The sequence below is a fragment of the Stenella coeruleoalba genome (genome assembly GCF_951394435.1).
Source record: "Stenella coeruleoalba genome assembly, chromosome: 15".
Classification (NCBI taxonomy): domain Eukaryota; kingdom Metazoa; phylum Chordata; class Mammalia; order Artiodactyla; family Delphinidae; genus Stenella; species Stenella coeruleoalba.
The window spans coordinates 70,465,653-71,611,822 of NC_137161.1; the positions used below are offsets into that span (position 1 = coordinate 70,465,653).

Consider the following 1,146,170-nt stretch of genomic DNA (forward strand, 5'->3'; position numbering starts at 1 on the left):
ACCTGGGAGATAAGTCAGAGGAAGACAAATACCATATGATCTCATTTATATATGGAATCTTAAAAAAAAAAAATCAAGCTTATAGATAGAGAACAGATTGGTCATTGCCAGAGGCAGAGGGGATGGGGGTGGGCAAAATGGGTGAAGGGACTCAAAAGGTACAAACAAGTCCTGGGGATGTAATGTACAGAATCATGATAACAGTTAATAAGACTGCATTGTATATTTGAAAATAACTAAGAGAACAGATCTTGAAAGTTCTCATCGCAAGAAAAAAAATTGTATAACTTTGTATGGTGACAAGTGTTAACCAGACTCACTATGGTGATCTTTTCACAATATATACAAATACCGAATCAGTCTGTGGTACACCTGAACGTAATATAATGTTATACGTCAATTATACCTCAATAAAAGAAAGAGAGGGACTTCCCTGGTGGCACAGTGGTTAAGAATCTCCCTGCCAATGCAGGGGACATGGTTTCAATCCCTGGTCCGGGAAGATCCCACATGCCGCGGAGCAACTAAGCCCGTGCGCCACAACTACTGAGCCTGCACTCTAGAGCGTGTGAGCCACAACTACTGAGCCCATGTGCCACAACTACTGAAGCCCATGCGCCTAGAGCCCGTGCTCCACAACAAGAGAAGCCACCGCAGTAAGCCCACGCACCACAAAGAAGAGTAGCCCCCGCTTGCCGCAACTAGAGCAAGCCTGTGCACCGCAACTAGAGAAAGCCCGCGCACAGCAACGAAGACCCAACGCAGCCAAAAATAATAATAATAAATAAATAATAAATTTATTTTAAAAAAAGAAGAAAGAGAAAAAGTTGGGAGAGGCTTTGGAATGAAGCAAAAGACAGAGGTGGGATGGATGCCAAGCCACGTGCTAGAGAAAGACTAAACTTTGGACAGACTGTTACTGAAGCCTGAACTGTGAGGACACCAAAGGGTGGGGATCAAAGGGAAACGGGAGCATGTATTGGGAAGGGGATCTTGTTTTACAGTGACAGGAAGCTCGGCAACATTCTTGGCTTCGGTGACATGGAAAGTAGGAAGTGTGCCCATGAGCCTGGTGGTGGGTGGTGTTGGAAGCTGTCTCCTGGCTTCCTCTTGCTGCTTCTAGAAGAATGCCAGCAGGCCCTTGAGTGCCCTTTTTCTGTGTTGCCTGCCATAATGAACCAACCACGTGTTACTGTCCTGCTGCTGCTGTGACAATTTATCACGAACTGAGTGGCTGAAAATAATGCAAATGACCTCAGTTCTGGAGGTCAGACATCTGACATGGGTCTCAGTGGACTGATATCAAGGGACCAGCAGGCCTGCATTCTTCTAGAGACTCTAAGGGGAGAATCTGTTTCCTCCAGCGACTTCCCTTTTTCAGCTTCTAGAAGGCACCTGCATTCGTTGGCTCGTGGCCTGTTCCTCCATCTTCAAAGACAGCTGTGTAGCATCCTCCAGTATGCCTCTGACCCCTACTTCCGTTGTCACATCTCCTTCCCGAACTCTGACTCAGACCCTCCAGCCTCCCTCTAATAAGGACCCCTGTGATGACACCGGGCCCACGCAAAGAATCCAGGATCATCTCCCAGCTCAAGATCCTTAGTTTAACCACATCTGCCATCTTGCCATGTAAGGTAACACATTTGCAGCTTCCAGGACTAAAATGTGGACTTGGGGGGCCATTATTCTGGCCACCATGCCACTGTGCCAGCACTGATCCTCCTGTACTTTATGTATTGAATTATCTCTGTTCCTGACCAGGCTGTGAGCCCTATGGGAGGACATCTAACGTAGTGATTTAGGTCTTGCCCAAAGTCTAGTTTTAGAGAGATCTGCACGCAAGGCGTGACGCAGCCCCTTACCAGTGACACATCACTCAACTTCCCTAAACCTCAGTTTCCTCATCCAGAGGCTGGAAGACCAGCTCCTGCAGAGTTTGTGTGATAGGCTCACCCCTTGAACACCAGCCCTTACAAGAGTCTGGAATCATACCAGGTGCCTAATAAAGATTTATTGAATGAATAAAAAACAGTACCTACCTCATAAAGCTGTTATGAGGATTTAACGAATAAATGATACAGAGCACATAGCACAGGGCCCGACATGGGGTGGGCCCTCCACCTGTCAGCTATGATGATTATTAGATGGAGACGGAGTCAGCGAGAACGTGGCTGAGACCAGAGGCAGCAGCAGAGACCACGGGCAGATAGGCAGCGGCAGGAAGGGAAAACAGGGAGAGAAGCACGAGGGACAGAGGCAGGGGACCAGCTCACGTTGTCTCCCGGATCCACTTAACTCCTGCATCTATGGGAGCAGCAGGGGTGCCTGCCTGGAGGCAGAGTCAGGAAGGGGAATCGTTCCTGTAAGACTCCAGCCTAGAACCAGGAAGAGACAAAGAGAGACAAACAGATCCCCAGCAAGGCTTGAGACAGGAAGAGAGAAGTTGAAAGGGTCCTAGAAAACAAGAAGAGAGAAGCTTCCTGGGTCCTAGGTGGTTACATCTGAAAGATCATGTGACTTGTGAGCACTTACTATGTACTAAGCATTGTGCTGTGTGCCATGTACACACAAGTCGCCTACATTCCTCTCAGCAACCTACGGATTGGGTGGTATTCTCATCACTGCCCTCTCACAGATGAGGAAATGGAGGCACAGAGATGTTAAGTAACTTGGCCAAGGTCACACAGCTAGCAAGTGGTCGGGAGAAACTGAATATCATGCAGATTGGCTCCAAATACTTTGTTCAGTTAGAGTCACAGTGCTGTTCTTCATGTAGGCCAGAACTTCTGAACCCACAGTCCATTAAAAGCTTCCAAGAGGCCCACAACCTCCTAAAATTATATATAAATTTTCAGTGACCCACAGAGGCACACATGCACATATACCCATGCCTGGGGCAATAGCTTATACCTTGAATCAGATTCTCTTAGGGGTTTATTGCTCACTGATCGGGAATAGCTCACTCCACCTTGTACCCATTTTACAGAAGAAGAAACTGATCCCCACAGAGATAATAGCTAGCCCAAGATCATTCAGCAAATGAGTCTTGAACTCCTGGGCCCCATCCAGGACTCTGCCTCCTGGGTAAGACAATGCCCCCCACCGCCTGCACCAGAGACCCCCAGGTGAATGGGAAGGGGCCTCTCTCTGCTTTCTGGGCCCGGCTCATTTTGGTGTACCAGTGGGTGTAGAGGAACACCATTATTCAACCCTGAATCCCTATATACAGCCCATCGCTGCCAGGGCAGTGGATCCACTGCGCTCCCCCTCCTGGAGAATACCCAGGCCAAGGGAGTAAGGGGCAGGACTTAGAGATGCCAGAGTACTGAAATAAAGGGGGTTGAGGGTTCTGAGTATATCTCTCCCACAGCAAGATGTGAAGAAACTAGTTCAGGGATGGAAGACGGATTGATCATCAACTGACAGCCTTAACCTCACTAAGTGACCAGTTTCTCTTCCTCAGAAAAACCCCACGATGACCTTCACCTTCCTGGGGCCACCTCTTTCTCAGGTCAGCCACTATTTTTAAGCAAGAGTATTGGGGAACAATAGAAGAACATGAGGTCTTGGAGGTAGCCAAGGGCCAGATCACATAGGGTCCTGGAGACCAAGGGGAGGAGTTTGGATTTTATTCTAAGCACCACGAGAAGCCATGGGAGAGAGATGAGCAAGGAGTATCCTGATGTGGCTTATGTTTTAAAAGACTCACTCTTTCTGTTGGATGGTAAATAGACTGTAAGGGGCAAAGGTGGGGTCAGTTAGAGGCTATTGCTGTGGTCCACATGAGCCAAGAATGGGAGAGGGGCAGTCCAGCCAAAAGATGCTGAACAGACAAGATCATATATCCACTAATCTTGTCTTCTCTGTACGTATCAGTTAGCTACTGCCATAAAATACTGTGTAACAAGCATCACCTGCATCAGTGGCTTAAAATAGCAATTACTCTGTCTCTCTCACAGGACTGCAAGTTGGCCAGAGCAGCTCCGCTCCATGAGTCTCATATTGAGGCCAAACTTGGGAGGCAGTGACTGTCTGGGGAAAGCTTTGTTCCATGGCATAGAAGCCCACAGAGTGGTAAGAAATGCATGCTGCCTCTTAAGTCTTGGGCTCAGAACTCTCATGCTGTTCCTTCAGCCTACATTCCATTGGCCAAAACAAGTTCATGACCAAGCCTGACATCAAGGGATGGAGTGTGAATATTTTCTGAACGGCAGTCTAATCCGCCACAGTCCTCTGGGTGCTCCTCACTCTTCTCCTGCCCCAGGCAGTCCCTTCCTGAACCAACCAGTCCCTCCCGCTCAGGGTAATGAAAGTTAACACTTGCTACAGGGTTGCCATGTGAGTGCTTTACATACATCATCTCCTTTATCTTCGCAATAATCCTGGGAGGAAAGTCCATTTGTTCTTTTCCCATTTTACACATGAGAAAACTTAGGTTCAGAGAAGCAACACAGCTCATTCAGCACAATCCAGGTAGTATCAGAGGCAGGATTTGAACCCTGAGAACCCAACTCCAGGGTCTGGAATCTTAACTGGTTGCACTCTTTTGCCTCCCCAGACCTAATGGACAATTTGGGGACATAGGATTCACCTCTAAGGACTGAGAGTATCCATACTCCAGAGTGGGGAGCTAGGAAAAAGCATAGGTTTCAGCTAAGTCCCATCTCTGCACCTCAGTTTCCCCATCTGTGAAACGGAGACGCTAACACCTTCCTTACACAAACGTTGTGAAGATTAAAAATGATGCCTTGTGCATACCAGGCACATGGGAAGCTCTCAACAGCGAGTAGCTAGTCTTACTAAAGATAGAACTAGGAGACAGCAACCCACACGGAGCATGTGCCGAGGAGGCAAAGGTCTCTCTCCACTCCCTGCTCTCCACCCCCTACCTCTCCAAAAAAATCACAGTTGATCCACAGCCAGAGACAACTGTGTCAACAGTCAACAGTGTTCATTTTCTGAGTACTGTCATCTGTTATGCTGACCGAGAAACAGCCTGTTTCAAGCCCATTTGGCAAATGCAATTAATTTCTTCAGTATTAAATTGTCTTTTCCTAATTGTCCATATGGACACCCAGGCAGAGGGAGGAAGGGATAGAACGAAAAGGCTATTAATGGGACTTCCCTGGTGGCACAGTGGTTAAGAATCCACCTGCTGATGCAGGGGACATGGGTTTGAGCCCTGGTCCGGGAAGATCCCACATGCTGCCGGAGCAACTAAGCCCGTGCGCCACAACTACTGAGTCCGGGCGCCTAGAGCCCGTGCTCCGCAGCAAGACAAGCCACTGCAATGAGAAGCCCACGCACCACAACGAAGAGTAGGTCCCCCTCACCGCAACGAGAGAAAGCCCGCGCCCAGCAACGAAGACACAAACGCAGCCAAAAATAAATACATAAAATAAATAATTTAAAAAAAAAAGAAAAGGCTATGAGTAGCACTTCTTTGCCAGTGATGGGGTGCTCTGAGGGTGGACCCGAAGCTGTCCAGTCACAGCACTGGCAGCCAGACCAGGGAGCACCCACATGCCACTCAGGCTGAAGAAATTCCCCAGGGCCCCTCCCATGCACGGGTGTGTCCACGGCGGTGCGTGGGTGTGCAGCTCACCCGCCAAGTGTTGTCCGGGCCTCTCACTGCATCCCTAGGAGGTGTCGGATTCTAGGGCTGCGGCATGGGCATGCCTTTCCAATCCTTGGGTCTTCAAGCTGCGGGCACATTTCTAGTCGAGGCCCTGAGCCAGGTCTGACCACATTGGCAGTGTCATCTCACCAGCGGACGGAGCTAGAATAAGTCTAGCTGCCCTGGGCTGAGTGTCACATGTGCCTGGAGGATGCTTGACAGTGTATAACCACAGGGATCCCGCCTCTCCAAAGCCCGGCCTGGTCCACCCAGCTGTGCTTCTCTCTGCGTAGCTGCCGACGTCCCCCAAACCAGCAAGCCTGACCCAGGTGACAAACCTCCACCCTGAAAACTGCCCCTCCCCCCATAGCCATGTTGTACCACATGGTTGTACCTGACGTGCACACCCACGAGCCAACTGGAGGGGCACCATCAGACCCTCTCTGTGCATTCATACGGACTCTTGATGGCAAAAGGTAGACCTCCAGCTCAGACTGGCCTGGGCAAAATGGTAGTGCATCAGCTCACGTCAACAAAAGCCCGAGGAGGGAAAAGCCCCAGGCTTCGCTGGATCCGGAAGCTCAAAAAAAATATTACTGAGACTCGGTCTTGACTCTGCTTCCATCTACAATGGCTTTATCCTTCAGTGCCACGAGTGACCTCTAGCAGGTCTAGGCTAATATCTGACCACCCTTGCAACTCAGCACAAAGAGAATGTGTCTCTCCCAAAAGTCCCAGCGAGAGCCCAAGGTGAGGACCTTACCTAGCTCATGTGACCATCCCTGAAAAAGTGTGCAGTGGCCACAGGACTTAGAATATCTGGTTGACCCTGCCGGGATCACAGGCTCATTCCTGGAGCTGAGGTGTAGGGGGAAGGGAAGATTCCTGCCTCCACTGCATGGACTCGGTGGCGGGGCAAGGATGAGGCCGTCCCCAGAGGAAAATCAGGGCGCTGGCACTAGAAGAGGACACTCTGCAAACCTCTTGGGAATCGGGACTCAACACTCGTCGATGTGAGCTCATCCCGTGCATGGACATTTGGGATAGGAACCTGTATGACAGCGATGTGTGCAGAGAGGCAGAGAAAGCCTGTCTGCAGAGAGCATGACAAATAAAATAGACTGTACAGAGCAAAGGGGCAAGCAACAAAGGCCCTGGATCACAGAACATTTTCAACTCCCAGTCCCTTATAAGCCAGACCTTGATAACATTCCCATTAACTCCAAGAGGGAGGAGATTGTGTCCAGCATGTATTTTCCCCAGGGAGCAACATCCCCAGCTCCCTTTGCGGAACCACGTCCTCCTCTCCCAGTGCATGTGGTTCAACTGAGGCTGACCCCACTCCTCCCCACTAAATCCAGTGGGGGGCATGTGAGCCAGGCCCAGCCAGTCAGCTCATTCCATACCTGTCCTTGTCAGTGACTGGTTCAGAGGGCAGGCATATGAACAAAGCCAGGCCAGCAAGGCCTGATTTCTTAGACCTTTGTTGGAACCTCAGGGACGAAGGCCATCTCTTTCCACAGGACCACTGACATTAAAACTGATGTGACTCCAGAGGTGCTGGAAGCCATGACAGGCTGAGGAAGAAGCCAGTGCAGAGGGAAGCAGAGATGACAGATGGAGACATATTCTGAAGCCACTGTTCGGGCTTCTAGATCCAGCTCTGCCTGAAGGCAGCCTCTATTCCCTGGCACTTCTGGCCCTTTTTCTTGCTTAAGTAAGTTAAAGTCAGAGTTTCTGAGACTTGTAGTCCAAAGAGCCCTGACTAAGAGACTCCTTCCCAAGCCATTTTCCTCCCTTCCGTTCCCACTGTTTGCTTAGTCACCCATGGGGAAGCATTTTGAAATCAGAACAGGAGTAGGATCCTGAGGAGGGTCCTGAGCGCCACCAGCTCCCCCCAAGATCCAGTATTGCCTGTTTCAGGCAGGTCTGACTAAGGCGCAGTGTAACCCAGCAGCTCTTCCCAGACCATCCAGTGGGTCTTGGAGTTAAATGTCTCATCCGGGATCAGGGACAAAGCCGCTCTGAGCCCCGTACCCAGGCTTCCTTCGTTGTCTACTAATCACACCATGAATGAGAATAAATACTGTTTAAATGCTAGGGCACTGCTTGATCTTCTTGTCTCTTTGTAGGTGAGCTATAGAGGGCTGTTGGTCCCAGGTCATCCTCCCAGGGCTACTGCTCCCAATGGTTGATGCCTCATGCCATTGTACAGACAACTCAGGTCATAATCTGCCTGACTCATGGATTCAGCAGTCACTGGGATTCTGCTCCTGCTGCATTCCTCCCACCCCATTGGAGCTCTTGGAACCAAAGATTGTCAGAATACACCAGAGGTATGTGTTGTACCTGTGGGGTGATATCAGGATGCATATGGTACAAAGAGCATATGGCCTTTGAAGTCAGATCTGGGGTCAAAGGCAAGTTACTTAACCTCCCTGAATCTTAGTTCCCTCATTTGTGAAGTGGAGGGAACGATGCCTGTCTTACAGGACTGTGTAGGAATAAGCGAAAGGTGAGCACCTAGGACAGTGCCTGGCACAGAGTGGACCCTGAATATGTTGCATGGAAGGAAGGGAGGGAGGGAGGAACAGAGGGAGGGAGGGAGGAACGAAGGCAGGGGAGGGGAGGGGAGAGAAGCACCCAGCACATGTGGCACATGACAGATGCTACTTACTTACTCACTCCCCGCTACCACTTCTCCCATTTTACACCCAGACAACTCAGACACTTTCTGTAGTTTTCCCAGGTTTTGACCTTTCCAGTCCTGACTCCACCCTCACGACGTCATCAGCCCGGTTACTCCACAGCCACACATCCCGGGGTCTCCTCCCGGGGCTGAAGTGCCCAGCCCAATGGTTCCAAGCCACGGGAATCCCAGAGACAACCTTTCCAATGCAGTTTAACCTTCGTCGTCAGAGGCCTTCTCGCGCACCCTGGAAACCTGAGGCAAGTCAACAGCATGTGCTTCCCAACACATCCCTGGAACCTGCCCACTTGAGACATCAGGCAGCAGGAACAGATGCTTCTGTTTAAGGAATGCCTATTATGCCAGCTTGCAAACCGGTGCAACTTCAGTCCATCCCACAGGTATGTTTTGTTTGACCTGAAAAGGGTCTAAATATTTGAATAACTTACCAACATTTAAATATCAAAAAACGTCACGTCAAAATTCGTTAACAGTCTGAAGATGTGGACTCACAGAGCCCCCTTTGACTGGGGCATGGGCTCCCATTTGCCACAGTCTTCGCCAGGCTAGCCCCTTTAGGCATTTGGGTGCAGGACTTCTGATATAATAACAATAAATTCAGATTAGAAAGGGAAAATTAAAACTGCCCCTGTTTGTAGATGGCATGATTATCTATGTAGAAAATTCCAAAGAATCCACCCACACAGAAACTTCTGGAAGTAAGAAGCGAGTTCGGCAAGGTCACAGGATGCAGGACCAACATACAAGACTCAATTTCTATATACTAGCAATGAACAAGTAGAAACTGGAATTACTTATCAGTTACAATTGCTCAGAAAAATTAAATGCTTAGGAATAAATCCAGCAAAATATTACAGGGATTGTATGCTGAATACTACAAGATGTTGATGAAAGAGATCAAAGATCTAAATAAATGGAGAAATGTACCATGTTCATGGATTAGAAGACTCAACATAGTAAAGATGTCAATTCTTCCCAGATTGATATACAGGTTTACTGCAATTCCCATCAGAATCCCAGTAAGATTTTTTTTTGAAAGATATAGGTAAGTCTATTTTAAAATGTATATGGAAAGGCAAAGAACTAGGATTTGAAAAGGTTGGAAAAGAAGAATAAAGTGGAAGGAATCATACTACCCACTTTTAAGTCTTACTATAGAGGTACAGTAATCAAGACAATGTGTTACTAGCAGAGGGACAGATGCATAGATCAAGGAAACAGACCAGAGAACCCAGGAATAGCTGCACCCAAGTACAGACAACGATTTTTGACAAAGGTGAAAAAGCGACTCGGTGGAGGAACGGTACTCTTTCAACAAATCGTGCTGGAACGTTTGGACATCCGTAGGGAAAATAATAATAAATTCTATGAGCAAAGGGATGTTACTCTGTTTTGTTCACAGTTCTACCCTAAGCACCTAAGGTAGTAATTGGCACAAAATAAGTGCTTAATCAAGGTTTGTGGAATGTAGAGTAGCTATAAAAGCTTCCATTTTTTAGCCCTGTGTCCCAGGAATAGGTGTTACTATCTCCGTGTGATAGGAGGGAAATCTGAAGTGCAGAGAGGTCAGAAAACGCGCCCAATATCGGCATAGGAGGGAGAGCCAGTATCAGACGCACACGATCTAATTGAGTCCGCCCGTAGATCCCTTTCTGCCCACTTTCTGCCGACGGAGAAGCTCAAGTTCAGAGACACTGCATGAATTTTTCGGGCCCCACAGCTAGCAGGAGGCAGAGCCAAAAGTTGATCAAGAATCTGCCTGATTTCAGGACACTTGCCACTGCTTCCCACAGTTTTCCCGGGCGGGATCCTCAGACCGGCAGGCTGAGTGACACTGCCCCTCTCGGTAAGCCCTCGCCTCTCCCTGTATTTGCTCAGAGCCTGTTGGCATATGTGGCTTAAACACCAGGGCTCCCAGGGGAGCGCAGTTCACCGAGCCGGCTCATTTATTCATTAATTTGCTTTCCGTATTTTCAAACAGAAAGCAGCCGTTCCAGGCAAGGCAAATCAATATTGTGCTCCACGATTCGTCTTCATTCCCACCACATCCCTGCTCCGTCCCCGGTGCTTCTCATCCAGCCTCCTCCTAATGGCTTCCTGGAGGCTGACGAATGGGATGTTCAGAGGCAGCCGCGCCACGTCAGAAGATTAAATCATTAATATCCACATCGGTCATTTTCACGAGCCTCCCTCACCCCCAAGCTCGTCACCACCCTTGTGTTGAGCTCACTGTTAGTGATTCGGGCAGACACAGTCAAGATGAAATTGCCACTTCGGAGATTTTATTGGCTGCAAGCTTGGAGATATTGATTCTCTCTTCTTCTGCTTTTCTGAAATCAGGTATCCTGCCCAGATATGCAGAAGTTATTGAGAGGGGGACTGAATATGGACTGGCTGATTTCCCCAGCTCTGTTTGCCAAAGGGTTTTCTTGTTTTCCTAGAAAGGAGAGAAAGGTAGTTTCCTCACGTTCCTTTTGTAGTCACAGTTTAAAACAGGGTACTTACTATTTGCCAACCACTGCTAAGCACTGCACAGGTGATGCCCACGATGTCCTCCCAGCAACGTGAAGAGGTGGGAAGTATTATTAGCTCTTTTTGCTGAGAAAACTGAGGTTCTGAGAGTCCCCCCAAGATTACAGGGAACTTGAACTCAGGTATGCCTAACTCCAGAGACTGGGTTCTTGCCCATCACCGACATGGCCCTGCTCCCCCCTCATTAGCTTCAAGAGGGGCACAGGTAGAAAGATAAGAGATGTTAAGTGTTATAGACTGAATATATTATTCCCCCAAAGTTCATAAGTTGAAGCCTCCCCTAATGTGATGGTATTGGGAAGCGGGGCCTTTGGGAGGTGATTAGGTTTAGATGATGTCATGAAGGTAGGGCCTCCATGATGAGATTACTGTCCCTAAAAGAAGAGGAAGAGACCAGAGTGTGCTCGCGCGCTCTCTCTCTCTCTCTTTTTCTTTCTCTCTCTTTCTCTCTCTCTCTCTCTCTCTCTCTCTCTGAGAGAGAAGGTGAGAAGGTGGCCATCTGCAAGGCAGGAAAAGAGCCCTCACCAAGATCCTGACCATGCTGGCACCTTGATCTTGGACTTCCCAGCTTCCAAAACTGTTGTTTAAGCCACCCAGTCTGTGGTATTTAGTTATAGCAGCCCAAGAGGACTAAGACATCAGAAGTATCACTATATCCTGGAGCAGGGTTGCAGGTCAGCCCAGGGTGGGCAGCGATGAAGGGGGCAAGATGCTGGAAATCAGAGCACAGTGTGGATCGGATGCTTTTACACCTCCTCTGCCCACAGGCAAATCCACAGACCTGAACTTCCCCACCCTTCAAAGCAGGAGGGAATTGAAAGTATTTCCTCTTAAGTTCCAGAAGGTTTAACTTTATCTCTCAAGGATCAGATAATAAATATCTAAGGCTTTGTGGGCCATACAGTTTCTGTCACAACTACTCAACTCTGCCGTTGTAGCATAAAAGTGGCCACAGACAGGTAGGTAGATGAATGGGCATCGCGGCATTCCAATAAAACTTGATTTACCAAAACAGGCAGTGGACCAGATTTGGCCTGTGGGCTATAACTTCCCGTCCTGGAGGATGGGGCTTTAGGAGCAAGTGTTTGTGATTTCTGGACCAGTGACGCTGACCTGCCTTGCACCACTCAGTGGGACCAGGATGCAGGAAATGTCAGCACAGGGAGGGGAGAAGCAAAGTCCGCATCAACGTGGCCAGTTAAAATGCAAAACCACTGCCACAGAGTAGAATCCAAACTGGAGTCAGTCAGGGTAACACAGCAGAAGGTAAGTCTAATAATAATAAAAGTATAAGCAAAAATCCTTACCATGATCTACAAGATGCTCATGGTACTCTCCCCCACCTCCCACCCACTCTACCTCTCTGTTCTCATCTTCCACTGCTCCTCCCCTGGCATGCTCTCTCAGCCACGCTGGCCTCCTTACTCTTCCTCAAACGTCCAAGCTTGCTCTCACCTCAGCGCCTTTGCACCTGCTATTTCCTCTGCCTGGACCTTACCACTGGGCTAGCCTGCTGGGGGATGAGACCACGTGGAACACAGATAAACTGTCCCAGCTGAGGCCCTTCTAGACCAGCTACCAGCTGACCATGAACAGGTCCAGTCAAGATCAGCCAAGCTTTGTCCAGGTCAGCAGAACACAACCAAACTCTAGACTCATAAGAAATAATAAGTCTTTGTGGTTTTGAGTCACTTCCTTTTTGGAGCTCGTTCTTACACAGCATGAGCTAACTGACACAGAAGGCTGGGCCACCAACTCACTGTATGAATAATAAAAGTATTCACTATGTCTGGTCTCCGAATTCCTCATCAGGAAAATAAGAGAATCATAAAAATTTTACTCCTTCCTTTGTCTCACGTTGCAGCAACATTCAGCACTATAGCACACTCCCTTTTTCTTTTTTTTTTTAATTGAAGTATAGTTGATTTACAATATTGTGTTAGTTTCAGGGGTAGAGCAAAGTGATTCCGATATATATTCGGATATATACATTCCTGTTTTTCAATTCTTTTCCATTATAGTTTATTACAAGATATTGAATATAGTTGCCTGTGCTATACAGTAAACGCTTGTTGTTTATCTATTTTATATATGGTAGTGTGCATCTGTTAATCCCCTACTCCCAATTTATCCCTCCACTCTCCTCCCCTTGGGTAACCATCAGTTCGTTATCTAAGTCTGTGAGTCTGTTTCTGTTTTGTAAATAAGTTCCTTTGTACTGTCTTTTACATTTCACGTATAAGTGACAGCATATGATATTTGCCTCTGTCTGACTTACTTCACTTAGCATGACAGCCTCTAGGTCCATCCATGTTGCCGCAAATGGCATTATTTCATTCTTTTTATGGCTGAGTAATACTCCACTGCGTATATGTACGCCACCTTCTTTACCCTTTCCTCTGTCGATGGACGCTTAGGCTGCTTCCGTGTCTTGGCTCTTGCAAACAGGCTCACTCACTCTTTCTGAGGCTCTTCCTCCCCTTGGCTTTCATGGCACCACAGTCACATGGTTCTCCAGTCTCTTCCCCCTGTTCCTTCTGCAGAGTCCTTCCCCAGTGCCTGGCCGTGAAATACTGAAGTTACTCAAGACTTGGAAGTAGGCCCTCATCTCCTCTCATTATAAATCTCCCAAAGTCATCACATCCACACCCATGGCTTCACTTGCCATCTCTGTGCTCCACTGGGCACACGCTTTCCTCTCCGTCAGTAACTACGGCAGAATGGGATGGTCAGGGGCCATGTGTGGCCTAAGCTAATCACGGTCTGTGACCTGGGCCTGGGCAAGAAACCCAGCCTGAGCACATGGATCCTCCAAACATGGGGTCGTGACATTTAAAACAAGGGAGGCATGACTCTTAGGTTGGCAACTAACTGGACAACCAGAAATGCGGATACCATCCTTAACCTCTCTCCCTATAAACAATCCCTTCCCCTACCTAATCCATTAGAGTCTGGTGTATTTCCTCCTGAGCATCCCTCAAATCCACTCCCTTGTCTCTTGCTCCATCTTTAGCACCTATTCCAGGCCAATTGTGCCCCTTTCCTGGATGAAGGCGGCAACCTCACAACTGCCCCGCCACCCCCGCCTTGATCTATGCTACTTCCTCCCGCAGGGCCCCCTTTATTCAGCAACCACAAACTGACCCAGGTGTCTTCCTGCTGAAACTCTGAGTGCTGGCTGCTCTCATGAGGAAGCGGGCCCTGCCCGGACTGCCTCCTGCTGGCAGCTCCTCTGTGCTCCCCCTCACTCTCTCCACGGCAACCAGTTACTAACATGGGCCACACTGCCTCCCGCCGCAGGTCTTTGCACATGCTGTCTCCTCCTCCTAGACTGATCCCATTTCTCCTTTTATCTACCTAACTCCTTTTCATTCCGCAGATCTTAGCTCAAACATTACCTCCTCAGGGAAGCCTTCCTTGATCTCCTGACTAGGTCAGGCGCCCATATAACACATTTGTAGCCCTGTGTAACTTTCCTTCATGAGCACTTACTTTTAGTGTCATCTCAATGTTCCGAGTATGATTCTTCGAGCAACAAGAACAGAGATATGCCACTCGATCACACTTACTTCTTCCTTGAAACAATCCCAGGATGTAGGTTCGACTACCCTCAGAGGCGAAAACTTGTTCAAGACTCACAGCTAGAAAAGACTGAGCAGAGATTTGAACCCGGGTTGATCTGACCCTAGAGTTGAACTCACTTCCTTTCATCAGTGGTTGTCTAACTGGACTCCATGAGGCCCTGGGATTCAGCAGGTGTAAAGCCTCAGGGAATAAGGGAAAGCTAAGCAGAGTCAGTACCCTGTACTTTTTGTCCAATCTTTGCCGACCCGTGTCCCTCCAAGAAGCATGAGCCTTTCTTTCCTCTCCTTATCCAGAGCCTTCATCCTGCACCATGTACCCTGGTTAATCTTGAACTTGGCTTCCCAACTTGTTCTTGGCTTCCCCAGGTCCTATCCCCATCTCTGGTCCAAGGCCTCCTGCCTACCCCTTGGATTGGAGATTCTTGGTACCAGCTTCTCAGCTCTTCTCAGAAGCTCTTCTCAGCTTCTCCTTCCTGGCCCAGCACCCAGTGGTCAACACACCCCCTTGGTTCACCTTACCCTGTGAGTGGGACTGGGGTACATGGTGGCTTTTAATAGTCAGTAATAACTTTGGCAGCTGAATTAGTCTTTCTCTCCACTCCCAAGTCCTTGGGGACTTTGATGTCCATTGTGAATGAGCCAGTCAACATCTTCAACCTCTCCAACTCCAATGGACCTCACTTTCCTTCCACTTCGACCACCCACACCCGTGATTATGAAGTGCCAACTTTTGCTTGAACTTGAATCCCAGTCTCCTACTTATCAACCACAACCTCCTATCATGGCAACCAAGCCCTCCCCTTACGTTACTCTCTATAGCTTCCATCTCTTCTTGACCACTCTCCATCAGTTATCCCCTCTTACTTGTTTTTCAGCCCCTCCTTCTTATTCATCCTCACCATTCAATCATGACGGATTCTTTTCAGTCTGGAAAAATCTAAATCCCTCCTGGAGCAGATGCTCTTGGTGTCTGATCCTGTCCCCTCAGTTTTTTACTATTGGCATCACTCCAATCCAACTTCCCACTGCCACCACCTTTGTCTCTTTGCCTGAGGGCTTCATCTGGCTGCCAGAGCCCACTCTCCCCATGCACACGGCAGGCCAAGTGTCTGGAAATTAATGCTTCCTCAACCAATGAGGAAGAGTCCTCAACCGATGACCGTGGGAATTGGTGGATAAAGACCCCAGCTCCCTCGCCTCTTGCGGACAGTAACTCAGGTGCACGTTCTGAATTGCCTTCTCTAGTTACCCAATGGGATTAAGTTCCATTTTCCCTCAGTGGTTACTTGCTTGCTGGCACACCCCTGACTGATTTCCTTACCTTTACGTCTCACTTCTTCACTCCCCTACTCGTGTTTCCTGGGATCACCTCCAAAATAAACTACTTGCACTTAATCCTGTCTCGTGTCCGCCCAATCCAACATCTCCTCTGGATACTGCTCCTCTATTGCTTCCCTTTCTTGGACCAGCACCTACACCTATACTCTTCTCTCTTCCATTCACTCTGCAACCCACTGCAGTCTGGCTACCACCCCCAATGTCCCGTCAAAACTGTTTTTTCCTAAATATATAAGAGGCCTTCCATTTTATTTGCCCTCCGCACAGCTTTCAACATGTTGCCACTCTCTTCTCAGAACTCTTTCCTTCCTCGGCTTCGTGACATCACTCTCTCTCTGCTTTTCCTTCTACCTCTCTGCCATTCCTCATCAAGTTCTTTCTCAGCTCCTCAGAACTACAACTGCCCTTTAAATGCTGAGATTCCTAAAGGCCCCACCACCCTTGGCCTTCTCCTCTTCCTCTGAGGTTACACACTCTCCCTGGATGATACCTTCCAACTGCGTCCCAGTTGACTTTCCAGTTGCTCCGCCCACACAGAGCACAATTCCAAGGGTCAGATCTCAACTCCAGCTGCCAATCAAATCTCTCCAACATGTCCTAAACCCAAATCATTCTTTCCCCGCCCCTCTCTGGTTAATGTCATAACCATCCAACCAGTCACCCAGCCCACTTGGAGTCCTCTTAAACTGCTTCCCCTAATTCGGTCGGGATACATGATTCACCACCCAGTCGTGTCGATCTGGCCTCCTGAATCTCTGTCCTCTCCATCTCCATGATCATGACCGTGGGCCCAGGTTTCTGCAATAGCCTCCTTGCCAGTTTCTCTGACTCCGGTGATCCCAATCCAACCCATCCTCTACACCGCTGGCAGAGTAATTCCTTCTGAAGCACAAATAGGAGGCCCTCCTTCTCCTGCTTGAAACCCTCACTGCCCTCAGATAAGGTTCTGATCCCTTAACAGGATTCCAGGACCCTGCATGACCTCGCTCCTGGCCACCTCTCCAGCCACACCTCTCACCACTTTGCACGTTAGTGACTCCAACCTGGCTGAATATTAGCATTATCCGGAGAGCTTCAAAACAAGATACCAAAGCCTCGACCCCACCTCCAGAAATTATGACGTATGTGGTCAGGGATGAGTTGCGGGCACTGGTATTCACCACGCTGATTATTAACTGTCTCACCACCTCAAATAGGTGGTGACTTTCATAGGGGGTCTTTCATCACTCCAACAGCAGGCTCGATACAGGTTCACTGAATGGATGAATTAATGAATGATCCCCAGTCCCCTGTGGCCATGGGAATAGGAACTTGTCTTTTCACTGCTTCCTCCTCCTCCCATAGTTTGATGCCAAAGCACGTAGTAAGTGCTCAATAAATATTTGTTGAGTGGATTAATAAATATCAGACGTGGAGAGACGAGCGTCCACGCTGCCCTCATTTTTACAGGAGAGCTCTGGGGAGCAGAGACAAATCAAATTAAACTTCCTTCAGTTTTGCTAAAATGGAATTTGCCAAAGACGTCCTGAGAAATGGATTTAATTAGGTCTGTTAATAGGGGAGTCATTGGTGGCTAAGATTTAAAGCTGAGGCTGAAAAAGGTATCAATAATTTTACCGTTTTAAATTATACAGGAGGTTATTTCTCACTCCTGCCTTAATTATGACAATGCAACTTGATGAAACCTCAGCTTTGGTTTCAGAGGCAAGACCTGGTATTTCATTGAAATGGAGCATCAGAGGTATGGCAGCTGTACTCGACTGGCTCAGCCCAGGTGTGCTGGCCGTGGAAGAAGTGGACAAGGGGCGCTGCACAGCCAGATCTCATTACACTAACGACTGTCAGTACAACCCCGTGTGGCTTTTAATTGCAAGAAACAACCAGGAGAGGGAAAGGTGCAGCCGGTCTCTAATGATGGCGTGAAATTCTGCATAGGTTTTCAGAGCCCAGTAGATTTCTTGCATTTCATCCCCTCATTAGGCAGTTTTAGAGACCTGAGTTCTAATTAGTTCCACCGTCAGATCCTGAAAGGGGCACACCCTTCTTCTTTAGCTCACCACTATCAGAAATACTCAGCTGTCGCCAAAGGATGGAGCCAAGTAACAGCAGCTGTTTAGGGTTCTAGCTTCCTTCAGATACAAAGACCCTTGAATACTCACTGGAAGACAATATGTTCTCTGGGGACTCAGAAAATGAGCCTGGATACATGGTAGGGCATCATTCATTCTACAAATCTTTCTTGAATGTAACTATGTGTCAGGCACCCTTCTGGGCAGAGCTGGGACTAGGGTGAGGCAAGCGAGGCTCTCAGGGGCACAATTTGAGAGAGGGACCAAAAAACGCAGGCATCAAGATAATCAATATTTTAATACAATATTATTAAAAATAAGAATTAATGCAGGGGCTTCCCTGGTGGTGCAGTGGTTAAGAATCCGCCTGCCAATGCAGGGGACACAGGTTCGAGCCCTGGTCCAGGAAGATCCCACATGCCGCGGAGCAACTAAGCCCGTGCGCCACAACTACTGAGCCTGCGCTCTAGAGCCCGTGAGCCACAACTACTGAGCCCACGTGCCTAGAGCCCGTGCTCCGCAACAAGAGAAGCCACCGCAGTGAGAAGCCCACACACCGCAACAAAGACCCAATGCAGCCCAAAATAAATAAATAAAATAAATAAATTTCTTTTTAAAAATTAATTCAAATATATATATATATAATGAACAAAATATCAAATGTTTAACTAAAGACAGGATCTAAGGACCTACGCCTAAGGTGGTCCTTGCAGGACCTGCCTCTACTGCCTCACCCCAGCCCCAGCCCTGGTGCTAGGCACTGGGGATACAGAGAGGAATTGGTCAAAACCCCTCCTCACGTAAATGTTCAAGTGGCTAGGAGACAATGAACACAATAACCAAGTCAAATATATAAGGCTGGTGGAGGGTGTTATGGAGAGATATAAAGCAGAGAAGGGGAAAAGTCCATAGCAAACATCTCAAAACCCCCTCCCCAGTCCGGACTTTCTACTTCCTGGTATAGTAGGAAGAACAGGGACTCCCAGCCCAGTCCGAGGGGCAGAACCCAGACCCACCAGCCACCTGAACTAGGTCTTAGGGCACTTAAGTCACTTGCTTTCCAGGCTTCACTCACGCTCTACCATCTGAGGAATGGAAAGGTGGGAGTTCATAACCAGGGTCACAATTGTGAGCAATCGCTCTGCATGGAGCCCTGTGCTGAGCTCATGAAGTTCATTCCCTCATTCACCCCTCACCACGATCCAGCGGCAGTGGGTATTTCTACGGTGTGGAAAGCTGACACTTCACGTTGAACCCAGGGGAGGGTGAGGCTTTGAGGTTCTTCAGGCCAAATTCCCAGCCGTAATGCTGCCCACCTCAAACTGCAGCAGGGATCTGCGCCTGAGTAACCGGGAGCAAGCCCCTGGATCCTTCCGAGCCTTACTGTCCTCATCTGAAAAATGGGGATAATGATGCTCTCCCCCCCGACCCAGGACCGATGAAGCCATGCGTCTGGCATCCAGTGGGTGCCCCGTAAATGTGGGTGCCCCTCCTCCCCCTGGCCCCTGCCCTGGGCAGTGATACCAGTCTCCAAGGCAATGGGGCAGAATCAACCAGTGAAGTTCAAACGCAGCCCATTTCCTATTTTCCTGACAGCCTATTTCATGGATCACAGAGACCCAAGCACAGCTGCTCATTCAACGGAGGAAAGAATGAATTCATTTTCATTTTCATTCCTTAATAACTGATGTGGCCTATTCTCTGCTGATCTCTCCTTTCCGAGGCTGCAGCCTTTCCCTTTAAATTTGGCCAGAGAGAGGGAATGTGCATCAATGACAGAACGTGCTGCCCGGAGGATGCTGGGAGCCACCTCAGCGCCGTGCAGTTTTAAGTCCAAATGAAAGATATTACGTCACGTTGTTTCAATTAAACAGAATTAAACTATAGTCCTAGATCATTAAAAATGAACCAATCTGCGGGACAGCTTCCGAGTGCTTGGCACTCAGTGCCCCAAAAGGTGCCCAGCTCCCACAGGGTTGTTTTTTTTTTAACACCTTTATTGGAGTATAATTGCTTTACAATGGTGTGTTAGTTTCTGCTGTATAACAAAGTAAATCAGCTATACGTATACATATATCCCCATATCCCCTCCCTCTTGTGTCTCCCTCCCTCCCACCCTCCCTATCCCACCCCTCTAGGTGGCCACAAAGCACCGAGCTGATCTCCCTGTCCCACAGGGTTTTATGTCCTCATTTTCTGCCAATAATTCCTCCTCTCTGTGAACGTGAGGGAATAATTTGCTCAAAAGGCCATCACCCATCAGCGGTGGCCACATTCCGCAGGCGGCCCTGCTGTGCTAACTCAGGGCCAGCCCTGCCCTCACTGGCGCTCTCCCCCCCCCCCGGGCTCAGGCAGGCAGAGCAGCCTGGCAGCGGGGATGCACTGGTCGGCCCCAGCATAGGGACCAAGAGAGACTTTCAGAAGGAGGATGCTGAGCCAAGCCCCGGCTATTCACGTGGTCCTGCTGCATCCGCAGGTACCAATCCTGAAGTTACCTGTGCTAGAAAGGAAGAGCGCTCTGCTCACTGGCGTGCTCTCTGCCCTTTACCCTGGACACATCCCCAGGTGTTCCCTACAGTCCTCAGGCCCAGAGTGCAGAGTACCTGAGGCAGGTGGGGCGGGAAGCGGAGGGAATGTGAGTCCCAACAGGCTCACCATTAATTCCCAGCATCGGTGCACCTGCCCTGTTTTGCATTCGTGAAGGGACAGAGACAGTCTCGAGCCCCAGACTACCTGCTCGGTGTCCGCCCCTGCCTCCCTCCTGCCCGCCCCCTAAAGCTAGACCTTGTCCCTGGTTCCTACAAGAGCTGGCTCCCACCACGCCCCTTCCTCTGGATCACCACCAAGCCCCTGCTCTGTCCCTTCCCTGCCAGTCCCTGGTGGGGAATGCAGGATTGTGGGAACAAGAAGTCAGACAGCCGTGAGATGCCCTCATATCCCGGAAGGATCAGAATTTCCGAAGCAAAAGAGATGCCTCTGTGTACAGCAGAGGGACGCTGAATGGCCCCGGGCAATGGGAAAGGAATTCATAATAAACACGACAGTGGTGATTGGCCCTGCTGACTGCCAAGGGGCGGGGCCGCTCACTCTCCAAGGAGCACCTCCCTTCTCCCCTCACCCTGCATCCCAAACAGAGCCAGCCAGCCCTCTCAGACCCATCACAGTCAGGCTAAGCACCAGGGCCATCCCTCTCCCAAGTGTAAGGCAAGAGTTGCATTGAATCTTTGTGCTTCTTGATCTTTTGAGGATCACGGACACCCTGGAGAATTTGATGAAAGCTGTGACTCCTCCCTTAGGGGAGAAAAAAGCATACTTGTAGCTCAGTGCAAATTCTGTACACAATTTCAACGAATTCCCCGAGTCCTTAAAACCCACCTATGAACGCTTTGGGGGGGGGGGGTCAATGAATTTCTCAATTCAGTCATTCAGTGAACATCTGCTAATAAGTGTCACGCTTGGCGTTCTCACAGTACTACTTAATCAGATTTGCACACAGAATCACCTACAAAAAAGCACAGGTAGCCAAGCCTCTCTCCCAGCACAGCAGTTCTCAATGCTGACTGCACGTTGGAATCACGTTGGAGAGCTTTTCAAAATTCTGATGCCAAAGTCTCACCCCAGACCAATTCATCAGAACCGCTGCGAGTGGGACCCAGGTGATCTCAGGTGATCCTGAGGAGCAGCCAAGGGAGAGCCACTGTCCTCAACAATCCAAACACTTATGAAAAGCTCCCTGCGTGGTTATAATGTACATCTGAAGGTTGTCGATTCACTCACTCAGTAAATGCTTAATGAGCACCTATTACGTTATGTGCCAGGCACTAGGCTGGGTATCAGGGGCAGAGCAGAAAATAAGAAATCAAAATCTCTGCCCTCATGAGGTTGACATTGCAGCAGAGGGAACCAACAGCAATAAATAACCAGTACGTAAAAATCATCGCAAATCATAATTAAAGCCACAAGGCCCATAAATTAGGATGTGGCCTGAAGAATAACAGAGGGATCTTCTTAGGGAGGCCAGGGAAAGCTTAATGAGTGACACTGGAGCTGAAGCCTGAAGGGACCAAGGAAAGAGCATTCCAGGCGGTGGGAACTGCCAGTGCAAAGGCCCTGTGGCAGGTAAGAGCTCGGAATAAGAAAGCGGCTAGTGTGGCTGGGTATCCGAGGTAAGGACGGGGTAGGGTGTGACGTGGGATGAGGCTAAGAGCAGGAGCTCCACCAGGCAGGGCCATGGAAAAATTGAGGTTAGACTCCCGACTGTGAAATTCTCTGCAGTCCTCACAAGTGGCTCAGCGAGGAGTAAGCGGTTCAGAAGATGAAGTGACGTGAGGAAACACAGCACATAAGGGCCTCAGCTGGGATGCATGGCCAGGTCTCCTGACCTGGCAAAGCAGAGGCCACAGGCCTCTTTGAAAGTGGTTCTCACCTCTTCTGGCCGTGATCCCTTTATGAGAAGATTTGCCACTAGGACCTCGAAAAATGCAGACATGAGGACCCAGAAAACCCAGACTTCACCCAGAGTGGTTACTGCCAACAGAAGTAAGAAAGACCTTTAAAAAGTACACACTTTGTCAAAATCATCGATGGATAACCCTATCTGCAGCAACAACCATCAGCAGAAGAGTCACACGTAGCCAACTGCACCAAGAATCAGCAACGGATGATGAGACCATCTACACTGAAAACCATTCTTGGGAAGAATACGATCAAGAGCCGTCAGTGCTGGGTCCACCTGTGTTAAGACCACCAGTGGCAATAACATCAGTCCTGTGAACCCCCGTGACGAGCCATCCCTAACAGCATCCCTCAACGGCAAAACCATCTCTGTTGAGAACCATCGTTGGTGGGCTCACCTGTGCACAAACTCATCAGGGGGGACAACTGTTCCACAATGAAACCATCCTAAGTGGGGAACACCATCTACAACCAACACCAACCATGATAAGCTCAGAAGACACAACCACCAACCACAGATGGGAATGTCCACGTCGAGAGCCAGCTGAAGCGGGCGCTATCCAGGGAGCTCTGTCCCAAGCACGCTCTGTGGCACGCGCTGCCCACAGGAGCCAGGAGCATCTAGAGAGGACAACTGTGATGACTGCATCAATGGGGCCCCATCCCTGAGGAGCGTCACCCAAGGAAGCGTCACACTTTCACTTTGAACACTGTTTCCAGACAGCTTCAGGCCAGGATCTTCCCAGGAGCAAATGCTCCCTGACGTCCATCCATGTCTCTGTTGCGGGGGCGGAGAGGGAATGAGTGTGTCCTCGGAGGGACAGAAGCCAGAACAGTCATGAAGACATCCACTGGGTACCAGAAGGAAAGCTGAGGGGGCACCAAAGACAACAAAAGGTGTCTGGAGAGGCTGTGTGTGTGTGTGTGTGTGTGTGTGTGTGTGTGTGAGTCTGTGTGCGTTCCAGGCACGGCTACCATGACAGTGGGCCACGATCGTACTGAAGAACCGTGGAAGGAGTAGGGCTTAGCTACCAACTCTGCTACTTCTAAGCAAAATCCTCACCCTTTCTGAGCCTCAGCTTGCTCATATGGAAAATGAGACCAGTCACCCCTATTTCACACATGCATAGGATGGTTACGTGGATTACACGAAAATGTATTTTAAGTACCTGGCTAGTAATAGACATTGTTTGTTCCCTTCCCTTTTTTGCCCATCTGTAAAATGGGCACAGTGGTTTCTGCCTTGTTTCACTCACAGGCCCAAATGAGACTGCTTAATAGAGCATCTGCTTAGGAGTCAAGACGGTTCAGCAGCTGGGTTTGAGGAGGGGTGAGTTTTTCTGGGTTTGAGGGTGCCACGTGTCTGGACGGGTGGGTTCCTTCCCCTCAAGCATGAGCACCCCTTTGGAGGACAGTCTCCCTGACCTTCCTGGCTCTTCACAAACTGACCTAAATATGTTTTCCCTACCTCAGCTCCGGCTACTTCCTCCTAACCCTCTAGGTGCTGTCACAAACCTGAGTTCAAGCCTCTGGGCCTTTGCACACACTCTTCCCTCTGCCTGCCATGATTTGCATGCAGTGTAATTTCCATACAATATAATTCACCCTTTTTTACTGTACAGTTCTATGCTTTTTGACAAACACACACATGCAGTCATGGTGATCCACCATCACCCCCAGAATACCAACTAGTTCCATCATCCCCCGCAAAGTCCCCTCATGCCCCTTTGTATCCGTCCCTCCTCCCACCTCCACAATCGCTGACCAGTTTTCTGTCCCTACAGTTTTCCAGAATGTCACGTACATGGAATCGCACGGTTGGAGCCTGGCTGCTTTCACTTAGCTGATGCCATTTGTGACCCACCAGCATCGTTTGTGTTCGTCCTGAGTAGCGTCCATGGTTTACCAGTCCTCTGGCCGAGACGCATTCTGCTTGTTTCCGTTTGGGGAGGTGATGAATCGGCTAATAAACGTTTATGTACCGGGTTTTGCGCGAATGAACGTAAGTTTATCATTTCACTTGGGTGAATGCCTAGGAGAAGACGGCTGGGAGGCATGTGAGCGTGCTTCGCTTTGCAGGAAAGTGCCAACTCGTTCTCCAAAGGAAGCTCTGCTTTACCGGAGCTTCGTATTTGCTAGCGCTTCGGTTTTTCATTTTAATGATCTAGCTCCCTGTTCATTATCGTAACAGTACGAGGAAGTTTGTTTCAGCCTCCTATTATTAACTCCACTTTACATATGGGGAAACTGAGGCCCAGAAAGACTAACACTGTGTGGGTTAGTTGGCAGGGTTGGGATTTGAACACAGGCAGTGTGGCTCCGGAGTCCATGATTCTAACCATTGGCCTCTCTACCCTCCCCTCTGTGCCTTGGACTCAGCGGGCCCCCAGCAAACCCAGCCACAGGCCACACCAAACACAGGGCCCCCAGCCAGCTGTTTCTTGTCTCAGGCCCCTAAATATGATGCCTCCCACTGGATGTGTCTGTCTCCCTGAGGGGAGGCGCCACTCCCACCCCATCTGATTTTTTTTTTTTTTGGCCGTGCCATGGCTTGTGGGATCTTAGTTCCCTGACCAGGGATTGAACCCGGGCCCACGGCAGTGAAAGCATCGAGTCTTAACCACTGGACTGCCAGGGAATTCCCGGCCCCACCCCATCTACATCCTTGAGGCCCCATCCCTGTCAGCGGCACCAGTGATCGCCGAATGAATGAATGAATGAATGAGTGAGCAGGCAAGTGAGTGAAGGATGCATGGCTGAATCAGAGGAAGAGAGCTGGGTCCTCCAAGGCCCGTTCTCCAGCGACTACAGCCCACTGTCCAAAAACAATTGTAGCTCAGGATCCAAAAGTTAACTACCGCTTACTGTGCGCGCCCCAGCCCCCAGGACAGCTCCCTCCTCCTCTCACTGTCTGCCCGGCAGATGTGTGTTGGCCCAGCTCCCTCCCACCCCAGCACTGGGCACACAGCAAGCACTTGAAGTGAGGATCATTTTTCATGTGGGCCCAGTGATTTTTTTCTTTCCTGTCCACTAGCTCGGCGTTCAGGGTGCAACAGAGTTGGAATGATGGGTCGGCTGCAGGCGCTGGCTCCTGAATTATTAACTGGGCTGGGGAGAGAGCTGCTTACAAATGCTGTCTGTCCAGCAGACCGCGGCAGCCCTCAGACTTCAAACAGGCCTGGAGTGGGCAGGCAGGACAGGTTGGTGGGCCTCACATGCTGACCAAATCCAGGACCTCTGTTCCCCTGTGCTCCCTTGGCCTCCGTCCCCCAGCCTTGCCCGGAAGGAGGTCATCTTTCACGCTATGATGTGCCTGTTCTGTTGGATTCAAGCTCCTGACCTCTCCTCCTCTGCCCACTCCAAAACCAGTGGGTAAAATGGATGGAGTCTGGCGAGTATGGTTCTCTCTGAGCCAGGAGCTTGCTGGGTAAGCCGGATTCTCAGTCCACGGCTCATGATGGGCAGGGAAGGGGAGTAGGGCATCCAAGGTCAGGTCCCCTAGAAGCAGAGCCTGAGCTGGGGGTTCTTGTTCCAGGGAGAAGGGAGGAGGAAAGCAGGTTGGGGAAGGGAAGGGCCTGGAGACCGGCCTCAGGCTGATCTCATGGTGAGGGGGAGGGAGTGGGAGGGGGGCAAGGGGCGGTGTTCTACAGTGTCAACTGCAACTCAGAGCTGGTCCCACCTTCAATCAAAGGGGGAGGGCCCTTCATGCCTCCATGCCTGGGTGAAGGGAACATAACCTCCCTGGTGGAATAGCTCCCATCCAACTAAGAGCAATTCTCCAGAGAAGGGACAGCTGTGAGTCACTAGTGGCAATGCCAGGCAGGCAGTCAGGTTGGCATGGTGGCCCCACACAGTGATCAGGAGCTCAGCTCCTTCCAGATCTCCATCCGCCATCCTTAGGATGGGACGCTCGTGCTCATGGTCCAAGATGGCTGTCCAAGCTCCAACCAACACATCTCCGTCCAACACATCGAGGAGAGCAGGGGAGGAAGGAGGGAAGAAAAGCTTGGCCCTTCTTTTTTAAAAAAGGCTTCCTAAAAGTCCCATACAACAGGGCTATGCCTAGCAATAAGAGAGTGAGGAAATTTGGTCTTTATTCTACGAAGCAATGTGTAGAAATGAAATTGGCATTCTGTTACTGGTAGGGGAGGAAGGAATGGATATTGAGGTACAAACTGCCCCCGATCAATTCTCCGCTTTTTACCTTCTAATAACATCACCCTTCACTTAACACCTTTGGGGTATCTGGCGAAAATGGCCCCAATACCTAGCAACCCCTCCCACTAAGAGGAGGAGTCCATTTCTCCATCACCTGAATCTGGGTTGATCTTGTGATCTGCTCTGACCGACAGAAAGTGATGCTCTGCAGTTCCAAGTCTAGGTCGTCAGGGCCCTTGCAGTTTCCGCTCACACACTCTTCACTCTCCACAGCTATCACGGGATCAAGCTGGGCCAGGCTGGTACATGATGAAAGAATCCCCAGGCCCCCCAGCCGTCCCTGTCAAGGCCATCATAAACCAACCAGCCCCACGTGACCCACCAGGGACCACAGACACATGGACAAGCTCAGCCCAGATCAGCTGAGCCTGACCCAGACCAGAACCACCACCCACTGAGCCAAGCCAAACTGCTGACCGACAGGCTCCTGAGCTAAAGTGGGTTTTTGAAGCTGTTATCTTTGGGGCTAGTTTGTTACACAGATAAAGCCAGCTGCTACTGCTCTGCTATTGGCCCCTTGCTCTCAGGATAAAGAACAGAATTCTCCCCGTGACCTCCACGGGGCTGGCCTCTGCTGACCATTCTGGCCTCATCCGTTCCTCCCTGTGGTGCCTTCACTTCCTCAGACTCCCTCGCCCTGAGCCTCGGCACCAGCAAGTCTGGGACCCAGAATGTTCTCTGCGCCCCTCACTTGGTTACTGCCCACTCTTCCTGCAGAGTCAGCTCACGCGTCCCTCCCCTGGCAGAGGCTTCCCTGGCCCCTGGTGCAGCTCTCAGGCCACCGTGCCCCTCCCGGTCACAGCACTTCATTCAAGTTGTAACTTGACCCTTCCCTGTGACTCTTTGATCAAAATCTGCCTTTAGCTCCACAAGGACAGGGACTGGCTCTAATTTGCTCTTCGTTGGGTCTCCAGAGCCCAGAACAGCCTTTGCACAGTCGGGGCATCTTTGTGTCCCCAGCACCTAGAGCCAAGCCTTGCACACAGTGGGTGCTCAATGCATACTTTTGAATGAATCAGTTGAATCTGAGCATTGCAAGGCCAGCCAGTGGAAACTTGTCAAACCTCGACTGTAATGTTAGTTCTTAAAACACGAAAGGTCAAAAGTGAGAGCCATGGAGGTTGAAAGTCTCTCTCTCTCTCTCTCTCTCTCTCTCTCTCTCCCCCCCCCCCCCCCACACACACACACACACGTACGCACGCACACACCAAGTCCGGCAAGGTCAAAAAAGTGACTGTTGACAGACTTACCTCTCGGGCTCTTATGAGTCCCTAGGACCACCTGCTCTCCTCAATGGACTGTCAGTTGTGGTTTACGAAAACTTGTCTGGAATCCCTTTCTTTCTAAAGAAAATCCTTCACTTTCCTATCACATCAGCTGTATGAGCACAAGGTGGCCTCATTCTAATCCTAGAATTCACAGCAACTTAGAGGCCAGATGGGGTTCAGCATCCCTGGGCACAAGTCTCGGCTCTGCCACACACCAGCTCTGTGCCTCGGAACACGCAATTTAACCTCTCTAATCCTCAGTGTTCTCACCTGTATAATGGGATGGAAATAGCACCTCCAGGGTAATCTGTGTCAAGCACATCTGTCTCAATGCACGGTCGGCCATCAATAAATGGTGACTATTTCTGCAGCAGACCCTGGGGCTGGCCTGACTCTCCTCCCAGGCAGCTCCCAGCCCAGGGTGTGTCCCGCTAGTTGCTGGTTTACATGTCTTTCTGCCCACCTCCCACCCTCCACCCCACCTCCAACCCCAGCCCTTAGCTCAGGGCCTGGCACAGAGCAGATGGTGATAAATGTCTGTTGAATGATGAAATAAGAACTTGAAGAGGAAAGACGGAATTCAACTCATTCACACATTCAGTATTCACTAGGCGCTGAGCCCTGGGCTAGATGTCAGAGAACCAAACCAGAATGAGACCATTTCTGCCTTCCGGTTGCTCCTGGGCCGGAAGTCAGAAAGCACCAGCATGCAGATTTCACTTAAAGATCCAAGTGGCCGTCGGCCTGAGATCTGGCCACGTTCCCACCTGGCCGCAAGCTGCTGGCGCAGAGGTCCCTCTACTCCAAACTTATTTTTTGCATGGCCTGTAAGCCATTGAGTTTGCAGCCCTGGGCTGGAGGGAGAGGCAGATGGGTAGACAGTGCAGCAGAGGAGATGACGGAGCCAGAGGCGGCGTGAGGCCCTCACTCAGTCTGGGAAGACAGGGAGGCAGGCGAGGGAGGGACGGGCCATTTCTACTCAGACCACGCAGTGACAACGGGTAGGTCAGTCGCCTTCTCTGGCCTGAGTTTACTCCAGAGTTACATGACGGGGCTCTGCTAGATCAATGGCTTTTATATATATCTGTAAAAGTACTTGAATCCGTTCTCCCAACCCCACCCCAAAAGAAAGGAGACACGTGCGCAGATAGAGGCCGAGCTTGCACAGCCGGGGGGCAGTGGGCAAGACCCTAGCCATTTGTCCCCCACCTGGAGCCCCAGGCCACAGGGATCTGGGAAGAACAGTGGAAAAGATGGTTCTGGCACTTGGGATTCTGAAACCACGTCTCATCAGTCCTCTGAGGCTCAAACCAGGGGTCAAAAACCCACGAGTGCCAGGCCCAGGCCCAAGCCAAGCGCGAGGGACCACAGGAGTCCCCGTTACTTGTCACAGCATCTCAGGCTGGACTCTTCCAACCCAGATAGAGAAATCTGGCTTATGTATCAAGTACTTATTTTTTATTTCCATCAAGAAATATGTGCTCTTCCATTTGTCTGGAAATACATGGCCCTCTAGGTCTATCTTTGACTTTTTTTTCTGTTTTTGATTAAGATGTAATATCAAAAAAAGGCTCACTTTCTTCCTTGGTTGGTAGAAGAAAAATGTGGTGCAGGGATCATGACAGACAGAAGCTGCCATCAGCCTCAGGACAGGAAGGTGACAGGGAACAGTCGGGACTGGGGTGAACTGGGACCCGCCGAGCCCTGTCTCAGGAGAAGTTACCACTTAGCACCAGCCAATGGCCGCTTCGCAGGAAGGTGGCGCCAGTATTGCCGAGTCTGCTATTTCCAGAAAATTGGAAACTGGACTTTTTGTGAGAAATCTCCTGATTTTTAATGATTATTTCCTTTTTTTTTTTCAAACAACACACTGTTCTGGCAAAACATGTCCATAGATCCAGATTTATCCTAGGAGTCACCAGTTTCTGACCTCCACTCTAATAAGTCTGGTTTATGAAGCTGGTTCTCCTTGGAGATTGGCTGGCTTCCCACACTGAACTTGGCAGTGTCCCGTCTGAGCTGACAAGTTGGCAAAAGAAGTGAGTGGAGGTCCTTCTTGGGAACCCCACACAAACTCCCTCCCGTCCACACCCCACCCCCTCCCCCGAGAACAGATGTAATGGATGAACAGAAACAAAAAGGCAGCTTGAGATTGGACAGACTTTAGAGACATAAAGAATGATTTTTTTCCTGCAAAGGATGACAGGCAATCAGTTTGACCAGGGTGAGAAGTGTTTAAACCAATGCCCTGAGGGTTAACTACAGAAAACAAGAACGACCAAGTGCTCCAGCCAGCAGTCCCAGTATCTTTTTAAAACAAATCCAATCGCGTTTCCAGCACCTTGCTTAAACCTTCAATGGCTTCCCCCTTGCCCTCAGGGTAAAGACCAAATGCAAATGCCTTAACTTGACCTTGATGCCTTCCAGGATCCAGCCTTTTCTCCAACCCCTCCCGCACAAGCCCATGACCCCATGTAGTCCCCACAAAAGTACCTTTCCTTCTCTTCTGGGGATTTTTACAAATTTTCTCTCAATCTGGAACACCCTCCTTCCCTTCTTTTCCTCCCCAACTCTCTCCAGAGGACTCAATTCAGGTGTCCCCTGCACCTTCCCTGATCTCACCCCAGGCTGAATTTAGGTGTCCATTCCCTGTACTCTCACGACCTTCTGCTTTGCTCCATCTTTGTCCAAGTCTCCTGGGTTGTAATTGTCCACTTCCTTGGCAGTTTTCTCCTCTGTGGGGGCAATATCCCCAGCACTTAGCGCAGAGCAGCCACTCAAATGTGTGCTAAAGGAAGAAAGGAGGGAGGTCTGTAAATGGAATAAACCCCTTCCTACAAAGGCTTTGGGGTACAGATCTCCCTGGAAACAGAGGCCTCAGTGGGTGCTCAAAGTCCCTTCCATCACGTGGATTTCAAAGCATCAGAGTCAGTTCAAAGATGGCAGGACTTCTACTCAGAGAGGGACAGAATTTATCAATGATCACACAGCAACATGCAGGCAAAACTCCAATGAAAACTCAAATCAGGACTCTGCTGTGTTCTTGGCTCTTATTTACTTTCTCAAATGTCCCTTCCCCCACCGAGGGGTCAGGAAAAAGTCAAGGTGACGGCGTGGCTGGTGGCAGTGGTGGGGAGGACAGAAAATACAGAAGGTATTTTCTCTTCTAGGTCTTCGTAGGCACTGGCTTCATGAATTATTCATCAGGAAATCTGCTTGAGGTAGTATCTTAGCCTTAATTTTCAATTCCCCTAAAGCTGGCCAATTCTCTGCTGAAAAACCTCTCAATTATTAATGTTTCTAAAGCAATATTTGTTGTCTCTGCATCTAGCAACAAGCCAAGGCCTCATAGCTAGTGATCCTAACCCGAAAATCCCAGAGAGAGGCTGGACTTGCTGATGAGGCATTTCAAGGGGGTCAGGGGGGTGTTCGGCTGCAGCAACAGCCGGACGGAGAACATTAAGCCCACGTAGAGAACAGGTACTTGACAGTTTCCTGTTATCAGGAATTCCCAGGACAAAAGAAACTACAATGAAAGCAAAAACAATTACTATGTATTGGTCGCTTATGTGCCAAGAGGGAGGCTAAACACTTTACTTTCACTTATCTAAGTCTTACAAAAACTCCACGGGGTAATATTTCTCATCCCCATCTTACAGATGAAGAAACTGAGGCTCAGAGAGGCCCGTGGTTCCACAGTGCACAGCTCAGGAGAACGCGATTAGGACTCAAGTCTATATGACTCCATGGCCAGTACATTCTCTATCTTGACACAATGGTGTCAACTGGGATTTTAGTTGCATACAAGGAAGAAGTTTCTGGAAGCAAATTATGTTACTTTCAAAGAGCGTTTGCAACAAGGCACTGATGGAAGGGCGATATGGATGAGATGAAATTCGGTTGGTGTGACAGTGGAAGTGGGGAGATCTCTGGAGCCCCCGTAGGGACTGCTCTCCTTTACTGTAATACAGCCTAGACCGCCCAGGTCTCGTTGGTGGCAGGTGGGAGGAGGGGCAGGAGACAAACTCTAAAAGCAGTGACAAAAGGCGTGTGTGCGCCACCTTTAACACTCAGACTCAATCATGGACAAAGGGCATGGTGGTGCTGCTGGAGCCTGGCTGAACAGAGGACCCAGGCTGCAGAGCCAGGCCAGCCTGGGATGGCGTCCCCAGCTGAACTACCCCTATCCTCTCTGCCTCTCATTTGCCACATTTGTGAAATAGGGTAATGCCAGTCCCTCCCCCATGGGGTTGTGTGCCCATGACGAGACTGACACACAGTGAGAGACCAGCAAATGCCAGCCCCCCTGTCCTTTTCCCTCTGCTGAGCAAGAGGCTAACATTTTCAAAAAGACTTGCTAAGGAAAAGGGGAAGGACAGAAAGGAAACAGAGAAAACACGTCTTTTTCAAGCCTCTTTAGTTGCAAGGGGAAAAAATCCACTCAAAAGGGATTGAGGCAAAAGGAGGAAGTGAGGGAGAAAAGGAACAGCTTACTGAGCACAAGGCGGGCTCTCACAGGATGCAGGACCCCGGGCCGGGTCTAGCAGAGCCTCACGGGCCAGAAGCACCGCTTCTCTCAATGTCTGCTTCTTCTCCAGAACTCCGATATCTCCTCTTCCTGTCCTTTCCTGCATTTCTTTCCCTCTCCTCTCTCTGCAAACCTGCTTTCTTGGTTTTTCTGCGGATAGAGTTGGACACTGCATGGCTCCCTGGTTTTCGAGCTCTTTTTCAAGGTCTCAGCAGCCTGATTGGCAACGCTTACGTCTCAATTCCAAATTCTGATTGGCCCTGCATACTGTCAGGTATACAATCTGATTGGCTGGGCCAATCAGATGTGGCCAGCAGGGAGGGTGTGGCTTAGTAGAAACATTGCGTCTGGGGCCTCTGTCCTTAGGGAACTTAAAACCGAACTAAGAATCCACTACACCCCCACCAGAATGTCTGAAATTAATGCCTTACAATACCAAATGGTGACAAGACTCTGCAGCAACGGGAGCTCACATACACTGCTAGTGGAGTGTAAAACGGCACATCCATTTGGGGAGATTTTTTGATAGTATCTGCCAAAGCTGAATATATCCCTACCCTTCGACCTGGCAATTCCACTCCTAGGTATGTATCCAAGAGAAATGATTGCTACCTCCGGCAAAAGGAATGTACAAAATGACCACAGCTCCAACTGGAAAATGTTCATAACTCCAAACTGGAAAAAAAAAAATCTCCACCAACAGTAAAATGGACAAATTGTGGCACATTCATATGATGGAATATTGTACAGCAGTGAAAAAAGAATGAATATTGCCACACATAACAACATCGATGAATCTCATAGGAATAACGTTTAGCAAAAGAAGCCATACACAAGAGAGTATATACTATAGGATTCTGTTTACAAAAAAGTTTATCCATGGTGATAGAGACCATAGTATGAGTTATTTTTGGGGAGTATCAACTGCAAGAGGGCACAAGGGAACCTCCGAGGGTGTTATAAATATTCTATATCTTTTTCTTGGTGGTGGTTATATTAAAAAAATATCACCAGGCTAAACATTTAAGATTTGTGCCCTTTACTACACATAATTCCTCAATTAAAAAAACAAACTTGTGGGACTTCCCTGGTGGCACAGTGGTTAAGAATCTACCTGCCAATGCAGGGGACACGGGTTCGAGCCCTGGTCTGGGAAGATCCCACATGCCGTGGAGCAACTAAGCCTGTGTGCCACAACTACTGAGCCTGAGCTCTAGAACCCATGAGCCACAACTACTGAAGCCTGTGCACCTAGAGCCCTTGCTCCGCAACAAGAGAAGCCACTGCAATGAGAAGCCCACGCACTGCAACGAAGGGTAGCTCCCGCTCACCACAACTAGAGAAAGCCTGTGCGCAGCAACAAAGACCCAACACAGCCAAAAATTAATTAATTAATTAATTAAAAAACTTCTATAACACATAAATATAGAATCAACTACATAACCACCCCATCAGCAATACAGTCACCTTTGTCTGAAATAGAGATAAACACAGGATATATAAACACACGTATACATATGTTACATACATATATGTTTTCTATATTTCACTTGATAAAATATTGACACCAGTAGACTGTAAAATAAATGACATATATAGATAATGTATACCCAGAGAAACCACTAAAAAAAAGATACATCCTCAAAAACACTATAGATAGAATTCTAAAAACTGTTCAAGTAACCTACAGGAAGGCAGGAAAAAGAAAAGAGAGAAATGAAAAAAGAGAACAAACATAAAACAAAAGATGAAAAGACAAACTTAAGCCCTAACACAGCAGTAATTACATTAAATATAAGTAGCCTAAATATATCAATTAAAAGACAGAGTTTGTCAGAGTGACCTAACTACATGCTCTCTACAAGAAACTCCCTTCAAATATAACAATATAGGTAAGTTAAAAATAAAAGAATGGAAATATATGCATCCTGAAAATTTTAACTAAAAAATCAAGATAAAGTATAATTCAGAGCAAAAATAATTAACAGAGACAGAAGGGAACACCACACAAAGATAAAAGAATCTACCACGAAGACATAACAATCCTAAATATGTATGCACCAAACAGAACTACAAAATATATACAGCAAAACCTGATAGAATTGAAAGGAGAAATAGATACACGAGCACAATTGGAGACATCGACACCCCCTCTCAACAACTGATAAAACAACTATTCAGAAAATCAACAAAATCTTCTTCTAGTCAGAAGAACTCAACAATATCATCAACCAGCAGAATTTAGTTGACATTTATAGAACACTCCACCCAACATCAACATAATACACATTCAAGTGCTCGCAAAACATATACCCAAATAGATCATATTCCAGGCGTCAAAACAAACCTCAATAAATTTAAAAGCATTAAATCATACAGAGTGTGTTCTCTGGGTGTAGTAGAATCAAACTAGAAATCAATAACAGAAGTAGAACAGCAAAATTCCTAAGCTTTTGAAAACTAAACAACGCACTTTTAAATAATCCATGAGTCAAAGTGGAAGTCTCAAGGGAAATTTAAAAATATATTGAACTGAATGAAAATAAAAACACAGTATGACAAAATTTGTGGACACAGATAAAGAAATGTTGAGAGAGAATGCATAGCACTAAATACTTACACGAAAAAAGAGTAAAACTCTCAGATCTAGGAACTAGAAAAAAGAGCAAAATAAACCCAAAGAAAGCAGAAGAAATATAAAAACAAATCAAAACTGAAAACAAAAACAATAGGGAACATCAATAAAACAAAATTTGGTTCTTTAAAAAAATCAATAAAATTGATAAACTTCTAGGAAGACTGACAAAACAAAAAGAGAGAAGATACAAATTGCCAAATTTAGGAATGAAACAGCAATATCACTACAGACCCTGCAAACATCAAAAGGATAATAAAAAAGGAATAGTACAAACAACACATACAATCTACACCCAGAAAGCTGGTAACAAATAAAATGAACCAATTTCTTGAAAAACACAAACTACCTAAACTCACTCAAAATGAAATAGGTAGGAGGCTTCCGGGAAGATGGAGGAAGAGTAAGACGCGGAGATCACCTTCCTCCCCACAGATACACCAGAAATACATCTACACGTGGAACAACTCCTACAGAACACCTACTGAATGCTGGCAGAAGACCTCAGACCTCCCAAAAGGCAAGAAACCGCCCACGTGCCTGGGTAGGGCAAAAGAAAAAAGAATAAACAGAGACAAAAGAATAGGGACGGGACCTGCACCAGTGGGAGGGAGCTGTGAAGGAGGAAATGTTTCCACACACTAGGAAGCCCCTTTGCGGGCGGAGACTGCGGGTGGAAGAGGGGGAAAGCTTCGGCGCCGCGGAGGAGAGCGCAGCCACAGGGGTGCGGAGGGCAAAGCGGTGAGATTCCCGCGCAGAGGATCGTGGCCGACCGGCACTCACCAGCCCGAGAGGCTTGTCTGCTCACCCGCCGGGGCGGGCGGGGCTGGGAGTTAAGGCTTGGGCTTCGGTCGGAGCGCCGGGAGAGGACTGGCGGCGTGAACACAGCCTGCAGGGCGTTAGTGCGCCACGGCTAGCCGGGAGGGAGTCCGGGGAAAGGTCTGGACCTCCGAAGAGGCAAGAGACTTGTTCTTACCTCTTTGTTTCCTGGTGCGCAAGGAGAGGGGATTAAGAGCGCTGCTTGAAGGAGCTCCAGAGACGGCCGCGAGCCGCGGCTAAAAGCGCGGACCCCAGAGACGGGCATGAGACGCTAAGGCCGCTGCTGCCGCCACCAAGAAGCCTGTGTGCGAGCATAGGTCACTCTCCACACCCCCTTCCGGGGAGCCTGTGCAGCCCGCCACTGCCAGGGTCCTGGTATCCAGGGTCAATTCCTCCAGAAGAACGCACGGCGCGCCTCAGGCTGGCAACGTCACGCCGGCCTCTGCCGCCACAGGCCCGCCCCGCCCTCGGCGCCCCTCCCTTCCCCCGGCCTGAGTGAGCCAGAGCCCCCGAATCAGCAGCTCCTTTAACCCCGTCCTGTCTGAGCGAAGAACAGACGCCCTCCAGCGACCTACACGCAGAGGCGGGGCCAAACCCAAAGCTGAGCCCCTGGGAGCTCTGAGAACAAAGAAGAGAAAGGGAAATCTCTCCCAGCAGCCTCAGAAGCAGCGGATTAAAGCTCCACAATCAACTTGATGTACCTGCATCTGTGGAATACATGAATAGATAACGATTCATCCCAAATTGGGGAGGTGGACTTGAGAGCAAGATTTATGATTTTTTCCCCTTTTCCTCTTTTTGTGAGTGTGTATGTGTATGCTTCTCTGTGAGATTTTGTCTGTATAGCTTTGCTTTCACCATTTGTCCTAGGGTTCTATCCATCCGTTTTTTTTGTTTAATTTTTTTTCTTTTTTTCTCTTAATTATTTTTTTATTTTAATAACTTTATTATATTTTATTTTATTTTACTTTATCTCCTTTCTTTTTTTCCTTCCTTCCCTCCTTCCTTCCTCCCTCCCTCCCTCCTTTCTTCTTTCTTTCTTTCTTTCTTTCTCTCTTTCTACTCTACTAATTCTTTCTTTCTACTTTTTCTCCCTTTTATTCTGAGCCATGTGGATGAAAGGCTCTTGGTGCTGCAGCCAGGAGTCAGTGCTGTGCCTCTGAGGTGGGAGAGCCAACTTCAAGACACTGGTCCACAAGAGACCTCCCAGCTCCACATAATATCAAATGGCAAAAATCTCCCAGAGATCTCCATCTGAACAGCAGCACCCAGCTTCACTCAATGACCAGCAAGCTACAGTGCTGGACATCCTATGCCAAACAACTAGCAAGACAGGAACACAACCCCACCCATTACCAGAGAGGCTGCCTAAAATCATAATAAGTCCACAGACACCCCAAAACACACCACCAGACGTGGACCTTCCCACCAGAAGGACAAGATCCAGCCTCATCCACCAGAACACAGGCACTAGTCCCCTCCACCAGGAAGCCTACAACACACTGAACCAACTTTAGCCACTGGGGACATACACCAAAAACAACGGGAACTGTGAACCCGCAGCCTGCAAAAAGGAGACCCCAAACACAGTAAGATAAGCAAAATGAGAAGACAGAAAAACACACAGCAGATGAAGAAGCAAGGTAAAAACCCACCAGACCTAACAAATGAAGAGGAAATAGGCAGTCTACCTGAAAAAGAATTCAGAATAATGATAGTAAAGATGATCCAAAATCTTGGAAATAGAATAGACAAAATGCAAGAAACATTTAACAAGGACCTAGAAGAACTAAAGATGAAACAAACAACGATGAACAATACAATAAATGAAATTAAAAATACTCTAGATGGGATCAATAGCAGAATAACTGAGGCAGAAGAACGGATAAGTGACCTGGAAGATAAAATAGTGGAAATAACTACTGCAGAGCAGAGTAAAGAAAAAAGAATGAAAAGAACTGAGCACAGTCTCAGAGACCTCTGGGACAACATCAAACGCACCAACATTCGAATTATAGGGGTTCCAGAAGAAGAAGAGAAAAAGAAAGGGACTGAGAAAATATTTGAAGAGATTATAGTTGAAAACTTCCCTAATATGGGAAAGGAAATAGTTAATCAAGTCCAGGAAGCACAGAGAGTCCCATACAGGATAAATCCAAGGAGAAATACACCAAGACACATATTAATCAAACTGTCAAAAATTAAATACAAAGAAAACATATTAAGAGCAGCAAGGGAAAAACAACAAATAACACACAAGGGAATCCCCATAAGGTTAACAGCTGATCTTTCAGCAGAAACTCTGCAAGCCAGAAGGGACTGGCAGGACATATTTAAAGTGATGAAGGAGAAAAACCTGCAACCAAGATTACCCTACCAAGCAAGGATCTCATTCAGATTTGATGGAGAAATTAAAACCTTTACAGACAAGCAAAAGCTGAGAGAGTTCAGCACCACCAAACCAGCCCTACAACAACTGTTAAAGGAACTTCTCTAGGCAAGAAACACAAGAGAAGGAAAAGACCTACAATAACGAACCCAAAACAATTAAGAAAATGGGAATAGGTACATACATATCGATAATTACCTTAAATGTAAATGGACTAAATGCTCCCACCAAAAGACACAGATGGGCTGAATGGATACAAAAACAAGACCCATATATTTGCTGTCTACAAGAGGCCCACTTCAGACCTAGAGGCACATACAGACTGAAAGTAAGGGGATGGAAAAAGATATTTCATGCAAATGGAAACCAAAAGAGAGCTGGAGTAGCAATTCTCATATCAGACAAAATAGACTTTAAAATAAAGACTATTAGAAGAGACAAAGAAGGACACTACATAATGATCAAAGGATCGATCCAAGAAGAAGATATAACAATTGTAAATATTTATGCACCCAACATAGGAGCACCTCAATACATAAGGCAAATACTAACAGTCATAAAAGGGGAAATCGACAGTAACACATTCATAGTAGGGGACTTTAACACCCCACTTTCACCAATGGACAGATCATCCAAAATGAAAATAAATAAGGAAACACAAGCTTTAACTGATACATTAAACAAGATGGACTTAATTGATATTTATAGGACATTCCATCCAAAAACAACAGAATACACATTTTTCTCAAGTGCTCATGGAACATTCTCCAGGATAGATTATATCTTGGGTCACAAATCAAGCCTTGGTAAATTTAAGAAAATTGAAATTGTATCAAGTATTTTTTCCAACCACAATGCTATGAAACTAGATATCAATTACAGGAAAAGATCTGTAAAAAATACAAACACATGGAGGCTAAACAATACACTAGTTAATAACGAAGTGATCACTGAAGAAATCAAAGAGGAAATTAAAAAATACCTAGAAACAAATGACAATGGAGACACGACGACCCAAAATCTATGGGATGCAGCAATAGCAGTTCTAAGAGGGAAGTTTATAGCAGTACAATCCTACCTCAAGAAACAGGAAACATCTTGAATAAACAACCTAACCTTGCACCTAAAGCAACTAGGGAAAGAAGAACAAAAAAACCCCAAAGTTAGCAGAAGGAAAGAAATCATAAAAATCAGATCAGAAATAAATGAGAAAGAAATGAAGGAAATGATAGCAAAGATCAATAAAACTAAAAGCTGGTTCTTTGAGAAGATAAAATTGATAAACCATTAGCCAGACTCATCAAGAAAAAAAGGGAGAAGACTCAAATCAATAGAATTAGAAATGAAAAAGGAGAAGTAACAACTGACACTGCAGAAATACAAAGGATCATGAGCGATTACTACAAGCAACTCTATGCCAATAAAATGGGCAACCTGGAAGAAATGGACAAATTCTTAGAAAAGCACAACCTTCTGAGACTGAACCAGGAAGAAATAGAAGATATAAATAGACCAATCACAAGCACTGAAATTGAAACTGTGATTAAAAATCTTCCAACAAACAAAAGCCCAGGACCAGATGGCTTCACAGGCGAATTCTATCAAACATTTAGAGAAGAGTTAACACCTATCCTTCTCAAACTGTTCCAAAATATAGCAGAGGGAGGAACACTCCCAAACTCATTCTACAAGGCCACCATCACCCTGATACCAAAACCAGACAAGGAGGTCACAAAGAAAGAAAACTACAGGTCAATATCACTGATGAACATAGATGCAAAAATCCTCGACAAAATACTAGCAAACAGAATCCAACAGCACATTAAAAGGATCATACACCATGATCAAGTGGGTTTATTCCAGGAATGCAAGGATTCTTCAATATACGCAAATCAATCAACGTGATACACCATATTAACAAATTGAAGGAGAAAAACCATATGATCATCTCAATAGATGCAGAGAAAGCTTTCGACAAAATTCAACACCCATTTATGATAAAAACCCTGCAGAAAGTAGGCATAGAGGGAACCTTCCTCAACATAATAAAGGCCATATATGACAAACCCACAGCCAACATCGTCCTCAATGGTGAAAAACTGAAAGCATTTCCACTCAGATCAGGAACAAGACAAGGTTGCCCACTCTCACCACTCTTATTCAACATAGTTTTGGAAGTTTTAGCCACTGCAATCAGAGAAGAAAAGGTATCCAAATCGGAGGAGAAGAAGTAAAGCTGTCACTGTTTGCAGATGACATGATACTATACATAGAGAATCCTAAAGATGCTACCAGAAAACTACTAGAGCTAATCAATGAATTTGGTAAAGTAGCAGCATACAAAATTAATGCACAGAAATCTCTGGCATTCCTGTACACTAATGATGAAAAATCTGAAAGTGAAATCAAGAAAACACTCCCATTTACCATTGCAACAAAAAGAATAAAATATCTAGGAATAAACCTACCTAAGGAGATAAAAGACCTGTATGCAGAAAATTATAAGACACTGATGAAAGAAATTAAAGATGATACAAATAGATGGAGAGATATACCATGTTCTTGGATTGGAAGAATCAACATTGTGAAAATGACTCTACTACCCAAAGCAATCTACAGATTCAATGCAATCCCTATCAAACTACCACTGGCATTTTTCACAGAACTAGAACAAAAACTTTCACAATTTGTATGGAAACACAAAAGACCCCGAATAGCCAAAGCAATCTTGAGAACGAAAAACAGATCTGGAGGAATCAGGATCCCTGACTTCAGACTATACTACAAAGCTACAGTAATCAAGACAGTATGGTACTGGCACAAAAACAGAAAGATCAATGGAACAGGATAGAAAGCCCAGAGATAAACCCACGCACATATGGTCACCTTACCTTTGATAAAGGAGGCAGGAATGTACAGTGGAGAAAGGACAGCCTCTTCAATAAGTGGTGCTGGGAAAACTGGACAGGTACATGTAAAAGTATGAGATTAGATCACTCCCTAACACCATACACAAAAATAAGCTCAAAATGGATTAAAGACCTAAATGTAAGGCCTGAAACTATCAAACTCTTAGAGGAAAACATAGGCAGAACACTCTATGACATAAATCACAGCAAGATCGTTTTTGACCCACCTCCTAGAGAAATGGAAATAAAAATAAACAAATGGGACCTAATGAAACTTCAAAGCTTTTGCACAGCAAAGGAAACCATAAACAAGACCAAAAGACAACCCTCAGAATGGGAGAAAATATTTGCAAATGAAGCAACTGACAAAGGATTAATCTCCAAAATTTATAAGCAGCTCATGCAGCTCAATAACAAAAAACCAAACAACCCAATCCAAAAATGGGCAGAAGACCTAAATAGACATTTCTCCAAAGAAGATATACAGACTGCCAACAAACACATGAAAGAATGCTCAACATCATTAATCATTAGAGAAATGCAAATCAAAACTACAATGAGATATCATCTCACACCAGTCAGAATGGCCATCATCAAAAAATCTAGAAACAATAAATGCTGGAGAGGGTGTGGAGAAAAGGGAACCGTCTTGCACTGCTGGTGGGAATGTAAATTGATACAGCCACTGTGAACAGTATGGAGGTTCCTTAAAAACCTACAAATCGAACTACCATATGACCCAGCAATCCCACTACTGGGCATATACCCTGAGAAAACCAGAATTCAAAAAGAGTCATGTACCAAAATGTTCATTGCAGCTCTATTTACAATAGCCTGGAGATGGAAACAACCTAAGTGTCCATCATCGGATGAATGGATAAAGAAGATGTGGCACATATATACAATGGAATATTACTCATCCATAAAAAGAAACAAAATTGAGCTATTTCTAATGAGGTGGATAGACCTAGAGTCTGTCATACAGAGTGAAGTAAGTCAGAAAGAGAAAGACAGACACCGTATGCTAACACATATATATGGAATTTAAGGAAAAAAATGTCATGAAGACCCTAGGGGTAAGACAGGAATAAAGACACAGACCTACTAGAGAATGGACTTGAGGATATGGGGAGGGGGAAGGGTAAGCTATGACAAAGCGAGAGAGAGGCATGGACATATATACACTACCAAACGTAAGGTAGATAGCTAGTGGGAAGCAGCCACATAGCACAGGGAGATCAGCTCGGTGCTTTGTGACCGCCTGAAGGGGTGGGATAGGGAGGGTGGGAGGGAGGGAGATGCAAGAGGGAAGAGATATGGGAACATATGTATATGTATAACTGATTCACTTTGTTATAAAGCAGAAACTAACACAACACTGTAAAGCAATTGTACTCCAATAAAGATGTAAAAAAAAATAAAATAATTTTTTTTAAAAAAAGGAATTGGTAATTTGAATAGACCTGGAACTGCTAAGAAAAGTGAATTTATAATTTTAAAATTCCCCAAAAGAAGTCTCCAAGCTTAGATGGTTTCACTGGAGAATTTTATCAAGTATTTAAAGAAAAAGTAATAATAATTCTACACAATCTCTTCTAGAAAATAGAAGAGAGGGCACTTCCAATTCATTTTATGAAGCTAGTATTTCATTGGCACCAATGTCAGACAAAAACAGTACAACAGAAAGAAAACTACAGATCATTATTACTCATGAATAGAGATGCAAATACCCTTAATAAAGTATCAGCAGATAGAATTCAGCAATATATAAGAAAAAAGGACACACCTTGACCAAGTGTGGTTTATTCAAGTGACGCAAGGCTGATTCAATATTTGAAAATCAATCAACATAATCTGTGTTAACAAGCTAACAAATAGAAATCACATGGCCATATCAGTTGATAAAGAAAAGCATTTGACAAAATCCAACACTCATTCATGATTTGAAAAAAAACCCTCTGAGAATACTATAAATAAATGGGAATTTCCTCAACTTCATAAAGAGCATCTACAAAAAAACTATAACTAATACTATACCTAATGATTCAAGACCTAATACTTTCTCCCTAAGTTCTGGAAAAAATCAAGGATGTCCACTCTCACCACTCTTATTCAACATAGTGCTAAAATTTCTAACAAGTGCTATTAAGCAAGAAAAGGAAATAAAATGCATATAGATCAAAAAGAAGAAATAAAACAGTCCCTATTTGCAGATGACATGATTATCTACACAGAAAATGCCAAGGAGTCTTTAAAAAAAGAAGAAGAAAGAAAAAGAAAAAACTCCTAAGCCAATAAGGAAGTTTAGCTAAGTTTGCAGGACACACGGTAAACATACAAAAATGTTTAGCATTTCTGTATACTAGTAATGAACACATAGACACTGAAATTTAAGATACTATACCATTTTCAATTGCCCTCTCCCCCTCAAAATGAAATACTTAAGTGTAAATATAATAACATACATACAGTATGGACTCTTATCCTGAAAACTACAAAATACTGATGAAAGAAATCAAAGAGGATGTAAATAAAAGGAGAGAAATACCATTTTCACAGATTGGAAGAACTCAACAAAGAAATGATATCAGTTCATCCCAATTTGATATTCAGTTTTAACACAATTCTTATCAAAATCACAGAAAGAGTTTTTGTAGATGTAGACAAGATTATGCTAAAATTTAAATGGCAAGACAAAGAACCAGAATAATTAAAACAATTTTGAAAAGGAAGAATGAAGTGGGAGGAATAAGTCTACCTAATTTCAAGCCTTATTATATAACTACAGAAATCAAGATCATTGACAATAATAGAGGAAAGACAGCACAATGCATAAAATGGAAAAAGTGATACATTGAACATCATAAAAATTAAAAACCCTTTTCTCTGTGAAAGACTCTGTAAACAATGAAAAGACAAGCTACAGATTGGGAGAAAACATTTGCAAACCACATATGCAACAAAGGACTAGTATCTAAAATATGTAGGGTTTCCCTGGTGGCGCAGTGGTTGAGAGTCTGCCTGCCGATGCAGGGGACACGGGTTCGTGCCCCGGTCTGGGAAGATCCCACGTGCCGCAGAGTGTCTGGGCCCGTGAGCCATGGCCACCGAGCCTGCGCGTCCGGAGCCTGTGCTCTGCAACGGGAGAGGCCACAACAGTGAGAGGCCCGTGTACCGAAGAAAAAAAAAACAAAAACCTAAAATATGTAAAGGATTATCAAATCCAATAATAAGAAAACAAACAATCTAATTAGAAAAAGGGCAAAAGAGATAAACAAAAATTCCACCGAAGAGGATATACAGATGGCAAATAAGCACATGAAAAGATGTTCCAACATCATTAGCCATTAGGGAAATGCAAATTAAAATTACAAGACTACATACCTGTCTGAATGGCTAAAATAGAAATTAGTGACAAAACTAAATACTGGTGAGGATGTGGAGAATTTGGATCACTCATACCTGTGGGTGAAAATGTAAAATGGTACAGCCACTCTGGGAAACAGTCTGACAATTACTTATAAAAATACACATGTGACTACCAGATGACCCAGCAGTTATACTCCTGGGCATTTATTCTAGAGAAATGAAAATGTGTGTTCCCACAAAACCCTGTATACAAATGTTCATAGCAGCTTTATTCATAATAGTGATACATTCCAGATGTCTTTCAATTGGTGAATGGATAAACAAACTGTGGTACATCCATACAGTGGAATACTGCTCAGCAGCAAAAAGGAATAAACTATTGATACATGTAACAACTTGGATGAATCTCCAAAGTGTTACGTTAAGTGGAAAAAAAAAAAATCTCAAAAGTTACATACTGTGTGATTCCATTTACATAACATTCTTGAAATGATAAAATTATAGAACTAAAGAACAGATTAGTGGTAGCCAGAGAAAGGGCAATACAAGAGATCCTTGTGGTGATGGAAATGTTCTGTATCTGGACCATAGCAATGTCAGTGTTCTGGTTGTGATTTGTACTGTGGTTAAGGAAGTCATTGCCATTGGGGGAACATGGGAAAGGGGTATACATGGGCCCTCTTTGTACTATTTCTTACACCTGCATGTGAATCTACAATTATCTCAAAATATAAAGTTAATTTATGGTTCTTAACCACAAGAAAAAAAAACCCTCTAAACTCCCCTACCTCACCCTAGTGCTGGCCCTAGTCTTAAACCTAGACTCAGTTTAAGGCTTTTCCTCACAATTTTGGCAAATTGACCATTAGAAGGATGACTAATTTGGGGCAAATTGTCTTTGATGACTTGGCTTTGAATGAACTAACCTACACTCCAGTTACTCAGGGTTAGGAAGAAAGAGGCTGAGGGCGTATATTAGGACTGGATAATACCAGTCTTCAGAGCCGCTTTAAGGAATCTGGACACTGTCCTTGGGACAATGAAGGGTGTATTAGTCAGCTCATAATACAAAGTGCCACGGACTGAGTGGCTTAAACAACAGAAATTTATGTTCTCACCGTTCTTGAGGCTTAGAAGTGTGATATCAAGGTGTCAGCAGAGTTGGTTGCTTCTGAGGCCTCTCCCTTTGGTTTGTAGATGGCCCTCTTGTGTCCTCACATGGTCCTTCCTCTGTGTATCTGTGTCCTAATCTCTTCTGATTGAAGACAGCAGTCATGTTGGATTAGGGCCCACTCCCAATGACCTCATGTTAACTTTACCTCTTTAAAGATGGTATCCCCAAGTACAGTCACATTCTGAGCTACTGGGGATTAGGATTTCAACACATGCATTTGGGGGGAGGGGATGTAATTCAGCGCATAACAAGGAGTTATTAAATGGTTGAAACACGGGGTTAGTGAGGTGATTCATATTTGTGTTATTTGTCTTGTCCTCTGGCTTCAGTGTGGAAAACTGATAGAAGGTAAGAAGGGAGGTGAGAAGACTGATAAGAAGGCTGTCACCATCGTCCAGATAAAAGAAGATGGGGGTCTGCACTGAGGCAGATGCACTGAAGTGGAGAGAAATTTACAAATCCAAGGTGTCATAGTCAGGGCTGCCCTAAAAGCAGACTACAGACATGGACTTGGATACAGGTAGTTTATTTGGGAGATGATCTCAGGAAGCACCATGAGGAAGGTGGGAAAGGGAGGCAAGAAAAGGAGACGAACCTATAAAGGGTATGCCAAGGAGCAAATTCCCCCTGTGGGCACCTGGAGCTCAGTCTCACTGGGAACCATCTGAAGAACCAAGTAAACTGCCCACCGGAGACAGAACTGGCCCACTGGAGGACAGGGAGCCTGAGTAATTTATCCACCAACTCTCATCCCCCATTGGTTGGAGACGGCCCCCAGGGGTCCGCACACATCTGAGTAGTATATACACACAGCCGAGCGACCTTTGGAGGCTGTGAAGCACTGTCGTCTAATAGAACTTTCTGCAATAAGGGAAATGTTCTACATTGATGCTGTCCAATATGGTAGCCACTAGCCAGCCACACGTGGCCACTCAGCACGTGAAGTGCAGCTGGTGTGACTGAGAAACTGAATTTTTCATTTTACTTAATTTTAATGAACGTAAATTTATATAGTCATATGTGGGAGTGGCCATCCTATTGCCCAGCACAGCTTTGGAGAACGCAGAGACCTCACAGAACACAGGACCTGGGGCAGGAGCAGGGAACTGTCCACCACAGCAGTTCTGAATCAGGCTGGCTGAGTGGGTCCGACAAAGAGAGGGAGAATCAACAGGACTTGGTATTTAGTTGGATATGGAGTTGGGGGCTGTGCTGGTGGCTCCAAGTAGGGTGTGCTACAATTGGCCAAAGGCTGTGCAGGTGGTGTTTCCAGGGGCTGAGCTAACCAGTGCCATGGGGCACACTTTGGACCCTTATGTCTGCTGCTAGAAGGAGTCCAGAGGATCAAAAAATGGTTCCCTCACTGCTCTTCCGAACAGGACTAAGCCTCCCTTACAAAGGACAGGGCAGTCAGTCCTGAAGGAGGCAGTTTAAGGGGAGAAATATTAGTGTATTTGGGGTCTCTTGTGAATATTTTGTGGTGTTCTAAAAATGAACATAATTAAAAGCAGCATTTCTTTCAGAAAAGCAAAACAAGGTCCCCACCTAAAGAAAGTGATGTGGGTAGATGCGCGTTGGTAACAGACTTGGCAGTGCTCTTGCAGTGCCTACGTGCTGACACGCTATAATTTTTTCTTGATGGTTAGACATACTCTGTTGTTATTCAATCTGACTCCTCTGAGACTGTTGCCAGTAGTCCAATTAAATAGTTAGCTGAATATATTAGTGCACATTGCTGTGTATTTGGCCCTAACGAGGTTTACAGGAAATGCATTTCCCAGGCCGCAAGGGCTCCAGAGGTGGGAATTGATGATGGCTCTGCTCTCCTTGGCCATCGTCGCTGGCCCCAGGCCAGCTATCCCTGAGAAAGAGCCTCTGATAAACCAAGATGACAGAGCTAGAGCAAGGAGTTGGGGAGCGGCCCTTGGTTTCCTGAAGAGAAATAATCAGTCTTGGGCCTGCTCCAGCTGCCATAACAAAATACCACGGACTGGGTAGCTTAAACACAAAAATGCATTTTCTCACAGTTCTAGAGGGTAGAAGTCCAAGATCAAGGTATCAGAAATTTTGGTTTCTGTCTTCCTGGCTTGTAGATGGCCACCTTCTTCCTTGGCACGCACAGAAAGGGAGATAGAACTCTAATGTCCCTTCCTCTTCTTATAAGGACGTCAGCCCCATGGGATTAGGGCCTCACCCTTATGAACTCATTTAATTTAGTTATCTCCTTCAAGGCCCTATCTCCAAATACAGTCACATTGGGTGTTAGGGTTTCAACATATGAATTGGGTATGGGGCACAATTCAGTCCATAAAAGGGTGGTTGAAGACACCAGTTAGAACAAGCAGAAAGCAAACTGGATCTTGGTCACCTCTGCTTAGAAGGATGCATCCTGACAGAAACATCCCATGCTCACACAACCAATGTTTATTGAGCACCTACTATACACCAGACGTCGAGTTGGTGCTGCAGCTACTGTGGTGAGCAAGAGGGGTTTACTTCTCTTGGAATCTAGTAGGTCCAAGAGAAAGTGCAGGACACCATGAGAACACACACATCAGAGCATCCCTAGTCCTGACCTGGACAGCCCTAGCAGGCTTCTCCAAGGAAGCAACATTTAAGCTGAGACCCAGTAAATGATTATGGATCATTTTTCCAGGGGAAGGAAGTGGGAATGGCAGTGGAGTGCTGTTCCTGACAGTGGGGACAAAACCTATGCAATGACCTTGAGGTAAGAGAGCACGGCTCATTAGAAGAACAGAGAAGTCAGGGTGTCTAGAGCAAAACCCTTCCTTCCCAGCCCACGGCAGCACCAGGGCATCATGGGCACCCACCCTCATGGGTCGGATGCTGGATGTTGCTAAGATGTTCACTGGCCAAGACTCAGGCTTTACTTTCTAAAGTTCTCTCTGGCCCTGAGAGGCTAAGACAGTTAGGGTGAGTGGTGTCCTCGCATATCAGCAAAGTTGGTGGAATCATCCCAAACAGACCCTTGCTAGCCTGAACCTGGGGAAGTGGCCTCTTGAAGCCCATAGTGACTCCCAAAACACCATCTGTGAGAGGCCAGATGTGGCCAGGTAGATGGCTTTTATAAAGCCAGGTAAGAGGCAGCACTTTGACCTGACCACATCTTCGGTGGCATCCCAGAAAGCCAGGACACAGCCCCCAAGTCAGGGAGTTCCTATATAGTACAGTGAATGGGAACTGGGGCCCTAGAGTCAGAAGGACCAGGATTTGAGTCCTACTTCTGCCTCTTCTGGCAAGGTGACCTTGGGAAAGTTGCTCACCTCTCTGAGTCTCAGTTTCCCCATCTGAAAAATGGGAATTTATTCCACAAATATTGACTGGCTGCCTACTGTGTGGCAGATGCTGTGCTGGGTGTCTGTGATACAATGGTAAACCCAATAGACACAGGTCGCTTTTGGTCTAGCAGGGGAGCAGACAATCAACCCACAGATGAGGATAACATGTGACCGGAACAATAATGGAAACCCACAGAGTGAGAGGATGAAGACAACAGGAATGAGGAGGAGGGGCATCCATTCATACAAGGGGTCAGAGAAGGCTTCTCGGAGGAGGTGACATGTGAGCCAAGACCAGAAGATGAGCAACAGTCCCTAACTCCCAGGGCGGGTGTAAGAACTAAATGAAACACTGTCCACAAAGTGCCAAGCATGGTGCCTGCACATAGGCAGAGCTCAAAAAACTACTGACTTTATCATCAGCCACTAAACCATGAGCTCCTTTGTTTGCCAGAATACAACACATACAGAGCTGACTGAGTTAACAAGCTTCTTTTTTTCTTATGCTATCGTGTTGCTGGCAAAGTCTTTATCTGGCCTTCATTTTTGAAGGACAGTTCGCCAAGGGTTAAACTTATAGCCAACAATAATGTCTTGTACACTTAAAATTTGTTAAGAGGATAGATCTCACTTTAAGTGTTCTTATCACAATAAAATAAAATTTAAAAGAGTTTACCAAATTAATACATTTATAATAGTAATGGTACTAGTAGTAGGAAGAAGAAGAAGAATTGCTAGTAGTTCTAAGAGTAGTAGTATTAACAGTGGTAGTAATAACAGTAGGAATATCAGCAACTCCTGCTACCGCCGACCCTTTCAACAGGGGCGCCATGTTGCAAGGGTAGGAATGTGAGATTTCAAGTCAGTCAAAGCCACACTTGAATAATCCTGGCCCCACTACGTGGTTACTGTGAAGCACTGAAACTCACTTCCCTAAGCCTCAGTTTCCTCATCTATATATGGTAGGGATGACAGAGTGCATCTCTCAGGGCAGCTGTAGGGATTGGGGAGGTATATGTATGGTGACTCAGACAGAGTAGGCCCACAATACGTGGTGATTCTCCACATGCCAAGACGTCCTGCCCCGTAACTGAACTCCAGGCATCTGACACTCAACCACCATCCTTAGGGAGAGATGGGGAAGCCAGCTGGGCATGTGTGGGTCAGGCCTTGCAGCTGCCAGCAACTTATGCTCACCAGGCAGCCACTGCTAATCTGGGTTGGGGTAGCTCACTTCGCTAAACGCTCTCAGACTTATCTGGTCCGGGAACTAGACCCCTTGGAAAATTGCTAGATTGAACTAAACTAAGTAAAAGTTTTCCACAGGACTGAAATTCCAGTGGGCAGAGAAATGTTTTCTGACACATTTAACTGTCAAAATAATGCATATCTATCAATCAACAAGAAAAAGCAAAACTATAAAATAGAAAACTGACAGGGACCTACTACATAGCCCAGGAACTATACTCAATATTATATAATAACCTATAAGGGAAAAGAATCTGAAAAAGAATATATATATATAAATAATATACGTATGTATGTATAACTGAATCACTGTGCTGTACACCTGAAACTTACACGATATTGTAAATCAACTATACTTCAATTAAAAATGTTTTTAAAAATCCATTGACAAGTAAAAAAAAAAAGAGAGAGAGAAAAGAAAAACAACCCAAAATGGACAAAGTATATAAATAGGCAACTCACACATAGCAGAGACTTTGGACCAACTAACACACAAAAAGATCCTCGGCCCAGCAAGGATCTATGGAAATTAAAGAGAAGCCCTTTCAGACCTATCAAAGGGACAAAAAAATTAGATCAAAAGTGGCCAGGGTTGGTGACAGTGTAGGGAAATGGGTACTTTCATGTACTGTTGCTAGAAATGAAACATGGTAGCTTTGGGGAGGGCAATCTGACAGTGCCTGTTAAAATCTGAAATTCGGATATTATTTTAGCCACTGCTAAGTGAGTATCCTAGAGAAATACTCATATCCGGGCCCAAGGAGGCATAAAATAGGGATGGTCACCACAAGCATCATTTGTAAGAGCAAACAGTTGAAAACAGTGCAATGTCTATAGATATAGGAATGACTAAATTAAAATAATACAATCATATTATGGAATATAATGAAGCAGATAAAAAGAGATAGATCCAGACGAATGACCACAGACAGAAGATGTCCAAGACATAGTAAGTGAAATCAGAGTGTTATAGAATTAATGCATATAGTATAATCTCATTTGTATGGGAACAAACAGAAGAAAATAATGTATTCCTATAGGAATGTATGTGCATGTGTGTGTGCACAGATACATAGAAGAAGGTTGAAAGAAAACACAGTTAAATGATAACAGTTGTTACTTCTGGGGAGAAAGGGGGATGGATTGAGGGGGACTTCAAGTGGAAGTTTAGTATTAGCCATATTTGAATTTTTTTCAAGAATGCATGCATGTAAGGGAAGACAGTTACAGCATACAAAACAAATCAACAAAGGATTGTTATTCAAACTGTATTAAGAATTCTTATGAATTGGTAAGAAGACAAAGCCCACTAAAAAAGTGGGGGAAAAAAGACATGAACAGGAATTTCCCAGAAGAGGAAACTCAAACAACTAATAATATAAAAATAAGTAAACTAAACCCAACCAAACAAAAACAAACACACAAACACGTAGATACATAGAACAGAGTAGTGGCTACCAGAGGCGAAGGGTCAGCAGGGCGGGGGAGGGGGGAGTGTGAAATGGGTAAAGGGGTTAGCTGTATGGTGACGGACGGAAACGAAATTTTCGACGGTGAGCACACTGTACTGTACAGGGAAGTAGAAATACAATGTTGTACACGTGAAACATATAATCTTATAAACTAATGTTACCTCAATAACTAATAATTTAAAAGATGCAAATCTGACACACAGAAAACTCTTGGTACAACCTAGTATCATTTCAACATTCAACAGATGTGTGTTGAGTGCTTACCATGTGCCGGTATGGAACAAGGTCATGGCGGGTGGGGGAGGGGACTGATAATGGGGGAAGAAAGACACATTTAAGAAATACGGGAAAAAAAAAGAAAAAACAGACAAGAAATAGGAAATTTACAGATTAGGCTCAGCTCTGAAAATTTTTTAAAAGAAGAACTAGAACAGGAATGGGGAGTTGGCTGCCTTTAGATAGCCTTGATCAGAAGAATGTCTGTGAGGACACGACATTCGAACCGAAGGATCCAGTCGTGTGCAGAGCTCAGGAGAGAGTGTTCTAGCCCAGGAAGTATCAGAAACAGAAAGGACAAGGCCCAGTGCAGTGAGAAGCCTGTGGAAGTTTCTCAGCAAAGTGAGACAGGATCTGAGCTGTGTTTTAAAAAAATCCCCCGGTCCAAACCCATGGGATGTACAACACAAAGAGTGAACCAAGAAATGTAAACTGTGGACTCTGGGTGGTAATGATGTGTCCATGTAGGTTCATCAGTTGTAACAAATGTACCATGCGGTGGGCAATGTTGATAACAGGGCAGGCTGTTCATGGTGCGGGGTGGTCTTTGGGAAATCGCTGGACCTTCCACTCAATTTTGCTGTGAACCTAAAACTGCTCTAAAAACATAAAATCTTCATTAAAAAACTAAACTACTGGGGCTTCCCTGGTGGCACAGTGGTTAAGAATCCGCCTGCCATTGCAGGGGACACGGGTTCGAGCCCTGGTCTGGGAAGATCCCACATGCCGCAGAGCAACTAAGCCCACACGCCACAACTACTGAGCCTGCATGCCTGGAGCCCGCGCTGTGCAACAAGAGAAGCCACCGCAAGGAGAAGCCCGTGCACCGCAACAAAGAGTAGCCCTGCTTGCCGCAACTAGAGAAAGCCCACGCGCAGCAACGAAGACCCAACAAAAGCCAAATAAATTAATTAATTAAAAAAAAAACTAAACTACTGAATTGAAAACAAAATAATAAAAGTTGCAAATCATAAAAGCGCAAATTAAAACCACAACGAGATTTCAATTCCCACCAAACAGATGCACAAAATTGTTAAAGTAAAACATTCGCGGACTTCCCTGGTGGCGCAGTGGTTGAGAGTCCGCCTGCCGATGCAGGGGACACGGGTTCGTGCCCCGGTCCGGGAAGATCCCACATGCCGCGGAGCGGCTGGGCCCGTGAGCCATGGCCGCTGAGCCTGCGCGTCCGGAGCCTGTGCTCCGCAACGGGAGAGGCCACAGCAGTGAGAGGCCCGCGTACCGCAAAAAAACAAACAAACAAAAAATAACGTTCGCAAATGCTAGCAGGGATGTGGAATCACAGGAATCCTCAGACACTCTTGGTGGGGTGTTTGGTATAACCACTTTTGAAAACAGGTTGGATTTACCTCCCAAGTTTTACATAAGAAAATCCCATGATCCAGCAGTCATACTCCCGGGCACATACCTAGATAAACCCTTCAACAAGTGTGCCAGGAGACATAAATAGGAATGTCCCGCCAAACTAGTCCCCCCAAACGAAACAATTCATGTGTCCATCACCAACAGAACGGATACATGGTCTGCAGTCATTCACGCAACAGTATACCAGACAGCAGTAAAAACGAATTCAACCTTAGCACAAAATTCAAGATGGCGCTAATTTTTGGAAAGGGAGGGAAATTGTCACTGGGGAAAAGCACCTAGGAGGTTCTGAGGTACTGAGAAATGTTCTACTTCTCAACCTGGGTCTTTATTTTACAGTTACTTTTTAAACTCTGTGTGTGCTTTATATACTATTTTTTTATTCTTTTTTAAATTTTTATTGTATATTGGAGTATAGTTGATTTACAATGTTGTGTTAGTTTCAGGTGTACAGCAAAGTGATCCAGTTATATACATATCCATTTATCTATTCTTTTTCAGATTCTTTTCCCTTATAGGTTATTACAGAGTGTTGAGTAGAGTTCCTTGTGCTATACAGTAGGTCCTTGTTGATTATCTATTTTATATTTTATATAGTAGAATTATACACTATTTTAATGTGTGTAATTGAAAATAAGAAAAAGTCATGAAGGAAAGAAGAAGAGAGACGACTCAGCCCAGTGGCACATCTGTTTCCCTCCACCCAGGAGAGACCACGAACTTACCTCTGGATCCACAGAGAAAAGTGCTCACGTTGGCTGAACACCCCAAGAGCCCGCATGGTGATGACAGCGGCACAAGCATAGGACAGGCCCATGAGGACCCTAAGGCCAGTCTGCACCTTCCTGTCTCTTTCTCTGCTAAAGCCGTGGCCATTGTGGGTTTAGAGTAAAAAAGGAAGCCCACTTTCTTCCCCAAGTCATTGCTCTAGAAAGGCCTTCAGACATATCTGATCCAACCTCTTTGCCTCACAAAGACCCGAGAGAGGGGGTCACCAAATCAACATAGCCATTCAGTCTAGATCAGTGGTTCTCAACCTCCCTGCCCTCACCATGACCCCCAGGGCAAATGACGTCCACAGGAGTATCCTGTCAGGGATATATCCAGCCTGTGATCAGAGCATAGACAAGACAGACTCTGGGTTAGGTGCAACGCCCCCAGGGAAACTTAAAGTCAGGAATGGGTCCATGTCCCCTGACAGACCCCATCTCATTCACAGAACTGGCACAGCTCCTGACACAGAGCTGAAGCTCAATAACTATTTGCTGACTTAATTTTTACTCCATCTAATTTATGTCAACTAAACTCCCTGTGCCTTTAAACTGAAGAAGAGAAAAGGAAATGCTTAAATCCACAGGGAGGTGTGGAAAGCATACCAGGGTTCTGGAAAGTGCAGGTACCATGTTTGAAATCAGAAAGCAGAGCCGAGAGGCAGCCACAGGCCACCTGGAAGCTACTCACCTTTGGGAAGTCACTTCTCTGTGGAACCTCTACTCTTCCTTACACGGCTGCCGTGACCTCCTCTCTCCACTACCTGGCTTCCTCTCTGACTCAGGGGTCCAAAATGGCTGCTCCAACCCGGAATCCACTTTGCATTCAAGTTCAACTGCCACTACCAACTGGGAATTCCCCTCTGAGTCTTGTTCAAATTCCAGGAGAGAATCCGATTGGCCAAGCCCATCCAGGCCACACAAGTGATAGGTGGTGAGCCAACCTATAGTCTGGCTGTCCTCAGGTCACATGGCCACTGCCGGTCCGATCAGCCATGACTGGGAAGAGAAAGGGTAGAGTCACTTATTATAGATGACGGCAGTTTAAGGTGACCCAGGGCTGTGAGGAGGGAAGTTTCTTGCAGAAGGCGGATGGATGCAGGAGAAAATTAGCATCTCTAGTCCTTTTAACCTGTGGTTCCTGAGGTCTGAAACGTTATCCTTCAGGGAACCTGCCTCCTGGGATCTGAGCGAGAGGGTCAGGGATATAGTGGTTGGCATGAGTGTCTTTTAGATTATTTGTCTCAAGCTGGAAAAACGAATATGACAAGGATTAAGAGTATAGGGTGGAGCTTCCCTGATGGCACAGTGGTTGAGAGTCCGCCTGCCGATGCAGGGGACACGGGTTCGTGCCCCGGTCTGGGAGGATCCCACATGCCGCGGAGCGGCTGGGCCCGTGAGCCATGGCCGCTGAGCCTGCGCTTCCGGAGCCTGTGCTCCGCAACGGGAGAGGCCACAACAGTGAGAGGCCCGCGCACCAAAAAAAAAAGTATAGGCTGTAGAGTCAGACAGATAGTGATCTAATCCTGGATCTGCCACTTACTCTCTGTGTGTACTTCGGCAAGTTACTAAATGTCTCTGAGCTTTTGTTTTCTCAGCTGTAAAGTAATACTAGAACCTACTTCACAGGGTTGTGAGGATTAAAGGTGACAGAACATGATGCAAAGTGTTAGCACAGTTCCTAGAGCAAAGTAGATGCTCAATAAATGTCAGCTTGTTCTTCTGAATGGAAAGCCCTCATCCAGACACGTGGACAGACACCTGGCCACGTCACTTGAGCACCTGGATGCAGGTGTGCTTCAAGTCATTACCCTGGACTTTTTGGATAAATAAGCAAATAAACTCCCTTTTGTTTGCACAGTCCTGTTTTAACTGGTTCTGTATCACTTGCAGCCAAAAAAATGTCCTGACAAAAACACTGTAAAAAATTACTCTCACTCACTTGCTTTCTGACCAGCTTTCTTTCACAGAGAAAGAAAGCAGTGGATTCACAGCCAGTCACTGAGGACTGCATATAGCCCAGAGGCTGTCTTACCTGTGCTTCAGATCATAGGCTAGGTGTGCCTATAACAAGATACTCCTGTGGATGTCATTTGCCCTGTGGGTCATGGCAGGGGGGCAGGGAGGTTGACAACCATTGGTCTAGACTGAACAGCTGTGTTGATGACACATGAAGGTCCAGCAACCCCAACCCACCTCCTGCCAGCCCAGCCACAGCACAGCCTCTGAGGGTGTGTCTGAAGTACGGGGGTCTCCACACACCCTCTACCTCCACACACACACACACATGCACACTCGCCTTTCCCGGGCATTTCTGACAATGCCAGTCAATGGGCAGAGACTAGGGTCCTGGCTCAAGTGGTCTGGACTCCCTGGGGTAAGAAGCGCTTCATTCTTCCAAAGACTCATTCTATCATTCACTTAAATACCCATTCTTCTCATGCACACTTCCTCTGTGCCAGGCTCTGTGCTGGGCGTGGGGGTGGAGGAAGTGCACAGAATGAATGACCACCATCCCGTGGAAAGAGCTCCCAGACCAGCAGGACTCTCAGCCATGGATGTAAGTGGTACTGCGGATGGGATAGGTACCAGAGGAGAAGAACAGACATGGTTCTGCGTTTCCAGAAGCAAATGCCAGGACACACAGTCTCACAAATACAGTCTCACCCACGGGGACATGATCAGGGATGTGGAGACTTTGAGGGATGGAGTACAGCCGGTGATGAGAGTGGTTACAGACAAGGGCATGGCTAGAAAGGGGGACAAGGTCAGGCATGGGAATGTGGTCAATGGGAAGGTTCCCATGATTGTTCAGAGATGTTCAGTTTCTCTGCTTTATGTTATGTGGTAGGATTGCACTTCCTTTGACATTGGCTGTGGCTGTGTGACTTGCTTTGGCCATGATATGTCAGTGGGAGGGATATATGTCACTTGCGAATGGGCAACTTGGGACACCCCAGATGGTGGAGGCGCTGTCCACCAGGGTCCCGAGTGAGGAGAAACCCATGAGGGACACGAAGCATGAGGGAGGACGAAACCTCTGTGACTCGGAGCCACTGAGATGGAGATGGGCGACGTTTGTTACTGTGGCAGTACACAGTCTGCCCTGACTGATGTGGTCAGGGTAGGGCGATGAGGGAGCAGGGATGGGGGAGGGGAGGGACTGGGACCAGTAGATCCTGCCCCTCTTCTTTTCACCCTCCAGAGGAGTCTGGCCCCGCAGACAGGGTTGCTCTCTGAGCACAGCCAGCTGTCTTTGTCTTCCTTCCAGAAATTTCACTTGATTTCCCTGGAAGGGACCTGGAGAGCTCTCTCTCTTTCTCTTTATTTCATTCCGAGGATTCCTCATCCCCTCTGTGGAGCCTGCGTTTATCCTGAACTCTGTCAGCTCCGCTGAGCAGCCATAAATCAGGAGCTGTTGCAAAGAGAATCTGCAGAGAAGAAAGTCAAAGCCAGGTTCCTCGGGCAGAGAAGGGGCGTTGAGAACAGAGCCCCCAGGATGATGCCAGCTCCTCCAACCCTAGCCGGCTCTGCAGGGGGTCCAGACACTCTCCCCACCGCACACACACCCAGGCAGCTAATGGTGGTAGCAAATTCTGCCTCCTGTAACCAACGGGGACCATATTTCAACAAATCTAAGATGCCATTGACTGTACGGTGCACCTTTATGTACCACTAAGAAAGAAAGAACACGGCCAATTAAACCAAGACATACTGCTTTATTAGCACTTAGAATTTTTATTTTATATGTATCGAAAGGGCTCTCTTAGACGTATTTAAATGTAGATTTTTATCATATATCACTATGGTGCCTATAAAAAATGGAAAACGTGAGCCAAATAAATTGGTCAAGTTATCCTACAACATCTTTGCCTTCAGAATTTGACTTTTGTGAGTCTCTTTTCAACTCAGAGTCATTGATGTTTGTGTTTTTCACACAATATCATCTTCTGGGACATCAAGAGCTTAGGTGATGCACCATCTCTTAAAAGAGTGTTCCACCTTTGTCCCTGAGATTTGATCTCAAGCAGACATTCATTCTTCAAGTTTTGATGTTGCCACTTTTTAAAAAATCTTGCCACAAGTTTCCAGGCAATGAAACTTGCCTGGAAAGTGCATCACACTGCCATCAGGCTAACAATTGTGAAATGCCATTTCATAAGATGAAACATGTTTTCATGGAGAGGAGAAAACACGTGTCTTTGAATCAGTGGAATCTGCACCCACCTTCCCTGATTCTGCTTCCAATGTAATAGACAAGAGTTTGGGGTCATAAAGGCATGGCTTCAACTCCCAGCCACTCTACGTCTTAGCTGTGTGATGTATACCTCATTTTACTGTGCTTCCCAGATATTGTGTTTTTTAACAAACTGAAGTTTTATGACAATCCTGAGTTGAGCAAGTCTATCAGCACCATTTTTCTAACAGCGGTTGCTCCCTTCATGTCTCTGTGTCACATTCTGGTAATTCTCACACTATTTCTAACTTTTTCATTAGTATTATATTTGTATAGTGATCTGTGATCAGTGATCTTTGATGTTACTACTATGACTCACTGAAGGCTCAGATGATTGGTTACCTTTTTTTAGCAAAAAAGTATTTTTAATTAAGGTATGTACATTTTTTAGACATAATGCTATTGCACACTTAGACTGCAGTATAGTGGAAACATCACTTGTATATGTACTGGGAAACAAAAAAATTTTGTGTGACTTTCTTTATTGCATATTCACTTTATTGCAGTGGTCTGGAATCAAACCTGCAATATCTTTGAGGTCTGCCTGTGTTAATCAGGGTAGGCTATGATCTGCTGCAGTAAAAAACAATCCCCAAATCTCAGTGGCTTAACACAATAAAGGGTTGTGTTCACACAAATCTACTCAAGGTCAGGACCACGTGTCAGGGCAACTGTCCTCCACATGCTAACTGCCTAGAACACATGGTTCCATCACCTGGAGTGATGGGGGGGGTGGGACTCCATAATTATCGAAGGACATTTCCCTGCTTCAGCCAGGAAGTGACACCCATCACTTCCACCCACATTTCAATGGCCAGAACTAGTCCCATGACCCTGCCTAATGTAGGGGACTGGAAAATGTTCTTGTCTGTGTAGGCAGGAAGGAGAAAAGACCAAAATATTTGTGCCTGCAGTAAAGTCGAGCACAGTGATACTAGGCAATTTGCTAAATCTCTCTGAGCCTTTGTTTCATGTCAAAAGGAGGGTTATGAATGTGTCTATTCCTGTGGCATGGGTGACGGACGGATGATGCATGAGACACACACACTGCGTCCTGCCTGATGCAGGGTAAGCACTCAGTGAATACCAGCTGCGATGTATCGAGACCTCCTGAAGTCACACAGAACACCCTTCCCACCTGGAAACGACTATGCTTGCCCCACATCAACCCCTGAGGCATCTCTTCTCTCAGGTGAAACAGTCCCAGCCCCACCCCATCCCACCCCCAAGTCCTTCTCATGATTTTCTCCCCAGAAGAGACCCTCAGAATCACTCATCACCCCTTCTTTACGTCTCTGCTATCTGACAGCCCTGGTGCCTCCAAACACTTGCTTTGTGACCCTTGCCAAGTGCACAGGCCTCTCTGGACCTCTGCTTCCTCGTCCATAAAATGAAGAACGGCAGCAGAGCTCCCCGCCTCGAATGAGGGGAGGTAATGTCAGCAGGAACCTGGACCTGGAGTCTTGAGAACTCAGGGGCTCCCCCGCCCTTGTCTGGAGTCTTGAGAACTGCAGGAGCTCCCCCTAGTCTGATGGAAGGTCAGTCCTGCTCTAGCCCACGGGGAAGGAGGGGAGGATGTTAGCAGAGCTCTCCGTTTTTCCCAAGAAGGTGTGAAATCTGCCAGTTTTTAAATGTCAGCAACTACTTCTTAGGAAAACAATTAACCCTATGTATGCCAAACAACACATGTCAGTGGGGAGGGTTTGGCAAGCTTACAAGCTCTGGCTACACCTTAAGTCTTTACGAAGCTAGAGGTGGGACGTTTTCCCTTTTAATAAATATTCCTGGACCCAAAGATCTTATTATTCCCCCTCTCAGGAGAAGAACCACAGGGGGTACAGGGAGAGAGGTCAGATTTGCTGGTGACGGTGATGTGTCTGCTTATAGGACTTGATCAAAACCAAATTCAATCAGCAGAAACATCCATGAATAAACTTATACCAGTGCCCACTCCACGCCAGGCCTGGGACACTCAGAGAAGAATCAGATCCAGACCTCACCCGTGAGAAGCTCCCACACACAGGAGAAGACAGATAGAAACACAGGCCACTGAAACGGCAGATGTGGGGATGTGTGAGCCTGGGGTGTGTGGCTGGGAAGGGGGCATCAGCCCAGGTGCTAAGCTGTTTTCCAGGTGCGGGGTGGCGGCTGTGTATGCAAAGGCCTGGAGATGTGAATGTGCCTGTTCCTTGAAGAAAGAAGGAGCATTGCAGGGAGGCTGGAGCCTGGGGCTACGAGGGGAGTGGGAGGAAGGGAGACAGGTGACTGGGGGAGGGCAAGATAAGTCCCCGCCCCACCCAGCTCCCCGGGGGTTCACCTGGCACAGAGCCTGGCACTAGCAGGCATCAATCAAAAAGTCTTCCCAGTTGGTTTCCACCCTAGCAGCCCATTAGAATCGCCCACAGAGCTGTCAAAAATTACCAGGGTAGGGGCCCCACCAGAATTTCTGGAGAAGACCAGGTAATCGATTCAAAAGGTTCCCCAGGTGATTGTAATGAGCAGCCTAAGTGGAGAACGAGGGAACGGGAGGCGACGCTCCGAGAATCCAGCGCTCACCAGGTGCCAAACCTTGGGCAAGGCTCCTCTGTGGACCGTCACCCCATCCTCACAGCAGGCCCGTGAAGCTGGTGCTGGTGTCCTCGCTGCCCAGATACGGAAGGGACGATGCAGAAACGTTGACAACTTGCCCAGACACGTTTGGCCAGAGGTGGAATTTGTAGTCCAACTGCAGAATCCAGAAGGAAGGAAGGAAGTGAGAAAGGAGAGAGGGAAGGAGGAAGTTGAAAAGATGGATGGATGGAGGTATGGATGGAGAGAACGAATGGACGGTGGGCGGGCGGTGAAAGAATGAGAGGGAAGAAGGAAGGGAGGAATGAACGGAAAAGGGAAGAAGAAAGGCCGGGAAGGGAGAGAGTGAAGAAAAGTAGTATGCAGGGGTTGAAGCAATGAAGGAAGAAAGAATGCGTCAATTAAGGAAGTACAGTCAGGCCCTCCGTATCCGCAGGTTCCGCATGCGCGGATTCAACCAACCACGGGTCAAATTTTGGTTGAACCAGGGGATACTGAGGGCCAGCTGTATTACCTCACTGCATACAAGGGACTCGAGTGAGCATCCGCAGATTTTGGTATCCGCGGAGGTCCTGGAAGCAATCCCCCGCGGAAACCCGCTAGGGTAACAGAAGCAGCCCGAGGTCTCAGGCCGGCGCCTTCCGCGGCCCCCGCAGCCCTGAGCCAACTCGGGTCACCGCCCCGCCGCCGCCTTTTGCATCCCTTCGCCCCTTCCGGGACGTGGTCTGCGTACGCGACGCCGATCGGGCGGCCGCGCATCCGCAGGGCCCTGCTGCACCCTAGCGGCGGCGCGGGGCGCTGCAGCGCGGGGCGGCGACGGAACGCCGCGAGGACCACCCTCCCCAGGGACCCTCCGAGCCGCCCGCGTTCCCTAGCAACTGGCCCTAAATGCTAAGTCCCTCGCTCCGGCAAGCCGGGCGCCGGCTGCAAACTTTAGCATCTCTAGGCCTGGCATCCGCTGGAGGGAAGAGAGAGAGAAGCGTCTCCCGTAGCTTTTTCCCGAAAAGGTTTTCTCTTCTCTCCTCCTGAAAAAGGATAATGAGGTGGGGGTGGGAGAAGGAAATGGTTTAAGTTTTAAACTGTGTCTGCCGCAGGCAACAATCCAGGAAAGGTTTTTCCCTGTTTTTAAAGAGTCACGTTTGAAGCATTGAGGGAAGCTCTTTGCTGCAGCCCAGCGGCCACTGCTAGACCTTGGAAAGTCTCTGCAGAGAACCTGCTGAGTTAAGAGAGGGTCCCACGGAGGAACAGCACCGAGGCTTGGCGGTGGCCGAGGTCAGTGGAATCGCCAAGACTAGCCCAGAACCCTTGAAAGGCCGTGGCTAACGTTGACTGAGGGCTTCCTCTTTGCCAGGCATTTTTTATATGTGGGCTCATTTTAAACGCAGGGAGCCATGAGGTTGGTTTTATCCCCACTTCGCCGAGAGGAAACTGAGGCCCAGAGGAGTTAAGGGCCCAGAGCCAGTTAGTGGCAACACCCGGGTTTTAAGCCATGAAGTTCCACCCAGGGCTCACAGGCTTAAGGGCTCTACGGTAACTGCTAAAAATGGATGCTATCACCCCTCTCACCCAACAAATACACTGAGACCTCCAGAGGCTTATTCAAGGCCACTTGTGTACAGTCTGTGGCCCAGACCCTCCCTCCCACCCTCACACCCGAAATGTCCCCCTTGAACACCAGGAGCTAATCTCAGACAGCCCCCCGGGCTGGTGGAAGAGTGTTGGCAGCCGGCCTCCAAGGTGGCCCGAGGCTGTAGTCCCCGACAGTATCCCTGATGACACAAGCTGTGTGCAGGGGGCAAGGGAGCTCAGGGGCTGAGCCACAAACTCTTCCCCACCTGTCTCTTGCCTCCTCCACCGTGTCCAGAGGCAGAGAACTGACACATGAGGCTTCATTTCACCTAACGACTCGTTCATACAATCAGCTGATATTCATTGAGCATCTGCAGATGCCAGGCCCAGTGCTGGACAGTGCGGGGGCGGGGGGGCAGCGGGGGGCGGGGTACTTTGTGATAAAGACAGGAAACAAACTAATCAACCAAGGAATGCACGAGATGATTTTGGATGCTAAGTGCTGAGAAATGAATGAAACAAGTGATGCACTAGGAAGAGGCTGGGGGAGAGGGAAGCGGAACACTGCTATCAGTACCCTTGTTTGAATCCAGCTTTGCAGTTGCACCTCTTGGATTCTGAGGTGCATGCCTCTGTCTGCACCTGTCCCCCTCACCACGTGATGGCTTGAAGGCAGAGCCTGTCCTCCCATCCCTGTGCCCCTACCCCAGGGCTGGGTGCCGGGCAGCACTTCAGGGAAGGGAGCAGAGCTGATCTGGTACTTGCTGAGTGAGGGAGCCCAGAGATGGCTGAAGAGTTTACCTCATGGCATTGAACTTGACACTAGTTTGGGGAAGAGAGATCCCAGTGACAGTCAGTGTTCTGAGCCCTTGCTCTGCTCAGTCATTTGCATGCCTCATCCCCATCAATCCTTGCAATAGCCTTTCAGATAGATACCATTACTAATCCCATTTTACAGATGTGGAAACTGAGGTCACATCTCTAAAGAAGGAGAGCCAAGATTTGAATGAAGACAGCCTGGGTTCAATACCATGATTCTAACCACTGCACTCTACATTCTGCCACCCAGCAGGCCTTACACTCAGTGGGAAATGTCTTGGAGGTGGAGGTGTTACCTTGAGCGAGTCACTTCCCCTCTCTGAGCCTCCGTTTCCTCAGGTCTGTGAAACAGGGGTGAAGCAGGGGGCCTACCCTGGCTGGGTTCATTTTGGGGATTCAATAAATAATGCAAGAAACCTGCCCAGCAAGAAGCCTGGAATTCAGGAATAGGTTTTTTTAATTAAAGGATGAAGAAATAAATGAATGAGCATGTAAATGTTAGTTCCCTTCCTTGTTCTTCAATTCTGTAATAATGGAAAAAAAAAAAAAAACTAAAAAGCTTCTGCTGGGTCTGCTGCTCTGCCCAAATTCCTGAACACAGCAGACAGTCACATATCCCCTCAGGCGTCCCTAACAACGTGCACACGTTGCTGACGGGCTTGCAGCCTCTCTCTGGTTTGTGGCTAAAGTGTAAGGCAAGAGACCCCATCCAATTCCTTCTGCACAGCGTGTTCTTGAATCAGACAGACCCGGGTCTCCAAATCCCCATCTATCACCTACTTGCTGTGTGATCTTGGGCCGATGTCTTAACCTCTCTGATGTCTGAATTCTTCACTTGTTAAGAAGATACTGCCACATTGGGCTGTCCTAAGGAGGTCCTCTAAATCCCCTTTCCCTGTGAAGCGGTGAGGGTAGGCAAAGGGAACAAATCCAGAAGGTGATGTTTCCACACACACATAGCTGTGAGCTTCCTGAGCTTGAAGTGAGGTTGAAATTGAGTCGTCCATTATTCTCTTCTTCACGCTCCTTTCTCATGTGGCCTTACCCCTCCCCCACACCCAATCCACCCCATGGGTTTCACCTCAAAATATAACCCTGAGCCCATGCTCTTCTCTGCATCCTCACCACTCCATCCCTGGTCCAATCTACTGTCATCAGCCACCTGGACAACTAGAGGAGCCTCCCAAACTGTGCTCCCCACCCTGGCCCTCCCCACCCAATCCACTCCCCAGAACTTGAGCCAGAGAGGTCAAGTTCATCCCAAATCAGATCACTCCTCATCTTAGACCCCGCAGTGGCCCCTCATTGAACTCAGAATAAAATGGACACTGGACCACCCCTTCCACGACTGGACTAGATCTTCTCTGTTTGTCCCCAGGTCACTCTCCATCCTTCCCCACACTGTTTAGTGACCCAGAGGCTGACCTGAAGGGTCAACATCAACCTTTACCCTCTGGCTTCTGGAGGTGCCAGCAGGAGATGGGGGTGGGAAGGAGGGAGGCGGTATCATTCCCACTTCCTCTCTGCTTGGCCGTGGGCTGGCATGGCTGGGTCCGTCTGATGAGAGCCACTGGTGGTCTCCTACAGCCATGACTATTTCTGGGTTCCCCTCACTGCTCCTCCCTGGCCCCGTCAGGGCTAGGGTGGCAACAAGGGCCCCACTGCTACTGGTGCCCAGGTGCCTCATGCCTCCTAATCAGTCTCCCTCAACCCCACCCAACCTCCATAAATAGTCCCCTCATTAAACTTTCATCGCTTACCTCCCTGAGTGTGCCGTCTGTTTCCTGTCTGGACAGCAACGGATGCTAAGACCCTCAAGATCTACCCCCTACCTGGCTCTCCATCCTCTTCTCACTCTTCACTGCACTCTGGCCACACCTGGCTTCTTCCTGTCCCTCCACCACAGCAAGCTGGGAACCTCCTTGGTGCCGCTGCATTTGCCATTCCGTCCAGCCTGGGACACTGTTCCAGGTCTTCACACAGCTGGTCTCCGCCCAAATGGCACTCTTCAGGGAGACTTTTCTTAACCACCTATCACACACGCCCTAAAGTGTTTTTTTCTCCAAACACCTCAGACACCAAGATGTGTTGGGTGTTTTCACACCAACAATCAACTCTGCAACTCTCCACTCACCAGCTGGGAGTCCTACAATTCAACACCATCTGACACTAAGCGCCCGAGGTTAGCACAGACCCCACAGGTTAAGGGTCCTGTCCCACAAGACAGCCCCCACTTCAGACCCCAACTGCAAGCCACGGGCCTCCTGTACTCCTGACAGACTGACTATGAGTCAGGGGCTCCCACAACTCCCTCACTGGGTTTGGCTAATTGTCAAATTACTCACAGAACTCAGGAAAACTGTTTACTTATGATTACTGGTTTATTATAAAGGATACAACTCAGGAACAGCCCGTGGAAGAGATGCACAGGGCAAGGCGTGGTGGAGGGGTGGTCCATGGACTTCCATGCCCTCTTCAGGCACATCGCCACCCCTGCACCTTGATGTGTGACCAACCTGGAAGCTCTCCAAACCCCATCATTAGGATTTTTATGAAGGTTCCGTTACACAGGCACGAGGGATTAAATCACTGGCGCTGGGTGACTGCACTCAAACTCCAGCCCCATCCCCTTCCTAGAGGTCAAGGGGTGGGGCTCAAAGTTCCAACCCTCTAATCATGCCTTGGTCTTTCTGGCAACCAGCCCCAATTCTGAAGGTATCTAGGCCACCACCCCCAGTCATTCTTAGCATATAAAACAACACTCTTATCATAAGTCCCAAGGGTCTTAGAAGCTCTTGAATCAGGAACCAGGGACTAAGACCAAATATTACGACAAAAGATGCACCTATCACCCCCCATCACTCAGAAAATTATAAGGATTTTAAGAGCTCTGTGCTAGGAAGTGAAGACAAAGACCAAATATATATATATTTCTCATTATCGCACAATATCACACATCCTAATCCATTTCCTTCACTGGATTTATACCAGTCCAAAATTAGCCCCCTCATTTATTTGTTGGCTTAGGTTTTTGACTATTTCCACCTATAAAAGTGTTAGTTCCACAAGGCAGTCTTTTTGTTTACTGCTGGAGCCCCAGCGCCTAGTGCCACACCTAGAACATTGGAGGGACTCAGTAAATATTTATGGAATTAATACAAGAGGTATATGTTCACTTAGAAGAAGAGATGGAGGACACCCACTTGGGACCCTGGAAGGCAGTGGGAGCACTTGGGTATCTTTTCCAAGCCTCAAACCTTTTAGTGAATCCTCTGAGGGCCCCGGATCCCTTGTAGTTCAGTTACAATCCCAGGTGTGTTTTCTGAGAAACAGGTGGATGTTGATAAAAGAGCCTAACTCAGGAGTCAGACATATCTGAGCCTCAAGCCTGGCTCTGCTATACCCTGCACTTCCCTGAACCTCAGTCTGGAATAAAAGCACTGAAGGAATGTGAGCTACTGAAATCATTATGCAAGTTTGACTGCACACTGGGATCACCAAAGGAGCTTTAAAAAGCACTGATGTAACGAAAGAGTAAAACCTATACTCTGAAAATTACAAAACATTGTTGAATGAAATTCAGGAAGACCTAAATAAATGAAAAGACATCCCATGTTCATAGGTCAGAAGATTAAGTGTTGCCATTTTGGCCAGACTTCCCAAACTGATCTATAGCCTCAGTGCGATCCCCATCAATATCCCAGCTGGCTGCTTCCTTAGAAATCGATAAGCTTATACTAAAATTCATATGGAAAGTCAAAAAATCAGCAATACAATCTTACAGTCTTGGAAGAAAAAGAGAAAGTTGGAGGATTAACAGTTCCCAATTTCAAAACTTACAACAATACTACAGTAGTTGAGACAGTGTGGCATTGGCATAAATATCAATGGAATAAAATTGGGAGTTCAGAAATACACCCATATATCCATGGGCAGTTGATTTTTGGCAAGGGAGAAAGAATAGTCTTTCCAACAAACAGTGCTGGGACAACTAGATATCCACACGTAAAAGAGTAAATGAAGTTGAACCCCTACCTCACACCACATAAAAAATTACTCAAACTGGATCAAAGACCTAAAGGTAAGACTATCAAATGTAAGACTATATAGTTGTTGTAAAACTATCACATTCTTTGAAGAAAACATAAGATGAAATCTTTGTGACCTTGAGTTGGGATCTTAGATATGACACCCAAATCACAGCAACAAAAGAAAAACTAAATGAATTGGACTTAATCAAAATTAAAAACTTTGTACTTCAAATGACATCATCAAAAGAGTGAAAAGACAACCCATAGAATGAGAAAAAGGGTTTTCAAATTATATGTCTGACTTGTATGTAAACTAAATAAAGAATTATTACAACTCAACAATAAAAACATAACTCAATTTTTAAATGAGTAAAGAATCTGAGTAGATATTTGTCCAAAGGAGATATACAAAAGGCCAATAAGCACAGGAAAAGTTGCTTAACATCATTATCCATCAGAGAAATTCATACTGAAACCACAGTAAGATACCACTTTACACCTCATAGGAAGGCTATAAGCAAAAAGACAGATACCAATGAGTTCTGGTGGTTGTGTGAAACAAAGTGTAAGAAACCCTCTTGCCCTTCTGGTATGAATGGTGCAGCTGCTTTGGAAAACAGTCTGGCAGTTCCTCAAAAGGTTAAACATAAAGACATCATGTGACCCAGCAATTCCATTCCTAGTATATACCTAGGAGAAATGAAAACATAGATCCACACAAAATCTTGGACAGGAATATTTATAGTGGCATTATTCATAATAGCCAAAAAGTGGAAACAATCCCAATTTGCATCAGCTGATGAATGGACAAATAAAATGTGGTATATCTATATAATGGAATATTACTCGGCAATGAAAAGAAACGAAGTACTGATACATGCATGAGCCTTGAAAACATTATGCTAAGTGAAAGAAGCCAGCCTCAAAGGACCACATATTATATGATTCTATTTATAAGAAATGTCCAGAATAGACAAATCTATAGAGACAGAAAGTAGATTACTGGTTGCCTACAGCTAGGGTGGAGGGTGGAGGCAGGTGGGGGGATTTGGGAGTGACAGTGAAGGGGTGCATTGATATCTTCTTGGGGTAATGGAAGTGCTTTTCAGTTGGTGGTGGGGATGGATGCACAAGTCTGTAAATACAGTAAAAGGCATTAAATTGTAAGAGAGAAAGAGAGGAAGGAAGGAAGGAAAGGAGGAGGAGGCGAAGGTGGGAAAGGGGGAAGCGGGGAAGCGGGGAAGGGGGGAAGGGGGGAAGGAGGGAGGGAGGGGGAAAGGAAAGGAGAGGAAAGGAAAGGAAAGATGCTGACATTTAGACAATCTGCTTTAACTGGTCTGGAGGGCAAGTGTCTGCATCCATGCAGGCTCTGCTTACCAAGCCCTGAGCTCACAGGGCTGATCCTGCCCACAGGCATCTCCTTCTCCTAACTCACACTAAGGTCCTGTGGTGATGCTCCGGTAGCTGACTCAGTCCTGCCCTGAGGAAGGGACGGGATACTAACCTCCCCGTCTTGCTCCATGAGACTCTGGCAAGCCTGACCCTCCCTGGTCCAGGGATAAGCACATGACCCAAGCCTGGCCAGTCAGGGTGCTCCATGCACCTGGATACAGTGATTGGCTCAAGGATAAGCATGTGACCTAAAATGATCCAATAAGATTCTCTCTCCCAAGAATTTGAATCTTGAATGAAGTGACACCGGATGGAAAGTGGGTACAGCTAATTCATCCTGATGGTGAAGCTGCCCAGGCTCTGCCTCCCAGACCCCCAAGCAGCTATGACGGTTCAGCAGTTCCACACCCTTCTGACGAAGCATGTGTTTTCTGCATATATCGTTCTCTTTTGCTTGCAACCGCAGACTGGACCCTGATGCTCTGATCTGGTACAGGATCTCCCCAGCCAGACACCCCTAGGCTCAGCCTACTGAAGCTTCCTCTCCACATTCTAGGAGGTATTTGTCTCTATGTGCTTCTTGGTACAAGGTCAATTACAACTTTTCAGCAGTAACGCCGTCAACTGACCAAGAAGCACTTTCTGGTCTTCCTCCCCAGAATCCTAAAGTTGACCTGATCCACAGTGGGTACAGGGAAGGGACCCCAATGGATGTCAGGACACTAGCAGACTGTGGGACTTTGGGCAGGTTGTCACCCCTCTTAGGTCCTTCCATTTCCAATTCAGAAAAATGAGAGGATTGGACTGGACCCGACAGCTCCTGTTACAGAGGCAGAGGGGTGGGATGGCAGAGTGGCTAGGAGGCTGGAGACTGCCTGCTTAGAATCCTAGCTCTGCCCCCTCCCTCACCATGCAGCCCTAGCCGGTAACTTCCCCTCTCTGTGCTTCAGCTTCTTCTGTAAATCAGTTTAGAAATAGGACTTGCCTCATTGGGTTGTTCTGAGGGTCAAATGATTTAATATTTGTGCTTAGAACAGTGACAGGCACATAAGTAAGGAGAGTAAAAAGCAGCCGTCCTGCACCTCTCATGACCCCTGCCAGCTATGGGCTCCTCTGGTCCAGAATGGGGCGAGGGAACAGGACCTCACAGGACATGTCACCCAGATGGCTATCTGTGTTCCATTGACTCACATGGTCCTCTGTCCTCAGGTCGTAGGTGTTTATGATGGGGGTGGGGAAAAGGAAGCTCTGGGTCTCTAAGCTTCCAAGGAAAGAGCAGTCTTTGACCTTTGCCTCTTCCTCTGCACCCATCTTCAAGGGCTGTAGGATGGCAGGGTGGGACGAGCTTTTATAGCATGGTGAGTGAGACTCCTGGAAAAAGGAAGAAGGCTTCAGGAGGTAGTTAGGTTATACCATGGAAAGAGGAGGCGTTTCGGAGTCAGAGAGGCCCGAGTTGGACGTTCTGCTTCTGCCACTTTCTAGCTGTGTGACCTCGGGCGATTTCGGTTCTCTCATCTATAAACCTGGGAGACTAATGCCCTCCTGACAAGTGCAATGGCTGTCTTCATGGCTTTAAACTTCATGCAGTAGGAGGTATCTTCCCCTGCCCTGTTTGAAAACTACCCCAGGTCCCGTGGCTCTTCTGACCATGACTGTCCTTCTCCAAGGAAGCAACACTAGAATTGCAGTCTAACAAGACCAGTCGTTGGTGCTCTGTTCATGGATGTAACCCAGCACCTAGAACAGAGGGCTCCCCCGCTTGGCTAGTCCATTGGAAACAGCCACACATCCATTGCCCTGAAACACTCTGGGAGTGCAGGCTAAACCCCTTCAAGCTCTCCTAGAGGAAGAGCTCCTAGGAAATGGTAGTACTCACCAAACATCCAGGTGCTCCTATGTTTCCCAGACTTCCTTGCAGTTGGATTAAAGCCATGTGACAAGTTCTGGCCAATGAAGTGAACAGGATTGCCATGTGTCCCTTCTGGACTGAGATGGTTAAGAACCTCAGAGGCTTCCACCCTCTAGCTCTCCTCCCTTGAGGGCCAAGTATTCTAGACAGCACTGCTATAAGATGGAAGAGAACAGCATCAGACTTCAACCTGAGCAGGAAATAAATCTTAGTTTGATTAAGCCACTGAGACTTCTGGGTTTATTTGTTACTGCATCAAAGACTGTCCTATCCTGACTAATACTCTCCACATACCAGTCTTACTGTTGTACTCCATACACCTATCTCTAGCTTTACAATGAAGAGAATAGCGCCTTTAACTCCTTAAGACAGGGAAAGAATAAGGCTCTCAGGATAGCTTTTTGTAAAGATATCTTCCTCACAAATTGTTTGCCTTCCTCTTCATTTTCAGTTCTTTTCTATTTCTGAAGTAGGTAAAAGGGGATTGAGAGTTGAGGTACATGTTTCCAACTATTTTATTTGTAAGTCTGCATACAGAGAATTGGCACCTCACTTTGAAATTGCTAATCTGTCTTATCCTGGTGCCTAATTGAAACCTCAGTTTTAACATCTAATTACACAAGGCTGTTGTAAGATAACAAGATTGAATAATATTACCATTCTATGAGTGAAGTTATGCTGAACAAGTAATATTTATTATCACATTTAATCCTTCCAGCAACTCTGAGAGACAAGTTACTACTGTTATGAACTCCATTTTGCAGATGAAGAAGCAGGTTTGGCGAGGTAAGTGACTTGCCCAAAGACACTAGGAAGTGTCACTAGGAAGTGTCAGAACAGGGATTGAACCCAAGTCAGATTGATGCCAAAGCCCCTGCTGTTAAGACATATAACCCTCCCTGCCCCCAATTCCTCAGCAACAAGCCAGGGGACTGAAGTCTCCTGGTGACAAGGGTCTATCTGCTGGTCAACAGTGGTGGTGACAAAACCAGCATCTGTACCCAGGTTCCTGTCCCCAAAGCTGGTGACTACACTGCCTCCATGTTTGTGAGGTACCCAGTAGATAGTAGGGACATAGTGATGTCAGCATCCCCTTCCATCCACAAGGAAATTAACCCAGTTAACTAACCTGGCAACTTTCCTTTGGAGGAGCCCCGCCTCTCTGGAAGATGCAGCAGGCATACCCAAGGTCTCCTAGGATGTATACGCACACAAACCCATTGCCATGACCATCCCTTAAGAAGCCCCATCTCTTTTAAGCCTCACTATCCTCAGAGAGATCTAATCCTATTCTCCCTCCTCCCATTGCCCCACACTGCTATCCTCCATTGGCACTCACTCCAGACATATTATTCATGGTGAATTCATTTGTCCTAAATGCAGATGTAAGATGTAATTCCTCAAGAATTCAAATGTAATTTAAAGTTATTTTCCAATATCTAATCTGCCTTTTATTTATTTAGGGCAATATTTCAGCAGGCGCCTCCCAGCCAAAGTACCAGGGTTTATTTACAGTGCCAGGCCCAGCAACAGAGGGAAGCCATGCACCCGAGACACAGACGTGACCAATTTAAAAAGTAATTACAACATTGAACACAGCCTTAAATAAAAGCAAAAAGGCAGGAGACAGGAGGGGAAGCAAAAACATAAATTGGGAACAATACCGTTTTCCCCAGATGTTCTGTAATATTTGCAGCTTGCCTGGTACTGGCACCCTGCCCTGGCTGCCTCAGACACAAGCAAAGCAACCAGCAAGGAGGGATGGTGCAGCTCTGCCCTGTAAAGAGGTGAAAAGAAGTCTCTAATTATGATAGATTATCTATCTGCCTGTTTGCCTGTCTGTCTTAGTATCTTTCACTAGTGAGACCCCTCTTAAACTGGTTCTCAGGAGACGAATTAGTAAGCTATATTATGACAAGTAACCAAAACTCAGCCCAACTCAGACAGACCTAACTAGAAAATGAGTATCTTCTGGCTCATGAAAAAACCATCAGTCATGTTAGCTTCAGGTACAGTTAGATCTAGGTACTCAAAATCTTCAAGAATCTCTCCATCTCTATCTCTTGGCTCTGCTCCCTGCAGAGTTGACTTCATTCTCCGTCAGGCTTTCTCCACCTGGTGGCTACGATAGAATCCCAACAGCTTCAAGCCTACATCCTACCAGCTTAGCATTCTCAACAGAAAGGCAGTGCTTCTCTTCCCATCGTTCTAGCAAAAAATCTCAGGTCAGGCTTTCATTGGCCCTACCTGAGTCACGGCTGATCCCTGAACCAATCACTGTAGCTGGCGAGTTTCAGTCCTGTGATTGGCCAGGCCTCGGTCAGATTCTCACCCCTTGAGAACAGAGGTAAGACCAGTCTTGCCCAAGCCACAGGGACTGACAGTGGGGGGAAGGGTGATTCCTGAAAAGAAAATTGAGGTTCTGTGAGAGTTGAAGAAGCAATAGGATGCTGGGCAGGCAAATGCAGCTGATTTCCACCACAGATACAAATGATTTCTGTCTGTTTCCAATCCTGTACTCTTCCTACATCATCTCCAGACCATGTTTAAAGATGTGTGAGCAGGACTTCCCTGGTGGCGCAGTGGGTAAGAATCCGCCTACCAATGCAGGGGACATGGGTTTGATCCCTGGTCCGGGAAGATCCCACATGCCGCGGAGCAACTAAGCCCATGTGCCACAGCTACTGAAGTCCATGCACCTAGAGCCCGTGAGCCACAACTACTGAGCTCACATGGCACAACTACTGAAGCCCACATGCCCCAGGGCCCGTGCTCCGCAACAACAGAAGCCACCACAATGAGAAGCCCACACACATCAACAAAGACCCAATGCAGCCAAAAATAAATTTTCAAAAAAAGAAAGAAAAGATGTGTGAGCAGAGTGTACTCTATGTTCCACTGTCAGGAGTACAATAGGACCGTCCTGAAGAACATCAAACCTTTGGGTTCCTCCCTCAACTTTACTTAAAGAGGCTGTCAATTACAGATAGCATGACTAGGAATAGAAGGCATTTTTCATCACTGAGCGTAGCCTGCAGCATAAGGATAGGTACAAAGCAAGTTGCCCTTCAAGTGGACTTCTTTCAAGATGTAACAAGAGCTTTGAATGAGTCAAATAATAGCTAATTGTCTAATAATTAGGTCAGAGGGGAAGCATGAGGTAATACTTATGAACTGACTCCAAACCAGTGCCCCTGGGTCCACCTCTTACCCAAAGAGTGACTGTGTATGTGAAGTGACAACATTGACCATAGAGATGTAACCCTGGGGCCTTGGCCAAGCATAGCACTGAAGGAGTCAGAACACCTTCTCTTGACAGATACCCAGAAACTAAACCCAGTGTAACCACAGAACAAATCATCCACAAGACTGTGCAGAATTTATCTTCAGCGGTGACCCCTGCGGTAAGAAGAAGCAGCTGCAGCAGTGGACCTACCAGGCTCCTGCTCTTGCTTCGTCTGGGTTGGAGGAAGACATATCTCCTTGTGAACTAAAAAAATTTTTGAGGTTCAGAGAGCATTCCAGGGAGTGGGGGGGCAAGGAAGGAAACTTAAGAGGACAGTGATAAGTGCCCTACTAATAAGGCAAGTGAGTGCTGCTGAAGCAATTGGTCAGAAAGGTACAAGTACTCTCTCTTATTTATGCCGCACTTTGGTGTGGGGTCCATAGAATGTTTTCCATTAAAACAGTTTATATAGTAGAGTTGAAGTATCGCTGATAACAATGAAGTAATGAGAAAAAGTTTTAATCACAGAAGTCAGATTTCCATATTAGAAAGATACTCTGGCACTACGTTGGATAGAAATAGGGAGACCATTTTTGCAGGAGATTAGCTGAGAAATTATGAGGACCTAGACTGAAGAAATATAAGGAAAGATGAGGACACAACTTGAAGAGGTATGCAGGAGGGAGAATCAATCGGATTTAGTGATTGATTAGATGTGGAAGGGTGAGGATGTGTGGAGAGGGAAAGAGGAGAACCAGGATCCAAGGAAGGGAGGGAATAGCATCCCCAGGGTACAGAAAGGTAATGAATGTTGAGCTGGTGTGCTTACGGTAGTAATGATGCTGATACTGACGGTGGTGTTGAAGGCTCTGGTCATGATGTGGTGGTGACTGTGATGATGATAGTGATGATGGAGATGATAGAAGTGGTGATGCGGCAGCGGTGACGGTGTGGTATTGATAAAACGGGTTTAAGGAGTGATGATGGTGATGATGGAGGTGATGGTGGTGCTGATGTTAATGGTGATGATGGAGGTGATGGTGGTGGTGATGGTGATAAAACTGGTTAGAGAGGAGATCATGGTCATAGTGGTAGTGGTAGTGGCAGCTGTGATTATGATGATGATGACTATAATAGAATTATAATCAAGATGTTATAACCAGAAAACCTAGACGTGAAAGTGGCCACATTCAGCATTGGCCACTCCGGCTGCCCCATCTTGACACCAAGCACCTACTAGGGAAGATCCTACCTTCTCCCGGCCTCATCCATGAAACAAAAATCACACCTCTCTTCTCCCATCACGATGGTAGGTATCACTCTCACGCTGTAATCACTCAATGGGAAATAAACTATAAGTGAGCACTGGAACCAGCAATTCCCCCCACAGCAGGGAATATCCATTATTTACCCATAAAAATATTTCAAGGGTTATTAGCATGTAAACTGTGATTAATTAAATTCACAAAAATTGCTTCCGATGCATGCAAATGCGGCGGCTCCTGCTGGGTGAGGCTGAGGTTTTACTCTCTCTGTGGCTGCTTGGGGGAAGTTGCTCAGCTTGTCCCTGACTCCAAAACTTCAGAAAAAGGAAAACTATAGGGTCCATATTAAATGAGGTTCTGCCCTGAGCTCTTCCAGACTCATCTCTCTTCCAGACTCATCTCTCTAGATCAGGTCTACACAATTAAGGGGATACGTTGGGTTGCTGGTTTCCCTATTTAGGAATTTATTCACACCCATGAGTTTTGATGGGGCCTGAAGGTCATGGAGCTTGAAGGAACCAGAAGGGAGAAAATCAGTTATCAGTGGTCCACTCTGACCACTGAGTCCAGGAAAGGGCCAAGACTAGCTCCCAGTTCTTCTTTTCTAGGGCTTTCTGTATGCCTCCTTAAATTCTTACAGGGTTTTCGTGAGGTCAGCAAGACCCTAGATTGCATACCCAAAGGAAGATGGCCCAGAATTTGTGGCCAGAAGAAAAGGGCAAAGGAAGACGGAGGGATCAGACTGAGTGGTGTTGCAGTGACCTTCAGCATCGAAAAGGTTTGTCCATTGTCTCTGTCTTTTAAGCCTCCGAAGATCCACCTGGCTGACTCTCTAGGCATTTGGTGCTACAAAGGGTCCACAGGAATTTCAGTTATCCGAGAACCCATACAGGTCCCCAGCACCCACCCTGGTACAGCCAGTCCCCAACAAGGGTTGTTCTCCCTGCAGCCTCCACGAGTTCAGTCATTGTTTCTCCAATCCCGGCAGGGCCCACCTCAGCCCAGATGTCTGCCCAGGTCAGGATGTTTGGAGAAGAAACAGACTGTGTGTGCCTGGGTGGAGTCCCTGCGAGGTCTGCAGCTCAGGGACACGCCCTCTCCTGCTAGGACCCGCCCACATCCAGAGGCAACGAACACTTGCCCGCACCATCTATGGGCGGCCAGATGCTCTGTTGTGCGTTTTCACTCACAGCTGTGTAAGTGGTGGCGTTACTCAGGTTTTCCTGATGAGGAAATGGGGTCAGCCATGCCTTGAGGACACCACCCATACCAGGTGCCTTTGACAAGACAGGCAAACTCCCCAACACAGACCCCGATGCCCCACCCTGCGGCCAGCTATGTACACAGCAAGACAAGGTCAGATAGTTTCACTGTCCCCCAGAACACTTCCCTGATTCTTTTCTTTTAATTGAAGTATAGTTGATTTACAATGTTGTATTAATTAGTGCTGTACAGCAAAGTGACTCAGTTATACATATATATATATATATATACATTCTTTTTCATTATGGTTTATCACAGGATATTGAATATAGTTCCCTGTGCTATACAGTAGGACCTTGTTGTTTATATAAATGTCTTTTTTTTTCTTTTGGCCGTGCCACATGGCTTGTGAGATCTCAGTTCCCCCGACCAGGGATTGAACCCAGGACACGGCACTGAAAGCCCAGAATCCTAACCACTAGGCCACCAGGGAACTAACTACCTTAATTCTTGAGGGCAGGTTTTGGCCCAATGTCCTGGGGCCTGATTGCCAATCCTGAATCTTCTGCACCATTTCTCCCAGAGGCTCAGGAGGCTGCTTTGAGTGAGGCAACGTGGAAGTTCTCACATGCAACTCCCTTGGAGAATGGGGAAAGGGCTTTCTGAAGGAATGGAGTCTCAGGAAAGGTCAGGACAGGAAGATGAAAAGACTGACCCCCAAAGTCAGGACGAAGGAGTCAAGGGGAGCACAGCCTGGCACATAAAAGGGGTCATGAAGACATAACTGTCCCCGAGCCCCTGGCCTCAAGCAATCCCAACTCCACTGCCACCGCAGCCGGCCTAAGATCTGGGCGCCCAAATACCAGGGGCCTCTGGGCACCAAGGGACCCACCTGGATCCACATCCGCACAGCTGCAGGGTCTGTGAAGGGGAGTTCTGACACGTTAGGGTCTCGGGGGCCCAATGATAACACTGGGGCGACCTAATAGTTGACAGAATTGGAAAAAAACAAGGCAGAACTCAGTAGGGAAACTCTCAAGTCTCCTGTGTCTTAACAACCCACTGCAGTCCTTGCCACGCAGAATGAGCCCGAAAAATTCTACACTTGCACTGTCAGGTTCCTTTTGTCCTTCTGGTGTGCAACCAATCTCTTTGAAAGCCTTGACCTCTGCCGTTTATCCAGGTCATTCCTATCCATAGTGTTTTGGAGTCCTCTTACGGGGACCCAGCCCCCACTACCTCATAAATAACTTCTAGGTCACCTGGGATCTTCACAGACTCAATACTGACATTGCACTTGACTGGGCTGGTGTCTTGGACGATGGTGGTGGTTCCAAAACCTGGTCGGGTATCCAAATCTCCCAGGGATTTTTTTTTCTCTGCTATTAACAAATAAAGGGAGAAGTACGAGATATAAATGGTAATCAAGTGAAACAGTATCAGAGGGCACAGAGTCAAAGGGTAACTTTCCCACCTAATTCAGTCAACCAGTCCCCATTTTCAATCCCCACAGGTGATCACTGGACCAGTTTCAGGGGTATCCCTTCTAGAGAGTCACGAATATACAAGCATCCAGCTCCCCCAGCTTCTCCTCCCACCTCCAGAGGGAGACACACCATCAAGACTCTCACCATCTGGCTTTTTCCTCTTAATATTTATTGGAGAATATGCCATAACAACATGTGTACATCTGTCTCATAATTATAAATAGCTATGGATACCGTAATTTATTTAATGAGTCCCCGTCTGACGGACCTTTAGTAAGTTATTAAATGCATCACATTTAATCCGCACAATCTCCTCTGAGACATGTTATTCCTGTTGAACAATCCAGTGCAGTTCAAAGGTGATCCGTGTACCAACTAAAATGATTAGGAATCCTGTGATATTGTGATTTATAATAAGATATATATTTATATTTGACTTTTGTCCCTATTTCTGGCACAGAGCTCCTAAAATCCTCGGAATTTCCTAGGTGATAAGAGCAATAAAAGTATCTTGATATTTATAACAAACCCCTTTTGACCACACCTGAGTTTATGTTAATGAGATAATGGAGAGCACCCAAGAATGGGGGCTGGTTGTCAGGGGAACCAACCTCGCGATTGGAGGGTTGGACTGTTCAGTCCCACCTCCTGACCTTCGGGGGAAGGGAGAGGGGCTGGAAGTTGGATCAATCCCCAGTGGCCAATGATTTAATCAATCATGCTTACGTAGGGAAGCCTCCATAAAAACCCAAAAAGACTGGATTCGGAGAGCTTCCGGGTTGGGGAACACACGGAGGTTTGGAGAGAGTGGTGCGTTCAGAAAGCACGGAAATTCTGCAGCCCCTTCCCCATGATTTGCCCTGAGCATCTCTTCCATCTGGCTGTTGTTGCGTTACATCCTTTTACAATAAACCAGCAATCTAATAAGTAAAATGTTTCTCTGAGTTCTGTAAGAGGTCCAGCAAATTAATGGAACCTAAGGAGGGGGTCTTGGGAACCTCTGGCTTATGGCCAGTCTGGTGACAACCTGGACTGTGATTGGTGTCTGTGGTGGGGCAGTCTTGTAGGACTGAACCCTTCACCTGTGGGATCTGATGCTATCTCCAGGTAGATAGTGTCAGAATTGAGTTGAATTGTAGGACACCCGGCTGGTGTTCAATAATTGCTTGGTGTGAAGTTGGCCTCCGAATCAGAAGTCTTCAATCCTGGCCGCACAGTAGAATTACCCAGGGAGCCAGGCTGTCCCTCACAGCTTCTGGGCTGAGGTCTGCACTCCACCCCCTCCTCTGCTTAGCTGCTGGAGGCTATGTGAGGTCCAGCCAGGCTTTGTAGTGATCAATCCATCCGTTTTTATTTTATGTTAAAGTTGTTCTTCCTGCCGACCACCACTGCCTCCAAGCTATTTCAGGACATTAACCTTTATGGCTGGCCCTCCTCTGCCACTGTTTCTTGGGGTGGCATTTTACTCCACTCAGAAGACCCGGGGACAAAGTAGCGACAGTAACTGTGCAGTTAACACTCCAGGACCCCTGAAGTGCCGCCTTCCCAGCTGGGACTGGTGGCCTTCGGTTCTGTCCCCTAGATGGTGATGGAGCCAGACACAACTGCAGAGAAAGACACCAAGAGGGGTCGAGAGGACGGAGACAGATACCGAGAGAAGCAGAGAGACAGAAAGCTGTACCCTCGTCCCACTTATCCAAAGATGACTTGTATGAATTGGCTCAAGCACATCTTAAATCAGATAAATAATCATTTATTAAGACACTACTATCAATAAAAAGCACTACCCAGAGTGCCTACTGGATGCCAAAGGTAATACAGACCTCGCCTCTGGTTCTCTCTGAAATCCTACAAGGAGGTATTATTGTGAAGAAACTAAACTGCAGCCCAGAGAATTAAGCGCCTTACCCAAGTATATCAGTCAGCGTAGGCTAGGTCATGCTGTGTAAAAAACAGTCCCCCAAATCCCAGTCATAAAGCATCAGAGAGCAGTAAACTATCTCCTTCTCAAGCTGCGCGTCCAACAAGGCACGGCAGCGACTCTGCTCCATGTCACCTTCTTTCATGGACACTGTGCTTCATCCCCAAGATAGCCCCTTAGAGGATGAAGGACCTAGTCCCCAGTGATGTGTCGGTAAATGTTTAATAATAATTCTCTGGGAGAAAAAAATATAAATACACACATTTATTACAAATTTTGCTGATATGAAGAATGTATAGTGTACTGTTTATATATGATAATAAAATAGGTAATACTTTTTATTGTCAATTCCATATAGCCCAATAATTCTCACAGAATGCTTTTATTGATCTTTATTGAACTCATACATCCACAGCCACCTATAGTTGCAATTCAACTGTTATTTGACTTTTTTTTTTTTTTTACTATTCACAATGTAACAGCTACCAGTGACATTTAGTTTAGTCTGCCTTTTCTCCATCACTTTCTCCAGTCTAGACAATCAACCAAACAAAGGGAAAAGCCGTGATTTGTAGCATTTGCCAGTTTCTGTGGTATAAATACTCCCACTAGGGTGGATCTCAAGCTGCCGAGGTCACTGAATGCAGTTGCGTGATAGCACACGCTGTGCAGTATTTCCACCATACAATGATGGAAATCAGCTCAAGAGCTCAGGTAAAATAAAATAAAACAATTAGGAAGTGATGAGTCTTGAGTATTTATTACCTTTGTTTTTAATAAAATGTGTTTATACATTTATGTAATTTAATTTTTAATGATGACTATGGTTGGCAACTGACTCGCCAAATTCCTGAACATTTAATAACTGGTTCTCACAGGCTGTAGAAGCTGGCTCCTTGGGGATTCCCCGGTGGTCCAGTGGTTAGAACTCCACGCTTCCATTGCAGGGGGCACGGGGTCAATCCCTGGTGGGGGAACTAAGATTCCACATGCCATGTGGCGCTCCCCCCAGAAAAGAAGCGGGCACCACTGCTATTCTCCAGCTGCTGGAAGCGCTGCCCTCAGCCCGCAGCTGTGCTCCCTCTGCGGGAATTGCTCTCAGCTGAAGAGCTCCACCGCCTCCAAGGTTGCATTCCCTTCCTAGTGTGTGTTTTACAAGGACAGGTTCATATTTTAGCCCATTTTGTGAGCCCCACTGTGCTTTATTCTGCTGTTCTATGCAATTTGACTACTAATGAAAACAATACGGATGCATTGTTGCTGCATTGGTGTAATGGGTGGTTTTGCACTTAGAAGAGGCATTCGGATGATCTAGTTATAAATGTGCATAAAAGCCCCCTCTACTAGTCTAACTGCTTTCAGCGAGTCTCACCAGTGGCCTTACATCTGCAGAGCATTGTGGACTAGGCCGACTTTTTTTTTTTTATTATATGTGTTTATTTATTTATACTGTGTTGGGTCTTCGTTTCTGCGCGAGGGCTTTCTCTAGTTGTGGCAAGCGGGGGCCACTCTTCATCGCGGTGCGCAGGCCTCTCACTATCGCGGCCTCTGTTGTTGCGGAGCGCAGGCTCCAGACGCGCAGGCTCAGTAGTTGTGGCTCACGGGCCCAGTTGCTCCGCGGCATGTGGGATCCTCCCAGACCAGGTCTCGAACCCGTGTCCCCTGCATTGGCAGGCAGATTCTGAACCACTGTGCCACCAGGGAAGCCCTAGGCTGACTTTTTGAGAGGATTGAAATTGCTTCATATTGTGATCCTAAATTTTATATTCACTATATTCCCTAAAGTATGCCTTTATAAATATTTTATGACCAGGAAAGACAGAAGTTCCTGGGGGTAACTTACATTCAGTGAGTGATTGATATGAAGGTATAAAAGCTCAGACCATTGCCCCAACTTGGGACATCTCTGAAGGACCACCCCAGCTTCAGAGCTCTTGCTTTCCTCCCTTCATCCATGAGTGTGGATCCCAAGAGCATTACCTGGTAAACTTCATGTGTGCTAATCTCCATCTCAGACTCAGCTTCCCAGGGAGACCAGCCTTCACTCTGGGGTCCAGGTGATGGCTAAGCACATCTGGAACATTTTTGTTGGTCATCATGGAAAAAGGAAAGAAACGTTTCTGAGGGATCTCACTTCTGCTCACAGCCCATTGGTCAGAGCTAATCACATGATCCTACAACAATACTATCTAGTTCCCCCCAAATGGGAGCTCCAGAATACTTGGCAAACAGCACTGGTGATTACCACTGCACAGACACACGGCTGGGAAATAGCAGCTCTGGGATAGAACTCCAGGTTTCTCTGACCACAGAGTCTATGGTCTTTCCTCCAGGCCATTTGAGGAGTGAACCTCCTCGCTAGGTCCTAAGAATATGAAGATGAGTAGTATTCATTCCCCACCCCGAGCTCCACACTGAAGCACCCACAACATGAAAGCTGATATATAGACTTGTCAGGTCAGAAATCCACACAGTGACTGAATCTTAGTACTCTCAAGAGACGCCTAAGAGACTACTAGTCTAGGTCGGCAGATACACTCCATCCTCCCACGTCACATACATTGCAGACATCACTAATCCATCATGACACTTCTTCCTGATAGGCCACGATGTGGTGAGATCTCCATTCATGGTTCCAGACAGACATTACCAATCGGTTATAGAAAGCACAAAGTTTAAAACCATTTGCCTCTCTGAAATCCTCCGATTTAAATATAAGGAAACTGAGGCCAGAGAAGAAAAGATCATAACCCACATACATGGTAAGTCAGTTTGGCCACATTGTCGCTCCAGCAAAGACATATGTCCTGGGAGGACAGCTACCTGAAGCACCCTGAGTGCTCATTGCTAGGAGGTAGAAAGCCAGCCTCAGCCCAGAGCTTTCCCCCTTGCTTGGCTGATAATAACTAAGAGCAAAAAACAATGATATTTGCCATCTATAGGGCACATTCCATGTGTGACCCCCAGTGGTAAATCCTTGAAATGCATTCATCATTTCTCATCCTTACACCATCCTCAGGTGGTTGTTAGGAATAGGTAGCATGATGTCTGCCCATTTCAAGATGGAGAACCGGAGACTCAGAGAGTGATGGTAGGAAGTCTCTCCTGCAGTGAGTGTTTATTACGTGGCAGGTTCTATCTCTTTTGATCCTCACAACAGTCCTATGAATGGGGTAGTATCATCTCTCATTTTGCAGATAGAGAACCTAGAGCCCAGTGAGGTTGTGTCTGTGACCTAATGTCACAGAGGTGGGATTGGAATCCAGACAGTCTGACTCTACCATCCAGCTCATGACAGTAGATGGTGGTTAGTAGAGAAGTTAGGACTTGAACCTCCTGTTAGTCTGATGCTCTCAACCACTAAGCTTTACTGGCAGTGCCCACTGCCCATCTGAGGGTGGCGCTAAGGAGAGACTTGGAGCTGCGTCTGGAATGCAGAGACCTTGCAGTCTGCAGAGCAGGGCAGAGCAAGAGAGTCGCATGGTTCACCCCAGGCAAGAGGTAACCGGCCAAAAGGAAGCTGTGATCAGAGGAATGGCGTGTTCTGATTGGCCAAATCTCAAGCCCACCCCCGGGCTATACATCCCCACAGCTGAGTGCAACGCCTGGCAAAGATTAGGCGCCAGAGAAATGATTGCTGAGTGATTGTTTCAGTTTACGTTTACTGCATAGAGAACCACCCCTAAATGTAGTGGCTCGAAACAACAGTCACTGTATTTAGCTCATGGATTCAGTAGATTTACTGGGCTGGCTCATTGGAGCTGCGTGGTCGAAGGGGGTTCACCCACGTGTTAGCAAGCTGGTTACCATCAGCTGGGCGGCTCAACCGTGTTCCACGTCGTCTCTGCTCATCCAGCAGGCTAGCCCGGGCTTTTCCACGTGGAGTCTCAGGGCAGCACGAGGGGACTAACCTCAGCTGGCACCGCATTTGCTAACATCCCATTGGCCAAAGGCCATCCCATAACTGAGCTCGAATCCGCAATTTGGAGTAGACTTCACTTCTTAGTGGAAGAAGTGCATCACAGAGGGACTGGATACAGGGATAGGAAGAATTTGTGCCCGTTTTTGTTGCAACCTCCCACAGTGATTGAATAAACAAGTAGATGAATAAATAGAAAGGCAGAAAGGAACTAATGAAAAGGTTATGTCCAGGTTGAGCCCCTGAACTCCGTCTGAACTCGGAACCTCTTATATTCCTCTGTCCTTGGCAAGGAGCAGGGGACGGAGCACAGACGTGCGTCGGATGGGATGAAGTGGCTGGGGAGAGGCCAGCAGGAGCGAGGGGCTGAGCAGATCCACGTGCCCAGGCCCCAGCTAGCCCAGGGAGGAGAAGCAGGCTTGTGTGGTCTGCAGGTTCCTGCGTACCACCCTCCCCCCTCCCCCTCCCCCAAAGCTGCATCCCTGCCTCTTGACCCAGCCATCCCTCTGCCCACCTGAGCATTCTTCCAAACCCCCTGTGTCCCTTATGACGCACAGTGCTGGGGTTTGTAATTGCTGTAGTGATTACTTACAGCCATTACATTAAGTTTTAAAATGCTCCCTTCAAATGGAACAATGTTTTTTCAAAGTCAACAGCTGGTTCACAGCTTGAATGCAGCCATTAGGATAAATTAAATAAAAAGGGTAATAAAATCATGGTCTAAATTTAATTTCTGAAGAGTGCATAGGCTCAAAAAAAAAAGAGCATTTAAATAATGCCTTTAAAATGCAGCCAGAAAAGCTGATGTTAATTCACTCCCTGATTATGTCAGCTAATGGGCACACTGGCACAATTACCCACATAATTGCCCTGGTGTGGACAAAGCCCGGAGCTCACTCCCAGGGTTCCTTTGTACAGCCCACAGGGTCCACAATGGGAAGGGGTTCTCAGACAGGTGGCTGTATATGCAGACATCCCCACAAACTGGCTAACACGCACACGCACACACACACACACGTGCACATCTGCTATAAGGGACCAATTGTCCCTTGAAGCAAAATAACAGCAAAGATAATGTACAGGGCAGGCCCCCATCCCAAAGCATCTTCTCATTACCTGCAGCCACCTGAGGCTACCTGCTGTTACCTGGCAGGCTGGCTGGAGCGTCTTTGAACTTGCTTGTATGCAAGTTGCAACATTCAGCCACTAAAACCCTTTGCCTCTGAAGGGTGGCAGAATATGCCACCCCAAAATATGCCATTTTGGCATAAGGATTCTTTTGAGCTGAAGGCAACTGAAAAAAAAAAGATACAAGAAAATCTCTCCATCCTTCTCCTATTTGCCTAAAAGCAGAACATAAATTTGTAAAGGTGTCCCTACTCTCTACCGGGAAGGACAGAAGTTAATCACTGGAGACAACTCTAGAATCTTATGAGCATGGAGATGACACTAGAGGAATCTACACAACAAACCTTACTAACTAGCTCTCATCTTCCATTAGTTTCCCCATAGTTACCTCCCCACAGTTTGCTGCCCTAGAAACTCAAAGTCCTTTTCCTTCTCATGTCACTCTAGCACTATATTGTGCCTGTGTTAAGATGCTATGTAAGCCCAAGTCCTGACCACTCCTTTGAGTTACTCAGCACTGGACACTCCCATGAGTATGCTAGACGTACATGTTAATAAACTTCTGTTTATCTCTTGTGGGTCTAATTCACAGGGCCCCAGACAATGAATCTAAGATGGGTAGAGGAAGAAAGCATTTTCTTCCTCCCCTACACCTCAAGGGCAACTTGCCTCATAACCCACCTAAAAAGACCTGTCCAGCACTTCCTCCGGGATCAAGCCCTACATTCCAATTTGGAGCCAGCCTGGACTTGAATCCCACTTCTGCCACCTACTTGCCATGTGGACTTGAACAGTGATCAGCTCATTCTCCAAAGCCTCTGTAAAAAGGAAACTCATCCATTCTTTCATACAGTCAGTAAATATGTACTGAGCACCTAGTCTGAGCTGGTACCTGGGACACAGCAATGAATCAGTCGGACAGAAATCTCTGCCTGAAGGAATGTAGATCCTAGTGGACCAGACAAACAATGAACACAATCAGGAAGAATATGTATAGACTGGGAGAAAGTAATTCATGTTTGGGGGAAAATAAGGTAGGGGAAGGAGGGAGGGGGTGTTGTAATTTTAAATAAGGTGTTTGGGGGAAGGCCCTGCTGAGAGGGAGCAATTGGGGTAAAGCCTGAAGGAGGACAGGGAGCCAGACACATGGATATTGAGTGAAGAGCATCTGGGTAGAGGAACAAAAATGCAAAGGCCCTGAGGCAGGAAGGAGGCCAGTGTGTCTGGAACAGAGTGAGCAGGAGAGTGGTAGGAAACAAGGTGAGAGAGCCACCAGGGGAATAATAAGATCCAATTCAAAGGGCTAATCCCTTCATTCAACCAGTATTTACTGAGTATTCAGAACACACATTAGACAGGTTTGTTGTGAGAGTTAAATCAGATCAAGTGAGGGCAGTTCCTGGCACCTACTAAGCTCTCAATACACGGGAACCACTATTACTGCAGAGGGGTGGACCCCCCTGCATCCTGGGCAGGTGGAGGTGGACACACTGTTCAGGAGAGCCTGAGTCCTGGCTCTGCTTTCTGCCCCTGGCTGAGGATACCAGTGAGCCTGGCTCCAAAGCCAGAGCCTGAAGGTGTAAACAGCCCTTTAACAGGGTGCCCGGGTTGTTGGGGGATTTCTCCCCAGCTGTCGGTCCAGGTATGGAAGGTCCGCATCACAGCAGAACTCTGCTGTCTCCTCATCCCTTAAAAGAACCATCCTGTGTGGAGAGGGACACAGGAACTGGTCCCATGGAGGGAACCAGGGGAGGGCATGAGAAATCAAGAGAAGATGCTCCCACTCTGGGGACTGCCTTGTGCAGCCTTGGTTAAAGAAATCGGTCCCTTGTAGCAGGTGTGCACACACGTGTGTGTGTGCAGGCAGTGGTCTCTTTCCCCAAATCTGTAGTCTACCTACTACCCGGCAACTCTTCCTTTCCTTGTTAGCACCCAGCCTGGGCCCCGGGGTTCATTCACCACTTGAGTCGGCCACAAGCGGGCTCTCAAGGCCCCCCTTTCCTCTCCCTCCTCCCATTAATGTATCAGGCCAAGGCCCCACATCACACACACAGGCGCGTGCGCGCACACACCTCCTTCTCCATCTTCTCTCAATTCTTACTCTTGAAAGTACTGCTCCCAGGGCTGGCGTGGTAAGAGGTAACCTGGGGTCTCCTCTGGCTTTTTAAGGATGGCCACCCTGGGCTGGTCTGGTGGGTCATACAGACCACTTCTACAGAAGCACTCAGGTAGATGCTTCCTTTTTCCACTACTATGCCTTAAGGTAGTCTCTCCTCACCTGAGTGATATAAGACCTTAAAGAAAGAATAGCTGGGCTTCCCTGGTGGCGCAGTGGTTGAGAGTCCGCCTGCCGATGTAGGGGACGCGGGTTCGTGCCCCGGTCCGGGAAGATCCCACATGCCCCGGAGCGGCTGGGCCCGTGAGCCATAGCCGCTGAGCCTGCGCGTCCAGAGCCTGTGCTCCGCAACAGGAGAAGCCACAGCAGTGAGAGGCCCGCGTACCGCAAAAAAAAAAAAAAAAAAAAAGGCAAGCATATGATTGTGACATTCTTATTGGGGCCATAGGTATGAATTGTTCTATAACTCCTGAAATAGAAGATATGCCCCATTTCTTTAGATGTCTAAATCAAGTCATACCCCCATTAGTTAGATAATAAATTCAATAGTAGTCAATTTCTGGAGTCTTCTCCTTTCTGTGGATCATACAAGGATTCCAGGGTTTGGTCCAAAATAATTAGAAAGGATTCAGTTTTCAGGTCTTGTGATCATCATCCCCTCAGTTACTGCTTGTGGCTGTAGAGCACAGGGACTAAGAATAGACTCTATGGCTTATGGCCTCTATTTAAATCCCAGTTCTCCCTTTCACTGGCAGTGTGACCTTGGGCAAGTTGTGCCTCAGTGTCCTCATCTGTAAAATGGGAGTAATACTGAGACCTATAACTTAGCGTATTTAATACAATGAGACCTGGCACTAGTGAACGATTGATAAATGTTTGCTACTGACGTTGTCACCATCATGCACTATGCCCCCACCAACAACTGCTCTTTGGGATGGGTGACAGATGCCCATCAAGGGTTCTCTTCAGTGATGCAGGCCTGTTTCGGGCCCCAGGTACCCCATTCCCAAGATTGCAGGACTGAGAGTCCAGCTTCCACAGCCCTCATGGAGCCACCCCACTGACGACCTACCACCTGGAGGGCCCTTTGCAAGGGCCACCACCTTCAGAACCTCAGCATCTCCTCACCCAGTCCCAGAGGCCAAAATATCTCTTTCCCCTGCGAGCACCAGCCCCTTGCACCTCTGCATCCCAGATGCAGCTAAATTCCACTCCAGGGAGCCTCAGACACCCAGGGTTCCTATCACCCACATCAGAGTCTCCTGAAGTGTCTGTTTAAAATGCAGAGTCCTGGGCCCACCCCAGAACTGGGGCCCAGGAATCTGTGTTTTCAGCCAGCCCTCTGCCTTCTGCCCTTCTGCTCTCAGGGGGTGTGGAACCTCTGATTTTGCAGCAGGTCCTGGGGAAATGGGAAGAAACATTCCTCTCATTCCTTTCTGACGAGCCTAAAGCAGTTGAGGAAAAAGAGGAAAAAAGACACCAATTAATTTTTCAGTAATTCACACTGCTCCCTAGGAATAACTTTGAATCAGCTCTAATTCTGTTGAACTTAATCATTCTTTGACCTCGGTACTTTAATGGCTTTTAATATCAAAGGGTTGTGATCAGCCTCCCCTCTAGTTACAGCCCCCGCCCACACATTTGGGAGGCCAGGAATAGAGTATCACTGTTTAACCCTCAGAAAACTTCCTGCCCACCGAATCTTGTCCAGAACCCTGAAACAGCGCGTCCCATTTTATGAAAATTTGCATTACGTGACTTGGAAAACGGCGATTTAAAAATATTAATAAAGACTTGCCGTATGTTCAGATTTTGAAATAATGCAGATCTTGCTTTGCATTTATCCCTCTGGGAAATTTAGTCTTGAATAATGCATGGCTTCAGGAATGAATCCCTTGCATAAATCTGATCAGAGCCGATCTGCTCTAATGTTGGGGGAGGGACCCCAACACTTAACCCTTTCTTCCCCTCCCCTGCCCTCCCCGTGTCCCCCACAGGAACCTGTAGCCCAGAGGTGGCCTGGGTGTCCATTCAGTTTTTTTGATAAGATTTCCTGACCAATCATTCTGCTGAGGCCTGCCCTCTCATCCACTCAATCCCAATATGTTAAGCACCTACTGTGTGCCCGTCCTGTCATGTGGGCGTATCATCTTTGTGGAGTTTATACCCTGGACCAGCCCTCCCAACAGCCTGAGATGCCAGCGTTGTTCCCAGTGCAAAGGAGGAAACTGAGGCTCAGTCAGAGGTCACCCAATGATTATGTTATGCAGAAGCCACATTTGAAAGCAGTTTGTCTGATTCCAAAATCATCATTCCATCTGCTGGTTGAGAGGCAGGGTGTTGAAGTATCCCAGATCCTGGCCAAACACCACCACATCTCAACTACGGATCTGCAGGGGACGTCACTGAGACTGTGATCATGCTTCTGTGGACAACACTGGAGAGGGGAGCAATGCCTACGTCACAGGACTGGCCTCCTGCAAGGGAGGTCGGGAAGGCGTTTCGGCCGGGAGCATCCTGTTGATATATATATATGGGTTCTGTTATCAGAAGGGGGAATGGATATTGGGAAGGCAACCCAGAGTGTCTCGTGCAGAGAGGAAGCTTGAGGAGAGGTCTGGAAGAATGATAGGAATGTTCCAGTTGAACAAAGGCAGGGAAAAGGCTCAGCAAAGTTCAACATTCAGAGGCAGGAGAAGGCAACTGTTGACTTGGAGACCCAGAGACAGAAGAGGGGGCCTGGTGGGCAAAGAACAGGACGGAAGACAAGGCTGGGGCAGCTGCTGTGAGGAGACATCTCCACACTCTCCCATTCCAGCAGGTAGGACCCCAGGTGGGAAGGGAAAGGGGTGGGTGCTTCTCGTCACACCTGTATGGCCCATACGGACGGGCCGTCTCCATATGGGCGTGTTATGAGCTCCCACAAGTTAAGCCTCTTCTTCATAACAGTGTTGTATTTTCTCCCTCAGAAAGTCTAGATTCTGTGAAACACTACATCTCACTTTGTTTCTGTAAAACCAACCCAAGGTCCTCCGTTCCTCTCACTTTGAATTCTGCATATATTTCTGCATATAAAGAGAAATGGCTGCATGGGGTGGGAAGGGGTGCTGGTGCCTGGGAGGGTGCTGAGCTAATGACCATCTAACCTGGGGGTCCCCAGGCCCACCTGCCTGATTAATGGCAGTGACGGGGATTTACCTGCTTTGACAAGAATTTTGGCCTCCAGAGCCCTGTTTCTCCATCAGCAGTATTTATGGGATTACCCAAGGTACTCACATATACTCACAAATAGATCTGAGCCCAGCCTAGCTGCTGCCTTGCCAGGCACCAATGTCCCCACCATCCCCAGCCCTCCAGATGTCACCGCTCTGTGCCCTGTGTCGGGGAGGGGGAAGCAGGGGAGGCAAATGGATTTTTTTGTTAATTCACTGTTACAGCAGCCTCCTGTCTGAGCCCCTTGGGCCCCAGTGTATTCCAGAATGAAAGAGCTTTCTGTTTTGAGTTAGAGCCATCTCCAACCCCACAGGGCGGAGCCCCCCAAAAGTCTCAGTGGCCTCTTTCGCTCCAGCCATAGAAACTTCTTGACTACAGTTAGATTCTTGGGGATACGTGCACAGCTCCCCCCAAAGTCTCCTTCCCGAGGAGACTTCCCGCTAAAGGGAGCGGATCCAGCAAGAGCGTTTGTTTCATGTAACCCCACTCCCTGGACACAGCAACGGGACAAGGCAGCTGACCCAAGCTGGGCCGTTCAGATGAATTTCTCCCAAAAAATTCAATGCTGAGGCCAAGAGACATTGGGTCTATTTTCTGTGAGGTCTGGAACTTGCAAAAATGAACCAAAAATCTGAGAAACCTCATCTGTGCTCGGGGCCAGAGAGAAACAGAGATGAGAGGCACGAGAAAAAAGCACGTGGGTGTCTGTCCTCTTCCCAGCTCCAGGCCTTTCCAGCCCATCACTTCCTTGAAGACTCCATATGTCAACGCTGGTCAGGGCTTTGGGGTGCCTGCAACAGGCTCCACTCTAGTTGGTTGAGGAAATAAAGGCATTTATCAGCAACATTCACTGAGTCTCCAGAGAAGCTAGAGAATTAAGCCTACCAAGCCAGGGAGGGTCCTCAGATGACACTGCAAAGGTATTTTAGCAAAGACCCTACAGTGGCCCCTCATGCTGCTGGAGCTGGACCCATGGCGCCCCTGCCAGGACCTTCCTCCTGCTATCCTGAGACCATCCCTGGTCCACACCCAGGTTGCAAGGGGGGCTGCCAGATGGCATCCCTTGACTTCTATCTTGAGGAGGCAGGGCTACGAAGAAAGACAATTTCCCAAAGATGTTCAAAAGAAATCACAGAGCAAGACAAATATTCACTGCCTCACTGTAGCAATGTCTGTCTCTCTCTCTCTGTTTTTTTTTTTTTTTTTTTTGCTCTTGCTAGTGGCTGTTATAAGATCTTATGATGAAAGTCTGGGCTCAGCATCCTGGCCTTGCTCTGACCACTGCAGCAGCTGAACCAGTCTAGCTTCTTACCAGGATCAGGAGGGGTGAGACAAGTATAGGGCTCAGGATGCAAAATTTAAGGAGGCGCTTACTCTCAGGCTCGTGGAAGTGTGGGACCAGCGCCTGGGAGTGAGGGTCTCCTTAAATTGGATGCCGTGGGTGCAGGCCCCGCTTCTTGCTGCTTCTGAGGGTTTGCTCTCCAGATGTCTCAGCCCTCATGTAAACACAGATGGGGGATCCACCCCCATCAGCATTCCTGACACATTTCAACATGCCTGAATCCACTTAGAAACCACTGGAAACAGGGACACATTTGTTTGGTTGACTGATTCACAATGATAACAACAAAAAACACTAATCACACACTGACCTCGTGCCAAGCACCTGGGTATTTCATCAACACCACAGCTCTATGAGGCTGTCATTTGATCATCCCCATTTTACAACTTCTGAGGCACAGAGAGGTTAAGGGACTTGCCCAAGGTCACACAGCTAGTAAGTAGCAGAACCAGGAATCAAACCCAAATCTCTGCACTGCCTCTTCCAAGCCCCCTTCAAGAAAATCAGCTGCCTGCCTGTGAGAACCACAGACACAGTGGAAATGACCATTTTTAACTCACTCAAGCTGTTTAGAATGGCCACAGGGCTATTGAGTCATCAGCCCCTAAACCCACTAGTTATTGTTATAATTAGTAGCATGAGTGTCGGTGCCAGTACAATTACTATTACCATGACCGTGACTGTGGATCAATTCTTTGTGTTGGATTTAGGCGGGTGATCTCATAAAACCTTCACTACAAGTAGGTGTATTATTATCCCAATTTTACAGTTGGGGAAACTGAAGCACAAAAAAAGTCAAGTTAGGGGGCTTCCCTGGTGGCACAGTGGTTGAGAGTCTGCCTGCCGATGCAGGGGACACGGGTTCGTGCCCCGGTCCGGGAAGATCCCACATGCCGCGGAGCGGCTGGGCCCGTGAGCCATGGCTGCTGAGCCTGCGCGTCCGGAGCCTGTGCTCCGCAACGGGAGAGGCCCACGTACCACTAAAAAAAAAAAAAAAAAAAAAAAAAAAGTCAAGTTAGTTGCCCACAATCACACAGCTGGGAAGTAGTATCAGAGTACAATGCAGGTGGAGTGATGGGGTGGGTGAGGGCGCAGAGGGTCAAGAAGAGTCCGTGAAGCATATCCAACCCATCAACCCCAGACTCTTGAAATGGATCGAAATCTACCTCCTTCTGACTGGTCATTTAGGGCCAAAATAAGGCCTGCAGGCGCCTCTTCCCTCTCCGTGGCCTGTTCAGAGGAAAGATCATTTTCCCCAGAATCCCCACACAGTCTCCAAAAGACAACAGCCTTCCAGCAGCCTCACACGAACTTGGTGATGGAAACAGATTTCTCCCATCTTCTGCTTTCAACCAAGTGACATTTAATTCAAGCTTATAAAACCCACATAACATGTGGTAACAATTATATCACCATATTGAGGCTGAGAAGTATTAAAGTCCAGTATTAAATTAGTCAGACAGGCACGAAGAGGCCTGGAAAAGGATGGCGGCAGGGGAAATGTCCTATCTGATGGGCCCCAGGCAAAGCCAACAAGAAATCCATGGGCTGGACTGGGCTGGGGGAGCGGGAGCTGGGTTCTGGGACATGTTCTTGTATCGGGTGAGCGCACAAATTTTACAAGATGCTGTTCTGTTCAAAGCAACTGTTTAGCCAGGGATAGAGGTTAATATGGCATTAATGAGGTTCCACTCAAAATTAATGATGATAACGATGGTGGACATGAGTCACACTCCCCTTCTTAGTCATGTTTACCCCTTGGCATTTAACACAAGCTTAAAATACAGGAGAGATTCATAAAGTATCTAACTTGTACTGCATTGTGTTGGTGGTGATGAAAATATGAGTGATGGTGACAATGAACGCGGTGGTGGCGGTGGCGGTGATTTGGTGACAAGTAGCGTCAAGTGGTGGTGACAGTGGTGGACTGTGGTGAATGATAATGGCAAATAGGCTCACAGTATAAGGATGGTGATGGGGGCAGTGTTGGTGGGATTAACAATGGTGATAGCAATGGTGATGAAGGTGTCATATTGATGGCAGACATGGTAGCACTGATAGTTTGGTGATAGTTGGAGCGGTTGATAGATGGTTGGAGATGGTGATGATGCCATGGGTGATGGTCACTGCTATGGTCATAATGTAACCAGGACAGTGGGCCGCCAGTGGTGAGAGCGGTGGAGCATCGTGAAGAGGGATGGTTATAACAGGATGGTGGTGGTGATGGAGGTTGTGACAACGATAAGCGAAGGAAGATAAAGGAGGATGGAGAAGGGAGAAAAGGGAAAAAGTATCCTGGGGCATTGATGTCATCAGCCTTGCTGACAGGAGCTTAGCTCCATTCCCTTTGGTCGCTGGAGGTCAAAAGGCTCATTGTCCCCCAGGCTAGGGATCCCTCCCACCACCACCACTTCAGCGGGAATGTACAATCTCAACACAGGCCCTGCGGAAATCCCTTCCTAGGGGGAAGATTGGCCCAGACCAGGTTTCATAAATGCATAGATGCCCTCCCTCCATTGTCTAAATCACAAAGTAGGTTTCCGGGAGAGTAAAGACAGCAAGATGATGTGGCAGGCAAGAATCTGGGCTCCGGAGTTCACTTGGATTTGAATTCTCCATTGTGCTGTGTGACCTTGGATCAGTTACTTAACCTCTCTGAGCCTCGGGGACTTCATATGTAAAATGAAGCTCATAACAGCACCTATCTCCCAGGATTGTTGTGAAGATGATGGGAGACAATGCTGTAAACACATGACTCATTGTTTGGTGTCCCGTGGGAATTCAATAATGTCAGTTGTCAGTATTATTATCCACCATTGTTGTTAGATAAATAGAAGGGGCTTCAATAAAGGGTCAGGTCCCCAGAATTCTTTGGGGCAGGGAGATTGGCATCAAGAAGCTCTCTCACAGGGGCTTCCCTGGTGGCGCAGTGGTTGAGAGTCCGCCTGCTGATGGAGGGGATATGGGTTCGTGCCCCGGTCCGGGAACATCCCACATGCCGCGGAGCGGCTGGGCCCGTCAGCCATGGCCGCTGGGCCTGCGTGTCCAGAGCCTGTGCTCCGCAATGGGAGAGGCCACAACAGCGAGAGGCCCGTACTGCAAAAAAAAAAAGAAGCTCTCTCACAGACTCTGTGCGCTCTCCAGTGCCATCTGTCCGTGGAAACACACAGGAGAGGCATCCTGCTTTCAGAGCAGCCATGCAGAAGTTAGAGTGGGACCCCTGTATGACCGGGTGGCTTCTGGCTGGGGATGGCAGGAAGAGGGTCCACATCAGAGCAGCCTGGTGGTGTAATTTAAGTGTTCCTCCTGTCTGCATAGCCTTCAAGTCTGGCGGTAGCCCTCTGGAAATTCTGTGCTCTATTAAATCATTTGTTATTCCTCTTCAACTTAAGATTGCTGCAGTGGCTTCTGTGGTCTTACAACAAAGAGCCTTAACAGCTGTGTTCCATGGCTTATAGCCCATCTCCTCTGACCACACACTGCCCTTGCTCAGGACACACGGCTTCACTTAGTCCCTCACCCTCTCCCAGGCACTGCCCAGGGCAGCTTTGCCTGAAAAACCTACACTCCAAGCCCCAGAGGATTGGGCACCAGCCACCATTTCCCTCATTCATCCAATCACAACGTTTTGAGAGCCTGCTAACCATCAAGTTATCTCAGAGTCCTGTGGAAAAGCGTCATCACAGGAGGAGTGTGGGATCCTTGCTCCGGTAGAGGCAGCAATAAGAATGGTGGTAATACCATCATCTAACACGCACTCTGCCCCGGCAAGGTGTCAAATGTTTTTCCAAGCACTTTACTTCATTTAATTCCCACAACAACACGATGAGATAGATCATATTATTTCCGTTTCACAGATAAGGAAATTGAGATACAGACAGGTTAAGCCACTTGCCCAGAGTCTTATGGCTTTAAGTGGCAGGCCAGGACCTGAAGCCCAGCGGCCGAACCTGATCTCAGCTCATAACCACTCTGCTATCCTGTTTCTCTAAGGTTTTTTAGGAGCATATAACAGAGGCACCCAACCGAGTCCTGGGGGGCACAGGAGGAAGGGATGGTGCCTGGAAGCAGTGGTGCTACCTCAGGGCCTGAAAGGTTCGTAGGAGACAGTGAGGTGAAGAAATGGGGAAAGAACGTTCTTGGCAGAAGGGTTAGGACCAGCTTGTGCAAAGGCTCAGAGGTGAAAGAAGGCCTAAAGGAAGCCCAACTCATTTTTCTGAGCTATTCCAAATACAATAGTATACGGAGAGTTGTAAAACGATGGAGAATGGGAGGAAGATATCTTTTGTTGTTTGCTTTCTGTGTACCAAGCATTGCACTAGTTAGGATAAGTAATTCCAGATGTTTTAACAAACAATCCACAAAATATTAGAGGTCTACACAATAAACAGTTGTTTCTTGCTCATTGAGAATCAGTCCAACATGGCAACTTCTGGCAGGCACGAGGCCTTCTATGTGGTTACTCAGGGATCCTAGCTTCTCCTACCTTATGGCTCTGCCATCTTCTAGGGCAAGGGTCAGCAAACTTTTCTATAAAGGGCTAGACAGTAAATACTTTTGGCTTTGTGAGTCATAGAGTCTCTATCACGATTACTTAACTCTGCCATTAGAGCACATATGCACGGCAATAGACGATACATAAATGAATGGACATGGCCGTGTTCCAATAAAATTTTATTTACAAAAACAGGCAGCACGTGAGATCTAACTCATGGGGCATCATTTGCCAACCCCTGTTCTAAGGTATCAGAGCCTTCCGCTGGAGCTTCACACCCAGCCAGCAGACAGGGGAAGAGTAAGAAGGATCTTGAGGGGGGAGGTTATAATAGTCCTGGCTTGGAAGTAGGACATCGCTTATGCCCACATTCCACTGGCCAGAACACAGTCACATGGCCACATTTAACAGCAAGTGGGACTAGGAAATACAGGCTACGTGCCCAGAGGAAAAAAGAAAGGGATTTTTGTGGATGTACAGCTGTCTCTGCCACACACACTTTACATGCATCCTCTCACTCACTAGGTGGCAGGTAGGTAGCAAGAAGGTATCAGTGGTCCCAATATACAGCTGAGTATACTGAGGCTCAAAGAGGGCTAGAAACTGGTTGAGATCACAGTCAGTAGAAAAGGCCTGTCTGCATGAAACTTCCAAAAGCAGTCTTGAAGGAGAAGAAAAAAAAGTAAGAAACTCAGCCTTGGGGGAGGGGAGTATAAGTAAAAATCCGCCACAACGGAGGATGAATTTGGAATAAAATTTGCTCAAGTCAAAACCCCAGGCATCATCCCTGATGTTTCCCTTTCTATAACCCAGCAAAAAAGGAGCCCACACCTTGGAGGTCACTGCCCCAGTCTCCCATGGCCACCACATTCTGGCACAGAACCCCAAGAAGTCGCAGAAGTCCTAATGTAAACTTGGCTTCCAGGTGCCTACAGAGAAGGTGTTTCCCAGGACTGGAGAGCAGGATATATTTCACTTAATAATGGTGTTAGCTTGACTTCTAAATATTAGACATGTATGGGGGTCCGCATTTGTGCTCTTGCCCCGGTCCTGCCAACAGTAGGGGTGGGGGCCTGTCTTTACCCTCCAACTCCGCTTCTTAACCATGGCAAATATCACCTCTCCATGTCTAACATAGTTCCCGAATCCACCCATTTCACTCCGACTCCGTTGCTTCCACCTTAGTCCACACCATCTTCACCTCTGCCTGGACTGGGAAGACAAATGTCCTCCTAATGCGCTTCCCTGCTTCCCCTTGAATCCCTCTCTGTCCTTTCTCCATACAGCAGCCAGAACCACTACTGCAAAACGCAACTCAAATCCAGCTCCTTCTCTGCTTAACATCCCCCAGTGGCTGCCTGTTGTTAATATATTATCCAGATTCCTCATCACCAACAGCCATGTCTCACGCTCATCTCTTGCCCACTGCCTGCTGTTCCCCAAGCTTTTGCCACTCCTTCAGCAAGCCAAGCCTGTTCCTACCTCAGGGCCTTTGCACTTGCTATCCCCTTTGCCAGGATCATTCTTCCCCTGGATAGCCACATCTTGTTACAGGATTCCCCTGCTATCTGAAAGCAGAGCATTCCTATGAAACCTTTTGTAAGCCGAAATGGCATAAAGCAAAGAAGCAATTACCTTAGGACACATCTTGCTCACGGATGCACACAATAAAACAAGGTAAAGCACAGATGCTCACAGGCCCAGTTCAGAGCTACGGTGGCTTGATGCCGAGATGCTGAGTGTGGTTCCCAGGAAGGAGCTTGACAGGGCTGCATGACTGTGTCATGAATGGCTCGCTGCAAAGCAAACACTGAACGCTAGTTTCACTTTTCACCTTTTTTTCATAAAAGAGAAAGCCCTCCTTGGATTTTTGTCAGTTAGCAAATAGAGGTCCTAATATAGGTGTTTCATAAGAGCAAAGTGGCATAAAGCAAACTTTCAAAAAATGGGGGATACCTGTACTTCCAAGGCCACCTGCTCAGGGATGCTCTCCCTGACTCTTCTCTCTAAAGATGTCTGTCTCTCACTCCATTCCCTTCAAAGCACCATTACAATCTGAAAGTAGCCAATATATTATTTGTCTCATTGTCACGATTCTCCCAGAGGAGAGTCAGCTCCAGGAATACAGGGCCATGTTTGCCCTTTCTACCCCCCAACACAGCGCCTGGCATAGTTTATTTACAAGACTGGGGAAAACCTATAAATAGAGGTTGGTGAGAAGGGGGCTTCCATCTTCACCATCAACCACCTTTCATCTTCGAGAAGCAGCCTAGCTAGGATGACCAACTGTCCCATTTTGCCCAGGACTGTCCTAAGTTTAGCACTCAAAGTCCCACATCCATCCTGGGACAGACCTCCTCGGTCCCAGGAAAACCAAGACAGCTGGTCACCCTAAGCACAGGACAGTGGTTAGAAGCACAGACGTTAAAGCCAGGCCACCGCATCCCAGCTCTGTCACTCACCAGCTGTGGGACCTTGAGCAATTTATTTAGAGGTTTGTGCCTCAGTTTCCCCACTGTGCAACGAGGATAACAATAGCTCCAACCTCATAGGGTTGTGGTGGGGATTTAATTGAGTTGACATTTGCAAAGCACTGTTGAAGCAGTAAGTAAAGGGTGCTGTGCCTAGCACTTAACAAGTGCCCTGTTAAATAAATAACCTACCTCTCCCTTCACCTCGAGGGAAATACCAGTTGAATAACGGAAGTCACAAGCTTGCAGCGATTCCTCTCTCTCTGAGAGTTGATAGCTCCGAGGTGGCGCTTACTCTCTCTTACTGGTCCTGAGAAGCAGCTTGTTCAAATGCCAACTGCCGCGTGTCACCTTAGCTGGCGGAAAAAGTTGTTCCCCTTGGTCATAACCCAGAAGTTATGATGCTTTGCTGTTCTACATGGAAGTGCAGGTTGGGACTCTTTGTAAGTTTTGGCACCTGCCAGTCTCAGCAGAGCAGATGAGGGAGAGAAAAGCCCAGGGCCAGGAGCAGCTGACGAAGAGCGGCTTTTGCACGTGGCTCAACCAAGAGGCATGAAATGAGTCAGGCCTTTCCTACTCTTCTAGACCTGCCTGCCCAGCGGGAGTGATAACTCCCTAAAAGGGTCGCAAGGTCAACTCCAGCCCAGCCCTAAAGGCTTTCTCCCAATAAGAGACCCTGGAGCCCTTCCCTCCTTAAGTAAAGAGGAGATAAGAATTGGTCCGTTCTGACTGAAAGTCAATGTCATAGAAGGGGGGGTAATCTGGAGCCTGAAGGAGGGTGGCAGCAGCCCCGCATCTCATCCACAAACACGGTTGCTCAAGAAATATATTCGTTTCTTAAATTCTTCTGCAACCCATTGAATCTCTGACGCTTGCCCTCGTTTTGCCGTGCAAGCATTAGAGTAAACTTCAGTCCGCTTGACTTTCCCGCCCCCTTCTGGGACTGGGCCTCGGCTCTGGGGTTCCGCGGTGCCAAGATGTTACAGCCAGTGTTGGTCAGTCACTGTCTGTGTGGGTTTCCATCCTTCCTGACCACACGACCCCTTCAGAAGCAGAAACTCTCTGTAGCTTCCAGAACATGCCCCAGAAACTTCGCTCAAGCTGTCTCTGGCACCATCCTCCGGAACCTGAGAACTCAGATGCCCCCAGGGACCAGACTAGTCATTGAAAGAAGAAGCCAGGTAGACTGGCTGTGACACAGCGGCAAGAGGTAGGGGCTTCGGGAAGTAGCAAGTTGGTGTCAGGCTCACCCGTGGGGAGGGGCAGCCTCACAGGAGCACAGGCCCAGGGCGACTGGATCTCTTTTTCACGAGAAACTGCAAATCTGAACCTGAATTTTCAAGAGAATTTTGAAATATCCAGTCTCTTATGGACAAATAACTAAAAAAAAAAAAAAATTAAGACAATTCATGGGCCAAACGAAGCATAGTTGTGGGTAGGATTCAACCCAAGGGGAGGCCTTAGAGGAAGCCTCCTCTCCGGGACCTGACCAGGGAGGTACTCAGGCCCCAGCCCTTCACCTCTCACCCCTCCCCTGCGTCAGCCAAGGGAAGTCTCTCTGCAGCCTGGGGAGGGGGTCCGTTCTCCCCACCGTTGTTCCAAGACGGTTCCGAGGTGCCTCAAATCCCCAGCAGCCTCTTGGTTCCTCCGAGAGCACTCTAAATTCTCCTGAAAGAGAAGAAAAGCCTAGAAAGGCTTATGGGCTATTTCTTCCTCCCCTTCTCCTGTATCCTCCCCTGAGATAACAGCTGCCTGATTTGATGAGAAGGGAAAGGGGAAACTGGAGGCAGGTGGAACAACAAAAAAGATAAAGTAATAGATCCAAATAAGATGCCGCTTCGTGTACAAAAGCAGATGGGAGGAGGTGGGGGGAGGGGACGGAGCAGAGAGGACCGAAGTCCCTGGAACCTCAAGGGATTCAGGCCATTCCTCCCCGTGAGGCAGGGGGAGGGGATGGGTGACTGGTTGAGATGGGGTAGTCCCGGAAGGCCTCTCCGAGGAGGTGACATCTGAGCTGAAACCTGAAGGATAAAGGAGCCGGCAGCATGGAACCAACCAGAGAGAAGGCATTCCAGGAAGAGGGAACAGCAAGTACAAAGGCTCTGAGGGATATTCAAAAGAAGCCAGGGGGCAAGTGTGGCCTCGCCGTGAGGGAGGGCAGAAGAACCGGACACGTGTGCAGGACCACGGTGGCCGCAGCTTGGATTTCGGTATTAGCCCCTTTGGGAGGGTGGCGAGCATGCGAAGGGTGAGATCTGATTGACAGTTTTATGAGCTCACTCTGGCTGCTGTTTGGAGAACAAACAGTAGGGGGCGCAAGAGTAGCAGCGGGGATGGGTCCCCTGGGTGGGAGGTGACGGTGGCCCAGGCCGCGGCACTCAGGGAGGATCAGGAGACTGGTGCTTGCAGGAAAGGTATATTTCAGAGGTGCTGCTGGTCAGACTCTCTGGTGTTGGGCAAAGGAATCAAATAATAATAATAAAAAATAACAACAGCAACAACAATAAAATAGAAGAAAGACTCTGGATGATGCCTTGGTTTTTGCCCGAGCATTGATGAGTGTCAACCTGGGCCATTCAGTCATCTCTCAATAACTATTTATAGAACAACAATTTATTAAACACCTACTGTGTGCCAAGCTCTGGGCTAGGCCCTGGGGAGCTACAGAGCTGGAGAATACAGGGTTGGTGTCCCCAGGGCGCCACCCTAGGTGACCTGGGCTTTCTGTGACACCTCCCCCTGAAATTGCAGAGGAGGAGAGTGAAAAGGGCAATGTGTCCCTCCAAAGTAAATCCTTTCATCGAGTCGAAAATATTTCCTGAGCACCTACTATGTGCCAAGCACAGTTCAGCAGGAAACAAGATAGGCAAGGTCCCTGCCACTGTGAAGCTTCTACAGAGCAGACAGAAAATAAACGTTTATTTAAAATGCATGTCACGTTAGAAAAGCTGTGAGTGCTGGGGAGAAAGTCAAACCAGCGGAGAGAGGAGAGGAAGGCTAGAGCTGCAGTGTTAACTAGTAGGTTCTGAGAAGGGACATTGGAGCACAGATGCGAAAGCAGAGAGCCCTGGAGACTGGAGATGGAGTTGGAGAGCTCCAGGCAGGGGAAGCTGGAGCCTCAGAGGCCCTGAGGACAGGGAGACCCTGGAATGTTCTAGAAGCAGCAAGGAGCCAGAGTGGCTGAACAGACCAAGTGAGGCAGGTAGGAGTGAGAGAGAGTAGGGCCACATCAGCAGGGCTATGTGGACCATGGTAAGGACTTTGGGTTTCCCCCTGAGTGAAATGGGAACTCAGCAGAGGGTCCAACTTGCCGAGGCCCACTCCCCTCAGCTACTCTGCTACCCTCCCCCATATACCCATCAACCCCCTTGAGTCCCAGGGAAGGCCAGACAGAGCCCCCTACTCTCATGGGCTTTTCCAGCTCAGCTGCCATCTCTGGGGCCAGCAGTGACGTGATTTACAAGTCCCTCCCCGGGGTGGTCTGTTTTGAGGCATCTGTTCGTTTTTATTGCTTCTGTCCAGGGCTTTGGTACTCCTTCACAGATCAAATCACTGCCTGCCTTCCCGCTAATTCAAACAGCTGGTTACCGCTCACCGGTTCCCCCGCTCTAATTGCCAAGGGAAGAATTATAAATAAATGTGTACAAGGAAACAGATGCTGTCATTTAAAAAATCAATCCATCTAGCAAAAACGCCCCACTTAGGACTGAAGTGGCAGACTGCAGAGCATGTGTCTTGGTGGCATTTTGAATGAAATCAGAAAAACAATGACGGAGCTTCCTAATGGATTCCCAAGGAGGAAATGACCAAGGACGGAAGGAGGGATGAGGGGGTATGGACACAGTTTACAGCTCCAACACGTGGGACTCAGAGCCATAGCAGAGACGCAGGGCTCCTTTGTTGTTCTGAATGTGATTCTCTCCTTTCCCCTCCTTCCAACCTTCCCCTGCCTGTTCAACTTGTTGTGACATCAAGTCAGATCATTTGTTATTACATTGTGAGTCTCAGACGCAGTTGGCGGTCCTCACTTTGTGGTTTCTAGGAACCTTAATCCGGGGTGAGGTGTCACCCTCTTTGCTGTCCTGGGCACATAGCTAGACCATCTCCCACCCTTCCTTGTGGCCAGCTTTGTACTGAGAGGCCACTGGAAGCAGAACAGAAGTGACCATTGTCAGGCCTGGCCCATAAAAATCTCCCACATGAGATCTGCCACCATCTTTCCCATCCATGGACGGAAGGAAGAGGACTTCGAGGCCCCTGCAGAGGGTAGGCCTCAGCTGGAGGGACTGTGGGTCCCCAGATGACTGTACGGCGCAGAGCCTCCTTGTGCCTCTACACTGGGATGCAGTGAGAGGGAGAAATAAACTTACTGTGTCTGGCCAAAATGTTGGGGTAGTTTGTTACTGTTGGGATCCTACTCTGACTAATACATGAGTCCCAAAATTCCTTCCTTCCTTCCTTCATTCACTGAGCACATAATAAAAATAATATCTAATTATCTCCTTCAGACATCACAGCAATCTGGAGTAATGAATGGAGAAACTGAGGTTCGGAAAGGTTAAGTAACCTGCTAAGAGACACACAGCTGATAATAACAATAATAATGGGGGCTTCCCTGGTGGCGCAGTGGTTAAGAATCCGCCTGCCAATGCAGGGGACACGGGTTTGAGCCCTGGTCCAGGAAGATCCCACATGTCACGGAGCAACTAAGCCCGTGCGCCACAACTACTGAGCCTGTGCTCTAGAACCCGTGAGCCACAACTACTGAGCCCACGTGCCACAACTACTGGAGCCCATGCGCCTAGAGGCCGTGCTCCGCAACAAGAGAAGCCACCGCAATGAGAAGCCTGCGCGCCGCAACGAAGAGTAGCCCCAGCTCACCGCAACTAGAGAAAGCCCACATGCAGCAATGAAGACCCAAAGCAGCCAAAAATAAATAAATAAATTTATTTAAAAAAATAAATAATGGCTATCATTTATTGAACACTTTGTATGTGCCAAACACTGTACTATATGCCTCATCTGCAAGAAAGATATTTTTTATTCCTCATAAAAATTCTCATAGGTATTGTTATTATCCCTATTTTACAGATGAGGAAACTGAGGCTTAGAGAGACTAATCAAAGGGAGGAAGGGAGAAAGGAAGGAAGGAAGGAAGGGAGGGACGGAGGGAATAAATAAAAGCAGAAGGATTCAAACTTTCTAGTTTGAACAGGCTAACACTACCTGTTCTTACAATCCCAAGGAGTCTCTAATAAGTGAATCACATTGCATCTTAAAATACCAGCTTATCTCAAATCAGGCAGCCCTAGAGAAACACACACACACACACACACACACACACACGCACGCACGCACGCACGCACGCACACACACTCCATAAAGGTTAAAATCATTACATCAAAATAAAACATATGGCCACCCAAATCTGCATTTATTACATCTAATTGGAAGAGACACAGTCAAGTACTTGAATATTTTAGCAGTTTCCAACATGCAAATCACTGTGCCAAGACCCAATTACTCTCTAATCAGCACATGGCTGGCTGCTGGTGGCACTGAGTTGGAAAGGGCTCCATCCTTCCCCTCTCCGCAGCAGTGTTTGGGTGGTCTCTCATTCTGAGTCAGTTTGCATTTGTTTCTGCCTTTAAAGAGCACCCCATGAACAGAAAGACTTGAAAAGCTCCCTCTCACCAGGTTTATACCCTTGATTAGTGTCTGGGGAACCCAACAGTCAAGGTATTTGGCTCTAAAACGAAATTGAAAATTCAGATCTTTTCATGTAATCTCTGACTAATCAGTTTTAATGAAGAGATTCTAGTCATTGTTGTTTAAGCCCTAGGACATACAGGGAACAAATGGGAATTAACAGAGATTTATTTTTTCTGGCCAATCCCAATAAAGGTCAGAGGTCCCTTGCAGAGAGCAAGCTGAGAAAACAATGGCAGTATTTCCCCAAATGCTACTCATTTGAGTCCTTGCCCTGAGGATTTTCACCATATCTGGGTATCATCTAGCAAATGATTCACTTATTTTTCTTCGAACAAATTCACTTTTTATTTTGGTGAATTTTGCATCATTATGTAAATGAAAATCCAGTATCACTCACTCTATTTAACGTTTATTAGTCTGGAAAGGTTAGGCGATGCAGCAATAACAGTTGATCCCAAGAGCAAAGTTTCACACGACACGTGTTGCATCTCCACAGTGGGTTGGCAGGAGGCCCGCTTTACTCACTCAATGAGTGTCAGGCAGAAGCAGCAATGCCATCTGAGAACAGGCGATGAGAGAACAGGAGGGTCGCTCACAGGCTTTTAAATCTTCCACACACAGCCCATTAGCCACAGAGAGTCACAAGGCCCTGCCAGAGTGCAGGGGACTGAGACATAGGGGGGCGGGGGAGGAGGGGGGCGCATGCAAACTGGTAAGCAGTGACTGTCTCTGCTGCAAAGAGTGACTGCCAGAGTAAAATAAATAAATACGCTTAAATTCTACCCAGAAGGCTGTGTTGTAAGAACGCTCTGAGCCAGGACATTAAAAAAGAGAAGAAATGAGCAAGTGTTACAAGTGCTCCATTTGTAGCACCAAACTGAGACTTTCTCCTTGACCCCAACGAAAGGACTAGGAGGGTAATGAGAAGGCAATGATTGTCTCACAGTGTGGCTCAATGTTATTGAATGTATGTCCCTCTATCAACTAAAACCATTGTCAAGAAAAACCACACCGTGGAAAGAGTTTCTTTGAAGCAAAATAGAAACCAAACAGGGGTGAAAGATGTTTTAAATCAAATAAGAATCCTTGGGCGGGTAGCAGAATCACTGTCGTGACAGATGGTGTTTTCCAAAAACGATGGCACCAGTATATCCCGTCTCATAAGCTCTTACGATGTGACGGTAACAGACCTTCAACCAACAAGCGGGAAATCTGTGTTCTCTCCCCTTGATTCTGAGCAAGGCTGTGATTATGACAGAAGAGAAATCCATGACTTCGGAGGCTATGTTTAAAAAGGCGATACACCCCAGTAGCAATGAGCCCACCTAACACCCAGATCTTGGTTTCTAGTACCATTCTCCAATAAAAGGAACCAGGGCTCCTTGGAGAAATGGCTGATTCTAGACAAAGGCAGGAAATAAACACGATAAGTCTGGAGCATCTTGTAGTGCCTAAAGGTAAGGAAGTGCGCGCGTGCACGCACGCTCACACACGCACGAGGAGGGGAATGAAAGGGACACAATAGTCAACCTGAAAGAGCTCCCAATGGCCAAAGCTAGAACAATTCAAGCAACGAAAAAGAACATACCCTAGCACAAAATAAATAAGTGAGTCAATACTGATCTAAATAAATGATTGCATACATAAACAAATACGGGAAACTAGACAAATCGCCCATGCAGAAGAATTTCAAATAATTTATGTTAGATACTCTGCCCTCAAGAAGGTGGAGCCCAACTCCCCACTCCTTAAGTGTGGGCTGTGCATATTTAGTGACTTCCTTCCCAAAAATACAGTATGAAAAAGGGGGGAAAGAGTAATTTTACAGTGGAGAAAACTAATAATCACCACCTCACCACATGATCAAAATTAACATCAACAGTGATCAGTCATGCTGACGGTATATACCCTTGGTATAATGTGATAAGAAGGGCATTTCACCAGTGTGGTTTTCTCCCCCCAAACCCATAACCCCAGCCTAATCATGACGAAAACATCAGACAGATCCCAGTTGAGGGACTCAAAATTGTCACCATCATCAAAAACAAGGAAAGTATGAGAAACTGTCACAGCCCCAGGGCACTAAGGACATTAAATGTAATGTCGTATCCTAGATGGAATCCTAGGACAGAAAAAGGATATTCGGTAAAAACTAAGGAAATCTGAATAAAGTATGAGCTTTAATTATATAAAGGTATCAATATCGGTTCATTAATTGTGATACACGTACAACACTAACCTAAGAGAATAGGAGAAACTGGGTGTTGGGTACATGGAAACTGTCTATATTATCTCGGCAGTTTTTCTGTAAATCTAGAGCTCTTCTAAAACTGTTTTGATTTTTTTTTTTAGGTGATACAGCTTCCTTCTGGTACTCTTTTTCTTGGGTCGTACAACTTAGATGTCCTGTACTGACATGGAGAAGTCCATCTCCCTGACACCATCCCGTTGCAGCGACTGTGTAGCGGCTGCCTGAATCCTCCCAGCCCAGGGACCAGATATGTCGGTGAGCAGCCTTTCAGATGTCTCCAGTCCTTGGCCTTCTAGCTGCCCCAGCTGCCACCAGGTGGAACACAGGCAAGCTGTCCCCACCATGCCCAGCGCAAGTTGTAGATCTGGGCACAAAATAAATGTTGTTCTAATCGATTGTGGTGGTTTGTTAGGCAGCGTTAGATAAATGGAACCACTGGTCTGCAAAATCAACTTTGGTGATTGGTTGGTTGGTTGATTGATTGATGGATTTTTTTACGCATATGTATTGACCTTTGCTAGGTGCTGGGCAGTGAACAGCGATTCACAAGACCTGGTCCCTGCTCCTGAAGAACTCACATTCCAGAGGAAGAAACTGAGCTCCATGAGAGTAAGAACAAGTGATGACAATACTGGATTTGAGCAAAGGGATGGATGCAGTATTTCAGAGACACAGAGAAGAGAGTGAAGGACTCTGGGGGAATCCTGGGGATGTGAGCAAAGATGAGCACCCAATGTTACGCTGTTCTAAATGTGTTACAACAGTCATATGAATTAATCCTTCCAATTAACCCCATATACATACATATACGTATATATACATACATATATATATATATAGGCAATGCCACGCAGCATGCGGGGTCTTAGTTCCCCAACCAGGGATCAAACCTGTGCCTGCAGTGGGAGCGCAGAGTCTTAACCACCGGACCGCCAGGGAAGTCCCTCCAATTAACCCTATGATGTCATTATTCTAGCCAGTTTAGAGATGAGGAAACTGAGGCACGGGGAAGTAAAGAGATTTCTCAGAGCCTGCCCAGTGGCAGAGATGGGATTTGAAGGGTCTCCCAGTTTTCCCATCTATAAAGTGAGGGTATTGGATAAGGCACACCAAGGCCATTTCTACCTCTGAGGTTGTGTTATGCATGGGTTTTGCCTGCCCAGCATCTGCTCTCCTTCTTCCAGTAACAGCACCCCAATTTTTGAGAGCAGAACTGCTCAACCTCCACTCTCAGTTAAGGGGGAACTCATACCTTTCCATGGCCAATCACAGTATCACAACGACTTTACACCGTGATTAGCTCAGGCATATATACAGGGATACAAGCCAGACCAATGGAAGTCTTCTCCAGGACTTTTGCTACAACTCTTAGGAAAAAGCACTCTATTTCCCCTGGAGTTGCTAATACTAGGATGTAAACTTGGAACTGCCAGGGGCCACTATAAGAAGAGAGTCTGCCTAGAAATAAAACCAACCAGTTCAGAGGAAAAAAGAGAGGCCAAAAGATGAGGCAACACCATCTGAGCACCTAGGTCCAGCCTTGCCTGAAGCCAAAACAATCCCTGGGATTATCTGTCATGTGATTCAGTAAATGTGACCATCTGAGTTGGATTTCTATAATTTATAACCAAAATATGTCTGATACAAATCAATGATGATGATATGTGCTAGGGTTTGTCCTTATTTTTATTCTCCCTGTTAATGTTTAAGTTCCCAAGAACATAAAATATGCCTTTTCATCTTTGCAGCTTCATCCCCACCACCCCTGCCAGAGCCTCACAGTGCCTGGTTCATCAGAGGACTCAGGAAAATATTCGTGGAATTGCCCTAATGGGCATCAATGATCACTTTCACCCCAAGCTTCTCCAGCTCCTTCACTAGATGTAAGCCTTCTGAAGGTCTGGGGTACCCAAGCTTTGGTCTGATTCTTTAAAGAACACGAGGCTCTGAGCAATTAAAGTGTCTTCCTGCAGTTTCTGTAACCAGCCAGGACTAGAGGATTGGGGCACAATTGCGCCCCAGCAACTGTGCGACCTTGGGAGGGTTACTGCCTCAAGCTTCCCTTTTCTTATTTTTAAAATGGAGTTTTAGGGAATTCCCTGGCAGTCCAGTGGTCAGGAGTCCGAGCTTCCCCTGCAGGGAGCACAAGTTTCATTCTTGGTCGGGGAACTAAGATCCCTGAAGCCACGTGGCATGGCCAGTAGCTAAATTAATTAATTAATTAAAAAATAAAATGGAGTTTTAGTATCAACGTCTCCAGAACCACCACTGTTGAAAACAATGGTAATCGCAATCCTGATGATGATGACGATGATGATGTTAAATGGCCCTTCGAGTCCCCCTGGGGAAAATCAACTAAGCTCTTTGTCTATATTTGCCCCCTCTCTGCTCGCGGATGATGGCCTCTCCCCATGGACACAGGGATGGACACAGGGCGAGGACAGGACATCCTGACTCTTCCTTCTGCTTCATCCTCAGAGGCATTATCTGCTGCTGGGCGCAGCTCCCAGAAACCCCCTGCAGCGGGGGCACAGCAGGGCAAAAAGGCAGCCAAGCTGAGACGTCTTGGTGGCAACTGCAACGTTCTGTGAGGAGCAGAGCCCAGGCTGCTCCCTCTCAAGACAGCCCAGAGACCTCCCTGGCGGTCCGGCAGTTAAGACTCCATGCTTCCAATGCAGGGGGCGCGGGTTCAACCCCTGGTCGGGGAACTAAGATCCCACATGCCCCGCGGTGCAGGGGCCCCCCCCCCAGAAAGAAGACAGCCCAGAATCTCAAGCTTCTTCCCCAACCCACCCCACCCCACCCCGTTTTCAGTCTGCACTGAAATTGCTAGAGGAAGACAGCGCAGGAAGACCCCAGGCCTCTTCAGGTTATCGGATGGGATACCTGGGCTACCGGAGATGTAAAAAGCCAGGGGCTGGGCCTGGAGGCAGCAAGACCTGATTCGGGCGGGTACTGACTACAGAGCCGAATGTAAAGATGGCCAGAAAGGGCCACCCCCCCGCCACGTCCCTGGCCCCCTGCCACACGCTCACCCAAGCCGCACATCGTGAGTTCTTCCCAAGAGGCTCCCACTCGCGAAAGGCCTTTGCCAGTTTTCCCATATTCTGCCAACCCCTAATGATCGTACTGTTTTCTTACCCCTCTTTATCTATTCTAAGATGCATATTCTTTTTCACATTTAACGTCTGAAGCCAGGATGCCTCTTGCAGACTATGTCATCATGTAATCGCCGTAGAGCCGGTGGTGGTTGTGACCAAGATGTCATTGCCTATACATGTGCAAACTGGGCAGACATTCCTGATGAAATGACTGCCACGATGACACTTCAACGTTCCCGGGCGTGGGAGAAAATGCCTCCCCAGGCAGCCCTTGTATCACCGGTAGGAGCGCCCATACTTTGGGGATCTTTGCTCTAAATCACCCCTATGGTCTCTCCTGCCCTGCCCCCTGCAGACAGGCTGTTTTCTCTTCCTGGAACACCCCCTCTGCGTGGAAGGTATCTGAGTTACCCCCCTTCCCTTTATTTAATCCTGAGCTACTCTAAAGCTCGTACACGTAATAACCATTATAACTGCTTGCAGATTCGATGGGGTGGGAGATGGCGCGGCAGCGGCAGCTTGTCTCTGCTCCGTCACATCCAGGATTCAGCTGGGAAGACTTGTATGGTTGGGGGTAGAACCTTCTGAAGGCTCATTCACTCAAGTACCTGGTACCTGGGCTTCAGGGGGGTCAGACGTCTTACATGGGTGCTCCAGGCTCCTGAGAGTTCCAGGGAACAAAGCAGAAGCTGCGTTATTTTCTAAAACCCAGCCCCAGAAGTCCCATAGCGTCACTCCTGCCATATTCCATCGGTCAAAGTAGTCACAAGCCTGACAGAAACAAGGAACAGGAACCGGGGCCTGGACCAGTAGGCAAATGGGAAGTTGGAACGTATGGATTCTGGGACAAACAAGAGAATAGGGGGTATAGTTTGAGATGTACAGCTGTCTTATGAATACTCACCACCACTTTGGGATGTAGGTTCTCTTACCCATTTCCTGGAGGAGAACGCTAGGGCTCAGAGAGGCAATACGTGGACCAGTCTGTCTGACTGGACGTCAGAGACTTTTTGCCTCCATCCCAGTGGAGTCCACTCAACAAAACACCATGTTTTTTCCTGCCCAGACTTTTAAGATCATCTTAGACTCACTAACTGAGGCAGTGAGGATAACATACCAAAGTGGAAGGAAGGCACAGAATAGGTAATTGACCAGCCCTAGGTCACTCAACCAATCAGTGGAAGAGCCAGTATGTGGGCGGTTTTCACATCATCTTTAAACAATTGGAGTAAATTAAACATCTCTTCTGTTGCCAAGCTAAATGTTGTTTTCCAGTTTGGAGTTTTGTTTGTGTGTATTTTAAATAAATGTGATAATTAAGCCGCAAACGTTCCCAGCACACTTGGATATATTAAAGTTACAGGCTGTTGATCAAATGGAGAAAAATCACGAACACGGACATAAATGACTCCTTTTGTTTGTTCAGTGCCTCTTGCAGCACTCAGATGGGTCTGTCAGCTTGATGGCGGGGGAGTGAGGGGAGGTGGTGGATTGGCAAGGAGACTACAGAAAGTGAAACCCCATGGTGAAAGATTGTCGTTCTTTTCTTTTCTAAAAACATTTCATCTGTGCCTGTATTTCATCTCAACCAGCCAGTTTTGAAAACACAAACAAGCTGGCAGAAGGGCTGTTTCTCTCTGCCTGGCTGGCAGCACTTCACACTCAATGTTAAAGGCCAGAACCCCTTTCCTGATTGTGGAAGAGAATCAGAGGGTCCTTCTAGAATCAGGGGGTCCTGGTTTCGAATCTCCTTTGGTCCTTGCAGTGGGGCCTGTCTGGGCTCTTAGAGGCCAAGTGCCCCCCCCCACACACACACACTGTAGTCTCTGTCCATTCACTGTCAAATAAAAAAACAAAATCAGACTTAGTAAGGGGAGACTTTGATTTGAAAGGATGATTGCAAAGGGGGAAAGGGGCTATTGTAACAGAGACAGTGCTGTGACCATAGTTCTGCAAGCATCTCAAGGATTAGGCAAAAGAATTTTCCTTTTATAAGAGGAGAAAAAGAGGCAAGAAGGAACCGGGAGGTTGGATGAAAGGGAGGCATGATGGGACAGGAGGTCAGGGAGTGTTTTATCCTGAGGCTGGTCTATTCTCAGGAGGGGCTGTCTGCAGGCTCAGGCTGAGAGTGGGCCAAAGTTCAGGGGCCTGGAGGAAGGAGAGAATTTAACCAAAGTTTAGTCAACAAGTGTCAACAGGGAATTCCCTGGCGGTCCAGTGGTTAGGACTCCATGCTGTTGCTGCTGACGTTGCGGGTTCAATCCCTGGTCGGGGCACTAAGATCCTGTAAGCCAAAAAAAAAAAGTGTCAACCGACAAAAAATGTACAACCTAAACACTGAGAGTTATGTTTTATTCGGGGACATTACTGAGGACTCCAGCCCAGCATATAGCCTCTCAGATAGGAACTGTTCCAAAGAAGTAAGGGAGTAGCCTAGACATATAGGAGTTTTTGTAAACAAACAAAACCTATGTAGTCAAACAGCAAAAGATTACTGCTAATCACAAATATCAGACATCTCACGTTAATGATTTCACTGCTTTTCCATGTTTGGGAAGATGCAAGAGTCTGGGCTCATTAAAACGATTCCTTTGCTATGCATCTTAACTATCAAGGGCCGGTATCCTGTTTTTCTCCATCCTGAACTCTCCTCAGGGTGCACCGGTAGGTGTGGCTACAGTAGCTGACGGCTTGATGGCAGGCAACACTTTTCTCATCCACACAGGAATTTTGCTCAGAATGATTGGTGGAGACAAGCAGTTCAGCTAGTTACTTATGAGGCAAAGAACAGGGATTTGGAGGCTCTGTGGCTGGCCCTGTCATAGGTAAACGAAGTGGGCATCCATGAGTTCCCCTAAGTCACAGGAGGAATGGTGGTTCATTGCAGCAAGTACCTTTCCAGAACAAAAAAGGGTAAGGGGTCTTCCTCTAACCTTCACTGTTGCCAGGAGCACAGGGCTCAGGTAAAATTCAACGCTGTCATCACCCAACTGGGGATGATAATTATGATAGTACTATCTACAATTTTCATATTTTAAAAGTACCTCGGAAGTGCTTGGTGCGTAGTAAATGCTCAATAAATATTTGTGAATCTCACCCGTGAGATCTGGGAGGGCTGGGTAAGTTGATTCAGTGTGTTTTCTTTGGTACCAGCACAGTACCCAAGATCCACTGATCAGCTGAATTGGCCTTGAGCAAGCCTCAGTCTCCCTGACAGTACAGTTACTTTTTTTTTTGGCTACACCACGCAGCTTGCAGGATCTTAGTTCCCCAACCAGGGACTGAACCTGGACCCTCAGCAGTAAAAGCACAGAGTCCTAACCCCTGGACCATCAGGGAATTCCCAGTTTCCTTGACTGTAAATAAGACATGATAATCTCCACCTCACAGGCTTGTGAAGAGAATTACATAATTTGGAGGAGTCTAGGGGGCCCAGACAATGCCTGACACATCTCTGGTAACCAGTGACAAAGACTCTCTCCTCAACTTAACTCTGGTCGGACTCTTCTGAGACCTCTTTGTAACTACACCTTGCCCTTGGGCTCCGTCTTTGATCTGCTTTGTCTAGTTTTAGCAAGAATTCTGCTGGGTCAGTTTAGCAAAAATCCCTTACCCTTCATATCTGATCAAAATCCTTATCCTTCACCCTTGATATCTTATCACCCTGGCCTGCCATCAGCAAAAAACCTGGGACCTTGGTTTAGCCAGAATTCCCCTTACCCATTATGTTTCCTCTTAATAAGTTTCCAACCACTGACCCAGATCCTGCTCCTTGGCTATCAATCTCCACTTGTCCTTGCTGTATTCAGAGCTGTGCTCCCTCGCTCTCCCCTATCACAACACTTCCGCCCCTCCCATCGCAGCAGTCCCAGTGAATAAAGTCTGACAAATACCACAAATAAATTTTTCTTTAACACCAGTAAATAAATTTCCCTCCTATTTCCACGTGGATTCCAAACGCAGTATGAGCAGAACTTTCTATCGCCTCTGTTCAATGCTTCAAAGGGCCTAGTCCTTGGAGACCATGGGGAGTGTGCTCAAAACCAAAACCCCCAGTGACGCCCACACCACTCAGCACCACGCTAGCAGGGGCAGAAGGACGGACTCTGGCTCCTAGCCCGCCACTCCGTACTGAAACCCTGAGTCCTCCTCACTCGCACAGGCCGTGGATGCAGCACTTGGGGGTGAACTTCGAAAAGTCAGGATCTGCGACTTTCCGAAAGTACGAGTATTTGACCACTTTATCTCACTGAGCCTCGATTTACCGCTCTCTAAAACAGAGAGAAAAATCCGAGTTGTACGATTAGATAAAATGGTAGATGTGATTGTACACGAAGTTATCGTTACAGAGGCAATCGCAGGTGTTACCCACTTGGAAACAGAAACCGAGGCGAAAGCCCAAGCCTAGGCCGTCGCTCCACCCTCCGGCTTTTAAACGGGGCGGGGCGGGGCCACGGCATCGATCACTCGGCGCTCCTCTAGGCACGCCTTGGTGATCGATACTCCTCGGGCAAGCCTCTGACTACTCGGAGACAGCCGGAGTATTCGGTCCAGAAGGAAAAGTCGTCGCCGGCCTCCGACGACTCGACACTGTCCGAACTCGAGACAGGTGAGTTTGAGCAACTCGAGAGGGCGGGCAGCTCTGGCTCCTTAGAAGCGGGGAGGCCGGGCTGAGAGGGGAGGACTGCGCAGGCGTAGCGTGAAGGGGTGAAGCAGGAAAGGACGGTCTCGCGCGTGCGCTTTGGGAAGCCCAGGGCGGCCCTTCAAAGCAGCGAAACTGAGCCGGGGGGTGGGGGTGGGGGTGGGGGGGTGGGGGGGTGGGGGTGGGGGGTGGGGCAAGAACCTGGGGTAGCGCATGCGCTCTGAGAACGCAGGTTAGCCGTTCAACTCCAGCGCCTCCAGGGGTAGGAGGAAGGCCCTGCGCGTGCGTGGTGCGCTTCTTACGCCAGTCGTTTCTTTTTGCGCGTGCGTGAGACTAGGCTGTCGTGTCCCTGCGCGGTTCTTGGTGTCGCGTTGATGCGACTCTAATGCACTTGCGAGGCTTCCGATTTCCGCCGTGTTTGTAGTGGCAGGTGGTTGCCGGCTGACCCTCCCGGGCCAGTCGTCTTTTGTCGGTCTGGAGCTAGGTCGACTGGGCACGCTTAAACCATTGGGCCCCAAATGTGGACCAAGGGAAATGAAGCCCCGGGGGAGGCGCCGGGGAGGGAAAAGGTGTGAGACCTCGGGGTGGAGGGTTGGTGGGTTACGTAGAGCCCGCCCAGCCCGCTCGTCGTGGGGGACCCAGTGGGCCCTGTGCATGTGGCCGCCTGGAGGACGGCGGTGTCTAACTCGATAGGGGTTAATTCTGAGCGGAGATGGGTCACCGTGCCCAACAAGTTTGGAGTAAATCCAGGGGCAGGAGGTGGGCAGGTGTTGGGGCCACACCGACGGCCCAAGCCCGATCCTGTCTGCTCGTTACAAGACTGGGCAGCCTGGTCCCAGAAAGCCAGATTGAGGCCGACGTATTCTGGGAGGCGCTTTAGAGTTTTAAAGATAACTTAAGAGAATTCTGGGATGACTGCGGTGGCTTCCTAGAAGGCTTTATTTTATAAACGTCAGGAACCTACTTAACTAACAGCCAACCAAAGGCCAGCTTACATAATGCCCTCTATCTGGATGGTGAATTCATGAAGTCAGGACCTGAGTCGGGCTGTTGTCTACAGCCTGTAGTTGGCTTCTTGGTGTTTAACGTAACCAGCAAGAAGCCGTTTATGAAGTTCAGATTAGGCTGGTTTATAAAGCCAAGACAAAAGCCACTCTGAGAGGTTAGCTCGTACAACCTTGGTCTGACCCCCTTTTCAAGATGATTTCCTATGCCAACAAACAGTCCACTGAGAAGAGCAATTCTATGCTGCCTGTACCTGAGCTTCCTGTGGAAGCTGTCTCATGTCATGAGACCGGTACAGACAAGTGGCACTCCAGAAGGTCAGTTTACAAAGCCAGGACACACGACCACTCAGGACACAAGACCTTCCTCTGGAAGATTTGTTCATTTAATACAACCTTTTATAAAAGGCAATTCACCTCTACCCTCACCCCCTTCAAAAAAGCCTTATGTAACCAAGAAGAAGTCTTTTAAGACCAATACCTGTCTAGCCCTAGGAGACTGACTTTAAAGTGAGGATACAAGGCCACTCAGGCTTTTTCACATGGCCTGTGATTATGGGGACCATGGGTCTCAATGTGCCTGGAATAATGCCAGTTTATGATTTGTCCCTGAAAACTACTATCAGTACTTCCAGTATTCAACTTGTGTAAGATGAAATTCCTACGTGCAGAAATGGCAGTTCCAAACAGTGAAAAAAAAACATTGGCAAAAATGATGAGAGTAAAAGATTTTGCAAAAGAAAAACGTATATTTTACCAAGCTAAATAAATAAAAGGCTTATATATAGCATCCTGGTTTGTATGATAAATTCCGTAGTTAATCCACCTATACCTACTAGAAGGCTGTTTATGCAAGTTGCTTATCCCTTTTACGTGGAGCTCTGGGAAGCCAGTGTAAAGGCCAGTTTGCAGTCCCACTCTGAAAGACTGTTCACACAGTTTACCCTTGATTCCCTCCTCTGGAAGCCTCGTTCGTTTAATACAACCTTTTATTAAAAAAAGGCAGTTCAGTGAGGAACTCTGGGAAGCAAATCAGTAAAGCCAGGCCATGAGGCTACTCAGGCTGATACCTTACTCCAGAAAATTGCTTGATACAATTGTCAAGAAACCTTTCTATCAGACTAATGTGTGGGGAATGCTGGAAGCCTGATTTGTAAAGCCTGGACGTGAAGCCATTGAGAAAGGCAGCGTTATGTAGCCTCTGCCTGACCTTCAGTGGAAGGCCGTACCAACTGGTTGGTTGTTTGAAGGCTGCTGGTTACAGCCCACATGAGGCCAGCTCCTCTGGAAGGTTGTTTCACACAGCTGACAAGAAGGTGTTTCACCCAGCCAGGGAAGGACCTTGCTCCTATAAGGCCGTTTCAGATGGCTAACAGGAATCATGGAACATAGGTTTGTACAACTAAGACAAAGTCCAGCCTTCACCTGGCCCTCAGACGAGGGCCCAATATGTAATGAAGCCAGTTTTTAAAACAGGTCATGAGGCCACTTTGGAAGACTTTTATGTAACACGCTGTGGCTCCTCCTCGGAAGGCTGTGTGATTCGGCAACTAAAAGGCCAAATCATGAAAGATTCTGGGAGGCCGATGGAACCAAGCCATACATAAGACTACTCAGGTGGGTGGTGGCCAGCATGGCAGCTCACCGGGTTGCTACAGGCTGCAATTGTAAGCCCCCCCGGGAGACTAGTGTTTAAGATCAATCGTGAGATGCACAGGGCCGTTTCAGGTGGCTAACACAGAGGCAACCTGTAAAACCATTTTGAAAATGAACTCACAGCCGTCCCGAAGCTCTCACCTCTGAAAGGCTGTGTCGTGCAGCATCAGCGTAAGTCTCTCTGAAGGCTTTGTTGTAAGACGTTCACTGAGGAACTCTGGATTCTATTTTATGTGGCCACGAAGAGGCTGTTCTGTACAGCCAGCTGGAGGCCCTCTCTCCCAGAGGGCTGGGCCACATGGCCATCAACCTGCGGCCCTCCCCTCAACCAGCTGGCGAAGCAGCACATCAGCCGCCTTACCAGGCCAGTTTATGAAAACCAGAGACCACCTTGGGAGGTCATTCTACAAAGCAGCACGTGGGGCCACCTTAGAAGCTGGCTTTGTGAGGCCTTTGCGAGGGACTATTTTGTAAGGTCACCCTGGGAGGCCAGTTTACAAAGGTTAAAATCTGTCCCAGGGAACTAGCTTATAGCCCATTTGAAACCCTCCAGGAGGCTATTTTCTAAGGCCACCAAGAGACCAATTTACAAAGTTGGTACATAGGCCCTAGCAGAAGCCATTTTTGTATTAAGGCAAACAGTCGTCTTCTGGGAGGCCTTTTTGTAGACCTTTGTGAGAAGCCAGGATATGAGGCCTCTGAGGCCTTTTGCACGCTCAAGGTGAGATTTTTCGAAATTGCTTTATGAGACTCATGTGAGACACTCAGGGGATGAGCATTGAGGCCACCCAGGAAGGCCAGTTGGTGGGTCCACGTGCTGCTTTGCGTGTGGCTAGTGGATAAGACCATGCTGGAAGTCTGCACTGTGAACCTTTTTTTTAAAAATATATTATTTATTGATATTAGTATAGTATTTTTTAATAAATTTTTTAATTTTTATTTATTATTTTTGGCTGTGTTGGGTCTTCATTGCTGCACACAGGCATTCTCTAGTTGTGGCGAGCAAGGGCTACTCTTCGTTACGGTGCGTGGGCTTCTCGTTGCAGAGCACAGGCTCTAGAGTGCGCGGGCTTCAGTAGATGCAATACCTGGGCTCAGTAGTTGTGGCTTGTGGGCTCTAGAGCACAGGCTCAGTAGTTGTGGTGCACGGGCTTAGCTGCTCTGCGGCATGTGGGATCTTCCCGGAGCAGGGCTCGAACCTGTGTCCCCTGCATTGGCAGGCAGATTCTTAACTGCTGCGCCACCAGGGAAGCCCCGCACTGTGAAGCTCTTAACGAGACCAACACAAGACATTTATGAATCTTCTAGGAGGCTGGAGATAGAAATCATCCTGTCGGGCTTGGGCCAGGCCACTCAGGCTCTCTGAGTCCTGTCATGCAGTAAGCCAGCTGGGAAGGATATCCATTGTGAACCCGGGACTGAGCTGGGATCTAAAGCTGCAAAAGCTGATGCAGTCCTCATGCCCGAACATGAAGAGTGTCTGAGTGGACACTGCCACTTACTGTGAAGTTTTGGACAAGTTGCTTAATCTCCCAACTCTCACTTCATTCATCTGTAAAACCTCACACTGTAGAATTGTGAGGGATATGTTAGATAATGTACATAAAACATGGAGCATTGGGATTTCCCTGGCTGTCCAGTGGTTAGAACTCCGTGCTTTCACTGCAAGGCCCCGGTTTTGATCCCTGTTCTGGGAACTAAGATCCCACAAACCGCGTGGCACAGAAAAAAAAAAAAAAAACCAAAAAACATGGAGCATTGACATGGCGCGTACGGAAGGGCACTGAGGTTGAGCTTAATCTCAGTTCTGTCTCTGCACAATCGATTGACTGTGGTCTGGACTTTTTTTTCTGGACTTTAGTTTTCTCATCAGCAAAATCGGAGGGTGGGGTTGCAGGGGAAATGATCACATACACCCCTGTCCACTTCACAGTATGTGAGGAACAAATAAAATTCGAAAGCGGTGCTGGGGATAGACTGCAGAACTGAGAAAAACTCTGAATTACTGCACTTACTTTAGGACAGGCCCAGGAAGAGGCACCTCAAAAATAACAAGCGAGAAGGGTACACCCTTCTCTTATGTGAAGTGATAGGGTTTTCTCATCTGTAGAATGGGGAGAAGAATAATTCCTTCCTCAGAGTTTTCTTGAGAGTTAACCCAGATGTGCAGCTTTATCATGTGCTGGCTTGTGATCTTGTGGCTCCGGTCCCTCGTTTATAAGATCATGGATTTGTGAGCTAGACTGCCTGAGTTTTAAATTCCTGCTCCACCTCTTATTAGCTGAATTGCTTTGGGACATCATTAACTTCTCTGCTTTAGCTTCCTTATCTGTAAGATGGAGATGATAATAGAGAGTTTCTGTAAGAATTAAGAGTATATATAAAGCGCTTGGAGCACTCCTGGCTTTACAGCAAACCTTTGTAAGTACTTTATCAGCTTCGTAGGGTCATTGTGGGGGTGAAATGAGGCAAGTATTCTGTCTGCTGAAATGAGCTGAAATGGAGCCCAGCAATAGGAATGGCTTGTCCGAAGCACCCTCAGGGACCATATCTCTAGCATCCCTCACACATCTTTGTTTCTCTGTCTACTGCTAACGTGTTCACACACATTAGAGCTAAAGGGAACCATGCTTTCTCCTCCTGTTCTTTGGTGTGAGTTATAGATGGAGTCCCAGCATGTCCAGGAAATCTGGTAGGAGTGTTTATTATCTATTGCTGCGTAACACATCACCATAAATTTAGTGACTGTAAAACAACACACGTGTATTATCTCTGTTTCTGTGGGTTGGGCGTCTGGACAGGGTTTAGCTGGGTCATCTACATCAGGGTCTCTCACAAGGCTCCAGTTACGGTGTCAGGGCTGAGCTCTCATCTGAAGGCTCAGCTGGACAAGGATCTAAGTGCCTGTGGTTGTTGGCAAAATTCAGTTCCTGGAGGGCTGCTGGACTGAGGCCCTCAGTTCCTAGCTTGCTGTTGGCTCTAAGCCACCCTCAGTTCTTTGCCACATGGGCCCCTCCAACAGGGCCACTTGCTTCATCGATGCGTGCAAACCAAGAAGGCAGTAGAGAAAGTCTGCCAGCAAGATGGAAGGTCCAGTCTTATATGACCTGATCCCAGAAGTGGCATCTCGTCACTTTTGCCATCTTAGACCAAAAAGTAAATAGCTACACATACCAAACCTACACACCTGTTGGTTAGAGGCAAGTAATAATCGTTTTCTATCGCTGATATAACAAATTATCACAAACGTGATGGCTTAAAACAAAAATTTGCTAGCTTACAGTTCTATAGGTTAGAATTTAAACATGGAACTAAAATCAAGGTCTCAGCAGGGCTGCATTCCCTTCTGGAAGCTCTAGAGACCACCCACATTCCTTGGTTTGGGACCCCCTTCCTCCATCTTCAGAGCTGGCAACATTGCATTGTCTAACTATTCTGTAATCACGTCTCCCTCTGACTCTGACTTTAGCCAGGAAGGATCCTTTCAAGGACTCCTGTGTTAGGTTGGGGCCAGCCAGGTAATCCAGTATAATCCTATCTCACAGCCCTTATTCTTCATCACATCTGCAAAGTCCCTTTTGCCATGTTAGGTAACAGACTCACAGGTTCTGGGGATTAGGATGTGGACGTCTTTGGGGGACGTTATTCTGCCGACCACTCAAATCACAGGTCCTGCCCGTACTTAAGGGGGTTAGATAAGCGTGTTCGTAACAGCAAGCAGGGATCATTGGGCTCTCTTGCGCCTTAGGGTGACTTTCTTCCCTCACGAGAAGCGGAGCATGTGATGGGGCTTTATCACAGCAAGTCTTCGTTCTTGCCTTCACCATCCACCAGTGGCTCTTGAGTGTCAGTTACTTTTAAGGGTCAAATAAGGTTCTTTTATTATTAACCACAGAAACCCTGGTTGACATAAGCAAGAAGAAATTTCTTGGGAGACTGTGGGGCCCACAGAATCGACGGAAAGCTGGAGACCTGGGCTTGGAAAGGACGAGAACTAAAGTGCATCCTAGGAATTGCGGACAATAATTGTGAGGCCCTAGCAAGAATAGTCTGGTCCAGAAACTGCCACTAGGACAAAATGAAATGCCAGCTATCTCTGGTCAAGCTGACCTACTTAAAGTTCACATGCAAAGGAGGCAACTCATTGTCTAGCTTGGGTCACATACCCACCCCTTGGCAACATCCCACCAGACTGATCTCAGTGGGTATGATGGAATTTCTCAGAAGGAGATGGAGGTATGTTGTCAAGAAAGAGAAGAGGATTCTGAGCCACCAGAACTCAACAAATACCCTCTACTATGTTCTCTGCCATCTGTTTCCTCAATAATAGAAGGAAGTTACTGCTTCATTCAGGGCAGGATAACTGCTGCAACAAGCATCAACACCGTAGTGGCTAAACACAACACAAGTTTAGCTTTTGCTCCGGAAGCATTCCAGTGTGGATATTCCTAGTTGGGGGGCTGTCTTATGGCTCTGCCATCCCCTAAGGCCTCAGAGTCTTTAGCTTCCAGCCAGTGGATAGGGAAGGTGTGGAGGATCATACAGTGTTTAAGTGTTTATGGACCAGGCCTGGAAGGGGCATGCGTCACTTCCATTCATTAACTGGAACAAGGTGCTGTGGTCACATCTAATTACAAGTGAGAAATGGAGTCTAACTGTGTGCCCAGGAAGAAGATGGAATGGGCTTTGGTGAGCTTAAAGCAAGAGTTTGTTTTTGTAGATAAAGTTTTATTGGGACACACCATGCCCATTTGTTTACATACTGTATAAAGCTGCTTTCACACTACAGTGACAGAGTAGTAGCAACAGTGACTGTATGGCCTGCAAAGCCTAAAATATTTGATATCTGGCCCTTTACAGATAAAGTTTGTTGACCCCCAGCGTAGAGCAGTCTCTGCAAGAAGCATGATGGTCCCTATTTCTTAGTATCAGATGAGACAGGGCATATGGCAGCTGTTAGTATAATGCCTACAACATTGTAGTGCAGATAAATCACCGTAAGTTGAGCAGTAGAACCTATTCACATGTTAGTACTTATTCCTAGAGACTGGCCTGCCATCTGTATATGATGTGCAGGCTAAAGTCACTAAAGGCACCAACTGTGATAAACCTTTTCGTATAGGATTTATGTATTTCCAGGTTTCCTCCAGAGACGTTAAGATCTCATTCTTTCAGTAGTCCTAATTGAGTGCCTACTATGAGCTTGACTCTGCAAGAAGCTCAAGGGCTATTCAAACCCAAAACACTCTCAGAGCATCTTGGCAGGCTTCACATAGGGGATCATTTAAGTTGGGCCTTAAAGGTTGGATAGGAGTTTGCCAGAGAAGAGGGGTGTTGGAGGCATTTCAGACAAGAATAATACATGTTACTCTCTGAACAAATATGGGTCCGGTACCCACTGTGTGCCTAGTGTTACGCCAGGCCCTGAAGATGCAGTGGTGACACCAGACAGATAGGGACCCTGCCCTCACAGGTGCCCTCACAGGGCGGAGAAGACCATTGTTGAAGACTCAGTGCAGATGAGATGTGTGTTACATGGGACAAGTCCGGAAGGCTTGGTAACCTATAGGGGTCCAGGTCTGTGCGTGGTCTCTCTCTCAGTCTCTCTCTTTTCTTAGGAAAATAGTTTATATATTTTTAAAATTTCAGTGGTTGACATTTTGGCCACTGGATGTCATCACAGATCTAGCTTGTTTTCCCCCAGTCTTATTTTATGAAAATGTAGAACTGTAAATATGTAGGCATACAACGTGGTGTTTTGCTGTAACTTATCTTTCCCCCCAGCACTCATCGGACTGAGCCGGCTGGGCTGATGGCGGGGCCGGGCACGCTCTGGGAGGCCCTCTGGGCACTCCTGCCCCGCACGAAGGAGGAGCTGAAGCTGGAGCTGGGAGAGAAGGTGGAGGGCAGCGTGGTGACACTGCTGCAGGAAGCCGCTGAGCTCTTCTACGGGGACAGGAGGCAAGAGTGTCTGCAGACCTGCGAGGCGCTGCTCGACTACTCCTGGGAGAAGCTCAACACAGGGCCCTGGCAGCACGTGGACAAGGGCTGGCGGCAGGTGTACTCCTTCAGCTGCCTCCTGAAAGCCGTGTGTCTGTGCGCGCCGCCGGGGGATGCTGCCTCCGTGGCCGCCGCCCTGAAAGCCTGCGACATGGGCCTGCTGATGGGGGCGGCCATCCTTGGGGACATCCTCCTTAAAGTCACTGCCGTCCTCCAGAAGCACCTGCTCTCTGGAAAAAGGCCCGCCCCCGGCCCGAGCCAGGAGCCGCTTGGCATAAAGGTATCCGGGGGCGGGGGGGTGGGCAACCACCACTGACCGCACCCAACAAAATCCATCAGCCCTGTTTTCCTAGAAGTCACAGGTCAGCTCTCCCCTGGGCTGAAGCCCCTGGCGTGCTGACCCCTCTGGTTGAAAAATGGCATCTCCATCGATTTGGAAATGGAAGAGCCTCTTGTCTCAATTTTTTTTTTTTCCCAGTTTGTGCAAAAGCCGTGCCCCTTGGGGAGAGCAGGAGGGTGAAAGCTTTGTGGTTCCTGAGAGGAATGGCTCAGAGGGATTGTGTGGCCGAGCCCTGCAGCCAGCGGGAGCCCTTCTCTTTCAGCTTCTTCCTGGCCCCTTGGCTGAGGTGTCACCCACTTTCCTGGCTGCCTCTGTCTTTGTGCTGCTGAGTTTGGATGAGACACTACAACTCACGTGACTAATCGGTCCTGCCCCTTAGATACTTGGCCGTGTCCTCACTGGTGTTTAAGTGCATGTGAGTCACTGAGGGTGGTTTCCTCAGGCTTCACATCCCAGCACTGACAGGCGGACCCACTCACAGCACCTCTGGGCAAGTCAGTCACCTCCTCTGAGCCTCAGTTTCCTTATCTGTGAAGTAGCAGAGTGCTGACCCCCGGAAAAAAAGGGCCGAGACTGTACTGGACACTGGGTGAGGGAGTTACGGGGTGTTTTCGACATTTTTCTAAATATTTTCTTGTTTTCAGAATTCCCTACAGTGAGCATTATTTTTCTATAAGAATAATGCAAATGGATGTCATAAATACACCATACATGTAACTGAAATAAAAAGTGAGCCTATAAACAGGGAAGAGAAATTTGCAGCAAAGCTGTCAGAGAGGAGATATCTTTATTGTATAAGAATTACACAAATCAACAGGGGAACAGAAAAATCTGGGCCCCAGGAGGTGGAGAGACCAGACACACGAACAGACTGTTCACAAGGAGGAAACAGATCTGTTAAACATGTGGGAAATGTCCAACCTCACCTCTGGTTTAAACAAACAAACAAACAAAGCAGCCGTTCTTGGCTCTGAAACTATCAGATGAGATTTTATACAACACCCAGTGTTGCCAAGGGTGCCACAGGGCCAAGGGCATGGGGTGTTGGTGGACCTTTCAGAGGGTCGGGCAGACGTGCGGATCAAGGGACAAATATCTGTCCCCTTGGACCCAGGGGTTGCACCCACCCTTGCCCCGGCCAGGGCTGTCCCAAGGGATATGGCGGTGGCTTCATGGCCAAGGTGGTGTTCGCGGTCTGGAGCAGTGTATACATTCAAGGGGGTGGGAGCTCAGGCTCTGAAGGCAGCTGCCTGGGTTCACATTCCTGTGCCACCCCCTGCTGCCTGTGCCACCTCCATTCCCCTGCCTGTAGGAGGGGCTTTGCTCGGCAGCCTTACTGAGCCCCAGCGGTGGCCCAGATGTGCCGGGAACCAAGGGCGTGGTCCAGACGCCCGTCCTGGAGCTGACATTCTAGTGAGGCTGTGAAAGAATGTCTTCTCCCAGGTGGTGAGAAAGGGGGGGAGGCTGCTTCAGACAGGGTGGTCGGGGAAGGCCTGTCTGACAAGGGAGTACAGGGAAGTCAAAGTCTACACTGGGGACAGTGAGAAAAGAAGAGGCAAATACAAGGCCTCGCACATCGCCTGCAGGGAAGAATGTTAGCTGTCGCTGCCGCCACTGCGTGAGTGTTGAGAACGGGCCTGGGGTCCAGCAGGGGGAGCAGAGGGAGGTGACAGGTGCCAGGCGGCAGTGCTGGGTGCTTTACGTGTGAGGTCTCGTCACCCAGTGGGGTTTAACGTGTGGGGAAATGGGCTCAGAGACAGTAACTTGTTCAGGTCCCTCAGCTGGGAGATGGTTAAGTAAATGATGAGGCAGCCACTCAAGACATTGCAAGGACTGAGTGGCAGCATGGAAACTACTTTAGAGAAATTATTGGACAGAAGAGGCAGAGTTGCTTATTCATCGTGAATCTTAGAGTGGATCAGAGATGCATATGTGTGGACAAAGTGGGAAAGGAACATACAGTAATGAGAAGAATCCTTGTATGTTAGATGGTGGAGTTTGGGATAGTAAGTTTTCCTCTATGAAAGCAATATATTAGTTTTATAATTAAACAAACATTTTAAATGAACCGGTAGAGAAGAAAACATCTTGGTATCGTGAAAGGTCAGTAGTCGCAGTAGCAGCAGTAAAACTGACAATAAACGTTAACTGTTATTATTGTTACTAATGACACCTCAGCTGTCTTACTACCATTGATGCAAATTCCTAGTGGAATGCCTCGAATTTTGGCCTTTCTGCAGTTGTTGCCATCTTGTTTTGTCTTTAATTTTGAACAGAAAGCAAGGAATGACCACGTTCCGATTCCAGATATGACGTCAGAAAGCACGGTGCCCCGGCTTCACTGTCCATCCCTCCAGTATTTCAGGAAGCATTTCTTGGATCCAGGGAGGCCTGTGGTCTTGGAAGGTGTGGCCAACCACTGGCCGTGCATGAAGAAGTGGAGGTGGGTGTCTGCTGAGGGCGGTGTGGTTCCTCTTCCCAATTTAGCATCCCCAGAGACCCCCAAATTCCTCCTCCCATCCCCAGGTGAATACAGCCCCACAGACACTTCACTGGCAGTGAAGTGAGATGGATGGCCGAGGGGCTAAACAGGCATTAAAGGCACAGTGCTCTGAAGCGATGCCAGAGGTTGTAAGATTCTTAGCTTCTACAGCTTGCCGGCCCTAAGCAGTTTTTAAGGAGTGCATCATGGAAGTCCAATGTTAAGTCCATTATGCAGTTTTGCAGGATCTCAGGAATTCTGTGGAGTTTCTTAGGGGTTCCTGAGCCTTGAGAGTAGAAATAAGAACCCAAGGGCTTCCCTGGTGGCGCAGTGGTTGAGAGTCTGCCTGCCAATGCAGGGGACACGGGTTCGATCCCTGGTCCGGGAGGATCCCACATGTCGCGGAGCAACTGGGCCCGTGAGCCACAACTACTAGAGCCCACTCAACTAGAGCCCGTGCTCCGCAGCAGGAGAGGCCACCGCAATGAGAAGCCTGCGTACCCCAACAAAGAGTAGCCCCCGCTCTCTGCAACTAGAGAAAGGCCGCAAGCAGCAACGAAGACCCAATGCGGCCAAAAATAAATAAATAATTAAAAAAAAAAAAAAGAACCCAAGACAGCCCCACCCCCTCTGCGTGGGCTCCAAGGGCTCCTGTGTTTATTCTCTCCTCATATCTGTTTCCAGTCCCTCCTCAGATTCATGGTGGCGAGGTCAGATCAGGCAGCTGGACAGTAGCCTAATTTTGAAATGAGGAGGCGTGTCTCAGGCAGGTGGATGGAGCCAGGCTGTCTCGTGGCAGTGGTTTTGCGGAGGGAGTGGTTCCCGCTGACACTTGTGTGCTTGACCACGCAAGGCGGGCACATGCCATGTCTTCCCTCATTGTCCCCTCCCTGGTTCCTGTGCGACGGGCACTGTCATTACCCACAGTTTGCAAACGGGGAACAAGGGCTCAGAGAGGTGAAGGAACTTGCCACAGGTCCCCTGGTGGGTGACAGGCAGGGCTGGACTCGGCACCAGGCCACCGGAGGTGAGGACCCAGGCCCCTCACCACCCCGCACTGTCCTCCACTGGCCCGAAGAAGATCTCTGCTTGTGACAGGGCGAGCAAAGAGCGAAGTTGAAAGGCGCTAGGCAAGCAGGGAAATAGAGCTGCCCAGCAAGAACCAGATTCATTGGTTGTATCTGCAAAGCTGCCCAGCGCCAGGTGGGCAGGTGACCTCGCCTCTCTTGCACCTGTGTCTCCTCAGCAGTGAATTGGGTCTTCCTCCACCTCGTTTGTGCCAATGAAAGGAGACCAGCGTAGCACATTTAGCAGGGCACCCAATGGGTGTTAGCATACGATGGCGATGCCAATCCCTGTTTTCCAAATAGTCTGGAGTACATCCAAGAAATCGCTGGCTGCCGCACCGTCCCAGTAGAGGTCGGGTCCAGGTACACGGACGAGGAGTGGACCCAGACGCTCATGACTGTCGATGAGTTCATCAGCAAGTACATCAGGAATGAGGTGTGTCGTTTGACTCCTGTCCCCTAATACTTAGGAGGGAGGGGACGCGTTACATTTGGACAAATAACTTCCATGTGTCGCCAGGGGAGGTTTTGGAGGAGTCAAGAAGCTATTCTTTAAGGGCCTGTGGTCAGTAGGCTGGCCAGCACGAGAAAGGCAGGCGGGACATAAGGTTCCCATTTCAGGCCCTTTGTTTTTTGGAGGTTTTTTTTCTTTGTTTGGGTTTTTTTGGTTACAATTTAGTGGGTTTTGGTATATTCACAAGATTGCGCAACCATCACCACTATCTAATTCTAGAACATTCTCATCACCCCGAGGAAACCCCGTACTCATTAGTAGTCACTTCCCATATCCCCTTCCCCACCATCCCCAGGCAACCACGAATCTGCTTTCTGTTTCTATGGATTTGCCAATTCTGGACATTTCACATCATTGGCATCATATAATATGTGACGACGTGTGTCTGGCTTCTTCTATTTAGCATAACGTTTTCAGGGTTCATCTCTGTCGTAGCACGTACCAGTGCTCCGTGCCTTTGTAGGGCCGAATACTGTCCCTTTGATGGATAGACCGCATCTTGTTTGTCCATTCCTCAGTGGATGGCCGTTTGGGTTGTGTCCACTTTTTGGCCAGTATGAAAAATGCTGCTGTGAACATTCACGTACACACTTTTGTGCGGACGTGTGATTCTGTTTCTCTTCGGTGTATACGAGGAGCAGAATTGCTGGGTCAGATGGTAACTCCGTGTGTAACCTTTTGAGGAACTGCCAGATTGTCTTCCAAAGCAGCTGCACCATTTTGTCATTTCTTACAGTGAGGGCCTTGGGTGTCTTCCTCTTCCTGATACCTGTTGGCCACTCTGGCCACAGTTTGGGTCAGTGGTGCCCAGCATCCCATCTGCCCCGCCCCCATCTGACCCTTGCAGAGGCCCTCGGGCATCTTCAAAGAACCCCTGAGCGTCGGGGAGCCCGGTTTGTAAAACACTGATCTTTGAACTCATCTGATTGGTAGAAATTTTCACAAAATGGTCATCTCCAGTGCAGGCAGTTGTAGGAAAGTGGACTCTCACATTAACTGCTGGTGAGATTGTAAATGATGTAACGCTTGGGAAAACAACGTGGCAGAAGCTATTGAGATTTAAAATCCACGTACTCCCTGACTGCATTGTTCTCCTCTTGGAAGCATGTAAACGTCAGGACCAGAGCATTCGGCTGTTTATTGAAGCACCGCGGCAGAACCACCTTAATGTCCACCAGCAGGGGGATGGTTGAATGAATAATGATGCATCCTGTCTATAAGCATGCATGCATCAAAGGAGTGAGTCACATATGCGTGTACTGACCTGAAGAGGTCGTCATGGTATATCACTAAATGAAGAAAGCAGACGTCACAGTAATATAGATTGTATGATTCCATTTTTATTTAAAAAAATCCTTATGTGTGTACAGCCCCTTCACGTTTCATGTGAGAAACCTGAGCCCCGGGGCTCAGGGTGACTTACTCAGGGCGGAGGCAGGGCCAGATCTGAGTCCCCCCATCAGCCCAGTCTTGCTGGCTGGCAAGGGATCACATTCGCCCCCGGGTCGGAGGAGGGGGTACCAAGCAGGCCGGAGACGAGGGCCCTCCAGGTGACGCCTAGGACAGGGTGCTGAGAGCCAGCCACACGGGCAGCTCTGAGGAGGTGTCCCACGACTAACGGGGCTTTTCTGTGTCGCCTCTGGTCTTTCTCCCGTGGAGTAGCCGAAGGACATCGGGTACCTTGCTCAGCACCAGCTCTTTGACCAGGTGAGTCCGAGCCCCTCTACCCTTCACCCTCTCCCCTCCTCCCACCTCCCTTCCTAGGCGCTGGCCCCGGAGGGTTGGAAAGGGGTCGCAGCCTCGTTTGCTCCCCAGTGGTACTGCCCCCTGCGGTGAGCAGGGAGGCCCCTGTGCCGCTACCCGTGCCCTACTCGCCAGCGGACAGCAGGGGAGCAGAGCAGGCCCTAGGATGGCCCCCAGGGGATGGAGTCTAAAGCCCAGGCAGGTGTGGTCAGAACCGAGGAACAGGTCCCCCAGGTGAGGGTGGCAGGCTGTGACCTGACCCAGAACGAGCGAGTGGCCGCTGACCTGGACTCACAGAGTTCCCTGGGCAGGGCCTGGAGCCGCCCTGACCACCTTTCGGTCGTCTGCTTACGAGGCAGGCTCCCGGCACCTGGGCCTGTGTGCTGTGGCAGGGCCCGGGTTCCACTCCTCTGGGTACCCTGACTGGCTGGATGGAGGACCCTCAGGACGAACTGGTGGAGACTGAAAGACGAGGGGGCCGTGGGCTGGAGCTGAGGGGAGGAGCAGGGCTCGAGGCTGAGGCCAGTCCCAGGGAGAGGCGCCTCATGAGCCAGGGTCGGAGGGCAGAACGAACCCCACGTGCTGGGCGCGTCCACCAGCGTGAGAGGGTTTGGTCAGAAAAGCAGAGCGGGAAGCCGAAGAGGGAGGCTGGGGCCAAGCTGGCAGGGCCTTGAAGGCCAGGCCAAGACGGCGAGGAGCCTGGGACGTTTGTGAGCTGGAGGGTTCCCACTCCGAGGTGGTATTCCCGGGAGAATCCAACAGGGGCGCCGGGGGATGCAAGGAGAGCGCCCAGGGGAAGAAGAGGGACGGTGGCAGGCTGCGCTAGCTCTGTCTCCGTCACACATCCTCCCCTGAGACCGTCCAGGTGTGGCCCAGACAGCGCCAGCGTCCTGGCTTTTAGAGGTGCAGGGTCCATCCTGGGCCGCACCCAGATCAATGGCACCAGCATCACCCGTCACCCAGACCTGCGTCAGGTGGGGCCCGTAGCCGCCAAATGCAGAGCTGGGGAAGTGCTGGCAGGAACCAGGACCGTCTGGCTCGTGGGGAGTGAGGAGATGGGGCTGTGCAGTGCTGTGCAGGATGGCCACAGCTGAGTTGGCAAAGGACAGGAAGAAAGGCCGCAGAAGGTGAACAGGGACTGTCTGCGGGGGGCGAGAGGGCGAGGGGGTCCCTCCCTCTCTTTTCTGCGGTTTCCAAATCATCTATAATGAGTATGTATAGTCCTCATAACGAGAAGAACGAGACTTTGTTTTCAAATGCAAACAAAACAGAACAAAGTGAAGTGTAGCGTGAATCAGATTCATCCTGTGCTTTCAAAGCCGTCCAGTTAGGATGCCGAAACGCTCAGAGGAGGGCTCACCCTGGGGAGCCCTCCGTCCACCCCTTGCCTCATCCCCCGCTCTCCTCTTCGCTCTGTACTTGGGGGGTGGCCCAGGCTGTGGCCCTGGTGGCGGGCGGCAGATGGCTGCTTTGTAGGCCCCTGTGCACGGGCGCTGAACCCTGCCCTGGGGACGCAGGGACAAAGGAGACAGTCGCTCTCCTGCCCCGTGGACCTGAAAAACACACGTATCTGATGGTAATGAGCGCCTTGAAGGAAAGGAGAAATGTACCCTACAAAGGAGGCTGGGCGGGGCAAGGGCTCTTTCCATCTGATGGTCAGGGAAGGGGTCTTGGGGAGGTAATGTCTGAGCAACAGCCCAAAAGATGAGCAGTAGGTACCCAGCCACATGGCAAATATTTTGCCCATTTCTTTTTTATTGGGTTGTTGGTCGTCTTATTTTGAATTTTAGGAATCCTTTATATATGTTCTGGATGCAAGCTAGTTGTCAACTGTAAGCATTGTGGGTATTTTATCCCTGTCATCAACTTGCATTTTATTTTCTTCTCGTGTCTAAAAGGACATGACAAGCGCCATGCCAGCTGGGAGAGCAGCAGGTGTGAACTTTCACCTTCAAGGGGCAGGAGAGTTCAGCGTGGCCAGAGCCGAGCGCATGAAGGGGAGGGAAGTGGCAGATGGGGCCTGAGAGGGAGATCAGGGCTGGAAGAAGGATGGTTTTCTTAATGTGAAGGGAAGTATTTCCAGGATGGCTGTGGCACTGTCTGGGGAGGAGTTGGGGTGACAGGTGTGGAAGCAGGGAGACCACTAGAAGGCTGCTGCAGCGGTCTAGGGAGAGCTGACGCCGTGCGTGGAGAGACGGGGTTAGGACGTGTGTGAGCTGCCAGCACCTGACGTGGTGGGCGTGCAGAGATCGAAAGAAAGGGAGCAGCCCAGGAAGACTCCTAGTTTGGGACCCGAACCACTCATTAGATGGAGCTGAGGCATCCTGGGGGACTCGGCAGATGTGGTCTTGGCCAGGCCTTACGCCACAGCTGCCCAGAACGGGCAGTGCTGGGCGGGAGGCGAGGTCAGGGGCTGGGTGTGTGCCCTGAACAGGGAAGACCTGGGTCATTCGGGGTCAGGACCACAGCCAGTGGGAAGCTGGGGTCCCTGTCCTGACCGGGGGGCCCCAGTTGGGGATGTGCCAGCCTTCAGGAGCTGCAGGTCCAAAGTTACAGGGGGGCAGGAGGTGATGGGGCCAGGTGGGCTGTGTCCTCTTGCCCAGGCGTCCCCATGTGAGGACTCGTGGGTCCTGAGTCCTGTCCTCTCTTGCTAAGTAAAGAAAAGGGGGATTCAAGTTGATCAGGCCCCTGCCACGTGATCTCAAGAGACCGGCCTGTCCTATCCCCTGGTCTCAGTCATAGTGGGGCTCGGCCTCCCAGGGCCCCTGGAAGCCACAGGTCAGCTTAGCTCCCTGTCCTGGAGCAGCTTCCTCGGGAGCCCTAACTTCACAGCCTCCCGGAGGCCCCTGATGCCGCCACGCAAAGGAGCAGCACAAGCTCACTTCCAACTGGGCCGAAGTCCATGAATGGTTTTAAGACTTCCACACTTGACCACGTCGCTTTTTTTTTTTAACCCAATTTTTATTATTTGTTTGTTTGTTTATTTTTGGCTGCATTGAGTCTTCGTTGCTGCCTGTGGGCTTTCTCTAGTTGCGGCAAGTGGGGGCTACTCTTTGCTGTGGTGCACGGGCTTCTCACTGCAGTGGCTTCTCTTGTGGCAGAGCACGGACTCCAGGCCCGTGGGCTTCAGTGGTTGTGGCTCGCAGGCTCTAGAGCGCAGGCTTAGTAGTTGTGGCGCACGGGCTTAGTTGCTCTGCGGCATGTGAGATCTTCCTGGACCAGGGCTCGAACCCATGTCCCCTGCATTGGCAGGCGGATTCTTAACCACTGTGCCACCAGGGAAGTCCTGACCACATTGCTTGATGCCACCAGCAGCCTGGCATGAGGGTGCCCCCTTTACCACATCCTCACCACCACTGTGTGTTACCACTTTTTCAACTTCTGCTAATTTGATCAGTGGGAAATGATGACAATGTTTATTGCTAATGAGACCGAAACCCTTCTTTATATCTAATTCATCTTTATGTGTGATCTGCTTTTTGTCCTTTTCTTATTTGTATACCTTATGTATTGGGATCCTTATTATTTTTCCTTATCAGTTTGTGTGCACTCTCTACATTAACCTTCCTTTACACAGTTCAGATGGTTCCCATTTCACTCCCCATCTTTGTATTAAGTAACTTCTCTTAAATGTACCAAGTGTGATTGCTTTACCATTAGGAAATTTTGGAAAATCTTCCCTTCCAGAGATTTCATTAACTGCTCAGTCCCATTTTCTTTTTGTTTTTCTTTAATTTGATGTTCTAAAATTAGAAAATTGCAAGCTGGTTTATTTTTAGGTACAAAGCAGTGGTATCAGGTTTTTAAGAAAAGGAAACAAAGTTAAAATGCATATGACGTGGAAAGAAATCTGAAAATAAAATTATAACCCTTCCCTAGCAATTATGTATTTACTTTTTAGAATTGATTTTTAAACTCCTATACAGTAAAATGTGGCTACAGTCATATTATTACACAAGAAGAGAGTGTGTATCGGCCTTCTGGGAGAGTCAGTGGACTTCTAGGCTGCTGTGTCCCACAGGCCTGGTCTTGAACCTCCACGTCTGCTCTGACCCTACAGATCCCGGAGCTGAAGCAGGACATCAGCATCCCCGATTACTGCTGCCTGGGCGCCGGGGAGGAAGAGGAGATCACCATCAACGCCTGGTTCGGTCCCCAAGGCACCATCTCCCCGCTTCACCAGGATCCCCAGCAGAACTTCCTAGCCCAGGTTGGAGCTGCTCAGAACATCGGCCTTCCCCCTCCTCCTGGCCCAGCCACACGCGGCCTGGCCACGTTGTCCACATTTAAACACTAAAGAGATGAACCACTGACAGGGACGTGGACAGAGTGAAAACAGAGAAAGAAAGGTACCAGGCCTCAGCGGGGGGCCCTCTGCCTGGTCGGGGCGGCTTCCAGACATGGCTCCTGCATCGTCTGGGTTCCCAGACGCCTCCTGAGGGCAGAGTGGGGCCGGGCGCCATCTCCGGATGGAGCAAGTGCCCCGACGGCTGCCTCTCCCCTGCCGTCCATCAGAACCAGGCCAGCTTCTCCTGCCAGAACCCTCCAAATACGGGGAACCTGCTCAGCCAGTGGGTGGTTTTATGGAGACCCAGATAGAGCAGCGCGCCACGTGCGTGCGTGTATGTTGTAAGGGGGGGGGGCACCTGTTATAAAACCACCTTCCGTCGCAGGAAGAGAGGTTTGACAAGTGAGAGTGTTCTTCCAGCCCGGGGACCGGTCCCCAGAGGCAGCAGAGGGGCCGGGAGCCAGACCGCCTCTCAGCCTTGCGAACGTGGCCATTCACTTAACCTCTCTGTGCCTCCATATCCTCACCTGTAAAATGCGGGGAAAGGATAAACCACCTGGGATGGGTGTGCTGAGGCTCAGAGTTAACACACATGCAGCACTGAGACCGCGGTGCCACCGTCGAGGGCCTGTTAGCAACAGTAGCGCAGGCAGTGACTCCTAACCTGACGCGTGTGCTGGGCGCGGGGCGGCCGGGGCGGCCGGGCACCTGCTGAGGAGGGCGGCTCTCTTCCCTGCAGGTGATGGGCAGGAAATACATCCGGCTATACTCCCCGCAGGAGTCAGAGGCCCTGTATCCTCATGACACGCACCTTCTTCACAACACGAGCCAGGTGGGCCTGGAGGACCCGGTGGGACCCACCGTTTCCCCTCCTCCACACCCCGTCTCTGAGAGCAGGCCAGTGACTTCCTTCGCTTTCCTCAGGTTGACGTGGAGAATCCCGACGTGGAGAAGTTCCCCAGGTTTGCCGAGGCCCCATTCCTGTCCTGCATCCTGTCTCCGGGAGAGATCCTCTTCATCCCGGTGAAGTACTGGCATTACGTGCGGGCTCTGGACTTGAGCTTCTCGGTCAGCTTCTGGTGGTCGTAGCCCGAGAGGAGGGTGCCCGGCAAGCAGACGCGCTCGTGGTCACACATCCTCCGCCCTGTGCCCGGCCCGGCCTGCGCCTAAGGACTCCCTCGCCTTGGCACACGCAGGGCGAGGGGTGCCCAGGCCAGTGTGGGCAGCAGAGGCAGGCGGGTGGGACCCCAAAGGGACATTCCCGGCCCACAACCTGCACAGAAGCTCCGGGGCTCTGAGGTTGGCTGCCTGGATTCAAGCCTGGCCCTGTCGCTTAACCGCTGCATGATGTGGGGCAAGGAACTCCACTGTGTCTCCATCTGGGGAACAGGGCGGCGCTAGTCCTCACCACAGAGGGCTCTGGGGACGTGGTGTGGGCAGAGCTGCGCTACAGACCTCAGGCGCTGTCACCAGCCTTCCTGATTATTACTGTTGTAAATACTGGCCTGTCGGGACAGCCATGGCCCGCAGGCTCTGGAGCGGGGTGGCCATGGCCTGGTCACGGGGGTGCTCAGCTCAGGCCTCTGATGGGCAGTGGGGAGCCTGGGGCAGTTTCTGGCTTGGTTACTGAAGTGTAACCTGCCTTCAGGGAAGCGCACAGCCCTGCCAGCTTGGTGAATTTCCCACTCCACACGCTCCCAGCAGCCAGGAACCACCTGGCGGCCCTCCTGCCCCTTGCTGCCGCCATCGCCCGGGACCACTCCTCTCTGAAAGAGGGTTTTAGGCCAGGAGAGAGGCCCAGGCTTCAGACTTTCCATAAACACGTTTGTTTGTATAAAACATGGGTGGTTCTGTTTGAATTTTGACCAGGTAAGGATGCTGGGGGCAGGGGTGTCACAGACCTGCAGGAACAGCTGCGGAGGCGGCCCAGGGCCATGCCTCTACCCACCAGGCCTCTCTCCCTCCGTGGCCACCTCATGTCTGCTGGTCTGACCTTGGCCTCGGTCTCTTCCCTCTTGTAGGTAGCCTTCTTCCCAGGGGGAGAAGATGGCCCCAGCAGGTCAACTCCAGATCCCAGCACCTCTACCCACAGCTCAGAAACCTCAGGGAAGGTTCTGACCATTGGGCCTGGGACCTTCGCCCATTCTGGGGCAATGCCGTGGGGCAGGGAGTGGCTGCTCTGATTGGCGGGGCCTGGCTCGCAGGCCCCCCCTGAGTTACTGTGAGAAGGGGGGTGGGAAGCATTGATGGGCAGCTAAAACTAGCTACTAATGTCCTCTGTAACCAGGCCAAGGAATTTGAACCTTATCATGTAGGTCTTGGGGCTTCAGCGTTTTGAGCAGAGAGATCATCAGAACATACGCTTGATTCTCAGCAGGGAAGAGGAGGGGCTGATGGGCAAAGCTGCAGGGTGGCCGTGGGTCTGACGCCGTGGGTGAGCCCGGGCAAATACGAGAGCTGTTTAGAAAGGAATTGTGGGCTCTGTGAGCAGTTGCTTGTGAGGTCGTTTATTCCCCTACCCAGCATTATTGATAGTTATTTACCTCATTTTTCATATGAAGAATTTATAGCAAATATCAACGCCGCTGAAGGCAGTCAGGCATAAAATAGGGATGCCACCATGCCCACAGGCTCGCCATCAGTGAGGAGACGGGCTGCAGACGAGCCATAACTCCAGGGCTGCCTGCATAACGCCCACTCCTTCCCCGGCTCCAGCTCCCACGGTGGCCCAGCCTTTAGGACCCCATCCATCCCAGCTGGCAGGTCCCACTCCTGACGAAAAGCGGTTCTCCTGTAATGTCATGGTTCTGAAGTTAGGGACTAGAGGAAGCGTTCATTAAAACATATTGAGGCCTGGCCGCCTCGAGCAAGTGTCCCTTGTCAGATGGGAAGATGAAATCTTCATCTGCTCTCCGGGCAAGGCTCCCATCTTGCTAGTATCCCCGCTGGAGGGCTGGCTTCAGCTCTGAGGGGTGTAGACTGAAGGCGGCTTAGAAGAAAGGTGCCAACCAGCTGCTCGCAGGGCCAAGGGGAGGTACGGGCACCCACCCACTGGAGCTGCAGAGGCCTGCTCAACACCGGAGTCCTGTGCCAGGCAGGGCGCGGCATCGAGCAGGATGGGGGCCCTGCCCTCCTTGTGTTTCATGCTCTTGGGGGGGTCCGGAGAGGAGACGGACAATAAAATAAGTAGTGCGGATAGTGGTAAGTGCCATGAAGGCAAGAGAAGAGGGTGACGGTGGAATGTGGCAACAGGGGAGGGATTGGGGACGTGACTTTCATAGCTGACGTCTGAGTAGAACCTTGAAGGACCTGGAGTCCAGAACTGACACTGAGATTTGAGGACGGTGCTCCCAGCAGCAGGTGCAGGAGCCCCGAGGCAGGAAAGCCTTGGCCTTGGGAGAGAGGAAGGGGCTGGTGCAGCACAAGCAGAGGGCGCTGAGGGAATGGGGAGGGCAGGGCCTGGACTGTGGCAGCGGGGGGAGGGATGAAGGTGCTAAGCAAGGAGAGACGAGGGCTGATCACATTGCCGTGTGAGAAGAGCCCAAAGGGGGAGACTGGAGGCCGGAAGAGCGGTCAGTGTCCCCGGTCCAGTAATCCCTGGAGTGACACGCTTGGGGCACCAGTGGGAGGGCAGAGTGGTGGGAGACAGGCTGTGCCCGGGGGTGGCAGGGCCGGATCACCAAGGCCTTGAGTGCCAGGCAAGTGCTCTGGAACTTGGGGTTAGGGCTTTGGTTGGGCCGTGCCAAGGGGTCCTCAGGAAGTTCGTGCTGGCGTCACCGCAGGGGAGACTGGCAGCAGGAGGGCAGTGTCCCAGCAGCAGGTGCTCAGAGCTTCCTTGACACCTGCGTGGTGTGACCCTGCCTGGCCTTGACCGCCCAGCCACCTGCCCGGACAGGCAGGAGGGCCACGGCGTGCTGCTCTGCTTTTGGGCCCTGGCCTCCATTCGCCCTTGTCTGGAACAGCATTGTGGAGGATGCCCTTCCTCCCGGGAATGCAGCCTTGGAGGGTGTGTCAACCCGGAGCCCTTCCTGCACCTGCATCTTGAGGGCGCACTGGGAGGACGAACAGAACAGCTGGAGCTGCTGTGCAGTGGCTGCAGTCCCCACCGTGACCGGGAGTGGGTCTTCCCCGCCGGAATCCCCGAGCCCAGGGTCCATGTTTTCTCAGACCCTCCCAAGAAACCCCTTTCTGGGTAAGCTGGCTGGGGCTGGTTTCGGTGGCACAGCTGCGCCCACCCGCCCGCCCGCCAGTCGGGGCTCCCGCAGGGCTTCACCCAGGCTTGTGTTTGCCTTCAGAAGGCTGGCCCAGGGGCCCGGCCGGCGCACAGCTGAGCGCCTCTCGCTGCCTGGGGGTGGGCCTCAGGGCCCAGGCCGGACCCGGGTCCCGCCCCACAGTGGGTTGATGCAAGTGAATCGGGCAGAGGGTCCTTGCCGCACGGGTGGAGGACACCCCACCCTTTGGGCGCCCACATTCATTCCCTCTCTCCCTGGTAACAGCGTCTTCAATTTGCTTAGAGAACCTCCTCCTCAGCCACGTGGCTCGGGAGGGGCTGCCCTACTCACGGCTCAGAGGTGGCCCAGGCCGAGAGTGCCCATTGGACTATCCCACCCTCCCCCACAGGTATCCAGATTGGATGTTTGCTGGGATGGGGGAGCCCCTAAATGAGGCCCGCCCTCTTCCTCCTGACGGCGGGGCCTGGGTGAGCGAGGCCTGCAAGTATGGAAGCCATTTTGCTACCCTGAAGAAAGAGGCTGGATTTGCTGGAAGACCGTGTTTTAGGCGCCAGCGTGAGGCCAACACTCATGATAACAGGGCAGAGAGAGAAATAGGATGCCTGGTGACATCACTGGAACCACTAAGTCAAGCCTCTCCTAAAGGACCCCCTCTGGCCAAGTCCTTCCTTGTTTAAGCCACTCTGAGTTGGGTTTGCTGTCATGACTGAAGGGGTCCTGATTGATTCTGGGGTGGAAGGGAGGCGAGACAGGGAGTCAAAATAGTGCGGCAAGTGTGATGGTCAGAGACACGCGGGGAGGTGGGGGACTGGAGTGGAGGTGGTGGCAGCCTAACTAAGATCTAAAGGGTGGACAGGTGTTGCCCGCAAGGGCGGGACCCACGAGGGGAGGGCAGGCAGGCGGGGGAGACGCGTGTGCAGAGGCCTGGCGGTGAGGAACACGATGGTTCGTTCAGGGACAGAAAGAAATGCCATGCCCTGGAAGGTAGGAGGCGAGAGGGGCTGCGGTACATGGGGCCCCATCGCGTGGCCCAGGCCCGCGGGCAAGGGCAGTCAGCAGGGTCGTGCCAGGCCGCCTGGCACGGTGGGAAGGTGACTCCGCGGGAGAAGCCTGGAGCCGGTGGGTGATGCCGTTCAGGCTGGTGCGTCTTGGGCCAAGGAGGGTGCAGCCCGGGGGGCGTCGGGGGGGCCAAGGCCCCCACAAGCCCAAGTCGGGCCGGCCAGTGTGGGTGGGATGGGTGACCACAGCTGGGGACCGAAGGCAAAGCCGCCCTGAGCAAGTGGCCTCGGACGGTGCTGGGCGGGAGGAGCTCTGCCAGCCTCACTCCGGAGCCCAAGCCGGGGGGCTCCCAACTCTCAGTGAGCTCCAGGAAAGGGGGGCACCCAACCACAGACGAGGCCGAGGTGGCTGCTTAGTAAGTTTATTCCAAACCTGTTAACAAGTGAATGTAAAAGATAAGGGAGGTGAATCACGTGAAACACGAAACTGATGCCTCTCTTCCAAACGGGGCGTGCCGGTCACTGCCCTGAAGGCGGTGGCCGGCTAGTGCTGCCTGGATCACAAGGACCTTTTGTTCGATTTGGAGATGCTGGCCTCCCTCTCCTTCTCGGGGTCAAAGACTTCTGTACGCAGAAAAGCCAGAAAATACTGTGAACAGTGCGGCCGGCTGCCATCCACAGCCACGGCTGTGTGCCAAGGACTCTGTCCTATGGAACATTCTACTCTCCAGGAAGGCAGAATTAGTCCCAGTTGACAGATAAACAGGGAGCTGGGGACACCGCTTATACCTCCCCTCCCGAGACAGCTGCCAGGGAGAGAGCCTCGTCTACACCAGACCCTCACATGCCTCAGGATGTCTACCAGGGTCTAGGGAGCCCTGTGGAACAGGGCAAGCAAAAGCTGGCCTCAGCTTACAGCAGAAGCTGCTTCAGCATGTGCAGCTCGGGTCCTGCGCACACGTGGCGGCTCTGTTGGCGCACCTTGCCTCCCTGCCCCCCGTGGCCCCTCAGGGCCATGCACCACAACTCGGGCACGCTCGCAGCCCAGCCGCCCAGAGGCCAGGAGGAGACAGCGGCTTAGGGACACGAACCTGGTATCTCGTGGGGCCAGTAGTCGTTACAATGGGGGCAGCGCGGCTCCGAATGGGACTGGAAGTACTTGGCCACACAAGGCAAGTGCATCCTGATTCCACAGGTCTCGCAGCTTTGACCCTGAAATGAGAAAGGTGATGGCTGTGGAGCCCGCCGTGTTCATAAACCTTCAGGAAACTGCAAGGAAAACGTCCCGCAGGCTCAGTATTTTTGTCTTCTAGGCCCCAGATTAATAATAAGAACAACCCGTAAGTCTAACTTAGTGCAGTGAGTTTTAGTAAAGAATCTGATGAATGAGCACACGGGGAGGAAGCTCAAGGCTCCAAAGGCCGGAGCGCGGCAGCGAGGGCGGCAGGCCAGGCCCTTGGAGCAGCAAGGCTAGTCCCAGGCTCCCAGCACGTGTGGGTCCTGCAGTGGGCGTGAGGACGGCCGCTTTGCAGAAGGCACTTTAGCAACGTGGAGCAAAGCTTTCAACAGTCGTGTGTGCACTCTGTTCCAGAAACTCCACTCCCAGGAATTCAACCCAAGAAAACCACCAGGTGCCCAAGGATGGACGTGCAAAGAGGCCTATCCCGGTGTAGGTGACGATCGCAAAAAGATAAAAAGGAAACACAAACATCCAGCACCGGTCCAGCTGCTCTGCTCTGCAGCCCTACAAAGTACACAGGGGAAAACAGATGACAGGGAAACCATGGTTGAGACAGAACGGTGTTCACCACACAGCTGCTGAGATAATATGGACCACACAGAAGACCTCTGAGAGCCTTATCTGGAAAAAAGTAGAAAGAGCCCTGGGACGAGAACAGAGGGACCAGGGAGGAGAGGCGGGCCTTCGTGTGCTCATCCTCAGACACTTCTGCGGAGACGCCCATCTTCTGCTCATGCTGGAGGAAGGCCTGGGGCCTTCTAGAAAGTGCCCGCCCCCGGCCCTGTGGTACCTGGATGAGGAGGCTGTGACAGATGGTGCAGACCTTCACGGCGTCGGGGTACGTCTCCCGGATGTACTGCTCCATCTCCAGGATGGCCCGGCCGTGCAGGGTGAACTCCCCTTCCTTCTGCAGGGACACAACAGGAAGAGGCATCTTTTACGAAACTGGCACACCTGGCCCTCTTCCCACCCTGTATCTCTGCTCCCATGGCCCGAGGCCCAGAAACGGGGAGAGGGCCACACGCCCCTCGCCGCACAGGCTTTCACCAACCCCAGTCAACAGGCATCCACGCCGGCCTCTTGCAGAGCCTCTAGTGGGGAAAACTTAGGTAAGACCTAAAAGGAAACCGAGGCAAGGACCCCCGCCCCCGCATCTTCTTGGCGCCTTCCTTGTGCCTTCACGGAATCATGGATCTTGCACGGCAGCCCCACGTGTGAGGCCTGCCCAGCCCCCCAGATGAGGACAGAGGCCGGGAAAGGGAGGCAGTGATCCCACAGCATGAACTCCACCCCCTACCCAAGCGCCCACTTCCTCCTCTCCTCCCCAGAGCCCCCCAGCCCCACCCCCAGGGAGCAGCACAGCAGGTGCCCCCAGCCCTGCTGCCTGGAGCCTCCGAGGGGACCATCCGTGATCACTTCCAGCCGCGCCACTTTACGGGCAACGCTGGAGACGGTCCAGGGAGGCCCCCGGCATGGCTGGGTGGCATGGCTGGTAGGGCCTCCCGGTTCCCCCAACCAGACACGGTGGAAAGCCAGGACGTACAGAAAACCTGGCTGCGGTAACTACCCTACGGCCAGCTCACAGGGCAGAGGCAGGGGTCACAGAGGCCCACGGACGTTTATTCATGAAAGCCGACTAGTGAAGCAGGAGATGAACCTCTTAACCGTGTTCGTTCCTCTCCGCTGCCCGCGCTGGGGGAGGAGGAGCTGCCGGTGGGGCTCCTGGGCAAAGGGCGCTGGAGGGCCGGTGGGGCCGGTGGGCAGGCCGACATTGCAGGCCTCAGGAGAAGCCACTACCGGAACCTGCGGCTGCTGGGTCAGCCCAGCACTCTTTCGTGTCTCCGCTCTTCTCCACCTGACGCCTGCAACGAGCGGGGCCCACTTCACACCCCCTCCCCACCGTAAGCCAGCCAGGAAGTGCATTCACTCTGGGCCTCCAGTGGTAGGCGGGCCACCACCCAGAGGGAGACACAGCAAATGGGCGCAGTCAGAGAGCAGGAGCGCTGACCGTGGAGAGCAGGGCGGGCAGGCAGGACACAGCCCAGGGACTCAAACAAGTGGACGGGGGCCCGGCACGAGGCACTGGTGTCCCGTGCCGCAGGCTGTCGGGCCAGCCAGGAAGCGGACAGGAGCTCTGTGCCCCTCAGGTGCTGGGCACGGGAGGGCGGGCCTCCCAGGCTGCCCTGGGTCCTGTGGCTGCTACCTTCTCAAAAGCTCCCCAGTCCGTAACAACGCTCCATCTCCACGGCCACCCTCACCCTCCTAACTGCCCTCTGGGCCCACCCTTGCCCCTCTGCAACCCTGTCCAGCGACCTGAGCTCTGCGAGGCCCAGCCCTGTGATGCTCCGCCGTTCTTAGGCTGAAGAACCAAACCCCTTACTGCCCACCTCCAGGCGCACCTTGTCCCCTCTTCCAGAGCGCCCAGCCGCAGCTCCTTGCGCCCACCATGCCCACTCGGGCACAGGCTGCTCCTTCTGCCCTGGACCATGGTCCCCACCCCCAGTCCAGGTGCCTTCTATCCAGCCTTCAGCTGAGTGTCACTTCCTCTGCAGAGGGAAGGTTCCTCTGTTAGCGCTGTCATAAAACCCTGTTTCCTCTCTATCTGTAACTCTACTTCAGTGAGATGCGGGGCTGACCTCTGGCTCCCTCCCCAGACCGTGGGCCGGCCCAGTTTTGCTCACTCTGTGTCCCCAGCACGTGATGCGAGGCCCAGCGCTCGGCAGTGCTGTGATAAACGTCTAAGGGAAGAGTTGCATCGACCCTTGCATCGATCCCAAGGAGGAACGCCCGAGGCTGGGGTGAGCAAGTTCAAGTTCAGAGTCAGGCTCGAGTTGCAGTTACTAAACATCTTCTAGCGGCCTGAGACTGCCCAGTGCTCACTGTTCATGACCCCACTCATCCTCGGGGCCGCGTCACTGGGACAGGCGGCCTGCCCTGGATTTCCAAGGAAGACCCAAACCCAGGTTATCTCCCAGGCCTCACAGCCATCCTTTGAGCTGGGATCCTGCGGTGGGGACTGGTCCCTAGGGTGTGTGCAGAGATGCAGCTGCCAGCAGACACCCAAGCTCCAAGGATCCGTGCTTTCTCTGAGGCCTCCTCCATATCTTGGGGCTCGCCTGCTGACCCTGACCACTCCCTACTCCGGGGCCCCCTGAGGGGCTGCACAGGTGCCTCAGCACCTCCGTACCCTGTGCAAGGCCAGGGCGGACGGAGCCTTGCGCAGGGTACCGGGCGCAGGGTACCGGGCAGGGCTCTCCAGGTACTTTCGTAAAAAAGTGCCGCCAGGTGACATTCCCCCGCAGCGTGGCTTCTGAGGAAAGTCCCGTTTCTGAGAGGCTAAGACTCAGACATGGTCCCTCCGGTCAAGGTGCTGCCCCAGGAAGACTGGTCGGGGAACTGGCCAGCACTCACCTCGCAGCCCCTCAGCTGTTCCTCGAAAAGTGCCACAGAACTCACCGCCACGCCCATGCCGACCACTTCAGAAAGCACTCCGCCCTCACTACACAAACACCTGCGTGCCACCACCGTGCTCATCCTTCAGACGGGAAACAGGCTCAGAGGCGAGAAGCCGCCGCCAGAGATACTGGCAAGGCCAGAGGAGGACCCTAGGGGTGTCTCACCACCATGCCCTCCCCCTCCTCCCGGGTCTGTTCCTTTGTCCACACGAGGCTGGAGGGGTCAGTCAGCACAGGGGGTCCCCGGAGGCCGTCGGGGCTGCGGAGGCCAGCGCTCAGGGAACCCCCAGCCCTGGAAGGACGCACCAGCACCTCCACTTCACTGAGGAAGAAGCAGAGAGCACAGGAGGCAGGGCCCAAGGCAAGTCCAGCGGACCCCAGAGGCGTCCTTTCCTTCTGTCGTCCCTGCTCTGGGCAGCAAAGCATCAGTGCCGGTAAAGTTGGGCGCACAGCCCTGCACCGTGGTGGGACAGCACCTGCATGTGCGAGACACACATGACCACCCTGGGGCCCAGAGCCGGGCACAGAGGCTGCGCCTAGGCAGCAGAGGGCGAGCTTCGGGGGATACGACGGGTGTTCGTACCCACACAGTCCCGTATGAATACTGCTATTTCCTAATCTACGAGGATTTCTTGTATTATTTTGGGGGTGAGTTTTAGATAAATGCTGTTCCCCTGGAACTTCATCTACCCACCCGGTTGCCATTCAGGAAGTAGTACCTCCAGGAGTGATGAAGTACAACGATGAGGTCACAGTCCCCAGCCTTAGAAAGCCTGGCCCGAGGACACAGCATGGTCAGTTATGACCCGAGCTGCCCGAGAACATTCCGTATCGCCAAATCCACCCCAGAGAGGAAGAAGAACTGTGACAAAGCAATTGATGGGGACCTGCAGTCACCCAAGCTGGGGCCTGAACGTGGCTCTGCCACTTGCCGGGTGTGGGACTTCACCCAGATCACAGAGCTGCAGTGGGTTCAGCTACAAAACAGAGCTAAGGGGCTCCCCGCCCTCACAGGGCGGCTGCGAGGACCCAAGCACGTGCTGCGCAGACACGCCCAGAGATGCTGGCAGCTCCCCCTCGCCCCGCCCTCGCGGCCGTGGCCTCTTCAGACATTTCCTCCCATCAGGCAAGTACCTCAGGCACTGAACGTTTCTGGTCAGGCTACCAGGGCCCGCCCACCCTCTGAGATCAGTAACTCAGAACACTGTCGCCAGGACTCCAGAGGTGAGCTCCACCCCAAAAGGAAGTGAAGCATCATGTCACCACAGCAGCGGCCTCCCACCAAATGAGGAAGTTAAGGGACTGTCTTGGCACGTCCTGCCCAAACACAGGCCCCCGAGGGGCAGGACTGTGGTGCACGAGGCAGCGCTGAGCCTGTCTGACTCGCATTTCTTGTAAACGGTGGTGCGTTTGTGGAAAAAGAACTGAAACATCTGACTGCTCCAGCCAACAGAATTAGACACGGGGCGTCGAGAAACTTGAACCTCTCAGATTCCTACAGCTCCTCTCCAAACGCTTATCTACACGTCCCCTTTGCTGTTTAAGGGCCACCATCTAAGTGAAAGAACCCCACAGCGCTGGCCCTGGGTAACATGACGCTGGCAACGATAACCAGGACGGGGATGGCGATTTCCGGGAGGGCCCAGCACTGGCACCAACACGGCGGCTCGCCCCGCTCGCCACGCCCCCAGGGGCGCACGCCACCCCCACAGGAACGCGGGGGCACCCGCGCCACCAGGGTTCAGGCCCAGGGCTGACGCCAGCGCCGTGCTCCTGCGCGCCACACTACGTGGCCTGTCTGGGAGCAGAGTCTGGGGCCCACGGCTCTGCCGCTTCCAGCTGGGGCTCCCCCGGGTCACGTGAGTGAACAGGAGGTTCCAGTCCTCCTCGCAGGGTCACTGTGGGCCTCAAAGCAGAGAAGGGACCCAAACGGGCCTGGCTCAACAGACGTCCGTTAGATACAATATGGTTTTGGAGGAAAAACTGTGATTCATTCTAAAAAGTGAGCCAAGCTGGAAAATCCACGGCACGAAGTACCTCAATCAGCCATTTGTTTTGTACGAACTTCTGCAGAACATGCTCGGCTTCCTTCTTCCTCATCTTCTTGCCCTTAAGCTGATCAACCAGGTTCAAAATATTTGTGGAAGATGCAAAGCCAGTTTCTGAGTCAATAATCAGTTCCAACTGGAAGAAACAGATACCACATTCATCTATTAAACTGGCACAAACAACTTTCAAGCAATAATACCAATTCTGGCAGGGGTGCAGTTATACTATTCCTATCACAGACAGAACTGCAGGACTCTTCAGGAAAATAACTTAATAATATGCATCCAAAGCCATAAACAGTTTTGACCCAAAAGTCCCTCCTGTAACACCATCCCAAATGAATGACCTTAATGCCCCCCCAAATCAAGAAGGGTCACTTCACCTCCCTGAAGATGGAGAAGCTGAGGAATGAATGAATAAGGAAACGGGGCAGCACCCCTCCTACTCAAAGGTGGGCAGGCCATCAGGGCTGGTCTGAGTGGCAGGCTGGAGTCGGGAAGGGCAGGAGAGCAGGGTGGGCCGCGAGAGCACGCTCGGGAGCTGCAGAAGCACTGTGGACCCAGGGCCGCGAGAGACCGGCCGGCCGGCCGCCAACTGCCCTAACACTTCTGCCCACAGCAGGGCACAGCCACTGGGAAGACAGCTTTCCTGCACACACAGGTGTGTCTGGCATCTTAGAGCCCAGTTCTCAACCCTGGCTGCTGATCGTCCCCAGGGGAGACTTAGGAAGGAATGATTCTAGGACTCGGTCAGTCCTCAGAGACTTGGACTCGACAGACCTGAGGCCAGAACGTCTGCGTTGTTTTTACCTCCCCAGTTATTACGTTGCATCCAGAGCTGAGAACCACTGTCTTGACCGGGTGCTCAGCCAGGTGCGTGACAAGGTGGCTGGGGGAACAACTCCAAAGCCAGGCAGGCAGAGCAGCGCTTCACAAATGTGCCTGTGCAAACGGGTCGGGGGCACCTTCTTACAATGCAGGGTCACATTCAGCAGCCTGGGTGGGGGCTGGGATTCAGCCTTTCTAGCAAAAGCTCCCAGGCGATGCTGCCACAGTACCAGGCAGTGACACCTGCTCACCTGCATCACACACCCAGGAGGCCCACTGCTGCTCAACCAGCTGGGGTCAAACCCCAGCTGGGGTCAAACCCGGACCAGCCTTTCTTTCCTAGGCAGCCGTGGCAACCAGCAATCGCCTGGCAGCTGTGAATTCTGGGCGAGGCGCTTGGTGACATCCCCCTGCAAAGGGCTTTCTCGGGCAGCAGTGGTGACCCTCTAAGATTGCAGTTTCCATTTCCAGTGAAAGACAGGTATTCCTATAAGAAGCCCAGCTGCTGGGCAATGGGAGTTACTGTACTTACAGCCTTTCTAAACAGATCCAGCTCATTCTCTGCAAAATCTGAGGCCATTTTAGAAATTGAAGTTGTTGCAAGATTCACCTAAAAAATAAGTCAGCGTGAGGGTCAGGCTGTGCCCTTCACTTGTCAGTTAATTCACTTGTTGGCGCTCTCTCCCTCCCTGCCTCCCTCCCTGCCTTGCCAGTCACGGAGCACCTGTGTCCCGGTACTGTGGGCCACAGGGATAAATTTGTAACCGGTCTTATGTTACAGGCTTAAACCTATAGCTCAGTCAGTATGTCTAATTTTCAGAGATTTTAGAATTCCCAAGATCGTGCGATATCTTCCAAACTCAGATAAATTCAGGAAACTTGTCTGCATGCTAATGGAGCTTCAAATGCAAAAGGCACTGGGAAGTCTGGCAGTAAATAAATCTGATTTACCGATTTGACCCAGCATTTCCATGTTATTTGATTCTATAACCCTTTCTTCCATGGACAACGTTTGGGAAACCCTGGGCTAGAGCCCCTTTCTGTGTGGGCCTGGTGGGTAGGAGCCTGATCTCCCTTGACAGCCTAAGGTGGTTCCCGAGCCAAGGATGGGGGTTTGTATTTCACCCCCTCCCCTAGCTGGGAGGGAAAACCTGAAAACAACAGGAGGCCCCAAATATGTCTCAGTCCTTAGCGGCCATGCACGTTGTTGCTTTTCCCAGCTTCTATGTCTTGTTCTAAATGAAAAGGCATCTTATCCCTTTCTCCCTCCAAGCCCTTGGTGAGGCGGGTGCACCTGCATTCGCCCCAGTAAGGAGGGCACGGGGCTGTCTCCACCGCGGTCCCTCACACATCCACCAGGGGGCTCTGTCTGCACTCACCAGCGCATAAATGGGTCTCCCGTCATCTTCCGTGACGCCTTTCTTTATCTCGATGTACAAAGACTCCAAGACACTGTTAATGTTGTTGATGAAGTCCTCCAACTTCTCTACGGTAGCAGTGCCTGGAAATAAACAGGCAAAAGCGAAAAAGGGGGAGGGTGCTCCATCAAAAAAAGTGCAGCTTGTTTCAACCCCGCCATCACCCTGAACACGGGACAGCAAAGCCAGAAATGGGTGGAGGCCCTGGTCCTGTTGGGTGAGCGCCAACGCCTGTGGCTTCTTTCTTCCTGGAGCAAAGAGACAGCGCTGTGAAGTACAAACGCCTGGGAAATGGCATCTGAGCCTGCTGAGGTCTTCCTGTCTTGGCTGGCAGCCCTCGGCCTCCTCCCCAGCCCCAGTTCCCTGCCGCCCTGTCACTGTCCCCACTCAGCACCTCAGTGCAGTGGGCATCACAGCCTGACTCCTCCGTAGAGCCTCTGCCCCTGCCTGTCCTCATGCACGCGTCAGGTCCACCTCTATCCTTCCTCCCTTTATTCGACATCCAAACACACATCGAACACAGGCACACCTGTGCTGGCCCGGGGCTGCGACAGTGAAGAATAACGATGACAGGGTAAGAACAGCAGCTCACACGGAGCACCCACCCCGGGGAAGGCCCTGATCTGAGCACTTTTCACGCAGTAATGAACCCACCCTGCCTGCAGAGGGGGGCTCACTCACCCAGCGTTACACTGCCAGGCACAGCGAGCAGTGGGGAGCCCTGACAGCACGGCCACAGCCCCTGACCTGTATGCCAGCCACCTCGTGCTGCCCCTGGTGACGCACAAGGCAGCAGCACCCTCTCCAGGGCCACCAGCCTGTCAGAGGAGGGGGTATGGACAGAGCCCGGGGAGCACCGCAGGGGGCTGGGGTAGATGGACAGCAGACTGGCAGGGGAAAGAAGGACGGCTGGCAGGGCTGCGGCGGCAGCAGCAGGAAGCAGATGGCCCAGGGCCCCACGGGCTAGGGGGCGTGTGCCCTTCCTCCTGTGGGACATGGGAGCCTCTCAGAGCTGGAAGCACAGGAGAGACATGGTCAGCCTTGGGTCCTGGAATCACCCTGTTGTACTGTGAGACTTTTTTAAACCAAACGTATGTATTACTGTTTTCACTTATTAAAATAATTAATTTCAAAAGATTTGTGCCTTAGAAAAATCACTGTAAGAAAAAAATAGCGGGAAAACAGACAATATATAACATTATGTTAAAAACAATAATAAAACCAACAAAACAATATGCAGGAAAAAGGCCAGGAAGGTTACCCACAAAACTGATGAACAAGGCCATTGCTAGGAAGGGAACTAAAATGAGGAGGTCATCCCAGGGCACTTGAACTTTATCTGTTTGGCTTCTTAGAAAGGTACTTGTAAGCTCCTTGTATAGCTAAATATTATGAAAGTTTAAAAAACTAAACGATCACACTGGTGGCAATGGCGGTTGCAGCCACGTAAAGTCGGCAGCTGTGACACAGGCACGGCGTCTGCTGAGGAGGCCCAGAAAAGCTAAAGACAAAGACCCGGACAGAAATACTAATACGTGAATCACAGGCAGGATCTAATCTTCCTTTACAACTAAAGTTGCTTAAGTTAAAGAAAAGAAAAAAAAGCAATTTAGGGAATTCCCTGGCACTCCAGTGGTCAGGACTCTGAGCTTTCACTGCCGTGGCCCGGGTTCAGTCCCTGGTCAGGGAATTAAGATCCCTCAAGCTACGTGGCGTGACCAAAAAAACAAAAAACGATGAGGAAGAAAGCAATTAAAGAAAAAATTCGTATTAATAAACAGGTGGTACTCGGACGTGGCAAAAATCCTAACGGTAGCGTGATGATGAAATCTGGCCACAGCTGCTGAAACACCATGATCAGAGGAGTGAAACACGGTCACATTTCCTGCCTCCGTGCCCTGCTCACGCGCCCTCCTCCTCACTCCCATCGACCAGTTACGAAAGCCAACTTGCAGGGCACTTTTTTCCACGAGCTGTTCTCTGCTGCCCCAGCACGAAGTGCTCCTGTGCTTTCCTCCGCTCCCACACCATGCAAAGCATCTCGCCCCGGTGTGTGGGGCCAGCTACCACGGACGAGCCACGCGCCCGGCTTGCTGGAGACCCTTCGGCCCCCGGCAAGCACCCGACTCAAGCCTGGGAAACTCAGGCGCGGGGCCCCCAGGCACAAGGAACCATCTCCTGCCCACCAACAGGGCCTCTGCTTCGGGAGCCAGCCCGTCCGTCCCACGTGACGCAGTGGCAAGTCTCACATCCCCCTGAAAGCAACAATTCACATTTTCCACTGAAAAGGCCTCTCCTGGGTGTCGTTCAGAAGAACGTACTCTGTGGGCAGATCAAAAGCATTCTGCTACCTCGGACTTTCCTTGTCAGCACGGAGATGAGCTAATAGCCGCCCTGAGCTTTCCCCTCTCCTACCACCTCCAGTTTGCTGTCCAGCCTCACTTTTCAGAAACATGAATGTTCTCAATTTAAGAAAAAAAAAAAGCCCTTCCTACCACTGACCTTGCAGCAGCCGGCCGCCTACTCAGGGGCTCCCGTGGGCTCCAGCGCACAGCGGCCCTCTCGGGGGCTCAGCCACAGCCCTCTGCTGGGCGGACCTGCCTGTGCTGCCCACAGATGCCCTGCGCTGCACCATTACCTGGGAATAAGCTGCTCTCCTGTTCAGCCACACCCCCACCCTAACTGGACTTCTTGGGGCCACAGAGGCAGCAGCACGGCCAGCCCAGTTCCGCCCCGCCCCTCTGTGGGCCCCCAGGCCAGCCTCTCCGTTTCTCTCATCCCTGAAGGCCACCCGCCACCTCACATCCAACCTCACACATCGAGAACACTTCCCCACAACCCTCTCTCCACCACGCCTGCTCCAACCAGCCAGGCTTCTGACCGTCTGGCGTCCCAGACACGTCCCTTCCTGTGCAGGCCTGCCCTGACCACAAAGGATCAGGGTTCCGCGCTCTGTCTCTGTCCTCCCACGGTCCTCAAGCACTTCCTTCCCCATCACACTTTGTTCCAGGTACCAATTCTGGCTGCCCCACTCCCTAAATAGACTCTACCAAAGAGTCTTCCTTTACCCCATCTGTGTGATTCTGGTGGGAAAACAAATCCCATAGGCAGAAAACCAGAGTGCAGGAACCTGCAGGGGCCAGGTCCCAGGTCAGCCAACAGTGGGCCAGAACCCGTGCTCAGCCTGTGAGACACCCTCTCAGTCTGAGCAAGGGACAAAGGGATGGCGGAAGGTGGTTCTAGCCCAGTCGCTGCAGGGGGAGGGTGACTTTGGCCGTGAGGTGCTGCTGTGCTTTCCTGTGCCTGGTGCCCTGGGGCTTTGGCCCATTCCCCAGTCTGGCCACCAGCCAACGGTCAGTCCCGTGTGTTCCTTTCCCAACAGCCTCCCAATACGTTCCTTTTCAGGTTGGCCAGAATTGGGAACTCTTGCTTGCTACCAAGATCCCTGATGTGCCCGTTAAGTGTCAAGGTAACACCAGATCAGTGCTTCCCAAAATCAAGTCTTCAAACCAGCTAATTTTCACTGCTCTGCCCCCTCTCCCTCCCCTCTTCCTGGAGCCCATGGTGGAAAAGCTACAGTTGGCAAATCTGTAGGAACAAAGTGGCCTAAAGCAGTGTCCGAGGATCCATTTGGCCCCAATATCCTATGAGTCCACGGCCATGATGCCGTGCGTGAGATAAAGACCACATCACATGATTCTGAGACAACTATTTCCAGTCTTGGTTCTACCACTTCAAGGGACTTCAGAGAACTAACGAGTAACCTACTCCTCCCTTCAGATCCCGAACCAATTGAGAAAAAAAGACAGGCTTCAGGTAAGTATCAAAATACCAAGTTTTTACAGGTAGAACTGGATCAGAGGCTGGGTCCCTCCACACCAATGACCAGCAGTCAGCAACATGGGATGACCAGCTATAAGAGGTAAAGAACAAGGCCCTGGACCTACCACAGCTGCCTCTTCTCAGAGAGCAAAGAGACACCCTAACCAGGACGATTAGCACCATGGCTGAAGCAAGCAAGGGTCTGTAGATCTTTGGTGCCACCTGTGTTCTCTCTCCATGTAAGCAGGGTGTACCTGTGCCTTTCTTACGGAGTGTGGTGAGGCTGCTACTGTTGGGCTGAGCACAACAGGCCTGTAAATGTGGGGCTGTCATCACCTTAGGATGTGCTGGGCACTGCTCATTAGCTTGGCTCATTGCATCACTGCAAGAACACTAACTCCATAAGGTGAGCTGTTATTATCACCTTTACATACCAGAGGTTAAACAACTCGCCCAGCGTTGGAAATGGAGCCCAGGCCAAGCTCCTGGGCAAGAAGCCACACAGCCTCTGTGGAGCAGAGCAAGTGTCCTCTGGGAACATTCCCTACCCCAGACCCCACCAAGGTCACACCTACATTCCTCCAGAACTTGGCACTGTGCCTTCAGGGTCACAAAGAGGGACTCAGCCAATACAGAAAGACAGGAAGCATCTGAGCAGTGCCTGGGAAAGACGCCAGAGGCGGTGCTGACGCCACAGGGCTGTGCCCCAAGGCCACGTACAGGGGCTGTGCCCGGCCAACATCCATCATTCCTCCAGCCCTGACTACTCAGCCAGGCCACGGGGGCCACATGAGCTGCTGCGGGAGGAGCTAAACTAAAGGCCAAGGACTCAGGAGAGGACAGAACAGCTCTTTCTTCAGCAGGAAATGCCCTTCTTCTGTTGGGGCAATTAAAAAATGGGACTCAGGGCAGTGGACTGGCTGGGGTAGCACTGAGCAAACGGGACACTTCTCTGAGGAGTGAGAGCTGGTTCAATTCATTTTGAGAGGTCGTTTTTTTCTGGCCACCACTGTTACCTCCTCTTCTTTTAAAATAAATTTTAATTTAACCAACAAACCTCTTCTTGTTAATCAGAGTCTCTGCTTCCCGGAAGCCTACTGGAACCCAGGGTTCACTGCATACTTGGGCAGCAGGAAGTCTGCCGCCCTAACTTCTGAGCAACAGATAGTTTTGTTCTAAACCAGGCACCACAGATAGAAAACTTTTAGGCAGAGGAAATACTATTTTAGGCAGAGGAAATAATAGCAAAAAATAAGACCCCAGGGGACCAAACCACTTATGGGCCAACGTGCCCCATGAGAGCTCTCTCATCTGCTGGGGCCAGCCGGGCTGTGCTCCTGAGCACTGAGGACGGGGCAGCCCAGGCCCTGGACCAGACGTGGGCACTAGGCCACATCAGGCCCGAGAGCAGACCCCTGGGCTGGGAGAGGCTGGCAGGCAGGCACACTGGGCCAGAGAGGTGTGTGGGGGGTTGCGTCCCAGCCTAGGGCTTTCACCTCAGTTGCCTGGGGAAGATGGTCCCCTCGACACTCAGGTATGTGAGCTGACAACGGCACTTCCACAGTGCGGCTAGTGAGCAGCGCTGGGAAGCGCAGGGACAGAAGGACAGCGGTCTCTCATGCGGCAGACAGATCAGACAAAGAGTTCTCTCCATCTGTATGTCACATCACTACGTGCTAAAGTTCTGCTCCCTCAGGATCTCATCAGACCCTCACGAACGACCGCCAAGGGGAGCCAGTATGTGGTACAGTCTGTTTTCCAAAAGAGGAAACCAAGGGTCAGAGAGCGTAAGGACTTATCCAAGACCACAGGGCCGGTAAGTGACAAAGTCCAGGTCAGAAAACAAACATCTGGCCTTCAGTCTGGCACAGTGACAAAAGGACCTGAGCATTCATTTAAAAAAAAAATTCTTACTCAGATATGCAATGAGGTCTGAGAATTGTGTCAAAATGATACGGGGGTAAGTAATCAGGAGCACAGATAAAACAAGATCAGTCATGAGTTATCATTTTAACTGGGTGACGATGTGTACATGAGGCTGCGTTGTATTATTCTCTCTACCTTTCTTTCTCCATAATAAACGGTTAAAAAAATATTTCGACACTCAACAACATAACTTGCTGCCTTAACCCCCAGGAGTCTGAATCAAAAAAGAGAAAAATGGTAGCGTCTTGTGACAACGGAGATTAGCTCAGGGCTCTGACTGTAAGCTAGATCCCAATGACACACCACCAGTTTTCAAATTCTGGTGTAGGCTGGAGCCCTGCCATAAAGAGACACGGTGACTGCAGAGGCCACTCCGTCCCCTGACCCACCGGATAAGCGGTTGTGGTTTCTCAGAAGCTGGACTGCAAACAACTCAAAGGAGCAGACTGTGTCACACACATTCTTCTGAGAGACTGAATGTACAAACGGACAATAAACATTATAGAAACAGGGCTCTGATCCACAATCTGCAGCACCCAGCCCAGGGAACCAACCCACCGCCTAGTGTAACCAGCCCAGGAAGCCAGCCTGCTACCTGTAAGTTAGACCTGTAGGAGGTCAGACCACTATCTCTAGCAACCAGCTCAGGAAGCCAGCCATAAGCTCTGTAATAATTGGCTCAAAATGACCAGGTCTTGGGCTTCCCTGGTGGTGCAGTGGTTAAGAATCCGCCTGCCAATGCAGGGGACACGGGTTCGAGCCCTGGTCCGGGAAGATCCCAGATGCTACGGAGCAACTAAGCCCGTGCACCACAACTACTGAGCCTGTGCTCTAGAGTCTGGGAGCCACAACTACTGAGCCCGAGTGCCCCAACTACTGAAGCCCACACGCCTAGAGCCTGTGCTCCACAACAAGAGAAGTCACTGCAATGAGAAGCCCACGCACCACAATGGAGAGCAGCCCCTGCTCGCCACAACTAGAGAAGGCCCGCGCACAGCAACGAAGACCCAAAGTGGCCAAAAATAAATAAAATAATCTATATTAAAAAAAAAAAATGAACAGGTCTTGATTAATAACTGACAGCTTCCCTAATTTCTGTCCCTGCTTCCAACTTAGGACCAACCTGAGAAAGCCAGGTGTGCTCCCGCAACCAATCACAGCCTGTCCTGCTTCTAGACTGTCCGCCTCCAGCTTCCTGAGCCCACGGCCTCCTATCAGGGCACAGCTGAAGCCTTCCCTTTGTTCCTCTATACAGCTTTCCCACTCCTCTGCCTGCCAGCAAGTCTCCAAAACACAAGTCCCCCTGTCAGAGCAAGCTCTGAATAAACAGCCATTGCCTGTTCTCATCTGAGTGGCCTTCACTGATGTCCACACTCTGTACACGTGGGACTTGGCTCAGCACCCCGTTCCCGGCAGGGGTGAGGAAGGTGGCTGAAAGGCACGGGCAGGCCTGTGGTGCCATCGGAAGGATGACTCCGGCCGCTTTCGTCCGGCTCACTGCAGCCCTCCTCTGAGTCCCCAGCGCCTCGCCCCTGGAGTGCGACACAGCCTCCTCCAGCCTCCCAGCGTCCACCCTAGCCCCCCACCCGTCCTCCACATGCAGCCAGGGTGAAGCCAGATACCCGCACCACCACTGCCAACCTGGAAGCCACCAGTGGCTCCCGTGTGCCCCCTCGCTCTACTCTCAGCCGCGCTGGCCTTCCTGTCACTCACACCCCCACTCAGCACCTGCACTCGTGATCTCCCTCCACGAGTATTTCTGAGAAAATCCCAGCGCGAGAAATGCAGCCTATGGTCTACATAACAATTCCTATCACCCTACTTACCAACATCCTGGATCTTCTGAGGTGAGTTCCCACCCCCACCCCCAGCCCCGGGACCTGAGAGTAGATGGTAGGGGGAGGGACATACAGGAAGGAAGGGGCAGCAAGGCGCATGCACTGGACGTGGAGCAGGAAGTACTCTGTGCCAGGCACTTCACCTAAGTTCCTGTTTAACACTCATGACTTTTCCATGAGGTAGGTAAGATCTCCTCTATAAAACAGAAAGCAGAGACTCAGAAAGTGAAGAAAAACACACTTTCCCAAGTCCCTGATTTGAACCTGTGTCTTCAAGAAATGGCTTCCCTATTCCTGCCAGTGGAGTGTGTGGTAATCCTGCTGAAGAATCCACTCCCAGCCCTCCCACACACCCACACACCCTCCCTTGTGGCTGGGAGCCAGTATGAAACACTTCCTGGAGCAAATGAAGGCCACGCTTTGGGAGAGCGTGGAGCACACAGAGGCCCCGGCTCAGCAGATCCGCACTGGCCTAGAAGGACTGCTGGGGACCATCTCCCCGCTGGGTTCCTGCGCCGCAGTCATCAAGGGCCGGCTGGAACTTGGACCCAGTGAGTCCTTCAAGAGCCAGAGATGTGAAAGCCACAAGAGTTTGTTTCCTCGTGGCTGCAGAGCTTCCAGAACCCAAAGACTCTGGTCTGAGCACATCACAACTGCCTGTTATGAAATTCTGTATGTTGAAAAATTCATCAAGTTGCGTTTGAGATGTTACTTTTCATGCTAATTTTATGCCACTTTTCAGTTATGGTCACAAGCCTAATCCCCCTTGATTAACTGAAAAGGCAAGCAGGCTGACAGCGGTATGCTTATTAACTGTTCATCACGGCCAAAGGGCAGAAATGGACAATGAAATCATTAAAAGCAGGAGGAAAACTTATTTGGAGCCAGCATCTAATCATCGCTGAGTCCTCCTTGGAAAGAGAAGGTGCGTATAAACGTGACTGCAGATACAGGATAGAATACTAAACTGAAAGGTGGACAGCATCACTGCCTCACCACTAACACGTGCCACCCAACGATGAGTCTGAGCCCTGAGGCCTGCAGAGACAACAGCGCAGATGCGGTCATGTAAATCCGCAGGAGGAAAACAAAGCTAGGATGAGGGCAGATGAGAGGTTTGACAAGAACGGAAAATATCTATCATCCATAATGTTCCTCTGACACTGTGTTCCCTAATCTATTTTTGGTACATGCACTTCAGTTCACTGGTGTTTTGCCTGAATGTCATATTACTTATTCTGCTCGCTGAAATAATGTTAAGTCTTAATTTTTTAATCTAAGATTTCAGATATTCTACCTAATTTGTCCTGAGGACAAATTGTATGTGACAACTAAATGTGACACATGACTCTGGGGTGGATCCTTTGCTAAAAAAGACAATATTGGGACAACTGGAGAAACACCAATGGGGTCTGTGGACTAGATGATAGTGATGGATCAATGTTAATGTCAGATTTAATGGTTATCCTGCGGTTATTCAGGAGAATGTCTTTGCTAGAAGGAAACACACCCTAAAGAATGTAGGGGTGATGGAATTTCAGATTGGTAACCTACTCTTAAATGATTCAGGGGGGAAAAAGTTCTTTGTACTATTCTTACAACTCTTCTGTGAGTTTGGAACTACTTCAAATTAAAAAAATTAATTTAGGGCTTCCCTGGTGGCGCAGTGGTTGAGAGTCCGCCTGCCGATGCAGGGGACACAGGTTCATGCCCCGGTCTGGGAAGATCCCACATGCCGCAGAGCCGCTGGGCCCATGAGCCATGGCCGCTGAGCCTGCGTGTCCGGAGCCTGTGCTCCGCAACGGGAGAGGCCACAACAGTGAGAGGCCCGCGTACCGCAATCAATCAATCAATCAATCAATCAATCAATCAATAAATTTAAAAACCCTAGGAGCTTCAGGCAAGGCAGGCCCTCAAAGAATCGCGCACTGACTCAGAAGGCAGCACTGGGCAGTGCTGGGGCCCAGAGTCATTGTGTGAGAAGGGGCTACACAGCACACCAGACTCCCAGGGGTTTCTGCTTCCTGCTTTGTAAGACGAGGAGGCTGGACCCAATGATCCCCTAAAACCCAACTTGTTCAACCAAACAGAACCAGAAAGACCAGCCCCAAAATAGTTTAACAAGGCGGGTAACTCTGAAAGACTCGTTGCTATGAAACTGTGGGCTGTGGCAACTTTCTGCTTCTGCCCAGTAAAACCACATGATCAATGACACACATTCCAACCCAGAGTCAGGTTCAGGTTCAGGGCCCCCTCAGACCCCGAGCTGGGCAACACCATTCCCCGACAACATCATCAGGAATACCTACTTTCCAAGGGGACGTGGGCCTCCTTCGAAGGCTTCAAAATTCAGGCTTCCATGTTTGTTTTGTTTTTAGGAAATTGAACTAATGAATCTTCCCATAACTACTTGCCAACTCTCTTGGGAGTCAGACTTCACGGTACACGAAGGTTCAGCAGCCGTTCAGAACGAAATCCAGTGCTACCATGTCATCTATGACAAGAAAAAAGGACCTACTACCCAGACATCACTGGATCGGTTTTTCAGGAGGGTAGATAGAATTGAACCCAGCAAGGAACCAGACCCTGTGCCATCAGCGTCAGGCATGAGTGACATTGCAGCCTGCCCTCCATCTCCTATTGCTGACGATCCTTCAGCTCTACCGTCTCCCACCTCCTCTCCCTCCTCCAGTCAGTAACTCTTCTTGCCTGTTCACTCAACGCCAGCGCCTGTGTGGCAGGTGTTGTACTGCACCGCTGTACTTTGCAAGGTACTGTACTGTAAGATTATAAATGTTTTCTTTATTTTTTGTTTGTTTTTTATGTATTATTTTTGTGAAAAGTATTACAAACCTATTACAGTACAGTACTATATAGCCGATTGTGTTAGTTGTGTACCTAGGCTAACTTTGCTGGACTTACGAACAAACTGGACTTAAGAACGCGCTCTTGGAATGGAACTCGTTTGTATGTAGGGGACTTACTATAATTAAACAGTTCATCCCGCTAGGGGATTGTAAGTAAAGAAAAAAGTATTGGCGACCTCTGGAAGTTAATGATGACTCAAGAAAGCAGACTTGCTTAGCAACAAAACCATGCAACAGAAGTATGAGACACACCCCAAAACAATAAAACAATGGTGGCATGAGACCCACATCCTACCCATATCCTGACTCAGTAAGTTAATGATTCCTCGGACACACTCCTCTGCATGTACTAAAAACAAAAATATAAGGAAAAGGTGACATTATACCAAAACCTGAGATGATTTAGCATTTTTAGCATATGTTACCGCCTTTTTGCTCATTTCCATAGTGCCACGACAGTCCTGGCTTGACCAAGTAGGGACAAGAAAACTCCCCCGGCCAACCTGTAGGAGGAGCTGATGATGGAAGCCTGACCTCTACTCTAGAATGAGGAAGAGGGTGGCCTTTACCCCCTCCCCACTTTTCCTTTGATTATAAAACTGTGGCCCACTAAGTTCTCGGCACACGGCACCCTCTTGCCCGTCGGCTGCTTGTAACCTCACAAGCGTCCTATTCTAATAAATCACTTCTTATCTATCACTTTGCCTCTCACTGAATTCTTTCTGCACTGAGACATAAAGCACCGGAGCTCCTCGGAGACCTCCCTGAAACGCCACCTAGTGGTTTCAATTTGACTGAAACTGAGTTGAATCTATATATCATTTGGGGAAAACTGATATCTTAGCGATACTGAATTTTCCAGCCCATGAACATGGCATGTCTCTCCATCTATTTAGATCTTCCTTAATTTCTCTCAGCAATATTTTGTGGTTTTCAGTTTACAGACCTTACAAATTTTTGTCAGATTTATTCCTAAGTACTTCATATTTTTGATGCTATTATAAATGGTGCTTTAAAAAATTTTTCAGTTTCTGATGATTCACTGCTAACATACAGAAATGCAACTGATTTTTGTATATCTTGTATCCTGCAACTTTACTAAACCCACTTATTAGTTCTAGTAGCTTTTTCAAAGATTCCATCACATTTTCTACGATGATCATGTCTGTGAATAGACACTTTTACGTCTTCCTTTCCAATGTGGGTTTTTTTTTTCCCTTGCCTGAGTGCACTGGCTAGAACCTCTAGTACAATGGTGAACAGAAATGATGAGAATGGACGTTCCTGTCTTGCTCCTGATATTAGGGGAAAAGTATTCAGTTTCTCACAATTAAATATGTTAGCAGTAGTTTTATATAGATCCCCTATATTGGGTTAAGGAAGTTCCCTTCTTTTCCTACTTGCTGAGGGGTTTTTTTTTTTTTGCGGTACGCAGGCCTCTCACTGTTGTGGCCTCTCCCGCTGCGGAGCACAGGCTCCGGACGCGCAGGCTCAGCGGCCATGGCTCATGGGCCTAGCCGCTCCGTGGCAAGTGGGATCTTCCTGGACCGGGGCACGAACCCGTGTCCCCTGCATCGGCAGGCGGACTCTCAACCACTGCGCCACCAGGGAAGCCCGTTTTTTTTTTTTTAAATCAGAAATAGATGTTGGATTTTTCAACTCTGTGCAGACAGTTGTTGATTCCTCTCTCCTGCTCTAACGCCTGAGGTCCTGTTTATCTTGCTTACACCCTGCTCCTGAGGATCGCTTTCATTTTCTGTAAGAAACTTCTGCTTCATCATGCCAGGGTAGGTGTTGGATTTTGTCAAATGCTTCTTCTGCACCTACTGAGATGATCATATGGTTTTGCTTTTTTAGTTTGTTAATGTGGTGAATTACATTGATTAATTTTCAAATGCTAAACCAACCCTGCATTCTTGGGGTAAACCCCACTTGGTCATATTACATCAGCCTTTTTATATATTGCTGAATGAGATTGACAAAAACTGTGTTTAGAATTTTAGCATCTACATTCATGAGGGATCTTGGTCTTTAGTCTTCTCTCCTTGCGATGTCTTTGGTTTTAGTATCAGGATAACACAAGCCTAACAGAATGAGTTGGGAAGCGTTCCCTTCTCTTCAATTTTCTGGAAGAGTGAGGGTGGAATTGGTATTACTTCTTCCTTGAATGTTTGGTAGAATTCACCAGGGAAGCCATTTTGGGCCTGCAATAGGCACTATTCCCAGCCCCGTGTGAACATGCCACATTGTTTCCCTAATTCTTTCTTTCAACTGGTTCTTTCCTCAGCCTCAGGTAGTTCCCGTGCTGATCTGTTCTCAGCTGGATCCTTGATGGGGGTGGAGGGGCACTCTACAGATCTCTACTTTTCTCTCTGTGCATCTCTCTTTTCCAGTACAGTTCTCTGTCCTACAAACCCTAGCTGCTTTCATCTCCTTGAACTCTCAGCTCCATCTCAACTCAGAGTGTCTGTCTAGCTCTGCCTGGTTTCCCCTGTGCCATGGTCTGAAAGTGCTCTCACAGCAGTGAGCGGAGGCAACTGTAGGGCGCAACCCAATTCTCCCTGTGGTATAAGAAAGATACTTGCAGGTGGGAGGGAGGGAGACGCAAGAGGGAGGAGATATGGGGACATATGTATAGCTGATTCACTTTGTTATAAAGCAGAAACTAACACACCATTGTAAAGCAATTATACCCCAATAAAGATGTTAAAAAAAAAAAAAAAGAAAGAAAGAAAGATACTTGCTCTTTGTCCCTGGTTCCTGGCACAGAGCTCCTAAAACACTTGAAATTTCCTAAGTGATAAGGTGATAGGCATGTCTTTTGTTCTAATGAGATGACTCTTGGCAGGTCCCTAAACAATTTCAGGATGGGGGCTGGCTGCCAGAAAGACCAAGCCTTGATTACATGCCTGGAACTTTCGGCCCCATCCCACAACTCTGGGCAGAGGAGACTGAGCTAATCACCAACGGCCAATGATTTAATCAATCATGACTACGTGATAAAACCCCCATTAAAAAAATCCCTAAATGTTGAGATCTGGAGAGCTTCCGGGATGGTGAACACATCCAGGTGCTAGGAGGGTAGAACACCCAGAGAGGGCACGGAGGCTCCAAACCACCCCTGCCCCATGCATCTTATCCATATGGCTGTTCTTGAGTTGTATCCTTTATAGTAAACCAGCAAATGCAAGTGAAGTGTCTTCCTGAGTTCCATGAGCCATTCTACCAATGTATTGAACCTGAGGAGGGCATCATGAGAACCCTGATTTATAGCCAGTCAGAAGTATGGGTGGCCCAGGACTTGAGACTGGCATCGTAAGTAGGGGCAGTCTTGTGGGACTAAGCCCCTCACTGGTGGGATCTGACTCTAACTCCAGGTAGGTAGTGTCAGAACTGAACTGAGTTCTTGGACACTCAAGTTGGTGTCCAGAGAACTGGGGAGGTAGTGCTGGGAAAAAAAAATGCATATTTGGTGTCAAGAGGGAAAAACCCTCATGCTTACCTCTCAAGAGATCACTGTCCTTCACTAACTAATGACCGGTGTTGCATGTTTTTGTCCATTTTTTTATTGTTTCAGACAGGAAGGTAAATTAGTCCCTGTTACCCTATCTTGGTCTAAAGTGGAAATCCTCAAATCCAAGTCTTCTTAACCACCACTCCCCAGGCCTCCTGTACTTACTCCCATCAAGGGGGCTTATACTGGAATCATCTGATTCCGTGTCTGATTCCAGGTCTGACTCACGAAACCCAAGGCGAAGCAAAAGTTTATCTCTGTGTCAAGTTTATCTCTTGCACAGAGGCCTGGCCCACTGGAGAGTCTCAGGAAATGGTGCTGGATGGCCACATGCTTGTACACAAGCCCTGGTTCAAAATCTAAGGTGCTCCAATGCCAGGAAGAAAGGCCAAGGCTTTATACCAGGACATCAGAAAAAAATTGGAATTCTTCACTAGCCAGAGATGTGGGAAATTGGTCTTCCCCTAATGACAGTAAAAGGAGAGCCCAAGCAAGAGCCCAGAAAAGGAAGTGCTTTGACAAAAGGGACAAATGCTCTGGGAAACTGAAACTTGCAGTTTCAAATACTCCTTTGTTTCATCATTCTCTGGGAACCTAAATATTTTTCTAGTTGGTAAAAGGGGAATTTCCTAGGAATCTCTTCAAAAGATAGGAGATTAATAATATTGGTCTTACAAGTTTTTACTTAATTTTAGATAATTTCATTCTATCATCCCTCAGTTTAAAAATCTCTCAAATAACATTAACACTTGGAAACAAGCTTTTCTCTCTCTCTTTTTTTTTTTTAATGAACGATGGGAGAAAACACCTATAGTTCTATCCTGACTACCCTAGCCATAACCATATCTTGATGCACAGAAATGGTACATAAAGTGTGAAGAATAAATCAATTCCTAGACACATTTTACAGGACTTTCCTAAATTAGGTCATGACAACTTTAAAGGTCAAATAAAGGCAAAACCACTTTCATTCTTAGTGCCCAGGCATCATACAGCTCCTTCCAGTGAGCTCTGAAACTTCCCCTCAACAATAAAGCTCACACTCAGGACTCAGATGAGAAACTAAAAGGGAAAAGGAACTGTCACGTAGGTAAAATTAAGAAAAGCATGATTCTGCCCATCACTAAAGGACATTGAGGGCCAGGTTTAAAGTCCTGCTGTGTTTTTTTAAAGAGCAAGAGAAGGTAGCTTGACAGATGTAATATTCCCTTTCCATAAAGGAGGCTCTCACCAAAGACCCCAATCCACCACAGTACAGGCAGTTAGAGCAAACATATTTTCAGCAGAAGGAGAGTCTCAAACACAGCAATAATTATGTCACTCTCCTGCTTCAAATCCTTCTAGAAGTCTGCAATATCCACAGAATTAAATTTAAAAAAAAAAACCCATTACTATGGTGTACAATTATGAGCTCTTCATAACCTGTAAACCTACGTACCACAAGAACCTGTTCTCTTCCCACACGGCATATGTTCTTGTCCAGAGTTTCCCAAGGTTTGTAGGTCAATTAAGTTTGGAGACAGAAGATTAAACAGAGTTTAAAAGGATTCCTTACTGTAGGGCCCCTCCAAGCTTTTAATTTGTTGATGCGCGCCATCCAGCTCCCAGAATTTCCCGTGAACACCTCACTGGAGCAGCCGCTTCAAACCCTGCCTCTTCTCTACATGCCACCCTCTTAAGTCTTCCTTCTTCTGCACATCAGGAAGATACTGCTTCTCTCCTCACTGTCTTCCCTCTTACTGCCCTCCCCCCCTCAGCTCCTAGGGATCTGGCTTCTGCCTCTGTCAGGCCACAGACTGCAGTTCTCGAAATGTGTCACCTCGTCTTGGGTCCCTTCACCGGTGCACCCAGGGCCCCTCCCACACCTTTCCCCACCCCTCTCGACTTAGCTGACTACTTCTTTTGAAAATTAAAAATACAGAAAGACAAAAACATAGAATAAAAAACAAATACTTAAATTCCTGTTAATCAGTCAGAAGGACAACCATTAGACTATGCTGACAATGCCATGTTTGTCTTTTTTTTAATAAAAGAACAAAACAGGGTAATGATGAAGTATCCTTTGATTTCTAGTGACAAAACGATCCCACGCCTCCTCTCCCCAAAGGCAAGCACACTTATGGTGTACTGCACATCCTTCTAGAATCCACTTTTATATTTTTACACACAGATGTATGTATTCATGAACAATAAAGATCGTGAAGTTTTACAAAAACACTTAGCACAATGACATCATACAATAGGTATAATTTATCAACTTTCTTTTTCACTCAACAAGATCTACCCATACTGACACTCAGTCAGTAAGATCTACCAACATTGATTTCACTGATCTATCAAAATGGATCCTCTTGCTTCTACTGCTACCTCCAGTTATTGAAACCAGGCCCTGTCTCTAAGTGCTCCGCATGTGTTATCTTACTTACCCCTCCCGACAACCCACTGAGAAGATGCTCCCAATGCCCACAGCTGGCACAGGGCAGGGATGGCACTTCACCGATCTGGCCAAGTCCAAGGCTGTGCCCTTCACCCCTGTGCTAAGGTGCCCTCTTCCTATCAATAGCCAATGCAGCGCCTTCTGTGCCAGGTGTTTTGTATGTATTATGTCTCTTAATCCTCTGAACCACCCCAGGTATGAAGTACAAATGATTATCCTCATTATAGAGATGAAGCAACTTGGACTGGAGAAGGTGCTAGAGCTTTGGTGTGAACCATGACTATCCAGCTTCAGAGTCCAAGTTCTTAGCCACTGGGCTAAATTTCAGATTTACTTTTAAAAAATAAAAAGTTGAAGATGAGATGAGAAAGGTGGGCTGGCATGAGATGGTGAGAGACTTGAACGCCCAGGTCGGCAGTATCGGTTGACTGGGTACATGGTGTTAGTCCAGTGTCACTAGTCCCTGATCACACGGTGGCAGAGCAGCCTGGGAACAGGGAAACGATACTCACCGCCATGGACCTTATAGCAGTGCTTCTGCAAGCGCTGGACGTCCCACTCCTCCAGCACGCCGTGAGTCATCAGCAGCTGCAGGAACCGCCGGTGGACATCAGTCATGACGTCCATTCTCCTCGTGCTGCCCTGCACGGATGGAGGAACTAAAAAAGAAGCAAAGGCAATCCAGTCATGTCTGAGCACCAAAAGCAACGTTCCACGGTCCGTTCCAATTTACATTAACAGATAAAAGTTTGTTATGGTTTTTAAAATCTAGTTCATCACGCTGAATAGTACAAAGATGAAAAGGACACGAGTCAGGGGTGAGGCAAATTAGTACTGGGCAGTGGTGAGAAGTATGGACTCTGGAAGCAGCCAGAAAGCCTGGATTCACAGGCCGCTCCACCACGGAGGTGTGTGAAACGGGGACACTTAACCTCCACGTGCTTCAGTTTCTGATTTGTTAAGTGAGAATAGTGATAGAAATGTCTTCACTAGAATTACTATGAGGATTAAATGAGTAAATACACATAAAAGCCTATAACACTATAAGTGGAGTATAACCTTTAAAAATTGTGAATCACTCTGTTGTACACCTGAAACTTACATAATATTGTGTATCAACTATACCTCAATAAAAAAATACATATAAGAGCCTGGTAACAGACTAGACACTAAAAAAAAAATTTGAGCTATTTTTACTAGTAGACTTCTGGGTCTGAAACTTGGCTCAGCCTCCTACCAGATCTATGGCCTGGGATAAATTTAGCTGAGGCCCCATTTCTCACTATAAAATCAGAATAACTTTCACTGCTTAGAGAACTACTAGTAAACACTTAATAAATGCTAGTTTCCTTCTCCTTTCCCAAACCACTAATAAAACAACTGTCATGCTAGGACTGCAAGGTGTTTTTCAACATCTCCTGCTCTCTACTAAAACGCTAACTTTCCACAAAGATCAGAGCTGATAAAAGGACTGCACAAGCCCTGATCAAAAAGCCTTCCCCGGGCTTCCCTGGTGGCACAGTGGTTGAGAGTCCGCCTGCTGATGCAGTGGACGCGGGTTCGTGCCCCGGTCCGGGAAGATCCCACATGCCGCGGAGCGGCTGGGCCCGTGAGCCATGGCCGCTGAGCCTGCGCATCCGGAGCCTGTGCTCCGCAACGGGAGAGGCCACAACAGTGAGAGGCCCGCGTACCGCAAAAAAAAAAAAAAAAAAAAAAAAAAAAAAAGCCTGCCCCTGCCACAGAGAGGTGGCGCAGTGCAGCAGCTAAGACCTGAGGGCGAGAACTAGACAGGTAGCTTTGAGACCTGTGCCTGCCAGACCCGCCTGATCTTAAGAATCACCTAACCTGCGTATTAAAAATGCAGACCCCCAGGTCTTTTCTGGAGGTTCTGACTGCAGAGGGGCTTGAAATTCTGAGGTTTTAACATCCACTTCAGGTGATGCCATGATCTTATACGAAAGTCGCTGTTACCTTAAGCAAATATAACACAGACACATTTTTAGCTAATATGCTTAATCTCAGTTTTTTCTTCTATAAAATGGGGATAATACGATCTTTAAAGAATAAAATGCAGTTTAAATGAGATATGACTACCAAGGATTTGCCAAGAACTAGCTCTAGGAGATACGCAAAAAGGCTAGTTACTGCTCTTTTTAAATGGCATCATCAGCTGGGCCTCAGAGCTGGGAAGATGCACCATCTCATGACCGGCTTCTCTGACTGCCTGCTAGCTCTCCTCAAGAATATCTCACCAGCATCTCAACCTCAACCAATCCTAAACCAGACTCATCTCCTCCTTCCTCAACCCCTTCCTCCCCCCGAGTCCTCTTCGAGAATCATCTGGTTTGGGTGTTACAGTCCACGCAGACATACAGACACCACAGACCTGAGCATCAAACCCTGATCATCCTCTCCTCTGAGGCTGACTAGATCCAGCCAGTCCCCAAGTCCTGCCAAGTCTATTTCCTATCACTAGGATCAGGTACCTTCATTCATCCATTCTATTTTTAGGTATTGAGTACCCCTTATTTGCCAGTGATTGTTCCAGACACAAGAACAGAATACGCTGGGCTGAGGAATTTGGACTTTTACCCTAGAAACTCTGGAGATTCAGGCTTTCCAAACTAAGGGTCTTTAAGTAGATGACAGAGCCAGGCTGTCAAACCAGATCAAAAACTTGTCAAATTGAATCATTAATAAAACCTAGCTATATGACATAGAAGTTACCTCTAAAACATAAGAATGCCAAAAAATTTACAGTAAAAGGATAGGAAAATATACACTCTGTGAACTAACCAAAAGACAGCTGATGTGGCTATATCAATATGACACAAAATAGACTTAAAGGCAGAAAGCATTACTAGAGATAAGGATGGTCCCCATAAAATGATAAGAAGGTTCAGTTCCAAAGAAGCCATAACAATTTTAAATATTTAAGCACATAATAACAGAACCTCAAAACAGTTAACAGACCTACAAAAATAAACATACAAATCCATAACCATAGTGGGAGATTCTAAGATATCCCTCTCCATCATTGATAAATGAACAAAAAAATGTTGTAGAGAGAAGATTTGTAAAACACAACAAAAAACTTAATCTGATGGACATGTATAAAACATTGTACTCAACAGCTACAGAATACACAATCTTCAAGCATACCTGGAACAATTTTGCAAATTGCCACATATGGGTCAGAAAGCAAGTCTTAGCGAACTGTAAAAGACTGGTCTCATACAGAACATGTTCTCTGACTGCAATGCAATAAAGGTGGGAACCAGAAAACAGAAAGAAAAGTAGAAAAACTGTTTAAAATTTAAGAAACACACTCTTAATCCTTTATCAAAAAGGAATTGTTAATGGAAATCAGAAAATATTTTGAACTGAAAATAAAATATTACACATAGAAATTGGTGGGAGGCAACTAAAACAGTAGAGAGAAATTAATAGCCTTAAATGTTTATATATAAATATATATTTTGGGGGGGGAGGGAGGCGTGAAAATTAGTGAGTTAGACAGCCATCTGAAGCTATAAAAAGAATAACAGCAAATTAAATCCAAAGAACGCTAAAGAAAGAAAATAATAAAGACCAGAAATTAATGAAATAGAAAATAAGTGCATATCTGAAAAGATCAATAAAACCAAAATTATTCTTTGAAGGCACTTAGTAAAAGTGACAAACCTCTGACAAGATTTTCCGACAGAAAACTTATAAATAAATAATATTTGGAATGAAAAAGGGTAACTAATTGCAGACACAAACATTTTAAAAAGATATTATAGACAACTTAAAATAAGCTGTATTTTAAATATGTACAAAGTCATAGGAAATTCATTCTAAACTGACTAAAGATAATTTAAAAACCTAAACAATTTCATAACCATTCAAGACATTTTATGGGAAATTTATCTTCCCACAAAGAACACTTCAGGTCCCAATGGATTTATCAAGAAATCCTACCAAACATTCAAGAAACAAATCATTTCAAATGTTACATAAACTATCCCAGAGCCAGAAAAAGAACAAACCATCCCCAAAGCATCTGATGAAGCTGATGTAAGTTGGGCACTGAAACCTAACAAAGACTGCAAAAGAAGGTAAAATGAAAATCCGTTATCTTTCATGAACAAAGCAAAAATGTTAACATACCGAACCTAGCAATGTAAAAAGGACAATATATTGTGATTTATCCCAGCAATGGTTAAACATCTGAAAGTCCATCAAATGTCATAAAAAGAAACAAAATTGAGTTCTTTACAGTGAGCAGGATGGACCTAGAGTCTGTCATACAGAGTGAAGTAAGTCAGAAAGAGAAAAACAAATACCGTATGCTAACACATATATATGGAATCTAAAAAACAAACAAAAAAATGGTTATGAAGAACCTAGGGGCAAGATGGGAATAAAGACGCAGACCTACTAGAGAATGGACTTGAGAACAAGGGGAGGGGGAAGGGTAAGCTGGGAAAAAGTGAGAGAATGGCATGTACATACATACACTACCAAATGTAAAATAGATAGCTAGTGGGAAGCAGCTGCATAGCACAGGGAGATCAGCTCGGTGCTTTGTGACCACCTAGAGGGGTGGGATAGAGAGGGTGGGAGGGAGACGCAAGAGGGAGGGGATATGGGGATATATGTATATGTATAACTGATTCACTCTGTTATAAGGCAGAAACTAACACACCATTGTAAAGCAATTACACGCCAATAAAGATGTTAAAAAGGGCTTCCCTGGTGGCGCAGTGGTTGGAAGTCCGCCTGCCTATGCAGAGGACGCGGGTTCGTGCCCCGGTCCGGGGGGATCCCACGTGCCGCGGAGCAGCTGGGCCCGTGGGCCGTGGCCGCTGGGCCGGCGCGTCCGGAGCCTGTGCTCCGCGGCGGGAGAGGCCACGGCAGTAAGAGGCCCGCGTACCGCAAAAAAAAAAAAAAAAAAAAAAAAAAAAAAAAAGATGTTAAAAAAAAAAGTCATATGTCAATAATATCTCAATAAAGCTGTGGCGGGAGAGAAAAACCAATCAGTGTGAGCCACCACATTAATAGAAAGGAGAAAAAGCATACAATCATCTTAATAGATGCAGAAAATATAGTTGATAAAATCCAACATTTGTTCATACTAAAAACTCTTTAACAAACTTGGAATAGAAGGAAACTTCTACAAAAACCCACAGCACACATAACACTTAAGGATGAAATGTTCAAAGCAATCACTTTAAAATCCAAACTGATCCAATGCAATTGAATCAATACAATTCCAATCAAAATCCTCACAGGCTTTGTGTACATGTCTGTGTGTGACTTGACAAGATGGTTCTAAAATTTACATAGAAAATGTAAAGGCAAAGCAGCAAAGACATTCTTAGAGAAGATAAAGGCAGGAGGACTTGTCCTACCCGGTACCACGACTTATTATACAGGTAGAGTAATGAATAATGGGTGATAATGGTACAGAAATGGACAAATAAGGCCAATGGAACAGAATAGACAACTAAGAAATAGAAATGGGGCCCCGCATACCGCAAAAAAAAAAAAAAGAAATAGAAATGTATACATATATGGATACTTGGTATGTTGAAGAAATGGAACTCCAGATCAAAGCAGACTTTTCAATGAAAGGTGCCAGAACAACCCATTATTCATATGTGAAAAAAAATAAAACTAGACCCTTCCTTCACATTATGCACAAAACTCAATTCTTGAGGATTAAGGTCATAAGAAAGGAAACACAATAAAACTTTTAGACAACAATATAGGAGTATATCTTTATGACCCAAAGGTAGGGAAAGCATAATTTCTTTAAAAGATATGAAAAGTACAAACCATAAAAGAATATACTGATAAATCCGATTTTGTTAAAATTAAGAACCTCTGTTCATCAAAAATACAGAAAGTGGGGGAGAGAGAGACAGAGACAGAGAGACAAAAGACAAGCTCAAACTGGAAGGTATCTGAAACACATTTAAGCCACACACAAAAGATTCAGAATATATAAAGAAATCTTACAAATCAGTAAGGGGAAGGCAATGTAAGAGAAAAATGAGCAAGAGAAAATTTATGAAAAGAATGCACAAATGACTAATAAATACATAAAGAAATGTTCAATGTCATCAGGCAAATGAGTATTAAAACCATAGTGATTAATATCTTACCCGTCACCAGAAAGGCATACATTCTTAAGAATGGCTGAGGCTGAAACTTTCATCCACTGCTGGTAGAGTATAAGCCCTTATAACCACTTCAGACATTGATTTGATACCACTAAAAATCTGATATCCCCAGAAATCTACTATTAGGTATATACCTTACAGAAACTTCCACGTTTACCCCAGGAAGTATGTTTATGAAGCATGATGTAATAGCAAAAATCTGGCAACAGTATAAGTGTCAGTCAACTGAAGAACACCTACATAAAGCCTTTCTAATCATACCATGGAATTCAAAACAGCAATGAAGTAGAGCTACTCATAGTAACATGGATGCATCTCATAAATGTAATGTTATGTGCAAAAATCAAGTCACACAAAATATATATTTGGATCCCATTTATATAAAATCTAAAAACTAGCAAAACCGTACACTGCATTCATGAGCGATACATAGATACTAAAAAGTACAAGGAAAAACAAGGGAATGATAACACAATATTCAGGGCAGTAGTTATCTGTAGGGAGGGAAGAAAATGATTCAGTGGCGGCTTTGAGGATATGACAATGTACTATTTCTTAACTTGGTGGTGTGTGGATGGTGTTCACTGTACTTTTGTTCTTCAAACTTATATCACACATTTTTATAGGTGGGTAACTTATCTTAATAAAAAAAAGAAAATTATATAAGTATGTTAAGGAACAGCCAAAATAAATGTTAATAAGGAGGTATAGAACAGTATACAATGCTATAATTTGGGAGAAAGGGGTGGGAAAATGAGGGTGAAAGATACTTATAGGCTTGTTTATGCAGAGAAGTCAGTAGTCTCTATGAAGGGGGGGGGTGTATCACCATTCAAATAATTTAAAAATAGAAATATTTGTGGAATAAGCAAATCTCAAACATAACTATCTGTGCCAAGTGCTAGACACAGTATTAATGTTCCACATTCACAGTCTCATTTCATCGTCCCCAGAACCTTATGAGGAAAGCATTACTGACCCCATTTTACAGATGAGGAAACTGAGGCTGAGAGGGCACAAGGCGACACAGCGTTAGTGATGGAGACAGGGAAGTGACCATACAAAAGCAGGGTGAGGAACTGTGGCAGCCTCAGTCCGAATTAGTGAGAAATATGAGTGAACGATAAAATTATGATCCAGATCCCTTATCTGCAATTTTCAAATCTCGAAAGATCTCAAAACTAATCTTTTAAGTTTCAAAACCTGACCTAAGGTGAGACTATTTATGGTTGTTGTTTACCCCTTTCGCGTAAATATGCACATATTTAGCTGTGAGAAAAGTAATGTATTTGATCACAAGACATTGCCCCAGACCCCGCTGAAGATATGACAGAACATATAATATATGCGCCATATTACCTTTCGAAAATCCGAGAAATTCGGGATTCTGAACACATCCAGCCTCAGGGCTTTAAAATAAGGGGCTGTGGACTTGTACAAAGTAAGAAGTTCTGTACCCAAAATAGAGGGGAAGCACAGAGGCCGGCGAGACTAAGAGGGTGGTCAGTGAAGGCCCTATTTTACGTATTCAGTTTAGACAGAATTTTGTATTTTGCTTTTTCAACTAATATTATGATTTAAAGTATTTTTTCACCTCATATTACGTTTTTAAAATGTCTGTCTGCGTGTGATGGACGAGCTTCCGGTCTACCTAGCTCTGCCGCCCCTCACGGGGCCACAGTTTCCCCATCAGGAATTGAGAAGCCCCAGTCCCCGGGCCTCGGAGCCACACTGTGGCACAGCACGCGGACCGACCCCCGGGGCCTGACCCCCCCACCGGCCGTCCGCCCCTCGCCTTCCTGAGCGACACTCTTCCTTCCCTGTCAGCCTCGCGCCCCCGCGCCCCGATTACCCACCACAGCGCTCAAGCACAGCCCACACTGCCGGCGGCGAAGGCGAAAAGGCGGGCTCGGCCCCTCCCTCGGGGCGGGGCTAACGCGGACGCGGCGCTCCCATTGGTGACTGTGGCAGATTTGTCCCTCCCACCGGGTGACTCACTTCCTGTTCTCCAGCCCGCGCCGTTGCCTTGGAATCGCGGGATCCGTCCGTGAGGGCGGGAGTTAGCGCATCTAAGCGGCTCTCGGTACCTTACAGGAAAGGGCTTCCGCTTCTCGTCCTCCGCCTCCCGCTCCGCAGTGGCACTACGCGGCCCAAAAGGGGGAAGAGCAAGAATGCAGTATGCCCTCTTCAATGGGCGCGATTCCGTGGGCACAAGTTAGTGCCCCGTCCCGGGCCTCAGTTTTCCCATCTGTAGAACTGACAGTGTGGCCTCATGGTCAAGAAAGAGGCCTGTGTTGTCTTATAGCGTGCGCTAGAATCCTGACTGTCACTTACTAGTTGCCAGATCTTGGGCAAGTCATGGAGCTGCACTGAGCCTCAGGTTCTTCTTCTGTCTAGTAGGGATAATAATAGTCCCTATGAAATAGTGTGTTTGTGAGGTTTTAAGAGATAATGGGACATGGAAGTGCTGATTAAATGTTAGCTACTGTCCTACCTGGGCATTGTTGTGAGAAGTAAATGAAGTTATTAACAGAGGTGAATGGACTGTTTTGCGTCTCCAGGGCACTCATTTTACAAACGTTTGTATTCCAGTCCCTGGTCTGAGAGCTGGTCGTGCAGTCTAGCAGGGGCAACAGGTAACAGGTAACTAATTATAGACCAGTAGAAAGTGCAAGTGTCAATCCCTGTGATGATATCTTCAAGTCCCTACTTGGCCGGTTACCACTCCTGTGGTCTTGGGCAACTTCTCAGTCTCTCTGGACCTCAGTTTTCTCATCTACTGCGGGAGGAAACCAGCAGAGTACTGTGGTTAAAAACTTGAGCTCTGGAGCTGGACTGTCTGGACTTCAAACCTGGTTCTTAAACTCAGAATCTCTGAGACCCAGGGCAAAGTACTGAAGCTCTCTGCCTCAGTTTGCTGCCTCTATAAAGCAGGATAATAATAGCACTTTGTTGATAGGATTGTTGTGAAGATTGAATGAGTTAATACATGCAAACCACTCAGAGGTGTGTCTGGCACATAGTAAATCCTCAATAAATGTGAACTTCCATTACTAATACAGTACCTTGTAAATTGTCCTAGGGGCAGTCGAATAAGAAAAGAACAGCCCTAATGAGACCATCCATGTTTTATTTACTCTGCACAGTTTTGGCAAACTTTCAATTCATAACCTATATTTAAAGTTGAGGCATTTCACGTAAAACCCTAGGGTATCTGACAGCTCTTGAAAAATGGGGCACTGTAGTGGCAATCAGCCAGCATTCTCCCATGGCAGTGCTTGTTCGGAGCTTGGTAGAGACTGCACCCCTTCGTAATGAATTGTGTGTTTTCCTGGTGTGTGGAGGGATAAAAACTGAGGACCACGAGTAGAAAACGCTGGGGACATTTCAGGATCAAAGGGACAAGAAAGAAGGTAGAAAGACCAGAAAGAGATTCAAAACAGAGTGGTATCAGGGGCAAAATAGGTAGGAGAGAGTTTTGAGAAGCAGGGAGTGGTCGGGATCTTCAGCGCTCTGGACAGGGCAAGAAAGATGTGACCCGAGTTTAGAATTTGATGGCCAGTTAGAGCCCATAGAGAGAGGAAGAAGCTAGCTTGGCCTCCAATAGGAGTGGATGCACGGAAGCTGAGGTCGGGGGTGCTGACTACTTTTCGGAAGGATGGTTTGGGAAGGGGAGACACAGGAGCAGAGGGGAAAAGTAGAATAAAAACAGGGGAGACAGGAGAGGATGGGGTCAAGGACATACGGAGACAGGATTACTTTTATCTTAAGGAGGAAGAGAGACGCTCTGAAACAGAAGGAAAGGAAGTGAAAATGTTTAAATAAAGGCTCACCCCTGATGTCTTCTCTTTTCTCCATAAATTAGCAAACTATCATTCTGCTGAATAAAGGGGCTGGGGAGATGCTAGGGGACTTGAGGGGGTCAAAAGGTTTGGAACAGAGGCCGAAGTGAGTGCAAAAGTGAGGTTCCAGCGAAGGTTGAAACCTTAAATGTGTAGACGGGACAGTCGCTTACCCGGTTCCCCTCCCCCCCATTCCCCCCCTCCCCCCCCCACACAATCTCCCATTCGCGTGTCAGGGGCCTCAGAGCAGAAGCTAAGTGTGGATTCATCCTGGGGTGGGTCTTGGTTGGGCATATGCCACTGATTCTAGAAGGCAAAGCAACTGGAGGCGTTGGTGGGAGGGCCTTTGAAGTGATCCACCATGGTGGGCAGGCAGAGGGAGGGAGGAGGGAAAGTGCTGAGAAATTGACGTGGAGGGTACTGCAACCAGAGGCCTCAGTGTGGCAGGCTGGGTTCAGGAGGAACAAGTAGTGAGTGAGGATTAGAGTTCATGATGAGGGAGTGAGTAACCCACCACTGGGTGACTGTCCTGTTCTCTGGTTGACTCCATCCTCAGAACACAGCCCATTCTCTGGTTGACTCAGTATCTATCTAATAGGACCTTTGCGTTGTCAGGCATTGGACTGTCTGCTACAGGACAACTCTGACAGCTCAAGCATTTCTTCTGAAAGTTGACCCTAAAAGATACAAGAGCTACATGTCTGTAAATGTGTTGTATCAAAGGAGGGTAACTGAGGGCTTGGCTAAAGAGGAAGCTTGGGACCACATCATAGGCTAAGGCAGTGGGTCTTTAACCCGAGGACCACAGAAGCTCTCAGAGAGGAAGTGATGAAATCAATTTTGTACTTTAGACAAAGAACATTAGCACATCTGTTCGTTTCAAACACAGTTGAAACATTTACAGAAATTGACTATGCACTGGCCCAGCAAAGGAAGCTTAAATTCCAAAGAATCTACAGACTGTATTCACAAACCGCAACAAAGTAAAATGAAAAATCAACAACAAAAAGAGAGCCAAAAAGAAACCTATTCAACTCACAAGAATACACCTTAAATTAGTAACTGCAGTTGCTTCTCAGGAGGGGGCCAGCAAGACAAAGTGATTTGTTTTTTTATCACCTGCATCTTTTACTTATGAAAAGTAAAATTGAAAATTATCAGCATACATTTGAGTTTTATTTCTTAAGCTGGGTATTCATTATATTATTTTTTTATATCTTTTTGTATTTGAAAGATTTTTATAATACATTTTTAAAACAAAAACAACAGGGACTTCCCTGGTGGCGCAGTGGTTAAGAATCCACCTGCCAATGCAGGGGACACGGGTTCGAGCCCTGGTCCAGAAGATCCCACATGCTGCAGAGCAACTAAGCCTATGTGCCACAACTACTGAGCCTGCACTCTAGAGCCCACGAGCCACAACTACTGAGCCTGCATGCCACAACTACTGAAGCCCACGCGCCTAGAGCCCGTGCTCCGCAACAAGAGAAACCACTGCAATGAGAAGCCTGCGCACCGCAGTGAAGAGTAGCCCCCTCTCTCTTCAACTAGAGAAAGCCCACGCACAGCAATGAAGACCAAATGCAGCCAAAATTTAAATAAATTAATTAATTTTTAAAAAAGAAAGAAAAAGAACATACATTTGGTAACTGAAGAATACACACGGCTTGAAAAGAAAACCAATTAAAAAATTATAAAATATTTAGAAATGAATGACAATAAAAGCCTGACATAAAACTTGTGAGACATAAAACTTGTGGGATCTAACTAAAACAACAATTAGAGGAGGGATTTATAGCCTTAAGGGTACTTATTACAAAGCAAGAAAACAAAATTTAAGTGTTGCATATAAGAGGTAGAAAAATAAAAACTGAAGAGACAACAAAAGGGAAAGCAACTTTTCAAAAGCAAAATGAGAAGAGTAAAATGAAAAACAAAAGAAAATGAAGTTGATTATGGAAATCAAAACCCGACGTTCTGTTAAAGACAAATAAAATAGACAAACTCCTAGTAAGACTGATCAAGAAAATGATACACATAGGCAATGTTATAAATGGCAGAGGAGACACCAGATAGAATAAAAATGTTAGAAAACATCGGAGTACATAATGAACAACTTTATGCCAATACATTTGAAAACCTAGATAAAAGGTAATTTTTGACAAAATTACAAAACTTGGTCCAAAAAGAAGAGAAGTAGATGAACAATCATCAATGAACTTGAAAAGGTAGTATAGAAGACTGGCTCCAACTGCCAAAATGCCTAGACCGAGATAATTTTACTGGAGTGATACACAAAAAATGCGAAAAACAAAAAACAGAACAAAACTGTATCACACAAACTGCCCTGGAATGTGAGCAAGATAGAGTAGTCGATCCAACACATTCTATGAGGCTAGTCTAAACTTGACACCAAAATGAGAACAGCAGAATTAAAGAAAATGTCAGCTCCATCTATAGTACAAACATGGTTGCAAAAACTGAGTCTCCCAGTGTATCTTCCAGAAGAGGAAATTCAAATGGCTGCAAAATGTGTAGAAAGATGTTCAACCTTATTATTACTTGGAAATAAAAACAAAGAGATACCGATTTTCCCCCATAAGAATGACAAAACGTTGCCAAGGGTGAGAGGAGACCAGTATTCTGGTACGTATATGGTGGAGTTGTAAATATTATAGCTGCTCTGGAGAGCAATTTGGTGTTACTGAAATAGAAAAAGCTCATCTGTCAGCTCCACTTCTAGGAAATTAACTGGAGAAAGCTTCCCTTGGGCTCTTCAGGAGGTTTGCTGTCACAGTGTTGGCAATAGAGGAAAAAAAAGAAAACATCTTTAACAGGGAAATGAAAAAGCAAAATATTCACGTGCAATAGATAATTGTGTAACAGTAAAAAGGATGAATTGACTCAAGTATTTCCGCGGATGAATCTTAAAAGCATAGAATGGCGTGGGAAAAAAGCAAGATACAAAAGGATGCAACAGGATTAGCATTTATGCAAAATTGATGAAATGCATAATGGGAATAGTTTATATTTCCAATAGATAAATATATGCATATAAAAGTATTTTCTTTTTAAGGATTGGAAATATTATCACAAAACTGTTACTAGAGGGGCTCTAGGAAGGGGGAAGGGGTGTGGGATGAGGTCGAAAATAAAGAAGTCTTGAGGTTTATCTGTAATATGATAATCTTAAAATAATAAAACCATATATTCATATATAGAGTTTGTATAATTTTGCAAACATCCCCTTTAACAAAGGGGATAGAGGTAAATGTGCCAAAATCTTAACAGTGGTTAATGTTGGATGGTGGGAAAATGGATGACTGTCATTTTTCTTCTCTTTCTCTTTTCTGTATTTTTTTAAAATTTCTAATAGGAAGAGTGAAAATAAGAAAAAGAATGAAAACCACATTTTAATTTTTTAAAGTACATGGCAATAAAGGGAGAAGAAAGTAGAAAGGTTAAACCCTTTTCGTTTTTTCATGACAGTCCTCGTTAGCATCTGTTACTCACATAATTTGGAGATTCATTACATTTGAAGTTTGATCTGGTGGAGGTAATGGGTATGAATTTGTGGAGCAGAAAGGGAAAGTGATTCCCCTCTACTCATCCCTTATCTTAGAAGGATGGAGACAGCCCCCAAAGGTCAGCTTTAAAAATGATCCCTATTTAGAGTCCAACAGTGGACTGGGAAATGTGCATGTTGCTGGACAGTGTAGACTGTTCAATCTTCATAAAGGGCAATTTGGCTGTGCCCATGACGAGCCTAGACATATCATGTTCTTTGACCTCATAAGTCCACTTCTAGGAATCTGAGGACATAATCAGAGACTCACACAAAGGTTAATGTACAAAGAAGTGCATCATAGCCTTAATTCCATCAGAGGAAAATAGCAACAATTTAAATGTCTCCATATAATTAAAAAGGAGAATGGTTGGCATAAGTTAAAATTCTGCAGAACATTATGCAGCCTGAAAATCATGTTTTCAAAGAATACTTGAGGTCAGAAAAAAAACACGATGCAGAATATTTTCAGAGAAAGAGAAAACTAGAGAACTAGAAGAATATATACTAAAATATTATCGGTGGATATCCCTCATTGGGGGGATTACGGGTAAATGTTTTTTCGTGTCACTTTCTTATATTTTCCAACTTTTCTCGAAAAGCATGTCTTATATTCATGAGAAATATTATTTTTCAAAATAGAGTCTGTGATCATGAAGATTTTAGATATAATGAAATTGACACTATAAAAATTGGGATCTAGTTACAGCCATATTTATCTAGCATCATCCAAGATTTGTTATACAGAAAGGAATTTTCCATATAACTAGATTATCCCTTCATACACTAACATTTTAAAAGTTTTCTCTTTTCTGTATTAATAATTCTAAAATACTTATCTGCGATTTTAAGCCAATAACGACTTTTCTTGATGAGTACAGGGAAGCTTTTGAGGACAATTACTACTTCTAGGGCTTTTTGCCTTTGCATGAAATACCCCAAGTTTGTAACTGTAGCATCAGCTGTTTACAATATTTCCATCTTCTTCCCTCTGTCAAGCTACCAGCAGTCCTAACCTCTTCTTGTAATTGCCTTCTTTTAACGTCCCCTGGCCTGAGCAAATAAATGTTGGAAAAGTGGCAAATAATAATAAGAAAGCTAAATATTAGTAAAGTGAACACATTTAGAATTTGATACACCTACTTTCTCAGGCCTCTCTTTTGCCTGTGTCTGAGTGATTTTCAGATAAGATTCAAGGTCATAGTGATTTCCTAACTGACTTAAAAAGAAAACTTATCAAAGGTTGAATTCAGGGCAAGCTGATCAAAACTCCAAATCCAGCGTGGTCTCCAGTAAGCCTTTTGAGAGCTCTTGAATTGCAGTGACTGTTCTGATCACATAAGGAACATTCTACATTTGCTCTTCCAAGGTGGTCCATGTACTAGCAGCATCAGCATCACCTGGGAGCTTGTGGGACATCTCACAGCATGAGTCTGAGGCCCCACCCTGACCTACTGGAGCAGAATCTGCATTTTAACAAGATCCCCAGCTGAATCACGAGCACATCAAAGTTTGAGCAGGACTGATTTAGAAAACATTTAAATTTATTCACACGTCCCATGGCACAGGCTCTTAAAGGTTATTCCAACAAAAGCATTTTCTCTCTCTTTTTCTCACTGGGAACAGGTTGTAAATCATTTTCACTTTACATGTGTTTCTTTTAAAAGGAAGAAAAGTGGAGAATTCCTTCTCCATGGTTCTTCCTCATGGGTTCAGCAACCTCTTGGGACACTTTTATTCTGATTTGAAAATTATTAATTCCTTTGGGAATGATAGACAAATATTTCCAAATTGCTGCTTCTCTCTTTGTCCACAATACAGTGTTAGACATCAGGATTGGGGGAGGGGTGGGATGGGGAGATGAAAAACAAAAAACCCTACATATAGTATCTGACATGAATTAAGAGCTTAGTGAATATTATTTTTGTTCTGATGTTTCAAAAGTATTTTATTCTTTAGCACTTAATAAATTTTTGAAGTTTGAATCAATTATAATATGATCGAAAACATATATATACATATATATTGCCACCATCATCATAAAAATAGAGGTAAAATCATATTTTTAATCTCTTAATTAAAACTCACTTGAAAATAGATTTGGAAGCCAAGATTGAAAAGAATGTATCTAGTTGACTCATCAAATTTTTCATTTTCATTCAACTTTTGCATTCATCCTAGCAAATAACAAACAAAAAGCTGAAGAATCAACTCTTGCACTGAACAGGGATGAGAGCAGCTTGGGGGACCCAGCTGGCAGAAGCTATGAGGATGCAGTCAGGCTGCCATCCCTTTGGGGTTTCATGTCACCCATCTCAGGATTTGTACTGGAGGGAGAGAGCAGCTGATTGGCCCCAGTCAGGTTTTATGTCCCACCCAAGGCAGAGGTGAGTGGACAACTTGATTGACAGTTTCACCAAAAAGGAAGGAGGGGTCATCCATCCAAACAAAATTGGTGCACTGTTACAATAGAAAGGGAGGGTGCATGCAGGTGGGCAAAAACACACACCTGCTCCAGAGCTGATCCAAATACCCAAGTATTCAGGGTGGACATAATCGAGAGGTTTTAAAGAGGTGACATTCAAGATGAGCCTTGAGGATGGGATAAACGTGATGAGGAGGAAACCGAATCTAGGCCAAGTGTGGATGCAGGGGTAGTATCATCTGCAAGAAAGAGGAGACTAGTTGAGTCTGACTAGAAGTGATTTTCACTTACTTTTTCACCCCATCTTGCCAGCTTGTCTTTGCTCCACTGGGTGTCAGTTCAGGAGACACAAGCGGGTGGAGGCTGGTGGGAATGGCTCACCCTCCAACACGAGTTGGGCACCTTGGTCTTCTGTGTTGACTGAGATTCTCAGTTCTCCTCCACATGGCCTCTCCTGGGGCTCACTTACACTGCCTCGGGCGCAGTGGTCTCAGCGCGGTTGGATTGCTTATCCCGTGGCTTAGGGCTACTGAGGATGTAACAGTGGAATCTGCTGGGCCGTCTTGACCCAGACTGACAGCATCAGGCCCTCTGCAATCGAAGAATTAAAGTATTTGACAGGACCCGTGCAGGTTCAGAGTGGGAGGGGGCTGCACAAGACTGTGGATCCTGGGAGATAGGCTCCATTGGGGGCCGTCTTTGGAGACCAGCTACCATGGAGGACATACCTACTCTTGGCCGTCTTACTCCCAGCCTCCAGCATAAGGTATGTGGTGAGAAGTGGGTAACATTGCAAGAAAGATGAGTGCAGTGAGGTCGTCTAGGCCTCAAATGTCAGCCTAAAGAGTTTAAACTTCTAAACCATAAACGAGGGAATTCCCTGGCGGTTCAGTGGTTAGGACTCTGTGCTTTCACTGCTGTGGGCCCGGGTTCAATCCCTGGTCGGGGAACTAAGATCCCAGAAGCCACATGGCATGGCCAAAAATGTTAAATTAAATAAAATAATAAAAAATAAAACATAAATGAAAATGATGGTGCTGGTTGGGGGGAGGGGGCAGGGCGAGCAGAGGTCTTTCTCTTCATGGGCCTCTTTCCAGGTTTCCTCTGTATGTCTTATTGGTCAAAACTGAATCACATCACCACCTCTTGGTGCAAAGGAGCCCAGGAAAGTGAGAATCTGTCAAAGAGGGTTAGGACTGCTGTTTCTGGCTTCAGTCAGTCATGATTCATTCTTTAGGCATGGGCCATGGCAGCTTGAATGAAGTGAGAGAGAAGAAGGGGTGCTGGGTAGGCTATAATACAGGGGCTACGACCAGCAACAAAAAGCAATTTGTTGCTTTAGTTCATATGAGAGGGAGTTAGGGCCTGGACAAGGGCAGAAGCAGCAGGGAGAGGGAAATAGGGCAGATGTGAAAATGAATCCAGGAGTGGAGTGGGCAGACCATGGTGGCTTACAGCTGTCTTTCATGAGAGAGAAGGGGAAAGAGAGAGACCGACAGACGGGGGGAGGTCAAAGATGGTGACATCATTTCCAGCTTGCTTAATTGGATGGTGACACCATTAACTGAGGCTGAGAACACAGAAGGAGAAGTAAAGTTGGAGAAAGATGATGAGTTGGTCTTAGGCATGGAGTTTGAGAGGTCTGAGAGATAGCAACAGGGGAAACGCACACAGATGGGGATCGTGAAACACTGGGACACGGAGGACTGGCAGGGCCGGATGTAGAGACAGAATTATCAACATAGAGTTGTGGTCAAAACCACACTATCAAATTATGTCTCTGTTTGTACAAGAATGCACATCTCAATACTCATAGAGCTTCCTTCTGGGAAGAGGGATTGGGCGGGTCGGGGGTGGGGGACTAGATCCAGGGGAAAACATTCACTGACTTTACATCCTTATGCATGGTTGAAGCTTTGATCACGGGCACGTATGTATCCGATAAGGGAAAAGTAAGTTTGTAAATGAGCTGAACAAGGAGAGTGCTAGAGGGAAAAGAAGAGGACGTGGTGAATGATCCAATTTAGAGGGAAGAAGAAAGGAAAGAGAAAAAGGTGATTAGAGAGTCTGGGTGGAATCTTATAAATCAACACAGGAGAACATTTGAGGAAGAGTCTGTGTGGAATCTTATAAATCAACACAGGAGAACATTTGAGGAAGAACATTTCAGGAATAACATTTGAGGAAGAAGAAAGGAAAGAGAAAAAGGTGATTAGAGAGTCTGTGTGGAATCTTATAAATCAACACAGGAGAACATTTGAGGAAGAACGGGCAGCTGCAGAGGTTGGGGAGACTGCGTGGGACCTGGAGAAAGAAGGCCTTTGTGTTGAAGCTGCCATTGTGACCCTACAAAGTTCTGTAAGTGTGGAGATGAAATATAGTCACACACACAGAACTGTGGTGACATAAAGAGAGAACACGGCAGCTCAAGAAAGCGCTGGAGACAAGTGCTGCCACAGAAATGATATTTCTTAACTATAGCAGACCTATCACATCCTTAAAATGTATGATCCCCCCCTCCTCAAAAATTTTAGCTAGTTTTTGACCTATGGGACTCCCACACCAAGTGTTAAATAAACCTGTACAAGGCACACACCAGTTATTGCTGTAACATCCTGCATCACCATGGGACCAGTAGTTGTGGTGTAGATAGGTTGTGCATCTGTCTTTCCCACGAAATTTTTTCTAGTCACAAAATTAACCAGAAACAAGAGAAACATAACCCCTGTCTCCCCACCGACCCCTTTTCTCAGCAAAAGAGAGACAAAGTTTCCAATACAATAAAATGAATAACGTACGGAAACTAAGTTAGAAATAGTCATAACAAGGTGATGATAGGTAATGGTTTCTTTGCCCATCCATGACAGGCTGACCCCCATGTTACAATTCTGATTATGGGATGCCCCCGGATAAAATGAACAAGGCTGTGTGATCAGATTGAGCACAAACCAAGCCCGAGGAATCTGGATTATTCACTTGTGAGTGGTTCCTCCCTTCCGTCTGTATTTTCTTTTGCTGTGCGTCCACCCACTCTCCTATGGACACACTGTAGAACTGCCCATGAGGCCAACACACGTACTAGTGGACCAAGAAGCATCACCCATCTATGACCTCGATTGGCAGTCAGCTCTTGTGCTAATGTGAATCTGGGTGGGGGAGTGGAGGCTGGAGTGTAGAGGGTGTTCATTGAAAGGGCCCCAGGAGTCGCACTGCCACTTCCTTTCAACAGTTACTGAGCATAAATTTCTGTAATAATGTATTCAATGGAATACTTTCAGCTGCTCATACCAGAATCCCCAACTCAAAGTAGCCCTCATAATAAGGACATTTCAGATCCAATTTAACAAAGTGTTCTAAGATAGGAAGTTCCAGAGTTGGGGCAGCAACTCAACAATGTCATGGGGCTTCCCTGGTGGCGCAGTGGTTAAGAATCCACCTGCCAATGCAGGGGAGACGGGTTCGATTCCTGGTCTGGGAAGATCCCACATGCCATGGAGCAACAAAGCCCGTGAGCCACAACTACGGAAGCCCGCACGCCTAGAGCTCATACCCCGCAACAAGAGAAGCCACTGCAATGAGAAGCCCATGCACTGCAACCAAGAGTAGCCCCAGCTCCCCACAAATAGAGAAAGCCCGTGCACAGCAACAAAGACCCAACTCAGCCAAAAATTAATTAATTAATTAATTACTTTTAAAAAAGATGTCATCAGGGCCCCTGACCCTTGCATCTTTCTGCTCTGACATTTTCAGCATGTTGACTTTTATCCTTGCCTCTGCCCCCGTGGTCACAAGATGGCTGCCACAGCTCCAAGCGTCACCTCTCTCTATGATACTGTCCAAGGTCTCTATCTCACTGTCTTTTTATCAGAGAGGAAAATCTTTCCCAGAAGCCTCTTGCACACTTTTGTTCAAGTCCTGTTGCCCAAGATTGGGGCACAGGCTCCTGTCCCAGCTGCAAGCAAGGCTGGGAAGATGAGTACTTTGCACTTTCAGTCTCTAAAGTGGAAAAAAAGGAGCTGGGAATGACTGTTGGGTAGGCAACCAAACACCCACAACAAGTAACAATAATAAGAATAACAAGTAAAAATAGCAGCTAATATTAATTGAGTTATTGGTACCCGACAGGCACTGTTCTAAGGAATTAATATGCATTACCTTTGTTCATCCCAACCAAACTACTATAAGATTGGGCCCATTTTACTGAGGCTCAGAGAAGTTTAAAAAACTTGCCTCAGTGACACAATGAGAAAGCCCACTCTTGAGCATTTGGAGACCAAGGTCAGTGAGACTGTTCTTGACCTCAGAAGACTCACAGTTCAGAGAAAGGTCCAGGCCAGGAAATAAATCACTGTAACGTGGTGAGTAAGCGCTGATACATGTGTAACAGGGTATGAGTTAGTAAGAAACTGTCTGGCCTCGGTATCCCTTGCCCGCCCCCCCCAGGCAAGCAAGACCATGCTGTGTTTCCAGTGAAAACTCCCAGGGAAGAAGGGAACAGAGGGAAGAGCTTGGGGGAGATGGGCAGAAGCAGCGAGTTCCTCAACTGGGAGGAGGGGGTGCGGGCCTTTGGGGATTGTGTGACGATGCCATGCTGCCTCATGGTGCACAGGGAGGTGACAGGATCCCCTCTGTGGTGCCTTTTGTAGATCAGAGCCCAGAGGGTTCTCCGTAAGTGTCTGCACTGCATACATGCCTCCACCCTCTGTCTCAACCTGGAGGCTGGGAGAGTCCAAGCAGCTACTTAGAGTAATTTGTTATACTCTGGGGCATGAGGTCTCGGCACCAGACAACTTTATTTGGAACAACAAATTCCTGTGGCGTTTCGTTCATCCAAAGAGAGAGCCAGCTTGACTTTACAGCTGCTTGCGCAGATAGATGGAAATGCCAAAAAAGGAATCACTGCCTCTGCTGTAGGAGAAGGAATCCAGAAAAATCGCCACAGAGGAGGTGCAGGTGAAGCAGAGTACTGAAGGACGAATAGGAGTTTCACCAGGGGAACAAGAGAGGGAAAAACATCTATGGAAAAGCAAAGAGGTATGAAAGGCATTGCTCCTCTCCGGGACTGTGAATATTCTGAGCGTTGGGCAAATGGTGCAGAGCTCAGGTGATGACTCTGGTAAAGAAGACACCAGGGTTTTGTCTTGAGCTCCAAGACCGTGGGTAGGTAAGCCCAGCTCTTAAAATTGCAGAAATGACTTTGAATGAGGGCTTCCAAACTTGCACTTTGAAGTAGAAGAACATTTTTTTTATGCATGAACACCTCTACAAATTGAAATTAACTGTAACTCCAATATAAAAATCACATATAATAGAGATACATTTTTCCTTGACCACAACTGTCTTGAAGTTAGGAAACATGATTTTAGTAATAAATTAAATTAAGCCTGAACCTGTATGCCCAGTGACAAGGCTGGTGAGAAAGCTAATCTCTGTCAGAATGGGAGAACTTTTTCCCATCCAGCATCGAGTGAAAATCCAGGGTCCAATCCAGTCCAGATGGTGGATGAGAGCCTTGTGGTTTTCACCCACCCAGATGACTTCGAGAACGCTGACTGCCTTCTGCTGTCACCTCAAGCGGGCTCTCTGATGCAGGAGACAGGATTCTGTCCGTGGTCCAGCTTCCCTGGGGACAGCAGACAGCTATTTCCCTCTGAGCTGGGCACAGGCTCCAGCTACTGCCCAGGACCTCCAACTGGCCCTGGTCCCAGAGTGGGGAACCCGCCTAGCTCTGCTCACTTCTGGAGGCCCCAGTCTCCCCAGGCTCTCTCAGATTAAACCCTAAGTGCCTTAACCTGGTCTAAAGCAGTGTTTTTCAAACTGCAGGTCACGACCCATCAGTAGCTTATAAAATCAATTTAGTGGGTCATGACCTCTAATGCTTTAATTATTAATTTATTATTTAAGATCTGAAGGGTGAAATGACTCACTATTTTTTTGTGTAATTAATTGTTTGTTTTGGTCATGCGTACATTTATTTATTTTTATCAATCGCTTAATATCTTTTTGATGTTTTTGCCAAACATCTGATACTGAACTTATTCAAACATACCAAGAAGATATGAATACACATATTCCCACCATCTAGATTCTACCATTAATACATATTTTAAAAAATTTTAGATTAAGGTATAATTTACTTACAGTAAGATTCACCTACTTTAGTGCACAGTTCTGTGAGTTTTGACCAATACAGTCAAGCAGCCACTACCACAATCACGATTCAGAGCAGTGCCTTCAATCCAAAAAATTCTCCCCTGCCCCTTTGCAGTGACCCAGCTTCCCACCCCGTCCCTGGCAATCACTGGTCTAGTTTCTCTCCCTAGAGTCTGTCATATAAACAGAGTCATACAGTAGGTAGCATTTTCAGTCTGGCTTCTTTCATAACACATAGTACTTTGGAGATTTTTCCACAGTGTTGTGTGTATCAGAAGATTCTTCCTTTTTATTGTGGAATAGCATTCCATCATATGGATGTACTGAGGTTCATTTATTCATTCACCAGCTGGGGGACGTCTAGTTTTTGGCAGTTACAAATAAAGTCACTGTAAACATTTGCAGACAGATTGCTGTGTGAACCTGAGTTTTCATTTCTCCAGGATAAATACCTCAGAGTGGAAAAGTGGGTCGTATAGTAGAACATGTTTTACTTTATAAGAAACTGTCCAATTATTTTCCAAATGACTATATCAATTTGCATTCCCACCAGAAGGTGTGAGAATTCCTGTTGTTTCAATCCTCACTATCACTTGGAATTGTGATATATTTAAAAAAAATTAATATAAAAATATGAGCCATTCTAATATGTGTGTTGAGGTATCTCGTTGTGATTTTCATTTCTAAACCCCTAATGACATGATGCTGAGCATCTTTTCACGTGTTTATTTGCTATATGTCTATATTTATTGGTAAAATGTCTGTTCAAGTCTTTTGCCCATTTTTAGGAATTGAGTTGTTTTTTATTGCATTTTAGAGTTCTTTATATTATAGATACAAGTCCTTTATTAGATACATAGTTTGCAAATATTTTCTTACCATCTGTGGCTTGCCTCTTTATTTCCTTAGTAGTATCTTTTGAAAAGCAGAAGTGTTTAATTTTGGTGAAGTGCAATTTATCAATTGTTTCATTTATGTCTACATTAACATTTTTAAACAGCTTTATTGAGATAAAATCCATAAACCATGCAATTCAGCCATTTAAAGTGTATAATTTAATTGCTTTACTATATTCACAGATCCGTGCAAACCATCACCACAATCAATTTTAGAACCTTTTCATTACCCCAAGAAGAAACCCTGTACTCCTTAACCATCAGTCTCCTGCTGTCTCATCCCCACCTCCAACCCTGGGCAACATAATCTACTTTCTGGCTCTTCAGATTTGTCTATTTTGGAACTTCCGTATATACTAAATAGAATCACACAACATGTGATCCTTCACAGATGGCTTCTTTCACTTGGCACAATGTCTTCAAGGTTTATCCATGTTGTAGCTTGTATCAGTGCTTCATTTCTTTTTATTCCCAAATAATATTCCCTCGTATGAATAGGGCACATTTTATTTATCCACTCTTAGTGGATGAACATTTGTGTTGTTTCCACCTTTTGGGGATTATGCATAATGCCGTTGTGTGCAAGTTTTTGTTGTTTACATATTCTAGATACAAGTCTCTTATCGGATATATGATTTTGAAAAATTTTCTTCAATTCTGGGGATTATCTTTTCACTTTCTTAATGGTGTCCTTTAAAGCCCCAAAGCTTTTAAATTTGATGATGTCAAACTTACTTATTCTTTTTTCTTTTGTTGATTGTGTTTTTTGTGTCATAGCTCAGAAATCATTGTCTAGTCCAAGGTCAGGAAAATTTATATCCATGTATTCTTCTAAGAGTTTTATAGTTTAACTCTTCCATTTAGGTCTTAGATCCATTTTGAGTTAATTTTTGTATATGATGTGAGGTAAGGATCCAACTTCATTCTTTTGTCTTTTTGGGTTCTTAAAAAAATATTTATTTATTTAGGCTGCACTGGGTCTCAGCTGCAGCACTCGGGATCCCCGTCACGGCATGCGGGATCCCTCAGTTGAGTCATGCAGACTTCTTAGTTGCGGCATGCAGAGTCTTTAGTTGCAGCATTCAGACTCTTTTAGTTGTGGCATTGCGAACTCCCAGTCACAGCATGCATGTGGGATCCAGCTCCCCGACCAGGGACCTAACCCAGGTCTCCCACGGTGGGAGCGTGGAACCTCACGTGCTGGACCATCAGGGAAGTCCCCAACTTTATTCTTTTGTATGTAAATATCCAGTTATTCCAGCACCATTTATTGAAAAGGCTGGCCTTTCCTCATTGAATTGTCTTGACATGTGTTAATAGTTTTTTATATTTGCTTTATCACGTATCTGTAAATATTTCCATTCCTCTATCCATCCACCAATCTATTTTATTTTTTGATGCATTTCAAAAAGTGAGTTGCCAACACCAGAATATTTTCTTCTAACACTTCAGCCTGCATATCATCAACTACAGTTCTCTAATTGCCCACAATTTTTTTCCTTTTGATATAAAATGTACATACAATGAAATACACAAATCTTAAGTGTACCACTTGATGAGTTTTGACAAATGCATTCACCTGTGCAATGCAAATTCCTTAGCAAGATATAGAACATCAACACCACCCCAGAAAGTTCCCTCCCATGCATTTATTTTTATGTATTTATTTTTGACAAATGCATGTGTCCATGTAAGCACCACCCTAATCAAGATGCAGAATATTTTCATCTCCTAAGAAAGCTCTCTTTCACTTCTTTGCTTTTAATCTTGCCTCACCCCATCTGCAGCCCAGACAGCCACTGACCTAATTTATACCACTGTAGATTAGATTAGTCTTGTCTGTTACAGAATTGCATATAAATGAAATCATACGATGTGTACTATTTTGTGATAAGCTTATTTCACCCCTGACCAACATTTGAAAAACAAAATAGAACAGAATACAACATTTCAGAATGAATGGCAAGTCGCAGTGCAAAATATTGCTTTGTTGATCTTTGTTTCACACATGCATGCACACACGTGTGCATGTGCATGTGTGTGTGTGATTGTACCGGGCCAGAATAGAAAATGCATTTCTTACTGTGGGTTGTAATCAAAAAGATTTAAAAGCTACTATTCTCCTGGACCAGAACCCTGTGTTTCTTTTCCAACTGTCTTGTCATTCTCCCTGTCCCCTCAGCTTTTTTTTATCTCATATCAATTACCCCAGTAGTTGGTCTCCTCTTAATAACCTTGCAAATTCTGTTTCTTCCCCTGGGTCACTCTCCCCACCTCGTCCCACTCACGTTTAAACTGGAGAACGCCTACTCACCCATCAGATGTTCCACATTTGGCCCTTCCTCCAGAAAACTTCTGTTTTCATGCTTCCCTCTCAGAACTGGTATAACATTGTACCCTAATTACTTGGTCATGCTTTCCTCCAGCTGACCATAAGCTCTTTGGGGACCGGGACCATGTCTTATTCGCCTTTGCAGTCCCTAGCTCCTAGGATGTGATGACATATAATAGGCATCAATAAATATACACTGAATGAATGAATAAACCCCAGGGTTCTGGGTGACAGGGTTTTAAATAAACCAGCCTGTTTTTTCCCAAGGCCCCATTCCTGCATATTTTATTGTCCTGTATATCTCTGATTTCTTAACCATCATTTTTTATAACCTCCTTCAATCACCCTGAGACTTTAGCCTTTCAACTTTCTTCTCTCCATGCCCCATACTAGTCCTTTCATCCTTGTAACTTCCTTCCAGACATGCTGAGGCAAACAACTGTCTTTATGAGGATGACATAATAGCCTTATCTTTTTTTATTTTTATTTTTGTAATAGCCGTATCTTTGTGACCTCTGTCCCAGAATGGCCCCGCATCTTCCAAAATAACGCTAATTCTGTGACTGTGGATATGGGAGTGGGTGTGTAGGGTGTGAATGCACATGTGCATGGAGAGATGGTCATAGGCAGGAGAGTCATTGGCTCATTTTGGTCTGGGTCTTGCCCTCAAGGCAAAGAAGCCCACTGATATACCTCCCAGATAGAATCCCAGAGAGGAAGTATAGCAGAGTGGTCAAGGGCACAGGCTGTGGAGTAGGAGGGATATTGGGTATTGTGCATTTTTACCACTTGCTAGCTGTGAGATCTTGGGCAAGTTACTTAATCTCTCTGAGCTTCAACATCTTCGTCTATAAAATGGGGATACACAGTGTTGTTTGAAGATTAAATGGGACAATTAATTATATGGCACTGGGCACATGGCAAGTTTCCAAGGAATGGAAATGAGTCCAGTCTGGAGGAATGACATTTCCCAAGAGGTATGTCTGAGTGTCCGAAGGAGAAGAGAAAAGACCCAGCCAGAGGTAAGCTGAGTTAAAGACCAAAGACACAGATGGCACTCAAGGACCAGCAAAAGGCCACTCAGGGAACACAGAGACATCACAGGAAAGCATTGGACGTGGAGCCCCAGTGTGCCGAGAGCTGGTTTCCACGTTCTTTAACTGTCTGGGCTTCAGCTTCTCCTTGGTCACTTCCTGCTGGGCAGTCGAGGGTGACTCACCGAAGCTCTGTAGGTCTCAGCCACGTCAACGATCCCACAGTCCACGCCTTCATTCACTCACTCACTCAGCAGGTGCTCTGTGGGTGCTGGAAATACAAGACTGTTGTTTGTAGCTGTATCCCAGTACATAGTACAGTGCCTGGCACATAGTAGGTGCTCAATAAATATTGGTTCACAGAGTAAATGAACAAGACAGACAGAGTCACAGCCCGCAAAGAACTCACATCTAATAGAGAAAACAAGCACAAAATCACAAGGTGCCCAAAACTCCTGAACAAGCACATTGGGTAAGTGGCCACAGGCATACAGAGGAGGTACCCTGTCTGGGAAGCTCAAGACCTCTCCACTGAGGACATGTCAGGCCTTCAAAAAAGATGGTGGTTTCTGCAGGCTGAGGAATGCAAGAAGAGCACAGCCAGCCCAGGGAACAGAGATGGAGAAGGGGAAGCTCATATTATTAATCACTTACTATGGGCCGGAAATTTTATATTTGCTTTTTCACTCTTGGAAAGGATTAGGATTTATCCACAATGAAACAGGAAGACACTGCCACTTGCCATGCCTAGAATCCTTCTGCCTCTTGCTCTCCCCTCTGCTGGGCCTCAGCTCTCATGTGCATTATTGCAACACCCTAGCTGGTCACCAGCCGTGTCTCCCTCAGATTCACCATCCATGCAGCTGCCAGAGGGATTGTTCTATAACCCATGGTTGAACCTCTCTTGCCTTGGTTTGGAATCCTTTGACGCTCCACATCACCTGGGGCTGGTGTTCAAGACCTTTTGTAATATGGCCCCAAGCTGCATTGCTGGCCCCAGCCCGGCACTCCCTGAGATATACTTGTACACCTCCACCCCTTGCTCGTGCTGCTTTTTCTGCCTGGGTGCCCACCTTCCCTCTTGTCTCCTTCAGAATGCTGCCCTACCTTCCACTGCAGCTCATTCCTCTTCAGAGATGCACTCAGGACCCATTTCGGATGCCTCCCTCCCTGGTAGTCCCCACGCTTCCTGCTTGTAGCCTTTTACCCCTGATCACAATCTGGTTGTACTCAATTTGACTACTATCTCTTGAGTCCTCATTGCTCTGAGCTACAGATCAACCTCAGGGGAAGAGAAATAAGCCAAGTAAGGCTGGGTCTTCACCCTTGGGAAGCCCGCTGTCTGATGGGAGGGTCCCCTGAGAGTCCTGTGGTCAAATTAGCTTTTAAAGGTTGGAAGCCTGTTTCCTTTAACCCAGTGGTTCCATGTCTGGGGCCACCACCACTTCCCACCCCACTTTGCATTTGGCAAAGTCTGGAGACATTTTGGTTGCTACAACAGGCAGGAGGCTTCTGGAATCTAGTGGGTAGGGGCCAAGAATGCTGCTAAACATCTTACAATGCATGGGACACCTCCCCACAACAAAGACTTATCCAGCTCAAAATGTCAATAGCGCCAAGGTTGAGAAACTCTGGTTTAACCATTAAGCAATGAGGAGTCACAGGGAGATTCTCAACCAAAAGAGAGAGAGATTTAACTTTGTGAATTCTGACAGCTGAGTCCGTGGTGGCCTGGAGGAAGGCAACCCTGGAGACAGTATAATTCAGGCCTTTTTTTCCTTTGTCCCGGGACATCAGTGAAGTAAGCAGGCAGGAGTGTACTGGTCTTCAGCCAGGAACACTAAGCTCTGTGTACATTCCTCCCAGATGGCAAATCAAGCATATTGCAACAAGCGCAGTGTTGCAACGTCAGTTAGGCTCCTGAGAGGAGCTTCTCTCTCCTGAGGAAGTGTGCTCACTCAGTACTCACCAGCTATGCAATCTCGAGCAAGTATCTTACCCTCTCTGTGTCTTTTCCCCAACTGTAAATGGACCTAATCATAGTACCTAATTCCAAGAGTTTTTGTAAGGATTAATTAATATATGACAAGAGCCTACAACAGAGTCTGGTACATAGGGCCACACTACTACGTAAATGTCAGCTCTCAACATCATCCTCTCATCACTACCACCATCACCACCACCATCCTTATCATTATCATCAACTTCAACACCCCCACCACTATCATCATCAACATCCCCTGCACCACCACCATGATTATCCCCACCAGCACCATCACCGTCATCATCATCACCATCATCATCATCACCACCGTCATCATCATTCCTTTCTTTTAGAAGAAAGCCTGTTTATCGAACCTGCGCTACCTGAGGTTTGATTGGATGTCATTCTGCCCCAAGGGTGGTAGCAAAAGGGATCAGCCCTCAGCCCCGTTGACACAGTCTGCTGGCTATGTCCACAGAGCTTGGTTCAGGGTTGTCATCAATCCCTTGGTCCTCACCCCCCAAAACCAGGTGAGCCAGGCCAGCTTGGAGGCCCCAGATGGCTCCAACTCTTGAAATAAACCCCCTGGATCTGCTCTGTTCAAAACTGCAAAATGACAAAAAGTCAAAATTTCTCCTGTGGAGAAATGGTGTCTGGAGGTAGACCACAGCTGCTGCGGTTCAGCTGTTCAAAGATGTCAGGGCTCCCATGTCTGGAAAATTCTTTTCACCTTACAAGAATTCCAGATATTGGCCCTTGCTGGAGTTGCTTCCGTAGCCCGCAGACATAAGGACTCCCGCACTGCGGTTGTCTCGGCCTTCCCTCCTGGCGGCAGGATGGTCTGTGTTCACAGCCGCGAGACCCCTTCTATCAGGAATACTAACATTGCCCCGGAAGCACTCCCCCACATACAGACTTCCATGTGTGTTTAGTTGGCAGAACTGGGTCACTCAGCCACCCATAGGACAAGGGAGGCTAGGAAAGCTGGAACGGGACTGTCATGATTGGCTGAAACAAATCATGATCCATTGCCTCAGGGAGGGTACATCGCTGCCCTGAAGAAGCCTGGGTTCCGTTGGCAAGCAAGAACGTGAGAGGTGAGTATTGTAGGTCTGCAGCAGTTCAAGGTACAATGGCTGCAAAACAAACTATCCCCAAACTTTGTGGCATCTATTTAGCTCATGAATCTGCAACCTGGCCGGGCTCAGTGGGGACAGTTTGTCTCTGTGCTACTTGGCATCAGATTGAAACAGTAGCAACATTCATTTTGCTGGTGACTTTGCAATTTGGTCAGGGTTCAGTGGGCTCGGCTCATGTCTGTTCCTCTTGGTGTCAGCTGGGATGGCTAAGGAATGGGAGCTGGAAACATGTGAGGGCTCGCTTGCTCACATCTGGGCCTGGGCTGGGAAGTCCCGTACAGCTGGGATTCCTCCGGCCTTTCTCTCTGTCTCTCTGTGTTCTCTCCATGTTCTCTCTCCAGGACTGTGGCTTCAGGGTAGCTGGACTTCTCACATGTCAGCTCAAGGATCCCAAGTGTGAGCTGAGAGAGAGAGAGAGAGAAAGAGACAGAGACAGACAGACAGGCAGACAACAGAAAGAAAGAAAGAAAAGAAAGAGAGAGGGAGGAGGGAGGGAGGGAGGAAGGAAGGAAGGAAGGGATTCTATACATAGACCTTCTACCTTTCACAAAAAATAATGCAAAATGGATCATAAACCTGAATGTACAGTGCAAAACTATAAAACTTCTAGAAGATGACATAGAAGAAAATCTAGGATGTGGGTTTGGCAATAAGTTTTTAGATAACAACACCAAGAGCGTGATCCACGAATGAAAAAACTTAATAAGTTGACTTTCATTTTTTAATAAGTTGACTTTCATTTAAAGTCAAAAATTCCACTTTACAAAAAACTCTGTTAAGAGAATGAAAAGATAAGCCAAAGCTTGGAGAAAATCTTTGCAAAACACATGTCCAATAAAGGACTTGTATCCAAAATATACAAAGAATTTTTAAAAACTCAACTCTAAGAAAACAAACAACCCTATTTAAAAATGGGCAAAAGATCTTGACAGATGAAAAAGAAGATACACAGATGGCAGATAAGCTTATGAAAATATGCTCAACATAATACATCTTTAAGGAACTTGTAGATGAAAACAACCATGAGCTACCATTACACGTCTACTACACTGGCTAAGATCCCCAAAACTGACAACACCGAATGCTGGCAGGAACGCAGAGCAACAGGAACTCTCATTCGCTGCTGGCGGAAATGCGAAATGGCACAGCCATTTTGGAAGAGTTGGGCAGCTCCTTACAAAACTAAATGTATTCTTACCATATGATCTTAGCAATCACACTCGGTATTTACCCAAAGGAGTTGAAAACGTGTCCACATAAAAACCTGCACACAAGTGTTTATAGCAGCTTTATTCATACTTGTCAAAAGCTGAAAGCAGTCAAGGAGTCCTTCTGTAGGTGAATGGCTAAATAAGGAGTGGTCCATCCAGACCATGGAATATTATTCAGTGCTAAAAAGAAATGAGGTAGCAAGCCATGAAAAGACATGGGGGGACCTTAAATGCATATTACTAAGTGAAAGAAGCCAGTCTTAAGAGGCTATATACGGTCAGATTCCAACTATATGGCATCCTGGAGAAAGCAAAACTATAGGGACAGTAAAAAGATCAGTGGCTTCCAAGGTTCATGGAGAGGAGGAGGTGAAGCCTAGGGGATTTTCAGGAAGGTGAAACTCTTCTTTATGTTGCTGTCCTGGTGGATAGATGTCATTATGCATTTGTCAAAACCCACAGAACAGCTCAGAAGAAAGCGAGCTTTAACCTTAATGTAAAGAGCAGACTTCAGTTAATAATAATGTATGAATACCGGTTCACTAACTGTTACAAATGTACTGCATGAATGCAAGACGTTACTAATAGGGGAAATTATGCACAGGGGAGGGGGTACTATAAGAGCTCTCTGTACTAACAATTTTTCTGTAAAATCTACAACTGTTCTACAATTAAAAAAAACAATTTAAACCTGAAAGACAGGATTAAAAACAAGTAATGTAATGTGAGCTAAGCTCGTATTGAGGCCGAACTTGGCAACCGCCTGTGTTGAGGGCCTGAGTTGTTACTGCTTTGGGGCCTCCAACTCCCCCTCCAAGGCCTGACACAGAGCAGCCACTGACAAAGTTTGGACAGCTCAGGCAGGCATCCAAATAGTGCAGCTATATGCGAGAGGGCAAACTTTACATGTATTATCCTTCTAAGGCTTCAGGACGATGCCTTATTTTCGTTAACTCTTTTTTTTTTTTTTTTTGGCTGCGTCGGGTCGTTAATGCTTTACATTGACATAATTTCAGACTTACAAAAAAGTGGCAAGTACAAAGAACTCCCATATTCCCTTTCTCCAGATTTCCCAAATGTCTTCACATCCAACCACATCTGCCCCATCCTTTCCTGTCTTTTCAGTGCTGTTTTTACCCCCCATTTCACAACCAAGCAAACAGGTGGAGGAAGCAGGCTCTGAATTGGCTTCTCATCTTCCTTCTGATCAGAACAACAGCGAACATCTATTGAGCGCCTACTATGTGCCAGGCGTTGCTCCAAGAACTTTTCATGCATCTCATCACATGTATTTCAGACCCTATGAGGTGGGGCCTGTGATCACCCCCACTTTGCAGATGTGGGGGCTGAGGCACAGTGCACGAGCCACTTCACCCAGAGTCCGACAGTAAGCAGTGGGGTTCGTACGCAGACGCAGACGCAGTCGGTCTGGTGGAAGCGAGGGAAGAGTGAAGAATGACTTAAAGATGCAGAAAACAGGGTGGGAGCCCAGTTCGGGAGGCCAGGAGGGCAGACAGCCCAGACCACACATTCCCAAAGTGAGACTTCCACTGTCTCCAGATAAAAGTTGGCACAAACTCAGAGACACAAAGACGGGGCAAAAGAAGATTTCATGTTTAGGAGGGGACCCCAGCACTATCCAGCCTGGGTCTGCACACCTCCTACCTGACCTTCTTCCCCTCTCCCCTCCTCAAGGCTCTCCAGCCAACCTGGCCTTCAGGCAATTCCTCCAACATGATAAATTGGTTCCCACCCCAGGGCCTTTGCACTTGCTGTTCTCACTTTCTAAACTAGTCTTGCCCCCATCCCCCTCAGGCTAGAAGCTCAAACGTCTCCTCCTCCAGGAGGAGATAAGTCTCTCTCTGTTTTACTCTCTTCTTGGTATCTCTTGTTACCTGAAATACTTTGTTCATTTACTGTTTTTCCCTACCTTCTGGGCTCCAATAGGGCTTTTACGGTGTGCAGTGATTAGTGGTCCATGGAGCGTGGGTTGGAATCCCACACCGGCTGCATGATTCTGAGCAAGTTTCCCCATCTGTAAACTGGGGGACAGTAGTATAGCTCCCTCACAGGGTAGCTGTCAGTTAATATATGCATGGCCTTAGAAAGGGGTCTGCCAGATGGTACTAACTGTTGATTGAAGAGTTGTTTCACAATCTACATTTTTTTTTTTTTTTTTTTTACAATCTACATTTTGATAGAGCCCGGCATATCGAAGGCGCTCAGAAAACGTTTGCTGAAGAGAAGAACACACGTCCGCATCCAGCAGAAGTTGGGCTGTCGGGGAAGAGTAGCAGGATTAAAGATGCCCAGCCCCCCAACCCTTAACGGACCTGCCCCCTGTGCCTAGAGAGGCAGAGAGGGGTCTCAGCAGGACAGGCAGGGGCAGGGGCGGTGGGACCGGCTGGTGCCAAATCCGGAGGCTCCACCCGGAGCTGGGATTTTATTCTGAGAGCTAGGGGAAGCCCTGCGGAGTTCTCCCCGCTGGGGTGTGACCTCCAGTGGCCTTGGGGCCCGGGCGCTGGGATCGCCTCCGGGAGAGATAGGCAGCTCCTTGGACTGCGGGGACGGAGGGGACCGGGACAGGGACTCAGCTGTGACCGTCGGCGCCCCTGCCGGGAGGGCGACCCGAGGAGCGCGGAGTGAGCGGGGCGGTGAGGGGCGGCGCAGGCCAATGGGCGGGGAGCGGGGCGGGGCGCAGGAAGCTGGGCGGGCTTGGCAGGCGGCCTAGGAAAGCCCCGCCCGACGCAGCCAAGGCTGGGACGGCCGCCCGGGGTGTCTCCCACTTCCCGCTCCGGCGCTGGAGCGGCGACTGGGCCAGGAGCACACAGGTAGGACCCGGGGCCCGCGCACGGGTGGGAGGCTGGGGGATCGGCCCGGGCACGCGGCGGCGGTCCACAGAGCGCTGGGCCGCCGGCGGGACGCCAGGCGGCGGGGACCCCGGGATTTCCCGATCCCCAGTGGGGATTGCTCACCTGCCGGCTCCTCTTCGCGCGAGGGGCAGCGGAGCCTCCGTGCGTTCCGCCCAGCGCACCTGAAGCGGGGCTGGGGAGGTTAGGGCTGATGCTCAGACACCCGCACGCCCCAAACTCGTCCCGTCCCCGACACGTCAGAGGGGCGGCCCCTTGAAGGGGCTTGGGAACGTCGTGAGCGTGGGGGGAGGCAGGTCTTGGGCCACCAACCTCCCCCGTCTTCTCTGGGCAGTCACTCCCAACCCCGCGCACGGGAGGTCGGTGAGGATTTGGATAGAGGAATCTGGTGAAACAAGGCCTTTTCGACCTCTGCTGTCCTTATTTGAGTATTGGATGGGCCCAATAATAGCGATCATTTGCTGGGATTTATGTTGTACGGGCCTGCCCTGAGCACTGAAAGTATTCTGAGTTAAAGTTCAAAATAACCTTTCTGGTCGCTGCTTTGTGTTTATTGTGGCCATTTTGCAGATGAGAACTGCCGAGGCACAGGCAGCTTACATGACTTGCCCAAGGTGATGCCCACAAAAAAAGTGCAGAGCAGGATTCCAACGCACTCATTCTGGCACCAGAGCCCACTGCCCTCCATATGTCAACATTTGTCAAACTACCCCGGAAACAAATTCTCCAGGGGATTCGCTTAAGGTGCAGTTTCTCAGGCTCTTTTTGGTGAGATTCAGATTCAGTAAACCCAGGAATCTAGATTCCTCTTCTCCTTCCTCTCCTTCTCCTTCTTCTTCTTCTCTTGAACAAAATCTATGTTTCTTGTAATCAGGACAGTCTGGGGACCAGCAAACGGTGCCTGCTGCTGGGATTCATACATCACCCCCAGGCCAGCACTTACCCTGCCTGAATCCCAGCCTTTGCCCTCTGCGGCGAGGTAGGACCCCCGCCCCCCTGCAACTCCTCCCCTATGGGCGGCCTTTTAGGATCACCAGGCATTTGCTGGGACAGCAGTGCCTTTATTAAAATCCTTAAGTCCAGTGGGAAAACTGAGGCTCAGGTTTACTTTTGTCCAGGTTTCCCCCACAGTCAGGGGTTTCCAGAGTCCTACAAAGGCCACTTGAACTCAGCTAGCCCCACCCTGAGTACAGATGAGGTTGCTGAGGTATACAAAGAGGGGTGACCTACCCCAGCCATTCATTCACTCATTAGCACTCACTAGGTACTGCTTGAGTGCTGTTCAGGGCACTGGTGTTTGCCCTCAAGGAGCTCCCTCTCGGGGGGGCGGTTGGGGAGAGCTATGAGGAAGGGAGGAAGCACAGGTAGGGGGTGATCAACCTTCATGGGTCAGTGGGACGGACTTCATGGAGCAGGGACCTCTGAGCCAGCCCTGGGAGAGGAGGAGAAGAGCTTGGTAGGTGTAGAATGAGAGGGAACAGCATGCTGAACAGTGGGAACAGCATGGATAAAGGCTAGGAGGTCGTTCAGGGAGCGGGGGGAAAAGCCAGTGCTGGATGGAAAGGTGGGGAGTGTTGTGAAAGGCCTTGAATGCCATGCCGAGGAGTGTAGGCCAGTGTATTTTACCTTTGCCTGAACCATAAGAATCACGATACAGATTCCTGGGCCCCACCGTGGACCTCTGGAGCTAAATCTAGAGGGAGGCTGGGGGAAGGCCGCAGGGAGGGAAAACCACTAACCAGTCACGCTGGTTACAATACACCCAGTTACCAGCAGGTCTGGGATGACCTGAGGTTTTCCAAATTCTGGACAGTGACTGAGTAACTGATGTGTTTTGTACAGCAAAGCCCAGGGTTGCAGAAAGCCGAGGGAGGGGCAGGAATGCTGTCCCCGAAGGCATTCACAATTTCCTGCTGTTCAGATTCAGAAGAGGAGCTGAAATGAAGTATCAAGGAAATGAGAAGAGAGACCCTTTCCCGGACCCCCTTCTCTCTACCCCCCTACCCCCCATCCCTACCCCCCGGATGGAGGAGAGAGTTTGGGATCAAATGTCCACTGCCCTTGATGGCAGCTGGGAGTGGGGCAGGGACAGAGGTCCCCTGGGTGCTTCGTTTCCTCACGTTTGTAAAATTGAGCTTCTGTGAGTGCTAATGACATCATGTTTTATAAGCTCCTTAGCACAGTTTCCAACACAACACATCCACAGTCAGTATCCATGTCTGTTGTTAGCTGTCGAGAAATATAGCTTGGAGGTTAAGAGCATGGACTCTGGGGCCAGATCGCACAGGTTCAATGCTGGCTTTGCCACTTCTCAAGACTTCAGTTTCCCCATCTGTGAAATTATAGTGTCTACTTTATACCATTTGTAGTGATGATGAACTGAATTCATAAGTGCCAAGCATACAGAACAGCGCCCAGTGTGAAGCAAGCACTATATATTTGTTAAGTAAATAAATGCACCCCATTGGATGGCATTTAATCTGCCCATTTTGCAGGTGAGGAAACCAAGACTCAGAGATGTGTGCGGCGGCCTTGCCTAAGGTCGTACATCTAAGAGCACATCTAAGAGTGACAGATGGAGGGATTCAAACCTGCTTTCCTTCCCAACCTCTGTCCTTTCCCACTGTGCCACTTTGCTGGGGTGGCCGAGAGGGACACCTTTTGGAGCAGTCCTCAGGACCGTGGAGACATACCAGTCTTGTTTGACCAGATTTCCCTTGGCTCGGCTAGAAGAGAGGCCGACGCTTGCCTAGATGTTGTACGAATTTGCCCTTGCAAGAATGTGGATGGGAGAACCCCAGTGGAGGATGAGAGACCTAGAGAGACCAGGGGACCCTGCATCTGATGGGCCGTAACCCCTGTTGCTTTGCTTCCAGCCAAGTCATTCTGCTTCTCTGACCCTGAGGCAGAGAAAAGGCTTGAAGACAGGGGCCCCAGGTTCAAATGTCAGCTTGCTGTTCTTCCTATCTGTGGGATCTGGAGGAAGTTGCTTAACCTCTCTGAGCCTCAGTTTGCTTGTCAGTAAAATGGGTGTTTGTAGGGGGAGGGGGCGGTATTCGTGAGATGATTTTTGGAGATACCTTGCCCACAGCCCCGTGATTGCTATTTCTCTCCCCAATCAGGACAGAGTCACTTCTTCACATCCAGCGCCTGGCTTCCTCATTCATTTCTTCTTCGGATATTTATTGGGTACTTGTGTGCCAGGCAAGGTGCCAGGTGCTACTGATAGAGCACTGGACAAAGTCCTTGCTCTCCTGGAGTTCGACTTCTAGTTCTGAAAACAGGCAGTACACAAACAAACATACACAGATCTATACTCCTTATCTAACATTGGAAATCCACAAGCTCTGGAAACCGGAAGCGTTCTCATCACTCGGGTGGAAGCAAGACCTGACATGAGCTAAATGCGAGGCTCTTTGGAGGCTTTACTTTCTCCCCTTGGTGTGAAGACTCGTGTGTCTCGCTGCAGAGATGTTCATGTGACTGGTCACAGTGTGCTCCTTGGGCCCCATGGCGGGCAGGGGTGGTTTTGATGGGTGGTATTTTATACAAGATGACCTTTCTCTAATCTGAGTAATTCTGAATTCGGAAACACACCTGGCCCCCAGGATCTCACCCAGGATGACAGGCACCTGCAGTATCGTGTCACATAGTGACAGTGCTTGGAAGCAGTGTGGGGGTGGAGTCGGGGGAGCCTCTCTGAGGAGGGACATTTAGAAGGACAAGGGGCAGAGACCCTGGAGGAGCGGGCCAGGTGGAGGGAACCAGAGAGGATGCTAGAAAAGGTCTCGTCCGCCCGACCGGCCCCATTTCCGGGCCTGCTGCTTGCCCCCGCTCTGCGTGCACAGTTCTGTCTAAATGCACACATCTTCGCCTTTCCAAGAAGTGGTGATGCCTCTGAGGTTTCGGGTTTGCCTCCGACTGACTCATTTTCATTCTTGGGGCCCCCTTGGGACTCCTCATCTTCTCGACGTCACTTAAGAAATCCAAGTCTTCACCAAAGCAGGCCTGGGAGCTGCGACTGTCTGGGGATGCTCACCGTCTGGGCTGGCATCTGAGTCCCCCCTCCCCCTCCCTCCAGAGAGAGAGGGAGGAGGGGGGTCCGGGTGAGGGGAAGAGAAGCTTGGCCCTCGAGGGTTTGGTGGGACGGCTTTCCTGAGAGGGAGGAGGTGTTCTAAGCAACAGGACTGTGAAGGGACTAACAGCCTCCGGCCTGCAGAGCCAGTTTGCGAAGCTGAAAGTGACAGGCGCGCACATGTCTTGAGTGCCAGCGTGGGGGTCGCTGCTTATACTCAACTCAGCAAGCTTGCTGGGGCTGGGGACACAGCAGTGACTGATGCAGCAACAAGGGCCCTCATGGAGCTGACCATCTAGTGGTGGAGGTGACTTTTTTGTGTTTTTTGTGTTTGTTTTTGTGGTACGCGGGCCTCTCACTGTTGTGGCCTCTCCCGTTGCGGAGCACAGGCTCCGGACGCGCAGGCTCAGTGGCCATGGCTCTGCGGCATGTGGGATCTTCCCGGACCTGGGCACGAACCCGTGTCCCCTGCATCGGCAGGCGGACTCTCAACCACTGCGCCACCAGGGAAGCCCTGGAGGTGACTTTTGAGCTAAGACCTGACATAGACACGTGGATATCTGGGGAAAGAGTGATCCCAGCAGAAGGAACAGCAAGTGCAAAGGCCCTGAGGAAGTTGATGTGGTTGGCTGGAGTTGAAGCAAGTTGAAGAGGCCTGGGGAGAGAGGTCAGGCAGGCCAATAGCAGCCAGAGGCCTGCATTGTCTCACTCAACTTGTACAGTAACTCTACGAGGTAGGAACTGCTCACCTCCCATCGATCTGCCCAGCAGCCCTGTGCACATGGTCAGGCCAGGACCGACGTCACAGGTGATCCAATCATTGCCCAGATCATTCTACAGATTATTTTACTGATGAGCATCTTCCCAGCATGGCAGACACCCTAAAGCAGAGGGGACGTGGTGGGGCTGAGGGTCGTGGAGGCAGGTAGATGCGTCGGTGCCTCCCCAGTTCCCTGGGGAGGAAACTGAGGCTCAGGGAAGAGACTTACTCGGTGATACAACTTGGAAGGGGCAGAATCTGGATTCAAATCCAGGGCTGGAAGCCTATGCATTTAACTACTATTCTGAGCCATCCAGCCCAAGGAGCAGAGTTTAAGAGAAGTAGGTTTCTAGGTTAGAAATAAGGGAGCACAGTCACCAAGAGCTGTTTTGGTGAACTGCGGAAGGCCTGAGGGTTTCCTGAAGCAGCCAAGAGAGTGTTTTGTCTTTTTAAGAGGAACTTCTCCAGAGAGGAGGGACGCCAGATCTCTGCGGGGGCAGCCCTCCAAGCCCGCAGACTCTCAGCTTCCCAACAGTCTTGCTTATGGGGAGTAGGCCTTCTAGAAACCAGATTCTACTGTTGGACAGCTCTAACTGGGAGAATATCTTTCCTGGGATTTAGCCAAATTAGCTTTCCAGGAACTTTTGCTTTCTGGCTTTGCTTCTACCCCTTGGAGGTAGTAAGCATCCTCTTCCATCCCAGCGCAGTGATTCTCTTATTCAGATGACACAGCCATAATTCATTCAGTCATTCTTCCTCTTCAGTCTGGCTTTGGGCATGATCTAATTGGTCAGAGTCCCACATAGAAACCATTGCCTCCCCCAAAGCCTGCCCAGTCAGAGAGGAGGGAGACTCTCACCTCCTTCGATCTGGAGCCCATACCTCTGTTGATACCACCTGCAATCATACTCTGTAGTGGCCACACCCCAGTTGGGGCTGCTATTGAACTTGTCAGCTAAACCCTCCAGTTCTCTCCTCTACACGAGCTGCTGTCAGTTAAGGTTTCTTCCATTCTGAGGTTCCTTGTTTGAGGCTAACAGTCGTTCTCAGTCTTTCTTGTTTTCTAATAAATCAACTGCAGGCTATAATTTTTTCTCTGAGTACTGCTATGGCTTCATTCCACAGGTCTCGTTACACAGTGTCATTCACTGCTAACTATTAGAGTTTATAATTTCCCTTTTGATTAAAAGTGTTATGTGTGTTATAATTTTTTTAAGGTAGATGGAATATTTTAAGTTATCTTTTGATTGTTGATTTCTGAATGTATTGCATAATGGTCAATATTTGTAGATCCTATGATATCAGTGATGGAGAATTTGTCGAGATCGTCTTTGTAGGATTTTCTGGTCCATTTTTTTTCTGTTTGTTCCTCTTGCATTTGAAAGGACGTGTGTTTTTGTTGGGTTAAAGTTCTAGAAATATATTTTGTTCACGCTTACTAATTATATCGTTTATATTTTCTCTGTTTTTATGTAGTTTTCTCTACCTGATATATCTCCCACTATGATAGAGGATCTGTTCATTTTTCTCTGGCCTCCTCTCAGTTTTTTGCTTCGTTTTTGTAGGTATGTTGTTAGGTGCTTATAAACAATATACGATACGAGTAGAAGAGGGCTCATGATTTTCATACCTTCTTGGTGAGCTGCTCCTTTTATCAGTATAAAACAGCTACCTTTCTTGTAATACTTTGATGCCTTAAAATCCATTTTATTCAGTATTAATATCGTATACCTGTTATCTTTATTTGCATTTTTCCTGACTAACTTTCCAATTCTTTATTTTCTTTTCTTCCCCTCTAACGTCCAAGGACTTTTCTTTGACCCCAGTCTGGTAGCTGCATGAGTTTAAAAAAAAAACAAAAAAGAAACTTGCATTTTAGTCTCAGCTCTGCAACCCACTTGCTCAGTGATCTTGGGCAAGTCATTTTCCCTCTTTGGGCCTCAATTTCCTAAACCGTGACATGGGGATATGACTCGCTTTGCCCCTCTTTAGGGTTTTTGTGAAAATAACAACACATAGTGAATATGAAAGGCATTGTAAACATCCCTGTACTCATACTAGTCGTTGGGTGTAAACACTGGCCGGCATTCTAGGCAGTGAGAATGGCATGTACAAAGGCCTGGAGGAGGGAACACATCCACAATGAGGCAGCCAACGACTTCAGTTTCGCCATCATTGGCTGGCTGCCTTTGCGTTCGCAAGGAGACGTGCATGAGACACAGTCCCTGGCCTGGAGGACTTTCAGTCTGGAAATGGAGCAATATGATGCGCACGGCTCACTCTTTATGAGAATGGAAATGATGTTTGGACAGAGGGACAGGCAGAGCTGGGAGGTGGGGGGAGGAAAGAGTAGCGTTTGATCAGACATCCTGAGAGGGTGGCGTAGGAGGAGGGCACTGAGAGGCAGAGGAAACAGCCCAAGGGAAGTGGGGAGTCTGTGGCTCATATGGGGAGGGTGGGGCAGGGCTGGGGGGGTGTAAGGACTGCTCTTTGATCCCCTCGTCCGCACCCCCTGAGGAGGAAAGCAATGGGGCTTTTGCAAAATTCTGGAACTCCTCACTGACAAATGATACTGCTCGGCCATAGGAGGGCAGGCGGTGATGGCGTGTCTCCAGCCTTGCTCCCTCTCATCACCATAACAACCGCATCCCACGGGGACAGAAGGAAGGAACGTTTGGGAGTGCCAGAGCTTAGGGAGCTTAGGGAAGGTGCGGGGGAGGGGTCTCACCTGTTGCTTCTTTCCTCTCATTGGGGGTCTTCTGGTGTCTCAGGACACCCACTCACCCAGGAGGACATCACCTGGTGGTTGTAAGCCACAGAGGGACCACAAATGTGGGGTGTGGTTTTTAAAAATTGAGCATTTAAAAACCAGGGTAATATACATACAAATCTGGGTTTCTAGCTTCTTGTGAAAAATCGAGCACCCTAGTGACCCCTAGGTCTTCATTTACATGGTGCAAAGCAGAGTGGCGGGTACCTGTTAGGACTGGACATGTGCTCGCCACCTGCCCCCTCTCTACTCACTGAGGTCATGCATCTGCATTCTCTTAGATATTTGGTTGACGTTGGGGGAGATGACCCTCCGTGGCCGTGAGAGGTGGCTGGGAGCTGGGAACTGCCCCCGGAGGGAGTGAGCGCCCCATTGCTGGAAGCAGGCAACTAGAGGGTTGATGGCCCCATGGCAAAGGCCTAGGGGAACTTGAAGTGTTAGCTGACTTGGACTCCGGGGTCTTTGGGGATCCACCAGCTCTGAGAACTGGCTGTTCTGAGACCTTCGATGACAAACTCCAGTAGCCTTGTGCACCCTCTGCTCTATTCCCTTCCCTCTCACCCATCGTATTTTTCTTTTTCTTTTTATTGCAATGTGCATGCAGACAAGTGCCCGGCTTCAAAAAGTAAACACAAGCGTGTATAACCTGATCAGGAAACAAAGCGTGACTCACCCCCCAGAAGATTCTCTCCCGCCCCACCCTCCCCAGGACACTTTCCTGACCACTAACCCCAAGATTGGTTTGTGTCCTTTTGGACTTCATATAAATGGAATGAGTATTGCCCTTTCAAGCCCAGCTTCCTATACTCAGCTTGTACTCTGAGACCCTTCTGTGCTGTCATGGCAGCTGTCATGTACTCAGGGTCTGTACTTGGCGTTTGGAGACGAGCTTTTGCTGCCTGCTCCATCAGCACTGCCCTAAGCCTCTTCTACCCAGCTATGCCAGCCATGGTCTCTTTGCCTCCCCTCAACCGCCCCAGGAGGCAAGTGGTTCAGCTCTCATTTCACAGATAAGGAGACTGAGGCTCTGAGAGGACCACAGTGTGTCAAGGTCTCCCAGCCAGTCAGTGCAGAGTCCTTGTGCTTAGGCTCAGAGTTACGCTTCCGCATCTTAGATGCTCTGGGGTCCCTGCCCATGTGGGTGTCCCCACACATCTGCGTGTCCCTGACCGTGCCAAGAATGATAAAGGATGAGACAACAGAAAGAACTCGAGGGACAGCCCCATCCCAACCCCCGCCTGTCTGCAGACAGACCATGAACAGGGAGCTCTTATCTGTGCTGACTGCTTTGTGTTTGCCCAGGGACCAAAGTCCTGGTCCCTGTTGAGACATGCTCCCTGTGAGGACTGGGCAAACAGTGGTCGTGGTGGAGGCCAAGTTCTAGTTCATCACTTCCTGCCTCGTTACCTTGAGACTATTTCTGAATTCCCCTGAGCATCAATTTCCTCCTCTGTGCAGGTAATGTTTAACCACATCTTCCACACGGGGCTTGCTGGGAGGAGCAAACAGAGAGGTGTATAAAAGGAGTGAATTTACGGCTGCTTCCTCCATGCCAGGTGCTGTACTGTGACTCCAGAACCAAAAGATCTGGGTTCAATTCCCAGGCCCACCTCTTACTAGCTGTGCATCCTTAGGCAGGTTCCTGGACCTCTCTGGGCCTCAGTTTCCCCATGTCTACAAAGGGAATGATAATAATTGCACCTTCCATGTTCCTCAGTTGGGGAAGGGTGGAACCTATGGGCAGAAGGGCCCAGGGCATGGTCTCTAAAGACTCAAGGAATTGGGGGCAATCATGGTGACTTCTGGTGACCTCAGTAAGAAGGCGAACTGGGAGCCGTGACTGTCACTAAGACAGCCAAACTCTAATCAGCATCTTGGGGCCGGGACATCTTGTATCTGTGTATCAGGGCAATGAGCAGTAATCAGGGTAACGCCCCAATTACCAGCTCTCTGGAGATCAGCTCCCCCCTCCCCTCTTGGGGTGGCCAAGATCGGTGTGGTGCCTGCCTTGGGCTCAGAGGAGACTGAGCCAGAATTGGTCAGTGTTTATCCAGCAGTAAGAGGCAGAAAATGCCAGCTCTGGGAGCTGTATCCCTGCCTCCATCAGGGATGGCTGGCCAGGCCGCACTGCACACAGCCAGGGGGAGTGCGTGCATTTATTCTTCCATTCAGCAAATATCTATGGACCCCCCCCCCCCGCTACTGTGTGCCAGGCGCTGTGCTAGGCTGTAGGGCTATAGCAGTGAACAGGGTGGGCACAGCCTGTAGGAGCTGGTGTTCTCTGGGGGATTTGGACTGTGCACAGGACACATGCGTGTGTGACAGGCAGTGAGGAGTAAGTGCCAGGAAGAGAAATAAAGCAGAAGAAGGGCTTGCAGAGTGAAGGAGGCTGGCCGCTGGTCCTGAGCAGGTGACGTCTGCACTCAGGTCCTCAGGCGCAGCCTCCTCCCTGGGGGCACTGGTACCTTCTGAGGATGGGCGTGGCTTCCAGAATCCTAGATGGAGTCACCCGGCTGCCCCTCCCGTGGACATTTGGACTTAATGTGTCCGCAGCCAACGTGAGCGTCCACATTGCCATAAGGTGGCTGTTAGCACAGGATGCCAGCATGTCCCGGAGATGGTGCACCCCCTTGGGGCTCTGGCCCAGCCGAATCCCACGAAGGAGGTTCACGGTCTCCAGCCCCCTCCCTCCCCTCTCAGACAAGGCTGTGTCTCTCACTCTGCAAGCTCCCGCGGGCTTCAGCCACAGCTGATGACCTGCAAACCGGTCTCTAGCGTGAGCCTTCCTTCTGAGCTCCAGGCCGCTAGGACATACTGCCTCCTGGTTGCCTCTTGGGGCCCGTCGCCTACTTGGACTCACCAGGTCCACAGTATGGTGAAGTGCATGGTCTTCCGCAGCAAGACCATGCCTTTCCCGGCACCCGCCACTGTCCATCCGCCCGTGCTCCAGCCCAAGGCCACCTCCCTGCTCCCAGCTCCCAGCCACCAGTCATCACCAAGTTCTGCCACGTCTACCTCCCAAACAGAGCTAGAGCCTGGCTTCTCTTCTGCAGGTCGAGCGGCACCGCCTCTTCTGTCAGCTACTCCTGCACTCGTTCTCCACACGCAGGTCAGAGTGGGCTTTCTGGAAAGCAGCTCCTCTCCTGCCCAATAGCCTTCAGTGGCTCCCTACTGCCCTGAGGAAGGAGTCTGAATCGCTTACCACCCCTGGTAGACAGTGTTGTCTTCCGGCCCTTCTGACTGCACTGCTCTCATCCCCTATGACCCCTGCCCCTCACTGCAGCCAAGGGCCTGTCTTGTAGGATGGGAAATGGGCCGCGTCCTCCCTATCTTAGGATCCTTCAGAATCTGTAAAATGGGTTTAATAATTGTACTCATCTCATACGGGGTCTTAAAGCATCCTAGAACAGTACCTGGCATGAAGGAAGCACTGTATAAGTGTAAAAGTCAGAATAAAGTAAAGTACATAAGCTCATTTATTGAGTACCTGCTCTGTGCGGGGCACCGGCTAGGCTTTCTGCTTCCAGAAGATGGAGCACGTCCCCTGCCCTCACGGAGCCCACCATGCCTTCTGGGGGACATTCTTCCTCCCTCTCCACATGCCGCCGTCCCTCCCCTGGAGGATTCTTGTTCATTTACCTGCCCCCTGGCCCCCCACCAACGCTGTAGGACCAGGTGGCCCTTCCTCGCCCCTCCTCATGTCCTCAACAGCCTCTTGCGTATCTGGTGATGCCTGACCTCACGCTGGTCCTTCCCACAGCCCACTCCATCTTGGTGGGTGGCACCTGCATCCTTTCAGTGGCTCCGGCCGAAAGCTTCAGAGTCATTCTTGACCCCTACTTGTCCCCTTTTCTCTGACCCAGCCCCCGAACTCCATTCTGTCAGCAAAGCCTGTTGACTCTACCTTCACAGCAGATCTAGAATTTAACCTCTTCTTACCTCTTCTTCCCTACAACCCTGGTGCACCTGGCACCTGGTGCCTGGGCTAGTCCAGTGGCCTCCTCATGGGTCCCTGCGTCTGCCCTTGACCCCAGAGGCCGGAGGGAGCCTTTGAAGTCTCACCTCTGTGCCCCAAATCCTCCAGTAGCTTCTCTCCTCACTCAAATATTTGTTAAGGGAAAGAAGGAAAAAAGGCACGACTGAATGAATGAATGGCCTTTTCCACATCTGTCCTAGCTGGCACGCAGTAGGTGCTGAGAAAACACCTGCAGCAAGAATACATGGGGCCCCAGCGAGGGGGTGAGGACGCGAAGCACACAGTAGGCGCGGGGGGAGCCTGGTGGGCTCTTTGGCCGAGGTGTCTGGTTCTTGCTGCTGCCGCCCCTCCCCTCCACTCTCTGGGCTGGGGGTGGGGCAGGCAGGCAGAGCCCAGGCCATTTTGGGGCCCTGGCCGGACTTCCTCACTATCCTGGGTGGGGCTGGTGATGTGGCTTTCGCTTCTGGGAACCCTAGCTGGACGGCAGTTCTGGGAAGGCTGCTGACCCGTGGAGAAGTGTATCCCTACCCCCCCTGCCAGACCAGCTCAGCAGACGCTTCAGGCCAGCGTAAGATTGTGGAGTTTCAGGGGTCAGCGGCTCCAGAGGGAGGTCACCCGCAGCGCCTGCTGTCCCGGGCTTCCTATCCACATGCCTCTTGTCAGAGGACCGGCTGCATCCTGTCTGCTGATCCAGCCTCCCACCCCCTCCACGTCGGTTTGCAGCCAAGAGAGGGGAGAGGACCCGGAGGCCTGCACACCCCACTGGCTTCAGGAGGAGCCCCGCTGGGTCACTTCTGTGCCGCTGCTGGCTTCTGACATTTCAAGACTCGCCACTCATCTCCCCGCAAATAAAAAGAGTGAGTTAAGTGTGTTTCCCGGTCAGCAGGAGTGTTTTCCCACTCTGTCTGCTTCTGCTCTTTTCTTGGTCAGGCTTTCACCCACTCTGCTCCTTCCTCACTCCATGAACTTGGCTTTGTCACTTGCCCTCTGTAGGCCTCAAGTTTCCTCTTTGGCCAATCGGACTAATAACACCACATGCCAGGGCTGCAGGGACGACATTCTGAGAGGCAGTGGTGCGTGGATTCTAGAGTGAGATTGCCTGGGTTCAAATCCTGGCTCTGTGACCACAAACGAGTGCTCTGGCCTCTCCATGCCTTCATCTCCTCATCATTAAAATGAGGATTTTTTTTTTTTTTTTTTTTTTGCGGTACGCAGGCCTCTCACTGTTGTGGCCTCTCCCGTTGCAGAGCACAGGCTCCGGACGCGCAGGCCCAGTGGCCATGGCTCACGGGCCCAGCCGCTCCGCGGCATGTGGGGTCTTCCCGGGCCGGGGCACAAACCCGTGTCCCCTGCATCGTCAGGCGGACTCTCAACCACTGCGCCACCAGGGGAGCCCGGATTTTTTTTTTTTTTAATTATTTTTTTATTTTTGGCTGCGTTGGGTCTTCGTTGCTGCGCGCAGGCTTTCTCTAGTTGCGGTGAGTGGGGGCTACTCTTCGTTGCGGTGCACGGCCTTACCGTTGCGGTGGCTTCTCTTGTTGTGGAGCACGGGCTCTAGAGCGCAGGCTCAGTAGTTGTGGCGCACGGGCCGAGTTGCTCCGCAGCATGTGTGATCTTCCCGGGCCAGGGGCTCGGAACCCGTGTCCCCTGCATTGGCAGGCGGATTCTTAACCACTGTGCCACCAGGCAAGCCCTAAAATGGGGACTTTAATGGCATCTACTTCATAAAGTTGTGAGAACTAAATTGCTTAATATATTATAAGCACTTAGAACCACGCCTGGCACGTAATAAGTACTGTACATGAATGACAGTTATTAGGGGCAAAGGCTTGGTACGTACTCCATGTTTAAAAACAGATTATTGTATTCATTGTTGTTGAATTTTAACCAATCATTGATTTAATAGATGTTTCATGAGCACATACTGTGTACATGTCAGGCACTGTTTAGGCACAGGGGACAAAGCAATGACCACGGCTATTTCACTTAAAGGAATGTTTGTCATGCTGATTTGTAAGACCACTTTATATGTTAAGGCCCTTCACTTTCTGTAACGTAGATTGCCACTTTCTGCTAATCTTTTGCTTGCTTGCTTTTTTTCTTTACGGTGTGTTTTGATCTGGGGAAGTTCAAAACATTTCTGCAGTCAAATCTTTCTATCTTTGCCATCTACCTACTGAAATAAAATAAACATTCACCTATATAACCTCAGACATATGATGAGAGATGGTGATAAGTGTATGACAGAAATAAACCGGGTGCCGTGATGAGAAGTAACAGAGGGTGCCCTCGCTGGATGGTGTTTCCGGGTGTAAAGGGTGCGAGGGAGGAAAGGGACAGGGGTGTGTCAGAAGGCCAGTGGGACAGAAGGCTCGTGGGGGAGGGAGCACGAGGGAGGGAATAGGAGGGGATGGTAGTGGGGTCTCCGGGGGCCAGATCATCAGAGGGGCTTGGGTGGTTTGGGTTGGTTTCTTTTTTTGCATTTTCTTAAACTTCTTATTTTATGGTAATTGTTGTAAGGATTAATCCACGCAGTTGTAAGAAATAATACAGAGAGATCCCCTCTACTCTGTTTCCCCCAAGGGTAACATCTTACAAAACTATAGTTCGGTATCACAGCCAAGGTATCGACATTGATAGAAACCACCGATCTTCCTCAGATTGCCTCCGTTTTACTGGTACTCGTTTGCGTGTGTGTTTGCGTGTTTGCACACGCACGCACATGTTATTTTTATTCGTTTTGTTAGCTTGCTTCTCATTAATTTAACTGTATCACGTGTACAGTTTTTGTCTCCACCACTGCAGTGAGATACAGAACAGTCCTATCATCGCAAGGATCCCTGTGTTGCCCTTTTATAGCCGTGCCTCCCTCCCTCCCTGCTGCCCCCCCCACCCGTGCGGGCAACCACGAATCTATTCACCACTTCCATAGTCTGATCATGTCAAGAATGTTACATAAAGGGTATCAAGCGGCATGTAGCCTTTTCGATTGGCTGCTTTCATTCCGGGGCTTGGATTTGATTCTGACTCAGAGATGCTGCTCTTGGATGGGCTGTGGACCCCTGGGGCTCTGTGCTCCCCCCCCAACCCGACCCCTGGGTGAAGACATCTTTCACCAGAGGCCAGAGGCCAGTGAAGTGAACAGACAGATCATGGCCTGGTTTCCAATTTGAAAATGACTCTGGTTTCATCATGGAGAAGAGACTCGCGTTTGTAGCAACTGCTAACTGCCCCCCACCCTGCCGGCTCCCCCTCGTTTCAGCGTTCTCCCCAGCCCCAGACTGGGTCTTGGAAAAACCTTGCCACGACCCTATTCAAAGACCCTCAAAAACCGCTCATTGCCTGGGGGGCGGGTGGGGCTTTGACCTGGAGTCCTTACTTGGGCTTCAGTAAGCTCAAGGAGCCGTTGTGTCTGAACCGCTAAGACGGAATGCAAAATTGAATGTGTGCACTTTTCTGGAAACAGAGCTTGGAGTTTGCATCAGAGGTTCAGATGGGTCAGGGACCTCCAAAACATAGAGAACTCTGGGATCTAAACACAGATAGTGGTTAAGAGCCAAGGCTCTGGAGCCCGACTGCCCCCCAGGACTATCACCTCTCTGTAACCTCAGACAAGTCACTTAACTTTCCTGAGCCTTGATTTCCTCCTCTAAAAATGGGAAAAAATACTAGTACTTACTGAAGAGGGCTGTTTTAAATATTGAATTATTGTATGTAAAATGTTTAGAAAGAAACTTGGCATGTTTAAATATTTTGGTAAATATTGTATGCTAGAAGAGCTGGCTGGGGTTTTTTTTGTTTTTGTTTTTGAGGTACGTGGGCCTCTCACTGTTGTGGCCTCTCCCGTTGCGGAGCACAGGCTCCGGACGCGCAGGCTCAGCGGCCATGGCTCACGGGCCCAGCCGCTCCGCGGCATGTGGGATCTTCCCGGACCGGGGCACGAACCCGTATCCCCTGCACTGGCAGGCGGACTCTCAACCACTGCGCCACCAGGGAAGCCCTAGAAGAGCTGTTTTGATTATTGAATTAATCGATGTAAAATGTTTAGAAGGAAGCAGGTTGACCAACTCTTCCTGGCCCATTTCATTCCATCTTGTTGGGTTCAGTCTGTGGTTCTAGGAGAAACTGGAGTTGGTATATTGAAAGGTACCTTGGTCTCAGAAGCCAGCAGACCTGGATTCTGACTCTGGCCCTGCCCTCTCGCCAGCTGTGGGACCCGATGGGCAAGTTATTTGATCTCTCTGGCCTCGGTTCCCTTAGGAAGAAAGTGGAAATAACAACCCATCTTGCAGGGTTCTTGGGCAGAGTCAATAAGGTAATAACTCTAGTGCACATGGCAAAAGGTCAAGCACATGTGAGTACTTAATAAGCAGGACTTTGTCTACACAAATGCTTGGTTCAGCATAAGGGAGCTGTTTCCAATAGTCAGGCTCTGCTCAAAAATGACCTAGGGGTGACCACCCCATCCATGGAAAGAGTACAAGCAGAAACTGGATGGCAACATGTCAGAGATGGGATCTCGGCAGGCACCCCTGTTCAGGTTGCCACTTGGGCTGGGCAGGTGACCCCAAGACCCCCCCCCAGCCCCTACATGTCAGGGTGTGGACTTGAAATTATTTCCTTTTGCCATGTGTCTTACACCCTGATCATTTGGTAATTATTCTTTTTAATTCCTTTGCTTCTCTGCACCTTCGTCCTTCGTTCCCTGTGATGTTCAGAGAGGCCTTGTCGCCACCACATCTGTGCCGCGGTTTCTCCTGAGATGCAGCACCTGCCATCCCTGTGAAACCAGTCAGTGTGCGTGTGTGGGTGTGTGTGTTCACATGCATACGTCTGGATGTGCCTTCCAAAACAGATCAAAGATAACACCCTGACCGCTGTAGATGTCATGATTTAATCTACCCTGGGGGGGTTGCTTCACTCCCCCACACCTTTTTAAAGCACTTTACCACGGTAGCCTTTCTGCTGTGTGACCTTGGACACGCGTCTTGACCTCTCTGTTTCTCTTTCTTCGAAATTGGGGCTAGAGTGACCCCTTTGACATCTCTGCCACAGGATGCTGTGGATGTCTGTGAACTCACAAGAAGGAAGGTTGCTGGGACTTGGCAGAGGAAACCAGCATCACTGTTTTCCAAACCCCACCCCCACCCCTCCTTCCTTGGTCTTCACTGTGGCTCTGCCAGGAAGGCCAGTTGAGACTTTGAGTGGATACCAAGTCTCCCCCTAGGGAGAGCTTTCCAGCCCCGTGCTGAGCCCATCAGCGGCCCCACATCATGTCCAAAGTGAATTTATTCGACAGACTTGCCTGAGCACGTGCTGCGCGCCAGGCATTGCCGTAGGTACTAGGAGATTGGCCGTGCACAAGACAAGCACAGGCTCTCGGGATGACAGACACACAGTTGAAAGGAGAACATCTCCCATTCTCCTTGCCTTTTGCCCCCAGGGCACTTTTGGAAGAGTCTAGGCCGCTTCCTGCATAGACTGCCCCTCAGTGTAGGCTTGTCTGATGTTTCCATGTGATTTGTACACTGGGGGCAGGGACCCCAGGGAAGTGATACTGTGTTCTTCCAAGGGCATTGTTTTCAGAAAGCTCATGACCTTGGTTTGTCCCATTCCTGGCCATGTCGACACTGACCATTTGGTTAAGGTGGTATCTGCCAGGTTTCTGTATATAAGGTTCTATACAATTACATATATCAAGTATTGTATGTGAATTATGTAAAGTTAATTCATGTGAGCTTGTGGGGAGATACTTGGAGCCTGCTGTGGTGAAATAGAGCTGTCCCTTCCCCCCACTTACTCATCTTTATCGCCGTAGACTCCTGCACCCCTATTTTAACTCTGAGGGTTGCGGCTGGTTACTATAATATTCATTGTGAGGTTCTAATTGTGCCCGTTTGGGCCAGTGGGCATCCATCCTAGCTGGCTCCTATGTCTTTTCAAGCGGTCCCCATCATTTGTGGAGTACTTCCTTACTTTCTGGCGCAAGAATTCCAGGCTTTTCTTGTACTTTCCCTGCTCCTGGAGTCAGCTGTTTCTCCGAGGAGCCCTGGTTCCTGTCAGTCGAGAATAGTATTTAGACGCCAAGACCTGGGCACTGGGATGGCATGATCATCAGATGCAATGCATGATTCTGGACCAGATCCTGGACTTACAAAGAGCATTGCTGTGGCAATTAGCAAAAGGGAAACAGGGTCTGTGCATCAGCTGGCGGTAATGCATCCGTGTTAATTTCCTGGTTTGGATGGTTGTGTTGTAGCTATGTCGGCGGCTGTCCTTGTTTTTCTTAATAAACACTGGAGTATTAAGGGGCCATTTATTCATTATGAATAGATGGATGAATAAGATGAACAAATGAGAGAGAAGACAGAGACAGAGACTGAGAGAGTATCAATGAGGACAGGGAGAGGAGAGGCATGGGGGTGAGAGTGAATCCGTGGTATGTTTGAAGAGCAGCAGGAAGTAAAGGTGTGCAGGGGGGCAGGTGCAGGCCTGGCGGAGAGGGAGGCGGGGCCGGGAGGAGGGGGCATGCGGCGTAGGGGGAGGGCTGTATCTGGAGGTGAGCTCTGAAAGCTGGGCTCGGCATGATGGGGGCCGGCTGGCATGATGGGGGCCGTGGGAATCATGAATCAGCGCTAACGGGCTCACTTGCTCCCAGCAGGCGCTGTAGGATCTCCCAATGGGGTGGCTTCACTCTGGGCTCACGTTTTCGGTGGGCTGTCTGATCCTGGTGTGGGCGGCAGGCTGTGGTAAGTCACCATCTCTCATTCATTCATTCCTTCCTTCATTCAGCAAACCTTTACAGTATTGATTGTTTATGCACCAGGCTCACGCCGTGGGATAGATGCCTGTGATGGTGGGATAGCTACCCTTAGACTGACATATTTTTCCTTTAATTCGGCCAAGGGCAGGTAGTTGCATTTGCATACTATAGAGGTGCATTTGGTCTGTCTCCGCTGATGGACCCTGTACCCAAGGGTATTTCTTCAGCTGCAGGCATCACCCCAGTGCCAGCTGGGAAGCTCACAGAGCCCCATTCCTGGCCCCTGCATTGTGAGGACCGTGCCTCGGACAGTGGTTTTGTTGTTTTGTGATGGGCCCCTTGGTCTCTTTGGGCTGGTTTCCAACCCATCCCTCTTGGTCGTCAGGCTCCAGCTGCTCAGAGGTCTCCTGTGTCTCCCCAGGGAGCATGAGGGTCGTGCAGGGGCCCACCTGCTTCTCCGACTACATCAACATCTCCACCTGTGAGTGGGAGATGGCCCGGCCCACCAACTGCAGAGCTGAGCTCCGCCTCTTCTACCAGCTGAAATTCTTCTACTTCGAGTAAGCCTGGGCTGAAACCGGGAGTTGGGGAGGGTTTGCCTCGGAATTCGCCTGGCCCACCTGGTACCCCGGAGTGCGTGTGCTCAATGCGGTTCACGGGGGCTTACTGGGCATGGTAGAGGGGAGGTGCCCTGGGGTGCAGCGTGTGTAAGACACAGCGAGTGCGTCACGGTGCTCCAAGCTCAGTGTCACCAAGGCACGTGGCATGTGGATGTGGTGGAATCCTGGACTAGACCAGCAGTTCTCAAGCTTTTTCATCTCAGGACTCTCTTGTGTGCTTAAGGATTAAGGGACTTTCTAGGTGGTCCAGTGGCTAAGAGTCCATACTCCCAGTGCAGGGGGCCCAGGTTCTATCCCTGGTCAGGGAACCAGATCCCACATGCTGCAACTAAGAGTTCGCATGGTGCAACTAAAGATCCTGCATGCTGCAACTAAGACCCGGTGCAACCAAAGAAAGAAAGAGAGAAAGAAAAGAATTAGTGAGGACCCCCAGAGCTTTAGTCTGGGTAGCTCACATCTACCAATATTTCCCCTATTGGAATTTAAAACAGAAATTTTAAATCACAACAGCCCACAAGTTCACATTCAACAGGCTGTTGGAGCAACGGCCCATCATCACACATCGTGTACCCTCTGGAAAAGTCCACTGTACACTTGTGAGAGAAGGAGAGTGGAAATGGCAACTAATGTCAGAGTATTACTATGAAACCAGTTTGACCCAGTGGAATCCCAGACCACACTTTGAGAACCTCTGGGCTAGGCCATTGTTTGGGGGTACAGTGTTAGCGGTGGAGTTCACAGCCATGGTTGGTGGACCATGGAACTTGGGATATGTTTTTCCAGGTGGTTCACTGGGATCATCCATGGTACACAGGGGTGACCAGTGGTATAGGTGGTGCTCCAGGACATGATCCAGTACACGAGGCACACAGTTGTGGAGCACGTTGGGATATGCAGCACACCTGATGTGGGCCACACTGACAGAGCTGTTATGCCACGATATACTAAGGTGGACCAGCTGTGCTTCTGTATGGGATACATTGGCCTAGACCAGGGACCTGCAAACTATGGCCCATGGGCCACATCTGGCCTACCACCTGTTTCTGTAAATAAAGTTTTATTGACACACAGCCATGCCCATTTGTTTACGTATTGTCTATGACTGGGGCTTTTTTGTGCTGTATCAGCAGAGTTGTGTAGTTGGAACAGCAAGAGTATGGCCCTCAAAGCCCCAAATATTTACCATCTGGCCCATTACAGAAGACGTTTGCTGACCCCTGGCCTAGTCCATGAGACACGGGGTTGGCTGTTTTGGGTGACACGTTAGGATTAGGCTGTGGGGCACAGGGTATGTGCCTGCCGAGCCACAGTCCGCTGTACTGGGCTAAACTGTGCTACCAGAGGGGTGCTGGAACAGACACGTATGTTGTTACAAATTCTTTCATGCTGTGGGTTCTTCCCTTTTGCTGGCTTTCAGGGTCCAAGGCTGGGGTCAGGGGCGGATAAGAGTCCATGGTGGGTGTGGTGAGGGGCTGTGGCCCGCAGGGAGGCGGTCCCAGGCCCCTGTCCCCATTGCATCCTGGCCACTCTGCTCCCAAGTTCCCAGATCTGGTCCTTGAGGCAGGGTGACCAGGAAGCTGGAAGGGCCTGTGGTTCCTTGAGGTGTATCCTGGGATGCCCGTGGGTCACATGACCAGCCTAATGCAACATCTGTGTCTGCAGAAACCACACGTGTGTCCCCGAGAACAGAGCTGGCGCGGTGTGCGTGTGCCACATGCATATGGATAACGTGGTCAGTGTGGACACCTACCAGCTGGACCTGTGGGCTGGGGAGCAGCTGCTGTGGAAGAGCGCCTTCAAGCCCAGCGAGCATGGTGAGCAGGGCGGGGCAGGGCGGGGCAGCATAGGGCGGGGCTGCAGTTGTTCCCACATCGCCAGGGCGGGGAAGGCAGGCTCCCCTTGGGGGAGGGGGCCATTCAAGCAGCCTCCAACCCCTGATGGGGTTGTGGCCCCTTTCTGGGCCTCAGTCCTCCCATCTTTGAAATGGGGCTGGGCTCAGCAGTACGTCAGGACCCCTTCGGTTCAGATATTTCAACGCCCTGTGTTTAAGTGCCCAGATCGGGGTGCTGAATGAGGCATATTTGGTGGAAGGCATGTTTGCTGCAGATCAGAAACTGAACCGGGAACCGTCCTTCTGCCCTCTGTCAACTGTTCAGCTGCTGCTTCTTCAGACAGCCTAGACCTCATCCTGGTACCCAGAGTTCCCGCAGGAATTCCCCAAGAGCTTGCCGGGGTGTAGTGACAGGAGTTTAAAACACTACTTATTGCTGTATGATCTTGGGCAAGTCATGTTACCTCTCTGAGCCTCAGTTTCCAAAAGACAGTTATTATCCCTATTTTGCAATTGAAAAACACCGTACATAGTTCAGAGAAGGCAAGTAACCTGCCCTCAGGTCACACAGCTCCTCAACAGCAGAGGCAGTATTCTCGCAGAGCTCACAGTAGTCACCACTCCATCAGCAATTCCGGAAGGGCTTACTCATACCCGGAGTTGGAGGGTGTGGGGGGGGGTGATTTAAATTGACCCAGGAACGAATCCATGAATTGAAAGAGTTTTCATGTGTGTGTTGATTTTAATGCTCATAATATACCTGTGATCTCATGGATGTGATTGCTTTAAAAGAGACTAAGTTTTAAAACACATGAATCAAAATAAAGAAAAATACTTGGTAGATAATAATACAGAGCACGGAGATGGCCAACAGAGTGAAGGCTAAAGGTAGAAAGGCCAAAGTTTGGGTTACTTCGCTTATGCATTTTGCAGTCACTGTGGAAATGTAGTTAACAACCACTAAAGTGGATTTTAGCGACGTGAGAATCGGTATCAGGGTTTTAATTCTCCACCACGACGAAATCTGTGTGGTATCCCATCAACGTATTGCGGAGGTGGCGTTGACTGAAAATCTAAATGGTCTGCAGGCCGGGCCGGGCCTCCTCCTGACGCCCAGCCCAGCCCCTCACCAGGCACCACTTCTCCGCAGTGAAACCCCTGGCGCCCAGAAACCTCACTGTTCATGCCAACATCTCCCGCACGTGGCTGCTGACGTGGAACAACCCGTACCCTCCTGAGAATCACCTATACTCCGAGCTCACCTACCTGATCAACATCTCAAATGAGAACGACCCCACGGATGTGAGTGGGCGCCCTGTGGGGTCTCTCTGTGACCTCTTGAGACTCAGACGGGTCGAGACTCAGGCTCTGGGGTGGGAGATGGGGAAAGTGACCCGCGATTGGACAGCAAACCCTGGGGATCTGGACCCCCAGCTTCTCCTCTGGCTCTATGCCAGGACCAGGCCCTCCGCCGCTCCAGGCCCCTGATTCCCAGCGTGCACATAGGGGAGTTTATTTCCGGGCACTGTTCCTCATCTATAAAGAAGGACTCTGGACCACATTTGTTCCCCAGGGGGCGGGACACTTGGGATTTTAGGTGATACCTCCAAACACACTTAAATGAGCGAATCCCAGGGTGAGACGGTCACTCCACGCCCGCGCTCCTGCCCGACCCTGACTGTCAGGGGAGGCATCTCAGCTGAGCTGATCGGTTTACTAATCCTTCTCTTTAACAAAGAGAAGAGGCTGCAGGCTCAGAGCCTTCCCCCAGAAAACAAGTTCAGCCGAAATTTCATGCCGTTACGTGGTTTTGATTGCGTTTCCTTTATGAGATGCTCATGGCATTTCGTACTTGCCTTCCAGTCATAGCAGTGGCAGTGAGGTTCCATTTTATTTTATCTTATTCTATTCTGTTATTTTATTTTATGATGTTCCTTTTTTAAAAAACGAATGTATTGACATTTTTAAAATAGGGAGAGCTGATTTGTAGGAAACGATGAAGTAAAGAATCACAGGGGCTACACAGTGGGTGGCTGGGCCTGACTATTTTAGGTGCAACTGGGGGTGGAGGCCATTTGCAACCACCCATGTTTTCCCCTCAAATATTCCCATTGCAGGGATGCCATGTGAATACCAGGGGCCTCAGAGTCCTACAGAGCTGGGTTCCAGTACCTGCCCTGCCACCTGCTGCATGATCTTGAGGTTTTTGCTGAACCTCCTTGTGCCTCAGTTTCCCCATCTGTAACGTGGCGATAACAAGAGTACCCATCCCATAGGGCTGTGGAGAGCAGGCAATATATGACACAGACAGGCTCCCCTGTCATCAACGTCATCCTCCTTTTCTCCTGAGTGCCACAGGCCTTGGAAATCCCATCTGACTCTCCCTCCCGCGCCCTGGCCTGTTACTGTTGAGGGTCTGCTGGGAGCCATGCCCTCGTGTCCCGGGACCCAGGCTGGCCTGGCTTCGGCTGCCGGGGAGCAGGCCCCTGACATCTTGAGCTGTCACATCAGCTTCCGTCCCTGCTTCTTCTCTTCCTGGCCAAGCCGGGGGCGTGGCAGGTGTTGATTTCTCTCTCTCAGGTGTGGTTTTCCTCCTTGGCACTGGGCCAGGATGTGGTGTAGAAGCAGGAGTGGGGCAGCCAGGCTCTCAGAGCAGTCGAGAAGAGGTGGTTGGCACAGACGCTGGGGAAAGACACAGGGTCAGTTTTGTCAGTAAATCCCCTTCCCGTTCCTGGGCCTGTGCAGGCTTCGTTCAGGGCATAGCCTGGAGGGGAGAGAAGGGTACAACCTATAGGGCCCAAAGGAATATCAGTTATTTGCTTATCATGGCTGGATCCAGGTTCCAGGAATCTCCATCCTTTGGTCCTGCTTTATTCTATGTTGGCTTCACTTTTAGGCAGGCTCTTCCCTCATGTAGCTGCCAATACGTCTACTAGCAGCTCCAGGCCTGCATCTTAAAACCGCAGTGGGAAAAGTTCTTCTCTCCAGATAGTCCCAGTAAAAGTCCTGGGGCCAATGATCAGTTATCTGCCTGGGATCACATGCCACTCTCTGAACCTGTCGCAGGCTGTGGGCAGGAGACGGGGTGCTGGTGCAGTGTTCTCACTGGCCAGGGCTGAGTCACATGCCCACCTCTGGAGCAGGTCAGGTCAGCCTCACCCAAACCAGATGGGCTGAAAATGAAGGAGGGGTGGCTCCCCAAAGGAGGTTCTGCGGAAGAGGAAACAGAGACTGGGCTGGCTGAAACACAGCTGGGTTCAGGCCCCAGCACCAGACTCCAGCCAGCGGACAGAATTGTGCCTGGGCTATGGCTTAATGGTCATGTAGGTGCTCGGGGCTGCCTCAGGCCTCAGAATTCCAGGTCCAGCTTCTCTTGCTGGTGGGGCAGAATCTCCTGAGACACCCTTCCCCCGTCTCTCCCTTTCCAGGGACAGAACCGGGCCTGAAGAATTCCCCTCATTAGTCATTGGCCAGAGATAGCCACGTGCTCCTCTCTAACCAGTCACAGGCTAGGGAATGAAATAGCCGTGATTGGTTTAGACCAATGAGAATTAACCCTGGAACTGGAGGCAGAGGCTTACCTGCCCTGAGCTTTCGGTACCTGACCCCAATTGTGTAGATGCTGGGTGTTTGCTCCAGTATTGCAGACACCACCTGTGGCTCAGACTGGTGGGATCAATTCTAAAAATATTAGAAACTCGCTGTGGAATTTGGGAGATGGAGATGCTCATTGTCCTGGATGATTTCTGGACGAGGTTCTATAATGGAGTTAGAGTTTTGGCTTGGGCAGTGAAGGATGTATAGGAGTTCTCTAGCTAGGGAATGGTAGGCCAGGCAGAGGGAACTACATGAGCCAAGGCTTGGAGGCATGAAAATTCATGGCATCTCTGAGGATTATGGGTCTGTGGGAGTGTGTACAGTGAAAAGGCAGAAAATGAGGCCACAAGCTTACTGAGGGCCATGAATGCCATGTTCATGATAATGTCGCGGGTGCTTACTCTGTGCCAGGCTCAATGTGTATTATCACTAATGACTGGGAAAGCCCTGCAGGTGGGAAGGTGTTTGTCTATCCATTTTAGTGACCAGGACACTGAGGTTTGGAGAGGTGGAATGACTCGCCCAGTGTCCCACAGCTGGAAATGGCCAAGCTGGGATTTGAAGCCAGGATTTGGACTGAGGGACCTGTGCTGTTCTCTTCTTCCGGATCTTTCTCTCAGAATGGTCTCCCGAACACCTGGCCTTTTTTGTTAAAAAACACACCAACCACAAGTAATTCCTCGGAAGCTCAATTTCTTTTTTGTTTCTTAGTAAACCATTTCCCAATTCCCTACACCTCTCTAAGGTGTGTGATTCCTTCAGTGAACGAGATCCAGCTGCTGCTTCCTGTTTACTGCGATTTAGAAAGAAAGGAACACCGGCAGTAAGAGTGTCCTCTGTCCCTGCCCTGGTCTCCTCCTGTCACTTCCACCCTGTCCCCAGCTTCCCTGGAAAGTTCCAGCTGCCCTCCAGTTTCTCCAGCAAGCTGTTAGGACTTTGCTTCCTTGCTGTGCACACCTCCCCTCGGCTCCCTTTACACCAGACCGTTGCCCCCAGGTGCTTCCAACCTGCCAGCAGGAGTAGTGTTGCCAGGAGCTGGGAAGGGGCTGTGGGGGATTGGAGGGGGGGGCTGCGAAGGGATGGACCCTCCACTGGGGGAGAAGCCCAGGCAGAGGATTCAGGCCACTGTCGTGCTGTCAGAATCCATCCTGAACCCAAACTTTACTTCATTTTTTATTTTTTTAAAGTCTTAAAAATAAAAGTAATATTCACATGAAGTAAAAAATTCAAAGGCTACCGAAGGACTTAGAAAGGAACTATGTTTCTCTCCTAACCCCGATCTCCAGTACCTCTCCCAGAGGTTGACCACTGCTCCCCGTCTCTTGCCAGGAGGGGAAGGCCAGGCTAGAGCAGGCAGAGGGTGTGGGGGCATGTGTGTCCTTCTAGAGAGAGTCTATGCCTGTACGAGCAAATGTGTGTGTGTTCCTTCATCACTGTGAAGTTTTTATTATTACATGATAATATTACTGCAAACAGAACTGCTTTCAACAGCACATATTTATTGCCCCAGAGTTTCTGGGGGTCTGGAGTCTGGGCACGGCTCAGCTGGGTCCTCTGCTTAGGGTCTCACAAGGCCGCACACGCAGGGGTTGGCCAGGGGCTTGCTTCCAAGCTCCTGTGATGTTGGCAGCATCCAGTTTCTTGTGGGCTTTGAACTGAGAGCGTCGGGTTCTTGCTGACCTTTGTTGGGAGGCCGCCCGCAGTTCCTTCCCTTGTGGCCTTTTCAAAGCCAGCAAGGGGGAGAGAGTCTCCTAGCAAGTTGGAGTTACAGCCTTGCATAATGGAATCACATCCACGTAGTCCCTATGTATCCATCACCTTCACCATATTCTGTTGGTTAGGAACAAGTCTTAGGTCCCCCTGCCCCTTTAGGCAAGGAGAGGGGATTACACAGGGGCGTGATACAAGGTGGGGTCACGGAGCCATATGAGGCTGTCTGCCACCATCACTATGCCTTCTCCCTCTATATTTTGAACATGAAAGGCAACAGACAACACATACTAATCTTCATGTTACCTTTTTCACTTAACAACAGATCTTGAACCTTCCTTCCCAGTTGGGGCTAGGTTGGGCGGGACTGAGATGATGGGCCATTGTGTTTGGGCTTGACTTTGGAGCCTCTAGAGAGACCTTGAAGGAGAGAGAGGGACACAGTGACCCTGTCTGTGCCTCAGAAAGATCACTCTCATGCTCTCCACATGCCTGGCCCTGTCCGAAGTGCTTACCTGTGTTAACCCACTTAATCCTCACAGAAACCCTGGGAGGTAGGCACTTTTATTATCGCCATGTTGCAGAAGAAGACATCAAGGTCCAGAGAAATTATGGTTACTTATCTAAGGTCACACAGCCAGAAAGTGGCAGTAGGAACTCTTACCTTCATTGTACAGATGAGGAAACTAAAACTCAGAAAGGTTCATCGACTTGCCCCAGTCACGTCAAAATGGCTGATCAGGGTGGGAGTGAGGGTCAGGATAAGGGCTGATTCCCTGACCCATCCTGCTCGATTCTGGTCACAGTTGTGGAAGTGACAAACAAGGGCCTGAAATTGGAGGAATAACCAAATACCTAGGCTGGTGGCTCTTACACATTGTGGGGTCAGCTAAGGACAGCAGCCCGGGTGGGAGCTGGTACTCCCCTCCCCCAGACTCGGTGCACTAATGGCTCCCTTTCCTCTACCAGTTCAGAATTTATAACGTGACCTACAAGGGGCCCACCCTCCGCTTTGCAGCCAGCACCCTGAAGTCTGGAGCTTCCTACAGCGCCCAGGTGAAGGCCTGGGCTCAGAGCTACAACAGCACCTGGAGTGAGTGGAGCCCCAGTGCCAAGTGGCTGAACTGTGAGTATCCTGCTGGGAGTCCTGAGCAGTCGGCCGCGCCACGTGGCTTGCAGGATCTCAGTTCCCTGAACACGGAACCAGGGATTGAACCTGGGCCACGGCAATGAAAGCCCGGAATCCTAACCACGAGGCCACCAGGGAATTCCCAGCAGTTAGCATCTCTGTTCCCCACTTTCATTCTGTGGCCAGAGACTTCCCCAAGCCAAACATCTGGTTTCCATATCACAGGATGCTCTAATTGCAGTGACGGAATTACCAACTGATGTGGTGTACTGGTCAGGGTAGGGTAGGTTACGGTAACAAACACACGAGTTCTGCGGCTTAACACTGTAGAAATATGTTTCTTGCTCACATAACAATTCAACACGAACTTTGCTGATTGGTAGGTGGTTTTCCTCCCTGTGGCTCCGTCATTCTCTAGGACAGAGATTCTCAGCCTTTCTGTATCATGGACCCCTTTGGCAGTCTGGTGAAGCCTGTGGACCTCATCTCAGAATAATATTTTTATTTTTTTAAATTTTATTTTAGAGTATAGTTGATTCACAACGTTGTGTTAGTTTCAGGTGTCCAGCAGAGTGATGTAGTCATACATATTCATATATCTATTCTTTTTCAGATTCTTTTCCCATGTAGGTTATTACAGAGTATTGAGTAGAGTTCCCTGTGCTGTACAGTAGGTCCTTGTTGATTATCTATTTTATATATAGTAGTGTGCATATGCCAGTCCCAACCTCCCAATTCATCCCTCCTCCCCACCTTCCCCCCTTGGCAACCACAAGCCAGTGTAATATTTTTCAACGTATCAAATAAAATACATAGACCTTCAAGGGAAACCTAATTTTATTGAAATGCGATTATAAAAAGATTTTAAAATATACTTGTTATCTAGGAATACATGCTTCTTTAATAACACATTAAAAACAGGATCTAGTGGTAGTTGTCATAAATACTGTAATTTCAAAGTAGATGAACATAAATGGTATTTCCTGCTACTGCAGCTGTCAGGTGATTTGAGAATAGCTGTGACTTCTGATGGGGGCTAAGTAACTAATGCTGCTATTACTGTGGTTTGCTCCCTCTATTCCTAATGGGAGGAAATGCCAGGTTTCAGAAGTTAGTGAAAACAAAGATATCATTTCTTTCCCCTCCAAGTTCCCAGACCCCTAAATCCTAACGGCAACCATGTTGGAGGTCTGTGGACCCCAAGTTAAGAATCCCTGCTCTGTGGACCTGCCATCATCTGCATCCAGCCAGCAGGAAGGGAATGAGAGCGGGGAGACCACACCTGCTTCTTAAAAGTCTTAGCCCAGAAGTGACACACATCCCTTCCTCTCAAGCTCTATTGGTGGAGCTGGTCACATGGCCACACATAGCTGTAAGGGATTCTGGGAAATGTAGTCCCTCACCTGGTAGCTGCATCCTCCAAACAGCTCTTTGCGACTTTATCACACTTTTGCAAAAGAGTATTGAATTATCTTACATAAAATGAAGTCTTTATTTTATTTTTTTTTGGCCGCGCAGCATGTGGGATCTTAATTCCCCCACCAGGGATCGAACCCATGCCCCCTGCAGTGGAAGTGCGGAGTCCTAATCATTGGACTGCTATCAGGGAATTCCCCTAAAATGAAGTCTTGCCAGTGGACCTTCCTGGTTCATACAGCCGCTCAGTTACATCACCCCAGAGTCTTTTCTTTCCCTCTGCCATCCCTAGCATGGTAGCATTTTATCCTTACCCTTGTCACCTCATGGCCCCAAGTTGTCTGCTGCACACACCCTCATGCCCAAGACCCAAAGGAAATGGAAGTCTGCCACAAGGAGTGTATCCCGTGCATCTTTTATCATGAAACAAAAACATTTCCAGTCCTGGTGGCCTTTCCCTTGCCTTTCATTGTTCAGGACTGTCACGTGGCCTCTCCCAACTGCAAGGGAGGCTGGGAACTGAAATGTCTGAAAAGGGGACTAGTTTTGGCCCATGATTGGCCCAAACCTCAGGGTAGGCACATTGCAGCCTAGCAAAGAAGAAGGGGAGATAGCTGTTGCGTGGTGGAGGCTGCCTCGGGCATCATCCGTACAATGGAGAGAAGGAAGGGCTGTTGTGAACATTCAATGAAGGAAGGATTCTTCAAAGTGCTGGGCACAGTGGTGATTGGCAGGTACCTCAACCCAACCCACCACACGCCCCTCTCAGCATCGCCTATCCTGTTCCATGGATACCTCTTGACCACCTGTCTCCCACTCCGGGCTGTGAGCTCTATGGGTAGTATCTGCTCTCTGTCTGTATCTCCATTGCCCAGCATGGTGCCAAGCACACAGTAAGTGCTTAGGAAAGTTTTGTCAAATTGATTTGATTCTTCCTTTAACCAGGAGAAGGGAAGGGAAATAACTTGTATGGGACAGATACCATGTGCTGGACACTCATTATTTCCACAGATATTTCTTGAGTTCCTACTACGTGCTGGCCTAGTGGTGAACAAAATAGGCAAAAATCCCTATTCGTGTGGAACTGACATTCTAGAGGGGGAGACAGAAAATAAACAAGTAAACAAAAATATAAATGAGATCTAGATCCCGAGGACAATAATTCTGGGAAGGAAATAAAGCAGGGGAAAGGGATGGGAGGAGGCAACAGTAGAGAGGGTGTGAGGGAGAACTTTTGGGACCTGACAGTCAGCAAGGAGAGGGGGCCAGCTGTGTGAATGGACGTGCGGGCACGGCGTCAAGTGTATATTAAATCGTACGATCCTCAGAACAACCCTATGAGTTAAGTAGTTATTAACCCCGTTGCACAGAGAGGAAACCAAGGTACAGAGTGAGTGAGGGGCTTGTCCTGGGTCGCCAGCTAGTATATGACAGAGTCAGGCTTCGAACTGGGGCCGTCCAGCTCCAGAGTCTCTGCCCTTGACCTCACTTATTTCAAAAAAGAGAAAGCAGCACGTTCAAGATCCTGAGGTGGCCCCGAGATTTGGAGGAACAGGGGACAGCAAGGAGGCCAATGTGGCGAGGGCTCCATGTGCAAGAGAGGGGAGTAGGAGGGGATGCAGCGGCCAGCTCACGCAGAGTCTTGGAGGATGCTTTCACGAGGCCTCAGTCTCCTGCTCTGGGAAATGGAGACCAGGCTGGACGCAGCGCGATGCAAGCTCATGGCTTCCCTCCACTTCCAGACTACGAGGCGACCTTGGAGCAGCGCCTCCCGCTGGGCGTCAGCATCTCCTGCGTCGTCATCCTGGCTGTCTGCCTGTCCTGCTATGTCAGCATCATCAAGTGAGTCCTGAGCTGTGCAGGAGGCTGCCAAGCCAGCCCCCTGTGGTGTGGAGTGGGTGGGAATTTCCCCTCTGATCTGTCAGCTTGCAGCCCTTTCATTCAACGATAGATATTTATTGAGCAGCTACTATGTGCGAGGCACTGGGACCGACAGGGACCCTGTGTCCTTGGGGAGGCACAAGATGCCAGGCCACCAAGTAACCATGGCTGTTTTCCATAGTGATCCTTGCGCTGAAGGAGATATGCCAGGGCGAGGGGGCCTGTTTTGGATGGGGAGGCCAGTGCAGGCCGCTCTGACGAGGTGTTTGAGCTGAGACCTGACTAGGGCAAAGGAGCTGGCCAGGGCAGGAGCTGGGGGCAGGGCCTTCCTTTGGCAGAAGTGAGATGGATCATGCCCAGGGTATGGCCCAGACACTTGAAGGAATGTGGCAATAGACAGAGGAATTCTAGATGATTGTCCTGCAGAGTCAGACCTGGGTTCAGATCCTAGCCTTGCTGCTTCGTAGCTGTGTGACCACGTTTCTGAACCTCTGTTCAGCCTTGGGTCCCTATTTCATCAGTCCCAAGAGTCCTAAGGGACTCCTCGATCACTCGGTGTAGGGGGACAGAAGGAGCCTTGTTTCCAGTGAGCTTGAGCCCTTGGAATCATGGAGTCTCAGAGCCTCAGTCCTCCCACCTCTGAAATGGGACGAGCGGGCCCCAGGTGACCACTTAAGGATGGCGATGGTTGAGGATTGATGTGAGCAAGTGTCTGTACTCTGCCGGGCACACAGTAGGTGTGCAGGGAGTGCAAGGTCCCCTCTCCACGTCTGTTGCTGATGCCTCTGAGCCCCCCTGGGCTGGTCTTTCTCCTTCTCTGAGCCTCAGTTTCCCCATCGTCTGTCTTCCCTACCCCTACTCACTGTGTTCCAGTGCTCCAACCTTGCTGTTCTTTGAACGCCCCAAGCAAGATCTTCCCTTGGAGCCTTTGCACTCGCTGTGCTCTCTGCCTGGAAAGCCCTTTTTCCAGGCATCACCGAGACCAACTCCTCCTCCACCTACAGTTGCCTCTCAGAAGTCACCTCCTCAGGGAGGCCTTCCTGGATCACACTATTCCTCTCTAGTCCCTATCTTCTTTATTTTTATTCCTGGCACTTATCGCCAGGAATGAATGATGTCACATAATCATTTCTGCAGGGGTTTTGCCTGTCTTGTTCACTGTGTGTCCCCGAGGCCTGGCACAGTGAGTGGTACATAGTAGGTACTCAATAAATGTGTGCTAACTGACTGAGTGGAGTGGGTGGAGGCTAATCCAGGGGGTGTCTGAGGACCTTCCCTCCCAGCACTGATGCTCCGTGGCTCCAGGCTGACCCAGGAAGGGAGAAGGAATACCTCAGCCTCTCAGGCCATCCCAGGCCTCTCCCCAGCACCTTATCCTCAGCTGCTCCAGAGTAAAGGTTGTTGAAGGGGAAACCCAGAATTCTCTCTCTGCAGCTTGAGTGTCTCCTGATTCCCTGGAACTTGTTCCCTCTGGAGCAGAGGCGGCCACATTAGGAACTCCACTCTGGGTAGCAGGATGCTGGAGCCCAAACCCGGCTCTTCTGCCCACCAGCTGTCACTTCACCTCCCTGGGCCTCAGTCTTCTCATCGGTAGAGTGGGGTTAGCAGTAGAACCTGTTTCACGGAGTGAGGGTGAGACAGCCAAAAAACCTATCGACATGATCTCTGACCCCTGATAAGTCTTGGTGACTATGATAATTTTTATGGGAGGAACGTCAACCTGTTAGTGATACAGGGACCAACATCTTGTCCTTTTCTTTTTCAGGATTAAGAAAGAATGGTGGGACCAAATTCCCAACCCAGCCCACAGCCCCCTCGTGGCTGTTGTCATCCAGGATTCTCAGGTAGGAGAGGGGGTTGGTAAGGATGCTGTGCACTACGTGTACAGGGAAATACGACTCAAGATGTCTGGGATGTTCAGGATATTTCTTGGCTTTGGGGGTTGCACATGGGAAGTCAGGAAGGTTTCAGGGTAGGTTGAGTCAGCAGCTAGAGGCTTTCACTCCCTTCCCTTTGGCTTCCATGACTGTTCTTTCAGCCTGGGTGGGAGACAGGGGTTCCTCTGGGGTTGGTTTTTTCCCTCCCTTGGGAGGAGATGATCCCTGAGGTCATCGGCATGTCATCTCTTGGCAAGGTACCTGTACCAGAGCAGGAGGCCAAAAGGAGAGGGAGAAGGGGACAGGCTTTCTGTATATTCCTCTTAGGAGCAGGAAACTGCCCCCCAAAACACTAGCAAATCTCTCCATTCTCATTGGCTTGAATTACATCACAGCCTCTTTCCTAAACCACTCAGTTGTAAGGAGTGGGAATACTTGAGACCAACCAGGTGACCACCCCTGAGCTACCGGTGGGGTCAGCTTCCCCAATGCGATGGCCAGGTGGGGTTTGCCTTAGTGCCATCAGGGTTCTCTAGGACAGGGGGAGGCGGGGATACAGGTCCCGTCTAGAACAGAAGGTCTGAGTGTCCTCAATTCTCCAGGGACCCTGTAGCAGGCTCTGGAGTCCAGTGGTACTGGCTTTGAACCCTGGCTCTGCCACTTACCTGCAGGTTAGACTTAACAAGTTGCTTAACTTCTCTGAGCCTCAGTTTTCTTGTGTGGGTTATAGCAGTGGTTATAACAGGGCTGGTGTTGGAATTCACCAAGACAATCCACATGAAGTGTATATTACAGCGTCCTGCACATAGTGTCGTTTATGTATCAGTTAGATTTTGCTGTGTAACAAATCATCCCAAAATTTAGAAAGTTAAAACAGTAGCCACTTATGTAGCTCTTGCTTCTGCAAGTCTGTAGTTGGGCTCTGCTCAGCAGTGGGGGTGGAAGGATCCTGGGTTTGGCTGGGCCTGTACCAGTGGTCTCACTCGCAGGTCTGGCAGGTGGCTGACACATCTGGGGCCATGGAGGTTACTAAGCCATGTATGTGTCTGTCATCCTTCAGCAGACTGACCCAGTTAGCACAGTATCACTTCCACCACATGCTATTGGTCAAAGCAAGTCACACAGCCATGCCAGGTTCAGGGATAGGAGGAGCTTCAGAGACTGTGGCCGTTTTTGCCATCAGCCACAGCAACTTAATAGTGCAGCCTCCTTAATTCTCAGAAAACTGAGGCTCAGAGAGGGGGAGTGACCTGATCAGACCTCAGACCTGTGTGATGTCAAGACTCAAAGTCTTCTCACGGCAAACATGTGCTGAGCATTGCTGGACGATAGGCTGGGCCGGCAGGCCTCTCGGCTCTGTGTCACTGGCTGTCTCTATGTTTTAGGTGTCACTGTGGGGGAAGCGGTCCCAAGGCCAGGAACCAGCCAAGTGCCCGTATGTATATGAACTTGGGTCATCGCCTATGTGGATTTGGAAGGGGATGGAATTGGGGTGGTGGGCCCCATCTTGAGAGTCTGCCTTATCTTCCTTGTTGTTCAGCACTTGTCCTGTGACACTAGACTTCAAGGGATAGCAGGGGGAGGGGTGGTCTGGGTAGGTCAGCTGCTGGCTGAGTCCCCTGAGCTTCACTGGGGGTCAGGTACATACTGAACCCCCTTGGGATGCCCAGTCTGTCCTGAGCAAGCCTGATGGGGGTAACAAGCAGGGCAGCTGTACCACTTGTTAAACTGTTGACATAGTGGCACACTGGTGGGCAGAGACCACTATCCTGGACCCTTGAATATGCCACCTGGCCTCCTTAACCCCTCTCTCAGGGCCCCTTGAACCTACCCACAATCCAATAACTGAAGGGTTTATACCTAGCACAGTAGGGGACTCCAGGATGCTGCCCCAGCCCTAGGACTCCCCAGCCATTCTAATTGGCCCTTACTTATGCTATGGTGTTGATAGGTATTTTATTTTTATTTATTTTTTAACGTCTTTATTGGAATATAATTGCTTTACAATGTTGTATCAGTTTCTGCTGTATAACAAAGTGAATCAGCTATATGTATACATATATCCCCATATCCGCTCCCTCTTGCGTCTCCCTCCCACCCTCCCTATCCTACCCCTGATAGGTATTTTAAATACCATCATCCCTGACAAAGACTTCTCCTTATTCAATAGATTGAGTTTGTATTATATGCCAGGCTCCAGAAATCCCAAAGTAAGACACAGGCCCTGCCTTCAAGGAGTTCCCAATCTAGTAGTGAGGGTGGACTGATAGATTATTGATTATAAAGTCTGGAAGTGTGTTTGCAACAGGCAGACATTGACACCCACCAGGGTTCTCGGCCTTCCCTAGTCAAGAGAAATTGACTAGATGCCAGACAAGAAATTCAGGCAAGGCTCTACTGGGGCCCCTGCTGCAATGGGGCGGGGTGGGGTAGGTGAGGGGCTGGGGGGTGTTGGAGAACAAGTAGCAGGTTCTCTTGCCCACTCCCCGAGGGGGGCAGGCGAGCTGGTTCCTGATGTGGGGTGAGGGTAGGGGTGTGTCCAGGGATTGGGCCGGAGGGGTGGCTTAGGTGTCCTGCCCACCCCTCTGGCGGTGTGAAGTGCAGGCGGCATGCGCAGTACCCTGGTTTTGCTCCTGGCTCTTCAGAAGTGGCAGTTGCGTTTTTTGGCCTTTCTGTATCTTTTGTACAAGCCCCAACTGCGCTTGCAGCCAGTATTTTTTAGTCCCATATAGTTTCTTTGTATTTTGTTGCTGGAGGTGAGGTTTGTCCACTTGCAAGCATCGTAGCACTACAGCAAAGGGTCCTGGGTCCCAGCCTGTCTCAACATCAGTCCAGGGTGATTTTGAGCTGGGCTTTGAAGGATGAATAGGAGATTTTTCAAGTGGAGAAACTGAACCCTGATCGAACTTTGCTCTTGTAGACACTGGAAGACTTGTCTTGCCAAGCTTCTGCCCTGTTTACTGGAGCATGGCATGGAAAGGGATGAAGATTCCTCCAAGGCTGCTAGAAATGAGCCTTTCCAGTGTCCTGGAAAAGTAGCATGGCACCCCATGGAGGTCAACAAGACAATCCTCTGGCCAGAGAGCATCAGCTTGGTTCGGTGCGTGGAGCTGTTTGAGGCCCAAGTGGAGAATGAAGAAGAGGAAGTGGAGGAAGATAAAGGGAGCTTCTGCCCATCACCTGACAGCAGCGGGGGCAGCTTCCAGGAGGGCAGGGAGGGCATCGCAGCCCGGCTGACAGAGAGCCTGTTCCTGGACCTTCTCGGGGGCGAGGTTGGGGGCTTTAGCCCACAGGGCTTGGAGGAGTCCTGCCTTCTTCCACCTTTAGAAAATCCAAGTGTTCAGAGGCCTTGGGCCACGTCCCCAAGTGTGGGGCCCCAGGAGGCATCGTCTGAGGACAAGGAGCCTTTGAACCCAGAGTCAAGTCCTCCAACCCAGAGCCCAGCCAGGCTGGCTTTCCCAGAGATGCCCGGCGTCATCGCAGACAACCCCACTTACCGCAACTTCAGCACCTTCCTGAGCCAGTCCTCAGGCCCTGGAGAGCTTGACTCAGACCCACAGCTGGCCGAACACCTGGGGGAAGTGGACCCCAGCATCCCCGCCGCCCCCCAGCCTGAGCCAGAAACGTGGGAGCAGATCCTGCGCCAGAGCGTCCTCCAGTGCAGGGCAGCCCCGGGCCCCGCCTCGGCCCCCAGCAGTGGCTACCGGGAGTTTGTGCAGGCGGTGAAGCAGGGCGGCGCCCGGGACAGCGGGCTGGAGGGCTTTGGCCCTTGCGGAGAGGCTGGCTACAAGGCCTTCTCCAGCGTGCTCACTGGCACCGCTAGCTGCCCGGGGACATCTGGGCTTGAGCCCAGCAGTGGGGAGGGGGGCTACAAGCCCTTCCAGAGCCTCACTGCTGGCTGCCCCAGAGCCCCTGCCCCAGTCCCCGTCCCCCTGTTCACCTTTGGACTGGACGTGGAACCCCCTCACAGCCCTCAGGACTCACTCCTCCCAGGCAGCACCCCAGAGTGCCCTGGTTTGGAGCCAGTGGTCAAGGAACAAGACAGCCAGAAGGCCCTGCTATCCCCGGAGCCAACCACAGACCCCCCCGGGGATGACCTGGGCAATGGCATTGTCTACTCAGCCCTCACCTGCCACCTGTGTGGCCACCTGAAGCAATGCCACGGCCAGGAGGAACGTGGCAAGGCCCACATCGAGGCCAGCCCCTGCTGTGGCTGCTGCCGTGGGGACGGGTCCTCACCCCCGGTGAGCCCCCTGAGGGCCCTGGACACCCAGCTCGGTGGGGCTCCATTGGAGGCCAGCCTCTCTCCGGCCTCCCTAGCACCCTTGGGTGTCTCAGAGGAGGGTAAGTCCCCCCTGTTCTTCCAAACTGCCCCCAACAATGCTCAGAGCTCAAGCCAGACCTCCACGGTGGTGGCCATGCTTTCCCCAGGGCCCACGTGCACGGACGCTTCCTAGGTGCGTGCCCACTTCTTGCTGGAGTCTACAAGCGAGGACTGGGCCTTACCCATGACTGCGAAATGCCTCCCTCCAGAAGGCAGCCCGGCTGGCAGGGTTCCAAAAGACTCAGGGAACCCTGCTATGAAGTGGTGAAGTTGTCCAACACTGGGGCTACGGAGACCGGCCGTCCCCGGCTCCCAACGTTGGCCCGGGCTCGCCACGTCCCATGGGAGTGGAGGCACCTGCAGAGACCAGGAGGTTCCCGGGCGCCTTGGCTTGTGAATGAGCTGTTGGTCATTTCACGGGTCCACAGCTGCCCCAGTGGACTATCGCTGTCACGCTCAAGGTGTGTTTTGTCCACCGAGTTGCTCTGTTACTCGTGTCTTGCCCAGGCCTGGGGTTAGCTGCCACCATCTCACTGGATCGGATGCTGAGCCTAGAAGCTAACCAAGCCAATGGGAGAATGACTTGGGAGGCCTTGGGAAACTGAGGTCCAGAAAGGGTGGTCATTTGCCCAGAGACGCCTGTTCATTTAACAGAGGTTGACACTGGCAGCAGAGCCTGAGCTGCGGAGGGGCGCTTAGTCAAGTGGAGTTAACGAGGACATGAAAAATTGTGATTACCGAGCAGTGACGGCGTGCTGCCAGTTTCCCACACAGCTGTAAGGTTGGGGGTTCCTGTTAATCACTGGATCCCCAGAACAAGCATGCCTGGTGACCTTGGGGCCGGCGTGTGCCCCCATGCGTGCCGTCGCTGGCATCGGTGGTTCAGAGGGAGTGGCTCAGGTCTCCTGATCCAGCGAGCTGGGCGTCCAAGATGCCGACACCAGGCACGTCACCTGCACCTCGGCCCCGACCTCAGGTTGAGTAATGTGCATTGTTTGTGTGCATCTCAAAAATTGTTTCATCACCTGGTGTTTGTGTTTGCTGAGGAGGGTAGAATGGGAGGGGATGGAGTTTTGTATAAATAAAGGTTCTTTACCTCCTTCCCCACCCTCCCCACCCCATTTATTAACCAAACATACTGCCAGGCACTGTTGCGAGTGCTTTATCTCTATTAACTCGTAGAATCCTCCCATCCAGAGGTACTGAGACCAACCCAAGAGGTTAAGTAACTTCCGGTCTTCTTGGGTTTCCCTGAGACCAGGATTCAACTGCAGTTTGTTGAAATAGGTGGCGATCCCAGGAAGCCCTGCTTGGAGAGCGGGGAAAGGAGGCAGGGAAGGGCAGGAGGCAATAAAAGGTGTTATCGCACAGAGTGCCAGCGCGGGCAACAGGTGCGTCACGCCGCGGGGGAGCTTGGGCAAGCCAGGCACAGTGCATGCCTAGAGGTGGGGAGCTAGCTGTCCACCAACTCCCATCTGTCATTGGTGGAGGGCTGCTGCCAGGGGCAACTCCCCAGCACTTCCAGCTGCTCCAGGAAAAATTCCTCCGATTGAGAGCTGGGGGGGTGGGGGAGGAGCGGTGTTGGAGCAGCTTTGGGCACGTGGAGATGTGGACAGGGCTGTGATTGGCAGCTGCCCCTTTGCCAAGGTCACACAGCTAGTGGCAGACCCATAGCTGAGCCGTTGCTCAGCCTCTTTGTAGGTGATCCCTGCTTAACATCTGGGCGGTCGGTGTATGGAGTGGGCCTCAGACAGGCAGGCAGGGGATCTTAAGCTCCTTTGTCTGCGATCACTCTGTGTCTGGGTAGCCGCCCTGACTGCCACGCTTGCAAAATGAAGGGCTCGGCTGTTTGAGGTTCCTTCCTGCTCTGGCATCTTACGTAATACATTACAGAGGTGACGGGGACCTCACTACCTCACATGCAGCCTAATGTTTGTGAGAACTGCCTCCTTTGTGCTGAGCCCAAATCTATCCCTTTAGCTGCCTGAGTCACCACCCCACACCCACGGTTTGCAGATGAGGGAAACTGCTCTAGAGAGGAAAAGGGACTTGCCAACGTCACACAGTGAGTGGCAGAACCTGAACTAGCCCTCTGGACCTTTTGTCTTCAAGAGTTCTTTGTAATAAAATATAATAATTTACAATAAAAATAACTAGTTAGGGCCAAGCAATTTGCTTGGTGTCGTACGCTGACTGTGTCACAGCTCTAGCGAGCAGGTTATTATCCCAACTTTACAGATAAGGGAGCAGGCCCAGAGAGGTTGAGGTTTAGCTTAGGGCCACAGAGCTGGGAAGTCCGGGAGCCAGGATTTGAATCCAGGTCTGATTGCAGAGCTCCCAGCCACCATGGTGTGCCATCTCATGTACAGCGTGGCACTGACTCGATTGTCAGCTCTGATTAGCCTGCGGGTCATCTCAGAAAATCAAATTTTAAAACTAAGCAGCCAGTGGATAGGACTCGGTGCTTTCACTGCTGTGGCCCAGGTTCGATACCTGGTCGGGGAACTAAGATCCCGCAAGCCTCGCGGGGTGGCCAAAAATAAAATAAAAACTAAAAAAACCAAGCAGCCAACAGAGAAAATATATTTGGGTGAGTGCTGGAGAGCTGGTTGGATTGCAAGTCCAACAGAATTGAGACTGACTTATTCTATCCCCAGGATCTTAGGAGGAAGACACCCAACTTGTCAGCTGAGGCTCATATTACAGAGTCCGCCGGGCTTTGGGAAACTAGAATGGAGAACTAGGCAGAGACATCTCCCATCTCTTATCCAGATTTCAACCCACCCTCCCAGGTTCAGGGAAGCTGGAGAGAGGTCACCGTTCTGGCTTCCCCAACCCCCTTCTCCATCTTAACACAGGGAAGGAGGAAGCGGAGAGAGCGGGAAACACATCCCACTGATGTTTACTGAGAACTTACTATGGGCCAGCCACTGTGCTGGATGTGAGGAAACTGAGTGACACAAAGTCCCTTCCCTCTTGGATCCTACAGTTCAGTGGGGTAGACAGAAATGTAAAAGACAAAAGGAAAAAATAGGAGTCTGAGATGGGGGGGTTAGTGGAGAGGTCTTTAAGGAGGTGACATGTGAGCTGAGCCTTCAGTGACTAGAAGAACCAGGATGGACTGGAGGAAGAGCATTCCAGGCAGAGGATAGAGCAAGTGCAAAGGCCCTGAGGCACAAGGAGTTTGGCGTGTTCCCAGTAAGAAAGATCAGCTACAGCGCAGTGAGCCAGGGACAGTGGTGAGAGATAAGGTCAGGCAGGATGGGGGACTGGAGTGAGGAATTTATATTTTGGCTTAAATGCACATTAGCCCCACCCACTGAGAAACATGGTCCAATAGACACCCATCTCTCTTCAATCTCTCCAGTCCCAAACGTAATCCATCTATAAGCAGGAGCCCAGGAGAGGAAGTGGAGGCACTGGAGATGTTCCTCCAATAGGACTCCCTCTCACCTCGCAGAAGTGGAGAACTAAGGTTCCTTCTGACAACAGTGATGGGGGTGGTTAAAATCCTCCTTGCTGCTCTTCTCACTCAGGGGTGAAGTGAATTCCACCAGAAATGTGTTGATTAGCACGGGGGAGTGGCTAGCTGCCAGGGTCTTCCTTGGGAATTTCTTTGATAAAAGACTTTTAAAAATCCCCTTGAAATCTGATCTTGACCTCCCAGGCATGTCTCCAAGTTAGGCAGGGAACCCAAGGGTCTTCGGGGTGTGAATTCCCAGCCCCCATCTCTGCTCTCTCTGTCTCCTTTGTCCTGCCTGTGTCTTCATTTTTTTCATTTGTAAAATAAGAAGGATAATAAAATCTGCATTGGAGCGTTGTCCTGAAGATAGTCTACATTATCATCATCTTCATCATCTCCTGGGTTTACTCCAACCTGGCGGGGGCACAGGTAACAAGAGTGAAAAGGTACAACCCGCTTAGAAATCTAGAATTCTCAGCCTCAGCGACTGCTCTGGGCTTCCTCCCGTGGACCAAAACCAACCAAACAAACAAAATGTTGCCTGCCGTTTCAGTCAACAAAGAATGGTGTCTGCGTTCTGGTAAACAAACATAGTGCCCGCCATCAAGCCTTCCGCCACTGCAGCTGCCCCAGGACAGTGAGCCCCGAAGGGAATTCGGGAGAAAAACAGGATACGCGCCCTAGACAGTTAAGATGCCCGGACTCTCGCATCTTCCCAAACAGAAAAGCACTAAGATCATTAACTTGAGATGTCTGCTTTTTCTTGTGATTAGCAACAATCTTTCGACGTTCTACTACATGTTTTGTTTTGTTTCAGCAAAAACTCCTATAGATCCAGGCTGCTCTCTTACCTCTTCGGAACAGTTCCTCAGAGCGCTGAGAGGCTGTATCCCAGGCTATATAGTTCTCAGTAACGTCCCTGAATAAAACATAATTCTCAGCTTTTACGGTGTGCTTTTTGTTTTGTTTTGTTTTTTTTCAGTAGACACTCCAAATCTCCCTGGTAAGCCCCTGATGACTCCCACTGCCATTAGTTGATCCTGACATGGGAGATCCCCAGCTCATGCCCGCCCGCCTCAGTCCCCCATGCTCTCTGGTTTCTGCCTACTCCTTCAAGGTCAGGGCTTCCCCAGACTAAGCCTGGCGAGTCACTCCTTCATTCAAATATAATTACTCCCTGACAGCAATTGTTAAAACAAAAATAAATTTCTCAAATTATGAAAGTGGATCAAAGTTTTATTTTAGATTTTTAGGGAGGGAATCAGAAAAAGAGAGAGAGAACATTGGTTCAAGGAACAATCTTAGTGTTACCAAATGCAAGTTCATGTGCCGGACACACAGTGAGACCAACAAACCAAAATGTCGGAGTTTGGAGCAGAGAAAGGTTTATTGCAGGGCCGTGCAAGGGGAGTGGATGGCTTGTACTCAACCCCGAACTCCCCAAAGGGCTTCAGCAAAGCATTTTTAAAGGCCAGGTGAGTCGGGGGCGGGGGGGGGGGGGGGGGGGGCGAGGCGGGGGCGTCACAGGGTGTGTGATCAGCTCGTGCACGGTTTTCTGATTGGTTGATGGTGAGGTATCAATTGTTAGGCGCCAGTAGGTCTGGGGTCATCAGTATCAAGCAGTTAACTTTCTTCCATTTAGTGGTGGTTTTAGCATCTGTAAAAACAACTGAGGAAATGTGCATCAGATGCTATTATCTAGATATCAATACCTCATAGAGGAGCTACAGCAGAGGATACAGGGGAGGGGTCTGTCCCCAGAAGGCCCCAGAAGGTCCCGCTCTGTTACCTTAGGAAGGGGTTTATAGCAAGACAAATGAGTGTCCGGAATAACGCTATCCAACAGGAATTTTTGCTGTGATGGAGAGCTTTCACGTTGTCCAATACCGTGGCACTAGCCATGTGTGGCTATTACACACTTGAAATATGGTTAGTGTGACGGAGGAACTGATTTTTTAATTTTATTGAATTAACATTTAAATTGAAACAGCCCCCCCCAAATTTTAAATAGCCCCAAGTGGCTAGTGATTACATTATTGGTATTGGACAGGAGGACAGGGCTAGATCATTACAGTCCAAGGTACAACTTTAGCAATTGCCTCAGCGTGGAGGAGAGAGGATAGGGTCCGAAGAGATGAAAGGAGAGAGGAGGGACAGGTTGCATCAAACGTTTGCCCCAGAGCTACTGAGGGGCGGGGTCTAATGGATCGGGTGGGACCAGCGGGGGACCGCCCCACCAAGTAGGAAGTAGGCGGCAGGTGTGGGCGGAGCGAGATGCTGGCCGCGTGAGTTTCCCAGCGCCCCTCGCCGGTCTGCACCAGAGGTGTGGAGAGCAGGAGGGGTTCCCCAGGGTAGCAGCACCAAAGGGGGCTGGGCGCGGCCGGAGACTGGAAGGTCTCAGAAGAACCCAGGAGACCTCCAGAGGCATTGAATTCGGAGTCCCCCCGCCCTAGCCCCGCACACCCCCCGCCTCAATTTTACAAAGATTTTTCCAGAAGGTGGGGGTGGCAGGATGGGGGGGTCGTTTCCGCTTTAGTTTTTTTTTTTTTTTTTAAAACAAAACCCCTACTTACCAATTTTTTCTGATTACTAAATCGGCACGTGCCAGCCTTCTCCGATTCAGGGAAAACCTAAACGTTTTAGGTTAATAAATAGGAAAGTGAAAAACACCGGAAATCCTGACCCCCTCCCCAGCACCTGGCATTTCGTGGGCGGTCCCAAAATGTGTATGTTTGTTTTTGAAGGTGTATCTCCGTTAACATCCTGTTGAATAACCTGACATTATTTTCCCACGAAAGTTATTGATTAAAAAAACAACAGCACAAACAGCAAGAAGTTTCTGAGCCCCCGCTGCAAGGGAGGCATGACCTCACCGGATCCTCACAGCAGCCAGAGACCTCTGTGCGAGACTTTTCCATGACGTACCCTGACTCCTTACCACTCTTGTCTGCCGTTTGCCTGGATTCTTATACCGCTTTTACAGGTGAGAACACTGAGACTCAGAGAAGCAAGGCTCTGCACTCATCCTGCCTCGGTTTGAACCTGCCTGTGCCAATTCGGAGCCGTGTGACTGTGGGCAAGGTGTTGACCACTCTGGGTCTCAGTTTCCTCCCCATCAAAGATGGATAAGAGAAGTACCCTGCAGCCCACAGTGGTGGAGTGAGGAGCAGATGTCTTGATGGGTGAAGGCCAGGCGATGCCCAGCTGCTCTTGTGACGAACTGGCCTGAGCTTCCTGACAGCAGCAGGACAGTGCCAGTTCTTCCTCAAAATCCCACCCTTTTCCAGCTTTATTAACGAGTTGAGGACGCCTGGCCAGTGGAGATCAGACTGGCTGGAGACCAGCTCACTGGTCCCTGCTGCCCCCTAGTGGCTCACTCTTGCCCAGCGCCTGCCTCTGTGCCTATGGAGGTACCATGCCCAGAAAGCCCAGAAAACTAGGCCTGGGCTACCTCCACCCTCCCGACCTCTCCTCTCTTTCATCCCTGTCTTTCTCCTCCATCCCCTCCAGCACCTGGCAAAGGGCTTGACATACATTCAGAACTCAGGGTGCTCCGAGGACCAGCTGTGTGGCTCAGGGCCAGTCATGGAACCCCTCGGTGCTTCCTTCCTCTTCTGTAAAATGGGAATAATAATAGTACTGACTTCATGGAGCTGTTGTTAGAATTAAATATGTTAATACGCATAAGGCTCAGAATGGTGCCTGCACATAGTCGTGCTGTCCGAGCGTTTCCTAGCATTATTGTTATTATACTGAATGGGTCTGTGGGTGTCATAAAACATAATTAAAGGAGATAATAATATTCTAAATTTAATGTCACTTTATTTTGAAAAGGACAGACTGGACCAATAGAAATCCGACACAGAAATGGTCCCGATGGCATCACCCCACCAACTGTGTATGTGTCCACATCCCTTCTAGACATGGTCCATGTGCAGAGTCAGTGTTTGTATCTTTGCAGAGGTTTCTGTCATGCATTTCTCATCATATATTCATATATATTATATAAGACAGGTCTTTCTAGAGAAGGAGAACAAAACAAGAGAGACCAAGATGCAGAGAGAGAGAAACACTAAACAAACTTCTGATCCCAGCTCCAGTTTGATACTTGACTCCAACTACAGAATGACCTCTGACCCAGCTGTAGACTGATTCCTGACCCATGCTGTGGACCTATTCATGATCTTAGCTGCACACGGACCCCAGCCACCTGCTGACCCCTAGCCCTGGCAACAGAATAATCTTTGACCCCAACCATAGACTGATCTCTGACTCTGGCCACTTGGACCCCTCACTCTTACACACTGACACACCACCCCATCTGGGAAATGGCATTTCCTGATTTCCAGCTGGTAAATTCAGCTTGAGTTGGTCAACATATCTGGTCTGTCTGTCCTTCCTCTCTGCCATGGAACCACAGAGAAAGCTCGCAGTTCTCCTTTCTAGTCAAAGAGAGCAGTGTTAAGGAAGTCCCCTTTGCCACCTTCTCTTCTGCTTTGGATGTGATGTCTGGTGGTTTGGCAGCCATCTTGTGATCATGAGGGGACAAGCTAGGAGAAGAAAGATAGTGCTCTGAGTGGGGCAGAGTGAGAGTAAAAATAGGGCCTGGGTCCTTGATTATATCATCAAGTGATCAAATCGACCTCTGGATTCTGAAATAAACCATAAACATGCTTTTGTTTAAACCACGTAGATTTTCTTGGTTTAAACAAGAAAAGCCACAAAGCAGCTTTAAAGTCATAAAGCAGCCTTAAAGACTGTAGTTGGTAGAATAATGGACCCCTAAAGACGTTCACGTCCTAATCTCTGGAAACTGTGGACATATTACACTGCAAGGGAGAATCAAGATTGCAGGTGGAATCTCAATTGCTAATTAACTGACCTTGAGATGGGAGATTATCCTGGATTACGTGGATGGACTGATATAATCACAAGAGTCTTTATAAGTGAAAGAAGGATGTAGGAGGGTTAGAGTCAGAGAGAATTGAAGATGCTCCGCTGCTGGCTTTGAAGATGGAAGAAGGAGCCAGGTGCCAAGGAATGCAGGCAACCACTAGAAGTTGGGAAAGTCTAGGAACAGACTCTCCTTTCGCGTCTCCAGAGGGAATGCAGCCCTGCTGACACCTTGATATTTAGCTCAGTGAGACCAGTTTCAGACCTCTGACCCTAGGACTATAAGGTAATAATACATTTTTGTATTTCAAGCCCTGGATTTGTAGCATTTATTACAGCAGCAATAGGAAACGAATCCACAGATACTCCTCATTCATCTGGACACATCCCAGCCTTCTTTTTCCTCAAGCCCTTCACCCATCACCATCCTCTCCCTCATTTTTGCCACTCAATCTCCACTTCCGGAGGGTTCTGTCAGATCTCTGCCTGCTCCGTACCTCCGTCACATCCACCGTTTCTTGTTAAAGTGAACGTGGGGCAGGGCTGAACTTCATGGACAGGCCACCAGGGCACTAGTGCTGCAGGGCCCTGTGCTTGGAATTTGATGCTGTGAGGTTCCTTTCCTGAAATTCTTAATAATTTTATTTCTGAATCTGTGCTTTGTAAGGGAAGCCCCATGGGACAGTAAGGCATGCGCCAAGGGCTTGGAGTCTCTGCTCGAAACTCCCACCTCCAACCATCTGCCCTCCCCCCTGGGAGAGGGTCATAGCCACCGGCTCCTGCACCCCCTGGCCCTCTAGATACTACTTGGCCTCCCGCTTCCCCGCTGCATCCAGTATCCACTGGAGGGGGCTGGACACAAGGAAGGCACAAGGGAGGGTGGAGGTCGGTTGCTCACTTCATGGGATCTTGGTGAAGAGTATGGCGGTGACCGTTCCCACCCCAGGTGTGTCTGCCGGGTGGCCAGAGGCTGCAACTCAGCCGAAGCGAGCCTCTTGCCTGCCCCCCATCCAGGTACCAAGAGTCACCATCTTGAATTCTTAGTACTTTTTGAAGAAGAAGCCCTGAGTTTTCATTTTGCCCTGAGCCCCTCAAATTCCGTAGCCATTCCTGACATGGAGTCATTCTTTCTCTTCAAGATTGAGCCCTCCACCTCCAAACACCATCACTCCCGTGTTTTCAGCTTTTTCCCTGTGCAGGCTTCTTCCCATCACCACGTATAGCTGTCCTGGTCCCTTCCATCTGCAGACAACCAAAGCTTCCTTCCACCAGCCTCCGACTTGCCCTCTCTCTGTCTCTCTGTCTCTGTCTCTATCTGTCTCTGCCTCTGTCTCTCTGTCTCTCTCTGTCTCTGTCTCTCTCTCTCTGTCTCTGTCTCTCTTTCCCTCCCCAGACACAGTTCTCGAAAGCAGTCTCCTCTCTCTGTCTCCGCTTCCTTAGAGCACACCCACTCCTCAGCCGTCTCTGCACAGAAGCACTTCTGCCTGGAGCCTGCTTCCACGGACAGCAGCTACCAGGTCCAGGCCTGTTTCACTCCCTAGCGTCCCCTGGCACCAGCCTCTCCCTTGTTCTTGAGGCTCTGCCCTTCTTGGTTTTCTTGCTGCAGGCTGTTTGCTCCTGGACAGGCTCCCTTCCCAGGCCTCCTCTGCCCTCCCTGAAATGTTGGGAATCCTCAAGGCCTGTCCTGGGCCACACACACACACACACACACACACACGCACACACCCCACGGGGAATCTTATCTGTGTCCATACAGATCGTAGCCAACCACAACCTTTACTAAATCTAGACCAGAGTTTCATGGGGTAGGGACTGTATTGTCCAGCACCCAGCATAGTGCCTGGCCCACAGAGTGTGCTCAAGAGACATTGGTTCAGTGCATGAATGAATGAATGAATGATGCCTTCTAAATATGTCTCCCCAGCCCAGATCTCTCCCCTGAACTCCAGACCCATATAGCCAAATGCTTTGGGTGTATCTCAATTTCCATATCTCCCACCCAGATATGTCCCCTGTAGTAAACATCGCTATCTAGTGTGACATCAGTTATGATATATTGTATGAAATATTGTCCTTGATTTCTCATCAGGTCTCCCATGCCTTTCCCACTAGAAGGTAGACTTCACGGAGACAGAGATTTGGGGTTGGTTGGTCTACTGCTGTACCCTGGGGCTTTAGAACAGAGTGTGGTACATAGTAGGTGCTCAAGAAATACTCTGAACAAATGAATGGATCTCCACGTGGATGTGCCCACATCTCAGACTCAGTGTATCCTCAGCTAAGTTCTTCATTATCCTCCGCACACTGTCTCCTTCCGGGTCCTGGTCTCAACTGCTAAACCGAAAGAGTGAGCGTTACTCCAGGCAGCGCCCTCCTCCCTCTCTACCGAGATTCGGGCGCTGGCACCCTGTTCCTAGCACCCCATCTCTCTTTCCTGCTCACGGTACCTCCTGGCTTGCATTAGCCAGAAGTGTGGCACACATACCCCTGGGGTAATCCAGGTGGGGGACACAAACCCCTGGGGTCCCTAAGATGATTTGAAGTGGAACATGGGTGTGGGGTAAAAGGACATCGAGAAAGTGATCCCTTTTTCAATTCTCTTTCTCTTCATCTGACTAGCCTTCCACAGGCTACAGTATCTAGCTAGAATTTCATAATTCGTTTTTGGTGTCATTGTTTTTGTTTTTATAGTTCATTTCTGTTTATGAAAAGGAAGGCTGGTTTTCCATTTGTGATGAAGACAATGTTTCTTCTAAAAATAAAATTCTTTAAATAAAACAAGTAAGTCAATATGAAGAAAAAGTTTTAAAGTGATGGAGGGCTTCCCTGGCAGTACAGTGGTTAAGAATCCTCCTGCCAATGCAGGGGACATGGGTTTGAGCCCTGGTCCAGGAGGATCCCACGTGCCGCGGAGCAAATAAGCCCGTGCGCCACGACTACTGAGCCTGCGCTCTAGAGCCTGCGAGCCACAACTACTGAGCCCACGTGCCACAAACTACTGAAGCCCATGCGCCTAGAGTCTGTGCTCCGCAACAAAGAGTAACCCCCACTCGCCGCAACTAGAGAAAGCCTGCACGCAGCAACCAAGACCCAACGCAGCCAAAAATAAATAAATTAATTAATTTTTGTAAAGTGATGGACAAACACGTACATCTGGAAGAAATAAACTGTGGCAGTGTGGATGAGGGACAAAAGTTTGGAAGATGTGGGTCTACAGACCAGAGCCCAAACCCTTTGCAGCCTGGCTCCTGGCTCCTCCCTTCTCATTCCTTCAGCCCATACTACTCCCCAGACACATGACCTTGTGTGATATAACGACTTATAATAAGAAATATATATTTGGTCTTCGTCCCTGTTCCTGGCACAGAGCTCCTAAAACCCTCAGAATTTCCTAAGCGACAAGAGCATTAAATGTCTTTTGTTATGTTAATGAGGTGAGCTTTGGGAAGCCCCTAGGTCCCCTAAGGATGGAGGCTGGTTGCCAGGGGAACCAACCTTGTGATTAGAGGGGAACTGACAGTCCCTCCCTTCAACCTCCTGGGAAGGGAGAGGGGCTGGAGATTGCGTTCAATCACCAATGGCCAATGATATGATCATTCGAGCCTATATGATGAGGCTGCCACAGAAACTCAAAGGGACAGGGTTTGGGGGCTTCTGGTTTGGTGAACATTTGGAGGTGCTGGGAGATTGGCTAGTTCTGGAGATGACCTGGAAGCTCTGTGCCCTTTCCCCATACCTTGCCCTAATGCATCTCTTCCATCTGGCTGTTCCTGAGTTAAATCCTTTCCTAATAAATGAGAAACTAGTAAATAAAATGTTTCTCTCAGCCATGTGAGCTGCACTAGCAAATTAATCAAACCTGACCAGGGGGTTGTCAGAACCAAAAAAAATCTTTTTATGAGCCAGTAAACCCATTTTAAAAAGCTAGTTCTGTCACTTGCAACCACAGGGCTCCTGCTTGAAACAGCGTTTTCTTGTTTTGTTTTGTTTTGTTTTGTTTAGATAGAATTCACATAGCATAAAATTCTCCATTTTAATTACTTAAAAATATACAATTTACTGGGTTTTAGTATATTCACAGTGTTGAATCCATCACTGCTATCTAATCCCATCATCACCCACCACACCCCTCCTCGCAAAAATACCCCAAGTCATTAGCAGTCACTCCCAATTTTCCCTCCGCACATCCCCTGATACCACTGATGAAACGTCATCTTTTAAGACCCAGTTACAGTGGGCATTTCCCCAGAATCTTTCACTAAAGACAAGGCAGAATTGTTCTCTCTTTTATATACATCCCTTTATTATCACTTATGATTGCCGGTTTTATTTTTTGTTTTTAACAATGGACTATTTTGAACATACAGAAAATTACTACTCCTGTTTCTCTGACTAGACTGCCTTGAGGGCGGAAACTATATTTCTTCTGTGTCTCCTAGCCCCCAGCCCAGGGCCGGGTTCAGACAAAGTGTTCAGTGAAAATAAATAAATAAATAAAATATTAAAACAAAAAGTGAACAAGGGCTCAGTCCAAACATCCCAGCCCTGGGCGGGGCCAAGACGTGAAGATGCCAGAAAAGGTTTGTTGACTGACTGCTGGACATCCTTGGTAAACAGTTCCACAATGGATAACACTCTTACCTTGTTTGTGTGTGAAGGGCAGGTGGGGGTGGTATGCTTTAGCTGAACTGATCATTTCCCACACTCTGACAATTAATTAAACCCCAAACTAAAGTTACAGTTGGTTGCCATGTCTGGGTACTCCCTAAAATTTCCCCAAGCCACACCCACTTCAGATGCTTAGAGGCAGTAGAGTGGGGAGGCAGAGCAAACCAGCCATCACGGGCATGTTGACTGAACTTCTCTCATCTCAGTTGTCCCATCTGTACAATGGGGCTAAAAATACTAAGTATGTCCTAGGGTCATCTGAGGATTAAATGAGTGAAGATTTGCATAGCATTTAGATGAGCACTGGCTCATTTAAGAAGTCTATTAAACAGGATACTTTTTCTGGGTTAACCAAGAAGTGTATGAGATCACTAAATCATTGCACATGCTGTTTCCTCTGCTTGGAAATACTCTTTTCTACCCCTTACTCACTGCCTTACTCTGTCACCTTTCCGCTTAGATGCCCCCACCTCCAGGAAGTCCTCTGGCTCCCTAGACTTTGGTTAGGTGCCTCTCCTCCAGGCTCCTTACACCTGTGCTTCCCCATCAGCACAGGTAGGGATGATCTGAGACATCTTGGGGTGCCCGTTGTCTTGCATGGGGCGGGTGCTGAGTTCATGAAAGGACATATCAGAATATACATCAAAGGATAAACAAGTGATTTTGTTCTCATCCCTGAGCGCTTCTAACTGAGACTCTTGCCCTGCCCTGGGCACCAAGGCCCTGGTTGCATCCTCCATGTGTCCCTGGGAAGAGAAGGCTGTGGACCAGTGGGCATCCTAAGGCTGGTTTGCACCAGCTCCAGAGAGCAGCTGTGTCATCTTTACTCAGCCCTGCATTCTGTGACATCATGTTGGTAGCTTGAAAGTGGCCAGGGTGGGAATATTTACAACCTGGAAAGCAGCAAACACCACACACCAGGTTTTTTTTTTTTTTTTTTTTTGCGGTATGTGGGCTTCTCACTGTTGTGGCCTCTCCCATTGCGGAGCACAGGCTCCAGACGCGCAGGCCCAGCGGCCATGGCTTGCAGGCCCAGCCGCTTCGCGGCATGTGGGATCCTCCCGGACCGGGGCACGAACCCGTGTCCCCTGCATTGGCAGGTGGACTCTCAACCACTGTGCCACCATGGAAGCCCCACACCAGGTTTTTGTTGTTTGCTTTTTGATGGCTGACCGGCACAGCCCCCGTTGTTATTTGGGGGGACCACAGAACGCTTGTTTCAGTCTCACCGGGACATGCTTTCCCACAACTAGATTTTGCGCGTGCAGCTCCCTCTGCCTGGACCCCTCCTCCCCTCCCCCCACGGCTAACCACGGCTCCCTCGTGGCCCCTGACCTTTGAAGGACAAGACCTGTGCTGCTTCCTCCTGCCCTTTCCCTGCTGCACCCAGCCTAGCCTGCAAACTGCTGCTGTCAGTAAATGCTTGTTGATTGTCTGACGGTTCTTGGTAAATACTTTTGTGAGTTTGACCTTTTCCCCATGTGAATGTGGGGAAACCACGGCAGCCTGAATTTTCAGTAAAGAGGAGCCTCTTTGAGGAAGGGAGTCTTTGCAGAAACTCACCACAGCTGCCTGGAAGCAGAGTCATTGCAGCCCTTCCTCCCTGTGTGCGCAGCCTCTTGGAAGACCCAGGTGACTCGGGGCCACGGCTCCCTCCGGTGCAAGATGGGGGAAGAGGAGGAGGTTGGGGACTTTGGGGCAGCGGCTCTTGGTGGGGTGGGAGGCCCTGGAGGCTGACACGCGTGTGCACACACACAGGTGGGGTTGGGCACGTCAGCAAATGCATGTGGATTTGTCACTTGGATCGTGGTCTGGTTTCAGGCGGGTTGACAGAGGCCTGGGGATCTTCCGACCGCAAAGGGTGCTGAAAATAATGCTGGTCTCTGTCGCCTGCACAACCCACCTCCTGCCAAGACCCAGGTTGTGCCCTGTGGCTCCAGCAGAGAGCGAGAGGGTCTACTCCTGTGTGCACATGTGGGGAACAGTACGCACAGTCCCTGATGCATGGGAAGGCTCAGCTCTGCAGAGTGAACACTCAATAACCAGGACCTGTCTGATTTGACCATGGTGCGTGCATGTCTACACAGGCGCGTGCCACCCCCCCCATCCATTACACATGTGGGGAAGGCGGGAACTCTGTTTTTGTCACTGCTATGTCCCCAGCACAGTGTCTGGCACATAGTAGATGCTCAATAAGTATTTGCTTTTATGCAAGTGTGCACGTGTACACACATATGTGCCTGTGTTCACGTGACCGTGTGTGTACCTGCACACGGGTGAACATGGGTGGATGGGGCTGTTGTGTGCTTTCCGTACAGCCACGTGAACAGGGCTGTGCACGCCTGTGTGTGAATGTGCCTGAAGAGGGAGCGTGAGAGAGGGGGCTGAGTCCTCACCGGCCCACGTGACCACGCGTGATGCATCTCCCAATAGCTGGGAATCTACTTCTGAGACCTCAGGTTGCACGTGCGCATGGGTGCGTGAGCAGGGGTGTGATTTCATGTGCACGTGTGTGTATGTGAGAGCTGTTCAGATGTACACATGGGGGTGTGCATGGACTTTTGTGAGAAAGGTGATGGGGCGGTGGTTAGCAAACTGTCCAGGCTCAAATTCCTTTCATTTCATAACTCGTCCATCTGAGCAACCATGGACGAGTTACTGAAACTCTTTGTGCCTCAGCTCTTTATCTGTGAGATGGGGTGAGAATAGCAGCTGTCTCCTGGAGCCATTTGGGGGACTAACTAAGACACTAGCCCTTGGCACTCATTCCATTAGGAGTGGCTCTGGGCGTGCCCATGAGAAGCCCATTGGGTGGGAATCTTCCACTAATGCCAGTAGTGAGTCCCAGTCATGCCGCCTGCTACTGTTTTAAGTGGTGTGTTGCACATGGCTCTATGAACACATCTGTGTCCCCAACCTGCCCCCACCTCAGCCATAGCGAGATAAGAACCCTCTCTGCTGGGCACCAAGATTTGCATGTGGGTTACAGGGAAATAATCAGGCTTCGGTCTAAGATGATTGGAGCAGGGTGGAGGTGGGGGGAAACTGGACTCTCATCATTGCAGCCCCTCTCCTCAGCCATCCTTCCTCCCCGCTCGGAGGAGCAGAACTTGGTCTTTCCTTGGTCACCTGACTCCATCCTCCCAGCCTGGAGAGATCAGTCTTTGCCCGGCCAGCTCACTGGGCTCTGGGGAGGAAGATATGAAACGATGGGCGAGGAGCTCACTCTGAGAAAAAGTGGTCCTAGGATGTGCTCACGGTGATTCCATTAGGAGTGGCTCTGGGCGTGCCCATGAGAGGTCCATTGGGCCGGAATCTTCCACTAATGCCATAAAATGGAAAGAACCAGGTGACTTTCGGGGGTCTAAAAAGAGCGATCATGCTCAGGAGGGGAACTTCGTACCTCAGAAGACATCAGAGGAGACTGTCAACCGATCAGTGTGATTAAGGAGGATGAGGACTTTCCTTCACTCCTGCCCAGGCCCTGGGAGGGGCTGGAGGACAGGAAGTGACCTCCGAGGCTAATCCAGAGTGTTCATTCATCCACTGATTCACTTGAATCACATTTCTTGAGTCCCAGAAGATTCTAGGCCCTGGGGGATCCAAGACCGGTTCCTGCCCACGTGGAACTTGCAGTCACATAGAAAAGCCCCAATAATGCAGTGAGGCTCACAGCACGATGAGGGAAGCATGGGCCCAGAGGAGGGGTGACTCACCCAGTCTTGGGGCATCAAGGAAAGCTTCCTGTAGGAGGTGACATCTCCAGTGAAATCTGAAGGACGAAAACCAGTTTACCAGGAGATGGCAGGGGCGAGAGGGCATCTGGTGGAGGATACAGCACAGGCAAAAACCTGGAGGAACAGCCTGACCTGGCTGGGGCACACAGTGTGAGGTGGGTGAGGTGGTAGGTGAAGCTGGAGGGGAAAGCAGAGGCCTGGGAGCCACACGTGGTGTTTGAGGCTGAAAGGACCTTGTCATCTGCAGGCCATCCTGACTCGGGGATGGCAGGGGTGCCTATTGCCTGGGATGAGTCGAAAGTGGGGGTGGAATGGGGCTGATGGTGGAAAGGAGGGCCTTGAAATACCCATGCAATCACTCGACAAATATTTCATGAGCACCTACTATGCGCCAGGCACTGCTCTGAGGGCGGGGGGCTGTGCAGTGAACAGAACAGACAAACCACGGCCCTAATGAAGTTGCGTGTCTACTGTGGGGACAGACAGCCAGGAGATGGGCATGAGCACACTGAGTGAGGCCGGGTGGCAGTGAACAGGCCAGGGAGGTGAGGGAAAGAAGGGCAGAGAGCTGCCATCGGGGGAGGCCAGGGAAAGCCTCGCTGAGGGGTGGGGGCGTCTGAACACTGGCTTGACGGGAGTAAAGGAATGGGCCACGCACGCATCTGGAGGTGGGAGAGGCAGAATGTTCCGGGTGGAGGGGCAGCCTGGGCAAAGGCCCCGAGAAGGGAATGCTGTGATCCACGAACAGCAGGGAGGCCAGAGTGTCCGGAGCAGAGAGCGAGGGGGCGAGGAGATGAATTCCCTGGTGGTGGGGACCAGCCACGGAGGGCCTTGCTGGTTCCCTAAGGACTTCGGGTTTTTATTTGTTTGTTTCTTTTGGCCGCCCCGTGCGGCATGAGGGACCCTAGTTCCCCCACCAGGGATTGAATCCGCACGCCCTGCATTGGAAGCACAGAGTCTTAACCACCTGACCGACAGGCTAGTCCCAGAACTTTGGGTTTATTCTACAAATGACAGGAAGGCTTTGGGGGGCCTTCCCCAAACACTTCCCCAACATGGAAGTGACGAGATCAGATTTTTGTTTTATTTATTTATTTTCATAAATTTATTTATATATTTATTTTTGGCTGCGTCGGGTCCTCGTTGCTGCGCGCGGGCTTTGTTTTTAGTTGCGGCGAGCGGGGGCTGCTCTTCGTTGCCGTGCACGGGCTTCTCATTGCAGTGGCTTCTCTTGTTGCGGAGCACGGGCTCTAGGCGCGCGGGCTTCAGTAGTTGTGGCATGTGGGCTCAGTAGTTGTGGCTCACGGGCTTAGTTGCTCTGTGGCATGTGGGATCTTCCCGGACCAGGGCTCGAACCCGTGTCCCCCTGCATTGGCAGGCGGATTCTTAACCACTGAGCCACCGGGGAAGCCCCCAGATTTTTGTCTTAAATGACTACTCTGCAGGGAGGAGAACAGGATGTGTTGGGTGGGGGAGGTCTGAAGGCACAAGTGGGAAGAGCGATGAGCAGCAGCTTGCTGTGATCATCCAGGTGAGGGATGCTGGCGGCTCAGGGCAGGTGCTGACCTTGGAGTCTGGGTGTGTTTTGAAGGTAGACCGGCAAGACTTCCTGACACATGGGTTCAGGGTGAGGAAAGAAAGCGAGAAGGCAAGGATGACCCTGGGCTGAGGCCGTGCTGGGAACCCAGGCGCACTTGCAGTCCACCCCCTTCAGCCTGGAGCAGGTGGAATAATTATCACTGAGAAGCATAATCATAACCCCTGCTGTCTGTTTAGCCCCTACTCGGCCAGCCGTGGTGACCTCATTGCATCCTCGTTATTTTCCCATCTGCAGGTGGGGGTGTAGAGGCTTAAAAGAAGGAGGCCCGCCCAGGCTCTCTCGGCCCTAAGGGTTGAGGTTCACCTGCGATGTCATCAGTAAGATTGTGGGTCCAACACCGCTCCCACTACAACACCAAATCAGGGGTCCTCTCCAGGGGCTACCTGGCCATGTCTAGTGACACTTCCGGTTGTTACTACTGGCATCTAGAAGCCCAGGATGCTGCTTAACATCCTACGAGGCAGAGGACAGCCTCACGGCAAAGAATCATCCAGCCCAGAAGTCTACAGCACCGAGGTGGAGAGACCCGGCTCCCCCATCCTTCCAGCGCCCCTAAGAGACCACCTGAGGGATTTGGGAGCCCTTCCCTGAATGAGAAGTGAGTCTGTGTTAGGGTGGCAGTTAGCAGCAGGCAGCTGTGGTGACAGAGGCTGGTTCCTCTGTGGAACTGAACTTGACATCCTTGTGGCTTTTCTTGTCCTTTTCAATTGGCCCAGGCATCTGGGCCTAGGCCTCTCATGTGTAGACAGTCTCCAAGGGCCTGATGTGTCCCCAGCCCACTACCCTGCTGAGGACCTTCTATGGCTCTGGGTACCATCTTCCCTCCAGTCAATGGCCTCACCACTTCCCTCTTGTCCACCCACACCAGGGCCCTCATTCCGCAAATACCCTGTGTCTCTGCTTGGGGCTTTGTTGCTCATCTCCAGGGCACACTTCCTTCCTCTTTCAGTCTGTTCTTGACTGTTTTCCTTCTCTTATTTTCTTCTGCATTTATCTTGCTGCTCTTTCTCCAATTCTTGAGAGGGATGTTTGAAACATTCCTTTTTAGCTTTTCTTCTTTTCTAATTTATGAATTTTTAAGGCTACAAATTTCCCTCTTGGTATTGTTTTAGCTGCAACCCACAAGTTTTGATATGTACTTTTTGTATCGTTCAGTTCAAAATGCTTTCTAATTTCCCACTGTGATTTTTCTCATTGTCCCTTAGGTAATTTAGAGGTGTATTTCTTTGTTTCCCCATCCACATTTTTGACAACCTTTGGAATGGCCTCTCCTATCTTTTCAACATAGTGAACTGCTCTTCTGAGTCCAGTTCAAGTGGCCCCTCCTCTGAGAAGCCTTCCCTGGACAGTCCCTCCACCCCAGTCCAGGCATGTAATTAGTAGTTGCCTCTTTTCTGTTCCCATGGCACTTTATACAGACGATCATTGTAACACTTTTAGGGCACACAGTAATGTATCTGTCAAGACTCTTTCAGTTTCAAGTGAAAGAATACTGATTCTTTTGGCTGAAACCAAAAGAGAACTTACTGTCTCATTTCACTAAGATGTCTGACTTTTAGGCATAGCTGGATCCAGGTGTTCTGATTCCTGACGACTCAGTTTATCTCTTGGTCATTTCCTGTATGTTGACTCCATTCTGTTGCAAGTTCTCTCATTGTGGCCATGAGCTATCTGCAGCTACTCCAGCTACTGCAGATATAGCTCATCCTCTCTGCTCCAAGTCTGGAGTCTTTGCCCTAATTGTCTCATCAAAAGTTTCATGGAGTCTCATTGGTTCTGACTGGGTCACACACTCTCACTGGATTAATTAATGTGGCCTGGAGAATAGAATACATTGGTTTAGGACAGGGTCATGTGCTCCCCTGGGGAGAGAGACAGAAAAAATCAGAACACAATTACCAGGAGAGGAGTAAGCTAGTACCAGAAAGCTAAAAAAGAAAAAGAAAAAGTAAAAAGGCACTACTCCTAAATACTGTTACTACTAACAACAACTATTTAAGTCAGTCTTATACTCATCGAATGCCACCATCCCAAGTGCTTTACTTTTAGTCTTGCGTGTCCCTTTCCCACTGGACTTGAGACCATCGACAGTGAGGGAAGTTCTATTCTATTAACTGAGAAAAATCAGAAGCTACAGGGAAGGAAGGAGATGGGTAACTCTTCCTCAACCCTGTTAGTGTAGCTGCTGCAGTAACTCTCTGTCTTAATCAGCTCTGGCTGCCACAACAAATACCACAGACGAAGGGGCTTAAACAACAAATTTATTTCTCACGGTTCCAGAGGCAGGAAAGTCCAAGATCAAGGTGCCGACTGATTCAGTTCCTGGTGAGAACCCGCTTCCTCGCTTCGACAGCTGCTCTCTCACGGCATCCTCACGTGGCCTTTCCTTAGGGCCCGTGGAGAGGGGGAGAGAGAATGAGCTCCCTGGTGCCTCTTCTTGTAAGGACACAAATCCAATCCTTAATGAATTCCTTAGCAGCCCCATCTCCATATACAGTCACATGGGGGGGTTAGGGCTACAACATGTGAATTTTGCGGGGACGCGAACATTCAGTCCAGAACACTCTCCATCCAGGATAAGCCCTCCCACATCTTTCCAAAAATGAGAGCCGCAGAGACACTGAGCATGAAAGGAGGCTTTATTGGCCCTGTGGTCCAACCACACATGCAATCAATCTGACCATACATACACCCACAACAACAGGTGGCCAAGCCTTGGTTTGCATACGACCGGGGACAGGAAGTTCACCTTCTACTGTAATTAGGCAGCTCTGACTGCGCTGGTCTGGACCTAAAGGTCAGCTCTCACATCCCGCACCCTGAATCTTCTCTTCTTCAAGCTAAATACCTCTGCTCCCTCGTGGTTTTCAGACCCTCTTCACACCCCTCCCACCTTTTTGGTTGCCTCTTCTGAATATACTCCAGTTCACCAATGTTCTTAAAACGAAGGGCCAGAACTAGACATAGGCTGCAGGTGTGGCCACTACAGTGAGGCTCACCTCCCTTGTTCTGGGCACCACACCTCTCTTAAGGCAGCCTCAGGGTGTCTCAAGTTTCTCTTGGCCATGACATACTCTTGATGTTGGGAAAACCCCCCAAGCGCATGTTGCTTCAGTGGTTCTAATACTCGCACGTGTGAAATCGACTAGTTGACTTGAAGTAAAGGATATAACACTCATCCTTGGTCAGTGTCTTTGGAAGGACCACTACTCACATCTCTATAAATTTTTAATGCCTTCCCTCTTGCCGTGCCCTCTCTCCAGCATGCAGGTGCTTTGTGACCTTCCATTTTTAATTTCAAAAATGGAAATAGCTTCATTATTTTCCTCAGATTCCAGAAGCAATGTATCACTTTAAAAATCAATACAGGGGGGCTTCCCTGGTGGCGCAGTGGTTGAGAGTCCGCCTGCCGATGCAGGGGACACGGATTCGTGCCCCGGTCCGGGAAGATCCCACATGCCGCAGAGCAGCTGGGCCCGTGAGCCATGGCCGATGAGTCAGTGCGTCCGGAACCTGTGCTCCACAACGGGAGAGACCGCAACAATGAGAGGCCCGCGTACCGCAAAAAAAAAAAAAAAAAAAAAAATCAATACAGGGAATTCTCTGGTGGTCCAGTGGTTAGGACTTCACGCTTCCACTGCAGGGAGCATGGGTTCAATCCCTGGTTGGGGAACTAAGGTTCCACATGCCTCATGGCACAGCCAAAAAAAAAAAATCAGTACAGAAAAATACAAAAAATTAAAAATAAAAATTCCCACCATCTAGATATAGCCCCATTAACACTTGGAGCTAGACTGCCCAGATTCAAATCCTGACTTGACCACTTTCTAGCCCTATGATCCTGGGCAAGTTGCTTAATCTCCTGCACCTTCATTTCCTTGAGTCTAAAATGCAGATATTAAAAGTGATAACTTAGGGACTTCCCTGGTGGTGCAGTGATTAAGAATCCACCTGCCAATGCAGGGGACATGGGTTCGAGCCCTGGTCCAGGAAGATCCCACATGCCGCGGAGCAGCTAAGCCCCTGAGCCACAACTACTGAAACCCGCTCTCCTAGAGCCCATGCTCTGCAACAAGAGAAGCCAGTGCAATGAGAAGCCCACGCACCGCAACAAAGAGTAGCCCCGCTCGCCACAACTTGAGAAAGCCTGCACACAGCAATGAAGACCCAACGCAGCCAAAAATGAATAAATAAAGTGATAACTTAGCACAGGGCCTATTAGATGGTAAGTTCCTTAAAACTGTAAACAATTTTGTTATTAATAATTGTATCAGTCAGGGTTCTGTTTCTCTGGAGAACCTTGACTAATACAGAGAAATATGTCTTAGTCGGTTCAGGCTGCCGTAACAAAATACCATAGACAGGGGCGGGGGTGGGGGCAGCGGGTGCTTAAACAACAGAAATTTATTTTCTCACTGTTCTGGAGGCTGGAAGTCTGAGGTCAAGTCTGAGCCAGGAAGTCAGCATGGTCAGGTTCTGGTGAGGGCTCTTTTCCTGGCTTGCAGACGGCCATCTTCTTGCTGAGTCTTCATGAAAGTTGGGGAGGCAGAGAAAGAGAGAGAGAGAGTGTGTGTGTGCTCTGGTGTCTCTTCCTCTTCTTATGAAGCTATAGTCTTATCAGATTCAGGCTTCACCCTTATGACTTCATTTAACTTTAATTACCTCCTAAAGGCTCTGTCTCCAGATAGTATAACATTGGGGATAAGGGTTTCAACATATGAACTGGTGGGGCGGAGGGGATGCAGGTCAGTCCTTAGCAATAATATCAGTATATGTGATGGCTATTGTCTTTGTGTAACATGACTCTGTACCCGCACCCCCTTCTTTTTGTGATAACCACAGCGATGGGTTGGCAGTGACCCAATCAGAGCCTCCCTCCTCTTGGTCACAGTGACTCGTGCAGGTATGGCCAGGTTACTCCAGCTGAGCCATCCTTGACCCCAGACTGGCACACAGATTGGCTTGTGATTCAGTCCAAGCCAATGCAAATAATTCCCTGGGGTTTTTCTGGCTGGAGTCCATGGAATCTACTCCTTTCCACTCTGACTGCAGAGCTGGTGAGTTGGGAGTTTGGGGTCTCCAGATGCTGCACAGAGAAAGCCCGACTGCAGTAGGAGAGAATCCCTTTCTGAGCTTTGCCCACCTGCTGCAATACATTCCCAGGTTTGCTAAGCTTGCTTGGTTTGGTTTTCTACTACTGCAACTGGAATAATGTTGTTAGTAACAGGCCCCGAGTAATAAAATTTGTTTAGTTTATTTTCTAGGATATGAGAGATTGTTCGTTGTCAGTGTCAGTTTTATCTTTTTTCCTCCATAACAAGCCCCTGATGGGCATCTATCCATCAGTCAGGATTCTATCTGCATCTATATCTACCGCTATGTCTACATCCACATCTGTATGCAAATCTGTATCTATATTAGTTCAAATACAGGTTCGGTTGCATGCAACAGGAACTCAAGATGATAGTGGCTTAAATGAGTGTTTTTTTTCTTACATGGACAGAGATGTCCAGGGCTGAGTGGTGCCCCACAAAGTCACCCGGGCACCAAGGCTTCTTCTATCTTACTGCTCTGCCATCCTTAGGATATTTTCCATGTCTGCATTCTCCGAGATGGCCACCACCATGCCCACATTCCAGGGATCAGGAGAAAGAAAGGGGGCAGAATGGCAGGTTACATTCCCTCCCTTTATTTATTTTATTATTTTCATTTTTTAGTGGCTTTAAACAACCATTCTGTCACGATCAAACGTTCTGTGGGTCAGGCATTTGGACAGGACCCAACAGATATGGTTTGTTTCTGCTCCATGGTATCTGAAATTTGAGCTGGGGAGATTTTTTTGTTTTGGTTTGCCCACGCCACGCGGCTTGCAGGATCTCAGTTCCCTGACCAGGGATTGAACCCAGGCCGCAGCAGTGAAAGTGTCAAATCCTAACCATTAGAGCACCAGGGAACTCCCAGAGCTGGGGAGATTTGAAGGCTGGGGGTAACTTACCAGCTGGGGGCTGGAATCATTTGATGGCTCGATCACCTGCAGGTCTGGCACTTGGGTCAGGGTGACTCAAAAACAGGACAGCTGACCAGCAAACCTATACGTGATTTCTCTGTGCAGCTGGATTTCCCCACGGCGTGGCCGCCTCAGGGTTCTTAGAGGTCTTGCCTGGCAGCTCAGCGCTCCCAGTAGAAGTGTTCCAGTCTTTTTTTATTTTTAAAAACTTAAAAGATTTTAAAAGTATAAGACACCTCCCTATAAAGGTATGACTCTGAAATTGCACGTGGTACTTATACTCACAAAACCTGATTTTCTCACTTGATCTATTACATCTTTTGATTTTAAATAATATAAGCTATCTATTTCTATATCATCTATTTTATATACAAATTAATTTTCCCATTTTAATATCTGCAGAGTATTCCATGATATCAATGTTTTATAAATTATTAATACAACCCTCTCTTCCTGGTTCATTCCAACTTTGTCAATATTTTTATATGTACCTGGCATAACTTGTTCCACCAGTCTGGGTATACAAATAAGCCCCTTTCTCTTTCTGATAGTCATTCAAACCCCCTGTGTGGTTACAGATTACATTCAAATGGTATGAGACCAACCACAGTGGCTCAATTACTTAAGGGTCTATTCTCTTGTGTAATGTGAAGCCTGGAGGCAAGTAACTACTGACATTGGTTCATGGCCTGTGATATCAGCACCAAGTTCTCTGTGAGTCTCTTAGTCTTTCCCTTTGGTTCCAAATGGCTGCTAGAGCTCCAGCCATCATATCTACACTTTAGGCAGGAGAAAGGAGGAACTGGAAGAATAGAAGGGCCAAAGGGTGCTCTCAGAAGCTCTGTTTGAACATTCTTATCATTAGCTTCAAGGAAGGCTGGGAAGTGATCTGTTAGCTGGGCTGCCCAGAATTACAGTAGTTCTTTTTTTTTTTTTTTTGAATTTTTGAATTTTCTTTTATTTATTTTTTATACAGTAGATTCTTATTAGTTATCTATTTTATACGTATTAGTGTATATATGTCAATCCCAATCACCTAATTGATACCACCACCACCACCACCTCCGTCACTTTCCCTGTTTTGTGTCCATACGTTTGTTCTCTACATCTGTGTCTCTATTTCTGCCCTGCAAACCAGTTCATCTGTACCATTTTTCTAGGTTCCACATATATGTGTTAATATATGATATTTGTTTTTCTCTTTCTGACTTACTTCACTGTGTATGACAGTCTCTAGATCCATCCACGAAGGACCTAATTTCGTTCCTTTTTATGGCTGAGTAATATTCCATTGTATATAGGTACCACATCTTCTTTATCCAGTCATCTGTCGATGGGCATTTAGGTTGCTTCCATGACCTGGCTATTGTAAATAGTGCTGCAATGAACACTGGGGTGCATGTGTCTTTTTGAATTATGGTTTTCTCTGGGTATATGCCCAGTAGTGGGATTGCTGGGTCATATGGTAATTCTATTTTTAGATTTTTAAGGAACCTCCATACTGTTCACCATAGTGGCTGTATCAATTTACATTCCCACCAACAGTGCAAGAGGGTTCCCTTTTCTCCTCACCCTCTCCAGCATTTGTTGTTTGTAGATTTTCTGATGATGCCTATTCTTACCGGTGTGAGGTGATACCTCACTGTAGTTTTGATTTGCATTTCTCTAGTAATTAGTGATGTTGAGCAGCTTTTCATGTGCTTCTTGGCCATCTGTATGTCTTCTTTGGAGAAATGTCTATTTAGGTCTTCTGCCCATTTTTGGATTGGGTTGTTTGTTTTTTTAATATTGAGCTGCATGAGCTGTTTATATATTTTGGAGATTAATTCTTTGTCCGTTGATTCGTTTGCAAATATTTTCTCCCATTCTGAAGGTTGTCTTTTCATCTTGTTTGTAGTTTACTTTCCTTTGCAAAAGCTTTTAAGTTTCATTAGGTCCCATTTGTTTATTTTTGTTTTTATTTCCATTATTCTAGGTGATGGATCAAAAAAGATCTTGCTGTGGTTTATGTCAGAGTGTTCTTCCTATGTTTTCCCCTAAGAGTTTATAGTGTCCAGTCTTACATTTAGGTCTCTAATCCATTTTGAGTTTATTTTTGTGTATGATGTTAGGGAGTGTTCTAATTTCATTCTTTTATATGTAGCTGTCAAGTTTTCCCAGCACCACTTATTGAAGAGACTGTCTTTTCTCCATTGTATATCCTTGCCTCCTTTGTCATAGATTAGTTGACCATAGGCGTGTGGGTTTATCTCTGGGTTTTCTATGCTGTTCCATTGATCTATATTTATGTTTTTGTGCCAGTACCATATTGTCTTGATTACTGTAGCTTTGTAGTATAATCTGAAGTCAGGGAGTCTGATTCCTCCAGCTCCGTTTTTTTCCCTCAAGACTGCTTTGGCTATTCAGGGTCTTTCGTGTCTGCATACAAATTTTAAGATTTCTTGTTCTAGTTCTGTAAAAAAATGCCACTGGTAATTTGATAGGGATTGCATTGAATCTGTAGATTGCTTTGGGTAGTATAGTCATTTTCACAATATTGATTCTTCCAATCCAAGAACATGGTATATCTTTCCATCTGTTTGTGTCATCTTTGATTTCTTTCATCAGTGTCTTATAGTTTTCTGAGTACAGGTCTTTTACCTCCTTAGGTAGGTTTATTCCTAGGTATTTTATTCTTTTTCTTGCAATGGTGAATGGAATTGTTTCCTTAATTTCTCTTTATGACCTTTAGTTGTTAGTGTATAGGAATACAAGAGATTTCTGTGCATTAATTTTGTATCCTGCCACTTTACTAAATTCATTGATTAGCTCTAGTAGTTTTCTGGTGGCATTTTAAGGATTCCCTATGTATAGTATCATATCATCTGCAAACAGTGACAATTTTACTTCTTCTTTTCCAATTTGTATTCCTTTTACTTCTTTTTCTTCTCTGATTGCTGTGGCTAGGACTTCCAAAACTATGTTGAATAACAGTGGCGAGAGTGGACATCCTTGTCTTTTTCCTGATCTTAGAGGAAATGCTTTCAGTTTTTCACCATTGAGAATGATGTTTGCTGTGGGTTTGTCGTATATGGCTTTTATTATGTTGAGGTAGATTCCCTCTGTGCCCACTTTCTGGAGAGTTTTTATCATAAGTGGGTGTTGAATTTTGTCAAAAGCTTTTTCTGCATCTATTGAGATGATCATATGGTTTTTATTCTTCAATTTTTTAATATGGTATATCACATTGATTGCTTTGCATATATTGAAGAATCCTTGCATCCCTGGGATAAATCCCACTTGATCATTGTTGTACGATCCTTTTAATGTGTTGTTGGATTTTGTTTTTGCTAGTGTTTTGTCGAGGATTTTTGCATCTATATTCATCAGTGATATTCGTCTGTGATTTCCTTTTTTTGTGGTATCTTTGTCTGGTTTTGGTATCAGGGTGATGGTGGCCTCATAGAATGAGTTTGGGAGTGTTCCTTCCTCTGCAATTTTTTGGAAGAGTTTGAGAAGGATGGGTATTAGCTCTTCTCTAAATGTTTGATAGAATTCACCTGTGAAGCCATCTGTTCGTGGACTTTTGTTTTTTGGAAGATTTTTAATCCCAGTTTCAACTTCATTATTTGTGATTGGTCTGTTCATATTTTTCTGTTTCTTCCTGGTTCAGTCATGGAAGATTATACCTTTCTAAGAATTTGTCCATTTCTTCCACGTTGTCCATTTTATTGGCATGTAGTTGCTTGTAGTAGTCTCTTAGGATGCTTTGTGTTTCTGCAGTGTCCACTGTAACTTCTCCTTTTTCAATTCTAATTTTATTGATTTGAGTCCTCTCCCTCTTTTTCTTTATGAGTCTGGCTAATGGTTTATCAATTTTGTTTATCTTCTCAAAGAACCAGCTTTTAGTTTTATTGATCTTTGCTATTGTTTTCTTTGTTTCTATTTCATTTATTTCTGCTCTGATCTTTATGGTTTCTTTCCTTCTACTAACTTTGGGTTTTGTTTGTTCTTCTTTCTCTAGTTCCTTTAGGTGTAAGGTTAGATTGTTTATTTGAGATTTTTCTTGTTTCTTGAGGTAGGCTTGTATTGCTATAAACTTCCCTCTTAGAACTGCTTTTGCTGCATCCCATAGGTTTTGGATAGTCGTGTTTTCATTGTAATGTGTCTCTAGGTATTTTTTAATTTCCTCTTTGATTTCTTCAGTGATCTCTTGGTTATTTAGTAGTGTATTGTTTAGCCTCCATGTTTTTGTGTTTTTTAAGTTTTTTTCCCTTTAATTGATTTCTAATCTCATAGTGTTGTGCTCAGAAAAGATGCTTGATATGATTTCGATTTTCTTAAATTTACTGAGGCTTGATTTGTGACCCAAGATGTGATCTATCCTGGAGAATGTTCCATGTGCACTTGAGAAGAAAGTGTAATCTGCTCTTTTTGGATGGAATGTCCTATAAATATCAATTAAATCTATCTGGTCTATTGTGTCATTTAAAGCTTGTGTTTCCTTATTAATTTTCTGTCTGGATGATCTGTCCATTGGTGTAAGTGAGGTGTTAAAGTCCCCCACTATTATTGTGTCACTGTTGATTTCCTCTTTTATAGCTGTTAGCAGTTGCCTTATGTATTGAGGTGCTCCTATGTTGGGTGCATATATATTTATAATTGTTATATCTTCTTCTTGGATTGATCCCTTGATCATTATGTAGTGTCCTTCCTTGTCTCTTGTAACATTCTTTATTTTAAAGTCTATTTTATCTGATATGAGTATTGCTACTCCAGCTTTCTTTTGATTTCCATTTGCATGGAATATCTTTTTCCATCCCCTCACTTTCAGTCTGTATGTGTCCCTAGGTCTGAGGTGGGTCTCTTGTAGACAGCATATATACGGGTCTTGTTTTTGTATCCATTCAGCAAGCCTGTGTCTTTTGGTTGGAGCATTTAATCCATTCACGTTTAAGGTAATTATCGATATGTGTGTTCCTATGACCATTTTCTTAATCGTTTTGTGTTTGTTTTTGTAGGTCCTTTTCTTCTCTTGTGTTTCCCACTTAGAGAAGTTCCTTTAGCATTTGTTGTAGAGCTGTTTTGGTGGTGCTGAATTCTCTTAGCTTTTGCTTGTCTGTAAAGCTTTTGATTTCTCCGTCGAAGCTGAATGAGATCCTTGCTGGGTAGAGTAATCTTGGTTGCAGGTTCTTCCCTTTCATCACTTTAAATATATCATGCCACTCTCTTCTGGCTTGTAGAGTTTCTGCTGAGAAATCAGCTCTTAACCTTATGGGAGTTCCCTTGTATGTTATTTGTCATTTTTCCCTTGTTGCTTTCAATAATTTTTCTTTGTCTTTCATTTTTTGTCAGTTTGATTACTTTGTGTCTTGGCGTGTTTCTCCTTGGGTTTATCCTGCCTGGGACTCTCTGCACTTCCTGGATTTGGATGGTTATTTCCTTTCCCATGTTAGGGAAGTTTTCGACTATAATCTCTTCAAATATTTTCTTGGGTCCTTTCTCTCTCTCTTCTCCTTCTGGGACCCCTATAATGTGAATGTTATTGCATTTAATGTAGTCCCAGACATCTCTTAGGCTGTCTTCATTTCTTTTCATTCTTTTTTCTTTATTCTGTTCTGTGGCAGTGAATTCCACCATCTGTCTTCCAGGTCACTTATCCATTCTTCTGCCTCAGTTATTCTGCTATTGATTCCTTCTAGTGTATTTTTCATTTCAGTTATTATATTGTTCATCTGTGTTTTTTTGTTCTTTAATTCTTCTAGGTGTTTGTTCTTTAACTCTTCTAGGTCTTTGTTAAACATTTCTTGCATCTTCTCGACCTTTGCCTCCATTCTTTTTCCGAGGTCCTGGATCATCTTCACTATCATTACTCTGAATTCTTTTTCTGGAAGGTTGCCTATCTCCACTTCATTTCATTGTTTTTCTGGGGTTTTATCTTGTTCCTTCATCTGGTGCAAAGTCCTCTGCCTTTTCATTTTGTCTGTCTTTCTGTGAATGTGGTTTTCCTTCCACGGGCTGCAGAATTGTAGTTCTTCTTGCTTCTGCTGTCTGCTCTCTGGTGGATGAGGCTATCTAAGAGGCTTGTGCAAGCTTCCTGATGGGAGGGACTGGTGGTGGGTAGAGCTGACTGTTGCTCTGGTGGGCAGAGCTCAGTAAAACTTTGATCTGCTTGACTGCTGATGGGTGGGGCTGGGTTCTCTCCCTGTTGGTTGTTTGACCTGAGGCAACCCAACACTGGAGCCTACCTGGGCTCTTTGATGGGGCTAATGGCAGACTCTGGGAGGGCTCACACCAAGGAGTACTTCTCAGAACTTCTGCTGCCAGTGTCCTTGTCCCCACGGTGAGCCACAGCCAACCCCCGCCTCTGCAGGAGACCCTCCAACACAAGCAGGTAGGTCTGGTTCAGTCTCCCCCGGGGTCACTGCTCCTTCCCCTGGGTCCCGATGCACACACTACTTTGTGTGTGCCCTCCAAGAGTGGAGTCTCTGTTTCCCCCAGTCTTGTCAAAGTCCTGCAATCAAATCCCGTTAGCCTTCGAAGTCTGATTCTCTAGGAATTCCTCCTCCATTGCCGGACCCCCAGGTTGGGAAGCCTGACGTAGGGCTCATAACCTTCACTCCAGTGGGTGGACTTCCGTGGTATAAGTGTTCTCCAGTTTGTGAGTAACCGACCCAGCAGTTATGGGATTTGATTTTATTGTGATTGTGCCCTTCCTACTGTCTCACTGCAGCTTCTCCTTTGTCTTTGGATGTGGGGTATCTTTTTTGGTGAGTTCCCGTGTCCTCCTGTCGATGATTGTTCAGCAATTAGTTGTGATTCCGGTGCTGTCGCAAGAGGGAGTGAGCACATGTCCTTCTACTCCCCAGTCTCTCTACACTGTGGTTCTAATATGAGGAAGAAGGGCAGGAAGGAAGCTGGGAGGCAATTAGCAGTGGCTGCCATTTGCCCTGCAGCCAATGTTGGAGCCTCACTCTCATCATCTCAGCTCTACACACTGAGGGGTTCTTATTGCAAATACTTGCAACTAGTAGCCCGAAGGCTTATTGTTGACTGCAGGTACACACAGGAGGGCAGCTGAACTGCCCCTGGAAGCAGCCCTCTACTAATGGCAGGTGGGGTCCTAGTGAAGAAATACCCCGGCTTCCCTGCTCCTCGTCTGGGACAAGTTGGAGAAGTTAACTGGATTAAGTTCCAGTTGCCACAGTACTAACCCGCTCTTAGAGCTCCCTGTTGGCTTCCTGCCCGGCCGTGCCTCACTTGCTGACTGGCCTGCAGATGTTTTCCGGGATCACCTCTCAAATCCATCACGTGCACTTGAATCCTTGTCTTATAAATTGCTTCTGGCTCTGCAACAAGAGAAGCCACCACAACGAGAAGCTTGCGCACCACAACGAAGAGTAGCCCCCGCTCGCCGTATCTAGAGAACGCCTGCGTGCAGCAACGAAGACCCAATGCAGCCAAAAATTAATTAATTAATTAATTAAAAAGAAATTGCTTCTGGGGGAACCCAACCAAGACATCCTTCCTGCCTCAAACAGCAATAATGTGATCCATGGCTGGGCAATCTGATCAGCCCACCAGGGAGACTAATTTGAGGAAGAGATTTAGAAAATTCTAAGACGTTATCATCATCTGCTTGAATGAGAGTCCTGTTTGGTCCACAGCCTCAAACACACCAAGGTGAGTCTTGAAAGCAGGATAATCATTTCCCTTCTGTGTTACTCGTAACTGGGGGCACCGTTTATTAGTTTTACCTTTATGTTCAGCCACTGCTCTTGAAATAAATCCACTGTAACAGCGTAACAGAATGAAAAGATGGTTCCAAGTCTCAGCCACATGTGTGTACAGCCCAGCCCTCCTGCCACCACCCTCTAGACGTTACCTTCTGCTATGGTGAGTTCTCAGTGTAACACCTCCTGCCCTTCCTTGGCTAGAGTCCTCAGCAGACCATTTGGTCCATCAAAGGAGACCTACAATGTTGGGCCTCAAAAGGAAATGGATGCGGAAGGAGGTGCCTGAGAGAGATTTTAAAAGATGTAAATAAATGGAGAGCTAGTTCATGGGCATGGATTGGAAGATACAATATTTTTAAGATGGCACATGTCCCCCAATTGATCTATAGATTCGACACAATCCTTGTCAAAATCCCAGCAGATATTTTTGCAGAAATTAACAAGCTAATCCTAAAATTTATACAGAAATCCAAAGGAACCAGAATAGGCAAAACAATTCTGAAAAAGCAAAGTAAAGTTGCATGACTTTCACTTCCCAATTTCAAAACTTGCTACAAAGCTACTGTAATCCAAGACCTACTAGAGAATGGACTTGAGGATATAGGGAGGGGGAAGGGTAAGCTGGGACAAAGTGAGAGAGTGGCGTGGACATATATACACTCCCAAACGTAAGGTAGATAGCTAGTGGGAAGCAGCCGCCTAGCACAGGGAGATCAGCTCGGTGCTTTGTGACCACCTAGAGGGGTGGGATAGAGAGGGTGGGAGGGAGGGAGATGCAAGAGGGAAGAGATATGGGAACATATGTGTATGTATAACTGATTCACTTTGTTATGAAGCAGAAACTAACACACCATTGTAAAGCAATTATACTCCAATAAAGATGTTTATAAAAAAAATTTTTTAAAAAGCTACTGTAATCCAGACAGTGTGGTACTGACACACAGATAGACTTAAAGCAATGGAACAGAATAGAGAGAACAGAATAAACCCATACATTTATAGTTAATAGGTGCCAAGGTAATTCCATGGGGAAAAGATAATCCTTGTAACGTATTATGCTGGGACAACTGGATATTCACACGCAAAAAGATAAGTTTAGATTATCTCACACTATACACAAACATTAACTCAAAATGAACAATGGTGCTAATCATAAGAACTAAAACAATGAAACCTTTAGAAGAAAACATAAGGAGAATTTTTGTTACCTTGGGCTAGGCACATTGCTCTTAGACATGCACCAAAAGTGCAGTCCACAGAAGGGACAAATAATTGGGAAATTGCACTTTAATAAACTTTAAAATGTAGAGAATTTCAAGGCTCAGTCTTTCCACTGACACAAGCATTAAGCTGGCAAAACCTGTCAGAATCAACTTTTTTTCTGGAATCTAATCAAAACTGTAAAGCAACCAGGGGGCCTCCTTGATGAAGAAAGAGACTCAGTATTTGCTAAGAATGTATTGTGGCATTTTTGCTTATCTGCTTACTATTTCCTATTCCCCAGCTCAGTGAGTGGGGGGGGTGGGGTGGGAACAGTGGTCTGCATTTTGGGTGTGATTTGCTAGAACAGGAAAGGGCAATACAGACTTTGTTCTCAAAGAATTGTGGTTGTACCTTTTGATCTGTCTGGTAGCTTCCTGAGGGACTGCCTTGGGCATTTGCCTTCGTCATGCCCCCCCTTTGAAACTCTTTCAAGACTGGAGCTGCTTCCTAGGTAGTGTCTGTTGAAATAATTTAAAGACATATACTGCCCAACTGGGGCAAGGGGTGATGGACAGAGCAAGCACAGACAGACCAAAAAGCCTGGGAAGGAGGAGGCTGGAGAGGAAAATACAAAGGCATTGAAAGGCTTCCACATATACCAGGGAATCTGGAATGCAATGCATGTGCCCAGGGCTGAATGCAGCACAGAAAAGATCTGAGAAGACCCTAGGTTTGCACCTCTGGCTAATCTTTGGATTCTTCACAAGCAGGTGAAACGCTAAAGTGAAAGCTAAAGTGCAGTTATGGTCAGCCTGGCTAAGCATTGAAGAAGTGTCCCAGCCAATCTCTAAAGATTGAGAAAGTAGTTTTTGTTCTGTGTGCCTTATTCATTTTGGCTCCAGGTGTTTAAGGAAATCTCTATCAGATCGCTGGCTGACTGCCAAGATAATGGAATGCAGTGGAGACTTCAGTGAATATACAACAACAAGGAATAATACAGTATTTGCAAAAATAGATTGGAAAAGTCACTCAACAAATGGATGGCTGCAGCCAAAGCAAACAACAAAAGCAAACCCTGTTGGGGCAGAAGGGCAGGGGAGAATCTAATTTCCAGAGTTATCACATTACAATGTTCAAGATGTCCAGTTTTCAACAATAACAATAACAATAGGGCATAAAAGACATAGGAAAGCATGGCCCATTCAGATAGGAAAACACAAACCAAAAAGGAAAACGACAGAAACTGTCCCCGAGGAAATCCAGACATTGGGCTTACTAGATAAAGATTTTAAATCTGGTGTCTTAAATATGCACAAAATGCTAAAGGAAACCATGGATGAAGAACTAAGGGAAACCAGAATGATGTATGAACAGATAGAAAATATTAATAAAAAGAAATTATACAAAGTCACCAAATAAAAATTCTGGAGCTGAAAAGTAAACACTGAAATGAGAAATTTACCAGAGGGGTTCAACATCAGATTTGCAGCAGGTAGAACAAAGAATCAGTGGCTTGAAGATAGGCAAATTGAAATTATCCAGTTTGAGGTGCATAAAGGAAAAAAAGAGTGAAGAAAAGTGAACAGAGCCTAACGGACTTGTAGGGCCCCATTAAGTATAACAACCTATGATTTATAAGAGTCCCAGAAGGAGAGGAGGGAAAGGGCCAGAGAGAATATCTGAATGGCCTCCACCATTTGTTACTACAAATCAGTAACCTAACTGTACACCTTAAGGAACTAGAAAAAGAAGAGCAAATTAAACCCAAAACTGGCAGAGGAGGGAAATAAAAACGATTAAAGTGGGGACAAATGAAACAAAGTATAGAAAAACAGTGAAGAGGATCAACAAAACCAAGAGTTGTTTCTTTGAAAAGATCAACAAAATTGACACACCTTTAGCTGAACTAAGCAAAAAAGAGAAGATGAAACAGACTAAAATTAGAAGTGGAAATGAGGCCATTATTACCAACCTTACAGAAAAAAGATTATAAGAGAATAAAAATTGTATGTCAAAAATTAGATAACCTAACTATCCATTTAGAAATGGAAAGACTCCTAAAAAGACATAAATTACCAAAACTGACTCAAAAAAAAGGAAAGAAAATCTAAACAGATACATAAGAAAAAAATAGTTGAATCAATAATCAAAAACCTGTTAACGAAGAAAAGTCCAGAGTCAGAAATGCTTCACTGATAACTTTTACCAAACATTTAAGGAAGAATTAACATCAATCCTTCTCAAACTCTTCGACAAAATAGAAGAGGAGGGAATACTTCCTAAGTCATTCTATAATACCAAAGCCAGATAAAAGCAGCAGAAGAAAAGAAAACTACATTATGTGCCAATATCCTTTATGAATACAGATGTAAAATCTTCAACAAAATACCAGCAAACTGAATCCTATCGCATGTTAAGAGGATTATACACCATGACCAAGTAGGGTTTTCCCAGGAATCCAAGGGTTGTTCAACAAAAAATTAATCAATGTAGTACACCACATTAATAAAATGAAGGAAAACCCACATGCTGATCTCAACTGATGCAAAAAAAGAGAAGCATTTGATTAAATTCAATACCCTTTCATGATAAAAAAAACACTTAGCAAACTAGGAATAGAATGGAAGTCCCTCAATGTCATAAAGGCCATATGTGAAAAACCCACAGTTAACATCACACATGATGAATGATACACCAAAAGCTTTTCCCCTAAGATCAGAAAGAAGGGTGCCTGCTGTCACCACTGCTATTCAACATCACACTGAAGGATTTTGCCAGAGCAATTCAGCAAGAAAAAGAAATAAAAGAAACTGGAAAGGAAGAGGTAAAATACCACTATTTGCAGATGACATAATACTATAGCTAGAAAATCCTTAAGGATTCACCAAAAAATTATTAGAGTGAATAAACAAATTAAGCAAAATGGCAGGGTACAAGATTAACACAAAAGTTAGCTGTGTTTATATACACTAACAATGAGCAATCCAAAAAGGAAATCAAGAAAACAATTCCATATATAATAGTATCAAAAATAATAATACACTTAGGAATAGATTTAACCAAGGAGGTGAAAGACTTATACACTGGAAACTACAGAACATTGCTGAAAGAAATTAAAGATCTAAGTAAATGAAAAAGCATCCCATGTTCATGTAATGGAAGAATTAGCATTGTTAAGATGGCACTTTTCCTCAAAACAACATCTAGATTCAGTGCAACCCCTGTCAAAATCCCAATAACCTTTTGTTCTTTCAGAAATGGAAAAGTTGATCCTAAAATTCATATGAAATTGCATAGGGCGCAGAATAGCCAAAACAATCTTTAAAAAGAACAACAAAGTTGGAGGGCTCAAGCTCCCAATTTCAGAACTTACTACAAATCTACAGTAATCAAAACAGTGTAATACTGGCATAAGGACAGAAATAGAGATCAATGGAATTTAATCAAGAGTCTAGAAATAAATCCATGCATGTATGGACAGTGACTTTTGACAAGGATGCCAAGACAATTCAATGGGGAAAGAATAGTCTCTTCAACAAGCAGGTGCTGGGACAACTGGTTATCTACATACATGGACCCTTACATCATATACAAAAATCAATATAAAGTGGATTAGAGACTTAAATATAAGAGCTAACAAAATAAAACTCTTAGAGGAAGGTATAAGGGTATATCTTCATGTCCTTAGATTTGGTGATAGACTCATAGACATGACACCAAGAGGATGGGCACCAAAAGAACAAAAGAGATAAATTGTACTTCATAAACATTAAAAACTATAAGAAAGTGAAAAGATGACCACAGAATGGGAGAAAGTATTTGCAAATCATATATCTGATAAGGGTCTAGTATCCAGAATATATAAAGAACTCTTACAACTCAACAACAAAATGACAAACAATCTGTCTTAGTCTGTTCGGGCTGCTATAACAAAATCCAGTAGACTAGGTGGCTTATTAACAACAGAATTTACTTCTCACAATTCTGGAGACTGGGAAGTCCAACATCAAGGTGCCAGCAGATTCGATAGAGCCCGCTTCCTTGTTTATAGACTGTTGTGTCCTCACACGGCAGAAGGAGTAACTTATCTTTCTAGTGTCTTGTTCATAAGGGCACTATTCTCATTCATGAAGGCTCTGCCCTCATGACCTAATCATCTCTCAGAGGCCCCACCTTCTAATACCATTACATTTGAGGGGTAGGATTTCCACATGTGATTATGGGGGAGAACAGACAGTCTATAGCACAGCCCAAGTTAAAAACAGGCAAAGGACTTGAATAGATATTTCTCCAAAGAAGGTGTATAAATGACTACCAAGCACACGAAAATATGTTCAACACCATTAACCATTAGGGAAATGCAAAGCAAAACCACAATGAGATACCACTTTATACACACCAAGATGGCTCTAGTAAAAAAAAAAAAGGAAAATAGTAAGTGTTGGCAATGACGTGGAGAAATTGGAGTTCTCATACATTGCTGGTGGCAATGTAAAATGGTGTGGCTGCTGTGGAAATCTGTTTGTCAGCTCTTCGGTAAGTTAAACATAGAATGACCCAGCAATCCACTCCTGGGTGTATATCCGCAAGATTTGAAATGCAGGTCTGCACATAGATTTGCACGGATATGTTCATAGCCGTATTATTCGTAATAAAGATAAAGTGAACACAATCCAACTTCCACCAGCTGATGAACGGAATAACCAAATGTAGCATATCTGTGCAATGGAGTATTACTCGGGCATAAAAATGAATGAAGTACATGCTACCACACAGAAGAAACTCACACACGTTACACAAAAGAAAAGAAAGCAGACACAATAGACCACATGCGTGATTCAATTTATACAGAATACCCAGAAAAGAAAAAGGAAAATCAGTAGAGACAGAAAGGAGATTACTGGGGCTGGGAGTGGGAACGGGATTGACTGCAAACAGGAACAAGGGACCTTTTTGGAAATGTTCAAAAAATTAGATAGCAGTGACGACGGTTGCAAAGCTCAGTAAACTTACTAAAAATCATTGAATTGTACACTTACAATGGGTGAATTTTATGCTGTGTAAATTATACCTCAATAAAACTGCTAAAATAAAAAAGAGGAAATGGGTTGAAGGAGGGGCTGTGTCAATTATTTTTTTCCCAGTAGTCCCCTTGGCTGAAATGCAAATTTAACCACTTCCTCCCCACTGACCAGCTTTAAATACTCAGGGGTGTTGAGAGGGTGTTGAGAGATCTTATTTCACCCTCTTCTGAGACCTCCTGGGCCACATTCGCGAGACAGGAACTGACCTAGAGGGGTCCCTTAAGGGACCCTTCCCTCAACACAGATCTATTTCTAAGGGGACTCAGGTTCACCCCAAAGGACATGGCAGCTGTCAACTTTCCATCTCCAAAAGCATCTACTTTTTAAACACAAAGGGTTAAGTTGCCACTGCTGCATCTTACCCACTCCCTAAATCATGGCCGGAGCACTCTTTTGAAAATGTAGATTGGATTAAGCCACTCCTCTGATGAAACCTCGGATGACATCCATTTTCCCTTGGAGCCAAATCTACCTCCTTCACCCCATCCTGCAAGGTCCTAGGTGGTGTGCAGGATGTGGGACTTCCACGACTCCGTCTCCTAGCATTCCTTTGCTTGTTCACTCTATTCCCCACACTGTTCCCAAGTTCCTGGAGCGAGCCACACTCCCTCCCACCTCAGTGCCTTTGCACTTGCAGGACCTTCTGCCTAAAATGCTTCCCCTGTGGCTGGGGTATTTCTTACCATCCAGGGTGCCCCCTCTGTGTCACTACCTAGACCTCTCATCTGTTTTCTATGACAGTATAATTTGCATTTAGTTTGTCCATTACTTCTTTTTGTCTGTCTCTCCCCACCAGAATACAGGCTCCATGAGGGCCACCACTCTTGTGTATTTCTGGAGAATGTCCCCAGTACCTAGCCAAGGGCATGTTCAATGTCGGCGGGTAGAAGGCCGGAAGGAGAGAATGGGTGGGTTGGGCTGCGTGGGTGCATGGGTAGAAGAATGCAAGAGGGGGTGGGTGGGTGAATGGGTGGGTGGAAGGCAGGCAGCTGGGAGGGAGGGTGGGAGGAGGGACTGAATATCCCTGGGTTAACATACATCCAGAAGCAGTGTAGTGCAGTGATCAAGAATGTAAACTCAGGAGCCCAAATGACTGAGTTCAAATCTCATCTCCACCAGCATCAGCTGTGTGACCTTGAACAAGTCACTTAACCTCTCTGAGCCTTGGTTTCCTTATCTGTAAAATAGGGATGATGTCGATGATGGTAATAATAACTACCTTCTCATGTTATTCTGAGGTTTAAGTGAGGTGATACACCTTTAAAGTCCTTAAAACCCTGGCACAGAATCAGCTTTCAGCAAATATTAGCTCTTTTTTTTTTTTTTTAACTACTCCTTCTCTTGATCTTTCATCCATGGTATCAGAAAACTCACCCTGAAGATCAAGAGACAAAGAAAAGCTGGTTTCCTCTCAAGAAACGTGCTCCAGAGAATACAAGTTATTTTGGTTGTGAGGAAGAGAATCTCTTTAGGGCAAACATCTTTTGAACCGGCCACAGGGGAATTTGTACCAAGTTCCTCAGAAACAACTAGAAAAAGAAAAAAAAAAAGAATAAATAACAAGATGCTTTCTCTTTTTCTCTGGAGCGGTCATGTGGCTTAGCTGCAAATTATTTCCCAAAAATGAGTCAGCTGGGGAGAGATGGCATGTGTGTTTGAGCCAACCTGTGTCATTAAAACAGCACAAAACAGCCCCCATCCACCCTGGTAACATTTCAAGGATGAAGTGTTTGGGCCCATTTCCACAGCCTTAGGAATCTGATCGACCCAGGTTCAAATCCCAGCTCTGACACTTCTTGGCTAGTGTGACATGTCACCCCTCTAAGCCTTGGTTTCTCCCACTGTAACATAAATAGTCATAATCTTATTTGCCTCACAGGGTTTGTAGAATAAATGAGATCACCTAGTGCCTAAAAAATGCAAGATACTAATAGTAGCAGTTGTGGTGGCACCAGCTCTTTGAGGCTGCTGGGTGTGAACTTGCTGAATTTTGTTCCCAGGTTTCATAAATGTTTGCAAGAGACATCTGACCTTCTCACGGGCCCTTGGCTTGTCAGCAAGACAAGAATTCTCTTGAGAATTTCTTTTCTCTATTTTCTTCCTGAGTTCCCATGTGTAAAACGGCTAGGTCTCCCCATTTGACAGACGGGCAAAGCGAGGCATTCAGAGGGGTGATGTGACATGCCCAAGGGATTGTCTTCTCAAAGGCACGGAGACAGCATCCTGCTCCCTGCAGCATTGCAGCAGGAAGCCGGATTCAAAGGAAAAAGGCTCAGGGAGTCTGGGAGGGGGTCCGGAACTCAGACCTCTGCTGGGCCAGGCAGGCAGCGAGAGGAGTGAAGCCGGCCAGCGTGCAAACTCCAGAAGAGGGGCCATTGCCTCTCCATGGGACCTTGGGCAGGTCTCTGGGTTCTCATGCTTCTCTCTGAGCTGAGACCCCTGGGGACCTCGCGGGTCTCGCTGTGCCACCTCCTCCCCCCTCGGAGCTTCAGTTTCCACAGCTGGGAGAAGCGGCGGCTCACCGCCCCCCTGCCCGCCTTAAAGGTCAAGACTGTGAGGCCTGTGGGGGTCTTGTCACCCGTCCGCAGGAGGCAAACGTCACGCCGGTGGCCCCAAATGTCTTCCTAGCGGGCGACCTTTGGTGAGCAGTGGGCCTTGCCCTGGGGCCGGGCCCCCTCCCACCTCTTTCTCGCTCCCTGGGGGAGGAGCCGGCTGCTCTGTGGGCGGGGCCTGGGGAGCGGCTCACCACATCCTCCCCTTCCTCCCCACCCTGAGCACGCGGTGGGGCTGGGTTGGCAGGCACCGCCTCTGGCGGACCCACTGGAGTCTCTCTGCTGAGCGACCGAAGGGCTCGGGGTCCAACTGTCTGCCTGCTTCTCCCTGCGCGTGACTGACAGCCACACGGCTGTCTGTCTGTCTGCCTGGGTGGCCAGCTACCTCTTTGCTTGGCTTCTCCTGTCTGACTGGCGGGCCAGCCCTTGGCTGCTGTCAGTCCATCCCCCATGCAGCTGACCGGTCCCTGCCCAGCAACCTCTGTCTTCTGTCCGTGTGTGACCTCCTTGGGACGTGACTGATGGTTGCCTTTGCTTCTGCGTGGCCCGCCTGCCCGGAGCCCAGCTGCCGTCCGTCTGGGTGACAGGTCTTGTGCTGTCTGGTCGGTGACTTGGGGCAGGTTTCAGCTTCCCACCCCAGTCCCCTGCCTGTTCTCCCAGACCCCCATCCCTCACGCCAAGCCCAGCTGCCGTCCCCTGGGAGCCCACCGGATTGCCCGAAGCACAGAGAGAATGGATTTCTGAGAAAGAAGTAGGACAGCAGGTAACTCACCTCTAGCTACCGCTCTGGAGGGGGCGTTGGGGGGGAGGTACCTTCTCTGCCCAGGAAGACGTGCAGGGGTCCTGTGGCCTCATCACACCTGGGGACAGTTCACCTGCCTGGCGTGCCTCTCTATGGGTCTTCAAGAGGCCCCAGGGACATAGAGGCAGAGGCATAGGCATGGCTGAGATGACCCCCTGAGGTTGTGGAAACCAGCCTCCAAAAGGCAGGGGCTGGGGAGGGAAAGCTGGTTCCAGACTGAACATGATGTGACAGTCACCATGGTTCTGGGCAGCTGAGCCGGGCAGGGGTGGGCATGAGTGTGACGGGGTCTGTTTGGGGAAGTGGGGAGGCATCGACTTTGTACCAGGTTCTGTGTTTTATCTCCTTTATTTTATCTAAATCCTTTAAGATGCGTTGGTGTGCCCATTTCACAGATAAATACAGGTTCTGAGAGGTAGAGTGATTTTCCCAAGGTGACTCAACCAGTACGTAGCAGGGTCGGCAGGTGACTTGGAGGCTGGTCCTGCCCTCCACATGCTATCTCCTCATCTTTCCCCTGAAAACACAGCGGATGTGCTGATTCTGAGAGGCAAATCCGTTCTGTGTGTGCGGAGGAGAGGGGAATGAGGAGACTCAGGGAGGCTGAGCCTTGAAGGATGGGTTGAATTTTGACTTGGGGAAAAAAGGGGGAAGGAAGAAACAGGCAGACACACTCCTGGCAGAGGAGCAGGTGAGTAAATGCTTGGAGGGGAACTTAGGATGCAGAGGACCCAGGGCAGGTGGGGCATTAAAAAGTCAGGGGCTGCTCCTGGGAGGACATCTGCTTTCCCCTGGGGGAAAGTGCGGGGGTTTTAGAAGCACATGGTAGAGTGGGGAAAACCTGGCGGGTTCAAAATCCAGCCATGCGGCTTCCTGGCTGGGTGAACTTGGGCAAGTTTCTCTGCTTCTTCTAGCCTCGTGGAGCCTCGGTTCTCTCATCTGTGAAATGGGGAGAATGGCAGCTCCGTCCTTGTAGGGCTGGTTGTGAGGATTCGAGGGAATGAAAATATCAAAGCTGCTGGCTGGGGTCCTGCCCAGGAAGGGAGTCTGCATCATGAGGAGGCTGGAGCCTGTGGAGGAGAAAGACCAGTTTCCAAGAGCCATGGAAGGTGCAGGGACACACTCGGGAACGTGCAGTCGGTCCCACCTCCCTGCGCCGCCTGGGTTCTGGTCCTCCCGGGGCCAGCGCTCAGCATGCAACAGGCGTGTGAAGCTCTCCCGTCATCTTCACAACACCAGGTGAGGCTGGTGGCCTCATTCAGCCCATTTCACAGATGAGGAGACTGCCCCTCAGTGAGGAGAAGCTTGCCTCAGGTCAGCTGTGACCATAAGATGCAGAGCTGGGTTTGGAACCCCAGGGTGGCAACCTGCTGGACAGGATAACAAAAAAGCAAGAGTCATAGTCCTGGGGCACCTTCTGAGAGGGGCATTGGATCAAGGGGGCTGGGCAGACCCCAGAGCGGGAGCCACGATGACCTGTTCCCCATGGTGGGTTCAGCAGAAGCCCTAGTCTTGTCTGCCCCACACCTGGCAGGGAGTCTGGATACTCACATCCCCGCGGTGGAGGAAACTAAGAGCCCTTATGTTAGGACGTGGCCAAGACCCCGGGCCAGGAGAGGCAGGTGAACAAGACAAAGGATGTGCCCCAGATGCTGCAGGCTCCCGCCTGCCCATCAAGGAAGGGAAAGGGGTTGGAGGTGGGGACTGGAGCCCAAAGGGGCTTATAGGCAGAGGAAGGGGGCTTGCTGGAGGAGGGGCCCAGTTTAAGAGAAGATAGAACAAGTAAAGCAGGCCACCAGAAACTTTGGGAGGGACCAGCTTCTCCACAGCATCAGGACCACCCTGGGGCCTGATAAATAAATGAATGAAAGGAAGGAAGGAAGAAAGGGCATCCTTCCTCCCAGCGAGGGGAGCCAGTGCCTTGAGAACCCTGGCAGGCCAGAATGATGGCTCAACTTCTCCACACAGCTGGGAGGTCTCCACAGTCAGCTGGGGAGCCCTGGATCTGGCTCATCACCACACTACCGATTGTGATTTGGGGCTTTGAAAACAGTCAGACCTAGGTTCGAGTACCATCTCCATCACGTAGTACCTGTGTGACCTGGAGTGAGTCACTTAACCTCTCTGAACCTTTGGTTTCCTTATCTGTTATATGGAAATAAGAATGCCTATCTCGGTTTGCTGTGAGGTTTTATTCAATGTGTATTTATTGAGCACTGTCCTAGGTCCTGGGGACTCGGTGGTAGACAGACAGAGCCAGTGCCATTTTGAGGGGAAAGAGCTTAGCAGCGGCTCACGAGAAACAGCAGCTACTGTGTTTTACTTTAAATGTCATTGGTGATAATCGTCTTGTTATTACCCAGGACACTTGGTGTAGCTTCTGGCATATCCTCAGCCCTCAATAAGCGATCATTCTGTGATGATTCTACTCCCCCCTTTCTCAGATGGGGAAGCTGAGGCTCTGAGAGGGCTGGGGATTCCTAGGGTCACCCAGGGAGTCATGTACAAGCAGAGGAAAGAAAGCTGTGAAGACAAGCGAACACTTTCTCGCGGGGGGGGTCTTCCCCCCATCACAGCCCCTTCCTCCCCCGCTTCTCCCCTTCCGTGCCTTCTGCGGCACCCTAGCCCCCAGGGGCAGGGGAAGGGGGGCTAAGAGGAGCCCCCGCTTCATGGCTCACAGGTGGCACCGCCCCCACTTCTCGCCCTGGCGCCCGGCCATAGGGACTTTTTACGACAGCTCAAATGAGAGCTCTGAGTAAACTTGGAACTTCTGAAACAACCTGACAATATTCCCCGGGGTGTGAGCAGAGGTCCCTCTGAGGGCCCCCGATGGCCAGGCCACCTGCAAAAGGGCCCTGGCCTGCGGGTCCTCACAGCCCCCAGGAAGGATCTGGCCACTCATATCGTCCTGAGTGAGGTGGGGCAAGTGCACCAGCCTGGCTCCCTGCTCGGGCCCTGGCCGCTCCTCGCTCTGTGACCCTGGGCAAGGCTCTGGGCCTCTCTGGGCCTCTATTTCCTCACGTGCCAAGAGGGCTTGATGATGTAGCCTGGGACGGGGGCCTGCAGGCTTTCTCCAGTCTGAACCAGTAACCCCCAGTCTACTTGGGCCAGGGCCAGGGCAGGCTGATGGGGGCATGCTGGGCCAGGATGGGATAAAGGGCAGGTCGCCAGCCCTGCCCCCCACCCCGCCCCAGCCCCCCAGCCCCCCCTCATGACCTCAAGCAGCCCTGGCTGAAGCCTCCTCTTTTCTCTGCCTTACAGCGAGCCCCTCCTGGTCAGGGGGTCGGGGAAGTGGGGCTGGGGTGAGGTGTGGCTGCCGGAGCCCAGGGAGGCTGCACAGTCTGGCTGGGGTTGCCCAGCACAGTGAAGGGCAAATAGAGATGGCACAGGAAGGAAGAGTTTGCTGGGAGTGGGGCATGCGCCTCAGCTGGGGGAGGTTGCACAGGCTGGAGAAGTTCCTGCAGGGAAAGGCCAGTCAGGCTTGGAGAGGCTGCGTGGACAGGGATTCACGGCCCGGCTGGGAGAGAGAGACGGACTAAAAGGTTCCACAGGCTCAGAGGTGGGACAGGCTGGGCAGGCCTTTCCCCTCACGTTCAGCTCCTACTGACTAAGCTGTCATCCCAGGGTCTTGGCACACCTGTCCTCAGACACCCCCAACCCACCCTTTGTCACCGCCCCCCGCCCCAAACTATGTAAAAGGCAACTTGCAATACTCGCACACCTACAGTGTGCCCTGCACCCGCCTTACGCTCCCTCAGCCAGACCAGGGCCACTGCCCCCATTCTACAAATGAGGAAACTGAGGCCCAGAGAAAAGAAGAGCCCAAGGTCCCATTATGAGTTAGAGGCAGAGCCTCCTTCTGGATCCAGGGCCACAAGGCTGGTTCTTCCCCAGCCTGAGAACTCCGCTTTAAGAACTCGCTGTGTGACCCTGGGCAACCCAACGTCCCTCTATGACAATTTCTTGCTGCTAATCTGATGACAACGGTCATGGTCACTCAGACCCTGGGAACTGAGGGTGTTGCCCCGGGTGGGGGGAAGTTCCTGAGGACAGTGACAAAGTGGATGGAGAAACCAAGACCTCTTGGGGGCTGCCTTGGGGCTTGCTCCTTGTAGGACTGGACACAGCAATTTGTAGCCTCTGTCACTCATTCACCATTCGTCAGCTCCTTGTTAAGTATCTGTTATGTTCCATGCCCTGTTCTCCGCGCTAGGGATGCCGCGTGAACAAAATAGGTAAATTTCCCAACCTCTGGGAGCCTGTGCTTCAGGATAGAGACAGGTCATGAACACAAAACCAGGAACATTTGCTAAACGAATCCTAATGTTACAGTTGCCAAGAAGGAGACAGACAAAGAGGGGTGTGTGGCACCCAGAACTGCAGGGGAGACGCATTTTAGACAGAGAGGGTTGCCTCTTTAAGGAGGCAACACTGTAGCTGAAACCTGAGGATAAGAAAGTAAAGAAGCAGAGGGGGAAAGTGTTCTAGGTAGAAGGAGTGGCGTGTGCACAGGCCCTGAGGTGGGGGGAGAATGTTGGAGCTCTGGAGCCTTTATGCTTATCAAGTGCATACAGATCTTCAGTGCGCTGAATTCAAGAAAGAAGAGTCAAAAAGAATAAGATTTATCTTTGGAGTGTACAGTCTACATGGGTTTCAACATTGAGGGTAAGCTTCAAAATCCATTATGATGGAAAGCATCTTCTTGTGTTTAGTCACTCACGTAACAAATGCTTTGAGCACCTACTGTCTTGTCAGGCACTGGTTAGCCACTGCCATTCAGCAGTAACCAAGCAACACGTGGTTCCCGCCTAGAAATTGCTCAGAATGTTGCCAAAAACACCATGAGCAGTGTGCTCTGGTGGAAGGACGGACCCCAGAGGAAGGAGTGACTCATGCCTTGGAGAGGCCAAAGAGTTACAAAGGAGATGACATTTGAACTGGCTTTTGAAGCCTGAGTAGGAAGCTGGTAGACAGCCAGGGGAAGCAGACAGTTCCGGTGGCTGAAAGAGCACGTGCGAAGGTGTGAGAACCAGATGAATGGGGATGTTGTGAAGATGTCCAGATGTCGGGGATCTGGAGAACCTGGAGTCCGGGATGAAGACTAGGGGCAAAGGGAATGTTGGGGGGCAGATCCTGACATGTTTTGAATGCTGGGCTGAGGAATTTGGGGCTTTCTCTGAAGGGCAGTGGGGAGCCGTGGAGAGACATAGCTGGAATGAGGACTGGGCTGGAGGGGCCACAGCTGGAGGCAGGGAGGTCAGGGAGGAGGGCAGGAGGAGGGCAGGTGAGCAGAAGTCCTTGGAGACCAGGGACAAACTAGGAGCCCTTTCTTCTGTGTTCCCTCTCGGGAAGTCCCTCAGTCTTGACACTTCCCCTTCTGGTGACCTGTTGGGTCTTGTTTCTGGCACCGCTGGGGAGTCCCTCTTCAACAACCTCATGTCGTCTTGGTCCCTATGGAAAACGGGCCATTTTAATTTTACCACACCCCTCACTGTTCACTCTCAAACCCCAGTCCCCACCTGGGTCACATTGGAAACGATGACCGGCTTAAGGATCTGAATGAGTCTCATTCCTGAATCATCGGTGAGCGAAAGAAGATACAGGGGAACCAAGAACTCGGGTTCTTTCCAGTTTGGGGAGGTAAATAATGCTGCTGTGAGCACTCCAGTACACGTCTGCTTATGTACATGTACATTTTGCTCTTTGGTGCATAATCTAGAAACGGAATTGTTGGGTCTCCTGTTCAGCAGAAGTTTTCCAAAGTGGTTGTACACTCCTCAGAGAAACTTGAGTAGAGATTGAGAGTTTTGATTAGTTCATATCCTTTTTAGCACTTGGAAATGTTTTTTTCATTTTAGTCATTCTGGGCTGATGTGTAGTGCTATCATATTGGGATATAAATTTGCATTTCTTTGATAAGTAATGATTTTAAGCCTTTTTAACATGCTTGTTGGCTGTTTGGATGTTCTCTTTTAGGAAGTGTCTGCTTAAGCTTTTTGTCCATTTAAAAACAAATTGAGTTCTGGGTTATTTATTTATAATTGTTTTGTAGGAGTTCTCTCTATATATGTTGTATATAATTGTATACATAGTTTAACATATTATATATTTATATACAATTATATAAAATATATAATTATATGAAGGAAACTATAACAGATATAGATATAATCTCCCATTTCAGTTTCTTTTCCATTCTTGTTTTTCAATTTGTCTTTTTGTTTGTGTCTTTTTTTTTTTTTTTTGCGGTTCGCGGGCCTCTCACTGTTGTGGCCTCTCCCGTTGTGGAGCACAGGCTCCGGACGCACAGGCTCAGCGGCCATGGCTCATGGGCCCAGCCGCTCTGCGGCATGTGGGATCTTCGCGGACCGGGGCACGAACCCGTGTCCCCTGCATCGGCAGGTGGACTCTCAACCACTGAGCCACCAGGGAAGCCCTGTTTGTGTCTTTTATAAGTGAAAAAATTTCTAAATTCAAAAGGTACTTCCACTGGAGAAAAAAATGGAATTACAGTGTGACCTATTATTGTCACCTTTTTTGAGAACAATAAAACATACCCCAATTTAATGAAGGTAGTTTACTCCATCAATCAAGCTATCTTCATCAACATTTGGCAATTTATCTGACACCTCAGTATATTAATCTATTATTGCCTGATGCATATTTTTGTAGATTTTAGACTTATGAACAAGGTAATTGTGCAAGTATTTATTTCCCTTTTGATAAGCTATCTGGGAAGATACCAGGACACAAGAGGTATGATTTGTTTCCCACATATTCTACTTCTCCATACTTAAAAAAATTTTTCTTAAATAAGGAAAATAGTACATAAACTTTGCAGTGTGGCTTATGACTTCTTAAAATGAAACAAAGTTGGTTCTTCTTAAAATAGAGGTCAAAATTAGTATTAGTATTCAGTATCAACATATGAATGTTGATACTGAATCACGTATCAGTTGATTTCTACAAAGTTACTTAATTTACATTCTACTTTGTAAAGGTAAATTTGTCAGAATCATACATTGCTATGTAAAATTAATATCCTCTCTATAATTGATAGTTTATTTTATGATTTAAAATTCTCCTTAGTTTCAGTGATGGTGATATAAAGTTCAAAGTGAATATTTTAATAAGCTGTGTCATTGCTTTTAGAGAAAATGCATTGTATTCAAGTTGCAATATATTTTAGTTTCTGCAGCATTACTCAGTCTTTATAAAATTGCTGAAAACATGTTTTTGTGTACTTTTGACATACTCTTTGAATGAAAAGACATAGGCAAAGCTAGAATAAATGCAATACTCAGTGTTGGTGTAACATTATGATTTATGGAGTAATAGTCTGTTCATGAAATTTAACTACACTGAACAAGACTCTCATTGCAAGTACATACATTAAAAAAATTTTTTTGCTGCTTTTTTGTTGTTGTTGTTTTTGCTCAGTAATGCACCACATTTTTTTTTCTTTTTACCTTTTGACCCCCTTCACCTGCTCCTCCCACCTCCCACTCCTTTCTTCTGGCAACCATCAACCTGTTCTCTGTATCTATGAACTTATTTATTATTATTATTTTTGGATTCTACATATAAGAGAGATCATACAGTGTTTATCTTTCTCTGTCTGGCTTATTTCCCTTAGCATAATACCCTCGAAGTTCATCCATGTTGTTGTAAATGGCAAGATTTCATTATTTTTCATGGCTGAATAATATTCCATTGTATGTCTATTCCACATCATCTTCATCCATTCATCTGTTGAAGGACACTTAGGTTGTTTCCATATCTTGATTATAGTAAATAATACTGTAATGAACATAGAGGTGCAGCTATATTTTTGAGATACTGATTTCATTTCCTTTGGGTATATACCCAGAAATGGAATTTCTGGATCATGTGGTAGTTCTATTTTTAATCTTTTGGGGGACTTCCATACTGTTTTCCATAGTGGCTGCACCAAATACATTTCCACCAACAGTGCACAAGTGGTCCCTTTTCTTCATATCCTTACCAATACTAGGTATTTCTTGTCTTTTTGATAATAGCCATTCTAACAAGTGTCAGGTGAAATCTCATTGTGATTTTGATTTGCATTTCCCTGATGATTAATGATGTTGAGCGTTTTTTTTATGTACCTATTGTCCATCTGTATGTTCTCCTTGGAAAAATGTCTATTCAGATCTTCTGCTCATTTTAAAATCAGATTGTATGAGCTCTTTATATATTTGGCATATTAGTCCCTTATCTGATATATAATTTTCAAATATTTTCTCCCACTCAGTAGGTTGCCTTTTCATGTTGTTGATGGTTTTCTTTGCAATGCAGAAGCTTTTTACTATGATGTAGTCCCACTTCCCTATCTTTGCTTTTGTTGCTTTTGCAGTCCACTTAGAGCCTACTTATTTCTTCATAATTCAGTCTTGGCAGGTTTTTAGGAATTTATCCATTTCTTCTACATTATCAAATTTGTTGCTGTATGATTATTCATAGTTGTATCTTATAATCAATTTTACTTCTGTGGCATCAGTTGTAATGTCTCATCTTTCTTTTCTGATTTTAGTTATTTGAATCTTCTCTTTCTTAGTCTAGCTAAAGGTTTGTCAACTTTGTTGATCTTTAGAAATATATTTTTTATATTAGTCTCAAATTCAGTGCCCTTGTTTAACAGTTATTATCTAACAGTTTATCTGTTAAGTATCTGGACTTTTAAAGATAATATCATTCCAATCCTTATAGTTTTCTAATATTTATAAATTTATTTATTTTTCTTGCCTTATTGCATTGACTAGGACCTCCAGTACAAGACATTCTTACATTTGTCCTGCCCTAGAGGATAAAGTGTTCAATATTTGACCATTAGGGATGTTAGTTGTATATAGTGTGTGTGTGCACGTGTGCGCATGCATGTGTGCTCCCTATCAGATTAAGAGCGCTCCTTCTATTCCTGGTTTCCTGAGAGTGTTTTAAAAATCATGAATGAGTGTTGCAAATTATTAAATGTCGTATTAAAAGTTATTAAATTATCGTATAAAATTTCTTCTTTATTCTGTTTATGTGGTGAAATAGATCACTGACTTTCAAATGTCAAACTACCCTTGTATTCTTGGAATAAACCTCATGTGATAAGGCTATATAATTTACTTCTGTATATATCATCAGATTTGATTTGTTAATATTTTGTTTACAATTTTTGTAAGTATATTTATGAGATTAAACTATAATTTCACTTTATTTTAATGCAAAGTGTTGGTTTCAAGGTTATGTCTTTAATTTCAGTGATTAGTTCATACATTTAATAAAAATACTGAGGTGTTTGGGATTAAGTGTAACTTCTTACTATTTGTTTTCCTTTTGTCCTATCTATTCTTTGTTCCTTTTCCTTCTTTGTTCCATTTCTTAGATGAATAAAGTTTTAAAAATTATTAATCTCTGTTTCCTGTCTATTAGTTTGTTATATTTTCTTTTGTAGCTCTTTTAGTGTTTTTCTTAGCGATTACAGCATGCGTAATTGATTTTTTCTTTTGGAGTCTACCTTTATATTAGTATTTTTATCACTTCCCAGACAATACAGTGACCTTTAACTTTATTCACCCCTTCTTATCTTTGGGGTATCATGGTAATGTAGTTTAATTCTGCATATTGTTTAAACTTCATAAGATATGATCATTATTATTTTCAGCAATCAGTATTATTTATATTTATAATATTCTATTGCTCTTCATTCTTTCCTACAGTAAATTGCTTCCCATCTGAGATTATTTTCCTTTTGCCCCCAAAATTCACTTTAATATGTCTTTTGATGCAGATCTACAGGTGACAAATCCTCTCAGCTTTTTTTTTTTTTTGGTATAAAAAATAAAGATTTATTTTGCCTTCATTTAAAAAAAATTGTAATTAAGATCCAATTCACATACCATAAAATTCACTCTTTTGAGGTATACAATTAAGTAGTTTTTAGTATACTTATAAATTTGTGCAATCATCACTACTATCTAACTGCAGAACACTTTTATTGCTCCAAAAATATCCTATACCCATTAGCAGTCACTCCCTATTCCCCCTCCCTCCAACGCTCTAGCCCTTGACAACCACTAATCTACTAACTGTCTATGGATTTGCCTGTTCTGGGCACTTCATATAAACAGAATCACACAATATGTGCCTTTCTGTGTCTGGCTTCTTTACTTTGGATAAATTTTCAAGGTTCATCCATGTTGCAGCATGTATCAGTAATTGATTCATTTTTATGGTGGAATAATATTCCATTGTATGCATAGTCTACCTTTTGTTTGTCTATTCATCAGCTAATGGACCTTTGAGTTGCTTCCAGTTTAGAGTTATTATAGGTAATGCTGCTATGAACATTTGTGTAGAAGGGTCTTTTTGTGAACATATGTTTTCAATTCTTTTCGCTATATACCTAGGAGTCAAATTGCTTGGTCATACTATATTAACTTTTTGAGAAACTGTAAAACTGTTTTGCATAGTGGCTGCACCATTTTACATTCCCGTCAGCAATGTATAAGGGTTCCACCCTTATACCCTCACCCACATTTTTTATTTTCCATTTTTAAAAATAGTGGGTGTGAGATGGTGTCACTCCATGGTCCTTATTTGCATTTCCCTAATGACTAATGATGATAAGCATCTTTTCATGTGTTTATTGGTCACTAGTATATCTCATTGGAAAAATGTCTATTCAGATCTTTTGCACAGTTTAAAATTGGGTTGTCTTTTAGATCTTGAGGGTTCTTTATGTATTCTGAACACTAACAAATATATGGTTTGCAAATATTTTTCCCATTCTTTATATTGTCTTTTCACTTTCTTGATAGTGTCTTTTGAAGCACAAAAGTTTTAAAATTTGAAATAGTTCAATATATCTGTTTTCCTTTGGTTGCTTGTGCTTTTGGTTTCATGTCTAAGAAACTACTGTCTAATACAAGGTTCTGAAGTTTTACACCTGTATTTTATTTTAAGAGTTTAATACTTCTTCCTCTTCGTACTGGGTCTTTGATCCGTTTTGAGTTGATTTTTGTATATGGTGTGAAATAGGAGTCCAGTTTCATTCTATTTCATGTGGATACCCAGTTGTATGAGCACCATTTATTTTATTTTATTTTATTTATTTATTTTAATTTTTTAATTATTTTATTTTATTTTTGGCTGCGTTGGGTCTTCGTTGCTGTGCGCAGACTATCTCTAGTTTCGGCGAGTGGGGGCTACTCTTCGTTGTGGTGTGCAGGCTTTTCATTGCGGTGGCTTCTCTTGAGCACAGACTCTAGGCGTGCGGGCTTCAGTAGTTGCAGCATGAGGGCTCAGTAGTTGCGGCGTATGGACTCAGTAGTTGTGGCGCACAGGCTTCAGCAGTTGTGGCGCGTGGGCTCTAGAGTGCAGGCTCAGTAATTGTGGCGCACAGTTGCTCCGTGGCATGTGAGATCGTCCCGGACCGGGGCACGAACCCGTGTCCCCTGCATCGGCAGGCGGACTCCCAACCACTGCACCACCAGGGAAGCCCCCCCACCATTTATTTTAAAGACTATTCTTTTCCCCCAGTGAATTGTCTTGGCACCCTTGTCAAACATCGATTGAATGTAAATGTATGACCTTTTTTCTGGACTCTCAGTTTTATTCCATTGATCTATATGTGTATAAATAAGCCAGTACCACCCTGTGTAGATTAATGTAGCTTTGTAGTAAGCTTTGAAATTGAGAAGTCTGAGTCCTCTAACTTTGTTCATCTTTGTCAAGATCATTTTGTTTATTCTGGCCACTTATATCTCCATATGAATTTTAGGATCAGCTTGTCAATTTCTGCAAAAGAGCCAGCTGGGATTTTGATAGGGATTACTTTGACTCTGTAGATCATTTGGGGGGAGTTATCTTAGCAATATTAAGTCTTCCAATCCATAAACATGGGATATCCTTCCATTTATTTAGATCTTCCATTATTCTTTCAACAATGTTCTGTACAATAGTTTTTAGTGTACCAGTCTAGCACTCCTTTAGTTAAATTTCTATTTTATTCTTTTTGATGTTATTGTAAATGAAATCACTTTTAAAATTTCATTTTCAGATTGTTCATTCCTAGTTTATTAAAATACAGTTGATTTTGTATATTGATCTTGTATCCTGTAATCCTGCTAAATTCACTAATTAGTCCTAATAGTTTTTGTTTGGTTGTTTGCTTTGTTTCATTTTATTTTCTTGGTGTGGATTCTTTAGGATGCTGTATATACAAGATCATATCATCTGCAAACAGAAATACTTCACTTCTTTCTTTCCATTCTGGATGCCTTTTATTTCTTTTTCTTGCCTAATTGCCTTGGCTAGAACCAAGGCATTCAGTACAATGAGAGTGGACATCCTTGTTTAATAAAAATCATGAGAGTGGACATCCTTGTCTTGTTTCTGATCTTAGAGGGAAAGCTTTCAATTTTTCATCATTAAGTATGATATCAACTGTGGGATTTTAGTAGATTCCTTTATCGTATTGAGCTACCCTACTTTTTCTGATGATATTTTTGCTGGATATAACATTCTAAGTTGGATTTTAAGTATATCTTTGTCTTTAATTTTTAAAACAGTTTTTCTATGATGTGCCTAGATGTGGTTTTCTTTGTATTTGTTTTGGGGTGGCGGGGGAGGGGTGGTTGTAGAACTAGAATCTGTAGCTTAAGGTTTCTTGTTAGTTTTGAAAAATTCTTAACCAGTATCTCTATTATTGCTTCTGAGTTATCCTCTCTCCTCTTTTTCTTGACTCCAAATACATTTATGTTAGACCTTTTCACAAGGTCTCATGTGTCTCTTTTGCTCTTTTCTGTATTTTTAAACATTTTTTCTCTGCGTGCTTCAATCTTCATTTTCTACCAGTCTTTCAGTTCACCAATCCTATCTTCTGATTTTCTAATCTGTTCCTTTATCCATCTATTAAGTTCTTATAAATTTCAATTCTTGCATTTTTCAGCTCTAGAGTTTCTACTTTTAAACAGATGCCATATTTCTGGTGGAATTCTTGAACATACTGATCATAGTTATTTTAAATCCTGTCTCATAAGGCCATTTTCTGAATCACTTATGGGTCTGTTTCTGGTTTTGCTTTGGTTTTATCTTCTTGGCTTTTGGTCATTTGGTACTGTTTTCTAGTTTGTCTTATCAATTTAATTCAATGCTGGACATTGTGTATGGGAAGTATGGAGGCTTTAGATTAAGCTAAGTTTTTCCAGATAGGTTTTAATTTTTTTTTCTAGCAGACATATGGCATATAGGCAGATCATCTTGATGCAGTGAAGACTGAACTATTTCTGATTTTTCTTATTCCCAAGACATAGCCTTTCCTGAATAACTGGGTATTTATCAGGGCCCATTTTTCTTAGACTCTGATTCTTTCCTTAGCATTGTGAAACTGACAAAATCTCTTCTTAGCGTTTTAGCCTGTTACCGGATGCTTTCTGCTAGCTTTCCTGGAATGTAACTCATCTGCAGTGACTTGGCAAATTATTTGAGGGGACATTGCATGCAGAATTTCAATACATTTTCCTTCTCTCTGGCACCCTGGCCTCTCAAGTACTATCTAACTTGGTTGCTTTCTCATGCTTTCTAGTGGGTTTTTTTTCTCCTCTTGTAGTTGTTCTTAGTAAGAGGGTTACTCAGATACCAGCTCTATCATGGCCAGAAGTGGCCACATTTTATTTTATAAATCCAAGATTCACTTACGTTTAAAATGTTATGAAATAGTTTGGACATACAAAAAGGTATAAAGAAAAACATAATCAACACCCATGGTAGCTTCACTCAGTTTTACCAAACTGTTGAGACCCCTGGAGACCCTCACTTCATCACATCCCCTCCTTATCTACGCTATTCAGGATTTGATGTTTTTCATTCCCTTGGATTTCTCTTTATATTCAGGACACATGTATATTCACCCAAACAATATATAGAGCTGCTTTACATGGTGTTAAGTGTGACACAGATGGTGTTATTATGCCTGTGTTCTTTTCTAATCTTTCTTTTGCTTCAGAAAGAGTCATTTGCTTCGTGGGTTTTTTGGTTGGTTTTTGGTTGTTGTTGTTGCTTTTCTGTAAGAGTCATTTGCTTTGTTGTGTGAAGCTATGATTCATTTTCACATGGAGTGATTACACCATAGTTTATCTTTCCATTCTCTTGCTTATGTATATTTAGGTTGTTTCCAGTTTTTCAATATTAAAATCAATGCCACTATAAACATTTCTGCCTATGCTTCTTGTACACACGTGCCAGTGTTTCCTTGGTAGTATACCTCACAGTGGAATTGCTGGGTCTTAGGGTAAACACTTGTTCAAGTTTATTAGACCATGCCAAACTATTTTCCAGACTAGTTGTATTAATTTACATCTCCACTAGCTGTAAATGAGAGTTCCCATTACGTTGTGTCCTCAGCAACACGTGATGTTGTCAGACCTTTAGTTTTTACTAATCTGATAAAATTTAAATGGCATGTTATTGTGGTTTTCATTTGCATTTCTCTGTTGACTGTGAAGTTAAGCACTTTGCGTTCTCCATAGTACCTGCTTCCATTTGACTTCCTCCCCCCAATCTTCTCCACATCCCCAGACTCTCCTGAAATTTGGCCAACTTTTAGTCTGAAGGACCACAACCTCAGAAATCATTTCTAGGCACTGGAGCCTGGTGGATAAGCACCAATTTAGGGCTCCATCCCATCCAGGACTGCGCTGGAATGCTTCACATGCAATAATGCATTTAGTGCCTACAACAAAGATAAGAAAACAGAGAATCAGAGAGGTCAGGAACTTGCCCAAGGTCACACAGCTGGCACCTGGCAGACTCCAAGCCAGGTGTTCTTCACTGCTCTGTAGGAGGCTGCAAGGCACCCTCTGTCCTTCACTCAGGAAGCACACCTGCTGGTCTGGGTGCATGTGGGGAGTAAGTTGCTGTTGCCCTCAGGAGTCAACTGAGTGGGAAGCCCCATAAGGGGTGGATTCAGGGCAGGGAGGGTAGTGGGACCGGGAGGTGTTCCTACTTGGTGCTGTGGAAACAGGAGAAGACGTCATCATTCAAGGCTGATGTTTCCCAGAATTGAGTGGCTTGTTTAAGATGGTGTTAAATATCCCTGGACCCCCTAGTGAGAGAGTGAGACCTTTTTCAAATTTCTTTCTATCCTCTGATGAGGGAGGGGGTGAGAATCTCAGCTTGATGCTAGTATGTCTTCAACACCTCTCTAATACTCTTTAATCTCCCTTTTTAAACAAAGGCAAACTAGATCTCCAACTCATCAGAGTCTTTTTTTAAAAAAATAAATTTATTTATTTATTTTTGGCTGCATTGGGTCTTCGTTGCTGTGTGCGGGCTTTCTCTAGTTGTGGCGAGGGGGGGCTACTCTTCGTTGCGGTGCGCGGGCTTCTCATTGCAGTGGCTTCTCTTGTTGCAGAGCACAGGCTCTAGGGGCACGGGCTTCAGTAGTTGTGGCATGCGGGCTCAGTAGTTGTGGCACATGGGCTTAGTTGCTCCGCAGCACGTTGGATCTTCCGGAACCAGGGCTCGAACCAGTGTCCCCTGCATTGGCAGGCGGATTCTTAACCACTGAGCCACCAGGGAAGCCCCATCAGAGTCTTAAGCAGGGAATAGTATCTCACTAAAATTCAATTACTGTCTTTTGTTATCCTTGTATTTAGTTTTTACATTTCACTGCATTTTGTTTTATGGTAAGTTGATTGCTTTGTTTAAGAAACACTTATATAACATCTGCTATATGCCAGGCACTGTTTCAAATGCTTTACAATCATTGACTGGGGAATGATACACAGCTATGGGGAAAAAATACACAACTATGTGCATTATTGCTTAGGTTGAAGTTGGAGTTAAATTTTTAATAGGGTCTGTTTATAGAAAATATATTAAATAAATAATAGTGCACATGATCTACAAATATGGCCAACTTTTGGAAAATGAGACATTTGGGGACCTCTTGGGTAGATCACTCAGGGAGTCCGTCCATTCTGATGCTTTAAAAGCCTGTATCCATCACTGTTTCTTGAGTGTTTGTGTGCCAGGGGCTATGCCAGGGGCCCAGTGATTCTATAAATGGAGGCTTTGAATCCTCACCAGAATCCTGGAAGCAGGCTTTACCGTCTTTCCTTCTAAGGCTCAGGGAGGGGATGTGACCAGCCGAGAGCCACGCAGCTGAACCTGTCCGTGCCCTGCACCACTGCCTGCCTGGTGACCTATTTGGGAGCTCAGAGGAAGCTCCCAGCGGGGCCAGAGTAGGCTCTGGGGGAAGCCGGGTTCAGGGATGGTGTCCGGAAGAAGCCATGTGTGTGACCTGGTCCCTGCACGGGTCAGCCCTCTGGGCTCCTGTTCCAGCTACACACCTGTCCATGGGATCTATCTAGGTAGGGTTCTTGGGACCCACTGGCTTCTGGCTGGTACCTCCCCAAGTAGACACAGAGCTGGGGGGGCAATGGACAAAGTACCAGCAAGAGCCTGGCATTGCCAGCCTGGTGGGTTGTTCTTCTGCCCAAGGTACCAAAGTCCGCTCTTCCTGGACAGGCTGGCTCTGGTCTCCAAAGAGGTCTCTTCTTCATCTCATGCAGATCAGGGTGTCCAGGGCACCTTCGTGTGGTCAAGCTGGGTTCCCCCATGCTTGCTGGTGGGCTAACCCGGGGGAGCTCTGTATTTGGGTAGGAACCCTCGCTATTGGGCTAAACTTATCTTAGGTATGCAGGAACTGTCTCCTTTGTGGGCTAATCTTGGATTTGCTACTCATTAAGAAGCCAATTAATTGGGCTAACATCAACATGGGGGTTTTGTAAGAAAGAGGACGCAAGATCTCTGCCCGCCAAGCCCCTTTCCCCTCCCTGCCTCCCTCTTTCTTATCTAGATGGATAAACGTGCACACGTCGTGCTACATCAACAGGCTTAGCAGGGGGGGACCAGCAGTGAGCTCTTCCCCCTTTTCATCCTCCTCATTTGTGATGGTGCTGGGGGCCCAGGCAGAAGCGGGGAGAAGCGGGTAGGGATCCAGGGGGCAAAGAAGCCACTTCTAAGGGACAGGAATCCTTGGGGGCAGCCTCAGGCTCCTCAAACTCTTGTTTCTCAGAAGCAAATCCAAGAAACTGAGGCAAGTCTTCCAAAGGAGGGATGGGGACCAGAGGATGTTCAGGGTCCCTTGGTCCCCAGGCCCCAGGCCCACCCTCTCCCTGTGTGTCTCTTCCAGGCTCCGGCGGGCAGCATGCTCTGCGGCTGGGCTGCCCCTCTGCTCCTGCTGATGCTCCAGGGGGGTAAGTAGTTGCCCCGTGGTATGTGGGTGGAGAGCGGCCGGGCTGGCCTTGTGGGCTCCAGGGCAGGGTAGAGGCCACAGGGTCAGAGTCTGTGGCATCTGTCCACTTGCGGCCGGCGCAAGTCCAGTAGCCATCTCTGCATTAGCTAGAGCCCATCCCACCAGAGAGCTCCACTGTCCAGAAGTGAGTCCCGGTCTCCACGTCTCGCTGGCCAGGGAAGCGGGGCGGGAGGATGAGGGACTTCATCCTTCTTCTCTCTGCCTTGGCTGGCTCCCAGTTCTCAGCGTGAGGAAGTCCTGCCTGTGATCTAACCACAGTTTCTCCTCATCTCCTAGCAGATGTTTCTCAACAATCACTGGATCCACTGCCAGCACACATATTCCCTGGGTGGGGAGAGTGGCTGTGGAGACAAAAGCAGCCAAAGCCTTAGAAGGAAGCCCCGGAGGAGCAGGAGATGTTGCAGTCAGAGGGAGAGATGTTCGAGACCCGAGCAGGGAAAGGCCAGGTGTTAGACTTGGGGGCGCAGTCAGGGCTGAGAGATCCAGGAAGCCTTCCCAGAGGAGGTGGGACACAGCACACAGGCTCGAATGGGAGCTGGCCCGGGGACAGGGGTGCCCTCAGCCGCCGCTGTGCTGACTCATAAGCATTTCACTCCGGTTTTTACCGAAAGACCCAAAGCCTCAAATAGCTCCATCAGGAAACAGATGTCAGTCTCCTTTATTTTCCCTTTCTGAGTGGTCAGAATCCTGTCTTAGCCTCTAAAGGGCCTTTGGGTCACCCGCTGCCTCTCCCCACCCCGTGAGCACAAATAACAAGCCCCTGCTGTGTCCCGGGGGCCGAGCATCCTCATTCCCTTCTGCCGACAGCCTGTGAGGCTCAGAGAGGGTGAGAGGCAGGTCCACGGCCACACAGCCGGGCAGTGGCAGAGCTGGGACGGGTTCCCAAATCTGCCTGATTCCCGTGGTCTTAACTGCTTTCATTGGGTGAGTGCCACACGCAGGCCGCCTGGGCTGCACTGGCGTGATACCATCTAAATACCTCCCCACCCCGTCCGAGGGGCCAGTGTCTCCAGCTTACAAATAGCGACTCAGAGCACGTGTAAGTCACGTGTGCACTTTTCACGGCTCCCACTGCCTCCCACACGCTGTGATAGCCCTGGGCGGGGTGGGGGTGGCCCGGGGGCTCTCTGCGCAGGGCTCAGGGTAGTGACCGGTGACAGGGTTTTTACTCCCTCTGGTCCCTGATGCCACCTCCACACTAGTTCAGGGACTACTGTCCCCTCTCCAATGTTTCATTACAAGTTCGGGACAAACCCTGTCCCTTGGTGGCCTTGAGTCTACCTAGGAAAGGCAGCTCCTCTCCAAGTTCTGGAGCCCTGAAAGAGAACGACTAGGATACGATGAACTCAGAGAGGACACAGCCACCTGGGTTTTGGTCCTACCAAAATCAGTCCTCTTTTCTCCGCAAAGTATCTGAACGGGCCGCTCTGTGTCCACCGACAGGCCCCGTGCTCCTCCCCGAGGGAAACTTCCTCCTCCAACAGGATTCCTTTCCACATCTCAGATCCCTTGGTAGTGGCTGTCTGGAGCCACTCAACTGTGTTGAGAAGGATTCTGAGGCCACACCCAAGGGAGTGAGGGCCATGATCGATTAGCGGTGTCCGCCATGTGTGTGGAGGTGAAGAACTAGCACAGATTAGATTTTGCCTTTCCTGGGTCTCCTGAGCCCAGACCAAGAGCGAGACAAAAGGTGTGGCCCAGTCTCAGAGCTTCAGTTTTCTCATTTGTTAAATGTGATGGGAGGAGACGTAAAGGATGTTTCCAGTGACAGTGTTCTTGACTACAAATCCAGCTTCTGACCTAGATGGAGACCCAGGAGGAATGTACTGCTAACCCCTGGGTCTTCATTAGTCAAGGAAAAATAGGAAAAAGCCACTAAGAATGAATCCATTTAAAAGAGGAACAAATTTCTGGTAAATAGTGGGGGGTGGAGGCAGGGGGAATAGCAGCGTTGGCACTTGATCTTACAAAACAAAACTAAACTAAAACTTATTAACTGGATTTTGTCAAACATTTTTAGAACAAAGTAAAGCAATTAACGATGGAGTTGGGAGAGTATTAAATCTTGCAATAAAATTGCCTGAGGGGGACCATACCTGTGTCACTTGGTTGGTGGTGGTGGTGATGGTTTGGGCAGTAGGATAATACAGACATCTTGGCAAAGGTATCCAAGGGCTTCTCAGTTTTCTGAAGGTTTCTTGCTCCCTCGAAGCACTGCCGGGTCACCGAGGTCCATGTCCTGTCTTGGACCAGCTGCGGGGAACAGAGGGAGCATGTGGTCTCTCACTGACCACACGAATCCCTCTCGCAGGATGTGCAGATTCCCCCAGCCACCGGGGAGTTCAGGACACACCACCTGGAGAGGGAGGCCGGCCAGGAGGGATGCTGACCTGGTGTCTGGACACAGGGCTTGTGGGGAGGGCGCTGGGTGGGGACCCGCTTAGTTTATGATGTTTCTCGTTAGGAGAGTCTTGTCTCCATAGCCAACCTCGCAACTTTGGGGGCTCAAAAATAGAATTCTTAGGTGGCAAGGACCCCCTTGCTCCAGGCCTTAATCTTAGTGGCCCTAGGGTCATCATATTCATCCTGGCTCTGGGACCCCTGCTTCCCGTCATCCTCCAGCCCTCAAGGGGGTGAGGGGGTGATCAGCTCTGCTGACCCCGACCAGCCCCCACCCCAACCAAGGTCTCTGTGTCCCTTGACCCTCCAGCCTGGGGCTGCTCAGACCTCGTCTGCTACACCGATTACATCCAGACGGTCACCTGCATCCTGAAGACAAGGGCCCCGCACCCTGGCACGCTCACCCTCACCTGGTAAGTGGCCAGACCTCGCCAGCCTCGGGGATGCGATTCAGGGTAGCCCTGGAGGGCTGGGGTGGGGCAGGACTGCCAGAGGCCACAGACGGAGTTGGACCTACTGTGTGCCTGGCAGGTAGTTTAGCAATAAAAATAATGGCTGCCACTTCCGGGGGCTCTCTCAGCCCTTCCACCGACAGCTTTTGGTTTCACCATGAGCTGAGAATCACTGACCGTGATCTGGGACTGGGAGCTGGGAATCACTGTGCCTACCTTACAGATGTCCATGCAGGACTCACGAGACTTGTCCAGTGAGCAGGGCTCCAAAGACCATACTCTCTTGCCCACACAGGCCAGACTGTGGTTTTGAGACCCCAGGATGACCAGACTGCCACATGATTTTTTTGAACACTGAATACATGCCCGGCATCCTGCTACACTTCACATGAACCATCACTTCCCATCCTCACAATTATTACTCCCATTTAACAAACGAGGACACTAGGGTTCAGAGAGGTTATGCAGTTTGCCCAAGGTCACACAGCCAGTGAATGGTGGAGCTGAGATTCAAACACAGGCAGTCTGACTCCAAGATTCATGGGTCCCTATTGTTAAAGAAAACTTTTTCATTGCACTTGTTAAAGAATGGTAAGGCAGACTTTATTCAAGACCGTAATGATCGGGCTTCCCTGGTGGCTCAGTGGTTAAGAATCCGCCTGCCAATGCAGGGGACACAGTTTCGAGCGCTGGTCCGGGAAAATCCCACATGCCACGGAGCAACGAAGCCCGTGCGCAACAATTACTGAGCCTGCGCTCTAGAGCCCGTGAGCCACAACTACTGAGCCCACGTGCCACAACTACTGAAGCCTACGCACCTAGAGCCTGTGCTCCGCAACAAGAGAAGCCACTGCGATGAGAAGCCTGCACACCGCAATGAAGAGAGCCCCCTCACCACAACTAGAGAAAGCCCGCGCGCAGAAACGAAGACCCAACGCAGCCAAAAATAAATAAGTAAATAAATTTATTTAAAAAAAAAGAATATATAAGGGATTCTTAAAAAAAAAAAAAAGACCATCATGATGGGTGTAGGGACTGCTGCGTGGGGTTTTGGTGTGGGGAAGAGAGCTTGGGCTCAACTCGAATACAACAAGGAAAATTAGGAATTTATAGCTAAGGAGCAGGTCAATGGATGGAAAAATACTAAGAGGAAACATCAGGGGTAAGGGGGCTTCCAGCTAAACTGACTTAACAGGATTCTTGCTAATGGAAGCCCAGGGTGAGCCCACATCACCTGGGGGTGGTGGAGGATGAGGAATTCGATCAGATATCAAGGATGGAAGATTCTGGCTAAAATGACTTAGCAGGATTCTTGCTAACATTAGACAACGCAGAGACGAGCTTGGGAGTCCCAAAGTCAGGGCCTCGTCGAGGAGAGAGTTCTGAGGAGCCTGAGTTGAGCCTGGTCAAGGAGAGTTTTTGTCAACGTGCTGATCAGGATAAAGAACAGCTGGCTTTCATTCTGTCATCACCCATTCATTCGTTCATTCAGTTACTTCTTCAGAACATATTTATTAAGCTCTTGCCAGACACTTGCAGGCACTGGGGGCCCAGTAGAGCCTAAGACAGACCAGGTCCCAGCTGGTCCCGGAGCTGACTTACTGCAGGTGGGGAGTGGCTGGGGAGACAGACAAGAAAAACGAAAACAACCAACAGGATGCTTCCTGAGAATAATGAGTGCTTTAAAGTCCAGGAACCTTGAGCCTTGGGTGGAAAGCGAGTGACATGGGGAGAAGGTCTGCTTTAGCCAGGGGGGTCGGGGCAGGCCTTTCTGGGTGAGAAGGAGGCAGCCAGTGAGCTGGGGAAAGGGCAGTGCAGGCAGAGGGCACTGCAAGTGTAAAGGTCCTGAGGTAGGGAGAGACTAATGAGTCTGAGGGACAGCGAGGAGGTCAGTGGGGCCAGAGCAGAGTGAGCCAGTGTGAGAGAGAACAACAAGCAAAGGAGATGAGAGGTAAGCAAGGCCCAGCTTCCCCCCCGCCCCCCGCCCCCGGTACACGGGCCTCTCACTGTGTGGCCTCTCCCGTTGCGGAGCACAGGCTCTGGATGCACAGGCTCAGCAGCCATGGCTCACGGGTCCAGCCACTCCGCGGCATGTGGGATCTTCCCAGACCAGGGCACGAACCCGCGTCCCCTGCATCAGCAGGCGGACTCTCAACCACTGCGCCACCAGGGAAGCCCAGGGCCAGCTTTTATTGTGTGGGTGATGAGAAGCCACCCGAGGGTTTTAGGCATGGGGGTGACAGGCAGTTTTTAAAGATCCTCCTGGCTGCTGTTCAAGAGGTTTAGAGAGACTTTATTCAGCAGAAGTTTCTATTCCAGCAAATATTTAGCAAATAACTGAGTCCACACATCCATATTAGCCTTCAAGGGTGGTCATGTTCACAGCCTGAAGATGTAGGTAGGGAAATAAATATCTGGTGAACTCCTATACATACTTCAAAACCCACTGTTTCTGCCCACTGGCAGTTAAAAAGCCAGAGCATTTTCCCCCAACCTTATACCAATAGCCTCCCTGGTAGTTCACCCAAAGCAGGGGATGAAGTTCATTTGGCTCTTATCTTGGCCCTGAGCACAAGCACTTATTAGGTATTCAGCAGATGTTGGACAGAGGAGGTCAGGAAGGAGAACTGAAATGCTTAGCACCCTTTCTGTAGGACAGTGATACAGTTGATGGAACTGACAGGGACAGCTTTAGGCTCAGTCCAGGCAAGAATGGCCCAAATTTCCAAAGTTAAAAGCTGCTGTCCTTAAATGAGGTAGTGAGTTCCCAGTCCCTTGGAGGCATACAAGCCGAGCCTGGACACCATCCATCAGGGCTACTTCAGGGGAGGAGTATCTTCCCGGGGAAAGGGGTAATTCGACCAGGTGACCCCCGGCACCACTTCAACTCCCTCCCAGCCCCAAGATTCTGGGCTGGGGTCCTGGCCCTCTGCCCTGAGCCCCGCTGGCTTCCAGCCATAACCGGCTGCTCTGTCCTTGAAGGCAAGACTCATATGGAGAACTGGAGGACGAGGTCACCTCCTGCAGCCTCTGCTGGTCCACCCACAATGCCACGCATGCAGAGTACACGTGCCACATGGATGTGCTCCAATACATGGCCGACGACGTTTTCAGTGTCAACATGACAGACCATTCGGGCAATCACTCCCAGGAGTGCGGCAGCTTTGTCCTGGCTAAAAGCAGTGAGTATCCCTTGGACCCCAGAGCTGAGGAGGACACATGGTCCCTGAGACGGCTCCCCTTCCCCCACCATCATAGCTGACCTGTCCTATGTCCTTACCTCCCCTTAGAGTTCTGCTCTGTAGGTGCACCGATATTTACTAAGGTGTGACGGGTTGATAACTAGGTTTGAGCTTTAACCAAAGAGAGGCAGCCGCGGTATGAAAAGGAGCTGGACTGGGACCCAGGATCTCGGCCTTCAGTTCTGGTTCAGCCCTGCCTATCTGTGAACTTGGACCAGTTCCCTATTTGCAGAGTGAGGGCCCTTTTAACCCTGACTCTTAGGGATTCTGTCTACATTATGAGGCAAGTGGGGACACTGAGTCCCAAGAGAAAAACTTCCCTGAGTTTTCTCCCATTCATTAGCTCCAGTGAGGCCTGGAATTTCCCTCCAGGCCGGGGGCGGGGTGGAGGGGCGGTGCTGGCTGGTGGAAGAAGTTGTCTCTGTGGGTCCAGACCCAGGGCCGGTCCAGGAGGCAGCTTTTAGTGTGTGTGTGTGTGTGTGTGTGTGTGTGTGTGTGTGTCCCCAAAGTGGGATTTCCACGGAGGGGGTGAGAAGCCCGTGCTCAGAGGCATGCAAATGCAGACTGCTAAGAGAGTCCTGCCCTCCTCGGGAAGGCCCAGCCTCTGCGAGGAATCTCTGGGGGATTTTGGCCCTAGGTTCCCAGTGGTGGGGCAGGGGGGTGAGAGGGTGTCTGTCACCTGGAGGGGGTCCAGGTTTGCACCACTTCGCTGAGTGGGTGTCACACTGCACAAGGTGTGAATGAAGGTTCACACACACGCAGACACACCCAGAGTCTCTCACACGCACACTCATAAATACACCCTTGGACAAATGCACGGGTGTCCCAGCAGCCCTGGGCCTAGCCAGCCTGGACACAGGCCCACGCTCTCTCACACACGCCCATATGCACACATACGCACACGGTCACTCAGCCATGCAGATCCAGGCGTGGGAGCAGGGGCGCCCCCTTGCCCCTCTCAGTGAGCGGGGCAGACTGCAAGCCTCCCCCTGCCCTGCAGAGGAGAAGGAACTGCTCCATGGCCCCTCCACCTCGCAGGGCGGCTCCAAGTCCCATTTCTCTCTGGCGCTCTCCCTTTCCCCCTCCCTGCCAGGGCCTGAAGCCAGGGGGCAGTGTTCTACTCCCTTCCCCCTCCTGGGCTCTGGGCCCCCATCCTTGACCCCATCCCTGATCCCCAGCTGTGGTCCTCACCACCCAGCCCAGGACGTACAGGGAAGTGGAAAACCAGGTCTCCGTCGGCCTGGGGAAAATAGGAGAGGGCTTAGCAGTTATTCCAGTCCCAAAGGACCCATCGCTGAAATAGCAATGACAATAAAGCCCTCGCCGCAGCCTCCTGAACATCGCAGGCCTTGGTGCTGAGTCGTCCGTAGCCTCAGAGTTCCTTTTTGGAATCCCTGGAAGGTTCATTTGTTGGTTTAACAAGTATCTCTTGAGGGCCTGCTGTGTGCCGGCTCTGTCCTAGGAGCTGCGGACACAGCACTGACCTGGAGAACAAAACCTCTGTCCCAAGGAGCTAAGATCCCCAAGACAGGGGCATATGGCAAGCCGGATCACAGAGCCCAGGAGGGCGTGGTGTTGTGGCCCAGATCTCTGCTCACGCACTTTCCAGAAGATGTCTGGGAGATGACAACGGTCACATCGAATTCTCAGGGCCCCTGCGGGCGTCAAAATGCTCGCTGTAGAGCAGCCCGGCAGGCACTCAGAGGTGGTAACTTCCATCATTAGCATAATTGGTGCTAATTAATTAGCATGATGCTAATTACAGTCTTTTGATTCTCAAGGAAGCTAGAGTTAAAATAAAGTGATTCGGGCTTCCCTGGTGGCGCAGTGGTTGAGAGTCCGCCTGCCGATGCAGGGGACACGGGTTCGTGCCCCGGTCTGGGAAGATCCCACATGCCCCGGAGCGGCTGGGCCCGTGAGCCATGGCCGCTGAGCCTGCGCGTCCGGAGCCTGTGCTCCACAGTTGGGAGAGGCCACAACAGTGAGAGGCCCGCGTAAAAAGAAAATGATGCCATCATTTAGAAAAGAAATGGAGAATGAGTGGGTGTCGTTGGTTTCCGCCCACTCCCCGGCTACGCCAGTCTGCATTCTTGCCCCCCTGAGTCGTAGCACCCCCACTTTAGACTCATCTAAATCTCTCATTTCTCAGATGAGTAAACTAAGGCCCAGAGACAGGGGATGCTTTACCCCAAGTCATTCAGGGTCATTAGTCTTGATCTCATCAAGGAGAGCATCATTCTCAGCTGCTGCAAAATCTCATCCCATTTTATCTTTCTGGCTTTTTCCTCTAAGTCAAGCCATCTCCCCCTTTCAATGTGACGGTGACCTTCTCTGGACATTATAACATCTCCTGGAGCTCCGATTACAATTTGTACGCGCTGAAGGGCAAACTTCAGTATGAGCTGCGGTACAGGAAGCTCGGAGACCCCTGGGCTCTGGTGAGACCCTCAGAGGACTGGGGCGGGGTGAAGGCTTCTAGAGGCATTCTTTGTTTAGAGTGTTGGAGAGTTCCAGAATGGCCCACTATTTAGAACAGTCACAGATGAAGTGTTCTAGAATTATCCATCCTTTAGAATGGTCCCAGTTTAAGATTTTCATAAATGCCATAGTTTAGACCATCCCCAGTGGAGGACTTCCAGAGGTACCCATTGCTAAGACGCCTGTCGTTAAAGACGCCCAGAAATGCCCACTGTTGAAAGTAGCCACTGTTGAAGAATTACAGAAGTGTCCGAAGTCTGGAATGCTGCCAGCTAAACATGCCCAGGAACGGCCACTGCTCTTCCCGGGACATTCCCAGGCCCAGCAGGCAGGGTCCCCTGTGGGGCTGTGAGTGACTGAGCTGGGCTCAGAGAGAAAGCGACCAAAGCACTGTATCACAGGCAAGGCCAGGGCAGCGCCCGCGGCTCTGTGCTGCCCACACCGGAGTGGCCAGAGCTCAGACTGACTCTTGTGGAGGGGGTGGAGACTTGCCAGGAGAAACTCCACCCCTTTCCTGGGGGCTGGTAAAGGGTGGTTCTGCTGGAGGCGGGGGCTGGCCTGGGCGGTCCTAACCCAGCGCATCCTTTCCCTGGGTTGGCAGAGTCCAGGGAGAAAGCTGATCTCAGTGGATTCGAGAAGCGTCTCTCTCCTGCCCTTGGAGTTCCACAAAGGCTCAAGCTACGAGCTGCAGGTGCGGGCAGGGCCCCAGCCTGGCTCCTCCTTCCAGGGGACCTGGAGCGAGTGGAGTGACCCAGTCGTCTTTCACACCCAGCCAGAAGGTAAGATGTGAAGCAGGGATGGACACCCACTCCTTGTACTAAATCTTGTCCTAGTGCAGCGGCCCTGAGCCCTGAGATTTTCAGCACGGCTGGAAGGTTCCCACTCAGTCATGCATCCCCTTGTAGCTGTTCCACAGCATTTCTGGGGCCCCTGCTCGCCAGGCCCTGCATTGGGTGCCAGGTGCTTCTCCTGGCGGGGCCTTTGATCCTCCTAATGTATCTGTGAAGTGGGAATTATTATCCCCATTTTGCAGATGAGAAAACTGAGGTTCAGAGAGATGAAATCACTTGCCTAGGGTGGGGGTGGGAGCAGGAGTTGAAGCCAGGTCCATCCCACCGCGAGGCACCAGCAGCCTTCCCACCCACTTCCACTCCAGCCCAGACCCAGTGCCCTCCACACCCAGCCCAGGTGGCCTCTCGTAGAGGTTGGTCAAATTCACCCAGTGTTTTCTTCCTTCCCAGAGATAAAGGGAGACTTGTACCCTCACCTGCTTCCCATCTTGGTCCTCGCATGCCTCGTCCTTGTCATCTTAGGCCCGAAGATCCATCAGGCTTGGAGGTGAGGCCAGGGAACAGGGTGGCAGGGAGGGGCTCAGCCTGGGCCGGGACCGGAGGACACACCTGTCACCATGACAATAGTAATGACAGTGATGGTGATACTAAACTGGGCACTGTGTAGAGCACATGCTTAACCCTCACAGCAGCCAGATGAGCTTGATACGCGGCATTTACTTCCATTTGACAAATGGGGAAACTGAGGCACAGAGCTGTCTAGGAACTTGCCCAAAGTCACACAGCAGTGAAGTGGAGGAGAAGTGTTATGAAGTGCTCATAACAGTGACCTCAGCTGTGATCTTGTCCAGTGAATTCTAAGCTTTGAGTCCTGAGGGTCAGGAGGGGCCGCCAGGTGGGGGTTAAGGGCTGGTGGAAGAACCCCCCTGACAATCCTGCTTCAGAACCAGAGGTTTTGCCTTTATCTCTTTATGTATGGGGTTTCTGCTGAACGTGGCCATCGAGAGAAGGGCTGATGCTGATTAAAAACATTGATAAAACCTGAGCTCCCCTGGCCTTCGTGCATGCTGCTGGCTGGGGCTGAGCCCTTGCTAAGTGGCAGACACTGGGCGGGGGCCCTGCATACCCTGTTCCAGGCAGAGAAGCCTGCGAATCACAGAGGGTGTTGCAGACCAGTCTCTGGGTGCTGGGGTGCCTGGCGCTGTGCCTACACTTCCTGACCCCTCCCTACAGCCCCATGGAATTGGCTGTTGGCTCATCCCTGGTGGTGGAGGAGGAAGTCACGGCTCAGGGGCCAGCACTGGCTTAGCAGAGAACAGGCAGCCAAGCCCTTAAACTTGGAGCACCTTCAGGAGACTCGCTGCCCCATTTTACAGATGTGAACACTGAGGCCTGGGGCAGAGGGGCGGAAGGGAGGGGCCTGGGTGTGTCTTGGAGGCTCTGAGCCTCCCGCAGGACACATTTGGGGAGCCTCTGAGCGGGAGGCCCGGCTGCCCTCTGGGAGGTGCGGGGGGCTCACCTCGTCTCTGCCCTCCAGGCTATGGAAAAATGTGTGGGTGCAGGTGCCCAGCCCAGAGCCCTTCTTCCAGCCCCTGTACGTGGGCCACAGCGGAGACTTCAAGGTGAGTGTCCCCACCACATGATGAGCCCCTGGGAGCCTCTCACACTCTGGGAGCTTGCTTCCACCCACACATCTAGACCACCAGCCCCACCCTGTAGGCCTGGGGCACCCAGATTCCCGACCCGGGCTGGAACCAGGCTTCAGTCTCTGCACATGCAAAGTGCAGGAAATAATTCCAGTGGGGCAGAGTTGGCATAAGAATTAAACAAGATCCTGCAGCATTTTCCAGCCCAAGGAGTCAAACTGGGAGAGAGGGTGAGCCAGGTGGTCCCTTGAGCCACGAAGTGGCCTCCTGGTCCTTTGGTAGAAGCCCTTGCTATGGAGGTGGGGAGGGAGCAGCTTCTGGGAAGGATATGGCCCTGCCTGCAAAATACACCAGCCCCATCCAGGCCCCAACCCCCGCTACCAGCGCCATCGCCCTTGGGTTCTCTGTGCCTATTTACCACCCCCCACCCGGTGGCGGCAGTCACCGCAGAGAGGATGTGGTGACCCATCTGCTCCAGCAGAGTCTGGAAGTCAGGAAGTGCGACATGCCATCTGCTTGGCACTCACTGAGCGCTGTCTCACCTCCACCCTTTCATCCTCTTAGCAGCCCCTGCAAGTGGGGAGGGTGTGTGCTCCACCATCCCAGGGGAACCACGAGGAGACTGAGGCTCAGAGCCGGGCAGGGGAGGAGCCTAGGCTGCAGCCCACATTGGATAAACCCTTTCCTCTTTCCTCTGCACTTTCCCTGAAGCTCAAATATCACATCTATTTTGTGTTTGTTTTACCAATACTCTTACAGCACTTGCTGTGCACCAGGCACCCTGCTAGGAGCGCCACAGATGTTATTTAATTTATCATTTAATCCCCACAACCACCCTGTGGAGTGGGGACTATTAGCAGGCCCATTTTACAGATGCAGAAACTGAGGCACAGAGAGGGTAGGTAACTGGCTCAAGGCCACACAGCTGAGAAGTGACTTCAAATCAGTGGTAGTGGCCTCAGCAGGGTTCTGAGAGGAGTTTTCTGATGGAGTAGGCTCAAAACTGGGAGATTCTGGTTCTCAGGGATTTTCCCTGCCAACTGGATGGAGACCCTGTGTCATGAGTGGGACCCCTGGCAGGTGAGGGCAGGGGGATCCTTAAAGTTTAGGGACAGCTGCCTCAGTCCATTGTCACCCCACAGCCCTTATCTATTCTGAGTGGCTGGCCCTTGATCCACTCCATTCATTCATTTAGTTAATATACATTTATTGGGTGCCTACTGTGTGCCAGGCACTGTGTGAGCCTCTGGGGACACAGCCGTGACCAGAAGAATTGGGGCTTCTCCCCTGGTCATGTGTCCACTCTAGTGAGGACACAAACAGAAGAATGCGTGGTTTCGAGAAATCTCCCCGAGGACGTAAAACAGAAGGCCTGGTGAGGGCTCTGTCACTCAGCTCTCAGGGCCTCCCGCCCCTCGTCCCCGCAGCTGGGGAATCTTGGACCCACACCCATACAGACCCCAGGCCACTGAGCAGCAGACTGTCTGCGCCTGCACGCTGCTGAGGGCCGTAGCTCCCTGCTATAGGCAGGGAGACTGAGGCCCAGGGAGGCCGGGACGGCGACAGGAACTGTCCCTGGATAGGGACACAGCACGGTGCTCAACTCCCCCCACCCCCATCTCTCTCTTTATCTTCTGGAGTCTTTGTCTCTTTCTCTCTTGCCGTCTGTCTTGTCTCTGTGTCTGTCTGTTGATATGCTCCCCCGCCACCCCTTGTCCCCCATCCCATCCATGACTCTCCCTCCTCTTCTCTCTCGCAGAAATGGGTGGGCACCCCCTTCACTGCTTCCAGCCTGGAACTGAGATCCTGGAGCCCAGGGGTGCCCTTGTCCCTGGAGATGCACAGCCAGTGCCTACCGCAGACTGCAGCCAAGGGGCTGGTGCCCACAGAGCTGCCAGAGCCCCCAGACCTGGTGGAAGCCGACGGGGTGCTTGAGCCGGGCTCCTGGGGCCCAGCCCACTCCACCGCCGGCAGCTTGGGCAGCTCAGCTCACAGCCAGGAGAGGGACCGGCCATACGGCCTGGTATCCATCGACACGGTGACCGTGGTGGACGCAGAGGGGCTGTGCACCTGGCCTTGCACCTGCGGGGATGACGGCTACCCAGCCCTGAACCTGGACACCAGCCTGGAGCCTGGCCCGGGCACGGAGGACTCGCTTCCGGGCACGGGGGCCACAGTCCTATCCTGTGGCTGCGTCTCAGCCAGTGGCCCTGCCGGGCCGGGGGACCCCCTGGGCAGCCTGCTTGGCAGGATAAAGCTGCACCTCAAGGATGAGGAGGGTTGGGCCCCCGGGCCGCCCTGGGATGGCGGGTCGCCCCGAGGGGTGTCGGACAGCGAGGCAGGTTCACCCCCAGCTGGCCTGGACATGGACACGTTTGACAGCGGCTTTGTGGACTCTGACTGCGGCAGCCCCGTGGAGCATGACTTCAGTAGCCCCAGGGACGAAGGGCCCCCCAGGAGCTACCTCCGCCAGTGGGTGGTCATGGCCCCTCCACCTGCAGGGCCTGGGCCCCAGGCCAGCTAGTGAGGCCGACTGGCCGTCCAGAGCTGGCCATGCCACTGAGCCACGAGCCACGGACAGGGTCACCTGGGCTGAGGTGTAACGAGGCCTGCAGCCCTTGGTCTCCCGGCTGGGACCCCTGAGCCTCGTGTTTACAGTGCACGTCTGGGGCTCAGGTGCCCGCTGGCGTGGCTGCGCGTGTGAGTGGCCTGCGTGCCTGTGGACACGGAGCTCGGCCGTGGTTCTGCCGTATTCCCAAGGCCACTCGTGTGTCTGTGCCGACGTGAGCTTCCTGCGTGCGCGAGTGTGAGCCGCACGTGTGTCTGTGGGCACGTGATGACAGCCTCCCTCCCTCCGAGGCACGTGGGTGACCCCCAGGTCACGTGCCGAGACCAGGGCACTGCCTGGGACAGACACCAAGCCCAGCCCCCCAGGTCCTGCCTGCAGAGCCGCACAAAGTCCAGACTGTTCCTTATCGCCTTTCAGGGGGAGGGGAAGGGGACCAAGCGAGCCCACAGTGACCCTGGGGGTGGGAAGATTTTGGGGGGAGCCAGTGGACCTGGGTCTGAATCCTGACTCTGACACCTCCTGGCTGTGCCACCTTGGGTGAGTCACTCCCCCTCTCTGGGCTGGAGTTTCCTGTCTTAATAATGGGGGCGGCCTGACCTACCCTGGGGAGAAATTGGAGAGGTCGCCCATGTACAGGGTGCAGCCCAGACTCTCAAAAAACGTCAGCTTCCTTCCTTCTGCGGCCAGGACCAAGGCTTGTGCTGGAGGTGGGTGGGAGTGAGAAACCAGACACAGCCCAGGTACCTGCGGAGGGGCACTTGGGGGATTCCAGGTTTAAAATCAGCTTAGTTTCTTAGAATCAGCCCCTCACCAACCAAGATTTCTTTTTCTGCCTCCTGCTGCCCATTTTGTTGTTCCCTTTATGCACCCCAGAAATATTTATTGAGCACATTTACTGAGTACATGCAGGTGCTGGGATACAGCGAGAGGACGCTCCCCTTGGCACTCACACTGGGGAGGGCCGCAGGCCGGACTCGGCAGCAATGACACGGTGGTCCTGATCCCCTGGCATCTTCCTTGCTTGTCCCGGGGAATTGGAGGAAGTCAAGTTCTTTTTGATGATTTGTCGGAGAAACTGCTGAAATGTGAATTTAAGATGCTGAGAAAATACTTGTTTGTGACGTTTTGAAGGCACCTTATTGAACGTCAGCTCTGGACAGGAGCTCGATATTGGTGCTGGGTATTGCATACAACTCATACTTAAAAAAAAAAGAAAGAAAGAAAGAAAGAGAAGAGATCATTTTCCTCCTAAGGGCGCTCACCTTCAGAGGCTGCTTTTTCGAGGCCGGGAAGCAGGGTTAAAGGAGCAGAGTCTGATTCAGCCGCGGGCTCTCAGAGCCCTGAGGGGAATCCCTACCCTGGCCTGGACCTGCCTGGCCTGTGGTCCTCCCCAAAGGCCAGGCTGCATGCCAGGTGATGCCTGAAGCCCTGGCTTGTCTCTGCTTTTGGACGAGGGCTCAGCTGTCGACCCTGCTGATGGTTTCTCTGTGACTCTTCTGTAAAAGGGGATGTTGGAAGAAGTCACTGAGAGAACACAGGATTCTTCGGTTCTGAAAGTTCTAGAACATTGGTGGTCTTGATAGTGGGACTGTTAACCTGGGATCAAGGCGTGAGGCTCGGATGGGAGCTCAAGTGTGAAACCGCAGCTCCTGCAGGTGTGAGCAGCCCTCACCATCCCCCACCGTCACCCTGGAGACGCTTGGGTCAAGGTGTGCTGTGGTTTTCACACCCTCAAGGAGGCCACAGGTTCCAGGCACCCCGTGAGCCCCAGGCTCCCCGTGGAAGCAGCTCAGCTCTCTCTCCAGCACACACAGCTCTGGGCCAGGGAGTAGGGGGAGGGGACACCTGGGACACTGGCTGATGCCAGGCCGGGGGTCAGGGGGATGGGGCTCTGGCCTGGGCCAGACGTGGCTCCTCACCAGCTCTGTCTTTGAAGGGGACCCAGCTCATAAATGTGGGTGCAGAACGGAGACAGGAACTGGCCCACTGGGAGGCCAGATTAGTAGGACGGGGTGGATGGATGATTTATGGACAAGTGGGCACATTGGTGGGTGGATGGATGGATAAAAGGATGGTGAAATGCTTGAAGGAAGAGCAGTTGGATAGATGGATGGAGATAAACAGTTGCTAGAGACAAGGATGAAATATCAAACCTAAGCTCCATGAAGGCAACAACTTCGCCTCTTTTGTTCACGGCTTTACCCCCCGTCAGGCACCTAGTGGGCCCTCAATAAAGCCTGATTTGCAGTGTTTGCTTATTTCCATGGTGTGAACACTTTTACCACAGTCAATTTCAAGCTACCAACTTGATGGCTTTAAACATGGGGTTGGAAGAGATGTTTACAATCAACTCTCCTAGCTGGTATGAGGCAGACCCGGCACACCACGGGTTGGAGCCCAGACAGGCAGCAGGAAGGCCCTGGGGGGCTTCAGGGAGGAGGTGGTGTTTGTTGGACTTTGAAAAATGAATAGGAGTTGTTAGGGACACCAGCTACTCAGGCAGAGGGAAGAGCTTGAGCGAAGGCCTGGAGGGGTGACTGAGCCCTGAACACATGGGGCTGGGGAAGGCAGTTCCCTGTCACCCAGAGTCCAGGCCAGAATTGCTAATGACCCTGTCTTCAGAGGCAGGAGGATGCCACATTCTGTTCCTGACCCAGCCCTTTTCCATCTGCAGGCTCCAAGGGGCAGGGTATCCATCTGACACATGAAGGTGCAGAAGGGGCCGCTGACTTGCCTGAGGTCACACACAATTAAATGTCAGAGTCAGAACTTGGACTCTGGGCTCCTGATCCCAAGTCCAGCTGTCCTCACCTTGCTCTGCTGGAAGGCACCTAGGTCAGGGGCGAAGAAACTCTCAGCAAACACCTGTGGGTGCCTGTGCTGCCCTCACAGCATCGTTGGGGTGGCTGACCCCAGCTCTGGGAGTGACCCAGGCCTGGCCAAGAGAGTATTCTATCCTCCCGGCCTCAGGGCCAGTTCAGGCTCAGACATGTGACCAAGCTGGTCCGTACGCTTTTCCTGCTGGGACTGCTCAGCTGCAGGGCTAGACTGAGCCTGGAGCTGCTGGGTGGTGGGACCGGGGAGGCGGGGGGGCACCAGGAAGAAACAGCTCACCTAATATGAGGCCAACACACTGGAAAGCAGAGCTGGGAAGTGGGCGTATACTCCTGGTAATATCCTCTTAAGCTCCTGGGTCCAGCCATGCCTGAAACTACATTCCCCCTGGACTTTCGAGGTACCCGAGTATGGAAGTCATACTGTTCACCAAGTATGTCCAGCTCTCGGCCTTCTGCCCCGTCTTGTGGTCAGATGGTACCACATGACCAGGATTGGCCAATGAGTGGTGAGCAGAAGTGGTAAGTCTCACCTCTGGACCAGAGCATGGAACTGACCGTCGTGATGCCCTTCAGAGTGCTCCTCTGTGCCACGGTGACCAGTGATGTGTGAGATGGTGGCTTCTCCCTCAGCCCGGGGCCTCGAGTGGGGAGATGTGGGGCAGAACTTCTAGTTCACCTGTGATGGACACGTATTGTGAGCAAGAAAGAAATCTTTTATTCTAATCTGCTAAGATTTGGGGGCTGATTGTTTCCACGGCATAACCCAGCCTATCCTGACTGAATCAATGAGCTGTAAGGTTCCTTTTTTTGCTTCAGCATGTTTGAGATGGGTTTGTCACTTGTAGTAGACAGTATTCTCATCTCATCCCTGCAGTGAGGACTGTCCTCCCATCCCAAGGAAGGAGCACATTCAAAGGGACCTGAGGACCAGGCTCCATCATGTATCATGAATGACCTTGGGCAAGTCGCTCGCTGTCTCTGAACCTCAGTTTCCTCTTTTGTAATGTGGGGCAGGAGTCAGCCTCTCGGCTGACTGTGGGGATGAAAAGGGAGGATGAGAACAGGGACATTAACTGTGTATGTGCTTCTCTGCCATCGCCTTCAGCTGGCCTCTGGGTCAGACGAGGAAAGGGCTGTGGTCCCAGCCCTTCTCCAGTCTCCTTCCCAGAGAAATACCCTGAAGCTGACATTGCCCTGTGCTAGGATTTAAAGAACCCAAGAACTCTAGCTTCCAGACGTTTCCCCATCAGCTACTGCAAAGTCTCAGCGTTGGATGCTCTCTGGGTGTCCCGGACCATCTACTTAGGGAAGAAGGGAGAGGGTGCAAATTGGACCCAGCCCTTCATTTTACTGCTGGGGAAACAGAGGCCCAGAGGGGCAGTGACTCGCCCAGTCACCCGGAGTCCTGCTCTCCACTCTGCATCCTCGGCTCCTTTTTGGCCCCTTGCTGGAGGGAGAGCCTCTTCCCCCCTCCTCCCACCCATCTGGGGACTCGGTTTGCCTGGGCCGCTGCCGGCACTGCATGCAGGATAGCCCGTCACAGCCCACCCCAACTGTGGTCCCTCCAGATGCACCATCAAAACCCAGAACAGGGGACTTCCCTGGCGGTCCAGTGGTTAAGACTCCATGCTTCCACTGCAGTGGATGCAGGCTTGATCCCTGGTCAGGGAACTAAGATCTCATATGCCGCACTGCACGGCTGAAAAAAAACAAAAACAAAACCCAGAATGGGCCTTCCGTGGGTGATGGCAGAGTGAGCGCGTGTACTTCCCCTCCGGGGAGATCATGACACCAAGAACAAAGGAGAAAGGCGTATAAACTCTCCACAATGAAGGGGATGGGACAGGGGGTCACCTGCAGTCAAGAATCATCAACACATGAATGGAAGACAAGCAGAGTCAAGTCTTCGCTCAAATGTCACCTTCGCAGTGGGACCGACCCTAGTCTCCTTACTCAAAACTGCAGCACCCCACAGACCTAGTTTTATTATTTTCCATAACATTTTTTAATCTATTTTATTTATTTATTTATTTTCGCGGTACGCGGGCCTCTCACTGTTGTGGCCTCTCCCGTTGCGGAGCACAGGCTCCGGACGTGCAGGCTCAGAGGCCATGGCTCACGGGCCCAGCCGCTCCGCGGCATGTGGGACTTTCCCGGACCGGGGCACGAACCCGTGTCCCCTGCATCGGCAGGCGGACTCTCAACCACTGCGCCACCAGGGAAGCCCCTTCCATAACATTTATTGTGCTTTTAACATATGTCTTTTACTTGCTTATCATATTTACTGTCTGTCCCATTAGCACAGGGATTTTGTCTGTTTTATCCACTACTCGGTCTCAGAGCCTAGCATAGTGCCTGGCACATAGCAGGTGCTCAACAAATACTGAATGAATGAATGAATCAGTCAAAGGCAGAGTTGTGACTGACAAAGAAGTGGGCAGAGGGGAGGGAGGGGACTGAAACCAGGAGGGACCCACTTGCCCTTGGACTTGGAAATGGCCCAGAATGGGACATGAAAGTGAAAATAGGGGCCTCCTTGAAGTCTGTGAATGGAGCAAGGGACACCCCCCTCCCCCCCACCCTGCTGCTCACACTGTGGGGCAGCTGGGGATCTTCCTTCATCTATAGTGGCAACAGGCGTGAGGGGTTTCCTCCTAAAAAGTGATGTTCCCAGAAAAGAAATTTTGCATTCTGCCATTTTGTGGGTCTCTCAGCATCATGCTGGCTGCCCATCCCGAAGCAAACCCCATCCCTAGAAAGAACTGTCAAGGGGGAGGGCTTTGAGGCTGGACGGCCTGAGTTGGGAAGCCAGCAGACCCACTTACTAGCTTCCAACCTGCAGAAATTATTTTACTTCCTGTGCCTTGGTTTCCTCATACATGAAATGGGTATATTAATTGGACATACTTAGGGCTGTTGTGAGACCAAGAGTTAATATGTGTGAAGTGTGGAGAGCAGCGTGGCACATTGCAAGTGCTCTGAAAATGTTGTCACTTTATCATCATCTTTGTGGCCAAGTCCCCCCCACCCCAGCAAGCTTTTGTTGATCTCAACCTTAAACGTGGATAGACAGCGAGCTACAGAAATCTGGAGACCCAGATGAACCAGCAGGAAACGGAGATGTTGGGCTGCTGCTGCCACCTGCTGGTGACCACTGGAACTTGGCTGAGGAGCCGGCTGAAGGCGGTGCCCTCCCCGCGCTGCGGTCCAGGGGCTCCACTAGCATCTGCCTGCGCTGTCAGGTGGCTTCACAACTGTCACAGAAACTCCATGCGGTGGGAATGTGGCGATGAGGACACAAGGTGAACGGGTAGGTTCTTTTTTGTAAATTGAAGTATAGCTGGTTTACAATACTGTGTTAGTTTCAAGTGTATAGCCTAGTGATTCGTTTTCTGGGGTTTTTGCGTGTCTTTTTTTTTCTTTCCATATTCCATATAGGTCATTACAAGATATTGAGTATAATTCCCTATGCTACACAGTAAATCCTTGCTGCTTACCTGTCTTACGTATAGTTGTTTGTATCTGTTAATCCTAACCTCCCAGTTTGTCCCTCCCCCTCTCCTTCTCCCCTTTGGTAACCAGTATGTTCTTTTTAATTAATTAATTAATAATTATTTTTAGTAGGTTCTTTTTAAAATTCAACAAGGGCTGAATTCTACTCCTTGGGTGGGTGGACCCGCATTGGGCAGTGGGCAGTGTGGGCAGTGAGACCACACTAAGCAGGGAGATCACATGTGTGTGCGCACACACACATGTACACACATACTTCACACACACAACACATATATGCACATGCACATCTGGAAAGTTCCCGGCATAAGTGGGTCAAGGGCCCAAGGGAAGGATGGGTGGTCAGATAGTCAGAGGACAGAGCTCACTCAGCCCAGGGTCCTGGGTGGCCTTGGGCGAAAGGAGGCTGCGAGGGAAGGGAGGGGACGTGGGAGGAGGCTGGCAGCAGCAGCAGACTGAACGAGATCTGATTGAGCTCCAGGAGGAAGGGAGGCGGATCCTGAGAAGGCAGCCAGGAGGATGCTCAGTGGGGGAAACCAGGAAGCAATTTCAGTGAAGAGGGAATAAAATCAGGACCTCAGTGCCAGGACTCCCACCATAGAGATTACGTAGCGTGTAGCTCTCTACGTGCGGATACAGATGTGCCAGGGACACTGCAGGGTGAACAGCCGGAGCGGTGTCACTATGTAAAGTGTCATCACAGGGGAGCGTAAAAGGTATGTAAATGAAGAGAAAAGGCCTGCAGGAGAAAGCAGCCTGGAGGCTTAAATCATATCTGTAATGTTTTAAGTGTTTAAAGAGAATGGATTGACTCATGGTTTATGTAAGTAAAAAGGAGTAATGAAACCGAGCAGGACCCTGTGGGGCTCCTGGGCACGGAAGCTTTTCTATCCCCTGCTTTCTTTTTCTTTATTTTTTTGGCTGCGCCCCGCGGCATGTGGGATCTTAGTTCCCCGACCAGGGATTGAACACGCACCCCCTGCAGGGGAAGGACGGAGTCTTAACCACTGGACCACCAGGGAAGTCCCCTGTCCCCCGTTTCTTGTAGGGAACAGACTCCAGCCTCCATGACCTTCCCTGAGTTCCAAAGGGCAGATTGGAACAGTCACTAATCCGGGAAGGAAAGGGATGCAAAGACAAGGGAGGGGCAGCCACAAAACAATAGTGCAGCCTGGGGGCAGGGTCCTGGTTCCACCTCAGGGGATACACATATCAGTGTCTTTAAGCTATTTATTATAGAATTGAAACCCAACAAATGGAAGATGTCAGCATTTTTCATACCAGAGAAGCTCATCAACAAGATTACCTGAGACCAGATCTGCACACACCCTAATCTTAACAGCAACCCCACCCTTGAAACATTGATAAAACTCATCAAATCCTCCCGGGTTGGGACATGATACAGTTTTTCAGGGCAGGAGCCTGCTGTGTCCCCCTTTGCCTGGCAAAGCAATAAAGCTATTCTTTTCTGCTTCCCCCAAATCTCTGTTTCCGAGATTCAATTTGGCGCCTGTGCACAGAGGCTGAGATTTCAGCATCAAGAGCTGACCCCCACATCCCTATGTCCCATCTCCCATACACATGCCCAAACTGCCCCTCAACTGGGGGAACAAGAAAGGAAACAGACTTGGCTGAGCTGGGCTTGCCCTTGGCGCTCTTCAACTCCTCTGGCCCTCCTGTGAGGGGGATATTCCATCCCCATTTCTCAGATGAGAAAACCAAGGCCCTGAGACCCGAACATCAAGAATGGATCCCAGGGCTTCCCTGGTGGCGCAGTGGCTGAGGGTCTGCCTGCCGCCTGTCGAAGCAGGGGACGCGGGTTCGTGCCCCGGTCTGGGAGGATCCCACGTGTCACGGGGCGGCTGGGCCCATGAGCCATGGCCGTTGAGCCTGCGCTACGCAATGGGAGAGGCCACAACAGTGAGAGGCCCACATAGCGGGACAAAAAAAAAAAAAAAAGAATGGATCCTCAAAACAGAGTCCTACTACAAAGCATAGGGAACCCTAGCCAATCTCCTGGGATAAACTAACGGAAAAAATATAAGAAAAAGAATGTCTCTATGTGTGTAACTGAGACACTTTGCTGTACAGCAGAGATCGGCACAGCACTGTCAATCAGCTATCCTTCAATTAAAACACCAACCTTACCTTGCTCCTGCCACACAACGCACTCCCACACAATCGGCACGTGTTTACAAAGCAGATCACATCCACTATTCTACCTGATCTCAGAACATCCCCCCAGATGCTAGTTTTCCACACTTGAGTAAAAATGATGCTAAGACTTGGCCAGGTCTTGGCTGTGCTAGGGGGGTTCACCCTCAAGACCCTAGACCTCATGCCCCGCTCCCCTGCCCACCGCCCCGTCACTCTGGAGTCTGGCCCGGGGACCAGGCGCCTGGCAGAGGGAGGATGGAAACACAGGGCCGCTAGCTGGGCCAGGTCAGGAGCTGCAGGCTGTGAGAGAGGCGAGCTGCAATGGGCCTGAGACCGGGCCTGGGGGTGCAGCGGCGGTGACTAGGGGGGCAGGTCCTGTACGTGTGACCGTCACAGGCAGTGTTACCAGGTTTCTCATCTTTCAAGAGAAGACAGAGATCTGGATTTTTAAAAAATGGGAAATCTCCAATTTTAAAAAAACGTTGGAAACTAAAAAAACAACAGAAAAAGAAGTGTGCGCTAAAGAGAACAGCCACGGGCCAAATGCATGCCCCAGGCCTGAGACCTCTGCGGCCTGCTGGCATTGTGGGCCACGACTGGCCGGCAGGCCTGCCCTGGACTGGGTGCTGCCGGACGCCTGTCTAGGGACAGGCACGGGCCCAGCTGAGCGGGAGGACGGGCTTCCAAGGCAGCCGCAGGCGGTCAGGCTGTGCCCAGCACCCCGACTCTTCGGTTTTACAGGCAACATCTTATTCCCGGCTGTTCCGAGGTTGAAAAACAAGGAGCCCCCAGGGGATCAAAGATTCTTTAGATAACACACACAACAAATTGCATTTTACTTCGCTTTAATTAAAAAATATATAAATACATGCCAGGGGATTTTTTTTTCTTAATAACAGGTTGAAAGAACAAAACAAACCCCAAACCTGCCGGGACTCCCCGTTCCTAGGTGGCAGGAGGCCTGCAGGTGGGTCGCAGGCTCAGCCCCAGCCCAGGGGTCAGGGGTGCTGCCTGGAGAGGAGCAAGTCTATGCCGGGCCCTCGGCAGTGGGGCACCCAGCCCTGCTCTGTGACACGGCCCCAAGAGGCCCTGCCCCTCAGGCCACAAGGGCTTTCCAGGGAGCAGGGAGAGTCCTCCGTGGCGGGGTGGCTGGAATCTGGAACGCGAGGTCTGCGTGGATGGGGCAGACCCCCACGGCCCCCAGATCCTGACCCCTCACTGGCCAGTGGATGTCCGTACAGAAGGCTCGGGGCCTGGGCAGCCTCGCCTCGGAAGCCCTTGGAGGACGCTCCCCACAACCCAGGTTCCAGAGAGATCGGGAACACGAGGAGGAGAGCAGGCGGGACCAGTGTCTCCAAGCTCTCCCCCAGGCCCCGGGCTGACGAAGCACAGTCCTCGGGGCAGCCCCGGAAGGGCCTGGGAGCAGGCGGGCGGGCAGCCTTCCTTCCAGAGTTCCAGGCCAGGAACTACAGGCGGGGCCGCAGGCTGGGCACACAGTGTCCCCGTGCAGCGGGTGGGACGCAGGGCCCCCCCGTGCCCTGACCTCCCCAGGCTGCACCGCACACGTGGGACCCCCAGGAGAGAACATCCTCTCCTCAGGGCCGGCGCTGGGACAGGAGGCTCAGAAGTGGACCCACTTGTTCCAGTTGGCCTCGTGGGGGAAGGCGCGGCCCAGGCGGAGCGTGCAGTCCAGCGTGGGCTCGTAGAAGACCATGCGGCTCCCGCCCGGGCTGGGGGGCGTCTCTGCCTCTCCGCCCGCCGGCTTAGAGAAGAGCGAGACGGCCGGGAGCTTTCTCAGCTGGCGCTTCTGAACGCAGCCGAGGGATTCCAGGCCCTGCAGATGACACAGACAGACCGGTTCACAGGGGCATTCGAGGACCACGTCCTCTGTGCCCGGAGCTGCTCCCAGAACAAACACCTGAACCTGGTCTTGAGAGATGAGTAGGGATTGACCAGGGGGGTTTAGGCAAAAACCCAGGGCAAGAGAGAGAAGCGCGTGACCAGCATCTGTACAGTGGCCCTGTGTTGAGCAGGGGTTGCAGGCCAGCTTCCAGATGGGGTTCTGTTTGGCCCAGACCTGCTGTAAAGTGCGGGGAATTTCACACTGAACTTCCCGTTTCCACTTCTGTGGAAAAGCTGGAGGCCCAGGGCACACAGGGCCGGAGCGCACGGCGGCCATCAGGCTGAGCGGCCCTCAGGAGGCCGCGAGCACGTCTCCAGCTATCCTGCCACCCACGGGGGCTTGTCACTCACTACTCACCTGTCCCTGTGGGCCTGTGAGCCTGAGCCCTGGTCTAGAGAAAGGGTCAGAGGCAAGACCCCGGGAACGCCAACATGTAGGCCTGGGCAGCAGCTCGGGGCTGGGAAAGGGTGCTGTGAGGGACGGCCTGGGGACAGGAACCCAGGGCAGGGGTGGGGGATGTGGGAGGCTGGGCGCCAGCAGCGCTAAAGGGCACAGAGGCCAGAGGCAGGAGGACAGAAGCGGGCGTGGGGCTCGGCCAGCGCCGCGGCCTCAGAGGGCAGTGGGGCTGACGGGGCGTGGGGAGTAAGCAGTGCGGGGGACACCTGGGGCCCGAGGCTCTTCTGAGGAGCCTGGCTGTCTGCCAGGAGGCCAGTGCACCCCCGCGGGCCAAGCCTGTACGTGGCGGCCACACCCTCGAGCTCAGCCAATGCGCCCACCAACCCTGGCCCTCTGAGACTCAAGCCCAGACCCAGGAAGAGGGAGCTGCAGTGGGGGACGGGGACCCAGTCACACCTGGAGCAGCTCGAGCACGGCGAGGGGCTGCAGGACGCCCTCGTAGTGCTGCAGCAGGCAGCTCTCGGGCACGCCGGGCCTGGTCATGATGTGGTGCAGCATGCCCTCCATCATGCCCTTGATCACAGGCGTGTTCAGGCGGCCGTCCACGATGCGCCACGGGCGCCCGATGAAGCGGATGCGCTCACAGTCCCTGCGGGGTGGGCACACGGGTGTCAGGCTCGCACGGTCCCAGCTCCGGGGATGGGACACCAAGGCTCAGCGAGGTCCGGCGCCTGGCCTGGGGCTCAGGGCTGGGGCCCGTCTCCCTCTTGCTCTTCCACCTCCCCCTCCCCCATCTGGACAGACGGGGTCCCAGCCCCACTGCCCACGAGCGCCGGACCCACATCACCACACACTGGCGGGGGCAGGGGGATGGGGGCGGGGGAAGTGCTAGGACCTCTGGATTTACCAGCTCCATCTGGGACCCGGGCCACTGGCTGCCTCGCCTTCTGACCAAGTTCTCAGGTCTGTACTCAAAAGTTCTACTTCTGTGCTGTATAAGGGGGTTCCAGACACACTTTCCTTAGAAGGTTTCTGCTAAAAGCTTAACCAGTGACTGGTCTGACACACAGGGTCCCAGCGTGAGACAAGCCCCAGGGTAGCTGGACACTTGGCTCTGACCGCGTGACTGGGCCCTGGCGGGGGGCGACATCTAAGCTGGGAGAGCACGGCCCCGCCAACTTGAGGGTGATGTACACACTGGGGCAGGCGCCCCCTCGCCAGAAAGGCTTTTGTGACACCCACTGCTCCCGACGGGCCGGGCGCTCCAGCAGTCAGCATGCTGGCCCTCGTCCACCACATGCAAGGAGCACCTGCCTGGCCCCCCAGGGAGCGGGACCAACAGTCCCTCCCATGTCCCGGACCCCTGTGCCACACAGATCTCTGTGAAAGGCCTTCACGTAATAACTGATCTTGGACCCTGGGGACAACCCCCAAGGCCCTCACCGCTCCCCCCGGCCCAGGCCACCTGAGTCCGAAGCACACCCACCTTTCCCACGCTGCCTGGGAGAGGCCCCCGGCCGCAGAACCGTCCGCCAAACCTGTCAAGAGAGAAAGGGTGTGGGAGACTGAAGAAGGTGAGGCCCACCTCTCCCTCCCTCATTCATCCCGCAAGTCCTTCTGGGTCTGGGGATAAAGCAGTGAACAAAGCAACAGCAATCCCGCTCCTCAGAGCCTTCACCCCGGGGCGGCGGGGCGTGGCGGGCAAAGCCTGCGTGCCCAGGACGACACGGGACAGGTGGCAGGGTGCAAGTGTGCAGCCGTGCTCAGGGCACGAGGACGCCCCGCCCCGGGGAGCGGCGAGCGCCGAAAGCCCTGACTGCAGAGCTGGGGGTGTGAAACCCTTGGGCAAAGACATCCCAGAGGATTATAGCATGGGAGAGGAAAACGGGGCACCTGCCAGGCCCCTGGGGAGGCCAGAGCCCTCCCCTTTCTGCTTCCTGACAGGGATGCTTCAGGAAACACCTCTTTCCAGAACCAAGAGCGCCCTGTCCTCATGATTCACAGGTCATTTAGGAGCATCTGAGGCCTCTGCCCTCTAGTGGAGATACGAGTGTCAATAGGCAAGAGCTTCCCCCTCGAAGCTGAGGCCGTGAAAAGCTGATGTAAAGGCCCCTTCTGTGGCTGCAGCAGGTTCCTGGCCCATCGGGCCCCGTGATAGAGAATGGGCGGGTGGGGCAAGGTGGTGTGGGGGACAGGGTTTGGTACCTCTGGGGTCTTCAGGGCCCTCCGGAAGCTGGGCCTGACAGCTCAGCTGCTCTCGGCCTGGGGAGCTGGGTACCCCGACACCCTCTTGGTCCTCTGGCCTGCCTTCCGATGCTCTGGGGGAAGGCTCCCTCATGCCTGTGTCCTCAGGAGCTGTGGGCAGGGCGGGCACCTGGGTTTCTGGTTCTTCTGCTCTGGGCCCCAGGCTGGGGGCCAAACGCACGTCCTGGAGTGTGGGCCTCTTTGTGGGGGGCTCCGGGGCACTCTCGGGGTCGGCGCCCCCGCCCTGGCTGTCCACATCTGCACCGGCCCAGCTGGCACGCCTCTTGGCGCTCAGGGGGCCCTGAGAAGGTGATGCCTGCCTCTCAGAGGGGCTGTCCTCGCTGGAAGGCCCCTCGGGGGGTCTGGCCTGGGGATCTTCTCTTTGAGGGTCAGCGCCCTCCTCTTTGTCTTTTAGCCGCACCGAGTGCAGGAGCCAGGGCTCGGCAGAGGCCATGGACACCAGGCGAGCGGTGTTGCCGCCGACTTCCAGCACCTGCTGCTGCTCTAAGAGGTCCTAGGAAAAGCAGGAGACACACGGCGTCTGTAGGGATCCCCAGGGTCATCGGGGTCCCCTTCCCCTGCCTGAGGTGTTTAAGCGTTCTGAGCAGCGGCCAGCCCAGCTCCTTCAGGACAGGTGGCTCCGCCTGCGCCCTCAAAGCTGATGTGACCTTCCAAGTCTCCTTCTGCCTGGCCAGCTCCTCCTAGACTTAACACCCCAAGGGTTACCAAGTTCTTCTGCAAAAGCCATAATTATTCCCAAGTGAAGGACAGTGACTCCTTCCCTCGTTCACCACGCCCTCTTCCCACGTCCTTGTTCTTATCTATGAGCTGCACCAACTCTGGGCAGCACACGGGGATTCACCAACATCTTTTTCTTTTTTATTAAAAAACCCACAAGTCAAGATTCAAGGAGTTTGCCCCTGTTCACAGCCTGGACGCAGGACTCACGCCCACATCACGCGGGTCTGGGGAGGGTTAGCTGCGCACGCGCCACTAGGGCCCCGTGCTGGACACCAGGGAACAGAGGGAGCTGCCGGCCCCTCGCCTCTCGGCAGCCAGTGGGATCCGCTGCCTGGGCTCCAGCACCGGGGCCTGGGGAAAATCCTCACCCTCCCTCCCAGGGCCCCAGAGGCACCATGAGTTTTAAGAACAATCCAACACCAAGTGAAAGGTACTCAACAGCCCTCTTGTATTTCCTGTATGGGTAAGAACTCCTTTGATAATGACAAGTATCGACTTCCACCCCCTCCCCGCTGCCCCAAGAACACACAGCAAGGCAGGCACCTCGCAACATCAGTAACACACAACATCGATGACAACTGACACGCGGGAGGGCAAGCCAGGTCCCGGGGCACTTGATCTAAAAGGTCCAACTCTTCTCACATTCTTCGGGTTCAAGGGTCACTGATGAAAATGGGTCCGGGTAGGGAAAGCTGTAACCAAGCAGGACCCTACGGGGCCTTTGTGGGGCAGGCCTTTCCCCCACATCCTCTGCTTTAGCTCCTCTCTGAAGTACCCAGGTAACAGTATCTGGTGCACTTTCCTGAGTTGTTTTACAGAGGCGAACCACACACCCCACCCCCACCCCATCAAATGGAAGAAATTTAAATTTGCAGTCCCCAGACCTACTGGCACCTAAGGACTGACAATGTTAACTAACCCCTGGGACACCCCCCTGTTCCCTCACCATCAGCCAATCAGAGAACTGTACACGAGCTGATCACGAACCCTGAGACCCCTCTCCCTCCCCTGGCCTTTAAAAGTGCTTTGCTAAAACCTTTCAGAGAGCTCGGGGCTTGCTGGGGCATGAGCCACCTGTCTCCTTGCAGGGCCCTGCAGTAAACCTTTCTCCCCTCCAAACTCCGACGTTTCGGCTTGTCGGGCCTCATTGCGCGTCAGGCACGTGGACTTGCGCTAACAAAGTGGTGAGTACTGTGGAGCAGGTGCAGGGTACCTGGAGACAGCAGAGAGCTGGGGAGGACAAGGCCCATGGCTTGCGGGGGGCTCCGGCCAGCTGTGCTGAAGAAGCAGGGCCCAGAGTGGCCAGACCTTCTAACGTTCAGGAGAAGCTGGCAATATTTCAGGCAAGATCTCCTGTCTTCAATGTTGACAACGAATCCAGCTTTTGAAAAAATTCCACTACGTGCCCCAAGCCAAGCCCACCCGCAGCGTGCGTCTGGCCCGTGAGTTGCTACTTCTGGTCTGGCTACCACAGGCTGCCTGAGAGCACTGCTCACCTGGACGTAGTCTGCGAAGGTCCGGGAGCGCTCCCCATCTGTCCTCGCCAAGGCGGAGAACCTTCGGCGCAACTCCTCCCTGTCCACCCCGAAGCAGCCGGCCGCTGCGATGGCCCCCTGGACTTCCAGGGCGGCGGCCACGTCTCTGGGTTTGTACCCAGACAGCGCCAGCTGGTGGGCGAACTCTTCCAAGCTGCAGGTGTCCTCCTGCCTGTTTATCAGCCTGGTGAATGTGTCAGGGAGGCAGGAGGTTCCCACCATCAGCTCTTCCAGAGAAGTGACTGTGGAGACCAGGAGGACCAGAATCAGCCCTGAGAAGCCCCTCCCCCACCAGACCAGTGTACAGGCGATGCCGAGGCAGGTCATGCTCCCACACCGACTCACTGCTCCCCAGATGTCCAGGGGTTGCCTTCTGGGTGGACACGGTCGGGCCCCTGGCAGTCGGGCGCCTGATACATGCCGCCCTGGGCCCTTGACTGCAGCCCACGCAATCCCCAGAGCCAGTATGATTCTCTCGTTCAAGACTCACAGGGAAGGGCTCAAAGGCGGGGCTGGGGTCTGAGAGCCAGAACCCTAGAGCTCTGGAGGGAGCGGGGTGGCCCTCCACTCAGGCTGCCCGGGCCCCACCCTTCCTGATGCTCCCATGTCCACGGCTCGCAGACCCCGTGAGATACGCCGGGACCCCTCCATGAGTCCCGACTTTTGTTCACACCAGCCACGGCTGGTTTCTGGTGCTTCCTGTACAAGGTGTCTCTGCTCAGACCACAGGCTACAGGTCATCACATTTTTGCCTGGGCCAAGCTCCTGACACAGCACAGAATACTGACTGTGGTTGTGAAGGTAAACACCTCAACACGTGAAAATAAAGGCAAGTCAGACAGAGCAGGAAAGGGGTAGGAAAGGGGAAGAGAAGTGCAGGGACGAGGCCCTAATATTCTCGTTTTACGTGGAGGGAGGAGAGACTGCCAGAAATTAAGGGTGCAGGGAATGGAGGTTTAAGCAAGTCATTATCGTCTCAAAGGCAATCAACAGAAAGAACTCAGAAAAGTGTAAAAATTGGAAGTAAAGGAGATGAGATGATGAATATAAGCAGAATACTCGTCTTTCACAGCAAGAGGTCGAAAGACAACACTCAGGCAAAGAGACCATGGTGAGCGCTACCCACACGGTGGGCACAGCCCGGGCTCCCCGAGCGGGCCACTCAGGACTCGCGCCCTCTGCGCCGGCGGCTGCGGACAGCAGGGCTTTTCCTTTGCTTTCCGCTTTGGCTCAGTCAGTGGTGGCTGCCGCACGTGGCCTTGGGAGCCTGGCCGTGAGCCCCAGGTCTGGGCCGCGAGGCAGCTGGGGGGGGCACTCACCAGCGGCTCCGAGCCCGGTGGGCTTCGGGGTGCAGCGCAGCCGGAGCTTGACCCGGCAGGAGTTCACCACGATGCTGTCGCTGGGGTTGAGGTTGCGGTTGCTGACGATGCCGGGGGCGCAGCAGCCCTTCATCAGCAGGTAGTTGGTGTGGGAGGCCTGGCGGGCTTTCACCTCGATGCTCCGGCGCTTGGCCCCTGAGCCTTCGTCCAGGTCTTCCTCTTCATCCTCGTCCTCTTCCAAGGCGCCGTCCTTTCCCAGGCTAGGAGCAGAAAACGGACCTGGACGACGGAGCCCAGCCAAGCCTTCTGCTGGTCTGGCCGCCCCCTCAGAGAGCGGCGCTCCGACCACAGACAAAGCCCTGGCATCCGGCTGTGAGGTCAGGTCAGCACAGACTGCGCTCCAGATTCATCTCCCTCGTCCACCTTCCATACCCGCCCCCCACCCCACGTCCCTATACCTGTGTCTCTGCAAGGGCTGTCCCTTCGGCCTGGAAGCCCTTCCTAGTCTCTGTCCAAAAATGCCTGCTTTTCCATTAAGTCCCAATTCAGCTGTTACAGCCTCAAGGAACCTTTAACGACCCCCCTGCTCTGCCTACCCCACCCTCCGTGCCACACTGTTCTGGGTCCTTCTCTTTGGTGTGGCCCAGTCACCCCCTCCTCTGGCTCCCCCGGCGCCCAGAGGCACCAGCAGAAGGTGCTGCACTGGACACCGTACTGGAATCCCTGGTTCACAGATCCGTGAGGCCCCGACCCGGGAGCTCCCGGAAGGCACTGCCGATACCCACACAATGCCAAGCACAACGCAGAGAAACGCAGCACGTGTTTGCTGAGAATAAAAACCAGATGACGGAGGAAATAAAATTGCAGATGCCACAGCCTGAGAGGAAATGATGGTTCCCAAAGCCCCCGACGGTGCTCAGACCAGCAGCCCAGTGGCTGCCCTGGCTCTTACCTCTTAATGACCTCGTTCTCCACCATTGAACTGTCCACCACAACGATCTGCTCTGGGATCCTGACGTCCATGGAAACAAGGCCCAAAGAGAAAAGGGTCAGGACGGCCACACAGTGTCCTCCAGGGCCGTCCAAAGAAAATGCCACCAGGTCGCTCGTGGAGTCGTTATTATCCTGGTCTTTGAAGGAAAAATTATCAGGCTGGTCCAACTTGCCGGCAGCCCGGATTCTGTCGAAGAACTGGAATGATTCTGTGCAGATGGTACTCGGAAATCGCCACGTGAAAATCCTACGCAGAAAGAGAAGGGAAGGGCCTTTCTGAGGACAGGGTGCTGGAGGCCTTGGTGCGGACGGGCTGCTGGAGGCCTCGGTGCGGACGGGCTGCTGGAGGCCTCGGTGCGGACGGGCTGCTGGAGGCCTTGGTGCGGACGGGCTGCTGGAGGCCTTGGTGCGGATGGGCTGAGGGCACTTCAAACCTCGCCGTCAACACTAAACACACCGGCTTCTCCCTGGAAGCCCTGTTTTCCATCTCAGATGAAGATGCTGCACCTTTTCATCTAACCCAACACCCTAGGCCTCGCGGTACCAAATTGGGGAAGACGAATGTGCTTTCTGTAATCATCTTTACACAAGGCAAGCCCTGAACCCCTACAGAGGAGAAGGGACATGCGTGTGTTTGATCTCACAGTCTCCACTCGGAGCCTGCAGTCAAGCCCTTGCCTCTGTCCAGACCCTGTAACAACCTCTTGCTGACGTGCCGCAAACTGGGTCTAAAAAGTACATGATGGGGTTTCCCTGGTGGCGCAGCGGTTAAGAATCCGCCTGCCAATGCAGGGGACACGGGTTCGAGCCCTGGTCCAGGAAGCTCCCACATGCCAAGGAGCAACTAAGCCCGTGTGCCACAACTACCAACTCTGCGCTCTAGAGCCCTCAAGCCACAACTACTGAGCCTGCGTGCCACAACTACTGAAACCCACGTGCCTAGAGCCCGTGCTCCCCAACAAGAGAAGCCACCGCAATGAGAAGCCCACACACAGCAACAAAGACCCAACGCAGCCCAAAATAAATAAATAAATAAATTTATATATATATAAAAAGAGCAACTTAAAAAAACCCAAAAAGTACACGATGGCTTCCAAATGAAGTGTGTGAGCCTGTAAGGCAGGCGGCCTGGTACAGCTCGGAGCCGTGAAGATTAGGACCGAGGTTATGCCCAGCCGGGAGGGTGCACTTTAGCTGGTCTAATTATTAGAAACTCCCCAATTTGATGGGAAAAAGGGAAACAAACTACCTACAAAATTGGTAAAATACCCCAACACAAAATACGGCAAGCATTAACCTTATTCCCATAGAAGGGGGGACAGACATTGATGAGAAACTTGGTCCCAGAGGCTGTGTCTCGCGAGGCCCAGGCCGCCCTGCTCTCTGATGAAGAGGGACGCCCATCACTTCCGCTCACCTGTGCTCCTCTCCGCAGACAGGCCCCGCCCTCCCCGTGCTCACCTGTGGTAGGTCTGGGACAACTGGTAGGACATGGGCGCGAAGGGCAGAGCACGGTTTTTCTTGGGGCCCAGCGTGTGGTTGACCCGGCGCCGGTTGACCAAGCTCCTCTTCTGGTACTCCACGAAGGCCTTCACCAGGATGTGGTCCTTGTACTCCCGGTAGAGGCGGAACGTCTGTAACACAGCAGGCTGTGCGTGAACAGGGCTCTCCAGCCGGCGGGGGCAAGACCCAGATGTGGACGCACAAAGCCACAGCTGATCATTGATGGAGGAAGCGGTTGGCGGTGGGGGAGAGCCCGGAGGAAGCCCGCATCCCGACGGTCGGCCTGCACCCACCTTCACGTCACCTCAGAGAGTACAGAGAACAGGCAACTGCAGAGAAAGGCGGATGCCTATTTCTCTGGCTGCAAAGACGCTGGGAGCTGACGCAGAATCATCTCTGATACCACTGTATCCCTTAGCACGACCTAACCCATCAGCATGTCTGCTGGGCTCTACCCCCAAAATACGTTCCCAGACGCATCTGGTCTGCGCCATCTACACTGCCACCATCTGGGCCACGCCACCATCGTTTCTCCCGTGGCCCCCTGCCCCCAGCCCGGCCACTCCGCACAGCAGCCAAGTAGCCCTTCGATGCCTACATCAGACCACACGTTCCTTCCCTGCCTCGAAGCCCCGATGGCATCTGTCTGCAGGGGGAACTCTCAGTCCTCACTAGGCTTGACGAGACCCCCGTGAGTAGGACCCGGTCCACCACCCTGGCCTTGACTCCTACAGTAAGTGCAGCCCTTGCTTACCACCCTCCAGCCTCACCCGCTTCCTTACGCTTCTTGAACAAGCCAAGGCACTGCCGCCTCGGGGCCTTTGCACTTCCCGCTCCCAGTTCTCGGACAGCACACTCCCCCAGTCTCTACGTGGCTGACTTCCTAACATTCAGCTCTCAGCTCACACACTTCCCCTCAAAGGCCAAATCCTCCTCCGTCCTGCCCTTCTGCAGTCAACTCAATTACATTAACCCATAGTAACTGTGTCTACCTGAAACGATCTCATTTGTTTATTCACTGTCACTCTCTTCCAGAGGAACACAGACCCGACTCGTACTGCTGCCCCCGCAGGCACCTGGCACCCAGCATGGGGCAAAACGGAGGGCGGTGTCGGGTCCTGGGTGCCGAGGCTCCCCCCGTGGGCCACGCCGCCATGGCTCCCTGGCTCGCAGATGTGGAGCCCGCCCAGAGGGGCAGCAACTCAGAGGACTGCGGGACCGGCAGTCCCGTCACTCCAGTTTTCCGAACAGCGCTGGTTCAGTCAATTGACAGCAAATGTCGAGTACACACCAGCCTCCAGGAAAGTTCAAAGCACTGGCCAAGAAAACCTGCAGGCATGGTCTGAGAATCCTGGCTTAGCAAGTTCTCTGCTGCACTGACCCCGGGACCCGAGGGTGACAGGAGACTGAGGCTCACCGGCTTCCAGGGATCTTCCGAGGCCACACTGCTGGGAGGGGCGGGACCAGGGAGAGAACGAGGTCTCATCCTCGAGCCAGTGGCCAGGGGACTGGGAGTCAAGTGGTGGTCAGTTGGGGTGCTGGGGTAGCATGGGGGTGGCTCTCCCGGAGACAGAGTGGGGTCTGGGCACATACTGGGTCCTGTCAGTCCGAGGTGCGCACAGTGCCCTCGATTTCTCCAGGTACCAACTCTACGTCCGTCCTGGTGCACGGACTAGCAGGCTGATGGGGAAAGACTGAGCAGGGCGGAGGGAAGAAGCAGGACGCAGCCGTCAGGTCATCACTGCTTCCCCCCAAGCGGAAGTGGAAGCTGAATCCAGCTTCCTGTGAAACACCTGCACCTTCTGCTTGTCTCTTCCATGTGGAGACGAGGATAGGCACACTCCCCAGACGGCCGCTGGCGTGGAACAGGGGCGCACAGACCACACACAGTGAGTGGGGAGTGTGGCACAGCCTGTCAAGACTCCCAAGAGGCTGGGCTGTCACAGACACAGTGAACTACCGCCATCTGGGGTGCCTGTGACGTCCACCTTCCTGCAGCACACTTCCCGGAAGCTCGGGGCTGCAGGGAGCCTGGTAGGATCCCGGGTGACCTCTGACCTCATCCCTTTTCTTTTTTTGGGGGTGTGGGGGGTGGGCACGCCACGTGGCTTGTGAGATTTTAGTTTCCTGACCAGGGATGGAACCCGGGCCCTTGGTAGTGAAAGCGTGGACCCCTAACCACTGGACCACCAGGGAATTCCCCCGACTTCATCCCTAATGACCTCCCACTCCCTGCTGCCAGGGGGAGGGGGTCGCTGAAGAAGGGCCCTGTGTCCTCCTTGGGCTCAGGTGCTCTCTCTCACGTGACTTCCCACACCCTGGGTGGTCAGGGAGAGTGACAGCCCCTTGGCACCATCCCTACCACTCAGACCCAAACTGGAAATGGAGCTAGAGGAAGGAAATGTGAGGCCACGGCCCTGGCTGGGACACAGGGACCAGGCTCTTGCCATAACTTGGGGGCTGGGCTTTCTCGTGTGATGGGGGTTGGACCGACCCCCGAGGTCCTGCTAGCTCTAACCCCGGCTGGGCAGGAGAGCTCGTCAGCGTCCTGCCCCCTCCACTCCTGACTGCAGACTGTGGGGTGGTGCGCGGGGCCCACGTGCCACGAGAGCTCTCCAGTTGACTCGGAAGCATCCCCGCAAAGTTTGGGACAGCACCCATCTAGACAGATCAGTGGGATGAGAAATAACACCAGCCTTTCGTTTTCTTATTTTTTTCTCCCTCATGTCCCAAACTGGCTTGAAGAGCTGAGTTTTGGGTTTAGAGACTAAATACGAAAGTAGACAGGCTCCACTTGGAACACACTTTTGCAATCATTAGAAACAAGGGAAGCGCAGGCTCGGGGAGTGGGCCCCTCCGCTGGGGGCTTGCAGCCACACAGTCTCAGGTTAGACGGATGAGCTCTGGGATCTCGGGCATGGGCTTTTTATTCTCTGAACCTCAAGTTTTCACACCTGTAAAAGAGTACTTCCCACGCTTAGTGCAGGGCTGAGTGAGATCCGCCTTTCTCTTTCATCCTCATTCGGCCACAATAAAGCAGCATTACAGTTCTAGTAAGTTCTCAGGAGATATGACTCAACACCTGCAGAAAGGCAGCTTTCCCACTGGGCGATATCTGGCAATCAAAATACGTTGACAATTGTCCGTTATAATTGGAAAAGATATGCCGTGTAGTCCAATTACTTTCTCAGCTCTTTTGAGAGGTTCATTTCCTCTTCTGCCTAATTTTCTGCCTTCCACATTAGACTCAAAACCTCAGCGCTGGGAGGGATTTTGGAGGTCACCAGATCCTGTGCCCATACTTCAAAGATGAACAGGGGAGTTCCCTGGTGACCCAGGGGTTAGGACTCAGTACTCTCACTGCTGTGGCCTGGGTTCAATCCCTGGTTGGGGAACTGAGATCCCAAAAGCAGCGCGGTTCGGCCAAAAAAAAAAAAGAAGAAAAAAAAAGATGAACGGCGTGAGGGCTAGAGTCCCAGGGGCAATCAGGTCCTCTGAGGCCCTGCGGTGAAGTGAAGCGGTGGAAACCTCACACGGCCCGGCCTGGGAAGGGCCCGAGTTCCAGAGCACTGCTGTGAAGCCGCTGTTGCGCCCCCGACACCCACCTGGAATGACTGGTAGATCTCCATCTGGCTGTCCGAGAGGGCCAGCGTGCTCTGGATCAGGTTCTGGAGCACCAGGAAGTGGATGTCATCCACGCTGAAAGAGACGAGGCAACGGGGCCACGTGAGCCCGCAGGCCGCAGGGCACCGCTCAGCTTGGGTAGGTTCGGTCTCAAAAAAGTTTTGAATCTCACAAAAGTGATACGAATGTCCAAACTAGTCATAAACCAAAACAAAAGAAATGATGGTTTTTATGCCTTACTGATTGGTCCGTTTTCACAGGGAAAAAGTTTCAGTCTGGTGGGCAAGGGGTGACATAACCTGGAAATGGGTTCTCATGACAACTAACACGTGTGGTTAGTGCTTAGATTTTCTGTTTGTCTAATTTTAAACAACTGTTTCTCCCACGAGAATAGGCTTTTCATTGAATACAGAGCTAAAAATCAAATTGAATACTGATTACCCAAGATGGAAAGAAAAGGCTGAGGCTTCTTTCTTTCTTTTTTTTTTTTTCTTACTTTTCGCCGCGCTGCGCAGCGTGTCAGATCTTAGTTTCCCCACCAGGGGTCAAACCGGCGCCCCCCTGCGGGGGCGGTGCGAAGTCTTAACCTCTGGACCACCAGGGAAGTCCCAAGGGAGTTTTTGCTTGGGAGGTTCATGGGCTAGGAGTTCAAACCCCTTCCCCAACCCGTCCTCAGGCTGGGCCAGTGACAGGCGGGGTGAGGGGTCTCTCCCCGCACGGGGCCTAATAATAAATAATTCAGTCTCTTTGGGCCCAGTGGTCTCTGTTGCAGCCACTCAACCCTGCCCTGAGAGCGTGAAAGCAGTGCAGACTACACGTGCAATGGGTGTGGCTGTGTTCCAATGACACTTTATTTCCAGAAACCGGCGCCAGGCTAGATTCGGCCCTAGATGACCCTGTGCTAGGCTGCAGACAACCCAGTCGAGCAGCCTAGGAAAAGGCACTGGGTCCATCGGTACTTGCCTATGAAGTTCATCCTCTTTCCTGACTTGGTCTTTTTCATCTCCAATCATCAAAACTCGGTATCTGCATAGGAAACAGAAGAACTTGTGAATGGAGCCCAGCTCACGTTCCATAGCCAAGGGGATGCTCGCGGGAGGTGGCTACTGACTGGCTAACGTGGCGGAAAAAACAGTAAAGTCCCTAAAACTGAAACATGTACATGTAAATTAAAATGAGAAAACACCACGTTCTGCCCATCGAATTGAGCGTGTTGCAAGAATGAGGGTTGAGGAAATGAGGAATGTTCGTTCACTGACCATTTTGAGGCAACAAGGAGACGTGAACTCACAGGGAGCGACTGTTAAGTGTTACCGGAGGAGGACACACAGGATGAAGAACAAGCGTAAGGAAGAAGGTGGCGAGAAAACGCCCCACAGGGCATAGCTGTATCACGTGATGGGATTACAGGTTAACCCCCGGCCTACTTTTCTGAGCTCCAAGTAATATTGTTTTACTGTGTTCATACCAAGCAAATAAATATAGAAGTAAATCGTAGAACTCTACAAAACAACATGGCCACCTATTTGAGACATTTCTTTGGTTTCTACAAAACTAAAGTCAAAACTCATCTTTGCAATCGTAAATGCTTCCTAAAATTTAGGAACAAGACAAAGCACCTTTTCAGAAAAACGTGACCTGATTTGGGCCAAACAAGAAAATATTTGGAACCATCTTCTTTTTTGCTTTGCCTGCCCGAATGCTCAAGATCAAGTTCAGTGGTAAACTGTTACAGCTGGAACTTTCTTCTTTCCTCTAGATGGGTCATGAACTCTTATTTAAAACTCTTAAACGTCTCCTTTCATAACTAAAAGTTGCCCCACAAATTTATTGAAAATATGTGGGGACAGAAATTATACATAGGTAAACAGGCCACTTGAAACATCTTCAAGACTGAAGAGAAACCATGCCACCTGTGGGTTCTGGGGAAGAGTCTGTGGCAAAGGCAAACGACTACAAATCGCTCCTTGGCCCTGGCACACGGTGGGCACGACATCAACTATTTGTTGGGTGAATGAAAGGACGAGATCCCCAACGGAAACGCAGACAGCTCACTGAAAAGGTACCACACAGTTCACAGTGGGACCTGATGGATGGACGTTGTCTCTACAGGAAGAAATGTGGAAATACAGTGGCGAGAGTGACTATCCTAATGAGGATGGTGAAGAGAAGGAATTCACGTTTAGATGAAGCAGCGGAAATAGGTCTGGTTCACGGCCCTCAAGATTTTCAAGTTTCACAGGTCTGGGCTCAAACCCAAGCATGTTCTTTTCCAGATGCCCAGTGGCTGAGCTGGAAAGAGCAGGGGCTCTGGGGTCAGACCTACCTAAGCTCAAATCCTGGCCTGGGGCTCACTAGCACTGTGACCTTGGGAAGTTAAGTACACCTCAGAGTTTCCTCGTGCTTAAAATGAGCAATCATAGCAAAAGGACTCAAATACTTGAGCAAGCCAGAATTAAGTCAGAGCAGGGCCTTCCTGTAATGGAAGGGAGTACTTGGTGGGGCGCGAGGGATGGCAGTGCCTCCCATTTTCAAGTCGCCCATGAGAGGAGACGAGGGCATCCAGAGTCAAGGGTAGTGCAGGGTTCGCTGCAAGGTCAAGTGGAATGGCTGGTGGGGGACACGCCCGTGGCGGTCCTGGCCGGTGACTTTTCCTCTTGCCCCAAAGTTCACACAGAACCTTCTCAAGGGAACCTTACCTGGCAAACAGCTCCTTGAGCGTGTCTGGGATTTCAAGGTTAGGATTCCTTAGGGCTGAACTGAACTTCTCTTTAAGCTTCTCCACAAATTCTTTAAACTCGCTGGCACAAACCTTTCAGCATGAGAGAATGAGATGTTAAGCCCTTTTTCTCCCTGAATGGAGGTTTCACTAAGACACATTGAGGGAAAATCTTGTAGCAAACTCCCTCGGCAGCGACCTCCCAGAGACACTGACAGAAACACCGTCTCCTGTGCCCTCCTGCCTCCCCAGTCCCCCAGGAAGGCGACAGGTGCTCACCACTTCACTCGGAGGTGGAGAGCCTTACACCTGCGCCGCCAGCACTCTCCCCCAAGCCCCGGATGGGAGCCCCGAACGTGTCCTGTGCAGTCTCCTCCAATCAGCAGGCCTGCGTCCCCTTGTCGCCTCCCCCCGCCCAGGTCTGTCCCTCTGTGACTCACCTGTGCAAGTCGGCCTCCACCGCCACGCTCAACCTTGAACCCCAAACCAGACCCCTCCTCCTCTGTACCCAACCTGCGACCATCCCAGTGCAGACCTGGATCACAGCGTGGTCCCTCACTGCCTTGCCACCCCCAGGCTCACACCTCCAACTCATCCCCCATGGTGTGGCCGGCAAACCGACGCCGTCACCCTGCCGCCCGGTGTCCGGTGCTACAGGACAAGTTCACACTCCTCCCTGACGCCTCTCACTGCCGTCCTCCCATGGGGCACCTCGCCCCCCTTCCTTCTCTGCCTTTCCTCGGCTGGTCCCTCATCTCTGCAGTCTGGGCTCAGTGCTGACACATCTGAAAAGCCCTCTGTAGTACATGCCGTTGGTCGCCTCCTTCCTTCATCCCGTTCTCTCTTAGCAGTGGAGCCAGCCCTAATTTGGTGTGGGGAGAAGCCTGCCCAGCTTCCCGAGGCGAGTCAGGACGGATCTTCTGGGAAAGGCTGTCCCCTCCCTGGTACAAGGGCCCTCTCCCCACTTCTTCTTGCCCTGGGATTCTGTTGTGAGGACCAAGCTCCAGCAGTTACCTGGCAGCCATGAGGTGACCAGCATGAGGATGGAAAGCTGACCACCAGGGATGGGGACGGAGTGACAGGATAAACTTGGGACCCTGAGGACATCTCTGCTTTCCTGCACCTGCATAGGATAGCCTACTTCCAGGCTGCTTGGCACATGGGGAAAAAAAAGCCTTAAGCCCTTGTTATGTTTTCTTTTCCATCACCTGCATCAAAAGCACTCCTAATTCTCCCTCTGAGACCTCAGCGGCCTGTGCTTTCCTCTCTCAGGGCGGCTGTACTGTTCTGCGGTGCACATTTACTTCTCTGCCCGTCCCACTGCCCTGTGGCTCCATTTCAGCTGGTCTCACTTGGCGCAAGGCCGGACATACACGCAGCGGAGTCCGGTGTTAGCTCAATGAGTGAGGGGTGAGCAGACTCTGAGCCACAGAGCAGAGAAGCCTGGGTCTGGAAAGACAGCTTCCTTCCTTGTCAATCACCGTCCCGGCCCCACCCACAGAAAACTCAGAAAGAAAACTCATGGTCGGGCTTCCCTGGTGGCACAGTGGTTAAGAGTCTGCCTGCCAACGCAGGGGACAAGGGTTCGAGCCCTGATCCGGGAAGATCCCACATGCCGCGGAGCAACTAAGCCCGTGCGCCACAACGACTGAGCCTGCGCTCTAGAGCCCGCGAGCCACAACTACTGACCCCGTGTGCCACAACTACTGAAGCCTGCGCGCCTAGAGCCCATGCTCCACAACAAGAGAAACCACCACAATGAGAAGCCCGCACACCACAACGAAGAGTAGCCCCCGCTCGCCGCAACTAGAGAAAGCCTGCGCACGGCAACAAAGACCCAACGCGGCTAAAAATAAAAATAAAATTTTAAATTAAAAAAAAAACCCAAAAAACTCATGGCCTATCCACGAGCTTTCCAGAAGTCTACCTGTTTGTAATTTCTGAAGAGCAACCCTATTTTCTTAATAAAATAGACCCAAGACACAGCAGCGCTGCAAAGAGACATGGCAAATTCTAATCATCTTTAAAACTGATGCTGGACCCAGATCAAGTGAGGGCCACAGCCAAAGAACTGACAAGTCAATTTCCCAAATGAGCAGGGGGAAAGCCCATGTTTGCAAGGCTGGCAGAGGCACTGTGGGGCCCAGAGGACCAGACTAGAACCTAGAAATCCCTGCCTTCAGGGCAGGCTGAGCCCGACCACCGCGCGGGGCCCACCTTCGGGTCTCCGTAGTCGCATTTTCGATTCATGAAATCTCCAACCAGCGCCTTATCCTGGTACACCTCGGCGAGGCAAACCCTGTGGGGAGAGCAGGCCACAGTGAAGTCTGGGCAATGTAACGATGCCCACGTTCAGAACCACTGGAAGATTTCTGTCCTAACAGTTCTGGCCTTGGGTAAACACGAAGTATGATCTGCTTATGTGCCTGCTGGGTGATTATAGCTTTTGAAGATGAAGGATTTGGGGTCGGCCTGTTTGTGCTCACGCTTCACATCTCGACTTCTCTGCGCTTCTGTCCTCCACGTGCAAACTGAGAACAGTAGCTTCCACCCGCCTACCCTCACGGGGGTTTGGCCAGGACCACAGGAGAGACCTATGTCAAAGAGGATCTTATATTTAAAAACAGGCCCTGGTGTTTGGTACTAAGAGCTCCGGCCTCCTCCAGCACTCTGTCCATTGCGCACCTCTTCACACCTCCAGGCACCAAAAGAGCCTGACCTGCCCAAAGGGAAACGGAGGGAAAGACAACCAGCGTTTGCTGGGTTCTAGGAGCTGCGCACTTTGAAAGCTGAAGCTGCTCCTTCATAAACAGCCTGCAAGGTAGAGACTGTCATTCACTTCACAGCTCAGTGGGGCGTAAGGTCCGCCCCTGCCCCCGAGGTCACACAGAAGCCAAGGGCCAGGGCAGGTGGGACAGGTGTGGATACTATTGGTATCGTTCTGCTCACAGCCTCTAAGGGGATAAATGCCCCGTCCCAGGTCCCACAGCTCTGAGCTGCAGGGGACGGAGACCTGGCCTGCGCACCCTGCAGCCCTCTTCATGTCCCCCTTCCCCGGCTGCTGCAGGACAAGAGGAAGAGCGTCAGGCAGGGGCCAGGAAACCCAACTTCCAGATCTCACTTCACTGCCAGCTCACTGTCACCCCAGCCAGCTTGCATGCTGTCTCTGGGCCTGTTTCCACTCTGCAAAAAGGAGGACTTTGGACCAGGTGATCAGAGCCCTTTCAGACAGAACATTCTAAGAGTCTTCCATGCACTGGGGAAGTGGCTTCACACAGAAAGGCCCCTTGGTGTGTCTAACCCAGTGGTTCTCGTCGGGGTGGTCTGCTCCCCCGGGGGGGCGTGTGAAGACATTTTTGTTGGTCACAGTTGGCGGGGGGTGGGGGTGGGGGTGAGGGTGGTGGTGGGTGTGGGCGGGTGGCTGCTAAACACCCCACAGTGCCCAGGACGCCCCACAACAGAGAATGAGCCGCCCCACGTGTCAGCAGCGCCGAGACTGAGGAGCCTGGGCAGAGGGCTGAGTCTCCTCTGCAGTCCAGGGCTGGGCTGCTTTCCTTGCAATCTGGCTGACTGCAGGCAGCGCACGGCTCGGAATCAACCCGGAGCCAAGCTCTCCCACTGACCCGTGGCCCGAACATCAGCTGGTGGAAGCAGCTCCGCTTCCCGGCCTCCCCCTCATGCTGGCTGCAACACTCGGGTACCTTCCCACACCACCCGCTGGGCTTCCCCACTCGAGCCCACGCCAGCAGGGGGAGGGAGCTGCAGGAGTCTGACGGGGCTGGGGACGGCTTTACACCGTGGCCCTGAGAGAAACAGACGGCGGGCAGCCTCCCTGGCAACTGACGATGGGGGAGGCTTTGCAGCTCCCGGCCAGCTGCCATCCCCTCACGTCTTTAGGGAACGCCCAGCTCTGCTGAGGAAATGGCTGAGTGCGTTTGATCCATTGATCCCGTTCCTGTCTAGCTCCTTTCTGGAGTGAGCCATTGATGGACCACTAACACGGAGACATCGAGAGCTGCTCTGGAGTGTCGAAACCCTAGTGGAAACGGGCAGAGGCCTCTGCTTTCACCACACGCTACTCAGGTGAGGGGAAGAGGTAACATTCAGCGCTGTCACCTAGCCTGTTTCTTCACCTGTAACAAAGGAGCACCTGCTTCGCAAGCTGCTCTAAAGTGTAAGTAACACCTTGAATGTGCAGGTGCCCAGAATCACACCCAGCCCCCAAATCGAGGACAATGTCACTAACAGCCTCCAACAGACTACTGACGCGCTACTGGACGACTCAGACTTTATCTATCTGGATTTTACCGCCGACCCTTAAGCAAATGGGATGAAAGAAGTGTAAAGAGTGAACTAGAAGCACCGGGATACCCTGTCTTGGAGTCACGGAAGTTCAAAGGAGGCTTACTTATAGTTCAGATAGGCCTGTGGATTTTTGACTATGTAGCGAGCTCTTCGTCCGACCGAATGGGATGTTTTATCCAAAGACTCTTCCAAGCTTGAGTGCAGAATGTCCCGCACGACCTGCCAGGGGACAAACGGGCCCTTCACCTGGATTAAACACAAGCCAAGACACAAACTCAGTATCCTCGGAGCCCACATTATGGGTCACTAATGTAAAGGAGGGGGGAATACGTCCTGTGGAACCTCTTTCCTCAGCGGACACTCAACACTGTCACCTCACGCATTTACTGGGCACTGACCATGTGCCTGGCCCCGAGTGGGTGCTGGGCAGAGAGGAATAAGACAAATCCTCCAGGTCCAGTGGGAAGAGTATCTTTTGGTGACTAGTAGAGGTGCTCGGAGGGTGCCTGGGTAATACTGACTGGAGGGCAATGCGCCACAGGAGGTCAGGAGTATAGAAGATGCATTTCATTAGACGGTTTTAGAGGTTTAAGTATCCATCGTGTACACTCAAGAACGCTCTGTGTACGGCGCCTGTGGTTACACTAGTGGAAACGGAACGTGCCGAGTCACAGACTCAGGAGCCTCTCTCAGTGAACACACGCAGGAAGGCACAGCCCAGGTAAGGAAGGGGCTTGAGGACAGGGTTTTTTCTTTAGCGCCCCAGCAGGAGTGGGCCCAGGAATCTGGTGTAAGTTGAAGCGAATGAGTGGAGGGTCCGTGCAAGGCTCTCCTGGCTCCCCTGGCTGCGTGGAGGGCGGGGGGTGGGGTGGCGGGGGAGAGGCCTCTCCCGTCAGTGCTGTGATGAGACGAGGCCAGGTATTAGGGACAGCAACACGCCTTCGGGTTCCTCCTGGCAGAAGGGATTGGGTGGGGATTTAGGAAGGGGTGGAGGGATAAGAAAATCTGGGGCAATAATAATACAGAAAAGGGATTTAATGAGCTTGCAGGCAGGGTGTCAGACCTCTCAGTGGGTTTCTCTTGGCTGGTGTGGCTGAGAACAGGAAACACAAATGGGGCTCCTATGAAGCCACCTCACCTACTCTGCCTGGCGGTATTACTGCCTGGAAGGGGCCCTGGACGGGACACTGGCAGAGCCCACGCTCTGGGTGGCTTCTGGGAACCAGCCTGATGGGACATTCGCCTCGGCATGGCATGGGAGGCGGGGAGTGAAGCCGGGGACAGCCACCGTCCCACGCCGACTTGGTCCGCACGGACAGAGGGATTACCGCATGGGAGGCACCACGCGAGGGGCTGCAGCTACAAAAACAAGTAAGAAGTCTCTCTGCCTCTAGAAGCAGCCACTCCAGTGGGCTAAGAGGCGCCAGAAGCCAAAGGAGCAGCGTGAAAGGTACGCGTCCAAGGGGCAGAGCGAGAACGCAGTAACTGCTTCCCTTTGGCAGGATCAGGGAAGCCTTTCCAGAGATGATAAGCGGTTACTGAAAGATAAATAGGAGTTTTCCAGGCAGATGAGGGTGGGAGGCGGGGAGCAGGGAAGGGTCAGATTCCTGGTGAAGAGCGAGGGAGAGCACGGCTCTCAGCCGTGTGGCCTGCAGCCAGGCAAAGACATAGACGCGGGGGCCGAAGCCAGGAAACAGATGTGCAAAATAAGCACGGCGGGCGCGCGGATAACTACGAAGAACCTGCTGTATAGCACAGGGAACCGCTATCAGGACCTTCTAATGACCTAAATGGGAAAAGAAGTTAAAAAAGAGTGGACATATGTATACGTGTAACAGATTAATTTTGCTATACACCTGACACTAACGCAACACTGTAAATCAACTATACCCCAATAAAATTAAAACAAAACAAAACAAGAAAACGAGCGTGGTGTATCCATTGCTAGGATTCTGGGAAATGCTTCTCCCAGTGGCCAAGTGGAGTAGATGGGATGGGTGAGAGGTCCCAGGCATGAGCCTCCCTATGTGGGTCCCATAGCGAGAGGGACTCGCAAATCAGCGGGCCAGAGGCTGGGAGGGGGCGGGGGCGCTGGGCCGGGTACCTTGGTGTTGAGGACGTTGCTGGCAATCCGGCAGAGCACGAGCAGCCCGTCCTCCTGCATGGACCAGGTGACGCGCAGCCGGGTCATCCTCTGCAGGGCGCTCTGGTCGGCCTCGTCGTGGTATCGCAGCCTTTTGCTTTTTTCTTCCGGGAGCTCTTCTAAGGGGGGAAGAGGAGAGGGGGCCTCTAATAACCAGTTTGGAGCTGTCACTGTGGAGAGGGGAAGGGTCCCTACCCAGCAGGTCAGACTGCACCAAGGTACTGGTTATCAGAATCTCATCGTGCGGGGAGTCATTTAAACTAATCACAAAAGACTCAGCCCATCCCGACAGACTTTTTTTTACCCCTTTCGTCGTTTCTCTTTGGTCACATTTCATGGCGATGGGCTGAGCAGCCTGACGCAGCCTCTTGTTAGTTATCTGCCCATCTCTGATCCTTCCCTTGGAGGCACTGAGCCCTTTGAAAGCACCTCGCACAGAAGCCGAGGGAGCCTGCTTGGGGTGCGCTCTCTGGACAAGTGGGTCCCCACCATTCCCTGCTCTGCGACCTCAGAGATGCTGTGCAAACCCTGGCGCAGCGTGGGGACGACAAGGCCCACTCTACGGGGCTGCCTTGAGGAGTGAACGAGACTGGGTATAAAACACCTCGCGCAGCACCTGGCACAAAGTAGCTACTACCTGAATAATAACGATCACTGACGTTACGGAATGTTTACTAGGTGCCAAACGCTGGAGTAAGCTTTTCACATACATTCACTTATAATTAAAAATAATACTTGGCAACAACCCTATGAGAAGGATACAATTATTATCCCCATTAGGCAGCTGAGGAATCTGAAACACAGAGAGATACAGCACCTTGCCCAAAGTCAGAGCCTAGAAAGCAGCGGACAGGATTGGAACCTGGAGCTCTCAACCACTGGGTTTCCCAAAGTTACTTCCCCTCGGGGAGTCGCTGGTGGTAGTTTCACGGGCAGACGCCATATGCTACCATGTGCTAGTGCCAACTCCCAAAGACTGTTTGTTTAGTGAGTGTCTTCCAGACGAGGGCAGGAGGAAAGCGGGCAAGAGCATTTACATTCAAATCGACACCACCGCGTATTTTGCCTTGTAATGAATTCGGGTCTCTGCGGGCCAAATTGACCTTCTGTGCATCTGGACGGGCTAAACGGAGGCGGCTGCTTCAGGGACGTGAACCTATTTGTTTTGGGCACCAGCAGAATAAACCACTAAAAACAGGTTCCTGTTAAGATATTCTGTTCTCAGCTGAAATAGCTACAGCTATCAGATCACCGTTAAAACACGCACACCACTGAGGTGATATAAAGGTGGCCTAAAACCCGGACACTGGTCTCCTCGCTGCCCTCCTTCGCTGTAAATACCGCCCAAATGAAGACTCCAAAAGGGCAATCTTTAAGGCACCGCACACGATGGGTTCACGAGATCTGGAGAGATCCTGCAGGCTTAAGTGACACCCATGTTGCCTCTGATTTAAAAACACAACATAACTTTAAACTTTGCCCTGATTAGCACAGAGGCAGATACTAAAAAGCAAACCAAAAGAATAATAGGATTTGGGCTGGTTGTGATGAGGACTTTGCTATGGATTTTTTGCCAAGGTTTTTTTTTTTTCCCAGTTGAGAAGAAATTAGAAATTTGAACTGAGGGAGTTACTAAGTGAAAAGGCTCTACACAATGCAGAGACAGAGAAAGCAGGGGGAAGTACAGAGTCAGTTCGAGGCCCTCTCGGTCAGCAGGCTGGGTGTGGAAAATAAAACGTGATCACGCAGAGTTAGTGCTCCAAATTTAAGGAGACGGAACCCGAGTCTGAAGGCAGAGCTCAGGCTGGGCTGCGGGGAGGCTGCTGTCCATCCCCAGCCAGACCGTGCGTGCAAAGGCAAGCCTGGCAAACACGAACGAGCATCCCGAAACCTTTTTTCTTTCTCTTGATCTTCTTCCCAGGGTCCTTCTTCAGCCGTTTGCGCTTCTGGCTTTTCCCACCCCTCACTTTCTGGTTCCTGTCCAGCGTGGGCTCTCGGCCAACCTCAAAGTGCTCTTCTCTGTCAGCACAGAGCCCCGATCCCGCTCGCGCTTCTCCCCAGACAGTCAACCTGCCGTTGCCTGGAAATAAGCACAGGACACCGCCGCTGCAGAATGACCTCTGCAAAGGCCAGAAGCCAAAGCCAATGTGCAGCGATCGTGTCGGCCCGAGACGGACCCACGTCTATTTCTGCTGAACTCCTGGCCCACGTACCTCCAGCGCCAAGAGGCAACGGGCGCTTGGACAGAAACGTCTGCAGCCTCACCGTGAGCCCGTTCTCCGACGCGGTGGTCTCCTAAAAGACGAGGATGGTACCGGATAAAGTGTGAGCTTTCATGGATCCCGGGGAGCCCAGGGCAGCCACAGCGCTGAGTTGCACGAGTCTCTGACGAAGAGGCTGTGCGGGGACTGCCACCCTCCTATCACACACGAACCCCCTCCCCATGTGACCTTTGTCTTACAGACTTTCTGTTCTTTGTTTTAAAAAGGCATACTTGTCCACATCGCAGAATAAATTAGAATCCATTGGGGGAGAAAAAAAAAAAGGCCAGGCAGATATTTAAGGGGCCTGACATGCCTTTAGTATACATGGAAGTAATTATTTGTGTCTCTGGTCAGTTTTGGTTTGGCCAGTTCAAAATCTGTGAGCCAGGAAAGGGACACGCAGGTGAGTAGCAATGGCAGCCCCCCGGGTTGGGGCCCGGGGAAGGATGCCCCCGTCCTGAAAGCCCACCCTTTTGGCCTTGTCGATGATGTAGCTGGTCCAGATCCAGTTTCGCTTCAGGTGTCCATAGAAACTGGAATCGAGCCCAGCGGCTCCCAGCCCATCTCCGGGGATAAAGCCTTCATCCACGACCTCACGGCTGCCCCTGGGAGATGGAAATAAACAGAAAACAAGCCCTCCTTGGGAAGTGAAAAGAGATCTCATGGAGTGGGCAGGGGGCATTTATTATTAACTGTTACCTTCCCAGAAAAACACCTGGCAGGTGGAAGTAAAGGGCTTGTCAGAAACCCAGACTGTTACGTAAAATTCCCAATTTCTGCACCCACGGCCACCAACTTGCAGCCTTGGCACCAGAGACTCAGGCTTCCGGGCCTGACAGGGAAGCCCGATGGGGGGGCGGGCCAGAGTCTGCAGGACCAGGACCCCCGTGGCTCTGCGTGTGGGGGCGGGGCAGGGTGGGGCGGGGACGCACGCGGTGTACTCCATCATGGCACACTTGCGCTCCAGGGTGTGCTTGTCCATGGCGCTCTCCTGCTCCTTCTGCAGACTGCCCTCCTCATCGCTGCCCTGATCTGGGCCGCTGTTCTTCCGGATGCGCGGGCAGCGCACCACGCCTAGGAAACCAGACACAAGCCCCGCTGAGGACACCTTCCTGCCACGGTCTGCTGGCCACGGTCTGCCGCGGGGTGGCAAGAGAAGACTGGATTCCCTTTCTGTGCCCAGGCTCCCCACCAGGGGAGAGGGTCTGAAACTGGTGGACCTCCTTGCACAAAATGCAGAAGGCAGAGAGTTAAGGCTGGTCGTGAACCTGAGAACAGGGTCTGCGTGCAGCCTGTACTCTATTCAGGCGGCAAGGCGAGCAGGCAACCAGAGAAAGCCCACGCCTTCTTCCCTCCAGGGGGATGCCCCGGGGAGCTGCGTGTCGCACAGAGGAAGTGACGAGTGAAAACGGCTGCACACGCTGGTGGCTGCCAGGGTCGGGCTGGTGGGGATCTAGACAGTGCGAGGCAGCGTCACAGTCTCCCTGGGCGCACTGGGCTCCAGGAACAGCCAGACGTTTCCTGAGTGCCCGAGAGGTGCATTAACTTAGTTGGGAAATTACATTCAGTGATTCCACAATAAAGCATCTCTTGCAAGGAAATATAAAATACGATGAAAACCGTTGCTTGAAAAGAACAAAACAAACAAACAAAAAAACTGTTGCTTGTGTCGGGCCAGGGAAGGCTATGATAATTTGCAGACTACCGAAGAGCCTCTCATAACGTGGTCAGTGGGGAGAGTCCATGCCCTGCACCTCCCAGCTGCAGCTTTACGCGAGATGTCTGGTTCAAGCTTCACCTCAGCCCCACAAGGCGGTGGTGGTGCTCCCAGATTAGAAATGAAGAAACGGAGGCTCAGGAGGGTACAAAGAGCTCACCCAAGGTCATGCATTTGAATGGACCTTGAACCTAAGAGGACTTCAGGCGATGCTTCACCTTCACCTTGCACCACCGAGCTGCCTGTGGGAGACCGAGCTGCCTGTGGGAGACCGCAGATTCAGGCCCTCCCCAGGGCTGCTGAATCCAAATCCCTGGACCGTGCCCAGTAATCCGCATTTCAATGGGTTCCCCAGGTGCTGCCTGTGTGCACTCATGCTCTGGGAGCCTCACTTTAAAGGATCCTCACGTCTCATTATTGATGGGGCAGAACCCCCTCAAATGTCTGTTGAATGAAGGGACAGTCAATGCCTGATTAACGGACTCAATAAGCCCCCCGACATTTCGGCTCACGAACATGGGAAGGGATGGAAATTCACCAGTGGTCAAGCCTGAAAAACTCTGGTGCAAATAACATACTGGTTCGCAAATTTTTATCTAGGTATAAAATGCAGGGGAGCTAGGGCACTTTAAAATCTGCCCTGGTAAAAGCCTAGCTCACTGCTGATGCCAGAGGATTCTACAAAGCACTGTTTCTAAAATTTGTCTGGACCCATTCAAGTTCCTCTACGAGTGCTCATTAGCATATGGGCATTAAACAGTTCTACCCAATAAACATGTGGCCCCTGCTTCGCAAAAATACAAGTGTAACCTTGATCTTCCAGCTCTGTGACAGAAGGAAGAGAGGGAGTCCTCTCCCGGGTGCAGATGCAATGTGGCGTCCTTTTCTTCCTGGGGCAGGTGGCAAGAACGGAACTGATGAAAACTGGCTCAGAGGAAAGAGCACAAGACTGGAGGTTCTAACGCCTTCTACGAACCCTCCATTCATTCCACAAACATTTACGGGATGTCACCTATGTACCAGGCACTCTGAGACACGCTGGGGATACAAGCCAAATTCCCTATACTCAAGGAATTCCCAGAATGACATCAGATGACAGTAAAGATGCTGGAAAGGCTTTCTCGGAGAGAGAATGCTTGAAGTAGGAGTGGCCATCTGCAAGGTGAACATAGGTCGGGATGTTCCAGAGAGAGAAGAAAAAACAAGCCAAGGCTTAACTCAAAGCCCAAGTCATCTGACCCACTGGACAGTCTGGTCAGTCCCTCCTCCTAAAGACCTCCCAGCCTGTCCTCTGTCTTTCACTATCACCAGCGGACCTCTCCTGGACCTGAATCACAGCCCCTAGCTGGTCTCCCTGCTTCCACTCTGGTGCCTCTCAGTCTGTTCTCCACACAGCAGCCAGGGCAACTCTGAAAGACCTGAGATCTTGGCTTACAACCTCCAATGGCTTCTCACTGCTCTTAGAACAAACCTAAACTCTCCTCGTGTCCTGCAAGGCCCCGGAGTCTGCTTCCTGCCTGCTTCTCCATCTCATCAGCTGCCACTCCCCTCCCACGCACACCGGCCTCTTCCGTTTCTCCATCAACACTCGGGGCTGTTGCACCTGCCTGGGATGCTCCTCGTCAGCTCTGGTCACGGCGGACTCGGCCTCACCCTTTAGAACTCAGCTCAAAGTCTCCTCCTCAGAAAGGCTGCTCCTGACCAGCCCAGTAAAACACCCTCGATTCATCACCTGGTGTGTTTCCTCCCCAGCTCCTATCACACTCTGGATCTCTGTGTGCTGTGTCTTCGCCAAGACAGCATAAGTCCTGTTGCTGTGTGATCGTGCGCGGGAAAAGACACACACAAGGTGTTCAATAAATACCTACTGAAGGAGCAAAAGAATAAGGACAAAAGCGAAGCTGCGTGGGCTCAATGGGGTGGAGGGCTAGTGGCCCTCCCAGGTAAGGCCCACCACTGCCCTTTCTAAGGGAGCTTCCAGGACACTCCAGGCCTCTGGGGGACAGTCGGAAAACCAGCAGGCGGCTTCCAGTCTCTTCTAGCTCTAACTCCCGCTATCCCACAGAAAGGAGGGAAAACAGCGAGCCCAGTAAAGATGGATGGTACCTAGCGGGGTGTTGAGGCAGACGCACTGCAGATCGAACCAATAGTTCTCCACGTCCTGCATTGAGTTCAGGACGTAGAGACGCCTCTCGAAGGGCCGGCTGCTGTGGGCCAGGTTGTAATGGGGGTCACAGGTGGTGGTGTCCACGATGACCACATTCTTCTTCAAGAAGATAAAGACCTACGAGGGAGACACCGGATGGGGTGAGGGGAGAGCCTCAGCCTCAGCACCGGGTGAGGTGTCTGGAAACTGCGCTTAGCCGTCAGGACCGCCTTCCTCTGGGCCTGGAGGCTGTTACCTGATCTTTATCCTGAAACTTCTCTGTGGGCCCGAACTGGAGCAGCCCCATGTAGCACAGCTTCTGAAGGTTCTCCACCACCGAGAAAATGTAACGTCTGGAAAACAGAGGGGGTGGCGGCTTCTCAGCTGCCGTCGGGGGTCTGCACGGGGGTGAGGGATGTGACTTGCTTCTTCTCCTCTCTTCGACCTGTGGGACCTTGAGGACGGGCCTCGGGCCTGAACTGTGCTGAGACCCAGAACCCTCATCCCAACACCAACCAGGGCAACGGGGCATTGATCCTACTTGGGGGGCTTGAGTTCGAAAGTAAAAGTAACAGAAGGAAAGACCCACCTCATTACCTGCAGTCTTTATCGGCAGATTTTACTCTAAAAGAACCTTGAGAGCAAGTACTGAAATGTCCCAGCCCACACTGCATTTGCCTCTGTGCTTTATGAAGAAGGCACAGGTGGCTGAATTAATGACCTTGGGTCGCTACAACCTGGCAGGCAGAAACCTTTCCTCTTCCTGGTCAACGATTACTCAGAAGCGTAACTCCAAGGGGCCTACCAGGACCCTCGGCCGCCCCGAGTCGGCTGCAGGGACCTCACCTCTTGTACAGAAGCTGTTGCCGGATGGGCCTGGGGAGAAAGCGGATCAGCGTGTGCTTCTTCAGAGGGTCGTTCAGAAACTCCTCGAGGTTGTCCACCTGAGAGGTGATTTTCAGGCTCAGCTCACCCTCAAGGACAGGGTGAATTGCAAGAATTGTGAAAAAAACACCACTACTTTCCAGGCTGTGGTCTCGCTGAATCTGGCCATCCGTCCCACGGGAACAGAGCCCCCTCTTGCCTGTCACTCCAAACCCCCCACATTTCTGTCCTGACGCCCCTCCCCTCCAACCCATCTGCCACACTGCTGGGTACAGTAAACAGGCGGCCTCATTCACTGCTGGTGGGCATGCAAAGTACTAAAACATTTCTGGGGGACAATAGGGGAATATATTTATTCATCTTTAAATAATTTAAAAAGGATGAAGGATGCTTATTGCCTTTAAAGCCAGTGATTCCACTTCTATCCTTAACCCAAGACGAAAAATTTTGGAGCTGCCCACAAATACATCTAACAAAAAGTATTCATCAACATGTCACTCACACCACCAAGAAACCGGAGCTTAAATGTCCAAAAATAGAGTATTGGTTAAATACATTAGGGTACGTGCATAAGAAGGAACACTATGGATGTACTTAATATCAAGGGAAAGCAACGATGTGGAAAATACAATACATTGTTCAGCGGAAAGAACAGATCATAAAAGAGTAAATACAGCATGGTCTCAATTCAGTTTTTTTTAAAAAGGAAGACCTCACATATATACACATGCATTACATACAAACATGGCACAGGAAGAAAAAGACTAGAAGAAAATGCACCAGAAACACTAGCAGTGATACCTCTGAGTGATGAAGCTATAGCATTTCTATGGTAATTTCTATTTCTTCCTTTTTCTGTATTTACCAAATTTCTAAAAATATATTTTATTGCTATACCCTAATTGTCTGTCTTTTGACTGATCTAGAAGAACAAGTCTTTGAAATATTTCCCTTGACTCACCATCTATCCATCCATCCACCCAATCTATTCTGTCTGCCTTTCTCTTTCTTTCTTTCTTTGTCTATCTATCTATCTATCTATCTATCTAGCGCGTCTATCTATCTATCTATCTAGCCTCTCTCTCTCTCTCTCTATCTACCTACCTACCTATCTATCTACCTATCGAGCCACCCAGCCAGCCAGCCAGCCAGGCAACTGCAAGCATTTTCTCTTGACAGGTGAGTGTAGGCCCTCTGGTATGGAGCTGAGGGACCAGCCCCTGAGAAAGCCTGGGAGTCATCAGTACCTTGTAGCTGACTTGCACAATCTGGGTGAAGATGGAGAGGGGCAGGCAGAGAAGAATGTCACTGACCAGAGCCCAGCCGAAGCCAAAGTCCTTGTGGACTGGGACGGGAGGGATGTAGCGCGTCCACGAGGCTTCATCCACGTACACTGGGAGAAAACAGGGGTCAGTCCTGAGACAGGGTCCCGGTCATGATGCTGGTGTCGCCTCCCAGTAGGTCTTGGTTCCCTCGCACCACGAACTAGGGCAACACCCTCCTCGTCAGGCAGGAAGCCCGGAGGCTCAGGACGCTTGGATGATGTCTTTGTTTGGATCAGGGCAATAGGGGACTCAGCCGGTTCAGGTCATAAGGACAAGGAACCACCATGACTCCCCTCTGGATCCCACTGGGGCCTGCCTGCCCAGGGCATCTCACCGGTCTCCGTGGAGAGCTCCACTTCACCCTCCCGGGTGGCTCCATCCTGGGTGTCCTGGGGTGGGGCATCCAAGGAGGCCTCCAGGTTGCTCCCGGAGGAGGATGGGGCCCCCGTCCTCCTTTCGCTGCTGCAGCCCGGCTTCTCCACCGTGTCCTTGGCAGGGTGCCCATAGATCAGGTACCACAGAAACATGTGGATCACCCGCAGGCGAGGCATTTTGGGCAGAAACCCTAGAGAACGCCCAAGTCCAGGAACTGGGGCAAGAAAGGAGGGCGATGCTTGAAAACCCCAGATTCAAGTGAGTTCAATTCATTCAAAAACTACTGAGTGCCACTGTAGCCCAGGGGCCAGAGACGGCAAATGTTTTCACCCTCACGGGACTTACTTTCTAGCGGGAAAGGGCAGACAGTAGCAAACTACCTAAGATAGTACATCAGATGGAAATAAAGCAAGGAAGGCAGAGGAGGGCTATAATTCTACAGAGGCCTGGAAGGTCTCACTGGGGAGAGGCCTTAAGGGACATCCTCGAGTTGGTGAGGCAGCGGACCATGCAGACACCTGGGCAACATGCCCCCCAGGGCGAATGCAAGAAGCCTGAGACAGGGGTGTGCCTGGCACAATGGAGGAAGGGCCGGTTGGCCCGAGTGACGGGGTGGAGCAAGGAAGGAGGAGTGTGCAGGAGGTGAGCCAGAATGTAAAAGGGCAGCGGGCCACCACGACAGACCCCAGCAAGAGGACCTGAGGCTGATGGGGACTGTGCAAAACATCCCAGAATCGAGGTTCTTCTAAACAGCTTATTTCTTTGACACAAAGTGCTCCTTGACTTTCCCCAGTGAGAGGAGACAGGTGAGAGCCAAGGGACGCATAGGAACAGGGTGGCGAGGACAAGGGACTGCAGGGCCCCTCCTCTGCCGTCAGGCCTGCACCGCGCAAAGAGCTCCCAGCTGCCTCTGGTCCACTCAGGTGCACGTGCTGCTCCGCTGTGCCGCCTCGTGCGCAGGTTTCTCCCTCCATCTGTACTTTCTAAATGTGACACCTTAAGAGTCTGGGCCAAGTCCCTGTGCCCGGAGCCCTCAGCAAGGGAAGTCACACAAATGACCTCTCCTGCTCAGAATCCCCGGGTTGCCGGGTCCCCCACCAGGACGTTTCTGCCTGACAGAAGTCTGTGGGCCGTCACCATTGTCCTCCTCCTCCAGCTGCATGCTGTGACCAGAGACTACAACTACACCCCAGCTACGAAGGCCCGGCCGTGGGCACCGGCCCAGCACAAGCTGACGTCAGAGCAGCTTGGTGTGGGGTGAGGGGAGACGGCCCTGTTTGAGATCTGCAGCCCAGAAAATTAGATGAATGCTCAAACCCGTCAGTGGCTGTAACTACCAGAGGCTTGTGGGCTCAGGAAAGGCAGAGATTTTCTGTGGTTTACAGAATGTTCCAGCCCAAGGGTATTCAGCAGAAAGAGTTAGTCTTCGTGAACAATTCCTCAGGTTGGGACTTGGCATAATTTCACCTGGGCCTCACAACAGCCTTGTGAGGTACTCCGGGCAAGAATCACCCCCATTTTACAGACAGGAAAACTGATGCTGGCACGTGACCAGCCCCCCACAACCCCAGCTGTTGATTCAGACCTGACTCTCTGCCTGCAGCCCGGGGCTCGGATGTGCAACACCAAGTGACTCAGAAGATGACATGAAACACAAACAGACCCTGACAAGAAGCTGCTTTTTACCTACAACAGGGTGATAGTTTTTCAGCTGGGTTATGCCCATTTTCTCATCAGTCTTCTTCACCCGTCCACTTTCTACTTTAGAGGAAGCATTCAGCTGAGAGTCTCCTGATCCTCTTGGGCCCCCTTTTCCTTGACTTTCTTCTTCAGCTTCCCCTTGAGGCGCTGGAGGCTGGGGCGCTTTAACCCTGAAGTCCAAATATAAGATGTTAGAAAACCAAGGGCTGAGAAAGGACAGGGTCTGTCCTCAAGAATTTGGCCCTGGGGTTTCAAATCAACTGCCTGTAGGGGCCAAACAGGTGATGTAAACGGATAAAATGTGTCGGGGCACTGGACATTTGGGGGTGACCTGGACAGTGGACCCCCACCTACGGGGCGGCTGCTACCTCATGAGAAGGGCTGCCCAATGTGCTGGGGCCGCTGACACTTTCATCGATGCCAGAAATCAGGAATTTGACATGAAATTAATTGGTAACTGATTCAAAGCCCCTGTGGCCAAGGCATGGCAGGCCACACAAACCAACATCTGCGAGCCCAGGCGCCACCTCTAATTTAAACCCAACTGAGAATGTTCTCCCACCGAGCTTTCTGCCAGTCCATTAGGTGGTTTACGAACAAAATGAGAGAAGACCTCAGAAAGGCAACCACAATCGTTCTGAGCTATATTATAAACTATGCAAGTCTCACATGTCATAGGGCCTATGACTTGGAGTACTCTGTCCACACTCTTAGAGAGCATAGAATTAAGAATGTCAGCAGAGGGGAGCTCTGCTCATTATTCTCTAACAGCCCAAATGGGAAAAGAATTTGAACAAGGATAGATACGTGTATAACTTTATATATATATATATATATATATATATATATACACATACACACATATATATGTATAACTGAATCACTTTACCGTACACCTGAAAGTAACAATATTGTTAATCAACTATGCCCCAATATAAAATAAAAATTAAAAAAAGAAAAAAAAAAGAAGAATGTTAGGATTTTTTTCCTCTTGAAGAATCCAGAAATTGATCCTTTTTGAGGCTAGAGGATCATGAACCATAAACCCCAAACCAGTGGCTTCACTGATCTCACAAAAGCATGAATAAAGGGCTTCTGTGGAAACTGCTTCAGGTTGGGACACACTGTGGGTCCCGCGGGAGCCGCCACTTGCCTGCTGGCCGTGCTGGAGTTGGACATCCGGAAACGGACCTGCTCAATGGCGCTTCTCACCAGAGGGTCATTCTGGTCCATGGACGGGTGCACCACCAGATCCACCTATGGAGAGAGGTCGGGGGTCCCAAAGGGCTGCGGAGGTGCCAGGGGAGACTTAGTTCCACAACTCGGTTCCCTGGTGGAGCCCTGGTTATACCTGCTGTCACTGACATTTCCAAAAGGCAGTGATGAAACGGGAAGTAAAACGCTACACAGTGTGCCCTTAGAGTTGCTGGCATCAAGACCCCTCAAGCGCCCAAGCCAGGAAGCGCCGCCATCCGTAACGTGCCGCTCTGACCGGTTAGGAATCCTGCCCTGGAAATCCAGCGGTCTGCCCTGCAGCCCCCCAGCTGGGCTGTCATGGCCCACTGGTCCCAGCTGCTACCTGGGGGGCTGCTCCCGACACCCCATCCTGCTAGCTGAGCATTTCCCACAGCTGCTCGGGAATCCCGAGGGCTTCCATCTGGAAGAGGTAAGCGGCTTTCATTGACCTCCCCTTGCTGAGAGTGCTCTTGGGGGACTCCTGCCAGCTGTGTCTCTAAACAAGGTGACGGGGGATCCAGGGCTGCCTTCTTCGTTTTAGCTGTTCCAAGGTGCTGAGCAGCAGATGGGAGTGTGAGGCCTGGGCCCCGGGAGACAGCAAGGTAAGGTTTTCTAAACAAGTGACTCTGGCCAGCAGGCTTCATGCCCAAAATGGCCTGAAGAGGGTGGGTCACGGGGGACAGGTGGCCATGGCTGGACAGCGACTCCAAAGGCCACACGAGGCTCCATCTCTTCTGCTCCTCACTTGGGAAATGGAGACCCTTCCCCGCTGCCCCGCCAACTGTTTTCGTGGTTTTGTGAGGTTCAAATGAGATACAGTTAGGCAACACCTCAGAGAATCTATAAGCCAGGAGCAAATACAAAGCACTCCTAGTTCCCCACTTTCCGCAGCCAAACGGCTGGGCCCACTTCCCAAGAGTCCGATGGACGGGGCAGGACGCAGGAGCAACGGCAAAAGGCGGGTGCCGGACACAGCAACTCCAGCCAGCACGGCTCCAGCAGATCGGCGGGAGCCAGCCAGCAGCGCACGCTCCGGGTGCCAGAGAAACTGAAGCTTACTCTGGAGGCAGATGTACAATACGGAGGCCCTTCCAGCTGGCAAACGGGCGATGACAGTGGTAACCCCCTGGCAAGAGGCCCCCAGTACCGGACACTGATCGACCCTCAGTGTTCACCTGGGACACTCACTCCTCATCCCCACCGCTTGCCCACTCCCTCTGGTACCACCGATGGATAGGTGACCAAATAGGCATGGGGGTGGGGGGCTTCCCTGGTGGCGCAGTGGTTGAGAGTCCGCCTGCCGATGCAGGGGACACGGGTTCGTGCCCCGGTCCGGGAAGATCCCACATGCCGCGGAGCGGCTGGGCCCGTGAGCCATGACTGCTGGGCCTGCGCGTCCGGAGACTGTGCTCCACAACGGGAGAGGCCACAGCAGTGAGAGGCCCGCATACCGCAAAAACAAAAACAAAAACTAAAACAAATAGGCATGGGGGACACGGCAGATGTCCATATGTCCACAAAAACACAGTCTCTCTCCACTCCTAGGCTGGGGGAGATTTCATTTCCCTGCTCTCAGTTACTGCCTGAGGAGGCTGCACGTCGGAAAGACCTGCTCTGTGAAGACCAACAGAAATCAGAGGCATTAATGCTGACCGGATGGGCTGTTGTCCCCCAGGGAGAGAGGTCAGCACCAGGACCTCCTGCCACGCTCAGGGGGACGAGAGGCAGGCAGCCTGGGGAAGGGAGAGGGGCGATGTCAAGGGGACCCACAGCAGATGTAACAACTGATGAGCTGCCCAACTTGGGATGGTAGAAACAGAGTTTTTTAAGTCATTTTCTAGTACTGCTCTCTGTTTCTCAAATTTCATAGGTCTCAAAAAAATAAGATAAAGTAAAAAAGACCAGAAATGACCTTGCCACCTTATTAAGAAAACAAAACATCAAAGCAGAGCTTTCTTAAGGCAGATTTAAAACGTAGTCAGAAGAAACGGCAGGAAATTACAAATGCCTATTCCGCAGCACCATTCCCTTTGGTCCCAACGCCCAGCCGGGTATCTCAAATGACTCTGACCCTGAAAAATTTATGCCTTAGAATATGTGCAAAGCCACTGAGCTGCAGTTGCTATGGGAATGGCCCCAAACTTTAAACTTTACAGAAACAGATACATTGGGAAAGAAGAGATCCACTGTCCTCATTGGGCGACCCGGCAATGCATGCTAATTGAAGCGCTGACATCATTTCCTCTGGGATATGTTTCTGCAGAGCTCTGTGGCTAATGTTTTTGCTGCTTAGTCTAAATTTTCCACCTTAATTTATTTATTTTTGGCCGCATTGGGTCTTCGTTGCTGTGCTCGAGCTTTCTCTAGCTTTGGCGAGCGGGGGCTACTCTTTGTTGTGGTGCATGGGCTTCTCATTGCGGTGGCTTCTCTTGTTGCAGAGCACAGGCTCTGGGCGCATGGGCTTCAGTAGTTGTGGCTTACGGACTCTAGAGCACAGGCTCAGCAGTTGTGGCACACAGGCTTAGCTACTCTGTGGCGTGTGGGATCTTCCCGGACCAGGGCTCGAAGCCGTGTCCCCTGCATTGGCAGGCGGATTCTTAACCACTGTGCCACCAGGGAAAGCCCTAAATTTTCCACCTTCTAAATGTTGCTTAATTTCTCCCAGTGCTAGTTAGCTGAACCTGGATGCCCCCATTACCATCCTCTCCTTCAAGGCTGGCTGTGGGGCAGGACACCTGCCTTGGGCTGCACAGGCTGCTCTACAATCCAAGCAGGTTATTCCTCTTTTCTGCTTCCAGCTTCCACAGGAAGTGGAGATAATCCCTGTTGCCCCAGTGAGGAGGCATAATGGGAAATTCCGAACTATCGGCAACAAAGGAACAACCGAGGGACAAGGATGTGGGAAACTGGGTAAGAAAACGCCCAGCACGCGCAGTGGTCTGTGTGGTTACCTTCTTCTTGATGCCGTCTTGAATGACGGTCGTCCGATACAGCCTCAGAAGGCCTTCCTCGGACAGGTTCCGCACCAGGCGAACGATGGACTTCTTGCAGCACTTGGTGGACACACCTTCTTGCTTCTCCTGATCCATGATCATCTTCTGAATCCTGCAGCGTCACAAAATAAGCCGTTAATATTCCCAGTCTCAACATGGAAGGCCTTTCTAAACCCAGGCAACCGACACCTGCCTAATGGGATCCAGCGGAAAGTAGGGGAGAATTAAAGGGTGTTTCACCACTGAAAGGATGACCTCTTAAGATGGCAAAGATCATCTCTCTTTGTGATAAATGAGTTAGCTGAAGACAAGCCACCATTCACAGCAGCTTCACGTTCTGAGCCTTTCACCAGGAACTAAAGAGATTACATGATTCAAGACGATGGTGGAGAAACTGAGCTCCGGGATGGAAATCTGTCTTCACTGAATCTCCATTCTAATTCAACATCCAGCTAAGGAATGTTCCAGTTTACCACCGTTGACACCCTCAGATCTGAAGCTCTTCTGACCCCTCTCCTCGTGTATCTTCTCTCTAGATGTTACTGAGTCACTATGGTGAAGTTTCTGTATCACTACTCATAGAATGGCAGGTCCAGAAGGGATATTAGGAGCACCTCGCTCCATCTCACCTGCACAGAAGAGGAGACCCAGGCAGCAGTATCCACAGGCGGTCTCCCCATCCCCTAGTTAGAGAACTCACATCCTTGACTCAAGGGTAAGGCTCCTTCCAATCGAGTGGCTTTGACCTTGGCTGCCCAGAAGCCCAAGGATGTCTCCCAGGACGTGGTGGTAACAGTGGGTTAGAAGGACCAAACCAGGGAGCAGAGCCTCCACGGCACCCTGGACACAGAAGCTCCACCGGTGTCCCTTTTTTTTTTTAATAGATCTTTATTGGAGTATAACTGCTTCACAATACCGTGTTAGTTTCTGTTGCACCACAAAGCGAATCAGCCATATGCACACACATGTCCCCATATCCCCTCCCTCTTGAGCCTCCCTCCCACCCTCCCTATCCCACCCCTCTAGGTCATCGCAAAGCACCGAGCCGATCTCCCTGTGCTATGCAGCTGCTTCCCACCAGCCAATTATTTTACATTCGGTAGTGTATACAAGTCCATGCTACTCTCACTTCGCTCCAGCTTCGCCCTCCCACCCCATGTCCTCAAGTCCATGTCTTCCTCTTTATTCTATGTCTTCCTCTTTATTCCTGTCCTGCCCCTAGGTTCTTCAGAACCATTTTTTTTTTATTCCATATAAGTGTTAGCATACGGTATTTGTTTTTCTGACTTACTTCACTCTGTTGGACAGATTCACAGTCCCTTTTGTTTTTGTTTTCATAAAAGATTTCATTTGAACAAAAGGCTCCCTGGAGAACTAATAACAATGTTTCTAAGCTGATGCTATTAGCTGCCTCCGTCTCCTCTCTCCCCTTCCTGAGCACCAAATTCCTAAGGAAGGAACAAGGCAGATGCACTTTCCCCGTGACCTCTGTTTCCTGCCCCGTCATTCTCTCCCTGTCAAGTGTATGGATATTCCTTCATGTCTACACTTTTCAAACCACACAGACTGCAAATCCTTTCTACCACAAAGGGCTCCTATGAGAATCTATACAGCAGAAGAGAGATGCAAATGCCTCTGCGTCATTTCTGCGGATGGTGATGACTGACTGATGTGGGATTTACTACGAATGCAAGACAGACAGACAGACTACTCCTTACGTGAATAAGCTCTCGATTAAGCGGAGGTTGGTGACAGCCTCTATAATCAGATTCCTGCGTTTCAGCAGTCGGTAAGTCTCATGGTGTTTGTCTTGGCCTGGGCCGTGCTTCCCAGTCTTCTGGGAACTGCCACTCTCCTAGAACAGGGACCAAAAGCATGAGAAAACTATGGACTCAGCAAGGTTTGGGGGCCAGGCACCACTCCTGCCGGTACGCTTTCCCTCTTTACGGAATTTCTACGCCATATTTCAAGAAGAAAAGTCAAGAGGATTACTGCCCCCATAGGATCCCACCACCCCACTATTTCAGTGCTTTGTAACGGCACAGACATCTGCCAGCAGAGGAGCCCAGAACTTTATGAAGATCAGCTGGTTTCAGCACAGAAAGCAGAGGCATGTACTCCAGCCCTTCCCGGGGAAGGGGACCGCATCCACTCAGTCTTTCCTTGGCTCTTCCGCCGTGGAAGGGAGGAAATGCACAGACGGAGGGCCGACCCCCTGCCGTCACCCTATGGGGCTTCTTCATCCAGAACTCTCAACCGCCTCATTGTTACGGTCCCCATTTTACGCAAGAGGAAACCAGGGCTCAGTGAGGCGAAACCACCATACCGGGTCCCGGGGCGTGAACGTGCGCCAGGACGCGCTTCTGCCTCCGCCTCAGGGAAGCCACGGGCAGCCTCTCTGGGAACATAAGGGAGATGCAGAGGCAGGCTTCCGATGAGTGGCGAGTGAATGACGGAGAGGAGAGCGGACGGGTGCCCTCCCCCACCCCTGCTGCAACGCCCTCTTCTCTCTTCGTGGTTCCTTTTAGCTTCCAGGAACTTAGAATCTGAACCTGTTCCATCTGCCTTTGGATCAAAGATGCTGAAGCCCAAACGTGCACCCTGAAGGGAAAGGAAAGCCCAACCCTAACCCACTCCTGGCCGATCACTCAGCATAGTTCAGTGCCACCTGGCGGTCCCATGGCCAGTTTTGCCGGATGCCCTCCTCGCTTGGAGAAGCGCTTCCAGAGAATGAGAACACGCCTGAGGAGGCCCTTGGGCCAGGGTCCCATCACCTTCCTGCTGGCACCGGTGCTCTGGAAGAGGCTCGGTTCTTTCCTGAAGGGGGCAGGGCTCGAGGGGCGAAAGAGTCACAGATCCAAGGGGCCCAAGAGTGGCAGAAAGACTTTGGTTCTCTCTTGCGTTTCAAAGCAAACATTTTGGAGGAGAACCACGTGAGAAAATCTGCCTGCTTTCCACGCTTCACCAAGGGACCTCCAGACAGGACAGTTCACGCCCCTCTTCTCAGCAAGTGAGCCAAAAGGAGGACAAGGTTCTGCCATTACTCTGGGGACAGATTTCGAAGAGGAAGAGAAAGAGCTGAGCTAGGAAGAGCTGAGCTAGGAAGCTAGCAGCAGGACTGGCAGGGCCTGGAGGGAGTGTGTTGCTGGGGACACGTGGACCTGATGAGGAGGTGCAAGGCAGGTGGCAGGGCCAGGATGGCAGGGAAAACCTTCAGGAGCTTGCTGGGATCCACCTGCCGGCAGGTGCTTCAGGTGGAGACAAGACCAATCATGACTTGATAAAGAGTCATGGCATCCAATGATAGGACACAGCTAGAAGGTTCTAGAAAATTCCACAGAAAATCTCCCCCACCCCATGCTCCATCACTCCTGCTGTAGGGATAGAACCCAAGCTCAGGCTTCCACACCGGAAACAGAGAAGCAGGGCAGGGTGGGAACTCCACACCCACGGGTTCCACTCTCCATTTTGTCATTAACTGAGCAGGCAAGTCCCTCAGTCCCCAGAGGCTCTGGTCGCCTCCTCCTGACCACAGCTGGCTTTCATCTTACAGGGTTGCTGTGAAGCCGGAACCAAACAGCAGCAACAGCATCAAAGGCCACCCCGATCCCAAGTGTGTTCTGTGCTGGGCAACTGAGGCACCATTGGCCATATCTGAGGCACCTTCCAGCGACCAAGGACAGCACTGAGTGAACTGAATCACATAATGACAAAGGCATTCCTGTGTCAACTGCCTTTTAATCCTTCTAATTACACTGAGGAAAAAGTATTGGTTTGATTCTACTGTCTTTAACAGTGTGAAGTAGAACACTGTCTGACCAGAATGGACTAAGGAAGTTTTGTTTTTATCAGATCTATTTTACGATCACCTTCTTTTTATGCAAATGATGTTGGCTTTTCATCTAAAGCAGGGTTTTTCAACCTCAGCACTGCTGACACTTCGGGCTGGATAACTCTGCTGTGGTTTACCCTGCACAGTCTAGGACATTTAACAGCATCCCTGGCCTCCGCCTACGAGATGCCATTAGCACCCTCTCCCCGATGTGACGAGGAAAAACATCTCCAGACATTGCCAAATGTCTCCCGGGGGGCAAAATCGGGCCAGAGTGAGAATCACTGATGTAAAGTAGCCATACACATTTTTCCTTCAAAATAAATTTCAGTAGAAAGAGTACGTTGTTGGAAATTTTAAAACCCTGTAAATAATATGCAGGTGGTTTCTGCTAAGGTGGGCTGCGTGAAGGTGGCGTGTCAACGTGCATTGCGTTCCTACCGCAGAGGCCCCCCCACCTACACGGCCTGAGCGTGTGGCACTTTTACTATTATTGATTTTGTTGTTGTTGTTGCTGTGATTCTTAAGCACAGAAAAGCCAAGGCTGACATCCACCTGCCACAGGCTCCTTCCTAGAGGAAACGCCCTCCCCCGTGGGCACTCACCTTTGGGTTTTCAAGCCTGACCTCTTCTATCACGGCTATGTCGCCGCTGTGACTCTCCATGCAGTGGGAGCCCAAGGACACGCTGGGGTCTGAGGAGCTGCTGGTGTCCAGGAGGTTGTCCCCCCTGAAAGAGCTCTGGGAGGCTCTCTCAGCAGCTCCCAGGGAGGAAGACGGATGCTTCTTCAATGGGTGAAGGCTGATGACTTTCCACCCCCCTGCAGTGGAGGACAGGCGTAGAACGGATGAACCGCGGCCACAGCAGGGGGAAAGCGAGAGGGGCACTTCTGCTCAGCTGCCGGACCAGAGCCGCACAGGCCAGAGGAGTCCATGTGGTCAGTTTAAGACGAGGGAAGTGGACCAGCGAGCAGCGAGCCGCACCCTCCTGACCCCGACCCCGACTCCCGATGTGCAAATCTGTCACCAGCACCACCCTCCACGTGTTTTAAGAAAAGTCTTCCATAACTAAACTAAAACTCCAAGGGCTTCTTACACAGATTGTCGGAGGGAAAGGGACAGAGGAAGTTTAGGGAATTCCACCCCTTTAATAGTCAAAACTTAACAAACAAAACATGTGCCAAGGGGACTTCCCTGCTGGGGCAGTGGGTAAGACTCTGTGCTCCCAATTCAGGGGGCCCAGGTTCGATCCCTGGTCAGGGAACTAGATCCCACATGCATGCCACGACTAAGGAGCCCACGAGCCGCAACTAAAAGGAGCCCCAGCACAACCAAATAAAAGCAAAACAAACGAAACATCTGCCGAGGAGAAATGACTTGCCAGCAGCCTGGAGACAGACCACACACGCATCTCCTAAGCTTACGATTACGTGATGCACGTGACACCAAGAGGTCCCTCGTTAGGGCAGCACCAAGGCCATCCTCAGGTGTCTGCTGGACTGAACGTCCCCAGAGCCAGGAGGGATAGGCAGCAGCTCAGACTGAGGGCGCGCACCCCCCTGCCCAGCCCCCTACCCCCCGCCCTGAGCACACCCCTACCCTTGGTCGAGGTGGAGTGGTGAGGCTGAGTCCTGAGACTGCCGTTCGAGAAGGACCTCGAGTCCCGCTGTGACCCTCTGCCTCTCCTCCTGCCGCCGCTGCCCTCCTCCTCGCTGTCCGACTCGGAGAGGAACGCGTCCTCGCCCTCGGGCAGCAGGGACTCTTCCTGCACCGAGGCCAGGCTCACAGTGGTCAGCAGCTCGCTCCGCGCCTTCTCCCTCTCGTACTGCCGGCTCAGGTCGCTCTCCTCCGCAAACACGCAGGAGATGTACTTGGTGGTTCGCTGCCGTCCTTCGTCCTCCATGAAGCCCTGGAGGGGGTGAGATGTGTCTAAGACGCTGCAGAGGACGCCGGGACACCCAGGCGTTCGGGTGACCGGGCTTCTGCGGTGTCTATTTCCTTGTCATTCCCACGTTCCCCCACGTCTCCTCCACACCTCACGCCTGGGCCCCAGCTCAGCCCCTCGTGGGTCCTCCCGTCTCGCCATCCCTCGGGTTCTGCTTCCACAGGAAGCAATCCTGACTGTGTGTCTGCCCTAGGAGACTGTGAGCTCCCCGCTGGGCAGGGCCCTAACCTGGCCTTCCGCAAACCCCCGGGGCCTGGCACAGGACGAGGCCTACGGGAGACGCTCAGTGAGCAGAACTCGACGGTTCCTAACTGTCGTCACAGACTCGGAGTCGGGGCCTTGAGGTCACCAGCTCCATTCGGCCACTGCCGTGGGGCGTGGTGCTGAAGCTGTCACTCAGCCGCTCCCCTTTGTCTCCTACAACAGGGGAAAGGGACTTTCTGCCCTTCATGGCAGAAGGAGTAACACCTCCCATGTACCAACCACACGCCAAGGACAGTGCTAAGTGCTGCACAGTCATTAGCTCAACTGAAACACTGCTTTCCAGCAAAACGGCCAACAAGCTGGCAAGAAGGGAGCGAAGCGCAACGGGCTGAGACAGCAGGTCTGGGTCCCGAAAGGGGACACCAGACACAGCTGGCCGACTCGGCGTCCCCAGGACCCAGGCGAGGAACGTAAGTGAGAAGGAGGGCCGGGCTGGGACTGAGGCCTGGGGGTGCCCGCTTTGTCTCTGGGCGCCGTCGGAGGCGCCACCTCAGCTGACGCCCCACGCGGGAGTGGGGGGCCTGCTCCCTGGGCAGCAGCATCTCCTGCTGACTTTTCAATGCTGACAACTCATTCAATTTTCAAAAAGCGAAACCCAACAAAATCCACGGTGGGGGTGGGGTGGGGCACACCTGTGGGCTGCGTTCAGCACTCCCGCCCTCCCTGGCAGCCGAGACGGAAGGCCGACCTGGGCTCCCGACGTCCGAGACAGCCCTTCAGAACCACGCTGTGTGCACATGCGAAGACAATGAACTCACGCTGTTACCTTGACCACTTTGAATCTCTGAAGGAGACGGCACAGCATTCTGGCTTCCAGTTTTCCCACGTTCATAGCCACTCGGATTTCAGCTTGGGAAATGCCTTTCGTGCCTCGACGCTCAACTGTGTGAAACAATACACTTGAACCCCAGCCTCCACCATGGAGCCGTTCTGCACAGGTCAGGTCCGTTCCCAGACATTTCAATGCGGGGAAACCGACACACACAGTAAGACACCTGCCTCCTCCCACCCTCCCCCTCCCCCTCCCCAGACTCTGACCACTCGACTCATTGCTCATTTTTAAGCACTCGCTATCTGCCTCTTCCACGCCAAAGCAATCGACGCCTGATCCACCGAGTTCCAGGGACGCTGTCTTATCCTGCAGCAGGAAGTGTGCTTCCACATGAGCGAACTTTCTCAGCGAAATTCAACTGAGCCTTTTAAGAAGCACCGAAGGAATGTTTAAGGAAGAACATCTTCCCGTCCTTCTCGGTAGACTCGGAGGCACTACGGACACCGATTACTGCCTTATCCCGTAACAGCTGCCGGCCAGCAGGGGCCACAGAAGGAAATAATGCTATTTGGTCCCGTAATAAATGACCGATAGGCAACTGTGCTCTATTACTTGCTCTGTCTGGTGTGTCAGCTCCTGCCCTGCTACACGCTGTGCTATTACTGTATCTTCCTCCAATGAGCCCTTTCAAATGTACTCGACTACTCAGGGGTTGGGAACTCCAGGAAGGAGCCTGGTGGGGTGGCGGTGGGCGGGAGTCCCTCCAGTAAAATACTACAGGGCAGACTTCGGGGCAACACTCTTGGACCGTTCAGAAGGAGCTTCCCCTTTACTTCCTGATGTGGCATACACTTGAGGCCTCCAGGCAAAACCGATCTGGATAAAGGCAGTTTTGCTGTATTGTCCATGCATAAAAATAAACAGCAGAATTGAAAGAGGTGACTAGAATGTGTTCCTACGTTAAACTAGTAACATGCTAAAAGCGGGGACGAAAGGGTTAAGGACAGCATTTCTCAAACTGTGTTCTGAGGAACAGATCCTGAGAGATGTTGAAGAATTGATGGAAACAGCCTTCACTAAAGGCTGTGCTGATTCGTCAGGTGCTTTCGTACCTGCTGGCTGAACCAGATCTCCTGCAGCCCCTCCCCTTCTGCTCTAGACATCCTCCGCTCCACAGCGACCTGCGGCCACGCCATCTATGGCACTGGGTCACTGCTGTCTTACATAGATTTTAGGGGATTTAGGGGAAGGGGGAGGAATGGACAGAGACATGTTTCTTCCCCCTTCATCACAACACTCCCCAGGCTGCAATGATTCCAGACCAGTTTTAGAAGTTGGTAGGTGACTCAAATCTTTGAGTAGTAATATTAGTAGGTAATTTTTTTAGTGCGTTCTACGTACCAGGCACTACACCAGATGTTTTAATCCTACTTATTCAGTCCTCTTACGTGCTAGGGGAGATATCCCCATTTTAAAGAGGGAACGGAGGCTCGGAGACCTTGCTAAAGTCTTCAGCTGGCGCACAAGGGGCAGAGCAAGGACTCAAACTCAAGTCTGACCCCAAAGCCTAAACTCTCAAGGGGACCAGGGGGCTTCCCGCTGCATGACATTCTCGACAGCAGGGCCCTCTTTCAACATGTGACCAAAACACACCTCAACTCAAAGCTCGGGGACCCTGTGTAAATGCAGGTAGGAGAACGGGACTTACTGAGTTCGTAGGTCTGTGTGAGCATGTCCCGCTCGTACACGATGTCCACCGGCGGCACGGCCTTGGAGATGGCCTCCTCGTCCTCGTCATCGTCCTGGTCTTCGACCTTCCGCTTGAACTCCTTCAGCAGCCTCAGGCAGCGCACCATGACGTCGGTCCCTGGGAACACAGGCACACGGTTCCATGATGACAAATCAGGGCGGCCCCGGGGGAGGCGGCCTCAGCAGACCCGGAGGCCCCGAGAAAGGCCGCACAGGCCATCTGAGCTTGGAACGTTTAACACTGCACACCTCGGGGCACGAGACCTGAACACTGACTCCATAAAATTGCTTTAAAAACAAAAAACATATTATTAGTGAACAAAGAAATGCAAATGAAAGGAATAATGAGAGGCCTGTTAAATAAACAGCAGCCTCTGCTTCAGACAAGCTCCATGACTACAGGAAACGTGCTTGTCTTTTCCCATCACCGCCCCCCGCTCCCCTGAATAGTGCTTGGCACACAGCAGGCACACGGGTGGTACTGCTGAAAGGATGAATACCATCTTCTCCCTTTTAAGCCAATGCCCGTTGCCACTAAGGTACGGCAGCAGTGTGAACAAGTTCTATGACCTTTCCAGAGCATTTCGAGAGGCCTTTGACTCCATGATTCCAAGGGTAGGAATTTACCCCAAGAAATAACTCAAAAGGAGGCAAAACTGCCAATAGTAAGAGGTCCACCCAGAACTCTTGATAGACCCAGCTTCTGTGAATATAAACAACAACCAGGACTAAGGGGCAGGACACGGACAAGTCACCACGCTCTGCAGGCGAGCGCCTGCCTTCAGACAATCAAAAGGCACCGGTGCTCTCAACCCACGGAAGCACCGTGTGGGGAAAATAACAAGCTCACGCCTATGGCTGTAACACGAGAGGTACAAGGAAAAGGAAAAACACCTCGACACTACGTGTGCCAACTCCTTTGATCCCGACAACCCTAGGAGGCAAACAGATGAAGAAACTGAGGTACAGACGCGTTAACTAACTTGCCCAAACTCCCAGCAGCCTGTGACAGGGGCTAAGTGACTCAGGCGGGTGCCAGGTCTCTGATACGGAAGAGATGGTGTCCTGTGATACTGACAGCCGGGAGGCAGAACAGCAGCCCCTCAAGCATGTCCACGCTTTCATCCCTGGAACCTATGAATATGTTACCTGCCGTGGCGAAAGGGACTTGCAGGCATGATTTAAGTTAAGGCTTTTTGTCGTGGTGCTGGTGGTCAAGGATTTTGAGATTATCCTGAAATATCTGGCTGGGACCAGTATAACATCACAGAGTCCTTGTAAGAGGGGGGCAGGAGGATCAGAGTGAGAGATTGGAAGACGCTTCGCTGCTGGCTTTGAAGATGGAATGGACCATGAGTCAAGGAATGCAAGCAGAGTCTAGAAACTGGAAAAGGCCAGGAAATGGATCCTCTCCTAGAGCCTCCAGAAGGAGCAGAGCCCTGCCGAAACCTCGATTTTAGTCCAATGACAGACTTCCAACCTTCAGGATGATAAAATAACGAGTTTGTGTTGTGTTAAGTCACTGTATTTGTAGTAATTGTGACAGCAGGGCCATCAGCAGCTTCTCCACCAGCGTCCATCAGCACACCAAGGTGCAGAATCCTCGGGTACCAGGGCAAGGACCAGTGGCAGGAAAGCTGGTCTCTGCAACCCAGTGCCTCCTAAGCAGGAGCCGTGCCACTGAGGGCCCTGCTGTGAAGGTGTGTGGAACACCCACATCAGGGCAGCACAGACTGAAGTCTGAGCAGATCAAGTCCCATCACCCCAACTCAGGCAGGGGATTCTCTGTAGGTGGGGGACACAGCACGTGGTTTGCAAGTGAAGTTCACAAGCAGTAAAGCATCTCAGGGGCCTGATATCAGAGACTTGACCCTCAGAGTCAGGTCCGCAGAGGCTGACCAACCAGAACCCTCCAGGAGGGCTGGCCTGGGGCCAAAGGTCCGCAGGGCTCGGGCACCCGCTGATTCCCCTCCACTCCCGCCAGTGAGAGAAAATCCCCCAGTTCTCGACTTTTCATGAGAAGAAACATGAAGCCCGCGTCTGGCACAGCCTCCCTGCCTCTGGCTCCCTCTGCGCCTGCCAGGTCCTCCCTTCCTACTTCCAAAGCTTTGCGCTTCGCTCCCGGTGCCTGCCCCGGCCTCTCCCTCCCAAGAGGGAAGACCTGAGTACGAGGGGACTCCTGGGCCATCTGAATGGGTAAGAACCATTTCAAGGCTCCGGGCCCGGGACTAGGTTCTCCGTGGCCAGCACCCCCAGCACGTGGGCAGGACACTGGCCGCCAAGCCCCTCGCCACCGGGTCTTCCTCTCTGTCCTCTACCTTGAGCTACTCCCAAGCCCCTCAGCCCCCCTCTCACTCCTAAGCTGGTACTCACAGAGCGACTCCTCTCCTAACAATAAAACCACCACCACTCCTAGGACGCCTGCCAGGCCCCTGACGCTGATCTAAGCTCTCCTGGCGGGTTACACGGGTTAGCCCTCGTCACAGCCGTAGGAGGTGGGCTACCATCCCCGTTTCATACCTGAGAACGTGTGGAGCGAAGGGATCTGCCCAAACTCCCATCCCTTAGCAAGTGAGGAGCTGGGATTTACTGGGCAGTCCAGCCTCGAAGCCCAAGCCCTAAACCTTTGATGACATACGGCCCCTAATTCAAAGATGCCCACGTGACCGAGAACAGCAGGTGACCCGGGGCAAGGGCCAGCCCGCGTGAGGGGCGACACAATGCAGCATTTATGGAGGCCGACGGACTGGCTCTCAGGCAAGAGCCCACTGTGATTCTTTCCCACACTTTTATAACTTCCTTAACCGGCTAATTAGCCAAGAAAAGATACACAGAACAGTCCTCAAAGTAAGCTAAGTGGAAGAGGAAAAACACTGCTAGTACGCTCACGGACGCTAAGGCAACAAAGGCAAACGCCCTCGGCCACCAGCCTTCTGCTCCTCATGCCCAGGCAGTGCTGTTCTCACCTGCATCCCCCGTCAGAGCCTTCTCCTGATAGCACAGCTGCACCCTCTGCTGACAGCCAGGACGGAAGGATGCTCAGAGGAGAGTGGGGGTAAACGGGCTCCCGGGTCAGGCACATGTGGCTTTCAACCTCAGCTCTGTAACTCTGGGGCAATGACTTGTAGCTCTCTGTTCCCCACTCAGTGAAATGCGATGATGATGTTCTCTCCCTCACGGGTTAGTGTCAGCGAGACCCGAGATGACGTCTGTACAGAGGCTGGCGTGGAGTCATGGACCAGGCACTGTGTTGTGAGCGTTACATAAATTAACCCGTCAAATCTCATGATCTGAGGCGGGCAGGCCCCTGTAAGCTGCACTGCACAGACGCAGAAGCTGAGGCACAGAAAAGTTAAGCGACTTGCTCAAAGCGACGGAGCTGTGAAGTGGCGGAGCTAGGGTGTGACCCAGGCTGTCTGACTCTCAACTAACAGAGCAGTTGCTCTTAACGGCATCACCGGCACCTAGCACCGTGCAAAGGCATGACAAACAGGAGCTGAACTCAAGATGGTTGGTCCCTTCCTGTCAGGCAGGAAAGCCCCACAACTGGCCCACGGTCGGGTGACCTGGCTCCTGGGTCCCATGGGAACTCTCTCCTGCTCTGGTTCTGAGCATGGGGCTCAGGAAAGCGCCTAGGCAGGCAGGCCGCTGGCTGGGGGAGGCGGAGGGTGACGCAGGAGGACCAGGCTGCTCCCGGCGACTACACTGGGCACCGTGAGCCCCACGACCAACAAGGAGCATGTGACCCAGTGGAGGGAGGGCGAGTCTCAACACATCGCAAGGGGTGAGCTCCAGCATCTGAGGCTGGGCTGAGAAGGAGGCTGCTACGACTTATCCAGATGGCGCCTAGAGAGGCTTGCGGCCACAGGGCCTGCAGCTCTGCCTGTCCTTGCGCACAGCTCATTTCTCTGCCCTGAATCCCAACTGCACTTGTTTCTGTATCCGTCAGAGAGGTAAGCCCTGGTCATTCACCCAACACACTGATGGCGGCAACGTCTCCCTTTCCTCAGGCCATGTCATTTGCATCTTTCCTTTGGAAAACCTTGCGTGAGAGCGAGCGAGCCTGCGCAGTAGTTAAGAATCTGGACTCTTCTGCCTGAGCTGGTGTAGGAACCTGGGCAAGCTGGTCGACCTCCCTCCGCCTCCACCGACTCACCCGCAAACCAGGGCTGATGAGAATGGCAGCCTCGTGGGGCTGGGGGAGAGACGCAGGAGAAAAAGCAGGTACAGGACGGGGCACAGTGCAGTCTGAGCTTCATGATCCAAGGGACCACCTGGAACTCGTTTCACCAGATCTTTATGCATTTCCCATAGTTCCAGAGTTTTTTCCAGACTCAGAATTTCTGTTTTTATTAAAATCCCTTCAGCTCATACTTGCCTTTTTGTTTTTGGCTGTGCTACGCAGCTTGCAGGATCTTAGTTCCCCAACCAGGGATCAAACCCGGACCCCCTGCAGTGGGAGCGGGGGAGTCTTAACCAGTGGACCACCAGGGAATTAAGTCCCTCATACCTGCTATTTTTAAGGATATTGTCCTAGAGCACAAGGCAGCTGAAGTCAAAGCAGAAGGGGCTCGAGTGAGACTGGTCGGCAGACTCACGCAGGTGAACGTGGCCTGTCACTCCATTTGAGCTGCCCCCTCGGTTACCTGCAACCGCCCTGGAGGAATCGCGGTCCGTTGATGTCGGCCACGGACCCCTGGGTGCGGGGCTTTTCTTCCCAGGAACAAAAGGGAGGAGAAATACAACCGGCCAGATCACCCTCATGCTCTCAAACACACAAAATTTTAGGCATTTTACACACGCAGAAACATGTGGCATGCACTAAGGTCAGCATTTCTACACCAAGGAACCACGCGGTTCTTCTGCGTCAATGATCCAGGAAGGGCTCCACCTTAGCATGAAAAGTGCCTTAATTTAGACATCCTGAAGATCTAAAAAGGAGGAAGGGAAGGACAGAATCTGTACCGAGTACCTGGGATGGGCCAGGCGCTGTGTTAGGTCCCTTCAGAGGCGATTTTACTTAATCATCATGTGAATTCTGCAAGTTATTACCACCATTTTAAGGAAAAGGAAACGGAAGCTCAGGGGGCTCAAGTGATCTAAGTGGCCTTGGACCCAGCAAGTGGCCTTCCTTCCACACTAGGCCACATGGTTGGGCCTGAATCTCACATTTCTCTCAGAAAGTTCCTTGTAAAGGAACAGCCAGGGCGGCTGTGACGCAGAACCAATAGCCCGTGTGTCTCACGTTCCCAGTGAAACGTCTCATCCGGCCTCCTAGCAGAGGGGTACCCTGAACTGTGATCAACCCCGGGAGGAAGAAGAGCAACAGATGAGCCCCAGGACAGACTTCCTCTTAAAGGGTCACAGACAAAGGGACAGTCCTACTAGCAAGCCAAGCGGAAGTTATGTAAATTCAGTGTTACCCCCTTCACCCCACCAACACACACACACACACACACACACACACACACACACACACACACACACACACTTGAATGGGGCTGGGTTGGTCAGGGCTGGAGAGTCTGAGAAACTGAAACTATAAGCGAGCCCATGGGACATTCTAAGGAGGTGACTGCCTTGGGTACCGGCAGAGAGGCCTAACCAGAGATGCAAGGACAGCATTCAGGGCAGCACCCAGAAGGACGGAGGAGGGTGCTGCAGCCCAAGCCCAGGGCGATGGAACTGGTGAGAGCCCGCCTCTGCCCCTTACTGGCTGAGCGATCCCACAGCCCTGTTCCTCAGGCTGCTCAGCTATGAAATGGGGACAAGAAGAGCCTCTTCCTCAGAGCGCTCAGGACAGTGCTTGCTCCGGCTTTATCAGTACTGTTATCATCTCCACAACCTCAGAAAAACAGAGCTTGGCGGCTCAAGTGTCAGACGGAGTCACCGCTGTTGAAAATGTCGGGAGGCTGCTTGGGGCCTTTCACTCAATTTCACAGCATTTATTCTGTGATGCGCCTAGAACACATAAAGAAGGACAAGACAGGGTTCCCACCCCTGCAAAGGGCTGTGTCTGAGAGAGAGGCCAGGGAGCCTCGGACAGGGTGACTGGGCTTCACACGGGCCTGGGCGTGAACTCCGGCTCTACCACAAGCAAGCTGTGAACCTCTGAGCCTCAGGCTTCTCAGCTACAAGGCGGGGATAATTCTACAACGTGTCTAGACTAACCTGGGAGTGAGGACTAAGGGAGTGAATGAGTTAAGTGCTCAGGGCACACTATCCAGATGGATGGCTACAGAGAAATCGGCTATAATGCACTCAGGGCTCTGCTTCGAAAACCCACAGAGCTGGCAAACAAAGACTACGCAGGGGAAGGGAGAGAGGAGGGGCCGTCTGGGTGGGACATTAAAGGATCCGGAAGAAACTGTCTTGGCAGAAGAGGACAGGCATTCCAGGCGGACGGAAGGGCACCAGCAAAGGCACAGGGGTGGAAAAGGACTGGCCATTTGGGAAGGGGTGCTGGTGGGAGAGGCGGGAATGAGGATGAGGACGGAGATTGCAGATGACTGCAGATGGTCTCTAGCCCAGCAGAGGTTTTATTTTTCATTCTGCAGGCATGACGGGAAGTTACCGATGGGCGTGTAAGAAGGGCTGATGGAGGAGTCTCCTGCCCCCGGCCACCCAGGCCGCCTTCCTTCGCCTTCGCTTTCAGCCCCCCCTCCCCACAACCCTGCTTGCACTTCCTGTCAGTCAGGCCAGCCTCTCAGGAGGTGGAGGCCGCAGAGGGGCCTGATGGCCGCAGACTCAAAAGCCACACTTTTCTCTGCTCATTCCCCTACCAGCACTTCCCAGCTCTGTGACCTTAGGCAAGTGATCTGTGCTTTAGTTGCTTATCAGTGAGGAGTAGCACTGAGAAGATGGGGTGATAAAGGGATCAGAGTCAAAGAACCCCACAAATCTGCGAGGCACAAAATGGCTAACAAAGTGCAGAATCTCCCCTAGCCCCTTCCTCTTTTTCACTCCCTAAGACAAGCCATCAGAGTCAAAGGTCTCTCTGGCTAACTGTGCAAGGCAGCACGGGTTCTGACAGTGGCACACACGGGGCTCACACAGGTTTAGGAATCTGCGGAAACGGCCTCGGTCTAGAGGTTCAGTCACCCTTCAATACCTGCTCACCTGTAGGCCAGCCCTGTGCTCACAGGTCCCAGCACTTGCCTTCGGGCTCTTCCAAGCATGGGGAGCCTCCCCCCCTCATCCCTCGATCATACCACAGAAAGTTCTCAAAGGACAAGGTCGCCAGTCCCTCACCTCCGAGGCACATCTACTAGTATGCGCCCCTCTCATTCTCCAGAATTCTGCCCCAGACCTCACCACCCTTCCCCCCGTTGCCAGCCCGCTCCTTCCACCCCACAGACCGGGCAGGCCCATCTCCCTGCTCGGGGGGGGGGGGGGGCGATGGAGCGGCCAGCAGGCTTGAGCCCGTGTTGCCTCCTGTGGGGGGACACAGAGGAAAGGACTCTTTTCCCACAAGGGCACCCTCCAGGTGCCTGTGCCCCCTCAGGAGAGCCGCCTCCACCCCAGTGAAGTAACCCAAGGCCCAGAATTTATGCCATTGAGGATTCTACCCCTTTCTCTACTCTTTTAAGTTCCTGCCTTTAATAGTTTTTGCCATATTAAAAGGTCTTTTTATTTTATTCATCTTAATTATTAATGAGTAATTATCTTCATATTTTAGCTAGAGTCCCTTAATCAATCTTATCACTTTTAACTTAAAGAAATCTCGCTTTTTTTTTTTTTTTTTTTTTTGCGGTACGCGGGCCTCTCACTGTTGCGGCCTCTCCCGTTGCGGAGCACAGGCTCCGGACGCGCAGGCTCAGCGGCCATGGCTCACGGGCCCAGCCGCTCCGCGGCATGTGGGATCTTCCCGGACCGGGGCACGAACCCGCGTCCGCTGCATCGGCAGGCGGACTCTCAACCACTGCGCCACCAGGGAAGCCTAATCCTACTGTAACTTTTTAAATGTCCCCTTCTGCCATTTTAATGATCATAATTTAGTTTGCTGTACCCTGTTGTAAGTGTTTGTTGGATTTGGTTTCCATTTTTTATTGCAATTTTAACAGCTTTATTGAGATGTCATTCATAGGCCACACGATTCACCTGTTTAAACTATACAAGTCAGTGGTCTTTTAGCATATTCACAGGTATGTGCACCCATCACAAGTCAGTTCTAGAACATTCTCGTCACCTCAAGCCCTTTAGCTATCACCCCTCTGTGCCTCCAGCCCAGCCCCAAGCACTCACTAATCTACTGTCCTATCTGGACTCACCCCTACATGCAATCCCATAGTCACGGCCTTTTGTGATTGGTTTCTTTCTCCACTGAATGATCATGGCACCCTGGCTGGAAAGTCAGTTGACCACAGATGTGTGGGTTTATTTCTGGACTCTCAATTCTATTCCATCAGTCTCTAATTCTATCCCTGTGCCAGTACCATGCTGTCTGGATTACTGTTGCTTTGTAGTAAGTTTTGAAATTACAATGTGTGAGCCCTTACTGGATTCTTCTTTTTCAGGGTTATTTTAGCTTTCTACATACCCTCTAATTCCATATGAATTTTGGAATGAGTTTATCGATTTCCACAAAGAAGTCAGCTGGGATTCTTATAGGAATTGCGTGGAATCTGAAGATCAGTTTGGGGAGTACTGACATCTTAACAATGTTGCCTTCTGACCTGTGAACAGGGGATATTTTCCCATTTACTTAGATCTTAAGTTTCTGTCAGTATTTTGTAGTTTTCAGAGTATATGCTTTGTACTTGTTTTGTTAAATTTATTCCTAAGTATTTTATTCTTTTTGATACTATTGTGAACAGAACTGTTTTCTTAATTTCATTTTTGGACTGTTCATTACAAGGGTAAAGAAATAGAACTGATTTTTGTATATTGATCTTGTGCTGCAATCCTGTTGAACTTGTTTTTTATTTTTGAAAAGTCACAGGGCAGCAGCTTGGGGGAAGAGTCCACACCATAAACAGGGAGGTATAGACACTAGTACTACCCCATCCTCTTCACAGCTGGACTCACCTTGCCACTGAACCCGGGAAACCCGCTAAATGCCTGTCTCGGTCATCAGCCCCAGGGAGCCCAACTTCTGTCAACTGCTTTCGACTGTGATCCTTTTCCGAGGGATTACAAAGTTAACTTCTATTTCTCTTCCCTTCTGTTCTCAGCACAACTTAATAAACACAGAACGACTGCTAAACACTTGAAGAAAATAATCCAAACTTGCAAAACACATCAGTTCAGGTGACTGTTTTCGTTACCAAGATACTTTTGCCTTTTGCAAAACAGATCACTGCAGCTTTCTGTAACACATCTGAAATATGCCGAAATCCAAACTCTTTGTTTATGTCCTTTTAGAAACACTCATATACATCCAGGCGCACCTGTAAATTTACATGAAGCAATACACCATCTTTATTTAAGTCTTGTCTACTCCATAACAGCTCGGAGGGAAGGTTTTATGTTAATTTTGCAAACTGGGAAGACACAGCTCAAGGCAAGAAAAGACTAAAAAGCTGTGCACTCACCCCTTGTCTCCTGCTCCAGGAAAGTCACTGGAGGGGCACCTAATTAAATTAAATTGGCTAAACGTTGACTTAGCACCTACTCTGTTTCCAGCAGACAATGCACAGACATTAAGGACAGAAAGTATGTGAGGGGTGCGGCCACCACCCTCAAGGAGGGTGGCTTAGTTGGGAAAAAGTCACACAGATAAATAGCTGAGACACAGCGTGGCAGGCCTGTCCTGAGAGGTGGTGACAAGACCATGCGGGGATGAGATGAGCCTCCTGAACAGTCAGAAACGGGCTCACTGCGCGTGTGCGTGACAATCTAAAAACGCCGACTGTCATCTCATCGTCTTAGGTATTTGCCCTCTTAACCTCACCACTGACATCCTTAGTACCCAGTCTGAGGCGTGCTGATCCTTCTTCCCAGCACTGGGCCTCCAGAAAACCAGGACCACTCATGGTGTGATGAGGACACACCTTCAAGGGTTAGGCAGACGACATACCCAGACTGAGGCCAGCTGCGGGTTAAACAGCAGCTGAATGAATGGGGAAGGGGAATGCGGAAGGTGTGTGCCCTCAACAGAGGGTGGCACACCTCTCTGCCTCACCAGTTGCTATTGAAGAAATGCAGTTCAATGTTGCCTAGTTTTATTTCTACAGAAAAGTTGAAAGGCTGACTTTGTAGGTGAAATTTCTGATTTTTAAATGCCATCAACTACAATTAAAACAAACACCATGAGGCCAACAAAATACACTGCCAGAGGTGGCCCAAAGGCCCTGCTCTGTGTACACTGTCACCTGCAAGCTCCACGACACTCTGGAAAGATATATTATTCCAGATAATCCCGATGAGGAAACTGAGGCAGAGAGAGGTCAAAACTTGCTGAAGGACTCCCCAACAGGAAATGACGGGACAAGAATTCTAACCCAGGCTGTCTTGCATCAAAAGTCCATTCAGGTGTGACAGTCTCAAGGGGCTAGTTTGAATTTCCAAGGACCTGAAGCTGTGGAGGAGCCCAACAAAAAAAGTTACTTAAGGCTATTTCTTTCTTAATTTCTCTTTACTCTAAAAAAATACTCATCTGCTTATTTTTAATGCCTTTCTTTCAATAGGTCAGGAAATAAAAATGCTTATTAGATCCACAGGTCATGACATTTTAAGCATTCAGATAATCATATTTCCAAGTCAAATGTGAGGTGGGAATCCCCAGCACAGCTCTCAGTTCCTGAAGCCTTTTCTTCTGCCGCAGGGCCCAGCGGAACTTCCTGGTCTCCTGTCTACTTAAAGGCTGATGCTCCCCACCCCTTCCCCTGAGGAACTCCAGTCATTCAACCAGTCACACATCTACTCAGCACTTAAGACACTCAAAGATGAAGTCTGCTCTTGGGGGGCTTTCCTACCTCCAGGGGCTCCTGCCTTTTATACACCTGTTGTGTGGTAATATCTGGGCACTACCATCTCCTCCACAAGACTTAGACACAGGGAAGGCAGACAGGGTGGGCAGTGATTCCATTAACTACATGAAGAAGTAACGGAAGAGACACAGCTCCCTCAGACTGGCAGCTCGGTCACTCAGCAAGCACACCACCTCCCTCCTGCAGGCACCAAGCCAAGTGTTGGGGATGCCGTGGTCTGTCTTCACCCAGCAAACGTTCTCTGGAGCTGTTAGTGAGGCCAGTCTCCACAGGTTACTTGCTATGCCCACACAGTCAAGCACACAGGCCTTAAGTTGTTTAAAATTACACACCTTTTAGTTTTACCTGGCGTTAATAACTTTTTTCCATTTGCTTGGTTTTCTCTGTACCCATATCGAATTCACACTCAGACTCTCTGCTAGCATACAAATTTCCCTTCACACATTCACAGGTACTAAGCAACTGATCCTTTGCATGGACTTCCGTCCCCCACGCCCCCACGTCTGTCATCATGATTTCCCTTCATCATCTCTCCAGGGTTTCCACTGACCCCCTCTTCCTGGGCCCCATGCTTTCCTGTCTCTTAGCTTAGCCTGTTATTTGATGGTGTACATCCTCCTGTGGCTTCCTAAAAGGGAACTTGGAAGATCAGAGGTGAATTGTTTCCAATCCGCATGTACGAAAATGTGTGAGGTCCTTATCCTCACACCTCATTGACTGGAAGATTCCAGGGTGAAAGTCCATCCCCATCAGAAAGTTGACGGTGTTGCTCCAAGCTCTCTAGCTTCCGTTACTACTGGGAAGTCTGATGTCTCCTCTCTGGAGGCTCTTCAAGCCCCAGACTTCTGAAGTCTCAGGCTGTTGGATCCTGGTGTGGGTTTCTTTATGTTCATCATGCTAGACATCTGCTAGGTCTTTTGATCTAAAACTTAACATCCTTCAGATCTGGGAAAATTCCATGTCATTTCCCGTCATCTCCTCCTTTCTACTCCCCTGCACACACGCTCCCTCCCCTTACTGTGAACTTGAACTCCTACTGTGTGGACATTGGATCTTTTAGATTCAGCTTCTTATTTTCAACTTAAAACTCTCCTATTTCCATCCCTTTTGAGTTTCTGTTCTTTACAGGAGATTTTCTCAACTTTATCTCACTATCTTTCCTTCCACCAAATCTTTTATTGCAATAGTCATATTTCTTTTATTTCCAAGAGCTCTTTTTTATTTTCTGCATGTCCCTCCTTTATAGCCTCTTGCTCTGGTTTCATGACGCAATATATTCCTTCTCTCCTTTCCTTTTCTTCTGCTTCTCATTTTGGTTCTATTTCCTAAGTTAGTTTCTCTTACATTTATGTTAGAGTTCTCAAATGCTTGGTGAAAAGTTAAAATGCTGGGGATTCCCTGGTGGCGCAGTGGTTGAGAGTCCGCCTGCCGATGCAGGGGACACGGGTTCATGCCCCGGTGCGGGAGGATCTCACATGCCGTGGAGTGGCTGGGCCCATGGGCCATGGCCACTGAGCCTGCGCTCCGCAACGGGAGAGGTCACAACAGTGAGAGGACCGCGTACAGCAAAAAAAAAAAAAAAAAAAAGTTAAAATGCTTCATTAAGATACTGCTGTACATTAAAAGTCCTGTGCTTTGCAGAGTCAGGAAGAGAAAGGGAGAGGCTGCCATTGTGTGGGCTTCCATGAAGGGTGAGCAGGCAGAGGCTGGCTATTTTGCTAGGAATCCCCTAAATTTCAGGATCTAGAAGACTTTTCTCTTGGACTGGTCAGTTTCTGCAGAAAAGAAGCCTCCAGCCTCTGGTTTTAGGGACTGTAAGCCTGGCTGCCAGCGTTTTAGGAGCCACAGGGGGAAAGGCAGTGAAGACTCCTACCTCACTGTGTATAGAGATTATCTCATACCGCCTGTTATCAGCACTGTACCCTGTCCCCAGCTGCATCTCATGTCTGAGAGTCTCAAAAGCCTCCAGTGCATCTTCTCTTGAGGTTAAGTCCAAGGAATGAGGAATCACTGGAGGTACTAATGAGGAAAGACTGCTAAGTCACAAAGTCCAGACCTCTGTCTTTGTGGGAAAGGGCTTGTTACCTGGCTATGCCAAGTAGGGGAGGGGACCTGGGGGGTGCAATGGCTCTTCACAGACTATAAACCAATCCTCTTGTCTCTAGCCCCATCCAGACTGGCGCTTTCAGAGTTTGAGGTGTCCAGGTTTGAGGTGTCCACTCTTGGCTACTGCCCCACACAAGCATTCAGCTTTCCCAGTCTGCTCGGTCAGTTACCGTTTGTACATCTGCCTTTGAGCACAAAAACGTAGACAACTCTCCCTGCCGTCACTTCCTGTCCTAGTCTCTTTGTACTTGCAGGTTTATTCCTGTTATAGCCTATCATCACCAGGAAGGAGTTGGAAGAGTGCAGAAAACCGCATCTATTCCTTCTGTCATATTTTACTGAAAGCTCTGACCCTAAGATTTTTAAACAACTTTGGTTAATCAGGAGGAGTTAAACAGCATGGGATAAAAATCAAGAACTGAGAAAAATAAAGGACTAAGGAAGGTTTTTAAAGTTTCATAGTCTATTGTCCCTAGTTTAACTTTCTTAGAAAGTTCAAATCCCACCTCCACCACTTCCTGACTGCTTAACCTCATATAAGTTACTTAGCATCTCTTAACTTTAATCTTACCTGTAAAATGGTAATAATACCACCTACTTTGCAGGACTAGAAAATGCAATCATGCAATACACAGATCAGGTACTTAAAAAATACTGGCTTAGCGTAAGAAGGAAAAGATAAATTTCGGTTTCTGGACGCCAGGAATGGGAGATGTTGGAGGGACATCCATATAGAGATGTTTGCTGGGAGTCAGAATGGGTTTCATTCAGCAAACGTTTCCCGAGCGCTTTTTATATAGAAGGTCCTGGGCCAGGCGCTGAGGAATAGAGTGGAAAAAATAACGCGAAACCATCCTACCTCAGGGCAGAACATGGTAAGAGGGACAGGCTGGCACTTAGAGGGGAGAAGTGAAGACTGTCCGTGCAGCCCAGGCAGGAGCCGAGCCTGCCTTTACCTTTCTTGGTCTTGCAAGGTCCACGTTCAGGGTGGATCTCTTGTAAGGGAAGAGGCACCACCTTGGCCAGCCCCGCATTCAGCATGTACTGGTACAGGCGCTTAAACGTCCTCTCGCACAGCCCCTGCAAAATCGAAACGCTGCTGTTAGGGAGAGCAAGGTGTCTGAAACTACTGGAGGGTCACGTACACGAACGAGCAGGGACCCGAGTTAACTGACGATCTGGAATGAGGAATCACTGGAGGCACTAATGAGAAAATACTGCCAAGCTACCTTGTCCAGGGAACAAAACGAGTCTGCAGCAGCCTATAAACCATCCATTTGATGATGAGTGGGGAAAGAGATTTCCCCACTGAAAGGGGTGAGAATGAGGCAGATGGGGGCAGCACTAGAAGATTTTCACTGTATACCGTTTCCTCTTGTTTTGGTTTTTTTAAACAAGTAAGTGTATTATTAATTATTAATAGATACATACATATGTACACACACCTCTCACAGGCAGTGGAAGAGAAAAAATTAAATTTAAGACCTTTAAAAAAATTTAGTCTATCTGTGAAGTTACAACAAAATGAGGATGAGTACATCCACTCCGTCACTCACATTTCTGCGAGGAGGCAACACAACCAAAATGACCCAAAGCGCTCCTAACTGTCGAGGTTACCAACGAGCAGCCTCCAGTGCAGGCCGTGTTTTTTCATCTACACGTTTTCTTTGCAAAAGGTAATTTACGGGGCTTCCCTGGTGGCGCAGTGGTTGAGAGTCCACCTGCCGATGCAGGGGACGCGGGTTCGTGCCCTGGTCCGGGAAGATCCCACATGCCGCGGAGCGGCTGGGCCCGTGAGCCATGGCCACTGAGCCTGCGCGTCTGGAGCCTGTGCTCCGCAACAGGAGAGGCCACAACAGTGAGAGGCCCGTGTACCGCAAAAAAAAAAAAGTAATTTACTTGCCAACATTGAAAAGTGAGAGAGTTCATTTAAAAAAAAACAGATTCTGGCTTCTCTTGAAAAACAGGATCTGGCAACAAATCCTAGGCCTGCGGTTCCTCCCAGCATCAGCCAGAGGGAGGTGAGGACCAGCTGCTCCCTCCAGACAGGCACGCCCGACCCGGACGCCCTGGCCTTCTCTGCCCATCAGACCCCTTACATGGTGAGGCCGAAGGTCAGTTCCTGTTTACCACCATTTTTGTGCTGCTTTTCTCTCATGATAGTTAAGAGGAAAGTTGAATATTTCTTGAATCCACACTGATATAAAATTTTTTTTTTTTTTTTTTTTGGCCCACGCCACGGGGCTTGCAGGATCTCAGTTCCCCAACCAGGGATTGAACCCGGGCCACAGCAGTGAAAGCGCTGAATCCTAACCACTAAACCACCAGGGAACTCCCTCAAAAAATTATTTTACACTTGGCCTGTTTCACTAATCCACACCACCCTCCTGGCCACTACTAGCATTGGATTTTGCCACCACTGGAAGAGCCAGGCAGGCTCCCACCCGAACAGCAGGAGGCACTCGCGACTAAGCGTGGTGCACGGCTCCTCCCAGGGTTCCTCTTACACTCTGGGGCAGACAGAGGCAGCATATGTCTGAGGGCCGCTGCCACCACCCACGTGCGTGTGATCTCCTCTCGGAGGAGCCAGTACGCTAACTGCTGGGCAGCAGAACATATTGTTATCAAAGAAATACAGATAGCTCACATGCGGCTCACTTAACCCGCCGGCTGGTAAACGGCGCCTCTTGTTAATCCAGCCGTGCCCCCAGCGTCGTGGAAAGACCCTATGGAAACGCATCCATCGAACCCTAGCCCTCAACATACGGCCCTGAGCCCTGGACCATCCTATGGGGGGCTGCCGTCGAGGACTCACATAACCTGCCCAGAGGATGGAGGATGACGTAGTCCTTCCCTTACGGGGGGGCCACCGTTGAGGACTCGCACCACCTGCCCAGTTAAAGAAAGTGGCCTTCCCCACTCCCCCCAAAAGACAGCATCCACATTCACGGCGTCCACCTCATCCAGAGGTTAATTATTCACTAAATCCTGCTCAGCCTTCTCTGACCCCTATTTCCAGCTGCTGACTAAACATCACCAAGTCAAAGTCCCAGAAGATCTTCATACTCAATAAATCCTAAAATCAAATTTGTCAGGTGCCTCAATCTCAGGCAAACTCACTCCTCTTTCTGAACTCTGTACTTTCATTGTACACTCATTCAACAAATCTGGGCTCGGCGTCTCCGTGGGCCAGGCCGTCCTCATGGTGGGGGGTTGGCAGGCACGATCCCTGCCCTCAGGTACCCGCCCTCCAGCTCTGGTCCACCCCAGGGAGGGGTTGCTACTTGAGCTAGACAACAGACTCCTTCTCCTTCATTGCTCCCCACGCCCGACACCCACACCCTGGCTTCAGTCACTCACCAAGTCCTGCTAGTGCCACCCCCCAAATATCACCAACAATTCAAGGCGTCACCCACCCTACCTGAGGCCACAGCACCCACCTCCCCGCCCTGCCTCCAATCCCCTCCCCATCCATCAGTTCATCTCCCCAACACTCAAACTGCAGTTCACCAGGCTAAAGGCTGAAACCCAAGTCCTCAGCCTGGCACTTGAGACCTTCTTTATCTGGCTCCAACTTTCCTTTCCAGCCACGTCTCTTACTCCTCCCGCCGGGCACGCTGCCGCCTGGCTGCCCCCTGTGTCACTGCCAGCCTCGGAAACACCCATCACCTCCCACAGCTCCACGCCTTTGCTCCAGCCCGGCTCCTCTGCCTGAAAGATGGTCTCTCCTCTGCCGGATGATGCTGACTTCATCTTCAAAGCCCAGCTCAACTGGAACTGGCTCTGCAAAGCTTTTCCCATCTCTCCTTTCACGCAACTCAAACACATCCTTCCAAGGAGCAGTCTGGCCTGAGTGTGTGTTCACACGTCAGCCCCTCCAATTAGACTGCTCTGCGGCAGTGTAAGACCGTCATCCTCGTTCATTTTTGCCATGGTGGTGCGAAACACAGTTCTGACTCCAAATAGATACTTACTAAAGTATTTGTTGAATGAATAAATAAATAAACAGTGTCCTCTATCAGTCAAATCTTGTCACTTAGATCGTCCACAGCTTGACCTGAGATGCTCAGTTTCTCTACCCTTGAGTGACTCAGCAGGGCAGAGGGTTTCGATCTTCAGTGTCTGCATGGGCTGGACGAACAATATAAAGAACAAAGCGGGCAGATATTTCTCTCCGCTTGTAGGAGTTTCCTTCATCTTGACTAGGGCCTCTCAGGAAGAGGCCTTATCAGTCTACCTTTTATTCCCCACTCTTGACAGACACTCAGATACTGAGAAATACTTCTCTCCTCCTGAACAGCAGCGCTCAAAGAGTGACAAATGGCACTGCCTGCCTGTCTGAGAGGTGACAGGAGGGAAGGGGCCTGGGGTGGGCGGCCAGCACACAGCCAGCTCCAGATAAGTGCTATCACAAGAGACCACGGGCCCAGGCTGGCCAGAGCCTCTGATATTTCCAGGGAAGCTGGTAACCTAGATTTTGAGGCAAAATCTCAATTTTTAAAAGATGCTAGGTCAAAGTTCTTTTTAACAGTGTGCAGGCTGAATCCGACCCACAAGCTTTGGTTTATAACCTCTGCTTTAAAGAGACTTGGGCATACAGTGCCTTTAGCAGGAGGGGCGAGAGCCCTTCCCTCAGCGCAGTGAAATCAGAGAGCAGAGCCCCCTGGGGGCAGCACAAGGTGAGGAGCGAGAAGGATCTACCTGGAGTCTACAAGCAGACTCCAAGCCATGCTCCTTTGGGGACTAATTACGATCACCCCCAAATCTTGACTTCAAATCCTACTGTTCCACCTACAGGGCAGTCATACTTTCCTCCCGTTTCCAGTGATGGCTCCTTCCTAACTTCTACGGAGGAGGGCTCAAATCAGACCGGAAGCAGCATCACCCCTGTGCTTTCTTCCTCCCACTCTCACTTCATCACTGCCTCTGTTCCTGGACCCAAAGATGAAGCAGGTCCACAACTGCTTTTCTCCCTGTGTTGTCTCTCCTCCTTCTCAGTAGTCACTCTGTTATTTCAGCATAAAACCACTGGGAACAAAATGACAAGCTTGATTATGAAAGTAAATCTAAACGCTCAGATTCACCATTCCACAGGAACTTTTATAGCAGGACTTGGCGCAAATCCCCGGGAAAACTGGAGGCCACCCAAGAGCAGGAAGGACTTAAAGACTGAGCCCTTTTTCATTCTGTAACGCAAAGTTCTGCTTGTTTCATGGCTATGTTAACAGAGAAGAGCTAATTCTGACTCCATGTTGATGTTTCTGACTTTAACCTTTGCTTTTCGTTGCTTTTGTTATTATAATCATACACAATGACCTGCCTCAGGGAACCCTGCCCCTCTGCCTGAAAGTTGAACTAAAGTGCCTTTGTTCAGCTCACAGGGAGACAATCTGACCCTGCCCACCTGTGAATGGCTGCACAAAAGAAATTAACATATCCCCTCCCTGATGCTGGCCAAGCCAGGCAAAACTATTGGCCATGTTACTTTACTTCCTCATCTCCTACCCCCGCTCTGTTCTATAAAAAAAACTGGCATAGGACAGGATGGTTTGTGGGGACCCCAGTCCGCATCTTCTTGGTCTGCCGACTTTCCGAATAAAGTCATTATCCCTTTGCCTCAACACCTCGCCTCCTGATTTACTGGCCTGTTGTGCGGCGGGCAGAACGGGCTTGGACTCGGTAACAGCTAGGGATGGTCAAGCCCATGACAGGGTTTTCAACTGCGGTGCACTGAAATCTACACTTGACAATGCTCCCCACTGCGTTACAAACGGATCCAGCCCCCGACACGGGCAGGGGCAGCTCACCAGTTCCTCCCTCAGCTTTCCCAGTGTCTCTGTCCGGTTACTCCGTGTGCTCAGCACAGCTGAGAGCTTCTCCATAAGGATGTCGTATTTGCTCCTCCTGCGAGAAATATAAAACACTTCATTTTTTTCCAGACCTACTGCTAAAGATTGCCTGTTTTTTAAAGATGACAAGATTTAAATGACAACACATCAAACTACAGAACCTCGTGGTCTTAGGTCTCAGAGAACATCCAGCCCAACTGCTTGTCCCTTACAGCTGGAAAGACTGGGGCTCTGAGTGGTTCAGTCTCACGGCCAAGGTCACCGAACCTAGTGGCAGCGTACAGACTAGCCTCCGTGGCTACAACTGTCATGAAATGATTCTTTAAAATGCCTTACATCTTTTGATCATACTGATAAATGGAATACTGCCAGTCATAACAGTAAACAAAGGATGTCACAGTCATTAGCAATTGCAGCCCTCCAAGGTGAGCCAGTGAGCCCTGAGGAAACTCAGGAAAGAATACCTACCATCTAGCAGCCATCAGACTGCAGCCACTCCCCATGGTGGGCCCTGAGGAAACTCAGGATGTGAAAACACAGGATACTGGCCCCAAATAGCTGAGGTGCATATCAAAGGAATGATTTCAGTGAGCCCAGACTCTTGCACCTTGCCATACACAGAAATGCGGTAAATTCCTTAACTTGGTTTTCTTTAACAGTTATCTTTTGACGTTCAGATTACCTGCCCTGGGCTTGAAGTCCTAAAAATTCCCACCGAATAAAACATTTAGATTGTGAATATTTTTTGAGTTGACAATACCTTAAAGTTTAGGAAGCACCAACATATTTCCTTATAAATCACTTGGTAAGAAAGGATAGGGATTCTTTCATAAAGAAGATAAGCTTTTCTAAAATTCAGGCACAAAATGTGAACCCAGGTCTTCTTCCTGGAAATACAGTGCCCTCTGCAGTAATCAGGACACCTCTCTGATTCTGAAGCCCTGGTTTCTATCTCTCACTTCGCTGGCATGACTGACTTTCCCTTCCTTTGCATTTTTATTGTGAAGTGGACGTCATAATCAATGCTTACAAGCTAATGGACGCCAAAGGAAGTTATTAAAGGAGCCAAGGGCTACCCCAGCTGTGTGTGGGTGGGGGGGTGTTGGAGGAGGGGCAGAGAGGATATATGGGATCCAGAGACGCCCACTTCTCCATTTTTACTGCCTTTCAATGAATGAAAGAATAGATGAAGGCACAGATATTCACTGCGTATGAACTAGCACCAAGCTTTGTCATGGCCATTCTACAGAAGAGGAAACAGTGGTTCAGAGAGGTCAAGTGATCGTACCCAAATCAGGAGCAAAGACTTAAATACAGATCTTGACTTAGTCCATTGTTCTCTCTTCTACCCACAGAACCCTGTCACCATAACAAATCAAATTTGACTTATTTACTTTTATTTTTACACTCCCAAATTTCACCAAAATGTTAACAGTTCCTATTGCTGGGCTGTGGGGCGATAGGCATTTTTTGCCCTTCTTTTCTATATAATTTCTGGATTTTCTAAATAAGCAACACTTATTCTCATAATCCAAAATAGGTGGTAAACATCTTTTTTTTAAAAGCTAGTCATATTCTGATTTGGCCTCTAGGACTTTTTAAAGGTATAATACACATGGCTGAAAGACAGAGGGAAGGGAGCATTCTGGTGTCTCACACTGTACCTGTCCATGTGAAACCGATTCAGGAGGAGGAGAATTGAGTGCTGCTGGGCTCCGGTGGGTAATCGGATCACATGTGACTGCATCGTAATGAGCCCATTTTTGTTCAAAATTTTCCTATGATAGTGGAGCTTCCCAGCATCAACCCTGGAGGAGAGGAAGAGAGTGGGCGGTCATTTTGCTTTGCTGGTTGCTTTCACCCCACAGTGTGGAGGACATGAACACCAGAGACACACACCTCCTATCCAGCCAACCTGAGAGAACAGTTGCTATGTGACAATGGCCTTGGAAAGAACAGCCGTGCGTCAGCCTAAGGCACACCCCAGACCCCCAAGAGGTGGATGGGGAGATGGGGGTAAAGGAGAGGGGAAATGGAGTGGGAAAGGATGGCTGGCGCAGGAGACAGTAAGGGTTATATTAGCAAGGAGCTAATCAGACATGGGTCTCTAATCATATAGCGGCCAATAACTAGGGTTGCCATGCATTCTGGCTCGCCAGGTGGTCTCAGTTTATGCCCACTGCCTTGGTGTCCCTTCTGGTCAGCTCCACCTTCCACTCTCAAAATGTCCGGTTTGGACAATAAATTCTATGGTCACCCCAGGGTCTCTCTCTCTTTCTTTTTTGTTTTTTCTTTTTTCAGCTGCAACATGAGGCATGCAGGATCTTAGTTCCCCAGACCAGGGATCAAACCCATGCCCCCCTGCAATGGAAAGGCAGAGTCTAAACCACTGGACTGCCAGGGAGTCCCCTTTTTTGGGTCTTTTTTCCAGGGTCTCTTCAATGAGAAAGCATCGTGCTTCCAATCACCATGGATGTGGGGACTGCCCAGGTGGCAGGGCCCAATGATCAGGGAGCCCCAGCATTGACAGCAGAGAAGCAAAGCATCCCCTCACTTGAAAGCAGTGCTGTGGAGGTCTCGTTGAAGCTCCCCTTGCCACCGGGACCGGCCTAATCGCTCCAAAATGCAGTAGGAGAAGTCGGGGAGCTTCAGGTCGGGGTCACCCTCCAAGCCGATCAAGGCCCGGTACCGCATGTCTTGGGAAGCAACAATGATCAGTTTCTTCCGCCACCTGCAAATCAGAAGCCACCGCAGGAAGAAATAACTGTAATTGATTTTTAAGAAAATCGAAATATGAAAAAGCAGAACCTTAGTGAACCATCATTTCCTGCTAATTCTTGGAGGTTCACAATCCCCCAGTTAAGGAGGTTTCCATCCTAGAACCACAGAGCGTTCAGGGGGAACAGAGCCAGTCTCACCAGTTCCTTGCTCAGAGCCCTCCCCGTCCGGCCAGGGCCCTCAGGCCATACCCCCGACTCCCAACCAGGGCCTGGCCCGTCCTGCACACCCCCACGGCCCTGCCCTGCGTCCACAACAGCCCCGCTGGTCCTCTGCCCAGCTGCTCTGCCCTCACGTCTTCAGGCCACTGATTCTCACCATTCAGGCCACTGCTCAGATACCAACACCTCAGGTCTTCCTGAAAATGCTAACCAGAGTCTATCCCCCGCCTCTGACCATTTCCACTCTTCACAGCACCTGGCACTCTCAGAAATGGCCGCTTTCTGGGGCACACATTTCTGCAATAAGCGCCCTAAGAGGGGGCAGGTTGTCATCAGGGTCCCCAAGACATCCTCAGGGCCCAGAATGGCTCTGGTGCACAGCAGGGTCTCTGTAAATATCTACTAAGTGAACGAACTCGCCTACTGAACTGAATGGATAAAACAAACTTCAGAATCAAAAACAGTGCCCTGCGTCATCAGTGGACCTGCAGCCTGTTGGAGACCAGACTCGGGACAAATCATGAGTTCCTCCTACTGTCTTGGTGTGTGAAAAATAATGCCCGAAAAAGAGGCCAAGAACACTTCCCAGCCAGGTGCTTCGAGATGTCGCAGCTGGGAAAACTGACTTCTCTGCTGAGGTCTAACAGTCTACGGCGCTGAAGATGGGGACTCCACCCTGGCGCCTTGCCTGCTGACTTACATGGCCATCTTGGGCAGACTGTCTCAGGTCCTAGCCCTGCCAGAGATCCCACAAGGGTGGGCTGGCAGAGAAGCTATCCCCACTCACTCCTTGGCATCGAGACGCACCAGCTGGAGGAGCTCCCTCTCCCAGGGGAATGAGTCTCCAAGGGTCCATGTTAGAGCCCAAGGGCTCCCAACCCCTCCCGCCTAGAGCCACCATCTACTGCTCCCAGTCTGTGGTATACAGATGCCTAATCGCAAGGCCTGTCTTCAGTCACATCGCTCAGTCTGACGGTTCCTCCTCTTGGCCCCCCCTTGCCGCCCAATGTACCAGATGACTTCATTGCTCCCACTGAAGAGGCAAAAAGGAAACAGAGGAGGAACTGCCCATTGCCACGTCTACATTTTCATTTAACTGCAGCTTCTTTCACATTGCCTGTGACCCATAATTAGTCTTCTGCATAGTCACAGGGTCTGTATGGTCCATCTTCAAAAAAGAATGTTAGGCTGTGAATACACGTGACGGACAGAAAGTCTACTTTTCTGTGTCTGTGTGTCACAAACTTAGGACCTGTGTTCTCTGTCTCGAAACAGGCTCATTACGTTAAATCGGAAGAGGTCAGTTGAGAAGAGAAAAGTTTGAAAACAGGGGAGCTGATTTGCTGCTTTAAGAATGTGTTCAGGGTGGTTTACTCCCGTCCTATCAGAACTCCAACATCTCCCAGTAGCTGACTCTAGGACTCCTGCCCGAGGCCCGCTTTGCTGAGCCTGGTCATCACATAGGTTATCCAACACTGATGAAGCGCCTCGCAAGGTACCGGAGATGCCAAGATAAATCAACATGGCATCTGCCTTCACGGAGCTCAGAGTCTACCGAAGAGAAAGACAAGAAAAGGAACACTTACTCTGGGATTCGATAACTGTGGTCAAGGTCATGGAATGACATGTGTGAGGAGCCCCAGTTCAGGCCTATGTGCGTGAAGAGAGCGTGTGTGCAGTCACCAGGGAGAGCTCTTCCTGAGCTAGCAGGAAGCCGGGTGGGGGAGGGTCAGGAAGCAGAAGCTGCAAAGCTCCAGAGCCAGAGGAGGGGAGGGGAGGTCAAGAGGAAGAAGGAGTGAGTATAGCTGTTTCTTCCAAGAAGCATGGCTGCAGCAACGGAATCACAGCTACGGGGGATCCAAGGCCAAGAGATCTTGTTTTAAGATGAACGCGCCACGGTAATGGGCTGATGAGAAAGTACTGGTCAACAGGCAAAAAGCTGCAAATAAAGGAGAAAGAGGAGCTCGCTGACAGAGGTCGGAAAGAGCACTAGGTACGGGGGGAAACGGAGGAAGAGAAGCATCCAGATGACAGCCCGAGGCAGGGCCAGGCTTCCTGTCTCCCCTGAGGTGAGGGAGGGGGAGAGAAATCCGGGCAAGCATGCAAGCTGAGGAAGAAGGTGGCAACTAGGAGAGCTCACACTGGAAGCTTCTCCCTGTTCTGTCAGGTAGGAAGGGAGGTGGGGATGGGGCGAGGGGCTTGAGGCAGCCTGGGAAATTGGGACCCTGACTGAAGACTCACAAAAGTACGGCTGGGCAGCAGAGGACGCAGCCTGGACAAGAAAGCGAAAGGCACCAATCCAAATGACAGCTGCCTGCCCTGCCCAAAGGGCCAGGCGGCCTGTGGACACAAAGGGAACAGAAAGGCAGCGCCCCACCCCCGCCCCCAGCAAAACTAGCCCCAAGAGGAGGGGAGTGGTAAAGGACTGGCTTGGGGCAGGGCGGACGCACTCTGATGGGCACGAGGGCGGCACGCCAGTTGTGGCGCTCTGACCACACCCCCAACTTAAAGCAGGAAGATGCCCACAAGTTTCCCATGATGCAAATCAGTTACCTGCCAAAGGCTTCCACCATCGTACAGCGGGGCTGTAACGTCTTGGTCCTGATGTCACTGGTAATGTTTTTCCTCTCCTTAAAGTACTGGCATGAGCCCTGGATGCCATCTTTATTCTCCAAGATCATATGAATGGGGTAGACATCCTCCAAAGGGACCGGGTCCCTCCTGGACTCCAAAATGCCAGTTTCCAAGTCAATTTCTTCATACCTAAGGGGGAGATCACAGATATCAAACCACAGCTCAGCCTCAGAAATAACACGTTTGGCGTGTTCTTCTGACAACCTCTGGCAGAGGTCGGAGAGAGGAAGTGCGATCACCTGGTCGCACCTGTCTTCCAAACGCAGGTCATCTTAACAAGCAGCGTCCCTGCCTCTCTATCCCAGACAAGAGACTTTCCTAGGAGTCTCTGAATCCACCCTGGATGCTGAATGCTGAAACCAGAACCACCTTCCTGGCCCAAGTCATGGCCTTTTGTTTTCCCCCCAATCCAGTGCCTGGTCTCCAAACCATCAAGTTTGGACTTAATGACTCAAGGCTTCCCTCAAGGTAACAAGGTAAGATGTTACCTTTCCACATCTCTTTAGTTATCCCTCTCGTACTTCCATCCGTTTTTATGGTTTCAATTATCGCTTGCATATTAACAATTCTCACCATCAAATCCTCAGTCTCGTTTTTCCCCCAAACACTAATCCTGCCTTCAACTGTCTACGCCTCAGATCTGATGAGATCAAAATTAAAGTTATGGGCTTCCCTGGTGGCGCAGTGGTTGAGAGTCTGCCTGCCGATGCAGGGGACACGGGTTCATGCCCCGGTCCGGGAAGATCCCACATGCCGCGGAGTGGCTGGGCCCGTGAGCCATGGCCGCTGAGCCTGCGCGTCTGGAGCCTGTGCTCCGCAACAGGAGAGGCCACAACAGTGAGAGGCCCGCGTACCGCAAAAAAACAAAACAAAACAGAACAAAAAACAAAAAAAAACTAAAGTTATGACTACCACTCCCCACCTCCAATAAAGTCCCTCCTTCCCCTCCTTGGTACCACTTTCTCCCCGTCTGGGTTCAGATTCTGGGTTGATGACCCTCTCTGCGTCTCAATTTTCTCTTCAGGAAAATGGGGATAAGAATATCCAGCTCCTAAAGTTGTTGTAAAACTTAAATAACTTGCTATACGTAAGGATCTTGGAACAGTTCCTGCTTACAATAAGCATATATGTAAATTTGAACTATTATTCCTCATTCACTATCTCCAGTTCTACACTTCAACCCAACTTAACGTACTTCTCTTCCTTTGGAACACTCTGCCAACTGGCTACCTAAATCCAACCTTTAAGTCTTGTTTTAGACAGTATTACCTCTGGGAACCTCTCCCGACCCTCACAATATGGCTTAAGAGCACAGACTTGGGAGACAGACGGCCTGGGTTGAGTCCACACTCAGTCACTTACAATATCCATAACTTTGGACGGGTTACTTAATCTCTATCACTCAGTTTCCTTCTCTGCAAAATGGGGAAGATAACTGGGAATTCCCTGGCAGTCCAGTGGTGAGGACTCGGTGCTGAATGGGGAACTGAGATCCCGCAAGCCCTGTGGCACAGCCAAAAAAAGAAAAAAATGGGGAAGGGCACCTTCCTCATAGTGTCACTGTGAGAATGAAGTGGGTTCAGTCTCCTGAAACTCCAGGAACAAGATCTTAGAATAGTACGAGGCCATAACGAGCACTAAATAAATGTTAGCTATTATTATTGTTCTTGTTGTTGCTAAGCTTGCCGACGTGAAGACTCTAGTTGCCTTAGGCTCTCTAATCCAGCACTGAACGAATGCTGTTCTGTGGAACTCAACTGTCTCCAGTCTTGAGCTGAACAGCCTGCTCCAGTCCTAAGCTCCACTTCGGAGGAAATACTCTCTGAAACACAAAGCATATCCTCCCAGTCTTGCTCACCACCACCCCAAACACACACGAACATAATGGAACATCACCAGGTGACCCCCCCCAACTCCATCAGACGCCTGGGTCCTGCCAGGCCTGAGGGACCCCCAAATCAGCCTTTCTCTGCGCCTCCATCAGACTCCGGGTCTTTCTTCCGCTCCATTCCTTTTTCTCCCCTCCCGTAAGAACCTGGCCCTCTCGCAGCTCCATCAGACCCGGGTCTCTGCCCCCGCCCGCCCGCAGAGCCAGGCCGCTGACCGGTCTTGGAGCTGGAGATCTGGTCTCTCCCGAGGCTCCTCGTAGAAGCTGATGCCCGGGTGCGTGGCAAGGGCCCGCCACAGAAACTCCTGCGTGTTGGGCTCCAGAGGCAGCGGGAAGGGCGGCACTCGCGTCTCCAGACGGCTCCAAAGCGCGGGAAGACACAAGCCATCAAGCCCCTCCAGGGCCACCTCGTCCAACAACGACTCCAGTGCGTCCATTGCTACTCCAGTTGGCAGCAACCGGGGCGCCTGCGCACCACGCCGCCAAAGGCCCTGGTCCAGAGCGCCTGCGCACAACGACTGGCAGCCAGGGAGGCGGGGAGGATCCGGGTACCGGAGGAGGAGTTCCAGAGCATGGTCGTGCTGTCACTCCCTTTGGGGGAGGGTTCATTCCGTGGAACTCCATTGCCATTGGTCCGGAACCCCGCAGTAACCAGGGGAACTGCAAACAGTGTAGAGGCCGCTTCCGGTTCGAGCACCCGGAACCGCCGCCTCTAGGGATGGACGGTGAGTGTCCGCGGGCCCCCCCGGGAGGTCGGGCAGTTACTCTCCCATCCCTCCTGAGGGCTCCCCCGACCCGGGCAGAGCCCTAGGCCACAGACCCCTGGACCACCACTGCCTGACCCAAGGTGGTCTCCGTCTGAGGGAAAGGGAGCCTTAGTGGTCCGGGATGGGAAGAGGAGGCTGGGGGGAGTGGTCAGTGATTTGGTCACTATGCTGCTTGTGGTTGTGTTGGAACCCCGTACTGGCCAGGGCATCAGAGTAAAGGTTGTCGACTGAAAAATTATTCACAACCTAAAAGTTGAGAGTTATGTTTCATTTGGTGGGAGTTTTTATAACTTCAACCCCGCTAGGCAGCATCTCAAGTAATCCTGAGAGAACTGCTCAGAGGAGGCAAGTTGGGGGAGCCCGGATATATAGGAGTTTTGCAACAAAGGGCAGATAGTGTGAACGTCAAAAGATTATTGTTAATTAAAGAAAACCAGATATCCCAAGTTAAGGCATTTAGCGCTTTTCTGTGTATGGGAAGATGCAAGAGTCTGGGCTCTCTGAAATCATTCCTTTGATACGCACCTCAGCTATTTGGGTTCAGTATGTAGGGAGTGGCTGCAGTCTGATGGCTGCTAAATGGCAGGTATTCTTTTTCTTCCTGAGTTCCCTCAGGGCTCACTGGCTCCTGTTCGAGGGCTGCAATTGCTGATGACTGTGACATCCTTTGTTTACTGACATGGCAGGAAATATTCCGTTTGTCAGGGTTTAGGGTGGGAAAGACAAATAGAGGTGGGGGGTGGGGTTCTTTGTGTCCTGGGGCACGGAACTGTGGAATACGGGAGGGAGTTGGTATGGAAGTAAGCATTATCATGGGGAATGCAGTCTGCAGCTACTGGGAGATGGGACTTGGTAAGGAGGATGCGGGGGAGACTCTCTTTCTGTGCTTTGATGTTAATGATACTGTTCAGTGCCCGGAACTCTAAATGTTGTCAAGCAGCTCGATAAACTGCATAACAGTCTTTTGAGGTCAGTGTTATCCCATTTTACAAATGAGGACGCCGAGGCTCAGAGAAGTGAAGTATCTTTTGCCCCAAATCAAAGTCATCAAGTGGCAGAGTGAGTAAGGAACCCGGACACTGTCTCTGGAGCTGAATTAGGGAGTTTGAGATTTGAAAGGGATTTTAGAAGCCCTTCATTCCAGAAGTTGCAGGTGCAGATATTTGCAGGGGCAAGTCTGGTGGGCTGGATTGGGCTGTGATTAAAAGTCAATTTCTTTTCTGATTAAAAGTCAATTTCTTTTCTGAAAGGGAAGCTTCTCACTCAGCTCCAACCAGTTAGTTTCCTGGGGTGCTTCTCAAAATGCCACAATGGCCAATCAGTCTGAAGGCCAGATGCAGCCTGTGGGCCATCATTTAGGGATCCCCATAAGAATCAGAGAATTCTATGATTCTAAAAATAGGCTACCCTGATATCTCATTTTATAAATGGGAAGAGTCGGCCAGAATCCACATAATTTTTCTCATTATACCACTGTCCCTAACTTCTGGGAAATGTTGTTCCTTTGTGATATCTGCTTAACACAGTGTGGAAAAAAAATTTTAATTGAACAATCTGTTATGTGCTTAAAAGACATCTTTGCCCTTTGTACTTCAGAGGTAGTATAAAATGGCATTCACCAGTTTGCCCAGTGGAAAGGTCAATGTAATGTTGCTGTAGAACAACAGTACTCAGATCTTTCTGGTCTCAGGATGCCTTTATGCTCTTAGCTCAAGAGAGCTTTGTGTGTGTTATATCTATGATATTTACCATATCAGAAATTAAAGCCAGGAAAATCTTAAGACATTTGTCATTTATCAACTCATTTAAAAGCAATAATAAATGCATTACTTCTGAACATAAGTAATACTTTTTATTGAAAAGTGGCTATATTTCCCACCAGAAAGGTTAATAGGAAGCATGATATTGTTTTAGAGTTTCTTAAATCTCTTTAATATCTGGTTTAATAGGAAATAGCTAGACTCGTTTCTGCTTCAGCAACCAAACTGTTGTGTTATTTTGGCTGATATATTTGAAGAAAATGGGGCCTCACACAGACATTTTTTTTTGGAACAGGGAGTATTTTAATTGTCTTTTCAGATAGCTGTAAACATTCTTCTTTGACAGTATTCCGAAACTTAGCAAGTGGTAATTTCTCAAAGGTTAGTCACAATGTGGCATCTGAAACCATATTGGTGAACTTTTGTTTGTACTCTGTTACATTAAAGCCCATTGGTCTATCTCGCCCTTTGATTGCGTAGTTTACCCATGTATGATTCCGTAACATTAGGCATTTGTCAATTGGAAAGTTCACTGAGTTATGCAGATCTTCTAAATGTTGACATTGGAAATACAACATTAAATGGCATGTCATTACACAATATCAAAAAATCACATTCCTTAGTATCCCTTTTTTAAAAAAAAAGAGTTTAAGTATTGGGAAGCTATTAAACTCAAAGTACTGGAAACAAGTTTCCTACTTGTTTTCACTTGAAAGCTTGAATTTTATCACTGGCAACAAATACCATCAGTTGTTTTCTTGAAGTGACATGCTTACTTTTGTATTTAAGAAAATGTCTGCCAGATACTCAAGTCTGAATAACTATAGTTTGTCTACTAGTTGTTCATTCAAGTAAACATGACATTTGATACAATATGTGGCTACTTCAGCTGGCAACTTAAACACACAAGTGTTTTGTAGGATCAACTGTTGTACTTTGGCTTATAGCCGAAGTGCTTTATATGTACTTTGCATTTTTTCACACAGAATATTTAAAAGATGTGTTCTCATGGGTTCAGGTTTAATAAAATTCATTTTTATTTAATTTTCATCAGGACATTCTTAAGTGAAAATGTTTTTTTGTTTGTTTTATCATCAGCACGTGGCACTAAAGAGTATAATGACTACTGATACAGTTTGGTGCCACTGCCTTGTAGCCACTCAAGCTATCAGCAGTTTCACCTACTGTTGCTTTTGCATCATCAGTGCAAATACCAACACAATGAAAAAGTCTTAGAATTATGATGAAGATAATACTTGTCCTTGGGAACCCCTCTTCCTCCCAGGATCTGTGGAACACACTTTGAGAAACATTGCTGTAGACCATTTTCAAGAAGTCTGTTCAGTCAGTTCTGTTATCATCTCAGTGCTCCTGAGCATTATGGCCCAGTGGAGGAATTTGTCCATTTTTAGATTGGTTACAAAAAGGAAAAATTTGTTCTAAGAAAGTGTTTGCCCTAAGATTAGATTTAGCATTCAAAGGATCCCTTTTTCCTTTGCAATTTTTAAAACTTTGATCTCTGCACAATTTTCCAGGCATATATCTATTGGGTAAAGTGAGGCATACCGTGATGAATTTTGATTCTAGCCAACTAGATAGATAAGCCAAGTCCAGCCTTGTTAGAAAGATGTTTACTTCCTAAACCCACAAAAGCTTAAATGTCTGCTAAGTATCCCCAGACTGGATTGTAGTTTGGTTTATTCCTCCTGTCCTAGTCAGCATAGCTTTTCACAACATTTTTTCTGGCCCGTTGGGTTTGACTTGGCGGGTTCTATCTGGCTCTGCGATGCGGCGTGGTGTAATATTCATAGGTTTTGCAGACCAAATAGCCCTGGATTTGAATCCCAGGGGTGTACTCTGACCTCTTTGAGACTCAGTTTTCCTGTCACTAAAGTGGAGATGATGATGAGGCTTACCTTGTTTTGTGTGTCCATCCGTTGGTGAATCTGTTATTGTGAATTCAATGAGACTATGCATGAATGCACTTAACACCAAGTCTGGCGTATAAAAAGCGCACCTATGTGGTAGCTGATGCTGTCATTGCCTGCCAGTGTGCAGACTTCTTCCGCATTGCTGACAGAAGAGGAAGGAGGGAATATGGTGAAGCTCTCTAACGAATCATAATCTTTGCAATTAGCTCACTCTTTGTTTAAAAGAAAACCCAGTGTTTGACATGGTTTATTTACATGAAAGTAAATTGGCAATGTGTGAGTCTCCTGCCTATGTAAATGTTCACCTTTATGTCAAAGTCGAATTTCCCCCATTGCTTTTAAAATATGAGATGGCCGAGAAAAAAAAAATTCTACTCAGCTTTCCAGGAACATAATAATTAGACAAAAGTTCAGCACATGGAGATAATTAGAAAGGATTTTAAAGCTAGGCATTTGCTTTGGTTCCCCCCAGAGCAAGTACTCAATGTCTCCCCTGTTTATACTGTTCATTTGCCTAGCAGACTTTCTCAAAGAATTAATAATGCCAAGATGAAATTTAGCCTAGCTTGTCTAAATAATCCCAAACTGCAAAATGGGTGACGGTTGAATTAGTTAGGTTTTGCTGAAAGTCCAGTCACCGTGTCTGATCATTTCTGTTCTTGTGTGGTGTTTACCTGGGCTCCTGGTGATTTGTCTGTTTCTCTTCCTACTCAAAATAAAGCAAGCAAAACAAAGAACAAAATAAAACATAGAAAGCATTCAGCAGGCAAAATAAACATGTGGTCCAGGTAGTCTTTGTGTCGGTTCTTCCTCCTTTGCTTCCATCCTTTTATCTGATTGATTTCTTTTCCCTTGCCGTTCCTCAGCATTCACTCCATCCTGTCGTTTTAGCTCACAGGAACTTGGCACACACTCTGTTTTGCTTATTTTTCTTGGGGGCATTTCTTCAGTTACCACATTCAGCTCCTTCTGTGCACTGGGATCCAGAAATATCAAGATGAATTAGATTGAATCCAGGTGAAGTGTAGATGGGAGTTTACTGTAGTCTTCTCCAAATTTTCTTTAAAGTTGATTTTTCAAAAGCATGTAAGTTAAAATTTTTTAACCCTAAAAAATAGAAATGTAGCAAATTTTAAAATGAAGTCTTCATATCAGAGGTTGCACACTGAGAGTCTTGGGCTGAGTCAGCTCACGGGCATATTTATTTGGCCCATAATGGTTTTTAGTTTTTTGAATTAGTTGTCAACATTGAAAAATTGGGAGATTTCTCATAAATCTCTGATTATGGTGTTTTCTTTAAAATATCAGTAAAGTTGATATATCAATCTCAATAAAAAGCAATAAAGTTAACACTGAATTGAAATTCTGCATGGCAAGAGTTCCCTCGGCTGGAGCTAAGTGGAATCTGCCCCCTAGAAGGGAGGTGCCCTTTCCAGTCCATCACAGCCTCTACCTGGCTGGCTTCCCTCATTGCCTCTGGTACCTGGCTGGCTTCCCTCATTGCCTCTGGTACCTGCCTGGGCCCCTGTAGGCTTTTTTTTTTTTTTTTTAATATTTATCTATCTATCTATCTATCTGGCTGTGCCGGGTTTGGTTACGGCATGCGGGATCTTCGTTGTTGCATGCGGGGATCTTCAGTTGTGGCATGCGAACTCTTAGTTGTGGCCTGTAGGATCTAGTGCCCTGACCAGGAACTGAACCCAGGCCCTCTGTGTTGGGAGCATGGAGTCTTAGCCACTGGACCAGCAGGGAAGTCCCCGCTGAAGGCATTTGAAGTTACAGTCCTGCTCTAGTATTAACTGGGACAATTTTGAAAACCTCTACATACTTCATTGTGTGCCATACTGTGCTTTACTTGTTCTTTTAGTTTTAATCTGGAAAAAAAAAAAAGTGTGGGGGGGATATATTCTCTTCACTGAAGAACTTCATAGTCGAGTGAGAAAGCCAGACATAAACAGATAACTATAGTCCAACATGGGGGTCCCCGGAAGATAACATTTGTAAAGGTCTTCCCCATACCCAAAGCACTCTGGTCCACTGCTGGCTTTTGTAAATAAAGTTTTATTGGAACACAGCCACACCTATTTGCATACAAATGCACACCAACACTCTATGGCAGTTTTCATATTTCAGTGGCAGAGCTGACTCATTGTGACAGGGAACAGATGGCCCCCAAAGCCAAAAATATTTACTGTCTGGCCCTTCACAGGAGAAGTTTGCCAACTTCTGCTGTAGAAGACCCAGTTTGGTCCTTCAGACAGCTCAATATGATGCTGTAATTGTGCTCATTTTACACCACACAGCTAGTTGGTGGCAGAAGCAGGACTCAGCTGAATAAAGTCTACACTCTAGTGTGTCATCAAAGACCCAGCCCAGCCCTGTCCCTGCCAGTGTGTGGCTAGGTTCTCACACCTGGGGAGTGAGTCTGCGGGTGAGGCTTGCCCGTTAGGCTGGTTTAAAAGACACTGTCCTCTACTACTTTCTCGGCTCCCTCCTGGGTCTGACCCTGTGGCTGCTCCTCTGTCCACGTAGGAGGGGCTTACGAGGAGCAACACGGTTGGTTGGAAGGGGGAGCTTGGAGCTGTTCATAGAGCACTTCTTGTAGGAATAAGAAAGCATCCGTTGGGGCTTCCCTGGTGGCGCAGTGGTTGAGAGTCCGCCTGCCTTATGCTGGGGTTGCGGGTTCGTGCCCCGGTCTGAAGATCCCACGTGCCGCGGAGCGGCTAGGCCCGTGAGCCATGGCCGCTGAGCCTGCGCGTCTGGAGCCTGTGCTCCGCAACGGGAGAGGCCACAACAGTGAGAGGCCCGCGTACCGGAAAAAAAAAAAAAAAAAAAAAAAAAGCATCCATTAATACCACTGGACTGACTACTGGTGACCCATGGGTTTTTTGTGGTTTTTTTTAAGATTGTTTTCATATGGACTATTTTTAAAGGGACTATTTTTAAAGTCTTTATTGAATTTGTTACAATATTGCTTCTCTTTCAGGTTTTGGTATTTTGGCCGCTAGGCATGTGGGATCTTAGCTCCCCAACCAGGGATGGAACCTCACCCCTGCATTGGGAGGCAAAGTCTTAACCACTGGACCACCAGGGAAGTCCACCCCATGGGGTTTTGAACAGCCTGACCCTTGTAACCTTAACAACTGCCCTGTGGACATAGCACCTTTAATCGGAGAATTTCCCTGGGGAAGCAGTCCCCCTCCTTTCCCCTATCCCTCTGTTGGTCTCCCTCTTCATCTTTAGACACTCACCCACCCACTCTCATGCCCAGAGGTTTTATACTGGGCTGAACTGGGTCCACAGATGTGTTTTCCCACATTTAAAAATAATAATTTCCCATAAAAACCTGGACATTTCAGTCTCTTGATGAAAGGGAGCTTTAGCCCTGGGGCTGTGTAGACCTGCCTTCCTACACAGCCCCAGTGGCCACCCCCTTGACCTTGGGCATGTGATAACAGTTTGAGTCAGCCTTCTGGCTGGTGGTGCCAGTCATTAAGTGTCTGCTTCTTGCATTGAGAATACTGGCCTGACCCTACAGGCACCTGTGACTTCAGCCCCTAGCCAAGCCACCTCAGAAAGCTGGCCGTCTCTTGAGCACCCCGTATCCTTGCCCACCTCCCTGCCTTGCCTTTGCTGTGCTCCCTGCCAACCGTGCCCTTCTTTCATGTCACTTTCACACTGTAGATTACAGTGAGTAACGTCACCTGCAGTCTTAATTCCTCCCACGCGGTGGAATCCTGTGGCCTCTCAGGCATGGTGCTGTATCACAGGTACTGGGCTCCACGCCTTTCTCCTTCTCTGTGGGTAGAGACCCATTCTTGTTCCTTTGCATGCCCAACACTTGGCCCAAGGACTGGCACAGGGAGATGCCCATGAGTGTTTGCTGGGTTGACATTGTAACCAGGAAAGAGATGAATCCATTTGTTCCTTAGTGAATTGCTGGCTGGTCTCCATTAAGCAGAGAAAAAGCCCTTGTAGACAAGCCTCCAGGCCAAGTTCCAGAGACCTCAGCTGGTTTCTCTTTCTCTGGTGGACAAGTATGGTTCCTCCAGACTCTGTCCTTTGCAGCAATTCAATGCAGTCCTAATAATATACTCTAGCCTAGCTACCTTTACTATACCCCAGAGCCTCTAGTTTTATTTTGTTCTTCCTCAGCTTTTCAGTTGGCATTCTTATGCTCCCCCATTCCCTATCCCAGTAAAGCCACTGTCACTCCTACCTCCCGACTTATTTTGGAGTCCGATGCTATTATACCTTGACCACCCTTAGCTGATGGATTCTCCAGACACAGCCCCTGACTTATGTCCTTAGGGGATAGGAAAGTTACAGGTGAATGCAGCACCTGGCAGGAAGTTGGAATATCACAGATGTCTAGTCACCAACCACAGGTCCCCTGCACGGACTACAACACTTTTCTAAACTCTAAGTGAACTTGCAATGCATTGTGTGTGTGTGTGTTTCCACTGTAGAGGGTCCCAAACTAATTAGATACATTGTATGAACCGACATAAAATCACAGAAGGTTAGAGCTGGAAGGGACTTGACAGATCTAGTCCAGGATCCCATTTGGGGAATGCTGATATATCTCAGAACACTGAGGATCCTGTAGAGAGGTCATAAGTTTAGAAGCCTGCAGGGACCAGGCAGGTAATATAATGGCGGCAGTGGCCAGGGTTTATTTCATTATGCTGATTTGCGTGGGGCCTTTTCAACACCTAAATACACTTTGCATATCTGGGAATTTCCTAAAGAAATATGTTGTCTACTAATTTTTTTAAGTTAATTAATTTATTTTTGGCTGTGTTGGATCTTCGTTGTTCGGTGCGGGCTTTCTCTAGTTGCGACGAGCAGGGGCTACTCTTCATTGCGTTGCACGGGCTTCTCATTGTGGTGGCTTCTCTTGTTGCAGAGCACAGGCTCTAGGGCGCATGGGCTTCAGTAGTTGCAGCATGCAGGCTCAGTAGTGATGGTGCACGGGCTTAGTTGCTCCGTGGCATGTGGGGTCTTCCCGGACCAGGGATCGAACCCGTGTCCCCTGCATTGGCAGGCGGATTCTTAACCACTGTGCCACCAGGGAAGTCCCTCTACTAATTTCTTGAAGCACGTGTCTTCCTCCATCTCTCTGTCATCTATATAATAGAGATAATAAATGTATTCACCTCCTAGGGTTGTTGTGAGAATTAAATACATTGGTAGCTGCCAAGCCCTTAGATCAGGGGTTGGCACATGAGAAGTACACGTGTTAAGTACTTTTGATAATGATGTTGATTCACTCTTGCTGGAGACGTGGACACATGAACCTTCACTTGCATCTTTACTGTAGGGAAAAACCTCAGACCTGCCGATAACGGCAACTTGGACTTGACCTCTGTGATAGGGAGGCAACCGGGGAACAGGGAGGGATGGGAGGGCACCATGCCATCTGGTGGGCATTGCCCTCAGCTCCTGACAATGGCTGCCAGACAGGAACGCAGGTCCTGTGTTGACAGATTTTTCAGTTTTTCAAAAGAATCCAGAACTCAGGATTTTTAAATGTGACATCATCTCCCAAGCTTTAAATGTTGGCTGGGAGAAAAAAAAAAAATCTTTCTTAACAGTTTGGAGACCAGACAAATGTATATGGGCTGGGTTCAGCCAGCGAGTGACTTTGGATGTAGTCTGATCACTGTCATTTATCAGATGTGGAGGCCGAGGCACGGGGTGTAGTTAAGAGCCCCCGATGGGCAGCCCAAGAGCAGGTGAACAAGGCTCAGATCGCTTTCAGTCCGGCACCCCTACCCATACCACAAAGCCTTTCTCGTAATGAGCCTGCGCAGCAGAAGTTCTGTCTCCTGCCTCCACTGGGATGGAGATTTCATTTTAAGCCTGCAGAGTGGAACTATGAAAACCAGGGCCAAGAATTTAGACTCTCCTCTCCCTCTCTTCATGTTGATGCTCACCTGAGCCTTCCTCACCCTGGAAAGGAGTGGAAGGAGCCGAGCTCATGGAGTTAGTCAAAAGGGCTTCGAGGGGCTTCCCTGGTGGCGCAGTGGTTGAGAGTCCGCCTGCCGATGCAGCGGACGCGGGTTCGTGCCCCGGTTCGGGGAGATCCCACATGCCGCAGAGCGGCTGGGCGCGTGAGCCATGGCCGCTGAGCCTGCGCGTCCGGAGCCTGTGCTCCGCAACAGGAGAGGCCACAGCAGTGAGAGGCCCGCGTACCGCAAAAGAAAAAAAAAAAAAAGGGCTTCGATTTCTGGCGACTCCTCTTCCCAGCCACGTGATCCCGGCTGGGGGAGGGGCGTTAGTTACTTCATCTCAGTACCTGGACTCTTAAATTGTAAAACGGAGATTAATAGAGTGTAACTGGGAAGAGCTAAATCGGACTCCATGTTGATGTTTCTTTGACTTTAACCTTTGCTTTTCATTGCTTTTGTTATAATCATACACAATGGCCTGACTCAGGGAACTCTGCCCCTCTGCCTGAATGTTGAACTAAAGTGCCTTTGTTCAGCTCACAGGGAGACAATCTGACACTGCCCACCTGTGAATGGCTGAAATTAACACGTCCCCTCACCAAAGCTGGCCATTCCAGGAGATGTTTTGCAAGACTGATGGCCCTTTTTACCTTACTTCCTCACTACCTCTCCCTATTATGCCTTTTTACTTTACTTCCCTCTCTGATTCTATAAAAGAAACTGGCATCCAGACCCCATAAGATGGTTATTTTGAGACATTAGTCTGTCATTTTCTTGGTCTGCTGGCTTTCCTTATAAAGTCATACCCCTTGCCTCAACACCTCGTGTCCAACTTATTGGCCTGTTGTGCGGCGAGCAGAGCGAGCTTGGACTCGGTAACGGTAGGACCTTCCCATAGGGCTGCTCTGAGAACCAAGTGAATTCATCTATCTAAAGCCCTTAGAATGGTGCCCAGCACTTAATAGGCTCTCAGTAACAATTAACTATCAGAGGAACAAATGCATCTTCTTCCTTAGGATCCCGGGGCTCTCATGAACCAGTCTCATGTTTTCCAAGCTTGTTTGGCTGATCATTTTTTGGAGGGGGATGAAAATACTCAAAAGATACTTGAATTTGGATATACACACACATACACATATTTCCACAAATGCGGTCAGTGTCCTCACTTGTGTTCTATGGGGAGCTGGGATGTGGGAGGAGAAGGCTGGGTGGGGTTTGGAGTGGGAGTGCGTTTGGGAACTTGTATGATGGATACAGAGGTAGATCAAAGTCCATTTTAGCCTGGGAAGCGTGTCATCACGTAGACCACTGATTAGATTACAGATGTGTGGCATTTACTTATCTTCACTCTTTCAAATGAAAAAAATCAATATTTTCCAATTATCTCCAATGGTGTATTTTTTTTAAACTTAATTTCTTTTTGGCTATGTTGGGTCTTCGTTGCTGTGCGCTCCAATGGTGTATTAAACTTACTTTGTCATAGTTCATTTCACCATCCCAGAAAGAGCAGGGGGAAAGGGTCAGGAAAGCACATTGCAAGAGAAGATGAAGTCATTACAGCAGTTCATAATCATGCCTCCTGCCCTTCCAGCATTGTCCATTCAGAAATTTGGTCATTCACTCATTCATCAATTTCAGAAATGTCTACAGACGCCTACTCCATTTCAGGCACCGTTCCAGGTGTGGGAAATTCAGTGATAAAAAAGCCAGACAAGCAGCCTCTGATTTCACAAAGCTGATATCTAGTGAGGCAGGCAGACTACATCAGCAAATAAAGATCAGATAAGTGCTATGCAGAAGATTAAAGTAGGGAGGATTGGGGGCTAGTCCACTCTGAGCAAGTGGGTCCCTTTAAGCTGAGATCTGATTGATGAGAAGGAGCCAGCATGAGAAGACCTAGAGGGATGAGGACAAAGGCCCGGAGGCAGGAATGGATCCTGAGTCCAAGGAGCAGAAGAAAGACTGGGGGCTGCAGAGGTGTGAATGTGAGGGAGGGAAAAGGGAAATGTACAAAGTGAAATACACCAGTGGATGGTCAGCCAGGCAGGTGTCATCACTTGGACTTACGGCCTTATTTTTCGATGGCTGCAGTGGGAAAAGCCAGCAATAGTGGAGGGTGGAGACCTACCAGGTGGCTATTGGAAAGATGACAGGGCACACAAAGGGGTGACAGAGAGGAAGGAGCAGATTCAGGATATGTTTGGGCAGCAGAGTTCAGCGGAACTCCCTCAGATCCACAAACAGCTGTTTCTGTGGAAGGAAACTGCTAAGTACCTACTATGTGCAGGGCAGTGTTCTAAGTGTTTCTCTTGTACTATCTTAACCCTAAAAATGGAATTGGAACTCTTAGGATTCCCAAACAGGTAATTAGTGGCAGAGCGAGACAGGCTGACCCAGAGCCTGGCCTCTCAGCCACCGCACAGCATCGTCCCCAGGCTCTCATCTGATTATGAAGCTGGCTGAAGAATGCACGGCTAAGCATTTCTAAACCAAGCAAATGCGCGGAACGGTGTGCAGGTTATAAATAACCATTTCTAGCTGCCAGCTGCTGTTTAGGTTTGGAAAGGAAAAGAGAGTCTTAGCATGACTTGTTTATCTCAGGTAATTTGGCAGTAAACTGGGCCCTGGGAATTTGAGTTGTACAGAAAATGCAAAGGAAGAGTGACAGGGATATTGTTTCGGGCTTTCAGAAGACAGGATGTAACTTAAAGGCCCAGAACCAGCCTGGAGGTGCACATGGAGTATTTGAAGAGAAAAATGTGTCTCAGAGCCAGTGTTTGTTTACTTGGCTCCCAAACAGTCATGCTTTTTGTCTAATAGATTCTGTTCTAATGATGATATTTCCTTAAAGAGGTCTCCCTTCCCCCTCCCCAAAAAGGGTCCATGGCATTGAGATAAGGAAATAACGGGAGGAGTGGGAGATTTTCCCATCTTCTGCCTAGTTGTCTACTAGGTTGGAAACTAGAGGCCTCTTTTGTTGGGCCTGTCCAGAGCTCTAAAAAAATTTTAATTACTTGTCAACATTTAAAAGATTAGAAGCTTTCTCATTACAACTGGACTTCTCTGGAAAAATCTCACCCAACAAAACTGAGCCCACATTCCTGCCTGGAAACCTGCAGCTGGAGACAAATAGTGCTTCCTCTTTAGGCTGGGCAGGTGCTTGCCAGACTGCCCTGTCCCCACCCTGCCACACGTGTCTCTGCAGAGGCTGTAGGTTCAGGAGGCTGGGATGGGGCTGAAGGTGGGTGTGGAGTGGCGTAGAAAGGCCAGTGGGCCTGGAGCTCTGGCACTCCTGGAGGTGAAGAAGGTGTGCAGGCAGGCGGGCCACAGGATGCAGTGAACACGGGATTAGCAGCTAGCTGATGGCTTCTTAACCCCAGTTCTTTCTCTTCATTGCTCTGTGACCTTGGGCAAGTTACTCTGCTCCTCTGAGCCTCCCTCCGGCTTTGTTGTTGCATATGCTAGTGAGGGAATCCCAAGAACTATCACCTGGGGAGGAACCTGACCATGCCCGGTAAACACTAGGAAACCACGAGTTCCAGACAAGCCATCTGGACAGGTCTCAATCTTCCTTTCCTTTTTTTTCTTTTTCTCTTTTTCCTTTCTCATCTTGTCTAGACGTTTCATAAAAAAAAAACTTAGCCCTCAAGTAAACGAGCAGGTCACCACCAGCCTACTGGCTTAGCTCAGAAACTGTTGTTTCAATGTCCAGAAACCATATTTTGTCATCATTTCATTCTTAACTCTCACACATTACAGACTGATCTCTTTAAAGAAGGCAGCTTGTTCTCCGAAAATACTGTGTCCTTTCGAGCATGCTTCGGGGTCCGAGGTCCATGGCGGCTACCTTGTCTCCCTCCGCAGACCACACCCTTGGACCTTAGGTGGGAGTGTCCACAGCGTTTCTCACTATATTTAAAAAAAATCTGAACTAGCCCTTTTGGACATTTAATTTTTTTTTTTTTTTTTTGCGGTACACGGGCCTCTCACTGCCGCGGCCTCTCCCGTTGCAGGGCACAGGCTCCGGACGCGCAGGCCCAGCGGCCACGGCTCCGGCGCCCAGCCGCTCCGCGCGGCATGTGGGATCTTCCTGGACCGGGGCACGAACCCATGTTCCCTGCATCGGCAGGCGGACTCTCAACCACTGCGCCACCAGGGAAGCCCCACATTTAATGTTTTAAGTTTATTTTAGTTTCTTGAGTAGGAAGAAGTTCCAACTAAATCATTCAAAAATAAAAACAATAGAAAAAGTTTACATTGAGAAGTCGCTCTTGGGCATGTGCCTTCCAGGTGGTTCTTTGTACAAACAGAACCAATACGAGCATATATTCTTTTCTTTATATATAAGTTCATTTGTACCTTTTTTTTTAGAGAAATCTGTTTTTATAGGTGTTTTTTGTTTTTAAAAAAATTTATTTTATTTATTTTTGATTGCATCTGGTCTTTGTTGCTGCGCGCAGGCTTTCTCTAGTTGCAGCAGGTGGGGGCTACTCTTTGTTGTGGCACGGGCTTCTCACTGCGGTGGCTTCTCTTGTTGCAGAGCACGGGCTGTAGGTGCATGGGCTCCGTAGTTGTGGCTCACAGGCTCTAGAGCGCAGGCTCAGTAGTTGCGGCGCATGGGCTTAGTTGTTCTGCGGCATGTGGGATCTTCCACGGACCAGGGATCGAACCCATGACCCCTGCATTGGCAGGCGGATTCTTAACCACTGCACCACCAGGGAAGTCCCAGGAGCATATATTCTTATTTTCCCTCTTTCATAGAGAAAAAATTGCATACTACGTCAACTGTCTCCCCCTTGAGTTCATTTAACATATGGTCATATTACCAGCTTGCCATTCTTTCACCCAGTATTCCATTTCCATTGTGTGGATCCACCATATTTATTCAGCCAGTCCCCACTGTGATAGACTTATAGGTCACTTCTAATATTTTCCATTGCAAATTATGATGCAGTGAATACCTTGTGCATGCATTTGTTTCCTATTTGTGGAGCTATTTCTTCCCGGTAGATCCCTAGAAGTGATATTGCTAGCTTAAAGGGATACTGCCAAAAGCCTTTTTGAAGATATTGCCAAGATCCCCTCCACAGAGCCTGTATCATTTTATATTTCTCCCAGCAGTGCTCGAAAATGCCTGCTTCCCAGATCTTGCCAACAGTACATTGTCAAACCTCTGGAATTTTGCCAATCCAATGGGTAAGATTAAGTGGCATCTCTGGGATATTTGCCATTTGAATTAAATTACATAGATATATAAAATGAGAACAGGGTGAGCCCTTATATTTGGACTACAGGAGAAATAAGCTCGTTTTAGTAACCTAGTAGAAGCACCATCACCCCAGTTGGGAGAAACAAGTTCTTCATTTAAAACTCCTTTTCGATGGGGAGGTCCCTGCATGGTCTTGGATTTCCGCTGAGTTGCCTTTATTCTCCAAAGCCCAGCCCTGCTTGCCAAGGCTGAGCGTTGTACCTGAGTGGATGGGCGTGAGTGTCTAATGCCAACCTGCCTTTCCACATCTGGCACTTAATGGCAGTTTTCTGGCTAATGGGGAACTCCATCTTCCTTGACCCTTGGGGAATCATTTTGTTCTAATCCCCTTATTAATTACTCTAGGAGTCCAAAGTACATTAAAAAGCTGCATCACAGAAAGAAATCCTTAAGTCAGACTCCCTCTCTAGCACATGCTGGCCTTCTCAGACTTGTCTTTAACCTGACGGAGGGGCAGTGTAGTCTAGTGGTTAGGAGTGCAGGCTCTGGAGCCAAACTACCCCGATTCAAATCCAGGCTCCTATACTCGCTAGCTGTGTGATATTAGGCAAGTTTCCTAACCTCTTTGGGTCTCCGTGCCCACCTTGGACAAGTGGGATAATAATAGTACCTATTTCATAAAGTAGCTATAAAGAGTACATGAGGGGCTTCCCTGGTGGCGCAGTGGTTAAGAATCTGCCTGCCAGTGCAAGGGACACGGGTTCGAGCCCTGGCCCGGGAAGATCCCACATGCCACGGAGCAGCTAAGCCCGTGCGCCACAAATACTGAGCCTGTGCTCAAGAGCCCGCAAGCCACAACTACTGAGCCCACGTGCCACAACTACTGAAACCTGCGTGCCTAGAGCCCATGCTCGGCAACAAGAGAAGCCACGACAATGAGAAGCCCGCGCACCGCAACGAAGAGTAGCCCCCTCTCGCCGTAACTAGAGAAAGCCCGTGTGCAGCAATGAAGACCCAACGCAGCCAAAAAAATGAAATAATTAATTAATTAATTAATTAAAAAAAAAGAGTACATGAGTTGGTTCATGTACTTAGGTTGGAGCTCAGTGCCTGGCACATGAGAAACCCTGACTAAGGTGAGCTCATGTGGTAATGATGATGATGATAATGACGCTGGTGATAGTGATGCTGGCGCTGGTGCTGGTGCTGGTGATGATGGCCATTGGGAGCACACTGAGCCTGACCACCTACAAGCTACCCTTCTCTGGCCTTGAGTAAGCAGCTCAATCACTCACCCTCAGTTTGTTTCTCATTTCTTCATTGGCTTGTTCTAATGGGAATAGCTCTGTCCACCTGAAACAAGAGTCAGCAAACTACAGCCTGGGCACCATATCTGGCTTGCTGCCTGTTTTTGTGAATAAACTTTTATTGGAACACAGCCATTTGTTTACATATTGTCTATGGCTGTTTTCACGCTCCAGTGGCAGAGTTGAGTAGTTGCACCAGAGACCTTATAACCTCATGACTTTATGGTCTATAAACTAAAAAAATATCTACTCTCTGGGCCTTTACAGAAAAAGTGTATTGACCCCTGATCTAAAGGAGAGTCTGTGAGGATGCAGGAGATGAAGCCTGTGCATAGAACCTGGACCATAGCAGGTGTCTGGTACAGTGGAGCTATATCAACTAAGGGTTTAAGCTTCAGGAGCTCAGTGCCTGGTTCTTGCCACCATCCCCACCCCCGCCCTCTCCTCCTACCCCAAGATGAGAAACAGAGGGAATAATTACAATATCAATAGCTTAATTAGAAATACCATAAAATTATATTTTGCATGTGTATTTTACCATGTACCATGCATTTCCAAATGCACCAGATATTACACATGCACATTAGTCAACAACAGTGGATATAAAATCTGTGTCCTGGAGGCTGTACTTTACAGGAGGTTTAAGGCTCTTTTTCAAGGGGAATTTTTTTTTTTTTTCCCCAAGGGGAATTTTGACACTGATTTTCCCGTGCCTGAGGACTTCAGAAGCTAACATCCAAGGAAGACACAACTTCCCTCTAAATGGTAGTGATGAATATTATTATCTGCATCCAAAGGAAAGTAAAACGAAAGTGTCAGAATCTTCTAACCACTGAAAATTAATCCTAAGTGCAGATAAAATCTCTCTGAAATCCTAAGTGGGAGACCGGTATTATATTTACAATTCCATGCAGTCCCTTTTTCTTTTCCCCAGGCACACATCTGTTTTCTAAAGTGAGGTGTACATGTGGTATTTACATGTGGCCTTATTTATTGTTTCCTGGCTGAAGCTGGCAGGTCACCTTGCAAAATGCAGAGGAACACCCCCTTAATTTTGCAAGCAGCATATATTGATATTAATGTCACCTTCTTACCCCTCCCTAAGTCGCTGTGAGGATAAAATGAGATCTAGGTAGGAAGCTAGCTACTCAGAGAAGCTAAGTGCAGTAGACAGGCACAGTGTAACCTGGTCGCTTCTGTCCTTGGGGAGAAGGAGTCGTCTCCATGTCGAGCTACCTGGAGGAGAGAGGGGCTCGGTGGGGCGAGGACAGAGGCATTCAATAACAAATGTGCATAATTAGAGTGAATTATCTTCATTGGAAAATAAGCAAATTATTTTCCAATTTAATGAATAAAGGAGCTTCTAATTAACTCCAGTAGAGAGATTTGCTTGCAAATTTCAGTGGTTAAGCTCTCTGTTCTTTGTATTAATATTTTCTTTTTATGGCTCACCTGAATCCTTTTTTTTTTTTTACTGTTCTTTATTAGTATAAAAGAACTTTAGAGATGGAAAGCAAACCCAGAGGTGATTCAGTCTAATCCTCATTTTAAAAAAATAGGAAGAAAATATGGCCCATAGAGAACCTGTTGGATCTCGTGAGTTATCTAAGATCTCATAACTGGTCAGCGATCCACTGGACTGGATCCCCAGGCATGAGTCTGACCAGAACAGGAAGGGCCTCAGCCGGACCCTGGGGTCTGCCGTGTTCACCCCCGAACTAGCACTGTTTCCTTCCCGCTCCCTACCCTTGCTCTGCTGACATCTTACTTGCCTCAACACTGCTTTTGCTGCTAGAGCACCCTGGCCTGTCAGCACAGCATTCCTGCCCTCCAGTCTGCTCTGCGCCCTTCCAGCTCCAGACCCACCTCCCAGCTCCTGGCTCTGCATTGCGTGGCCTACTACCTGGTATGTCATCCTCTCTGGTCGACCTTAGGGCCTACCCTGAGGCCTTGACTGACAGCCAGAGCAGGTGTGGATGAGGGTTTGGGGGAGCTGTCCACCCAAGCTCCTGCCCTAGAGCATCAGGGATCAGGAGGTCACGATAAGATTGACAACAACCCGGATCACCTGATCCCTAAATCCTGGGCTTTTTTTTTTTTTTTTTTTAGTTAATAAACTTTATTTTATGGAGCAGATTTAGGTTCATAGCGAAATTGAGTGGAAAGTACAGAGAGTTCTCATATATGCCCTGTCCACCTATGTAAATCCTCCCCCACTATCGACATCCCCCGTCACAGTGGTATCTTTTCCGGGGTTCTTTTTCATCTTTAAACCCTAGCTTCTTTGTCTTAAGGCAAAAAAAAAAGAGGCAACAGACACACACACACAGAGAACCTAATCTAAGTGGGTGTCTGTGGAACACAAAGGCAAGCGTGCAGTCGGTTTCAGATCTGTTCATTCTGTCTTGGCATTCTGTGTTAGTCTGTCCCCAAGGCCAGTGGCTGGTGGCTGCTCACACATGGAGGTAGCCCTGCTCTGGCCCTCTATCCTCTCTCTCAGAATCAATTTCAGTGTTAGGGGCTGGGATTCTGATTGGCTGCAACTGGGTCAAGTGCCCATACCCAGTGCAGCATATGAAGTTCAGGGTATGGGGTCATGTACAGTCATGGCTGCCACAGGACCCCACTGTGGTGATGGGGAGGAAGAAAAGAGAGAAGGGAGAAGTCTAGGGTGTCATTATGAGCTGAGCAGATACCCCCAAAGATGTCTACCATACCATGATACTGTACATCCTGGGGTCTCCTATGAACAGCTGCCTCTTTTCTACATCCTCTTATGTATTGGCCCCAAGTTTGGCCAGTGCCAGAAGTTCATCTTTGGACCTTTGCTCTTTCCCTTATTCTCACATTTTTGGAAAGAGCATCATCCCTTGACCTGAGCTTTATCACTATCTGTGAGCCCCTCTGCAAGTGACCGCATCCAAAGACAAGCGTCTTTCCTCTCAGATTCGCTCCCCATCTCTCGCCTCTCAATAAGTCATCACTAAGCCTTTTTGTTGCTGCCTTCAGAGTGCTCCTGGCTAATGGGACATATGGTTGTGGTACTCTAGAAAATAGCCACCTGAGAGTGAAGCTGGACAATTTGGGAGACACACTGGCAACGTGCAGTGAGGCTCGCATCTTATGTTTTAAAACCAAGGCGATCCATTAATTTCCCACCAAGGATTCCTTTTATAATGGACACTTCCATTGAAGTTGTAAAAACTGCACTTGGAACAGCATACTTAAACATTCTGATGTCCATCTGTGAAATGTATGCATAACTTCAATATTAGTTTTCCAGTTTTCCGAGAAAAGCCACAATTCTCTCTGAAATTGCCCCATTATGTGAAATGCAGGTGATTACTGCTAATTCACATCTGCACCAGCACCTATGTGGCGAGTTTGGGGGTCTGGTGCAGTGTATTGGCACACACTCATCAAAGGTTATGTGTATGTGCACAGTGGAAGGCATTTTATATAACTCCAATTTAATAAAAATGTAATCCGACTGGGAAAAACTAGTCTGTCAGCCCTTGCAGAGTGCAGATAATGTTCCAGATTAAAGAGTGGAGGCTTTGTTCATTATAGTCAAGTAATATGAGTGTGTGAATTACCATTTCATTGCCGTTGGTCTATTTCAAGAGTATGCCATTTTCCCATTATCATAATAGGCTACATTTTCTTAAAATCACTTGATTGTGATTGGTCCCATCTATTAGGTTTGCAAATAAAAAGCTTTTGTGGTGATAAACTAGCTGTTTTAAAACAGCCTTAATCTCTGTTTCTGTTTTTGAACAGCTACAGGTCAGACTCTGAAGAAGGCTGAGAGAAGCCGGTCCTGCTCTCGGGAGAAAAAGGAGGTAAATGAGTCGCTGGGGAGGGCAGGTGGGAGGCAACTCTATTTAAAGAGACCTGAGGGAGTGGGCTGGTGATTAAGTATCCCTGGATCTCCTATTCTTTTCTCTCATTCTCAACTGGAGTTATCAACCCAGTGTCACTTATAGTAATAATCTCTTACCGAATGTATCAGTTAGCTTTGGCTGTGTAACAAGTCACCCAGATTTTAGTGACTCAAAACAACCACAGATTTAGTTCATGATTCTGAGGGTCAGCCATCTGGGCTCAGCTTCCCCAGGCAGTTCTGCTGATGGGCCAGGCTCTGCTGACCTCAGCTGGGCTCACTTATGCATCTGCAGTTAACAGAGGTGTTGCCCTGGGGCTGCCTGAACATCAGTTAGGGTGCTTTAGTTCTCCTCCGATGTTCTCCCATCCTCCATCAAGCCAGCCAGGTTTGTTCACATGGGGGCTCAGGGGTTCAAGAGCATGAGATTGGAAGACGCAGGAACTCCTGAGCTCTAGGCTTAGCACTGGCATGGTGTCACTTCTGCCACTTTCTGTTCTTTAAAGCAAATCACAAGGTCAATGCAGGTTCAAGGGGTGGGGGAATAGGCCTTACCTCTTAATGGGAAGAGCTACAAAATATTGAAATATACCACATTCTTGAAATTTACCATTCTTGAAATTTTTGAAATTTACTGCACTGAGCCCACCTGCGCTGTGCTGGGCACCAGGGCCAGGACTAAGGGATGGATGAGAGACAGTCCTTGACTCAGGGTGTGCACAGCGTAGTTGGAAGGGATGTGCAATGAGATCATTACAATACAGTGTGAGAGTGCCAGTACAGGGAGAGAGGGACAAAGAGTGGGATTTCAATACGGAAAAAGGGTCACCTGCCTCTGCCAGTAGTATCAAGAAAGGCTTTGCAGAAAAGCGGATGTAAAGACCAACTCTTGAGGGTGAGTAGTTTTCCAGACCAAGTAAACAGCATGGTCAAAGGCAGAGAGATGGGACTTCCCTGGTTGCACAGTGGTTAAGAATCCGCCTGCCAATGCAGGGGACATGGGTTCGAGCCCTGGTCCGTGAAGATCCCACATGCCGTGGAGCAACTAAGCCTCTGCACCACAACTACTGAGCCTGCGCTCTAGACGCGAGCCACAACTACTGAGCCCATGTGCCACAACTACTGAAGCCTGCGCGCCTAGAGCCCGTGCTCCACAACAAGAGAAGCCACCACAATGAGAAGCCCATGCACCGCAACAAAGAGTAGCCCCCGCTCGCCGCGACTAGAGAAAGCCTGCGCGCAGCAACGGAGACCCAACTCAGCCAAAAATAAATAAATAAATGCATTTAAAAAATAAGTATACAAAGGCAGAGATATATGAATAAGGAAAGCTGCAAGATCATTGAGCCTGAGGTGGGAAGTGGCAGTTAGGACCCATGAATTACTGAAGGGCCCTTCAATCAAGACCCAAGCTTGTGGGAGTTTACATTTGAGTCTTACTTAGCAGCTGATGGGAGCAGGAGTGTGAAGGCTTCTTGCTCATCATCAATATCAACCAATCCTGAAATTCGTCGACACTTAAGTACTCACACTCTTGACTGTAAACTGACCTGATTCCAAAGACAAAAGGGAATTTCTCTGGCTCAGCTGGGTCCAGCGGCTCAAAAATGGCCACTAGACTTGATTCTTCTGTCTGCAACTCATGGCTCTGCTTCCTCGGTGTTGGCCTCACCCCAGACAGCTCTGAGGAGGCAGGTCAGGGTTGGCTTGCAAAGGGCCTTGTGTGCTTTGCTGTGACTTTCATCCTGTCTCCTGTTGCCTCCTTTCTCAGCTGTAGCCAGAAGAGCCAGTGTGGCTTTCCTCCTTCTTGAATCGACCTGCCTGGGATGAGGGCTGGGAGATAACTTAGGAACTTGGATGCTGCCGCAAAGACCTCCATGTCAGCCCCAGTGGACACTCTAGAAGCTGAACCAGGGTGGGTTTTCCCACTCCTTTCTGGTGGAGGCGTTTTTCTGGAGGCAGGAGCAGGTGTCCTTGTCTCCACAAAGTCCTTCCAGAAACCTCAGGGTGGAGGAGCCGCGATGGGAGTGAGCGCAGACCTGCAGGCACCAGGTCTCCCTCGATTAAGTAACCAAGAGTGAGGGACTTCCCTCGCAGTGCAGTAGTTAAGAATCTGCCTGCCAGTGCAGGGGACATGGGTTCAATCCTTGATCCGGGAAGATCCCACATGCTGCGGAGCATCTAAGCCTGTACTCCACAACTACTGAGCCTGCGCTCTAGGGCGTGCATGCCACACTACTGAGCCCGCATGCTGCAACTACTGAAGCCCGTGTGCCTAGAGCCCGTGCTCCGCAACAAGAGAAGCCATCCCAATGCGAAGCCCTGCACCACAACGAAGAGTAGCCCCTGCTCGCTGCAACTAGAGGAAGACCGCCCGTAGCAACGAAGACCCAATGTAGCCAAAAATAAATAAAAATTAAAAATAAATTAAATTTATTTTTTAAAAAAAGTAACCAAGAGTGGGGACCAGTCCCCCTAGGCCAGGAATGAATTGTTTAAACCTGAGGCCTTTGGTTGCAGAATGACAGCATCCGATTTATCCACATTAAGAAATTCTCTGGAAACATGACGGAGCAGGGCAGCCGGTAACTAGCAGAGATACTTTTTCCCTCCCCTCCTCTCTCTCCTTGGCAACAGGACTCCCCTAATTGCCGCTTTCCCGGCTACTCCCATCATTCCAGTCACCCGAGAGCATTTCAGATCACTCTTCTGAAAAATGCTTGAATGAGGAAAAAGGGCGAGTGGGGTTGTTTATCACAACATCTGAGTTTAACCCTGAAAGATGTTTAAAATGGTTTCACGCCCTCTGAAAAAGAGAGTGCTTTCTTAACAAGGCTTTCGTTTGGTTAGAAAAACAAGAGAAAGAAACTAATAGCAAGCTGCCAGGATGCTCATCCTGATATATTATAACATGCCTTTCCACCCACCTCCTCTTTCCACATCCTTCCCCACCGCCCCCCCCCCCCCCTCCGTCGTCTGTGAAATCTGCACTTCCTGATCCTCTGTGCTTACACAGGATGCCAGGTATAGAGGAAGCTTTGTCCTTGCGAAAGGCAAGGAAAAGACAAGCTGGTTAGAACAGGCAGACAAGGACACTCATCGTGTTCCTTCGGAGGTAGGGTATACGGGCCAGCTCACACCTTGGCAGGTGGATGTGCAGTTTCCATCCTGGGTGGGGATTGGGTACCATCCTGCATGGTCATGGGCCAGCACAGCAAAGGGAGGATGGGAAGTTCTCGGTGAGCCTGCCAGGCCACATTCAGCCCAAAGATGTGTTTTCTTTGGCCCATACCCTACTACAGTTTTTAAAAATTAGGAGCTGCATTCAAAAATTAGGAGATTTCACATTAAAATGCTGACTTCTGGCTTCTCTGGAAAAATGGAGAATGACAACACTGAGTCCTTCCTTATTCCTATAAGGAATATTCCTGTAACAGTGGGCAATGGCTTCTGATGAGAACATGTCCCCCTTTTGATGGGACCCTCCCTGTCCCCCCCGACCCCCCACCCACTCAACAGCAAGCAGGTGTCAGCACCCACATGATGCCAGGCCCTGTGCTGGGTGCTTGATGTCAACAGTTCACAAATGTTGCAGCACGTTAGAATCACCGGGGAGCTATTAAATACCCCCATGTCCAGGCCTCTTTCCAAACCAGTTAAATCAGAATGTCTGGGGGTGTGACCCGGGCATCAGAATTTTTTAATCTTCCCAAGTGCTTCCGATGTGCAGCCACGGATGAGAAGCAGCGTTTTACGGGTTATTAAGTAACCCCTGGTTCTCGGTGCTTCCCCACGCACTGCACGCCTGCCCTGCTCCAAGGATGCTTCGGTTCTCAAGCCCCGTCAAGACACAGACAGGCACAGATCATAGCAGAGAATGAGGAGACCCAGGTAAAGCCCCAGCGGGTGCTGGAGGAGAGAGAGAAGACTTCCTGGAAGAGGCGGCTTTAACCGAGGTTTTGGAAGGGTTACAGTCATTTCTGAAAAAATGTACCTTTGATGGTTGGCTTGAAGTCGGTATATACTTTTGAAGTAGCTGGTAAAAGTATTCTCCACTTCTTCTCTAGCAAGAGATTATATAGTGTTTCTGGCCCTTGGTCATGAATTATTAATGGTTTTGAAATCGTGGTCACTGTAGTTTACTCAAAAATCATTAGAAAGTAAATTTATTATACAGTGTTAAAAAAGAAAAAAACCAGGAAACCGCAGTGGAGGAAGAAATCTTTATTCATCACCCCCCCCCCCCACTAGGGTCCACACTGATGGCCGTGGCACCTTGGGGCTCACAGACATGGCGCTGGGGACATGTTCTGCTACCGCACAGAGGCATGGAGGCCCCAGGCAACTCTGTGAATTAGTGCCCACAATGGGCTTCTGTCTCAAATCCCTGTCCGGTGACCTTGGCTGAGTCTCTTGACCCCTCACACCGGATTTGATAATTCCCACCTTGGAGACTCAGTATACAGAGTCAGGGCAGTAATAAAGTGCCTAGCATAGCACATAGTAAACATTCCGTAAGTGTTGGTTGCTACATAATTGTAATCATTCCTTAGAGTGTCTAGAATTTAACAGAGAGACAACTCCCGGCCTTGGAAGGAAAAGGCAGCACAATTTCACTTAGTACTGAAGGGGTCTCCCTTGCTCCAGCTGGACTTTAGGCTCATTCCAGCCGTCCAGGCTCCTGGCTGTGCGCCCCTAGTCAAGCGAGCCCCAGGCAGGCTAGCTCTGGGGCCCCCACTGTAAACCACTTTGAAGGCCTTCTGTGATCATGGACTGCCTCCTTGTGCAGCTGATTGGACATTCTGCAAAATGCTTCTGACGGCACTCTCCTCTGTTGAGCTCACTTTGTAAAGGACTGAAAAAGTCATTTAACTCAACCACCTAGAAAATGTTAAGCCTTCCCTTTGCACGCACGCATAAGTGTGCACACGTGCACGTGCACACATACGAACACTTCCTGCTATTAAGCAGAGCCTTGTGGTGCAAGGACTAGAGATGCCTTTCATCTTGCCAAGCAAAGGAGGAGACTGGGTTCTCAGGGGAACACAGCAAAGGAGGGAAGCCAGGATCCAGGGTGCCTCCAGGGATGGGGCTATCCCAACAACCTCTCCGTGTGCCACCACGGACACGCCTCTGCTCCCCTCTGGTCCCTCCCTGTACCTCATTGTCGTCTTTATGCTCCTCTCTCCCAGCTGTTCCTTCTTTCAGCTCAGAGGCCACAGAGAGAGTCTAATCAACCTGGCTAATCGATGCTAAAGGGCATTGAGGGGGTACAGTACTCAACATTAGCCCCCCGGTTGCCCTCCCAAGAGACAACCATTGAAATCAATTTCTTGTGTCCTTCCAGAAATATTCTATCTATCCCCTCTGCCCTTACCCCTACCTCCTGCCTTTGAACACAATGGTAGCATGCAATACACATTGTTCTGGATTTTTCTTTTCACTTAACAACATGTCTTAGAAAACATTCTATAGTACAAATCTCATCCATTCTTTTTTTTTTTTTAATTTATTTGGCTGCGCCGGGTCTTAGTTGCGGCAGACAGGATCTTTAGTTGCGGCATGGGGGATCTAGTTCCCCAACCAAGGATTGAACCTGGGCCCCCTGCATTGGGAGTGTGGAATCTTAACTGCTGTACCGCTAGGGAAGTCCCTCATCCATTCTTTTTTATGGCTGCCTAGTACTCCACTGTGAATCCACAGAAACACAATCCTTTATATGAAATCTTTGAGACCAAATGTGTTTCATTTTTTTAGAATTTAGAAAGTAATACCATCCCAGTATGGCCTGGGTCAGCACTCTATAATCAAATATGTTAATATATCTGTAGGAAAATAAGAATATTCATACTGTGTGGGGTAAATCAAGACTTTAAATTTCATGTCAGTTCAGATCTGGTTTTGCTTCTAAAAAAATGACATATAAAGGATCGTGGGCCTGTCCATAAATACACGAGTTATGACGGTTAATGACTAATCTAGGCTATCAATAGTCTTCTGCTACTCTAAGAGTACTGGAAAGAATATTCTAGAGCAGGCATCTCGGTACACTTGTGCAGGAATAGCCAAAAGTTAATTCTTGCAAATAGAATTAAGGGATCACAGGGGATATGCTTTTTAGATGAGTGTTTGTTTTTTTTTTTGCGGTACGCGGACCTCTCACTGTTGCGGCCCCTCCCATTGCGGAGCACAGGCTCCAGACGCGCAGGCTCAGCGGCCATGGCTCACGGGCCCAGCCGCTCCGCAGCATGTGGGATCTTCCCGGACCGGGGCACGAACCCGTGTCCCCTTCATCGGCAGGCGGACTCTCAACCACTGCGCCACCAGGGAAGCCCTAGATGAGTGTTTCTGATTTGTTTTGTAGCAGTGCACGAGGTGGGCAGAGTTTTTTGTTCCAAGACACCTGGTAGCATTCTGGCCAGATTCAAGTGTGGCTACCGTTGGCGGAGGCACCCACACTCAGTGGCCTCTGCTGTAGTTCCCCAGCCCGCTTTCCTCAGCAGGGAGTGGGAGCAGGGCATTGTCCTGAGAAGGACTTGGGGACGTGTCCAGCACCTCGATTTCTGAATGCCATCTCTCACGGGCCCTCAACTCCAAGCACCTGTCTTGGCCAATTGCAGGAGGCCAGTGGGACTGGTGACTCTTCTTGTAAACTTCAGACGCCACTAGCCTGGAGATCCTCCCCTTTCCTCATTTCAGTTCTCAGTGTTCTTGCAGCTTCAGTCTCCTGGGGGAATCAGGAGCTGCACCTTGCATATTTACAGATCTCCACTGCTTTGTTTAAAATGTTAAAAAAAAAAATTTTTTTTAAGGAAGGGAGAAAAAAAAAGACAATGTAAGCTGATGGTGCTGCATTACAAGAGCCTGTCTGATGTGACAGCTGACATTCCAAATCTGCACTTTTTCTGGAAAAAGTTCACATTTCTGGGCAGAGGAGAACTAAATCCATTTTACATCCAACTCCCAAATGTGTTCCCAGTTGCGAAGTTACCGTTGTCAGTTTTTTTGCTTCTTGTGCTCTTGGTCTCCATTGCTTTGAGACCTTGGACAAGTGGGGGCCCTGGTGACATGAACAGCTTCTGATTTCTGCAGGGTAGGGCAGTCACATGGCAGGGTTCGAAGCATCATAGCCAAGTGAGCCCTGGAACCAAACAGCCTGGATTCCTAGGCTCGTGCCATCACTCGGGCAAGATACCGAACCTGTCTGTGACTTGACTTCCTCTTCTAAAGAGTAGGGATAATATAGGGAATCCCCGGTGGCTCAGTGGTTAAAAATCCACCTGCCAATGCAGGGGGCACAGGTTCAAGCCCTGGTCCAGGAAGATCCCACATGCCGCGGAGTGACTAAGCCCGTGCGCCACAACTACTGAAGCCCGCACGCCGAGAGCCCGGGCTCCACAAGAGAAGCCACCGCAATGAAAAGTCCGTGCACTGCAGTGAAGAGTAGCCCCCGGTTGCCACAACTAGAGAAAGCCTGCACACAACAAGGAAGACCCAACACAGCCAAAAATAAATAAATAAATAATAAAATAAAAATTAGAAAAAAAGAGTAGGGATAATATAGAAGCTGCAGCCTAGGGGTGAGGTAAGGATTCAGTGAGCTGATGCGTGTAAAGTACTTTGAACAGTGCCTGGCACTTACTAGGAACTCGATAAGTGTTGAGTATTATAATTTAGTACTGGTATTATAATAAGTATTATATTGAGGGCAAAATGGCTCGTTAATCCCTTCCGAGTCGGAAGTGGATGAGAACTCTTTCTTAAAAAAAAGCAGGACACGGATTGGGCCATTGTTCCTCAGCCCTTCGGTGTGACGGAACAGCACATAATCCCTCCTGTGAGAATTACCTTGCCCTTGAATCACCACCTACCCCCAGACCCCTGCAATCAGGCTGGGAGCTGCAGGAAGCGTGTATACAGATGCCGTGCCTGTAACCCAAGTTAAACAGCAAGGCCAAGACTTGAGCTTCGAAAAGCAAAGAGAATCAATTTCTGATAAAATGCCAGGGAGGAGATTGACATGTCTAAAACCTTCCTGGTATCAGCTGAGCTTCCAGCAGAAGATTAAACTCGGGGAAAAAAACCCATCAGAGAGCTGCAATTTGTGACCAGAAGGAGATAATGTTGACAGCTTCTTCTTCCTGAGTCGGTTTTGGATAAGCATTGTGCCCTTCACCAGAGCATCATCAAAGTTTCCTATATCCTCAGATCTTAGGCATGAAATTGCCCTGAGTCTCCCTTCACCTCTCCACCGCCCCCCCAAATCACTTTATAGAATACAGAATATGATTAGAAAAAAGAATGATACTATCTGAAGGAAGAAGTTTCCTGCAAATTACTGATGAAAGGTATGTGTCCAGGGTGAAAATGCGCCCGTAGAATCGTTCCTCAGTCTGGGGACACCTCTGGAGGAGCAGAACGAGGGCTGTAAGAGTGCCAGGGCACCTGGGCTCCAGTCCTGAGTCACCGTGGCTGACGGTAGGCACACTCACTCTCCCCGCTCTGGGCCTCCGTTTCCTCTGTGACTGCTCTGGGTCTGATAAGAGCCAATGGTCCTGTGAACTTCAACTTCATTAGGATTCACAAGCTGTGTCTCTTAGGCTCTGTTCAAGTGATAGAAGCCTTCCTCAAACCAGCGTCAGCAAAACAGGGAATCCTTTTTTGCCTCACCTAGCTGTAAAGTTCAGGGGTGGACCACGTCAGGAATGGCTGGATCCAGGCGCTCCGGCTCAGTCCTTCTGACCCTGCCTTCTTCCAAGACGTGGCCATTCTGCAGCTTCTGGTCCTGCTCAGTGTAAACTGGCCACTGGCAGCTCCAGGCCGACTGCATAGAGGCTGGATAGCTCACGGGTGCAGGGGTGCAGTGGGGAGAACCACACAGGCACTGGAGCCAGATAGCCTGGGGTCGAATCCTGACTCATCACTGACCTAAGTGCTTATCTGCCTCTGAGCCTTGGTTTCTTCATATGTAGAATGGGGATGAGAGCAACACCTACCTCTGCTGGTTGTCAGGGATACTCTGAATGGTGCCTGACATGTAGTAAGTGAGTGCGTGACAGAGGCTTCTTCCTCTTCTCTTACTTTTTTCCTGGCATTATTACAATTCTCTCAGCAATTTCAGCAAAAGAGAGTCCGCACGTTAAGCACATGGTAAGGAAGGGGTGTTTTCCCAAAGTACCATCAAGATCCAGTTACCAGAAGAAATGGGAAAGGCTGGTGGGCAGGCAAAGCCCAGCCACTGTCCATCACCTGGCCACTGTGTAGTGGGTGTGGTAAAGCGGACAAATAGCGCAATTGTTAAGAATTGCATTCAGGCTTCCCTAGTGGCGCAGTGGTTAAGAATCCGCCTGCCAATGCAGGGGACACGGGTTCAAGCCCTGGTCCGGGAAGATCCCACATGCCGCGGAGCAACTAAGCCCGTGCGCCACAACTGCTGAGCCCACGCTCTAGAGTCCGTGAGCCACAACTACTGAACCCGTGTGCTACAGCTACTGAAGCCTGCGCAGCTAGAGCCCGTGCTCCGCAACAAGGGAAGCCACTGCAATGAGAAGTCCGCGCACCGCAGCAAAGAGTAGCCCCTGCTCGCCGCAACTAGAGAAAGCCTGCGCACAGCAACGAAGACCCATTGCAGCCAAAAATAAATAAATAAAATAAATAAATTTATTTAAAAAATAAAGAATTGCTTTCACGTCCATGCTCACAGTACTCGGTGAGGTAAGCGATAGTATCCTCATCTCGCATGTGAGGAATGTCGGCTCAGGGCAAGGAGGCCACCTGCCCCAGTTAACACAGCAAGCACTGGGCCCAGCTGATCCCGCACGTTCTGTGCACGTGGCAAAATGGAGGCAGGTGGGGGAGCTTAGGCACGTTTCTTCACCCTTCCCAGACTCAGTTTCTTTAGCTGTAAAATGGGCATTATCAGTCCTTCCTCCTCAGGTGCCTGAGGGCTCAGTGAGGTTGAGGGAGATAAACACGGGACACCCAGCCCCTCTCAGGACGCCCCTGCCTCTCCCCTCTCCTCCCCACGGACCCTGCTGCCGGCTCAGAGCTAGACTGGGGGACCCCAGGCTCCTGGGACCATAGAGCTGGGCGGGTGAATGGGAGGCCAGGGCAGTGACTGCCAGATAAATGGAAGCCTCGGTTTCCTCACCTGATGGGCTGAGATAGTCTGACACTGACTTGCAGCTAAACGCTGTTAATGATGGCTAGATTCCCATTAGAGGCCAATGAAGAGATTATGTGCCCCTCCCCGCCCCCCACTACGTATTTCAAAACAAAAACTGAAATAGGTGTAGGAAAGTTCAACAAAGTTCTCCATTTCTTTTCCCAGGATGACTACTTTGATGCCCTTTTATGGTTTTTTGGTTTTGGTTTTTTTTTGGCTGCGTTGGGTCTTCGTTGCTGCGCGCGGGCTTTCTCTAGCTGCGGTGAGGGGGGGGCTACTCTTCATTGAGGTGCGCGGGCTTCTCATTGCGGTGGCTTCTCTTGTTGCGGAGCATGGGCTCTAGGCACGCGCGGGCTCAGTAGTTGTGGCTCGTGGGCTTAGTTGCTCCGCGGTATGTGGGATCTTCCTGGACCAGGGCTTGAACCCGTGTCTCCTGCCATGGCAGGCGGATTCTTAACCACTGCACCACCAGGGAAGTCCTGCCTTTATGTTTTTAATATAGAAGGCTAAGCTCTTTCAGAAAATTTTCTTTGGGCTGCTCATGCTCTGTTGATGCCCTGGGAGATGGCTTGGCACATGAGAGATGGAATGGCAAGACTGGTCAAGGGTAGGGAAGGGGTCCAGGTCGGACTGCTTGGGTTTGCATCCTGGTTCTATCTCTTAATTCGCTGTGAGGTCTTTGACACTTTACATAACCTCTCTGTGCTTCAGTTTCTGTCTGCAGAATGGAGCTGAAAGCATAGTGCCACCTCATGGGGTTGCTGAGAGAATTAAATAATACACATAAAGTATTTAGGACCATACCCGTAAGTGCTGTTTAAATGTATGCTGTTATTCAAGCCCCACCACTGGATCCCCTTCATAGAATGTTCCATCAGCTGGGGTAGCTGGGGGAGGCAGGGTCACATTTGTAGGCATTTACCTCAGTGGGGCCAGCATTAGACATTTTTAATCTCTTTCTGATTCCAGAACTGATGCATGCTGATTGTAGAAAAATAAAAGAAGCAGAAAGCTACAAAAATTAGTCCTTATCCTACCACCTATATAATTACTCTTACTTTTTTTTTTTTTCCCTCCTAGCTTTTCCCTATGCAACTATATATATTTCAGGATTAGGATCATAGTAAGAGACAATTAGAAATGCCTACCTTCTATTATTCTTTATCAGTTTTTTTTTATTTATTGAGATATAACATATACAATAAAGGGGATAATCTTTGGCATACAGTTTTGTGAATTTTCATGTATGAATACTCCTGTGTTAGCACTACCCACATCAAAATATGGAACATTCCTAGCAATGCAGGAGGCATCTTCATGCTACCTCCCAGTTACTACACCTCTCCAAGAGTAACCACTATCTTGGCTCTAATAGCATAGATTTGCCTGTATTTGAACTTCATATAAATGGATTCACACAGTAAGCACTTTTTTTGTCTTTTTGTTAAACATATCTGTGAGATTCATCCATGTTTGTTTGTTTTTTTATAAATTTATTTATTTTATTTATTTATTTTTGGCTGCGTTGGGTCTTCGTTGCTGCGTGCGGGCTTTCTCTAGTTGCAACGAGCGGGGGCTACTCTTTGTTGCAGTGCACAGCCTTCTCATTGTGATGGCTTCTCTTGTTGTGGAGCATGGGCTCTAGGCGCGTGGGCTTCAGTAGTTGTGGCACGCGGGCTTCAGTAGTTGTGGCTCACGGGCTCTAGAGTGCAGACTCAGTAGTTGTGGCACACGGGCTTAGTTGCTCCGCGGCATGTGGGATCTTCCCGGACCAGGGCTTGAACCCGTGTCCCCTGCATTGGCAGGCGGATTCTTAACCACTGTGCCACCAGGGAAGCCCCATGTTATTAAATGTATCAGTAATTCACTCTTTACCACTGTGGTATTAAACCTTCAGTTATTCTTTCATTAGAAAAATTAAATTGCAAATTTAAAAAATAATTTAGTTGTCATTATTTTTAAAATTTCAAGTTTGCTCATTAAATCAACTTTGCTCTCAAACATACCCCAACTTAATTCCCCTCTCTAGAAACAACCTATTATCGGTAGGATGTTCATCTTTCTGGGCTTTTTTCTATTTATACAATTCTAGTCATTGTTTCAGTTGGGAGTGCATTTGGCTGCAAAGAACAGGAAACCCAACTAACAATGGCCTAAACCAGGGATCAGCAAATTTTTTATGTAAAAGGTCACACTGTCTCTGTCACAACTACTCAACTCTGTCATTGTGGTATGAAAACAGCCATAGTCAATATGTCAATTAATGGGTGTGTCTGTGTTCCAGTAAAGTTTTATTGACAAAAATAGGCAGTGGGACAGATTTGCCCTGTGGGGTATAATTTGCTGACCCTTGGCTTAACAACAGGGATTTGTTTGGCCCATGTGGCAAGAAATCTAGAAATAGCCTCATAAGAAAAGCTAATAATTTATACTCCTGCTAAAAATATTTGAGAATGCTGGACTCTCTAAGACCTTGCTAATAGTGGATATTAACAGCCTATGCTGTTTTTGCCAGTACTCTTTGTGTTTTTCCTGTGTTTTGGGGGGAAATACCTCTGCCTGATCTTCCAGCTCAGTAATTTTCTCTATAACTGTATCTATTCTGTTCTTCATTAACTTTTGATTTTTTTCTTATTTTGATGATTAAATATTTTATTCATGATTTCTAATTCTTTTGCATAGTAGGTTGCTCTTGTTTGATGGAGTCAACATCCTCTCTTATCTCTCTAAGAATATTAAATTGTATTTTTAATGTCTCTGCTTGCATCGTTATCTCTGTTTCTTTGGTTGTTAGTTCCGTTTGTTGAGTTGGCTCTTCTCTTTCATGGTGTGAGTTTTCTTGGAATGTTTGGTGATTTGTGAATATGTGCTCTTCTATGTAACCTGATCCCGTTTTCTTCTCTGTGGATGCTATTTCTTTTTACTCGAATTTGCTGCCAGTGATTGTGGACAGAGGGGTGGAAATTGCCACAAGAAGTGTGATGCTAATAGTGTATCTTCTGAGCACAGAATCTTCCTTTTCCTTCTGGACACATCCTGCCTTTCTGTCCCGGAGACCCACAGTCACAGCTCCTACAAGCTGGGTGGATTCAAGGGCCACTTCCTAGCATCCCCACAGGCATTCTCAATCAGTCTGTTTGACCTTTGACCTTAGGCCCCCTCCTCTCCCTGGAGAATGTGTTGCCTCTAGGTTTGGAGCAGCCTAAGACCACCTTCCCCTATCCCAGCAGTCCTTTCTAGCTTCGGATTTGGCCTGTGCTTCTTTTCATTAATCCAGTTCTGTCTGCCATCCATTTCTCAGGAGTTTCTCAACATTTTAAAGCTGCCAGTAGCACCCCCCCATATCTTCCTGTGCTCTTATGAATTTTAAGCGGTGTCATTTCTGTGACTTGGGTGGAAGAGGCTGATGTGTGAACTTGCTCTTGGTCTTCCCAACTTGATTCAGTCTCAAGGTGACTTCTTGTTAGAGTTTTCACCTTCCTGGTCACCTTCATCTGGACAAGTTCATCTTTCTCTAAAAATACACTGTGTCAGAACCAAACTGAATATTCCAACTATGAACAGATCAATGTAGACTATGGAGATGGAGTGTACTTTCTAATAAGAACTGGGTTCCAATACTAACTCTGGTCTCTACTATCAACACATTGGTCAAGTCCCTTCACTTCTCTAAGCCTCAGTTTCCTCACCTGTCAAATGGGAACAATGATTATAACACCCCCCTCATAGGTTAATGAAAGTATCAATTGCAATAGCGTGTCAAGTGTTTAAGGTGGGGCCTGGTACACAGTAGGTGCGGAAGCATGTGAGTTCCCTTCTTCTCTCTGATGCTGACAAAATTTCTAACACACTCATCATGTTTGCTGTGGTGGTGGCCGTTTTTGGCAGCCACGTCACCCTGTTAGCTCATACTGAACACATTAGCTAAAAGCCCTGCCTTTGTCTCGTGAACTTTTCTCAAGCAGACTTTTCCAGTGCCTCTCCTGGTATAGGACCTTTACCTTGGCCGTGACGCATTTTATCAACCTGTTCTTGATCCATCTCTAGCCCGTAGAAATTGATCTGAGCCCAGATTCCGTCATCCAGTTTGCTTTGTGTGCTACCCATCTGAATATCATCTGCAGACTTAATAAACAGCCTTCAACAGCCTGATCTGAGCATTGCTAAAATTACGGCCTGGGATACGACCAAGGACAGAACCCCATGGCGTGCCGCCCCTCAGGGGAAGAGTAATTTAGATGACTAGGCAAGATGATTAATTTGTCCAGTTCCTGTAATACTCTGTCCCTGTGGCTTGATTATAATAATAATATTAGCAACCATGTATTGGGTGTTACTTACAGGCCAGGCACTGAGGTAAGCATTTTTCATATATTATTTTTATTCCCTATAACAAGTCTATAAGGTAAGTCTTTGTATTACTTAGGACTTAGTCCCTGTTCTGCTAAAGATGGAGTTTATTTTTTTAAACTCTGTTACTTCATTACAAAGCTCTAAAGAGTAGGTGCTTCCCAGAAGCCAAGGGCAGGGATGCATCTGGGTGGCACGATGACAAAAATGGTGTCAAAAGTGGTGAGCCCATGCCTGCGGCCCCTGAGGTCCCAGAAAATCCTCTCTCTATGGCTCTTATCTTTGTATCTGTCAGTACCTGTGTCCTTCTTCTCACTGGGTGCAAACCAGCTTTCTCTGTTTCTCAGTTCACCTGGCAGAACATAATCCCACCAGCAACTCTGAGTTCATATTCCCCCTTTGAGAAAACAGCCAGATCTTCCCTGAGCCTGTTAGTCCCAATTCCCCGGGATTATTGGCTCTGCTTGGGTCAGGTGCCTGCTCCTGGGCAGTGGTGGGATCACACTGTCCGGACATGACCTCCAGGAGTCTCAGTGCTATGACCTGGTGGCCATGGGGCAGGTGACATCCAGAGTCCTGCCCCATGACATTTGCACATTTTAAAATGACAGGGAGGCCCAGAGTCACATGGCAAGTAAGTAGAGGAATCAAGACTTAATCCTGGTTTATCTGATGCTGAAGCTTGTATTGTTGCTGCTCTGTTCCTTACACCGGGCCACGTGGTCCCAGGGCGGTGCCTGTGGTGAAGGCTGGCCTGTGTCTCTAGCGGGGCAGCTCAAGCACCCACCTAATGCCTCACCATGTCCCAGATCAGGGCTCTGAGACCCTTGGTTGGTTGGTTGGTTTGCTTGTTTCTTTGGTGACTCCGCAGATGCCTCAGTGCTGGCCATCACAGGACTCACACACAACTTTGATGAGGGAACTGATACTTAAGAGGATAAGCACAGACTTTGGAGCCCAGTAAAGCTAGGTGCAGATTCCAGCTCTGCCACTTTTTCCCTGGTGACTCTCTGTGCCTCAGTTTCTATAACTGTAAAATGGAGGTAATACCACCTACTTTGTTAGTTGTTGTGGTGGTGATTTAATGAGATAATATGTGTAGACCACCTATGGCCAGCATAGAGTAATCGGTTCATGCGTCCACTTAGCAAATATTTGTCAAGTACCTACTGTGTGCCAGGCACTGCCCTGGGGCCTGTAGATTTCGTGGTGAACAAAACAGACACAAATCCACACCCTTGTGTTCCAGTGGTTAGAGGCAGACACCAAGCAAATAAATGAGCAAAATATAAAGGGTAGCAGGGAAACAAATAAATCAGGGAAGCGGGATGGGGGCTGCTAGGCGGCTTGTTATGTTACATAGGTCCTCAGGCAGAGACCAGAGGAGGTGAGAGGGGAGAGCTTTGGGCAGAGAAGACAGCAAAGACCAGAGGCCCGAGGGTGGAGGCCGAACTGGGGGAATGAGGGGCAGGGTGGTGGGAGGCGAGGAGAGGGGCAAAGGCCAGGTCGTGGAGGGCCTTGTGGCCGTTAGTAAGGACTTGGGCTTCCGTCTGAGTGAGAGGGGAGTCATGGGAGCATTTTCAGTGAAAAAGGGCCAGGACCCGATTTTAGCAGGATACGCTCCCTGTCTGTATGTGGAGAACAGACAGTGGGGAAGGGCAGATGGGGAGACCTGTCAGGGCTGTTGCAGAAACTCTGTGGAGGTGACAGTGGCTTGGACTTGGGGGGTGCAGCAGTGGAGGAGCAGAGAAGGTGCCAGGTCCCAAGCATCGTGAAGAGGGAGTCGCTTGGATCTGTGGTTGGACAGGATATGAGTGGGGAGGAGAGAGAGGAGGAGTCAAGAAGGACTTTAAGTTTTGGTCTGAAAACCAGAGAGATTGGTCATCTCCTAAGATGGGCACGAGAGTGGGGGCGGGTTTTAGGAGGAAGATCAGGAATTCAGCTTAAACCCTGTTAAGACCTCGATTGAACCTGCAGCTGGGTATGGGAATCTGGAATTCTGGGGAAAAGTCATGTCAGGCTGCATCTGTCTGGAATGTTGGAACCATTGATCTTTTTTTTTCTTACTTTTTTGGAGAAGGGAAATGGGTGGATGGAGGTCATTAGTTAGGCAAGTAATACAAGAAAACAGCTTCCTTAAGAAAATATTTTTTACCCTCTGGATAAGCCTGGAGTCCCTTGTGCCAATTCCCAACTCTCCCTAATCCCAGCCTTCCCCCCCTGGACTAATTGTTGTCACAAGCTTGGCATGCATTCTTCCAGACCTTTCTCTGCACATCCACATATTCGAGTGTATCCATAAAATATACGTGGTATTTGGGGAGTGTATGTATTTTAACAAAACGGTGTCGTAATGAACGCGTCATATGTGCTTTCGTAACTTGTCATTTGCCTCTCTTCTCTGAACGGTGTCTTCAAGATCCATCCTCGGTGTTACAAACAAACCCAGATTTTTCTAAACTTGTTACGGTATGTTATGGACAGACTGTGGGTTACTTAGTCATTTTCCAGATGGAGGGCATTAGCATTTTGTACATTCCTCCTCCGGCACCTGTGTGAGTCTTTCTGATAGATTCCAAGGAGTGAAATGGCTGGGTCTGAGTAGACCGAAGCTGTTCGGGGTTTTTTTTGTCTTGTTTAGTGGAGACTGCTGTTGCTCCCTGAAGTCACCTTAATCGCCAGCTGTGGCAGGTTTTTCATGAGGGAGGCCACAGGGATGTGTGTTGTCGAGCAAAGCACAGTGGCAGGCTGTGGGTTGGAAGGAGCGAGCAGGAAGCCGAGAAGGGAATTTGTGGGCTGCTGTTCTGCTCTTAAGAACCCACATTCAGAGAGGACACAGGCTACTTTAGGGGCTGGGAGAGATGCTCCCAATCCCTTCCTTTCCTCCTGAAAATAGATTAGCACAAATGAAATACCATCTCTCCTGCAGCCTGCACGCCTGGCTTCTTCCCTGTCAGCCAGTTTCTATTCCTAGCCCTCCTCACCAGCTTGGAGTCATCCCCTTTTGACAAACACACCAATCAAGACATTATAAAAATGCTATTTTTATTAGAGCAGACCATCTCCTCCATCAGTGGGCCCCTTATCCTGACCCCAGCCTGATAGCATCCTTTGCCTGCCACCCTCGACGGCACATTCAAGGGTTGGTGCACGCCCAAGGTTGTGTTTGTCACCAGCTTGGCGCCTGTTCTGAGGGTGTGATTGCAGTCCCACTCCTGAGGCAGACCGAATCCTACACCCAGCTGCTCTCCCCTTCCTACACGGGAAAAGGAAAGTTGCAGCCTTTGAAAAGTTACGTCATCTTTTCTTTGCATGAATTTCAGGCGGGTGTTAACTTTGTGGTATAAAATGCCTTTAGGGTTAGCTCAGGGAACTGGGTCTAGGGTCAACTCCAAGTTCAGGTTTTATGCCATTGTAATTAGAAACTTTGAAATATTTCTCATCAGCATCATCTTCATTGCTAACATTTATCGAGCATGTATTACACATCAGGCAATATTCTAAATATTTTGTGTTTATAAGGTGGATGCTTTTAATCGTCATTCCACTTTTTTTTTGCCTTTTTTTATTGAGATACAATTTATGTTACACAAAATTCACCATTTTAAAGTGTACAATTCCAGGACTTCCCTGGCGGTCCGGTGGTTAAGACTCCGCACTTCCACTGCAGGTGGCACAGGTTCAATCCCTGATCGAGGAATTAAGATCCGCATGCCTCATGGCGCAGCAAATAAAAAAAAAAAGGGTACAATTCAGTGATATTCGCAAAGCTATGCAACCATCACCGCTATTTAGTTCCAGAACATTTAGATCACCCCATATAGAAACCCTGTACCTGTTAGCAGTCACTCCCAGTTCCTCTTTCCCCCGTTCCCTGGCAACCACTAATCTACTGGTACTTTCCGTCTCTGTGGATTTGCCTATTTCGGACCTCTCATATATATGTAGCCTTTTATGTCTGTCTTCTTTCACTTAGCATAATGCTCTCAGGGTCAGCCGTGTGGCCACATGTGCCTGGGCTTCATTCCTTCCTATGACCAGATGATATTCCATTGTAGGGACATGCCACAGCCTGTTTATCCATTCAGCCATTGATGGACAGTTGGGTTGCTTCCACTTTTTTTTTTTTTTTTTGCGGTACGCGGGCCTCTCACTGTTGTGGCCTCTCCCGTTGCGGAGCACAGGCTCAGCGGCCACGGCTCACGGGCCCAGCCGCTCCGCGGCATGTGGGATCTTCCCAGACCGGGGCACGAACCCGCGTCCCCTGCATCGTCAGGCGGACTCCCAACCACTGCGCCACCAGAGAAGCCCGGGTTGCTTCCACTTTTGGGGCTATTATGAACAACACCGCTAGGATGGCATCCCAGTTTGACAGCTGAGGAAACTTAGGAACAAGTATCTTTTCCCACTCCAAAGAGCCTGATGGGATTCTTACCCAGGTGCCTGGGTTCACAGCCAAGTCCTGACCACCCAACTTGGCTGTTTAGCTGTCGAACTAAGGCCTGGAAATTGAGGACCTATGTCACACACCTTCATAGCAACCATGTTTCAGAATTAAATATTGGGCCCCATGGTCTGAGGAATTCATTTTTGGGGGACTTGGGTCTGTCCTGTTTGAATTCAGGACCATTGTGGGAAGTCCTGGCTGAGTCAGGACTGTCCATTCAATTCAGTTTGCGTTTACCAACGGCCTTAGATGTAGCAAGGTTCAGCCCTGCCCTGGGAGTTCATGGTCAAGTAACTGCCGTCGGTCCCCAGGAAGCAGACTGTGGGATGGAGATGTGCATGCAGGAGGCTGACTGGGGAGGGCTCTCAGGAGCAACACCCGTGAGGATGAGGGAAGCAGGGTTGGACAGAGGGAGGAGCTGAACTGTGATGCCGGCCTTGCTGACCGCACAGGGAGCTGTGGGGATGGGTGGCCCTTCAGAGATGTTCCCAGTTGAGGCAAGGAGCCTGGGTCTTTGTACCCTTGTCATTAATCAGTATCAGAGATCAGGTATAACTGGCAAGACAGGCTTCTCTCTGGGAGGGGACACGGCTCCCAGCAGCTGGGGTGTGAGTGGGTGATCTGGGCCCATAGCACAGAGTCCACTATACACACCTAGGCCCATGTCCATGGTGGCTTTCATCAGTGTCCTGACAGGGAACAGTCTGTGAAGATGCTTCAGGAGCACAGCTGAGGGAGGGTGTAACCCAGCCTGGGATGGTGAGCAGGGAGGAAGGGGCATCTTAATTGTGCGATGCACCTTGAACCCCAAACCTATACATTCCAACCGCCAGTCCACGAACTCTGCCTCTTGGGTGCCTCAGAGTAGCCACATGACTGCTCCAAGCCAACCTCAGCCTCGCCCCTCCTCCAGCCTTGACCTCTCTGAGAATGGTACCACCGCCCCTCCAGTTACCCAGGCCAGAGGCTGCACAGTCATCAATACTTCGTTCTTCCTCGCCTCCTTTTTCCAGCCCATCACCAAGTCCCCCGCCCTCACCTTGGAAGCATGTTCTCCCTGCTTCCTCCATGTGGCTGACACCTCTTGTCCGAACACCCACAGCACCCACTCCTGGCTGCCTCTCACTCCAACCTCCACCCTCTACCCCAGTAACCCCACGTGGCTTCCCATTGGTCTGGGCTTAAGGGAAAAACTCCCTGCTGTGGCCCACATGGTGGTCTTGCCCGCTCAGTCCTGAGTCAACCCCTGCTCCCCTGCCCACCGGCTTCAGCCCCTCTGTCATTCCTTGTCCCTCTTGATACCGACCAGGGTTCTTGGCCTTCCCCAAGCAATAGAAATTGACTAGAGGCCAGACAAGAAATTCAGGCAAGGCTTTACTGAGGCCCCTGCAGCCACTGGAAGGAGCAGGAACAAGTAACAGTTCCCCTTACTTGCTCCCCAAGGTGGGGGGGGAGCCGGTACCCTATATGGGGTGAGGGTAGCGGTGTGTCCCGGGGTGGGGTCGGAGGCGTGGCTTAGGTGGTTTGCCCACCCCGTAGGTGGTGAGTGCAGTGGGCATGCGCAGTACCCTGCTTTTGCTCCCGGCCCTTCAGAAGTGTCAGTTGGGGCTTTTTTTGGTCTTTCTGTATCTTTTTGTCTATAATTTGCCCCAACTGCACATGCACGCAGTTATTTTTAGTCCCTTATAGTTTCTTTGTAATTTGTAGCTTGAGGAGACATTTGTCCAGGTGCAAGCACTGCAGCACTGCAGCAAAGGGTCCCACATCCCAGCTTGTCTCACTCTTACTCTCTGCTCCCTCTCACCACGTGGCCTTCACACGTGCGTTCATTTTGCTTAGAGCACACCCCGCTCTGCGCCCGTAAGTTAACTTGTTCGTCCTTCACATCGTGTTTGTTGTCACCCTTCCATGGAGCGTCACCTCACCTCCCTGCCACAGTCGTGTTTCCCATTGAAAACCTCTCAAGGCACCATGCACCTGCCTCCAGAAATGGCTGACGATGTACCTTGGTGGTGGGGTCGTTTGCTTAAAGTTGGCCTCCCTCCCTAGATGGTCCATTCCCTAAGGCAAGGGAACTTGTCCCCGTGGGGAATAGGAGGTGCTCAGTCAAACTAAAGGGGGGAAGGGGAGACAGAGGGAGGGAGGAAAGGATCACAGCTCCACGTGATCAGGGAGGAGACGGGGGCGAACCGTCTCCTTTACATTCCTGGATCTCCAGGATCTCACACGGCAGAAATCTCGACTAGTGTGTGAGACAACATCAAAATGGGGACCCTGAGCCCCACTGCACCGCCCTAGACTTGAGCAGAACGTTTCACTCCCTTCCTGGCTTTCCCCACCACTCAGCACCTGTCATCGGCGCAAACAGGCCTTGTCCCTCATCGGGCTTTAAGCTGGCTGGAATGTCGGAAGCCAGGGCTCTCCCCTGCGATCAACCAGCATGCTCTGACCACTCTCCACCCCAGCCCCGAGATGAGCTGCCAGGGTCTCCTGGCACCGGGCCTTTGCACACGCTGTTCCCGCCCGGATGCCCTGCCCACCCCGTCCACCTCTGAGCTCCTTAGCGTCGGCACCTGTCCTCTCCTCTGCAGGGCCTGCCCCACCCCGGAGCGGTGCCAAGGACCCGTCCTCTCCACCCACCGCCCCCGGCACAGCACCTACTCCCTGGCCTCAGAGCAGTGTCTTTGCTGCTCCTCTAATTTCCTTGAGGACGGGGATCTTGTCTTCCTGCCTCCCTCTCTCTCTCTTCCTCTTCATCCCTTCCTTTCCACAAATACGCTGGCCCTGCCCTCATGGGTCTGGCATCCCAGCAAGGGAACCACAAACAAACAAACAGAGATACTTCCAAAGAGGGAAGTACTGCCACGTCGAGGAGGCTGCGAGGGCCGGGGACAGTCAGAAGAGGCCCCAAGAAGGGCCACACATGCCCATGAACAAGAGGAAGCCATCCAGGCAGGGGGAAGAGCAAGTAACTCAGCCCTGAGGAGGAAGGGGCCTCTCTGAGAAACAGCCTGAAGAGCTATTGGGCTGAGGGGGGTGCAGGAGGTGGGAATGAGGTCAGGAGGGTGGTGGAGCCAGATTACATCCATCTCTGTCTCGGGCCCTTAGCGCAGCACCCGACCCATAGGAGAAGCTCAAGGAGTCTTTGTTGAATCAGTGGGGAGGGGCCCTGAGTGCTCCCCTTTTAGGGGGCGGGGGGGCAGCCCTGGGAGGAGAGCGTCCACTCAGGCAGCCCAGCTTGCTGGGCAGGAGGTGATAGGTAAGGTCCTGGGGATGGATGCGCTCTGTGAGAGGTTCACTCCGTTAGAAGGAAAAATTCTCGGATGCAAATCAAGTGGTGGAGGCAGAGATTGGAGGGAAAATTCCACCCAGGCCGCCTCTCTCCTCTCATCAGGCCAAGCGACGGGTGCTGTGGGATTAGAGGCTCTGACAGGTAATAGCCGCCCTAAATCAGTTTAGCACCAGTCTGGGAGTTCAAGGGCAGGCGTGCCTTGTTCCCTCCTTAGCAGTCAGAGGCTGTTTACACTACTGGGCTTCCAGTGGGCCCTGCAGGCCTACGTCCCCTCCCAAGCTCTCCTCAGGGTGGACGGTGGGAACAGCCTCAGCCCATGGCAGGTCTGCTCAAAACCCTCCACTAGCTTCCTGGTCACCTCATAGTAAGACCAGAGTCCTCACCATGGCCTCCGCCCCCCATCTCAGGGCCTTTGCACTTGCTGTTCCTGCCACCTGGAAACCCCCTTTGTCCAGATTCCCATAGGGGTTCATCTCCTCCACTTCCTTCAGTCTCTGCTCAAAAGTCATTGCACCAGAGGCCTTCTCTGACCCCCCGGCTAAAATAGCACCTCCCTCCCCACTCCCTCTGTTTTTCTCTACCTCCTATTTTCTATAGCACTGAGCATCATTTGACATACTATATATTTACTTTTTTTTTTTTTTTAAATTACTCGTCTCCTCTTGCTAGAATGTGAGCTCCATGATAGTGGAGACTTTGATGTGCCCACTGTGTGTCCAGAAGAGGTGTTCAATAAATATTGAGTGAACAAATGAATTGGGGAGATGAGGTCAGCGCCTCCCGCCTCTCGGGGCTGCGTGGACGTGGAATTCCGGGCACCGAGCTTCCCAGTGCGTGGTTTGCACACTTGCACAGCACTGCAGGTGGCATGTGAACGTGCTATTTCAGCAGGGCCGTATTTCTGTTTGCCTTCGGTTTACGGCAGGCGATAATGATTTTCCATTTATGGCGTTGATATAAAGTTTCCTTTTTGAAGCAAGCTCATTCAAGATTAAAAAAAGAAAAATCTATATTTGCCAGCCTAAAAGATAGTTTATAATACACATTGCCATCTTACAAGGAAACTTTTCTGAGACTACAAAGAAACGTTAATTATTTTCTAGCGGCTATGTATTGAAAATGATTTTTTAGATAGCCGTGGAAGAAAAACATTTTCATAAAGTTGCAGCGTACCACGTCCTGGAGACCAGGAGGAAGCCCTAGATTCTGGTTCTGCATCAATATTCTACAAACCTGAAACTAAGTATCAAATCTCAAGGTGTACATTGGTTGCAGTAAATAATGGTGCATAGGTGTTTGAGAAATAAGCCAAAGTCTTCTTTGGATTATCTACCTGGTATGCGAATAGCATATGATTTTTATTGGCACATCTACCCAGGGCATGCGACACTCCAACCTTTGCTTCAGTGTTTGTGTTGTTTTGATCCACCTCTAGGAGGCAGTCTCAGCCATCGCTTTAGGTCTCGCAATGTAAGCATACTAGATGCGGAGTATTTATTGTTCTTGTTTTGAGGATGGGAGTACATCTGATATGTCAGCAAAAGCCGCAAAAAGCAAACTCAGAACTATGCCTTTTCATTCAACTAATATGCATTAAGGACTTACTATACAGCACCGGGACACGAAGAACAGAATCACTGGGAGAACACTGGGGTGGGTTTTGAAGGAAGAGTAGGAGTTTTGTACTGTGAGATACATTTGGATCGTCGCTTTCTGTGGGCTTAGGGCCATCGTTGAGAATATTCATTAAGGAATTATTTTAATCCTCTACTAAATGCTCCTCTGGCTGTAGGACACGGCAGACTTCAGATTCAGACACCTCTGAGTATTAGTTCTTCCACTGTACCACCGAGAACTCACTCAAGTGTGAGTTACACACACACACACACACACACACAATTCAGAGTGGCTTGAGTAAAGAAAGGAATGTATTAGCTCTTGTGACTTAAAAGTCCAAGATAGTGCTGGCTCCACGCGGGGCTGGTTACGGGGGTTGAACACGCTTAAGAAGCTCTACTTCCTATCTGGTCTGTCTCTCTGTGTCCTCAGTTCTGCTCCCTCTATGTTGCTATCACTCTTGGACAAATCTCTTCATGGAACATAGAAGAACATTCATAATAGTGAACCTAATCCGTTGATTAAAAAATAACTTCTTGGGCTTCCCTGGTGGCGCAGTGGTGGAGAGTCCGCCTGCCGATGCAGGGGACACGAGTTCGTGCCCCTGTCCGGGAAGATCCCACGTGCCGCGGAGCAGCTGGGCCCGTGAGCCATGGCTGCTGAGCCTGCGCTCCGTAGTGGGAGAGGCCACAACAGTGAGAGGCCTGCGTACTCCCCCCAAAAAAATAAATTAAAAAAAATGACTTCTTCCTTTTGGTGGCCCTTGTAGCTCTCAGCTCACATCAGCTAATAATTCCAGGGGAAGAGGAAGACGGACTTTTCCAGCAGATTCAACCATTCAGACCCTGGGTTGAGTCTGTTGGCCTGGCTTTGGGCATGTGCCTAGTCCTAAACCAGTCACATGGCCAGGGAAACGGACTAGCCAGAGTAGCCTGGCCTTGAGTGGCCAGGCCTCTGTCATGTGCTCGCCCTTGAAGTGCCAGCAGTGTTATTTCCACCCACACCACATGGACTGAGAGTGGAGGAGAGGTGGTTTCCCAAAGGAAAACCAAGACGATGTAAATAGAAGAAAATGAATAGATGCTAAACCGACAGAAACAACAAATGTCCACCATCTCCACTTGAACATGGCCTTTGGGCAATTTGCTTCAGCTTTCAAAGCCTCAGTTTCCTCCTCTGTAAAATGGGGATAATGACCCCAGGGCATAGCATTATTGCAGACAGCCACAATAAGCACCACAGAGAGCATCATAAATGGTCATTAAAGCGGCCCAAAGACTGGGCTCCAGTAACCTCGCTTGTCGCTCATAAATCATCCCTCAGTTAAGATGTGGCATTGGGGGAGGGGGAGGGGCAGGGCAGGTGGAGTAGTCAGTCAGGTGTGCGGAAGTGCTTCAAGAACTCTGTGGTGCCCCCGACACAGTGTGTTCACAGCTCATTATTAGACCATTCCAAGTTATTGTTCTTCTCCACTGGGACTTGACACCTACAAAGTCAGGTCCTCAATGTCCTCCAGCCCTGGCAACCAGCCCTATGCTCTAAGCTGCTCGTTAATGCAGCTCAGGCTCTGGTACTCGCTAAATCAACCCTGTTTAGGAGAATTCCAATATTCTGGCCTCAGAGGAATACGTGATCCCTGAAATATAGACTCTGTCGAGTTCCTTTAAGCATAACTGATTCTTGGCGTTTCTCTCCAATTCCATTTCTTTTTCCCCCAGAGAGAATTAATAATATGGCCATTGATAAAATTCTGCACCATCTCTGGGGCCAGCATTAGGGATAAAGATGATAAGGATAACAATAATGGCAGTGGGACTTTGCTTTCGCATCACGTCCAGATTCCTTAAACCTTTTCCCGTACTTAACTCACGCCTCCCCGACACCCATCACTCTAGTCAAACCCACTTCTGGCCAATCCATGAACGTTTCAGGCTTTTTCAGGCCCCCAAACCTTTGCCTGTGCTGCTCCAGCTGCCTGGAATGCCTTTCTCTTATTGCCCAGCAAACCTTTCAACTTTCAAATCTCAGCTCAGATGTCTCCTTATTTATTCATTTAGGGCCCATTGTGTGCCAGACAATGTCCTAGGGGCTTGGAATACACAAGTGATCAAAACAGATGCAGCCCCTGCCTTCATGAAGTTTCCATTCTAGTGCAGGGGATGGCCCAATAAATAAAAGGCTTGATGAATAAGATAAAGTAGAGATTATTAGTGAGCGGTTGGGAGTGTGTACGTGTATGTGTGTGTGTGCGTGTGCGCGCATGTGCGCATACGCGCACGCACAGCTTGCAATTTTGAATAGGATGGCTGGGGAGGACCTCCCCGAGAAGGTAAGATCTAAGACAAGCCTTGAGGAGGTGAGGAATCTGGGTATTTACCTGGGGGAAGGAACGGTGGGTCTAAGACCCTGAGGTGGGCACATGCTGGGTGTTGCGGGTACTGCAGTGATGAGGAGGACAGTGGAGCAGTGGGAAGAGGTCAGGGACGTGGATGGAGGCCCAGTGGGCAGGGCCTGGTGGCCGCTGGGACCCGTGCAGAGTCCAGAGCAGAGAAGTGACATGATTCAACTTCCCTTTCATCAGGACCCCCGGCTGTAGAAAGGAGAACGGACTGTAGGGGTGAGGGCGGGAGCCGGAGGCCAGTGAAGGGTCCTGAACCAGTGTGGTAGCGGGGAAGTGGGGAGAAGTGGTCAGCTTTTGGATACATGGTATTTTTCGCGTGGAGCTGATGGACTGGACGTGGAGTGGGAGAGTGAGTTAGTGAGTTACGCTTCGAAGGTGACTCCCGAGGATTGGGGCCTGGCCGTGCCCTCAGGGGCCTCCTCTGTTCCCTCCTTCAGATCCTTGGCCTCACATTTTATACATTTTGCTGTCATCACTTGTCTCTTTTTTTTGGCCTCAGACACCCTGGGTAATCTGATGAAAGTTGTGGACTCTCTTCCCAGAATAGTACCCTTGTGCAGTCAGTTGAATCGATGTGCCCAGAGCCCGCTGCGGGCCATCCCCCGTATTAGGGACCCCTGGCCAGTGTGTGTTGCTTGACTGGGTACATGAAAGCAGGGGGTGCCGTTCACACCGCACACAACAGGGATGGGGGCGGGGTTGTGCAGATCGGCCCCTGGCTGGCGGTTGGGTACTGTCTACAGGCACGTTGGAATCTGAACGCACGCTGGGTCCGTTTTTTGTTAAACCCTCATTGCATAGGTAACAGCCACACAGTAAACACTTGATCAGTGTTTGCTGAAACACAGTGATGATAAACCTGGCGCTTTCTAAGTTTCTCCCACCTTTGTGGGATGCCTTAAATATTAATTAATGCCTCCGTTTTATAGCCTGAGAAATAAAGCCTCAGCAAAGTGAAATATGCCGTGCTGGGGAGAAGTAGTGTCTGATGTCTGACCAGGGTGAGGGTTAGCCAGGTGGGTACTCAGTCAGCCTTAGCAGTTATCATCACGGAGCTGGATGTTGTTGAAGCTGAGACCCGAACCCAGGACTCCAGGCTCCCCACATGATGGTCCCCTCCTTCCCCAGTTCTGTGCTCCAGGAATTTATAATCCAGCTGGGGAATCAATAAGAAGAAGAAAGAAACGGATCCTAAATTACTTCTACTTTTCTCCTAGTTAATCCTTAGAGCAGCCCTGCCAGGTAGACCTTATTACTATTCCCTTTTTACAGATGAGGAAACTGAGGCTCAGAGAAGGTAAGTAGCAGAGTTCAGGACTCACCTCCAGGTCTCCAAATCCCCAGATAATGAGTGAGCAATAGATATAGTTAAAGGCTTACAGTGTAGCACTTAATTATATATGATTTCACGCTGTATTGTATATAATTTAATACTAATTGCAGGGTTTCAAAATGAGCTGAAGTGAGCGGGGGTGAGAATGGTAGGGGAAGGCTTCGTGGAGAATTGGGGAGCTGAGCTGGGCCTTGGAGAGGATTTGGGTGGAGGCTGGAGGGAAAGGGAATCGAATGATTAAGGCATCAGGATAGCAATGAGCTGGCTGGGAGTGGGGAGGGGCCAGGATAGTACTAGTTAAATAATGGAACTCCATAAATGCAAATGTAACTAACGTTCATTGAGAGCTACCCAAGTGCCAGATACTGTGCTATGTTTTTTTTATTGTTATTGCATCCAACCCACCTTTGACCCTGTGAGGGAAAGACAAATCCAACCAGACAGGCACTATTGTTACCTCCATTTGATCGATAAGGAAACAAATAGCACTGTTGTGACTTGGAGCCAGGCCTGGACTCCAAAGCTCACATTCTTCACAGCTCAAGTTCAGTGCTGATCTGATTAGAGGTGGGCGTATCGTGAACAGTGGGGAATAAGCTGGGCTGGTCTAGGGCCTTGCTGGCTAAGTGTGGCCCACGGGCATTGCCTGGGAGCTTGTTAGACGTGTGGGCTTGGGACCCTTCCCAGTCCTACGGAAGGAGAACCTGCATTTCAGCACAATCCCCAGGTGATTTGTGTTCACATCAGCATTTGAGAAGCACGGGGCTGGTGAGCAGTTTGGCTGGATATATGCCTGAGCTCTTCAAATCTTTCCTATGACATCTCCCTGCTGGCAGAGGCGAATAAATGTATTCCCTGAGGGTCTGAGGTAAAAGCCCAGGACAGCCCGCCCCACGCTGAGATTCCTCTGAAGTCTCATATTTCATCTAAAAATGTCATTGACTGTTTCATTGCATACCATAATATATCAGTGGTCATTTTAATATCTCAAAATGGTTATGTAAATTGCCATGGAGTAGGATCCGTGTTCCGGGGAGATGCATGGGACGGGTTTCCTTGTATCTTAAATGGGGTACTAATAACCACTTCAAAGGCTGCTGCAAAGATCAAAGGAGAATCATGTATATGGAATTGCTGCGTCAACTGTCCGCATCGTGCACATGTTGTTGTGGAAGGAACTGAGAGTCCTCTCCAGACCCAGTGTCCCGCAACCAACCAGCTGTCCAGAGGGCGGAGGTCACAGTGCTTTTCTCACAGTCAAGGTGAGGCAGGGCTCAGTCCCGAGGAGGACAAGGGAACATCTCTGGGCATCTCAGGAAGCCAGGGAAATAGGAATAGGAACACCTATTGCTAGTTTGTTTAAATTTCTTATGATTTCATAAAATCACCCTTTCTTATTATTCCCCACTTCCTGATTGGCCAGATTAGTTAAGCCGGAAAACCCCAGGAAAATCCAGAGGCTTCAGAGACATCGGGTGAGAGAAGACGGGAGTACAGCATCCTGTCCCCAGGTGGCCCAGAGAGAGGGGAGCCTGGGAGGAAAAGTGGGGGTGACAGGGAAAGAGGGAAGCAGATGGCCACAACCTGGAGTCCTATAGGAAAAGGGGAGAGAAGGGGACTGGGCTGTCAGCCCTGGACTAGCAGTGACTCTCTGGCTTCCCCATCCAGGGGACCCATTTCCTTGTATCGGAAGAAGAGAAGACAGAGGGAGAGAGACCCAGAGAGGTGAGATGGACAGAGACAGTGACCATCCACGTCCAAGGCCAAGGAAGAAGGGCAGCCAGAGAAGGCACAGGAGGGAAGGAGGCTCATTCAGAACCGCAGAAGCTACAGGAGGGGAATTTGGGGACGGATGGGTGGGAACAGCTCCCCATGGCCCGGAGCAGTCGAAAAGGATGCAGTTGGGAAGAGCTGTTATATTTGCTTAAGGAGGTTATGAGTCACCCTTGGGGAGAGTTCTGGTAGATTAGTGGGGTTAAGGCCAGATTTTGAGGCGCTAAGAACAGAATGATGGAGATTCTTTTTTTTTCTTCTTCCCATGATAATCGTTAGGATTTTCACACCAATTGTGTTTCTCTTACAAAGGTCTTACTTGCCATTTAACACTTAATCCCTGTGACTTGTGACTAGAGTGAAGCTGATATTGTCCCTTTAATCCACTCCTTGGCGAAAAGTTAGTTAAGAAACATAGAAAATTACAAAGCATTGTTAACAGTATAATCCGACTTTTGTTTAAAAGAATGTGTGTGTTTGTGTGTGTATTTATAAATATGAACATATGTATATTGTAAACAAAGAAAAACATCTAGAGAAATATGTATCAGATTGTAATGGGGGTTTTACTGGTATATACATGTTGCTTTTAATATGTATAGTTTATTATACATTTATTATCCCTCCATAAAGCTGTAACAAATTCTAATAGGGGTTATCTCTAATGGTCAGGTTACGGTATATGACTTATAATTCTTTTGGCTACAAAGGGCAGAAACTCAGCTGAAACTTTAAAGCAATAACTAAGTTGTTCCAGTACTTCTTCAGGCATGGGTGGATCCAGGGGCTCAAATTATGTCATTGGGAATCTCTCCTCTCCATCTCTGGGATCTGCTGTCTTCTTTCTTGACTTCATTCTCAGGCAATTCCAGGCCTGCGTCTCATCACTTTAGCACTCCAGTGGAAAGAGAACAGCTTTTTCCCCAGGAGTATTAGCAAAGTCCCAGGGCTGACTTTCAAAGGGCCGTGCTCAGGCTCATCCCTAGACTAGTGAATCGTTGTGGCTGAGGGGAGAACTATGTTGATGGTTGAGACCAAGGCCAAGGTCATGTGACCCAAGAGGAGACCAAAGGAACTTTCATGGGCATCTAAGGAAGCCAGTGAACTGAAAAAAGGGGGCCGAATGGTTCCCCCGAAGAAATTCAGAGTTCTGTGGCCGGAAGAGGAAGCAGGAAACCACAAATGTCTGCTTTAAAGGAGCCTTTACTCTCTGGGTCATATATTTTTTTGGGGGGGTCATATATTTTTGTAACGACTGAGCTGTTTATAATAAGCATGCGTTTTTCTTACAATGGCAAGAGAAAGATGAGCTTCTCCTCTTTTTTTTTTTTTTTTTTTTTTTTTTTTTTTTGCAGTACGTGGGCCTCTCACTGTTGTGGCCTCTCCTGTTGCAGAGCCCAGGCTCCAGACACGCAGGCTCAGCGGCCATGGCTCACGGGCCTAGCCGCTCCGCGGCATGTGGGATCTTCCCGGACCGGGGCACGAACCCGCGTCCCCTGCATCGGCAGGTGGACTCTCAACCACTGCGCCACCAGGGAAGCCTGAGCTTCCCCTCTTAAACAACTGATCTGGGTTCCATCTGGTTAGGACAACTGAGATCACAAAATCATGAGTGTGGAGAAAACAGTAAAGCCCAAGTCTTCTCAGAGTCCTTGATTTTATAGGACATGGGAGGAAAGAACAGTGGCAAGGCTGGGGAATCGACCTTGTCCTTTTCGTAGATTGTTAGTTGTGTATGTTCAAGACCCAGTGGGCCATCAGACAGTCTCTGGGGCTCTGGGTCACCAGGGTGATGCGCCCAGGGAGCTGGACCTTCGTCAAGGTCAGCCTCTCTGCCTCTCGGCCTCCTGTGTGGTGTGTGCTGTACCCAGGCTTCAGTAAAGCTTCCCTGCATTCCGATATCACACCGCTCTGTTTCTTCATTTCAGGGTTACACTAAGGACATGGTGACAGACTTTGATGAGAAACACGATGAGTATTTAATATTGCTCCAGCAGAGGAACCGGTAAGATGAAGCCGCTCCACGGCTGCCCTTCCTATTAGCCAAATCAAAATTCTGTTTAGATGTATTAACAGCATGCAGGCTGTCTCACACAGGAATGGGATGCAGTCACCCTCCACTCAGAAGCTTGGAATAATATCTGCCGTCCCAGTTCCTATTTCTCCATTCACTGGTTTAATTGCATCTTTTGACTGAGCTGTAGCAAACTGTTCGACGCATCAGAGCCACGTCTCGCTTCCCTGCTCCGGTTCTGGGAGAAGCTGGGTTTGCCATGAAAAGCTAGACTTTGGCAGGGCCTGTGCATTAGTCACCTGAATAGGCCAACCTGTGATCTCACAGGCTTTGAAGGTCCCTGGAAATCTGAGCCTGTAATCATGCCTTGTTGTATAAAGGAGGAGTCCTTTTACACTTGTGTTTGAAGGTGGTTGATGTCATTTAAAGTTCAGTCAGTCCTGATTTTGACTCTGGAGTGCTGGTTCTCGCAAAAGCCTGCAGCCATGCCACGTGTAGTGACTGGGGTCAAGGCTTGTGGTCTGGCTTGAAAGAGAGCGGGTATCGTGTCCTCCACGCCTTTGCAGGGCTGCGCAAGTTCATTTGCAGTTCACTGTGCTTTGTCTTCAGGCCTGGAACCTTACAGAAAGCTGGGTTTGCAAACTCCGATGCTAGGAGGGGACAGTCAGGGAGTGAAGCTGGCTCAGTGGGGACAGTGGGCACCTGGAACTCTCACGGGCCAAGGGGTCCGTATCCTCCAAGGTGGCCAGAGAAGCTGGAAATCTGGATTTGTGTGGTGAAGTCTCCTGAGTTTTAAAATGTTGGTAATGAATTCAAATCAAAGCACAAAACAAACAGAGGAATTCCGCAGGCCCCCCAGACAGATCTGCAGGACGGGGAAGGACAGGGGCACTAATGTGGGGCTTTGTGTCGTGCGCTGGGCTTGGGGTCCTGTAGCTAAGAGAGTCTGTGGGTTGTTATTCTGAATGTGAATTCAGCCTTGTCTGATGGGCTGGATTCCCGGTGCTTGTCAACTGGGGCCCCGGTGGCATGTCGCATGGGGCAAGTTTTTATGGTGCAGGAGTTTCCCATGTGTTGTAGGAGTTTAGCATCCCTGCCTACCCACCCCTTTACTTAATTCCACTAAGACCCCCAGTATCTATGACAACAATACCTGCCCGCATTCCAGATGCCTCCTTGCAAGCTGGTCCCGCCCCCCATAGAGAACTTCTGAATAGATCAACTCTCCAGGACCAGCCAGAAATGCCAGGCAACATCCCATGTGCCCAGCTGCTCTGCACTCATCTCTCTCCACCCCAGGGGCAGCCTCAAACCCAGGCTTGTGCTGATTAGACCCATGTGGGTTTTTATCATCATTAATGCCAGGAACAGAATGTTTTTATTCAGTTTCTGGCAGGCTGGATGGTGCCACTGAACACCTGGGCGCGATCATTGAATCATATACATGTGACTTGTCTAGGAGGAGAGTGTCATAGTTCTTTTTTTTTTTTTTTTGCGGTACGCGGGCCTCCCACTGCCGTGGCCCCTCCCGCTGCGGAGCACAGGCTCCAGACACGCAGGCCCGGCGGCCATGGCTCACCGGCCCAGCTGCTCCGCGGCATGTGGGATCCCCCCGGACCGGAGCACGAACCCGTGTCCCCTGCATCGGCAGGCGGACTCTCAACCACTGCGCCACCAGGGAAACCCCTGTCATAGTTCTTTACGAGCAAATTGCTTCTCATTAATCGAGAGATCAATACGTGCGTGATCAAAGGGCACAGACCAATAGCACAGCTGAACAGATCCAGAGATGAGGTTGCAGCACAAAGGCCATTAAAAAATATGTCAACATGGAGCTGCCATAAAATTTGGGGGATGTGTTGTCACCAAGAGAGAGCTGGCTTGATGACAGGAAATTAGAAAGTAGAGCTAGAACACCTCCAAATGGAGACCTGAAGAGTGGGAGTGCCTCTGAGCTGTCATCAGATGAAGCCTGAAAAGGCACCTTTGCTGGAGTGCCAGTTGTGTGGCGGGCACCTCAACCCCATTGGTACAGTTATTGCACCCATTTTACAGATAAGGAAGCAGAGACCAGGACAGCAAGCAATTTGCCCATGGTCATGCAGCCAGGAAGTGGTGGAGCTGGGCCGTACTTTCTTATTTATGTTTTGTTTGACATTGTCATCAATAATCAAAAGGAGAGAAACCTGCCAGGGTTGCCAATGGCTCTAAGTTCACTACGGAGAAGTTTTGTGGGAATAAACTGAAACTGATTTGGAAATGTAGTTACAAGACTGGGTAGAAAACCAGCCTCTGAACTTTATATTGGGCATAGAGGAAGGTGAAAACCCGGGCTGCTTATCTGCGTTGCCTTGTGACCCAAGAAGGGGGTGTGCAATCACTGGGCTGAGTTCTTAGACATCTGCCCAGAACACAGCTGCCCACAAGATGCTGGTGACATTATTCTTCTATTCATTCAGCAGGATTCCATTGAGTACCTTCTCAGTGCCTAGCATTACCACTGGTATGAAGGAGAACATTGCAATGAGGGAGACACAGACTGTATTAGTTAGCGCTCCTTTGCTTGAAGGGACAGGAACCCAAGGTAAATGACTTTAAACAACGAAACGTACTGACTTGTGAAATTAACAAATCCAGGATGATACACTGGCTTCAGGCATAGTTGGATCCAGGCACTCAAACTGGGTCACTGAAATCAGTCACTCTCCATCTCTCAGTTCTGTTTTCTCATGTTGGAATCATCTCAGGCAGGTACTTCCCTCACGGAGGTCAAGGCAGCCACTGGAAGCCTCACACTTACATCCCACCTCGAGGGGAAGAGAACACATCTTTCCTAATAGTTCCAGCAAAAGCGCTGAGGAGGGCCCCCGTAGGTTTGGCTGGGGCCCCATTCCCATCCCTGAGCCAATCGCCGCCCTGTGCCTGGTTGGGGTGGCAGGGTCTGCCTGGCCACTCCTGGGCCACCCCATTAACTTGGGCGATGGTGTGAGTCTCACCCAAACCACGAGGAGTAAGAGGAGGAGGGGAGTGGTTCCCAAGGGGAACCTGAGGGGCTGTGTTTGGAAGATGGGGGAGAGTTGGCTGGACAGGCAAAAAGAACAGGTGCCCACCACACAGCCCTGGCCCTCAAGGAACTCCCCAGGCAGCGGCAAGTGAGCACAAGGCCACCTGTGACTATGCCGGAAGCGCAGAAAGTGGTCATGTGCTCCAGGAGAGGACTGGGGAGAGTGGAGAAGGTGTGGCCGCCCTGTTTCACCCCGTACAGCCCTCGCCCAGAGGGTGCTTAGTGATTCTAGTCACTCAGCTTCAGGAAAGAGGTAATCATGGCCAACAGGACTCATGAAAATGCAACCAGAATCATCAAAGGGCTGAGATATGAGGAACAGTTAAGGGCTAACGGCCAAGAGGGGCTGTAATATACGCACTAGATGTGGCAGATCTAAGATCTAAGAATCCAGCAATGGTATTTGTTTTTTTTTTTGTTTTTTTTTTTTGCTGTACGCGGGCCTGTCACTGCTGTGGCTTCTCCCGTTGCGGAGCACAGGCTCCGGACGCGCAGGCTCAGTGGCCATGGCTCACGGGCCCAGCCGCTCCGCGGCATGTGGGATCTTCCTGGACCGGGGCACGAACCCGTGTCCCCTGCATCGGCAGAAGGACCCTCAACCACTGCGCCACCAGGGAAGCCCAGTATTTGCTTTTTGAAAAAGGTTGTTTGAGGGAAATTTATAGGAAAACGTACCCATATGAGAGGTGAACCCACTGCCCCAAGAGGAGATTCAGGCAGAAAGAAGAAAGGGGAGAACCAGCACCCAGGGCAGGCCTTGCACAGGCCCGTCTCTGAGCTGGAGATTCATCTGGTATCCCCTTCCATCCTCATGAGCCACAGGCATCCCTGGTCTCATTTTACAGAAGAGGAAACAGGCCCCGGGAGGTGTAGGGAATTGCCCAAGGTCACGAAAGCTGGGAAATGGGAGAGCCTCCAGTACGGAGCTCTGTCCTCCAGCCACATGGGTGGGGGTGGTGACATCCTAGAAGACAAATTACAGAGCCTGTGGGCCCCCAGGTTCTGAGAGGAATGGCAGGCTCTTTGCACCACTGCCTTCCTCCTCTGCATCCTTCAAGGCTGCACTGAAATGACACCACCTCCAAGAAGCCCCCACCTGGGAGCTGCTGCTTCTCCTCTGAACTCTCCTTGCTTGGAGCCCCTGCGGCATGATGCCTGGTGAGGAGACAAGCAATGGCACAATGATGTGGCTGGGAGACGGACTCTGGAGCCTCATGGACTGGAATTTAAATCCTGGCTGCTTCCTCGGCTCTCTGACCTTGGGCAAATTCATCTATGAAACAGATCGATGGTAGGAACTTAATCCCTGGGCCAGTGAAGGATTAAGCAGGACGAGATGCTTGGAGGTCCACAGTAAGCCCACCCGTCCAAGTATACTTTCTCCATCATCATCATCATCATCATCATCATCGTCATCACCGTCATTTTAATGATAAACATGCCTTCTCAAATGATGTCCAGATAATCCTTGAATGCCTGACCCTTAGAGAACCCCTCAGTTGATCCTGGGGGTGAATGAGGTCCAGAGGAGGCACGTGGCCAGCCCACAGTCACACAGTAACTGTGGCGCTTAGAGACCGAGATGGTTCGGTCATAAACCCGGTCACAGTTAGGCCCGTGAGCAACACGCCACCTGCCCTTTGAGCTCAGCTACGTCCTCTCACCACCTGGACCCCTGCTTGTGCCCTAACCGCCCAGCCGTCAAGCATCTCACATCCCCCCCCCCCCGACCCCCCGTCACAGTCCCTCACGTGACACCCTGTGCTCTAACTCACAGTGCCTCCACTTCCTCTTCTGAACAGAAGAGCTCTCTGTACAAGTGACCCCAAAGGTCATTACGAGATAAGCGGAAACGATGCCTGTGGCGTGGTTAGATACACGGTGGCTGTATTAGGGTGCGCGTCCATGCCTTCTCTCTCCTGCTAGACCTTGAGTTCCAGAAATGTTGAGAGTATTCCTCACCGTTCCTCACACTCATCACGGACCCCACACCCAGGGGGCAGGAAGGGAGAATAAACAGGCACACAGATACTATTCCATAGCATGAGGCAGGGAGACACGTGCTGTGAAACAAACAGAATCTGTAAGGGAATAGAGAGTGACAGGGCAGCGGGTGGCTGGGGGCTCCATCTCCGGAAGGGCAGGGACTTAATCTGATTTTTCTGAATCCCTGACACTAAGGGCAGCTTTTTATGCAAAGTAAGCTATCCGTTAAAAAACACCCACTTTCTTTGATGCCACATGTGTACTGCTGATGTGCTCAGCTGCAGCAGGGGAGTTCCTTTAGTGATTCCTTTCACAGTCTGAATAATTATCTCCTCATTTATCAGTTTCATGAATCCACATTTTCATAAATCACTCTGCTTAAAGAGAGACCTGTGTGGAGCGCCAGCCGCAGAGCCTGGATAACGGGATGCCACCGTGACCATTAAGGTAGCATCAGGAGACAGGGTGGTCTCCAGAAGGAAGTTGAGGCAGGCACTCCCTGGCTAGATGGTCAGATTTTCCTCGTGCCGCCCCTCCCTGGGCTCCCTGTTCTCCCTCCCCGGGGACTGCTGGTACCCACTGCGCCCTTTGATTGTTTGCTCCAGAGAATGCAGCTACTGCCGTGTTTGGAAATTGTCTCTTAGTTACTTGTGTTTTCCTTCTGTTTTATGCTGTTGCCCAACAATCAGGCATCTCCCAGGCTTCCGAGGCTGGCAAGAGATAAGCAGTCTGTAATAAACGTTCCTGCCACGATTGGCAAGATGGATGTATCAACCATTAAAGAAACAGTTAAAAAGCAAACAAAGAAATCACCAGTAATACCACCACCCTCCCTCAACAGCTGATTTAATTTTCACATTTATCACCCTCCACTATGGGTCCACAAACACACTTTTTTCCAACTTTGCACTTATCACATATATACCATTTTTATCCTTCCTTTTTCACCCCCCCACTGAACAGATCACAAATAATCCCCTATGTTTTGACAGACTCTTCGTAATTTTAACAGCTGCATGAGATCCCGGCTTCCACTTCCCTAGTGTTGGACATTCGAGTTGCTTTCATGGTTTTGTTATGACTGAATGCTGACCATTGTTCCTGATCAGAAACAATTTGCTTACTGGGCAAAGACCAAGCATATGGCATTTTCTCTATTTTCATATTACTTCTGAGAAGGTCTTCTGAGTTTCCAGCAATGTCTAAGTTTGCCAGTTTCAGCTTGCTAGCTTTATAAGTCACCTTTGTTGTGGTGAAGACTCTGGGGCCACATTGCTTCAATTTGCATCCTAGCCCTGATACCATACTAGCTGTGTGACCTTAGGCAAGTTACTTAACCTCTCTGTGCTCCAGTTTCTTTATCTATTCAATGAGGTTAAGAAAAGTAATTACCGCACAGGGTTGTTCTAAAGATTAAAGTCTTAATACAGTCAGTCCTTATTATTCACAGATTCCATATTTGCAAATTTACCCACTCACTAAAATTTATTTGTAACCTCCAAATCAATACTTGCAGTGCTTTTGTGGTCACTCAAAGGCACATGCAGATGGCAAAAAAATTTTAGTTGCCCAGCACACACGTTCCCAGCTAAGGTAGAACAAGGGAACACTCTGCCTTCTTGTTTCAGATCTTACAATGTAAAGTGTCCTTTTCACGTTTTACTTAGTGCTGTTGTAACCGAAAGTGGGGTCCAGCTGCTCACCACCCAAAAGCCAATAAAGAGCCCAGGTTGATGGAAAGGAAAGTTTGCTTTATTTCAGACGCCGGCAACCAGAGGGGAGGGCGGACTTCTGACCAAAGGCCAACTCCCCCCACACTGACAGTCAGTGGGCAAGAACTTTTATAGACAAAGGAAGGGGGCTACAGGCAGAAACAGAACAGTCAACTCTTGACGGTCATCTTGAAATTGGTCCTGCGGTGGTCTGACCAGCATCATTTGATTGTTTTAAGTACAGTTAATCTTCAGTTCCAGGGTCGGTTTGTTCCCATTTCCTTGAGGCCAGTTCTTGGAATTGTGGGAGCTTATGTCATGGCTACAGTCCTGTCATCATGTAGTTAACTTCTTCCACCTGGTGGGGCTTTCAGTATCTACAAGACAGCTCAGTGGATATGGCTCAGAATATTACCTATAGCCCTTGAGAAGGAACTAAAGGTCTTGTTGGACTGTTTTCCTTTGTTTCTGCATTTTCTCACTTCTCTGATGAAATTTATTCTTTGGCTAAAGTTTTTCCACAGGCAAAAGGCAGGCTGAGGACCTGGGGGCATAGACCATAGGGTCCTGCTCCGTTTCACCGTGTTTTTTATATTTTTGTACTTTTCATTGATGACTTTGCTGTTTAAACTGCCCCCCCTGGCACAGGGGTAAAGTGGTGTCTCGTATTTATTTCTAAGCCCAAGAAGGCTATGATGTCCCTTACGGAGAAAATACACGTGTTACATAAGCTTCCTTCACTCATGAGTTGAAGTGCTGCTGGCATGAGTTCAGTGTTATTGTATTAAGTACATATTAAATAAGGCGCCTTCAAACAGAAACACACATAAAGCAAGGTTTTGTATTGATCGGCTGATGAAAATGTTGTGACCAGAGGCTCACAGGAACCAAATCCTGTATTTTCCCCTAGGAACAGTGGTTCAGTATTCACTAATTCAGTGTTTGCGGCAACTTTATGGAACATAACTATTGTGAATAATGAGAACTGACTATACGCAAAGCATCTAGAACAGGGTTTGGCCTTCTACCCTTTATGTGATTGCCATTACTATTATTTTTTTTAATTTACATTTTGCTAATTTGGTGGGAACTTACTTAATCACTGAAGAGGATGCACATTTGTTGCCATGATGGTTGGTTGGTTGTATTTCTTCTTCTCGTGCGGAAATAACTCTGGTTTGTGCGGGGTCCCTAAAAGTGTCTGTAAAGGCGCTGAAGGGTTTGGCGTCACACGGGAGCAATTCCGAAGAGGACACTGCACACCGTTTACGGCAGTGAACATCAGGACTGGGGAGAAAAGGACCAAGCCAGGGTGCGAGGTCGGGCTTTAGAGAAAGCTGAACAACGGACCCGGCCGTGCTCACGCCAAAACCCTTTTAGCCAAAGGGTGTGATCATCACATCATTAATCTTGAGCAAAGCCTGCACTGGTGTATTTTTAAACTGCATCAGAATATAAAATAATGACATTTGGGATATCGGGGGTGGGGGGAGTGTTTGAGAACACATTTATTTCCTGAAGCCAAAAATCAGCCCACCTGGCCTGATGACGGCCGTTTCCTGATGTGTGTATGTGTTCTGTGCAATCTCTCTCACAAAGGCTTAGACCGCGTTTTGTTACACGTGGAGCAAAGGGCTGCTATCCACGCAAAGTTGAGATGCGCGAAATTGGGATCATCCCTGGAGATCCGGGCTGTGTGTAGCAGCGTGCACACGCGCCTGTTTTTGTCTCAGCCACCTTGGGGGCGAGGCTGGGTGCCCAAGGTTTTGCTAACATATGTCTGAGCCTCAGAATGAAAAGCAGAAACACCGCTGCAGGGTCCGGAACAGCCTCCCCGTCGCTGCTCCTGCATGTGTGTAATGGGCCTCTCAGGGCTGTTTACGGATGAACAGCTGGGCGCCGGCCACCCGGCCTCGGATTAGAGACGCTTGGCTGTCAGAGCAGCAGGTCCCTCCCCGCATGGGGGTGGGCGGTGGCCCAGGCTCCTAGAATGAGAAGCCAGCAATCGTTTCTCTTCCAGGATATTAAAGCATTTGAAAGCCAAGGACCCCATGCAATTGAGGCTGGAGCACCTGGAACACGGGTTCTCTGTCTACGTCAACGGGGCCAATTCTGAACTGAAGACGTCCCCTCGGAAAGCCGTCCACCCCAGCTTCTCCAGAAGTGCCTCCCACGCCGAGGGGACTCACGGTGAGCACAGGCCAGCAACAGCTCTGCAGACAAATTAGGGACAGTGGAGCCACACCCCATGCACAGAAACTAGTTAACCTATACAAGTTAACTCTACCCACTTGGCCAGAAAGAAAGAACATGAAAGTGAGAGAGAGAGAGAGAGAGAAATCCTTTTCCACTTCTTTTTAAACTAGTCTCGGCCTCCACCCCCCCAGGGCAAAGGTGGCCAGAGCAGTCCATTCCGGGCATTTACATTTCCTAGGTCTCATGTGCCAGTCGTTTAAGGAAATGTCAAGGATAATTTTGATTATACATGATTTTCACTCACTATGCCTTAACTTTAGTACCTAACCCCGGTGATAATTGATTCCACTGTTCATGTCTGAATTTAGTTAATACATACTCTGCAGACTTTAAGCGGATTTCAGGTGTCCTATAATAAAAGACACATGAAATAAAATCTGGGAAGTGGCCTAGAAGGCACCCGACCCAGTGGCTGGCCCCATATAGGCACCGAAAATGATTTGGTGGTGGCTGAATGAATGAAATGGCAGTGCATAGGAGTCAGATACCAGTTTGGCTGTATTGCTTTGGGGAAACCATTTTTGTCTCTCTGCGACTTTGTTTTCTCATCCTTAAAATGGGGCTAATGAATGCCAGAGTGCCCTTCAAGGCGGGTCACTTTGTCTAAGAGGACAGTGTGCTACTGGGTTACAAGAAGAGGATTTGGAACAAGGCAGGGTTGGGTTCGAACCCTGTTCTGCCACTTTCTAGCTTTGAGACCTCTGGCAATTGGGTCCTCTCTGACCCTCAGTTTCCTCTTCTGTAAAATGGGAGTAATTATGCCCACCTTACAGGCTTCCCAGGAGGATTAAACAACATAAGAAGTGTAAAGTGTCCAGCACACAATAATCTTGACTTGTGTTCTAATTCATTGCCTCACAGGTATGGTAAGATCCCAAGCTATTAATAGACAATAAAAGTCAATACAACAACAAGGGGATAAAAGGAGAAAGTGGTGTCTTCAAATCTTCCCCTAGGAGAGCCACTGCATTTCTGCTTAGAGTTTAGCATGCGTTTCCTAGCCCCCAGGGCAAAGAGGGAAATGGGATGGACTCTCCTAGCTTTCATGGGGGAGGAGTCTGGCTGACCTGCTAGTTAGGAGAAGCCGGCCTTTCCTGGTCCAGGTTTCAGGGAGGTGCAGATAACAGGAATCTCTGTACTTGGGTCCCCAGCAGTATATTTACTCATTCAATATATCTCTCTCCCCTCACCCCTCTTTTATACTAATGCTGGTCTGTTGTGCGCCCTGTCCTATGTACCCTGCTTCTGTATCTTAGAGATTGTTCCTTTTGTACATAGACCTGCCCAGTTCAGGAACATACCTACTGTTTCATAGCACAGAGGTGCTGTGACTGATACCCCATCCCTTTTTCTTGGGCATTTAGCTTGTTTTCTGATGCCTTTTGGCTACAAACAGTGCTACAAAAGTGTATTGCTTCACATACAAGACTCTGGGCACCCTGACGGGCATTGTAGATGTAAGTTACAAAACCACCATCAGTGTGGGCTCGTCACCGGGGCCTCACCAAGTCTCTTTCCCTCATCTCTGGTGCAGATTGCGGACGAAAAACCCTGTTTCGAGAAGCTGAAGAAACTTTAAGACGCAATTCACGGACGGCCCCCAGCAAAGTCCAGCGCCGAGGATGGTACCAGGTGTGGAAACCCTGGGCAGAGGCAAGGCGGTGGCCCCAGCTCACACTTTAGAATAAGCAGCAGGGTTATTGTGAGAATAGAAACATAATCAGAGCATTTGGAATCCCCACGGGCAGGGGTTGGGTCTGGCTGGGCACTGCCATGGTGCCTTCTCCGCCTGTGGCACTGGCCTCTGGAGAGCAAAGGAGCCCTGGGGACCCTCCAGCCCACTCTGTGGCATGATCCTCCCTTCTGGCTGGAGCCACCCCAGCCCCAGTCCGGAGCATCACAGGTCAGACTCACAGCCCTGTCATGATGATGTATTCGTACAGCTGTTTTGTACTGAGCACCTGTGATGTGCCAGGCATGGTCTTAGATGCCATGGATGCGGGGGGTGGATAAGACAAAACCCCTCCCCACAGACCTGAGATGCTCTTCGGATTGCTACCGATGCTGCTGACCTGGCAGCTTGCCAGTACCAGGCGTGAGCTAAGCTCCCACGTGACTCCTCTCCTTTACCCTCACAGCAGACCTACAGGATAAATTCCAAAGTCCCTCCTCTTTTCATGATGCTGAGGACACGAGAGCTCAGAAAAGTTACGTGAGCTTTCCAAGGTCAACCACTAGGAAGTGGCAGAGTCAAGACTCAAATCTAGATCTGTGGCTCCAGGCTCGGTGTCCTTGCTCATACAGTCCTGACACCTTCCCCTGCAGTTACTCAGCCTTACTTGGGACCAGTGGGACCCCCACTGCACATTCGCATCACCTGGGATTCTCAGGCCCCACCCTCAGAGATTCCGGCTCACTTGGTCTGAGGATGAGGCTTAAGCAACATATACATACGTATATGTATATATGTGTGTGTGTGTGTGTGTGTGTGTGTGTGTGTGTGTGTGTGTGTGTGTGTGTGTGTTAATCCTTTGTTCACCGAGGTTGGGAAGTGCTGCTTTATAACATTTCACACTGCCCACACGTATGGGTCTATGGTAAATGCTTTCCTACGCTTTATCCGCTATCTTTGCAATAACCCTGGAGGTACGTAAGTATCCTCATTGTGCCACTGAAGAAATTGAGGCCCAGAGAGCAGAGAGGTAATAAGGTGACTTGCTCCCATAGATGCTAAGGGAGGACGTAGGCTGAGGTTTGCACCCTGGACCTGTGACTCCAAACGCAGTGGTCCTCACTTCTCTGCAGGGACGTCTGTGGGTCTCTGATGAAGTGGGGAGGGGTGTTCCTGCCAGCTAACTCCCAGGCCTCATCTGGATGCTGATGAGCAAGGCCTTCAGGGCACACAGCCTGGAGGCTTCCTTTTGTCCCCAGCAATGAATGTTAATTTCCCAATAATGAGGCCTTTCTCCACTTCGCACTTCAGAGAGTTCTCCTCGCTGTTTTGAGTGCCTTCTATTATCAGGAGCCATATTTGCATCTTAGACTGTGACTTAATGGCTGACCCCAGAGTCTGTGCAATTTAAAGACTTGGCCTAAGATTAATTAGCATCCCTCCGCAGTCTCTCCCTGTGCTCCCACACTTCACAGGGCCTAATGGCTAATTTCCTGGCTTTCTGATGCCATGAAGGCTGTAATTGGCCTTCTGTACCGCATCCGTCAGGGGTCAGTCAGTGCCAACAACAGAGACCTCTCAGGCTATTTGAAGCATAAATGAATGGAAGGCAGGGAATTGGGTGCTTGCATCCAGCGAGAGGATGGGCTCTGAGCCAGGCCTCCAGGAATGGTACCCAGCATCCTAACGCGGACCTACCAGGAAAGCTGCTACCTAGGACACAGGAGGGAAGGTGGAGATCAGCCTCAGGAATGTGTCACCTGAGCTGTGATCCAGGAATCAGGAAGCCAGTGCCACAACCGTTGGCCTCAGAGTGATGCTGTGTCTGCTGGAGCGACACTTTGAAGAAAGACCTTGCTCACAGCTCATCCAGCCAGGGTGGGGCATGGATGAAAACACTCATGGCCTCTGCCACATGCTTAGCACAGAAACAGCCAGCGTGTGTCCCCTCCTTTCCACCTCACTTCCTTCTGCTGTCCCTGCCTTCCATGAGGCCATCTGATCTGCTGCACCCATGTCAAATCCAGACCCCAGCTGGGAGGGAGGTAGGGAAATGCACTGTCTGGCTTTCCAGCCTCTACTGAACTGAGAGGCACCCTTGGAGGAGAGCGGAATGGGTGCTGGGGGGCCACCCCCCACCTTTGCGTCGACTCTGTTCCACCCACACACAGTCCTTTGGGGACCAGCCCTCAGAGTGAGACAAACCCGGGAACCGTCAGAAGTGGTGGTGGGTGGACTGGGAGCCATATGATGAGAGAAGCCATCCATTAAGTTAACGGACATGTATTACCGCGGGCCAGGCACTCTGCAAGTCTCTGGGGTTAAAAAACAAAAATCAGGAGGGCTTCCCTGGTGGCGCAGTGGTTGGGAGTCCGCCTGCCGATGCAGGGGACACGGGTTCGTGCCCCGGTCCGGGAAGATCCCACATGCCGCGGAGCGGCTGGGCCCGTGAGCCATGGCCGCTGAGCCTGCGCGTCCGGAGCCTGTGCTCCACAACGGGAGAGGCCACAACAGTGAGAGGCCCGCGTACCGCAAAAAAAAAACACAAAAAACAAAAATCAGGCTCAGTTCCTGCCCTGGAAGAACCGACTGTGAAGACATGGGCACTGCTTATCCTGGGGGGAAGGTGCAACAGCTGTTCTCCAACATACGGAGGGCTAGTCCGGTAGACTCTGAAAGTTAACAGCTTGAAGCCTGTGGGCTGAACTGGCCCCCCAGATAATGGTTTTTGGACTCACACAGTTTAAAAAGACTTAATCACTTGGTAACATTTAAATTCAAAAGATTTTACACATTGTTTTAAAAGTTCGATTCCTCCTTGCCTAGGGAAACGGGAAGATCTGGCCCCCGTGCTGGGCCGCCGCCCAGAAGGCAGCCATCCGTGGCAGCCGAGTGGCGGTTCCCAGTTTAGACAGCGAACAGCCCTGTTTGCCGTGGTCCCCACCACTCCCTTTAGAGCCCCAGCGCCGAGGCCGAGTGGTAGCTGCAGTTTGTCATCGTGCTCTGGCTGCTGCTTCTCTTATCCCCAGCAGCCTCCCCCTTGCCATTCCCCACCTGGCTCACTGGGGCATTTGAACCTGGGCCCCTGGAGAGTAGAAGAGAATGGGCTTTGGAGTCAAACAAACAGCTTACTAGCTGTGTGCCCCTGAGCCAGCCACGTGGCCTCTCCGAGCTTTGCGCTCAGCATCCATAAAGCCTCCCAGGGCTGCTGGGAAGGAATGTGTGTATCGTATGTGTCACGGGCGGTCCATCAGCAGGGGCTGTCGGCTCCCTCAGGTAGGAGCACCTGGAGGCAGGTGACAGACAAGTCCAGATGGTTAAGAGCACAGCGGCCTGGGTTCAAAACCTCAGCTCTACCAGTTGCTGGCTGTAAGGCCCTGGATAAGTGGCTTGTCTTCTCATCTGTAAGTGGTAATGGTACCCTCCTCAGCGGGTAGTTGCTGAGGACTGAGTGAGCGAACCAGTGTTTGTGGAACGTGCCAACCGGTGCCCGGCACAGAGGAAGCCGACAGTAAACGGTAGTGACCGTTGTAATCAGCTGAGAGGCAGGCAGATGCCGAGGGCGGCTCTTCACTCCAGAGGCTTCCTTCACTCGTTCAGTCCTTCATTCATTCCGGGACCATCTACTGGACACTTGCAGGTGCTGGGGTCAGAGCAGTAAGTGAGGCAGGCTAGGCCAGCTCTGGTGTGCGGGTCGGGGCTCTAGAAGACCCCAGAAAGGAGCTTGCGTTTCATCTTACACGTGAGGACTCCCCTGGAGGGTTTTCAGCAGGAGACTTGTGTGTTGGGTTCCTGTTTTGGGTACATCCGCAGCGTTTGCACGGGAGGACCAGGTGGGGGCTGGGAAGCAGGGCTCCCGGTAAGCCTAACGGGCCTTTTCTCTCTCCCAACCTTCCCCAGCCCCACCCTTGCACCTGCTCCCTTCCCCCAGCTTCCCCTTCTCATTTCAGCTTTCTCCAGGTCACAGTTTTTATCTCCCTCAGTATTCGTTTGTTGAAATTTTCCAAGAGAGAGACCTTCTGAGTCTCTCAGCTGGTCTTTGTTACTCGGGTCACGGCCTGGCCTGCCGGTCAGCCTGACGAGGCGCCCGCTCAGGCCTCAGTCGGCCGGGACTGGAGGTGGGGACCAGGTCAGACGACTCAAAGCCTGCCTGCCCTAGAGCTGTCCCCTGAGCAGGGGCTGGGTCCCCACCTTCTCGCCGAGGAGGCTGAGGCAGGACAGTAACTAGACTCGATTTGCCAGCTGCACTGTTACTGTCAAGAGGAAGAGGGGACGGATGGGCTTCCTTTGGCCCCAAGAAGTGGAGTAAAGTAGAAAATTTCTCCATGGTGGAAAGTACATGGAGACAGATTTGGGGGTGCGAAGGATAGAGAGGAAGGCGGTCTCTCTATCTCCATCCTTTCGGATGGGTACCACTGCCCTAGGAGGCGGCCAAGGTCAGGCAGAGTGGCCGAGGCAGCAGAATCTCCAGTGGCCACTGGTGGCCAGTTCTCAAAAGCCACCCCATCAGGAGAGGGACCATAGCCCTGACCCAGTCCTCTTGTGTGCTGTGCCCAGCAGGAGGGACAGGTGGGGCCGCACAGTCACTGGGTGTGTTCACACAGGCCGCGGCCGGGTCAGCCGGGGACACAGCGGTCACAGCCAGCCCCCAGCCAGCACCACTTTCTCCCTGTTGCATCCCCGCCCCCTCCGGCTTGTCACCTTGCCCGTTTCTCTGAGCGGCCCCCTAAACTCTCTTGAGTCCCACGTAACCTTTCCACTGACCAAGCCCGATGCCTCTTCCAGTAGAATAGAGTTGCCAGCTTAGGGTCTTGCCCACCAACTAGGAAGCACTTTTGGGTGGAGCTGCCCTGATAGAAGGGGCTGCCGCAGGTGCACGGGCCTGAGGATACCTGGGCCAGAAGGTCAGAGAGTCATCCAAATGCTGGGCGAGATGCTGACCGCTCCACCCGTAAAACCCTTCCCTGACTCTCCAGTGCTGGGGGAGCCAGGGAGGCAGTTGGCGACACTGGGCTGGGCTTCCGAGCGGCCGCCTGCGCTGTGGATCGGGCTGGTGGTGATAAATGGCTCTTGTCGGTGCTGTCCTTTTTTCCCCCACTGCTTCTCGGCCTTAGATCTTCCTGCTGCTACCAGTGGATGAAGATTTATGGCTTCCTCAGACTTGTAATACTTGGGTGGACAGAGGCCTAATCAACAGAGCCGTCGTTTACCAAAATGCTGTCAGAGTTGATGAACGTCATCGGCTCTTAGCATTAAATTGGTAGTGAAGGGATTGGCCTTCCAGCGATTTACTGTGGGGTGGGCTTTCCTTAAAGGCCTGGAAAGCAAGTTCATTGCAGTTATTAAAGCAAAGGCTTTGTCCTCACTCTGCCGCCATATCCGCTTTCCTGTTGGGGGCCAGGCAGCTTAAACACCTCCAGGAAAGCTCCTGAGTGAAAATGTGAAGCGTGTGGGGCCCTTCCCTTTGTTTTCTTCTTTTTTTCTGAGTTTTGAAAACCCCTGCAGTGTGGACCATAAATGAAACAACCCATAAAGCATCAGGCTTCACAGTGACCTTGCTTGACACAGACTGTCAGCACGCGAATGCTGTTATTTGTAAGAGATCAGACAGATCCGGGAAGAACATCTCAAATAAGGTCGATTTATTCCCCACCCCAACCCAAAGCTGGCTCTGTCAGTATCTTCAGAGCTCTCCCACCTCTAGAGGGAGCCGTTTACATACTGCACAACCTGTGCAACCATCCAGGGCAGCCCCCAGCCTTGCTCTTTTTTTCTAACTGATAATAAGCGTTAATGCAGACCTCTTAGAATACTTTGCTAAGAGGGGTGGCGATACACACAAAAAACTCTGAGCACGACACTGGGCTGAGTGTGGCTGAGTACAGAACACGCTGGCCTTGGGCTGGCAAACCGGAACACGGGTGTTTAGGCATGAGGGCTTTTAAACCCTGTTCCAGTATATGGTCGATACCGCAAGGGAGTATCAGGTCTGGGCACTTGCAAGTAGGCAGGAGAGAGCAGCCGCTTAGAAACACCCACTCTGGGTAAAGTGGTGTGCCGAGCAGGGAGCCAGCCAGAAGCTTGGGCATCATCTTCGCAAGGGCGTGAAGGTGGGAGACAGGGAGCGGGTGGGTGAGCCCAGGGACTGGGTTGGAACCTGCCACCTCGCTCTCCTCAGCAGCAGGTGGGCGTCCTCGTATGGGCGGGGCTGCTTGCCATCTCCTCCCGACGTGGGTAGAGGCACCTCCCCGGGGCTGGGGCGGGAGAGCCGGCCAGATGGAGAGACTATTTATTTCCCTCTCCAGCGCCCACTCAGTGTTTAGACACTCTTTCTGGACCGCATTAATTTTGTCACATGTTGCTTCATAAACACATTTTCCGTTATGTGTGCTGGGTGGGTTCCTTGAGGCCCGGACATTGGTTTAAAAATTATTTTATATCTTGACATGTTTCCAGAGCCTAGTACGCAGTTAGCACTTGGTAAGGACTTGCTGATTGTTCCTTAATGCCTATTGCAAACCTGTCTCCCGATATCTTGGTGAGGTGAGCGGTTGTGCTAAGCTCCTTGGAGGGAGGACGGAAAAGCTGCAGCACAGAGAGACACACATGGACTCTTCTCCTTGGACGCTGGAGAGCCTTCTCGTATTTATAATTAAGATCAGACCAGTAGAGCTGCATTAATCCCAACTCTCTTACTTGCCAGTGGGAATTCCCACTTCAGGTATGGCTGGATCCAGGTGCTCAGACAATGTGGCAGGGCTCATTCACCATCACCCAACTCTGCTTTTTCCCATGTTGCCCTGGGTGAACCAAGATGGCCACCAGCAGCTCCCAACTTACATTCTTTCACCTGCTGTTACATTTCTTTGGCTTCCCTAAACCAATCACCCAGAGACCGTGGGCCAGCAGGATCTAATGCTCAGAGTGGCCAGGCCTGGGTCATGTGCTCTACCCACCCCTGGATGCAGTTCCACATGAATGCTTGGGTTGGGAGTGGGGAAAGGGAGGATTTCCCAAAAGAAAACCAGGGTACTTTTACCAGAAGACAGGGGAACGCATGCCGGACAGGCAGAAGCAATAGTGCCCACCACAAAACCTCACAGACCTCCTGATCTCACACCTCGCCAACTTTAATGTGCATATAAATCACCCGGGTTCTTGGTAAAATGCAGATTCCGATTCCTGCATCTGAGGTGGGGCTTGAAACTTTGCATTTCTCACAAATTCCTAGGAGAAGCCAATGCTGCTGGTCCCTGGATCCTTGTCCCAGCCCTCCCTTTCCAGAGAAAGGAACAGAAACCCATGGACGAGCCAGGCTGCGCCCCAGGTCTGGGCCCCGTGCCCAGTGGTCCTCGCTCTGTTCCCCCTCCTCCTTCCCTCCTCCGCTCTTGGACTGTTTCTTCCCAACATTTTTTTTTTTTGCGGTACGCGGGCCTCTCACTGTTGTGGCCTCTCCCGTTGCGGAGCACAGGCTCCGGACGCGCAGGCTCAGCGGCCATGGCTCACGGGCCCAGCCGCTCCGCGGCATGTGGGATCTTCCCGGACCAGGGCACGAACCCGCGTCCCCTGCATCGGCAGGCGGACTCTCAACCCCTGCGCCACCAGGGAAGCCCCTTCCCAACATTTGAACGTCACTGAGTGGTTTCCGGGAGGAGGGAGGAGCACATTGTGGAACACCCATCCCAGCCATGAACTTCAAAGCCTTCACAGCTTCATCCGGGTCCAAGGCGGGAAAGCCCCCAGGAGCCTCCTGGCCTGGAAAGGCCCAGGCCTGTGGATTCCGTGGTGCCCACCCTCCACGTGGTGCCCACTGCTGGCGCCAACAGACTCTCTGAGAGCGAGTTGACAAAGTCTGGGAGGCAGTGACACCACACGGGAGGCCAGAGCCCAGGGCAGCGAGGCCGACGGCCAAAAGGAAGATGGGTGGAAGGTGCAGTTCCAGAAAGCGCAAGGCGCACTTGGAGTCTGGCGAACATCGCCACAAGACGGGATCGCCCGTGGAAGGAAAAGTGTCCCAGGGCCCCTTCCTCGTGCACCTCTGCCTCCCCGTTCTCCGATGGGGGGCTCCCTACCTGCCTTTTTCTGCCTCTTACACTCTCCAAGCCCTTTTCCTGGAATGATCTAGAGCCCAGCTCCTGCCCCTTTAGTGTTAAATAGTCTCAGGAAATTCTTGAATCCCTCCTTGTTCTCCCCAAGGGCCACTGTAGCCCAGGCTGGATACATTTCTTCTTCACTTGCCTGTTGGGGACAATACAGCGTCGAGGTGCAGGACTGGGGTCAGTCAGAAAACTACAGCCCCGGGGCCAAATTCGGCCACAGCCTGTTTCTGTAAATCGAGTGTTCTGGGGACACAGCCATGCCATTTATGTAGGCATCGTCCAGGGCTGCTCTGAGCTACAGTGGAGCAGTTGACGGTTGTAGCAGAGACCACAGGGCTGGTCTATTCTTTACAGGAAACTGGCTCATCCCTATTTTCGAATAAGGCCTCTGGAGCCACGCTGCTGGGGTTCAGATCCAGGTCCGTGGCTTCCTAGCTGTGTGACCTTGGCCACGTGGCTTACACCCTTGTGCCCCGGTCTCCCCCTGGGATGGCTGTGAGGACTAAGTGAGCAAATGCCCCCGAAGCTCTTGGAGTGGCACCCGCTTTGCATTAAGTGACTTGATGCCCCAGGTGACGGCAGGGGGTGGGGTGGGAGTGCGGGCGGCGTGGACGCGATGAGAAAGAACGTCCGTCCTATCCCACGAGAGTCCCGCAGGTCAACAAGGCTCACCATCCTCATCATCTAGATATAGTAATAGCTCGTTTCACTAAGCTTGTGGGGAAGCTGAATCTCACCCCGGGGGTGGAGGGTTCTTACGCTGAGGCATCAGGGGAAATGCAAGCTCTAAATCACCCTTGACTGTCCCTCGGCTGGGAAGCAGGTCCAGTCCACGTGGCTTGGTGGACCTCTTCTGACTCTCAGAGTGACATTTAAGGAGGCCCTGGCTCTCGGACTTGTGCACGTGCGTGGCCTCACCCATAGGGAACACCTCCTTAGACGTTGCTCCCTGGGCACCTGGCCCGCCTCACACAGGCCCCAGCCTCGCTTACCAAGTCTAGCACAGCCAAGGCTGGACCGGGGGCGGTTTCTTTGCTTGACTACCCAGGTACTTTGGTCCTGGGTCCATGGTGGATGAAACATACCCTTGGGGGGAGGTCTGGCCCCCTGTGTAGACTTCATGTCACCTAAGGTGAATGGTGCAGCCCCACTGCGCTGCTCATCACAGCCCCTCGCCAAGGGCTCAGCCCATCACCACGAGTCATCCTCATGGCAGTTCTGCGAGGAAGATGTCATTAGTGCCACTCTGACAGATGTGGAAACTGGTGCCCAGCGAGGGTCCATGACTTGCCCAGGGCTGCACAGGGAATAATCATCACAGTGCCAGGGACCGAACCCGTCTGCCTGAATTTAGAACCCAGGCCCTAAACCACATGTGAGCAACTCTAAAACAGCCACAAAGAGTGACGAGTGCCCAAAGGAGGGTTATCCACTAGGGTGCAGCTCAGCTGCACGTAATGGACACTGAACCACTGGGGCTTAAAGACTGTTGTTGTTCTTCCTCTGACACGAACAAGGCATTTGGAGGTAGCCAGGCTGCTAGGATGGGTGGATGATGCCCCCAGGGACCCAGGCTCCTTCGGTTTTGCCGTCCTTAGCACATGGCTTGCTTTCTTATTCTCACAAGATGGCTACCCTGCTCCCAAATGTTACATCCACATTCCATCAGGAAGAAGGATAGAAAGATAATGGGCAAAAATCCTGTGTCCCTGAGTGAGTCTTTTTTTTTTTTTTTTTTGGCTGCGTTGGGTCTTCGTTGCTGCGCACAGGCTTTCTCTAGTTGCGGCGAGCAGGGGCTACTCTTTGATGTGGTGCGTGGGCTTCCCATTGCGGTGGCTTCTCTTGTTGCACAGCACGGGCTCTAGGCCCACGGGCTTCAGTAGCTGTGGCACACAGGCTCAGTAGTTGTGGCACACGGGCCTAGTTGCTCTGCGGCATGTGGGATCTTCCCGGACCAGGGCTCGAACCCGTGTCCCCTGCATTGGCAGGCGGATTCTTAACCACTGCGCCACCAGGGAAGCCCCCTGGGGAGCCCCCCCTGAGTGAGTCTTGATTAACAGGGCAACAGTGGCTTCCTCAGCGGCTCCTCCAGCCGCTCACATCTGCCTCACACGCCTTCCCAGCTGCAAGGGCCTCCAGCGACACGACCATCTTAAAGGGGCACAACGCCGACTCGATAGAATCGGGGCTCCATTAAGTCAGGATGGAGAGGGCCATGGGTAGCTATTGGGTGGTCAGGGAGTGTCTCCAAAGTTTAGATAGGACTTGGGTACATGGAGAAGATTTGAAAGAACGGCCTTAAGGTCGGGAGAACAGCATGAGCAAAGGCACAGAGGTGGGGGAGTCTGGGGCCCAGGCAAGAGTCAGGACTGTGTCACCAGCAACATAAACCCTATTCACATTGGCTTAAGCAAAAGAGAGGAAGCTTCAGCGATGTCTTCCTTCAGGCATGGCTGGATCCAGGGGTTCTGAACAAATCCACCAGGACTCTGCTTCACTCTTTCAGCTCTCTTTATCTCTGTGGAAGGGGCACAATGGTCCCCAGCAGCTCCTGGGGTGCCTCCCTGTAGCTTAGCACCCCTGTAGGAAGAGAGCACCTCCTCCGACAGCTGTAGCAGGAGCTACTGTCATTGGCTGCCTTAGGTCCATTCCCGTCCCTGAACCGCTGGCCAGGCGTATTGTGAGGGATGGAATGGGCTGATTGGCCAGGCCTGAGTCACATTCCCACCCTCCCTTGGGCCACATGTGGACTGAGTCAGGGAGGGAAATGGGGCCTGGAGGAAAATGAGGGAGACCTTTCCTGCAGGCTGGGGAATGGGTGCTGGGCTGACAAAGCTGCAGATATTCGGGGTACAGGAAGCAATTTTGCTTGGCCCAGGTGTCAGGTGTGTGAATGTATGTGTGGGAATCAATGCGGGAAAGATCGGTTGGGGCCGTGTTGTAGAGACCTTCACATGCCAGGTATACACCATTTAGGGTACAGGTCTGGCTCCTAAAGCAAGGAGATCCAAATATTGGCTTAAACAACATGAAAGTCGATGTCTCTGACACAGGTTAGCGGTGGGCAGTCACCTTGCTCTGAGAGTTCATGGAGGAACCCCAGCACAACCTCTTTTTTTCGCTCCAGCATCCTCCAGCTGTCGCCCCCTCGCCACAGTCCTCAGCAGTCGGCAGGAAGGGGGGCAGGGCAAGGGGGGGGCTCTTCCCTTCCCTTTCCGGGCACAACTTCAAAGATGTACATGCCCCTCTCACCCACCCACACACATCACGGACCAGAACGTGTTCACCTGCTTCCTCCCAGCCGCAGGGGATGCTGGGAGCATCACTTGAACATCTGGAGACTCAGTACAAGAGAGAAAGGGGAAACGGACATTCCAGGGACAGCCTGTGGGCTGCCACACCAGGCCAAAGGATGGGTATCCTAAAGAATGATCCAGGGAGTGCTAGGAGGAAGAGGCCCCACCACACAGTTTCCATGGCCCCAAAAGTTTGGGGTATGTTCCATCTGTATTCTGTTTTAGGATATCCACAGTGTGTGTGGAGGAGGGGGTGAGGGGGCCGTTAAAGGCCCTGAGAAGTCCTGGCCCAAAACCCGGGCTTTCCTAAACTTATTTAGATCACAAAGCCCATTTGGGGAAGTTTAGCACCCACTAAAATTCTACCGATAAGTTATTTCAAACCAAAAAAGTTACTGAAAAATTCTACTGAACACACTTTGGGCAGTAAGAACCAGTAGAGACTTGAGTGGAAGTGGCATGACCCATCCAGCTGGCCTCCCCGGGATGACGCCGGGCCAGGTGCACCCCGACCTGGCTGCTGTCATGTGCAGCGAACCCCTACAGTGCTTGCCCCTCGGAGGAAACAAGAGGTTCGTTTCACTGTATCTGAAACGGTCTGACTTTTTGTGTATAGAAATCTGTGCAGATCAGAACAGAAGCTGGCCCGCGGCTCCACATCGAGCCTCCTCTGGACTATTCTGAAGACTGTGAGCCACGTGGGGGTGTGACTGTCAAGGCAGAGGATGCTCCTGGGGCTCGTCCACAGGTAGGACTGGCCTCAGCTCGGGGCTATAGCGGCTCTCGGGGGCGCTTTCTAACACTTACTTATCCCTTCCTTTGCGAGCCCTTGCCTTCCTTCACTCTTGCATTTATTTCCCGCACTTTAACAAGCAGACAAATCTTGTGCTAGACGCTCTGCTAGGGAGGGACCCAGTGTCCAAAGGTCAGCAAGGCTGGTGTCTGACCCAAAAGAGGCAAAAGCATATAATCCCTTTACCGCAAGAGGGAGCTGAGAGGTGGGGCAGGGCATAGCGGGACCGGGAGGGAGAGCATCTAGGAAGGCTTCCTGGAGGGAGTGACATTTACCTGGTTCCTAAAAGCTGGATAAGAGTGTGAGGGCGAGGAAGGTAAGGATAGGTAAGCCGAGCTAATACTCAGCCTGTCCACATCTGTATGCCTAAACCTGTTGTTAAATAGTTTGAATATCTGCGCCCCCTCCCCCTCCTGCCACGGCACCAGAAACCACACATGGCAAAACCCAGAGGCCCTGTGTAGCTGTAGCTCAGAGTCCCTGGCCGTGTAGCAACCCACAGGGTTGACCATGGGGTGTTTCACTCCCCTTCCTCAAATTGTCATTTCATTTCTTTTTTTTTTTTTTTTTTTTTTTTTTTTTGCGGTAGGCGGGCCTGTCACTGTTGTGGCCTCTCCCGTTGCAGAGCACAGGCTCCAGACGCGCAGGCTCAGCAGCCATGGCTTACAGCCATGGCTCTGTGGCATGTGGGATCTTCCCGGACCGGGGCACGAACCCGTGTCCCCTGCATTGGCAGGCGGACTCTCAACCAGTGCGCCACCAGGGAAGCCCCTGTCATTTCATTTCTGAAATCCTTGGAATTGCAACAGTAAACCCCAGTCTCCCATTCAACAAGCATTTGTTGGGTACCTACTTTTGAGCATCAGGCTCTGTCCTAGGCACCAGAGATGCAGAAATGAACAAAACTGACAAGGGGCCTATTCTTTTTTTTTTTTTTTTTAACATCTTTATTGGGGGGGGGCCTATTCTTAACAACTCATGTTCCCGAGGGAGAGACAGACAATAAAGAATAAAACCAAGAAATAAATAATGCGATTTCAGGTATTGATACGTTCTAGGAAAACAAAACAGAAAGGGGAGATGGGACAGCCAGGAGATCAGACAGCATGGGAGGGAGGGAACATTAGACGGTAGAGAGGGAAGGAACGCCTCTCTCAGGTATGATGTTTCAGCTGAAACTTGATGGATAAGAAGGAGCCGGCTTTGGAGCCAGCAATGGGAAAAGCATTCCAGGTGGAGGGAACAGCGGGCACGGATGACCTGAGGCTGGGCTTGTTCAAGGGTGCATGATGTAGATGTGATGTGAGCCAAGGGGAGTTAGAAGGCGATGAGGTTGGCGGGGTAGAGGGGCAGACCTGGCACGGGTAGGGATGGAGAGTTGAATTTTATTTCAAGGGCATCGCTCTTATAATTAGAATGAGTATGTAAATTATCTCCATGGTTATATACAAGCGGAATTTTAGAGGAGGCAGAGTCAAGTTGCTAAGCCAGTCCTGCCCCATTTGCCAGAATGAGACTGTTCAGCCACAGACCCGGGCTGCAGATTCCAGAGCCTCACCAGGAGGACAGACTTCCTTCCGCATGTGACCTTCTGTACAAAAAACCTGCTTTTCTGAAATGAAAACGACTCAAAATGGAGATGGGAATGCCATCCAGGAAACATTCCTCTGATCACCATTGCATGTTGGTGTTTCCTTCTTTGCTTGTAAAGGAAGGACGATTTAAGGAGCAGGGGATCACTTTGTTTCACATTCCGGCTGCAAAAAATCTGAAAGTTAAAGTTAATTGCAAATTTTTGTCTTCCTGGAAAAAAAAAAGTCCTTTTCTATGGAAGGACCCAAAGACCTTGTTTCCTTAAAAACAGTCCACAGAAATGGAATTTTTACAGTGGGAAAAATCGTGGACTTTATTGCCCTCAACACGCACCTCCCACACGACACAGACAGACAGACAGACACACACACACACACGCGCGCTTCGAATCAACCAAAAGGTTCTCTGCTCAGGATCAGTCTGTGCAAACAGCCCTCAGCTTCCCTTAGGGAGGCAGGTTTGAAGCCAAGTTCGGTCTGTTGCAACCCTAGCCCCGCCCCCTGTCTCAGAACGCATGCATGCCCTTCAAGCAGGAGGCATGCTCGTCCTCTCCTCCTTTGGCCATTTGGTGCCGCCTGTTAATTGAACATATACAGTCTTCCTTCTTTTGCAAGCTTCCAAGCTCCCTGCAACACCACGCAGCCTGTCCCTCACAAGCTATTAAGCTCCATTAGTGTTCCTGCGTGAGCGTGCTCTGAATCGGCATCTCCCTGCTCACCCGCAATTAATTTTCTCCACTGTGAGTGCCTGATTGTATTTCTTCCTTCCCTTTTTCTCCCCAGCTTGAGGGGGCACTCCGTAAGCCTTCACAGTCAGTTTCCCCTTAGAGTTATTTTCCTGCTAAGTGAAAGAGTGAAATGGCCATGCCAGTTTTCGGCAAAGACAGAAGCCTTAATAGATGCAATCTGAACAGAGAAGGAAAAATAATGCCTGGCTACGTATACTCAGCCCCCCTCACACTGTTTGCAAATGCAGTCTGAAATGGAGCAAAAGGAATTCCTGTCCGCATGTGTACTTTTCATCTGACCTTCACTGTTGAAACACACCAGCCTTTTCGCCTTCAGTCAGATCCTTAGTGAACTTCAATTTCTTGGCACTCTGAGTTCACAGACCCGCATATGCAGACGTGTTCTGTTGGCCTTCACCCCCACTGACTGTGCCTTTTTAAAAGATGTGAATTACTCGCTGACATTTAAGAATCAGGAGAGTTCATGTCAAAATCTGAATTGGGGGTTTCTCTTGAAAAGTCGAAAGATTTAGGAATTACATTCTTAAATGACAGCCGTGAGTGGAGCTGGGGGGCAGCTGTCCCCTTAGACAAGTGTGTGCTGCGTGTACCACAGTCCCCACCGTGCCCCAGGCACCATCTAGACGCTGAAGCTAAAACAGACAAGTACATAATATGCCAGCAGATGATCGGGCTTGAAAGAGAACTAGGGCAGAGCAAGGGGCTAGAGAATGTGGGCAGAGGCTGCCATGTGATATGGGAGGACGGGGCTTACCCTTGATGAGGTGCTGTGTGAGCAGGGGCCTCAAGGAAGCCAGGGAGTGAGTAGGTAGAGAAGAGCTTCCACACACAGGGAGCAACAGGTGCAGAGGCCCCGAGGACGGAGGACAGCAGGGAGGCCAGTGTGGCTGGAGGTGAGTGAGCAAGGGGACAAGGAAGAGGGGGTGAGGCCAGAGACGTAGCCAAGGCTTAGATGGCACTGGGCTTTGAGGGCTGCGCTAAAGGTGAGGGATTCTACTTTGAGTCAGAGGAGAAGCCATCATAGGGTTTTGTAAGCCATGGTAGCTTAACAACTCCAGGGAAAGGAGGACACCTCTTTCTTTCCAGAGAGTTCTGCCTAAGTGCCAGGTCTTGGTTATGTTGGCTTGCCTTGGGGTATGTGTTACAATGGATAATAAGGCTCCATTTAAGGACCAGGAATGAAAGTACACATTTTTTTTCCTATTATTAAGGTATCCTTTTTTTCCTGACAATGCATGATCAATGTTAAAAATTCAAATGATAACACAGAAAATAAAAGTCCTCTCGTAATCCCACTGCCCCAGAGATTAGTGCCGTGAATAGGTGGGTATATTACCATCCAGACTAAAAATTGCATATATTCATTATTTTCCTTGAAAGTATATATTAATTATATCCAAGATGAGATAGTTGATCTGGAATGCTCCAGTCCTGGCCTGTTCCCAATGAGTGGTATTTTTTGCATTATCTTATCAGTCCCTGAGAGCGTGACAGGTGATGGGAAGAAGATTGGCCCACTCCGGCATCTTCTGGAATACCTTCTCTGAGTTTTTCTTTCCATTGTGTAGATCCTGGAGTGGCGTGAATTGGATATTTGGCCACAATTACAATTCAGTGTTTTGAAGTCATTGTTACTTGCTGACACATACAACAACTAAAGACCTGTCTTAACCCGTGTGCCACCGGCAGGGCTGCCACATGTGGACTCTGCTGTGGTCCATGAAGGCTCACCCACCTGTCGGGACAGTGTGGATTATGGGGCTGTGCCATCATTGGTGGAGCATCCCTCAGTGGACCAGCCCACCCCACTTTGTCCCCGGCAGGGCTCCTCAGCAAATCCCTTCAGTCACCCTTCATTAATTTCAATGGTGAGACTTAAAAAAGGAAGGATCGTTTTTTAGGGCAGTTCTATTGCTTGGGAACTTCTGCTGTTTCAGATTGCCATATAAATAACCTTTGAGTGAGTGCCTTTTTAAAAAATTTTATTTGTTTATTTATTTATTATTGGGTCTTCGTTGCTGCGTATGGGCTTTCTCTAGTTACGGCGAGCGGGGGCTACTCTTCGTCTTGGTACGTGGACTTCTCATTGCAGTGGCTTCTCTTGCGGAGCACGGGCTCTAGGTGAGCGGGCTTCAGTAGTTGTGGCACGCGGGCTCAGTAGTTGTGGCGCACGGGCTTAGTTGCTCCGTGGCATGTGGGATCTTCCCAGACCAGGGCTCAAACCCATGTCCCCTGCATTGGCAGGTGGATTCTTAACCACTGCACCACCAGGGAAGTCCCTTTTCTTGATCTTTTATTGTTCTTTCCGCATAAATGGGATTATACTATCCAGGCTATTTGATAGCCCCACTGTTTTTAATCAACAACATGCCAGGGCCATCTTACCACACCAGTACTCACTCAGCCATCTGAACCCAGTGGCTCTGAGCACTGTTTAGCTTGTTGGTGGCCAGAGTGTGAATCCCGGACCACTTACCAGCTGTGTTCCTGCAATGGTGTTGGTAAATCAGGGATGAGTTTGATCAGATGAGCTTTAAGAGCGAGAATGACTTAGGGAGGCATAGAGACCAAGAGAGAGAAAGAGGACCCCATACATCTCCAGGGACGTAAGTTTCTTTTACTACGCCCAGTTCTCTCTGCTTGCCCGTAGGATACCAAATCTCCCATCAGCACCACGCCCTGTGATTTTAATTTCTCCCTTCTGAATGTACATGGACGCCCCAACCCTCCAAGCAGTATAGACAGAGAAAGGATCCTCTTAAGTATTCAGGACGTAATGGTAAGATGGACTTTCACATCCTAACTGTCAGGGGCCAGGGTCTTCATACCAAGCAGCTGGGCCATAGGATAGACCCCACGAGAGAGTCTCCATTTACACCTAGGAAAACAACACAGATCACAACAGGATTGGATGTTAACAAAAAAGCCTCTGGCCTACCCACCAGAAGATTTCAAACAACACACAAGAGGCTTGACTTAATACCACTATTTTCTTTAATGATAGTAAAAGCTCACATTAAATGAGCACTTACTCAGTACCTAGCACTGTGTGGAGTGTATAACATCCATCACTGCATTCATTAACCCTGCAAGTTACTTGCTAGGAATTTTCATTCTCATTTTATAGTTTGAGGAAACTGAGGGATGAGAACTGATATTGCTCACCAAGGCCTCAGAGAAGCCCAGACTGGAAGCCCAGACCCCAGGACTCCTTGTTCCATAAAATTAACAATCACAGGCCGGGAATTGCGCTGAGCTGTTTTTGGGCAGGGTCTGTTGTGAATATCATTGATGTTCTGCCTAGGAGGAAGGTGTTCAGAGGTGGCCATCCATTGGTTCTGCTTAACTGTTTTAAACAACCTGGAGAAGACCTCTACTCTGACAAATATTCCCCCAGTGAACCCCGAGCTGGGCACATTGATGAAAAATGTTTTTCAAAAGTGAAGTCCAATGAGGAAACAACCAGACAAAGCCAAATTGAGGGACAGTCTACTGGCCGGGAGTCTTCAGAAATGTCAGTTGCATAAGAGACAGAGAAAGGCTGTTACAGATTAAAGGGGGCTAAAGAGATACCACAGTTATGCAATGTGAGATCCTGGGAGGTTGGGGGGATTGCTCTAAATTTAAGGATGGTTTGGAAAAATTAATAAAATTTGGAAATCATATTATATTAGAAAATAATACTGTATTGATGTTAAATTTCCTGAATTCAGCAATTATATTGTGGTTATGTAGGAAAAGGTCCCTGTTCTCAGGTTTCTGAGAATTGGTGAAGAATTGTTGAATATAGGTGATGGGTATTTGGGCATTAATTATACCCTTCTATTATACTATGCTGATAAATTTTCTATGGGTTTTACATTTTTTCAAACCAAGTTTTTAAAAAGCCAGTACATTAAGGAGGAGATAAGCTGCTTCAGTAGAGCTAAGCATCAGCAAAGGAAGAAATAGAGAAAAGTAAAAACAAGGAGACCTAGTTTAAAGAGCTTAGCAGGATTGTATTGATGTCAGTTTCTGGACTGTGCTATTATGCTGTTGTTATATGGGATGTTACCGTGGGGGAGACTGGATGAAGGGTACATGGTATGGCTCTGTATTGTCTACAGTTAGCTCAAAACAAAAAGTAAAATCTAACTAAATAAAAGAAACACAAATGTCCAAGTCATATCATCCAGAGATTTTGATTCTGGTTCTGGATTTGGACTCAGACATGGTTCCTCTGTTTAAGCACCCCATGTGACTGTAATTTGCAGCAATATTTGAGAACCACCGTTATAAGGAAAAAATAGAGCCATGGATCTTAAAATTTGATATACACAAGAATCACTAAGGTACATCAACAGATGAATGGATAAAGAAGATGTGGCACATATATATACAGTGAAATATTACTCAGCCATAAAAAGAAACGAAATTGGGTTATTTGTAGTGAGGTGGATGGACCTAGAGTCTGTCATACAGAGTGAAGTAAGTCAGAAAGAGAAAAACAAATACCGTATGCTAACACATATATATGGAATCTAAAAAAAAATGGTTCTGAAGAACCTAGGGGCAGGACAGAAATAAAGATGCAGACATAGAGAATGGACTTGAGGGCATGGGGAGGGGGAAGGGTAAGCTGGGACAAAGTGAGAGAGTGGCATGGACATATATACACTACTAAATGTAAAATAGATAGCTAGTGGGAAGCAGCCGCATAGCACAGGGAGATCAGCTCGGTGCTTTGTGACCACCTAGAGGGGTGGGATAGGGAGGGTAGGAGGGAGACGTAAGAGGGAGGAGATATGGGGATATATGTATATGTATAGCTGATTCACTTTGTTATAAAGCAGAAACTAACATACCATTGTAAAGCAATTATACACCAATAAAGATGTTTAAAAAAAAATAAAAGGGAAAAGTAAATAACAACAACAAAAAGAATCACTAAGGAGATATATATATATATATATATATTTTTTTTTTTTTTGCCCATGCTGGGTCTTAGTTGCGGTACGTGAGTTCTTTGTTGCGGCATGTGGGATCTTTAGTTGCATCATGCGGGCTCTAGTTCCCTGACCAGGGATTGAACCCGAGTCCCCTGCATTGGGAGCATGGAGTCTTAACCAGTGGACCACCAGGGAAGTCCCACGATATTTTTTTAAATGCATATTTTAGGTCAAATTTTTATGCTAAGAGAGTTGTTTACAGGAGGTAGCACAGTTTTTAACAGATGAACTCCTGGGGATTCTGAATCAGAAGGTCTGAAGATTAGAGTCTCTCTCAAATGGAAGGAAAGTTTTCGAGATCATTTGGACTTTGTGGCTTTGATTTGGGGACTATAAAAGAAAGAAATGTTAAAATTGGAAGTCAAAATCTCATATGTCAGATAAAATTAAGATAACTGTAAAGTAAAAAGCAAAATAAAATAACAACAAAAATCCGGAGGTTCACAAAAGCCAGAAAGGGATGAGAGGGGGCTCTTGCCTTGTCTTCAAACCATATCCTGTACTTCTGGAAACTCGGGTAGGAGAGGATGTCACTTAATAAATGAAAGATACGAAAGCATAATAGCTCCTGGCAATATCTCCTGTATTATAGATCAGTTTCTCTCCAGAATATTGATCATTCGTATTAAGAAAAGACTAAATTATATTTAATATACATATTCTTTTAAGAAGACAAGGACGTCTTATCTATTTTAGAAGTACTTTCATTTAAAATTATTTTATTTAGGTTTTTGACTATTTAAAGGGGTGAATTTTAGATAAATAGAAAATTCATTTTATATTATTAAGGAATTATTATATTAAGAAAATGAATATGCACCCTTCATACGTGGTTTTCTCACTTCGGTCACATTCAAAATATATCGCACATTCAAAATAGGTCTCAAACTTGAGGAAAAAAATTCAGAAAAAATAGGGGCATGTAAGAGAGGATTTCTTATTAGTTACGACTTGAAAAAGTTATGCTTAAATTCAAGATAAGGGTAGAAATATAGTGATAAATGGAAGAGGATATATCCAAAGGGGAGGGTTTGGACCCGTGACCTCAAGGGCCAGCTTCAGCTCACGGGTGTGTTTCATTGGCTGGTCTGGTGTTGTGCTATGATCATTATTGTTGCTGTTTTATGGGGTTGGCCAAACTGGAAAAGAATCCGAACAAACTTTTTGGCCAAACCAATATTTTGAATTAGAAAACTTTTATTCTGAGCATATGCACCCTTCACTCTGCCGTAGTCCTCACCTCTCCCTGTTGTCTGACACTGTGTCTCCCATTGCTGTTTCACACGACGTTACATTTTCTGAAGATGTAGGGAGCTCGTGGCTCCTGTTTTAGGGAGGAAAAAGAACCAGTGACTGTGACTCAGCAAGTCTGGAGAGGGTAGTTTGAGCTTTTCTATAAACTCTGTGGGGACTTGGCTAAGTCACACTCTTTTAGAGCCCCATTTCCTCCCCTACAACAAAAAGGGATAGATTAGATATTTCCTGTGCCTGTCAGCTCTGAAATCATACATCCTAAGGGGGAGGTTATCGGTGTCCCCATATTGCAAAATCCACAAGAACAGAGGATACCTGGTAGTTCATGGAGCCCTCCACTCATCCAAGGACCATTTCTGGAGGCTGTTTGCAAGTTACATATTTAGAGCTTCAACACCCTCCCCCCGCATCCCAGATCTAAGCTTCATGATGGCAGAGACGTGTGCTATCTCTTGCCTGCCGTGTCTCTGGCCCCTAGAAAAGTGCCTGGCGTAGAGTTAGTTTGCAAATCTTTGTTAAGCAAGTGAATTGGGTACTTGATTGATTGAATCAAGGAGCTAACGTGGCAGAGAGGTTGATTAGGCACCCTGGCCAGCCCACACATAGCTGAGTTCAGTTATCACATCGCTAAGTTATAATTATGATGACAGTATTTTCCAAACTATGAATCAGGACACATAATCTGACAAAGAATTTCTGTGCTACTTGGGGTAGAAGTGTCAGTTTGGGAGATATAGCTTGGATTCTGAAATATTGGGATTTCTGGCAGAGGGTGCTAATTAAAATGAAAATTTAAATGACATGAGTGAGGGAGGTTGGGGGGCAGTACCAAGGATGGCACTTGGCCTGGGTGTCAGGGCATGGTAGAAACTAGTGGGGATGTAGGGAACAGTCTCTACACAGCTCAGCTGACTGTCGTAGGGGCCCGGTGGCGCCAGGCTTTCTAATTTTAAGAGAAGTCAAGTATCTGGGCTTGTTTGTGTTCGATTTCTCCCATTTTTTTTTTGGTAACTAATTCACGATTTTCTATGAACGAAACGAGATGTACCTGCTGGCCAGGTGTGGTCTTCAGGCCACCAGCTTGCAACTTTTGATTTAGACAATGAAAGCTTTGTTAGCTCCTGACAAGAGAAGAGGAAGAGATTTTTTCCTTTCCAGTGACACTTGAGTTAGCCCCTCTGGTACCAAGAACCATCAGGGGCATGGCATCCTGAATGTACCCAGAGATGCCCAGCTGGATAGCTCAGACCAAAGGACCACCTGGCTAATGGCATTAGGAAGGTCCCTGCGCAGGTAGGTCAGACAGCACAAAGCCAGCTGAGCAGGAATAAGTCAGTGATGAGCATGAATGATTTGTGTGGAATGATGCTGAACAAGCACTAACTACCCATAAGATACAGGTCCAGAACTGAGAGATGTAGTAATCCTTTCACCTAATAGAGCATCCCTGTAAGTGAAGATACTGGATGGTATTTGACTTCCTAAAGCATCCTTTTCAATCTTAATGAAAATTTAAAATGATCTCTGAATCAATACCGGAGTAAATAATCTTCTTTATTTCTTGCATTTATAGTCTACTTAGAATTTCTTAGGTATTTTCACATTACTTTGTCATTTTATATAACCTCTAATACATGAGTGATTTCTCATTAGAAAAGATTCAAACAACTAAGGAGTAAACTGAGTAAAATAGGAAAAGCTCTCTCTACCACCCAGACACAGCAGGCCCAGCTTTCAGTTCTATTGAGCATGCATACTTTATTTATTTTGTCGTTCATTCATTCATTCATTCATTTACTGTTGTCTATTTCAGTTCATTTCTGCTTTTATCTTGATTCCTTCGCTAAACTTTTTGGTTTAATTTATTGCTTTGATTCTCCCCCCACCCCCATCCCATAACCTGGCTTCTTACTTTAAATGCTTAATTGCCTTATTTTCAGTCTTGTTTTCTAATACAGCAATTTTAAGCCTATAAATTTTCCTCTGAATACTGCTCTGTCCTTAGCTCACAAATTTTGCGTGTATGTAGTGTTTTCATTGTCATTTACTTCTTTTGGTTTGTGATTTTAGGGATTTTTTTTCTCTTTATTTAGAAGAGTTTTACAAATGTTCTAAGTAGAGAGTTTTTGTCTATCTTTCTGTGTTAATTTCTAATTTTACTACATCGTGGTTAGAGATTGGTCTGTTTGATTTCTGTTGTTTTGGAAGTTTTTGAGACTTTGTTTGTGGTCTACCAGATAATTTTTATGAATGCTCTATGATATTTCAAAAGAATAATCATTCTCTTTTTGGTATAAAGTTCTCAGTATATCTATTAAAGCAAGCTATTAATTATGTTATTTAATCAGGCAATTATGTATGTCCCAGTATAGTCCCAGACCACCTATATCAGAATCACTTTGGCTTCTTATTAAAAATGTAAATTCTCATACCCCGTTCAAAGATATAGAACTGGGTTTACAGGGGGCATGGAGTGCTCAGGGTCTTCATTTTTAATAGGACTCCCAGAAAATTCTTATGCTCATTAGCAAACCACTGCAACAGAGCCCCAGTTAATTTTTGTCTATTTAATCTGGGTGATTTCTGTGAACTTATCAATGTTCCCTTATATTTCTCTGTTTTTGCTTTAGACATTTCAAATCTGTCATTGTGTATATAGAGAGTCAAGATGTTTTCTGACAGGTTGTTTGTTTAATCCCTATGAATATATCAGTGTCATTCTCTTCGTCCCGTTTAAAGCACTAGGTGGGCCTTTTCAGTCTAAAGGCTTATGTCTTTCTTCAGCATTGGAAAATGTTCATTTATTATTGTTGTTTTATTATTTTCCATTGTTTCTGTTCTATCCTCTGGAACTTCTCTTGGACAAATGTTGGCCCAGATCTTCAAGTCTCTTAATTTTTCTTTCATATTTTTCTTTTTGTCTTTTTTTTTTTTTTTTTTTTTTTTGGCGGTATGCGGGCCTCTCACTATTGTGGCCTCTCCCGCTGCAGAGCACAGGCTCCGGACGCGCAGGCCCAGCGGCCATGGCTCACGGGCCCAGCCGCTCCGTGGCATGTGGGATCTTCCCGGACCGGGGCACGAACCCGTGTCCCCTGCATGGGCAGGCGGACTCTCAACCACTGCGCCACCAGGGAAGCCCTCTTTTTGTCTTTTTATACTGTTACCATGTGAAATTGTTTGGCTTGAATTTCTAGCCCATTTAATTTGTCACCTTTTAGCTCTTTCTGTACTTAGTTTATCTTTTCCAAAATGTTAATGATAAAATTAAAACTTGAGATCTCTAGCTGTTTCTTTTTCATGGATGAAATGTCCTCTCAAATCTCTCCAGGCATATTAATTTTCAGGATTCTAAAGTCTTCCTCTGCTTATTCTATTAACTCGCTTTCATTGGGTGTTCGTTCTTTTGTTAATTAAATTTTGTCCCAGTCTTCAGAGTTTTGGTTTTCCCAAATGTTTGGTCATTCTCGGTTGTCTGCTCATCTTTGTATTTGAGAATCCTACTTCTTCTGCCTGTTCTATTTAATATAACCTGACCTTGATGTTGGTTGGGGCACAACATGCTCCGGGAGGCTGTGTGCCTTAGCTCCTCTTCCAGGTATGGGAACTCCTAGCTTACTTTGGGGAAAACAGCCTCCTGGAGCATTGCCCACATCCAGGCATCAGCCTGTGTGCACTTAATACAGCTGGGGAGGGGCCAGCAGCCCTAAAAGCAGCCCCCAATGAATGCCCCAGGGCTTCCTCTCACTCCACCTTGACTCTGGACTCAGCTACACACACACACACACACACACACACACACACACACACACACAGTTCCTTGTATGGAAAATTTTACTGCCGTTGTTTTGGTCCATAGTTTCTTCTGCTTTTACTGCTTCATAGATGTGATCTCTGCTTTCTTGCCTTTCAAGAATTCCTCAAAATTTCTAGTGATCCGGCAGCATTCTGTGTTGTTTGGTCTCTATCCTGTCATCCCTATCTGATTTCCTTCTCTTGGTCGAAAGATCAAAAGCTACCCTCCCACCCCTGCTCTGGGCAGGCTCAGGTGAGGCAACCACAGCACACTGATGCCACAGGGTTTGCCCAGGGCCTCATAGCCAGGAAATGGTACCCTTCTGCTTCCTGAGTCTGTGCTCTTCCTCTTATATCACTCCACTCCTTAAGACAAGGATGGCTTTTTTCTTCATAATAATGGACATTTGAGACTGAACTCTAGGGGGCTTCATAAGTAAATTTAGCTTTGAATGAAAATCAGTGAAAGAAAATCCAAGGTTGAAAGGGGGCAGTAAGAAAGTAGCAGAAAACCAAAAGCATCGCACAGGTACTTGAAGCTCAGATAAAACTCATATTTTCCTAGCCATAGTTCCATCAGAATAGATGTAGGGAAATGTGATTTAAAAAATATACAGCATGGACCCTATAGTTAGAGCTCAAGTCACTCTATTCTGGGAAGTTTGTGATCTAGATGCCACCAGGCTTGAGGTGTGGGCTGGTAAGCCTCAGATGTGGGTTCTTGACTCTCGTTATATTGGTAATTTCTTATGGAATGGCTGTCTTTATTGCCAGATTATAAATTCCATGAGAACAGGGACTCTGTCTTATTCCTCACTCTATCCCTAGCACTTAGCAATCAGACCTGCTTACGGGGACACATACATTCAACAATAAATGAATGAATGAAAAGAAGGACAGATTAGTTAATTAACCCCTCATTGCAGGGTAAAAATCATTTCTGGGTCAGGCAGTTTAATATATGTAAAATGGCTCATATAAGGCAATAGGAGTTGGTGGGAATTATTGCAACTAACAGTGCATGCAAATCCCACTTTTATAAAATTGCCAATCAAATGAGGACATCATTGGGGGTTCGCGGCATGTCCATGACCTCTACGCAGAGACTGCTGCTTCCTCTTGAGGACTCACAGTATCCAGTGTGGCTTCATGGGCTAAACGTCTGATATTCTTATAGTCAGTGTCAATAGGGTCTGAGAGATAGAAAAGAATATGCTGTCATCTCAATGTTAAATTTTCTGTAAAACCTAGACCTCTGTTAGAGCAATCACGAAACACTAATTCATAGCTATTATCTCATTGCATCCCTTCCACAAACTTGTCAGGTTGTCAGGGAACATTTTCCCACGTGAGAGGTGGGGGCTTGAGGCTCAGAGACTTGCCTGGGGACATAGGGCCTCTGGAGTCGGGCCTGGAATCCACACCCAGCACTTAGGCCAAGCTGTTCCCTGTTCTAAGTGGAGTTAGAGGCTTAATGCTTCATCCACTAACACCGAACACATACTTTAACACATTCAGTGGCCTCGTGGCAGCTTTGTGGCAAAAGCTCTTACAGGCAGGTGTCATCAATTTCGTGTAAGCCAATGGGTGATCACAGAGCGCCCGACTTTCATCTCACTCTAGAGACCACTGGCTTCCAATGCATTGATGCCAGGCAGGGAATAAACGTGGGCATGGAATGAAAAACCTGGACTTTGGAGTCAGACAGTCCTTCATCCAAACCCTGGCTCTGCCCTTGCTAACCACGTGACCTGGGGCTGCCATTTAAGTGCCCTGAACCTATAAGCTAAGGACCCCTACACACAGGGGTGGTGGGAGGCTGCAGGGAGATGAGGTGTGTAGAGGGGTTAGCCTGGTGCCTGATATGTAGCAAAAGCTTTGTAATCAGCAGCTGCTGCCATTGTTATCACAGTTGTGGTTGCTATTGTTGCAGACATTTCATGTGCTATGGTGACCCGGTTTTGCTCTTTTCCTAGCCCAGCAGAAAAGAGGAAGATCAGGCATGTAAGGCACTAATCCACTGACCATGAAACCTCGGCTGCGTTTTAGTCACTGGTCCAGCATCCTTCCTTCCCTCGCCTCCCCCTGGCTCTCTAGCAAGAAGGCCAATTTGTATACAGTCCCATCATCTGCTCCCCACCTGTGGTATTTGCAGCCTGGCCTTCATGCAGAAGGCTTTCTGTTGAAAGGGCTTGAACTGAACATTTTAAGGGCTGAGCATTGAAATTGCATATAACAAGGTTTTAAAGCAAAGCTATAAAGTAAGTTTTCACAGAGCTTTTTCTGGATGACAGCTTCAAAGCAACTGGTAGATGCCCTAGCAGGGTATCCCTTTGAAGTATCGGCAGGTTGGCTTTCAAAGCAACCAACCCAAGGTCCTCATCTTTCCAGGTGGAAAGGATTTGAACAGCTTTCTCGAGGGAATGTGGCTACTTAGTTCATCTCCCCTGTGCCCCTGGAACAGATGGTTTTAGATCACGTGGGCATTATAAGGGCCTAGGTTCTTAAAGTGTGCTCACCCAGTGTAAGCAAATGTATTATTTTCCTCTGTGAACAAGATAGCAGTAATGCAGGATCTAGGCTTCTTTTATATATATATTTACTATATATATTTATAGTAAATACAATTATGGCATTTAAATTTGCATTAATTTGCCAGAAGCAAAACCAACAGAATTATTGAAATTCAGATTTCTTTATCACAAGAGAGATTTCTTAAAACATCCCGTCCGTTTAATAAATTATGAACAAAATATTAAGAGATCGGAGTTGCCATTTTTTAAAACCCTGTTGTTTCCATTTAAGATGGATATGAATTGACTAATCTGCTATGGAAAATGAGGCCAGGTTGCACCCACACTGCCTGCCCTCCTCTGTTTTTTTTTGTTTGTTTTTTTTGCGGTACGCGGGCCTCTCACGTTGCGGAGCACAGGCTCCAGACGCGCAGGCTCAGCGGCCATGGCTCACAGGCCCAGCCGCTCCGCGGCATGTGGGATCTTTCCGGACCGGGGCACGAACCCACGTCCTCTGCCTCGGCAGGCGGACTCTCAACCACTGCGCCACCAGGGAAGCCCCCTCTTGTGGTTTTTGTGAGCTTCGCTAAGAGCTTAGGTTTAGAACATTGCATTTTGGTCCATAACCCGGATACGTACAATTGTCTAATACAGTTGACCCTTAAATAACACGGGTCTGAACTGCATGGGTCCACTTGTACGTGGGGTTTTTTTCAATAAATATAGTTCCTGTATTTTCATTTTACAGATCTTTAAGTATGGGGAAAAGTTTGTGTTCGGTTAGAGATCACAATATGCGAAATCAAAAGAACTGGGGTTTGAGTCCTCTTCTCTGCAGACTGTTTCAGCTTCCTGCCCTTGGGTGAGCCATTTATCAATTCCTTTGCTTTTGAGGCAGAGATAGCAGTACATGGATTTTCGACTGCATGGGGGGCAGGACCCCAATACAAGGGTCACTTGTATTTCTTTAGTCTCTAAACATCTTCAGTGCTCACCATTAGACCTTTTATCATAGGGTCTCCTGGTCTGTGTTCTTTATTTTGATTTTACTTTTCATTGTTTGGATTTTGTCCTCTGGAGGTTTTTTTCCGAGAAGGACTTATGGGTGCTATATTTATATTACCGGAATTTCTCCCTGTTGAGATTGGTGGCTTGTTACTTTTAAATCTGGACCACTTGAGTGGATACAGTAAGTTAGACGCTGCCCATCACCTGCCAGCGTCGAGTGCCGCAGCTCACTCATTTCTGAATCCCTCTTTTGGGGACAAGATGTGTTCCAGGCAGGACTAGAGATCAGTGACTATCAGACAACTGGCTGTTCAGGGTCCTCCACACCACTGTTCCTACCACTCCTATATGGAATTTATTTATTTTCAGGAGTAAGGATTTAAACATAAATGTAAATACCTGATATTTTTCTATTTATAAAATTGAAAACATGCTTATAATAAAAAATTAAGTAAAACAAAGCAGAAAACAAAGTCCCCATAATGCCACCCCAGAGAGAATATTAAGAGTTTGATGTTTCCAGACTTTTTGTACGCCTATATGTATACATACTAATATAATAATTTTTAAAAGAATCAGGTTTATACTATATGTACATTTTCCAACATGCTTCTTTTTACTTAAACATATATCTTGCTGTCTTTCCGAATAAGTGCGTGAGACCTACCTCATTCTCTGTATGGGCTGCCTGGGGCTCCGTCAACGCCTGCTCTATTAGTAATTTAACCCATCTCTTACTAATGAACATGCAGGTCATTCTCTTTTATAAATGATGCCTCAATGATCTTTGCATACTTAAGAATGAAGGGTAAATTCCTAGAAGGGCTGGGGTGAAGGGTATGCACATTGTTAATTTCTAGTCAGCCATTTCTGTCATCTCGGCCTCCAAAGTACATCTCAAAATGCATCTTCTGTCCCCACCTCTGCTTCCACCTTCCTCTTTACCTGCTACCGCAGGTGCAGCTGTCTGCTGTCTGTCCTGTTTGCATCCTGGCCCCGCCTCTCAAAATCCACTTGGTATCCAAGAGCCATAGTGATCTTTAAAAACAGAAATCCGATAATGCTGCATTTCTGCTTAGCACCCTTCGTGAGCTCTCATGGTACATGAAAGAAACTCCAGACTCTGCTCCGAGGCCTACAAGGCGCTGCCCCTGTGACCCGCTTCCTGCTCCCCGCCCTCCCCTCCCAGTGTGTTTGGTACCCGCTGCCCTCCAGCCATTGCTGCCTCCAGGCTTTTGCCTCTGCTGTTCCTCCTGACATACCTTGTGCCCCAGACATTCACTGGGCGTTTCTTTATCACCCAGCATTCCGTGACCAGCTTTCAACAGGGCTGCCCTCAGCCCACTCACTCTTGGTTCCATCATGCAGGCAGGTTCTTTCCTTCCCAGTCCTGGCCACATCTGAAACGCCCCTGATTCTTTTTCTTCGTGCACTGATTGCCTTAAGCTTCGCCATCTTACTCCCCACCATTACCTCAGCCCTCAACGCAGCGCCTGTAGCACACCTGCGTGTGTGAATAAACGCATGATAACAGTTGCCGCGTCTTCTTCCCCACTGGCTGGACCACAGAAGTGAGTCTGTTTTACACTTGGATAGTCTAGAAGGAGCAGGGAGCCGTGGCTGAGGGCACACGTCACGACCCTGCCACTTAATCATTGTGACAGGTCGGACCAGCTTAAAGGCTCTAGGCCTCGGTCCTCCGACTTGTGGGGACTCCAGAAATTCAGTCACTTAAAATATGGGGCTACCACAAGGTGAAGGTGATGAAGAGGCTGGAGGGAACCTGCTCAGCTGACCGCGGGTTCTAGAATCCTAATGCCCCATCCAGCTATTTCCTGGAACTGGCAGTGGGTGGTAGCTCCACTCGGCCTTAGGCATCAGTGGGGAGGATTCTGGGCCCTGGGACCGACCAACATCTGGACAGTCGCAGCAGTCTCCCATCCGGGAATCGCCCAGTTCAGCTGGCATCGCTTTTATCGTTTTTTTTCCACCGCGACTGGGTGAGAATACCGGGTTTGCCCCCTGTTTTCTCACCTAGCCTTGCCTCCACCCCTGCGGAACAGAGAACTGAAGATGATCCCATCTGAGATGGGTGGGGTGGACCAGGAACCGGGACCAACTGCTTATCCTGCTGTGGCCGGAGTTCACGTTATCACCAAAGCAAGTTGCACTCCACCCATCTATGTTGCAGGGTCACCGTGTGGCTCAAATGGGGGAGGGAGTTGAAAATGTTTTGTAAAGTCAAGGATTACTAGCTTTACAGGCACTGCAGTTGCTGTTAACAGCAGGCCCCCCAGGAACTCATGTCTCCCCACGGAGGAGCAGTAAACCTGTTCGCCCTCCAACTGCTGCCCACAATCAGACTTTGAAGACATGAGCCATGGCTTCAGTCTGGCTTCCGTGAAGGTTGCATGGATCACGTCAATACACTCCACTAGAAGACCTTGCTGTTATCTTTTGAAATGCCATTGGTGAATACGTGCTCACTTTAATGTAGGGTTTTTCACTCACATCACTGTTGACATTTGCCCAGATATTTCTTTGTCGTGGGAACTGTCCTGTACACTCTAGGATGTTTAGCAACACCCCTGGCCTCCACCTACCAGATGCCGCTAGCACTCCTTTCCCCCAGTTCTGACCAAAAACATCTCCAAATAATTGCCAAATGTCCCCTGGAGAGGGGACAGCGTCACCCCCAGTTCATACCACTGCTTTAATAAAACGGTTCAGTGACGTTGGGATTCGTCAACCCATTTTTATGGGTGGCACAATGCAGATCAGAGGAGTTAAGTAACTTTCCAAGAGTCACATCACTAATGCCACCGCCAAGGCAGGTGGGTGCTCTCCACCCCTGCCTACAGCTTCTACCCAGTCACTGACATAAATGAGTCATTCAGCACGTATTTGTCAGGCATCTACTATGTGCCAGGCAGTGTTCTATTTGCTCAATAAATATCACTGATACTTGATATTGGGCAGGGCGGGAGGGAGAGAGCTATAAAAGATCAATAGCTGTATTAGTTTCCTGGGGAATTCCTTGGTGGTCCAATGGTTAAGACTCAGTGCTTCCACTGCCAGGGGCCTGGGTTCAATCCCTGGTCAGGGAACTAAGATCCCACAAGCTGTGAGGCATGTCTAAAAAAACAAAACAAAAAACAAGTTTCTTATTGCTGCCATGACAACTTACCACAAACTTAATGGTTTATCTTACAGTTCTGGAGCTCAGAAATCCAAATTCCGTTTCATTGGTCTAAAATCAAGATGTCAGCAGACCTATGTTCCTTCTAGAGGCTCTAGAGGAGAATCTGATTCCTTGCCTTTCCAACTTCTAGAGACCACCTACATTCCTTGGCTTGTGCCTTTTCCTCCTTCAAGGCCAGCAGGGTAGCATCTTCTCTCCTCCCTAACCTCTGCTTCCACCCTTGTATCTTGTCTTTCTGATGCTGATCTTCCTGCCTCCCTCTTAGAAGGACCCTTGTGATTACATAGGCCCCTCTAGATATCCACGATAATATCCCCCATCTCAAGATCGTTAATCACATCTGCAAGGTCCCTTTGCCATGTAATATTCACCATCCAAGGTGATTAGAACATGGACATCTTTGGGGCCCACAACAGTCTGCTCTCGGGCCCCCAAAGATTCATGTCCACCACACATGCAGAATACTTCCATCCCATCCCAAGTTTCCCAAAAGTCTCAACCCATTACAGTAGCAACTTAAGTGCAAAATATCATTTAAGTCTCATCTGCTCAAAACTCCCAAAGCTCATTATCTATATCTAAATTAGCTAGGGGTGAGTCTATGGGTATTACTCATCTTAGGGCAAAATTTCTCTCCCTCTGTGAACTTTTAAAACTAGAAAACAAGTTATCTGCTCCCAAATACAGTGGTGGGTCAGGCATAGGATAACAGTTATAGACATTCCCATTACAATAGACAGAAAATTAAAGGGAAAAAGGAGTCACCAAACCCAATCAATTTTGAAATCCAACTGGGCAAACTCCATTAGGTTTCAAGGCACAGGAATAATTCTCTGTGGCTCAGGATTCCGCCCTCTGGGCCCATGGCTGCACCCTGGGAGTCACTCTTCCTTTTTCATGAAGGGTAGCATGCGTTTGCACCTACATAGTTTTATTAACCTGTTTCCTGTCTGTAGAATTTTGGGAGCCTGTCAGCTTTCTTTAATTTTGTCCTTTCTCTCTCCCACTGAGTCCAAGCTGGCAGTGTTTCTGCTGGTATAACAGTCTCAAAAACCATGTGCATCTCCTCTGTATGTCTCTAGGATTCACTCCACTAGACAAGAGGCTCCTCCACAAACCTTTCCTGGCTAATCCCATCCCTTTTCCTGGCTTCTGCTGAGATGTCTAAGGGGATTCATGAGTCACATGTCTAATCTCTTCAAAGAGCCCTCATTGTGATTGAATACTCTAAACCAGCGGTCCCCAACCTTTTTGGCACCAGGGACCGGTTTCGTGGAAGACAGTTTTTCCACGGACGGGGTGGGGTGATGGTTCAGGCAGTAATGTGAGCGATGGGGGTGGCAGGTGAAGCTTTGCTTGCTGGCCCGCTGCTCACCTCACCTAACAGGCCGCGGCCTGGTACTGGTCCATGGACTGGGGGTTGGGGACCGCTGCTCTAAACTGTGGATCCTTCTGAGGTTTTGGCAAAAGGTTGTGCAGCCACACCCTTCGTTTTTTTCTCCAGAGCACCCTTCCCTGGCTTTTTCATGCTTTTTTTTAGCATCTTTTGCAGTAGGCTGAGAGCTTCCCAAATCATCAACTCCCAGTTCTTTTTACTTAACAGTTCTCTCAGCCTGTCCCTTTCCTCTAGCATTTTACTCTAAGCAGCAAGAAGAAACCAGACTGTATCTTTAACACTTTGCTTGGAACTCTCTTGAGCTAAATATCCAAGTTCATCCTTTACAAGCTCCTCTTACCATATAACTATAGGACACAGTTTGGCTAAGATTCTGCTGCCACATAACAGGATTTTCTGTCCTCTAGTTCCCAATAACGTGGTCCTTATTTCCTGAGCCCTCACCAGCAGCACCTTTGATGTCCGTATTTCTATCATTGGGCTTTTTAGGGTGATTTCTCTAAGATGATCAAAGTTTTCTGTGTGGTGCTTCTCACTTGTCCATGAGCCCTCATTAATTCAGTGGGTCCAGGAATAAGGACTTGGACATCTTTGGGGAATCATTGTTCAGCCTACCACACAACCATTAAGTTTATGGTCAACCGTAAACCTGATTGCTTCTCACGCTCTCACAACTATGTTAGTTACTACGAGGGCTACAGGGATAGCATAGCGAGGCTAACCAAACATACTGGTTTCCCCAGACAGTCCAGTGTACACTTTCGTCCCAGTATAAATGTAGCAGTGCCTTTATTCCCCTTCCAAAGTATCCTGGGGACTTCCCTGGTGGTGCAGTGGTTAAGAATCCTCCTGCCAATGCAGGGGACACGGGTTCGAGCCCTGGTCCAGGAAGATCCCCACCCACATGGCGTGGAGCAGCTAAGCCCGTGCACCACAACTACTGAGCCTGTGCTCTAGAGCCCGTGAGCCACAACTGCTGAGCCCGTGAGCCACAACTACTGGAGCCCGCGTGCCTAGAGCCCACGCTCCGCAACAAGAGAAGCCACCGCAATGAGAAGCCCGCACATCGCAGCAAAGAGTAGCCCCCACTCTCCGCCTTCCATGACTTAGAGAAAAGCCTGCGCGCAAAGACGAAGACCCAATGCAGCCAAAAATAAATAAATAAATAAATTCAAAGTATCCTGGCTTCAGTGATAAATTTTTTGATCACTGTAAGTATAGCTTAATGCTTGGTCTTAAGATTGTAAATCTACAATCTCTTAGAGGCAGAAGACATATGAAAAAATTTGCAAACAGCTACAGAAAACCACAATTAATACTATAAAACCAAACTCTGCTCCATCCAGAGGAGAGTTTCTTATTTGTCCCTGACCCTTTGTTTTCTCATCCTCGAAGTGAGGATAACACGTGGGTTGAGATGGTTTTGGTAAACGTTAGCTTCATGGGAATAGTTCTTTGATTCTAATGATCTATTTTCAAAAGAGTTTTTCCTCAAAGGAACATATTTTATTTTTCACTTCTCTTCTTGACTTTTGGCAGGAGCTAAGAAAAAGCCTGGAACTTAGTGTCAACTTACAAAGGAAAGAAGAGGATGGTTCCAGTGATGAGTATGACTCTATCGAAGAAGATGTACTCTCTGAGCCGGAGCCTGAGGACCAGGTGCTGGTGGGTCGTCCTAGAGATGACTCCCCTCTTCCCAGTGGGGACTCCGTGCAGAAGAATGTTTCCGAGGACCAGGAGACAGAAGGACACCCTCCCCAGGGCCCAGATACCCTCGTAGTGCTGGAATTTAACCCAGCTTCCAAAAGTAAGCTCTGTCTTATATGGCATATCTTTGCCTTTGATGTCTCTGGATCTAATAATAGGACTTAAATTTCCAGTGGTACTTTGAATTCAGCTTTGGGTAGACCATCTCACAGGCCAGGGTATATATCACTCAGGTCTCTGCTGATTGCAAGAGGTGAAGGCTCCCAGAAGCTTACAGACGACCCTGAAATTCCAGATGGTAAATGTCTGGCAGATAGTTGTAGGGGGCTGTCCTGTGCATTGTAGGAAGTTTACCAGCATCTGTGCGGCAACTGGCTAGTGAAACTGACTTGAGCAAAAGGGACTGTTTATTGACTTGGATAACTAAGGAGTCCAGGGCTGCAGTAGGACTCATTTCCATTCCCCTCCCCTCCCCTTCCCTTCTTCCTTTTCTCCCTCTTCTCTCTTCCTTCTTTTGTCTTGGCACCATTCTAAAGTGGGCTTTCCACATATAGACACAGAATTGAGACACTGGCTTTGCAACTCCATCAGAAAATGTATTTCTCTTCCTAAAAGCTCCAGCAAAAGTCCCAGACTTGGCTCTTGAACCCACGTGGGGTCACATCTCTGAACTAGTCACTGTGGCTCTGATTGCCAGGTCCGGCCAACAGGACTGGGGGTGTGGTTATCGCCACCCAAACCACATGGACAGAGATAGTAGTTTCCAAAGGAAAATTAAGGTGAATCTGAAGGAGAAGGAAAGCAGCTGGGCACCAACAGCAGTTGTCCACTGGAGAAGGTTTTTCAGAAATCACCCTAGAAGGTAGAGTCAACAGAACAATGGGTGGGTGGCAAGGAGGGTTACGGTTAGGGCATTCTCCCCAAAGCCGGAGGTGCCGTATTTCCTGAACCAAATACCAAGACCAACCAATGGGGAAGCATGAGTGAACCTAAGGAAGGAGAAATGAGGGAGTGTTTGAAATCGGGCAGTGAGTATATTCGTCTGCCCAGGCTGCCGTAACGAAGTACACAGACCAGGGGTGGCATCAACAGCCATGGAAATGTAATTTTTTTCACAGTTCTGGAGGCTAGAAATCCAAGATCAGGGCTTCGGCAAGCTTGGTGTCTTCTGAGGCCTCTGTCCTTGGCTTGCAGGTGGCTACCTTCTCCCTGTGTCCTCACATGGTGTTCCCTCTGTGTGTCCCTGTGTCCTAATCTCCTCTTCTTATAAGGACACCGGTCATGTTGGCTTAGCACACACCCTGAAGGCCTCATTTTACCGTAACTACCTCTCTAGTGACCCTATCTCCAAATACAGCCACATTCTGAGGTACTGGGGGTTAGGACTTGAACCTATGAGTCTTGGGGGGACATAATAATAGGCAGCTCTGGAAAATCTACACCCCACGGTTGATGTCTCCAGCGAAGAGAACATTTGTCCCTCCGACATGCTCTCACCTCCTTGCTGGGCTGTTCCCTCCACCTAGATCACCACATTTCCTTTCCTCTCCACTCTGACCCATGAAACCTGGCTCCCTGCTTTTTCCTCGAGACTCAGCTCAGAGGCTGCTTCCTCCAGGAAGCCTTCTTGGCATTCCCAGCCTGGCCAGCTAGGTCGGTGCCTGCTCTGCTCCTGTAGCATCATCATGACACTAGTCTCAATGCCGGCAGTTGCCTTTCTCTCCCTCAGGCCTGTGAGCTCTGCCAGGGCACAGGCCAGCTCTTCCCCTCTGTTGCATCCCCAGCTTGCAGCCTTCACCTGCCACATTCAAGCCATTCGGGAAATCTTTAAAATAAACGAAGGGCTATGCCCACCTGCTAAAGCATCTGGTGGTCACAGCAATGAACAGACCCATTTGAATGAGAACCACTGGGGCTGCGTCGTTGCTGTGGATTGTGTTTCCTCCAAGGGGAAGGGAAGTGCTGTGAGGGGGTTGACTGGGCCCCTGCCCTGGAAACGGGGGTGTGGCGGGGATGGAGGTGGGAGTGGGTATGACAGTCACTTCCGGGTGTGGAGGACCAGACCACAGAAGGGGAGCAACTGGACCCCAGGCAGTTTAATAGTGATACTGGGCATAAAGCTAAAGGAGAGAACTTCACTTTCTTGCCATTTTACATTTTTTAACAATTAGATTGCTTGGCAGGCCCCGAGTTGACCCTGGTGATGTCTGCTGAAGGCGGCGGGTGCCCAGTCTGCAGTACACGAAGGCGGCACGAACACCCCCTACCGCCGCTCTCAGCCGCCCCTTTCATCTGCAGCCCCCGGCTGTCTTCTCAGCCCCAGCAGGAGACAGGCTCCCACCAAGGGGAGCAAGAAGGAGGCTGAGGGGCCTGTTACAAGGTCTCCCGAGACCCCAGCATGGGATTGGAGTTCTGAGATGGTCCTGAGTGTTTACTCAAGAACAGTCAGCAGTAACCTGAAAAGATGTGCTTGGTTCTGGGCTGTTCATTCATGCACTGGGCACGCATCATGCCCCAGGCACTGCGCTGGGACAAGATGGGCCCACTCATTCCACGTCATTTAATCCTAGCAGGGAAAACAGACAATAAGCACATAACTACATAAATAATAATCGCCAACACTTGCTGAGTTGTTATTAATGTGAGCCAAGAGCTATTCCAAGGGCTTTACTTATGTCCCTCATTAAATCCTCACCCGCACATTAAATCTCAACCCCAAGGGAAGTCCTGTCATTGTACTTGTTTTACAGAGGGGAAACTGAAGCACAGAGAGGTCAAATAACTTGCCCAAGGTCACACAGCTAGGAAAGGGCAGAGTGGAATTGAATCTGCAGCAGTCTGAGCCCAGAGCCTGCACTCTTAATCTTTAGGCTAAATAAATAAACCAGATGAAGTTACAAAGTGATAATTAGGCTTTGAGGAGCCAGTAAGTAACCCCACCCCACTCTGCTTTCCCTTCTAAATTGTGAAACAAATGAGAAATGATCATGGATGGAAGGTGAGCAAATGATTACCTCTCCAACTGAAAGTACTGCCCCTCTGCCGTAGACTGACCCCTGACCCCAGATGTTGGCAGAGCTGGACCGCTGATGGCATCCGCATGGTAGAAGGGGGCCATGTGACCTGACGGCACCCCCCGCCCCACCCCAGCCCACAGAAGAGGGAAGAAGGAAGGCCTGGCTGAGCCCCGATGGCTTCCTGCCCCCACTCTCTCCCATCCCATTTGTCCTCCTTGTGAGCAAGGGGCAGTGGATGAGCGGCACAGAGAAAGGCAGAAGTTATTTTTCTATTAACTGGAAAGGGGAGGGCTGGGTCATGGGTTAGGAATTCAGGGAGGAGGAGAGAATGGTACCCTGATGGTCTTGAAAGTTGTGAAGATTATAAAACAGGACACTGGTTGGGCGATGGGGGTCAGAGAAGGATGCTAGTAGCTGGAATGGTCAGAAAAGCCTTCTCAGAGGAGGTGATGTTTAAGCTGGGACAGGAATGAGGAAGAGAAAGCAGTCATGGAAACAGCAATCCAGGTCCAGGGATCAGAAAGCACAAAAGGCTTGGAGAGGGAAGGAGCTTGGTGTACCCAAGTACAGAGAAAGGGCCAGTATGGCTGCAGCCGAGTGAGTCGGGGCCAGGGGTGGGGGGAGGGTGGTACAAAATGAGTGAACCCAGGCCACTTTCCATGAAGACCTGATGGTTTAGGATTGCACCAAGAGTCTGGGTCCTTTGGTGCCCTGAGAAATATCCTTGTATAGACTTTTGATGGCCAAGGCAGACCTCCACCAGCGTTGCGGGAGGGCAGTCTTAAGGAGAGGAGGGAGCCAGGAGACAGGGAATGAAGTGGTTAAGGGCAGGGCTCTGAGCCAGGCAGGCCTGGTCAAATCCTGATTCCCTCACTTCCTAGCTCTGTGTTGTTGGACAAACGACTTGAACCTCAGAGCCTTACTCTGCAATAGTATGTATTAGTTTTCTGCTGCTGCTATAACAACTTAGCCCAAACTTGTTGGCTTAAAACAATACCAACTTTTTATCTTATAGTTCTGTGGGTCAGAAGTTTGACATGAGTCTCACTGAGCTAAAATCACAGTGTCAGCAAGGCTATGTTCCTTCTGGAAGCTCTAGGGGAAAATGTGTTTCCTTGCCTTTTCCAGCTCCTAGAGGCTGTCACATACCTTGGCTCCTGGCCGCCTTCCAAGCTGGCAACGTTGCATCTCTCTGTGCTTTTCTTCTACAGTGACGTCTCCCTTTGATCTTCCTCTTCTGCAGCACTTTTCCACCTGTGTGCTGCTCACGCACATGTGTTTTATTGTGGCAAAATATACATAACATAGAATTTACCGTCTTCACCCTTTTTAAGAGCACAATTCGGTGTCACGAAGTACACTCACATTGTTGTGTAACCATCACCACTATCTATCACCAGAAGTTTTTCATCATCCCAAACTGAAACTCTGTCCCTCTTCCACTTTTAAGAACCCTTGTGATTACATTGGGTCCAGCAGAATAATCCAAAATAACGTCCCTAGTTTAAGGTCAGCTGATGAGCACAGTCAGTTCCCCTTTGCCTTGTAGCCTAACACAGTCACAGCTTCTGGAAATTAGGATGTGGCCATTTTTGAGGTCCATTATTCTACCTACCCTCCACCCACTAGGATGGCTGGGGAAACACATGAGACAGTGTGTGCCAAGGACCTGTCCCGGTGCCTGGGCACTCAGGAGGCTGAACTGAATACATGCTGGCTGTCGTTCTTACCATCATCAGCATATTTTCAGCACCTAGACAGCCAATCTCCGTTTGGGCATTGGCCCCTCTCCATTCTTTGTCTTGTCCCACTGGACATGGTGGCTTCTCGCTCACACACAGGTCTGCCCTTGGGCCCTGGATATCAGGCCAACCAGGGAGCAGCCACCTGAGAAAGTGTAGAGAAACACGTGTCCTTTGCAAAGTCAAGCGGGGATAGCAGAGAGGTTAGTGCAAGTCGGACAGACCCCACACTCGTCCCCAACATCTACCCTGACCTCCCAAGAATCCCATAGCGCCCTTGATTCTGGGGCTTCCCTCCTTTGGGCCACCACAGGCCCCAGGATTTCCTTTGAATTTGAGCAGACACTTCCCAGGTTTTCTGCCTTCCCAGGCTGGAGGTTCCCAAGTCCAGGGACCTAACTCTTCTCCCTGCTTTTTCTCTTTATTCCATTTAGCCGCCTGCCCCGCTGCCCCCTGAGCTGCTTTCCTGCCTGGAGCCACTTTACCCTGACTTGTGCCATTTGCAAACCTTCTTCACAATTTTTTTTTTTTTTTGCCAGATTCACAGACCACTCATACTATTTTTTAGCTGTTATTTAAACCAGTCATCTTTCTTCTTTCCTTCTTTCCTTTTCTCTCCACCCCCTCACCCCTTCCTTCCTCACTCCTTTCTTTTCTTCCGTAATTCTAGGATTGTTCCACACAATAATATACATGAAATCAAGGTTTGATACACTGGTTGCTTATTTTTTTCCCATACACATTAAGATAGATAATTGCTTTCTTTTTTTAAATGTTTTTTATTTTTGGCAGCGTTGGGTCTTCATTGCGGCGCGCCGGCTTTCTCGAGTTGCGGCGAGCGGGAGCTACTCTTCGTTGCAGTGCACGGGCTTCTCGCTGTGGTGGCTTCTCTTGTTACAAAGCACGGGCTCTAGGCACACAGCCTTCAGTAGTTGTGGCACATGTGCTCAGTAGTTGTGGCTTGCGGGCTCTAGAGCGCAGGCTCAGTACTTGTGGCGCACGGGCTTAGTTGTTTCGCGGCATGTGGGATCTTCCCGGACCAGGGATCAAACCCATGTGCCCTGCTTTGGCAGGTGGATTCTTATCCACTGAGCCATCAGGGAAGTCCCAGTCATCACCTGTTTCACCAGTGGTCCAGGCACCCCACTTTGGGAAACACTGACTATAAATCATGGCCCGTGGGCCCTTCACTGTCTGGCTCCTCTCGCCAGCCCAGACCCTAGCCACTCACCTGCCACACGCATGTCAGCTCTCAAGCCTTCACACACACTGTTCCCTGTGTCTGAATGCCCCCCTGTTCTGTGCCCTGGAGACACCCTGGTCATCTGTAAGTGTTCTCTTCAGTGTCGGCTGCATACCTGCCAGTCCCGTCCTCCAGGCTGCATGCTCCTCTGTGACCCTGGTACTGGATCCCTTCTTCTGTGCCAGCCCTGCTCTCTTATCCATTCAACCATCCTTTTCCTTGGCGAGAATGTGCCTCGAGGGCAGCAAACATGTCCTACTATACTTTTCCTGCTCTTGCATATCCTTGGTTACATCATTATTTTATGTATCTTGCTGCCAATTAAACCCAGTACCCCATTGTTTATAAGACTTGTCCCTATTCAGAAATGTTAAAACTTGAAAACCTGTGTGTGTCCTAGAAGAATTCACTTATTTACCAAAATGTGGTGCTTGGCACATAACGGCTCTCAGCAAACTTGTTTTGTTGTCTGCAGCAAATCCGAAACTAGCATGGTGCCTGGCACAGAGCTGGGATTCCATCAATATTTGTTGAATGAATAAGTGAACGCACAAATAAACAGATGCTGGAGCAGAATTTCCCAACTCTGCCTGCACTCAGTGTTTGCCATATAAACTATTGTGTTTTTACAGGTAATAAAAAGGAAAGGAATTTGTCTGCTAAGCGGAAGGACAACGCTGAGGTCTTCATTCCCAGCAAACCCGAGCCAAACCGGAGCCCCCAGCCCCTGACCGCGTTCTCAGACCAGGAGAGGGCAAGCTCAAGTAAGAGTTCTGTGTGCACCCCCGAGCAGTTGGGACTGGGCTTCGGGTGAGTGGGGTGCCGTGATGGACCTCCTCCCCGAGGCCTGAGCTGACCTTTAGCAAATGTATTACTGGTCAATGTCTCCAGAGAAACAGAACCAATAGGATGTGTGTGTATGTACATATGCAGATATATATATACATACATATATATATAGAGAGAGAGAGAGAGAGAGAGAGGGGGGGGGTGGAGAAATTTTTTTTTTCATTTTTTTAATTGAAGTATAGTTGATTTATAATGTTGTGTTAATTTCTGCTGCACAGCAAAATGACAGCAAAATGACTCAGTTATACACATATATACATTCTTTTATATATTCTTTTCCATTATGGTTTACCCCAGGATATTGAATATCCTGTGCTATACAGTAGGACCTTGTTGTCCATCCATTCCGTATGTAATGCTTTTCATCTGCTAACCCCGTACTCCCAGTCCTTCCCTCCCCCAGAGAGCAATTTGTTGTAAGGAATTGGCTCATGCAATAAAGGAGGCTGCCAAGTCCAATCTGTACGATGGGTCAGCAGGCTGGAGACCCAGGAAAAGTCATGTTCCAGTGCGAAGGCCGTCAGGCAGGAAGGGCCAGTGTTGCAGATGGAATCTGGAGGCAGTCTGCTGGAGGAGTCTCTCTTGTTCGTGGGAGGATCAGCGTTTTTGTTTTATTCAGGCCTTCCACCGATTGGATGAGGCCCACCCCCACTATGGAGGGCAGTCTGTTTTCTTCTGTCAATTAAAATGTTAATCTCACCCCCAAACACCCTCTCAGAAACATCCAGAATAGTGTTTGACCAAATAGCTGGGCTCCCCATGGCCTAGTCAAGTGGACACCTAAAATTAACTGTCACAGTTACTTTCTGGGTCTAAAACCAAGATGTGGTTATAATTGAAAATTTGTTTTATTTTTACTTTTAAATGAATTTGCTTACTTTATATGGGTAACAATACATGCAGATGATACTACATTCTAAAGGTACAAAGAAGTTTATGGTGAAAGGTCCGTGTGCCGCCCTTCTAATGAAATGAGGGGGTCCATTGATTGAGTACTTACCATGAGCCAGCCACCATTGTAAGCTTTTATTTATTACAATTTACTATGTGTTTACTTATCATTTACTTATATACATTATATAGTTTACTTTTATATATATAAATTCTATATGAAATTTACTCACCTATATGCAGTAAGTCCCCTACATACGAACCTTCAAGTTGCAAACTTTCAAAGATGTGAACATGCATTCCATCAACGTCAGGCTTCAGTGAAATTGCAGCTCGCCCTCCGTCTCTTATTGCTGACGATCCTTCAGCTCTACCGTCTCCCACCTCCTCTCCCTCCTCCAGTCAGTAACTGTTCTTGCCTGTTCACTCGATGCCAGCCCCCGTATGCCAGCTGTTGTAGTGCACTACTGTACTTTTCAAGGTACTGTACTGTAAGATTTTAAATGTTTGGTTGTTGTTTTTGTTTGTTTGTTTTTTTGGCCACACTGTGCACGGCGTGTGGGATCTTAATTCCCCAACCAGCGATCGAACCCACAACCCCTGCATTGGGAGCACAGAGTCTTAACCACTGGACTGCCAGGGAAGTCCCCTAAAAATGTTTTCTTTATTTTTTGTGTTTGTGTTTTATGTATTATTTGTGTGAAAAGTATTATAAACCTATTACGGTACAGCACTATATAGCTGACTGTGTTAGTTGGGTATCTAGGCAAACTCTGTTGGACTTATGAATAAATTGGACTTACGAACCCACTCTCGGAACAGAACTCATTCGTATGTAGGGCACTTACTGTATAAGTAAATTATATATGTAATTTATATGTGTAGGTAAATTATAATCCTTATCACCAGGCTTTGAGGTGGGTTCTCCGACTGTGTCCATTTCTCAGATGAGGAACTGAGGCACAGAGCAGGTGATTCACACAGCTGGAAATCAGCAGATGTAGGCCTCAAACCCTGGTGGAGTGACTCCACTGCTGTGTCCTTAACCAGCAGACTGCACACACTGGAGGCTGCAGATGAAACATCTCAGTCTGAGGCTGTGGATCCAAACTAGTGGCTGGAGTGACTCTGTGAGGGCAACTTGCTTCTGATTTCTGTGATCCAAAGAAGCTCAGAGAGCTCAAGGCATCCTGGTGTCCTAAGAATTTGCAGCTGTGGGGTGCCTAGGGCACCCAGGCACAGCCCCAGGCAGCCAGCCTTGTTAGACAAGTGACCTCTGTGGCCAAGACATTCCATCCACGTTTACTGAGGAGCTGGAGGGACTGTTTCCTGCAGGGACGGGCCAAGGGACTTGGTGGCAGGAAGCAACCCCTACTCAAACAGTCACGGTTCCCAGATCTGGACCAGTGCACTCCGTGCATGAGGCCTGAGGCTTGAAGCTCTTTTCCCAGCAGCTCAGGGCAGATGGAAGGAGGCGGAGGAAGTGATAACAATCCTTCCACTGACTGGGCGTTTGTTCCCTGCTATGTAAATATTGTCTTGTTTGGATTCCCCGGAACCAGACTCTGAGATGAGGTCTCCAGAACAAGTAATCGAGTTGGGAGGTGGTCCCTGGAAGGGGACAGGAAAGGGGAGGAGCCCAAACTGGCTTCATCACCAAGCAAGTTCACTGGGCAAGTGGAGCTCCACCTGGCTGGGGAGCTCAGGGGACGGTGCTGAGCAGAAGCCTGCTCCCACCCCGGGGTGGATGAGGGACCCTCCCTTCGGTCCGGGGTTGTGGGCTGCGCCTGGTGGTGTTGACCCTCCAGTGCCCTGGCTCAGGAGGCTCCGGGTGCCGGTGGAGCCCTGAGGCAGAGCTGCAGGTGGAGGTCCGGCTAACGTGGCACCCAAGCATTCCCTGATTAACCCTTATCAAGCCGCAAACCAATGGGGGGAAAAGACCGTACTAACACAAGGCAAAGCATTTTTAGATAGCAAGTGATAAAAAGAGTGGATTGAAGGAAAAGCATCTACATCAACCCATGTAAATGAACTTTCAAAGGTGGTGTGATCTTTGGGCACAGCCAGACCCCAGTAATTAAAGTATGTCAGCAGTCTGCCTCTCCCCACCTCTTGCCACAGCTTCTCCTTTATGCCCTACATTCTCAGAAAGGCTCTTAGGGTGGTGAGACAGCCCACCAGCAGCTCTGGGCTGACAGCCCACCAGCCCAGAAACCCTGGCAGAAAATAGGCCCGGCAGACTCTGCAGCCTGACCACCTGGTACAAATCCTTCCCGTCCACCTACCAGCTCTGTGACCTTGGGCAGGTTACTTAACCTCTCTGGGCCTCACTCTCCCATCTGCCAAACAGGGATAAGAGTAAGACTGTCCTCTGAGGGTCAGTATAAGGATTAAAGGACTGGATGGATAGCTTGCTTAGAGGAGCACCTGGCTCAGAGCAAGTGCTTGCTCAGGGTCAGCTGGTGGAGAGTGTGGAGGGCAAGCCCTGAGCCATTGTTTCTTCTACACCTGGACTGGCTCCACTGACCACTGCTCGAGTTGACAGGACTCCAGTCTACTGCTGGTGTTCACTCTATGTGAAAAATTTAAAAATGCCTTTTTAGAAAATTCCTCCAAGACGAGTTGTTAAGGGCTTCCCTGGTGGTGCAGTGGTTGAGAGTCTGCCTGCTGATGCAGGGGATGCGGGTTTGTGCCCCGGTCTGGGAAGATCCCACGTGCCGCGGAGCGGCTGGGCCCGTGAGCCATGGCCCCTGAGCCTGCGTGTCCAGAGCCTGTGCTCCGCAATGGGAGAGGCCACAACAGTGAGAGGCCCACGTACCGCAAAAAAAAAAAAAAAAAAGACAAGGTGTTAAAAGAAATGAAACCAAGGGTAGAGTGCCACTGTGCAGGAAACTTCCAGAGCCCCTGGTAGAGTGGGAGCAGCACAGTGGCAGTCAAGCACCCTTCCCAGCCGTCCTACTGGGCTCACTGGGATCTCCCTCCTTCATGTGCTGGCCATGATCACTAAATATTTACGTTTCTGGGTAATAAAATGAAGAACCAGCACTTACAAAGCACTGAACCAGCTCCCAGGCTGTGTTTTGTACCACACGTGTTAATCTTGCATTTAATCACCCAAACAACCCCGTGCAGTGGGTACTGCTATTATCAACACTATTATACAGAGGAAACCAAGGCACAGAGAGGTTGAGGAATCTGTCCAAGGTCACACAGCCAGTAAGTGTAAAGCCAGTGTTTAAAACCTGGCTGCAGAGTATCTGTTCTAAATCACTCCACTGCATGGCCCCTCGTGTGTCAACTAAACTGCTATTTGCTTGCGACATACCCACATCAGTCTAGTTCTAAGCAATGACGTGCCTAAAATCCACAGGTTGGAGTCACTTGTTCTGTTTTTTCTAATGTTCATTAATATAAATATATAGTTAACATTTTTAAAGTTAAACCATGTATCAGCTAAAATCATTTCAAATACTGTATTCATTTCCCAGGGCTGCTGTAACAAAGTACCACAATCTGATTGGCTTAAACAATAGAAAGTTATTGTGTCACATTTCTGGAGGCTGGGAAGTCCAAGATCAAGGTGTCAGCAGGGCCATGTTCCTTCTGAAGGCACTAGGGGTGAATCTGCACCAGGCTTCTCTCCTAGCTTCTGGTATTTCCTTGCCTTGTGGCAACATAACTCCAACCTTCACCTGGTGCTTTCCTGTATACACTGGGTCCAAGTTTCCCCTTTTTATAAGGGTACCAGTCATATTGGATTGAGACCCACCCTAATGACCTCATCTTAACTCGATCATCAGCAAAGACCCTATTTCCAAATAAGGTCACATTCACAGGTACTAGGAGGTTAAGACTTCAACAAGTCAACTGTAACACACACCTTCATGTACAGTTTTTTGAGAAGTCGAGCTTCATTAATTATTTATAATCTGCCTTTCTCCAAGAAGTTCTGACATGTTCTAACAAATTTTGTAGTGCAAGAAGACTAACAAATATGTAAGGAAATGAAGGTAAAGGGAAAACAAGAGTAGGAACAATAAGTTGACGCCAAGGGGTGAACAGATGAATGCCTCAGGGGGTCACACTCATGACTTTGAGTTTCCTGACCACCATGGCAAGGAAGCAATGCATTCACATAAACAGCACATGTCACTGGGTCCATCTGGTAAAAATCAGATTACCAGCTGTCCCTGGCACTTGGTTCTCAGTTTGTCCCATTGACTCCCTCAAAGAGGACACTGTTTGAGGTGGCGGAATCCTCATTTTGAACAGGTTTGGAGGTCAGCCTTTATCTGTTAGGTATACATGGCTCCTACATAGGCCAAATTTGAAAAAAAGGAAAGTTGAAAACCAAGGCATTGTTACCACCCTCATACTGAAACGGGATGACATTGGAGCCACATGTCCCACGGGGATGAGGTTCTAAAGGTCAAAAAAAAGTGCAGGTGGTTAAAGCTACCCTTGAAAATCCCTCAGACCGATGATCAAGTGCAGCGTATGGCTCCTTCTAGAAAACCCCATACAGCCACGTCACCTCTCCTGAAGCCCAAGAGTCATTGCTCCTCCAGGGTGGGGACAATCACAGCTTCTTGCTCAAGCCCCAGATGAAGCAGTTGGCCTTGTTTAGGGTCTGGTTGTAGGGAAAATGTGACTCTAAGCACTGGCATTATGCTGAGGTCACTGAGATATTCCTTCCTCCAGAGGCACAGGACCCTGAGACTTGCTGAAAGGACAGAAGACTCAAACCAGCTCTCACTTGTCCAGGCAAAATCTGGACTGCTTAGATGCTTTACTTTCTGTTTGTGGGGGGGACGTCTTTCTGGGGGGCATACAAAATCAGCCTTTTTATATCTTCCTGGTGAACTGAACCTTTTATCACCATGTGTTGTCTCTTTTTCACTCTAATAATGCTTTTGTCTTAAAGTTGACCGGCTTTCTTTTGCTTAGTGTTTATGTAGCGTATCCTTTTTCATCCTTTCATTTCAAACATTCTGCATCCTTACATTGGGGTTTGTCTCTTGTAAACCCCATGTAATTGGTTTTTATTTTTATCCTCTAACAATCGATGTGTTTTAATGGGCACATTTAGTCCATTTACGTTTAATGTAATTGCAGGTATATTTAAGTTTAAATCTGCCATTTTATTGTTTGCTTTTTATTTGTTCTGCCTGTTTTATGTTCCTTTTTCTCTCCTTTCTTGCCCTATTCTGAACTGATTACTTTACATTATCCCTCTTTTTTCTTCTCTATTAGCTTGTTAGTTATACGTTCTTTTACTATTCTTTAGTCATTACCAGAGATTGCAGCATGTATTCTTGACTTATTAGAGTCTACTTTAAATTAGCAAGTTTACTGCTTCTCATTCAGTGGAGACCTTTCAACTGTGTAACTCCATTTACTCCCATCCAAAATTAAATGCTATTATTGTCATGCATTTTAATTCTCTCTAGATATTAAACCTCACCAGACATCATTATTATTATTAAAATAGTCAATAGTAATTTAGATTTGCCTACATTGTTAACCTTTTTGTGCCCTTCACGCCTGGCTCTTTCTAGGTCACCCTGACTCTCGGACTGTAGCCCTGAGTCTGTCACCAGCTCTCTTCAGTTTCTCAGCCTTGCAACAGCTCTTAGAATCAGCAGCACCTTGAGGGGAAACACTTCCCAGGTGCTGGGGTCACCTCTCTAGGTTTCTGTTCTCCTGCCTGTAACCCTTCACAGCCCTGTTCACTCTCCATGCCTTCAAACAGATTTCTTTTTATAAACAGAGTTTTATACTACTATTTGGTCCAGGTTTTCTAGTTGTGCTCCAGGGACAGGTTGGTCTGGATTAGATAACCTGCCATTACCATAAGTGTAACCTATTGCCTGCTCTCTTAAAAGAGTTATTTCTCTCCTTGCTCCTTTATCTTTGGCCAAGGTCATAAAATTGAATTTATGTCAATTAAATGTACATATGGTGCAACTCCACGAGAGCTTAATTCCTCTCTATCACTATAACTGTCCCTTGTTCTAATGAAAGGGCCTCATGCCCTGGGTTACTTTGGTCTCTATCAATAAGCCTTCCAGGAAACTTCCAGAGACCTGTTGTCTTGTTGAAGGTGAAAGAAGATCAGTCTTTACTGCAGAAAGTTTACTGTCCAAGTCGTCAGTGCTCTAGGGAAGTTATATATCGGAACCACTTTACCCAGACAAGCTGCCAACCACAGAAATAAAGTAACAGCCCTCAGCGTGAGTGAATTAGAAGACCCTAACAGCCCTGCGGTTAGCGCAGTTAGCATTTCTGTCAAGAAAACCTGCAGCAGGAAGACCATTCTGCCAAAGTCCAGAGTCTCATAACATATGTCAGTGTTCATTATTAACAGCAAGTGTCAGAAATGCAAACTGGCTGAAGCAACAAAGGAAAATGTATCGCTCAGAGACCTGAAAAGTCCAGGACTATAGATCTGCCCTCAGGTATGGTGAGATCCAGGTACTCAGATGATGCTATCACCAGGAACTGTTTCTTCATCACTTAGCTCTACTTTTTGAGTCCAGTGGGTCTCAAACTTGAACATGCATCAGAATTATTGGCCAAGCAAATTAAAACCAGATTGTTGGACCCTGCCCAATTTTTAATTCAGTGCATCTAGGGTGGAGTCTAAGTATTTTAATTCCTAACAAGTTCCTAGGTGATACTGATGTTACTGCTCCAGGGACCACACTTTGAGAACCACATCCGTAGTCTCAGGCGTGGTCTGGAGATGGTCCCTGGTGGCTCCAGGCTCGCATTTACTGACTTAGCAACCCCCGGGGAAAGGGACTGCTCCTCTCCAAATAGTTCCAGCAGAGTCCAAGAACCGGCTCTACCCTGAACCGATCTCCAGTCTCTGTAGTCAGGGAGAGGCACCTGTTCTCTCAAGGGCCCAGGAAGGGCCAGGAGTGGGGGCAGATCCAGATCCATCCAAAGCATGTAGACTGAGAAGATGGAGAAGAGGTGGTTCCCTGAAGGGAAACATGGATGCCGTGAAGGTCACTGCTGCTGGGAGGATGAAAGCAACTGCTGCTCATTTCTTACAAAAATTAACCACACAGGACACTTTGCTACAAATTCTTCAGGGGCCGGGTGCAGAGCAAAGGACTGTAATATGCGAGGAAAGAGTAAAGTCATTTAGTCAGGGATGGGGAGATGGGGGCTGACTGCCTTCCTTGAAAAATCATTAAAAATCACGTGCATTCCTGGGCTCACGAAGAGACAGCAGCGGAAGAATGAGTATTAAGGGTTACAGACAGCATCTGCCTGTGGAGAGGCCCCCAAATAAGCTTCAGAGATGAGAAGAGCACAGACCTGGACAAGCCAGGGGTATCAACTATCTCTTGCCGCCTAACTGTCCCCTCCACACTGCAGTGGCTGCGAGCAACAGTGCTTTTATTATTGCTGCAGGGGGGCCGGCCGGTTCCATAGTGGGTGCCTGGCTGGCTGGTCTCGCACGGCCACCCTCACAGCGTCTGGCAGTCCCGCTGGCCCAAGGACCTCAGCTGGGACACCTCGTCTCTGCTCCACGTGGTCTCATTACCCAGCGCCTGGTGGTCTCCAGGCAGCCCGAGAGGACACACCCCAGCATGTAAGTCCTTTCTTAAGTTAGGCTCCGCTTGGTCGTGACTGCTAAGGACCTGTTGGCCAGAGGAAGTCACCAGGCCATGCCCAGCTAGAGAAACAGATTCCACCCACCTTTTGATGGGAGATGCTGCAGCGCCACAGGGCGATATGGCACGTTGCAGGTGGAATGCAGGTGGGAGGCATTTGTGGCCATTTGTCGCGGTCTCCTACGCTGTGGGGAGCGTGTAGCCTGCTGAGGCTGGCCAACTTAAAATGCACAGAGGCTCTGGAATACTCAGACGTAAGCTATTGTCCCAGCGGGCAGCCCCCTTCCCCCTCCTGGGTGGATTTTAGAGGGAGTATGTGCCGCTCAGGACAAAACAGGGCTAAGCCAGCTGTTTCCCTGGACCTTTCACGGCACAAATCGTGCAGTTTCCGGGCTTACAGGCACGTGACCATCACTGATGCCACGCCTGCAGCAGGAGCTGCCCCCCAGCTCACGATTGCCACGTCAGATCATAGGACTTTTCAAGAGATGCCAGGAATCCCGATTTTCAGGTGGATTTCCTATTCTTTTTTTTTTTTTTAACTTAGCATCTGTTTCCAGTTTTTAAAAAAAGTCACACAACGCAATCTGCAGGCTGGCTTCAGCCTTTGGGCTGCCGGCCTACGAGCTCTACGTTTGACCCTTGTGATTCTCAGATGTTTGCCTTTTCAGTGGATTCCCAGGTGATGTCAAAGGTCCCTTGCATGTGGGAAGGGGTCATTTTGCTGAGACTCTGACTTTGAGCTTGTCGAGTCATAGCTGGCGAGTGGGAAGAAGCCACCTGGCTGGTGAGCTGACCGGACAGCCCCCATGTCCTCACGTCTTCTTTGTGACATGCGCTGCATTCATGGTAAATCTCCTGAATTGATACACTCTTTTGTTTCCCTGCAAGAGAGATGAAAGCCAAGTTCTAGTGAAGCAAAGAGAAAGTGAAGTTAACAGTAGAGGAGTGGTTTTCAACCAGAAAAGAGCAGCTTGGGATAAATTAAAATGTGCCATTTGGCTTTTGCTGGTGGCAACGATTTATTGTGTGAATAAATCCACCGTTCTCCAGATCTGTGATGAGAATAAATCCACCCTCACGTGGTGCTCAGGCCAGTGCGGAAACGGCTCACCCAAGCGAGCAAGGAGAACTTCCAATGGAATCAAAAGGCAGTGACCTCGTGTGCAATGAGGAAACGCACAGTCTACACAGCTGGGCAGCGGGGATGTGATTCAGGAGGACACGGGCACTGTGGACACGCGTTTCTGGGAAGCCATGGGTGGGGAGAGCTCTGGTGGTGGAGCTGTGGCCTTGACCTTCACTCAGAGAAAGCCTGATTTAATTTTTAAAAGCATCTTCTTAGCCTAATATGACTCAAAGGGCACAGGCAGAACCCAACGATCGTGTTGTTGCAGGAGCATTCCCTCCCAGATGAAAGGCGCTCAGGGCAGAAGGGTTTGTGCAGACAAAGCTGAACCCCGCTGCAAGAAAATGCCTTCCTGATTATCCTTTTCCAAGAAGAGGTGATCGTAGGGTTGTAATGGCCAAGAACAGATAGTTATGTTGGGCGCGATGCTCCACCATAGCCCCAGGCCACTGAGGCACAAGCAGACGGGGCTCTTGCCCACATAGTGGCAATAGATAGGCAAGGGTTACCACGCAGGGGCTCTCCTTCGACTGACTTTATAAGTGCTCTAGGCAGGAAATGCAGCAGGAGCTTACGAATCTCAGGTTCTGCTTATCCTGATGTTGCCCGAGCCTCGCACTGATGCTGGGGTTCGCACCCCCAGTGTCAGAGTGCTGGCGCGTTTGTTTAGCTGTACACAAGATCCTTGGCCCTTATTTATAGGATCTTTTGTAGGATCTGAAGGGGCCTTAAATTTCTCAGCTCTGCTTTACTGCAGATGGAGGAGGAAATGATATGTTTTAATGATATTCACAAATACTGAGATTGACAAGGTTCGGAATTGAAATCGTTTTCCATCCATTCATTTGACAACGATCCTAATGCCGGAGCCAGGGCGTAGCAGCAAACAAGGTGGGCGTGGCCTCCTGGAGTAGCAGGAGGCCTCTGGGGCTTACGTGGCCTCAGGGTCCCATGAGACCTGTCCACCCCCCGCTGCCCTCCAGGCTTCCCTTCGCTCCCCGAGGCCAGCCCCCCCGCCATTCCTCCCTGTGCCAAGCTCCACCCACCACAGGGCCTTGACACCTGCTGCTCCCTTGGCCTGGAACAGCCTCCCCATATGGGTATTCACCGCCTTCAGGTCTCTGCTCAGATGTCACCCTCCCTGACCGAGTGTCTGAAATAGTGTCCTTCCCCCTCCTGTCATCTCTAGCTTTTATCCCACTTGATTTTTTCCCCAGCACTCATCACCTGCTGCTGGCGTGTCCTGTGTGCCTGACCCGTGTCTGTCTGTGCCCCGTGACTGTGAGGTCTGTGGGGACAGGGACATGCCTTTCCCACCCACGTCTGTACCCCGGCACCCAGAGCAGCATCTTATCCCACAGTGTAGTGACAGTTGAGAGCCTGTGTCATTAATGCCTGTGCCTTGCGGGGAACCCAGTTCTGCTTCAGCTCCCCCTGGGATGAGGGTGTGTTGGTGCTTCAGGATTCCTCAGTTCCAGCTCCAGACAGACTCAAGGCCACTTCTTTTCTTTCACTCTCTTTTCCTGTCCTCCCAGCTGCGTCAGGGACCTGCGTGAGGAAGACCCCAGTGGCCTCACCACACCCCTTGGACCCACAGTGTTTCCATAGCACTGAGAATCCCCACCTCCATCAGCTCCTCCCAGCTCTCACCTTCTCATCCCTCGAGTTGCAGAGCAGGTCGAGTAGCTGATAAGAAAGGAAAACAGAGTTAAAGCAGCCTTGACTGGGGAGAACAGAATCCCCAGGTCACATTGCCAGCAGTGCCTTACTCTGTGTCCCCAGGAGCAGTACTGGAGCCACAGCAAGAGTCCATCAAAGTCAGAGGACGACCCACTGCCATTATCACCCAGGCCAGCCAGCCATCCGAAGGCATGCAGGGCTTCCTTTGACTTTCCTGGAGGAGCAGCTGGGACTTGCCGTGGCCTGTATTAGACCAGCCCTTGGGTTCTGTTGGCTTTCACTTTCCTAAAAACTGCAATACTTTATGAACAAATAAATTCAGGGGGATTTCACATAAACATCAGATTCTAACTTTTCTTGGAGAAAAACCTGGCAACACCAGAAGCACAGCTCTGTCTGGCAGGCATTGGCTGGAGCTGGGCAGTGGCTCAGCTGCCTCCCATCTCCCCTACACCCACCCCGAGTTCAGTCTCACTCACTCAGAGTGCCTGCCCGGTCCCTGGGCATTCACATCCAAAGCCCCTCTCCTGCGTGCCTGGAAGAAATTGGTGTCCCCTCATTTTAGCTTAGCTTTTCCATCAGCCCAGTACCTGGCTATAGTCCCTCTCCTGCCAAAGCCATTCTTGGTGTTGCTACTTGAAGCCTCATTCAGATGCAAATTATAACATAGCAGGAGGATAAAGGGCTCCAACTAAATCTCTAATAATCAGCGGTGCCTGTTTACTGAGATCATGAGGATGGAAGGTTGCTGGGTTTTTTTTGTTTGTTTGTTTGTTTTCAATTTTTATTTATTATTTATTTATTGGCTGTGTTGGGTCTTCCTTGCTGTGCGCAGGCTTTCTCTAGTTGTGGCGAGCGGGGGCTGCTCTTCGTTGTGGTGTGCGGGCTTCTCATTGCAGTGGCTTCTCTTGTTGCGGAGCATGGGCTCTAGGCGCGTGGGCTCAGTAGTTGTGGCACATGGGCTCAGTAGTTGTGGCTCATGGGCACTAGAGCGCAGGCTCGGTAGTTGTGGCGCACGGGCTTAGTTGCTCCGTGGCATGTGGGATCTTCCCAGACCAGGGCTCGAACCCGTGTCCCCTGCATTGGCAGGCAGACTCTCAACCACTGTGCTACCAGGTAAGCCCAGGTTGCTGGTTTTTAACAAGCCTTTGTACCAGGCTATCTATATCTATATCTATATCTCCCCAGAGAAGTCATAGCTCTCAATTCCCAGTTAGTTAGTTATAGGCCAGCGTTAATGTCAGTCTTTGATACTATTGTTAAATGATGCAACCAAGTTGCCTAGGTTGAATTCACATCTCCAGCCCAGACCACCCTCCCAAACTCCACACTCGTGTGTGTGTACAGGCCAACTCGACAGCTCCACCCTGATGCCAAAATCACATCTCTGGGCTCCAAGCTGCCCCTGCTCTTCGCTTCCAAACCTGCTCCTCTGACAGCCCTCCGCAGCTCAACTGAAAGCAACCCCATCATCTGTTTCCTCAGGCCAGAACCTTGGCATCATTCTTGACTCTCTTTCTGCACCAGCCACATCTACTCTGTCAGGAAATCCTGTTGGCTCTGTCGGCAACATACACGCAGAAACTGACCACACTCTGTGTCCCCCCTCCACTGGGCAGCTGCAGGAGCCCTAACTGGCCTCTTTGCTTTCCCCCTCACCTCCCTTCATTCTGTTCTCCACTCAGCACCTAAGTCAAATCAGGTCCCCTGCTTTCAAGCCTTCAGTGGCTCCCCATTTCTCTCGGAGTAATGGCCTTACAGTGTCCTCCAAGGCCCTGCCTTGGCCCTCCCCACCCCTTCTCAGGCCTCTCACTTCACACTGGTTCCTGGAACACACTTCCCCAGCGCTCCGTGAGGCCAACCCTGCCACCCTGCTCACCCCATCTCTGTTACCCTGCTCTGCTTTTCTTGTTTTTCCGTATCATTTTCTGACATGGAACACCCTAGAGCATTTCTTGTTTCTCTGCCTATTGCCTCTCTCTACAAGGGCAAGGGTCTTGATCTCTATGGTCACTGCAGTGTCCCCAGTGCTAAGAACAGAGCCTGGCAGAGTGGCACTCAATATTTGCCGAGGGGTTGAAATTCAGTAGGTTAAAGCCTCTTTAAACATCCCAATGGAAACATTTTGAGCGGTTCTATTTTTAAATGGAGATTTTTTTTTTTTTAACAGAGAAAGAATCCAAACATAAGTAATTGAGAGGATGTTATCATAACCCCCCATGTTCATTACCCGACCTTGGCAATGGTCCATTGATGGCCAATTTCATCTGCACCCACACCCACACCCCAGGTGATTATGAAGCACATTCAGGTCACCATATTTACCTATAGATATTTTAGAATGCCTTTCTTTTTACAGATGCGTAGTATTCCATTGGGTAAACGTACCATAATGTATTTTTTTCCAACCAGTCTTGCTGGGTACTTTTTCATACATTGCAAATATTTTTGCATATTATAAAATCAGTGTTCCACTCATTAGAACTTCCAGAACCGACTACAGCTTTGCAATACTTTTTTTCTTCAGTTGAGGAGTAATTTCTTCGTAACTCTTACTACCCATCCTTATGAAACATAGCAATGTTTGAAATATGAAACAAAGCAAAAATATTCCCAAATACCCATCCTTCTTCACAATGTCAGGTATTAGTCCTTATAGGCACTTTGTTAGAGGGCTAACTTTTTAACTTTTTATTTCAATTTTAGACGTAAAGGCAAGTTGCAAGCATAGTACAAATGACACTCCCGTTCCCCCAGGTTCACCAGTTGTTAACATTTTGCCGCAGTTACTTTATATTTGCTCTGCGTGAGTGTATTTTTAAATCATTTGAGATTAAATTGTAGACAGCATCCCACTTTACCCTGAACACTGCAGTATGTATCTCCTAAGAACGAGGGCATTCATTTTACGTTGCCACAGTGCACTTACGTATGAAATTCAGGATAGTTAGCATTAATACAATACTGTTATCCAAGTCACAGACTCTACTCGATTTCTCCACTTGCTACAATAATGTTCTTTACAGGGATGTTCGCCGACCCAGGATCCAGCCTCGGGATCGCCATTGCATTCAGCTGCCATGTCTGCCCCGTCTGCTTTCATCTAGAGCAGCTCTCCAGGCTGTCTTTGTCTTTTTTGACCTTGACATTTTTGGAGAGTATGGGCCAGTTGTTTTTATAGAACGTTCCTCAATTTGAGTCTAATCGATTTGGGAGCTGCCCTCCAAGAATGCAATCTAAAGGCTCACCCCCTGTTTTCTGCCCCCAGGACCTGGAAGCCACCGAGAGAGACCCCTATCTGCAATGCGAAAACTCGTGTGCAAGGCTGAGGACCGAGAGGAGGACGCCTCAGCTGTGCTCAGAGCCATCCAGGTGGAGAACGAAGCCCTGCAGAGGGCGATCCTCAGCAGAAAGGCTGAGCGCCCTGCCAGCCCACCACAGGTGCGTTCCCAGGCAGAGGGAAAGGATGGAGAAGGACTTGGGCTACTCAGGGACCAGGCAGTGTCTGAGCGGTGCTGGCCAAGAGCACATGGTGAGGAGAGAGAGCAGTGGAGGCATCCCTGACCTTAGACCAATCAGCGCATCCCCTGTCTGATGCACAGCTGCTTACTGACCTGTCGAAGTCCCCATTTCCTCCACCTCCTTTCCATCTTTTGTTTCCTAGGCCTAAGTTGGACGCTAATATGCCTCCAATTCTTGCTGATTTCCTTACAAACCCTGAATACCTTCAACTACAGTTGAGCATTGGTGTGTCAGAGACAGGATGGCGCAAACAACCAGCTCTGGCTTCTCTGGAAAGACCCCCTTCCCCAGAGCATGAGCCCTTCCAGCCTCCGCAGTCCTCACCACTCCTTAACGTCCTGCTCCTGGCCTGCTTCACCTTCTCAGGAAACCCCTCTGGCCCTACAGGTGTTTGAGTTGGTGCCCGCAGCCTTCGGCTTTGAGCAGCAAACAGGAGGATGGATGGTGGGGTGGAGCGGGGGTCTCTGGGGAGCTGGAGGCCTTGGACATCCCTCAATGTCTACATCCTTTCTCAGAAGCATGTTCCCTGACTCACCTGTTGAAATCTTTTACCTTAGCTTGATGTTCACAGTAGCCCTGCAACAGGCAGGGCTGGTTTCATCACACTGTTTTATAGAGATGGCTGATAGCACCCAGGGAATCCGGGTGGCTTTCTCATGGCATATCTGTGGACGTGGATGAGGTCTGCCTGCCTGAAAGCCTAGGGCCCCGTCCACACCGCTAGTTGCTCCCCAGGCCCTGTTGGCGGGCTGCTCTTTGGGGTGACCACCAAGTAGCATCTGTTGTCTGTTTTCCTGGTGCTCGGCCCTTTGCCCCTGACATTTGTGTCTATGACCTCAAGACAGTCTGTACCTCTATCAGTGAAGGATGTGAAGCGGATGGCTTTATTCTGACCTCAGATCATGTGATTCCATCCTTCCAGGGCACAGAGAGACCACCAGCAGAGTCATGGACCGGTCTGCTGAAGGAGGAGACCCCTGAGGTCAGTGAAGGCCAGAGAGGGACAGCAGAGCCCCATTCCCACAGCAGCCAACAGTCTCCAGAGGGCCTTCCCCACACGGTCCCAGCAGGACCTCACTGTGCTCCCTGAGCACGCCAGCATTCTGCCCATCTCCCAGATGGGGAGACCCGTGCTGAAGCACGTTGCCCAAGGTTACGAGTGGAAGCCAGACTTCACCCAGGCCTGCTGATTCCAGTCCCTTGTTACGTTTCCATTTCCTGACAAGATAACACAGAAAAGGATCTCAGTATCCTAAATAAATAAATGTATATCTACACCTATCTAGGTCAGTTAGGCCAATCTCAGCAAAGATGGCCCCAGGAAATATGGTCGTGAATTAATAAAACACCTGGGAACGTCTTTGTTAAATTGTGCACAGGTCTATGCTGTGTCCTCAGAATACAGAGGTGACCGAGTCAGACCAGAGTAGCCCCTGGCCTCAGGGAGCTTTCAGACAAGATTCGGGTATATCCGAGTAAAGCCGTATATAACCAAGGTGACTTCAGAGAGAGGTGGCAATACAAGGTGCTAATGGGTGAGAGAGTGACAGGGTATAGGATGGTGGCTACCTCCCACGGGGGGATCCAAGGAGGCCCCTTGGAAGGTGTCCTGTTTAGGCTGAGCCCTGCCCAGTAAGAAGGAACCAGCCAACAAAGGAACAGCATTCCAAGTGGAAGGAACAGGGGAAAAGCTTCGAAGTGGGAACGAGCCTGGCCTGTTCCAGGAGTGGGAGAGTCGTGGAGGAGAAGAGGACAGGGGAAGATAAGGGGTGGACAGTAGGGAATTGGAGAGAACGCTCATGAAACAGAGTGCCGGGCAGGGCAGCACCCCAGAGCAACATAGTGGGTTTCTTTTGGCATTGCTTCTACTTTTTCTATTACTTCCCAGTCATCTTAAACCATTGCCAGCCAATATTTCTGACAGGTTTGCCACTTTGCCCACCCCGCGGTCCAGGATTTCTGGATGACCTGACCCCTGATTCACAGAGCTTCCAATGACTGCAATTATTTGCAGATAAAGATCAGAGCACATTTCTAGTTTAAATGATAAATGGAAAAGAAGGGGAAAAGGCTTGGAGGATTAAAAATGAAAGGGTCTAATGTTACTGGCATTCTCCATGGAGTCCCATTACTTTGTAGCAAACAGAACAGAGATTCACTGGAGGAGGGGAAAGGTTTTGATGAGAGAAATTTTTCAATGGCTCATTGAAGCAGACCGTTTCCTGGGACCTCCCAGATCATAAGAAACTGAGATCCCACCTTTTTTGCAAAGATGTGAGGGGATTCTAGATCTAATCAGCACCAGGTAGTCGCTTTCACCCTCATTCCTGTTTCCAGTTTCCCGCAGCAAGACTGATGGCCTGCGGAGTGTGTCCCTTTGACCGTGGCTCTGCTGCGTCTTGGGCCAGGAGGGTCGCCTCGGACATCTGTTTAATAAGCATTTCCATCCTCCCTCAGCCACCCTCCATCACCGCGGCAACGGGCACAGCGACCAGCTCGCAGGAGCAGTCCAGGGCAGCAGGGGGAGCCAGAGCCGTCAGTGAAGCCATCGACGGGATCGGCCTTCCGGGGAGCAGGTACTGATCGAGGCAGCTTAAAAACAAAAACAGCAACCCGTAGCCATCCAGCCACGAGCATCTTATTAACTGAGGTTTTTCTTTGCATTTTGATTCCAGACCATTTAAAACTGCTGCCTTAGACTGCATCCCCCCTCACCCTCCCTCCAACCCAAAAGCCTGAAATTGACTTGATTTCTTTCAGACACATGTCTCTTGGCTTGTTCAGTTCCGCTCAGCCCATGTAAAACTTCAGTCTCCTCAAAGGTTTCCACGGAAGCAGCCCACGCGGCAGACAGTGACCCAAGGCAGTGTCCTCTGAACCTTCTTTTCTCTATTCAGAGTTTGTTCAAATGCAGCATTCTCTTCCGTTCACACATAGCATCAGTGATTGGCACTGTCAAGTTTTATTATCAAAATAAAGGCTTTCCTGTAGTCATCAGGCAACACTGATCTTCAGAAAGACGCACCATGCCGAGCCAATAGCTTCAAGCACACATTTGAGCCCCACCATGCTTCCCGGGCCGCTGTGCAGAGCTGGGCGCGTGGTAGTCTGTGCAGCGCCCATGCCTGGCTGAGCGGTGAGGGCAGCTGAAATCCAGCCTGCACAGTGGTCGCTAAGCTGAGGCTCTGGCCTGAGGCTGCATCAGCCCCGAAAGGCATGGGGGCTTTTTCTCTGCACAAAGGAGGAATTTCCTGGCCAATCTATGTACTCTCCAGATCTGTGTCCATCCAGAGGGTGTTTGCCTTTGATAATTTGTAGAAAAACTCTGAATAGGCTAAAGGCAGTGCTAGCCACTCCTCCAGGAGTCTGCAGACCCCAGATTGGAAACCGTGCTGTGGACCACTGTGGCCATGAATAAGAACTTGAAGTTTCCTCCGCGAGTGGAAGGGCGGGGCCATGAGGATATGTTACATCAGATACAGATACAGGATATGTTACAAGCAGCACACACATCACCAAATGCTTCTTTCTTCATCATCAAGATCCTTTGTGCTTCAGGGTCTTGGGAGTTCTCAGCCTTAAACAGCATAAGTAGGGTGTGTTTGCAGACAGCTCTCTGCTAGGTTTGGAATGCTGTGTCCTCAGAAACTAGAGATGCAAGGCAGGTCACTAGATCAGGAGCTGGCAAACTTTTTCAGTAAAGGGCCAGATAGCAAATACTTCAGGCTTTTCACTTTTTGTTTGTTTGTTTGTTTTAACAACGCTTTAACAATGTAAAAACCATTCTTAGCTTGCAGGCCACACAGAAACAGGCCGCGGGCTGCATTTGACCTGCAGCCTGTATGTACTGTGTAGACACCCGCTCTAGAGTCTTACAGCCTAGCAGTCAGCTTAAGGAGATCGTCTGGCCATCTGGCCCCAAGCAATTTCTCTTACTTGGCCCTTCTTTCATCGCTAATTGTACAATTATTTATAAAGGGAGAAAACCAGCTGGTGTGCGCCTTTGATCTGTCTGCGGGGGTGTGAGTATTTTCGTCTCAAATTGTTACTTCTCTCTGAAATAGAAAAGTAAGCCTGGTACCCTTAATGCAAACTTTCCCTATTGTGTATCGTTACTATCGATACCTGTTTGCTAAAACAAAATCATTTTCAGACACCAGCAGAAGGTTCTGAAAGTCCTCCAGGCCATCGAAAGTGACTCCACCCAACTCAGCCAGGTTGTTTCACCCACTGAGGAGCAAGTTCTGGACCCAGAGGTGAGAACCTTGACTTATGAGGGTTTCTGAAGGCATTCATGTCTTGCCTGAAGGCTGAGGGAGGAAGGGCCCCTCTGTACAATCATTTCTGTTTGGTGGGAGCTGCTCTGACAGTGGTAAACTCAGCATCTTTCTGCCCCAGTCTCCATCCCCCCTCCTCCCCAGCACATAGACATCCATGTAATGGAGCGTGAAGTTTCAGAAGACAGAAGCCTGTCCACACAAGAGGAAATATAAATAGCCTGTTAAGCCCATACAGAAATATCCAGCATCACTTGTAATCAAGAAATACAAATTAGAGCAACCTCAACATCCCATTTGATGTTAACAAATCTCAGTTAACAAATGATTTTTGATGATAACCTCTAGCACCGGCAAGGTTACAGTAAAACTGGCAGTCTTACCCTGCTGGCAGCAATAGAAATGGGTGGAAAGCTTTTGAAAAGCCGAAAGACTCTTAGGAAGAGCCTTAGAAATACTTATGTCTTCCAGCCTGACAATCCCACTTCCTTACCCTGAAGAAATCACTCAACAGAAATAAAAAGCTATAGGCGCAAAAGTGTCTCTTGCACAATTATTGGAAGTAGGGAAAGGTGAGAGAAAAAAACACTGAACTAACATAAATGTCTCACAGTAGTAGAGTTAATCAGGAAAGTATGATACGTCAGCACAATGCAGTCGTGTAAAAGGATGGAAATTTTCATTATGGAAGTTATGCAGATAGAAAATGTTAAGGATATAAAGTTAGCTGCAAAAAGTGATGTTCATCTTCATCGAGTCCGATATGACTGTAGCGACCGGGCAAGGATATGGCTGTGAGCGGGTCAATGGAGCTGAGACACGAACGGTGAAAGGGCAAGGTAGCATCAGGGTGGAGGGATAGCGGATGATGCGTTTCTCTTTTGGGTCAAAAGGTGTGTGTCCAGCACATCCTCTCATCTCTTCCTCTACCCAAGCCTTTCTTATAACTGTTTGGTTCATCGGTCACCCATCTTGTGATTGGCCAATGGGGACTTAACAGGAAGCCCTCCCAAAGTCACACGTAAAGCTCATATGAAAGCAGAAAGAGCCCTGCTCCAGCCCAGACTGGAGTTCTGGCTTGGGGTCGGGCATCATCATTTAGAGGTCGTGTGACCTTACATAAGCCTCTTAAGCTGTCTGGTCCTGGGGGTGTGTGACTGTCAAACTGGGTAAGTAATCCACAGCCCACGGGGCCACTGTGCAGCTGGAAGAGGAAAGGTCTGTAAGGGCAGATGGCTCGGTGCCTGGCACAAGGCAAGGAGGAATCAGGAAATATGCCGTCTAAAAAAATCTAGGGAGGGCTTCCCTGGTGGTGCCGTGGTTGGGAGTCCGCCTGCCGATGCAGGGGGCGTGGGTTCGTGCCCCGGTCCGGGAGGATCCCACATGCCGCGGAGCGGCTGGGCCCGTGAGCCATGGCTGCTGAGCCTGCGCGTCCGGAGCCTGTGCTCCGCAGCGGGGTGGGGCCACAGCAGTGACAGGCCCGCGTACCACAAAAAAAAACAAAAAAAAGAAGAAAAATGACACATTTCTTTGTAATGAATGCCGTAGTCAGGATCAAGCAGGGCTTGATCCAGAAGCTCACGCTGTGTCTGTACCGTGTCAGCTGCATCCTGAGCCTCACCCCCACCTCAGTGCCCAGTCCCAGCTCTGCGCTTTCCCTGTGATCCCTCAATAGCTAGAGTGATTCCCACCTCTTGCCCTTATACCCTCAGACTCCACAGTCAGGAGAAAAGAGCAGTTTCTCCACACACAGATCTGAAACTGGGTCATGTGCCCATCGCTGAGCCATTCCCTCCAGGTGGCCCGGGTGACAGGACACACTGATCAATTGGACCAGTTCATCTCCTCCTTGGGGTAGGAAAGTGTCCATCCCCCATACCTCATGGCTGAGAAAAGAGAAGGGGCAGCTTCACCAAAGGAAAAGCAGGTGGTCTTGTTGAGAGCGGGGCAGTGAACGCCAGGGACCGGAAGCTTGCCAGCCAGCGTTTGCCTCAGACCCCTCGATCCTAAATCGAGCAGGGGTGGCCATGGGGTTGCAACGCTGACAAGTTGTGACACTTCCTTAGTGAATAGACCCTTCAGCTTCTTCATTTAGAAACCCCGCTGCAGGAATTTGCACATCTTAGATTGCACTGTGCGTGAGATCCAGCAGCCCCTCCTCGAGGCAGCTCGCCTCCCATCTGGCCTCCTCCCAATGGCCAACAACCACGGTGACCAGCGCCGCATCCTCACGCCTCCCACAGGGCGCACCTGGCAGCGGAACGCGCCTCCCAAGCACAAGTTCATTAACCTCCCGATCCCCGAGGCTTGAGCCGGGCCAGTTGAGTTTTATCACCATCCTGCCTGCCTGGGACTCAGGCCCAGGGTAGCAGAGGGCTTGGCTTGGGCCCACAAGGCCCCGCGGCAGAGAAGGAGGAAGCCGTGGGGTCTGCTGATAAACACAGCCCCTGCGTTCCTTCCGGGAGCTGACAGCTGACTTCCCTCCCTGCATGTCCCCATCCCATCACCTGACAATCAAGGCTCATCCAAACACACGCTGAGAGCACTAGCACGTCTCACTGGCTATTAATTAAAAAAATAAGTAGGGAACAGTTGCTGTTCATTTGCTCAGCTTCCTGCTCACAGAACCATTACGGTGTTAATTAAGAGAGGGCATGTGCGTGCGGGGAAGGCACCATTTTCTAAGCGGCTGATCTGTGGCGACCAGCACTGCAGTCGGAGCCCGAAGGGGCCTCGGGAAGCCATTCCACAGTGTGGCCATTGATTGACGGCATTCACGACCTCTCAGACCAGACAACCCACCCGCGAAGGAGGCAGCATTAAAATCCAGGGAGGAGAGAAATGGGCGGAAGTGGCCACTTAGAGAGTGCACGCAGGCCAGGACTGCTGACCGGGTCTTCTCCGGGTGCGTACCCCACTTAATCTCTGGGACAGGGTTGTCAGATCTATGGTGTCATCTCCTGGTCCCCAACCAGGCAGGGGGATGTCAGCTGACTTGTCCAGGGTCCTGTGTTATCTACTGTGTTAGATAGGCCGTCTGCTAGGCTACCACAGCCAAGTACCACAGACTGGGTGGATAAAACAGCAGAGACTTCTTTTCTCACAGTTCTGGAAGCGAATCCAAGATCCAGGTGTTGGCAGGATGTTCTCCAGCTTCTCACTGAGTCCCCACACGGCCTTTGCCTTGTGCCTGCCCATCCCTGGTGTCTCTCTAGGTGTCCAAATGTCCTCTTCTTGTAAGGACATCAGTCAGAATGGATTAGGCCCACCCTAACGGCCTCATTTCAACTTAATTACCTCTTTAAAGGCCCTGTCTCCAAACAGTCACCTTCTGAGCTACTAGGGTTTGGGCTTCAGTATCTGAATTTGTGTGTGGTGGACACAATTTTGCCCATAACACCAGCCCAATTCAGCAGAAGTTGTGACATGCCTATAGGACCTGAACCCTAGGTAGTGGGTGAGAAAAGTACGTGTTCAGGCAGAATCTGATGCCTTTTAAGCATTCTTTGTTATTTGCAGACTCTTACAGAAGATACTAAGTGCCAGGGTTCATAGTAACTTTTTTTTGGCCATACTGCATGGCTTGCAGGATCTTAGTTCCCCGACCAGGGATCGAACCTGGGCCCCGGCAGTGAAATTGCCAAGGCCTAACCACTGGACCGCCAGGAAATTCCTCTAGTAACTATGTTTGAAACGCCTTAGAAACATGAGCTCATTTAATCTCCATGATAACCATCTGTAATGGGTGCTCTTCTTATCCTCATTGTACAGAGGGGGAAACCCGGCACTGAGCGATTAAATACCTTGTCATTTAGCGGTAGAGCTGGATTCCACCTGTTGTGTTTCCATCCTTTGGCATTACTTTTCTCCTCGCTAAGGACAAATCGGGACCGAAAGCAGAAGAGATCAAGGATGCCATCTACGTGACCATGGATATCCAGTCCAACTGGGGCAGCGCGTCGTGGGTGGGTCTCACGGAAGTGGAATTCTTCGACCGGAACGACATAAAGCTTTATGTGTCGCCTCACGATGTGGCTGTCCGGAACTCTGACACGCCCGGGGAGCCGGGCCACCTGGTCAGCAGGAACTTAGCTGTAAGTGGAGGCGGCCTTGTGTGAGTCTTGGCCGCATGTTTTGATGCATTTTTTCTGCCCACGATAAGCCCACGATAAGGGTGTGGGTGCAGCAAGGGGAAGGATGATGTAGTCGTCCACAGCCATTCATCTGGGCAGGGTGGGGAGGAACCGGAGGGCAAGGTACAGGGAGGGGCCTCCAGCGGCACCCCCCGCCCTGAGCTCTTGCCCAGATCCCTGCTCTGTAGAGGGTTCTTATGGGGGGTGAGGGGCCAAAGAGGAGCCGGTTCACCCCCTTTATCTACATTGCAGTTTCCCATAGTAACCACCAAACATGGGACCTTGGGATGTCATTGAGGGCAACACCCATGTTTTGTAGATGAAGAAACTAAGGCTTGGACAAGGGCATTGACTTGGCCAAGGTCACACAGCCGGAAGGTCGGGGAGCGGGGAGGGGGGCGGTGCAAATGCACCCCCTGCAGCCTGGCCCAGGGCCCACGCACCCTCTCAGGGTCCTGCTTCCCTGGGGCATGGAGTACGCACCCAGCAAACGTGGAACATCACTTTCTTTTAAATATCTGAAAGTTAAAAAAGGAAAAGCACTGACATTTTCTCTTCCTGCCGCTTGCAAGCTGGACACAGGAGACTAGACAGACCGCCCAGCACTGACATCTTCATGGTGCTAGTGCTTCAGCGTCAGTCACCGTGACCTCTGGGTGGGGCCCGAGATATGGGGAATAGAGGTTGCCTCTGGGCCACAGAACTGGCTGAGCAAGGGACAGGGGCGATAGGAAGACTTTCGCTTGGATGCTTTTTTGCATCTTTTAAATTTCCTGCGACGTACATGTATTTGCTATTCCAAAGAACAAATTATTAATTTTTTAAAGGTATTGAAAATGAAGACAATTGCCACATGTTCAGTTCTTGCTTTGTGCCGGCACCATGCTAAGTGTGTTGTGTATATAATCTTATATAAACGAAACAGTGTACAGGCTGGAGAAGCAGAGAGGCCTGGGTTCAAAGCTTAATCACTTACAGCTTCATGATCGTGGGCAACTCACCTAACATCTACTTTGATTTCCTCGTCTGTAAAACGGGGAGAATAATAATACTTACGTTCATACGCTGTTTTAAGGATCACGTGTAAATATGATCCTCACTCTTCGAAAGGGCTTCAAAACATCATCTATTACTGTTTCCGTCGTTACTAGTCGTAGTAGCAGTAATACCACTATGAAGTAAATATTATTGCCATTTAAAGGAAAAGAAGCAAGAAAGGAGGGCTTTGAAATCCCCAGCTCTAGAGACCCAGGTTCTGGTCTTGACTCTCTAGCCTTGGGCATCTTACCTGCCTTCTCTGAGAGTCATTTTTTTCTGCCCCCTGTAGAATGGGAGTGGAGGGCCTGGGTAATTCGTATGATTCTTATTTTTCCAGCAAAAGAAACTGAGTCTGCCTCTCTTTAGCAGATTTTTGAAAAGAAATTTGTTGCAAGGCTTTTGAGTAGCTGGTGTGTTCACTGTCACCCAGGCCAAAAGAGGACAGGCCCCGTGAGCAACTTGGGGTTCTGGGTAGCTTCCCGGGATGCATGAGTACCGACAGTTTGGTCTTCTTTTTTTGGGGGGGGAGGTGCAGTGTTTGTTGGTTGCTTGGTTGGTTAGTTGGTTTGCCATCTTGTCATTCTGCTGGAGATATCCAGTCCAGGAAAGGCAGGCTGATGGACCAACCTGGCTAGGAGGGCCAGGCACCTTGCTGCCAGTTCCACTAAGATGCCCCAAGTGGGGCAGGGAGGGAATTTTCCCTGAAGAAATTTGTGGTTGTTACTGAAAGAAAGGCAGGTAGATGTGAGATAGCCAGGAAACACCGCCTGTCCGTAGGGTTGGACTGATTGGTTTCTGAGCCCACTTAAAGATTAGCAGCTCTGGGACCTTGAGGGAAACAGGTCGTGGCCACTTGGACGCTCTGGCCTTGCATCCCCCTCTCTGCTCCTGCTTCAAGTCTGTAGGCTCCCATGCGTGCTGCGGAGGCTTGGACCAGCCCTCGCTAAACCTCTCCCGTCCCCCTTGTGCGCAAAGCAGTGGCACTTTGGAAGCCTACTGTACAGAACAGAGCATACCAGGGGCGATAAAAAGCATCACTGGATTTAATGGGGACAGATTCTGATGATTGCTCTCCCCTTTTCTCTGTTTAGCAGAGGCTGATGAGCATTGCCATGGATAGCAGTGAGGACTTGGGCCCAGGGTTTGGGTGGGTTTCGTTTTTTGTTTTTTTCTTAAATTTTGGGCCCTGAGGCAGCTGTCTCACCCTGGGCTGCTAGATCTCTGGGCCCAGCTGTGGGTGGGCTGGATTCCCCCTGCTGCCCTGGCCTGGGGTCTTTCTGATAGTCGCCCTGTGAACCACGCCTGAGGCCACCAGAACACACTGCCTCTCAGAGCCATTCAGTTTCGCTGGGGTCTCGGGCATCCCTCACTGATTCCTCACATGAACCTCGGGATGACTTTCCGCATCTGATAAACGAGAAAACCGAGTCTCAGGGAGGATGAGTGACTCGTCCAGGCCACACTGCTGTGGAGTGGTGGGGCTCGGCTGAAAGCTGAGGAGAAGATACCTGAAAGCAGAGTCTGGGTTTGAAAGAGAAGTTGCTTCAGTGGAGGTGAATGTGGCACCTGCGGGGGGCTGTATGAGTGCCCCGTGTTCAGTGCAAACCCTCCTTCCTGCCCTGCCCACCCCATCTCTCTCCTCGCCACCCCCAGGCCCATGGCTTCAAGTTGGCTCCAAATTTATATGCCCAGCCCTGCCTGCTTCCGAGTTCCTGACTTGAACGTCAGCTTCTGCTCAACACCTCAGACTTCAGAGACCTGAAACCTGAATGTCGATTGCCTGGCCCACGCCCTCATCTCTTCCTCCTCCAGCTCAGTAAATGGCATCCCCATCCGCTCAGCTGCAAAACCCACCACTTAAGAGCCTCCCTCGGTTGCCCCACGCCCCCTCCCCTTCCAACACATCAGGAAGTCCTATTGATTCCGCCTCCAACACGGAGCCTGGATCGGGCCCCTGCTCTCCATTTCCACTGGTTCTTCCCAAGTCTGATCAGCTGCCCCCTCTCACTGGAACTATTAAGTGGTCTCCTCTCTCACTCCTTTCTTCCATTCTTGCCCCCATCCACTCCATTTTCCACTCTGTATCCAAAGGGATCTTTAACAAATGTCAGCTTGCAGCCCTCCCCTGCTTAAAACCCCTGCCGTGACTTTCTGGGGAAAATTGGATGCCTGTCTGTGGCCCCGGAGGCTGTCTGTGAACCGACCTCCAGCTCCCTCTCTGCCGGCCTCACATACCAGGGCTCCCTTCTGCTCCCTTGACCTGCCAAGCTCGTTCTCACCTGTGGGTTTGGCACTTGCCGCCCCCTCTGCCCAGAGCATCCCTCCTCCAGATGTTCATGTGGCTCCTTCCTTTCTCGTCACTCAGATTTCAGCCCAGGTGTCACTTTCTCAGCAAGACCTTCCCGGACTCTACAAGCTGGAGGAGTCCTGTTCCCTCCCTATGCCAGTCTCTATCACATCAGCTTTGTTCATTTTTTTCAGACCACTTCCCACCATCAAAAGTGATTTTGTTCACTTGTTTCTGATCTGTCTCCTCCCACCAACCTGTACGTTCTTGTCCGTCCTATTCACACTGTATCCCTAGCACGTAGAGCAATACATTTTTGAACTTTTAAAAATAAATGATTATAGACTCACAGGAAATTGTTTTTAAAAAAACAGTGCAGGGCTTCCCTGGTGGCGCAGTGGTAGAGAGTCCGCCTGCCGATGCAGGGGACACGGGTTCGTGCCCCGGTCCGGGAGGACCCCACATGCCGCGGAGTGGCTGGGCCCGTGAGCCCTGGCCACTGAGCCTGCGCATCCGGAGCCTGTGCTCCTCAACGGGAGAGGCCACAACAGTGAGAGGGCTGTGTACTGGGAAAAAAAAAAAAAAAAGTGCAGAAAAGAGAAGAACAATAGAGAAAAATCAACAAAGCCAAAAGTTGTTTTTTGGAAGAATCAACAAAATGAACAACCTTTAGCTAGACTGAGCAAGAAAAAAAAAGGGGGAAATATTCAAATTACTAAAATCAGGAATGTAAAAGGGGCCACATCACTACCAAACTAATAGAAATAAAAAGGATTACAAGGGAATATTGTGAACAGTTTTATGCCAACAAATTAGATATCCTAGATGAAATGGACAAATTCCTAGAAAGACACAAATTACCAAAACTGAATCAAGAAGAAATAGAAAATCTGAATAGACGTATAGCAAGAAAAGAGATTGAATTAGTAATCAATAAAAAACTTCCCACAAAGAAAAGCCTGGGACCAGATGGCTTCACTGGTGAATCTTACCAAATATTTAAAGAATTAGCACCAAGCCTTCACAAACTGTTCTAAAATACAGAAGAAGAGAGAACACTTCCCAGCTCATTCTCTGAGGCCAGTATCACCCTGATACCAAAACCAGAAAAAGCCATCACAAGAAAACTACAGACCAGTATCCCTTATGAATACAGATGTAAAAATCCTCAACAAAACATTAACAAATCAAATCTAGCAGTTTATAAAAAGATTTATATATCAAGACCTAGTGGAGTTTATTCCAGGAATGCAAAGTTGTTCAACATGTGGAAATTAATCAACAGAATACAACATATTAATCGAATAAAGGAGGAAATAACCACATGGTGTCTTAATAGACACAGAAAAGGCATTTGATAAAATTCAACATTCTTTCATGATAATACATCAACAAACCAAAATAGAAGGAAACATCCTCAGTCTGATAAAGGGCATTTATGAAAACCCACAGCTAACATCATACTGAATGGTGGAAGACTGAAAGCTTTCCCTCTAAGACCAGGAATGGGACAAGGACGCCTGCTTTCATCACTCCTATTCAGCATTGTACTGGAGATTCTACCCAAGGAAGTTAAGCTAGAAAATGAAATAAGAGGTTGGAAAGGAAGAAATAAACTATATTTGCAGGTGAAACGATCTTATATACAGAAAATCTTAAAGAATTCTCAGAAGTTACTGGTAAAGCTAACATGGAGTTCAGCAAGCTTAGAGAATAAAAGATCAATATACAGAAATCAGTAGTATTCCTATACAGTAGCAATGAACCATCCGAAAAGGAAATTAAGAAAATGTCCATTTATAATAGTTTGATGCTATTTAAGAATAAAATACTTAAGAATAGACTTCACCAAATAAGTGAAAGACTTGCACACTGAAAAGTACAAAATATTGTTGACAGAAATTAAAGAAGACCTAAATGATGAAAGCTGAAAAGATATATGTGTTCATGGATTGGAAGACTTAATACCACTGATATGGCAGTGCTCCCCAATTATCTACAGATTCAATGTAATCCTACTGCTTTTTTTGTGGAAATTGACAAGCTGGTTCTAAAGTGTATAATGGAAGCTCAAAGAACCAAGAAGAGCCAAAACAATGTTGGAAAAGGACAAAGTTGGAGGACTCCCACTTCGAGTGAGTCCAGTTTCAAAACTTACTACCAAGCCACAGTAATTACGACTGTGTGGTTCTGGCCTGAGGATAGACATATAGATCAATGGAATGGAATTGAGAGTCCAGAAATAGATTCATGCATCTATAGTCAATTGATTTTTAACAAGGACACCAATACCATTTGATGAGGAAAGAACAGTTTCTTTTCAACAGATGGTATTGGAGCAACTGGATTTCCACATGCAAAAGAATGAAATTGGACTTCTACACACCATTTACCAAAACTAACTCAAGGGGTCAAATATCTTGAGATGTTTATAGTGTTAAGGCTATAAAACTCTTAGAAGAAAACATAGGTGTAAATCTTCATAGCCTGGAATTTTTCAATGGAGTTTTAGATATGACCTCCAAAGCATAAACAACAAAAGAAAAAAATAGGTAAATCAGACCTCATCAAAATTTTTAAACAAACGAAAAATTTTCAACATTTTTGCTTCAAAGGACATTATCAAGAAAGTAAAAAGATAACCTACAAAAAAGGAGAAAATATTTGCAAATCGTGTATGTGATAAGGGTCTTGTATCCAGAATATATGAAGAAAAGGACTCAGACTCAACAACAAAAAGACAAACAACCCAGTGAAAATATGGCCAAGATACTGTGAATAGACATTTCTCCAGAGATGATCTACAAATGGCCAACAAGCACATGAAAAGATGCTCAGTATCATTAGCCATTAGGGAAATGCTAATCAAAACCATAAGGACATATACTTCATACCCGTTAGGATGTTATAGTTTCTTTAAAAAAAGAAAACAGAAATAACAAGTATTGGTGAACAGCATACGGAAAAATTGGAATCATTATACCTTGCTCGTGGGAATGTAAAAATAAAATGATATGGCCATTGTGCAAAATAGTCTGGCAGTTCCTTAAAAAGTTAAATGTAGGGCTTCCCTGGTGGTGCAGTGGTTGAGAGTCCGCCTGCCGATGCAGGGGTCACGAGTTCGTGCCCCGGTCCGGGAGGATCCCACATGCCGCCGAGTGGCTGGGCCCGTGAGCCATGGCCGCTGAGCCTGTGCATCCGGAGCCTGTGCTCCGCAACGGGAGAGGCCACAGCAGTGAGAGGCCCGCGTACTGCAAAAGAAAAAAAAAAAGAGTTAAGTACTGATACATGCTACAACATGGATAAACTTGAAAGCATTATGCTGAATGACGGACGTCAGACATAGGGATCATATATTGTATGACAGCATTTATATGAAATGTCCAGAATGAGTGAATCCATAGAGACAGAAAGTAGGCTAGAGGTTGCCAGGGACTGGGGGAACGGGGAGTGACTGCTAAAGGGTTTCTTTTGGGGGTGATAAAAATATGCTAGGAAAAGATAGTGGTGATGGTTGCAGCACCTTGTGACTATACTGAAAAAACCACTGACTCGTACACTTTAAAGTGGTGATTTTATGTATGTGAATTACATCTCAGTTTTTAAAAAAGTATAGAGAGGTCCCATGTGCCTTTGCCCAGCTTCCCCCAATGGTAATATCCTACGTGACCATAATACATTATCAAAACTAGGAAAGTGACATTGGTATAATGTGCAGACCTTGATACGTGTGTGTGTGTGTGTGTGTGTGTGTGTGTGTGTGTGTGTGTGTGTGTGTGTATGTAAGTTCTTTTCAGTTTTTGTTTGGGGTTTTTTTTTTGCGGTACGCGGGCCTCTCTCTGTTGTGGCCTCTCCTGTTGCGGAGCACAGGCTCCGGACGCGCAGGCTCAGCGGCCATGGCTCACGGGCCCAGCCGCTCCGCGGCATGTGGGATCCTCCCGGACCGGGGCACGAACCCGTGTCCCCTGCATCGGCAGGCGGACTCTCAACCACTGCGCCACCAGGGAAGTCCAGTTCTTTTCAATTTTGTCACATGTAGATTTGTGGAACCACCACCACCACATCAAGATGCAGAACAGCTCCATCACCTCAAAGGAATTCCCTCATGCGACCCTTTATAGCCACCCCTCCCCACACCTGTCCCTAACCCAGACAGCCACCAACCTATTCTCTATACTTTTTGTCCTTTCAAGAATGCTATATACATGGAATCATACTATATGTAACCTTTCTGAGACTGACTTTTTCCCACTCAGTATAATGCCCTTGACATCTAACCAAATTTTTGTATCAGGAGTTTGTTCCTTTTTAAGGCGATAACTTATTAAATCGGGGCTACTCCTGAGGGCAGTCCAGCATCTCCCTGGGGGGGTGTGGATCTGTGTTAGGTTAAAGGTGGAGAAAGCACCTATGTTAGGAGTTAGAAAGTTACCTCCTGAGAGAAACCTTCTTCTCTGACCATCTGTTCTAAACTAGTCCTTCCATTGGCCATTAATAATTCTCTCATATTTTCTTCATTGAATTTATTCCCCCACCCCCAGCCCCACTTGATTTTTTTTTTTCTTGGCAGTGTTACTTGTTTTCCTCCCCTCCTGGCACAGAGCTGGGATCTGCTGGGCCAGGCGCCCCCCGCACTCGGTATTTGTTGAGCAGGTGGGTAGCAGATGCCGTTGGCGCCTCCCGCAGGCCCTTCCCACCTTGGTCCCTGCTGGCTGCTCTTCCCACTGCCAGCACACACATTTCTCCGATGGAGGATCTGTTTTCTGGCCTCCAGGGCCCACTTTGCCTCCCCTGTAGCAGGCCCAAACTGGTGGGGAACTGAGCCCCCAGGAGCAGCCCTGAACCTACACTGATGGGAACTGGGGTGTGGATACCCCAGCTCCCTTGTCCCGGAAGTGGAGTCACCCTGAGGTGTGTTCCACACTGGCTCCCAGGTTCCCTGGTGGCGTGGAGCTCACAGGTGTGCCTAGCCTGGTAACACAGTCTTTATGGAATGCCTCTCCCCCTCTCATTTCCCCACCCTCCAGCTGGTGTTTCCTTCACTGTCTAAATCAACTCCTTACACTTGCCTTGCCTCAGGGTCTTCTCCTGGGGCAATCCAAACCAACACAGAATGAATGAATGAATGAATGAATGAAAAACCTAGGTTTAAATCCTCACTCCATCACTTGGGCAAACCACACCTTTTCTGGACTCTGGTCTTCCTTCGGTGACACGGGTGTTACTGCAGTACTCACCTTCCAGGGCTTGGAGAGAACCCAGTGAGATAACAGCAGTGCACAGGTGCCCTGATTCTTGTTCTGCCATCTTGATTACCACCTGCGATGGGCAGGTGCAGCAGACGCTCTCCTGCTGGCCTGGCACCTGGAGGTTTGCCCAGCGTGCCTTGGGTCAGCCCTCAGCAGCTTCCCAGCAGCCTTCCTCTCGGGGACTCTGTCTGTGGAAAGGAAACATCAGAAGGCCCAGTTGCTAATGAGGCCCAGATTTACCCACAGGTTAATGTTCTCCGACTTTGAACACCACGACTCCCACTTAGCCCTCCCGTTATCCCTCCCGCTGACGGAAATGTGATAGGAAATCAATTACAGTCCCCTCGCTTGCGTCTAAGGGTCAGCCTTCAGTCTCTGCCTTTGTCAAGCAGCCTCAGCGACCCATTTTAGGCTCCAGTGAAGAGAAGGAATGAGACTCCCCTGCTGGATTTGAGATGTGCTATCTTTGACCCCTCGCAGCTGCCCAGAGCACTAAAAGTTCTCGCAGAGCTTGAGAAACTTGCCAGAATAAGTCAGAACCCCTTGAACTCATCTCTCCGCCTTAACAAAGCAGCCTCCTCCCTCCTGAAAGGCACCATTGTCACTGGGACAAGCCACCTCTGTCCTCCGCGCAGCTGGAGCCTGAGCCTCACGTCTCCTGGGGGCCAGCAGACCCCAGAGGCAGGCACGGTCCTGGGGACGGGAGCCCATGGAGACACTCGCAAATATGGGGCGATGCTCCTTTCAGATAAAAGGAGCAGCTTCAGCCAGCGTCAGAGACACAGGCTGCTTATCGGCAGAGGGGACTTTGACTGTTCAGCCCCTAAGCAGGGACCCTAAACTAATGCCTGCAGGGGCCGGGCAGAAGGTGAGGTGGCTGTAGAACAGTAGGGAATGGTGAGGACTGGGGCACCAGAGAGCACCCGCCCTGGCCGCCAGAGCAGTGCACTCAGCTCCAGCCAATGGCTGTCAGGGACCCCGTGTTGCCGCGTCTCCTAAGTCTGTAGACAAGCCAGACATCTAGCTCTGAGGGGGAGGGGATATCTTCCACCTTAAAGTCTTGGCAACGAATTTGCCTTTAAAAAAAAACAAAACACTTTCATGAGCTAGACAAAATAGCTCTGCCGGCCAGAACAGTTTAGTCTCTAAAGTTTCAGTGAGAGGACAGATATTAGGAGGTACATTTCACTTATCTGTTCATTTCTTCATTCAACAATTGTTCAAAAAATTCAATTTAAAGATTTTTTGGTCATTGACCAGGTGCCAAGGAACTGTGCTGAACGCTAAGGGTTCTGGAATGAATTAGAAGAGCTCGCAGCTGAGTGTGCGTGTATGTGTATGTGTGTGTGCACGTGCATGCGTGTGTTGGTGGCGGGGGTGACATAGATATGAAGACAGGTACTTGGGGGACACTGGGTAATTGTAACCTCAGGTGTTGCAAGGAGCCGTGGGCACCTGGAGAAGGGAATGATTGTGACAAGGTAAGGGGTGACAGTGGGGGAGACAGCACATCTGAGCTGAAGTTCCCAGGGGGAGAAGGGCAGGAGAGTACCGCACTCAGAGGCCCAGCCTGTGCAAAGGCACAGAGGCCGAGCCAGCGTGGACATATTTGGGAACAGCTGTGCGTTTTGTCCAGACAGAGAGCAGAAGAGGTACCCAAAGAGACAAGAGAGGAGGTGACCAGGGCTGAGAAAAGTCCCCCGATTTCACTTTTTCCCATCTGCATCCCAAGCACTCATGCTATGAAATTTCGTTGGTGCAAATGAAAATGACAGCAAGGCTCCCCTTCTCCGCTGCCTCTTTGGCCTTGAGAATGGCCTTGGCAGCCTCGCTGGCAGGCGGAAACTGCACACAGGGGTCCCAAGGCTTGGAAACCCTGAAAGGGAACAGAATAAATCCTGAGGCTCAGTGCCATGGCCCCGTCCCAACAAACGCCTGAGCCAGTGTCTTTCTTTTCTATTTTAAAAATTTTTTAAATTCTACAGGGTTTTACAAAAGAAAATCAAAGGCTCTGTTTGCCAGGTTAATCAAACAGCTCAAGTCATGGCTCTTTTCCCGTCCTTCTCCTCCAGTCTCTCTCCCCAACAAAGCCGATTAGGTTGATTAAAATAAAGCCCGCTGCATTTTAAATTTGGTCTGGGTGGCAGGGGCAGAGGGGCCCACGTGACAGCTTTGTGCCGGGGACGAGGGTCAGTAGCCTGCTCCAAAATGCGGTCCAGATGGGGTGAGATCTAAGACCCCACCCAGGATGAAGTAGAGAAGGTGGGTGGCTTCCCACCCTCATCCTCCCCTGGTTTCCATAGTCACTGCCCGCTTACTTTGGGGTAAGGCAGAATTGTGCTAACAATAACAACTTCCTTCTCTTGCTGGCGTTTCAGGGCAAGAAAGACCCTTCCTTGTGGACGTGCCCCTTCCACCCGCCGCTCCAGCTCTTTTTTGTTATCCGCAACACGAGACAGCTGCGTGACTTTGGTCTAACCAAGATCAAGGTTTGGAATTACTGCACGGCTGACGGCGTAAGTAACAGGCTCCGGTTCCTGGCTGGGCATTTGCCTGATGGAAGCACTTGGTGCTTTCCCGTAGCCTGATTCCCGAAGTTGCAAACTGGGCACCACGAGGCCCCGTTGCCCTTCCTCCTGGGTGTAGCAAGCGCCTGCTGGGGGATTTCACTTCGCGTTGTCAGAGCCCCCAGGAGCAGAGCCTCCGCTGAAGGTTTGGGAAGTAGAATCAGGTCACCTTTCGGGGGAACTGAAGAAATATGAACCGAGGTGCAGTTTTAACAGATAAGGAAACAGACACACAGAGAGGTTACGTAACGTGGCCCAAGGCACACAGCCAGTGAGCGTCAGAGTGAGAATTTGAATCCCTGCAGTCAGACTCCAGGCCCATTGGCTTAGCCAGCGCTTCTCCAACCGTATCCGCAACAACTTGCCTGGGATCTTGGTAAAAAGTGGGTTCTAATCCAGCGGGTCTAGGGCAGGGCCCGAGATTCTGCACGTCTAACCAGCTCTCACATGTACCAGTGATCCTGGTGTGTGCACCCCACTCTAAACAGCCAGGCCCTTAACCTCTGTGCTCTTCAGCCCCTCTGGTTTCAGAACCCCTCCCCTCCTTCCCACCCTCATACCACTACCCAGGCCCTCATCCTTGCTTTCTTCTCCGGGCTGTTTATCACATGTTCATATGCATTTATTCCTCCATTCAACCTTGATTAGTGAGCACATCCTAGGTACCATCAGGCTTCATGATCGATTCTGAGCGCACTGATGTAAAGACACAGTCCATGCCTTGGAGGTACTCCTTATCTAAAAGCTGGCAGACAAGTACATGTGGACGTGTGAGGCAGTGTGATGAAGGCCTTGATAAAGCTGAACCCAGAGAGCCGGGGTTTCAAACAGAAGCCCCAGGGACTCAGCAGGGAACGCAGTGAGCAAGGAGGGACAGGACTCTCGCAGCCTCTCTCGGTTTCCCCTCTTATGATAGAAAAGGGAGCAAAACTTGTTCTACTTTCCTTTCTAATCTGCTATAAGGGAAGCAGTAGTACAAGCGAGATGATAAATGGCAACCAATGCTCGGCCTCAATGTTGTTAGAGAGACGCTAGGGCCTGGTGGGGAGCGTGGCAGACTGGCAAGCGCATGGCCCAGGTAAAGGGCAGGGCACTTTTCAGCTTTAGCTAATGACTGATGTGGAGCAATGCCAGCCAGTGCTGCTAGACCTTCTGAACGTTCCCAGAGAGCTGGGAATCTGGATTTTGAGATGAGCTGTTTGCAAACGTCAGAAGCTAATTTCACTTCTTTTGAAGCCACCATACGGTTCAAACCAAACTCATCTTTGGGCTGGAGCTAGCCGTTCCCAGTCTGCGGTTGCTGGAGCCTGGAGGAGGGAGCCCGCCTCAGGCTGGGAGGGGTCAGGGAAGGTGCTTTAAAGAGCGCGTACCTGAGCTCTAGTGGAAAGAGAAGCCCTGAGCCAGACAGAAAAGGGAAAGACTCTCCAGGTGGAGGGAGCTTCGCGGGCGAAGGCGTGGAGGTGTGGAAGAGTACAGCCTCCTAATCGCTCTCCCTGACCCCGGGCCCAAGCCTCCGGTCTGTCTCCAGTAGCCACTGCGAGGTCTGATCACGACTCTATTGTTTCAAGCCCTCAAAGGCTCCCCTTGATCCAGAGAATGCAGGACAGAGGGCCCCTAATCCCTGTGCGTCAAGCCTGCCTCTCTCTTGGCACCCGCCCCTTGACCAGGCCACCCTCCAGAGTGCCAGCGGCTCGTGGCTCTCCACCGCCCTCCCTGGTAGGCGCACCTTTAGTCCCTGGCCCCTCCCATCTCGCTCAACTCAGAATGCTTGCCTCTGCCTTGTATTCCTGGGAAACCCAGACGTCCCTTTCTCCAGGATGCTCGCCTGACCCCCTGACCCTTGTGCACTTCTGGACCTCATGAACTGGTTCTATCGCCCCTGTACCAGGATGGGCACTTGTCCCCCCATCACACTGTGGGCCTCTTGGGAGCAGGGCCTGAGTCATCTCCACCACTGCTCTGTTCCAAGTAGAAATACATGGTTGTCGAATGAATGAATGAGTTCATTCCCCCAAGAGCCCATAAGCAATTGTCTCATCCTTCTTGAGATCCAGATGAGAGACTGAGAGTAGGAGGGGTTAGGATGCTTGCCCGAGGTCATAGCGCAGGTTAGAGGCCAGCTGGGGCTCAATCAGGAGACTCCGTGCCCCCTCCCACCTTGCCGTCCTTCCCTCCTGTACCTCTTCTGGCTGGTTCTTCGCTCACCCACTCACCCAGCCGTCCCTCCAGCTCCCGAATAACCATCTGCTAGGCTCTGGGGATCTGGAGGTTAACATGGCAGACGCGGTCCCAGCCGGCTCTGTTCACACACTGTGCTGCCCCAGAGAAGTAACAAAAAGCTTTCTCTGATTTCTCTGTTTTGATTTTTTTTTTCAAACAAATGCCTAAAGTTTAAATTTGAGAAAAAGTCCAAACTATTGGAACAAATGAGAAAGTTCCTGTGGGCGTGTCAGCCTCCCCTGCCCGGGGTGTGCGCAGGGGCTGTCCTCTAGGCCCCGGATGCAGCCGCGGCCCCATGTAGCTGCGGCGCGTTCCCAGCATCTAGGGCTGGGTCCTCTCCTTCTCCAGTTCACCCGGCACTTCCTGGCAGGCGGTCACCAGTATATTCTGGACTGGTTAATGAAACGGCGCTGGCTGCCCAAGCCCGTGCCCTGTAGCTCATCAACTATATCGCTCAGGCCAAGAAAAGCAGATTTTATGTGCTGTATTACAAAGAAGATAAGCTTCGTCCCTTTAGGCTGAGGCTTGCCTTTCTTCTTTAACCTGCACTCGGCCTTCCCTGTGTGCTGAGAACAGAAAAGGAGCAGGACACCAGGGCGTCGTTGCTGTTGTGGGCGCTTCGGGGAGCAGCCGGCTGCGGGGATTAGAGACTTGAGGTGTTTCTACACAGAGGAGTGTGTGGAGGACCGCAGTCCCCGGCAGGGCCACCACTTATGTAACGCACACCTATCTGTTGACAGAATTTTCCGGGGACAGAAAGCGCAAACAAATGCAGCTGCAGGTTGGTTTCATTTAATATTCTCCAGAGAATGCTGTTACCGTGTGTTTTAGAGGAGATAAAATGAGAGTTTATAGGAAATACAGCTCAGCCCAGCAGACACGGCTTGTTAAGACAGTGTTTTGTGTCTGGGAATTCAAGGAAGCAAAGTTCAGTGTGAGGCGCTGATCCAACCAAGGCTTATTTAGAGCATAAGAAAAGAAGGTGCTAGAAGAAAAGGAGTCTCTTATTGGAAAATCTGCTGCCCGTTTAATCCTCGGGCTAACTTGGATGGGTTCCTTCCCCCTCGTTAGGTGATGTGGTAAGCGTAAACCGGCCCGGAGGAGAGGACTTCCGGGCAGGGTAAGGACACGGAGGCTAGCATCTGTCCACGCAGGCACACAGGGTGGCCCGCAGATGTGGGTACTCATCACAGCTGCTGTTTACCCAATGCTGCATGCATCAGGCAGGCGTGAAGCCCCCACTGAGCACGCCATAAACATTTGATGCCTGAACAAAGAACTGAACAAATGAATCATCTCAATTAACCTCCCAACCACCCTACAAGGTGGATGTGGTCGGGCCCCACGTTGTAGATAAAGAAGCTGGGGCTCAGGATAAAAAGCTCCTGCGGGACAGATAGCTGCGTCTGTTTTGTCAACTCTGCTTGGAAATGGCTGCCTGGAGGGCTGTCTTGGGAAGGATTTAGAACTTTCCTTCTGGTTCATCCAGGAAAGGGTGTGTGATGGATCCGCGATGCCTGTCTCGGGCTCAGGAGGAGGACGCGATAATATGTTTGTCACATTTTGTGATGTTTCCCCAGATTAAATGACTGGCCCAGCTAGTGAGGAGTCAGGGACCGAGGTGGGAAGGGAACATGGGCCTGTGGGTTTCCCTGCGGTTTTTCTCGACATGGCTTCCCCTGCAGAGCGACATCTGCTAGGAGAAAGGAATCAATGGTCTCCCTCCTCTAGGATGTAATAACCCATCCAAAAAGTGGGCTTTCAGCTGCTCGCCACGGTCCATCTGTTTTCGTTTATAATAAGCACATTCATCATCTACGTGGCACCATTCCATCACCATTTTCACCTGCAGCATCACCATGCAGATGCCACCTCCAGCCTGGTCACAACAGCAAGTGAGGCAGGACCCAGTGATATATTTTATGCATGGAAATGGTGCTCACTAGTTTTTGAATTAATTAATTAATTAATGTTAGATTTCCCCAATGGTGTATTTCTTTTCTTTTCTTTTTTTTAACTTTTTATTTTATATTGGAGTATAGTTGATTAACAATGTTGTGATGGTTTCAGGTATAGAGCAAAGTGATTCAGTTATACATATACATATAACTATTCTTTTTCAAATTCTTTTCCCATTTAGGTTGTTATGTAATATTGAGCAGAGTTCCCTGTGCTCTACAGCAGGTCCCTGTAGGTTATCCATTTTAAAAATCCATTTTAAAAAACATTTTAAAAAACAGTGTGTACATGTCAATCCCAAACTCCAGTGGTGTATTTCTGTGACTTGCCATGGTGATCCAGGCCAGGACTGCCCAGTAGAACTTCTGATGATATTAACATGCTCTATCTGCCCTGTCTAGGGCAGAAGCCACTAGCCCCAGGCGGCCACTGGGAACTTGAATTGTGGCTCCTGTAACTGAGAGACTGCATTTTACAATTTATTTCATTTTAATATTAAGGTAATTGTCCACATGTGGCTGGTGACGACATATCGGCCCATAAGGGTCTTGGTGCTCAGGGAGCCGTGTTGAACGAATAGACAAGGTCCTGTTCATACAGCCCTGTCCCTTCTCATGAGGAAGGGACAAAAAAAAAAAGGGCACAAGTGAATAGTGTCATTTCAGGTAATGCTAAGTGTTCTGAAGACGATAAAATCAGGCAACGGGAGAGAGGCAGGAGGAGAAAGAGGCAGGGCTGCTCCGGACAGGTGATCAAAGGCCTTCCCCAACCTGGATGTGAAGAAGGAGCAGCTAGCATCAGTGGGAAGAGAATTCCCATCAGGGGGCACAGCAAGAGCAAAGGCAGGAACAACCAGTTTAGGCGGAGACTGAGCTGGTGAACAGAGGAGAGGGTAAGGGGAGGTCCCAGGGGTAGGTGGGAACCGGGTCGTGTGGGCCTTACTGGTTTGGAGGCAGAATAGGGGGATGGTCAGAGCCAGCCCAGCTGAGGCAAACCCTGGCTCCTCCTCTTCCTAGCCATGTGACCTTGGGCATGTTACTCTATGCCTCAGTTTCCTCATCTGGAAAATGGGGTGATTCTTGTTCGGTTAATACGTATGAAGTGCTCAGAATGATTCCTGGCCTTTGTGAGCACTATACAAAGGTCAGCTCTTAGTATCATTATTGGAGGGTTTTGGGCAAAGGGTGATACAATCTGATGGAGGAATTTAAAAGATCACTCAGGCTGCTGTTTGGAGAAGGGATCAGAGGGAAGAGGGAGCCCCAAGAGGAGGCTCTTAGCATAGTCTAGCTTGGTGGCTTGGATGAGCGTCACAGTGCCTCTGGAGTGCACCACGGGTAGATTCAATTCATCCCAGGGCAGTATCTGTATTTTCAGAAAGGCCTCTTTTTTAGGCAGGGTGGCGGGCGGGGGTGGACTTTCAAATGAATGCAAGTGAAGAGATTAGTTCAATAACGACCTATGTACCTGTCACCAGCTTCATTAATTATCTACATTCTGCCATTTTTGTTCCATCTCTTCCCCTAACATTTAAAAATAAATTGTAGCTATCATAACATTTCACTCATAAATTTTTTGTATGCATCTCTAACAGATAAGGAGTTTGTTTTTATATAATCCCAATGCCACTATCATACCTGACAATAATTAATTATTATGCTGTAATACCCAGTCCATATTCAAATAGCCTTGATTGCCCCAAAATTATTTTTTTTAATAGTTGATACAAACTGAGGCCAAACATGGCAATGGCTTTGAAGTCAAAGATGTGACCTTCATTTGGGCAGCTGAGTCAGTGTAGCCCGACGGCTCTGCCGTAGGGTGGGGTCTGTGCACCCTTGGGCCTGGAGATCATGATGGCATCTTAACAGGGCAGCTGGTGGGAAAGGCACTAACCCAGGCGCCCAAGAGCCTTCCTTAGGTGTTGACCTCAGGCTTGGTCTAGGCCATTGCCTGTCACCAGAGGGTGTTCTCTTGTAGGTGGGCTGCAGGATCTGAAATCTATATGCAGAGTCCACACTCGGGAAGATACAGGTGTGGTCATCTTGAGAGTCCCAGGAGACTCAGGTTTGAAGCAGACCCCCAGCCAGCAGGGGAAGGAGAGGTGAGCAGAGAATTCTGCCTTGAGAGAGGGGGCCCAACGAGGTATTCAGGCTCCAGCCAGAAGGTTGGAATTCAGATCCATACTGTACTCCCACCAAGGGATGAGAACACAGATGCAGAACCAGGGTAGAAGCTGAGGCCCATATCCTGTTCTGTACAGACCAGGGGACAGGCTGCATCTGGGGCCAGACAGGTGTCTAAGCAGGGAGAACTCTCACCCACGTGCAGGGGCCAGCCTAGGACAGCAAGATAAATTCCAGACCCCCTAGGGGGTAGGGCTCCCCATCTCCTGCCTGCCTTGGCCAGGACTGATTTAGTAGCTGAATCTGTTGATTAAATTTCTCAGTCCCAGCGCTAGTGTATCAGCCAGGATTCTCTTGGTAACAAAGGACAAGAAAACCCAATTAAATCCAGCTAAGGACAAAAAAGCGTTCTTTGGCCCGTGTTACAGGAGAGTATGAGTTTGCTGGCTTCAGGCATGGCAGGATCCAGGAGTTCACATGATGCCTTCAGGAAGCTGCCTCCCTCCATCACATATCTCTGCTTTCCTCTGTGTTGGCGTCATCCTCAGGTTCCAAGTGGTGGTCCCTGATGACATCGCTCTTGATTTCAGCACTCTGAAGAGAGACTCTCCTCAAGAAAGTCCCAGACTGAGGCCCCACTGGCCAGGCCTGGGCTGCAACCTGGGGTGAGGCCCACATTATCCACATTGAAGTCAGGTCGAGGGAAGGGTGGATTCCCAATGGAAAATTGAGGTGCTGTCTCCAAAAGAAGGGAACATCACCAGGGAAAGTAGAAAACGATACCCAAGCTAGGTCCTTTTTCTTTTCCTCTAAGAATGCAGAAGTCACATGCTGTTGAATTTATTCACTAAACCCTCCCCAAGGCTTAATTTCTGAACCAAGCTTCGCTCCTAGCCATGAGATACTTTTCTTTGGCATTTCCGCCCGGCCTTGCACCGACACCCCAACTTGGTATCCCCACCCCCAGGCCCCTCGGCCCCAGTTCCGGCTCTGCTTCCTCTTACTGTCTGCAGCAGCGCCCGACTCCCACCTTTGAATCCTCCGCTCCCCCCTTTGCCCCTCACTGCCAGTCATCCCTAAGTCCTACTGTTTCCACTGCCCAAACCTGCCTCCTTCCAAGTCCAGCTCCCCCTTCCCCTGCTGCCCGCTGCCCCCGCCGCCTCCCCGCTCCGCTCACTCATCTGCTCAGTCCCTGCATCTCATCAACAGAGCCGTTATCGATCGCCCCACACTCAGGCATTTTGCTGGGGCCGGGAATCAGACACGCTGTCTGCCCCTGCGAGCTCTCACCCAAGCAGGAGGGCCCAGGGGGATAACGGCAAACCATAGTTCAGTGGGGCTGGGACAGTGGCGGGAGATGAGCCGAGGGCCTCGCCACTGCAGAATGCCTCAGGGGAGAGGCCACAGTCCCCGGCTAGCTCGTGCTGCCGGGGCATCCTGGGAAGAGGCTAAGCCCCGACTGACCAAAGGCAGCTCACAGATTGCAGCTGGCTCACAGCGTGTTTTCAAAGTTCTTTAATTAATTGCCAACATTTAAAAATTGGAAGGGATTCCGTGCAAAATAGGGATTTTTGACTTTTATTGAGAAACTAGACGATCTGGCGACATGAGGTCACATCCACTCCTGGAAGCTTTGGCGGAGCTGAGTCACAGCGCCGCAGTCCCCACCACTCCTACTTGTGTCCCCGACACAGTGGCACAGTTGTCCTGACACCACACCACCTCTCCCATTTGCCATGCTGGCCCGGGCCCTGCGTGCATGTGCACTGGTGACCTTCTCCATTTTCAGACCCCAAAACTGGCTCTCTGGCTCTTCCATCCTTATGCAACTTTCATTCCCTCTGGTCCCTAGGAAACTCCTCTCTTCTGTGCCTTTGCTCCTGCCCTTCCCAGCACCTGGAATACCTAGTCGGTCTCATTACAAACCCTGCCTTTGGAAACATCAAGGTTCTGCTTCACCCACCAGCCTCCTGTACACCCTTAGCCTGCCCCAGGCCCCTTCTGGTGGTCTCAGCCACCCCTCCGGGCACCAAGTCATGTACTTCCCTAGGGTATCCCTCAGTTTCCTGAGCCTTTGGTGTCCCAAACGGGTGCCCCCGGCCAACTCTATCCTGCAGGCGTATTCCGTTTGGCACTCACGATGTTGCACCGCTTGTGAAACATTTGACAACATTGGAAAGTTGGCTTTTGATGAGCTGGCTATATTCCCTCTGTGGCATCCACCGGCTGGAGCCCAGTGACCCCTGCGGCCTCTGGACTTGCAGGTGTGCATTCCCCAGCTCACCAGCATCCCTGTGCCGCTCACGTCTGTGGTGCTGCAAGCATCTGAGTCTGTGACACCTAATTATTCATACTTTTGTGAACTCCTTAAGGAGAGGAGACTTGCTCTCGTCTTTTGTGTCTCACACAGGACAGGATCCTGAAAGGCCCCATGTGGTATGAATAAAATTGCGAGAATTGCCTGCTGGGGCCTGAGCCCAGATCGAGGGGAAGCTTTTTTTTTTTTTAATTTATTTTTTATTGAAATATAGTCGATTTACAATATCGCGTTAGTTTCTGGTGTACAGCACAGTGATTCAGTTATACATATATATGTTATGTGTATACATATATACACATATATATATATTCCTTTTCAGATTCTTTTCCCTTATAGGTTATTACAAACTACTGAGTAGAGTTCCCTGTGCTGTACAGAAGGTCCTTGCTGGTTATCTGTTTTATATAGAGTCGGGTGTATATGTCAATCCCAACTTGAGGGGAATCTTGACCTAAGTCAGCAGGAGTAATGCTAGGCTCCACTCTGGAGTGGATGGGGTTCTCCTGTGCCTGCTGCCAGCCCCTGCCAGGAACAGGGAACTGCTGCACCAGGACTTAGGGGAGCAGGGAGTCTCCAGCCACGCTAGCCCTGAGCAGCCAGCCTCAGCAGGTGCTTCCGTCCAGGTGGTAGATTGGGCACAAGATAATGATGGCGGCTTGCGTCTCTTGAGTGTGTGTTATGTGCCAGTCAGCATTCAAAGCACTTTACACGTATGAGCTCGTTTATTCCGTACAGCCGTCCTATGAGACTGGTACTGTGGTGATCAGCTCCATCCTACAGATGGGGAAGCTGAGGCCCAGAAAAGCAGAAGAACTTGCTGGTAGTCACATGACTACCAGGCAATCTGGTGCCCACCACCTGGTTCCACCTTTCAATAGAGAGTAACTGTGGTCACTGGCAAGCTGGGCCCTGCCTAGAGCAGCCATCACTCTGCCCTGGCCCCGCCCTGCCAGATGGCCTAAATCTTCAAGAGAGGCCAAAAATGCACATCGTTATGTGAAAGCTCTCAGCTTTTAGATATTATCAGCTGGTTCTGAAATTTTTAACTGCTCTATGGGCCAAACCAGCCCAGATTCAGCTGTAGGTCCTCCAGTTAGTGACCCCGTCTGTCAGATCCCATCCCCGTCCTTTGTCCTCTGAGTCTGTGACGCCAGGAGGTCAGAGTCGTTGGCCCCCAGCCTGGCATGTAATAGGTTAAATGTAGCTTGTTAAATGTCACATGTCCCCACCATCTTCTTCAAGTAGCTTCATCACAAAGAAGGTTTTCATTGCTCTTCCTCCCAAAGGACATATGAAAGGCCATTGAGATCTCCTCTCAATAAAGCACTCAAGTTCAGGTGGAAAGAGCAGGTTTAGTTCCCAGAGCTAGGCCTCAGGATAGATGGGGATAGGCCAGAAGACAGGTGAGCACATGGGGCCACCAGGTAGTAGGCGCAAGGGTCCAGTCACAAGCCCAGCTGTGAGAGCCTAGAGGGGGACCCTCAACTCAACCCGAGGAGGTGCGATGGGGCAGATCGGGAGAGCCAGGGGCTTCCCGGAGGGGTCGTCAGCTCCTGAGCCAGGTCCCGAAGCCTACATGGCAGCTCTCTGGGCAGCGCAGCTCACTCCCCGAAGTCCCCCGTGCTTGACTAGCCTCCCAGTCAGCCCACAGCCCCTCGGCCTCTCCTGCTGTGGACCCAGCACTTCCCGGCAAAGAGAGCAGTGAGGGACGGCAGCCCATGTTCTCCCTGTGCAGTGGAGCCAGCGTGGGTGCCCAGCAGGTGACAGAACCCCTAGAGTGTGGGCCCCCTCGGGCTGTGCATGAATGAGGTCCAGCGACACGCAGCTGGTTCGACTCCAATTGTCACCAACGCCGAGGAAGGGTTTGCTTTAATGGACCCTCCCTGGCATCCGGCCCGTAGGCTTAGCCGATGCTTTGCTCCAGATGATTTCCTTCAGGCTTTTCCACCTGTGCTGAGGGCAGTTGTTGGTCTCTAGGGAAAGTGTTTTGTGAGCACAAGAGCCCCCGCCTCTGCTTGGGTTGTTGTCATGACAGAGCCGGGCCGCCATCAGTCTTTGCTGAGCAATTCATGTGCTCATTGGAAGAGACATGTCATTTGACCCCAGGACCAGGGAGGAGAGTGGCCTTATCGAGTCAATTCAGTTACTTAGATCAAAATAATATTAATGTTCTTGTGTTTAAAATGCATTACGGTCTCAACGTGATTGGTTCTCCTCAACTGGAAAGAAGGATGAAGTCTTTCTTTGGACTAGAGAAGGTGCTCCCATTGACTACGTGGCAGCCACAGAGTTTCAAAGTGTCCTTTTGAAAATCCACTGCAAAAGGGGTTTGAGACAGCATCAACAAAAGGCATAGCAATAACTCTAGTTAAACGAGGAAGGAAATATGAGCCCCGAGGAAGCAAGTACACACACACACACACACACACACACACACACACACAAATGGTAAGGTCAGCAGCAGCATGGAGTTTCACCTCGATTTCTTGGAAGCTGAGGCAAAGGAGGAAACAGCCAGGACTAGAGCCCTCTTGTTGGAAAGGAGGGAGCAGGCTGGTTGTTTAGGAGTGAAAGGATTTTCCCTTGGATCTATTCCCAAAGGCACCCCTCATGCAGAGCTTTACAGAGGGATGCCAAGTAGTACAGACCTGCAAAACCTCGACCCCGTCTTCTCCACGGAGCAGACGTGTGTCTCACATAGCTCTGGGCCACACTCTTGAGGTGTGATGGCCGTTGCATCGATATGTATGTAAACACATAGGAAAAGTCTGGAAGGACACAAGCATACGTACACATGCTCCCCACCAGTGCCCACAGTGACTGCCTCTAGGGAGTGAGGAGAGAGCTAGGATGGGAGTACGAGATAGTTGGTCCATGGGGACTAATTAAGAAGCAGAAGTGGGGACTCAGAGTTCCACCCAGAGCGGGTGGCCAGGCTAGCACGGCCAAGACGGAGGCCCTCTCCAGGTCTGGCTTGACCCAAAGGGAGGTGGCAGTAGGACCTCAGGGTGCCAGCCAGAGTGGCTCTCTGTGCCCCAGCTGTGTGACCTCAGAGAAGGCTGAAGCTCAGTTTCTTCATCTGTCAGATGGGCCCTAATGCCCAAGACCTTGGAGAGTTGTTCCAAAGACAGCATGGGCCAATGCATGCAGCCTTTTTTTTTTTTTTAACACATGGAATCCCCAGAGAAGTGACTCCCTACCGTTCCCCACCGGGGATCCCATCCTGGTGATGCTTGGACCAGATCCACCCACAGATACGGCTTGTTTGGTCTGCAGGGTGTTGGCAACTTGGCAGGTTTAAACACCATCAGGTAAGGGGCATGAACCTCTCAGCTCCCCACACCCCCCGCCACTCCCTGTGGTTTCCACCCCAACCCTGCTCTCTCTCCTACCTGCCTGATGCTAGGGGCATGAGAGGTCACACCCCTGCCCCAGCCTGCTCCCCTCTCTCTGTCCCCACTCAGCCAGGCTTCTTGGAGAGAGCTGAGGTCAGACGGGGCTCTAGGCCGTTCGCGGACGGTCAAGGAGCCCATTGTGGAAACCAGGCATCTCCTTACGGAAGCCAGGATGCCCATGTGACGACTGTGCAGACTGAAAGGTCTCCTCCCCACCCCACCGCCTCTTTCAGTGAGAGCGTGTCTGTCTCACCAGATGTTTCCACGGCGGTAATTTTGCGGGACTAGTCATTGAAAGCTGCCCAGGCTGTCCTTCTCCAATAGCTATTTCCTGATTAATTCACAGCACACACTTGCGCTGCGCCTCCGCTAAACAGAGAACACGTCCATATAAACATGTAAAAGAAGGCTTTGAGAACCGACTTTTCTGACAGGCAGCAAATAGTAGCCTGCCATCCTGCAATTGGACGTTTGAAGCTGGGTTCCTGTGGTGTAACACGGGCTTGACGTTTCTCATCCTAAATTGCTACGGAAACCTTCATAGCAATAACTTAGTGAACTAGGAAGTTAGCTGGAGCTTCGTTGCCTGGATTTCAGGAGCGCTAAGGCAGGGGGAAATAAGTATAGATGGACACCTCTGGGATCTCAGATCTTGTATCCCAAGAGCAGATCAGAAGCCAAAGCAAGATGGAAAACGGCCTGGGGTTGAAACCAACAGGCTACCATTTTTCTGATCAGGTTTCTTCTCTGATGATTGTTGGAGAGCAGTGTCCCCGGGGAGAAAAATACCTGTGTTTATTCACTTATAATTCCAAAGGGATTACTGAGCAGCAGCTGTGTGCCAGGCCCTTGCTGGGCCCTTGGACGAGATTAGTAGGCTCTGTGCTGTCTTGGAGCTTAACTCTGAGTGGGGGAGACAATAAATAAGTTAGAAAGCTGATGAACAAGACCATTTCAGAGACCAGGAGGAAAGAAAACAGGGCCATGGGCTAGAGAGGTGACTGGGTGGGGCGGGGGCTGCTCTAGGGAGAGCAGCCACATCTCTCTGAAGACAAGGAGGGGCCAGCCTTGCAGGTTTCCAGGCAGGTGCCCAGGTCCCAAGGTGGGCAGGAGCTCCCTGGGATCACAGAGCAGCAAGCAGAGTGGTGTGTTGGAAGCAGAAGGGGAGGGGAGAGAGAGGTCGTCACAGGACCAGATCACGCAGGCCACATTGACCGCTGAAGGGAGCTGGAATTTATTCTCCACGTAATAGGAAATCATTGGGTGTTTGTTTTTTGTTTTTGTTTTTGTTTTTTTTGTGTGGTACACGGGCCCCTCACTGTTGTGGCCTCTCCCATTGCGGAGCACAGGCTCCGACGTGCAGGCCCAGCGGCCATGGCTCACAGGCCCAACTGCTCCGCGGCACGTGGGATCTTCCCGGACCAGGGCACGAACCCGTGTCCCCTGCATCGGCAGGCGGACTCTCAACCACTGCGCCACCAGGGAAGCCCCATTGGGTGGTTTTAAGCAGGGGCCTGCCGTGATCTGATTTAAGTTGTTTTGGTTTGGTTTGTTTTTTTCTGGCAGCGCCGTGCGGCTTGTGGGATCCCAGTTCCCTGAGCAGGGATTGAACCCGGGCCCCCTGCTGTGGAAGTGCAGAGTCCTAACCACTGGACCGCCAGGGAATTCCCTGATTTAAGGTGTTTTTTAAGAAAGACTGGCTGCTGGAAATGAAGTGTGTGTGCCGGAGTGGGGTGGGGGTGGGTGGGTGACGGTGCAGAGTGGATACACAGAGAGCACTTAGGAGGATACGGTCGTTGTCTCCAGGAGAGATGACTGTGACCCAGGCTAGGAGGCGGCCACCATTCAGGGAGAAGAGGTCAGATTCCGGAGGGGGTTTGGAGGTAGAGCCACAGGGCTTCTGATGGATTGGACGTGTGAGTGAGACAGCAAGAAGACTCAAGGACTCCCAGGTTTGGGGCAGCTGGTTGAACGGCGGAACCACTTTTGAGACGAAAGATGACAAGGTTTGGGAAGAGTGGATTGATCATTCTGTTTGGGGCCTGTTAAGGTTGAGACGCCTGTTAGATATCCAAGAAGAGAGGTCACATGGTCACTGTGGGCTGGATGGAGAGGTCAGGATTGGAGATTAAAATAGTCAGGAATCCAGTGTTAATTGGCATTATTCACAATAGCCAAGACATGGAAGCAACCTAAATGTCTACTGACAAACGAATGGATAAAGAAGATGTGGTATATATACACAATGGAATACTACTCAGCCATAAAAAAGGACAAAAATAATTCCATTTGCAGCAATATGGATGGACCTAGAGATTATCATACTAAGTGAAGTAAATCAGACAGAGAAAGACAAATATCACTTATATGTGGAATCTAAAAAATGATACAAATGAACTTATTCACAAAATAGAAACAGACTCACAAACATAGAAAACAAACTTATGGTTACCAAAGGGGAAAGGGGGTGGGGAAGGATAAATTAGGAGTTGGGAATTAGCAGATACAAACTACTATATATAAAATAGATAAACAACAAAGACCTACTGTATAGCACAAAGAACTATATTCAATATCTTGCAGTAAAACATAATGGAAGGGACTTCCCTGGTGACGCAGTGGTTAAGAATCCGCCTGCCAATGCAGGGGACACGGGTTCGATCCCTAGTCCGGGAAGATCCCACATGCCATGGAGCAGCTAAGCCCGTGAGCCACAACTACTGAGCCTGCACTCTAGAGACCGTGAGCCACAACTACTCAACCCATGTGCCACAACTACTGAAGCCCGCGCACCTAGAGCCCATGCTCTGCAACAAAGAGAAGCCACCGCAATGAGAGGCCCGCACACCGCAACGAAGAGTAACCCCCGCTCGCCACAGCTAGGGAAAGCCCACGCACAGCAACAAAGACCCAATGCAACCAAAAGTATAAATAAATAAATAAATTTTATTTTTTAAAAAAACATAATGGAAAAGAATATGGAAAAGAATATATATATACACACACATATAAAATGGAATCACTTTGCTGTACGTGTGAAACTGAAACAACATAGTAAATCACCTATACTTCAATAATAAAATTAAATTAAATAGGAGTCACCAATGAGAGAACGATAGTTAGGGCCCTGGGCCTGAGTGGGACCCCCTAGTGAGAGGGTGCAGGAAAATCGGGAGGCCGGGGACCAGCCCAACCGGTCAAGGCCCAGCTGAAGAGGAGCAACAGCGGGGAGCCTGGGTTGCGGTGAGAGCAGGGGCAGGAGGACAGCCTACCTGAGAAAGGAGAACTTCTTGGTGGGTCTGATCCCCTGCTGGACCCCAAAGCTGATTGTCCAAACCAGGGCACCCCTGAGAGTGAAAAGAAGGCTCTATTGAGTGATAGACCAGGGCAACAGGAATAGATCAGAATCGTCCAGGCAACAGGGAAGTTCTGTGACCCAGTTGCTGGCACCTTTGGCAGGGTGGGTTCGTGTAGAGGAGGAGGCAGAGGCCAGCGGGCAGGAGGTGCAGCTGTGACTGTGACTCTTAGAGTTTGCTGTAGAGGTGGACAAACAGATTGTGGGGCACGCCAGCAATAAGAAGGAATAAAACTACTCATTGACACAACATGGATGAATCTCAGAGTTATTATGCTGAGTGAAAGAAGCCAGGCCCCAAAGAGTTCATAGTGTGCGATGCCTTTTATAGAAAAATTCTAGAAAAGGCAGAGTAATCTATAGTGACAGAAGGCTGACGGGTGGTTGGCTCGGGGTGGGGGAAGAAGATAGGGTGGCAGGGATTACATAGGAGTACGAGGAACCCTTGTGGGTGATGGGTGTGTTCATTACCTTGATCATGGGTGGATATGTGTTAAAACTTATAAAGTAGTGTGCTTTATTCTTTTTTATTGAAGTATAGTTGATTTACAATGTTGTGTTAGTTTCAGGTGTATAGCACAGTGATTCAGTTATATATAGTTATATATATATATGTGTGTGTGTGTGTATATATATATATATATATATATATATATATATATATATCCTTTGCAGATTCTTTTCACTTGGAAGTTATCACAAAATATTGAATATAGTTCCCTGTGCTATAAGTAGGTCCTTGTTGGTTATCTATTTTATACTTAGGAGTGTGTATCTGCTAATCCCAAACTCCTAATTTATCCCTCCCTTTCCCCTTTGGTAACCATAAATTTATTTTCTATGAATGTGGGTCTATTTCTGTTTTGTAAATAAGTTCATTTGTATCTTTTTTTTTTTTTTTTTTTTTTTTTTGCGGTATGCGGGCCTCTCACTCTTGTGGCCTCTCCCGTCGTGGAGCACAGGCTCTGCACGCACAGGCTCAGCGGCCATGGCTCACAGGCCCAACCGCTCCACGGCATGTGGGATCTTCCCAGACCGGGGCACGAACCCGTGTCCCCTGCATTGGCAGGCAGACTCTCAACCACTGCGCCACCAGGGAAGCCCTGTATCTTTTTTTTAGATTCCACATATAAGCAGTATCACATGATATTTGTCTTTCTCTGTCTTACTTGACTTAGTATGATCATCTCTGGGTCCGTCCATGTTGCTGCAAATGGCATTATTTCATGCTTTTTTTAATGGCTGAGTAATATCCATTGTGTGTGTGTGTGTGTGTATATATATATATATATATATATATATATACACCACATCTTCTTTATCCATTAAGTTGTATGCTTTAAACATGTACAGTTTACTGTATGAGGTATATATTATATTCCTCGAGAAAGCTGTTTATTAAAAATGTTTTTGTGGGCTTCCCTGGTGGCGCAGTGGTTGGGAGTCCGCCTGCCGATGCAGGGGACATGGGTTCGTGCCCCGGTCTGGGAAGATCCCACATGCCGCGGAGCGGCTGGGCCCGTGAGCCATGGCCACTGAGCCTGCGCATCCGGAGCCTGTGCTCCGCAACGGGAGAGGCCACAACAGTGAGAGGCCCGCGTACCGCAAAAAAAACCAAAAAACTGTTTTTGTGTAAAGAGGTATGGCCAAATAAGGCAGTAGCAGGAGGAGGTGTTATTTGATGTTTTTTTCTTTTCTTTTTTTCCCTTTTTTTTTTTTTGGCTGCATTGGGTCTTCTTTGCTGTGCGTGGGCTTTCTCTAGTTGCAGCAAGCGGAGGCTACTCTTCATTGTGGTGCGAGGGCTTCTCATTGCAGTGGCTTCTCTTGTTGCGGAGCACGGGCTCTAGGCGCACAGGCTTCAGTAGTTGTGGCATTAGGGCTCAGTAGTTGTGGTGCACAGGCTTAGTTGCTCCGCGGCATGTGGGATCTTCCTGGACCAGGGCTCAAACCCGTGTCCCCTGCATTGGCAGGCAGATTCTTAACCACTGCGCCACCAGGGAAGCCCCCTAATTTTAAGTATGACCCAAGAAGCGTTGAACACCTGCCTCATACGGGGCACATGTGCTGGGAGAGGAGGAGACAGAAGGCTAGCAGGGACCCTTTTGTGAAGGTTCCTGTATGTCATACTGAGGGGTTCGGAATTCATCTCACGGGTCCACACAAGTGCAGCGCCCACACCGCATCCTCTGGGCTCCCCTCGACTTGTGGCCACAGCTGTGTTGGGACAGTCCCGGGTGTGCTGACTGGGCACCACTTCCAGCGCTTCCAGGCTCTGAGCCTTTCTGCTCGGGTCCTTTTGCTGAAGCTTCTAGAGGGCCTAGCCTGTGGTCATGGCGGGGAGTCAGTTTCCCCAGGGGCAGCCATCAACAGCAGGGAAGGGAGTCAGTGGATAAACACCCAGCCTCCCGCCTTTGGAGGGACACTTCTGAGATGCGTTCTGCCGGTCCCTCACAGTGTCCCAGCTGGATGGAGCCCCAGTTCCCCACAGCAGTGACCAGCCCCAAAACCTTTTTGGGTTTTCACCTGCCCTACCTGACTCTCCCTCTTAGGAGCACCTGCTGATAAGCTACCTGCACTCAAATCCTTGTCTCAGGCTCTGCCCTCAGGGCCCCCAAAATATGGAGCCTAGGGCATCTGCATTTTACGTGCCTGCCAAGCTTTTCTGACGCAGGAGGCCCAGGAACCATACTCTAAAGAACCCTGCTACAGGCAGTGAAAAAAAACATGAAGAATTTCACAAAGGGATGTGACTGGGCCAGATCTGCTCTTGTAGAAAACTAAGGCAGGTGGCAATGTGAAGCTGAGGTCACAGGAGCAAGAGACAGGAAGCAGGGAGACCAATTAGCAGGCTATTACATGTGTCCCAGCAGGAGGTAATGATGATGAAGATGGTGATGGAGGCCGCCTCTTTGTGCAAGTCCTTTGATTTATAACATATGTAACCCTTTGCACCGAAATGAAAAGGAGTCTGATTTAACAGCCCCAGTGCTGTAGTCTCAGAAAGCTCACGTTTCCAGCGTCCCACATTTGTCTTTTTCACGTGCTCCTTTCAAAATCTGATACATCAGGCCGATGCCACGCATCTTCATTTTGTGAAATTTTGTGTTTTCAGGATCTTGACATTGGGGCCAAAAACGTGAAGCTGTATGTCAACAAAAAACTCATCTTTGATGGCAACTTAGACAAAGGAGGTGACGAGGCCCCACAGAGCATCCTGGTGGGCCTGCAAAATGAGAGAATGGAAAATAGCGTTGCAGCCCACTCAGAAGAAAGCAAAGGTGCCCGCAAGAGGAACAGCACCGATGGGGACAAGCAGCTCGGTGCCAGTTACTCGCAGCCAGCTGGAGCAGCAGAGGATGTGAAGGCTTCTTCACAAGGACATTTATTTGGTGGAAGGATGAATTCTCCTGACTGCATGAAAGACAATTTGTCCAAGTTAGAGGAAGAGTGCAGCTTTTTAGCCGCACCATCCTCGCCGGGTGGCATGCCCAGTGTCCCTCCCCACTCCTCCCCCGCGGAATGCCCTCCTCCTCTTGACCAGGAGCTCTCGCTGATCCAACAGCTGGAAAACCTTATGGGCAGAAAAGCCTCTGAGCCTCCAGGGAAAACCCCATCCTGGTTACAACCTTCTCCCGCAGGGAAAGGCAGGAAGCAGGAAGGCCTGAAGTCAAAACCCCTCTGGCTGAGTCCGGAGAAGCCGCTGGACTGGAGAGGCAGGGTTCCGTCAGAGGATATCATCCGTGAGGGGCCTGGAGAGACCGAGGCTGGAGATACAGGCCTCAGGCGTGAGCAAGGGCGGACAAGCAGCCGGAATGTCATCGCCAGCGAGAGAGCTCAGAGAGCGACCCCAAGAGTCTGCGGTGATGACTTCGACACCTTTAACCAGCCCTCCCACAGGGAGCACCCTGCTAGTGGGAGGAGGGGCCTGAGGAAGGACGCCCTCAGCAACAGTCATAGTGATGGCCAGCCAGACAGCAGAGGTAAGCTTGGGAAGCAGTCTGACTCGGGGCCATCTCACCTGAGCCGGGGCCACGGATTGGCATGAAGCCATTTTGCTCCCTGGACCTCAGTTTCCTCATCTGCAAAGCAAGTGGGTTCTTCTCAATTAACGGTCACAAATTCCCTGTCTCAGGGGCCACAGGGGTGGCAGCAGTGAGTGAAATGGGCAAGGCACACTTTGCATGTTAAACTCATAGATATATTTGTCATTACCTCCAAGATACGTTCCTTTGTCCATTTTTCTTGCAAAACATGGCTTTTCCAATCTAGACTGCTATCCCACCTCTGACAGAGACGTTGGTCTCTAAGAACTTCACTTCTTTGTAACCATACCATTAGGAAAATAATACAAGTGTGATGAAAAATAGCAATCAATTCTTGCCTGGGGGTTGGAAGGACTACAGGGAATGGTGAGGACTATGGTATTCAGGAATACAAGACCAGTATATGCCAGATCTCCCTTTTCCTTTTATCAAGAGAAATCAAAATTGTAGAATATTCTTGTTTTTCAACATTGGCAACTGATGGAGATTATTTTTAAACCACTGTGTGGGTCAAAAAATATATATATACATCTGCTAGCAGGATTCACCTGCTCTGTGAACTTTGCAGTAGATTATCTCTAAGAGATCTGAAAGGAGGTGCCAACGGCTGGGTTTCTGAATATTTGCCCTCAGATTTGGCTACTGGGATGGAGTGTAGCATAGCAACAAGGAGTCAAACCATTTGAATTCAAGCTCTGCTACTTATAGGTCTGGGACCTCTAGACTGGGTCCTATAGAGCTGGGCATTTCCACTTTCTGAGCCTCAGCATCTCCATCTGTGAAATGGGAATGAACCCCCACTCCCCACAGGGTTGTGAAAAATGAATGAGTTGATAGCTTCAAAATATTGACCAGAGCCTGGCATGTGGAAAGTGCTCCAGAAGTGGTGGCCATGATTTCAACACTAGCATCTACATCCTTTATTGTCCACAGAGCTCCTGGACCTACCAAGGCAAGGCTCACCTCTAGATCCTCTGAGTTTATCCCCAGCCCCTCCCACACAGGAGCAGAAGCCCTAGAGTCAAACTGACTGGGCATGTATCCTGGTTCCCCACTGCCAACCCACACTGTGGGCAAGTTCTGAAATCCTCCTGAGCCTCAGTTTCCTCGTTTATAAGGACACCAGTAATATCCAACTCACGAGGGGCTGGGAGGATCAAATGAGATCCTACGTGTGCAGCGTTTGGCACTGTGCCTGGGACATAAGCGCACCCAACAGATGTTAGCTACTGCTATTTATTATTATTGTTGTTGTTGTTATCATCATCATCACCGTCATCCCCATTCTGTGACTCTGCCTCTTGGTGTATCTGTATGTGAAGCCAATGTATATATTTTCAGTGAATTACATTAGCATCTGCACTATGACTGTCTACTGGACAGACCCCGAAGGCCTGCATTTAGCCAGAGTTTACACCTAGAAATGTGAAGCGTTTGTGGCCTCTTTCAGACCCTTGATGTTACTTAGGGCAGAGCAAGTCCCTCAGACTCTTTGAGTGCCTTTCTATGGTGAGTGGCTGGCTCCCTTCTCCCAGGCAGGGCTTCCCCTTCTGGCTCCCCAGCCTTACAGATTCTGCTGCCCACCCCCACCAAGACTTAACCCTGAGACTGGTTAGCAGGGAGGAGAGCAGAGTGGGAGAACAGAACCGAGAAGCTCTTTGGGGGCAGGGACTGCGTCTTATTTGTGTTGGGGTCCCCAGGACCCAGGTGCCTGACTCATGGTGGGTCTTCTGCAGTGTGGGAGAAATGATGGAAAGAAGGAACTGCAATGGCTAGATGCATGGCATGTTTGCTGTAAGCCAGGCTGTCATTTGGGCACGTTACTCAAACGGGTTCACTTAATCCTCATACCAGTCCCATTTTACAGATAAAGAAAATGTGAGGTAAGAAAGCAGGGTGAGATGGGAGGTTCGAGATGGTGGCATAGGAAGATCCTGAACTCAGCTCCTCGCATAGACACAACAAAACTACAGCTACAAGTAGACTAATTCCCTCTGAAAAGGACCTGAAAACTGGATGAACAGAGTCTCCACAAGAAAGGGTAAAAGGGCAGCATCATGGCAGGTAAGAGAGGCAGAGAGATGACCTCATCAAGGAAAAAACCACACCCCAGGTGCGACAGTCCACAGATGGGAGGGATTACACAGGTACAGTTACTTTCCCTGGGGATTGAGAGATTTGAGCTTCACGTCAGGCACCCCAGTCCTTAGATCCTGCACAAGAGAGATGAGGCCCCAAAACATCTGGCTTTGAAAACCAATGGGGAATACACTCAAGACTATAGAACTGCAGAGAATGGAAAGCTAGCTTTTAAAGGGCACACTCACACTCACTCCACCTGAAAACCAGCACAAAAACACCAGACTGAAAAGTGCATGGACCATAGGTGAATGGGACCCACCTACTAATCTTGAAGCATCTGCTGGAGAGGCAGGAACGAGTTGGGATGCTCCCTGGGGACTGAGAAACTGGAGGGAGCCATTTTTCCAGTCTCAGGCTACCTTGCTGATTCCAGTGCTGGTGGGTGCCATTTTGGAATTCTCCCTCTAGTCTGTTAGCACCAGTCGGCATACCCCACTTAGAGCCCCACCCACCCCTGCACCTCAGCCAGGCCTCACAGCTGACTGTGTGATAACCCTGCCCACTAGAACCCATCAGCCATTGTGGCCAGCATTGCAGTCTTTCCAGGGGCCAACCCTGCCCACCAATGCATGGCAGCAGCATCCACGACCCTGCCACAACAAGAGGGTGCGCGCAACCCATAAGGGGACACTGCTTGAGGACCTGGCTCTGGTGGCCAGGCATGATTGCATTTCTGAGCCCCACAGGACATGTCCTACATAAGGCCACTCCTTCAAGACCAAGAGAGGTAGCTGCTTTACTTAATATATAGCAACAAACACAGAAAATTAGGCAAAATGAGGAAACAGAGGAATATATTCCTACCAAAAGAACAAGACAGAACCACAGTAAAAGAACTAAACAAAACAGAGATAATCAATCTACCTGATAAAAAGCTCAAAATAATGGTCAAATGCTGCTCATAGAACTTGGGAGAAGAATGGACAAACATGGCGAGAACAACAAAGAGATAGAAAATATAAGAAAGTATCACACAAATTATAACTGAACTGAGAAATATACTAGAGGGGTTCAGCAGCAGATTGGATGAGGTAGAAAAACAAATCAGCAAGCTGGAAGGCAAAGCAATGGAACTCACCCAGACAGAGCAGCATAATGAAAAAGGAATTTTAGAAAAATAAAGATATTTTAAGGGATCTTTGGAACATCAAGCAGAATAACATTCATATTATAGGCTCCCAGAAGAAGAGAGAAAGGGCAAGAAAAATTATTTGAAGGAATAGTGGCTGAAAATTTCCCTGGGGAAGGAAATAGACATCCAGGAAGCCCAGAGAGTTCTGAATAAGATGAACCCAAAGAGACACCCACCAAGACACACTATAATTAAAATGGTAAAAGTTAAGGATAAAAAGAGAATCCTAAAAGCAGCAAGAGAAAAGCAACTTGTGACATACAAGGAAATCCCTTTAAGGCCATCAGCAGATTTTTTTTCAGCATAAACTTTACAGGCCAGAAGGGAATGGCATGACATATTCCAAATACTGAAAGAAGAAAACTTCCAGTGAGAATTCTCTGCCCAGCGAGTTTATCATTCAGAATTGAAGGAGAGATTAAGAGTTTCCCAGGTAAGCAAAAGCTGAAGGAATTTATCACCACTAAACTGGCCCTACAAGAAATGTTAAAGTGACTCTTTTAAACTGAAAATAAATGACACTAATTAATAATATGAAAACATACAAATGTAAAAATCTTAATGACAAAGGTAAATATATAATAAAAGTAGTGGATCAATTAGTTATAAAGCACAACTTCCCTGGTGGTGCAGTGGTTAAGAATCTGCCTGCCAATGCAGGGGACATGGGTTCAAGCCCTGATCTGGGAAGATTCCACATGCCGTGGAGCAACTAAGTCTGTGCCCCACAACTAATGAGCCTGCATGCTAGAGCCTGCATGCCACAACTACTGAGCCTGTGCTCTAGAGCCTGTGAGCCACAACTGCTGAGCCCATGTGCCACAACTACTGAAGCCCGCACGCTCTAGGGCCCATGCTCTGCAACAAAGAGAAACCACCACAATGGGAAGCCCATGCACCGCAACAAAGAGTAGCCCCCTCTCGCCACAACTAGAGAAAGCCTGCGTGCAGCAACAAAGAACCAACACAGCCAAAAATAAATAGATAGATAGATAGATAGATAAATTTATTTATTTAAAAAAATCAATTATAAAGCAAGCTTGAAGGTTAAAAGGCAAAAGTGTTAAAATTAACTAAAATTACAATAGTTTGTTAAGGGATGCATAAAATAAAAAGATGTAGTACTTGTCATCAAAGTATAAAATGTGTGGAGGGGGAGTAGAAAGACAAAGCTTTGGACTGTGTTCAAATTTAAGTTGCTACCAACTTAAAGCAGACTGCAGCTTACCTAGGATGGCATATGTGATCCTCATGGTAACCACAAGGAAAAAACTCACGGTAAATACACAAAAGAAAATGAGAAAGGAATCTAAATATAGCACTAAAGAAAGCCACCAAAACATAAGGGAAATGAGAAAAGAAAGGAACAGAGGAGAACTACAAAAACAACTAGAAAACAATTCACAAAATGGCAGTAATTACATACTTACCAATAATTACTTTAAATGGGCTAAATTCACCAATCAAAAGACAGAGAGTGGCTTAATGGATTAAAAGAAAAAAACACTCGTCTATATCTGCCTACAAGAAGCTCATTTCAGAAGTAAGGACACACGCTGACTGAAAGTGAAGGGATAGAAAAAGATATTCCATGCAAGTGAAATGAAAAGAAAGCTGGAGTAGCTATTCTTATATCAGACAAAATAGACTTTAAAACAAGACTATAATAAAAGACAAAGAAAGGCATTACATAATGATAAAGGAGTCGATGCAACAAGAAGTTATAACATTTATAAATGTATATGCACCCAACATAGGAGCACCAAAATATATAAAGCAAATACTGATGGACTTAAGAGAAATTGAAAGCAATACAGTAATAGTAGGGGACTTTAACACCCTGCTTACCTCAATGGATAAATCATCCAGACAGAAAATTGATAAGGAAACATCAGACTTAAGCAACACATTATAGCAGATTGGATTAACAGATATATACCAAATATTCCATCCAAAAGCAGCAGAACATACATTCTTCTCAAGTGCACATGGAACATTCTCCAGGATAGATCACATGTTAAGTCACAAAACAAGTCTCAATAAATTCAAGAAGTTTTAAATCACATCAAGAATCTTCTCCAACTACAGTGGTATGAAACTAGAAATCAGTCACAAGAAAAAAAATGGGGAAAACCACAAAAACATGAAGATTAAACAACATACTACAAAACAACTGGAGGGTGGGCGGCATTGAAGAAATCAAGGAGAAACAAAAAATACCTGGAGACAAATAAAAACAGAAATACAACATACCAAAATCTGTGGGATACAGCAAAAGTGGTTCTGGGAGGGAAGTTCATAGCAATACAGACCTACCTCAAGAAATAAGAAAAATTCCCAATAAACAATCTAACTTAACACCTAAAGGAACTAGAAAAAGAAGAACAAATAAAGCCCAGAATCAGTAGATGAAGGAAATAATAAAGATCAGAGCAGAAATAAATGAAGTAGAGACTAAAATAAAATAGAAAAAAATCAATGAAACTAAGAGCTGATTCTTTGAAAAGATAAATGTAGTTGACAAACCTTTAGCTAGACTAACCAAGAGAAAAAGAGAGAGGGCTCAAATAAATAAAATCAGAAATAAAAGAGAAGTTACAACTAATACCACACAAATACAAAGGATCGTAAGAGACTACTATGAACAATTATATGCCGGTAAATTGGAAAACCTAGAAGAAATGGATAAATTCCTAGAAACAAACAATCTTCTAAGACTGAATCATGAAGAAATAGAAAATTTAAATAGACCAATTACTAGTAAGGAGATTGAAACAGTAATCAAAAATCTTCCAACAAACAAAAGCCCAGGACCAGACGGCTTCAGTGGTGAATTCTACAAAACACTCAAAGAAGATTTAATACCTAGTCTTTTCAAATGCTTCCAAAAAACCGAAGAGGAGGGAAACCTTCCAAACACATTTTATGAAGCCAGCATTACCCTGATACCAAAACTGGACAAGGACATCACCAAAAAAAAAAAAAAAGAAATCACAGGCCAATATCACTGATGAACATACATGCAGAAATTCTCAACAAAATATGAGCAGACCTAATCCAACAATACATTAAAAGTCTCATACACCATGAATAACTGGGATTTATTCCAGGGATGCAAAGATGGTTCAATATCCACAAATCAATCAACATGATACAACAAAAATGAAGAATACAAATCATATGATTATCTCAATAGATTTAAAAAATGGTTTTGACAAAATTCGACATTTACTTATGATAAAAATTCTCAACATCGTTGGTATAGAGGGAACATACCTCAACATAATAAAGACCATATGTGACAAACTCACAGCTAACATCATACTCAGTGGTGAAAAGCTGAAAGTGTTTCCTCTAAGAGATCAGGAGCAAGACAAGGATGTACACTCTCACCACTTTCATTCAACATTGGAAGTCCTAGCCACAGCAATTAGGCAAGAAAAAGAAATAAAAATCATCCAAATCAGAACAGAAGAAATAAAACTCACTATTTGCAGATGACATGATACTATATATAGAAAACCGTAAAGACTCCATCAAAAAACTGTTATAACTAATAAATGAATTCAGTAAAACTGCAGGATACAAAATCAATATACAGAAATATGTGGCATTTCTATACACTAATAATGAACTGTCAGAAAGAGAAGTAAAGAAAACAATCCCGTTTACAATTGCATCAAAAAGAAACAATACCTAGGAATAAATTTAATCAAGGAGGTTAAAGAGTTGTACACTGAAAGCTATAAGACACTGATGAAAGGAATTAAAGAAGACACACACACACACACACACAATGAAAGATATTCCTTGCTCATGGATTGGAAGAATTAACATTGTTAAAATGTCCATACCATACTACTAAAGCAATCTATAGATATAATGCAATCCTTATCAAAATTCCAGTGGTGTATTTCACAGAACTAGAACAAATAATTCTAAAATGTATATAGAGCCACAAAAGATCCCAAATAGCCAAAAGCATCAGCATCTTGAGAAAGAAGAACAAAGCTGGAGGTATCATGCTCCCTGATTTTAAATTATACTACATAGCTATAGTGATCAAAACAGTATGATACTGGCACAAAAAGAGACACACAGATCAATGGAATAGAATTGAGAGTCCAGAAATAAACCCATGCACATATAGACTATTAATCAATGACAAAGGAGCAAAGACATAGAATGGAGAAAGGACAGTCTCTTCAATAAATTGTGTTGGGAAAACTGGACAGCCACATGCAAAAGGATGGAACTAGACCACTATCTTACACCATACACAAAAATTAACTCAAAATGGATTAAAGACTTGAATATAAGACCTGAAACCATAAAATTCCTAGAAGAAAACATAGGCAGTAACCTTATTGACATCAGCCTTAGAAATGTTTTTGTGGATCTGACTCCAAAAGCAAGAGAAACAAAAGCATAAATAAATAAATGGGACTACATCAAACAGAAAAGGTTATGTACAGTAAAGGAAACCATCCTCAAAATGAAAAGGCAACCTACCGAATGGGAGAAGATATTCACAAATCATATATCTTTTAAGGGCTTAATATCCAAAATATATAAAGAACTCATACAACTCAACAACAAAAAACAAACAAACAGATTTAAAAGTGGGAAGAGGGTCTGAATAGACATTTTTCCAAAGAAGACATACAGATGGCTGACAAGCACAAGAAAAGATGTTCTATATCACTAATTATCAGGGGGATGCAAATCAAAACCACAAGGCAATGTCCCATCACACCTGTTAGAATGGCTACTATCAACAAGACAAGAAATAATAAATGTTGGAGAGGATGTGGAGAAAAGGGAATTCTTGTACACTGTTGGCAAGATTGTAAATTGGTGCAGCCACTATGGAAAACAGTATGGGTATTTATCTGAAGAACATGAAAACACTAATTTGAAAAGATATATGCACCGCATGTTCATTGCAGCATTATTTACAAGAGACAAGATATGGAAAAAACCTAAGTGTCCACTGATGAATGAATAAAGAAGATGTGGTATATGTGTATACATATATATATATAGTATATATGTACATGGAATAATGTATGTACAATGTAATACTTCTCAGCCATAAAAAAGAATGAAATCCTGCCATTTGCAACAACATGCGTGGACCTTGAGGGTATTATGCTAAGTAAAATAAGTCAGACAGAGAAAGACAAATACCGATGACTTCACTAATATGTGGAATCTAATAAACAAAACAAACAAAATAAAACAAAGACAAATTTATAGATATGGAGAGCAGATTAGTGGCTCCCAGAGGAGAAGGCAGTTGGGGTGTGGGTGAAATGGATGAAGGAGGTCAACTGTATGGTGATGGATGGGAGCTAGATTTATGGTGGTGATCACTTTGTAGTGTATACAGATGTTGAACCACAATGCTGTACACCTGAAAGTTATATGATTAAAAAAGAGAAAAGAAAAGAAAATGTGAGGTTTAAGTAACTTTCCTTGGATCACACAGCCAATAAGTGTTAGAGCAGGATTTGAACCCAGGCAGTCCTGCTCCAGCATCCGTGCTTCGAACTACTACCCTACAGTGCCCTGTTTCCCCAGCTGTCATCAGCCACCTGCCCCAGAAGAGCTAGGCAATTCCAAACCTTCCTGGTAAACAGACCCAAAGAACCTCTGGGAGTTATGAGGTGATGGGCATTTTTCTAACTTGTCCATGTTCAGAAGACTTTGTCTCACTTTAATTTCCTTCCAGGCATTTCACTGCTCGGCTCAACACACATTAAGAACTGAGCCCCTGAGATTTCATGCTTGTTAAGCTGGTCGTGCTAAAAAGGAAAGTTGCTTAGAAATTTTAAATTACCCATTACATAGAGCCAAATCCCATAGCTATTCCCGTCAGGAAAGGTGGGGGCCAAGCCCTCCAACAGTGCTTGTAGAATGAATGACTGCCCACGATCCTCCCTGGGACTGGAATCTTGCTGTCACTGTAATAGAGAGCCTGGAAATCCTTTTGTTAAACAAACTATCTCATTGTAATGACATCTGCATTTTGGAAGTGTCTTTATCAGGGGTCAGTTAGCTACAGGTGAATGAAATCTCATTGGCCCAGTTTGAGCAGTAAAATGGGGTGTTATTTGAGAAGCTCCTGGACCCCCAAAGGCAGGAGGCATACATGGGATTTGAAGGAGGAAGCAGAAAGCGAGTAGGCACCGAGGAAGCTTCTCCCTGACTCTCCAGGGCTGCTGGGCCCTGCCTCTGCTGCTTTGCAGGTCCACTCTTCCTCACCCCTCCTCTGTGCACATGACAGGAAATGGCTTCGCAGTCCAAAAGTGACAATTTCCCAGCTCTAGCTCCAGAATGCAATTCCAGAGTCTCAGGGCAGAAGCTGATTGGCTGGCATGGGTCAGGTGTCCACTCCTAGTCCAATCAGCTATGGCTAATGGGCTGTTCACCTCCAATAAACGTGGTTCTGTTGCATCTCACTACATGCTTTTTCACTTCCCATTTTAATAGCAATTAATGGTTACCTTACAGTGGTGCCAGTGATTTTTATAAACTGAAGTTCAGAATTTTGCAGTTCATATTAATCTCCACCAAAGAGTAGTTTTGAACCTTTAATCCCATCATCTCATACTGGTCCCTCCCAGACCATGAGGACTGCAGATTAAAGCAGTAGCTTTCTGTTATCAGTTCAGATTTGTTGGCAGGAATGTTGACAGACGGGACAAAGCACCAATCCCAGCAGTTGCCCAACTCCCAAAGTCTAATGAGTCATGTGTGACAGAGGGAAATGTGGGCCCCAGCCTGCTGTTTCATCTGAGAGGTCCAAGACAAAGTCTATACCTCTCTGCTTTTAAAACCCAGGGCGTACGTACATCTCGGGGAGAATAGGTCAGAAAGCAGATGCAGGATGAAAGCCAAGGCCTGCCTTTCTTGCACACCCCGGCAGAGAAGGGCAGGCTGAGTCCCTGACACGTGCCGTTTGGTGCATTCTCCTCCGTTGCCCTTGCAGACCAGCCCAGCCCATTCATTTCAGCCAGTGGAAATCAAATCACAGTAAACTGAGGTCATGACAATCCATATGGGAAGTTCCTTCTGCCAGATGTTAAGCCTCATGCCTGAAAGAAAGGATGGAGGGCACTCCTGGGGTCTTGTTAATGACAGCTGAGACGGAGGGGAGAGGACAGGAGGTGCAGGAGAACTGACAGGTGGAGGGGGAGTCCCTCGGCGTCCAGCCCTGAGCACAGGGGGTACGTGATGGTGGTGCCAACCACCCGTCCCTTTACTGGCACACGTTTATTGAGCACTTCCAGGCACCAGGTTCTGTGCCAGGCCCTGGGATGCAGCAGGCAACAGGGCAGAAAAGGCCTCTCCAAGAAGGAGGGTGTCAAGAAGAGCCAGCGAAATGGGGCTCTGGGAGAAGAGCGTTCTGGCAGAGGGCACAGTAAGGGCAACGACTCTGAGGCAAGGAGAGACTCGTGTCCATGGAATGAAAGGCTGGCGTGGCTGGAGTGGGATGCTCGTGGAGAGAAGGGTGTGAGGCTAGGCTGGAGAAGTCAGCCGGGAGTTGGGGGTCCACACTCAGGGCCCTAGAGGCACGGTGAGGAGTTAGATTTTCTTTATTCTCAATGTAGTAGAGATAATGCCAATTAGAGGGGTTGATGACAAACTCCATTTTAGGTACCCGGAGTTTGAAGTGACAGAGTGGACATGTCTGGACCGTCCAAGGGGTCTTTGGAATTGGAAGATGGTACCCCAGGAAGAGAGGCCAGAAGTTGGCTGATGTCAGCGAGCAGGGCCTGCATGGGAGCCAGGAGCTGGATGAGGGCAGTGTCGGGAGAGGACGGCATGGAGCTGAGGGGTTTGGGCACCACCAGACTTAGAGTGCAAGGAGGAGTGGAAGCCGCCATGACACAGAGAGAGGAGCCGTTGGCCGGGGAAGTGGAGAACCAGGAAGGGATGATGTCTCCTAAGCTGGTGGAGGGGGGGACTGCTGAGTGGAGGAGCTTTGCCTGGGATGTCAAGCAGGGAAGGAGAACTGAGAAAAGGTGGTATACTTGGAGTCATTGTGTACTTGGAGGAAGTCACTTCAGTGGAGGGTTGTGGGAATTATAGAACTCTTATGGATGCCGGGAACAGAAAACCACAAAGGGATGGACTTCAGGTGCGGCTGGATCCAGGGGCTCAAATGATTGTCATCAGGACTCACCATCTCTCAGCTCACGTTCCCCAGGTTAGCTTCATTCTCAGCCAGGCTCCCCACACACAGTATAGCAAATGGCATCCAACAACCCCACCCCTCCATCCTCCCAGCTCAGCAGTGCCCATGTAAAGAGAGCCCCTCTCTCCCCATAGTTCCTTTCATGAGCCCAGCTTGGAAGGATACTGTCAGTGTTTTGCCTAATCTGCATGGACTGAAGGTGGGGAAAATCAGAATTTTGTTCCTAGGAGGAGAAGTGGAGTCTGGGTGGGCAAAACAACAACTCTGCACACAGGAGCCAAGTTTCAGGGGGTTGAGAGAGGGTGATGGTGGTGAGAGAGGGCAGTGGTGATGAGGACGCAGTGTGTTCGGTGAAAGGAGGGAGAAAATAGGACGGTGGTGGGAGGGAGCCCCAAGATCAGGTCAGTTTCCTTTTTCTCTCAGGTAGGAGAGATTTATGAATGTCTGCAGACAGAGAGAGGGGAAGATGCCAGTGGGGCAGGAGTGATTGAAGATTCTGGAGAGAGGAGATAATTGATGGGGCCAGGCCCCCGAGGAGACAGGCAGAAAACGGAGTGCAGGGCGCAGCACGATATGAAAGGAGGAAAAACAGAATGTCAGTGTCATCAGTTGCTGTTTTTTCAGAATGACACCCTTACATGGCAGTTGGCCATGGCGTGGCCGTGAGGACCGGCCGCTGCTTGGATGCACACGCCGGGGCTTTAATGTTCTACAAGCAGGAGAGCAGGGCCGTCAGAGCCACGCCTCCGAGGGCCAGGCCCGCGTTCTCCGCATGCCCCAGACGCAGCTTCGGCTCTCGGAGCCAGTTTAAGCACAAGTAGAAGGAAATTCCTTACCTTGTAATATACCTGGGTTGTTTGGTTTTTTAATAGAATTTGTCCCTGATTATAAAAATTACACGTAGGGAACTTAGAAGATAAGGTGTCAAAGAAGAAAGTACAAGACTTTCCTACTCACCATGCAGAAACGATGATATTAACACGTCGGGACATGCTGCCCACACTAGGAGAGGCCGCATCTCAAATGGCCTATATGGCTCTTTTTTTTTTATTTTTTGCGGTACGCGGGCCTTTCACTGTTACTGCCTCTCCCGTTGTGGAGCACAGGCTCCGGACGTGCAGGCTCAGCGGCCATGGCTCACGGGCCCAGCCGCTCCGCAGCATGTGGGATCTTCCCGGACCGGGGCACGAACCCGTGTCCCCCGCATCGGCAGGCGGACTCTCAACCACTGCGCCACCAGGGGAGCCCCCTGGCTCTTTTTTTTCCCATGTAACATTCTTTCACAAGTCTTCCGCCCGCTATTAGGCAGTCTTTGAAACACCCCGTTAGAGTCACGTGGCTGTGACAGCCTTCAGAGCAGACCCTGGGGTTGCTGACTCAGACTCCGCAGGCAGCAGCATCGCCCTGGGTCATGTGAGTCTCTGAAAAGGTTCTCACACAAGCAGAGAGTGTTCCCTTGATTTGCATGGTAGTCGCATTCTTAGAAAATTCAAAGTACACCGAGAAACACTGTGCTCTTTGTAAAACAACTAGGTTCCAGACTCGGGTGAACATAAACAATTTTTTTACCGACCTCAGTGGTGCCTGAGACAGGAGAGCGTACTCTGTGCCTGGAACCATCCCCGGCAGTGAGGGACAGTCGCATCCCTGGTCCCACCCTTCAAGTGCCAGCAGGGCCAATAGGCACTGAGACAGCCAAGAGCATCGAACCACCCACTGGTTTCTAGAATCTCCCCCTGAGGGTGACCCCCACCCAGCTGAGAGCCACTGGGTGAAACGATCTCTAAGGGTCCCCACTTCCACACACGCCACTAATGGGGCTTCGCCTCTCCTGTGTCCTTCCTTCCAGAAGATGCCTGGTCCACCCGGACGCCACTGCGGCCCCAGTGGCACAGCAAGCAGGAACACACCTTACGTGAATCGTGGAACTCCCTCACCGTCTTTGACCACTCCCACCGGGGACGCATCTCCAACGTGGAGTTCCAAGGCGACATCCTGGACGAGTTCCTGCAGCAGCAGAAGAGCAGCCGGCACAGCGACCAGCCGCAGCCCTGGAAGGAGGAGAAGCCGGAGCCCATGAAAGGACAGGAGCACGGCTCCCTAGAGGTAGATGACGGGGGTGACTTTAAAATCCCCGTCCTGCCTTATGGACAGCACTTGGTCGTCGATATCAAGTCCACGTGGGGGGACAGGCACTACGTTGGCCTTAACGGGATAGAGATATTCAGTTCCAAGGGAGAGCCGGTTCAAATAGTGAACATTCAAGCCGACCCCCCGGACATCAATATCTTACCGGCCTATGGGAAAGACCCCCGTGTGGTCACCAACCTTATCGACGGGGTGAATAGGACCCAGGACGACATGCATGTCTGGCTGGCCCCCTTCACGCCGGGCAAGTCCCACTCCATCTCCATTGATTTCGTGCAGCCTTGCCAAGTCGCCCTGATCAGGATCTGGAATTACAACAAATCGCGGATACACTCCTTCCGGGGTGTGAAGGACATCACGATGCTGTTAGATACACAGTGCATCTTTAAGGGAGAAATCGCCAAGGCCTCGGGCACCCTAACGGGAGGTACGGTGTGTCTGTAAGAATGCTCTCGAAGCCCCTACTTGCTACTCGCTGAGGCTCTGAGGAAAAACTAAACTTAGTGGCTAGCCAGTGACAGACGGGTCTCTCTCCTTTCCAAGAGCTGGCCCCCTCCTCGCCTTTTGCTGCTGGGTGTGGAAGGGCTGACCTCATTGAAACGCCTCCCCTGGGTACCAGCCTTCCTTAGCCTCCTAGGGCCTGAGCCTGACGAGTGCAAGTGAGTTATGGAGTGCGTGCTCTCAGGAGACCCTGTAGGGCGGGGAGGGGTGTAGGATACGGAAGGGTGGCGGGGAGAAGCTAGGCAAGGATATCGTTTCAGGGGAAGCCCAGCCTCAGCCTGATCCCGAGGGGAGCTCTGGAGTGTAAATCGCAGGGTCTGTCCTGCCTTAAGGCAAAGCAGCAGGGCTTCGGAACCCTCAGGCTCCCCTGGTGGGGACGTAACTCCCACACCCTTCCAGGAAGGCCCCCTATAAGGATGGCAGAGGGTCTGGATGGGGCAGCAGCAGCCACAGCTACCGTGCCTCACCCGCGCCTGAGAAACATCCCTTATTTCATGAGAGACCACAGTGACTCTCATCAGATTAGGTGCCTTCGTTAAATCTACGTGGTTCTTATGGTCCGTGAATTCCATCTGCAAATGCGTAAAGAAGAATAAGGCTCAGTTACACAAATCAAGACATGTTAGTGGTTTGGGACTTTCTAGCCCAAAGATTGATGGGTTTAGGTTCCTGGTCTGCACATCACTGGGACGTGGGGTGAGCTGACTCTTCTGTCTTCCTGGTACCCCTTTCAGCTCCAGAGCACTTTGGAGACACGATCTTATTCACAACGGATGATGACATTCTTGAGGCTATCTTCTGTTCTGATGAGACGTTTGACTTGGACGTGGAGAGCCTGTGCAGCCTGCGGTGCGAGGAGGCGCTGAGGAGGCCCAGCACGGCCGACGGCCTGGGGGAGGAGAGGCCCTATACCCAGGCTGGCTCCTGGGCTGATGACCGGGTAGGAGTGGAGGCCCAGCACGGCCGACGGCCTGGGGGAGGAGAGGCCCTACACCCAGGCTGGCTCCTGGGCTGATGACCGGGTAGGACTGGAGGCCCAGCACGGCCGGCGGCTGGTGGGAGGAGAGGCCCTACACCCAGGCTGGCTCCTGGGCTGATGACCGGGTAGGACTGGAGGCGGGTGGGCGCCCCAGAGAGACTTCTCCTCCTGACTCAGAGTATACCAGGAGGAATGAAGATGGATCTCCTTTAAGCTGCTGGTACTCCCGTTTTGACATTTCCCATTTTTCTGCTTCATTTTTGTTCTGTAGGTCATATTTCATTCTCTAATTATTTTTTATTTTTTTTTAAACCAAAGTGAAGGAGGTATTCAAATTTTAATCAAAGCTAGGGGAAATCAGTTCTGGTCATTTCTGGAATTTAGAGGTTGGCAGTCTCGGGAAGTTTTGCCTTGGGTTGCATTTTGATCACTCACTGTTGTTTTTGATGGAAGGGCTAGAAATGCTTTTAATAGGCGAACTTGAGAATTAAAACAATGATGATCCTGGCAGTCACTTCTTGGGCACATACCAGTGATCCAGGTGTGGAGCACCTTGTTGTCGTGCTTAACCCTCGTGACAGCCCTTGGAGTGGAGATGATTAATATCCCCGTTTAGGAAACCAAGGCTGACAGGCTAAGGGCCTTGCCCAAGGGCACATCTTGGGAGCATAACAAGGCTAGAACTTGAATGCAGAACTCCAAAGTCCGTGCTTTTAATGGACAAATTATCAAAAATGAAAGATGACCTTCAGGGCAAGGGTCAGCCCAAGTCAAAGACGAGTAATCAAGGTGAAGAGACACCAGGGTCTCCGGGGATGTTCTTGAGGCCATGGGAGAAAGAGGAGACGCTTAAAGAGGGTGGGGGGAAGAGTGGAAAGAACCAGGAACCAGGGACAAAAGGTTCGGACACAAGAGGGTCATGACCAAGGCGGTACAGTGACATGCCCCGCCCACTCAGACAGGCTAGCTCATTGTTGACGGTTGTCCTGGTCTTTTCAAAGAAAGCCAGAAATCTGGATTGTTACGTAAAAATCTCCCCATTAAGAAACGTTGGCAACTAATCCATGATGTTTTCAACCCTTCTGCGGGCCACAAAACATGTCCGTGGTCTGGCTTCGCTGCGCAGGCCTCCAGCTGGGAGATGGCCTTGAGGCCTTTCATTCCCCCAACATTTTCCAAATGGCAAAGTCCCTGCTCAGGAGCTCTGGTAGGATCTAGTCCTGGGAGGGGCAGGGAGGGATCACTCTCTCTGCCTTAGAGATAGGACCTCGAGCTCAGGGAGGCCCCGTCAGTGTCACACCCCTAGCAGGTGTCTGGGCTGGAGCCGCCCCACGGCCGCCTAGGTGTCCCGGGTCGGGTGCATCCACCAGGGGGCGTGGCAGGAGGCTCAGGGAGGGCGGGGCGCCAGGGAAGGCAGGAGGAGGCACGTGGGTTCCCGGGCAGCAGCTTTCCGGGAGGCCACTCAGTGTCAGGGGTTAACTTCTGGCAGACAACCTTCCTCTCCCTCCTCGCCATAGCCGGGCAGGGGCATGGAGGGGCTGTCCCTAGGGGCTGGACTGAGGGGTCATCAGGGTGTCACTGGGTACCGAAACATCATCCCCACTAAAAACTCTAAGATCCAGAGAAGCGACTTCACCTCTTTTTGCATCTCAGCTTTCCTGTCTGTGACGCAGTACAGGCACTTCTACCCTGACTTACGGTGCAGAGATCTAATGAAAAGAGTTTACATAGAGACCCAAGAAGCAGGGTGTGGCAGCCCACCGTGTCTGTAGACCAAGGGTTCTTTATCTGCCTGCCCATGGGAATCACAGAGGAGGTTTTAAAAATGGAGATGCACAGGCCCCAGGGTTGAGAACCACTCTCTACGTTTGAATTCTTTCTTCTCCTTCCCTCCATCCCTCCCTCCCGATCTCTCTCTCTCCCCCCTTCCTCTAGTTCACTAGGTAAACTAGATAGGGCCCTTCCCTGTTCCAGAAAATCTAATCATCTGAGCTGGTTAGTGTCAAACTCCTCCCCTACCAGTAAGAACTTCCGGCAAGGACTCAGATGCACTCAGGGTTTCTGGGCCCGCCGTATTACCAGTCATGGAGCTCCCACCAGGGCAGAAAACACCAGAAAAGACACTGGGACTTACCTGGGGCACAGAGTGGGCATCTAGCTGGGAAGATGTCCAGTGAGATGCGTGGGTATCACTAAAATCACCCCCTTTCCCTCTGCTTCTCTCCAACTTGTGTGCAGACTCCTGAACCAGAGCTGCCCCCCAGCCCCCCTGTCCCTGAAGTAACCACGCCAGAGCCGGGCATCTACCAGGGCATCTGTGAGTACCTTCTCTGGGAGCAGCGTCAGGGGAAGGAGGACCTTCACGGGTCGGGGGTGGGGAGGGAGTCATGGCCGCTTGGGACGGGGTTTCCCAGGACAGTTGGGCAGGTTGTACCTTGACACAGAGACACCAGGCCCCAGGATAAGTCAGGGCTGAAACCAGCCTGCACTGGCGACACTGGCCTGGACAGGGCTGCATCCCTTCAGAAGAGGGGTCCTCCTGGCAGTGTGCCCTCCCAGAGGGGCACTTCTGCATTTCACACGCAGACGTCTTACGTGTTAGCTGCAGCCCTGACCCGGGAGGCGGCAGTCAGAGCCCAGAAGTTATAGAGCAAGAAGACATAAGAGCCAGAGAGACTTGGGCATCTGTCAGTCAGGGTTTGAGTTGCCCCTTCAAACTGGACCACAGAGCAGGTGCTGGAGCAGAGAAAGTCTGCATCCTCCTGGCTCTGGGGGGGGTGGGGCAGCAGGAGTACCGGCGCAGGTGCCAGGTCTTCTGAGAAGTCAGAAATCTGGATTTTTACATGAAATCTCCAGATTTTTCAACGTTGGTGACTAATTTTACAGTATTTTAAAACACCCTATGAGCCAAACAAACACGTGTGTTCGGCCAGCCGGCTGCTGGTTGGTGGCCTCTGAGCAGATCCCGTCTGGCTTTCGCTGTGTCTGTTCTTCTGTCTCCTCTGCCTGTGTGCCATTCCAGCCAGTTCCTCTCTTACTCCGCATACTTCCCACCAGCACCTCCGCCTGCATCCCAGGGAATCCTCAGGCCCAGCGTTGCGCTGTGATCTCTCCCACCGGTTCCCTGTTCACAAGGCTCTGGGGGTTTGCTCACTGCGGCCTCCCCTCCTGCTCTTTCTCTTTTTTAAAATTTTTTAATTTTTAAATTTTTGGCTGCGTTGGGTCTTCTTTGCTGCGCGCGGGCTTTCCTCTAGTTGTGACGAGCAGGAGCTACTCTTCGTTGCCGTGCGCGGGCTTCTCACTGCGGTGGCTTCTCTTGTTGCAGAGCACGGGCTCTAGGCACGCGGGCTCAGTAGTTGTGGCACGCAGGCTCAGTAGTTGTGGCTCGCAGGCTCTAGAGCACAGGCTCAGTAGTTGTGGTGCACGGGCTCAGTAGTTGTGGCTCGGGGGCTCTAGAGCGCAGGCTCAGTAGTTATGGCACATGACAGGCTTAGCTGCTCCGCAGCATGTGGGGTTTTCCCAGACCAGGGCGTGAACCCATGTCCCCTGCATTGGCAGGCGGATTCTTAACCACTGCGCCACCAGGGAAGTCCCCCTCCTGCTCTTTCTTGCCCCCTCGTGCCTGTCATCTGCCTCCAGGTATCTTCTGAAAAGAAGAGACGTGCCATTGTCACGCCCCCTCCCCACCTCCCCACCGTTGTCTCCAGAACGAAGCTGAAGCCGGAATGTGTCAGAGTTTAGCCTCCTCCCCGCCCCACCTCCCCCTGCAGGCTTCTGTTCCCTGCTCTCCATCCCTGCCCATTGAAAGGATGTGACTCTCGATTGGGTTCCGAAGAAGCAGCCTCTGAGATGGAGTTTACTGGGGCATGCTTTTGGGGGAGGGCAGGAAGCAGGGCTGGGCAGAGGGAGAACTGGGCCGCGGGGCAGTCGCAGCAAGGCCTCTGCCAGCTCCACAGGGAGCTGCAGAGTCCCCTGGAAGTTGCCCCTGAGTTGAGTAAGGGGGCTGGGCCTTTACACGCCTGTGTTAGCATGCCACTGGATATGGGCTGGCGAGGGGCAAAGCCAGGGTTAGTCACAAGTGGGGGGACTCAGCTGTGGGCTGTCAGCTGTCAGCACTCCCAGCCACTGGAGGGATGAGCCCTTCAGCCCTGGGGATGGGAGGTGGGATCTGGGTGGTGCCCCACACTGTCCTCCACTCCGCCTTCCTAAGGCCTTGCTGTAATCCCACCCCATCCCCAGAAGCCTTCCCCACGGTGCCCACTGAGAATTCAGTTCTCCCTCCCTCACTCCAGAAGGATAAATTACCTCTTAGAAAAGACGAAGTCTTCCTTTGAATCCTCACAGCCCCTTACTTTCCAGAACTCTCTCTCAATTACTTTGGGACTTTGGGACAACCGAGTAATTTAAAAGCCAACCTAATGTAGGCAAGAGCCTGGTTTGAGGCTTGGTTGTGTATCCCATCCAGGCACTGTGCTGGGGCTTTCCCTCCCTTATCTCACTCACAGCTCTTATTCTCCCCATTTTTCAGATTAGATTAGGAAACTGAGGCTCTGAGAAATTGAGAAAGCCACCCAAGGTCACACAGCTAGTGCAAGGCCAAGAACAGGACCAAGCATATCTGAATTCAAAGCCCAGGTCCTCACCACTCAACACACTCCCTGAGAGGCTGCCTCACCTCAGAGGTCTTTGGGAAGTCAGCATCCCCACAGAGGTGTAAGGTCCTGGAAGACAGCAGTCATTTCTTGTTTAGTCTGGACTCCCCTAGGTTGGTCAGGATCCTGAGCGGCGGGGTCCGGGGGGAACAATGGAACTTGAATTCCAATTGAGTTACGCAAAAAAGAGCATTTCTTAGCTTATGCAACTAAAAAGATCAGGCGTTGCTAGTTTCCCCGTACTGCCGGATCCAGGTGTGCAAATGACGTCATCAGGCCTTGGCATCTCCCTGCATCTCTCTGCCCTATTTCTCACTCTCTTGTCCGTCTCCCATTCAGACTCTGTCCACATGGGAGCCCCTAGAAGCTGTACCCGGTAATCCCAGGTAAAAGAACTTCTGCTTCCCAATTAAGTCCAACAGTTGTCCCAGAATTGTCTCCTCACCTGGCTTGGGTCACGTGCCCATCCTTAACTAATAATCACCGTGGCTCACCTTGGCAGGGAGCAGGGTGTGATGGAAAACACGGATTGGCCCGGTCTGGGTCAGAAGCCCATCTTTGGAGCCAAGGGTGAGGAGTCAGCTTCCCATACAGTGCTTCAGAGGAGGTTAGAGTGCCATAACCAGAGGAAGGGAGGAAGGAGGGAAGGAAGGAGGGAGGGAGGAAGGAGGGAGGGAGGAAGGAGGGAGGGAGGAAGGAGGGAGGGAGGAAGGAGGGAGGGAGGGAGGGAGGAAGGAGGGAGGGAGGAAGGAGGGAAGGAAGGAAGGAAGGAAGGAAGGAGGGAGGGAGGGAAGGAAGGAAGGAAGGAAGGAAGGAAGGAGGGAGGGAGGGAGGGAGGGAAGGAAGAAGGAGGGAGGGAGGGAGGGAAGGAAGGAAGGAAGGAGGGAAGGAAGGAAGGAGGGAGGGAGGAAGGAGGGAGGGAGGAAGGAGGGAGGGAGGAAGGAGGGAGGGAGGAAGGGAGGAAGGAGGGAGGGAGGAAGGAGGGAGGGAGGAAGGAGGGAAGGAAGGAAGGAAGGAAGGAAGGAGGGAGGGAGGGAAGGAAGGAAGGAAGGAAGGAAGGAGGGAGGGAGGGAGGGAGGGAGGGAAGGAAGGAAGGAGGGAGGGAGGGAGGGAAGGAAGGAAGGAAGGAGGGAAGGAAGGAAGGAGGGAGGGAGGGAGGAAGGGAGGGAGGGAGGGAGGAAGGAAGGAAGGAAGGAAGGAGGGAGGGAGGAGGGAGGGAGGGAGGAAGGGAGGGAAGGAAGGAAGGAAGGAGGGAAGGAAGGAAGGAAGGAAGGAAGGAGGGAGGGAGGGAGGGAGGGAAGGAAGGAAGGAGGGAGGGAGGGAGGGAAGGAAGGAAGGAAGGAGGGAAGGAAGGAAGGAGGGAGGGAGGAAGGAGGGAGGGAGGGAGGAAGGGAGGGAGGGAGGGAGGAAGGAAGGAAGGAAGGAGGGAGGGAGGGAAGAAGGAAGGAAGGAAGGAAGGAGGGAGGGAGGAGGGAGGGAGGGAGGGAGGAGGGAAGGAGGGAGGGAGGGAGGAAGGAAGGAAGGACGGAGGGAGGGAGGGAAGGAGGGAGGGAAGGAGGGAGGGAGGAAGGAAGGAAGGAAGGACGGAGGGAGGGAGGGAGGGAGGGAAGGAAGGAAGGAGGGAAGGAAGGAAGGAAGGAAGGAAGGAGGGAGGGAGGAAGGAAGGAAGGACGGAGGGAGGGAGGGAGGGAAGGAAGGAAGGAAGGAAGGAGGGAGGGAGAAAGGAGGGAGGGAGGAAGGAAGGAAGGAAGGAAGGAGGGAGAGAGGGAAGGAAGGAAGGAAGGAAGGGAGGAGCCACTGTCCTCTTCATCTGATGATTTCCCCAAAGATGCTGTATGTAAATGTCTGTCTCACTGAACCGGCTTCTGACCTTTCTTGGAAATGTTATTTCAGTGCCTTTGGGAGTTTTGCCCTGGAATAGCGCTCCCAGACCTTTTTGCTGCAAGGAAAGTGTAATTTCTCTGCGTCTCTACTCAGCAGGAAGGCAGAAGAACCTCCTGATCAAGGACCTTCTGCCCGTCTTGTGGCCTGTGATTTCCAAATCTCTCTTCTCTGAACCTTTGGCTTTTTCCTCATTGTATCCCAAATCCTAACCGTACTTTCCCAGCCTGTGCAAATGAAGAGAGCTTTGATAAAGTGACCCAGGGGGGATGCGTTGGGGTTGGTAAATACGGCCAATCCTATCAATGTTTTGAACGGGGATATATGACTTGCTAATTTGCAGATGACACTAATTTTGGAAGTTTTGCAAATATCAGTGGTGATGAATAGGAAAGGAGCTGAGAGAGTTGAAATATGGGAGAGAAATAACAAAATTAACTTCCATTTATATAAATACTAATTGATACACCAGAGGAAAATGAATATGGAACACGGATATTAGCTCAAAAAGGAGAGCAATCACTTTGAGAGCAGCCCTAGATTAGACGGCGTCCCAGTGCATCTCGCCAGGCAAACAAAGGGTGGCAGGCTCGGGAGAGTCTGGGGTGCTGCCCCTTGTTTGGAGGGGGAGGTGGCATTTCTCCCTCACCGGGATCCCCCTGATCTAAATCCACTCCCTCCTTCACCTCCAGGCCTTCTCCATCTCAGGAATGGTACCCACAGCTACTCTGTCTCTTGGGTCGAAACATTTTCTCTGTTCGTTAATTCCATACAGGCCATTGAGAGCCCTGTCAACGCTGTCTCCAAAGCAGATCCTGAATCTGTCCACTTGGCCCCCGTTTTCACCACTACCGCCTTCGTCCCGGCCACAGGTATCACAACAGCCTCCTCCCTGGCCTCCCCATGGAGTCCAACCCCGGTGCGCTTTCCAAGACACGGGTCCGATCTTGTCACTTCTCGGCTTCCACATCTAAGCCTCCCTAGCTGCCCACTGCAGAGAAGAAAATCCAGACTTCATGACGTGATCTAGCCTCCACCTAACCTTCTGATCTCATTTTCCTCCATCTTCTACCTCAGTCACTTGGTTCCAACCACAGATCAAATATGTTCCCATCCCAGGGCCTTTGCCCTTCCTGCCCTCTCAGCCTAGAATGTTCTTCCAGAAATGCTACAGAATGGCGGCCTCCTTCTTATCGCCCAGGTCTCAGCTCAAACGTCACCTCCTCAGAAAGGCCCTCCGTGACCGTCCCTATTCCTGCTAAGTTAGTCCCTGTCTTATCTCTTTCATTTTTTTCATGGTATTCATCACTCTGTGGAACTATCAGATTATCTTTTTGATGTGTGTTCATTGTCTGTCTTCACTGCAGTGGAAGCTCCTAGAGAGATTTTGCTGTGTTTACCCCTGAATCTCCAGGGCCAAGAACAGGGCTTGGTACCATAGTAGCAACATGTTTACCATTGACTGTGATTTTGGTGAAACTCAAATGATTGTATTTTGATTCATTTACCTACACGTATCTACTAAACACATACTCTTCAATCAATCATTTATTTTTTTTAAAAAAGCCTTAATTGACCATCTGTTTTCAGGCACTATTCTAGGCTCTGGAGATAACAACAGTGAACACAGCTAACAGAGCCCCTGCCCTCAGGGAGCTTCCATCTTAGTGGGAAAGACTGATGAAAACAAATAAGCAAATCAATGTAGAACATCTTGTCAGGTGACAAAAAATAAAGCAGAGGAAGGGTTTTGAGAGTGATGGGAGAGGGTGCTATTCGAGTTCAGGTGGCTGGCAGGGCCTCTCTAGGAGATGACAATTAAACATAGACTCATCATGAGAAGGAATGCATCAGTTAGCTTCTGCTGTGAAACAAACCAACCCCCAATTTAGCAGCTTAATATAACCACCATTAATTGTGATTTATCGTAATTCAGTGGCTTGGCTGGGCACTCCTTTGCCTCTGAGCCAGGCTGGCCTCTGCTGGCCCTGCTCACGTGTCTAGTCAGCTGGCAGATGGGCTGGCAGCTGAATGACCTAAGATGTCTTCACCCACATGGCCTGCAATTGGGAGGCTAGCCTGGCTCCTTCACATGGCAATACTCCAGGTGTGGAAAGAGAGGCCAGACCCCTGTATACATGTGCTTTACAGCCTCTGCAAGCTTCGCTTTTGCTTCTGTCCCATTGGCCAAAGCAAATCACATGGCCCAGATTCAGGAAGTGAAGAAATAGACTCCACTTCTGGATGGGAGAAGCGGCGAAATCACATTGCAAAGAGGCAAGGACTCGGTGGGAGGAATTTGTGGCCATCTTGCAGGCTTCTGGTGCTGTGAGAAGCTATGATGTGCCCAGGACCACACTGGTCACACATCTGTTTCATGTGCCCCCAAGATGCTCAGAGTTACCTTGGCACCACGAAGGGCAGAGGGATCTGAGACCAAGTTACAAAATGTATGATGGAAACGACAGGGGCGTAGGAGAGGAAGCCACGCTCCAGGGAGGTCACGTGGCTTGGCCTCCCTTCCAGCCACAAGGGCGTCTGCAACCTGCCTGAGCTGAAATGGGTGGAGCTACGTGAATCCAGGCTTCCTCCTTCCAGTGCTACAGTGCTGGCATTCTGTGAAAGTTGCAACAAGTGTGGCCCTTTGGAACACAGCCACCCAAAAGAGTGCTAGAGTAGGCCCCCAGTTCTCCAAGGGTAGAAGAGTTCATGGGGCTTGGTCCCGGTCCTGCTGTAACGGGAGACCATTCAGGAAGGAGGAACTCCAGCCGGATATTGGATAGAGAGTCATCGGCTTTGCACTTTCTGGGCAAATGAGTGACTCACCTGGGCAGTTCTGCCCAGAAGTTCACTCCTAAATGCTCCCTGATGGAGAAGGGGTGGAACAAGGGCAAAAGCATGGGAGTGTCACGTGGGTCACTTCCTTTACCTTGAATCCTCACGATAGTGGCCAATTTGCATAAAATGTCCATTTCTGACGCTGTGGCTCACTGCTGCAGTCTCCTCTATTTAGTTACTTGTTGAATCATTCCATCTGTACTGAGCTCCTACTGTGGGGCAGGTACTTTGCCAACCTCTGGGGGCACAATGAGCTAGCAAAACAGATGGGATTTCTGCCCTCAGGGCAGATGGGTATTTACCAAACGATCACAAGATCACACTGGTGACCAGAGTGTGTAAGGGGAAGTTCAGAGTGACATGGCAGGCTGTGAGTGGAGGCTTGGTGTGGTCAAAGAAGTTGGGAGGGCTTCCCTGAGGAAGTAGCTGGGATCTGAAGAATGAGCACAAGTTAGCCTAGGCCATGTGAGTTCAGGAGGGAGAGAACAGCATGTGCAAAGGCCCTGTGGTGGGAGAGGGGAATGTGAATATGCGGGACTGAAAGACAGTCTGAGTGGAGCAAGGGATTTTGGGTGCAAGGTGAGGTTAGAGAAGTAGGCAGAAGTCAGATGACGAAGCCTGCTGGCCAAGCAGCATGGGAAGCCACGCTAAGATGTTAAGCATGGGGTGGGCAGCGTGATTGATAAATGGAGAAAAGACCCAGGGCTGTGTGCAAGTTTAAACCATACTGGCGCACTCATCCTGCAGACATTTCCTAAGCATCAACAGTGACCCAGGTCCAAGGGCCACCGAGAGGAAAGGTGCAGAGCCCACTCTGAAGGCCCTTTCATTGAAGTTTGGGCTTTCCAGTTGGTAGAATGCAGAGGCTGAAGATCACTCCTCTTCCTCTCTCCATCTTGGGTACCTCCTCTGGAACCTGTGATGTTCACGGGACACTTTTCTTCCTGCTGCAGGCCTCCAGCTGAATTTCACCGCCTCCTGGGGAGACCTGCATTACCTGGGGCTCACAGGCCTGGAAGTGGTGGGCAAGGACGGCCAGGCACTGCCCATCAACCTGCACCAGATCTCTGCCTCCCCCAGAGACTTAAAAGACCTCCCTGAGTGCACCAACGACTCCCGGACCCTGGACAAGTGAGTGTCTGTAAGAAGCACAAGCAAGGCTCATGACAGCAGGGGTTCGGGGACCTGATCTGTATCGTAGGTTTCAGACGCAACCATCAAGTGGCATCTCCTATTCCACCTTCTCCCAGCCACCCCGTGAGGTCTGGGGTCTGCCCATTTTGTACTCAAGGGAAACTGAGGCCCAGGAAAGGGCCACACACCTGGAAGAGGTAGGCAGGATTGGAAGCCAGGCTCTCCTGCTTCCAGACCCAGGTGTGCTTTGTGTTTTCTTCACGGTGCTCAGCGTGGGCCTCACACATGGTGGCTGCTTGGTAAGCCTTTAGCTCGGTGTTTAGGCATGAGGGACCCCACCTCTCGGGGGCTGAAAGCTTTCCCCTCCCTGAGGTCAGAGGTGATGGCTGAGGAGTCTCCACAGGTGGCTACAGCTGCACTTTCCTCTGCATTTGTCCGATTCATAAGCCCAGGTTGGGTCAAGTCAGTAAGAGAACACAAGCCTGCATATAGCCCTGATCCACGGGGCCCCAGAACCTGCAGTCTGGCACTCGGCCCCCCTGAGTCAGGACATCTGTCAGGCTTAGGCCCTGCCTGGAGGTGCAAACAAGAAGAGTCTAGGGGAGCCAGAGGGATGAGAGTTCAAATCCTGTCTCTGCCCCTTACCAGCTAGTTGCTTAACCTCTCCAATAATAATAGTCATGATAATAATAATAATAACGGAAATTATAACTGCCATTTTTTGAGCATTTATTAAATGCTAGACACTGGACCATGCTAAGCAGGTTGCAGTTTGCAGATGTTCATTCATTTAAACCTCAAACAGCCCAAAGAGGCCCCCACTCTACAGATGAAGAAACTGAGGTACAGAGAGGTTAAAATTGTCACCCACACTAGTTGAGTGGCAGAGTCATGATTTGAACACGGGTCCATGGGAGACCAACACCCATACATTTGACCACTAAGTTATGCCTCAGTTTCCTTACCAGTAGAATGGAGACAATAATTCCCATGGCTGGAGGGCGGGAGGGGGATTGCCACATCACAGCTGAGCCCTGTCCCTGGCCCAGAGCGTGTGTGGGGTCCACAGCGGACTCCTACCTGCTTTCCTCTAAGGTGCCCCTTAGCCGCAGCCCTCACAGCCTGCTGTCATTACCTGCTCACGGGCCATCTTGGCGAGTCACACCCCTGCACACTGTGGTCCCCGCTGCCGATTGTAAAGGTGATCAGCTCATGGCTGGCCCTGCTTGTGCATATCCACACCCACCCTCCACGCAGATTGTGTTGCAGCAAATCCCAGGTCTGATAGTATTTCATCTCTACATATTTCAGTATGTAGCTCTAAACAATAAGGACTTAAACATAATCCGAGTACCATTATTCCAGCTAAATAATTAACAGTCATTTCTTAAATTACTAGCTATCCAGCATGTTTCTATTTCCCTGACCATCTTTTTCCCCCTTTTATAACAGTTTGTTCCTTGAATTGACATCCAGGTAAGGTCCATACATTGTGATTGGTTGTTATGCCTCGTTTTAAAAAAAATTTTTGGGAATTCCCTGGCAGTCCAGTGGTTAGGACTCCACAATTCCACTGCAGAGGGCCCGGGTTTGATAACTGGTCGGGGAACTGGGATCCCACAAACCGAGTGGTGCGGCCAAAAAATAATTTTTTTTTAATTTTTAAAATTTTATTTATTTATTAAAAAAATTTTTTTATTGACATATAGTTGATTTACAATGTTGTTTTAGTTTAGGGTAAGCAGCAAAGTGATTCAGATATATATATCTATATATTCATATTCCTTTTTTAGATTCTTTTCCATTACAAGTTATTACAAAATATTGGGTAGAGTCCCCTGTGCTACACAGTGGGTCCTTGTTGGTTGTCTATCTTATATATAGTAGTGTGTATATTTTAATCCCAAACTCCTAATTTATCGCTACCCCGCCTCTTTCCACTTTGGTAACCATAAGTTTGCTTTCTATGACTGTGAGTCTATTTCTGTTTTGTAAGTAAGTTCCTTTGTAGGTTGATATGTCTGTTAAGCCTCTCATAATCTCTAGGTTCCCTTCCATCGTTCTTCTTTTTTTCCTTATAAATTACCTGTTGAAGAAACCAGGGTTTTTGCCCTGTTGAGTCTGGATTTTACTGGCTGCATCGCTATGGTATCGTTTAGCCTGTTCTTCAGGCCCCTGTATTTCTTGTAAATTGTTCACCAGATCTAGAGGCCTGATCAGATTGAGGTTTGACCATTAGGGCAAGACATAACCATCAGGGCGTGGATGTCACTGTGTATTCCCTTCAGGACTCATGGAATATCTGGTTGTCAGGCTTTCTGTGATGTTGGCAGCCAATACTTAGTGGTTAGATCTGTTACTCTATTGGGGGTTGTGAAACAGTGATACACTGATCCTATCACTCTTTTTTCGTCGATAAAGGGAAAATTTCCCTCAATTATTTGGTTACTTTGAGGTACAATTCAAACAGGAAAGACAACCTAAACGTTTGATTCTTTCCCTTTATTTTTCAGTTTTCAAAAGAGCAAATTGTTTCTCTAGCATCCTTTAAAACATTTGTTTGCTTTTGACTACCATAAACTCATGGATTTAAACCTACTGTGTTTGAAGGGTTTCAATCTATTACGGTTTTTATCCTATCGATGCTCAAATTGATCCCTCTTTGGACATTGGGACCTCCCAAATCCTTTTGTAAAGTAGTAGTCTCTGATAGCTGCCTTGCTTTCTGATGTCACAAGGTAGTCCAGGTTCCTCTTTTATGTGTATTGTCCCAGGCATGGAATCAGCTATTTCTCCGAGAAGCCCAGGTTCCTTCTACTGGGAAATGGTATTTAGAGACCATAATCTAGCCACTAGGGATGCTCATTGCTACTGGGTCAATCCTTGTTTCGAGGCTTTGTTTGTGGACAGAGCTAGGAAGTATCATTTAGATATCCTTGAGGGTGTCTGTGGGGACCTCCCTTCGCCGTCAGCTGTGAACGCTTCATCGGTTCTCTCCACTCTCAGAATTGGGCAGTAGTTTTGTTTTAGAGGTGGCACCATATCTAGGACAGAAAGGTAATTGCTTTTGGAAGGAAATAGAAGGTTCTCTAGCTTTAGACCTCAGTCAGCTTAATTCCACAAACACCCCAGGGTAAAATTGCTGGATCTCCTCAGTTTCAAGATGCCAGCAATTGTAAGACACACCACCCATCAATTTAATAACAGCCTTTTAGAGAAAAAAAGAAACATTACCTCCTTGGATGAACACCTCGATTGTAAGATTTCTTCCAAGTCCAGAACTTCAAAACGTAAGAGGAAAAACATAAAGTTTATTTTAAAATCTAGGAAACGTGGGGCCTTCCCTGGCAGTCCAGTGGTTAAGAATCCATGCTCCCAATGCAGGGGGCATGGATCCTATCCCTGGTCTGGAAACTAAGATCCCACATGCTGCACCACCAAAATAAATAAATAGAATGTTTAAAAAAAAATTAAAAATCCAGGAAATGTGGCAGCAGCCTGTATCCCTCCCAGGGCAGCAGCTTCAAGGTCACCAGGAAAATGGGAGGGTGAGGGGAGGAGGTCGCCCAAGAGGCTGAGAGTTGGGCCCCTATCTCCAGGGCCAGGTCTCTCAGCGGTAGTGAGCTCAGGGCTGGGGTCTGGGCTAGGGTGTGCTGGGCAGAGTTGGGAAGGATGAGACAGGATGTCCCAAGCGGGAGAACCAGAGACTGGCCAGGATGGGACTGCAGTGTGGTGACAAGCTCTTTTAGAACATGAGGGTGCTGGGGGCTCCCTCCCAGCGGTGGCGGGCTGCCCTGGGATATGCAGGCTGGGTGACTACAGGCCAGACCATCTCCTCCCCAGAGGCACCTGCCCCTTCTTGTACTTGTCCCACGCCAGGAGCTGCCAAGTTCCCCCTGGTGCTTTAGTATCTTTCTCCCCCAGCACAAGAAAGAAGGAATAGGGCTTCCCTGGTGGCGCAGTGGTTGAGAGTCCGCCTGCCGATGCAGGGGACACGGGTTCGTGCCCCGGTCCGGGAAGATCCCACATGCCGCGGAGCGGCTGGGCCCGTGAGCCACGCCCGCTGAGCCTGCGCGTCCGGAGCCTGTGCTCCTTCAACGGGAGAGGCCGCAGCAGCGAGAGGCCCGCGTACCAAAAAAAAAAAGAAAAGAAAAAAAGAAAGAAAGAAAGAAGGAATAGAATTCTTTCAAAATGTACCATGGAGTCAATACATCACTTTATAGAAATTTGGGAAAATACAAGTAGTCACCCCCCACCCCCTGACAGAAATAGATCTTTCACTTTCGCGTAATCTCTCCTGGTCCTTGTCCTCGTTTTACAGCATGAAAATCAGCGCCCCCGCCTTTCCCCATTACTGCATCATCCTTGTGATTATCATTTTAACTACCGTACAGATTTACTGAACTTTTCCCTATTTTGAGAGCTTTCAGGGTTTGCTTGTTTGTTGCTAATGTAAGTAGTATCTTGGTGCAGATAGCTTTTTGACATGTTGAATAAATTTTTCTTAGGGGGAATAAATTCTAGAAATGGGATCGCTGGGTTAAAGAGTCCTAAAAACTAGCACACACCCGCATCCCCGCTTTAAAACCCTTCATGATTGCTTCACTGTACCTTTAACCGCACAGACTGTTATTTTTCCCCTTGTTTTCCTATTCTGTCTCACTTCACACATGAGAGGTGGCTCCTCACTGCTGCTTTAATTAGTCTCACCTCCCCGTAATGAGCCGGATCCAGCCAGGCTCGTGCCAGGCAGGGGCTGCCGTGGGGACAGGAGTGGGTGTAGACCCCACACTGTGAGTTCTCCCGGCAGACCGGGCTGCCCCCATCTCTCCGCTCCTTCCCCGCTGAGTGCAGGTTAATCGATGGAGCCAACATCACGATGGAGGATGAGCATATGTGGCTGATCCCCTTCTTGCCGGGGCTGGACCACGTGGTCACGATCCACTTCGACAGAGCCGAAAGCATCGCAGGCCTGCGCTTCTGGAACTACAATAAATCTCCCGAGGACACCTATCGAGGGGTAAGCCGGGCAACGGCAGCCGCGCTCAGTCCACTGTCAGGGAAACAGCACCGTGATGAATGGCTGGCGTGGCTGCCAGAGAGGAGCATAAATCCTCCAGAACTTTCCAAATGAAGCTGGGGGAGGTTACAGCCAGGGAGAGAGAGCTGCCGCTGTTCCCTTCTGCCAACAGCAAATGCAAGCTACAGAGCCCGGGGCTGACTCGGAGAACTGCAGCGCCTTGTCTCTTCTGGGGGCTCAGGGGTCCTCAGCAGGCCCAGCCCCCACTCACAGGGGTCGGTGGCAGCCCTGCTGTTCACTGAGCGCTTTGGCGGCCAGGCCCGGGCTGAGGGCTGCTCATGCCTTTGTCGTTTCATTGGACCCGCATTCCAGCCTCTGGGAGGCAGGTGTTATTACCCCCATCTTTCAGGGTATTGAAAACTGAGGTTCAGAGAGGTCCAGTCACTCGTCTCAGGTCACACAGCTAGAGGCCCAGTCCATGTCTGCTGAGCTTGGAGCCTACACTCTTAATTTCTACACTATGTTCTTCTCCTTCTGGGTGTGAAAAAGCAGGGGCCTCTGTTGGCATGTGGAAAAGAGCATCAGAAGTGCCCCCTTGGGGCTTCCCTGGTGGCGCAGTGGTTGAGAGTCCGCCTGCGATGCAGGGGACACGGGTTCATGCCCCGGTCCGGTAGGATCCCACATGCCGCGGAGCGGCTGGGCCCGTGAGCCATGGCCGCTGAGCCTGTGCGTCCGGAGCCTGTGCTCCGCAACGGGAGAGGCCACAGCAGTGAGAGGCCCACGTACCGCAAAAAAAAAAGAGAAGAAGTGCCCCTTTTCATGGGCTTTTCTGACCTGTGTGACCATGAACCATGAGACATTTGTCCCCTCCCACTACATGGAAGTGATGATGACAAGGTCACCTGAAATATAGCAATGCAGTTAGGGCCCTCAATGCACAGCTCTGCGTCTGAATCCCCCCCTCTGACCCTTACCACCTGTGTGACCTTTCGCAAGTGGCCCGCCTTCCCTGGACCTCAGTTTCCTCATCTGTAAAAGGGGGAGGAGGATACCTGCCTCTGGCCCTCAGAAGTTGACAGAGCCAGGACCTGGCCTGTGAGGATGCCGTGAGCCCAGGCCTGGGTCCTCAGTACGTCCAGGGACTTAAGACTGTGGGGGTTTATCACAGTGGCGTGAGCAGCCCCCAGCCCCCGGCGCTTGTCTTCAGGAGCATTGGCTCCCCTGAGTGTGCAGTTTACAAACCCCGCCCAGGCCGCCCTGGTGTCTTTGTAAGCATGCTCTTGGGTCGAGCGCGAATAAAATGTCAGCTATATTGGCGTTAAAGAAACATTCTTTTGCCTCAACTCATGCCTCTGGGCCTTTCCCTTCCCTTGAGTGAATCCCTCTTTCCAGTTGAGCTTCCACGACCTGGATTTACCGCCTGGAAACGTTGGGCCCAGAGGCCCTGCTTCCCAGGTCTGGCCCCCACCAGCCTTGGTGCCAGTGATGAATGGCCACCATGGGAGCGGGAATGAGCGCCATCTGAGAGGGCGATCCCAGGGCGCAGAGTAATGGAACTCTGGTCCCGCCCTCCCCAGGGAAGTGCATCAGATGCCTACCCCACAAGGCACCACTGGGCACCCTGGCTCTGAGCCCCTGGCATGAGGTTAGAGCCAGGCCTGGCACTCCAAGAGGTGGGCTTCACACCCCTCCAGTGTGTCCTTGGGCAAATTGCTTAGCCTCTCGGAGCTCTAGCTTCCTTAGCTATAAGATGGAGGTGATGATAAAAGCCCCTTCTGAGGCAATGAACCGGGGTCTGGGGAAGTCAGAGTTGCTCCCAGGAGGTGGTGGTGGCCCTAGAAGAGGGACAGGGACTTCCTGGACCTCTGCTCTGCTCTGTTGCCAGCTTCACTTCAGGTGGCTTTCTCCTCCAGGCCAACCCTGGCAGCTCTGGGCTTGCATCCTGCATGCTCCAAGCCAGCAAAACCCCAGGAGCCACGTTGCTCTTGCATCCACATGGCCCGTGGGTGACAGTTCTCTGTTTGGCCAGGCCTGAGTCACAGGTCCAGCCCTGGGGCCCAGGCAGGAATTAGGCTTGAGGAAAGCAGCGTGGAAGTGTAGTGACAGCTTTGGGGTCGCCGTTTCCAGCCCCTGTACACCTTTTAGGTTTAGGCACCCTGTGACCGACTGACTGAGTTACGGCGGGGTGAAGAGCCCCAGGGTACATTGTTATCCACGAGACCCAGGACAGGGCCCCTTCCTTTCCTCACGGAGAAGCCCTCTGTGTCTTCCAGGGTGAAGCACCACCAGTTTGGTCAGCAGCTGGCTGGGCTGCTAACCATGAAGGTGGAGTGAGGTGCCAAGAAGCCCTGATTCCAAAATGTGGAGTCAGAGAGGGTACTGGCTTAGCGCCCTCTCTGCTGCCCTACCACCGACCGCCCTTCCCCAGGGGAACGGAGCTGAGCCACCTCAGATCCTGCCATTAGGCTTTGACATTTACTGGCAGATCCTGGCCATCCGGCTGGCAAAATCTGCCTATAACAGGGGGCCATGGTGGCGCAGATCCAATCAATTCAGCAAGCTCCTACTGTGTGCCGTGCCCAGAGGCAGATGTAGAGATAATCCAGCTGGGGTCTCTGCCATCAGGGGAGACCCCGCAACCATGGAGGACACAGCTAGGGAACACATGCCCTTCAAAGGACAAGCCAAGGGCTGTGAGAAGGAATATCAGGAAGGGGCCCATTTCTGTCGCAGGGGCAGGTGCTAGGAGAGGAGGTGAGGTGTGAGCCAGGGTTTGGAGAAGGATCAGTCCAGGCTAACACTGGTGCAGTGTGTATTTTGTGCAAGGCGCTATTCTGTTCTAGAGACTTTATATAAGTCAGCTCCTCGTTGAGCCCATTTAACAGATGAGGAAGTTGAGGCAGGGAGGTTAAGTAACTTGCACAACTACTCATGGTGGATCTCAGAGCAGCTGAGTCCACGCCCTTGACCACCATGTCATACCTCCTCAGGCCGCTGCAGCTGAGTAGACCGGGGAAGGTCTGTACGTGTCCACTGTGGCTGGAGCCTCACCTTCCTGCTCCCCTGCTCTACGTCCAGTGCCCAGCACAGAGTAGGGATGGCACCGGAAAGGGGACCCCGGCCAAGTGGTTCTGGCCTGGGAGAAGGGCCTGGGGGCTCTGTGAAGGCCCCCAGTCATACATGCCAGCTGCCAGCAGCGCCAGCCACGTCAGCGCTCACCACCCTCCTCACACTGGCTCCTGTTCTTCAGACTCGTTATTTCTGTTGTTTGCCAGGCTAAAATCGTCCACGTCTCCCTGGATGGCCTGTGCGTCTCCCCTCCTGAGGGCTTCCTCATCCGGAAGGGGCCGGGCAACTGCCACTTCGATTTTGCTCAAGAAATCCTCTTTGTGGACTACCTGCAACGCTGCCCTCTGCCCCCACCAGCCCAGAGGTGAGGGGAGCGGCTCCATGAATGGTCCCTCCCGGTCCAAGGGCACTGGCTTTGCATCGTGCTCTGAAATGTGTACCTAAAGGGTTTTGAAATGATGATCAAACACGTTGCTTTTCAACTCGGCTGTTTTGTAAAGCTTAGCCAAGCCTCTCCGGAAGCCTGGGGGATGTGCCCGCCTTGTCTGGGGGTGTTGGGCTTTCTCATGGTCTGGAGTGCTTGAGATTTTAAATGCTTCGTTGTGCTTCCTGCTGGGAAGAGAGGCTCAGGCCTGCCTAGATTCCAGAACTGCCTGCTGGCCAATTCGGGGAAGGGCCTTCCTCCTCTTGTTTCTGTATTCCTGATTTAGAAAGATTCAAAGAGAAAAATAGAGCCTAACATTTCATGGATTCCCAGGGATTGCTTGGCCCGTCTCAGCTGCGTTAAGTTCATAACAATCTGTAAATGCCACGTTAAGTTTATTCATTTAAACCCCGTGATGTCCAAGTACCAGAGGCCAAGCTCTCAAAACAAAATGAGTTTCCCTCCACTGTAGCTGGGATCACTCCCTGGGCCAGATACTGGGGATAGTCACTTAATTATAACACTGCCCTTGAAACTGAAGAAAACCAGGCCAGGGCCGGAGGGCACTGGCCGTGGACCAGGGAGAGAAGCCCTGCGGGGAGGAGTCTGGAGGAGGAGAGAGGCTCCCTCCCGTGTGCCTGCTGTGAGCCAGATGCTTTGTGGTCATCCTTCGGGGAATCCTTCCAACCACCCTCTGAAGCAGGGATTGTTAGGCCCATTTCACAGATGTGGGAACTGAGGCCCAGGCGAATGAAGCCTCTTGCTCAAGATCATGAAGCAAAGACTTCAGGGCTCTCCCCACCTCTCTGCCTCCTCTCCCTGCCCGCCTCCCATCCCACCCCACACTTCAGCCCATCTGGCTGCTTTCTGGGACAAACATCAACTGTCCAGCCCCGTCCCACCTCAGAGCCTTTGTTCTGGGTGCTCTTCCGCTTGGAAGGCTCGGCTCTGACTCTTCCCATGGCTGCCTCCTCCTTAGCTCAGACATCACTTCCCTGATTACTGCCTGGGGTAGCCTGCCCCCTCCCAGCACTCTACCCCATTGGCCCATCATGAGTCTCACTCAGCTCTCAGAACAGTGTGGACTTACCTTGTTCATGAAGGGGCTAAAGTTGGGTGGGGTGATTAAGAGTGTGGACCCTGGAACCAGACAACCTCAGGTCACATCCCACTTCTGCCACCTCCCAGCTGTGTGACCTTGAGCAAGTGACTTCACTTCCCTGTGCTCCAGTTTCCTCACCCACAACAGGGATGTGAGAGTACCCACCTCCCAGGGTTGTTTTGAGGAATGCGAGTCAAACCCAAGGTGACGAGCCTCCCCCAGTAGATGGGAATTCCAGAAGCTTGTGTGTCCTTCCCCCACTGCCTCCCCGGGGGATAACTGACCAGCGACTCGGGCCACTGCAATCCTCTGCTTCCTGGTGCTGTTTTGTGTTTTTTCAGACTGGACACAAAGAGCCTGGAGCGGGCGAGCATGGACTATGAGGCGCCCCTGATGCCCTGTGGCTGTATCCTCCTCCACCGGCCTCACATCCCGGCCACTGGGTCTATGCCCAGAACCCAGGGAGAGGGCGAGGCCCTTGTGGCCTCCTCGCGGGCCCTGACGTGGGGTCTGGGCCTCAGCTGCTGCCCTGGGTTTCAGCCAGGCCACAGCCAAGGCAGCTGGAGCCCATGCAGCGAAACTAAGGGGAGGTTGGGAGAGCTCCCGGGTCCCTGGGGACACTGGGTGCTGCTGGGACCGAGGAGTTCCAGGCCCCGCCCCCCTGGTGGGCTGAGGTTCAGGAGGCAGCACCAAGGACTGTAGCTGGGAGGGGCCAGAGAAGCTGGAACCGACCCGGGGACTGGGCTGGGGTCTCTCCTCGGAACCAGGCAGGGAGGAGGTGAAGAGAGAAGGAATCATAGCTCAAATGTGCTGGACCCTTTCTGCCGCCCGGCGCTGTTCGCAGTAGATCGCCTGTATGAACCTCATGTGTTAGCCCCATGAGGTGGGTACTGCAGCCCCATTTCACAGCTGAGAAAACTGAGGCGCAGGGAGGTTAACTAACTTGCCAGGCCACCTAGCCGGGAAGGGGTAGGACCGGGTTAGTGGACACAGACAGCCTGGCTCTCTCACTAGCCTGTTCTCCCTCCGGCTTTATCGCCTGGGGACCACCCTACCACTTCTCAGGCTTCCCGGCCTGCCTGCTCCTGGGGATTCTGGAAGCCAGTGGGGGACAGAGCTGAGGAAGGGCTGGATGCCTGGTTGTCTGTGTGAGGTGCAGTCAGCAATGCGGGAGTGGGGGGGCGGTCACCCTGCCAGGGCCCATCCCCCCAATACTGTGATGCTCCCGCATCCCCCCCTCCCTGTTCACACCCTGCACACTTGAAACGGGTGGAGCAGGGAACAGGCACTCTGTTCGTGTCATTTTACAACCAGGGAAACTGAGGCAGGAGGTAGTTTGAGGCCTGGTCACTGTTCAGCTCTAAATACTGAGTTTGTGACAGATACGTCCCCCCTGCCAGCTCCCTGGAGCACACCCTCCCTGCCTGTCCTCCTACCTCCTGGGGCCTGGAGAAAGCTTTTGAATTCTTAAAACACACATACACACATTCATATGCAGTTTAAATTAAAGAAAATTTCATGCCACATACATTGTGATTGACTTCAGTCTCAAAGGAAAAAGAAATCATTTTTTTCTCTCGTTCATCTCTATAAACATGTGTATATATATATATATATATATATATATATATATACACACACACACATACATATATATATATATATATACATATCCCTTTTATCTTTGTAATTGTTTTCCTCTGTTCTCCAGAAAATTAAGCCTGTTTTTCCTTAATAACATGTTGCAGTCATTTTCCAGTTTCAGCTCCTGACCAGCTGGGGTGACCCCTATTACATCGGTCTTACCGGCCTGGAGCTGTATGACGAACAGGGAGAGAAAATCCCTCTGTCGGAAAACAGTATCCTTTCTAGGCAGAAGGGGGGCTCCACCCAGACTGCAGGGAGCATGGGAGGGTCAGGGGAAGAAGCAGAATCCTCGAATGTAGAGAGAAATGTCCCTGTAGGAACCAGACCTGGAAATTAAAAATGCCACTGGGCTCTACTTACAGTCAGATGTGACCCTTGCAAAGCAGAGAGAAGCTCCCAGGCACACCTGCCACGACATCTATAAGACAAAGAGTCCTGTGGTTCAGGGATTTGAGAGAGGCTACCACCTGCAGCCCCCTCTTGGAGAACCACAGACACTTTGGAGTTGTAAAGGCTCTGACAGGACCTGTAGGGAGAAACCTGTTCTATTGTGTTCAACCCAGTGTGTCCTGAATTTATTGACCGTGGAGCCCTTTGCTCACAGAATACCGACACCAGAATTAGCAAACTGTTAGCCCAGTGAGTTTTTAAATGTTTTGAGTTAGTCGCTAATATTTTTTAAAAATCAGGAGGTTTCAGATGACAACCCAATCTTCAGCTTCTCTTGAGAAGTTGGCAGTGCGAGGCCACAGTCCTGCATAGTGACGATGGCTGGACCTGAGTGTCTGCTGCCCTTTCTCCCCAAGCGCATCCACCTAGTTGATCCCAGTCCTCTACCTCCAGTTACCTCCCAGGCCCCAGAAACATAGTGTTAATATTCACCAAGGGCTCACTCGGTGCCAGGGCTTGTCCCATGTACCTCATTTGCCCTCACAACAATCTTGTGAAGTGAGGCACAGAGAGGTTGAGTAACTTACCCAAGGTCACACAGCCAGTGAGCTGGGAGTCTGGCTCCAAAGACCATGCTCTTGACCACTGAGCTGTCCTGCTTCCCTTTGATACAACCTGCCTGACCCCTCTGGGCTCTTGATCTGTGATCCCTGACGCACCAGTTAGGGAACTACCAGAGCAGGTCAAACCCAAAAGCCTCCCTTGCATCTCTCTGGGGTCCCTGGGTTCTGATTGGATCCTTTTCCGCTTTGTCCTGGTGGCACCATGCTCCTCACCTGGGATAAGTGATTCTTGGTGGTTTTGATCGTTATTAGTGATTCCTTAGATGTATAAGTCTTCATCAATTCTGGGACAGAGAGATGTTTATTCCCATTTTACAGATGAGGAAACAAGCCCAGAGATAGCCCATGACTTGCCCAAGATCTCACAGGCCAGGATGGCAGAGTCAGAGCTGGGACCATGTCCTCTCCGTCCACATTAATGCCCATTCGTTGAGTAGCAATAGCTGAGTCAGGCTCCGCCCCCCACATCCTTCCAGTCTCGGTAGGGTGGTCACATGCCAAGGCAGAATCCAGCCATGACCCCGTCCATCCCCTCTCAAAGGAAGACCTCAGAGTCTGCCCTCCACTCTCCAAAGAGACAGCAACAGTTTTTATTCCCGCCTCCAGCCCTTCCATGAAACCCGTCTTTTTCAGCCTGCTCTCTGCCCGCTTTCCTCCCCTTTCCTTGATACTGGCCACGCCTCCACTCTCACCCCGACTCCCGTCAGCCTCCTTGCTTTCATTTTCCCCAGAACATGTCTAATTTGGCTGTCACTCCTCTGGCTGCCCAGAGCAGCAGATGGCGGCTCTGCCCGCCAGGCGCGCCCGCCCTGGCGTCCCCTGAGCCGTGCCGTCAGCGTGATGGAGGCTGGAGGCCGCAAGAGGTGCACGGTGGTGAGCACTCCACTTTGGGTTATGAGAGCTTAGAGGCGTCTACAGATATCGCCGCCTTCCCCGACAGCGTCAACTCTCTGGAGGGCGTATGCGGGGACGTCCGGACCCCCGACAAGCTCATCGACCAAGTGAACGACACCAGTGACGGCAGACACATGTGGCTGGCTCCCATCCTGCCCGGCCTGGTGGGTTCCGGAGGCTCTCAGCCCTGGGGTGGATGCTGGGGGCGCTTTCTGTCCCTGGTCTCAGTGACACAGCTTTCTTCCAGGCCAGGTTAACCTCGAACAAGTCAAAGTGCCCAGGGGCCGCCAGGAAGCCTCGGGTCTTTGCTAACACATCTGACAGGTTGGCTCTTCCTGGCCAGAGTTCTTTCCCTTTGCTCTGAGGGTGCATATTATAAGGGGACACCAGGGAGATGAAGGGCTACATTGGACTCTGAGGCCAGGAGCCCAGTGCAGCAGTCCTGGGGGCTTGGGCATCTGTCGATCCCTGCAAGACATCCCTCTCTGGTTCTCTTTTCTGCCCCTGTCTCTCTCTGCAGAGTCCACTCTGTCCTCTTTTTCCCAGCCCCAGCCTCTCCGCATTCACTGTTTCTGCTCCCTTTTTATGCCGCTGGGCACTTGACCCCAACCTTGCCCTCTCTCTGGCCTCAGACCTGCCTGGTAAGCTCTTCCAACCAACTGACTCAGTCTCCCAGATCTCAGACTCTGCAGTTGGTCCTGCCTATCTCTTTGCTCCAAGGCCTGATGGCGAACCTCGGGGTAGGCCTTTGCCCACCTGGGCCTGGTCGATAGTGGTAGAGAGGGAGGTGAGAGACCAGGAGATGGGAGGGGTTGGGTAGCACTCCCTAGCCTCTCAGTCACGGGGCCAGATGCCTGTATAGATGTGCAGCAGGGGCTGGGCATCTACCCCTGTGACCACTGGGTGGGAAGATAAGGGGTACATTTTCCTCTCAAAACCCTCACAGGAAGGGGCAGCACCCCTTCAATGGTCCATCAGCTTCCCTTGAGAAGAGGCCAAACCCCTCAGCCCCACACTGCAAAGGAGAACCACATAGATCTATCAGCCCTCCGACCTGGGGCTGCAAACTGGTGGCCCCTGGCCAGTCCAGCCGGCTGCCACCTTGACCTTGGCCAGCAGGCATCTGCCAACATCTTTCACATGAAGGCCTCTGGGTGCAGAGCAGCTTCTCCGTCTCTCCCTCTTCTAGCTGGACTCAAACATTTGTATCCAGTTGAACGCTGTGGGCAACTGAGTTTGAGGACCCTCCTCTAGACCTTTATTATTTCCATGGTACAAGCGGAAGGCTGACCCTGTCCACATCCCCCTACGTCCTCTCGGGGCTGAGACCCAGGGCTGGAACCACACGAAGTCTGCAGCCTGTGGCCAACACTGAATTCTTATGCTTCCTTCTGTCTTGCAAGGGGCCCCCTAATATTTGCGAGTCTTTGCTGGGGGTGAGGAGGCTGTTGGGTCCCACTTCACTAGCTGATCGGCCACGGATCGGGACACCTCCCGCCCCCTCCGCCGGCAGAGGTTCAAAGATCTCCGCTGAAAATCACCCGGCGGTGCCTTCAAGGCCACTCGGCTGTGCTTTTCATTTATGATCCGGAGAAAGGACAAACAGGGGTCAAGGCTGTGCTGATTGCTCGGAGGTCGTGCCTCTTGACTCTGGAGCTGGGGACCGTTCCCTTGGCCCCTGGAGCCCCAGACTGTGTTTCTGGACCTGACGTGGAGGAAAGGGAAGGGCGCGCCCAGTTCTCCACAGGCATTTCAGTGACGGCCATGCCAGGCCCAGAAAACAGGCCTTTCAACAGCCAGCTCAGCGGTTTGTTGCAAACAGAGCCACACGTGACCTGACTCAAGATGGGCTGCAAGGAGAAGAAAGGCGGCGGGAACCCCACGCACAGCGGCCCCGAGCAGCCCAGGCGGCCCACCTGGGCCGGCACTGCCTCGGGCACCCACCGTCCTCGCGCCCCGGCCCACGCCTGGCACCCCGGGCCCAGCCCAGTGCCTCTGTTCCCAAACATGCCTGTTCTAATGAGTTCTTCTCTCTGACAGGTGAACCGGGTTTATGTGATTTTCGATCGGCCTACCACGGTGTCAATGATCAAACTGTGGAATTACGCGAAAACACCCCATCGAGGGGTGAAGGAGTTTGGCGTAAGTACTTACTGGCTGCGTTTTTTGAGGTAATTATGCTCATTGGTAATTAGGCTGCCGGCAATTATCATTTGCCGCAGTTTGACTTACTTCTCTCGGCTGCAACCTTAGACACAGATGCCTGGTCCTCAGAGGCAGGGAGCTGTACCATCCAACCGTGAATTCAAAACCTCCGAGTGATCGAATCATCACCCCGAAAAAAACAAAGTGGCTTTTCTTTCATCTTTTCTTCTTGAATTGCACTCGTGTAGGGAGCTCTTCCTGCCGGAGGCAACTCTGGGGTAGGGAGAGCTAGGGCCCTGGGGGACCAGAGACCCGAGTTCGCCATGCCCTGCCACATGGGCGAAAGATTTTAGCCCTTTGAGCCTCAGCTTCCCCATCTGCAATGTGGGGCTAATCCAGGCGCCTCTCCTGGTCGTCGTGAAGGTTTGAAGTCATAACACGGGCCGCGCACCTAATAAGCGAGGCTCTGAGCAGTGATGCACTTTGCCCGAGGTCACACGTGGGAAGGACGAGGGGGATGATGGACCACACGCCACCCTCCACACAGCCCCTCCTCTGTCTGTCCAGCTCCTGGTGGATGACTTGCTCGTGTACAATGGGATCCTGGCCATGGTGGGCCACCTGGTCAGGGGCATCCTGCCCACGTGTGAGCCCACAGTACCCTACCACACCATCCTCTTCACCGAGGACACGGACATCTGTCACCAGGAGAAACACACCGCCATCAGGTGCGCCCCGAGCCCGTGACCTCCCCTCCCCCATCACCTCCCCTGCCGGACCTAACGAGGAAGGATGGCAGGGACACGCTGCCTGGAGCCTGATGGAACCTTCTGGCTTTTCCCTCCCTGCAGTAATCAGGTGGAGGGGCAGGACGTGCAGATGATGAATGAAAACCAAATCGTTACCAACTCGAAAAGGAAGCAGAATGCAGCTGACCCAGGTCAGCTTCCTTCTCTGCCCAGAGCACCCCTCCCACCCCCCTTCAGGAATCTGGCCAGAACAGAGAAGGAGCTGGCAGCATCACACACTGTCTCTCGCCCCTGCCAGCTCTCAGACACCTCTCCTCCACCCAGGAGCCTTCCCCGGGGAGCTGTGGGGGGGCTGATGGGGGCAGAACCCCGGGAGCAATGTGGTGTGCTTCCCAGAAGCCAAGCCTTGCATGTACAGGGGGAAAAGGGCCATTAAGGGCAGAAGCGCTATATTGAAAGGGTTGTCCTGCCCTGGGCCACTGGAAACCAGGAGAGGATGCACAGGGTGAGGGCTTCCCAGAGGAGGGATGCTCGAGCTGGATCCTGAAAGATGCTCAGGGTTGGTCAGGCAGAGGGAGCTCGAGGCTGCTGGGGGCGGAGGCCAGGTCTCCAGGGGCCGTGAATGGCAACCCCGGGCAGTCTGGATTTCACCCCAAGGGCATGGGGCAGCCCTCGGGGATGGCGGCTGGGTGACACTGCTCCCTCTGTGCTCTCCCTCGACAGCCTTACGCCCCAAAACCTGCATCAGCGAGAAGGAGACAGCGAGACGCTGGCGGTGCTGACCGCTGAAGGAGGGGGAGCTGGTCCTCTCAGCCAGGGTGGGGCTCCGTTAACCAGCCCCAACTCAGCACCCATGTCCCCCGCCCTCAGGCCTCCGTGTGGGCCAGCCCAGACCCCAGACCCCAGACCCCAGGAGCTGGAAGGGAGCTGCAGCATGGAGGGAGCCCGCTGGAGAGAAGGGACTCAAGGGGTGAATGGCCCTGGGAAATACAGGAGTTCTGGGCAGGTGGAAGAAGTGGTGTGGTGTGGCCTTCCACTGTCCCCCGCGGTCCTGGGCCAGCTGCGGGGAGCCTGGGGTCCCCTGGCTCCGTGGCTCTACCGTGAGATCCAGCAAAGCAGGGCCCGAGTCTGCTGAGGCCTGTCGTGGGATCCGCGGGCTCGGCCTGACTCCAGGCAGGAAGGTACCGTGGCCAGCCATGCCAGGGCCTGGAGTAGGGCTGAGCGGGCGAAGGAGGCCAGGCGTCAGACACCAACACCGACAGGCGTAGAGTCCTGCCTTCCGAGGCCCCCGCTGAGGGGCCAGCAGCTCCCACCCCCACCACCTCCCCGCCTCATCTGGGGGCTGCGGAGCCAGCTGAGCAGGTGGGACTTTCCCCTGGACCCCTGCAGATGTCTAGCCTGGACTGCTACCACCCCTTCACCCATCCTGGGTCCCGCCCAGGCCCAGTTAAGAAGGAGGGATCCCCTGAGGCGAGCCGGTCCTGCAGGGCCTCTGTCCTCTGGTCAAGCCCAAGAAGGGATCTGCCAAGGGCATGTGTCCTGCTGGGCAACGGAGGGAGCTGAGCCCACCGATGGCCTGCAGCCGGCCCCACCCTGGCATGCGGAGCCTTGTCCCTGCGGTGCTGCCCGGCCCAGATAGGACAGGTGGGCAGCGTCATAGCCCGGAAGGCCAGTAGGACACACCCAGATGCCGTCTGGATGCAGGGCCCGGAGCCAGAGGACCGGTGCCCCGGCCCCACGCTCGGGCCCCAGAAGCCCCGCCCCCTTCCGCTGGAACTAGCCTGGAGGGGGCGGGGCCCTCACTCCCCGCCTGTCCCTGCCCTCGGTCTGATCCAGGCTTTTCGCGCTTGCTGTTTCCCTTTCCATCTGTCCTTGACCCCGTGTCCTGGGCATCGGGCAGTGAGGTTCTTGTTGCCGGGGGTCCCCACCCCTTCTCCCTCATCGAGCAGCTTCCCAGCAAGTTGGAAATAGGCCTTGCACCCCGCAGCTGCGTGAAGCCCAAAACGCATCTATTTCCACCCGTGTAACAAGCTCGGATCAGGGACCTAATTGGTTTCCCAGTGGTGGGTAATTTCTTGTTCCAAATATTAATCCGTTGTTTTCCTGGCGCCCGGCCCAGCCCCGCCGCGTTACTGTACTCTAAGTAGTTCCTATGCAACCAAAAGCCCCAGCAGATACTTTATGAGCTTTGCAGCTTCAGCCGAGCAGCTATGCAAATGCGCTTCTCATTTGGAGCGTGGGGCTGATGTGAAGATAAGGAATCGTTTCTCCCAGAGAAGATCCATCATTTCTGTAGCTTGCAAGCCCCTGGCTGCCCTGCTCACCCCCCAGATGTGGCAAGTGCCTCTGGGGCCTGGGGGCTCCCAGGAGACCTGACCAGCTTTTAGTGACCAAAACCAGTGCCGCGGGTTTCAAGGGAGCCCAGCCTTCCATCCCCACCGAGGCATGTTTACAGGTCAGACGTGTCCGGGAGCTTGCACGAAAACCGCACACACTTGCTCCCAGGATCTCAGTTGATGTTCAGAATAATTGTATGTACCATGCAATTCAGGGGGAGAAAAAGCTGTACAGGCATTAACTCTAAAATAACTTTCTATTTTTTTCTCTTGTAAAATCAATAAAAGATGTTGTTAAGAATATGGTCTGATGCACTGGATTTGGGGTCAGATAGAGGGAGCCTGTGCTGCCGCCAAGAACTGAGTCAGTCCACTGGAGGCTGGCTGTTCTGTTTTCCCACCTGCAAATGGGGTCGTGGTCCTGACCAGGTAATAGAAGCCCGTACGTTTATAGTGGTTATTACCTGCCTGGAACTAACTCATTTCATCCACATGCAACCCTGTAGGGTAGGTATGATTATGCTCCTCCTTTTACAGACAAGGGAACCAGGGCACAGAGAGGTTGAGTAACTTGCCCAAGACACACAGCTTGGGGAGCTATTAGTCAATACACAAATCCTGAGATAACCAAGGGAGAGCTGAGATGGGGTGAAATTCCCTGGGCCCTGGGGTTTCCCTTCAGCATGTGTGGATTCTGAAAGCCCAACCCCCGGATGCTGGATTGCTGGCTCCTCCTGCAGTTCCCCATGCCCCTGCATCCCTTAGGGGTGAGCATTGGCTTCTGGTTAAAGCAGCCCTTGAGTGGGCAGAAGGTTCAGTCGAAGGGGCCAGGGGTCTAGACTGCAGCTCGGTTGCCAGCAATTGCATTGGCACTAGGTAAGAGGGCCCTCTGGAGACCCCACCTCCCTCCACTGAACCAGTGAGAGGGGAGAGGGCCTCTGTCCTGCCCGAATGTAAGGAAGATGGCAGGGCCTCTGGGGGGCCCGCCCCGGCCCCTGCTCCCCTCTGAGTTCCTGTGAAGACAGAAGGGCCCTGCTCTGCCAGCCACCCTGGTGTTGCCAGGGCTGTGTCTCTGCGCCAGCCCTGGAGACCCTGAACGCAGGCCAGCCCTTCCCGCACTCCAGCTGTGGGCTGTGAGGCCGGCCGGGCATCCCAACGTCTAAGCCTGTCCAGCCACCAGCCGGGGCCCTGGGCCTGGGTCCCTGTTGCTCAGGAGCCAGGCAGGCAACGTCGGGGAGCAAAGCTGGCCTCCAAGGACCTGGTCAATAGGGCAGCACGGGCCCCTTCTAGGGGGCAGCTGCAGCTCAGCACCCAGGGTCCCGCAAAGCCAGATCTTCAGGGGTTTTAAGGGAAGCCAGGAATCCAGGTGTTTTCATTATTTTTAATGTGAAATCGGACTTTTAAATGTTGGCTCTAAATCGTTTAAAGTAAACATTGAGTGAGCCACATAAATCTGGTTACAAGTCCTGCACAGCCGACCGTCCACCCCAGCTCAGCCTGAACGTCAGCCCTCCCTCCCTTCCTGGCCCCCGGGAGGTTTCGGTCCCTGACCCCCGGCTCGGTGAGTGCCCAGGGCTGGTTCCCTCCAGCCCTCCTCGCCTCTCCAGGGAGGTAAAGGGAGGGAGGGGAGTACTCCTGAGGCCTCAGCCCCGCCCCTCAATCCCCAGGGGCAGAAAGGCAGGGGTCAGTGGGGTAACCTTTGCTGGACTGGAGCCACAGTCCCCACCCCCAGCCCTCCTGGAGAACAGAGGCCTTCCTCTCTCTCCACATCCCGCTTCCTGTTCCCTGCATCTCACCCCGACCCTGTAAACACAGGGGTGTAAATCAGCCCCAAACCATAGCTGTCAGTTGGCACCCAGACCACGCAGGGGGTTGTTGGTACCCAGGCATGGTCTGCTGGGAATGAATCTTGGCCACAGCTGACAAGAGGATTAAGGAAGAGTAGGCACAGGCTCCCAGGGGAGCCTCCCCCAGGCCTCTGTGCCCTGGGGACCTGCCTTCTCTGATCTACAGTGGGAAGGGCCTGCTTCTGTCTGTCTGTCTGTTTGGCTCCAAACAGTTCCAGCACTGGCACCATGACCTCAGAAGGGCCCAGAGGGTCCCGCAGAGCCTGCCAAGGCTGTTGTTTCTGTAGCCAGACAGGTGATAACTGCCCCATGCCCAGACACGTTTGCTGAGATGCCCTGGGTCCCTCCGCAGGCCTCACCTCCCACCCCACCTGGAGCCAGGATGGCCCTTTCCTGAGGCTCCAGGCACCCCCTGGCCTCGGAGTGGAACGGCAGCTCACGGTCCGGAGGCTCGGCCTCCTCAGGGTTGGGTGGCTGCACTGGTTTGGCAATTCCCTGCTTCTCTGGAAAAACCGGAAGCTCTGGCAGCTCTCATCCCACATTACCAGATGGTCCCCAAAGCCAGAGCTGGCCCTGAGCCCGGCAGCTCCTCCCGGATCACCACAGTCCCCACCAGCCCCTTTTGCCTCGCTGGCCTCGACATCACACCTCCACAGCATCCGACTTGGCACCCCTGAGACAGAGACAGTTTGATCATGTGGAAGAGCAGGGGGGACGGGGTGACAGTGCTGCAGGGCCCGGCAGGGGTGGGGCTCAGCCTCCTAGGCACGCAGAGAGCTATCCTGGGGGCCTGGGACTCAAGCTTCAAACATCCAGTCAGGCAACAGGCCCAGGCCAGGGGGCCGGGGGAGGCAGGCGAGGCGTCTGTCGTGTGTCCCAATGTGCCATGGGGCTGGCGGTCAGACATGTCCCTGGACCTCTACGTGGCAGTCACGACACCACTTCCAGGTTCCCAGCCGCTGGGAAACTGCTCCACTCAGCCCCTGCCGAAGGGGCAGCCTTTGGTAGTCGTGTTCTGTGATGATAACAACAAAAATAATAACAGCCAACGCAGGCGAAGCCCGTACCAAGCTGGATGCTCTGGGGGTTTCGTCACTGAAGGTGCACATCACCGTCAGACACCAAGACCTCCAGGGTACCCTTTCCCCAGCGTGCTGCTGATGGGAGCAACGGCCCTGGGGCCAGCCAGCCGGGGCTCAAGTGCGGCCCCACCGCCTCCTAGCTGTGCAACCTTCTCGAGTGACCTTGTGCCCCGCGCTTCCTCAGCTTCCTTACCCAGGTCGCAGGGTGCCAGCCGTGCCTGCTCTGTGGAGTCGCTCTGGGTGCCCTTGGGGCATCTCCTGGGAGGGAGAGCACGCTGGCTAAGTTCCATGATTGCCCTCATGTTTATTTATTTATTTTTGGGGGGGGTACGCGGGCCTCTCACTGCTGTGGCCTCTCCCGCTGCGGAGCACAGGCTCCGGACGCGCAGGCTCAGCGGCCATGGCTCACGGGCCCAGCCGCTCCGCGGCATGTGGGATCTTCCCAGACCGGGGCACGAACCCGTGTCCCCTGCATCAGCAGGCGGACTCTCAACCACTGCGCCACCAGGGAAGCCCGATTGCCCTCATTTTATAGGTGTGCAAACTGAGGCTTTCACAGTAAGAGAGTGGCCTGGGGGCTGAGGTGGGACCCCAGGGCTGCCCAGCTCTGGGCCGAGGCTCCTCACCAGAGCGGTGCGGCACTCTCTCCCGCTCCGCCCACCTGAACTTCCGGGATGCCCTCCAGCCTCAGCTGGTCGTCCTCAAAGGGCACTGGCCTTAGAGAGTGAGTGCTCTCCCCTCCCCCACCAGCTCTTGTCCCTGTTCCGAGCCCCTCCCTCGCCTCCTCTCTCTAACCCACCCTGCCTGCACCTCCCACCCCTGACACCCACCCACTCACCCTGGAAGTTCTGGGGGAGGGTCAGCAGGGTCCAGGGAAGGGGGCTTGGTGCACTGACTCACCATCTTGGCCTCATGCCATGGAACTTCTCCCAGGCAGAGGCCCCTTCCCGCTCCCCGCCCCCCAAGTCCCAGGGCCCCTCCCTCCCCAATGTCCTGGCCAGTCCTGGCCGCTGCCTGCTCCCCTGCCAGGCCTCTGGCCATCCCCCAGCCACCGGCCTCCCCGAAGGCAGAGGCTCAGACAGCGTCAGTCCGGGGTGAAATGTGGCCCGAGAAGCAATTTCCAGGGTATGATGGGCCGGGCTGTGCGGGCACAGGGAAGAGGTCCCGCGCCGTGATTTTCTGTCTGTGCAGTAAATCCCCACGCGGAGGTGACTGGCTTTTCCTCATGACTGGTGGTCCGGCTGGGCTGAGTTTATCTTCGGTCCCACGGCGGGGCTGTCCACCAGCACAAGGGTGTAATTCGTTCACTGCCCAGAGGCCCTGGGTGAGGGGTGAGGGGTGAGGGGTGAGGGGTGGAGCTAAACTCCAGGCCTCCCAGGCTGTGTGCTCCAGGGCCCCATCTCTCGTGCTTTGGGGACAGGAGCTTTTCTAAGTCATCCACTCAGAGGACACTCTTTCCTGGTTTCCACGAAGGCCTCGTGTGGCCTACAGCATCCCTGCCTGCACAGTATCAAAGCCCCAAAGGGAGGCTCAGAGAAAGGCCAACCCAATCCAGGCGCCCCTCCCCCCCTCCCCATCTCCCTCCAGGACCTGCAGCAGCTCCTCTCTGGTCACCCTGCCTCTGCCCTGCACCCCATCTCCCAGACCTGGATGAATTTCCCAAAACACAGAGCTGATGTGTCCATCTCTTAAAACCCTCCTATTCGAGGTTCCCTGCGGCCTTCCAGGTGAAGGCCAAACTTGCCGTAATCCACGAGGCCCCATACACTCTGACCCCAGACGCCTGCCTGCTCAGTAGCAGCCCTCATGCCCTCGCCTGGAGCGCCAGGCATACTGTCCCTGTGTCACACACAGCCACACGGCATTCGTGTCGACCCCAGGGCCTTTGCACATGCTGTGACTTCTGCCCACACCGCCTCATCACCTCCTTCCTCATCCTTCAATCCCTGTTGCCATGGCCCTTCCTCTGAGAGGCCCGCCCTCACCCCTGCAGTTTAAATCCGGTCTTTCTGTGGTTCGCCTACACAGCACTTCGCAGAAGCTGAACTGATATTTTTGTTAGAATTATTAAAGTCATCTCTGTCTCCTCCCTGGAATGTACTTTCCATGAGAATAGAGTCAGTGTCTTTCTGACTCACCGTGGCAGCTCCAGTGCACACTCAGCGCCTGGCACACGGAAGCCCCTCAGCAAAGAGTTCTCGATGAATGAGGCCCAATGCAGGCCAGCGGTGGTCTCAGGATTTGAACTAACTCTGCAGCCCCAGCTGCTTTCCTCTGTCCCCACTTCCTCCCAAACAAGGAGTCGGCACCTTGGAAGCAGCAGCTCTTCCCAGAGATGAGCCTCCCAGCGTGCCTTGTCCTCAGGCCTGGCTGCCGCAGAGGAATGGCCATGAATCAAGTTGACGCTTCCATTACCTGAGGGAGTGTGTGGCCAGGATGGGTTGGCTTTGGTGCTGGTGGCGGGGAGGACGGCTCATCACAGCCACCAGCCGAAGAAGGCAGTCAGCCCAGTGACCTCCAGAGGCCTGGACCTGCCCGCTAGCCCCCGGGCAGGGGAAGGACCATGGCCCCAAGGGCACCTGGGGAGAAAGGGGGTGACGTGAGCAAACAAGAGAGCAGAGCCTCATTTCAGGGCACGGGCATGTGCAGTCACAGGTCCAGGGCTGTTACGTGTCCAGGGCCAGCACGTGCCCACAGGAGCGCGTGCTCAGGGCCAGTGGGAGCACACAGGCAAGGGTGGGTTAGCAGCTGTGCACGTACAAGTTGCTAACTCAAGCTTATACAATGTCGAGGTTGGCGTGTGCACACAAGCCCAGGGTGTGTGGCTACAGGGAGGCTGGGAGCAGGTGCCCAGGGCAGAACAGGCTGCATAAGAACTACTCTGGGCTGCAGGTCAGGCCAACCTATGGGGGTCAAGGTCAACATCCAAGGTCAACAGCCATTCTATCCATGGACAGACGGATGGTCATTCTATCCATGTCTGCTCAGTGCAGGGGATGCAGCTGGGAAAGCTGTCCGCCGGGGCGGGAGGAGGGCGCCTTTGCCTCCCCATCCAAGCCTCTGTGTGCTCACCCAGGACCCCTGCTTTCAAACCAGGTGGTCCTTCCTCCTCCCAGGTTCAGACAGACAGTGTGGCATTTGTTCCCTGCAAGAAGACAACCCTTCCAGTAACTCTCAGTAGGGACTCATCGGGATCACTCACCTGGCCTGCCTGGAAGTGCTTCCTTTAATCTAACCTGCAGCCTTCTTGCTGCAACCTCTGTGAGACCGAAAGACAGCTACTTCTCCCCACCGCCCAGCAGGTGCCCAAAAGGACTTGAAGCCTGAGCGGTCCCATGGGCCTCCTCCCTCCTCCCCGTCTCCCTCTCTGGCCTGAGCAGAGGGTAAGAATGGCCCTCGCTTGAGCCGTCCGCGTACCATAATCACATACCACTTCCACGATTATTTATTTAATATTTTTCTTTAAGCCAACGTTTTTCCTTTGAACTTAAATGCCTACTTTGGTTTCATCTTAAGCAATAACGTCTGTGAAATCATGGCACTAATGTGCCCGTTATACATTTTTTTCCTAATACACATTTACATAAACACAACTATTAAAATAGATTAAAATTTTTCCCATGTGTCAATGAAACTCATCTCCCGGACCTCTGTGGTCCACTTGTAACTTTGAAAGGATCCTGGGTGAGAATAAAGAGCTCCAAGGGGCCCTGGGCCAGATTTCCCTTTGGACACGCCCCTGCCCAGCCTCGCTCTGCTGCTGTGGTTTTTTCTCGCCCAGAGGCCAAAGCCTGACCCTCTTGTCCTGACACTCAAAGCCTTTTTATTTGGGTCCCAGACCCAGCTCCCACCCCTCACGGTAGGTCTGCAATATTTGCTGGATGAATGAATCACTGACTTCACAGCTGCATGAATGAATGAATGAATAGCGCACACCTCCACCTGGTGTCCCCCAGGCACCTGAGACTCAACACATCTGACCCTGCCCCCGCCTCCCGCAGCCCATAACCTGAGAGTCATCGCTGACTTTCCCCTCTCCTCCCCCCACATCGGCCTATCCTCCCTGCTGACTAGCTCCTGAATCTGCTTTCACTGTCCCATCCCAGGGCCTCCGTGCTGAAGCAGCCCACCCTCTTCTCTCCCTTCAGGTGTGGTGAGGGTGAGGAAGCGGGCCGTCCTCCCGCATCTCGGGGACCTTCCTGGAATGCACAGCTGGGCGCTTCCCACTCTGCTGAGAGCATCCCCTGCTGCTCCATCCTAAAGAGGCTTCAGAGTCCCTCTGGCTCCACCGACCTCTGCTGCCACATTTCTCATCACCTCCGCTGCTCTCCCTTCTCTCCGCACCTGCCATCTAGACTATCTTAAAGTTCCTATAATGTTCCCAACTTTCTTCCCCTCTACATTTTTGCCTGCCCAACATCTAGACAACTTCATATCTCAGCTTAAATGTCATTTTCCCACAGGAGCCTCCCCTGACCACCACTCCCCCGCCCCCAGCAAGCAGGTGCGGCCTCTGGGCTCCTGCAGCGTCCCCCCCTCAGTTCCCCTCATTGGTAACAGCAAACACCGACAGAGCGTTTGTGTGCCAGGCTCTGTTCTACAAGCTTCGCATACATTCCCTCCTTTAACCCTCAGAATAGTTTTAAGAGGTAGGTGTGCTGATGACCCCCATGTGCCCACGGGGTTGAGGCACAGAGAGGTCAGGTAACTTGCCCAAGGTGTCAAGTGGAGGAGCTGGGATCTGAATCCAGGCTGCCTGGTCCCAGAGCACTTTGCACACTGTCCTATATAATCATCTGTCTAGTTATGTGTCCTGCCCACCTGTGAGCTCCGTGAGGACAGATGCCCTCTCTGGATGGTGCAGTGTCCTGTCTCAAGCGCCTACCACAGTGTTCGGCACATAGTAGGGACACATGAATTATATCATTGGATAGATGGATACACAGATGGATGGATGGTTGAATAATGAGGATGGGTGATGCATGAAAGGACGATGGATGGACGTCTGATACAAGGAAGAAAGACCACTGATGGGTGGATAATGGATGAACGGATGGGTGGCTGGCTGGCTGGCTGGAGAGGTGGATGGATGGATGGAAAATGGCTGATGGATGGTTGGATGACGGGTTTATGAAAGAATGAAAAACATTCTCTACTTGAGGGAAAGCTCTAGAAATCCTTCTGGGAAGGGATGAGGCCTCTTGGAGTCAGGAGTCCTAGTTCAAACCCTCACCTGCCGTTTGCTAGCTCTGTGGTCTTGGGCAAGTTACATCATCTCTGTGACCCCAGGTTCCCTCGTCTTCACAATAGGAATGCTTCCCCAGTCACCTAAGCCTTAAGATTCCATGTAAATGTGGCTCTAGACACAGGGTAAAGGGTCCCTGTGGGAGGCAGGGTAGCTTAGCGCCTGGGCTTGAGGGCCTGTCTCTTGTCCACCCAAATCTCCCACCTGCCCGGCCCCCACCTCGCCCACCCTCTGGAATCCAAGGCAGCCTGCCAGCCTGGCTCCATCCTGACCCCACCCCCCAGGTTCCCCACTTTGCCCCACCCGCCCATGCTTCAATGTCTGGCCCTGACCAGCTCACTCAGGGCCATCTCATCTTCAGGTTCCTTAGGGACCTGATGGGGGGGCCAGGAGGGGGCAGCCACGGCCCAGAGAGCAACTGGCCTCCACACACGGCAAGGAAAGATTCAACAAGCATTTATTGAGCCCTTGCTGTGTGCCTGCTGTGTGATGCCCCTGGTGCCAGTGCCACTGCCCCTCCTTCAGGAAGCCCCACCCATTCCCTGCCCCCCGCAGGGCTCCGCACGCTGGGGACCTCCTGAACTTCCCGGCTGGCTCGTGGGTCCCAGGTTTTCGGTGGCCGAGGTCTGTGTCTCTCCCGGCATCCCAGCTGCACCCAGCAGGGCTCTGCATGTGGCGGTGGCGAGAGTTAGGAGCTGCTGTCCCGGAGTCACGCTGTGCAGCCCTGTGCAGTCCCTCTGGCTGCCCTGGCCCTGTTTCCAGGACCCTGAGACCCAGGCAGCGGCGGGCAGGGCAGGCCACATGTGTCCCACACAGGCCAGGTTTCCAAAGGCGCCAGACCAGTGGTCTTGCAGCAGGGGGCTGGTGCCGATGACGGCCCGAGGTCTGGAGCCAGGCTGGTCGCTGTCACACCCAGTGCCCCAGGACCCAGCACTGGCGGTTCAGCTCTGGCACCTCCTGTGCAGAGCTCCGGGGCCAGGAATCTCCCATGTGTGGCTGGTATCCTGCAGAGAGACGGTGTGGTCAGTGCCGACGGCTGCCTTCCTCCACCCCCACCCCATCGGCCCACCGACGCCCACCAGCTCCCCACCCACCCATCTATCAAGCTGCACCCAGCTCTCTACCCACTGTCCCACTCACCGTATCACCATCCGCCCACCCAGCTCTCCACCTCTGCCACGCCCCCATCACCCACCTCTCTGTCCACCGGTCCACCAACACCTAGACATCCACCTGCCAGTATCCGCTGCCATCCACTCACCAACCCACCAAGATATCCACCATCACTCACACACGATCCCCCCAGGAGCCTGCCACAGCCCTAGAACCCACTCAGGCATCTCCCACCTCTCAACACACCATACGCCCACCATTGCCTCATCCAGCCTCCCAGCACCCCATAATACTCCCACCAGCCTGGCTTCCCACACACACATCTACCCGTAACCTGAAACATCCACCCATCCGGCCACCCAGCCACTCTCCAACTCATCCGGTTACTCATCTGCTTCCCAAGCTGCCAACACATCCACTAACTCATCAAGTCTCTACCCCTTAACTCACCAACATACCCACCCAACAATCCCCACTGCCCCACCACCAACCCTGTACACCCACCTGCCCTGCCCTTCACCCACCCCACTCAAGCCATCCACCCACCAACCTTCCATCCCCCCCCTTCACCTACCCACACCCTCACCTGCCCCCCAGCCACCCACCCCGTCAGGCTTCCCTGGGCTCTGCTGTGGGCTCCCACATGCTTGAGGAGCTGTGGGAGCGTTAGAAGGAGAACAGTGTAGATGACTCCTGGGCCCCAATTGTACTTGACCTCAGGCCAGCGAGCAAGTACGTGGACGTCCCAAAGCCGGCCCTGAGCAGCTCCCTGGGCCGAGACGTGGGGCAGAGACTCTACCGCCTCCCACTACGGCCCTCTGCTCTTGACGGCCTGGGCAAGCACAGGGGCTGGGAGGCTCGACTGATCCAACATGCTCACTCTTCTGTTCTTGATTCTCGGAAGCTCGCTCCCCTGCCTTCACCCAAGCACCTCCTTCATGTCTTCCTAACACACCAGACCCATTTCCATCTCCAAGCTGGGACCTGCCTAAAATGCCCTTGTACCTACTGCTGAATTGAACACTCAAAGCCCAGCTCAAGTTTCTCCTCCTACAGGAAGCCCTCCGGACATCCTCTCTCCAGCCTCAGGGGTCTCCCTCTCTTGGAGCATCCACTCCAAGTGGTGCTCTGTCAGCAACCCCCCCAGCATTAGACAGCCCAGCAGAGAAATGGCTCAACCCCTGGAGAATATTCCACAGTGAATCAATGGAGCCAGAAAGATAAGAACAAAGGGGATCACAGGGAGGAGAGACTGCGTGGCATGGTGGGTGGGACTGGCTCAAAGGGCAAAGGGGAAAACTAACAGCGACAGAGTGCTTATAGTCTACACACCCTGCTAGGTTCTGTCCTCGCAAGCCTGAGCCCATTTTACAGATGAGGAAACTGAGACTCAGCCAACATAAGCAGCTGTCTTAGGATTCACAGCTACAGGCCTGCTGGGTTGAATCAATTTCTTCCTGATTCGAAACTTCAGCATTAAAAGAAATGTGTTCTCTGCTCGTTTGCTTCCCCCTCCGAGCTCTAAAGGATGCTCAGATACACTTCTCATCCTTTAGGGTCAGACATCCTTCAGAGCAAGCCCCTTGAGGTGGGAATTCCTGCTGAAGGCTGCTTGCACTCCTCCAAGGACAGACAGCTCATCACTCTTCCTCCACCCCCAAAGTAGCTCTGACTATTGGGAGATTCTTCCCCATAACAAAGGCTGGAAGGGAACAGGCAAAGATGGGGACGTTTGTACCAATGGTGGGGAGTGTGCACGCGTGATTTTTTTTTCCTTTGGCGTTTCTTCTATTTTTAATATTCTTTAATGTTGGTGCTTTGCTAATTTTACTATATTTTAAAAGGGGGTGGGAAACATTTGCCAAACATTCTGGAATCGTTTGGCCTCAGGAAAAATGTTTGTTTTGGCCCCAGTCACTGAAACAGTTGCATTCTTTGTAAGTGCCTGCTGCTGCCAAGATATAGGTGTTGGGATTTTTTTTTAAATCTAAAAGCAAATATTTGGTGCACAGAAAGCCTTGATTGTTTTTCTAAATGACTTCTGTGAGTCAAAATCAGGTCAATTCGCTGATGACTGGGGTCCTCCTCCCTTCTCTAGCCTCCCAGGAGGGGCTTGGGGCCCAGAGCCATTTACAGTGAGGGGAGCCCTGACCTCACCATACACCCCACCAGCCCACCACGACTCCTCACTCACTTCCCTTCTCCTGGTTCCTTTACTTTGGGGCCAGTCACCAGCCAGGAAAAAAGGAAAAGCCGTATGCTATAAATCAGAGAATCCCACCTCAAAATGCCTACTGGCCCAAGCAAATGACATAATTGGGTGAAGTGGCCAGAAGCAGCCTTTCCTCAGCTTTGGTTAACTGTTGCCGTGGGGAATGTGGGCTTGGGTCTCCCAAAATGATCAGAGAAACTGAAAATTGGGATTTTGAAATCAAATCTCCTGGCTTTTAAATGATGACAACTAAGGCTATTAAAGCATTTAAAACCGTCTGTGGGCCAAACAGCATCTCTCAGGCTCGACTCAGCCCACAGGAGGCCATTTCTGACCTCTGACTACTTCCCGGCCGGCGTCTTTGTCCCATGACTCCGGGGTCTCCCCAACTAACCTGGGGACTCAGTGCCGTCAGGGACTGGGTCTGCTTCATCCCGGAGCCCGCAGCCCCCAGCACCTGGCTGGGCACAGAGCATGTCCTGAGCTGACTTTTTGTAACAAATGAAGAAACCATGCGGGAGGAGAAGGAGCGATCCCTGAGCTGGAGGCATGTGCTCGGCCCACCTTCCCTGAGATTCTGTACGTTTGAGAGTCTCTTTGCTAGCCTCTCCTCCTTTGGGTACAGACTCAGGGCAGGGAACTGTACTTGGAGTCTGATAGTCAAAGGTTCAAATCCAGGCTCCACCACTGACAAGCTGAGTGAACCTATTTTTTTTTTAAAGCTGTGTGACTTTTGACAAGTAGCTTCACCTCTCTGGGCCCGCAAATGGATGTTAGTTACAAAGGAGTCAGCAGACCCTGCAGGCCCCCTGCTAGAAGCCTTTCATTATGTGACATCAGAGAGATGAGAAAATTTAAAAATGCCAGTACAGAGGGGGTTTGGGTTCAACCACCTCTCTTCACAGATGAGGTGGCCAAGGCCCAGAGGTGGGAAGAGATCTATCCAAGGTCTCCCTCAGAGGGTTGGCAGCAAGTACTGTGCTTCAAATTCCCTGGGAACCTCCCAGGCTTAGCAGAGTATTCAGCCCATAGGAGGTTCTCAGAAGATGTGATTTATCTTCCATTTTTGGTCCAAATATCAAACATGAAGTTTTTTAACATTCAGCCTCTTCCAGTCCTAACATCTCAATCCCTCAGTGGGAAATCACTGTCTCAAACTCTCTCCAAGGCACCAAGATCCCGGGAGATCAGCTCTCAGCTCTGCTGAATTGTGTGAAATCACATCCACTGTTCCAGAATGGATTCGGTGGGTTGGAAGGGTCCTTCAAGACCAAGAGCGGCATCACAGATGTGCAGAGAAATGGGGGTGATCACAGGGGAAGTGACTTGTCCAAGGTGCTCCAAAGCCAGTAGGGGAATTAGTGAGGGTGGGCAGGCGGCTGGTATTGACGTTCTTGACCCCAGAGGAGCTCAGCCTATCACAGAAGAGCCAGATGGACCCTCTCCACCAGCTGTCCAAGGTACTGAAGAACTCTCTCCAGGACTCATGGGCCTATCCAGAGCCTACTGTCTGGCTGCCCAACCTTGAACTCTTATCTCTAGAAAGACTTGGGATGTGGGGAGAGATGGGGAGAGGAATCAAGGTTGGCATGGAGATGTCTGGCTTTGGAGACCCTTCCAGCTAGTGACACCGTCATCCCTCTTCCATTGCCGCCCTGACTGCCTCTCCAAGTCAACCCTGCTCTGTAAATCTGCACGTTGAGGACGCTCCAGAAACTCCATCATATTTGGTAATATGTTTACTTGTTTCCTCCCGTTTTCCTCTTCTAGGCTGTATGTAACATGAGGACACAGGCTAGCTCTGCTTTTATTCATCGCTGTGTCCCTGGCACCCAGCACAATTCCACACACAGTGCTGAGAGAGTAGATTTGTTGAATGAATACGATGGAGGATTTGGGAAGGATTTGTGTGGGATCCATGTGGAGGGGAAGGTTGGGTTTTCTGGTTTACCTTGGGGATGGGTTCTCTCCTAGGAGATCGAATGGGGGTCTCATCCCTCTCTTCACTAGAGTCCATCTGCTGGGGACTCCTTCCTGGGCCATAACATTCTCTCCATCTCTTTCCCACACTCGGGATCAGGCTGAGTCCATTGAACCTGCCACCTCTCCCCAGAGCCACTGATTCCTTCATTTCCTCATTTGTTGAGCACCTACTGCGTGTCCGCCTCCATCTGGGTGCTGGGTCTGCAGACAGGAGTCAGATGCAGACCTGTCCTCTGGGTGCTCACAGTCCAGTGAGGGGAAGAGATGACAAGAGCAAACATGCCTCCAGCTCTCACTGTATCAGGAGCCATTCACTGTGCCTCGTGTTCACTGGCTCATTTCATCCTCAGAAATGGGAGTTAGGTGCCATTACTATGCCCGTTACACGGATGAGGAAACTCAGGCTCAGACAGGTTAAGTGACTTGTCCAGGGTCTTACTGCTGGGATTTGAACCTAGGCAGCCTCACTCCACAGGCTGGACTTGTAACCACTATAAAATTCTCCCTCATCTACTCCAGCGCCAGGGAAGGGAAATGCAGAGGTGAACACACCACCGCCGCTAGGGGCTGGAGAGGGGACTGGTTACTATTGCTAGAATCTGAGCTAGACTTGGAAAGCACTGTGAAGCTCACAATTCCACTGCTAGGGTTTGTTTTTTTGGTTTTTTGGTTTTTGCCAAAGGGAGGCAGGGAGCAGGTCATTTCAGGCAGAAGGAACAGGGTGTGAAATAGGTTCTTGGCAGGGAGATGAGGTTCTCAGGAGGTGTGAAAAGCTCATGATGTTGGTGGTTGGAGGAAAGCAAGATGGTCTGTGAGGCTGGAAAGCCCAGTACACGGGGCTGGAGGGGTGAGGAGTGCAAGGCTGCAGCTGCAAAGACGCTGGGTGCCAGGTGTAAACGGCCCGGCAGGCCCCTGGGGGTACAGGGCTTATCCTGCACCTGGGGTTTCTGCTGTATCATCAGACTTACCTGAAGCCAATTCCTGGCCTGCCGCAAACCAAGGAATTGGAATCTCCAGGGAAATCTGTATTTTAACAACTGGCCCCAAGTGTTTCTTAGGATCGGGGATGATCGCAGCAACACTGCCTTGGGCACAAATGGGCATAAAGAACAATGACGCAGCTTTGAGCTTAGAGTCGCCCAGACTTCTAAGCGAAGAAAAATGACACTGTTGCTCGGAATCCAAGGCACTTCACCTGTAAAACGGAAACAGTCCTCAGAGAAACTGCCCCATGGAGACAAAGGGAGCTCAACCTTTCACTGGAAAGGTACTGAGGCCCAAGCCCGTGCTAGGCACTGGGACTGCCACACAAATGTGGTGACAAGGTCCTGGTCCTCGTGACATTTCCATCCCAGCGGGGAGAGAGTTCGCAAAGGAGGATTCCAAGAGTGATGAGTGACTGAAAGAAAGCGGAAGCACGAATGGGATGGCTGGGGAAGGCTTCCCGGGGAATGTCCAGGAGGGTTGGCACAGGACCTGACACCCACCAGGGATGCTCTCACAGGAAGGTTTGGGGCTGGGAGGGGGTGGAGAAGACATGATTTTGTGTCTTAGGAAGATGGATGGGAAGAGAATCGGCCCTAAAAGCAGCAGTTTCCATCCAGAAGTTGCTGGAGAGCCCAAACAGATGACAAAATGCAGACTCCCTCCTGGCAGCAGCCCAGGGACAAGTGCAGTTCAGAATGTGGTCTGTGGAGCAGCAGAAGCAGAGTTTCTGGAAATGCAGAACCCCAGGCCCCACCCTGATCTCCTCAGCCAGAAACTCTGGGGTGGGACCGAGCAATCTGTGCTTCAGGGAGGCTTCCAGGGGATTCCGATGCTGATGCTGGCTCAGCTCTCTCTACCCCGGTGCCAGGGTCTCAGTTATCTCCAAGCTGCATGGCTGTCTGTGTGTCCAGCAAGTTGGCATTGATATTTATTTCAGAAATATTGTCTGTTTCCATTTTAATAAAGGAAGCAGACTCAAGCAGTACTATATTGGATTTGATTTTGATCTAATAAAAATGCCAAGTTGCTCTGAGCCCAGAAAAGTCTTCCCTGAAATTCCCTCTGCTATTTCAAGGGCAGCGGCGGCACAGACTCGTCTAGATGGAGCGCCCAGAAGCCACCTCTATACCCGGCGAGTGACAGCCTCTCACTCAGCCCAGCCTCACAGACACACCTGGCAAAATCAAAAGCTTGTCTCGGGCATTGAACTGGACAGCTGCAATCAGCCGCAAACCCCAGCTGTCCCTAAAAGGAAGATGCAGACACCTGGACCATGCGGCAGCACCGCCTCCATTAAATGCCACATCTGATGTGCCCCCGAGCTAGCTGGTGGCACTGCAAAGCCCCAAAGGCAGCTTTCAAAGGCAAACTCCTTCCTCAGGAAGAAAAAAGAAAAAAATGTGGCAGAATCTATATCACAGCAGCCCAAGAAAAAATAGCAACTTTTGGAACAGTTAAGATAACCAAAAGTTCATGTAACTGTTTATGTAAAAGTGGCTTCTCGGGTGGGATATGGTGGGAGAAAATGAGAAGTTTAGAGAGGCAATTCAGCACCTACTGTGTGCCACCCACTGCTTTAGGCTCTCAGGATACAGGCGTGAACAAAACAAAAGACAGGGTGCCTAATCTCATGGAACCCAGCGGAGAAAGGCAGCAAAACAAAAACCAGGTGTGTAAGTATAATGTCAGAGAGGTACAGATACGACGAAGAAAAGAAAACACAGTGATATGAGGTCGACTGGGGAAGCTGGTGCAGGTTAGGGGAGCTTCTCTGAGGAGAAGCTTAAAGAGGATACAAGGGACTTCCCTGGTGGCGCAGTGGTTAAGAATCCGCCTGCCAATGCAGGGGACGCGGGTTCGAGCCCTGGTCCGGGAAGACCCCACATGCCACGGAGCAACTAAGCCCGCGAGCCACAACTACTGAAGCCCACGTGCCACAACTACTGAAGCCCATGTGCCTAGAGCCCATGCTCCGCAACAAGAGAAGCCACCACAATGAGAAGCCCGCACACCGCCATGAAGAGTAGCCCCTGCTCGCCACAACTAGAGAAAGCCCATGTGCAGCAACAAAGACCCAACACAGCCAAAAATAAATAAATAAATTCTTTTTTAAAAAAAAAGAGGAGACAAAGCCAGCCATGCAAAGATTTAGAGGGAGAGCTTTTCAGGTGGAGACAAGAGCACGTGCAGAGATTCTGTGGAGTGAATGAGTTCTGTATGTTCAAGAAAGAGAAAGGCCAGGGTGGCTGGAGCAGAATGAGGGAGGGGAGAGTGGGAAGAAATGAGGTGGAGAGTTTGGGGGCCAGAGCAGGAACGGCCTGGTTCCAGGATAATGGGAGAGATCTACACGCCAAGCTGAGTTGTACTTCCCCGGGGGACCAGAGATCTCAACAAAGTCAATCTGCGTCTCAGAGCCTCAGCCTCTCAGTCTACACAATAACAACACTCAACCCTCCTTCCCAGAGCTGTGCCAGCCATCAGATGAGACGGCTGTGAAGTGCTGAGCAGGACCTGCACACAGTAAGTGCTTAATAACGCAGGCTCCCTGGCACTCCTCCCCCACCCGTGCTTCCTGCTGGCAAGTCAGTACACCAACCAGATCTGAGCAGTTGCTCAGTAGAGAAATATTGCAAAACTTGTCCAGGACTTTCCAAAACATTTTCTTGGCCAAAATCCCACTAGCAGCTAAGAGGCCGCATTCTGGAGACGGTGTCCTTTCCCTAGACGATCAGGCTGCTCTCCAGCCCATGAACCATGTGAGGACCCAGTCCACAGGTGGCTGGGCCCTGCATCCCCAAACGCTGCCTGGGGTCTGGCAGATGGGGTGTGCCCAGCCCACATTCGGGTGCCTCCCCGTCAGCTCCGACAGCAGATGGGGTCTACCTCTTCCTCACCGTTGTGACTCTGAGACCCCAGCGCCTCCGCTGGTCCCCGGGGAAAGACAGCCATCCGGATAACTCGGCTACCTGACGAAAGGCACACATGGCAGAGGTGCTGGGGACTCTGAGGTTCCTTCTTCCCCGAGAGGCTGGGACCTGGAAAACCTGTGGGGGCCACAGGCCCTTCCCCACCGGCTTCCATGCTTCTCTTTGAGCCCCAGGGTGTTAGGACCTCATGGCTTCTCCATCTCTCCCCACCCCACACAATCTCCCTCGACGGTCTCAAAAGTCCCCCAGCTTCAACTGTCTCTGTCCTCAACCCTACACGCCCCTCAAACTCGTCCTCTCCAGGTCCATCAGTGGGTGACATCTGGCCCTTGACTGCTGGCCTGAAAGTTCTGTGCGTATCTTAGGTTCCTGGCCGCCTCCATCCGTCACCTCAAGTCACACAAGCTGAGGCTGTGGGTGCGCCCTCCCTCCCAGCGGAGCAGGCTGCTGACCTCCTACGGCGCCAGAGCTTTCTCCACCCACCCCAGGAGAATTCATGCACCCCACCCTACCCCAGCAGCCTTCGAACAACGCCTGAGGAGAGCTACTGTCATGCCCGGGGGGGATAACTCAGACCGTGTGCTCTGCACTGGCTCCCCAGGTCACCCAGCAGGGCCTACAGTGATAACCAGCCTGGAGCACGGCTTCCACCTGCCTGCCTTTCCCTGCTTAGTCCGCCTCCCCGGCACCTATTGTATTTTCCGGGATCACCCAAATAAGGTGCTTGCTGTTGGGTCCTTATCTCGGGATCTGCTTCCACAGGAGCACAAAGCACTCAGACGACTCTTCTTGTCGTCTTGTATCCTCCCACTTTTATCTCTGTTGCCATAGGTCAGGCCACCGTCACTCCGGGAGATGAGGGGACAGCATCTAAGCTGGTCTGCTGGCCTCTACTCTTCCTCCCCTCCCATCCTTTTCCCACATTGCAGATGGATGGAAGGAGGGATGGATCGATGCGGATATAGGTAAAGATGATGTAGACACAGATATAGACACAGCTATAGATACAGATACAGATAAATAATCTGGGCAAGTCTCTTCCGCACTCACAATGCCCCTCCCCCCACCGCAGAGCCAGCTCCTTCCCATGGTCCTGCCTCCTGGGCACCCCAGCCCCGTCTCCTCCCGCATCCCAATCCCCAACCCCCATCGCTTCCCTGCTCCGGCCACGTGGCCTCCAGTGCTGGTTGCTGCGGAGACTTGGCACCTGCAGGCCCCTCTGCCTGGAAGGCTCTTTGTTTGACTGACTCCATCTGTTTCCTTAGGCCCCAGCTCCAGCGGCCCCTCAAAGAGGTGGCTCTAAGGAGGCCTCCCCCGATCCCTCTTTATCATCGCGTTCCTTAGCACTTGAGATCACCATGCTTGTTTCTGAGTTCACTTCTTTCCTGATTCTCCCTCCCTCTGGACTCCCACCCCACAAGGCAGGAGCTTTGCCCGCTCTGGCTCCCGGCTGCCTCTCCAGTGCCGGCACAGAGGGTCTGCACAGCTCAGTATTTGCCGAGGGCATGAAAGGTGGAATTCTCTGCAGGCTGTTGACCTGGGGAATGCATGTGATGCCTGGGAGGTGAAATGGACGCCAGGACAGAGGTGAGGGGCTGGGTTGGGGGTGCAGGGCTTCTGCGGCTCCGCCGACACTGGCTGTCCTCACTTTCCATCCCAGGGCTCGCTTTCAGGGCCAGATTTGCTCTCTGGACTCTTTCTTCCATCGTCAGCCCTCAGGGATCTGGCCTTTCCTCCTCCCAGCTCCCTAGCTGCCCCCACGACCTCTTTCCACCCAGGGCTTCCTGCCCACTCTGCAGGGGCCTCAGGGGGCTCCGGCCCAAGCAGGGGAGCCGGTGGCCCTCTGGAACATGCCAGGGCTCTCAGCCTGTGTCCCTACCATGTGCTTCCTGAACCCCTCTGGTGGATTCCTGCTCTCTTCTGTTACCCCTGAGGCAGGTGCTCCCCAGCCTCCTCCATGCCCTGGCTCCTGACCCCTTCCTCCAGGAAGCCCCCCACCCTGACACCTGCCATGAAGCCACAGTCTGTGGGCCCAGCATCCACCCCAGTTCCTCGGGTAGGCAGTTAGCATTCTGGACATCTTCCTGGGCTGGTGTCTCCTACAGGAGCCTCTTCCCTCAGCATGAAGACCAGACCCTCTCCTCCTCTCCAGCCGGGCCTCCTCCCAGGCTCCTTCACCCGCCTCCATCTTCTCCTCTCAGCAGAGCCATTTCTCACTCTGTTACTAGGATCCCAGGGGTTGGGGGCAGACAAATCTGAGTTTAAATCTCTGCTGTCTTAGTTCAGATTCCCCAGAGGCAAACCCTGAGATAGGAATTGGAGCAAAGGGGTGACACTACAAAGATGCAGGGAAACTTGACAGAGGCGGGGACATGGCCCAGGGGAGGGAAGGCGGCCAACCCAGGCAGCTGCTAGACCTGGTAAACCTGGCTAATCCTGCAAATCACACAGCTCGGGGTGATACCACTCAAGGGGCGAGGGAGCCGGGGTATCTATATACCTGCCTTCTGTGGGTGGAGGCGGGGCAAGCCCCCAGGCACAGAGATGCAGATACTGGCAGCTGGGAGGCCTCATAGCTTCCTAAAAGATCTGAGAGATACAGGCAGGGCACAGACAGCACCTGCTCTAAGGGCTCTGCCACTGAGTAGCTAAGCTGTGTGACCTTAGGCAAGTTGCTCCACCTCTCTGAGCCCTCATTTCTGCAAAGTGTGGTTAGTAATCCCGGCTGTAGGGGTTGGCGGTCAGCAAGAACAGGAGATCAGGCATAAAAAGCCCTTAGTACAGAGGGGGGTGGGCAGGGAGCACGGGGTGGGCATTCAGCAGGCTCGGGTGAGATCCTGCCACTTTAGTCTCAGCTTCTTTCTTTTCTGTGCAGAGCAAGGCCTTTCTCTCCTTTGACCTCCCCTTTGCTTTCTGGTCCAGACATTTGTTTTCTGAATAGGAGCCCTAGATTCTGACCCCCACAGTGAGGCATATGAAGTCAGTGCATTCTGAGCTGCCACCAGTATCCACTGCTCAGACAGATCTTGTGAGCTATCACCTCCCTGACTCGGCTAGCTCTGCCCCGGAGCCGTTGTCCCTTCCAGCCAATGGCTAACCCCGGCCTGGATGGAGCTGTGGTTAGCCTGCCTGTCTTTAAGGCACCCCCATGTCCCTCTTGCTCCCTTAGCATTCCGACCCCATTGCAAGGGCCGTGGCTGCCACGTGCGGAAGACTTGCTCTGCTAAGACCCCAGCCTCAGTTTCGCCATCTGCAGTATGTGTCTGGGGGAGAATGCAGGGGGGGCAGGGAGAGGTTGGCCTGGCCCATCTCCAGGGTCCTCTCTTCTCAGACAGCTCACGAATCTGCAGCACTGGCTCCTGCAGGTGAGGCCACTTACGGGCAGGGTATCTCTCGTGGCGGCAATCCAAGCGAAAGTCCTCCTCATGCCCATCCCCCTTCTCCATCCTGGAAAGAAAAGAAGCCAAAAGCCAGTGTAAGAAAAAGCAGGCTGAGCTGGCAGAGACCCGGGACCTGGAAAAGTGCAGCCCCGCCCCTCTGGGGAACATTTTGCGAAGCAACGTGGCCCATCGTCCCACGGGATCCTTCCCACGGCCCTGTGAGATGGGCATCGTTATCTTTCCATTTTATTGATGAAGAAACTGAGGTATTGAAAGGTGATGTGACCAATCAGGTGCCATGCAGCTGATAAATTAGAGGCGGAATAGGGATGCAAACCTACGTGCTCTCACAAAAAGATGTTCAATCACATGCAAATAGCATATGACACGAGAATGTGTACAGTTTGATTTGCTTAAAAATTACACACGAATATGCACAAAACATTACTTGTCAGAACATATACCAAAGGGTTAGTGGTGATTAACCCCAGATAATGAGAATATAGCAGATTAAATCTAGAACCTTCTTTTTGAACTTACCCCTATTTCCTGATTTGGGGGCAAAGGACTTTTATTCGCTGCGACACTTTCTTTAACTAAATCAAAACATTCCCTAAAGTCATTTCTACATAGAAACAAAGCCCTGGTCTTCTGACCTCTGCCACAGCTCTCTTTCCCACCAACAACTGTGAGCATTTCTCCTCTGGCATCTCAAGATCACTGCAGTTCCAGAGGGAGCTGTCTCTACTGGCCTGGCCGGGGATGGGATGACAAGCACAGAGCAGAGGAAGCGTCAGAGTGGAAGCAGCTGCAGATTCTCCAACACATCCCATCCTCACCCCCATCCCACCGATGACTGAGCCAGAGAATGGGCAGGGCCACAGTCCCACATGGCACTCATCCACGTGTAACCCAAATACATTCCAGAGCTCTACGAGGTCCGGTCCACATGTGCCTCATCTTTAGACAAACATAACCTAGGCCTCCAACGTAGAAACAATTCCAACCATTACTGTATGTCCTAAAGAACACCGAAAGCACCCCCAATTCCTTATCTGTGGCCCTGCACCTTGACATCGGCCCTCTATTCCTTGCTTTGCTTTTACTTGCCTTGCAGCTGTCCTAGAACCTCTCTCATCTCACATCTCACTTTCAGGGCCCCCTACACTCTCTCCAGTGCCCCCAGCATGGAGTCTTCCCTCTTCCCCACCCTCCTCTTCTTTCCACTGCTCTCCTCTTTTCTCTCACGCAAGGATGTCTCAATTCTTTCCAAAGCAAATGCCCCACCCCTGTTTTCTGACTCTTCCCATCACCTCTTATTCCTAGTTGCATAGCTGTGTCCAGAAGCTTGGGGCTAGAGGAGACGTGGGGCAGGCAGTGACTGACAAGCAAGCAATGCCAGAAGTGTCCCCAGTAGAAGGGAAAGAAATACTCATGCAATGATAATTTGGGTCTCCTAACATTGTTCATTCACGCATTCAGCAGGGATTTCCTGAGGCCCTGCTCTGTGTAGTTTGTACCAGATGCTGTAGAGGGTGGAAATGTCTACTTCATAGTCTCTGCCCTCAAAGAGCTTCTAGTCAAGTAGGAAGTCAAGCATGCACACGAGTTAGAAAATCCCATGCATTAAATAACACACTTCGGGATTGCCTACGATAATGTCTGTACCAGGGGCTATAGGCCTGTGCTTCCCGGGAGACAAACCCTGAACACAGATCTTATTAACAAGGACCTTCTGTGGCCTAGGAAGCCTCAGATGGCAGAACAAAGGCCTGAGTGTAGATGCTATAGGAAGGCAGATATCCTATAGATAACTGACGCTATAGGAAGGTTCAAGGGAGGTTCAGTATAAGGGAAGATGTATTTTTGTTTGTTTGGTTGGTTGTTTTTTTGATTTTTGTTTTTTAGTGGAAACATTCTTGTTAGTTTCCTTATACCACAGGCTTGTTTAAAAATTTCCAACTCTATGGGCTTCCCTGGTGGTGCAGTGGTTGAGAGTCCACCTGCCGATGCAGGGGACAGGGGTTCGTGCCCCAGTCCGGGAGGATCCCACATGCCGCGGAGCGGCTGGGCCCATGAGCCATGGCCGCTGAGCCTGCATGTCCGGAGCCTGTGCTCCGCAACGGGAGAGGCCACAAGAGTGAGAGGCCCGCGTACCGGAAAAAAAAAAAAAAAAAAAAATCCAACCCTATAGACAGAGCAAAAGTCCCCCTATAATTAAACCTCCATGAAGGGAGATCACCACAGATAGTAGTTTAGGGTTTCAGAATTAATACTTTTTTTTACATAAATAGCCTCAAATTAAACAGATTTTTTTTTTTTTTTTTTTTTTTGCAGTTGAAAAGCAGCCACAGACAATATGCAAACAAACGGGCACATTGGGGTTTTTTGTTTGTTTTTTTTTTTGCAGTACGCGGGCCTCTCACCATTGTGGCCTCTCCTGTTGCGGAGCACAGGCTCTGGACGCGCAGGCTCAGCGGCCATGGCTCACGGGTGCAGCCGCTCCGCGGCATGTGGGATCTTCCCAGACCGGGGCACGAACCCGTGTCCCCTGCATCAGCAGGCGGACTCTCAACCACTGCGCCACCAGGGAAGCCCAGGGCACATTGTTTAATAGATGATTATGTACAGCAGGTGGTGGCCTGGACTTGGCTTCCGGGAGAGAGTAGGTTTAACCTCTGGTCTAGCCAGTGGTTCTCCATGTGGAGGCCCCCTGAAGTCACCAGGGGAGTTTCAAGTTGCCCGGTGATCACAGTGTACAGCCAGGGTTGAGATTCACTTGTGTCGGGACCAGCAGAGGCTTCACAGGAGGAAGTGATGCTGGAGCTGCATCAGAGAGGGAGCTGGGATCCAGCCCAGGTCTACCTGTCTTTCTGCTGTGCTGCGTGGCCATTCTGGGAAGAGCTGGTTCCTTGCACAAATGCAGCCCTCTCCACCAGGTTCGCCAATGAAAATAAACGGCCTGCAGGGTCCTGGCAGCTGTCTGGTGAGTGGCTAACGCTCGGTTACGGCAACGCCTGTGACCCTTTGTCCCCCTAACCCCCGTGCTTCCTGGCAGAAAACACGTGAGGACAAGAGGATGCTTTGGGCACAACTGAGACCTTGGGCCCTGCAGTGAGGCGGGATCGTGGCTGAGCCCAGCTCTGTTATGAATGGACAGCTCACCCGCTCTGAATCTCTGTGATCCAGAGTTTTCTATGTGGCCATGGGCAGGACAGTGGTGGTAGGAATGACTGTAGGACAGCTACCACTGCCCCACTGGTTGTTGTGAGGTCAGAAGCCCAGGACCTGGCACGGAGGGAGGGCTCAGAACAGAGTAGCACTACTACTGGTTTTCAATCTGTTTAATCACTGGTCTCCCCACAAACATTTTAAACTCAGAGAGAAGAAGGATGGAGTTTATCTCCTTCTCCACTTGTAGTCTCTGGGCCTAGCACAGCGATGGCACAAAGTATCCCAAAGAATGTCAGAAGGGAGGGAAGGGAGAGGGGTAGGTAGGGAGGCAGGGAGTTGAGGAAAGGAAGCCAAGGCTAAGAGCAGACCACCGGGGAGGCAGCCCAGGTTCATCCAGGGAGCCTGAGCTTTGTATTGAAAGAAAAGGAAATACTCAACTGTCACTAGATGACTATCTTCTTTAATTCGAAGTACGTCCTGCAGGAAATATTATGTGCTTTCTGAAGACAGGGTTTTTTTTGTTTTTTTTTTGATGGTGGTGTGAGGGGTGACCCACGCATCTAAATAAGTGCCTTGAAGGGTTAGCGGGGGATGCTTGGGGTGAAGCAGTGCTCAGAAGGGGCAGCGGGTGGGGCCCAGGGCCCCTCAGGCCCTCCACGCACCTGCTGTGTCACCTTCCTCTCCGGGTCTCAGCGTCTCCTCTGTGAGCGGGTGGAGCGGTGGCTCCACCATGTACTAGCTCTGAGTCTGGACACGTCCCTGTCATCCCTGAGCCTCGATTTCCTCATCTGATAAATGGGCATAATGACGTACCCACTCTTAGGGTTGTCATAAGGATTCAGTGAAGAATACATGCTCCAGCTCCATCTGTTTGGTGTTCTTACAGCACTGCCTGCACTTGCTACTGTCATAACTGTTATTATCATCGTTGTCGTCATCCTCATCGCTGGGGCCTTTGCGGTCGGTCACTCTGTGACTCCACCTCCCAGCTCCTGATGCAGAAGGCTATTATTTTAACATATTAACCAATGCTTCCCCTCAAAAACCCCTACATACACCCCTTCCTTTCATCTCATCATTTTGACCTCGTTACGTCAGGAAAGGGATGTTTTCCAAGAAGCAGAGAAAAGGCTTCAAAGTATGAAACACCTCTGGATTCAGGGCAGAGGGAAGCACAGGGAGTCACAGCACAGCCTTATGCCCCAGAAGAGAAGAGTCTCCCCAAACTGGGGACAAGGAGAGTCAGAGCAGAGGCTGAGTGAACCGATGCTGTGATGTGCAGAAAGGTGAATGAGCCCTAGGGAAAGGCGACAGAAACAGAGGTAACTGCTCAGACTTTCACAGGAGAGAGAAATAAACTTGTACATTGTTTAAATCCGCATTATTTGCGGTATATTTACACCTCATTATTTGCAGTATATTTACACTGATTCAAACCTGTATCCCAACCACAGAGGCACTACCATCGTCATCATCGTTACCATCATCCCCATTTTACAGATGTGAAAACTTCGTAACTTGCCCAAAGTGGTGTGCTGGTAAAGATCAACAACCAGCTCTACAAGAGAGGGTGCTCTGCTTTGGGGTGTCTGTGGACCTCTGTGGGGTGAAGACTCCCAGCACGGCTGATCTGAAGCAGAGAAAAGGCTTCAAAGTGTCAAACACCTCTGGACATCACTGAATGTGTGATGTCACTGAACGTGGCACCAGGAAGGCATCTGTACACTCTGCTCTCGTGGGCCAGCTCCACCTCGGCAGCTGGCTGCTGGCAGGGCAGGGATTTGAACTCAGGTTTATCAAGAAACAGGCCCAGGCTTCCCTGGTGGCGCAGTGGTTGAGAGTCCGCCTGCCGATGCAGGGGATGCGGGTTTGTGCCCCGGTTCGGGAAGATCCCACATGCCGCGGAGCGGCTGGGCACGTGAGCCATGGCCGCTGAGGCTGCGCGTCCGGAGCCTGTGCTCCACAACGGGAGAGGTCACAAGAGTGAGAGGCCCGCGTACCGCAAAAAAAAAAAAAAAAGAAAAAGAAACAGGGCCCAAGCCTGTTTCCATTGTGACCTGCAGATTCCCGGCTGGCAAGGGATGCTCTGTCAGACTCACCATGGGTACACCTACACTAGGAGGTCCCAGTGGAAAGCGGGGCTGGGCACCATCCAACTCGGGCTCTCCCAGAACAGCCAGCAGGTGTGCAAATGGCGGCGGGGGGTGTGAGCACACTGTCACAGAGTCACTGCCCCAATGACCCACAACATCTGGAATCGGGTTGAGCCTGGGCATTTGCTCTTTCTGAGAGACGAGAAGGACGCAAGCGATGGAGCAGGGAGGCTCCGAGGATTTGATGGTGTGAACAAATGTCTTGTCTTACGGAGAGACCCCGGCACCTGCCCATCTAATTCCAGAGCCAAGTGTGGCCACAGCAGCTGGGGCACTGGCAAGAGGTCTACCGGGTCTTACCTCTGTTGTGGCGGGAGCCCCAGGCCTCCCCAGCACACAGCTCCCAGCACGCGCTCCAGCTGCCGTGGCCCTCTCTGCGCCATCCTCAAAGCCACACCCTTTCTTGCTGCCCCAGGCTGGCTTGTTCCCCAAATCTCCAGTCACTTCCTGGTATAAAGTGGCCGTCTACGTGGTGGGCTTCTCAGACCATCTGATAAAGGACTAGGTTTTTCCCCCTTAATTTTCAATCTACCTCGGACCAAAGTTTTAATAAAATACAATAAAAATGAGTTGCTAGAAAACGAAACACACACACACACACAAAAGGTAAGCTTGGGTGTACCAGCGATATCAACTCACTATGAAAGTTTCCAAACACGTGTCTCAGTTCCTCTCCTTATATCATCATGGACATTTGCAAATGGGCCCCTGTCCAGGGACCACACTTTGAGTAGCACTGAGGTGTAGAACCCTTCTTTATCCACTGGCCTCTACTGGCCATGTCCACCTCCTGACCCATAACCGGGCTGCATCTGCTCTGTCCTCTAGCCCAACGTTTCCCAAATGTGCCAGTGCCCACAGATCACCCGAGGAGCTTTTAAAAATGCAGATTCTGGTTCAGTGGGTCTGGGGCAGTGGGTCTGGGGCAAGGCCTGCATTCTAACAGGTTTCCAGGTGGGGTCGATGCTGTTGGGCCCCAGACCACATCTGAGGAACTAGGCATTGGACCATGGGCTCTGGGCACTTGTGAGGCTCCGCAAAGGGTCAGCCCAGTCACCCTCTACGTCCTGGGCTGTCACCCAGTGGGCCCAGGCCTCCAGTGCCTTCCCCACAGTCCCAGCTGCAAATGAGCTTCACCGAAGAGCCCGCAGTAGTGACGGTGGGAAGGAGGGCACCCGGAGCCCTCCCGCCTCCACTGGGCTGAGATTTGGAGAAAACATGGAGGTCAGGGAGCAGCTGTCCTGCAGGATCATTTCCAGTTCAAGGACCACTCTGTTCTTTTCGCTTTCCTTTCACAAAGCGTTGGTCATCGAGCTAATCTTGGGAGGGCCCTGAACCTTCCATGGCGCCATCTCTAATTTCTGGGCACCTCGCGAGAGGTGCGAGGCATCCCTGAGAAGTAATATTCAAGCAGCGAGAGTGGAAACAGACAGGTAAGAGGGAGCTGTGCTCGAACACGTCTCAGAGGTTAAATGGCTAAGAAACAGTCACAGAGGACAAAGAACACAATGATTTTTTTTTTTTTTTTTACGGTACACGGGCCTCTCACTGTCGCGGCCTCTCCCGTTGCGGAGCACAGGCTCCGGATGCGCAGGCTCAGCGGCCATGGCTCACGGGCCCGGCCACTCCACGGCATGTGGGATCTTCCCGGACCGGGGCATGGACCTGTGTCCCCTGCATCGGCAGGCAGACTCTCAACCACTGCGCCACCAGGGAAGCCCGAACACCATGATTTTTAAATGATGCACTGATGATGGAATGAAGGATGAAATTAAAAGAAAATTTGTCAAATAAATGACCACAGGTGGGAGATTAAGATTCTATAAGATCCCAGCGGAAGTGCCATTCCAAGACGGCGGAAATAAACGGGTTTTTTAAAAGATTCTTTTTTTCTCTCTCTTTTGCCATTTTGTAAGATCATCATGATACAGAACGGCTGGAAAATACAGGGAGGATAAATAGCCACAGTGCCAGTGCCCCCCCGACCTTCGTGTGTGCTGACAGTTCTACCTCCTGTTTCTCTACTGGGTTTTAAAAAGACGCCTCTAGATATCAGCGCCTTGAGATTATTTTGGGAACAGCATGGGCTAGAAATTACTACTCAGGAAAACAATCACTAGCGTTAGTGGAGTCCCTACACCTGCACCCCGTGCCCGCCTTCAACAGGTCTAAAGGCCCCTGACAACATGAAAACCTCTACACCTGACTTATCTCAAAAGTCAAAAGACCAGGTGAGCAGAGGTGAGCGTGCCTGAGCAGCGTGCTGTTCAGCACGGCGGCAGCAGTGTGGGAAAGGCCATGCAAGCAAGACCAGTGGCAGCTCCTAGAGGACAAATGTCACCTTGGCCAACAGACTGACCAGCGACCTCCCCACAAGGCTCCTTCCCCTCTGCTGTCACCCTCTCCATCCATCCCTTACTTGGGAATAAAGAAGGGAGTGGACCTGTATCCTTGCCCTGTGGAACTTGCATCCATGGCCAGTGCTGAGAGAGGACGGGCGGGGGAATTCAGTCCAGTTCAGAATCGATGCTTGAGGACTTCCTTGGTGGCGCAGTGGTTAAGAATCCGCCTGCCAATGCAGGGGACATGGGTTCGAGCCTTGGTCCAGGAAGATCCCACATGCCGCAGAGCAACTAAGCCCGTGCGCCACAACTACTGAGCCTGCACTCTACAGCCCGTGAGCCACAACTACTGAGCCTGCGTGCCACAACTACTGAAGCCTGCGCACCTAGAACCCATGCTCCACAATAAGAGAGGCCACTGCAATGAGAAGCCCACGCACCGCAACGACGAGTAGCCCCCGCTCGCCGCAACTAGAGAAAGCCCGTGCGCAGCAACGAAGACCCAACACAACCAAAAATAAGTAAAATTGATTCTAAAAGAAAAAGAAAAAAAAGAATCGATGCTTGAGGTAAGATCTGCAGGCCCAGAACCAACAAGGCGAAGAATGGGGGGCACCCCAGATAGAGAGGACAGCCATCCTGAGGTTGCATGGAAGCAGAACGACTCTGTCTGGGGAACTTCCAGGGGAGGGGCAGCTGTGTGCAGGCGAAGGGGGCCGGGTCCACAGGGAGGCTCATAAGTTATGGGGGGGGGAACTGGGCCTTTGTCCTGAGGTTGTGGGGGAGGCACTGCAGTGTTTTAGCAGAAAGATGAGGGTAGAGGCACCCTGATCACATTAGCATAGTGAAGAGGCTTTGGCTGCTGGGGGAGGACAGATGTGGGATTTACATCTCACCTCCACATAGGAGGTGAGAGCTGCTGCCCTGGACGAGGATGACGGGAGTGAAGACAAAGAGAAGTGACCCACCGTAGGGGAAAATCACTGGATTTGGGGTGTCCTGACATGATGTGCAGATGTCTGCTTGCACAAGCAGGACCACCCTGGGGAGGAGTGTGGAAATAGGACCAGGTTTGGGGGAGACCATCATGAGTGGGTACTGGCTGTGTTGATTTTTGATGCCTTTGAAGATCCAGAGTGGAAACACCAGGGAGGTGGCTGGATATGGGGCTGGGGGTCAGGAGGGGACTAAGAATTCAGGAGTCCTGGTGCGTATGTGGCCGCTGAGGCTAATGTCGAGGAAGGGCCTAAAACTGACTTTGGGAGCATCTCCATTTAACAGAACAAGGAGGAGGGGGTGGGAAGGGCTGCCTGGAGACCAGAAGAGTGGCTGGTGGGAGCTGGGCGGGAGGGTGTGTGCACATCATCTAGGCCTCTGGGAGCTGGTTCAGCGGAGTCAGGGGTGGAGGGCAGCTTGCAGTGGGTCGAGCCATGAGGGGAGGTGAGGAGGTGAAGACCAGCCCTTCCAAAGGTTCGTGACAACAGACAGAAGAGAGAGCAGAGCCAGTGGGGAGTGGGGTCCTTACGGCCCTTTCTGCTCCAGCCATGGGGATGGGTAAAGAGGGGGTGGTCCTCCACTATGCCAGAACGACTTATGTCCAAGCCAATCGCCCCCAGGTTGGGGTGCAGCTTCTCTGCATCTGCCCAGAGCCCCGTGAGGCCTGGCACCCAGGAAGGAGGCTTGGGGACGGTCCCCATGCCACCTTCTCATCCCAGTAACATCCAGTCCGCTACTGCGCCAGCACCGCCCCCCACCCCAAATGCTGTGGGAGGACGAGAGAGATGAGACAGCCAGGCCGAACTCCCACCCATACCCTACTCTCAAATCACACCAAACTGCTTAGAGTTTCCTAACTACCCTTGCGTGTTGCCCGTCCTGGCCTTTGCTCGCACTGTTGCCTGTGCCTGGGAACGCCTTCTCCCACCCACTGCCCATCTGGCCATGCACACTGTGCGTACCTTTAAAAACCTGGCTTGAGGGTCTCGTCTGTGAAGGCTTCTCTAGCCTCTGCCTTTCCCAGGGTGCCCAGCCCTCCACCTGGAGTGACCTCCAGGAGACCCCATCGCGGCACCCAGGGTGATTTGCTGCACTCCCTAGACCAGAGCGGGGGGGCCGGCAGGTGATGGAAGAGGCTGGAAGGCTCTGAGGTGAGTGACTCACCTGGGGACTCACAACTAATAAACTGCAGAGCTCATTCCAGCCCTGGTCTATTTCCTCGTGGCTTCCACAGGGTTAAGTGAGAGTGTACAGGTAAGGCCCTCGAACAGTGCTTGCAACAGAGGGGACTGCACCACTATAACGAACAATATAATTACTACGGATAGTTGATAACTTGTTGAGCATCTGTGGCTCTAGGTGTCAGGGACAGAGCGGAAGCCAAGAAAGCTCACTGCTCTGGCGTGGAGGCAGATAAAGTGCGTGCACAGGTTCAGAGACTGGGACACGCACCTCACGCCCTGGAGCAAGGGCATGTGATGGGGTGATCTGACCCTGGGGAGGGCAGCTGCGCTCCTCCCTGGAGGCCCCGGCCCTTTGCTCCCACCCACCCACGGCGGCTTCCCCGGGAGCGGGATGCTGGCTCAGTTGAATTCCCCCTGGAGTCCAATCCAACAGGGTCTCGTTTCCTTCCCCGCATTGTTAAACGAGATCTGAACGTCAAACATTCAAGAAAGCCCCCATGTGCAGATATTTACCTTTCGTCCTGCAGCTTTCGACCCTCCCCTGGGAGGCCCGATTAAGACGCCCTTCTTGGGGACGATAGGCAGGGTGAGGCTGGGAGGGTTTAATGCCAGACGTTTCTCAGAGCTGGGACAGGCAAGTTTGTTCAGAGGAAGCAGGCTCGCCCTCCCCCACAAGCCCAACATACAGGGGCACACTGGCCCCTACACATGCATACGCGCGTGCACACACACACACACACCCATACCTTTCTTCCACACACCACTACATTTCACAACCTCTGAAAACGGTTCGGGATCTGCCCGATCACTCTTCAGACTCACAACTGGCTCCTGCAGAGAAAAATCCAGCAGGACAGGGACGGGGTGCAGTGGGGTGGGCGGCAGTACGGGCCCTCCTACTCCATCAGCCTCCACAGGGCACCGTCTTGTCCTCAGTCAGGGGTGGCTCTCCGCTGATAGGAATGGCAAGGGCGGGGGCGGGGGGCGCCTGGGAAAACCTGCACCCTCTCCAAGGGCACGTCTTATCCCACAGCGCTCTTCCGTATTCACAGCCCACCTCGCACCTCACCCACCTGTTTGCTGTGGTTATTTTTTATTTTTATTTTTTTTGTGGTACGCGGGCCTCTCACTGTTGCGACCTCTCCCGTTGCGGAGCACAGGCTCCGGACGCGCAGGCTCAGCGGCCATGGCTCACGGGCCCAGCCGCTCCACGGCATGTGGGATCTTCCCGGACCGGGGCACGAACCCGTGTCCCCTGCATCGACAGGCGGACTCTCAACCACTGCGCCACCAGGGAAGCCCCTGCTGTGGTTATTAATGTGCTTCTTAGATGCCCAATATCCACAACACTGTCTTCCCCTCCATCCTAAGCTGGTCATTCTCAAGCTTTGTACTTTGTATCAGTCGCAGAAGGGACACCTGAAATGCCCTCCATGTGCCACGCACTGTGCTTACCACGTGACCTGGGTCCAATTTGAGCCTTCCCGAGATGACGAGAGCTCTGGGTTCTCCTACTGTAGGTCAGCGGAAATCGACCCAGAGGCGCTCAGTGACTTGCCCCAAGTCACATAGCAGTGAGAAGACAGAACTGGAAAATTCAGGTCAGGGGGGCCCTCAAACCCCTATTCTCTCCACAGCACGCCCTGTTCCCCAAGGAGTAAGAGACGTGGGCAGGGGGCTCAAGGATCTCTTCCCTCACGTCCCTGGCTATGGTTTCAGGGACTCTGGCCACTGCAGGAGTTCAGCCCTGCTGCTGGGTCCCCACAGACCTGTGTAGACATCTGTCTGTGTGCTCTGAGCTCTTTGCAGAGAAGGTACCAAAAAAAAGAAAGAAAGAAAAAAAAATGAACAGCCCAGCTAAGCTGAAGTGTTCTCCTTGGAGAGGAAGGGAAATAAAATTTGATGAACCTCTGCATAATGTTCAAGTTATGAACGTGTAAAGTGATATTCTGCACATATGCTGGGAAGCATTTATCTTCTCCCACATCGTTGGGGCCTGAGCTGTTCAGGACCAGCGAACAGCAGCTTCTGGCTGATGAGGTACAAAGAGGTCCTGTCTTCTGCCTCAGGAGAACGAGGGAGCCCATGATGCTCCGGGCTCTCCCACAGCCCAGGTGACAGAAGATGCGGTGTTCATGGGGCAGCTTTAGACACAAGGCTGCCCACGCAGCTGCTGTAAACACTTCCTGAGCACCTACTACGGGTCCCGTGCTCTGCCAGTCATCACCACCTTCCTAGTGGACGGGCTCTTTCCACAGCCGTGAGCAAGGCGGGCCTGTGTGCCAGGCTGGCCTGACCTCCCTGACCACACCTGACAGGCCCAGGACTGGACAACTGACCTGGGACTTTGATGAAGGGGCACTGGGATGCTGAACCTGCCCAGTGATGGTGGGGCTTGAGCTGAAAGTGGACGAGGCAGTCAGGGCTGAGGTCTCCAAAGAGAAGTATTCAGCCAATCACACACACACACACCCCAAACTAACCCCCAAAATGTTAAATGAGCACCTATTAGGTGCCTGGCCCAGTCCTCGGTGCTCAAAATACAGTGGGGAAGAAGTCAGCAGAGCCCTTCCATCATGGAGCTCCCGGTCTACAAACTACCAAACAGATAAACAAATAAAATAATGTCAGGGGCTTCCCTGGTGGCACAGTGGTTGAGAGTCCTCCTGCTGATGCAGGGGACACGGGTTCGTGCCCCGGTCCGGGAAGATCCCACATGCCGCAGAGCGGCTGGGCCCATGAGCCATGGCCGCTGAGCCTGCACGTCCGGAGCCTGTGCTCCGCAACGGGAGAGGCCACAACAGTGAGAGGCCCGCATACCGCAAAATAATAATAATAATAATAATAATAATGTCAGGTTGTGTAGGTGCTATGAAAAAATAGCAATGATAAAGAGTGACTAGGACAGGGTGTATGGGGGTGTACAAATTTAGATGAAGTGATTAAGGAAGGCTTCACTGAATACGTGACATCTGAGCCATGACCTGAGTGAGCCAACCAGGTGAGCACTCCAGGCAGGGGCACAGCAGGTGCAAAGGCCCTGAGGTGGGGATGAGCTTGTAGTGTTCAAGAGACAGAAAGGAGGCTCATGGGGCAAGGGAGAGATGATGGGGTCTGCAGCAGTCAGAGGGAGGTTCTGGTGTGGCCCCCACCATTCTCCACCGTGCTACTTCTTGACTTAAACCCTTCCATGTGCCCCACGAAGAGTCCAACTCCTCAGTGCTGCCCAGCTCCACAGTCTCCTTCCCCCTTTTCCTCCTCAGACTCTGTCATCAGTCCTGAGAACCTTTCAGTTCCCTGCCACCAAAAGGCATTATGGCATGTCCAATCAGCTCCCCCAAAGCAGGCTGTGATAAAGATTTGGGTACAGGTAGTTTATTTAGGAGATGGTCCCAGGAAATATGATAACCATTTGCTTGTCCTTCCACCCATGCATCCATCCATCCATCCATCCATCCATCCATCCATCTATCCATCCATCCATCCATCAATTCATCCACATAACCACCCACCCAACCATACATACATCTGTCCATCCGCTCAACCGTCCATCCATCCATCCATCCATCCATCCACCTACTATTTATTGCCATCTTCTCTATTCCCAGCTGGACTCTAAGGACTCAGGTGATCAGATGTGGTCCCTGACCTTGAGGAGCCCTCCTCCTCTAGCAACCGTCACGGATCCCACTGCTGAGTCTTTTTTTTCACTCAGTGCTGTGACACAGCCCAAGAAGGAAACCTTGGTTCTGCCTCTCTGTGACCCTATCTTGGTTCTAGGAAGCATGGGGCCCAAGGGCAAACACTCAAACTTGATTCCCTTCTTGGTTTCTCAGGCTCTGTTCACATAAGCCCAAGGCAACCTCATGCCCCATAAAACATTAAAATGTCCCAGAAATTCCAACATAGTGGGTCCAAACGCTGCCTCACCCAGCCTGCCCCTTCCAACCCGCAACCCCCCAGAACACTTCCGTCAGATCACTCTAGTTTTCGAATGGCGCCCTGTGGCCACTGAGGCCGGGCCTCGGGCTTCTGATTCCCAGTGGTGGCCAGAGGTGACCCCATGTGCACTGACCTCTCCCGGAAGTACTTGATGGCCTCAGGGTCTATGAAGGTCGGCTCCTCCCGGTAGCCCTGCTCAAAGACCTTGCGCTTGTGCCGGAACTCAATGACCGTCTTGGTGTAGGAGTTGAGCGTGGTGACAGAGGCTGCCATGCAGCAGGTAAAGGAGCCCCACGCCAGGCTGCCAAGAGACGAGGAGAGAGGTGCCACGGTGAGGGTGGGCAGGGGACAGAAAACCACACCCACCAGACATCCGGACCTGAGCATGTGCTGCTGCAGAGAAGAGTAAGACTTGATCCCTGCCCCACCCGTGGTCTGGCCTGGGAGACAGCATTATCTGTACACTGTGATGCAGACACCACAGAGGTCATCACTGGGAGGCAAGAAGAGAGCGAGTCATTCCATCCACAGGTTGGCATCAGGGAAAGTGACCAAAATACAACAACGCCTGCAGTCGGTCTTGGAGGATGAGTGAGAGTTTACTAGGGGGAACAGCATTCCAGGAGGAGGGAAGAGCACGTGTAAAGGCGTGGAGACAGGAGGCAGTAGGAAGCACGCCACAAACCGTAGGAGGTTTGAGGTGCCGAGTGAGGGGGTGTGAGGTTAGTTGGAGTTGATGATGGAAAAGCAGAGGGGGGTCAGATGCCCTAGTAGCTGATTTTCCATGAGAGTTAATTCACCCTTGTTCCCGAGTGACCTTGGCAAAGGTGTTTCGCCTGTCTGCCTCATAGAGTAAGTACCATGTCACAGGCCTGTTGCAAAGATTAAAGGAAACGACCCATTAAAAATATCTTAGAACAGCACCTGGAAATAGTAGGCACTCAAGAAAGGTTTGCCCTCATTACTGCCATCACTATTATCAACATCCTCACTACCCACTTTTTTTTTTTTTTAAATTGGGATAGAGTTGCTTTACCGTGTTGTGTTAGTTTCTGCTGCACAGCGAAGTGAAATCAGCCATATGTATACATAGATCCCCTCTTTTCTGGATTTCCTTCCCATTTAGGTCCCCACAGAGCACTGAGTAGAGTTCCCTGGGCTACACAGCAGGTTCTCATTAGTTATCTATTTTATACATATTAGTGTATATATGTCAGTCCCAATCTCCCCATTTAGCTGACTTGGTTTCCAAGCTCTTTCTCTGTTAGATTAAGGCTCTCTGCTCACACTTCCTCCAGGCACAGCTGGGGACTCCTGGCTGCGCTCACCTGATGTGGATGTCAACCAGAGCTGGAGAATCTGTCCTGTCCACATCTGGAGAGAAGGGAAGGGGGGTGTGGAGCTAGGAGAGTCAGCTGGCCAGGCTGCTGGTCTTCTCTGCTCCAGCGTCCACTCTAGAAATGGCCTCCTGCCTGCTTCCTCTGATCAAGACCGTGCAGTAACATGTAGAACCAGAAGTGGGGTACCCGCCTTGCTCCAGTTGCACCCAGTCTGGTTCCCAGGTACCTGTTGCCCAGTCTCTGTCTTGATAACTGGTTTCCTACACATCAAGGGCTCAGTTTTGCTGCTGCCAACGCTGCGCCGTCTCAGGGCCTCCAGCCTCCCCTTCCACCAGCCACCCATTGGGTCTCTCAACATCACCACCCCTGCATTCCTCAAGGTCAGTGCAGCCCACCTCCCATACCCACTGCTCTTCTCTGTGTCAGCCTCAGAAGGAAAGCAAGGGGAAATCTGAGGATTCCGCCTTTCTCCCAGGGATCCCCATTCATCATCCCTCCCTTATCGCAAAACCCTTTGGGAGGGGGCTTCCCTGGTGGCGCAGTGGTTGAGAGTCCGCCTGCCGATGCAGTGGACGTGGGTTCGTGCCCCGGTCCGGGAAGATCCCACATGCTGCAGAGCGGCTGGGCCCGTAGGCCATGGCTGCTGAGCCTGCACGTCTGGAGCCTGTGCTCCGCAACGGGAGAGGCCACAACAGTGAGAGGCCCACGTACCGGAAAAAAACAAAAACAAAACAAACAAACAAACAAACAAAAAAACCTTTAGGAGATTCCCCTGTTTTTTCATCAGAAACTAATTTAGGTCCTCTAGAAACTCTGAGTATCTATAATAGACAGCTGCAGGGTGTCAGTCTGGCCCCTCGAAGAACTGCCCTGTCCATCAAAGGGCGTAGTAGGTGACCCCACCCTACTGTTCACAGATGATTGGAGGAGGGCCGAACATCTGTCCCAAGCTGGTCCAGTCAGATACATTGTTCTCTTCTGAACAATGAAACTGAAGAGTCTAGCTCAATCTGGGATGTCTGTTTGAACTAGAGTGATGGAAATTCAGAACATGAGGACAGAGAATGAAGAAGCAGGCTTTTTCTGGGATTCCATGAGTACACGTCTGTTGGTTTGGCCTGACCAGCACCCATTCTGTAAAGGGACCACTACTCCCCTCCTCTTGGGCCGTGTGGTTCCTGTGGGGTTGGCCTCACCCTCAAACTTTAGGGGTGTGCACATGACCTAGGCCTGGCCAAGGAGAGTGTCACTTCCATCTGGCCACAGTAATTGGTTCAGGGATGGATATGTGACACCCTGATGAGGCTATCGAGACTCATTCCCAGGACTTTTGCTGAAGCTATTGGGAAACAGGGCTCATCTTTTTTCTGGGGTGCCAAGCTGGTGGGATTTGAGCCAGGAGCTGCTGGAGCCCATTTGGTCACACACACACCCCCACCCTGAGAATGAAGCTGACTCAAAAGGAAGCAGAGCCGCAAAAAGGAGCTATAGATCCCTGAGTTGAAGCCATTACTCCTGGACTTTCAATTATAGGAGCCCAAATGCCTTTTTTGGATTTTTTTCCTCCCTCAAGCCAGTTTGAATTGGGTTTCTTTCATTGGCAACAAAAGTTCTTATACAATTACTTTCTATAAATTCCCTTCTTTTGCATAAGTTCCCTTTGAAGTAATTTTCTCGTCTTTACAACCAGGGATCTTTACTCTGAACAGGTCTAACTCTCAACTCTGATGACTCAAGCAAGATGGCGCATCACATTTTACCACATACCCCTGTTTAATTTCACCACAGTCCTCATAACACCCTGCACTTCTCTTGTGTTTTCTTTTTCTTCTTGTGCCTTTTTATCTATTATTTTTTTATTCTTTGTTTTTATGATTATTATTATTATTTTTTTTTTTGCGGTACGCAGGCCTCTCACTGTTGTGGCCTCTCCCGCTGCGGAGCACAGGCTCCGGACGCGCAGGCTCCGGACGCGCAGGCTCAGCGGCCACAGCTCACGGGCCCAGCGGCGCCGCAGCATGTGCGATCTTCCCGGACCGGGGCACGAACCCGCGTCCCCTGCATCGGCAGGCAGACTCTCAACCACTGCGCCACCAGGGAAGCCCCTATTCTTTGTTTTTAAATTAAACATTTTATTTTGAGATCATTACAGATTCACATGCAGTTGTAGGAGGTGATTCAGAGAGATCCCTGTGTACTCTTTACCCAGTTTCCCCCAATGGTAACATCTTGCAAATATAGTAACAACCGGGATAGTAACACTGATACAGTCAGGATACAAAACATTTCCATCCATCACCACAGTGATCCCTCCTGTTGCCATTTTATAGGCATACCCACATGGCTCCCAGCCTCTGGCAACCACTCATCAGTTCTTCGTTCCTATAATCTCGTCATGTCAAGAATGCTGCAGTAACGGGGTCACCCCGTCTGTATGTTTGGGGTTGCCTTTTTTGCTCAGATTCATCCAAGTTGTGTGTATCAAGCATTTGTTCCTTTATATCGCTGAATCGGATTCCTAGAGCAACGTATGAGCTGCTCCACACTCTCACCAGCGTTTGGCACTGTCACTATTTATTAATTTTAGCTATTCTGAGAGACATGTAGAAATATCTCATTGTGGCTTTCATTTGCATTTCCCTAATGGCTAATGGTGTTGAACACCTTTTCATTTGCTTATTTGCCATCTGTGTATCCTCTTTGGTAAAATGGCTGTTCACGTTTTTTGCCCACTTGCTTTCTTTTTATAAATTTATTTATTTATTTTTGGTTGCGTTGGGTCTTAGGTGCTGTGCACAGGCTTTCTCCAGTTGCAGCAAGCGGAGGCTACTGTTCCTTGCAGTGCGCGGGCTTCTTATTGTGGTGGATTCTCTTGTTGAGGAGCATGGGCTCTAGGTGCGTGGGCTTTTAGTAGTTGTGGCTTGCGGGCTCTAGAGCACAGGCTCAGTTGTGGCGCGCGGGCCTAGCCACTCTGCGGCATGTGGGATCCTCCCGGACCAGGACTCAAACCCACGTCCTCTGCATTGGCAGGCGGACTCCCAACCACCGCGCCACCAGGGGGGAAGTCCTGCCCACTTTCTAATTGGATTGTTTTGCTATTGTTGTTATTTACTGTTGAGTTTTGAGAGTTTTTATATATCCTAGATATTAGTTCTTTGTCAAATATGTGGTTTCCAATAGTTTCTATCAGTCTGTAGCTTATCTTTTCAACCTCTTAACAAGGTTTTTCGCACAGCAGAAGTGTTTAATTTTTTTTTAATTAATTAATTAATTTAATTTTTGGCTGCATTGGGTCTTCGTTGCTGCGCGTGGGCTTTCTCTAGTTGCGGTGAGCGGGGGCTACTCTTCATTGCAATGCGTGGACTTCTCATCGCGGTGGCTTCTCTTGTTTTGGAGCACGGGCTCCACAGCGTGCCGGCTTCTGCAGTTGCAGCACACGGGCTCAGTAGTTGTGGCTTGCGGGCTCTAGAGCGCAGGCTCAGTAGTCGTTGTGGCGCATGGGCTTAGTTGCTCCGCGGCATGTGGGATCTTCCCGGACCAGGGCTCGAACCCATGTCCCTGCATTGGCAGGAGGATTCTTAACCACTGTGCCACCAGGGAAGTCCCAAAAGTGTTTAATTTTGATGAAATCCATTTTATCCATTTTTCCTTTGACGCTTTTGATGTCAAGTCTAAGAACTCTTTGCCAGGTCTAAATCCCAAAGATTTTCTCCTAATTTTTTTCTAAAAATTTTATAGTTTTACATTTTATATCGAGGACAATGATCCATTTAGAGTTACTTTTTATATAAAGTAAGGAGTTTAGATCAAGATTTGGTTTTGTTTGTTCGTCTGTTTGTCACCATTTGTTGAAAAAGTCATTCCCTGTTCCACTGAATGGATTTACACCTTTGTCAAAATCAGTTGGGCATATTTGTGTGGGTCTATTTCTGGGTTCTTTGTTCTGTTCCATTGATCTGTAGGCCTATCCTGCCACCAACACTACACAGTCTGGATTACTGTAGCTATATAGTAAGTCTTGAAACTGGGTAGCCTGATCCGTCCTGCTTTATTCTTCTTTCTCAAAATTGTTTTAGCTATTCTCGTTCCTTACCTTTCCTAATAAGTTTTAGAATAATCTGGTCTAAACCTACAAGAAATGTTGCTGAGATTTTAATGGGAATTGCATTAAACCTCTTTCCCAACTTGAGGAGAATCAACATCTTTACCGTGAACATGGTGTATCTCTCCATTTATTGAGATCTTCTTCTATTTCTTTCATTAGCATTTTGTGGTTTTCAACAAGCAAGTCAAGTAGCTGTTTTGTTAGATTTATGACTATTTCACTTTTTGAAGTGTACATGGTATTGTATTATTTAGTTTTGTTGCCCAACAGTTTTTTCTAGCTTATAGAAATATAATTGATTTTTTTGTATTTTTATCTTGTATCCTGACACCATACTGAACTCATGTATTAGGTCTAGGCATTTTGGAGGGGGTAGATTTCTTAGACTTTTCTACAGAGACAATCACGTCATCTGCAAATAGGTGTAGCTTATTTCTTCCTTTCCAATCTCTATGCCTTTTATTTACTTTTCATGCCTTACTGCACTAGCAAGAACTTCCAGCACTATGTTGAGTAAGAGTGGTGTTCCCAGTCTTAGGGAGAAAGCATTCAATCTTTCACCATTAAGTATAATGTTAGCTGTAGGTGTTTGTAGATGCTCTTTGCCAAGTTGAGGAAGTTTCTCTCTATTCCTAGCTTTCTGCAAGTTTTTTTAAAAAATCACAAATGGATGTTGAATTTTATCAAACTTTTTTCTGCATTGATTGATATGATTATGTGGTTTTCACTTTACGTCCCTTAATCTTCTGCCATCAATAATACAATTGCCTTAAATATTTCCTGAGTAATTTAGAACCACATCAGACCACATTATAATTTTTGCTTCAATCATCATGCATGATTCAGAAAATTCAAGAGAAAAAGTAAAAATGTTCTTTCTTCATTCCTAACATTCCAAGATGCCTTCTTTAATTTTTTTTTTTTTTTTCCTGTTTAGAGAACTCCTTTGGCCATTCTTTTAGGATAGGTCTGCTGACAACACATTTTCTTAGTTTTCCGTCATCTGAGAATGTCTTGATCCGCCCTTTCCTTTCCTAAAGGATATTTTTGCTAGAAATGGAATTCTGAATTCTTTTCTTTCAGGAGTTGAAATGTCATGTCACTTCCTTCTAGCCCCATGGTTTCTGATGCAAAATCCCCTGTTTAAATTGGTTTACCCTACAGTTAAGGTATTGTTTCTCTCTTGCTGCTTTCAATTTTCTTTTCTTTTTTTTTTTTTTTGCGGTACATGGACCTCTCACTGTTGTGGCCTCTCCCGTTGCGGAGTACAGGCTCCAGACGCGTAGGCTCAGCGGCCATGGCTCACGGGCCCAGCCGATCCGCGGCATGTGGGATCTTCCCAGACCGGGGCACGAACCCATGTCCCCTGCATCAGCAGGCGGACTCTCAACCACTGCGCCACCAGGGAAGCCCAATTTTGTTTTTTTCTTTGACTTCAGGTTTTTTAAAAACACAGATGTATCATAGTGTGGATTTCTTTGGGTTTATCCTGTTTGGGTATCCACTCAGCTTGACTCTGTAGGTTTATGTCTTTTACAAAATTGGGGAGTTTTTCAGCCATTATTTCTCTGAGTATTTTTTCAGCACCCTCTTTCCTCTCCCCTTCTGGCACTCCAACGTTAGATCTTTTGTTATAGTCCCAGAGGTCCTTGAGGCTCTGTTCATTTTTTTAAAGTCTATTTTCTCTCTATTGTTCAGATCAGGTAACTTCTATCTTCAAGTTCACTGATTCTTTCCTCTGTCCTCTCCATTCTGCTGTTGATCCCACTCACTGAAGTTTTTATTTCAGTTATTGTATTTTTCAGTTCTAAAATTTCCGCTTGTTTCTTCTTCATATTTTCTAGTTCTTTCCCGAGACTTATTTCTTTCCTGAGACTTTCTATTTTTTCATTTGTTTCAAGGGTGTTTGTAATTGCTTGTTGAAGCATCTTCATGATTGCTTTAGAATCTTTCTCAGATGATTCTAACATCTCTGTTATCTCAGTATTGGGATTTCGTCTTTTTACTTTCAAGCTGAGATCTTCCCAGGTCTCGATATGGTGAATGATTTTTAGTTGCAAACTTGACATTTGGGGTATTTTTTTAATGAGACTCTGGATCTTGTTTAAACCTTCTGCTTTAGCTGACTTCCTCTGACACTGTTCTGACACAGGAAGGGGGAACACTGCCTTGTTAATGCCAGGTAGGAGTAGAAGTCCAGGTTTCCCACTGGGCCACCACTGACATTCAAGATGGAAAGGTTCCTGGTTACTGCTGGGCAGGGGTGGGAGTTCTGACCCCCTTAGGCCTTTGTAGATACCACTCTGGTTGGGAGGGGCAGAAGTGCCTCATTACTCCTCCCCAATTTGCCTCCACTGACACCACAGGGAGGGGGATGTCTTCATCACCACTGGGCAGTGGCGAAAATCCTGACTCTCCACTACGTCTCCTCTGACATCACTCCAGCAGGGACAGGGAGGGTTCTTACTTGTTACTGCCTACTGGGGATGGGAGTCCAGGCTCTCCAGGTGACCTCCACTGACACTCAGGGGTGGGTAGGGCATATTACCGTCAAGCAGGGCAAAAGTCACAGCTCGCTACTCTGGTACCAGCTCGGCAGGACGTGGGCGTGCAGTTGAGTGCCTCATTATAGCCTGATGCCATGAGATCTAAACTTGGCACGAGTGGGGTAGAGCCACAGGGTGGTTTTGCTGTTGTTGTTTGGGGTTTTTTTGTTTTTGTTTTTTTCCTGTGACGGGTGACTGGGTAGAGCGGTTATTGCTAAAAGTTTTCTGTCTTGGTAGGCTGGCCCTTTTCTGGTTCTTTGACAAGAAAGCAGACTTTTAGAGGCATTTTTATGGGGTGGGGCACAGGGGGGAGTCAGTGCCTTTTGGCATTTCTGAGTTGTTGATTTCTTCAGCTCCACATCTGGGATGTAGGAGACAAAAAGTCCTCACCAGTGTGTTATCCCTTGGGTCCTTAGCCAGGCTACTGTCTTCCCTCCACCTGTCAGAGGCTTATTATGTTTGTTTCATATATAATGTCCGGGATTTCAGTTGTACTTAGCAGGAAGGTAGGGAGAAGTGTGTCTGCTCCATCTTCCCAGAAGTGCAAGTCCTTATTATTTGTTTTCGGATTGTCTTCCCCCACACTCCAGAATGTCAGCTTTATGAAAACAGGAGCTTTATTTCATTCACTGCTATTTCCTTAGCACCTGAAACAGTGCCTGGCACATAGCAGGTGCTCAATAAATATTTGTAGAATGAATAAATACAGATAAAATAAAAGCAGATAGAAAAAAACCCGTTCTGGTTTTGATGTGGGTGAGGGGTTCAGGGGTGCATCTGTGAGTCTTCAACCTCCCTGCTCCCCAAAACCCCCGGCCCTCAGGCCCCCATGCAGAGCACAGATTGAAAACTTCACGTCTGGGACGCCTGCTGGTGTTTGCAGCTTACATGGCTGGACTGGTACAGTGAGGCACGTGGGTGGTTGGCCTGGTTTTTGGAGACAAGGACAGAGTGGACACTGTGACACGGATGGGGGAGGGGAAGGGGAGTGGCTGTCAACTAACTCTCTGTCTTCTGGGAGCTATAGGGGTGGGTCGGGGGATGCTAGGGGACCAGATTCAGAGATGCATGGATGCCACCTTGAAATCCACCCCAGGCCCTGCTCGGTGGAAAGATTGTACCTGGTCACTGAGGGAGGCAGCCCCCGTCCACCTGCAGGCCAGATGGGCATAGGGTCACTGTGTGGGGCAGGACATGGTGCAGATGCTCCTAAGGTAGGCCATCCTCAGTGCGTGTGAACTGAAGGAGCCAGGAGGTGATGACGGCAGGTTCTGGGGGCCCAGCTGGTCCATCCACGGCAGCAGGGCACCCTTGGGCACCACACTGCTCTCTCCCTGCCCTGTTCTTAGAGAAAAGGAGGCCAGTGCCACCTGCCTAGGAGGGGGGATGAGTAAGAGCAAGAGATTCCTGCGGACCACACAGCCTCTCGGTAACACCAGCAAACACCCTGTCCAGTGGTTCTTTGCAGCCAAGGCTCTTCCAGAACCCCCCTCCTCCTGCTGCAAGAGATCAACTTGCTGAAATGCCAGCTCAGCCCTGCAGAGAGGGCAGGGCAGCCTGGGATCCCCAGAGAGGGAAAGGGCTAACCTGTTGTTTCCACAGGGTCATGTAGACTGAAAAGGAGGGGAGGGGAAGAAAGGAGGACAGTGGTGAGGCCACCACATGACACACAGATGGGCCCCAGAAGCAAACAGAGAGGGACCACCCTCCTGGGACCTGGCCTAACTTGCTACTCTCACTGCGTGACCTGGGACAAACTACTTAACCTCTCTGGGCATCCAGCTTTTATAAGCTACAACTCCATGATGTTCTACTACCCTCAGTCTGTCATGTGAATGCTCAGGATTGGGGTTTCACCGTGTGTGCTAGGGTAGGAGGGCCCCTTTATCCACCTCTCTCCATTTTGATCAAATGCAAAGCGGAAGTAGAAAGTGACTAGCTTTCCATTCTCCCACCATCACCAGGAAAACTGACATGTTGACATTCCAACCGGGATCACAAACTCCAATTCCTGCAAGGTCAGACAAATGACTAAGTGAGGAAATTGTAAGGCAAGGGGAGGCAACAGGGAGCAGTGGGGACTTGGGTAAAGTAGAGAGCAGGTGCCTCATCTAAAGGGGGCAGCCTCTACTCAGCTGAAGCTGACTGCTGCCATGTGGCAATGCAGGCTAGACACAGACATATCTTCCAATAGTCAAGAGAAGCCAGAAACCTGGATTTTTACGTAAAGTTTTTACGAATTTGAATGACAGAAATAAATGCAAATTAAAAAAAAATAAACCACTGTGGCAGGTCAAACAAAACATCTACAGGCTGGTTTAGCCCTGGGCTTCACGCAGTTTGGAGCCTCTAAAGCTGATTGTGTGACTCGGGCCTTTGCCCTTTCTGAGCCTGTATCCTCATCCCTCAAGTAGACATGGCAACCCCTCCAAGTGGGAGTCAATGGCAGGACCGGAAAGCTCAGGGCTTGTATAGTGCCTCCTGCTGTGCCTGGTACAAAGTTAGGTGCTGACCAACCTTGCTCTCATCCACCCCTTCCCCACACCAAGCATGTGCTGTGTCCCCGTGCCCCCCATCTGCCAGGGTCTTGCCTTGGCACTGTCATAGGTGGACCTGGAGAGAGTTAAGACAAAGAGCTGAAATAAAGGAGCAGGCAGGAGAGCTGGAGGGACCGGGGTGCAGGGCAGGGATGGGGTTCCGCAGCTTAGTGGGGCCCACGGTGGGGAGTCTGGGCGTGAGGGGAGGGTGTGGCCAGGGCTGGATCTCAAGGAAACACTAAAGTCCTGAAAACAAGCGTGAGTAGCAAGTCGGGGCAGACTGGGAAGAACGGAGCGCAAGGGGCTGCCTGCAAGCTCACCGATGTCATCCTCTTGGACATTTGGGTCACATGTCTCTCAAAAAGTGACAATGGCATTACCAAAGGCCCAATGTCATTATCACCATTTATAATCGCTGCCACTTACACTTACTGTGTATACACACTTTAAGAGCTGGGTGTCACATGGCCCTCACAATAATAACCCCATTAGACCTGCATTACCGTGATCCCTACTCTAGAGATGAAGAAGCTGAGACTCGGAGAGGATGGGTCGCTTGCGTTTAATAGCAAAACGCATCGAGCACATTCTCTGTGCTAAGTGCCTCATGTGCGTTATTTCACACAGTCTCCAAAGATGCCCCCCACCCCTGAGACACACCTCCTGGGGTTCATGCTTTGTGCACCATGTTCTCCTCGACCCTGGCCCCGTTACTCGCTCTTGACCATCAGAACGCAGCAGACGCGACACTGCGTGTCTTCTGAGGCAGGGTCCTAAAATAAACTTGCAGCTTCCACTTGGATCTCTTGGGACACTCTCCAGGGACCCAACCACCGTGCCTGAGAAGCCAGTCTCGCTGACAGCCGAGCTCCCAGTGCCAGCCAGCGCCGACTGCCAGCATTGCGAGGGGCCACCCTGGATGCCTAGCCCGGCGGGGCCCCAGAGGACTGGCCCCAGACAGCATCTGACTGAAACATCGTGGAACAGCCCGGAGCAGGACACCCAGCCGAGTTGGGTCGACCCACTGAACCATAAGAGATAATCACACATTTTTTATTTTAAGCCACTAAGTTTTCTGAGGACGTTTGATAAATCAACAGAGAACTAGAGCACCACTCACAAGAGCCCCGTGATGTGGAAACTCAGGCTGTCCCCATTTTACAGCTGAGGATACTGAGGCGCAGGGAGGGTGAGTGACTTGGCCAGGCCCACCGCTGGTGAAGGTCAGGGTCAGGATCTGCTCCCAAGCTGCCTGATTCCCGAGGCCGCCCCTCAACCACGCCCTTATGCTGCTCACGGTGGCCGGCAGTGCCCGTCAGGGCGAGGTTTGAACCCAGGCTGGTGGACCCCTAACCGTGGAACCTTCGCCTTCCCGTGCACGTGTGGCTCTCGAAAGCTGGTCCCCAACATCCGTTGAGCTCCTCAGAAGCCCCAACCGACAAGCCCCTGCAGCCCGTTCTTCCTCTCCTGCTGGGCCGGGAGACAGAGGCCGGTGCGTCTTGCCGTGGAGCTGGCCTCCTCCCTGGTGGGGGGCTGGGGGCAGAATTTTGACAAATGGCCGCACACATATTAAACAAGAGAGGTGACACTGCACAGCCCTGGCAAGGCCCCCAGATGCGAGGGATGAAAAATGGGGCTGATCTGTCTTGCGGGCCTCAGTGACAAGGAGAAATGGATCAGACCTAACAGGGGCTGCACACTGGGCACCGGCCTTAAATAAGTCAAATGGGAATTGGGTGCCCCTTGAGAGGCTGGCCTGGGGGGAGCTGAGGAGCAGGGCAGGAGGCCTGGCTTTCAGGAGAAGAAAGGTTCCCGTGGGAGACCAGCAGCCTGGGCTCCAGGCCAGGCGGAGAGCCAGGGGCTGCTGGAAAGAGAGGCACGTCGGGGGAGGGGGTCCGGAATCCTGAGCAAGTGACCCAACCTTTCTGAGCCTCAGTGTCTACATATGCAACAGGGGGGTATCGTGCGCGTTAAATTTCATGTCAGTAACGACAATATTAGAAGAACTAGTGTTCCCTGAGCATTTACATGTGCCATGTGCTATTAGCCCACCCCCTCTGAGAGGCAGAATACAGAGGTTGAGAGCGTGGGCTCCAGAGCCAGACTGCCTGGGTTCAAATCCCAGCTCCGCTGCTCACAAGCTGGATGACCCTGGACAGGTTACTTAAGTTCTCTGTGCCTCAGTTTCCCCTCCATGAACCACCTACCTCATAGCGCTGTGGTGAGGTTTCCCCACGACTGTTCTACTTAAAGGGATCAGGGTCTGTGTTGATGGGTCAAGGTCCCTTTAGGGCACATGCCTTTAGCTTTAAGGGGGCGGAGCCAAGCAGAGAGTGGGAAGGGGCAGAAAAACAGCAGGAGTGCCCACCGGTCACAATCAAAGCCTTTCTTGCTCCATTCTGACCACCTTTCCCCCAAGACGCCCTCTCACGGGCAAGTCTTTGCACCTGCCATTCCCCTGTCCAACACGCTATCTTATTCCCTCCTCCACCAGCTTGCCTGACCAAATTCTCCCCCGAGGACCCTCCCCAGGGGAAGCTGGGTCAGTGACCCTTTCTCTGTGCTTCCGTGGCTGTCTGTGACTCCCCCCACCCCGAGCCAACCACCCACATCATAGCATGGGTTCAGAGTACTGCTTGTCCATTGTCTTAAGCCCCTGTTACCACACTGTCTCAGCCACTGCTGTACCCCCAGCACCAGCTGCCCCCAAATAAGTGCTCACTCGGTTAATATGTGTTAAATGACTGAGTGGATAAATGCCCCTAGGCACCAGAACCGGACCTGGATGCCCTGCGTAACAGACAGCTGTGGTCACTGTCTTTGCCAGTGCACATTCCTCCTTTTGAGAACACCTCGCTCCGCCCTTGCCCCACCCCCAGTTATCCATTAGAGGACCTCTCCTCCATCTTCCTGTCCAAGAGTTTGGATGGGGCAACCCCACCCTCTGCACCACATGACTTAGGCCAGACAGTTAGAGCAGCTGAGTCTCCTCGGGGTCTAAATCATTGGTTGCAGTATGGTCACATGACTTAAGCTAACTCAGTGAAAGTCATAAACAAGATTTTGTCTGGCGATATTGGAAAGAGGCCCCAACTCTCTGCTGGTATTGCTACCTTTGTAACATGTAAGCCTAGAACTGGGCTTGGTGACCACATGTGCTACCACCTGGGGAAAAGCTGCTTATGAATAGAGCCGCCACAAAGAGAATGGAGTCAGAAGTGGGGAGAGAACGACTGAGTTCCTGATCCATCACCTGACCACCTGGATCCAGCTGTGCCTGAAGCAGACACTGTGGTAGCTCACCCAGCATCCATTCCACCCACTCACCATGTGCGAGTTTTGGACTCATTCCTCGTTCCAGAGGAATGGTCCAGCTGAGCCAATGTGCTCATGACACTCCCCCAGCCATGGTGACAATGTAGAAGAGAGAAAATGACTTAAGTTGGGCTTCTCAGAGGGAAGCTTGCGACTTTAGTGAATGTTAGAGAAAGAGCTCTTTCCCCCCCTGTATGTGAAGGAAGAAGCACCAGCTTCAAAGACGCTTTCTCACCACTAGGAGGGAAGCCCACCCAGGGACAGAGGTAACGTGGGGAGTGGGCAACGCTCAGGTGACCACAGAGGAAGAAAACTCAGCCCTGATGACAGCAGAAACTCTGGATCAAACGTTCCCTGAAGTCCATGCCAAGCTGCACTTTCCATTTACAGGAACCAAGGTATTTCCTCATTGATTGGACTGAGGTGGGTGGGTTCTTCTGTTACAATCCATGCCCCCACCCCCAGCTGAGCCAACTGGGCTTTTCAGTTCCATGAACTAATACACACCTCCTGTTTACTTAAGCTTGGGACTCCATCACTCACAAGCCAAAGAATCTTGACGGATGCTGCCTTTCTCTTGCACACCGTGCTCTGAGGTCCTGGCCCCTACAGTCAGAACCCTTCACCAGGCTCTCAACAGCTTCCATCCCACCTTGCAGAGCAGCCTCTAAGGCAGAGGCTGGCCAACTTTATCTGTAAAGGGCCAGATGGTAAATATTTTAGGCTTAGTGGGCCATTCAGTCTCTGTCACAACCGCTCAGCTCTGCCATTGTAGCGTGAAAGCAGCTGTAGACAATATGTAAACAATAAGCTTGGCTATATCCCGAGAAAACTTTATGGACACTGAAATCTGAATTTCCCGAGAAAACTTTATGGACACTGAAATCTGAATTTCCCATCATTTTCGCATGTCCCCAAATATTTTTCTTCTTTCGATTCATCTGTTCAAGCCTTTAAAAATGTAAAAACCATCCTTAGGTTGAGGGCTACATAAAAACAGGTGATGGGCTGGATTTGGCCCAGAGGCCATAGTTTGTCAACCTCAGCTCTAGGATCTCAAAGCATCTTTGGACTCCGGGCTTCCCCCCGATGCCCCACCTTCCTCTGTTTCCCAATTGGGTTGAGCTACTGAAGTTCCAGCATGCCTCGGGGCTCTGGTGTCTGAAAGTCAAAAGCCACTTACCAGAAGGACCACCCGTAGTCCCAGGAATGGGGCCTCCAGTCTTCAGGGCCGAGGCTCACGGTGACCTGGAACACCTGCGTGTACATCATGTGGGCTACCATTCCCAGGAGGCCTGTGAGGGGGGAGCAGGACAAGGTGTCAGGAAGCAAGGTGGGGCTTTGTCTGCCCACCAGGGGCCTGTTAGTGCTGGGGAGAGCATGGACCCCCAGGGAAGGACAGGCAGCAGGACTGGAACACGGAAGACCAGCGGGCGGTGGTTCTCTAAGCCTGCCAAGGAGTTTGAGTTGAGCCCGAGGGCAAAGGGAGACCCTGGAGAAATGTAAACAAGGGAGACACAGAGTCAGATCTGCTTCTGGATGGGCAGTTTTTCTGTCAGGGGCCAGATAAGTAAACATTCTAGGCTTTCTGGGTTTCAACTCTCCTCTGGCAGCGCAAAGGAGCCACAGACAGTACATGAAGGGATGAGCATGGCCGTGGACCAATCAAACTTTATTTACAAAAGCAGGCCTTGGGCTGGATTTAGCCTGTGGGCCAGAGTTTGCTGATACCTGTGTTAGAAGGTCATTTGGGAGAAGCTGCTTAGAGAATGTTGATCAAACCGCAGGTCTTGACTCACTAGACTAGTGGATTGTGAAGTCAACTTCATGGATTGCAACCAGCATTTAAAACAAACAAATACGGGCTTCCCTGGTGGCGCAGTGGTTAAGAATCTGCCTGCCAATGCAGGGGACACCGGTTTGAGCCCTGGTCCGGGAAGATCCCATATGCCGTGCTCCACGTGCCTAGAGCCTGTGCTCTGCAACAAGAGAAGCCACCGCAATGAGAAGCCCGCAACTAGAGAAACCTGCGCGCAGCAGCGAAGACCCAACACAGCCAAAAATAAATTAATTAATTTTAAAAAATAAACAAGAGTGGAATGGAACAGATATCTGATACCATCAAATGTAGCAGAAGTAAATACTGTTTTGTGAAACTTTTCTATACATGTTCTATACATGTGCGTGTCCACGCGCGCACGCACGTGCGTGTGTATAGTGATTGTAATATGAAATGTTTTTCCATGCTCATGTCAAAAATCTTGAAACCCACTGGCTGGGAGAACTCTGATTCCAAGGGATCTGAGTGGGAATCCTTTTCCACCACCTTTCTGCTGTGTGGCCCTGGGCGAGGCACCTCACTCTTCTGAGCTTCAGGTCTTTCAACCCTAAGATGAGGATTATGACAAGTAAGGTGAAAAGTGGCTGAAATGAAGCAAGGCAGCATCCATGTCTGCTGCCCAGCGGGCATGCAATCGTTACAGTTACCAGGATTATTATGAACCTGGGGACATTGCTCGTGTGGACTATGGCATCTGGAGCCTTTGTGGGCTAACTGGCGTGGACCTAATTTTCAGATGGAGTGATATGGTATTGATGAGGAGGGAAGAGATAGACGACAAGAGGAAGGAAGGAAACCAACAATGCATGTGCACCTACTGTGTGCCAGGCACTCTGTCAGACTCGTTCACCTCCATTACAGTATTATCTTTTAATCTTCACGACAACTCTCTGAAGTAAGTATGATGATGTGGGCCATGTACCGCTGTTCAGGCTGCCCACTGCACATCTCCATAGGGCTCCATTCACATCACAGTCTACGTGCACATCACTCCCTGGAGTTGAAGCAGAACCACACCTCCAAGGCTCTATATAGTAGTCCTGAATATGATTATTCCCATTTTACAGGTGAGAAAACAGAAGTTCAGAGTGGTCAAGTCTGTCCCAGGTCACAAAGGGAGTAGATGGCTTAGTTGTGACGGGGGCCCAGATCTAAATGCCCTTAAAGCCAGGGTTCTTCCCACGCTGCCTAGAATGCGTCTGTCCTCCCCTTGTTGCCCCAGTCACCCTTTCCCCTGTGGAGATGAGAGAAGAGATGGAGAGAAGGAGAGAAGGGGTAGAGATAAGGAAAGACAGAAGTAAAGAGGCAGTGAGGTACCGAGTCCTGAAACCCAGCCTTGCGGGCAGGTGTGAGGGCAAAGGGGGATACCCTGTGCTTTCATGGTGTGAAGGTAAATGTTTAACACCAGGTTCCCCAAAGAGGGAGAGAGAGAGAGAGAGAAAAAAAGCTATGATTTGTAGCGTTTGCCAATTTCCATGGTGTGAATAATCCCACCATGGCCAATTTCAAGCTACCCGTGTAATGTCACTGAAAGCGAGTAGACAAGAGGGGTGCACAGTCGGGTCTCGGGAGCTGAGCCAGCAGGATGCAGCACACCTGTCTCCTTGCAGCCACCTGACCCCAGGCCCCACGGAGACAGAGGACTCAGAGCTGGTTGCCTGTATCTCTGGGCCGGGGCCAGCCCCTCAGGGACCTCTGGCCGCAGATGACAGCTGCTCTCCAGGGCTGGCGGGGAGCACCTGAGTCAGGAAATCCAGGGAGAGGGTGACTGTGACAGGTGCTGAGGCCCCCAGAGATCCCCTAAAGGCTCAGCCTTCCCCAGCTGTCTCTGCCAGGCTTAGACCCCATCCTCAGTCATACCCCGGCAGGTATGCTAGAAGCCTCTAGGGTCCCCTCTGCCTTGGCTCAGTTTGTTAGAAGGAGACAAGGGCTGAGCCACGTGGGTATCTTATTTATCTTTACTTGACACAATTCCTGGTCAACTTCCAAGAGGTACATAACAGACGTACCTTATTCTTTGGAACTGATGCATAAGATTCCCTGATAATGACACACCATGTTTTATTTATCCAAGCAGTTGATGGTATTTAAGTCATTTCCAGCTTTTTGCTCTCTAAGCAATGCTGCAATGAACACGTTTCTACAAGTCTCTCTGTGCGGACAAGCAAGTATGTCTCCAGCGTGAACAAGAGGAATTGCCAGGTCGTAAAGCACGTGCATTTTAAATTTTAATCAGCGTCAGTGACCTGCTCTCCTGAGCAGAGGTACCGTGTCGTACTTCCGCCAGCTTCGTGAGAGTCCTCACCCAAATCCTCACCAATACTTGATGTTATAAAACATGAACAATTTTGCCCATTGCATGGTAAAAAATGACACCTCAACATTGTTTTAAGTTTTATAATTTCCCTCATTACTAGTGAGCTTGGGCATTTTTCATGTTATTTATTAACCATTGTTATTTCTTCTTCTATGACTGTGCTTGTCTGTATCCTTTGTCAATTTCCTTTTATTAAAAATCTTTCTCCTTATCAACTGACAGAAATTCTTTATATATTCTGGATACTAAACCTGTCTATTGTATAGACTCCAAATAGCTTACTGCTTGTCTTTCCCCCCTGTACAGCACAGGGGAAAAAGCACTTTTTTTTTCACTAATAGATTTATTTTATTTTTTATTTTATTTTATTTATTTATTTGGCTTCATTAGGCCTTCCTTGTGGCATGAGGGCTCTTCATTGTGCCGTGCGAGTTCTGTAGTTGTGGCACGCGGGCTCAGTAGCTGTGGCACACAGGCTTAGTTGCCCCGCGACATGTGGGATCTTAGTTCCCTGACCAGGGATCGAACCCAGTCCCCTGCATTGAAAGGCGGATTCTTAACCGCTGGACCAACAGGGAAGTCCCAGATTTTATTTTTTAGAGCAGTTTTAGGTTTACAGAAAATTAAGCGGAAAATACAGAGAGTTCCAGAGTTCCTAAATGCCCCCTCTCTCTGCCTTCACGGTTTCTCCCATGATTAACATCTTTCAACAGAGTGTATATTTGTTACAGTTGATGAGCCAATAGCGATATATTATTATTAATGAAATCCACAGTTTACATTAGGGTTCACTCTGTGTTGTACAGTCTATGGATTTTGACAAACGCATAGCGACATGTATCCATCATTACTGTGTCCAGTAGTTACGGCCCTAAAACCCCCTGTGCTCCACTGGTTCATCCCTCCCTCCCCACTCCTTCTGAACCCCTGGTAACCACAGATTTCTTACTGTCTCCATAGCTGGGGTGCTTTCAGAATGTCATGTAGTTGGAATCACACAGTACGTAGCCTTTTCAGATTGGCTTCTCTCACTTAGCAATATGGATTTAAGGGTTCTCCCCTATCTTTTCATGGCTTGTTTGTTCTTTACTTTTTTTTTTTTTTTTTTTTGCGTTACACGGGCCTCTCACTGCTGTGGCCTCTCCCGTCACGGAGCACAGGCTCCGGACGTGCAGGCCCAGCGGCCATGGCTCACGGGCCCAGCCGCTCCGCGGCATGTGGGATCTTCCCGGACCGGGGCACGAACCCGTGTCCCCTGCAATGGCAGGTGGACTCTCAACCACTGCGCCACCAGGGAAGCCCTGTTCTTTTCCTTTTATTGCTAAATAACATTCCACCATATGGATGCATCACTTATTGAAGGACATCTTGGTTGCTTCCAAGTTTTAGCAATTATGAACAAAACTGCTTTTGTCATACATTTTGATATTTAATACAAATTTAGCAGTCTTTTGCTTTTTTTTTTTAATTTTAGTCTTTTGCTTTTTGCTTCCTGTGTCTACTTTAAGAAAACCAACACCATCAACACATTATCCTATATTTTTTCTAACATACTTATAGATATTTATGTTAATTCATCTGGAATTTATCTTGGTGAATGGTGTCAAGTAAGGATCTAACTTAATTTTTTTTAATGAGTTGTTAATTGCTCTGAACACTTATAGAAGGGTCTGTTCTTTCGCCAGTGATTTCTGATAACACCTTTATACCACACTGCAAGCCTCACATTACACGAGTCTATTCCTAACTCATTCTGTGCCATGGATCTCTCTCTGTTCCTGCGGGAATGCCACACTATTTTTTTGTTTTGCTGTGCCACATGGTTTGTGGGTCCTAGTTCCCTGACCAGGGATTGAACCCAGGCCCCCAGCAGTGGAAGCTCAGAGTCCTAACCGCTGGACCGTCAGGAAATTCCCGCCCTCTGTTTTTTTAATCATTGTAACTTACGGTGGAGTCTGTTAGCTGGAAGAACAGGTCTCTCTTCCTTTCAGCCCATTGCTCATTCCCTCTAGAAGTGCTACCCTACCCAGAACCTTGCTCCCTCTGTGTGGCAGGACCCCTTCTTTAGCCCCACGCCAACCCCACCCACTGCCCTGTTCCCTTTCTGAAGGCAGGACTTGCTTTCCAAACCCCCAGCTGTTGTAACGGTCAGCTTCTTCCTCACCATGTCTGTCCAGATGCTATCCAAGTTATCTGATCTGTCAGTGCCTTGGTTCTCTCATCTATAAAGTGGGGATAACAGTAGACATAGGTAATTCCAGAGAACATCCACTAAAGAAGGAAAACATTCATGAGAACAACTACTCCATGTACTAGGACAGCGGGGACAGAAGAGTATTTTAATACAAAAACTACCAACCAAACCCAGAAGCTGGACCCAGCCTGTTGGCAGAATAATTAATTTTCCAAATTGTTAGTTTAGAAATGCATTGATTTCTCAATTGAATCCCATTTATTCCCAAATATGAAAGGCCATGCTTTAAGACAATTCAATAAATGAAAATTACAAATCATTCAAAGATCGGCTGGTGAGATTTTCTGATTGCATTCTAACGATTCTGCTTTTAAAACAATAGAGCTCTCAATCAAGTTTCTGGAAGCATGTTTGCTCTGTAAAGTGAGGTCCCCCACCAGGAGCATCTGCTGTAACAATCCTCGGCAGAAGGAATTGTTTCCAGCTCATTCTGAATTAAAAAGTGACTTTCTGCCGAGTTATGGTACCTCCTAAATCAGTGGCAACTAAACGAACGCAGCTTTCTGTGCTGCTTCTGCTGCTTCCTGGCATGGACTCACACCACGAAACTCACAGCTGTAAAGCTCTCATCCTGTGGTTTCTGGAATCTCCCAACTCCTGACACCAGAAATGGGCTTCTCAGCGCCTGTGGTGAGCCAGGCATGGCTCCTCCCTGCCCCTTCGGGACCTTGGAGAGCACTGACAGGTGGGGGACGCTGGCTGAGGGCTCAGAGCTGGGCTGGGTGTGACGCCATCCAGAACCCAAGGCAAAAAGAGCTGCCATGACCCCCAGGCCTGCCCTCCGCGGGTCAGACTGAGGAAGCCGAAATCTGTTGTCAAGGCCGGAGGGGCTGGTGTCGGGGCCAGAATTAAGAGCCGGAGTCAGGAGAGTCAAAAGGTGAGCCCACAGTAAAGCAGGGGTGAAACAAAGGGAAAGGGAGGGTCTGGTTGCCAGCTCTGTCTCTTACAAGCTTGGGTAGATTACCTTGCCCGTCTGTGCCTCAGTTTCCCCAACTGTAATATGGGGATAATAATAATGCCTGCCTCACAGATTGATATGAGGACTAAGTGGCTTATACTGTAAAGCACTTAGAATAGTGCTTGGCAGGTAATAAGCCCTACATGTTTCAATGAATGAATGAATGAATGTATGTTTGAGACTCACTACGTAGGCCTCACTACGTAGAGACGCGTCAGGAAGGCAGGCGAGGACCAGGTCATCCAGGACCTTGTAGGTCACAGTGAGGAATCTGGCTCTCTTCTAGGTACTATGGGAAGCCATAGTAGAGGGCCGAAGCAGGGGCCTCATTTATGTTTTCAGATCATTCTGATTACTGTGTGAAGACAGATGATGGAAGCTGAGGTAACGAAGGGCGCCCAGGCCGAGCTGCTGCTGCTTGGTCGAAAGTTGTTGCCAGCTCTGGGGCAGGTTTCGAAGGTGGAGTCCACAGGACCTGCTGATGGGCTGGGTGTGAGGGATCAGGGCTACCCAGAGATTGGGATGACCTTGGGGTCTGCGTTTGGGCTATTGGGCAGACGACGGTGCCACTCGTGAAGATGAAGAAGACGGAGGAAGTTGTCTGGGTGGGTCAAACCCCATTTGCGCTACATTCACTTGAAATGCCTACTTTATACCCAAGCTGAGACAACACAGCAGCACTTGGGTGCACAAGTTTGGGGTCCAGGGGGTAGTCAGAGCTGGAGATTTAAATGCGTACGGACATGGGCCTAGAGGAGGCCTGTAGGGAGAGAAGAGAAGGGCCGGGATGGAGCCAACATCCAGTGCTGAGCAGAACAGGCGGAGCCAGCAGAGGAGGGTGAGGCCCAGAGGCCCAGGCAGCAGGAGGAGAACCGGCGCGCGGCATTGCCGGGGCCAGGAGGAGGGTGCATATCGAGGGGGAGGAAGTGGTTTGTTAGATCAGAGATGAAGACAGGGAAGTGACTGCTGGATGTGCCAACATGGAGGCCATGGGGGACAGATGCTCCACGGAATACGCTGAGCAGAGGACAGAAAATAGTCAAAAACGGTTCGAGAGAAGACGTCCAAACCGCTGCATGGAGAAGCAGAGAAATGGGGTGATAGCTGGAGCAGGCCTGGGGTTCAGGGAGGGATCCTGAAGAGGGGAGATATAGGATGCTCCTGCGTTTACCCAGAGTGCTCGAGTAGACAGGGGGAGCCTGAGGGTGCGGAGGAGCCGGACAGCAACCGTAGAAGCAAGGGAGAGAGAAGGTTCTGGAAGACGATGAGAGCAGGGATGCTTGGCCCAAGGGAACGGGAAGCAGGGCGTGCGAGTGAAGATCCCAGTACTGGGGCGGCTTTGCCTCTCCCTCGCCCCAATGAGGCCAGGCCACCAGCCGAGAGCGAGACGGCGGATGTAGGAGTTTTGAGGAGCCAGGAGATGGTGTGAAATGGTCCTTTCAGAGCGTGGGAAAGCACAGAAAAACCGTGGCAGTGCGTGTGGCCGGCGGGGCAGTGCTGCTGCGTGTGAGGCCTGAGCTCAGGAATTGAAAGTGAGACCGGGCAGCATGGCCAAGGGATTCGGGTGCGGGGAGAGGAGTCAGCCTGGCCATGCAGAGCGGTGTCTCCTGGGTCTGGAGGACACACAGGAGGGCCAAGCGGTGATGCCTCACCCCAAGATAGGGATACAGAGCAATGATGCCCCAGTGAGCTCCAGAACTCCTCTTGCCTGCAGCCCCACTTCTCTTTTGCAGGGTTTGTATGTATTATGTTAGTGCCATGCTCCGTTTAATTGAGATGGCAGAGGAATCAGCTGATGAATTAACTTATAATAGAGTTTATCATTAAAGATGCTGTTCAAGAAGTTATTCCTCAGAACACTCGGGGAGCGTTCATGTCTAAACAAACATTCCGTGTACGTGGGCACCGGCCTGGATTTGCCAACATCCCATGCATGTCATGTCAGGGACGTAAGACAGAGGGGCCTGTGGGGACTTGGAGGAAGCTGAAACCAGATGAGGTGAGGCACAAAGGTAGCAAAGGGAAACCCCTGCTAGGGCAGCCTGACTTTCAGTTAGTCGCTGAGCATGTATTGAGCACCTGCTATGTACCAGGCCTCCTTCTAGCTGGGGGAATATGACTGGGAATGAGAGACCTGGCTTTCAATGCTCTCAGGGAGGTGAGAGACAGAAAACTGGGGACTACTGTGTGGCAGGGCAGCCAACGGGGGAGGCCCGCGGCCTGCGGGAACCCTAGCTGGGCTCCTAGGCCAGGTTTAGGTGGGGAGGTCAGGAAATGCGTCTAGAGGGGGTGACATCCACGCAGGAGGGTGGACCAGGCAGTGGAGCAGCTCTAGCAGAGCCCACAGGCAAAGTGGTTTGGTGGGGCCTTAATGGGCCGTTAGGTAGAGCATGTGGGTGGAGAGAGCGGCTGCTGGAAGGGTAAACAAGACGCTGCATGGAAAATTCTGAAGCCATCCTGGGAGTTCAGGCTTTCTCCTGAGGGCAATGGGCAGGAATTGCATAATTGGTAAGTTCAGGGCAAGAACCAGGCGGCCTTTTTTAAAGCCCTCTCTTCCTGCTGGTGGAGGACAGATTGGCGAGAAGGTGGGAGCAGAGAGGTCCAGGAGGTGCAGCTGCAGTGAGAGGACGAGGCCAGGCCAAGGGTGCTGAGATTAAGAGGTGGCAAGCCAGTGGCTGGAGGGAGTCACATCTGGCACCGCTGAGATGGATGGATTCCCAGCAAAGCCTCAGGGCACTGGAGAGCCCTGACTCAGGAATGGGGACGGACTGGGAGAAGCTGGTGGGACTGACCCAATTAACATCAGCCCTAAAACTTCCTCCCACAGAAAGAAAACTTGGAGATCTTAAGGGCTGGTATTTCATGACACCAATCAACTGGGGGCAGACGGAAAAAGAAATCCCTTACCTATGCAGATCCAACACATCCATCCAGACGTTTGCCCCGACAGGGGCTAAGGGCTGACTCTCCCTTCTGCCCTTTGGCCTGGGGAGGACCCCAGCCCGCCCTCCGCGAGGCCTGCACTTAAAACCATCCCCAAGAAGCTGAGCTGATGCTGTTTAAAGCTCGCCCGGATCTATTTTTAAAGAACAGGCTATTTTTAGATACCCTGCAGAGACTCCTCAGCCTCTCTTGGTAGCATATTTCAGGCTTTAAAAAGCTCTTCCTTACGCGTAACCTAAATCTTTCCAGCGCCAATTGAAGCTAATTTCTTGCTCTGCCCTCTGAGGACAAGGGGGTTGGGGAGTAAGCTGGTTGGCATCTCCCTGAGAAGAACCTTCCCGGAGCCCTCAACTCTGTCTTCTCGGCACTAGATCATTCCAATCACTCTGCCCTTGCTCCAAAGGTCTCCTTCTGGGCCCCTTGAGTTACCAGCACCACTCCTGATTGGATTCTGCCCATTTCTCTATTTGCTTTTTCAAGTGAAGTGGCCCAGATCAGAGGTGGCATTTAATGAGGGACCAAGGTTTACTGAACCCTCACCAGCCTCGTCCTCCACCCGGCTGCCCCCATCCAGCCCTGAGACGATGAACGGGCTAAGACAGACCCCTCACCCGGGGGCGGGGGACGTCTAGAATGAGGCCACGCCCCCAGTTCCCAGTGAATCTTGGGGTGGCCCGGGGCAACTTGGTGGTGGGTGATTTTTTTTTATATTAGTGGGTATGTCCCCATACCCTCCTTCATTAGGGTAACTAGATATAAGACCTCGATGGCCTCGGCTATCACAGAGGACTGAGAAAACAAGAATCAAACCCCTGGCTTTGGGGATTTCAAAAGCCTACATGCAGGGGCTTCCCTGGTGGCGCAGTGGTTGAGAGTCCGCCTGCCGATGCAGGGAACACGGGTTCGTGCCCCGGTCCGGGAGGATCCCACATGCCGCGGAGCGGCTGGGCCCGTGAGCCATGGCCGCTGAGCTTGCGCGTCCGGAGCCTGTGCTCCGCAACGGGAGAGGCCGCAACAGTGAGAGGCCCGCGTACCGCAAAAAAAGCTTACATGCAGGTGTTCAAAGAAAAGGTTTGGAAGCATATATGATCAAGCAGTTCCCCCTAACCTCCACCTGGAGACCAGGTAAAGTTGCCCGCCTGGGGGGAGGAAGAAGAGGAGGAGGAGAGGATAGTGGGTCCCAGGAGAGAATGGACGCAACGATGCAGGCGTGAGCAGGGCAGCCCCCGAGGGGGCCCAGCCTCCCCTTTATTCCCGGGAACACAGGGGAGTGAAGTGGCCTCCACGAAGGGCCCTGTCCCCGTCTGGGTGGACCGGGAACATCCTGGGAGTCGGGCCACGTGCTCACAGACAGCGCCAGTACATCCTGTTCAGGACGATTGCTGTCTGCCTGGGTCCCGGCCCTCGACTCCCGTAGGACTCTTCACGTGGACAACCCCACTGTGACAGCCCTGGATGCCCCTAAGCCCCCCAGGATGGAGGGTCGGCCCTCTGGCCTAGAGGATGATGGTGCGAGGAAGAGGAGAAAGTCCCCCAGCCCGTGCTTGGGTGGGACTGAGTAAAACACGCTGGGAACCTCACACAGACATCCAGGCAGAGGCCGGAGGCCCCCTTCACAGATACACACACCCAAGTCACAGTCCTGCCCCTCTCCCACATCTCCACCCTGGAAATCCATGCGCCACGGCACGGGGTCTTGACATTCCACCCAAGCCTTGGACTTGGGCTGCCTCTGTGGGGAGCAGCCCTGACCCTGTGAAACTGAGCAGAACCCTGTGGGGCTCCTGTACACAAAAGCCTTTCTGGGTCCCCCATTTCTTGATTACAGGAAATAGGCTTCATTCAGCCTCTATGACCTTCCCTCAGTTCCAAAGGGTAGGTTTAAACAGTTGCTAATTAGGGAAGGGACCGGATGGGGAGACAAGGGATGCAGAGACAAGGGAGGAACAGTCAAGAAACAACAGTGCAGCCTTGGGGCAGGGTCCTGGTTCCCCCTTAAGGGATACACATAAGAATATCTTTGAGCTGTTTTGCAGATACTGAAACTCCCACCAGGTGGGAGAAGTTAACTGTGTGCTGCTCACAAGCACGTAGACCCCAGACCGGTTGCAACCAGAAGGTGGATGAGGCTGACTCTCAGTTACCTCACTGCCAACCAATCAGAAGAATGTCCACCAGCTGACCACACCCTCTTGGAACCATTACTGTAAAACTCCTCACTACCCCTCGAGGTCGGGACACACAGTTTTGAGGGCCTTAGCCCGCTGTGGACCCCTTTGCCTAACAAAGCAATAAAAGCTATTCTTTTCTACTTCACCCCAAACTGTCTCTGAGATTTAATCTGGTGTTGGGGTACAGAGGCCGGATTTGGCTTCACCTGGGCGTGATGTTCCCAACCACATGTCTGCCACGTGGCCCCTTCTCCGAGGCTCCCAGCCAGCCCCACCTGCAGCCTCTAGTCCCTGCTGCTAAACGGAAATCCCTGAGGATCCCTGAGCACTTAGCGCAGGGTCCGGAGCAGTGGGGGCAAGGATCAGATTACAGGGTAGAGGAGACAGCCAGGGCAGATGGCCCTCTCAAGGCTTAATCACTGCTCACCTCTCCACTGCCCTACTAGGTACAGTGGCTGAGAGTGAGAGGGACCATATCACCGATTGCCCAAGCCAGGACACCTTGGAGATGAAAGGGATGTAACTAAAACTTACCCTGGGACAAGAGGAATACGAGCTCTTGACAATGGTGGTAGATAAATGAATGAGGGAATGAGCCCCAATCTCTCCAGGGATCCCCCTTCTACCTGTGGATGCCCCTAACCTTTACCGAGGGCTTTCCCTCTGCCAAGGACTTTGACACCTGCTGTTTCTCTGACGGGGACAGACTCCCCTTATGGTGTCCATCCCACAAGTGAGATAAAAAAAGTTCACCAAGGAGAGGTTACGTGCCTGACCGACACTGGGGAATCCGGGAACAGAATCCACATCTTGTTTTTTGCCCAAAACTTCCTTCTTTCCTTCCTTCCTTCCTTGCTTCATTGCTTCCTTCCTTCCGTCTGCACGTAACAACGGAGCCCCTACTATGAGCCAGCACTGTGCTAGGGGCTGGAGAAAGAGATAAATGAGACAGACGTGGCCCCTGCCTGCTTGAAGGTCTAGTTGGGGAGACAGACACAAGCAGAAAACAACTGCCAAGGGTCAGAGAGTTAGGAGGTAGGAGGGTCAGGGGCCATAGGACCTGACATCTGGAGTCCTCTGCTCCGGGGGTCAGGGAAGGCGTCCCTGGGGCGGGTATTCCAGCTGAGCCTGAAGGATGAGGCGCAGTTAACCAGGGCAGAGCTGCCCAGGTATGGGGCATGCCTCCCTGGGGTGCTCAAGCTTATTTTAGATCAGGAGTTCTAAGCCTCAGCACTACTGGCATCTGGGCTCAGATAACCCTTAGCTGCGGGGGTGAGCTGCCCTGGGCATGGCAGGCTATTTACTCATTACATGCCAGGAGCATTCACCTCCCGGCTCCCCTAGTTGTGACAACCCAAAACGTCTCCAGATGTTGGGACTTCCCTGGTGTTCCAATGGCTAAGACTCCATGCTCCCAAGGCACGGGGCCTGGATTCGATCCCTGCTCAGGGAACTAGATCTCACACGCATGCTGCAACTAAGAAGTCCTCATGCCGCAAATAAGGAGCCCGCATGCCACAACTAAGACCCGGCACAGCCAAATAAATAAATAAATAATCAAAATGTCTCCAGATGTTACCATATGGCCCCGGGGGTGGGGAGGGAGCTGACAGTGCAAAACCACCCTACCCCCCACACCCCGGTGAGACCACCGTTTTAAATGCTACATAAACGTCTTTACAATGGTAATGTTTTTATTTTTACAGATTTACAATTCCCTTCTATTTACTGCAAGGGATATTGGCTTTTTATTTCCAAAAGTGATCTGAAGCTTCCTTGCTGGATACATTTAAATTTCAAAAAAAGTGAGTGATTTAGAGGAAAAAAATGCTAAGTAAATAATGGCACATGGATGTGGCTATAGTCGTGGAGGAAGAATGCCCAGGCCTGAGGGCTGAGAAATGCTGAGTCAGGTGAGAGTGGGGCGTGTGGCACCCAAGGAAGCTAGCTGAAGGCTGGTGTGTGTGTGTGTGTGTGTGTGTGTGTGTGTGTGTGTGAGATGCTTGGGAATGCCCCAGGGCATGCCATCCTGGAGAGCACAGCCTTTCCCTCTGGAGTTCAAGGCCAGCTTTCCTCCTGCCTGGCAACGGATTCTCTCTCTGGGGTTGGGCACCAGAAGAAGGAATTGGCTAAACTTTGGGGGCCCAAGTGGTATGAAAGATAAGAATCTTTAAACACCAGAAGCACACTCTTTGAGGCAAGATGCTCGCGTTATGAAAGGCATTGGGAGCCCTGAGCCGATGGAGGCAGAGCCAGCGCACTGGACAATCCCATCTCACTGTCCTTCTGGGGCACGTGTTCATAGAGGCCACTAGGCAGACCCCCTCCTTTTGGCTTTCTTCTCTTTCTACCTCTGGCTCTGTCTCTCTCTTTCTTCTATTTCTGCCTTTGACTCTCATTCTGTGTCTGGCGCTCGCTCTCTCTCTCTCTCTCTCTCTCTCTCTCTCACTTTCTCATTGCCCCAGGAATATCTAGATACATGAACCCAAGTTATAAGCAGGAATAGTCACTGTACTCAGGTCTCATGCAGTGAGCCCCCACTTCCCCTCCCACTTAGCCCATGAGGGACCCTGGCCTTCACAGAGAAACCTGGGGTGGGTTTGGGGCTGAAGTTTCAGGCCCACGCCTCACCCCCGCCCGCTGCCTCTTTCCACCTCAGCACAGAGTGAGCGGAGACCTTCATAAGCAGCCTCGAGAACTTTCCTCCCAGGGCTACCCTTCCATGCCTCCATCACATTAGCTGAAATGCAAAGCCGACACTTCTGGCCGGTTAGCTCTTAAGTGCTCTGACTTCCCTGCAGCGATGCTATGATACCATGCAATTAATTTCACTGCCTGGGAAGCTGCCTGTGCACTAGGAAAATGAGATGCCTTACTGCAGAACCTCTAGAGAACAAAACCTCTGCACAGCCCTTCCCTTCCCTGGGCACTCTACAGTTTGTAAAGAAATCAACTGTCCCATATCTCATATAATCCTTGCCTCATCCCAAGAAGGCTAGGTTTGGTGACACCCTATTTAACAAATGAGAAAGTGAAGCTCAGAGAGGTAAAGCAATCCACCCAGCAAAGCACAGCATGAAAGGAGTGTGTTTGAGTCCAGGTCTGCCCAACTCCAAGTCCAGACGTTTTACCACTCCATCATAGCCCTTTCCATCCATTCATTCAGTCAACACATATTTATTAGGTACTTACTGTGTACCGGGCTCTCTTCATGGTTCAGGATATAAAGGAGTACGTAAGATGAGCGAGGTCCCTGCCCTCCCGGAGCTGATAGTCTTATGAAGGAAGATAGAAAATAAACACAGAAGCATCTAAAATTTAGAGTTTAGAAGACTTCCCTGGTGGTCCAGTGGTTAAGAATCTGCCTTCCAGGGCTTCCCTGGTGGCGCAGTGGTTGAGAGTCCGCCTGCTGATGCAGGGGACATGGGTTCGTGCCCCGGTCCGGGAAGATCCCACAGGCCGCAGAGCGGCTGGGCCCGTGAGCCATGGCCACTGAGCCTGTGCGTCCGGAGCCTGTGCTCCGCAACGGGAGAGGCCACAGCAGTGAGAGGCCCGCGTACCACAAAAAAAAGAAAAAAAAAAGAATCTGCCTTCCAATGCAGGGGACGCGGGTTCAATCCCTGGTCGGGGAACTAAGATCCCACATGCCATGGAGCAACTAAGCCTGCGCTGCAACTACTGAGCCCGTGTGCCAAAACTAGAGAGCCTGCACGCCACAACTACTGAGCCCGCGTGCTCTGGACCCTGCGCACCACAACTCGAGAGAAGCCCGCGAGCTACAGCGAAGAGCCTGCTTGCCACAACGAAAGATCACGCAGGCCTCAACAAAGCTTCCGCGTGCCACAACTAAGACCCAACGCAGCCAAATAAATAAATTAATTCAAAGAAATAAATTAAAATAAAATAAAATTCAGAGTTTAGTAAATGCTGTGAAGGAAAAGAGGGGCCATGAGGAAAAGAGAGATTGGGTAGTTAGTCTGGTCAAGGAAGTCAGGGCAGGCACGTCTAGGAAGGTGACATTTAAACCGAGACCTGAATGTTTTGAAGATTTGGGGAAGAGAGGCTTAGGCAAAGATGAGGGCAAGCACAGAGGCCTGGAGATGGGATGGAAGCCAGCTGTCCTCAGTCCAAGAGGCCAAGAGGGCAGGCGCCTCACCTCCACGGCGGCAGGGAGGTGGGGTTACGAGCTGGGAGGAGGTGGGGGCAGAGCACTCTCAGCCCCTCCTCCTTCGTGAGTGATGCTGGCTCTGGGGGTCTCTCCGCAGGCCCCCTTCCTGACCTGGCTCAGGAGGACTCAGAGGGGCCCAGACGCCAATGGACCGCAAGCCCCACTGGGCCCACTTCTGTCCTGGGACAGGAGCTAAGATGGGAGCCTTCAAGACTGGGACCCGGCCACGCACGGCCAGGGTGATGGGAGGACGGAGCTGGAGGGAGACAGCGCAACAAGCCCAGAGCTGGATGTCGAGGGGCTGCCCCAGTCACCCCGCGGCGGCGCTAAGAGCTCCCTCGGGGTGAGAGGCTGGATTGCCTGGGGCGCTCTTGGAGGACAGGATGTGTCACGCACATCACTGCGGGGGGGGGGGGGGGGGGGCGGACACCACTGCCTTTGCTCTTATCGGCCCAGTGCCCCTGTGCCTAAGACCTTCAGCTTTCCTCCTCTGCTCCTCCCTCAGACAGGAATGGGTTTTGCAGCCCATCTTCCAAGGAAGGCCTCGGACTCAGGCAGGTGCCCCCACTGGGGCTCCCCGGGTGCTGAGAGCAGACGTTAGGGCTGGGGGTTCCTCAGGCCACGGGGGGTCAGCTGTGTCTGCGAGCTATGGAGGAGCAGAGGCAAGTGAGGGGTGTTTTGTTTTGTTTTGTTTCACTGTTCAAGGTTTATTTATTGTTCTAGTTGGTATAACACTTAGTTGTCTGCATTATTTATGTCGATTTTTCTTTTTTACATTACATGGCAATGTACACTATTCTGATGCATATAGTACATAAAATACAATTCTTTAGAACAGTTATGCACAAGACATGCAATACTGGATTTATAATCAATCCCAGGATGTGATTAACTGGAGAAAAAAAGAGTTGGACTAGGCATCTTGGCTAAAGGAACCAGAAGTTATATAACACAGAGTTAAATACACATCTGGTTTGAAGGGCAACTGTAGCATCTGCAACATGGTCAGTGGTACCTTTTGAGGAAGTAGAACTATTTTACACGAACCAGGTTAGGACCACACAGATAAGTGCCATGCAGCATCAGGACAGAGCTGCAGGGTTTTATGAACCGTTCCTATTGCTAATGCTAGGAAACCGATGTTTGTCCTAGGCTGTCCTAACATTACTGCTTTAGTCACAGTTCAGATATAAGGGACACTATGCACAACCTCCATTTCCTGGCCACGTCCCTCAGGGTCCAGCTTCCCCTGGGCCAGTGCCTGGCCCCCCTCATGTTTCCCCAGAGACCAGGCCCCTGAGTACCTGGCATCCGTTGCTACACCCACTCTGCTAAGTAGCTTAAAAGCACTAGAACCAAGCAGTTCCAGGACTGTGGGTTTTACTTCCAATCTTTATTAAAATTCTTGCTTCCTCCTATCCCCCCCCAAAGCCCAATTGCCGCCCGGCTCTGTGTCTGGGACCAGCCTCATTTGTATGAAAGGCCCAGTGGACTGCACATTCCCCCAGTCCTCGCTTCCAAAAGCATGCAAAGGATGTGGCAGAATTTCAATCACCACGACCAGCCTCGGCGAGGTCAAGGACAGACACAGGCTGCGCCCTCGGCACCACCTCCTGAAGACACACCGGCTGCCGCCCAGCTGACAGGTCCTGGTTCCCTTCCAGAATCTTCAGACCCCTCTGCAGGTCCCTGACTTGCTTCTAACACTCCAACTCATTCATTCAGCTAACATTTGTGAAGCGTTCTCTATACGCAAAGCGTTGGATCAGCCCCTGGGGATACAGCTGTGACTACGGCACGGCCATTCCCCCAGGGCTAAGGAGGAGAACAACATAAATAGTGAAGGAAGATCAATGATTACAAATACCAAAATAGAAGTATATACAGCCACGCTCGAAAACCGGCAGCCCAGGAGCTGAATCCAACCTGCAGATGTTGGCTAGAGCTGTAAAAATGATGACTTTTTTTTTGGCCAACATTTTTAAATCTGGAGGATTTCCGTTAAAATATGGGAGTTTGGCCTCCTCTTGTAAAAATCAGAAACTGTGGCAACACTGGGTCCGCATTTCCCCTCGGTGACCCTCAGCTGGAGCTGATCAGAGCCATGCTGTTTAGTGAAGACCTGCGGTGGCCGAGCCTCACAGGCTGCACGGCGCCCATGGGGCCACCGTCCCCCTGTACGCTGCCTTTGCCGACCCTGTAATATTCCCACCCACTCACGCATCCACTTTTCCTTCCGGGCCACTCAAGGCATTTACATTTTCAACCCCTGCAAAGGACTGGAGGGAGAGAAGGGGTCAGTGTTACGTGGGCTTGGGGGGCTTGGAAGGGGAAGCGAGCTTCGAGCTGGGTCCGGAAGGATCAGCGTGTGTTCACCAAGAGGGGGCAGGGGGAGGCGGGGAAGAAGGAGAAAGGCAGCCTGAACAAGAGCCCAGGCAAAGGCAGGGAAGAGAGAAACAGCCAGTTCTGGGCCTCCCGGTCCTGCTGAGTGGCATTGGCTGCTCTGATGGGGCTCCTGACTCAGGAATGTCCCAGCTGTGCTTCTCCTCTCCTGGGACCTGCCACGGACAGGAGAGAGCAAGGCTACAAGTGACGCAGACCACAAAGTGTAGGGGACATAAAAAGGGGAGGTTTCCAACCATATCATCTGTAAGCCACCTTGTAACTCTTACTGGAATTTTTTTTAAACTTCTTATTCTGAGATAATCATAGAGTCACAGGAAGTTGCAAAGAAATGTACAAGGACGTCTCATGCACCCTTCCCCCGGTGTTAACATTTACCCACCTTGCATGGTCCTAGGGCACAATATCAAAGCCAAAAAATTGACCATGGCGCCATCCATAGTTGACTCAGATTTCACTAGTTCTGCATGCACCCGTTAAGTGTGTGTGTGTGCGTGTGTGTGTGTGTTCACTTGTGTAGCCTGGCATAAACACCACCACAGTCAAGATACTCAACTGCACCATCACTAGACCCCATCACGTTCGTTGCCTCTTACTAGACACACCCAGCTGCCCCCCATCCCTCATCCCTGATAACCACCAATCTGTTCTCCATCTCTGGAGATACATTTGTTACATAAATGGAATCATGCAATATGTATCTTTTTGAGATTGGCTTTGCTGGCTCAGCACAATATCCTTGAGGTCCATCCAAACTATTGTGCGTAGCAGCAGTGGTTCTTTTTTTCTTTTTCTTTCTTTTTTCTGAGTAATGTTCAGTGGGATGGATGTGCGCAATTTGTTTATTTACTCACTCACTGAAAGACATTTGGTTAGTTTCCAGTTCCGGGCTATTACAGATAAAGCCGCTATGAACACTTTCACACAAGTTCCTGTGTGAAAATAAGTCTTCTTTTCTCTGGGATCAATGCCCAGGAGTGCAATTCCTGGGTCTCCTGGTAAGTCTTACGGTCAATCCATCTTTACTTTTGAAAATAACTGCTGAACTATTTTCCAGAGTGGCTGTACCATTTTACATTCCCACCAACAATGTACACAGTGATCAACTTCCTTGATAACTGGGCTTTTATTTGAAAACAAAAACTTAGAGTTCTTACCAGGAACCCAACCTTTCTGCAGTCTCAACATTTCTGAGCGACCCCAGGACTTTGACACCCAGGCATCCCATCATTGTCAGCCTTGGACAATGCCCGTCTCCTCCCTCTGCCACTCCCAGGCCATAAGTTCATAGAAATTGGGCACCAGGCCCTGATCAGGTCTGCAGCCCTGGGTCCAGCATAGGCACAGTGCATAGCAGGTACTCTGTGAAGGAAATTAAATTGCACAGAAAGACTAAGCAAGTCAGCAAAGACCCACAGCCAACAAGTCGGTTAGAGAGGAGGGTAGATGCCAGGCCCCCAGGTCCCGGGGCCATGGCTTAACTCACCTCCAGGCAGGCTCTACATGAAAGTGCTCAGGGCTAAAAGGTCACCGTCATCCTAGTACATGCAAAAAAATAAAAATCTAACTGTGTAGAAAGCACAGATGTACATCATGTGTGTAAACAGATACATAGTGTACCTGTGGAGTTAAGATTTCATGAAGGGAGGGGCAATTAGGAAAAGAAAGTGTAAAACGTGGAACAAGAGTGAATGTAAGGTTGAGAAACGCTGTCCTGGCTGCACATCTTGGCCTTCGACCTGTGAGTCAGAGGGAGGGCTCCTGACTGGCAGAGCAGACCTTCCAAAAAGGCACTCTGACTATCTCGCTCCCCTGATCTAGAACCATCACTGGCTCCCCACTGCCTCCAGGGGAGAGTCTGAACTGCCCAGTATGGCCGCCTCTCAAACCTCATCTCGACCCACAGTGCCCACACCCACCACTCACGTTGCAGCTGCAGGAAACTCCAGATTCACCTGCACCCTCCAAGCTCTGCCATGCCTCCTTGCCTGCACACCTGCTGTTCCTTCTGCCTGAAATGCCTTCCCCCAATTCCTTACCTGATCTTCCTTCAAAGAGCAGTCAACCTGTCGCCTGTGTGAAGGCTCCTTCGCCTTTCCAGATGCTCCAGGTGGCCTGCAGTGCTGTGTTCACCCTTCTATGGCATCCTTAACACATCAGATTGTCACGAAGGTATGTCCTGGATGGTTTCTCCAGGCTAGACTCTGAGTTCCCTGGAGACAGGGGGTGCGTCTTACTCACCTGCAGCATTTAACGGGCATCTCAAGTTAGTATGCCCCAGATCTAAACTCCTGATCCCCCAAACGTTCCACCCACCCCGTCTGCCCAACCTGACTGAAGGAGACTCCATCCTTTCAGTGGCTCAAATCCCTCTCTCTCTAAATCTCTCTCTTAATGTCCATCTCCATCTCCCCTACATCTGATCCATCAGTGCAGTCTGTTGTTTCTACCTCTGAAACACATCCAGAAGCTAACCACCTCTCACGCTTCCACCACTGACCCCCCAAATCTAAACACCCACATCTCTCACCTGGACCGTCGTGGTAGCCTCCTCACTGGTCTCCCTGCTTCTGCCCTTCTCAACAAAGCAGCCACTGTGTTCCCTCTAAGACTAGATCAGATCATGCTTCTCTGATCAGAACACTTCAATGGCTCTCGATCTCCTTGGGGTCAAAGCCAAAGTCCTCATAAAGGATAAAGCGGCCGACAAGGACTCCACAATCTAACCCCCACTCTTCCTGGTCTTTCTCTACCTTCTAGCACTTTCCACTTTGCTCATGCCACCCCAAACAGGTGGCTTCCATTCCTCAGGAAACACCAGGAACACTGCTACCCCAGGGCCTTTGTACTTACTGTCCCTTCACTCTGAAATGCCCTTCCCCAGTAGTCCCACAACTCCCTCACTCCTTCCAAGTCTCTACTGAAATGCACAATACCTCTGCTGAGAGGCCTTTCCTGACCACCCTGTCTACAACAGCCCCTTCTTCCATCACTCTCTACGCCCTTACTTTATTTTTGTCAAAGCGTGTTTCATCACCTGACATTATATCATCATATTATCTTTGTTTATCTAATTATATGTCCATCTCCTCCACCAGATTGAAGAACAGTGATTTTGTCTGGGGTTTTTTTGTTTGTTTTTTGCGGTACGCGGGCCTCTCACTGCCGTGGCCTCTCCCATTGTGGAGCACAGGCTCCGGACGCGCAGGCTCAGCGGCCACGGCTCACGGGCCCAGCCGCTCCGCGGCATGTGGGATCTTCCCGGACCGGGCCACGAACCCGTGTCCCCTGCATCGGCAGGCAGACTCTCAACCACTGCGCCACCAGGGAAGCCCGATTTTGTCTGTTTTGATCACTGTTGTATTTCCCAGATCTAGAGCAGGGGTTGGCAAACTGTGGCCCACCCACCAAACGTGGCTGGTAGTCTGTTTTTGTAAACAAGGTTCTTTTCCTCCCAGTTTTACTGAGATATAATTGACAGATAACATTGTATTCATTTGAGGTAATTGGTGATTTGCTATATCAAATCACGTGATGATTTGATATTTGTATGTATAAATGGTCCCCAATTTATGATTTTTCAACTTCACAGTGGTGTGAAAGTGACAGGCACTCAGAATTCTGAATTTCTCTTTTCCCAGGCTAGGGACACGTGCTTCTTTCGTGATGCTGGGCAGCTCCCAGGCAGCCACGCAATCACGAGGGTAAACAACCGATACACTTAGAACCATTCTGTACCCAGGCAACCATTCTGGTTTTCACCTTCAGTACAATATGCAATAAATTACATGAAATATTCAACACTTTATTATGAAATAGGCTTTGTGTTAGACAATTCTGCCCAACTGCCAGCCAATGTAAGTGTTCTGAGCATGTTCAAGGCAAGCCAGGCTCAGCTTTGATGGTTAGCTGTATTAAATGTATTTTCAACTTACGACATTTTCAACTTAAAACAATGGGTTTATCAGGCATACCCCCCTCACAAGTTGAGGAAGATCTGTGTTGCAAAATGGTTACCATAATAAGTTTAGTTAAAATCCATCACCTCACATAGCTACGATTTTTTTCTTAGGATGAGAATTTTTATGATCTACTCTCTTAGTAACTTTCAAATATATGATACCATGTCATTCATTTCAGTCACCATGCTGTACGTTAACAACCCCAGGACTTAGTTATCTTATAACTGGAAGTTTGTCCTTTTGACCACTTTCACCCATCTTACCCAACCCAACCTGCCTCCTCTGGCAACTACCAACCTGTTCTCTGCATCTATGAGTTCTACTTTTCTTTTTTTTTTGATTCCACATATAAGTGAGGTCATACAGTATTTGTCTTTCTCTGTCTGACTTATTTCATTTAGCATAATGCCCTCAAGGTCTAGCCATGCTGTCACAAATGGCAGAATTTCCTTCTTTTTATGGCTGAATAATATTCCACCGTGTGTGTGTGTGTGTGTGTGTGTGTGTGTTTGTATATTTCTCACATTTTTCTTCATCCGTTGATGGACACTTCAGTTGTTTCCATGTCTTGGTTATTGTAAATAATGTTGCAGTGCACATGGGAATGCAGATATCTCTCAAGACAGTGATTTTGCTTCTTTCCAAGAATTACTCAGAAGTGAAATGACTGGATCATATGGTAGGTCTATTTAAAATGTTTTTAGGAACTGCCACTCTTAAAGTTGTTTTGGAAGATGACCATGCCCATCATCTACATATTGTCTATGGCTGCTTTCAACGCAATGGCCTGCACAGCCTAAAATATTTACTCTCTGGCTTTTTATAGAAAGAGTTTGTTGACCCTGTTCTAGAACAATGTCTCGTATGTAGGAGCTCAATAAACATTGGTTGAATGAATGAATGAACCAATAACTGCTATCGCTATTCTCGGAATTCTGTTGTAATTCATTAAGATACACACACACACACACACACACAGCTGTATTCCAGACTTTATTCAACAGTAGAGGGTCCCCAAGGTCTTCGAGTCGGAGAGGGGTTTAATCGTAGGATTAACTGTGATCGTGGGTCTGGCACACAGTAGGGGCTCAGGAAAAATTAGTGTCTCTGCTACCGTTTTCTTGCTGTGTCTCTTCCCTCCTTCCCCCCACCCCCTTGGCTGTCTCTTTCTCCCTGTGTGTGTGTCCCCCTCCATCCTAGGGGGTCTGTCCATCTCCCTCTGCCTCCCCCAGTCTCCTGCTCCATCTCTTTCCTTACCAGGGACCTTCTACTCTCCTCTCTTCCCTGCCCCCTCCCTCCTAGCCCTGGACAGACTGAGACATGGTGAGCAAGTATTTCCCATGAGAGGTCCCGTCTCAGCCCTCACACACCCAGAATGCACCCCTCTGTCTTCCTGACCTCAGGGAATGACTCCCCACTTCCCCATCATAGTCACAACCTTGGGCCCATCAACAACTCCCACCACTGCCCTCCAGGAGCTGCCAATCCTTCTTCTCTCAAATCCATCCCCATCCCTCTCTGTTCCCACTGCCACCACCTCCTTGGGGCCAGACACCCACATAGCCTCCTAGCCGGGCTCCTGGATCTGTGCCCACCCCTCCCTCTATCCCAAGAACCATATTTCTAGAACTTGCCCCTGACGTTACCACTTCTTTGCTTAAAGCCTCAGAGGTCCCCAACTACACCCCCACTCCGGCGAGGCCCACATTTCCTGGCCTGGCATCCACTGTCAGTCACAATGAGACCCAAGTTTCCACTTCCCCGCCCTTTCCCAGCACATCCGTGTCCAGCAGCTCCAGGGGGTCACCTTCCCTGAAACCTCCTTCCTGAAAACCCCTAATGCCTGGCTTCCTCCCTGTTGTTCTGCTAAGAAAACTCAAGCCCTGCCCCATCGTCTCTGCATCTCATCCCCAGCCCTCCCTTGCTCCCCAGTCTCCTCCCACGGCCACCTTCTCACAGATCCTCCGACATCCCGCCTGGATGGGGCCTTTGCATTTGCTGCCCCCTTGCCTCGGGCACTCTCTCTCACCCCCTCCACCCCCGCCGCCTCCTCACCCAGCTAACTCTTCCCATCCTTAGGGCCTCTGGAGGGGCCCCTGAGCCCCCAGCAGCGTGGTCTCTGGCCTTGGGACTGTCTCTTCATATCACAGTCCCAACTGCTCACTAATTCACTGCTTCACGCCCCCCCCCCCCCCCCCCCCCCCCCCCCGCTAGACACAAGCCCCCGAGGGCAGAGAGCTTGCCTGTTTGTTTCCCTGGTACCTGGTACAGAGGAAATGCTCTAGGACTCTTTGTGGAAGGAAGGAGAAATGAAGGATGGGTGCCATGTGTCCCTCCGGCCTCTGCATCTGTCATCCTGCTTCCTCCCCAGCAAGGGTTTTCACACCTTTCCACCCATCCTTGAAGGCTAAGAGAGTCTTTCTCTAAGTGTCTGTCAGCCCCAGGGTGGAATTAACACTTACACTGGCGAGAGGCTGCTGTCACAGCCCCATCCCCCAGCTCCAAGCAGTCCCCACCCTGCCTGGCCTCCCTCCCTGTTGCCCAGCTGTCAACAACCACAAGAAAAACAAAGCCCAGATGAAAGTCAGCAACTCAGAGTAAAAAAAAAAATTTTTTTTTAAAAAGAAGTCCCATTGTTCCAGCAAGCAGAGAGAAACAGAGCGGAAATAGACCAAGCACTGGACTAGGAGAAAAGGAACAATTCAAAGGAGTGACAGCCAGAAAGGGCTGGCATTGGGGTGGGTGATTTCTGCCTTAGGAAAGAGGAGGGGAAGATGTGGATTCTTTTAAGAAGAAACGCAGAGAATAAGGCAAGAGCAGAGCCCCCAAAAGTGGGTGAGCAGACAGTTTATCATCCGAACCAGGACGCTTCTGGGAATGAAAGGGGCCTGTTAATAATGATTCTGGGGGCTTCCCTGGTGGCGCAATGGTTGAGAGTCCGTCTGCCGATGCAGGGGACACGGGTTCGTGCCCCAGTCCGGGAGGATCCCACATGCCGCGGAGCGGCTGGACCTGTGAGCCATGGCCGCTGAGCCTGCGCGTCTGGAGCCTGTGCTCCGCAACGGGAGAGGCCACAACAGTGAGAGGCCCGCGTACCGCAAACAAACACACAAACAAACAAACAAAAAAATGATGCTGGGACTGTCCTGGGCACACCTGGACACACGGTCACCTACCCAGAAGTGTACAGCCTTGTACCCGATCCCATTGGTGTCACTGTTCTCACCCAAACTCTTCAACAAACAAGACCGAGAATGTGCTGCGTGTCCCCCTGCTCCACTGGCTCTTCATGTGGTTCAGGGGATGTCATTTCATCGCTCAAACCCATCTTGTGCAGATGTTACGAGATGCTATAAGTAACCTGCCAGACCACACAGTTTCAACGGGACCCAGCTGTGGTTTGATCTGATCTGTCTGGTTTCAGAGTCCCTGCTTGTCCTCTTGGGGCGAGTTGCAAACCCCAAAGCTCAAACGCCAACACCCCCACTGTGAGGGGTCTGGCCCACGCGTGTCGCCTCTACAGTGCACTCCTACATTCAAGGAGAATTTGCTGAGGGCCAGGCCCTGGGGATACAGCAGCGAAGAAGACAGCCGCGGCTCTCAGGGACCCCACTGTCCAGGGCAGTGGTTCTCAACCAGGAGTGCTTTTTGCCTCCCAAGGGACATTTGGCAACATCTGGAGACATTTTTGGTTGTCGCGACGTGGGTGGGGCACGACTGGCATCTGGTGGGTAGAGGCCAGGGGTGCTGCTCATCACCCTACAACGCACAGGACAGACTCTCTTCCCCACAGTAAAGAATGATCTAGCAAAGAGTGTGCCACCGCTGAGAAAACCTGGCCTGAGGAGCAGAGATGGGGTGGCAGACAAGTAAACAAGTTAGTATATAAGTTCTCTTATTCATTCAACAAATATTCATTGAGTGCCCACCACGCTTTAGCTGATGCTCAGAAAGCAGATGTGCCATTAAGAAAAACAAGCAGGGGCCTCCCTCGTGGTCCAGTGGGTAAGACTCCCCGCTCCCAACGCAGGGGCTCAGGGTTCGATCCCTGGTTGGGGAACTAGATCCCGTGTGCATGCTGCAACTGAGTCCACATGCTGCAACTAAGAAGTCTGAATGCCGCAACTAAGAAGTCTGCATGCCACAATTAAGACCCGGCACAAACAAAATAAAGAAATAGGGCTTCCCTGGTGGCGCAGTGGTTGAGAGTCCGCCTGCCGATGCAGGGGACACGGGTTCGTGCCCCGGTCCGGGAGGATCCCACATGCCGCGGAGCGGCTGGGCCCGTGAGCCATGGCCACTGAGCCTGCGCGTCCGGAGCCTGTGCCCCGCTATGGGAGAGGCCGCAACAGTGAGAGGCCCATGTACCACAAAAAAAAAAAAAAAGAAAGAAAGAAAGAAAGAAATATTTCTAAAAAGGAAAGAAAAACAAGCAGGAGGGGATGGAAACGACTGGGGGAAAGGAAAGAGCTCCTAAGGAGATGCCATTTGAGTGACAGCTGGCTGAAGGAGGAAGTGAGCCAGGCTCATGCGGGGAAGGCAGCCACACGGAGGGGACCACGGGCCTGGGCAGGACCAAGCTCAGAGAGCGTGAAGGCCAGCAAGGAGGGGCTGATTGCAGGAGGTGAAGTTAGAGAGGATGGCAAAGGCCACATTTTGTGGTCTTGGGATGGAGTTTAGATTTTGTTTACAAAAGTAACATTTGATAAATACCAACTAGAAATGACAAAAACAGACTTTGTAAAAAAAATCCCCTAAAATGTCCAATGAGGCGAAGTGAGAAAAAAGCCTTCTATATTTAAAACTCTAAAGGAGCTGGAACTTTATCACACGGAGAGCCGTACACTTGACAAGTATCAACCTGAGGTCAGTCGCTAAGTATGCAAAATGACCATTCGGCAAATAGGTGTGGCGGAATATTTTTAGATGGTAATTCATGCTTTTTTCCCCTGTACTTTTCCCCTTTTTCCTTTCGCTTCATTCAAACGGTAAGAGGCTCTGGACTTCTTCGTCCCAGAGGTTTTGCAGCAAAGAGGGGAAACCCATCTGCAAAATCCTTCCCTCCTGGCTTTCATGTTTAGAAGCCTTAATTTACCGAGGAGGTTAGACAGGGACCTCTGAGTCAGGGAGAGAAAGAGTGAGCTGTCTTCTAGTCCTTAGGACAAAAAAAAGGGTTGGGGACTTCCTTGGTGGCGCAGTGGTTAAGAATCCACCTGCCGATGCAGGGGACACGGGTTCAAGCCCTGGTCCAGGAAGATCCCACGTGCCGCGGAGCAACTAAGCCCATGGGCCACAACTACTGAGCCTGTTCATTAGAGCCTGCGAGCCACAACTACTGAGTCCGCGCGCCACAACTACTGAAGCCAGTGCGCCTAGAGCCCGTGCTCCACAATGAAGAGTAGCCCCTGCTCGCCACAACTAGAGAAAGCCCATGCACAGCAACGAAGACCCAACGCAGCCCCCCCCCCCCCCGCAAAAGAAAAAACAAAAGAAAAAGGGTTGGATTGTCCTTGTCTGGGGCAGGAGTGGATGCTGGGGGTCTGCAGTGGTGTTTTGTTGGCTAATACAATGTTTTGAAATATTTTGAATTAAAAAGTTAAACCTAGGGTTACTAGGTCACCCAACAATTCCTCTCCTAGGAAAACATATGTCTACACAAACACTTGGACATGAATGTTCATAGCAGCATTATTTGTACTAGTCAAAAAGTGGAAAACAACACACATGTCCATCAACTGACAAACAGAGAAATAAGATGTGGTGTATTTGTGCCACGGAATATTACTCGGCAATAAAACGGAACGCAGTGGTGATACACCTTACAACTTGGATGAACCTTGAAAACACCATGCTCAGTGAAAGAAGCCAGTCATAAAAGACCATATAGTGTATGACCCCATTTATATAAAATGTCTAGAATCAGCAAATCCATGGAGACAGAAAGTAGATCAGCGGTTGCCTAAAGATGGGGTGGGGGTTGGTGGAAAATAGGGCGTGACCGCCAGCGGGTCCGGGGTTTCTTTCTGGGGTGATGAAAAGATTTTAAAATTAGATTCTGCGACGGTTACTAAAAGCCTTTAAACTATACACTTTACATGGGTGAACTTTACGATATGTAAATTCTATCCCAATAAAGCTGTTTAAAAAACATTTTGAATTAAAACTCAGGAGATTTTCCTATAAAAAAGCCAGCGTTGGGCTTTCCTTGAAGGCCGTGCATCTTCCTCCACGGCAGCAATGGGGTGCTGGTGGGGCGTGCACTCCCAAGTTGGCCGCCATCCCCACATCCACTGCTGTGTTACATCTGGACAGCTTGACTCACTTATGTCACCTACGTGGTCCCTGTAGGCACTGCACTTGAGACCTCTGATCACCACAGGCACTGAGGTCACCAGCCCCCTTCTCCCACCTCCCATCTGGCCCTAGAAGCAAAGAGCTCTGGGGACTGGAAGGGACCCTGTGAACAGGGCATTAGAGGAGGCTCAGTGGCAACCTACATGGACCCACGTAACAGTAAAGCACGTGGCTTTGAAGCCAGAACCGCCACATACTCACTCTGTGCCTCAGTTTTCTCAACTGTAAAATGGGAATAACATTTACAGATGGGAACATCTGTAGGGTTCAACAGAGGGAATACGTTTAGAACAGTGTCTGGCATAATAAATGCTCAATAAATGGAAGCTATTGAGCCCTAATTTCTTATCTGCAATTTCAAATTCCCAGAAGTTCTGAAACCCAAAAGCTTCTTCGTAATTCATCTGGCCACAAAATCTGACTTGGCCTGAACTCATTTAGCACCAAAAACCTGACGTGAATGGACGTGAGGTTATTGACCGTCTTTCTTTATTCCCCCCTAGAACGAATATTCGCGTGTTTCACTCTGTTTGCTTACACGGTGCTGCCCCAGCCCCTACTGGGGTGTTGTGTAATGGATGGTTTATGTATTACGTTACCTGCCCAAATCTGAAAAGTTCCAAATTCTGGAACACTTCTAGCCCTAAGGGTTTCAGATCAGGGACTAAGCTGTATGATGAAGATGATAATGACAAAGATTAAACCCCATCCCCTCTTTGTCTGACACTGCGTAAGACCAGACAGTTGCAGCACAGCCCCAGGCAAAGGCAGTAGGGAGTAAGCCCCTCAAAATTCTGACAATACATCTTCTACCAGTCCAGGAGGATGGGAGCACAGGATCAAAATGAAGCTCTTTTCCAGAAATGAAAGAAATGCAGTGCTCCTTGCAGAGCTGGATTCAGGGTATGAGAACCACATAGGCCAGGTTAGCTTCGGAGGACAAAACCTCACCTTGGCCTTGGTTTAGCTCCCAGACCTCGCTGGGTGTCTCTCTCTTCCTTTGGCTGGTCCTGATTTGGATCCTTTATGACGATACTGTAACCCGAAGTATAGTGCTTTGCTGCGTTCTGTGAGTAGTCCTAGCGAATTATCAAACTTCAGAGGGTCATGAGGAAGCTGATTTGAAGCCAGTTGGTTAGAGGCGCGGGCAGCCCAGGGACCCCCTGAACTTACAGGTGGCACCCGCAGTGGGGCAGTCTTGCTGGGGACCGTGGCATCTGATGGCAAATAGCGTCAGAATTGTACTGCAGGGCACAGGCTAACGTCAGAACAGCACCCTTTGCCTTGGTTTGTCCTTACCCATAACCCCCCCGGCTGGCACCAGAGGGCACTGCAGGTTTAGCGGGCAGCTCCGGTGCATGTTGGTGGCTTCCTTCCTCCAACACTTTCCATCTCAGGTGGCGAAGGCCAGAAATGCTGGGGGAGTCACTGACTCAGGAGTGCCCCCTAAACCAGTGATGGATGAGAGATGGTGAAGAAATTCCACTGCTTTCTCACCCCTTGGGTGTCCTACAGTCTCTCAGAGGGTCCCCAGCAGGAGGGAAACCCAGTTGCCGCCAGTGGTCACCCGCCTACCAACATTCCCTTTATTGGCCCTCCTGCCTTCTTGTCTTACAAATCCCCTGTCCGAACATACTTCCTGGGATCACTTCCCAAATAAACTACTTGCACCCATATCTTCACCTTAGGGTCTGCTTTGGAGGAACCCACATGAAGACCTCTACCATTCCTGGGGCTCTTGAGTCCCTTAGCTCCACCGCTGACCTCCTGATCATCTCCCAACTTGACAAGCCAACCGATTCCCAACCACTGGGACTTCCAGTCAGCAACGCCTCTGGGCAACCACTTGTCCACCATTGCATAGTAATCCTGCTTGGTCCATGGCTAAGCCCCCACCGCAGGTGTGCTTAGAGACCCGGGCCCAGCTAATCACAGTGTCTCAGCCTCTGGCATGGTGACTGGTTCAGGAATGAGTCTATGAACCCAGCTGGTCTGATCATAGCCCCTCCTTGGAGTTTTGCAGGAGGCACTTGAAAGGAGTCCTCTCTGCCTCTGGAATCTTACGTAAGGCTGGAGCTGCTTATGACTACCCACTCTCCACACGGATGGGCCTGACTGAGACAGAAGCTAAAGAAAGTCAGAGTTTGGAGATACAGCTAGATTCCTGATGACATGATCACCTGGATGCAGCCATGCCTGAAGCGTAACCACCCTGTACTCTTCAATTACATGAATCAATAGAGTTCAGTCACGCCCCCCCCCAACTTCTTCCTTTACCTAATTTGATTGGGTTCTTGTCACTTGCAAGCAAAAGGAGCTTTTAATGATATTGAAAAACTCATTTCTCTGATTTAGACCCTCTGTACTTTTAGACACAAAAATACACAAAAGTAATTGCTCTCTCAGTTATGAGCAAGAGACCCAGTCTGGCCAGGGCAGAAGAACTGAACAGAGGGAGCTATGGGCAGGAGATTCTTTTTAGCACAGGCCCAAGGTGCCAGGGTAGCTAGTGGAATTAGTGTCTCAGGAAACTCACCCTAAAATACAATGGCAGTTTACGGTAGGAAGTTACAGATCATCACACCAAGAGTAAGCTCTAAGGAAGAGTCAGAGAATTAAGTGAAGGGTGGACTGGGGAGGAATTGAAGACCACAGGCAACCTCGCTTGGTGGAAGCTGCCATGACTGGACATAAAACAAACAGATCTAAGCTTCCTGGCAGCCAGTGAAAGGCAAACCTGATGGGTTAACCAGCTTACATTCGCTCACAGAAGGCAGCCTCAGACCAGGTCGTAGGGCCAATGGCTCTATAAAACTGCCTTCCTGGAACTCACAGGCTTCATGGCTCATGGGGCTGGAGTTGGGTCCAGAGGAGCAGGTGTGCACACTTTGCGTGCCTCACAGCTTGGTTTCTGAGGATTCTGGTGGTCCCACGGGTGTCTGCAGTGCAGTGGGATTTGCCTGCTGTGTCCCTCAGGCCCCAGGCCTCCAGATCCCCAAAGGTCTATCCAAAACACACGGGTAGGTGTCCACCTTGCAGGCTTGCCCTTCAACTCATACCTCACCTTGAAAATAGCCCCTGAAATTTTTTTAAAGTGTATGTAATGGTTAAGACTTTAATGCTTCTCAGTCAAAATTCTGAGAAGTCATTCTGAATGCGTAAGATTAGAATTCCTTCAAAGAAAAACATACAAGATTCAGACTTTAATTCCTAACCTAAGTTTCTACTAGCCCTGTAGTTTGGGGTCACAAAAGCATCAAAACATCCCCAAGTCCCATCATACTCCATTCAATTGCCTTTCAAGTTTAAGATATTCTGTATTTTTAAAAAAGAAAATTAAAATAAAAATTTTCAAATCACACATTATATATATAAGGTTAAGAAACTGAATACGAGATTAAGCGTGGTGTACTGTGCAGTGAAATACATGCTTTAGGGTGAAGCCAAATATGCCAAGATTACATAAAAGATAAGGTTCTAGTTTCCCGGATTCAAAGAGCTACCTCAGCCTTGGTCATTTTTTGTTTTATCGCAAAATTTCCTTTTCTCGATACTTAACAAAGTAGACTCTTGCTGACTTCTCCCTGAGGTCTGATTTTTTCCTGGAAACAGACGTCCTCCTCTTCATTCCAGTGCAGTTTTTACTAAAAGCCCACCTGTGTTAGCCTGACCATCCAGGAGTTCTCCAAATGACTTTCTTTCCTTCCTAAGTAGATCAGCCTCATTTTTCGGAGAAACTGGGGAAGAACAGACATCTTCCAGCCTGCTTTCACATCCTCTCTGAGATACAAGACCCTGGCCGCTGGGGGAAGAGACAGTGGCACAGGGAGCCCCATCTTCTCCAGCAGCTCTGCTAAAGTCACAGGACTGGCTGGGTGGGGGCGACACTGGCAGCTGGAGCCGCATCCCCGTCTGGAATTAGTCTTGCCCAGGCCTGAGAGATGGAGAAAAGCTGTGGCCCAGTGCAGGGCCACATTATGACTTTCAAGGGCCCCGGGCACTTTTGACTTCATGGGCCCGTTCCTCCATAACAGAAATATTAAAAATTACATTTTACGATGGCAGTGGTATAAAAAATACCAGTCCAGCCTAGATTCACTCTTATGCCTTCATTATTATTCTCTTTTTTTCTTCTGATTTTAAAAACAGTCAAAATTAAAGCACTTTGTGGGTCCCTAGAAGCACTGGGAGCTCTAGGCTCTGGACCAGCAGACCAACAATCTGTACAACCACCCTCCTGCCAGAATTGGGAACATAGCCCTGCTGGCCCTGCCCCACCACCCCTTCTCCCTTGGCCGTAGAGTCCAAATCCCTCACCCCAGCCTCACTGTGACAGGGCTGGTCCCTGGGGCCCTGATCTGCCCTTCAGTTTATTCAGGGACAACTAGGAATAATAATAACAACAGTGACAACCTGAAGTCCTGGGGGCCAAGCCCTGCTCAAAGCACTCTACGCGGCAGGCTCTGGGTTCAACCACTGGCGAGCTATGTGACTGCCGGCAAGTCAGTTTTCCCATCTGTGGAATGGACGTAATGCCCCTCCCACAAGGACACTGAGGAATAAAGATATTAACACATGCAGCAGGCTCAGGCCAGTGCTGGTGCAGCATGGCATCTCAGTCCGTGTTGGCAATTACGATTAATCCTAACCCACTGGCTCATTATAATAATTAATTATAGTAATTGGCTCCCGTAGGGGCTGCCCTGCCTCTGCTTTCTCCTCTACCCTAGAAGGCGTTGACCTCGGGCTGAGGACCCCTCGGTGTGAGCTGGTCCGGCAGCATCACAGCCCTGGCAGCATCAGGGCCCAACCCTCTCCCCACAGGGACTCAGTCGATGCTCGCCCACTCCTTCCCCTCCCACAGCAACAAACCAGAAGCCCACCCACCTCCTCCAAGCTTCTCACCCTCCCCAAACACCCCCCCCAACTCCCCCCCGCCACCAGCTGTCTTGTTCTCAAGGGGCTCCTGAAAGGCCAGCTTCCTGGTTCCTCCAGGACAGGCAAGTCAGGGGCTTGGCTCTCTCCTGGTCTCATGTTTCTCCCGGGTTTATTTTCTCCCAGGCATGAATACAGAATCCTTTCTCTCCACCACTTGCTTATCCCATCATCTGGCTGCTACATCCCTCTCAGTGACTGTTTTCTGAGGACTTAAAAGTCTTCTCCCTCCCTGCCCGCCCGGTCACTCCTGCAGTACGATCCTGAGAAAAGAGCAGAGGGCTTTGAAGCCAGCAGGAGCCGGGTTTAATCCCAGCTCCACAACTGACCAGCTGTGTGACCTTGGGCAAGTCAGTTAACCTCCTTGAGCCGTGCATTGTTTATCTGCCTGAAATTACGGAGATGATCTTATTTTCTTTAGCAGTGGGACTCCCCCCAGAAGGAAATGGGGGTTTTTTGAGGGGTGAAAACTTTGATAAGCCGTTTGAGGTAGGGGGAAGAGCCCCCTACCCGCTTCCCCACGAGAGAGGCTTGAAGAACCAGAGACAGCTGCCTTGGGCTGGCCACCAGCTTTTGTTTTGTGACAGGAGTAAGCAGGTTGAGGGGAGGGCTGGATGCTTGGGATAATGGAGGGGATTCTTTGATGCTTGGTAGAGAGAAAGAAAAGGAGAGATGAAACCACTGACAAGAAAAGGAGCCTGGACACCCTGCAGCACCTCACACCCAACCTGTTCAAAAGGGACCCATCATCTCCCCCAGCTGCTCTTTCCCCACCTTCCCCATCTTGGTGGTACCATCCCATCCTGGCCAAATGCCAGCCCAGATCAGGGGTCTGGCCATCTAGACCTAGGGACCCCCTCCCCAGAATAATGTTTTCAGCTGCATAAAATAAAAGGATATAGAAGAAACCAGTTATACTGAAATACAATTAGCAAAATATTCAAACAAATGTGTTATATAGTCATATATGTGCTTCCTCATTAGCATGTTAGATAAGATTCAGCGGAAGCTCTCAGAAGTATTGCCCTTTCGAAGGAGTGCATTTCAAGATATGTGCATATGAAAAACGTGGTTCCTATTGGTGACTATGTCACAGGTGCCGCCCACGACTGTGATGCGTTACCTCCGCTCAGATTTGAAAGATATTCTAAATGTCAGTTGCAAGTTAGAGAAATGAAGATGTAACTTCTCCCCCATCCAGGTTCATGGACTCTCTGAATTCTGTGGGCTCCACACTAGGAACCTTTGACCTAGAGTCTTGGTTTTTTCCAACCCACTCATTCCCGCCCACCTCTCTCCTTAGTCGGTCTGCAGGCACTGTGCGTGCATCACCTATCCCCACAGCCACTGCATGGGGTTGGGGCCTCCCCCTTTCTCACCTCCTGGCTGGCCTCCTCACCTCCATTCTGGCTCCACTCCTCCCGTGCTGCACCCTGAACCCTCATCCCCAAATGCAAACCTGACCGTATCACCCTTTGCTCTGGATTCGTCAATGGCTCCCTATTGCCTGCATGATAAAATCTATAGACCCGTGCAAAGCACCAAGACCCCTACCCGGCTCTCCAGCCTCAGCTCTCGACACTCCTACTCGCCTGCCTTTTCACGTTCCCATTAGTTTGAACTACGTGAAGTTTCCAGAATATGCCACGTCACTAAGCTTTTTCCTATGCTGTTCCCTCCACCCAAAATGCCCTCCCCGAGTTGTCCAACAAGGCAAACTCTTAAAGTTGTTTTCCAAGTCTCAGCTCAAATGATTGCTTCCTCAGGCCCCACCCCACCCATGGGCACCCCCTGGGCAAACGTAGGTGCCCCCTTGCGGGACTCACCACACCCAGTTCATGAAGGTCAACTTGCCACGTTACAAGGGTTTGATGAGTCTGTGTTGCTACAAGATGGCAAACTTCAGGAGGCCAGGACTGAGTCATCTTTTCTTTGACTCCCGCAAACCTAGTACCGACCCCGGAGCCCAGGAGGCCTTCAGTGAGTGTTGGTGGAGTAAATGAATACAATATGAAAAAAAAAAACTGATTTCAGGCATAATAAACACATCTAATAATAACAAACAAAGAATAACCCATCTCTCGATCTGGAATAGCTGAAAACAGGGTCACGGGGGAAGGGGAGGGCGGCCAAAATCGACACTGTGCTGTGAGGATCTCTCTGCTTTTCTTTTCTTCCCTTTACTATTCTGGTTAGATTTCCCACATCCTGGGAATGACAATGCGCATGTTTTGATCTATGCAGCATGCTATAATTTCTTGAATTCCGCTCTCTATTCTTTGAGAGATCCTTCTGTTATATACACATACCTCAATTAGGGGGCGATTATCTCCCTTACCAAAAGGCTCATCGTTTCGGTTTCATTAAATAAAGAGTTCTTCCAGTGCATGAAGAATAAGATTAGATTTATAGAAATTCAGTTTATATTTGGCTTTTTAGGAACAGATGTCGTACACAGCCAAGCCACTGCTCTGTCAGGCTTCCTGAAGTTATGGTGTCCAGGCTCCTTTGACTCCCTTCTGGCAAACTCCTGGCTTAACCCCTTATGACCCGGGTCTGCTGAGGCTATTCCGGGCACCTGGCCACCTAATCCAATGACCTTTGCTTGGAGCCTTCTGTCTCCACTTCCCTGAGTCGTGCTGCCGCCGGTGACCATCCAATTTTCCCTGAAACCCTCAAAGTCCTTGGCCTTTGTCCACAATCTCTGCTCACCCCACCTTCACCACTGAGATTCCAAATGTGTTTGTTCATCAAACTTCCTGCGGGCCATCTCCCCATGGAGGTCTCAAGGGCAGATACGACAAAGCAGATGAGTGACGTGCCCACCACACCCAGCAGGCTCCCCTTTCATATCCCTGTGAAAGACGCCACCGTCCGCCCATTTTCACGACCACCTCCCTTTCCCTCGTGCCACAAATCCAATCCATCGCCCGCCATGGGGCGTTCGTCTCCTGAATACATCTCCAGCAAACCCGTCTCTCTCTCCCATGTGTGTTAAGCTCCATGAAGCACTGGAACTGTCTGTTTCCATTCATTACGATAACCCCATACTTATTAAACACATGACCTGGCACACCAGACACTCAGTAAACACATGCTGAATCAGAGAACAGGGGAGCAGACAAATCCTACTTTACAAATTGTAACACTGAGGTTCAGAGAAGAGAAGTGATTGGCCCATGGTCACCTAGGTGGACCGATCAGGACTTAGCCCGAGGGTGGCTCCAGCTCCCGCATTCCCCTCTGCTCTGGTCACAGGGTTGGTTCCAGTGTGTTCTTGCCCCACTGCCCGAGGCCCTCTGCCTTACCTGAGAGCACCGTGAAGACCGCCGCAAAGGCATTGAGCTTGAGCCCGTCGATGACATTGCTGGAGTGGAAGAGCTCGAGACACATGAGGCTGAAACCAACCACCAGCAGGAGGATGTAGAGCACCTCGGAGACGACCGACAGCCACAGGACCCCTGCAAGGAGGAGGCAGGGAGGCCGTGAGGTGAGGACGCACAGGGCGGACTCTCCCTGGGTTCGTTCCACCCCACGCCCCTGGGTTGGGGGATCAAGTCGTTTTAGAGAAGACCTCGGTTCTAGGGTGGGTCCTGATCAGGTAAGGCGATCCTGGCCAGCCATCCTCCTCACCAGGACTGGCTCAGGAAGCCCGGCCTAAGTCAGTCGGAGCGTGGCACTCTCAGGATGACAGCTACTGGTTCAGGGAGGCATGTGACCAATAAGCGGGTCCATTCAGATTGGAGGGAGGAACTTCCATCCTGTGGCCGGATGGGAGGCTCTCTTTCTCTTCTCATCTGTTACATGACTTCCACTGGGAGCCATCTCATGGCCCAGAGAGCACCTGCCTTAGAACGAAGCTGACACTGGTTGCTGAGCAGAGCAATGGAAAGATGACCTCACTGGGCCACGCAACCACCAGCCCCGAGGGCTTCCCTGTGGCTACGCTGGCCAGTATGATGTTCTCTGTTACCTACAGCTATAAGCATCCCAACTCTTACACACATCATGCCTGCCCTCAAGGTACACCTACATTTTTATTTACCCTGTTCCCTACTCCACTTTTTTCTAGATACCACCACTACTATTCCCACAGCTTCAACCTTGTGGTTCTCTTGGGAGCTGCCATGTTCTGCTGTGGTCCCACCCACTGGGCACAGCTAATTGATCCAATGTGATCACATGACCTAGAATTGGCCAGTCAAAGCCCTTCTCTAGGAATCTGTGCTTGGAACCCACCGAAGTAGACAGGAAGAGAGGCCCAGATGGGAGTCCAGGCACTCTGTCAGTATGAGCGACTGGTTCCAGCTGTTCCTGAAGGCCAGCTGAACCCCATCCTGCCAGTGTTTTGGCTATCCAAAGCTTCTTTTTATTCCTTAACGTAGCACAGCTCCCTCTTCCCCCAAATTGGTCCAAATTGGGTTACCATCATTTGCCATCTAATTTAGGGGGCACCTTCTATTTCTCCCATCCTACATTATTCTTCCTTCTTCCTACATGCTTTTTATTGGAAGAACCCCTTTCCTCTCTCAGTCTGTGCAGTTTAGTTGCATCAGATTCACACCCTGGCTCCATGACTCGTATCTGGCCAATCAGAACTCCGTGTCCTTCTGACTCTAGTCATTGGTTCAGGAATGAACCTCTCTATGCCTCAGTTTCTTAACCTATAAAATGGGACTAATAATAACTCCTATCTCATAGTATTGTGGTGCTGCGAGGATTCACACAGCAACGTAATGAGCTTGTGATTAGCATATAGTAAGAGCTCAGTTCATGGGCGTCATTACCACTGTTGGATGTGAGGAACACGGTGGGGACCGGAAATGGAGCCGAGGGGTCCTTGAGTGAGGTCAAGGTTAGAGACGGTCAAGAGGCAGAAATGACACTGTGGGAGCAGAAGTGATTTCTGAGAAAAAGGGTGGCGAGTAAGAGGCGGAGGACATCATGTGACTTACCCTCCAAGCCACACTAACCATAGGTTTTGAGAAGGGACTATGGATGGACCAGGCCTGGCCAGCCGGAGATGGACACATGACCCAAATCAGTTCAATGAGTCAGGCACAGGACTTTTGCTGAAACTATTGGGAAAGAAAATTCCTTTTTTCCACTGGGTTTGAGGCTGGGAAGATGGAAGGATGGAATTGACTGCATCAAGTAGCAAGGGCCTTCCTGGGGGCAGAGCCAAGGCCAAGGAAGGCGGCACCAACAGATGGAGGAAGACCGTGTCCTGTGACGTTGAGCCCCCAGATCCAGCCATGCCTACAGCTGCCAGTCATTTGTTCTTTCAATCACATGAACCAAGAGATCCTTGTCTTTGCCTAAGCCGGTTTGGGGTAGAACTTCTGTCTCTTACAACCAACAGTCCGGACCTTCAGTTTTTCTTTTCTCGGAAGCTGCCCTTCCCTACCTCTCTGCCTTTGCACAAGTTGTCCTTTCCACCTTAATGCCCTAGGGATGCCCGATATACACCATTCAGTGAAGGAAGCAAACAAACAGCAATGTCTGAGCCCCGATCTATTCTCTGATGAAGAATCCAGATTCTCAAACACCCACTATCATTCCTAATGCAACGGGGCTTTCAGAGCTTTGAAGAACTTTTTTCTTTTCTTTTTTTTTTTTTGCTACAAAAATATCGCATCTCCTGGGCAATCCCTTGGATTTCTGTAAGAGAATAATGTGCTCTTGGCAGCCTGGATGTTGTTAAAACATCCCCTGGCACCGTACGCTCGTAGCCTCTGAGGCCCTTCGCTGGCCCGAGGCCCACCGGGCAGCGAGGAGGAATGCAGGAGGTGCAGGGTGAGCTGGGCCATGCAGGGGTGCGGCTGCCCTCGGGGAGGCCTGCTCTCCCTCCCAGCAGCCTTCACCTCCAGCTGCTGTTGCCCTGCTGGTGGGCGGAGCCTCACCAGGGTGAGGCTCACTGACTCAGCTGACTCCCCCGCAGTGCCCCCGCTCCCCCAGGGGATGCTCTCATCCTGCCCAAGTGGGCCCCTGGCCAAGCCGCCACCCCACCACCCCTCATAGCAGGGCCCAGCTCTGCTCTTTCAGATGGGATGGAAATGGGGGACTGAGATGCTCCAGGAGTTAAGTTAATCATGGAGAAACAGACAGTGGAATCTCAGCTGCATGGCTGGGGTTATGCTTCTTATTTCTGCCAGATTTATTTCCCTGTCTAGCCACTGGGCTCAGAGCATCTGTCTGCAAGTTACAGCCCACCTAAGCCAGAGAAATTAATAACTATAGTAAGAAGCGGAACTGTTGCTGAGGTTATGCTAGTAGCAGCAACGATGTCACCGTAAGGGCCAAGGGATATTAGGTGTTTATCACGGGCCAAGTCATACTGGACAATGTCAATGTTCCACCCAATGTCCCTGCACCTCTTTTTAGCATTTCTGCCTTTGGGCAACTGGACTACATCTTGCCCATATTCATTCAGAAAGTGCCTGGAAACTTACATCTTCCTCTCTGTCCTGTTGTCAACCAGTGGCCGACTGGGGTAGTCCTGCCCCATGGCTCTGGTGGAGACCACCCTGGGTGGTGACCCACACTGCAAAGCTCCCTCAGGGCCCAAACTGAAGCTGCCCTCTCTGGGCCCTGGCCTGACATCACCCCCTCACTTGCCTTCCTCCCTTCCCCGTTCTGCTCCCCTCAATCCCCTTACCATTCTCCTCCAGGGCATTTCCTTTATAAATGACTTGCACATGGATCCTCAGAGTCTGTTTGTAGGGACTCTGGCCTCAAACACCAGCATTCACATGCATGATCTCCCCCAGTCTCCCTGACAACTCTGCAAGGCGGCAGTGCAGCACCCATATTACAGATGAGCAAACTGAGGTTCAGAGGGATTAAACCACTGGTCTACACAGCTGGATAGTGAGTGATATAGTCAATCTGGGTTCAAACTCAGGCCCCTCTGACTCCAGAAACCATCATGGGTAGGGAGGTTGTAACCTATCAGGATAGAATGGCCACTCTGAAGTCATATCGGGGGAGTCGGGTTCCCTGGCGATGGCTCTCATCTATGTGCACTCCAGCATCCCAAAGAATTCCTGCATCGGAATTCTTGCAGGAAGATGGCCACGGAGTGGGATTATGGTGGGGCAGGGGGTTCTCAGTGATCCTGAGCCCAGCTGGCCACCAGGTGTGGTGGGGAAGGAGGTCGCAGGGAAGAGCAGATGGGTCTTGAGGATGCTGGTGACTCAGGCTGGGACCTAGGACCTGGGACCCTTTTGCTGCAATGCTCGTACCCGGACAAAGTCTCTTCGAGCAACAAAACACAAAGAAACTATAAAGGACTAAAAATAATTGTGCGCATTGGCAGTTGGGGCAAATTATGATTATGGAAAACAAGATACGAAAAGACAAAAACCCCAACTGCCGGGGCTTCCCTGGTGGCGCAGTGGTTGAGAGTCCGCCTGCCGATGCAGGGGACGCGGGTTCGTGCCCCTGTCTGGGAAGATCCCACATGCTGCGGAGCAGCTGGGCCCGTGAGCCATGGCCGCTGAGCCTGCGGGTCCGGAGCCTGTGCCCCGCAACGGGAGGGGCCACAACAGTGAGAGGCCCGCGTACTGCAAAAAAAAACCCAAACAAACAAAAAAACCCCAACTGCCACTTCTGAGGAGCCAGGAGCAAAAGCGCAGTACTGCGCATGCCCCTGCACACAGCACCACCAAAGGGGTGGGCAAACCACCTAAGCCACGCCTCTGGCCCGACCCCCTGGACCCGCCCCTACCCTCACCCCATATAAGGAACCAGCTCGCCCCCCCCCCCATCCCCACCCCACCCTCACTCCGGGAGCCAGCGAGCAAGGGAAACTAACTGTTGCTTGTTTTCGCTCCCTCTTGCTGCAGCAGGGGCCCCGGTAAAGCCTTGCCTGAATTTCTTGTCTGGCCTCTTATCAATTTCTATTGATTAAGGAGGCCAAGAACCTTGGTTGGTAACACTGGGAACCAGGCTGGAAAAGATGGGTTTGACCCATGCTGCAGAGGCAGGTGCAGTCCTAAAGGGCTTAGCAAGGGAAAGACACGCAGGGAGGCTTGCTCTGGAAGGGGGGTGGCTGGAAGACCCGGTGGAGGTTTGGGCCGCGCTCCATGAAGAGATGGTGGCGGCCTGGGCCGTGGCAATGATGGGGGCGGGGGTGAGGACAAGTGGGGAGCTTGATAACTCCAGAGGGGTGGGCTCAGTGGACTGCTGACCCATGAATGCGATGGCAAAGGAGAGGGAGGAGTCCAGAGTGGGGCCATGTTTCCAGCGCAGGCGTCTGAGCAGACAGTCATCGTTCCTCAGTGAGAATGGGATGATGCTAAAGGTAGGAAGGTGGTGAGCTCAGCCACTCCTACATGTGCAGAGTCTGCAGCAGCTGCAGGACCTCCAGTGGGGATGTGCAGGAGGCAGCTGGAGCTCAGACAGGGATGTGGGAACATTGGCAAGACATGGGCACTCACTAAATGTTTGCCGTGATTGTTAAAGAGATGGATGCCCAAAGAAAGCATTTAGAGCAAAAGAGAAAAGGGTAAGAAGTAGAATCCACAGGAACATTAATGCTCAAGGGGAGGGGTGGGGAGGGGCTGCAAAGGTGCAGTGACACTGTGGGTGTCCCACCCATCCCTGCCGACAGCACTTCAACGCACCTGCCACCTGCCAGCACCTCTCTGCCCCAGGGGTTGCCCTGGTCACCAGAGCCTAGTCCCCACCTGCTGGGACACTGACACCACCCTGCCCTCCACCTCAGCAGCAGCCCTCAACCAATGCCTGATGTGAGCTGATAAATAAGTACATATTATACCTGTGTTTCCCACTGTAATAGGGAAGAACAAATCTGACTCCATATTGGATTGGTTTCTTTTCCTTTAAGCTTTATACTCTATTGCTTTTGCTACAAGTTAAGAATATTGCCTATAGCCTGAAATATACAGGATGGCCCATTCTCAAGGTTCTGACCTTTATAGGTATAACACTTTTCCATTCATATAAAAAGTTGCAGAACAGAGAAGAACATTTGTCTTGTTGGAGGTTTACAGGAACATCCTGACCTGACCTAGCTGGACAGTTGCAAGAACAAAGGATTCCGGCACCAAGAAGTTTGCAACAACTAACCACACCCCCTCCCATTTCAGTATAAAAGAAGCTTGAATTCTAGCTTGGGGAAGCTGGTTCTTTGGGACACGAGTCCACCATCTTCTCAGTCTGCTGGCTTTCGGAATAAAGTCGCTATTCCTTGCCCTAGCAGCTCTATCTATTGTCCTGCCATGCATGAGCAGTACAAGCTTGGACTCAATAACACCACCACCAGGGGAGAGATGGTGTTAAGTGTGAAGAACCACAACATTAAATTGTCTGCATCAAAGAGTGAAAACGCTATTCGCTTTTCCATTATTTTAAAAATTCTTATCAGTCCAATCAAAAGAGTCTCCGCTTGGCAATAATATGTCCTTAATACCTTCCTAACACTTGTTAATTGTTTGAAACGAGAGGGCTCAGATCTTCAGCAGTTCCTAAGCAGACTTGAAGAACATTTTGACAGTTGCCTTCTGTGCTGCGGACTCTCCATCACCCCCATCCTCTCCCTCCCCTCCCAGGCCACAGCTCTCCACCCCTCTCTGCCCTACTCTGCGCCCCAGGGAACTGACTCCTTAGAAGGGCATCCCCAAGCTCCCTGGTCCTCTGACTCAGCAATGGGGGGCACCAGTTGGAAATCGGCACATGGGAGGAGAGAGGTCAGCGTGCTTCTGCCCTGCTCCCTCTCTGTCTCTGTCTACTTCTCTGGCATCAGCTTCATCCTCTTGCCCATGACTACAGCTCCGTTGTCACGGCTACTATTCTCACAGACCCAAGAACACTGTTCTTGCCCGTTTCTCCTTCCTGTCCAAGGCTGTCATCAGCCTCTGTCATCAGCCCTTGGGGGCCTCAGATTCTCTTAACCCTTCCCATGCCTCTGTTAGGAGTTCTTTCATCCAAGGGCCTTCATTTGAACCATTTGGGAGATTCTGTTTCCCGCAGAGAGCCTCCTTGGCACATCATTTTTTATGGCAAGGGATCCAATTAGAGGAGTGATCTTAGCCAGTGGTCCCGGAGGAGGCCCCGAATAGCAGCAGCAGCAGCAGCAGCACTTGGGAACTTGTGATGCAAATTCTTGGGCCTTTTACTGAATCCAGGAACTCTGAGAGTAGAACCCATCTGTGTCTTTTTGTTTTAAAATAAATTTATTTATTTATTTATTTTTGGCTGCTTTGGGTCTTTGTTGCTGCGCGTGGGCTTTCTCTAGTTGCAGCGCACGGGCTTCTCATTGTGGTGGCTCCTCTTGTTGCAGAGCACGGGATCTAGGCACGCAGGCTTCAGTAGTTGTGGTGCACAGGCTTAGCTGCTCTGCGGCATGTGGGATCTTCCCGGACCAGGGCTCGAACCCTCGTCCCCTGCATTGGCAGGCAGTTTCTTAACCACTGCAGCACCAGGGAAGTCCCCCATCTGTGTCTTAGCGGGCCCTCCAGGTGATGCTGATGCACATTCAAATATGAGCATCACTGATCTGAAGTCCCCTTTCACATGTCTGTAGAAAAAAGAGAGTCGACTTGTGCGGGGGAGGGGATTGAGTCAATAAATGCTGGACCATAGTTTGTTGGCGTCTGGCCAACGGAGAGAAGGTATAATGGGAATAATGAAACAATCGGGAATCATCCCGTAGTGTCTGGTCTAAAATCAATGCCCACTATTAGCGTTATGGAATGCAGGCACGTGTGAATAAAGGAAGCTGGGAAGGACAGTGGGCTGGCAGCCTCTGGGCAGGACCAGCGGGGAGCCTTGGTGCCACCCGGAAAGGCTCACTAATCACAGAGATGATTGTTTCAAGTCTCTGAAACTTGACGCTAATGGCTCAATTTGTAGCTGAGAACTGGTGACCTCCCGGGGCAGAAGAAATGAAATGATTTCTCATCAGGTGCAGGGCCTGGGGGGTGACAGCTAATCCTGTTAGCTGCACTTTTTGCCTTTTTAAAAAACATCTTCATGACGCCAGCTCTGACCCTCCACTGATGCAATTGATGGGTTTGCAAGAACCATTTCCCTTTTGCCCAGGAATCCCGCCCTTGCTAAGACACTTTCCAGGGCCAGCTCATTGGCTGAGGGGAAAGTCACAGGCGGGAACCGTCTTGGATGTGTGACGTTGGCTGGGGGCCTTAACCTTTTGCCCTCTGTTTCCTCAATTGAAAAATGGGCGTGATAGACTTGTGAGCATTAAATGAGACAATATCTTTAAGTCACACAAGCCTGGCACTTGGAAAGTATTCAAGAGAGCTAAGTATTACTATTACTTCCTAATTAGTATAATTATTAGCAATTACAATAATTACAAGAGGCAGTGAGGCATAGGGGTGAAGAGCCGGACATGGGCCAGGCCGCCTAGATTGACACTAGCTCTGCCAGTTACTAGCTGGGAGACTGAGCAAGTGGTATCTGCTGTACCTGTTTTCTCGCTTATAAACTGGGGACAGATCTAGTACCCACTTATGGACTGTTGTGAGGATAAAGCAAGTTAATTGATAAGTGAAGTGCTAAGGGCAGTGCCTGGCACATAGCAAGTGTTAAGTAAGCGTTAGTTACTGTTACTATTATTGTTGTCATCGGTGTCATTCCCATGGGACGTAGCCAAGGAGTAGGCAGCCTGGAACAATTGCATCTCAGCCACTGGACAAATAAAATTTTTATGGCGGTGGGGGGGCGGGGGGTGGTGCACAGGGGGATTGTGGTAAAATCCTATGAAATCCCAAGATGCAATGGCATTTTAAGAGAAAACATTTTTCCTCCCCAAATCCATCAGTTTCATATGTCAAATCAATAAGTCGTGGTGCAGTGGCCGCTGGCTGTGGGCTCGGTGACACGCCCCCTGAAACCCAGCATGTTAAATCATGTAAATGGCGTGGGCCAGGACCCCTGAGGCTGGAAACAGCTCCATGATAGCTGCTGTTTGCGAAATGTCAATACTGGAAGCTCAGAGGCAGAGATGCACAGGGGATGGGAGGAGAAAGCCAGAGGCCTCGAAGAACTGTGGGGAGGGACTTTGGGGGTCCCCGAGCCCCCAGCCCTCCATCTGCAGATGAGAAGTTAGCCCAGAGAGGAGTTAGGATGTGCCCCTGTCACAAAGCACATGGGGGGCAGATTGGGGTAGGGGTGGCTTTGCCACCTCCCCGGCTGCTCAATGTTGCGTGATTGGGGTGACTCTATCACAGGCACTGGGATTGAGATTTTAGGGGAAAGGGGCTGGCTTGAAGATGGTGGCTGCACCGCACGTCTGTAGCCCTGAGTTCCAGCCCTGATGCCGCGGGACCTCTGGAAGGCCCCCGTGTCTCCAGGGGCCTCAGTTTCCCTCCCGGTAAAACAAGTGGCTTCTCAAACAAGCTGCCAACAGGCCGAAGCCAGTCCGCAAAATTGTCTTGTTTGGCCCACACAGTATTTTAAAAATATCTGAATTCATTATCAACATTTAAAAATAGGAGACTTCACATAAAAATCCAGATTTCTGGATTTGTTTGCAAAATGGGTGGATGCAGCCCTATAAGACCCGCACCCCCATATGATGATGACTGTGAGGCTGAGCTGGGGCGGCCCCCCTCAAACAGGGCAGCCCAGTTCACCCCTTCATGGCTCCTTCCTAGCACTCGTGAGCACTGGGTTTACAGCCCCCCATACAATGCTGTCTAAGGTCATTTCTATCCCTGACACTCGGCAGCGATGCAACATTTTGAGACCCTGTATGGTCCTCCCTGATATTTACATGTGGGAGTGAAATACACAGCAAAGTCTCAGTTATCCAACTTCCTCAGGGATGGGGGGGTTCTAGCAAACACCATGCTACCCCACACAACCATGCTACCCCACACAGGAGGTACCAATTTTCAAAGAGTCAGATTCAAAGGAAAGACATTCAGCTCTAAAAATATGCCCAGATTGATTTAACTGAGCCAAGAGCCTGGGTCTGAACGCTATTTCCAAGAGTCATCTTGTCCACCCCAGCCCTACATCCTGTCCATGAAGGCCTGAGAGGGCCGGTGAGTGGCCCGAGGTCACGACACTGGGAATCTGCCTTTCATGAGTCAGATAGAACCTTTTAGGCTTTGACTGGAGGTCATGGTGGAGACCCCAGGCTGCTCTCGTGGATGTGCCAAAAACGTTGGGTAACAGAGCGCCTGGGAACAGAATGCCATTCAAATGCCCATCAGCGCGTCGCTCTGGAAACACATGGCCTGGCTGGGGCTGCTTTCTGTGTCAGTCACCATCTTTTCCAGAACTGTCCTTTTCTAGAGCCTCTCTACTCAAAGCAGACCTACTGACTCAGGTCTACATTTTAACCAGATCCCCAGCTGACCCGAACACACGTTCAAGTGTGAGGAGCACTGCTCTAGAGGATGAAGTTCATGTGTTTTACTATGGGACCGGCATCCTTGACAAGCAGGTGCTAAGTAGCCCTGCCCACCTCAGCACTGGCTGCTTGCTGAACATTCCACGCCCTCCTGTGTCTCCAGCACAGCCCTGGCCCTTGGAGTGTTGTCCTCCTCTGGGGTCAGCTGAATAATGGCAAAGATATCCACACCCTAATCACCAGAACCTATGAGTACGTTACCTTATTCAGCAGAAGGGACCTTGCAGACGTGATTATGATCTTGAGATGGGGACATTATCCTGGATTAATTGGATGGGCCCAATGTAATCACAAGAGTCCTTATAAGAGGGAAGCAAGAGGGTCTGAGTCAAGAACAGGAGATGTGACAATAGAAGCAGAGGTTGGAGTGATATGGGGCCACGAGCCAAGGAATGCAGGCAGCCTCTAGAAACTGGAAAATGCAAGGAAACAGGTTCTCCCCTGGAGCCTCCAGAAAGGCATGACGACACTTTGATTTTAGCCCCATAAGGCTCATTTCAGAATTCTGATCCCCAGAACTTTAAGGTAATAAATCCAGGGACTTCTCTGGTGGTCGAGTGGTTAAGACTTCGCCTTCCAATGCAGGGGGTGCGAGTTCAATCCCTGGTCGAGGAACTAAGATCCCACATGCCTCACGGCCAAAAAAACAAAACATAAAACAGAAGCAATATTGTGGCAAATTCAATAATGACTTTAAAAATGGTCCACATCAAAAAATAAATAAATAAAAATAAATAAATCGACGTTATTTTAAGCCATTAAAGTTTGTGCTAACTTGTTACTATAGCAATAAGAAACTAATGCATCTTCTTTCTTTGTTCAAGATCAGCTCTGCCAGGAAGCCTCCCCTGACTACCCTAGCCCCCACTGCAGCCCCCAGACAGACCTCAGCAAACAAGAGAGCTTCTCCATCACTTCCAGGTAGATGCCTTGCTGAGATGGAGAGAGCCCGGACTTGGCGTCAAGCAGGTCTGGATTTGACCTTGGACCCTTATCTAACTTCTCTGAGCCTCAGCCTCTTTGGCTATAAAATGGAGTCAACACCACCAATCTCACACATTTTCTGGGCAAGTTAAATGAGATTATGGCTGCAAACCCGCCCCCAGCCCCCAACAGTCCAGTTCCTGGCACACTGTAGGTCCTCAGTAAATGTTGTGTATCAAGCTGACACGCTGGGCCCAGAGAAATGAGTCGTTCTCCTCTGAGCTCACAATTAATAAACGAGTTTATCACTGGAATGGATTTTGACAATGTCTTATGGTCCCCAGAGTTCCACAAGGTTCCAGTCTCTGTCAATTTAGAAATGACTGTAGCAGACATGCCCTTTAGAAATGCCTCTGTTGGAACCCTGGGACAATCACTGAGCATTTGAGATGTGTCATGGTGACCTTGGCCTTCAGCATCAGCTACAATGATTTTTCTCTCTCTTTAGGATCCAGAAGCTGGTCTTGAAAATGATCTCTGGCCCACACAAGCCGGGGCCTGGGGAGGAGGCGGGGAGGGGGAGCGTGGTGGGAAGAACTTAGAAGGCCGAGGTGAGTACTGGCCACTACACCCCACCCGGACCTCCCATCACTTTAGCAAGTCCTCTCATCGCTCTGGGCCTCTCCCTTCCCCATCTCTAAAATGGGGTTGCTATGTAGGCAAAGGAAGTAGGACGGGGTAGGTCAGAAGTTGCAAACTGGCCTGAAGACAAGTTTTTGAGATTTTTTTGCTGTGTTTCCTGGGTTGGTGTTTTGTTTTGGTTTGGTTCCTTCTCTTTCTTTGTCTCTCTTTCTGTCTCTGTCTCTCTGCCTCTGTCGTTCTGTCTTTCTGTCTCTCTCTCTTGTTATATGTGGTATTTTTAAAATTTTGAATAGAAAAATGAATTTGAAAAGTGGGAAAATCACATGAAAATCTAGATTCTTTTGGAAATCTGGTTGACCAGGGCCACCTTCCTACAGGAAGATGACGGCTGGAGCCCGGTGGTGGCCGCTCCCCGCAGGCAGTTTCTCTCTAGTTTGCCAGAGTCCTCACCCTTCCCTACAATTTCCTGCCCTGGAGGCTGAGGGCTACAGTCCAGGGAATCACCCCAGAGTGCAGGCAGGTTCTTTTACAATGAGAGCTGGGAGAAAGCCTCTGGGGGCTGGGGAATGCCAGGCGGTGTGCAGCCAGGGGACAGAGATGGGCAGGGCTTGGGGAGGAGGTCGGCAGGGGGTGCTGGGGAAGGCGCTGCATCAGAAGGGCCTCCCAGACACCAGCTGGTTCCTACTCCAGCTGCCACCTGCTGCCAGGTGGGAGGAGTAGTACCCTGGAGAACACAGCTGTGAACATAGAATTAGGCTGGTCATTGCAGAGTCGGTTTAAGAAGGAAATGGTTATCTGCTGTGAGACGGTAGTGTGCCCAACGGTTAAGGGCATAGCCTGGGGAGCCAGACCACCTACAGGCAAATCTCATCTCTGCTAAGGACTTGCTGTGTGGCCTTGGGCAAGTTACTTCACCTCTCTGAGCCGGTTTCCTCCTCCACCTCAGAGGGTGGTTGTAAAAATTAAATGAGACATGTATAGAGGCATAATGCAGGCTCAGCTCATGATGGCTCACGATAGGCCTCAATATAGGTCAGCTGTCCCCATTTAACAAATGAGAACACTGAGACTTGGAAAGAAGAAGAAGAAATTCATCTGTCTCAAGCCTGACAGAGCCAGGCCGAGTGGGCAGTGGGGAGGTACTGTCAACCAGGTGATCTGGATTCAACATTTGCCCAGGATGTCAAGAAGAAGCACAGTCTAGCCCTCTGCCTTCGGCCTCCCTGTGGCCCCCTCGCTACATCAAGGGCATTCTGACTTGCCCTCCCCAATCCTCCCCACACCTCTAGAGTGTCCCTCTTTCCTTAAACTCACCTGAAAAACCATAGTCTCTGCACCAAACAAATTTCCCAAACCCAGACTCTGCAGAGGGCACTATGGGGAAGGCAGAGGGGCACAGACTTGGATCCAGCCCTCTGGGAACCCCACATTTAACCTGAGGGCTGAGATACACCCAATAATGACAACCACGTTATACATCACCTAAGGAGGGCAAAGCCCCATGCTGGGGCCTTGGCAAAGAGAAGCTCATTTCAACCCACAACAACCCTATGACTTGGGTGCTATTATTTTCTCTGAGTTATAGATGAGAGGAAACTGGGCACAGAGAGATTCACTACCGAGCCCAGGAACATAGCTAATAAGTGGCAGAACTGGGATTCAAAGGCCAGCCAGCCCAGATCCCCCTGCATGCCAAGCCCAGCTGGCCTCAGGGTCTGGTGAGCCAGTGGGAAACAGGGCACTTCCTGATAACCTCTCAGTGGCCTGCCTGGTCCCTTCCAACAAGCATTCAAACCAGCTGATACAGGCTCCATCTGACAAATGAGGACACTGAGGCCCAGAGAAGGAGAGTGATTTGCCCAAGGTCCCACAGCATTGGCAAGGGGAGGAGTCATGAGTGGTGCCCAGCTCTGTCTGAGCCCCCTTCCAGCTCTCTGCAGGGGCTCTGCCCCTCTTCTGGGCCATGGACCCCTATGGCATCTGATGAAGCCTAACATTTTTCTCTGAAAAATGTTTTTAAATAAAACAAACATACAGGATTGCAAAGGAAACCAATTATATTGAAATGGAGTTATCAAGACATTTTAAAAAATCAAATATATAATATTAACCTATGTACTTTTTTATTAATGCACAAAATAACAAGATCTAGTGCAAGTCTAATAACTTCGGTAATTTTGAAGGAGCGAGGAAGAAAGTGATATTTTCAAGACCTCTGCAAACCCTGTAATGTGTTACGAAAACTGTGATTCCAACTGGCAACAAAGTCCCAGGTGGGGCTAGGACTCCACATATCATGGAAAGAAATGTTTAACTGCCAGTTAGAAGCTAGTGAGAGTAAAGATATAATATTTTGCCACCCAAGTTCTGGGATCCCCTGAATTCTGACCACTGACCCCTTGGGAATTTCCAGGTTAAACATTTCTGCCTGAAGCAGCTGTTCTCCAATATGTAAGTGCTTTGCTGAGATGCAATTCCCAGGCTGGCCCTAGGGAAGCTGATGCTGCAGAGATGAGGAAGAGGCTGGGCTCTGCATTGTGAAAAGCACCCCAGGTCACTCTGATGCATGGGCCATATTTTGAGAAAGAGGCGTCTTTCAAAAGCGCAAATACCATGAAGTCTCTTCTTTGTTGCAACCTTCTGGAGATTTCCCACTGCACTTGGAATAAACCCCAACTTCCAGCCCGGCTTTCAAGCCCCGCCGCCAGATTGTCAAGCCTCTGCCTACCCTTTGACACCTCCTCACCCACCGCGCTCCAGCCACCTCAGGGCCTTTGCACTTGCTGTGCCCTCTGTCCAGAATGCTCATCCCCCAGTGCTGCTTGGTTGACTGCTTCCCAGATCAGACGCCACAGACCACTCCAACTAAATGAGCCACACACCCGACACACACAGTCACCTCCTATCCTTCACCCTGTTTTTATTTTTCATTATTTGAAATGGCGTCTTCTCTTGGCTAACATGTGTGGTCTGTTCTCCATTCACAGTGAAAGTTCCACGCGGGCAGGGATTTTGTCAGACCGTTCAGTGCTGTCTCCTAGAACAGTATCTGGCACTGGCCCGGGAGACACTAAGTAAAAAGTTGTTAAATAAATAATTAAGAAAGGACACAAGCCAAGAGGAAAAGGAGGAGACGGCCAGACTCCCTCAGCTGCAAAGAAGCCAAGGGAAGAAACTGCTTCAAGGATGAGGCAGCTGCTGCTGTGAATGCCACCCAAAGGTCAGGAAAAAACGAGGACCAGGAGATGAGAGAAAGGCCATGGGCTTTGGAGATTTGAGCCCCTCTAGTGACATCTGCGGGGAGAGAGGCAGAGTCTTCAGGGGGGACGATGCCAAGGGGAATCTGACTTGAGGGGCTAGGGAAGGAGTGGGCGGTGAGGCTGGCGGTGCAGACCCCCTGGGTTTTGATGATGAGAACCGGCCGGCCCGGGGGAGGTTTGCTCAAGCTTCAGTGCAGAGGGAGAGAGAAGGGGAGGCAGCCAGTTTGGAGGTTTGGTCATCTGGACTGGGTGGGTGCCCAAGTCATTAATTCAATTTCAGGGGGGCAGGGACAACCCTGGCAGAGCAGTCCAGGAGTCCAGGGGGAAAGAGCGGGGCTCTTGGGAGCCCTGACAGAGTGGCTTCAAATCCCACCTCCTCCACGTACCAGCTGTGTGATTCGGAGCAAGTTATTTACATCCTGCTGGGCCTCAGTTTCCTTATCTGTAAAATGGAATGCCTACAATGCCCATTTCAAGGGTTGTAGCAGGGATTCAATGACCTATGTGGAAATAGAGCCTGGTACACAGTGAGCGCCCAGCAAGTGCAATCTTTTATTTCCTAAATGTGCCGGCGCTGTGACGGAGCTGGAATGTCAGGATGAAAGGCCACTCTCAGGACACACCAGAGGGATGAGGAGAAAGACCAGCTAAGCACGGTCGGTCCACGCATGAGCCTGTAAGCAGGGGCTGTGGCCAGGCTGGGAAGTCCCAAGAGTTTCTGGAGGAGATGCTGCCTCCAATGGGACTTGAAGGACGAGAGGCGACTGGGAAGGGCAAAGGCCCGCAGGAGAAGGAGTTAGGACCACAGGGAACTTCAGGTGTGGCTGGACCACAGAGGCCGAGAGGTAAAGGGCTGGGGCTGGGCGGAGGAGGCCACTTTATCTCGAGGGCAACGGGGATCTAGTGTCCAAAAGTTCATGCTGGTGCCACACAGAGAGGGGAGGGAGGGGTGAGCCTGGAGTCGACGCTGACCTGTGGGGAGACCACTCTGGGTATACAGAAGGCAATGGTGGATAGTGTGACCAAGGCAGCCACACGGCTCACCCCTGAGGACTCCAGGGCGAGTTAATCTGATGCATGTCCCACTAGGACAAGTACCTGAGGTGGCCACCAAACTCCCACCTGACACCATCAACCCTTGTTCCCCCAACTCCATCACGGCCGGCTGAGGGTCACAGATGGAGCCTATTCGTAGTGCGGCGGGGAGGGGACTTCAGCTGCCGAGACTCCATCCCAGGGGCTGTGGACAGAGAACAGCCTCAAAGCTGGGATGGGCCACCAGGGCACCAACCCCTGCAGAGCAGGCCAGGAGTCCGGGGCTCAGTGGACAGACTGCAGCTCCACCCTCCTCCCCAAGCTCCCATTTGGAAGTCCTGGCCCCAGGAGGGCCCAGCCAAGACACAGACCCTCAGAGGTCCTCCACGAAGCCAGTGCGAGCTCCTCCAGTGGGCTCAGCCTGTAGGGGGCAGCAGTACAGTAGCCTTTAACTCCCCCACACCTCCTGACCCCATTTCCTACTCTCCTCCCCCTTGCTCACTTCCTTCTAGTCATACTGGCCTCCTTGCTGGTCCCTAAATACATCAGGCACACACCTGCCTCAGGGCCTTTGCACTTGTCTTTCCCTTCCCCTGGATCTCCCTCTCCTCCCCTAAGTTTTGCCCAAATGTTATTTCTTAGTGAGGTCTTTCCTGATCCCACTGTTTAAAACTGTCAACACCCCTCCCCAGTATTCCCTGGCCCCTTCCCCTTTTTATTTTTTTCTCTAGCACTTATCACCATTCAGCAGCCACAGGCATCTCTCTAGAATGTAAATGGAATCTCATTCCTTTAAGCCCTCCAATGCTCCAATGTTTTCCCATCACACTCAAAATAAAACCCAAGTTCCTTCCAGGACCCTAAATAATCTGGCCCCTGCCCGCCTGTCTGGCCTGATCTCCCTTCCTCCTTGAGCCAAACGCACAAAACTCATTCCTACCTCAGGGCCTTCGCACATGCTTTTCCCTACCTTTGGCAGAAAACATGGGTGCAAGAAATGTCTTACTTTCTTCCTTAAGTAAAGGCACAAGCACGATAATAAATGGAACTGACACCCGGCTTCCATGTCAGGAAGACAAGAGGGCAACAGGGTGGCAACTGCAGGCACCTGGAGGGCCCTACCCCAGGGAAAAGGAGAGGCTGGCTCAACTCAGCCAACTGCTGGGAGGGTGAAACCAGGGTTGCCAGATCTTCCAACTTTTCAAAAGCCAGGAATCCTGATTCTTTAATGTGAAATCTCTCCATTCTGAAACATCAGCAACAAATTCTAATATTTCCAAACACCACGTGAGTCAAACACTGATGAGCGGTGGCGGCGTCCTACGACACTAGTGTGCATCCTTCACAGAACTCAAAACCCAATCATAACTGAGTCCTCTCCACTTCATCATTCAGATGGTAAAAAGTCACCCCAGAGAGGGAAGAAGAATTAAACAAGGTCACACAGCAGCACACTGGACTCCAATCCAGGACTTCTGATTCTTAACAGACATGTCTTTAACTCCTACAATGCTACACTAGACCACCACACAAAGGGGAAAATGCTAGTCAAGTTCATGTCAACACCTTTAAGGCACGCACGGAATAAGGGGGAAAAAAATGCTTGTGGGCAGAAATCTTTTAGGACTTCTCTGCAAGGGTGTGAGAAGGGCTATTCCAGCACAAAGGAAGGGCTTCTTCCATCTGAGTAGGACATTCATCATGGCGGGGGGTGGGGGGGGTGGGGGTGGGGTGCGGGGGTGGGGGTGGGGGTTGAGGGAGTAATGCATGATTCTGCCTGAGTCTCCCTTGCACTTGGAATCTCTTTTATTACCCTGGAGCCAGACAGCATCTTTTCTCTTGCACCCTCCCTCCCCCACCCCCCACCCCGCCGTCACCACCTCGGTCAAAAGGATCCTAGTTTTATGACTCTAGCAGAGATTCTAAAAATACCTAAACTTACCAACTTCAGGGCTTTATTCTCTCATCTGGGAGGCACTCACAAAGCTTTTGCCAATATAAATGGCATTTCCTTTGGTATTTTTAAAGATCAGAGAATCCAAGAGAATATGCAAGCTGGACGGGGCCTTTGAGATCACAGCTTCCAAATGCCTCATATTTCAGGCTTAAAAAAAAAGCGGGCGGGGGCAGATTTTAAAGAGGCCCAAAAGGTTAGGTTTCCAGATAATTCACAAAAGAAGAAAAGAATGTAGTTAAAATTCTATGGAAAAACAGATTCAACCTCATTAGTAGTAAAATTTAAATGAAAACATCCATGAAATACCACCTCTAACCAGCATATTGAGCAAAGGTTTTCCAGGTAAGAGTTTCTGGCCAGAGATGTTAAGGGAAAGTGGGTTTCCCTTGCAGGAACGCTTCTTACTCAATAGCCATGTGATCCCTGGTGTTCCAGACCCCCTGCAGATAGGAAGGGCTGTGTGACTTGTCCTGGCCACTGTGCTCTGAGCAGAAACATGCATCACTTTTGAGGAAATGCATAGAAAAGCTGGCATGTGACCTCTGTAGCCCTCACCCTTGCTTATGGGGAGCGTGGGAGACCACAGGTTGAGATGTTGGTGTGTAGACCAAGTTTGCTTCAGCCTGGGGCCCTCTGCACCTAAGCTGTTCCTTCTGGAATGTTCTTTCCCCTTATCCTCACGTGGCTGACTCCTTTTCTCCATTCACGTCTCAGCTGAGATGTCATCTCTTCAGACACGATCCAGAAAGGTCCCAGTCTCTCTGCCAATCCAGCCTTCCTCTCCCCAGACCATCCCCACTCTAACAGCTTGTTCATCTTCCTAGCAGCTTTCCCATTTGAAATGATCATATCCTTGGCTCAGTCTCCTCATCTGTGAAATGGGCAGTTGGACTCAACAGTTCCTAAGGGCCCTTCCTCTGGGACATGACTTGTGGGACTCGTGGTAGGTACTCACCCCCACGTCCCTCCCCCTCCCCCACCCCCACCCGTTTCCACCACCTCTCCCACTCCTGTGCCCTTGGCCAGCCCAGCATCCCTTTTGGGAATGGAATCTGCTTTTCCTTCCAGGGACCACTGCTCCCCACTACAGTCCCGAGAATGGGTGGGACAGACACCACCACCCCCCCCCCCCCGCCCCAGTTCCAGTGGGGCTGGGACTCAGGCCACGGTGATTGGTTCAGGGATGGGCACATGACTCAAAGCTGAGCCAATCAGAGTCAGTCCTGAGCTTTGCTGAACCATCTGGGAAGAAGGTGTTCCTCTTCCATGCTGGGTTGCTAAACTGGGGAAGATGGAAAGCTGGAGCTGTCGGGGGCATCTCTGCCGCTACATAACGCACTTGAGAATGAAGCTGATGGGAACACCAAGCTGAGAGACAGAAGCTGCTCCCTTAGTGGACCCGGCTGTGCATTTTGGAGATCTACCCGACTGCTGGGTTACCTAGGCCGGCACGTTCCTCCTTTGGCTCAAGCCTGTTGCAATGAGTTGTCTGTCTCTTGCAACTAAAACAGCCTTCAGCCTTCACTGGCCCTTTAAGAATGCCTGTCACAGCCCCCGGAATGTTTGCTTATTGGCCAGTGTCCCTTCAGGCTGTGAGCTCCCGACAGCTCCTGGCAGGGCCTGTGGCCTCTCTGCCCCTCCACTGCCCTCCACAGCCCTGGCCAAGTGACCGGAGATGACAGAAAGCTCAGTAGCTCAGAGTCCTTAACTGGGGAGCTGTTCTGTCAGTCGAGAAGCTTCAGACTGTGTGATCTGAGCAATTAACCTTTCTGCAGAGGCCAAGGCCAATTATATCCCCGGGCCATCTGTGACATCTGTGTAACAGACCGAGTACCTCAGCCTGACTGCCTGGGTTTTTATAGGACAAAAGTAGCGTAATCAATCTCTTCCATCCCCACCGCTCTTGCCGTGGTCCTTTCCCGTGGCTGCAGCAGCCTCCTCGCCACTTCCTGTCGGCCCCTCCAGTCATTCTCCACAAACTTGTCCCCAAGACAAGACAAACGACCTCTGCTGCCTCATCTGTAGCTACACCCCAGCTCTCCAATCCCCCAAACTCCCTGTGCAATAGATGACAGACGTGGCCCCAATTCTTCACCCCCCCTTGGGTCTGTGTCCTCTGCACTACCCCCCTGCTGGGACTTTAGGCTCCACCGCGTGACTTGCTTTGGCCAATGGGGTTCGAGCGGTTGAGACACAAGCATAGGTGTGCCCTGTTGGTTGCCCCTCTATTATTGCCACAAGGTCATGCCCGTGGCAAGAGGTAACTGACACGTATGACACATAACTCACATGTCATTACTTCGGCAAGAGATCACTGACACATCTTCCAAGTCCCCCAAACACCTCCAGCCTTTGCAAGGGCTCTTCTATCTGCCTGCAAGACCTCCCCGTCCCCACTCTGATCTGCCTGGCCAACTCCTACACATCCTTCAATACTCAGCTCAAGTGTCTCATCCAATGAAGACCTTCAGGAACTTCCTCCTCCCATCCCACCCCAAGATAGTTCATTTCTTTGTGCCCCTGCAACAGCCCTCTGTTAAAACAGGCTGGAGTCAGACAGTGTGGGTCAAGTCCTGGTGCCACCACTTACTAGCTCTGGGGGCTTTGGACCCATCATGTCACCTTACTAAACCTCGGCTTCCTCACCTGAAAATCGAGATGATGATAACAGCACCCGCCTCATAGATAACCCACAGGAAGGGCTGAGCACCGTGTCTGGAGCACAGATTTCAGTGTACCAGACACCTAGCTGTTATTCTTGTTACCATGGTGCTTATCACACCACAATGCAATTCGCTGGCTCCCTCATCAAGGCATGAAGGCATTTGGGCTCTAGAAGTCAGGACCCACACCTTGTTCACCACCACCTGCCTGTGGCCTGGACCATAGAAAGATGAAAAGGTAAAGTGACCCAACACCCCCCATGACCCAGGTCTGGATAAGCTGGCACTGCTGATTCTCTGAAGAGGGCATTAACAGTCCCATTTCATTGCTAAGAAAACTAAGATGCAGAGAAGCAACATAACTTGCCCATGATCACCGAGCAATTAAGTGAGGTACATGTCCCTCCTGTCCTGTCCATATTTGGGACAAAGAGACATGTTGTGATACCCAAGAAAAGTGAATGGTTCTCTTTGGTATAAATAATAATAATAGCTAATACTGTAAAGCATTTGCTATATTACTCGTGCTGTTCTAATCAACTGACTTATTTCAACATATTTAATCTTTGCAGAAACCTCTCTGAGGTATGACTATGATTATCCCCATTTTACAGTCAAGGAAACTGAGGCACAGAAGGTTCATTGACTTGCTCAAGGTCACACAGCTAGTAAATGTCAGAGCTGGGGTTTGAATAGGCTGCCTGGTGCCATGGAGCTTTCTAGGCTGATGGGCTCTCACGGAAGACAGGATCCAAGAGGTGGAGAGGGCACCCCAGCACCACTTCAACCTGTGGCTACTACCCTGTTCTGGGCTCAGCCTAGCTGCCCCGGCACCTCCTCCAGACTCAACCTCACCCCTACCTGAGCCCCACCAGCCTGTGAGTTCTGGCATTAGTCATGTTGCCCCAGACTAGGAAATGAATACTAATGATCCCCAGTCTTCCCACCAGAGATGCCCAGACACACATACAGGTACACACACCTTGTCAACCTGCCTTACACAGTGGGAGCTTGCCTCTGTCTCCACCAAACACTCCAGTTCCCTGCGCAGAACCCCAGGCAAGGGCTGGGGCCCCAACAGTCTCTTTTGATCCCAACCACTTCCTCCCCAGCAGCTGCCAGACCCTGCCACCCCCACCAGCCTGATCAGCCTCTCTCAGAGTTTCTTGGCAGTCAGAATCAAGCCTGCCGTTTGCACAGCCCAGCACAGTCTGGCCCCTTTCCTCTCCAGCCTCACCTCCCTAACTCTCCTCTGTTCTCTCTTTACTCCAGGCACAATGGTCTCTTTGCTGCTTGGCTGTTCTTTGAACATACTGGGCATTCTCCTGCCTTAGGGCCTTTGCACCTGCTGTTCCTGATGCTTAGCACATTCTCCCCCCAACTCCCCCCCAGATATCCTCATGGCTTGTTCCCCCACCTCCCTCTGATCTTTGCTCAGACGTCACCTTCTCAGTGAGGTCTGCTCCGGCCACTCCATCTGAAACGCGAACACCCATTCGCTCCCCGTTCCCTCCTTTTTCTCCACACTTATCACCACCTAAGGAAACCATGTAATTGATGACTTTTACTTTTTGAATGTTTGTTTCTCTCTTCAAGAGGGTAAGCTCCATGGAGCCAGGGATTTTTGTCCCTTTTTACACCACTGCACCCTTGCATCTCGACCAGTGCCTAACACAGAGCAGGCATTCAATAATTGTCAAATAAACAAATGATTCACTTGCCGGCTTTGAATTCAAGCTACAAACTGCTGACTACCTACTGTGGAGGTTCAGGCTGAGGCTTGGTTAGTTCCTACAAATCCTACGAGGGTCTGACAGCCACCACTGTCCCACTATATGGCACCCAAGCTCCCAGCCTGCCTGGGGTCCAGGCCCAGCCACTGGACCACCAGGGAAGTCCCTCACTGTATTTTTTTTTTTTTTTTTTTTTTTTTGCAGTACGTGGGCCTCTCACTGCTGTGGCCTCTCCCGCCGCGGAGCACAGGCTCCGGACGTGCAGGCCCGGCGGCCATGGCTCACGGGCCCAGCCGCTCCGCGGCACGTGGGATCTTCCCGGACCGGAGCACGAACCCGTGTCCCCTGCATCGGCAGGCGGACTCTCAACCACTGCGCCACCAGGGAAGCCCCCTCACTGCATTTTTATTATTGGTACTTTGAACTTATTTTCATAAATATTCTTTTGTATCTATTCCAATATTTAATGAAGTCAGGTGTTTTTAACAAGGAAAACAGGGACTTCCCTGGTGGTCCAGTGGTTATGACTCCGCGGTTCCACTGCAGGGGGCACGGGTCATCGGGGAACTAAGATCCCACATGCCACGCGGCATGGCTTAAAAAAAACTTTAAAAAAGGAAAACAATAACTAGGGAAGGCTAGAGCAAGGAGGGCTGGCAAACTATGGTCCATAGTGTGGCTTACATCTTGAATTTACAAATAAAGTTTTATTGGAACATAGCCATGTCCATTTGTTTACGAGTTGTCTGTGGCTGCTTTCACACTACAATGGCAAGGTTGACTAACTGCAACAGAGACCACAGACCCACAAAGCCAATGTTTACTATCCAGATATTTGCTATCTGGCCACTTTGCAAAAAAAGTTTGCTGAACCCTAGGCTAGAGCCTTGAGCCAAACTCACACACTAAACTAATTATTTTAAATGTTTGTACTTAGTTTTTTAATTTAGAAGTGATACACACTCATTGTGAAGAATTTGAAAAATATGGCAACATGAAAAAATAGCAGTTTTCCTTATAAGGTCAGCACCCAGCAATAACCATTAGGAAAATTGGGAGATATTTACTTCCTTTTTTTAATGCATCTGTTCATCCCCCCCCCATAACCAGGAGCACGCTGATTATGCAATTTGGTACCCTGCTGCTTTCACTCAATATCATCTTAGAAGCATTTTTCTGTGTGGCTTAATTACATTCAATTTTTGCTATTATAAGTAATGATGCAATTAGTATCCTTGTACACACATTTTTGTTGACAATATGAAATATATAGTCATCCAAAATGAATTCTTCAAGGAATTCTTAATGATATGGAGACTGTCATGGCTGCATTATTTATACCAGCAAAGAGGCTGGAAACAAGATGAATGGGCTGGCAGTAGGAGAATCATTATAGGAACTTGGTACATTATTGGATGGAATATTCTGTAGCTATGAAGTGTGACGATCATAAAGAGTAGAAAAATGGCTGTCTTTCAGAGCCTCAGTTTCCTCATCTACAAAGTGGAGACGATACCTTGCAGAGTTGTTTTAGGAGGATTAAAGGAGATGGTGCTTTGGAAGCACGTAGCACAAATGTCCTGCATCCTCTGTCCTAGAGCTATTATCATTAAAAATAATAATAAATAAATGGGGAAAAAAAGGATATAATCAGGCTGATAGGTCAGTCCGGCATCCTAGCAGCTGCTAAATTTTTGAAGATCGCCCCTGGCTACAACCACACTTAAGTAAAAAATAACAAGCTTCTGGAAGGGGCCCCAGCAACGTGGCAGGAGGCACTCTTCTGGCTCAGCTTTGCAGCCCTGTGAGGACTGTTGCCATATCATTTGTCGAAGGACTGTGATCACAAATGGGCTTTGATGAGAACATACCTGCCACCAAAAAAACGAGCAAATGGCTCTCGACTGCAGACAGAGCTGAGCCGCTACTACGCAGGTATTGATCGGAGCTGAGGCAGAACCGAGCTGAGGGATGCGGTGATCCCCTCCCCTAGAGGCTGTGTGTGCACACGCATGCACACACACAAGCACACCCAAATTTGGTTTCCAAAACAGGAAGGAGGGAGGGAGGGATGGGATGGGGTCTGAACACGTGACCTGCTGCCCAGGAAGTCTGGTGATTTAGGGAGCGTTTGCCAGACTCCTGTTTCAGTTAGGAAAGAAATATTTGAAAGCAAAGAAATCCATAAACAGCAGGAGGCCTTTGGGGGCCATAAATAAAGATCAGGGCATACAGGGCACGGTAGTGAGCAGACAAACCACAGGGGAGAGTCAACTGGCTTCCTGGGCTCATGGCCCCACCAGTCCTCATTCACACCAGGAACATTTCCTGAGCACCTTCTATGTGCCAGGCACTGTTCAAAGTACTGGGGATGTAGCTGTTTCTTTCGAAACGATGAGTCGGATCCCTTGAGGAGACTGAAAATAAACAAGCTTTAAGAAGTCAATGAATCTTGTAATAACCTATAATGGAAAAGAATCTGTAGCTATACACCTGAAACTAACACAATGTTGTAAGTCAACTATAGTTCAATAAAAAAATTTTTTTAATTAAAAATTAAAAAAAAGAAGTGAATGAGATAATTTCAGACAGTGCCAGCCAGAGCAGAGTGGCTGAAGGTACAGACTCTGGAGCCAGACGGCCTGGGTTCAAATCCTGACTCTGCCACTTGCTAGGTAGGGACATTGGGTGAGTCATTTAAGCTCTTTGTAGTGAATGCTACCCGTGCTCTGCCCACATCCCCGGCTGCCCTGACTGTGGACCACTAAATGTTCACGTGGCTTCACGTTGCCCCCTTTTGCAGATGTCCTTGGCCGATTTACAGCAACCTCACCTGGAAGGTCATGTTCATTCCCTCTACTTCTTGAGGCAGCCAATGAGGGGAAAAGGCCTGCCCCCTTTGTCTGAAGGTGGGACCAGCTCTGCGGTGCAATTCATGCTCCAAAGCTCCCCGCGGGATCAGATTGAAGCCAGTCTCTCAGAGGCCACATCCTCGCTTAGTCCTTCTCTGCAGCATCTTGCTTCCTTCACACCGCTTTCTCCTGAAGGTGCCTCTCAAAAACCTTGGGCACCGGAATACACACCTTAGGCTGTGTTTCTAGGGAACCTATAGCTTAAGACACTCATGGAGGCTGTAATGGCACCTCTCTCTGGAAATTGTTGTTGACTAAATGAGTCAATATATTTCTTTTCTGCCCCAAGCTTTATTGAGATATATAATATTTATTGACATATAACATTGTGTAAGTTTAAGATATACAACGTGATGATTTGATAGAGGTATATATTGTGAAATGATTACCACAAGAAGGTTAATATATTTTTAAGTGCTTAGGAGAGCACATTACAAGTGCTATTTAAGCATTCATAATTATTAAAGAAAAAATAAGATTGTTTCATGCAAAATAAGTGTCTAAGAGGCTACAGTAGTTAAAAGTGTCCAGTGAAAGTGTCTATGAGGAGGTGACATCTGAGCTAAACTCTGAGTGGTGGAAAGGAGTCAACTAAGTGAAGAGCAGGATGAAGAGAAATCCGCACACAGCAAGTGCAAAGGCCCTGTGGTGGGAATAATGTTGCTTAGTGCTTTGTTCCTGTAACAGAAGGCCAGTGTGGCTGGAACCTCAGAGGGTTTTAAGTAAGGGTGTAGTCTAATTTGATGGACACTGCAGATCACTCTGGTTGATGAGTTAGGAATGGATCTGTTGGCTCAACAAGTACTTCCTGGTGGCTTGTTTTGTGCAAGGCAGTATAACAAGTATTTGGAAGGATTCAGAGATGAACCTCACATCAAAGGGTTCATATCCAGAAGAGGCAGCAAGCCTTAGCATCAGGACTCTACCATCTAGAAAGTGCTGATAGACAGGGGCAGGTGAAACCTGGGGGAGCCTGGGGGTGGAGAGCTGCTGGACCTTAAACAGTGACAGGAAGGTAGATGTGAAGAGAAAGAGAGGATGTTCCAAGCAGAGGGAACAGAATGAGCAAAGGCACAGAGGCGGGAAAGGAGGAGACGGTTGAGGGCAGTTTGAAAGTCCAATTAACCTAGAGCACAGGATACCTTAATCTGAAGCCAGAGAGAGAGAGTGGAGCCAGACTGTGGGAAATCCTGGATGCTGGGTGAGAACTTGAACATTCCTCCCAAGGCAGTGGAGAACTATTCACAAAGTTTTCAAGAGATGAATATTAAACCATCTGTTTTTTGCATATTGAAACATAAAATTTATAGCAGCCTTCTTTTAGTTGAAAGAGACAGAAAATACAACCCAAATAGGCTTAAACAGAAGAATCATTTATCAGCTGAAAATTATACAGGCAGGCGTAGCTTCAGGCACAGCTGGACTCAGGACTTGGTCCTCTCTTTTGGCTCCACCTCCCACTTTGTGGCTTGGGTCTCTGGCTCTTTGCAGTAGCTAGAAAGCTTCTGGCAGCCCTCAGGCCAGTGGAGTGCTGGCAAGTCAGCTCTCAGGGAAAAACACGTCCCTGATTTGTGGCAAATACTTCCACTGTGGCTGACTTCGAGCTACCAGTGTGACATCACTGAACGTCAAGTTGAGAAGAGGTGCAAAATGAGCTCTTAAGAACGTGGGAAACAGCCCCAGCACACCTAGGCCTATATCCTAACACCTTCAAATCCACGGGCACAGTAGCCTTGCCCAGGGGTTGCAGCACATGTTTCACTACATCTCATAACCTCTGTGGGGTCATGGGTCCACCACTTGACCCACTGCCATGATGAGGTGACTATCACGGTAGAGGCCTGGTTCTCGTATCCTATCCTCAGCCCCAAAGCACACAGCCTGAGCACAGGAAGGGATTGGTGCCCAAGAAAAAAACCAGAATACGGTTACCAGAAGGAGGGTGTGAGACAAACATAATAGATTGTTAGGTTCGAGTGAGAAAATGGCCATGAAAACTCTTTGTAAAGTGGGAAGCCCTGTGTAAGTTTCCTAACTTGCTAGACATTTTTATTCCTGGTCTGGTGCTCCAAGCTGCTGATACGTCTGACTTAAAGTCTCATAAAATGCTACAGAAGACACCTCCGGGAGCATGTGGTCTTGAGATGAATGACTCACCACTCCTTTTTCCTTTACCCATGGCAGACATTGCTAATGGATCGTAGCACTCTCCCATAGAGCCTGGGTGATACTCACAGTCCTTCTCTCCATAGCTGTCCAGGCAAACACTACCAAGTGAACAGAGAAGGGATGAAAGATGAAATCTTTTTGTTATCCTTGAACTAGTCCAATTCCATCATGAGCCAGAGTGGAAACAGGCCCAGAGAAGGGTGCAACTGGCCCATTTCACTGAGCAAGTCCTCAGCAGAGCTTGGGGATGCCCCTAGTCTTCTTACTCCTAATTAATCCTGGTAATATCCAAGATGACTCATATGAAGGGATGAGTCAGGAGCGAAGAAGGTTTGAGGGTGTGGAGATGCCCAAAGTGGTGATAGCTTCCCACTGCTGTTAGAATGAACTCCAAATCCCCTACCCTAGCCTGCAAGATTTTCCACAGGCTGGCTCCTGCCTTTCTCTCTGACTTCCTCTCCTACAAAGCTCCCCTCCCCCTCCAGCCCCAAACATCCTGTCTTTTTGTTCCTCAAAACATACCAAGCTCAGCCACTCCTCAGTGTCTCTGAAAGATTTCCCCATGGGGAGACAAAGACCAGCAGCTCAAGCCTAACATCCCACCAGCTTAGCCCACAAACCCCACAGAAGGAGAGCTCCACTTTTCCACTAAGTGCAGCAAAACCCCTAAGCCTGAGTCTCATTAGCCTCCTAGACTCCAGAACCCACTGTGGCAGCCAAGATGCAAAGCTGACTGGCCAGGCCTGGATCCTGCATCCCTGGAGAGCAGAGTCAGCCTCATCCTGATCACGCAGACTGACAGTGATGCAGAGGTGGTCGCCCATGAGGACATTACAGCACACTGGCAGAGGAAGGGAGGAAGGGCTCCACAGACACTCTAGCTGGCAATGTAGAGTCCATATCATTTGGTTTTCACCTGGAAGGAGAAACCTGAGAGACAGGAGGTTTGGGTGCTTATTTTCCCAGGACCAAGAACAAAGAGTGCAAAGGTAAATGGATTTATCCCATCTCTCCCGATGAGGGTCCATCCTCCTCCATGCAGATGGCATATTCAGAGAGGGCTGCATTGGTGAAATACTGGGGAATCTTGACAGCAGAGAAGGGACCTCTTTAGCCATGATCAGAATGTCTTCCTCTGAGGCCTACTGAGGCCTTACATGACCACTGTACTTCAAAAGGACCCCCCAAAAAAAAGATCTCTCATTGTCTTATTTTAAGATACCCCCAAGCCCTGAACAGCCAACATTCGCATCCACGCTCCTGTAACATTCAGGCTTAGTGGTGCCATGATCAATTAGCAATGTCTGCCGTGGGTGGAGGAGTGGGAAACAGTGGCATGCCTGCTGTGTATTTGCTGACCCTAGTCTCCCAACTTTCTTGGACTCTAGAGTGGCTGCCTAAGGCCAAAAAGATCCCCCCTGGACCTGAGCTGTCAGCACACCAGGTTGACGTAATTAAAGTGAGCAGAATTACTAAGTCATTATTTAACAGATCTAAAGAGTTTCCAGAAGTCCTTGGGAGCACGTACCACCTCCAGAGGAACTGCTGTGTTTTCTGTCCTCTGCCCTGGCTGCGTGGCTCTCTCTCTTTTATCATCTCTCCCGCAGCAAGCGTTTTCCCTGCTTGCTAACTGATCACGCAAAATGGGAATGAGACATGTTTTGCTCGGGAAAACACAGAGCGACCCAAGGGGCGTGGGACAGCCACTGGGGACAGCCACCGGGGACAGCCGCCATGCCGGGAAGCCGCTGTTCATCACTGCATGTTCCTGTCACCCTCCCAGTGACAGCCTGCAGGAGTCTTGTGATGGGCTGAAAAGCCCTCAGGGAACCTGTAATTAAATCCCAGAAGATTGCCAATTCTCTCGCTGGTGAGGGGAGAAAAGAGCAAGGCACAGCAGGCATGTCCAGACAGGGCTGAGCAGAGACAGCCAGCCAGGGACAGAGGCAGCTTGGGCTGCAGTGGCCAAGAGCAGACCATGTGGGGAGCTGGGGATATGTTCAGTCACAGGGAATGAGGGGCCAGATCGAAGCAGGTGATTTCTGGCCAGGCCCAGGCTGAGAAGGACTGGAAACTTTTATATTCTGTCGGGTGGAAAGAAATCAGCCCAGATCCCTACCCATCCTAAAATTCTATTACCCACCAATCCACCTGGTGAACAAACATTTGCTGTGACCACAGACACTTTTTTTTTTTTTTTTTTTTTTTTGCGGTACGCGGGCCTCTCACCGTTGTGGCCTCTCCCGCTGCGGAGCACAGGCTCCGCACGCGCAGGCTCAGCGGCCATGGCTCACGGGCCCAGCCGCTCCGCGACATGTGGGATCTTCCCGGACTGGGGCACGAACCCGTGTCCCCTGCAGCGGCAGGCGGACTCTCAACCACAGCGCCACCAGGGAAGCCCCAGAGCCACTTTTTAAAGCATAAATCCAATTGTATCATTCCCTTGCTCCCAACTCAGGCCTGCTGGTCAGCTGATATGCACCAGTACAGTCATTCTGATGGTTCGAATACTGAAATACTTTCACACCAGTTCATACAGGTAAATAGTTGCTATCTTGAGCACCACCTCCCTGTCCCCAGTGTTCCTCCAACACACATACACTGTCCTCGCCCCTCTCCAAGACCCTTAGTTTTCCCTTCCAAGACTTTCTCCAGCACCATGGCCGGAGTCTGTACTTATGGTTGCTGCCTGAGTGTTATTAAAAGATTTTGAATATCACTCTCCACTATTTAAAGTCCATAGCCTTTCATCTGGCATATTCTTTTATACTCTCGCTCCTACTAACTTTTCTGGGCTTCTCTCTCGCAACACAATCACCATGAACCCCAGTAACATGAATTTCCCACCATTCCCCAAGCAAGACTAAACAAGGCACATTCTCCCTACCTAGCTTTCGGCCTTCCTCATCTTTCCTTCAAAACCCCTACACGTCCTTCACGAGCCTTCTCAGTTTTGCCCCAATTCATACACTTCAGCTTCCTGCAAGTTGAGGAACTGGCTTGATAGCTTGGATTCTGCTCTGTGTATAACCAGATCTCTGCCTTGATTTCTCTTCCAAGTTTCTGTTTTGGTGATGTGTCTTAGACTGGAGCCCCCTCCTAAGATGAGGACTCTACCTTGATCGTACCTGTCACCCATTTTTTTGGCAGCAGCAAGAGACAGGGAGGGAAACCAAGGCATCAGGATGTCACAGTATCTATATAATAACTCAAGCCAATCCCCTAAAGACCACCAGAAGAGTATCTCCAGCCTTCCCTCCGTCCACCATGTCCTCTAATCAGCTGTGCTGATGAGCAAACATAATAAACAAATTTATCAACATCACATTTATTTACCCTTGTTGTGACCATGCCTGGACACATCTCCTTTATCCATCACTCATCCTTTTCACCCTGAAAATGACTTATTTCTCTCTCCTCTGCACTACTCTAGTTCCTCCATCTCTCTTGTGGCCACAAGAATGTCAAAACTGCAGTTTTCCCCTCTTTATCATGCATGTGTCTCCAAGTATCTTGCTGCACAAGATAGTTGTCTATTTCCATTGATCCAATATATTCTATTTCTCCCAACAAAACAGGCCTATAAAACATTTTCCAACACACACGGCCATATAATTATACTTTTTTCCTTCACATACCTATAACCAAATACACTTTATATGCTTACTACTTAACCTAACAAGTTTCCCTACTCGATTACCATAGATTGGCCCCCGACCAATACTACCAATCACCTCTAGGGGAAGATGGGACTCTTTGATGCAGATGCTGACCTGATTCCCAGTCTCTGTGACTCCCTCCCTATCTCCTTTCCTTTGTTCACTCTGCATTCTGCTTTCTCTCGTGACCCAAGCCTTCAGCACTGCCCACTGGACAGCTCCCCAGCACCATGTATCCCAGGGTTCAGAGTCCAAATGTGGATGGCACTCAATCCTACACAACAGCCTTCTCCCCAAACACAGACAAGGGAAGGCATCCCACGCTGATGCTCCTGGATCTCCTCATCCCCCCTCATCCCCCACAACTGATTCAACATGTCGCTGTTTAAACATACTATTTGCATATATAGATTTGACAAATCGGGCCAGTATTTACTGGCTGGGTAAAGCCTGGTGCTGGCAGATGGGCTGGACATGATCATCAGGCTTTGCTCTGCTGCCGCTGGCTAGGGTCAGGCTCTATGTGGTACTCAGCACACCACGGCCATCTGGGCAACTGGTGTTGAGCTTCTGCCTCTGTCCCTGTGCTCCCAAGACGCTCTAGACACCCCCAGGATGAGGACCACCTCTCATTTCTACACCCCTGATACACTCTGTCAATGCCCTGCCCTACTGCAAAGGGGGAGACCTCACCAGAAATCCATGGTACACGGCATGCTTCAGGAAAGTTCCAAAAGACCAACTACAAAGAGTACTGTGGGAGCCATTTTTTCAGGGACACTCACAAGGAGTGTGCCATGGTGATTAAGAGCCCAAACTCTGGGGAGTTCCCTGGCAGTCCAGTGGTTAGGACTCGGCGCTATCCCTGCCGTGGCCAGGTTCAATCCCTGGTTGGGGAACTAAGATCCCCCGCCCATGGGGCACAGTAAAAAGAAAGAAAAAAAAAAGGCACAAACTCTGGACCCCAGCTCTCTGTGTTCAAATCTTTGCTCCCCCCGCATACTAGCTTTGTGCCCTTATGCAGTTACCTAACCTCTCTGGGCCTCAATCTCCTCAAAGTATTATTAAATAGGAATAATAGTACATTCCTCGGAGGGTTTGTGAGGATTAACTCAGTGTGTTAATGTTTAAATTTATGAATATAATATTTATAAACTGTTTAATCTGTAGGAGCAAAATTATATATATAGGTATGAATATACATCTACACATACACAAATATATATCATTATATATATCATATATAATTAGTATATACCATATATACTTATTGAACTATGTAATCAATATTAGATGTTATTATAGTACACTATATACTATACTTTATACAGTATGTTTAGTATAATGTATATGTGCGTGTGTGTGTACACATTACTAAAGGTAGCAGGAAGTGGGGGTAGAAATGAACAGATTCACTACCCTAACAGCTATCATCATTGTTTAAATTCTTTTCTTCTGATCTTTTTTTTCATTTGCATACATTTTTATATCATGCTGAACCTACACTTTTGTGTCTTGATTTCTGGGCATAAATAATGTTATCAGCATTGTTTCATATGACTACACAACCTTAGAGTTCCTTTTTAATGGCTGTATAATACTCCAATGAGTAGATAGACCCGGATTGACTTAGCTGTTGCCCTTATATCTGCTAGGGTGCTTTAGGCTGCAAGTAACAAGAAGCCCTGATTCAACTACCTTAAACAATAAGGGATTTTCTTATCTCACGTAAATGAAACCTTGGAAGGAAAGCATCTCTGGGCTTGATTAATTTGGCAGCTCAACAGTATCACCACAAAATCCTTTCTATATTTGGGCTCTGCCATCTGCAGGTGATGGATGATGGATTGTTCTAAGATCCCTACGATCATAAAAGGACTGCAGCGATCCAGGCTGAAGTGGAAGAAGGGACTGATTCTTACATCTCTTCCTAAGAGGAGGAGAAGCTTTCCACTGTCTCCCAGCAGAATGGGGTCACACACCTACTTCTAAGCCAGTCACTGCCAAGGGGACAGGACAACCTTGTTGATTTAGACCAACTGGGTGGGATTCATTCCTAGGCTGGGGATATAGGGTTACATTCCCCAAAAGTGGATACATGTGGACAGCTGAACAGAAGCCAATTCCTTTGGAAGAAGAAAGGTAGGGCGGACAGATAGTGGGGAGACAGTTAAGGTATCTGCCTTGTTCCTCGTTTGGACGTTTCACTTACATCCAACTTGGAGAAGCAATTAAGCCTGAGTAAAGGGATTAAAATGTTTAAAGGAGGTGACATTTGATCTGGGCTTTGGAGGATGTGTAAATGTCAGCAGTGTGGGAGGAGCCAACACTTCAGGCTGAAGTTCCAGCATGAGCAGAGTCAGAGGTGCAGTAAACTGTGGGGCATTTTCCAGGCAGAATGAATGTCCCAGGGAAATTGGGATGTGGGGTGCTAGAAGTGAGGAGGGGTGGAATGTAAGGCTACACTGAGGCCAAATTGGAATAAGTGTTTAAATGCTAGTTGAAGAGGCTGGACTTGGAATTTGGGGCCATGGGAAGCCACTGAAGGCTTCAGAGGAAAAAAAAAAAAAAACACAGAAAAGCTGAACTTTGGGGGAAAAAACCTGGGCATAGATATAGGATGCAGGGCAGGAGAGAGGTGGGTGAAGGGAGACCGCTTAGGAACAAGGCACAGTCGTCCAAGGGTGATACCACAGGCTCACCCCAGAGCAGCACTCATGGGAGGGAGGTGAGAGAGTCTACCCACCCAGGGAGGTGGGATCCACAGAAGCAGCGGTGCTTTCACGTTAGGAGAGGGGCCAAGGGGCAGGGGGTGATTCGATGAATGATGGCATCATTAACCAAGTCAGTAAAGAAGCAAAAATAAAGACTACTACCCGACCTGCGGCACGCAGAGTCTTAGATTTCCAGGCTATGTGCCAGCACCTCGAATGGCGACAGCAGAGAGCCGCCCAGGAAGTGCAAACAAAAATGGATTTATGCCAACGTCGGAGGGGAAGGGGAGGAATTAGCTGCATGAAACGGCGTGTGTTGTTAAAGTTCCAGAGGCATCCTCCGTGGAAGTTTTTCTGCATTAATGGAAGTGGGGCTTCTCACTGGATTTCAATAAAACGGGCTTCACGAATACAAGATGGAGAAAAGGAATGACAAAGCCTAATCTACAATTATGGTTCCATCTTCTCCAAGGAAAGGCCCTGGACATTAGATTGTAAGCGTGGGAAGCCATCACTGAAGGGTTCCACAACCCCGACCATAGGTCAGTCTGGACTCAGTCCTGGCTCCATAAAACGCGGGAGGAGTTATCCATTTATTTGTTCCTTCTTGGCGCTCATTCATTTATCCACAGACATTATGTGCGTGCTATGTGCGCGGCACAGAAAAAGAACCATGAAAAAGAATCATAGAAAGAGAGCCATGATCCAAGTAGTGATGGTCCCTGCCTTTGCAGAGCTCGTGTTCAGTCTAGTGGGGGATGCAGATGAGTACAAAACAAGCTGATAAGATGCACTGACAAGGAATCCCAGTGGAGAAGCAACGAGCTGGAAGACGTGCCATCTGGGATGACGACTGAAGGGTGAGAGGGTAGCACAGAAGGTTGACCTCAGTGAAGTGTCCACTGTGGAGGCAGGTCATTATCTCCCACTTAATGATCACGACAATCCAGCGAGGTGGCTATTACTACTATCCTCCCTCTTCAGATGAGGGACCTGAGGCTCAGAAGGGTTAAGAAACATGTCAGAGACTGATGCCAAACCCAAGCCCCTGACCTCTACATCGAGCCACCACCTCATCCAAGCCTCCGTCTCTGCTCACCCAGATGACTATGGTAACCTCCTGATGGGTCTCCCATGTCCACTTAGATCCCCCTTCAATCCACCCTCCACACAGCAGCCAGAGGGGTCTTTTGAAAATGCAAATCTGACCTTGTCACCTCCCACCAGGATCCTTCAAAGGCTTCCCTTACCGTTCAGATGGAGGAAAGACTCCTCACCACAGACTTCAAGGCCTTGTGCAGTCTGGCCCCTCTCATGTCTCCACACTCATCCTATCTGTGCTCCAGCCACACTGGCCTTTTCTCAGACCCCCTCCCCAACGCCAACTTCCTTCATGCCACAGGGCCTTTGCCCATGCTCCTCCCTGTCTCGAGCATTCTACCTCACCTTCACCCCCACCAAGCTCCTGCCTTAGTTGGCTCACACCCATCCTTCAGCCCACCTGTCACCTCCTCCAGGATACCCTCTCTGACTTCCCAGTATAGGGAAAATCTCCCCAGGTACAGCCACAGTGGAGAATCAGTGCCTTATCATAATTTCTTCAATGCATATATCATAATCTTATTCATGTTTGTTTCCTCCACTAGACTATAAGCTCCATGGGGGCAGAGGGTTTCCCCAATCACCCCTCACCTGAGAAAGTAGGCACACAATAATACTTATTCTGTGGGTGAAGATCACCATTGCAGCCAGTGTGTGCCAGGCCCGCGGACTTCACGTGCACTGCCTGGTTTCATTCTCACAAAAACCCTATCAGGTGGGAATTCCTATTAGCCCCACTTGACAGATGGGGAAACTGAGGCTTAAGCCAGGATCAAGATCACAAAGAGAAGCGAGTCCCAGAGGGTGGATTCCAGCCCCGATCCATCTGACTCCAGAACGTTCTCCCTACCCAACCCTGCCCATCTCCTCACATCATGGTAAAAAATAACATCTGTGAAGCTGCCGCCCCGAGACTCTGATTAAGTGTTTGACTCGGTCTTTCCCAGCCTCTTCACCCCCGAGCCCAGCTCTAAGGAAAATAAAACCCTTGTGAGTGGAGAGAAAACAAAGACCAGGGCTCCATGTGTCAGGCCTACTGGGCACCAGGGAGAGGCATCAAATTGGATTCTGTCCAGCTGACCCGGATCTTCCTGCTGCCACTTGGCTGGTGCTGGAGGGTGCAACAAAGGCCTGGCTCAGAGGGTCCTCGGAGTGGCCCACGGCCCGGGCAGTATGACTTTAACCTCAGTGGCTTTGATGCCCATCAGAAGCCACACTCTGAGGAAGCCCACCCTGATGAGCTCCATCCCTGGAGACCCGGACACTGGCCTGGAGCTCAGTTTAATATAAGCCAGAGACTGGCTAAGGGGTTTAGAGTCTGCTTACGGATTTCTGTCCCTTTGAACTTTCTTCCTTCTGAGCCGGGAGACTGAAAAAATCTTTCCTAATCACAGAATGATAATACGTGGAGTGAATTAAGGAGTGGGAACCCAGGAAAGTGATTCTCAGCTCTGGCTGCCAGAGGAGCGTTTAAAAACTAATGGGGCTGGGGTCCTACCTCAGACCTGTGTCTATCCAGGTAGGGCCCAGGTACCTGTATTGCTTAAAATCTACCCAGGTGGTTTTAACCTGCTCCCAGACTTGAGAACCACTGCACGAGAGGTTCAATGGCTCCTTGAAGGTGACAGAGGGTAAAATCATAGAGGAGTCACCCAGTCCATCCTCCCTTCTTCTGGTAACAGCGGCCTGGTTTTCCTTACCCTCCCTCCACTCTCATCCCTTGGTTTGGGACAGTCTCACTGCTGGCCCCGGGAAGGTCACATGACCCAAACCTGGCCAATCAGAGTTTTCCATCTCCCTGATGACAGTGATTGATTCAGGAAGGGCAAGTAGCTCAAGTCATCGCACTGAGAACCAGCCTGGGGCTTTTGTGGGCACTGCTGGGCAAGAAAAGCTGTCTCTCCTCTGGGGTTGCTATGTATGGACGCTCCAGCAGTCACCAGGCCACCTCTTGGAAAGAGTCAGCCAGATAATGAAGCCATAACAGAGGAACTGTAAAGCCAACAGCTGAAAAGAAGATAGATTCCAGAGATGTAGTGTGAGTCCTGGATCCAGCCAGGCCTGAAGGTTGCCTCAGTTACTTGGGCCCATGAAATTTCCTTTTTCCTTTCAGCCTGCCTGAGTTGTGTTTCTGTCGTGTATGGTTTTTAAAAGTCTCGATGGCTGGAGCTGGGATTAATCTGCCTGCTCCATGGTGAGCTTGGTGAGGTGAGGCTGTGGGCCAGATTCCATTCCACATGCCCGGGGCACCCAGCTCAGAGTGAGAGAATGAGGAATGGGTGGGCAGGGTCCCAGCTCTCTGTTCTCTACTATCACACTCTCATCTTTCCTGCTCTTATGGGTCTCCTACAGCCCAGATCACACCCCAGAAAAGCCTCTCTGTGATGAAGCAGTAGCCAAGCCCTGCATAGCTGGCCATCCCCACACGTGCAGCACTTACTGAGTGCCCCATGCTGCGTGTCAGCGAGCAGGTTTGAGCCCAGCTGTGCCTCTTGACCATGGCTGGGACTTGCATGCCTCTGAGAGTGAAGGTCTCCTTATATTTGTTTTTGGGTTTTTTGGGTTTTTTTTGGGGGGGGGTTGGGATCTTTTTTTGCGGTATGCGGGCCTCTCACTGTTGCAGCCTCTCCCGTTGCGGAGCACAGGCTCGGGACGCGCAGGCTCAGCGGCCATGGCTCACGGGCCCAGCCGCTCCGCGGCATGCGGGATCCTCCCAGACCGGCGCACAAACCTGCGTCCCCTGCATCGGCAGGCGGACTCTCAAACACTGCACCACCAGGGAAGCCCTCCCCTTCTTTATTTTATTTTTTTATTTTTTTTTTGCGGTACGCGGGCCTCCCACTGCCGTGGCCTCTCCCGTCGCAGAGCAACAGGCTCCGGATGCGCAAGCTCAGTGGCCATGGCTCACGGGCCCAGCCGCTCCGCGGCATGTGGGATCCTACCGGACCGGGGCACGAACCCGCGTCCCCTGCCTCGGCAGGCGGACTCTCAACCACTGCGCCACCAGGGAAGCCCCTCCTTATATTTTGTACCCAAGGCCCTTAACCTTAGTCTCAGCCTGCTCCTGTGGGCAAGAGGAGCTCCTGTGGGCAAGTCACAGGACGCCCCTGAATCTCCGCTTCCTCATGTATAAACTATAGTCGTTGTACAGAGGGCCTACTAGGTGTCAGGAGCCACTCAGTGCTTTTTTGTAACGCCTTGCTGACCCCACGTGGTCAATCCCCTCATCCCCTTTGGGTCTTTATTCAAAGGAGCCTTCCTCCGGCCCTATTTACAAGTGCATTCACCCTGCCCCACTTCCCTGCTTAGCACTTAACACCAACCACACCTGCTTAGCACTTAACACCAAGCACTTAACACCAACCACCTTAATAATCTACACGATCCACATTCACTTCTTATCTGACTCCCCACTGGAAGGTGAGCTGCAGGAAGGTAGAATTGTTTTGCTTTTATTCACTGCTGTATCCCAGGGCCTAGCATACGCCGTGCACATAGTAGGTGCTCAATCAATGTTTGTTGACTAAATGAACGAGTTCAGTCTTCACAAGGTCCTGGTATCACCCCTGAGGTGATATCATTATCTTTCAGCCCCCGGCGCATAGTAGGTCCTCGACTGACGTGGTTCAGAAATGCTCTTTTCTTGACTTCCATAGCAACCTGAGAAAGAAGGGTTTGGGGGCACCTCTCAGGCCACTCATAATACAGCAAATAATGTGACATCTGCCTCTTCTTTCAGGTTCTTCATGGGGCCAATCAAGGGACAACAGGTTTCCTATCTCAGAGCTGCTAATAAAGGTTAAATAATTAATGCCACCGGGACAAAGCAGATGAGCCTGGACTCCTTTCCAGGTGAAATCTCCTGCCTGTGCCCACTGAGGCCTCAGCCACATGGATGCCCTGCTCTGACCTCAGCCCAACACGTCCAAATGGGTGGCCTGCACACCTCTGCCCCCCGCCCAGCCCCCTTCCCGGCCCCCGCCCCTCCCCCGACCTCTCTCTCCTGGTAGGAAGCACACAGTGTGAAGGATGTGAAGAGGCAGTTTCCAGAAGCGGAAACTCAAACCTGAGGGGCACGTGAAGAGACACTCAGACGCATTACTAATCAGAGAAATGCAAATTAAGGCAAGGAGATTAGGCTTTCTACTGATTTAGACAGGTAAACGTTAGAAAGCTGGCTGATACCCGGATGTGAGTCCGATGGTCAGAATATGGAGCGTGTGGGACCCTCCAGCGGCGCTGGTGTTAATGTTGCAAAGTAAGAGTATATCCTACCCTACGACCCCGTAATTCTGCTCCTGGGTGTACACCTCAAGGACATCCTCACAGGGCAGACGCAAGGATGTTCTTTGCAGCATCGTTTGTGGTGACAGAGAGTGAGAAACAACCTTGGCATCCATCTCTAGGAGAACAAATAGCACACAGAGGAGATGCTCAGCATGGCGTGTCAGGCAGGTGTTGGATTCGGTGTGCACACAGCCACATAGATGGAGCTTAAACACGCAGTGCTTAATGGAAATTTAAGAAACAAAGTGAGACCTAAAACAGATACTGCAATCAACTGCATTACTGTTCAGCAAACAGTCTCACCCCTCCTTCTTGGGGCAGGACATACTTCCCCACCCTACTAACTTTGGGGCTGGCTGTGTGACTTGCTTTGTCCACTGGGATATGGACAGAAGTGGCCATGCACCATCCCCTGGCCAAGACTTAAGAAGGCATCACAGATTTCTTTTCTTTTTTTAGGATTGTCTTTTTGTTCTTGATGTTTTTCATGCATGAATGGGACTTTCATTTATTTATTTATTGAAGTATAGTTGATTTACAATGTTGTGTTAATTTCTTCTGTACAGCAAAGTGACTCAGCTATACATATATGTATATATTCTTGTTCATATTCTTTTCCATTATGGTTTATCACAGGTTATTGAATATAGTTCCCTATACTATACAGTAGGACCTTGTTGTTTATCCATCCTATATATGATAGCTTGCCTCTGCTAATCCCAAACTCCCATTCCTTCCCTCCCCTACCCACCCTCCCCCATGGAAACCACAAGTCTGTTCTCTATGTCTGGCATCACAGGTTTCTCTCATCCCTTTTGCATTTCTGCCATCGCCATGAGAATATCCTCCAGGTAGATGCCGGCCCCAGCGTGACAGGACACGCCCAGGGCAGACCTGAACCCAAGGCACAGCCTGGAACCAAGCCCCGTCAGCCCACAACCCACAGCAGTCACCGCCCAACTCTCAGACCCACGAGCAAGAAAAATAAAGCTTGTTTTTGTAAGCCATTGAGTTTTGGGGTGATTTGTCATCGTACTGCCTTACTGCAGAAATAGCAATACACGTACTATTTATATAAATTTAAAGGATGCAAAAAGTGACACATGTGCAAGAATATATACAAATATAAATACTTTAAACAGAACTGAGGGTTGCCAGTACGGAAGAGAGGGGAATGGGAGGAGGGTACGGGGGATAAAGAGAAATCAATCAATCAGTCGCGTACTCGCACGGACCACTGATGGTCACTGCCTCGATCAGAGCAGTAACAAGGGCTCACTCTCTTCCCCTGAGTTTCTGCCTCAACAAAGTCAAGCCCAGGAGGGCAGGGACCAAAAATAACCCTGGGACGGTGGCGTCCACAGCCGGTGCCCAAGAAATACCCATTGAATCAATGACTAAGATCAAAAATCTGAAAGCTTTTTGACTCTCGGAACCCCAGAACTCTCCCTTCCAGAAGAAAGGTTCACATGATTTTGTCAGAATGCAAAACTCAAGTGCCTGGAGGGAGGGTCTTTGTCACCTTTACCTTGCAGGTCTCAGAGAGGTTCAGAAGCAAGTCCAAGGTCCCCTGGGTGCTGGCCCTGCTTGGCCCCAGTTCTGCTGGAGGTGAAGGCCCTATTTTGAACCCCGGCTCAGAGGTCCTTCCGTTGGCATGAGTGCAGGAGGGGGAAGGGCCAGAGTTGAACTAAATTAAATCGTTCTGACCGTCTCAGCCAGTTTATTTATCAACTTCAGTCGTAAAGGGATGTTGATGAGAACTCCACGGAAAATAATGAGACAGCAGAGGGGAAGCCAGGACGGCTGGGCAGCCTTCCGTGCCCAGCAGGTTACCGGTCCATTTGTAAGGGCCCCTCCCCCTTCAGCGTATTTAACTCTAAATAAACCTCAGGATGGAATGCCCTTGAGGTGCAGAGAGGGAAGGAGGACTTAAGTGAGCTCTGAATTTTATTTCCAAGGAAACTAGATTTGGAAGAGAACAAAAAGTAGAGAAAACCCAGAGCAAATGGCTCGGAAACCACCACAGAGCCGGTTCTGGAGTACAGGCGGCCCCGGGTTGAATCCTGATGCTGTCACTTTGCAGCTGTGTGCGTGTGAGCAGTGTGCTCAGCCTCAGAAAGAGGAGAAAGTCCTCCTCTTTCTCCTAAACCAAACAATGGTTCATTCCCCATCCCCCTGCCACAGTAGCCCTGCCAACCATCTCCTCCCTGACCACACCACCTTCTTAATGAAACTGACCACAGCCCTGGGACGTGCTGGGTGATCCCGCCCCCTGCTTCAGCTCATCCAGTCTGAGTTGTTCCCAGCTCCAAGCTGGACCAATCAGATTCTCTGTCCTCAAGTATTTGAAAATGGGACCTAGAGATTTAGTTAACAGATGGAAGGTCAGTAGACTACTATAGGGCTACGGTCATCACGCAGGAGAGGCCACAAGAAAAGAAACAGATGTGCAGAGGAAGAGAGGTAAGACTCCTGGTCAGTCCCTTTCTCATGTCCTAAGCTTTGGTCTTTAAATACTTCTCATCCGGACTTTGTGGGGTTGTCCTGTCAAAACAGCCTTTGTAGTTAAGCTGGTCTGAGCAGGCTTCTGGCTCCTGCAGCCAATCTTCCTTCTTTTCTAGAACCTCCCACCAGTCGCCGGTCCAACAATGGTGCCAAGCATTTTGGGAGCACTAAGCGATTGCCTGGGTCTGTCTCACTAGGAGAATGATCTAGAGGTAGACTGCCCATTTCAGATCCCCTGTCAACAAGGGAGATGGTCTCCTGAGAGAGCACAGGGCCATGCAGGATGACCACTGACCTTCCAAGAGTCCAAACTTCATGCTCCCCAAAGGCTTCCATCGAGGCAAACATGCCTCGACACGGGCTGGAGTCCAGCAGGGATGGGAGGAGACACCCTAATGGGGAAGGAAATCTCGAAGGCCCTGTAGGCAGGGTGTCAAGATCCTGTCGGGATGGGCAGGCGCCCACCACCAGGGACTGAGCTGGTGAAATCTGCTGGTGAGAGCAAAAATGAGCTCTGCAGTTCTGTTCAGAACAAGAACAACTGGGCAGGAACAAACAGTCTGCTCAGGGCCAACAGTCTGATGTCAAAGCATGACAGGAAGTGATCAGAACGCCACAACTCTGCTTTATTTCCGACTTCTGTGGCACGAAAGAGGATCAGTTAAAGTGAAAAGGGCAGAGTGAGCACTGGCAAGGTAGAGCCGAAGTCCAAAGGGAAGTGAAGTTCTGTGCTTTCTGAATCAGCCTCCAAAGCAAATAAACACAGTCCAGGGTGCAGGGACCCGCACCTGGGATTGGTGGCCCTTTGTTGCTGTGCAGGGGGGAATCCTGCGGAACCAGTGAGGAATCAAGAACCTGAAAGCAGGTAATGGACGTTTTGATTTTTAAAACGTGCAAGAAACTAGTATCTGCAAACTAAAGGGTGGCAGACACACAACTGGATTCTTGAGTTAACAGTAGCAGGATAATTTTTTGAGACATTAGGTAAGGTTTCCCACAGTTTTCCTGAACCCCTTGTCCTTCCCCACCTGTATCCACTGCTGCAGGGGAGGGGGTCCAGGGGAAAGCAGGGCCAGGTCTCAGGACACAAGAGCAAGGCTCCTGAGCTGCAAAAGCTTGGACTTTTAAGTTTAAAAGCCACAACTTTTACTGTAAATATTGTATTTAGAAAAAGAGAAGAAGACCTGGGCTACCTCCCCTCTCCTGCCCCTTCTCCCCCCGACATCCCACACTCAATAAAGCTCCCCCGGCCTGGGGGACAGAGAAAGGGAAGACAGAGGGTATGGCAGAGACTTCCACGTGTCACCAAAGCCCATTTCCTTTTCCTCGTGGGCACACAAATAAGCTACATTTCCCTATAGCCTTTGTAGTTGAGTACAGCCATGAGACTGAGTTCCAGCCAAAGGAATGTGGGCGGAAATGAAAGGAGCCACTTCCCAGCCCAGCCCGGCCCATAGGGACCTCCCACACCATCCTCTTTCCCCAACTTCTGGCTGGATGGAGAAGACTCCAAAGCCTGCAGGGGAAGGAGCCTGGAGCTCTGGATGAGCATAAGGAAGGGGGTCGGCCATGGGGTCACCTGCACAGGACCTCCCGTGATGGGAAAACCAACTCTTATCACGGAAGGCGACTAAGATTTGGAGGTTTCTTTGTTACAGCAGCTAGTGTTGCTAATTCAAGGGAAGCAAGAAAGCACAGATGCTGGAGTGGGTCCCTGAAGGGGGCCCCTGCACCCTCTGCCAATGCACACACGTGCATGCACACACACACATGCACACACCATCCTGCCAGGGAGAGAATAACAGACTAGGAAATCTTAAAGCAGAAATCACCCAATCTCCCAAGGAAGACAAGGAGAGTAGCAAGACTGAAGAGTTCTCCTGCACCCACTGCAGCGCAGGAACAAATGAATGTTTGCAAAGGTTTTCCAGACAAATGGGCCCGGGACAGCCTTGGAGTATTTTTCATGAGGCCAGAAGGATGTGCATGCAGCTGGAGAATCAAAATTATTGGATGGATGGATGGATGGATGGATGGATGAATAAGTTGTGCGTGTGTGTTCATGCTCTTAGAAGGAAACGGGGAAACTTCATGACATTGCATTTGGCAATAATCTCTTGGTTACAACAACAAAAACACAGACAACAAAAGAAAAAGCAAATAAACTGGACTTCATCAAACTTGAAAGCTTTTGTGCATCAGAGGACACTATCAACAGAATGAAAAGGCAACCCACAAAATGGGAGAAAATACTTGCATAGCATATATCTGATAAAGAATGATATTCAGAATATATACAGAACTCCTACAGCTCAACAACAAAAACCAAACAAGCCAATTCATAGATGGGCAAAGGACCTGGATAGACATTCTCCAAAGGAGATACACAAATGGCCCAAAAGCACAAGAAGATGCTCAACATCACCAGTCAAATCAAAACCACAGTGAGATACCACCTCACATCCATTAGGACGGCTGTTATCAAAACAGAAAATAACAAGCATTGGTGAGGACGGAGAGAAATTGGAACCCTCGTGCACTGTGAATGTAAAATGGTACGGCTGTTATGGAAAACAGTATGGTGGTTCCTCAAAAAATTAAACATAGAATTACCATATGATCCAGCAATTCCATTTCTGGGTGGGAGAAGTGAAAGCAGGGATCTGAATGGACGTTAGTACACCAATGTTCACAGCAGTATTATTCACAATAGCCAAAAGGTACAAACAATCCAAACGTCCATCAACCGATGGATAAACAAAATATAGTATATAGGCTTCCCTGGTGGCGCAGTGGTTGAGAGTCCGCCTGCCGAGGCAGGGGACGCGGGTTCGTGCCCCGGTCCGGGAAGATCCCACATGCCGCGGAGCGGCTGGGCCCGTGAGCCATGGCCGCTGAGCCTGCGCGTCCGGAGGCTGTGCTCCGCAGCGGGAGAGGCCACAACAGTGAGAGGCCCGTGTACCGCAAAAAAAAAAAAAAAAAAAAAAAAAAAAATATATATATATATATATATATAGTATATATACCAGACCACACCAAAACATTTTGTTTCTGACACATCCACAGTGAGGTACATAGATGGACCTCAAAGACATTATGCTAAGTGAAATAAGACAGGCACAGAAGGACAAATATTGCATAGCCCACTTATATGAGGTACCTTGAGCAGTCTTATTCATAGAGACAAGAAGGAGAACGATGACTGGGAGGGGGGAATGGGAATTAGTGTTTAATGGATACCGAGTTTCAGTTTGGGAGGATAAAAACGGTATGGAGATGGATGCATAACAACGTGAATGGACTTACTGCCACTGAACTGTACAGTTAAAATGGTCAATTTTATGCTATGGGTGTTTTCCCACAATTTTCAAAATTAAGAATTTATATTCATCAAAAGACATCTGTGATAAGGCAAGCCCACAGAGTGACAAAAGGGGTATGTAATACCTATAAGCAACAAAGGGTTATAATATGTTAAAAAAAAAACCTTATAAAGCAATAAGTAAAAGACAAACAATCTAATAGACAAAAGATGTGAACAGGTACTTCACGCAAGAGAAAACCCAAATAAACATGAGGAGATGCTCAACCCCTCTGATAACCAAGGAAATGCAAATTGAAAACCACAATAAGATACCACTTCTCATCCATCCATTGGGCAAATTTTAAAAATCTGATAAAGCTAATCATTGTCGAGAACAGAACAATGGGAATTCTCATACCACGTGTGTGGGAGTATAAATTGGTACACCCGCTTTGGAAAACAAGACGACTAGTAAAATTAAAGATATACAGAGTTGGCCCAGTAATTCTATGTCTAGGTAAACACTACAGCAGGGATTCTCAAACTGGAGGATGCATTAGAATCACCCTAGGGGCTTGTTAAACACAGACTGCCAGCCCCCACCCGAAGTTTCTTGTTCAGGAGGTCTGGGGTGGGGCTTGAGAATTTACAGTTCTAACAGGCTCCCAGGTGACGCTGATGCTGCTGGTCTGGGGCCCACACTTGAACTAACAGCATTATTCATAATAAAAACTGAAAATGTCCCAAATGCCCACTGAGAGTAAAACGAACAAGCAGAAGGTCTTAGAGTCACACAATGGAATATTACACAGCAATAAAAATGAACAAACTACAGCTACGTGATTGCTACAGACTGAATGTCTGTGTCCCCTACACACACACAGATTCATATGTTGAAATTCTAACTCCCAATGTGATGGTACTTGGAGGTGGAGCATTTGGGGGTGATTAGATCATGAAGGTGGACCCCTCATGAAAGGGATTAATAACTTATAAAAAGAGACCCCAAAGAGCTCCCTCACCCCTTCTGCCCTGTGAGAACACAGCAAGAAGACGGGCATCTGTGAACCAAGGAACAGGTTCCCACCAGACACTGAATCTGGCGATGCCTTGGTCTTGGACTTCCAGCCTCCAAAATTGTGAGAAATAAATTTCTGTTGTTTTTAGCAGCCCGAATGGACTACAATAATGATCAACATAATGTTAAGCAAAAGAAGCCAGACACAAAAAAGGTTCATCATTTGATCACATTTATGTAGGAAGTTCAAAAACAAGCAAATCTATTGTGTTTAAGTTTGCATACTTGATGGTAAACCATGAAGCAGGGTCAGCTAACCTTTTCTGTAAAGAGCCAGGGAGGAAATATCTTATGTTTTTCAGGCCATACCATCTCTGCCATAACCGCTCAACTCTGCCATTATAACATGGAAGCAGCCAGGGATATACATAGGGAATGAGCGTAGCTGTGTTCCAGTAAAACTTTATTTACAAAAACAAGTAGCGGGGGCTTCCCTGGTGGCGCAGTGGTTGAGAGTCCACCTGCCGATGCAGGGGACACAGGTTCGTGCCCCGGTCTGGGAAGATCCCACATGCCGCGGAGCGGCTGGGCCCGTGAGCCATGGCCGCTGAGCCTGCGTGTCCGGAGCCTGTGCTCCGCAACGGGAGAGCCCACAACAGTGAGAGGCCCATGTACCGCAAAAAAAAAAAACACATTATGCTAAGTAAAAGAAGTCAGGCACAAAAATCCTCATATTATATGATTCTGTTCGTATATGTCCAGAATTGACAAATCTACAGTGACAGAAAGGAGATCGTTGGTTGTGTGAGTCTGTGGGGTCTGGTGGATTGAGGGATGATGGCTAAAGGAAACAGTGTTTCTTTCCAGGGTGATGAAAATATTCTATAATTCATAGTGGTGATGACTGCACAACTCTGTGAATACACTAAAAACCACTGAACTTTAAGGGGACAAACAAATGGTAAGTGAATTATATCTCAAAACAGCTGGTACCCCCCAGTCAAAAAAAATTTTAACTAATGAATAAAACCAACAGCTTCTGCCCTCACCACCAGAGATGGGCCAGGGAAGAGGAGTGTGTGATGAGACCAACAGACAGACACCAGCTTCGGAGAAACCACTTTCCTTCCTCGTGTCTCCGGAACAAGTGCGCGCGCACACACACACACACACACACACACACACACACACACCCCGGGCCTTTCTCTGCCTTTGGCAAAACACACGCTGAATACCAGAAGCCCACGAGGCCAGAGATTCTGTGGACAAGCAGGGGACCAGGGCATCCCTGCCAAGAGACACAGGACTTTTTAAACTCAAAATGAAATTTCAGGGGAAAGCCTAAGCGAAGCAGAGCCCACGGGAGTCAGGCTGGCTCCAGAACCGGCACCAGGTCTGCAGGAGCAAATTCCTGGGTAGCAAACCAGGGCAGGGGCTTCAGCCCTCCAGGGCCTGAAAGGGCCTCTAACTTAAGTCCATCGTTCCTAGTGGGTTCAAGATATAGATAAGGTCTCTCTGCTCCTCACACAGGCTAAAGGCAGTGGGTTTGGGAGATTCTGTGTCACATCACAGACTTAGCGCCTCCAGGGAGCCCGGCAGATGGTTGCAAATGACGAGTCTGCGGGAGCCAGCAGATGTGGTGCGTGAGGAGCAGAGGGTGCCAGGAGCAGCAGCAGCCATGGGTCCCCTTAGCTGCCACCTCCCTCTGCTCCACGCAGGCCCTGACAGCTGTGAGCCAATGGGGCCACCTGGCTGGGTCAGAACACACAGCAAAGCCAACCAAAGAACTTCCTGGGCCCAAGGAGTGGAAGAGGGGCCAGGAGGCCCCAGGCAGGGTGGAAAGACCTGTGAGGTGTGGCAGAAATAGCACGTGACTGATGGGATACATTGCTTTGCTGTGTGACCTCAGGCAAGTAGCTCAACTTCTCTGAGTCTGTTTCCTTGGGTGTAAACCAGAGATAACAGCACCTCCTCAAAGAGCTGTCAACAGAATTAAATGAACCAAGAGATGTGAAAGTATTTAGCAGGGAATGGAATTCTGTGCATGAGTCAATGAAGGTTAGTTGAGTAGAAGTAAACTCAAATTTGAGTTCTTGCCAAGTTAGCTTTCCAGCTGGTCGGGCCGAATGGAGGAGATGGCGGAAATATGCTGGAATATTCATTCAAGCTAGTGCTGATTGAGACAGACCCCGTGCTAACCCCTCGCGTGGATTATTCCATTTGACTCTCGGAAGAATTCCACAGAGTGGATGCTATTTCCCCCATCTTTCAGATGAAGAAAGTGAGCCGTAAAGAGGATGAGGAGCATGCCTGAGGTCCCACAGCTGATGAGGCAGAGTCACAATTTGAATCCAGAGCCCGTGCTCCGCATTAACACTGCACTCAGCTCTGCGATTAAACCCAAGCTCTGCCCCTCCCTGGACCGGGAGCAAGTGTCTTAGCCTGAGCCTCAGCTTCCTGATCTGAAAAGAGGGATAACAGTAAACCCACTTCGTGGGCTGTTGAGAAGATTAAATGGGATACGATGCCTGAAAGGGACTGGTATGTAGCAGGTGCTCAGTAAGTGTTCCTAGAATTGCCAGGGCTGGGCTGGGGGAGGCTGCCCCAGAGTGGGGACTCCACTTCTCAGGGACTGGTACGCCACCTGTACACTCCTTATACAGGCACACCTTGTTACTGCATTTTGAAGATACTGCTTTTACAAATTGAAGATTTGTGGCCATCTTGCATTGTCAGACGACGGTTAGCATTTTTTAGCAATAAAGTATTTTTAATTAAGGTATGCACATTGTATTTTAGACATAACGCTGTTGCACACTTAATAGACTACAGTATTGTGTAAACATAACTCTTCTATGCACTGGGAAACCAAATAATTGGTGTGACTTGCTTTATTGCGATATTTGCTTCATTGCGGTGGCCTGGAACTGACCCCGCAATATCTCTGAGGTCTACCTGTACTCAGGCCATGGCAGCCACGAAGAGTTTTATCTCAGGGCCTCAGTTTTCTTATCTGCAAAATGGAACATGTGAGACCAGCTCTCTGAGGCCTTCCCACCTGACAGCCCATGTGTGATGGTTAGACTCCTATCTTGGAACTAGAAGCATAACAAGAAGGAAGAAGCATTAGATGTATGAGTCATAAGGGCTTTGGAGGATGACAAGTGTCATCCCATGTGGTATGACGGCCCTTTCTCCCTCCCAGCCCCACCCAGACAACACTTACCTCGTCCCTTCCTTTCATTAGATTTTAGTCCTTCCCTAGTCGCAGGGATTCTTCTTCTATTTTAATAGCTCGCATCAGGGCAGCAAGTGGAATGGTAAAGCACAAGGACTCTGCAGCCCACCTGCCCAGGCTCCAACCCAGCACCACCACCGCAACCCATATGGCCTTGGGCAAGTTAACTTAACTTCTCTGGGCCTCAGTTTCCCCACCCATCACATAGTTTAACGACAGCACAAACTCACTGAGTTGTTGGGGGAATCAGCTGCGTCTGACACATTGGCAAAACAGAAATAAGTTTTTGGTACTATTATTATTTATTTTAAAGCACCTCGGAAAAAAGTAACATGGCACACTAAAACCGTGAATTGACAGATCTCATTGCTCAGGATGGGGAGAAAATAATTCGACTTTGTAAGTGAATCAACATAAAGGGAAATAGTAAGTGAATAATAATATGGGGGTGCAGTATACAGCCCAAATCGGGAAGGCAGTGCAAAATGAAAATTCAGGGGACTTCCCTGGTGGCACAGTGGTTAAGAATCTGCCCGCCCATGCAGGGGACACGGGTTCGAGCCCTGCTCCGGGAAAATCCCACATGCCGCGGAGCAACTAAGCCCGTGCACCACAACTACTGAGCCTGCGCTCTAGAGCCCCCAAGCTACAACTACTGAGCCCACGTGCCACAACTACTGAAGCCCACGTGCCTAGAGCCCATGCTCTAGGAGAAGCCATCGCAATGAGAAGCCCACGCACCGCAACAAAGAGTAGCCCCCGCTCGCCGCAACTAGAGAGAGCCAGCGCACTGCAACGAAGACCCAACGCAGCCAAATTAATTAATTAATTTAATTTTAAAAAAAAAGAAAATTCAGGGCTTCTTGTTGAAAAAATTATTAAGAATTTCAAGACAGATTTTGACTTCACGACCTTGGGTTCCGGCTGCCTGCTACCTGCGGTCTGCTCTGTGCGGTCATGTCTGTGCTGACTCCACTGCTGCTGAGGGCCCTGACAGGCCCGGCCCGGCGGCTCCCCGTGCCGCGGGCCCAGATCCATTCCAAGCCGCCGCGGGAGCAGCTCGGAACCATGGATATCGCCATTGGGCTCACCTCCTGCTTCCTGTGTTTCCTCCTGCCATCGGGCTGGGTCCTGTCACACCCACAGAACTATAAGAAGCGGGAGAGACAGTAGCTGTCCTCTCCCTCAGCCTGCGACCTGGCCACCCGGCCTGTCCTGATCATGTCTGCTGCATTCCTGGCCGGCCTCCCCGGGACCCTGTCCTTCAGTTACAGTGACCTCTTCTGCAATCATGACCCCTTCATTTCTCCATGTTGCCATCCTGGGACCACATGTATCCATTTAGAAGGCGCTGCTCGGTAGGGCCTCCCTTGTAACAGTAAAGTCTATTTAAACCCTGCTTCAGGGGGAATTCCCTGGTGGTCCAGTGGTTAGGACTCCACTCTTTCACTGCTGAGGGTGTGGGTTTGATCCCTGGTCAGGGAACTAAGATCCTGCAAGCTATGTGGCCTGGCCAAAAAATAAAAAAATAAATAAACCCTGCTTCAGAAACTCAAAAAAAAAAAAAGAATTTCAAGACAGTTACAGTATAGCACTAAACCAAACGGAGGGTCCTTCCGTGCACGGAACCCTATGCGACTATAAGGTCACGTGCCCACGAAGCTGGCCCTGGTTCTACATCTTGGCAAGGATGTGGGCTACATGGACGTATGCATTTCTTGAAACTCATTAAACTGTACACGTAAACTCTGTGCCTCTCACTCTTTGTATATTATATAAATGAAATTATATCAATTAAAAAAGAAACATGACAAAATCGGGTTATAAATTCCCTGCTCCTCACAGGCAGTGCGGTTCAGCAATGAGGTGCAGGTACAGACCTGTATGTTGAATGTTGTCTTCTTTTAACCCAGTCTGTGTATCCCCAGCCCCTGCCTACAGTCGTACAGGATGTGCACTGCCCAACCCAATGCCACTCACGTGGATGAATCATGGCCCCCAGAGTTGCACAGTGGGTAACCTACACAACTGTACCTGGTGGCCTTGATGGTACAACTTCATTTGAAGGACTCACCATTTGTCTAAAGTGGAGGTCCTGTGTGAATGCAAAGCCTGGGCCAAATGGAAGGGTCTTACGGCAAATTCCATCCCAAGGCCTCCCATGCAGGCAGAGATCCAGAAGGAAACGAGCCCATGCAAAGACTTTCCTAGAATGTGCAAAGGAGCCATCTTTCAAATGCCTCCACCCCCGTGCAGTTCAGCAAGCCCTATTTCCCCAATGCTGCTGAAACCTCTGCTCAGAGGGGCAAAGAGCTGGATTTAAGCATCCGAGGTAATTTCTCAAACCAAAGTATGATAAGACCGAAGAGTCATTTCGAAATGTTAATTACCACTGTTTACACTTAACGGAGTCTTCTCACCATGGAGAAACTGTTTCCAATTATGAAACATGAAAGCTGGTCACCGTTTGGGGTTAATATGACACTCTCTGAGAGAGCGAACAGGCGAGACTACCCAGACACCTAATTACCTGGAAAGATAATCTTGAATAATTGGAATTAGAGCAACTAAAGCAATTATTGGATGTTGTGATCTCCGGGAGCAGTCCTCTACCGGCACGGGGGTTTAATCACTTTTAATAAGAGCACGTAATTAGAGGAATCCAGAATTTCAGAACGAAAGTGGCAGAACCAGCACTTCAGAATGAGGGAGGTGGGAGGACCATGTGTGATGCTAGAGAAAATGAGGCTGGAGGAATGGGTGGGAAGGAAGGGTGAGATGAGAAAGGATGGGTGGTGTTGGCAGGGTGGGCGGGATGCTGATTAAAAGCCCTCAGGATCCTGGCAGGTGACTCTAACCTAAATTTGCTGTGTGACTTTGAGCAAGGCACTTAACCTCTCGGGGCTACACCTTCCTTCCACACTTCAGTCATTCAGCAAGTGTCTACTGCACATCTGTCACGTGCCTGGCACAAGGATACTGGGTCTCACGTCTTTGCACACGTCATTCATTCTACCAGGAATGAGCCCCCATCCACCGCCGTGACCCTTATGCAGTAGAAGGAATGCCACTCACCCTTCAGGACCCTCCCCACGTGGAACCCTCCACACAGCCTTCCTATACTGCCATCTTCCCTTCCACAGGCCTCTGGGCACCCCCATGGGTCCCTGATTCACAGATGTGACTCTCCACCTCCTTGTGTGTCTCCCCCACTAGAAGGCTCCTCAAGGTCGGAAGCTGTGAGGCGTTCTCCTCACTGACCCAGCTCCTGGCACACAGCCTGGCACCGAGGGATGCTGCCCACTAGCCTGCCCTGGGAAGGTGGAGGGAAGGTGGACAAAGGTCCCTGCAGCCCTTCCCCGAAAACAAGGCTGCAGCCTGCCCTGCTTCCAAGAATGGAATGGCTCCAGGTGAGGTGGCCTGTGTTGTGAGTTTATTGAGAATGGCCAGGAAATGATCTCCTTCTGCAGGAGGATGCCAGAGCTCTGCTGCCTCCACAGAAGGACCAGGGCCATTCAGACAAACGATGCCCCACCCACGGTCAGAGGGCTGCAAAAACTAGCTCAATGTTGTCTGGGAATGGCAGGTGAGAGGGAAAAATGGACGTGTGGACCACTCGGGCCAGTCTCTTGCCTCTTTGTGTCCTGAACTGTCTGTCTTGTTGGGATGAAAGAATCACAGTTCCCTTTTTGTCAGGCCCTGGACCACAGGCATGTACTCGGTGACTTGGGAGCCCAGAGCGGGCATAACTAACTCAGCCTGGGGGCCAGAGAGGACTTCACAGAGGCAGGACCTTTGGGTTGGCAGGTGAAGGTGACAGTGAGTCCCCCAAGCAGCCAGGGAGAAAAGATCACCCAGGATTAATGCACAGGCACGAGGACGCACCAGTGACTCGGTGTGTTCAGGCTGCCGCCAGCAGGCTGACCTGCTTGCAGCTCGATGTCAGAGTCCGGGCAACTGTGGAAGCTGGTTCCCCTCTCCCTTCCCTGTTCGGCATGTTCTGATCTATGCACCTTTCAGTTCTGTGACATAAATCAATAAAATGCACTAAGTAAATTAAGTGAGCCGCAGAATTGTAAATCGATTTCAGACAGAGAACAGAGAGGTTGAGGGAAGCAACAGGAGACTCTCATAGGAACTCAGTTGAGAAATAACTCACGCAAGACTAGGGATTGCGGCCACAGAGCCACCACATTGTTGCATATCCCTGAAATATTAAACAAATGAAACCTACAAGCTTAGGAAACTGTTTCACAAAAATTGCCCAAAATCCCAGCTCCCTGGGAAAGAGGGGCAGGGAGCCGGGATGGCTTAAAACACAGCTCAGCGCAGGCGGGACAGAGGAGACCATGGCTTCCAGAGTCGGGATCCAGATTTCCAAACCCAAATGGGACTCCCAGTATCTATAACGTGGCCCCTGTTCCTTCCTTCCTTCTTTCCTTCATTCAACAAAACTTTATTAAATTCTTGTTGTGTGCCAACCCCATCTGGGGCACGGGAGCCACTGGAAAGACAAGATCCAGTGCCTGTCCTCAGGGAGTGTCCAGTCTGGTGGAGGAGACCATCTCAAGGCAGTGTGATGGGTGCTAATAGCACCAGTGGGTACCTCTGGGGTCCGAGGTGCCTTTTCAGAAGAGGTCATGTCTTAACTGGGCTTTGAAGGATAAATAGAAGTTTTCATGGCAAACAAGAGGTGGTAAAGGTAGGTCAGGCAGAGGGAAGAGAATATGCAAAGGCACAGAGGCATGACATATGATGGAGAGTTTGGGGGGAAATGTGTGCAAGTAAGGAGGCGGGGCTGGAGCACAAGGTCCACATGAGGGATTACAGGAGGTGGAGTGGAAAAGGCGGACACACAGTAGATCACGAAGGGCCACGAGTGCCGTGTTACATGGTGTACGTTTAGGAGCCAGGAAAGGCCTTTAAGCAGGAGGCTGATGGAGCTGGATTTCCAGTTTAGAAAGATAATTTAGAATTCAGTGCGGGAAATTTTTGTTTTACTTTTTATGGAAGTATCACATATACAGGAAAGGGCATTGATCACAAACGTACAGCTTGATGAACTTTCATAAACTGAACACATCGTGTAACTAGCACCCGGCTTAAGAAACCTAACATCGCCAGAGCCCTCCACTGGCTCCCTTTCAGTCACACTCGCTCTTCAAGGGTAACCCCTGTCCTGACTTCTGACGGCACAGATCCGTTTTGCCTGATTTCCAGTTTTATACAAATGGAATCACATACTGTGTGTTCTTTTGAATCTGGCTCCGTTTGCCCAACATCCGTACCGCTGAGAGAAGCTGGAGACTGCACGGTACTCCACGGTGTGTGTTGATGGGCATTGAGGAATCACAGCGATTTACCAGTACAGCCTTGGTGGCAAATACGAATCAGGACGAGCTCAATTCCTTCCCTCCTTCCTTCCTTCCTTCCTTCCTTCTTCCTTCCTTCATTCACAGTGAGAACCCATCCACCTGTGAGGGGAAGCTCCAACCTGGGATTTAGGAACTGGGAATTTTCCCCATACCACACCTTGACAAATGACTTGGGACAGATCTTTTCTGGGGGGTCCAGTTAACATAACAAAGGGCAGAAAACCCCAAAATCCTCATGGACGCCCCTACCCCTGCCCCACGGCAGGATCGGAGGTGGCAGCCATCATGTCCCTAGCCTTTTGCACTGGAGGGTGGCCTCCTTGTTCCTCGGCTGGAGCCCTCCCACGGTGCCTGATAACCATTTCCGTAGCTCTCTCCCACTCCTGTAGGGCAGGGACCTTCACCTCATTCGTCCTTGCATTGCCCCCCATACCTAGCCCAGAACTTGGATTAAAGTAGGTGCTCAGGAAATACGTGTTGAATTGGAAGGCGTGTGTGCAGGTGACTGGCATGCAGAGGTTGCTCAATGGATTGTTTGGGGAAGGAATGAATTACCTCCCTCAAATATTCTGGTTACTTTCGGAAAAATAAATAAGTCACTTTGGGATGACAATGACCAGAGGAGACCCTGAGAAGCAAATTAAGCACATACACCCAGAAATCCAGCTGGGCCAGTTCCAGCACAGCCAGCTGTCAATCATCCTTAAGGCCTGTGGTCAGGCCCAGGCGTGGCAGATTAGACTATCACTCAGCAAATATTCATTCCCACTCCACCCTCCATGTGGGTCGTGCCTGGGTCGTGTATTTCTTGCCCCATTGATGCTGGATGCAACCCCATGACTTGCTTTAGCCAACAGGGTGTTAGCAGATAGGATGTAAGCAAAGGTTTTAAATGTGCTTGTGCATGGGACTCCCGTGGCAGTCCAGTGGTTAAGACTCCACGCTTCCATGGCAGGGGGCATGGGTGCAATCCCTGGTCGGGGTACTAAGACCCTGCGTGCTGCACAGTGCAGTCAAAAAAAAAAAAAGGAACTTTTTTTTTTTTTTTTAATGTACTTGTGCAGTTAGCCACCTTGCATTTCTGTCCCCTCTCTTTGGCCCCCAAAAAAGAATACATGTGGGGCTTCCCTGGTGGTGCAGTGGTTGAGAATCTGCCTGCCAATGCAGGGGACACGGGCTTGAGCCCTGGTCTGGGAAGATCCCACATGCCATGGAGCAACTAGGCCCATGTGCCACAACTACTGAGCTGAGCCTGTGCGTTTGGAGCTTGTGCTCTGCAACAAGAGAGGCTGCGACAGAGAGACGCCCGTGCACTGCGATGAAGAGTGGCCCCCACTCGCCGCAACTAGAGGAAACCCATGCACAGAAACGAAGACCCAACAAGCCAAAAATAAATAAATAAAATTAAAAAAAAAAAAAAAAAAAAGAATACATGTGGAGCGGACTTGAGCCCAGTCTGCAGCCTGGAACCAAGACAGCCTACATCAGCTAAACCTAAGTCAACCCACAGACATGCAAGCAAAAAAATACATGCCGAGTGCCACTGAGTTTGGGGATGGCTTGTTACACAGCGTTATAGTGACTATTGCTGACCAATACACTAGGTTTGAAAAGTATCCAGTTGGTCACAATTATTTGGTAGGAGAATCTGGCCCCAGGGGATAAGAGGTTGCGATTTGGAGAGACAAGGGAAACCTTGAAGAGGAAGATTAGGAAGCATAAGAAGCTTTTCCTCTGCATTTTCAGTAACGAGTTCACAATACACAGACGTTGCTGTTTATCTGCATTTGCACATTTCATCTTCACAAACTGCTCAAGCGTCCTGAATTCATTCCTCCTCCTCTGCCTCTCATGTCCTGCTGGGCAGATCTTTGTCAGAGAATTTATTACTCTGCTCTGCCAGTAGGGCTCCAGTGCTGGGCTGGGCCCTGGAGGCCCAGAGGTAAATAAGAAACCACTGCTCGGAGGGCCCCATTCTCGTGAGGGAGAAAGATATGTGTACAGGTTACTATTATTCAGCTGTGATACAAGATTCTCAAAGTGTACTGGGGATATAATCTGAATGTCCCGTGATAGGGCTTGGTTAAATAAATTGTTTCTATGTGATGGGCTATTATACAGCTGTTCCAAAAGATAAGTGAGTTCTATGTATTGATATAAAAAGCAATCTATGATTTTATACAGGTGTATAAGTATATATGTGTATATACGTATGTGTGTGTATTTATCTATCTACCTATCTATCTATCTTTCATCCTTCTAACTTTCTTCAGGGACTAATAAACCAAACCATTACCAGTGAATATCTAAGGGTGGGCTTATAAGAGACTTTCATTTCTCATTTACACATTTAAAATTGTTATAATTTTTATAACAAGAGTGTATACAGTTAAAAATCAATGTTCATTTTTCATTAATTCAACAGTGCCAGGCATTGCTTTGGGCCCTGGGGATACAGTGAGTCACACACACACACACACACTCACACACTCACACACACACACACAGAGGCTCGGAAGGCCTAGCTTTTCAGCAGAAGAACCAGGCATTTAAGAGCCAGACAGCTCAGTTTTAAATCCCAGCATCCTAACTATGTGACTTTGGGCAAGTCAATTAACTCTCTAGGCCTCAGTCTCCTCATCTGTAAAATGGGGATTAAATGAGCCACCAGGTATAAAGTTCTCAGAACAGCACCTGGCACGTGGTAAGCACAGCATGAAAGCCAGTCTGTGTTAGTGTCGCCTAACACTAGTTATTATGATCGGATTTTGCAGAGCAGGAAGGAAGTCACAGCGGGAGTGGGTGCAGCCAGAACGTGGGAGAAGAGTGCTCTTTGGGAGAGAACACGTCTGGGCTCCAATATCGGCCCGGACTCCCTGTGTGACCCTGAACCAGTCCCCCTCTCTCTGCAGCCTGGGGTCCTCATCTGTGAAACAGACAGCGTGGAGAGGACTCGGCGAGCACGTGGAGGGGTCCGGGGACACTAGGCTCCTGCAGGTGCCCCTGGGAGGACTGGGCCGGGAGGTTCAGGAACAGGCCACAGAGCTGCCTGACCAAACCCCGCCAGCCCCAAAGGCGAGCCTAAGTGCTTGAGAGGCAGTGAGCCCATGAAAACTGGTCTGCAAAGCCAGCCCACTCAGGCTTCTTATAAACGTTTTTCTATGTACAGCCAGAAGGTCTTCGGCGTGGCCACCAAGCCCTGAAAGCAAAATCACGAGGCCAGTAAAACACAAAGATACAACCCCTCTGGGGCCTCGGTCCTCACACACGAGGCAGGAATAAGCCACCATACAGTCCACACTGTATGTGGACACACACACGCATGTACGCACATCCATACGCTCATACGTGCACACATGTGTACATGCCTCCGTGCCCACACTCACCCACGAGTGTGCACGCAGGCACACACACGAGACCCATGTGCACACTCTCAGAGGAGCACCTGCCCATGCATGCATATCCTCGCCCTCAACCAGACATGCACACACATTTACATATGCACACACAGGCCCAGCTTCCTGGAAGCCAGATTTGGAGCAGAGGTGACCCAGGAACTCCAAGGCCTTGGGGATTATGGGATGAGCATCGGAGAGGTTGCCTACAGGTATTGGCTTCTCAGATGCAGTACAATGGAGGGGTACGGAGCATGGGCTCTGCTCCTTATGAGATGTGAGACGTGAGTGGCTTAATGTCTCTAAGGCTCAGTTTTCTCATCTGTCAAGTGGGGTGAGAATGTCAGCCTCTTCTTAGCAAGGTTGTGGGGAGGTTTCTCAGTTGATACATTTAAAGTGCTTGGCCCAGTGCCTGACACATTGTACCTGCTCAGTAAATATCAGCTATTTATTAGCAGCTGTAGTATTTTCTGAAGAACTCAGTTTGGAAGCTGTGGCCCGAGTTGCTCAGCTCGAAACTTCAGGGATGGCCACAAGTAGCCACAAAACAGGGCATCGCCACTGGGAAGCAGAGGAAACAGAGGAGGTAGTCCCCACTGCAAAAAGCTTGCTCAGAGGGGGAGCCCAGCCTCTTCCTGGACCCGAGAGCACTATGGGCTCCCTGTCACATGCCCCTCAGTCTCACCAGCTGCCACTTGGCTGGAGCTCTTCAAGGGGACAGCGTCTGTGAGACAGGAACGTCACCAGCCTCAAAGACACGCAGCCCCCTTGCCTGTCCCGCCTCTCCCAACACCCTGGAGGGGTCAGAGACGGGGCACTTCAGGCCCTTGAACCTCCTGACACTGCAGGGAAACTGCAAACTCAGCCCCACCAGCAGGGGCCGTGGGTGACCGCACAAACTGGATGTAAGAATTTCCCCTGAGCCTCGGCCCCCCAAGGCCCCCCATGTCGGGACAGTTTAGGACTGAACTCTTGTCTCAGTTTCCCCACCCCGACTCCCAGGACCAGAGCCCTCTCCTGATCTCCAGGCTGTCTGAAGAGACCTGCACACCTGTTCCCTCTTGGCGAGGGTTCTCCTTGGCGGCAGGGTAGGGAAGTAGGGAGGCGGCCGTGCCCTACGCTCCTGTGGGAGCGCATCCTCCAGTATCCATTCTCCAGTTCTTTCCTAATGATAAAACCCCTGCCTTTCAGCTGAGCACATGGTTGCCAGGATAAAGACCTCATTTCCCAGCCTCCCTTGCAGCTGTGATCAAGTTCTGCCCAAGAGGATATAAGCCCGTGTCATGGGGCAACTTCTGGGAACCTTACTGTTGACATGCAACCTTTGCCCTTTCTTCTTTGCCTTTCCTCTACCCTGTTGCCTGGAGTGCAGATGTGACGGCTGTAGCTCTAGCCATCCTGTTAGTCCATGAAGACAAAGGCCACAGGGATGATGGAGAGGCCCCTGGATCCTGAAGACCGCATGAAGCAGAGTCACCCTAGATTTGAAACTTTTAAAAGGAATCAATACATTTCTCCACTGAAGCCAGTTACTTGGGGCCGCCAATCCTGACGGCTCTGCCCCCTACACGAGCTGCAGCCCCGTCCTAATCATATCTGGGCATCACTGGGCTCAGAATCTCCGCTGTCAAGCCCTGCACACCAATGGGTCCTTTCTGAATGGCAGTGCCCGATCAGGCTGGACCTCCCCACACCTGTGAGACGACAGAGACAGAACGTCTGGCTTCCCTCCCCCAAGGTCAAATCCTACACTTGGAAGCAATGCCAACACTGGTCTTGCCTCATCCCAACTTTCGCACGCCCAGCCTACCTCCCCCAAAGTCCCAGCACGCACTGGAAGTAAGGGAAGTGTAATGGCTCTCAGCACCATCTCACTTGGGGGGCGGGGGAGGGCAAGATGATGTCCCTCCACCTGCCTCTCCCCCTGCACTAACCGCTCAAGGAACTCAGAGCTTTGCAACAGGACTCTGGCCCCTGGGGCACCATCACCCAGGGATGCTGAAGGACAGGATCAGGGCTTCGGGAAGTGTCCCTGGAGAGGGCAAGGTTGGCACACCGGAGCTGGGGCCACACTTACCTTTCTCTGACGCTGGGGCCAGGTCAATGAAGCTGCGGCATTTCTCACCTTTGAAAAAAAAAAGAAAGACAGGTTTTCAGAATATGAAAGGAAGTGAGAGCTTCAGGCTTCCGCCTCTCCCCCTCCCATGAGCCCTGTACGGATCTGGGGGTAGCGGGGCCCAAACATCTCTAACCCGAGCAGCATCTTTCTCTAAACCCTAATTCCCAGAAAGCCAACGTCCTGAGGAATGTGGATGGCAAAGCTGCAAGTCCCCATGATGCCTCCTTCCGTCACCTCCCGGTCCAATCCATCCAGCCCTGTCACTCCCACCTCCTCAAAGCCCTCCTGCCCTTTCCACGGACTCCACCCCTTCCAAGCCCAGCAGGACGAGGGCTGAAGCCGTCACTGGGCTCCCTGGACCTCCACTCTGGCTTCTGTCGGATCCACTCTCCACACTGCAGCTGGAGGGATATTTTCAAACCACACAGCTCTGATTACATCACATGCACACACGCAAGTAGGCACACTCCTGCTCAAAACACTTTATCCCCAAATAAAGCCCAAATTCTTTCACATGGATCCAGGACTGGCCTCCACCGGCCTCTCCATCCACACCCCCTCCCCACCCCTCCTCCCCTCCCCTCCTGTCAGCTCCTATGCTCTTCGTGTTCCCTTCCCCCACCCCCCGACTGGGAACACACTTCATCCCTATTAGAAGCTCTCATGGCACCATGGCCTCTCCTAGGTGGCAGCTAGTCACCTTATAACTCTTATCATTTTGTGTGTGATTCTCAGATGGATGGTTCACAAGCTGGAAGTGGAAGCCCTGTGAAGGCAGGTACCACATCTTCAATTCATCCCTAGCTCAGAAAATGGTACCTCCATCCTCCCAGATGCTCAGGCCAGAACCTTGATATCATCCTTTGTTTCTCTCTTTCTCTCACACCTCCCCATCTGATCTGCAGGTCCACCTTCCCAATATACTTAGAATCCAACTACTTTTCACCACCTCCTCTGGTCCCAGCCCCATCATCTCCTCCTGGATTACTGCAGTAGCCTCTGCATGGGTCTCCCTGTTTCTGCCCTTATCCACACAGTCACCAGAAGGGTCCTGTTATAACCTAAGATGGATTACGTCTCCTCTCAGAACTTTCCCACGGTTCTCAATTCACTCAGAGTCAGAACCTAAGTCCTTACCATGGCCTATAAGGCCCTGTGTGATCTGTGCCCCCATCACCTCCCTGACCTCACTTCCTACTGGCTTGCCCCTTGCTCACTCCACTCCAGCCACACTGGCCTCCTTGCTGATCCTTAAATGTGCCAGCCACATTCCTGCCTCAGGACCTTTGCACGTGCTGTTACTTCTCCCTGGAGCATTCCTCCCCCAGATAGCTGAATGGTTTGCCCTTCCTCTCCTTTATCACTTTCCCCAAGTCTTACCTTCTCAAGAAGGCCTTTCCTAACTAGTTTATTTAATATTCCGAACACCTTTTCCCTGACTCTCCCCATCTCTCTTCCCGCTGGACCCCTAGCACCTAGAACACTGCCTGGTACATAGAGAGTGCTCAATAAATATTTACTGAAGGGGTATACGAATGAGTAAATGAATGAATGAACAAACGAATGCCTTCCACCCAAACCTTATGCCTATAAGAAACTTCAACTCTTCAGTCTTTCCTCCCAGCCTCCTTGATGCCAGGCCCTATGCTGGCCATCAAGGACACAGTGAGAGCAAGATGTGACCTAGCCTTAAGGTCCTTTCTCAGATGGGACACGTGCTCTATACTTTGCCACAGTCCCCACCACACCCTGTTGCTTTACCCCTAGACCTTAGACCTCACTGGTCCCTGAGACACTAGATTCGCTGACCTTTAGGGTGAGCTTGCAACTCCTAGTTCAAGGGTTTTACTGCTGAGCATAGCAGCAAGAAATAGATTTCACTGATGAGCCCAACAAGGAGATAGACTTTGAGTCCAAATGGCGTCAATGTAGGTTGGGGATGAAAAGAATCTGGAAGCTTCCAGCATTCTCAATTCTTGTGTCTGCTTGAAGCTTCCTAAATTTTCCTCTAAGAAGGTCCCTTGAAGCCCGTTTGGGCTCCTGAACCTCCTTCCAGCCCCATACAAATGCAAAGGCAGATATCAGGGAGTGGTAAGAGATGAGGCTGAGAAGGAAGGCTGGGGCCAGATCACGAAGGGTCTTAAGTGCTGAGTTAAGGAGTGGATTCCTCTCTTATATATGTCACCCCTTCCAAAGAATCATGAGGGCACAGGTGGATGGATCCCACTCCTGTGATTCCATCGTGCTTGCTTCCTCCCCAGGCTCTATATTGAGATGTAGGACCGTCTCCTTCCTTTATAGAAAAGGCTCAGGGCCACTGAGTGATCAGCCAGGACCACACAGCAAGTCAATGATACTGAGATTATAAAGAGATGTTTGCTGACAGCCAAGAACCAGAAGAGGATTTTTTAAAATGAGAATAGGTAGTGTGCTAAGAATGGATAGATTTTGAATGCATCATCTTAAACTTTCTTTATGTTATATTGTTTTCTCAGAGCTAAAGAGGGAAAATTTTAATGGCTAAATTCAGACCAGCAGCCAGGGCCCCATTAAGACTTTTGTGGACCCTAGGCTCTTTTGCCTTTGGAGTCTCTTCCTCAATAAAGACAAATTAAATTAAAAATTGTATTTTAGGGGGCTTCCCTGGTGGCGCAGTGGTTGAGTGTCCGCCTGCCGATGCAGGGGACACGGGTTCGTGCCCCAGTCCGGGAAGTTCCCACATGCCGCGGAGCGGCTGGGTCCATGAGCCATGGCCGCTGAGCCTGTGCGTCCGGAGCCTGTGCTCCGCAACGGGAGAGGCCACAACAGTGAGAGGCCTGCGTACCGCAAAAAATAAATAAATAAATTTTAAAAAATTGAATTTTACAAATGCATTGGTTAAAGATTAATATATTAACATTATATATTAAAATTTTTCTTCACCTAAAAGATTTTTTTTATTCTGATTCTGAAAGAAATTAAAACATTTTATGGGCTTTTGCTCTGACCTTGTACCCTGAAATCCTGCTGAATTCATTTATTAGTTCTGATAGTTTTTAGTGGAGTCTTAGGATTTACTATATACAAGATCATGTAATCTACAAATAGATATAGTTTCACTTTTTCCTTTTAATCTCGATGTCATTTATTTCTTTTTCTTGACTAATTGCTCCGGTCAAAACCTCCAGTATAATGTTGAATACAAGTGGCAAGAGCAGGCATCCTTGTCTTGTTCCTGATATGAAAGGGAAAGAATTCATTCTTGTACCACAAGTATGATGTTAACTGTATTCTTTTTCATAGATACTCTTTATCGGGTTGGGGAAGTTCTCTTCTATTTCTAGTTTGTTGAGTAGTTTTATTGTAAAAGTGTGTTTACTTTCTCTTTAATTCCACAACAACCTACAATGTAGTTCTGAGAATCCCCATTTTAGAGACAAGCAAACTGAGGCTCTGAGCTTTCAATGACTTGCCCAAGACCACATAGCCAGTAAGTGATGGACTCAACCCAGTACATAGACCCCAAACTCCATGCCCTAAAGTTTTTCCAGCTATCTATTCCCATTTGCAGCTAGCCATTCCCACTGTGCAGAGCTACTAGGTCCTAAAAGTAACTCTCTGAGAACATACCTCCATGCAGATAGGGAAAATCCACCAGGGACTAAATAAAATGGCTCTCATGCTTCTATTTCTGCTACGTAGACAAGACCAAATAGAAGATGTTTGAGCAGAGATGGTCAAACTTGGCCCAACACTCCCTGTACAGGGCAAAGCTGAGCTTTAAGGAAAAATCATAGTAATGACATAAGGACAACTGGATATTTCAATGGTCACCAAGTCTAATAACTAAAATCCAAACACAGAAGAGTGGTGGTATGTGGCTCTAGAGCCAGACCTGCGTGGGTTCAGCCTGGCTCCATCACCTATTAGATATGTAACATCAATGTTAGCCTTTTGGTGCCTCAATTTCCCTACCTATAAAAAGTGAAAATCACTAATGCTAGTGTTTCTGTAGTGCTTATTACAGGGTGGATCTGTAGGGCTTGGTGCCAACCACCAGGTGACACAGCTAGGACAGCTCAGCAGGCAGGAGTCCAGCCAAGTGGCAGCTGCAGGGATATGTGGGTTCCCCTACGGCCCCGCACCTTCCGTTGTCTCCCCCTAACCATTGGACATTGCCTGGTAACTGCCTCATTTTTGCCCCATGAAGATGCCCTTTCTCCCATCACTTCCTCCCACTCTGATTCCCTCTGACCCAAGATGAGCTACCAAGATCAAGCGGACAAATGGGTGTCAGCCTCTCCTCCCCAGGAGGAGAGTTCCCTAAAGATCCATTGTGTTCCCAGAGGGCCCCTGGAGGGTAACGCTGCCCCACTTCAGGGAGGGGCAGAGGAGGGAATTTGTGCAGGAGGAGGATAGAGCCAGCAGACCCCTGGGGAGAAGTTTTTGGGGGTCCATGAGCCACAGGACCTCCACAGCCCCCTATGGAGATGTCAGGACCTTCTAGGAAAACAGCCTGGGAAAGCTGGACTTTGGGGTCAGAGGTCACAGATTTAACAAAAATCCTGCACCCCAGTGAGGGTCTCAGGGCCCCCATGGGCCCAGGAAACCATGAGCAATGAGGACAAGAGGGGCAGAAGAAGACCAGAGATTCTCCCAAAAGTTCTGAAAACTTCACATCACCCCAGGGCTGTGAGGGAACCTTCATTATGTGAGATCTGAATTTCTCACTATCCCAGAGAATGGACGTTCAGTCCCATTAGACCAGAGGAATAAACTAATGGGAAGTACCTTGCCTGTAAGAAGGGAGCGTGCCGATTCAGATCCACCATAGCCTCGAAGGGAAACATCCTGCACAAGGTTCCTCATCCTTGCATCTCGCTCCAAGGTCCGTAGCCAACAGATGGGACTTGGAACCCAGTCCCAATGCAAGGGTGGTCAATACATGAGATCTCAACATCCAGCAATGACTGGGGAAGCCTGTGGGGACTGGGTAACCTGGAGGAGGTGTGCCCTGTCTAAAGGAATATGAATTAACATCCTGGCCATCTGGACCAGTCAGGATCCTGGCAGGAAACAGATGGCACCCTGGAAAGGGCTCACCGAAGACTGCTGAGTGTAGGGCCTATTCATAGACGTGTGGACAGGGGCGAGGGGTGAGCAACAGTGGGGAGCCCTCACCTCCTCCAGCCTGAAGGGGCTGGGGAGGGAAAGGAGGCTGCGAGAGATGATGCCACAGAGGAGGAACTGCCCCTCGGAGCTTAGCTGCACCGAAGCAAGCATCAAAATCAGAATTTCTGCGGCAGGGCCTGAGAATCTGCATTTCTAACAAATTCCCAGGGGTTGCTGATGCTGCTAGTCTGGGGACCACACTTTAGAACCACTCCTTAGAGGAATGCAGTCACTGTCAAAACCTCAACAGGCCAAGAACAAGGCAGGGGAGGGGGAAACACCCCGACCTTTCTCTCCTTCTGCCCTCTGATTTCCTTCCTATGCCTCCCACTGGCCAGAACCAATAAGAAACCACAGGACGCAGAATTCCAGGCCATTGCATCTGCGCAGGGCAGTCTCCCACGGGGGCAGTCTCCCACAGGGGGCAGTGGACAGACGCGGAGGGGTGAACGGCGAACAATCAGCATGCCACCCTACCCCAGGTGGCCCTCACCCCTCCTCACCCATCACTCTCATCCTCTCACCCTGCATGCTTGTCTCTTTCATAGTCTTACCACGATTACTATCTGAATTGATCTTGTGGACGCATTTGTTCACGTGTTTATTATCTGTGTCGTCTACAGGATGTGTGTGGACTTCTCCTCTGCTGTGGGTTGTATTTACATGTAGGTATGCATAGGCTGTGGGCTTGACCACATTCTGGACCAGGATGGAGGCTGCACACAGTGATGCAACGGTGAAGATGAGATCTCTCTCTCTCTCTCTCTCTCTCTCTCTCTCTCTCTCTCTGAATCCTAGAAATCCAAATCACATCAAGCAGTGATATTTGGGGATGTCTGAATTAATTTTTTTTAATATTTATTTATTCGTTTATTTTTGGCTGCATCTGGTCTTAGTTGCGGCACGCGGGATCTTTCGTTTCGGCGCGTGAGCTTCTCTCTAGTTGTGGTGCACAGGCTCCAGAGCGTGTGGGCTCTGTAGCTGTAGCACAGGGGCTCCAGAGTGCGTGGGCTCAGTAGTTGCAGCGTGCAGGCTTAGCTGCCCCATGGCATGTGGAACCTTAGTTCCTCCATGGCATGTGGAATCTTAGTTCCCCAACCAGGGATCAAACCCGAGTCCCCTGCATTGGAAAGAAGATTCTTAACCACTGGACCACCAGGGAAGTCCCATGTTTGAATTAGTTTTGACCCCTAAAAATATACTTCTCTTTGGTTCCCAATATCAGTGTTTAGTATTCACGCACTTATACTCAATGAACATTTATTGAGCACCTACATGCCAGGCACCATTCAAGGTGCTGGGGGTGCAGCAGAGAACCAGAAGGCAAGTGACCACCCTTGCGGAGCTGCTGTTCTAATATTAAAGTGTATGTATAGACCACTTGGAATCCTTGCACCAAAGAGGGCGTTCCCCAGCTCATCTAAACAGTGCCCAGATGCATATATCCAGACAAAACTCTAATTCAAAAAGATACAGGCACCCCTATATTTATAGTAGCACTATTCACAATAGTCAAGGCACGGAAGCAACCTAAATGTCCATCGACAGATGAATGGATAGAGAAGATGTGGTGCATATATACAATGAATACTACTCAGCCATAAAAAAGAATAAAATAATGCCATTTGTAGCAACATGGATGCAGCTAGAGATTATCATACTAAGTGAAGTAAGTCAGAAAGAGAAAGACAAATACCATGTGATATCACTTATATGTGGAATCTAAAATACGACACAAATGAACCCATCTATGAAACAGAAACAGACTCACGGACATAGAGAACAGACTGGTGGTTGCCAAGGGGGAGGGGGGTGGAGGAGGGATGGAGTGGGAGGCTGGGGGTAGCAGATGTAAGCTTTATATACAGGATGGATAAACAACAAGGTCCTGCTGTACAGCACAGAGAACTGTATCCAATATCCTATGATAAACCATAATGGAAAAGAATATTAAAAAAGAATGTGTATATATGTATGACTGAATCATCTTGCTGTACGTCAGAAGTTAACACAGCATTGTAAATCAACTATACGTCAATTGAAAAATTAAAAATAAATACGTAAACAGTGCCCAGACGGCATCTCTGAGACAAACGGAAGCTCTGTGATCAGGTATCTCATTCGCTGCTGTGTCCTCAAAGCCTGGGACACTAACAGGTGCTCCGGACATGATGGTGGAATGAGTAAATGAAGAGCATTTCACAGATTGCCTTCATTAAGGATTACACCAAAGGGGGGCGCCTCTGCAGAACCCTACAGGTATGGCCAACACACCTGCAGGCAGAGGTGAGAATGAAAGTTGAGCTCCGGAGCGTCTTGGGGCCCATCTGAGAGGGAAGAGGCAAACAGAAAGGGGGGGTCTTCACTACCCAGGGAAGAGCAGCCATGCCCAGCCTCATGTCTGCCACGACGCAGAGGAGCCCGGAGATCAGCCTGGGCGTGATGTCTTTGAGGGTCGCCTTTCACCTCCTTTTCTGCTGCTTTGCGCCTGCTGATTCAGATTTACAACATACCTTTTCCTACCTCTCGATCTCGACGTCTTCTCTCCCTCCATTTCCCCGTGTCTGACGCAGCCCCAGCCTTCAAACCCACCAGCTCCCCCACCGTGAAGCCTGCCTTGTTTACAACCACCTGCCCCGCCCCGAAGAGATGTCTCCCCGCTCCGAATTCCCAGTGTTTTATCATGATATCTCCCATGATACGGTCACTTACTACCATGGGCACAGCTTGGCCCGTTTTGGCCCCCTTTGGGCTGTTAATAGCAGATCTACCCACCATCAGGTGGAAGCTTGAGTTTGTCATGTTGCCTAAGATCCAGGATCCAATGACCCAAGGAGAATCCAGGGCAAGCACCGTGCTAAGAGCATGGCACACATCACAACTGTGTGAGGTCAATATCCATCCCCACTTTACAGATGAGGAAACTGAGGCTCACACAGGCAAAGCGACCTACCCAAGGTTACACAGCCAAGAAGCAGCAGAACCAGGAGCTGGACCCAGGTCTGTGTCTTTCCAAAGCTCTCTCCATCATGCAAGGGACTGACTTGTCCAGACGGGGACAGGGACCCAGGACATTCCATGACCAGACCAGCTTGTTTGGACTCCAGCAAATCAACACTGTCTCTGAAATATCTTTTTTTTTTTAACATTTTACTACGCAAAGTTCCCATCTTTTACAAGAGCAGAGAGATCAGTATGAAGAGTCCCATGTCCGCAGCCCAGCTTGGAAACTCACCTTGTCTCTCCGCACCAGCAGCCCACCACTAGTGGGGTTATCTTGAAACAAGTCCCAGAGGTTTGAATCTAAATGCCTCTTTGAAGGGTTTGCTCCCTTGCTCAGAAAAGACAAATGGAAGGTCATTTCTTCTTAGACTCTCTGGCATCACCCTATGGGGCTGTTGACTTTTAGCACCACGGGAACAAAACATGCAACCCAAGAGGCCCTGACCTGCCCTAGCTGCTGACTCTTTTTGACCCACTGTCTGCGGGACCTGCCTGAGCTAAGGGTGAGGGGGCTTAGAAATTGCCCTCAACACAGCATCTTCAGCTTGGCAGCCGACGCTCCAATCCCACCACCAAGGGGAACACCTGGCAAGGCCCTCGGCCGAATCCAGGCTTCCAGGAATCCACACCAGAGACAATGGGAGGGTCACAGCTGCCTCCTCTCTGGCTCAACACTCGCGCCTCATTCCAGGAATCTTACCCCGAGGTCCCTCCTCCAGGTCTGATCTACTTGAGAAAGAAACTCGTGGTGGAGGCCAAGGAAGGCGGGTAGCCTGGGGTTCACGGGAGCCAGGCAGGCTGTGCTCCCTGGTGAAAAGCCTGGGCTCTGATTTCACACGGACCTGAAGCCAAATCTCAGCTCTGCCACCTGCTAGCCGTGGAGCTCTGGGGGAACCATCGTTTTTATTCATTTGGTTGGGTTTTTTGGCCAGTGAAGGATGATGATTCCAGCCTCACGAGGTTGCTTGAGGGCTAAATGAGGTAACGGGTATGAAGCAAGACGTCTTCAGTTAGGATTTAAATCAGGCAACACCTGCGAGGGATCAGCTCAATGTGCCGACACCCACATCCCCAGCCCGTCATTCATCACAGCTCTTGGGCTCCCTCCTCGAAAGGGGGTGCTCTGAAGGCAAATGGAGGTGTCTGGGCTCAGAAACCACAAGACGTGCGTTCAAATCCCTCCTCTGCCTCCCCCTGGCCCCGTGACCTCAGGAAGTGGCTTCACACATCTGAGCCTTTTCCTCAGGTGCCAGATGAAAGTCATTTCAGCTCTGCCCTCCAGGCTTGCAAAAAAGGATGAAAACGGAAGGGAGTGTGAGAAAAATGCCTGCCCCGCGATCGGCTCCGTAAATAAGCGCTATTTTTGATTCCATCCCTGGATCCTAAGTTAGAGTCACACTGCGCTCCTCCTAAGGAGAGCCTGGACGTCTTCCTGAGCCAGGAGCAGGAGGCTGTAACTGTGCCTCTTCAGCGGGAGTAGGTGGGGGGAGCCTGGCAGGGCCACGGGCAGAATCCAGGGAGGTGGCCAGAGGCAGATGCCCAAGGCTGGCAGAAGGGTGAGGAGTGCCGAAGGTCAGCCAAGCTGCCCTCGGCGTGAACACGCAGGAGCCAGATCTGGTTGGCAGCGGGAAGACGGGCAGCAAGAGGAAGGGGCACTGGGGAGCCCAGTGTCCTTGGCTGGGTCCCCAGGTCATGGGTCTGAGGTTCGTGACTTAATTTCACAACCCATCTGATGGTGGAGTTGAGGTTTCTGTGGCTTGCAAGGTAGGAAGGGGGCACCCGGAGGGAGCCCCATGGTGAGGGGCTAGGCCCAACATGCTTTACAAACTACCACCCCCATTTTACAGATGAAGAAACTGAGGCACAGATAGACTGAGTAACTTGTCTAAGGTCGCACAGCCAATGGTGGAGCCTGGATTCAAATGGAGACAGCCCGCCACAGAGCCTTTGCATTTGGCCACTACCCTGTGCTGCCTCTTAGGAGAGTAAGCAGGTTCTAGAAAAATCTATTCTTTCTAAGGGAAGTCTCAGATGCCCTCCAAGAGGACTCCACACGTGGCAGGAGAAATCAGCATCCATCAGGATGTGGCTGCATTTCGAGATGTCCAGCCAGATGCCCAAACATGGCTGGTTCTGCTTTTGACTCTGGTTCTGAGACCCAGATTCCATGGAGCCCAACCTCTGGGCAGGTGCATGGCTAGTTTTCTCTATAGTAGGAGCTTTCAACTTGCTGGGAGGGCAGAGAAAAACAGTCCTGGCCCCCAACAAATGTGGCCAAAGAGAAACCATTTTAACTGTTTGGCAAGGGTGAAAATCCACACACCTTCGCTGGGCTGGATTCAAGGAATTCAGCACCGAGAGCGGGGAGTAAAGAAAAATGCCAGCAGATCTTGCATGAAGCTTCTCCTCGCACTATCCAGGCTGGCGGCAGAGCCTTGGCAGCACTTCCTTGGAATTCTCCGGAGGCCTCTGCCAGTTCAACTGACAGGGCAGCAGATGGCACACACTTATCTGCTGATGATATTTTGATTTATTTATCTCTTACAGATGGTACCAGGCCTTGATTTCTGGCAGGAGTTCAAAATATGGGTCAACTTTCTGGAGAGAATCATTTCTCCAAGTGGATGAAACACTGGAAACTAAAATCCTGCCTGGCATCATGACATGGCATCACCATGACCTCCAGACGTACCTTGCTTGGGCATTTGGGGGCATTCTGGGTAAACTGAAGGGAATAATTTGTTCTGAAGAATTTTACAGCCAGAGGAACCTAAATGCTTATTTAAAATTAACACCATAGTGGTTAAATGGTAAGAGCTTTGAACTCACAGAGCCTCTGCCACTTACAAACTCTGGGACCCAGGCCAGACTCTCTGGGTCTTAGTTTCCTCATCTGTAAAATGGGTATGATTGTCTTCTCCACCCCCATAAGCTGTGACAGAATTACCTAGCTATCCACCAAAAAATGTGCTACTCCTTCTGCAGTGTGGCGTTATTGCTAGAAAGTGGCTGCCCCACCAGGTACAATATTTCCCAGCACCCCCTACATCCTCCTGGGGTCATATGACTGGTTCTTGCCTATAAAATGTGAGTGTGAGTGATGTGTGGCACTTCCTGGGGTGGGCTTTTATGAAGTAGACGTGCCTTTTCTTTCCTCTTCTGCCCAGATGCAGAGGCCTCCGAGGTCCTAGGAAATGGTAGAGGCACAATATGGAAGTTGCCGGGTCCCCAAATCACCATGTGGAGGAGAGCTGCCATCCACCAGCATCACCTGTACCGAAGCGTCACATGAGCTACTGTGTTAATCCCCTGCCATCTCAGGGGTTTATTGGTTACAGCAGTTGTTGTTGCCTTATACATAGTTGGGGATCAAATGAGACCCTACATGTGAGACAGCTGGTGCATGACAAGAACTCAGCAAGTGTTCACAGTTATTATTATTGTCATCTTTCAAGGGAACTTGATAAATGAAGGATATTGTGATTTTTTTTATGTCATCCCATATGTTGTGGTTAGTTAAAGCAAAGCAAAGCTGCTTTTCCTGATACCTCAGTCTTATTTTCACCCTTTTTTTGATACTATCAGGAAGCCTTCTTGCCTTGTCACTCCTCAGAAGAATGTCCTGAGAGAAATTAAGGAGGGAGAAGGTATGGGTAGTTTTTGGGGGGCACACTCTGGCTGACACAGGGACATCATGGCCCACAATCATCAGTGTTCCCGTTTTGCTTCTCTCCTCCCGCAGCACAGAAGTCTCCACCCCAGCTGGAGATGGGAGGGGGGACCTGGGGACCATGAATCCCACCACCCTCAGCTTCCGGACGTGGAAACCAAGGCCCAGGTAGGGCTCGCAAGTTGCTTACGATCTCATCACCAGGCAGATATTGAGCTGAAGCTGGAACCCAAGGCCTCTGCCTTCTAATCCAGAAGAAGGGATGGGAGGACAGGGGCCCCACAGTCTGTGGCTCCAGAAAATAACAGTAGCCAACACTTACTGAGCACTTACTAGGTGCCAGAAACTGTTCTAAATCTCCATATGCACCACCTTCTTTAATTCTCATAACAACCACAGGAAGGAGACACTATCACTGTTCCCATTTATCAGATGAATAAACTGAGGCCCAGTGAGGTTAAGTATCTTACCCAAAGGCACAGAGATAGTAAGTGGTGGATCCAGGATTCCACCCAGGACACTCCAATTCCAGAAGCTTCGCTTTTAATCATGTTTGGAGGGACGGAACTTGTAGGAAGCATTTTTTTTTTTTCTACTTGACTCCAGGGAGCAGAATTAAACCCTGTGGGCCCAAGGAGCAGCTCTCTACCTGGCACAACCAAAGAAGAGTCCAGCCATAAAAAAGGCCCCTCCAAGGTGGCATTAAACTTCCCAGTGGTGAGGGAATTTCCTGGCGGTCCAGTGGTTAGGACTCTGTGTTTCCATCACAGGGGGCCCGGTTTCGATCCCTGGTTGGGGAACTAAGATCCTGCAAGCCACGGCATGGCCAAAATAAAACAAAAACAAGAACAAAAACAAACTTCCCATTGCTGAGAGGATGTAAGAAAGGGTTGGATTCCCACGTGGAGATGTTGCCAAGAGATTTAAGTAGCCAGTGGGATATCTGACTGGGCCAGTGCTTCCTCACGTGTCCCACAGGTGGTTTATGATGGGGGATGTGGCACTAAATTACACGGAATCACATCATGGGTAAACGATTTCCCTTCCCAATTCTCTTCCAACCCTTCAAGATTACTTCCAGGAAAAAACTATCAGTTTTGCGCTAGGCTGTCCTTAACATGGCTCTAACACTTGCTAATCTTCTCTTTTAAAAAAGGAGAAAAGGCAAAAATATCCAGTTGGAATTTGATAGCATTGTGGTCTTGTATGCATACACACACGCATGTGTACATATTTCTTCTATTTTTGGCAAGCCGCGCTGATTTTCTATTTCCAGTTGGAATTGAAAGCTCCCCTTCATTTACGTAAGGAAAATATGAGCCAATATAGAGCAAAAAAAAAAAAAAAATTCATAGTAGAACAGGAGGACGTGACTAAGAACTAATTCCTAAAGGCGTTATAAGAATAACTAAAGTTTGGCAAACACTGGGATAAAAGCATTCTACGCTTCTAGGCCCACTCCAGGCTAAGAGGTTGCAGGGTCACCACCCTGCACAATGCTGGAAGCACGGTCCACATCGCGGTTTATACAAACGAGATTCCCTGGAGTCATGCAGTGCACAGCCTGCATGGCTGTACACAGCAGCCGTGGATATTTTTAGAGTAACAAATACACCAAACATAGGATAAAAGAGAAGTAATCTTCTGTTCAGCTGCCCTGAAATTGGCAAAGTTCCTCACTCCAAATTATAGCACTCTCTGATCTTCCCACAATGTCCCCATGCTCAGGGGGCCCCCAGGCTGCCCAAGCAGCGCTGGCACCCAACCCATCCTCAGGATGAATGGAAGAACCCCAGGCACGGGGTTCTCCTCGGGCGATGCAGCAGGAAGATAAATGGCAAGTGAGCTGCATGTTCAGCTACAAAGGCAGCGGGCAGACGTCCTCAGACACAAAGGCACTTGGAGAATATAGAGTCCGTGAACCATTCCTGGAATGGCTAGTTGACACTGAAATCCAGCTCACCCGGGGATGAACCAAAATCAACTCAAGAATTCATAGTAAAATCACCAAGGTGAGGAAGGAATCTATGTGACACACAAACAAAGTGAAACTATTGTAGATATGAGGGGCTTACAAGCCAGAGGCTGTAATGCAACCCTGACTTTGTAAAACTCATACAAACAGCAAAACTCGTGAGGTCAGGGCAGTAGGAATGCTGGTGCTCTCATGTTTCTCAGGTGGGGTCGAATACTGGAAACACCTTGTTTAAAGGCTGCAAGCACACATTTTTTTCCTCCCCTCCCCGCCCCCGCAAATCACAAAGGTAACCATATACCCAGAGGCAAATGACCGGGCAGAAGGGAAAGGAGATTAGAATTCAGGCCTGACATGTGAACACATGGACTCACTTGTCCCCAGGGACCCCAACATGGCTCTCTGACCCAGCGTCACTGAGAAAGAGCCTCTCATGTCCTATGAATTTCCCAAGTTGATAAACAAACAAAACAAGAAAATCAACTTACACTCACCCATGCCAGGTCAGTCCTAAACTTCTCTTTCTCTCTCTCTCTCTCACACACACACACACACACACACACACACACACACACACACACACACACACTCATCTCTCTCGAGGTCCATCGCCTCAGCCTCTCCTCCGGCCTCCCTGCCTCCACACTGTCAGCCACAGGGATGTTTACGGAGCCCAGATCTGAAATTCTGTTCAGGAGCCTCCAGTTCTCACCAGAATCATCGTGCCCTCGGGCATTTATTAAAAACGCAGACTCCCAAAGATGCATATTCTCTGTGACCCAACAATTTCGTTTCTTGGAATTCACCTTACAGACATACTCACACGTGTGCGAAGTAACACAAGGTCAAGATAATTTGTTGCATCATTATTTTAATAACAAAGGACTGGAAATAATCTAAATTCCCATGAATTAAATAAGAAATACACATTCAATTTATGGAATATTCACGCCCATTAAAACAAACAGGTACAGCGCACAGAATATCAATATTCCACGAAAAAGTGGATACCCTGCTGCAGTTTGAGACCCACTGCTCTTACGGAATAACCTAAACAATTCCATCTGCCCCTTCTTTTATCCAGTGTGGTCTCAATCTTCTCCCTCAGATACTGTATCAGTTTCCTATGGCTGCTATAACAAGTTACCACAAACTTAAAGATGAAACAATACAAAATTTTTATCTTATAATTCTATAGGTCAGAATTCCAACATGAGTCCCACTGGGCTAAAATCATGGTGCTGGCAGGGCTGTGCTCCTCTGTAGAGGCTCTGTGGACCATTCCTTAGCCTTGCCTTTTCTAGCTTCTCACACTCCTTGACTCTCAGTCCCTTCCTCCACCTGCAAAGTCAGCCGTGTTGAATCTCTTCTCTTCCATAGACACAGCTCCCTGTCTGACTACAACTGGAAAGGTTCTCCTCTTTTAAGGACTCATGTGATTAGACTGGGCCCATCTGGAAGATTCAGGATAGTCTCCCCAACTCAAAATCCTTAACTTAATCACATCTGAAAAAGTCTCTTTCACCATTAAGGCAGCATATTCACGCCTTACGGAGAGTCTGATACCGATCTCTTGGGGAAGGGATATTGTTCTGCCCACCATGGATACTCTGGACTCCGGCCACCAAGGCACTGGTCACATCTCATGAAACCCAAGATCTCGTATCCATCCCTCTGCCTGAAATGCTCTTTCTCACTTGCCAGACTCCTACTCAAACCTTCAAGGCTGAACTCCACAGCCCCCTCCTCTGTGAAGCTCTCTCTGATTCCCCCAAGCAGAATTAGGGACACTGCTGGCACTTTGGAAAGACCCTTCTGTATGACACTCGTCACTTGGCGTTTGAGTTATTTGCCTATACGTGCATCTCTCAGTAGCCAGCAAGCAACTTAAGAGTGAACACTTATCCAACCACACATCCCCACCATTCAGCACGATGCCTGGCACACAGTAGGGTTAGCAAACACTGAAGGGATGAATGACTTAATCCTTTCTATTTTACTGTGGCATGAAAAATATATATAAATATACATATAAAATACATATATTATGTATATGTATGTATATATGTGTATATATATGTGTGTATATATATACATACATATATTTACTTACTGATATTTATATAATCTGTAATCCAAATATGATTTTTTTTTTTTTTGTGGTACGTGGGCCTCTCACTGCTGTGGCCTCTCCCGTTGCGGAGCACAGGCTCCGGACGCGCAGGCTCAGCGGCCATGGCTCACGGGCCCAGCCGCTCCGCGGCATGTGGGATCTTCCTGGACCGGGGCGCGAACCCGTGTCCCCTGCATCGGCAGGCGGACTCCCAACCACTGTGCCACCAGGGAAGCCCCCAAATATGATTTTATGTGTCTGTTGTTGTTACAGGTATGTTGTCGTTGTTATTGTCAATCCACGCGCCTGGCATACGATAGGAGCTCAATAAATATTTGTTGCGTAAATAAATTAATAAGCACACCCAATATTTATTGAACTTTTTCTATATTCCAGGCACTTGGCTAAGCTTTTTATAAGCTCTGCCTCCCTCATTATTTTTTCCACAATAACTCTCAAAGGACTACTACAGTAGCTCGGTAATGAATACTAGCTGCTGTTACAAACACCTCAAAATCCTAAAGGCTTATTTCTCAGATGTCTTTCCTGCATGACTCCCATCCACGAGGTGACTCAAGGACCCCAGCTCCTTCCATGGTGCAGCTGTACCACCGACGAGGGAGAGAAAGCATGGGGAGAACACATTGGATACTTACCCACCTTAGCCCAAAGAGAACATATGTCACTTCCATTCATATTCCACTGGCCACACCAGTCACATGGCCAATCCAACTGCAAAGGAGGCTGGGAAATGCAGAGGAGCTCATGGATACTGATAAGCATAGCAGTCACTGCCACAATCATTACCTGCCTCATCTTACCGCTGGAGAGACAGAGGATCAGAGGAATGGAGACATGGCCCAAGACCTCGCCGCTAGTGTGTGGAGGAGACCAGTTCAACCCCAGGTCTGTCTGCCTGCACAGACCACACTCTTAACCATTGCTTGCTCATAGGCCACCACAGAGGGCAAAGGCCTGCCTGGGACCTTGCTGAGTGGCAGGAAGGATCCCACCCTGGGATGGACATTTCCTCTGGACAATCCCCATATCGGATAATCCACACAGAGATCATCGGGAGTTGGCCAGGTCCGGTTCCACCATCGATTTCCTTACCTCTCCAGTGTCAGCTTATTCATAAGCATCTGAATGATGACACGAGGCAGATGTTTTGTGCTTGATTTTCCCCTCCAGACTGTTGCAAGAGGGGAAACAAAATCTATGTTTTTAAGAGAGCATCAGATGATGCTTGAACGAAACCAATAACTCTTTCAGGACAAGCAGCTCTCTAAGCTTCCCACAGACGTTCTCCGAGTGTCATTTCTGACGTTTATTTGGGAGTTGTTTACTGCCTGCAGAGAAACATCGCCCCTGCCTGTATATGTTTCTCCTCTCCTCCTCCCTGTAACCTTCCCCCACGGCGTTAGCCCTTTGCCCTTGCAGTTTAAAATTGTAACAAAAAGATTTCCCCTAACCCCGGCCCCAAGTTGCTTTGCCATGCATCAATCCCAGATCCTGCATCCTCTCTCCAGATCCCATCGTTCTAGTCTGCCTGTTCCTTGTCTTTTAGCATCAGCATCTCAGCTGACACAACTGCAATTATAAGTCAATTCGCAGTTATTCAGGGCTGATTATTCAGGGAGTGGATTCCTCGGGCTTCTAGCTTCCCCCCTCCCTATGGGCCTGGCACCACTCGTTAGCACTTCCATCAGCAGGAAAGAAAGGAAAAGAAAGTTTGCCAAACTCTTAGCCACCAAGAGGAGTTCCTGGTCAGCCACTCCTGTTTGGCAAGGAGGCAACTCAGACACTGGACTCATCTGCTCATGCTACCTCTTCCCCAATCACACAGATAATTCGATGTTTGCAATCATTTCTCCAGAAAGGAAAAGGGAGCTATGGCCGGTACCAGACTGGATCTCCCATCCTCAGGGCTGCTCCCACCAGCCTGTGATGTCTGCACGCTTCACAACAGCACGCGTACTTTTGTGAGCTGTGAGCGTGTTGTCAGCTACGGCGCACAGCTTGATGGCAGGGGCTGTCTCTTTACATCATGAAATATGTCGAGGGATCAATGTGTAATGGCTTATCTAATAAATGCAATGAACTTTTTAAAAACAAAGCAGAGAGAGACAGATGGAAGGCAACTCACCCTCGCATGAAATCATCTTTGCCAGCTGACCCAAGAAGGGGTTTGTTTTCTGACACAAGGCCCTTCCCCAGGCCAAGGCCCCCATTCCTGGGGAATCTGAACCATGGTTCCCTACTGAAGGACTCTAGGAAACACAGGGGACCCACTTGAGGTCGTCTCCAGGGCCCACAAGAGAAAGAACAGACACTGGCCCAGGAGACAGAGTGCACATCAGCCCAGTAGGGGACCCAAGGTTAGTCCAGGTACAACTGGGCCACCTCTGCTGCACTCACCACCTCCATGCCGCCTGGCAGCCCAGTCTCCACCCACTGCTTGGGAACCTTTAGAACCATCATCTACTGGGTCAGAGCAGCCAATTCGCAAGAGGTGGGGGGTCCTCTGTGAGAAGAATGAAATGGGTCCTTTACCTTTCTCCCAGCAAACCCAGCCAAGCTCCAGCTGATCTAACCCTCAGTCCTTTTACCATTTTCTTGCATTCAATCAACAAATCTTCATTAAGCCCCTACGATGTGTCAGGCACTATTCAAAGCACTGAGGAGTCAGCAGTAAACAAGACATTTCATTCCAGCAGAGCAGACAGTAAATAAGTAAACAAATAAGTAAATAACAGACGGTGATATATACTCTGAATACAACAAAACAGGATGGAATGACTGGGGTGGGTAAGACTTCTTTGACAGAGTGATCTCCTCCTCTCTAATGAAAGCATAGTCCAGCTGCAACCTGATGAAGACAAGCCAGCCATGTAAGGGTCCAGGGGGAAAGCACCCCAGAGAAGCTCATCAAGTGCAAAGGCCCTGGGGCAGGAATGCGCTTGGAGGGCTGCAGGAGCAGCCAAGAGTCTGGAGGGCCTGGGGCTGAGTGAGTCCTGGGTGAACAGAAGCAGGAGTCAGCAGGGCTGGGTCTCGCGGGCCTCGGGCCGGGGTTAGGCTGAGGAGCTATGCTGGGGCTCTGCCTCGGGCCGGGGTTAGGCTGAGGAGCTATGCTGGGGCCCTGGGAAGTCACTGGAGGAATCCAAGCAGCACAGTGCTGTGATCTGATTTGCATTTTCAAAAAGCTCTATCTGGAGGCTGTGTAGTTACAAAAGACCGAACCAGCTCACAAGCTTATGCACGGAACCTTGTTAACCTGAAAGGATACAAGCGTATCTTGCTGAACCCAGATGCAGGGCCTGCAGGGATCTGGGAGCCATCGGGAGCCAGGGCAGCCTTTCTCTGGCCATCTCCGCTCCGGGGTCTCTCTTCTCAACCCCTCTCTGCTCCTCAGACCACTGGCCCAAAGCACGTGCTCCGGCCCCTGCTCCGCATCCAGCCCTCCAGAGTCTGACCAGTCCTCCAAATGCCCAGGAGGCTGAGGCTGATTGGCCCAGCTCAGACCACGTGTCCAACCTAGTGGCCAATCAGCACAGCCCCCGGCAAGGGCGAAGCTGCCCAGGAAAACATGGCTGCCGGCAGTGGCCGCAACTGTAGGTGGGGAAGCTCCTGGAGAGGAGGGCTGGGCAGACACCTCCAAGTGCCCTCTGCTTGGCGGTTCCCCAGAATTCCCTCTCGGCAGCCTTTGATGACTTCCTGAATTTCCAGTCTCCATCTCAGTTCCCACCCCCCAACTCTCCAGAAGACCGTGGGCTGGCCAGACCCACCAAAGTTCCCTGGGGCTTAGGAAGTGGGAGAGCTTCCCACTCAGAGAATCAGGGGACCCCAGAAGCAGGGGCAACAGAGGGGACAGGCCAAATCCTGAAGACTGAGGCTGGGGTCTGACAGGGAGAAAACCTACCCGGCAGACCCTGGAACCAGAAATCAGGGGCAGACAAACGAGAGTCAGTGCCGCAGGGTCAGGGTGATTGCCGGAACAGCTGCTGGCACCTATGGCTGGTGTCAAGCACCAGCCAGGCCTGCTGGGGCTGACAGCCACTCTGCCGGAGGCTCATGTGTGCAAGGCAGGCTCAAGGAGAAAGGACAGAGCCCACGGGGAGCACAGAGAAAGTGGGGGCTCAGCTTGGCTCCTCTGCGGCTCAGGTGCCTCCTCTCCCAGGTAGGGAGGTGTCTCCATTGTCAGCTCAGTGCTGCTGCCATCAGGGCCCCAAGCTGAGACAGTGCGGGCACCCTGGGACCTGGGCATGCCTGGGCCTTCATCAGTCAGCGATGCAATACAGAGGGCCGCTCTGGGAGGAACGGTGGCTGGAGGGAGATGAGGGGCCTGGGAGGGGTCCTCTCTCATCTGCAGGGCCAGGAGGAGAGGAGGGAAGGAGGGAGGCAGAGAGATGGATTAAGGGGGGGTTAGCAGTGAGGAGACAGAGGAACAGTGAGTGAGAAAAAGACAGAAAGATCAGGACAGAGGAAGCAGAGCCAGAGAAACCAAAGGGAGAGAGACAGAGACGGAGACAGAAGCAAGGAGAAAAACCACTGGAGAGTCAAAGAGGGAGAGCTGCCTGGGTTCAAATCCAGGCACCACAACCAATGACAAGTCACTTGTATTCGTTTGTTGGTACCAATAACTGGGCAGCTTAAACAACAAGAATCTATTGCCTCACAGTTCTGGAGGCTATAAGTTCAAGATCAAGGCGTTGGCAGGAATGGTTCCTTCTGAGGCTGTGAGTGAAGAATCTGTTCCGGGCCTCACTCCTTGGTGCATAAATGGCTGTCTTCACGTTCACATGGCGTTCTCCACATATGCGTGTGCATCTCCAAACTTCCCCATTTTATAAGGACACCAGTCGTGCTGGATTAAGGCCCACCTTAATGGCCTCATTTTAACTTGATTATCTCTGTAAGACCCTATCTCCAATCTCCTATCACATTCTGAGGTACCGGGGCGTTTAGGACTTCAACATATGAATTCTGGGAGGACACAATTCAACCCATAACATCACTTAACCTCTCTGTGCCTCCATTTTCTCATCTACCTTCCCCAGAGGATCATTCTGAGGATTCGTGAGTTTCTAAACATAAAACCTGGCAAGCTGTAAATGCTTATTAAGTGTGACTCACATTACCATCCTTATTATCATTATTTGGCGTGTTAGGCAGGATGATGGCCCCCAAAGATGTCCATGCGCTAATCCTCAAAACCTGTAAGTATATTACTTTCCACGACCAAAGGGGACTTTGCAGATGTAATTAACTGCATATCTTGAAATGGGGAGATTATCCAGGATTATCTAAGTGAACACAATGTAATCACACGAGTCTTTAAAAGCAGGGAACCTTCCCCCCCACCCCCGCCCAGCTGTGAAAGGACTCAATCACCATTGCTGGCTCTGAAGATGGAGGAAGGGGTCACAAGCCAAGAACACGGTGACCTATAGAAGCTGAGAACAGTCATCGATTTACAGCCAGCAGGAACCTGGGCACCTCAGTCCTACAACCTTGAGAAACTGAATTCTTCCAACAATCAAAATAAGCAGAAGCAGAGCCTACACTAGGGCCTCCAGAAAGAAATACAGGCTGCCAACACCTTGAGTTTAGGGGGGTGAGACTGTGCAAGACTTCTGACCTCCAGAACGGTAAAATAATAAGCCTGTGCTGTTTTAAGCCACTACATTTGTGGCAATTTGTCACAGCTGGCCCCTCCCCCACCTCCTCACTCACCGTACTCCAAACCCCGTGGCTTCTGTGCTGTCACCCACACCGTCCAGGCTCAGACTTTTGCACCTCCTTGCCCTCTTCCCCCTGCTACCTGTGGGGTTTGCACTCTCAAAGGCCTGACCCCCATTATAAGACAGCACTCTGCCCCTGCCCCCTTGACCCTGCCGGACATGGCTCATCAGCACACAAACCTGACTGTGGGCCCAGACGCCTTTGTTCCTGTGCTGTGTGTGCTCATCGTCTGTCTCCACGGACCCTCAGCTCCGTGAGGGCAGGGGGTCCCCTCTGTCTTATTCACCACTAATTCCCTAATACAGTTCCTGGCACAGAGCATCGGCACATCATATATCGGTTGAATGAGTAAACGAATGCTGCTTTGCTGTTACCCACATCTCTGCTCATACCAGGAAGGCTCACAATGGAAGCCAACTCAGCACCATGCTCCAGCAAAGAGGTTTTGGAAAGGCAGAGGTGCCCCAGAAAGGGCGCTGGACTTGGGCGTCAGCGGGCCTAGAATTGTGTCCCAGCGCGCACCTCATCCAGCTGGGTCACCCTGAGAGATTCACTGTACCTCTCTGAGTCTCGGTTTGCTCATCTGTAAAATGGGGGTGATGACTTACTTCAGCCAGCCTCACAGCTGTGGGCAGCACGACCAGTACCAGTCTGCCAGTACCAGAATCCCTCTGGGGGATAGCAGTGACTTTGTTGAGCAAAATGTTTGGATGAGTGCTGGAGTACAAGGTAAGTGTCCCACCACATGTGCACACGCAAGGTTGTATGTTGGCTCCAACGGGGAAGGCTTCAGGGGAGAGGCATCAGGCACATCCTGGGAAACCCAGGGGGAAGGAGGGGCCCGTCAGATGCCAGAGCTCCACACTGTGCGCGGTAGCCTCCCACGGATCTTCAGTAAAGTCAGCTAAATCCCCCAACGCTCTCACTCTCTGAAGAGGGGTTTGTCACCATGGAAACCAAAGAAAGGACAGCATCTCATCTTGGAGCTAACCCCATTCATTAGGGGAGTCAGCTGTGGGAAACCCAGACCCTGAATGCACAGGGGGCCTCTGGGAACTTGGAAATAGTAGGGGGTGGGCCCCAGAGACCGTATGCTTTGTGGAGAATTGCGCCAGATGGACCTGGTTCTCCAGGGGGACAGACGTCCCAGCTGAGAGATGGCGCTCAGAAAGAGCAAATTAGACCAGACTCCTACTGGTATGGGAGAGCCTTCTCCACACTGTGGAGTGCTAACTGACCTTGAGGCGGCAATGCCTTTTCCTGCCCACAGGGACCTTTGGTCTCCAGGAGTCCTGCAGCCCCTGGGAGGCAAGCCTCTCTGCTCTCCAGCTCCACCTGAGTATCTTCATCAACATTCACCCCTAAAAGGAGACCTATTCATCCCCCTCCTGCCTGATAGTCCCAGCTACGGAGGCTCTGGTGTCAGGAATCGTGGATACCAATGGATGGCGGCAAATATCCCGACACAGGAAATCATTCCTTGGCAACTGGTCCCCCAGCGAGAGTGGGAAGAATATAATCTAGAGCTTCCATGGGGCCTCGACTGCAAAATCCATATGCAGCCTAACGGCCCACAGCTGCCTCTGGCTGGAAGTCTGAACAGCATCCCAGGCCAAAAGGCTCCCGCTATGCCAGCCTCAGCCCTTTCGGGGATGGGAAAGCAGGTCAGGGAGCCTCTGAGGGCAGGGCTGAGGAGGAGGCTCTGCTGGGCCAGCCACTCTCACCCCTGCGTGGGGACTCCCGGGGAGAGCCAGCTCCCAGGGCAAGGAACTCACATGCCTCAGGGACCAGGTGGGTGACGCAGGTGAGTGAAGGAGCAGATGTAAGATGGTTGACACCAACCAACAGTCAGGGACACAAAAGGGAGTGGTGGGGACTGTGGAGAACTGAGCGTACAGGCCCTGTCCAAAAGGGTGGATGCTATTCAACTCATGTCTGTGTGGCCCTGTGTGACCCACCACTGCTGGAGTCTTCCTGTTGTCCAAGAGCCTGAACCCTGAGGCTTCCATGAAATCTCCTGATCTTGCCAGCTTGAAGTGAAAGAGACTCTTATTCAGCCCCAATATCCACCCTCTCCTCCTTTGGTGGCTGGAATCTGGCCATGACCGTGGTCTATCTCGGACCATGTGGACGAGGGCAGTATTTGGGGATGCCACAGTGACAATCTAGGAGAATCCTGGGTCCCCAGTGTGGAGCTGAGATGCCTGACTAGTTCAGGCTCTTATGTGAGAGAGGAAAAAAGCTTCGATCACATGTAAGCGGCTGGTATTTTGGGTGTTTGGCTCAACGGTCAGACTTAAAATCCTACCTAATACAGTTGGCCCCAAATTCCATTGAAGGAGGCTAAGTGAGCCCAGCCAGCTCCGTCAGCCAGCCAGGGCCGGTTTGCAGCCCTGACCTGCAGTGATGTTCTGAAAGGGCCCTATGGGCTCATGTGGCTCCTCTGGTTACGAACCTCTGAGAGTTCCCGTCAGCTCGGCTAAGTCCAAACTCCCTGGAACCCCAAAGCAGGGCCTGCACAACCAGCCCTGCATTTGGTTCCATCTTTTATACTCCCATGCAGTTGCGATAGCTACTCCAAACTACCCACAGTTTCTAAGCCTTCAAGGTCACCGCCTCCTCCAGGCAGCCATCCTCTCCCCCAGGCTGAGTCAGTCATGCCCTCCTCTGCCTTCCCACCACCCCTTAAACATACCCTATTAATACCTTATTACATCATGTGGCATTCTAATTGCATCAAGCTGTGAAAGCCAGGGCTCTGGAGGCAGACAGACTGAAATCTCAGTGCCCAAACTCACAAGCTGTGTGATCTTTGGGCTGGTTAGTTACTCAGCCTCTCTAAGCCTCAATTTCCTCATGGGTGAACTGGTGATAATACCGATTAAACAAGTAGAGACAGAATACCTATCGTGCCAGGTGTCCTGCTAAGTGCTGAGCATACAAAAATGCACCTGTCATCCATCGTGAAGCTTACAAACGCACGGTAAGGACTGCCTTGAAAGAAAATCTTTTCTTTTTTTTTTTTTTTGCAGTACGCGGGCCTCTCACTGCCGCGGCCTCTCCCGTTGCGGAGCACAGGCTCCAGACGCGCAGGCTCAGCGGCCATGGCTCACGGGCCCAGCCGCTCTGCGGCATGTGGGATCTTCCCAGACCGGGGCACGAACCCACGTCCCCTGCATCGGCAGGCGGACTCTCAACCACTGTAGGAAGCCCGAAAGAAAATCTTATACAACAAAAGTTACTTCAGTGCAGTTGCGATTAAATTTACAAAGGAAAAGTACCATATGTGGGTAACAGGGGGATCCAACCTAGTCTGGGGGAGGGGGTCGGAGAAAGTTTCCTTGAAGAGGTGGCATTTATGAAGAAACGGAAAGTAGGGGCTGGCTAAGGCCAGTGAGGAGAGCTGCAGGGAAGGCAGTCCCAGAAAGAAGGAAGAGTATATACAAAGGCCCTGAGGTAGGAAGAGAATGTCCTTTTCCAGGAACCCAACAGGATAATGATAATGATGTTTGAGAGCAGAGCAGCTGTGTCTTTGCGTCTCCAGGGCCCAGATCAGAGCTTGGCACGTAGCAAACATTAACAGATATCTGCTAAATGAGTGAAAGACTCTGTTCAGAGTCCACCACCCTCTGTTTCAATGACTAACACGTTACCACGCACTGGCTGCGTGTTTGCCAAGCACGAACCACACACCAGGTGCTGCGTGGGACTGAAGAAAGATGCAGACGTGGATCAGTCCTGGGTCATGCCCTCAGCCTTGCCATTCCCAAAGCCGGGAAGCACGAACAGGGGACCCCACACATGAGGTTAAGGCTCAAGGCTTGTGGCAGAGACCAGCCGTCGTCCACCAAAACCTGTTTCCTTCCTTCCATGGTACTGATGCCACGCAAGCCTCCTGGGCAGCAGGCATGGCCACACAGAGCTCTTGCCAAAGGTTTACGAGTCGACACTCCAGGTCAGGGATGAAGACGCCAGGCAGGCCTCCTCCACACTCTTTCCCAGCTTCCTGGGTGGCCCAGTTTCAACCATGCAGACAACTGGGTGCCCTAAGTGTTGGCAGAGTGATGACTTGGACGGAACCAAGTTCCTGAAATGACCGGCAGGGGCAGAGCTGCTCCACCAACCGAGACTATTACCTAAGAGAGAAACAGCCTCTCGGTTCCGTAAGCCTCTGTATGGGGGGTCTCTTTGTTACGGCAGCATAGCCTTACCCTGACTAACACAGCACCTGAATAAGAGACATGGTTCTAGGAGTTTGGAGCAGGAAGTGGCCATTTTGTACTGCAGGAATCAAGGAAGACTTCCTGGAGGAAGATGGCATTTGCACTAGGCTTTAAGGAAGTCTGTATTCCAAATAAATAAGTGTGTATCCATTGTGGCAATACTAAACAGCTAATAAAGACAATGAGGCAGATCCATATGTGCAGACATGGGGAAAATGCCTGAGTTCTGTTGTTACGAGAAGAAGGCAAAGTGCATACATCCATGTTTCCATTGCTCTGCAGAAGAACGTGGTTGTAGATGGAGAGAAAATAATGGGGAAAATACTGGCTAAACTGAGAAGTGGGGCCGCAGCACAAGGGAAGAAGAAGGATTTTCTTAATTTTCACTTCTCCATTCTACTGGGCTATTGTATCTTTTGACGATGAATACCTATCACACTATAATAAAACTTTCCTGTATTTCTAAAGCAAATTGGAAAATGTGCTTGTCCTACCCTGCCCAGCCGGGACTTGAGCTCTGGAAGAAGGCCCTGGTGTAACTACTGGTCCTCAGAGTGTGGGACTCAGGGATTCCGGGACAGGGAGGTTAGGAATCAATTTCCAGTTAGTCAAGTCTGAGCTTAGTGGTTTCCCAGAGACAGAAGTCTCAGAGGCAGGGAGTTCACCCTCTCTGCCTGGGCCAGGAGCGAGGAAGTGTGACCTCATAGGGCCAGGCCATGGCTAAACAGGGAAGGCCTGGGCAACATCCCATCAAAGGCAAGATGGGTCCCTCGTCTCCTGTGGTACAGGATGGACTGTGACTCAGAGAGGGAAGCCCACCCACGGAAAAGGTGGCCAGATGAATCCCAGCTGCTTCAATTAGTGACTCCTCACATCTCATCTGTCCTCGGCCATCAGGGAGGAACTGAGGCAGCCCAGCTGGCAATGGCGAACTTGTACTCACTGTATAGTAGAGCCTCTTTGTCACAGCTGCAGACCTTTATCACAACTGCACCTGCCTTCTGGGAAAGGGATGGGGTCCTGGGACCTCAGAGCAGGAAGAGGCCATTGACCTAGGAAGTGGACCATTTTCATAATTCTAGAACAGAGGTCAAGAGCCAGAGAGTAAATATTTTAGGTTTTTTGGGCCATCCGGTCCCTGTCACAATTACCCAACTCTGATGTTGTAGCAAAGAAGCCGCCACATGAGATACATAAACGAATAGGCATGACTGCGTTCCAATACAACTTTATTTACAAAAACAAGCAGTGGGCACAACAATGTGGATATACTTATCACTACTGAACTGTACATTAAAACAGGCTGACGTGGGACTTCCCTGGCAGTCTAGCAGTTAAGACTCCACGCTTCCAATGCAGGGGGCATGGGTTCAATCCCTGGTGAGGGAACTAAGATCCCGCATGCCACGCGGCCAAAAAATGGCTGAGATAGTAAATATTATAGTATGGTTTTTTACAATTAAAAATTAAAATTTTAATTTAAATTAAAAAACAAAAACAGGCAGTGGGCTGGATTTGGCCCCCAGGCTGTAGTTTGCCAACCCCGTTCTAGAACATCGCAGCTGGAAAGACCCTCCGAGGACACAGTCTCTTCTGCTCTAAGGCAGGTTCCTTTAACAAGGGTACTTCATCTGTGATGGGTAAATAGGGAAAGGATGTTGAAATAACAGGGAAATTGTGCCCATACGTGATTTTCCCCAGCACGCTAGTATTTTTAAATAGTCCGGAGCAAGCACAATTTTAAAAAATATCTTTAGCAGGATTTAAAGAACTTACGAAAAAGACTAGAATTCTGTAGAAATGCCTTTGCTTGTTATAAGTAGTAGCTGGATCAGCGGCTCCAAGGACCTCCATGCTGTCACGGGATTAAGCAATGCGGGGATATGGCAAGTTGAGATGAAGAAGCTATAAAGTCATTCCTACTACCTCTCCTGAAACAATGAATTAATGACGAAGGCTATCCTTTCAATCATATTTTTAGTGAAAATGGTCCTGATTAGAAGCCACTGCCCCCCCAGGATCTCCCTCTCAGGAGGCAAAGGGAGCCTCAGGGTTTAAGGCTGAAACGTGTGAATGAGTGTGTAGCTGGGCTCAAACGCCCCTGGGCGTCTGCACGTGCTCAAGCGTTTATTAGAATTGGTATTGATTTTGTGGTGCTCCGGTAGATTCTGAGCAATCCACCTGAACTCTTTTTTTCTCGTTGGCCCTGTTCTTATTAGTGCACGATTATACAGATCACAATGTCTCACAAGAGCGCATTTATGGCAAGAGAGCAGTGACACCTGGAACTTTTCTCAACCACACCGCACCACTGTGGATGAGAACTACGACCAATAGTGGCTGCTAACATTCATTGAGGGTTTACTGGACGCTGGCATTGTGCTAAAGGACTTATACACCCCCTCTCCCCACAGCAATCCTATATTATCATCCCTGTTTTAATAGAAGAGAACACTGAGTCTCAGAGAGGGTAGGGGACCTGCCCAAGTCGGTAATTAGAGCCAGGGAGGGCCCTCTCACATCCTTTCAAATCTCCTTGCCTGCCCCATGTCCTCACCTCCTTACAGCACGCACGCCTGAGAATCCTAGAATGGGCCTCCACCCGCAGAGTTGATTATTCAAAATACATAGTGAGAACCAAGGGAGAGAAATTGGATGCTGACCTTGAAGAGAAGTTCCCACAGATGTGTGGGGAAACTGAACCAGAGGCAGCTTTGATGACTGAGGATGTCAAATCAGTTTTACCCTTACTGGGAACTCTAAAATCAGCAGAACCCAGAGATAAAGCCATGAGTGAAGCAATGGCCTTAAGGCACCCAAAATCACTTAGAGGTGATCACTTAAAGAAGTATGAAAGCCGATATTTAATGGCAAATGGGGCAGAGCACCTTTAAAGATCAAAGGTCAACTCTGCTTGGCCACAGGGCCATTCAGAAGAGAACATGCCCAGGACCTAACGTCGGTGAAGGTGTAAGCAACACGAGCATTCAGCCACTGCTGGGGGAGTATAAATGGGTGACGCCACTTTGGAAAAGCATCTGGCATTACCTAACCAAGGTAGCATGTGCATTCCTAAGACCCAGCAATTCCACTCAAAAGCATATGCCCCAGAGTGACTCTTGCCCGTGTGTACCCTGAGACATGGACAAGAATGTCCAGAGCAGCCTGTTGGCAATGGCGACAGAACAGCAAGCATCCCAAATGCTTCCGTATATATACAATTCAAGGATAGGCATCATTAAACATCATATGTTTGTGGACACATGGGTGAAACAACTATAAAGAACAGTAGGAAATGATTAGTATAACGTTAAGGATAGTAGTGAGCTTTGGGGAGAATTAGGGTGTGATGGGGAGTATCTCAGGTTTGGTAATGTTCTAATCCTTAACTTAGGTGGTAAGTATATGGGTATTTTTATTATTATTCGTTAGACTATACACTTACGTTTTAAACACTCTTTTTGCATAAATGATATATTTCACAATTTTTTAGGTTTAGAAGTTAAAAAAAAAAAAAGAAAGAAAATGGCCTGGGGTAGGATAGAGCAAATTCAAGACCCTGTGGATGTTTAATGGGCAGCCAATTCTCCATAGCCTCAGATAACATGCTCGAGCACTCCCTATAATATTAGGAATGCAGCTTTCGGTTGAAATCCAAAACTCCACTAGAAGTGGCCTAAATAATAAAGCATTCAATGATCTCTCATAACAAGAAGGTTGGTGGTTAAGGGTTGATCAAGTAGCTGAGTGATGCATTTCTCTGAAATTCTCCTAGAGGCACACGATGGCTGCTGCAGCTCCAGACATCACATCTTCACCCAACCAGAAGTAGGAAGTAGGGAAGGAGCCAGGATAGTAAGGAAGACTTCCCTCATATGCCCACATCCTTTCATCAAGGGGAAAATATTTCCCCAAAAGTCCCAGCAGAGTTCCACTTACATCTCACTGGCCAGAACTGGGTCATTTAAACACTGCTAGCCACAAGGGAGGCTGGGTAAATATCTGCCCTTTTCAGCCTTCCTGTCAGATAGAAAGGAAGGAGAGGGAATGCCCACTGGGCAGGAAACCGTAATGCCTGTCCCAACCCACCCCCACCTCTAGGCAAATGAAGTACATCTGTCCCACCACTGATGCCTTCAGATCTGTCAAATAAACCATGCCTCATGTGGAAACTGGAGTGGAGCCCCAAAACGAATGGTTGAGATGTGTCTGTTTCCTCCATGAGATTCTTGGGAGGGGGGGTGCTCTGAAAAGCGTTTGCTCTCCAGCCTCCACCCCAGCTCAGAGTGATAAACATCACTTTGTCAGTCAATAACAGTCGCTATCAGATGATGAAGTAAGTCAGCAAGTCCTCCTGCTGTCATGATCTGGTCATTTGGAACTCTGGTGTATGATGGTGATGACCCCAATGCCAGACCCTATAGAAAAGGGAGAAGCTAGTCAGGAGAGGCCACTAGCCACTTTACCCACTGGTTGCAAACCAACTGGAAACTTGAGCTTCGAGGACCCAAAAGTTCACTACAGGGGTAGGCCATGGCAGCAAAGCACTGAGGCGGGGAGCAGAAATCCAGGCAGTGCTGGCCAACAGTCCTGCAGACAATGAGAGCCTGGCACCTGAAATACAACAGCCCTGGAGACAGGGCATCTGTTGTCCTGTCTGCCGCAGTCCCCACCACTCCCTATTGTCTCTCCAACACTGAGGCCAGGGGTTGACTGCTGTTTATCATCACGCTCACATGGTTCTTATTGCCCTTGGCCACTTCCCAAGTTTGGGTTACCTGTCTGGTCTTACACTTGAGTTTTGGATCCTTGAACTGAAGCACTGAAGACAGTCAAGTTTCCTGTTCTGCGGTGAAAGTAACAAGTCTACTCTCACATCAATGCCTTCATTCGCTCTGGGGCACTGATGCGGTAAATGATTGAAGTCAGACTCAATGCTTGTTCCCAAAGAGATGAAAATCAGCCCTACCATCTCGCTGGGCATCAGTCCATGCAGTGAAGCCGACATGCAAAATGCCTATGCGGGGTGCTATCTCTGCACACTGGCTCAAATGCTGCTCTGGAAGTGACTCCAAAGCACAGCTCTTCGTGACTATCGTTACATGGTGTGTCATTCCAGGAAACCCAAGCACCGACTTACAGTTACAAGATTAGGAAATAAAATGAAGCCCAGAAAACTTCATGAAGGTGATGCACTTGGCAGCATGTCTGAAATAATAATGACAACTAGGGCTCCTATGAAGCTTATCGTGTCAGCCACTGTTCTAAGTGCTTTTACCCAGATTCATTCACTTAATCCTCACAAAAACCCTAGGAGGCGGGTACTACTATCCCTATTTCAGATGGGACGTGGTAACCAGCCCCCTGCATGACTCCAGGGAGCCTTACCTCCTGCTCTGCACACCCTTGTGCCTGAACCAGGGATAATGGGCTGCTACAGAAGGGGCAGTGTGTGGCATCCAAGGCCAGGTCACAAAAGGCACTGCAACTTCTGACTTGGTTTCTGGACCACCTGCGCTGGGGGAAGCCAGCCGCCATGCTGTGAGGGCTCTCAAGCAGCCCCATGGCGAGAGGCATGTGCCAGTGCCAGCCTGGCAACAAGACAGTGAGCCCCCTTGCAGGCCAACGATCCAGCCCCAAGAAAGCCTCAGGTGACGTCAGCCCCAACCCTCATCTACTGCAATCTCATGAGAAAGCCCCACTCAGAACCGCCCAGGAAACTGCTCCCAGATTCCTAACCCATAGAATCCCAGAGAGAGAGAGTTCACAATTACTGTTATTTTGAGCCACTAGGTTTTGGACGTGATTTGTTAGGCAGCAATAGGTAACTATTCCAGGTGGTGAAACTCAGGGAGGGAGACAGAAGTTCAATAAACTTCTGCTTATTTATTTTAACTGGCAAGTAGTGGAGCCAGGATTTGAACCCAGGCCATCTTGAGCCCCTGCAACTAACCACTCCACTATACTGCCCCTCTGGCTGTTTCCAAAAGAGATCCAGCTTGTGTTTAACTGTATTCGTCTCCCTTTCTCTGAGTGCCTGCTCTGTGTCCCCAGTGTTACCTATATTCATTCATTTCACTTCCCAACCACTCTGGCAAACACATAATATTCTCTCCATTTTATTCTTTCTATTAAAACATAATTAGCCGAGTAATGCCTCAATGCATTCCTCCTTCCAAAAAAAAATCAATTAGAAGATAAGATCCCTAAATCTCCTTAGAACACTCCCATCCCTACCTCCAGGTCCCTCTCCCAAACTGACGTCATCAGTTTGGTGGGTACCTTTCCAGATCTTTTTTTCTAGTCATTTATATTCATGTTTATGTCCCCCCAAAACTACACAGCAGAACAGCTATGTGGTGAAGTCTCACGAAATAATGTTGAGCAGGACACCAGTCGCAACAGAATCCACTGTGTGACTCCTTTAATGTAAGTATAAAACATAGGCAAAATTATACTGTGGTGTTAGGGTTGTAGGCTTAGGGGGCCAAATTGTCAAGAGAATCAAGGCAGTGACCACCAGAAATGCCAGGGCAGTGGGTACTTCTCAAGGTAAAGGTGGGGGTCATTGCAGAGGTGTGAGAGGAGTTTCTGGGGTGGTGGCAATGTTCTATTTTGACCTCCGAGGTGGTTCCACGGTGTTGGCTTTGCGATAAATTATTAAACGGGGCGTTTTCGTTTTGTGTACCTTTCTATAAGTACAATTCACAGTTTTAAAAGGCTTAGTTTAAGAAACTATGTGTTCTCTACTTCTGTTTTATAGCAAATTTCTCATTCTATCTTTCTAAACACTGCTTCTGTTCACTCACCAATAAGTCTATCCATTTGTCACCTGAAAATTTACTTCATTCTTTTTTAACAGCTACAGAGTGGATATTCCACAATTCACTTAGCCATCCCCTGATGAATATTTGGTGTGTTTCTAATATGAACAAGACGGCAGTGAACATCTTTGTGGACATGGGCGTTTCCTTAGGGATGACCCCAGCAGTTGGAATTGCTGTGGCAAAAGGTAAGAACATTGATAGTTTTAATAAACGTTGCCAAAATAGCGTTCATCATGGTTGTACTGGTTCCTCTCCCCCCAGCATCATGTGAGGATTCCCACGTTCCTTCATCCTTACCAACTCATGATATCCTCAGAGTGCTCCATTTTTTGGCCATTTGGGGGAAGGAAAATAGTGCCTCCTAATTGTCCATTTCACAGATGAAGAAACAGAGGCTCAGAGAACTCAAGCGATTTGCCTGAGACCACACAGCAAGGAAGTTGCAACACAGGGACTTGAATTCAGACCTTTTGCCTCCAAACCCAAGCTCTTGCCAAGATGTGGGGTTCTGATCCTTGAAGAACAGGTGCTCTTGATACATGCCATGGATACCCCCTACCGAGGGGCTAAAGGCAACCTGATGTCCCCAAGGTCACAACCAGGTGAGATGCATGGGGAGCCTGGCCCGGGGGCTGGCAGGTAGACCACCACCTGCATGGAAATCATCGGGGAGGAAATGAGCTCGAAATGGAATTGACAAGGTGCTGCCGCCAACTCTGATAGTAAATTAGATAAACTTGCATCTGACACGATGCATTTAGAGCATGGGAACACGAGGTTCTCAGCTGCTCCCGAGCAACAAGCCACTGAGAGTAAAAAATAAAACAATCTATGAAGCTACAAAACGCAATAATGAATGATAACAGGCCCCAGAGCAGCAAGGGAGAATTATTGGAAAATCAGCTAAGAGCTCATCAGACTGGAGGCCTGAGCAGCTGGCAGCAGGAGACGGTGAACAGTGGCAGAGAGGACAGGACCTGCAGTCAGAGATGCCTGGGTGTGAAGCGACTCCCACACTTGCCGACTAAGTGACCTTAAACAAATTCCTGAAGCTCTCAAAGACTCAGCTTCCTTGACTGTGAAACAGGAATGAAAACAGCATATATGACCTCCTAGCACTATTATGAGGATTAAATGAGATAGTGACTAGACAGGGCCCAGGGCTGCCAAGCACAGTTGTTCAGGTTGTGCACAAACAAGGACATTTACCTGAGGCTGTGAGTGGGGCTTCAGTCAAACCCATCCTCCATGCCCAAGCAGGAGGCTTTCTCAATTTCGCCAGAGCCTGCCGTGTGCCGCAACAGCCCTGAGAGTGCTAGGCACTTTCAAGCAGGTGCTTGATAAATGGGAGTGTTAGGATCACGGCCACCTGATTCCCCACTTGGGGGCTCAGGCCATTCTGACGGTGTCTGCAACAAGACCTCCTCTCCTAGGACCAAGAGAAAGTCCCCATGCGAAGGTCCTGAAAGCAAACCTTGCAGGACTCAGAGGAATGAGTCGTGTTCCCCCAACAGCCCATGTAAGAAAAGCTGGAGTTCCAGTAAGTGCAAATGAACCAGGAGTTGCTGTGTCCTGTGCCTGCCATGGAGCTGCTGGCCAGCCACATCAGCAGGGAAGGAGGCGAGAAGCCAAGGTGATGGGACAGCTTGACACTCCCCATACGGGAACTCCCAGGAGGGGAGGGCTTGGGAGGACTGGAGCCCCACCTCTAAAGGGCCGCCCCAACCTCCATGTCTTTGTGCTTTTCTTTCTGCCTAAAATGCTCTCTGCTTTGTCAATCTCACCCATCCTCCTAGACCCAGCTCAAATGCCACCTCCCTGGCTCCCCCAGGCCCTCGCACAGCTGTCCCAGGCTAGAAGGACTAACTGGGTCTTATTCTCCCTGGAACCGCCACCCCCCAACTGGACATAATTGGTTATCTGTCTGATAAATTAATGAATAAGTGACTGAGAGAGAGAGAGAGAGAGTCTGGCCTTCCTCTAGGACCCTATGAAAGGGCAGGGACCCTCATCCTTGCCTGTCCTTTTATAATTAGGACCAGTGAGGTCTGAAGTCAGAGAACAGTGTGTTAGGACAGGAGAGCGCTGACAGTTAGGCGTGATGTGCCTGTCATTCTGATGGCCCCAAGGGCTACAGCAGGGTAAAATGTGACCGACGGCCAAGGCAGAGACATACCATGGCAGGTGCTGCGTGGAGGATAATGAGCTGGGGAAGGATGCTCCTTGCCACAGAAAGAAGATCTCTAGAGGCCTTCAGTCTCGCTGGACCACCTGCACTTGTAGGACCACACTTCCATTCCAGGGTCATTTTTAAAGAAATTGATCAGACAAGCACGGCGCTCCAGGTCCAAGGCCAGCCAAGCTCCCAGGTCGTCTTGGGCCTGGGTCTACCACAGCCCTCCCTGGTCCTGCTGCACCTTCGTCACTTGCTTGCCAATCACTCTCCCTTCCAGCTGTGAGCACCTGGAGGGCAGGGACTGAATCTTGTAAGATCTTCCAATTCCAGCCCCCGGCGTAACGGCAGGAGCTCAGTAAATGGTTCTGCGGCAGCAAGCTCAAGAGAAACCAGGAGAGGAGCCCCTTCTGCCCTGGCCTGAGTTTGGCCCTCACTGGAGTCTGATGCTGCCGCAGGCTTCAGATCCCAAAGTGGATGAGAGCAGGAAGCAGGATGGTAAGAAGGAAGAGGGTCAGGATGGGTATGAGGCAGCTTTTGCTGCAATGATGAAGAGTCCTAAAATCTCAGCTGCTTTCAGTACCAAACATTTATTTCTTATGCTTGTTACGCAAGGGCAGCAGGTTGGCCACAGCTCAAGCAGGTTCAGCTGGGCTCAGCTGGGCGTGGCTGCACTGGGCTCTGCGTGTCCTCTCTCCGGGACCAGGCAGAAGAAACAGCCACTATCTGGGGCTCTGTGTTCTCATGACAGGGGTCTGAAGCTAAAGGAGGGCAGAGGCTTGCCATGCTTGGATACGGCAGACATCACATCAGCTCACATTTCAGTGGCCAAAGCAAGGCACATTCCAAACTCAACGGTGGTAGGAAGTACACAGGGCCTCCAGGGACACATGGTAATGGCGGAGAGGAAATGAATAATTGTGAATAAATAATACTATCGAGCACAGTATGTTATTTTTTCACTCTCCAGCTTCCCCTCTCCTCCACTCCGGAAATATATTCCATGTGGTGTGAGCAGACCTAATCATCCCCACCACCGGGTAGGCAGAGGAATTAGGCCAGCCAATCGGAGTATCCCATTCACACCCCCAGGCCACGATGATTGGTTGAGGAATGGAAATGTGGTGTAAACAGGTCAATGAGAGCTCTCCCTGAGACCTTTCCACCAGGGCTACCAGGAAAGATGTTCTCTTCCCTCTGGGGCTGCTAAGCAGGTAGGGTGTGAGTGCAGGGCTTACAAGTGTCCACACCAATCCCCACAGAGAGCAGCACAGTCCAATATGGCAGCAATGGCGGAAATGTTCTGCGCTGCCCACATGTGACTGTGGCTGGTGCAGATGAGTTACTGAAGTTTACATTTTCTTTTGGGTTTAATTTAAATTTTATTTTATTTTAATTCGTTTTGCATTTCAATCTTATAGCCATAGGTCGCTAGTGGCTAACATACTGGATGTGACCAATATAGAGTCATCTAAGAAACGGAAGAGCCTTTTATGATTTTTGGGGACCCCGGGTCCCATCAGGTTGAACCTGATGCCTTTGTCACTTATAAGAGCAAGTAAATTTCTTTGCTTTGCTTAAGCTACTAGGGTTTCCATCATCAGAAGTGGAAAGAGTCTCAAGTAATGCCATCAGCGGCAGTTATCACCTCCATTTATTTTGCCCTACTATGTGCCAGACATTCAGCTGATACACATGTGTCATCTCACTGATCTTTCTAAATAAGCCCATGAGGAACTCGGGAGCCAGATGGCCTGGGCTTGAGTCCCACCTTCACCAAGTACTGGCTGTAGGGCTTTGGGCAAGGTACGCACTTCTTGATGCCTCCGTTTCCTTATCTGTCCAGTGGGGATGACGGTCATCCCTACCTCGAAGGGCTGTGAAGGCCAAGTGAGTTATTAAATGTGGATTGCCTACAACAGTGCCAGGCACGTAGCAAACAGTCCCTAGTGTTAACTGGGTTTTTTTATTATTATTTTCATCCTGATCCTGCAGGTGAGTAAACTGAGGCTCACCCTGCAAAGTGGCAAAGGTGACAAAGCCAGGACTAGAACATCAGCCTATAGGATTCCAGAATGGAAACTCTTTACCACCACATTATGCTGCCTGTGGCTTTTAAACTCTGTCCATGGTCATGACAAGACTAATATTAATAAGCTCTAGCACTCATTGCATGCCCAAGAATATACATCCCAGGCGGTTTTGCCTCAGAGCCCAAGCTTTTAACTCTCAGAGAAAGAAAATTATTCCCTTTTCAGTGCTCCTCCTGTCCTTCTATTAATACCAAGGAGAAAGTCCCAGCTTAGTGCTGATGTGTCTTTAATGCCTCTCTAGTACTTGTGCAGAGAGAGCCAGCCTGAGGCTCAAAAGCCGACCATACTATCTAAAGGGGATTTATTACTATCTAATAGGCCCTGTGCTTAACCTCTATGCTATATGCCTCCAGAAGATGCAGGAATTCCCTCTCTCTAGAGGTACTATGGCTCCTGGTAGCCAGAAAGGCAGTAGTTAGAGACGGGAGGCCTCAGCTTCAGGGAGCTCTCAGAGCCTGTGGAAGTGACCCACTGTCTGCCAGGCTCTCATTCCCAGCCCAGGTAACTTTCAGAGGGTGATGGATGGCAGGGCACTGGTCCCCACCAGCAGCCTTCTGTGACACCACCAGATGTCACACAGCCTGCATCAGCTGGTGGACAGATTCTCAACCTGCAGTGAGTGGAGCTGCAGAAAGTGCCTTGACTCACAGCATGCGATCAGAAGCCAAAGGCCCGTATCTGAGTACCAAGGTGAGGGTCCTCGGGCAGTTCTCTGCCCTCTCTGGGCCTCAGTTTCCTCATCTGAGAAACAGACATAACAATACCCACCCCCAAAGAATGGTCCTAAGAAACAAACGAGGCCATACATGAGAAAGCACCGTGTAAAGAACTGAATAAACGTGAACTGATGCCATTTTTATTATTTGAGTACAAGTGTATTAATTACACCTAGGAATCATTAGCACAAAGTAAATGGCTGACACTCAGGTGAGATGGGAGCACCTGTAACTTTTTGAATTTTCTTTGTTTTTGTATCTGTCTCTTGCTCTTTCAGGGCAGGGATCTTCTTACCCATCTGGGGAGCTCACTGCCTAAGGCAGTGCCCAGATCAGCAGAGACAGCAACAGATATTTGTTATATGGATGGATTGTGGATAAATGGAGAACTGGATGTGTGGGAGTATGGGGGCATGGACGGACGGATGAAGGGATGGATGATGGATACATGGACTGTGGATGGATGAATGGATGGGTAGTGATGGATAGATGGAAGGATGAAGGATTGATGGGTGATGGATGTATAGTGGATGGATGAAAGACGGATGGATGAATGGATGGGCGGTGAATGAGTGGGTGATGTATTTATGAGTGATGGATGTATAATGGATGGATAAATGGATGGAGGAGGGATGGTGATGAAACTGAAATTTTAGGATGCAACTCTTGGCTGGGTCAGAATCTTACTCTGGTACTAGATCCCAAAACCCTCAAGGCACAGGGAGCGTGTGTGTGTGTGTGTGAGTGTGTGAGTGTGTGTGTGTGTGTGTGTATTGGTTGTGCTGTCCTGAGCATGCGTGTGTATTGGTTGTGCTGTCCTGAGCGTGTGTGTGTGTGTATTGGTTGTGCTGTCCTGAGCGTGTGTGTGTGTGTGTATTGGTTGTGCTGTCCTGAGGGAGAATTTGGCAGAGAATGTCGGCTGTGAGAAAGAAGTTCAAATTGAAACGTACTTCCTTTAAGTGCCGGCGGCCTCCGGGGCGGGTCTCCAGCTTGGGCAATGGAAGGACTGACGGACTCACACACCTGGCCTGGCACCACTTGGTCACTCCCTAAAATGTACTTTTTGAAACAAAATCTGGAGTATGCCCTCTGCGAGTCTGCCTTCTCCCCAGTCTCCTACGCCAGCTACACACCCAGACGCATGCAAGGAACGCTTGTGTTCAAGAGGCTGCAGGTAAGGTTGGTCAAGGTCAAAGATCCCCAAAAGGCATCCATCGTGCAGTTCAGCACAGCTCAGCCCCAAGGGGCACTGATTTATCTCAAATGGATTCTCAAGAATGGTTGCGACCAAGAGCTCTGGCCTCTCACCAGAATTCTCAGTTACCTGGAGTGGCCTGTCCTCCAGGCAGCCTACCTATGATGGGTCAGTCTCAGTATTTGTCTGCCTCACTGTAGGTCTCTGGGGCCCTCCTTGAGCCAGAGGTGGGCCCGGCAGGTAGTAACCTGGTGCAGTCTAATTCCCAGCCCCTCTCAATACCTCAGTGATGGGGGCAAAAAGCGGGAGCAGCTAACCCCACCTACAGGGGCCAAGGAAGCTTCATCAGGGAAGCAGCGTTGACTTTGAATTAGGCTCAAAGGACGCGTGGGTGACCCCTAGACGACTCACAGTGGCTTGACCGCACCGGGGCTCCCCTCATGCATACCGCACTTTCACCGGTGAACAGGTAACTATGACAGAGTGTGGGCGGAGAGATGACTCTGCACTTCTCTGTGAGCTGGGGGGAACAGAGAACAGGGCGAGACGAGGCACACCAACCAGGTCACAGATGGAGGGAGCCTTGCTTGCACAACCTCGAAGCAAGAGGAGGAAGGACTTTTCCAGGAGGACTGGGTGGGGGCCATTTCAGAAGGGAAGGGCTTGCAAAAGACACAGAGGCATGGAGAAGCTCTTTGAAGAAAGATGTAGCAAGGTGCTTGTCTGTGGTTCTGCCGGCCCAGCACCCATGCTCCCCTGACTCTGGTAGCGGCATCTTGACTCTCCTTGGGGCACCACCACCCTCAGTGTGTGAGATTCTGTTGGGGCTGACTCCACCCCTCACTCCAGCGGTGAGCCAGTGACCCAGGCCTAGACTATCAGGGCCACATTCTTCACAATGGCAGGGTTAGTGATGTCAAGTGACCCAAACCTGGCTAACGAGCCCTGCCTGGGAGGTTTACTGGTGCTAAACTGGGGGGAATAAATACATGGAGCTGTTGGGGGCTACCATAGAGTGAATCCAACGAAAAAAAAGAAGAATTCTGAAATGGAGAGGAAAAAAAAAAAAAAACAGAAACAGAAGGAGAAACAAAGGGAAGTGGAGAGAAAGAGAGACACTGAATCCCGTTGACATCATATGAGTACCTGGATCTAACTGAGCCTGAAGCCGTGTCTTTTCCCGTGCGTGAGCCAATAAAATCTTGTTTGCTTAAGCCTCTTTTTCCCAAAGTCTTCTTGCTTCAACCAGTTTGAGTTCTGTCACTTGTGGCCAAACAAGTTGCCTTATTCATTTTTGTATCTCAATTCCCATACCAGGAACTCAGGACTGGGAAAGGGATGGGATTCAGCCCCGTCCTTTATGGTAACTGTGCACAGGCCACGCTGTAGTGGTTCATTAGTATGAGCATCATTGCTTGAGCTCATCCATTAACTTTCCCAAAGCAAGGTGTCCAAGAACATGAGGCCCCTCTAGGTTCCAAATGGATGTGTCCATTTGGACATTCATAAGAGGCTTCACCAGAGGGGTGACCTTAATTTCCTGCCTACTTTAAGATCCTAGATTCTTTGTAGCAAGCTGATGTGACCTGAGAGATAAGCACAGTTGTGACCCCAGCACACGGATGGTGCTCTATAAATAGCTGCCCGATGAATCGGTTAATGCTACCTTACGTAAATGTTAACAGAAATACGAGACTCGCTTTCTGGATGTGCAGAGCACAGAAGGTGAACTCCGTGCCAATTTCCATCAGCAGCCCCTCCAAGGAGAGCCTTGACGTCACAGGGGGAAAAAACTGCATCCTGGGGCTTTTTGAGCCTTGACAGGAATTACAACCCTGCTGGAAAGGAAAATAATCTAGAAATAGAGAATATTAGGATTTATAATGAAAAAGCAACGAGAATGTATTATGCCAAGATCAGCAGGGAGCCGCGTCTCTTGGGTTTTCAAGATACACAGGAAAGAGAAGAGACAGCTCCAGCTCTATACCGGAAGGTTCCTCTCCAGTGAGCACCCCTGGCTTTCAGGGTGGAAATGGCTGGAGACGTATGAACTCAATGAGAAACACACTTCTTTTCTTAATTTGGGTATCCAGCAGATTTGATTCTCCCATAGATTAGGTAAAGCTACTGAAACAAGTAAGAGAGTTCCCAAAATCCAAATACAAGCATCCAACCGATGTCTTCAAATTCACTACAGGCCACGTTTGCTTTGGAAAATTAGAAAGTTACAAAATAAAAAACATGAATGATGGGCTTCCCTGGTGGCGCAGTGGTTGAGAGTCCGCCTGCCAACGCAGGGGACGCGAGTTCGTGCCCCGGTCTGGGAGGATCCCACGTGCCGCGGAGCGGCTGGGCCCGTGAGCCATGGCCGCTGAGCCTGCGCGTCCGGAGCCTGTGCTCCGCAGCGGGAGAGGCCACAACAGTGAGAGGCCGCGTACCACAAAAAACAAAACAAAACAAAACAAAAAACCCATGAATGATAACATGCAGAGCTGGTATAGTTAGGGTGAAACGAGTAGATTCCTACACTGATGTATGCACTAAGCACTCCCAGGTAACCTCAACCCATCCTCCCCGCCATCTCCCTTCCTCACCCCATCGCCCCTACCATGCCCCCTCTACTTGACATGGCCTCTGCGCTGTCACACAGACACAATACACTTAACACGGCCAGTCTGAACTCAAGATTCCCTCCCCTCCTGCTAAATAAATTAATAATAAATAATAAAAACAAAAATCTGTTCCCACTTCAATCTTCTCCATCCCAATAGTGGACACAATCATGTGTGTAGAACAAAAGTCTAGGAGTTGTCCTCAGTGCCTCCTTTCCCTCACTCCACATCCAGTTTGTCAGTTGATCCTGTTGGCTGTATCATCAAGCTATACCCTGAATCCATCTAGTTCTCTCCACCTCCCCCTGAGGCCAAGCCACCAGCATCTCTCACCTGGCCCATCACCTGTTAAGTCTCCTATTCCTGCCTCTATCCAATAGTCTCCACTCATCAGTCAAAATGCTCTTTTGTTCAATGCAAATCATATCCTTTCACCTCTCTGCTTAAAAGCCCTCAAAGGCATCCCAGTGTATTTAGCATAAAGTCCAAATTTTAGACCACCGCCAACAAGGCTCTGTATGACCAGTTCTCTCCCAAGCAATTTGACCTTTCTTGTTCTGCAACAGCCCCACTGACCTCCTTCGAGGTCTTGCAATCTGCCAGCCCATTCCTACCCCAGGGCCTTTGCACTTGCTGCCTCATCTTCCTGTACCACTCTTCCTTCCATTCTTACCATCTTCTAGGCTTCCACTCAAATGTCACCTCCTTAGAGAGGCCTTCTCTGCCTCCCCTCCCGTCCAAAGGAGATCTGCTCCCACACAAGCCCACAAGCAGAACAGTGGGCAGAGCGTGACCCCATTTATAACACATGAATATATACAAATACTTGAAAAGTGCTATCAGAGGTCACCCCTGGGAGAGGAAGTGGATGGCTGGGAACAAGGAGACTTTTTACTGTGCATTGTTTAACGCCTTTGAATTTTAAATCATGTGCATATATTATTCTTCCAAAATGTTTCATTAAATCAAATAAAATAAGGAAGGAAAGAAGGGAGGGAGAGAAGAGAAAAAGAAAACAGGGAGAGGGAGAGAAAGAGAAATACTCTTGGGAAATTGTCCTAAGGAAATGATTCCACAAACAAAAATGTTCTATTCAAGAAGATAATCATTGTGGTGTTAAACTACAAGGAATCCAAAAACTAAAAATAAAATAAATGCCCAGCGACACAGGAAGGACTCAGGAAATAGTGCTTTGTGAATAGGACGGAGTAGTATGAAGCACTTAATAGTGATCATTATTAAGACTGCAGAAATGTGGAGAAACATTTATGACAATAACGGAAAAGCAGACTCTAAAAGAGTATATTGAGAAGGGAAAATACTGTCAAATAGTTGAAGAGAGAAGGCCCATAGCTTTCATCACTTTCTCCAGGGAGTGTGCAACACAGAAAAACACTGGTAACATCTCAGCTCTAAGCATGGGCCCATCTTTGAGATCAGAAACTGAGGCTCACAGGGTGCCCACGCAGGACTGGCGTGGCAACAAAGGCAGGGTTAGGACTCCAGGAGATCTTAGCAGGGTGATACCGGGCCAGGGTTTCATAGCCTCCGCACTATTGACATATGGTGCTAGATAATTCTCTGTTGTTAGGACTGTCCTGTGCACTGTAAGATGTTTAGCAGCATCCCTGGCCCTGACCCACTGGATGCCAGTAGCAGCCCCCGCATGCAGCCGAGAACCCCTATACTGGGCAAATGTCTGAACTTCTCTGACTGTCAGTTTCCCCAGCTGTAAAATAGGAGAGTGGCTAGCACGTAAACTCTCTCCCCTCCTTTACATACACTAATATATAAAGCTACATATTTTTTAATTCTATTATCTGGCTGCATCGGGTCTTAGCTGCAGCACGCTGGATCTTCCTTGCGGCATGCAGGATCTTTCGTTGTGGTGGGCGGGCTCTCTAGTTGCGGCGCACGGGCTCAGTAGTTGCGGCGTGCGGGCTTAGTTGCCCCGCGGCATGTGGGATCTTAGTTCCCCGACCGGGGATCAAACCCGCATCCCTGCATTGGAAAGCAGATTCTTAACCACGGGACCACCAGGGAAGTCCCAACAGCCCTATTTTTTAAAGTAGATGTATATTAATTGGGTTTCTATGGTGCCTTTTTAATTTAAATAAAATAGGTGAGGATCCTTCTCTCGTGGGAACCCCAACTGCCAGCTTTTCGGTAGCCCGTCTCAGTGACAGTAATTATTTATCGTCCACTCACCCCCACATACATACGGGTCCGGTTTTATAGCACACGGGTGCCCCTTCACAGGGGGGCTCTAATGGGGCCACGATTAATTCATAAAATATTAGGAAGCACTTCACCACACACCATGATAATAGCCCCGATTTCCACACAGGGTCTTTGTAGTTTAATGGCAGCTCAAATAATAAATTGCTTTAATGTCTTATTCAAGCTTTTCCAGAGACTGGAAATGTCAGCTCTGGAATTAGAGATTTCCTCGTCCAACTCTCATTTTTCAGATGGGAAATCTGAGCTCCTTCCACCTAAAGGGACGTGACCTGTCTGAAGTCTCACAGCTCATAAACAAGAAAGCTGGCATGAGAGAGAGCCCGGTCCCCTGGGTCACTGGGCCACCTCGGTGCCACCCAGCCACATTCCCTTGGGAAAACACCGTTAATCAGTGTAGGAGTCGTTTGGGTCAGCAAACTGGGCACTTCTGACCAGCAAATGACCAACGACTGAGCATCTGAGTGGGCTCCCGTGGAATTAGCCTGAGAGTGAGGCTGCAGTGGTGGATTAGGAAAAAGAAAACCAGCTGTAAAAGCTATTCTTCCTCCACGTCCACCCACCTCCAAACTCCCCCAGTCACCTGTGGGATAAACAGCCGGGATTACAGCACCTCTCAAGTGGGCAACATGGACTAAATGCCTTCAAGATTCCACATCGCCCAGGGCAGACTCAGCGCAACTCCTCACCAGCGGTCATCCAGGCACTACTTCCCTAACCCCATTCAGGAGGCTCACTGCCAGCTCCCAACACCGCCCCTGTGCTTCCTCTGGGCCCAGCACATGCTCAACCAGCACCCAGAGCGGGGAAGAAATCAGTGACGCCCTCAGCCGATGGCCCATGGCAGTTGGTGGGGCACGTGCCTGACTCCCCGCGTCTCAAGCTGTCTCCCAGAGTCCTCCGTGGGGTTCCGCATTGGAACACGCACTGTACCAGCTGCCTTCCCTACCCCGCCTCATGACCCCCCCCTTCACCAGGGCTTCTGGAACCCCCTCCCAAATAAATTGCAGACACACAAATGAAGTCCTCATTTCCCAGTTAGCTTCTAAGGCAGTGGCCGAGCAGCCCGGGCTGGCCTGAGCTAAGCCTCCTTCCGTTAGCTTTTGTCAGCACAGTCTCCCCCTGATGGTGACTCTGGGGTCTCCTAGGACGAGTCAGGGCTCTCTTCACCACAGACGTCCTTGAGACATTTCAAGACAGCTCCCAGATGCCCCCAGACCACTCCCCCTTCCCTGCTTCTCTTTCCTTGGCTTAAAATGCCTTTCCCCACAGTTGAAACCCTCCGCCCAACACACACAGTGTTCATTGCACTTCCCATTGTGTATGAGAATCATGGGCCTGGTTTATACTCCCTAGAGGAGTGTACACTCCATGAGGGCAGAAGTTCTCTTTGTATCTTTCTTAATTCTTAGAACTGCAAGCCATTAACAGATGAGTGAGACACAGCCTCCACTTCCCTGTGAAGAAGTCACCCTACTGGTTCCTCTCCAGAAGACCCGTGATAGTTCATTAATGCCCCTCTTAAGGCCAGATGCTTTGGGTGTGCCTCCACTATAGCAGAGAAGAGAGGGGCCACGCCTCCCTCATGCTGTATATAATATTTCTAGTGATGTAACCCAAGGTCACATTCTGGTTTGGGGAAGTCATTTTTCACTGTTGGCACAAAATCACAGTAACAACAGTAGCAGCAGCAGCAAAGATAACAATAGTGTGTGTATATATATATATATATATACACACACACACACAGACACTATATATATATATACAGACACTATATATATATATATATATACACACACAGACACTATATATATATATATATATATACACACAGACACTATATATATATATATATACACACACAGACACTATATGTATACACACACAGACACTATATATATATACACACAGACACTATATATATATATACACACACAGACACTATATATATATATACAGACACTATATATATATACACAGACACTATATATATATATATACACACACAGACACTATATATATATATATATATACACATTTTATATATATATAGGTACTATACATATATAGTATATATATATGTGTATATATATATATATATACAGTAGTATATACCTATATATAGTACTATATATATATACATATATATGATGTGCCAGGCCCTGTTCTTATACCAAATTCACAGTTAACCAGAGCCTTGCTGAGTCTCTCATATGTTGCTGGACTTGCCCATTAGATCCTGTCATTTGCTCTCTGGACCTGAGTGCCTCACATTACGTTTTTCCATGTAATATTTCCCCTAGTGGGATACAGCCACCACCATCCTCTCCCCACCTCTCTGTACCCTGCACCCTCCCCCTACTGTCTGACAGATACACGGTTGGTCAGAGTGCCCCCAATCCCTCTTGCAGGTCATGGATTAAATGTGTCCACATCAGCATCAAGGACAGATCCTCACCACCACCTCTAAACCTCTGGTCCTCTGGTCTGGACGCCCAGACACCCACATGCACAACTGATCCACTTCTCCCCATCTTGCCATGGCTTTGCAGCAAGCTCTACAGAAACTGGATATATACCAGCCTTGTTAAGTTCATTGACTTTTTAAAAAATTAATTAATTTATTTATTTTTGGCTGCATTGGGTCTTCGTTGCTGCCCACGGGCTTTCTCTAGTTGCGGCAAGTGGGGGAGCACGGGCTCTAGGTGCGTGGGCTTCAGTCGTTGCGGCACGTGGGCTCAGTAGTTGTGGCTCATGGGCTCTAGAGCGCAGGCTCAGTAGTTGTGGCACACAGGCTTAGTTGTTCCGCGGCATGTGGGATCTTCCTGGACCAGGACTCGAACCCATGTCCCCTGCATTGGCAGGAGGATTCCTAACCACTGCGCCACGAGGGAAGTCCCGTTAAGTTCACTGACTTAACGAACACTTACGCAGCCAGACACGGTCCTAAAAGCTTTAAAAATATCAATCCATTTAATCTTCACAACAACTCTGTGGTAGGTACTATTATTATCCCACTTTACAGCTGAGGAGCTGAGGCACAGAGAAGCTAAATAACGTGTGGTTACACATCCAGTAAGGCTAGAGCTGAGACGCGCCCAGGCAGGCTGCCCCACCTGGCATCAGCACGGCTCCAAGCTGCCGGCTGCCAGAGTCATGGTCTAGTTCTTGGGTCGCCTCATTCTCAAGGGTTCTTATCAAATACACGAATAAAACACAGTGAGGCCACACATTGACCTTCGGTGAGAGGACAGCACAAACCACAGGTCTGGTGTTGTTGAGTGTGTTCATTTGTTTGTGTTTTGTTTGTTTGTTTGTTTTTGTTTTGTTTTGTTTTTTGCGGTACGCGGGCCTCTCACTGTTGTGGCCTCTCCCGTTGTGGAGCACAGGCTCCGGACGCGCAGGCTCAGCGGCCATGGCTCACGGGCATGTGGGATCTTCCCGGACCGGGGCACGAACCCGCGTCCCCTGCATCGGCAGGCGGACTCTCAACCACTGCGCCACCAGGGAAGCCCCTGTTTGTGTTTTTTTAATCAAGGATTTAGATTCCTATCATTCTGGGTTCCTGAGGTCCACATTAACAATACAGTAAGTGAGGCTACACTCAGAGTTTTTGAGAGTTCACAGGGTTCTCTCCCACTGGAGATGGAGTTTGATCCTCCCATAACTTTGCAGGGAGGGGGGAGTACTTTATCTTCATCTCACAGATGAGGAGATGGAGGCTCCCAGAGGCTGAGCCGCTTACCCACAGTCACACGGTCAGGAAGGGGCAGAGGCAGCACCTGAACCCACAGCCCTGGCGTCCAGATTCCACGGTGCTGTCCCTCTCTAAGGTGTCCTCTGACTCCTCGCTTCTGCCCAAGCCAGAGGAAGTCTGGGTAGAGGGAAGAGGGAACGTGCGTGTGTGGTGAGTACATATGTGCAGGAGTGTGGAATCAGCTCCACGGAAAGAAGGTGGGGGAAAGTCTGTCTCCATGGTTACACGGAACCTGAACAAAACATCATACACCACACAGATTACCGTAGCCTTGAGCATTGCCACTCCTCCTCCCGGCGACAGCCTGAGACAGCCAATTGCAGGGCCTTCCAACCTGCCCGCCCGCTTCTGAGAGCCTTCCTTTTTCATTATTCCCATTATTAAACATGGCACTTGATAACAGCTAAATGTTTTCTAATCATTTACAGGTTCACCTTCACAGCACCCCATGAGATAATGATCCCACTGCACATTTCTGTAATATTCTGCCTACCTCCCAAAACTCAAACTGAGTTACCAAGATTATCTCATTGATCCTCCCACTTACGGCTCTGTCAGATCCATAGAAAGCAGTTAGAATTGCTTTCATCTGACTTGCAGGGACACTGAGGCACAGATGGATAAAGGCTGCTGTCTAGGATTTCACTGTAAATCACTGTGTGGGCCACAGAGAGCATTCTGGGTTTTTTTTTTTTTTTCTTTTTCTTTTAACCCTAGAATAAGGAGAATAAATGGGCTTCCCCTCATTACCAATCCCAGTCATGGATAAGAGCTACTGGTCAGCTGTGTTAAGAAGGATTCTGAGGCGGTATCGAGATTTGTAGGAAAAAGTAGTGTGATCAGTTAAGGATGTTGACTACGGGTAAGGGAGAGGGTGGTGCTGGCACCTGTACTGTGTATTTTCCATTTCTTCCTATGACAATGGCAAACGTCCCTGAGAAGGTTTCATGTTGGTTCTCAACCAGGAGCGATTTTGTCCCCCAGGAGACATTTGGCAATGCCTGGAGACATTTAGATTGTCACCACTGGGATGGGTACTACTGGCATCTAGTTGGCAGAGGCCAATGACGCTTCTAAATACTGTACAAGGCAAAAACAGTCCCTCAAAACAAAGAATGACCCAGTCCAAATGTCAACAGTGCCAAGGTTGAGAAACACTCAGCAGAAGCAGAACACACCCACGCATACACCACACACACACACACACACACACACACAACAGTTTGGATTTCCGTCCTTGGTCCTCAGCAGGTCAGATGTCAACATGAGTATCTAGACGTTAATGTGACAAAAAACAAAATTCCCGATTTTATCCCTAAACGTGTTCCCCCTCCTTTTCCTCTGGCACCACCTGTTTGTCAGGCCAACATCCTAGGGCTCATCCCTGACTCTTCTCCTTCCTTTGTGAGCCGTATCATCAAGTCCTGATGTTTCTTCCTGCAAAACAATTCCCACACTCACCCACCCTCCCTCCAGGCCCCCCACCCCAGCTCAATCTACCATTTTGTGTGGACCACTGTAACTGCCTCCTAACTGGACCCCCAGCCATATCCACCTTTTTCAGTTCCTTGCTCCCACCTCAGGCCCTTTGCACTTGCTGTTCCCTCTGCCTGTTCTGCTTTCCCCAGATCTTCACTGGGAGGCTCCTTTTTGACATTCAGGTCTTAAGAAAAACATCACCTCCCCAGACAGGCCTCCCTGCCCCGATGACCCGAGCTAAAGTAGCTCTTCAGTTACCCTCCAGCCCATCACTATTTTTTTCCTTCTTTCATTGTAATTCTCACTCTCTGACACCATCTAATTTATTCATTTGTTGCCTCATCACTCCCCTTAAAGAGATTTAAAAGTTCATAAGAGTAGAGACCTTTTCCACCACTGTCTCCTCCTCGTTACCCCCATGAAACCCCAACGAACACAAAACAAAACACACACACACACAGCGTTTGGCAGACAGCATGCACTCAGGGAATTCCCTGGCGGTTCAGTGGTTAGGACTCTGCACTTCCACTGCCAAGGGCCAAGGGTTCAATCCCTGGTCGGGGAACTAAGATCCTTGCAAGCCACGTAGCATGGCCAAAAAGAAAAAGAAAAAGAAAAAAAAGCAGCATGCACTCAAAATGTTTTCTAATAAATGAATGAATGAAATTTCAAGGATAGATGCCTTTCCAGCAACCTAAGAAGAGACCCCTTTTGTTGGGTAAGACCCAGCAGATGAAGACAGTCTCACAGCCCCAGAACTGAGAACCTTCTCTCTGCTGAGCTCTGGCCCCTCTGGACACTCAGGCAGGTGGGGGGTATGCGGGTAGCTCCAGGGCCTCCCCTCCGCCCCCGAGGCAGGGCAGTGCCGACTGGCTTCCCAGGCATTTCTTGGAACCAGTTAAGATTTAACCAAACTCTCTTTTCTCAACAGTATTCCTATCCCAGGCCCTCCTTTTAAATTCCAAGTGCTTTATTCAGACTTGAAAGTAGCAAATGTGCGCATACCTGCCTATGCCGAGTGCTATGGGACAGCACTCCTTGCCTGCGTCCTCTCGGCCTCACAACAACCCTCCAGATGTTTGGGGTTTTTATGGCCATTTTAGTGATGGGTAAAATGAGGTACCATTGTCAAGTCATTTATTCAAGATCACACAGAGCTGGTAATGAAAGAATTCCTCGGAGGACAAAGACCCAATGCTAGCCGTCTTTTATCTCTAGTACCTATCAGGTAAGCACCTGATATAATATGAGCTTAATACTTCAGAGCTTAATAAATGGTCGTGGAATGAACAAGTGAGGAAATGAAGGAATAACTGAGCCACAATTCCAATTCACGTCTTCTTATTCTAAATCCAACAGAGATCAAGTTTCCCCTCCTCTTTATCAAAACCTACACTCAACAGAGGGTGCAGGGCTTCTGGGTTAAGACTGGTGGCACACCAGGCATGTATGTCTTGCCCCTTTTATCCATCTTCCAATCAAAATGCTCAGGGAGACACATGAAGCAGTGAAATGTTACAAGGGGACTAGAAATTGGGCTTATAGTCAATGATCTCGGCCAGACCGAGAAGGAATTTCTATTAATCGATTTATCTTTGCAGCCAAGAAGGAAGACCAAAGGGGTCCCACCGCCCTCGTGCAGTGACATCACTAGGTCTGGTAGAGGTGGTGCCCACCCTCTGTAGCCCAGGACCCACAGGACTGTTCAGTCCCCAGCCTCCATCCATCCAGTATCTGTGATGCCCAGTGAGGGCACATGGCGAGGGTCTGAAAGGACGAGCAACAGTGCCTTGCATCTTGAGTTGAACTAAAATGGGGCAAAGACAAGAAGAAATGTAGGAATGGTGTGCTGTGGGAATTGGAGTTTTACATCAGCCATTTCTGTTAAGAAAAGAACTAGAAAGCATTGCATAGAACAGGAAGGTCATTCCTCCTTTCCATACTCAAACCACCAGGAGGGAGAAAGGGAGGTCCCACCTCCAGCAAGCTGAGTCACAAAATGTAAATAAATCCTGAAAAAAACCAGAAATCGGCTTAAGGATATAAATGCCAACCACCGGTACCACTTAAGATACATGAGGAAGAATCTAACCGCGACCAGGTGAAAGGTGAGATGGATGAAAGAGAATCCACACATCCTAGTTTAGAGTAAACATCAGGCCTGGAGAGACCTTTCCAGACCCAAAGATGAGGAAAACAATGACAAATAGGGCATTGGGGATAATTCTACAACCTAAAAAAGAGGAGCAGAAACACATCTTCGAAATGTACTTATTCCAAGATAATTCATGAAAGCATTTGTTTGTGACCCTGAGAAAATATAAACTCTATAACTGAGACTCAACAGACTGGAGACTAAGACAACAGATTTAGTTGAGAAGAGCCACCAGGAAGGCAGTCTAGGTGAAAGAAGGGACTTTAAGGAACTAAAGGTGCAAAAAACAGAATCCAAATATACATCTGGGGCTTCCCTGGTGGCGCAGTGGTTGAGAGTCCGCCTGCCAATGCAGGGGACACGGGTTCGTGCCCCGGTCCAGGAAGATCCCACATGCCGCAGGGCGGCTGGGCCCGTGAGCCATGGCCGCTGAGCCTGCGCGTCCGGAGCCTGTGCTCGGCGGCAGGAGAGGCCACAACGGTGAGAGGCCCGCGTACCGCAAAAAAAAAAAAAAAAACAAATATACATCTAAAGCAGTAAAAAGCAGACTCAACCCTACAGAAAATGGAATCGACATTGCAGCGTGTCAGTGACACTGAGCTTCAGAAAATTACACCACAGGCCCAAGAAGAGATGTTTTGATATGAGTCAGGGACACAAGGAGGCACAGCTCCAGGGCAGAGAGAATCTTCTTTTGTGTCTCTGCTCCTCCAGCTGGAACTGAAACTAGGGCCTGGAGCCTCCTCCTGCTTTGCTGGACGCAGCACATTTCACAGCCTTAGAGGTCCCAACAGACTCAGTCTGGGCACAGGGAACAGGAAGCAAGGGGACCTCTCAGACTAGACCAAGGCGCCCTCAGAGCTGGCCGAGCATCGTCCAACCGTGATCACTAGAGTAAGAAAGCATCAAGGATATAGGGTCTGGAATCCACTCTCTTGAGCATTCAGAGATACCAGAAGCTGGAGAACAAACTTTCTAAACTATGTTGGCAAACAGAAGAATGAGACAGGACTCTGGTTTCTGGACCAGCATGTAAGAGGCTTGGAAGTCACCAATCCGTCCTAAGAACAAGTAAGAAAGCTGAACAAACTGAAAAATCAACAACTCTTCTTAGAGCCCTAAGAGAAGTGAGGTCACAGGGCAAATGGCTGCCCCCAAAATTGGAGACAGGTGGATTCAGAGAAATACAACTTACTGCAGTAGAAACCACTGTGGGAACCAGCGCGGGCTTAATGCATCCTGAACTGTCATTGACGAATTGCTGGAGGCTCAGCGTGGACAAGTCTGAGTGATGAAAACTCCCCGGGGGGGGACTCTGTCATCAGGGGTCCTCACACTTTTGTGATCTTACCTCCAGAAGCTCGACCAGGTCCTCGCAGTGAATATCAGAGAAAAATCCCCTCCTGCTTCAGGACAGGAGGAGGAAAAGGAACCATTTTGAAATTCATCAGAGCATTGTGTTCTTAACAAGGCCTGCCCTCAGGACAAACTAGTTAACCAGAGCCTAACCTACTGGGGTGTTATCAGAGCCCAGCTGACCTGGGGGAAGGGATACTCAACTCCAGGCATCCTATGCCACCTAACAGGATCCCGGACTGAGAAGCACTTGGGAAACTCACAGCCCAGGGGCACAGGCTCACTAAAAGGCCGAGACCTAAGTCACAGGGCACAGGACACTCGCCCTGCCCCACACCTCACCACCACATTACTAAAGGCTACTTACAGCAGTTCCTTTTACCCAGCACATCATGTCCAGCTACTAAGAAAAAAATTACAAGGTGCAGTTAACATATGATCCAGCAATACCACTCCTGGGCATATATCCAGAGAAAACTCTAATTTGAAAAGACACATGCACCCCTGTGGGACTTCCCTGGTTAAGACTTTACCTTCCAGTGCTGGAGGTGTGGGTTCGATCCCTGGTCAGGGAGCTAACATCCCCCAGGCCTCTGGCCAAAAAACCAAAACATAAAAATCAGAAGCAATATTGTAACAAATTCAACAAAGACTTTAAAAATTGTCCAGATCAAAAAAAAAATCTTTAGAAAGAAAAGATACATGCACCCCAATGTTCATGGCCGGACTATTTACAATAGCCAGGACATGGAAGCAACTTAAATGTCTACTGACAGATGAATGGATAAAGAAGATGTGGTACACATATACAATGGAGTACTACTCAGCCGTAAAAAAGAATGAAATACTGCCATTTGCAGCAACATGGATGGACCTAGAGATTACCATACTAAGTGAAGTAAGTCAGACAAAGACAAATATCATATGATATCACTTATATGTGGAATCTAAAATGTGATGCAAATGAACTTATTTACAAAATAGAAACAGACTCAGACATAGAAAACAAACTTATGGTTACCAAAGGGGAAAGTGGGGGAGGGTTAAATTAGGAGTTTGGGATGAGCAGATACAAACTACTATATATAAAATAGATAAACAACTAGGTCCTACTGTATAGCACAGGGAACTATATTCAATATCTTGTAATAAACCATAATGGCAGAGAATATGAAAAAGAATATATATATTTTATATATACATGTATTTCCCAAATTAACATCAGACATCAAACCACAGATCCAGGAAGCTCAGAGAATACCAAACTGGAAAAATTCCAAAATAATGAGCCGAAAAGAACATTAAGATTATGTGACAGACAATAATAGCCGTAGAGGTCAGGGAACAGAAAGCAATCCCATAAATATGATGTGGGTGTTTCTGAAGAAGAGCCCAGGACAAATGGAATAGTAGAAACAGTTGAAAATATAATACAATTAAGCTTTCCTAAGCTGATCGCAACAGGTACCTGGCCAATTAAAAAAGAGATTTATTTATCCTGTGATTAAATTCTATTTTGAGGATGAATGGGGGAAAAAATCATACAAGAGTTAAGGAAAAAACAAAACAAGCTGCCTACAAAGGAAAAAAATTAGGCTGACTTCAGGCATCTCTTCCTCAACGCTAGATGCCAGAAAACATGGAGCGATGCCCACAGGATGTTGAGGGCAAAGGTTTAAACCTGTGGCTTCTATACCCAGCCATGGTGTTGTCATTCATAGCCAAAGCTGTTCTTAAATAAACAAGAGCTAAGAAGTAGATTATGTGCATTGGGGATAAAGCACAGCCCTCCAGGCCTACAAAGCTCTCACCTTGTCTCTGCTCCCTCTCCCACTTCGCCCCACACCACTCTCCCTAGCTCACTACCCTCCAGCCACATCCATCTTCTCTCCATTCTTCCCACTCACCAAGCTCTGTCACTCTGCAAAGGCTCTGCACTGCTGTCTGCTCTGCCTGCTCAGGGCCAGCTATTTCTCGCTCTTCAAGTCTCACTTAGATTCCCCTCCTCAGAGGGAGATGGGTTTGCTTCCTTGTGTATTGTTTACATACACATGAGCACACACGTGTGCACACACATACACACAACTAGAAGTTCCAGGAGGGCAGGAACCTACCTCATTGGCCTCATCTCCGTTGCCTCTCAGCATCTAGCATGGGATCCAGCACACAGCTGGTGGCGAGAACATACACCATCGTATCTAGAGTTCAAAGCCAACCAAGATATGAATAAAATGTGCGGGAAAATGAACTAAAGGGACTTGCAATTAGTGCTGAAACCAGTTACACAAGGGATCAAGCTACAATTATTACTACAAATACGAGCAAAAAGCAGAAACCAAGAGCAACTAATCTCCTCCTACCATGGAAGATGCACCATATACAGCTCTTCATAGTTATTAGAGAAACAGAAACCCAAGTTTTAAAAACAGAATTAACAGCAATGTGTATACTTTTTAAATCAGTAGTGAAGAAAAAAGAAACAAAACCAAATCCACATATCGAAGGATAAAAACAAAGAAAATGTTTAAAGAAAAAGGAATAAAGAATTGAAGCATTCACCAAGAAGAGAGAGATGAGATCAAATTTATTGACTGTAGAAATAAATGTCATTTGGTTGTACCAAAAGACAGAATCTAACTATGCTGTTCTTACCAGATATGCGCCGAACAGAAAGACGTGAAAAAGTTAAAATAACAAGGCTAGAAAGAGATACAGCAAGAGGACACAAATAAAAGAAAACTGGGAGAGCGATATTAAAATATGAAAAAACAGAAGCCAAGGCAAAAAGCATTCACTAGGGGAAAGTAGTCATTTTATCTTGACAAAAGATAAAATCCACAATTCCACAGTGAAAATGTAACTGTCACAAATCTTTTTGTGATGAATAACAAAGAATCAAACTTTATAAAAACAAAAGCTACCAGAAACACAAGTAAACATGGAAAGAATTCTATTGAAGAGAAAGACTTTGACCTACCTCATCCAGCTTTTGACAGATCAAGAAAGCAAAGAGAAATAAATAACAAAATGATCCTTGAAATTCTAAATTCTGGAAAGCTGCTTTCCCTTACATACAGGGAAATTACCCGCTTTTTCAAGTAAAACTTTTACCGGAAAAAGTATGAAGTAGAACCTCACAGGCCACCTCCTCCAACATTCAGTAACACTAGAAATTAATGACAAAAATTTAAGCAAATAAGGCAAAGCACCAGGAAATTTTTAATGCTCCACTAAATTATTCTTGGATCAATGAAGAAACAAAACTGAAATTTCAGAACTGCTAGAAACAAAATTGTAATTACAGAATTTTTAGAAAACAATTTTGGAAAAGGCACTGCATTTTTTTTTTTTTTTTTTTTTTTTTTTTTGGCCATGCAGCATGTTGGATCTTAGCTCCCCAACCAAGGATCAAACCTATGTCCCCTGCATTGGAAGCATGGAAGCTTAACCGCTGGACCGCCAGGGAAGTCCCATGCATTTTAAAACTCACAAGATATGACCAAAGTGGTGCTCATAGGCAAACTCATAGCCTTAAACACATTCTTTTTCTAACTATGGAAACAAAGTTTTCAACTCAAATACTTGAAAACACTAACAAAACAAACCTCAGAAAAGTAAGCCAAAAGAAATTTAATGATGCATTAGGAAATTTGAACAAATAGAATTTATAAATACAAAAGTATAGCTTCTTTGAGGAAAAAAAAAAAAAGTGGAGGAGGGCAATAAAACAGCCTAGGTGGCAAGACCTGGACCAAAAACAAGGGAGGAAGCTGGAACAAATTACCAGAGCCTCCAACCCAAGGATATGACATCTCAGTTCAGATCCCATGTAAAGATTTCAAGCCAGTCTGCTCTTTCTGGAAGGTCTGAGAAGCAATTTTCACCAGGACCCCTATCACCCTGAGCAGATCTCAGCAAGGTAAATCAAGAGAAAGAGAAAAAAATACACAGGACTAGGAGTACAAAGAGGAAACTCATCAAAGAGAGACTTTTTCTTCTAATCATAAGAAAATACTTTGCTAAATTTTATGCAAATAAGTTCGAATCTTTTGATGAATAAATTATTTTCAGAGAAAATACAATCCACTAAAAATTAACTCAAGAAGTAGAAAACGGATGAACTTATTCTGCCTAGAATGCCCTCCCCCGCACCAGAACTCTGAGTGGCCACCTTATCCTAGTCATTCAGGTCTCAGTTCAAATGTCACCCCTTCAAAGAAGTTTCCCTGACACCCCATCAAGAACTCCACCCTCAGGTGCTACCTCATGACCCTGCTTCATAGCACTTAGGTCTATACTGATTGGTAATAAATGAAATTATTGCTTTATCCCTTTTAAACTTATTTATTTTCTCTCTCTCCACTGGAATGTGAGCTTCTTGTGAGCAGGGACCTCATTCATCGAGTTCATCAAGCATTCCTGGTATAGAGGAAAGGACCCAGCACAGAGTAGATGCTCAAAAAACATGTCTGAATGAATGAAAACCAAAGAAGATAAGAGGATAGCTTCCAGAAAATCCTTCCAAATAACCTCTTATTACAAAGGAGGACAAATCTTTCAAGATGGAAATAACTATCCTGGAAAATACTTCAAGGGTCAGGACAACTGGGCCAGCAGGGGAGGGCTCATATACGGGAAGATGACCACAGGTCTCAAAACCCTACTCCAACACCATTAGAGGGGGAATGAAGAACAGGCTTGAGGAGCAACCTAAATGCCCATTGACAGATGAATGGATAAAGAAGATGTGGTACGTATATACAATGGAATACTACTCAGCCATAAAAAAGAATGAAATCATGCCATTTGCAGCAACATGGATGGACCTAGAGATTGTCATACTGAGTGAAGTAAGTCAGACAGAGAAAAACAAATATCATATGATATCACCTATATGTGGAATCTAAAAAAAATGATACAAATGAACTTATTTACAAAACAGAAACAGACTCACAGGCATAGAAAACAAACTTAAATTACGGGGAAAGGCAGGGAGAGATAAATTAGGAGTTTGGGATTCACAGATACACACCACTATATATAAAATAGATAACCAACAAGGACCTACTATATAGCACAGGGAATTATACTCAATATTTTGTAATAACCTATAAGGGAAAAGAGTCTGAAAAAGAATACACACACACACACACACACACACACACACGCACACATATAACTGTGCGGTACACCTGAAACTGAAACTAACATGATATGTAAATCAACTATACTTCAATTTTAAAAACTCCATTAAAGACAGTGAGTATTCTGACTCTACCACAGATTAAAAAATAAAATAAAACATAATAAACAACAAGGGCCTACTGTATAGCACAGGGAACTATATGCAATATATTGTAATAACCTATAATGGAAAAGAATCTGAAAAAGAAAAAAATATATATATATATCTGAGTCATGTTGCTGCACACCAGAAACGAACACAACATTGTAAATCAATTACACTTCAATTAAAAATTTTTTAAAAATCAGCCTTGAAAAGTCACAGAGATGTGACTGGCTTATGCAATTAAGAACACACGTGGAAGCAGTGAGTGGCCTGTTAGCCCTCAGGGGGTCCAACTGCTTCCCTGGCCCCTGAGTCCCAGGGAATCTGGCGCTGCATAAGCCATGATGAGCGATAAAACCATTCTCATTGTCCGTCCCCCCTAGAACGTAAGCTCCGTGAAGTCAGAGCCTTTGTCTGTCTTGTTCACCACTGAATCCACAGTGGCCTCAGTAAATGCACAAATATATAAACAACCTCTTACTCTTTCCCTGCTCTAGAATGTAAGTTCCATGAGATTAAAAGCTTCATGTCTTGCTTGCTGCCGTAATGTCTGCACCTAAACAAAACCTAGAAAGAACATAGCAGGTGTTCATGAACATGAATGAAAGAATGAATAAAAATCTGAAGTTTTCCAACTTCCCACCATGTGGCTTTGGGGAGGCCGGGGAGTGCCATTTTTTAAATAACAGCTCTTCTGACAAATAGAGCAAAAGTCAGGAAACTAGATGTCAAGGTCTGTGGATCTTCAAGGGATAATCGAAGACCAGCAACTAGAAGCCAGGGCTGAGGGGGATGCGGTCCAGGACCCAGCACCAGCTCTGCTAGTGACAGGTGTGGTTTACAGGAGGTCTGCTCCCCTGCAGAGACCTGAGTGTCCTTGGCCATAAAACAGAGTTAAGCAGCTAGTGGTTCTCAGAGTGTGGCTGGCAGATCCCTGGGTCATTGAGGTAGGTCCAGGGACTGATAGAATGTCACAAGGGAAAAGTGTTATGAAAAAAAAATTAAGCTGAGTGGTGGAAGAGGGTGTGCTGGGGTCGCAATTTTAAATAGGGTGACCAGAAAAGATCTCAAACGAAAGGAGGCATTTTATTAAAGTGAGGGGGCAGAAATCTCAGGGAAGAGTGTTCAGGCTGAGGGAACTGCAAGTGCAAAGGCCCTGAGGCAGGCACATGCCTGGGGCATCTGTGCAAAAGCCCAGAGGATAGCAGGGCTGGAGCTGAGGAAACAAGAAAGTATGTAGTGAGAGACGAGGCAGAGGGACATCAGGGACAAGTTACATCTTGCAGCCACTGGGAGGACTCTGGCTACACCCAAGTGAGATGGGAGCCACTAGAGGGCTTAAGCAGAGGAATGAGGTCTGATGTGTAGTACGGTCCCTCGGCAGACTGTAGGGACACGTGAGGCAGGAGGACCAGTGGGGGGGGGCTGGAGTCGTCCAGGTAAGAGATGGTTCTGGCTCGGACCAGGGTGGCAGAGGAGAGAGGGAGAAACAGTTGGACTCTGGAAGTATTTTTAAAAGAAGCCAATAGGATTTGCTGATGGATTGAATGGTGGTGGTGGTGGTGATAGCGGTGGTGGGGTGTGTGTGTGTGTGTGTGTGAGAGAGAGAGAGACAGAGACACAGAGAGACAGAGAGAGGAGTTAAAGAGGACTCCAAGGTTTTGCCTGGGAAAGATGGCATTGTCCTTTATTGTTTCTTGAGATGGAGCTGAGAGGGACAGGTGAGGGTGAGGTAGCCTTTCATGGTGTCACCAATCTTCCCAGTCCTCCGCTTTCTAGGCGCCTGGCAGGATAGCAACGCTCCAGCCCCCAAGGAGATTAGCTATGGCCATGTGACTTGCTTTGGCCAATGACATGCAAGCCGAATGGCATGAGGCACTTCTGGGCAGAAACTCATCCCCCTTTCCTGCTCCTACAGCCAAGGAACCCGGAGACAGAGGCTCTTTTACCTGAGTCCCTGATGGGGACAGCAGGGAACAGAGCCCCCAGGGTTGTCTGAACCCTCCCGGATTTGCAGATGATCAGGGCAGAGTGACCCAGCCTACCCCAGCTGGTGAGGGCAGAAGAACAGGCGGTGGGTTGAAGCTTGTTCACTGGAGATGCTGGTTAGAGCTCTGAGCAGAGGTATCAACTGAGTGGAGACACTGAGACTCGTGTCCACCCTCTCCCACCCCGGCTGTGTCTGGGGAGGGTCTCCCTCCCTCTGCACCTCTTCCAGGACCACCCAGATTTCTCCTGAGGTGGGGTTCGGCAGAGTGGGGCAGCAGGGGACGAAGCCAGCAGCCCAGAGCATGGGAGGGACGGACGGGAGAGCTTCCAGAGCTGCACCCTCAGATAGAGAAAGCAGGGTGGACAGAGGCCCAGAGAGAAAGGGGGACAGAGGGGAGGGGAGGCTCCACAAGTGTGTCCCAGAGGCGACAAGGGTACAGATCCAGTTGACTTGCGGAGAAGCTGCCTCCCACGTACTGAGTTTACTTAGGCTGTGAATGACTAATAAAATACCATAGTTTTAAGACAAAGAAACAACCCTCAGAATGGGAGAAAATATCTGCAAACGAAGCAACTGATAAAAGATTAATCTCCAAAATGTACGAGCAGCTCATGCAGCTCAATATCAAAAAAACAAACAACCCAATCCAAAAATGGGCAGAAGACCTAAATAGACATTTCTCCAAAGAAGACATACAGATGGCCAACAAACACATGAAAGGATGCTCAACATCACTAATCATTAGGGAAATGCAGATCAAAACCACAGAGTGGAATCACCTCATACCAGTCAGAATGGCCATCATCAAAAAATCTAGAAACAATAAATGCTGGAGAGGGTGTGGAGAAAAGGCAACCCTCCTGCACTGTTGGTGGGAATGTAAATTAATACAGTCACTATGGTGAACAGCATGGAGGTTCCTTAAAAAACTAAAAACAGAGCTACCATATGACCCAGCAATCCCACTCTTGGGCACATACCCTGTGAAAACCATAATTCAAAAAGAGTCGTGTACCACAATGTTCACTGCAGCACTATTTACAATAGCCAGGACAGGGAAGCAACCTAAGTGTCCATCAACAGATGAATGGGTAAAGAAGATGTGGCACATATATGTACGATGGAATATTACTCAGCCATAAAAAGGAACGAAACAGAGTTATTTGTAGTGAGGTGGATGGACCTAGAGTCTGTCATACAGAGTGAAATAAGTCAGAAAGAGAAAAACAAATACCGTATGCTGACACGTATACATGGAATCTAAAAAAAACGGTACTGATGAACCTAGTGGCAGGGCAGGAATGAAGACGCAGACGTAGAGAATGGACTTGAGGACACAGAGGGGGAAGGGTAAGCTGGGGTGAAGTGAGAGAATGGCACTGACATGTATACACTACCAAATGTAAAATAGATAGCTAGTGGGAAGCTGCTGCATGGCACAGGGAGATGAACTCGATGTTCTGTGAGGACCTAGAGGGGTGGGATAGGGAGGGTAGGAGGGAGGCTCAAGAGGGAGGGGATATGGGGATATATGTATACGTATAGCTGATTCACCTTGTTATACAGCAGAAACTAACACAACATTGTGAAGCAATTCTACTCCAATAAAGATGTGAGGAAAAAATACCATAGTTTTGCTAAGATGTTTTTATTATTCTCATACATGAGTCATCATTATTATTGACTTGTGACAGTTCAGAGAAGGGCTGGAGAGCCGTGATGGGCAGAAGCCCCTCAGGCCCACCCACTCCCACCAGCAGCGGAGGGATGGAGGCAGGAGGAGGGAGGAGCCTGGGGGAGGGACTGGCCTGGCTGCCCCGCCTTTCCCACCTGCTGGTCACCAGGAGCTGAGGCCCCTGGGCAGAGCCGCCTCCTCTCGCCATGGACGCAGCTGTCCTGGAAAAGAGCAGCAAGAAGGGGCCATATGTGCTCCTTCCCGCCTCCCGGGGGCTATTTCAGGCTCCCCTCACTCGCCTCTCCTCCCAGCTCCTCAGGCCTGCTCTTGTGCATGTGTGTGTGTGTGTGTGTCTGTCTGTCTGTGTGTGTGTGTGTGTCTGTCTGTCTGTCTGTCTGTCTGTGTCTGTGTGTGTTTCTCTCTCTCACTGTATCTCTCCCTTTCCGTTTCTCTTTTTCTCTCCTGGTTTCCGTCTCTGTGTTTATCCCTGTGTCTCTCCATCATCTGTATGTGTATCCCTGTGTCTGTGACTCTCTCTGCATCCCTGTGTCTCTCTCTGTATCTGTGTGTCTCTCTGCCTCGCTCCCCCCACTCCCGCTCTCACCCCACCTGTATGTGTCCCCTTTCTCTGTCTCTGTCACCCTCTTTCATTACCTCCCTTCCTGGCTCCTCTGTCTGATCTCAGCCTTTCCCTGGGTCCCTCCCATATGCTGGGTGTATCTGCCATCTCTGACCCACTCCCTGGGACACTGGGACACAGGACCAGGCCCCCACAGCCACTGCCCCTCCCCCAGGCTCCAGCTCAGCTCCCAGAAGGTGGAGCTAGGACACCCACCGCTGGTGTCCACCAGCAGGAAGGGGGCAGCCCCTGAGAGAGGAGCCTGCAGTCAAGTTGTCCAAAAGCCACTAGGAGGCAGCCTCAGTGTGGGCAGGTTGGGGCCAGGCCACCTCTCACACCTTGCCAACGCCAGCACCCAGCTAGAATCTAATGACAGAGGCCAGTGCCACCGTATTCATTTTTTGACAGTGATTCTGGCCTCCCAGTTAGAGTAGATTTAAGCAACCAGGAATCACAGGAAGGAGCTGGTCCAAGAGCTCAGGACTATCACCCCACTTGTCAGATGGGGAAACTGAGAACCACGTTTCCTCTGAAAACTCAGAAGAGGAAAATCTCCTGCTTGCTCTGCTCTAAACCTCTGTCCCCATCCAGACCACATCTTCCTCAGAGTCCTGCGAGCCTGCCCAGGCTTCCACTCCAAGTGTGCTGAGGGCCTCTCCTCACCTCTGACCAGCACCTGGAAAGTCCTGGAGCCCCGGGCTCCACCCTCTGGAACAGGCCTGGGGGGCCGTGGGGCACTCCCCCCTGGCCAGGAAGGCCTCTGTGCTCGGCTGGCCGATCCTGCTTGCCACCTTCTACCCCCTACACACACACACACACACACACACACACACACACACACACACACACACACACACACACACACACAACCTGGCCCTCCTGGCAGCCCTCAATGCTTAATTTTGCTTTAAGCATGTCCAAGATAACGTGCACATCCCATGGAAGACCCACATCCTGGGACATTGAGACCCTGGGTATCAGCTCTCCCACCCAAAGGGATTCTGCCACTTCCTAAGGACCACTGCATTCTGGTTCTGGGACACCACGGTGAGAAGCTGAACGTGGTCTCTGGTCTGCTCTGAGCTGCTCACTTTAGGATGAGAGGTACAAATCGTAAATGTGCACAGAAATAAAAAAAACAATGTCATTTCAGTGAGTGGTAAGTGCTGTGAAGAAAAGAGACCTTGGGAGGACACCGCAGTGAGGGCTGGGGCTTGGGGAGGGTCTGCGGACGTGACAGCTGAGACAAGTTCTTCATATTTAGAGGAAGGGAACAGCAAACGCCCGGTGGTGGGAAATAAGCTCGATGCGGCTGGAAGTGGAGGGAAGCAGCAAGGCACAGCAGGGAGCAGGAGGCTGAGGTGGGCTGGCCGTCATGCTCTGCGCCACGCTCTGCGCTAGCCCTTCCTGCTGCCTCCCTCCCAGATGCAGAATGAGAGGCCTGGATGGGAACACTGGTGCCCATGCCTGCTGTGTTCTGGAAACCCCTGGGGAAATACAGATCCCTGGACCTCACCCCAGACCCATCTGGCAGTAAGCCCAAGGGCAAGACCCTGGGAATCTGTATTTTAACAAGTTCTCTAGATGACTCTGGGGCACAGCCAACTTTGGGAAACACCAGATGAATCAGAGGTTCTCAACCTGATGTGGTCTCCAGTGTGGGCCTCGGGAAACTGTAGTCCAAATTGTGTGTTTAGGGGGATGCATTTCTCTGGATAGAGGCCCCTGGCTTCATCCCAGCATCACAGAGCCCCAGAGCCCCACACAGTTAAGAACCTCTGACTCAAGAACAGCTGCAGTGTCTTGGCTAAAAAGGAATTAGGCCAGGGATGGAGGGCATGGCCACAAACTCCTTCAGCTCCCAGATGTATCCTCGTTGTGTAAGTAGGGGGCATCTGTTATTCTTATCTGACCAGCATCTATTTCCCCTCTTACTGGGACGAGTCCCCGATTTTGACGAACCACCTACGATACAGTGATTGCTTTAATGGTCCCAATTCTTCACCCCTCCTGTATCCATGCCCTTGGCCATTATAACTCTGTGGTGCCCCCCGACAGTGACTCCAGGCCAATGGGATGTAAGTAAATGTAACGTAAGCAGAGGCGTGGAAAGCACCTGCACGATTTGGCCTGCTCTGGCTTTTACATTTCTGACACCATCTGAGAACATGCCCAGGCCAGCCTGTTGAAGGACAAGAGGCACGTGGCCCAGCTGCCTCCTTCACTCCAGCCAACAGCCAGCGACCAGCACACGTGTGAGTTACCTAACCTTTAGGCCCAACCTAAATGTGGACCCACAGACTCTTGAGCTAAGTAAAGGCTTACAACTGTCTGCCCCTGAGGTTTTGCTGTTACACAGCATTGCTGAGCCAAGCGCCAACTGACATTCCCCTCTTCCACTCTCAGGCCTCACGGCTTAGGGGGACCCGTCCTCATCAACACCATCTACCCCTCGGGCCACACCCATCCATTCAGTCCAAGTTGGTCCAATGAGAACCAGTTCTGGGACTTTTGTTTGGAACTTTGGGGAGGAGGAACTCTTTTTGCCCTGAAGTTACTGGAAGGACAGGAGGTGAGCTCAAAGCTTTGGGGGCTGACCACAGTGGGAGAGCGCACTTGAGCATGAAGCTAATCCAGAAGGAAGCAGGGCCAAGGGCTGGAAAGAGAAATTCCCAATAACACTGTGATGCAGCCGTGACACAACCCCAGACTCTTCTTAGGAGACCTCCTATCAAGAGCGACCATAGGAGAGGAACCAAGATGGCGGAGTAGAAGGGCGCGCGCGCACTCCCTCTTGTGAGAACACCAGAATCACAACTAGCTGCTGGACAATCATCGACAGGAAGACACTGGAACTCACCAAAAAAGATACCCCACATCCAAAGACAAAGGAGAAGCCACAATGAGACGGTAGGAGGGGCACAATCACAGTAAAATCAAATCCCATAACTGCTGGGTGGGTGACTCACAGACTGGAGAACACTTATATCACAGAAGTCCACCCGCTGGAGTGAAGGTTCTGAGCCCCACATCAGGTTCCCAACCTGGGGGTCAGGCAACAGGAGGAGGAATTCCTAGAGAATCAGACTTTGAAGACTCATGGGGTTTGATTGCAGGACTTCGACAGGATGGGGGGAAACAGAGACTCCACTCTTGGAGGCACACACAAAGTAATGTGTGCATCGGGACCCAGCGGAAGGAGCAGTGACCCCGAGGGAGACTGAACCAGACCTACCTGCTAGTGTTGGAGGGTCTCCTGCAGAGGAGGGGCGTGGCTATGGTTCACCGTGGGGACAAGGACACTGGCAGCAGAAGTTCTGGGAAGTACGCCTGGGCAAGAGCCCTCCCAGAGTCTGTCATTAGCCCCATCAAAGAGCCCAGATAGGCTCCAGTGTTGGGTCGCCTCAGACCAAACAACCAACAGGGAAGGAACCCAGCCCCACCCATCAGCAGACAAGCGGATTAAAGTTTTACTGAGCTCTGCCCACCAGAGCAACAGTCAGCTCTACCCACCACCAGTCCCTCCCATCAGGAAGCTTGCACAAGCCTCTCAGATAGCCTCATCCACCAGAGGGCAGACAGCAGAAGCAAGAAAAAATACAATCCTGCAGCCTGTGGAACAAAAACCACATTCACAGAAACATAGACAAGATGAAAAGGCAGAGGGCTATGTACCAGATGAAGGAACAAGATAAAACCCCAGAAAAACAATTAAATGAAGTGGAGATGGGCAAACTTCCAGAAAATGAATTGAGAATAATGATAGTGAAGATGATCCAGGACCTCGGAAAAAGAATGGAGGCAAATATCGAGAAGATGCAAGAAATGTTTAACAAAGACCTGGAAGAATTAAAAGAACAAACAAACAGAGATGAACAATACAATAACTGAAGTGAAAACTACACGAGAAGGAATCAATAGCAGAATAACTGAGGCAGAAGAACAGATAAGTGACCCGGAAGACAGAATGGTGGAATTCACTGCTGCAGAACAGAATAAAGAAAAAAGAATGAAAAGAAATGAAGACAGCCTAAGAGACCTCTGGGACAACATTAAATGCAACAACATTCACATTATAGGGGTCCCAGAAGGAGAAGAGAGAGAGAAAGGACCTGAGAAAATATTTGAAGAGATTACAGTCGAAAACTTCCCTAACATGGGAAAGGAAATAGCCACCCAAGTCCAGGAAGTGCAGCGAGTCCCATACAGGATAAACCCAAGGAGAAACACGCCGAGACACATAGTAATCAAACTGGCAAAAATTAAAGACAAAGAAAAACTATTGAAAGCAGCAAGGGAAAAATGACAAATAACATACAAGGGAACTCCCATAAGGTTAACAGCTGATTTCTCAGCAGAAACTCTACAAGCCAGAAGGGAGTGGCATGATATACTTAAAGTGATGAAAGGGAAGAACCTACAACCAAGATTACTCTACCCAGCAAGGATCTCATTCAGATTCGATGGAGAAATCAAAAGCTTTACAGACAAGCAAAAGCTAAGAGAATTCAGCACCACAAAACCAGCTCTACAACAAATGCTAAAGGAACTTCTCTAAGTGGGAAACACAAGAGAAGGAAAGGACCTACAAAAACAAACCCATAACAATTAAGAAAATGGTAATAGGAACATACATATCGATAATTACCTTAAACGTGAATGGATTAAATGCTCCAACCAAAAGACACAGGCTTGCCGAATGGAAACAAAAACAAGACCCATCTATATGCTGTCTAAAGAGACCCACTTCAGACCTAGGGACACATACAGACTGAAAGTGAGGGGATGGAAAAAGATATTCCATGCCAATGGAAATCAAAAGAAAGCTGGGGGCTTCCCTGGTGGCACAGTGGTTGAGAGTCCGCCTGCCGATGCAGGGGACGCGGGTTCGTATCCCGGTCTGGGAAGATCCCACATGCCATGGAGCGGCTGCGCCCCTGAGCCATGGCTGCTGAGCCTGCGCGTCCGGAACCTGTTGCTCCGCAACGGGAGAGGCCACAACAGTGAGAGGCCCGCGTACCGCAAAAAAAAAAAAAAAAAAAACTATGGGATGCAGCAAAAGCAGTTCTAAGAGGGAAGTTTATACAAGCCTACCTCAAGAAACAAGAAAAATTTCAAATAAACAATCTAACCTTACACCTAATGGAACTAGAGAAAGAAGAACAAACAAAACCCAAAGTTAGAAGAAGGAAAGAAATCATAAAGATCAGAGCAGAAATAAATGAAATAGAAACAAAGAAAACAATAGCAAAGATCAATAAAACTAAAAGCTGGTTCTTTGAGAAGATAAACAAAATTGATAAACCATTAGCCAGACTCATCAAGAAAAAGAGGGAGAGGACTCAAATCAGTAAAATTACAAATGAAAAAGGAGAAGTTACAACAGACACCACAGAAATGCAAAGCAGCCTAAGATGCTACAAGCAACTCTATGCCAATAAAATGGACAACCTGGAAGAAATGGACAAATTCTTAGAAACCTATAACCTTCCAAGACTGAACCAGGAAGAAATAGAAAATATGAACAGACCAATCACAAGTAATGAAATTGAAACTGTGATTAAAAATCTTCCAACAAACAAAAGTCCAGGACCAGATGGCTTCACAGGTGAATTCTATCAAACATTTAGAGAAGAGCTAACATCCATCCTTCTCAAACTCTTCCAAAAAATTGCGGAGGAAGAAACACTCCCAAACTCATTCTATGAGGCCACCATCACCCTGATACCAAAACCAGAAAAAGATACTACAAAGAAAGAAAATTACAAACCAATATCACTGATGAACAGAGATGCAAAAATCCTCAACAAAATACTAGCAAACAGAATCCAACAACACATTAAAAGGATCATACACCATGATCAAGTGGGATTTATCCCAGGGATGCAAGGATTCTTCAATATATGCAAATCAATCAATGTGATACACCATATTAACAAACTGAAGAATAAAAACCATATGATCATCTCAATAGATGCAGAAAAAGCTTTTGACAAAATTCAACACCCATTTATGATAAAAACTCTCCAGAAAGTGGGCATCGAGGGAACCTACCTCAACATAATAAAGGCCATATACGACAAACCCACAGCAAACATCATTCTCAATGGTGAAAAACTGAAAGCATTTCCTCTAAGATCAGGAACAAGACAAGGATGTCCACTCTCACCACTATTATTCAACATAGTTTTAGAAGTCCTAGCCACGGCAATCAGAGAAGAAAAAGAAATAAAAGGAATACAAATTGGAAAAGAAGAAGTAAAACTGTCACTGTTTGCAGATGATATGATACTATACATAGAGAATCCTAAAAATGCCACCAGAAAACTACTAGAGCTAATCAATGAATTTGGTAAAGTTGCAGGATACAAAGTTAATGCACAGAAATCTCTTGCATTCCTATACACTAATGATGAAAAGTCTGAAAGAGAAATTAAGGAAACACTGCCATTTACCATTGCAACAAAAAGAATAAAATACCTAGGAATAAACCTACCTAAGGGAGACAAAAGACCTGTATGCAGAAAACTATAAGACACTGATGAAAGAAATTAAAGATGATACCAACAGATGGAGAGATATACCATGTTCTTGGATTGGAAGAATTAATATTGTGAAAATGACTATACTACCCAAAGCAATCTATAGATTTAATGCAATTCCTATCAAATTACCAATGGCATTTTTTACAGAACTAGAACAAGAAGTCTTAAAATTTGTATGGAGACACAAAAGACCCCAAATAGCCAAAGCAGTCTTGAGGGGAAAAAACGGAGCTGGAGGAATCAGACTCCCTGACTTCAGACTATACTACAAAGCTACAGTAACCAAGACAATATGGTACTGGCACAAAAACAGAAACATAGATCAATGGAACAAGATAGAAAGCCCAGAGATAAACCCACGCACCTGTGGTCAACCAATCTATGACAAAGGAGGCAAGGATATACAATGGAGAAAAGACAGTCTCTTCAATAAGTGGTGCTGGGAAAACTGGACAGCTACATGTAAAAGAATGAAATTAGAACACTCCCTAACACCAAACACAAAAATAAACTCAAAATGGGTTTGAGACCTAAATGTAAGACCGGACACTATAAAACTTTTAGAGGAAAACATAGGAAGAACACTCTTTGACATAAATCGCAGCAAGATCTTTTTTGATCCACCTCCTAGAGTAATGGAAATAAAACCAAAAGTAAACAAATGGGACCTAATGAAACTTCAAAGCTTTTGCACAGCAAAGGAAACCATAAACAAGACGAAAGGACAACTCTCAGAATGGGAGAAAATATTTGCAAATGAATCAACGGACAAAGGATTAATCTCCAAAATATATAAACAGCTCATGCAGCTCAATATTAAAGAAACAAACAACCCAATCCAAAAATGGGCAGAAGACCTACATAGACATTTCTCCAAAGAAGACATACAGATGGCCAAGAAGCACATGAAAAGCTGCTCAACATCACTAATTATTAGAGAAATGCAAATCAAAACTACAATGAGGTATCACCTCACACCAGTTAGAATGGGCATCATCAGAAAATCTACAAACAACAAATGCTGGAGAGGGTGTGGAGAAAAGGGAACCCTCTTGCATTGTTGGTGGGAATGTAAATTGATACAGCCACTATGGAGAACAGTATGGAGGTTCCTTAAAAAACTAAGAACAGAATTACCATATGACCCAACAATCCCACTACTGGGCATATACCCAGAGAAAACCATAATTCAAAAAGACACATGCACCCCAATGTTCATTGCAGCACTATTTACAATAGCCAGGTCATGGGAGCAACCTAAATGCCCATCAACAGATGAATGGATAAAGAAGATGTGGTACATAATGGAATATTACTCAGCTATAGAAAGTAATGAAATTGAGACATGGATGGATCTAGAGACCATCATACAGAGTGAAGTAAGTCAGAAAGAGAAAAACAAATATCGTATATTAACGCATGTATGTGGAACCTAGAAAAATGGTACAGATGAACCGGTTTGCAGAGCAGAAGTTGAGACACAGATGTAGAGAACAAACGTATGGACACCAAGGGGGGAAAGTCGCGGGGGGGTGGGGATGGTGGTGTGATGAATTGGGCGATTGGGATTGACATGTATACACTGATGTGTATAAAATTGATGACTAATAAGAAACTGCTGTATTAAAAAATAAAAAAAAATTTTAAAAAAGAGCAACCATAAATTGTTTGTTTGTTTCCTTAAACCCATTTCAGGTGAGTTTCCCTCACTTTCAGTGAGTCCTGGTGTCCTGCCTAACAGGGTCGACTCCTTTGGGGATGTCTGCCCAAGCCCCTACCTATTCCCCTGGCTTCCCCTTCCCTCTATCCACAGAATGGAGTTGTGTAATCCTACATCTCCACTCCCAGAACAGAGCAGACTGGACCAGCCATCATGGCCACCAGCACCACACTGTCCAATCAGACTGTCTCTCAAGACCATGAACCAGTAACCATGGAAACAAGGAGCTGGGACTCCAATCACATGAACAACAGAGCTCTGGCTTAGAAGTTGCAAACTGGCAGGACAGGGTCTGCTCATCCCTCATAAGTGTTGGCTTTGGGCCTGCAGAGCGGGCTTCTTATTTTTAATTGAATTCATTGCCAAATTTCAACCATCAAGAAGTTTGGTATATATGTCAAAACAAAATTTGAGAAATTACACTTGAAATATTTTCAATTTTTCAAAAATTTTAAATAAAAACAAGCTAATATACCTCAACAACTTAGCTAAATTTTTTAAAATGTAAAATCTACAATTTTTAATATAAATAAGTTTCTGTTCATCTATTTCCATGATTTAATAAAACTATATTATTTCAATTGCTCTTATAATAACCATTCATCTACAAATGTATTACTTTATTAATAAATATCCATCTCCTGTTAACGTTTTCCTAACAGAGAAAGAATAAAACAAATAAAAGTGGCAGGTATCAATTCTTACTTAAAAAAAGAGGTTTGGTATAAAAACCTGGAGTGTTGACAAAATGGACAACTTGGTACCACACGGTCTCCCCTCCCCCAATGATAATGGTCACCTGGAGCTGAACAGTAGCTGCCGCTTTAGGCCAGGCAGACACTCCCGGTTCCCCACAGTCCCCTGCACTCCCTGTATGTTTACTCTCTTTGGTTTCCAATCTGGCCCCTGTAGGATTTTAGTTGGTGGCTCTAGACCTGAGGAAGGACTCGTCAACTCTGGCCTCCAGGAGCCCAGAAGGTCCCGGCTCTGACCTCCAAGACCTTTGCCTGGATTCTGTAGGCAGCAGCATCATCCTTCTTAAAAACTCCCCAGGCTTCCCTGGTGGCGCAGTGGTTGAGAGTCCACCTGTCGATGCAGGGGACACGGGTTCGTGCCCCGGTCTGGGAAGATCCCACATGCCGCGGAGCGGCTGGGCCCGTGAGCCATGGCCGCTGAGCCTGTGCGTCCGGAGCCTGTGCTCCGCAATGGGAGAGGCCACAACAGTGAGAGGCCCACGTACCACAAAAAAAAAAACCTCCCCTTTATCCTTAAGTGGGCCTGAGTCTGCTTCTATCACTTGGGACCAGAAGAGCTTAACCACCGCGGATGGTCCCACAGGCAGCACAGAGGCCCAAGGTCACGGCATCCCTGCAAGATGGTTCTGAGTCTGGTACCCCAGGATTTAAACAGGGAGGATGACCATAGTGAACCCCCTCAGCCCTTCACAGCAGCCCACTAAATACCTCTTCTTGGGAGCAGAACAGGGGAGGGAAGAGGGAAGAAGGAATATCTGACAAGTCCATGGGAATGATGGGCACAGAGCTTGGGGCCTCTCACTGCACACACAAGTCCTGAGAAGGTCCTAGAATCCCAAATGCTTTCAACACGTATTCACCAAACCCTTACTCAAAGCCAGCTCGTCTAGTTTCTGGGATATGGCATTACGTGAAATGGACCAAGTCCTGCCACCATGGAGCTAGCATCCGTGCAGGGCAGAGACATCATAAAGAAGACAAGTGAAAACCAGAAATAGAGTCACAGATATAGAAAACAAACTTATGGTTACCAAGGGGGAAAGGGGGGCAGGGATAAATTGAGAGATTGGGATTGACATATACACACTACTCTATATAAAATAGATAACTAATAAGGACCTACGGTTTAGCACAGGAACTGTACTCAATACTGTGTAATGACCTATATGGGAAAAGAATCTAAAAAAGAGTGGATATATGTATAACTGATTCACTTTGCTGTAGAGCAGAAACTAGCACAACATTGTAAATCAACTAGACTCCAATAAAAATCTTTTAAATTTTTTTTAATGAAAGGAAGAAGATAAATGAGTGTGATATGTAGTGGGTAAGACGATAATGAGAGTGATGGGGGAATAAGGAAGGAGGGAGAAGTGCTTGGGGGTGGTGAGGTCACTGATATACATCGTGTGGTCTGGGAAGGTCTCACTGAGAAGAGAACCTTTGAGCAGAGACCTGCCTGAGAAGGGAGGGAGCCTGGCAGACAGCTGGGAGAAGAGTTCCCACACAGAAGGAACAGCAAGTGCAAAGGCCCTGAGGCAGGAGGTCTTGGCCTGTTCAAGGACCAGCAAGGAGGCTGGTATGGCTGGAGCAGAGCAGTTGCGGGGAGAGATGGTCAGAGGCAATAGGGGCAGATTTCAAAGGGCCCACAGGCTTTGGAGGATGTTTGGCTGTAACTGAGCGAGATGAGATGCACAGGAGGGCCCTGAGCAGTGGAGGGAAGTGACCTGACGGATTTAACAGGATTCCTCTGGCTGCTGGGTGGAGAGCAGATGGTGGGGGGCCAAGGGCAGGAGCAGGGAGCCCAGGGAGGGGCTACTGCCCTAGTCCAGCGGAGAGGCACCAGGAGCCCGGCCAGGGCAGAGCTGGTGGAACGTGATCAGGCAGGAGCTGGATTCTGACTGAAGAGCTGACAGGATTCACCTATGGCTGAGACGTGGGATGTGAGAGCAAGAGGCACCAAGGAGGACCCCAAGGCTTGGGTCCTGAGCGCCGGGAAGGTGGCAAAGTTACCTCAGTAGTGAGGAGGGGCGGGCGATGGACTCCCAGAAGGGTCAGCTGCCACTCCCACAGGAACCTGGGCCCAGTGCTGATGGATCTGCCAGGTTTTTGAGAAAAGCCATAAATCCAGGTGTTTCTGTGAAGTGTCTCAATTTTCAAATACTGGCAACTTATTCAAAGATGCTGAAGACCCTGCAGGGCCAAACAAACAGATGGACAGTTTGGATCTGACCCGATGGCCATGGGTCTGCAGCCTCTGACACGAGGTCAGGTCACCAAAAGCTCCATTATTGAGTGATTGCTGTGTACCAGCCAAGCATCCACGTTATCTTGCTTTAACTCCAAGGACACTATCATGAGGCAGATATCATCGTCCTCTTGTCCCAGCCAAGGAAACTGAGGCCCAGAGAGGGCAAGCCCCTGCCAGAGGTCACACAGCAGGTGAGTGGTGGCATGGTGGCTGGAGCCTGAACTGTCTGACCACAAGGCCTGTGGTCCTGGGGTGCTCTGCCGCCTCCATCAACCAGACAAAAAACAAAACCAAACCCTCATTTTACACATAAGGAAAGAAAAGGCCACAGAGAGAGGGAGTGTGACTTGTTTAAAGTCACTCAGCAAGTTGGCACTGGAGGCTGGACTTGAACCCAGGGCTCATGACGCCTGGTGCAGCGTCCTTCTCAGTGAGGCCTCTTAGAGGTGCCTGGGGAGGCTGCGTGAACTGGGTTGGGGGGACGGGGTGCAGCACAGCACCGCAGGCAAGAGCCAGGCTCTGGAGCCTTCTGCATATCACAACTCTGCCACTTGGAAGCTGTGTGACCTTGAACAAGTCACTTCACCTCTCTGTGCCTCGGTTTCCTCATCGGGTGTAACCATGGCACCTACCTCATAGGGCTGTTATGGGAACAAAAGGAAGTAACACTTTTGGGGGCTCAAGCCATGCCCTTCAAAGTCCAACTCTTCATGTATCAGCTGCTCCTGGCCTGTCTAATATTACACCAACGTATTCCCAAGCGCCGCAAGTCCCCAGGTTGGGGACATCACATGCGTCCTCATACTTGTCAAAATGTAGCAGCATGATATAAGGGACGGACAGAAGAGCTGGGGTTTTCTGTAGAAATGAAGGGGAAGCAAGAAAGGCAGGGGGGTGGCAGGGGTCTTCTCCTGAGGGCTTATGGGCCCGCCCCACACTCATGCGTGTGTGTGTGTGCGTGTGTGTGTGTGTGTGTGTGTGTGTGTGTGTGTGTGTGTGTAAGGAGGGGTAGATGTAACAGAAGCCTCAGCGGAAGGGGAGGGGTCCCCGGCCGGGCCCCCTGCTTCCCTGCAGCATAAGAAGACACTTAGAGCCTGGCAGAGAACCGGACACAAAGAACAACAGACATAGCAACCAACATCTATCCCACAAATGTTGACTGAACACCTACTGCTGCCAGTGTCCTGAGCACTGGGGAGCCAGCCGTGAAACAACACAAACTCAACCTCCACCTTCACGGAGCTGGTGGACCACACACAAAACAAATGAGGAACACTGAGGAAAAGTCAACGGTGGCAAATGCTAGCAGAAAAATCAAGCAGCAAAAGCGTGGGGAGATAAATACTGAATGGGGTGCTGGGAAAGAGCTGACTTCAAGAAGTTTCCAGAAACCGTCTTGTGGCCAACTGGGGGAAGAGCATTCCAGGCAGAGGGAAAGGCAGTGCAAAGGCACTGAGGTGGAGTGTGCCTGGTGTCAGGAGCCAGTGTGGCAGAAGCCAGTGACCAGGCGGGAGAAGGAGAGGACCCCAGAGAGGCAGAGAGGCCATGTAGCCAGGGAGGGGCTGAGGGCCACCTTCACGCGGGGCCTCAAGCTTTGGGGAGGATGTGGCTTTGACTCTAAGTGGGGGGGGGCAGTTGTCAGAGGGGGGCTGTGCAAAGGAGAGACAGGATCTGATGATCACTCAGATGCAGGGTGGCCAGGGGACTGGCAGGGGTGGGGGCAATGGTGGAAGCGGGGAGGCTGCTGCCCAAGGCCACAGGAGAGACGTGGGCGGCTCGGACAGCTGGCAGCCCAGAGGTGACCAGGGGCACTCACACACCCAACAGGTGCCCGGCACTTCCCTGCACTCTTTCACTGAATCCTTGCACCATGAGCAGCTGCTAGTTGCTCTGATCTCCCTAACCCCATTCCCCAGGGCAGCAAACTGAGGCCCTCACCCAAACCACACTGCTAAAAAGAGGCAGCGCGTGGCATCCATCCTTCACAAGAGAGAGTGGGCACTGTCCCACCCATGACAGGGGAGAGAGTGGGTCTAGAGTCGGGACACCAAACGTCCAGCTCCTCCTCTCCCTTCTCTCTGGCCGCCCCTATCCCACTTCCCTCCAGCCACGCTCACAAGCCCTCCTAGACCCTGCCACCCCATCAGTCCTCCGGAGCCACCCACTTCCTGAGGTTCCAACACACACTCCCTGAGACTGAAGTCCAGCATCACCTGTGCTCCCCGGTCAGCACAGCCACCTGCCCGCCAGCCCCACCTGCCCGCCTCCAGACCTTCACTCGTGACCCCTCCAGGCCTTTCTCTGCTGCCCCTCCAACCCCAGTGCCTGCGTCTGCACCCACCCGAGCCTTCCGACCATCTAATCCAGCAGAGAGATCCAATCTGCGTGAAGGGCTTGGGGTAATTCTGCGTCGAGGCCACACTTCTCTTTCTGTTTGTTGAAGGAGGCTGATGCTCCTTCTTGGAGGAAGGAGAAAAGCTTCCTTTGTGCCGGGTCTGGGGAGATTGTGTCTGTTTAGGACAGGCTGCAGTTTTCTTTGTGAACGCCGTAGATTTTTCGTGTGGGAAAAGGGTTTATTAGACTTCCCCGTGGCTGCGCAGAACGGGGAGAGGTTTTTCTGAGCACAGAAAGAAATTACCAAACAGGCGTTTGAGAGGAAGGAACATTGAGCAGCTGCTTCTCACGGAGAGGTTAGTAGTTCGTGGTTGGTGTTTTCACTGGAGTGAACATAAAATGCAGAGAAAGGGAGAAAGCCTTCCCTGTAGTTTCATGGGCATGAGGGAAGGAAGTTGGTCCTTGATGTTCTGGCGGGGAGGACAGGATTTTGTTTGCGGGGGAGGGCTGTTGGGGTGTTGTTTTTTTTTTCTCTTCAAGTAGAAAATAAATTTTAAAATGGTCGCAGAACCCAGAAGAAAGGTTGTCATAGCAACAAAAGTTTGAGGCCAGGTACCTCCTGACACCCTTTCAGTACCGTGACCGTGGAGGGGCAGGATTTGGGCACTGTAGGATCAGTGGGGGAAACCATCCAAAGCTTGGCTCAGACCTCCCAAATTTCTCACCAGCACTGACAGGCTGATAACTATTTTCCAAGCTCCCAGGGAGGAAAATTGTGATTTTCTGGGAGGGGCGATCTCTAGCCAACAGTGATCAAGAGGAAAGAGAAAACTGTGGGTTTGGTTCATTTACCCAACAAACTAACCATCAATGTTTTTATTAACCAAGGACTGGGGGTGAGGGTCTTATGCTGAGCCCCCCCAGATCACGCCTTTCTCTGACCCCCAACTGTACCGTTCTCTTCCCTGATCACTTCATTTTGATTCCTTTGTGCCCCATGAAGACAATTCAGGCCCCCTCATCAGCTGTGAGGCCAGACGAAAACCTCTCTTAGCTTCGAATTCCTCATCTGAAAAATGGGCACCATAGAAGTGTCTGCCACAAGGGCGTTGGCAAGGATTCAACGAGATCCGGCCGGCGAGACGTTTTAACAATGTCTGGTGCACATGAAGGGCTCAATAAACGTGAGCTAGCATTGTTTTTAATGAACAATTTTTTCAATGCTTAGCTTTAAACATCCTGTATCAAGCCCTGGAGGAGCTACACGGACAAGCTACAGGAAAATAACTGCAAGACTTGGGGGGCGTGACCTCCAGGAAGAAGCTAGGAGAGACCTCAAACAATTGAGAGGCTCAGCTGGCCAGTGAGGGCCCAGGCACTCCATGGGGCAGAGACAGGAGAACTCCGCTGCAGGATACAGCATTGGATTTAAGTGTGTACATAAAGGAAAGGGCAGGGAGTCTGCGTTTTTACACGAAGGAGAAACTTGGTGAGAGGCGGAGGTGAGGTGGGGGGACCCCACCCCAAAAGGTGCAGATATTTCCCAGGACGAGGCATTCCGAGGCCTCCATGGGAGAGGATTGGGCTGAGCGGAAAGCAGGGAATTTTAGCCAAGATGTCCTTTAAGGTTAATTATTATTAAATCATTAAATTATTATTATTATTACATCCCAGAGTAAAAATTCAAGTCCTGAGTGCACACCAGAAGTGAGTCTGATGGGGTGAAACTGGTCAGGGGTGGGACCCTATTCGGAGTGTCTTTGGCAAACAGCTGGCATGAAGCAGGTGGTCTCAGGAAAGTTCAGTGGGGCACCCCTCCAGGCAAGACAGAGCAGGCAGCAACCCGGCAAGCCTCTGGCTCACGGTCCCGAAGCCTCATCCAACATTTATCCTGCAAATAGGTATTGAAGACCTTCTATGCACTAGACGGTACCCAGAAACTGGGCATGGCAATGAACAAGACGGCTGGGGCCCTGCCCTCATGGAGTGACATCCTAATGGGTAAGGGTGCCAAGAAGCTGGTGACCAAAGGCATGCCCCCAGAAAACTTCAGGTGTGCCAAGTGTGATGGGGGAGATAAAAATGGTGATGAGCTACGAAGATGGGGAGACCCTGCCTCCAAAGGGGGATAGGGAGGTCTTCTCTCCAAGGGACCCGGCCTGGGAAGGCGGGTCAGGAAGTCCCATTGGAGCTCAGGAGGAGCCAGCCAAGGAAGATGTGGGGAAGTGCATTCCAGGCAGAGGCAGCAGCCTCCCCGGGTTCATTTCACACCTTCCTCCCTCTGTCCTTTAAACCAGTCAGGCCAACGCCGTATTCAGGACAAACTAGCGGTTGTGGCCCACTCCTGTCTACATGAGACTACACACATAGCCCACACTGACATCGAAGAGCTAGGCAGGCACGGGGAGTTTTAACCTTGGGCAAAGAGGTCAATTCCACTCAAGAGGGTCCCCAGACTTGGCCTCGGAGCAACATCGTCTGGGAGGTACCGGGTGGTGTGGACCAGCGTCCCCAGCATGTGGTACAACCACCGCCAGGCAGCTTTCCCCTGAGCCCTGCCCTAGCCTCAATGCCTGCCTCGGCGACACCTACTCCGGCCCTGGCTGCCTCCGGCGGCAGGTCCAGGAAAGGGTGCGAGGCCGAGGGAACAGTTTGATCTGCCTTCTGAAGAGTCCCCCCCACCCCGCGCCCCAATTCTGATCCGAGCCTCGCCGAGCTGTCCCGCTTTCCCGCCGCATATTCTCCCGGGCAGGGGCCGGGACGCGAAGGGCTCCCTGCCGGGAACCCACCAGACTGCCCCCACTCCTCACTCCCGTGCTGCCCAAACCCGGTCCGGGAGCGGTTTAGTGCGGGCTGGGGATGGGGGTGGAAGAACGAGCCCCTCGGCTTCTGGCTCTGTGGATCTGCGGTGGAAGGGGCGGCTGACAGCAACAGTCCCTGCGCCAACACCACCGCCACCCCAGGCGGGAAGGGATGGATGGGAGTAGCCAGTGCCCCGCGAAAGGAAGAGGGGGAAGGGGCGAGCGTGGAGATGAGTTCTGGCTCGGAAAGGAACGGGGTGGGTGCCGGGAGACGCGCCTCTCCAAGGCGCGGCGACGTCCCCACAGGCGCCTGGTGCTCGTAAGGAGCACAAGCTCTGCCCGAACCTTGAAACGGCGGAGCGTCCCGAACGCCATCATTCGACACCCCCGGACCTGCCCACCGCGCTCCCCGCCCCCGAACGTTCGGCCGAGCCTGCGGAGCGCGGGGCACGGCGTCCTGGCGGTGGCGCGGGCCCCCGTCCCGGGCGCGAGGAGGGAGCGCGGGTTTGGGTCTGGGGCGCCGGGGCCGCGCAGCCCGGGGGAGCCGGGAGCGGAGCCCCGGGGCGCCGCCGCTCACTCACCGAGCCCGCCGAGCTCCTCCTCGCACGAGTACCAGATGCCGGTGTGGAAATTCCTGAAGAGGAATCGGTCGTCGCCTGTCTCCCAGCTGTAGAGCTCGACGCCAGGGGGGCCGTTCCCTGCGGCGGCGGCGGCGGCGGCGGCAGCGGCGGCGGGGGCGGCGGTGCCGTTGGCCGTGGCGTTGGCGCCCGAGTTGGGGCAGTTGGCGCTCCCGCCCTGGCCGCAGACCGGCTTGGGCACCCGCTGCGTGCCCTGGCACCAGTGAGTGGTGAGGAAGGCGGTGGTGGCGAAGAGCAGCGCCAGCAGGTTCAGGGCCACGGCCAGGAGCGCTCGGCCGCGGCGGTTCGTCTTCATGCCGCCCGCGCCGCCGGGACTGCGCCGCCGGGGAGCTCCGCGCGCGAAGTTGGCAGCCGGCGCCCCGCGTCAGCGGCCGCTGCCCGCCGCGCCCCGGGGCTCGGGCGCCTGCGATGGGCGGCGGCGGACGCGGCGCTGGCCCATGCCCCCGCCCCCGGGGTGGGGGCGCGGCGCACGGGGGGCGCGGGGGGCGGGCGGTGGCGGAGCGGCTCCTGCGCGCCCGGAGCCCGGAGCGCGAGTGCACCTCGGCGAGGAGCCGCTGGCGCCTGGCAGCGGCCACGGCGCAGGGACGCGCGCCCCTCCGTGGGGAGACACCTGCAGGCGGCCGGCGACACTGTTCTGGTTCCCGCCCTCACTGGGAGAGGGGGCGCCCCACGCCGGGCGCTGGCGGGGGCCCGGCAGAGAAGGGCGCCCCCTAAAGAGACCCGCACCCGAGTGGAGAGTCTGAGAAGCAAAGAGAGTGCCAGAGAAGGCGCTCTCGGAGAAAGAGGCTTCCCACCGGGGACGTGAGGCAACAAAACCAGCCAGGAGGGGTCATCTCACGCAGGAACCAGAGAAGTCCCGCCCTCTGGAGAGAAGGGCAGAGCCTGCTGGGGCTCCCCACGAGGAACATGGACCCGCAGCACGCTCCCCCGGAGGCCCGGTAGGGAGCCCCAAGAAGGAGCCCCAAAGAGTCTGAGCTGCAGAGTTGAGTTTTTTGGGCTTCCCACACCCAAGAAGCAGCAGGGCCCACTGAAAAGGATGCCTCATTACTGATCCTGGAGTTGCAGGACCTGTCAGGAGGGGTACCTCACCAGAAATGCGGGGTTTTAGAGTCTAAAGGGCTTGTGCTTCCCCTGGGGGTCTCCCAGGGAGATTTGGGCTGTGTGAACCAACAGGACAGGCTCCCCTGGCAGGATGAAGCTGCAGTCACCTGGGGTCCTTATCATGGCATGGTATGGCACGAAGGGTGGCAAAGAAGTGTGCCACACCGGATGCCAAGTGTTGGATATGACGAATGGGACTTCCCCATGCAGGCATCCCCCACCCACCTGAGATCCTTAGCAGTATGACCCAAGGAGGTACCACACCAGACACAAAGTTGTTGCAGTTATCAGGCAGGGGTGCCCTACAGAGGCTGCCAACCCAGAATCTCCAAGGTGGGGGGTGGGAACAGAAAGGTCAAGAATACTGACTTTGGGGTCAGGCGACCCTGGGGCTTGACCAGCTGTGGGCTTTGAACAAGTTATTGTACTAAACCTTTCTGAGTCTCAGTTCCATATCTATAAAAAGGTGGAGGAATATTGGGCTGTCGGAATGAGATCACACCTGCAAAAAGCACTTGGCACATAGTACGTGCTCAATAAACGCTGGCCATCATTATTATTATTATTAACATCTGAACCAAGATCAGAGGACTAAATTCACACAGACCTTTTCAGGATCTCTTGTGCAAGGTGGGATTGCCCAACTATGAACGCTCCATCCCCACCTCTGCTCTAAAATAACCATGACCCCTGAAGCCCCGTCACACTGCAAAGCACAGGGTGCCCGGATGCCCAGGATGTGCAACAGTCAATTGCATGTTGATTACAAGAGCTCATCTGAATTCTGCCCAAGCTGAGAACTGCTCCAACAGCCCCCTGCTCGTGGAGTGGCAGGGCCTGCAGAATTCAAGGTTAACGGATTATGAATTGCCTTACTCTAGTGGGTGAGCCTGTGCTCCTTGGCGGCTGGTGCTACTTTGCCTGGGGGTAGGTGAGAATAATTGTAGGCAACGTTCCTGGCAGGAACCCATATGAAGGATGGCCGAGGGTCTCCAGACTTGTTCATTAGATCCCTTTTCTGGCCCTAGGCAAGGCGTTCCCAGCTCTTTTGAGGAGGACCTCCATTCAGTATTGAGGGTATTGGTTGAGAGAGAAAATACATCATGGCCAAACAGCTGAAAAGAATTCAGTGACACTTTTAAACGGCCGAGCAATATTCATCGGAGGAGTATCTGTACACATTTGAAAACCAGTCCCTCAGATGTTGGCTTGAAACAGTGGTTCATGTGCATATGTGTAGCACTCAGGGACCTACAGGCTGGGAACCCTGTCCTGGGCATTCAAAGCCGGGAGAGCCCAAGTGACATATGTCTCAGGGACCACACTCTCTTAAGAAGTACCCAGAGGAAGCACAGAGGGGTTTGAAATTTCCATCTGAGACAGTCTTGCCCTCCCTGAGTGCCCATTGGATGCTCAGCATCAGAGAGAAAAGAGCATGAACAGCATTAATAAGTACGTTGTAGAGTCGGCAGGTGTTAAGAGCCAAGGAGAACAATAAAGCAGGGAGGAGGATAGAAGTGAGGGTAGCAGATTGTGATTTTAAATCAGGGCTTCAAGGAGATCTCACTGGGAAGTTGACATTGGAGCAAAGGCTTGAAGGAGGGTGGGAGCAGGCCCTGGAGATATCCCAGGAAAGGAGGTTCCAGGAAGAGGGAGCAGCCAGTGCAAAGGCCCTGAGGTAGGGGATAACTGAGAAAGCGGTGTGGCTGGAGATGAGTGAGCAGGGAGAGTAGAGAGGTGATGGGGGGAGGGGACAGGTCATCGTGTGTGGAGTCAGTTACAAGGACTCCAGCATTTACTCTGAGTTGGGTGGGAGCCTGGGGAGGTTCTGAATAGAGGAGAGACATATCTGCCTTGGAGTATAACAGGACCACTCTCGATGCTGAATTAAGAAGGGGGAAACAGAGACCAGCTGGGGGCCAGTGAGTGAATCCGCGCAAGTAATGCCAGCGGCTCAGACCAGGGTGGTTGCAACGAGGTTCTGCATTTGTGTCAATTTTCAAAAGCAGATCCAGCAGGATCTGAGGTGGGATGTGTAAGACGCCTTTGAGGTGTTTGGCAGGAGCTCCTGCAAGGACAGAGCTTCCCTGTGCTGAGCCCGAGCAGGTGGGGGCGGGGCGCGGGGAAGCTCCAAAGTTCTGACTGATGTTGCCCTGGACCTTGTACTCCAAGTGAGGATAAGGACGAGGGGGTGGAGATTGTGCCACCAGAGGGCGCCACTGCATGTGTCTACACACCCTTCTGGAACCGAATCCAAACTCATGAGCAAGCCCCTTGGATAGGATACGTATTTTTATCCTCAAATAATGTTACAGTTGCCTTGGGTGTGGACAGGTGTTAAAGAAAAATTATCCATGACACCTGTTAAGACGGTAAGGCAGCCTTTATTCAGGGACCACTGCAAAAGGAGTTTTGCCACAGGAGAGAGATTGGGCTGAACTCTGAACACAGGGACAAGAGGGAATTTATCGCCAAGGAGCAGGGGGGCGGTCGGTGGGCGGAGGAAACCTCAGGGCTGGGGGGATTCTGGCTAAAGCGACTTGACAGGATTCCTGCTGAAGGCGGCCCAGCAGGGTAAGCTGTCTGGAGTGGGGAATGAGGAACTTGATTGGGTTTCAAGGATGAGGGATTCTTGCTAAACTGAACCAGTAGGATTCTCGCTAAAACTGGAGTAAGCCGGCCAAGGACAGAGCCTAAGGTCAGGGCCTAGTTGAGAGAAGGGCTCAGAGGAGCCCGACTAAGGTTTGGTCAAGGAGGGTCTTTGCCTGGGGTGGGGCTGAGGTGGGGAGGGAGCTTGTTTAGGAGGCCAGAAATGTGGGCCCAAGCCCCTGTCCCCTCCTCTTCAGACACTGTCAAAGGCCAAGGCCTCCTGTCTCCCAAGACCCCCGACCAGGGATTGAACCCCGGCCACGGCAGTGAAGGCACCGAGTCCTAACCACTGGACCGCCAGGGAATGCCCCCAGTGCCTCTGTTTAACCTGCTCAAGTACTGCCCTCTGCCGGCCCCAGGACAAAGTCTATATGCCCCAGTTTGCCTTTCCAGGTCCTGTATGGCTGGCCCTGCCCACATCTCAGCCCCTCCCATGCTGCCGACACACCAAGCCACTTTGCGCTTCCTGATAACCATGGCTGGGACAGTCCCCCAGGCCTCGCCCACCTCCCTCCCTCCCCCTCCCTCCGCCTGGATGCCCTCGCTGTGCTGATCCTGTGCGTCCTTCAAAGTGCTGGTCACACATCGCTCCACGCACGGCAGAGCCTTCCTTGGCTCTGTCCTTCTCCGTCTGGCCCTTCATCACCCCTCCTGTGCTGTGATGTCTGTGTTCACGCTCACCTCCCCCACGGGCCTGGGGGTCCCTCAAGGTCACCTCCACCGGCAGCCTGCAGGCCAAGTCTGGCCCATGAGCATGTTTTGTTTGGCCTGGTTGGAATTGGCCTCCACAGGTTGCTAAATTTTCATGAGTTGCCAACATTCAATAATCATGATTTCACATAAAAATCTAGACTTTCAGCTTCTCTGGCAAGATCAAGTTACCTGCCGACACCGGGCCTGCATTTTTGCCTGGCAACCATTGCCAAAGTTCCCCGTAAAGCGGATCACGAGGGACCACAGTCCCACTGGGCCCTTCCATCGTTAGGGACACCTGTGGGGAGCCCCTGGGGCATTCAAATTTGAAAACCTGGAATCAAGCCCCCAAACATTTTTGATAACACCATTTGGCACGTCTGTGGTGCTAGAAGTCAGGGTGATGGTTAGTCTCGAGGTGGCATAGTGACTGAAGGGGGCCCCTGGGGGTGGGGCTTCTGGGGGCTGGTCACATAGGTGTGTGCACTTCATGAAAACTCATTGAGCCATACAGTTGGGAACTGTGCCCTCTTTTATATTCAACAAAATTTACCAGAAAAACTGTTGCTGTTAATAATGAAATTCATACTTTTTAGGAACCATGAATATGCTTTGAAGGGACACGACCCAAATGCATCTCACTTTCTACTCGGAGTGGGCTGCTGCAAACACTCTCACCAGCTTCTGGACCTCCTAAGTCACTTCCTGTTTTCTTTTTCTTTTTTTCTTTAAATTTATTTATTTGTTTTTATTTTTGGCTGTGTTGGGCCTTCGTTGCTGCGTGCGGGCTTTCTCTAGTTGTGGTGAGCGGGGGCTACTCTTCGTTGCAGTGCACGGGCTTCTCATTGTGGTGGCTTCTCTTGTTGCGGAGCATGGGCTCTAGGCACGTGGGCTTCAGTAGTTGTGGCACGTGGGCTCAGTAGTTGTGGCTCACGGGCTCTAGAGCACAGGCTCAGTAGTTGTGGCGCATGGGCTTAGTTGCTCTGCGGCATGTGGGATCTTACCAAACCAGGGCTCGAACCCGTGACCCCTGCATTGGCAGGCGGATTCTTAACCACTGCACCATCAGGGAAGCCCAGTCACTTCCTGTTTTCTAAGGCTTCAAAATAAAGCTTGGGAAACCAGAGCCTCTCCGGCCTCCAGGCCCTCCTAATTATAGCAAAGGATTAGCCAATTTCCAATTACTGGTGAGGTTTTTTAAACATTGACTCCCAAGGTATCTAAGCCTAATACACACTTTACTCCCTGGTTCAGTTGCCTCTCCAGGGCTTCAGTGAAAGCCGGCCTCGCGACGCTGCTGTGTTTATGAGGCTGCCTGCTGCTTGGGGCCAGTGTTCCCAGGGGAGGAAGGGACCCTGGAGCTCTGTGTAATCAAAGAAGTCCCAGAGTGTGGGGTCTCCAGAGGAGGAAGGAACCCACTTCATTAGCAAGTGATCAACCGGAGTTTTCTTTGAAACTGTCTTAACTCTTCCAACAACTATTCAAGAAGAAGTTAACAGGCCCTGGCTCTGTGCTAGGCTTTCAACGAACAAGACCAACCAGGTCCATACCTTCATGGGGCTATGTTCTAGAAGAGGAGACAGCAATGAGCAAGGAAACCGCTCATACATTCAATAATTGCAGATGGTAAAACAGGATGCGAGCGACAGCAACCAGGGGCCTCACTGAGGAGGGACGGTTGAGCTGGGATGTGTTAGCAGATGTCCCAGATCGAGGGTGGAAGGTCTGAATTTTAATCCTGGCTCTGCCACATCTGGGCCACCCCTACCTCTCAGAGCCTCAGCTTTCTCATCCGTAAATGGGGAGGGGGAGGGGGCATCAACACGTGCTGAGCGTCCTCACAGGAGGAGACTTCCATCCCCTGTCACTCTCAACCCTCACAAGGCTAGTTGCCTCCATTTGACAGATGAGGAAACTGAGGCATGGAGGGAGAAGACGCTTAGAGTGCAGGGGGTTGGGGAGAGCTCCTATCCCACAGCCTTGAACATCAACCCAGAAGCTAAGGTCTTACCCCATCAGTGATGAGGATCCAGTGATGACTGTGGAACCTAGAGCATGACACACCCAGGGCTGTGTTTCTGGAAGGTTGCCCAGGGGGCCGGCAGGGTGGGTGGCTGGGAGGTAAGGAGTCCTGGAGGTGTGTCAGGAGGCTCATGCTGTGGTCCACACCTGCTCTGGTGATGAGACGGAAGCCTGGGCTTGTTATCTGGCCGTATTCACAGAGAACAAACAGGCTCGGGCACACATGCACCGCAGGACGTCTACTCAAAAATGTGCTCAGAGGGCTTCCCTGGTGGCGCAGTGGTTGAGAGTCCGCCTGCCGATGCAGGGGACGCAGGTTCGCGCCCCGATCCGGGAAGATCCCACATGCCGCGGAGCGGCTGGGCCCGTGAGCCATGGCCGCTGAGCCTGCGCGTCCAGAGCCTGTGCTCCGCAACGGGAGAGGCTGCAACAGTGAGAGGCCCACGTAACGCAAAAAAAAAAAAAAAAAAAAAAATGTGCTCAGAAACCACAGCCATAGGGTGACCAACAAATCCACCTCAGCTCTGACATCCGGGGCAGGACGGAAGTGAGCCAGTCCTGGAGAGAAGTGGGAGGAGCACAGGAGGGCCTCACACCTGTCCCCGCCATCAGCCTTGATGTCCTCTGGATGACAGGCCAGGGAAGATCTCAGGGGGATGGAGCATGAACGAATCACGAGAAAGAGTGTGGGAACATTTATTTAGGACCGAGGGCACGTCAGGCACTTTGGCCAAAGGGATGTAACTGAACCCTTATGGAATTCTTAATCTCAGCTGGAGAAACTGAGGCTCAAGAAGTAGCAGGGCAGGGGCCGGAGTCCAGGGCCTGGCTGGCTGTCGTCTTCAGGTGAATCAAGTGTCCAGGTGGAAGCCCCATAGCCCACGGACTCCCCTCCTTGTTTCCAACACTCAGTGGGATTTTTCTCAGTCCTCAGGGGCTGTAGCTGGTTTGTTTTACTCCAGTCTTGAAGGGGACAGTGAGGAAGGCTGGGGAGAAAACAGACATTCTAAGGTGTCTCCTGAAACCAGCCCTTCTCGGGCTATCTTTCTGAGTCCGTTTTTCCCACAAGCTGTTTTTTGCTTCCCTCTTCTGCCCCCTAGAGGCTGAGAATGGGGCAGCAGGCTCTGCTTCCCTGGACCCCGAAGAAAGCCCCCTCTCTCCCCATCCACCCTCCACCAAGAAGCTAAAATTGCCTCCACAGCAACCTGAGGGACACCTGGGACTCGATTAGGTGATTGAGAGCAGAGGTCTCCAAGTGGGCATAAAAGTTTATAAATTACAAATATATTACCAGCAGTATAAAGCATATATAAAAACTAAAAGAATTTAAAGGAGGACATAAAGATTAAATAAACACGGCTTTTAAATGTTTTTATTTTATTTACTAACAGTGTAATAGACCTTTTGGCCTTCCTTTATACATTCTTTATAACATATTTTTACAGCTAGCAATGCAACTGCATACCCTTTCTTCAATTTTTTGAAAAACATGGGTTAACACTCTGTGCTGTCGTGATTCAGGAGTCTGGTTCTGTGTAGAGTTACTTCCATACTTGATTTGGCTGTTAGAGCTGAAAAGAGCGCTTTCATTTGGATTTATACAAATATTTCTAAATCCAGATGAAAGAAGCACCTCATGGGCTGTGTTTTCTTTTCTTTTTTTTTTTTTGCGGTACGCGGGCCTCTCACTGTTGTGGCGTCTCCCGTTGCGGAGCACAGGCTCCGGACGCGCAGGCTCAGCGGCCATGGCTCACGGGCCCAGCCGCTCCACGTTATGTGGGATCTTCCCAGACCGGGGCACGAACCCGTGTCCCCTGCATCGGCAGGCGGGCTCTCAACCACTGCGCCACCAGGGAAGCCCTGGACTGTGCTTTCTAAACACCAATATTCATATTTTAGTCCCACTCTCAAAATAGGGAACCGTTTTTGGTGAAATCTGGCTAACCTACATTCATCTTTCTAGATATCCATCACTAAGTTCAGCAAACAAATCGGAAGATTAGTATTCATGTTTTTTTAACAAATGGATTCAAAACCCCCTGAAAGTTTTCTTTTTGGAAGCTTTTTGAAATTGGTTGGAATCTTCCGTTTTCAAGTTCTTGAAGTGTGCAGGCTTGGAGAGTTTCTAAGGGAAACATACTTTCCTTGCTTTTTGGCAATACAAGCTCATAACAATGGAAACATCTCCAAACATCTGCTTTCAAAATGTTCTTTCCGAAGATGTAAAAAAGCAGTTACATTCTCTCCCATTGTTTAAAAGTTACCTTCCTCCTAGAGGAGCAGATTAGGTGCTTTGTTTTCAGGGGGGCAAATAGTGGACAGTCACGTGTCACCCCAGAAGAGGTCAGCGAATGTGGGCGCTTGTCTTTAAATACATGAGCCTCATCTCCAGACTCAGCAGCTGTTTGAAGTCACACTCAGGGTCCCTCCCCATCTCGTAACAAAGTATCACTGAAGAGTCTTCTATGCAAAGTTCTTGTTCTTAGTAGTAATAATACAAATCATAAATACGGTGATAGAGAAGAGGGACTCTGTGTCAGGCACTCTGTAAGCGGGCTCAGACGGATTAACTTACTATATCCACGAACAGCCCTGTGAGGCAGGTCCGATTCTAGACCTTTTTGACCGATGGAGAAACTATGGCACGGACGTGGCAAAACCATGAGAAGCCAACTGGACAGCACGTTTAGGACATCGTTGTTGTGACTGACAGATGATACTGGCAAAGGGGAGACTGTGGATGGGGCCGGTGTGAGAACATGGGGACCCTCAGACTTGGGAACCAGAGCTTCCCCCACCACCCAGGAGACACCATAAGCTTCTAGCGGATTTGAGTCCAGGCCTGTGGTTTCGGCACAGCCGCAAGGGACACTCACACTCTGATGGGAGGCGAAGGACACAGAACTCACTGAAAAAGGGTGAATCTTGCCTGTGCTCGCACTGCCTTATCTTCCTCGGGTTTCTGATCAAGACATATGTTCTGGAGCCTCTTACCTTTACCACACAATCTGTTAAACAGTAGAGATGCTCACACACACACACACAACATACACAACTGCCTGACACTCCTTTTATTGGTTTAGTCTCCCAAGTAAAGCAAAGAGAAAGACGATTTATTGAACATCTACTAAGTGCTGTATGGTGTACCCAGACCTTTATACGCATGACCTCGTTTTTTCCTTGCAATAGCCCTATGAGTCAGGGGCCCTTGTATCCCCATTTTATAGATGAGAAAACTGAAGCTGAAAGAGGAGTTGACCTGCCCAAGGTCAATGGCAGAGCTAGAGTTCAACCCCAGGTATGTGACTCCCGTTCCTGTGGCCCAGGATACCTTGACCTGGCAGCCATCACTTCTGGAAGTTCCACCTGGCAACTCTCTGAGTGGTCAACTCTGTTCTGTGTGCTGGGAGGGGATTTTGTTTATTTGTTGTTTTTTGGTTTTCCTAATGGAATAAATTTGACGACATGTAACATTGTGTAGAGTTTTTGAGCAGAAAAGAATTCTACTGAGTTAGAAGAGGGTTTTGTTAAAATAGGTGAAGGCAGTGAAGCATGGAGAAACAGAAGTAGGAAGAATGGGATGTATTCCATTCGTGTCTCCCCAGGAGTGAGGAAAACCAAACCCTGGGTTCAACCCAGTGCAAGGGAGAGAGCTCCCTCATTGGGGTAAGTTTATCATGAAGAGAAAATCTACCGCCTGACCAGCACCCCTGAGGGGAGGCTGCCCCAGGAAGGGACTTGGCTGGGGTTTGTGAGCCAAGGGTGGGCACACAGGGGGTGGATTTATGCTGTTGAGATTAATAAATGAGGTAGATCCCATCCTTGGCCCCCATTCTTTATCCATCCTGTATCTGTACCCTTTGCCATTTTACACTGTCCTTCCACAGTGGGCGGGGCCTGCTTCCCTGCCTCCTGACTTTGGACATGGCTTTGCCGAGAGCATGAGGTCAAGATGTTGGTGGCTTGGTCCTCAGTCTAGGCCTCATGAGATCTTGCAAGTTCCCACTTGCACTTCTGTCGTCGCTGTGATCAGAACACACCTGGGCTAGGCTGCTGGCCCCAGGAGGGGGACCTTGACTGACAGCCCCTCCTGATTCCCAGATACGTGACCAAGCCAGCCAAGACCAACAGACCTCCCTTGCCAAGTCCAACCTGCCTGGATTCCTGACCTCACATTCTCACACCACGTCAGCTCTCTCTTCGATGATGGGGAAGTTGCTCTTTCCCAGAAGCCCCAGCAGATGGCTCTTGACGTCTCACTGCAGACAGAGCGAATGGGATCCTCCAACTGGCTTAAGACAGTCAGGACCCACCCCTGGAGCTGCGTCTGGGGTCAGTCCCTGCCCAGACATCATGGAGGAGACAGAGAGAGGTGGCTACAACAATTATCTATTGCTGTGTTAACAACGTGCAAAACTTAGCAACAATTACTGTTTCTCACGATCCTGTGGGTTGGAATTTAGGCAACTATACTTCTCTCTCCTGGTACCATTCGTGGGCTGCAGTCTTCTGATGGCTCGACTAGGCCCTAGGATCGATGAGGAGCTCACTTGTACACCTGGAAGCTGGTACTATGCTCGGCGGGGTGCCTTAGTTCATCACGTGAGCCCCCCCCTCCAGTCAGCTAGACAGGGCTCCTGTTTTGCGTGTGTCTTGGAGGTCTTAGAAGGCACAGGTGGAAGCCACAAGGCCTCCTAAGCTCTGCCCTAGGCACACACATGGAGTCACTTCCAGGCATTCTATTGGTCTAAGCATTTCTGCCCAGATCTAAAGGGAGAGGGAGTATTGCAAAGTGCTGGTAGGTCTGCAAACAATCCCCACAGGTGATTAGGGCAGATACAAGAGAACAGATTCTGGATGGCCAAAATGGCCAATGACCACCACGAGAGGGCAGAGGGAAGCAATGGCAGAGAGGCCTTCCCGGGCAGTGGGCGGATCTTTCTGCCCACGGGTGCCCTGGCAACTCAGCAGGCAATGCCCCTGGAGACAGTGCTCGTGTCAAACACAGGAATGTTCCTGGGACCTACGCCCGGGGATAATCTTTGAGATCAGGACGGTAGGGGCTGGGATTACATGTCTCCCTCTCTAAATTGAGTCATGAAACTTTTATTAAGGGATCTAGCTTGTCAACGTCAAGAAAACAAGGCAATTCTGGGCAGACCCATTAAAAGCAAATCCTTCTCCACTATCGCCATCGCCGGTCCTGGAGGAATTGTGAAATGACAGGGTGAAGAGGCGGGTCGGGGGTGGCAGAAGGGGCTGTCTAATCTGCTAATTGCATGCAGAGTGCTTTCCCAGGCCCCTAAGAATGCAGGCACAGCAGCCACATCCAATTTCCCAAGGTTTCTTCGCAGAAAACTGCCTCCTTCACAGACACGCGTGACAGCTGCTTCCATCAGACACGGGAGTGTGTACCCAGCCACTCCTCCATCAACCAAGAAGGAGGGTCAAGTGTGGCTACGTCATTTCCGGAACCTGAACACCCCCCTCCTGCCCCCTCTGACTGAAGGCCTCAGGGACCCAGACCTCCTAGCTGGAGAGACCCTCTGGGCCCCCTGAACCACTCTGCTCAGGGAATGGGGCCACACAAAGCCCCCACTTGGAAGACTATGATGTCACCCACATCCAGATTGGCCATCTCGTAGATATGTGTTGCTGGTCAAGCAACTTAGCCCCTCTGAACGTAAGATGGGTACGACAGTGTCCACTTAACCTATGGAAAACTCCTGGTATGACTTTTTTTTTTTTTTTAATGTAAGCCAAGATTTTAAATCAGGAGATAGAATACAAATAATTGGATTCTCCAGCTTCTTAGGGACAATCTAAAAGTCTGCCAGCACTGGGCCTGCATTCCCAGCTGGCAGAACTGGCTGGAACTGAGTAACTGTTTTAGATAGGATACAGTCTCTCCACTTTGCCACAGTCCCCACCACTCCCTATTGTCTTACATCAGATCTACTTTGCTCATTCCTATCCCTGACCTAATCCCAGCAGGCACTGGAGTTTGCCACCACTGGGTTAGAATTTTAGTTCCACTGTCCTCAGAGCTCTACCAGATCGTTATCCCAGGATCCACTGTCACTAAACCAACAGCTCAACATCTGATCTTTGTAGGGAGCCGTCATTGCCTCCTTCTGCATCCTCCATCGCTCCAGCCACCAGGGGACTTGGAAACCACCTCCCTAGCCAGGCATCTGAGTGACCGGATCAGCCTTCAAACGTCCTTGTTCCTCCCTGTGGCTGAAGATCCTGGGGTGAGGCCTCTGCTTTCAGCAGTTTGCAGGGCCCCAGAATCCAAGTCTGTTTTACTCCTCCAGGCGCTTAGTCTGCAAATGGTTTCATCTCGGTCTCTGGGCTACTTGACTGGAGCATCCAGCTGCCGTCTCTGATGTTTCAATCTTTCAACAAATCCCCGTCGAGCCTCTGTTACAGGAAGCAGCAGACCAAGGCGCATGGGCCAAATCCGGCCCTCCACCTGCTGCATTCTGCCCACAAGCTAAGAACAGTTTTTACATTTTTTAATGGTCGAAACAAAATCAACATAAGAATCATATTTTGTGACACATGAAAATTATATGAAATTCAAATTTCAGTGTCCGCAAATAATGTTGGATTGGAAAGTAGCCATGCCCTTTCATTTCCATGTTATCTGTGGCTGCCTGCGGGCTCCAGGGCAGTGTTGGGTTGTCGCAACAGAGACGTACGGCCCACAGCCCACAGAGCTTCAAATGTTTGCTCTCTGGCCCTTTCCAGAGAAAGCCTGCTGCCCCCTGCTCTGCTACATTCCAGGCCCTGTTCTGGGTATTGGCGCTACAGAACTATTTCCGCTGCCTGGTGCTGCATAACAAAGTACCACAAATTGAGCGACCTAAAACAACAGAAATGTATTCTCTCTGAACTCAAGGTGTCGGCAGGGCCATGCTCCCTCCCGGGGCTCCAGGGGAGGATCCTTCCTTGCCTCTTCCAGTTTCTGGTGGCTCCCGACATTCCTTGTGGCCGCATCCCTCCAATCTCTGCATCCCACCTTCCCCTCTGGGTACATCTTTTGGAGACACTCATCATTGGATTTAGGGCCCACTGGATAATCCAGGGTGGTCTCATCTCTAGATCCTTAAGTATATCTGCAAAGACCCTTTTAAAAAATAAGGTCGCATTGGGCTTCCCTGGTGGCGCAGTGGTTGACAGTCTGGGACGTGGGCATATCTTTGGCTGGAAGGGGTCATCATTCAACCACTACAAGTGGTTTATTGCCTTCTAAAATCTTCCATTCTTTTGAATGAGGGCCCAGATTACCTCCTACAATGTTCCAGAGGCCACTTCTACCTCACTGGTCCCCGTCACGGCTTAGGCAGAAACAGCCAGACAGCTGGGGTCTCTAGGGGTCTGTGACCCACCAAAAGGTGTGTATCTGCACAGAGGCCTAAGGGGGCAAAACCCTGCCACACACATAACAAACATCGTGTTGTACACCCTGGAAGAGGTGTGTGCATGTACATACACCCAAGGAAAGGTCTGGAAGGCCACCCACTGAGTCCTTATAATGACTTAAGGAACTTCTATGTTCTTTGTTTCTCTGAAAGGAACATGTATTGTTTGCACAATAAAGAGAAGGAAAACTGGAGCTGCTGGATGTGTTTAAATAATTAATCTTTCACCCTCCTGGCCCCCCACTGCGGGCACCACACAGGGCTCTTGGCGTAGACCCAGGAGGCCGCATAACCCATGTCTGTGGTGAAATCCACCACCCCACCTAGGGCCCGAGCCAATCAATTAACATGGCTTTTAAAAGATGTTTCCAAATGATGCAGACAGGGAAGAGCGGAAAAGGGAGTCCCTGAGCTGAAGAAATCCTTCACTGAAGAGCCGTTCTCTCAAGTGCTTTTCCCTAAGGAGCCTGAAAGTAAGGCCAGGCGTTCTGAGAAGACACCAAGGACGCGGCTTCATTGTGTTAAAAATTAGCACCAGGAGAGACCTCAGTGTGACTCCAGCTTCCTCCTTTGAGGAAAAACCCATTTAGATACATCTGGAAAACCCTCACGCACTCAGTGTTTTGGGGGCACCTGCTCCAGGCCCTACACTGAGCGCTAGGGACACAGATGCTCCCCTGCCTTTAAGGAGGTCTCATCCCGGCGGGGGACAGAGGCGCCGTATGGTTAACAAGGAAGCCTCGCTGTCAAGGAGCGTGCAGGAGAGCTTCTGAGTGGAGGACCTGGAGGAGGGCAGCCAGCTCAGGTCCAGAGGGTCAGGGAAGACCCCAGCTTTCCCCTGGAGCTGGTGTGGGGATGAACCAAATTGGTCAAACTGCAACCACCAAAATGCTGGCTGTGCAGAACACGATGTTGCTCGTCATGTTTCTCTCAGTGCTGGGGACCAGCTCAGAGTCGATCCCTCCTGATGAGCCAGGCAGCTGCACCTGAAGCTGAAAGGAAGGACGCCGGGGATCGTCTGTCTTCCAGACACTACAAGCCTCCCAGGGCCGGACACTTTCTCTTCCAGGACTAGGGAGAACAGAAGTCCCAGTTTACACCTGTCGCCCCAGAGTTACTGTGATAATGTCTCTTTTCACTCAAGACATCTGGGTTTGGGGAAAAAAAAATTATAGGCATCCTACCCATCTGTCCACCAAAGTTTCATGGCAATCTTCAAATGTCTCCGGTCAGCGCCAGCCTGGTTGCCAGCCTTAAGATGCCGTCACAAAGTGTCTTCAGCCTTCCTCTGCCCACTCGCCCAGAGGCGAGACCTGCTCAGATGATCGTCACCTGTAATGAAGTCTCCCCTGATCCTCAGCCCTCCCCTGATCCCCTAGTTCTACAACCCTCTCTCCATCTTCTGGACTCCCAACCTTGATCACAGTCCTAAGTACTTAGATTCTGCAACAATCTGTTTGCCTTTCTCCTCACTGGTCTGTGAGTTCCTTGCAGACACAGGCTGTGTCTTATTAATCTCCAAATCCTTCCCTCGCAGCCCAAGCACCTGCCTTATGGAGGCATTTGGTAAGTCTGTAAAATTGACGAGCCACCACCAACCATGGCTCCTGTCAAGGTCCCTCTCCCTGGCCCCAGCTGCCTGGCAGAGGTGTCACTTGGGGACACTAACATTGCTCAGAAGTGGGCAGGAGGCCTGGTTAGGCTGCCACTAACCAGCCAGGAGGCCCTGGGGCTCAGGGTCCCCAAGATCCACAAAATTAGGGGCTGATTTGGTCAAATGGTCTCAGTGGAGCCTTACAGCTCAGACATTCTGCAACTCTGAAGTCTGTAACTTTCATCCTTCTTCTGAATAGAAATCAGGCCCCAGTGATATCACAAGCCTCAAAAATATTTGACCCAGCAGTTTCACATGTAGGAACTGAACCTATGGAAATAATCACACAAGTACCAAGATTTATGTACGAGGACCTTCACTGCAGCAGCATTTGTAATAAGAAAAACTATAAACAAATCATGGTATAGCCATATGATAGAATACTGCCAACAACTGCAAGTGTGTGTGCCTGACACCCAGTGAGGCCAAACGGAAACATCAGAGTTTGGAGCAGAGAAAGGTTTATTGCAGGGCCACGCAAGGAGATGGGTGGCTCACGCCCCCCAAAACCCCAAACTACCTGAAAGCTTGCAGCAAAGCATTTTAAAAGGTGAGGGAGGGGTGTGGCTGGTTGTTACAAACTTCTTGGTGCAGGAATCCTTTGTCCCCATAGGTCAGGTCACCATGTTCCTGTAAACCTCCAACAAGCCAAGTATTATTCTCTGTTCTGCAACATTTTATCTCTGTATGAGCAGAAAAGTGTAATACTCTTTAACAGGTATAGCCCTTGGGACATTGGGATTGACATATATACACCTGTTGATACTACGTATAAAATAGGTAACTAACGAGAACCTTCTGTGTAGCACAGGGAGCTCTACTCAATGCTCTGTGGTGACCGAAATGAGAAGGAAGTCCAAAAAAGAGGGGATATACGTATCTATACATATAGCTGATTGTAAAGCAACTATGCGCCAATTAAAAAAAAAAAAGGGGCTTCCCTGGTGGCGCAGTGGTTGAGAGTCCACCTGCCGATGCAGGGGACACGGGTTCGTGCCCCGGTCCGGGAAGATCCCACATGCCGCGGAGCGGCTGGGCCCGTGAGCCACGGCCGCTGAGCCTGTGCGTCCGGAGCCTGTGCTCCGTAATGGGAGAGGCCACAACAGCGAGAGGCCCGCGGACCGCAAAAAAAAAAAAAAAAAGGTATAGCCTTGAGAATAGGCTGTCCTGTATATTTCAGGCTATGGGCAACATTCTTAACTGGAAGCAAAGGCAACAGAACACAAAGATTAAAGTAAAAGAAACAGATCTAACATGGAGTCAGATTTGTTCTTCCCTATTACAATACCATCCACCATTAAAAACCATGTTTTAGTAGAATATTTAACAACATGAGAAAATGGTCATGTTAAATAAATCAAAAGGAGACTACAAAAACAGGACCTCTATTTAAAAAAAAAGGAAAAGGAAAATCATACATGTTTGCAGACAAATAGGGAAATGTTGAAAGAAAATTCACCAAAATACTAACACTGGTTTTCTCTGGGCACTGGGATTAGATGACCCTATTTTTTTTTTTCCTGCATTTTGTACATATTCTTCTACAACATTTTGTAGTTGGAGGGGGAAAAAAGGCTGTTAAAAAATGTCAACCCTCCGTTGTGTGAGGCCAATGGTAGGCAATGGAAGAAAATGCCATAAATTGTGAAAACCAGAAAATTTCATCAGAACCCTTCCCAAAGCCAGCGGCTGTGCCTTTGGCAGATGTAAATGACATAAACCAGAGGAAAAGCAGGACATGGGCATCAAATGGAGCCGAGACAACTCCTTGCACCCAAAGGTGGCAGGGAAAGCAGCCCACCTCATTGAAAACCCCCAGCCATTATCTGACCTAAAGGCTCCCTCTTGTCCATCTCTATCCTTTCCCCATCCCCATCCTCAGATCACAAAGACAGTTTCTGGATTTGCCAAGGGCCTGAGAACTTATCCAATTCCACCCAGGTGTCCTAAGGCCTGCTCTGTACCAGGCCCGATGTGGGGCGCTGCAGTCAAGAGAAATCGGATCAAGACCTGTCTGACCTCCCTCCCAGGGGAGGAACCCTTCCTGCAGGTCATCCAGCCTCTTCTTGTCCACCTCCAAGGACTGGGAGCTCACTACAATCCATGCAGCTGGGGCCGCGCCCATCAGTCTTAGAATAAAAATCCTCCATCCCAGCCCACCTTACTCCTCAAGGCCTTTCCTCTACCATCCCAAGTCCTGCCTTGTGTTCCATCCAAGGGTGGGGCTCACAGGCGACCAAACCCATTCCCTCACCCCCTCGGTCATTAGGCATTCAAAAAGCCCTTTCATCATCTCGGGCACAGGCAGTGCTCCCGGCCTTGCCTAGCAGGCAGGTGAGGTGGTGTTTATAGCCCAGGAATAACTGGATGCTAATTCCCTTCTGTTAAAGGGCGACTGAAGTTTCAATTCCCTCCTCTATGAACTCTGAACTGGGGCTAGCTGCAGCTGGGAGGCTGTGACTGACGCGGAGCAAGGGGCTATGTGCACGTGTGCGCGTAGCTCAAATCCAGCCCACGTCCCCACTCCCACCAAAGTTATTCTTATAAAGAAAGGCCTCAGAAGTAGAAGCCATCAGCCCCCAACTCCCTCCCCAGTTCTGTCAATGAGCCTTCGCATAACACCCCTACCCTCACTTTCAGGTGAGCAAACCTCTTCCTGTCAGGCGTGGTGTTCCTCATTAGAAGCAACCCCAGTCCTGTCTGTCCAGTCCCTGTCACACCTAGAGCAGGAGGAGCTGCCGATCCGTTACCCTAGAAACTTCACGGACAAGTGCCATTTCTGCACGTGAACAGCTGGTCAAGGCCTCACGTCTCTGACACACCAGCAAGCCCTGAGTCCCACCCACTCCTCGCCCCTCACACAGCTACACCCTCCCTCCCCTCCCTAACCCCCATTCTCAGACAATCCATTAAGAGACCTTCACCTCCCTGTTGTCCTCAGGCGAGACTTCGGTCTGTTGAGGGGTCCACTCTCTGGGAGGGGGAGCAGTGGGAGCCCACGTTTTGAGAAGCAGGGGTGTGGACACCACCTGGACTCCAGGCCCACCTCCACCACTAGGGTAGATGTCAGACCAAGTCCCCCACCATCCCTGAACTTGAGAAACAGGGACCCTGCGTCTTCTCACTGTTATAAAGATGTTGTCGAGAAGAGGACGGGATGTAAGTTAGTCCTCCTCGGAGGGGCTCCCCCAGGGCACCGACACAGGCCTCACCCCTTGCTTCCCGGCACCCTGCCAGGACGCTCCCCTTCACCTGGATGCTGGCCCTTGAGGAAGTTTTGAGTGGAAAAGAAGCTCCCTAACCAGCGTTTATATAACAACAACATAAGCATTTTATTTTTTCATTAAGCTTCTTAGTTTCTTAGTATCACAATGGAATGATGAGAAAACAAGAACAACAAAAAAAAACCCCACGGGTCTGCAAATCTCTGACAAACAGCAGAGACTTCAAGGCATTGAGGGGGAGGGAGGGAGAGGCCTGACAGAAGTGCCAAAGTAGTTCCAGCATCAGCCTCTCCTTAGCCGGCTGGGCCGGGGAGGGGGGGGGGGGGGAGGTGGAATGGTGAGAAGGTGGCACTGTCACAGCTGTCCTTGGCATTTCTGCCTCGTGACTGATACACGCATGATCTGCACGGACCACCCCACAGGGTTTCCCGTTGCCTCCCCGGTACCTGGCCGCATGATCCCTGCCTGCTCCAAACCCCTGGACACCCCGGAGCCAGTTCTGCTGGGTGGGTGGCAGGAGAGGAGCGTGGAGGGGGGTGAGGGCAGGCGACGCCGTTCCGGGTGTGAGAAGCCGAGGAGTGGCCGAGGCCCGCCCGGGAGACACCCGTGGCAGCAGGCGGAGGGGGTGCAGGTGGCGGCGGCAGGAGTCCACGTCCCTTGGGCGGTGAGCAGGCCACACCTAGAGCTTCACGGTGCCAGGGGGCAGGCTGTCATTGCAGAGTCTGTAGTAACGCAGGTCGTTGACCAGCCTGTGCACACTCTGGGTGAACGAGGGCAGGTCCTGGAAGGCAGGGGCACAGCTGCAGCCCAGCCCCACCCAACACCCAAAATCACCCCCACCCCACCAGCCACTCCTGTCCCACAGGGCGTCCGGAGCTCTGAGAACATTTGACAAAACGCGAAACTTCACTCACTCTTGCCCCACGTGTCAGCAAAGGCACGGTGGGAGAAAAAGAACAACAGCTGATACCGCCCTAGTGCCCACCACGTGCCAGGCCCTGTCCCAAGCAATTCAGAGACAGAAGTTGTTCAATCCTCACTGCCAGCCTGCGGTGCAGGTTGTTAGTACCGTCATTTGAAGGATGAAGAAAGCGAAGCGCAGACAGATTAAGAAACCTGCCCCAGGTTACACAGTCAGGAAGGGAGGAGATCCAGACTGGAGTCGCTCCCGAGCACGGATACGGCTCCCCTCCACCACGGCCGGCCGAGCCACATCTGCAGAACCCTTCTCCACCCAGGGCTCCAGGCAGGCCCTGCCAATCAAGAGTCACAGTGGCCTGTATGTCTCATGACACCGAGCCTGCTAGGCCGCAGAATACAAACAGAGAAGGCCCCTCACAGCAGAAGGCCCAAATTCAACCATGGACCACTACAGGACCACCCGAGGTCTGCTTCTTCATCTTTGGATTGGGATTACTGAAGGCTGGATTGCAGGTCCACAGGCAAGGTAACATCAACGGTGCCTGTCCACACCCCCTAGGCAACCTGGCTAACCTCTCCTCCTCTTCAAACTTTAGCTCAAAGCCTGCCTCTTCCAAAAAGGCCACTCGGATACGTCCTATTTCCTGGCTCCAGGGGGCTAGGTCGGGGCCTCTGCTCCAAGCTCTCTGAGGCCCTTGGCTCACCCTGCCTGTGGACAGTGAGGGCAGGCTCTGGAGCCAGAAGCCCCAGCTCCAGATCCCGCTTCCTGGCTCCACCAATCCCAAGTTCTGTAATTGCCAACCAACTGCTGCCCCTTCTGAGCCTGGGTTCCTCTGTGAAGTGGGGTTAAACAACAGGACCTACACTTCAGAAGGCTGTTGGAAGGCTATAAAAAAGCCGAGGCAAATACGGTGCTTGGCTCAGTCTGGTCCACAGAGGGCGCTGTTGCCCATCTTCCCAGCAGGACTCCTTAAAGGCAGGGAGGCACGAGCTCCTGGACACCTGGCACAGGGCTGGAGAAGAAGCCAGCTTCAAATACACAGTGGATGGATGAATGAATGAATGAAGGCGCTGATTCCTTTACTTATTTCATCCTCAAGAAAACAAACCAAGGGATATTTTTAAAATCAGTGGTGCCCAAATGCCAAATTCGAATGTCTTGAATGGAACATGGCAGTATATTTCTGCATTTTTAATACGCACCCCAGGTGCTCTGATGCATACCTATCAATAGCTTTGAAAACCACTGCTTTAAATCAAGAAGTTGACTGAGAATGACATCATTAGAAGCTGATCATTAAATATTAGGATTTGGCCTCCAGGATAAGGATGACAAAATACCCAACTGGCTGAAGTGAACTTAACGAAGCTCAGGAGAAAACAAGATCAACGCCAGGGAGAGAAAGTTTCCAAGACAAGGGAAAACAGGAGCCGAGTCTAAGAAAGAACGACCCTGACACGTATCACAGACGAGACAAGCAAGGAAGACGAAGAGTTTGCTCCAGCAAGAGCAACACGCAACCCTGGACGCTGAAGTGGAACGTGGATGGGCTGTTCTCGCACGGCGGTCGGGTCAACACCACCAAGAGGATGTGGGAGAAAGAGAAGGTGTCACTGCATCAAGTGTGAGTAGCTGAAAGACGAAAATTACTTATTCGATAGGAAAAGTTCCAGGAAGAGCCTCTTGGCGGGCGAACAGCCAAGACTTACAGCAGCTGAAACTGGAAGGAGGAGGACAGATGAGGGCCCAGCAACGAGGCCTCAGGACAGGAGAGGCTGGGCACCACGGGACCCGGACACACTAGCAACGATGGCTTCACGTGCATCCACAGACCTCACCACCCCAGTTCCCACTCAAGGGGCTGCCCAGGCGGAACAGCCCACCTGACCGTCTCTGGGTGGGCAGTGGGAGGCAAGAGCATGAGCACTGTGAGGCTCCTCCCAGGGCCTGGCAGCAGGTCAGCCCCACTGAGCCTGGCATCTGGAAGAGCCCAGGGCCCCACCACTAAACCCTGATGCTTGGGCTCCCAAGCGTCAATCTTCATGGTCTGTCTGCAAGTCCTGGCCGTACTGGCTCACAACCCAGAGGAAACAAGAGCTGGGCCCCAGTCAGAGGTGGGCTCAACAGGGTGCAAAGAAGCTGAGACAAATTAGGCGGACGGCTGGGGCCAGAACCGGGCCCAGTAGCTGAGACAAAGAATATACGTGCTGCAGAGGCCACCACTGGGGGACAGCGTGTGCCCCTCAATCCAGCCACGGCACCAAGTCATCCAGGAGCCGCACGAGCTACAGTGGAGCCGCCGGGGGCACAAAGCACGCGCGAGGCAGCCTGCCCCCTCCTCTCGGAACAGGTGCCAGGCTTGAGAGCCCACGCCTGCCCTCCCTTTAGCCTGGCCTCTCTCTCCTCACCCGATCCATCTTGAAATTCCGCCCCAGCACATTTTTCTGGTTGGCATCCACACCATCACAGCTGGTCAGGAACTCTGGGAGGAAGGCCGCGAAAAAGCCATCGAAGTCCACAGAGGCCATGTTGTAAATGGCGATGCCAATCTCCTCCTGCAGGAGGTCGTGGGACTTGTGAACCAGGACCTGGAGCAGCACGTTCACAAACTGAAAGAGCATGGTGGTCCGGAAGATCTTCTGCAGACAGAAAGAGCAGGGTGAGCGAAGGCCGGGCGGGCTCCCTGCCTACTTCCTGTTGTGCTCCGCAGCCACTGACCCGAGGAGGGTGGCCTCGGCCTGGGCCCATGACACCTCTGAGGAAGAAACCTTCATCTGAGAGCTGGGGCACTTACCTTGTGGTACAGCTTCTGCTTTGTGTTGAGAGTCTCCAAGTAAAAGAGATTTTGTTTAAATAGGTGGATGTCAGGCTGGAGAAAGGACTGCCCAAAAGCCTAGGAAATAAGACCACCATTTATAAGCAGCCTTTCAACACCCTCAGACCCAGCCCTTCTAGGGCACCTCCCTACGCCCAAAGAACTGACACTTGGCGGCGGTTCCCCATGCTGATGCAGGGCGGGGCACCTACCGCCTCATTCTCCTGGCCTGTCTGGTCAGATCTTTGGAACGCTCCTGTGTAGTCTGAGCTCCCAAGTTCTCCCCACTGGGCCTCACTTATTTGGTCTCATCTTGCACCTTTTGTAATAAACCTCCACACCTTCACAGGATCTGTCTTTGAAGGAAGCAGCTAACACCTCTAGGCAAGTACCTCAGCCATCTTAGCAGATACCAGAGGCTGCCCTCCCCGCCTCAAGCCAACCACTCGCCCATAAACCACCCTCTCCTTGGCATCCCAGATCTTATAAACCACAAATCCTTGAAGGCTCCTTCACACCTGGCTGCCTCTGCCTTGGGGTTAAGCAATAGCAAATTTTTAAACTGCTTTGCAGTTTCTGGGCTGCGGAAGTTTCCAGTTCACCCCCCCACCCCAAACACAAAGAGCCCTGCTCCCACAGAAAGTGACTGAGGAGGAGTGGGGGAGGCCAATGAAATGCAAACCCAGTGGTGGGCAGGGCACTCCCCAGAATAAGCCGGTGATGGCCTCGTCATTCCGTTCCTGGGCTCCTAAACTATGAGAAGGGGGTCTTATAGCCACAGTGGTGTGTGCTCAGCCCCCAGAGCTCACTCTCTAGGGTTTAACAGTTGCACTTGATCAGAAAGGGAGACAATCACAGGGCAGTGCTTCTCCCAACACGGTACCAGCCAGAATTATCTCTCAAAAATGCAGATCAACTAACACACTGCTGCAGGTAAGGAGGGCCCCCAGTGGTCCTGACGTGGGCAACCTCCTCACACGTGGGGCAACTCTGCTATAAGGCAGAGGGAATTGAGATGTATCCAGCATCCTGGGTGCCAGGAACGCTGTGTACACTCTCATTTAACCCCACAACAAACCCACGAAATAGGCACTATTATCCCTACTTTACAGATGGAGAGACTGAGGCTCCAAGAAGTTGACTAACTTCATAGGTACTAAGAGGTAGAGCTGAGCTTCAGACCCAAGACCACGAGGCTTCAAAGTGCCACTGTGTGGCGCCTGCTGCAGTGGCCACGTTAGAGGCAGTGGGACCATATGCCACAGAAGCAAAGCAAGGGACAGTTGGCCAGTGGACCCAGTTGGTGTCCAGAATGATGCCCGTCTGTTCCTGGATCACAAGGCAGCCTCACCAGCTCTGCCACATTACCTGCATGATGGCACTGAACTGAGGCTCATTCTCCATCTGCTCCTCAGCAATGCCCCTCTGGACACTGGCCAGGACGGTGGACTTGAAGAAGTACCTCCAGTTGTGATGGAGCGTCCGGAAAAGGAGCTCAAACAGCTCAGCCTTCACGTCAGGGGAGGGGCGCTGTGGAGACACACACAGACCCTCAAACCTTCAGGGAGCCACTCACAGCCTGGGCCCAGAGCAGCAAAGAGGCCTGAGAGATGCCTCCTAACAGCCAGCAGCGTGTTGGCTTTCCACCCTCACTCTCGTCCTGTCAAGGCCCCTGTGGGCCAGCAGTTCAAACGAGGAGTTCTTCGGCAGAGACATGGCCGCAGTTGAGACACAGAATGCCTGGGTCGGTGCCAAGGGGCCCTTTTTCTGATGGAAGCACTCAGCTTTTTAAGCTAAGAGAAAAAGGCTACTAAATGGAAAACAATTAGGAATATGGATTTCCTGCCGAGCAAGCAGCTGATCTGATCTGTCACATCTTCTTGGTGGTGCTGTTCCTTTGCCAGTATAAAAAAAAAGCTGTCCCAGCTAACCTGTTGGCCTTATGCAACCTCTGAGGATAAAGACAAACAAGAAGGCTTAAAAGAGGTTCTGCCCTCTATAGAAAAGGAGTTTAAAGAGCACTTAGAAACCACCAACAGCAGCATTAGAGGGCCTCCAGGTGGAAGCAGCACCTCGGGGGAGGCACTGTGTGGCGCTAATTGCTCTCCCAGCCTGTCTCCTTTCTCACTGGCAAGAGGAGAGGGTGAGGGAGGCAGGCTCAGCAATAATTTTCACATTTATCCAAAAATCTCCAAGTCACTGAAGAGCATGACAGGTCACATTATTCCACAGGTCTCAGCAGAATTAAAAATTATAAGGCCCAGATCTATTTAATTCAGCTTTGATTAAAGTTAAATTAAGACCAGGGGGCACCAACTTCCATGGCAGGAATCCTCAGAGGGCGCAGGTGTGTTTAATGATGCAAAGCAACTGGACTTACTTAAGCCTTAGTCTGGGCAGTTAGGAAGGTTAGCCCTTATTTACATAACTATTACAGAAAACTTAAGTTAAATATATAATTATTCTGAATTTTGTCATGCTGAGTGGCTGTTTTCTAAGAAGGACAAAGAGCTTTCTAATGATGAAAGCTTTGAATGGTTCTAAGAACTTGTTTTGTACCCCTGAGATCATGAAATTTCTTAATAGGAAAGTGTTATGAACTGTTATTACTACAACATTTGTTATGTTTGCTGGAGAAAACCATATATTCACCTAAAGTTCTACATTGTTTGCCATGGGACACTGATCTTACTTACCAACCAACCTTGTGACAATTAACCTGTTATGCTTACACCAGATTAGCTCTAATTAACTCAACCAATATAAAAAAACCATATCAAGCTAATGGCATTCTTTCTCAGAAAAAAAATTATTTTATAAGAAAAATAAAATAACTAACAAATTAGCTTTAAAGCACAACACATTTTCCTCAATATTTCATTCCGTCCCCCATCTCAGGCAGGAGGCAGCATAGTGGACCACTCCAGCCCCTCATACCTCGGCGATGATGGGATACACCTGCTCCATGCACAGGGAGATGATGCTGGGGAGGAAGGGCTTGAACACCTGGCCAGGCTCCTGGACCACCACCTGCAGGATCTTCAGGAACTTCTCAACTACCCGGCAGCCAGTACTGCCTTCGTGGAGGATGCTCTCGGCCAACTGTTCTCTGCAGACAGAGAAAGCACACAGTAGCCAAGAAAATGTTTCTCTGGGGAGCAGTATGAAAACCAACACTTGTGGCAAGTGAAGGAAAGGAGCAAAAAGTCCCACACTTTGTAGCCAGGTCGCACCACTTCTCAGGTTGAGTCTGAAAACCTTGGACACAGCGGGTCTGTGGTTACCTGGTAAACATATTGAGGAAAGTCTGTATGATCTGCTCAGTGAAAGGCACGCCCATCTGTACTCTAAGGCCTCGAAACAGAGTGAGGAAGAAACTCAGCATCTCATCAGTCACATCTAAATAAAGGGACAAAGCAAATGATCAGAGGCACGTACACAGGGATAAACAGACGCCCTTGGCTTGATGCACTTCCTTCTGCAATCTGCACCATCCTTTCTCTTTAATTTCCCCAACACCATCACAGCCAATGACGGAAAGTGGGAAATGATTATGGATGTGCTGAGAAAACAGCTCTGGTACAGAGAACTCTGCCTGATGGCTCACAATAGGAAAAGAAGGTCATCTCGAAGCCGCCCTCACTGCCCAGCACCCAGCGCCATGCAGAATTCTCACTGCAGGTGGGTTATTCTGTACCCGCTGATGCAACTACTGAACTGGGTCAGCCCCTGAGGGCTTCAGCCACTTCTCTATGACTGGTAATCTGCAGTTGGGTCCAGGGTCAAGTGGCTGAAAGTGGACAGTAAGGGTGTACTCAGATTGCATGGCCCTGGGCTATTAAATAGATTAACTGCAGAAAATACTGGTTACATTTAGTGTGGCTCCACTTCCAGATCTAAACAATCATCTCGTACAGTACGTTCTGGCTTGAACTGCACACACTCAGGGGCAATCGGTGAACATCTGCTGACTGAGAAGCCCTGGATATTTCTCTCATAAGACTGACAAGACCACTGTAAGTGGTCATGAGAGCCAGGCGAGTACATCCAGAGACTCAGAGAGAGCCTCTCTGAGTGACAGTGACAGTGTGCGGAGGTGAAGCATCCCAGCAAAATCCACCTTGCCGTGTAAGTAAATAAGTGGAGCTATCAGAAAAGTTCTCTGTCCCGCTGCAATGCCCCTCTTACTCCAATCCATTCATGTTCCCAAGCGACGCAGCGACACACGACATCACCGCCCTCCGCCTTCACCATCTAGGCCGACCCCACCGACTGACTTGGCCTGCCCTGCAGAGCTAAGCAGTTACTCTGGTCCTTGTCAGCACCACCCAGCAGTGAGGCCTGCAGCCAGCTCCTACCTGACTGATGGATAAAAGCTGGGAAGAGGGCCAGGGAGACCTGCACGGATTCCTGCAGGGACTGGTAGCAGATCTGTCGGGACTTGGTGGATTCCCCAGAGATATTCTCCACGATATCTTCTAAGACACTAAGTGTCTGGTGGATAATCACTTTGGCTGCAAACCAAGATTAAGTTGCCTGTTATGACTTGTCTGAGGATAAAGCAGGGTAAGAGGGAACACAGGGAAGGGGAAGAAACCTGCAAAGTTATTCAGAGGACAATCACACAGAAGTCTCTCTTGACTGAGTTATCACTCTCTCTTTGTATCTCTCTTTCTACATCCTTTTCTTCCTTTTTTGTTCCCTTTTTACTGTCAGAACTCCAGTTGCCTGACAGCCAGCCTGCTCAGTTTTTTGCCTCTATTCTGCCTCTATCCACCTGAAACATGTCCACAGAGAAGATGAAAGGTCCCTCAGGTTAGGTGCCTTGCACTTAATCAAGACTGTAAGATAGTGAATAGACCAGTGAGAATGTTAAGTGTCACAAGGTAATCACCACAGGCAAGAATGGACACATGCAGATCAAACACCCTCCTTGAACTGCAGACATGGCTCCAGCCCGGTAATCCACACAAGCACCGGCCATGCACATCTACTGCTGCTGTGTTAAGGAATAAACTGCCTGATCAATCCTTGGTCTATTGGGCCTGAGGGCCTGAAAAAATACATATAATTATTGTTATTATGTTGCATTATATTATATTGTAATATATATTGTATTATATGTTACTGACAATAAATACTTCTAACAATCCCCTGATGTAAGAGCTCACTGATGACTCCATACAGCACACAGGGGAAACAGAGGCAGTGGCTAGCAAACAGGCAGGATCTCAGAGGACAGAGCAAGGGCCTGGGTCAGAGGGGCCTGGATGTGAATTGCATGTGGTCAACACAGCTACACATGGGGGCAGGATCCTCATCGGTACACCAGGGTTGGCCAATAGCTCCCACCTTTGCAGGGTTGCTGTGAGGATTAGAGACAAGGTTCAGAATGATTCTCGCAAAGCACCTGACATATCAGGAGATCCAGCACAGGGAAGTTGTCACCATTCCCCAGCACCTGTGGGGTTTCTCTTCCCACCGGCTGCCTCAAGAAGCCCCACAGGGCTCAGCCTGAGCTTGACAGACTCGACCCTGGCGGAGCTCCAGAGGAGGAACTGGAGCTGGGCTGAGAGCCAGCCTCCACCTGCTAGGGCTCTCCGGGTGGTGCTGACCCCCAGAGCCCACCAGCCTCTGTGAGGGCTGCAGCAGCTTCCAGGGAAGGGGACAGCAGAAAGAATCCAGGCTTTAGAGGTGCTTGGGACCAGGTTTGACTCCTGACTCTGCTTATTCTGAATCTCGGTTTCCTCATCTGAAAATGTGGAGAGATGACACCACCTCACTCATAGGACGGGGCATGAAAGAAGACAATGGCTCACAACAGGCCTGGTCCACTCAAGGCTAGTTACAGGGATGCTAGACACTGAGCTCCTGAAGAAGCCATTCACTCACAACACTACCAGCACACGGATGCTCACTAAGCCAGAAAACTGCACCTGGCAGACGCTTCCCCAAGAACACACAAGGCACAGGAAAGGCAAACAGAGTCAAGAGACCAAAATCTGACCTCTGATGTGAGCGTATTTAAACAAGAACCAAGATTTATTCACAAAAATGTGCAAGTGGAAAACTAAAAGCACAATTAAATATGTAATAATAGGAAAATGGATTAAATATGCAAAAATAGGAAATATGTAAATTGGTACTTCCATAGGATAGGATGTTATAAAACCATTAAAAACACTGCTTTCAAGAAGAAAGGCTAATTAATAATAATTTTTAAAAAGGTGGGGGGGGGCTTCCTTGGTGGTGCAGTGGATAAGAATCCACCCGCCAATGCAGGGGACAGGAGTTCGATCCCTGGTCCGGGAAGACCCCACATGCCACGGAGCAACTAAGCCCGTGCTCCACAACTACTGAGCCTGCGCACTACAGCCCGCGAGCCACAACCACTGAGCCCGCAAGCCACAACTACTGAAGCCCACGCACCTAGAGCCCGTGTTCCACAACAAGAGAAGCCACTGCAATGAGACCTGTGCACCACAATGAAGAGTAGCCTCCGCTCGCCACAACTAAAGAAAGCCTGCGCTCAGCAACCAAGACCCAACACAGCCAAAAATAAATAAATAAACTAATTAATTAATTTAAAAAAAAAGAAGAAGAAGAAGAAAGGGGCAATGTGGTGAAGAGCAACGGATCTGGAGCCAGTCAGACGTAAATCACACTCCTGACGCCACCACTTTCCCTGTGATCCAGAGCAACGTACACCTGCCAGGCCTGGGGTGGGGGATAGGGGGTACGGGATACCTTTATTGTGGAGAGATTGGCAGACACTCCCCGAACCTGGTGATCACACTGAGCATCGCCAATAATGGGATAAACAGAAGCAATGCAGTGGAAGTACACGTCACTACCTGGGTGGTATTCCTGCCAAAAACTACTGGAAACAACCAGACAGAATAAGATTATGGGACTTTCTACAAGAAAACAGGTCCGGACGCTTTAAAAATGTCAATGTCGTGACAAACAAAAACTAGGAATATTTTCCTTTATTAAGAAACAAAAGAGATGTGACAATCAAATGTAACTCATGATCCTTGAAGGTATCCTTTTTTAAAAAGCAAAAAAGGACAGTCTGATAACAACTAGGGAAAATTTAAATGTGGTCTATGTTATTAAACAACATTATTGTAACAATGTTCCACAGCTTGGCTGGCTGTGTTAATGGTGTTCTGGTTATATAAGAGAATATCTTGTTCTCAAAGATAAAGGTTAAGTACTCAGGGATAAAGTGTTGATGTCACCAACTTCCTTTAAATGGCTCAGTTAAAAAGAAAAAGTGTGTGTGAGGTTGGGGAGAACACAAATGTGGCAAAATATTAACAACTGGTGAATCCTGGTGAAAGATACCAGTTTCTCATTTACTTAATCTTTTTAAAAAATTTTTTTATTGAAATATAGTTGATTTACAATGTTGTTTTAGTTGGAATGGGGGTTTAACTCTGTTTTACTACCATGTATTTTCTTGGCTGCTTTGGGTCTTCGTTGCTGTACGTGGGCTTTCTCTCTAGTTGCGGCAAGCGGGAGCTACTCTTTGTTACAATGCGTGAGCTCCTCATTGTGGTGGCTTCTCTTGTTGAGGAGCACGGGCTCTGGGGCGTGGGCTTCAGTAGTTGCGGCACGTGTGCTCAGTAGTTGTGGTTCGTGGGCTGTAGAGTGCAGACTCAGTAGTTGTGGCGCACTGGCTTAGCTGCTCAGTGGCATGTGGGATCTTCCTGGACCAGGGCTCGAACCCCTGTCCCCTGCGTCGGCAGGAGGATTCTTAACCACTGCGCCACCAAGGAAGTAGTTAGGATAGGAAAAACTTTCCAGCCTTCATTTCACCACTTGTAGAATGAGGATAATAAGACATAGCTTAAAGGGCTATAGGGAAAGCTAGATGAAACAACGTATATAAAGTTCCCAGCCCAGTGCCCGGGACAGAGTACACACTCAACAAATGTTAACTATGTTTTTCATTATGTTTACTGTGGAAATCATTATGCTATTCAGCAAATATTTCCTCACATGGTGGCAATCACACTTCCCACTTCCTCTGAAGTTAAGCCCTGGCCATATAACCATTCACTGTCCAATGAAATGGGAGTGGAAATGACAAGCATCACTTCTAGGCAAGAGCTTTAAGAACCACTGCACAATTCGCCATGTTCCTTTCCCAACGTAAGCAAAGACTACAACCGAGCCATCATCAGCCTGGGTCCCCGAGTGACTTGAACAAGAACAACCTCCCCAAACCCCTGACGCAAGCTGGACATATAGTAAGAGCAAGAAAATAGATGTTTTCCCTGCATTTAAGCCCCTAAGCTTTGGGGGTTGTTTGGTACCACATAGCATAACCTAGCTTATGCTACCTGATATAAGTACATGCAAGATAAAGTGAGAAAAGACCATTAAGCTTTATAAAACATGATTCCACAATAGCTGTATGGAACCCCTAGGCAGGTTACTTGATCTTCACATACCTTAGTTTCCTCATGGATAAAATCAGGATAATTAACAGTACCTAACTCATAAAGCTGATACTAGAATTAGATGAATTACTCAATGTAAAACACTTAGAACGAGGATCAGACAAATACCAGACTTTGAAGGTTGATGTTGGCACAGCCAGAGATTTGATGAGGATGTAAGATCGCCAAGGCAAGAGCCTGGCACACAGGATGCCCTCACTAAGCCAGCCATTCTTATGCAGCTATATAACTATAAAATATTTTTACAAGTAGAAAAGGGAAGACAATGAGGAATTAAACCTTAGCTAGACCAGGAGTCAGGACAGGTCTGCAGGGGGAGCTATCATGCCCCACCACGTATTACTGTCAGTTACTACAAATAGGAAGGTGTTGCCTACTTATCCCGCAGGAAGAAGAAAATTATTCTCCCACCTGAAGACAGTCCAGCCAATCACAGACTGTAGCAGCCTAACCAGTGAGAAGTCTTTATACTTTGGACTCCCAGGTTCCTCCAATGGACTCTGGTTATTACAGCCCCTAGCAACTCCCCCTTCTACCCTATAAAAGCAAGTGCCCCTTCCTAGTTCTTTGGATTTGCCTGTGGTCTGCCGTAGTCCTCATATCCTGAGAACTGCAATTCCTCTGGCTATTCCTGAATAAACTCACTTTTGCTGGTAAAATAATTGGCTATTACGGTATATTATTATTAAGGTTGACAACAATAAGACGGTTAAAAAGGTTACTTTCTAAAATACTAAAAATGGTGAGATTTAAGAGTTTCTTTTTCCATCTGTATACCATTCTAGTATTTTTGTACAATTAGTATATGTTAATATTTCTAATTATAAAAGTAATGCTTTTTTTAAAGAATGCTGAGTACATATGACTAACATTTCACAAAGCATTTCTGTTGACATCAGCAATGTTCTATTATTTTCTTTCTGTGAAAATAGACTGTATTTTCAAAATATTTCTTTAATATTTGTTATTTCAGGAAGATTTTTCAGAGAAAGCTGATGCCTTCTACTTGAACTATTGAGTTCTCTTGATTCTTTTTTTCCCTCCTCCTTTAATATAAACAATCAAACTTGAAGATACCAAGCTCTTTCAAAGCCTCTTAAATATATTTGGAGAAAGGTTAGAAACGGTTTCAAAAGATAGTTTCATGTTTCCCAGTGTGTAGAAGTGAACTGCTTTGATTGCTTATACAAGTATCTGAAATGGATCAAGAATCACTGTAGGATGTTTACCCACGGAAGGCTTCATCAAATAATGCCTTTAAATGGATGTTTTCCTTATTTTGGACATTTTAAATAAGAGACGGGGGCAACCTGCATTCAGGAAATAGGTTCATCTGATGTGCTCACTGAATTCCACAGGTGAGCAGGATTCTACCCCCAAGTCCGACTCTGCTGCTTAGCAGCTGCGTGACTATGGACAGATGAATTCACCCATGAGCCCCAGATGCAAATCCCATCTGCCACAAAGGAAGAATGATGCCTGCCCTACCTATCTCCCCAGGCTGTCCCTGCCTAGGGGCCACTTACTGTCATCCAGGGGCATCTTCCTCTGCGGGGCGACAGCATTGGGCTTCAGGTTGTGATAATCCCGGGAGAGTGCAGAGATGAGGCTGGCATGGTTGATGGAGCGCACAGGCCACTGCTGCTCATTCTCTGGGAGATTTGGCCATGGAAGCAGCAGGATATTAGAGAGGGCTCGGCACACCAACACCTGAGCCTGGAAGAGACCCCAAGGCGTCCATCAGAAGTTTACGAGCAATGTGGGCAGCAGAGGGGCTGTGCCTGACACAACCTTCAGTACCTACCGCACACAGTGAGCTCAGGCCTCAGGCTCCTTTCTTAAAACCTGGGCCTGGGACTTTGGTCCAACTCAGATAATCCACGGAGAAAAGAGAAACTGAGGCAAAAACACCAAATCTGGGTCTAGCACATCTCAGGGCCAGCCTCAACAATCACTCTTAGTGCTGACACTTCCCCTCTAAGTCAGTACTTGAAGCATTACAGAGGGAGAAATCACAGACACTGAATCCAACCTGTCCCTCAGCTGCCGGCTTCTGACACCCTCCGAGAAGCTACTCAGAACAGTGCTGGTAAGAGTCTCTTACAGTCAATGTGCCCTTGGCGTCAAGTCAGAAGCAATACACTCACATCCCAGGTGCTTTTAACTAACTGCTTTGATTCCCCTATGACCCCACCCCCGTTTTGTTGTTTTTAAACTTCTAGCCTGAGCCTCCCGGAGGATTTTAGGAGAATATACTTGTCTGGAGTGTCTCAACCCTAAGAAAACAAACATTTAACAACAAAAGCAGACTGTTTTAAACCAGAAAGAATGCAAAGAGGACTCTCCCAACACCAGCCAAACTGCCAGCTCTCAAAGCAGCACCATCTCCATGCCTCTTGGGAGGAACACTGTATATGTGAATCAGCACACTGACTGTGTTAGGAAGGTCATGCCAGAGAGCACTGAGGCCGCATCGGTGCCACGCGTATAAGAAATCCATCGATGCTGGCACAGCCTGTAAGCTCTAAGTGCAAAAAGAAAGGCTAGACTCTTCTTCCTCAGCTTCCCTGAGCCTGAGCCACACGGCTCTGGGGACCCCAGGGTAGCCCTGAGGCCTCACCTTATCAACCAGCCGCTGGGCAGAGGCATCGGTGATTCTGTTGAATACTTTCTGTACTGCGGGGATGCTGATCAGAAAGACGGGCCGCACGGTGGTGGCCAGTGAGACCAGTAAATGGCACGCAGATAGCAGCAATTTGTCTTGGACCTGGAGAGGGAAGAGGACATGATATGTCAGCTCACGACATCTCCTGTGAGACTGGTTATTAGAAGAACTTAGTGAGGCAGCCACGAGCTAAATATGGCTCTTGGATGCGAAAGTATACCACCTAGGCTCTGGCTCAAAGAACTTTTCCTATAATGACGCCCAGCAACAAGGCATCCTCTTCCTTGCCACATCCATAGCTCCTGCCCTCAAGCCAGGACCACCCCCCCACGCCGCCCCCCCAGTTCCTCCCATTCTCAGTCGCCGGCATCTTTGAGCTCAGTCACTTCTCAGCTCAAGAATCTACAGTGGCTCCCGTCAGCTAGCTCTTAAATCACATGGCAAACTCCCTGGCATATCATTCAAACAGCTGGGGATTGTTCATCTCGCTCTTCTTGCTCCAATCAAGCCCAGATCTCTCCACGCGCCCCCCCCCACCCCCCCGCTTTCTGCACTCCATCAATCGCACCAGGCTCGCCTACTTCCTTCACCTCAACATGCCAATCAAAACCTTGGTTCACATACCATTCTATCCCTTTCAAATTAGCAAAAGAGAAGACTCTTTGAAAACAGGACCTAATGCTAGTAAGACTGTGGTGAAAACAACACACCAAAGAGTCAGTGGCATGTAGAATAATTTAGGAAAAAAAATTAAATAACTTCCTAGAACCACAAAATATCCCTAATTTTTAACCCTATAATCCCACTTATTCTAAGAAAACTACCTAAAAGGACAAAGCTACATTCATGAGTACACACATTTCAGAGTTATTCATTACAGAGTGACTTTTTATCAAGCGGAGGCAACGTAAAATACCAGCAATGGGTAGGTAAGTTTTGAAACAACCCCTCACAGGGTATCATAACTCATTTACAATTACAAACACAACAAAAATTTACAGAAAACAATACATTGTTCTGTTAATAGTGGTACAGGATGCCATGTATGATTAAAACTACCCCACCCCCCCCAAAAAAAAGAAAGAAAAGAAAAAAAGTATATGCTTTAGAAATATAAATTGGTGGTCTTCTTGGAGGACGACTTAGAATCTATCAAATTTTACATGGATATAACCTTCGACCCAGCAATTACACTTCTAGGAGTCTACCCTGCAAGGATGTACACACAAGGATCTAATTTCCATCAACAGAAAAATCATTATACACTCCCACTACAGAACAGCACTGGTCAATTTGAAAAACTGAACTTGCTTGACACGTCTCTGAGGCATACTGTTAAGCAAAAGAAGATATCTGAAGATATCTCTCCAACTATCTACAAACTTTTACGTATGCAGTATGTGAAAACAGGAAAAAGTCTGAAAGATATACAACAAACTGTTGACAGTGCTTCCTTTGGAAAGGAAAATGCTTTGAAGGTAGGGATTAAAGAGTACCATAATTTTTTAGTCTGTATATTTGAACAGTATTTTACTTTTTGACAATGAGCATGTATTCATGTGGGACTTAGAGAACCGAAAAAATAGTTATATTTGAATTTATATGGACTACAACTAAAAAGGAACATGAAATGACACATAGTTCTATCACAGCGGTAAGAATTGGGTCTAATGCTTTGTGGTATTTTAATGTTATAATAAACGGGTATATGAACAGAAGGACAGACGTGGAGTTAGAGAAAAGGTGCAGCCTTTGCTGTTTCAAGACCTTGGTGCTGATCAGGGGTGTGACTGCATCCATGGTGGTGGAAATGAGCGTAACAAACTGCTGCGTATTCTGCCGATGAGCCTCACTGCAGTACTGTGCTAGCCAGTGAGAGTAAGCCTGCAGAGCAGCCAGGGACTGAGCGTGCCTGCGAAAGGAGAGAAGATGCGATTTTAAAGGTTATGGTCAAAATACATTATCACTAAACTTTTTTCCACAGGAGGGAAGAATTTCATCCATCACATTTACTATTCTAGGACATGCGTGGAAGTGTGGAAACCATTTACTTGCTCACGTAGTACCTAAAAGTTAAAAACCCGTCGTCTAAATATTGCCACCACTGCCTGGAACACAGAAGGCAGTTAGTAAATGTCTACCAGATCTCATTCAACCTTTCTGTGACACATGTGAGCTCAGCCGAGAGAATGGTAAATAATGAAAACAGAATCAAAGAACTTAAATGATAATGTGTTGACTTGGGAACTAGTAAAAATTTTATATCCATAGCTACAAATCAGGATGTAGAAAACTACCAGGAATTATAGCTTTATAAATAAGCATTGATATGAGTCTCTCAAGTTTAAGCTTCCATCATACCATACATGGTATTTGGCTAGAGGCTTGAAGTAGCAAAGACTATGTTTGGACTATGTTTGCACACACAACAAAATATACATCATAAAAGCTCACAATTCATCAGATAATAATCAATCTTTTTACAAGTGAGGCAGTTGTCTCAGAGCTTACAAAACACCAGATCTTCTAATAAACCTAAATAGGTTATTTCTCCCTTTTCTGAAAAAATTAGTAAGTAATCTTGGGGTGATACTTTAAGACTCTAAATAAATATACCATTCCCCAACAAACACCCATTGAGGAACCCTGCCTAAATCATTCTTACACTGGTGGTTGCAAACTAGTGGTTTTTCTTTCTTTTTCTGTTCATTAGCTGTATTCTTCTGTAAAAAACAGCTTTCCCTCCCTGATCTTTTTCTTTCTTTTAAATCATATGGATGCTTTATATTCAATATGTTGTAACTCATTATCATCCTCATTCTTTCTTGATGATCACAATGTCAAGTCTGACCAGGAAAAACCCTTTCATGCTAGCCCCCATGTCCTTTTCATATGTTCCTAACCTTCCTTACTGACTCAACAAGATTCTCCAGGGTCAACCTGCCCCAGACTTGGAGCATTTCTCCAAGGAACTCTGGTTCCTTTTGATGGAGAATGTATTTTAGAAGCCAAGAGCCTGAGTCCTAGAGGTAGCATTGCTACTGGAGTGTCACTGCTTCTAGGACCTTTCAGTGGATGTAGCTAGGTTATAGGCAGACAGTATTTAAAACTCAAACTCAGTATCAACAATCCCAGGGCAAACTGACCTCAAGTGCCTCTAGATATGATGCAAGAAGGACATGTCATCTCCTATGCAGTATTCTTGCTAAAATGTTTAACCTCAATCGAATACAGAGAAAAACAACTACACAAATCCAGATTAAGATTTTCTTAAAAAAAAAAAAAAAAAAAATCAGTAGGATCTGGATCTCCAGAAAGCCAGTCTCTCTCTCCACCCCACCCCTCCCAAACATGCACAATTTGGGGAACTGGTCTAGGCTACAGGAGACACACACAATGTGTGATTCATTAGTTAGAACTCAGATCCAGAAAATGTATGTCTATAGATATATATGTAAAAAGGACATTCTTGGGACAATTAGGGAAATTTGCATAGGGAATATATATACATATACACTTAAAAATAGGAGACATACTTACATACTTACTGACATTACTGTATCTATGAAAGTTTTTGAGTGTTGATAATGGTATTATGGTTACATAGGAGAATGTTCCTAGGAGATACATGCTGAAGGATATACATGTGAAGTGATGTGTTGTCTGCAATTTATTTTCAAACAGTTCACACACAAAAAATGTATGTGTGTGCACTTGTGTACACAGAGAGAAGCACAAGAAAAAAAAAACAGCAGGGCTTCCCTGATGGCGCAGTGGTTAAGAATCCGCCTGCCAATGCAGGGGACACGGGTTCGAACCCTGGTCCGGGAAGATCCCACATGCCGCAGAACAACTAAGCCTGTGCGCCACAGCTACTGAGCCTGTGCTCTAGAGCCCGCGAGCCACAACTACTGAGCCCACGTGCCACAGCTACTGAGCCGATGCATCTAGAGATCGTGCTCCACAACAAGAGAAGCCACCACAATGAGAAGCCCAGCAGTGCAACGAAGAGTAGCTCGCCACAACTAGAGAAAGCCTGCATGCAGCAATGAAGACCCAATGCAGCCAAAAATAAATAAATAAATAAATAAAATTTATTTTAAAAAAAAAAACAGCAAATGTGGCAAAATATTTATCATTGATGAATCTAGCTTGAGAGTATGGTATATGGGTGTTCATTCTATTTTCCCCTTTTCTATAGATTTGAACTTTTTCAAAATAAGTTAGGTAAGAAAAGGTACTAAGTACCTTAAAGTAAGAAAATATTGGGAATTTTATATTCATAGTGACAAAGCAGTTATTTTGTATTTTATCTTTAGAATCCATTGATCAAAAAGTAAGTACCAAAAGTAAGGAGGAAGACATCAAAGTGTGTCTTGGGGTGGGAGGGGGCGGGTTCCTAAGAATTTCAATCAATCTATCAAACTTACAGAGCTCCTTAAAGGCTGAAGGGAGAAGCTCTAAAACTTCCTGAAATTGTGTTCGAGGCGTGTTTATGAGCAAATTAGCACTTTTCTTGGGAGAAGCTTTCTCTAAATTCTCAAAAAGGAAAGCAATATTTAAAAAAAAAATTTTTTTTTAAACAACCACAGTAAATAAGACTCTTTCTATTATTTATCTAATTTGAAGCTCAAGAATGCTCTAGAACAGGGGTCAGAGACTTTTTCTGCAAAAACCAGAGTATAAATATTTCAGGTTTTATAGGTCATCCACTCTTGTTCAGAACTATTCAACTCTGCCACTGTAGTGCAAAAGCAGCTCATAGATAATACGTAAATGAATGGGCATGGCTGTGTTCCAATATTAACTATTTACATAAGCTGGCAGTGGGCTGGATTTGGCACAGGCCATAGCTTGCCAACTCCTGCTCTAGTCTAGAGCAAGCCTTCTGGGCAGTGTAATCTCTGGGATATGGCCCCATCTCCAGTCCCCATTCCTCTATCCCTCCCATATGTCACTTTCCTAATGGCTTTTCACCGTCTGTAAAGTTTCTCAAAGAGTGGTCCCTGGATGCCCCGCTTTCAAAATCACTTGAGGTTCTTGTTTAGTATGTAAATACCCGAGGCTTATGCCATCCTGCTACAATCAGAATCTCTGAGGGAATATGTTTCCCAAGCAATTCTCCTGTACCCTGCAGTTTCAGTCACTGGTCTACAGGGTAAGAGTCATGGCATTCAAGGTGAAACACTCAGCCCTAACATGCCTATCCAGCCCCGCCTCCCGCCACACCAACTGCTCACCACATCCCTAACTGTGTGACTCTGGAACACTTCTGTGGCTTGGCTTGTGCTGTTCTTTCCTCCTGAAATGCCTACTCCATATACCTTCTGCTGCCAGCTCTCATCTGCCTGATGAATTCCATTCACTCCAACCACCCCGGCCCCGAGATATCATCAAACAATCTTTCTCTTTCTAGGTTTGGAGGTGGGAGTTTTTCATCTTTTCATGGCAGCCACTACAGTCCCTTTTTATCTGTAAAGTCATTTGGGGCCAGACAACAAAGCCTTTCTGAGAATACACGAACATCTAACTATACTTACACATCAATGAGATCAGGCTTCAATACTGATGGCACGGCAGTCTCAATGTTGTACAATTTTATCTGAGATCCATACAAAGTGACTTTGACCAGCCTGTCGGCAAAGAAGAATATAAGAAAAAACATTCAGTTTATGGACTAAAATAGACAAAATGGACTAGGTACCAAGGTCTCGAGGACAGACTTTTTTTCAATCAAAAAGAATCCAGACCAGGTCTTCAATTTTATCCCAAAGACATAATCTGAGATGTGCATAAAGATTTATATACTAAGATACCAACTAAAGCATTACTTACATTGAAAACAATATAACACAACACAGAGAACATAATGTAATGTAACAATATATACAATAAAAATGATTAGGATGGAAATTTTTATGCTATGTGTATTTTACCACAATAACAAAAATTAGAAAAAAAGTGAATGTTTCAGGCGGATAGGTATATGATAAAGAAAATACAGCAAAATGTTCTCTGTAGAATCTATGGGTATTTCCTACACAATTTTTTAAATTTCTGAAGAGTTGAAATGGGGTGGGGGGGAGGGAGGCCACAAAAGTTTCTAAAATAGATTAAGGTATTTTTAACTTCAAGCACAATTCTTTGAGAAGCAAGTTACTGAGTCCACTGGTTGCCCAAGGGCTCACTATGTATCAGTACAAACGAACACTGAATACAATAACTAACAGCCAGCTCTAGTGGGAAATGGGAAATGCATCTTTCACTAGAGACAGACATTCCTTTCTGAGTAAACATAAACAAACCAACCAAAAAAACTAGAGACCTGGCTAGGTTCTCTCTGTGCTTGCTCTGTAAGGAAACCTGGGAGCAGGTCTGAGGGGGATGCCAGGGAAGATGGTGCATGTTTCTCTCCCCCAATCCAACAGTGAGGAGGGTCTCAAACTTCACTGAGCGTAAGAATCAACTGGGGAACTAATTACAAATGCAGTTCGCTGGTGCTACCCCACAGACTGACTCTGTAGCATTGAGGGGGGTCTGGAAATGTGCATCTTTGAAAAGCAGCCAGGGGACTCTGATGCATGTAGACCATACTCTGAAAAATGTTCCTCTCTGATGGTGGGGAGAAAGCAGGACTTTGTTACAAAACCACAAGCTTGAGCCACAAGTTATTCAGGGTTGGGGAGCAGTCAGAAAGACGAATTTCCAGTCAGTCAAGGAAATAAGGGTAAAAGAGCCAAGGGTTCTCAATCTGAAGTCCTAGGAAGCAGGGTGTGGTGGTGGCAATAACTAGGCATCAAATCATTCCCCATCAATAAGTAAGACGCCAATGCGCAGCCAGTATTTAATTCTTTAAGCTGCCCCACATTTTTCACATTCATACAATAAGTGTACAGCTCAGTGGTATTAAATATATTCACAACGTGCTAGCACCCCCACCATCCATCTCCATTACGCTTTCATCTTGTAAAACTGCACCTCAGCACCCATTAAATAACAACTCTCCATACCCCCCCACCCCGGCAACCAGCCTTCTATTTTCTGTCGCTATGGTTCTGACTACTCTAAGCACCTCATATAAATGAAATCATACCGCATGTGACTTTACATTCTGTTTCTTCATTCAACGGCATTCTTTAACGTTGTTCTACACTAAAAATGAACATCTTTTAATATTTCTATGTTTAGCAATCTTAATATTAGGTTTTTTTTATGTAACCTGTAAGTGAAAACACTGCTAATCACAGTGGCTATTAAGATCACATAGCCATAACAAGGAGGCTTCTCTCACACTTTATTCTAAATGAAGACAAAACAGCAAAGTATCTTTACGTACTGAGCCTGAAAACCTAAGCAGTGCAGAAAGATGTATATATTAAGGACCTACAAAATAGCAATCCAGGATCTCTGAACAGTCATTTCACTATGAAGTTGAAATGACTGATGGATATAATATATTGCTTAAGTTTAAATTAAATATAGATTTCAGACAGAAGGACATGTTCTATTCCTACTAACCATCAGCGGAAACAGGCCTAGTGCAGGAAAAAGAAGAAAAAGAACTTGAAGTAGAAGCTCTGTGGTTTGGAAAGAGCACAGTATTTGGACTCAGGAAACTGGTTAAAGTACCTGTGCTCCCACTCATGAACTGTGTGACCTGAGGTAAGGCACTCACCCTCTCTGGGCCAGAATTTACTCAGATAAAATGACAATACCTGTCCCTCAAAGTATAGAATGAAAGAAAATGTACAAAATTACTTTTGAAAATTTCCTACTACTGTATGCTGCTTTTATTATTATTAATCTGGTTTTTCAAGATTTATTTAAAATTCTTAGTTATCGCTGCTTTTAAGCTAAGAGTAATAGTTAAAGAAAAATCTGGCATGCAAGTAATTAGGCTTGAGCCCCAGCTACCCCTCATGTGTTACCAACGATACATCTACTGGGTAAATGAAAGCACCAGGTGTCTCTCAACTTCTGGCTGGACCCACACCCACCCAGTTTTGATCGAATCAACTCACTGGTTACCTTGAAATGATCTGAAAACCTCCTGTCACTTTTATTTTAAGCATATGACTTTTTAAATGTATGAGTTCATGAGAAGGGAGGGGGCAGACTAGGTAGTAGGAAATGGTCTTCAACAAATGCAGCCGTAAACCCTGTGGGGGACCCTCGAGGAAGAAGTAGTAAAAGGAGCCTGGTGGTGGGAAGGCTGGGATCCACCCCTCAGGTCAGGCTTGGAGGCTGCCCAGCTTCAAATCCTCAGGACCCTAAGAGGACTGGAAAAATCAGTCCCATTCTAAAAGGACCAGAAAAGGTCCCACCTCTGGCCTCTGGCTGCCTACTCAGATAGTGCCCACTGCCTACGTGTTTGTCCTTTTATTAATATGGCTTTCTTCGTGTCTCTTTATGACCTCACCTGGTTTCTTCTGAGGTTACTCCTATCTTTAAATATAAGATCGTCTATGAAATAACAGCTTATATTTACTGTTTGCTACATACTAGGCCCTGTGCTCAGTGCCTTACCTCATGTAATTCTCACAATAAACCTACAGGATACTACGTCCACTCCATTTTACAGATGAGGGACCTGAAGTTCAGAGAGGGTCAGTGACTGCTCCACACTCCCCTGTATGTGGCAGAGCCTCAATTCACCTGGTGCCAGAGCAGAGCTGCCTGGCAACAGCTGTTCCTCACACAAGCAGGTAAGCTGAGCTCCATGCTGTAACTGCCCACCCACCTCTCCACCACCGTGAGGGCGTCGCTGAAGCGCACGACGAACACGTCCCCGATGAAGTACTCGGCTAGGCGGCCCACAGCCTGCAGGAGGGAGCTCAGGTCTCGCAGGGAACAGTGCAGCCGCCGGCAGTCGTTCTCTGCTGTGATGTTCAACCTGTGTCCTGGAACATAACACTTCAGATGGTTTTTCAACAGGAAGAACATGCTTTAATTACCGCTACAGATATCTGCTCATCCAGGCAAGCTACTTTCAGCAAAACCAATTTTTGAAACATAGCAACCCACAGGCTGCTTCCCAGTACCAAGCAGGGAAACTGGGCAGGCTCCACCTACAGCCAGACCCACATGCACCCCAAGGCCAGAGGGAGAAACAGAGACAACAGATAGCCCGGGCCGTGCTCACATGGACCGATCTGATCCATGACTGGATTCCTCTGGACCCTGTGAGGAATGACACCGCCAATTTCACAGACAAGAAAACACACCCACGGGGGCCCAGTAACTTGCCTAACATGGGTCGTATTTCCAGGGCAGAGCTAGACTCCTAAGCTAAGTCTATGCGACTCTGCGGGCTTTCTGCAAATGGCCCTGGTGCAGAATGGAGTCTCCATGGGTTGACAGGGTTCAAAGAACAGGGTGCACTCAGCACTCCCCCCCAGGTTCGCAGGTAGCACCATATGGACCAAAGGCATAGGACTTGGGATTCAGAAGACACAGGTTCCCTGCCACGTGCAAGCTCTGTGCCTCAGAGAGCCCTCTAAGTCTCAGTTTCTTCATCTTTAAAATGGAAGCAAGCGCTACTATCTAATTCACTATAGTAAGGGCTGAATTAGAATGTGTAAAAACCCTATGAACTATAAAACATTATTCAGTGTTTGTAATTAATAATGAATAACAAAGAGCTAGTGATTTTCTAAGGCCTGAAACTTTCCTTCAACATTTCTTCAAGTTGAGCAAGGAGGAAACAAAGATGAAGGACAACAGCATCCTCAATGCAGCCACATCCTTGCCCTTTGGACCCCTCTCCCCACACAGGTCTACAAAATATATTAATTACTGCCAAGCCAGAGAAAGCGCTCTCCGTCTGACCAAGTCCTCCTCCTGCATCCAGGAGGAAGGAGGGAGGGGCAGTAACAGTAAGATCACTGCCACAGGGCACCTGCAATCCATCCACTCCCTAAATACTTTTCAAACCTTCTCCTGCCACTGCCACTTCAGGATTTTACTCTGCTGGAGGCAGGAACCTCCCCCCTCCATGGCGCTCCACAGCATCTTCCTAGAACCCAGATCTAAGCACAAAGCTCCCAGCAGGCAAGGTGCCAAACCCTTCTGGGGCTCCCTCTGGCCAAAAGGGAAAATCCCAACCTCCCCAGCTTCAGCTGAGGTCTCTGTGACTTCACCTCCTCCTCCGATCCCACTCTTATCACCTGGACCCACTGATGACCCCCTGGTGCCTCGTCTCTGCACCTCTGCACAAGCTGGGGTCTCTGCCTGGAGTCCCCACGTCACTCTCTGGTCACGCACACCTCACGGCCCTCATATAGCCTGCAGGCTCACCTAAGTATCGCCTGTCCTGGAAAGCCTTCCCTCCCCACTCCCCCAACAGAGGGAACTCACTTCCCCTCCTACACCCCCCCCAGGGCACTCCGTGCACGTAAGGAGATAAACTACTGATTTATAAGTCTGTCTCCTCACTGACTGTGAACTCCTTCGTGGTGAGGGGCTCTGCCCAGCAGCCAGCACGGCACCTGGTACAGAATGAGTGACCACAGATGTACGACTGAATTTGACACACACAACAGAGAGCTAACTAGAGCAGGAGAGAGAGTCCTGGGGGCCTGAATTTTCTCATACTGCCCTTGGGAGCATTCACTTTACTATGTAAACGTGAATATGGATAAGCGACACTGGTGGAGAAGAAAAAGGAAGGATGACACCTAAGAGACTGGGGGTGAAGCAGCAAGTTCGATGCCTCAGCTCCTACACTGACTTCCAAGTGCTGAGGCTGGAAGAGAGCCTGTGACAGCCCCGAAGGAAGGACAAGAGCCTGGAAAAGGGGACTCTGTGACCAGGGTGTTGTTACAGTGGGTCACACCCCAAGGAGCAGAAGAACAAAAGGAAGGGGCAACTCAAGGAGAGAGCCAGTGACAAAGCCGGCCCTGACCTGCCCGATCACCTGTCTGCTTGCAACACTCCCCGTGGAGAGCAGAGCCTCGGGGCAGAAACACGGAGTGGGCTTCTCAGCCTCAGGCAGCCCTGCCAAGGCCGCTGGGTGGGAGTCTAAGGAGGGTGGGCCAGCTCCCCTAGTCAGAGCAGGAGGGTGAGCGTCCCACACCTCCAGCCAGAGGAGCCCACAGAATACACAGAACCAAGAAGTGGTTCTGGTCGTGCTTGGTCACATGAGAGGGAAAAATGCCTCTCTCCTCTCCTCTCCCAGTTAACAGGAGTGCCACAGTTACACACCTTCTGAATGTCAAGGATGTTCAGGGTTACTGCTATGTAACTGAAGCCCAGAGTAAACAAAAACCTGTTGTTCCACCTGTATGCAGACAACCAAGGCTTAGGGCTCTGTGGGAAATAAACCCTTAAGAAAAACACACCCTGGAACTGGATGGGGTGGTGGTACAGGCTTCAAAAGAGATGAGGCCAGCTCTCCTTTCAGAGAGCAACGTGGACAGGTTTCGAATCCGCATCAGTGGCCCCTCACGCTCCCTGCACGTACCCATCCTCATCTTCCACCCCATCTCCCACCGAGCTCTACCCTGACGAGTCGGTTTCAACTTATTCACTGTACTAAATACCAAGAACTAGGTACCCTTAGGTACAACCTAAGAACTAGGTTCTTAAATATTTTAAGCATGAAGGAAAACATTCTGTGTTTCTCTTTTAAAAACCAAACCAAAACACCACCCTAAATCATGTTTCCCTAGTAGATGGTCATGAGACAGCTTAAAAGCCATGGTGACCAGGCCTGCCCCTCTTCCCCTTTGGCCCCTGCATCCACGCATACATCTGAAGCATGGCCTTCCCCCAGCCTTGCCCCTCCAGCCTCTTCCTGGACACCTCAACTGAATACTAGAGAGCCCAATGCCTCTTGAGGGAGTCTTCCATCTTTGGACAGCTTGGTCAAAAACACAGGGGTCTCCCTATAATTGCTCCTTATTACCCCTGGTCCCGCCCTTTGAGGGGAGGAAAACAAGCCTGAGCCTGCTGACACGTGACAGTCCTGGGGAGATATGGAGAGAGGGGTCACACTCTTGCCAGTCTCCTCTTGGCTGAAATACACCCCAGGGCCCCTTCCATTCTCTGTGTCACCCTCCCTCGAGAATCCTTGCCATCCTGATCACTCCCCTCTAAACCTACCCTAATTTGTCTGACAAAAAGCAGTACCTAAAATGAAAAACAGCTCGCAAATGCTATGTGTGTCTTAGACTATTAGTTTGAACCATATGAGATTGCTGATATTTGACCGTTTCTGACCTAACAAAACTGCAATTCCATATAATTCAACTTAAAACATATGTGCCATTCAAGGTTCACATTAATCAAAATGGCAGTTGGCTCTTCCCTGCTCCATCTGCAAGGCAGACAAACATACAGGCAGTAAGTACCCTAAATCAGTCTCCAGCCCCTGCCCCCCAGCCTGGAAACCACATACTACCACCACCACCAAAAAATCATGCAGGGTACCACACCTCAACCTGAGGGGCGGGCTAGAGTTCCCGCTGTGAAAAGCTGTTCAGATCAACCCACATTTTCTTCTATTTGGCTAAGGCTTCGTTCCCTCCCTCCTCCAGTCAACAGCATAGAACATCCGCAAAGTGGAGCCTGCAGGGGAGAACACTGCTAGGTACAGCTTTCAGAGATAGAAAATATCATGGCCACACTGAAGTCCTATCTTACAGAAAGCAAGTCACCCTGCAGCTGTCTAGATGTACCTAAGCCACATCCAAAGAACAGCTCACTGGCAAATCACTGCCCTGGAAAGAAACATCTTAATGTTAAATATAATTCGGTCTTTCTTTCTTTTCTTTTCTTTTTTTTTTGGGGGGGGGGGTGGGGGAGGCTGGGAGATAAAGGTATAAAAATTAGCATTTAAGGTATTCCACTCTGAGAGAACAAACAAGTCATAAACGAACCTAAGCAGAAGAATTTAAGTCCAAAAATCTATATACTGTAGCTGGAGCAATCTCTTAGGCAGGGAAGTTTGCACAGCTAAACAGAAAAATTAACAGGGCTGCTTAGAGCAGAAATATTGCCCCAATGAGGGAAGATCTCAGTGAGGGGTGGCAGAAGCCAATCACCTACAAAATGGATACCTGAGGGCCACATAAGGACACAAATGCAGCACTAGGGGCACAACAGGGCTTTGAGGATTTCTCAGACCACAAAAGGCACAAACAGCGAGGGCAAAGGATGATTCCCAGGGGTAAGGGAGGAGGCACAGTGACTGATGTACCTACCACAGGGACAGCGTGTTTTGCCTTGGACTTTACTGAGGAAGTGGAAGCAGGAGGATCAGCAGAAGCAGAGTAAAGAGTAAGACTCCCATCTCACAGGCTCTGGAATTCAGGCCAGGAGAAGGTCAATGCAAATGAAAGGAACGGGCCATAACCCATCAGGGGAAAGAGACGTAGTTTCTGGTAAGAGGCAGTAAGCCTGACTAATATAGCATGGAGGTTATATGAGGGGTAAATGACCATGGGAACCAAGGAACAAAACGTACTCAGAGTTTCCATTTTTTAATAGCCTTTGCATTGGAAACTTGGCTTTTGCTTTGCCATGGATAAGAGAGCTCATTTTAAAACAGGAAATAAGGATTTCTCTGGCCTGAGAGGTTCTGCCACTGGGGTATATGCACCAAGGATCAGTGCTAGGGATGAGGTTTAGAAATGACCTGGAAGAGCCAAGGGCACTGTGAAATTGCCAGTAAATGGGCGGCAATGAGAGCAGGCATAGGATATTTCATTTAGGGAAAAATCATTCAGATTATCCTTCTCAGATAAGAAGCTCTAAGTTATCAATTATGTCACAGAAAAAGGACTTAAGAATCACTGCAGATTTTCACCTGAAGACCGACTCAATGTAATGTAAAAAAAAGTCAGCTACTAACACTGACTTAAGGTCAATTTTGGGGGAAAGGAATACAAACTCGACTTTTTTTTTTTTTTAAGATCAAGAATGTCTTTAGGGTCCTGAGTATATTCTAGTTTGAATAGTGGCCCTGAGGGAGAGATCACCATAGTACGATTTTTCCCAAGAATGGTTTCTGGAAACATCTGCAGCATTTGTACACAGTCAAATGTCCATAAATGCTGACAGCATTTTACAGGCGCATTTGCTTTGAAAAGTGGTCTTTTTAAAGTTCTGCATAAGCTGTTCTTACCCTATCTACACAATCAGGGCCTAAAGCTGGGGCATGCCAAGTCCCATCAACCTCCTGGGGCCCAGTGGATTATTTAGAAGCTAATATAGTCATGGAAACAAGCCGTCACAGGCCACCAAGAAGGGCAGCCTCAGAAGGAGCCTCTTGGGGAGGCTCTGCCACAAATAACAAGCTCATCCAGGCAGTGGGCTACACCCTGGACAGCTCTGTGCCAGGCTGAAACGAGAGTTACACAAGAGAGCGGAGCCCGGCCAGGGCCAGGCATAACTCCTGTAAGGAAAACTGGGAGGAAGAGCAGTGTGAAATGACGTGTGTGTGTGTGTGTGTGTGTGTGTGTGTGTGTGTGTGTGTGTCTGTGTGTGTGTGTGTGTGTGTGTGTGTGTGTGTGTGTGTTTTCTCTCAGCTGGCAGAATGAATGTCAGATTTTGGTTAATTCAACTTTTTATCATTCCCTATTATACCATCTTGGTACTAGCACCAACAAGCCACGTGACCTTGGGTAAACTAACATCTCTGAACATTAATTTCCTCTTCTGTAAAACAGGAGAACTATTATTAGTACTTACACCTCACAGGCCAGTTGAGAGAATTAAATAACATAAGCAAATAACATGGTGCCTGGCATGCAATGTGTGTTCTACAAATAGAAGGTATTATTTTATCATTATTATTAACAAAATAACCAAAAAATGCTAACCCTAAACCCCAAGCTGGTGAAACCTGCCAACAGCAGGCCAAAATCTTTCCAACTGGCTACAGTCAGGGCTATTGACACAGGAGAGCTAACCATCCCCTAGGGTGAGCTTCTACCAGTCCACCTGCTGCAGAGTTGCTCCCATGTCCTCCTGATTCTAAAAGCCAGAGAAGAACGAACCCGTCGCAGGAAAGTCCAAGACCATTTTTTTCTAGTGTACTAGCTGGCTTAAAGGACACAGAGAAATATTCTAATCACTAGGGTTTTTCAAAAGTCCTACCTCTTTGCTCCAAACCAGCTTCCTTTCTCTCACTGAGATGCCTCTTTGGAATATGCGGTCACAGCCTCATCTCTTACCTCCCCCAAAGCTCCTTTTTAATCATGATTTTGTGTGTGTTTTTTTTTTTTTAATTTTCCCTGTTTAGAAATGGAGAGAGAGGGAGCAGTAGGGAGGGGGCAGTGGAGAAAGCATGTTCTGACAACACAGAAGGCAGTAATTAAATATCAGTCCAATTTTTTCTGAACATTAAATTAGAAAATAAAAGCCAGTTTACCTGATGCTGAAGTAACTATAAACTGCTGTAACCCCAGATAAACTTCTAAATTGTCCTGAAGAACTGGAAACTGAAAACAAAGAAACAAAGATTTAAAAACTAAAAAACAAAAAAAACACAGCATAAATGCAAATTGTAACAGCATTTCAACAATGAAAGAAGTACCTATGGTGGGGAGGAACAGGATAAAAACCTTTTCTCTGGGAAGCTTTATATGCAGCCAAGAAGAGGTGGCACCCTTCAGCACCTCCCACCCCCGGCAATTTCTACAATTGAAACCACCAGTTAATATTTGGAATAAGAAAGAAAATAACACACCAGTTTGATACTTTTTCTATTTTTTATTATTTTATTTTTTGCGGTATGCGGGCCCCTCACTGTTGTGGCCTCTCCCGCCACGGAGCACAGGCTCCGGACACGCAGGCCCAGCGGCCATGGCCCATGGGCCCAGCCGCTCCACGGCATGTGGGATCTTCCCGGACCGGGGCACGAACCCGCGTCCCCTGCATCAGCAGGCGGACTCCCAACCACTGTGCCACCAGGGAGGCCCCAGTTTGATACTTTTTCTAAACAAAGCACTGGATGCTGGGTATGATTATTATGATTATTATGTTCTTAAAAGAGGACATCAAGCTCCCAAATGATCTACACCTTCTAGAGCTCTGAGACAGGGCCCACCTCCGTTCAAGTCCAAGGAAAACCCTGCCTTTGAAAGAAATAGCACATATGCCTTATTAAAGTGCATGGCAGAGTGAAAAGACAGCCAAATTATTTGGAGTCAGTTTGCCTTACTCATTTAGCAGACAGCACTTTCATAACCAGAGCTCTACCTTTTCTTTCTAAAGCTGCTAACTCACCATTAAGATAAAATTAAGACGTTAATACGACAGGTCCCAAAGAAAGGCAGACGGCAAAATAAAATGGCTGTGCAATGCAAAGCTGACCCTAATAAATTATCTTGCCTCTAGAGGAGAGATGGACTTAATGAAATCTCCTCAAATAACAAACACCACTTAGTAAATGAAATCAGTCCTTATGACTAAGGATTCTAGCACATACACACAGGCAGAGAGTACCCAGCAAATAATTTGTCAAGAGTGAGCTTTACAAAGGCTAACTTTTCAACGATGTAATTTTTATAAATATATCTTCCACTTGGCTTAGCCACTTCTGAGCTACTGATGAAAGCATCAGTAAAATTCATATTACACCCAAGAGTTTAGGAAAGAAAAACAGAGCTTCCAAATGTTGATTTTAAAATATCTGGGCGAAATGTTAACATTTTTAAATTTGAGGGTCAGTTATGGTAATTATTATTGTTTAAAATATATACACTTTATAATACTGGTGAGCAAAAAAGCCTTACTACTCGTGCTATATGCAGGGAAATAATTAGGCTCTTCGTTCCCCTCCAAGTGGTGAGTTACCAGTGTTGAGAAGGCGTGTGTGGGAAGGAGCTCCATCACTTTGGCCACTACCTCCAAGCTCTGGCGTAAGTACCGCTGCCACTCTGTCTGCTGCTGCGGGGCAAACACAGAAGGATCAGCTCTCCCAGACAGGCAGAGTCTCGTCATCTTCCCTGCCAACCTGTCCTCAACCTCAAGTCCACTCTCAGACATAAATATGTGAAGAAATAGCAAATGATGGAACCAGGTTATTTGGTATTTTAAAAAGGCTAAGCTAAAAAAATTTTTTTATTTTTTAATCCAATGAATTAATTTCACAAGAAGCTATTTCCTCAAAAAGCAAATGATCCACATAGAATGACCTACTTTTCTCCCTATTGTCATAGGAATAAGATATTTTTAAAAAGCCACCTGTGAAATGCTCAAGTCCCCTTTACGTCATCCCAGCTATAGGAATTGGTTCATTACCTTCTGAGACAGCCCGTTACTAAGCACATATAAGTATAACCAACCACACCAGTGCCAGGCAAAGTATGGTCCTCAGACAGGCAGCATCAGCATCTCCTGGTGGTTTGTCAGAAATGCAAACTCTGTGCCCCCACCCCAGACCTCCTGAATCAAAGTCTATTTAACAAGCCATCCCAGTGATTCTTATCCAGGCTAAAATATGAGATGCACTGACCTATATCAAACAGGTAACGGGAAGTGAAGCTAAAATTCACCAAGCCTCTACTATCCACCAGGCACGTGGTCAGTACATCCACATGTGCTACCCTCACATGTAACTGTCAACACAGGTCAGTTCAGATATATCCTTCCACTTTTGGGAGATGAGGAAATTAAAGCTTAGAGAAATTCAGCGACCAGACCTCTACCCCCATCCTACCCAGGGTTGCAGAGATTCAAATCCAGGCCATCTGATTCCAAGTACAAGGCTCTTTTGAACCCAAATATGGCTTCCCTCAAGGTCTTGACCACACCACAGTGGCTGTTATTTTGAGAGTCATATCAGTGACCTGAAATTTTTTAAATGCATGGTGCTTAAGAAAAAGGAACACTGGAGTTGTGTCCTTAAAGACATTTTCCTTACAAACGCTGGGCACATCAGCATTATTAAATTCAAGATTGATTTTAAGAGATATCAGTTTACAAAATATATATAGTCAAAAGAGACATCCTTTCATTCTAGCCTTATCATTTAAGTATCTCTTTAACTATTTCCACCAGCATCCAGCTAGCTTTTATTTGTTGCCCAGAGTGTGGGTGCAAGGCAGGGGAAACAGGAGGTAGATGCAGAGTTCTTACTAAACCACTTTTCACTGTACATATGGTTTTCTCTACTTACCTCTCTAGTCCATAGAGGTAAATGCCTGTAAAACTTTTTTTTTTACAGTTAATGAACCCAAAGAGACCAGTCGGATACAAATTTCAAATGCATAACTCAAATCATAAGACCACTCTGGCTTAAAAATAATCTCCAGAGCAAAAGGCCACGGGTTCCAAGGCTCCATTTCGATTCATACCACAGCATGACAATGAATAAGGTCAATTAGGATGTGCTGCTTACATCGTCATCCAGTGTCTCGTCATCCAACTCCTCCAGCTGGGCCTGGTTGTATCTGAACTGGATTCGATTCAACACCTCCGTGAGCAAGAGGACTAGGGCGTCTTCGTACCTATGTGGCAGGGAGAAATTCAACATCAGATGAAAGGAGGCTTTTAGCCTAGGATTTCAAAAAAGCCTCCTGTACTGTGAAGGGAATGGTGTCTGTGTTGGATCACCATACACAAGAAGCATCTAAACTAAACTTAGTTTATGGTTTTGCAAGTGCTATGTGAGAGTGGAACAGTAGCAGGGGTGTTTGTTTATTTATTTAACTATGTTCCAGGCACAGAACATACTGGATTGAACCTTCTTGATGGATTGAACCTTTTATCATTATATAATGTCCTTCTCTGCCTCAGGTAGCAATTTTTGTCTTAAAGTCTGTTTTGTCTGATATTAGTATAGCTACCCTTGCTCTCTTTTGGTTATTGTTTGCATGGCATATCTTTTTCTATCTTTTTACTTTAAACCTATTTGTGTCTAAAATTCAAGTGAGTGTCTTGAACAACATGTAGTTGGATCATGTTTTTTAATCCATTTTGCCAATCTTTGCTTTTTAACTGGAGAAGTTAATCCTTTACATTTAATGTAATTACCAATAAAGGACTTACTTCTGCCATTCTGCCATTTGTTTTCTCTATATCTTTTCTTCCTCAATTCCTCCAGTACTGCCTCCTTTTGTGTTAAATAGATATTTTCTAGTGTGCTATTTTAATTCCCTTGCCATTTCTTTTACCAAATATTTTTAAAGTTTTTTTCTCAGTGGTTGCCCTGAGAATTGTAAGTACTATATATAAATATCTATTAATTCAATGATTCAGTCCTTTTAACAACTGTGACAGGTAGGTGGTATTATCGGTACTTTTCTGATGAGGAAACTACAATTAACAGAAGCTAAATAAACTGCCCAAGGTCACAAAGCTAGCTGGTTTGAACCCAGAGCTCCCTAACTCAACATGTCATGTTCTTCTCTCTACGCATAAACCACCAACAGGCTTGGAGCCTGCTCCACCCACTCCAGAAAACCTCAATTCTAGTCAATTTGTAAGAACACTTAAAACCTAAAAGGAGAGATGGAAAAAGCCTAAGGGAACAATGACCCTTTGATCTATGTCTAAGAATAATTTCTCAAAGAAACATGTGGAGCCCTAGGCTTGGATATTTCCCACATGTGATAAGAACCTAACTCAGAAGACACCATAGTTCTATGTGACAGTTGCTACCACAAGGGCCAACAAACCACTAATTTTCAAGAACAAATCAAGTAGCCTGAATGCTTGCCTGTCCTGAAATGTTTCTACAAGAAGTTCAGACCTCGTCTTACTCACAAGGCAAACCAGCCAGGCTGGTTATTCAGCTCTCAGTGCCAGTCCACTCTCCACGTTTTGTGATGCTGGGACTCAGACTACACAACGCACATTTCTCCTCTGCCTGTTAGGCTCTGTCAACAGGGGCACTGGAGGAAAACTGGAAGGCAGAAGGAGGGGCAAAGGGACCCCATTCTTCCTGTGGGCTTGCTGTCCTGGCCAGTGTCACCCCAACAATGGTCACCTGGCAGTAATAATTGGTTCCAGCTTCCACATTCCCCAAACCAGCCCCATCACGAACTCTCAGAGGTGCTAGCAGCAGCCAGGTTACATTTTCTCCTCAAAGGATTAAGTCCCAGCTCCCTGGGGCCTCTCCTCTGAGCTCCTGTGGCAGTTGGGTGATACCCTCTCCTCAGAGATCTGAGCTCTAGCAGCATGGGGGCCGTCCCTCTGATATTTGACATTTTAATGACACCAACACCTCTTTCCTTTGTACCGCTAGCCCTAGTGGTGGAGCTGCTTCCCACAGTTATCATCTGTGTTGTCTCAGTGGTCAAGGACATGGAAAGAAGTCATCTGGTGGGACCTCTGGGAAAGCTTCTTTTGTCTAACCTCTCCCTCTTATTCCTGCTGCCTGAATCACAGGTGTGATGTCTAGATTCAGCAACCATCTTTGACTATAAGGTGACTGTGGAGATGGAAGCCATGCCTAAGGCTGGTAGAACAACAGGTAAAGGGATCCAAATATTAACTGACAGGGACTTCCCTGGCAGTCCAGTGGTTAAGACTCCAAGCTCCCAGTGCAGGGGGCACGGATTCAATCCCTGGTCGGGGAACTAAGATCCTGCATGCCGCACGGTGCGGCCTAAAAAAAACAAACAACAAAATATTAACTGACATACCAAAACAAAGGAGACACTGAACATTTGTCAAGGGAAAGAAAATCAAGATTATCACAGATGACACAGATGTTGAATTATCGAAGATTTTTAAAGCAGCTATTATAACCATCCTCCATGAGGTTCTATCAGCTGGAAGGTGTTTTGGACTGAACTGTGTCCACTCAAAATTCCTATGTTGAGGGACTTCCCTGGTGGCGCAGCAGTTAAGAATCCGCCTGCCAATGCAGAGGACATGGGTTCAGTTGCTGGTCCAGAAAGATCCCACATGCCCTGGAGCAACTAAAAGTCCGTGTGCCACAACTACTGAGCCTGTGTGCTGCAACTACTGAAGCTTGTGCACCTAGAGCCCATGCTCCACAACGAGAGAAGCCACCGCAAGGAGAAGCCCGCACACTGCAACGAAGAGTAGCCCCCACTCGCCGCAACTAGAGAAAGCCTGTGTGCAGCAACGAAGACCCAATGCTGCGAAGACCCAACGAAGACCCAATTTATTTAAATAAATAAATAAATAAATTCACATGCTGAAGTCCTAACTCTCAGTGTGACTGTACTGGAGACAAGGCCTATAAAAGTTAATAAAAGTTAAGTGAGACCATAAGGGTGGGGCGGGCCTTAATCCACTTATATGAAGAGGAGGAGACATGAGGAAGTAGGAGCGAGTGTGCTCACTCTCCCCCACTCCCTGTTCATGCACAGAAGAGAGGCCATGTGAGGTCACAGAGGGAAGGCAGCGTCTGCAAACCACGGAGAGCCCTCACCAGAAACCAGATCTGCCAGCACCCTGATCCATGACTTCCAGTCTCCAGAAGTATGAGAAAATTAATTTCTGTTGTTTAAGCCACCCAGTCAGCGGTATTTTGTTATGGCACCCCGAGCTGATTAAAATAGAAGATAAAGGATAATGAAAAAGAAACCTGGAACTTCAAGAATGAAGGGAAAGCAAGAGAACTGACAAATCTCTTGGTAAATACAACAGATTGCTTATTGTTTCTCTTAAGATCTTTAAAATATGAATGTTGGATGAAAGCAAAAACAGAACACTGTCTGATGGGGTTTTCAATGTACACAGATGTAAAATACATGGCAACCTCAATACAAAGAAGGGAGGGCAAAAAGATCTATATGGTGATGAGGTTCCTATATCACACTTGAAGTGGTAGTATGTTAACGTGAAAAATTAAATATATATATATATATATATATATATATATATATATATATACACACACACACACACATATGTATATTTTTTTTTTTTTTTTTTTTTTTGCGGTACGCAGGCCTTTCACTGTTGTGGTCTCTCCCGTTGCGGAGCACAGGCTCCGGACACGCAGGCTCAGCAGCCATGGCTCACGGGCCCAGCCACTCCACGGCATGTGGGATCTTCCCGGACCAGAGCATGAACCCGTGTCCCCTGCATCGGCAGGCGGACTCTCAACCACTGTGCCACCAGGGAAGCCCGTATATGTATTTTAATATACAGAGCAACCACTTAAAAAACTCACATAAAGAGATATAGTCAAACACTCAATAGATACATTGAAAAGGAAAACTAAACTTGTGTGAAACAACAGTCTCAAAATAAATGAAGCAAAAACTGATAGAACTGAAAGGAGATGTAGACAAATCCACAATTATACCTGGGAGAATTCACCTCTCTCTCAGTAACTGATAGAACAAACCGGATAAAGACAACATATAGAACACCATCAACCAACCTGACCTAACTGACATATCTAGAACACTCCACACAACAACAGCAGAATGCACACTCTTTTCAAGTGCACAATGAACAATCACCAAGAAGACTAGATCATAAAACAAACCTTAACAAATTGAAAAGAATTGAAATCACCCAAAATGTGTTTGCAGATCATAATCAACTAGAAAACAATAATGAGAAGACATATGGAAAATCCCCAAAATCTGGAAATTAAAAAACAAAGAGGAACCCAAGAGAAATTACAAAATATTTTAAATTGAATGGAAAGGAAAATAAAACATATTAAAATTTGATAAAGCTAAAGCAGTGCTCAGAGAGAAACTTATAGCATTACATGGTTAAATATACAATGTAAATACACCCATAGACCTGGGTAGCTCAAGCCACAAATGTGATTCCAAAAGCACCTCAACTTCTTCTGAGAGTTAAATAAAATTATACATATACCTTGTGTAGTCACAAGGTGACTACATAGTAGGTGTTTGTAAACATATGATGAATGAAAGAACAAGAGAACAAACAAATGAATAAACACGCAGGGACTACATAAACAAAACTACAAGTCAGATAACTATGAAGCACTGAAGCACAGTCCTGGATAGCTTTTTCAACTCAATGAAATAACTAAGATTCCATTCCCTTGCTCTCCGGGGCAGTCAACAGCATGAATTTCTCAAGCTACTGAAGCCCTGGTACAACCCTAGTTAATACCTTCTATTAACTGTATCAAAATGCCATGTGTCACAATGGCACTTCCTCTCTATTTAGCAGAAAAACCCACTTAGAAAAAAAGGGCAGCAATTTTTCTCACGCTTACCCACATTTGTTTATAGTCCAATTGAAAGTCACCCAGAATCCCTGGCAGGTCTATGGCCAGCACTTGCCAGTACTTTCATGACAAAGGGGTTCACAGGACATGACTCAATAACTTCAGGTTGCTTAACTCACTTCAGGTTTCCTCATCTTCCTGTAAAAATAAGTTTCTACACAGGTGTCTCCCTTCACATTGACAAGCATAGAGAGAAGGGAGTGAGAGAGAGAGAAAAGGGACGAGAACCAATACTTATTTACTGAACACCTACGGTCAGCCAAGGTACTTTACACACACTGGTTCATTTAATTTGCTCAACAACTTGTAAAGTAGGAACAACCATTCCCAAAGTACAAAGAGGAGAAGGAGACTGAAATTTAGGTCTTCCCACACCACAGATTCAAAATGGCAAACCTGAACAGTAAACCCCATTAGCAATTTTGTTCAGCTGGGTATGTTACAGAACATTTATTCCATTAACACTGGGACTCAAGTTCTCTAAGTCCCCACCAGTTCTGACCAAGAAACTCTTGAGGATCCTCACTGAACAAGGAACATGCAGAGCTCCAATTTCCAAGCTCCTAGGACCAAAAATAAATCCATGTACATTTGTGCTTCTAAATTCATAGCCTACAATGCCTATCACTTTGTTGTGATGAATGATGCAAAACCTTTAAACCACAAGGGACAGGAACTGAATGCTGTCTCTGTGACTTAACCACACCTACGTTTTACATTTAAGATACCAAGAAAACATTCTTGACTACTTCCTGCAAGATCAGTTGCTTCTGAAATTCTGGCTCAAGCCACAAAAGCCCCCCAACTTCTTTCAGATACATTTTCTCAGTTGAAAAACATTTGATTGCATTTACATGCTCTTCATTAAAATGAATGTGGTAATTATCTGTAGCCAGTGCTCTTTACCAGTTGCTTCTGCAAAACAGTGTATCTCTAATATATTGGGATCTCTAATATAACCTAGAGCAGTGGTTTGACTTTCATTTAAAATTTTTTCAGGGCTTCCCTGGTGGCGCAGTGGTTAAGAATCCGCCTGCCAATGCAGGGGACACGGGTTCAAGCCCTGGGCCGGGAAGATCCCACATGCCGCGGAGCAACTGAGCCCGTGCGCCACAACTACTGAGCCTGTACTCTAGAGCCCGCGAGCCACAACTACTGAGCCCACGTGCTGCAACTACTGAAGCCCACATGCCTAGAGCCCATGCTCCGCAACAAAGAGAAGCCACCGCAATGAGAAGCCCACGCACCGCAACAAAGAGGAGCCCCAGCTCGCCGCAACTAGAGAAAGCCCGCACGCAGCAACGAAGACCCAACGCAGCCAAAAATAAATAAATAAATTTATTTTAAAAATAAATAATTTTAATAAATAAATAAATTTTAAGAATAAATTTTTTTCAGTGCACACTTGTGTAAGCATAAGAGGTGAAAGGAAAAACATGTTAAGTTAAAGTTCAACTATTTTCTTTGCACACCTCAGCAGACTACACCCTTCTTTGTAGTCTACTACCTTAGACCACTAGAGGGTGTCTGACTGACAAGCAGTTCCCCAGAAGATGGTTACCATTTAACAGCATAAACCACAGACAAGCTTTGAAGGTTTGGGGTTTTTTTGTTTTTTAAAGGCATGAAAGTGTTATACATGTATGTTGAAAAAAAAAAGTCATGAAAAATTAGAAAGCCTTATTTAGGATAATAATCAAATGATCAATGAGAAAAATCCCTAGTGCTTTTTTTTAAAATTGGAGTACAGTTGCTTTACAATATTGTGTTAGTTTACACTGTACAGCAAAGTGTATATATGTATACATATACATGAATGTATATACATATACATATATCCCCTCTTCTAAGGATTTCCTTCTCATTTAGGTCACCACAGAGCACTGAGTAGAGTTCCTTGTGCTACACAGTAGGTTCTCATTAGTTGTCTATTTTATACACAGTATCAATAGTGTATATATGTCAATCCCAATTTCCCAAATCATCCCACCCCTAGTGTTTAAAGTGGTCAGCAAGAACCACTGACAACTGTGACAACAGATGACAGATGCCTAGGCAGGCAAGACAATATCTGCAAGTGGGCTGAAAGTCTTTGCTATCCAGGGACCCTGTCATTTAACTCCACAGTCACCACCTCAGTCAAGTAACAGCAACATCTTCTATTACTTATTATTACTGTGTACTCATTACTATGTCCATTTATTGAGTGCCTAATACGTGATCGATAGTGTGCCAGGTATTTTATATACAATTTCCTTGAATCCTAGCCATTCTGCAAAAGAGGTATCAGTATTAGTATGCTCATTTTGCAAGAGGAAATGTGATTACTATATAACTTGACCAAAAGTAACACTGCTGCCATGAAGCAGAAAAGAAATTTAAACTGCACCACTGCTCCTTCTATTGGTGCAACAGTCTGCACAAGTATATATTTTCTCAATGGAACCATACTCTCCACACCTAAAGCACATTTGTACCATGCTTTAAAAAGCATTTTCATATTAATCATGTATGTCCTCAGTTTATTCTTCCAACAAGCCTGAGATATATGAAAGAATATCTACCACTTAAATATAGCAAAATCAGGCACAGTCCCAGAACCAAAGGATGCAACTGCTCAGCATACAAGAAAGAGAATTTGGCGGAAGTGTCTTTTCTTTGAACAATCTCATTCAACAACACAATTACTCACAGTTGGCAAATTCACAAAAACAGGATCCACTGTTGTGTAAGAAGGTTTCTGACACACAAATAAACTACCCATAACCACATGTGACCTGACACCATAACAAGCTGGAAGCTATTTTGCAAAAATCACAAAAATAGTTTTGGGAATGAAAGTGCAAATGCTAAACTTGGAATGCAAATACTGTTTCAAATTTTAAAAACACATAAAACCTCAGCAATGGAAAGGGTTTTAGAGGCTCAGTCCAACTCTCCCCAGTTGGGGGGTCTCCTCACCACCTCCATTTGGCACATTTCTGGGGGAGAGGCGTTCACTATCTCCACCATCAACCACTAATACTATTTACTGAGCATCTGTAATGTGCTGAGCATTCTAGATATATTAGCTTCAAATAATTAGATATATAACGACCACAGTGTACAGGAACCATACTTTCTGCCTGCAAACAAGAAAAAATGGGCTTGAGAAACGTGGGGAAAAAAACATTTCCCCATTTTCTGTTTTTTAAAATAAAATTAGAAGTACAAAAATGACTATCTCTGGACTGCGGGATTATAGATAACTTTTCTTTATATTTTTCTATCTTTGCTAGTTTTTAAAATAAATATTTTTTTCCTGACAAGTATTTATTACTTTATTTGGGAAATTTTCAAGCACATACAAAAGGAGTGAGGCTATAATGAACCCCAAATTCCTATCAATTAAGTTCAACACCAATTATCAACACATGGCCAACCCACTTCCCCCTCTATCCCCAGGGAATTTTTTTTTTTTTTTTTTTTTGCAGTACGTGGGCCTCTTACTGTTGTGGCCTCTGCCGTTGTGGAGCACAGGCTCCAGACGCGCAGGCTCAGCGGCCATGGCTCACGGGCCCAGCTGCTCCACAGCATGTGGGATCTTCCCGGACCGGGGCACGAACCCATGTCCCCTGCATCAGCAGGCGGACTCTCAACCACTGCGCCACCAGGAAAGCCCCCCAGGGAATTATTTTAAAGCAAATCCCATATATCATTTTATCCAATAAATACTTCAGGTTGTACCTCTAAAATAAGGGCCATGGGGAAGGATGGGGACCACAAAAACATTATCATACCTAAAAAATTAACAATACATATTACTTTTTTAACCAGAAAAATGTATTTTTAAAAAATGAGATATTTAAGGGGAAGAAAGAAGAAAATGCTCAATGGCTTTACTACCTAAACAGCTTACATGACTCAGTTTCACTAAAGAGGTCTGACTGCATGGTTGCCTCTTTAGGCCACAAGAAAAACTGACAAAAATGTTTATTTCTGCTTATAAATGTTTCTGCGGTTTACCTGTTGAGAACTGCTTCCTTGTCTCCCAGACGGCTTTTAATTTTACTTGTCAGATAGTCCAAAAAGAGCGTCCAGATATCCAAACAAGAGAAGTAACCTTCATGAGTAGGCTATGGTGCAAAAGAAATCCAGACAATGAAATTACTTAATGCAACTACTCCTTAGAAACACACCCACCAGTGTTTACATACACCAGAATGCTACAACCATAAGCCTAGGTTCCCTCGGCTTCTTGGTAACCACAGTTGGTGTCTTTTATTCGGTCTTCACGATTGGGCCCTGTTGAACCTAACAAGACAAGGGTACCATGGAACACATCATTAAGGAGATACTGTACTATGCAGGGCAAACCAATTTACAAAATAAGCCGAGCGAACACCTGTTTTAAAGTCTGAGACTGTGATGCGGACAGCTCTTACAGATCATCCAATTCAGATCTGTTTTAGAGAAAAAGAAACTGAGATCCAGAGATATGTTCAAGGTCAGGGGTAGGAACAGGTCCATTTAACCCCAGCCAATGCTCTTTCCACTACATACTATTACAAAACCAAAACTAAGTTTCAGTGGCTCCAAAGTGACAAGTTTACACATTTGAACATTAGGAAAGTAACATCTGCAGTCTTCCTACATAACAGATTGAAAATGAGCTCGTTAAGACTGACCTACAGGCTTTAGCTCATCTGCAAAGTAGATGTGTCAAACAGGCTAATAGCAACCTCTTACCAGGTGTCGATAAGGACAAAGTAAGGAGAAAAGAGCAAGTCTTTGTAGGGTCCTAGTGCCTGGACCACTGCACTGATCAACTTTCTCAAGAGCCTTGAGATTCTATTTCATGCAAAATCCAAGCACTATATTCTCCAACATCTAGTCCTTCTCACACATATTCAGTTTCATCTGTGGCTCCCCAATCCCTTATATATCCACTCAAATTCTTGCTACCTACAAGAACTCTTTGGCTTTACTTGTGATTACTTCATTGAACCACATATTTGATGGCAGGATCAGATATGGAAAGAAATAATACCATCATCTTCTTGAGTCAGTTTCCTTCCATCTCTGGGCCAAAGAAATCCAGAAGTTTACAAGGGCATGTATGGAATCTGTCCAAGAGATAACTACCAATGACGGTGGTGGTGTACCCAGGCTGAGTCTGAGACAGAAAAACTGTAAACTTAAAAAATGTGGCATGGGGCTTCCCTGGTGGCGCAGTGGTTGAGAGTCTGCCTGCCGATGCAGGGGACACGGGTTCGTGCCCCGGTCCGGGAAGATCCCACATGCCGCGGAGCGGCTGGGCCCGTGAGCCATGGCCGCTGAGCCTGCGCGTCTGGAGCCTGTGCTCCGCAATGGGAGAGGCCACAGCAGTGAGAGGCCCGCGTACAGAAAAAAAAAAAAAAAAAAAAAAAACATGGCAGACCCCACTCACAAGCCACAGGGCAGCTCTGGAACTGGACTGCTATGCTACAGCTCAATCAGGACCACTGGCAGGGCCATCCTCAGAACACAAAATGAACCAGAAGAATAAGCAGAAAAAACAATAAGCCGTGTGGAAATAATATGGGTAGCTTGTGGACAGGCACTTGACTTGCAGCCAGGAGATGTAGTCTTGTCCTGGCTTTGGCTTGCTGTGCTTCCAGTAAGGAGGTCACCCAGCCGCCCTTCCTTGCTTTGAAAATAAATACCTACCAGATCCCTCACCAAAAAATATAACTGATCGATGCACGTGGAGGTGCTTTTGAGAAAAGCCACCATATAAATCCAAGTGTTATGGCTATGTCAAAGGAGTTTACAATTATACATGTCTTTCTCATGCGTTTGAATTGAGGATTTACTGTGTGGCTCAAGGCTGGAAAAAAAGTTGGGCAAATACACCCTCTGTAGGACCTGAAACACTACCATTCACATCCATCTCTACAGGCCCCACTGTGAGGCCTTATGCACTGCCCACAGTCTGGCCTTTGACAATTGCTCTGGGCACAGACTGCTAAGGTCATAAAGGCAATACGCTGACTGCACTTTTGGAGTCATACAACTTTGCAGAGCCCTCATGGACCCATTTTTAAAATGTACCCATACTCAGATTTTTTACTTTTCAGATTCCAGGGCTGGTTAGTCACTAAAGATCCTGGCAAGTTCCTTTAAAAAACTAATGATGCTACTCTTCTCTCCAAGTGGTTTGTTTTGATTTGCATAGGTCTATTTGATCTTCACAACAGTCCTGGAAAGCGGAGAGATGTCTTTCTTCCTCCCATTTCACAGACAAAGAAACCAGAAGTCAAGTCATCTGCCCAAGGTGACAAGATAAAGAACAAAAACAGAACTAGACTGTGGATCGTAAGACTCCCCCAGTCCAGACCCTTCCCCCTATGCCATACTATCTCAGGCATGTTTTAAGAAGAAGGGGCAAAATGGAAACTGCAAGACCAAGAAGGAATTGGTAATGATACAGCAAGAGAAGGAGCCGGAAGACAGAAACCATATGTTTATACAGACACCTCAGGGGCTCAGCAGTGGTGGAGGCAAACACCTGGTGAGCACTAGTGGCTGGAGGGACTGTAGCAGGACACTTAGGTGAAAGAAAAACTGCAGGAAAATAAACGGAAGAGAGAAAATGGTTACAGGAAGATACTACCACCATCTTCATCTTATTACTATTCTTTAAAAATATGCTGACCAGGGACTTCCCTTGTGGCGCAGTGGTTAAGAATCCGCCTACCAATGCAGGGGACACGGGTTCGAGCCCTGGTCCGGGAAGATCCCACATGCCGCGGAGCAACTAAGCCCGTGCGCCACAACTACCGAGCCTGTACTCTAGAGCCCGCGAGCCACAACTACTGAAGCCCACGTGCCTGGAGCCCGTGGTCCTCAACAAGAAAAGCCACTGCAATGAGAAGCCTGTGCACCGCAATGAAGAGTAGCCCCCATTCACCGCAACTAGAGAAAGCCCACGCGCAGCAACAAAGACCCAACAGACCCAAAGATTAAATAAATAAATTAAAAAAAAATGTTGACCAGGATTAATATTTCCATGAATTGTAGGAACAAAAGGCAAAGTACACTGAGAATAACCCTCTAAACAAGAGAAAAGACACATTTTCCCACTTTACAGAGAACTTAGCTATGATAAAGGAAGAACATGCTGTTAATGAACAGATGAGAACTTAAAGCTCTCTCTTGACAGCAATTTAATTTCTTATTCTTTTTTTTTTTTTGCGGCATGCGGGCCTCTCACTGCTGTGGCCTCTCCCGTTGTGGAGCACAGGCTCCGTACGCACAGGCTCAGCAGCCATGGCTCACGGGCCCAGCCGCTCCGCGGCATGTGGGATCTTCCCGGACCAGGGCACGAACCCGTGTCCCCTGCGTCGGCAGGCGGACTCTCAACCGCTGCGCCACCAGGGAAGCCCTAATTTCTTATTCTTAAACCTTATCCTAAAGAAATCTTTTACTACCAGCTCCTGGGCCTAGAGTGTGCCCTGCCAGCTTTCTCCCTCCCTGCCTCTCCAGCAAAGGGCAGCTTCCGCCGGAGCCCCTTCCAGGTTCCTGCCCCTCTGGCCAGTGCTCAGAATCGGCTTCTGCCTGCACCTCGAGGCCACCAACCCACACAGCCCAGAGTCTGCACCCAGAAATGCAAGTCCTCACACAGGAGGCCAGCAGAACACAGGGAGCTCAGCTGACAGTGACCTGCTGGTGAGGGAGGAAGACAGAAGCTTGCTGTTTGCCTCATGACCAATCTATCTCTTCCCCCAGTATGTAATTAAAACATATATAAATATATAAAACCACCACTCTCGGTTCAATGGAAAATGAACCCGTAGGATTCTAGTGAAAGAATCACAGAAGATGAATATGGAAAGACCCGAAAGATGCCCACTGCAGTCTATCTCCCTAGGAAATTTAAAAGACTTATCCAAGGACAGAGACCTAACAGAAATAACCAGAGCTCAAACACAGAACTTTTGGGTCCACATCCAAAGAAGGAAGCATCAGACATGCATACTTCAAAGCACTTTTTAGCTTTCTTCTACACCACGTTTACTAAAAAGGTCCCATTTTACACAGGGAGCAAAATCGGAAGACGGTTCATTCCGTTTGCCAAACAAACCCTTCCTTCTGCCCCCAGCACTGGCTCCTTATCTCTCGTTCGTTTCTGCTGCACTTATTCAAAGGTATCTATCAAATCCTTCCTTTTTTCCTGGTCCCCTTTAAGATTTCTCCAGATCCATCTCAAATCTCTCCCACTTCTGATGCTTCTCTCCTACATCCTCACCCTCCTATATCTCATCACCTCTTCTATCCCTTCTTAGGCCTAGTGAGATCAGCGTGCTTCCTTCTTGCTCTGCACTCACCGGCCCCTCTATCAGACATCGGCCCCTCTATCAGACATCGTGTCACTTCTTTAACCTTTGATCCTCCTCCTCCATCCGCACCCTTCCAAATCCCCTTTTACATACACACACCCCTCCCAGCCTCCACCCTTACCTCTCCTCTAGCCTCATTAAGTTACAACATCAGTGATTGAAACAACCAAAAAAGACTGCTTGTAAAATCAGATGCCCTCACTGACCCAGCAGTTTCATTCCTGGTAATATACCAACATACACAGAAAGAGCTACGTATGTACATCAAAAGGCAGACACAGGAATATTCACTGCAACATAATTCATGACCACCAAAAACTGGAAGTGGCCCAAATCAGCACTGGAGTGGCTTTTCTAATGACTTCCTATAAAACAATGAGAACAAACTACTGCCACACACAACACAGATGAAGCTCACAAACATAATGTTGAATGAAAAAAGTCAGACAAAACAAATCTACATTGTATGCTTCCATTTAGAGAAGTTCTAAAACAGGCACAACTCATCTGGGATATTAAAGTCAGGTCTGGGGTTACTTCTGGGGAGGATGTGGTGGGGAGTGATGAAGGACATGAGGGGATTTCTGGGGGTGCTGGTAATGTTCTACTTCTTGACTTCGGTGGTCACATGTCTTGTTCGTTTTGGGAAAACTCACGAAGCTACACATGTATGATTTATGTGCTTTTCCATACGTGTATGATAGTTCAACAAAAAGCTTTTTTGGGGGGAGTGGGGGGGGGCTACACTGCAATGCTTGCAGGATCTCAGTTCCTCGACCAGGGATTGAGCCCGGACCACACCAGTGAAAGCCCCGAATCCTAACTACTAGGCCGCCAGGGAGCTCCCCAAAAAGCTTATTTTAAAAAGACACACAGGGGCTTCCCTGGTGGCGCAGTGGTTGAGAGTCCGCCTGCCGATGCAGGGGACACGGGTTCGTGCCCTGGTCCGGGAAGATCCCACATGCCGCGGAGCGGCTGGGCCCGTGAGCCACGGCCGCTGAGCCTGCGTGTCCGGAGCCTGTGCTCCGCAACGGGAGAGGCCACAACAGTGAGAGGCCCGTGTACTGCACAAAAAAAAAAAAAAAAAAAAAGACACACAAATGGGCACAAGTGATAGGGCATGACAGAAATGTTTAAAACTGGACTCTGATGATGGCTGCACAAGTCTATAAATCTACCGAACATCACTGAATTGTACAATTACAATGGGTGAATTGCACAGTAAGTAAATGTTATCTCAATAAAGCTGCTAAAATATATATAGAAGCAAAAAATACTGAGTCATCAGAATGTAAATTCAGTGAACGCAAGGACTTTGTTTACAAGGGTTATAGGCCTCACTCCTGGAACACAACAGAAGCTCAAAAAACGTTTGCTGAATGGGGGAAACAACTGGATCCACCAAAACTGAACTCTTGAGAACTTCACTATTTACAATGTCCTTGTGGGTAGTCTTAGTGACAGCTACAGACTAGAACTAAAGGCCCTAACGTCAGACTTTTTCTATATTTTGCTTCTTCAACATAACAGTGATTAAGAGCAGACTCTATCTGGCTCCACCGCTTACTGTATGACCCTCAGCAAGTTATCTTTGTGCCTCAGTTTCTTTATCTGTAAAATGGGGATGATAATAATACCTACCTCATAGGGTTGTTATGAAGGATAAATGTGTTAATCTTCATATAGTAAGCACTATATAAATGTTTGACAAATAAAATAAAGTTCTTTCTCCTGAAAATAACAAAGTAGACATTTTGAGTGGCAAGAGAGAGACATGGGCAGTTCCAGTGCTTTACCTGATGAAATGTGTACTTGAACAAAAGTGTCAAAAACTCCACCACAGGGAACTGGGAGTAGGACTCGATTCGTCTTAGGTGAACACTCACAAAGAGCCGCAGAAAGTCAGTAAACTTCTCAATGTAGCTAAAGAAGACAAGAAGACAAAAGGTGACAATGAGAAACTCGGCCACCTCCCTAGAAGAGAACTCAAATTCAATCCAAATTTCTTTCAGTACAAAACTATACAGATTTATAACAAATATATTTTCAGTTAAAAATATAAAGGCCTGCAACAATTACCTACAGGTCAGGCAACCCTTCATTCCATTACCACCTGAAACATAGCAGAAAAGCAACTTTAATCCTCAGACACTATCTAGGTAAGGCATCTTATAAGCTAGCGTCCTCATATTTTCTAACTCAGTGTTATGACCCAATTAAAGTGAAAGGAAATGGTACTCAAAAGGTCCATGGGCAGATGATCTGTCATTTCAATGTGGCAAGTCTGGAGGGCTGGTTTTCTTTGCTAGGAGGCCAAAATATTAAAACGAATGTGCTAAAAACCCAAAAATCAAAACAAGGCTATAGGAAAGGGATGGCATCCAGGTAAGATATATTCAGTCTTGCAACCTAATGTTCATGTTTTTCCCCCACCCTCTGGCTCCTGGTGCTAATTAAACATAGCACGTCCCAATCCATTCTAAAAGTGATGTCAAATCTAAGGGAGGAGGACTGTTAGAGCTGGACAAGACTCAAGGACAATTTACTGATGCATCATTTTAGAGGTGAAGCCCAGAGAGATAAAGTGACTGGCCCAAGGTCACTCAGCCAGCTCACAGAAGAATGGGACTACCATCTACTCCCAATCCAGTGCTCTTTCTTTTCACATCACAGTGAATTCCCAATTCATTTGTATTCAAATATCATTTCACAGAAGAGTGTGGGTCACAGCTGCAAGGATAAGATATTTTTGTTATTGAATACACAGCACATCATCACTCTCACATTTCAGAAACTGTCATTTTAAGCTCCTAAATACCAAAAGGTGATTAGAAAATGAGATGGGCATACCTCCATAAACCACATTTCAGAGACAGATTAAAAAAGATAAAAGATACACTGGGCCTTAGCCAAATATTGAATGATGGTTAAAAGCAATTCTGAAACTCCTAACTGCAAAAAGCTGTGTTTTTTTTTTTTTTAAAGCAAAGATGTATGAGATAATAAAGGGGAAGAAGACTACTCCTCAGAAGAGCAAAACTGGCCCATAAATAAAACGTCCCATATTGTTTCTGGGACCTAGCACCCTGAGGGTGGCCAATCTGTGTGGCCGCCACACACAGGTAAGCTTATTTGCAGCTTAAAAAAATAATAATAATTTGTTTGATAAGGATCATGGGGTCAAATACTTGAAAAACAGTAAGGCACTAATCAACTGTTTTTAGAGATAGGAAAGTACAAAAAAACTTCTCTGAGGCCTTCAATCACTAATACTCAGGAGCAGGAACTCCTCATTCCTCGCTCAGCCTATTACACATTTTTATGTGGTTATTCAAAGACATCAACCAGTTTGCTGCTCTTTAGGAAGATGCACTCAATTCCCTACCACCCATTAAAGAATAAGGAGAAGTCATGGGTCAAATACCACACAATCTCAATTTTATTTGAATCTCCAACCCAATTTTTTTAAAGAATACAAGCAAGACTGTTCAGTAGCTAAAACTCCAATTTTATTTCACCTCATTTTCTTTCCCTTGCCCACCTTCTGGTACAGGTGCTAATGAGCAGTAGAAAGTTAGAAAAAAAGGCAGTAGAGGAGAAGAGAGGAAGAAACCTGGTTAAGCAGCTCCTAAACAACTGAGAATGGACTTAGCTGTTTAGAATTAGTGGTAAGGGACCCAAGAGCCAGGAAGCAAGCACACAGTGTTGTTCATGTCACCTTTCTGCTTCCAGGCACCTCTCAGCTTTCACAGGGCAATAGGAAGCATAGGATTAAAATATAAAACCAAGAGCACAAAAGTTACACGTAACAAAATCAGAACACAGATCATCCATGATGACATTTTTATACCACCCAAATGTAAGCCATAACAAACATTACACCACAGTAAAAGTCAGAACAACTGATATCTGATGGTTGGTACAAGCAGTTGGGTTACCGTTGTGATTTTTTTAAACATATGAAAATACAGCCTTTCTTAACCAAAGCTAGAAAGGATATAAACATATAAGCTGTGTGTCTCAATGCTGATGTTTTTGAATTCAAATAGGAAGCTATTACCAAATAATGAAAAATAAAACCAACATATTACCATATCAGATTATGAGTTCTTTTGTGATTATACAAAGAAAATTTCACACAAAGCTTGTTTACAATGAACCAAACCAAAATAATCTCATGTATCAATTTTTTCAACTTTAGAATAACTTATTAAAATTGCTAAATTTAGAAAGCAGTAAAACTGTCTTAACTTTAGGCACCTGACTTTATATCCTGCTGCTTACTCTAAAGAAAAAGAAATGGCTTAACTCTGTATAGCTTAACAACAAAAACAAGCCAAGGAAAATTGATGAAAATACTAACAACTTTTGCTGCCAGGCAATCTATAAATATTTACTAATTCAATACAATTTATCTGTTTGAAAGTCTCTGAACAGTCAACATAATGTTCTTAATATAAGCTTCCAATTTTCCCTTTTGTTTTTACACAGCAGTAGCATCATATTAATGAAAGCTGTAAGATACATAAATGACATCATCTGTAAGGGAAATATAAATGAGACCATGCCTCAGCATACTGTGGGACCATCTGCTAAGAGTCCTTAATAAAGCGAGGCTAAGTGATTTCAGGCGCCATTCAAGAGGACAGTAACCAAGAAACTCAGGTGTGTGCCCCATTAACAACTCTCCTTTCTTGTCATCAGTGTAAAACTCACAATAGTGACAACATTCCTATACACTGCACGACGTTCACTTGAGAAAAGTCAAACAGGAAGAACCAACAAGCAACACCAAGCAAGGAAGGGCAAGTGTAACTCCTGTACCTCCACGGGCCTCCTCTCCTGTGCTTGGCTACGCATGAGCAGCGGTCCCAGTTCCTGCACCACCTCAGACCTGCAGGCAAAGAGTGAGGAGAGGGCGGACAAGGGTGGAAGGGAGGACAGGAGGTGGACGGGCAAAGAAGACAACCAACCTACACAATTCACACAATTCACAACTTTTCCAACTCGACTCGCTTCCCTTAGCCACCCTAGCCCTTCCAGCTAAGCTTGGACTTACTGGTACACACCTACCTCTCCGTTCCTCACCAGGAGCCCCAGATTCTGAAACCAAAGAGGATTACAGACACTATGCAGCGCAACGTGATAAACAGTCAAGGCCCATTCTCAGGGCACAGCCGATGCCACACCTGTTTTCATTACCTCTCATCGAGTTCTTCTAGCCTGCTCTTCACCGTGTGGGCATTGTTATCCTTGGTGATTTTCTGCAGGAGGTAGAAAGTCTGCTGGAACATACGCAGTAAGTACTCCTCGAACTCCATAGGCACACAGTTCTTGGACATGAGTTCATTGATGCAGGACATGGCCAGGACCCCAAGCCGGCCGCGCTCCTGACCCAACACACAGTTCTGGCTGCTGCCGTTAACTGATGCCATCTTTCTGGCCCGGATGTCACAGCCAAAGCGTGCAAAGTGGAAGATGGTGGTAAGGAGGGACGGGGTGATGCTGGCAGACAGAGGAATCCAACTGAAGAGATGGGCCAGGCACTCCAAGGCCAGGGAACAGATATACTCACTCTCCACATCAAGGATGGGGATTGGCTGATTCAACAGTTTGGCTGAACTAGGACTCTGCAACAGGTTACTCAGTAAGTCGCCTGAAACACAAAAGGCTTTTAAGATACACACTATCAAATCTCTTATAAACCAATTTAAGTAATTCTCCTTACAAAAAACAAAAACAAAAAACCAAGCATTAGCATAAAGCAGAAGTTCTCAAAGTTTGGTCCAGGGACCCCTGAGAGCCCCCAGACGCTTTTCGGGGTTCACAAATTCAAAACTATTTTTAAAAGAATGTTATTTTCCTTTTTCACTTTTATTATCTCACAAGTGTACAACGGAGTTTTCCAGAGGTTACATGCCAAGTTACAAGCAACAGAGAAAAAGCAAACGCTATCTATCATTAAGCTACATATTAAAGAGATTTACAAAAATGTAATGCCGCTCTTCTCAGTAAGTGTTTTTGTTTCCTTTGGAAAAGTTATTTTTCATTAAGATGTATTATTTGTTAATATGCACTGAGTTCATCACAGTTACTTTTAAAAGAATTAATAAATATTTCCAAATTTTCTCAGTTTGAATACCAATAGATAAAACCCACAAAGCTCTTTAAGGACCTCAATAATTCTTAAGAGTAAAGGGGTCCAGGGAATTCCCTGGTGGCACAGTGGTTAAGAATCCACCTGCCAATGGAGGAGACACGGGTTCAAGCCCTGGTCCAGGAAGATCCCACATGCCGCAGAGCAACTAAGCCCGTGTGCCACAACTACTGAGCCTGCGCTCTACAGTCAGCGAGCCACAACTACTGAGCCCGCATGCCACAACTACTGAAGCCCGGGCGCCTAGAGCCTGTGCTCTGCAACAAGAGAAGCCACCGCAGTGAGAAGCCCGCACACCGCAACGAAGAGGAGCCCCCACTCACCACAACTAGAGAGAAAGCCTGTGTGCAGCAACAAAGACCCAATACAGCCAAAAAATAATAATAATAATTAATTAATTTTTTTTAAAAAAAGAATAAAGGGGTCCAGGGTGGGCGAAACAGGTGAAGGTGGTAAAAAGGTACAAACTTCCAGCTGTAAGACAAATAAGTCCTGGGGATGTAATGTACAATATGGTGACTATAGTTTACAATACTGTATTGTATATTTGAAAGTTGCTAGTAGCGTAAAATAAATTCTCACAAGAAAAAAATTTGTAACTATGTGTGGTAATGGATCTACATTTACTGTGGTGATCATTTTGCAAATATACATAAATCACTATTTTGTACACCTGCAACTAACACTAACAGTGTTATATGTCAATTATACCTCAATTAAAAAAAAAAAAGAGTAAACAGGTCCAAAGACCAAAAATTTGAAACTACTGGGCTAGTCAAGGTGAGGTCTGTGGACCTGCATCACCAACATAACCTGGAAGTTTGTCGGAAATACAAATGATCAGGCAACACCCACACCCACTGAAGTAGAACCTGGCGGGCAGGGGCAGGAAGCTGTGCTTGTACCAGCTCTCCAGGTGATTCTTACGCTTGCTTAATTTTTGAGAAGCACTAAACACTAAAGGAAATCACACAAAATGAAATTGGGGGTGGGGGTGGCTATAAAATGATTTTAGAGAAGACAAAAGAAGAAAAACATTCATAACTATAACAAGAAGAAGCCTTTCCTGAAATAAAGGTGTCACTATACAAAATGAAAGGGCTTATTCAGCCCCAAGAAAAAAAATGAGTAATCAATACAAAAACTTCAGTAATAAGGGAATGTAGGCAGAAAAGGCACATATACAAAGGAGAAAACCTCGAATTCAGACTTCACAGTAACAGTCAAAGCCAAAAAACAGTGGTGCAGCATCTACAAGTTCTGGGGCAAAGAATGACTTAACCCAAAGGTCCCCTTTGAGTATAAAGGAAGGTGACATTTTTTTAAAACATGCAAAAATTCAAATAATATATTGCCCACAAATTCTTAGGGAGCAACTGAACGATGAAACCATGCAAATAAAGAGATAAATAGAAAAGAATTACAGAATGGTGAAGCTGTGGCAAAGGGACTAATGCAAGCACTGAATTAAATACAGAATCAAGACTAAACAAATGGAGGAATTATAGAAGGGTGTGCTAACTAACTTTCTCATCTTTCACAAGCACAGAGTCTCAAAATATATGGTCTAAAATGAAAATATGTAGTAAGAAATTGGTTTTCATAATCTTTTTTTCTTATCCTTGGAGATATCTTTTACAAACTAATATTCCTTGTGGAAAAAGCATCTCAAGGTCAGCAATTCCTTCCATTTAATACTTCCTGTTAAATTCAAGTAAAACTAAAACTGAATAGTCTTTAGCAAAAATATATGATACCAAAAAAAAATATATGATACGATACCATTTGGTCCTTTTATTCAGTTTAATCTACCTTTAACTGCATTTATGTAGAGAGAGAGGTCTGGAATGATGTTATTTCTGTATGGTGGAATATTGGGTAAATTTTTACATTTTGTTTTTTACCTTATAGCAGCAGTTCTCAAATGTTTTAGTCTTAAAACCCCTTTACACTCTTAAAAATCACTGAGGACAGCAAAAAGCTTCTTTCTGTTTATGTAGGTTATTTCTATTGATATTTGTCATATTAGAAATTAAAACTAAGAATTTTTCAAATATTTAATTCATTTAATAATGATAAGCCCATTACATGTTAGCATAAATAACATTTTTAAATGAAAAAATTATATTTTGCCCTCCAAAAAATTAGTGAGAAGAATAGCACTGTTTCTACATTTTTGGAAATCTCTTTATTGTGTGGCTTGAAAGAAGATAGCTAGATTCTCTCATCTGGTTCTGTACCCAATCTGTTGTACAATGTTGTTTTACTGAAGTATATGACGAGAACCCAGCTTCACACAGATATACAACTGAAAGAGAAGGAAGTGGCCTTTTCAGATAACGGCAGCTATTCTAATACTAAAATCTGATGAGTACTAATTTCTTAAAGGTTAACTGCAATGTGGAATCTGAATGAGCTTTTTTTACTCGGTATACTCAGAAGAGTGAGAATAAAAATGACAAACAATGTCTTAGTATTTTTATGACCACATCGTTGACCTTTGGGACCCTGAAAGGGTTTGGGGGGACCTCCAGGGGTCCCCAGACCTATTGAGAACTGCTGCCTTATACTAATGTTGGATTAATATGAACAGAGTAGTTAACGTTTCTCAGCCTCAATCTCCTCAGCCATTAAAATGAGGATTTTGTGATTTATTAATAAGAGTTTAATTTCCATTGTTAAAACTAGATTAAAAAGCTGTCCTCTGGCATCTGTCTTGAAAGGTGTTTGCTGGTTTCTATTCTGAAAGAGCTGCATTTGATACCAGATGAGACTCATCATGATCTCAGCTACTCAAGCTGGTAATCAGAAGACCTGGTTTCAAAGAATAATGCAAGAAGGATGTTCAAGCAGAATCTGCAAACGTTTCAGTTTGTTTATTACTGGATTAATAATTTTGATTTTTGGAATTGCTGTGGTGGCTTTCCACTTGAGTCATACAACTTTCTATCAATGGTTGTTTCTGGTATTGCTTTTTTCATCGTTCATGGACTGACGGCCATTTATGAAAGATGCCAGTTAGAGGAAATCACCATTACCCAACTATTAGAATTATCAGGGCATTTACCAACCAGGATCAAATTGAGGTTTTAGCAATGGAGGAACCAACAGACACCACCTCAGTATGATCTTATACTAAACCCGGACACTGTTGGGCCCTTGGGCCTTTTTAAAGTCTCTTGAACATTCTTAAATAGAAATAAATTCTGGCTTTAAAAACAAAAACAAAACAAAAAAGTTGGCCCTATTCTTCAGCTCAGAAGAATTTTTCCAGAATGGAATTCTAAGGTGGGGTGTGGGGAGAGCAACACATCAATGATAACACTGATGTTAAGAACAGCTACTAGGACTTCCCTGGTGGCACAGTGGTTAAGAATCCGCCTGCCAATGCAGGGGACAGGGGTTAGAGCCCTGGTCTGGTAAGATCCCACATGCCGCGGAGCAACTAAGCCTGTGCGCCACAACGACTCAGCCTGCGCTCTACCTGAGAGCCACAACTACTGAAGCCCGGGTGCCCAGAGCCCGTGCTCCGCAACAAGAGAAGCCACTGCAATGAGAGGCCCGCGCACCGCAACAAAGAGTAGCCCCCGCTCGCCACAACTAGAGAAAGCCCGCACGCAGCGAAGACCCAACACAGCCATAAATAAATAAATGTTAAAAAAAAAAAAAAAAGAACAGCTACCATTTCATGTGCTATTATTATTTGCTTGGTGCTGCACCAAGCACTTTACATATTCTCATTTAATGCTCCCAGCTCTAAAGTAGGTATTACGATTATCTGCACTTACAGACAGTTAGAATAACTCAAACACAGATAGATGAGGCATTTCCCCCATGTTCCTCAGCTAGTCAGAGGCAGAGCTAAAACTAAAACCCAGGTCTAGCCCCAAAGCCTATGCTCCTTCCCAGAAGCCAGGTCAGGAAAGATTATGCAGCCAAGAAAAATGATCAGTCAGAAAGCTAATATTCAAAAATAGAAAAATATGTAAGATCCAAAGTCACATGTAAAATAGCATGTGTACACCATGACAGAAACTATAGAAAGATACAAGCACAAGGACAAAGACTGAACGGGAGTATGCAAAGGTAAAAACCTGTTTATGTGGATAGGATGATCTCTGACTATTTTTTCCCCTCAAAACAAGTATCTTTTAATGTTGTTTCTCGATAAAAATTATTTTACTCAACTTTAAATGTTTCAGGGAATTTTAGTAAATCATAGAAGAATTTTTTCCAAAATTATATATATTTTTTCTTTTTTTTCTTTTTTTGCGGTACGCGGGTCTCTCACTGTTGTGGCCTCTCCCGTTGCGGAGCACAGGCTCCGGACGCGCAGGCTCAGCGGCCATGGCTCAGGGACCCAGCCGCTCTGCGGCATGTGGGATCTTCCCAGACCGGGGCACAAATCTGTGTCCCCTGCATTGGCAGGCGGACTCTCAACCACCGCGCCACCAGGGAAGCCCCAAAATTATATTTTAATCCAAGTGAAGGCATCGCCACAGAACAGAGACCCTGCTTCATGCTGCAGCATTTCCAAAGCTATGCTGAGACAGCTTTCACAAGCTCTTGATTATAAAGAGGACTTGTAAGAGGGCTCCTCGATTTTAAAAAACCTGTGACCAACTTCATCGTCCCTGAATTGGGCCAGGCCCTGGCGGCAACAGACACCCATGCCCCAAGTAGTACGTAGGCTACTCTGGGGCATTTACTGACTTGGAAGTAACCCAGACATGGCTGGAACACTTGTAATGGGCTTTCATACAAAGATCCCCTCAGCTTTCTTCTTTTCTTACTTATTGAAATTCCACATGTGTTCTATTCAGTTCTACACTCACTAAGAGTTTCTCAACCTCAGCACTATTCACATTTGGGGCTGGATAATTCTTTACTGTTCTGTGCACTGAAGGATATTTAGCAGCATCCTTGGCCTCCACTCACCAGACGCCAGTAGTACTTACTCTTTCTTCAGTTATGTTAACCAAGAAGTTTCTCCACATTGCCAAATATCCCCTGCAGGGCTAAATCACCCCAACTAAGAACCTCCGACCTAACTGTAGCCTCAGTGCAGTAAAATGGGGAGAAACTCTTTTTAAGGAACCCTTGGGAGGAGGAAACAAGATCAAAAGAGTTGTGATCCAAAGTCCCATTTTTCTACAGGTGAAAAGATCTGCAAGTACACGAACATGTGCATCTTATAAAGAGTTTGGGAAAAAACCAGAAGGCGTAAACTGGTCGTAATCAATTAGGGCTAAGACATCTTCACCCTAAAAAACTTTCCATCGCCAGTATATATACACATCTATATTTAAAACTAAATACCATGTGTGCAAGACCGATATGGCCCCTTAATTTTTATTACAGAACAAAGCTAGCTCAGAACTACAGTATTTATGTAATTTCGTTTTGTTCACATTTTTTCCCATTTTCCAAGCAAAAAGAAGCAAGGACAAGAGGAGAGTAACTAAGGAAGAGGGCTGAGGCTGCACGAGCAAAGAAGGAAGCCGCACCACGGCATACAGACGGTACATCCACACCTCCCCTCACTCACTCCTCAGAGCAGAGCTGCTCTTCTACAGAGAGGACATCCAAGGTCAGAGAAGGTAAACCAAGTAAGCAGCGAGCCAGGACTCAACCAGGGGAAGGAGGAGGCAGGCAGAAATGGTGAGAGTGACCGAGACAGCAAACTTAGAAGAAAGACAGTGCACCTCGACTGGGAATGATGGGTTCACGTCACTGTCCCACCCCTCACTGGTGATGTGACCTCTGGCAAGTTACCCGCCATGAACCCCAGCTTCCTTTTTGTAAATAAGAGAGAAAACCATCATCAATTTCACAGGATTCTGGTCTAGTGAGGTGAGTTTAAGAGATGAGGCAATAATTTGGGGAACTATTCTGAGAAATGAACTACACACACCTGTCAAAATTTTTTCTATAACCAGACTGTTAGAGCAGTTGTCAGAGGGACTAGTCCCTGGGTTTTATTCTTTGAAAGTGATCAGACAGAAAATGACATTACAAGAAAACATATGAGAAAAGAGACCAAAAGCCCACGGGGCCAAGTCTGATGGGTAGCTGGGCAGGGCAGTGAGAGTCTGGCAGGGACTGCTGATGGGGTATGTTTAGGAATTATCTGAGTTTATTCACTGGGCCCTATGGTTTCTCAGAATTTCCTCCATAAAACTGAACTCACAGTCAAGAGAGCTAAAGAATTTTCTAGACATTTTACCACTTAACTTGGTGTCTTAAGGGCACAAAGGCAGTTGAGCAAAAGCATCAAAATAAATGTTGATTAAATCATTAGCATTTTTGCCCATATAGTGAAGCAAGATCTGATGACTTCACTCACAACTCTCACAAAGAGAGTTAACAAGTGAACATGCAATTTTTTTTAAAAGAGGAAGCGTACCAACTTAAAAGCTTATTTAACTCCCTAGTCCACCCCCCCACCAGTTTCAATTTATTCTGCTTTTTCTCAAACACTAAAATTCAAGACTTCAAAAATTTTAATAGTGTCTAAGAGGCAACTCTCAAAAAGCACTCATCATATTTTTAGGTTTTGTTTGTATGGAATGTCAACTGAGTTCTTATTTTATTTCCCCTAACCTCATAAACAAAACCTAGGCAAAACATGAAAGAGTCAAGCATTTATTTTTGATTTGTATTATCTAATATTCTCCAACCTGGCCTCCAGGATATAAGTCTATCAAAGTATCAACTGAGTTAGCTCAGAACATGTACCTGAAAGAAGCCAACTAAAACTCACAACTTTTGGTACTGGAAAACGATGTCAGAAAAACAAGTTTTACTAAAGTAAACTGCTGCTGCTCACTTAACCTGGATACTAAGATAGTATTCAACTATCAAAAGAACCAATTTTTGCAAACTACTATTGAAATGAGATGACAAATTTTTTTTTTTGGCCACACCACACGGCCTGTGGGATTCTAGTTCCCCCACCAGGGATTGAACCCGGGCCCTCCGCAGTGAGAGCACGGAGTCCTAACCATTGGACCACCAGGGAATTCCTGAGATGACAAATTTTAAGATCAGCCAAACTGCAAGAGATTCCAAGGTGTATACTCAAAAATCAAATCTCTGCATCTTTGCAATTTTTTCTTTAATCATTCAAATATTGCAAAATATAAATCTGCTAAGTCACCTCAAATATCCACTTTGAAAATGAAGGTTTGCCACCAAATACAAATAAAGTTCAATTTCCTGTAGGCTTTTAATATACTCTAGAACTCTGTAATAGTTTTTAACCTAAGAAGTATGACAAATGACTAACAGTTTTTAATCCAAGTATGATAAATAGAATTGAAATAAATTAGTAAACTGTAAGCAGTCCTCAAAACTTCATGATGTATTTTCAATTCTACAGCAACTCTGCAAGAATTTCAACTTCCACATATTAACAACAGGCTACATGAAACAGCTAGGGCTCAGAGATGTCTGATTTCAACAGCCTATTTCCTTGAGGTAAAGGAGAAAGATGAGGAAACACTTCTCATTAGCCACATCAACCTTTACAGTAGAGGAAGTAGTATGTGTCATTTCACAGGATGTACTCTACTTGAAAAGAATTTGTGACCATTTAACGTAAACAGAAGCCATTTAGAAGTGAAAAGTTCCTGCTCAGACACAATTTCCTCTTTCCATCCATCCTTGAAAGTAGCCATTTTTAGGTGAACTGCACTCTGACTTTTGAAACAGATATTAATATAACTATGGACAATAACTAGCCACCAGTAAACTATTTAATGGCCACTGTAAATATGCCCACACTTGATCAAATAAATCCGAACTTTTGTAAAGTCAATGCTGATTACTGCACACTGGTTCCCAATCTGTCCAGGCCAAGATGACTTTTCCCTGAGCCCATGAGGAAGAAGCACTCCACATGCCCACGTCCCCTCCTTCGGGCTGCCACCCACCTCCTATGACCTGACCCCTGCATGACTGCAAAGCAGACCCATCACGCCCACAGGCTCATACCAACCTCAGCATGAGCAATACAGCCATGAAATATGAGAAAAAGGGAAAAATAAGCCAGGAGGGACAGCAGTCATAAGCTGAAGGTGCCACCTTCCTGATGGGCAAGGAAGAAACAAGCTATGTTGTTCGAAATATTATATTAGAAAGTACATGTACTTACAAGGAACTAAGAAAGTCAGCTACTCAGAAGACAAGGGCAGAGAGGCCAAAAATAGATTAAGGAAGAATGTGCATCTGTGTCTGGCATAGATAAGCAATTGCTACCCTGCTGAGACCCCCAACTGAATTTAAAAAGAGGAACACAATGTGTGGTGCAGACCATACCACTTTCTCCTGAGGTTGGGGATGGTGGTGGGGTGGCAGCAGTCACGCTGTGTTTGTCCCAGACAGTCTCCAAGATACCTACCAAGAAAGGAGAAACTGAGTTTAAGAGAGAAATAAAACCTAACATATAAAAATCAGATTTAGAAAAACAATGTATTGATATATTTGATCAAGAATCAGTATTTAAACAACTGTCTCTATGTCTAACTGCTTTTTCTGGACACCATCACTTGGATATTCCAAACTCAATTTATCTTCCCCCACAAACCTGCCACTAATATTCTCATGCTCCTCACCAGTCAACAGTACCATCCGCACAATCTCAGCATCTGGCCTCTGCTCTCCCTGTCCGGCCTCACCCCCACCCCACACGCAGGCTTCATCACACTGCACTATTTACTAGCTGTTCCTTTCTCATGTGTTCTCCTTCTTAACCTCTGAACTGCTCTCCCCCTTCCAATCCAACTTGACCTTTCACCAGACTAACTAACTGCTACCTGTCTGTCTCTCAGAATTCCACTCAGCTGTCACCTCCTCCAGGAAGTTTTCCCTGCTCAGTTTTGCCTGCACATAAAACATACCTCTACCATAACTCTTAACACATTGTCTTTCTCCCGTACTAGAGTATACCTTACTAGAGGGCAGGGATTATGTTTTATTCCTCTTTATATCTCCTTACAGAACCTGGTATATAAGATGATCATAAAAGCTTTTAAAAATATTCTGTTCTCAAAATATTTAATATTATAACATGGAAAACACTGAAAATATCATGTTAAGTAAAAGAAGCTAGACACAAAAGGTCACATATTCTATGATTCTATTTTTATGAAAAGTCCAAATAGGAAAAACCAGAGACAGATAATACACTAATGGTTGCCAGAGGTTGGGGTGATGGAAATGTTCTGGAATTAGACAATGTGATAGTAGCACAACCTTGTGACTATATTTAAAACCACTGAGCTGCTACACTTTAAAATGGTAGATTTTATACGTGAATTATATCTCAATTCAAAAAATTTTAGTGTCTGCAAAAGTAGGACACAGAGATATCAGACATGGTCCCTAACTCCAGAAATTTAACATCTAATTGTGGATGTCAATGAATATGCTTTGAATGAATAAATGCTCTGAGGTTTGGGTTTCCCCTAGGGATTTGGGGGAGGATGGGGGGGTGGTAAATGACAAGTTTACTTTTAATCAAAACACTCTTATAACCAATTTTAAGTGCCCACCTCATGACGACTGCTTTTGTAACACATGCAGGAAAAAAAAAGTCCCTAGATATCCAAGAAGCAGCCTGAGTAGAAGAGCTGGAGACAGAAACCCTTCTGGCCCCTACAACATTCCCTCCAGCGCGCGGCTCAGCCTTGTGGCCCAACACCGCCCAGAACCAGCAGCTCCACTGACAGCACAGCGGGCACGGCCCTTGCCCTGTCTCCCTCGAGACACAGGGGCTCCGTTCTCTTCCTACCCTCCTGTCTCATTCTGCAGTTTGCTTTCTGTTTATTCTTACTCTTCACTCATAGTCACGAGGCTCTAACACAACAGACCAGATGACGAAGCAAACGCTATATACAACTACAACCTGGCGCACAGGGTGCTGACTCCACACCTGGTCTCACTTCCTTACTCAGAATTCGAAATGTTCACATCTTCCTCCTCCTCCTCCAACTTCTCCTGATTTAAATTCAAATCATCTTAAATGAAGTGCCTGCCACCCACCTTACTCAGAATGCAGTAATCAGCATTTCAATCACATTCCTATGACCCTGTCTATACGACATTAATCATGGCTATAGTGACGACAAAATAAAGACTTTAAAAGGAAAATAAATTACAAGCATTTTTTGAGACCCTACCGTGTGCTAGATACTGGGCTAGGTGCTGGGAATACGGCACCACATTCTTTGTGTTTTTACGTTCGGTCTCAGTAACAACTAAGGCAACTGCTCAAAAATTCTGAGTGCCAGGGCCTGCACTCCGGGCATCTGCAGGCAGGCCTCTGCCTTCTGGTGCCACCCAGCTGCTCACCTGTCAGTAGCCCAAGCACTGTCTGCACCTGTTCCAGCAGCAGCTTTCGCAACTCCTCCTTCCGAGCCACGCTGAGGTCCTCACGGGGACAAGCCAGCTCTTCTGAAGTTGTCTTCAACATGATCAGCCCGAGGGGAGTTGTCACAGGGGACTGGATCAACTGCCAGGAAAAAGTAAGTTTCTGAGCAGAGTGCCTGGCTAATTAAGGTACAAAGAAGACTGACAAATGGTGAACCTATGAAGTACAGTCGTCCCTCGGTATCCGTGGTGGGGGGGGGGGGTGTTCCCAGGACCCCCGTGGATACCAAAATCCAAGGATGCTCAAGTCCCTTATATTCAATGGTGTCGTGTGGTCAGCCCTCATACAGGAGGGTTCAAATTCTGTGGATACAGAATGTCAACTGTACCTCTGTGTGTTTAATCTTACATGAACAGGCTACATAAATCAAACCTTTAGAAAAATGACTGAGTACACTTATGTACCTTTTTAACCATTCAAAATATATTCTCATCTTATTTTAAAGACAGAATTCTAAATAACACCATGAACTTAAAAACAACAAGAAAGCAATGCTCTTTTACACCTAACATGACAATTTTTATACATGTCCATACTCCCAACAGAGCCTTGGTTACTCTGCCCAGGTTACTATATTAGTGATTAAGGTATGTGTAAACCAATTTGTGATATCTTTCCAACATTCAGGTGTTAAATCAAGTTTACAGTTCCAAGCTTTGAATGCTTCATAAGAGTTCAAGATTAAACATGTGGCAGAGCAGAAACACACATACACGTCATTAAACTATGATACTGATACGGTGGACTTTGCAAATACCTACGTAGCAAATTAAGGTACTTTTTCTATCACCTGCAATATCCACTATGCCATAGGAAAGTTTCCTTAAACAAGAGACAAAAAAAGGTACACTTTCAACAGCATAACACTACTTATACCTTTCTTATCAATTTCAATATATTCAAAGCATTTATTTTTTAGTTTCCAGAAACGGTAAAAGTAATCAAGGTACCATTAAAATTCTACTGGGTTATATGCTACAATCTATGAAAGAGCAAACAAATTGAAAAACTTGACCATTTTCTTTAATCATAGTTAACTTTAAATGTAGTTCATTCCCTGATAAAAATAAGTTTTTTATTTACTCAATCTATAAAATATAAGCCTTAGGGAAGAGGAGGTCAGGAACTACACCCAGATAGAAAGGATATTCTCCACTTCAAAAAACACAGGGCACTTTCCTGTCCTTGAAAACAACTCTTCCCATTGCAGACCAAGGAAAAGCACATCCCCGAAGAGCAGGACTCAATATTGAGAACTTAAAGAGAAATTCAACTGCCCTCAGCAGCAAGCAATAGTGTGTTGAAAATGCTCTCTATTAAATCAGCTAACACTTCAAGTACATCCTCCACAAGTTTTCTCTTCATTTGCTACAAGTTCGGGCTATTTCTAACATCGACTTAAAATTCAGATAATGCAGTAGGGGAGAAACAGGAAATCCCTCCTCTAACAATTTTTCTTTACATGATAACGTGAATAGAACTTTATAAGCATCCCTTTTCACTCAGACACCTTTGGATTATCAATCTGTATTTTAAAAGATTTCTATTACTTCTCCCCTTTCATTTCCTTCTTTCTCTTCCACCCCTTTTGTCTCTATTTTTCCCCAAGACCTCATTCTTACTCTCTCAGCTGGGAATGACTCATTACCAAATAGTCCACTGGGCAATACTTTCCTGTACATATGAAATGCTTCTGTGCTCTCCAGAAATAAAAAATCCCTAGAGTATGGAAAATGTATCTTAAAGGTCCTCCTTTCTCTCATCATTTGGGAGAAGGGAAGAGTCAGACAAGAAGCTGGCTGAAAATTATTCTTTACTTGAAAGAACAGCCTGATAAAATGTGTAATTTTCCTTCTCACTAGCTTTGTTTCCAGAAAGCTTTTTATTAAAAGAGTGTTTCCTTTCACCATCTTCACATACATAATTAAAGCTCATGACATAGGTAATCTCTGCAATTTATTTTAATACAGAATAAGCACCTTCAGGTTGCAAATCAATTTCAGGTGCTTAGTGTTAGCTTCAGAAATTTTTATCATACCAGCCAATCAGAGAAGAAACATCAAAATTCTTTCTATGCTTCTTTTCGATGCTTGCCCCTTAAGTATCTGGCCCCAGGCACAATGTGACCAGAAGTCCAGCTCAGCAGATTCCAGGACTCTGAAGAACAGACTCTAGAAAGGTGTGATGTATGTGCTAGTGCAGGCGGCTGGGGGAGGTGGGGAGAACAGGGGTCGGTTCTCACTTCAATGATTCCTTCTCCAGTGGCCTAGAAAGGCTATACCAACACACAGAATTGTAGGTATCTTTCTGGGCCCCAAATCAACTCCTCTTTGCCTGGTATGACAGTCATCATAATTCTGGCATAAACTGCACAGATGCCCCAGGCCAAATGTTACAGAATTAAAAAAAAAAAGGCTATGCACCCCAGACCGCAGGCCATAATGGAACTAAGCCAAAAAAAACCTTTCAGATGGTTTAATCAACAGATCATATAATTGTGAAGTTGATTCCAGAACCAGTCTGGTCTTGTTTACCAATGCCTAAAGAAAAGATTTTATTATCATTATCAGAAATGTCAGCAATTTAGCACCAATCATTCTTGACATGGCTTTCATGCCACTGACTGGTTCTCATGCATGAATAAGAAGCGGGGAATAATACAACTGGAAAGAATTTTAAAGATCACTTAGTCCAATCCTCTCGTTGTACACAGAAGGAAATGGAGGCTCACATAGGAGTTACTAAAATCAAGGTGATCTGTGACAAAAATGGACACAGACCCCAAACCCACTGCCTCCCAGTCCAGTGCCCCTTCCACTACGGGGTGTTTCAAAGTCATGAAGGCTGCATGGGGTGAAAGGAGTCATTTCTGAAGGGTGGAAAGCGGGAGGTGGTGGGCAAGAGAGGAAGACAGCTACCCTTCTGAAATCTCCATGAGCACCTCACCTAAAAATGCTCTTCCAAATTCTCATTTATCATCATTAATCATACTTGATGGGCAGACAAGAAATGTCTGCTTTTCACCGAAGGAAATGATCCCAGCTGGGCGAAAACATGGCTTCTCCTCACTGTTGCCGACAAGACTCAGCTCTCTGTCTGGCTCACATTCCACTGCTGCTTCACACAAGACACACCACTGACCAACCCAGGATGGAATCCACTCAGACCCCCCCACCTTCCTGGTTCTTTCCATCTCCATGGACTTCCTCGCTCCCTCTCAGAGAGCCATGGAGACTTACCACAACTGCTTTTCAACTTGGAGTGAAAGGAAGCGTGTCAGAGAGAGCCAGCAAAGCCTCTGGCCTCCTAACCCACCACTGCAGGCTCCCCACCTCCTTGCCATTCCTCGGGTTCTTTCCACTGTTATTCCCTTTGCCTACAACACTGTTCCCCTGGAAGCCCACATGGCTCACTCCATCACTTCCACTCAGTTTCTGCTCAAGAGTCTGCTTCTCAGAAAAGGCTTCCATGATCGTCCCATCTAAATAACACCTCTGATATTCACTCCTCCTCACCCTAGATTTAGTTTTCTCACAATACTTATACCTACCTGAAAGAATTTATTTGCTTATTGTTTACTGATGCCTCCCCCTTGGTATTATAAGCTCCATGAAGGCAGCTATTTGTTCATTACTATATCCCCCAACGTACCTAGTTATTAGTACATGGCTGGTATTCAACAAATAGTTTATGGAATAAATGCATGAATCTCCTTTACAATAACAATTCAACAAATCTCTAGATAAATGAATCACCATACAAAACAAAATAATATTGAAGGAAGAACTTCTGTGCCACCTTGAGAGGTGATCCAAAAGAAGCAATATGGATGCTGAATTTTTTAAATTGCTGCATCATTCAAACGGTTTGCAGGGAGAGCAAGCAGAACATTAGAAAAGGGTATTGTTCTGGAAGATTCTGCCGTCACTAAGACTATAACCAATTTTCAAAGAATTTTATTTCTATAATCTGTACATAATACCCATTTCCTACATACCCAGACTGCCTCGATAATATAAACATTTCCAACTTTATCACAGGAATCAAATGAACAAAAGCATCGCCCTCTTGGCTTTTAGGTCCCCCCTATTCCCTGATGACTTCCAAATCCTGAACCCCAGATCCACATTTCCTAATGTCTCACCAGACGTGCACAGAAGGAACACGCAAATCTTAAATGCATTTTCTGCCAAACTGAATTCACCATCTTCTACCCAACCCCATTTCCTCAGATGGCCTAGAAAATCTGCCATCTGAGCCAGGAACTTGGAAGGCATTCTAGCTTCCTCCTTCCCTCCTCCCTACAGCCTAGTCCCTGCCCAAAGCCGCCTCCGTGCCTCGCTGCTGTCCAGCAGGTAAGCCCCGGCTTGGCTCAGGCCCCTGGGCTCACTCAGACTTCTCCAGCAGCAGCCTTCCAGGCCTCCTTCGCTCCGGCCTCACCCCTCTGCAATCCAGACTCCAAACTGCTGCCGAAGTCGTCACTCCAACATAAACATGTGGCCACGTTGTCTCCCTTCTCCAAACTTTTCATTAGTTCTCGAGTAAGGACTATGAATTAAACACTGATGCCCCCTGCAAACGTAAAGCCCTCCCTGCTCTGGCCCTGTCCATCAGCCTAGCCTCTCACTCTACCACTCAAGCCACCACCTCACATCTCATCACCAGCAACACTGAAAACACCTCAGCTCCTTGAGTCTAAATGCCGTGTCCTCACTGCACTTGGCACAATACTTTGCTACAGTCATTAACATATTGTTGGGTAATTATTATTTCCATCGCTTTCTCCCCACTAAACTATAACTATCAAAGGCCTCATCCTGGCACCCAACACCTGGCACGGTACCTAACAGGCTTTCAAATACTTGCTGGACAAAATTTCACAAGAAGTTAACAAAGTGATTGGGGTTCCCATCCCCCACCTTCTCCACTGCACCAAGGTACAACACGTCTCAGGAACACAAGGTTAAGTGAATGAGATAATCCACCCCACAATGACCTCACCACTGCAGTTCCAAAATGCTCATCTTAAAAATCCTCTTCAAGACAAGAAAATAATCACTTCTTCAAACAAATTACTTACAAGATAAAGTTTCCATAGGTTATCTCCTTACCTGTAAAATGTTAGTAAAAAAGTCATGGTAGAACATGGGCCAATCTTGACGGCCAATGTCAACAATCACTTTGCAGAGCTTGTTCCGGATGAAGTAAGGTAAGGTTTTGTGGTGAGCCAAGAGGAGTTTGGGCAGGCAGCTACGGATTTCCATCTTATCCTGAGATGGGACCCCAAGCCACATTTTATTGATCAGATTCTGAAAAACAAGTATACATCTTGTAAGTTAACAATCTATACACAAAACAAACTGGTTTTCATCCAACAGTAGCTATCTCCCTCAAACAAGAAACTCTGCTTTTAAACAAAGGTTTGGAGCAATTTGGCAATGAGAATAATAAAATATTCAAATTTTATGATACAATAATCCCATTCCTAGGAACATAATTTAACAGCTACGTAATTTAACAGAAACAAAAAGGTGTAGGTGCAAAAACTTTCTATAACACCATTGTCTCCACCAAAGAATAATGACAGAAACAACTTTAATGTAAGAATAAGAGAATGGCTTGGTGAATAATGGTACAACCACTTATAGAAATATAATATAAAGGTTAAGTGGGGGGGAAAAACAGAATGCAAAATGAAATGAGCAATATGATTATAATTAGGTTTTTTGAAAAAAAGTGTGCACAGGAAGGCAATGATTGGAAGAGAGTTGAAATAAATGAAGATTTTTAATGGGTATCATCCCTCCTCCCAACTGTTTTTCTTTAATCATCTTTCTCTTTTAAATGATAACATGGAAGGAAAAGTTACATGTTACCACAAACGACCTCCCGACCTCACCTATCTTACCTTTTGGTGCTGAAGATGGAAAGGTGCCCTGGAAAACCTGACATCTTGACAAAGGCAGTATATGGGGAAGAAGCCCCTGAGATGGGTTACCACTATTTCCCAGCCATGTACACATCAAAACTAAAGTCTAGTGCCAATAACAAGGCAATGTGACTAAGAAATACTCTTCAGAATAGTATAAAAGTATCTGACAACTTACCTCAAAAACCGTTAAACTGTACATCATTACATAGTCATTCCTAGTGCTGGAGAGAAAATACAGGCAGAATCTCCAGGCTCCTATTTGCTGAGCAAAGTTATTAAGAAGTTCCTCTGGAAAAGTTAAATAGCAACAAGAGAAGGCTATGAAAATACACAAAATTAATACAAGGCTGGTTGTTTTACTATTTTTTTTTTTTAAAACACACCTCTTCTACATAATGTAATGACATCAAAACCAACTACAAAATCCAGCTGATTCTTCAAGATAGAAAGGACAAAGCATACAATATTTTTCTGACTCTGAGGTGACCATGAACGCTGACACCCAAATAACAATAACCTAGCTACGGACACCTTTTTTTTTTATGGGCACTATTTTAGGTAGAGAAACTTTCACTGCTGAAATTCTTAATCTAATGTGTAGACAGACAGATAGAAGAGTATCATTTTTACCTTACAAATGATGGCCAACTGGTAACTTACTTCCTCTGGGGTACAGCTATATGTTATCTCCTCACCACTCACTCAACACTGTTCTTACACACTTATACACACACACACACACACACACACACACACACACAAAATGATGGCCAGAAAAGCAGGAAAAGAAAAAATTAAGACTAATCTTATAAATGCAGGATTGGAAAAAATGCAAGAGAATTCAAGATGGCTAACTCCCTTCATCTGAGTTGGTTTTATTTTAAAATATCACCCAGGAGTCGGCAAACAAGAGCGGCAGTCATGGGAGTTGCCAGGAACCACCCTGGGCACCTCAAATCAGTTAGAAGTGGTTTTCTTCCTCCTGAGGCTGCTGGACAAACAGCAAGCATTAAGAGTCTATCACCGTGTTTCTGGACATGCTGCCCCTTAGTCACCTTGACCTGCTGCGCTGGTCATAAAATATAACACAGAGTGGGTAAAAATACAAAGGCAACAACCCTGAGAGATTCTAGGAAGCCCTTGGAAAAGCAGCAAGCACTGCAGCCCGTTCTAACCCTAAAGTCACCGCTCTGCCAGTGCCCTACAACGCAGGCTAAGTGCACCAAGGCAGTCTCATTATAAATCCCATAAAGGAAGCTGATGATGTGTTCTTATAATTAAGCAAAAGTTTCTATGACTCCCAGAGGTGAAGTCCAACCAGAGAGTGATCTCTGGCTGGAAATGAGGAACGCTGGACTCTGTTCTAGACTTTGCCACTAATTCACTGAGTCTGATCCCAAGCAAATCACTGCTCCTCTTTGATGCTTCAGCCTTCTCCACTTTTAAAAATGACCAGACTGTCTCTTGAGGCTCCCTGCTAACAGCTCTATCTCTAGAGCACTTTTGGTGGAGGATGGGTGGAGCCCCTATAATAAAAGGTCTCCCTCCTTTCTCCCACCTAGCTAGGAAAGACTTTAGTTTATCCTAAGACATCAAAAAAGAAGCAAGAAGTGGTTCCAGCCCACACACTCAAATAAAGCTATGGAGACTAGGTACAAAAAGAACTAAGACACGCCTACTACCAAACCCCCGGATTCTCCTTAGCCGGCATTTAAATTAGACTTCTGTAGCATCTGGTTATTTAAAACTATTTAAAAAATCAGATTAGAATAAAAATATGTTAAAAAGCTTCCACTTTTAATTCATGAACACTGAGGTGAACAACATTAGCTTTGCAATCCAAAACTTAAAGAGAAAAACAAAAAGCATATCAATTATAAGCTTAAAACAGGACTATGGAGAAATTAGATATAAGGGAAAGATCCTTCACCTCCTTTGGTAAAAATCACCACTGATACTTTTACTATGAGGTACTTTGGTAGCATAAAAGTAACAAGAGGCTCACTCTGGGGGCAAGAGGTGGGTCAGCCCAACTGAGTAATAAGAGAGAACCTAGGGAAGCAAGCAGAGGGGATCTTCTAAGCCAGATGCCTGATCATCTACTGGGCTCAGCTTCCATCAGTATCCCCTGTTTATAAACTCTCTGGTTCCCTACAGCACAGTCCCTCAGAAAAGAAGGCATATACAGGGCAGGCCCACAAGAGACCACCACATTTAAAATTAAGAGATAAGAAGCTACATCCACCGGGAGCTAATGTGATACTCAAAGGATGCAAGGGAAAATGGGCTGCAGCCAAAGGTCTACTAGCCACCTGAAAATCCAAACGCTAATCAAGCTTTGGCCCAAGGGCAGAAGTCAGCCATAACACTGAGCTGGCTAACATGACTTAGAGAAGCCACGTGTGACAGAGAAATGGCTCTGCAGAGACCCGGAGACACAGAAGAAAGCCTCCAAGGAAGTGAAAGCAATGAAGGTCAGTACAGAGCAGCCAGACACACAGGGGAAAGCCTCGAGGTCTGGATCAAGAAAAACATTTTTCATCGTCAAGTTCAGGGCTTAAGTGAGGACTCAGAGAGAGAAAAAGATTACTCTAGGACTTCAGTGCAGCATGTCCCTGAAGCAGAGATCTCACAACTTAAATAAACCTTCTAGTTTACAGTATGCTTTAATGAATATTGTGCATGTCAGTGAGTATAAAATTCAAAAAGAGGTTCTAGAAGGTGCCAAGGTTCCCAGAAGACCTGAAATTACACCTACATCTCTCTGTTGTTTGAAGCCTTTATTCAACAAAACTTGCAGAATGAGAGCGATAACAGTGGCAATAAGGAAAAAGCAAGAAGGCCCCAAAGGATACACCCGTTAAAGGATCTCTGGGCACTAGATGAGGTTCAGGATAGACCTCTACACACCAAAAACATGTTTGTTTTAATGCTTTCACGAGTTTTTTCTTTAAATTAAGTCACAGACATCTTATAAAAGTTTAACATTGCTAAAATTAAGAGCAAAGCAGGGGTAGGGGTTTCCACACATGGCCAAAGGAAAGAAAATCCATCACTATGGATTATAGTGGGCTCTACCGACTACAGCCCTTGCAGCTAGGTTTGTAGACCTCACCAGCCACCAACCAGCAGGACTGGAGCAAAAGGAGCCAGAATTCAAGGGGAAACATGCAGGCTTGACCAGGCTGCCAACATCAAGGCTACCAAACTCCTTCCTCCCCATTGGGGCCTTTTCGTTATAAACGACTCTTTACTACTCAACATTTCACTTACCTATCTCACGTTTTCTTTCATTGGTTGTACAGTCGTGGAAAAACTCTGTCATCAGACTTTCCAGTGCCCTGAGAGAGGCTTCTTCAGATGCCTAACAAAGAAATTTGAAAAAAAACAAACAAAAAAAATCAGTAGCTGTATTTTCAGTTCTACTGTTCCTCAGTTCCTTCCAGGTCACATTCAACAGCCACAGTAATTTACTTCCTCAAAACATCTTGGTTCAACATTCTTCAAATACATGATATAAGCCAGAAAAACTGCAAGGAATTTCCCAGCTGACTCAAAACCCAAAGTTTTAGTATACTCTATAAATTCATGCTACCGTGCTATCGATTTTCAATTATTTATGCTAAGGAAAAGAGAGCAAATAATTTAAAATTTAATTCTTGAAACATACTGAAAGCAAATTAACAGCCCCTGGCTCTGACTGAATAGGCAGAATGAAGAGATTCAGAAAGGTTAGGGTGCCCTATAGACTATCCGTCAACGTTATTTGCCCCATGTCTGAATAGTTAGCCATATTCTAATTCAGAGCAACTGTAGTCAAACTGCTGCATGGATTCCCGGGGCTTTCTGAAGGGACTTCAGGAGCCAAACATCCACTCAACTCTCAATCTCACATGAGCAGTCAACAGAGATTAAGGTGCAGCTAAGAGCCAAGCAGAGCAAGGACTCAAAATGAGACAGTACCTCCCACGCTCAGGCCCACAGAGAGCCAGACTCTCAGCAGAACCACTCAGGCGGAGAATAAGAGGAGAGGGACCCTAAGCCCCCTAAGGCTCATCCTCTCCCTTTTCCATACGGAGCCCCAAACCCACTTCCTCTTCTCTCACTGAAGGAGGGGACATCAGGTGCAGCAATGAACTTGAGTCAACACTCCTTCACATAACCAGTCTGCAACAAGGTGAGCGTTCGCAGGCCCCTCTCGAATCCTCACTGGCAATAATTACCTAGACATGATCAGAAGCCAACAGCAGTTTTGATTTCTTAATCATCTCCTAATTTCCTTCTTCCCACCCACCTTCCCTATATCCTCTCCACTGCCCCTAGAGTGAGAGCTGACTATTAAAACTGTATTTTGAAACAAGCTCACAGGGACTTTGCTGGTGGTACAGTGGTTAAGAATCCGCCTGCCAATGCAGGGGACACGGGTTCAATCCCTGGTCCGGGCAGATCTCACATGCTGTGGAGCAACTAAGCCCGTGCACCACACTTCTGAGCCTGCGCTCTAGAGCCCATGTGCCACAACTACTGAAGCCCACACGCCTAGAGCCCGTGCGCTGCAACAAAGACCCAATGCAGCCGAAAATAAATTTATTTTAAAAATAAATAAATAATAAATAAATAAATAAATAAATAAAATATAAAAAAATATATAAAAAAAATAAAAAAAAATAATAATAAATAAATAAATAAAATAAGCCCACACTCAAATGTATCACGTATCAAGCTGTAATATTACCAGGGGCCTCCACTTGGTAATGGGCTTTTGAGGACACTGAGGAACTTGGGCCATTTCTGTGGATCAACGAGCACTTCTTGGGACTGGCACTAATTACAGAGGCTGAATCAGGCTTGCACCAGCCCACCTACATCAACCAGCACATGTTAGCACACTAGACAGCACACGGGGGGCCACGTTCAAGCAGTGCCAGGCACGGCTGTCGCTCCCATGCTGCAGTCATGGTGACAGCTGTGCAATGACAGCTGAACTCTGACATGTTGAGTGATGAATTATTGTTTAATAGTTCTAGCACTTGTGAGTTTGAGGGACTTTTTTATTTATTTATTTACTTTTATTTATTTATTTTTGGCTGCATTGGGTCTTCATTGCTGTGCGCGGGCTTTCTCTAGTTGCAGTGAGCGGGGTCTACTCTTTTTTTTTTTTAATTAATTAATTAATTAATTTTGGCTGCATTGGGGCTTTGTTGCTGCACGTGGGCTTTCTCTAGTTGAGGCGAGCGGGGCTACTCTTCGTTGCAATGCGCGGCCTTCTCATTGCAGTGGCTTCTCTTGTTGTGGAGCACAGGCTTCAGTAGGTGTGGCACGTGGTGCATGGGCTTCAGTAGTTGTGGCACGTGGGCTCAGCAGTTGTGGCTCACGGGCTCTGGAGCGCAGGCTCAGTAGTTGTGGTGCACGGGCTTAGTTACTCTGCGGCATGTGGGATCTTCTCGGACCAGGGCTCGAACCCATGTCCCCTGCATTGACAGGCGGATTCTTAACCACTGCACCACCAGGGAAGTCATGAGGGACTTTCTGGTCTGAATTTTATGATAAATATTAGCCCTCTGCTCTTTTTTCAAACCAATATATCAGTTCAACTAAAAAATACCCTTGGATTGCAAGTTAAGCTTTTTAATGCAGAAATAACCGGAATGTGGAACAAAAATAGGACTGCAATCCTCTTTAACCTGTTTCAAGTTTTTGTGTTGATCAAAACAGCCTCACTGAGGAAAAAAAAAAACAAAAAAAAAACAGCCTCACTGTTCTCAGTGACAGATTTGCTAAGTGTTATAAATTCATATTTCAAAATGAATTTGTATAAATAAAAAAATGCTTCGGTCTGCTTCATTAATCAACTTGGTGTACCATTTCATTTGAAAAAACAATTTTTAAAAATGTTTGAGGGAAGATTTAAAAGAATCAAAGGAAAATCTCCTATGTTAAAGTAACTTATTGGCAAAGAAATAAACATAAATCAAGACATATTTCTCGAACCAAAATCAGTTATTTAGTCAAAATAAATCTATAGTTTTTCTGGAGCTAAAATAGGTTCCTGAACACTAATGATACATCTTCAAGTCACACCTGCTACATAACTTATTCTTTTTTTTTTTTTGGCCGTGATGCGCAGCATGTGGGATACATAGTTCCCTGACCAGGGATTGAACCGGGGTCCCCTGCAGTGGAAGCGTGGAGTCTTAATCACTGGACCGCCAGGGAAGTAAGTCTCTCCACAACTTATTCTTGCAATGAATCATTTTAGAGTAGATCCTGGAAAAAACCTGAGCTTATCACATTCAAGCAATCAACTGTCAAGGTTTATTTCATATGGGTTCTTGAGGCAGAAGTTTGTGAACTTGACAATTACAGGCCATACATCAAAGCCTGCTGAAAGCAAGTCTCTGACTCCCCAGAGAATCCAACCCTATCTCCATTCCCAGTCCCATCAACCTCACCCCTCCCAGCTCCAACCCTAGCTAACATTCCCAAAGAAAGTGGAAAGACAAAAGTATCCACAAAAATCACAGGATGATAGTCTCACCTGATTTTGTAAATGATGGTTATACGAAAAAGGAAACTCTAAAACCTAATAATCCAGTGGCACACCAGGTGTTTCTCAGCAAGAAAAAATAACATGCTGTTTGCATTTTCAATCATTTCGATAACTGCAACAGGAATACCTACCCCATGGGGTGTTAAGAGGATCAAATGAAATGCTCCATGTAAAACTGATATGTAAACTCCACGAGGTTATCTAATTCACAGTTATGGCTGTTATCATTTTTATTTGGTCTCAGATACCAAATGAAAACAGACCAAAGCAAAACAACAAAAGTGGTCAGGCCTACTTTGAAACTGGAGATTCATGCCTTCAGGCTTAAGGGCTTTGTCCCAAACATTATCCAGTGGCGCTTTTTTCTAACTGGATTTCAAAACAAAACTATCTTGAGGAGAAGAAAAGAAGGGTGAGACTTTTCCAGGATCATACAATCAGAACAGAGCTATAAGGACATAAAGGAGGGCTTCCCTGGTGGAGCAGTGGTTGAGAGTCCGCCTGCTGATGCAGGGGACAGGGGACACGGGTTCGTGCCCCGGTCAGGGAAGATCCCACATGCCACGGAGCGGCTGGGCCCGTGAGCTATGGCCACTGAGCCTGCGCGTCCGGAGCCTGTGCTCTGCAACGGGAGAGGCCACGGCAGTGACAGGCCCGCGTACCACAAAAAATAAAAATAAAAATAAAAGACATAAAGGATATGTTCAAGACCTGCAAATGGTTGAAGGATATTGGAGAATTAGCCCCATTTGGCAAGAAGGCCACTGGACCCTTTGCTAGCTGTTTTAAGCAGGTGGTGAAGCCAGAATCCAGACGGCAGTGGGTTAAGAAATTAGTGGCCTACTGAAGCCCGCGTGCCTAGAGCCCATGCTCCACAACAAGAGAAGCCACTGCAATGAGAAGCCCGTGCACCCCAACAAAGAGTAGCCCCCACTCGCCGCAGCTAGGGAAAGCCCACGCACAGCAAAGAAGACCAAAAATAAAAAATAAATTTATAAAAAAAATTAGTGGCAAGTAAGTATCAATACATGGGAATATTCCATACAGACTGCACTTTCAAGTTATAAAAGGACAAAGACATTTAAAAAAAAAAGTGTCATGGTGTGGTAGGAAGAGAGGTTTCAATTCAATTCCCAAAGGCTATTCAAGCAATGCTCTGATTAACTGATGAACAACATTCAGGATTCAGAGACACCTGACTGCTTCCCATCTTGGACTTGGGATTTAAGACCCAGATCTTGCAGAACTAAAAGACAAGGTTAGCTTAAAACCAAGCGAGGCACATTCACACACACAAAAAATTTCAGTTACGTGACAGACATAAAATGTAAGCAGTAAAACAATAAAACTTCTAAAAGATAATACAGATCATCCTCATGACCCCGGGGTAGGGAAAAAATTCTTGGAAACACTAAACATAAAGGAAAAGATTGATAAATCGGAATATTCATCAGATGGCACAATGAAGAGAGTGTAAAAGAAAGCCATGAAATGGGAAAAGATATCACCAATATGGATAACAGAGAACTCCTATCAGAGTATAAAATAACTTCTACAGATCAATAAGGAAAAGATAAATGACTCAATTTTTTCAACAGGCAAATAGTTATTAAAGAGGATATCCAAAAAGCCGATACATAAAACAAGTGCTCAACCTCATCAGTCATCACAGAAATGTAAATTAAAAACAAGACAGTGCTACAAATCTACCAGAATGGCTAAATTTTTTTTTTTTTCCAGAATGGCTAAAATTTAAAAGACAGTAACAAGTATTGGTGAGTATGCTGAGCAACTGGGACATGCACACACTGCTGCTGGTGGGTCTATAAACTGGTATAACCATTTTGGAAAATGAACATATGCATACTTTATGATCCTGTAATTCTACTCCTTGACAATATATCCAACAGAAATTTGGATACCCCACAAAACGTACACAGATATTCACAGCACCATTATCCATAATATCCAAAAAGTCTAAAGAACCCAAATGTACATCACCAGTGGAATGGACAAATAAGTTGTAGCTTATTCATCAGGAAGATATTATAAGACAACAAGAATGAATGAACAGGTACTTCCGCAAGTAGCGCAGTGGTTAAGAATCCGCCTGCCAATGTAGGGGACACGGGTTCGAGTCCTGGTCCGGGACGATCCCACATGCTGCGAAGCAACTAAGGCCGTGCGCCACAACCACTGAGCCCACGTGCCGTGATTACTGAAGCCCGTGCGCCTAGAGCCCGCGCTCTGCAACAAGAGAAGCCACAGCAGTGAGAAGCCTGAGCACCACAACAAAGAGTAGACCGCGCTCGCCACCAACTAGAGAAACCCCGCACGCAGCAATGAAGACCCAACACAGCCAAAAATAAATAAATTTTAAAAACAAAAAGAATGAATGAATATTGCTTCATACAACAACATGGATGAATTTCACAATGTTGAATTAAAGAGGCCAAAACACATCCTTCATTATTCGTCTTATATTAATTTTTAAAAACAAGCAAAACAAATCCATGGTGTTATAATCAGAATAGTGGTTATTAACCTCTGCAGAGGAGGGATTCTGGGATGCTAGTAATATTATGTTTTCTTGATCTGAAAGTTACACCAGGATGACTGTGCACTTTTCTGTAAGTACATATACACAATTTTTGAAACTTAATGTTATATTTATTTTTAACATTCAGGTTGGTATTTGCAGACTCTGATTTCAGAAATTGTGTTTTTCCTCTATTAGCACAATTATTAAGAGCAGTTGGGAGGCCTACAGGTGAAGTCTGAGCATGAGACTCCTGGATTCCTAGGAATCATCACCGATTTGTCTTCAAAGCTCCAAGGGTGACAACAGAAAGTATTATAATCCCATAAGTCTATGCTTCCCCTGGGCTCACCTCAATAGCAAATTAAAATCCTTAGGATGATGAATTAAAAGTGGCTCAGAATACATACACTCTCGGAGACCTATGTATATATCTAAAAACTCTTTTGTGTTCCAAAAAGAGTTAAAATCTGCCAAGTGGAGCTTTCAACTATGCCTGCCTTGACTTTATCTGCATTTTTATTGCACTGCTCATGGTCCAGCAGTTCAGAGACTATGCTGTACGACTGACTCATTTATTAAGGAACTACTAAGTCAACCAAGACTCACAATCACCTAATAAATTATAAGAAAAATTGGCAAGAAGGGCAAGGGCCACATAATTTGAAATCTTCTTTGACTTTTCCCTCAATACCACTTCTACCAGGCCCTAATCACCCCCTGCCTAGATTGCTGTAACTTCTTTTACCTAGTCGTCCTGATGTCAGCTTTCCCAATTCCAATCCAATCTGTACTTCACTACCAGATAAATACTCCTAAATATCCATTTTCTGCCCCAATTATTCTAAACCTAGCTTTAAAGAGGCTTTGAATCTGGTCCAACTGAGACACTCAGCTATCCACTCAACAAATAAACTCAATATTCACTAAGTAACTGATACTGCATTAGGTCCTTGAGATACCAGGATGAGTAAGACTGTCCTTGACTTCAAAGAACTGGAGATGGCATGGGGGGTGGGGGGGGCGGGGAAGAAGGGTAGAACCTATGAATAAAAACGTAGAATGTGATGGTCTACATTCTATAGTAATGACATATATATAAATGGCTTTAGGAGCCTAAACAGAACTAACTCTGTCTGAGGGAGACAAGAAAGCTTCACAGAGATGATAATATACATTGGGATTTGAAGAATGCAGAGTTTACTAAGAAGAAAGAAGGAAAGCATGCCTGATTCACCATTACTCACCACAGGAAGCCATCACTCCACTCTGAATACTCATGGTCTCAGAACAAATGTCTATTCCCATCCTGCATTTGCTCCTGGGTCTGCAATTCATAGTTCAACCTTCATGAAATTTCTTACGAAGTTTACAGTGCAGATCCCCTCCTTGTTTTCATCTTTTGTCTTTTCTTGTAATCGGTATCACAGAATTTTGCCCATGGCACTGTTCTCTGCTCATTTCGGAATGGCACAATGAAAGAGCACAGGCTCTGGTGTCAGGTTCCTTGGGTTCGAATCAGAATGCACCTTGGCCTAGTTATGTAACCTATTACTCTTTCTCCTCTTGTGCAAAACTGGGGATAAGAGAAACTAACACACGGGGTTGTTCTGAGGATTACATAAAATAATCTATGTAAGGCATGTAGTAAACCTAATGCCAGGAATAAAGTAAGAGTTGAAAGTCGTATCTGTAACTATTAATAATTCATAGATATTAGGCCTCTCTAACCAGAACATAAACTGTCTGGAAAGAGATTCTGCCTAATATGTTTGTACTTCCTGTAACGTCCAGTATGGACTGGTACTCAAATATTTTACAGACCAAATTCAGGAGAGTAAAAGGAACAAGTAGACTGTTAGTATCAGTTTTATTTTCTCAGGAATAATGGTAATTCCCTCCGAATTCAAGATACATATGACTCTGTTTAAATTTCCCCCTTTAAGAGCTCTGATCAGGGCTTCCCTGGTGGCGCAGTGGTTGAGAGTCCGCCTGCCGATGCAGGGGACGCGGGTTCGTGCCCCAGTCTGGGAGGATCCCACATGCCGCGGAGCGGCTGAGCCCGTGAGCCATGGCTGCTGAGCCTGCGCGTCCGGAACCTGTGCTTCGCAATGGGAGAGGCCACAACAGTGAGAGGCCCGCGTGCCACACACACACAAGAGCTCTGATCAGAATGACCTTTGCTCACAAGCACTCAATGAATACGTTTTGAAAACCAGGAGACTGCTAATAATTTATCTTAAAAACACTGAGACTGATGATGGGTAATATGGTGCTTTGTTTGTTAAGACACCTAGATGACAGTTTTCTCAAATCCTGATTAAATCTGTAATGTTTTACCTAATTGCCCCTATAACACCCCTCTCTAACACATAAACTTTTTATAAAATAGATACTGGGGAAAAAATGACTTTTTTTTTTTTTGTGGTACGCGAGTCTCTCACTGCTGTGGCCTCTCTTGTTGTGGAGCACAGGCTCCGGAAGCGCAGGCCCAGCGGCCATGGCTCACGGGCCCAGCCGCTCCGTGGCATGTGGGATCTTCCCGGACTGGGGCACAAACCCGTGTCCCCTGCATCGGCAAGCGGACTCTCAACCACTGTGCCACCTGGGAAGCCCAAAATGACTATTTTTTTAAAGAAGGTTTTTATCAAGCTTTTTGCCAGGAGCCACGTTTTGTCTATCCTTCAAGGAGGTGAATCACATGAGCCTTCTGTATTCAGGTTCATGCTTCCTTGATAGTAAACCTAAAAAAATGACGGCGAGCATAGCGGAGTTCCAACTCAAATACTCCTGTGGCATATCTAGAACAGTTTTACTACTCTATTTACTTATACATAAAGAACGTTTCTGAGAAAAGTGATTCTATACTAACTGCTGACCAAGGTTAAAAATAAAAAGTATGCAAAACATACCTGGTGTGTTACAACAGACACCATTAGCAAAGAAATTCAATCTCATATAAACTCTGGGAGCTAACAGGATTACCATGGATGCCTAAACTCTCAAAAGAACACTCTCATTCTTCCCTATACCCTTCACCACTGCAAAGAAAACAGACAAGGGAAAAAAATCTCTTTGGCCTTTAGGCCTGCATATAAGTAGAGATGAAATACTAAGCTTAAAATAACACACAATGGGAATCAATGTGACATCTATCCATCCCCTCCTGCAGTCAGCTCAAAATGCTAAGAAGCGCACCAAGGAAGCCCCAGGCAGGAGAAGAATACGCAGAACAAGTCTTCTTCCCACCTTTCCCATCACTGCTCTTTGTGTCTCAACCTGCAGATACTGTCCTTTTAAAAAACAAACTAAACACACCATGATGAAGTAGAACTCTCACTTTATTTCTCTGAAAGCAAATTGGTAAAACCAGTTGAATCTTCAAAGTCTGACACTCAGAAGTGCAGTCACCCTGGGGGTGTTGAATGCTTCCACCAAAGACAGAGGGGAGACAAAGGGTACAGATACACAGTGAAGTAATTAACTCTAAAAGTTATATACCGGGCTTCCCTGGTGGCGCAGTGGTTAAGAATCCGGCTGCCAGGAAGGTTAAGCTGGGACGAAGTAAGAGAGTGGCATGGATATATATACACTACCAAATGTAAAACAGATAGTTGTGGGAAGCAACCGCATAGCACAGGGAGATCAGCTCGGTGCTTTGTGTCCACCTAGAGGGGTGGGATAGGGAGGGTGGGAAGGAGACGCAAGAGGGAGGAGATATGGGGATATATGTATATGTATAGCTGATTCAATTTGTTATACAGCAGACACTAACACACCATTGTAAAGCAATTATACTCCAATAAAGATGTTAAAAAAAAAAAGAATCCACCTGCCAATGCAGAGGACACGGGTTCGAGCCCTGGTCCGGGAAGATCCCACGTGCCGCAGAGCAACTAAGTCCGTGCGCCGCAACTACTGAGCCTGCGCTCTAGAGCCTGAGAGCCACCACTACTGAGCCAGAGTGCTGCAACTACTGAAGCCTGAACTCCTACAGCCCATGCTCCGCAACAAGAGAAGCCACCGCAATGAGAAGCCCGCGCACCGCAACAAAGAGTAGCCCCTGCTTGCCTCAGTTAGAGAAAGCCCGCGTGCCAAAAATAAAAATAAATAAAGTAATTTTTTTTAATTTAAAATTAAAAAATATAAAAGTTATATACAAAAGTTGCAAGGAAAAAAAATATTTTCTACTGGGCTTCCCTGGTGGCGCAGTGGTTGAGAGTCTGCCTGCCGATGCAGGGGACATGGGTTCGTGCCCCGGTCTGGGAAGATCCCACATGCCGCAAAGGGGCTGGGCCCGTGAGCCATGGCCACTGAGCCTGCGCGTCCGGAGCCTGTGCTCCGCAACGGGAGAGGCCACAACAGCGAGAGGCCCGCGTACCGCAAAAAAATATATATATATATTTTCTACTGAAGGAAAGACATGGAGAGCCACACCATGTTCCAGGAAAGCAAGGCCGGGGCAGATGCACTTACCACAACTCTACGAACACATGACTGGAACTAACTACTAAAGTTATACGTGTGCCTCGAAAGGCTCCTGGTTGTCTCACCTACAGCTTAAATCTGAGCAATATTTGCCCTTTGAGAGTAACTACAGACGTAACTTTGAATGATATCATCATGCAGATACTTAATATTTGATTAAAACGTATACTGTGGCTGTATCTAAACATAACTCTAATCATTAAAAGGCACCTGTCTGCTTTAGTCTAAAACTACTATAAAGGTGATCAACTACAAGACCTTCCCGCCCCTCCCACCCCCAGTATTTCTTGGGTTTGCAGAAAGTGCCCAGTCAGATTCTCCGTCCCTTCCATGAACAAAAGGATCTGTTTACTGCTGAGGACCAGGAGTCAGGAGCAGGATGACTGCCAGTCATCTGGGCCAGAAAGCCCAATGGGTCCCACTATGGTAGTGAGAAAGCCAAAGCAGTATATTCGGTCCCTATGGGGACCAATTAGAGGAAACATCTTGTACACAGAGGACAGTGTGTTTTATGCTGGGAAAAACCAATCCACCCACTACTAGACAAGCTATAATAACAAGAGGCACCAATTAGCTACGAATGGACAGGTGCCCTGGTTTCAAAATTTTCCAGCAAATCTAAAGAAAACTACAGAGTCATGACAAATAACTGTCATTCCTGATTCTAGACTAGATCCTGTACTGGAGGGAAAAAATGCTATAAAGGACATACTGGGCCAACTGACAAAACTGGAATACAGATGGTAGATCAGATAAAAGTACTGAATCAATGTTAAATTAATTAAAGTTGACAACTGCACTATGGTTATGTAAGAGAATATCCCTATTAGGAAATATACTATCTAGGGGCAATGGACCATGATGTAGGCAACTTACTCTCAAATGATTCAGAAAATATCGTGTGTGTATATGTATGTATGTGCATAAATATACATAGAGAGGAAGTGCAAATAATAAAAGCAATCATGGCAAAATGTTAACAATAGGTGAGTTTGGGCTAAAAGTGTAAGAGTGTTCTTGGTACTACTCCTTCTTCGCAAGATTTCTGTCCAATTGGAATTTTTCCAACTAAAAAATCTCATCTGTTGGATTGGTACTCTCCACCTTGCTCCTCACTGCTCCAAGCTAGCTGGTCAAAGAGGAAAGAAAAAGTGACAAAAGAGTACAATAAGAAGGAAAGGATTATGTTACTCTCTCAGATGCCAGATTTATTATCTCACACTGTTTCTGAAAAAGGATAATACATAGCCTAGACATTAAAAATTTTGCATCTGCTGGTTGGACAAGAACCACATCCCACTAAGAGCTAAAATACATATAGCTTATACACTTACTTATTTATATTCTAGTCCGAAGGCTTTAATTAGACAGCCAAAGAAGCAAATGATAAAAATAGTTATTCTGCAAGAAACTGCCTAAAATAAATGTGTAATACAGCCAAGAACAGGCTCTCTTCACAATCCCATCTGCTTCTCTTTCCCAGGTACATATCCCAGGAGGATGAATGTTTATACCAGCATGCCTAGTCAATTAAACTCAAAAGATACTTAGTGAGCACATTTAACACAAGGCATGCTACCAAGAATTCCTAAAAGAGGACCACAGAATCTTAAGAGAGAAATAAACAAACCCCAGAGTACAGCAAGTCCAACCTCATTTTACAGATGAGGAAAATGAAGCTCAGAGTATCTTGCCCAAAGTCAGCCAGCTATTGGTCAAGTCACTGGGCAGGGCCACCAGAGTCCTTTCCCAGCGACGGCTCCTCTACCCCTTAAAGAAGCCCAGAGAAGTTCTGCTCCAAGGGCTGTGGGAACGATGAATGAGCTGGCATTACCCTGCATTTGATGAAATCAGGAAATGAATGGGTGCAAGGTTGATGGACCACCATAAAAACACACTGCAGGGCTTCCCTGGTGGTGCAGTGGTTAAGAATCTGCCTGTCAATGCAGGGGACAAGGGTTCAAGCCCTGGTCTGGGAAGATCCCACATGCCGCGGAGCAACTTAGCCTGTGTGCCACAACTACTGAGCCTGCGCTCTAGAGCCTGCGGGCCACAACTACTGAGCCAGCGTGCTGCAACTACTGAAGCCCATGCTCCTAGAACCCGTGCTCTGCAGCAAGAGAAGCCACCGCAATGAGAAGCCCGCGCACCTCAAGGAAGAGTAGCCCCCACTCGCTGCAACTAAAGAAAGCCCGCGTGCAGCAACAAAGACCCAACACAGCCAAAAATAAATAAATTAAAAAAAAAATACTGCAAATCTGAATCACAATTAACACTACAGCTCAAATGTAAATAATTTCATTTCACTGCTGTTACCACCTGCACCATTTAAGAGCAAGTCTCTTGTAAACCCATACCACCTTCCTCCTGAATTACTCCCAGAATGGCCTTTTAAATAAGTTAAAATAACATGTTTGTAATTTTGGCAAAAATCTCCAGACTATATTACAGACTGTTGGAATCTGGGGGAGCATAATCATTTCCCTTCTCTCATCCTCCCTGGTTCTATCCATTGATATACAGTCTCAAGAGATCAAGTACAGGTCAAAGTCTAATGTCCTCCTCAGGACGGGTAAAGCTGCAACCCCTTTCTCGTTCTAAACTGCCCTGGCCCGCCCATGCCTAGCCACAAGGGGAAGGCGGGACACAGAGGAAGACAAGGTTCTCCTGAGAGGAAGCAAGTGAGAGGGCACAGGCACAAAGCTGGGCAGTGTTCTGATACAGTCAGTGACCTTGCACCTAGTAGATACGGGCCTTGGTGCTGGGCTCCCCCCAGTGCAACCATCAAGAGATCAATCACTCTTGTGGGAAGAAAGAAATGCGAAGAGGGAGACAGGGCCCAGAAGACTGTGCTCCAGTACTGCTCCCACTTGGGGTACAGACGACAATCCCCTGAATGTGCACCAAAGCAGGAATGAGGGGACACAGAGAAGGTGCTTTTTACACGAGCAATGACAGAACTAACAGGCTGCATGGGAACCAATGCTACCACTGAGAGGTCCTCAGCCACAGCCTGGCAGGCAGAGAAAATACCAAGTGAGAGCCGGCCCCAGCTCCAGAATACAGCCTGCATAAATTTGGGCAAATCCTGCCAGCTCTTGGAGCATCCTTGGTACTAAATACAATCAGGTGTGTGTACTGCATGTTGATTATAAAGCACTATGTAAATGTTGGCTAATACAGTAGTTCCTCTCTCACTACAGGTTTCTCTTAGCCCACCCTCATGTTTGGATTTGCTTTTATAAAGGCAAAGTCTCCTAAGTTGTCCTCAGCTTGTCCCTCTCAATACACCCAGCACCACCTTAATGCTGTAATTCTTAATTTATGATCAGTCACATTACCCTAAGGCTCTCCAAGTATCACTGCCGACTGCCAAAGGGTGCTTATGTATCCCACACAACGTAAACAATGATGCCCACGGGAGCAGCTGCTGAAGGACCTTTGACGGTGCTACATTCTGCAGGAAGTGTGATGCTGCTACACAAGCAGAGATCTGCGTTCAGTAGGAGGTGACTCTTCCTGACTGGGGAGTTCTAAATGCTCCTCCCATCACCATAGATGACTACTAGTCACCAAGAAAGAAGACACCACATGCTCTGGTGAGAGCAACTCTCTCCACCAGGGACTATCCTGGGTGCTGGGTTCTGCACAGCACTATTAGTCGATGCAATTTTCTTAAGTTTTACTTTCAATAGTATGCTTGGTAATCACAACTGTGATTTTTAAAAAGCTGTAACTTTTACAATATGGAAAGCTATCGTAATATTGAAACTATTCATGATTCTCTTCCTCCACCCCACTGAAGATTCACTGGGTTAGAAGACAGAACAATGGCAGTTCTGGGGATGTTTTTTTAGGAGTGGGGGAAGTGGAGGTGGGAGGTACACAGGAGAAAGGAAATGGATACGTAGCTCCTGTCCAACTGTCTGATCCTGCCAGGAATCCTGGCCTTGCTCACAGCCCTGGATAATGAAGGGATGACTCAAGAAGCAGCCTTCTATCAGCCTCCAAACCCCACACAACAAGCATAATTAGCTTGAGACGGGAGCATGTAACCACCCTTCCTACAGTTCCCAACCGACCCTGCTAGGACATGGGGGAAAGGAGTAGAAACAGAGGTAAAGATAAAGTGCTGCTTTTGATTCCCACCTCCCAGCTCTGCTCCTTCACTCTGGGCAACAGCCCAAAGGCAAGGACTAGAAATTCCACACCATTCCACCTGAACGTGCCCTTCCACCATACAGCTGGCTGGGTACTCCCTATCCTGGGAATGCCTTAAAATGAATTGTCACAGCGTAACTGTGAGGGGTGTGGACTCTGGAGTCAGCCTCAGGTCTGTATCTGACCTCTAACTTTACCACTTTGTGCATGACCTGGCACAAAGTACTTAACGTCTCTGAGCCTCAGTTCTTCACCTGCGAAATGGATTTACAACAGCTCCCCACCAGGTAGCTGTGAGAAGTAAATGACATAACACACAAAAACCCCTTGGCACCTTTAACTACAAATGAGCAGAACTCTTTCACTATATATTTCACTGATGAGTCAGTAAGCTTTAAAAAAAGGAAGAAACCAAATAAACAAAAATCCCACATAAGTCAACTAAATGCTCAAAAAAATTCCAAGAATGCCACCGTCTTCACTTTCATTTTTATAGTGATCAACCTACCAGTGCCGCACACAAAGAATAAAAGAACAGCACCATTGTCTTCCAGGCTTCTATTTGTGTTTGGGACAACATGGGTTGGAATTAGATTCATGATTCCAGCAGCAAAAGCTGTCTGGTCTTTTTTTTAAGAAAAACATATTACATAGAATCCCAATACATAAAATAGACTCCATCAGAGACTGCTTAATTAATGGGGCTGAAGGAGGAGAACCCAAACGCCTATCCAGCATTTGGGATACCTCCAAGAAAGTACCACATTAAAATTCCTCAGAATTAAAGCCCTTCCAAAAAAAAAAAAAAAAAAGCCCTTCCAGCTTCGATTCAGGTTCTACCAAGTCTGGCAAGTTTTCTTCAGGCAATAAATGGTTTATAAAAGACTGGTTTGCAAATTCTCCCTCAAGTATCTTTCAACTGCAAGCCTCTCACCACCACCCAGGGGCTTTGCCACCTGACCATCAGGGGTGATCAAGTCACCCCATCACCTGGCCCTGACCTGCCCTCATCCCCATGCTCCCTCTTCCAGTTTCCTCAACCACCCTGTGCCCCAGCCAGACCCAGCTTCTCCACATAACAGCTCCATGTCTTCACAGATGCCATTCCTGCTACCTAGGATGCACTTCTCTACCCAGAAAACTCCTACCTATGCATTAAGACTCCTTGAAAATGGCACCACCTCTGTGAAGCCTACTGAAGTTCCCCCGGCAGGGCCGGCCATTCTTTGTGGGCTTCCTAACATTACACTGAACACGGTGAACTGAAATGACCTCTTTCACACAACACTGGCGAGATCATAAACCAGTGCCACCACAATGGAAGACGATTTAGCAGTTATCTACAAATTTTAAATGCATAGACAACTTCACCCAGCGAATATACTTACGGCAATTTTTTTTTTTCCTCCAAAAGTTTATGTGTGAAAGGACCTTCAAGTCAACACTGTTTGTAAAACAAAAGATTGGGAACAACCTAATTTTCCATCAAAGCAAGACTGGTTAAATAAGGTACATCCCTATCATGGAATACTATGCAATAGTGAGAACGCTCTATACACATAGGTATGTGGAACTACATCCAATACATTAAAATTTTTTAAAAGGCACGAAACAGTGTACCAGTATGTACAGTATGCTACCCATTAGTAGAGGCAGAGTAGGGAATATGAAAATACACACGCTTTTCTTTAAACTGGTAACGGTGGTTGCCTCTAGAGAAGAAAATGGGGTTCTGGGGACAGGAGAAGGGAAAGAGGCTGACTTTTCTCTGTACACTCTACTGTATCATTTAAATTTTGTACAATGTTCACTTGTTTAAAAAAGAAAACAGAGAAAACAACTAGAGAAAAAAGAAATTTCCTGCTAATGTGTGGGTCTCTCCAGTAGCCTGGAGTGCATAGGCAGAGACCACTTCCTAGTCATCTCTGTTCCCAGGGTCTAACTAGCACATAGCAGGCACTTAATAAACACTTGTTACAGGAATTATTTTAACTCTTTCTCTTATACTAAGTGAAGCTATAGTTACTCAATGGTGATAACTTAAAAAACTAACATTTACTTAGCACTCAGTACATACCAGGCACTGTCCTAAGGACCTGACATCAACTCCTTTAATCCTCGTAACAATCCCATTGCACAGATGAGGGAAATGAGGCCCAGAGAGATGAAGTAACTTGTCCCAGGTCACATACCTGGTTAAGTGGCAGAGCCAGGATTCAAACCCAGGCCCCAAACCCATGCTCTTAAACATGAGGTTATACTATTTTTCAGATACCTAGGAATGTATTAAAATTGCTAAACACTGAATGCATTCCTTACTTGAATACTTGCTGCAAAAATCCGTCCTTAACTGCTTAATCATAAGCAATGTTGAAATAAAATGAGTTAGGCCACTGCCTACTTGGAGACTGAGGTATCTCTAATCCAAGTTCTGATCACTGGCTTTGCTGATTCACAATGACCCCACCCCACTCTCATGGGTATCCGGCTCTGGGGAAATAACACACTGACTAATGAAAACAAGACATTGACTTGCCCACAGAATTTACCATGGAAGCTATACTTTGTTCCATAAATAAAATCCTCTATCTACACCAAGCATTCCATTTCAGTGGGTGCCTGATCAAACTCTGAAGGCCTTTGGAAAAACGACCTGAAAAATGAAAAACCACACAAACACACAAAACTTCCCCCACTACCAAGGACTTCCAATGAAGATGTCAAACACGAAAAAGACACCGCGGACCCTCTCTGGTTGTCCTTGTTGTCCCCAACGCCACTCTTACTCCTAAGCAAAAATTCGTACATTTCCTGAGGTATTGTACATTAGCTACTGTCACAAATGCATTCATTCATTTTTAGGCTGGCTATTTTGTTGCTATTGTTGTTATTTTTTGATGACACGGAGGGAAGCACCTTACCTAAAGTTCTCCAAATCATGCTGCTGTAGAGGTTAACTTCTAGACGAGTTTCCTATATAGTCCCAGCCATGGAATGTGCTGTCATTTCACTGGCTTTCACTCTCCAAGCCCATATTCTTCCAATCTTTGTCCCTATTTCAGGTTCCCTCCTCCCCCAAGGCCTGTAGCCCTCTGTTCACCAACAACAACCATAAACTAGGAATGGGACATCTTGACCAACTAAATATGCTGAATTCAAGACTGTTGCGGGGACTTCCCTGAAGGTCCAGTGGTTAAGACTTCGCCTTCCGATGCAAGGTTCGGGTTCGATCCCTGGTCGGGGAGCTAAGAACCCACATGCCTCGCAGCCAAAAAAAAAAAAACACCAAAAAACATAAAATAGAAGCAATATTGTAACGAATTCAATAAAGACTTTAAAAATGGTCCACATCCAAAAAAAAAAATCTTTAAAAGAAAAGAAAAAGACTATTGCCATAGATGGACTGTCAATTTTCAAACTTTAATATTAATACATAGACTCAATTCAAATTTTATTTAATCTAATTCATCTTTTTTTCTGCTTTAAAGGATATTGAGATGCCATGTACTATATGATCCCATTTATATGAAACATCCAGAATAAGCATACCTATAGAGACAGAAAGCAGATTTGTGGCTGTCAGGTGCTAGGAAGAGGCAGAAATGGGGAGTGACTGCTCCTGGGTACTGGGTTTCCTCTGGAGTGATGAATCACTCTAGAACTGAAGAGTGGGAGTAGTTGCATAACAGGGTGAATGTACTTTAATGTCACTAAATTGTACACTTTAAAGTGGTCAACTTTCTGTTATGTGTATTTGAAGAAACAATAAAAATCAACTTAAGACTATGGAAAAAAAAAGTTAAAGGCACCATTTCTAATATATTACAGTAAGCGTAAAGGATACTTAAATAGTAACTAAAGTAACCATAAGGGATCTGTCTCCCATAAACAAACAAAAATAAAATCTAACTTGGTAAAAACTTTTCCTACAAAAAAAGATATTAAGGAATAATGAAAAGCCATTTTTTTAATCTACTAATTTTGCAACAATTTTCTTAAGACTACCCAATGCTAATGAGTATTTATCCATACCTAGTGGAGGAATAAACTGGCGTAACCTTTCTGGAAAATAGCTTACAACATACCTTAAAAATGTTTATACTAAATCTAAAACTATTTTAAAATAAAAGATTTATTAAAAAAAAAAAAAACTTCATACCCCCTTGGGCCCTTCTGGGAATCTAGCCTAAGGCAATTTTCTGAAATACAGAAAAAGCTTTTTGCAAAAACATTAATCACATATTATTTACAATGGCAAAAAATGGAACAATCTAACTGCCAAAGAATCCATGCAATGTGATATTATAGAGCCACTGTAAATATTTATGAAGTATTTAATGATTTGGAAAACTACTTATACTATGTTAAGTGGAAAAGGCAGAAGAAAAAAGTACATTTATAGTGTGATCTCAACCATATTTAAAAAGTAAATAGAAAAAAAGACTGGAAGGAAACAAAAACGTTATTAGAGGTTGAATCAGATGGGGGTAATTTCTTGTCTATTTTATACTATCAAATAGTCTACAGAGTTCAAAACACTTTTTACAATCAGGAAAAATAAGCAAAAATCAAAAAATGGCAGAGAAGACCTTGTGGTCACATCAGTACCTACTTTAACAGCCAAGCAGTACTGGAAGGAAGAAGGTGCAGAAACTGAGCTAAATTACTGGAAGACTTGGCTACTGTGGTTTTGTTTTTGTTTTTGTCTTTAATAAATCCCTATGGGAGAAGAGTATACAGGAACTCCCTGTACTATTTTTGCAACTCTTCTGCAAGTCTAAAATAACTCAAAATAAGATATTTAAATTGAATAAATAGGGACTTCCCTGGTGGTGCAGTAGATAGGACTCCACACTCCCAATGCAGGGGGCCCAGGTTCCATCCCTGGTTGGGGAACTAGATCCCTCATGCCACAACTAAGAGCTTGCATACCACAACTAAAGATCCCGCACGCGGCAATGAAGATCCCACATGCCGCAACAAAGACCCAACAGCCAAATAAATAAATAAATAGTTTAAAAAAATAAAATAGATAAACAACAAGGACCTACTGTAGAGCACAGGGAGCTATATTCAATATCTCATTAAAACCTATAATGGAAAAGAATCTGAAAAGAATATATAATGTATACACATATATTCTATATATATACACATATATTATATATATATATATGAATCACTTTGCTGTACACTTGAAGCTAACACAACATTATAAATCAACTATACTTCAATAAAAAATAAAAATTAGGGACTTCCCTGGTGGTCCAGTGGTTAAGACTCCATGCTTCCACCGCAGGGGACACACATTTAACCCCTGGTTTCCAAGATCCCACATGCCTCGCAATGTGGCCATAAAAGTTTTTAAAATAAAAATTAAATTTGTCTTTCTCTAAAAAGAGAATGCAGAATATAGAGGAATAATTTCCTAGGTAATAATAAAGCACATGGCTCCTTCCCTCAATAATTAAATAAAAACCTTTCCAGGAGTAGCTGCCTTCACAGACGTCACCTGCACTGCCTATTAGAACTCCTTATTCTTCAACATTTCAAAGCTTTCATCTTCACGACCTGACCTAAACACGCTGCGTTTTTTTTACTCTTCTGTGTATACCTGTGGCTCCATCTGTCCAAAATGGCCCTTCTGCTTCCCCACCACCTCATGTCCCAAATTCTATGCCTAGGGACTTCCTACTTCTGCTTTGAAACCCAAATCATTTGCCACCTCCTTTGGGAAGCCTTCCCTGATACAATCCTCCCATCCCCAGTGTGGCCAGGCTTTTTTTTTTCTTTAAGTACAGTTATACCTCTTACAAAGTTATTTTTCTGTACTTATTCCCCAGCATTGTAATCATTTGCTGACATGCACATCTCTTCCAGAAGTTACAAACTTCTGTAACTTCTAGTCACCCTTTTCCATGCTTACATTCAATAGCTGTAGGCCAGCTTCCAGTTATCTTGCAACTCTGTTGCAAGTGAGCCCCCAAATTCACCAACAATGTTTCCTCCAGCTCCTGACTTTCCCTTTCAGTAAAGAATTACAAATTACACACATTCCAGTGAATAGAATAACACCACAAATTAAGTGTCTTTTCAACTTTCTCTAAATAATCAGCAACGTTTGCAATGGCCCACCTAGTATGAGGAATTGTTTTCCTTTCCTTCCACACCTAGAGTATGGTGGATCCAAGGCACCAAGTTTTTAACATTGTTCTCTAATTTGTCCATAACTCCTTTTTGCTAACTAAGAACTTTAACTTCCTCAGATCATTTCATTTGCATCACCAGTTCTATTAGTTGAATTTCTTTGCAGGATTTTCTTTCATAAAGTAATGAAGATTGTCATAACCCTGAACAGTAAAGAACCCCCAGGCTGTACTGAGCTAGGAGATCAGCCGGGCCCACTCATGTGCCAGCCAAGTGAGTTGCTCCTGACACCTGAAGGTATTGCAAATCATACTTTTTTTAAATAACAAATGATTTATCAAAGGCTTTGAAGGTTACTGACAATCAAAAACACAAGTGTTACGTACCAAGGGTCTATCTACTGAGTATGCCAATAAAAGCAGTCTACTCAAAGCTTTCAATCTGTTCCCTCTTGAGGTGTAAAGGGGTATTTTCTCAAAACGTTTCCTTATATTTCTTTTGAGGTCTTTTCAAAAGCCTTAAAGTTTTTTCTCTTCATAAGAAGTCTCCTTTACAGATACACCAGGATATTTTTCAACGCTCCTCATAAAAGTATGTCTGTCCACAGAGCTCAGGAGACGTGGACCAGGCACCCCCACAGTAAAATGTGATGATGGCTACACAGCGCTCCTCAAGATAATGGATGTGCCTGGATCGTTAATTTGCTTGTAAAGATTGGGGAGGGAGGGAAGGGAGGAACAAAAGAAGAGAGGGAGAGAGGAAGAAAGAAAAAATATATATTGACTTTTAAACAACACAGGTTTAACATACAATTCAAGATTATCAAGAAACTTCAGGTTTACAGAGAGCTGCTATGACCTAAAGCCCCAGGACAAGGGCCTTCTCTTAAGCAGGTGTAGGCTCTCTCTGCCATTAGAGGAATTTCAGTAGAAAATCAGGGAAACCCTAAGCATGATCGGTAAACTCTCCTATGAAGCTACTTCATATATCTTTTTTTTTTAAACATCTTTATTGGAGTATAATTGCTTTACAATGGTGTGTTAGTTTCTGCTTTATAACAAAGTGAATCAGTTAACTTCATATACCTTTTAACATTCTAAATTCATGCACCCAATTAACAGGACCAGCAACAAATGATTACCAGAAAAATCACTTCATTCACCAGGGTGAGCACTGCAACTTTCTGGCAATAGAAGTTCTTTCCTATGATTAAACCTGTTCTTACATCATGTTATGACAAATACATATGAAACCAAGTGGGAAGGAATAGACAACTTAATTACATGGATCATCAGACTAAAGGTCTGATGGTTCAGAAAACTATCAGATTACAGCCCCCTCACCAAGACAATCTTTTTATTCAAGTCCACAATACTAGTACACAAGAAATAATAGTGTTCTTAACCTGACTAAAATTAGTGGCATGAGATTAATCAACCAAATGTGCAAGCTATTCCAAACCTAATTTTATCAACATTCTAAAACTATTCAGCCAAATTACATTTAAAAAAAAAAAAATGTTGGCTGACCCAACAGAAAAATGTATAGAGGTCAGGAATGGTCAAGTGACATAGGAAAAAATACACATGGAAATAAAACATCAAAAGGTGTTCCACTTCACTCATAACTAAAGGACTGCACATGTTATTCCTGAAGTGCCATTTTCATCTTTCACATTAAAAAGTTTTATTGGTGTCAGCCAGAAGGTGGGGAAACAGGAACTATCCCACTAGTGAGAATATAAACTGATACAATCTTTTTGTAGAAAAAGCACTAAATACCAGAATTTTTAAATGTACTTTTTGCCCCACAATTCCACTTCTAGAAACTTATCCTACAATCTCACAAAATGGACAAAGAGAAATTTGATGTGTTTATTGTAGTACTGATGCAGCACACACTAGAAATCTAAAATATCCAACATTAGGGAACCAGGTAAAAACATTAAGGCAGGCATACCATGTTCTAGGGCAAAATGATAAAAGAATGATCCACACTTAAAGATATCCTAATTGAGTTACTGAACTTCAGCAATACAGAGTTCTCCTAGCAGTCATGCAAAAAAGGCAAGTTCTCTCTCACTGAGGTAAAGGGAGAATGCATTAGGCTAAGCAGGCTTTTCCACACAACAACCTTCAATGGAAGAAAACAATGGAGAAATATCCACAGAATTCTAAGGAAAAGAATGTATGACCCATTAATATTATACCCAGCCAAGTTACCATTTATGGATAAGGACGACAGACATTTTCAAAACAAATAATTCAGGGAACAGAGCAACCATGAACTCTATTGGAAAAAAAGTGTACACACACAGACACACACACACACACGTATCAACTAATCAATGTTAAATGGCGAAGTGGTTGAGAATCCGCCTGCCAATCCAGGGGACAAGGCTTTGATCCCTGGTCCAGGAAGATCCCACATGTGGCAGAGCAACTAAGCCCGTGCGTCACAACTACTGAGCCTGTGCTCTAGAGCCCACAAGTCACAACTACTGAGCCCACATGCTGCAACTACTGAAGCCCGCGCACCTAGAGCCCATGCTCCACAACAAGAGAAGCCACCTCAATGAGAAGCCTGTGCACCTCAACAAAGAGTAGCCCCCGCTCACCGCAACTAGAGAAAGCCCGTGCACAGCAACAAAGACCCAACACCGCCAAAAATAAATAAAATAAATAAATGTTTAAAATAAATAATAAAATAAAATTAATAAATTCAAGTAGACGGAGAGACCTCAAGAGCACTGTGCTCAGTGAAAAAAATCAATGTCTAAAGGTTACGGCCTGCAGATTACATTTACACCACTCTCAAAATGACAAAACTGTAGAGATGGAGAACAGATTAGCGGTTGCTAGGAGAGAGGGAGGAGGGCTACAAATACAAAGAGTATTAGGAAAAATATACTCAGGCATGAGTTAGATCTTCAGCGGTGATGGGACAGCTCTGTACCTTGACTGTGGTGGAAGTTACATCAATCAATACATGGAATAAACTGCATAGAGCCATACACACACATGAATGCAGGTCAAAAAATGGTGAAAACTGAATAAGGTCTGTAGTCTAGTCAACAAATGCCATGTACTAATGTCAATTTCCTGGTTTTGATATTGCACACAGCTAGGTAAGGTGTCACCGTTGGGGGAATCTGGGTGAAGGGTACAACAGGAATCCTTGCACTCATTTTGCAACTTCCTGTAAGTATATAAAGTATATAAATATTTCAGAAAGTTTTTTTAATACAAAAAATAGTAAATTGATTTTTATTTTAAAACTAGCATGACCCAAAAAATCAGCATCACCACTTTTTTAATAAAAGTACTTATTTTAGATATCTAACCTTATCTTATAGACAAACAGAAACAAAGACATATGGATTGTTAATCATAGTTCAGGGTAGGAGGATTTAGGGGATTTCTTTTTTTGCCATGTTCTTTGTATTGATACCTTTTGATACTGCTTGATTTTTAATGAGCATACATAATTTTTATACAAATTATCCAACTGTTAATCTAAAAAAAACCCTGATCTATCCCAGGTCTGATTATTAGCCAATTTAAAAACTAATGACTTCCCCCACAACTGCATTTAACTCATAAAATACCTTTACTTTTTCAAGGAGTCTGAGATCAGAGATATTTTTCATTATAACCTTCATATAAAACAGCAGCAGACTGCTCTGATGTAAATTAACTACTGTGTATGCTAAGCCTAATGGGCTTAACTGAACTGAAATACATAAAGAAGCCAAGCAACCTTCCTCTCTGTTGTCCTGTAACGTGGTCCAGCTACCACTTTGTCCTCGAGTCACATTTTTTCTATTCTATCACATTAGAGCATATGCAGAAATATCTATTTTCTCGTTTGTTATCAGTGAACTTTTACCATCTTGCCCTTTCCATTACCAGGTGTAAATTATGCAGCTTTTAAGGTTAGATGACTAAATGTACTGTTTTTCCTGGGACAATATACCCAGTTGGGCTACATTTCAAGTAACGTTTGTCATCAGCAAACTTTTACCATCTTGCCCTTTCTGTTATGAAAGGTAAATTATGCAAGTTTTAAGGCTAGCTGGCTAGATGTACTGTTTTTCCTGGGACAATATACTCACTTGGGTTACATCTGAAGTAAATATACCTATGTAAATGTGCATAGGCTTAAAAAGAAATCTAGTGCTACAGAAAAAACTTGGGCTGTGCGTTTAGAATCTTGGGTCAGCATCCCATCTCCATCAACTTGCTATGTAACTTTAAACAAGCTACTTATATTACCCTCCCTGAGCCTCGGGGTCCTCATCTTCCTCAACTGTAAAATAGGAACAGACAGTAATACCTACCTTGCAGGGTGGCTGTAAGATGAAATGAGGTACTGTCTGTAGTATACATGAGGGCCCCTAAACAACGGCTAACACAGAGTGTTGAAACACTCACAGACCTTTTTTCTCCCTCTGAGCCCCAGCTTCCTTCCCTTCCCATTAGCCTCTTTCACCTCCCTCACTTCTCTCTGCCTTGTGGGTTTCCTCAGGTACATCCACAGCTCTCACCTCACCCCACCCCTACTCCCACTTGTTCCCCAGCAGTCCTCCCAGAAGCAATCAGTTTTTGGAGCCTCACAGGAAGTGTACCATCTGCACAGCATTTGTTCTAACAATTCCTCTTGCTTACCTGCTCCCCACCTCCACCTGCCCAGGGCAAAAATGCTGCTATCTGAGCTTGCTGGCTGCATGGCTTTTGGAAAAACAGGGTTTTACTATATTCATACTCTATTTCAAGCTTACTATACTCTCTAAATGCTGCTACTATCATTTACTAACCTCAAGGGCCTACCTTGACCTTCTTGGATTTGTTTTCACACCTCTTTTTTTGGGGGGAGGCGGGGGGGGGGGCGCATCACACAGCTTGTGGGATCTTAGTTCCCCAAACAGGGATCGAACCCAGGTCCTTGGCAGCAAACGCAGCGTCCTAACCACTGGACCACCAGGGAATTCCCATCACACCTGACCCTTTCAATTACCTAAATATCTGTTGAATGCTTACGGGGCACTGGAAATGTAAAGAAGACTGAGATTCATTCTGATATGGGCTCATAAAGAGAAAGAACTAACCCTCTCCACTCCCAGGCTTGGAGGGGGAGAAAAGGAGAGGAAGCCAAGGAAAGGATGGAGGAGGTTCACATTTTGCTCTTCAAACTTCTGAGTTATTTGACACTTACTACAAGAATGTAGCCTTGTAATTCTTATATAATAAAAACAAATAAATCAAAATAATAAAAGCAAAAAAAAAAGAACACCTAACTATAATCAAAGATGAGAAATGTTAAACTAGTGGCTGGAAAGCCTCAAAGAGGTAGGTAAGGTCTCAAAAAGAAGAAAAGGACATTCAAGCAGAGGGAACAGCACTGAACAAAGGCAGAGACGTACGAAAGCGTACTCGGTGTTCTGGGAATGACAAGTGGCTTGCTGTGGCTAGAGAACAAGATATAATTTGAGAAGTTTTGAAATGATATATCGAATGAATCACTTTAAGCATTTAATAAATCATCTTCTCCTAACTGAGAGGAGTAAAAGAGAAATTATGAAAATCCAGGACCCATGTGCTTTCCACTACTCTGCCGTGATAAAAACTTGGTCTCTGGCAACACTGGGGACCCTCTGCTCAAAATAATTTGGGGTCAAGCGACATGATCACATCTGAGTTCCATGTGGTAGCTCTGGTAGGAATACAGAAAGAAGATGGACTGGTGGAGGAAGAACCTGGAAGCTGTCAAGACACCACCCATGAAAGCAAGAGATGACAATGGCCTGACCAAAATGGAGGGAATGGAGGGAAAGCCCGAGGTCAGGACACAAATGAGTTAGCTGCAGCATCAACAGGCCTACAAGTGGAGGACTGATGGCAAAAAGGACGTTAAATATGACTCAGGTTTATCACTTGAGTGTCCAGTGAATAAGATCATTAAGAGAACTAGGGCATGGGGGAGGAGGCGCTAACCTAAGGGGAAGATGACGGATTTGGTTTAGTCATGTTTAATTTGATGTCTACAGGACACTCCGGTGGATATCCAAGGCTGGAGAGGGTGGTTGAGTTCTCATTGGTACACAGGCCATAGCTGAAGCCATAAGAAAGAAGATCAAGGGAGACTGAACCAAGAGTTATATCATGGAAGCCAAGGGAACCAAGAAAAAGTGTTTCGGGGGGGGGAGAAAAAGGGACCAGTGTTTGCCAACAGCCAAAAGATGGCATAAGGACTGAAAAGAGGCTATTTATGCATTCACTGTACTACGCCAACTTATGTAAGGAACTTGAGCATCCATAGATTTTGGTATATGCAGGGGCTCCTGGAACCAAGCCCCCGTGGATACCAACGGATGACTGTATATACTGGAGTCAGCACACAGTGGTCGTTGGTGATCTTGAAAAGTAGTGAAGACAAACAATCAGTCTGCAGTGGGTTGCACAACAAACCACTGGTGGAGAGGAAAAGGGAGGATGAAAAAGAAGCGGAAAGTAACAGCTACACATTCAGGAATTCCCTCCCTCTTCACCCCAGCTGGTGCAGTCACGTCTCCCTTGACTTGGACACATATGTCAACAATCCAACTACCTAAAAGTTGTCAAGATCCTTGTCCTGCGCAATGCCAATTACCTTCATCTCAACACAGCAGCATCTGCCTCCCTACCTACAGAGCCAAATCCCTTATTTTATCGGCACATGGACTGTCTCCTGTCATCTCCCTGTCAGTTTCTTTACCTGTCATCTCTTCCATTCCTTCCAAATCCAACCACCAATTAATTAAAATTTCCTACTATTCCCAATCACCAGTTCAGAGGCTTCCAAAATCAGCTTGAGCTCCTCCCTTTTCTTCATCCCTTGAATCTGGAATCAGTCAGTTTTAAGTGATGACTCTCTTGGTCAAGTCTTCCTCTCCACTCCTAACTCCAAATCCAAGAACAGGCCTTTATCACATCCACACAGGCATGGTGTCCTATCTCTTTTCCCACACCAATCTAACCTACACACAGTAGATGGATTAATGTTCCTTTAAGGAAAAATCAGCCAAAAAACAAAGCCAAACTCCCTTGGGTAGTACTGGAGGCCCTTCATAACCCAGCCCTTGACTGCTTTTATAAGCTTTCTCCCCAACCACTTCTTCACAAAAATCTCCATCATTGCCAAACCAGTCTATTATAGATCCTTTCATAACACTACACATTCAGTTACACCCTTCTCTTCTGAAATACCCACTCTGTGCAAGTTCTATGTACTCCCTTTCTCTAAAGGTCTTGAACACCCAAGACCTCCACAGCATTCCTAACTACAATGTAACTGTCTACTATGCCAGCAATTGTTCTAGACTCTCGGGATACATCAGTGAACAGAGCAAAGCTTTAGGGAGTTAATATTTTAGCACAAAGAGATAACAAAAAATAGATTTCATAAATAACATTAACCACGTAAAATGTTTAAAAGTGTAAATGCTACAAAAAGTAAAGCAGGATGTGAAGGACTGGGAGCTCTGAGATGGGGTTACAATTTTAAATAGGGTGGTAAGGACTGGCCTCACCGGGAAGATGCCTCTTGAGAAGGCCTCAAGGAGGTCACGCTAGTCATATAGACATCTAGAGGAAAGTGCAGTCCAAGCAATGGCAACAGCCAGGCCAAAGCCCGGAGGCAGGCACACACCTGGAGCATCTGAAGGACAGCAAGGAGGCCAGAGTAGCTGAACAGAGTGAGCCAAGGGGAGAGTAGCAGGAGATGGGTTCAGAGTGTAACCATGGGCCAGAATATGGAGGGCACAGTAGGCCATGGAGGCGCACGTGGGCCACTGTGGCCTTCGCTCTAAGTGAGATGAGGAGCCATGGGAACAAAACAAAGACATGATCTGCCTTAGACTTTTCAAAGGATCACTGAGGCTACTGTGTTAAAACAATCTATCATGGAACAAGGTCAGAAGCTAGGAGAACAGTTAGGAGGCAACTGCAGTAATTCAGGCAAGAGATGATGCAGGCCTAAACTAGAGAGACAGCAGTGGAGGGAACAAGAAGTGATAAAATCCTGGCTACATTTCGAAGGTAGAAAACAATCAGCCTTCCTGATACGGACCAGATGTGGGATATGAGAGAAAGAAAGGTCAAGGATGACTCCAAGTTTCTGCCACAAGCAACTAGAAGGATGGGGCTGCCCCCAACTGAGAAAGAGAAGACTGTGGGTAGAAAAGAATTAAGGGGAAAGTCGGGAGTTGGGTTTTAGACAGGTTACATTTGACATGCCTGACAAACAAGCTTGCATGCCAAGTAGGCATCTGGATACATGAGAACTGCGGCTCAGGAGGGAGGCCTGGCCTGGGAGCTAACTAGGTCTGAGGCCTAGAGCACTCCAGCTGTTCAAAGATCAGTGCGATGAGGAAGAAATATCCAGTAAGAAGGCGGAAAACCAAAAGCACATCTTAGTGTCCTGGAGGCCAGGTGAAGAAAGACTTTAACAGAAGGGGGAGTGTTCAACATGTCCAATGCTACGGACAGACTGACTAAGATGAGAACTAACCCCTGCGTTCAACAGCAGCGGGGTGGGACCTTGACAAGTGAGCTTGGGAGAGAATGGAAGGTGAGGAATCAAAGACCACTCCTTCCTGGAGTTCTGTTGCACAGAGGAACAAGGAAATGGGGCAGCAGCTGGCCAGGAAAGTAGGAATAAAGGTATTCACGATGAGAAAAAATAGCATGTTTGTGTACTGTGCGTATAAACGCACATAAAGCCCTACAAAGTCCTAAGTACTCAACAAATGTTAATTCCTTCTTTCACTTCCACCCCGACACCTATTACTTTCTATTATCTTTATTGATACATATCTAATCTTTGTAACTATCTGCAAACTTTCAATTAGAAGGCTCTCCCCCCCCACCCCACCCCACCACCCCCCACCCCACCTCCCGTGTCCAGCTGTCAAACTCTTCCTAACCCTTCAAGACTCAAATATTCCTCCTGGGAAATCTTCCCTGTTCCCTGTCCTCAGGAATGCCACCTTTGTATCAATGCATTCTGTGTTAATGGTCACCCTTAACACAGCCTCTCATAATTACCAGAATATATGTCCCATTTCCTCATTAAACTGACCTCTAGAGGGCAGGGACAATACTATCCCTCCTGGGGTGAAAGTGTAACAGTTGAGAGCACTGAGTCTTGAGCCAGACTGCCTGGCTCTGAATGCCAGTTCTGCCACTTGGTTGTAGTGTGAGCTTGAGAAGCTGCCTAACCATTCTGGGCCTTGAATGTTCTCATCTATAAAATGGGAAATAAGAACTTCCCTGGTGGCGCAGTGGTTAAGAATCTGCCTGCCAATGCAGGGGACACGGGTTCAAGCCCTGGTCCGGGAAGATCCCACATGCCGCGGAGCAACTAAGCCTGTGCACCACAACTACTGAAGCCCGCGCACCTAGAGCCCGTGCTCTGCAACAAGAGAAGCCACCGCAATGAGAAGCCCGTGCACAGCAAGGAAGAGTAGCCCCTGCTCGCGGCAACTAGAGAAAGACTGAGTGCAGCTATGATGACCCAATGCAGCCAAAGATAAAGAAAAAAAAAAAAAGAAAAGAAAATGGAAAATAACAATAGCCTCTGCCTCCTGCAATTGTTTTAAAGAGTAAATGAGTTAACATATGTAAACTCATTAGCCTGGCATATGCTAAGCCCTATAAATACAGACTCTTCAACATATTGTATCCACAGTACCTGGGATTTTAAGCTTGATGAGGGAAGTCAATAAACAAATGAATAAACTGAGGTACTCAAAAGCTGGCCTACCATACAGAATTACTTCTCTGTACCACATTAATAGTGCTTTTGGGGTCTGCTTAGCAGGTAATTTTATCATTTGAACCATGTCATCTACTAATTTTTTCACAAGCTGTTCAAGTCATTTCTGGATATTTACTTGTCTCCCAGACAACCTCTAATGCCGTGACTGCCACAGAGCCCCTCTGAGAACCGCTGACCTTTCCCTGCCATCTCCCTCCACCGCCACAGCTTCTTCACGCCTCCCGCCCCAGTGCACAATCCAACACAGTTGCTGAACTAACAGAAGACACACCAACTGAGTGGCCAAATTTAAGGTCTGATTTTCCCTCCATTACAGGGACCATTCATGGAACATGACAGTCAAAAATAAGAAGGTAGGGCTTCCCTGGTGGCTCCATGGTTAAGAATCCGCCTGCCAATGCAGGGGACACGGGTCTGAGCCCTGGTCCAGGAAGATCCCAACATATCGCGGAGCAACTAAGCCCATGCGCCACAACTACTGAGGCCCGCGCACCTAGAGCCCGTGCTCCCCAACAAGAGAAGCCACGGCAATGAGAAGCCCGCACACTGCAAAGAAGAGTTGCCCCTGCTCGCCGCAACTAGAGAAAGCCCACGCGCAGCAACGAAGACCCAACACAGCCAAAAATAAAATAATTAAAAAGAAAAATGAGAAGGCAGACTTCCCTGCTGGTCCAGTGGTTAAGACTCAGCACTTCCACTGCAGGGGGGCACAGGTTCGATCCCTGGTGGGGAACTAAGAGCCCACATGCCTCGCGGCACAGCCAAACATAACAAAAATACAGAGTTCAAAAATGAGAAGACTTTGTAACTAAAGCAATCTTCTAAGCAACTTTAAAAAAGAAAAAAAATGCTAATTTAAGTAAGGGTTCAATTTTGCACAAAATTTCCACAATAAGCAAAGCTCATTTGATATTAAGTAACAACTTTTCAGAGAAGTAGTGGGAACCTCTAAGATGTTACATCACTTGAGAACTCATGGGAATTCAACCTAAAATGATGATTTAATCCAATGTAGTTAGAGTTTAGCTGTTCTAGGAATTCTGTACTGCAACTACAAATTTTTTTTAACTAGCTCTAAATTTGCAGGTCAAAATCCCTCCTCCTAGAGGGACAGTTTAAAGGAAATTCCCATGCTCCCCAGCCCTCATCACTATCTCAGAACCAAATAAAATATAGTTGGATAACATTCCCAACCAACTTCCACATGAGGAAGCACCTGTACCTCAAGGAGCACAGGCTTTGGAGAAGAGCACCTTGGACCCAAATGCCAGCTCCACCACTTGTTAAACAGGTATCCTACACCAGGTCTGTTCATCTCCTCCTCTGGTAGTAACGGCAATAAGGTAACCAACCTACCAGTGTTGGTGTGCTTAACTGATACTGAGTGACTGAAAGAAAAACCAAATAAATGAAAAACAGCTAGCTTAGTATAGATACTTAATAAATGGTAGTTCTATCATATTACACCATTTTCATCTTAATAGAGAGTTGAAGTTTTAAAAAGAAGATATTACAAAGGCCCATACTTACTTGCCAACTCTTTAAACGCTTTTTAAAGTAAAAATGTTAAGTCAGTAAGAAATGGAAAAAAGTTCCTGGAACAAAGAACTGTGATCCCAGGCAAAAGACCCTCCTCTGGGAAGACACAAATCAGGCAATGGCTTCCTTGCAACCAGGGACAAGGCCTGCCCCATGCACACCCCTGAACCTGGGACACCTATAGGAGATGAACCCCTGGTGTCAGTACTGCAAAAAGGATGTAATTTGACAGTCCTATTCACCTTAATCCGCTGTGGTCACCCACTGTATGCTACAATAAGTGAGGGGTAGGTTATAGAAAACTTGACTCAAAACTTACCTCAGAAAAAATTGTAAATGGTAATCATGAAGTCAACTACTACTACTTTACAATTAATTGCTCAAAGGTGGTCATTTTCATAACACTCTCCTGACTGCCAATTAAAATGGAACCTGAATACAAGAGTGCTTGGCCAGCTTAAATCAATAAACAATAAAATTCTGTCCAAAGGTTCTAAAGCAATGTTGTCAGCTACCCGAGGAGAGGTACGTGTCTATCTTGTTTAGCTGACATTCGCTAGAGCCTCGAATATAGTGGCTACTTAAAATTCATTAAAAGATTTGTACATCCATGTTCACAGCAGCATTACTCACAACAGCCAAAAGGTGGAAGTAATCCAAGTGTCCATCAACAGATGATCGGATAAACAAAATGTGGTCTACACACACAATGGAATATTATTCAGTCTTAAAAAGGAAGGAAATCCTGACAGATGCTACAACACGGATGAACCTCGCAGACATTATGCTAAGTGAAATGAGCCAGTCACAAAAAGACAAAAACTGTACAATTCCATTTATATGAGGGACCTAGAGTAGTCAAATTCATAGAGACAGAAAGTAGAATAGTGGTCACTAGGGGACAGGGAAGGGAATGAGAGTTACTGTTTAATGGGTACAGTTTCAGTTTTACAAGATGAAAACAGTTCTGGGGATGGACGCACACAATGTGAATGTACTTAATGCTACTGAACTATACACTTAAAAATGGTTAAAATGGTAAATATTACGTCACATATATTTTACCACTATTAAAAAAAATTCATTGAAAGAATCAATGAAGGATTACTGAATACTACTTTCATCGTTCACTAAATATTATACCTCATACCTTTAGATTATTCATTAGAAAATCCCTGTCTCCACATTTTACAGCTGAGGAAACTGGGACTCAGAGAGCTTAACTGATCTGCCACTATCCTACATACAGTATCTATTATACAGTGCTGCTTGGCATTAATGGTGCATTTTATCTGACTGGTTGTAAGCCCCACGAAGGCAAGGGCTATGCCTTAGGTCTTCTTTCTCCGCCCAGAACCTAACACATAACCCACAGGCCCCTTGAAACTTCTGAAAACCCCACTGGCCTGAACAGTTATATTACAGATGTAATCCCCCCCTGCATCCCCTTCTCTACTAGACCACTAGTGTGGAAGACGTAAAATGGGCAACCTTAAGAACACTTCTGTAACTGGAAGTGGTCAAACACAGGCCAGGCAACCACCCCAGTGGGCTTACTATGTTCCAAAAGCTGGGGCAGATAAAAGTTCAGACAATTTCATCTTTGAGAGTACTGAGTCTACTGCAATAGACAATAACAATAACAATAAGACAAATGCTTAAAAACAGATGTGACCGCACAAACCTAAGGAAGTACTGACAGTGCCTTTGGGTCTGGAAAATGTGGAATGTTATCTTCAGAGGTGGCTTCTGAACTAGATCTAGAAAGATGAAGAGTTCTCCAGGCACTACCAGGGAAAAGGCCAGAGCATGTAGCAGAAAGAAAGGCAGAACGGGTGTCAAAAGAATAGGCCAATTCCTGACTTTGATTCCTAGTTCCTATGATCTAGGTAAGTGACCTCTGAAAACCACAAACCCTCTCAGCTGTCCCGTATATAAACCTACAGCAAGACCCCCTCCAGCTCTGTGAAGTGTGTTCTATCAAATAGGAGCTCTGAAATCAAGACCGCCTGGGTTCAAATCTTGCCACTGTTACTTAAGAGTGACCTTGAGCTGGGTAATTAGCTGCTCTGTGCCTCAGTGTCCCCACTTCAGAACACAGGGCTGGTGTGCTAATTAAATAACACACGTCAATCACTTTAGCACAGCGCCTGGCACATAGTAAGCACTCAATAAATAAATGATAGCTACCATCATGATGAGCTGCTACAATGTAAGAGAGGCAAACACCAGATGCAAGGGTTGTGTCCGCTCGGCGTCCAGGTCCCTCCCAGTTCTGAGCGATCCCGAGGGGGAGGGGGGATGGGAGCTCAGAGCCCTGCTGCAAACCCTGCACGCATGTGTCACTGTCGGGCTCGGCACGCGCCTCTCCCCGCCCCGGGGAGAAGCGATGGCTCAGCAGTCCCGGGCCCGCTCCCACCTCTCAGACCCGGCACCCGGGAGAGAAGGGGCTCCGATCCCACTTACCATGCTGGCTGGGGGAGAGGGCGGCTCAGGTGAGCTAGCTCTCGGGCTTCGGACACGTCCCGCTCGCACAGTTCAGGTCATGGTCCCGGCAGGCTCGGGAAGTCCCCCACCCATGCAAAGACAACCGCCTCCCCACCCGGGCCCCGCGGGGACCCTCTACAAAGAGCGCGGCCCCCTGGCCCGCCTCATCGGGGACCCCCGGAACAATTCATCCAGACCCACCCGCCCCTCCGCAAGGAAACTGAAAAAGCAGGAAATGGGGCTCGGAGGCCGGCGAGGAGAGCAGCGGCTCGGGGCCCCCCGCCCGGGCCCGACCCCCAGTGGGAGGCTCCGGGCCCAGGCAGGGGCTCCCCGGCCCCCGCGTTCAGAAGTGGCGGTGGGCCCGACCCCGAGGCTGAAGGGGCGGACGCTGAATGGGCCTCGGCGGCGCAGCCCCAGCGGCCGGCTCAGGGGAAAGGCCCGAGGGCCCGAGCTATCCTTGCCGCCTCAGCCCACACGGCCGCCGCCGCCGCCCCCCGGAGCATCCCTGCGCAAGCCCGCTCCAGTGCTGCCCGCTCGCGCCGCGCGGCCACCCCCAACCAACAGCCCCAACGCGCCGGAAGTGGCGAGTGCCCGGCGCGGCCCCACGGCGCGGCCGCCGGGCTGCGGCGCTGGAACCGGACCAATCCGGAATCGAGCGGGCGGAGGCCCGGGGGGGTGCGGGGCGGGGCCGCACCTGACGGCTCCCTCTGGCACCGCCCCCATTCGGCCCCGCCCAGCGCCCGGCGCCCTCCGCCAGTCCACGCGGGCCGGCGGCCATGTTGGTAAAGGGAACCGGACCTGCCACCTTGGTAAAGTGTCGATTTCTCTTTCGTTTCCTGCGCTCATTCATTCCCCATATCTTCATGGAGCGCCTTCTGCGTGCCCAGTACCCGGCTAGAAGTCGGCGGCACACAGCCTCTGCCCTTGTGGAACTTACATCCATTCAGCCCACACATTTTAGCCCTGCCGTGGACCTGGCGCCGCTGTGGGTGCTCGGACTAGTGTAGTAAACAAGACTACTGTAGTCTCTGCCCTCAAGGAGGCAGATAAGCAGCAAGTAGAGAGCAAGTGAATAAATTAATTGTAAGAAACGAGGAGTGCTGTGAGTGAAATGAACGCAACAAACACGCAGGGTCCAGAGATAGAAAATGGAAGGGAGGGATGGAAATGTAAACTGAGGCCTGAAGGATAAAGTCAGTAGCGGGAAGTGTGATCAAAGTCGAAGGAACAGCAACTGCAGAGGATCTCAGAGGGCAAAGATGCGTTGGGTTCCTGTTCCTTTCCTCCAACCACCTTGTGAAAGTGCTGAGTTTAAGAAATAGAAGCAAGAAACAATCCCAGGCAGCAGAGGTGCTGCTAGCGTGCATAGGCTGGATAGCAAATCTGTATAGTGGCTTTCAAACTCCAGCATGAACCAGAATCACCTGGAGGGACTGTTAAAACACTGATTGCCGTTCCCCACTCCTAGAGCTTCTAATCAGTAGAAGCTCATGATTTACACTTCTAACAAGTTCCCAGGTGATGCTTGTGCTGCAGGATCACCCTTGGAGAACTGCTGATATAACTCATGGCTACAGAAAGCAACCACTTTCGTTTACTCTTTCATCAAATATTGTTGCCCACTAAGTGACAACCACTGTTCCAAGGATTCAGTGCTGAGCAAAACAGACACACTTGGGCCCTTATGGAATAGAGAAACAAATTATTTTAAAAGTATTACAAAATAAGTCGGGCTTCCCTGGTGGTGCAATGGTTAAGAATCCGCCTGCCAATGCAGGGGACAAGGGTTCAAGCCCCCGTCCGGGAATTTCCCACATGCCGCGGAGCAAAGAAGCCCCTGCGCCACAACTACTGAGCCTGCACTCTACAGCCCGCGAGCCACAACTACGGAAGCCCACGTGCCTAGAGCGCATGCTCCGCAACAAGAGAGCCACCGCAATGAGAAGCCAGGCACCGCAACGAAGAGTAGACCCTGCTCGCCGCAACTAGAGAAAGCCCGCGCGCAGCAACAAAGACCCAACACAGCCAAAAATAAATAAATAAAATTAATTAATTAATTAAAAAAATAATAATAAGTCATCACTTACAATTGTAATAAGAGCATTAAAGTAAAATACAAACCACTTGAGAGTTAATAGCCAAGGGATATAAGCTAATCTTGGGGGTTGGGATGGAGAGGCAGTCAGGAAGTGACTTTTATTTAGCTGTGGCCTGGAAGACATGTTGTAGTTTGCTAGGCAAAGAGAGGGGACATAGAATCTCCTAGGCAGCATAAACTGCATGTACAAGAGAAGCCATCTCAGAAGATAAACAGGGACTTCCCTGGTGGCCCAGTGGTTAAGACTCCGGAGAGTGCCACAACTAAGAACGGGTGCAGCCAAATAAATATATATATATTTTTAAAGAAGATAAACAGATGAATCAGGATCCATGCCAGGTGACTTGGCCTTTCTTGGCTCAGTTTAGTGAGATGAGCAAAGGCTTTAGGATGAGACAGATTTGAAGCGGGAAACCCCGCTCTTACTGCTAGCTGAGATACATTGAGCAAGTCTTAATTTTCTCACCGTGTGATTGGATTAAATAACAGAAAGTCAACCCACCCTCAATAAGAGGTATGCCTTTGGCTCGCATAACTCCCATGACTGGAAAACCAGAAATAAGTCAGCTTCAGGCTGGGAGTGATGGGAGCCCTGGATCCATTCCTCTAGGATTTTCTCGGCTCTGCAATCCTCCATGTATCAGCCTTGTCCTCAAGATGGCTGCCAGGGCCAGCCAGGGCCACAAAATTCCCTGTTCACATCCAGCAAGAGAGAGCACCTTTTCTCATGTCCTATCTCATGGCAGTAAGCTTTATCCTACCGGTCCTAATTGACCCAGGCCTGCCCATCCCTGAACTAGCCATGTGGAGGAAGATGGAATTGCTATAATTGACTTAAAGAATCCTCCCCTTGGGCTGATTTCAATTCCCCAGAATAAAGTGGACTTGTTGGAGTCACCACACGTCCATCATACCTCCTTTGCCAGGCTAGAGTGAAGATTAAATTTAATGTACACAAAACGTCTAGCACATAAGGCATGCAATAAATCACAGCTATTATTAATTTTACTCCAGGGATTTTGTCCAAGTCAACTAAATAACATTCTGTTATTAATATTAATCTCAGGCCTGTCTATTCCAAAAAAAGATTTAAGACTGCTATTACTTTTTGTTGGCACTGCAGGGATGGCCCCCATCCATCTCCTCCTGACCATTCCTATTGCTACTGCCTTGGTCTCATTCATTCAGTTATTTGTTCAACATTCAATGAGTTAGTATTAACTTTCTGCCAGACCTTTTGCAAAACCTAAGAGTTCCAAAATGAATAAGATTCAGGCAAATTGTTCACTGCCTCATGGTGGAAACAGCCACCCAAAATTACAGTATAGTGTGACAGGTGCTATAACCGAGGTGTGTACAAGCCTTCTAGCTATGGCAGGGGGAGTAGTTGGGAGGCTAAACAGAAATTGTAACGTTTTAGTTGGGTCTTGCTGGATAAATAGAAGTTCACCTGACTGCTGCAGTGTCCCCAACTCCTCTTCCCACTCCAAGCTGTCTTGTACTGTGCCAAGACTCTTTCCACTGCAAGTGACAAAGTTGGGACTCTAGAGTTGGAATTCTAACTATCATATGGAAAAAAAGGGACTATATTGTCTCAGGGAGAGGTCCAAATGGTCGCTTGGATTTTAGACATGGCTGGATTCTGGATCTGAAGTGATGTCATAGAACTCAGTTTTTCTCCATTTCTTGGTTCTGCTTCCTTGGTTCTGGCGGTCCACATGGTGGGCCCTACATACCCAGGCTTTATCTTCTCCCAGGTTGAAGCCTGGTAGAGAAGAGAGTATACCTCTCCTACAAATGTTCCAGGAATATAATCCCATTGGCTTTCATTGGATCGCTCCTGAACCAATCACTGCAACCAGGGGGAATATGATGCTCTGATTGGCTGGACCTTGGTCACATGCTCCATCCCAAGCTCCACAATAGCTCTTTCAATGGCCAAGATCTCTCTGAGCCCCACCACAATTCTGCCAGGCTGTTAGAACCTGGAGAATTCTCCCATTTTGCAGATGAAGAAACATGTTAGTTTCTCAAAAGACATAGGTGTTAGCGGTAGCACTCAATATGGACTTTAATGAAAGAAGGGAAAAAAGGGTGAGTGTCTGGCACCCTCTATAGGTGATGGGAACACACTCTCTTTAACCTGTCATTCAAGGCCTTTGACAGTCTTTGAAACTCTGTAACCAGAGTCTCTGGGTTGAGTCTTTACTCTGCCTCTTACTAGCTGTGTGGCCTTGAACAAGTCACTTAAACTCTCTGTACCTCAGTTTCCTCATCCATCAAATGGGAAAAACACCAGTACCTAACTGGCCAGGTAGGTACCTGTGTCAGTCAGGTTCTATCAAGAAACTCTAATTCAGATTTGAAGAATTGACAAAGGGGTGTTTCAAAAGGGGTTTTTGTAGGGAAACCCTACAAAGGATAATGCAATACCCCGGGTCTAGTAACAGCAGGACTACTGGTACCCCTAGGCCTAGAGGGGCTAGAGGAGGAATGGTTGCCAGAATCTGGCAAGGGAGAATCATGTGAGAGCAGCTGAAGGAAGCATCCAGCCAAGGTGATCCTGCAGGGAGGAGGCCAGTGGAATAAATACACTGACCTCACTCTCTTCCCTCCCTCTCTCTCCTGCTGCGGCTCCCCTTTGCATAAATCCAACTAGAAGCCAGAGACCAAGGGAGGCTGGTGATACAGTTCATAGAGGCCAACCTCCTGGACCCAGGGTTAGGTAGAGAAGGGGAAATGGAAGAGACCCAGCAGAGCACCATGCAGTATTTAGAACTATGTCTGGCATATTAAAAGATTTTCAATCATTTTAGTTATTAATTACTATCTCCATCCTAGTTCCAGTCCTCCTTTCAATCTCCTCTCTCTCACCTAGCTAGAATCCTCATGGCTCCTGGAAAACAGCAGCCTCTTTCATGTCTCTGAGCCTATGCTTAGGTTGTTCAACCTTTTAGAATGACATTTTCCTAATCCCTTTTCCTCCCTTTCAAAATCCTACTCATCCCAAAGACCAAACTCACATGTCTCCTACCAAGTGTCCTCCTCATGTGGAATAAAGGGCAGTTAATAAACAGTCATTAATATGATATCGGAGAAATATTGTCTGAAGACTTAACTAGTTGTAACATCCACCAGAAATATCCAACAGGAATCATCCATGGGTACAGCATCATGGGGGACAGACCCCTAGTGTCCAGCAATATCTCCCCCTGTTCTCTTCCAAGTACAGGGGAGGATTACATGTCCCTATTCCTTGCAGTTGGGTAGGATGATGCCAACTGAGTGGAAGTGACCCATGTCACTTCTGGGCCAGAGCATTTCCTTGCCTGGGCAATTCCCTTCCATTCTGCTCTCCCCTGCCATAGTAAACCCTGAGGCACCATGTTGAAATTGTGGTACCATGAGATGAGTGACTACATGGGACAGAACCCCTTCCAGACCCACACCAGACCAGCAGAACAAGCAATAAATAAATTTTGTGTTTTGAGGCACTGAGATTTTGAGGTAGTTTGTTACTGCAGCATAACCTGGCCTTTCCTGACTGGTACACATGACCATGTGTGCAAAGATGAGCCCCCTCTGAGTCATATCTGTCAGTATTCTTAGGCTTATGTAGTCCCCTGCCCTTGAACCTGGGCTGGCCCTGGGAATTCAATTCTGACCAATGAATTGGAGTGGAAGGGAGCATGACTTCCAAAGTTAGATCTTAGAAAGCTTATAGCTTTTACCCAGGTTTCATGGAATATTCCCTCTGGGGCAAGTCAGCCACCATGTAAGAAGTCCAATTATGTAAGAATGCCACGCTGCGAGGAAATTCTGGCTAGCCACATGGAAAGACGGTGGGAAGAAAGAGAGTGTTGCCTGACCAGCTTTCATCCATCACAGCTGGCCCAGGGGAGGCACCAGCCATGTAAGGGAAGAGGCCATCTTGGATGGTTGAGCCCAATCATGACTTGGGAAGACTCCAGGCCCAGCACCTGTCTGCCTACAACTGCATGAAAGGCCCCAAATGAGAACCACCCAGCTAGGCCTGGTCAATCTGCAGAACTGTGACAGATAATAAGTTGTTGTTTTAATTCATTAGGTTTTGGGAGACAACAATACATGCCCAGAACCTGCAACTATCCATAACCAGAACACTATAGTAAGAGTCTGCCCTTTAAGGGAGCCCATAAGGAGCCATCACAGCTCCTTTCTTGTAGGACTATGAAAAACCAGTTGTCCACAACCCCAGTCAACCACTGGGCAATCCCTTGACAGGAGACCTGGTTAATTGTCTGTTGACTGTGTCCTTAAAAGACAGAAAGTGCCTGAGGCTCACATCATGCAAGATCAAGACCATCCAACCTCAAGACACACCCAGGCCTCCTACAGCTTCACTGAGCCCCCGCAACCTTCAGATCAGAGACCCTCCAGCTCAAGCCCAACCCCCAGCTCCACCTTCACCGTTAGCTAGTTGTTGAAATGGATTTCTGTTGACCTGGCAAACTTTGGAAAAATGAAGCAGGGCATATGTATTATTAATAGAAAAAATCTGTGAAGTTGCAATACCTCAATTCTGAACATTGTGTGTAAGAGTTATTTTTACCTAAGTTATTTCCCAAACAACATCTAAATTTAGGAAATCCATAAATAATTACTTTTTTAATAGCTAACGAAAATGGTGAGGGTAATAAAAGATCATAAATGGTTCCAAAAATATGGTGCCGACAAAAGAGAAGATGAGCCCTGGTCTGTGGACAAATGAATACAAATTGAGTGCAAAATATCTCTATTTTATATGCAGATTAGACCTAACGGGAAAAAATGTAAAATGCAGAAAATTAAAAGGACACCTTATGGGAATTCCCTGGCGGTCCAGTGGTTAGGACTCCAGGCTTTCACTGCCGATGGCATGGGTTTGATTGCTGGTCAGGGAACTAAGATCCCACAGGCTGTGCGGTGCTCTGGCCCAAAAAAAAAAATTTTTTTTTTAATTTTAAAAAGAAAAGAGCAATTTATTATGAAGCAGACAACAAAGAGGAAATAAATCTAGGGCTTTAATGAAGGAAGATATAAAAAGAGAAATTAAGTGATGTAGCTACAATATAATCAAAAGTCTTTTTTTTTAAAGTCTTTTTTTTATAAATTTATTTTTTTAATTTATTTTTGGCTGCGTTAGGTCTTTGTTGCTGCGCGCGGGCTTTCTCTAGTTGCGGTGAGCAGGGGCTACTCTCTTGTGGTGCGCGGGCTTCTCACAGCAGTGGCTTCTCTTGTTGCAGAGCACAGGCTCTAGGTACGCGGGCTTCAGTGGTTGTAGCACGTGGGCTTCAGCAGTAGTGGCACGCGGGCTCCGTAGTTGTGGCTCGCAAGCTCTAGAGTGCAGGCTCAGTAGTTGTGGTGCACAGGCTTAGTTGCTCTGTGGCATGTGGGATCGTCCCAGACCAGGGCTTGAACCTGTGTCCCCTGCATTGGCAGGCGGATTCTTAACCACTGCACCACCAGGGAAGTCCCTGTAATCAAAAGTCTTATATTCAGGTGTAACCCAGGTGTCAGCTGTGTCTTTGTCCTCTGGCTCCTGTGTGCTCTGCTTTTTGCCTTACATCAACCTGGATGCAAAACCCAAAACATCTTCAAATTTCCCAAAACAATTGACTCACACCAAAGCAGTGTTTCCAATGGGGTGCGACTGGCCGTGTGTGAGAAACATCTCACCAGTTAGTATGATCCTGGCCACCGAGACAGTAATGACCATGCCCTCACCCCCAGCAGCCATTGTGGCCAGTAAAAACAGCCCACGTGTTTCTAATGCTGCTGGGGCAGCGCCATCCTCAACAGAGTAACCGTGCACCAAAGCAACAAGGACCCATCTTTCCTAAAGATTTCATAAGGATACAGAAGAGGAAACTTACATCACATACCCCATTGCAAACAACCTAAAACCTTCATTCACACTCTGCTTTTTTCTACAATCCTTCATCAGCAAAACTGCTACTGGCTCATTTTTTCTTTAGCCCATCATCTCTCATAGTGCCTGGCAGTCTAGTTCATTTCTCTCCCTGCAGAATTTCATTCCAAATCTCAAGTTTCTCTCCTCACTATTATACAGAGAGGAGACTTATCATTGCCCTGGATGCTACCCCATATTTGCATATGCACACTCATCATTTGCTCAGCAAAGCAAAGGGCCCTCATGTCAACAGAACTTGCCCTCCTTAAAAGGTGGTTTAGCCACCATCTCTGGTTACCTGAACACATCTTGAAATCTTACCACAAGCGTCATATCATCTGTGTTTGCTCTGGAATGTTCTGATGAAGGAAGTTGTCTCCATCTTGTTACACTGGAAGAACATAAATGACGCAGGGGACTCCTATTTTTTTCCTGTCCCTTCTTCTGATAACCTCAGTTTTGCTCAGAAGGTACCTCTCCTCCACTCTCAGTGTTTAAAGTTTGGATGGACTGACTCCATGTCAGGGTTAAGCATGTGACCCAAGATAATATGTTTTCCATTCTTTTACTAACAAAATCAATACTGTAAAAAGTAATCTTGGGGACTTCCCTGGTGGTCCAGTGGTTAAAAATCCGCCTTCCAACGCAGGGCACACGGGTTAGATCCCCGGCCTGGGAACTAAGATCCCACATGCCACGGGGCAACTAAGCCCGTGCGCCACAACTAGAGAGAAGCCCGCGAGCCGAAACCAAGAGCCCGCACGCACCGCAACAAAAGATCCCGTGTGCCACAACTAAGACCCGACACAGCCAAAATAAATAAATAACTAAATAATAAAAACCTTGTGCATCTACATACATAAGTATGCCAGAGTGTCATAGAATAAATTCACAAAAGTAGAATTGCTGGGTCAAAAGACATTTTTGATGGACGGTGCCAAATCACCCTCCAGAGGAGTTGCGTACTGCCCTAAGCTACACAGAGAGTATCTATTTCCACACAGACTGGCCAGCAGGATATATTGTCAAGCTTCTGAATTTTTTTGCCAAACTGAGAGGTGCCATCACAATTTTTTTGTGAACTGTCAATTTATGTACTTTGCCCCTTTTTGCCATTGAATTGTTGGACTCTTGCCAACATTTCTAGGAGTTCTTTATGTAATTAGGAGATAAACTATTTGTGATACTGACTTGCAGGTATTTTCCCCAGATTGTCATGTGTCTTTTGATTTTGCTTATGGTTTTACTTTTCCAAGAAGTTTTAAATTTATTTTTTATACTTGAATTAATCAGTCTTTTATGATTTCTGGATTTTGAGCCATACTTCGCAAAGATGCTACCGTGCCAATGTTTGAAGGAATTTGTCCATGCTTTCTTTCTTTTTTTTTTTTTTAATATTTATTTATTTATTTGGCTGCGCTGGGTCTTAGTTGCGACACACAAGATCTCCGTTGCTGCGTGCGGGATCTTTAGTTGCGGCAGGCGAACCCTTAGCTGCGCCATGTGGGATCTAGTTCCCTGACCAGGGATTGAACCCCCCCCCCCGCATTGGGAACGCAGAATCTTAGCCACTGGACCCCCAGGGAAGCCTCTGTCCATGCTTTCTTCAAGTACTTTTATAGCTTTAAAAAGAACACCCAACAACAACAGGTAAATCTCTGATCTGCTTAAGAGTTTATTTTGGTGTACAGTGTGAGGTATGAATCCAAACTGTTGTTTGAGACAGAAGACTCCAAACCCAAACCAGGCACAGACTAAGGTGACTTAGTTCCCAGAAAGAGGCCAGGCCAGTTGCTAGGACCTGATACACAGAACGAAAAAAAGTGCCCAGAACTGGCCAAGTTTAGACTCCAGGACAGCAGGAACGAACAACAGGTCCTAGTAGAATGATAGCAAGAAGCAGAATCAGATGGCAAGCCCAAGGTCCCAGCCAGCAGAGAGACAAGGAGACGAGGAGAGGGCCTGGGAAGCTGCTTCCAGCACTCCAGACGAAGCCTGCACGTGCCTGACCTCTGGTAAAGTCTGTGGCTCCAGGCCTGTCAAGCCTCATGGCCAACGTTCCCTTGAACCCTGCTAACCTGATACATGGAGAGAAGTGGGAGAGAGTCCTTGCCCTCAAGTTCTCATTCTTAAGGGAGAGCCACAGGGTATTCCCTGGTGGTCCAGTCGTTAGGGCTCCATGGTTCCACTGCAGGGGGCCCAGGTTTAATCCCTGGTCAGGGAACTAAGGTCCCACAAGCTGCCTGGCTCGGCCAAAAAAAAAAAAACAACACAAGGGAGAGTCACAGCTATCTGCCACCAATTCTAATGAAAGATTGAAAGCAGAATAAAGGTCAAGGAACACTGAGCAATACATTCTGACTGGGGGGCTTCATGTAGGAGGTGATGGCATTTGTGCTGAGCCTTAAAGAATTAGTGAGCTCTGAACAGATGGAGTTTTTTTTTTTTTAATTGCAATAGCATATATTATACAGATCATCTTGGGAAGAAGCGACATCTTTATGCTGTTGACTTTTCTTTCAAGAATAAGTCTGTCAGGGCTTCCCTGGTGGCGCAGTGGTTGAGAGTTCACCTGCCGATGCAGGGGACACGGGTTCGTGCCCCGGTCTGGGAAGATCCCACATGCCGCGGAGTGGCTAGGCCCGTGAGCCATGGCCGCTGAGCCTGCGCGTCCGGAGCTTGTGCTCTGCCACAGGAGAGGCCACAACAGTGAGAGGCCCGCGTACCGCAAAAAAAAAAAAAAAAAAAAAGTCTGTCATTCCATGAGTTCAGTCTTCTTTTGCATCCTTCAGCAGCACTTTAAAGTTTCCTTCATATAAATTTTTCATTTTTCTTTTTATAAATTTATTTTTATTTTTGCCTGCATTGGTCTTCATTGCTGCGCGTGGCCTTTCTCTTGTTGCAGTGAGCAGGGGCTACTTTTTGTTGCGGAGCATGGGCTCTAGGTGCGTGGGCTTCAGTAGTTGTGGCACGCAGACTCAGTAGTTGTGGCTTGTGGGCTCTAGAGCGCAGCCACAGTAGTGGCGCAGGGGCTTAGTTGCTCCGCAGAATGTGGGATCTTCCTGGACCAGGGCTCGAGCCCGTGTCCACTGCACTGGCAGGCGATTCTTAACCACTGCGCCACCAGGGAAGCCCCAGACCTGGGTTTTCCAGATATAAAACTATATCACCTGCAAATCATTTTCATTTTACTTCCCTTTATCTATTTTCTAGAGATGACGGGAAATCAAGGAGGGCATTCCTCCTGATTTCAAACCCTACATGGGAGAAAAAGGAGAGAAATTTGCATCTAATATAGTACCTCATGGCCTTTACATATGTTCTTTCCTTTGCCACTACCTCTCCCTTTACATAAGAGATCCCCATTGAGACAGGAGGGAAGAGGGCAGGGCACAACCATTAAAAGAATGACATAGCTGTTGAGGATACAGACAAAAACTTGTTAGAACCAACTAGGTCCAAGATGGCGGAAGATTTGACTTCCAGTCGACTCTGAGCCTCAGTATACACGCATAATAATGCATTATCATGCTAAATGACACACCCACAGGTGCCAGGACAGTTCTGAGGCTAACCATAAAAGGCCAAAAAGTGGGTGGTGACCCAATTCCTGGAAATCTCCACCCCTTCCCCCAAAATAGCTGGAATAATCCTCCCCCTTCTTAGCCTATGAAACTATCCAGCCCATAAAAACTAACCACCCCATGTTTCAGGGCTGCTGTCCCTTCTGAGATGGACTACATTCCGTCTGCGGAATGTGTATCTCTGCATAAACTTGCTTTCACTTTACTGTGGCTCCCTCTTAAATTCTTTCGTGCATGAAGCCAAGGACCCTCACCTGGCAGCCAGTCCCAGGGACTCACCTGAGACCTGTGAAGGGACCATCCTCTTGCACCCCGTTTTTTCTTGCAGCACCATCACTCTTAAAGCCTGGGATCAAATGTTGCTTCCTCTGGGAAACTCTCCCTGACCACTTGGCCCAAGTCTGGTTGGCTTGTACTTCTCCATCATGGAGGTCACCCCAGTCCATTGTACTGCCTTGTGAGAGGATGTGATTAGCCTCGGCCTCCTGCAGGCTGGAACTCTGAGAGACAAGGGAGTGTGCTCATTTGGGGAGCACTTGTTTTCAATCTGCCCGACATCCATCTCCCCCTCAGTTCCCTTTTGACGTTTTCTTCCTCTTATGAAATATGAAACCGAGCCCCCCTAAAACTGAGTTCTGCTGAGTTTACGATTAATCTCTCTATCCAAAACTTTATTCCCTTTCTTGTCCCGCCCGTGTTCCCCTCAGGGTTGAGGAATATCAAAGAAAAGGGGGGATTAAAACCGAGCAGGACCCTGCGGGGCCTTCCCAGGTACAAAAGTCCCTCTGTGTCCCCCATTTCTTGCTTGTAGAAAAAAAGGCTTTAGTCTCCAAGGGCTTCCCTGAGTTCCAAAGAGCAGGTTCAGACAATTGATGATTAGGGCAAGAGCCACAGGACTCTAGTTCCTCCTAAAGGGAAATAGATAACAATCTGATGCATACCTTTAAGTTGTTCTGCAGAAACTAAGACCCCCACCCAGGTGGAGGATGGTGACTTCCTGCTGCTTCGAAGCAGACCCCAGGCTGATTGGAACCAGAAGGTTGAGATTCCTGAAACATCACCCTGTTACCTCGCCACCAACCAATCAGAAGAAGGTCCACAAGCTGATCAAGCATCCTATGACCCTCTCCACTAACACTGTCTTTTAAAACCCTTGCCTGAAATCCAGTGGGGAATTCAGGTCTTTTGAACATGAGCTGCCCCTTCTCCTTGCTTGGTACCCTGCAAATAAACCCTTACTTTGCTGCAAACACCCACTGTCAGAATTTGGCTTTGTCTCTCGTGGGTACACGAGCCCTTGCTCAGTAACAAATACAATTAGCAGGGCTTGAAATCAAAGATTTTCTCTCCTCGTGCAAAGGGGAATGTGTGAACCCCATTACTCATGTAGTCAACACTTGTTGGACGTGAGAGGATTGACATTGAATAAGAAAACCTCAGTGTAATGAAGGAAGGAAATTATTCAGTGAGCCCTTAATCCTAGGTGACCAAGAAAGTTAGTTTAGCATACAGCCAAAACTAGGTCAGATGGAGCCCTCCTCCTAGGAATTTGAATACTGAGACAAAGAGATCGAAATGATTAGACTGTGATTCCAGATGCAGTGCCTGCTCCATGTGACTATTTCCCCTTCCTGACCTCTGGAACTGCCCATCATCTCCAAGCCTCCTGCTGACTCCATGAGCAGTCCATTTCCTTCCAAGAAATTCATTTTTGCTTAAGTTGGCCACAGGTGATGTCAGGGTAGGTTATGCTGCTGTAACAAACAATTTAAATTCTCAGTAGCTTATCACAGTAGAAGGTTATTTCTTGTTCATGTCACAGTCACAGTGCCTTGGCAGGAGAGCTTCGCTCCACACAGTCATTTGGGGTCCCACACCTTTTCCATCTTGGGACTCAACCCACCTTTAGGACCTTGGAGTCCTTCATCGGATCCTCTGCATCTGCTGGCAAAAAGAAAAAGAGAGAGTGTGGAGGATTCCACTGGAGTTGCTTTAGGAGAAAGGCCTGGGAGTGTCATATATCACTTCCGCCCCAAAATCCTTTGGCCAGAACTTAGCCATATGGCCCCACCCAAATGCAAGAGAAACTAAGAAATGTAGTCCAGCTGTGTGCCAGAATGAACAAAGAAACAGTGTTTGCCACCATTGCTTACTAGCAACCAAATTATATCTTGACTGATATACTCGCCATTGTATTTTTAGCTTCTAGCCCCATACCTGACACAGAGTGTCACGCAATAAGTATTTATTGGGATTTCCCTGATGATGCAGTGGTTAAGAATCCGCCTGCCAATGCAGGGGACACGGGTTCGAGCCCTGGTCTGGGAAGACCCCACATGCCGCGGAGCAACTGAACCCGTGCACCACAACTACTGAGGCTGCGCTCTAGAGCCAGGGAGCCACAACTCCTGAGCCCGCACACCTAGAGCCCGTGCTCTGCGGCAAGAGGAGCCACTGCAATGAGAAGCCGCACACCACAATGAAGAGTAGCCCCCGCTCACCGCAACTAGAGAAAGCCTGCGTGCAGCAACAAAGACCCAACGCAGCCAAAAATAAATAAATAAATAAATTCTATAAAAAAGTATTTATTGAATGAAGAAACAAACGAACGACATTTTATACTGTTTAGTGTTCACGATAGCCCTGATGAGGCTCAGAACAGTTAAGTAACTTGCTGAAGGTCACCCAGATAGTAAGTGGCAGAGCTAGGATTCAAAGCCAGGGTATCTTCCATTGTCCCATGCTGCCACCCAAAAGTTCCATCTGTGTGCAGAGCCCTAAGCTGTGTAGAAAAATGAAATCAATAAGAACCAGCCCCTGGCCTGGAGGAGTTCCCATAAAAAGAGGAAGTTGAAAAGCAGCCCAAGTTTGCCAAGATTTAAAGACCAGCTAAGGACAACAGATGAGATGGCACATAATTTAGTGCCAAATGCACTGCACAGACAAACGTGGAGAGCAGAGAGATGCGCTCTGGGCTGGAACCAATGGTCTGGGAAAGCCTCAGGGACAAGGCAAAGCTGAACCATCAAGACGAGCTATATGCACCCAGATTCTCCCAGGGGAACTTTGGAATCAGGCTCTGGTCATCAGTGCATTGCAGTGGATCTGACAACAGGCAACGTGGGCCTTAAGTCGCTGCCTAGAGGCCACACTGTTCTTCATGAGCTGAAATTCTCAAGACATTTTTACTTTGTATGAAAGAAAGCAATTCCAACTGGCTTTAAGAAAACAGTGATATATTCTGATTCACATATATCCTTTTATAATTCTTTTTTCCTTTTAATTTATTTATTTATTGGCTGCGTTTTGGGTCTTCGTTGCTGCACACGGGCTTTCTCTAGTTGCGGCGAGCAGGGACTACTCTTTGTTGCGGTGTGTGGGCTTCTCTTATTGCGGAGCACGGGCTCTAGGCACGGGCTTCAGTAGTTGTGGCACACGGGCTCAGTAGTTGTGGCTCGCGGGCTCTAGAGCGCAGGCTCAGTGGTTGTGGTGCACGGGTTCAGTTGCTCCGGGGCATGTGGGATCTTCCCGGACCAGGGCTCGAACCCATGTCCCCTGCATTGGCAGGCGGATTCTTAACCACTGCACCACCAGGGAAGCCCCACATATATTCTTAGAAGTTTCTGTGTAGGTGGTCTTCAGGCACAGCCTGATCCAGGAGCTCCTACCATGTCCTTGGTCTCTATCTCTGTGGTTTTGCTTTGCTCTTGGACAGGCTCTCCCCTAGTGGTGGACCCTGGTTCCTCCATACTATCACCCTCTCAGGAATGATTCTAAAGGAAAGAAAGGTTTTCTTCTTGGATTGCTCTGGGAAGAGTCCTAGGGCTTATTCTTGGTTGGCTTGGCTTGGGCCATCACTTTTGAGCTGGATGGAGTCAGATTTGAAGTTCTGGATAGTACACATTCTCCAAACACCAACCATATCTGTACTCTGTCAACCCTCTATTTTCAGGCCTTGATGACTTCGGTTGAAGAAGGATGCAGAAGGAAGGGACTAGCAAAGGGATTTCCCCTTGCATAAAGGAAGACCTCAGCCTGGCACCCTCTTCTGGAGCAGTCACGAACCTGCCCAACGTATCATGACACACCTGTAGAAGCCTTCTAGTAGACAAGTCTGGATTTTCCTCAAACACCCAGTGAATGATGGCCTCTGCTGCCCAAAAAGGGGGCCAAGGAAGTACGGTGGGTCCTGAGGTTGACAATAGTTGGTGGACTATCTCCACCCTTCAGCCTGCTTGAAGAACCAAGGTTTTCCACTCAGTACCCCTCAGCAGAATTTACTTACCTATGTGACTCACTTTGAAACATAGAGCCTGGCATGGGGACCACCAGGACAGAACTGCTGGCTGGGTCTGGGCTGAGCATGATGGAGGATAGTTAGGAATACTCTTGCATCCACATGGCCCAGAATCCAAGACACTGTCACTGTGTGGGCACCAGTCATGACAATAAAGAGAAACCCATTTGTGCTAACTTAAATAAAGTTATAGTATATACATTAGGAATGGTTTCAGCAGCAAGAAACAGACATAAAAATGAGGACTTATTTTTCTTGCTTAATAGTAAATAAGTGATGCTGTGTAAACTCAGCTTCTCAACGGGTCGGTGGCATCTCTGATTCTCTTAGCTTTGCCTTCATGGTGGCAAGATGGCTGCTGCAGCTCCAGGCATTGTGTTCACATTCTAAGTAGGAAGCAGAGGGAAAGAGATGGTGGCAGCCACACCTGGCCTCTTTTTTTGGATAAAATAAAAGCTTTCCCGTAAACCTTGAGCAGTCTTCTGCTCTCATCTTATTGACCAGAACTGAGAAATACAGCTTCCCTAAGCTGCAAGAGAGGCTGGGAAAGAAAATCTTTAGCTTTTCCAGGCTGTACAGTGGCAACAGCAAGAGGGAAGGAGGTAAGGAATGCCAGATAGTGTCAACCACAGGGAAGTTTCTTGAAAATATGGCAGGACAATATTTTGGGGATATTAACCTATGTTTTTTAAAATTTCCTGATATTTTCTTTTTTCTTTCCTGCTGTCAAGCCAAAACCTGGGCTTGTCACCTCAAGAGAGGAATGTGAGTGGGTAAAAAGCCATGAGTCTGGCTTTTGTGTCCCAATAGCTTAAGTCGTAACTGGAGAAACATAGAGGCTTGCCAACTTCAGATCAGAAATATTCCCCTGAGGTATGGGACAAAAGAGAGAGGCAGAGGAGAGGTAATGAAAAAAGAGAGTTTGGGAAGTCTCTGAGGGTGAGGCCCTGAACTCAACTTCTTGTGGGGAAAGGAACAATATCCCAGAAAGAGGTTTGAGAAGCCCAAGGGCAGATGGAAAGAATGCGGGTATGGGAACAGCAGAACGATCCCTGAGCCTTGAGGATGGTCCAGAAGAGGCCAAAGGAGCTGCAGAGACAGAAACGAGGGGGACTGTACAAACTAAAGGTCAGTGGCAGACGGCTGAGGGCTGATGTTTTGGGCACACCTGCATGGATAGAGGACTTTAGGACAGACATCGCCCACCATAGCTGGGCATTTCAAAAGCCACCCAGGAATTAGACACATTCACACAGAGAGGTGGCAGTGCCATCCTAGCTTGCGATAGAAATTATGCTAAGTTGCGGAAAACGCAAAGAGAGTTCTTCACGTACCCTTGAGTACCTGGACTGAGGCCACGGTCTGTGGTTGCCTCCCACAGCATCCATTCTCCCCTTGCTCCTTAGGAATAAACCCTTGCTTTTAGCTGGGCACATTTCCCAGACTCCCTTGCAGCAAGGTTTGATCATGTGACTAAGCCATAGCCAATAAGATGTTAGCAAAACTGCTCCATGGGACTTGCAGGAAGTTGCCTTAAAAAGGAGGGACCCACTCTTTGTCCCTTCTTCCTTGATGCTGCCGGTAATAAGGCAACTCCGGCAGCCATCTTGGTCCAAGAGGTGACCTTGAAAATAAAAGGTGGGAGAGAAAGTGGAGCCTGAGTCTCTGTGGCATGGCCATACCATCTTGGACTGCCCACCTCCAGACTTATTTGACATGAATGGGAAATGATCTATATTAGTCTGCTCGGGCTGCCATAACAAAGTGCCGTAGGCTGGGTGGCTTAAACAACAAAATGTATTTTCTTACAGTTCTGGAGGCTAGAAATCCAAAGTTGTCGATAGGCTTCTCTCATTGGCTTATAAATGGCTGCCTTCTCCCTGTTTTTACGTGGTCTTCCCTCTGGGTGTCCCTGTGTCCTAATCTCCTCTTCTTATAAGGACACCAGTCATTGGATTAGTGCCCACTCTAATGACCTCATTTTACCTTAATTACCTCTGTAAAGACACCATCTCCAAATTCAGTTGTAATAGGGAAGAACAAATCTGACTCTGTATTAGATCTGTCTCTTTTACTTTAACCTTTGTGTTCTATTGCCTTTGCTTCCAATTAAGAATGTTGCCTATATCCTGAAATATACAGGGTAGCCCATTCTCAAGGCTCTGACCTTTAAGAGTATAACACTTTTCCATTTATATAGAGATAGAAAGTTGCTGAACAGAGAATAACATTTGACTCATTGGAGGTTTACAGGAACATTGTGACCTGACCTATGCGGACAGCTGCAAGAACAAAGGATTCCGACACCAAGAAGTTTGCAACAACTAACCACTCCCCTTCCTTGCTTTTAAAAATGCTTTGCTGAAAGCCTTCAGGAAATTCGGGTTTTGGAGGCCGAGCCACCCATTCTCCTTGCATGGCCCTGCAATAAACCTTTCTCTGCTCCAAACTCTGACGTTTCAATTTATTTAGCATCACTGTGCCTCGGGCACAGTGACATTCTAAGGGACTGGGGTTAGGACTTGAACATATGCGTTGGGCGAGGGGGACAACACTACAGAACAGATACTTGCTAGCAGGGGCCAGGCCCACCTTGCTGTGCAGCTCTGGACAGTTAGCCCCCCAGACCTTTCTGAGCCGCAGTTTCTTCTGTTGTGAAGCGAGGGGTTTAACATGCTGACGGCTGCTGCTGTGCATTTTGCTTCTCACGCTCACTCTGGGGCTGCTTTGCAGCTAAATTTAGGGCCAATCTGTCCCCGCTGTGGGTTTGTGGAGCTGGAGAAGGGTGTGGGTGGACTTGTGAAGTGATGGCTACCAGCCTGCAGCCTCCCTGCCCCTCAGCCTCACTTGCGGTCTCCCTCCCTTGCATGCAGTGAGGGTCGGGACTGCCTCAGGCCCTCCACTGACCGTTGACTGTCCTCTCAGGCTGCACTTAGAGGAGTTATGGACAAGGTCTTTTCCCGAAGCTGGCGTCTGCACCCAGCCTACTCAGGGCCTCAGAGAAGAAGTGAGAGTTCCATCTGATAAGTCAGTGCTAAGTGCTTTTCATGCTTAGCTCATTTTACAGATGGCAAAACTGAGGCAAATCCCGACACTTACACCCGGGCCTTGAATTCCAACACTCCTACCCTCTTGCGAACCTCTCTCTTCTATATTTTCAACCACTTTCTCTCAACTGGAATCCATCCCATTCATTTTTTGTTTTAGATATTCATTTATTTATTTATTTGGCTGCACTGGGTCTTAGTTGCAGCGCGCACAGGCTTACTTGCCCTGCGGCATGTGGGATCTTATTTCCCCGACCAGGGATCGAAGCCGCGTCCCCTGCATTGGAAGGTGGATTCTTAACCAGGGAAGTCCCCCATTCACTTTTTAAAGAGTAAATAATTTACCGGTTTAATAAAAAAACTAAGAATAAAAATAAAGTTATGTTTGTCTTTTCTGTTCCCCATCCTCCCTATGTCCCAACCTTTTGTGATAACCATTTTTTACTTTTTCCCCCCTCAGTGGTTTTTTTTATGTAAATAAAATATATTTTCATATTTCCCATTTCCCCCATGTCTTACACAAAAGATGGCATTCTAAATATACTCTTCCTTTTCTTGCTTTTTTTGGACTTAACATTGTCCTAGTGATTTTTCCACTACAGCACATAGAAACTTTCATTTTTTTATCGCAGTGAATCAGTCTTTTTTTCATTTATAGCAAGTAGTCATTAAATGTTTATTACTTGAATGAATGACTAATAATTTCAATCCAACAATCTTTAAATTGCTTAAAACTATGACACTATTTACCTTTTCAAATTTCATATAATCTTATTCTTTCTCTGCTCTAGTTTCTAAAATCTTGATAATTCTTTCTATTTCTTATCAAAAATTCTTATGCAGCAAATTGGTCCCCTATTGATGGCTTCTTGGGCTACTTCCAGTCTTGTAAGAAAAAAAGTCAACAGAAACAATAACCAACATACACACACACACACACACACACACACACACACACACATTTTCATCCATGTCAAGTTGCTCTATAGCATAAATTCCTGGAGGTGAGACTGCTGAGTCAAAGGATAAAGGCATTTGTAATTTTTAAAAATTGTATTGAACTATAGTTGATTTACAATGTTGTGTTAATTTCTGCTGTACAGCTAAGTGATTTGGTTATACATATATATATATATTCTCTTTCATATTCTTTTCCATTATGGTTTACCACAGGATATTGAATATAGTTCCCTGTGCTATACAATAGGTCCTTGTTTTTATCCATCCTATATATAATAATCTGCTAATCCCAAACTCCCAATCCTTCCCTTCCCCACCCAAGGCATTTGTAATTTTGATAGATAATGACAAATTGCCGTTCACAAGAATTGTACAAATTTGTACAACGCATCAGAAATATACACAAGGGCCTATGTCTCTTTTGCCTCACAAGAGTCAAAAGAAAAATGACAGGGCTTCCCTGATGGTGCAGTGGTTAAGAATCCGCTTGCCAATGCAAGAGACATGGGTTTGAGCCCTGGTCCGGGAAGATCCCATATGCCGTGGAGCAACAAAGCCAGTGCACCACAACTACTGAGCCTGTGCTCTAGAGCCCACGAGCCACAACTACTGAGCCCGCGCGCCACAACTACTGAAGACTGTGCGCCTAGAGCATGTGCTCCGCAACAAAAGAAGCCACCGCAATGAGAAGACTGCACACCACAACGAAGAGTAGCCTCCACTCGCCGCAACTAGAGAAAGCCTGCGCACAGCAAGGAAGACCCGACGCAGCCAATACATATATACATAAATAAATAAAATTTATTTAAAAAGAAAAGAAAAATGACAAGCTAGGGAAATATATTTGCAGCTCATATCACAAATGAAGGACTCTTTTGCCTAATATGTAGAATTCTTAAAGTCAACAAGAAAAAGACCAATGAACCAATAGGAAAAATGGGTAAAAACGTGAAAAAGATAGTCTCTAAAGAAAAATTTCCCCTAGACCTTTGAAAAGATGCCAAGTTCACTCACAATAAGAGAAATATACGGTGAAACCATACTGAGAGGCTATTTCTCACCTATCAAAGAGTGACAAAGAGGGCTTCCCTGGTGGCGCAGTGGTTGAGAATCCGCCTGCTAATGCAGGGGACACGGGTTCGAGCCCTGGTCCGGGAAGATCCCACATGCCGCGGAGCAACTAGGCCCGTGAGCCACAACTACTGAGCCTGCGCGTCTGGAGCCTGTGCTCCACAACAAGAGAGGCCCGCACACCGCGATGAACAGTGGCCCCCGCTTGCCACAACTAGAGAAAGCCCTCGCACAGAAATGAAGACGCAACACAGCAAAAATAAATTAATTCATTAATAAACTCCTACCCACAACATCTTCTTTAAAAAAAAAAAAAGAGTGGCAAAGAAAATTCAAAAGTTTTCACACTAATATATACAAAATAGATAATTAATAAGAACCTACTGTGTAGAACTGGGAACTCTACTCAATATTCTGTAATGACCTACATGAGAAAAGAATCTAAAAGAGTGGATATATGTATATGTATAACAGAAACTAATGCAGCATTGTAAATCAACTATACTCCAATAAAATTTAATTTAAAAAAATAAAAGAAAATTCAAAAGTTTGCCACTTCATCGTTATTTATACATTTTCCAAGTTGCCCTCTCCGGCACTATTTCTCTTCTCTACGAGCAATCTTCTAGAAACAACTACCTAATGTCACTGCCGCCATTTGCATGCCTACTCAAAACACGCTGCCGAGGCAGGGGTTCTCAACCAGGGTCAGCTCTGCCTTCCAGGGGACATTAGGCAACATCTGGAAACAATTTCGGTTGCCACAGCTGGGGAGTGGGGTGCTACGAGCATCTAGTGGGTAAAGGCCTGGGCTGCTGCTAAACAATCCTCCAAGACACAGGACAGCCCACAACACAGAATTATCCAGCCCAAATGTCCACAGTGCCCAGGCTGAGAAAGCCGGCATCCAGGCTGCCTCTGCCATAAACGTTACATCCAGTTGGCTTTTTCTAAGTCTTCCTCTCTCTTGGCCCCTCGGCAGCGTTCAGCACTGCTCACCCTCCCTCCCTCTTAAAAAGCTACTTCTCTGACCCAGGTTTCCTTTCTTCATCCCCTTTCCTGGCTCATCTCCGTCTATGTGGCAATTAAATTTGGGGGTTCCTCAAGGTGGGGTCCTAGCCCCCCTCTTCCTCTCACTCCACACTAACCCTCCTTGTTGTCACTTACTCCCTTGAGTTTAATCACCATCTGCCCAAACCGACCCTGGAGGTTCAGTTCTGCATGTCTAACTTGCTACTCCTCAATTCCACCCGGATGTTTCCTACGCCCGTGGGACCCATCAGGCTAAGCTTGCCCTCACAATGCTCCGTACCAATTCTCTTTCATCGTTCCTTATTTCATTGACTGACAAAACTGTCGGTCTAGATATGTGAGCCAGGAGCCTAGAAGTCCCCCTCTTCCTACAACCTCACCAAGGCCTGAGATTTACCCTCTACATATCTTTCTAGTTCATCCTTCTTCCATTCCCACTTCCTCCAGTCTGCTCCAGGCCACTGTCACTTTTAGCCTGGACCACTGCACCATATCCCGCATGGGTTCCCCACCCTGACCCTGCCCTCAGCAGCCAGACGGGACTTTTCAAGTCACAAGTCTGATCATGTCTTTTCCTCCTGATTAGCCTCTGTTTACTCTTAGGATCAACTCAAAACCCTTAACCTGCTGGCATGGCCTGGTCCCTGCTGGCCTTATCTCACACAGATGACCTTCCAGGGGCCTTCCCACCTTAGATATTGTGAAATTCAGGCCCCTGGTCATTTATAGCCCTTAGACTATACAGTGACACTTGAGTGACACAGACCTGAAGGAACCTGTGGCAAGTGATGTTGCTACCTGGGGGAGGAGTGTTCCAAACAAATGAACAGGAAATGCAAAGACCCTTCAGGGATGAGAGGAGTTGAATATCTTCCCCATATACTTATTGGCTGCTTCTATTTCTTTGTTTTGGAACTGCCAGTTCACAGTCTCTGCTATTTGTCCTATTGGGTTCATGGTCCTTTTCTTTCTGATTTGAAAGAGCTAATTTTGTATTAAGGACACTAGCTCTTATCTATCATTTGTACTACACACTTTAAAAATAGTTGGCCGGGCTTCCCTGGTGGCGCAGTGTTTGAGAGTCCGCCTGCCGATGCAGGGGACACGGGTTCGTGCCCCGGTCTGGGAAGATCCCACATGCCGCGGAGCGGCTGGGCCCGTGAGCCATGACCACTGAGCCTGCGCGTCCGGAGCTATGCTCCGCAACGGGAGAGGCCACAACAGTGAGAGGCCCGCGTACAAATAGTTGGCCATTTGTGTTTATTTGGTTTGTAGTAGTTTTTGCTGTGTAGAAACTTTTAACTTTTTTATAGTCAGATTTATAATTTCTGAACTTGGTTTCTCACCAGGAGAACACTTTCTCATTGAGATTATTTTTATGTATGGTTTTTTTTTGTTTGTTTGTTTTGAGGTACGCGGGGCTCTCACCACCGTGGCCTCTCCCGCTGCGGAGCACAGCCTCCAGACGTGCAGGCTCAGCGGCCACGGCCCATGGGCCTAGCCGCTCCGCGGCATGTGGGATCTTCCCAGACCGGGGCACGAACCCGCGTCCCCTGCATCGGCAGGCGGACTCTCAACCACTGCGCCATCAGGGAAGCCCTATTTTTAAAATTTATTCATATTTCCTTCTAATTCTTTTATAGTTTTATTTTTAACTTTGAAATCTCTGATCCATCTGTTGTTTCCTATGCTTTAACGAGTGAGGTATCTAGTGAGTGAGAATCCAGATATATATTTTTCAAAGACTATCAAGTAGCCCATCTTTTTCTCACTAATCTGAAATGCCCCGGTGCCAGGTATTAGGCACAAACCTACTCCTTCTATACTTGGCCTCGTAATGCAGGGGCCGGGGCTATGCAAACCACCTCTCTGCTGGGTCAGAGCTCTACGGTCGTCTCTGTCCATAGGGGGCGCTAGAGGTAGACTTCGAGGATGGAGGACTGAGGACGCACATTGGCCCTGGGGCAATGGTGATGCTTAGGGGTGACTGAGCCGCTCAAGCCCTCCCACCACTTCATCAGTTCCCCCCACAAAGTCATCCCAAATAAGCATTCTAAATTCAACAGCACCCTGGCTCTCCACTGCTGCCTCAAAACAAGCTCCTCTTCCTCTTCCAATCAGATTGCCTTCCCAAAGATGTCTACGGAGAAACTCTGGAACTGACCTTACTTGGGTTCAGAAGGAGAGATCATCAAGGTCCAAGGGGGCTGGTCTCCTAGGTCCAAGACCCACCTTGCTGAGATCTGCACACAGGTCACCCAGCCCACAAAACTTCTCTTTGCAAAGCTGAGCCCACCCAGGTATATTGACCCAAAGACAGCATTCCCTGCGTCCCACTCTCTGGTTCCTCCTTCCCACCACATACCACTCCGGAAGGGGGATGCAGACCTGAAGGCGGAGTCCCCCAGTACCAGGGACTGACCCTGCTGGGCTGGGAATCCAGTCGCATCTCTGAGGCCACCAGGCTTCTTCAGCTGTGGCCGGTGCCACCGTAGTTCTTCGGGCAGCTCCATCACAACACAGGGTCACGAGGCAGCCGCTCTCTAGCTGGCATCTGACGGAAGGGAGGGGCGGGATTCTACTTCCTTCACATGGGTCCCCAAGGGTAGACATAAGGCTGGTGGGTGGAAGGCACAGGGGCTCTTCCTATTGCTTGTAGCCGTCTTGGAAGGCAGTGAGCTCCCCATCCGTGATCCTTCATCTGGAATGGTTTTCTCCCAAGTATTAACATTACTCACCACTCACCTCCTTCAGCTGTATCACTCAGGTGTCACTTTACCAGTGAGGCCATCTGCGACCACCTTATCTAAAATTGCAAACCTCCCTCTCCATCCCTCTTCCTTGCTCCACTTCCCTAGAGCATGTCATCATATATTTTCTTAATTGATTTTGTTTAGTATCTGTCTTCCACCACTAGAATATAAGCTCCACAAAGGCAGGGGTTTTTATCTGTTTTGTTCATTACTGAATCTTTTGTGTCTAGAACAGTGTACATAGTAAGTGCTCAATAAATATCTGTGGACCGGATCCCTCCCAACCACCTTCAGAAGTAAGTAGTATTTTTATTTTTTGGCTATGCTGTGCAGCTTGTGGGATCTTTGTTCCCCGACCAGGGATACAATCCAGGTCCTTGGCAGTGAAAGCTCGGAGTCCTAACCACTGGTCCTCCAGGGGATTCCCAGTAAGTACTATTTTTATCCCCATTTCACAGCTACAGAAACGGAGGCATATAAAGATGAAATAACCAGACTTAGCAGCAGCCCTGGGTCTCCAATCCCAGGCATTCTATGTCCAGGGCATGTGCCCTTAACTCCACACTGCATTGCAGTTACAAAATGCTTATATTCCAACATTGTCTGTAACAGAAGGCTGCAAACACAGTTAAATAAATTACAATACTAGGCATCCTGTTATAGCCTATAAAAGCAACCTATAAACAAATTAAGTAGATCTATATGTGCTTATCTGGAGTGACCTCCAAGTTATTGTTGAGTGAAAATAGCAAGATGCAGAACAGTGCATAGCATGGGCTCTTATCTGTAAAAAAAAAAAAAAAATCATAAACAGAATAATCAGACACAGATAGCTTGGATGTGCAGAGAAATGTTCTGAATGGATACTCTAGAAACTGTTGGCAAGGTGAAGGTCTCTAGCGGGAGAAAGCCTTTGCATTCCATTTGGTATTTTGGGGATTTTATTTTATTTTATTTTAAAATTTATTTATTTATTTATAGCTGTGTTGGGTCTTCATTGCTGCGTGTGGGCTTTCTCTAGTTACAGTGAGCGGGGGCTACTCTTCGTTCCAGTGCGCGGGCTTCTCATTACGGTGGCTTCTCTTGTTGCAGAGCATGGGCTCTAGCGTGTGGGCTTCAGTAGTTGTGGCACGTGGGCACAGTAGTTGTGGCTCGCAGGCTCTAGACTGCAGGCTCAGCAGCTGTGGCACACGGGACCAACTGCTCCGTGGCATGTGGGATCCTCCCAGACCAAGGCTCAAACCCGTGTTCCCTGCATCAGCAGGTGGACTCTTAACCACTGCACCACCAGGGAAGCCCCCCTTTGGGGATTTTAAATCATGCACATGATTTATTTTTTTCAGCAACGTAAATCTTCCACATGGTTTAAAACTCAAATAAAACTACAGGGCTTAGGGACTTCCCTGGTGGCACGGTGGTTAAGAATCCACCTGCCAAAGCAGGGGACACAGGTTTGAGCCCTGGGCAGGGAAGATCCCACATGCCACAGAGCAGCTAAGCCCGTGCACCACAACCACTGAGCCTGCGCTCAAGAGCCCGCAAGCCACAACTACTGAGCCCGTGTGCCACAACTACTGAAGCCTGCGTGCCTAGAGCCTGTGGTCCACAACAAGAGAAGCCACTGCAATGAGAAGCCCATGCACTGCAATGAAGAGTAGCCCCCGCTCGCCACAATTGGAGAAAGCCTGCATGCAGCAACGAAGACCCAAGGCAGCCAAAAATTAAAAAAAAAAAAAAAAAACAACCTACAGAGCTTATATCAAACATTAGCAGTCCCCTACTCCACCTCTCTTGTACTCCAGGTCTCTTCCTAAAGGCAATGAATTCAACTCTTCCAGCTGTTCCTTCTGTTTGCCATTCTCTTTCTTTTCTTCTTTTTTTTTTCATTCTCTTTCTAAGTCAGGGTTTCTCAAACTTCAAGGAGCACGTGAATCACCTGGGATTTTGTTAAAATACAGGTTCTTATTCAGCAGGTCTGAGGTGGGTTCCAAGATTCTGCATTTCCTTATTATTTGTTTTAAAATATTTATTTATTTATCTGGCTGCACTGGGTCTTACTTGCAGCATGCAAACTCTTAGTTGTGGCAAGTGGGATCTAGTTCCCTGACCAGGGATCGAACCCGGGCCCCCTGCGTTGGGAGCGTGGAGTCTTAGGCACTGGACCACCAGGGAAGTCCCTGGCATATGCTTTTAATTTGTCAGAAGGTTTGCTTGAGCCACTGTAATTGAAGGCCTCTTTGTTACAGCAGTTTAGCTGCACCCTAATTAATAGAGAGTGAAGGGCCATCTCTCACCCATCCCCTGCTGGGCAGGTGGTGGGAGTGTTTCCTCTCTGGACCTGTCTGGGCCCCCACATGCACTGCCCAGCATGGGGGGCCTGGCCTAGAGTGTGCACCCGGTGACTACTGAATTTGAACTTGAAATGGGAGCTATTTGTGTCTGTATTTGCTTCCCCCTCGAATTATGAGCAATTTAGATTCTGTCATTCAGGTCTCCAATGAAGGACTTCGAAAAGCCCCAGCCATGCTCAGGTGTGCCCAAGGGGAAGGTGCTTTGTCCAAGCTTCAGAGGCCCCTGGGCGAGAGAGCCCGTCCAGTTACTGTGTACCTGGCATTTCACGTGCCCTGGTTCACGTAATTCTCCCCACCATCCCCCGAGGTAGATATTTGGAGTAAACCTCAGTAGATTTTGCCTGCCCACCATCCACGGAGGTGAGAGGGAATGAGAAATGAATCAAAAGAAAAAAAAGGGTCCTGTGTGGACCGAGAATGACAATGTGCCATGAACTGAAGGGAAAGATTAACCTCGCCTTCTGCACACCTGAGTCCAAAATGGAAAATAAGGGGCATGGGGGAGTGTTCGCTGGGGCCTGGGTGGACAGGACAGGTGAGGCCTGGCAGTCACTGTTCACATCCCGGTTCCTGGTTCACGAAGGCCAGGGTGCTAGGCTAGGAACCCGGCAGACAGCCCCTGCGGATGGCCTGAGTGTTTCCACCCAGCAAAGGCCTGGGTCCAGGGTCCACCAGGAAAGGCCTAGACTCTCAGGTAAGGAGGTGGGTGGGCCTCTCCAAGGTCAACACATTCCAGGCCTCTTCCTTTTTTAGAGGCTCCCTGTGCTCTGGAAACATTAAGAAGTGCTAGAAACAGCATTATGAACGCCACGGTGTATCTTAAGTGTTTATACTTGCCTAATTAACATACATGCAAGTACAGTGCAAGATAGTTGTTCCGTTCACGAGGTAATGACAGGATTCATAAAAGACAGTGACTCAGGGATACCCCATGGAGGGATCAGGGGAGGATGTGGTCTGAGATGGGACAAGTTCTTAATGTCCCATAAATGTTCTCGGTTCTCAGTCCCATCAGAGAAATTGTCATGCCTGAATGTATAACTGCACGTAGAAATCGTATCAGAAGCTTACATTTAAGTCTCTTCAGGAATGTGAGATTCCCCCGACGCCTGAGACAGGTCTGTGAGCCGAGCCTGAGCCCAGGATGGCTGGGGCTGACCCTGAGTGCCAAGGGCTGCAGGCCTGACTCCAGCCCCCCAGAGCTGGTGGGGCTGCCCCTGCTGACGTGTTTCTGGCCCATAAGTCTGGTGCGGGGGCCATCCCTCTTGGAGGGGGGTCAAATGGCCGAGGTGTAGTGCTCAGACTCTCCCGAGATGCTTGGAGCCGCCTGGTGACTCTAATCTTCCCTCCCCAGGCGGGGGCCAGAAGCGGGTGGGGCCGAGAGAAGGAAAGGCAGAGTCTCAGGCTCCTGCGAACTGGGTGTGATCCTCCACCCCCACCCACAGCCCAAGAGCAGACCCAGCCACCCAAACAGTAGACAGACAGAGCTTCACAGCCACTGAGAATTAAAACCTATTGATTTTCCCCATTAGCTAGAGAACACCATCAGAGTGCATTAAAACCAGGCAAAGCACCAGCGTCATGAATAATTAACATCCACAAATGACAAACCCAGGGGGCCCAGGGGAGGGGAAGGGGCGCCTGGAGGCCTAGGGCACCTGACCTCTTATGACTCCCACCCCAGGGAGTCCTAACCTGGCCTGCCCTCCCCTCCCCTCCCCTCCCCCTCCTCCATGAATCTCTACTAGTCCTCCTATCCCCTCTCATTTCTTGTCCTCTCCTTAAAGAAACATCAAGTCTCCCAGGGAAGCAGCCTAGGAAGACAGAGCACTGAGGCGAGAATCAGGAATGCCTGGCCCTGCCCTGTGTCACTGTGTGACCTCCAGGGAGTCTGCCCCTTTCTGGGCTCATTCCTCTGGCTAAGTCTATAGATCTATGGTTCCAGAGAGGGACGGTGACTGGCCCAAAGCACACAACAGGTCTGTAAGCAGAGACCATACTTGAACCTGGGGCCCCTAGTCATGCCCCCCCTGTCCCGCCTATGGGGCACCTATATGCAAATCAGAAAAAAGTCCCCCGCTTTGGATTGATCACTGGAAAATGGCACCCCTCTGGGTGAACCAATTAGATGAAAGCATGCCCTCTGAACAGATCAATTCAAAAGCGACCCCCCCTCTAAGTGGACTAATTTTTAAAAAGGCACTCTTCAGGCTGACCAATAAGAAAAAGGAACTCTTTTGAGTGGACCAATTAGAAAAAGGTGCTCCCCAACCCCTGCATGCGGTCAGAGTTTTAAAGGTGCAAGACTGCAGAGCAGAGGTAGGGCTGCATGTCAGCCCCCACTCACCACCCACCGGGCTGCCCTGTGCAGCGTGTGCAGCCTAAACTGTGTGTGGCGGGCTGTGTCCCCACCCCCACCTTTTCTTGGCCAAGGAGGCCCAGATCTGTCCTTCCAGCCGGTGGAATTCAGTTCACTGAATTGGTGTTTCCTTCCAAGCCGCTCCACCTCCCGCGTACTTCCTCAGCCCCTCAGCTGACCCAGGTCCCCACTTCCATCCTCCTCCCACCCATTCTTCCTCCTCAGAGCCCCGGGAGGGGCAGCGCTGGAGTGAATATCTCCTACATCTCTGACCCGTGTTACCTGCATCTTCTTCCTGTCCTGCAGGGCACCCAGCATCTTTCCATGCGTCTGAGCCTTTGCAGGTACACTGCTCTCTGCTGGTGATGCCCCACCTCTAGAGCCCCTGGGAAACATCTACTCACTCTAAAACTCAGCTTCGAGACCTTCTCCTCTGCTCCTCACTCTGTTCCTTAAACATGCCAGCTAGTTCTTGCCTCTGAGGCTTTGCACCTGCTGGTGCCTCTTCTTGGACCTGTTCTGCCTCCAGATATCCTCCAGCTATTCCAGCTGGCTCCTCCTCCTGCCGGTCACAGCTCGGGTGTCCCCTCCTTGTGAGGTCTTCCCTGAGCACCCTGTCAAACCACCTCCCATCAGCCTCCCTCCAGCTCCACGTCTTATTTTTTGTAACACTTTTCACAAGATGAATTTATTTTTCCTTTGTTTACTGGTGCTTCCAAAGCCACTATGAATGGCTGTGCATGTTGTAAGTTGCAGAGGAGGTGAGTGGGGCTGCAACCCAGCCTGCCATGCACTACAAGCTGGTGCTGGGGAGAGGGGCGGGTGTGTGTGTGGGGGAGGGGCTGCACCTAATTCACACACTGCCACCAGTTATACAAGCTTCAGCCCCAACAGCCTCCAGCTGTGACAGGCAAGCGCACCAACTCAGGAAGTGTCTGCCCTCTCCGTTGCTGTGAGTCCAGTGTCCAGCACAGTGCCTGGCACATAGCTGGTGCTCAATAAACATTTTTCAGTTTTTTTGGGCTGCACCTCTCGGCTTGTGGGATCTTAGTTCCCCGGCCAGGGATTGAACCCAGGCCTCGGCAGTGAAAGCGTGGAGTCCTAACCACTGGACCGCCAAGGAATTCCCAAACATTTTTCAAGCAAACAAATTCTACTCGGATTCCCCCACTCCCACCCTCTCCCCACTCTTCAATAGAATACACCATGCATGTGGTCCATTTCTGGGTCCCACAGGGGCTGCGTGTGGTTCATTGTGGCGGGGCAGGGGGGTCCCACAGGAAGCCAGTGACAGAACTGGACCCAGACTTGGTGACAGTAATTGTTTGTTAAGGGAATGCAGAGGGGATCCAGGAGTGGATGTGTAAGTGAAGGAGTCCTGGGGATGCTCCCTGCAACTCAGTGCCCTGCTCATGACAGGGACGACGCCCTGAGACCCCAGTCTCACCCGGCTCCCTGGAGAAGCGCGTGGTGGGTTCAGGTGGCCCCGGGCACTCTGACCAAGATCCAGATGCCGAGCGCTGCACAGTCATTCTTGGGCAAGAGGTGGCATCTGAGGTCCCGTGGGAGGCAGACCAGGCTCAGGCGGGGGCGGAACTCAGGCGCTGCCTTCCCTCTGCTCCCTGCGGCCACCCGCCTACCGGCCTCCCAGCTCTGGCAGGGAAGGAGTTAACCTCCCGGCTTCTCAGCGTGAATGTGTAGCTATTAATACCCACAGCCAAGCCGGTCTGCGGAGCAGAGCCGCCACTGGAGTCGGAAGAGCCGGGGCAGAGGGAGCTCCAGTGGGAGCCAGCGCTGGAGCCTGGACTCCAGGGCCCAGAACTTTTCTCGGGGATAGCGAGGGCACTGTGCCAGCCTCACCTGGTCCTTGCCCACCTTCCAGCTTCAGGTCCCGGCTGTCCTTTCCGGAGGCCACCCGTGCCGTGCCACCCACCCCAGCTGGGGAGAGCAAACTTTCTTAGGGAAACCACCGCCACTGCCGTGCTGGCTGGACGGCGGGGAGCAGACGGCCGGACAGACAGATGAACAGATGGACAGGACATCTGCAAACCTGTCCTCCTGGTCCTGCCTCTGACAGGCTGCAGCAGACTGGGCAGCTGAGGGGCCTCGGGCGCCACCAGGGGCAGCAAGGGGCCCTGCTGGACCTTTGTCCACCAGCCAGCTGCCTCTGAGTCCAGGCGACTGGAAGCTGCTTCCCGGGGCCCAACCCAGTGGCTGGAAGGTCTGTGGGTCAGGACAGCAGATCCCACCAGACAGAGCCCCAGGCTCTCCCACCCACCGAGGCGACGGGTAACCTGAGTGAAAAGGCACAGGTGGCAGGTGGGCAGGTGCAGGCGCGGGGTCCTGAAGCCAACAGGCTACTGACCCTGGAGCACGCTGGCTCGGGGACCCCTGCCCAGGCAAGGGACGATGCTGCCGAGGCCGCCACCAGCCACCCCTGCCCCGTCCTGGAGCTGCCTCCGGCCTGGCCCCTGGGCTGTGGAACAGAGGATGTGCCAGCCTTCTGCTTCGTCTGTTTCCACAGGGAGGAGGAGGAGGAACTGCTGGAAGAAGTCCCGCTGCAGAGGTCAGTGCCTGCGGTGGGCAGCGGGTGGGCAGGGTGAGGGCACAGGGCTCAGATGGGGCCCCTGGGGGCCTGGAAGTCCTGCTTCCGAGTTCCTCGTCTGTCCACTGCTTACCAGCCACCACCACCTCCCTGTGTCAGACTCTCAGATCTCCCACCTGGGTATCCCCACAGCCTCCTCCCTGTCTCTCCCATCCTGCCCCCACAGTGACCCTCCTGTCCTTTCCCATTGTGGTCATGTCCTCCCTGCTCAGAGCCCTCCATGGCTCCCAGCTCCCACACGATGAAGTCAACACTCAGCTGGGCATTCAAGGCCTGCGAGATCAGGCAAGCCCCACCCACCTCATCTCGCTCTGCTCTCCTGTATTTACCCCCAGTGAAACCCTGCCCAGACTTCCCTTTCCCTGGCTCCCCTCCTTCCAGGCCCGGCTGCAATACCTCCTCCTCCAGGAAGCCCTCCAAGAAGCCCCTGCCCCAACCCAAGCTGAAAGCCACCTTTCCTCCCTACACTGACACCTAATAGTGTTAGGTTTTCCTTGAATTAAAAAGTGGAAATGTCTGTGTGTGCATATGCATGCGTGTACGTGAGTTTGTGTATAAAAGAAAGGGAGGGAATGAAGGGGAATGAAGGTTTGTGTGTGTATGTGATTGGGTGTCTGGGTGTGAGTATGTGGGATTGTGAGTATGTATACATGTCTGTGGCAGTGAGTGTGAGTTCTACGTACTTATTTGGGGGAGGGGGTGTGCACTGGGACTGGGTCGGGGGGTTCATGCCCTAGAGATCATTGTCTCTTTTGCCAGCTCTCCCTACCCCCACCTTCAGGAAAACCCAGGCTCCAGCCAAGTGCATTTCACAAGCTGTGACCGCAAGCTCTGGGAATAGATGGAACATCTGTAGGGGAGACAGGGGTCACCTCTCTCCAGCCCAGCCTGCCCACGCCTCCATCACTGCCTGAGTCAGCACTGCCCTGGGTGGCGAGAAGGGCAGGCTCAGGGCCAGCCCAGGTGTGCCCTCCGGGCCCCTAGTAGGAAGGCAGCGGTATGGGCTCCTGCAGCCTGGGACAGGTTCCTCCCTGAATCTCACTGGGTCGGTCATTTCCCTTCCGCGGGTCTCTGTCTCCTCATCTGGGAAACGGTGGGCTGCTCCTTGCATGGTTGTCAGTTCATCATTCAGCAGCGACTGAGAACTCATAGTGCGCCAGGGCCCCAGCCCTCATGGGGTCCAGCCTGCTAGGAGAGACCCGAAAGCAAACCGATCAGTTTGGCAGAGCGATGGGTGCCTTGATGGGCGTGAGTGCACTGCACGCAGGGAGTGAGGCGGAGGGACTGACCACCTCTGCCCTCAGGAACCCTAGGAGCCCCTGCGGGTCTGTCCTCTGCCAAGTGGTGAGTGAAGTTAAGGAAAGGACATCCCAGGCAAGGGGTACGGCGAGAGCAAAGACTTGGTGATATGAAGAAGGAATTGTGTGGGCATGGTGGAGATGGGGCTGACAGGGTCTGCGGGGGCCAGATCACCAAGGGCCTTGACTGCTGAGCCAAGGACTTGATCTATAGGTGATGGAGCGAGCAGTGGGGAGGGCTTGAAGCAAAACGGGGCCAAGTTAGGTGACTCAATGAGGCCACAGGTGTGGAAGTGTTTCTCGAAATCCAAACCAATGGATTCCTGAGAGCAGCACTATTTTCACAGTAAGAGCTCAAAATGCTTGTTGAATGATTGGACGAATGGACGAATGAATGAATGAATGAATGAATATGATGTGGGGAGATGGGACATCAGAATCACTGAGCTGGTGGGCGCTGGCCCTTTAAGATCTGGAGAGGGGACACCGCCAGACTGGGCAGAGACAGTGACCACAGGTGCCAGGTGGTGAAGCTAAAAATACTGAGTGATGGTGGACACCCAGGCTGCAGGGGCCGGCAGTGCTAGCGGGGAGTGGGGGGGGAAGGCTCTGGAGTGGTTCTTTCCTACTGGAGGAGGGGCAGTGGGTAGTGAGGTCTGGTAGGGTCACCTTGTGGGTATAGAGGAGCCTGTTCCCCTCCCCCACGACTCTCAGACTTTCTCCAGCCCCTGGAAGGTGCCAGGTTTCACTCCCAATAGCTTCCATGTTTAGTAGCCCCAGGGCGTGCTAATTCTGAGGCATCCTGCTTCTCTGTGACTCTGGGGAAGTCATTTCCTCTCTTTGGGCCTCTGTAAAATTAAAGCATTGCTGGGGCGCTTTTAGGGACAGAGAAGCAAGGAGGGATGCAGGCAACCAGTTCACTCGTGTGGATTCAGCAAATGTTCCCCGAGGCCTCCTGGGGACTAGATGCTGAGGCCACAGAGATGAACACAAACCAGGCACTTCCCTGGAGGAGCCCAGCAAGGATACACTGGAACAATTGCATGCAGCAGCAATGCGCTGTCGTTGAGGTGTGAACGCAGTGCCCTCCGTGGGCTGATGCAAGAAATGGCCATACTGAGAACTCAACTGCATTTGGTGAAAATTTGTCAACAAAAGCATCACCCATCAGCCACCTCCACTTGATGCTTGGCGTGTGATGAAGGTGAGGCTCGCAGCCTTAATGAACAAGCCCTGGAACCGCACGCGCTTCACATGGTAGAGCCTCCTGTGCTGTTCACGCAAAGTCCAGAGGGGGCTGGGGTGTGGGGGACACTGCTCTACTCAGTCTTTCGGGGACCCAGGTTCCTCCCACCTTGTGATACTGTTATCACCCAGGGCCTCAGAATCCATCGCCGGATCCTCTGCTTCCACTGGCAGATGAAAAAGAAAGAGGGTGGAGATCACGTGGAAGGGTTTTCCGAGCCAAAGCTGCAAGTGGCCTACTTCACTTCTGCCCACACTCCATGGCCAAAGCAGCTAGTTGCAAGAGAAACTGGGAAACGTAGTCCTGCTGTGAAAATGATATATTTGGTGTACATGAAAGCGCCTGGCACACGAGAGGTACCCAGCATGTTCGTGCAGAATGCATTCATTCATTCTGCAGATGTCACTGAGCCCCCTCAGTGGACTGGACAGTGAAAACACCAGTCCTGCTCTCACTGGGCTTTGATCCAAGGGGGAGTCAAACAAAATACAAGTCCACAAACAAACTAATATGATCTTCCGTGTTCAAAACCCACTGTTAAGGAAATGACCAGAGGGATGGTTGGGGGAGACACCCACTTGGCATAAGGAGGAGGGGAAGTAGGGACAATTCCTCTAAGACCTCAAGAATGAGAAGGAGCTGAGCAGAGTTGGAGGAGGAGCATTTCAGGCATGGAGAACAGAGAGTGCAAAGGCCCAGAGGCAGGTTAGAGTTTGGAGACTGTGAGAAAATGTCAGGTCATTGTGGCTAGAGGAGGGTGAGTGATGGGAAGAGTGATACGGGCGATGGGGAGAGTGACAAGGGTGACAGGGAGAGTGCCAAGGGCGATGGGGAGAGTGACACGGGCGACGGGGAGAGTGACATGGGCAATGGGGACAGACAGGAATGGCTAGATCACGTAGGCCTTGTGGGCCATGGTGAGGAGGATGGATTTCATTCTGGATAAGATTGGGAAAGCTTTGGAGGCTTTTAAGTGGGGGAAGCTATATAGTTTGATTGACATCTTAAGTGATCACTTGGGCTGCTCTGGAGAAAATCCATGGCAGCCAGGCCAGAGTAGACACAGGAAACCGGGGTGGAGGTCACGGTGGTGATGGAGGGGGACCATGGCGTTGGCCTGGACCATGGTGGCCCTTGGAGACGGGGGAAATAGGTGCCTTCTAGATGTATTTGGGAGACAGAATTTGCTGATGGGTTAAAGGAAGAAGGGAAGCAAGGATGAATCTGAGGTTTCTGGGTTGGATAAGTGTGGAGATGATGGGAAGGTTCAAGAGAGGGAAGAGACGTGGTGGGAAACTCAAGAATTCGGCCATGGATGTTTTCAACCTAGAGGCACATGAGATGCCCAAGTGAAGATGTCAAGTGAGGACTTGATACTAAGAGTCCGGAGCTCAAAGCTGTAGTTTTTGGGCGGGCGAGAGGATATCAGAGACTTCAGTGTGAAGATGGCATTGAAAGCCATGAGGTTGGGACTTCCCTGGTGGTGCAGTGGTTAAGAATCCACCTGTCAATGCAGGCGACACGGGTTCGAGCCCTGGTCCGGGAAGATCCCACATGCCGCGGAGCAACTAGGCCCGTGAGCCACAACTACTGAGCCTGCGCTCTAGAGCCCGCGTGCCACAACTACTGAAACCCATACGCCTAGAGCTCGTGCTCCGCAACAAGAGAAGCCACTGCAATGAGAAGCCCGTGCACCGCAACTAGAGAGAGCCCGCACACAGCAACGAAGACCCAACGCAGCCAAAATTTAATTAATTAATTAAAAAAAAAAAGAAAACCATGAGGTCACAAGGAGAGAGAGGAGAGGAGAGGCCCCAGGATGGAGCCCTGAGGAACTCCACAATTTTGGGGTCACGTGGAGGAGACGCTAACAAGGGCGGAAGAGAAGTAAAGTAGGAGGGAAACCAGGAGCATGGGTAGTCATGGAAACCAAGAGACGAGTGTCTCAAGGAGGAGAGAGAGGTGGACAACTGGCTTCAGAAATGCCAAACAGCCAAGGAAAAGGAGGATAGATTCAGCAGCACAGAAGCTGAAAGTGACCTGGCTGAGAACATTTCATGGAGGGGTGGAGACAGGAGTAGGTGTGAGCAGAAACTTCCGGTTAAAGACGGTGGATCGAATACACACATCTAATTTCTCTGTGTCCTGAAACCCCACGAAAAAGAAGTGAGTGGGGTTTTTTTTCTTTTCCTTTATGGTTTATTACAAGATATTGAATATATTGATAGTTCCCTGTGCTGTACAGCAGGACCTTGTTGTTGTTGTTTTTTTGGTTTTGTTTTTTACTGGTGTTTTTTGGCCACACCGTTCCCTGACCAGGGATCTAACCCGCACCCCCTGCAGTGGAAGCACAGAATTTTTTTTTTTTTTAAGATGTTGTGGGTAGGAGTTAATTAATGAATTAATTAATTTTTGCTGTGTTGCATCTTCGTTTCTGTGCGAGGGCTTTCTCTAGTTGTGGCAAGCGGGGGCCACTCTTCATCACGGTGCGCGGGGCTCTGTTGTTGTGGAGCACAGGCTCCAGACGCGCAGGCTCAGTAGTTGTGGCTCACAGGCCTAGTTGCTCTGCGGCATGTGGGATCTTCCCAGACCAGGGCTCGAACCCGTGTCCCCTGCATTAGCAGGCGGATTCTCAACCACTGCGCCACCAGGGAAGCCCAAAGCACAGAATCTTAACCACTGGACCCGCAGGGACGTTCCAGGACTTTGTTGTTTTTCTCTTTTATATGTAGTAGTTTGTATCGGTTAATCCCAAACTCCAAATTTATCCCTCCCCCACTTTCCCCTTTGGTAACCATAAGTTTGTCTTCTATGTCTGTCTGTTTCTGTTTTGCAAATAAGTTCATTTGTACCGTATTTTAGATGCCACATATAAGTGATATCATCTGATATTTGTCTTTGTCTGGCTTACTTCACTTAGTGTGATCATCTCTAGGTCCATCCATGTAGCTGCAAACGGCATTATTTCATCCTTTTTATGGCTGAGTAATATTCCATTTTGTGTGTGTGTGTGTGTGTGTGTGTGTGTGTGTGTGTAAATATAAAATTGTATATATACATTGTATTATATATATATATATCACATCTTTTTTATTATTATTTTTATTGAGGTAGAGTTGATTTACAATGCTGTGCCAGTCCCTGCTGTACAGCAAGGTGACTCAGTTTTACACATACATACATTCTTCTTTTAATACTGTTTTCCATTATGGTTTATCCCAGGAGGTTGGATATAGTTCCCTTTGCTATACAGTAGGACCTTGTTGTTTATCCATTCTAAATGTAATAGTTTTGTAGATAGGTTCATTTGTGCCTTATTTTAGATTCCACATATAAGTGATATCATATGGTATTTGTCTTTCTCTTTCTGACTTACTTCACTTAGTACGATAATCTGTAGTTGCATCCATGTTGCTGCAAATGGCATTATTTGTTCTTTTTTATGGCTGAGTAGTATTCCACTGTATCTATGTACCACATCTTTATCCATTCATCTGTTGATGGACATTTAGGTTGTTTCTCTGTTTTGGCTATTGTGACTAGTGCTGCTATGAACATAAGGGTGCATATATACCACATCTTCTTTATTCATTCATCTGTCAGTGGACATTTAGGTAGCTTCCATGTCTTGGCTATTGTAAATAGTGCTACAGTAAACATTAGGGTGCATGTATCTTTTCGAATTCGAGTTTTCTCTGGATATATGCCCAGGAGTGAGATTGCAGCGTCATATGGTAACTCTTTTAGTTTTTTAAGGAACCTCCATACTGTTCTCCATAGTGGCTGCACCAATTTACATTCCCACCAACAGTGTAGGAGGGTTCCCTTTTCTCCACATGTGAGTGGGTTTTTAAGGTATATTTATTGCTCTTTTGTTGCTGTCATAACAAACTACCACAAACTTCGTTGTTTGAAACCAAATTTATCATCTTACTCACTATATGTCAAAAGTCCAACACAGGTCTCCCTGGGCTAAAATCAAGATGTTGACAGGGCTGCTCTTGGAAGCTCTTTCTGGAAGAACTTTCTGGACGCTCTAGGGGAGAATCCGTTCCCTTGTCTTTTCCAAGGTGCCGTTTTCCTGTTGGCCCCCTCCCTCCGGCAAGGGAGCGTCTCTCTGGCCCTGCTTCTCTCATCACGTCTTTCTTGGACCACAGCTGGGAAAGGTTATCTGCTTTTAATGCTGCATGCGATTAGCTTGGGCTCATCTGAGCAATCCAAGATCATCTCCCCATCTCAGGGTCCTTAACCTTAATCACACCTGCAAAGTCCCTTTCTGCCACGTAAGGTAACATGCTCCCAGGTTCCGGAGATTAGGACACAGACATGTTGTGGGATTAGGTGGTCCATTATTCTGCCTGCCACAGCATGAATCAGCAAGAACTAATACATTGAAAAAGGAGACAATAGCAACACAGTTTTGGAATCTGGAAAGCAGAAGAACGTAGTAAATGATGTAGCAGTCTGATGACATTGCACCTCAAGTGAACCCTAAATTGGGGGTGAGAAAGCCAAGGGGCACCACGGTTCCCCCACAAAACCCCAAAAGGCCCTGGTGTTAATGGACTAAGTACCGCCTGGAAGTGAGCGTAAAGCCGGGGCCAAACACAGGAGGATTGGTCTAAGAAGGGCTTTAATTCTCAGATTTCTTCCTCTGCTCAGCACCACTGGGCAGCTGCCTCTCCCCCACCCTGACAAAGACCGAAGGCTTATTGTCCAGAGAGGATAAAACACAAGAGTCTCTGAACCAGAGGACAGGGCACCGTGAGGATGAGGGGAGAGTTCTATACCCTACTGGCGGGATTATTTGAATATTGCATCCTGAATGTGGGGAGCTCTGCCCCGCCCCCATCACCTGGGGCCTCCTTCCCCATCTCAGCTCCCAGAATAGTGAAGTCCAGCCTAAACTCTCCAGGCAGGACACTGCAGATTTATTCCCTTCAATCTCTGAATATATTAACGATTGGTATTTTTTTCTTGCTCTTCTCTTGTTTCCTGTTTTAGTTTTCTTCTCTCCGTGCAGTTTCTGTTTCCTCCAGATTTTTTTTTCTGTTCAGATTAGTTCTGTCTACTACTGAGTCCGTGTGGGTTTAGTTGCCCTGCATCATGTGGGATCTTAGTTCCCCGACCAAGGATCGAACCCGTGTCCCCTGCATTGGAAGGCAGATTCTTTTTTTTTTTTTTGCGGTACACGGGCCTCTCACTGCCGCGGCCCCTCCCGCCGCGGAGCACAGGCTCCGGACGCACAGGCCCAGCGGCCACAGCCCACGGGCCCAGCCGCTCCGTGGCATGCGGAACCCTCCCGGACGGGGGCACGAACCCGCGTCCCCTGCATCAGCAGGCGGACCCCCAACCACTGTGTCACCAGGGAAGCCCTGGAAGGCAGATTCTTAACCACTGGACCACCAGTGTCAGACTCTCCAAGAAAAGGATACCTAAAAAGGTTGGCATCAGGGATTTCCCAATGAAACAACCCAATGCGAATTCTCTATATTGACCCCCTGAGTCAGCCAAGCCCCCTACCCATAGCATAGAGCTACTCAGCAGCTTGCTTGCATAAGTTGTATTTTTATATTCTTTAATCAAGGCATAATTACTGTGAAATGCAAAGGTCTTAAGTGGCCAGCTTAATGAGTTTTGACAAATGTATACACCTGTGTAACCCACACCTCAAGCAAGATATTACCATGTGAGGTAACATTCAGGCTTTCATCATGCCCCAGTCAATACCCAACACACACAGAGGCAACTACTATTCTATCAGCTCTTTAACTCTCTTAAATATGAGCAGATAACCAGGGACCATCAACATTTGCGAAAAACCTCTAATATGAGAGTCAGAGCAAAAACAAACAGAAAAACAGAATTTAGAGGAAACAGAATATGCAGGGAAAAGAAAACTTAAAAGCAAAACTATAATAACTATATTCAGAGATTTAGGAAAATATATGGCAACTATGAAACAAAAACTAGATGCTATTTTGAAAGGGAAAAAACCTCTGAGGATGAACAAAACAAAACAAAAAAGTTCTTAAAAATTAAGAATATCATAGCAGTGGGAGTTTGGAGTTAGCAGATGCAAACTAGTATACATAGAATGGATAAAAAACAGGTCCTACTATATAACACAGGGAACTATGTTCAATATCCTGTGATAAACCATAATGGAAAAGAATATGAAAATGTGTGTGTGTGTGTGTGTGTGTGTGTGTGTGTGTGTGTGTATGCTGAATCACTTTGCTATACAGCAGAAATTAACACAACATTGTAAATCAACTATACTTCAATTAAAAAAAGAATATCATAGCAGAAATGGAAAATTTATTTAATAAAGTTAGGGGTCAGCAAACTACAGCCTTCATGCCAAATCCAGCCTGTCACCTGCTTTAAAAAAAAAAAAAATTTTTTTTTATTTATTTATTTTTGGCTGTGTCAGGTCTTAGTTGCAGCCCGCAGGATGTTTTGTTGCAGCGTATGGGCTCTTTGCTTCATTGCAGCCTGTGCACTTCTCTCTAGTTGTGGTGCACGGGCTCCAGAGCACGCAAGCTCAGTAGTTGCGGCCCGTGGGCTTAGCTGCCCCTCAGCATATGGGATCTTAGTTCCCCGACCAAGGATCGAACCCATGTCCCCTGCATGGGAAGGCAGATTCTTAACCACTGGACCACCAGGAAAGTCTCCTGTCACCTGTTTTTTAAATAAAGTTTTATTTGAACACAGCTACACCATTTGTTTATGTACTGCCTATGGCTGCTTTCACATTGGTGGAGTCAAGTAGTTGTTACAGAGACCCTAAGGCCCATAAAGCCTCAAATATTTACCATTGAGCCCTTTATAGGAAAAGTTTCCTGACCCCCGGAGTTAAAGGATAAAGTTGAGGAAATTTTCCAAAAAGTAAAGCAGAAAGGTAATGATACGTATCTGTTTGGATCCTCCAGTAAACAGATGGTGAGCTGAGTTAGCAGTGTAAGAAGTCCTGGGGGGCTAATGCCTGTGAAAAATAAAGGAGGAGGAATCAGGATTGGGCAGGAAGAGTCTTCAGACTGTGACGTAGATCTGACATCTGTGAAATGAAGGAGGAAAGGAAATAAATCTGGGAAGAGAGAGCCTGACTTTGGTGTAGATCAAAGTCTTGACCAACCCAGTGGGGGCTGCAGAGCAAAGACTGTCCATTGGAGGAGCCCCACACTGGGCAGAAAGGGCCAGGTCCTGGTGTCCCCGCTGTGCTCAGTCATTGGCTGGGCTGCCCAAGAAGACCTTGGTCTTGACTCAAAGGCTGTGGTAGGTCTCAAAGGCACTGTAGTTGGAGGCTGTCAACCAACTGCACTCTTCACAGCTGAGTAACAAGTTCTTTCTTGAAGGGAGAACCCAGTGGGGCACCTGCATGGCTGCCACACATGGAAAATAGGAAAGAAAGAGTAAGAAAGAGGACCAGTGCAAGAATCTGACACCTTAACAAAGGAGTTCCAGAAAGAGAAGAGAGAAAACAGAGAAGAGGAAATAAGTCGATGAAATATTTCTCAGAATGGAAGGACCTGAGTTTTCAGATCAGAAGGGCTCACTGAGGACTTCCCTGGTGGTGCAGTGGTTAAGAATCCGCCTGCCAATGCAGGGGACACGGGTTCGAGCCCTGGTCTGGGAAGATCCCACATGCGGCAGAGCAAAAAAAACCCATGTGTCACAACTACTGAGCCTGTACTCTAGAGCCTGCGAGCCACAACTACTGAAGCCCATGCACCTAGAGCCCGTGCTCCGCAACAAGAGAAGCCACCACAATGAGAAGCCCGCGCACCACAACGAAGAGTAGCCCCCGCTCGCTGCAACTAGAGAAAGCCCGCGTGCAGCAACAAAGACCCAACGCAGCCAAAAATAAATAAATAAACAAATTTATAAAAAAAAAAAGAGGGCCCACTGAGTGTCCAAAAAATGGATAAAGTTCGACCCACACCACAGCCAGTCACTATTAAATTTCAGAACGCAGAGACAAGAAGAACATTCTACCATATTCTACTAAGGATCAAGAATCATAATGGCATCAGATTTCTCAACAGCAATCCTGGAAACCAGAAGACAAGGAAGGTATTTTCAAAAGCATAAAAGAATTATATTCGGTCTAGAATTTGATACTTAGCCAAACCATTAATAAAGTACAAAAAAGATCTTTTTAGATTTACTAAGGCTCAAAAATTTACCTCCCACGCACCCTTTCTTAAGAAAGCTACTGGAGGATGTGTTCCTAAAACAAGGAAGTAAACCAAGAAATAGTAAACCTGGGATGCAGGAAACAAGGGAGCCAACACAAGAGAGAGTTGAAGGGCATCTGCCAGATGTTGGTGAAGGGAGATCCCAGGGCAGCTTCTCTGAGGAGCAGGCCTGGAGGGCAGGCAGTTCACATTGGAAAAGTCAGAAGGTTCTAGAAAAGGTTTCTTCAAGGAGATGAAACTGATAGGATGCCCAGTATACTTAAACTTTTGAAAGATTTACACAACAAAGAGAGAGTGTGGGTTGAATTAGACATAAACAGATAGAAAAACAGGCCCTACCCCCCCCCCAAAAGTTATTAAATCCAAGAAAAACAACTTTTGTGCAGAAAAGGGAAATTAAAAATTTTAAACTTCTGCTCTAACACACAGTTAAGAGAATGAGAAGATAAGCCATAGAATGGGAGAAAAACATTTGCAAAAGACATCTGATCTGATATAGAAATGTTTAACTGATAAAAGACTGTTATCCAAAGTATACAAAGAACTGGTGAAACTCAACAATAAGAAAATGAACAACCCAATTAAAGAATGGGCAAAAGATCTGAACGGCCACTTCACCAAAGATGATCTGCAGATGGCAAATAAGCATATAGAAGATGCTCCACATCATATGTCATCCGGAAACAGCAAACTAAAACAACAGTGAGGGGCTTCCCTGGTGGCGCAGTGGTTGAGAGTCCGCCTGCCGATGCAGGGGACACGGGTTCGTGCCCCGGTCTGGGAAGATCCCACATGCCCCGGAGCGGCTGGGCCCGTGAGCCATGGCCGCTGAGCCTGCGCGTCCGGAGCCTGTGCTCCGCGACGGGAGAGGCCACAGCGGTGAGAGGCCCGCATACCACAAAAACAAACAAACAAACAAAAAAAAGAATCCGCCTGCCAGTCTTCGGCTTGCGAGCGAAAGGCCGACATCATGGATCAGGTAATGCAGTTCGTTGAGCCAAGTCGGCAGTTTGTGAAGGCCTCGATTCGGCTGGTTAAAAGATGCACCAAGGGCTTCCCTGGTGGTGCAGTGGTTGAGAGTCCGCCTGCCGATGCAGGGGACACGGGTTCGTGCCCCGGTCCGGGAGGATCCCACATGCCGCGGAGTGGCTAGGCCCGTGAGCCATGACCTCTGAGCCTGCGCGTCCAGAGCCTGTGCTCCGCAACGGGAGAGGCCACAGCAGTGAGAGGCCCGCGTACCGCAAAAAAGAAAAGAAAAAAAAAAAAAAAAAAAGATGCACCAAACCTGATAGAAAAGAATCCCAGAAGATCGCCATGGCAACGGCAATAGGATTTGCTATAATGGGATTCATTGGCTTTTTTGTGAAATTGATCCATATTCCTATTAATAACATCATTGTTGGTGGCTGAGTACCTTTTTAGAAAAGTGTTTTTCCATCTTGGGGATTGGTGAACAAATGAGGATTTGAGACACTCATGGAGTGAAAATTTCCCTATATGTTTTGTGTTTTTCTTTCATTTTTTTTCTTCCAAGATGTTTTCTATTTGTAAATTAAAATAATTTAAAAAAAAATCCGCCTGCCAATGCAGGGACATGGGTTCGATCCCTGTGCCGGGAAGATCCCACATGCCATGAAGCAACTAAGCCCGTGCGCCACAACTACTGAGCCCGCGCGCCTAGAGCCCGTGCTCCACAACAAGAGAAGCCACCGCAATGAGAAGCCCGCGCATTGCAACCCAGAGTAGTCCCTGCTGGCTGCAACTAGAGAAAGCCCGCACACAGCAGCGAAGACCCAACACAGCCAAACATAAATAAATAAAATAAATAAATTTATTAACAACAACAAGAAAGGAAATGGATGGAGATGTGTGGTGGAGGAGACACCAGAGCCCGCGAGCTGGGGGGACAATCCTGGAGAAAGGAGGAGGGGGAAGGGAGGGGGAGGATGTCCTGAAGAATCCAGGGCCCAAGGGAGGGGTTGGCCTCAGAAGGAGAAGGGCCACCCCCCACTGAAGCCTTTGGAAGAAGTGAGGAGCTCGGAGCTCGGAGCTCGGTGGGTTTGTGCTTTGATGGTGGGAGCCAATGCAACTGCATCTGGTCCATCTGTTTTCTCAATGAAGTGGCAGCCACGGTTTGAGGAGCGAGGAGAAGGTGGGAAGACCTTGCCATTCAGAGTGGGGTGCATGGACCAGCAGCAACAGCACCCCCTGGGGGCTGGTTAGATGTGCAGAATCTCAGGCCTCACCAAGATCCCTAGGAGATGCACAAGCAAATTAAAGTTTGAGAATCACTGCTCAGAGAGAGTGGGGAAAAGCAACTGACAGGCATACTTGGGTTGTAGGGCGGCAGCAGTGAGTGCCCCTTTGAGACCATGCAGGGAAACTCCCAGCCAGGTGTGGGACCCTCTGACCAGTGCTAGCTCGTGCAGTTGCAGGCAGAGAGCAGGTGATAGCTGGCATTTTTCCAGGCAGGTACTTCAACAGGAAAGTTGGGCCCAGCAGTGGGGAGTGGTTTCCAGGGAGCGGCCATGGTGAGGGTGTGCGGAGCCCAAACAGGGCACAGTGGACAGTCGTGGCAGAAGGAGACTGATGGGCAGTGAGAAAGTGATGGGGACAGTGGGCTGGTGGCCTCGATGAGATCAAAGAGCTGTTGTTTCTGGGTACCAGATGAAGACGATGGAAGGGGGAAACAGAGGGAGATGATCAAAACAGATCTCAGAGTGGTTGGGGTTGGGATAATTACAAGGCTTGGGTGTGAGCCTCAGAGGCTGAAGGGAGCAGAGAGGGTTAAGGTGACAGAAAAGGCCAGAGAACGGAGACGCGTGCTGCAGACTGCCTGACATCTCCTCTGTCCTCCCCTCTAATGATGGTGGTGTGGCCTGCGCATCAGGACTTTTGAAAGTTCCCCAGTAGATTATAATGTGCAGCAGAGTTTGAGAACCACGGGTGTGGTCAAGGAGACCCAGGCTCTGACAGAAAGAAAGAGACACAGAGGAGCAACCAGAAAGTTCCTTGGGGCTTGCGTTGCAAGTGGAGCCTGACCAGGGAAAGGGGCAGTTGGGTAGGGGCCGCATGTCCTGGGTTGTAGATGAGGAGATGGAGATGTCGTGGTCTTCCCCTGGAGAACCAGATAGTAAATATGTGTGTGCGCGCGCGTGCATGTGTGTGAGACAGAGACCGAGAGATCGGACCGAGCAAGGCCAGCGCCCCGTTAGCCCGTCTTCTGTCCTGCACTGTTGCAGACTGGCCGCTAGAGGGAGCGCCGCGCCCGCACATTGCGGGACGGCCCAGCAGGTTCCAGTGGTGAGGCTTCGGCCTCTTTTTCGGGCAGTTTCTGTGTTCAAAGTTCAGATTCTGCAGCCACGTACCCCTGGGTTTCACTGCAGGTCCCACTACTTCCAGGCTCTGTGATCTTGGCCAGTTACGCGACCACTCTGTGACCCAGTTTCGTCCGCGGTACAGTGGGCCCGGCGTTAGTTCTAAGCTGAGATGGTTCAAAGGATGAATGAGGTCACGCGGGTGAAGCGCTGAGCCACACTGGGGAATGGCTAACACGACCTGACAGTGGAGGAAGGTTTGCCCCCGCCTCTGTATCTCTCTGCTTCTCCTGCAGCCCCTCAGCCCTGCCCAGCCCAGATCCAGGGTGAGAAACAAAGTGGGAGGAAGCAGAGGCTGGGTTGGGGGTGGCCTCTAGGCCAGGGACATGCCTGGGCTCCTCCCTTTCCTGCTCAGTCTTGCTGATTCTTTTGTTTTGCAGCAAACCTCACCCTGTGGCTCCTTCCTGGCCACGGTCTCTCCTTCTTACCCCAGACCTTCCCCTGCTCCTCCAAGTGCCCAGGGAACCAGCAGCTGCCCTTGCCTGGCAACCACATCATCCCTGGATACGGGATGCCTGGTGCCCAAGGGCTCAGCATGGGTGCTCCATCCCAGCCATTCTCCTCACTGCCCCCGCTCCTTACTGGCTCCTGCCCAAACCAACCAAGGGCTGACCTATGAGGCCACACCCCAGGGGATGTCTGCATTTCCAGGTTTGCCAAGACCCCCGGTGTGGAGGTTGCAGTGGGTAAAAGGCCCACAGGAGCAGTCCCTCTGTCCTATCCTTGGTCCCACAGAGGGGTATAGCCTGCCTGACATTTTTAAAATGATTTGCCAATATTTTAAAAATCAGGGCATTACACCTTAGGATGCAGATTTCCAACTTCTCCTGAATAATTGGAAGCTCTGCAAACCTGAGTTCACGTTCCCACATGACAGCAGTGGGGCCACAGGGGAGGGGAGGCCGCCACTCAGGTGGGCCAGGGCTCTCCGGCTCACCACGGTCCCCACCTAGGCCGTGCACCCCATTCACAGTCCCTCCCTGGCTCCCGTGAGCATCTCAGTCTGCGACCCCAAGAAGGGGGAACTGTGCCTAAGAGGGTTCATGTAACGTGTCATTGTTGTAGCCACTGGCCCAAGGCAGGCAGAAATGCAGAGGTAGAGGGGGTGGGGGCCCCGGAAATGAGAGCAGACCCTCAGGGGCAAGGAATCTTGGGGGGCAGAGAGCTGCTTAGTGTCCTCAGCTGTTCGTGGAATTTCATGGTCCAGGGGCCAAGGGCACTCTACACACACACACACACACACACACACACACAGCCCATCCCATTGGCCAATCGGCCAGCAGATCCTGCCACTTCTCACCACCTCTGTTCCTACTGCCTGGTCTGTTGCTATCTTCTCTTGCCTGGCTGGGTACAGGAGCCTCCTCACTTCCATTCCCCCACAGTCTGTCTTCCCCACAGCAGCCAAAGGGAGCCTGTTAAAACCTACAACCCACCTCCTGCCTCCTCTGCTCAAAACCCTCCAAGGACTTCCACCCCGCTCAGAGTCAAAGGCAAAGGCTTACAGTTGTCCTGAACAAACTTTCCCCGTCACCTCTCGTCTCCTCCCTTGCTCCATCAGCCTCCTCCTTGTTCCTGAGCATCCCAAGCACACACTCTGGCCTCAGGGCCTTTGCACTGGCTGTTTCCTCTGCCCGGCCCACTGTACCTGCCCGCCTTCCTCCACATCTGCATGGCTCCCTCCCTCCTTCACCTCCTTCAAGTTTCTGCTCAAATGTAACCGTCTCTGTGAGGACCTTCCTGTATGCCCTGTCCCCTCCCTGCTTTACTTCTTCCCTCCCACTAATCCCTTGAAGCATAATCGTTTACTCGTGTACCCTGTTTTTTGTCTTCTCCCCTCACTACAATGGACAACGGCAGGGATTTTTCTAGGTTTTGTTCATTGCAAATGGTGCTTGGCATGAAGGAGGCATGCAATAATATTGGGCTGGCCAAAAATGTCGTTCGGGTTTTCATAACATCTTAGGGAAGAACCCAAACAAACTTTTTGGCCAACCCAATATTTTGCAAGTGAATGAATGCATGCAAATATGTGAAGTGAGGGCAGTAACGGTACCAAGTAAGCAGAGTGTCTGCGAGGACTCAGTCAGTGTGCAGCATTCAGGGCCCCACACTTGGGCTGTAGTGCTCTGTGGTTGGCATCTTGCACTTTTTTTCATTTTTTGGCTGCACTGCGTGGCTTGTGGGATCTTAGTTCCTCAACCAGGGATCAAACCCTCGCCCTCAGCAGTGAAAACACAGTGTCCTAACCACTGGACTGCCAGGGACTTCCCAGCATCTTGCAATTCTTAATCATTTCATCTTTGAAGTGTAATGAAGTCTGATTAACAACGGCGCATGCACTGTGAATCCCACCTCCCTTCCCACATCCCCTGGGTATGTCTTGGCCACCCACTCCTTGCCCCCAGCCAGTCAAGGCTGCTATCCTTCGTCTGGCAGCGGCCTGGGTGCAGGAGGGTTCCGTGTCAGGTGTGCATCAAGGTGGCCCCAGGCACCCATGAGGGCCTGCACTGGCCCCAGGAGTATCCCTGTGCCCAAGGCAGCATGACATTAATGGCAGGCGGAGAGAGAGGCTTGGGTAGGAAGGAAGAGCTTCTCTTCTGCTTTCTGAACAAGAAGCCCCACATTCTGTAGCTGGCCCTGGTGTCAAGGACACACACCTCACACGTGGTACCTGCTCCAGCCACGGGTGCTGTTGTTGTTACTCAAGACCCCATGATTAGAGGGAAACAGAGCCCAGCAGGGGAAAGCCCCCAGGCTCCTGGGCCAGCTGCTGGCCTCCCAGGGGACCGGCTTGGAAGAGAACATTCCCCTGCCACCCACCACCTGCCTCGCATCCACTCTGTGAGCGGTGGGCTGAGGATGCGCCAGGGCACACCCCTCCCTCCTGGCCGCCGTTGCCACATCTGTGAGCTGGGACTGAGAGCACTGCAGGTTTCCCTCTGGCAACGACAGCGAGTGCTTTGCCAGCTTAAACCTGGGGGAACGTGAGGGTGGTGGTCACGGTTCCCAGGGATTGTCGTGGCTGCTTTGCAGGGTCCCTGGGTCAGGGCTCATTTCCTGCCTCCATCCCCCAAAAGTTCAAAGGGTGATATAGCTTTAAGCCCTGAGTGGTGGGTGACAGGCAGTCAGGTCTCCATGGTGACCTCAACCCAAGCATCCCAGAGCATATGTGGCCTTGGTGAGGGCACTGCACCCTGATGGTAACTTCAGGCCAGACCCTGGGGGTGGCTGCTGACCCCGATGGTCTCAATAGTGGCCTCAGAGCCCCACGGTGGCTGCAGACCTGGTGACGGTGGGGAGGTGCCAGGCACTTTATCCCCCCTCCCTCCGTCCTGCCTAAGCCTCCATCTCTCCTCCGCAGCCACTAGGATTTGAGCCATTCTCCAGGATCCACTTAATTAGCTGAGCTCACTAACTCCCACAGGCTTCTCCTCGCCACCTAATTAACTAACTTAATTAGGGCTTGCAGGCCCGGTTCCACCTGGCCCCCTCCGACTGCACCCTGCCCACGTCCTCCAGGCCCCTGGCTCAGCCAGGCCTCCACGGGGCTGCTGCGAACGGATGGGGGTGGCGCTCGGTCCCTCCAGCGCCCAGGCCTCCACCCTGTGTCCCTCCCTCCAGTCCGGGGTCCCAGCGCAGAGCCCCTCCCGGGCAGAAGCTCATGGGCAAAGGAGTGGAAACCAAGAGAGGGAGGTGGGTAGGGAGAGGGATGGAACTGAGGCAGCGGGAGCAGGTGAGAGGAGGCGAGGTTGTTGGCCTGGATGTGGCACCGGAGTAGTTCGGGGCCTGGTCTCCGGAGCCTGCCTGGGTTCAGGCCCAGCCAGTGTGTCCACCTCGGCAGCTTCTCACCTCCGTGTCTCAGGTACAAAATGAGAGCACGCCCACACCGTAACGTTGTTGTGAAATTTAAACGAGTTCACCTGTGTCAAATGCTTAAAATGTAACACCAATCTGTGTTCGTCAAATAAGCGGGTGGTGTGGGCAAAGGCTCCCTGCGGAGGAGGGGCTGGAGGAGGGGAGGGGAGGGTGCCGCCCGTAGGTGTCGGGGAGACAACCCCCACCCCCACCCAGGCCAGCAGTAGAGTGGGCCTGGGAAGTGCAACCAGAGGCTGCCAACTGGGAGGGACCCTTGACCTGGGAGAGGTTAAAGGGACAGGTAGCAAGAAGGGCACAGGACAGAGCGTCCTGTTCCTACTCCAGCGGGTGGGAGAGGCTGGCCTTGCTCGTGCAGGACCCCCATGCTCTGTGCCCTAGTTTCCCCATCTGGGGGAAGGTCTAGCCTTGTGGAAGCACCTGGCACATCCTAGTTGCCTCATAAATGTCTAGAGCCTCATACCTGAGAAGCGAGGTGACCTGAAAAGGTGTTCAACGGCCTTCACCCCCCCCCCCCCCGGGACCAAAGTAAAGAAAGTGGGCTGCACTAGCAGCAGGCGGGATGCACGTTAGACAGGAGGTGGGGCCTCCAGGTTGAGGAGTACAAGATCCCAAATGCGGGAAGGAGAAAAGTTGTGTCTGAGCTGCTGAGCGGGCTCCGGGGGAGAGATGGCCGATCAGCAGGGAGCAGGAAGGAGTGAGATGGGGCCTGGGACTACTTAGCTCACAATTTGACGTTGACTGGTGTGAGTGGTATGGGGTCTCCCCCACTAGACTGGAGGCTCCTGAAGGCTAGGATTGTCTGTTTAGCCCACCCTTTTATCCTGGTGCCCTTACACAGCAGGTGCCAGTGAATAAATGTGAATGTGTGAATGCACGCCTGCGTGCCTTGGCCAGGAACACAGAGGTTCCTGATGCTTAGAGGGAAAGGGGCCCCACGTGGCAGCCCAGGCATCCACCCTGCCTGCTCAGCTATGATCCCCCCAGCTCTTCACGTGGCCCCAAGAACAACCAGCCTAAGGCGGCAGGAGCTGGGCTCCAAGGATTCCAAACTCCTGCCCCTGGACACACTGAGCTCCCTCTGAGAATCTCTTCAGACAACCTGGGATGCGGAGGAAATAGTGATTATGGGGGACAGAGGGGAGAACCTTTCATTTACTCCTGCATTCTTAAACACTTTAGAAACCCCCATTTACACATAGTGCAAAGAGCTTGGGCTTGTAAGTGACAGAGACCCAATTCAAACTGACGTAAGCACAAAAGGGATTTTTGGGTTACACGACTGAAAAGTCCAGGGTCTTCAGGTATGGCTAGATCCAGGGGCTCAAATGATGACACTGGGATTCTGATGCTCTCCATCTCTTGGCTCTGCTCTCTGCTAGGTCAGCTTCTTCCTCTGGGAGGTTCTCCCTCGTGGGAGCAATTCCAGGCTTATATCCCACCCTCTTCCGGGGCAATGGAAAGAGAGTTCTATTGTATCAGCCTGGCATGGGGCACAGACATGTCTCAGAAACAATCAGTGTGGCCAGGGGACTGGTATATGCTGATTGGCGGGAGCTGGGTCACAAGCCCACCCCTAGAGCTGAACAGGTGAGCCCCACTTTCAGAAGCCCTAATGAGTAGGGAAGGGTATGTCAAGGAATGTGAGTGCCCAAAGGAAAACTGGGGTTCTGTTGCTAAAAATGGGGGACAGATGATGCTGTGTAACAGAATTCCACTCTACTTGGAATAGATGGGCATCAAGCCACCCCCAGGGCCCTGTTCGAAGGGCTGGTTATTTGTGGCAGACACTGTCCGTTTCCCGCCCGGATCTCCCTGGGCCCCTTCCCAACTTCTATTTGCCAGTATCCTGGCCCCTCTTCCTGAGGGCCTTCCCTGTTCCAGCCTGCTCTGCCCACATCCACAGGGGCCTGCGCCCCTGCCCAGCAGCTCTCACCAGTGACCGACAGGAGCTGGGTTATCATACCTGTTCAGTGTATGGCCGTGCACGCTCTACACCGTCTCTGAGAGTGCCCCAGTGTGTTCACCTCCAGTTGCCTGCAGTGGTGATTTGTCACGGCCTTCCTGTCTCTTTTCTCTACCCCCCTACCTGGGATCACCTGCCAAAAAACCCCCACAGGATATCGAATCCCTCTCTCAGGGTCTGTTTCTGGGAAACCCAAACTAGGACATCATTAAAGCCAGCCCTCCAGGGATGTGTACAAGACAGCACTTTCTTCCTTTCAAATGTCTATTACATTCCTGGGGCTGGCTTTGGTGACCCATCCCTGAGGAAGGAACAGAGACTGACAAGGCTCTGAGTAGCCTCTGTTCTGAAGATGCTCCCAGGTCCCCTGCAGTAAGCATGGTGGGGGAGGGGCAAAGACCTATCAGATCCTCACTCCACTATGTCCCAGAGAAACAGCCACATCCATCCCTAAGGAACACAGGCGTTCAGATCCGCCATGAGCAGTAGGTACAGGTGGCAGGAGGCCAGGGAGCCAAATGTACTACTCATTCCCGTGCTCCTCAGAGAGCGAGAGATGAGATCATTTCAGATAGTTCTTAGACCTGGCTTTAGAAAACAGAGTCACACAGTGAAAAAATTATTTTTTCCTCTCTTTTTTCAAGATCCCATTTAAAAACGCTCCCACTAATTTTTAATTATTTTGAAAAAAAAGTTTAAAAAAATAGGGAAAAGTGTAACCCTGTGCATATCCACAACTAGAATCAATGTTAACATTTTATCATATTTGTGTCAGATGTTTTCAATAAAAAAATAATAAAACATGACAGGTAAAGGTGAATTCCCGTGATCTGTCCCCGCCCCAGTCCCATTTCCTGGACTCCATCCCCAAGGGCAACCACAGTTAGTCTTCTCAAATCAGTTGGCACGCTTTCAGCTGCAAAGGGACAGAATTCCCTTCAAAGCAGCTCCAGGTACAACTCAGCAGCTCTGAGGTGTCACAAAGAAGAGGGTTCTTTCCTCTCTGCACTACCATCACTCTGTACTTCCCATCATCAGTGGCATCCTGCTGGCCGTGGACACAGAGTTGTATTTCGACCCAGGAGGTGGAGACCCCATCAGGACTCTTGCTAGAGAGTATTCTTGCCAGAATATTTTCTCTAAAAAGGTGTTGAGAGATTCAAAGATCCATGGCCTCCAGCTGCCATACAGCTGGGGCTGCCCCACTGTCTGCTTTCTGGTCCATTGTGGGTTCAGGTGGATTCTTGGTCTTCCTTACCATCTATAACTTGACCTGTGTCTCCCAGCGGCCCTGAATGCTCCCGCTCCTGGCTGTGGGCAGCTTCTGTACCTTTGCCCCAGATGGCATTGTCTTCAGCATCCTAAGCCTGATCAGCTCTCTGAGCTACTCAGTCACCAATGCCACCAGGGCCCCGATCATGCTGCATGAGCCAGTCGCCAGCAGCCATGTCCTGGGCATGATGGTGGCCCTCCGGGGGAGGAAATTATTCCTGTACAAGACCATCATAATGCAGACCAACAAGCCAGGAACGTCTTCTCCCAGTCATGACTGGGGCCAGATGCAATAAGGACCATCATAGAACATAGAGTACACTGGGGAAAACCCCCAAAGGCCATCATTGTTCATTGATGGAGATGATCAACACGGCCAAGACAAGGTCTCAATAGAGCCCTTTCAGTACAGCTGGTAGAGGTACCCAAACCCATATAGTTTGAAACATTATGTAGATTCTAGAGGACAGGGACTCTCAATTCCTTCCCTGTTTCCCCCAACAGTAACAGAAATTTCTGACACATCAATGAATAGAAAATGCAGCCAAGGGAAAAATGCAAAATCATCAAAAGTCCTGTGGTTCCAGGTCTCACATGCTTCCCTGTGCAGGGAGCAGCAACTGACTGTCCAAGACCATGAGGACATGTCAGCATTGGAGAGGGGTGTGGGCAGAGGAAATCTCAGTGGAGGTCTCTGTTTTCCAGTGTTCCTCCCGTGTCGCTATGGAGGTGACAGTTAAGTTTTACGTTTGTGTCCTGCTATCCAAGTGACACCCATCAAAACCCTCTCTTGCAAAGGCAGCATTTGCTGTGGGTGCAAAATTTGAGCTGGCCAGAGTGGCTTATCTCTGGGTGTCAAGGAAAAAGGGCTGCAGCATTACACACAGCTGTTTTAGTTCCTCTCTTCGCATACATTGTATTGGTTCAGTCCTCCAAGAAGTGGGCCAAGACGGGGTCAGATATGCAAGAGATTTACTGGGGAAAATGCTTGGGCGGGAACATGGGGAAGGAGCCAGAGGAGGCTGGGAGAACTGTCAGACTGAAATAGATCCAATATTTGGAAAAGGGAAAGAAAGGAAGGAAGGTGGGATAGGAAGCGTCTTAGATTGCAGTGCAATGTTAAGAAAGTTCCACCAAATCCAATGGAGAGTGCTTGATCTCAAGTTGCCCGTCAGAGAAGCCCTGTATCTCCCAGGAACTGGGCGCTTTAGAGTCTCTGCTGCGCTCAGTCTTTGGCTGGGATGGGCTGGAGGGAAGCAAAGGAGCCTTCTCTGTGAACCCTGCAGACTCCACAGCTGCTGCCCTCAGTCACCATCCCTGCAGTCAGAGATCTGGGTGGTGCATTCTCAGGGCTGCCACATCCCACCCCTTGTGCCACATGGCTCTTCTGTGGATGTCATGAGCCTCTCTTTCTAAGGGGAAAATTTGAAGAGGGAGATCAGTGGAACCAACTACAGCTCCCCTCCCTTCTGCTGCACTTGATCTCAGGGACATAACTGGTACTCATCCCATTCCCCTTCCACCATCCATTCTCAATTATCCACACCCTCAACTGTTACATTGGCAGGTCTTGATGGGTCACCGGATGGTGTGACCCAACCCTTCAGTCCTGAGGGGTCTAAACTCTTAGTTATCATAACCAATGGATTACTTCAATGGATCACTGGGTTCCACATGTATTTCTCCCTGCTCCCACTTTGTAAAAGCAGCCCTGCCTTGTTCTAGTAACTGATCAGGGTACTTCTAGTACCTCCTAATAACTAATGAGGGTCAGTTACTTCTGCCAGGACAGTGACTCCTCTTCTTGCCTGCTGGTCCCAGAACACACGGAGTCCAGAGTACCCCGGCAAGCAGCCATAGCTTAAATTTTAATAGGACCTTTGCTGTGTCCCCTGGTAAGAGTGTGCCCCCTTTGGGGACCAAGACTTCCCTCCCTGCAGAGCTGGAACGGGGGTGTTGATTACCTACAATGCATTTTGGCAAAGCTTTACTAATCACAAGGGTGGGAATCAAATCCCCAGTTGAAGAATCAGGGAAGGCTTCTTCGGAAAGTGGCCTTGAACAGCACTACCCTTGATAACCATAGCTGGGAGAATTTCAAGGCCTGATTCTACCTCTGCTCCTCTCTAGACCTCAGTTTCCCCACCTGTAAAAAGAGGAACTACTCTCTAAATGCTAATGTTCTGGGACTCATGTGTTAGACGAAGGAAGATATTCCCTTCCTTCTTTCTCTAGTCTCCCTCTACTACCTGCCCAATAACTCAAACCCTTCCATTCATTTGTTTGGGACAATAAGGCCTTACTTGGAGAGGATCAGAGCACCGAATGAAATTTGAAACTCGGGAACATTGCCAGGACAGGGAGCAGAGAGGAAAGGTAGGCAGACATACAGGAGGTATCTTGGAGGAAAGCTGTTTGGAGTACAAAGAAGAGGGGAAAGATGTTCGAGGCAGAGAAAACAAAATGTATAAAGGCACAGAGGTCCAAGAGAGCAGATGTTCTAGGAATACCGGCCGAGGTCAAGGCTGAATGGAGAAGAGGGGGCCTCAGCAGGGGAAAGGTAGGAGGCCCCAAAGGCTAAGGGCTTGGAATGCCCGGATAAGGTTAGAATTTTACCCTGGTGGTAACAGGGAGTTATTGACAATTTTATGTAGGGGAGCAACCCAATCTACTTTGTACTTTGCGGAGCTGATGATCACATAGACTTGGATTCTTTTTTTTTTTAAAGTTTTGATAGAGGCTGGAGGGAGACAAGTTAGGAAGTAAGGCAATATTCTCCCCAGCAGAGGTTGCAAACCGATGGCCCATGGGCCAGATTTGGCCCCAAAGAATGTTTCATTTGGCCCATTCGGTATTTTTGAATTTGGGGAATTAGTTTCAAACATTTAAAAGTTGGACAATTGTATGTTAGAATATGGATTTCCTGCTTGAAAAATCATCTGTCCACCCAGGGCCCATGATGCTCGTTTGCTTCATCTCCACCATTCCCTATCACGTTACACCTGACCCCAGTCACTATATTACCTATAAGTTCTTGAGTTTGCAATCCCTGGCTCTAAAACTTCTAGAAACAGTCGGGGGGCGGCGGGGGGCGGGCAGTGGTTGGGAAGAGTGTGCTGGGTGGACAAATAGGGAAGGTGCAGGGGGTGTTAGGGGCTTTCTCTTCAGGGAAACAGTGTGGGTGAGGCTGAGAAAGAGGAAAATAGGGCCTGGGAGGCTGAGCTGCCCCCATCTCATCTCCATCCTCATCCACCCCACTTCCTTCCAGGTCACAATTTCCAGTTACCAAACAGACAATATCCTTCATACCTGGGTAGTGCCTTCGCACATGATGCTGCCTGGAATCCCCTTTCTTCCCTTGTATCTGGTGAGCACTGTGAATCCCAGCTGCATCCCATGACCAGCCACTACCTGTTTACAACCGGGGTCAAAAACGCAACCTGGGCTGGACATGACCTTCAAGGCCCCAGTTTCCAACCTCTTTCCTAAGTAGACTTTCCTGAGTTAGTTCTCTGACGTTCTGCTCGGATGGATGGTTGGATGGATGGATGGATGAATTTACATCGGATTGCAGGGTTTAGATGTTTCCCTCCTTGAAAAAGACAGGCTCCGCCCCACAAGAACAGACTGGGACAGTCTGGGGCAGTCTGGTCCCGCAGGAGCCAAGAGGCTGGACCAGGTGACCCTCTCACACTCCCCCGACTCCTCTCTAACCTCGTTCTCGCCCCCTTGTGGGCTCTGACCTAGAAAAGACGGGGATGGGAGGAGAAAAAAGCAGCCCTCGGGCGCTAGGACCCAGCGCGGCCGGAAGGCGGGGTGGGGGCGCCGCGCGCTACTCTCGCCGTGAGGGGAGAATCTGCGCCCAGCGGCGCGCGGCTGGAGGGCGCGGCGGGAGGGCGAGAGCGCGCCGGAGTTAGTGCGCGTGCGCGAGGGCGCGCGCCAAGCGGGGCGGACAAAGGGGCGGGCGGCGGCGCGCGAGCCAGAGGGCGGAGCCGCGGGCCAGGCGGGCAGGTGCGCGCAGGCCGGAGGGCGGAGCCGCGATGCCGCGATGGAGCGCAGCCCGGGCGGGCGCCGGGGCCGGGGCCCGAGCACCAGGCGGAGCGCGAGCAGGAGCCGCAGCCAGAGCCCGGACCAGGCCGGGGTCCGGGACCGCCGGGCCGGGCTGCTCGTAGCGGCGGCGACGGAGCCCCCCAGCGGCTGAGGGGCTTCCTCCCAGCTCCTGCGGTGGCCGGGACTCTGCAAGCCCCCGCAGCCGGGGAGCGTGGGGATCCCCCCACCACATCCAGGACCCAGAGACCCTTAGGAAAGCGGGTGGCCCCTCCAGATCCAATACAGAGCTATTCCCCAGCCGGGGAAGGCGGAGACTACCTCCGTATTCAGAAGACAGCGACCTCCCTGCGGTTCCGCGAAGACACCCCCTCTTCAGTCGGGGCCCCCACAAGACCTAGAACGCAGTGACCCCCCTGTCCGGGATTGTGGGGACCCCTTCTCAAGATCCTGGCCATTACAACTCCACACCTCAAGACACGAAGACCCAGCTCAGAACGCCCCTAGATCAGGGGTATTAGACCTCCCCCCCTCCCCGATTCCGGCTCACAGAAACCCCAAATCTAGGGACCCGAGGACAGCAAGAGCTATCCCTCACCAGCAAGAGGCCTCTGGGACCCCCCCCCTCGCAGCTCCAGGACTGGGGCGACTGAGCCCCTCGCGGCGCCCTTCTCATCCCAGCCCATGGTTGTGGCGCCCTGAGCCCCCCGGGCCGGGCTGACGACGAAAACCGAGACGGCGCCCAGGCCCCCTGCCGCGGCGTCCCCGCGGCCCCAGCCCAGGTAAGCCGGGCCCAGGTGAGGGGCAGCAGGTGAGTGGCCGCCGAGGTCCCTAGCCCTGCAGGTGGGGAAGGAAGTATTGGGTGCGCACCGCCCCCTCCCCAGCGTCGCCATGGAGCCGAGGCTGAAGGACGTCTCTTTGTGTCTCGCTTGGAGGAGCCGCCCCCTCCTCCTCTCCCTTCCCCCACCCCACACCCCGGCCCCGGGGTTTGGGCACAGCTTCCCGGCCCTGCGGGGGAGTGGTGGCAGAGACCCTTGGGCCACAGTGAAGGAGGAAGAGGGTGAGGAGTCCACCCCCCAAAATTGTGAGCCTGGAGCTGTTGGATCCTTGGTCCTTGGAGTGTATATACCCCTCCCCCAAAGGCCAGGCTGAGTTCTCAAGTGAAGTCCCCCCCTGGGAAGAGAAGATTTGGGGTGTCCACAGGTGAGGGGGCCTGCAGTGTGTAGCCCTAGGGTGATGGATGGGGCTTTGGGTGTGTGTCTTTGTCTGCGAGAGACAGGGAAGGGGTGTGTTTGAGAGAATGGGTGGGATTCCCTTCTTTTCTCTGTGATTCCACTGCCCCCAACCCAGGCTGGGAAGGGGTATCTTTACCCAGGCCATGCTTCGTGCTCCCTTCAGGACAGGAAGGGACAAGCCCTTTCCAAAGTGAGGCTCTGGTTTCTGGGGAAGGGAGGAAGTCTGGAAGAAGAAGCCATTTCAGGTCAGGGCACCTTTCTGTCCCCATGTACCCCAGGAACAGCAAACCCAAGGCCCTCCCTTCTGCTCCTGACCTCCAAAACACCCAGGGCCAAACCTCAGGTGGGGTCAGTGTATCCTGGACAACCAAGGAACCATTCTAGGTTCTCACTGTAGCTTTATAGGTGGTGTACAAAGCAGTACCCCAGCCTGGCCTTCAGTGAGGTCCTGAACCCCAGGCCTTGCAGCTCATGGGAAGATGAGAGGCCCAGGGGATGTTTTATCCTGGAATTCTGGATCAGAGATCGTAAGAAGGGACTGGACCATGCCGAGGGAACACACTCTGGGCTGCTGGCGTTTCCACCAGCCTCCTCTCTCTGAGCCCTCTGCGGGCGAGCAGTGATGCTGAAGAAGGTAGGACTCTGAGTACAGGTAGCCCCACCAGGAGTTCCTTTGTTCACTTATTCATTCAAAAACCTTTAGCTAGTGTCTGTGATGTACCAGGCCCTGGAGTCAAGGTCCTTTTTCCCACTTCATCCTCTTTCCTGATCTTTCCTGTTCATCAGATGTCTGGGCTGTTCTCAATTTGCCCAGGCTGTGCTTGGTTGGATCAGTTGGGGTGGGTCTGGTCAGGCCCAGCTGACCGGTTCTGACCCCACTCCTGAAGCACCTGATCCTCAGCAGGATCTGCATCCCCAGCCTGGTCCCACACTCCACCCTGGGGCCCACATAGTGCTGCAGACTTGGGGGCGCTGAGCCTGGGCAGCAGCTTACTCCTCTCCCCGCTTCCCAGTACCAAGTGCCCCCACCCCCACCTGCTGCTGGCATGGACCTAAGGGGTAGGATGTGGTCAGCCGGAGAAGAGGTTGGGGAGCTCCAGGCCAGAGCCCTGGCAGCCCCACCTTCAAATTCAAGGACAGTTGAGACAGTGCCCCTCAGCCCAGGCTGTGGGGGGAGCCAACTGCCCTGAAGACTGGGTGACCTTGGGCAAGCATGTGGCATCTCCCAGAGATAACGGCAGTGGGCCACTCACTCTGCAGCCGGTGGGGTGGATGTGGATCGCCCTTGGGCGGCAGAAGCATCCAGGTGTGTCCTCTCCATCTCTAAAGGAGTTCATTTCCCCCGGGGGGTTCCCAAGAGCCCAGGGCCTTGTCAGACGACCCACCAGCGAGGGAGTGGAGTGAGAGGCTAAAGAGTGGAGATTTGAGTCACTGTGACTAGGGAAAACCATCAAGAGGCCAGAGGGGGACAAGGGAGTAAGATCTTCCCTCCTCGCTAACCTGCAGAGCTCCCCGTTGAGTCTGGAATAAAGCGGCATCAAAGCCCTTTGCAGTGTGGCCCGAAACCACCTCCTGAGTGCCAGTTCCCGCTCCTCACTCTCCAGCCTCTACTTCTGCCTCCTGTCTGTCCTTCCCTCTACCATGTGCTGTTCGCCTGACCTGGAAAGCCCCACTATAGGATGGCTCAAGGGCAGCTCTCCGCCTCCCCTTTTGATCTGACCTGGGCTGGCACAGGGTGGAGAGTAGAGTTAGACTGATGGATGGTTGGTGGCTGGGAGACGGTGGCCCGTGTCTGTGTGTCCTGTGAGAGTGTGTCTCCACATCCAGACTCCGATCTCCGACCTCCAGGAGGTGGGACCAGGTCTGCGCCCTCCCTGCTGCATCGGCTTTGTCTAACCCAGAGCCCAGCATATTGTGTAGCACATGTTGTAAAACACAACTGCTAGACACATCTTGTTGATCCAAACAGTGTTTTTCTCATGTTTGTATTTGTTGCCAATGCTAAACCAACATACAGTTTCACACACAAATATTGATTTTTGGATCCTCTTGGAAAATCAGATGCTGTGATAAGCCCAGGCGAGAACCAAAGAATGACAACCTTCTTTAGATTGGCTATCACCCTGCAGCTTGACCCAGGCCCCACCTGGCCTGTTCACTCATTTCCATGACCTGCTGGCCCCTCTTATAGGCATCTGGTCTTGCAGGCCTAGGGTAGAGGCCAGAAAATGTTTGCTCAGAGGGTGACCTTTGTCTGTGTGTGTTTGCACACATGTGTCTTTCCTGCCTCCCCCATGGCCAAGTTAGAACCTGTACAGAGCAGTGTCCCTCCGAAGCTTTTAGGGCTAAGTGGTGCAGTGAGCCTGGATTCCTCCAGCCAGAAGCATCTCCAGCCTGGTCCCACTTTACACTCTGGGCCCCGTCTTGTGCCCCCTCCTCTAGATTAGAAGGATTCAGCCAGCAAAAACCTGTTTTAATTGTCCTACTTGCCCAGGAGCAAAAGTCCAAGGTTCTAGACCCAGGTCCTACTGAGGACTCTTGGGGAGGTCTGCCCTCTGGGCCTCAGTTTACCCATGTGTCAGGGAGGAATTGGACTAGAGGTTCTCTCAGCCATAATCTTCCTCCTTGTTCTAACTTTCTAGGACTGAGTCCAAACTGCTGTAGTTTTGGTCGGGCAGGAGACGTGCGGGCCTAGATGCAGAAGTCATGCAAAAATAATGACATACCCTAAACATTAAGGAAACCAGTGGGTGACACTAAGTAGCTGAGCCAGGGGTCAGGAGTCAGCACTGGGCCCCAGCCCCTGGGCATGGCCCTGGAAGGGAGTGTGCCATCTTCCTGGATGAAGGTCTACAGCAGCCCGAGGCCAAAGGAGACAGCAGAGCACTATAGTTGAGAGCACAGGCTCTGGACTTCTGGGTCTGAATTCCATTTAGCTGCTGTGTGATCTCAGGCAAGTCACTTAACCTCTCTGAGCTTCATTTTACTTACGTGGAAAACAAGGATAATACCTACCTCAGGGTCAACAGGGGGATTAAGTGAGCTAAAGCATGAAAAGGGCCTAGGACAGGGTCTGTCATGTGAAAAGTGCTCAGAAACTATTGGCTCCTATTGGAAAGGGCACATTGGCAAGTGGGTAAGTAACCCTTGGTGGTAACGTCTTCTTGGTCTTCCTATAGCTGTTCTGGGGGAGCCAGAGGGCTTTTGGTCCCCAGGAAAGGCGAAGCAGGTATTTGAGAGGCAGTTCTGTGTGGTGCTTAAGGACCTACCTGCCCCTGCTACGGGTGGGGTAGGGTGAGAGTCAAGCCTGAGGGGTGGGACATACATATGGCAGCTGTAGTCGAGGTCCTCTTCCTGCCCAGAGCTGCTTTCTAGGTGAGGTGCCTGCCAGGCTTCTGTCCCCAGGCTTCCTCCTCCAGGCAGATGGGCCTCTGGCCAGAGCCAGGACCAGCATCTCCAACAGACCTAGTCTTCTCCAGACTGCCCCCTCCCTCCCCTATTCCCTTGGTCCCCCTTCTCGGTCTCAGGAAGCTGTGGCGTTAGGCCTGGTGGGGCCCGTTAGAGCCCCCTCTCCTCTCCTGTCCACCCTCTCCCCATCCTCCCCTCCACCCACCGTATAGCTTGGCCACAGTCTGGAGAGGGGACAAGTCCAGACTCCCCGCTAAGCCCCCATTCAGGGAACCATGTAATATCAGGGTTGGAGGGAAGCATTCTTCAGTGTCAAGTGCCCCACACCGGCCACTGGACATCCTTTCTCATTTAGCACCGAGAGCAGCACCTCCTTAACCCAGAGTGGGGATTTGAGCCCAGCTCTGTGAACCCCCAAAGGTTTTGGTGAAACTGGCATCAGACTGCCTTGACCACTCACTAGCTACGTGACCTTGGATGAGGCAGTGTCCTCCATGCCTCAGTTTCTTCGCATGTAGAATGGGAATAATATCAATACTAGCTCCTTCCTAGAGTTGTGGGGAGGATTAAATGATAAAGCACTTTTAGCTCTGCCTGCTCCTTAAGTGTTTGCTTAATACTTCTGCCACCCGCAGCGGGGTATGCAAATGAGTGGGTCCAGCCACTGTGACTCCCCACTGCACCTGCTCTCCTTCCCTGTGGCTTTAGCCAGTCCTGGGAGAGGCAGAGAATGTTCCACCTGCCTCTGGGTGTTGGGATGGCCCTGAGGGGCAGGGGTGGGGACTGGACAGGACAGAGCTGCCTCGTCCTCCTCCTGGTCAGGCCCTGTTGAAGCTGCACAAATCCCTGCCCCAGGGTAGCTTCTGGTCTGTTGGGCCCCCCAACATAGCAGGAAGGCTTCCTACTCTCGAACTGGAGCCCACAGTCCTGCAGGGAGATCATCCCATCCCGAGGGCTTGGGTACCTGCCAGCCCTGACCCCAAGTGTGTCTGGGAGGGAGTGGGGCCAACAGTTAACATGGGTTAGTGGCCAAAAGCACAGCCTCTAAACTCGTTGTGTGATCTTGGGCCAGGTGCCTAGCCTCTGTGCCTCAGGTCCCTCACCTACAAAAAAGGGGACGATACTAGTACTTGCCTTGTAGGCTCATAGTGGATTAAGTGATGGAGGTTTGTAGAGTGCTGTGAGTGGCACCCAGTACCCTCTAAGGTTTGCTATTACCATCAGTCACCTGAAGCCCTGAGCAGAAATGCTAGTCCCACTTGTACAGTTTTAAAAAAAAATGGAGGCTTGGGGTGAAGGTCTTTACTCAAGCTTCCATATCTAGGATTCGGAGAAGATTCTGCCCGCTCTTCCATCATTCACACATAGTCCACAGGCCACGGCCAGCCAGAAGGACCCGGCAGAACCTAACCTGGGCCCTGGCTGCGTTCCTGGACATACTGCCCGCACACCTCTTCTCACCTGGGGCCACGACAGCCGAGAGCTGCAGCACAGAGGAATCTTCGAAGGAAGTCTGTAAGGCTCCCCTATTCCTTCCTCACTCAGCCCCTCCAAGGACAGTGGTGGGATGCTGCTGGGGGCTGGACTGGGGGTCTCCGAGTGCAGCGGAGTCGGGTTCCTGCTGTCTCTTGGCCTCTCGGGGCCTGGCGCATGGGCTGGCTTCAGGAAGGCTTTGCCCAGGTCCGGAGTCTGGCATGCATCTCCAAGTGAAAGGCAGGTCCTCGCCATGGCCTCCAGGGCCCTGCCCACTGCCCCCCATCCCTTACCTCTACACTCCGCTCTGGCCCCTTGCACCTTACCTGCTACTCCACAGCCATGCCGGCCTCCTCACTGTTCCATGAGCGCACCAAGCACAGCCCTTGCCATCCCCCCCTTGCCTCTGCCAGCAGGGCTCTTCTCCTACAAGATCTAGTCTCCACGTGCTTGTAGCCTTCTCAGGGGCCTTTCCTGACCCCCCTCACCCCACCATCTACAATCCTATTCCCCACCCCCGGCGTTTCCTCCCCTCTCCCTGCTTTGTTTTTCCCTTTAGGACTTCTCACTGTCTGACTGACGTCTCTTACTTACCTTTATCATTGTCTCCAAATTAGAATATAAGGTCCTTGAGGACAGGGCTGTTTGTCTGGTTCGTGAATGTATTCCAGACCCAAACACATAGTAGGTGCTTGGCAAATATTTACTGAATGTTCTGGAGCCAGGCAGATCTCCCTAAGCCACGCCTTAGCTGTGTGCCACTGGACACGTTACTTAATCGTCCCTTCTCTGAGTCTCGGGTTCCTGAGCTGTGAGGGATATAATGGGAATAGCGATAGCAGCTTCTCCTAAGATGGTTATGAGGTTTGAATGAGTCAATCTGTATAAAATACTTACACTTCAGGTGGCTCATAAATGTCAGCTATTATTAATAATACTTCAACCTATTTAAGGTATTATTAACCCTATTTTACTGATGAGGAAATGGAGGCACAGAGAAAGTAAGTGACTTACCCAAAATTGCATGCTGGTGACCTGGTTCCACCCAGGGGTGGCTGAATCGGGGCTCCAGGCTCCTAAGCTAGGCTACATCCCCACTTCCATCCCTCAGTAGGGGCTCAGGGAATGGGGGACAGGGTGAAGGCCTTAGCTAAGGAAGGGCTCATCTCTTCAGGGAGCCTCTGCTCACCCAGCCATCTCCCCACTGGCCGGCCCCTGTCCACTGGTGGACACCCAGACGAGGCCCCTGAGTGCCGGGCTGCCCACGTCACCCAGCAACAAGGCTCATGCCTCCTCCCACACCCACAGGGGCTGCCACAGGTAGGCTGGGAACGAGGAGGCCCAGGGCTCCCACCTCCCCACAGGGCCTGGCTGGAGAGTCTGTCCCAACTCTGGGCACCAGCTGCAGGCGAGCGGCAGCATCAGCTATTAATAACCACCAAGGATGTGCCCTGGGGAAGGGGCAGACTGCACCAGCTGGGAGGGGAGGCTGAGACAGAGGCTGGAGCCAGAAGCGGAGCCCGGCAGCACAGGGAACCCCAGGCTACCCCTGGTGGGCAGGGCAGTGGGAAGAATGTTGTTTCCAGCTTCTGCTGCTTGATCTTGGGAAAGTCTCAGCTCCCCCTCTCAGTCTCCCACCTGGGAAATGTCGGGGCTGGCCCACGTGATCTCCAAGGTCCTTCCTGGCTCAAGCAGGTTCTGGGAGTAAGATTTAGCAAAGCCAAAACGGCCCCCATGTCCAGCATAGAAAACCAAGACTCAGTGAGAGTACAGCCTCACTCAAGACGGCGCAGAGTTGTCAGGGTCCAGGACGGAACCAAGGTCTCAGGCCCCTCTTGCCAGCAGATTCTTCCTGAGCATCTGCTCTGTGCCAAGCACTGTAGGAAGTGCCCCTTTAATTCTTACAGAAACCCATCATGTTAAACAGGCATTCTCACCCCATTTTACTGATGGGCAAACTGAGGCTTAGGCAGGTGTATGACCCCACAGCTTAGGCCACACAGCGAGAGGGGATGTAGCCAGAATTTGCACCATGAGGGAAGACGAAAAGATTTGAGAATATTCTCCTCCTCCTTTTGACCCTGAATAGAATGTTTGGCAGAGTCTGTATTTGTGTCAAAGGACCGAGGGGAGGGAGAGGACTTACCTGGACTTTCTTATGGGCTCCCTGGGGCCCTGACCCCCTGGTGTTGTATGTAGAAGTGTGAATGTGGTGGCTGGGGACATTTTTCAGGGGAAAGCGTACTGAGACTTCGGTGACCCATGAAGGGATATGAAATGGCTCATTTCACAGATTGGAAAACTATGGGCGGGGGAGCTGGACAGGGCTCCCTGGGGACCAGCAGCAGAGGCCAGAGCTTACCCAAGCAACTCACAGGCCTCTTTCTGGGGTGACAGGGCCCAGCTCTGGACCCCCCACTCCCTGGCAGCAAATAGGAGAGCCCACACGTGAACTGATTTCTGCCCTGGGGTAAAAAACATGAGGGTCAGGGATACCCTTCCGAGAAGGTGTTAAGTGGCATTGAACCAGACTGGGCACTGGCCTTGGGGATGTAGGGGGAGGGCTCCCATCAGGGGTGGGTGTCAAGGGGGCTCCCAGCTGCGCCCACCTTCCTGAGCACAGGCCAGCTCCATGTGGAAGTTCAGGGCAATCAAGCTGGACCACTCCTCCCCAGGCCCCTCTCAGGGGACACCACCCTGGGGTGCTGAGCCTGGGCGGGTGGGCACGACCTCTCCTCACACTCTCCCTTGGCATTGTCTGGACCCCCAGCCATGCCTGATTCCTTACACCCTCCAGACCCAACAGGATTGTACCTAGTGAAAAGTTTAATTCCCGCCCTGCCCCTATTTGCTCAGTTCCCACTTCTCTCCTCAGACATTCATTTGTTCATTCATTCATTCATTCATTCTTCATTCATTCACCAAATATTTATTAAATGCCTACTATGTGCCAGGCACTGTGCTAGCTGCTGGGGGTACAGCAGTGAACAAGACCAGCCCAACTAAGTCCCTGCCCTCCCAGTGCTTAAGTTCTAGTGGGAAAAGAGACATTCACAGTAGACATTACATTAGACAGTGATACACTCTACTGGGGAAAAAAAATAAAGGCAGGAAAAGGGAGTGCAGTAGGATAGCCCTAGTTGAGAAGGTGCTGTTTGAGCAGAACTTGGAGGAAATGAGCCATGTGGATGTCTGGGGGCAGAGGGAACAGCCACCAGGCGGGGAGCTGGCGTGTTCAGGGAACAGCAGGGAGACCAGTGTGTCTGGAGCAGAGGGAGGGAGGAGGCGGGTCAGAGGGGTAAATTGAGGGCCGTTGTAAGGACTTTGGAATGAGATGGGAGCCAGTGGAGCGTGTTGACCTGGGGAGTAATGTGATCTGATTGGGGTTTGATGGGCTCCCTGGCTGCTGTGTCGAGAAGAGATTGGGGTTGGGGGGGCAGGGGGGAGCAGTTAGAAGGTCGCTGCTGACGACTCAGGCCAGTGGGAGTGAGTGCTGAGGGTTCATTAGTGCCTGGTTGATTCCAGAGTGACTTTATGCACATGCAAGCAAATGAGGAACTTATTCCTGTTTTCCCCCACTTCAAAGTAACGTACTAAACAAAGTGATATGGAGGCCCAGAGAGGGTGAGGGAGCAGGCAGCAGCTGCTATGTTCCACCAAGAAGCAGCCCTCCCCCTGCATGGCTGGGGGAGGGCCAGTGCAACAGCCCTCTGGGGGACATCGAGCTCTCTGCAGAAATTCCAAATGCACTCATCCTTTAACCTGGCAACCCATTTCTAGAATTGATCATACAGACACACCTGCACACTGCAACATGACTGATGTACAAGGCTACTCATTGTTTGCGGCAGCAAAAGGTTGAGCACACCCAACATCTATCAGTTGGTTAAATAAACGGCAGCACATATATCCATACATACCTTTTCAGCCCCGGGGGCCTGGGTTTGGTTTGTCAGCCGTTCCTCCATCCTCTGCCCAGCCTCCTCGGGCCTCCCCTAGCCTTGCACTTTGTGCAGGGCTGGCCCGGGTGCTGTCCACACCTGTGGTGCTGAAGACATGGGGCTGGAGGGAGGCCTTGGCTGCAAACCAGAGACCAAGAGTAGGAAAAGGGAGATAGAGCAGGAGTCATTCAAGGTTCAATTCCTGGCTCTGCCTCGTACCAGCTGAGCGACCTTGGGCAAACTGCTTAACCCCCGAGAGCCTCAGCATCCTTATGTGTAAAATGGGGTTGCTGTGAAGATTGAATGGCAGCAGCAATGTAAAGAATTGGCAACTGAGAAAATAAATGATCATTTTAACTGTATCATTTTAGAGACAGTAAAGCACAGTGGTTAAGCTTTTGGACACGGCAGTGATAATGCCTGGATTTGAATCCTGGCTCTACCACTTGATGGACGGTCTTGATCAAGTGACATGACTGCTCTGTGCCTCAGTTTCCTTGTCTGTAAATTGGAGAGAATAGCAGCCCGCATGTCACAGGATGTTGTGAGGATTTGACGAGTTAATTTACCTGAGGGACTTGGCACAGGACAGGGGTTCCTTAAGTGTTAGCTCTTACTGTAAATTTCTTCTCCATTATCTTCATCATTCTCATCACAGCACTCCAGCCTCTCTGTTCACAGTGGCCAGTGTCACTCACAGCCACTCCCATCTCTGCTGTGCTTGGGGCTGGGGCTGTTAGAGCGAGACCACACCTTGCCCTGCAGATGCCCTGGCTTCTAGCCCAGCCCTGCCACTAACTTTATATGTGATTTTGAGCAAATCACTGTCTCTTCTGGCCATCAGTCTCTGCACCTGTAAAATGGGGCTAATGATCTCTCACACAGGCCCCTGGGAAAATAGCTATGTGCCTGCAGGGTCACATTCAGGAAAGCCAAGATATAAAAAGTTACAGCTTCCCAGACACGTAAAGAATTATTCACCGGGCATTTGTCACACACTGGCTAAGTGCTAGGAATAGCGAGATGGTTAAGGCATGGGGCTTGCTTTCAAGGAGCTCTTGGGTTTCTTGCTAGATTGTTAATCCCCTCCAAGGCCCATTAAGGTGTCACCTCCTCCAGGAAGGTACCCTGATCCCCACTGCCAGGACCCTTCTTGGAAATGTTGGGGCACTGATCATGGCCTTCCTGGCCTCATGATTATCTGAGTCCTTTATTTGCCTCCTTGACTTGTAGGCTCATACCCTCTATCTCATACCCTCTATCTAAACTACTCACCCTGTGCCAGCACCCAGCACAGTGCCTGGGCTCAAATAGATATGCTTGTCTGGAGGCCTTAGGCTGTAAGCTACACAAACTCAACTCAAACTGGCTTAAGGCAAACTCAACTCAAGCTGGCTTAAGCCAAAAAGGAAATGTATTGATTCATGAAACAAACATTCAGGAATGTAATTGGCTTTCAGCATGTCTGGAGGCAGGTGCTCTGGACCATCAGAAGTCTTTCCATCTTTCTGCTCTGCCTGTCTCTGTTGCTTCATTCTCGGTCAGGTGCTCCCCTCATGGTGGTTCAGCCAGCCCCCAGCAGCTCCAGGCCCGTGTCCTCCAGCTTTGCAGCCCAGGGGTCAGAAGGTATCTCTTTCCTGATAAGTTCAGCAAAAGTCCTAAGGCGAGATCTCAGTGGGTCACTTTGGTCACGTGTTCATCTCTGAACCAGTCAACAGTGACCTGGCGGATGGGATGGATCCCCTGGTTGGCCGGCCCTGGGTCAGACCTGCGCTTAAAGCCAGAGTGGGGACAGCCCTACTGAACCACCGGACTGAGAGAGGGACCGTTGCCTGGGGAAAGGGAAAGTGATGCTGGGCAGGAGAAAACACCACAGGCCGATACAGGGAACCACTGAAAATGCAGAACAAGGCAAGGATCAGGTCAAATCTGGTCTTGAGACAATTTATTTGACCCTGCAGGTGGGGAGGGCTAGAGGGGAGAAACGGGGAGGCGGGCACGCGGAGAATGCAGGGTGTGGGGAGCTGGCTCAGCCACGCAGGCTGAGGGGATGAAGCTCCAGCCCCTCCCTTGACAGAAGCAAAGTGAAGCAGGTGAGAGAAGCCAGAGGGGCTCCGTGGCCCCACTGGGTACCTGAAATTCCACCTCGTGGCTGCTTTTTCACAGGGGTTTTTAATAATAGAGTCACCCAGAGAGGGGACCCACCCAGGCACAATTACTATTCAGTGGCATCTTCCAGGCCAGGGCTTTGTTGAGGATACCCTTGGGGTTTGCCTGTGCTAAGGGCATAGCATGGGTCCAGCGACCTGAGAGAGGGGACTCCGGCATGGGGACAGAGAACCTTAGACTCCCAGAGTGAGAGTAAGAAAGGCCTGGCTGGCTCGGTCCAGCCTCACCCCACATTGATTTCCCCCAACAGATGGGCTTCCAGTATCTGCTTCTCTGCTCCCAGCGGCAGAGAACGCACTTCCTCCCTGTGTGAGACTGTGAGACTGTGAGAACTGTCTCATTTTTGAGTTGCTGTCTGCCTGGGTCTGCCTGTAGGAGCCTCGCAGGACACAGCATATAAGAGCATGGGATCTAAACCCTGATAGCTGGAGTTCAAATCCCACTCTGCTAGTTATTAGCTCTTGGGCAAGTTACTCAGCCCATCTGTGCCTCAGTATCCCCTTCTGTAAAGTGGGGATAATAATAGTAGCACCTGCCTCTGAGACATCCTGCGATTAAATGATTTAATCCACTGTTAGCGTACCACCTGGCATATGGTAAACAGTAAACATTTGCCAGTATTATTATACTCCCACAAGACAGGGTAAGAGCAGTCTCCCTTCCCTTCACAGGCTGATCACCCTCCACCTACTCCTATAACTGGATTCTTGGTTGCCAGTGTTACCACCATCCAGGTTACCTTGTCTGGCCACATTCCAGGCAGTCGAAAACACTGAGGTTCAAATCTTAGCTCTTTTGTTTACTTGCTACATAACTCTTGAATTAGGGCAGTATTAGCTGCTGTAACAAATAAGCCCCATATATCTCAGCAGCCTAACAAGTCTACTTCTGGCTCACAAAATACAGAGCAGGTAGTCCTCATCGGCAGGAGGCCTCGCATGCCCAGGGGACCCAGGCTCCTCCTGTCCTGTAGCTCCACCACCGTCTTCTAGAGCCTTGGAGTCCTCTGCATCAAGCCACAGAAGAAGAGGAAGAAACTTTAGCCACTTTTAAAAGCTCCAGCCTAGAAGTGACACCTCACTCCTGTTCCCATGCCACTGGGGAAAACCAGTCACAGGTGCCACCCCAGGTGACCACACCTGGAAGCAGGCGAGAGGAGAAATGTAGTTCCCTGCTGACAGCCACCCTCCAAAACAGCTCTGTATTATAGAAGAGAGAACACAAAGCTTTGATGGGCAGTTGGCTATCTTTGCCATAACCGTAGTAAGTCATGGTTTGCATGACTTAGGGCAGAAGTCATCTTTGCCATAACCGTAGTAAGTCACGGTTTACATGACTTAGGGCAGAAGTCATCTTTGCCATAACCGTAGTAAGTCACGGTTTGCATGACTTAGGGCAGAAGTCATCTTTGCCATAACCGTAGTAAGTCAGCGGTTTCTTGGGCCTCGCTCTTTACCCACAGAGTAGAAAGCATCACTTGACCACAGCAATGGTTGCACAGCTCCGTGCATTTACTGAAATCATTGAATTATACACTTGCTACGGGGGAGTTTTGTGATATGCAAGTTATACCTCAATTAAGCTGATTTTTAAAATGGGAGGCATCTTGCCCCCTTCTCAGGATACTTATGAGGACTCAGTGAGTGAAATTTTGCCAGACTGGCACTGCGTGTGTGTGTGTGTGTTTGCGTGTGTGCCTGTGGTGGGGAAGGGGGTCCCAGAGTAGGCCTGAGTTGGGTTACGCTTTGGGTGTTGTTTTCATGAAAGAGGCACCCAGCTTGAGCCACCTGCCAACAGGAAGTGGTAGATGGTTCGGTCTTGCTTCTTGCTTGGGAAACTCTCCCCCACACTACCGTGGCCCTCCCAGCTTGTGGCGGAAGACCCAGCCCATGGGGCCAGAGTCTTTGTGGTCAGGGCCACGACCACTGCCATGAAAACGGGGTGACGCCCTCCTGCCTTCCGCACCCCAGATGGGGAATCGAGGGCCTCCCTCGGGGCCAGTGAGGGCACACACTTGAGTGCAGGTCACGTGGGGTCCCCTGGGGCAGCACTGCCAGCTCGAGTGTGCACGGATGCAGCACCAGCTACACCGGGTGAATGGAGGTTGGCCAGGACCTCTGCTGCCTGGTGCTAGGAAGTTCACGGCCGTCAGGTCCTCGGCTGCTTCTCCAGGTGGAGGCAGTGAGAGAGACGAAGGTAAAATGCTTTTAGGTCAAGTTCCCCCTGATGCCAGACGTCTATGCCTTCAACCACCAGTGAGGCTGATGTGTCTCGCTTCACTCTCTGGGCTCAAGTCCCCACCTGAAAAAGGAGCTGGTCCACCTGCCTCGGGGACTGTTGTGAGGATTGAGTTCATACACGTGGCACACCTGGACCGGTGCCTGGCACGCAGTCGGCTTTCCGCAGGAGCTCCGTGACGGCATGCGCATCCCTGGCTGAGGCTCTATCCTCTTCTGGGTCTCCATTTCCCCACTCAGATACTGAGGGATATGGATGCGATGTTCACACATTCTGACTTGGGGGAAAAATAGTGGTTAAAAGCACCAGCTTTGGAGCCAATGCCAGCAGTAGCTGGATGACCTTGGGCAAGTTATTCAGTCTCTGCGCCTCATTCTCTTCACCCCTAAAATGGGGATAATAATAATACCTACCTCATGGAGTTGTGAAAGTGAGATGAGTTCATCCTCCAGACAGGGCCTGACGTAGTGAGTACATTTAAGTGTTAGCCGCCGCTATTACTGTTATTATTTTCTTCATCTTATGGATGTGGAAGCTGAGGCCCAGAGAGGTGATGTGACTTATTCAAGGTCACCCAGCTAAAAAGTGGCGCACGTTAGGATCAAGGCCAAGCCTGCTGAGCCCCAAGGCCCGTGCCATTTCCATCGTTCCCCACTGTGCCTCTTAAGTCACGTGTGTAGTAACTGGGACGGAGGCAGTGTGTACCTGGGGGGATGACGCAGCCGCAGGGACAGGGTGCGGGTTAATTCCTTGTCTCCTGCTGACACCTTGCAGAGAACAGGCCTGAGGGGAGAGGGAGGTTGAAGGAGTGAGGGGGGGCAATATACAGGATCCCCCAACCTGGACCCTAGGAACTAAGGGAAGGGACAAGGAAGAGTTGAATTTGATGTAGTACCAGCCCCCAGGGCGCTCTTGGCCTGTTGATGGGGACAGACAGGGACACACAGCTGAGACCACCATATTCAACAGAGGCCCTGAGAGAGAGACATACAGACCCTGTCTGAACCCTGGGGCCCCTCAGAGACAGAAATTGGCACCTGGGGCAGCACGGAAGGCTTCCTGGAGGAGTGGCACCTGAGGATAATGAGATAAGGAGGTGGGGTGTGGGGCAGGGGACAGCGAAGGCAGGCAGGCAGCAGGAATGGCGGAGGGCACTGGAGAGGCGTGTTTGAGCTGTAGAGAGGCAGAGCTGGGCAGTGGTCAGAGCACGGGCTGAGCCTGGGGTGAGGGAGCAGGTGTGCCCCCCACCAAGCCCGGTGCCTGCCCAGGGCAACTCTGAGGCCAAAGCAGCAGAGATAAGCCAAGCACTGACAGTCCCTGGGGGAGGGAGGTGGGGCGGGAAGAAGGGCGTCTAGCAACTGGCGGCTGCCAGTCCAGCTCCCAGGAGATGTGGAAAACGGCCCAAGCTGATCTGACAGGGGCCGAAGCCCGAAGTGGGCGCACTGCCACACGTCCTTGGGGAGTCCACACACATCAGGAGAAGTAGGTCAGCATAGCAGCCCAGCGCCGGGAACTCTTCCTGGTGGGCAGGGGGAAGAGCTCCAGATGAAGAGGGTGTGCGCTCATCGGCACCCCTCGGGGTGGGGTGGGGTGGGGTGGGGTAGCCCCACACTCCACAGGAACAGCCTTACCTCTCCCGGCTACTTAAGAGCAGGTCGTTCTCACTCGGCGTCCTTTCCCCCCCAGCTAGCGGGTGGACATTTGATAAGAAGAGAGAGCTGACCCCTTCCAGCCCTGCAACCAGAGGAAGCCTTGTGGGGAGATGACACCCCACTCTAGCCCTGCAGCAGGAGGGCCCCAGTGCTGTCCCGCCCGGAGCAGGGACTGCAGAGGCTTGACGACGGTGCCAGGCAGGGTTGGGTTCAACACACTGAGGGTGGCGGAGGAAGCAGGGCTGGGTGTCAGTGGGCCTGGCGCCATCCCTCCATCTTCAGGTCTGTGAAATGCGCTGGAGACGCTGAGGGCATCGTGTGGGACTTTGGCGGGCTCATGAATGGAGGGGAGGGGCCCGCACGGGGGAGCGGGATCCTGAGGAAGCGGAAGGGGGCGGGAGCCAGAGCAGAGGGGGCGGGGACGGCTCCCTGCCCCGCCAGCCAGCCGGGAGGACGTGCAGATGGAGCTCCGTTTGGGGCTGGGTGGGAGGCAGGAGGTTCCCTCCTCGTGCTCCTCCTCTCCGCGTGAAGTGGGAGGCTGGGTCGTGCCGAGGGGGAAGGGGAGGCAGAGGAGGAGAAGAGGGTTTGGGCCTGGGAGGGGAGCGGCCGGGCCAGGGTGAAGATGCCAGGCTCGCCTCTGCCCCCAGCCTCCAGCCGTGCTCAGCAGGCGAGCATGGAGGTCATCCGAGTGAGAACGCGTCCACACCTGACACTGGGAGTGCTTACTGTGCACCAGGCATTTCGTGTCCTTTGACCCTTAGGGAAAAGATACTATTATCCTTTTGCTAAGGCGGGGAAACGAGGCACAAAGAAGTGAAGTCGCTTGCACGAGGGCATCCAAATAGCGAGTCATAGAGCCAGGCTTCAAACTCGGCAGTCTGGCTCCAAGTCTGTGCCTTCCCTCAGAGCCGCGGGGTTGTTCTGCAGGGGTGGCGGCTGAGGGGTGGGCTGCGGCTGCTGAGAGCAATGGGTGGTCCACCTGGGATTGGAGGGAGAAGGCAGTGAGGGCAGAGGAGCTGCAGGAGGAGGCAGCTCCCGAGGGTCCAGCCTAGAGCGGATTCAGCGCTGGCCTCCCCTGCTGGCGCGCACGCAGACACGGACACGCGGACACCTGCTCCCGGGGCCTCAGCGCCCTGGTCTAAGCCTCCCCCATTAGACAGACGAGGAATGCAGACTCCAGATGGGCGTTCACTGTCACCCGGCCCTGAACTCTCCCCATTGCAGCTCTCTGCCCCCCTCCCCGGCACCATCTGGAGGCAAACTCAGTACCCCCGACGGGGTAGGTGTATCCAGGAAGGCCTTCCCACCCAGCTCGTGTGAACATTGAAGGGGTCGGTCGGTGAATTTGGAGGGTAGGGGCGAGGGAGGGCGGATCTTTGCAGCACAGGCATTCTGTCCTTGTGTCTGGGGAGCCTGGGTGGGGCCCTGGGGCTACAGCTGTGGCAGTGTGTACCTGAGCCAGCCTGTGTGTTGTCCTCTGAGGTTGGGGGAGGGATTAATGCTGTGATGGGGGTGTGGCCACACCTGCACCGCCCTGCCAGACTTTCGTCCGAGACCCCTGCCCTCAGACCTCGTCTGCCCCTCCCCCTGCCTTATTTTCTCTATGGCGCATGTCACCTTTTATCATAATATATCATTCATGGGTTCACTGTGTTTTGTCCATTTCCCCCCTAGGACGTAAGTCCTGTGAGGGTGGGAGTCTGGTCTATGTGTTCAGTGCTCTGTCCCCAGGGCTCCAAAGAGCACCTGGCGAAGAGCAGGTGCTGATCAGTACTTGTGCACTGGAGCACTCATGTGAACTCAGTATGTGGCGTGTCTTTGTGTGACATAAAAACGTGTGCCTTGCCTGACACAGTGTCTGGATGATAGCACGAGACAGGCCAGCGGTACCCAAGTAGGGGCTGGGAGGCAGTGGCTGTGTCTCTGGGGAGTGCTGGCTCAGGCCTGGCCCTGAAGCTTTGGGGGAAAGGTGATGCAGCAAAGATGCCTGTTGCCCCCTTGTGGTCATCTTCGGCCTGGCTTCGGACCCAGCCCTGGGGATCCTGGGCCCTGGGGAGGGAGGAGTAGACCCTGGCTTGATGTCACACTCCATGCCACACAACAGGGAGAAGATGAGCGTGGGCTGCCCAGAGCCCGAGCCGCCCCACTCCCTGCCCTGCTGTGGGCCAGGGACCGCCCCTGGGCTGGGTGCAGGCGTGCCCCTCCTTACTGAAGACATGCAAGCGCTGACCCTCCGCACGCTGGCCGCAAGCGATGTCACCAAGCACTACGAACTCGTCCGGGAGCTGGGCAAGGGCACCTATGGGAAGGTTGACCTGGTAGCCTACAAAGGCACAGGTGAGTGTCTGCAGGGTGGCCAGCTCTAAGACAGGAGTGGGGACTTGGCTGGGGCTCTCTGTAGGGGCCAGGAGGCCAGCAGGAGGCAGAGTCAGTGGTCCACGTGGAGAGAATGTGGCCTGAAGTGGCCCAGGGAGGAGGGGACCAGGCAGATGGGACAAGGGAGCAATTTCTGGGCAGAGTGCCCAGACTGGAGGGTGGGCTGCTTTGGGGCCATCCAGAGTGCCTTTGGGACAGCCAAGGGGATACGCCTGGGGACATCTGGAGTCAGGGGAGAGGTCAGGGCCAGCGGTGGTGTCTGGGGAATCACCAGCATATCGGTGATAGCAGCCCCCAGGGAGGTGGACCGAACTGAGGGGGTCCTCGGGAACAGGGCACCATGCTTACAACAGGTGGGAGAGGGCCTTGTGCGGTCAGTGTGGCCGTCTCCATTTCTCAGGTCACTGAGGACTCTGAGACCCAGAGAGATTCAGTCACTCAGCCAAGGTCGTGCAGCTACAGAGGATGTGAGCTAGAATGAGACCCCAGTAATCAGCTCCAGGGCCTTCTTGCTTAACCCCTGAACTTGATGCCTTCCCCACAGTGTAGGCTCACAGCAGTGCCCACACAGCCAGTCAGGGACAGGGGCTGCATGAGCGCCCACAGCTGCACACAGAGGAGACAGGGACAACAGGAGGAGTACTGGACATGGGGTCACCTGAGCTTTGCTACTTGCTTGCTGTGTGACCTTGGGCAAGTGACTTAACCTCTCTGTGCCTAGGTTTCCTCCTTTGTAAAATAGGGTAGCATTAATGCCCAGCTGATAGGGTCCTAATGAAGAGTGAGCTGTGCACATGAAGTGCAGAAGGCAGACCTGTGATGTGTAAGTGCTCTGTGGACACACACGTGTGTCACACAGCTATGCACCCAGGTGGCTACAGATGCCTGCTCAAGCTCAGAGTCAGGGACGTGCGCCTTGCAGGTCCTCATCTCTCCGTGTCTAGTGCCTTCTTATTTATTCATCCATTTAAGAAACATCTGTTGAGTACCTACTATGCATCAGACTGTTGTCGGCACTGGAGACACAGCAGCAAACAAGACAAAGGTTCCTGTACTCAGGGAGCAGCCTTCTAGGTGGGCGAGACAGACAGATAAATAGGTACACAGTATGCCAGGAAGAAAATGAGAGGGTGGAGGAAGCAACAGGCCCTCCTCATCAAGGGCTTCAGGCTGGGCATGGAGGACCCAGGCTGACCGCTGACTTGCTGCATGGCCTTTGACAAGTTCCTTCCCCTCTCTGGGCCTCAGTCTCCTACCTGTGAGATGAGGAGAGTCACACCTGCTGGGGCCATCATTGTGCACTGTGGCTGGGGCAGGCTGTGCAGACAGGCACGGGTGTGTGAGGTGCAGGGGTACAGGGAGAGGGGTCTTCACCACTGTCACTGTCACCTGGCCAGGCACAAAGATGGCACTGAAGTTTGTGAACAAGAGCAAAACTAAGCTGAAGAACTTCCTGCGGGAGGTGAGCATCACCAACAGCCTCTCCTCCAGCCCCTTCATTATCAAGGTCTTCGACGTAGTGTTTGAGACCGAGGACTGCTACGTCTTTGCTCAGGAGTATGCACCTGCCGGGGACCTGTTTGACATCATTCCTCCTCAGGTACGGGGGTGGTGGCTGAGGAAGGGGAGACTGTCTTCTGGGTCCCCGGAGTAGGAGAGTCGAGGAGGAGTCAGGCGCCTCCCGACTTAATCGTTTATTAGGCGCCTACTGTATGTCAGTCACTGTTTGGAGGGCTGGGGATACACAGCAAACAAGACGAGGTCCTGCTCTGGTCCTAGAGGGGGAAACAGACACTCCACAGTCAGCCAGATGATGCACTGAGATGAGGAGCAGCCAGGGTGATGGGATGAACTCCAGCAGCCCCCTCCTCCGCAGTTGCATAGCAACAGGTGGGGACCCAAGAGGGGAGGTGGCAGGGCCACCAGAGGAGGTGCCCTGGAGGGGGGAGAGTGCCCGGGGGGACTCCAGGCACCTGGTTTTTTGCAGTCGGCCAGGGTGAAACTGCTCTGCCGCTTGCTGGGTAAGTGACAAGGCCTCGGTGTAAGGGAAACGGGCATGTAACGCGCTGCAGAGTTGAGTCGTGCGGGATAGGTCGCTTAGCAAAGCACCTGGCGCAGTGTAGGCGCTCTGGACAGTTGTTGGGGGAAATGCGGGGAAGGTGAGGAAGGTGGGAAACCACGGGGCCAGGGAGGGAGCCTGGGATGAGGGAGGGTGGCTGGCACCGGATCTGCCCAGGAAAGGGACCCGGAGGGAGTTCAGGCGAGCGGTGGCGGGGACGGGAAGGAGAGGACTGGGTCGGGGCCGCCCGGCGCCCCTGATCGGCTCTCCCGTCTGGCCGGCCGCAGGTGGGGCTCCCCGAGGACACGGTGAAGCGCTGTGTGCAGCAGCTGGGCCTGGCGCTGGACTTCATGCACGGCCGGCAGCTGGTGCACCGCGACATCAAGCCCGAGAACGTGCTGCTGTTCGACCGCGAGTGCCGCCGCGTGAAGCTGGCCGACTTCGGCATGACGCGCCGCGTGGGCTGCCGCGTGAAGCGGGTCAGCGGCACCATCCCGTACACGGCGCCCGAGGTGTGCCAGGCGGGCCGCGCCGACGGCTTCGCGGTGGACACGGGTGTGGACGTGTGGGCCTTTGGCGTGCTCATCTTCTGCGTGCTCACCGGCAACTTCCCGTGGGAGGCGGCCTCGGGCGCCGACGCCTTCTTCGAGGAGTTTGTGCGCTGGCAGCGGGGCCGCCTGCCGGGGCTGCCGTCGCAGTGGCGCCGCTTCACCGAGCCGGCGCTGCGCATGTTCCAGCGGCTCCTGGCCCTGGAGCCCGAGCGCCGCGGGCCGGCCAAGGAGGTCTTCCGCTTCCTCAAGCACGAGCTCACGTCCGAGCTGCGGCGCCGGCCCTCGCACCGCGCGCGCAAGCCCGCCGGGGACCGCCCGCCGGCCGCGGGGCCGCTGCGCCTCGAGGCGCCCGGGCCGCTCAAGCGGACGGTGCTGACCGAGAGCGGCAGCGGCTCCCGGCCCGCGGCCCCCGCCGTTGGGCCCGGGCCCGCGCCCGCGCCCGTCCCCGTGCCGGTCCCCGTGCCCGAGCCCGGTCTGGCTCCCCCGGGGCCCCCCGGCAGGACCGACGGCCGCCCAGACAAGAGCAAAGGGCAGGTGGTGCTGGCCACGGCCATCGAGATCTGCGTCTGAGCCGCCCCCGCCGCCCTCGGGCCCGGGGCGCCGTGCAGCAGCCAGGCCGGGGCGCGGGAAGACGCCCTGGGCCGAACCGGCCAGCCCCCCGCGGCGGCAGAAGGGAGTAGTGGTAGACGCCCGGCCCGCGGCGGGCTGGTGAGATCGCCACCAAAAGGAGCCAAGCCCCCCCAGGCCCGAGGATTCAGAGGCCCCCTGACACCAGGAGCAAGGGAGCTTGCCGGCAGACTTCCCACACCTCCCTGAACCCTGGAACCCTGACTAGTTGCTCCCGGCCCTTTGCACCCCCTGGCAGATCCTGCAGGCCCGCCCCCGGTCCTGCCCTCCCGGCCTCCCCGCCCCCCACCCCCACCCTGGGCACGAAAAGGGGCTGAAGTGCTGGGGCAGAGAAGGGCCTTAGGGCCCCTGGGCACTGGCTGGGAGGAGGGAGATGAGCTGAGGGCGGGGGCGTCGCTCAGCGGCCACCTGCCCCTTTCCTGGGAGGCTGGAGGGGAGGGACCAGGCCCCCTGCAAAATGTAGCAAATGTCTGGAAGCTGCAGAAGTGTGTATGTGCAGACACAGGGCCCGACTCCCCACCACCCAGTCCCCAGATGAGGACACTGAGCCCAAAAGGAGGGCAGCCAGCCAGAGACCACACAGCCAGAGAGGTGGAGCTCTGGCGGCCCTCCCCTCCCCCACAGGGATTTCAGGACAACTGAAGGGCTCCGGGACCCCTACATCCCTAGGCCAAGGGAGTGAGTGCAGGGCCGGGACCGCCTGCCCACCGCACCTTCCCCAGGCCCGGGAAACCTCAGATCCTTCTCAGTCCTCGCTGCCCCAGCCCAGACTCAGGGGCCTGGGCTTTTGGCAGGCGGCCAGGTGATCTGTGCCGGGAATCTCTCCTGGGTTTCTGCTGGGGTCTAACATGTCAGCCCGGGGCTGACCCCATCCCCACGTCTCCCAAGTTTCTGGTACTGGGGTGTGGGTGTGAGAATGGGAGGCCCTGGAAGTGGGAGGGGGTGAGTGTGTGAATAGGTATGTGTGCAGTGTGAGTGCATGTGGAGTGCACATGTGTGCGTGTAGCCTCGTGTGTTCAGTGGCTGCATCCAGACGCCTCAGTAACTCCACCCCAGGATTCTCAGCGGGCAGCTGCCAGAGGGCTTCCAGGCCTGCGGTTCAGCACACCCCTCAGGGAACCCAGCAAGGAGGCACCTGCAGGTTGGTTCAGGACCCTAGGCAGCAAAACAGACCAGAGGGACCCAACCTCACCCAGCACGACTCCACGACCCCCGCCCCCTCCGTGGAGGCCTGGGACCCCGCAATAACCTCAACATGGGTGAGGCTGCTCCCTCTGCCTGGCAGTGCCCCATCCACTGTCCCGGGCCACACCTTCCAGGGTTCCTCCTGGGGTTCTCGGCCATTTGAGGGAGCTCCCTGACAGGCCAGGCTGACCAGAGGGGCCCCTCCGGCCTGAAGTCCCCACCTCTCCATTCACCCTCATTCACACCGCGCAAAAGGGCTATAGGTCCCCCTGCCCTGCCTGGGTCCAGTTTACAAACTGTGCGGTTGCCCCAGGGCCTGGCCCCCACCCCTCCTTGGTGTGCCCACCCCTCTTGAGACCCACCTCCCCAGCGGGCATTGGGGCCCTCCACATGCCAGGTAAGTAGCAAACCCCTCCTCCCACCAAGGGCCAAGTCTCAGAGAAGGCCCCCCCATCACTGCCCCCGGCCCACCTGGAGCCCATCTGGGCACCTCTCCCAGCCGCAACTTCTCCTTTTGCCTTAGGCCTCTTGACATCCTGTCTCTCCTGCAATAACAAGGAAGCGAGATTCCAAGTAGACGCCCCTTACGTGCGCCCTCTCACTCTCTCTCTCTCTCTCTCTCTCTCTCTCTGTTAAGATCCTGTCTGAGAGTCTCTCCCTCGTAGTATCTAGGATGTTAGAGTGGGGAAGGGATCATAGTTCTGTAGCCCAGCCCCTGTTTCCGGAGGCACAGAGAAGGGGCAGCAGCGGCCAACAAGGAAGCAGGACTGGAACCGGGTCTGCGCCCTCCCTGTTGGGGCCTTGCTGCCGCTGCCGCCACCACCTCTGCTGGTTGGGCTGGGACCCTGTGCCCCTTAGGAGAGGTGTTGGTCACAGATGTTTACCTCAGTTTATGTCACTGTCGAAGAAAAAATAAACAGCAAAAAATAACATCATAAACATGAAGACTTAGAAAACAAAAAAGAACAAAAAACAAACAAAAAAAAACCCCTCGCGATTCTTCTGTGAAGGTGTACGTGTGTGTGCGCGTGTGCCTGCGTCTCTGTCCTCCCCTGGGCAGGCCGGGTCATCCCTGCCCTCTGTCCCAGCCCTGTGCCCCCCACACTGCCCCCTGTCCTTCGGTGCTTCCCAGAGGCCCCTCTGAGCTGGCCTGTGGGGTGTGGGGAGCCCCTGCAGGGGAGGCAGGGCCACAGGTTAGCTAGAGGGTCTCCCACCAGGCCAGCTGAGCAGAGCCCTAAGGCTGCCACTGCTCCCCGAGCCCACTCTGTGGCCGGCAGGACAGTCACGATGGCTGGCGTCGGCATCCAAGCCTGGCTCAGGGCCTGGGTGGAATCCCATCCCCAGAGCCCCAGACCCTTATGTTGCCACCGTCCCCCACCATGTGTTTGTAAATACTCTGGCATCCTTTGGCCCTGAGAAGGTTTTTAAACGTGTTATTTACTTCTCTAATCATGACAATTGCTATAAAATAAACAAAAGTTTAGAAAAATTACCACTGGGTGGCTGTCTTGTCTCAGATATGGGGTAGAGAGGGAGGCACACAGAATTACTCTGGAAACTGAAAACTTGACAGATGGGTTAAGGTGGGGTCTGCAGAGTCCAAGGGCAGCGACTCCAGGGCTCCTGCGACCTCTCATGTGACCTAAAGTAGGCCCAGCCCAGGGACTGAGTGTGGAGGGAACAAGGACCCACGTTCTGGGGGAAGAGGCAGGGACTTGTCCCTGGACTGGAGTCCAGCTTTGGCGTGGAGCCCTTCAGACTGGGCAGGAAATAGAAACAGAAAGCCCAGAGGAACAGAGTAGGCGATTCATCCAGCCGCTGCTCAGCAAATGTTTACGGAGTGCATTCTGTGCGCCTGTCTTCCTAGCGGAGCCTGGGGATGCGCCAGTAAACAGGACAGATGGGGCCCCTGTCCTCAGGCAGCCAGCGATCTAATGATGGAGCAGACATTACCCACATGGAACGCTGGGTGCTGGGAAATTACATAACTGAAAAGCTGTTCAAGTTTGGAGGCGGCAGGAGCTCCCTGAAGACGGAGACCAGAGGACTCGGCAGAGTTGTCTGGGCATCGGGCACAGAGGGTGTGAAGAAGCTGATTGGCAGTGGACTCAGAGGCAGCAGGCAAATGGCCGTTCTAAAGCAGGGCAGCTGGGGCCGGCTGTGGAGAGTTTCATGATTCAGCATTCATTCGGCAAATATTTATTAATTACCTACTTGTGTCAACAGAACAATTCTGTTGGCTCTGCCTTCAGACACAGGTCCACCCAGAATCTGAGCTCGCTCACCGCCGGCATTGCTCCCACTGGAAGCCGGCAGCCCTCCTCTGCCTGTTGCCCCTCACTGGTCTCCCAGCTTTCTCTCCTGAGCCTCTTCAGGCTTTTTTCAGAACAGCAACCAAAGTGAGTCCTCCCATAGACAACACCTGTCACTCTGTTGGAAACATTACAAAAGCTCCCTATTTCACCCCAAATCAAAGCTGAAGTCCTTACCGTGGTCTCCAAGGTCCCAGCCCCATCCCCTACTCCACCCCTGTCTGTCTTCAGGCCATGTTGGTCTCTAGGACAGCCAAGCGCACGCTCCCCTCAGGGACTGTACCCTTGCCTGGGACTCTCCCAAATCTCCCTGGAGCCCCCTCCCTCCCCTCCTTCAGGTCCCTGCTCAAATCTCAGTGGTCGCGGGGGGCGGGGGGCGGGGGGAATGGTGGTGTGCTGAACTGGGCGATTGGGATTGACATGTATACACTGATGTGTATAAAATTGATGACTAATAAGAACCTGCAGTATAAAAAAACAAACAAAAACAACTAATACTAAATTTTCTTTAGGTTATTTGTATGGAAATACGTTAATATAAATGTTTCAGACATTACATGAAATTTCTAAAAATCTTATATGTTCTGGTATAATGTTATAAGTCATAATTCTAGGTATGACTTTAAAATGCATATCTCAGAAATAACTAAATTTCCTTGTCAATTGCATCATTATGAACTTTCATCAAATCTTTAACCGTGGTCATTTTTAAGTCTTTTGTCATTTACAGACAGCTCTGGGTGTACTCTGATGCTTTTGCAAAAATGTTCCTGTAAAAGGGTTTCATCTTCAAGGAATTCATGGAAAAGACTCTGACAAGTACAGGTTTCTGGTAACTGACTACACTGCTGAACTCAATGAATAAGCATTTTCAGAACTCTAATGGAAAACTGATGAATTCATAGAAGTGCTAACAAAAGATCAAGATGAAAAAAAATTAATTACATGGGACTTAGCGAACTGATGAGGATGATTATAATTTTTGTGACTTTCTGTTTGAATAAAAAAAAATCCGACAAGGACTCAGAGGGAAAACATATACAAATCAATTTTCACCGCAAAGTAAAGGAGCTGTTACAGTGGAGGATTACTGGACTGAGTGTCAATATTATGACACAGTGTGAGTGTGTTTCGTGTTCGGTAATTGCGATCATTGTTGCTTTTGTTGTGGTCATCCATTTACAATGCTTGGTGTCAGTTTATTTATCTCTTGTAAAAATAAAATACAGTGTGTGTGTGTGAAAAAAAAAAATCTCAGTGGTCAGAGACGACTCCCTGCAGCAAATGACCCTCGCCCTGCTTCACTCACCACCGCTCGCAATACCAAGTATTTGTTTGTTCTCCATCTCTCCCCATTAGAACGTAAGTTCCATAAGGGAAGAGTCAGTATTTGGCAAACTGCTACTCTCCTCCCCATCCCCACCTCAATCCTAGTACAGGGCCTGGCACATGACACTCAAGAATTTGTCAAAAAGGGCTTCCCTGATGGCGCAGTGGTTGAGAGTCCGCCTGCCGATGCAGTGGACGCGGGTTCGTGCCCTGGTCCGGGAAGATCCCACATGCCACGGAGCAGCTGGGCCCGTGAGCCATGGCCGCTGAGCCTGCGCGTCCGGAGCCTGTGCTCCGCAACGGGAGAGTCCACGGCAGTGAGGGGCCCGCGTACCGCAAAAAAAAAAAAAAAGAAAAAAAGAGAGAGAGAGAGGGAGGAAAAAATATGAGAAAAAACAAAATCCACCCAGACTAGATCGGAGGGGGAAGGACTCCTACCCAAGAATTTGATCAAAACCCTGTCACTTCAAAATATCTGCCACTTGTCTGCAATCATAAGGGCGGATACCTGGGGGCAATAATCACTTTATTTAACAGAACATTTTAATGGATTGTTAAGGGACGGAGGGGAAATCTATGAATGTACAAATATCCCCTCTTTGTAACTCCCAACGTGTCAGAGAATGCCAGGACTTACCACTAGGGGGCCTTGGTTTTCTGCGCTGTTGCTTCTGTCTGCCTCTCAGCATCACGGCTGAACCCATGCATCCTCCAGGGTGATAAAGCCATCATCCTGCCAGAACAAAGGGGCTTGACAAGAAAGGTTTACACACACACACACACACACACGAGTTTCAGAACCCAACCGACCCCTGGAACCCCTTAGATCCTTCTGTTTAGCCTGGGCCACCTCCCTTTAATCATGGAGAGTTCCTGCTCCAGAGCACTTAGTGTCCTTTCCTGTCCACAGTCTTCAGTCTAGACTTAGTCGCTCAAAAAGTTTCCTATAACATTGAGCTTCAGAAGAGAAGAAATTGTATTCTTGATTCCTTTTTCCCCAAGGTGCTCCTTGAACCCCATGCAAAATTTCCCAACTCCTCGCCAGTGACAGCTAAGTATGCCAAGACAAGGAATATTGGAAGGGACAACCTCAAACCTCCCATTATACCCTTCATGCAGGGCAATGGATGCCTACTCAACTTGCATCACTAAGGGAGAGAGTCCCCTCACAGCATCTCTGTCTCAAAACTGTAAAGCCCTACCCAGCCATCTAGTGACTAGTCTGGGGGTGGAAATGTGGGTGTAAGAAAAGCAAATTTGAGATATTTACTGGCAGTTGAGGGGAGGAGAATATTCCTCACCTACCCTTGGGTTAATGGAGCTTTGGGACAATGGAGGAATTCAGGGGTTTCCATTTGGAGCCAAAGAAGGGCAGAAAGTGGATGGTGGCTTCAGAGGCCGAGAGCTCATGGGGAGAGCCAAGAAGTAAGCTGTATAATTAACCTACTGTATTGTATACTTGAAAATTTCCCAGAAAGTATATCTTGTGTTCTCACCACATAAAATTCTAACTATGTGATGTGATGGATATATTAATTAGCTAATTATGGTGGTGATCATTTCACAATATACACACACATATATCAAAACATCAAGTTATACACCCTGAATATATACAATTTTTTTTGGCCACCCTGTGCCATGCAGCTTGTGGTATTTTAGTTTCCCGACCAGGGATTGAACCCAAGCCCTCTGCAGGGAGAGTGCAGAGTCCTAACCACTGGACTGCCAGGGAATTCCCAATATATATAATTTTTATTTGTCAATTATACCTCAATAAAACTAAGGAAAAAAAGGAGTAGGCTGAGCATGGCCTGACTTGAGAGACAGTGAGCCCCAACTTGGGAATCCTCAGAGAGATCATGGAGGTACCTGATTACCCTTAATATGTGGTGAGGGGCTCGTGTCATTTTATTTTGATGTGAAAGAAAAATGGAGGGTGACTGCAGAAGGTGGAGGATTGGGGGTTATAGTTAATTACAGCTGTGATAAGAACCACAGGATGCTAAGAATAACATAAGACATAGTGGACATCTGCTATTTCCTGTTCTGCACCCACTCCCCTCTTTGGGTGACAGCACCCCAAGTTTTCCCTTCCATGTTTTTTTTTTTTTTTTTTTTTTTGCGGTACGTGGGCCTCTCACTGTTGTGGTCTCTCCCGTTGCGGAGCACAGGCTCCGGACTCCCAGGCTCAGCGGCCATGGCTCACGGGCCCAGCCGCTCCGCGGCATGTGGGATCTTCCCAGACCGGGGCATGAACCCGCGTCCCCTGCATCGGCAGGCGGACTTCCAACCATTGCGCCACCAGGGAAGCCCTCCCCTCTCTCAAGTCCCCCTGGCAACTGGATTATAAAATGCATAATTTGGGACTTCCCTGGTGGTCCAGTGGGTAAGAATCTGCACTCCCAATGCAGGAGGCCCGGGTTCGATCCCTGGTTGGTGAACTAGATCCCACGTGCATGCGACAACTAAGAAGTCCACATGCCACAACTAAAAATTCCACATGCTGCAACGAAGATCCCACATGCTGCAACTAAGACCCAGTGCAGCCAAAATAAATATTAAAAATAAAATAAAATGCATAATTCATGCAAAACTCCTGAGTCTTATGAGATACCAGAGAACTGAGGATAGGCGTAGGTTCCCGGAATGTGAGGGCCATCGTCTGTATCTTGGTCCTGCTGTCCTGGAAGGATTCAGAGATGCCCTCTCCCTCAACTGCAGACCTGAGGTCCTGCAGCCATTCTCTCACTTGGGTCCCCAGGTCCCTCAACTCCTCCCAGGCTCAGAAGATGCCCCAACTTTTTCTGCCATCATCTGCTTCCCCTCCCACCCCTGGAAAAACAATCTGAAGTAACTTCCATTCAGTGACCTGGGAGGTGCAGTGCTGGTTTGCAATGGGGAAACAGGAGTTTCTTTCTTAACAGCTCATCCATGGTGTCTGTTGTGGTCCTGACCTGAGGATGCAGCCACAGAGCTCCATGAGGATCCTGGACTTCAAGGGGTCTCGGAGCTCTGCTGGCTGAGGCCAGAAGTGTGTCACAGCAGCTCTGAACCTGGCTGTTCACTAGCATCACTAATGTCAGGATTTTTAAAAAATATTTAAGGATAGAGGAACAAGGTAAGTGACACCATGAGGAAAGAATCTGGGAAATCCAGATGTAGGGTATTCTACATGACAACTGGCCTCTTCAAAAAGTAAACGAGGGGGCTCCCCTGGTGGCGCAGTGGTTGAAAGTCTGCCTGCCGATGCAGGGGACACGGGTTCGTGCCCCGGTCCGGGAGGATCCCACATGCCGCGGAGCAGCTGGGCCCGTGAGCCATGGCCGCTGAGCCTGCGCGTCCAGAGCCTGTGCTCCACAACGGGACAGGCCACAACAGTGAGAGGCCTGCGTACCGCAAAAAAAAATAAAAATAAAAATAAAATAAATAAAAATAAGTAATAAAATAGAGTTCTGTTAAAAAAAAAAAAGTAAACGGGGAACTTCCCTTGTGGCCCAGTGGCTGAGACTCCATGCTCCCATTGCAAGAGGCTACAGTTCAATCTCTGGCCAGGGAACTAGATCCCACATGCCCCAACTAAGAGTTGGCAAGCCACAACTAAATGACCCCGTGGGGCTTCCCTGATGATGCAGTGGTTAAGAATCCGCCTGCCAATGCAGGGGACACGGTTTCGAGCCCTGGTCCGGGAAGATCCCACGTGCCGCGGAGCAGCTTAGCCCATGTGCCACAACTACTGAGCCTGCATGCCTGGAGCCCACGAGCCACAACTACTGAAGCCCGTGGGCCTAGAGCCCATGCCCTGCAACAAGAGAAACCACCGCAATGAGAAGCCTGCACACCACAACTAAGAGTAACCCCCGCTCACCGCAACTAGAGAAAGCCTGCGCACTGCAACGAAGACCCAACGCAGCCAAAAATAAATTAATTAAATAAATTAAAAAAAGAAAAAAGATCCCGCATGCTGCTGGGCTTCCCTGGTGGTGCAGTGGTTGAGAATCCACCTGCCAATGAAGGGGACGCAGGTTCAATCCCTGGTCCGGGAAGATCCCACATGCCGCAGAGCAACTAAGCCCGTGAGCCACAACTACTGAAGCCCACGCGCCTAGAGCCCGTGCTCCGCAACAAGAGAAGCCACCACGATGAGAAGCCCGCGCACCGCAACGAAGAGTAGCCCCCGCTCGCCACAACTAGAGAAAGCCTGCACGCAGCAACAAAGACCCAACACAGCCAAAACCAACCAAATAAATAAATAAATAAACTTATTTTTAAAAATAGAAGATATTAGAGAATTACTGTTAATTTTCTTGGGTATGATGAGAGCTTGAGGCTGTGGAGGAAGATATCCCTATTTTTAGCAGATTCATGCTGAAGTCTTTAGGGGTTAAGTGTCATGATGTCTACAACTAACTTTCAAACATTTTAGCAAAGTACACACACATGGCCCAAGCAATACAGCAATTATTATTAATTATTGAATCAGATGATGTAATCATTATACCATCCTTTCAACTCCTCTGTGTTTGAACCTTTAAAAACTAAAAAGCTGGGAAGAAGGTATGGCTGCCGCCTAATTGAGTGGAGCCTGCTCTTATCAGCCCTTCTGGGTCGTTTAAGGACCTTGGATTCTATCCTGAGTGCGTGAGGAAGCCCTGGAAGGTTTTAAGCAGGGTGTGACATGATCTGATTTTTTTTCAATTTATAGCTTTAAAAAAGATATTTTCCTTTTGAGGCTTGGCAAAATGGATGACATAGAAAATGGTTCATGGCCAAGCACCAATGTCTGCACCAGGAAAGCATAATTATCAGATTATAAACGGGAAGCCACCTCATGTGTTGATCATTCTGAATAAACCTAAATTCTTTGGTTCCCCAAAGCTGTGTGAAACAAAATCTCATAATCACTTACAGATAATAATAATAGCACAGGGACTTCCCTGGAGGTCCAGTGGTTAAAACTCCACGCTTCCAATGCAGGGGGTGCAGGTTCGATGCCTGGTCGGGGAACTAAGATCCCACATGCCACGCAGCCAAATAAATAAATAAATAATAACAGATACTGAGGCACCACCCACACCAATTAAATCAGATTCCTTGCACCAGGATCTGTTAAAAAAAAAAACCCATGTGAGCCTGCAGTCCTGGGGTGACAAGTGCCAGCCTGTGATGGCTCGGCTCCCAGAGTCCCTGAGAACACGGCTGGCCCTCAGTGCCGGTAGAAGCACTAAACTGCAAGGACACGTATTGCACCCTGGACCTCTCCCAAATACAGACAGACCCTGGCTCTGGAGGGCCAAGGTCAAGGAAAACTGCTCCTTCCCCCAGGGTTTCAGGACCTCTCAGCTCTTCTTTTCATTTTCACTTAACTTCTCTGATTATAATGATCCATATACATTGTAACGAATTAAAATAATATATAAAATATGAGAAAGAAAGTGAAATCACCGAGAATCCCACCGCCCTGAAATAACCACCATCTCACTTGATGATCACCCTTCAGGTATTCCTTTACGAGGCTAGACACGTGTAAGCATAGAGATGTATGTAGGCGGGGTCCTAACACATAGGCACTGCTTATCGCGGGCAGTCTTTGCTTTTCTCTGGGCTTATCTCCCACCAGGTCTCTCCTCCACTCCATCCCTTCCAGGTAAAGCTAACAATGCGGTGTGTCACCTCTTGTACCTTCCCTGTCTCATACGACCACATCCAAGCATGTATATGCATAGAAAGGGGATTTGCTTTTGTTTCACAAGACTAGAATCCTATTATCCACACTTCTCTCTGTTTGTTTTACTTTCTCCACTTAAGAGCATTTGATGGAATCCCTCCAAGAAAGCTGGGAGGGATCTATCAAATTCATTCTGTCTCCCGGCCCCGTGGTATTCAATGGTGTGGATGTTCCCCAATTCGTTCAACCATCTCCTCTTGGGTGGACATTCACTTTCCAGTTTTTGCTGCCGTGAACCCTGCTGCAATAACCACCCTTTAAAAACTTATTGGGGCAGAAAAAAAATGTGAAGGATAATGGCTGAAAACTTCCTAAATTAGATGAAAGAGATTATTCTGTCCATCCAAGAATCTTAGCAAACATAACTAAGACATGTAAACTCTACTCAGCACTGAGCCATGAAGTAAATTATGATTACCTTTCCTTTCTGCACTTTTTTTTTTACCGGTGTTTGTAATTCTCTTTTTTTTTTTCTTTTTTCTTTTTTTTTTTTTTTGCGGTACACGGGCCTCTCCCTCTTGTGGCCTCTCCCGTTGCGGAGCACAGGCTCCGGACACACTGGCTCAGTGGCCATGGCTCATGGGCCTAGCCGCTCCGCGGCATGTGGGATCTTCCTGGACCGGGACACGAACCCGTGTCCCCTGCATCGGCAGGTGGACTCTCAACCACTGCGCCACCAGGGAAGCCCTAATTCTCTTTCCTTTTCTTCCATTTTTCCCTTCCCTCTTTTCTATGCTGGAGCTCCTAGTTCTGTATTAAATTATGTTTCTCTTCCTCGATTGCCTCTCTTGTTTTGGTGGAGCACGTTCTTTTGTAGTTGCCCAATAAAGCATGCATGAAATCTTGCAAAAAATCTTGCAAAAATTCTTATCACATATTGCCAAGTTGCTTTCTGAAAGAGCTTTTAACAGTTTGCATTTCCCTCAGCGATATACGAACCCCAAACCCCTCCAGTTCTTTCATTTTTGCCTACCTGCTGGGTAGGAACGGCCAGCTCATTGGCACTTTAATTTGCCTTTCCCTGCTTACTAGGAGACTGAGCATCTTTAATTGATGTATTTGCCATTTGGATTTACTCCTCTGTGAACTGACTCTTCATACCTTTTGACATTTTTAGGGGGGCTGTTCGTCTTTTTGCTCCAATCTGTAAGGACTGTCTGTGCAGAGCAAGCCTGGACCGTTCATCTGCCATATTTGCAAAGACAAATCATCTTTAACTATGCTGACAGTATCTTTCCATACTTCTCCCTCTAATTTTACCATAGTCAGACTCATCTAAAAGATTTTTGGTGGCCTCTGGGCTTCTTTTCTTGGTTTAAAAAATTTCCCCCAAACCTTAGATTGTAAGTCTAGTTTCCTAAGTTTTCTTCTAAGACTTTTATTAAGCCCTTAATTCATCTCTAATTTACTTTTGCCTATGGTATGGAATTTTTTTTTTGAAGTAACACCCTCTCTTTCTTTAATATTTTTACCTATTTTATTTTTATTGAATTTTATTTGTTTTTTTATACAGCAGGTTCTTATTAGTTATCTATTTTATACATATTAGTGTATATACGTGAATCCCAATCTCCCAGTTCATCCCACCACCACCCTCCCTCCACTTTCCCCCCTTGGCATCCATATGTTTGTTCTCTACATCTATGTCTCTATTTCTGGCCTGCAAACTGGTTCTGTGGTATGGAATATCGATCCAGTTTTCTTTCTTTCTTCCAAATGGATAGCCAGTTGTACAGGCACCTATTACGAAATAAACTGCTATCTTCTGGGACTTCCCTGGCGGTCCACTGGTTAGGGCTCCGCACTTCCACTGCAGGGGCCTCAGATTCGATCCCTGGTTGGGGAAACTAGGATCCCACAGGACGCATGGCCAAAAAAAAAAAGCCCTCTTCTGACTGATTTGAAGTTCCACTTTTGTCATGATTATAGATAAGACTCCGCCTGCATTGGCAGGAGGATTCTTTTTTTTTTTTAATAAATTTATTTTTTTATTTATTTATTTTTGGCTGAGTTGGATCTTTGTTGCTGCACGCGGGCTTTCTCTAGTTGTGGTGAGCGGGGGCTACTCTTCGTTGCAGTGCTTCTCACTGCAGTGGCTTCTCTTGTTGCGGAGCACGGGCTCTAGGCTTGTGGGCTTCAGTAGTTGTGGCACGTGGGCTCAGTAGTTGTGGCTCGTGGGCTCTAGAGTGCAGGCTCAGTAGTTGTGGTGCACGGGCTTAGTTGCTCTGCAGCATGTAGGATCTTCCTGGACCAGGGATTGAACCCGCATCCCCCACGTTGGCAGGCAGATTCTTAAACACGGCGCCACCAGGGAAGTCCCCCTGTTATCTAATTTTTCAAAGCTCCGCATTGGGAGCTGCATGTGGGGCATTCATGTTTTTCTGACGTTTTAAGTCATACTATTTTCTGAGGTTAACTCTTTATCTTTGTCCTTCTGCACATTTTTTTCTTCATAGAGATCTGCATTTTCCCTCTTAAATTTATCCACTGATAATATAAATGCAGATGAAATCTTTTCTTTTTTCTATTTCTACCAATGATTTCTTACAGTATCAAATGATCTTATCTCTTCTTTTTCAATAGTGAGGATTTCATTTTTTAAATCCTGGTGTGTTCGATAGGCCCTCCAAAATACTGTTTTATTTTGATTTCAAGGGAAATAGCCTTAGTATTTACAATGAAGTTTGCTGTCAGTTTTTGGCAAAGAAACTTAATCATAGTTCAGTAGTTTATTCCTTTTTAAAATTTATTTTTAGTAATTTTTTTGAAAAAGCTGTTGAATTTTTTCAACTAACTTTTCGACATCAATTGATATGATCACATTGTTACTAGACTTTAATGTGATGTAAAGAATTACGTTGATCAATTACTTGATATTGAACCTGTCTGGATTCCCGAAATGAAGCTCTATTTGCTCAAAGCATGTTATTCTTTCGACATACAATTTTATTTTACTTTTTAGCATTTTATTTAGAATGTTTGCATCCAAGTCATAGAGAGATTGGTCTACAATTTATAGGCTTGTGTTATGTCTTTTTTTATGGTTTTAATTTGTTTGCTGGTTTACTATGTTTATCAGATTTTCATATTAAGGTCATGCTGCCTTCATAAAATAAAAGGGAGGGAATTCCCTGGTGGTCCAGTGGTTAGGACTTCACGCTTTCACTGTAGGGGGCCCGGGTTCCATCGCAGGTCAGGGAACTAAGATCCCCAAAAGCTTCACAGCAAGACCAAAAATAAATAAAATTTAAAAAATAAAATGGAGATTTTCCCATCTTTTTCTATGACCTAGAATAGTTTAAGCAACATTGGAATTACCTTTATTTTTATCAATTTCAGCTATCTGACGATTCATCTTTGAAACTGTCAGGGCCTGGTGCCTTTACAATTTTATATGTACAAAAAAGGTAATGGGGCTTCCCTGGTGGCGCAGTGGTTGAGAGTCCGCCTGCTGATGCAGGGGATGTGGGTTCGTGCCCCGGTCCGGGAGGATCCCACATGCCGCGGAGCGGCTGGGCCCGTGCGCCATGGCCGCTGAGCCTGCGCGTCCGGAGCCTGTGCTCCGCAGCGAGAGAGGCCACAACAGCGAGAGGCCCGCATACCGCAAAAAAATAAATAAATAAATAAAAATAAGGTAATGTAACATAAATGTAACTTTGAAGACAGAGAATGCCAAAGGCCCGAGAGCCAAACTAAGGTACATTTATAAATTACTCATCTGTGTTACCAGGGTTCAGCCTGGGCACTTTTGGGGGTGGGTTTCTCAGCTGTAAATAGATTTGTGTGAGGTTTAAATAAGATAAAGGCTGTGCAGTGTCTGCAGATATTCCACCAACGTGCCTCTTCCTTGTCCTCTTGTCCAAAGTCTCCCCTAACAGAAGACTGCACTATGTGGTGTGGGCAAGGGGGAGCCACTGCTAGTCTTTGAGGTGGGGAGTCCATAGGACTCCATAGGAAGCGTTTAGTGCTGGGAGGTGGACTTAATTAGCCTGATGTTACAGGTGAGGAAACTGAAGCACAGAGAGGGGAAGTTCCTTGCACAAGTTCACACAGCTGCGAAGTAACAGCCGGAATTCAAACCCAGGTCTTTCGGACTCCAGGCCTCTCAGTCACAGGATCTACCCACTCCCAAACTCCAGAATCTGGGAGAAACCACAAGCCCTCCATAGCCCACTGTACCACCAGCTTCTTGGGAGGGACACGCATCAACCCCTTGTGCCCCACATCTTTCGTACTGGCCCCCGCATGAGTCACTGAGGGAGCCAGAATGAAAGAAGCCACCCCCTGGAGGCGTTCTCTGTGTGAGTGCATTTCGGGTTCTGTCTTAGTCACCACTTCTCTTCGTTTCCACCCCTCCCCCGACTGCCAGGAGCCTATGCTGTCCCCATGCGTCCCCAGCCAGGGCTGCCAGTGCTTCCCACAGTGGGTTCTGGCCCCAAGTGTGGTGGAGGCTCGGTGGTGGGGCTGGTGAGGCGGGGTCCTGAGATGTGGGCAGGGTGGCTGCGGGCACCTGGCCCTATAACCACTACTGTCTTCCCTCAACCTAATTGAAAGCAGTGAACCTATCAGGCAAACGCAACCTCAGCGCTAATAACAGCTGACACTTCTGGAGTGCTGACTTCAGCCAGGCCCTGCTCAAAGCCCTTTGCATCAATTAAGACATTTAATCCTCATAAAAACCCATGAGGTACTATGGTCCCTATTTGATAGATGAGGCAACTGAGGCTCAGAGAGGGGAAGTGACTTGCCCAAAGTCACAGAGCCAGCCAGAGACACAGCAGGGAATCCAACTCAGGGAGCCTGTGGCCCGAGTCCACGCCCAGACTCACTACACAATCCTTCCTCTTTGCCCTGCTGGCTTCCCCTGGCCCTCCCCTCCATGATCAGTATCAGAACCAACACTGCTAGGTCCCTGCCTGGGCCTCATCCTGTCCTTCCAGACCAGCCAGCCAGAGCCCCTGAGAATGGCGTGCAGCTCCCCCAGGTTGCCAGGCTGCTCAGCCTCCAGGCCTTTGTAGGTGGTTTCCTTTGTTTGGATCACCCTCCTCCTTCTCTCCACTGGACCAATCCCCTCTCTGGTACAACTCAAGCGCAGTGCACCTCCTCTGGGAAGCCCTCTGGGATATGCCCCCATGGAACCCTAAACTTCCCCTAATGAGTCCCAAATTTGGCATATGCTTGCTGTGACCTTAGGCAAATTACTGCATCTCTCTAAGCCTTAGTTCACTGATCTACAAAATGGGGCCAATGATATCTCAAGGGGTTGTTCAAAGATGAAGAAATAAACTGGGCAACGTGCTTATGACAGGGCCCAGCCCAAGGTGAATGCTCACTAAATGGGCTCATTTTATGGCACTGAGTTCTGGACACTGGGTTGCAATTGTTTGTATCTGTCTCTCCCACTGGACTGAGTGCGCTACAAGAGAAGAAATCCCAGAGCCCAGCACGGAGCCCACCCTGAAGGACATCTCAACACATATCTGATTTATTGGATGAACGACCACAGTCCAGCTCCCTGGCGGTGGGCTGGGGCCCAGCACTGGCTGAACAGGAGGGCAGGGCTCACCCTGCGGGGGGCGGGGGACTGCCTCTTCCTGGTTGCGTGACCTCGTGCAAGTCACTTAAATTAACCTTTCTGCAACTCAGTGCCTCCAGGCCAAGTGGGGATAACAGTCGTCCTACCTCTAAGGACTCTTAGGAGGATTAACCGAATGACTATTTATAAAGCACTTAAGGAGAGCTGGCCACGGCCACGCTGTATGAGGGCTGTTGGAATAAAATAAGCAGCTGCACCCCCTTCAAGTGTCCACATTTGGCCGGCTCCACCCCCTGCCCCGGCCACCTCAAGGTCTAGGTCACAGGGAGCACTTCCCTGGCCACCTCGTCCTTCATGCCACTCCCTGGTTGTCCCATCGCCCTCAAGGCCCCGCTCCCAGCTGAGCCTCTGTCCCAGATCCGGGGCTGGGTGTCCCTCTCCATGCCAGGCACTCCGTGCAGGAGAAAACCACAGAATCCAGAAGCAGAGGAAAACAGTATAAACTTGTTTTCCGAACCTAATTTTCTTGACTCTGAGCCCCCGAACCCCATTAGCTCTGATGATATAATTGAGAGGGGTTCAGGGTTCAGGGTTCAGGGTTCAGGTCCACGCTGGTGATTTTTAGTCACGGTGAAGACTCTGAGTCCCAGCCCTTTTATGACAGTGGTCACGAGATTCTTCCCCCATCACCTGCCTCTAGGCTGGGCCGTGGACCCCAGGCCACAGGGCCACCGAGGGGCGGCTAGGAGCCCGATGACATGGGGGGAGAGGACAGGTCGGACTGCGCCGGGGCCCGGCTGGTGCTTCTGCCCCGCCCCCTCCCATCTGCCCTGGGGCGAGGATGAGTGGGAGCGTTGTGGTTTCCCCTGCAGCTTCAAGGCTGTCTTCTCCGTGTTCACTGTTGCTGAGGCTTCTGAAGTCTCTGCTCGACGCCCGGTTGGCAGCAGCCCTCAGCTACAAGGTCGCATCACCCCTAGGCATAGGCCTGGGATACCCCTGCCCCTTCCCCCAGAAACGCCCTCGCCTCCCCTCTCTGCCCCATCCGTTTCACACCCACGGGCAGGCTTGTCGGATAAAATACAGGACACCCAGTTAAATTCGAAGTTCAGAAAACCAACAAGTAATGTTTTAGTGTAAGTCTGGCCCAAACGTTATATTTTTATTTGCCAAACCTGGCAGGGCAGCTCGTGGGGCTGGATTTGTAGGGACCTGGCCCAGCAAACCCAGCCAAGGAAGGCGTTGTTGGTCTCCCTGTCTCTCAAAGACCCCACACTCCTTGAGGGACTCTTTCTGTGGTTCCTTCCCTTCCCTCCGCCCTCTTCCCACCCCATCCTTGCCCCTGGATGCCCTAAGGGGAGGGAGGGAAGAAAAACTCCACCGGCTCCTCAGCATCTCAAACTCCCCCTCCGCAGCCCCTTTCCGGATGGGGTACGTTTGCCCTCTTGCTGGCAGGAGAAACCCTGTTCTCCCACTTGGCCTCCCCTCCCTGGTCCACTCTGTGGCACACCTGGCACAGGCTTTTGAACTGGCAGTTTGGCTCTTTGTCTCCATTTCCAGCTGCCTTTGGGGGAGGTGGTAGAAAACAACACGTTGTTTGATGTCTCACATTAACAGGCCGCCGCAGATCAGCCCCTCCATGCCATCCCGCTCTGCACACGTCCTCCCCTTAGAGTCTCCCTACAACCTGCCATTTGATAGATGAGGACACTGAGGCTCAGAGAGGTCAGGGCCTCGCCCCAGGTCACACAGCTGGTGAGTGGTGGGCTGGGAGTCTCTTTCAAGGACTTGGGGCTGCCCGGAGAAAACTCCCGTCTCTGCGGAGACCTGGGTTCCCCGCAGAGACTAGCAGGCCCTGCAGGGAGGGGCTGAGCTGCTGAGGAGGCTCCAGGCCCCTCAGCCCACGAGGTTTGTTCACACAGGAGCTGGTGCTGCAGCCGCCCGGGTGAAGCCTCATCCCACCCCCCGCAGCTGGGCCGCGTGTGACATTTCCTCTCTGAGGATCAGCCACAGCCTCGGGGCTGGGGGAGAGGGAGGAAGAGGGGGCCCCATCCACCCATGGGAACTCAGAGAAATCTGTCTGCTTGAGGCGGCCAGGCCCCTGCGTGTGGGGCTCAGGAGCAGGCAGGGCCCCTTCTAGAACGAGTGCCGCCGCTCAGCAAGGTCCCGGGAAAGTCATTTCGTGGCTCCAAGTCTCAGCTTCCTCATCCCCAATAGGATTAAACATGGCCTTAAATAATAAAAATAGGGACTTCCCTGGCGGTCCAGTGGTTAAGACTCTGAGCTTCCAATGCAGGGGGCTCGGGTTCGATCCCTCGTCAGGGAACCAAGGTCCTACATGCCCACGGCACAGCCCCCCACCAAAAAAAAAAAAGGTTCACACTTAGTCTTATATGCCCTAGACTGCTCTAGGCACTTTACATAATATATTAAGTTATTTAATCCTCCCAACCAACCCATGAGGTCAGTCGTATTATTATCCCGACCTTGTAGATGAAGAAACTGAGGCAGAGGGAATTCCCTGGCGGTCCAGTGATTAGGACTCCACACTCTCACTGCCGAGGGCCCAGGTTCAGTCCTTGGTCGGGGAGCTCAGATCCTGCAAGCCGTGCAGCTCGGCACCCCCCAAAAAAAGAAACAAACTGCGGCAGAGAGATGAAGTCGCTCGTTCAAGGTCACGGAGGTCACAGTAATTCTGAGGGCTCAAGGCTCTTATGTGTAAACCACATGGCACAGAAGTGCTCAAAAACCCTCCACATCAGGAATCAACAACTGAAATGGCCCAGGAAGAGACAGATGTTATCAAATGGACCAAAAATCCAGAACCAGTCCCGGGGAATTTAGTTCAAGATATGGCAACATTTCAGAGTATATGATTATATACGTAATCCATAGACAGAAAACACGGACTGTTTCATAAATGGCATTGGGACACGGTTTAGCCAACCTAGAAAAAAAATAATGACTGCTCCATAGATCATACCTTACACCAGCACAAATTACACTAAAGATTTAAGTGGAAACAATAAGACAGCAACAATGCTAAAATAAAGTCAGGAAAATGTTTTTATCTCAGTGTGGGAAAGGCCTAACTACGACAACAGAACCTAGAAGTCATAAAATAGGAGATTGATACACTCAACTGTGTAAAAATATGAAACTGCTCACAGCAAAGCCTAGGATAAATGATGATAAACGTGAGAAACAACAGGGGACACAGGTGGGTCCACTTTGTGAAGATTCCTCAAGCTACACGCTTCTGATCTAATAGTTTGCCGTGTATGTTGTACTTCAGAAAGTTTTTGTTTTTAAAGAGAAGTGACAAACTGGGAAAATATGTTTGCTCCTCATGTCATAGATGAAGAGTTCCTTTTCCTAATATATAAAATGTTCCTAGAAATAATAAGAAAAAGACTACTCAGAAAAATGGTGATGGACACAGACAGGTCACAGAAAAGAGAATACAGATGACCCTTAAACACATGAAAAGATGCTCATCTTTTCTTATAATAAGAGAAATGCAAATTAAAACTACAGTTAGATGTCAATTTTTAACTGACAGTCTGGCAAGAGATTAAAGAGTTATATAGCACTGAGTTGGCAAGGATGTGGGGAGACAGGCGCTGTGGGATATTGCTTGTGGGAGTGTCAATTGCCCTCCTCCCCCGAAGGGGAATTTGGCAATATCTATCAAAATCACACTTGCTCGTTCATTTCGATCAAATGACTCGACTTCTAGGGATTCGTTATACAGAGATACTCCCACGTATAAAATCGTTACCGCAACTCGATGTGTGCAAAGTAAATTATTGGAAACAATCTAAACGTCTGTCACTAAAGAACTAGGTAAGGTACATCCATATAATGTCAAACTACAAATCTGCAAAAAAAAAAAAAAAAAATAACGAGCAAAGTTTTGGGATATGCACAGAATAATCTCCAATACATTGTTACATGAAAAAAACAACATACGAAGATCATGTAGAATTATACCGTTTACGTAAAAAAGGAGGGGTGGAGGATATGCACATTCATGTATTTGCTTATATGTGTGAGAAAAATCTCTGGGTAACATAACACCCACCGTGCCTTGGGTCAGGAACTTAGTGGCAGGGGATGAGGTAAGAGGTGAAATTTTCCACTGTATACCCTTTAGTACCTTTGGGATTTTGAAGCACAGGAATGCAATACCTATTTTTAAAAACATATTACATTTTCATTTTAAAACTTTGAAAATAAAATAGAACAGGGCAAGACCTACACAGCTCTGGCCAGTGGTTGCCACGTGGTAATGCAGAGCCAGCCTTGCCAGACATGTCACATCTTCAGGAGAAGCTGGAACTGAATTTCATATGGAAATTACCTGTGTTCTTCATGTTGGCAACAGTGGGGAACCCATAGTGGCCCTCTCGTTACTTGGTTCTTCCTTAGTTACAGAACTCTGATTTGAAGATATGATCACGTTAAAAAAATGCATTTCCTGGCTTCCCCTGAAGTTAGGATTGGCAAGTGAAATAGAAGCTGTGGTCTCCCTGAGTGGAGATGCATAAAATCTGGAATGGGGGCTTGGAGTTGGTGGGAGAGGCACCCAGTTTGCCCCTCCCGCTCTACTTTTTCCTGCTGGAACACAGATGTGAGCACTGGCAGCCATCTTGTGACTCTGAGGATGGAGGTAAGAGTTGAAGATGGTGACTAGGAAATGTAGAAGGAAGCTGGGTCCTCGGTGATGCTGTGGAGCTGGCACACCTCCCTGGACCAGGGGCTGCTTGCCTCACAGGACATATTCACGTGGTGGACATGGCAGATTTATATGTGCATGTGACCATTTTCTGGAATACAATAATGGAATGTCTTATTTGAACAAAATCAGCATATCACAACAATTTTCCAACAGGGGGAAATAAAGTCTGTGGAGAAAAGGGTATCTTTCTCTAATTTGCACAAAGAATTAGACTATTATTTGCCTGATCTATTATAGTCAGGTCTCAGTCAAATCTAACTAATACAGCAACTAATTTTTAAAAATTAAATAGAAAAAAATCCATCCTAAAATTCATGTGGAATCTCAAGGGACCCTGAATAGCCAAAATAATCTTTTCTTTTTAAATATAAATTTTTTTATTTTATTTAGTTTTGGCTGCATTGGGTCTTCATTGCTGCATTCAGGCTTTCTCTAGTTGCAGCGAGCGGGGGCTACTCTCCATTGCAGTGTGTGGGTTTCTCATTGCAATAGCTTCTCTTGTTGCAGAGCATGGGCTCTAGGCATGTGGGCTTCAGTAGTTGTGGCACACAGGCTTAGTTGCTCCAAGGCATGTGGGATCTTCCCGGACAAGGGATCGAACCCATGTCCCCTGCATTGGCAGGAGGATTCTTAACCACGGCGCCACCAGGGAAGTCCCCCAAAACAATCTTGATAAAGAAGAACAAATTTTAGAAGACTCATACTTTCTGATTTCAAAACTTACTACAAAGCTACAGTCATCAAAACAGTGTGATACTGACATAAAGACAGACAGACAGATAGACCAATGGAATAAAATAGAGAGTCCACAAAGAAGCCCTCACTTATATGGTCAAATGATTTTCAACAAGGGTGCTAAGACCATTCAATGAAGAATGGATAATCTTTTCAACAAATGGTGTTGGTAAAACTGAATATCCACTTGCAAAAGAATGAAGTTGGACCCTTACCTAACACCATATACAAAAATTAATTCAAAATAGATTAAACACCTAACACTATAAAACTCCCAGAAAAAAAAACATAAGGGGAAAAGCTTCGTGACATTGGATTTGGCAATGATTTCTTGAATATCACACCCAAAAGCACAGCAACAAAAGCAAAAATAGATAAAAGGGACTACATCAAACTTAAAAGTTTCTGTGCCTCAAAGGACACAATCAGCAGAGTGAAAAGACAACCTACAGAATGGGAGAAAATATTTGCAAATCATATATCTGATAAGGAGTTAATATCTAGAATATATAAAGAATCCTACAACTCAACAACAAAAAACCAAACAACTGAATTAAGAAATGGACAAAAGACTTGGATAGACATTTCAACAGAGGAAGGGATAAACAAAATGTTATGTATACATAGAATGGAATATTATTCAGCCTTAAAAATGAAGGAAATCGTGTCACATGCTACAACATGGATGAACCTTGAGGACATGAGGCTGAGTAAAATAAGCCTGTCACAGAAGGACAAATACTGTACGACTCCACTTGTATGAGGTAGCTAAAGTCAAACGCATAGAAACAAAGAGTAGACTGGTGGTTGTCAGGGGCTGGGGGAAAGGGAATGGGGAGTTGTTTCAGTTTTGTAAGGTGAAAATGTTCAGGAGATCTGTTGTACAACAAGGTGAATATACTTAATACTACTCAATTGTACACTTAGAAATGGTTAAGATGGTGAACTTTCTGTTACATGTTTTTTTTTTTTTAACCACAATTAAAAAAAAATTAAACACTGCAGTGGGCCACCAGATTGCAACCCTTCTCTTAGACAGTGCTTCTCTCAGACTGGATGTGTGACCACGTGTTAGGACTGCAAGGGCCACGGGGAACTTTTCACTTCGGGGCTCACATGCTTGTCGTCAGCTCTCTTTTAATTCATTCATTCAACAATACTTACCGAGCACTTACTCTGTGCCAAGATCAATGCCAGGCCCTGGAGGGAGAGAGATGAAGGGGGAACTAGCTCACGATCTAGAGGAGAGACAAACGATAAACACCAAATGCATAAAAATCAGTGTTATGATGACCGGTGACCGGATTCAGGGTGACTGGGAGCGGGACAAGATTACTTGAGGAGCTGAATGACAAAAGGAGAGGGCCATGTGAGGACATGGGAGAAAGGCTCCAAGCAGATGGAAAGGCAAGTGCAAAGACCCATGGGCAGAAATGAGCCTGGCCTGTTTGGGGAGGATGGGGCAGGAAGGTCAGCATGACTGGCTCAGAGAGCAAGGGGGAGGTAAATGGTTGAAATTCTGCCAGCAGGCCCACATACATGAAACAGATAAAAAGCAGCCTTTTATCAGCATAAACATTTTTTTTCAATCAGCATAAACTTGATTTGTGAGTTCAGATATACCATTATCTTTCATGGTAAAAATAAATTATAACAATTATTTTGTCCAAGAGAAAGGCTGGGTCAACAGACGCCCCTCAAAATCTCCTATTTGCCTCAACACATCCACTGTCTGCCAAATCTCTGAATTAGTTCCTTGGGGTAATTTAAAAACCACTGATCTGCTTGGGCCCCATCACCCCCACTCAGCAGATGAGTGGACTGAGGCCCAGAGCAGAGAAGGAGCTCCAAGTAAGGCCAGGGCAGAGCAGGAGTTAGGCCTGGCGATGAGGGGTACCTGGCTGCCCGGTCAGGGGTGGGGAGGCCTGGGAGAGGGGGGCAGTCCACAGCCCGTGACCCTTACTCACATGGGAGGAGCCATGAGCAACGGGACACTGGAGGGCCCTGGCCCTGCTTCCCGTATAGGGAGAACCCTCTCCCCAACACCCAGGTAGCCTGGGCGTGGGTGTGGGGCCTGGGAGGGACAGTTGAGGGTCAAGCCAGTGGCCTGATGGCAGGGCTGGGAATGTCTGAGCACGGCCACCTGTGCTCAGACCTTCTCCTCACTTCCTGCTGGTTTTCCAAACCCACCTCAGCCCTCTCCTGTGATCCTCTGGGCCTGGCTCCCCCTCTGGTGAATCTCTTTGAAGCAAACAGTCTCAGCTGGTTTCTGTTGCTTGCTACCAGGAGCTCTGCAGGATCTGGAGGGTCTCCCAGGCTGCAGTGCCTCCGCCACCACCCATCCAGCCCCTCCGATGGCTGCTAGGGTCTCACCTCTGTTACTGACTGGCCACGAGGTCTGGGAGAAGCAATGGCGGGCTCGGCCAGGCTGGGAGGGACATTGGCAGAGCAAGTAAAGGGCTCTCAGTCACCGACCGGCTCTGGGTTTCCTAACATTCAATTCTGAATCCACATTCAGGACTTTTACCATATCCATAACTGCCTGTACTCAATCTTATTATTTTTCTTTAAAATGACTTCCTTTAAAAACTCAAATTCAGGGACTTCCCTGGTGGTCCAGTGGTTAGGACACGGGCTTTCACGGCAGGGGTCCCAGGTTCAATCCCTCATCAGGGAACTAAGATCCCACAAGCCATGCGGTGAGACCAAAACAAAAACAAACAAAACAAAACAAAAAACCTCAAATTCATTTAATAGGCAACTACATGCCACATTCCTAAATGGAAATCCTGTATTTCTTTCCTTAAATAAAAGGAAACCCTAAAAAACAAATCCAGCAAAATCAAAATGGTTAAATTCCATCCACTGCCTGCTCAGGGCACTGAGCTTGAGGCTTCCTCTCTGTGCACAAAGGGAGATTAGCAAGTGTCTAAGGACAGTTAATAGCACCCAAAGAGCCTTTCTCCATAACCATAATCAGAATTGAGAAGAAAATTACTTTCTCTCCCCAAGATTTAAGGTGAGTTAATGCTGCCACTGTTTAAAACCGGCACGTATACAATGTACCCAGACATTGGCAATGATCAGACTAATTCAGCCAGAGTCCTGTCACGTCGAGGGTTCCAGCTGTGTGACCTTGGGCAGGTCACTCAACTTCTCTGTGCCTCGGTTTCCCCATCTCTAAAATAGAATAAATAACAGAACCCACTTCCTCAGGGTATTGTGAGGATTAAAGCAATGAATAGCAGACAGGACTGCCAAACATCTGTTAAATAAATAAGCCCACCGTGGTACAGGTGGAAGCCCTGAGGTGCAGGGAGGGGGAGGGATGGGCTCAGAGCACCTGGAAGCCTCCCTTCCCTCAGCCCCTTAGCAACCCCAGCCAGCCTCGCCCTTGGGCACCCCGCCCTGCCCCCTCCCTGCTGCTCCTCACTCGCCCCATCTTCCTGGGCTCCCGCTCCGGCTGGGCTACTTGATTTAATTCTCACAGGAACCCCGAGAGGGAGGCGGGCTCATCAGGCCCAGTCCACGGAGGGTCGGCCTGAGCCCCAAAGGGGTGACATAATTCCTGTCTGTCTCTGCGTGCACCAGGGCTGGGAGGAAGACGCAGCGGATTCTGGGCTCCCCCCACATCCAACCCAGGCACCCCCCCCCACCAATTATCTTTAGGCGGCAGCAGCTGAGCCTCCTGGTATCTCTCTGATCCCCCAAATTTCCGGTTCCCCAAAGACAACTCAGGATGTGGGGAGGGTGGGGCAGGGAGAGGAGGAGGGAGACAGAGAACGAGAGAGAGATCACAGAGAGACAGAGGGCCACAGAGACAGAGAGAGACAGGGCAGAGAGACAGATGAGAGATACGGCTTCCAAGACAGAGACTGTGAAACAGATTGAGGCCCACAGAGAGGGAGACAAAGAGTCAGGAAGGGAACGGGTGATCCAGAGACACACAGAGACGAGGGGCGAGGGAAGGGAGAGGCCAAGAGAATACGGTGGAGGCAAAAGTGAAAGTGGCGAGTGGGATGGGGAGAGAGGGGGCCCGGAGTCGGAGCTTGGTGTGCGGGGTGCCGCAGGGTACCCGGAAACAGAAAGACAAGTGGCGAGCCTGAGAGCCCGGTGGGAGAGGGAGAGAGAGCTCAGAGGCCCAGCCGAGGCATACAGGGAGGCAGACGGGGACAGGGACCCCGAGCGTGGAGGCAGGAGGGGCCCCAGGTCCCCATCTTTCTCGGAGCTCAGGGGGCTCCCAGCCCCCACAGAGCCACAGATGCTCCAAGCGTCCACCCCTCAGGCTCACGTAGCCCGTGTGTCCCCAAGAAGAGGGACTTGGCTCAGGTCCAGCTGCCCACAGCCCAGAGCCTGCAGCCCCTTTGAAGTCCGGCGGGGGAGTGAGCCCTGAATGGCCTTGGCCACCCGCCCCACTGGGGGACAGAGGTGGACAGAGAGGCCTGAGGGGGGACTTGGTGGGTACAGATAGAGGGAGGCACTTGGGAACAGGGGTTGCTTAGACCACTTGGGGAGGGGAAGCCAGTACCCTGCTTGGTCTGGCCACCTGCCCTCTCTGAGCCTCAGTTTCCTCATTTGTAAAAGGGTGATAATGAGAAGAACTTACTCAGGGTCACGGTAGCGACCAAACACATGTGAACCGTGTGACATCTCGCATGGCCTATGTCACTGCCTGAAAGTGGGCCTCGTTGAAGGTCGAAGACCCACGGCATCCTGTCCAGATGAGTCAGGGCCCTTTCATTTGCAAACGACAGAAACCCATGGAGCAGAGCCAAGTGAAGGGTGTTAATTAACTCATGTAACTGAGCAGTTCATGGGTGGTGCCAGTTTCAGGAATGTATGGATCCAGGACCTCAACCCATGTTCTCAGGAACCATTTTCCCCCTACCTGGCGCTGCTCACCTCTGTGCTATCTTCCCCCTCACAGGTGCCCTTCACATGGTGGCCCCTGGCAGCTCCAGGCCCATGTGTCCTCCCTGTTGAGGGGTCCCAGCAGAGAGAGAGAGCCTTATTCCCAAAAGTTTTAGCAAAAATGCCTATGCAAAGCAGAATTGGCTCTCTGTGGAATTTCTCCTTGGGTCTGCTTCCTTGTTTTCTCCTTTTGCACCAACTTTTAACATAGTCTCCCTCCCTTCACTCCAAAGTAGACTGCATTTCCATAAACAACTCTGGCATTTGCTGTGTGACTTTAAGCAAATCACTTAACCTCCCTGAGCCTGTTCGCTTCTCTAAAAAAGGGGCTCCTTATACCTTGTAGACCAGAGTGTTGTGAGACTCCGTGAAATCATGAGTGCGGCACACAATAAATGTGGAATAAATGCATCCCAACAGCCATCCTCCCTTCTACCAGCAATAGCCCCTAATTTTCTCTGGGTGTCTTCCATTTCCGGTGCCGTCCCCATTTCCACTCCCTCAGAGTGGAGCATATGACCCAGGCCTAAGTCAGTCAGCACATGGCATTCTCCTGGCCAGTGATTGGTTAGGGGAGTCTTGTGACCCAAGCTAAGACAATTAGAGTAAGTTTAGGGCTTTTGCTGGCGGTGCTGGGACATTTTGCTCCCCCCACCCCCCAGGATAGGAACTGGAAGGACATGGTCGCTGCAGCTGCCAGAACCATCACCTGACCACAAGGCAGAGGCTGTGAAAATGGAATCAGTGGAGAAATTAGAAGTTGGTAGTGATACTTAAGCCTCTGACTCCAGCCATACCTGAGTCCCAACTACTTTCTCAGCAACAAGGGATCCCATTCTTATACTTCCAGGGACAGCTTTTGGGGCTAGGGACCTCACAATGAGAAGGTTTTAAAACTTAAGTTCAACATCCTCAAAGGTTCCCAAAGTCCAGAAATCTAGTGGCAGAGTTGGGACTGAAACTTAAGCCTCCTCACCTGTATCCCAGTGCTCTTGCCACCAAACTCAGTCCCCTCTCTAGAATTATTGCTCATCAGCTCCAAGACTAATAATACCAAGTAAATAAAGCAAAAGTAAGGGAAAACCAGAAAGATTTCCCTGGGCAGGTGGGTGTTGAGGAGGAAAGTGGGACACTGGGAGGGGATTAGGTAGGAGGGCAGACCCATGTGTCCAGGACAGATGGGTTACCAGCCATAAAGTGTGCACCCAGGTATCTCTGAGGAGCAGTTAGAAGAGGTGGAGGGTGAGGAAAAAGGTGAGTTTCACACATTGGTCACCAGGGTCTCATCACCAGCCTGGGTTGGCCTGATTGTGGTTGGGATTTGGTGGAAACGATAGGCGCCGTGGTTATCCACTAGGAATTTTTTGTGGCAAGTAGAAGAAAGCCTGGCTCGAATGGACCTCACCAATTGGCCTGATGAGATTGACTCATCAGGGAGTAATGTCTTCAGGCATGTTGGATCATGGGATCTGGGTGCTTATACAGCTATCAGGACTCAGTTTTCCGATTTCCATTTCTGTTGACTCTGCTTTCCTCTCTGGAGCCTTCATTCTCAGGCAGCCTCCCTCTAAGTGGAAGTCTGCAAAAGCTCCAGGCCTACGTCTTATGGGCTTGACACCACAGTGGACAAAGAGCTTCTCTTTCCTATTAGTTCCACTGAAAGTCTCAGGAATGTGTCTCATTGGCCTAAATTGGGTCATGTGCCCCTCTATCAACCAATGACTGTAGCCAGGGGGATGGGATATAATGATTGGTCAATCCTGGGTCACATGCACATCTAAGACGTCCTAAGTCCCACCTGAGCCACATAGACATTTCAAATCCAGGTGCCGTCACTGGAAGAAGAAGGCATGGATACTGGCAAGGAAAAACAAAAGAAGTCCTCTATAGATGTTAGAAGGTGGCCGGCAAAATGCTAATAACATTTTTTAAAGTTCTAAAGTCAGGGCTTCCCTGGTGGCACAGTGGTTGGGAGTCCGCCTGCCAGTGCAGGGGACATGGGTTCGAGCCCTGGTCTTGGAAGATCCCACATGCCAGGGAGCGGCTAGGTCCGTGCACCACAACTACTGAGCCCATGAGCCACAACTACTGAGCCCATGAGCCACAACTACTGAGGCCCGTGCGCCTGGAGCCCGTGCTCCGCAACGGGAGAAGTCACCGCGATGAGAAGCCCGCGCACCGCAACAAAGACCCAATGCAGCCAAAAATAAATAAATTAATAAATTTATTTTTTTTTAAAAAGTTCTAAAGTCAAATACATTTGGGGAATACTAGATTAGGCAAAGAGAAACAAAGGTTTCTCACGGGATCCCTCAGAGCCATGAACTCAGCAAAGTGCACTTGACTCTGTCCGGAGGATTTAAAGAATGCACTTTTCCCAAACTCTCCTGAAAGCAGAAGGCTTCCTTGAGAAGCTTCTCTCGGGACTCATGCGCCACACAGTGCATTCTGGAAAACAATGGCACTGAATACCACAAACGGCCCGAGCTCTTGCAACAGGCACTGTCGATGCCTTGTCCGTGGCCCTCCTCACCATTTCAGGGCTCACTGGCCCACGCATCTGCCGGCACCTGCCTTCCTCTGCTCCAGGCTTGCTGGGGCCACTGGTGCCCACTGTGCCCACATGAGTGGCAGGCCAGAAGCTCTGGAGAATTAACAGCCCCCCTTTCCCTGGAGCCACCCTCAGTTGGTGAGTAATGGGCGAGGTTGTACAAATACCCCAGCTCCCTCCCCAGGATGGCTCATACCCACCCACTCCACAAGGCCCCCAGACTGCCCTGGCAGGGCTGTGCCCCAGTTGCCCACATGGGTAACTGGCTCTATAATGCATCCTTTGTTGGCTGCCTTCTCTTTCCTGTCTCACTCCCCTGTCAGTGTTTTTGGGACCACCTCCCAAATAAACTATTTGCACTGGGACCCTTATCTCAAGGATCGCTTCTGAGAGACCCCAAATCAATAGAGCTGTTACCTTCCGATGGCCTTTACAAGCACCCAATTTTCTCCCCAGCAATTCCAGTAAACATTGTCTCTCACTTATCACTAAATCTACCTTTCCTCCAGCAATGGACTTCAAGAAAAAATCTGTTTCTGCTCCCCAGCTGCAGGGATTCTACCCACTGACCGCCCCACTATGCTAAGAACCCCAGCCCAGCCCCGTAGACCTCGTTGCCTTGACTATCTGTCCCTCCTGGCTCATCCGCTGGTGGAAGCAAAGCCACATTCTCTTGCTGATCCAAGAAACACCAGTGGGAAGCTGCTTCGTGCCTCAGGGCACACCCCGCCCCAATCCACCAAGGCAAGGACCCAGAGTCACCTTGGACTTCCCCAAGCCTCGCGGCCCACGGCCAACCCATCACCACGTCCTTTGCTTCTGCCTCCAACATCCCCTTCTACCACCTCGCTCCACGGCCACTGCCACGTCTTCAGCTAGCCCACCACGTCTCCTGTGGACCTCTCTGGGAGCCGCCTCACGGATCCCACCTCAGGGCCCTTGCCTACGTTGCTCCTAAAGCCTGGAGCGCCATGTGCAACTCACCTACTGGGCGCAGACAGACCGGCCCCTCTCAGCCTCCTGTTTACTGCCTCCTAAAGCTGCCCTACTTTTCTGCCTCCATCCACTGCCCCCTTAGGTCTTGGCCTCTCTTCTTATTACAAAATCATTCAGATTTGCAAACACTTGAGAGACACGTATCACACACCTCTGTATCCAACCCTGCTTAATACGAACAAGACATTACACATATCATGGAGGCCCTTCCTGAACTCCTTCCCAGGTATCCTCCCCCTCTGGCCCATGGTAGCCACCCTCCAGAGTTTGATATTCCTCATTCCTTTGCCTATCTTCTTTTTTCTTTTCTTTTTCTTTTTTCTGGCCGCGACTCACGGCTTGTGGGATCTTAGCTCCCCGACCAGGGATGGAACACATGGCCCATGGCAGTGAAAGCGCAGAGTCGCAACCACTGGACTGACTGGGAATTCCGTCCTTTGCCTATCTTACTATCCTTGCATATATGTGTATCCCTGGACAACATGTACAGGTTTTTCATGTATTTAGGTTTATATAAATAAAACACTTGCTTTCCTTTTCTCACTCCACCTTCTGCTGGTGATATTTATCGGAGGTGACATGTTGCTCCAGTCCACTGATCTTTCTCTGCTGGTGGGTCTCCACGGTGTCACTGGACTGCAGGCCCTCCGTCCACTCTCCCAGTGACGGTGTCGGCTGTGTCCCGCTGTCAGCCATTACAGTTTGCCCTGAGCCCCCTGGACCTACCCCTTAGCCCACGTGCTGCTTTGTCCAGGTTTACACCCAGGGATATGCTAGGCAAAGGGACACACCATCTTCAGCTTGACTGATGTCGCTAGGTTATTCTCAGGGTGGTGGCACCAACATGACCTTGTTGGTAAACTGTTTCTGTCCCTCAGCCCAGGCATAAAGGTGCCTCTGCCCTTTTCTATTTCCTCCCAATAAAATGACTTGGACTTCCCTGGTGGTCCAGTGGTTAGGACTCCGCGCTTCCACTGCAGGGGGCGTGGGTTCGATCCCTGGTTGGGGAACTAAGATCCCACATGCCACACATCGGCCAAAAAAAACCAAAAAAAAAGACCATGCCACCTGTTGATGTCCAGCTTGTCCAAACACTTCCCCAGACCTCCCTCCCCCACTTCTCCAACAGGCCTCTCACAACCTCCCCGCCTGGCGCAGCGGCTCCGAATACAACACCCAGAGCAAGGGTGCTGGCAGCAATGACTCTGGACGCCAACAGGCCCAGATCTCAGCCCAGATTTGCCACTGAAAATCACTTTTCCTCTCTGAGCCTGTGTTTCCTCACCTGCAAAATGGGGATACGCACAGTAACTGACAACAGGGGCGTGACAATGATGAAATAAGCACGGAAATGTGGCAGGCGCTATATAGAGGAGCTGTTGCTATTACCTTTGGAGGCCAGAGGACACCAACAACTTTGCATCCCGCTCAGGACTACTCTAGTTGTATGTGACAGAAACCCCAAATCAAGCTGGTTGAAGAAAACTGGTCATTTATTGGCCCAAGTAACCAGAGTCTGAGGGGATATCTCGCTTCAGGTGTGACTAGATCCAGGCATTCTGACACCACCAGGAAGCCAGCCCTGCCCACCTCCAGGCCTTCTCTCTTCCATACTGGCTTCATTCTTGGGATGCTCTCCAGGTGGGGGCTCCAGGACCACATTCTCCCAGCTTCACAACTGCCATGAACAAAAAGCTTCTCCTGGGCTTCCCTGGTGGCGCAGTGCTTGAGAGTCCGCCTGCCGATGCAGGGGACACGGGTTCGTGCCCCGGTCTGGGAAGATCCCACGTGCCGCGGAGCGGCTGGGCCCGTGAGCCATGGCCGCTGGGCCTGCGCGTCTGGAGCCTGTGCTCCGCAACGGGAGAGGCCACAACAGTGAGAGGCTCGCGTACCGCAAAAAAAAAAAAAAAGCTTCTCCCTCCTGACACTTCCTGCTCATGTCCAGCGCTGGGCCTCACTCTGGCCAGGTTGTCACACGCCCGCACGGGGGCCAGTCCCAACGACCAGGGTATCCACCAGACCCTCGTACTCAGAGGGGGGGGTCTTGGAGCAGCAGCAGTAGAACCACTTGGGAGCTCGTTAGGAATGCAGAGTCTCAGGCTACATCCCAGATGGACTGAATCAGAATCTGCATTTTCGCAAAACCCCCAGGTAAGTCATCTCTAAGTCAAGTCTGAAGAGGACTGTGCTGCCCGTTAACTTTTTCAGTTGCTTAGACAATTTTTAAAGTTCTGTTTTATTAAGAACCACAAAAAGTAAGAATTAAGAAAGCCATTTGAGGGACTTCCCTGGTGGCACTGTGGTTAAAAATCTGCCTGCCAATGCAGGGGACACAAGTTCAAGCCCTGGTCTGGGAGGATCCCACATGCCACGGAGCAACCGGGCCTGTGCGCCACAACTACTGAGCCTGCGCTCTAGAGCCGATGCTCCGCAATGAGAAGCCACCGCAATGAGTAACCCCTGCTTTCTGCAACTAGAGAAAGCCCGTGTGCAGCAACAAAGACTCAATGCAGCCAAAAACTAATTAATTTTTTTTAAAAAAGCAAGCCCTTTGAGGTCATCGAGTCCACCCCCTTGTTTTAAAGATGGAGAAACCAGGGGCCGGTGGGGAAGGGTATTGCTCTAGACGCCCACCCAGCGCTTCCCCACGCCCTGTTCTCCCATCACCTCGGCCATCGTCTGCCACTTCCAAGGACTAACTCATGAGGACATGCACCTGAGCCCCAGGAGTGCCAGCTGGGCTCAGAACTGCCTCACTCAGAAGGTGACGTGTCCCAGGCTTCGTTCAGTCACTCACACATACCTGGTCAGGACCCTCGGGAGCACAGAGGGTCTGCAAGGATGGAGACCCACAAACACACACATACACACACACACACACACACGTGCGCGCACACACACGCGCACACACACACACACACACTCAGGACCTCGGACACAGCCCACCCTCACCCTGACTCCGACCCACTGGGCCCCCCAAAGCTAAGAGCACTACAGACCACAGCAGCCTTTATTCTGTTACAGAGCAGGGCTGGGGCCAGGGTGGCTTGTTCTCAGGCTGCATCAGAAGGTGCAGGGTACTGGGGCCACACGGACGGGACCCCAAAGTGACAATAAGTTAGGGGGAAAGTTCTCAGGCTGTCGTCAGGCTGGAGGCGGGGCGGGATGCCGAGTGGGGGCCCACAGAGCCGCTGCCGGCTGCTCAGCTCAGCACTCCCAGGCAAGGCTGGCTCCAGACCCCACGCGGCCTCCCACTGAAACACAGCGGGCCAGGGACAGAGGGAGGGGCACAGGGTCAGGAGGTCGGGGGCGGCCACAGGGGCCCCAGACTCAGAGAGGAGAGGGCGGGGAGGGCCCGCAGGCCCGGGGCAGGGCCGGGCAGGGCCGGGCCGGGCGGGCCTCTCACCAGGCCTTCAGTGGATCTGCAGATTCTCGTAATCTGGAGCTTCCTCACCCTCCACCTCCTGGGAACTCCGGCTGGCTGCGAGGGAAGGGAGGTTGGTCTTCAGCTGACAGGCCATCCCGCTCTCCTCCAAGGCAGCTCCCCCAGTGTCTGCCCTACCTCCCCCAACACACACCAGGCTCGGTCCTCGCCACGGGCGGCAGCTCCTGGGACACGTTCACGTACTCCCGGCTCCCATCTGTGGGGACAGGTCAGAAGGAGGGACGGCCATACCGAAAGGGGGGCAGGCCACACTGAGGGTGAGAGAGGAGGACACCCAGGCAGAGGGTGAGGAAGCCAGAGAGGGGGCGGTGGGCACCCTCAAGGCCGGAATGAGAGTGAGGATGGGGTGGGGGGGTGCGAGAGTGAGGAGGGAAGGCAGACCCCAGCCACTCACCCAGAGACGCATCCGCGCTCTCCTCACTCTCAGGGACATTCACGTAATCTTCCCCCGACTCCACTGCAGGAAAAGCATTGGCGCCCACTCACTGTTACCCAGACCCCCCGAGGCAGACACCCAGAGGCTCCCAACCGCAGCCCCCAAAGACTTTTGACATAACCAGCCCGAGACTCCTACACGCAGACCCCCAGAGACCATCCCCACTGTCAGCCCCAGAGGGAGGCAGGGAGGGCGGTCCGGACCTGCCACGCGGGTGGCGATGGAGAGAAGTAGGACGACTTGACCAGAATTGATTAGGGGAAACGGAATTGTGGGAGGAGAGACAGCAGACCCCAGCGTGTCCCCCAGGCCAGGGAGCAGGGACGGGGAGCGGCTCGGGGTGGTGGGGCTGGGCGACACGTGTGCGGAAGGAAACAACACGCGGGGCTGGGCCGAGTCAGAGGCGCCATCAGCCCCGCTGGCCCCTCCTCCTCAGCCAGGCCTGCCCTGACTCCCCTCTCCTGTCCTTGTCCCTTCCTAGCGCCTAGCGCCATTGACGACATCTTATTCTTTCATGTGTTGACTTATTTCTCCCTGAGGATGTGGACAAGGCAGGCTTCGGAGTCAGACTGCCCAGGTTCAAGTCCAGCTCCAGCATTAACTAACTGTACAACCTCAGGCAAGCTACCTAACCGCTCTGGGCCTCAGTTTTCTCATCTGTAAAATAGGGTGAGGAACGGTACCCACCACACAGGGGTGTTGTGAAAACGGTGAATTAAAATAAGGCCTGTCATACCGTCAGTGCCGCCAAGTTTCTGTTAAATAAACAAATCTTTGTACAGATGGGACAAGTGTGGGGCAGGAGGGGAAGGGACAGGCTCAAAAGCCCCTGGGAATTGTGACGTTTAATATTAATAAGTTAATACACATAAAACTCTTAGTAGGGCATGTAGTAGGCCTTCAATAATGTCAGTTGTTTTAATCACAACTCTGCCTCATTAGATGTGATTATATCAGGGGCACCCAGTAAATATGACGGATGACTGAATGAGTGAATGAATGAATGAAAATAAGCACTTGGACAGATGGTCTGGGGCTCAAGAGAGAGGCCGTGAGTTGAGAATCAGGATGGCACATGAAGCCAGGGTGTGGAAGTCAAGACCCAGAGCAAGTGTAGAGAGGAAGGAGAGGAATGGAACACTGAAGATCACAAGACACTTAGAAAAGCCTCCAACAGGCAGGACGGAACCAAAACGAAGAGAGAAAAGCAGCCCAAAGGAAACAGAAACAACACAGAAAGCAGACGAAAACTTCCCAAAGAAACCCCCAAAAAGACGACCTATAACCTACTTCTCCTTAGAGATTTACGAGATGATACTGCCTTTGTGAGACAAGATAGGAGGCTATGAAAAAGGAACATTCAGAGATGAAGAAAGGGCTTTTGGACAAGAAAGACAAAAGCATAGACTCAAAAGAAGAATAAAGTCAAGGAAATCTTGCAGACAATAGAAGCAAAAGACAAGGAGGGAAGAGAAGAGAAAAGGTAAGGAAATCAGACGATCGGAGCCGGAAGTGCCCCTATCTGAAGGACAGAAGTGCTAGAAAGAGAGAAGAGAGAAAATGGAGGGGGAGCAAACATCCAGGAGGAGAGGGAAGAGCCGAGGGGCCGCAGCACAGAGGGGCGGGGAGTGGTCAGAAGGCCGACTCACTGGAGAAGGCGCTATCTCGGAGGCCAGGGTTGCTGGACGCAGGAGCTGGTGGGACGGCGGCGCCAGTGGCCGGGACGTTGTCAGGAAGCACGACCCTGAGGGGAGCCAAGGAGCGGGTGAGCAAGGAGCCCCGGCCTCAGCTCCCACCTCCCGCCTGGCCACTCACAAGTAGCCCTCGGGATAGTCTTCCTCATCCTCATCTTCGTCCGCATCCTCACAGACTGCCTCTGGGGTGGGTAACGACACAGGGTCAGCGGAGCCCAGGACAGGCCCCAGCCTCCTCCCAGCCAGGGCCGCCGGGGCCCCTGACGCACCCTCGTTCTCATAGCTGGCCACACTGTTGGCTGCAGAGAGAGCAGGAGAGGGAGACTGAGCTAGCTCGGAGGGGCCTGTCCTCTGCCTGGCCCGAGCCCCACGGGCCCGGCTCCACGCTTACCACCATCTGAGTCCTGCTGGGAAGACGGCATGCGGGGGGAGCCTCCGGGGGCCTGTGGGGATCGCCTGGGAATCAAAGGTCAGAGGGCAGGCTGGGGTGGGGCTCTGGGGCAAGAGGGATTGCAACAGGGAAAGAGGCCCCCAATCCAAGCAGGTGAGGGGGTAAAAAGGGGGATTTGGAGGGGAAGCGGCCACTTACGGGATGCGGAGCAGGTCTGGCTGGCTCTGGAGCAGGTAGGTCACAGGCGGGTAGGAAGTGGCTGGTGGCCAGGAGGCGGCTGTGGCTGAGAAGACAGGACCAAGCTGAAGGAATGACTCCAAAGCTCACGCCCCTACCCTGGACGAGGCCTCGAAGGGCAGACTAACCCACGACACCCCTGTGCCCTGGACAGGCCTGGTGGGGGGGGCACCCATCTCCCTCCCCACCCCCAGCTCAGGTCAAGGCCATGTGGGCAGCCACAGGGGGAAACTGAACAAAGGCACACACTCTCCCACCCACGCCAGGAGATGCTCCCCCCGCGTCCAAGGAAGGTGACCCTCCATGTACTCACGAGGCGGTTTGATCACGATGCTACTTGGGGTCAAACTAGCAGGAGAGACACAGTTTGGGTAAACAGCTGGGAGAGGCCCCAGACCCCATCTCAGTCCCCTGGGGCCCAGCCCTGCATGGGGTATTGAGGGAGACACCCAGGGCGGACGGGGCAGACTCACCCATCGGAGGCAGCAGTGTCATATGAGCCTGGGGAAGAGAGGGCCCGTGAGGCAGGAAAAGGGGGTGACGAGGGCAGTGGGTGATGGAGTACGGGGCTCTCAGCAACTCGAAAGAGTTAAAGAGGGACAAAGGAGTTGGGGCGTGGGGTGAGGATCCCTGTCGGTGTGTCTGAGCACCCGGACACCCCACCAGTACCCACTCACCTGGCAGCTCTCGGCAATGCACACACAATGCCATCAGCAGCACCGCCAAGAGAGGCAGCAGCAGGAGGCCCAGCACAAAGAGGACCGGGCTGACTGCCTCCATCTGCAGGGGAGAGCGTGGACCGGGCCTAGCTGCTCGCCGCACACCCCTTGGGGACAGAGCAGCAGCGGGGCAAGGGCCAGGCCACAAAGGGTACAGGGGCTGAGCGGGCACAAGGCTGGGAGCCTGGTGGGGGGCAGCTGCGCCCTCCTCGGGGGCTCCCTGGGTCTCCTCCCCTCAGCGGGCGTCAGCGCAGGCTCTGGAAGACCCTTGAACCCAGGGCGGTCAGGCCCTGACCTGGAGTCTGGCGCCAGCCACCCCTACACAGACCCTGTGCCCCAGCCCTACCTGCCCCTGGACTCCGCCTGCCTCTCCTCAGTGCCTGCCTGCCTGTGGCAGGAAGCTGTGGTGAGCGCCGGGTGAGGGCAGGAAATCATCAGGGCTCAGCTGGCTGCACCCTCCCCCTTCCCACCCCCACCCAGCCAGTGGGGAGGGGGAGGAGGCGGCCTCAGGAGCCGGCCTGGGCCCTCAGGAAGGGTCTGCTGGTCCCCGGGACAAGGGGCAGCTCAGACCAATGGGAGGAGGAAAAGATACTTGCAGGCCAGCCAGCTGCTGTGCCCTCCTCAGCGCGGCTCAAGGAGGCGGCAGGGAGGGAGGCCCTGACACCAGGAATTCTGAGGGGCCCAGGGCGTGCCCACCCCACCTCACCCTGGCCGGCCTGCCAAGAAGGGCGGGCTCTCGGGGCGACATGGGCGGAAGCGACTCCCGGTCACACCGAGCCAGCTCACTCCGCCCCCTCATTCACTGGCCCAGAAGGGCAGGGATTTGCCCAAGGGCCCGCAGGAGTGACCCAACAGCCCCTGGGAACCTGGGACTAGAGAGGGGGCGTCCCCTGCAATCCAGGGGTCACTAGCACCCAGAGAGACTCCAGCAGGCACTTGGGGTCTGGCTACAAACTTTATTCAGTTACAAATAGCACCGAGCCCCTGGGGCTGCTCCAGTGGCAGGGGATCCCCCTCCCGGACCCCCAGAATCCCCTCTTGGCCACCTGTGTAGTGTGTAGGAGCTGGACCATGGCCCAAGGCCCCTCCTAGAAAATGGGCCAGCCGAGGATTTGGGCCCAGGCACCTCCTGGGGTGGGCCCAGGGCCAGCTGTGGTAGATGTGCAGGTAGCAAGCGGCAACCCCTCAGATGAGCACACTGGACACGGGGACCCGGGTGGAGCGTCCTCTCTGGGGCACCACAATGCGGTCATCAGCCGGCCCGGCCTCACGCAACAGACCTGTCGGGGAGGGATCAGAGCCAGGGCTGGATGGACAGACAGACACAGGGTCAGGGAGGGGACAAACAGGCACTAGCAAATGGATGGGGCAGCAGAGCCACACAGTGGGGCATCAGCTCGTGGGACAGGGAGACCCGAGGCCGAGGGAGGGGAGGGCTGTGGACTGAGCGCTGCCAGGGACATGGGGCTGGGTGGGCGGATGGATGGACAAGCAGGCAGCATCATGAAGTTAGGCAAGGAGCTGTGGACGGACAGCGGGGAGGCCCGACCGACCCTGCACGTGCAGCTGGGCCCGCCGGCGGTCGCCCTCAATGAAGATGGCAGCGCCCAGGAAGGCCGCGCCGCCCAGCGCCCCCATGAAGGCGCAGAGCATGAGCGAGAACTGCAGGGCCCGGAACTCAGACAAGAAGGAGGGGGGCCAGCCCTGGCGGAGGCGGTCGGAGATCTGCAGGTAGACAAGGAAAGAAAAGTCAGGAGAATGGAGAGGAAGCCCCTGAACTCCAGGAGAATGAAGAAGACTTAGGCCTGGACCTTACCGGTAGAAATCTGACAAGACAAAATCGTGCCCACCCAGCTGAGCCTCAGAGGTGAAGGGTGCCTGGCACAGGGGACTCGGATGCCTCACTAGGGTGAGACCCTCTAATCTGGCCTGTGCTCAGGCCACTGGCCGCCAGCCGGTACTGGGAATGTGGGGTCCCCCGAGCCCCATCCCAGGCCCAGCCAAGGGACCGTGCTCACCAAGCCAATCAGGTAGGGGCTCCCAGCGTCACCCAACAGGTGGGACAGCACGATCTGAAAGGCTTCAGCAGTGGAGCGGCGTGTGGGGATCACCACGTACTGGGAGGAAAGAGGGGCAGGAGACAGGGCCAAGGCTCAGCCTAGGCTAAGGTCACGTGAACCCCAGCTCAGAGGTGTGGCTGGGGTGAAGGGCAGGGCGGGCCCGGGCTACAGGCCCACCTGGGGTTGGACTCTGAAGTCAGTCCAGGGCTGGGTTTTGAAGAAGGGGTGAAGGTCACAGTTCAAGGCAAGTGAGGTCCCCTGCCCCAACTCCCTGCTCCCATCAGCCTCTGGGGTAACCCTGGGCCACCTACTCACCAGCAGAATGTCAGCCACAATGGCCCAGTTCATGGACAGCAGTGTCTCTCCAATAAAAATGAAAATCTGGGGGATGGGAGGTAGGCGGTGAAGGAGGGGGAACAGGGGTGGGGCGTTGGTCTCATCACAAGAAGAGCAAACACATGGAGGGTTCACTAGGTACCAGGCCCATCTATTAACTCATTTAACCCTCACAACACCCCTAGGAGACAGTTGCTACTTTTATTCCCACTTTACAGAAGATGAAACTGAGCACAGAGAGGTTAAGTCACTTGCCCAATGTCACACAGCTAAGAATGGCCAGAGCTGAGATTCAAACCCAGGCATTCCCACTCCAGAGTTGGCTCTGACCCTAGTCCTGCCCCAGTGCACCATTCCTCCAACCTGGACCCAGAACACCCCCTTAGACACCTGCTGGCTACTCACATAGGTGGCCACGATGCTACCACGGGCACAGGCGAGGGACAGGAAGAGGAAGGGTGAAGAGCCCAGGAGGCCAGCAGCACAAACCAGCGGGTCAGCCCGGGGGTTGGAGCGGCGGAGTCGGCGGCTGATCTCCACGCCCAGGCCCACACCCAGGACCCCGGTGAGGCAGGTGATGAGCCCAAAGATGAGGCTGGGGGGAAGGGGAGGGGCAAGGGGGCTAGTCTCACCCCCATGGCCCAGAGAGAACGATCGTCCATCCTGGCCACCCTCACAACCCAGGTCTATCCAGGCACAGCACCCCATGGTTCACAAGAGGAAGGCACCTATTCCCAGACTAGGAAACTGAGACTCTGGGAGAGGAAGTAGCTTGTGGAGTCAGGATTCACACTCTCCTTGCCTGAGTCTGAATCACAGACTCTCTCCACTTCATCCCCTGCCACCTGCAGGGCTACCCAGACCAGACCCCATCTGGGTACCTGTCAGAGGAAGAGCAGGAGTCTCCAGGAAGGCAGGGGGGGGTCTCCCCCAAGACCACACGGGAACGCAGCAAGAAAGCAGGAGCCCAAAGAGCCAGGGAGCCCGTGACAAAGGCCACAGCAGTGAAACCAAGGGAAGACAGGATGAAACTAGGACTGCAGACAATTAGGAGGGAGGAAGTTAGACTCCACTGAGGTATCGGTGTCAGAGACCTCTCTTCTCCTCTCTGGCTTATTTTAATAGTCAGGGCACTGAGTCTGGAGGCTGTACTGGCCTCCAGGATCTGGGCCTGTAATTCAAGCAGTTGCCATAAGGGGGCAGTGGCGGCAGAATTCCTGGCCTTAGGGTAGGGCCAGCTGACAGAAAGCAGAACAAAGACCACACCCATGTAAATCTCAAACTAGACCTCAGGGCCTCCCTGGGGGCCTCAGATGTTGGGTTAGGATGGAACTGAACTCACTTTCTTGCCAGAGCCCTCAGATCTTCCCACCACGAGGTGGGGTTCAGGGGTGGTGAGTGTGAGTGGCGCTCCACAGCTCCCCTTGGTGGCTCCCGTACTACCAGGAACAGCAGCACAACAGCCAGCACTCCTAGACCTGGTGTCACCTGGGGAAAGAGTGGGCTTCAAGAAAGGCACAGACGGGGAGACACTCAACCCTGGGGGCTGGGAGAAAGTGAGGGTGTATAAAAGCAACTCAGGCCCCAAGACCTCAAACACCCAGTGAGTGCCTGCTCAAGGAAGCTGAGCCTGCCGTTGAGGGGAGGGGGTGACTGTCACTAGGAAGTGTTTCTGTTTCTGCAAGCCTAACTGCTCCCTCTTTAGCAACAGCACCCTAATTTTCTTTTGGGAAACCACTCCCCCCATTTCTCTCAACCCATGTGGTTCAAATAGGGTGGGGCTTGTAACCCAGACTTTGGCAAGAGTAATGTTAAACCTCCCAGGCCTCAGTGATTGAGTCAGTGCCAGCATGTGACCCGCGTTCATCTAATCAGACACCGCCCAGGGCTACTGCTCAAGGATCCAGGGCGCTGAAGTTTCTAAACGGGAAGATAAACACGTGGAGCTTTCACTTGCTTGAGAAGGAAGATAACAGAGGAGAGTAGAGCTGAGAAAAGGATGATCAAATTCCTGTGACACTGCGGGAGTCCTGCATCCAGCTTTACCTGAAGCTCACCCTGGGACTTTCCATTATGAGAGCCAATACAGTCCCATTTGGGGGTTTACAGTCGTACAATGGGCTTCTATCACCTGCAATCACGAGTTTTACCTAGCACGTGGCCTCGCAGTGAGGGCAGCTAGGCTGCCTGTAGGCTTGGCAGAGTGAGCACTGCCTTCAAAAGGGGGAGTCAGTGAGTGCGCTGCTAACTTTTCCCCAGGCCGTGACACGACTCACCCGCAGAGCCCAGTGCCAGTCCCCGGCCACATCCTTCACTTTGGAGCCTGCAATGTAACCCAGACCACTGTGGGAAGGGGGTGGGGGAGGAGAAGAGACGGCTGGTCAGTCCCGTTCCAGGCAAGGCCCTTCTGCCTCCCCACCAGGCCCGAGGTCCACTCACCTGCCCACAGGGATGGCAAAGTAGAACACGCTGAGCATCCGACTCCGCTGGTCTGCCACGAAGAGGTCAGCGATGAGGGTGGGCGCGATGGTGGAGTAACTGGCCTCCCCGACCCCCACCAGGCCCCGGGTCAGGAGGAGCAGCCAGAATCGCTGGGGAACGAGATATGGGGCAGGTGGCACCCCGCCCTGCAGCCAGCCTCCCAGCCTCCCTCACCAGCCAGCTCTGGAGAGGTGGCAGGGATGGCAGGAGAGGCCTGGGTTTTAGAACCAAACCAAACTGAGCTTGAATCGTGGCTCCACTACTTACTAGCTGTGACTCTGAGAAAACAACTTAACCTCTCTGAGCCTCAGTTTCCTTATCTGCAAAAGGGGGATAATAACAACTTGTTCCCATACCTATTGTGAGAACTGGACAACAAAAGGTCTGTTCATTACCTTGCACCCAGTAGGTACGAAATAAATCTTTATTTCTATCTTGTCCAAACCACCCAAGACACCCCAACAGTGAATAGTGATCTTAGGCGGGGGGTTATTTGTCTACCAGGGACACCAAAGCTAATAGCAAGGCACAATCACCCAAGGAGAGTGTGTAGTGTCCAGGGCTGAGGAGACAGAGTCCCAGGTCAGAAAGTGAGAACAGCCAGAGGTGATTTCAAAGGAGCAAAGAAGCAACAGCCAGGGAGACAGGATGGAAACCGGAAGAGGGGGTCACAGAAGTTAGAAGAGAGTTTTCGGAAGGAAGAAGTAGGTCAACAGAGCCAGAGGCTCCCAGGAGATCCAGCGAGAACAGGACTAGGAAGTAGGAGCTACAGCTAGCAACCGACAGGGCACTGCTGACTTTGGCAACGGAGGGACGGGGGCAGGTTAGCCAGCAGTGCTCAAGCGGGGAGTGGGAGGAGAGGAAGTGCAGGCAAAATGAGAGCCTCGCCCCAGCTGCTCCTTCACCCAGACTGGAGCTCCCCTCTGTGGAAGTCTGACTAGGAAGAGGAAGACGGACAGAGGGCAGTCCTGGTAAGGTCTTTCCTGTGATAGAGAAACGTGTGTGTTTAGGTGTGCAGTGGAAGGAGGAGATGATGGACAGCAGAAGGTTCTGGAAGAAAAGGGGAGAGGATGGGGTGGGCAGATAACTCAGGCAAACAGGGAACAGAAGACGGCATGGACCAAGGGAACGGCCCAGTCTGCAATGACAAGTTCCCCGGGCCCAGTTTGCAATGACTCCAAAGAGCAGCAGCAAAGACTGATGGGGGAGTCAGGGTTGGGGGGAGGAGAGGGCGGGGGGGAGGGCAGAAGCAGGAGCCAGTGTGGGACCTCACCTCTCTGGGGATGAAGGACGACCCCAGTGTCACCAGGGACCAGAAGGCAATGCCCCCGCACATGAGGTACTTCCGATTGTACCTGTCACCCAGGTAGCCAAACACAGGTGCCAACACCATGTAACTGGAGATGAACACTGGGGGGAAGCAGAGAGTCACAGCCCAGCCCCAGTACCCCTAGCCCACCCCCAAACCAGCTCAGGGAGGGCGAAGGGGGGCAGGGATAACTCCCAACCCTGAAACTATCAGAGCTTCCTGCAAGCGGGAGTGGGGGGAGGTAGAAGTTGTCCAGCTCCACCTCCAATGCTCTTCAAATCTTCCATCGTAGAATGGATGGCCCAGCTGACTCATGCCTTCCTCCTACCCTGGTCTGCAACGCACTTATCTGATCTAGCCTCTCCCTACCCCTCCAACTTCATGCTTATCCACTTTCCCTCTCTGTACCCCAATGGCCCAACTGCCAAGTTCAATACCACCTTAAGGCTTTGGGCACCTGCTGTCCTCTCTGGAATTGTCTCTCCTCTCCCCTGAACTCCACAACCTTGGCTCCTTCACCCTCAGCTCAGAAACCTTCCCAACCACCACATATCCAGTCTCTCTCTATCACAGCTACTCTGTCTTCTTTTACATAACAGTTATTTCTACAGAAAATTATCTCATTATTAGTTTAGGTTTTCAGGGACTGTTGCCCCCCTCATGCACAGCAAAATGTTGGCTCCAGGAAGACAGGACTGTATTGGCCATGACTGTGTCTCCATCACTTAACACACTGCCGAGCACAAAACAGGTGCTCAACAAACATGTGTTGAATGAAAACGTGAACAGGTTGCCGAGAAAGACCTGGGGTTTTTTTGTTCTTTTTTTTTTTTGCTGAGCCACGGGGCATGTGGGATCTTAGTTACAGGACCAGGGATTGAACCCCCGCCCCCTGCATTGGGAGCACAGAGTCTTAATCACTGGACTGCCAGGGAAGTCCCAGACCTATTTCTTCTCTAACTCAACAACTCTTTAGAGACTTGCAGACCTGGACCTATGATCCCATTCTCATTCCATTAAACTTTGGCTTAAATAACTCCAGTTCCTTGGTGGCCTGGAGTGGAGCAAAGAACACTGCAAGACCTGGTTTCAAACTCCTCTTCTGCCTCGAGCTTGTTGTGTGACCCTAGGCAAGTCTTAACTCCTCTCCAAGCCTCACTTTCTTTATAAAATGTAGATGATACTACCTACTTTCTTTATAAAACAAGAATAATAACTCCTTGGCTGATAAAGGATTAGAAGACAATGGGGTAAAACGTCTTGCGAAATTCTTTGGATGTTATCGGTACTTCCTCCAGGGCCTGGCACATGGTAGGTGCTCAGAAATGAAGGAAGGAGGGAAGGAAGGACAATAGGACTTGGCCTTGGCTTTGCCTTTCCCATAAATCCCAAAGTTCTGAACAAGTAAAACTCACCTCCTCCCCTTCTAGACACCCTCTTCTGCCATTATTTACTGGGTGCCTACCATTTTCCAATACTGTACTATGCACTTCACAGACATTATCTCATTTAATCCTCACATCAGCCCTATGAGGTGAGCCAGGGTTATTACTAGTTCCAGCTCACAGACAAGGAAAGTGAGGCTTAGAGAGGTTGAGGGCCTTGCCTACCATCACATTAAGTGAAAAGCTGGTATATAAACCCAGGTCTGTCTTAACTGTTATACAAAACCGACTCCCTCTTTAAATCTCTTTAAATGTGGTGTCCTAATCGAACAGGACAGCCTCAGGGCAGAGCCATGGCCATCTCCTCCCCTAGCTCAGACACCAGACCTCCCAAAAATAAGGCCCCAGGCACGCCAGCGTGTGGTCCCAACTGGGGTAGAACAGAAAGAAGAGGTGCGGTGTGCCCAGGAGGGGCCTCCACTCACCCGTCTGGATAAGGCCAGAGCTACTGTCTCCGATGTCGAAAAACTGCTCAATGTCCGGAAGGACGCCTGGGAAGGAGAAGACTCAGGATGGGCTGGCCGAGGCAGCCCCACCTTCGGGACCCCGCTCCCATACCCCTTTCTAACTTGCTCCCAGAAGTCAGTACCAGCCACGGTGAAGCGGTCCATGTAGTTCAGGAGGTTGATGTAGCACAGCACGGCCACTATGAGAGCCGAACGGCCCGAAGACAAGCCCGTGATGCGCTGCAGTCCCTCCCGGTCTGGGACTTCGGGATCCTCGGACTTCGGGTTCCCCATGGACCCAGGCAACCCCGGGGTGCCGGGCGCAGGCCCGTCGTCCGTGTCATCCGCCTGGCTGAGGAAGGGCGCGGTGTCGGACCCGGACATGGTCCCGGGGGCCGCGCCCGCCCGCGCTACGGTCCCACCGACGATCCCACCTGCGAGGGGAGGAGGCTGGAGAAAGGAGGATGGAGGGAACCCAGGCGAGGGAAGTGCGCTCGGACACCGAGAGGAGCTTGCCCCGAAGCACAGATCACGGGGGATGGAACCCGGGCTCTATCATGCGTCCCCGGCCCGGCAGACACACCGCGCGGAGGGACGAGTGGAACTCCGGTGAGATCAGAGACAGGAACGGGTTGAGGAGAGTCCGATCCCCCGCCCCCTCCCGGTTGAGGTCACCCCTCACCCCGGGTAGGAGCCCGCCGCATTCGCGGTTGGTCAGCCCCAGCGCCGCACCACCGCCACCGCCATGTTGGCTAAGAGCCGGTCATGTGACACTGGAGGAGGGGCGGGGGCGGTGGACGCCACTGCGGGCCGGCCCCTGACGCGACTACGGAGGCCGCGCGCGCCCCTGCGGTTTGGCCGACGTTCCCGCGTCACGTGACTGTGGCCGGTCGCCACGGTCCTCGGCTGCGTTCCCGCCGTGACAGCCGACCTAAAGGTGTCTGGGTGAGCTGTTACAGTCCCTCCCACTCTGAATCTCGGCTTCCTTATCTGCGACGCTGCTTGGCAGACTTCTTACTGAACGAGATCAAACGAGATAATGGAACCTTAAAAGATTCTGGAAATACAGTAGTACTGTAAATATCTCTAAACGTGCCAACAGACAGTTGTGTTTTTAAAAATTTATTTATATGTATTTTTTGGCTGTGTTGGGTCTTCGTTGCTGCGCGCAGGCTTTCTCTAGTTGCAGCGAGCGGGGGCCCCTGTTCATTGCGGTGCGCGAGCTTCTCATTGCAGTGGCTTCTCTTGTTCAGGAGCACTGGCTCAGTAGTTGTGGCTCGCAGGCTCTAGAACGCAGGCTCAGTAGTTGTGGCGCACGGGCTTAGTTGCTCCATGACATGTGGGATCCTCCCAGACCAGGGATCAAACCCGTGTGCCCTGCATTGGCAGGCAGATTCTTAACCACTGCGCCATCAGGGAAGTCCCAACAGACAGTTCTTACTCTCTTCCCCACGGTGTCCGGTTGGGGCTTCATACGTGCTCAGTAAGTGTTGGATGAATGAATGAATGGTGAACAGTGGCCCCCGTCCCTACCCTTCGGATTCCCCAATCCAGCTGAGCTTTCCCTGCAGACGTTTAAGAAAGTGTCCCCAGACCCCACCGGCCGCGTCTGGAGCCAGTTTTTCCTCACCTCCAACTTGCGCCCTCTGATGGTCTCACTTGGAACAGCCAGGGGCTAAGGAGACTCCTAGCCATGGACGGGGCTCGACCACAGAGCCCTGGCACCAAAACAGCTTTGTTCCTGAGTGCCTCGCCGCCCCAATCGCCAAGCTACAGCTAATAAACATACACTCTAAGTAAAGTTAGTGTAGTTCTATGCAAAGGCAGCTTCAAGACCCCTCTTCCAACCAGACCTCTTAAGTCCCCCTGCCGAAATTCTAGAGTCTCATGTTCTTGGGACCCCCGCAAGAGGCCTTATCAGAAACTCTTGAGTCACTGTCCTGCTTGGCGTTGCCCCAGGAGTACTTCACGTTTCAGAACCTTAAGCCTGGTCTCCCTTTAGGGTCTAAAGGAAAGAGATGGAGAGGAATTTCAGATTGTAGTCACTGAATTTCCTCAGTACTATTGAGCAGCTACTATATGCCTGACATTGTGCTGGGTGTCAGGCAACTGCAGATTTACCTACCCTCATAGAGCTTAGCTGAAGGAGCTTTTGCATGCAAAAGGTGCACCTGTGAAATGAAAAGGCAAGCCACTGATTGGAAGGAAGCATTTGCAAAGCATGTATCTGACAAAGGACTTCTATCCAGATGTATAAAGAACTCTTAAAACTCAGTAAGACAAAAACACAATTTTTTAAGTGGGCAAAAGATTTGAACAGACATCTCACAAAAGAAGATATACGCATAGCACAGGGAGATCAGCTCGGTGCTTTGCGACCACCTAGAGGGGGGATGAGGAGGGTGGGAGGAAGATGCAAGAGGGAGGGGATATGGGGATATACGTATGCATATAGCTGATTCAGTTTGTTATACAGCAGAAACTAACACGACACTGTAAAGGAATTATACTCCAATAAAGATGTTAAAAAAAGATATATGAATGGCCAACAAGTATATGACACCATTGGTCATTATGGAAGAAAGAATTAAAAACACATTAAGATACAACTATACTAGAATAGCTTAAAAAAATAAACGCACTGGGACTTCCCTGGCAGTCCGGTGGTTAAGACCCTGCACTTCCACTGCAGCGGGCATGTGTTCGATCCCTGGGTGGGAAATAAGATCCTGCATGCCGCAAGGCGTGGCCTAAATAAAGAAATAAATACACTGATAAAGTACTGGAAATGATATGAATGTTTGTGGGAATGCAAAGAGTACAGCTACTTTGAGAAACAATTAGGCAGTTTCTTTAAAAATTAAACATACAGGGCTTCCCTGGTGGCACAGTGATTAAGAATCCGCCTGCCAATGCAGGGGACACGAGTTTGAGCCCTGGTCCGGGAAGATCCCACATGCCACAACTACTGAGCCTGCATGCCACAACTACTGAAGCCTGTGTGCCTAGAGCCCATGCTCCACAACATGAGAAGCCACCGCAATGAGAAGCCTGTGCACAGCAACGAAGAGTAGCCCCCGCTCGCCACAACTAGAGAAAGCCCGCACGCAGCAACGAAGACCCAACGCAGCCAAAAATAAATAAATTAAATAAATTAAAAAAAAATTAAACATACACTTCCCATATGACCCAGCAACTCCACTACTAGGTATCTATCAACAAAAAATGAAAACATATCCAAACAAAAGCCTGTATGTGAATGTCCATAGAAGCATTATTCATCATAGCCAAAAAAATTGAAAAAAACCCATGTATCCATCGACAGGTGAATAGTATATTCATACAGTGGAACACTGCTCAATGATACATACAGTATGGGTAAATCTCATAAACACTGTGCTAAGTGAGAGACCTCAGACACAAAAGACTGCATACTGTATTATTCCATTCATATAAAATACAGAAAAGGCAAAACTAATGTGACAGAAAGCAGATTAGTGGTTGCCTGGGGCCAGGGGGAGGAGGAGGTACAAAGAGGCACCAGGAAACGTCTGCAGGACTGTGGACATTTACTAAAACTCATTGAACTGTAGACTTAAAATGAGTGACTGCTGAGGCATGTAAATTAAATTCCATTAAGCTAAAAAAAAATTAAAAATCTGTAGTCCAAACACAGTACCTCTGGACATTAATGAAAATAAAACTTTCTGGTTATAAAGACAAATATTTTGATGCTAATTGGTTTTGGCAAATGGGAAAAATATTTGGTCCTTCCCCAAGTATAGGTGACATTTATTTATTTATTTATTTATTTATGGCCACGCCTGCATGTCATGCAGGATCTTAGTTCCCCCACCAGGGATCGAACCTGTGCCCCCTGCAGTGAAAGTGCTGAGTCCTAACCACTGGACCACCAGGGAACTCCCCCAGGTGCCTTTTTTTTTTTTTTTTTTTGGCTGAGTCAGGTCTTAGTTGTGGTCCACGGGATCTTTATTGAGGCATGCAGGATCTTTTCGTTATGGCACGCAGTCTGGGTTTCTCTCTAGTTGTGGCGCTCGGGTTTCTCTCTAGTTGTGGCGCTCGGGCTTCTCTCTAGTTGTGGCGTGCGGGTTTTCTCTCTTTCACCCATGCGTGTGGGTTCCAGGGCACATGGGCTCTGTAGTTTGTGGCATGTGGGCTCTCCCCGTTGAGGCACGCAAGCTCAATAGTTGTGGTGCGAGGACCTAGTTGCGCCACGGCATATGGGATCTTAGTTCCCTGACCAGGGATCGAACCAGCGTCCCCTGCATTGAAAGGCGGATTCTTTACCACTGGACCACCAGGGAAGTCCCCCCACCCCACCCCCTGCCCAAGGTGCCTTTTAATTTTATGGATCTCTCGATTAAAATTCCTTGAAGTTCAGATAAATAAATATGTCTGTACAGTTCTCTTGGTTTCAACTGGAGCCCAACTTTTGCTCTATTAGCTTTGGAAATTGTGGTTTGTGAAATATAAGTACATGTGGAATTTCTTGGAAAAAAAAGTTCATCCATGACAAGTGCCACAAAAAAGTCTGGCATGTGGGTATTATAAGGACCTGATAGCAGGGGCATTTGACCTGGTCAGGGAGGTCTGAGAGCCTCTCTGAAGAAATGGTCCCTGAGCTCTGCAAACAAAAGAAAAGCAAAGAGCATTTTGCTCAACATCCAAGTCTACAAAGATTAACCTGCTGCAGCAGCTGACCAACAGCGCACTCGGTGCTTCAGATGCAGAGATTAAGCAGATAACGGGATGAAGCACTCTGCTCCAGACGGAGGAAATTAAGGAGAACAGGATGCTTGTGCTCTGGATAAACAGGCTTTTAGGTAGCTAATATGCATTTCAGGAAGAATTCTAACGAACCCAGCTTCTTGCATCTTCCCATACATAGAAAAGCACTATAATCATTAACTTGAGAAAACCGCTCTTTGTGACCGGCAGTAATCTTTTACCAAAATGTATATCGATTGCTTGTACTCCCTGACCAAAATATTTACATGTAAACTGGTCTCACCCCCTACCTCTTTGGAGCAGTTTTTCAGAGCTATCTGAGAGGCTGTCTCCCAGGCTATAGTCCCCAGTAAGTCCCTGAATAAAACCTCAGATGTGGGGGAGGGGCGGTCATTGACTTTCCAGGAGGGAAAGAAGAGCAGTCCAAGCAGCAGAAAGCACGTGCAAAGGTCCTGCCACAGAAGGCAGCCTAATGAACACCAGGGTCTGAAAGCAATGCAGTGTGGAGAGCAGTGAGAGAGGGAGGCTGGCTGGGGAGCGGGCGGGGAGCGGGCAGGGAGCAGTCTTCAACAGGCCCACCTGGTTTTCCGTCTGGCTCTGCATTCCGTGGCCGTGTGGTCTGGGACAGGTTAATTCATCTTAGCTTGTTTCTCTTCTGTAAAATGGGAATAATAACACCTGCCTCCCAGGATTGCTCTGAGGATGAATGAGAGTAGGAAAAGTGCCAAGCTGTGGCACCAGATCAGGGCTCCTTAAAGTTTTTATTTTTTTTTTTTGCGGTACGCGGGCTTCTCACTGTTGTGGCCTCTCCCGTTGCGGAGCACAGGCTCCGGACGCGCAGGCTCAGCGGCCATGGCTCACGGGCCCAGCCGCTCCGCGGCATGTGGGATCTTCCCGGACCGGGGCACGAACCCGTGTCCCCTGTATCGGCAGGCGGACTCTCAACCACTGCGCCACCAGGGAAGCCCTCCTTAAAGTTTTGAATGTTTCTAATCAGGGGAGTTTTAGAAAGATTCCCTGACGAGTGATCAATCTCTTTGATCAAAAGGATGAATAATCACTCTCATCATCGAAGAAATGCAAATCCTTTTACAATGAGTAGTCTTTCCGTATCTTCCCCAGATTAAGCACTGGGGAAGAAAAGAGGAAACTGGAACCTTCTAGCACTTGCTAATGGATTTATAAAGAGGTCCAGTTACTTGTACTCAAGAGAAAATGGGTAGGTGCACATCCAATGATCTGTGATTCCATTCCTGGATATAAACCTGAGAAAAATCCCACTCGGGGTCACCACAATATTGCCTGTGATAGCAACATACTGGGGGGCTAGAACGGGGTTTGGTTACAAGTGACAGAAATCCTCCAATAGCAGTGATTTTTTTTTTTTTTTTTTTTTTTTGGCCACACGGCTTGCAGGATCTTAGTCCCTGGCTAGGTTTTGAACCCGGGCCCCAGCAGTAAAAGTGCCAAGTCCTAACCACTGGACCACCAGGGAATTACCACCCGATAGCAGTGATTTAAACAAGACAGGAAGTTCCCCTTCTCGCCAAAGCCCAGAGGTCAGTAGTGCAGGGATGGTAAGACGCTGCATGGAAGCTCAGACCCAGGCGCCTTCTCTCCTTGTCCTGCCCTGCATGGCTTCCTTCCCCAAGGTCACCTTGTGTCAGTAGGGATGCTCCACTTCCAGTGAGCAGCAGGAATAAAGCCAAAGAGAGGGGCACACACTGCCCGCTTAGGAACGTGTCCTGGAAGTCGCACACCTTCGTCTGAATTGGCATTTGGCCACACTTGGCTACAGTGGAGGCTGGCAAGCACTGTCTTCATTCTGAATTCTCTGTGTTTTGCTAAAAACCAGAGGTTCTGTTACCCTGGGAGGAGGAAGAATAGGTGTGAGGGGACAACAAATGGTCTGAGCCACAGGGGTCATGGGGAGGGCGTGGTCACGGGAAGGACAGAGAGACAGAAATCCTCAAATATACACAAGTTGAATGTATTCCCGTTTATTCTGTTGAGATTGAACATATTTTAATTTTAACGTGTTCAGACTTATTAATGGACATAAAATATCTGAAAAAAATGAGTTATACCATATCACGGATTATTTAAATGTTAAAAAATTTTCTTTCTATATTTCCCACATTGTAAGTTCAAAGGAATACCACAATCCAACGAAAAACTCTTTAAAGAGAGTGATATGTTTTTGCCAAAATTATACCACCTATCAGTGGAAAATTCATGGCTTTATTAGTAGACGGTGCTGAGAAAACTGGCTCATTATATGGTGAAACTAAAACTTGGATCTCATAGACAAAGGTGAATTTCAAATAGTTTAAAAGTAGTATTCAACATTTCAGCAGCCAGTACAGCCTGGCATTAACCAATGAGAACAAATATTTGACCATGCAAAGCAGATGCCAGTACATACCAGTGTGTACTGGCTGGACTTCAGCCCGATATTAGTGGCCTAAATGTGAAAGAAAAGCTAATAAACTAACAGAAGAAAAACGTAAAATATCTTAACTACTTTTAAATAAGAAATCAAAAAGCAACAAAATAGTTAATTCATCTACATTAAAATTAAGAATTTCTGTTCAGTGAAGGACACCCCTCAATATACAAACACAAGTGCCGTTTTGAGAGTTTTTTGCAACTGCCCAGGAATATACGAAGAACTTTTGAGAGTAAACAAACAAAAAAAAGATAGGAAGCCCCCATGAGAAAATGAGCAATTCACACAAAGGGAAACCAGAAAAGCTGACAGGTATATAAAGAAATTCCCCAAATTACTGGTGATCAGATGAATGTACATTAAAATACAGCACAACTTTACACCCAGCAGACCAGCAAAAATTAGAAAGTTGGGCAGTAGCAAGTGCTGGTGAGGATGAGGAGAAATAGGAAGCTTTAAGTGGGAGAGTCAATGACCATTCTGAAAACAAATAGAGAAATTAACCTGTCCGACCCATATTCCCGTCCTGGGTACCTCTGCCAGAGAACTTTTCACAAAATATGGACGGGGACACATAAAAAGAGGTTCATGCTGAGGAGTTGGAGGCACCCAGGTGTCCACCACTTAGCAAACGTGTAAACAAAATGCAGTTGACACCCACCATGGAATACCTCAGAGCAGTTCAAAGAAATAAAGCTGATGTAGCATAAGCAACACAGGTCGAGTGAAAAAAGCTACAAGATCTACAGCATGATACTACATGTGGAAAAAGTATATGCACACGCACAACACGGCATTTTTCGAGGATACATTCACATTCAGAAACATGTAATCAACACATTAAAATGGACGCTTACGGGAGAGGATGGAGTGAAGGGGAAAAGCCATAAAACCAGAGAAGCCTTGCGTGGACTGGAATCCTGAGATCCAAAACCAAAAGGCTCAAGGTGCTCAATTATGCCTTAAATAATGTGTGTGCAACAGGAAGGTGGCTTGAAAGGGTCCTGGGGTGAGGAAGACACCCAAGCCTGAGAATTTACTATATTCTTCAAAAGAATAACCCATCGTCTGCCTCTGCTGAAGCTAATACACGTGTGAGCTCGATCCTCTAGTTTCCTGCAGGCTGAGGAGCCACACCCCTGTATGTGCCTCAAGCAAACTTCACCCCCACCCCCCGGTGACACTGAGGCCACTGCTGGTCCTGGACGTGGCATAAATGCCAGGCCTGGAATCCCATACCAGGGATTTCATGTTGATTTCAACTCACTCTTTCAATAGGAGCAGTCTCATAAAGAGACATTTCGATAAAGGAAAGGGTGATGGTGGAGGAAAGGGTGAGGGTAAGGGATACCTTCTCCATGTCCCAGGGGACTGCAAAACTCAGCACACCCTGTGGATGGAGCCACAGTCCTCCCAGGGCAGCAAGGACCACCACACAACTAATCAGGTAGCTAACGGCTGGAAACCAGGGTCGACGGGGCGGGGCGGGGGTGGTCCAAGCTCACCCCTTGATTTTGCTTCCGCTTGAGGATACGTTCTACCTCAGTTTCAGCGAGCCCTTATGGGGCCAAAAGGGGGCAGCCGCTCTCCCCAAGTCCAAGCTGGGCCTCTAAACAGGGAGTGGGGTTTCAGCTCCAGACCTCGATGAGGTCCCCGGATTCCATGCCCAGATCAGCCGGCAGCTCCTTGCCTGAAAGCTTTGTCCCATCGAAGAAGAAGGAGAGCTTGCGGCCCGAGAGTCCCATGGCCTCCTCGTAGCGGGACATGAGGGTCTTGAGAGGAGAATCCTGGATGGAGAGGAAAAACTGGATGTAAGAATTTGAAAAGAGGGGCTGAGGAGAACTTGTAGGGACAGACAGAGGACTTGCGACAGGGAGGACAAGGGGACAAGTCAAGTCAGAGCCCACGGAGGGAAAGGCAACTGGCTGAAGAGGCCAGCGGCAAGCTGGTTCCTCTCTAGGGAGCTGGGCCACAGAGCCCAGGACTGGGATGTCGGCTGTGGGTCAGGCAGGTTCTCCAAAGCCGGTCTCCTCACCTACGATGGAGGCATGAATCACAAGGAGGAAGCCAGCCGGGCTCTGGCTTCTGACCCAAGCTGGGGGCCAGGCGCTCCCACTGAAATGGATGTATAACCCTAGCCAAGTGCTATGGGTTGATTGTGTCCCCCAAAAAAGATACCTTGTGGTCTTAACCCCTGGTAAATGTGCATGTGACCTCATTTGGAAGATGTTATCAAGATAAGATGAGGTCATACTCGATTACAGTGGGCACTAAGGCAACAGGACTGGTGTGCTTATAAGAGAAAACAGACACACAGAGAGACACACAGTGAGAACGTCATGTGAGGAAAGAGGCAGAGACTGGAGTGATGCAGCTGTGAGCCAAGGACTGCCAGCCACCACCAGAAGCTAGGAGGAAGCAAGGAAGGATTCTACCTAGAGTCTCTGAAGGAGCATGACCCTGCTGACAACTTTTCTTTTTTTATAGTTGATTTACAATATTTTATTAGTTACAGGTTTACAACATCATGATTCAATATTTTTATAGATTATACTCTATTTAAAATTATTATAAAATAATGGCTATATTCCCCTCTTCTGTCCAATATATCTTTTTTTTTAACATCTCTATTGGAGTATAATTGCTTTACAATGGTATGTTAGTTTCTACTTTATAACAAAGTGAATCAGCTATACATAAACATATATCCCCATATCTCCTCCTTCTTGCATCTCCCTCCCACTCTCCCTATCCCACCCCTCTAGGTGGACACAAAGCACCGAGCTGATCTCCCCGTGCTATGCAGCTGCTTCCCACTAGCTATCTATTTTATATTTGGTAGTGTATATATGTCATTGCCACTCTCTCACTTCGTCCCACCTGCTGACAACTTGATTTCGAACCTGTAGCCTCCAGAACTGTGAAAGAATACATTTCTATTGTTTTAAGCCACCCAGTTTGTTGTATTTTGTTATAGCAGCTCTCAGAAACTAATATGGCCAAGTTACTCCACCTCTATAGAGGTTGGCTTCCGTATTTGTTAGATGAGGGTAACAACAGTGCTTTCCCATATAAGATTGTTGTGAAATTCAATAATATCCTGAATGTGAAGTAAATATCCTTAGCACAGGGACTGTCACTTCTTTTGTAATTACGATGGGTTTTATTGGTTACTGTCCAAGGGTGATTTTGACTTCAACCAGGAGTTAGGAGACCAGAGCCAGGCTCCCAGCAGAAGGGGGAGGGAAATTGAACACTGGGCTTTTTCCACTATCTAGGATGGGTGGGGACCCAAGACCACAGAGGGCAGTGACTCCATCCTCCACCCACTGACACGAGACCACAGAGCACGGGGCAAGGGGCACAGAGAGCCAACTCCCCCACTCACTCGAGGCAGCGAGACTTCCAGCAGCTGGTGCTTCTCCTTCCCCTGCACCCGCAGCTGGAGCAGGTGGGACTTCTCTGTGACATCCGGAGAACTTGCTAGCACCACGCAGTCTGTGGGGGGCAGGATCGGGAAGCCAGGCCTAAGCGGGGGTTGGAAGCAGGGTCCCCTCTGGGCCTCTTCCCATATCCCCTCCCTGTGGCAAAAGCCTCCTCAAGCCTCCCTGCCTTCCTCTCACCAATGATGTCAGCCACTCCAAGCTTTAGGGTCCTGGGGGTGGCGGTAGGGGACAGCTCTGTCTCTCCGAAGAGCAAGAGGATCCTGCTTGGGGACACCCCAAGACGGCCGGCCATGTGGTCCACCACGCTCTGGAGGGGCTCTGACTGGGAGGGGGACAAGAAGTGAAGGAGGCCTTCCTGCCTTGATGTGCTTCCCCCCACCCACCCCCAGTTTCTGGCCTTAACTACTTGCTGAATTCCTCATCTGTGAGTTCCACCATATTTACCTGGCAAGGCATAAAATAAAATCATGTTAATAAGGGGTTCAGGCAAGTGACACAAAGACACGAAGCAGCCATGAGTTAGGAGAGAAAAGGGAGTGGTGGGGATTGCGGCCAACCAGAACCAGATACGCCCCATCTAAACAGGCCAGCTGTTCCGCAGTTCCAGCTGATTGGTACCATGTAGGAATATGGGCCAGGTACTGTATCTTCCTATTTAAGAGAAACCAGAAATCTGGACCCTGGTACAAAATCACCCATTGCAAAGGTTGGCGATGAACTCATATGTTCATGTGAGTCATACATGGGACTTCCCTGGGGGTCCAGTGGTTAAGACTCCACGCTTCCTCTGCAGGGGGTGCGGGATCGATCCCTGGTTGGGGAAGTTCTGCATGCCTTGAAGTGCAGCCAAAAAAATAAATAAATAAAAGCACCGTACAGCACAAAAGAAGAAGAAGCATGGGACTTCCCTAATGGTCCAGTGGCTAAGATTCTGCGTTCCCAATGCAGGGGGTTCGATCCCTGGTCAGGGAACTAAGATCTCGCATGCCACACAGCAGGGGCAAAAAAAAAAAAAGAAGAAGAAGAAGAAGCACAGTTGATAAGGCCATGGGCTGCCAGTTCACAAGCCCTAGCTTAGTTGCTTGCCTGATGCATGGTTACTGCTCGATAAATGGTCACTTCTGTTATCATTCTTGTTTTGGAATTGGAGTCATCCCTACAAAAAGAGTAGCCTTCATCAGGAAGCTAGCGGGGATCGGAATGACCAAGTGACATCTGGGTGTCCAAGGCAGTAAGAGCAAGCACAAGAGGGAAGCACAGGGTCCGAGGGAAGGAAAGAGGGAGGGATGCACCCTGGGGAGGGGCTACCAAGCAAAGCTGCTTAGGATGTTTTAGTGGAGCCTTGAAAACGGGTGGGAAGTTTGCCAGAAAGAGAGGGGAGAGGGAGGAAAAAAATCTCCCAAGGGGAAGAGTGAGCACAAAGGCGCACAGGGCTGAACAAGCGCTGGGCAGCTCCAGACAGCAGGATGGGCACAGGAAGCCACGGTCCCTCTGCCCAGACACCACAGTCTCTCCACAGACAGTTCCTGGGACCCTTCTCCCAGGCTCTTCAGGCACTTACCATTCTGACGGGCAATCTGATCAGGTCAGCTCGGCACTGGATTTTGAGCGGCAAGAGCCGAGGGTTCTCTGGGAGAGTGGGCCCCTCCAGTAGGACCACCTCATCTTCTTGGCTCAGGTGGTCCTGGCCCTGGGGCTGCTTGGGACTCAGGCAGGAACGGAGATCTTGGAGGCGCTTGTTCACCTCTCTGGGGTGCAGAAGGAACTGTGGGTCAGTCAGGGTGGGCCCCTCCACCCTGCCCCTCTCCACCCCGCCCAGAGCCCCCTGCCCCTGGCACCTTAACTTCTGGAGTGCCCGAGCATGCTTCCTGCTGTTGGTCCGGGGCAGACGTGGAGGCAAAGGTGAGGTGTCCTGAACCCTGTAGAGATAAAAGAGGGACAGGATGGAGAAAGAGGTGAGACCCCAGCCCCACACCTCTCCTCATGGGACCCCTGGGGACCAGAGGGGTACCTGGAGAATCAAGAGAGAGCATCTTCCGGTGACATCCATCTTATGGGAAGACAGGGGGAGGTAAGGACAGGGAAAACCTGAGTCATAATTTTTATATTTATATGACCCAAATATGAGGGAGGAGAATGCCTAACTTTTAAGATAAGTTACTTCCCAGGTAAATGTCTGATAACATCCAAATGACACCAAGCACTTACTATCGGCCAAGGGTTAACTCTTAATTTACCCCAAAATTCTGACCCAGGTACCACTATTATCCCCATTTTACAGAAGAGAAAATTGAAGCACAGAGAGGCTGGCTAAGAGACAGCTGCCGGATTTGAACCACAGGGCAGTGTGCAGAGCCACACCCTTCACCCCTGCATCACTACTTTCTTAGACAAAAAGCTGAAATCTCCACTTCCTGGCGGGTCCTGAGGGCCCGCTGTCATCCTCTGATGGGGCTCACCTCTTCTTTGCCCCAAGGAGAGCTTCATTCCTCACCTGAGCCTCAAGACTCCTTCCGTCCTTCTCCTTACCCTTTGAGGAGGCAGCCAAGGTTCTGCCTGCCTCAGCCTAGCCCCCCCAACTCCCTTGCTGCTCCAGCGGCCCCAGGGCCCTCGCCTCACTCACAGTAACATCTCTTTCTTCTCTTCTCCATCCCTACTCCTCAGCTTCTTCTTCCAGGGAGAATTGGGACGTGGGGAATCCTCAGCGTGGAGACTGCTGGAATCTGCCATGTCCGCCTCTGGGGACAGAGCAGGAGGAAGTGGAAAGGGTTAGCCAAGAGAGGGCAGCGGGAGGCCAAGGAGAGACAAGTCAGGGGCTTCAGAAGGTTCTGAGAAAGGCGGAGACTAAGGGAGCCCCAGACACACACCATCACTGGGGAAGGGCTCAAGGGGTGTGAGTCAAAAGGGAAAAGCCTACCTCAGAGAGAAGAATGAACTGGAGCCTGACAGATTAGAGCAAGAGAGTGTCAGAACTTCGTGCTAAGGCATGAGACAGTGGTGAGTGTGGACAGTCGGAAAGTGGCTCACCCCAACTGGAGCATGCTCTTCTCACTTTTGATCACATGCACCCCACAAATGAAGAACACTGAGCACACAACCCGGAAGATAGGTATTTACTTAATACACATATACTACTTACTATACAGGGACGTACTATTATATATGTTATGAAACATACACTAAAACAAATGTCAAAGGATGGGTTTTTTTTCTGATATTTCTCTTATTTTCTTCCCATACTCAGTTTGGTGGGCACAGAGAGACTGTGACTCTGGGGTGGAGGAGGGGGTGTGGGGCAGGGAGGGAATGAGGTAAAGAGGTAAGTACAGGCCTTCTGAGCCTACGTTTCTCAAATTTCATCCGTGTGTCATTGCCATGTTTTGCCATATCTCTGTATTATTTAATATCTTTCTTTCTTTCTTAAGTTAATTTATTTATTTTTAGCTGCGTTGGGTCTTCGTTGCTGCGTGTGGGCTTTCTCTAGTTGCGGCGAGCGGGGCTACTCTTCGTTGCGTGCGCGGGCTTCTCATTGTGGTGGCTTCTCTTGCTGCGGAGCTCAGGCTCTAGGCGCGCAGGCTTCAGTAGCTGTGGCATGTGGGCTCAGCAGTTGTGGCTCGCAGCCTCTAGAGTGCAGGCTCAGTAGCTGCGGCGCACGGGCTTAGTTGCTCCGCGGCATGTGGGATCTTCCTGGACCAGGGCTCGAACCCGTGTCCCCTGCATTGGCAGGCGGATTCTTAACCACTGTGCCACCAGGGAAGTCCTAATATCTTTCTTTAAATCACTCATTTTAACTTGAATATCTTATAAAAGGAAATCAGGTATAATATTCTAAACTACAGAAGCTCTTTTCCATTTGCTTGCCACACGATCATCATTAACCATAAGATAATTACTCTGAATACAAAACAGTGATAATGAATCCTAGATCAGTGGTTCTCAGAGGCAATTTTGCCTCCTGGGGGACATGTGGCAATGTCTGTAGACAATTTTGGTTGTCACAATGAGGGGAGGAAGGGGTTGGGGTATGATACTGGGATCTGGTGGGTAGAGGTCAGGATGTTGCTAAACATCCCACAGGGCACAGGACAGCCCCAAACAAAGAATGATCCAGTCCAAATGTCAGTAGCACCGAGGTTGTGAAATCCTGTCCTAGTAGCTGCCAGAGGTCTGAGATTCTGCGTTTCTGACAAACGCCTGGAAGATACCCAACATTCCTGGGTCCACATTTTGAGTGGCAAGGACAGAGGTGCCTTTGTACTTCTCTGTTCCAGGTGCCATATATGTAGTCCAAGAGGGGGCTTTCTATATATTCTCTTTAATTAAGTCTCACCAGAATCCTTTGACATAGGTCCATTTTTTATCCCCATTTTGCTGATGAGGAAATTGAAGCATTGAGAGATTAACTCGCCCAAGGTCACACAGCTACTAAGGGGTAGAACTGGCATTCAAACCAGGCCTGCTGGTTCCCAAATCAGCTCTTAATCACCCTGCCATACTCCCTCATGGTGCAAAAGTCTTAGTCCAAGGTCTGCATTTGCCCACTGGATCGCTTCCCTATTAGACTTGATTCCTACTCACTGCCCTTGAGCGGTTTGCAAAAATCACATCACTGAGGGAGAATAAAGGCTGGGCAGCCCTGAAAAGATTCAAATAACACCCTGCTGGCTCCAGAGTGTTCCCAAGACACTTGTTGAAGATGTAACAAGATGTTACAGATTCTTAACACTTCCCCCTCCCCTGTTCCCAGGATTACAGAATCAGAATCTCTGGGGCTGGCACCTGGAAATCTGTATATTAGCTCACTCTTATGCCTATTAGAGTTGGCGGAAGGGTGTTTTGATAGCATTTTCTGTGCCTTCTGGTTAACAATCCAGCTCCTTTCAGGATTGGAGCTTTTTCTGGCTAGGATGCAGGAGTCACCTGTCCCATGTCCTTCCCCTGAGCCTCAGGAAACAACTAACTGCAGGGATGTAAACTCCAGAAAATCTCCTCAAAGAGGCCAGCGCTGGGCACCTCTCCCTAGAAGCCCTCGCTTACCTTCCTCAGTCTCTGGGGGGCAGAATTTCAGGAGGGACTTGTGGTCTGGGATGAGGTGGAGGCTGCTTTTCACCTGCAAAGAAAAAGTAGATCAGTCCCAAATCCTCCCTCCACTTAAAGAGAAAACTGGGGTCGATTCTTCCCTCACACCCAGGCCTCCTCCAGCTCCCAAGTCCTCCCTAAGGATGTAGACATTACAGCCCTCCCACAGGGACTCAGGAGCTCAGCTTCCCCAGGATCCAAAATTGGAGTACCCTACCGTACGGTATCACTTATATGTGGAATCTAAAATATGACACAAACGAACATATCTACAAAGCAGAAACAGACTCACAGACATAGAGAACACACTTGTGGTTGCCAAGGGGAAGGGGCGAGGGATGGACTGGGAGTTTGGGGTTAGTAGATGCAAACCATTACATATAGAATGGATGGACAACAAGGTCCTACTGGATAGCACAGGGAACTATATTCAATGGAAAAGAATATAAAAAAGAATGTGTAGGGCTTCCCTGGTGGCGCAGTGGTTGAGAGTCCGCCTGCCAATGCAGGGGACACGGGTTCATGCCTCAGTCCGGGAAGATCCCACATGCCGCGGAGCGGCTGGGCCCGTGAGCCATGGCCGCTGAGCCTGCGCGTCCGGAGCCTGTGCTCCGCAACGGGAGAGGTCGCGGCAGTGAGAGGCCCGCGCACCGCAAAAAAAAAAAAAAAAAAAAAAAAAAAAAAGAATGTGTATACATACATGTATAACTGAATCACTTTGCTATACAGCAGAAATTAACACAACATTGTAAATCAACTACACTTCAATTTAAAAAAATAAGTACTCTGACTCCGACACCCCTTTCCCTAATGCACTGTAAGGATGCAAGGTTAGTTCCCCTTTTTTACGAAGCTGCTAGCCATCCTGCTATCTTAGAATCCTTGGGAATCTCAGCCCCCTAGCTCACCCTACCACGTGGGGACTCCAGCCTCCTGGAGCCCCCAGTTCTCTCTGAACTTCCATGGACCCCAGTCCCCATCTTCCTGGATCTTTAGCAATGGGCCCCAACCTTAAAACCCAGTATGCCCCAAATCCCAGCCCTAGGAGCCTCAACTCTTCTCTGAACCATCAGGGATCCCAAACCCTTAGGCTCTCTATACCCCCGACACTCCAGCTCCTGGGAATCCCAAACTCCCAGCACACTCCAAACCCCTTCACCTCCCCAATTTACAGAAACCCAGGAACCCTGCCCCCAAGGCTCCTAGCCCCTGCTTCCGTTTAGTCTCCCAAGACCAATCCTAGAACCCTACCCTCAACATTTCTAAACCCAGCCCTTCCGCGCTAGCCCTCTCGGGGACCCGCGTGCACCTTCTCGGAGTACACTGGAACCGCCGGTGCCTCCTCGGGATCCAGCAGCAACTGCCGCCGCCGCCTGACCAAGACCCGAGGGGTTTCAGCCGGCCGTGCGTCCGCCCCTTCGCTGTCACTGTCGCTGTCGTCCCGGGGCGCGGCCGGCACGGGGGGTTCCGGGAGCGGGACCTCGGCCGGGTCCGCAGCGCCCCGCGCCGTTGCGACCTCCAAGACATCCTCATCGCTGTCGCTGACCAAGTCCACAAGCACCGAGTCCAGGGTGCGCCGGGCTGGCGATCGTTGAGCGCCAGGACGCCGGCCACGGCCGCCCCGGGATCCCCGAGCCCCTCGGCCGACACCGCCGCCTCTGGGCCGCCGGCCCTTTTTCCTCACCGGCTCCGCCATGGCACACACCCGGCTGCCACAGTCGCCCGCCTCTAGCCAACTCGCCTGGCCCCCTCCAGCGGCTTCCGCCCTTCATTGGGTGAACTGCCTGCTAGTCAGCACCTCTCCCCGCCCACACCCTCTGGATCCACCTCTCCGCCTTTTCACTGGTCGCTGCACCCGCCCATCACACATTCACCACTGAAACCAAGGCGCCAAAGATTCCAATCAGCCTCGGCGCAATCGGCGTAGGTTTCGACTCGTCCCGGCTCACCCATTGGCCTGACCATCCTTCTACAAAGCCCCGCCCACTGAAGAGAGTCTTTTTCCTGGTAGGTGGAGGAGCGGGGCATCCTGGGAATTGTAGTCTGCAAGCCCTCAGGCTAGAGTGGAAGGAGTCCGGCTGGGAATTGCTTTTAGAAACCGCAGACCTCACGGGTATCCCGTTTATTCTTTCCCCCAACCGCTTGGTGGGCTGAGTAATTCCGCTCGACGCCGACCCCTCGCACACGACCCCTCCTCACGTACAGAATCCGCACAATACGACCCTGGACCAACACTTCAATACCGCGCAACTCTCCGCATAACCTTCGACAGCATACATACCTTCCCCCACACTGGAGGTCCCGACAGACACTTTTCACGGGCAAAGTCAACCCAACATACACTCTTGCAACACCCTCCCACAACGTACACCTAAGCACAACCCGCCTCACAAACACCTGGAAGGGCAAATACAAGTGAAAAGTAAGAGGCTTAATTCTCCCTGTTGAAAATAAGGGACGTGACTTCTCCCCCTTCTCCCTTTTCTTTCAGAATTTCTTTCTTGGAACTTTTCAAAATGTATGTAAATCTTTGTAATGGCTAACTAAGCCTCTTGCCAGTCTCATAACTCAGAACTCCAGGACCTGGGGGACATTTTCTTTTTAATTTAAGTTTAGTTGATTTACAATGTTGTGTTTCTGGTGTACAGCAAAGTGATTCAGTTTTCTATATATTTTCTTTCTCAGATTCTTTTCCATTATAGTTTATTACAAGATATTGAATATAGTTCCCTGTGCTATGCAATAGGACCTTGTTGTTTATCTATTTTATATTTAGTAGTTTGTATCTGCTAATCCCAAACTCCTAATTTATTCCACCCCCCACCCCACTCCCTTTCCCCTTTGGTAACCATAAGTTTGTTTTCTATGTCTGTGAGTCTGTTCCTCTTTTGTAAATAAGTTCTGGAGCCATCTTTTTGAAATGCAAGCATCAGGGGAAATAGCTCCCAATCTCCCCATCTCCCAGCTCCAGCGGGAGAATAACAGCCTAACTTCATGGAGGCTCTGCTGCAGTATACAAAACCACCTCCCATCAAAAATACTGTAAAGCAACTACACTCCAATAAAAATTTTTTAAAAAAGAAAAGAAACGAAACTAGATAAATCAGACTCTAGAAAAAAAAAAAAAAGATGTCATAAGTTTGTCTTGCCCTTGGATAAAAGCCAATCACCATGATAAAGTTAGGATGATCTATGTGTGCCTAAAGGTAGTGTCAAGTCTTCTTACTTGAGGCCTAGTCATTGTTTATCTTGAAAACAAGATATGGGTTTTGAAAACTTATCTTGAAAACAGGATAATGGGTGGTACCTGCTTGGCTATATAAAATGGTGAGATTTCTTTCTGCTTTTGCAATCCATCTCTCAGGGGATTGCCTGTAACGTGCCTGGCATTCTGTTTAATGCTTATTCAATAATAAAACTGTTTTCTCAAACGTATGGACACCAAGGGGGGAAAGTGGCGGTGGAGGGTGGTGGTGGGGTGGGGTGGCGGTGGGATGAAGTGGGAGATTGGGATTGACACATATACATTAATATGTATAAAATAGATAACTAATAAGAACGTGCGGTATAAAAGATAAATTAAATAAAATTCAAATATTCAAAAAAATAATAATAAAACTGTTTTCTGTCTCTACTACCTCTGTGTAGAGGTTTTCTGGGTGGGAAGAAGGTTTTGTTTTTTTCATTTCATTTCCCCAACACACCCACCAACGACATTGCATACCTCAGAGGCTACATATCCTCCACACATCTACTGTATCCACAACTCCTGTACAACATGCACCCCAACGCAGCACAGATGTAACCGATCAGGACCCCATGAGGCCTTCCTGGGACAGGCCCTCCCCCCCATATCTTCTGCTTTAGCTCCTCTCTGAAGTATTGATACCTAGATAACAATATTTGATGCACACTTCCTAAGTTGTTTTACAGATGTGAAAACCCCCCACCAGGACTTGGGGCAGTGGTTAAGAATCTGCCTGCCAATGCAGGGGACACAGGTTCGAGCCCTGGTCTGGGAAGATCCCACATGCCGTGGAGCAACTAAGCCTGTGTGCCACAACTACTGAGCCTGCGCTCTAGAGGCCGCGAGCCACAACTACTGAGCCCACGCGCCTAGAGCCCTGCTCCGCAACAGGAGAAGCCACAGCAATGAGAAGCCCACGTACCTCAACAAAGAGTAGCCCCTGCTCAGCCCCCACTCGCTGCAACTAAAGAAAGCCCGTGTGCAGCAACGAAGACCCAATGCAGCCATAAATAAATAAATAAAATTTTAAAACTATGCTTTGCCGAAACCATTTGGGGAGCTCCAGGCTTTTTAGGGCAGGAGCCACCTGTCTCCTCGCAGGGGCCTGAATAAACCTTTCTCTGCTCCAAACCTCGATGTTTTGGTTTGTTTGGCCTCACTGTGCATTGGGCACACGAACTTGCGCGCTAACAGAGACACACCCCTCCTATACTTCACACCTCCCATATTGCCTCCAACTGCATGACCCCCGTTGGCCTTAGAAATAAAAGTCAGTTATTCTACCAGCAAGAATGGGTTTATTCAGGAATAGCAGAGGAATTGCAATTTGGGACAAGGAATCTTTAGCGAAAGCCATAGGCAAGTCCAACAAAGAAGGTTATTTTATAGAGAAAAGGGAGGACATTGGGAGGGGTCGTTTTGAAGGAAAGTCCATTGGAGAAATGTGAAAGTTCAGGGTGATGATGGTTTCTCATTGCCTGAGTTGCTCGGGTAGTGGATTTCTTCTAGGAGATTTAATGTACATCTTTTCCTGTTGGGACCTGTAATTGATGATTCTTTCCTGTCCATGACTCTTCTGTTGGGGTCTTTAACTGACAGTTCTTCCTGTAATTGATGACAAGTGGTACAGCATGAAAGCTCCCCCTTCAGACTCCATTTTAGTGAGGTTTCCTTTTATTAATTTTCACTCCCCTGACACCTCACACTATACACGCCACACTATACTTCACACATAACATCCACACGGCATACACCCAATACCACCTGTCTCTCACACACTTAACGTTCACATAACTTGTACTTCACACATCCATCCAGTACAGCATCTTTTTTTTTTTTACAAATTAATTATCTATTTTTGGCTGTGTTGGGTCTTCATTGCTGCGCGCAGGCTTTCTCTAGTTGCAGCGAGCGGGGGCTACTCTTCGTTGCAGTGCGCAGGCTTCTCCTTGCGGTGGCTTCTCTTGTTGCGGAGCATGGGCTCTAGGCGTGCGGGCTTCAGTAGTTGTGGCTCATGGGCTCTAGAGCGCAGGCTCAGTAGTTGCAGTGCACAGGCTTAGTTGCTCTGTGGCATGTAGAATCTTCCCGGACCAGGGCTCAAAGCCGTGTTCCCTACATTGGCAGGCAGATTCTTAACCACTGCGCCACCAGGGAAGTCCCAGTACAGCATCTTTTTTTTTTTTTGGCTGCGTTGGGTCTTTGTTGCTGCACGCGGGATTTCTGTAGTTGCGGCGAGCGCGGGCTTCTCATTGTGGTGGCTTCTCTTGTTGTGGAGCACGGGCTCTAGGCGCTCGGGCTTCAGTAGTTGTGGCACGCGGGCTCAGTAGCTGTGGCACACAGGCTTAGTTGCTCGCGGCATGTGGGATCTTCCCAGACCAGGGCTCAAACCCGTGTCCCCTGCATTGGCAGGCGGGTTCTTCACCACTGCGCCACCAGGGAAGTTCCCCCAGTACAGCATCTTGATGACCACCCACATCCCATCCCATCCCCCTCCTCTGCTACACTGATATCCCCTAAACACACACCCCAACTCAGCCCACACTTCAAGTGCTCCACGTAGACTCAGCCAAGGTCAAGACTGAAAGCACAGAACGCCAGCAGGTGAGGCTGTTCCCCAAGGAACAAAGGCTCTGGACCTGGCAGAGTGGACTCCAAGGACCTCCTAGCCCTGGGAACTCTTCATCCACTCTTTATAGTAAGGCTGGAAGCATAGAGATTACACCAAAAGCCCTTCTGCAGCCTCGGTCCCTACCTGGGGGGCCCCTGCAAACTAGGGGTGACCCTGAGGGCCTGAAACCTCTCTCAAGCCTCCTTCTCCCTAAATCTTGTTCAGGAACTATAAGTGATCCAGTCCCTGCCAAAGAAACAGGTCATGGGGTGGGAATTTGTGAAGCTTTGGAGTGTGCCTGTCTTCTGAGCAGGTCCCTGCACTGGAGGAGTTCCTAATCCAAATACTCTGTGTGCCCTCTGGCTCCTGGGACACAGTAGGCCCTTAATAAATGCCAAATAATAATAATAGCTAATGTTCGAGTGCCTACTATGCTACTCTCATGTGCTTTACATCTCATTTAAGATTCACTAAGGTAGCTATCATTATTATCCCTGTTCTACAGACCAGGAAACTGCAGCACAGAGAGTTTGAGTCACACAGCCAGAAAGGGTTGGAGCTGGGATTCAAACTCAGGTAGTCTAATTCCAGAGCACTGGGCTGGAGTTAGCACACCTCTGTTCCTCATCTTCTCCCAAGACTTCACTGGGTAGCAGAGCTCACAGGAGTAGCTCCAGCCTCTGGCCCCTGAATCTCAGGACTTGGCACAGTCCTTCATTCACTCCTCCTTCCCCACTCATTTCCTGAGCTCCTGATCTTTGCCATCCCCTGGCTGGGTACCAGGGGCACAGAGAAGACCCAGACATGGATTCACCCTTGAGAAGGTAGGATGTTTTCACCAGGAGTGTCATGTTCAAATGATTCAGGCACAGGCAGGAGACCTACATGAATGAAGCAGACTGGGTGAAAGGCAATAGGGAATGGTGGGGACTTTGGCAATATGGAAAGCTTACATTAGCTGAAGGGTAAGGTCAGGTCAGGGTGTGAATCCTGAGCTAGATCTGGGATATTTATTATTATTTTTTTAATTTTGTTTCTGCCACATGGACTGTGTCCAAGATGGAAGGCCAAGGAAATGCTGAAGTTTCATTTCCCATCCCCTGCATTCCAAACGTACACTATGCAAATATAACAAGAGCCATCGCTTTCCTTCTTTTCTTTTTCTTAATAGATACCTGAGCTCAAAAGCAGGACAGAATCTCCCTGGTTCTAGAAATAACGAAGGAAATCAAAGCTACAACATTGAGAGGGCAGCGCATGGGAATGCTGGGACCCCTAGGATTGGAGTTTTAATGTCCCCATGGGGACAGAGGTTAAGGCTGCGGCCCCAGGAAAAGCAGAGATGGAATCCAGAAATCTGGCTGCTGAAACTAAGCCCCATGTGCAAAGCTGGGAGCTGAGAAAGGACTGTCTCTCCTGGGCACAGAAGACAGAGGGGAAAACAATCCATCCACAGGCCTTGGGATGCAGTTTGGAAAAAGTCACGGCAGGAAATCAGAATCCCCAGAGTCACCAGAGTATGGGCTTCGAGTCAGACCAAACCCCTAGGGCAAAAGCCTGCTCTAAATAAAATGGTCAGAAACCTGTGTAGCCTGTAAGACTGTGGCAGAAGCCAAAGCAAGCTGGCCCCAGAAGATGTGAGTGAGGCAAAGGACTCCTGCAGGAGAAACACAAAGAAGTCGAAGAACGCTTCCATGGTGATACACCATGGGAGGCTTCACCCCATTGTACAGATGGTGATAATCGCCTCCTCCCTAATGCTACTTTATAACTGGGAACACTGAGGGTCATTGAGCTTGAGTAAGGTGCCTAAAGTCAGCTAGCAGCTGAAGTATTTAATTTCTCTGTGCCGCAGTCTTCTCAGCTCTAAGGTGATAATAATTTTAGCGTACCCTCCTCATAGAATTGTCATGAAGATAAAATGGGCTGCTACTTGTAAAGCATTTATTAGAACAATGCCTGGCACATCATGATGGCGTTAATACAGTTAAAGTAAGTTTTAAAGGTTCAGAGATAAAGAAGGAATAGAGTCTCAAAAACGAACACAGGACATTATGAAGAAAGAACAGGTACATTAAGAAAAGGAATTCTAGGGCTTCCCTGGTGGCGCAGTGGTTGAGAGTCTGCCTGCCGATGCAGGGGACACGGATTCATGTCCCGGTCCAGGAGGATCCCACGTGCCGCGGAGTGGCTGGGCCCGTGAGCCATGGCCGCTGGGCCTGCATGTCCGGAGCCTGTGCTCCGCAACGGGAGAGGCCACAACAGTGAGAGGTCCGCGTACCGCAAAAAAAAAAAAAAAAAAAGAAAGGAATTCTAGAAATAAAAATATAGGTACTGAAAAAGTGTAGACCATCTTAGAGAGAGCGTTGAAACTTCTGGAGGAGAGGGACTAGGTTTCAGATGCCAGTCCTGGGTTTCAGAAGAGCACTGGAGCTGGAGAGACCAGGCAGAACACACCAAGACTATCAATGACTGAGTCCACCTTTGCCTGAGACAGGCAGGAATTTGGGAGTGGTAGAGCTTGCTACATAATGGTTTCAGGGCCTGGAGACTTTTAGCTCTGAAGTCTTTGTGTTTGTGGTTTATATCATAGGCGGTTTACCAGGCAGCAGGCACCATGGCTAGAACAGCAGCCAGATTTCTGGATTCAGCTCTGTGAAGTGCTACTTGCATGACTTGGCCTCTCTAACCCTCAGTTTTCCATCTACACAACTGCACCTAGGAAGAGAGAGTGTCAAGAATGATATAGGGTCTGGAATTAGATGGCCAGAGTTCAAGTCCTGACCCCAACATTTATTAACTAGGTAAGTCTTGGGGCATGTAATTTAGGGTCTCTGCCTCAGTCTCCTCATCTATGAAACAGGGTTGTTTGTGAAGATAAAATGAGCTAATATATATAAACATACACACACTTAAAATATACATAAAATACTTTGATACAATTCTGGCACATAACAGATGATTAATGCCTTCATTGATGTTAGAACATAGTAGATGCTCAATAAATGGCAGTGATGACTGCCAATTCCTGGATTGCTTCGTCTTCACTGGGCGCCACAAATACAACTGCTGAATGAACAATGACCGAATGACTGGCTGGCGGGAATGGCAGGCAAGTGAGGGAGATGAGTGCAGGTCAATCCCCAGGTGGGAAAAGGCCCTGTGGTTCCGGAGATGCAATTCTCCCTCCTCCGCTGGATTCAAGAGGGGATGGGAATACACGCATCCTCACCTTCCCTTCCCCTCCCACACAAGGGCACTATGTCACAGGATTGGAAGAGCTCACTGAGTTTATTTGGGGAGTGCAAAGGGGGCCGAAGTTTTGCTTGTGTACACTGTGTGTACACAGATACACGCGTCCTGAGTAACACTGCTCCAGAGGCTGGCGCCATCTGCTGGGGGCCCCAGATTTCAGAGTCAGGTGTGGATCTCAGGGGCCTGAGGAGGCCCATGCTATGCAGAAGAAATGGTAATGGGGAGCAGTCCAGGAGCCAGCACCCCACTTCCATCCCTATTCATCTCCCTCCTTCTTTCCCATCCTTGGAGGGAAGTTCCCAGCTCACCTGAAGGGAATCACCTAGTTGCTCCAGGTGCCCATGTGGCCCCCTCCTCCCCATGCTGGTTCTGGTCCATCGGGATTATCCATATTCTCATAAGAGTCTGCATCTGGTCAGGACCAGGAAGGAGTAAGATATATGTGGAGCTGAAAGTCAGCTGGGAGGGAGGAAGCCTCAGAGGGCAATGGGAGACAGCAGGAGAAGCACCCACCTTCTTCATGACTGGGACCAGGCTGGGCTTGAACAAAGCGGAGCTGGGGGACTGCATACAGGATCCCTCTCATATCCTCATAGGACTGGGACCCTGCTTGGCCAGGGGATGGAGAGTTGGAAGCCTGGGAGCCATGCTGGGGGCTTGGGGAAGGGAAGTGCAGCCTAAGATACTGAGGGAGTGTTAGGGGCAGAGGAAAGTGGAAGGCTTGAACAATATTGTACTAAGAAGGAGTGACAGGGTTAGCATCAGGTTCCGGGCCCTTGTTTGTTGTAGGGTTTGATCACGTGTGGTTAGATTATGGTAGTGGTCAGAGAAAAAGTGAAGAACGGAATTGGAAGGAGTCAAAGTCAGAGTTGTGAGGAGGTTGTAGAGAGAGCTCGGGTCAAAGGTGAGGCCTGCACTGTGGCTGAGGTGAGCTGGAGGTCAAAGTCCAGGCTGGAACTGGATTGGGGTTGGGGCTGATGTTGATGATGAGGGATGGGGTGAATACTGGGCGTCAGAATGGGCATTGGGGTCAGTGTTGAGGTTAGAGTTAAGAGTCAAATCTAAGGTCAGGATTGGGCTTGGGTTTGGGGTCAGAACCAAGGTCAAGGTCGGGCCTGACATTAGAGCCGAGGCCACATCAACCCAATCTGGACAAAGACAGGCAGGTCCCAAGCACTTCTCACCAAGGGAGGTTGCCTCCCTGCTGGGGTCCCAGGCTGACCCATGGGGGCTCAGGAAGTCTGGAGAAGGAAGAGGGAAGTCACTCCCGGCCTTCGCGTCACACACACCACCACCACCACCCATCCACCCCGCAGGAATGTGACCATCCTCACACACACCTGTTGTCCTGGCAACTGGCTGGGCCAGTTCTTCATCCTCATTCTCGTAAGATTCAGCTGCTGCCAAAAAAAGAGAACTCCAGGGACCACTCCGGCCCTGTAGGGGATCCACAGCCCTGTGGGTTCTCCCAAGTCTGTGAGGCCCCACGAGTACCCCAGATTACCGTTGGAGAAGGAGTCTTCATCCTCAGGACCCAGGACCCCTTCCTCAGGGTTCTCATAGCCGCTGCCATCTGGTGGAGAAGGAGGGGGATCCAGGGAGGGCTCACAGCCCGCCCCAGCTGAGAAGGTGAGGATGAGGGAGGGCAGTCTTACCCTGGGAGAGCTGGTCCTGCCCAAGGTTGGAGTCGTTCTCGTAGAACTCGGAGCCCTCCTCACTGTCCGGCTCCTCATAGGCCTCCCCTTCCTCTTCTTCTGGGCCTGGGGTTTGGGGATGGGGGTGGGAACCGGGTCACGGGTCCCCTCCTCCAGGCCCCAGTCCACTATTCCTGCCACAGACCGCTTCAACACCTCCCACGTGAGTAACCATCCCCCTCAATCACCGGTCCCTGGTGGGCTCCGGGACTCCGAGGCTCTGGCCTCCTGGACGTCGCTGCGCGGATTTCCGTAGGGCGGCACGGTGGCTCCCAGGCCCGCAGCCCACCGCAGGGCGCGTCCTGGCGGGTGAGAGGAGACGGGGGCGGTCAGGGCTACGGGCAGAGGATGCTTCAGGGCCTGCTGGAGGACTCCGGGTCTAGGTACCCAGCCTTGAGCCAGCAGGGCGGGATCTAAATCTAGAGGCGTGGCCTGAAGTCTCGGGCGAGGTTCTGGGGTGAGAACCGGACTTCAGGTGCCGAGTCTGGGGACGGGGATACGAGTTCTGGGGGCGGGCCTTGGTCCTGGGGGCGGGGCTCAAGTCTGGGCGGGACTCCGCACCTGGGGGAGGGCTCTTTTCTGAAGGCGGAGCTCCGAGCTCGGGAAGGCTAGGAGCTCAGGGGTCTAGAAGGATGAGGAAAGTGGGTGGGGCTCTAGCTCTGGGTCAGGGACCTGGCGGTGCCTCCTACCCGTGCCTGAGTGGGGAGTGGAGAGGGAGAGCATGTTCCCGTACTGGTTCTGGGCCCCGTTTCCCGGGGGAGGCGTCACTTTGAAGAACCTGGCGGAGGAAGGGGAATTGCACTGTGAGGCCAGGTCTGGAGGGGACTGGAGGGGACACTCAAGATTCAGGCTAGACTCTCAGAGGTTAAAATGTGGTCACTTGTTATGAGCACCTCTGTTCTGCCACAGCCTACAGAGGGGTCTGCGCTCACTCGAAGGGGGACTTCACAGAGGAGGTAGCTTTGGTGCTGGGCTTTGAAGGTTGGGCAGTATTTCAACCATAGAGATGGAGAAAAAACACCCCGAGCAGAGGAAACAGCAAGTGCAAAGCATAAGGTGAAAGTGCAGGAGTGGGAGCCTGGAGAGCACTGGCATCATTACCTTCTAGTGGGATCTGTCATTCGCTTTCTTTTCCTCCTCAGGATCAGGGCTGGGGGGAGTTAAGGGGAATGATCAGAGGAGGGACTCAAGAGTGAAGATTTGGGGGATGCTGGGGAAGTCACTTGGAGGAGATGGGATTTCAAATTCCAAAGAGCTCGGGTAGTTTGGGGGAGGGGGTAGAAAAGGAGTGGGGGCAGGATTCTGAGGTCTGTGGGGGAGGTGTGGGATGAGAAACAGATGGTTGTCAGACTGGCCAGTGTGGCCTCTCCTGAGGAGGGAGGGGTAAGTTTGGGAAGACCAGCTGGGGGACATGACTCACCTCTTCGAAGATGAAGAAAGCCCACCAGGGAAGCCAGGCAGAAGATCAGATAAACTAAAGTCACAACAGGGACTATCCAGCCACCAGTCTCCAGTAGCCAATGCCATACTGCTAGGGGGAAGGAGCTATGAGATGAAGACCTCGGGCTGGCATCTTGCTGTTCAGCCTCAATACCTCAAAGGGCCCTAAGTCTGGGGGGCCAGGGCAAGACACAGATCCTCAACGTCCCAAGCTACAGGGAGGGCTCTCCTCCCTCCCTCTGAGGACCCGGAGCCTGGCACGGAGCCTGGAGTGGCATCTGTTAAGCAAACCATGAACAAACTATGACTATAGTCAGACACAATGTTAGGATTAAGGGGAGCATAATTATCAGCTTCCTGCTGCAGTTAAGGACAGCCATGGTCAACGTAAAGGGCAAAGTCAAGTTCACAAGGTTAGAGGTGAGATGCGGCAATGTGCTGCCGAGGTCGAGTTTGGAGGGAAAGTTCAGGATGAGTTTGAGAACTGTGGTTGCAGTAGCATGGTAGGATTGAAAGAAGGGAGACAGAATGGGCAGAACATTACGGCCAATTTGGTGGACAGGGGAGGAAAAGGAAGGATGCCCAGGTTGCTGGCTTGGGCACACGGGCAGGTGGTAGTGTCCTTCACTTCTAGGGCCACCTAGAAGACTGTGCTTGAGGAAGATATCGAGTTTGATTTTGTACATGTTGCAATGTCCATGGACATCAAATGGCAATGCCACGAGTTGGCTGGCTGTGGGGTGTATGGAGCTGAGTCACCAAGGCATGGTGGCCTAAGGAGCCATGGGAGTAAAGGAGGTCAAACAAGAAGAGTGTGTAATCAAGGGCGAGAAAGTGTAGACAGGGATAAGAAGAGGGCTCAAGGCTCCAACAGTGAGGAATGAGGGAGGAAGGAAGCCTCTCCCAAAGATGATGGGAAGAAACAACCAGTGGCAAAAGACCCAGAAAAGTAGTGTCTTGGAAGCAAGGGAGGAAAAAGTTGGGGTCAGTGTTCAGTGTAGAGGTTGGGGCTCGGGATGAGGCTGCTACTAGCCCTCAGGTTGGGGAACCAAGGTTGCCGGGCTTCCGGTTCTTCCCAGTAGCCCCACTCAGATGCCCCACAATTGGGAGAAACTCTACCTGACTGGGCAGTGACCTTCAGCTGCATCTGGGTGGTCACGTTGCCATGGTTACAGTGATAGATGCCAGCATCTTGAGCTGTGGTCTTGGGCAGCAACAGAACAGCCTTTCCCCCGAGGGTGCCCATCACCCACATCTCTCTGAGTTGGGCATCCTCACTCAGGTTTAGGCTCAGCAATTTGATCCTAGGCTTCTTGGGACGCACATGGATCCAGGAGATGGGGCCTCTGGCCAGTGAGGTATGGGATGCCCCACAGGACAGCGAGAGTGTGGAGCCAGGGGCCACCGTGAGGTCTGGGGCAAGGAGAGCCAAGGCTAGGGAAGTGTAGTCCTTGGGGTCTCCTCCCCTGCACACCATCCAGTTCCCATCCCACCACTTCCTGGCATCTCCCCAGCACCTTACCATGGTTGTTGCTCTGGTTCAAAGTGCCGTTAGGTGGGGCACAGGCAGAGTCTGTGTGTAAGATCTTAGGGTTGTCCTTGGCCCACACATAGACCTGGGACCTTGTGGGGTGACCAGAATAGGGCCTGGGGCCATCTGAGGACCTGTTCCGCAGGCCACAGCTTGGGTCATTTAGGTCTGAAGCATTCCACCGGAACAGTTCTCCTGGGAAGATACCCAGAACCAGATACAGAGACATCTAGGAGAGGCAGAGAGATACGGAGACCCAGAAAGGCAGAGGCAAAGACCCAGAGAGAGACAGAGAAACAGCGACTCAGAGAAAAGAGTGAAAGACAAATACAGAGCGCGCAGTGCTGACGTCATGAAGCCACAGCAGTTTTTAGAAGCCACCTAAAACTGGCTCCCAGCTTGTCCCTCGGACCCTCCAGCCCCTCCCTCCAGATCCATTTCAGCTGCTGGACCTCCTCCATCTACGGTGGGCCTCCCTCTTCTCATCCAGCCCTCCCTGCCCCAGCCCGGACCTCACCGCTGCCCTTCACGCTGACCGTCCAGCCAGACTGCCAGGCTTGATCGGAAAAGGGGCCTCGCTGGCACAGGTAGAAGCCCCCCATCTGGTCGGAGACATTGAAGATGAACAGCAAGGTTCCCTGGGGCTCCTTCAGGGTGCCCAGGGGCCCCACATGGATGCCCAGGCCTGGTAACCCTAGGCTCAGCTCTAAGAAGGGTGTTGATTGGGAGCCCCGAAACCAGGCCAGTTGCTCAGGGGGACCATCTGAGAGACCGTCAAGGCACGGCAGCACAGCATTGCCTCCCTCTGTGGAGAGAGAGAAGGATGGGGGTGGGGAGTGAGGAGCCCCTAGCCCCCTTCACTCCTCACACTGGGTTATAAAGCCAACGACCCCACCAGCTGGGAGTGGAAGAGTCCTCAGAGTCCTTGCAGTCGTCCCCTGAATTTTACAAGTAACAAAATGGAGGCTCAGAGAGGGTAAGTGACTTGGCCAAGGGCACCCAACCGGAACCCAGGTTTCCAGCCCTTCCATCCACCTCTGCCCTCCGGACATACCTTTAGCCTCCAGTAGGTGTGTTTCCTGGGGCCTGACTCCCATGGGGGTAAGGAACAGGTGGAGGAAGAAGAGGAGGAGAGGAGGTGGCATGGTGGCCAGACTCCCCCCGGCACCCAGCTTCGCCGCGCGGGGGATGCTGGGGCAGGCGGGGACCTGGTGGGCACTGAACCATGGGCGTCTGTGGGGGAGGACGGGCAGTCCCCCCGGAGAGGAAGGGGTGGTCATGCCTCAGGCCCTTTCTCCATGCACCCCTCCAGAGCCACAAAACTCGCCTCCTCCCTGCTACCGTGTTTTATTTTCATCACAGCACTTACCACCATGTGAGGTGATCTTATTTGCGTGTCTCCTTTCTTGGTGGATTTCTGTTTCCCCACTAGAAAGCCCCTTGTGGCAGAGACTTTGTCCTGTTCACAACTGTACACACAGTGCCCCGGAACAGTGCTTGGCACGTTATTGTGTAGGCACCCAAGGAATATTTGTTGAATGAGTGGGTCCAGGCTCCCTCCTTCTCCCCCTCCTCCCTCCTTCAACCTCAGGCTCTTAGTTCATTTCCCTTCACACACACACCCCCTTCACTCATTCAACCAACGTCTCTTGGGCCTTTCTCCACCTCCGTACAAGCAGCCCATCACACATACGGTGGGATCTGGCAGACCTGCGTGTGAATCCTCTACCTCCGCCACTTGGCTAAATGTCTTCATCTTTCTAAGCCTTAGTTTCTTTCTCTGTAAACTGGGGATAATAACCGTAGTCTCAAAATATTGTTTGTGCTTTCAGGTCCCTGGGGCCAGGATGACACCTCCACACTGTGGCAGTGTATGGCCTGTTCTTAATTGCTGCTAATTCGATGATGACCCCTGTCCCCGTTTCCCCAAAGCATCAGCTGGGCCAGAGTGACGTGTTACAGATGAGTAAAAGAGGAGTCCCTGCTTCCCTCAGAGATAAAGGGAGCCGAGCTGCAGTGCTGCACTGGGCTTCTCTGCCTCCAAGATCTCCTCCCACTTCCAGAATCCAGACATAACTTTGCATGTTCCCCTTCCCGGGAGAAAACCAACTGTCAGAAAGGGAGACACATTGCCCCCTCGCCCTTCTTCACCTGAGATGGATCCTGGCTTTTCCTCATCCTGCTCTACAGTGCCCAGTAGACAAGTGCTATGTTGAATACAGACCTTGTTAAGACTTGTCCTGTAACTTGGTATTACAGACGTGCTATTCGTGCAGTAAGGTGAAGGCTGTCTGCCCAGAGAAATTCATAATTTATATAAGAAAATAAATTTCATAAATTAAAAAATGTATATATATTGTTTGTGGAGATTAAACAGGATGATATACATACGGCACTTGTAGCTTAGCACAGCACATAGCAAGCGCTCCTAGTTCGTGAGAGACAGTGTCCATTAATAGCTAAGGATTCAAGCCATTCTGCTCCTGGGGCTCCTTTGCAGCGGTGCTGAGGAATGACTGATGCTTCATGCCCCTTTGTCTCCCAGTTCTTCCCCAGGAAGCCCCTGCTTCAGTTATGGAAGGAACCCATGTAGAAGTGGGAAAATTGAGCCCCCCCCACACACACAAAGGCAGGGTGTTGCCTGAGATCACACATTGGGCTGGTGGTACAACTGGGCACCAGAACCCAGGCGTCCTGACTCTTAAATCTGCTCTTCTGACACACACCCCTCCATGTCCCTCTCTCTCGCTCTCTCTCCCCCCCCACCCCCCCCACCCCCTCCATGTGAATCTCTGTGTCTGTCACTGCTGCAGTCACCGAGGGAAAAGGGCCAGGGACCCAGGAGACCTGCTTTCTCAGTTGCTGGTTCCCAGGCCTGTCTCACTGGGCTGTGGCTTCCTGTTTGCCTTAGGCAAACCCCAGGGGACCCTCCAGCTGGCAGGGCCCCCACCTCCCTTTGGGGGGGATGGGGTGGCTGGGGAGGGGGGAAGAACATGGAGCCAGTGAGGGGGCAGGACCCCATCTGCCTTTCCTTCAACAGAATCTCTCTCATCCCTTCACTAGCTTCCCAGCTGCCTCACACGCAGAGTCTTCTTGCTAGAGCATGCCAGCTCCCTGCTTAGAAGGTTCCAGAGACTGTTATCTGCCTAAAATAAATATTCCAAAGGCCTGAGGGAGGCTGCCCGTGACTACATTTCCTACCTCAACTCTCCACCACTCTGCCCCTGACTCAGGGACTTTGCACTTGCTGCCCTTCTTCCTGGATCTGCTCTCGGCTCTTCACTCCACTGGCTCCTTTCCATTGCTCAACTCTCAGTTCAAACATTCCTTCCTCAGAGAGGCCTTTCCTGACACCCCAGGTACTTTGAAATTAACCTCACACGCCTGTTTTATTTCCTTCCCAGCATTTGCCCCAGTCCCAAAGTCCGCTTGTTTATTTTTTAGTCTTCTCATTGGCCACCTGCCCTAGATTATTCATTGTGCTACAACAGGGCTCTTTACTGCCTGGTTCACTGGCATCCAGTAGGTGCTCAATAAGTGTTTGTTGTATAAAGGAAGGAAGTTAGTTATGGTTTCCGAAGGGGAAATGAACGGGGGGGGGGAATAAATTAGGAGTATGCGATTAACAGATACAAATTACTATACATAAAATAGATAAGCAACAAGGATTTAGTGTATAACACAGGAAACTATCTTCAATATCTTGTAATAACCTATAATGGAAAAAAATCTGAAAAAAAAATATATATATACACAACCGAATCACTCTGCTGTACCCTGAAACTAACATAATATTGTAAATCAACTAAAATAAATAAATAAAAAGGGGAAGGAAGTTAGGAAGAGTGACAGGAAACTTTTTCTCTTTCCCCCATGTACTCAGTCACCAAAGCTAGTTCATTTTCTATCCTCAATATTTCTAGAGTCAATTTTCTCCTATTTTGGACTCTTCTCAACCAGAACCATTTCAACAGCTTCTTTTGTGGGCTGTCTGTCCTCTACTTCCTTTACTTCCCACCCACATTCCTCACATTCCTCACAGAGAGTGTTTCCTTGGAATTAGCCCTGTGCTTCCCCTGCTCAACAGCCTTCAATGACTCCCAGGGTCTCGGGTTAAAATCCAAGCCTGATAGTTGACCGGAACCTTATTTACAGGCATCATTTCATGCCCTTCCCAAGAAACCCTGCCACATATGCAGGGAGTCTGGACTCTATTCTGAGGGCAAGAAGCTCTTGGGGATTTATAATCTAGGAGTTGACCTGGTTAGATTTGCATTTTCTAAAACTACCCAGGTTGCAGTGGGGTGGGGGAGGGGAGGGGGTTGGAGGGAGGCCAGAGAGATCAGTAAGGAAAGTGTTCATTCATTCATTCACCAAATATTTATTTATTACTGTTTATTTACCCGGCACTGTGCTAGGTGCTGGGAAAATAACAGGGTACAAGAAAGACAATGTTCCTAATCTCATGGAGCTCTGATTCAAGTCTTGGGGGCCACAGAAGGCTAAAGGGGGTAATAAACACGTTAACCAGTAAACAATTGGTTAACCAATTGTTAATAAATAATAAATAAGTTAACCAATAAACAATTTCAGGTGGTGAGAAGTCTCTAACGCGATCTAATGGTGGACAGGTGATAGAAGTGGCTACTTTAGATAGGGTGGTCAGGGAAGGCATCACTGAGAAGGTGACTTCGGAGCCAAGACCTGGGGTGGGGAAAAGCTTGATGTGTTCAGGTAAGGTCATGTTTAGTTTTCAGCAGCCATGGCTCACGGGCCCAGCCGCTCCGCGGCATGTGGGATCCTCCCGGACCGGGGCACTAACCCGAGTCCCCTGCATCGGCAGGCGGACTCCCAACCACTGCGCCACCAGGGAAGCCCGGTCATGTTTAGTTTCGTAAGAAATTGTCGTGCCCTTTTCCACAGTAGCTATACCGTTTTACATTCCCATCCGGAATATATGAGAAACTCAGTTTCTCCATCTATTCACCAGCATTTGGTATTATCACTCTTTTTAAATTTTAGCTGTCCTGGTAGGTGTGCAAGTAGGAAATCTGCACTTCCCTAATGGCTAATGATGTTGAATATCTTCTTTCATGCACATATTTGCCATCTGCGACATCAATGAAATGTCTATTCCTGTCCTTCGCCCATTTTTAAATGAGACATGACCTGTTTTACAAAGATCACTCTTAATTGCTTTGAGAATTAACTAAAGGGGCCAAATGGCAACACAGGGGGAGCCTCTGGCTGCGTGGAAGTTCAGGAAAGAGATGATGGGGACTGGGGCTGGGTGGGGCTAGTGATGGTGGGACTGGGGCTAGGTGTCAGAGCTGAAGATGAAGAAAAAGGGACCCGTTCTGGAATATTCAGTCTTTTGGAGGTAGAGCTTACAGGACTTGCAGGAGGACACGAAGAACCAAGGACTTGCAGGCTCCTGGAATGTACTTTCCAGAGGGAGAAACGGGTTTGGGAGAAAGGCAATCAAGGCTCTAGACTGAAGTTTGAGTTACCTGTCACCGTCCAAGGGGAGAAATCAGGTCGGCTGTTGGAGGGGAGAGGTCACAGATAATGAGAGCTTGACCTAGGGCAGCGGCCAACAGAGGAAAGGAGGGATTTGAGAGGCACTGGGAGGTGGAGGGAGGATTAGCAAGGAAGCGGTGACCGGCTGAATATCAAAGTGGGGATGGGGACTTGGAAGTTTCTGACTTCTACGACTGACTACGCGGGGACCCAGGCGCCCAGAAAAGTGAAGTCGACCCAGCAGCCCTGCCCCGAGGACGCTCCACGAAAGCGGAGGTGCAAGGAGGCCAGACCACAATTCGCTGTAACGTGAGCCTAGCTCAGGCGGAAGGGCGGCCAGGGACCGATCAAAGCGGTCAGCTCCGAGGCTTGGGAGAGACCGCGAGAGCTTCGCCCTCCTTGGGCTGAGGCAGTGGGCGTCCCGGAGGACGTGTAATTTGAGCAAAGCTTCCAAGGTCACGCGGAGACGCCCAAAGGCCTTTGACGAAAGAACTACTTCGTGGTTTGAACGGCAGGCGTCCTTCTCGAGCATCGCTGCCCAACAAAGAAGGCGGGGAGGGGCGGGACCTGGGGCCGCGGCCGGGAGTCCACTCGGAAATCTTCGGCCGAGTCTCGGCCACCCCTCCCCAACTCCGGCCTCAGCCTCGAGCCCAGGGCCGATCCGGAAACAGCCGAGCGGATCCGGAAACAGCCGAGAGGACCCGGAAGCGGTGAGCGCAGTCACCAGGGAGTGCGGGAACCCGCCGTTTGAGCGGAGGCGATGGCGGCACCTGCGCCGGCGGCCGCGGGCGAGGATGCCCGGCGGCGGCAGCCGGAGGCCGGTATGTGAGGATGCGTCCGTGCACGCGAGGGGCGGCGAGGCCGGAGGCGGGGCCGAGCTTGGCGTCGGTGGGTGGGGGTGGTGCGGGGAGCCTGGAGAAAGGGGCGGGACCACGCCGCCGGTGTGTGTGGGGGGGAGACGGAGGGGGCGTGGTCTAGTGATTCAAGGGAGAGGGCCAGTGGCAGGTTAGAGGTGGGGCCCAGTGTGGGAGGGGAGGAGCCAGGTGGACAAGGGGCGAGCCACTAAAAGGGAGGGGTCGTGTCAGAGAAAAGAGGGGATTGGGTGAACCGAGGGAGGAAGAGGCGGGGCTCTAGGCAACACTAGGCAGAGCTAGGTGAGGAGGAGTCGGGGAAGGCGAGGGGCCAGGTGAGTGGGGCGGGGCTAGGTAAAGGTGCAGGGACCTTGGCTGCTGTACTAAGTTGCAGAAGTTGAGGATTTGATGCCCTGGGAATATTGGGAATCCGAGAGTGATGAGAAAAGAGGCTGATCCCTGTCCTTCACAGCGCTGGACCCCCAGACTCCGGAGGGGACAAAAGTTGAGGCCGAGTCAGGGGAGCTCGACCGGCTTCGGGCTGAGCTGGCAGGCGCCCTGGCAGAAATGGAAACCATGAAGGCTGTGGCCGAGGTGAGCGAGAGCACGAAGGCCGAGGCTGTGGCTGCAGTGCAGCGGCAATGCCAAGAGGAGGTGGCCTCGCTGCAGGCCATCCTGAAAGGTGAGGCAGGCACTCCTCCCAGACTCCCTCAGCCCCATAAGGGGGAGTACATGACAAGAAAGAGGTCAGCGGGCATAACCTACACCTATGGGGTAGGTTAGCAGGGCTGCCTAGCGCAGGGCAGACCCAGGGGCTCAGAGGGAGACGCGCCCTTTTCTAATTTGCATAGCGGCGTTGCCTGCGCTAGCAGCAGCTCTGTCAGTTCCAGCTAAGTTTAGCTCGGAGCTGCTACCTGTTCCCTGGCCCCATGTCGTGTCATTTCTTGTCCCTCACTGATGACTGATCAACCCTGAAAGTGAGCAGCTTCTCAGTTCCCTGAGAACTCGTTTGAGCCTCTGGCCTTCAGACTCGGCCCTGGGCCTAGTCTCTGTAAGTCTCATCATCTGGTTTCCCTTCTTCCCCAAACACCCCTACATCTGCGCACAACCTCCCCGCAACCCCGCCCCACATGCACCGACTTCTCCGCCTCTCATCCTCTGTACTTGGGACGCATCAGCTCCCCTTATCCCAGATCCCCCAGCTTCTTTTCCTCCATTCCCCTTCTCCTGTTGTCCAAGGCCAGAGTCTCTGCAATAGCTCCCAGTTGCATCCCACCCCTTTGCTTCCACAGCCACTGCTGTAGCAAAGCTCTCGTCAACTTCCCCGGACTGTTGTCCCAGCCTTCTTACAAGTCTCCCTCTATAATCTGGCCTTGACATTGACTTCCAGAGTAAACTTCCTACAGTTCCCATCCCACCATGTCATTTCCCTTTCTAACAGCTGCTCCTGGCTCCAGACTTCTCTGGGGCCATGGTTCCCCACATTTCAGGCATCCATGTACCATCTGTGCAACATGGTTGTCCTTGTATGACTTACCCTGTCATCTACTTAATGTTGTTCTTTAAGTAGATCCACTTTAAAAAAACCTATATACATTTATTTTAAAGGGAACTTCCTGTCCCTGTAAGAAACTGTGTCCTAAATAATAATAATAGTAATAATAATTATAATAACTAACATTTATTGAGTGCCAGGCACTGAGCTAAATGCTTTATGAGTATTTAATCTTCATAATAATCTCTATGAGTAAGGAACTATTATCCGTCTCCATTTTACAGAGGAAGCTCTGAGGCCCAGAGAGGTTAGATAACTTGCCTAAGATCATACAGATAGAAAGGAGATTTGAACCCAGGCAGTCTGGCAACAGAACCCTTACTTCTAATGTTAGTATGTGTTAAAATAAATAACTATGCAAATGAAAAATGACCATGTTCCGCCCAGCATCCGCTTACCTCCCACTGACATGTAGGATAAATCCCAAACTCCTTGGCATGGCATTCAAGGCCTTAGCAGCCATTCACGGCCACCCTCTTCACCCTTCCCAGCATCTCCTCCTACATCTTCACTCCAGTTTTTCCAATGTGCCCACCATGCCCCAGCCACACCATCCACCTTCCCACCTGTGAGCCTTTGCTCCTGTTACTTAATGTGTCCTTTCCATCCTTTACCACTTGCTGGTGTCTCTCCTGGCCTGGCAGGTAGAGTGAGGGGCTCTTTCCTCTGGGATCCGCAAGCCCAGGAGTGGTCCTTTCATGAGCTCTCCTCACACTGCTTTGTAACTATTTCCACGGCTGTCTTCCTCATTGGACTGTGGGCTCCTGGTGTCAGGGTTTGTGTTTGATTAATTTCTCTATTTCCAGAGCCCAGCTCAGAGTCTGGTCCAGAGTGAATATTTGTGACTCTTACTAGATTTTGATTGTTATCGGTATGTATTAATAGCAACAGATAGCCTATCTTTAGCATTTATTATGTACCAGGAAGAGGGCTGAACCCCTTCCAGATATCACGTCATTTGATCCTGTAACAAGCCAGTGGGATAATCATTGGCTGAGGACATTATACAGAGAGGCGAACTGATTGCCCAGGACCATCCCACCACAAAGTCCACTGTCATCACTGCTATGAATTGCCTTGCAGAGAGCGGCAGTGATGGAGCGCCCCCCGCTCGCCCCGAGGTATGGCTAGTGCACTGACCCTCCCTCTCCTCTGCCCTTCCTGTCTCGCCAGACTCCATCAGCAGCTATGAAGCCCAGATCACGTCTCTGAAGCAGGAGCGGCAGCAGCAGCAGCAGGACTGTGAGGAGAAGGAGCGGGAGCTGGGGCGCCTGAAGCAGCTGCTGTCCAGGGCTCACCCCCTGGACTCCTTGGAGAAGCAGATGGAAAAGGTTGGGGTTGGGATAGCCTACCCGCCCCCTCCTCAGGGATTTGGAAATATGTTGAAGCAGCCAAAGGTGACCGTGGGGCAGAGGGATTATCTGTGTCCCACTGCCACATCACTGGGAGCAGGGCACCCAGTAATAATTCTAGGTATAACATACACGAGCCCTGTACTCAGCACGGTCCTGGCTTGCCACTTACTAGTGGGATGGCCAGGTGTGTTTACCTCCCAAATTAAGAAAAGTCATGTAGGGAATTCCCTGGCGGTCCAGTGGTTGGGACTTGTGCTTTCACTGCAGGGGCCTGGGTTCGATCCCTGGTCGGGGAACTAAAATCCCGCAAGCCACGTGGCGCAGCCAAAAAAAAGAAAAAAGTCATGTCACGTAGAGGGGAGGGAGCTAGCACTTAAGGATACCTCTCATGCACTTGGCATTGCAATACCTGCTTGACGGATTCAAGTCTCCCCAGTCTTTCCCCTAAAAGAGGGACCCATTAGATCCATTTAACAGATGAGTAAGGTGAGGCTCAGAGAAGTTTAGTAATTCTCCCCAGGTTATGCACATAAAAAGGAGCAGATCTGGGATTTTAAAATCTAGGCAGTCTGGTTCTAAAGCTTTGCTCTTAATCTCTGTGGTATATTGCCTCCATTATTCTTGTCATGAACAATTGTAGGAAGCACATATTACCAAACTCTTCATCTTTCAGAGCAAATTCACATCTTCCCTCATTTGATTCACACAGCTGCCCTGTGAGGTAGGTACTTACCTCACTTTATACGTGAGGAAGCTGCGGCTCAGGCAGATGGAGTAAGTTGCCTGGTTAGAAGGACACAGATCAAAATAGGAGCCCAAGAAAGGAAGGTTCCAACCCACAGTTTGCCAGCAGAGGCTGCTACTTACTTGCATTCAGAGTGTTCCTCAGGGAGCGGTTACACAGGGTGGTGAAGGAGAGGACTCCGCTGAATTAAGGCTACCTGGTACGGCGCAAGGAGCCACAGGCCCAGAGTCGGGAAGTTCCAGTCCTGGCCTTGCATCCATCTACGGCGTGGGCATCTGCAGAGCATGCAGGCTTACCCTACCTGTTGCCACTGTGCACATAAGAGATTTGGAGGGTTAGACTGAACTTGTCTGAGATGGGTTTTTGAGTGATTCACGAGGTAGAAATGGCATGACTTGGAAGAGGATGGATGACTGGCAGATTTTTGCCTTGGACAGCTGGGTGGATAGCAGTGTCATTCTCGCCAGTCTAGCGCTTATGGGAGGAGAAACGGCATCATGAATTGGTTCAGATTTGGCTGTACTTGGACAGAGGAGCCTGTGCAACATCCAAGTGGAGGTGTCCAGAGGCTGTTGGCTGTGCAAGTTCGACAGGATCCCAAACCTGAAAAGACTGAAAAGAAGTGGCCAGAAATATGCTGGTGATGGGAGTATGGGAAGACATATTAATTAGGACAAAGTTTGAAAGCCCAAATAACAGTGGCTTAAATAAGATAGAAATCTGTTTTTCTTAGAACCAGAGGTAGACATTCCAGGACTTATGTGGCAGCTCAACAAGTCAATAGGAACCCAGGCTCCTCCTATGTTGCTGTTTTGCCATAGGTAGCTTACTGCCTCATGGTCCAAGATGACTGCTTGAGCACCAGCCATCACATCCACATTTTAGCCAGCAAGAAGAAGGAGGAGTAAAGAAAAGCATACCCTCTCCCTTTGAGGAGTTGTCCTGGAAGTTGCACCTGACACATATGCCTACATCTCATAGCTGGAACTTAGTCATATGGCCATGCTTAGTTATAGGGAAGCTGAGAAATGTAGATGGTATTCTAGAATTTAGGTCATGAGCCCAACTAAAAATGTGACGTTCTATGATAAAACGGGATACATGATGTTGGGGAAGAAATGTATGTCACTCTACAAGTGGGCAACAGGAAGGTAGTTGTGACTTTGGCTCTGTACCATGTGACCTGGGGCAAGTCATGTAAGCTCTCAGAGCCTCTGTGTTCCTCTCTCTAAAATGGGGGTGGGGATTTCCCTGGTGGCGCAGTGGTTAAGAATCCGCCTGCCAATGCAGGGGACACGGGTTTGAGCCCCGGTCCAGGAGGATCCCACATGCTGCAGAGCATCGAAGCCCGTGCGCCATGACTACTGAGTCTGCGCCCTAGAGCCCGCGAGCCACAATTACTGAGCCCACGTGCCGCAACTGCTGAAGCCTGTGCGCCTAGAGCCCGTGCTCCACAACAAGAGAAGCCACTGCAATAAGAAGCCTGTGCACCGCAACGAAGAGTAGCCCCCGCTCGCCGCAACAAGAGAAAGCCTGCGTGCAGCAACGAAGACCCAACACAGCCAAAAATAAATAAATAAAATATTTAAAAAGTAAATAAATAAAGTGCGGGTGGACGGTGCCTGCCTGGGAGAATTAGAAGAGCTGATGTGCTTGGAGGGAAAGCTCTGAACAGTCCTGAGGGTCCTGCAGTCGGGAGGGGGGGACAGTCACTGCCCAACCCCCCTTCCTCAGGCCCACGAGGACTCGGAGAAGCTGCGGGAGATCGTGTTGCCCATGGAGCAGGAGATTGAGGAGCTGAAGGCGAAATTGCTGAGGGCAGAGGAGCTGATCCAAGAGATCCAGGTGGGGCTTCCCTGGTGGCGCAGTGGTTGAGAGTCCGCCTGCCGATGCAGGGGACACGGGTTCGTGCCCTGGTCCGGGAAGATCCCACATGCCGCGGAGTGGCTGGGCCCGTGAGCCATGGCCGCTGAGCCTGTGCTCGGCAATGGGAGAGGCCACAACAATGAGAGGCCCACATACCGAAAAAAAAAAAAAAAAAAAGAGATCCAGGTGAGGGGGTGGCCAGGGGGCGCTGAGAGAAGAAGGGGCGCCGTAGGACCCTGGCCCCCCAGCCTCTTCCCTGCCCCCTCTCCCTAGAGACGTCCCCGGCATCCCCCTTCCCTGCACGGCTCCGCGGAGTTGCTCCTGTCCCGGGACCCATCTCCGCCACTGGAGCCTCTCGAGGAGCTGAGTGGAGACGGGGGCGCGGCGGCCGAGGCCTTCGCCCACAACTGTGATGACAGCGCCTCCATCTCCTCCTTCTCCCTGGGCGGTGGAGCCAGCGGCAGTGCCTCCCTGCCCCGCAGCCGCCATGGCCTGAGCCCCGAGCAGGAGGAGACAGCCTCTCTGGTGTCCACGGGCACCCTGGTCCCTGAGGGCATCTACCTGCCCCCTCCTGGTTACCAGCTCGTCCCAGACAACCAGTGGGAGCAGCTGCAGGTGGAGGTGAGTGGAGTGGGCGGAGTGGGCAGCCGACGTGCACGCATCCCTTTCTTGCTTCAGGTACTTACTGAGCACCTACTATGTCCAGGCCCTGAGCTAGAGCTGGGGATCCTGCAGTGAAGAAGAAACTTCCCACCCTCTTGGAGCTTCCTCTAGTGAGGGAGCCAGGCCCAAACACGCACATGGGCACATGAGGAAGACAGTGTCACTGGGTGAGACACCCAGAACAAGACTTAATAGGGTAATGGGGTAGAGACTGGCAATGCAGGAGACCATCCTGGCTGGAAAGTGAGGTGCTTTTTGAAGATTGGGGACCAAAGGAACTGCAGTTTCCAAGGCCCAGAGGACGGACAGACCACGGTGTGTCTGAGGAGCAGGAAGGCCACAGAGGAGGGGAAGAGAGATGAGGTCAGAAAGGCAGGCAGGGGTCACAGGAGGTCGGCCTTGGCCTTGGGGCCAGCTATGGAGTTTGCATCTTAGAGGAGAAGCTGCAGGAAGCCTCTGTGGTGTGTCAGGCAGGGAGAAGCCTTCTCTGCTCCAGGCTTTTAACAGGTCACTGGGGCCTCTGGGTGGGAATGGACTGCAGTTGGGGGAGGGGGCAACGGGAGAAGCAGGGTAGTGACCGGTTGGGAGGGCGATGCTTGACAAAGTTTAGAGAAAGGTGGTGACTGGGACCAGGAGATGGCAGCAGAGGTGGAGAGAAATGGGTGGACTTGGAATCCACTTTGGAGGCCACCGGGCAGGGACTGCTGATGGGTTGGACCTGGGGAGTGGAGGACTTAGAAGAGTCAGCATCCATTCCCGGGCCTTTGCCTTGAACGACTGGGTGAAAGATGGCACTGCCCACCGAGGTGCAGGGAGCAAGGCGTGAGAGGTCTGGCGAGGAGGGAAGGCCTCCCCTTGGCGGCTGGGGCTGAGGCCGGCGTCTGTGGCAGGGGCGGCAGCTGCAGAAGGACCTGGAGAGCATCAGCCGGGAGCGGGATGAGCTGCAAGAGGGCCTGAGACGGAGTAACGAGGACTGCGCTAAGCAGGTGGGTTCAGCCTCTGCTCTGCAGGGCCTCCGCTCCCTGCCTCCTCCTGGCCCGGCCTCACCCTTGCCCCCCTTCCACCCACAGATGCAGGTGCTCCTGGCCCAGGTCCAGAACTCAGAGCAGCTGCTGCGGACCTTGCAGGGGACCGTGAGCCAGGCCCAGGAGCGGGTTCAGCTGCAGATGGTGAGGGCTGGGGGCCGGGACGGGAGGGAGAGGAGTGGGACGGGAATTGGTTGAGGGAGCCACGTGGAAGGTTGAGGCACCTGTCCTTCCTCGCCCCCTGCCCCCCCCCCACCAGCCGCTCTGGCTTTGCCCTGGAGTTGGTGCCAGGAGGGTAAAAGGGTTTCAAGGGCACCTGGTACTGATTCAGAAGAACCCACCACGCACTCACTGTGATCTTGAGCTAATCCCACAAGCCCAGAGCCTCAGCCTTGATGCCTTGAAATTGAGATAACGGGTCCTAGCTTACAGAGTTGTGAGAATGAAAAGCAGGGATTGCAAAATCGGATACTTCCTGAGACCAGGCAGGAGAGGCAGATGATTGAACTGGGCCACGTGTGAGGCAGGAAGGAGTAGCAGGGCAAACCAAGAGACCCTGTAAAGGGAGCTAGTGCCCCTTGACTCGCTGCCCATGGTGCGTGGGAGTGCAGGCTTGATGCTGCCTGGTTTTCTCATTTGTCGGGAGAAGCCAGAGATCCGGCTGTTTGTGTGTAGTCTCCCAGTTTTTAATGTTGTACTTGTTGAAGGTTTTTTTTGTTTGTTTGTTTGTTTTGCGATACACGGGCCTCTCACTGTTGTGGCCTCTCCTGTTCTCCCGTTACGGAGCACAGGCTCCGGACGTGCAGGCTCAGCGGCCATGGCTCACGGGCCCAGCCACTCCGCGGCATGTGGGATCCTCCCGGACCAAGGCACGAACTCGCGTTCCCTGCATCGGCAGGCGGACTCTCAACCCCTGCGCCACCAGGGAAGCCCCTTGTTTAAGGTTTAAAAACACCCATATGGACCAAATAAAACACCCGATGTGGCCTGTGGCTGCCACTGTGTGACCTCCAAGTCATTGAGGACGGTGTAGAAAGAGCTTGAGGGAGTTCCCTGGCGGTCCAGTGGTTAAGACTCCACGCTTCCACTGCAGGGGGCCCAGGTTCGATCCCTGGTCAGGGAACTAAGATCTCGTGAGCCACGTGGTGTGGCCAGGAAAAAAAAAAAAAAAAAAAAAAAGAGCTTGGGAGCCAAAGACGCTTACTAAAGGGTGTTTCTTTCTTTCTCAGCCTAGAAGGAGGGCGTGGGCTTCCTGGCTCTCATTCCTGACCACTGGGAGGAGTGTTCAGGCTTTGGCCTCACGGGAGACTGGAGACCCCCTGTCCCCTCATCGCCTCGTCCTAACTGTCCATCCCCAGGCAGAGCTGGCTACCTCGCACAAGTGCCTGAGCCACGAGGTAAAGCGACTGACTGAGGAAAACCAAGGGCTCCGGGCTGAGCAGCCGCCGTCTTCAGCCCCCCGGGGCCTGGAGCAGGATGAGGGCCAGGAGGAGTCGCTGCCCGGCTCGCTGCTGGTAAGGCGGGGGACAGGCCCTTCCTCTCCACGCACAGCAAAGCATTGGCCTGGGGCCACGGGAGTCGGGACGCACCCAGGCTGCTGTGTATTAGCTGCGTCACCACGGCCGACTCACTCAGCTTTTCTAAGGCTCAGTCTCCTCCTCTGCCAAATGGGACCACACCCCCCTCCCAGCATCAGCACAGAGAGAAAATGAGTTAACAGAATGCTTGATGCAAAGGAAGCAGAAATTTGGCTTGTTATTTTTAAGTGACATGAGATCCACAAAATTGAATTCATCATAATCTTTGGTTCCTAACAAGCTGTCATCATTGATCTGTGTGTGGCCTCTGCTGATTGAATTTATTAAAAATATGAACATCAGCCGGAACCCTTGCCCACCCTGAGAACTGTAACTGACATCGCCTTACGTGCGCCCCACCCCGTGGTCCTTGGCTCTGTTCCTGCCGTCCTGAGCTTTATCATTCCCTTGCCCTTCTTTGGGATCATTTTTATTACATATACACGTCTGCCTAAACCGTGGAGTGCTAATTTTAGTTGTTTTTAGTTATAAAAACTCAGAATCTTGCTCTGGGTAGTCTCCTGGAGCTTTCACTCAGAACCGCTCCTGATGTCCTTCACCCCGGGTTGTGCTGCGGGAAAATATTCACTGCCGTCCCAGGGTATTTGTCCACTCTCCCGTGATGGGTGTTTGGGTTGTTTCCTCTGTTATGTTTTCTTCCTTCTTTCCTTCCTTTCCCCTCCCCACAATCCCCTTCTAGCCGCTGGCCCCCGGCCAGCCCCGCACCCAGCCCGTGACTTGCATCCTTCCAGGAGCTGCGGCAGCTGGTGCGCCGCACTCAGCAGGAGGCGCGGGCCCACCAGCAGGCCCAGGAGCACGAGGCCGAGCGGCTGCGGATTGAGATCGTGACCCTGCGGGAGGCGCTGGAGGAAGAGACGGCAGCGAGGGCCAGCCTGGAGGGGCAGCTGAGGGTGCAGCGGGAGGAGACAGGTGAGGGAGGAGGCGGCGAGCCACCCCACCCTCGCTCCCCAGGAGGCTGAGTCCCCACCCCCTCGGGGACTGCCTGGGCACCAGGAGGGGAGAGAGGATGCAGTGCGAGAATGATGAGCTTTGACCTCTCTTTCTTTCCTTCCCGCACAGAGGTGTTAGAGGGTGAGTATGGGCTGGAGCCTGTGCCGGGCCGGGCGGGGCGGGGAAGGAGAGAGGTTGTGGGCCTGACGCCTTGGCCCTGCCTGACTTCCCAGCCTCCCTGTGCAGCCTGAGGATGGAGATGGAGCGGGTCCAGCAGGAGCAGAGCAAGGTGAGGCAGGACCCAGGCCAGGCCGGGATGGCGGAGGAGGGTGGCAGCGTGGAGAGGACCCTCACCAGCCCCTGCTGCCCTTTATGTCTCCCTTAGGCCAGGCAGCAGGAAGTCCTGAGGCAGCCACTGGGCTTGGGCCGCACAGAAGAGGTGAGGATCGGGGGCGATACTGAAGGGGTTACCCTGTCCAGACATCCTGTTTCTTCAGCCCAGGGCCCTAGCTCTACGTCCTGTGCCCCCAGGCCCAGCTCACAGACCTCCTCTCGGAACAGAGGGCAAAGATGCTGCGGCTGCAGGCTGAGCTGGAGACCAGTGAGCAAGTGCAGAGGGATTTCGTACGACTGTCCCAGGCCTTGCAGGTACGGCGTGCCCCCTCCCCACCAGACTGGCATGACTCCAGGTGACCTGTCCTCCGTCTTGCAAGGATAGTCTCCCAGTTAGAAGAGTCCTCTCCCTCCCTCTGGGGCTGGCGTGGTCCTTTCCTCTGAGCTAGTGCTCAAAAAACGTTGAAGATCTTGTGCTTCCATCTTTGTCGGTGGTGCGAAGCCCGTGGCCCAGGGCCTGGCACGCCGACGTGCCCCGTGCTCATCACGTCACTTCCACCTGCCCCTGCCAACCCTTCCTCAGGCCGCTCTCTTAGGATCCATTTCTTCCCTTGAACCGTTTTCACTGGGGGTTGGGAGAGGTGAGGTACACGGGTACACTGGTCCCGTGCTCTTGCCCCTCAGGGGGCTGGCCGATGGGGTGGAGGCTGCATTTTCCCACCAAGGGCCCTCTGCCTCCCTCGCCGGCCCCCACAGGTGCGCCTGGAACGGATCCGCCAGGCAGAGAGTCTGGAGCAAGTGCGCAGCATCATGGACGAGGCGCCCCTCAGGGACGTCGGGGACATCAAGGACACCTGAGGGGCCAGCACCGCCCACCCTGGGGGGAGACCGTCTTTCTCCACTCCTGAACCGTGAGGCCGAGGCTTTGGGGGTCTCAGGGTGGAGTCTTCACCCTCTCCAAGCCTGGGGTTGAGGTGATGGGGCCACCGCTGCCCTGTCCCTCCAGCGCCTCCTCCCAGGGGCAGCTGGGTCTTCTGCTTCCAAAGATGACACCTGGGTGAGGGTCCCAACCCCCTCTGGAAACCAGAGGGGCAGGCTCAGCCCTGTGGCTTTCTGGCTGCCATGCTGCCTCCTGGGCTCCAAGCCTCCCGCCCCCGCCCCCACCCAGCCTAACAGCCATGCCTGTTACCTCCGTCCCCTTCCCCAGGCACAGCTGAGCTGTGAGTGGTGGCCGGAGCCCTGGGTCGTGTCCCCGGGTCCCTCCACACACACGCCCTGGGACAGGTGGCTGCTTCCTGGACTGCATGACACTAAGATGCTTGTCCCCAGGGGCCCGAACCAGGCCCCAAGGTGTGCACAGAGACAAGGCCAGATTTTTCTGTCATTTATTTTCAATAAATAAGCAGCTCAGCTCAGTCGGTCGCCTTGTCCCTGCAAGCCCCACGGGGTCGGGGAGGGGAGGTTTTACAAGGGCAAAGGGGGGGGGCAGTTGCTGAGGGGGGAGGAGACGTGAAGGGGACATTATGTTTATAAACAAGAATGTTGGGCTGGGGGGCACGTGGTGGCGGCCTGTGCCACAGCTCTGGCTGAAGACGCGTCACTATCAGGGTGGGGAAGGGAGGGCAAAAGGACTGGTTACTTCCTTCTTTCATCTTCTGGATCTGGAAGAAAAAGGGGGAGGATGAGACTGGTGGCAGGGCGGCACAGGAGAGGAGAAGTCCCTCTCAGCTCCCTACCTGTCCCAGTCCCCCAGCACACTCACCTGGAGGCCCCCCGCCACCCCCCCACTCACCTGTGTCCCCAGCCCCCCACTCCCCCCAGCCACTGCAGCCCCAGCGGCACACGGCTCAGCGGCCAGCCAGCGCGACGCAGCGCAGCCCAGCAGACAGTGGTGCCCGGGGCCGGGCAGTGCCACCCCCGCAGAGTAGAGGCAGCAGCCCAGCCCCACTTGGAAGCACGGCAGTGGCGGCGGCGGCGGTGGCTCCAGGTGGAGCTGTGAGGGCACGTTACCCCGGCGCCGCCTGAGGGGGAGAGGGGGTGGGCAGAGGGGGCACAGCAGCTAGGGCACGGGCAAGAAGGGGGGTGATACCTGTGACACGGCTCAGAGAGATGGAGGAGGGGGAAACGAGTTATCCTATGGCCAGAGAGGACAGAGAGACAGCCGTTATCGAGGGAGGGAGGTGGGCGCAGGGGGCCAAGAGGGCTGAGGAGGCTTTGGGGCGCCAAGGAGACGGGCTCGGAGGAGCGGGCAAAGGCGGGGCAGGGGCTGGGTGCGCCCCTCGGCGGAGGACACGGGGCCTGCTGGGGCTCCGGGAACTCACCCACCTGACAAGGAAGCGGGGCAGGCGCCTTCATGGCCTGGAGGGAGGGGCTGTGTCAGGGGCCAGGGGCTGACAGGGCTGGGGGCGGCGCGCTCTTACCCTCCAGGTAGTTCCGAGCAATGAACTTGAGGAGTTCATCGAGCCCGATGACTGGTAACGAGATCTTGAAGACCATGAGCCAATGGGGCAGGTCCAGGGCCTGCAGCTTGAAGATCATCTGGGAGGAGGCGGGAAGGGCAGTGAGAAGGAGCCCAGGAGCTGCCACTGCGCCAGCCTGACCCCGCCCTCCTCCCTCTGGCAGGGGTCGTGGTCGCGGACCCCTGCAGAGGCCCCCTGTGGGTGGGGGGGGGCAGGCAGCCCCTGGCCAGAAGAAGGCTCACCGGCAGAGGGTCCACGTAGAGGATGAGGAAGTGGAGGGACATGGAGAGGCAGATGGAGCCCACCAGCCAGATGTTCACCCAGGGCGGCATCCGCAGGAGGGACTGGTTCTCAGACAGGCTGCAAGGGGGCGGCCGGGCGGAGCCAGGGGTGGAGGCACAAGGGGAGAGAAGCGGTAAGCAGGGGGAGGGTGGCCTCCAGAGGGCCGCAGAGGGAGAGAGCGCGGACCCCACCTGTTGAGAGCATTGCACATCTCGATGGTAACCAGCACGGACAAGGCCATGGTCATGGGCTCGGGGGCCTCGAAGACCTCGCAATCCACACCCTCAAAGTCAGGGTTGTGCTCCGCACACTTCATGTAGTGAGTCTGCAGGAGGAGAGGGGAGAAGCCGGGGTTCCGAAAAAGCCTCCACGCCACCCTCCTGCTCCCCTCGCCTCCTCCCACCTCCCTCCGTGCTGCCCTACCAGCTGGCTGTAGGTGATGTGAGGCCCGTCCTCAGCGTATAGGAACCACCAGGCTGCTGCTCCCACCGTGGCTGCACCCACATAGCCTGTGGTGGAGAGAAGATGGGAGTTGGGGGCCCAGGGCTGGGGAGACGGGAGGAGCTGAGAGGGCCTCCTGGCCATGAACAGCAGCTGGAGGAAGAGGGCCTGCCGCAGTGGCTGCTGTGGGGAAGCTGGTGTCCCAGAGAGGGGATCAGCCCTGAGGGTCGGGAAGCGGTGTGGGGTCTCATCCTGCTCACCCCCAATTGCCATGTAGCGGAAGAAGAGCCAGCCACTGATGAGGGGCTCCTTGGGGCTCCGGGGGGGCCGGTCCATGATGTCCAGGTCTGGGGGGTTGAAGCCCAGGGCTGTGGCCGGGAGCCCGTCTGTCACCAGGTTCACCCACAGCAGCTGCACGGGGATCAGGGCCTCAGGCAGCCCCAGGGCAGCTGTCAGGAAGATGCTGCCAGAAGGAGGAGGTCACACGTCTGTCTTGCCTCCCAGGCCTGTGGTCACCCCCCACCAGCCCCGAGCTCCTCCTAGATGCCCTTCCCGGCTGCTCACCAGACCACCTCTCCCACGTTGGAGGAGATGAGGTAGCGGATGAACTGCTTCATGTTGTTGTAGATGGCGCGGCCCTCCTCCACGGCAGCCACGATGGTGGAGAAGTTGTCGTCGGCCAGTACCATCTCGGAGGCCGACTTGGCCACGGCGGTGCCGGATCCCATGGCAATGCCGATCTCTGCCTTCTTCAGGGCAGGGGCGTCGTTGACGCCATCACCTGTCTGTGGGGAGGGAGAGAAGGTGGGCACCAGCCCCTTCCTCGTACCCTCCTTGAGACTCTTCCATCGGGGCCCGAATCCCTCCCCTCCGTGCATCTCGCCAGGGCCCCTGCTCAGCCCCGTCCTCCCTCGGTCCCCAGCTCCCCAGGACGGTCATCTCAATAGATACCAAGCAGACCGCCCCACGCCAGTCTTCTCACCATCGCTGTGATCTCATCGTAGGACTGCAGATACTCCACGATCTTCGACTTGTGCGAGGGCTCCACGCGGGCAAAGCAGCAGGCGCGTTTGCAGGCCTCCCGCTGCGTGGTCAGGGGCAGGTCATCAAACTCCCGGCCAGTGTAGGCTCGGTCAGCCACATCCTCGTTCTCCCCGAAGATGCCAATTCGTCGGCAGATGGCAATGGCTGTGCCCTTGTTGTCCCCAGTGATCATGATCACTCGGATGCCAGCATCACGGCACAGGAGGATAGAGTCTGTGACCTCCTTGCGGGGCGGGTCCAGCATGCCCACCACGCCAACGAATGTCAGGTCCGTCTGGGGAGACAGAGAAGAGAGCGACAGGGTCAAGGAGGAAGCCTGGGGGGAGCTGAGGGGAGAGCTGTCCCTGGGCCTGGTGTTTAAACCTCAGTGGGGCCTCAAAGCTCAGGGGTGGGAAATGTTCACATGTGTGTCTGCAGGCCTGGCGGTGCCAGGCCCATTGTAGATGGCAGAGCGTGTCTTTCATAGAAAGAACTCGAACTGGAAGGGAGGCAGGTGGTTTCTGCTTTCAGCAGGGCTGCTCACTTGGTCTACAACTTGGAGCAAATCTGTGTTACCTGCCAGGCCACGCCGTTCCCTCTGTGAGATGGAGTGGGCTTTGGTGCTGTTCAGAGAGCAGGTCCACTACGAGATAAAGCGCTAGTGCCAGAATGGAGGCTGACGCACGTCCTTAGAAAACCTCACTGTGGAAACACATCAGCTAAACCCGAGTGGACCTGGCTGGCTTCTGTTCTGGAGCAAGCACCTCACCTCATCTCAGATGGGTCCACGGACCACAGGCCAAGTAGCCCTGGGCTGGATTATTCCTAAGGTTCTCTCAAACTCTAACGTCCTGTGATTCTAGGCCCCGTGACGAAGTAGGAAATGACAAGGGTGGCGGAAGGGGTGAGGCAGGTGACTCTGGGACAACGGGATGCTTCCGTCTGCTCACCTCGTACTCCATGAACCTGGAAGAGTCATCCAGGACCATCTCCTCTCGCTTTGGGGGGGTGTCCCGGGTGGCCAGGGCCAGGCAGCGCAGGGTGTCCCGGCCAGTGCCCCACTCCTTGATTACCGACAGAATCGTCTCCTTCACTGGCCCTGTCATGGGCACCCGAGTGGTGCCGACTCGCACGTAGTTACAGCGATCGATGACCCCCTCTGGGGCACCCTAGGAGAACAGAACAGTATTCAGACACTACTGTTCCTTCCAGTGCACGGTGAGCGGGGCAGGGAGAAGAGAGGAGGGTTCAGGACTGGGAAGAAGCGGGGCTAAGGCGCACTCGGATTCCTGACCTTGACAAACATTTTGTTGCCCACAGCAGCCCGGGATTTTGCTGGAGAGCAATAGACAGACATGGACTTTCTGTCCCGGGAGAACTCCAGGGTGAATTCCTTCTTCATTAGCTGGCGGATCACCTGAGAGAGAGGAGACAGGGAGGGAGAGGCCAGATATGAGACCAGTGGAGAAAGAGTGATGATGCTATGCTAGAAGGGAAGAGTCCCAGACCCTTTAAAACATAGTCGAAAAGGATCTGGAGGTCAGAGCAGACCCCAAGCTGAGTCTGAGATAAAGCTAAGTCTGCTGCCTACAGCAGAAATGGAGATAATTCCAAGGCTAGTGCTGCCACTGTCTTACTATGTTCAGGTTAAAGCACAATAGAAACAGGACGGCGTAGTGTGGCACTGCCCGATAGAACCTTCTGTGATGATGGGAATGTTTAATAATCTGGATGGTTCAATACGGTGCAATCGAACAACGGCTACTGAGCCTGGGGAATGTGATGAGTGCAGCTGAAGAACTGAGTTTCTACTTTTATGTAATCATTTAAATGTAGACAACCACCTGTGTGAGTCTACAGACGTACGTTGCTAGACAATGGAGAGCTGGTACCTGGCACGTAGTACTAAGCACTCCATAAAAGTGAATGTGTCACATGCATTCTAGATGTTTCTCCACAAAACAAAAATAAAAACGATAAATAAAATTAAAAATAATTTGATGTTTTTATTATCATTTGTAAATTTTTAAAATGAATCCTGTATTGATAAATACTTAGGTTGTTTGCATTATTTTTGTCATATTAAATAAAGCAGCCATGAGCATCTTGCCTATATGAAAAAAAAAGGAACGAGCGGTGTGGGGAATATAATATAATACCCCAGAGGAATTCAATAGAGACATTCAGTAAATATGAATAGCAAGAACTTGGAGTGATGGTCACAGAATTGGGCTTGTTCACCTGGACACGGGGAAGCAGAGGCATATGAGGCAGTCATATTTCCCAAATCCTAAATCAGGCATTGTGATCTGATAAAAACAAGTGTGTTTCTAGAGACAATGGGGAATAGTTGAAATTGGGGCTGTCCCAGGATGGGTCACTTGTGGTTTCTGTGTCCAGCTCTGTCCCTTTCAACTAGGGACACGACAGGAAAAGTGATCTTAAATTCTTCCAGGGATGCTGCAACCGGGCACCAGGAAGAGCAGTGTAAGTGCAGGTGCAGTAGGTCCTACCCCAAGTCAGCCTTGCCAAGGAAAGCTGCGCAGAGGCTCTCTGCCTGTGCCGGCTGGGTCCCAGCATGGGGCACAAGGCCCTGACCAGCCTGACCTGGGTGGGGGTGGGGGGCCCTGTCTCCTGAGGTTCCTTAGGTCCTGGCCTGTACAGTATGGGCTGGAGAAGGACCGTGGGAGGGAGTGCCTAGACTCACCAAGTTGCAGGCGTTGGCCCTCTCCACCTTTGAGAGGTTTCTCAGTTCAGTGTTGAATACATTCATCTTCTCCACCAGGGTGGTGAGTGCAGTCTCGGTGGCCTCGCCCACCTTCTCATAAGCACCTTTGGCCTGAGAGGGCAGAGGAGGAAGAGGAAGTAGGTGCCCTGGGCTCCCAGCCCCGTGCTCCCATCTATCATGCCCACCTTCCACCTAGAACAGGAAGGGAGCAAGCCACTCTCTTCCCCTTACACCCAGGAGAGGGCTTGGTACAAGGGACCCCCTTCCCCCGAGCCCTTCCTTGCGGCCTGTCGAGGAGGCCTGGACTCTGAGGCAGCTGGAGGGGGAAGGAGGGGCGGCTTCAGGAGTGGAGAGGTTACCTCATTGAAGTCCAAGGAGGAGTCATTGCAGAGGGCACAAATGGTGGCTAGCTCTACCAGCCCATCATACTGCCCTGTCCGGACTGGCTTATCATTCTTCAAGCTGGCGGCCGGGTGGGGAGGAAGGAAGGGAAAGAGACAGGTAGAGAAGATAGGGAATGAGATGCAGAGAGAGCACAGGGAATGCAGCAAGGAGATGGCAACCAACTTGGAGATCAGGTGGGAGAGAGAATAAGGTTGGGGAAGGAACAAGAGAGAAACAGGAAGACAAAACTAGAGGGAGGCCCCAGGGAGAGAGGATATGTGTGTGTGTGTGTGTGTGTGTGTGTGTGTGTGTGTGTGTGTGTGGTGGGGAGGGGCACGAGGAACTGGGAAGACGACTTTGGGGGAACTTACACCTCTCCTTCTGGAGCGTAAGTGGAGCCAGTGATAGAGAACTTGTTCAGAAGGCAGATGTCCCCCTCCACCTTTTCGATGATGAACATCTGCAGAGGACAAGGGCATGCACACAGATGTTTAACTCTCCCCATCCCCGAAGGCAGTCTGCACCGAGGGGGCCCGTGCCCCAAGTGTCCCTCTACCCGGCCATCTGCTAGGACTTACCCAACTTCCCACCATCATCCCCTGATTCGTCCTTCCCTTTTCCTCCCTTTTCCTCCCCTCTCACACCACTCCCTTGCAAATCATTCTCTAAGTTCTGTGTTCATGGCCTTAAAACAAAAGGCCATGCTGGAGGTTCTTCCAGATCAATTAGTAAAATAAGACGTGCATCACAAGGTGTGGTGGCCACCAGTCTACCTGTCCGTACATGGCCCATCTACAGCTCCAGCCTCTTGTGGCCAGATCTTCCAGTTTTGCAGGAAGAATTAGAAATTCAGGTTATTTTCCTATGATATCCCTTGACTTTTCAAATGTGGGCAATTAATTCATTTTTATGAAACATGACAGAAGACCAGTGGTCTGGCTTTGAAGCCTGTGCTTTGGAGGGATGGAGATCACACAGAGCAGAGGGGAGCAGCCCACTCTGAGCCAGAGCACGCGTGGAAGGGATGGGGCTTAAGATGTGCTCCAGGATAAAATGGTTCTGTGGCCAGGTAAGTTTGGCAAACTCGTTTAAACTGAGCGAAATCCACCCTCTCTATGGTCAGCCTTCTCCGAGGCTTTCAAATGCCAACAGGCATGTGGTACAGCCTTTCTCGGCCTGGTCTGACCACACAACCCTTGATCCTTAGGACACCAATTTCTGTTTCACAAACATGCTATTCCAGAAAACTCTGTTTAGGTCAGGGGTTCTTTGCCTGGGGTCCATGGATGACACCCCGGACCAAGGGTGTCTGTGAACTTTGATGGCGAAACAAAAATTACATCTTTTATTTTCTCTCTGACATTTAGCATTTCCATCCAATTATGAATGGGGGCATGGACCACATTAATATTAGCAAAACCTGTGACTTGGCCACCAATATAATCACAAATACTCTCTTGTCACATTGTATTGTTGCAGGGCTCTCAAAACAGCATTTACGCTCAGCACTGCTTCAGCGTTATGGCAATTGTGAGACCCACTGCTGGACTGGCTACTTAATACATTAATAAAGAAGCATACGTTTTACCAAATCACAAATCTGTGGGTTTTTTTAACATCTTTATTGGAGTATAATTGCTTTACAATGTTGTGTTAGTTTCTGCTGTATAACAAAGTGAATCAGCTATACGTACAAATCTGTTTTTAAAATATTTTGACTACTGTATTTCAATCATTGGCTTCCTCTGTAATCCAATGTATTTTTTTTAATAGAGACACTCAATTTATTTATTTTTTAAATGCGTAGTTTTTTTAAATTTATTTATTTTTATTTTTTTTGGTTGCGTTGGGTCTTCATTGCTGCGCTCGGGCTTCTCTCTAGTTGCGGAGAGCGGGGTCTACTCTTCATTGTGGTGCGTGGGCTTCTCATTGCGGTGGCTTCTCTTGTTGAGGAGCACGGGCTCTGGGGCGTGGGCTTCAGTAGTTGCGGCACGTGTGCTCAGTAGTTGTGGTTCGTGGGCTGTAGAGTGCAGACTCAGTAGTTGTGGCGCACTGGCTTAGCTGCTCAGCGGCATGTGGGATCTTCCCGGACCAGGGCTTGAACCCATGTCCCCTGCATTGGCAGGCGGATTCTTAACCACTGCGCCACCAGGGAAGCCCAGTCCAAAGTATTTTATTTAATTTATGTTTTTGGCCGCGCTGTGTGGCTAGCAGGATCTTAGTTCCCTGACCAGGGATCGAACCCGGGCTCACTGCAGTGAAAGCACCAAGTCCTAACCACTGGACCACCAGGGAATTCCCAATCCGATGTATTTTAGAAACAGAATCCTGTGCGTTTTATTTTATACATTGAAAATATTAAATGTAGAGATCCAGACTGCCAAAGAGTCCAAGGCGGGACTTCCCTGGTGGCGCAGTGGTTAAGAATCTGCCTGCCAATGCAGGGGACATGGATTACCGCCCTGGCCTGGGAAGATCCCACATACCGCAGAGCAACTAAGCCCATGCGCCACAACTACTGAGCCTGCGCTCTAGAGCCCACGAGCCACAACTACTGAGCCTGCGTGCCACAACTACTGAAGCCCGTGAGCCGAGAGCCCGTGCTCCGCAACAAGAGAAGCCACTGCAACGAGAAGCCCACGCACCGCAAGGAAGAGTAGCCCCTGCTCACCTCAACTAGAGAAAGCCCACGCGCAGCAATGAAGACCCAATGCAACCAAAAATAAATAAACAAATAAATAAATTTATATATATATAAAAAAGAGTCCAAGGCACGGAAAAGATCAAGGGCCCTGGTTCAGGAAATGCTGTTCAAGATTCGTGTGGCTGGGCTCCCCGGGCCCTGTCATGGATGACCACTCTGGAGGGTAGCCTGGTGCACAGGCAGGCACTCCAGGGCCAGACAGACTTGGGTTTGAAACTCAATTCTGCTCCTTATTAACTGTGCACTGAATCTCCTAGAGCCTCAGTTCCCTCTTTGGGAAAACTGGGTAAACAAGACCTTCCCCTGAAGGGCTGCTCTGGGGGATTAGAGCTAACACAGGGCAGCACCTAGCACACGGACGGAGGCTGCAGGGAGCTGCCTGCCTGGGCCAGGGGGGCTTCTCTGCTCCCTCTCCTAGCTGGCAGGATGGCACTCTCTGTGCCACCTAAGCATTTCTTTCTCGGGCCAAAATGAAAAGCTACCCATGATGAAGGGGTAACCACAGCTTTGGAGGGCTCGTTTCACCTCCCATCTAAGTGGGAGTTGCCACCCTTCCCTGACCTTGCAGACAGACATCTGGTTCGTGGTGAGGGTGCCTGTCTTGTCGGAACAGATGACAGAGGTGCAGCCCAGCGTCTCCACGGAGGGCAAGCTCCTCACAATTGCGTTCTTCTTTGCCATCCGGCGGGTGCCCAGGGCCAGGCAGGTGGTGATGACTGCAGGAAGGCCTGTGGCGAGGAAGGAGAGGGGGTGAGGGAACGACACTGGGGGAGGGAGGGAGAGGCCTAGTGGGGTAGGCTGAAGAGCAGCTCCCAAAGGTATCGGGTCCCGATCCCTGGAACGCGTAACTGTTACCTTATTTGGGTAAAGGATCTCTGCAGATGAGATCAGCGAATGGGAGGAAAGAGAGAGGTGGCCCTACCTTCTGGGATTGCAGCCACAGCGAGGGCCACGGCAATCTTAAAGTAGTAGATGGCACCACGGATCCAGGAGCCCCCGTGGATGGGATCGTTGAAGTGGCCAATATTGATGAGCCACACGGCCACGCAGATGAGGGAGATGACCTTGGAGAGCTGCTCCCCAAACTCATCCAGCTTCTGCTGCAGAGGGGTCTTGTCCTGCTCCGTCGCGGCCATTTGGTCACGGATCTTCCCAATCTCAGTGTTCACACCGGTAGAGGCCACGATGCCTATGGCCTTACCGGCTGCAATGTTGGTGCCCTTGGAGGGGGAAGAAGAGGCAGGGAGTCAGGTGACGCCCCTCGTGCCGCATCCCCCCAGCTGTGGGTCTCATCTCTTCCCACACCGCCATGTCTCTCCCAGACCAGGGCCCCCGGCTTGAGCGCACGACAGCTGGCCCTGGAAGCCTCACCGAGAAGAGCATGTTCTTCTTATCCTGGTTGACAGCTCGGGGGTCGGGAACAGGTTCTGTGTGCTTGATGACAGAGACAGACTCGCCTGTGGAGAAGGGGCAGAGGGGTTTTCAGATGACATCATGTCGTTCTCCCATACTTCCCCCCGCAACTCTCTGCTTGGCGGGACAGGACCTGGTAAGGACCAAGCAACAATCCTGGAGGAAGTCTGGACTCTGGAGGAAGGCCCTGGAGGCAGATGGGAAACCCACTGCACTTAGAGTGAAAAGACCTTGACCCCACTCCCAGCCTGACCACTCACAAGCAGCATGGCTTTGGATCACTTAGCCTTGGTTTGCTCTTCTGTAAAATGGGGACAAGGATGTGTACACTTCAGAGCAAGGTCTTGGTGAAAGTCAAACAAGCCGACGTGTGTGGAAGTGCGCAGCCAACTGGAAAGCACGTTCCTGGGAGGGAGGGGCCCCCACCCTTGGGACCTTGCCTCCTTCACCTGAATGGCAGGAGCTCAGGCAATCACCCTGGGCCAGCCCACCCTGCCCCCTTGGACCATGGAGCATGCGCACTGGTTCTTCACCCTCTCTCTCCCAGGACAAAAGGAGAAGCAGCTGAGGTTTTAAGTGTATCTGAACCCTGCATCCTATCCCAGAATCTCTGCTTCCTCAGTTGGGGGCTTCTGAGGAGGCAGGATAGTTCTCTGGGTGAGCGGGTCCGTATGTCCGTGTGGAAGGGACGGGTTGATGGCCATCTGGAAATGGGGACAAACATCCCGCCATTTCCCATGACCCCTCGTGTTCCAGGCTTAGGCAGTGGGCAAAGCTGAGCAGGGTTGATGTCGCTGCCACTACGGGGCCAGGAGGGGGCCCTACTGCTGAGGGCCCCCTTTCATCCCTGTCTGTCCACTCAGCTCTTCCCTCATCAAATCCTCATCACCCTCCCCTTTGATGCATCCCCTGACCCTGGCCAGCAGACCTGTCAGGATGGACTGGTCGACCCGGAGGGTGGTAGACTTGATGGTGAGGATTCGGATATCTGCAGGGACTTTGTCCCCCACTGTGGAGAGACGAGAGGAGAGTGAAGTCAGCTGAGATGGGAGTTTTCTTTCTTCCTAAGAAAAACCCAGTCTTTGATGATCTCACCTCATCCTTCAGGTCTCAGGGAGGTCACCCGGGTTGTGCTCCTGTCACCCAAGCAAGCATCCCCCTCTAACACTCACTCCAATTGTCCCCCCTGCTGAATGTTTTTCTCCCTACCAGGCTGTGAGCCTGGCGAGGGGAGGTCTGGGCACACAGTATGTGCTCAATAAATGTACCCTGAATGACACAGGGAAAATCAGGGCCAATCCTGTCATCTAACGAGAAACTAAAACTGAGGCCGAGAGAGAGCAAAACAGAGAGGGAAACACGAGGGAGAAAGGTGAGGAGGGACAGGCAAGGAAAGAACTAGAGAAAACAGGGTAAGTCTCACAGACCTGCGTCCGTGGCGCAGAACAAAGTGGAACAGCCGGAGAAGGCAGCAAGAAACAGGAGGAAAATATAGGAATTGAGAAAATCAATGTCAACCCAGACAAAAGGTGGAGTGAGAAGCAGGAGAGAGAAGTGTGAGAAGGACAAATGCAGGCGGAGAAGGCGGAGCAGCGGAGGCAGAGGGTGCAGGCCTGGCAGGTCCACACGGCGTGGATGGGACGCACATCAGAAGCCTGCCGGGCCCTGGTCTGAGTATCTGGGGAAGGCAGGAAGCCACGGTGAGCGATCTGGGGAGACGGCAGCAGAGAAGGGGAGTCTGCAGGAAACAAGGCTCTGGGCGGGGTGGGGGCCGGTGGGGGGGGAAGCCATACACAGCAGAGAGCTGAGAAAACAGGGAGGGGGAGGGCAAGGGATGTGCACAGAAGGAGGGGGTCCACAAAGGAAACTTGCTGGGGAACACGGCAGATGCCCCACCAGACTTCGAGGCCTCCAAGGAAGACAACTGCCTCCCAGCCTCATCCCGCCTGGTCCCAAGGATGGTCCTGGGGGTGGGGTTTGACTGCTTTCCTTTCCCCGTCCCCAAGGTTCCTCCTCTGGTGCCAGAGGAAACTGATGGAGGAGGGAGGAGGTCGGCAACGGAGTTGGGCGGGACACCCTGTCACCCAAACTGAAGCGATATTTATAGACATTCATGGCGCTGACTCCAAACTGTCACCGTGGCAGGACGGCCCTGTGATGAGGCACCGGAGTCTTCAGCCCACCCGCCCTCCCTGTCACCAAGCTTCCCAGGGTGGGGACTTGGGTATCTGGTGGAGGGAAGTAGGCCTAGAAAGACACATCTTCCTATGCCAGGGGCCTGGAGCCGTGGGAAGGCCTGCACAGGGCAAATATAAAAACCGCTGAAGGGGGCAGAATTCCAGTAATCTTAGCCTCCCGGCCCCCACCCCTCCCTGGTCAGGCATTAAGTGTCCCTCACCGGAGAGGCGGGGCCCTCCTTGAGCTCCCCTCCTCCCAGTCCCGTGCTCTCTGCTGGGGCCTGAGTTTCCCTTACATGGTCGGGGGCTTGAGCCTCCGGCCCCCCTCCTCCCTTCTACCCTTGCTCCTTCCCCTTTGAGAAGCCTCAAGGGTACCGAGAGGTCAAGATTTAAAGCTGACCAAGCTTGGGGGTGGGTGGAAGGAGAGGGAAGCCAGGCCTCAGGAGGGGGGTGGAGACAGGGCCATTGGCAGGGACTGGGTTCCACCTGTTACTTGCAAGTGCTGGGTGAGAGGAGGGGGAGCAGGGGTCTGCCTGCAGCGTCAGGGACAGGACTGGCTGTTCCTGCTGAGACTCTGATGGAGAGGGGGTGCTGTGGCCACAGTGCCCTGGGGTGACCTCCTGAGGAGTCTGGGAAGGAGAAGCAGAGACTCCACCACCCTGGCTACCTCCTGGACAGTGGGGATCAGGGCCCGACCAGCCCCCAACATGCACATCTTCTTGGCCTCGAACCCATCCTGGACCACTCGTCCCCATCACTCACCAGCCACCTCCACGATGTCTCCGGGGACAATGTCCCGAGCCTTGATCCTTTGCACTGACTTGCGGTCAGCCCGGTAGACCTTCCCCATCTCCGGTTCATATTCCTTCAGAGCCTCAATGGCATTCTCTGCATTCCTTTCCTGGGGGGACAGGGTTGAGGAGGGGAGGGTCAGCAGAGGGAGGAAGGTTGTAGAGTGACAGAGGACTGGTCAGGGAGGATGGGGAGGTGTAGGGATGCAGGAGCAGGGGCCAGAGTCTCGGGGGAAGTAGGGGCATCACAGAGAAGGAGGCAGGTTATGCAGTCCTGGCTCCTGGCCCAGGGGAGCAGACAAACCCCACATGACGGTTAAGGAAACCATCACCCACAGCTGAGAACAGGTAAGGGGGTTTCGGGGAGAGAAGGAAGGAGAAACAAAGAAAACCAGAAAGCAGGGGACAGGAGAAGCAGAGGATGGTATAAGGTAAGAGAAAGAAGGACATCAAACTAGCATTTCCTGAGATCCTCCTTTATGCCAGACACAGGGCTGGGCACTTTCACACTCATCATCTTGTTAAATTTCACCACAACTCTGAGGGATAGGATTATGAGCCCCATTTTATGGATGAGGAAACTGAGACTCAGAGAGATGAAGGAACCTGCCCAGGGTTGTACAACCAGCAAGTGACAGTGGGAACACCAGTCTCCTGCCTCTTTCCAACATTCTGGTCCTTTTGCCCAATTCAGAACAAGGCAAGCCCAGGGTAAGTGATGGAGGAGAAGGAGACAGGGAGGGAGGCTGGCCTCACATCCAGTGTCAGGATGTGAGGGAACGAGGCGGGGTCAAAGCTAACCTGCCAAACCCCCACGATGGCATTGGCAATGAGGATCAAGAGGATGACAAAGGGTTCAACAAAGGCGGTGATGGTCTCTTCGCCTTCCTCGAACCAGGCCAGCACCTGGGGAGCAAGGGAAGGGAGAATAACAGGTTCTAAAGCCCCTCACGTGAGGAAGGAGAGGAAATGGAGGTGAGAACATGTGCAGGAGCAAACGGGGCAGGGCACCACGGGGGCACTGCAGCCCCACATCCCTTTAAGGGTCTACGTGCTCCACAGCTCGAACTCACGTAAGCGTGGCCACTACTGTTATTCAGCGGGTGCAGGCCGGCACAGACATGCGCAGCTAGGGGATTAACTGGGAATGCTTTCAGGTTTCCCTGACCAAGTTACTGGCTTGTAAACGAAGCTCAGGGGACACCCAGGCCAACTACCCCCGCAGCCACATCCATCCCCCGGGAGCCAAAACTCAGTAGGAAAAACCCTGTGGTCCTCGCAGGCGCCCGGCCCACGCACGGCCCTCCCCCAACAGCCCAAGGCAGGGGAGCTCCAATTTCATGAGGGAGCAGAAGTGGGGGATAGTGTTACGGGGCCTCCTGTGCACACCCCACCCCAGCTGTTGCCTCTGCCAGGCAACAGCCTCAGGCAAATGTCAAGGAGCAAATCTGAGGAGGGAGAAGTGAGGCCCTGCCAGCTACACTCAGGGGCCCAGGGGCCTCCACTAAAGACACCAGGGGACAGGGAGACTTCTTTGCCTCCAGAGTCTTGTCTTCCAGGACCATTAAGATGTTAAGGAAGAAACTCCAAAACGCAGGCCGGCCTGCTAGGATGGTGGGTGCGGAGGGGAGCTCCAGGGCAGGAGAGGTGGCAGGGCCTTGAGACCCGGCGTGGGGCAGCCCTGAGGCTGTGAGGAGGAAGGGGAGGGTCAGGCCAGGTAGGTGACGAGGGGGATCCTGGGAGTTCTAGCCCTGATGGGGTGAGTAGGGAGGTGAGGCCCAGAGACAGGAGAGGCTCTGGTTCTTTGGAGTCACCCTCGCACCAGCAGCTCTTTCCCGCCTCTACGAGGGGAGTCTCTGCCTCGACCAATCAGTGTCAGGAGGGCGGGGCAGGGGCGCCAGGATGCCGCGGGATTGGTGGAGCAGTGCATGTGCCCCCGGGGCATGCTGGGAGCAGCGGTGGCCTGGGAACAGCAGCAGCGTTGGAGCCGCGGAGCCCAGCGCTTCGCGGGGGTAACCCGAGCCCTCGGAGCCCTTGAAGCTCCGGGGGCGGCTTAACTTCAGTGTTTTGGCTGAGAACACCCTTAAAGCTTAAAATAAAACCTGCCTGCGGGGTGTGGGGGAGGACAGAGGAGTATACAAATCAGCGTCACCCCACCTCCCTCATTTCTGGTCTGTAGGAAAGGATGCTGAATGCTTGGTCTACAGGAGCCGATGATTTGGAGCTGCCCGCCAGCAGACTCTCCAGATCCCCCAACCCACGCTCCCAGCCTGCCCCCAGATGCCCTCCCACACTTACAAAGGAAATGCAGGCGGCCAGGAGAAGGATCCGCACCAGGAGGTCTTCAAACTGCTCTACCACCAACTCCCACAGGGACTTCCCTGAGGGAAGAGGCAAGGGGAGGGGGCCCCCGGGGTTAAGGTCTAACGGATGAACGGCTGGGACTCCAGGTGCCGGCAGGCCATTTGGTACTGAGAAAAGGGCTGAGAGGAGCTGGCCCGGAGTCCAGAAACAGGCTCCTTAAAGTGGTGGGCAGTTGTTCAAGGACTGGATGCCTCAAGGAGAAAGTGCCTGGAAACTTCTGACCCCAGCCAGACTCTAACCTTTGAGGAGGAACGATTGCCCCAGGAGTTGGAAGGAAAGGGCAGGGAGAAGGGAGTGGGGCACAGAGGGGAGGAGGTGTCATTTATGAGAGCTCAGGGCTTCCAGTAACTTACCTTCCTCGGCAGGGAGCTCTGCCCAGGGAAAAAGAAGAAAAGGACATATTCATTTGGAGTTCAGGCTAATGCCGCCCACACCCAGGACTTTGTGGCTAAGGTAAGAGAATCAGGCCACCAAAAGTTTTTTATCCCATAAAACTTCCCAAAAATCAGGGTCTCAGGGACCCTGTTTTCTTAGTATCCTCCCCTCCGTTGCAGTCATTGGACCATGTCCTGCCTCTTCCCTAAGATACCCTGGAGGGAGAGGCTCCAGTGTGTTTGAGTGTGAGTCTGTGTGTGTGTGTGTGTGTGTGTGTGTGTGTGTGTGTGTATGTGTGTCCATCAAGGGACACTTACCATTGTGGCCGTATTTCTCCAGATGCCGCTTAACTTGGTCCGGGGTAAGGCCTGTAGTTTCGCTCACCCCAAAATAGGCCAAACACTCTTCTGTGGTCTTGGAGTGTGCAGCCTCCATTGTGCTCCCTTCCTGGGGGCCAGGGGGCGGTGTGTTCCTTCTGGGGGGTTCTCACACGTCAGGGGCCTTCTTCAGTGTGTCCACCTGCCTGTTTGTCTGGGTTTCTTCCTTTTTCTCTTCTGCCCCCCCCAAGTTATTCTTCCCTCCACGAAGCTCTGAGCCCCGTTCCACTTGCAGCAGCCAGCCACCCGCCCCAGCCCCCAGCTGGTCCTTATGAGGGAGTGGGGGGGGCCAGGCTCCCCCCTCCCCCAGATCAGGGATTGGCTGGCTGAGACTCTAGCAGGAGGGGTCAGAAGAGAGAGATATTTCTGCTGACAGAGGGGGAACAGTGGGGCTGCAGCCTGAGATGTCACTCATGAGGGAAGCTAAGGTGGCCCCAGCCCCAGGGAAGGGGGGGCAGAGAGAGACTTCACTTTCTGTCTTCTGCTACTGAGCCCTCCCCCAACTGCCTCGACTTCTTCAGCTGCACTGAATTTCCTGTTCCAACCTCACCCCTTCCAGTTCTTCCCTTAAACCCACTTCTCCTCTCAGGCCTTCACCGTTCCCTTTCCTCGTGTCCCCTTCCCATCTCATCTCCCTGAACCTGCCTGTTTCTACTGCCCCAGTCTCCTCCTTTCTCACTTACCTTGTTGAAAGGGCAGCAGAGATACTCCAACCCTCAGGGGATTGAAAAGGGGGAGAACATCCCTTGGGGGCGAGAGGAAGTGGCTCTAGAGGGACAAGGGGAAGTAGGGAGGGGAGAGGGTCAAGGGGACAGGGCAGAAGATGGTAACCCTACCCTAGGGAGGGGATGCCGCAGCCATCAACAAGGGATTTAGTGTCCAGGCCCTGGTGAGCAAAGCCAGGACTGCCTGTCTCTCCCCTACCCACCCCTCCCCATCACTCTAACTCAGCCACTGGGAACAGAGCCTTCAGGGCCTCGCATCCCTGACAGGGAATCCCCTCCACCAAGAAAATGGGATACCCAGGCAGCCGGGTAACCCAAGAGCCTACAGAATGTGCTGATGGCAAGGGGAGAGGGATCAATGTTTCAGAATGGGGGCAGGGGTCACCCCAAGTCATGGAATAAGGGTCACCTCATCCCACACTGTGCTCTCTTTAACCCACGGGGTTTACATGGCAGACCCCACATGGCGTGTGATTGCACTCCGCCCTGGCCCTGAAGTAGCTGTCCTCAAAGGGAGTGAAGATCAGAGCTGTGTGCTCAGGCATACCCTGGGCACATACCCTGTCGGCAGAGGGCTGAGGGAAGGGACGTTAAGGGAAGGGGCTCGGGGAAGCCGGATAGAGCAGAGGCTCTGGACCAAAGGAATGGACGGCGGGCAGATTGATGGGGACAGGTCTAGGGGAAATAAGGACAGTCATAGCTGGGGGAATAGAGACAGGGCTGCCAGGGTCAGAGGGAAGTCTGAGGAGCAGTGGGGAAAAGGGACAGCGGGGAGCTGGCACGCGGCAGCCAGGTGGGTGGGGGCCCAGGGCTGGGTGCAAAGCCACAAGCTGTCGCTGAGCGGCTGGCCTCAGTATCAGCTTCCTCAGAGAAGCAGCTGCTCTGAACACCCCACCCCCATCCCTGCTCTGGGATAGGGGCGTCTCTTGGTTACTACCAGCTGCGGGAGGAACAGACAAGAGGGTAGCATGGGGTGTAGGCAGGGGAAGAAAGAAGGGCAGAGAGGAGAAAGGCTGAATGAGAGAATGGTGAGAGGTCAGTGAGGGGAAGCAGGCTTATGGCCTTGGCCTCAAGTCCTTCCTCCATCTAGGCCTCAGTTTCCTGAAATGAACAGTGAGGGGTATAGGCTACTGAAAGTGTTCTCAAGGTCGCTTCGCTGTCTGGCACTCAAGTTCCTAAGCAGACAATGGCACAGGAGACAGCGGGGCAAAGGAAAGGGAAGCCCCACTTTTGAGGGGTGGGTAGGCCAGCAGGGATGGATGGCACTGAAGGATTTAGCCCCCCATACCCATCCTTTCCTCTGCCTGGACCTGGGGGAGGGCAGCCTCTCGGGTGAGTTGAGGACACGGCGCTCCTTCCCTCTCCCTTTTCATGGGTCCAACAAACCCCTCCCTGAAGCAGAATCCTGCTGCGATGTGCGGGTGTGAGGGCTCAGACCATGGCGTGAGGTGTTGGGGGTCACACCCTCCACCTGGCCCAGCACCCACCTTCTCAGGCCAGAGTCAGGCTCAGCATCTAGCCAAGCCTTTTGGTGCCGGCTGGCTTCTCCCCGCCACCACCTAGAGGAGTGCCAGGGGCACTGTCTTAAAGGAGCAGGAGTGCCCAACACGGAGAAGGGGGAGAAGACTGGACAGATCTCGTCTTCAAGGGACTGGAGAGCATGAGGCCGAGGAAAGGAGGCAGGCTTTACAGGGCACTGCTGCCAACAGGGCCCTGTAAGGTTATTCATCTCTGCCTCCCCCAGCTTCCCAGAGGGGAAGCGAGCCAGAGAGGGAAAGCCACCAGCCGAGAGCTGCCAGGGATCACCGTCAGGGAGGCTGGGCGTGAACCGGGACGCAGGCGCGTGCTGTCTTGGAGCCCTCACCTAGGGTCTCCAGGCCCAGAGGTGCAAGGTCTTCATCCCCTCCTGAGCACTGAAGCCGAGAATGGGAGAGGCGTAGTTCTGAAGGACACAGAGACAGAGCCTGCTCAATCCCCGACCAGTTCCGAACTTTAGCTGAACCATCCATAGACGGGCTTAGAGGGAAAGTGTCTTAGGCTCCTCCAGCCAAGACATGCAAATCTTGGGGGTTCGGGCGGGGGCGGTGAGGAGGCTCTTGTGCCCTCCCCCCCCCCCCCCCCCCGCACATCTTCAGAAGGCAAGTCCCTGAGGGCTGGCAGGATTTAGGGGGAGGGGGGAGCCTCGCAGCACCAGTTGCTGCTAGATTAGGAGAGGATCAGGTCCTGCTTACCCTGGGGCGCCACAGCCTTCACTCGCCATCTCACTTTGAGAACACAGCATCCAGGTCCACGAACCATCCCCCTCCCTCTGCAAGGCCAATCCTATCCCCAGTCTCCTGAGGCCAAGGTTTGGGGTAGCCCCAGGGATTAGACAAAACCAGGAGAGACAGCAGGCTTCCCCCATCTAGCCCCCAGGATGGGTGGCCTGTGAGCCCAGCTGTCTCCTGTCCATCTCCCAATAGGACGCAAGGCCCAGAATAGCAAGGTCATACGCGCGGTCATAGGGCCTCCTGGAGGTGGGGGCAGAGGCTGAGGGGCGTGGAAGTGTAGACTCCACACTGCCCGGGAAGGAAAGTGAGGCAGAATGGTCAAGAGGCGGAGCTGGATGGAGGTGGGGAAGGGAGAGGGCCAACAAGACAGGTGGGATTCTTCAGAACCCGGCCCCTCCTTGTTGGCACCCACAGAGCTGGGAAGCCCAGGGGTGCCCTCAGTTGGAGGAGGGCACAGCCGCAATTCAGTCCAGAGAGGAGAGCCTGGGTTTAATGGTGGGGGAGGGGCGCAGGGATGAGGAGATGTTGCAAACTCCAATGCTCACAGGCCTAGCCAGGCACATCATGTGAGTGAAGTGGGCTGGTGGGGATGGAGCAGATGTGGAAGGTGGATACCACGTGAGGCTGGATCTTCTAATTTTCAAGAGAAACCAGTAATCTGAACTTTTATGTGAAATTCCAATGGAAACATTGTCCAGGCCAAGCAAATCATGTCAGCAGCTCCAACCTAGATGAAACAGTTTCATCCAACCTAGATGAAACTTCCCATTTTACAGATAAGGGTATTGAGGCCTGGAGAGGCTACACCTTGCCCAGGCCACACAGCAAATGAGAAGCAAAGGCAGGAGTGGAAGCCAGCACTCTTTATCTAAACTATCTGGCAGCTTCCCAGCTTGGCTCTGAGAAGGGGGGCAGTCAGCCTGCCCTTGGGTCCCTCTGGCTGCCACATTAAATCTCTCCCAACACAGCCACTGTGCCCCCAGCCCAGCCCCCCTACAATCTCTCTCGGCCTGCTTTCTCCCGAGGGTAGGAAGCCTTAACTTCTTAACTGAAGAATTCAGAGCAGGAAGGCTCCTTGGAGGTCATCAATCCTGCCGTTCACTGTCCTGTCCCATTAAGAGAACCTGGTGGAGACCCCGAGAAGCACCGTTTGGCTCTGCACTTACCGCTCAAGAAACAGGACAGCCACCCGAGGAGTGATGGGCCGAAAGCACAGGTCTGGAGAGCAACAGGGACTCAACCTGACCCAGCCCTCCAGTCTCTCAGCTCTGGTGCTCGCAACACTGAGTGGGCTGCCTTCCTGACCCACCTGTCCCAGTCCCCACTGCAAAAACTGGTCAGAGCCATCACGATGGAACTGAGATAAACCCTTTTATTTATTTATGCTTCTCCATTTTGTTTAAAACAACAAGAACAACCACCTTAATATAACTGACAGCCCTTCCCCCTCACCCTTCCTTGGGCTGAGGAGTGGTTAATGGGGAAATGGCCCCCAGGGATGGGGCTGACCATAAGAGCCCCTTGGGGAGGTAATGGAGCCTGAATCCCCTGCCCAGGGGACGGGGCACCTGTAGTGTATGAACTGGGGAGTTAGCAGGGCTCTTGAACCTTTTTGTACCAACATGTATGCCCTTAGCCGTCAAGGGTCACGAAGCATGTGGGGAGGGGATTCCCACTGCTCCTCTATGTCCCTGCCCAGCCCCAATCCCACGAACTGAGGGCTGGGGAGCAAGAAGAGTGGAGAAAGGGTGGGGTAGGGTATCTCACACGAAGGAGTACTGGTTATTTATGGCTCTGGGATGGCCCCCTTCTTCTCCATCGCCCCCTAGTGGTAACTGCTGGAGCTGCAGCATCAGGGTTACCCCGGGGGCCCCACCAGATCCAGCGCCTCCCTGGGCCTCCGTGCCTGGTGCTATGGCCTCTTCCATTTCAACCACGGGGACCAGCTCAACCACGGGGACCAGCTCTTCCTGGACCCCTCCACTGCCCGCTTTCTCTTTCTCTTGCCTCTCTTTGGCTGCTGCGGCTGTTGCTGCCGCCACTTCTGGCGCCCCCGACGCCTCTTCTGCCCCAGGATGTGGGGGATCTGTCCATGAAGGGGGTTCAGGGGGCTGGGGTGGGTCATGGGAGGTGCTCGGTTCTGGATAGGAATGGTAAGAAGACAGACTGATTGTGGAGGGAGGCGAGCTCTTGTAGCAGCCCCCCCTTCACTCATCCCCCCAGGAGCCATGTGCTGTCTCCCCCGTATCCCATCTCCTGAGCAACCCCCATCCATGGAAGATGGATCATGGGCGGCGGTGAGAGGAGGACCACACTTACACACAGTCACTCGCTCCGAAGGGCATGAGGGTGGAGGAGGCATCGGGGTAGCATCGATCTCCCTCGCACACCCCTGCATGGCTCCCGGCCTGCTCCCGGCCTGGGGGGGGGGAGGGGCAACGTGGGGACAGATGGGACGTTGGGGTGGGGAAAAGGGAGAGATCAGACAGGGACATCAGACATCAAGGGAGGAGGGAGGGGGATCAGACCGAGCACCCCCAAGAAGGGCAGGCCCAAGGCAAGGTTGTGATGAAAGGCAAAGACAAGGCCAGGGAGGATGGATCTAGGAGACAGACAAACGATGGAACAGACGGTCCGATGGAATGGGAATGCGCCAACCCAGCTCTCCACTTCCTCCCGGCTCCAGCACGGAGCGCCCTGCCTTCCTACATCCCCGTGTACTCCTTTCCCCAAGAGACCCAGCACACAGGAAGCTTCTCTACCCCTCTCTCCCTGACAAAGCCTCTCCTCCTCAAGCCCCCCGCCCCGTCTTTCTGGCACACACACCTCCTCACTTCTTGGGTGCACGGGCACCTCCTCCCCTGCAGACCTGCTCTGCTCACCCTGCTGTCGCTGGGAGGACACGACATAGCTGACAAGGACAACGTCACTGGAGCCTCCGGACTCCAGAGGGATGGGGTGCATCCGGAAATGCTCGAGCATATCAAAAATGGACTGGAACCACAGGTGCTGAACCCGGCACTGACCTTCCTCATTCAGCGAGAGACGCAGGTGCTGAGGGCAGGATGAGTGGGGTAAAGCAGGAGCCCGAACCCCGCCAGTCACAGAACCCTTCTCCCCTGATGGCAGCGCTCCCCACTCTACCCGCAGGCCCACTGCCTACAGCGGAGCCTTCTCCTCACTCACCTTGGCCTTGCCCTGGAAGTTGAAAGTGAGGACATATTCACCCCGTCTCGTTTCACTCTGACGTACCAGGAAAACGCCATGGGAGCCGGTACCTCCAGCCAGCACTAACTGGGCGGCCTTGAGTCGAGAGAGCATCCCGTGGAACCAAGGATACCCTGAGAGGGGCTGCTCCCCCTCACCTCCCTCTGGCTCTCCCTGGAACAGTAACGACCCTTCAGGAAAGAGAGAGGGAAGGAGACTGAGGTGTCAGGGAAGCCTCCCTCATCCTGGGAAATGACAAGCCTTGCTTTCCCCTCATATGTCACTCCCCATCTGTTCCCCCACCAGCCCCCCAGGTCAGATCCCTCAGGATCCCAAGACAAGAGTTTCAGGCAGGTGGTCAGCCAGGCTTGGAGGCAGACACACACTCACACCTCTGGTACCTGTGGCTGTTTCCGGAGTGTCCAGGGGTGGGTAGGGGGCCGAGAGGGGATGAACTGTCCCTGCCGGGGGTCCCTCTTCAATGGGGATACGGGGGGGCAACTCTGGGGGAAGCAGTTCCATTGAGTCAAAATGGGAGGCGGCAATGGAGGCGGAACTGGGGGAGATGGACGCCGAGGGGCGGTCTGAGAGGCCCCCATATGCCCCTGGAAAAAAAAAAAAAAAGAGGAGGGCAAAATTGAGCTCGAGAAGCTACTCTTTGGGAGGATTGGTCTGCTTGGCCCACTTCCCCACCAGCCAGGTTACCCTGGGTACACTGGCGGTCAGCTGGCTGAAATGCTGAATCTTTCTTCAGGCACTGAGCCCTGATTGTTATCAATGACTCCTAACTTATGCTTCACGCATTGCTGAAGGACTGCAGTTATTCCAACAAGGTCCTAGAATCCTAATGTGCCTACATCTCTTCTGAATCAACAGCTGAAATTACAGCTATAGTTGCAGAGGTGGGGATGGGGGTGGGTAGAATCCCTCAAATATTTTCACATTAAAAAGGGGTCCTTTTTTTGCCTGCAGGACAAAACCCCCAACTCTGAGAGGCATCAAAGATTCTCCTTCTGTGAATCCTCCCAACCTAACCAACCTGATCTTCAGATTAACTTGTATTCTCGTGTCCTCCGCTTTAACCCAATTATCCCGTCTAATTTTTCCAGCTCTCCGGGGCTCTCCCCATCTCAGGTCTCTGCTCTCCTAGCTTCTCCAAGCCACGTTCTTTTCTCACCTCGCCTGTGTAGAATTCCCCATCTATCCCACCTCCCATGATTCTCTTCCTCCTCTGAGCTCCCGAGGCTTCCTGCTGGTGCCGCTCAAAGGACACTAAGCACAGGGTCTCCATTTGGGAGTCCTGCTTTTTAGAGGGAGTGATGTCTTGCCAACTCCGCTAGACTGTGAGCCCACAGGGCAGCTCTGAGCTCCTCATCCTGCCCCAGAGCCTAACAGAGGGTCGAGGATGTACTGGGGCGCTCCTCAATGTCTGCTGAGCGGCAGGCGTGAGCCTACAGGCACGTCGTACATAATCAGTGCTCCAAGGATGGGAATATGCGGAGTGCAGAGTGCCATGGTTCAGGCAACAAGCTGGCATAGCCGCTGTCTTTGTCAGTGACTCTCAGATGCCCTCAGAAATGCCATTTCTCCTCTCTGCTCTTAGCTGCTTGAGAAACGAGGAGATTGGAATGGACGACCTGTAAGGTCCGTTCTGGCTCTTAAGAGTCTTTAATTCATTTGTTTACTCATTGCATACAGCCTGTGTGCTAGGACAGTGAAACTGAAGCTCGGAATGGAGGATCAGAAAAAAAGGGTGTAGTGGAGTCTAGAAAGGTGAGCTGGGGCCAGGTAGACACATCTTTGTGTGTTTATGTACGTGGGCAGCATACACGTGTGTTTAAAAGTAGGGAGTCAAAAGAAAATCTAGTACTGTCAACATGTGCACAGAGATGCAGAGTAGGAACAAAACAAAGATATGTACAAAGCGTTCTGGAAGCTCTGGAGAAGAGAACCATTACCTCTAGCCAGAGTGGTGGCTGGCATAAGGCTTCCAGAAAAGGGGACAAGGCCGGGCATAGAAGGCTGGAGAGGAGCTGGCCTGGGGTTCGTGTGGGGATGGTGATGGTTCTAAACTGTAAACTGTGGTCAGGCACGTTCGGGGACAAAAGTCAGACATTTGGTCGTGGCAGCTGAGGAGCAGGCATGGGGTGCACAGCAGAGCCTGGAGAGAGGGGCTGGGCCTGATGGCCAGGGTTCTTGCGTGGCGGGTCCCGAGGTTCACAGCTCTCTAAGGCTCCACCCTTACCCTGCGAAAGGCGGTCGCTGCTCTCGCTGGGCCCCAGCAGCAGCCCCTGGCTGGGCAGACTCTCCGAGTGATTCAGGCAGGGCAGCTCCAGGCTGTCCGTGTTCTCCCTTGTCAGGAATGAGGTCCCAGGGGCCAGGGGGAGGGTCATGGGGCGGGGACTGGTAGCAGGGCAGGGTCTGCAGAGACAGGGAAAACGGTGCTGGGAGGAAAGTCACCAGGCGAGAGGCAAAAGGCTGCTCACCACCCTCACCCCCTGGTCCCCTCAGTGACAGAAGACGGGCTCCTCACCCTGGGCTCAGGCATTCTTGGATGTCAGACACCCAGGCCTTCACGTGTAGAGCATCAGCTGTCTCCAGGATATACTCCGAGGGGCCTTCCACCTATGGGGACAAGAGGAGGCCCACAGGCCACTTCCAGGTCTCGAGGCCTTAATTCACCCCCAACAGGAACAAGCACATCCTCCCTCTCACCCCTCGTCCCAGAAAAGCTGCCGCCCCAGGGACACACGGTCAAGGTACCTGGCATATGTGCCCCTCCTTGCATCAGTATCCCTTGCCTCAATGTGCTAAGAGTGCTCCAAGTGGACAGGGGAGCCCAGGGCTCCTACCTTAACCACAAACGTGTTCTCCCGGTCAGGCATCTCCAGGGCTGTGGTTGTCCGCACGTCGGTGATCGCAGAGCAGGGAATGCTAAGTCGAGGCCGAGACGCCTACGTCGGGGGAGAACAAGATCCAGACTTTTGGTGTGCAGAGACCAGCTTTCCTTTCCCTCGAGATTCATCTTTCCCTCCACACCCCAAGGGAGTTAGACAAATAACACTACTTTCTCTGTCCTGCCCACACTAGGAACCCAGAGTCAGGAGCTAGCTTTAAAAATCCAAGTAAGCAAAGCTAGGCATGTGGGCCACGTCCCCAGCGCTCAATCCCTCACTCCCGGTCACCCACCCTCCTCCTCTGGCCCTCACCTTGGGTGGTACAAAGAACTCCAGACGGCTTCCTCCTCCTCCTTCTCCTTCACTTCGAAGCAGCAAGCGACACTTCTGCCACTGAGGTTGCCCTCCTCCCCCTGAGGTAGGCCCCGCTGCCCCTCCTCCCCGGCCCACTCCAGCTGGGTCAGGGGCTGCCTCTTCAGCCCCCATGAAACTCAGCAGCTCTTCCCTCTGCACCACGCCTCCTCCATCCTTCAAGGTCCCCCCTCCCCGACTGAGTCTCAGCCTCTCAAAACGGTGAGTCCATCTGTCCCCAGGGGATGTTCCATCGCTAACCAGTCCCCTACCAATGGTCCCAGCCCCGCCAGAGGAGTTGGAATTGCTGTTTCCACCTAATACTGGGGGGCCCGATGAGGTCTCTAGGGGCCCCGCTGGGGAGGGAGGGTCACCAGTCCCCCGCCACTGCAGGATGCCGCGGACTGAACCACGGACCGAGCGACCCACTGAGCGGAGGGAGAAGCGTTTCTTTAGCTTCGGCTTCGAGGAGGTTGTAGAAGAGGAAGAGACTGAGGAAGGGAGGGGGCCGGCCAGGTCCTCAGATGATCGAGAAGGGCCCAGCACAGCCAGGGGCCCGCCCACCCTGCAGCTCTCAAGGGACAGGTCCTGTGGCGGGATCTCCACACCAGGACTCAGAGGAGCCAGGATGGGTGGCGAGAGGGAGCCGGAGGCCCGGGCCACCTCGGCTTCAAAGTGCTGCAGGAAGAGCTCAGCAAAACGGCGGGAGAAGGCAGCCTCGGCCCCAGGCCCTGCGTATTGGGGGTGGGAGGCCAGGTAGAGGCGAAAACGGCGGGCAAAATCCAGGGCAGCCGCCCGGGCGTGGGACTCGCAGAACTCCCGCCAACTCGGGGGAGGGGGTGGGGGCAAGGGGGGAGGGGAGGGCGAGGTCCCATCCTCCGGGGAAGGGGCACCATTCATGATGGCCCCCAGGAGGTGGAGAGGGGGAGCCTGTGGGGAGGGGCAGCAAAGAGGGAAGCAGCCAGAAGACACAGGGTGAGCGGCAGCAGCTGCAGAAGGAAGAGGCACATACATCGAGTCACTGCTGAGGTGGGACTGGGGCCAGAGCCCCACCCCGAGCCAGACTCCCTCCTCTGGTCTAGACTCCTCAAGAGAGCAACGGGGCTGAACACCACGCTGCCACCCTTCCCTTCCCCAGATCCTCGTGCCCCACCACTCCCAGGTCTAGCCTGCACCCACTCTGCTGCCTCCCCAGTCCACTCTCCCTGGCTTCAGCTCCAGGTGTGGTGGACGGCTGTGCAGCACCTTCCTCTAAAAGGTACTCGTCCACGTCACCTCCCTTCTCTAAAACCATCCTTCAATATTTATTACGTGCCTCCCACGTGCCGTTCTTACCTTTCCCTGCGAGAGGTTTTAACAACCTCTGTAATAGATGAGGAACCCGAAGCTCAGAAAAAGTTTCAGAACTCCAAGTCTACTGTTCTTCCCACCGCACAGTCCTGACTGCACCAGCCTCAGTCACCGCCCCTCACTGCCCCAGCTCTCAGGGGAGCTAGGCCTGCAGAGCTTAGAGACCCTGCCTCATGCACCCCCGAGGTCCATCTCTGAGGAGGGAGGCTGCTCATTAAGGAGGATGGATGGATGACCGATTCAAACAACTGTCTTGAAAGCCGACCCCAGGGCCCAGCACCCAAGCACTGTTGTCAAGGAGGCTTGGAATGCCCAGAGCCCACTTCTTTGGTGCTCCTCCAGGCGGGGGCCCAGAGGCAGCAGCACCAGGTGAGGACAGACTGTGGGTTGGGTCCGGGCAAGTCTCTGCTGGCCCCAAAGTAAATAAAATATAACAGGAAGCTGGGGCCTTGGATTTTTCACCTCCCTCTTCTCTCACAGGGGAGCGTGCCCTAAAGGCTGGTTAGCCTGATGGTTAAGGCCACAGGTTCTGGAATTAGGCTTAGGATGAAATTCCATCTCTGCCACCTATTAGCTGTGTGATCGTGAACAAATTGCATGTCCTCTCCGAGCTTCAGTTTTCGTATCTATAAAACAGAGCTAATGATCTCTAACCCCTAAAATTGTTGGGAGAATTAAACAGAACATGTCCCTGCTTGACACAAAGTAAGCACACAATAAATGACTTGCCGTTATTACTATCTTTATGGGTTCCAATTTTCTCAAAGAGAAATCAGCGAAAGGAAGAGCCTTCCCAACGTCTTACAACTAGCAAGTGGCAGAGCTGGGCATGGAATTTACAACCCATGGCTCTTCTGTTAGTGTTCCTCCCCCATATTATACTGGGAGATGACTGGCACCAAGAATGGGGTGAAAGCAGTTCAGGCAAATCTCCCCAAACCCCAGACTCCTGCTCAGACCCGCGGTCAGCGCCCCCTCCCCTTTCTCCTTGACCTAGACCCTACACACTCAGATGGCTCCAACCATAGGGACAATTCCAAACCAACGAGAAGACGCCAGGAGATGAAAGAGTCATGGAGCACGGGGGAACCGAGCCAAGAGGTGCAGACACAGCAGAGAGACCAATCTCCAAGCAGAGGCCACCTCAGCTCACACCGGCCGACCCAACCCTCTGCACCACAGGCAGACCCAGCCCCCTTCAGGCCCGCTGACCCTGCGGCTCCTGAGCTGGTGACTCAATTTCTCTTCTGCCAAGTAGGACTCAGGCACCTTTTCCCAGTGCACCTGCCTCTCGGCTCAGTTCTGATATTTCCCGAAGGGCGGGTGGTGGAGCGTGCAGGCTCCGCTCCTGGCTCGGACCCTCCGGACCCGGTAGTCAACCCACTCCGACCCGACCCTCCTCCCTGGACACCCTCTACCCGCCCATTCCCCGGGGCCGCAGCCTCCAGGGAAGCAGCCCGCTCTGCTGCACTCTCCGGGGCCGGGCGCCCCTCCTGCCTCTAGCCCCCCACGCCCGCCCCCACCCAAGGCTCCTCGCAGGCGCCGGGTCGCGGAGAGGGAAGAGGGACTTGAAGAGGGGGGTTCCGGTTCCGGTCCCACCTGCATCTCGGTCCCCGCGGTTAGCTCCGGCGGCGGCGGCAGCTCCCGCTCCCTGCCCCACCCCCCGCCTCCGCGACTAGCTCCCAGCCCGGTTCTGCGCAGGCGCCGGGACCCCCTTTTTCCCGTCACCGAAGGAAGTGACCATAGAGAAGACCGAGGAGAAGGAAGGGCACGTTCACACTCACTTCCGCCATCCTCCCATTCCGTGCCACCCTTCCAGAGTTGAGAAGGTGGGAGTCTCGGAGTGCTCAGTGACTTCTCCAGTTGCGCCTAAAAGGGACCGCAGAAGCAGCCATAGGACGGGGTTGGGTCCCACCAGAGCGTCCTCCCAGAGGAAAGTCGGGACAGTAGGGAGCAGTCAACCATAGAGAAGGCACCTTAGGGGAATAGAATCCCGAGGCCCTGATGAAGGCTAGAGGAGCCACCGGTACCGGAAACCAGCGAGTTGAGAAGGCTTTTTGAAGGGCCTGCTGTAGCCTAGAGCGCCCAGCCGGGCTGCAGACGGGTTCGAGGACACCGCCCCCAAAGAGCTGGGGGAGGGAAGATGCGGGTGACCTTGATGAGGCCCTGCGAGGAGGCGGAGCCTGAACTTACGACCTTGGCTTCTCTGAGGAAAGTACTGGAGGTTCTAGGAGGTTCCAGCTCTGAACTGGGAAATAAAGGTTGTGGGGGCAGGAATAATGAGGTCAGTTTGGGGCATGTCTGTGGGACGTCAGGAGGCAGGTGGACATACAGTCTGGAGCTGAGGAGAGACATCAAGGCCAGATACAGAAATTGAGACTCATTAAGGTGTAGTAGAGGGCAGTTGAAATCATGAGCACGATGAGATCCTAATCGATCAGGTCTCTCACTGACCCAGCTCCAACTGGCCTAAGCAATAAGGGAGTCTTTTGGCTCAAGCCATTGAAAAGAATGGATCAAGCTTCTTCAGGAACAGCTAAATAAAAGGGCCAAAAGATATTGGGAACCTGTGCTTCACCTCTAGGCTGAGCTCTCCCCATGCCTCTCTTAGTGGCAAAATGGATTTCCATAGCTCCAAACTTAAGTCCCAGTAGCTTAGCAACTCTCGTAGGAGCATGTCTTTTTCTCTGAGATTTGCAGTAAAATTTCCAGAACTGACTTTAGCTGATTGGCTTGGATCATGTGCTTATCCTGAAACCCAAAGGCCTCGTGACCCACGAGATTGGAGATGGATAAATGCCCTGACTCACACAAGGATGTTTGAGGCTGAGGCTACTGGATGGAGTTGGAAAAAATCATTGTGGAAGGGCAAGTTCTGGCCTAACCAGCCTTTGTCCCCATCTCTACCCCAGATCTAACCAAATTAACATCAGCTCCCAGATGGCCTTTGTTAAGGTCTTCATCACCGTCTTTGTCAATTCCATCTTCCAGTTCAGAAAAAGATGTCAATGGAAAGGCCTCTAGTTCCGTGATCACCCCCCACTCCTCCCTGATACTCTTAATACCCTTTCTCTGTAGTTGGCCCATCCTTGTCCAGGAGAGAGAAAAGGTGAGGAATACAGAAAGGTAAGGGGCTGGTGATGATGGGTTTGGTTTGGAAATGTGTCTAAGCTGTCCAATAAAACTTTCTGCAATGACTGAAATGTTCTGTATTAGTACTGCCTAGTTTGGTAGGCACTAGCCACATGTAGCTTTTAAGCACTTGAAATGTGGCTAATGTGACTAAGGAACTGAAGTTTTCTTTTCTCTTTTTTTTTTTTTTTTTTTGTGCCATGCTGCACGGCTTGCAGGATCTTAGCTCCCTGACCAGGGATTGAACCTGGGCCATGGCAGTGAAAGCGTCAACTCCTAGCCACTGGACCGCCAGGGAATTCCCGGAACCGAAGTTTTCATTTTAATTAATTAAAATAGCCACATGTGCCTAATGACTACTGTATTGGTGTAAGAGGTGCCTGTAGGCAACTAGGTGGAGCTGTCCAGCAGAGATGGCTCTACAGCCTCAGCTGCACAAGGTAGTGTGGTCGTGATCAGACATGAGGAGTGGTTAAAGCCATGGACACGAATGAGATCATCCCAGTAATATATGTAGAGAGAAGAGAGCCTGAAATCTAATTCTGGGGGGAAAGCCACATGTAACAGGCAGGCAAAGAAAGAGAAGTACAAAGTGCTGAGATGTTGTCTTGGGTAAGATTTTCCAGAAGCATACTCTGCGATGAGAATTTTTGTGCAAGTGATTTATTTAAAAAGTGCTACCAGGAGAAACTAGTAAAGGAGTGGGAGAAGCAGGAGAGGAAACCAAGCAAACGTGATCTCAGGAAGAGAGTAGTTCAGCTTGATTCCTCCCTCAAGGGAGCCCTGGATGTAAGTTGTCCCTCAGATTTATCCAGAAACAAGGGAGCTGGGCCTTTCATATACCAACATCCCTCAGCTGTAGACTAGGGCTTCCCCTGGGAGATGTCAATTCTCAGGCACTTCCTCAAAGTGTGTGTGTGTGGGGGGGGGGGTATGTGTGGGGGGATTGGGCAAACACTTCACACACAAATGACAAAAGAGGGATCCATGGTACTGGGCACTGTCATTGTCTCCTATAGAATACACTGACTTAGATTGCTTGGTCACTTTGTTGAGAGTATCTTTAGGGAAGTGAAAAGGAAGCAGAAGCCAATGGTAGTGGACTGAGGAATGAATGGAAGGTGAACACGTGGGAGGAGGAATGCTTAGAGCTGCCCTACAATTTGGCCAAAAAGGGAAGGAGAGAGATACGGAGGGCTGCAATTTTACAGGGTGGAAAGGTTTGCTTGTTTGTTTCAATCCTGAGGGAAACCTGATTATGTCTGAAGTCCTAGGGGAAAGGAGCCAGTAGAAAGGATGGTAATTGAAGGAGTGAAGTTTGGGGAAGGTGGGAAGGATGGATCCAGGGCCCAGGTTAAGCCAAGGTATTAATATGAAAGGGAAAACACTTCTTCCTCCTTACGAACAGGGGATGTAATACTCAGGATTCTTTCAGTTACAGGTAATAGGAACACCCCCCCCCACCCCGTTTAAGTAGTTTAAACATGAAAAGAGGGGGAGTTTATTGGTTTACAGAATTTAAAAACCAGAGGCAGAATGATGTTAGGCATGGCTGGAGCCAGCCACAGGCTCAAACGATGTCCATCTGAACTTGCTCTCTGTCTCTTAGCTCTGCTTTCCTCTGGACTGTCTTCCTCCTCAGGCAGGTTTTCCCCTCATAGATAGCAAGATGGCCACCAGAATTCCAAGCTTACACTCTACCAGCTTCATAATCCTAGCAGAAGAAGATCATAGCTTTCCCAGTAATTCCAGCGAGTGCAATAGGGTTGTGTCTCATCATCTCAGCTTAGGTCACCCAATGCCTATCTATCGTGTAATAAAGAATTTGTCTGGTCTTTGTCCCATGTTCCTGGCACAGAGCTTTTAAAATACTTGGAATTTCCTCAGTGACAGATGTGCCTGTTATTCGTGAGCCCCTCAGGTCACACCCGAGTTTCTGCTGACAAGCTGACTAATGGCAAGCCCCTCATAGCTTCAGGATGCGGTCACCAGAAACACCAACTTTGTGATTAGACGGTTGGGATTTTGAGCCAGTTTGACCTCCAGGGAGGGGAGGGGACTTGGAGATTGAGTTCAGTCACATGACAGTGATTTAATCAATCATGCCTAAGTAATGAAACCCCTAATAAAAACTTTGGACACTGAAGCTCAGTGGGGCTTCCTGGTGGGTGAATACACTGACGTGCCGGGGGGGTGGGGGTGATGTGCCCAGATTCTATGTCTCTGTGGACCCTCCTGGACCTCTCCCTACGTAGCTCTTCATTTAGCTGTTCCTGACTTGTATCCTTTATTATAAAATGTAATCATAATTGTAATCGTAAGTATAGTGCCTTCCTGCATTCTGTGAGTTGTTCTAGTAAATTATCAAACCTGACGGGGGTCATGGGAAACTCCCAGATCCGTAGGCAGTTGACCAGAAGTAGAGATGGCTGGGGGACCCCACTTGCAGGTGGCATCTGAAGTGGGTGCGGTCTTGTGAAGGAGTGAGCCCTTAACTTGCAGGGCCTGTGCTAACTCTGGGCAGTCAGTGCCAGAACTGCACTTCAGTACACCAGTGAGGGTTGAAACAGAATACTAACGCTGAACAGACAATTGTGACTATGAGGAATAGATTATGCTGACTGGTAAACACTGGATCACGGACCTATCACCTGAGGTTGGGATGGGCTCAGCTCCAATCAAACTCCATGGACTGAGCATGGCAGAGGCTGGCTCTTCAAAGGAAAACTGGAGTCTCTGACTGAAGGGGAAGTGGTTGCTTGTGGGCTTCTTCTGGAGGTCATCTTGACCCTCCCCCACCCCAAGAGATGGAAATTTCTCTTATTTTGTCCTATTTTCTGGGATGTCAAATTCAACCTTGGTGCTTTGACCAGAACCTCCTACCCTCCAAGCAAATCATGCTTTGCTCAATCAGGACATTCTGACAGCTGAAGAACTCCACCTTTACTCAGGTTCTGCCTCTGCTACTGCACGCACCATTTCCCCTAATTCTGCCAATCTTCCTCCCTCTGGTTTCAGGCTTCAAAGTGTAGCCTCCTCTAGGAAGCCATGCATGACTAACACACCTAGGTTGCCACTCAAGTGCCTTTTACTTAGGAGTTTTTGTGTGACATTCACAAAGTGTTTCCAACTGGAATGTCTCCAGTCACATCTGAGTGACATGAGTGTGATAAGCGTTCTGCGTTTGGAAGGGCATCCAGGGCCAGTATGGGAGGGCTAGGACTGGATGCAGAGAGGAGACGGGGGCAGTGGTCCAGGAGAGGGCTGAGGCTGACCTGGCCAAGGCAGTGCAGTGCGGTTAGTTCCAAGGAGAACGTCCAGAAATATTTCTGAGGAGACACTGCCAGGCTGGCTGGTGGGGAAGAGTGAAGGATGCCCTTGAGCTTCCAATAAGTCTGTTGAGTGACACCAACAACAAGGCTCTGGGTCCTAGTCCCCAATTTGCCACTAAATTGTGGGTCACCCCAGAACCTATTTCAATTATAGCAGACCCCATCTCCTTTTAGAAGTTAGAGCTACAAAAGGTCTTAGAGATCATCAGGTTTAACCTCTTCACTCATCCCCACTTTACAGATAATAAAGCAGAAGCCCCAGAAGTTCCAGTGACTCACCTTTATTTTTTAAATGAACGTGAATACAGAATTTGCCTTCCATCGAAGACATCGAGAAACTTAAGCCCAACACAGTGCTTAACTGAACGCTCAACTGAAATTATTCAACAAATTCTTCTTTCAACAAATACTTCTTCACCTAAGCATTAGGCACTGTTCCTAGAGTGAAAAATAAGTTCTTACTGTCAGGAGCTGATGAG

The 1,146,170-nt window shown here is 49.5% G+C and overlaps 18 protein-coding genes across 45 annotated transcripts; 8 read left to right on the top strand and 10 right to left on the bottom strand.

The window, feature by feature from the left end:
• The first annotated feature begins 113,547 nt into the window (after positions 1–113,547).
• Positions 113,548–135,359, top strand: KDM8 (lysine demethylase 8). Its single transcript, XM_079946206.1, has 8 exons — positions 113,548–114,046; positions 122,524–123,019; positions 125,356–125,522; positions 126,932–127,064; positions 128,805–128,849; positions 132,946–133,095; positions 133,913–134,005; positions 134,098–135,359. The coding sequence occupies exons 2-8, from the start codon at positions 122,552–122,554 to the stop codon at positions 134,260–134,262; spliced, it is 1,221 nt and encodes a 406-aa protein (XP_079802332.1). The 5' UTR covers positions 113,548–114,046; positions 122,524–122,551; the 3' UTR covers positions 134,263–135,359.
• Positions 135,360–138,790: 3,431 nt separating this feature from the next.
• On the bottom strand, positions 138,791–170,094 carry NSMCE1 (NSE1 homolog, SMC5-SMC6 complex component). Its single transcript, XM_079943850.1, has 8 exons — positions 169,949–170,094; positions 164,309–164,455; positions 147,354–147,475; positions 146,507–146,584; positions 145,136–145,282; positions 140,434–140,550; positions 139,495–139,615; positions 138,791–139,027 (listed from the first exon to the last, which is right to left on the bottom strand). Exons 1-8 carry the CDS (start codon positions 169,968–169,970, stop codon positions 138,963–138,965), a joined length of 819 nt encoding a protein of 272 aa, XP_079799976.1. The 5' UTR covers positions 169,971–170,094; the 3' UTR covers positions 138,791–138,962.
• Positions 170,095–196,967: 26,873 nt separating this feature from the next.
• On the top strand, positions 196,968–235,266 carry IL4R (interleukin 4 receptor). Of its 7 annotated transcripts, XM_079945334.1 has the most exons (12): positions 196,968–197,378; positions 200,540–202,300; positions 209,662–209,855; positions 215,660–215,747; positions 216,147–216,321; positions 218,044–218,195; positions 219,363–219,514; positions 224,489–224,645; positions 227,807–227,906; positions 229,711–229,789; positions 231,208–231,257; positions 232,743–235,266. In XM_079945334.1, exons 4-12 carry the CDS (start codon positions 215,678–215,680, stop codon positions 234,277–234,279), a joined length of 2,472 nt encoding a protein of 823 aa, XP_079801460.1. In that variant the 5' UTR covers positions 196,968–197,378; positions 200,540–202,300; positions 209,662–209,855; positions 215,660–215,677; the 3' UTR covers positions 234,280–235,266. The 7 variants fall into 7 exon arrangements, with proteins under 7 accessions (XP_079801460.1, XP_079801461.1, XP_079801464.1 ...); XM_079945333.1 differs by lacking the exon at positions 196,968–197,378 and having other exon boundaries at positions 199,305–202,300; XM_079945337.1 differs by lacking the exon at positions 196,968–197,378 and having other exon boundaries at positions 199,305–202,300; positions 216,183–216,321.
• Positions 235,267–293,094: 57,828 nt separating this feature from the next.
• IL21R (interleukin 21 receptor) lies at positions 293,095–307,218 on the top strand (the record flags this gene model as incomplete). Its single annotated transcript, XM_079946040.1, has 8 exons — positions 293,095–293,143; positions 295,913–296,015; positions 299,037–299,236; positions 301,589–301,734; positions 302,376–302,553; positions 303,016–303,112; positions 304,103–304,187; positions 305,971–307,218. The coding sequence occupies 8 exons, from the start codon at positions 293,095–293,097 to the stop codon at positions 306,733–306,735; spliced, it is 1,623 nt and encodes a 540-aa protein (XP_079802166.1). The 3' UTR covers positions 306,736–307,218.
• An 8,297-nt stretch (positions 307,219–315,515) lies between these two features.
• GTF3C1 (general transcription factor IIIC subunit 1) lies at positions 315,516–388,735 on the bottom strand. Its single transcript, XM_079899132.1, has 37 exons — positions 388,476–388,735; positions 386,291–386,500; positions 383,353–383,529; positions 382,463–382,606; positions 380,757–380,853; positions 375,906–376,029; positions 361,872–362,030; positions 360,158–360,273; positions 358,782–359,091; positions 357,789–358,003; positions 355,070–355,206; positions 353,310–353,463; positions 350,276–350,379; positions 349,108–349,292; positions 347,381–347,635; positions 346,969–347,114; positions 345,683–345,780; positions 345,093–345,189; positions 344,797–344,974; positions 341,906–342,047; positions 341,443–341,578; positions 340,923–341,004; positions 340,601–340,789; positions 338,671–338,828; positions 336,670–336,812; positions 334,479–334,560; positions 332,242–332,354; positions 330,506–330,568; positions 329,524–329,617; positions 325,877–326,049; positions 324,375–324,662; positions 323,423–323,682; positions 322,065–322,345; positions 319,789–320,341; positions 319,070–319,121; positions 318,040–318,232; positions 315,516–317,118 (listed from the first exon to the last, which is right to left on the bottom strand). Exons 1-37 carry the CDS (start codon positions 388,694–388,696, stop codon positions 316,906–316,908), a joined length of 6,342 nt encoding a protein of 2,113 aa, XP_079755258.1. The 5' UTR covers positions 388,697–388,735; the 3' UTR covers positions 315,516–316,905.
• A 230-nt stretch (positions 388,736–388,965) lies between these two features.
• Positions 388,966–589,344, top strand: KATNIP (katanin interacting protein). Of its 5 annotated transcripts, none has more exons than XM_079944672.1 (28): positions 388,966–388,984; positions 408,968–409,029; positions 440,377–440,453; positions 449,245–449,414; positions 451,015–451,112; positions 463,164–463,295; positions 485,374–485,641; positions 492,176–492,307; positions 506,989–507,161; positions 508,165–508,224; positions 509,700–509,818; positions 511,396–511,498; positions 515,398–515,613; positions 526,605–526,742; positions 545,281–546,148; positions 559,538–560,263; positions 561,072–561,277; positions 563,555–563,633; positions 571,641–571,818; positions 576,676–576,841; positions 580,117–580,274; positions 581,778–581,842; positions 583,185–583,295; positions 585,015–585,154; positions 587,031–587,132; positions 587,703–587,863; positions 587,987–588,075; positions 588,608–589,344. In XM_079944672.1, exons 1-28 carry the CDS (start codon positions 388,978–388,980, stop codon positions 588,664–588,666), a joined length of 4,863 nt encoding a protein of 1,620 aa, XP_079800798.1. In that variant the 5' UTR covers positions 388,966–388,977; the 3' UTR covers positions 588,667–589,344. The 5 variants fall into 5 exon arrangements, with proteins under 5 accessions (XP_079800798.1, XP_079800799.1, XP_079800802.1 ...); XM_079944673.1 differs by having other exon boundaries at positions 559,541–560,263; XM_079944676.1 differs by lacking the exon at positions 561,072–561,277 and having other exon boundaries at positions 559,538–559,794.
• A 9,811-nt stretch (positions 589,345–599,155) lies between these two features.
• On the bottom strand, positions 599,156–815,900 carry GSG1L (GSG1 like). 2 transcript variants are annotated; one of them, XM_079899133.1, is made up of 7 exons: positions 815,396–815,900; positions 736,312–736,359; positions 676,244–676,396; positions 639,814–639,925; positions 624,921–625,088; positions 610,996–611,063; positions 599,156–599,398 (listed from the first exon to the last, which is right to left on the bottom strand). In XM_079899133.1, the coding sequence occupies exons 1-7, from the start codon at positions 815,745–815,747 to the stop codon at positions 599,301–599,303; spliced, it is 999 nt and encodes a 332-aa protein (XP_079755259.1). In that variant the 5' UTR covers positions 815,748–815,900; the 3' UTR covers positions 599,156–599,300. The 2 variants fall into 2 exon arrangements, with proteins under 2 accessions (XP_079755259.1, XP_079755260.1); XM_079899134.1 differs by lacking the exon at positions 815,396–815,900 and adding an exon at positions 742,059–742,561.
• Positions 726,422–726,637, top strand: LOC307174780 (cytochrome c oxidase subunit 8A, mitochondrial-like; the record flags this gene model as incomplete). Its single annotated transcript, XM_079899135.1, has 1 exon — positions 726,422–726,637. One exon carries the CDS (start codon positions 726,422–726,424, stop codon positions 726,635–726,637), a length of 216 nt encoding a protein of 71 aa, XP_079755261.1.
• An 18,487-nt stretch (positions 815,901–834,387) lies between the features above and the next one.
• XPO6 (exportin 6) lies at positions 834,388–941,860 on the bottom strand. Of its 3 annotated transcripts, none has more exons than XM_079945079.1 (24): positions 940,829–941,860; positions 906,396–906,486; positions 903,298–903,410; positions 902,302–902,499; positions 897,112–897,271; positions 895,078–895,155; positions 885,804–886,257; positions 882,398–882,524; positions 876,247–876,356; positions 867,442–867,550; positions 865,896–865,985; positions 864,469–864,538; positions 857,836–857,995; positions 854,636–854,728; positions 850,863–851,007; positions 849,051–849,197; positions 847,957–848,146; positions 842,318–842,473; positions 841,244–841,358; positions 840,897–841,068; positions 839,328–839,489; positions 837,939–838,037; positions 837,553–837,783; positions 834,388–835,003 (listed from the first exon to the last, which is right to left on the bottom strand). In XM_079945079.1, exons 1-24 carry the CDS (start codon positions 940,829–940,831, stop codon positions 834,902–834,904), a joined length of 3,375 nt encoding a protein of 1,124 aa, XP_079801205.1. In that variant the 5' UTR covers positions 940,832–941,860; the 3' UTR covers positions 834,388–834,901. The 3 variants fall into 3 exon arrangements, with proteins under 3 accessions (XP_079801205.1, XP_079801204.1, XP_079801206.1); XM_079945078.1 differs by having other exon boundaries at positions 865,896–865,988; positions 940,829–941,857; XM_079945080.1 differs by lacking the exon at positions 834,388–835,003 and adding an exon at positions 835,076–836,156 and having other exon boundaries at positions 865,896–865,988; positions 940,829–941,859.
• Positions 941,861–972,791: 30,931 nt separating this feature from the next.
• On the top strand, positions 972,792–1,020,128 carry SBK1 (SH3 domain binding kinase 1). Its single transcript, XM_079946207.1, has 4 exons — positions 972,792–972,899; positions 1,016,442–1,016,674; positions 1,018,111–1,018,313; positions 1,019,060–1,020,128. Exons 2-4 carry the CDS (start codon positions 1,016,449–1,016,451, stop codon positions 1,019,891–1,019,893), a joined length of 1,263 nt encoding a protein of 420 aa, XP_079802333.1. The 5' UTR covers positions 972,792–972,899; positions 1,016,442–1,016,448; the 3' UTR covers positions 1,019,894–1,020,128.
• On the top strand, positions 984,654–985,319 carry LOC307198190 (protein transport protein Sec61 subunit gamma-like; the record flags this gene model as incomplete). The annotated part of the gene is made up of 2 exons (XM_079944937.1): positions 984,654–984,724; positions 984,958–985,319. 2 exons carry the CDS (start codon positions 984,654–984,656, stop codon positions 985,091–985,093), a joined length of 207 nt encoding a protein of 68 aa, XP_079801063.1. The 3' UTR covers positions 985,094–985,319.
• A 32,835-nt stretch (positions 1,020,129–1,052,963) lies between the features above and the next one.
• On the bottom strand, positions 1,052,964–1,057,734 carry LAT (linker for activation of T cells). The gene is given in 12 exon segments (XM_079944546.1): positions 1,052,964–1,053,452; positions 1,053,550–1,053,612; positions 1,053,811–1,053,873; positions 1,055,502–1,055,596; positions 1,055,668–1,055,845; positions 1,055,938–1,056,002; positions 1,056,136–1,056,220; positions 1,056,488–1,056,522; positions 1,056,648–1,056,675; positions 1,056,852–1,056,954; positions 1,057,240–1,057,253; positions 1,057,256–1,057,734. Coding segments are annotated over 12 exon segments (870 nt in total). The 5' UTR covers positions 1,057,329–1,057,734; the 3' UTR covers positions 1,052,964–1,053,384.
• A 92-nt stretch (positions 1,057,735–1,057,826) lies between these two features.
• SPNS1 (SPNS lysolipid transporter 1, lysophospholipid) lies at positions 1,057,827–1,065,779 on the bottom strand. Of its 8 annotated transcripts, none has more exons than XM_079944545.1 (13): positions 1,065,653–1,065,777; positions 1,065,114–1,065,404; positions 1,064,950–1,065,015; positions 1,063,044–1,063,180; positions 1,061,729–1,061,880; positions 1,061,566–1,061,632; positions 1,060,632–1,060,777; positions 1,060,171–1,060,326; positions 1,059,695–1,059,884; positions 1,059,269–1,059,334; positions 1,058,912–1,059,010; positions 1,058,447–1,058,618; positions 1,057,829–1,058,173 (listed from the first exon to the last, which is right to left on the bottom strand). In XM_079944545.1, exons 1-13 carry the CDS (start codon positions 1,065,672–1,065,674, stop codon positions 1,058,079–1,058,081), a joined length of 1,659 nt encoding a protein of 552 aa, XP_079800671.1. In that variant the 5' UTR covers positions 1,065,675–1,065,777; the 3' UTR covers positions 1,057,829–1,058,078. The 8 variants fall into 8 exon arrangements, with proteins under 8 accessions (XP_079800665.1, XP_079800671.1, XP_079800668.1 ...); XM_079944542.1 differs by having other exon boundaries at positions 1,065,114–1,065,322; positions 1,065,653–1,065,725; XM_079944543.1 differs by having other exon boundaries at positions 1,065,114–1,065,318; positions 1,065,653–1,065,719.
• Positions 1,065,780–1,071,699: 5,920 nt separating this feature from the next.
• On the bottom strand, positions 1,071,700–1,082,456 carry NFATC2IP (nuclear factor of activated T cells 2 interacting protein). The gene is made up of 8 exons (XM_079945189.1): positions 1,082,003–1,082,456; positions 1,080,652–1,080,724; positions 1,078,238–1,078,352; positions 1,077,453–1,077,533; positions 1,077,176–1,077,362; positions 1,075,792–1,075,936; positions 1,075,557–1,075,666; positions 1,071,700–1,073,955 (listed from the first exon to the last, which is right to left on the bottom strand). Exons 1-8 carry the CDS (start codon positions 1,082,387–1,082,389, stop codon positions 1,073,797–1,073,799), a joined length of 1,257 nt encoding a protein of 418 aa, XP_079801315.1. The 5' UTR covers positions 1,082,390–1,082,456; the 3' UTR covers positions 1,071,700–1,073,796.
• A 7,325-nt stretch (positions 1,082,457–1,089,781) lies between these two features.
• On the bottom strand, positions 1,089,782–1,095,613 carry CD19 (CD19 molecule; the record flags this gene model as incomplete). Its single annotated transcript, XM_079946208.1, has 15 exons — positions 1,089,782–1,090,001; positions 1,090,112–1,090,214; positions 1,090,317–1,090,409; positions 1,090,988–1,091,044; positions 1,091,144–1,091,203; positions 1,091,308–1,091,376; positions 1,091,459–1,091,563; positions 1,091,686–1,091,799; positions 1,092,187–1,092,275; positions 1,092,599–1,092,647; positions 1,092,918–1,093,028; positions 1,094,057–1,094,350; positions 1,094,460–1,094,663; positions 1,094,986–1,095,273; positions 1,095,523–1,095,613. 14 exons carry the CDS (start codon positions 1,095,611–1,095,613, stop codon positions 1,090,126–1,090,128), a joined length of 1,713 nt encoding a protein of 570 aa, XP_079802334.1. The 3' UTR covers positions 1,089,782–1,090,001; positions 1,090,112–1,090,125.
• A 4,980-nt stretch (positions 1,095,614–1,100,593) lies between these two features.
• Positions 1,100,594–1,111,802, top strand: RABEP2 (rabaptin, RAB GTPase binding effector protein 2). The gene is made up of 14 exons (XM_079945090.1): positions 1,100,594–1,100,809; positions 1,101,312–1,101,521; positions 1,103,568–1,103,725; positions 1,106,229–1,106,339; positions 1,106,634–1,106,981; positions 1,107,914–1,108,009; positions 1,108,094–1,108,192; positions 1,109,407–1,109,562; positions 1,110,378–1,110,555; positions 1,110,706–1,110,717; positions 1,110,810–1,110,865; positions 1,110,962–1,111,015; positions 1,111,108–1,111,224; positions 1,111,666–1,111,802. The coding sequence occupies exons 1-14, from the start codon at positions 1,100,749–1,100,751 to the stop codon at positions 1,111,765–1,111,767; spliced, it is 1,758 nt and encodes a 585-aa protein (XP_079801216.1). The 5' UTR covers positions 1,100,594–1,100,748; the 3' UTR covers positions 1,111,768–1,111,802.
• A 670-nt stretch (positions 1,111,803–1,112,472) lies between these two features.
• ATP2A1 (ATPase sarcoplasmic/endoplasmic reticulum Ca2+ transporting 1) lies at positions 1,112,473–1,128,648 on the bottom strand. 2 transcript variants are annotated; one of them, XM_079945082.1, is made up of 21 exons: positions 1,128,368–1,128,648; positions 1,127,610–1,127,734; positions 1,126,113–1,126,217; positions 1,125,283–1,125,421; positions 1,123,272–1,123,352; positions 1,122,302–1,122,387; positions 1,121,853–1,122,150; positions 1,121,492–1,121,658; positions 1,118,598–1,118,686; positions 1,118,202–1,118,304; positions 1,117,822–1,117,953; positions 1,116,409–1,116,531; positions 1,116,065–1,116,283; positions 1,115,074–1,115,409; positions 1,114,656–1,114,876; positions 1,114,352–1,114,554; positions 1,114,074–1,114,159; positions 1,113,842–1,113,975; positions 1,113,611–1,113,728; positions 1,113,330–1,113,447; positions 1,112,530–1,112,570 (listed from the first exon to the last, which is right to left on the bottom strand). In XM_079945082.1, the coding sequence occupies exons 1-21, from the start codon at positions 1,128,483–1,128,485 to the stop codon at positions 1,112,545–1,112,547; spliced, it is 3,027 nt and encodes a 1,008-aa protein (XP_079801208.1). In that variant the 5' UTR covers positions 1,128,486–1,128,648; the 3' UTR covers positions 1,112,530–1,112,544. The 2 variants fall into 2 exon arrangements, with proteins under 2 accessions (XP_079801207.1, XP_079801208.1); XM_079945081.1 differs by lacking the exons at positions 1,127,610–1,127,734; positions 1,128,368–1,128,648 and adding an exon at positions 1,112,999–1,113,043 and having other exon boundaries at positions 1,112,473–1,112,570; positions 1,126,113–1,126,210.
• A 3,917-nt stretch (positions 1,128,649–1,132,565) lies between these two features.
• Positions 1,132,566–1,141,142, bottom strand: SH2B1 (SH2B adaptor protein 1). 7 transcript variants are annotated; one of them, XM_079945084.1, is made up of 9 exons: positions 1,137,839–1,138,866; positions 1,137,482–1,137,583; positions 1,137,163–1,137,254; positions 1,136,875–1,137,050; positions 1,135,031–1,135,234; positions 1,134,609–1,134,820; positions 1,134,305–1,134,476; positions 1,133,742–1,133,841; positions 1,133,409–1,133,562 (listed from the first exon to the last, which is right to left on the bottom strand). In XM_079945084.1, exons 1-9 carry the CDS (start codon positions 1,138,775–1,138,777, stop codon positions 1,133,544–1,133,546), a joined length of 2,016 nt encoding a protein of 671 aa, XP_079801210.1. In that variant the 5' UTR covers positions 1,138,778–1,138,866; the 3' UTR covers positions 1,133,409–1,133,543. The 7 variants fall into 7 exon arrangements, with proteins under 7 accessions (XP_079801214.1, XP_079801215.1, XP_079801210.1 ...); XM_079945083.1 differs by having other exon boundaries at positions 1,133,423–1,133,562; positions 1,134,249–1,134,476; XM_079945085.1 differs by lacking the exons at positions 1,133,409–1,133,562; positions 1,133,742–1,133,841 and adding exons at positions 1,133,850–1,134,024; positions 1,140,827–1,141,142 and having other exon boundaries at positions 1,134,249–1,134,476.
• Positions 1,141,143–1,146,170: the final 5,028 nt, after the last annotated feature.

What these genes read in the sequence shown, in the direction of transcription:
- NFATC2IP (XM_079945189.1), bottom strand. Translation starts at nt 1,082,389, where the DNA reads ATGGCGGAGCCGGTGAGGAAAAAGGGCCGGCGGCCCAGAGGCGGCGGT. An exon ending in TTCCAGTGTACTCCGAGAAG is followed by an intron (nt 1,080,725 to 1,082,002) that starts GTGCACGCGGGT and finishes TTTTCTTTGCAG; the next exon opens with GTGAAAAGCAGCCTCCACCT. An exon ending in TGGAGTGGCTGACATCATTG is followed by an intron (nt 1,075,667 to 1,075,791) that starts GTGAGAGGAAGG and finishes TGCCCCCCACAG; the next exon opens with ACTGCGTGGTGCTAGCAAGT.
- GSG1L (XM_079899133.1), bottom strand. Translation starts at nt 815,747, where the DNA reads ATGAAGACGAACCGCCGCGGCCGAGCGCTCCTGGCCGTGGCCCTGAAC. An exon ending in GGAGGAGCTCGGCGGGCTCG is followed by an intron (nt 736,360 to 815,395) that starts GTGAGTGAGCGG and finishes TTTTTTTCAAAG; the next exon opens with GTGAGAAATGCCGCAGCTTC. An exon ending in ATCAAGTACTTCCGGGAGAG is followed by an intron (nt 611,064 to 624,920) that starts GTCAGTGCACAT and finishes TTTTCTTTCCAG; the next exon opens with GATGGAGAAGGGGGATGGGC.
- XPO6 (XM_079945078.1), bottom strand. An exon ending in TCAAGTACACATTTCATCAG is followed by an intron (nt 876,357 to 882,397) that starts GTAAAGCACTGG and finishes TTTGCACCATAG; the next exon opens with CCTACTCATGAAGGTTACTT. An exon ending in CACACGCCTTCTCAACACTG is followed by an intron (nt 864,539 to 865,895) that starts GTAACTCACCAC and finishes CTTTGTTTTCAG; the next exon opens with TTTCCAGTTCTTCAGGACAA.
- KDM8 (XM_079946206.1), top strand. Translation starts at nt 122,552, where the DNA reads ATGGCGGGGCCGGGCACGCTCTGGGAGGCCCTCTGGGCACTCCTGCCC. An exon ending in AGCAGAACTTCCTAGCCCAG is followed by an intron (nt 133,096 to 133,912) that starts GTTGGAGCTGCT and finishes TCTTCCCTGCAG; the next exon opens with GTGATGGGCAGGAAATACAT. An exon ending in TTCTTCACAACACGAGCCAG is followed by an intron (nt 134,006 to 134,097) that starts GTGGGCCTGGAG and finishes CGCTTTCCTCAG; the next exon opens with GTTGACGTGGAGAATCCCGA.
- ATP2A1 (XM_079945082.1), bottom strand. Translation starts at nt 1,128,485, where the DNA reads ATGGAGGCTGCACACTCCAAGACCACAGAAGAGTGTTTGGCCTATTTT. An exon ending in GGGCCAACGCCTGCAACTTG is followed by an intron (nt 1,116,532 to 1,117,821) that starts GTGAGTCTAGGC and finishes CCTCTCTCTCAG; the next exon opens with GTGATCCGCCAGCTAATGAA. An exon ending in ACGATGAGATCACAGCGATG is followed by an intron (nt 1,114,877 to 1,115,073) that starts GTGAGAAGACTG and finishes CCCTCCCCACAG; the next exon opens with ACAGGTGATGGCGTCAACGA.
- SH2B1 (XM_079945088.1), bottom strand. Translation starts at nt 1,138,777, where the DNA reads ATGAATGGTGCCCCTTCCCCGGAGGATGGGACCTCGCCCTCCCCTCCC. An exon ending in AGTTCTTTGTACCACCCAAG is followed by an intron (nt 1,137,584 to 1,137,838) that starts GTGAGGGCCAGA and finishes CCCCCGACGTAG; the next exon opens with GCGTCTCGGCCTCGACTTAG. An exon ending in CACTCCGGAAACAGCCACAG is followed by an intron (nt 1,134,821 to 1,135,030) that starts GTACCAGAGGTG and finishes TCTTTCCTGAAG; the next exon opens with GGTCGTTACTGTTCCAGGGA.
- IL4R (XM_079945334.1), top strand. Translation starts at nt 215,678, where the DNA reads ATGGGGTGGCTTCACTCTGGGCTCACGTTTTCGGTGGGCTGTCTGATC. An exon ending in CTTCAAGCCCAGCGAGCATG is followed by an intron (nt 218,196 to 219,362) that starts GTGAGCAGGGCG and finishes ACTTCTCCGCAG; the next exon opens with TGAAACCCCTGGCGCCCAGA. An exon ending in TTGTCATCCAGGATTCTCAG is followed by an intron (nt 229,790 to 231,207) that starts GTAGGAGAGGGG and finishes TCTATGTTTTAG; the next exon opens with GTGTCACTGTGGGGGAAGCG.
- RABEP2 (XM_079945090.1), top strand. Translation starts at nt 1,100,749, where the DNA reads ATGGCGGCACCTGCGCCGGCGGCCGCGGGCGAGGATGCCCGGCGGCGG. An exon ending in GCGGCGGCAGCCGGAGGCCG is followed by an intron (nt 1,100,810 to 1,101,311) that starts GTATGTGAGGAT and finishes TGTCCTTCACAG; the next exon opens with CGCTGGACCCCCAGACTCCG. An exon ending in TCCAGCAGGAGCAGAGCAAG is followed by an intron (nt 1,110,866 to 1,110,961) that starts GTGAGGCAGGAC and finishes TGTCTCCCTTAG; the next exon opens with GCCAGGCAGCAGGAAGTCCT.
- SBK1 (XM_079946207.1), top strand. Translation starts at nt 1,016,449, where the DNA reads ATGAGCGTGGGCTGCCCAGAGCCCGAGCCGCCCCACTCCCTGCCCTGC. An exon ending in GGTAGCCTACAAAGGCACAG is followed by an intron (nt 1,016,675 to 1,018,110) that starts GTGAGTGTCTGC and finishes TCACCTGGCCAG; the next exon opens with GCACAAAGATGGCACTGAAG. An exon ending in TTGACATCATTCCTCCTCAG is followed by an intron (nt 1,018,314 to 1,019,059) that starts GTACGGGGGTGG and finishes GGCCGGCCGCAG; the next exon opens with GTGGGGCTCCCCGAGGACAC.
- SPNS1 (XM_079944545.1), bottom strand. Translation starts at nt 1,065,674, where the DNA reads ATGCGGCGGGCTCCTACCCGGG. An exon ending in GCGGCGGGCTCCTACCCGGG is followed by an intron (nt 1,065,405 to 1,065,652) that starts GTGAGGGGTGAC and finishes CTCCCCTCGCAG; the next exon opens with GTGGGATCGTCGGTGGGACC. An exon ending in GGCCCAGCTGCACGTGCAGG is followed by an intron (nt 1,058,174 to 1,058,446) that starts GTCGGTCGGGCC and finishes CCTCCCCGACAG; the next exon opens with GTCTGTTGCGTGAGGCCGGG.
- GTF3C1 (XM_079899132.1), bottom strand. Translation starts at nt 388,696, where the DNA reads ATGGACGCACTGGAGTCGTTGTTGGACGAGGTGGCCCTGGAGGGGCTT. An exon ending in CACACAGACCTACGAACTCA is followed by an intron (nt 360,274 to 361,871) that starts GTAAGTCCCGTT and finishes TGTTTCACACAG; the next exon opens with TTGAGCGTCGAGGCACGAAA. An exon ending in GGAGCTCTCCACGGAGACCG is followed by an intron (nt 347,115 to 347,380) that starts GTGAGATGCCCT and finishes GTTTTCTCCCAG; the next exon opens with TGTACGTGGATGAAGCCTCG.
- NSMCE1 (XM_079943850.1), bottom strand. Translation starts at nt 169,970, where the DNA reads ATGTATGCCTTTCTGGTGACGG. An exon ending in TGGATCTGTTTAGAAAGGCT is followed by an intron (nt 145,283 to 146,506) that starts GTAAGTACAGTA and finishes TGTTTCTTCCAG; the next exon opens with TTGGAACTGATTATTGACTC. An exon ending in AAAACAAATGGCTGATTGAG is followed by an intron (nt 140,551 to 145,135) that starts GTACTTCGTGCC and finishes GTGTCCCTGCAG; the next exon opens with AAGGAAGGGGAGTTCACCCT.
- KATNIP (XM_079944672.1), top strand. An exon ending in CCAGGAGAGGGCAAGCTCAA is followed by an intron (nt 492,308 to 506,988) that starts GTAAGAGTTCTG and finishes TTCTGCCCCCAG; the next exon opens with GACCTGGAAGCCACCGAGAG. An exon ending in GGGCATCTACCAGGGCATCT is followed by an intron (nt 563,634 to 571,640) that starts GTGAGTACCTTC and finishes TTCCTGCTGCAG; the next exon opens with GCCTCCAGCTGAATTTCACC.